This window comes from Aotus nancymaae, unplaced genomic scaffold, assembly GCF_030222135.1.
Source record: "Aotus nancymaae isolate 86718 unplaced genomic scaffold, 86718_ANA_hifiasm-v0.15.2.pri h1tg000108l, whole genome shotgun sequence".
In the NCBI taxonomy this organism is placed as follows: Eukaryota; Metazoa; Chordata; class Mammalia; order Primates; family Aotidae; genus Aotus; species Aotus nancymaae.
Window position 1 is genome coordinate 16,286,868 of NW_026988523.1, and position 1,153,433 is coordinate 17,440,300.

At 39.5% G+C, this 1,153,433-nt stretch overlaps 8 protein-coding genes, 5 long non-coding RNA genes, 1 other non-coding gene and 4 pseudogenes across 41 annotated transcripts; 7 read left to right on the forward strand and 11 right to left on the reverse strand.

Moving 5' to 3' along the window:
* Window positions 1-11,266: 11,266 nt before the first annotated feature.
* Window positions 11,267-90,345, forward strand: LOC105711620 (uncharacterized). The gene is made up of 6 exons (XR_001106053.2): window positions 11,267-11,378; window positions 13,857-13,972; window positions 15,105-15,330; window positions 15,927-16,119; window positions 19,403-19,578; window positions 90,259-90,345. It is a non-coding gene; the product is annotated as an uncharacterized LOC105711620 (long non-coding RNA).
* A 37,854-nt stretch (window positions 90,346-128,199) lies between these two features.
* Window positions 128,200-146,866, forward strand: LOC105711619 (uncharacterized). The gene is made up of 3 exons (XR_001106052.2): window positions 128,200-128,280; window positions 134,556-134,776; window positions 146,778-146,866. It is a non-coding gene; the product is annotated as an uncharacterized LOC105711619 (long non-coding RNA).
* A 118,036-nt stretch (window positions 146,867-264,902) lies between these two features.
* On the reverse strand, window positions 264,903-266,263 carry LOC135272267 (uncharacterized). The gene is made up of 2 exons (XR_010340373.1): window positions 266,047-266,263; window positions 264,903-265,915 (listed from the first exon to the last, which is right to left on the reverse strand). It is a non-coding gene; the product is annotated as an uncharacterized LOC135272267 (long non-coding RNA).
* A 773-nt stretch (window positions 266,264-267,036) lies between these two features.
* On the forward strand, window positions 267,037-504,939 carry CUNH1orf21 (chromosome unknown C1orf21 homolog). 2 transcript variants are annotated; one of them, XM_021668072.2, is made up of 7 exons: window positions 267,037-267,190; window positions 268,479-268,523; window positions 360,947-361,166; window positions 392,046-392,140; window positions 475,484-475,560; window positions 483,327-483,387; window positions 504,136-504,939. In XM_021668072.2, the coding sequence occupies exons 3-7, from the start codon at window positions 361,073-361,075 to the stop codon at window positions 504,172-504,174; spliced, it is 366 nt and encodes a 121-aa protein (XP_021523747.1). In that variant the 5' UTR covers window positions 267,037-267,190; window positions 268,479-268,523; window positions 360,947-361,072; the 3' UTR covers window positions 504,175-504,939. The 2 variants fall into 2 exon arrangements, with proteins under 2 accessions (XP_021523747.1, XP_021523746.1); XM_021668071.2 differs by lacking the exon at window positions 268,479-268,523.
* Window positions 451,618-453,186, forward strand: LOC105711529 (tRNA (uracil-5-)-methyltransferase homolog B-like; annotated as a pseudogene).
* LOC105711656 (small ribosomal subunit protein eS27) lies at window positions 472,608-472,968 on the reverse strand. The gene has a single exon (XM_012444460.3). It carries the CDS (start codon window positions 472,917-472,919, stop codon window positions 472,665-472,667), a length of 255 nt encoding a protein of 84 aa, XP_012299883.2. The 5' UTR covers window positions 472,920-472,968; the 3' UTR covers window positions 472,608-472,664.
* On the reverse strand, window positions 490,781-552,524 carry LOC105711658 (uncharacterized). 3 transcript variants are annotated; one of them, XR_001106109.3, is made up of 6 exons: window positions 552,308-552,524; window positions 551,027-551,148; window positions 543,908-544,001; window positions 540,299-540,424; window positions 491,797-491,892; window positions 490,781-491,705 (listed from the first exon to the last, which is right to left on the reverse strand). It is a non-coding gene; the product is annotated as an uncharacterized LOC105711658 (long non-coding RNA). The 3 variants fall into 3 exon arrangements; XR_001106107.3 differs by lacking the exons at window positions 490,781-491,705; window positions 491,797-491,892 and adding an exon at window positions 501,775-503,507; XR_010340459.1 differs by lacking the exons at window positions 490,781-491,705; window positions 491,797-491,892; window positions 543,908-544,001; window positions 551,027-551,148; window positions 552,308-552,524 and adding exons at window positions 501,775-503,507; window positions 541,738-541,987.
* Window positions 552,525-558,505: 5,981 nt separating this feature from the next.
* Window positions 558,506-563,251, reverse strand: LOC105711657 (uncharacterized). The gene is made up of 3 exons (XR_010340458.1): window positions 560,665-563,251; window positions 559,703-559,897; window positions 558,506-558,692 (listed from the first exon to the last, which is right to left on the reverse strand). It is a non-coding gene; the product is annotated as an uncharacterized LOC105711657 (long non-coding RNA).
* An 8,042-nt stretch (window positions 563,252-571,293) lies between these two features.
* On the reverse strand, window positions 571,294-638,725 carry EDEM3 (ER degradation enhancing alpha-mannosidase like protein 3). 10 transcript variants are annotated; one of them, XM_012444453.3, is made up of 21 exons: window positions 638,356-638,725; window positions 633,282-633,327; window positions 621,515-621,615; window positions 620,927-620,966; window positions 616,203-616,315; window positions 614,482-614,635; window positions 608,552-608,686; window positions 605,740-605,845; window positions 601,278-601,375; window positions 599,283-599,408; window positions 599,001-599,084; window positions 597,408-597,491; window positions 596,749-596,873; window positions 592,525-592,690; window positions 592,112-592,266; window positions 590,781-590,934; window positions 587,554-587,745; window positions 586,117-586,282; window positions 584,410-584,595; window positions 583,095-583,142; window positions 571,294-575,243 (listed from the first exon to the last, which is right to left on the reverse strand). In XM_012444453.3, exons 1-21 carry the CDS (start codon window positions 638,511-638,513, stop codon window positions 574,834-574,836), a joined length of 2,847 nt encoding a protein of 948 aa, XP_012299876.1. In that variant the 5' UTR covers window positions 638,514-638,725; the 3' UTR covers window positions 571,294-574,833. The 10 variants fall into 10 exon arrangements, with proteins under 10 accessions (XP_012299876.1, XP_012299879.1, XP_012299880.1 ...); XM_012444457.3 differs by having other exon boundaries at window positions 574,444-575,243; window positions 583,128-583,142; window positions 590,838-590,934; window positions 638,356-638,513; XM_021668068.2 differs by having other exon boundaries at window positions 574,444-575,243; window positions 590,838-590,937; window positions 638,356-638,513.
* LOC105711530 (ribosome production factor 2 homolog) lies at window positions 588,652-590,484 on the forward strand (annotated as a pseudogene).
* Window positions 603,900-604,460, reverse strand: LOC105711653 (riboflavin kinase-like; annotated as a pseudogene).
* A 28,347-nt stretch (window positions 638,726-667,072) lies between the features above and the next one.
* Window positions 667,073-833,495, reverse strand: NIBAN1 (niban apoptosis regulator 1). The gene is made up of 14 exons (XM_012444626.2): window positions 833,419-833,495; window positions 763,792-763,922; window positions 759,239-759,370; window positions 754,958-755,072; window positions 750,215-750,382; window positions 703,780-703,895; window positions 694,921-695,025; window positions 694,447-694,609; window positions 689,580-689,767; window positions 682,898-683,059; window positions 680,650-680,760; window positions 678,583-678,690; window positions 674,814-674,925; window positions 667,073-672,513 (listed from the first exon to the last, which is right to left on the reverse strand). The coding sequence occupies exons 1-14, from the start codon at window positions 833,471-833,473 to the stop codon at window positions 671,396-671,398; spliced, it is 2,784 nt and encodes a 927-aa protein (XP_012300049.2). The 5' UTR covers window positions 833,474-833,495; the 3' UTR covers window positions 667,073-671,395.
* On the reverse strand, window positions 692,711-692,772 carry LOC135272359 (U7 small nuclear RNA). Its single transcript, XR_010340517.1, has one exon. It is a non-coding gene; the product is annotated as a U7 small nuclear RNA (small nuclear RNA).
* Window positions 833,496-882,408: 48,913 nt separating the features above from the next.
* Window positions 882,409-931,018, forward strand: RNF2 (ring finger protein 2). Of its 3 annotated transcripts, none has more exons than XM_012444691.2 (7): window positions 882,409-882,477; window positions 915,348-915,436; window positions 919,285-919,445; window positions 920,792-921,007; window positions 927,067-927,339; window positions 928,778-928,949; window positions 929,172-931,018. In XM_012444691.2, exons 2-7 carry the CDS (start codon window positions 915,350-915,352, stop codon window positions 929,271-929,273), a joined length of 1,011 nt encoding a protein of 336 aa, XP_012300114.1. In that variant the 5' UTR covers window positions 882,409-882,477; window positions 915,348-915,349; the 3' UTR covers window positions 929,274-931,018. The 3 variants fall into 3 exon arrangements, with proteins under 3 accessions (XP_012300114.1, XP_012300116.1, XP_064226408.1); XM_012444693.3 differs by lacking the exon at window positions 882,409-882,477 and adding an exon at window positions 883,058-883,316; XM_064370338.1 differs by lacking the exon at window positions 882,409-882,477 and adding an exon at window positions 907,985-907,990.
* A 12,686-nt stretch (window positions 931,019-943,704) lies between these two features.
* Window positions 943,705-983,172, reverse strand: TRMT1L (tRNA methyltransferase 1 like). Of its 3 annotated transcripts, none has more exons than XM_012444473.3 (15): window positions 983,058-983,172; window positions 977,795-977,905; window positions 976,365-976,478; window positions 973,161-973,225; window positions 971,423-971,552; window positions 969,907-970,030; window positions 969,358-969,437; window positions 965,974-966,223; window positions 965,369-965,581; window positions 963,599-963,789; window positions 953,981-954,059; window positions 950,838-951,004; window positions 949,752-949,814; window positions 945,590-945,716; window positions 943,705-945,486 (listed from the first exon to the last, which is right to left on the reverse strand). In XM_012444473.3, exons 4-15 carry the CDS (start codon window positions 973,215-973,217, stop codon window positions 945,234-945,236), a joined length of 1,734 nt encoding a protein of 577 aa, XP_012299896.2. In that variant the 5' UTR covers window positions 973,218-973,225; window positions 976,365-976,478; window positions 977,795-977,905; window positions 983,058-983,172; the 3' UTR covers window positions 943,705-945,233. The 3 variants fall into 3 exon arrangements, with proteins under 3 accessions (XP_012299896.2, XP_012299895.2, XP_012299897.2); XM_012444472.3 differs by lacking the exon at window positions 983,058-983,172 and adding an exon at window positions 982,548-983,027; XM_012444474.3 differs by lacking the exon at window positions 983,058-983,172 and adding an exon at window positions 982,487-982,504.
* Window positions 983,173-983,246: 74 nt separating this feature from the next.
* On the forward strand, window positions 983,247-1,071,246 carry SWT1 (SWT1 RNA endoribonuclease homolog). Of its 12 annotated transcripts, none has more exons than XM_012444477.2 (19): window positions 983,247-983,372; window positions 986,614-986,706; window positions 990,742-990,822; window positions 992,897-992,955; window positions 999,851-1,000,592; window positions 1,006,210-1,006,269; window positions 1,007,438-1,007,552; window positions 1,009,384-1,009,485; window positions 1,009,879-1,010,067; window positions 1,016,008-1,016,101; window positions 1,020,470-1,020,615; window positions 1,022,403-1,022,566; window positions 1,023,741-1,023,879; window positions 1,030,242-1,030,390; window positions 1,035,866-1,036,053; window positions 1,039,215-1,039,346; window positions 1,051,380-1,051,446; window positions 1,057,572-1,057,636; window positions 1,070,253-1,071,246. In XM_012444477.2, the coding sequence occupies exons 2-19, from the start codon at window positions 986,623-986,625 to the stop codon at window positions 1,070,380-1,070,382; spliced, it is 2,706 nt and encodes a 901-aa protein (XP_012299900.2). In that variant the 5' UTR covers window positions 983,247-983,372; window positions 986,614-986,622; the 3' UTR covers window positions 1,070,383-1,071,246. The 12 variants fall into 12 exon arrangements, with proteins under 12 accessions (XP_012299900.2, XP_012299907.2, XP_012299902.2 ...); XM_012444479.3 differs by having other exon boundaries at window positions 983,314-983,367; XM_012444478.3 differs by lacking the exon at window positions 983,247-983,372 and adding an exon at window positions 983,667-983,683.
* On the reverse strand, window positions 996,245-996,617 carry LOC105711666 (large ribosomal subunit protein eL22-like; annotated as a pseudogene).
* A 6,627-nt stretch (window positions 1,071,247-1,077,873) lies between the features above and the next one.
* Window positions 1,077,874-1,097,083, reverse strand: IVNS1ABP (influenza virus NS1A binding protein). The gene is made up of 15 exons (XM_012444486.3): window positions 1,096,778-1,097,083; window positions 1,091,104-1,091,331; window positions 1,089,415-1,089,543; window positions 1,089,034-1,089,203; window positions 1,088,825-1,088,900; window positions 1,087,518-1,087,691; window positions 1,087,087-1,087,212; window positions 1,085,617-1,085,724; window positions 1,081,525-1,081,654; window positions 1,081,061-1,081,285; window positions 1,080,541-1,080,662; window positions 1,080,323-1,080,449; window positions 1,080,110-1,080,241; window positions 1,079,819-1,079,992; window positions 1,077,874-1,078,398 (listed from the first exon to the last, which is right to left on the reverse strand). The coding sequence occupies exons 3-15, from the start codon at window positions 1,089,523-1,089,525 to the stop codon at window positions 1,078,145-1,078,147; spliced, it is 1,929 nt and encodes a 642-aa protein (XP_012299909.1). The 5' UTR covers window positions 1,089,526-1,089,543; window positions 1,091,104-1,091,331; window positions 1,096,778-1,097,083; the 3' UTR covers window positions 1,077,874-1,078,144.
* Between the last annotated feature and the right edge of the window lie 56,350 nt (window positions 1,097,084-1,153,433).

The window sequence follows — 1,153,433 nt, forward strand, 5'->3', positions numbered from 1 at the left end:
CTCCACAACCCAAGCCTTCTACACAACAGTCACTCAATAAATAGTTGTCAAGTTTCATGCTATCTTTAGGAAATCTGCATGAATTACCTTTATAACAAAGATGTTTTGTCTTAAGTATGATCATGCTCTTTGGTGTCGAAACTTAAGCCATTTTATTTCTTTTTTGATTTTCCCTAAGATGGAGAACAAATGTCCAGTGTCCTCCTTAAGCCTGTAGATATACTTGAGGTAGGTTAATGTGTCACTGTAGCTTTCAATTTTCTAGGTTAAGCCAAGATAATGGGGCAGAACCACTACACTTACACAACACCTTTTCCTGAGAAATTCATAGTACTTGCTTTACATTAAGATCGTGTTTTTTGGTGGCTACAAGACAGCGAAAGTTTGACAAACCAGGAAAGATTAACTCTTCTGTAGAAAAAGTCTTGAGCCTCTGGCAAGCTTTTATTTTTTACAAACACTTGGAAGCTGCTTAATACCTACTGAAACCCTGATGATAGACACACACACACACACACACACACACACCCGATGCACACTCTAGCCAAGGATTGTAATTTTGTGTATTTAAAATTTTAGATTTAACAAGGGCTAGATGTGGCTTAGCTTCTTAGTATTGCTGATTAAGTGACTAAGGATTTTAGGAATTTGTAATGATGAAATATTGTTCTGTTAATACTAGCAAATTTAACTGAAGTATTTCTAAGGAATGGTGATTATGGATATATTCTAACCCACTTTGCCCTATTCAACATGTAGCAAAAGACATGAAACTCAAACTGCTGGGGAGGGCATGAAGAAGCTGGGGCTGCAGGCTGCATGCTTTTGTAAACATATCCAGCTCCCTGCTCTGATGATGTGTCTGCTGATATGAGGGAGCAGATGAATCTTCTCACTTAAAATATCCTGTAATATCAAGAAAATCTGTTTGAACCCCAGAGAGTTTACAAGTTAGTTGGATGTATTAATTAATATTGGCTTGTTGAACTGGCTTATTGAGGGGTGTCAGGGACCCTTCTTTCCTTTTGAAGAACCATAGAAATAACACACTGGGGCTGGGCGTGGTGACTCATGCCTATAATCTCAGTACTTTGGGAAGTCGAGGTGGGTGGATCACCTGAGGTCAGGAGGTCGAGACCAGCCTGGCCAACATAGTGAAACTCCATCTCTACTAAAAGTACAAAAAAAATTAGCTGCGCATGGTGGCAGGCGCCTGTAATCCTAGCTTTTTGAGAGGCTGAGGCAGGAGAATCGCTTGAACCCAGGAGGCAGAGGTTGCAGTGAGTGGAGATCGTGCCGTTGCACTCCAGCCTGGGTGACAAGAACGAAACTGTCTCAAAAAAAAAAAAAAAACCGGGAACAGTGGCTAAAGCCTGTAATCCCAACACTTTGGGAGGCTGAGGTGGGTGGATCACCTGAGGTCGGGAGTTCGGGGCCAGCCTCAACAACATGGTGAAACCCTGTCTCTACTAAAACTACAAAAAAAATTAGCCAGGCATAGTGGCGCACGCCTGTAATCGCAACTACTCAGGAGGCTGAGGCAGGAGAATTGCTTGAACCTGAGAGTCAGAGATTGTGGTGAGCCGAGATCGCAGCATTGCACTCCAGCCTGAGCAACAAGAGCAAAACTCCAAAAAAAGAAAGAAAGAAGGAAGGAAAGAACATACTGGGGTGAATAGAGGATTACACCCAAGGCAGCTGGGAGAAAAACTCAGTGTATTTCATGAGCTTTTCCTTTGGTTTGATTGTATTTTTAAAGGTTTGGGAAAAATTATGACATGTTAAACCTGGTTCAGACTGGTTTATTAAACACTCACATAGTAATATAATAATTGTAATGACAGTAATTTCTAGTTTGTGTAAAACAGTTTTTATTGGATTCCTAATGTCAAAGTTGGGAGGGGCTGGTTAGCATTTTGGTAGCAAAGAGTCATTTCATCAATTAGAAGAAAGATCGTCTTGGGACGTATGGCATTTGGAAGTGAAGTATTTGATCCGAGAGTTTTGGCTGGTCATAAAGCTTTTAGAAGCAAAAAAGAAAAGTTGTTTCCTGGTGAAAAAACAGGGTAGAAGGGACATTTGGAGTAGGAAATAAGAGTGGTAAGAAGAAAAATAACATTTTATCTTTGATAAGAGCAAGTTGACAGTTATGGTTTTATTTTGAAGTTCTAGAACCAGTGCAGCCCCCCAAAGGAACTGCAAACGAACCAGCCATTTTCATAATATTTACACTCATTTGTTCATCCATTTGCTGTCTGTTTATCATTTTTCCAAAATCATTTTGTTCTATTTTATGCACTAAGGCTATGATGACAAATAAATTCTTCACCTGGAGGAACTACACTCCGCTGGAGGGAGGCTTAGATAAATGGGGATTAGGGTATACCTGGCAAATGTTATACTAGATCTAATAACAGATATCTGTGACATACAGAGAAAAGGCCACCCCTCTGGGTTGCTAAAAAAATTTCACAGAAAGTGATATTTGAAGTGGGTTTTGAAGGATGAGTGCATTCATCAGGTTAAGCTGTTGAGAAAGGATAGCCTGCTAGGGGACAGGGCTGTGCAAAAGCACTGAGGTGTGACTGGGCATGCAGAGAACAGTGAAGGTGGTGAGGTGGTGGGTGGAGGACCTGGTACAGAACCGTGGGAGAGGTGATGGGGAAGAGTGAAACTGAAACTGTAGGGCACCAGGTCATCGTACTCCATGCATCCCAACTCAAGCGCCAGAAGGCACAACCCCAACCCATGGGCAGCAGCCCCTACTGCCAACACAGATGCATATACACACATACACACACCACACACCCCACCACACACACACACCCATACACACACCAAACACCCTGCCATCCCACCACACATACCCCACTTCACACCCCTCTACACACATCCCCCAACCAAACGTGCATCTCACACATCCCACTACATACCCCACTCCCAACATACCTCACCATACACACACACATCCCCCCAGTGAACACACATACTTCACACCCACCCCACACAACCCCATACCCTTCATACCACCACACCCCCACACCACTTCACACACACATCCTATATACACCTCACCACAAATATTCTACACCCACCCCACACACACTCTCCCACCCACACATATCCCACCCCACCACATCCCCTTATGGTAGCCAGTTTTCCCAACACCACACACACCCCTCCACACAACCCATCACACAACCCCCAAATCCTGCAACACACACACACACCATCACACACCCCACACATCCCACCACATACCCTCATACCCTACCACACACACACAGACACACACTGCCACCACACCCTCAATAATCCACCACACATCCCAAACTTCACACCTGACCACACACACTCTACCCCCAACACACCTCACCTCATCACACACACACACACACACACACACACACACACAGACACCCCATATACCCCCCCAACCCACATACAGGAACTGTTGTTTTGGCTGATCCCCTCCTGAGAAAGCAGAGTTGACTCTGGGCTGCATCCTGCAGAGCACAGCACAGGGTCCTTGGAACACTGTAAGGGACTTTGGTAAGGGGGATCCAGCACTGTTTTTTTTTTTTTAATTATACTATAAGTTTTAGGTTACATGTGCAGAACGTGCAGGTTTATTACATAGGTATACACATGCCATAGTGGTTTGCTGCACCCATCAACCCATCATCTACATTAGGTATTTCTCCTAATGCTATCCCTCCCCTAACCCCCTACCTCCTGACAGTCCCCAGTGTGTGATATTCCCCTCCCTATGTCCATATGTTCTCATTGTTCAACTCCCACTTATGAGTGAGAATATGCAGTGTTTGGTTTTCTGTTCCTGTATGACTTTGCTGAGAATGATGGTTTCCAGCTACATCCATGTCCCTGCAAAGGACATGAACTCATCCTTTTTTATGGCTGCATAGTATTCCATGGTGTATTTGTGCCACATTTTCTTCATCCAGTCTATCATTGATGGGCATTTAGGTTGGTTCCAAGTCTTTGCTTTTGTGAATAGTGCTGCAATAAGCATATGTGTACAAGTGTCTTTATAGTAGAATAATTTATAATCCTTTGGGTATCTACCCAGTAATGGGATTGCTGGGTCAAATGATATTTGTAGTTCTAGATCCTTGAGGAATCCCCACACTGTCTTCAACAATGGTTGAACTAATTTACACTCTCACCAACAGTGTAAAAGCATTCCTATTTTTCCACATTATCTCCAGCATCTGTTGTTTCCTGACTTTTTAGTGATAGCCATTCTAACTGGCATGAGATGGTATCTCTTTGTGGTTTTGATTTGCATTTCTCTAATGACCAGTGATGACAAGCTTTTTTTCATGTGTTTGTTGGCCACATAAATGTCTTCTTTTGAAAAGTGTCTGTTATGTCCTTTGCCCACTTTTTGATGAGGTTGTTTGTTTTTTTCTCATAAATTTGTTTAAGTTCTTTGTAGATTCTGGATATTAGCCCTTTGTCAGATGGATAGATTGCAAACATTTTCTCCTATTCTGTAGATTGTTCATTCTCATGATAGTTTCTTCTGCTGTGTGGAAGCTCTTTCATTTAATTAGATCCCATTGGTCAATTTTGGCTTTCGTTGCCATTGCTTTTGGTGTTTTAGTCATGAAGTCTTTGTCCATGCCTATATCCTGAATGGTATTGCCTAGGTTTTCTTCTAGAGTTTTTATGGTTTTAGGTCTTATGTTTAAGTCTTTAATCCATCTTGAGTTAATTTTTGTATAAAGCGTAAGGAAAGGGTCCAGTTTTCTGCATATGGCTAGCCAGTTTTCCCAACACCATTTATTAAATAGGAAATCCTTTCCCCATTGCTTGTTTTTGTTAGGTTTGTCAAAGATTGATGTAGATGTGTGGTGTTATTTCTGAGGCCTCTGTTCTCTTCCGTTGGTCTATATATCTGTTTTGGTACCAATACCATGCCGTTTTGGTTACTGTAGCCTTGTAGCATAGTTTGAAATCAGGTAGCATGATGCCTCCAGCTTTATTCTTTTTGCTTAGAATTGTCTTGGCTATGCGGGCTCTTTTTTGGTTCCATATGAAATTTAAAGTAGTTTTTTCTAATTCTGTGAAGAAAGTCAATGGTAGCTTGATGGGGATAGCGTTGAATCTATAAATTACTTTGGGCAATATGGCCATTTTCACGATATTGATTCTTTTTTCATTTGTTTATGTCCTCTATTATTTCCTTGAGCAGTGATTTGTAGTTCTCCTTGAAGAGGTTCTTTACATCCTTTGTTAGTTGTATCCCTAGGTATTTTATTCTCTTTGAAGCAATCGTGAATGGGAGTTCACTCATGATTTGGCTCTCTGTCTACTATTGGTGTATAGGAATGCTTGTGATTTTTGCACATTGATTTTGTAGCCTGAGACTTTGCTGATGTTGCTATCCAGCTTAAGGAGATTTTGGGCGAACACAATGGGGTTTTCTGAATATACAATCATGTCATCTGCTAACAGAGACAATTGGACTTCCTCTCTATCTATTTCAGTACACTTTATTTTTTTCTCTTGCCTGATTGCCCTGGCCAGAACTTCCAATACTATGTCGAATAGGAGTGATAAGAGAGGGCATCCTTGTCTTGCCAGCATTGGTTTTTAAACATGAGAATGCCACACACATCGTCTGTAGAGTTCATTGTGTCAGGACTAGGTCTAACTTGTACACTGTTCCTCTGTGCCTAGCATAGTGCTGGCATATAGAAGGTCCTCCTTATACATTTGCTGCATTAATAAATGAAGTAAATAAATAAGGCAATGTGGAGAAAGGACTAGCATGGAAAGAAACTATTGTCAGTTCAGAGGCTCTTAGAAGAATCTAGGTGAGTGACCACAGTGGAATTGGAGAGGAAGAGCCAGAATGTAGACCAGCACTCTCCAACAGAACTTTCTGTGATGATGGAAACATTCTATTCTGCACTGTCCATTATGCAAACCACTAGACACACATGGCTCTTGAGCACTTAAGACGTGGCTGGTGAGGCTGAGGGACTGAACTTTTACTTTTAATTACTTTAAATTTAAATAACCACATGTGACTAATGGCTACCACATTGAACAGCACAGTTCTAGAGTTTCTGTGGCAGAATCAAATGAACTTGTGACAATCTGGATTGATTCATTAATTTAATCAATAAATATTTATCGATTGTTTACTTTATTCTGCAGTGAAAAAGTGTGTGGCAATAGGGTGTGGCATGCCAGGGTGTTTAGACTTTGTGATGTGCTTGGTAAAGGAGACCCAACACCAGTGTTTAAGCATGAGCAGAGCAGGTGATATAATTTCCCTCTAGAGCTGACATTCTCTTGGGGGAAAGAGGGAAGGAGGAAAGAAGAAAGAGAGAGAGAAAAGAAAGAAAGTTACATGAAGAAAATGAAAACAAGTGATATAATGAGTAAAGGAGAGAGGACAAGCTATTTTAGTAGGATTGGTCAAGGAAATCATCTCTGAAAGGTGACAAGTTGAGAGCTGAGTAATGCAGAAGTTATGTGGATTTAAGAAAAATAAAAACAAAGAAAACCTCATAACAAGAACCAACATAATCACTGATGAGAGAAAGCAATAAAATTCATCCTTAAGACACCTGTTGCAAGAAGAGACCTATTCCATCTGCAAGTCAAAGTCATTCACTTTCTTTCTCCAGAAAGGACACTGAAGCCCAGAGAGGTAAAGAGATTTACCTAAGGCCACACAGCTAATTAATAACATAGTTGGCAAAAGACTCATCACCTCCTGACTTCCAACTCCACTCCCTACTAAGCAAGTATCTCTTACCATCTCAAATTTCATTTTTCTTATTAGTAAAATGAGTTATTGTTAGAAATGAAAAAATGTAACAGACAAAAGCTGCTAAAAATGGTAGCTATTTTCATTTTCGGATTTGTTCTAGTTGTTGTATAGTGTGCCTCTCAAGTAATTAACTGTTATTATTTTAATAATATAAAAGTATTGATATAATTAATATAATAAATCATGTATAATATAATTAATGTAATACAGGACTTTAGTAATTTGATAATACAAAAAGGCTGAGAGAGGCAATGAGCATTCAAGTTCTGACTTTTTCTTAGTCATCATTGTCTGGGGTAAATCTTAGCATTGGGCCTATGCAGTCAACCTCCAGTACCACCTGCCATTCACCTGGAGGCAGCTTCTGGAGCTCTTCAAATGTTGTCAGGGAAGGAATAACCATCCCCCACACTGCTGGCCCTGCAACCCCCACCTTATTAAGTGGTGGCATGTATCACAGTCCTAGGATGCTTCTGAGGAGAGAAATATGAGGCTGTGATTTTCCCAACAGACACAGCTGTCATCAAACTCTTTATGGAAAGCTGCTGTAGACAGGGACTGAAAAGAAGATGAAGGCTTTAACAGGATGTGAAATTACAGTGATAACAAGAGAGCACTAAAAGCATATGGCACTGGAAAGGATTTTCTGCATCCAAATTGAGAATCAGACCTTCATTTGGTTAGTCATCATTTTACCCCCACCACACCTCTGCTCTTTGAGCTGGTATTTTTGTAAATATTCAGATAGGACAAACAAGGTGATAAACGAGGTCATGGCTTTGCCAGAGGGACAGTCAGTGCTGGAATATAAACGTTGACTCTCCTTGACTTCTCCATGTCATTTGCCTTTTCTGGCCACACCTTTGGGTCTCAACCCGGGGTCTTGGACTATGATCCCATGCTCTAGCCATTCAGCTGTGTTGCATCTGAGTTTGATGTCTATAGAGTCACTGGTGCAATAATCATTAGTTGAGTGTTTAATCTGACTTTTATATGATCACCAGAGTAACAGTGAAAATGAGGCATTCAACAACTGTGGGTTGCATGTGAGTGACCTGAGAGCCATGTCTGAGACTCACTGCCCATGGCACATGACCTCACTGTTCCAATACCACCTGGTCAGGGCCAGGACCCTCTCCCCAGGCTGGAGCACCAACTCCCCCCATCATTTATGAGTACACAAAGACCCATCAGGATAATGCTTCTGTGCCTTTCAGACCTCCCATGTTCACCAACGTACCTTCCAGTGAACATAGTGGCATACAAATAACTGCAGAGGTAGAAGGATCCAAGTCCTTGGCCCAAATCTAGCAGGTTTAGATACCAGACCTTGCTCTACCACTTAGTTCACTGTATGAGCCTAGGCAAATTACTTAATTTATCTAGACCTCTATTTCTTCCAATGTGAATGTGGAATATTATCTGTCTCATAGAGGTCCAAGAATCAAAAAAATTATTGTATATGAAAATGCTTTGAAAAATAGAAAGCACTACTCAAGTAAGTACAGGTATTATTCAGTAGTCTACATAAACTGCAGGGAATTTTTTGTAGAAAAAATAAAACTTAATAAATATTAAATTATATTCATATTTTCATCCATCCATCCACCCACCCATCCATCCATCCATCCATCCATCCATCCATCTATCCATGCATACATACATTCATTCAGTAAAGTTGTATTAGACAACCAGTCTGGGGCAGGCACTGTATTGGTGTTAGGTAGATACAGGACTGTGAACAGTCAAGATATTATTCCTTGTATTAGTCAGGGTTCTTCAGAAAAAGAAAACTAAAGGGAAATACATATCTCAAAAGGAGATTTATTAGAAGTAATTAGCTCATGTGATTATGAAGGTGGGCAAGTCCTGAGATATGCAGGATGAGTCAACAAGTTGGAAACCCAGGAGAACTGATGGTTTAGTTCCAGTCTGACCTGGTGACCTTAAAATGAGGATTGACAGTGTAGCTGAAGGCCAGCAGTCTCAAGACCCAGGAAGCACCAATGTTTCAGTTTGAGTCTGAAGGCAAGATAAAAAAAGCCAGTGACCCAGTTCAAAGGCAGTCAGGCAGGAAGAATTCTCTCTTACCTAGGGGAGTCGGCCTTTCGTTCTCTGCAGGCCTGCACTTGGTTAGATGGGGCCTGTCACATTAGGGAGGGCACTCTGCTTTACTCAGTCTGCCAATTTGAACGTTAATCTCATCTAAAACACCCTCACAGAAACACCCAGAGTAACGTTTCACCAAATATCTGGGCCCTCCCTCAGTCCAATCAAGTTGGCACATAAAACTAATCATCACCTTCCTCATAGAGCTTACTGTCTATTGGGGAGAGAAGGACATAGTAAAGCAATAATCATGCAAACAAATTTATAATGAGAAAGTGTGCCGAGCGCTATGAAGGAAAAAGTGCAGGCTCCCTGGAGTGATGATAGCACTGGAGGCACATCAACATGAAACTTTAGTTGACTTGACTGATGTGGGGCAAGGGGAGTACATAGGGCACCTTCAGATAGGAGAGCACTCAGCAAATCCAAAGATCCAAAAGGTCAGTGTGGCTGGACCATAGCAAAGAAGAGGGATTATCTTGCCAATGTGAGCAGACAGAGGGAAGGTCACAGACAACTCCTAGGGTTCTGCTTTGAGAAGGCTGAAAAGTTTGAGGCTAATGAAGGAGGTATGAAATAGAAATTGCCAGACTGAGAGAATGACCTTACTAAAGAAATGTAATAATATGGTTGTGTGGTCTATTTAAGTTGAGCTAGAATAAATTCATAAACATTCTAATCTCTCAGGTTGCAAGATTTTTATAGCATTTTGTTTGACAATTTGATTGAGACATATAAATTAATTTTAACATTGATTATTGTGACTTTCCACTTCATACTGTTTGGCATGAATATTTCTACATGTTTGTATTCCATAATCTTGTTATTTTTAATAGTTGTGTAGTATTCCATGATGGTTTCCATGATGTTATTTCTGGCCTTTCTACACACTCCTGTGGCTTTTAGTTCTGTACACTGTTTTTCTGAAAAATAGTTCTGTTGAGAATATCTTTTAGAACAGTTTTATTTTCTTATGAGCTATTCTCTTAAGTTGCGTCCCCTCATGGGTCACTTCTCTATACATCACAGTCACTCCAGCACACAGCGTCTGTGGTGTGGTGCTTTGTTTGTCTTGCCTAGATGTGAGAAATTCCCATGGCACCAGCTGCTGCTGGGGAGTTGGCTGGGGAGGGGTAGCGGCAGGCAGAAAGAGGATGACCCTCATTAGGAGTTCAGAGAATGGGGGTTATTGTGTTACTGCACTGTATCCTCCAGGATGTGGCCTCTGTGTGTTCTGCACTGAGAACCTCCGTGGCCTTAGCATAACAGGGAGCTTATTCTCCTCCCCACCTTTGTCACCTCCCCCAAGGACCTATTAAGTTCCCAGTAAGTGTTGTTATATGTGGAACAAAGGATATGTAAGGTAGTGGTGATAACATAAATGATTGTTCATAAGTCTCTGGACTATAATTAAATGAAAGTTATGATTACATCATCTAAGGCAAATGATTCCCTGGTTGCCATCATTTTTGTTTATTCATTTATTTAACATATTCATTCTTAATTTCTACATATTACTGAGAAATCAGTCAGGGACCAGCTCATCAAGCCAAGCAGGTATCAGGGAAGTTTATACAACATCTCTTCCTTGCCTGATCATAGCACACCCACTCATTTGATCAAGTGTTTCTCTTAAGCACTTAGTGTTTTTAACACTGGCCAAAAAGTTAATGGAACAAAACAGAGTAACTGAACTCATTTGAGTTGGGACAAGGATAAAGTTTAAATTCGGTTGTCTAGGGTAAAAAAAATTATATTTCCTGTGTCAAACATAATATCATACAGTAATAATTTAGTCTAATGTTCTTGACAATTGGAGAATAAGTTCCAAAGGATTTCTCTATCTTATCAAAGCAAAGAAAGACAAATACGGAACATAGTAACCATTTTTCCCATTTACCCACAAAAGGCGTGTAGGAGAAGAGACAGGCTCCTGCCAGAATCTTAGCCATTTTGGTCAGAACCATCATCGCTGATGGCAGCAATGTCTGTAGTTAATAACAGCAATGATAGTAACATGTAAAAACCATGGAGTGTTAACTGTATGCTAGGCACAATGCTTTACATTGTATCTTTATCTTACTCCCATGAGGTGGGCTTTCTCAACATCACAAAGCTAGTGAGTGATGGACTCAAGATTCAAAGAGTGGACCCAAAGCCGGTGCTCCTAATCTCTCTCTACCCTGGTGATACAGTGGCTGGAAGCAGTGTGGGGTGGCAGGACAAACCCACACCAAGGGGTCAGAGCATTGCATTGAGAAGCACATGCCGTGTTAGCCTTGAATCTGTTAGGTAAATTGAATTAAGCTACATAATAATAATTATTATTATTTTGAGACAGGATCTTGCTCTGTCACCCAGCTGGAGTGCAGTGGTGTCATCTCAGCTCACTGCCACCTACACCTCCCAGATTCAAGTGATTCTCCTGCTTCAGCCTTCTGAGTAGCTAGGATTACAGGTATGTACCACCACACCTGGCTAATTTTTTATTTTTAGTAGAGATGGGGTTTCATCATGTTGGCTAGGCTGGTCTTGAATCCTGACCTCAGGTGATCCACCTGCCTCAGCCTCCCAAATGCTGGGATTACAGGTGTGATCCACCATGCCCAGCCCATATAAACTTCATGTTCCATTTTCTATAAAGCAGAAGAGATGTTCATGTTTTTTGTTTTTTGTTTTTTGTTTTTTGTTTTTTTTTGAGACGGAGTTTCGCTCTTGATACCCAGGCTGGAGTGCAATGGCGCGATCTCGGCTCACCGCAACCTCCGCTTCCTGGGTTCAGGCAATTCTCCTGCCTCAGCCTCCTGAGTAGCTGGGATTACAGGCACGCACCACCATGCCCAGCTAATTTTTTGTATTTTTAGTAGAGACGGGGTTTCACCATGTTGACCAGGATGGTCTCGATCTCTTGACCTTGTGATCCACCCACCTCAGCCTCCCAAAGTGCTAGGATTACAGGCGTGAGCCACCGCGCCCAGCCTTATGTTTTATAACTCCCATTGTGGGCATGCTAGATAAGTGTGGAAGTTCTTTGACAACCAGCCATAAAGTCCTACAGACATCTCGGATTTGTTATTTTGTATTGTGATTGCTATGATGATGATGTGGCAAGATTCTTATACTTAAAATATGAGACATGCAACAGCTGCTCTGCAGTGAGGTTACTCCAATGGGTTAAATTCAAATGTCTCATGCAGTGGAGTTGCGTTTCAAAATGAGTCATCTGATATGGTGATGTGCCAGGGAATCAGATACTTCACAGTCAGGAGGCAGCAGGAATCATATGTGTTGTGTATGTGACGTGACTGACGTGGTGACAGATAAATTCAAAGCATCAGCAGGCTCTCTAAACAAAGCTCCTTCTAGGAAAACTGTTCACTGTGGCAGGCTTCCTCCAGTGACCGCAGGCTGGGAATTGACCATAACAGATCATGATGTTGGTTCTAGAACAAGACTGAGGGGTGGAACAGGAGTCAGGGGGTCTTCAGAGTGTTCTTATTGACATTAGACCAACCAAGCCCCCACCATGCTTTGAGCAATCAGCATGTCTCAGGTCTTGGGGTTCTAGATGTTGGAATACATGGCATAACTGGTCCAGGTAGCAGGACATGGAGGCCAAGGAGGAAAATTTCATCTGTACTTTATGTAAACCCAGTAGACTGGTGATTTCAAACTCCAGAGAGACTAACATCCAACTGTTGGGTGCTACACTCACTACCGGGTGATGTGATTATTCATATCTGAAACCTCAGCATCATGCAATATATTCATGTAACAAATCTACACATGTATCCCTGAATCTAAAATAAAAGTTGAAATTATTATTTTTTTAAATTGTTCAACATATGGACACAGGGAGGGGACCATCACACACTGGGGTCTGTTATGGGGTGGGGGACTAGGGGAGGGATAGTGGCGGGTGGGGAGATTGGGGAGAGATAACATTAGGAGAAATACCTAATGTAGGTGATGGGAGGATGGAGGCAGCAAACCACCATGGCATGTGTATACCTATGTAACAGTCCTGCAAGATCTGCACATGTACTCCAGAACTTAAAGTAAAATAAAATAAAATAATTGTTGAAATGCAGATTTCTGGTCTCCATTCCCAGAGTTCTCTATTCCATTGGTTTAGGGTGGGGACCAATAATCTACATTCAACAAACCATTTAAGTGATTTTGATGCAGATAATGTATAATTTCCATTTTCAGGAAATAAAATGTAGTAGATACCAGACGGACTCTGGATGAGAGTGACCATAATAAAAACCAAAAAGCTAACATGTATTGAGCATTTACTATGAACTAGGTACTCTTGAAAGTGCTGTACAGCAATTAACTAATTCTCACTGCCATCCCATGAGCTATCCACTAATATTTCCTCCATTTTACAAACGGAAGACACTGGCACCTGTGATTTCATGTCCTGGTTTCCTGGTAAAATGTAAAAGTTTGAATGTGTCAGAAGAATTTTATAAGGTACGGGTAGATTGCTCAGATTTCACCTAGAGGGATAGCATATACTCCCATCACTCTAGTGTTATAATGTAGCCTGATTCTCATAGGAAAAATTCACAGCAGCCTGGTAGCTTAGGGTAGGGATGGAGCTTAGGAGAAATTGCCCACTGTTGCATATATCTCACAGGGTACAAACATTGAGACTAGAAGACATGAACTCCAATTATTTCTTGCCCTCTAAATGCTGAAATTGCCCTTACCCCAACCTTCTTTTCGGCTGGGATCTGTTGAAATGCTGCAAGCCTCAGCTTGCTAATCAGGTTTACAGAAAAAAAAAGATTTTAAGCCTCTACTAATTAAAGCTATAATGCTAACCATCTATAACCAGTTAACCATCATGACCAGTTAGCTCATTTAATTAGAGCCCACTGACAATAAGAGTGAACTCATCAAACCTAACATTTACTTTCTATTACAGAAGAATTTATTTGAATCTCTCTTTTCCTTTACTAAGAAAAATAAAGAAGCAGGAGACTTGGGGGACCCCTTAACTGGAGATAATTACTGGGACAAATCAGCCAGCACAAAGAGGAGGTAATATTTGAATGGTTGGTTAGAAATATTCTTTGTTGATTTATTATTCATGTACTGTGATTTAAAGAACCTTGAAGTTGCCTCAACATTGTTTAAAATTTTGGAGCTCCAGAATTCCAGATTTATGTTTCTAAGTGCCTGACTGCTAAGATGTTCCATTTGGTTGGTCAGTTAGGATCCCTTCCCCAAAACATCTCCCAAACCAACCCCATTGTATTCCCCACCAAATCTCTCTTCTCTGGATGACGCGATTTCTGTTCCTGATCTCATCGTTCTCCCAGTTCTGGTTCAGAAACACAGCCATCTTTGAATCCACCCTCCCCAGAGAGTTGATTTTAAGAGAAATTCACATATTTTCTCAGGTCAGCTTTTGCTCCTCCAGCAAAAAAGGCATCACTATCACCCACAGTTCAATCCCTTTTCATCTTGTGGGGTCTGGACCACATTCTGGAGCTTTCCTGACCAGCATCTTCTTCTTTTGTCTTGCAGATTCTTCTTCCTATAATGGCTCTGCCATATTGAAATGTCATTCTTTAGCTCAGACTTTCTCTGTGATTTTTATTGCCTCCTAAATAAAGTTCAAATTTACTAAACTCAAAATCTGGTGTACAAGTCCTTCTATAATCTTTTCCCATACTATTTGTCTAGCTTTGCTCTCTATTTAATCTTTAAAAAGTTTTTACTACTCACAGGGCCGACTTACCCATTAGATACGGGAAGTACAGCACCTAGGTCCCACATGCTTTTAGAGGTCCCAGATGTTTTAATTTCTTTTTCAATCAAAAGAAAAAAGAACACAATCCAAATTGGATTGTATTCATAATTATACCAACATAGTTATAAAACATAATTTTAATATTTTTTGGACAAAGAGATCCATAAAGCAAAAGTATCCAAGTCCCATGGAAGTCATGTGACTTTCCCTTGCAATAGAAAATATAAATTGAATAAATGAACTTTGGTGAAAGATTTAAAGACAAATAATAAATATGCATTCATTAAATGTAAAATAAATAAAATAAATCCATCAACCTTGTCTCAAAAAATGTTTGACTTTCATTTGTTCATTAATAACTCAACTATTCACTTATTCGATCAACTAATATTAACTGCACTCTTACTATTTTTCAAGCACTGAACAATCAGTCCTGGTTTCTGTTATCAGAGGCTTTTGATGCTACCTTTGGAGTCAGACAAGCGGACAGCCATATCAACAAAATGATTATAAATTATGACACACTATGATGGGAAAGAAGAAGGCAGAGAGAGAGGACATTGGCAGGAAGGAGTCCTACTGTAAATGTGGTGGTCAGAGAAGGACCTTTGTGAGAAACTGACACATAACCTCAGAGTTGAAGGTATGAGAAAGAGCTGGCCTTCCAGAGAGAAGTGGGAAGAGCACTTCAGCAGAATCTCTGGGGGAGACTTGGACATCTGGGTTGTTGCTCTGCTTTCTGGGTGCTTCTGATGAAGGAGGAGCCCCTACTCTTGGTCTTATCCTCAAGCACAGTATAAACTCTTCGTTTCCATGGTTTTGTTCATGCTGCTCCCTCGCCCTAGAATTTCTTCTCCTCTGCCTCCCTTTCTCTATTTTTCAAACCATACTCATCTTTTAAGACCGTGTTTAAATGCCACCACCAAGCCACTCTCCTGTCCACCTCCAGCATGCACCCCCTTCCTCTCCTTTGAAGCCCCCAGTCTGGTGCGTAGCATTTGTCATCCCCTGCCCTCTTCTCCCATATGTTTTATCTCTACTACTTGGTGGCAATTTCTTGGAGGTAAAGACTGTGTTTTATATCTTAGCATTCCTTGAAACACCTCCACAGTGACCTTCACACATTAGAAATTTAGTAAAAATTTTCCAGACATATGAAAAATGATTGAGTCCATGATTCCAAGGCACACTATGTATTCACATCATATTCTTGCAATCTCTCCCTTATTTCCTTTGCAGACAAGTGCAGCTATGACTGCTGCTGGGACCACAATACTGTGAGAGACTTTGCATATTTAAAAGGATGCTGAGAGAGGAGGAGGAATGATAAATGAGCTCGGGAAGATGTGATGTCTTCTGTGATGACACTAATAGATGGAATACAGAATTCAACTCCAATACTTAGGGTTGGAAACTAAACATAAACAAGCAGGCAAGGAAAATGAAAAGGGAATGTGTGTGTGTGTGTGTGTGTGTGTGTGTGTGTGTTTGTGTAGGTATGGTGAGAGTATATAAAATACATGAAAATATAAAAATCCAGATGCTGCTAAAGGGACAAACATGTAGGAATTTTACATTAGGGTTGTTCTGGTTTTCTTTTTCTTGCCTTATTAAAATTTAATGAGAAACAAGTCTCCAGAGATTTTTACAGTCTGGGAGACCACTGGCAAGACAACAAGCTTAGCATTATAGGTGGTCCCCCAGAAGGATCTAAATCAGAGCCTTCCTAGTGGACTGTCGGGCCAGGTGCAGCTGTAGAAAATGCATCTTCAGGAGTGGGGTGAAGCAATTCAATGGACTGGTAATGCAACAGGAGATAGAAGGAAACCATGCTCTCACTAAAGCATGGTGGGTCTTTTAAAAACGTTTAAAAAACGTTTTTAGGCCAGGCACAGTGGCTCACACCTGTAATCCCAGAGCTTTGGGTGGCTGAAGCCTTCCAAAAGGAGGATCCCTTGAGGCCAGAACTTCTAGACCAGCATGGCCTAACATAGCGAGACCCTATCTCTACAAAAAATAAAAATTAATTAGCCAGGCAGGTGGCAAGCACCTGTAGTCCCAGCTACTCAGGAGGCTAAGGCAGGAGGATCACTTGAACCCAAGAATTTGAGGTTGAAGTAAGCTATGATCATGCCATTGCACTCCAGCCTGGGTGACAGAGTGAGACTTCAATTCTTAAAAAAAAAGATTGTGTTACGCTTTTCGTTGCTGGGTTTTTAGAAGGAGGTTCTCAAGGTGGCAATCCAGAAACGTTCCGTTCTATTTGTCAGAAATGTGAAAGAATGGAGCAAAATTCCAAAGATAAAGGGAAAAATATGGCAATCAGGATAGCAAGAGCTGAACGAATGGTGTGAGTTTGAGGTGTTTTCAACTAATTTGTTTTAACATTGAGCTTTAAAAAAAAGTTAAGATAGGGAAGGATGGGGTGAAATATTGCCTGGTCTCCAATTGAAACACATGGGCATGAGATGTGGTGAAGTATTGCTAATGGGATGAAAAACTGGGGTGGGCCTGGTGTGTAGGAGCGCAGCATCCTGAGTCTCAGAAGTGATCCAGGTTAAAGGGCCTCTAGGGTGACACTGAGTGCCTTAGAAGAGCTACCTGCCTTGAGTGCCACTCATAGGTACTTTTCTATCCCCAGGTTGTCAGCTCTTCAGCTCTTTATTCACTCAACAAATATTTATTGATGGCCTACTAAATGACAGACCCTGGGTGGACAGCTGTGAAAAAAACAGACAAATGTCTCTGCCCTCATGGGATTCATAAAATAAAGGGTTAAGAATATAAGAATATATTATAAGAATAGTCCATGGTGAAAAACTGAAGCACAAGAATTTTCTTCATTGGTCTGTTGACCTATGTAGTGACGCCAGATCAAAACCCTGATCATCCCATTTACCTGCTGCCTGTTATTGTAAAGCCTTCTGCCATCTGTTATCACTTCTTACCATCTCTCCTCTGAGACCTATGATCCAAGCCATAGCCTCTTTTAAAATGTTGCATTGAAGTATAATTTTGATACCAAAAGGTTCACCTATTGTGAGTGTGTAATTCAATGATTTTTAATAAATGTATAGAGTTGTATGGTCTCATCATTACAATCCAGTTTTAGAACATTTCTGCCAGCCTAAAATGCTTCTTTGTGCCCATTTGCAATCAATTCTGCTTCAACTTTCAACCCCAGGAAACCACTGATCTGTTTTCCCTATCTATAGTTTTGCCTTTTCTGGACATTTTATATCGATGGAACCAAACAATATAGGTTGCATATTCCTAATCCCAAAATCCAAAATACTCAAAATTTGAAATGTTTTGAGCATGACATGACACCATAAATGAGAACAAAAAAGACGCCTGATTTCATTACACATGGACACCACAAGTGGAAAATTTCACACATGACCTCATTCACATGATGAGTTGCAGTCAGTCAAAATGCAGGCACGCAACACACAGTTTATTTAGCCTCCCCAAGAGAAAATAGACCCACCCTGCCCCCTTCAGCTGCAATATGTCTTTTCTACCCAATACCCGGATTCCCCCATACAGGCATACTCACAAAGGGCGATAAATTGACAGGTGCAGGCCGGATGTTCCAATAGCAAGTTCCCCATGATGCCCCAGAGGGAGCCAAGATGACATGCATACCTCACTGTGTTTTTTTGCTTACTCTATGCTCTGCAGTATAAAGATATTGTTGAAAATTTCAAAAAGATCTGCATGTGGGTAATAGTAATAAGAAAAAGAGAACACATTCATGTTTGTCTGTAGAACAGACACTGAACAGCAGTGTAAGTGTGAAATGTCTTATGGAAGGGTATGGTATTGGAATGATCACCATGTATGAAAACAAGGATAAACTGTGGAATTTTCATGCTCAAAGTGATGAGTAGAATTTGTTAAAAATAGGAAAACACTGTATAAAGTTAGGTCTTGATTGTCTGTTGAAAGAGTGGATCCATCAGCATTGCAGTGATCGCATGCCACTTAATAGTATGCTGACGGTGAAGCAAGCAAAGATCTATCAGGGTACTGAAAATGGAAAGGAATTGTGAATATTCAACAAGCTGGCTGCAGAAATTTAAGAAATGACATGGCATTAAATTTTTAAAGATTTATAGTGATAAAGCATCTGTTGATCATGAAGCAGTGGAAAAATTTATTGACAAGTTTGCCAATTTCACAACTGATTAAAATCTGACACCAGAACAAGTTGATAATACTGATGAAACACCACTCTTTTGGTGTTATTGTCCCAGAAATACATTGGCTATGACTGATGAGACACCCCCTATAAGAATTAAGGAAGCCAAGAACAGAATAACTCTACTGGGATGTGCTAATGCAGCAGGCGTGTGTTAGTATAAACTTGCTGTGATAGTCAAAAACTTGCATCCTCAATGTTTTCAAGAAGTGAATGTCTTACCAGTCCATTATTATGCTAACCAAAAGGCTTGTATTGCAAGGAACATCTTTTCTGATTGGTTTCAAAATGTTTTGTACCAGTAGCTTGTGCTCACTGTAGGGAAGCTGGACTAGATGATAACTGGAAGGGTTTGTTATTCCTTGACAACTGTTCTGCTCATCCTCCAGCTGAAATTCTCATCAAAATAGTGTTTATGCCATGGACTTTCCCCCAAATGTGACACAATTAGTTGACCATGTATCCTTAGATCAATGAAAAGTAAACATATAAACTTTTTTTTTTTTAACAGCATGCTAACAGCAGTGAACAGAGGTGTCGGTGTGGAAGCTTTCCAAAAGAAGTTCACCATGATGGATGCTATGTGTGCTGTTGCCAGTGCTTGGAACACAGTGACTAAAGACACAGTTGTACGTTTCTGGCACAACCTCTGGCCTGCAATGACGTTCAGTAATGATGATGAACAAGGTGGGTGACTTTGAAGGATTCCATATTTCAAGTGAGAAAAAAATGATATCTACCCTCCTTACATATGCAAAAAATATATCTTCAGATGTGTTGGAAGAAGTAGATATTTCAGATGTTTTAACATTCATAATAAGTCTCTAGTTGTTCATTCACTGATTGATGGTGAAATAGCTGAAATGGTTCTGAATTGAGGTGATGGCAACAATAGTAACAACGAAGATGACATTACTAACACTGCACAAAAAGTGTCTTAGAGAACATAGTGAAAACGTGTGACAGGCTTATTGAAGGACTAGAGCAGGATGCATTCACAAAAGAACAAGAAATCATGTCAGTTTATAAAATGAGAGAGATTTTTAGGACAAAAAACACTGTTAATGAGACCAATGACTTAAGGAAACATTTAAAAAATCTATCCAGAAGAACGCCTCCTCACTGCTAGGGCACTCATTTCCTGGTCCTTCAACTGCTTCTGATGTTTCTTCTTACAAAAAAAAAAAAAAAAAAAAAAAAAATACAGAGTACAGTAACCTTTTAATCAGAACACAGTACTTCAGGTGGAGACTCAAAGCCTGTTGTTTGTTGCTGCTGTTGTCTGACAGCTGTTACAGGGATTCTGGTGATGCTACTATGCTGCTTAGTTACCCTGAACACATTTTTTATGGTATTAAAGATAAATCATATTTTTATGGTATTAAAGATAAATCATATTTTTTTACTGTTAAGTACTTATGTGTGAATAAGTATAAGAATATGATTGCTTGTTGGTAGCGTTTACATTTAGACTCAGGAGAGGTAGTGATGCCAAACAGCCACAGATTGTCCACATGGGTGACTGAGATAGTGACACCTGTGCTTTCTGATGATTCAATGTACCTTTAAGCTATGTGTATAAGGTATATATGAAACATAAATGAATTTCGTGTTTAAACTTGGGTCCCATCTCCAAGATATCTCATTTTGTATATGCATATGTTCCAAAATCTGAAAAAAAAATCTGAAATCTGAAACACTTCTGGTTGCAAGAATTTTGGTTAAGAATACTCAATCCAGCCGGGCGCGGTGGCTCATGCCTGTAATCCCAGCACTTTGGGAGGCCGAGGCGGGTGGATCACGAGGTCAAGAGATCGAAACCATCCTGGTCAACATGGTGAAACCCCGTCTCTACTAAAAATACAAAAAATTAGCTGGGCATGGTGGCGCGTGCCTGTAATCCCAGCTACTCAGGAGGCTGAGGCAGGAGAATTGCCTGAAACCAGGAGGCGGAGGTTGCAGTGAGCCGAGATCACGCCATTGCACTCCAGCCTGGGTAACAAGAGCGAAACTCCGTCTCAAAAAAAAAAAAAAAAAAAAAAAAAAGAATACTCAATCTGCATGTATGTTTTGTATGTGGCTTCTTTAACCTAGAATAATGTTTTTAAGGTTTATCTATGTTGCAGCATATATCAATAGTTTGCTACTTTTCATTCTTTGAATAGTATTCCATTGCATGGAGATAGTATATGTTATTTATTCTTTCATCAGTTGATGAACACTTGGATTGTTTTCAGTTTGGGGATACTAAGACTATTAATACATAAATCTTTCATGGAAATATGTTTGCATTTCTCTTGTGTAGATATCTAATGTGGAATTGCTAGGTTGTATGGCAAATATGTGTTTAACTTTATGAGAAGCTGCCATGCTATTTTCTAAAGTGGCTCCGCCTTTTTCCATTCCCATACGTATGAGAGTTCTATTTCTCCACATTCTTATCAATACTGATTATCGTCTGTCTTTTAATTATTGCTATTCTAGTAAGAGTGTAGTCGTATCTTAGTTTGGTTTTGAATTTTATCTCCATAATGACTAATGATGTGAGCATTTTTTCCCATGAATTTATTAGTTATTCCCGTATTTTATTTGGAGAAATGTCTATTTAACTTTTTTGGTCATTTTTTTTCTTTTTTCTTTTGTTTTCAGTTTTTGTTTTTTGTTTTATTTTTCAGAGACAGGGTCTCACTCTGTTGCCCAGGCTGGAGTGCAGTGGTATGATCATAGCTCACTGAAACCTTGAACTCCTGGGCTCAAACAACCTCTCACTTCAATCTCCAAGTAGCTAGGACTACAGGTCTAATTACCCAGCTAATTAAAAAAAATGTTGAGATAGGGTCTTGTTATGTCATCTAGGCTGGTCTCAAACTTCAGGCCTCAAGTGATCCTCCCACCTTGGCCTCCGAAAGCACTGGCATTACAGGTGTGAGCCACCATGAGCATGAGCCACCAACCTTTTGGCCATTTTTTAATTAGGCTGCTTGTCTTCTTGTTATTGAGTTTTATTAGTTATTTATGTATTCTGGATACAATTTCCTTCATCAAATGCATGATTCACAAACTTTTCTCCAGTTTTTGCCTTCCCCTTTCATTGTCTAATGTTGCATTTTAGAAGAGCAAAAACTTTCATTTTGTTTAAGCTTTTTCTTTTCTGGATTATGCTTTTGCTTTCTTATCTAAGAAGTATTTGCCTAATCAATGCCACTGTTTTTTTCCCTGTTTACTTCTAAAAGTTTTACAACTTTACTTAGACATTAAGTCTATGATCCGTTTTGAATTAATTTTTGTGTATATTATGAGGTGTCTATATTCTTTTTTCTTTATGTTTTGCATATGAATATCTAACTGTCTCAGAACCATTAGTTGAAAGATTGTTCTTTTCTGAATTGAATTGCCCTAACACTTGCCAAAAATCAATTTACCATAAATAAAAGAATTTATTTCAGGACTCTCAATTCTATTCTATTGATCTGTGTACCTATCCTATGCCAATACGATATTGTCTTGATTATTGCAGCTTTATCGTAACTTTGAAATTGGTGAGCATAACTTCTCCAACTTTGTTATTTTTCAAGATTATTACAGCTATTCTAGGTTCTTTGCATTTTCATATGCATTTTAGAATGAGCTCATCAATGTCTACCAAAGAAATTGCTCTGCTAGAAATTTTAGAGATTGTGTTGACTCTATACATCATTCTAGGGAGAATTACTATCTCAAAAAAGATTGAATCTCCAATTTATTAACATGATATATAACTCCATGTATTTAGCAATGTTTCCTAGTTTTCATTGTACAAATCCCATCCTTGTATTTCTTTTTTTAAATTGATTTCTAAGTATTTTATTCTTTTTGATGCTATTATTAATGAAATTTTCTTAATTTTATTTTTGGGTTTTTCTTTGCTAAAACGATTGACCCTTGAACAACACAAGGGGTTAGGACACCAACCCCTGCATATTCAAAAATTGGCATATAACTCACTGTTGACCAAAGCCTTACTGACATAAACAGTCGTTAACACATATTTTATATGTATTAAATACTGTATTCTTACAAGAAAGTAAGCTAGAAAAAAGAAAATATTACTAAGAAAACAAAAAAAAGAGAAAAATTATCTTTATTATTCATTAAGTGAATCATCATAAAAGTCTTTATCCTTGTCATTTTCATGAGTAGGCTGAGGAGGAATAGGAAGAGGAGGAGTTAATCTCACTGTCTCAGGGGTGGCAGAGACGGAAGAAAGCCTGTGTACTAAGTGGACCCTTATAGAAATCTGTGTTGTTCAAGGATCGACTGTATATGAAATACAACTGATATTTGTAGATTGGTCCTGTATCTTGCAGCCTTGCTAAATTTATTAGTACTAATAGATTTTTTTAAATGTGTGGATTTATTGGGATTTCTTTTTTGCATACAAGATTATGTTGTCTATGAATAAAGACAGTATTACTTATTCCATTCTAATTAGAATAACTTTAAATTTTTTCTTCTTGCCTTATTGGCTGGAACTTTGGTACAATGTTGAATAAAAGGAGCAAGACTAGATAACTTTGCCTAATTCCCAATTTTAACAAGAAAACACTCAATTTTTATTATTAAGTAGGATATTTGCTATAGGTTGTTTATAGATTCCTTTGATCAAGTTAAAAAAGTTCCCTTGTATTCATACTTTGTTGATAGTTTTTTTAATCATTGATGGGTGTTGGATTTTTAAAATGCTTTTCTACATCTATTGAGATGATTATGTGGGTTTTCTTAATTCTATCAATATGGTATATTACACTAATTGATTTTTGAATACTAAACAACTTGAACTCTTTGGATAAATTCCACTTAGTGATGACATAGAATTCTTTTTATATGTTTCTAGATTCAGCATCTTAAAATTTTAAGGATTTTTACATCTGTGTTAAAAATGGATATCAGTTTGTGGTTTCTGTTTCTTGAGATGTCTTTGACTTTTGTATCAGGGTAATACTGGCTTCATAGAATGTATTTGGAAGTGTTTCCTTTTACTCTTTTCCAAAAGTGTGAAGAATTGGAATTACTGATTTTTAAAATATTTGTTAGAATTCATCATTGAAGTCATTTAGCTTATTTCTTTGTGGAAAGACTTTAAATTACCAATTCAATGTCTTTGCTTGCTGTAGATCGATTGATATTTTCTATCTCTTCTTGAGTCATTTTAGGTAATTTGAGTCTTTCTATAATTTTGTCCATTTTCTGTAAATTGTCTAATTTGCTGATAGGAAGTTGTTGATAGTGTTCACCTATAATCCTTCAATTTTAAGGTTGGCAGTGATTGCCCCACTTTTTTTCCTGATATTGGTAATCTGTGTCTTCTTTTATTTTTTGATCAGTCTAGTGAAAGATTTGTCAATTTTGTTTATTTTTTTCAAGAAATCACCTTTTGATTTCATTGATTTTTCTCTATTATTTTTCTCTTTTCTATCTCATTGTTTTCTACTTTTGTTTTTACTATTTCCTGTTTTCTGATTGCTTTGGGTTTAGTTAGCTTCTCTATTTCTAGTTTCCTATGGTGGGTGTTTATGTTATTTGTTTAATATCCCTCTTCTGTCCTGATGTAGGCATGTATAATTCTGTATTTCCTAAACTCTACTCACTGCTGTAGCTGTATCCCATTATTATTATTATTGTTTTTCTGAGGCGGAGTCTCACTCTGTCACCCAGGCTGCAGTGCAGTGGTGTGATCTCGACTCACTGAAACCTCTGCCTCCAGGATTCAAGTGATTTTTCTGCCTCAGTCTCCCGTGTAGCTGGGATTACAGGCACATATCACCACTCCTGGCTAATATTTTGTATTTTTAGTAGAGACAGGGTTTCACCGTGTTAGCCAGGATGACTCAATCTGACCTTGTGATACACCTGCCTTGGCCTCCCAAAGTGCTGGGATTACAGGTGTGAGCCACTGCGCCCGAACTGTATCCCATAATTTTTTTTTTTTTTTTTTGAGACGGAGTTTCACTCTTGTTACCCAGGCTGGAGTGCAATGGCGCGATCTCGGCTCACCGCAACCTCCGCCTCCTGGGTTCAGGCAATTCTGCCTCAGCCTCCTGAGTAGCTGGGATTACAGGCACGCGCCACCATGCCCAGCTAATTTTTTGTATTAGTAGAGACGGGGTTTCACCATGTTCTTCGCGATCCACCCGCCTCGGCCTCCCAAACTGCTGGGATTACAGGCTTGAGCCACCGCGCCCGGCCCATAATTTTTGATGATACGTTGAGTATTTGTTTTTGTTTAGCTCAAAAATTTAAAAATTTTCCTACCATTTTATTTGTCAAATAGTTTAGATAGAAGTATTTTATTCAGTTTTCAAGTATTTTGTGAATCCTCACACTTCCTTCTGTTGTTGATGTCTAATTTAATGACATTGTTTTTGAAGAACATATTTTTGATTATTTCATACCTTTAAAATTTATTGAAACTTGTTTTTATGGCCTAGCATATGTTCTGTTCCACAGAATGTTGTATGCTTCAAAAGAACATCTATTCTGCTGTCCTTGAGTGGAATGTTTTATAAATGAGGTCAAGTGGTAAATTTAAGTCTTCTGTATCCTTGCTGCTTTTCTGTCTAGTTGTTCTATCAATTATTGAGAGCGGAGTATAAAAATCTCCAAGCACCATTTTGAGCACTGTCATTTCTTGCTCGGGTTATTGAAATAGCTTGGCACTCCTTATCCACCATATCTACTTTACTTTTTCCCATAGGATTTATCTTCATCTGACTTAGTATATATTTTATTTATATACTAGAATATAAAGGTCCCATGCTGTCAGGCAGTTTTTGTCACTGATGTATGCCTGGCACCACAAACAGTGCCTGACACATATTTTCCACTCAAAAATATTTTTTTTTAATCTAAACACTCACCAAATAAATGGCACCCTCTAGTCTCTCGGTTGAGTGCGAGATTCCTCATCCCACCATCTGGAATAATCTGAAATAGGTCAATACCAGTGGAATCCTGAGAAATTCAGGGCAAAGGGTGGGACATATAAGGAGTGACTAATGCTAGTGCTTTTGGCCAAAGGGAGAAATTTTCCCTCTCTCCTCATGTTTTTTTTTGTTTGGATTTCTCTCTCCTTGCATTTTTATTTTATTTTGTTTTATTTTATTTTGAGATAGGTTCTGACCCTGTCACCTAGGTTGGAGTGCAAGAACATGATCACAGCTCAGTGAAGTCTCAACCTCATGGGCTCAAGCTATCCTCCCACCTCAGTCACCTGAGTAGCTGAGACTACAGGCATGCACCACCTTGCCCTAACCTTTTTCTTTCCTTTTCTTTCTTTTCTTTTAGAGATGGGGTCTCACTCTGTTGCCCAGGCTGGTCTTGAGCTCCCAGACTCGAGTGATCCTCCCACCTCAGCCTCCCAAAGTGCTGGAATTATAGGCATGAGCCACCACACCTGGTCTGCTTGCTCCTTGCTCCTTGCATTTTCTTTTTCTTTTCTTTCTTTCTTTCTTTTTCTTTCCTTTTTTTTTTTTTTTAGATGGAGTGTTGCTCCTGTTGCCCAGGCTGGAGTGCAATGGTGCAATCCTGGCTCACTGCAACCTCTGCCTCCTGGGTTCAAGTGATTCTCCTGCCTCAGCCTCCTGAGTAACTGGGATTACAGGTGTGCATCACCATGCCCAGATAATTTTTTGTATTTTCAGTAGAGACGGGGTTTCATCATGTTGGCCAGGCTGGTCTCGAACTCTTGACCTCAGGTGATCCACCCGCCACAGCCTCCCAAAGTGCAGGGATTACAGGCGTAAGCCACTGTGCCCAGCCACTCCTTGCATTTTCTAGTTATCAAAGTGGTAGGCACTTCAAGACCAGAACTGGATATAGGTATCAAGGAAATATGCCACTGTGCTTGATTTTGATCCAGACTATTTGGCTGCCTTCTCCAGGCAAAGGCATCAGGTGACCCTGTACATCTTAGTAGGCATTAATTCACAAGTGAGGAAGGAAAGGATGGGCTAAAACTTCAGAGCAATACACAGAAATGTTTTCCCCTGCCTCTGCACTTTATCCTCCTAAACCTGAGAGAAGTTGCCGTAGGTGGCTGGGCCAGGATTGGGTGCTCAGGACCCCAGCCAAGCATTGTTCCATTTTAGGATGATTGACATTAGATATATGTCTTGGAGTAGCTTTGAAATTTAATGCATATCCTGCTTTGGAGGGGTGTAACATACAACAACTTCAGAAAAAAACAGCATGCACTATTTGTTATTGAGTGCTGGTCATATGATAGCAAGATACTTTTCATGTATCTGGCATATCAGTTACTTTACATAATCTATATGCTTAATCAATTAAAAATGAAAGAAGAGATTTGACTGATATTTTTCTTTTACTCATGAAAGTTAGGCCTAAAGTTTACAAACTTTTCTCACATGGTCTGTATAACAACTGGAACTCAGTGGGAGAAGTCTGGGCTGGATAAAACAGTTTGAGCACCATGAATAAATCTATGGTCATTAAAGCTGGGAGATGCATCATGCTTTCTACAGAATGAGAAGGGGAAAGCACCTAGGATAAAACTTTGAGGAATAGTGATGTTTAATGGCTGAGTAGAAGACAATGAGCCTAAAAAGGCAGAGAAAGAGCATCCAGAGAGGTAGGAGGAAAACTAGGAGGATATTGTATCCAGGAAGGCATGCAGCATCTTTCTGAAAGCTTGCAATTGTCTTTGCTTTGGGGGAGTCTCGCTACTGGTAAAGCACTTGTCAATTAATAATAAACTCTCATTACATGAATTATCCTGAAATTGTTCTTGACACCAGATAAGTAGTTCTCATGCAGAGTTACTTAGAACACTTGGTAGCATGAAGACTTTTGTGTTAATAAGACTCTGTGCTGGGTACAGTGGCTAGTGCCTGTTATTACAGCACTTTGGGAGGCTGAGGTGGGGGTTCTCATGAGGCCAGATGTTCAAGACCATCATGGGCAACATAGCTAGGCCCTGTCTCTATAAAATTAGCCAGGCATGGTGATGTCTGCTTGTAGTCCCAGCTACCTGGGAGGCTGAGGTGGGAGGATCGCTTGAGGGTTTGAAGCTGCAGTGAGCTATGATCACACTACTGCACTCCAGCCTGAATGATGGAGCAAGACTGAAAGAAAAAAGACAGACAGAAAGACAGAAAGATGAAAGAAAAGAAAGAAAGAAGAAAGAAGAGAGAAAGAGGAAGGAAGGAAAGGAGGGAGGGAGGAAGGAAGGGAGAAGGAATGAAGGAAAGGAGAGAAAGATGCTGTGTTTTCATCAAAATAATTTCACCCCATAGCTGGGCATGGTGGCTTGCACCTATAATCCCAGCTACTCAGGAGGCTGAGGTAAGAGGATTGCTTGAGGCCAGGAGTTCAAGACCAGCCTGAGCAACACAGGAAGACCTCATCTCTAAAATGTTTTTAAAAATTGAATAGTACATGGTGGTGCCTATCTGTAGTCCCAGCTACTGGGGAGGCTGAGGCAAGAGGATGGCTTGAACCCAAGAGTTCGAGACTATAGTGAGCTGTGATCATGCACTGCACTTCAGCCTGGGTGCCAGACTCAATCTCTTTAAAAAATTACTTTACTTCAATCCTTGTGCACCCTGCAGGTATGACATACTCTCTCTTGATGACTCCAGTAATCATCTGTGACCTTTTGGCATTCTAGTGGTAATTTGATTAATGCCAGTGAAACATGGCAATACCATTGTACAATTAAATTGAATTTATGATTTCAGCTCTTCCATGATGAAATTAATTATTTTTGTGCTTAATTTTTTTCTTTTTAAGAGACAAGAGTCTTTTTCTGTTACCCAGGCTGCAGTGCAGTGGAATAATCCTAACTCACTGGAGCGCTCAACTCCTAGGCTCAAGTGATCCTCCCACACCAACCTACTGAGTAGCTAGGACTACAGGTGTACATGCCTGGCTCATTTAAAAAACTTTTTTGTAGAGATGAGGTTTCACTTTGCTGCCCAGACTGTGAACTCCTGGCCTCAAGCCATCCTCTAGCATTGGCTTCCCAAAGTGCTGGGATTACAAGCATGAGCCACCATGCCCAGCCAGTCTTTAATTTTGTGGCAGTAAATAACAAAAGAATTTTTATTTTAATGCTGTAGTCTCAATAACAAATTTATTTTTAAGAGTGCTTTTTATCTGATTCATACATTCACTCATTCATCCATCAAACAAAGTACCTGCTGTATGCCAGACACTGGAAATGTTAAGACGTATAAGCATGGTTCTCAAGTTTGAGTGTGCATTGAAATCGTATGGCAAACTTGTTTAAGAAACATATGACCCCATCCCACTCTGGACCAATAGATCCAGGGTGGGTTTCAGAAATATATTTATAGCAAGCTTTCCATGTGATTCTGATGCACAACAAAATTTTGGAACTATTGGTCTACATACAAACGTTTAGTGAAAAAATAAAATGCAATAAAGTATAAGAGGTGTCAAAAGTACACACAGGGTAGAATATATATTAAATTTTATAATATTTGTGTCTTACTATAGTAGTAGACTATACACTCAACAATATTATTGTGATTTTTGACTGTAATAGAATATTTTGTTAGGGCTTTAAAGCCCTAGCAGTACAATTTACTTCCATTATATTGCAGACATTTTTAATGTCCCTAAAAATGATCATAAAGGTAAGAGAATGCTATAACAATTCAAATGTTATTATATCTATGCATATAACTTACTTAGATAAGAATGAGAAAAGCATCGGGTAATTCCTACTTAAAACTCTGGGAAGGTTTACTGTGTCATTATAGGAGTAGTTCTCTTAGAAATGAAAGTGTTCTTTTCTCTCTTTCTTCTTTGTCTGCTAGGCTCTTTTGCAGCCTGTTGATACAATAGGTTCAAACAGTATTCAAGGAATATTCATAGAGGTTTTATACTAAGACTTCAGCAATGATGCAGATTGCAAAACTCTGAGTCTTGCATTGGCAGAAACAAGCTTTCTTTTCATTTTTTTTTTAATTGTACTTTGGGCTCTGGGGTACATGTGCACATCCTGCATCCTGCAGGATTGTTGTATAGGTACATACATGCCCTGCTGATTTAATGTCTCCATCCCCCCGCCGCGCCCCCACTGCCTACATCTTTTAAAGAATTATTTTCGGCCGGGCGCGGTGGCTCACGCCTGTAATCCCAGCACTTTGGGAGGCCAAGGCGGGTGGATCACGAGGTCAAGAGATCGAGACCATCCTGGTCAACATGGTGAAACCCCGTCTCTACTAAAAATACAAAAAATTAGCTGGGCATGGTGGCGCGTGCCTGTAATCCCAGCTACTCAGGAGGCTGAGGCAGGAGAATTGCCTGAACCCAGGAGGCGGAGGTTGCGGTGAGCCGAGATCGCGCCATTGCATTCCAGCCCGGGTAACAAGAGCGAAACTCCGTCTCAAAAAAAAAAAAAAAAAAAAGAATTATTTTCTGGCTGGGCGCGGTGGCTCACGCCTATAATCCCAGCACTTTGGGAGGCCAAGGCGGGTGGATCATGAGGTCAAAAGATCGAGACTATCCTGGTCAACATGGTGAAACCCCGTCTCTACTAAAATTACAAAAAATTGGCTGGGCATGGTGGCGTATGCCTGTAGTCCCAGCTACTCGGGAGGCTGAGGCAGGAGAACTGCTTGAACCCAGGAGGCGGAGGTTGCGGTGAGCCGAGATCGCACCATTGCAATCCAGCCTGGGTAACAAGAGCGAAACTCCATCTCAAAAAAAAAAAAAAAAAAAAAAAAAAAAAAAGAATTATTTTCTTCTTAAAAGGAGGCACTCATTCACCATGGCATTTACAAGGAAATTTAGGCTGTGAGAAGCAGAGCAACCAAGTCCCATTGTAGGGAAGCTATGATATGCTTTGATTACAAGACTTTACAGGAAGAGATGTCTATAGATAGAAGCAACTATTTAGCAAGTCCAACTCAAAGTCTGAGTGAAAACAGCACAGGAAATTTGAAAAAAGTTCTGGAATTTCTTCAAAATGTCTTTTCAAAATGTCACTTACTTTTGAATTAACACTTCAAGAGGTGTCAAAGAGTACTAGTTTATCCAAATTCTTGTTTCTCCTCTCCTTCCTGGGCACACAGAGAAAGGATACATCCCAGCCTCCTTTGCCTCACATATGGTCATGTGAGTAAGTGCTAGCCAATGGAATATGAGTGGAAGTGATGTCTCCCACTTCTAGATTTAACCTATGAAATCTTCCCACTGTGAATCTCAACGTGCTTTTACTTTCTCCATTTGCTACTGGATGATGACTCCCAGGCAACCCTGGAAGCCACAAGTTGAAATGGCAGGGTCTCTGTCAGCCTGAGTCTTTGAATAACTATATGGAGCAGAGACACCCCACTCCAACTCCTCCCCAACCCAGTGCCAATAGACTTTGCTTGAGAGAGAAATAACCTTTTACTCTGTTGAGCCTCTGAAATGCTGGGGTGTTTAGCAGTTAGTCTACTTTAATACAGGGTATAAGAGTTTAGGCAAATCTTATACCCATGAGACCATGCACTGGCTTGTCATTTATGGAGCCAGAGCCCTGAACATAGTTCTATGAATCTCCTGCAGATGTTACCTATACCACAATCCCATACCGAAAAATTGTCTAGAAAGAATTCCTCTGACTCCAGGAGCAGGACTCAGGCTGCCAAGAGTATTCTAGTTCTCCACAAACTATTTAAAAGCCAAAGTTTGGCCGGGCACAGTGGCTCACACCTGTAATCCCAGCACTTTGGGAGGCCAAGGTGGGCGGCCTTACTTGAGGCCAGGAGTTTGAGACCAACCTGACCAACAGGTTGAAACCCCATCTCTACTAAAAATACAAAAATTAGCTGGGCATGACAGCACATGCCTATAGCCCCAGCTATTTGGGAGGCTGAGGCACGAGAATCACTTGAACCCAGGAGGTGGAGGTTGCAGTGAGCCAAGATTACACCACTCCAGCCTAGGTAACAAAGTGAGACTCTGTCTCAAAAAAATAAAATAAAATAAAATAAAAGACAACATTTCTCTTAGCCTTTAGGGCATGGTCCTAGCACCACACAAAGCATAAAATAAACACTCAGATGACAGGACGATGGATGCAGCAAACCACCACCATGGCACATGTATACCTATGTAACAAACCTGCACAATCTGCACATGTACCCCAGAACTTAAAGTATAATAAATAAATTAAAAATAAACAAACAATCAGAAATTCTAACTCAAAACTCTGGAGAGAACAAAATTAGATAGAAGGAAACCAGAGGCATAGCTGCAAAGAAACATGACATGTAACAGGAACAAAATTTGAACACAAGGCCACCTTCTGGGCCCTGCACTGTGTACTTGCCACAGACTGGCAGACTGGCATTAAGGTTTAAGAGAGCATCCTCTATGTCTTTAAGATGTTTATCCAAATTATTCCTCCCAGTCTTAAAATCCTTTAGTCATTTTAAATACCTCTCTCTCTCCTTTCTTTGGATACCTCTCTCTCTTTCCTTTACAGTCCCTTAAGTAAAATAGCTCCTACCTATGCAATAATTATTCTGATCAGGCACTGTGCATGGCTTTACATACGTTATGTCATATAATCTTCACATTAAGTAGGTACTATTATTATCCCTATTCTGCAGATGAAAAAACTGAGGCTCCGAAAAGTTAAGTAGCTTGACCAAGCTCATACAGCTAGTGAGGGGAAAAAACCAGAGCTGAAATCTAAGTACTTGGACTCCCTGTCGAATCATCTGCCCTTAACCATTGTACTATGCTGTTTCCAGCAGTATAATTCAGCAGATTTTTGCTCACGTACAAGACCTCTCAGGAGAGGAGTTGATCCTTCAAAAAGGCCCGTAAATAGAATCCAGTTCATTCACCCTTCATATTTGCATCCTTTTTGTGTTTCATTCTGCCCCTCCTGGGATTTGGGAAGCTCTCAGCATGATGCTGGTGTTCACCCTTGGAGGTACCTCACTTCTCTAAATCTTAGTGGTTCCCTGGCACGGTGAGATCCTGGGGCTGTTGCCACAATCTTCTGGAAAAGAAAAGCTTGAAGAGAAGCTTCTTGGCTCCAGCACGTTCTTAATGCTGAGGAGAAGTGCTGTTCTGTGGGGCCAATCTGTCACTGCATCTATATTTAGCGCCATCTGCCAGGAATATTTCAAACTGCCTATTTTAGTACATTCTGTTTTGTGCAAATGCGACTGCTCCACCACTAGTTCATGGGAAACCAAGGGCATTAAGTGGATTTTCTGTTTTTTACGTTAAGTGTTGTGAGTTGGCCCTTCAGTCAACCTTCAAATGAGATATGGGAGAGAAAGGAGGTGGAGTTTTCCCAGGGTGTTAGTCCCAGGAGCCCACACATTCAGCTGCTCAAAAGCAACCCAAGGATGGCAGCTGTAGAGGAGGCGGAGGTGGTTTTGGGGGTTCTGGGGAAAGGACAAGGGAATATAAAAGCCCAGGGCTCCTATCCAGCAGCCCCAAGGGAAAGTGATAGCCTTATCCCCTTCAGCATTCTCCACTCCAGCTCCAAGATCATCGTCCAGACTCTTGCAGCCTTAACCAACCCCCATGAGAGCCTTCATGACCCATCTCCCATCTACTGAGTGCAAAACAGGCTCCCACTTACTGAGGACTTTCCTTGTGCCAGTTTTCAGTGCTTGCTTTGATATGCATGTTTGTTTCTGCCATACAACATCCCCATGGGGGAGGCTCTATTATTAGTTTTACTCACAGATAAGGCAATCAGGTCACAGAGGGGGTCAGTGACTTGCCCAAGGACACATTGCTTATAAGTGGTGGAGTCAGAATCGAAACCCAGGTCCACCTAAGATCTTAAACACTGCATAATGACCAACTCTATATATCCCCCCATCCAGTATCCCTGGTGTCTTCCCCCAGCTATAGACACTATATTTTTTGCATATATTTTGATCTCCAACTTATTCTCCAGACTTGATGGTTAACTGCATTTGAGGAGCTCCAACTGTAGGTTTGTTATCCGGCTCCTGCTCTCCAACGATGCTGACTTCCCTAAGAAGTCCTCCCAGATTGGTCCCAGCAATAGCCCAGTGATGGAGTGGGGCTTCTAGGTTTGCCCCAATTCTTTATCACCCTGGGATAAAGGTTAGAAGAGATGGCCCATGTGTGCTATGGTTTGGGAGGTCTGGAACTGAATCCTTGGCCTGTCCAGGGACTTAAGAATGTGAGTGGCATAGTAGAGACTAGATGTTAGATCCTTTAATAGCCAACTCCGTAGCCCATCTGTTTCAGTTATTTATTCCTGCATAACAAGTCATGCTTAAACTTCGTGGTTTAAAACAAAAGCAATCATTGTATTATCATCTCTGGAGTTGAGGGGTTGACTAGCCTCAGCTAGGTGGTTCTCACTGGAATGTCTCCTGAATTACAGTCAGATAATGCATGGGGCTGAAGTCATCTCAAAGACCTTCTCACATACATTAAAATAGGTGCTGGCTGTCATCTGGGACCTCATCTTGGCTGTCTGTCAGGACACCTGCATATGGCCTCTTCATATGGCCCTGCCTTCCCTGCAGCATGGGAGCTGTGTTCCCAGAGGGAGAGACCCAAGAAAATGGGGCAAATGCTATGTAGCCTTTTGTGATCTAGCCTTAGAAGTTACACAGTGTCGCAGCACAGTCCCACCATCACACACCAGCAGCACCCATGCAAGAGGGAACACCAATATTTTTCTCAAGTGGAGAGGCATTAACATTAATTTGTAAGAAGGTCATGTGGTATGGGATATAAGACTGTGGCAATCATCTTTGAAAAATGCAATCTGCCATACCAATTACATTGGGCCAGGGGAAGAACTTGGACTTGGTGAAGAAATTGGGGTGGTAGAGTAGCTGGCGTTTGAGTAGGAGAGGGGTGGCAAAGCAGCAGAGGACCAAGACTCCATGCACTTCCTTCATATTTTCAACAAATGCTTGCTGGGTACTTAACATTTGCCAGAAATTGGGGCTGTAATAGCAGTGAGCAAGAGACAAGGTGGCTGCCTTCATGTAGGTTACAGTCTGGCAGAGAGACAGCAAACAACCGCTCAAATAAACACAGAAGCTCCATAAAGAAATATAACAGTTGGATAAGAGGAGTGACACTATTAGGGAGAGGGGTGTCTATTTTAGATAAAGTGCTTAGGGAAGACCTTGCTGAAATGGGAACATTTGAGCAGAGACCTAAATGAGGGGAGGAAGGGAGGAAAGGAGGGAGTGAAACAGGCAATCATCTGGAAGGAGGGCATTCAGGCTGAGGGAAGAGCAGGAACAAAGTCTCAGCAGAGGGATAAGCTTGGCATGTTGAAAAAAATGACAAGAATCCCAGTGTGGCCAGTGAGGAAGGACTGAGTGGGAGAAGGGTAGGAAATGATGATGAGAGGTTACCAAAAGTAGTTAATGCTTAATTGGGGGCAAAATCCATTTTTAAATATTGCTTTTGTTGATATTTGTTTTCCTCAGTCTTAGGATGGAAGAACAACTCTTCCTCTTCCAAATTTAAATGACTGTGTTTCCATTTGGGGCAGAGCTGACTGAATACAGATTTCAGAAGGCATCTCTGACATACATGTAGAGGCATCTGGCCACCTTGGGGTACCTTCCCACCACGTACCACAGCCAATCTGGTCTTTGTCAGGGCATCTTTCTTTTTAGAGCGTAACTATGACAACGGAGTTGGATGCTGTGAGTCGGCGACAGCCTTCTATTTGCACACAACATGTGACGCTATCAGAACACAGAATTATGAATCAGTGCAATGTCAGCTTTTCTCTTTGTAGTGAACAAGTTGCTGCTCTTTGATTCAATTAATGTTTTATTATTGGTTTTGTTTTTACTATGACTCTTCCATAACAAGATGATCAATATGTTCTATGGCATCATTTTCCCAGACACATTTGAGCAGAGCCCCTGTATCAGTTTTCTATTGCTGCTGCAACAAATTACCACAAACATAACAGCTAAATTACACAAATTTGTCTTACAGTTCTGGACGTCCGAAGTCTGACACAGGTCTCACTAGGCTAAAATCAAGGTATTCATAGGGCTATGTTCCTTTTTTGAGGCTCAAAGAGAAGGATCAGCTTCCTTTGTCATTCAGGTTGTTGGGAGAATTCAGTTCCTTGCAGTTAGAGGACTGAGGGCTCCATTCCTTGCAGGCTGTCAGCTGAGGGCCCTCCCTCAGCTGCCCACATTTCTTGGCTCATGGCCCCTTCCTCCATCAGCAAAGCTAGCAATAGCAGGTCAAATCCCTCTCACATTTTGAATCTCTCCTCCTTCTTATGTCTTCTCTCCCTCTGACCACAACCAGGAAAGATTTCAAGCTTTTAAGGACTCATGTGTTCAGATTGGGCCCACCTGGATAATCCAGGATAATCTCCCCTTCTCAAGGTCCCTAACCTGAGTCACATCTGCAAAGTTGCTTTTACCATATAAGTGAACATAGTCGTAGGTTCCAGGGATTATACGTGGACTTTGGTGGCTGGTGAATTATTCTGTCTACAGCAACCCTCATTCCCTGATCTCATTAAACTACAGTTTAATGGAATACAGTTTGGGAAGCACTGCCCGAGAGGTATGAATTCTAGACAGTTAAGAAACTAATTCTTTAAGGGTAATGACCCAAGCATGGGTGAGCACAGGGCCAGGTGGAGGATGGATTCCTCCATGTGGTTCGGGAGTGGGGTGCAGGGAATAAGGATAAAGCATGATGGATTTCAGTGACAGATTTCACCTTCTTGCCAAGCCACAAATATAAATCAGGTAGATTTTCTAATTTGGTTAGTCTGTCAAGAACTTCTTCCTGTAGTGTCTGAAGGGAAAGGGAGGGACGGCTATGGCACTAGGTGATTTTCGCCCCATTAAACTACAGTTTAATGGAATACAGAGTGGAAATGCTGCCTGAGAGGTGTCAATACTAGACAGGTAAGAAACTGATTCTTTAGGGTTAATGATCCAAGCATGGTTGAGCACAGGGTCAGGTGGAGGATGGATTCCTCCATGTGGTTCGGGAGTGGGGTGTTGAGGGCCCTCCCCATCTTCTGAAGGCTGCCCACATTCCTTGGCTCATGGCTCCTTCCTCCATCAGTAAAGCTAGCAATAGTGGGTCAAATCCGCTCATATAAGGGTCATGCTAACTTTTGAAGGCAAACCCTGCACTTGAACCTTGGTGTGGTGAGTTCATTTGGTGTCCCACTCAGATCCCCTTTATCAGGCTGGTGTGCTCATCCTACAGGAGTGGTAAGCTGACAGCTCACAGGTTCTCCCTTCTCTAGAAATTATCCTTAAAGCTCTCAGGAGCTGCATCAGCTAGGAAGTTATTCCTCCAGTCACCCCCTCACCTCCAATATACACACAGACATACACACTCCACAGAAAGTCTGGGACATCATTTATGCTCCAAAGTCCTCTGGGGATCATATCTGGACTTTTTTTCTGAGAACACATTCTTGTTTCACTCTTCCCCCCTGCACTTTCCTGCTTCCCTTCCTTTGTTACAAGTTTTTCTTGAACAAATCAATACATCTCGTGTCCTCAAAACCCTGCCTCAGGTTCTGCTTCCAAAGAACCAACCTAAATTGCCACAGCTCCCTAATTCCAAAGACGTTGCTTTTTGTAGCTACCTAGCCTAGAATCAGACAAGCACTAAGAAAAAGCCTGGAGAAAATGTCCTCGACACACCTGGGTCACACCTGCTGTCTTCTAGGTATGTGGTTGAATAAATAAAATGATGTTTGTTTATTTGCAAAAGTTGGGTGGGAACTTGGTGTATGATTCTAAAGACAGGTTTGTGAAAAAGAACAGGAAGTGAGAGTTGAGAGTTAAAGTTTAATACAATGGTCTATCCCATTGTAAGTCCTTGGGGACAGGGACCATGTCCATGTTGTTCTCTACTGCATCCCTGTGCTTAGTGCAATAGCTGGCACGTGGCACATCTGCAGCTTGTAGAATAAGTAGGTGAAAAAAGTAGAGAAAAGCAATAGGAGGTCAGGTTTCTGTGAGTCAGGAAGTTCATCTGGGAGAAAGCTGGGGAAACAGTCTGTTCTCAATAGTACATGCTGCTTTGCACCCTTCCAAGATCTTCTGTGATAGCCTTGCTTCTGGAATGTTCCCAGGAATCTGCTCATGCAGGCCCTCCTCTGGAAAATGGCAGCATTTCTAACAAGTCTTTCTCCTTCTACAGAAAGGAGAGAATCCATCAGCCTTGTCCTAAAACAAGAACACAGCCTGCCTGTTAGAGCTCTAGCGGACACCTAGATTAGACTTACATTATTTGTATGTATTAATATGTTATTTAAATTTGTACAATATAAAACCAGGTATTAGCTCATTTTACTTTAGTGTTTATATACAACTAACATATTTATGTTTTAAATACCAAAAAGCCGCAAAACCAGTAAAATTGTAGTTAATGACATTCATGAAGAGTGACCTAATACTGTTTTGGTAAAATGAAATCTCTGTTCACATGCAGTGACTCTCCAAGCCTATAAGCTTTTGACATCAGTCCGTCCGTTTTACCATGTGCCTGAGGTAAACATCTTCTTTGGTCTCTATTTCTCTCTATTCAAACAACTTCTAAACCTTCCTTTGTATAAAATGGACCCTGCTCTGCAAACACATTTTTGTGTTAAGTCCACCTTTCTTCATTCCTCACTAGCTTTGAAAATAAATAGTTTACTTAGCATTAATTTATTACACATGTGATACACATGTTAATATATAGAGGCTGAAATCATGCAGTACCTGGGTTATAAATTGGACATTCAGATAACTTAGAATGTGTCAGCTTGTAAGTACATACATATTATATTTATATGTATGTATATACAGTTGACCCTTGAATAACTTGGGGGTTACAGACACCAACCCACATGCAGTAGAAAATCCACCTATAACTTCTGATTCCCCCACATCTTAACTACTAATAGCCTACTGTTGACCAAAAGCCTTAATGATAACATAAACGGCTGATAAACATGTATTTTGTATGCTGTATATATTATATATTGCATTCTTAACAATAAGGTAAGCTAGAGCAAAGAAGATACTTATAAGAAAATCATAAAGAAGAGAAAATGTATTTACTATTCATTAAGTGGAAGTGGATCAATGTAAAAGTTTTCATCCTGTCATCTTCTAATTGAGTAGGCTGAGGATGAGGAGGAAAGGAGCGTTTGGTCTTGCTGTCTCAGGGATGGTAGACGCGGAAAGAAACAGACATCTAAATAAACCTGCATAGTTCAAATTCGTGTTGTTCAAGGGTCAACTGTATATGCATCTATGTAAATGAGATGATCATCAGAATCTGGTTTTAAAATGAAAAATTAGAAAACTCATGGACCCTTGAAGAACACTGCTTTAGGCATACCCTGGTCTAGAATGCCACCTGTCTGTACAGTTGTCCCTCAGTATCTGAGGGGAATCAGCTCCAGGACCCCCACAGATGCCAAATTCCACAGATGCTCAAGTTCCTTATATGGTATTTGCATATAACCCACACATATCTTCCAGTGTACTTCAAATAATCTCTAGATTACTTATAATCCCTAATACAAAGTGAATGCTATGTCAGTAGTTGTTATACTGCATTATTTTGAGTTGTATTGGCTGAATCCACATGTGGAAAAAATCCAAGACTGGCTGAATCTACACATGTGAAAACAGCACGTGTGAAGGCTGACTGTATGCAGCTTTATTTCTCCTTCTGCCATGCCCATCCATTGAGTCATGTGCAGCAAAGATTAAAATTAATTCTCTTTACCTCTCCACTTGCATATTCTACCATTGTACATATTTGTTCATCTACTTTAGAACAACCAATCAGCAACATTTATTGCATGCCTATCATACCTACCTCTTGACTTCACAAGAGCTCTGCAAAATAGTATTACTAATGTTAATACGATTATTATGATTTCCATTTTAAAAATGAGAAATCTGGAGACGAGTATGTTTAGGGGACTTGCCCAAGAACATGCTCATGTTGAAGGCTGGGCTTGGACTCAATTCTGTCTGATCTCAGATCCCATATTTGAGCCCTTTGGTATAGCCCCAAGGTACTGAAAGGTGGATGGCAATAGTGGGTGCTCAATAAACATTTTTTGAATGAATACAAGAACAATGAACTGTTTCCATTACATCAGTCTGCCTGCACTCCCAGCCTGTTGGAACTGTTTCCTCTCTAGGCATGTAAGGCCCAGGGGTGTAGAAACTAAGGTTTGATGCACCATGGAATCCCACAGCATGCCTGGCACATAGTAGGTACTCAAACGTGTGTTCATTTGGATTGACTTGAACTCCTCCCAAGGCCCCACTTGGAAACTTTTTTGAAGGCTAATTTAGAATGAGGAAAGAGACCTTGAGGAAGAGAGTGTGCTGGTGATGGCAGAAGCCCCCAGCTGTCCTTGGTAACTGAAATGGGAAGCATTGGCCATCTCCTCCTGAGACTGGGCTTCAAGCCTTGCTTGGTAATGCAGGCAAAAGCATGTGAGTCAGACAGCTGCAAAACCACAGAATGGCATGCCAAGTTCAGAGTCATTGAAGCAAGTAGTGCAAGTGACAAAATTTAAAAGACAGAGACCTCTTTAGAAGAAGCCAGGGTACCCAGAAGTGACAGCATGGAAAGCTGGGTTGAGGTGGAAATGACGAGTCTCTTCCCTACCCCTGGCAGGAGGTCCTCGGTGAGTAGCTTATAAAATGCCCTTTTAAGTCCCAGAAGGAGCCCTCTGCTGGATCAGCCAAGGCTGGGAAGGTCCTCGTGATCATGATTGAGATTCTCACAGACTTTCTGCCAAGGCTGCTCCTCGGGTCAGACAAAATGTACTAGGGGTTCTGTGGGTCATTTGTGTTTACATTTTTTCCTTCTTTACTGCTCTTGATTTTCACTCTTCCAAAATTACCAAGCCCTTGGTCTAGCCTAGTTGAACAGAAACATTTCTCTGCTCCCAGACTGTTTAGAGCTTCCTCTCCAGCCAGCGAAAGGCCCAGCCCATTATTGGTGCACAAAGGCACTGACCAGCCAAAGCTTGGCTTGCCCTGTGTGAAGGGACTGTGCCTCACTGCCCTTCTGAAGGAGGCCCAAATGCCCATGTCTATTCCATCCCCACATGCCAGCAAAATTGCAAGGTGTTTTCAGTGACAGGACACCTTTCAAAAGTAGGAGCGTCTTTCCATACATCACCTGAGATGGGGTCAAGGAAGAAAAGGTTCGTGTACAGCGCATCAGGGACAGACACTGCTGCCCAGTGGATATCAGCTTGTAGCAATTCCATGAGCACTTTGCAGATCAGGAAACTAAGGTTCTCCTGAGACACAGGTAGGGAATTGAAAATCAAGAGGTCAATTCCTCAAGGTCCCAGCTTCCTCGTCCTTTTTACTCAAACACACTGCAAGGGCCTCTCTCTCCCTGACCCCAACTCTCGGAAGGGAACTTGTTCTCCCCTAACTCCTCCTCCCTCAACCACTGATTCAGGAAGAAACTAATAAACTCGTTCCTCAGCTATTCTCAGATATGCTTCAGTTGAAAAAAAGTGTTCATTCATTCCAGATTTTCCAAGACACTTCCAATTTCATGCAATGTTGTAATTGTAATAAATTCATTTACTTCAATTTATGACTAAGTACAATTTCATCTTATCATTTTAAGGTACTTCATGTACACAAATTCAGAAACTGAAAAAATATGTTTTGTTAAATGCCATGCCCTGATTTTTGAATGGGAAAATGTGTTCTCTCTCTGCTGTGCATGCACAGAGCATAATGTGATCACAGGAAACTCTCTTCACCTTTGTTCTTCTTTTGTCTGGCTTTTTTTTTTTTTTTTTTTTTTTTTTTGAGGGAAGTTCTCTGTTCCAGGCACAGGGAGAACTGTTGAATGTCCCTCATTGCAAGCACAGCCCCAGAATCTTCTAGTCCTTTCTCCAAACAGATTCTTCACCGTGTGGTCTCAGTCGCCCTGCTGGAGAAAGTCAAGATATATTTCTTAGTCTTGTAGCAACCGCTGCTCCCACCCCATGGATTCCCCTCCTCAAATCCCTGAGTGAAGAATGAAGCTGGTTTCTATGTTTTGGGCACCAAAAAAAAGGTCCTGCTCCTCCTCAGGGTCCCCCCACTTTGGACTGGCCCCCCCCCCCACTCTTTGGATAGCCCACTCTTTCCAAAGGGATGAGTCATTTCCTCTCCGGGACTTTCTCATTAAAACCTTCCTGTTTGCTTTTAGTTCTGGAGCCCCTCTCTGAGTTACCGTTTCCTTCCCCATCCCCACTGAGCTGTAATTAATAGCCCAGCACCGCCCTGCAATCTTTCCCATTGCCGCGTTCCTTCCCACCCCTATGTCGGCTGTAATCTCTACATTTCGTACACATTTGTACAAAGGAATGGAGGATACTACTCCTCTCCGGCAAGGTATTGCTTGAAAGATAAATTGGGAAGATGAGTGTATAGAAACAGGCACCAGAGAAAAAGATCTGCCTCCAGCAGCTTGTCCCAGAGCCGCCCGGCACAGCAAATGGAGCGGTAGGGATACAAGCTCTAATTAACGCGCTCGGAGCTGCTGGACCCTGAGCCGCACTGCTGGTCTCCTCGAAGCCCCCGGGCGCTGAGAGGGTTATGTGTACAGCTGAGACCTGCCGACCCCGGCAACCGTTTGCAGCACCAAGGCAGGACTCAACGGAATAGAAAGCCAGAAGACACGGGAGCTCTTAGGTTCAGTGATGGGGTGAAGAGGACTGTCACAGTCCACATGGCACCTTCATTCTATTGGGCTTTTTTTTTTTGGCGGGGACGGGGAGCAATTTCTCTGTTCCAGGCACACAGAGAACTGTTGTATCTTTCTCACTGCAGGCACAACTCCAGAATATTCCAGCCCCTTCTCTAAATAGATTCTTGATCAAATGAAACATCCTGGACGGAACTGAGGACAGTGTCATTTTTTTTTGCCCAGTGGGTATTTGGTAAATGTTCATGGAAGCAAGTCAAACTGAAGTTCAAAAAGTACATGATTTGCATTTGTTGAAGTGCGAAGAAAGGTACATAATAGAGATGGACTGCTCGTCCACTGACTCAACACCTTGCGCTATCTATTAACGTTATCCCATTGCCTGTCACTGTGAGAAGCCCCTGGGAGATATTTTGGGGGTGATGGGTCATTGGCTATCCCTTAAATCCCATCATGTTGGCAGCCCCCTTCCCCAATAACGTATGAGGTTCACATGATCTCAGAACTGCCAGCATGGCTCTATAGTAATCCCCAATGCAGCACACTGCCACTTGGAAAAGTTGCTTTCAAAGTCTGCTTATAATTGCTAATCATCACTGTAGTCTGGCGACTTCCATGGAAGGCGTGATTGGCACGTTCTGGTGCTGGCCCCTTGCCCTCTGATTCACAGGACACCTGTCTCAGTCCTCCGCAAGCCTCATCCTGCTTCCTCTGCTCTCCACCTCACTTCCTCCTCTGCACAAGCCTGGATCCTGTGGCGTTAGTGGTCCTTCCTCCTCCTCCTAGATTTTCAATCTCTCCATTCCCTGGAACTTTCTGCAAATTGCTTAACTCTTCTCCATTTCCAAATAACTCATTCCTCCTCCTGCTTCCTAGGGTCCTCCTTTTCATTTCCCTCAGGGGGTACCACTCACAGCGTACCCTGGTAGGGATCCAGGGCTTTTCATTTACAAAGAATACAACCTGAATGGCGATGGCTCTCCTTGTGCAAAGATGGGCATCCCTGCCCCCTCCACAACAGCCTGTGTCTCTCCTTCCCTCCATTACCAACTTATTACAAGAGCAGCCTCTAGTTCCTCACCCCTCCCTGGGCAAAAGTCTCCGTGCATTTCCCACTGTGAGGTCAGAGGCTTAGTGTTAACCCTCATCCTGCGGGCCTGTCTGCAGCGTTTGGAACTGACCATTCCTGTTTCTGGGAGCACTCTCCTCCTCTGGCTTTCCTGCTTCTTCTGTTCCCATCCTCCGTCTCTGACCAGCTCTCCTTCCATTCTTCTCTCTGAAATCTTGATGTTGCTAAAAGCTGTTTCCTCAACCACCTTCTTGTTTTTCACATGCTCCTCCCTGGGAAATGTCATTTACTCCCCTGGCTTTGGTTAAACTTACACAATTATACTGATAACCTTTCTCCTTACTAAAAAACCTCTCCTAATTACAAAGCAGCCCATGTATAGATAAACATAAATAAGAAAATAAAAATACACTATTCCCACCATCCACAGCTTACTACTGTTAATATCATATTGTATATCCTTCCAAAATTTTTAGGCATACATATATATACAGACATATCTTTTTTTACAAAATGAGAAAAATACCGCTTTATGAATTGTTACATATTGTTTTTATAAAGCTTTCCATGTCAATCTATGTCACCATAATTTACCTAATATCTAGTCTACATCTGATTATCTAAATTATCCTCAAATGCCTTTTGTAGTTCATTTGTCCAATCAGGAACTAATTCAGGCTTACACATTGCATAGATATTTCTTCATTTCTTATGCCGTTTCCAAGCATAAACATAACATTAAGCTTGTTAAATGAATTTGGCTAGTTAACCTGAGGAACAACCCATTTTCTGGATTTGACGAATTGCTTCCTTGTGGATTCATTTAGCTTGTTTATCTGACTTTCTTATTTCTTATAAACTGAAAGTAAAACGTGGCCAGGTGTGGTGGCTCATGCCTATAATCCTAGCACTTTGGGAGGCTAAGGCAAGAGGATGACCTGAGCCCAGGACATCTAGACCAGCCTGGTCAATATAGTGAGACATCATCTCTTAAACAACAAAACAAAAGAGAAAGTAAAATGCAAAAGCATGGTGGATTCAATGTAAACCTTATTAGCCAGATTACATCATAGGAGACATGTACTTCTTATTGTATTTTGCCATGATATATATATTTTCTGGTTTGCTCACCATTAGAGATTCTAGTACTGACCAGTAATTAAGGCAAACAACAATCTTCTTCTTCTGTGGGAGCATTATGTCCTCCCTCTTGTGACTGTAAGGTAATCTGTGTGGTGTTTTTTGGGCAATGCACAAATGTCCAGTTCCCCCTCAATAATATGCTAATGATTTTAACACCAGTTTAGACTTGTTGCTGAAGTCAATACTTTTATTAAGGCATTTGTAACCACTCAATGGGTTCATTTTGCTTGATGCCCAGATAGAGCCAATTTACTAAGTATAGGGAAATTGCAATAGAAAAAGAGGTTTAATACACTTCAAGCTCGCTAAATGGAAGACTAGAGTTTTATTATTACTCAAATCAGCCCACCCAAAAATTCAGAGGCTAGAGGTTTTTAAAGATAGTTTGGTGAACAGGGGGCTAGAGAATAGGGAATGCTGGTTGGTTGGGTTGAGGATGAAATTTTAGGGAGTTGAAGCTGTCTTCTTGCACTGAGTTGATTCGTAGGTAGGAGCCACAAGACCAGATGACTCAGTTTGCCATTCTGGGTGGTATCAGCTTATCCATCAGAATTCAGGGTCTGAAAAATATCTCAAGCACCAATCTTAGGTTCTGAAATAGTAATGTTATCTATAGGAGCAACTGGGGAAGTTAGGAATCTTGTGGCCTCTGGCTGCATGACTTCTAAACCATAATTTCTAATCATGTGGCTAATTTGCTAGTCCCACAAAGGCAGTCTTATCCCCAGGCAAGAATGAGGTTTGTTTTGGGAATGGGCTGTTGTCATCGTTGTCTTAAATTATAAACTAAATGCCTCACAAAGTTGGTTTGGCCTATGCCCAGGAATGAACAAGGGCAGCTTGAAGGTTAAAGGCAAGATGACATTGGTTAGTTAGATCTCTTTCACTGCCATCATGTTCTCACTGTTAGAATTTTTCCCAAGCGGTTTCAGTTTAGAGCAATTATCAGCCAGAGTTCCTTGTTTAAGAATATTTTTATAAAAGAGCTATTTACTCAGGTGTGAGCAGGGCTAAGGCAACCATCAAGGGATCATGAAGGTCCCAGCAGCTAGTGTCAGTGATCAGCTATCACCAGCCCTCATCTGGGGGGGCAAGAGAAAGGAATGGTCCTCCTGGTGCCTGGGGCTAGCTACAACCCTGGGACGGGAGCTGTGGCTGTTAACAGAGGAATGCAGTTATAACCCAAACCATGGCACTTTCATGTAAAGTAAAACATTTCTGATGACTGTTTTCTGTTTCTTGCCTGAAACACAATTGCAGGACAGGGGAGATTAGACATTAGGTATTGGAGATAATGACAATATGCCTTTTTAATGTCTGTCTGTAGACCCAGTTTACTGTTTGCATTTGTAGTCATGGGAAAGAACAGGGGAAACAAGGTGGACACCACTCTCAGGGAAAACTGGCCCCTGGTTGCCAAAGCACAGGTGGGGGTGGTGTGCCGTGATGACTCTTGCAATGGATAATTTGTATTAGTTAACAGCTCTGTGTCAAAGCTGTTTTGTCTCCAAACAAGAAGTAATGAAAAAAACAATATTATTTCCAAGGAAATATATTCTCACCCATGAATAATTATTTGCTTTGACTCCAGGACACCTTTCATTTAAAGGTGTAAAGCCACAGAGAGGGGGAAGTGAATAATCACTAACTAACCTTTTACTACCATGGGAGAGGACCTGCTCCTGGTGCTAAGTATTATGAAACTTCAAAGGGAGTGATTGTCAGGTGCCCATAGTTCAGATTATTTTCCTCAGCATGGGAATAAAACACTTCGGCTTCTCACTCACTGCAGGTGAAAGAAATAGAACTGATAACGTGTATCATAATTCTACTAAGCCTTGGAGCCAGAAAACACACTGGTTTCCTCTGTCTCTGGGGAAGGGTGTCTTATTACATTTTCTTCTAGTTGACAAGCAATTTGGGAGTGTCCCTCAATTACATGGGATGCCTGTAGTGTGGGACTGAGAAGAAGATTAGATTGAAGGCTGCTCTATTACTTACTAACTGGGTGGTCTTGAGTATGTTATTTAATCTTCCCAAACCACTGTTTACATCTATAAAACAGTGATAATCTTCATTCTCCTGGTTACAGGAGAACCAGCTTTGATGAGGCAAAGTGGATAAGAATGGGTTCTGGAGTCAGAAAGAGTTCAAAGTCTAGATTGTGCTTCTTACCGATTGAGTGATATGGAGCAAAGTCATCCAACCTCTAAGTAAGCCTCAGTTTCTCCATCTGTAAAATAAGTAATAGAAATAGAAACAAAACAGAAACACAAGATAGAAACAATGTTGCATTATTTAAAGATTACATGCTAAAAAGCACTTAGCACAGTGCTGGCAATAAATAAGCACTCAATACTTTGCTATTATTTTCAGCTGCCCTGTGGTAGACAGAATTCTAAAACAGCCCCTATATTCCCATTTGTGGTGCACATGCCCTGTATAGTTCTATTCAGTGTGAACGGAACCTGTGAATATAATGACATACTACTCTTGTGAGGAAAATTATCTTGGGTGAATTTGACCTTTCAGATGAGTCTTTTAAAAGCAGAGAGCTTTCTCCACTTGGTGTCGGGGAGAGGAAGTCAGAGAGGTGCACTCCCGCTGGCCTGGAGAAAAGCGAACATCGTGCTTTGGCAGCCTCTGGGGACCACGTGGCATGGAATGTCAGTGGTCTCTGCAAGCTGAGCACAGTCCCCAGCAGGCAGCTAGCAGGCAAAGGGGAACTCATTCCTACAACCCTAGATAACTGAATTTTGCCAGTAACCTGAATGAGCTTGGTAGAGGACCTCCAGTCTCAGATAAGAACTGTAGCACAGCTAATGTGACTGCAGCCTTGTGAACAGAGGAGTCAGCTTACCTGTGCTCAGACTCCTGACCCAAGAAACTGGAAGGTAATAAATGTCTTGTTTTAATTCACTGTTGGTTGTAATTTGTTCGAAGCAATAGAAGACTAATACACTACCCAGAGTTAAGGCAACTGTTTCTGTGGCTCTTGCTGTGTCCATTTCTGTTCCTAATTGCTATTGTCTTACACAATACTTAGTTGCATAAATCATGACAATGCAGAATGACAAGAGGTGCTGTTCTCCAACACAACCCCTTAGACTGTCAATATTCTCTCTGACTGTCTTCTCCTGCTAATGGGCTGATGATGATTATGGGGGAGGAGTGGTTTATAGACCTTTGTGGCTTCAGAAAGGAATAAAAATATCATTGGAGCTGAGTCTTTCCTGGAAGATGCAACTCATTATGCAAAAGCCCTTTCTTCATAGTTGTTTTCTGTTTGACATTACAAATCTCTCAACTACAAAGGGCTTAGCTGAACTTGAGGCCAAACTTAGCCAAATGATCTGTTGAACAGCTTTAGGTCTTCACTGAGCTTGCAGTATAGTGGAAAAAGGAGACATCAAACAAGTAATTGCACAAACCCAAAATTATCAACTGCATTGTGTGACCTAAACAGAAAGCAGAGGCTAACAGAGAAACTTGAGCCTATGAATTCAGGGAAGACTTTCCCGCATAAGCATGGACAGATGAGTAGGAGTTGACTAGGCTGAGGGATGGACAAGAGTGCTCCTCCCAGGAAGAGGGGATGGCTCCTGAAAAGGCCCTGAGGCAGGAAGGGGCATGACTATTTTAGGAAACCTGAAGACTGGAGAATGAGCAAAGAGAGCGAGGGGAAGAGCCCGTGGGGCCATGCTAAGGATTTTGGTCTGTCAGGTTCGCCCTTTCAAAAAAATCATCCAGGTTGCAATGGAGAAAAAGAAATTGTAGGGAGCAAGGACTGATGGAGAAATACTGGTTAGGAGGTAATTCCAACCGTGCAGACAGGAGCTCACAGTGGCTATGACTAGGATCATGGTAGCGGAGATGGAAAAAAGTTATATAGATCAAACAGATATAATCTGTTTTATTTTTAACTTTACCAATTTTTTTTTAAATATTGAAAACATTTTCTCATCACTTCTACAATTCTGTGGAGAATTTGCATTCATTCACATATTTACTTAACAAATATGTACTGTGTGTCTTTTATGTGCCAGATACCATTTTGGTCATAAGAATATAGTCTTGAATAAAATAGTCCAAAAATCTCTGCAACAAACAAGGAAAATAAAGTATGTACACGTATTTTATTTTATATATATATAGGAAGTGTTCAAAGAAGGTTGCATTGTATGTTATGTTCCAACAAGATCTCACTAAGATGATGACACTTGAGAAAAGATTTAAAGTCAGTTAGGAATCAAGGCATGCAGCTATTAGAGGTAGGAGGATTGAGAGGAAGTATGCTAGTCGGAGGGAACAGCCAGTGCAAAAACTCTTAGGTGTAGAGGTGACTGGTGTATTCCAGAAGGCTGGAGAATAATGGGCAAGAGAAATGCGTCAGTCATCAATTTCACGATAATACTGAGTAACAAGCAACCTCAAAACCTCAGTGGTATACTATAATAAACATTTAGGTTTTCCCCTGAGTCTCAAAATCAGCTGGATGGTTTTGCTGATCCGAGCTGATCTTGGCGGGGCTTATTCATGCCTTCGCAGTCAGCTGCAAGACAGCACAGCTTTGCTGATCTTATCTGAGCTCTCTTACGTAGCTGAGACTTTTGATAAGATGACTGGGTTGATTTAGGTCTGCTTCCATGTCTCTGTTTCTCATATTCTCCAGCAGCAAAAGAGAGTCAGAGAGAAAAGGAGGGAGAGAGACCAGAGAGAGAGAGGACACACATAAGACCTCTTAAGGCCTAAGTTCAGATGGAAACTGTCATTTCTGCCTCATTCTATTGGCCAAAGCAATTGATAAGACAAGCTTAGTTTCAAGGGATGGAAAAATAAACTCCATTTCATGGGAAGAGCTTCAGAGTCACATTGCAAAAGGTATGAACATAGTGAAGGGTGGAGAATTAGGACCAGATTTGCCATCAGTCTATCATGTTGAGTTAGTAGTAGACAGTCAGAGAGATAATGGGATCTGGATAGTGTGGGGCCTTGTAGGCCAGAGCAAGACCTTTGGCTTTTACTCTAGGACAAGAAGCCACTGGAGAGTTTCCAGGAGAGGAGCAACACAATCCAACTTCTATTTTAATGAAATCACCCTGGCTGTCAGATTAAGAATGGACTGAGGTGGGGCAGGAGACCAGTGACAAAGATATTCCAGTGATCCAGGCAAGAAATAAGGGTGGGTGGGCCAGGAAAAATAGTTAATAGAAGTGCTGAGAAGTAGTCAAATTCTGGAAATATTTTGAAGGTAGAGTTGTCAGGATTTGCTTACAGTGCAAATGTGTAATATTAGAGTAAAAGTGGAGAAATTGATGACTTCAAAGTATTTGGACAGAGCAACTAGAAAAGCTGTGTTGCAATGTACTGAGATGAGCAAAGCTATGGGAGGAGGAGGCTTCAGGGGGAAATATTCTTGAAAAATCCCCAACTACTTGCCAGTTTTTTAGTATCTTTGAATGCCATCAACTTGACAGGAAGATATGACCGAAGTCAGAGCAGCCAGGGACTCTCCCACAGTCCTTTCTACCAGCTTAGACTTGGGTTCTCACAGATCCAGAGATAACCTCCACTGTAACATACTGCACAGCCTGCTTCATGTGTGCAGCCAGCATCCCTATCATTAGCTGTGACATCAGCTCCGACTGGCTGCAGCACCCACTCTTGTTTCATCATCCATTCTGATTAGTCAAAACCTTTTTTTATTAATTTTTAACTTTTTTAAAAAAATTATTTCTTATACTTTAAGTTCTAGGGTACTTGTGCAGATTGTGCAGGTTTGTTACATAGTTAAAACCTTATTTAATTATTGTTCTCCATGGCAGAGCCAAGAGAAACACAATGTGAATGGAGATGCCCCTCTTCCCAAAAGGCAGTGACCATGCCTTATGCAACTTTGCACTTGTAGATGAGAATGAATAAGTCTACTTAGATTCTCTCCATTCATAGCAAATCATCTCAAGTTGCATACTCTACTGAGGACTGATGTAACATTTTTTTTACTCTGAAGAAAAGGCACACTGAAAGATGAAAATGATTCTAGGCATGATTATTATAATTCATCAAATATTCTGTGCAGACTTAAAAAGAACTCCTCTATTTGGATAGGTAAGGTTAAAGTAATTATTGAAAAGGAGGAATTATTGAAAAGGAGAAATTCTGACTCCTTAAATTCTCATCTTGGCTCATGGAGGAGGGGATTGACACCAAAATTTCAGTCCTATCTTAATATGAAAGGAAGTGCAGGGAAGGAGGCTCTGTTACAGTAGGTAGCTAGTCAGACATGAGCAGGGCAAGAGAGGGCTCCCCTTGCCTCACCAGGAATGTCAGGAGACCATCACGTGATGGTCAGGTGGTTGTTACAATATTTCTCTAAGTGTAACATTAATAATTGTTTGTAGCCAGCCCAGGGAAAGGCAGTCTCCCAATAGACAGAAAACACATGAAACTGGTGATTAGCGGCTTTCTGATAAGATCTCAGGAGTTGGACAAGTGGGTTCTAGTATGCACACCAAGGCAAAATGGTGCAGTTTAACTGGCATATGACCCTCTAAGGATATGCAGCTGATAAGGAAAGAATGCCTCAAGTGAGCGTGTGTACAACTCCAGTAAACACACTGCGCATGCTCACCTCCCAAATGCTGGCAGCTATTGCACATATGGACAGCCTGCCCCAAGGGATGGATCAGGGGGAAGGGACACAAGACCCTGGAGGCATGCCAACATATAAAACCCTAAGTCAAAAGGTCAAACTGCACACTTGATCTCTGAAGTCACCCCCTTGGGCCTCTTCCAAGTGTACTTTACTTCCTCTTGTTCCTGTTCTAAAGCTTTTTAATAAACCTTCACTCCTGCTTTAAAACTTGCCTCAGTGTCTCCCTCTGCCTTATGCCCCTCTGTGGAATTCTTTCTTCTGGGGGAGTCAAGAAGTGAGGTTGCTGAACACCCGTATGCATTTATCTGCTATTCCTCAGACAAAATGGCAACTCTGGCTGGGTGCAGTGACTCATGCCCATAATTCCAGCCCTTTGGGAGGCTGAGGCGGATGAATCACTTGAGCTCAGGAGTTTGAGACCAGCTTGGGCAACATGGTGAAACCTCTGTCTTTACCAAAAAATACAAAAATTAGCTGGACATGGTGGCACATGCCTGGAGTACTGCCTTCTAGGTGGTAGGTGAAAGGATTGCTTGAGCCCACGTGGGCAAGGCTGCAGTGAGCTGAGATCTCACCACTGCACTCCAGCCTGGGGTACAGAGTGAGACTTTGCCTCAAAAAACAAATGGCAAGTCTCATCGGCAAATGTGTAATATTTACGAGGACATGCTTTAATCAATGGGCAGGAATTGATGCTGCAAAGTGAAACCAGCCCAGTGCATTCCTTTCACCAGAAGCAGGCTGTCAAGGTGTGGGCCTCCATTCTGTCCCTTTGGGGTTCATTTATGAAGCTGCCTTGGTACTTGTAACTGGCTAGCGAGTGAACTTGGGTGGACTCTGCATACCTAACTCTTCTCTCAGATACACGAGGTGAGCAGTTCCCGAAGTCTAGTTTTGGTGGAGTAGGAAGCCTCATTTGACCTCAGCCATGCTCTCTTGCATTCAGAATCACTTGGCCAGTGCCACATCTTGCTCCCATTGTGTGAGCTCCCCATCAGTCAGAGATGACAGGGATGAGTCAACTCTGAAGAACCTGAAGCCCTAACATCAGCATCAAACCCAACTGAGATATTTAAAGAACTAGGATTTTCTCTCATGTTAATCCTCAGCATAATCTCCCTTCTCCTCTTTTTTTCTGTTTCTAGAACAATTTTTCTTTATCCCTCTATTTCCTTTTCTGAGGCATATTTAATAGAATGTGAAATTGCATATTTATTAATGATGGCTTTTTTAGTTTCAAGTAACAGAAACACACTTGAACTCTCCAGGACCAAAGAGATGGCATTTACTTTAAGGAAATAGGCCTGTCTCAAAACTTAAGGGGAAATAGATAGCTGAACTTCAGAAATAAATCAGAGCCTCCAGCATAGTCAGGACCCACCCTCCTATCTCTAGGGTAGGTGACCACACACTCCGGTTTGGGCAGGCCTGTCCTTGTTTACATCTGTTACCCTGCCCCTTTCACTTTTTTGTCAGTCCTGGTCCATCAGGGGGAAGAAGCCACAGTGACTTAAACAGAGAAAGTTTAATATAAAATTTTTTAAATTATGATAAAAGCAATTATAACATATAAAATAACTCTATGTGGTACCCTAAGGCTGAGTACCCAAGGAGGGATGAACATAAAACAGGGTAAGTCCTTCCCCAAGGCTCAGATGGCAGCCACTGGATGGCAGAAAGGTTTGCTGATTTGCCCAGGCCAGAGCTGGTCTGCAGCCACTGGAAGTAACCAGTGGAAGTAACCCTCCACGGCACAGGTGGGGCATTACAAAAACTGCAGCCAATGGCTTGGCATGTGGGCATACAGAGGAAGTAGGGGCACTGTTGCAGACAGGAGGTCTGGAGCCTGTAGTGTCTGGGTGAAAAGGCCATGGGAAAGTGGGCATTAGGCCAGGGCAGGGCTGCAAGGACACCAGGGAATCATGAGATCTGGGCCTGTGGCTGGAATCAGAACACCACTGATGTTCCCACACCCACACTGCTGCCTGATGGTGCATCCACCACAAACAGCAGGCAGGCTCCTTTCTTCTGTAATGTCCTGTCAGTGCCCTCTACTGAGAAAGCTTCACATGGTGCTCTCCATAAAGAAGAAATGCTCCATGGAACTCCATTCATTATTGCAGAGCAGGTATTGAAGGGTGAATTTGAATCTGAAAGTCAATAAATTATTAACACAACTCTCAACAGTACCCTGGTAAGAATGATTAATTCCTAGAATAGTGAAATCCATAAGGAAAGGAAGTGGAATAATAGTTTGCCAGGGACTGTAGGGCTGTGGGAATGGCGTTACCTGTTAATGTTTTAGTAATGGAGTTTCAGTTTGGGAAAATGAAGACATTTTGGAGATAGATTGTGGTCATGATTGCACAAAAATGTGAACATAATGCCGCTGAATTGCATGCTCAAAAAGGGTTAAATAGTAAAATTTTATATTAGGTGTATTTTACCACAATTTTAAAAATTATGAATTCCTGGTCACCCTATTCATCTCTCACCTCTGCTCTTCTCTGAACATCTACTTTTTTCTTCATTTCTGTTTCTCAGACCACACACTAAAAAATATAGCCACCAACAGTTCCTGGGGCTACCTCTCCTTTACTTAAGAAACCAGCCAGACTGAGTGCTGGACTCTCAGCATTGTCTCTTTCAAATTCTCCTGGAAGATCTGCAGCAGCTTTGGTCCATGCTCACTTGGGCCATTTGGGCCAGTGTTATGTGGTATAGACCCATTTTCAGAGGAGTTTGTTTATAGAGGGGGAAGGGAACCACACTGACAAAACCAGAGGAATCTACTATAATCATTAATGAATCCTCCACCCTCCAGTCTTCCAACGAAATAAAGAAGCCAGGCAAAAATATTAAAACATTCACATTAACAGTGAAACCAATAGGAAAAATTATGTCAGATCACTTCAGTTTTTTTCCTCCTCTCTACCTGTGCTAGTAGTCTGAATCAGTAAGAGAGGCATATGGCAGAATAATCAGAATTATTTATCAAGTTAATTAACCATAGATTGTTCCCTAAGTAGTCATAAAATGGCAGAAATCTTTACATATATAGTATGACATAGTACTTGTATGAAGAGAATTAAAAATTATTTGTGATTGTTACTGTGATTATCATTTATTTATCTTTGCTAGCACAACTCCTCAAACTGATACATATTCCCATCAGGTGCTTCAGAGAAGCACTGGCTTTTTTCTTGACAGGCAATGTGCATTTTGGCAACAGATTATTGAATGGAAAAATACAAGCTTTTCCCAAGCCCTAAACACAGAGTGTGCCATCTATTAGTTTGGATTTCTTCCTTAACGATCATTATACCAATATGTGGTGATTTTTCTAAGGAGAAATCGATCCAAATCTTTCTCTGGACTCAGTATCCAGGAAGCCTGAGTTTTATCACTGGCTTGGTCACAGATGCACTGAAAATGGGCAAGTTACTTCCGTCTTTGTCTGAATTTCTCCATCTGGCAAACGTAGATTCTGACACTCACCATCAGATAATGTTTGCAAAATGTTTGATGGTCCTTGCTGGTAGGCAGTATGTAATTGCAAAGTGTTGGATCATTTCTTTCTCTCCTAAAAATTCTTCTCTTTCTCAAGAAACTATTTTTAAATTAAAAATATATCACTTTTAAAGTATGAGCACATGGTAATAAAAATTCAGTTGGTACTGGAGAGTAATTTTTTTAAAAAGTAAAGGTTTTTCTCTTTGGCATTCCCTAGAGGTAACAGCTTAAAATTTTTCTATTTTGAATCTTTCTAAGGCTAACCTCTACAATAATAATGTATTATTCCTTTACTTTTTACATGCCAACTTCAAAGTATATCTGCTGGACCCCCTTATGAAAGATGAAGCTCTTGGCTCATTTATACTTCCCCTTCAACCGCAACTTCCAGATACATTTCGTTTTTGTTATTCTTTTAGATACTTCTATAGCTTTATACCGTACATTGATCTTTTCATTTCTTTAAAAAAATTTATTTTTAATTATTATGCGTACATAATAATTGTATATATTTATTGGCTACATGTGATATTTTAATACAACCATCCAAACTGTCATGATCAAATCATGGTAACTGAAGTGTCCATCACCTCAAGCCTTATCATTTCTTTGTGTAAGGAACATTCCAATTCTACTCTTTTAGTTATTTTAAAACATACAATAAGTTATTGTTAACTATAGTCACCTTGTTTTGCTACCAAATACTAGATCTTATTCATTCTAACTATATTCTTATACGCATTAACCATCCTTACTTTACCTCCCCACTCCTCTGCACTACCTTTCCCAGCCTCTGGCAACCATCATTGCACTCTCTAGCTCCAAGAGTTAGTTAGTTAGTTAGTTTTTTATTTATTTATTTATAGCTCCCACATGTGAATGAGAACATGCAATATTTGTCTGTCTTTGCTTGGATTGTTTCACTTAACCATAGTGTCCTCCAGTTCCATTCATGTTGTTGCAAATAACAGGATTTCATTCTTTTATGGCTGAATAATATTCTAGTGTGTATATTCCCCACCTTTCCTTTATCCATTTATACATTGATGAACACAGATTGCTTTCAAATCTTGGCTATTGCAGACAGCACTGCAATAAACATTGAAGTGTAGATATCTCTTCAATAAATTAATTTCTTTTCTTTTGGATATACACCCAGCAGTGGGATTGCTGGATTCTATGGTAGCTCTATTTTTAGTTCTTTTTGAGAAACCTCCATACTGTTCTCCATGGTAGTTGTACTGATTTACATTTCCACAAAAGTGTTCAAGGGTTCTTCTTTCTCAATATCCTCACCAGCATTTGTTATTACCTGTGTTTTGGATAAAAGCCATCTTAACTGGAGTGAGATGATATCTCATTGTAGTTTTACTTTGCATTTCTCTGATGATTAATGATGTTGAGCATTTTTTATATTCCTATCAGCCATTTGTATGTATCCTTTTAAGAAATGAGTATTTAGATATTTTGCCCATTTTAAAATCAGATTATGTTGTTTCCCTAATATTTGGGCTTCTTATATGTTCTGGTTATGTCCCTTGTCAGAAGGGTAGGTTGCAAATATTTTCTCCCATTCTGTGAGTTGTCTCCTCACTTTGTTGGTTGTTTCCTTTGCTGTGCAGAAGCTTTTTAACTTGATGTGATCCTATTTGTCCATTTTTACTTTTATTCCCTGTGCTTTTGAGGTCTCACTCAAGAAATATTTGTCCAAACCAATGTTCTGGGGTGTTTCCGTAATGTTTCCCTCTATTAGTTACATAGTTTCAGGTCTTAGAATTAATTCTATATTCCATTTTGATTTCTATTTTTGCATATGGCAAGAGATAGGAGTCTAGTTTCATTCTTTTAGCATATGGATCTCTAGTTTCCCCAGCACCACTTATTGAAGAGAGTGTCCTTTTCCCAATGTATGTTCTTAGCACCTTTATGGAATATAAATTGACTGTATACGTGTGAATTTATTTCTGGTTTTCTATTCTGTTCAATTGCTCTATATGTCTGTTTTTAGGTTAGCACCATGCTACTTAGGTTACTATAGCTCTATAGTATATTTTGAAGTCAGGTAATGTGATTCCTTCAGTTTTGTTCTCTTTGCTTAGGATGGCTTTGCTATTCTGGGTCTTTTGTGGTTCCATATAAATTTTAGAATTTTTTCTATTTCTGTGAAGAATGTCATTGGTATTTTGATAGGGATTGCATTGAATCTGTAGATTGTTTAGGGTCGTGTAGACATTTTAACAATATTGATCCTTCCAATTGTGAATGTAGAATATCTTCTTTTTAGGGTGTCTTTTTCAATTTCTTTTATCAATGTTTTATAGTTTTCATAGTAGAGATTACTTCTTTGGTTAACTTCATTCTTGGTATTTTATTTTATTCGTAGCTATTGTAAATGAGATTTCTTTCCTGGTTTCTTTTTCAGATTCTTTTCTGTGGGCATATAGAAATGCTACTGATTTTTGCATGTTGATTTTTTAATCCTGCAACTTTACTGAATTTGTTTATAAGTTCTAACTGTTTTCTGGTGGAGTCTTTAGGTTTTTCTAAATATAATTCCATATCGTCTGCAAAGAAGGATAATTTGACTTCTTCCTTTCCAATTTGGAGGCCCTTTACTTCTTTCTTTTGTCTGATTGCTCTGGCTAAGACTTGCAGTACTATGTTAAATAGGAATGGAGAAAGTGGGCATTTTTATCTTGTTCCAGATCTTGGATGAAAGGCTTTCAGATTTTTCCATTTAATATATTATTAGCTATGGGTTTGTCATACGTGGCTTTTATCATGTAGAGGTATATTCCTTTTATTCTCAGTTTTTTGAGTTTTTGTCATGAAGGATGTTGATGTTGAATCTTATCAAATGCTTTTTTGGCATCAATTGAAATGATCCTCTAATTTTTGTCCTTCATTTTGTTGATATGATTTATCACATTTATTGATTGGCATATGTTGAATCGTCTTGCATCCCTGGAAGGAATCCCACTTGATCATGATGAATTGAAATTTTTTTTTTTTTTTTTGAGAGGGAGTCTTGCTCTGTCATCCAGGCTGGAGTGCAGTGGCACGATCTTGGCTCACTGCAATCTCCACCTCCTGGGTTCAGGCAATTCTCCTGCCTCAGCCTCCCGAGTAGTTGGGATTACAGGTGCCCACGACCACACCTGGCTAATTTTTATATTTTTAGTAGAGACGAGGTTTCACAATGTTGGCCAGACTGGTCTTGAACTCCTGACCTCATGATCCACCTGCCTCGGCCTCCTAAAATGGTGAGATTACAGGTGTGAGCCACTGTGCCCAGACATGATGAATGATATTTTAAATTTGTTATTGAATTTGGTTTGCTAGTATTTTGTTGAAGATTTTTGCATCTGTGTTCCTCAGAAATAGTAGCCTGTAGTTTTCATTTTCAACTTTCCATTTCTTGATTCTTCGATTTTAGCCAGTATCTCTTGACTTCCCTCTAAGACAATGAAGGATTTAACAGCCCTACCTTCCTGTCTGTCTCTCCTCCCTTCATGGCTATTCCCAATGTCACAGCTTCAGTTCATCACATAGTTAATTTTGCATTGCCAACATTTATAAAATTTATACTTTCTTATATAATTAGACTTATTTTTCTGTGTTTTGACTGTTTGTTAAGTCTAAAAGTAGTCAGAATTTGTATTTTATGTAAAAGAATATTACCATTCATTGTATAATCAGTTCCATTAAATTCCAATAAAAATATTAATTGATTACACACTTTGGGCCAGACACCCTCCTAAGTGCTAAGGATACATCAATGAGTACAACAGGTGAACGTCCGGCCTTTATAGACCTTACGTTTTAATGTATGGTTAGATTCATAGAAAAAATGATGCAACCCTATGTTATTTAACCTGTGCCAATAGAAAAATAAATGAACTTATATTGGAAGAAGGAGAGAGGAAGTAGAAAAAACAGGGCAATGAATTTTTATAATGTATTATTATAATATGCCTTTTCTTTCTCTCTATGATAACTCAGAATCCTCAGCATTTTAGAAGAAATGTATTTTTTTTTTCTTAAAGATATTGTTTCCAAGGCCTCCTGACTGGCTGATCTAATTTGCTGTTTTCAACTTCATCTTGCTGAATGTGTGTTTCTTTAGTTTGTTCTAGGGGTTTTCTTGCTTTTGCTTTTGCTGGTTTTACTTTGTATTGAATGACTGGGGTTGGTTGCTTTTTAAATTCCATGACTTTCTCTTTTATTTATACTGCTGGAATAAATTCTCAAAAATTTATTTCAAGAAGTATCATGTATTCAGATAAGGACTTTATTTTCACCATTTCATTTACACATTTGGTTGATAGTTTTTGCTGGGAATATAATTGTTTACTAAAAATCCATTTCCATCAGAACTCTGAAGGTATTCTTTCATACCCCAAAGAAAAGGTCTGATGCCAAACTGAGTGTTGCTCCCTTGAGGCTATCCTGCCCTCCCATCAACCCATAAGCATTACATATTCTTTCCTTTAGCCTTGGCAAAAGAAATTTTACAAAGATATATTTAAGTGTGAGTTTTTAAAATAAAATTAATTTTGCTGGGTATATCACAGGAGCTCCCTTTCATGAGACTCTTACCTGTCTTCAGCTATGGAAAAATCCCCTTTATTCTACTTATTTATTTATTTTACTTTTCCTAGTCATGTGCATTAGTGAGAAGGAGGGAAAGAGTAGAACAAGGACTTTTATCTGTAACTGACTGTGAACAATCAATTAAAATAACTTATCACCCTCAGACCACCCTTCATTCTTTGTTTCTTGGATAAATTCCTAGCCTTTTGGAAATCATACTGGGTAGATTTAGGCATTCTTATATTGCTTCTCCATATTTCCTCACTCTTCTCATAATTCACTTTTCAGCTTTTTTTTTCTCTGTGTTCTGGGAAATTTATTTAACTCTTTGGTCTAGTCTTTCCATTGAATTTTTTATTTTGACAATTATATTTTTACTTTCCATGAATTTTTATTCTCAGAGAGCAGCCCTTTTAAATGTAATGGATGCAATATCTTATTCACTGAAGCGTATCTTCTATTCTTTGAATCATCCATTTCCTTTGCATGCTTTGCTCTGCCATTCAACTTGGTCTTTGCCTTTTGTGCTGATCACTTTCTCTTCCTGCATATGAAGGATTGGAATGATTGCTTCAGATAGCTAATATGGATTGTCTCTGTCTTTTAGGGCCTACTAATGGTTAAGAGGGCTGGCCTCATGACCTGGGTATGATTTCAGGGTCTGCGTTCCCTGGCTAACTTTAGGGCATGTGGGCAGAGAGCTAGGCCCTACTGCCTCCCTATTCCACACTGCCAGAAGAGGCTCTGCTCTGAAGAGTAGTCCCCACTCTGGCCAGCCTTGTACCCTCTAGAGTGAAGTTCTTGGGTTTAGCATGAGGGCAGTGCTCCCACTAGTCTGGGAGCTGGTTGTGAAAGAAGGGGAAGCCAATCTGCACAACCATCCTGTAAACAAGTCTCCAAGCAAACCCCCAACTCTGTCTTAAATCTGTGGATTGCAGGTTCTTGGTCTTGTGAAATATTCTCAACTTTGACAATCTTCTGCTGTGCATGTTCTGAGCTGTGACTCTCTTTCTCGTATTTTTATACCAATAAAAGTCTTCTATCTTCCATTCCAGATGTCAGTAAAAATCTTCTACCCCTCATGCACCCACCTCTTATTTTCAGTGTCTTTATGAACATATTCCTATTTATCTCTTTTCTAACATTTCAAAATATTTTAAGAGAAAAAAGGAAGCTAGAAATGTATGTCCTGCCCAGCATCTTATATCAGAATCTCCTTTCTTTTTCCCTTATAAGATACTGAAAATATCATCTTAAATTGTGTTCCATTACTCTTGTTTTCAAGTATTGAAAAGAGACTGTTCTTAACATTTTGTCTTGACTAAGTTGATGGATATTTTTGTCTTTGTTTCTGTCACAGCAGGAGCCAATACAATTGTGAATTTAAATATATGATCTCAGTAACTGGGTTCAAATTATGAGATGTGTCCAGCACTGAGAATAGGGTGTTAGGCAAGAACCTGTTTTCTGAAAAATAAAATGTTCAACACGTTGGGTATTTGTTTCTGAGACACAAGTCTAAGAGTGCAGAGTTGTGGGTGTTTTAAACTCAAGTGAGTGTCCTTCCTTGGATTTGGCAGTGGTTTCTTAGATATGTCACCAAAAACACAACCAACAAAACAAACAAAACCTAGGTCTTCATTAAAATGGAAAACTTTTGTGCTTTAAAACACACTGCTATATCTGAACATTTGTATCCCTCCAAAATTCATAGGTTAAATTCTTAATCCCCAAGATAATGGTATTAGGAGATGGGGCCTTTGGAAGGTGATTAAGTCCTGAGGGCAGTACGTCATGAGTAGGATTATTGCCCTTATAAAGAAGGCCTGAGAATTCCCCTGCCTCCTCCACCATGCCAGGTTACAGTGAAAATAAAGCCATCTATGAGGAACTCTCGCCAGATAATCTGCCAGCACCTTGATCTTAGAGTTCCAGTCTCCAGAACTTTTTGTAAGTTTGTAAGTTACCCAGTTTTATAGTATTTTGTTGTAGCACCCCAAACAGACTGAGAGAGAGAGACAGTAAGAAAGTGAAAAGACAGTCGGACACGGTGGCTCACGCCTGTAATCCCAGCACTTTGGGAGGCCGAGGTGGGTGGATCACGAGGTCAAGAGATCGAGACCATCCTGGTCAACATGGTGAAAACCCGTCTCTACTAAAAATACGAAAAATTAGCTGGGCATGGTGGCACGTGCCTGTAATCCCAGCTACTCAGAAGGCTGAGGCAGGAGAATTGCCTGAACCCAGGAGGCGGAGGTTGTGGTGAGCCGAGATTGCGCCATTGCACTCCAGCCTGAGTAACAAGAGCGAAACTCCGTCTCAAAAAAAAAAAAAAAAAAGCAAAAAGACAACCCACAGGGCCAGATGCAGTGGCTCACACCTATAATCCTAGCGCTGAGGTGAGTGGATCACTTGAGGTTGGAAGTTTCAGTCCAGCCTGGCCAATATGGCAAAACCCCATCTCTACTAAACATACAAAAATTAACCAGTTGTGGTGGCACATGCCTGTCATCCCAGCAACTCCGGAGGCAGAGGCATGAGAATTGCTTGAACCTAGGAGGTGGAGGTTGCAGTGAGTTGGGCTGAGATTGTGCCACTGCACTCTAACCTGGGCAACAGAACAAGACTCTGTCTCAAAAAAAAAAAAAAAAAAAAGACGACCCACAGAATGAGACAAAATATTTGCCAATCATATATTTAACAAGGCACTTGTATCTAGATACATAAAGAATTATTATAACTCAATAATAAAAAGACAATCCAATTTTTAAATGGGCAAAATTCTGAATAGACATTTCTCCAAAGAGGATATACAAATAGCCAACAAGCACACAAAGAGATGCTTAATATCATTGGTCAACGGGGAAATGAAAATCAAAGCAACAATGAGATGTCACTTCACACCACTGTATGGCTAGAATAAAAAAGACAGATAATAACAAGAGTTGATAAGGCTGAAGATACATTGCTAGTGGGAATAGAAATGGGACAGCCATTTTAGAAAGTCCAGCAGTTCTTCAAAATGTTAAATAGAGAGTTACCATATGATCCAAAATTTCACTTCTAGGTATATACCCAAGAGAAATCAAAGCATACATCCACACCAAAACTTGTATACAAATGTTCAGAGTAACATTATTTTTAGTAGACAAAAGATGGAAACAATGCAAATGTCCATTAATTGATGAATTGATGAATAAAATGTGGCATATCCATTCAATGGAATAGCAATAGCAATAAAAAAGAATGAAGTACGGACACATGCTACTATAAGGATGGACCCTGAAAACATGCTAGTTGAAAGAAGCCAGTCATAAAAGACCAATATTATTTGATTCAATTTATATGAAATATCCAGAACAAGCAAATCTACAGACAGAAATTATGTTACTGGTTGCCTAGGGCTCGGCAGGATGTTAGGTTTAGGGGTGATAGCTAAAGGGTACAGAGTTTCTATTTGGTGATAAAAATGTTCTCAGATTGATTTTGATGATATTTGCACATCTCTTGAATACATTAAAAACCATTGAACTGGAAAATGAAGAAAATAAGATTGAATCAGGAGGTAGTTTTGAGTAGGGTTTAAGAATACAGACTTTGGAGTTAGGCTTACCTGATTGAATTCCTGGCTTTATGATTTACTGGTTGTATGACTTTACTAAGGTACTGATTCTCTCTGCCCCTCAATTCCCACATCTGGAAAGCAAAAATAATGATATCAGTCTTAGAGTGCACGTGGATGGGCACACACACCCACACATACATTCCTCAAAAAGGCCAGAAAGTGTCTTGTGGAAGCAGAATGGTGGAGGCCAGTCAAAGGCTTCCTCACTCCATCCTCTGCAACAGCATGCCCCTCTCCAACTCTGCCTTGGTGCAGAAGCAGCTTTGTCCTGGCTCTATCCTGAGGTCCTTGCCCCAAGGGAGAGAAGACAGATCCATTTCAGTGAGAAACCAACAAATTGTCACCTCTCTTGGCCCTTTCTTTTCCTCTGACTTTTATCAATCCCAGTCCCATATCCATAAAGTCCTCTCCTCAAATTTGAAAAATGGATAGGGGTGAAAGACAAAAAAATTAACTTTAAAAATCTCTCACTATTTTGATATTATATCCAAGGTTCCAGGGACACAATAGACAAGGATTGGACATTTATGAGTACAAACTCCAGGGCTAGGATAAGTTACTTCAATGAATGTGGAAATTACAAGTGGTACTTAGATGCTAGCTGACTTTGGCAAAGATGAAGCGGATTAATCATTATAGTGTAATATAAAATCTAGATGAAACAAAGTCAGCCCAGTAATTCTAGCTGGAGAGGGCATGTAAACATTTCAAAAACAATCAGGAAAAAAAAAAAAAAAAAAAACATAGGTGGTGGAGAACAGCCATTTCCAAAGCCACAGGAAACTTAGGAATGAGTTTTCCAAGAGAATGTCTTATCTCAAGCCAAACAGACCTAACATTAAAGCACCAAGCCTCGGCTGGGCGCAGTGGCTCACGCCTGTAGTACCAGACCTTTGAGAGGCCAAAGCGAGTAGATCATGTGGTCCGGAAATCGCAACCATCCTGGCTAACACAGTAAAACCCTGTCTCTACTAAAAATATCAAAAATTATCCAGGCGTGGTGGCACGCACCTGTAGTCCCAGCTACTTGGGAGGCTGAGACAGGAGAATCACATGAACCTGGGAGGCAGAGGTTGAAATGAGCCAACATTGCACCACTGCACCCCAGTCTGGGCAACAGAGTGAGACTCCGTCTCAGGGGAAAAAAAAAAAAAGCACCAAGCTGATAGCCTGCTGGACAGGACCTATCAATCCATACTTCTCAATAAAGAACTGCTCACTCAAAGGGAAAAGCATTTCCAACTCCTTTCTTTACCTACTTTACTCTGATCTAAAATTGACTTTACTGAGAAGACAAAGAAGACGTGACTAATATTTTGGCAGGAAGGAAATCCACCCTACAGTGGCAATATAGGACTAGTACTAGCCATCAGGGTTGGTTGGTTCTTAGCAAGATGATGGTGACATAGAGTTATAAAATTTCTAGGTTAAAGCAAAAAGAATAATGAACATGATAGTGACAATACAATAATCATAGCAAACATTTATAAGAACTTACTATGCCCAGGAAGTATTCTAAATATTTTATGTTTTAACTCATCAAATTCCAACCATAACCCTACAACTAACATTCTCATTATTCAGAAGAGACCAGCCTCTCATTTGGTAGTACCCAGAACTGAGGCCAAGAGAAGTGAAAGATCGTGCATGTAATTATTGAAGTTTGTTTTATTTGCCTTCAGACTTCCTTCTTCATGAATTCATCTTTTCTCTTTACCACATTTCAGGTTCTCAATCCCTTTTATTTATTCATTTATTTTAAATAGAGACAGGGTCTCATTATGTTGCCCAGGCTGGTCTCCAAACTCCTGGGCTCAAGCTGTTCTCTTGTCTTGGCCTCCCAAAGTGCTGGTATCACAGGCGTGAGCCACCATGCCTGGCCAATCCACTTTATTTAGAAAGAAACCTGTTTTCATTAAAACATCCTATGTCATCCACTTACCCTTAACTCATCAAGGTCATTAACACCTAAGTGATGTTGGTGCCAAACCCAGTGTTTAATATCTTCCTCTTGCTTGTCCCATTGGCACCTTTTTTTCTTTTTGTTTGTTTTTTAGAATTTCAAATTTTATTATAAACTAAAGGGTAGACATAGAGTTTTGTTACACTGAGTAATGCTGAGGCAATTGGGTAAATTAAGTGATGCTGTGACTTGGGAGTCCCAACAATCCTTTCACACAGGTGGGAAGGATAGTACCCAACAAGTGGTTCTTCAGCTCATTCACCTTTTCCCTCTCTGCCATCTAGTGGTCCCCAGTGACTGTTATTCCTGTGTTTATGTTCGTGTATATTCAATGTTTGGCTCCCACTTGTAAGTGAGAACATGCTGTATGTGATTTTCTGTTCTTGCATTAGTTATCTTGGGATAGTGGTCTCCAGCTCATCCTTGTTGCTCCAAAGGACATGATCTCATTTTTTTTTATGGCTGTATAGTACAGTATACCATGGCATATATGTGCCACATATTCTTTTTTTAAAATATATTTTATTGCACTTTAGGTTCTGGGGTACATGTGAAGAACATGCAGGATTGTTGCATAGGTACATACATGGCAATGTCTGCCTCCATCCCCATCACCTGTATCTGGCATTTCTCCTCATGTTATCCCTCCCCAACCTCCCTACTCCCCACTGTCCCTCTCCTATTCCCCCATAACAGATGCCAGTGTGTGATGCTCCCCTCCCTGTGTCCATGTGTTCTCATTGTTCAACACCCACCTATGAGTGAGAACATGCAGTGTTTGATTTTCTGTTCTTGTGTCAGTTTGTTGAGAATGATGATTTCCAGGTTCATCCATGTCCCTACAAAGGACATGAACTCATCATTTTTTATGGCTGCATAGTATTCCATGGTGTATATGTGCCAAATTTTCCCTGTCCAGTCTATCATTGATGGGCATTTGGGTTGGTTCCAGGTCTTTGCTATTGTAAACAGTGCCGCATATGTGTGCATGTGTCTTTATAATAGAATGATTCATAATCCTTTGGCTATATACCCAGTAATGGGATTTCTGGGTCAAATGGAATTTCTATTTCTAGGTCCTTGAGGAATTGCCACACTGTCTTCCACAATGGTTGAACTAGTTTACATTCCCACCAACAGTGTAAAAGTGTTCCTATTTCTCCACATCCTCTCCAGCATCTGTTGTCTCCAGATTTTTAATAATCACCATTCTAATGGGCATGAGATGGTATCTCAATGTGGTTTTGATTTGCATTTCTCTAATGACCAGTGATAAGGAGCATTTTTCATATGTTTGTTGGCCTCATATATGTCTTCTTTTGAAAAACGTCTGTTCATGTCCTTTGCCCAATTTTGAATGGGCTTGTTTGTTTTTTTCTTGTAAATCTGTTATAGTTCTTTGTAGATTCTGGATATTAGCTCTTCGTCAGATGGGTAGATTGCAAAAATTTTTTCCCATTCTGTTGGTTGCCTGTTCACTCTAATGATAGTTTCTTTCACTGTGCAGAAGCACTGGAGTTTGATTAGATCCGATTTGTCTATTTTGGCTTTTGTTGCCAATGCTTTTGGTGTTTTAGTCGTGAAGTCCTTGCCTATGCCTATGTCCTGAATGGTTTTGCCTAGGTTTTCTTCTAAGGTTTTTATGGTGTTAGGTCTTATGTTTAAGTCTTTAATCCATTTGGAGTTAATTTTAGGGTAAAGCATCAGGAAAATGTCCAGTTTCTGCTTTCTGCACATGGCTAGCCAGTTTTCCCAACACCATTTATTAAACAAAGAATCCTTTCCCCATTGCTTGTTTTTGTCAGGTTTGTCAAAGATCAGATGGTTGTAGATGTGTGGCATTGCCTCCAAGGCCTCTGTTCTGTTCCATTGGTCTATATCTCTGTTTTGGTACCAGTACCATGCTCTTTTGATTACTGTAGCCTTGTAGTATAGTTTGAAGTCAGGTAGCTTAATGCCTCCAGCTTTGTTCTTTTTACTTAGAACTGACTTGGCTATGTGGGCTCTCTTTTGGTTCCATATGAAGTTTAAGGTGATTTTTTTCCAGTTCTGTGAAGAGGGTCATAGGTAGCTTGATGGGGATAGCACTGAATCTGTAAATTACTTTGGGCAGTATGGCCATTTTCATGATATTGGTTCTTCCTAACCATGAGCATGGAATGTTTTTCCATCTGTTTGTGTCCTCTCTTATTTCCTTAAGCAGTGGTTTGTAGTTCTCCTTGAAAAGGTCCTTGACATCCTTCGTTAGTTGTATTCCTAGGTATTTTATTCTCTTTTTAGCAATTGTGAATGGCAGTTTGTTCTTGATTTGGCTCTCTTTAAGTCTGTTATTGGTGTATAGGAATGCTTGTGATTTCTGCACATTGATTTTGTATCCTGAGACTTTGCTGAATTTGCTTATAATTTTCAGGAGATTTTGGGGTGAGACAATGGGGTCTTCTAAATATACAATCATGTCATCTGCAAATAGAGACAATTTGACTTCCTCCTTTCCTAATTGAATACTCTTTATTTCCTTTTCTTGCCCGATTGCTCTGGCTAGAACTTCCAATACTATATCAAATAGGAGTGGTGAGAGAGGGCATCCTTGTTCAGTGCCAGATTTCAAAGGAAATGCTTCCAGTTTTTGCCCATTCAGTATAATACTGGCTATGGGTTTGTCGTAAATAGCTTTTATTATTTTGAGATACGTTCCATTAATACATAGTTTATTGAGAATTTTTAGCATAAAGGGCTGTTGAATTTTGTGGAAGGCCTTCTCTGCATATATTGAGATAATCATGTGGTTTTTGTCTTATGTGGTGGATTACGTTTATAGACTTGTGTATATTGAACCAGGCTTGCATCCTCGGGATGAAGCCTACTTGATTGTGATGGATAAGCTTTTTGATGTGCTGTTGCAATCAGTTTGCCAGTATTTTATTGAAGATTTTTGCATCTATGTTCATCATGGATATTGGCCTGAAGTTTTCTTTTCTTGTTGAGTCTCTGCCAGGTTTTTGGTATCAGGAAGATGTTGGTTTCATAAAATGATTTGGGAAGGATTCCCTCTTTTTGGATTATTTGCAATAGTTTCAGAAGAGTGGTACCAGCTCCTCTTTGTACGTCCAGTAGAATTCGGTTGTGAACCCATCTGGACCTGGGCTTTTTTTGGTTGGTAGGCTGTTAATTGCTGCCTCAACTTCAGCCCTTGTTATTGGTCTATTCAGGGTTTCGGCTTCTTCCTGGTTTAGGCTTGGGAGGGTGCAAGCATCCAGGAATTTATCCATTTCTTCCAGGTTTACTGGTTTTTGTGCATAGGGTTGCTTGTAGTAATCTCTGATGGTAGTTTGTATTTCTGTGGAATCGGTGGTGATAGCCCCTTTATCGTTTTTATTGCATCTATTTTATTCTTCTCTCTTTTCTTTTTTATTAATCTGGCTAGTGGTCTATTCTGTTGATCTTTTGATCTGTTCACTGGTTGATAGATATTTGGACTGTTTCTACTTTAAGCCATTCATTATGAATAATGTGGTTATGAATATTCATGGATTTATTAATTTTTTGAAGGTTTTTTTGTCTCTATCTCTTTCAGTTCTGCTCTGATCTTAGTTATTTCTTGTCTTCTGCTAGCTTTTGAGTTTTTTTATCTTGCTCCTCTAGCTCTTTCAATTTTGATGATAGGATATAGATTTTAGATCTTTCCTTGCTTCTCATGTGGGCATTTATTGCTATAAATTTTCCTCTAGACACTGCTTTAAATGTATCCCAGAGATTCTGGTACATTGTGTCTTCGTTCTCGTTGGTTTTGAAGAACATCTTTATTTCTGCCTTCATTTCATTGTTTATTCAGTCAACATTCAAGAGCCAGTTGTCCAGTTTCCATGAAGTTGTGTGGTTCTGAGTTAGTTTCTTAATCCTGAGTTCTAATTTGATTTCACTGTGGTCTAAGAAACTGTTTGTTATGATTTCTGTTCTTCTGCATTTGCTGAGGAGTGACTTACTTCCAATTATGCCACATTTTTCTTTATCCAACTCAATGTTGTTGGGTTCTTAGGTTGATTTCATGTCTTTGCTATTGTGAACAACACTGCAATGAACATATGGGTACATATCCCTTTTTGATAGAATGAATTATTTTCCCTTGTGTATATACCATGTCAAATGGTAGTTCTAGTTTATGTTCCTTGAGAAATCTCCAAACTGCTTTCCACAGTGGACAAACCAATCTACACTCCCACCAATAGTATGTGAGCATTCCCTTTTCTCTGCAGCATTATCAGTATCTGTTTTTTTTTGGGGGGGAGGGGGGTTGGCTTTTTAATAATCACAATTCTGAGTGGTATGAGATGGTTTCTCACTATGGTTTTGATTTGCATTTCTCTGATGACTAGTGTCATTCAGAATTTTTTCATATATTTGTTGGCTGCTTGCACATCTTCTTTTGAGAAGTATCTGTTCATGTCCTTTGCCCATTATTTCATTGAATTTCTTGGTTTTTGTTTGTTGATTTGTTTAAGTTCTTTGTAGTTTCTGGTTATTAGACCTTTGTCAGCTGCATAGTTTGCAGATATTTTCTCCCATTCTGTAAGTTCTCCATTTACTAGGTTGGTAATTTCTTTTGTTGTGCAGAAGCTCTTTCATTTAATTAGGTCCAACTTGTCAGTTTTTGATTTTGTTGCAATTGCTTCTGGGGACATAGCCATATATTCTTTGCCAAAGCCTATTTTGAGAAGGGTATTTCCTACATTTTCTTCTAGGATTTTGATAGTTTGAGGTTTTACATTTAATTCTCCTTAATCTATCTTGAGTTGATTTTTGCATATGGTGAGAGGTAGGGGTCCAGTTTTATTCTTCTGCATATGGCAGCCATTTATCCCAGCACCACTTACTAAATAGGGAGTCCTTTTTCCCTTGCTTATATTTGTGAATTTTGTCAAAGATCAGATGTAAATGTGTGGGTTTATTTCTGTGTTTTCTATTCTGTTGCACTCATCTATATGTCTGTTTTTATACCAGCACCATGCTGTTTTGATTACTGTAGCCTTATGGTATAGTTTAAAGTCAGGCAATGTGATGCCTCCAGCTTTGTTCTTTTTGCTTAGAATTGCTTTGGCTACTTGGGTTCTTGTTTGGTACCAAATGAGTTTTAGAATAGATTTTTCTAATTCTGTGAAAAATGACATTGGTAGTTTGATATGGATAGCATTTAATCTGTAAATTGCTTTGGGCATTATGACCATTTTAACTATATTGATTCTTCCAATCCATGAGCATGGAATATTTTTTCATTTATTTGTGTTGTCTCTGATTTTCTTCAGCAGTGTCTTTTAGGTCTCCTTGTAGAGATCTCTCACTTCCTTTATTAGATGAATTCCTAAGTATTTCATTTTCTTTGTGGTTATTGGAAATGGGATTATGGTATTGATTTAGTTCTCAACTAGAATGTTATTGGTGTATAAAAATGCTACTGACTTTTTGCATTGATTTCGTATCCTGAAACTCTACTGAATTTTTCAGTTCCAGCATCCTTTTGGTAGAGCCTTAGGGTTTTCTTTTCTTTTCTTTTTTTTTTTTTTTGAGACGGAGATTCACTCTTGTTACCCAGGCTGGAGTGCAATGGCGTGATCTCGGCTCACCGCAACCTCTGCCTCCTGGGTTCAGGCAATTCTCCTGCCTCAGCCTCCTGAGTAGCTGGGATTACAGGCACGCGCCACCATGCCCAGCTCATTTTTTGTATTTTTAGTAGAGACAGGGTTTCACCATGTTGACCAGGATGGTCTCGATCTCTTGACCTCGTGATCCACCCGCCTCGGCCTCCCAAAGTGCTGGGATTACAGGCCTGAGCCACCGCGCCCGGCCGCCTTAGGGTTTTCTATATACAGAATCACATCATCAGCAAAGAGAAATACTTTGGCTTCTTTTTTTCTTATTTGAACACCCTTTATTTCTTTCTCTGACTGATTGCTCTGATAAGGACTTCCAGGACTATGTTGAATAGGAGTGGTGAGAGTGGACATTCTTGTTGTTCCATTTCCGAAGGGAATGCTTCCAGCTTTTGCCCATTCAGTATGATGTTGGCTGTGGGTTTGTCATAATGGCTCTTATTATTCTGAGGTATGTTCCTTCAATGCCTAGTCTATTGAGGGTTTTTATTGTGAGGGGATGTTGGATTTTATTAAAGGCTTTCTCTGCATCTGTTGAGATGACCATATGGTTTTTGTTTTGGATTCTGTTTATGTGGTGAATCACACTTACTGATTCACATATGTTGAACCAACCTTGGATCCCCAGAAATAAAGCCTGCTTGATCATAGTGGATTATCTTTTTGACGTGCATCAGTGTCGTTTGACATAATTGATATCTGTCTCCCTTCTTCAGAAACATTTTTTTCCATTGACTTCTGCTATACTATTCTCACTCAAATTTTTTTCTGCCTCAGTGGCTGCTAATTCACCATCTTTTTTATTGGTTCCTTCTCTTTTCCCTGACTCTAAAAATTGCAGTGCCCAGGGCGTAGTCATTGGACCTCTTCTATTCTATAATTACACTCACTTTCTTGGTTATTCCTTCTAATTTCAAAGCTTTAAATATGATTTCTTAATCTATGTTTCCAGCCAAGGCTTTATCCCAGAACTCTAGACACATATTCAGTTGCCTACTTGACTTCCACTTGGATGTCTGTCTTAGTCCATTTGGGTTTCTATAGCAAAATATGTCAGATTAGATAATTTATAAACCACAGAAATGCATTTGTTTCTCACAGTTTGGGAGGCTGGAAAGTCCAAGATCAAGTCACCAGCAGATTTAGTGTCTAGTGAGGGCCTATTCCTCACAGATAGCATCATGTTCTCACACGGCAAAAGGGGTATACAAGCTCCCTCAAGCCTCTTTTATGAAAGAGCACTGATCCCAATTCATGAGGTGGAGCTCTCATGACCTAATCACTTCCTAAAGCCCCATCTCTTAATATTGCATTGAAGCTTAAGCATCAACACATGATTTTTTTGGGAGATACATGAATATTCAGACCATAAGCAATGTCTGAGGCATCTCAAACTTACTATGACCAAAACCAAAGTTGTAATTTCCTTTACCAAACCTGCTTCTCCCACAGTCTCCCTAAATCAGTAAATGGCAACTCTGCCCTTCTAGTTGCTTAGGTGAAGAGTCTTGGAGTCATCCTTGACACCTCTCTTCATGCCCATATTTACATAAACAAATCCTATAGCTCTACAATCAACATGGATCCACAATTTAATATTTTCTCACCATCTCACAATTGCTGTGGTCTGGTCCAAGCCTCAACCCTCCTGCCTGGATTGTTGTAACAGCATTGAAAATATTTTATTCTTCCACCTGTGCCCCACTGCAACATATAAAGTGAAATTTTGAAGCCATTAGGTCAAAATCCTACAATAGCTTCATATGTCAGTCAGTAACTAAATTCCTTCAATGGTTTGTAGGCTTTCTGTGATTTGCAGGTTTCCTAACCTCACCCAACAATCCCTCTGACCACTTTCTCATACAATGTCTCTTAATTCACTGGCTTTTGGTCTCCTTGTTGTTTTTATGTGTATCAGTCATGTCCCTACCTTAAGGTCTTTGCATATGCTATCTCTCAGTCTGGAACACTCTTCCCCAGATAATCGCATGACTAGCATCCTCTCTTATTTTAGGACTGTGCTCAAAAATCCTTAGAGAAGCCACTCAAAATGATTAGAGCAGCCACTGAATATAAATAACAACCTATCACTTCTGCATTCCTGATCCCCTTTCTCTTGATTTCTTGTGAGCCTTAGCAATTATAACCCCCTGACTATTATATGTTTAATTGTTTATTGTTGGTCTCTCCATATTAACTCTAAACCACATGAAAGCAGAGACTTTATTTTATTCACTATAATATCCCCAGCATCTCAAACAGCACCTGGCATTGTTAAATACATGAATGGATAAAGTAAATCAGACTGTTACTCATCATAGGACTACTTATAATTAAGAATTACCTCTTACCGCAGAAATAAAAGCATCTCTTCTATCAAAGGACTTCAGGACCTAAGTATGGTGAGGGTGAATGTATCTATGAAATTATTCTTCATGGGGTCCCTGACCCTACCTTCCTTCATATTGATTTATCCTTAAAACTGTTTCCTTAAAGATCACTTATAAATTAAGATTAATGATAGAAAGATGACCATATTGCTTTGGTTTGGTCAGGGCTCTTTCAGGCAATAAAATGAGTTGATCATTGTGGCTGTGTAACTCTCTGTTGACTTGGCTAGAGTCCTCATGACATCTATATGTTTTGGGAACAAAAAGATAATCCACTTTTTTTTTTCCCCATATCCTTTGAGGAAAAACGTGAAGACCTGAGAGTACAGTGGCCACAGCTATTCTCTGGGAACCAGCTTAAGGGCTGTCTTCCTTTAAAAAGCACACCACACATACCCACTCCTATAAATGAATACAATGGTCATGAGTGTGACTGCCATGGAGACCCAGCTGCACCACAGAACTCACATCTGATGAACAGACAGTTAAATGAAGGAATTTGCTGAAGAGACTGAATGTTTGGCTTGCTTACAGACTGTTTTATTAACCTTTGCCCATTCAGCAACTGTTTATCTCTCTCCTTACTCCACAGTACAGTTGGTCCTCCATATCCGTGGGTTCTGCACTGGCAGATTCAACCAATGGCAGATTGAAAATATTTGAAGAAAAAGGATGGTTGCATTTGTACTGAACATCTACAGATGTTTTATCTTGTCATGATTCCCTAAACAATACAGCATAACAACTATTTACGTAGCATTTCCATTGTATTAGGTACTATAAGTAATCTAGAGATGGACCAGGAACAGTGACTTGCACATGTAATCCTAGCGTTTTGGGAGGCTGAGGTAGGAGGATCACTTGAGCCCAGGAGTTCAAGACCAGCCTGAGTAACGTAGCGAGACCTTGTCTCTACAAATAATTTAAAAATCAGCTGGGTGTGGTGGCACATGCCTGTGGTCTCAGCTACTAGAGGTGCTGAAGTGGGAGGATCACTTAAGCCCCAGAGACTGGAGCTGCAGTGAGCTATAATCATGCGACTGCACTGCCACCTGGGCAACAGAGCAAGAGTCTGCCTCAAAAAAAAAACAAAAGTAATATAGAGATGATTTAAAGCATATGGGAAGATATGTACAGGTTATATGCAAATGCTCTATCATGTTGTATAAGGGACTTGAGCATCTGTAGGTTTTGGTATTTGTGAGGGCGTCCTGGAAACAATCCCCCATGGACACTGAGGGACGACTGAATTGTGCAGGGTCAAGCTTCCATTACTGAGCACCTGACTTGCATTACCCTTCTCCTTTTTGATATTCGTGCAAGTGGGCTTGATTTGGGTAAATGGAAAGGCAAATTTCCATGATTTCCAGTTTCCAAGGAAAGGAGGACTCTGTTGACACTTCACTCTGTGACACATCCCCTCCACTACCCCAGAAGTCACCTACCAATGGCTCCCACATACCCTGATTGGCTCCTGTGGCTCTGTCTGGGGGCACTGTCTGGCCACAGGCCTAAATTTGGCCATGCTCCTGTTTGCTCTTAGTAGTGAGGCAGGCCCAAAGTACCAGGGAGCCCATTTTGCAGGAGGAGCCCTCAACCAGTAGAGACAGGAGTTGAACAAGTAATTCAGCTTTTTGTTCCCTCAGGGAGACAGCCCTGGGGTGTTTTTCATCCATTTTCTTTTTTTTTTTTTTTCTTTTTTGAGATGGGGTGTCACTCTGCAGCCCAGGCTGGAGCACAATGATAAAATCTCAGCTAACTGCAACCTCCACCTTCCAGGTTCAAGCGAGTCTCCTGCCTCAGCCTCCTGAGTAGCTGGGATTACAGGTGCGTGCCACCACACCCAGCTAATTTTTGTATTTTTAGTAGAAATGGGGTTTCACCATGTTGATCAGGCTGGTCTCGAACTCCTGACCTCATGATCCACCTGCCTTAGCCTCCCAAAGTGCTGGGATTACAGGCATGAGCCACCTCACCTGGCCCATTCATTTTCTTAGAATGTACCCAGAAATATTAAGCCCCTGTCACCCATGATGGTAACCCATTCATTAACTCCCAATGTATTGGCTTTACTCTCTTTCACGTCTTATTTTCCCACTCCCTCAATGTCCTTCCTGGAATTATCTCCCAAAGAAACTACTTGTACTGAAATTCTTGTCTCAGGTTTTGATTATAGGAAACTCAAACTGAGCTAGGGCATATGTTCTTACTTAAAGTGGCCTGGTCCTACAATTGCTCTTGGGGAGGACAAGCACTTAGAGCTACAGAATATCCAAACTAGCAGCTGCTGTTGCCACCTAGAAACTGTCACTGAGCTGCATAAAGTGATATGGTAGGACTGAATCTAACCATGGATTTTACCACTTGGATATTAAATAAAATTACTTGTTGCTTAATGAGTACCAAAGACATGATACTCATTTCTTCACATGCTTTATTGACTTAAATAGATATGTAAGTTATCAATGTGAATAACAGAGTTATGATGCATGTTATTATAGGATGATGATAAGATTTATTGATTGTCTGTTGTATAGCACTTTGAAGAGATAATGGCCATTTCTGAATTTAATTTATGCTCAACATCATTAACCATCAGGGAAATGCAAATCCAAACCACAATAACATATCACTTCACATCCGCTAGAATGACTGGAATGAAAAAGGCAGACAATAACAATGTTAGTGATCATGTGGAGAAATTGGAACCTTCATACACCACTGATAGGAATGTAAAATGGCCCAGCCTCTTTGGAAAACAGTCTGGCAGTTCCTCAAAATGTTAAACATGAAGTTAGTGTATGACCCTGAAATTCTATTCCTAGATTTACATCCAAAAGAAATGAGAACATATGTCCACATAAAAATTTCTACATGAATATTCATAACAACATTATTCATAATGAATGGCTTAAAGTAGAAACAGTCCAAATATCTATCAACCAGTGAATGGATAAATAAAATGTGGCAAATTCATATGATGGTATACTATCTGGCAATGAAAAGAATTAAACACTGATACAGGCAATGACATTAATAAACCTTGAAAAAACCTTATTCTGAAGGATCCAGACACAAAAAGCTATATATTATTTTATTTTTATGAAATGTCCAGTATAGAAAAATCCATAGAGACGGAAAGTAGATTAGTGGCAGCCAGGGCTGTGGGTGGGGAAAATAAGGTGTGACTGCTAAAGGATATGTAGTTTATTTTTGAGATGATAAAAATGTTTTAAAATTGGTTTTGGTGATGATTGCACAACTGTGAATACATTAAAAGCCATTGAATTTACACTTTTTAAAAAAATTATACTTTAAGTTCTGGGGTACATGCGCAGAATGTGCAGGTTTGTTACATAGGTATACACATGCCATGATGGTTTGTATCCATCACCCCATCATCTACATTAGGTATTGCTCCTAATGCTATCCCTCTGCTAGCTCTCAACCCCCTGCTATCCCTCCCCTAGCCCCCAACCCCCGACAGGCCCTGGTGTGTGATGTTCCCCTCCTTATGCCCATGTGTTCTCATTGTTCAACACCCACTTTTGAGTGAGAATGTAGTGTTGGATTTTCTGTTCTTGTGTCAGTTTGCTGAGAATGATGGTTTCTAGCTTCATCCATGTCCCTGCAAAGGACATTTTCTCATTTTTTGTGGCTGGCGTAGTATTCCATGGTGTATATATGCCACATTTTCTTTATCCAGTCTATCATTGATGAGCATTTGGGTTGGTTCCAAGTCTTTGCTATTGTGAACATTGCTGCAATAAACATAGGTGTGCATGTGTCTTTATAATAGAATGATTTATAATCCTTTGGGTATATACCCAGTAGTGGGATTGCTGGGTCAAATGGTATTTCTATTGCTAGATCCTTGAGGAATTGCCACACTGTCTTCCACAAGGGTTGAACTAATTTACACTTCCACCAACAGTGTAAAAGCATTCTTATTTCTCCACATCTTCTCCAGCATCTATTGTCTCCTGATATTTTGATGATCGCCATTCTAACTGGCATGAGATGGTATCTCTTTGTGGTTTTGATTTGCATTTCTCTAATGACCAGTGATGATGAGCTTTTTTTCATATGTTTGTTGGCTACATAAAAGTCTTCTTTTGAGAAGTTTCTTTTCATATCCTTCGCCCACTTTTTGATGGGGTTGTTTGTTATTTTTCATAAATTTGTTTAAGTTCTTTGTAGATTCTGGTTTTTAGCCCTTTGTCAGATGGGTAGATTGCAAAAATTTTTGCCCATTCTGTTGGTTGCTGGTTCACTCTAATGATAATTTCTTTTGCTGTGCAGAAGCTCTTTAGTTTAGCTACATCCCATTTGTTCTTTTTAGCTTTTGTTACCATTGCTTTTGGTGTTTTAGTCAAGAAGTCCTTGCCCATGCCTATGTTTTGACTGGTATTGCCTAAGTTTTCTTCTAGGGTTTTTATGGTGTTAGGTCTTATGTTTAAATCTTTAACCCATATGGAGTTAATTTTTGTATAAGATGTAAGGAAGGGATCCAGTTTCAGCTTTCTGCATATGGCTAGCCAGTTTTCCCAACACTATTTATCAAATAGGTAATCCTTTCCGCATTGCTTGTTTTTGTCAGACTTGTCAAATATCAGATAATTGTAGATGTGTGGCATTATTTCTGAGGCCTCTGTTCTGTTCTATTGGTCTATATCTCTGTTTTAGTACCAGTATCTGCTGTTTTGACTACTGTAGACTTATAGTATAGTTTGAAGTCAGGTAGCGTGATGCCTCCAGCATTTATTTATTTATTTATTTATTTATTATTATTGCTTAGGATTGTCTTGGCTATGCAGGCTCATTTTTGGTTCTATATGAAGTTTAAGGTGTTTCTTTCCAATTCTGTGAAGAAAGTTAATGGTAGCTTGATGGGGATAGCATTGAATCTATAAATTACTTTGGGCAGTATGGCCATTTTCATGATATTGATTCTTCCTAACCATGAGCATGGAATGTTTTTCCATCTATTTGTGTCCTCTCGTATTTCCTTGAGCAGTGGTTTGTAGTTCTCCTGAGGTCCTTCACATCCCTTGTTAGTTGTATTCCTAGGTATTTTATTCTCTTTGTAGCAATTGTGAATGGTAGTTCACTCATGATTTGGCTCTTTGGGTGTCTTTTATTGGCCTATAGGAATGCTGGTGATTTTTGCACATTGATTTTGTATCCTGAGACTTTGCTGAAGTTACTTATCAGCTTAAGGAGATTTTGGGCTGAGATGGTGGGGTCTTCTAAATATACAATCATGTCATCTGCAAATAGAAACAATTTGACTTTCTCTTTTCCTAATTGAATATCTTTTATTTCTTTTTCTTGATGAGTTAGTTGTATAATATGTGAATTATATCTCAATAAAGCTGTTTTTTTTTTTAAGTAGAATGATAGAAAAAGTTACACCATGAAAAAACTAATAAAAGGAAGCTAAAGTAGACTTTAGAACAAAAATATTACCAGGAATAAAGTAGGGTATTTTATTATACTAAAGGGATAACTTTGTTACGAAGATATGACAATCCTAAGTGTGTATGTACCCAAAGATAGAGCTTCAAAATACATGAAGCAAAAGTTACCAAAGTGAAAAACAAATAGACAAATCCACATAAATGTAGGGGAATTTCAACATTTCTCTCTCAGTAATTGAGGGAGTAAGTACATTAAAAAAATAACAAGGATATTAAGGTCATAAGCAACTTTGTCAACCAACTTGACCTAACTGACAATTAGAGATACTCCATCTAACAACCAGAGAATACAAATTCTTTTTCAGTGTACTTGGAGCATTCACTAAAATAAAGTATTTGTTGGGCTATAAAACAAATCTCAATATAATTTAAAACATTGTAATCATACAGAGCATTAGAGAAAATCAATGAGAACAAAAGCTAGTTCTCTAAAATACTCAATAAAATTAATAAACCTCTAGCTAGACTGATCAATACATAAAAAGAGAAATTACAAATTATCACCATCAGTGACAAAAGAAGAGAGAGCACTACAGATCTTTCAGATGTTAAAAAAATAAAAAGGAAAAACTTTTTAGAAGGAGGTATGGAGAAAATCTTCATGGCCTTCAGAAAGTCAAAGATTTCTTACATAATTTTTTTAAAAAGCATAAACTTTAAAATAAAAAAGATAAATTAGGCTCTGCCCAAATAAAAAATTCCTGCTCTTTCAATGATATCATTAAGAAAGTGGAAAAGCAAGCCACAGATAAGAAGAAAATATTTATAATACATGACAAAAGACATATCCAGAATATATTTTTAAATCTCTCAATTCAATCAGTAGAGAAAAGAATAGTGTTAAAACAGGGAAATATTTGAACAGACATTTTACATACGCAGAAATGATATTAAAATGCTCTATAAGCACATGAAAAATGCTTGACAATAATAACCAGGAGGCCAGGTGTTGGGGCTCACATCTGTAATTCCAGCACTTTGGGAGGCCAAGGCAGGCAAATCATCTGAGGTCAGGAGTTCAAGACCAGCCTGACTAACATGGTGAAACCTTGTCTCTACTAAAAATACAAAAATTAGCCAGGTGTGGTGGCAGGCGCCTGTAATCCCAGGTACTAGGGAGGCTGAGACAGGAGAATCAGTGGAACCCAGGAGGCGGAGGTTGCAGTGAGCCGAGATCACACCAGTGCACTCCAGCCAGAGCAACAGAGCAAGACTCCATCTCAAAAAAATAAAAAATAATAATAACCAGGGACATTTAAATTAAAACCACAATATAATGCCACTACAAACTCATTAAAATAGCTTAAAATACTGAAAAGTATTGCTGCAAATGTGGAGCAACTAGAATTCTTATATATTGCTGACCGGAAAACAAAATAATACAACCACTTTAGGAAAGAGTTTGATAGTTCTTTGGAAAGTTAAATACACATACCACACAAACCAACAATTCTATTTACTGAAGAGAAATGAAAGCATATTTTCACACGAAAATTTGTAATACAAGTTTTATGGCAACTTTATTCATGATAGCCAAAATTTGTGGGAAAAATCCTGTTTCAGTCAAGATTTTGTATAAACAAATTGTGATATATTGATACAATGGAATAGTACTCAGTAATAAGCAGGAATGAACTACTGATATATACAGCAGCATAGGTGCATCACAAAAAAAATTATCCTGAGTGAAAGAAGCAAGACACAAAAATGTACCTACTGCATGATTCGTTTTTTAAACTTGAGATGTGCTTTGAATCTAAATTTTGCTGATTGCCTACCCATGGTGCAGTTCAACATGACCATATATATCTTGCAGATTGGAAGCTGGATCCAAGAGCTTGATCACACTCAAATTTGATGTTTTTGGAATCAAATGTTAGCATTTTTCTTTTCACCAATGGGCACATAATGCCTAGTTATTGCTCTTGGATGATGTTAACAAAATGATGATTTTCCAATCTGTCATTTCGTTGACTGAAATAATTTTATCAAGAGATGCTTCTTCTCATCTACTATTTGATTTTCCAGTGGTATAGTTCTTAAAGGAATGCAAGGATAAGCATTTGATGATTCTTTCTTTTTACTTAATCTGTTTTCATAATAATGGTTTAGTTGTTTATCATACAATTAGGGGTATTTTTTGTTTGTTTGTTTTTCTTTCTTTTTTTTTTTTGAAAGACAAGTTATCTGTTGCCCAGGCTGGAGTGCAGTGGCACAATTATAGGTCACTGCATCTCCAACTCCTGGGCCCAAGGGATTCTTTGGCCTCAGCCTCCCAAGGAGTGGGTACTACAGGTGCACACCACCATACCTGACTGACTTTTTAAAAAATTTTGTAGAGATGGTGGGGGTGGGGGTCTCAATTTGTTGCCCAGGCTGGTCTCAAACTCCTGGCTTCAAGTGATCCTCTGGCCTCAACTTCCCAAAGCACTGGGATTACAGGTGTGAGCCACCACACCTGGCCCCCGTTAGCTTTTTTAAATCTGTAGAAATGCATGGACTCAAAGATATTTGATGGGTTCCAATTTATTGCAATTCTTATCTTTGTTGAAGCTCAAATTGTCCTATCTTTGGCAATAAGAAATGGGAATAGAATAGAATAGGTGAGCTTCATTAAGTTAGCTTCTGAGCCTTTACACAGGACTCTACTGGTCTTTAATTGTTTCCTTGATATCTGGTATGTCAAAATGTTTCAGATTCATCTTGTTCATTTCTGCCCCATATCTAGAATCAGCCATTTCTTCAAGAAATGTTGGTTTCTTTAAATATGCAATGCCATTTCAAGACCACAATCTGAGTATGTCATTGTTAGTGCTACTGACAAAAGATATATCAAGAATATATATTTTAAAACTCTCAATTCAACAATATCAAAATATTTAGACAGACATTTTAATGAATAGCTCATGCCTTCTGGGCCTTTTCAGTGGATGGATGGATAGATATAGTTGGATAGAATACGATGTGAGTATATGCTACTTATTCTGATATCTTTATTAAATTCAGAAATATGGGATTTTTATTTAACCTCTTCTATACTACATCTCTATTTCCTTTCTTTCATACAAAGAATCCCAGTTCTCAAGGACACAGGGGAAAATATAACTAGAATACTCTATAATTATTCATTTACATTCTCTCATATGACACACATAATAGAGAAAAGCAATGTTAATACAACCACCACCAATTATAAGGACTGAAAAACAGTTTAAAACATTTTTGCATCTGTAATTCCTATTTTTTTACTTCTGTGCATATACATGTAATCTTTTCATATACAATTAGGGCACCTATCCTAAAGCTAGTATATGGGTCTTAATATAAAAAGAATTGCTCTTCAATTTAGTTATCTTACAGTCTCTCCTCATCAAAACTAAGATCTGGCTAGGATACACTTTCCTGGTGTAGTCCCATAAGGAAAAGCCTTTTTCATGCATCATTTGTTAAATAGATCATCTTTGGGCAAGTGTTCACAATGCTACGTTTGTCATATATCAACTTTCCATGTATGTAAACATCTGTTTCTGAGCTCTATTTGTCTATCCCTGGGTCAACACCATATAGTTTCAATAATCATAGCTCTATAATAAGTATTATAGCTAGTAGAGAAAATGTCCCTCTCTGGTAGAAACAAACACAAATTCTTTCTGAAGGAGCAAACTTTACAACCAAGCCTCAGAGAAATCCTATAAAGTTCCATGTTACATATACTTACTGCACACATAGGAAACACACAACCATGAATGGGATTGAGCAAAAATAGAAAACTTCAGAATCAGACCTACAAAGACTCACATTATTCAAATTATTAGATACCAAATATAAAATATAAAATAAATATGCATAAGTTCATTACAGGCTGGGCGTGGTGGCTCATGCCTGTAATCCCAGCACTTTGGGAGGCCGAGGCGGGTGGATCACGAGGTCAAGAGATTGAGACCATCCTGGTCAACATGGTGAAACCCCGTCTCCACTAAAAATACAAAAAATTAGCTGGGCACGGTGGCGCGTGCCTGTAATCCCAGCTACTCAGGAGGCTGAGGCAGGAGAATTGCCTGAACCCAGGAGGCGGAGGTTGCGGTGAGCCGAGATCGCGCCATTGGACTCCAGCCTGGGTAACAAGAGCGAATCTCCATCTCAAAAAAAAAAAAAAAAAAAGTTCATTACAATAACATGTATTAAATAAAATTGAAAATGAATTCTGAAAAGAATCTCCAGAAATGAAAATTATAAGTGAAAGCAGAATCTGGATGGATGGATTTAATACTATATTAAATGCAGTTAAGGCCAGGCGTGGTGGCTCATGCCTGTAATCCCAGCACTTTGGGAGGCTGAGGCAGGCAGATCATCTGAGGTCAGGAGTTCAAGAAACAATTAGTGAGTTGGAAGACAAAGCTGAAGAAGTTACACATAATGTGGACAAAGACAAAAGGGACATTTGAAAAAAAGATTAAGAAATTTGAAAGACAGAATGAGTAGATCCAATACACATATAATCTTTGTTCCAAGAAGAAATAATAAGGATGAGGGTGATGCAATATTGAAAGACCTAATGACTGAGTGTTTTCCAGAAGGGGTTAAGAACACCAAATCACAAATTAACTCTTACCCATTTGTCCCAAGAATACTTGATGGCAGCGCTTGCAGCTGCAGTGTTTACGCCAAGATAACTTTGCCACAAAATATTTTGCCTTTATTATTATTATTGCCTCACTCTATGTCAACATTGGAAACCAAAGACATTAATCCATTTATAGCACTCTGTTTTTAATCATGGTATTTCTGTTACAGTAGGTAGCTAGCCAGGGATGAGCGAGTCAGGAGAGGGCCTCCCCCACCACCACCCACCAGGAATGTCAGGTGACCATCAAGTGATGGTTCGGCAGTTGTCACACTGCCTCTCTAAAAATGATAATTGACAGCCAGTGCCAGGGAGAGGCAATTTACTGATGGTCCGCAGTTGTCACGCTAAAGTGATCATCAATCACAGGCACCAGGGAGAGACAATTTCTCAAATATAAAAAAACACTTGAAATTGGTAATCAGCTTCTAATAAAATCTCAAAAATTGGGCAAGTGAGTTCAAGCATGCACATAAGAGATACAATGGCAAGGTATGACCTTCCGGGGCCATTCCACTAGAAAAGAGAAGAAAGCCTCAGGTGGGCATGCATACAACTTCCTAAACACACTGTGCATGCTCACCTTCCAAGCATAAGGAGGGCACTGTGCATGCAGGCAGCTCACCCTAAGGGAAGAATCATGGGAAAGGGGTGCAAGATGCTGGAAGTAGGCCCACATATAAAGTCTTAGAGCCAAGGTTCAATGAGGCACTTGATCTTCACAGTGCCCACGGTCTCTTCCAAGTGTACTTTCCTTTTTTTCCTGCTCTAAAGTTTTAAATAAACTTCCACTCCTGCATTGAAACTTGCCTCAGTATCTTTTTCTGCCTTATGCCACTTAGTCAAATTCTTTCTTCTGAGGAGACAAGAATTGAGATTGCTGCAGACCAGTATGGATTCACCACTACTAACATTTCCATTTACAAAATATGGTAATTCTTGATTGCTGAAAATGTCAAATCCTAGAAAATGTAGCATTCCTATGTGTGATGTTAATGTCGCTCTTGAACAGTTGTTGACAGAAGATTCATTTGATGAATCTGAATTTTCCAAAATAGACAATTCTGATGATTCAGATGATTCCGATGTTAGTTCTGTTTAGAAATAACTCCAAGAACCATTTTTGCATTTTATTTTCACATTGAAAATCAGTCAGATTTACTTCAGCCTCAAAGAGTATGTTTATGTAAAATTAAATGAGCTCTGGCAGAGAGCTGTATTTTTTTTTCTAAATGGGAAAAGGTTTAAGGAAGTTTCCCAAAGTGCCAAATACCATAGGTGAAAAGAAACAAACAACTAAGTGCCAAATTCAGAACCATGAAAACACAGAGAAGATCACAGAAGCAGCCCAACAGAAACAAAACATAAAAGAACCCAGAAATCATCTGTACTGACTGACAGCTGACTTTTCAGCAGCCAGAATAAAATCAGAAGCTCAGAAAATAAACTATCAAGTACTGAAAGTAACTTTCAACCTATAACCCTATATTCAGCAATATAATCTTTCAAAAACAAAGGCAAAATAAAGACATCTTCAGATACAAATCCAAGAGGATTTACTATTAGTTGTACATTCACAAAAGGAACTTCTAATGAGGGTACTTGATGTCAGAAGGAAGGTTTGCAATACATTAAAATAGAATACATAAATGTTAACTGTTTCAATGGAAATTAGTTCCTAATTTATAAGGCTAAATATCAAGAGAGGATAACATATAACTTTGGGTAGGTGGTGACTGCCATTACAGCACTTTAAGATTCTTATATGATTTAGAGGAGAGTAAAGATATTAATATTAAAATGTTAATTATGCATGTTAAAATTTCTAGGGTAATCACGAAAGGAATAGACATAGCTATAAATGTTAGTTCTTATCATTCTTATTATGATGATGATTATTATTATATTCCAGGGATCTCATAGAAAGAAAGAACACACACACACACACACACAGAGGAAGGATTCTGTAGTCAAAACAGTTTGAATTAAACATTTCCTGCTTGATTTTTTTACATTTTTCTCACCTAATGTGTATTATAAATCCTTAAGTGAAGATTGTAGAGGGTTTGCAGCACTTCCTATGTTTATTTGACATCAACCCCTAATCTTATGGAATATCTATTAACATCTTGAGGTACTTAAGAGTTTGGGGGACACCTTTTAAGTTGAATCTGAATTCAAGAGAGCTTGTTTGTCTGTTTTAAGAAATAATAGAACTATGTGGGCTTGAAGAGAATAATAGAGTCAATCTTAGAAAGACCTCAGGTTTGGGAAAACAGGACATTAAGAAAGTTGAAAATACTATTGTCCAATGATACCAGAAAGGGTGGGACATATTGCAATCTGTTAAACAGAAATTAAAAAATAAAAGCACCACCTAGCAAATAGGTTGGAAAGCTTCTGCTCCAAGGCTGTTGGGACATCTGGGAACACTACCAAGCAATTCTGGGGAACAGACTTGGCATTAATTGTGGCCTTGTGTTTTTTATGAAAGAAAAAAGATTATTTTATAAACCATAACAGTCTACCTAGACACCAAATTGCAAAAATTCTATTTGCAAACAGGTGTAGACTTTCAATACAGCTTCACCCAACATCATAGGATGCTGCCTCTTCATAATCAGATATGATGCAAACTTTTTCAGCTCCATGTTTAGTGTTTCAAAATGTTTCAAAATGTTCCCTAAATGGCAGGTTCACAATATCTTTAATTATAACGAACTCCTATGCATTCACTCTAAATGTAGTGTTTTGGTTGAGTACAGAGAAAATAAATTATCATCTATAGAAAGGAGTTTTTGCTCTTATCCATCCAATTAATTATTAGATTGGTGCAAGAGTAACTGTGGTTCTTGCAATTTCTTTTCATGGTAAAACCACAATTATTTTTGCACCAATGTAATATTTCCCCTGCAATTTAACATTTTAAATGTGTCCAAGCAGAGAGAAGGGTGAATGGTATTTGGTAGTGTTTCTAATTTTATCCTATTTATAATATAAGATGCTATCTTTTCCTTCAGTCCATAATATTTCTATTGCAATTGATGTAATTTAATCACACTGATGCTTTATGCTGTGCATATACCAGGCTTGTTTTCTCTGAAGACTCAAAGAAATCTGCAGACATTAATCACAGTCCTCATGGTGGAAGACCGAAAGGGTCAGCCAGATCTAAGCTCTGGCATGAAACAATTTTGATAGGTGGAAAGAAAAGAAGCCTTTCCCCCTCTCCAATTTTACGAATGCCCTCAGCACAATTTTCTCTTGCTCTCCAATCCTAGTAAGTTCAAAGCCTACCTCTTTCATGAAGCTTCCCTTTATAACACTGGTCCACCTTAATCTTTGTCCTTTTCTAAATTCCATAGCCCATATCTCTAGTTCTCAAGGTACCACTCAAATCCTAAGGCCTGGCATTGCCCCCAATTATTAGCTGGATGTTTTCCTCTAAACAATGAGGTCTTGTATTTCTGATTCCTGCTTAATTCAATGACGGGTTTACAGAGGGCAGTCCATGAATGCTGTTGGTAAAGTGACTAGTGCAAGAATCAGAGAGTTCAATTGTTCAGGAACCAATTATGCTGGCGGTAGGGAGGTTTGGGGTTATGGTGGGGATATGTCATCATGCTTGTCATCTATTTTCAAATACCTTAAAGAAACACACTGAGTACTCCTGAGAGCATCTAATCTCTCAGAATCCTTGTTTATCTGTGCTTTTTCTTGGATTAGACCAAAGGCAAAATAAGGATCTTTCCCTGGGATCTAAGGCTCTTTATGTGACAAAGAACTGCCCTGAAGGAGAGGAGAGAAGGCAGGACAGAAAGTGGTGCTGGGGACACATCTATATTTTTCACTTCTCCCGCCCTCCCCGACTCCCAACCACCACATTGTTGTTTGAGTGCTGCATTCTTCTTTGATTTCCGCTCACAGTCCCCTACACTTGTATCTTAAAGGACTGCTTTGAAGATAAGGATTTGGAAACGTGTGTTTAGCAACTTGTAAATGCCTCCTCCAAGGTTTTTCAAAGTCGACAGGAGGCATTTTGATTATAGCTATTTGTTCTCATAACATTGCGAGATTGCAGATTAGACATCAGATCCTGCCTCTTGTGCCAATCAGGACAAACCCATGCAGCAAGGCTCCCCATGGAGCACCCGTTGGAGCTCTCCACGGAGCGGAGCGGGCCTGGCTACTAACAGCGTGAATCACGGGGAAAGGATGGGGAACACAGCCCTGAGCTCTACTGCCTTTGGAGTGAGCTGCCTCCTCTGCAGAGAACGGATGCAGCCTGGGCTATGCGGAGGAGCCAACGTGCAGGCTCCCAGAACGCGATGCTGACTAAAGCAGAGGGCCGTTTCAGCGCGAACAGCTGGCTGATTTATTTCAGAGGCACCGTTTCCAGGGGAATGGGAAATTGTTTAGTCTGAGATCTTTGGCTGGTTTCCTTTTACATCATTTATGTGTCTTTCAATTATTTGCACATTTGGGGAGTTCTAGGGCCCTCCTAGACCATACAGGTGTGTACTTTTAATAAAATGCAATTTATGAAAATCTGAGTTTACAAAACTGGTAAGTTATGAGGATGGATTATTTTTACCACAGAAGAATTTTGTGATGAAATTTAGGATCCGTTTTATTAGTCAATAATGTTCCTGGTGTATATAGCATTATGTTTATGGATTTCTTTTTTCTGACTTCAGAAGTAATCCCTGCTTCTAGCTGCATACACCATGGAGGTTAAAGCCACATATGTTGACTTCAGACAAAACCTTGGTTTGAGACCAGGTTCTGCCACTTAGTTGTTAACGTGTTTGAATAGCTGCTTATCTTTTCAAAAATACAAGTTTAAATTTTTGCAAGGATTAAATAACATACCTCAGGCACTTGGCACATAGTAGCAGCTCAACTCATTAGTAATCAATTCTTATTCTTCTTGTTGTTAGAGTGTTTATATGTAAAGGTTGGTTTACCCACATCTGTTGTCAGTGTAGCTTTCCTTGTTTGTTTGTTTACATATGAGATCTACCTTTAATGCTGTGACCCACCTCCTTTAATCATTCTACCCCTTGCCTCTCCTGCTCACCGGTTTTGGTTCTATGGTTCAGGGGCTGTCCCAGAGAACAAACTAAGAGTCCTTCTCTGGGTCACTCGTAACAGAATGGGGTCAAAAAAGGGATATTCTGCCAGGCATGGTGTCTCCCGCCTATAATCTCAGCACGTTGGGAGGCTAAGACAGGAGGATTGCTTGGGCCTAGGAGTTCAAGAGCAGCTTTCTCTGGGCCACTCATCACAGAATGGGGTAGAAAAAGGGATACTCTGCCAGGCATGGTGGCTCACACCTGTAATCTCACACTTTGGGAGGCCAAGGCGGGAGGATTGCTTGAGCCTAGGAATTCAAGACCAGCCTGGGCAACATAGTGAGACTTCATCTCAACAAAAAATAAAAATATTAGCTGGGCATGGTGGCATACGTCTGTAGTTCCAGCTATTTGGGAGGCTGAGGTGGGAGGATCCCTTGAGCCAGGGAGATAGAGGCTACAGTGAGCTGTGATCATGCCACTGCACTCCAGCTTGGGCAACAGAGCAAGACCTTGTCTCAAAAAAGAAAAGAAAAAAAGAAAAAGGGCTACTCCCAGATCACACTGGCTCTAGGTAGAGATTCTGAAATGGGGTTTCTCTCTAAAATAGTTTCTCAAATTGAAGCTCATGGACCACTCTATCACTTTGTTAAAATGCAGATTCCTAAGGTCCTGCCCAGGGCTTGTGAAACAGAATCTTTCTCTGGTGGGGGGATAGGAATATACATTGTAATAAGCAGCCAGGTCATTCTAATTTCCAGTGCAGTTTCCAAGCTTGCCCAACTATGGAGTATCCTAAAGGCTGCTTTAGGACAGAAGTTCCTAGGCCCATCCCAGAATATCCAGTGGTGGGGCCTGAGGATGTGTACTTGTATGCCTCTAAGAAGCGAGTCAGGGAAACGCTGCTGTAGAGTGACTGGCCGGTGATGTGCTCAGTGTTGTTGTTGGTCACAGTAACGTGGTAGGGGTGGGGGTTGGCGAGGAGCTTGGAGGCGACAATGATCCAGAGAGTGACCTGGGTCAAGAGTTGAGCCTCCCTTGTGAGGGCTCATCTTTGGCTTTCTAATGTCTCCTTCAGGTAAGATGGTCTGTGTACCACCATTTCCACAGCATTTGAGATAGGAATGCCAATCCGAAGAGAGGAGGCAAGCCCAAGAGTGAATAGCGAAGCTCGTGGGCAGAGACCAGCAATCCCAGATGAGCTGTCATGGGACCCTGGATAAATGGAAAGAATAACTGCTTATAATAGCCAGCCCTGGCCCTCTGTCATATCCTGGTTGCAATTCCTGCCTATGGCTTTTTCTTAAATTGCCTCCTTTCCTTAAGACAGTCTGGGTAGGTTTGTAACCCAAATGGCCTTATCTAAAACTGTGTCCTACCACCAGGAACTGGCCTTTGGTGACCTGTGGCTGAGCTGCACCTCACATCCTACCCCTCTTCTGTGCCTCTGCAGCTAGGTTCCTTCTCTCAGAGCTCATGCTGCATCCCAGCTTCTACTTAGCAGCAACTGCCAGTGATGACAAGCCATCCTGCCTTATGCCCAGGTTTTGATCTGTGGCAAGCAGAACAGTAATGCTTCAACCTCATATTTCATTGACAGACGTGGGTACCAGCTTGACAAACCTGTTTTAGAGATGCTCTCTTGGGACATTCATCCCCTTCCCGTGATGGTCTTCCTTCCAGCAAAGCTGGACAATATTCCTCTTATGCTGCCCACCCAGAGTTGGGAAAACAACCCACGATCAGGGAGAAAAGTGTGCCTCTCTGTCTTTGCGTGGTGCCTGCCCCTGCCATTTGCCCCCATCTGCTCGTGGACCTGGCCCACCCCTCAAGACAACACTGCTTTTTTCTTTTCTTTCTTGTAGGCATTAGCTGTGATCCCAAAGGTGCTAGAAGAGTGTGTTTTATCACATTTCAGCCAGCAAACATTTAATGATGCCAGCCTCTTCCAGGTGAGATATTGCACTAGGCTCAGAGGGGTATTTAAAGATAAATAAAATTAAGTCCAAGTAAGAAAGTAATTCAAATGAAGAGTGCTATGGCATTCCAGTGGGTGACATATTCAAGGACCAGCCATGCTATGAAAAATGAGTCAGGATATTAAGCAGAGAAAAATGTAGGAATTTTTGGCTGCAATATATGTGTTTCTATATTTGTATCTGCAGAATACTGAAATCTTATTAGAAAAATGCATCAATCATGTGCATTGTATCAAGTACTGTGTTGCCAGCTCACCTAAACCAATGTGGTCATTTATAGCTGTTGGGTTCTTTTAGTAAATAATGGTGATTTCCAGTGACTAAAGGAAGGGGAATATTTTAGGTCTCCATACTGACAAACTCACTACCAGGAAGTAAACTACAAGGAAAGCAAATCTCAGACCAAATCCTGCAATAAACACACACACATGCACACATTTATTAGCACACAAACACAAAAAGAGTCATACAATATGCACTTATTGGCTCCCTCCCTTGGACCCTCTGCCAGATACCTTTCATACCATTTCACACCATTTCACTTGGGTAGATACAGCATTATTCTCTAGGGAGGATCAGTTAGCCATCAAATCAGAATCAGACAATAAATCCTCTGATAAGAGATGGGACAGAGGACCAAATGGAACTTCTAGGCTATGTCGAGTATATATGGGGAAACTCGAAAAGCTAACATTAAGTCATTTCCCGCTTTTGGATTTTTTTTAATAGGGCTCTATCCTAGAGGATAGTGAGTATAGATTGCTCCTTTGCCCTAAATGCAGGGAAGGACAGAGATATAGTATTAGAAAACGCTGGAGAAAGAAGTATAGGTTTTTCTCCATAATGGGAGAAAATTTTTGCAATCTACACATCTGACAAAGGTTTAATATCCAGAATCTACAAGAACCTTACACAAATTTAAAAGAAAAAAACAAAACAATACTTCATCAAAAAGTTGGCAAAGGATATGAGCAGACACTTCACAAAAGAAGACATTTATGCAGCAGCTCAACATCACTGATCATTAGAAAAATGAAAATAAATACCACAGTGAGATACCATCTCATGCCAGTCAGAATAGTGATTATTGAAAAGTCAAAAAGCAATAGATGCTGGAGAGGATGTGGAGAAATAGAAATGCTTTTACACTGTTAGTGGGAATGTAAATTAGTTCAACCATTGTGGAAGACAGTATGGCGATTCCTCATGGATCCTGAACTAGAAATACCATTTGACCCAGCAATCTCATTACTGGGTATATACCCAAAGAAATATAAGTCATTTTGCTATAAAGACACATGCACACGTATGTTTATTGCAGCACTATTTACAATAGCAAAGTTATGGAACCAACCCAAATGCCCATCAAATGATAGACTGGATAAAAAAAAAATGTGGTACATATACATCATGGAATACTATGCAGCCATAAAAGGGAAAGAGAAAATGTCCTTTGTAGGGACATAGATGAAGCCAAAAGCCGTCATCCTCAGCAAACTAACACAGGAACAGAAAACCAAATACTGTATGTTCTCACTCATAAGTGAGTGTTGAACAATGAGAACACATGGGCACAAGGAGAGAAACATCACACACCAGGGCCTGTTGAGGGGCGGGGGTTGAAGTGAGGGAATTTAGAGGATGGGTCAATAGGGCAGCAAACTACCATGACACACATATACCTATGTAACACACGTTCTGCACATGTATCCCAGAACTTAAAGTAAAATTTTAAAAAAAAGAAGTATAAGGTTTGTTTTTAAATGCTTTCTCTCCATATGGGCAATGCTGGTAGAGTGTGTGAAGGGTTTTGATGGGGTGGGCTATAGGGAGTCACGAGAATGCATGAGAGGGGCACTTAGAGCTGACTGGGAAGTTTCAGGAAGGCTTCCTGGAGGAATGAGTTAGCTAAGTGGATGAGGAAGTTTGGGAGGCAGAGAAAGTAGCACAACAAAGAGCTGCAGGCATGATGGAGATTATGTCATATTTGGGGATCTGGAAGCAATTTGGCACGACTAGAATATAATTTATAGTAGAAAGGGAGCTTAGTAAAATGTGAGGTTGAACTGCTAAACTGGGCTCAGATCATAAATCTTCAAGGCAGTGGAAAGTCACAGGAGGATTTTTGAGTAGGAGAATGTCAGTATCAAATATTTACTGTGCAGGGGTCAATCTGCCATTGTGAGAACTAACTTAAAGGCAGTTTTATAGCAGGCAGGGAGGCCAGTTAAAATGAGCTTTCAGGAACCAAGAAAGAGCTTATGAGGCTCTGATCTGCTATAATGGCAAGTGAGGGTGAAGAGAAAGGGAAACGTTGTGGACATAATTCAGAGGTAGACTTGATTTCGCAACAGATTAAATGTGGTGTGAATAGGAGTATTTGAGAATGACCCCCATGTTTTTAGTCGATGATGGTGACATTCCTCAAGACAAAGAATAAATGGGAAAAAGCTGATTTTGGGTGTGAGGTGGGAGGATGAGCTAAAAATATTAATGTCTGCAGGACATCCAAATATATGGGGGTTGGGAGCTCAGGCAAGAAACAGAGGCTGGAGATGGGGATTGAGGTTCAGTTCTACAGAGAAGGTGGTACATACCATGGGAGTGAATGAAGATCACAGAGAAAGTACACAAGGTATGCAGAGAAGAGGAAAAAGTCTAGGTTCCTAAAGATCATCATCATTTAACATTCAGTACCTTTTGTGTATTCTTTTCTGTTTCCAAGCTGGTTTGCCTCAGAATGGTCATCCTCCGTTTCAGGATTTTAATGCCAACTGCAGAGAATTCTGTCTTTCTGTTTACAATTATTTAAAGCCCTGACTTTGAGAATAGCGTCTTCAACAATTGTGTTCAGCCACTTTGGAGATATGGTCAGAGCACCATGTTTCCCTTGTTAAAGCACATGTCTGTGCTGTGCCTCCTGTTCACTGGCACATGGCATGTCCCTCTCTAGACTGCCTTATAGTAGGGGAGGAGGCAGGAATGTTTTATGGCTTCCAAACCTAGAGAAGAGAACGATGTCCAAATTTTGTGCTGCCAAGAAGATCTCCATCTCCTCAGAAGTCCTCAACTCTCATACTTTCTGTATTACTTATTGAGGCATCTCCTGGGCTGCAAAAAGAATTTCTTAAAGTTTTGATGTCACAAAACATAAACTGATGCTATTTTATGCACAGACATATAAAATGTTTCTCTGAAAACTATTTTGTTAGGACAACAAAAACCCCTAACGTAATATATAATAAAAACAAAGTAAAATTATTTGATCTTGAAAGGTAAGGAAATAAAATTACTTTGGCGTTTTTCATGATTATGATGAAATGATTGTTTATTGTAAGACTTGAAAGTATTTTTCCATTTACTCACAGCACACCTGCAGCTTATTCAATGGAACACCGGTGTTCTATGGCACACAATATGAGAAACACCATCATGGGGAATTTATTTGGTGGCCCACAGTTCTGTGCTCACCATGTGGGGTGCCGTTATTTTGAAATCTGAAAGGCAGTTAGAGAAAAGAAGAGGGAAAGCCCCAGAAAGCTGGTTAGTTGTGTCCTTTAGTCTCTACTATCCTTGTTGTTAGTGATGCTGGAGAGAGCAGTGCCCCGGAAGGCTATAGAAAGGCTCTGTAGAGTAGAAGGCAGCGCTGGGTGATGCTGGGGAGCAGGTGCACAGTGAGAGGCGTAGGAACAGTCATTAGACAAAAGGCCACCCAAAGAGCAGAGCGCCCAAACCACTGATGGCAAACGACTTAGTTAACAACAAGCCAGCCCCACCACATCACAGAAGAGGGCTGGAAAAGGCTGGCAAGGATATCCCGGCCTTACCTTATTTCTGGTGTTGTGTTTCTTTCTCTCTCTTTGAATATGTATGCATAATAGATTGTTAGAGGATTTTTTTTTCTAAAAAAAAAAAAAGGTAAAATCATGACTGTCATACAAATAGAAAATGAACCTCTGTCAAATATTGTGTTTCCTTCATTAATAAATTAGCAAACAAGTAAGATGTTACAAGTGGTTTAAAGAACCTATAGCTCAGGCTGGAGTGCAGTAGCACAATCACAGATCACTGTAGCCTTGAACTCCTGGGCTCAAGCAATTCTCTCACCTCCTGAGTGGCTAGGACTATAGGTACATGCCATCACTCTCAGCTAACTTAAAAAAACTTTTTTGGGGACGGAGTCTTGCTATGTTGCCTAGGATGGTCTGGAACTGCTGGCCTCAAGTGATCCTCCTGCCTGGGCTTCCCAAAGCACTGGTATTATAGGCATGAGCCACTGAACTCAGCCCTAATTTTTTAATCAGTGTGTATTATACCAATTTTGTGAATAATGAGGAATAGAATAACAGTTATAAAATACTCGGTATAGTGCATAGCACAGAGCAAGCAGTCAATAGTGATAATATCTTTTCACTATTAAAATTGATCATTTTGATAATACTGAAACTTCTGTTTATGTAACCGACTGTTGCCATTTTCATTACAAGTATAATCAGCTAAAACTACTTTTGGATATAAAGTTTTAAATTACGAATAGATAAATAAGTGGATGCCAAATATTGAGTCTGGCAAAATGGTGCTGGTTATGTCTATGCTTGTTCCAAAACTAATTATTGAGTAGGTCTATGTTTTTCTTTGCTTTTTTCTTTTCTAAATATTAGACATAAGTGCATCCTTGTCCCTAGACATGGAAAAGGGTTGTCAATGCTCCCTAGGAATAAAACACACAACACAGAAACTTTTATCAATAACTACTTGTGAAACAGATCACTCAACATCATAAGTCATTGACCGTCCTTTCTGTGAATCCATTGATTCACAGATAGGACACTTTGGGGAAACAAATCCACTCATTCCTTTACTTTAGAGATAAGAAACTATTATTCAGAGAAGTTAAGTACATTGTCCAATGCCACATAGCCATCAGCAGAGCTGGAGCCAGAAGCCAAATCTACTGATTCCTAAGTTAGTTTTCTCTGAATTTCCCTATATTATCTCCTCATCTAGTTGGCCATAGCTGAAAAATAGAAGAGTAGCCTTCTTCTGTACATACTGAATTGAGAAATCAAGCCCCATGGAAATGGCATGCAAGCTTCCTTGCAGTACTCAGGACAAATTTGACATGCCAGAAAAGGAGGTTCCACTTGAGCAGAGCTGAGCAACCACTGTCTAGGGTGAAATGAACGACCTCCTCGTCTGCTGCAACTCATGATTTATTAACTGCTACTGCTGCCCATGAAATATTCATCTACTCTTTTCTAAAGTTACTGCTTCACTGCATCAACAAACCATTGCTTTCCCATCTGTTTAGGTGTGCAGCTTGGAGAAGAAAAGCTTCACACAAAATGGAAAAGAGGCTTCTTTTCATGTTTAGCCCAGACGCAGAACACCAGTTCACTTCTTGGTTCACTGTCCTTTTCCCAGAGGCAGTCAGGGCTGACAACCTAGGCTCCTGGACACAGAGAAGCCCTGTCACTCATGTAAGCAAAGGTGGAATAGCTAGAGAGAACAGCGAAAGACTTCATATGGTTGGCTGGCTGGTTATAACACTTCCAGCTCTAGCCTGATCTTATTTTGCTCTGTAAGCAGTAAAGCGGGGCACAAAGAGCCAGGGCTTGCCTGACATGGAGTCTCCTTGTTGCCAAGGCCTAGTGTCAAGCACTGAACTTGAGTTGCTCCAAGCAGCCTCTCCTCTGTGGTTAGAAGCACTGCTTATAGGAGCAGGAGTTAACTCTGCCCCACCTTCCTACTCCCTCTTCTTTTTAGGCTTCATCATAGACTTTTCTTCTGTATATGCTTTTGGTCCTCTTCTCTCTCGCTGTAAGTATTTCCCATAGATGTTCATATCCATAATCATGCTTTCTCCTTCCACCAGTAGTCATTTGTAAATCTCTCTCTCTCCAGCTTCAGATCTATTGGTCCAACTATACCATCAGGAGAGCCAATTGCCCTTCAACCTCCATAGCTCCCAAATTGAATTTATTATTACTGCTCTATGAGCCCTTCCCTTCCTCCATTCACATCTATAAATCTTTCAGAAAAGATTTAAGAAAGGAACCTTTCTTATTTTAAATTTGTATGTTGACATTGCAGCTTTGAAACCAGTTTCTTTTAAATGTAGCTAATTAGAAACATATATATTTCAGAAAAGAGGCTCCATCATATTATTGAAACTGGAGACTTGGAAGTCGTCCATGATTCTCTCCTCTTTTCTATTCATTTATTTATTATTTTTTGTTTAGAGACAGGGTCTCACTCTGTCGCCCAGGCTGGAGTGCAGTGGTGCAATCATAGCTTGCTGGAGCTTCGAACTCCTGGGCTCAAGCCAGCCTCCCTCCCCAGCTTCCCAAAATTCTGGGATTCCAGTCATAAGCACTGCTCCCAGCCCCTCTCTTCCTTCTTACCTCCGTGTTTCAATTATCCATTTACTAGTTATTATTGAGGAAAACTTAGTGACTTTTAAAACAACCACCACCATTTATTTTGTTTATGAATGTGTCATTTGGACAACCCTCATTTTTACTCCACATGATGTCAGCTGAGATGTCTGGACCAAGGACCCGTTTTCAAGACAGCTGACTCACATAGCTGGCAAGATGGTGCTGGTTGTCAGTGGGAAGTTCACCCAGTGCACTTGGTCAGGGGAATCTCAGCTCCTCTCCACTGGGGACTTTTCATGGGGCTCCATGGGCTTCCTCACAGCATGGTGGCTGGTTTCCAAGAATAAGTGTTTCAAGAGACAGGAAGTGGAATATATAGGTCTCTCAAGGCCTGGGTCTGAAAACTGGCACAGCATTACTTCTGCTGTATTCTATTGGCCAAGTAGTCACAGAGCCCACCTAGATTCAAAGAGAAATAAAACAAACCCCTGCTCTTCAGGAGAAGTGTCAAAGAATTTAAGGCTATCTTTAATCTTCCACATTCTACATCCAATTAAACTCTTGCAGTCCTCTCTCTGTATCCATGCCTTTTCACATGCTATTCCTTTGGTCTTGAATGCCTTTCCCCAGTTTGTCTTCTTCTCTGCTCTTTCTCCAAGATTCTGCTTAAGAGTTGATTCACCAAACCTTTCTCAATCCTTCCTCCAGAGTGTTAACAGAACACCGTATGTTAACATTTATTATTTTGTGTTGAGATTATTTGTATGTCTTCCCTATAAACTGTGAGATAGTCATGGAAGACTATGTCTTACTCACTTTTGTATCCCTAGAACCATGGAGCTGGGCAGACTAAAGGACCTCAGCAAACATTTACTGAATAGATAAATGTTTCCTTGTTTCAATCTCTCAATAGTCCTGTGAGGTGGCAGATATTGAGTGTTATTTCTATTTTGCTGCACTGACCTCCTTACTGTAGATAAAAAGAAACAGACAGAGCAAAAAGTAATTATATTACCCAAAGTCACTCAGCCAGCAAGATAATTCAGTGTAGTCAATAGGAGTTCAGTTCCCCAAAGTAACTTGAAGATTTAAGGACAAGGTTAGGAAGGCCTAAGAAAAAGCCCAACTATGAATGGACTTAGTTGTTTAGCAGAAAATGCCTTTGAGATTACCCCTCTAGTCTATGTTTACTGGTGTTTAGTGGGGGAGCACAATTGATTTTCTATACACTGCTAGTAAACTAAAAACATCAGAAGAGAAAGAAGATAGTCTGATAGAATCCATTAAAAAAAGAGAGAGTGGGCATGGTACAGTGCTTTGTGTAAATAGGAAAGGTGGATTTAATGTAGAGTCACAAAATGACAGTGGGAGAGTGAGAGTTCACAGTGATCCTCAAGTGACTCTTTAAGGCAGAGAGAGGCAGCTATTATCAGAATGAGAGGCTGTTTATAGGGGCCCAAGTGTTTGGGTCAACTGGCTAATTCATTGAAGTTAAAACCTTAGCTACAATAAAACATCCCTCAAGGACAGCTGACATCCTGTGCTCTGATTTCATACTTAAGCCCTTCCGTTTACTAATTTGGTTTCTTAAGTATTTTTATTGCAAAAATTTGATAGTGGATATGGGTATTCCAGTCAATAGAAAGAAATCTTTCTTATTGTAAATTCATATATTGACATGCTTTGAATGTTTATTTAGAAAATTAACTAAATTTAAAACAAGATTCTTTTAAATTTAGTTAATTAGAAAAATCCCACATACATAGATGAATAATTTTTATCTTAGTTTTGATTACTTTGGTTTTTTACAAATTACACAAATAATTCATATTGTGTTAGTCCATTCTCACACTGCCATAAAGAAATACCTGATATTGGGTAATTTATAAAGAAACGAAGTTTAATTGGCTCATGTTTTTGTAGGCTGTACAGGAAGCATGATTCTGGCATCTGCTCAGCTTCTGGGGAGGCCCCAGGAAACACAATCATGGCAGAAGGTGAAGGGGGAGCAGATAATGTCTTACATGGCAGGAGCAGGAGCAGGAGGGAGAGGGAGGTGCTACAGACTTTTAAACAACCAGATCTCATGAGCACTCACTATTGCAAGGACAGCACCAAGGGGATGTTGCTAAATTATTTAAGAAGGATCCACCCCCATGATTCAATCACCTCCCACCAGGCCCCACCTCCAACATTGGGGATTACAATTTGACAGGAGACTTGAGTGGTGACACAGATCCAAACTATATCATCACCTATATACTTTCTCACTGTAAGAGATCCAAACAATTAAAGTATACATGAAAAACTCTTTTAACATCAAGCCCCATCCTCTCAGCCTCTGAGATAATCAGTTATAAGCAGCCTTCAGTCCCTTTTCTACACATTTATTTATAAAGATGCATGTATATTCATAAATATCCCTTTTAATTTTATACAAAATTGATCATACTATACATTTTCCCTTTTTATATAACTCTATCCCATGAAGATCCTTCTACATTAATTTTTCTACATTCTGCATGAAACAAGAAAGCTATGCCTTCTTGTTTCTTATGGCTGCATCTTTTAAAAAAATAGGATGTATTATTCATGATTCTTCAGAGACACAGAACCAATAGGTTATATGTAAAGAGATTTACTATAAGGAAATGATTTATGCAGTTATGGACACTGGCAAGTCCCAAGAGCTGCAGAGTGAGTTGCAAGCTAGAAATCCAATGGTAGGAGAGCCAATGGTGTAGTTCCTGTGTGAAGGCCAACAGGCTTGAGACCAGGAACAGCCAGTGTTTCCATTTGATTTTGAAGGCAGGAAGAAAGCTTATGTCCCTATTTGAAGGCCGTCATACAGGAAAAATTATCTCTTAGGAGAGGGTCAGATGTTTTGCTCTATTCAGACCTTCAACTAATTGAATGAGGCCCACTGACATCATGGAGAATAATTGGTTTTACTCATTCTATCAATGTAAATTTTAATCTCATCCAGTAGTAGCCTCACAGAAATGCTGAGAATAATGTTTGACCAAATATCTGGACACCCTTTGACCTATTCATGTTGATACATAAAATGAACCCTCACACAGGGTTATGTAATTATTCCACTTTTAATGAATAATTGTTTCTTTCTTTCTATTTTCTTTCTTTTTTTCTATTAGGAACACTACTGCAATGAAAAATATTTTACCATACATTTTTGGGTATGTGTGTATATTTCTGTAGAATATATTCCTACAGCTGGAACTGCTGGGTGTGATAGGTAGAGTAATGCTTCTCCCCCAGAATGTTTACATCCTAAAAGTAAACCTAAAAGGAACTGTGAGTATGGTAGGTTGCATGGCAAAGGGAAATTAACATTGCAGATGGAATGGAGTTTCCTATTCAGCTGACCCTACAATAGGGAAACTATCCTGGATTATCCAAGTGGGCCCAATGTGATCATAAGGATCCTTAAAGGTAGAAAAAGGAATGCAAGGACGGAACCAGAAAGATGGAAGAGTGAGAAGGACTAGGCCTGATGTTGCTGGTTTTGAAGATGGAAGAAGGGTCCATGAGCCAAAAAAATGTGTGCAGCCTGTAGATGCTGAAAGGACAAGGAAACAGGTTCTCCCCTAGAGACTCTAGAAAGGAATGTAATCCTGCCAACACCTGCCAACACCTTGACTTTAGCTCAAGAAGACTCATTTCATTCTTCTCAATGACAGAACTATAAGACAATATATTTGTATTGTTTTAAGCCACTAAATCGGTAATCACTTATTGTAGTAGTCACAGAAACTAACATAGTAGGGATTGGAAAATGCATATTTTAAAAATGTGATGAGTAATGAAAATGGCTATGGCTTTCACACACATGAAAAGCTTTTTCAGTTTACAATTCTATCACTAGTACCAAAAAAAAAAAAAAAAGACCATTTTCCCTTATCTTCACCAGCTCTGGATTTTATCAATCTTTCTAATTTTTAGTAAGTTAATGGGTGAAAAATCATTATTACTTTGTTGCTGAAATCGTTATTACTTTGTTGCTTTAGTGTTTACTTCCCTATTTACAAATTAGATGTTTATCTTTCCTTATTTTTATGCAAGGTTGGTGATCTTTGTTGTTGACTTACAGGTGCTCTTTAGATAGTATGGCTCTTAGTCCTTAGCCTGATATATATGTTGCAAATACTTTCTTTCAACCCATCACATCTCTATGAACTCCAATTATGGATCTTTTGTCATATAGACAAACATTTCCTTTGTAACTAGGGTTTTGTGTCTTAGGAGGAGAAAGCTAATGTCTTCACTAGAAATGCTGCAGATGCCAGCCTGAGCTGAGTAATAAATAGCTTGAGTGTCCTTGGGTAAGCCCAACACTCCTTTGCTCATTAGTTTCCTTAACAAAGTGATTAGTTTCCTTATCAAATTTATTCCTGCAAAAATTATTTACTTTGAACCCACTTTATGTCATGTCTAGATGTTATAGAGACAAATGAACACAATATTCAAGGAATATACAGTCTGATGGGAGATACGGACAATAAAACAGCCATAACAATAACCAAACAGAATGGAATATGCTGTGATGGAGGTTTGCGCAGAATCCCATGAAACCCCATGGAACCCCACATTCACACCATGAGGTTTTATAGGAGTTGTCCAGGTGAGATAGGGGAATGGGAAGGGCCCATTGGTCAGAGGGAGCTGCCAGAGTAGAGGATTGGGGGCAGGAGAGAGGAACTACAACCAGTTCATCGCAAGGGGTGATGAAGGTGTGTTATGAGTCTGGAGAGGTAGGTGGAGACTATTGCAGTGTCTTTCATTCTGTTCGGCCTTTTTCCTGAGGACACTAGGAAGCCTTTGAAGTTTGAAGCATGAGAGTGAGATGTGGACTAGCCTGTAGTAAAGATCACTTTGGCATTTCTGTGAAGAGGATAAAAGAGGTCACAGTCAGAGGCAGGGAGTCCAGCGAGGAGGCTGTTGTACTGGCTGGGAAGGAGATGGCCAGCACAAATGAAGCAGTGGGAGGAGATGGACACGCTGGACAGCTTTGGGAGATTTGTGCTTGCCTTTCCCATCACTCATATTTGTTGTGAATCAAAAACAGTATGTAGCATTTTTCCATGTGGAGGTTCTTTGTAACCTAAAAAAATTCCACTTCTTAGTGGATTTGTAAGCACTGTGACAGGTGAATGGAGATAGTTCTGAATAGAGAAGACTTTCCAGGGACAAGAAACGGTCACTATATTTAAAGTAGAAAATCATTGTGTATTCAAATTGCACTTATTTTATCTTTTATATTTTGGTTTTCCTTATATGGCTATGAATGTATAACCTAAGCATCAGCCCGTCTGCTCCCCCCTGCACCCCAACCTCTTATTCCTTTTGTTAATTACATTCCCATGATATAGGTTAGCAAAAAACAGGGCTTATTTTAGTCTTTCCTGAGAGTTCTAACATCCACTCTGCAATTGGTCACCAGCTATCTCCCAGCCTTTCACTACCCGCAAATCCTACACTTGAGGACCAGTGTCTGCTTCCTCAGCCAAGGAGCCTGTGAAGATGTGACTGGGGGAAAAGAAAACTCTCCGATATTTCTCCATCCCTTTATTCTTCATAATACCACTAATCAAGCTGATAGTGCTTCATATTTTACTGAAGCACTAAATTTGACAAAGGAAATTACAATATAGAAAAGAAAAATCTTCAAACGATATACCTACTATAACTTTTACCTTGCTCTAAGGGACAAGTGCATCTTCCCCCAACTCCACCCTCATCCCCAGCTCTGCTTCTATTTGCTGTTCCTGAGTGAGTGGCTGAATGACACTGGAGAGAAAACATGCCGTTTGTTAGGCACAAACCTTTTCTCGTCACAGTATTGTTTTCTCAGCTCTCTCTCACTCAGAAATGGAAAAAAATATTGAACAGTGTTTCTCAGACCCACCGCTGGCTAATAGCATCAGCTGCTAATGTTTTATGAAATCTGTCTCAGTCGATGTGGTGCATTAAGCAGAACCCACTGTGTTAACTTTGCTCCTCTCCTGCTCTCTCCCTGTTATTTGGCCTGTGCCGCTATGTGAAGAAGCTCTGTAAGTCCAAAGCTCTGCTTGTGCCCACTGACAGCAATGGGAAATGACTGCCATCTGCATGCTGCCATTTTCCTTTTGGTGCTGACGTGGATTCTTTGGTAGATCTTCCAAAGAAAGGTGAGTGTGTTGACGCTGTGAGTTTGGATATCACACACTCTCCTAGAACAAAGGCTCAAGGCAATCTCTAGTACCATTTGGTTAATATTGATTTCATCTGTTTCTATTCCTCATGGTTAAAGACAGCAGCAGAGCCACTGGTGCTGTGGCATCAAGATGCACAGTCCTGCGAATGGGGCATCTGGCCTGAAATGGCAACAGGTAGGTGGAGAGGAAAGAACGAGAAATCAACTCAGAAAGCTTTAATAATCATCATCATGATACATTTACATGTGCTGTCTTATTTGATCCTTAAATGAGGTAGGTATTTTTTATCCTGTTTTAAAGATAAGAACACTGAGGTTCAATGACCAGAAAGTTGCCCAAGGTCATAAACTGGAGGGAGGAGGTGTGAAATTATGTGATTCAAGGCCTAAGAGTTCCAATATTTTATCTGGATCCTATTATTGAAGGAAAAATTATTCATGACACTCATTAAGATAGGCAGATTTTCCTCAAGACAAACATGATAAGTGTAGGGACTACCGCAGTAGGGGAGACAGTAGGATTTCAACTCTGAGCATAAGAAAGTATGTCCAGTAGGGGAGACAGTCTGGGTTCAACTCTGAATATAAGAAAAGGGGGCAATTTAGAGCCCAGGCGGGTGGAGGCTGTCAGTGGATGGAGAATTACTAAGAGGGTAGGGTGATATTTAGCTAAACTGTCCTAACAGGATTCTTGTTAAGGGCAGGCAGGCCATGGTAATCAGATATAACCTGGGGATAATGGGGGTGGTGAGGAATTTGGTCAGATATTGAGGATGATCAGATAGTGAGGGTGAGAGATTCTGGTAAAACCAACTTGACAGAATTCTTGCTGAAATTGGATAATGCAAGGACGGACACAGAAGTCCAAAAGTCCAGGCCTAGCTTGAGAAGATTTTGGTGACAGAGTCTCTCCTGGACCAAATTTTAGTCAGTCTCCACCACTGTGCCCCTCTGTCCACAGCCGAGGGCAGTATCAGCCAGGAAAGTAAGTGAACAGGTTCAGGTGAGTTTTGAGTTTGGTTGAAGAAGAACAGAAACAAGGTCTGACAAACAGGAAGAAGTAACATTTGTTTGGGGTTGGTGGTGGAATGGGAACGATCCTTTATTAAATCCTGGGCATTAAATGCATCAATAGGTAGGAAGCACCAACACTCAAGATCCTGCCCAGGCAGCAGCTCCTGAGTCCATTGTTTTCCTCCGGGAACTTTGGTGTTTAACCTGTAATCAGCTGAGCATTGTGGACTGCTAGCCTCTGCGATCCCTACATGGTTTCCAGTTCTGTTAGGAATTGGGAGCAGAGGAAGGACAGGTCTGAAACCGGTTGGGTGGTGGAAACCTGACTCTTTCTCTTAGAGCTCGAAAAGTTAGCCCATGTCACAACCAGGAGCCTCAGCTGGGCACCATGGGGCTATTTGCAGCCCGACAGCCTCTGCTGAATTATTAATGCCCCTCAGTACCTCGGGACCTCCTCCATGTTAACAAATCACACTGCATATTAAAATTTAAAGAGGCAAATGAGGGCAATCTCTTTCCCTATTATTCCCCTCTTCTTTTGCCATCTGAGCTCTAATTTTTAAGTCAATCAGCCTGAAACGTTTCTCTTGGGAGATGGCACAGCTCAGAGAGTCAAGCCCAGAAAAGGAGAACTAGAGGCTGTGAGTGAGCCCAGGACTGAGTCCTGAGTCAATTAATGAAGTCTGGGAGCTCTGGGCTGGGTGAACACTGACTCTCTGAGTGATGAAAGCACATGAGAAAAAAATCTGTTCGTTCCCTCCTTACCAGGCCAGCTATGCCACTGCCCAGTGTGCCATATCTCAAGTGTTTCCCTAAAGCAGAGGATAAAAACGTTTATGCTGTGGTTCAAATTTGGATGTTAGAGGTTTTGTTTGACCTGAGGAGTCATGTTTTTTTCTTTATTATTTGATGTGCTATTTTGTATGCGAAGATTTGAAACTGTTATACTACCTAGATTAATTATTCCTTTTATTAGCATAAATGATCTTTTTTTTTTTCATGCATTTCTCCTCAAGTTCTACTTTTACTGAATGTCATTTCTTCTTTTTTGCTTATTATTTTTATTGAGACAGAGTTTCATTCTGTTACCCAGGCTGGAGTACAGTAGTGCAATATCAGCTCAGCAACCTCTGCCTCCCAGGTTCAAGTGATTCTTATGCCTCAGCCTTCTGAGTAGCTGAGATTACAGGCACACACAACCAGGCCCAGCTAATTTTTGTATTTTTAATAGAGACTGGGTTTCACCATGTTGGCCAGGCTGGTCTCGAACTCCTGACCTCAAGCCTCAGCCTCCCAAAGTGCTGGGATTACAGGTGTGACCCACTGCACCCAGCCTCATTTCTTCTTTTAAACGTATGATTTTCTGACTTCTCTTGAGAGATCTGAAGACTTGGGCTTTCATCTGCATATTGTAACCCTTTCTGGGGATTACAGTGGCTATTCCTTGAAATGAAGTATGGCCTTTAAACTATGGTTCTTACCATTTCCCATTAGTGGTTGAATTTGCAACCCCTGATCTCAAGAAAGATGGCAAATAAGTTTTTCTATGTGCCAACTCAGGTCTATTAGCAGGACTGCCTGTAGCACCACAATCAATCTGAAGTCAGCTGTGGTAGACTGCTGTGTGCTTTACAGTTGTGCACCTCCCCTTCCCTCTAAGAGGACTGCATGTCTCTGACCTTTGCCATGTGACCATGTGCAGATCATTCAAGCAGAAGTTTTAAGAGGCAGCCTAAGTTGTCACCACCTCTCTGGCGCTTTCACATTCTGCTGTGGGAAGAGCACACAGTGTGATCCTTCAGCTTGGATTCCAGAAGGAAAAGGACACATGGAGCTAGCAGCTGATTTACAGCTTGGAGCTGAGCCACAATCTGGAGCAGCACTTCAGCCAACCCACAGCTTTCAGTAACATGAGTGAACAGCAAATGTTCCTGTAAGCCATAGAGAATTGGAGGTTATTCATTACCACAGTAGAGCTGACCAATACAGCAAGACTAGTCTTGATAGAAAAGAATACTGAGGGTTTGCTTTTAAGCAGCATTGTTCTATATTCTCAGAAGAAAAAGTATTGTAGCATTAGGAAATTCCTAAATATTAATTTTAATTTCCTTCCATTTAAAAATAACTTCAAGGATTCTAAAAAAAAATCATGGCATTGGCAGTAAAATTACTGAGTTGGATTCCTGAATCCACACTTATAGCCATGTTATAAAATATTGAATAACGTTCCTTTTATTAAAGATAATTATCTTTTTTTAAAAAACTAATTGTGTGTATTGAAGTTGTAGTATCTGTCAATTTCATTTCTAATAGTAAGCAGGGAATATAGATATTGTTATACAAAGGGAGTCTAGTATCTGACAGGGTTTTACCCACTACTTCATTGAGAGGACCAAATGACCTTGATTGAAAATGCTCTGTCAGCTTTATGTGATTACTAGTGATTTCCTGTTTTTGCTGGTTTTGTAAAAACATGGCATCTCTTTCTCACTTTCTCCATTAGGAGGCAGGTTAGGCATGACTATCACCATTTGATAGGCAGATGAGGTAGCAAATGGGTGAGGTTGGGGGGATAGGGGGGATTTGCCAGCTAGTTAAGGGCAGAACTGAGAGGCAGTCGATCATGGTGTCCCTTGATCACCAGTAATCTGTCCACTGCCTTACTCAAAAGGGGTCAAACCAGGACTTTTGAACAATTTTGCTAATACACAGATTTCCAGTCTAATGCTGTCAGTTATCATGAGAGATGTGCTGGTTTCTTGGAAACAGTCAAATCTATTTAACCTCAATATCCACTTTCATGTTTACCTTCTACATCCTTTGGCCTATGGCATTGTTTTTAATTCATACATTTTTCAGTTTGTAATGTCAGTGTTCACCAGCCCCTTTCAATCCTTGATTAACCCTTGTGTAGTAGGCATGGTAGTTATTCTGTTCTTTTTTAGAGACAGGGTCTCGCTCTGTCACCCAGGCTGGAGTGCAGTGGTGCCATGGTAGGTCACTGCAGCCTTGATCTGGACGGGCATAGGAGCAAGAGCTAGTGAGCATCCAGAGATGCAGATGTCTAGAGCAGGAGCTAGTGAGCAGGTGTGGGGGTGAGAGTGGAAGAAGGAGTTTTCATACAGGGAAGGTCAAGGGATGTTAAGTTCTATTCTGCAGTGAACGTTATATACGGTATTAGACAAAGCACGTACCTTGTTTGTGCTTTATTTTCTTCTTTGGTATAATGAAGAGGATAATGACTTTAAATTGCTTGCCTTGTCAGTAAGTACAAAATATGTTTTTAAGGTTTTGGATGTCCAGGTAAGCCCTGGCATATGATTACAATGGATTTAAGCCTTTATGCTCTGGCTATACCTCTTAATTACTCTGGGATCTTGGCCAAATTACCTGAGTCCCTTGATTCCCAGTTCCTTCAACAAGAACAAGGGGAATAAAAACGAGTACCTACCTCATAGCATTGTTGTGAGGTTTAAATGAGTCGCTGTTTATAAAGCACTTAGTGTATGCCTGCATTTCTCTAGTGCCTCAGTACAGACCTCACAGTCAGAGCAAACATGAGCCAGCTTAAATGTCTAGTGTTTGGGGACTAGTCTATTGATTTCCTCATGGCGTTGGATAAGCTGATCTAAAATTTTATATGGAAGAGCAATGGACAAAAGGCAGTTTTAGAAAAGAACAAAGTAGAGACTTATCTCACCAGAAATCAAGACTTTTTATGGTGTTTGTATTAGGGTTCTCCAGAAAAACAGAAACAATAGGATATATCAAGATATATGGAAAGGGATTTATTATGAGGAATTGTCTTATGGGGTTATGAAGGCTGAGAAGTCCCATAATCTAGGGAAATCTGGTGTTGTAGTTCCAGTCCAAACCTGAAGGCCTAAGACCCGAGAGTGCAGATGTCCAAGGGCAGGAGAAGATGGAGGTGCCAGCTCAGAGGAGCAAATTTGTCCTTCCTCAATGTTTTTGTTCTATTCGGGCCCTCAACAGATTGGATGAAGCCCCTTGACATTGGTGAGGGCAATCTTGTTTACTTGGTTTACTGATTCAAATGTTAATCTCTTCAGGAAATCTTCACAGACACACTCAGAAATGTTTTACTACCTATCTAGCCATTCCTTAGCCTAGTCAAGATGATTCATGAAGTTAACCATCACATAGTTTCAGCAATCAAGGCATATGGTACCAGTGTAGGAATAGAAAAATAGACAAATAGACTTGGTTATCCATATGGAAAAGAATTAAAACACATCACACACACAAAATCAAGTCCAGGTGCATTAAAATTAATACATTATGTGAAAAGCAAAAATATACTTTAGAAAAAAATATAGGAAAGCATCTTGGACTTAAGGGCTAGGAAAAGATGCCTTAGAAAACATACATTTAAAAAACCCATAAAGGAAAATTGTGACAAATCTGATTGCATGAAAGTTATGTTTAAAATTTCTTTTTAATGAAAGACACCATAAATTAAGATTAAAGGTGAGCCCAAGACTAGGAGAAAGTATAGGAAGTACAAATACTTGATAAAGCCCTAGAGTCTGGATTTTAAAAAGAACAACTCAATAATGAAAAAAAAAGATAAATTTGAGAAACATAGGGTAGTATTTAATAGTTGTTAATTGTCAATAAATATACGAAAAGATGCTCAAGGTCCCCAGTAACTAATAAACTACAATTACAACCACAATAAGATGCTATTACTCACTTAACAAGTTAACTGAGAATTGAAAAGTATAAGCAAGAATATAGATAGGTGGGAATTCTTCCACATTACTTTGAACCTAATTATAATCACTTTGAGCCAGAGATTCTGCTTCTGGGCATACAATCTCATGAAACTCTGTCACATCTGCAGAGAGGTGTATAGAAGAATGTTGACTACAACATTATTACTAATAGAACAAAATAAAAAGAAGATACTATCTAACTGACCATCAAGAGTAGATAAGTAAGGTGTGCTATAGTCATATAATGAAATCTTGTGTAAGAACTGAAATGAATGAACTAGAATTACATATATCATTAACATGGGTAAATCTCAAAAAGAACATATTTTTTTAAAAAAGCAAATTACAGAAAAATAGGTATAATAGGATATCTTTGTATAAAGTTTAAAAGCATATAAAACAGTTTATTTGTTATTTTTTGATTCACACATAAGATACATATGTGATGAGTGGTATAAAGCATAAATAGGAATGGTAAACATGAAATTTAGCATGATGGTCACCTGTAGGGTGGCTTAGAGGACGAGCATGTAGGAGTCTCCAATTATGTTGTAATGTTTTATTATTTCACAAAATCTAAAGCAAATATTTTAAAATGTTAAGATTCAATAAAGTTAAATGGTAGGCAGAGAAGTGTTTGATTATGTTATTTTCTCTCATGTTTTATGTATTTACAGAACTTTGTAATCCATCTTAAAAGATTCTAAATTGGCCAGGTGTGGTGGGTCATGCCTGTAATCCCAGCACTTTGGGAGACCAAGGTGAGCAGATTATGAGATTGGGAGTTTGAGACCAGCCTGGCCAACATAGTGAAACCCCATCTCTACTAAAAATACAAAAAATTAGCTGGGTGTGGTGGCAGGCGCCTATAGTCCCAGCTACTTGGGAGGCTGAGGCAGGAGAATCACTTGAATCCAGGAGGCAGAGATTGCAGTGAGCAGATTGCGCCACTGCACTCCAGCCCCGGCAACAGTGTGAGACTCATTTAAAAAAAAAAAAGATTCTAAATTCTCCTTTATTTCCAATACAAAGAAAGACGAAAGTATAACTACATGCTGTTAAAGTGCTGGTGTATGGCCTGCCATTCCCCTCCAACAGCCCAGGACAACTATCCCTGGTACTTAGCACAGTGGCTGGCCCCAGAAGAGTAGATGGAAAGCATGAAAGAATAAATGGACCTGTCCTTGGAAATAGAGGTGCAGCCACATGTACACTGTGCTCTTTCTATCATTTAATCACACTTTAGGAGTCATTTCCTTCCCATCCATCTCACTCAGCCTGAGTTGCCATCTAGAGTAATAATTCAGGGTAATTGTGCTTAGGGACGATTGCTTGTGGGACAGCGAAGTGTTGCAATTCAGCCGTGGCTGTGCTCTGAATTCATTAGTTTTTTTCCAGCTTCATGTCCTGCTTAGAGGAATGATCCTCTCTCCAAGCAGGGCATTGCTGTCTTTCTCAGATTATAGTAATAACAACCAAAAACAAACCCAAGGAAATAAAATCACCAGGGAGGCTTTCCTCTTTAATTAAGGAGTTCTAATGAGTCACAGTCTCACCATGCATGGGACTCAATTCTCCTTTATAAATAGGGGATTGTGAATGTGAGGTGTGTTTTCTTTTGCAGCCCTGCTGCTATTTCTCCTTTGTTTCATTCTTCTGGTGCTGCTGCTTCTCTCTGTACATGTGTGTGCACATATGTGAAATCGATGACATAAAGAGGATCCAAATCTCTTCACCTCGTCAACTTGAAGTTGTAAGATTCCTGGTGTGTCATTGAGACATGTAATAGGGACTGGGTGGCTTGGCTGGTAGCTTAAATGGTGCTAATGATGGTAAAGCCTTAGGTACCATCCCCTAAAAGCCAGAATGATTTCCTCTGTTCTGCAGACACAGAGAGCATCACAGATCTTGGCAAATGTATCATTGGTTACATGGTTGATCAGACAAAGCGGGGAGGCATGAATCATGTCAAATGCATCACCACCTCTGAAACTCAAAAGTGCCCCCACCCTGGTGATTTTGTGGATTCCTTTAAGAGGAATGGTGAATGTCTTCTAAGAGTAAGAAGCTCACCTACAAAATGTGAAACTGAGAAAGCCCATTGGGCCAACTTCCATCTTCATTGCTGAAGAGTAGGAAATAGAGACTTGGTCATTCTCACTGTCATTTTTGTGATTTTTCTGAACCTTAAGGTATATAATGAGGAAAAATGAGACAAACTCAAGCAAAGAGAAATTTGGGTAGAATCTCTGGAGGGAAAAATAATCATGGTGAAATCCATTAGACTATATAATAGTTATCCCCAAGGGGGATGACGTAAACCTCATAGTTGCAGTCATTTAAATTTAGACTGAACCATGCATTTGTGAGCAGACCCCAGGGAACAATCCTGCATTGAACAGGATATGGGGAAGGCAATAGGCCAGATGACCTAATAGATCTTCTCTAAATTTCTAGGATTGTGGGATCCTAATTAAAATGAACTATATTGCCTGTTATGAACCCTCCATGTTAATATTCTGTAAGATCTCCAGGCAAGTCAAGGGGGTTTTGGCTTTTTCTTATTTCTTTAGAGCTGGAGCCCACAAGCTGCCTTAAACACCTAGCTGCTGCCTATGCACTTCTTATAGCTGACAAAGCTTAACTTAAAAAAAAAGAGGTTTTTAAAGAAAATTACAGCATATATTATGAACTAGCATTTTATACAAAGTAATTCAGTGAGAAGTAGGCTTTGATATTCTTTGAGCTGTGATATGACAATAAATTTTCTTCTGGTTAATAACATGATGGTGAGCCAGCCCTGTGGTGGCAGCAATTGTCACCATATAACACACAGGACTCAAATCTGCTTCTTCACATCCAGCCCTGACTTTTCCTTTTAGCTTCAATGAGGTTTGAAAGGAAATATGAATACCAGAAGAATCTTAGAGAAGGTCTACCAATCACAAACCATCACAATTCTCCACTACTATGGGCCTCTTTTCCTTGACTTCTCTAGACATGGGACTCCACTGGCAAGCAGGCCAGAGCTGCTTTGAGAACCACTGGTGAAAAGCAGAGGGCACTTTAGCCCCAAAAGTAGTAGCAGTTGAGGGCAGGCAGAAGAGACAGGTGGCTCAATTGCCCCATGTCACGTTTCAGGTGGGCCAGATGGGGCAATTCAGCCACTTGTGTCTTATCTAGCAATTGAATGCCCTTGCTAGATGAGAGAAGAATGGTGACCTCCAGCTGGTGAGTTACTTTTTCAGCCTTGTCCCATCCCAAGGATCACCAAAGTGTTCTTGACAGGCCATAGAACTGTGCCAGTAGGAAGTAGACATAGGCATGCATCAGAGAATATCAAGCTCTACCTATTTTAAATTTATAAGCTGGATTCTAATTAGCCCGTGGGGAGTTTCCATGGAAATTGGAGACAACACTTTGCAACAGTAAAAGATCACAGCATCAAGTAGACAGGAAAACTGGAAGATCTCTATTCTTTTAGGAATCAGCTGGAGTCACCTCACTATGAAGTTGTCCCTGACTCAGGCAGATCCCAGGTGTTCCCCTTTCCATTATAGTATTTCTAGTATGTAATTGTCAGTGTACATATCTACATCCTACAGATGGGGAGACACTGTCATTGTATCTGTTTTCCTCTGGAATATAGCTCAGTTTCTGATAGAGAAGGCACTTAATTAAAAACAAACAAATAAAACCAAAAAACTTGTTAGATTATTACAGTGATGTATTAGAACACTGGTTTCTCCAGCTATAAAATGGCATAATAATACTAACTCAGTTGGCTGTTTTGAGGATTAAATGGCAGAACAAATAAGTACTTACGACAGTGCCCAGCTCCTAAATGATGTGTGGTTCCTAGTCCTGCTTGTTTGGTTTCAGAGGATTATTTCTGGTTTTGATAAGTATCGGGCAAAAAGAGTTTTTTAAAACAGCAAATAAATCAGAATGTTCCACACTTGTGATCTGAATTTTGTGTTGCAGTTTTATTGGGTTTCTAGACTAGGCCAGCATCTTATATTCTATAAGCATGGTAGAGGTTATATCATCTCCAGCCCAAAATTTGGACATTAAACCTTTTCCTCATTGCTCACTTGGCTAGATATACACTATTAATAAGTGAGATTTCTGAGAGGTTTAGACTTGATTCTATTACAGATAGTCATGAAATAAACTGGAAGAATGAGTAACTATTATCAGTGATGATAAAAACGAACATGGGAAGATGGCCCTGTGTGTTGATTTTGATGAGAATTTTACCTTTATTGGACACCAGAATATTTCCAGGTCTTCCCTGAAAACTCCTCTAGAGATGTTTTAACTGTTCTTTGATGGTTAATATTGTCAACTTGATTGGATTGAAGGATGCAAAATATTGTTCCTAGGTGTGTCTGTGAGCGTGTTGCCAAGGGAGATTAACGTTTGAGTCAGTGGACTAGGAGAGACAGCCCCACCCTCAATGTGGGTGGGCACCATCTAATCAGTTGCCAGCATGGCTAGAATAAAGCAGACTTGCTGAGTCTTCTGGCCATCCTCTTTCTCCCATGCTGGAAGCTTCCTGTCCTGGAACATCAAACTCCAAGTTCTTCAGGTTTTGGACTCTTGAACTTACACTAGTGGTTTTCCAGGGGCTCTCAGGTCTTTGGCCACAGACTGAAGACTACACTGTCGGCTTCCCTACCTTTGAGGTTTTGGGACTTGGACTAATTTCCTTGCTCCTCACCTTGCAGATGGCCTATTGTGGGACTTCGCCTTGTGATTATGGAGTTAATACTCCATAATAAACTCCCCTTCATATATACATCTATTCTATTAGTTCTGTCCCTCTAGAGAACCCTAATACACTTTATTTTGACAAAACAAGAAGTGCCTGTAGAATGACTTTTCAAGGAGATTTATGCAATCAAAACCCACAAGAATGTGATGCTGGGTTTGCAGGGCCCCCATGGAACTAGTTGGCAGAAACTCACATATAGGATAGCCTGCTACCCACCAAGGCCAGGTTTCATCTTTTCCCACCAGCAGGATCTACCTCTTCCAAATGCACCCACATCACTGCATGCCCTGCAGGGAGGCTCTTCAGCTCTCTCTGATTGTCACACCAGGCACTGGGCCTATAAGCAACAAAGTGGAGGCTGAGAGGAGGAGGAGGCAAACACTGAAGGTGTTTCAGAGGCCTATTCCCTCTGTGCATGGTGAGCACAGGACCTGGCAATGGATCAGGCTCCCCCACCCAAGCCCCATGCCCCACTCTGGCCCCTCACCCCTCAGCCTTGGTGCCCTGGGTTCCCCAGTTCTTCTGTGGCCTTGACTCCCAACTGTGTGAAACTTGCATTGTCTTGGAATGAGTAAGCTACTGCCTTCTCCATTTCATGCTTTTAATTCCAGTTGACTCCTGACTTCTGATCATGTATTCTTACTGGAATTGCCTCCATGGAGGGTAGAAATTCCCCTTCTCCTGCTCATTTGCCCCATCTGCCCTCTGTTGGCCATCCATAGGTATTGCGGTCAAACCTGAATGGCCATTTCCCCTCCCATAGCATGCAGTGAAGCTGTTTCTTTGCTCTTTCCTAATTTACATGCTTTATTTTTCTTCCTCTTTTTAAAATTTAGATTGCATTACCTCAAAGTTTTTCAAAGCAACATGGAAACACCCTTTCTCTCTCCATGTCCCCAATGACCATGTCATGGATCTGCCATAAAGTATCTCTTACAGTGGCGTTCCCCAACCTTTTTGGCACCAGAGACCAGTTTCATGGAAAACAATTTTTCTGCGGACCAGTGGGGTGTGGGGATGGTTTTGGGATGATTCAAGTGCCCTACATTTATTGTGCACTTTATTTCTATTGTTATTACATTGTAATATATAATGAAATAATTATACAACTCACTATAATGTAGAATCAGTGGGAGCCCCCAGCTTGTTTTCCTGCAACTAGAAGGTCCTATCTGGGGGTGGTAGGAGACAGTGACAGATCATCAGGCATTAGATTCTCATAAGGAGCATGAACTGAGATCCCTCGCGTGCACAGTTCACAGTAGGGTTCACGCTCCTGTGAGAATCTAATGCCGCACTGATCTGAGAGGAGGCAGAGCTCAGGCGGTTATGCTGTCTGGCCCACACTCACCTCCTGCTGTGCAGCCCGGTTCCTAACAGATACCAGTCCATGGCCCCAGGGGTTGGGGATCCCAGTCTTACAGCATCCAGCGGGGCCAGGCACTTGGTTAAGTAGATCCTTGATGACTGAAACATGACATTGCTGGAATGGTTGTGGAGTACTGTTTGGAGTGGTGCGGGTGGAGTTTGTAAACTGGAGAACTTTATGTTAGAGCTTCTCAACCTTGGCATGTTTGACTCCTGGGGCTAAATAATTTGTTTGTTGTCCAAGTCTCTCCCCTGCGGTGTACGATGCTTAGCAGCACCTCTGGCCTCTGTGTTCCACATGCCAGTAGCACCTTCCCCAGGTTTGTTGTCCTCTCAGACAATCAAAAATGTCTTCTCTACTCACTCCCAAATGTCCTGGGGGGCAAAATCACTCACTGTGGAAACCATTGCATTAGGGTGATGGAATAGAAAGCGTGCTCTACTCAGAAGGACTTCTAGGTGCCAGAGGTGCAGGTCTGCTCTCTGGGGCCACTTAGTACTTTGAAGGACACCCTGACTTATTTTGGACATGGACACTTAGGTGTTGAATACACTGGTGTGGGTGGGTGGTTCCATCAAGAGTTTTTCTCAAAGGCTTTCAATGACTCCTCCTGTGTTCTCTAGCCTATCCTACTCCAGCTCTCAATTCTGTTAGACTTGAGTTCCAGCGTCAGAGCCTTTCTGAGCCTCACTTCTCAGTCTTAGCCTCCCTCCTTCCCTCTCTCTCCACCCACCTTCTGGCCATCTGGGCAGCTTCGGCTTCATCCTGCTTCCCTGATGCCGCTCCTCCATCCACTTTTTTTCTTCCATAGATTTGTTAAAAGTGTCTTGTCAGAAGACAGTTCTCCCCTTTCTACATCATCGTGGGTTTATATGCAGAATTTTCTTCCATTACAATCACTGATTGTAATCAATTCTCTTTCCCCCTGGTCTCTGTCTCCTCTTGCTCAGGAAAGAGAGATAGAAATTCACCACATGGAGCTGATCAGCCTCTTTCCCCAGAAGGAGCTGATGAGCCATCTTTAGGCAGAAGTCCTCCTCCAGCCACACCCAGATGCCCCCTCTGTCTCCCACAGCACCCTGGGCTTGCTTCTCCAGACCATGTGACACCCTGTGCTAAGATTGTTTATCTCTTGTCTGGCTTCTTGAGTGGACCATAGCTCATTGAATGCAGGCATCGTGTCTTCTCACCCGCAACGTCTCCAGTGTTGAGGCCAGAGTGCCCACAGTGCATAGCAAGTACTCAAGCAAGGATTGTTGAACGCCATGGAAATAAGACATTTAAATAGCCCTTAATTTCAATTCAGTGGGAAGAGACTTTCTTGAACTTTAAGAAGACTTGGGGTCAAAAGAGTTTTGAACCTCTTATATGTGTTTCTCCTCAAAGAGCGTAGTTCTGCCTTAATTCATCTGAATCTGACATTAAGCCTCTGGAGTTTACCAGACTCTTAAAGTGGGAAGCTCTTGGTCCACTTTTGATGCACTGCATTCCACAGTGGGATGAAGCCCATTCCTCTGACATCCTACTGGGTGTGCCATGCTGATGAGCCCACAATACTGATCCTGTAGATTAGTGGCATGCCCTCACTTACAAACACCTTTGTCCCTATGGTGACTAACGGCATTTTGATGGTGTCCCCTTAGACAGCTGCCTAAATATAAAGCAGTGTGAGCTAAAAGGATACATTGAAAATAACAGTCTTTTTGTGTAATCATTCCATAATGTTATTTGGGAGCCCAGCCTAGCTTTATGGAAATCATTCAGAAGAATCAGACAAGATTTCTCCTACAGCACTTTTATATTTGCAAAACCATCATCATGGTCAGCTTCAATTAATATTTATTTCTGTGTATCACACCTCATTTTATTAACTCTTCTCCAGGACTATTAAACTTCAGAACTGTTACTTTACCCTGGAGGAGGCAGAGGTACAGAGAGAAGTTTGACAGCTTGCTCAAGGCTACAGGATAAATTCAGAGTCAAGCTGAGACCAGGAGGCACAGATCTTTAGTAACCAGTCATCTCCCGAGAAGGGCTACTGCTCTAGCATCAGCTTTGTGACATATGCCTCACCTTCGTACGCCCATCAGACAAAGTGAGCCACCTGGTAGCTATGCCTGGACACTCGGCAAGAAGCAGGCTTTTGAAATGAAAAGGGAGCCATCTCATTTTCCTGGCATATGCCACATCTCTTACTGAAGGGAGAGACCCATGGCTGCCTGGATTGTCCGCTGGGGCATGTCACAGTCTAGAGACATATGAAAGACAAAAAGGCTTACTTGTCATCTGCCTTTCAGTCTAGGACAGACAGCCTGAGACTGCTGCCGCGGTGGCTGTGAGACGCCGTGTCACATATTAATTAGGAGGAGCATATGTAGCATTTCTAAGCCAGGGGCCATTTGCGACGGCAGCAGCCACGCAGGAGGCAGGGATGCAGCTAGTAGCTAAACAGAGGGCTTAGGAGGCAGGTTCTCAGCTCAGACACCGGAATGAAGCCGCGAGAGAATGCTGCCCGCCAGGTTGCGGCCCCCCAGGCCCGGCTCTTCCCGCCCCGCAGGTGCAGTCACTTGCAGCCTTGCGTTCCTGCCCAACCAGAAGCTTCCTGGGCCCAGCGAAAGTTCTCATCCCCTGCTCTGTAGCCCTTGAGACGTGCGGGACGGTTGGAAAAACCGAGCCGGTGGCGGGTGGGCAGGGATCGATTTGAAGGCAGAAGCTGAACTTATCATACCTCTTTAGGGAAGAAGCAGTAACCTGGGCCAGGCCCAGGGAGACGACAGCCCGCCTCATGCGGAGAGCAAGGGCGCGTGCGCAGAGTAGCCCGACCCAACACTCATCTGGAAATGCAACTGGACCAGGGGACAAACCACAGCCTCTCTCACATCCCCACCCTGCCATCCCCTTGGCTTTCTGTGAGTGTTCATGGGGAGAGACTTACCCAACGTCAGAGACCCCGATGGTTGCCAGCCCCTTTCTAACTGTGTGGCCTTGGGTAAGTTCCTTAATCATTCTGAACCTCTGAGTTATCGTTAAAATGAGAATGAGAATACACATCTTACCTATGAGGCATGGTCCAGTGAGCTATGAGTACTGTATAAAAAAGCATGCTCCACAAATATGAATGGTGATTTTCATATTCAACTTTGTCAGGTACACCCTTAAAGTCACACACTAAAGTTAGATACAAAACTAAGCCAGGCATGGTGGCTCATGCCTGTAATCCCAGCACTTTGGGAGGCCAGGGTGGGAGGATCATTTGAGGCCAGGAGTTCAAGACAAGCCTGGGCAACATTGTGAGACTCCATCTCCACAAAAAAAAAAAAAAAAGTAAAAATTAGCCAGGCATGGTAGCACACACCTGTAGTCCCAGCTTACTCAGAAGGCTAAGGTAGGAGGATCACTTGAGCCCAGAAGTCAAGAGACTTCAGTGGAGTGCACTACTGCACTCCAGCCTGAGTGACAGAGACTCTGTGGTAAAAAAACAAAACAAAAAGCAGAACCCATTAGGGACCCAAGGCACATGATGATCCATAACTCTCATAATTCTGAGAATGTGCTGCCCTTCTTGTGTTATTGTGCCCGGTCAGGTGAAGGACTGGGATGAGCCAGTTCATCACCTCTACAGACCTTTTTTTTTTTTTTTTTTTTTCCGAGACAGAGTCTCACTCTGTTGCCCAGGCTGGAGTGCAGTGGTGCGATCTCGGCTTACTGCAACCTCTGCCTCCCATGTTCAAGCAATTCTCCTGCCTCAGCTTCTTGAGTAACTGGTAATACAGGAATGTGCCACCACGCCCGGCTAATCTTCTGTATTTTTAGTAGAGACGGGGTTTCACCATGTGGGTCAGGCTGGTCTCGAACCTCTGACTTCAAATAATCTACCCACCTCGGCTTCTCAAAGGGCTGGGATTACAGGCATGAGCCACCACGCCCAGCCAGACCCATCTTAAGTAACTGTAGTGATTTTACCACTGGGCTAGACCTTGTAGAGGATACACGAACACACTGAATACAAGCTCTGCCCCTAGAAATCAACCATCTAGAAACAAACAACAAAAGAAAGAAGACAAGGGAAGGAAGTAGAGCATTCTCCAGTCCAGTTGTTTTCAACCTTTTGGAAATGCCATGACTTCTTGGGTAGCTCAGTGTCTAGAAAGTGCAGTTTACAGCCATCTGCAGTTCTGCTTCTCGAACACCACTCTGTTTTCTTCTCAATGGAGATGAGGCACAGCCACATGCTTCAGATTTCTTTTTAGATCAAGGGATCTTCCACCCTCTTGTTCAAAATTCTCTCTGTGGATGCTGTTTCTTTCCATCTTGAAGTTGAATAGAACAAGTCCTTTTCTTCCTCGGGCCCACCGTCTGCTGGTGACAGCCCATTGCTCTTGACGCTCCTCACCAGGCCTCTTAAGTCAGTGTCCTGCAGCACATGATGGGTACTTTCTCCATTCTCCCTCGAAGGTGGCCTGGTAGTTCTATCCCTGTTAAAAACTTTTGGCCTACAAAAATGCAGAAACCAATTCAAGATTTACCTAACAGCAGTTCAAGGCAACAGAATATTTGTCACGAGGCAGTACATGATGAATTGCCAAATGAACTGCATAGCTCTGTTGCTACAGGAGTGAAGCCTCCTCAGGTCCTTTTTGGAAGTAAGCAGATCATGCACTGTGAGCCAGGTGAAATGAACAAGCTGGCTGAGGGGAGAGAGATCCGAGCACAGAGGACATCTAAGGAATTTGTCTCTGAATATCCTGTGACCAGCTGAAATATTGGACCATCAAAGATGTCATCACTTTAATAAGTCAGAAATAGTTAGATACTGATCATTTCAACTTAAATAGTTGAGAATTTGGTAAATATTTTTTATATTTACTTGAAAAGTTAATGTGGCTTTTTATTTTGATTTGAAGATAAATCCAGAGCACAGTTTTGATATCTTATTTGGCCATTAGAACTGATAGTGTCCTTCCTATGTACATTGTACCTCTGTACTCTAGAGGAAGGAAGTGTCACATTTCAAATTCATAAACACTTGTGAATTGGGTGTTTTTAAATTTTCATTCAGAAAATGGAGGCTCAAAAAGGTGAATTTGCCCAAAGTTATGCAGCTAGTAACTGCATAACTCAAACCTCAGCACATAGGTCAGATTCCCTGTTTATAGCTGGTATTCAAGGAATATTTATTGAATCAACCTAAGTACACACATTCAAAGATTCAGTCACTATATCTTCATCCAAACCACGTATGATTCTCACTCATGTATACTTATCACTCATGCCTCTCAACCACAACTTTATCCTTTTCTTTACCTAGTTACTGGATATTTCTGAACCTCATTTTCTCTTCCATTAAACAAATATTTAGTTAGCATGCACGATGACCCCTTTTTGGTAACTCTTTCTGCTTATCATGTCTTTATTCAATTTTTTAAGAGTATGTATATATACATATCACACACACATATCTCAACCGCACCCTGAAGAGATAAATGAATGATGTCTCCTGCTTTTTATGAGCTCAGCGCTAAGCAGAGGAAATAAACTGTAAACCTAAGCAAGACCCTGCCCAATGTTGTGGACTGAAGCAAAATAATAAAGGAATATATGGGGTATGTAAAGTAAGATATAGGGAGAAAGTATTCAATTAAGAGAAGCTCACAGAGAGCTAAACTGGGCAGCCTTATAACCCCAGGACACAATTACATGTAGGAGGCATTCAATCCCTTTTTATAAACAGAATCACACTGATTAAACTGAAAATATCAGAAGAATAAAGAGGAGTTTTCAAGATCTATAAGAATTAGGAAAACCTTTCAAGCCAACAAAATTGAAAAATCACAGAAGTATAAAACAATATGGTAGGCTGAGGACCTCAGGAAGCTTAGTACAATGATGGCATAAATTTGGAGAGGGACATGACATGAGACGTGACTGGAGAATTTATAGATCTGAATGGATTTCTTTTTCTCTGCTGGGCAGTGGGGAGGCCCGAAGGAGACTAAATAGCAGAGCACAGGATCAGATTTGTAGGATGTGTGGTTGGCACATAAGACAGCAAAAGAGGTGGAAGGAGATGAATGTACTGAATGAGACCACTCCCTGTCAATCCAGGGCAAGAAATAGGATCAGAGTAGGGTTGCAAGGGGCAGGAATGCAAGCCATGCAGCGGACTAGGAAGAGGAGACATCCTTCCAGGGCCACCAGACTGACCTGCTGTGCCCGGGGCCTGTTCTTTATTTTTTTAAGACTGCTTTTTATTTATTTTTTTCAGTTATTTAAATTTATATCCCACTTTCTAAATTTGAGATGATTTTCAATAGAAGAAATATGTATAATGAATTTATTAAAATAGAAATAGATTTTTTCAGAGAGAGAAAGAAATCAATATTCTAAAACTATATGCTAGGCCAGTATTACTAGTGTTAAAGAGCATTAAGTTTGGTTCTAAGCTTTCAAGCTGCCAAAAAAAAAAAAAAATGTACAACACAGAGTTATTTGGTTCTCATTATTTTTTGAGAGAGACAACTTTTTTCCTGGTACTAAATTATGAAAGGAATTTCCAAAGTTGGGTCCCATTGAAGCTGGTAACATCAATACTCTTACCCCCATCTTTTCATTCCGATCTGTCCTCAAATGTCTCCTCTGAGAGTTCTTGCCTGGCTATCATTTCTACAACAGCACTCATTCTCAAGAGCTCAAGGAAATGTGAGCCCTGATTCCACACTTCCCTGGACCCGCTTTCTCTGTATTACAGTTTAAGATGACATGCTCAGTTCTAGTCAGAAATGGGTATGAGCAATAGCACATGGAGAATCTTTCCGAATTTTCTGAAAAACTGATGTTGAAGACATTGTCCATTGTTTAGCAAATACTGAAGACTCACTCTGAGCAAAATACAGTTTCAGGAAAAGATCATACAGCAGGGAACCAAATAGATAAAGTTCTGGCCCTTGTAAGCCTATATTTTTGTGGGAGAACAGGCAATACATAAATAAATGTATGAGGTAGTGATAGGTACTGGGAAGAAAAATAAAGCAGGGTAAATGGATCTCTTTTAGATGGTGTGCTCAGGATGCCTCCTTTCCATAGCTTCACTTTTGTCTCACACCTTTTTATCTGGCTACATCACCTTTTCCTTAGCAACAGAACAAACATTACAGAACCAAATACCTTTCACCAAGTTTACCACTAAGGATGGCAGGAAAATGTTCTGCTACTATTTGAGGCCAGAGGCTTATGCCAAATTGTTCAGCACAAAAATAACAGTCTGCTCAGCCAGGTCATTTCAATGGTAAATCTAATTCGAACTTAAGCTACTGAATCCAAGGTCTTTCTGTATTCCCTTGTAGGGTTCTAGAATAGCTGCCATTTTTGTAGGGTGTGTGTGTGTGTGTGTGTGTGTGTGTGTGTGTGTGCGCGCGCATTTGATTGTTTGAGGCAGGGTCTCACTCTGTTGCCCAGGAGTGCAGTGGAATGATCTCAGCTCACTGCAACCTCTGCCTCCTAGGTTCAAGTGATTCTCCTGCCTCAGCCTCTGAGTAGTTTCTGTAGTAGTAGCCCAGCTATATATGTATATGTGTGTGTGTGTGTGTGTGTGTGTGTATTTTTTTGGTATTATATTTTTAGTAGAGATGGGGTTTCACCGTATTGGCCAAGCTGGTCTCAAACTCCTAACCTCAAGTGATCCATGTGCCTTGGCCTCCCAAAGTGCTGGGATTACAGGAATGAGCCACCATGCCAGCCTTATGCAGCTTTTATACAGACCATGCCCTCAGCATTTATTAGCTCACTGAATGAGATTCCTAATAGCCACATACCATAGACTGAATTGTGTCCCTCCCAAATTCATATGTCGAAGCCCTAACCCCCATTGTGATGGTATTTGGAAATGGCGCCTTTAGTTGGTAATTAGGTTTAGATGAAGTCATGATGGGGTTGAGGGGTGTTCCACATGATGAGAATAGTGTCCTTACGAGAGGAGATACCAGAGAGCTTGTGCACCTGCCCTCTCTTTTTCCACCATGTGAGAACACAGCAAGAAGGCAGCAGTCTGCAAGCCAGGAAGAGAGCCCTCACTAGAACCTAATGATGCTGGCATCTTGATTTTGGACGTCCAGCCTCCAGAACTGTAAGAAACTTCTGTTGTTTAAGCCACACAGTCTATGGTATTTTGTTATGGCAGCTCAAGCAGACTTGTTATGGACACCATAACAAGAAAAGAGGCAGTAGAGCATATGATTACAAAGCTGGGTTCTGGAGCCTGACTGCCTGGCTCTATATCCTGACCCTAAGTGTTCCTCTCTGGATGATCTTGGGCAAGTTATTTAACCTCTCTGAGAGTGATCTCCTTATCTGCAAACTGAGAATAATAGTAAATATCTTCCAGTGTTTTTGTGAGGATTAAACTAGTGAGCACATGTATGACAATTAGAACATGTCCGACACATAATGCTCAGTCACGTTTATTATTAGTATAACTCCAATTTACAGATAAGGATACTGAGGCTCTGAGAGGCTAAGTAATTTACCCAAGGATATTCAGGCAGTGGGTGGCAGATTCAGAATTTAAACCTAGGCTTCCCTGACTCTATACTCGTGCTCCTCCTGTTATGACTGTCTCTGTCACCATGAATACAAATTAAAATGATGTTACTTAGAAGAGATCTAGATCCAAATAACAGTAGAAAAACAGGAGTCCTCATGAGAAACTGGGATCATACATTACACTGGTGAGTTGCACAATCAGCTGTATTATATTTATCAAATGTTATGTGGTGACTCAAAGCAAATGGTGTTTCTCTTTGTCTGTTTTTTCACTTCACTCCTTCATTGTTTATTTGTATAATATTTACTGAACTTTGGGGGATTCACAGAAACAGTGGAAATGCTGCTGCTCTGTCTCAGGGAGGAAAGGGCAGATCTGTAGAGAATATAATCTGATGCTCAGGACAGTGGACCCAGTAACAACAAGACTGGAATGAGACATAAGATGTGGTTGGTTCAGGGTGGGACTAGTCACACAGAGCTAGCCTAGGCCCTGCAGAAAGTGACTGACATAAATTAGCCAGGGGTTCTCTAAAGCAAAGATTTCATATTTTAGATCTAGAGGATAAAGTTGTCCTGAATAACATTACCTGCTAAGACATTACAAATTCAGTGAATATTTTGGAGGTAAGTTTTTATGTGATGGCTCTGTGTCTGTTGGATTTTTGAGAATCCATTTGTGTTTTCATAGAGTATGGAATTTGACATCCCCATGCTAAAGGATTTCCCTTTTGGTTCAACAAATGTCTCAGAGTTCAGTCAAAAGATGGAAACCAAAAAAAATATTATTTTAACAGAATAAATGTAATATAAAGAATAGTTAGCTAGATATAGTTAACTCAGTAACTAAAAATGTAATAAGAAAACTCTGCCATTTCATGGAGGTAACACCAATGGGAAGCAGCTCTGAGGAGAGGGTGCTGGCCCATGCTGGTGTCTGTCTAGGGGTGGGGGGTGCATAATGATGCTGGTTCTGTAAGGGGTGGAGAAATTGCAGATCTGATTCAGCTTCTGATGCAGGAAGGCAAAGAAGCATTGCTAAAGTGATGCTCTGGGAACAGAAGGTAGACAGAAGCCAAAAAGAAGCATGTCTCTTCTTTCTCCTCTAGTCTTGCAGCCTCATTCTAGCACTTCCTTTGGCAGAGCCTAACATGGAACCAATTGGCAATACAAATATAAATACAACACAGGGTGAATGTGGCATCTTCTCTCATCTTCAGCATAAAAGGAATGATAGACATGTAAACCAGAAAGCACAATAGGTATATGCCATAGCAGAAGACTGTACAGATGTTGGGGGAGTGATAAATGAGAAATGAATCTTCTGGTTGGGTACAGTGGCTCACACCTGTAATCCCAGCACATTGGGAGGCCAGGGTTGGAGAATCATTTGAAGCCAGGAGTTTGAGACCAACCTGGGCAACAAAGTGAGACCCTATATCTACAAAAAAAAGATAATTAAAATTAGCTGGGCTTGGTGGCACATGCCTGTAGTCCTAGCTACTTAGGTGGCTGAGGTGGGAAGATCAGTAAGCCCAAGAGTTTTGAGGCTGCAGTGACCTATACTCATGCCACTGCATTCCAGCCTGGGCTCCAAAATGAGATGCCATCTCTTACAAAAAATAAAAGATTCTTCTTACTTACAGTAGCAGCCAGGAAAGACTTCAAAGAAAACTCTTGAGCTGAGTCTTCAAAGACAACCTTTGTTGGCCAGTCACCAAGGAGAACATTCCAGACAGAAAAGGCAGCCTCAACAAAGATATAGAAGAAGGAAGAAGTGGGGTGTGTTCAGAGAGCATGAAAAAAAAAACTGTGTGTGTGTATATATATATATATATTTATATATATACATATATATATATTTATATATATACACGTTAGACAGAGTCTCACTCTGTTGCCCAGGCTGGAGTACAGTGGTGCAATCTCAGCTCACTGCAACCTCTGCCTCCTGGGTTCAGGCAATTCTCCTGCCTCAGCCTCCTGAATAGCAGGGATTACAGGTGCCTGCCACTGCAGCCGGCTGATTTTTGTAGTTTTTAGTAGAGTCGAGATGAGGTGTCACCATCTTGGCCAGGCTGGTCTTGAACTCCTGACCTCATGATCTACCCACCTTAGCTTCTCAAAGTGCTGGGATTACAGGCGTGAGCCACCGTGCCCGGTCCATTTTAATTGAGCATTTCCTATGTGCCGAATAATATGGTTGGAGATTATTTTCTAATATGGGAGTAAAATTTGCACTGTTAACTATGCTAGTAATACCTTCTGGGCTACAACAACATTGTGACCAGTTTCTAGCTACTTAATGATGAGGTCAGATTTGATAAGTTCTGGAGTTGTTTGAACTTCAGAAAAGGTTGATCTAGTGGCTCAATATTGTCCTCAATGAGTGGATTTTTCTGCCTTTCATCCCAAGACTGTCTTCCCCCATCGTGTCAATGTGGCTCAGCTGTTTCAGGCTTTACATCTACAGAGCAAACCATCCAGGAGAGATACTTTTCTTGTGAATCATTTCAGTAAAGGTCACATAGCCATCTCTAAATCAATGACCATGGCTAGGCACTGGATGTGTTGATCAGCTGAAGCAAATGAGGACCCATCCATAGAGCTTTGGGTGAGAACAGCTTCTTCCCAGGTACATAACATGAGGCATGAGGGCAAGGTGAACACTTAAACAATAATATGGGGCACTACTTGAAAGAGCTGGGGAGAAGGGTTAAAAACATGTAGGTAGGTAACCAACAGACCAAACATCTCTAGTACCCATCGCTATTTCATCATATCCCAGACCCCAGGCCAGGCCTTATCACATTATGCCTGGGTTACTTGAGGATTTTCCAGCTGAATTCACAAATATCTCTTCTCCATTTGATCTGTATTCATTTATTTAGGAATTTCCATGCTTCTCTCCGATACTGTTACCTACTTTTCATCTTTACTTCCTGTATTAGTCTGTTCTCATGCTGCTAAGAAAGACATACCCGAGACTGGGTCATTTATAAAGGAAAGAGGTTTAATGGACTCACAGTTCCACATGACTGGGGAGGCCTCACAATCATGGCAGAAGGCAAAAGAAAAGTGAAGGCATGTCTTACATGGCGGCAGGCAAGAGAGCGCGTGCAGGGGAACTCCCCTTTATAAAATTATCAGATTTCATGAGACTTATTCACTATCATGAGATCAGCATGAAAAAGACTTGCCCCCATAGTGCAACTGCCTTCCACCAGGTCCCTCCCATGACATGAGGGAATTGTGGGAGCTACAGTTAAAGATGAGATTTGGGTGGGGACACAGCCAAATCATGTTACTTCCTTTTCTTTGACATGTCCTGGGATTATATTTGCATTCCAGTCCTCTTTGCAATACAGATCAGACCTTCTCTTCCCTACTAGTAGGATATTCCTCAATCTCCTTTTTCTGTTTTTTTGTTTTTGTTTTTGTTTTTGTTTTTGTTTTTTTTAGCAAGCTTTCCCTGGCCACCTGTTAATTCCACCTTCCCTATGGTACTCCCTAAACACACCCTTCCATTCCTACTCATCCATCAAGATAAAATGCATGCAATGAAATCCCATGTCCACATCCTACAACATAAACAGATGGCACCGACAATAGATGCTCCATATTTTAGAGGTGAATGTAAACTGACTTGTGTTTATGTTTCTAAAATGGACGTGGTGTGTTTCTTCCACTTTATCCCCTTTGCACTTACTCAAAACTTTCTTTCAAAAGTAAGCAAATCAGCAAGAACTCCAATGCTTAAATCTTGAATTTAGGGGCTCAAAAAAGAACCACAAATCTCATAGTAAAACCTAGTCCCATGAGAATCTAATGCAACTTGGGATGTGAAAATTATCTTAGTATTTAAATCACCTCCAAGAGTCGAGATGCTTATCTGATTCTCAAGATTGGAAGTTTCCCATGCTAGGATCCCAGATTCCTTTAGGATTTGATGATCAGATGTAAAAATCTCTGGTGATTTTGGAACATATTTTGGGCATTTTTTTCAAAACCCGTTATTATTATTATCTAGACATGCTCCATCTAGATACTCCTCTGGTTTTGGGTCACCTCAGCCAGTGAATTTTTCCTAAGAACTCTTCTCTGTCATTCCAAAGCAGCTCTCAGAAAAATCTCGTTTAAAAACATAGTTAGAAATGATAGGAGCCATCATAAAGAACAGATGGTTACTTTTTGTGATAAATAAATGATTTAAAAACTTCTATTCACAGCATTAACTAAGGAAACTTGCCCATCCCCTAAGAGTTGCTGACTCCTTTCAGTTGGTTCTTTGCTAAGATTGATATAAGAGATTTGAGTTCTTTCTAAAAAAAAAAAATCTTTGTAAACTCATTAAAACAATGTTGTCAAACAGGGGCTTAATGCATACGTAGCTGGCTAGATGGACAGATGGAAATGCAAAGAAGCAAATAAACTAAAATATTAATAGTAAAATCTAGATGGTATGTTTATGGGTGTTCACGGTCTAATTCTTAAAATTTTCCTGTTTGAAAATTTTCAAAATAAAATGTTGGGGAGGAAAAGAATCTTGAAGAAAAAAGAAATGGACCAGATGAGGGAGAGGTAGTACACTGCCATGCCTTGGAAGAAGCTTACGGACGATAGGGAGAAGTCCATATAAGCATGTCATTACGGGGTAAAGACTGGAGGCTTTAACTGGTTGTAACAGGAGAATAGACACCTAATAGTTCCTGTGAGAAACTATCAGAAGTACAGCCAGTGGAGCATAAATGCTTTCTATCACTGTTCCTCCCCTTACAACCAAAATCTTATTCTCTTAACAGTCTGGCAGGAAGGAAGAGAAAATCTGAACCCTGTGCCAAGCACTTTGCCTGGATTATCTTTTTGCAGGAAGCATGAAAGTAAGTTTTATACTGTATATTTATTTACTTGTTGCATTCACAGCCCTGCTTACCTCTTTTCCATCTATAATAACACTAGTTCTCCTAGGGAGACTCACCCACCATACTGAATGCAGACTTGATGCCCTATCCTACCTGATAAAATGTGTGGACAAATAACCCGAGTGACCAAGGTCAATTAGGCACACTCTCCAGGAAATCCTAATCGTGAATTAGAATTTCTAATGAATGGAAATGAATGGAAAATTGTGGATTTGACAACAGAGAGAGCTCAAAGAATGTTTTCGTTAGTGCCTGCTACCTGGATCCTTTGGAACTCTCTGGATTCCTGTAATTTTGATTGGGCAGTATTGCCTCTGTTACAAACAAAGAACTTTTAATTGACAGAGGGAATGTAGCTCCCATCTTAGAAATCAAGAAACCTAAGCTTAGAGGAATTAAATGTCTTGGCTCATGTCAACATCTGATATTTGTACCTGAGTCTCTCCAGACTTCAAAACCTATTTATGATCCTGATGCTACTATGCTTCCTCTAACTCTATAGACTGGGTTCAGTTCGGCACTAATTGGCTGGATGAGTTTGGGTAAGCTGCATGCCAATTTTAATTTTTTTGATCTGTAAAATGGAGTAAAAATAGTCATCTATCTCACAGAGTTATGGTGAGGATAAAATAAGCTAATTTATGGTTGGTGTTTGGGCATGTGTCTGGCACATAAGTGCTGAATAAATGTCCGCTGTGATGATGATGATGATGATGATATCAGTCAGGGTTCTGGCAAAAAAAAAAAAAAGAGGTGTTTGAGGAGAGTTTAATGCAAGGCTCATTAGAAAAGCGAGGGCAGGGTGAAGGAGATGAACAAGGGATGGGTGAAGGACCCCACGACTACAGAGAGCAGCAAGCTGTGGAAAGGGCTGCCCAACAAGGCTGGCATCTGTAGCTGTGTTTCTAAATGAGTGGCTGTGGCAGACACAGTCAACAGTGATTCAGCAAGGTGGGAGCCAGGTGGATAAATACCCTGTTTGTGCCCTCTCAGTTCACCCTCTATTTTCCTGCCAGTGCCTTGAATTGGCCAAACCTAACCATAAGCTAAAGACAAAGAAGTCTGGCTGATGCAGTCCATACAGGTCAATGTCTAAGGACAAAAGCAGGCTGCAGAAAGGTAGATATTCAACCTGGAGACACACTTCCCCACAGCATCCTCTTATCTGAGTGAAAAACGTGTGTCCCCAACACAGGTCATCTCCAGCCCATGCTCTCCAGCTCCTCTGCTGGATGGGGTTCTTTATTTGCAGGAAAGTTTTGAGACAATTTGGGAGTTCAAAGTTCTTAGTCTTGCCTGTGTTCCCCTAAATATTCCCATCCTATGTCTCAAGTTTCTACTCTTTGCTTCATAACAAAACAAACATTGATGCAGTTCTCAGATGCTGGACTGGTCCTCACTCAGATTTGTTTCAAGATCGTTGGTAAGCAGCTCTTTTAAAGATGCCATTAAGGTTTTTTTTTCTTTTCTTTTTTGCTTTTTTTTTTTTTGAGACAGAGTCTCACTCTGTCACCCAAGCTGGACTGCAATGGCGCGATCTCAGCTCACTGCAACCTCTATCTCCTGGTTCAAGCAATTCCCCTGCCTCAGCCTCCCAAGTAACTGGGATTACAGGTGCGTGCTACCAGGCCTGGCTAATTTTTTTGTATTTTAGTAGAGACAGAGTTTTATCATGTTGGCTAGACTGGACTTCAACTCCTGACTTCAGGCAATCCGCCCACCTCGGCCTCCCAGAGTGCTGGCATTACAAGTGCAAACCACCGCACCCAGCCAGTTTTCTAATATTATTCTTGTGCCCTGAATGGACCTACAAAACTGTTAGATTTTCCTTTCATCTGTGTACATTATCTAGGACTCACAGAAACACCACAATCTTGATAATTACCATTGTCACCCTAGCAACTAAGGACCCTCGCTAATTGATCTTTCCACAGCTTGCCCTCTTCTTACATTGCATCCTAATCTCTGTTACTAGGAATGACTTGAATAACATACCATGGATTATCCATATCCCATTTTCTTATGTCAAGAAGCCTCCATGTTCTCATCAAATATGTTAGCAACTCGTATCAATTTTCTATTGCTGCTGTAACAAATTACTACAAATTTACTGGATTAAAACAACTCACATTTATTTTCCTTCAGCTGTACAGGTCAAAAGTCTGGATACAGGTCCCCCGTGCTAAAATCGAGGTGTCAAAAAGACTACATTCTTTCTAGAGACCGTAGGGGATAATCTGCTTTGTTGACTTTCCCGTCTTTAGAGGCTCCTGCATTCTGTGGCTCATGGCCTTCCATCTTCAAAGCCACTAATGGCCGTTCAGTCTTTCCTACATCATGTCTCTCTGGCACTGACTCTCCTGCCTCCCTCTTCCGCTTTTAAGGACTCTTTTGATTGCATTGGGTAATCCAAACCTGGTTAACTAAGATAATCTCTATCTTTAGGTCAGCTGATTAGAAACCTTAATGCTATCTGCAAACTTTCTTCCCCTTTGCCATGTGACATAATCTATCGACAGGCTCCAGGGATTAGGACACAGGCATCTTCAGAAGGCCATTATTCTGCCTACCACATAATATGATCCCAATACCATTTTAGGGTTCTGTTTCCTGAGGCCATTTGTAAAGATATTATTCTATTAGTCTGGGTTCTATCAGGAAACAAATGACACACTCAAAAGGGATGATTGGAGAACATTTGGCGAAGAGACAATTGCAAAGATGTGGGCAGGGGAAAGGAAATCAACAAGGGATAATAAAGCACCTGAAGGACATTGACAGCAGGAAGGATCAGGGATTGGGGAAGCAGTTAACAGGGCCAGGTGATGGCTGTGGCCTTAGGTGGAGGAACACAGCCAGTGCCAAGCCATAGCCCAGCAGGGAAGTGACCAGGGGAATAGATACCCGAATCTCTCTCCTCCTACCCTTTAACCTCCTTCCAGTGCTGCCAATTGGCCAAACCTGTACAAGGCAGAAGGCAAAGGAGCAGAGCTGATGTAGCCAAAGAAAGTCAGCATCCTAGGGCATGAAGCAGGTGGAGAAGGGTGAAAAATAGATCTAGGGAGCTGATAGACTATAGCCTGCATATTCTTTAACTAAATAATTTCTACTAAAAGGTAAATGGGACCTACCACCCAGCATGGCATTTGTATTTTAAAATAGCCAGCCTAACCGAAATTAATCTACAAGTAGAAGTTATGGGGAAGTATTTTTGAGCTGCAAAGCCTAAAGCAAGTCCTACCTATTAATATTAAGTTACACTATAGAATGTGTACATCAACAACTAATAAAAACAAAGAGGTACCACATGTACACAGAAATACAGGATGTAAGTTATCCTTTTAACAAGGGAGAAATCACATGGATTTATTCCTTCACTACCATGAACTAAAAGTAATTGTATTCCATCACAGTGGTGATAGCACTGACTCAAAGGGTGTAGCCATGAAGAAACCATCATTTTTCCATTATTTGACCAGGACTTTATAAATAAACATAGTGGTCGTCATCACATTTAGGATAAAATGCTAGTCTGGCAGTGCATGTAGGTTATATGAACACTTCTTCATCTTGCCAGTAACGTTACTCAGACACATCATACCATATTTTCCAATAACTACATTGCAGGTATAGGTCCAAAAGCAAGGGAGCTGATATGCATGTTTCTGTCACTCATGTTCTATGTGCATAAAAAAAAAATAACAAACCAACCAAACAAAACCCACCAGCTTGGCCAAGTACGCACTCAGGGAAAGGAGTTTCCTTCACGGTGGAGAATTTTCCAGGGAGAGACAGACACAGCTGTAGAGGAAAGAGCATTTCAGTAAACAAGAGAGTCTTCCAGGGAAAATTGTGTGCGGAAGAAATTCTTTTTCCTTCCTCAAACCACAGAGGTCTATAAATTCCTAGCTCCAAAGTGTCTGGAAGGGTAGGATGTTACAGAGAGCACTTGCTCTCTTAGTCCAGGTGAAGTTCAGGGAAGAATTACCCTTCCCAAGACTTCCACATGGCATATACATTTGGAACAATTTCAGTGGGAAAGAAATAGTGTATTTAGACATGCAGTGACTGAGGTCAAACTAAACTCCTGCGTTGTAGTTTTTTAAAAAATGTTAAGAGTAATACATGCTTATTATTCTAAAACATCTAAGCAGTACAGAACCATATAAAGTGAAAACCAAAAGTTTTCTCCTTCTCCTCTTTCTCTCCCTATTCCTTCTCTTCCTCTCTCTCCCTTTCCTCTCTCTGGCTATCTCTCTCTTTTATTCTCTCTCTTTATATCTGTCTCCAGTTACTTACAGACACAGGAATATGGTTATAGATACTCCTCTAAAACTGATCTGCTTTTAAGACATGCTCATAAAAGTGGAGGGGAATACCAGATTTACCATGGCATGGGATACAATATGAGAATTTCTATGTATTTTAACTAATCCTATTTAATAGGTACTTGGGAGTATGTTATGTGAATTAGACAGTACTATACCATATGCATAAAAATCACATATGTAAAAATATCCACATATTGAAGGTGCATGGATGAAACATTTTTCTGACCAAAGTGCATGATTTAAAAATTTGGAGACCATTGCTGTAAGAGACTGAAATGTAAACATTTCAAAGCACATTAAGAGTATCCATCAGCTAATGTGTCAGCTAATAAAAGGAATATTTATAAGATGCTTGCAGTGTTCCAGCTGTTCTCCTTGCATTATGTCTTATTTACTATGCACAACGGCCCTATCAGGAAGGTACTATTATTTCCCCAACTTCTCAAAGAGAGAAACTGAAGCTCAAGAGTTTAGTAGATTGCCCAAAGCCACAGAGCTGGAAAATGGTCCTCCCAGGAAACAAACCCAGGTCTTTCTATCTAAAAATACGGTGCTCCTCAAACTACTCCATATTACCTCTTATCAGTCTGGTTTCCAGAAGTGACTCTACCATAGACTAAGGTAGAATTGAAAAGCAGCAACAGGAAGACAGAAGATGGGAAGCCCCTAGTTGATAAAAGAATAGGGTCAGAGTCCAAAAAAAAAAAAAAACATACTATCCCAGGCACACCTGCCCTACTGACGGGCAGGTAGCAGTTAATACCATGGTTTGTGCTGCAATTCTGCTGCAATTTGTAATGTAATTTCCATCCAAATATAATCCCTCTGTGTGGTAGATTATATTTTCCAAAGACATTGGCACAATACATTTCATCCTGCATGTACTTCCTACAAGATATTGAAATTGCTTCCATAAAAATGTATAGTCCATCTTTTTCTCCCATTATAAAAAACCATGCAGCCATAAAAAAGAATGAGTTCATGTCCTTTGCAGGGACATGGATGAAGCTGGAAACCATCATGCTCAGCAAACTAACACAGGAACAGAAAACCAAACACTGCATGTTCTCACTCATAAGTGGGAGTTGAACAATGAGAACACATGGACACAGGGAGGGGAACATCACACACCAGGCCCTGTCGGGGAGGCATGGGGCAAGGGGAGGGAGAGCATTAGGACAAACACCTAATGCATACAGGGCTAAAAACCTAGATGATGGGTTGACAGGTGCAGCAAGACACCATGACACATGTATACCTATGTAACAAACCTGCATGTTCTGCACATGTATCCCAAAACTTAAAGTAAAAAAAAAAAAAAAAAAAACTTTTAAAATTAATCAATGAGTCCAGTCAAGTTGCAGGATACAACATCAACATACAAAAATCAGTTTCATTTATTTACACTAATAACAACCTATCTGAAAAAGTGATCAAGGAGACAATCTCACAGTAAAATCAAAAAGAATAAAATACTTACAAATAAATTTAACCAAAGAAGTGAAAGATCTGTACACTGAAAACTATAAAACATTGATAAAAGAATTGAAGATGATGCAAATAAATGGGAAAATCCGTGTTCATGGATTGGAAGAATTAATATTGTTAAAATGTGCATTCTACCCAAAGCAGTGTACAGATTCAGAGTGACTACGAGAGATAATGGATATGCTAACTTGCTGGCTGCAGTAATCATTTTACTATGGATATGCGTATAAAGTATCACGTTGTACAACTTAAGTGTACACAAGTAAACACACACACACAGGTGTTCATTTTCTCACCCCTCTTGAATCTGGAGGGCCTGTGACTATGGTGAAAATGATGCTAACTGCCAAAGTAGATCATAAAAAGTGATACACTTTCCACCTGGACCTCATAAAGTTCATTTCTGTTATGCAGACGCCATGCTGTGAGGAAACCCAGATCACATTAAGAGGCCACAAGTAAGTGTTCCAACCGACAGACCATGCTAAGGCCTCAGCTGACAGCCAGCATCAACTGCCAGACGAATGAAGACGACTCTCACCCAGCCATCATCTGACAGCAGCTATGTAAGAGACTTTGGGCAAGAGCTGCCTGGCTGAGCACAGTCCATCCCCAACACATGAGAGACCATAACGGTAATTGTTGTCCTGAGCCACTAGGTTTTGGGGTGATTGATGGCACAGCAATAGATAAGGAGAACACTGTTGTGCCCCCTGTGGCCATGTAAGGACAATAAATCACCAGAAATAAAAAAGCCCTCCTAATGGCTGGTCCTGAATACACCCACACTTTTCCTTCAGGTTTTCCCCTTTGGGTGGCTATTTGGTCATGTGGATTCAGCTTCTGCTGAAGCCTGGGAGACCCTTTATCCCGTAGCTTCCTTCTCTCTTTCTCTTTCTTTTCTATCCTCTGTCCTCCCTACTCAGTGGAACATATTCCTTGCTACATCTGGGAAGGTCCCGGTAGATCCACACACGTGAGTGTTCTACCTGGAAGATGTGGTGGAATTAAGCTGAGGCCTTTGGTATTTTTCAAGTAGTCTCTAGAAGACAAATAAACTTCTCTTATTTAACATAAATTGCCTCTCATCCCTTAATATAGAAGATCTCTCTTCTTTTCCACCAGACATGAGGAAAAAACCCTTCTGGTCACAAATTTAGTAACTGTTAGTAAACATATATAACCTGTCTCTTGTTTAGGGTCTATTCTTTTCCCCAGAATAACTCCTCCTGCTAGTGTCTCAGACTGACCTTAGACATTGCCTCCTAAAGAAAAGCTTCCTGACTCACTCCCCCACCACTGAGTCTGTGGCTGTGGCTGCAGCTGTGGTAGGTTTCCAGCCTAGGTTCCACCAACATCCTAAAAACCTTCTACTTTAATTATATTGCAGTTGCCTATTGCTGTCTCTGTCCCTCGTTGGACTGTAAGCCCTTTGAGGGCAGGGATGTGTTTCAGTTATTAATTATTGTATTATCTAGTACCAGGCAGTCCCTGATACTAAGACTTTTCCAATAAAAGAATAAATTTTAGAAATCTCCATGTCATTCCCTCTTCTTCAGATCAAGTGAATACCTGTACCATTTTTAAGGACCTCTGAAAGGCATCCTAGTAGTTTGCTTGGCATGTGCTTCTGATACTGTGAATCATAATTGCAGAATTCAACCAGTAGAAAGTTCACCAAAACAAAAATACCCACCATAGAGTGATGGGTGTCTTATCACTTTTCAAAGCACTGCTTCCCATTTTTTGAACATCTCAGATTCCTAGAAAGGCCTTTCACATATTCAGAATTGGTCTATCTTATTGCCATTTCCCTGTTGGCCCCAGTACTATTGGTATTTGGAACAACCTAGATTTAATCTTAGTCTTTTTATTCTAATCTGTAAAATATTCCCTTCATTAAAATGAAAATTCTCTGACAAAAGGATAATGCATTAAGTTGGTCAATATTTGGCTCAAAATTGCTGATCAAGGCAGGCGTATTTTAAAGAGAAATTAGGGTGGTGTGTGGAAGAAGGGTTAATTTGAAGTATAGGGTGGATGGAGAGGGAGCCTCAATGGTCAGAAAAGCAGGTGCCTCTGAACATCTGGGATTCTCTGATGGGATAAGGAGTCTCAGGAGAAGAATATGGTTGAACACGAAACCCAGGCTTTCTCTATTTAACCACTCTGCTAATGGACTGCCCAGGCTGTGGGAGGTTGACCAGCAGCCCCACCTGTTTTGAGAAGCCTACCACTCAGGCTCTGTGACTGAGCCTGGAGCACACATAGAAGGGTCCGTGAAATAAGGCTCTGGGCACAGCCGGCCTCCTGGTGTTTTGGGGAATTCCAACCATTTTGGAGCAGGGGCTGTAAGTATTGTGTTATCTGGAGGTATTTCAGATAAATATCCAAGATTAGTGTCTGTTCAGGAGCAGGTAGAAACAGGGAGAAGTCCTAGTTGTCTTGCTCACCCTGGGATTCCCAACCCTAGCTCAGCATTTAGAAAGAAACCCAGTTCCGGGCATCCTGAGCATCGAATGTGCTCTAGCTCTAGGGAGTCAATCCAATCCTGAGTGCAGGAAAATCTTACCTAGGACAATTTCAAAAGTTTATAATTGATATCACTTGGGTGGCTTTGAGAAACAGTTTGGTAAGAGATAAAGTCTTTTTTGGAATATCTGATTCAAAAGCGAAAGCCGCACATTTCTGTGGTTTGTGTATTTGGTTTTGTGGAGGTCTTTCTCCTCCCCCAGGCCATGTGAAGACTTGAAAAGAGGAGAAAATATCTAGACTAAGAATCGATTCTAAACTACTCATTGATTTACTAAGGAGAAATGTGAGTGATTTAAGTCCCTGGGGTTGGAAGGTTCTCCATCCCCCACCTCCCATCGGTGCTGGTAAATTTCCCAGAGAATGAGGAACAGCTGCTTCCCAAGTCAGGGTCCTCTGGCAACTGCCCTTGAAAAGGGCTCAGTCATCAGCTATGGAATCAGCTGTTTGTTTCCTTCCCCCAACATAGGAAGACACTCGAAAATAGAGAAATTGAAATATCCTTTGTCTAAGGACAAGAGGAGGAAAATAAATGCGATTCTTTGTTTCTTTTTAAGTCTTTTTTTATTTTATTTTGGAGATAGAGTTTCGTTCTTGTTAGCCAGGCTGGCACTCCATGGTAATTTTCTTCTTACCTTGCTGTCTTCTCTTTCGCTTACATATTTCTCACCACATTTTTCTTAAAAGTAGTGTTTGCCTGGCATCTAAATTTGGCTTGCTTTCCATTGGAAAACCTCACCTTAAGTGTCTGGTCCATTCCTGTAGCTTCAGTTACCAAATGTGTGCCTATGACTCCCGATGCTGCATTCTCTCCCTGATGGTGTCTCTCCAGCTCAAGACCTAGTGACCTCCTGGCGTTTTCATGTGAATGGTCCAGAGATTCCTCTAATTTGTATCTCATACCGAACTCTCCACTTTCTCATTTCTTTTCTCAACCAGCTCTATCTCCTACCTTCCCACCACCATGCAAGGATTTGCCCAAAACAGAAACCTGGACCTCTCCCCCATCATCCATGTCAAGTTAGTAATCAATTTTTGTCAGTTCCTACTTAATCCTTTCACTTTTTCCTATCTGCTCTGTCACTTCCTTAGTTCAAGCCACTGTCATCTCCCATCTCCTGATGGATTGCTCTGCCCTCTGTTTAACCCCCACCAGTTCATCCATTATCCACGGTGCAAGCTACGTGACCTTTCTTTAGGTAAAACTTGGCTGTGTTACTCCCAAACCTTCAAAGGCCTGTAAGGGTAATATCGATATACCTTGGAATGGCCTGCAAGGCCCTTCAAGATATAAGGGTTCTGCCAGTTTCTCCTGCCCCATCTTTCACCATTCCTCTCTCATGCCACAATTGTGTTGAACTGCCTTCCACAGGGCCACAGCTCTCTCTGGCCTCTGGACCTTTCTAAATGCTCTATTTAAAATTCAGACTACTTTTCTACACCATTAACTTGCCTATTTTTCAAGGCTTGTAACAGAGCACACCTTCTTCAAGTTAGATTCTTGCAGGTATTGAAATCTGGGCTAAGACATATTGTGTGCTTTACTGAATCTCCCATAACACTCTTTTCTTTTGTTGAGGTGGAGTCTGACTCTGTCACCCAGGCTGGAGTTTAGTGGCATGGTCTCAGCTCACTGCAACCTCCGCCTTCCAGGTTCAAGCAATTCTCCTGCCTCAGCCTTCCAAGTAGCTGGGATTACAGGCACCTGCCACCAGGCCGGGCTAATTTTTGTATTTTTAGTAGAAACAGGGTTTCACCGTGTTGGCTAGGCTGGTCATGAATTCCTGACCTCAGACAATACTCCTGCCTTGGCCTCCCAAAGTGCTGGGATTACAGGCATGAGCCACCACACCCTACCTGTTCCTTTTTAAGTCTTGCTTTCTCCTCCAATGCTGGACATTGAATAAGTACTCCACAAAAACCACGTTTCATAAAATCTTGATACTAGTTTAACAGACTATTGTAATGAAGAAAGAAAAATCCATAGGCTACTTCTGGGCAACATAGATTCTAGTTATCCTTATGTAATGGAATCAGCTCTAAGTCCGTGTTAACTTGACTAGGATTTCAGAAGTGGGTTATTATTCCATGAAGATCACACACACACACACACACACACACACATGCATGCATACATACCACATCACACACATGCACGTGTACATACCACATCACACACACATGCACGCATACATACATACCACATCACACACATGCACACATACATACACATCACATCACACACACATGCATGCATACATACACATCACATATCACTCACACACACACACACACACACACACACACTTAGCAGTACAGATGCACCTCTTCATTTCCTCTAATATTCCTAGATATTTAGTGCCGTTCAGTCTAGCATTAAAGCTCTTTAGTGCTGTTGAGAATCAATTCCTGACAGAGAAAGGTCAATTTTCTGAATGAGAAAAGAAAGGGCCATATCAGGCTGAGAGTAGAAAAGAATATCTTCCCATGAGCCTATTCCTAAGGATAGGGTAAGGCTACCCTTTAGTGCTTAATCAAAGAGCAGTGAATGCCAAATAAAGGGAGAATATCTGTTCAAGAAAAGCCAAGATGTTGTAGAGCATACAAAATAGTGGCAAATCACTGAACAGTTCACACATGGGTCGATCATCTAGGAATATTAGAGAAATGAAAAGCGGAGCATCTCCACTGGCGTGTGTGGGGGGTGGGGTGGGGGCGGGGAGGAGAATGTGGTGTGTGTGTATGCATGCACCTGTGTGTATAGCTTTCAGAGTGGCATATTTTCCCTTCTCTTTGCTGATCTTTTTTCTTCTTTCTCTGAATTCTTGGGAATATATATAATACAGGGGCAAGCTCTTTAATACTTTTGCCACAGAGACAGTGAATCCTGCCTGACTCCAAAGGAAGGATGGGTGTTGCCTTCTTTCTTTCCTCTCTTTTGTTTTTCTTTTGTGACCATAGAGTAATGTCTTGTTTGTTCTGAGTTTTATTTTCTCCAGTTAGATTGTCAAAAACATTCAGGTTCAGTCTTTTAACTCCACCCATTTTTAGTGATATATCTCTGACCCACACTCTTATTAGAGGAATTAGGCTAGCCATTAATAATTCCTCATCTGCTAACTCTTTAAAGAAACTAGAAAGAGGAGGATGCATAATTCATATTTATTTCTGTATCATATGAAAGAATCCTAATTCTGGGTACGTCAAGTATTTAGTACTTATTGACTTATTAACAGAAATGCTTTGGGTAAAACATGAACCGAGAGATAAAAACATGTCATCAGAAACTTCTCTTTCCACTTCTCAATTTCTCTTATACACTTTGTTTTATTTTATATGCAGTCTGTACTAATCAGGGTTTGTGGTTTCAAAACTCAGAAGCTAAATCTGGCTAAGCAAAACAGAAAGGGTTTTGATGAGAAGAATCCTGAGTAGTATACAGAATAGAAGGGAAAGGCAGAGAAGCAGTCTTGGAAAGAAAGCAGCAAGTAAAGGAGACTGAGAAACAGGGTGCACAGGCAAGAGCAGCTACAGGAAGAGACTCCATCGCCATGAGATCCATGCCTGCCAGGCGTTTGGCGCACAGCCGCTGGACTCAACTCTGCTGTTGCCAGAGTGTGTGACTTCTCACAGTCCCTGAACTTTTGCATCACTCTCTCCAGGTCCATGTCATAAAATATATTATAACTCTACACTCAGGAACTAGGTAAACAACCATGATGAGTATCTGCAGTTACTACTGAGATGCATCTGTCTGAGGCTCACTTTTTACTTTATCCCCCATGAGCCTCACTCTGACCAGTGGAGGCAGTGGCATTCTGGGTCCTTAGGAATAAATGTTCAGAGCCAGGTTCCAAAAATCCCTCCTCCCCAAGAAGTATTGTTCGGTTGCCCTGGTATACATTCATGAACGTCTTCGGGGACTGCTTGGAGATAGTCACAGAGGCACTTCAATAAAGGTTTCTAGATTGCCTGTCATTCAGAGTGCTCTGGGATTGGTGAATTGATTCATATCTGGGAAATGGGAGAGTCATCTTTGTTCAAGTAACGGCTTTTTTCAATAGAACTGGAAGGTTTTACTCAAACAGATCAAACTGAGATTTAGTTGCTGTCCACGAATTTCAGTTTAGGGACCTTGTGATCAATTAACCACTATGGTTCAAAATCTTCAATTATTCCCCCTAGACCTGCTGCCTATATGGTAGCCACATTCACTTTGTCTCTGCTGGTTAAATGCTGTTATTTGATTTTATGCTATCCCAGGATCCTGTTATTATGGAACCCAAGACAATTTTGGCATTCCTCACCCCACCACTGGCTACCCCTAGGTTGTAGAGTGCAGCCACTAGAGTGCTGTTCAAAGATGTCAGCAGTGCAACCCTCACCAACGTATTGGGTGGGTTTGGTGATACCTGGACCCTCTTGGGGAATATCACTAAAGGGTAGGTGTATAGGTTCCCAGTCTGAATCTACCCCAGCATTCCCAGTCCTTTAAATCTTTGTGTTTTGTCTTACACATGATTCAAAAAAAGCTTTGGCATGTACATTTCATTTTGTTTATGCTGTCATCTCCTAAGGCAATAACCTTGCCTGTATAGTGGGGGCCATATGGGCATTTCAAACTTTAGTAAAGACGGAAATGCCAAATTTTTTTTTTTTTTTTTTTTTTTTTTTGAGATAGGGTCTGGCTCTGTTACCCAGGCTGGAGTACAGTGGTGGGATTATATTATAACTCACTGCAGCCTCTACTTCGTGGGTACAAGTGATCCTCCCACCTCAGCCTCCCACGTAGCTGGAACTACAGGCATGTGCTATCATGCCTGGCTGATTTTTGTATTTTTTATAGAGACAGAGTTTCATCATGTTGCCCAGTCTGGCCTCGACCTCCTAGGTTCAAACAATCTGCCCACCTAGGCCTCCCAAAGTGTTGGGATTACAGGTGTGAACCGCTACACCCAGTCCCACAACTTCTTTTTAAGTTAAAATTAAATGAGGAGTTGCATGTCTTACTTTTGCTCATATCTTAAACTTTTTCACATAGTTATTCATATATGGCTGCAAAGAGACCAGGAAATGTGGTTCGTATCTGTGTGGCCACATATTTCAGAAGAAGGACCAAAAAGATTTTGAATAACAACTACCGGTCTGCCAAACAAACTTAACCAAGAAGGAGTTTATAGAAGGACATAGAATAGTTTACAGGATTATTAGAAAGCTTCAGAGGTAGGAATATAAAACAGGCAAAACCAATAAAGGTTTCTACGTAGCTGGGAATACAACCAAGCTCATGCCCCAGAAATGGTCCAGTTAAGATGCTACTGCAGATGGATACTTGTTTCAAATATGTCTGGAAGTGCCATAACTGAACATTTCCTGCTGTCATTGGATTTTTCACTCCAGCATTTTTGTGTTTAATCACTACTTTTGCAGCTTTATATCACAACCTTAATATCTGAAATAGTTAAGGTTGTGATATAAAGCTGCAAAAGTAGTGATTAAACACAAAAATGCTGGAGTGAAAAATCCAATGACAGCAGGAAGAGTCACATTGATGAGACTCAGTCTGATTGACTGAGTCACAGCTTTCAGAGGTAGGGAGAAAGAGTGTTTGATCTCTTTATTATTAGAGTGAGTGTCAGGATCCTGCCTCTTGCTAAGGGATACACAATAGAGATCTCAAATTGGAAGAGGGTTTGGATGTTGAGTAGCTTAAGAAAGACAAGCCCCTACTTTATAGACTCTTGTCTTTTTAGTGAAGGCTATAGTATAGTATAAACATAGCTTTTTTTTTTTTTTTTTTTTGAGATGGAATCTCGCTCTGTCACTCAGGCTGGAGTGCAGTGGCACCATCTCAGCTCACTGCAACCTCCGCCTTCTGGGTTCAAGTGATTCTACTGCCTCAGCCTCCCAAGTAGTGGATATTATAGGCATGTGCCACCAAACGCAGTAAATTTTTATATTTTTAGTAGAGATAGGGTTTCACCACATTGGCCAAGCTGGTCTCGAACTCGAGACCTCAGGTGATCCACCCACCTCTGCCTCCCAAAGTGCTGGGGTTACAGACACGAGCTACCATGCCCAGCCAAACTTTTATATGCACTGGAAACCAAAAAAAAAAAAAAAAAGTGTGGCTTGCAATATTCACTTTATTGTGATGATCTGGAACCAAAACTGCAGTATCTACGAGGTATGCCTACAACATATGTTGCTTGCTGTTTTCTCCTTATTAAATAGCAGACTTCAGCCTAGTCATATTCACTCACATGAAATCCACCCAACTACACATTTTCTGCTGCCACTGAATCTTTAATCCCTTAATAGAATGCCTCGGTTACTGCATCTATTCACTGGGCATTATATATTACTGTTACTACACTATATGTTGGAATATATATTATTTAAAATTGCAAATAAGATTCTACCCTTAAAATATTCATATATTATAAGTGAGTATGAAAGTGCTATAAAAACAACATGTTGTGTTTATAATTTGCCATTTTGTTTCTTGCCTAATTATTTAAAAAATTAAAACTTCGATATTTTGGATGTGATGTAAAATTTCATCTTATTTATAAAAAGTGTGCTGAGAATTTTATCCGATATAGACAAATTTAAGATAATCCATGTGGCATCAAAATAGCTTTAAATTACTTAGCAGCTATGATTGTTTGGAATTAGTTCTTCCCTTCCCAAGAATTGCTTTCCCTGTGGGTGAAAGCAGACTCTGGCTGAGGTTTTGTAATGCTATAATGATAGGAAAATGCTAGAAAAAGACAGAGGAGATTAGTGCCAGTGTGCAAACAGTAGAGACGCTAAACCTGTGAGGTTAATTTTAGTCCGTTCTATTAAAAAGAAAAAAATTTTAAGTATGAGCCTATAGGGATAAAACAAGATGGTATAAGCAGAGCAGAATAGTACATTTGATAAAGTGTATGCTGAGATAAAGATCTTTTATATTGAGTAATTCAGAGCAGAAGAATGGTGATTAAACCCAAATCATAAGACTTAACCGTAGACTGGAGGGCCTTTCTCAGGACAGGATTTGTAACCAGCAGACAGGCTTTAAATCCTAGTTTCATTGCTTACTGCCTATATGAATTCTACAAATCTTAGTTTTCATGCTTGAAAAATGGCTGTAGTAGTCCTTGCCTCTTAGGATTCTTGTAGAAATAAGATGCAAGTTGCCTAACATGGTTCATGGCACATGGACACCCAGTAAACATTTACCGATCCCTTGACAGCAGAATAAAAGAAAAGGGTCATTACTCTAATCTTGGTACAGGATGTGGCAAAGGATTTTTGCTCTGGCTTCTGAAAACTTGTCTAAGTCAAGGCTTACAGAAAGGATGTCTGGCATTGGGCTAGTTATTGCTTCAAGTGACATGAATGCCCCAAAGGGAAGCTTATCATCTAGATTCTCCTGGATGCAACCATTTATGCTGTAGAAAGAGGCCAGGAGCAAAGTAAGCTGCTTCTGAATAAGAGAAAAACTGTCCTTGTGTGCCATGATGGTAATGTTAACAAAGGCAGTCATTTTCCTAACCAAATTGATTATTTACCCAAAAGTGAGATAAAAACAATATTTTTTTCTGGAACCCCATAAACCCTGAAGAGAAGGCTAGGAAAAGGAACAAGCTCGAGAAACTGGACAATGTTCAGATCAGTAGCTTTGGAATACTCTCCTCATTCTTATGTCACTGCAGATTTAATGCTCACAATATGCCAGTGTCCACACATTTTTATTTTGAGCATGAAATAATGACAATTTAAAATGATGACCACCACTTTTGCGTTTCCTTAAGAAATGGACCAATTTTCTTATCTATTCTGGCATATGACATAGTGTATGTGTGTGTATGTGTGTGTGAGAGAGAGAGAAAGAAAGGAGGGGTGTGAGAAGAGAATGATCAAATAAATGATTCACACGACGTTCTGACCTCACTAAAGGGACAGAGAATCTAAAAGTTTAAAATTAACTTCTCTAGGATATAGTATAAAATAGTCTGATATCAAGGGATAGGCAAATGTTTATTGAGAGTCTATGTGCCATGCACCATCTTAGGCAGTTGATATGGTATAAAATTGCTATGGCAACCACTATTGCCTTAAGCAACGTAAGATTAAAAGAGTTTCTGTTGTTTTTAACTTTTAATTTTTATCAAAACAATACTCATACTTGGTGAAAATAAAATAATGTGGAAGAACTCAGGAAAACTGATATTTTCCCATTCAGTCCTTGACATACAGTCATTTCTTCTGATTGTTTCCATATTTAATTTTTTGGCTAGTTATTTTAATAAACGTAGTTAATATAATTATAACTCTGTATCCTGATTTTTCATTTATAGTCATTATCAATTAACTCATGAAAAATGAAAATTTATTTCACAATAATCTCTTCCTTCTCATCCTCTTCTCAATATTTCATATTATTTTTAACTTTTCCGTTAGTTTCATAACATTAAATAATATGATTACAATTATTTGTTTCCATCAACTTTCTCTGTATCTTTCCAAGTTGGAAAATGGCTTCATTCATCCTCCACATTTCTCTCCTCTCTCATATTTCATCTTCTGTCAGCTCTACATTATTTTACATTGTCAGATACTTATTAACAATTAGATTATGTCTGAAAATTTCACTATCCTGCTTTACCCATGGATTGACTCTAAATCTGACCCTACATGAATAATCTTCACATTAGTATCACGATGTAAATGTAGTTTACTGCTTGGCCAAGCATTGTATAAGGATTACTTTTGATTTTCTATTGTTTCAAGGTCAGGATTCTTGAGTCACTTAAAAAAAAAAAAGATTTCTAGCATTAAAACCAAATAGATTTTCCTTTTCCCCACTATTTCACTTGCCTAAATAGATACGACATTTTTTGTTTGCTTGTCATTGTACCATATTTTTATGATAGGGTTTTTATTTTTTCTGAAGTCCTTTTTGCCCCTCTGTTATTTGAGAGAAGAGGGTCATTTCAGACTTTTTTGTTTTTTTCTTGAGGTGCAGTCTTCCTGTGTTGCCCAGGCTGATCTCAAACTCCTGGCCTCAAGCAATCCTTCTGCCTCTGCCTTCCAATGTGCTGGGATTACAGGCGTGAGCCACTGCACCCAGCCCAGGTTTTTATTATCTCCTCAATGATGACCAGTTTTGATCATACATGTTACTCCATTCAGACTTCCTTGCTGGTCTCCTCTGCTTCTGGCTTTAGTCTAAACTGAAGTTCTCTAGATCTGGTGCAGATGTCATCCTGAAGATTCTCATCATTGTGTAACCAGTTTGAATTCATGGATTCTTGAATTTCAGGTCTTCCTTTTTCTTTTTTCTTTCAATGACACTGGACATTAGTACCTAAGACAAGCTGCTTGCAACACATTTTCTGAGTGCTTGCATGCTTCAATCTTACATTATTGGCCAGATAGAATTTTCAGTATGAAAATAATTTTCTCCGGGGAGCCTAAAGCACTCCATTTTTTTGTCTTGTTTTGTTTTGTTTTAATAGATGGGGTCTCACCCTGTCGATGAAGCTCAGTGCAGTGGCGTGATCATGGTTCACTGCAGCCTCAACCTCTCGGGTTTGAGGGATCCTCCCAACTCAGCCTCCCTAGTGGCTGCCACTATAGGCATGCACCACCATGCCCAACTAACATATTTTTATTTTTAGTGGAGACATCTTTTGTTTACTAGCATCCACTGTTACTCTTCAGAAGTCTGATGACAGTCTGATTCTTGTTCAAGTGAACTGTCTTATCTCTCTGAAAGTTTCTTTTTAGTGTTTTGTAATTTTATGAGGATGTAGCTAAGTGTAGGCCCTTTTATATACATTGCACTAAACACTCCACCTGGTTTTCAGTTCTAGAAATTTTTCTTGTCTTTTTTTTCTGAAAATTTTACTAATAGATACTGACTTTCATGGATTACTCCTCTAATGTCTTTTTTATTTTGTATATTTCATATTTCTATCTCTTTGATTTATTGTCCTGTATTCTGAGAGACTTCTCTGCTTTAGTTTTCAATCCTTCCATTGAATGTCTAATTTCAGTAATCAGTCTTCTAATTTCTAAGAGCTCTTTCTTCTTCTTTGTCCGATTTTGTAGAACATCTGTGGCAACTATGGAGGTGCACCCTCAGATCTCCCTTCAAGCAGAATCTGCTGGAAAGGATTCAGTTAACTGACAGCGTCCAGATGTGGTAAGTTTGGAATCCCTGCTGCATTGAATCCATGCCCTCGCTCCCTGGGAAGCCCTAGCCAATGACTGAGCATGGTGGAGACTCCAGAGCCTGGTGGTTTCTGTCAATTGAGATACCCCAAAGTGCTGGCTGAGATTTTCTCAGAGCTATACTACAGCCTGAAGTTCTTCCTTTCCAGTCCTCTTTCCTTTCCCTCTCCTTTCATAGCCTGTTAGACCTGCGTCACAGTCTGAAAGCATATTTCTCTGCCCACTCCTGCTGCCTCTCGCCTTTATCTTCCAAAGTCATTGCCCCCAGTACATCTCTTGCACTTCTTGTCTCGGCTTTTGCTTTCTAGACAACTAGAATTGGCAGACCATCCTATCTTGGTTTATGAACATACTCGCTTCCTACATCTCTCTATTTTACTTATTTTTATTATAACACCTAGTACATCTAACAGGGGACATTTCACCTGTTGTAGTGACCTAGTGGGCTCAAATTGCATTGTAGGAAGCTGGAATTAACTGGACAAAAAGGTGTCCTCTGCTCATTGCAGAGGTAAGGGAGGAGATTAGGTGCACCTTTCCCCCAACTTTCCAGAGGGGGCAACATTTGTAATAATTCTAAAAGATGAAAGAAAGGCAATATTACAGGAAAGTATGATTTTCTTCCATCTGCTTCTGCATATAAAAATTTTCAGATTTTGCGGCAAGATATGCCACTGCCTCATTCAAATCGTCTGCACCAACAATCATGCAATGACTTACACTTTTAGTTATCCCAGCACTTGCCCGAGTCTTGGTTTTGCCATTGGGCTTTAGGAATTTTGAGGACAGGGACTGTGACTTCTCTTCAGTGCCTCATAATAATAACAATAATAACAGTTGAGCCATTGTTTATAATTAGCCATGTGCTAATTATATGCCTAGCCAGGTAAGGTGGTAAACACTTTGTACCTATTGTTTCATGTGAAAACACAAAATCTCTGAGATGTCATGTAAATGGCCCAAGGCCCCACAGTTAGAATGAGGCACACATCTGGCTTCCTCCAGAATCTATGCTATCACATCCATATTGCCTCCGCCTGTACCTGACACACAGAGGACACTCAACAGCTGTTGATCCATTTGTTGAGCTACAACTGTTATTACCTACATACAAATAGGTAATAGAAATCTAATTTACTGTCCTGTAATATGTGTTCTATAGATCTGTGATGGGGAGCAAATGAATATCCAGGGCTAAGGAAGCCTCATACATTCTCAAACATTATCTTGCTAGGAGAAAGCACGCTGTTTATCAATACTAAATCCTTTATTTTATATGAAGTTCCCTGACCCTGGGAAACTCTAATAGTAAGTGCTTTTTTATCTCTGAAATAAACATTCTTATTAAGAGGCAGAATATAACAAGTCTCTGATTTTCGCTCTTATAGCATGTCATTTAAGGCCTTTGTGGGAGAGGAGGTAAGGTGTCAATATATGTGTGTTTGCTCTCAAACCAATTCTATTTATCTAAGCTTCTCCCCGTTCCCCTGAAGAAATAATTAAACCAAATTATTGACCCCTTCTGGAGTACCCTGAGTGAAAGTAAAGGATTTAGAAAAAGAAAATGTCATTAGACCAAAATCAGAATAAATCCATTTACATAGAAAATATGCACAGGAGATTGGACAGCACCTTTTGTGATTTCTTTTTTCCAATGTTCAGAAACATGAACTTTTATAACTACAAAGGTTATCCCTTTTGTTCTTAGATTTCCCTTGTGCATTATACATAGCTCACCAGGCGTTGCTTGTCATGAATGGTTACAATTTTTCATTCAGCTGTTGTTTATCAGAGGATCAGGATTTGCTCAGGAGGTGAATATGTGACTCTTCTCCCTCCCCCAGGAATAGCATAGTTATTTAAAGTTAAAATTCCATTTGTTTTTCTCCTAATCATTTCTACCACCATAAAGCCATAACATGCACATTCACCTCCCTTACTTCATCCCTTCAGATTACCACTCATAACCCCAGAATATAAAGTAATGATGCCAATTTTTAGAATTGGGCTGTGACATGGACGAGAGTCTGGCATGCAAAGCATCTTTGGAAACCAAGGCTGACTAGTGCCTGAGTATCATTTCAGTTAGTAGCCCATCTAAGGGAGATGGGAAACATATAAGCTGTTACTCTCAATGCCAGATGCTAATGTTTAGGTTATGTCTTTGGAAGTATTATATCACCTAATCCAGAGATAATCAAAGTGATTTTTCTCAAACATGGCTTAATACAAGCAAGATTTTAAAAGTTTAATACATTTTTCTGAAAGGTGGAATTGATCTGAAGGACAAACAGACAGTTGCCCAGTGAATCTGACTTTCTACAAATGTTTATCAATGACTTACCACCTGTAAGCCACTGGATTAGATGCCAGGGATACAGTGGAATAAGTAGAATATGGCACACATTGTCACTGCTGTCATGGGGCAATGGAAGACAATAACTATATAAGTAAACATGAATTATGATTGATGTAGGTCCTACAAAAGCAAGATTCGGGAGTCATGAGACTGAGTAACAGGGATGCAATGCCACTTGGGAGATACAGGGGAGTCTTCCCTGAGAAGGTGGTAACTTAGGCTGAGATAAGCAGGAGTTAGCCAGGGGAAGAGTAAGAGACAAGTAGCACAGCCTGTGGGAAAGCTCAGAAATGAGAAGGAACCAGGAAGCCAGTGTATCTTCAGAGCAGAGCCTGAAGTTCTTCTCTTGGGATCCCGAAGAAGTCTTTGAAAATCAGATAATCCTCTGGCCACAGAGAGTGAAACTTGGTTATAGAGCATTTGCAATCCACTTGCTATTAGGCATGCAGTAAATAAGCAGCCATTTCCCAATGTGCCATAGCACAGCATGGTGGTGAAATATAGTTCCCTCCTCCAGACACACCTGCAGTCATACCAAATGTTGCGCATGCGTCATTATTCATTGCAGCATTGTCTGTTCTCGCAAATGACTGGAAGCATCTCAGTGTCCCTCTCTAAGGAACTGGTTAAATAAATCAAAATATAGCCACACAATGGACTAGTATGCAGCTGAAAAATAATGAAAAATTATTTACAGACTCAGATGAAAGGATCTCTAACATATAACATTAAGTGAAAAAATAATATCCAGAAAAATGTATAACAAGTGCTACCACTTATATAAAAAAAAAGTAAAAGTAAAGAATATTCAAGAGCATAAGACAATCCACAGGGTGTAATAAAAATATTTGCAAAAGATTTATGAGAGGAAGGACTGTTATTTAAAATATACAGAGTGGAAAGATATTCCATGTTCATGGATTGGAAGAATCAATATTATTGAAATGTCCATACTACCTAAAGCAATCTAGAGCTTCAATGCAATCCCTATAAAAATGCCAATGACATTCTTTACAGATATAGAAAAAAAAATCCTAAACTTTAGATGGAACCATAAAAAACCCAGAATAGCAAAGCTATTCTAAGCAAAAAAATAAAACTGGAGGAATCACATTATCTGACTTCAAATTATACTTCAAAGCTATAGCAACCAAAGCATAGTACTGGCAAAAAAAAAAAAAAACAGACAAATAGACCAATGGGACAGAATAGAGAACCCAGAAACAAATTCACATACCAACAGTGAACTCATTTTTTACAAAGGTGCCAAAAACATGCACTGTGGAAAAGACAGTCTCTTCAATAAATGCTGGGAAAACTGGATATCCATATGCAGAAGAATGAATCAAGACCCCTATCTCTCACCATGTATACAAATCAAATCAAAATAGTTTAAAGACTTAAATCTAAGACCTGAAACTATGAAACTACTATGAGAAAACATTGGGGGAAATCTCAAGGACACTGGTCTGGGCAAATATGTCTTGAGCCATACCCAAAAAGCACAGGCAACCAGAGCAAAAAATGGACAAATGGAATCACATCTAGTTATAAATCTTCTGCACAGCAAAGGAAACAGTCAAAAAAGTGAAGAGACAACCCACAAAATAGAAGAAAATATTGGCAAACCAGCCACCTGACAAGGGATTAATAACCAGAATATATAAGGAGCTTAAATAACTCTACAGGAAATTATCTAATCGGATTAAAAAATGGGCAAAACATTTGAATAGACATTTCTCAAAAGAAAACATACAAATGACAAACAGGCATATTAAAAGGTGCTTAACATCACTTTCAGAGTAATACAAATCAAAACTACAATGAGATATCATCTCACTCCAGTTAAAATGGCTTATATCCAAAAGAGAGGCAAAACAAATGCTGGCAAGAATGCAAAGAAAAGGGAACCCTTGTACACTGTTGGTAGGAATGTAAGTTAGTACAACCACTATGGAGAACACTTCGGAGGTTCCTTAAAAAACTAAAAATAGAGCTACCATATGATCCAGCAATCCCACTGCTAGGTATATTTCCAAAAGAAAAGCAATTGATATATTGAAGAGATATCTGCACTCCCATGTTCATTACAGTACTATTCACAATAGCCGAGATTTGGAATCAACCTAAGAGTTCATCAACAGACAAATGAATAAAGAAAATGTACATTTATGCAATGGAGTACTCTTCAGCCATAAAAAAGAATGAGATACTCTCATTTGCAACAACATGAATAAAACTGGAGGTCATTGTGCTAAGTGACTGGCACAGAAAAACTTCACGTGTTCTCACTTATTCGTGGGAGCTAAAAATCAAAACAATTGAATTCATGGAGATAGAACAGAGTAATGGTTACCAGAGCCTGAGGAGGATAGTGGGGTTGTGGGGGTGGGGGGGGGTGGGAAATGGGGATGGTTAATGAGTACAGAAAAGTAGATAGAATGAATAAGATCTAGTATTTGACAGCACAACAGAGTGACTACAGTCAATAATAAGTTATTGTACACTTTAAAATAACTAGGAGAATAATTAGATTTTTTGTAACATGAAGAAAAGATAAATGCTTGAGATTATGGATACCCCATTTACCCTGGTTATTACACATTGTATGCCTGCATCCAAATATCTCATGTATCCCATAAATATATACACCTACTATGTACCCACAAAATTAAAAATTTAAAAAAAAAGCATACAAAGAACTCTTAAAACCCAACAAAAAAGAAAATGAACAAGAAAAACAAAAGATCAGAACAGACATTTCACCAAAGAAAATATACAAGTGGCAGATATGTGTAGGAAAAGATGTTCGATATCCTACGTCATTAGCAAATGCAAATTCGAACAATAATGAGATACCACTACACACCTATGAGAATGGTCAAAGCCAAAACACTAGTGACACTAAATGCTGCCAAGAATGTGGAGCAACAGGAACTCTCAACTCTTCATTTCTGGTGGGAATGTAAAATGACACAACACTTTAGTTTAGCAGGTTTTTTTTGAGACAGAGTCTCACTCCGTCACCGGGCACCAGGCTGGAGTGCAGTGGCGCAATCTTGGCTTACTGCAACCTCCGCCTCCCGGGTTCAAGCAATTCTCCTGCCTCAGCCTCCCAAGTAGCTGGGTCTACAGGCGCATGCCACCATGCCCAGCTATTTTTTTTGTATTTTTAGTAGAGATGGGGTTTCACCATGTTGGCCAGGATGGTCTCGATCTCTTGATCCACCCACCTCGGCCTCCCAAAGTTCTGAGATTACAGGCATGAAGGTTGGCAGGTTTTTACAAAACTAAGCATACACTTACCATATGATCCAGCAACTACACTCTTCAGTATTTACTCATATGTGTTAAAAATTAATGTTCACACAAAACCCTGTACACAGATGTTTATAGCAGCTTTATTAATAATTACCAAAGCTTGGAAGCAACCAAAATGTCCTTTTGTAAATTAATGGATAAATAAAGTCTAGTACATTCAGAGAACAGAATATTATTCAGCACTAAAGAGACATGAGCTATCAAGGTATGTGCTATGACTGGGTATTTGCCTCTTGCTCCAAGGTCATATTGAAATTTGATCCCCAGTGTTGGAGGTAGAACCTAATGGGAGGAGTTTGTGTCATGGGGGCAGACACTTAATGAATAGATGAATGCCCTACCTGGATGGAGGGTAGTATGAGTGAGTTCTCACTCTACTAATTTCCTTGAAAACTGGTTGTTATAAAGAGCCTGCCATCTCCTGTTCCCCTTGCTCTCTCTTGCTTTTTCTCTGGCCATTTGATCTCTGCATGTCCTCTTGCTTTTTTCTGTGAGTGGAAGCGTACTAAAGTCCTAACCAGAAGCAGATGCTTGGGCCATGCTTCTTGTAAGGCCTGCAGAACCATGAGCCAAATAAACCTCTTTTCTTTATAAATAATGCAGCCTCAGGCATTCATTTATAGCAACATAAATGGACTTAAGACACCATGTAAGACATGGAGGAAACTTAAGTGCAAATTACTAAGTGAAAGAAGCCAATCTGAAATGGCTACACACTGTATAATAACAGCTCTATAATACTCTGGAAAAGGCAAAACTATAGAGATAGTAACTAAAATCAGTGGTTTCCAGGGTTAGGGGCTGGAGGGATGAACAGACAGAACACAGAGAAATTTTAGGGCAGGGAAACTGTTCAGTATGATACTGTAATGATGGATACATGTCATTATACATTTGTCAAAACCCACAGAATATTCAACACTGAGAGTAAACTGTAGTATCACCTATGGACTCTGGGAGATAACGATGTGTCAAATGTAACATGTATGTATCATTCTGGCAGGGATGTTGATAGCTGGGGAGGCTCTGTGTGTGGAGGGGGACGGGAGATACATAGGAGTGAGTCCCTCTTTATTTTCCACTCAGTTTTCCTGTGAACCCAAAACTGCTCCTAAAAAAATGAAGTTGATTGTTTAAAACAAAACAAAGTAGAGAATATATTTTCATTTGGTTGCATTTATATAGGGAACCCTTGAAAGTTACTCAGAAAACTAATAGAAGCAGTTACCTGTAATATTGGAGGTATGGGGCAGATGGAGATGGAGGTAGGAGGCCACCCTTTTATTTTGTGCCTTTTTAAATAGTCTTTTGGCTTATGAGATATATGAATGTGTCATCTATTCTAAAATTAAATTATATGAAGTGCACACACTAGAGTTAAACACATCATCTTAATTTCTGACTGTCATTTATTAGCTGTGCAACATTGTAACATTACCTAATACTTCAATGCCTGAATTTCCTCATGAGCAAAATAGGGTTGACAATAGTTTCTACCTCAAAGGAGTGTTTTGAGGATTAAATAAGCTAATTACATTTAAAGCCACTAAATCAGTGTTCATCATATAATAACTTTGTAATAAATCATGAGGGTCATCATGCTGCTGCTGCTCTCTAAAGGCATGTAATTCTTCTAATGATATCTGTGGCTCTCTCTGATGATTGAAATTCTTGGTAAATTATAAGTAATTTTTATTTTCTTTGTTATGCTTAAAGTATTTTCTAAATATTTATAAAGATCATGCACATGCAATGAGAAAAATCTTTTTTTTTTCATTGTGGTAAGAACATTTAACACAAGATCTACCCTCTTAACAAAATTTTAAGTGAAAAATACAGTATTGTTAACCATCTACCCTCTTAATAGAATTTTAAGTGAAAAATACAATATTGTTAACCAGAGTCACAATGTTGTATAGCCGATCTCTAGAACTTAATCATCTTGCACAACTGAAACTTTATATTTGATAAATAGCAATTCCCCTTTTCTGTCTCCCCCCAGCCTCTGAAAACCACCATTGTACTCTCTGTTTATATGCGTTTGACTATTTTAGATACCTCATATAGGTGGAATCATGATGTATTTTTCTTTCTATGCCTGCCTTGTTTCACTTAGTGTAATGTCCTCCAGGTTCATCCGTGTTGTCTTGTATAGTAATATTTTCTCCTTTTGTAAAGCTGAATAATATCTCATTTTGTGTACATACTACATTTTCCTCAGCCATTCATTCATTGACTGATGTTTAGGTTGCTTCCATATCTTTGCTATTGTGAATAATGCTGCAATGAACATAGAAGTGCAAATATCTCTTAAAAATCCTGAGTTTAATTATTGTAGATGTATACCCAGAAGTGGGATTGCTGGTATGGTGGTTCTATTTTTATTTTTGTAAGGTTCTTCCATAGAGTTTTTAGTAATGATGCATCCAAGAAATCGTTGCTCAGACCAGTGTCATGAAACTTATCCCCAATGTTTTCTTCTAGGAGTTTTATAGTTTCAGGGCTTAAGTTTAAATCCCTAATCCATTTTGAGTTGATTTTTGTGTATGGCATTCCATAAGTTTATTTTTTTAAAAAAACTAAAAATTGTCCATTTTTAGCCTTAAACACTGCCCACCAGCTCTTGCCTTTATCTGTGCCCTGCCTCCTGCCCATTAGGACAGCCTGATGCACTCACCCATGTGCACTCTCCAGCTTTTCTGAAAATTGCCCTCTGGCCACACCCTTTTTCCTTGGTACACTATTGCTCCACATAAGTCTTATGCCTGGCTTTTGAATCCTAACTTCAATCTTACTCTTTGTGACTAATGTTTATATTTGTTTACGACTTGAGCCTTGATTATACTTAAACATAGGTATGAATTCCATCTAGTGTTGTCCCCAGGAAACCACCCCTGACAGCAAGCTCTTGGCTGTCACCATGGCTATGCCAATGCTGGCTATCCCCTAAGTTTGGAAATGGGTGATGTATAAGAAGTTAAGATAATTTGTATTTTATGCAGAATATATAATTTTTGGCATGATAAAAGAGTTGGCATCTGGGCATGAGTTCCAACCAAAGAAGTATAAAATTTATAGGAGAGTCATTTGACTTTCTAATGTGACATGATAAGCATGGCTTCTTGTAAAAAACATTTTACAGAGAAATAGAATAGCATGACTGGCTGGCGGTAGAGACAATTCTGTCAACAACTGCTGGAGCTATTCCATAGAGCATTCAAGAATTGCTTGATTTGGAAAAAAGCAAATAAGAAACAAGCTATATGGAAGTGTAAGGACAACACAGCCATATGCTGATTGCTTGGGGTTTTAAGGAAAGAAGGGCAGTAGGGTGCATTTCCAGCCTAAGGTGAACATTGGATTTGACAACCAGAGAGAACTCATATTGATGATTATTCCTACCCAAGATCTCAGCCACATTCTCTGCATTTCCAAGAGGCAAAGAAAATGAGCTGTCACTAATGTGTTTTATGTTAACTATCAATAGGCGGAATTTGTGAACCATTGCATGCTTAGCATCCAAAATAATTCCCTTTAGGCTGACATAGGAGAGAGAGAAGAAAAGATAAAACAAAAAGTGAACATTTTTGCTGGTTTGAAACATTTATAGCCTGATTTTCTAGCCATCAGCATAGAAATATTTACTTATTCCTCAGTATCATTTTTATGCTTATAGTATTTTCCAAATTTTCTAGAGAAAACTTAACTTTAAACTGGGAATGGGGCTGAGCACGGTGGCTCACACCTGTAAACCCAGCACTTTGGGAGGCCAAGATGGAAGGGATTGCTTGAGTCCAGGAGTTGGAGACAAGCCTGGGCAACATGGCAACCCTGTCTCTACAAAATATTAGCCAGGCATGGTGGTGCCCACGTGTAGTCCCAGCTATTTGGGAGGTTGAGGTGGGAGGATCACCTAGCCCAGGAGACCAAGGCTGCAGTGACCTGTGATTGCACCACTGCACTCCAGTCTGAACAACAGAGAGAGACCCTATCTCAAAATAAATACATGTATACATAAATACACAAATAAATTGGGAATGGGATTTTCTTTTTCTATGTACTTTCCCCTAGTATAAATGAAAATCCAAACATTATAAAAGCAAATATGTATGTTTTATTTGTGTTTTCTCTTCCTCCTCTTTCTGCTCCCCCTCCTCCTTCTTCTTTATTTTAGTGAGTTGTAGTAAAAGTAGCAAAAGTGTGCTTAAGTAGAGAATCATCTGTAGAATGCAAAGTCACAAAAATCCTATGTTGATGCTTGGCTAATAATAGTAGCAATATTAATAAATCAGCAGCTTTAAAGTGCTCTGTAAATGTCCCTACATGACACTTACATGTGGACTGAGCAATTGGTTTTGCTTTATAACTGTGTCCTGAGGGGCTTCCATAAAAAAGAAGCAACAAAGAAAGAAACAAAAGAGAAGAGGAATGGAAATGTCATTTACCAAGTACTTAATGTACACAAGCCCTGTGCCAGATGTGTTATGTACCTGAATTCATCTATCTTCCTTAAGGCCCTATGAATGGGTGCTAGTGTCCCAGTGATTGTGAGGAAAGAGATAGTGTTGGTGGTGGTGGTAATGATTGCCATTTTTGAGGCTCTCATTTCTAGGCACTATACTATCTTCATTCAACCTGTATTCTTTCAACAAACTTTTATTGAGTGCCCATACTGTGTGCCAGGCACTATTCTAGGTACGTAGAGATACATCAATGTACAAAACACACCAAAATCCTTGTCCCTATGAAGCTACATCTGAGAGTGAAAGTGACACTAGAGACTCCCAGATAATACACATATAAAGAGGGACCTGAGAGAATATGTTAGAAAGGGATATGTGCTATGGAAAAATAATAGATCGGACCACAGCAGGTCAGGATTGTGGCATGGGGCTCAGGATGCATTATTTAATCAAGTGGTGGTAGTAGCCCTGACTGAGAAGGTGATACCTGAAGCAGCCAAAGAGTTTGGCCACATGAGTGTCTTGGAGGAAAGGCCTCCAGGCAATGGGAGCAGCCAGCACAAAGGTCCTACAGCAGGAAGGTGGATGGAGTTCATTGAACAGCAAGGAGGCCAGCGTGGCTGGACAAGGGAGAGAGGTAACTGGGGCCAGATCGTATAGGGCCTTTCAGGGCAATGCAAGTCTGTCTTTTACTCTGAGTGAAATGTTAAGGCATCAGAGAGATGTGAGCAGGCAAGTGACATGGTCTGATACACATTATTAAAAGATCACTATATGGTACATATATACCATAGAATACTATACAGCCATAAAAAGAATGGATTCATATCCTTTGCAGCAACATGGGTGCATCTGGAGGCCATTAACCTAAACGAATTAATGTAGGAACAGAAAACCAAATACCACATGTTTTCACTTTTAAGTGTGGGGGCCAAGCATTGCATATACATAGACATAAAAATGGGGCCAGTAGACACTGAGTACTACTGGAGGGGGCATGGGCTGAAAAACCACCCATTTGGTACTATGCCCACTGCCTGGGTGATGGGCTTATCCAGCCCCCAAACCTCAATCACACAATGTACCCAGTGTAACAAACCTGCACGTGTACCTCCTCAATCTAAAATAAACATTGAAATTATTTTTTAAAATATATATAAAAATATCACTATGGCTGTTGTGTTGAAATAATATCCTACCTTACATGTATTATTTAGTGTAATCATTTTCTGAAATTCCTATAACTCTTATTTTACAAACAAGCAGCCGAGATATAGAAAAATCAAGTAATCTTTGAGTGAGTGGTAGAGCCAGGAATCAAACCCAAACCAAGCATTGTCTGAATTCCAAGCCTGGGCTCATTTTTGACTGTCTTGAAAGAACAGCTTCTAGGTTCCCATTAGTTCATGACAACTAAAATACAGGTTTCAGACATAGGAAGAAGCAACGTGTTCTATCTGGTTTAATAGATGGAGGGCAACAAAAATAATAATGAACTAACGTAGCAAATGAGTGATGAGGTCCTCCTGTGTTTGTAGACACCATGTTGAGTATTGGAGGTGCAAACTCACCCCTTAGATAGCTTATAGTTTAAAAGATGAAAGATTGATATTAACAAATATGTATGATACAGTATTATTGGAACAATTTTGAAAGAATCTATAAGCTGCAGTGGGGGCCAAGATGAAAGTGGTCAGTTCTAAGGTGGAGGGGATGGACCGTGGTGTGTGACTCTGCAGTTGGTGAAACTTTTTCTCACCTCTGAGGTCTTGTATTGCCTAGTTCACAGTCTGAGTTTAGTTTGAGTGGCTTAAGATTTTATGTTTCTCTAGAGGTGCTTTCCAGGAAAAAATGTAAGACTTTCTCATTTGAAGCATCTTCTCTGGGTCTTACTACAAACTTCAGTTTTGCAATTTATGTCTGTTGAATTCTTCTGGCTGGGACACATTGGTGACTGTTGGAAATCCAGAGAACAAAAGGAAACAGAAAGCTCTCTGTGCCTTTGATGCCAGTGAACTCTCTGTCTTAGGCTGTGTGTGTGTCTCAGATTCCTGGGGGGTCTGCCAGGGCCGTGCACCCCATCCATGGGCCTCCCTAAGGAAATTTTTTTGTTTAAGAAGCTTTATCAGTATGGTGTCACTGTGTTGGAGCTGGCACCTCTACTGGACAAAGATTCATTTTACCTTTGAATTTTTTCCCCATGTGAATGTTTGACTCTTGACTACTTTGCCGTCTTCCTGCCTTGGTGAGTCCTCTGGTGCAATCCTTCCAGAAGTCCCCTGCCAATCATCAGGGAAGGAGTGTCATGAAATGAAGACATGATGGTCTCTGGGCACCAAGCCTATCCTGGGTCAGAATTCCTGATTCTACATTTACTAAACTGTGTAACACTTGGAAATCCTTGTACCCTCCTCATCTGTAACTCAGGCATAAAAATACCTACTTCATAGCATTGTATTAAATAAAACAGTCAAGGCAAGATGAGCCTGACTCATAACAATTGCTGATGAGTGTGAGCTCTTTGTAGGATTATTTTAGCGACATTATCTTCCCACATCAGAATTTGTGGCAGTGCTGAGCTGGTCATTGCTTTGGTCAACATTTATAGCTATCCCTCCTTTGGAGGAGCAAATCTAGAGGGCTGGCTACTGGCTTTATTTATTATTCCTGCTGGAAGGGACGAGGACAGAAGGCTGGGGAATCACAAGCCTCTTGCTGAGATTTCACCTCAGCTGGTTCCATCAGTAGCCTCACCCCAGGGATTACATAAATATTTTGTGTTCGCAGAACCTCGCTCTGGGCACTGTCCCAAGAGAGCTCAGTGTTTAGAATGCTGTGTCCTCAGCAGTCTGGCTTTAGACTTTGTGAGTCAAGAGAAACTGCAGCAGACAGGAGCTCTCTTTTGAGTGTTTCTAGGGAGATAATGAGGCCATCACCATCACAATTATCAATAAGCATTGGCTGAGCGTGTCCTATCTCCAGGACAGTTTGCTAGGTGCCGAAATGATTCCATCCTTGGGATCAGCCTAGTGTCCCTTACTCCCGCTCCACTCTGGTCACACTGCTTAATATCCCATTTCATGACCCTTTGACATGAGGCATCAGCCTTCAATGTTGGAGTTGACTACTCCCTGACAGAGTCAACCACCAAATTCATGGCCTTGAGAATAAAGCAGAACCCAGACTGCTCAGGAGAACCCACAGACTCCCCTACAAAGAGTGTTTTTGTGATTTCCTGGGACACATGGAAAGCAGGGTCACAGCCCACAGAGGTGGGGGGCGGACCTGCAGAGGGGATCTTCCGTGTACATAAACTTGCATAGACTATCTCCATGGGGCCTGGAGCTCCTGGTCTAGAGTCTGGAGTGGGGAAAAGGAGAGAAAGAGAGACAGGTGAGTAAGTATAAGGCCATGGGATATGTACAGAAGAAAATAATATGCAAAATACTTAGAGAGCACAGGTGGCAGTTTATCCTGATCCCAAAGGGACCCAAAATTCCTATTTATAGGAATGTAGCTTGGTGAGACCTAGAAAATAAGTAGACCTCTGATGCTTTAAAAATTGCTGAATTGCAAAATTCTGCAAGGGCAGTGATTAAGCCTCTTTGACTTGTTTTATGTCATATCTATCATGGAGTTGAAAGCATGTGACCATTGAATGTGGTGGAACTCCTACAGTCCTAAAGAAAGGGGCATTTGCAGGCAGTTTTGGGTGAGGACTGGGACAGGGTGTTAAGCATGGACTAATTGATTCCTGCTGTGCTGACTAGGATAAAGTCATCTCTCCATTCTCCAGAATAATGTTCACCCATCTCGATTAGGTGATTCAGACTAAATCAGTTAAATGTTGGACTTCAGCCTGTCCACAAAGTTGGAATTTGGCAGCCTATCCTCCCTTACAGAAGCATCGAGGAGCTGAGTCTTGGAGACGTGCTTTATGTTTCCAGGAAGAAAGTTGTTTGAACATCTGAGGTCTTATCATTTGCATGGTGTGACTCAATAAAGGCATCATTATACTTGGGGAAGAAAGCCAGAGTTGAGACATGTGAGATGGGAGAATGTGTTCAAGCATGTCAGAAATAGACTACAGGGTCATTGTCAGAAAATAAACCCCTGGAGCAAGCGTGGTATTGGAATGCATACCTAGAATGGAGGAATACTAAGGCAATCTTCTCTTTAGACCCTTCTGGGTTCATGTGTCTAATTCCAGGAGCTACAGCTGAGAGGGGCAGTCGAATTTGGACAGGCTTCAGAGGAAAGTTGTCGAGTTGATTGAACGGCTAGAAAATCATACCTATGAGAGAAGATTAAAGGAAATGGGTCTAGCACCAATGAACAGTGTGACTTTAGACAAGTCACTTAGGCTCTGAGGAGCTCTGTCCACTCATCTGTAAAATGAGGACAGCGGCCTGGAGAAGCACACGGGTCCTCCCAGGTCTCACAGTATTTTTACAGTCCAGGAAGAGAGGAAGCCAGCCAGTAATTTGTCATTCATTTCAATTATATGCCTGTTACAAACCTCTGTCTTCCTTACCAGATATATAATAAGAGTAAAAAGGCTGAAACTGTAGATACAGCCACTTTGCTGAAGACAAAGCAATGTCATAGAAGGCTTTCCCCAATCAAACAGAGCAGAATTCAGAAAAGTAAATGTAGCTAACCTTTAAAGTTTTTGTTAAAATTATATTTTGGTCTCATGTCTTCAGAAATTAGAAGCCAACCCTCCCACCTGGAGCCCCTTTCCCTCATCCCATCCATGCTGGCATAAGACCTTCCTGTTTCCTCCTCTTGAGTCAGGTGGGATGGGAATGATAATTTATCTGCTCTCAAAAGAGACACCAGTAATGTGTATGTGCATGGATTGCAAGTCATCGCAGGACACTAAATCCATTTAAAAGCAGAAGAGAAACACCTGCAAAAAAGCCCCACCCCTTCAATCCTCTTGGGCCATTCAGCAGGGGCTGCCTGCCAGCTACTGTCGGCTTGTCTCCAGGAAGCCCAATAAGGTAACCTGCCTCTCATAGTCCTTGCCCTAATCCCTCCATACTCCATTCCTATTTGGAGGAGCCAAAGATTGGGAGCAAGAATAGATGAAAAGCAGAACAATCTGAGGCAATGATTGGAAAACAGAACCCTAGGGCCTATAAGTTAATACTTAATAAAGTATATATACACATATAAAATGTATAATATATATACACACACATGTATATGTATTGTGTGTGTGTGTGTGTGTGTGTGTGTATGTATGTATAATTCTGTCCCTCTAGAAAATCCTGAGTAATACAGTAGGGAAATAAAAACCTGGCTTAGTGTATAAAGCAACATTAGGGTGACGTCAATATGAGGTGGTTGCCCACCATAACCTGGAGTTGCTGCTCCCTGTATTACTGCTGTGGGCTCTGGGTACAGGGTTCCACCCTGTGGGTGCATCTCCCCACTAGAAAACTCCCTCAGCCTAAGGGGCGGAATGTAAGTCCTATGTGTTGAACCTGTGTGTCCAGGGCCTGTGTGCCCAGAGCCTATGAATAAGGCCTATGTGTCAGATCTCTGTGTCCAGGGCCTGTGTGCCCAGAGCCTATGTATAAGGCCTATGTGTCAGGCTTGTGTGTCCAGGGCCTGTGTGCCCAGAGCCTATGTATAAGGCCTATGTGTCAGATCTCTGTGTCCAGGGCCTGTGTGCCCAGAGCCTATGTATAAGGCCTGTGTGTCAGGCTTGTGTGTCCAGGGCCTGTGTGCCCAGAGCCTATGTATAAGGCCTATGTGTTAGGCCTGTGTGTCCAAGACCTACATCTTCCTCACTTAGAGGGTGGAGTGTAAGGAAAATGGATGTGTTGCAGTCAAGAATAGGCCGAGGCAGACATCCAGTCCAGCATGACTCAGGGAGTTTGGAGCACAGGCACACAACTCCACATGTTATGTAACCATGCCACGTGAGGCTCATTATGTAACCATGTGACGTGAGGTGCATTAGGTGATCCTAATGACCCCACATGAGCCTGTGCTTGACTCAGAGCCACTGTTGTCTGTAAAACGTGTAACTACCCTGCTGATGCTATACATACAGCTTGCACCCATGGCTTGTCTGCACCCATGGCTCACTTGTACCTAAAGAGAGAGTAAAAGGCATGTTGAAACTGTCTACGATTCCTCAAGTATTCTTCCAGCTAACCTAACCTATTCCTTAAGAAATTCGTCCACCGATTCCCAATGAACCTCAGTTAGAACCTAACAACTCCTTAAGAAATTCTCTTCTTGTGGAGATGCTGTTTCTTCACTCCTATGTTAAGCATGCTTTTGTGCAGTATCCTTTGATTACCTGATCTATCTGAAGAATATCTACCCTCAATGAGTTGTCTATAAAAAAATTAGTGGCAGATAATGTTGATATCCACTTCTTGTTGCTGTTTCTCCCAACCATTGTGATTCTGTCATAGTGCTTAGCACTTAGTAGAAGCTCAGGATGTTTTTGATAACTAATGGACAATCTTTGAACTTGCCCCTGAAAATTTCAGCCCACAGATGCTTAGATGGTATTAACGAAATTTATTCAGAATTTAGAATTGTGGTAACGGTAAATCAATGTTTCGCACTCATAGGGGTTACTGGCGGTAGCATGGGTTTACAGAATTTCATTTCCATCTACAGTTTTCCTTCCCTATCTCATCTGTCAGATGAAGAGCTCACATTTGTATTCTCTCTGCAGAATGTTTTCCCTTTGTCTGCATATGCATCATTAAATAGTTCAAGATCAATTGTAGAATAGATGAATAGTAAAACAGGGAAAATCTCTTTCAGAGTTTATGGCAAATTTCAGAGCCAGGTTCTTTGATTCCAGTTGTACCTGGGTTGTCATTGCTGTTTAGTATTCCTTGCAGTTCCCCTGTAGGTGCTGGGTGATGGATGGGGCAGAAGTGCAATTTATCAGTGCACTGTGCTGGCAAACAGATTGCAAGACACATAATGACAATCATCAGTACCCACTTACAACCCTGTTTCTCACTCCTATTCATCTTTGTTCAAGCTTCTGCCTCTACCTGAAAGGCTTCACTCACAACCACCCTCTTCATGCACTTGTGGCCATTTTAAGTTACCTCCTTCAGAAAGTCTTCCTTGGGACCTTGGAGTCCTGATGATATCTGTTGCTCCCTATGACCACACCTGTTTCTCCCTATGACCACTGAATTTGAGCTTATTGAGGACGAGAGATTCACTATAGGGAAACGGGGTAGCCAAAGAAAGACCCAGCGTTCCAGCCTGGCGACTTCTATAGCAAGGAAGATAGATGTTTCTGTTCATTAGGAGAGAGGAAGAAAATGTTTTTTCTCAGAACATGTTTGGATGATGGCTAGACAATTATATATTGAGTTTATATATTCATCAAAAATTTATCAAATGTCTATAAACTGCTAAGTGCTGTGAATTCGGAAGTGAGTAAGCTTATAGCGAGTCCATCTTCCTTTGGAATGCCTTGTGGTCATCCTCAACCCTCCAGGCCTTCCCTGACATCCTGGGGCTTCACCTTCTCACCTTCCCCTTGCAACACAGTGCTGGCCCCTCACTCCCCTCCCATGTTTTTAGTCTCTTTCCTCCAACCAATTTTGCAATCAGTGTTCACACTAATCTTCATAAAGGGAGAGGCTTGCTCTTGCCTTGTACTTGCTCTAGAATCTGTAATGGCTCCTGCTGTTTGTTTTTTTTTCCTAAAATGCCATTTTTATTTTGTTTTGTGTTCTGTGTTTGTTTTTCTTAAAATGCCTTTCCTAAAATGCCTCATTGGCTGACTTCATCCAAACTATTTAACTAAACTACCTACTGCTCTCCTCACCCCATCTACCCAACACAGATTGTTCACTCCAGTTGAACTGGCTGTTTCCCTTCCTGTCCATCAGCCTGCCCACACCCCTCCCACTTTCCTCACTGCGCATGCCAGCATGTGGCTTTGTTCAGTTCCTCACTCAGCAGACAGTGCCCTCCTCTCTATACTATGCCAGACTTTCTGCCTATCCTCAAGGCTAATCCCAACTCCATCTCTTCCAGGACCTCTACCCCACCACTCCAACCCACACTTGTCTCTTCTTTCCCTGGTTTTCTTCTGCACTATAAAATGGTACCATGACTACTTATGGTTGCCTAAATATTGCATATGTTTTAATATCTTTTGCGTGACTTGATTGTAAACTCCTGAGACAACATGTGCTATTTATTTTGTATTCCTCACTTTGCCTATCACATTGTATTCAGCAAATGTGCTGATGCACATCATCTGTTAAGAAAGAAAACATACCTTGTTCACTGTAATAGATAGGGTTGTTATAAAAGGCCAGTTTGAAAGGGTATAAAACACCAAGAAACAAGCTCTGAATTCATGTAGGGACAATAAAATTAGGCCACGTAAAGGAAGAATCATGTCTATGGTAACTTTGATATAATTAAGATACTTGTTAGATCAATTATTTTGATAATGCTATACATAATAAGAACAGTAAACTATAACCATTATTTCAGTGTAATTCAACACATATGAGAGCATTTAATGAGAATGTACCATGTGGCAGCCTTGGGATAAACCATAAGCAGAAAATAACTATATCAGGTAGGCTATGGGTAATATTATAATTGTGGTAGCATTTTTAAAAATTTACTTTGGTTTATGGTTTATGGAAGGACTTATGGAATCTGGGCTTTGATAGAGGGTGTAGGATTTTTGAAAGGGAGAGGTAGGACCTTGTAGGGTACTGGGGGATGAGAGGAAGGGTAGAATAGAATGATAGTGCTCAGTGGAGCAAATTGCATAGAATTTGAAAGTACGAGATTATTTCAGACAATAGTTATATGCTATTTAGTTGGAACATAAGGTATTGCGAAAAGGGAAGAAGTAGCAGAAAATATGGAGGGTTAGAAAGGTTCATTGGTGCCAGATTGTGTAGGCCTGAGGGTTTGAACATTTTACATAAGAAAAAAAGAAACGATTGAAAGTTCTTGAGAAAGTTTAGATTGCAAATTCTTACAAAACCTTGCAGCATGATTCTCTTTAGGAAGTTGGGGAAGTAAAAACTTGGCCTCAGGCAATGAATTTCCTTTTTGTTTGAAATGCTAGACTTGAAAGAAATACATCAAATAAAACTGAATACCGTTGAACATCTCAGATATCTAGGAGTTTGTTCTCTAATGCGTGTAACTTTGTTAAAATTTAAAATATTTGCATGTTCTCAGAGTTGTCATACAAGCAAATGGCATGCTTTTCAGAATGCATATCTCCTCGATGTTTCCTGGATAGTACAAGATGTACTTTGATTTGGGAGGTTGGATGTCTGGAAACGTAACTTGGGTGCACTTGCACTTTGCAGGGTTGAAATGATTTTAGGTGAAAGGTGGCCACCATCTCTAACAGGAACGGTACTTTCTGCTTGTAGTAAGAGTGCCTACTAATGTAAAAGTAACTCAGGGAGGCCAGAATCAAAAGGAGTTCATTGTCACCAACAATTCCATTTGCATTTATTTATTCACGATTAATATTTACTGGAAAAGGTAGTTTCATTTTCTCTGGATCATTAAAATGTGCTCATCTGAGCTGTAAACAAAGCCAGCAACGCCCAGGAATCAACTGGAACAATTCAGTTAGTGATAATTGCATTAAGCTCCCCTGTAGCATCTCATAAAGGCTCATTTGATTACAGTTACTAATGGCAATCCTGGCAAGTGGAGGGTATTTATTAGACAAGTGGTTCTTGGGCTTCTACCCTTAGACAGATTTGAGGGAGAAAGGACACTCCCTGCAACTGCACTCCCTCAAAAGCATTTCAACACCTTTCCTAAGCTGGTGAGAATGGAGTAATATAATAGTGGTAAAATGGTTAGAAACTGATTATGCCTTATGGTTCATGGAATTGACTCATGAACTCAGGGTCTCGATAGAAGATGCAGGATTTTGACAGGGAGAGAAAGGACATGGCAGGGTGTTGAGGAATGAAGAAAAAGTTAGAGTAATAATGGGAAGAGAAGCAAATTGCCTGGGATTTGAAAGCTTGGGATAAAATAAGCAATTATTTAATATGTCGAGAAAATGTATTATTACTGTCCAATTTTAAGCATGAATGCTTTAAAGGTTAAGGAACTTTACGGAAATGTAATTGAAGAAGTCCCATAAATTATATTTTGAGAGCCATTTCTCAGATAATGGATAAATGAAAACAAAACCAAATGACTCAAATGAGGCAAGAGAGAAGTGAAGCAATAGGTAAGAGACAGTCAAGAGCATGTTTTGGAGAGTGCCAGCCCAGAAAGGCTGGGCTTGTGGCGCTTCTTAGAGATGAACAATCTTGAATCTTCAGTTTCAGATTCTTGGCTGGAAACACCTTATCTTAGAGTCCCTCAAGTTCAGACCTGACCCAAGATACATGTTATTTCTCTACAACCACTGAGTCTGTCAGTGTTGTACACATATTAGATGCTCAATGGTTTGCTGAACAAATCCTCATTGATACTTCAACTCACATATTTAAATAAAGCTGAACCCAAATGAAGAGATCTCCATATCTGGATAAGGCCCATGGTCTGTTTACAAAAGGGGCAAAAGTTGGATGTAGCCAGAGATTCTTTGTTGATTTGTTCATAGTATCTATTTTTTGAAGGTTGATTTGTTTTACCAAGTTTTTGATAAAGCTGGATTGATTGCAATGGTAAAATAAGAATTTCCATTCCCAGGGCTATATTCATTCTTCCCAACTGAGGTGGAAAATACCATTATTAGTTTTAGCAGTGCTTGAACCATCTTCTCCCTAATATATTGCTTCTAGGGAACATGGGGAAATTCTTAAGCCTGGGTCGCCAATAAGAAAGATCCAGAAATAATCAAGTATGATGAGAATGTCTGAAAGAATTTGTTCTCTCCAGCAAACTGGTCTATCAGAAGGACTAATAGCTTAGGCCTATTTGCTTACCATTTTAGAAGGACTACTTAATCACCTAGTGCCTGAGTTTCCTTGTCTGTAAAATAGTAATAATAGGCCAGATGTGGTGGCTCATGCCTGTAATCCCAGCACATTGAGAGGCCAAGGGAGTGGATCACTTGAGGACAGGAGTTCGAGACCAGCCTGGACAACATGGTGAAAATCTACTAAAAATACAAAAATTAGCCAGACAGGGTGGCAGGCACCTGTAATCCCAGCTACTCAGGAGGGAGGCTGAGGCAGAATAACTTGAACCTGGCAGGTGGAGGATGCAGTAAGCAGAGATCATAACACTGCACTCTAGCCCAGGTGACAGAGAAAGACAAAAAAAAAAAGGAATAATAAAGAGTGTTGTGAGGATCCAATGAGTTACACATGTAAATGCTTGAAAGAGAGCCTGGAACACAGTAAATTTTTGATTAATGCTAGTTTTCATTATTTTTCTTTTTTTCATTGTACGTTAGGTTCTGGGGTACATGTGCAGATCATGCAGGACTGTTGCATAGGTACACACATGGCAACGTGGTTTGCTGCCTCCATCCCCCGTCACCCACATCTGGCATTTCTTCCCATGTTATCCCTCCCTGATCTCCCCACCCCCCTGCTGTCCCTCCCTTAGCCCCTCCAACAGACCTCAGTGTGTGATGCTCCCCTCCCTGTGTCCATGTGTTCTCATTGTTCAACACCCACTTATGAGTGAGAACATGTGGTGTTTGATTTTCTGTTCTTGTGTCAGTTTGCTGAGAATGATGGTTTCCAGATTCATCCATGTCCCTACAAAGGACACAAACTCATCATTTTTTATGGCTACATAGTATTCCATGGTGTATATGTGCCACATTTTCCTTATCCAGTCTATCGTCAACAGGCATTTGGGTTGGTTACAGGTCTTTGCTATTGTAAACAGTGCTGCTATGAACTTATGTGTGCATGTGTCTTTATAGTAGAATGATTTATAATCCTTTGGATATATACCCAGTAATGGGATTGCTGGGTCAAATGGAATTTCTAATTCTCGGTCCTTGAGGAAACGCCACACTGCCTTCCACAATGGTTGAACTAATTTACACTCCCACCAACAGTGTAAAACTCTTCCTAATTCTCCACATCCTCTCCAGCATCTGTTGTCTCCAGATTTTTTAATGATCACCATTTTCACTGGTGTGAGGTGGTAACTCAACATGGTTTTGATTTGCATTTCTCTAATGACCAGTGATGAAGAGCATTTTTTCATATGTTTGTTGGCCTCATATATGTCTTCTTTTGAAAAGTGTCTGTTCATATCCTTCACCCACTTTTGGATGGGTTTGTTTGTTTGTTTTCTTGTAAATCTGTTTTAGTTCTTTATAGATTCTGGATATTAGCCCTTTGTCAGATGGGTAGATTGCAAAAAATTTTTTCCCATTCTGTTGGTTGCCAGTTCACTTTAATGATTGTTTCTTTGGCTGTACAGAAGCTCTGGAGTTTAATTAGGTCCCATTTGTCTATATTGGCTTTTGTTGCCAATGCTTTTGGTGTTTTAGTCATGAAGTCCTTACAGTCTCTCAGACCACAGGGCAATCAAATTAGAACTCAGAATTAAGAAACTAACTCAGAACCGCATAACTTCATGGAAACTGAACAACCTGCTCTTGAATGTTGACTGGATAAACAATGAAATGAAGGCAGAAATAAAGATGTTCTTTGAAACCGATGAGAATGAAGGCACAACCTACCAGAATCTCTGGGACACATTCAAAGCAGTGTCTAGAGGAAAATTTATAGCAATAAATGCCCACCAGAGAAGCAATGAAAGATCTAAAATCAATACCCTATCATCAAAATTGAAAGAGCTAGAGGAGCAAGATCAAAAAAACTCAAAAGCTAGCAGAAGACAAGAAATAACTAAGATCATAGCAGAACTGAAAGAGATAGAGAAACAAAAAACCTTTCAAAAAATCAATAAATCCAGGAACTGTTTTTTTTTTTTTAAAGATCGACAAAATAGACAGACCACTAGCCAGATTAATAAAAAAGAAAAGGGAGAATAATCAAATAGATGCAATAAAAAATAATAAAGGGGATATCATCACCAATTCCACAGACATATAAACTACCATCAGAGATTACTACAAACAACTCTATGCACATAAACCAGTAAACCTGGAAGAAATGGATAAATTCCTGGACACTTGCACCCTCCCAAGCATAAACTAGGAAGAAGTTGAAACCTTGAACAGACCAATAACAAGGGCTGAAGTTGAGGCAGCAATTAACAGCCTACCAACCAAAAAAAGCCCAGGTCCAGATGGGTTCACAGCCGAATTCTACCAGACATACAAAGAGGAGCTGGTACCATTCCTTCTGAAACTATTGCAAACAATCCAAAAAGGGGGAATCCTTCCCAAATCATTTTATGAGACCAATATCATCCCAATACCAAAACCTGACAGAGACTCAACAAAAAAAGAAAACTTTAGGCCAATATCCATGATGAACATTGATGCAAAAATCTTCAATGAAATACTGGCAAACTGATTACAGCAGCACGTCAAAAACTTATCCATCATGATCAAGTAGGCTTCATCCAGGGGATGCAAGCCTAGTTCAACATGCACAAGTTTACAAGTCTATAAACATAATTCACCACATAAACAGAACCAAAGACAAAAAACACATGATTATCTCAATGGATGCAGAGAAGGCCTTCGACAAAATTCAACAGTGCTTTATGCTAAAAACTCTCAATTAACTAGGTATTGACAGAACATATCTCAAAATAATAAAAGCTATTTATGACAAACCTACAGCCACTATCATACTGAATGGGCAAAAACTGGAAGCATTCTCTTTGAAATCATTGTTTTTCTTAACCTCATTTTTTCTGAACTTGTAAAATATGTTTACACAATAGCAGTCACCTCTCCTTGGGGATTTAGAAATAGTATCCACTATTTATTGAGTATTTATTGTGTTCTAGTCCTTTGGCGCATGTCTAATTTGATCCTCACACTAATCCTTTGAGAAAGGTATTATTATCATCAGTTTCAGTCAAGAAATTGAGGATCAGATCAATAACTTGGCCACACCTAATAAAGTGATGGAGCAGGGATTTGAACTCCCACCCTACTGGTCTACTTCTCTAAAATCCTAAAGAAACTGCTTTGTATCCCAATATGAAACTGAACTCAGTTAAAAATAAGCACATAGGCTAAAGACCTCTTTTCCTTGACTTATCTCTCATAGCGTAGATTGCTTGGTGCCTTTCAGAGAATTTCCTCTCAACACCCTGAGATTAGTTGGCCTTGTGGCTCTGATCAGTGGAGTTCTGTTTAATTCAAGTCACATGTGGGTATTTTCACTCCAATCATAATGTCAGTTCTAAATCTGTTAGTATGTCACAAAGGCACAAGTTAAAACCCAGGAAAGAACTTGGAGCTGTTACTGTTCCCAAGTAGAAACATCCTTAGCAGCTTATCTGAACAGAAGGCCAATCTAAAACCTTGGAGGTTTGCCCAGGCCGGTTTCCTGTCTAACCGAAAGCAGAGAGCCCAGACACAGAGCCAAGAAGTTCACGCTTGTGGGATCAGCAACCTAAATTTGAGAATTTGGATCAGTAAGACCAACTGCAGCCTGCAGCCAGAGCCATGCTGGAGTCATGGGCCCAATGGTCCCAAGAGTGCAAGGAAAAACTTATGAGAAGGCTAAGGTAATTGTTAGGAATGACATAAAAATACAACTAAGCAAACCCACCTCCCAACTGGCAGAGAAGGAGAGAGAACTCTCCCTGGGATTATTTTTATAGATTATTTGCGATCCTTGGCTTCCAGAAATGGTTTTTTTTGCTGTGTGTGATAACGCTGACGTGTACTGAGCACTTACATTTGTGGTACTGTGCTAAGCACTTTACACACTTCAATCATGGTACAACTCAGGTATATGGATGTGATTTAAAAGACTGGTACACAGCTTCAGAGTTTCCACAGAGGGTGTCATTTTAGCAGAATCTTTACTAAAATGAGCCACCCCTGTCCTTAGAGCGATATCACCTCACCTGCCTACCCTGTTTTCTATGCCCTAGCACAAGGTCACCTTGAGTCAAGATGCTCAATTTAGTTGTCACTGTGCCATGGCCATGACTGTGGGAATAACCCCATCTGCTTACCTTGGGAGGTGGAAACTTGACAAACCCAAGGTCCTTCCCCAGATATTTCCAGCTACTTCCCAGTTATGCTTCCTGCTCTGTTTACCCTAAACCTGCAATCAAACTATGTCTCTCCCCTGCTGAAAACCTCCCTTACTTGGAGTAAACAGGATAACTTTCTTCCCACACCTGTGGGAAGAAAGGGAACTATCTCTTCACATGTTGTTTTCTTAGCAGGGGAAGCTTTCCTAGATACCCCACAAGACATTTCATGTCTCATTGGCCAGCGTTTGGTCTTGTACCCATTTCTAAATCCATCAATCACAGGAATGTGACTGCCATGCTTATCTTGGATTAATTGAGATCTGCTAGTCAATTAATTGACAATCAATTAATTGGCAGATCCCAATTAGCCAGGGATAGGGGATAAAACCAGGGATGGGGGATAGGGTTGACTTCCCCAGAATCAAATAAGTTAGAGGTAGATCCCCGAATAAATGAGAGTTAAGAAGGAAGAGCTGGTGAGACTAGACACTGTATAGCAGCCGTCAGTGTCCTATGCAAGCCTCCATATTTCACAGATGCAGTTTCCCTCCCTCCCACCTCATGCCCCAGATAAAGTCTTATTTTCCCTTAAGTATTGCCACTCTAGGGCTGGGTCTTGGTGTTCCCCCAAAAGAAACATCCCTCTTCGTATTCCCGATGATTCTTGTAGCTACCTTTATTACAACGTTTACATGTTTTTTCACATGTATCTTCTTTTACACATATCCCTTCTAGTTAGACTATGAGTTCTCTGATCATAGAGACCATATGTTATTCATTTTTAAAATTTCTACTACCTAGCATAATTCCTGGGATAAAATAGGTGCCCAACAAATATTGGATTGATATGATTTGTGAATTTATTTTATGAAGGTCTATTTCAGCATTACTTAGAATTGGATAGAGTAAGTTTGGTTTTAAAAGTGGGAGAAAAAGGAGGATATGTTTCATAATCAATTTTTAACCTGCCTAATTTTTTTAAAAAAGCATGTAAGGGAGCAGGAGTGCTGTGTGTAATGTGCTGTGCTTAATGTTGCTTTTCTTGTATTTCCCACAGCACACAGGACACGGTGGGGATGCAGCGTCTTGGACCTCATCCGCCTGTGCTCTAATTCAAAGACAAATATGTTTCCCAACTTGCCCAAGGCTCTGGCAGGGAGAACTCAGATCCCCAAACTCAGGTCATTCTAGTGCAGCAATAACCAGCTGGGTTTTCAGCAACTTGGATGGAACCATCTGTTTTCCCAGCCCACATAAAAATATGCACAAGAAGGGTGCAAATCAGCAAATCCACAGCTTCCAGAGGCCCCAGCTGGGATGCGCCCTCCCTTTGGGGACTAATGAAAGGTAAATCCAGTGTCAAAAGACAGAGGGCCAGCAGCAAGACTAAGGAGCTGAGTGAGTCCAGACTCTGATCCCTTTTCTGCCTTTGCCTGGAATAGAGCCCATCTGGCTCCCTGGCCACTGTGCTTGTGTGAAGGGCACTGCAGTGCATGCTGAGTGTCCGGAAAATTACCAGAGGTCTCCCGCCTCTCTCTCCGGGGGCACCAGGAACTGGCCACATAGGAACTCTCTTCTCTGATGCTTTGCGTTCCTCTGACTGCCTGGTCAACCCTTGAGCTTTCACATAATGAGCCTGGTGAGCCCAGGTGGTCAGGAATAGAGGGCCTTTTTGTGTCTTGGTATTAGAGAAGGGAGCCCCTCAGATTTTCTCACATACTCCCCCTTCCTTTCCTACCACTCCACATCACAGAAGGGAATTTAGAGTCGTCTTGGCTCTTCAGCTAAGACAAAGGACAGTAGATTCCACATGAAAAGCCAAATAAAATGGGGGTGCTGTTACCCAGCCACCCAGGTGCAGATGACTTTTGGCAGCCCAGTACTGGGCAGTGATTGAGAAGAGTCTGTCTCAAAGTCATTACAGCTAATTGTCACAGAGTTACAGATTCATCTGCAGGAAAACAGCCAGCTCAAAATCCCCAAGGAATTTTCAGATGGATTAATAAACAAAATGGCATATGTGTAAAGCAGCTGATTCCCTATAAAGAAATGATACTATTTTACAGTCCTGGGTCTAGGAATGAGGAATAAAGAAATAATACTATCATTCTCTTTCACATCTTGGAAGGCATTTGTCCAATAGGGCTCTGAGTCAGGGGAAAGTATTTTCTTCCTCATTTTTAGCTAGTAACACAAACACTTTCACACAGAACTAGTGCATTTTTCATGGCACCCGGTTCATCTCAGAAAAATGCACTTCAACCTGGTCATCTTGTTGACTCAGTGGCATTCACTAAGCCAATATTCCACATAGAAACCCTGATGCAGTCTTAACAATGGTAGAGTAAATGGCATCACCACCTGTCTACATACAGAAAACAGGTGCACAGTTGGGAGCTAGAGTCATAGCCTCATTGACATCATAAACAAAAACAGGATCTGTTCATTAGCACTGGTGTTAAGGAGAAAAGCAGCACAGTACTGGATCTTTCACATCACTTTCTTTTCCAGTTTCTTCTTTGATTTTTCTGCTAAGGTTTATGTGATTACTCCTGAGAAACAGGAATTGCCTCAGAAAGTTATCCTGCTCTTTGGCATAACCTCCCTGCTGGCTCACACTGCCCCACAAACCCCGCCAGCCCAGTGCAGAGGAAGAGGCTGAGCATCTGCTAAAATCCCTCCATCCCCAGTGATCTGTCTCAATTTGTCTTTCCTTGCTGCTTGTGAATTTCATTTCCTCTAAGCCTTCTCTATATTACATAGCCCAGAGAAATACTGGTTAATGAAAAATAAAAAGCTTGACTTTACAAATGATGAAGAGGAAAATGCACTCTTTAAAAAAAAAAAGGTTGAGGCTAAGTGAACTAATATGTGTGCAAGAAAAGTAAAATTTTTCTGAACTGTTTAAGATTAATAATTACATTACTGTGTTACTGTCTGAAGATATTCATATTTTGCTTTATTTTTTATTTTTATTTTTTCCAGACAAAGTATTGCTCAGTTGCCCAGGCTGGAGTACAGTGGTGCGATCTCAGCTCACTGAAACCTCTACCGCCCGGGCTCAAGTGATTCTCCTGCTTCAGCCTCCTGAGTAGTTGGGATTTCAGGCATGTACCACCATGCCCAGCTGTATTTTTAGTAGAGACAGGGTTTCACCTTGTTGGCCCAGCTAGTCTTGAACTCCTGACCTCAGGCGAACTGCCTGCCTTGCCTCCCAGAGTGCTGGGATTACAGGTGTGAGCCACTGCACCCAGCCTTATTTTGTTTTTTAGTGCTATTTTCTGTTTAAATTTCTCAGTATAACTCAAGAGTCTATCATACTGAGTTCGTGCTTCCAGTATGTAAAACTGTATGAAAATAATGCAGAAAATAATTTACTAACCTTACTTGCTCCCAGAACTTAAACTGATCAAGCAGGACCTCTGAGGAATAATACTCTATAGCAGGGGTTGGCAAACTTTTTCTGTAAAAGGCCAGAGTGTAAATATTGTAGATTTTGTGAGCCATATGGCCTCTGTTGTCAATATTCAATTATGTCCTTGTAACACAAAAAGCAGTCATAGACAATACATAAAGAAACAGTGTGTCTGTGTTCCAGCAAAACTTTATAAAAACAAGTTGCAGATTAGATTTGACTCACAGTTTGTTGATCTCTGCTTTGTAGCAAAGCCCTAATAAATTTTCTTCTTGGGTTAAGTAGTGAGTGAGAGCTTACAACATCAGAGTCATTTTGGGGAGATGGCACATCCCCACATGAGAGCCAGCATGGAACAATTGGGTTTATTTTTTCTAGTTTTTAACAATAAATGACAATTTTGCAGCTATTTTCAGCTTACAAGGAACATATTAACCACTTGAACTTCTAATTTTCATGAGATAGTATCAGTAAATACAGGTATTTCTTACACTAGACTTCTAGTTTCTGAGAATAGCAGGTACGTTATCCTGCTGAAATGCTGAATATAATACAAAAAGCATCTACCTTCAAGCATCTAGGCACTAACAAAATAGAAAGGAATTACCTGACCTAAATGGGGGGAAAATATTAAGCAATCACATAAACAAATTTTGCCCTGATGTATTTGCTGATCCTGCAAAACTGAACTTCCTTTTGATGACTTCATGGGATGATCAGTACTCAAAGTCAAGGGCTACATAAGTCAGAAAGTCTACTAAGAAATTGTCCATACAATAAACTTGAACCTCAAAGGACCAACCCTGGAGTGAAAGAGAATTAGAAGTGGCACAGCCTTCCTGCAAATAAGCAGGTGGCTTTCACATTCTCTGGCGGGTCAAGGACTCTCAAGCCTTGAATTTGATTTAAGTGGTAGTTCCTGCAGACACATTTCAGAACCAAATATAAATTCTTTCTGGAAGAAGGCACCTTCAGTTCATCCTGGACCTTAAGTACCCCTACAAATGATTTTGCAAACATAAAGACCAATCATTTATTAATAGATTTTTTAAATAAAAGAGGTACATAAGTAAACAAAGCATGATATCAACTAAATTTGAAGATACAATGGCTGTAATTTTTTCAAAACTGATGAAAGATAGCAGAGTAGTATTACAAACCCCAAGTGGGATAAAAACAAAGGAAGTCAGAATTAGGCGCAAACAAATTTGCAAATACTTCAGCTACTAGAATTATCATATACAAGTTACAGAGCAAGAATATTTATGATTCTTAAGGAAAAAAATAAATATCAGCTTAGTAGCAGAAAACCATGACATAATCACAGAATAGATTTTTCTTTGAAGAATCAATAGAACATCTAAAAAGGGAAAATAGAACAATCAAAAAAATGTAAAATTTAATAAATATTTTTAGTAGCAGATTAGACACACCAAAAGAGAGAATTAGATATCAGTAGCCCAATTTTTGGAGAAGAGGTGTTCAATATTTCACAATTAGAAAGTACCTAATAAATGGTAAGTTAATTTCCTTGGACCTAAAATTCCACAGACTTCTCAATGTATGGACAACTTTGTGGTTAATATGTGTTTATATTGCTAAGGATAAGAGGAAAACGTATCTTCTTTTCTCAATTTTTAATCCAGTTTTCGTGCTACATTCTGCCTCTTAACTAAAAACTCCTCAGGTAACCAGGCCATTGATACCTTTGTCCTGTTTAGGATTTTGGTCTTATGGTCAAATTCATTTGATCTGCCATGGCTGAATTCAAGTTTTTACCTCCAGTTTCAGTTTCTTCTAATCTCTTTTTAACTAACTTCACTTTGACTGAGTTCTGCCCAGATGCCTTCACAAGAACCCTGAGGGTTGGCTTTACAAATTCAACAGGATTTTTGTTGTTTTTTCCTATAATAGACAATAGAACACTTTAACCCTAATTATACTTCCCCTCTTAATTTTGTTATGAGTTTCATGAATTTAAATTCTCTATATATTTTAAGCCCCATAAGACAGTAGCTAATATGCATTAGATTTACCACTTGCTTTTTCTATTGCTCTCCATTCCCTCTTGGATTACTAGAATAACTTTCCTTCTGTCCAAAGAATTCCTTTAAGCATTTATTTTTTTGTGGGTTCCCTGGTGATGAGTTCTGTTTTGGCTTATCCCTGAAGATGCATATTTCATTTTCACATCAGTGATGTTTTCACTGAATAAACAACTTCAGGTTGGAATTTTTGTTTGTCATGTTTTCTTCTGCACTTTAAAGATGTCATTGCATTGCCTTGGGCTTCTATTTCTTATTTGAAAAAGTAGCTTTCAGTCTTATTGATGTTCCTTTAAGGGTAATGGGTCTTTTTCCTTTGGTGCTTTTAAAATTATAGTTTGTAGAAATTTTATAATCATGAACCTAACTGTCGTTTCCTTTGTATTTATCCCACTTGGGGTTTGTAGCACTTCTCTGATATCTTTCATCAGTTTTGAAAAAATTGCAGCCATTGTATCTTCAAATATTGCTTCTGCATTATCTTTCTCCTTATCTTCTGTAACTCCAATTATATGTACATTAGACTTTTTTTTCTGTGTTCTGTATAGCCATCATGATGAAATGTTCTGTGAATATCTATTAGATCTATTTGGTCTATAGTGCAGATTAAGAATGATGTTTCTTTGTTAATTTCCTGTCTGGAAGATGTATCCAATGCTGAAAATGTGGTTCTGGGTCTCCAGCTATTATTGTATTGGTGCCCATCTCATTAGCATTAATAATATTTCATTTACATATTGGGGTTCTCCAATGTTGGGTGCATATATATTTATAATTATTATATCATCTTGCTGAACTGACCCCTTTATCATTATACAGTAACCTTCTTTGTCTCTTCTTCAGGGTTTTTGTCTTAAAATCTATTTTTTCTGATATAAGTATAGCAACTCTTGCTATTTTTTTGTTTTTATTGGCAGAGAATATCATTTTTCATCCCTTTATTTTCAGTCTATATGTGTATTTATAGGTTAAGTGTGTTTCTTGTAGGCAACAGATCAGTGGATCTTGTTTTTTCATCCATTCAGCCAGTCTATGTCTTTTGATTGGAGAGTTTAGTCCATTTATATTCAATGTTATTATTGATAATTAACAACTGACTCCTACCATTTTATTATTTGTTTTCTGGTGGTTTTGTGGCCTTCTCTTTCTTCTTTCCTTCCTGTCTTCCTCTAGTGTAAGTGATTTTCTCTGGGGATATGATTTAGTTTCTTGCTTTTTATTTTTTGTGTATCCATTGTATGTTTTTGGTTTGAGGTTACCATGAGGTTTTCAAATACTATCTTATAACCCATTATTTTAACCTGATAACAACTGAACACTATTTGCATAAACAAACAAGCAAAAAGAAAACTAATAAAAACTCTATGCCTTAATTTCATCCCCTGCTTTTTAACTTTTTGTTGTTTCTATTTATATCTTTTTATACTGAGTATGTCTTGAAAAGTTGTTGTAGTTATTCTATTTTATTGGTTCATTGTTTAGTCTTTCTACTTACGACAAGAGTAGTTTACACATCACAGTTACAGTGTTATAGTAGTCTGTATGTTTCTGTGTACTTACTATTACCAGTGAGTTTTGTGCCTTTTGGTGATTATTGCTCCTCGACGTCCTTTCTTTTCTGATTGAAGTACTCTCATCAGTGTTTCTTGTAGAACAGGTCTAGTATTGAAGAAATCTCTCAACTTTTCTTTGGTCTGGGAAAGCCTTTATTTCTCCTTCACATTTGAAGGATATTTTCATCAGATATATTCTAGGGTAGAAGTTTTTTTTCCTTCAGCACTTTAAAAATGTCATTCCACTCCTTCATGGCCTATAAGGTTTCCACCGAAAAGTCTGCTGCCAGACATATTGAAGCTCCATTGTATGTTATTTGTTTCTTTTATCTTGCTGCTTTTAGAATCCTTTGTTATCTTTGACCTTTTGGAGTTCGAATATTAAATGCCTTGAAGAAGTCTTCTTTGGGTTAAATCTGCTTGGTGTTCTGTAACCTTCTTGTACTTGGATATTGATACCTTACTATAGGTTTGGGAAGTTCTCTGTTGTCATCTCCTTGAATAAACTTTTCACCCTTATCTCTTTCATTACCTCCTCTTTAAGGCCAATAACTCTTAGTTTTGCCCTTTTGAGGCTATTGTCTAGATCCTATAGGCATGCTTCATTGTTTTTTATTTTCATTTTTATTTTTTTGGAGACAGAATTTCACTCTCATTGCCCAGGCTAGAGTGCAATGGCATGATCTTGGTCCACTGCAACCTCTGCCTCTTGGGTTCAAGTGATTCTCCTATCTCACCCTCCTGAATAGCTGGGATTACAGGCACTTACCACCACACCTGGCTAATTTTTATATTTTTAGTAGAGACGGGGTTTCACCATGTTGGTCAGGCTGATCTCAAACTCCTGACCTCAGGTGATCAGCACGCCTCAGCCTCCCAAAGTGCTGGGATTACAGCATGAGCCACCACACCTGGCCCAAGCTCACTAAATCTTTCTTCTGCTTAATCAATTCTGCTATTAAAAGACTCTGATGCATTCTTCAGTATGCCAATTATATTTTTCAGCTCCAGAATTTTTGCTTGGTTCTTTTTATTTCAATCTCTTTGTTAAATTTATCTGATAGAATTCTAAATTCCTTTTCTGTGTTATCTTGAATTTCTTTAAGTTTCCTCAACACAGCTATTTTGAATTCTGTATCTGAAAGGTCACATATCTCTGTTTCTCCAGGATTTGTCTCTGGTGCCTTATTTAGTTTATTTGATGAGGTCATGTTTTCCTGGATGGTGTTGATGCTAATAGATGTTCTTCAGTTTCTGGGTATTGAAGAATAAATTATTTATTGCAGTCTCCACTGTCTGGGCTTATTTGTCACTATCATTCTTGGGAAGGCTTTCTAGATATTTGAAAGGACTTGTATATTGTTATCTAAGCTGTATCTACTTTAGGGAGCACCCCAAGCCCAATGACAGTATGATTCTTGCAGACTCACAGAAGTACACCTTGATGGTCTTGGACAAGATCTGGGAGAATTCTCTGGATTACCAGGCAGAGACTCTTGTTCTCTTCCCTTACTTTCTCCAAAACAAAGTGTCTCTCTCTCTCTCTCTCTCTCTCTGCTCTGAGCCACCTAAAGTTGGGATTGGAGTGACACAAGCACCCCTGTGGCCACCACCACTATGACTGCAGTGGGTCTGACCTGAAGCAAGTTTAGTGCTAAATCTTGCCCAAGCCCGGCTGTAATCACTCCCTGGTTACTGCCTATGTTTGCTCAAGGCTCTGGGACTCTATTCAGCAGATGGCAAAGCCAGGTAAGCCTGTATTTTTCCCTTCAGGATGATGAGGTCCACCAGGCCCTGGGTGGGTCCCGAAGTGCTGTCCAGGAATCAGGGTTAAGAGTCAAAAACCTTAGAAGTCTTCCTTTGAGTTCTATTGCATTGTGGCTGAGCTGGCTTTCAAACCACCAGATGTACCTTTCCACTCTTCCCTCCCCTTTTCAAAGGCAGAGGAACCTCACCCCATATCCACTGCCATCCTAGACCACAAAGAGTATTGCCAGACTACCAGATAGTGTTCCTTTAAGGACCAAGGGCTCTTAATTCAGCTTGTGGTGAATGCTGCCTGGCCTGGACTCACCCTTCAGGGCAGTGGGCTATCATCTGCCCATGGCAGGTCCAGAAATGCTATCTGAAAGTTAAATCCTAGAATTCGGAACCACAGGGCACACTTGGTGCTCTGCCTCACTGTGGCCATGCTGGTACATGAAGCCAGAAAGTCTCAGAGGCTCCCCAAAACCCTCAGTATAGTACCTGGGTATTGCTACTGTTTATTCAGGACCCAACGGCTCTTTAGTTTACTGGTGATGAATGCTTCCAGGACTGGATTCTTTCCTTCAAGGCAGCAGGTACCCTTTTGACTCAGGATGTGTCTAGAAATGTCATCTGGGAGCTGGGGCCTGGAATGAGGAGTGGGGTGGAAGAGCGGGGGCTCTCATGACTGTCCAGTGCCCTATCCAGCTGTGGCTGAGCTGGTATCCAAGATGCAAGATAAAATCCTCCCCACTCTTTCCTCTCCTATCCTCAAGTGGAAGGAAAGGGTCTGTTTTGAAGCCATGAGCTGTGTAGGCTGAGGTTATGGGAGGGATGATGCCAGCACCCCTTTGGCTGTCCCAGCTGTTTTCTCAGTGTGTTGCATGCCTTCACAGTCCACTGTCTCTGGGCCTAGTTCAGCACTAGGACTTATGTAAGAGTTGCAGTCCTTATGGCCTAGACTGCCTTTCAGGTTTACTCAAAGACACAAAGCACTGTAGCCCTCCATGGTGAGGTTTGCAGGCAGTCAAGTTCTGACAGCTGGGACTGATTCCCCTCTGGCTAGGGCTGGTTTAAATGTGCCCTCTGTGGATGGGTGTCAGCTGAGTTTGGTCTGGTTTTCCTTTCTGCTGTAACAAGACAGTACTAAGTTCAATGTCTCACAGTTGTGGTGTGCTCCCTAACCCAGTGCTATCTACACCACTCTGCTGCTGCTGGAGGTCAGGGAGGGGTGGTGTCAGCGATTCAGGACTGTTTTTTTTCTATCTCTTCAGTGCCTCTTTTAGCAATATGAAGTTAAAACCAGGTACTTTGAATGCTTACCTGATTTTTGGTTCTTATATAGGTGTTTTTTCTGTGCACCTAGTTTTTAACTTGGCATCCTTGCAGGGGTGGGAAGAAGATCTGTGGAGCCTTGTATTCCACTGTCTTGCTCCATCTCTCATTTGATGCTGTTATAGGCTTTAGTTCTCTGGTGAAATTTTCCTTCTTGCTGTCTGTTTTTCTTTTCTAAAAAAAATTGACATGTGATTGTGCATATTTATAAGGAACAGTGTGATGGTTTGAGACATGTATGTTGTATAATGATCAAATCAAGATATCCTTCACCTCATACATTTATCATTTCTTTGTGATAAGAACATTCAAAAGCCTCTCTTCTAGCTATTTTGTAATACACAATGCCTTACTGTTCATTGTTATCCTGCTATGCAATAGAACACCAGAACTTATTTTTCTAACTAATTGTGACTCTGCATCTATGAAATCAATTCTTTTTTCTTTAAGGTTCTACACATGAGTGAAATCATATAGTATTTGACTTTCCGTGCCTGGCTTATTTCACTTAACATGAGGTCCTCCACTGCCATTCGAATAGTCACAAGTGGCAAGATTTTATACTTTCATGGCTAAGAGTGTTCCATTGTGTATGTATACTACATTTTCTTTATCCATTTATCCATTATTGGACACTTGGGTTGATTCCATGTCTTAGTGATTGTAAACAGTGGTGCAATCACTAAATAAACCAATACCAATAAACATGGTAACACAGATATCTCTTTGTCATACAACATTGATTTCCTTTGAATACACAGTAATAGGATTGCTAGATTACATGGAAGTTATATTTTTAATTTTTAAAGGAATCTTGATACTATTTCCCATACTGGCTGTACTAATTTACAATCCCACCAACAGTGTGTAAGTGTTCCCTTTTCTTCACGTCCTTTCTGACACTTGTTTTCTTATGCCTTTTTAATAAAACCCATTCTAACTGGAGTGAAATGGTATCTCATTTTGGTTTTGATTTGTGTTTTCCTGGCAATTAGTGATGTTGAGCATTTTTTTATGTACATGTTCACCAACTGTCTGTCTTCTTTTAAGAAATGTCTATTAAGGTCTTTTGTTAATTTTTTTTTTTTTTTTTGAGACGGAGTTTCGCTCTTGTTACCCAGGCTGGAGTGCAATGGCGCGATCTTGGCTCACTGCAACCTCCGCCTCCTGGGTTCAGGCAATTCTCCTGCCTCAGCCTCCTGAGTAGCTAGGATTACAGGCACGCGCTACCATGCCCAGCTAATTTTTTGTATTTTTAGTAGAGATGGGGTTTCACCATGTTGACCAGGATAGTCTCGATCTCTTGACCTCGTGATCCACCCGCCTCGGCCTCCCAAAGTGCTGGGATTACAGGCGTGAGCCACCGCGCCCGGCCTTTTGTTCATTTTTAAACTGTTTGTGTGTGTGTGTATTTTTATTGTTGTTGTTGCTGTTAAGTTCTTTATATATTCTGGATATTAACCCCTTGTCAAATGTATAGTATGCAAATATTTTCTTCTATTCTATAGGTTGTCTCTTTGTTTCCTCTGCTGTGCAAAAGCTTTTCAGTTTGATATAATTCTATTTGTCTATTTTTGCTTCTGTGACATCTATTTTTCTTGAGCATATGAGTCAGTTTTTTAAAAGCCCATATCTCATAATTGTAATATCTAAGTTAACTATGAATCTCTCTCTCTTCTGTTTTTTAAATTCTATTTCTTGATATGTATAGTAATAGTTTATTGAATGTACACAATTTTTAATGAGTAACTGTAGATGTTTAAAATTATGTTGTCTTTCCCCAGAGAAGATTTATCCTATCCTCTTCAGACAACTATAGGAAAGAAGATCACACTGATAAAACCAAGGAGTGAGCTGACCCAAGTCTATTGTAACCTTTGTAAGACTGTGTATATCTCTGGCACACCAATTGAGAGTCTAGGGTTTTGACTAAAGCTCTTCCTCCTTCAGAGCTCCATCTTCTATCTCCTAAGGAGATATCCCCATGAGACTGCCCCAAACTCTTTTTTTGGTTTTCACCTGCTTTTTGCTTTACCTTTTAACTAATTGTGTATGCATCTTAAAAATTTAACAGTCTAGGTGAAAGCAGATTTGATACTTCTAGGTGAAACAACAGACTTAGCACCTCTAGGTGAAAGCCAGAGTATCCTCATGCCTCTCTTCTCTCAGAGATCTTGGCTCCTCAGATCCTGTCTCCCTTGGCGGTCCTAAACTCTAATTTATTTCTCTCTATGAGATTGCTGAAAGCTCCGCTGGCTCTGCTTCTTAACATCCACCTTCTGCTCAATTGTCAACCTTTTTTTCATGCCAAAAATTAGTAAAATTCCTGAATGTGGCCCAGAGGCCACTGGGGTCCCCTCAATTAGTTTCTCTCTTCTCTGGGATTTTGGCTTCTCACATCCTAGATGTCCTGGCTGCTCTTTAATGCCATATAAAACATATGTATTTTGTATTTTATATGGATTTTCCAGATGTTTTCAGTAGCAGACTTGTTCTGCTATGAGATACTCTATCATGACCAAATTAGAATGTTTCCTGTAATCAAAATATATAATTTTTCTGTTTCTGCTTCCATCATTCCAAAATTGGCTTTTGGTCCTTTCTCAGATACATGAGAATTATCTTCCAATACTACTTAAATGTTTAATGACTTTGACACTTTAGGGCTGAGCCTCCCTAGTTCATACTTCTGATTATATTCAGAGTTTCAAGTAAGAAAATGTGGCTGTCACATATTTCCTGAGTTATGAACTTCTAGTATAATATCCGGGAAGACATATTTCCTTAATCTGGGTTTTCAAGCTTCATGTTAACCTCTGCTAACTTCCAAGTTTTGCAGATTTAGTGAGATTCTTCCTGTTGCTTAGAAGTTGAATTTCCTTATTTATTCTGCAAACATTTATTTGACCCCAGTAATTTCTTGGTTATTTCCTTTTGGAGTCTACATGTTTGTTATAAAATTCTTCAAAATGAGGAAAATATGAGACAATTCTATGTAAATCTGTTCACATACAATTGCTATTTCCCCTTTTTTTGTGATTCCTTTAGAAAGTATCTTTTAACTATATTTGGAATTCATCCAATGATGCCCATTTATTACAACCACATTAGGCATTATTAAGTCAATTAAAATATATAATTCAGTAGGCAGTGCATTGAGCCTAATTTAAAATGCATATGTTGGAGGCATAATGGATTGCTGTGTTGTCAGATATGGCAGTTCTTCATCTGTTGCTGATAAAGATGAAACTCTCTTTTGAAAAGTAAAAGACATCTGCAGCTGCTTTGAAAGTCAACTGACATTTTGTTAATTAGCATTTATTTACAATAGTTGAATAACAATATCAAACTATAATAAGAAATGAGCAGTTAACATTAAAAAGATGCTGGTGACATTAAGTTTCATCATTTGACATCTAGTTAAAACCACAAATTATTTCAGGGTTGTTAAAGAGAAATCATCGAAGTCTGTTTAAATCTAAAATAAACTGGAGAAGGAAGTGAGACATGCCAGAGAGAGCTTAAGGTGTGGCTCTGGGTCTTAGAATGGAACCGATGTGCAGAATGTTAGTTGAGTGTCCAGTTAGGCAAAAGGGAAGGATAAGAAGAAATAGAAGAACTTTTTTCCTTATTATTGGCTTTTTAAACACATACCAAATTATCACTGGAATTTTGTCAGTCAGCAGATTCCAGATGACTAAGATGATCAAATTAAGATGTCACGTTCAGCTCGGGTCCTGCACTGTTTCACCATCAGCCTCTGGTTTGAAGTAGGCAGGGAGTGAGGGAAAGAGAGGAGGCCGAATTTATCAGGAATATTTTGGTCTCTAAAAATTAGTATCAGGCTTGTCCAAGGGTAGGGAGTTTTCTCAGTTGATTGTTCACAGTCAAAGATAAAACTCCTTGTTCTACTCTTTCTCCTTTCCCACTACTGCACTTGACTAGTCTTTAAAAAGAGAGAGAGATGAGGAAAATGCCCACAGTTTCAATTTTTTGCTTATTTTTTCCCTCCCTATGACTCCTGGAAATTGTAAATGTCAAAACTAAAAGTGAGTAAGATATTGTTATTAAAAATAACCAGTGATGGCTAGGCGCAGTGGCTCATGCTTGTAATCCCAGCACTTTGGGAGGCCAAGGTGGGTGGATCAAGAGGTCAGGAGTTGGCCAACACAGTGAAACCCCGTCTCTTCTAAATAAAAAAATTAGCTGGGTGTGGTGGCAGGCACCTATAATCCCAGCTACTTGGGAGGCTGAGGCAGGAGAATCTCTTGAACCCAGAAAGTGGAGGTTGCAGTGAGCCGAAATCACGCCACTGCACTCTAGCCTGGGTGACAGAGCCAGGCTCTGTCTCAAAAAAAAAAAAAAAAAAACCAACAAAACAAAACAAACAAAAAAACAGTGGTATGTTACCAAATTTCCAGTTGATCATAAATGCTGTTATTAATAAGTATATAATTTTACCATAATTCATAGAGAAGTTCATTTGTCACTTCAGTCTTCATCCCCTGTAATTGAAATGCTAAACATTTGTTAACAAAAGAGAAAAAATAAATTCTTTCACAATTTTGCCTTTTAGGAATGTTACTGCCCATTCTAACCTAGAGGTCCAGTGTGTTTAAACTTTTATATTGACAAGAAAGGCACCACACTGCTTCCTCTCTGTTAAAACTACCAACAAGCTGGCTCTGCCTTACACAGTACTCTCCAGCATTACTGTTTTCATTTAGGTGGGCAAAAGACAAAATACGTAGCCAGTAAACAGCCAATGATTTCCATGACTGTAAGCATGCCAACACCTTTGCATTTTGGAACTAGATGTCTGTTTTCTCTACAGGTTTGGTATGATTTTTCCTACCCAGCTCTGATTTTGACTCCATGAAGGAGGATGGGTAGTTTAGTAATAAACTAGACTGCCTATCTCAAAGCTCATGTAGAAATTAGGGATACAGATATACAACATTTTCACAAGAAGAAAAAAACAAGCATCCATTTTTCCATTCCCCATCTTACCCTCATCAGGTGTAATACTGACTGACAGTTCTGACCAGGAATTCAAAACTAGTTTTTTTGTTTGTTTGTTTGTTTTTGAGACGGAGTTTCGCTCTTGATACCCAGGCTGGAGTGCAATGGCGCGATCTCGGCTCACCGCAATCTCCGCCTCCTGGATTCAGGCAATTCTCCTGCCTCAGCCTCCTGAGTAGCTGGGATTACAGGCACGCGCCACCGTGCCCAGCTAATTTTTTGTATTAGTAGAGACGGGGTTTCACCATGTTGACCAGGATGGTCTCGATCTCTTGACCTCGTGATCCACCCGCCTCGGCCTCCCAAAGTGCTGAGATTACAGGCTTGAGCCACCGCTCCCGGCCTCAAAACTAGTTTTTAAGCCATCCTCATTTGCTGAAAAGGAAATTTGATGGGCAACTGTAAAGGCAAGTTCCAGCTCCACTGAAGCTAATAATCGTAGCTTTAAAAGAAGTGGTGGCTTTATATTTTAATTGTTAATCTCACTTTTAACAAATGTGTTCTGAATCTGCCCAGCTACTTGCTGGCTCAAGTCAAGTGAACGATTTGCCTTGCTATGCATGAGGGATGCTAGGAAATAGGATATTTATGTTGTAAAGCATTTGTTAATAAATATGATTTATTAACACTCACAAATTTTTCTAAAAATTTTAGATGAAGAGATTTATAAAATAATTGGCCTAAAGTGTGAGACAATTATAAGGTATCATCTTATGTTATTCATTAGGTCTCCATTTGGTGTTAATATGCTTCCAGTTACCCTTTTGCTTCAAAGCCTCCAAAGGTTTAATTTTTTATTAAACGTGCTCCTTCCTTACCAACAACTTTATCTGAGATCTATAATAGATAGGCCTGAACTTGCCTACCCTTGTTCTGGCACACAGAAGAGCAATTACTTGAAAAATAAATTGGTTTTTCACACAGACTTATCACTTCATTTTAAATTAAAATGTGCCAAGTACTTTTACATATACTGTCTTATTAAATGTAATGCAATCCTTCAACAATCTTATAAATTGGAGATTATTATTCCCATTTCATGTATTAGGAAACTGAGATTCATAGAGGCTAAGAGGACAGGTCAAAGAGACACAATTAGAAAGCAGCTAGTGGCAGATTAGACCTCATTCTTAGGATCCCAGAGCCAACACTCTTCCTATCACAGAACAATTGACTCATTCCATTTAGACAATCAGAAGATAGTTGATATTGTTAAGGTGAAGGAGAAGGTAAAGCCCTTATCCGTACGTTGTAAATTCAATTCGGAGCTATGCTGTCTTTTATTAAAATGAATGCTAAATCCCTCTATTATCATCAGAACATCTAGAAAAGGCTGGCTCAGGCCTCATTTCATCTTCTGCCAGCTTTGGAAGTATGGGAATAAAGTAGGCATATTACATGCTATTGAGCTTTCAAATTCTGAAGTCAACATGGGGAAAAAAAAGGTCTTCAGTAATTAAGTGGAACTGTCTTATTTCACTGTAGATTATCTATCTCCTTCACCTTATTGGGAATCGTTTCTTCATGCTTTCTCTTCCCACAGCTGAATAATGTTTGTATTTCCTCAAATATTCCTACATATGGAGCTATGATCATTAGTATTTCAAACTGAGTGAAAACTAGCCCTTAAAGGAAGTGGAGTGGAAAAGAGTATGGGCTTTGACACAGATTTGGCATCAAATAATTCCTTATGTGACCTGAAATCCCCACCCCACTGCCCCCCTCATTGTAAGACTAGGCAAGCTATCGTCTGATTGTCTAAATGAAATGAGTCAATTGTTCTGTGATAGAAAGAGCGTTGTCTCTGGGATCATAAGAATGAGGTTTTATCTGTCCTTAGCTGCTTTTCTAATCGTGTCACTTTGAACTGCCCTCTTACCCTCTGTGGGTCTCAGCTTCCTAATCCATAAATGGGAATAATAATTCCCAATCCCATTGAACCTCCATTTCCTGATGATATTTGCCCTACATTAACATAAATATATGAGACATCATATATATATATATATTCCATCTTTTGGCTGAACATTAACATATATATGAAAGAACCTTTTGCAGTAAATATTATTCCTGTCCACTACTCTGTGTTGGTTCATCTAGAGACAACTTATATTTTATGGGGATCACTCCACCTGCGTAGACACCCCTCCGTGTCTCCGCCATTACAGAGTTAGGGCCCGGACATATTCTCCCCCAGCTGAGGGTAGTTGAGCTGAGGAAAAAAGAAGGAAGTGATAGAGGCCTGAGTTTGCAGAAGCCTATTCTTGATCCACTTGTAAATGTGTGACCATTTACGAGACTATTGTCTCTCTTGAAGTTCCCGTTCTGGGCTGGTTTTATGACTCTGTTTACCTGCATTCACTAAATCCTGTGATCACTCACATGTTACTAGAAACTTGCTACCCCTCAAATTATCGCTTGCCTTGATGTTACTTACTGTAACTGTAGTTATTGATAAGAGGATAAGAATCTTTATAGGATAAGAATCTTTTGTTTGTTTTGGGTTCAGCGACCTTTAGATAAACCTGTATGCTACCCCCTCCCCTGCTTACTTTGTAATTTTCTGTTCCCTCCTGATAAAACTTTTGTAATGGGACCAACGTCAGTCACTGTATGTAAAAACATATATAAGCTCCTGTGCACCAGAAATAAACTGCTGTGTTGGGCCTGGCCTGATACAGTCCTCCAGACCTCATTCTTTTCTATCATTCTTTTCTTCCGTGCACTCTCTCTTCCAGGTATTGGGACCCTCTTGCTGGTCAAGAGACCCCCGGCAGACGTGCCGATCTCACGGACCACAACAATATTTTATAAAGAAATTTTATTCATTGCAGTATCTCTGACCTAAATAAGTAATTTGTTATTATCATTATTGTGGTAAAATACACATAACATAAAATTTACCATCTTAACCATTTTTAAGTGTACAATTCAGTGTCATTAAGTAACTTCACATGGTTGTGCCACCATCACCACTATCTATTCACAGACCTCTGTACTTTAAATTAAACACGAACTCCCACTCCCTTCCACTCACCCCTACTTCTGGAAACCACCATCCTACTTTCTGTCTCCAGAAATTTGACTGCTCTAGGTGCCTCATAGAATCATACGATATTTGTCCTTTTGTGATCGCCTTATTTCACTTGGCATAATGTCTTCAAGTTTCCTCTATGCTGTAGGCATGTGTCAGAATTTCCTTCCTTTCCAAGTCTGAATAATATTCCATTATATGTATAAACTCCATTTTGTTTATCCGTTTATCTGGACAGACCATTTTGATTTTATGAATGTCTGGGCAAAAACGTGACCAGGATCATCTTCCTTCAGAAAGGACTTTGGGGACCAGGCATGGTGGCTCATGCCTGTAATCCCAGCACTTTGGGAGGTTGAGGTGGGTGGATCACAAGGTCAAGAGACCAAGACCATCCTGGCCAACATGGTGAAAACCTGTCTCTACTAAAAATGCAAAAATTAGCTGGGCGTGGTGGCGTGCGCCTGTAATACCAGCTACTCGGGAGACTGAGGCAAGAGAATCACTTGAACCCAGAAGGCAGAGGTTGCAGTGAGCCGAGATCGGGCCACTGCCCTCCAGCCTGGCAACAGAGCCAGACTCTGTCTTTAAAAAATAAAAAATAAATAAAAAAGGACTTTGGTAGCTCATGTTAGGAGCTGGGGAGGTAGAGAGCAGAAAAACCTCCCAGGACAATTTAGCACTGGGTGGACAAAGCCTTCTCAGTCATTTCCCCTTGGTGATCCAGCACTTTTTGCATATTACCTTTTTCTTCTTCTGTATTGGGTATATAATTTTAATTGCAATGCCCTAATTCCCACCCCAACCCTAAGCTTTCATTCTGACATCTCAGTGTGATGAGAAGGTAAATAATATCTACTGACCCTAAGCAAAGCTTAGATTTTGATGGTTCAGAATTTTTACACCCATGACATCAGAAAAGAATCCATTCGTATTTGTCTGTTTCCTCTTTCTCTCTTTTCTGCTCCTTCTCTCCTTCTTTCTTCCCTCTTTCATTTCTGATATTCATGATAGTTATTTTACTGTGATGTGTGTGAGTCTGTGTTCTTTCCATGAAATCAGTGGCTAATGCAAAGAAACATACTATTCACCTAAATGATTTTTCTACTGTAAAAATATTTTGAGAAATTCTTTTTTTTTCCTTCATTTGGCTTTGTATCTTCAGGTCTCCAGATCCTAGGGGAAAAAAAATAATAGTGAAACACTAAATTCTATAGCACAATATTGTGTAGTTCAATAGGAATTTGAAACAATAATAACTCTGAAGACAAATACAACCACTTACATTAAACTTCCTGGTAGGTTCTCAAGGCATACATCTTTTTGAAGAATTGTTTCAACCCAAAATTTGCTGTAGGTAAAAAGAGCACATGACGTATCCATCCTTCTCTTTAGAAAATGAAGAAACATAAATCAACTTGAGTTTCTTGCCTTCAGAACAATGTGAAAGATTACATTGGAAATGTATGTTCTCCCCAACCTAGGCAGCTTTCCAATTCTCTCTTAAGAAAAAGAAATTAGTGATTTTGATGAGAAACAATCTCAAGCCCACATCCCAAAGCAAAATTTTTTATAACCAAACTGTCCCTAGAAACACATCTACCATGAACTAGATAGTCTGGTTCCATAAAAATTATAAAATTTTAGAGATGGAAGGATCTTGGTCCAAACCTGTAACTGGATATTTCTCCTTTAGTTAACAAAATGAAGTTATATCACAAAAAGAGTAGGGACCGTGTCTTACATGACACATGATCACCTTAGGATACTAGGAGTAGTGTCACCATATTTGGGTGAATTAGAAGTTAGAGTAAAGACTGAGAGACAAAGAGAGAAAGGAGAGGGGAAAAGTAAAAGGGATAAAGGAAAGAGGAAGGAAGTAGGGAAGAAAGAACAGGACGATAGGTATTGGTATTATTTTATATATATATATATTGCCAATAGTGTTCACTATTTAGAGTAGCTAATTATCTCAGCCAACCACTCATAAAGATACTAGTATTTCATACTTAGAGTTGAGGAAATTGAAGTTCAAAGACTATAAACTCATATATTTCTTAGCACACTGGAGAAAAGAGGCATTGATAGGAGAGATAACATTTGCTTTTAACAGGACATGGGACAAGAGAAAGCCTGTGAGTGACAGATGCACATTTAGTAAATGCTTCCTACCTTTGACTATAGATCTGTAATGAGGAGATCATAGTTAGGCCAATGAGTTACATATAGCTCTGGATTAGTGTTGACCAAAGTTAATTGCTTTCCTATCTGTCAGAAATGGCAAAGGAAAAAGTGATAACAGGAAATGAGTGTTTTCCCTCTGTAAGTTCTAATTATTGAACTAATATCTCCTTGAACCTTCTTACCAATTGTGGGATGTAGCAGATTATAGAATTGCAACAGGAAATGGCCTAATATTGTTAATGCTAAAAAGCAGGAAAACATCACCTTGATTCGGGCAATGTCATACCCCAAGATGTAAGTTTTTATTATTCTGATTTTAGCTTCTAGAACAGTCGGTGCTATGACTGATTGGGCTAATAACTGATTTTAGGAGAAGACAAAATCTCCTAAGTGCATTGTGTCTGCAGTTTGTAAGCAGGACTTTGCTGACACATTCTTTAAATAATTTAGAAAAAGTGAAAGGCTCTCAAATTCACCAGCATCTCTTGCCTCAAGACACACAATTCTCTTTTCAGGATCTCTAAGGTAATGTTCTGAGGCTTCTCGCAGACTTTTCTAAAGAATGTTAGATAAATCACTTAACTTCTTTATGCCTCAGTTTTGTTCCATTATAAAATGAGAAGCTGGACTGGTCTCTAAGGCACATGGCAGCTCCAGCCCTTTGTATTTCACTGAAAGGTCCGTGTATGGAGTGCTGGATTTGTTCTTGATTCTTCTGCACCAGTAGAAAGAATTATATGTAAATTTTCATCATCATGATCATGATCATCATCATCATCCCAGCAACCGCATCTGTTACATGCGAAGAACTGTATGTATATTATTTCTAATTCTCACTGTAATCCTTAAAGTAAGCATTATTTTCTCCAGTCGACCGATGAAGAAATCGCACTAGTTTAAGAGCCATTTAATATTGAAGATTAATTTGAAGATGAGGTCTATAGAACATTTTCAAAGCTGATTCACCTAAACAGTTTTTAGTACATATATATATAAAGAAATAGAAATTTAATAAAGAAAAAAAAATATTTTTATATATATATAAAATAATTAAGCAAACATATATATATATATATGTTTGCTTAATTCTTTTTCTTTATTGAGGGATACTTCCTGAAGCTAAATTCACTAGAGAATAATTGTACTTTCAAAGATATGAGGATGAACTCTTTTCCAAGGCAGCACAATTCTCACTCCATCTATCACGCCGTTCCTGAATATCTCTTCCCACAAACAGAATGAACCACTCCTTTCTAGTGGCTTTTGTGGATCCTGCCTATATTTCTGGCACAACACCTGTTACACTTTATGGAATGTAATCATTATCTGCCTATCTCCCCTTATTGGATTCTATCTGTGAAACTAAGAAGATTACTGTTTTCTATACTGGGGGAGATTTTTTTTTAATCTTCATAGTTCCATTAGTCCAATAGTACCTGATATATAGTAGGCATGTAAAGAAAACCAACCTTAAATGAATCAATGAAATGTTGATCAATTTACTTTCATAATATTGTATAAATTTAAACTACAAGCAAACAAAAAAAAAGAGTGTGTTTTATATTTTCTACATTCACATCAGCATGGTGGGCTGCCAGGGAAAATGCCCATGAGAATTCTTTCCTTTCCTAGGCCCCACACTCTGTAAGAGATATTTGAAAGTATTGTCCCTTTTAGTTTGGGAAATCCTCTCAGTTCTGTTGAACTTCAAACTATCTAGCCCAGACACGATTTCTAGCATTTCTGCTTCATCTCTATTCTATGTTCTCCTTCTTCCCTTATTCCTTTACTATTGATAGCCCGTTGGATGGTGAAACATTGCTCTACAGTTTCCATTGACAAGATCATAAACATTGGAGATGGGAATGGTTACCGTCATCTCTCAGGTTATGCCATTATTTCTTGATTGATCTGCATTAGACATTAGTTATTGGATCTCTGCTGAAGTTGGTCTGTGATTCATCTCTTGTCCCTCCTCCTCCCTACACACTTATTACTTATATTTTCTCTATTGGATCCACCTAACTTATTTTCCCATCAGTATGCTTTCTTAATTTATACCCTCGATTTTTTGAGGAGCACATCCTCAAGTAACTTCCTATGAAGGGTGCATGAAAGATAGATTTTTAACGTACTGGTATATCTGAATTTATTTTATCATTGGGTTAATCACTTGGCCGAGCATTGTATTTTAGACTGAAGGCATTTTCAACCTCATAATTTAAAGACATTGATCCATTTTCTTTTAGCATTCACTGTTACTGTTGGAAAATTTGCTGCTAATCTGGATCTCATCTATTTGTATGTGACCTTTCCCCCACCCCTCCAGTCCTGTTCCCACTACTGCACACTATGATCTCACACCCCATACTTCACAAAGGTGTGCTTAGATGTGCATAACCCTTCACTAACTCTGGTGCCCAGTCAGCTCTTTTAGTAGGAATTTTGTGACTGTCTAGTGTCTTTGCACAGGTGTCACCATCTGAGTAAGGCCTTTCCTGACTGCCCTGCTAAATTTGCACGCCTGCCACAGCACTCAGTGTCTTTCCCTTCCCTGCCTAATATTGGTCCATAGCACATATCAATCTCTTAATTTCTGAAAAATTTACTTACTTTTTTCCCTCTTCCTTCACTTCAGCAGGGATTTTGGTTTATTTTGTTCACTGTTGAATACCAAGAACTCTGACCAGCACCTCGTAGGTATTTAATAAATATTTGTTTAAAAATGTTTTTTCAGGGAGGGAACTTAGAGGACAGGTCAGTAGCTGCAGCAAACCACCATGGCACATGTATACCTGTGTAACAAACCTGCACGTTCTGCACATGTATCTCCCCACCTCTTTTTAGAAGAAATTTAAAAAATGAATGCTAGGAGAAACAATGAGATAATACTCTGATTTTTGAAATAAAATCAAATTATGTAGTACCACAAAAAAGTTTTTGCTTCATATTTAAGAAAGAAACAATAAAAGTTTTACCTGCATATGTAAGGCTCATCAGGCTGAGTGTACAGGCAGCTGTCCATGAGGAGAGCTGGCCCTTGTACCAGGCCCCAAATGAGAGATTGGAGAGTAATTTACACTAGGGTGCAAACATCCAAGTTCCCTCATTCTCAGAGATAGTTCATTCTGAAAAGCAATTAAGATACAAAATTTTATTTATGGTTATAAGTAAATATCTTTAAAAATAATATATGTGTATAGTGGGGGGGGTGTGGAGAGAGAGATGGAGGACAAGGGTAGAGAATGAGAGAAAGAATAGAAATCAGAAGTGACTCCACTGACATAGATAGTAGTATTATTGGTGATTATTTTTAATCTCCATATTTTCCTGTGTATTTCAAATGTTTATCTTTATTGTAGACATTTATAAAAATATGAAAATTAACAAAATACATTTTCAAGATACCGCCATGAGGATTATGTATGTGTGCTGGGTAATGTGAACTGCTCATGTATATATCTATTCAGCACTTCCTCTTCATTCCAAGTTCCTGATTCTCCTCATCAGCTTTTTCTACGTGATTTTTTTTTTTTTTTTCACTTTTTAACCATTTGGAAATGCCACTTTAATTTAGACCTGGGTTTATTTAGAAATCTTATATTTGATAGAGTTGTTAGCATTTCTGCTACCTAGGCAACAAAATATGGTTCTGTTGCTAACATCTTTTCATTTTTAGCAAAATGAAACTTTAAAAATCTTTTAATAAACTTGTAAAAATAAAAGCCAGACTTAAATATACTCCTTGCCTTAAAAAGAAACCTGGGGTGATAAGTACAATGGCAGCATATATGACCAGGTTTCTTGGAGAATGTAGAACAAGTTTGGAGGGAGAAAAAGGAGTGCACATTTCAAAATAAAACCAAAACAATCCTGAAATACCAATTAAATCCACTTCTAATTTTCAAAGTTTGACTAATTGCTTGAAGAGCACACTGATCGACTACAAATATTGCATCTTAACTATATATAGACCCACATATACTATTTTTTAGATTATGGAAGTATTGCATCTTATTATAGAAAACATGAAAGTATTGGCCGGGCGCGGTGGCTCAAGCCTGTAATCCCAGCACTTTGGGAGGCCGAGGCGGGTGGATCACGAGGTCGAGAGATCGAGACCATCCTGGTCAACATTGTGAAACCCCGTCTCTATTAATACAAAAAAAAAAAAATTAGCTGGGCACGGTGGCGCGTGCCTGTAATCCCAGCTACTCAGGAGGCTGAGGCAGGAGAATTGCCTGAACCCAGGAGGCGGAGGTTGCGGTGAGCCGAGATCGCGCCATTGCACTCCAGCCTGGGTAACAAGAGCGAGACTCCGTCTCAAAAAAAAAAAAAAAAAAAAGAAAACATGAAAGTATTGAAAATGCATATAAAGACTCCAGCTAAAATACTCTATCCTAAATATCAGAGATAATCTCTCTAGGATGCAGTTTTAAATTCTATACTTTTACTTTAAAATTATTTTGTAAACATTTATCATATAATTATTAATGTTCGTCAAAATCAGAATTTTTCAAAACCATCAGCGTACTATGGTCTAACCGCTCCAATACAATTTGTCATTACATTTCTTTCTAGTTTTTGATATAATAAAATGTAAAGAACATTCTTGTGCAAAGAGGGTTGTCTGCATCTCTTTTTCATTCCTAATGACAAAATTCTAGAAGAGACTCCTGCAGCCTGCTGCCAAACACTCCCCGGCAAGACAGCAGCGCTGCGTGCCCTGCCCACCTCCTCTCCCCACCCCCGGTTTACATGACCGCGTCCCCCTGACCCTCTCTAACCCTGAGGTGACAATTAAATAGGTCAGATGTGATATGTAGACTTGTGAGATTTGGGAGGCAATTGCACTTTTCTCCATCTTTATTGACCACCTGTAATTCCTCTATAAATCGCCCATGCCTTTTAACGCTTTTTTTTTTTTTTAATGGAAGTATTAGTATTTTTCTTACAGGTTTATAAAAACAAAACAAAACAAAACAAAACTCTGAAAACAAATGCTATTAACTCCTTGCCTATAATCAGTGGGAAACAGTTTTTCAAGCTTGTCATTTTTATGTTTTAGTGATACTTTCTTTTTAGTTTAAAAATTGATAGTGTTGATATACAGACTTTGAAACTTCCAGTCATCAAATCTATTGATCTTTTCCTTGCCCAAAGAATTGTTCTTCTAAGAGTCACCCTTATTTTTTCTGTATATTTGTGTTGTTTCATTTGCTACATATGTTGTGTTATTTAGACATCACTAGAATTAATGATTGTGTGTGACCTATGGGATAAGATAAGGATCTAGCTTGATATTTTCCATATTCCATTTATTGAGTAATCTGTCCCTTCCTTTGTTTTGTGATGTTGCCTTTATATATAATAGAGTATTTCCTTATTCCAGGTTATTCTCTTTTACCCCTCCATACAATGCCAATGCTACTCTTTACTGTAGTTTTGCAATATGTCCTGTGTATGATGGATCAAGTTCACCCCCTCTCATTAGCTTGCATTTCCAAATTTTCTTTTGCTGTTCTAATATATTCATTCTTCCAGCAAAACAGCCAAGAAAAAAAATCTCATTGGGATTTTCCAGGTTGCATTAAACTTAAAAATTAATGAGAGTAAAATTGAAATCTTTATAATAGTCTACACAGACACATTGAATGTCTTTTTTAAGGCTTATTTTATATTCTTTGATATAGTCTTGCAGTATTTTTCACAAGGTCTGACTCATTTCTTATTAACCTTGTATTTGTAGGTGTTTTATATTTCTGTTTCTATTATGAAAGAGATTTTCCTCATTAGATTTTCGATCTTTGCTAGTATGTTTGAAGCCCATTTGTACTTGGATTCTTTCATCTTGCTGAACTCTATTTTAATTGTTTTTTAGCTGATTGTCTAGAGTTTTTCTATGCGTATATATTATCATGTTGTCTGTGAATAATAACTGTGTTCCAGTAGTCACCCATTCTATTTCTATTTTCTTCTGTGATCAGAACTTATAAAAATAATATTAAACAATAGGAAGGACAGCAGAAATCCTGTTTTGTTCCTAATATTAATAGAAATATCTCTAGTGGCATTTTCCCAATAAATAATAGTATAGGCAATCAGTGTAAGATATTCTTTAATGTGTTAAGGAAGTATTCTTCTATTTATGTGTAGTAAAAAGACTTTTCCATTTAGAAACGATTATAATACTTTTATCAATGCCTTTCAAAATTTAATGATCATATGGCTTTTCTCATTTGATCTACTGATAGGATATAATCAAAGTGATGTTTTCTACTTGGTTGTGGTAGATTATGTTTTTCAAATATTTTTAGTTCAATTGGCTGATAAATTATTTAGAATTTTTAAATATATTTTTTCTTTTTATTCTACATTTATTAGGTTTTAATAATAATAATAATGGCAGTTGGGATAATTTCACAATCTTATACCATGTTCTGCTGTCCTTAAATTCTTACATGAGTTTTCTCATGTAATTCTTGTAATAATTTTACTACATGTAGCATTACCTACATTTTGTAAATAAGGAACCAAGGTTCAGAGGGATTCTTAACTCCAGTAAGATCATACAGCTTGAGAAGGGAGCCTGTCTCTACACCCTGCCTGTGCCACATAGTACTAGGGAATTAAAAATGAGCAGGTAGCTTTCCTGCTCTGGAATGGCATAGTACATAGAATAGGAAAAGTATGCTCTTGAAGGTATGAAAGGACTGATCCATACATGCACAGGAGGCAAAGCAGTGCTGTGAAAGAACATTGGCATTGAAACCAGACAAATGCTGGTTTGAAATCTAGCTCTGTCTATTACTTAGTAGCACTCAATAAACAGAAACTAATCATCATAAAAACATCATATCCAAATGCCATCTTTCACAACATTTTCCATTTGTGCCTGAGTCTTTTTCTAATTTTTTTCCCATATCCTGTTGCCCCAGGGCATAATGTATTTCATCTAGATAATGAAAAGTATTATTTCCTATTCATATGTAGTATCCTCTGATAGTGTTAAAATCTCTGTGGCTGCTGTTCTGTCCCCTAGGTCTTTAGTATTTAATTGTGTGTTCTCTTTTTGTCCTAAGTAGATTTTCTAAAGATTTTTCTATTTTTCTTAAACCTTTTTTTAATTTTCATTTTTTAAATGTAGTTGGCTGAATAATGTCCAAAAATATCCGTGTCTTAATTTCCAGAACCTGTGAATGTCAGCTTATAAGGCAAAGATACTTTGCAGATATAATTAGATTAATAATCATGTGATCAGAAGATTATCCAGATTATCCAAATGGGCCCTGTGTAATTGCAGGACCCTTATATGATGAACACAGAAAGTTCAGGCAGAGGATAAAGCAATATGACAGACAATAGAGGGAAAATTGGAGTGATGTAGCCACAGTCAAGGAATGCTGTCACCCTCTAGAAGCTGGAAAGGACAAGGAATGGAATCTCCCTGGAGCCTCCAGAAGGAACCAGGCCTGCCATCACCTTCATTTTAGTCCCCAAGACTCATTTTGGACTTCTGACCTTCAGAACTGTAGGAAAATAAATTTGTGTTTTAAACCACTAAATGTGGGGTAACTTGTTACCACCACAAAATGAAACTAAAACCAATAGTTTTAGATTAACAGAAAAATTACAAAGATGGCACAGAGTTTCCATTTCTCCCATACCCAGTTTCCCCTATTATCAACATTTTACATTAAAATAGTGCATTTGTCACAAGGCATGAAACAACATTGATCCAATATCACTAACTAGAGTCATACTTTTTTAGATTTCTTTAGTTTTTACCTGATGTCCTTTTTCTGTTCCAGGAGCGCATCTAGGAAACTACCTGTGTTTAGTTTTCATGTGTCCTTGAGTTCTTTTAGCTGTAACACTTTCTCAGACTTTCCTCGTTTTTGATGACCTTGATAGTTTGAAGAAAATTGGTCATGCATTATTTAAAATGTCCCTCAGCTGGGTTTGTCTGATGTTTTATGATTAGGCTGAGGTATGGATTTGGGGAAATGATGGTCACAGAGATAAAGTGTGTTGTCATCACATTGTATCAAGAGTACATACTGTCAACGTGGCCTATTGTTGATGTTGACCTTGATCACCTGACTCTAGTATTTGTCAGCTTCTCCACTGTAAAGTTACTCTTTTCCCTTTGTTTATCTGTTGTTTTACTAAGAAAAAGGAGCTTTTTAAAACTTCTCAATTCCACTCTTTTTCTGCTATATGATTAATTAATTTCTAACTTTATGTTGATTAATTCCTTCTGTCATGCTCATGGCTCCTTTTCTGTTCCTTTTCTAACTTCCTGAGTTAAATCCTAGGTTTACTTCTTATTATGTTTTTTTTTTTTTTTTTTTGAGACGGAGTTTCGCTCTTGTTACCCAGGCTGGAGTGCAATGGCGCCATCTGGGCTCACCGCAACCTCCGCCTCCTGGGTTCAGGCAATTCTCCTACCTCAGCCTCCTGAGTAGCTGGGATTACAGGCATGCGCCACCATGCCCGGCTAATTTTTTTTTTTTGTATTTTTAGTAGAGACGGGGTTTCACCACGTTGACCAGGATGGTCTCAATCTCTTGACCTCGTGATCCACCCGCCTCGGCCTCCCAAAGTGCTGGGATTACAGGCGTGAGCCACCGCACCCGGCCCTTATTATGTTTTAATACATAAAGCATTTAAGGACATGTGATCTCCAGTTAGCAAGGAGTTATTAGTTTGTTTATTTGTTTGATTTGTTTTTTGTTTGTAGAGACAGGGCCTCACTATGTTGCCCAGGCTGGAGTGCAGTAGCACAATCTTGGCTCACTACAATCTCCTCCACCTCCTGGGGTACAGCCATCCTCCCATCTCAGCCTCCTGAGTAGCTGGGACTATAGGTGTACACCATCACATTTGGGTAAGTTTTTTGTATGTTTAGTAGAGATGGGGTTTTCCCATATTGCCCAAGCTGGTCTCAAACTCCTGGGCTCAAGTGATCTGCCTGCCTCGGGCTCCCAAAGTGCTGGGTTTACAGGCGTGAGTCAGCCTGCCTGGCCTAGTTTGTTTAAACACTTGTTATTAGTTTCCATGTTTGTAATATACTGGTAAAAGTGTGTACCTTTTATAACTTCTGATGTTTGGAACTTTGTCAGGATTTTTCTTGACTTATTATACAATTACTTTCTGTAAATATCCCATGAGTACTTTGAAAGAAGTTATGTCTTCTGTTTGTAGGGTATAAACTAGACACAAAGTTTTGCAGTAGATAAGAATGTATCTGTTTGAGTTACCATTAAATATCTAGGCCCTAGTACAAGGCCTGTTACACAGTAGGATTGCATTAAATAACTATTGAGTAAATGACTGCAAAATTTCAAGAATCCCAGTTATGAGAACCAAAAATGTCTCTAGACATGGCCAACTGTCCCCTTGCTGACAAAATAATTCCTGATTGTGAACCACTGCTCTAAAATGATATAATTATTCACAGAAAATCCAAAAGAATCTCCCCAAAAAGTATTAGAATATTTCAATTCAGCAAAGTTAGTTGATGGGTATAAAATTAATATACAAAGATTATATTCATATATAGCAGTAATGAACATTTAAAAAATGTAGTTTTAAAATACTATCAATAATAGCAATGAAAATTATAAAGAATAAATCTAATAAAGTATGGGTAAAACTTATGAAGAATTTTATTAAAATGTAATGAGAAACATTAAAGAAGACCCAAGAACAGAGAAGTTTACCATAATTATCTATGAAAAGACTCATTATCATTGCAGTGCTGTTTCTTCCCAAATTGGCCTATAATTGCAATTCAATGCCAATAAAAACCTAACAGAGTTTTTTGTGGGACTTAACAAACTGATTGTAAAACTTATACTGAGAATACAAAATAAAGATAGTTAAGCCACTTTTGCAGAAGAATAATTTGGAAGCCTTGCTATATCAGATATTAAATTTTATTCTAAAGCCATAATAATCAAGAATGTAGATAGAGACAAGTAGATCAGGAAATAGAATAAATATTTAATATATAGTTCTACACATGTATGAAAACTTGATACAGGTCAGAGGAGGCTTTTAAAACAGTAGGCAAATGATATAATGTACTGAGATAAGTGACTTTATGTTTTGAATCATTCTTTGTATTCACTATCTTTGTCCCACTGGAAGGTAAGCTCCATGAGGGCAGAGATTGGATATGTTTTCTTTATAGCTGTATCTCCAATGTCTAGAAAAGCTCAGGCATACAATAGCTATTCAGTATATATTTTTGAACTAAATGAAAAATCCATTTTATTAGTTTTCATTGCTTTTCCTATTATTATATAACAAAATATTTACAGTTTCTATGAAGTTTTGGGAAAAAAGTGTTTGTCTCTCTCTCCCTCTCTCTGTGTGTGTGTGTCTGTGTGTGTGTGTGTGTGTGTGTGTGTGTATGTGTATTTCTTTTCCAAGAGCCCAAGGAAGTCACTGAAAGCTAGGTAAGGCAAAATGGTAGCTGAAAACCAGATGCAATTATTTAATAATAAACTCTAAATTTGTTTGCCCCTTTAATAAAACTCTATATTCCAATTTTCAAAATTACAAAACAAAGTGAAGAAATTGTTACTTGGTTCAAAGATTTTTTTATGCTACAGATATCACAGGTTCCCTTTAAATACTTATATTAAAATATGGTTCAAGCCATAAAGCCATAGGAGTAGGTCTGTTTTGCCAAGTAAGGTAGCTTACCTGTATCTCTTATCAGAATTCGAATAAAACAAGTATTAAATCTTCTTTTAGACAGTTCTAACAACACAATTCTAATTTTTGGTTTCCTTTGAACTATCAAATTATTCCTGGCTATGCTTCCTTACTGACCATCCAAAAAGAATAGCACTTAGCCAGCTAAGAAGGATATTTATAGTCACGCATGGCACCTCCGACAGTCCCCTCTCTCACACCTATTGGTCAAAGAGAGTTTGTCTAAGAGAACCAGGTAACATTGGGTAGTTCAGGGCAAATCCACGAACTTACCTGGAAAACTGAGCCAATCCACAGGTCTCTCAAAAAGCATTCATTTATCCTTTGTTAAGCATTCATTTTGACCAAGAATTTGTGGGTTTCTATCAGTTTCCCAGCACTACCACATCACTAGTATTGCTGAATACAAGAGTTATATCTGCTATTATAATGCAACGTCTGAGCATCTCAACCAGTTGATGTATCAAATTCAAAATCTGAAGCAGTAAATAGTGGCACAGTGATTTGCCAAAGTCTTAAAATGGTTCTCCGGACCTTTCAGTTGAGTGCAGACACCTGGTATTCAAGGTTCTCCTTCACCTTGAGACCCAACAACCCTCCTCCCCATGCTGCACACCAGGCCCCTTTCACTCCACCACTACAAACTCTCACTCTCTGGCAAACAGTCCAGCCTCACTCCCAGCTCTGGCTGTCTGCTTTTGTTCTGGCTTCTCCCTCAATCTAGAAGACACTTCACTTCCTCCATGTCCGTCCAAATCCTACTTTTCTTCAAGGCTCAGCCACTCTGAACACTGGATGTTCCCCCAATTGAATGTAGGGCTGTCCAACAGCCCTGGTCCCAAGTGTAGAGCTGTGACCCCAGGTAGACATCCTGTCTGGTCTTGGTCTCTCCATGCTTCATGGATTAGCCAGAAGACAACAGAATGAATGTCCACTCCAGGTAAAAAAAAAAAAAAAAAAAGGAAAAAAAAAAACAAAAAACCTCTTCATTTTATAGACCAAGAAACTAAGACACAGAATGATTAAGTGATTCGTTCTAAGAAACAAAATGGTTAGTGTGCTAGAAATAGGAAGTTGGTGGGCACAGTGGAAAACATTTGGTTCTCTAAAGTGGGAAACATCTGAATGTGGATCCTGCTTTGACAACTTACTAGCCAAGTAAATTCAGGCAAGTTACACACCTTCCTCAATCACTGTTCCCATTACTATAAATTGACAAGGATAACATCACCTTTGCAATATTGTTGTGAAGATAAGAGGTAAAGAGATAAAATGTCTGACTCATACTAAATGTAACTATAGAATCCCACTTCTTTCTTAATTTTATCACCCTGCCTCTACGAGACTATAACAGGATCTGTGTTGATCCTATATTCTGTGGTCCCCTACTTTCTCCATAACAGCCAACACAGTGAGCAACGTAAAGTGAGAGCTTTGGAAATACTGTTTTTCTCCCTTTTCTTTTTCTTTTTTTGAGACAGGGTCTTGCTGTGTTGCTCAGGCTGGAGTGCAGTGGCACAATCACAGTTCACAGTAGCCTCACCCTCCAGGGCTAAAGCAATCCTCCCACTTTCCCCTCCTGAGTAGCTGGGACTACAGGCACATGCTACTACACCTGGCTAATTTTTGTATTTTTTGTAGAGATAGTGTTTTGCCATGTTGCCCAGGCTGGTCTCAAACTCCTAGGCTCAAGCAATCCTCCTTCCTCAGCCTCCCAAAGTGCTTGATACAGGCGTGAGCCACCATGCCCAGCCCAAAAACACTTTTTTAAATGAAGAAGCTGGTTTTCTGGAAGGACATTTACTTAAATGAATATTCTCTCAAAGAACAACTTTGACTTAAATGAACAATGAGTTTAAGTCTATTATCTTGTTTTTTCCATTTTTATTGCTCTATCATACACTTACCTTTTATATACATTCCCATATGTGACAAAATATTATGTAAACAAATAAAATGTTAGTAATGAATGAGACTTCTACCTTATAAGACAGGAGTATTCTTGGATAAAATGTAGGACCTTATATAGTTTTAATCCATGAAAAATAATTCAGTGCCTCCCAATGCTAATTTTTATTTTAGCACTAAGACTCCAAATATCAGAGCCAAAAAGATTTCCAAAATCATGCCAGAAGGTAGCTCCTAAGTTTACTCTGGCACAATGCCACTTACAGGGTGAGAAAAAGTTCATGATTTCCTATTGTGTGAATCACATGTACAAAGTCCTTTTGTCCAAGTGGCCTTGTCATGTGAGAATGCTAAATATCTTCCACTTGGCCTTCCAATCACGTCCTAAGTGTCATACCCCTAGAAGCAATTTGATGTATGAATAATGAAAGCTTGAACTGAAGCTCAACAGTTTGTAAGAATTGTACTGTGCCTAGTGAACCAAATGCAGACCTCTCCAAAGCTCACTCAGAACACTTTACGAGATGAGGAAAATTCAAATTAAGAGTCAAAGTCATTTCAGGGCTGAGAGGTAAAAATAGAATACTGGTCAGGTTACTGGAGGACAAAGAATGAAAAGTTTATTTTGTTTGAGAACAGACTTTGAATTAGAATGGAGTTCATCTATTTTAGGACTTGTTCATTTTACTGAAAAGAAAGAAAAGCAAACAAAAATTTATTAGAGAGCAGGAGATAAAAGAATTGGGATTTGATTCCTCACATGGCATGGGAATAAAAATGTGCAAGATTTTTCCTGTTTTGAAAACTAAAGGGTTATTTAGCAGGAATCTATGCTTTAAGCTACCTCATTTTAACCTTCTGAAGCCTACCCGATTCTCTGATAGCTGTGGAATCACAGGAGCCCACAAAGGCCTGTGTCCACTTGTTTTGCTCTGCAGATTCTCAATCAGCCTTCATGAATGCTTGTTTTGACACTTTCCCTTTAGCAACTCTGCGTGCACCTCCCTAGCTCCTTTCGTCCACTAACAAATCTTCATTAGACTTCAGCTTTTCAGCCACTTAAACCCTGAAAACCACACATTTTAAAATATTATCTAGGTCATCTATCTGCCAGAATTCTATGGTAAATTTCTCAATAGAAGATACAATTTGACATATCTCCAGCGTGTATATGTGTTAAAGCGATATTCTTCTAAGGAAAATATTAGCAGGCATCTATATGGGTGTTGGGGGAGGGAAGGAGTGCTATTTTTCTTTAAGAATTTCTTGAGAAGGAGCCATATTCCATGTCCTTATTACACTCTCCAACAGAAATAGGTGAGATAAAAAGAAATTGTGAGCAGATGAGATATTCCTCAGTGATGTTAATTATGGAAGTTATTTCTGGGGCCTCTTATGAAATCTTTTCACTTGCTTTCCTGGCTAACAGGGTGACTAGATCTAAGGCTACTTTATGAGCTAAGTGAAAGAAACACAGCACAGTTCTTCCAGAAATCTCTAGATGGGCCCCAAACATTCCTAATCATGTAGTCCTGTCCCATTACCCAGGAGGTTTCAGGGAACCCAGATCCTCTTTAGAGGTACCCTTGGGAATATTGGTGTTATTCATTTAAAAATGATGGCGCTGTGGCCGGGCGCAGTGGCTCACACCTGTAATCCCAGAGGCGGGCAGATCACCTGAGGTCAGGAGTTCGAGACCAGCCTGGCCAACATGATGAAACCCTGTCTTTACATCTCTACCGAAAAATAGAAAAATTAGCCAGGTATGGTGGCACACATCTGTAATCCCAGCTACTCGGGAGGCTGAGGCAGGAGAATTGCCTTAATCTTGAAGGCAGAGGCTACAGTGAGCTGAGATCAGGCCACTGCACTCCAGCCTGGGTGACAGAGTGAGACTCCATCTCAAAAAAAAAGAAGAAAAGAAAACAACAAAAAAAAGATGGTGCTGAAATTTCTAAAGAGAGCAGTGATGTGAACAGAGAAAGTGATGCTTTTTGAGGCTACACATACTGTCAAAGAAGATTGAGGAAGTATCAGTGGGCCACCTCAAAGAATGATGTTTGAGAAGCTTATGGATATTATGGGGAGGGGACACAGAGACCCTGGTATCTCCCGTGCTCTCATACACTGGCTTTATTCCTCTTTACCTATTTCTTCTTGATAATAAACTTCCCACCTCTCTGACAGTCGGTCAGACTGAAAAACCTACTTCACCACAGTTGGAAGAACAGATCATACTGTATTACTAGAAGGTAAATTCCAGGAATCATGTGTTTTCAGAGTTCTGTTTTGCTGCACTTCTTAGAAAATGCCTTTTTTTCTTTTTCGGTTCACCACATGGAGCTAAGACCAATGCTCTATTTTTAATATTTGATATTTGAATTTAATGATATGAGTTTTCATTCCTCATTATAGTTTGCAATGTGATTTCTTTTATTTAACAATATTTCTCAAATACAGATAATCAGAGATGTACTAGGGGTATGCAACATGAAAGAATAAAGAGCATCAATGTATTGTTTCTGCTGGCGAGACACTTAAAATGTTATTTGTGTATTAAAACAAATACACATCTATTATTAACTACAATGTATAGTTCACATGAGTTTCTCAGCTAAAACATAAGACTTCAAAGAAAGTCATGCCTGAAATTTGCAGCTACGATTTACCTACAGTCTTCTAAGAGCAATAAAGGTGCTTTGTAGAAATTTGAGTTAGCATAGGTAAACATTTTTTTCTTACTTTACTTCCATCCCAAAAAATTCATAATAGATAACATGTTAATTATTATCTCCCCTTTATGGAACAGAAACTAAGGCTTAGAGGATTTGACTTCACTGGGTAACTTTGCCACTTACTAACTGTCAGAGCCCTTCCTGGCCACTTCTCCATGAGTGAGTTCTCCATGAGTAAGGTTTCCCTGGTGTGGTAGGTTGAATTAATAGCCTTCCAAAGCCATCCATATCTGAATCCCAGAACATGTAAATATGTTATTTTACATGGCAAAAGAGACTTTGCAGATGTGATGAAGATAAGGATTTTGAGATGGGGAGATTATTCTGAATAATCTAGGTGAGCCCATGTAACTACCGGGTCTTTGTAAGAGGGAAGACTGTCAGAGTCAGAGAGAAAGTTCTTATATCTGAGGATAGAAACAGCAGTCAGAGAGAGGAAAGAAAAGATGCTATGCTGTTGGCTTTGAATATGAAGGAAGGGACCACAAGCCAAGAAATGTTGGCAATCTCTAGAAGCCAAAAAAGACAAAGAAATGGATTCTCCTTAGAGCCTCTAGAAAGGAACACAGCCTTGATTTTAGCCCATGTGACCCCTTTTGGATGTTTAACATCTGGAACGATAAAAGAATAAATTTCTGTGGGTTTAAGCCACTAAATTTGTGATAATTTGTTACAGCAGCAATAGGAAATATCCTGGTAAGGCTATGCCAGTCCCCACGTTCTGTTTTCTTTAATCCTTATGCCTATTATTAATATCACCTTATGGTCTTATTTTAGTGATGTTAATTTATCACAGTACTATATACAGAGTTTTTAGTTCCATTAAAAGTTCCTTAAATTTTTAGTTTCATTAAAAGACAAATGGACACGTGGCTGAGAATGTGGAGAAGTTGGAACACTTGTCCATTGCTGGTGGGAAGGTAAAATGATGTGGCTGCTGTGGAAGAGTTTGGTGAGTCCACATTAAATTCAATATAGAATTACTATGTGATCCAGGAATTCCACTCCTGGTTATTTACCCAAAAAGTAAAGCAGATGTTCAAACAATAACTCATGTACAAGTATTCACAGCAGCACTACACGCGATAGCCAAAAAGTGGAAACAACCCAAATGTCCATATATCAACTGATGAATGAATAATGTCCATTTATCAACTGGTGAATGAATAAACAAAATGTGGTATATCCATACAATGGAATATTACTCAGCTTTAAAGAGGAATGAAGTACTGATACATTCTACAGGGTAGATAAACTTTGAAAATATTATGCTAAGTGAAAGAACCCAGTTACAAAAGGCCACATACTGTATGATCTTATTTATAGGAAACATCCAGAATCAGAAAATCCTTAGACAGAAAGCAGATTAGTGATTGCCAGTGGCCAGGAGGAGTGAGGAATGGCAAGTGACTGCTTAATGGTACAAGATTTCCTTGGGGGTTAATGAAAATGTTCTAGAACAAGATAGTAATAATGTTTACACAAGATTGTGAATGTCACTAATAATGCATTTTATATTATGTATATTTTACCACAATAAAAAAATGTATGACAAATAGAGCTAAACATTTATAAAGTCAAAATGTAATAAAATATCATACCCTGCCCCTCTATGTCCCACTCCCCTACCACCAATTTCTAACTAACTCCCAGTTCTACAGTCCAAGGACTTCCATTTAAAATTTATTTTTTTGATAACTAATTATTTAGCTATTTGCTGCATATTTCCAAATAACATACAAATTGCATGTCTCAAAGACAGCAATTAACTTTCCCAAGACCACATAGCTAGTAAATTTCGAAGCCACGATTTGAATGCAAGTCCTTAACTCTAAATCGAAGGACCTTAAATAATAATAATAATAATGCCAAGAAAAGCTAACCCTACTATAGCAGTTAATATGTATGATAGGTGAATAGTTGCTTTCAGAGATATCCATGTCCTAGTCCCTAAAATCAGTGAATATATTAGATTGCATGGCTAAGAAGAATTAAGGTTGCAGATGGAATTAAGTTTGCTAATCAACTGACCTTAAAACAGAGAGGTTATCATGGATTATCTGGGTGGCCCAATACAATCACCCAGTGGAAAAAGGGGAAAAAGTGGAAGAGGGAAGGAGAAGGAAGAAGAGAGTCAGAGGGAGACGTGGCAACAGGAAAGAAGGCACAGAGAGATACAGTGTTGTTGGCTTAGAAGATGGAGGAAGGGGGCCATGAGCCAAGAATATGAGTACCCTCCAGGAGCTGGGAAAAAAGGAAATGGATTCCTCCCTAGAACCTCCAGAAAGGAGCAGCTCTGCCCACTGTTCAGTTTTAACCCAGTGAGACCTGTGAGGAACATCTGCCCTACGGAATTATAAAATAGTAAATGTATGTTGTTTATGCCTCTAAGTTTAAACAAATATTCTCTGTGTCAGGAATTGTTCTAAGTGCTTATATATATTAACTTATTTGATCCTTATAAAAAATATATGAGGTATGTATGTTATTATCCCATTTTTCTGATGAAGAAACTGAGGCACAGAAATTATTTGAACAGACACTTTACAGAAGATAGTGTCAATAGGCATATGAAAAGATGCTCAATATTAATGGTTACCAGGGAAATGCTACTTAAAATAATGAGATACTCTACATATGCATTAGAGATTTTGAAACTGAAAAGACAATATCAAGTATTGGCAAGGGTATTGAAGAAATAGTGCACTCACATATTATTGGTGTAAATAATATAATAATATAAAATAATATAGTAATATAAAAATAAATAACATAATATATTACTATATTATATATTATTTATTTAATAATTATATATTATATTTATATAATATGTATATTATATAATAATATATTATATATAAATATATGTTATATTTATATAACTATAATATATTATATTATTTATTTAATATTTATTTACTTATATTATTTATTATTTATTTATATTATTTATATTATATTATTACTTATATTTATTTAATAAATATTTATTTACTTATATAAGTAAATAAATAATATAGTAATATAAAAATCACTGTGAATTTCTTTAAAAGGTAAACATATACTCATTTAACACTCAGCATGCACCTATAGTCCCAGTTACTAAGGAGGCCAAGGCAGGAGGATCACTTGAGCCCAGAAGTTCGGGTCTGTAGTGTGCTATGTTGATTGAGTGTCCATACTAAGTTTAGCATTAATATGGTGACCTCCTGGGAGTGGGTGGACCACTAGGTTGCCTAAGGAGGGGTGAACCTGCCCAGGTTAGAAATGGAGCAGGTCAAAAGCCTCGTGCTGATCAGTAGCGGAATTCCACCTATGAATAGCCAAGGCACTCCAGCTTGGGCAGTGTAGAGAGACTTCATCTTTAAAAAAAGAAAAACATCCAGCATTCTTACTCCTAAGTATTTTCCAAAAAGAAATAAAAACATATGTTCACACAAAGAACTGTACACAAAAGTTCCTAGAAGCTTTATTTTTAATAGTCCAAACTGGAAATAACCTACAAGTCCATCAACATGTGAGCATACAAACAAATTTTGGTATATCTGTTAAATTAAATGCTTCTTAACAATGAAAAAAGAATACTGAAATAGAAAAAAAACCTGGATGAATCTCAGAAACATGGGTTAAGTGAGGCTTGGCATGGTGGCTCACACCTGTAATCGCAGCACTTTGGGAGGCCAAGGCAGGAGAATCATTTCAGCCTAGGAGTTCAAGACCAGCCTGGGCAACATAGTGAGACTCTGTCTCTACAAAAAATACAAAAATTAGCCAGGCGTGGTAGCATATATCTGTCATCCCAGTTACTACAGAGGCTGAGGCTGAGGATTGTTTGAGCCTAGGAGATGGAGGCTGCAATGAGCCAAGATTTTGCCACTGCATTCTAGCCTAGGTGACAGAGCAAGACCCTGTCTCAAAATTAAAAAAAAAAAATAAGCTAAGTGAAAGAAGTCGGCCCCAAAGAGTATTATATTCTGTTTAATTCCATTTATATAAAACTCTAGAAGAGACTAATCTAATCAATAGCAATAGCAGATGTTTGCCTGGTTTGAGGGAAGTTAACAGGAAAGGGGTACAAAGAAACATTTAGTGTGATAGAAATGTTACACAGGTATATAAATTTGTCACAAGTCACAGAAATGAACCCTAAAAGTGAATACTTTTTAATACACTTAAGTTGTCTCTCAATAAAATTTATTTTCAAAAAACTTGCCAAGTCACACAGCTAAAGTTATGAGGCTGAGATTTGAAACCTGCAGTCCAACTCTAGTGTCTGTGCTGCCACCAGCAGATAGCTATCTATCCATGCTGTTGGGACACTGTAACAACCCAAGTAATTGTCCCTAATTGTAAGGGTTAAAATTCTTTGGTACTCCTCCTATCAGGATGTTCAGGTCTAGCTCTCCTTCCTGTGAATCTTACTGGCCTATGACCACTGTGACCGCTAGAGTGAAGTGGAGATGGAACTATTCCATTTCTAGGCTTCGTCATTAAGAGACTAGCAGCTTGACAATGGTCTCTCGAAGCCCTGGGATGCCTTATAAGAATGGCAACTACCTTGCTTGAGAGCCCACATGGAGAAACTCTGAAACTTCATAGAGTAGGAGGGGGGCCAACTGAGCTCAGCTTCCTGATACCTTCCAAAAGACAACAGGTATGTGAGTGGAAATGTCTTAGACCCTTGAGGCCAGGCCACTCACTGAATGAGTACCACTGAATCACCCCAGACAACACCACAGCAGGCAGGAGAATTAGCCAGCTGAGCCCTGACTCAAATCCTGACCCACAAAATCATGAGACATAATAAGAAGGTAGTTATTTTAAAACATTTCATTCTCAGGATACGTCATTAGGCAGCAATAGTTAACTAGAAAACTGATCAAAGGGCATTCCCATTTCTGTTGCCACTGAGATATTTCAATGCTTCATGGTAAACTCTAGTATTCCAGATGTGATACCATAATTGTCCCACTTAGGGGCTTAATGAAGGATGAACATCTGAGTTATGGAGACCCGTTCTCACTAGTTACATCAAGTCTGTAACTAAACAGAAATGTCAATTCCGAACCACCAGCATCCTGTGTTCAGGCTGCTGTATCTGGGCTACTGATGTTTATTCACATTTAATGTATGGCATAGGCAATTCTCAGCACACCTAGTCTAAACAGTAAACAACCTCGAGTTTTTGTGTAGCAGCCAGGTATTTACATAATATGAAGGACAACCTTTTCTGATATACCAAATCAGCTACTGGATACAGGTAAGAAATTGGATGCATCAGAAAGAAGCTATTTTCCAAAATGTTGGGCAATGTCTGACCTTAGCATCTGTGTTAATACACTTAGATAAATATGAAGTATTGATGCTCCACTTTGTGGGGCTGGAACTCTTTTTAGCTACAAAATGTCCCTGAGGCTCCAATTGCTTACTACTCAAGAATGGAATCAATGTACAAAATAGAGCTACGCACAAACTGGCAGAGAAGCCCTTGATGGTACTGTAGATTCAGGAATTGTTGAGACTGTCCTAATGCCTTTTAGATAAAAATGCTTCCATTTGTTGTAATTTACAAAGTGTATTCACTGTAAAATCTAAGTTTTAAAAAATGTTTCTTTATTTATTGGTTGTTTATGACCACCTGCTTATTTATAGTCTGATAAAATAGTGTCAAATGCTAATACTTAAATGATCTGCTAACACTATTAGTAATGCCAGATTATGTCACTTCCTGCATAAATCCCGATAATGGCCACTTATTGCAAGCTATTTACCATGGCCTAAAAATTCTAGCATGATCTCCTGACTGTCAACCTCTTTCATTTGGTGTTGTCTTCCCTTTCACTATTCTCCAGCCACAGAAGCCTTTATTGGGCACTTATTACATGCCAGGCTCTGTGCCAAGTTCTTTAGATGCATTATCTGATTTAATATTCATAACAGCCCTGGGAAAGAAATAACACTATTGCCATTTTGTAGATAAATAAAAGACCCAGAAATCATGTAGCCTGGCCAAGGTGACATAAATACTGAGTATTAGAGCCAGTTATTTAACCTCTATATACTGATTCAATTTCCAATGTGTATCTTCCCTGAATTCAGACCATATATCCAACTGTCCTACTGATATCTCCACTTGAATGTCTAACAGGTATATCAAACATAACCCACTACGTGAATCCAAATTAGACGTTTTGGTTTCCCCTTTCATCCTCATCTTTCCAGTCTCAGTCAATGGCACCACCCACTTGCCAAAGACGAAAGCTTCAGTATCATCATTCATCGCTCTCCTACCCACATTTAATTTCTCAGCAGCTCTTGTCTTATTTCTCTCCAAAATATAACCAGTATCTGCCCACTGTTCTCCTTCTCTGTTGTTGCTACCCTAATCTAGGCCATCTTCGTCTCAAACATGAGCTTCTGCAAGTCTCCTAATCGGCTTCCCTACTTCTTCTCCCACCTCATCACATGTGGCCTGGTGGCCTTTGGCAAGAGTTGTCACTCACTCCTTAAAACTTTCCAGTGAGTTCTTCTTCTTTGGAAGGAAACAGCCAAATTGCTGACCACAGCCTTCGTAATCATGCTTGATCTGGCACCCCTGCCAGGCTTCAGCCTCTCATTGTTTGTTATAATTGCTGCTGTTGTATGGGAAGGGGAACCCAAAAGCAGAGTCAGTCAGTCGTATTCCTTAGTTCATGGAGCATTGGCATTTTTGATTCACATAAGATCTCTCTCTTGTTTGTTGGTTGGTTACCTTGTTTATTTCCTGTTACCCAAATTCCCCACCTGCATGTCCTCACCCTACTGTAAGCAGCCTACCATTTTGTTTATAGCTGTTATTATAAATTGTATATTGATGTTTCCTATAGTTTTAATTTATATAAATGATATTGCATAATAAATCATATTTTGCCTCTTACGTTTTTCACATGGTGTCACAAAGATCCATCTATGTAGCATTTTTCATCTAGTTCATATAGGGGCTTCTCACTGTCGTATAGTACTCTCTGGTGCATCCACTGGCTTTTGACAATTCATCCCCTGAGATGGACACCAGGTTAGATTGGCTCCCACTCACGAAAGTAAACATCCCATTATTGTAGACTTGTGTGAAAATTATTTTGCAACATATATCAGTGGAATAGCTGGGTAATCTTGTGTATTTAATCTGAAAATGTACTGCCAAAGGGCTCTCCAAAAGTCCTACAGCCTATGTTCTTACCAGTAATGCATAAGGGAGCCAATATCCGCACCTCTCAATAAAAATATCCCTGCGAACATTAGGCATTTTTCAACTTTCTGAGTTTTATCACTTAAATAGGTGGGATGTTTATGATAGCTAATGAATTTGAGTATCTTTTGTGTGGCATAACTTAGGTTTCCTCTTCTGTAAACTGCCTGTTCATGGCCTTTGCCTATTTTTTCAACTAGAATTATTTTTTCTTGCGATTTTGCAAGAACTTCTTGTAAATGCTAGGTATAGGTCTCTTATTGATGTTAGACCATGAAAATATTTTCTGCCAAACTGTCATCTGTCTGTTAACTTTTTCCATGCTATTCCTTTGATAAAATTGGATTCACCAGTTTATTTTTATTTTATTTTTTCTTATAGTTGTGCTCCTGAATTTTTTAAGGAAGTCCTTTCTCAGTACCAAATGGAAATAATGAGGGTTTTGTATTTTTCCCTTTCTATAGTTGACTTCTTTTTTTCCCCTTTTTCGTATTGCTTAGAAAACTGCCAACATTATTTTAAACAGTAGCAGTGATAATACCTTTTTTTATTCCCAGTCTTAAAGGGACTGCACAATGAGTTATTCCTTAAGTATAGTTTTTCATAAGTATCGTTTTTCTTGTGGGTTTCCAGTATAACACTCTACTATATTAAAGAGTCCCTTGTATATTGATAGGCTTATCATAAGTAGATATTGACTTATTTATGTTTTATCAAATGTTTTTTCCACATCAACTGAGATCATTTATTTTTACATTAAACTATAGATGTTGTGAATTATGTGATTAGATTTTTTTTAATGTTAAATCATCCCTCCATTCCAGGGATAAACAGGGTAACTAATCTTTTATTTAGGATTTTTTCTCTATAATCATAAGTAAAATATATCTAACATTTTATTTTGTGTATGTTTTTTGTGTTTTCTGTCTACTTATAGGTCAAAATTACACTTGCTTCACAGAATGATCTGGGCAATTCATTTCCTGTGTTCTGTAAGTACTTCTATAAGATAGAAATTGATTGTTCCTTGAAATATTGGTAACACTAATGTGTAAAACCATCTGTGCCTGGGATTTGAGGTGATGGCTTGTCTTTCAGATACCATTTCAATTAGTAATTATCGGTATTTCCTGGTCTATTTAAATTCTCCATTTCTTCTTATGCCAATTTTGACACCTTACATTTTCTAGGCATTTGTCTATCACATATAAGTTTTCAAACATTATAATTCTCTTTTATTATTTTTAAAAATCTTTGTTGAGGCTAATGTTATTTCTGCTTTTTAATTTTGTTTTATTTTCATTATCTTGTATCTTTTATTAAATAAACATTTTATTGAAGTATAATACACATACAGAAAAATATATATCATAGGTGTATAGCTCTATGAATTTTTATGTAGCTCTGTGACATACATATCTACAAATAAAAATTGTAGATCAAGCCTACATGCGTGCACAAAAATGCATGTATAAAAATTATCATAGCAACATAACTTACAATTGACAAAAGTGAAGATAATCTCAACATTTATCAACAATCAGTAACAGGATAAATAAATTTTAGCATATTTGTATTGTAGAATATTATAAGGCAATAAAAAATAATAAATTACTACCACATACAAATATATGGATAAAACACACAAACATAATGTTAAGCCAAAGAAACCAAACTCAGAGGAGAACGTACTACATAATTTCATTCATATAACATTCAACAGAGGCAAAACTAACTTATGATTATAGATGTCAGCGTAATGATTAACTTATGAGGAGGAGCACAGGGGCTGGGAAGGGCATGAGGAAGGGTCTGCCGTACTGGTAATGTTCTATAGTTTGATCTGGGTAGTGGTTACAAAGATGTGTCTACTTTGTAAAAATTCGTTGAACCATGTGTACACTTATGATTTGTGCCCTTTTCTATGTGTATAATATGCTGTAATAAAACATTTATAAAAGAGACAGTGACTGTCACAACAAAATAACTAAAAGCCCTAGGAGTATCCCACACCTGGTAAGAACATTTCAAACAAAGTGATTTCAAGAGTTTGAAAATAAAAGCATTAGCAAAGAGTTACAGGACAAATACTAAACAACAAACAAAAAAAGGAGTGGTCATATTAAAAGTAGGCAAGGTGGAAAGTAAGGTTTAAAAGTACTCAAATGACACAAGTGAGCATAATATGATGATAAAAAAGCACAACATTGTAAAGAAGTTTTAACAGTCATAAACTTACTTAAACCAAACACCATAAGTGCTAAATATACACAAAGCAAACCTATTAGGGAGCTATTTTAAATGCAACTAAAGTGTGAGATGTTTGTATATTTCTTTCAGAATCAAAGAATATGGTACCCAAATAAAAATAAGAAGAAAAAGAAATTAAACAGTATATCAAAAAATAAAAAGCAATAAAATATTTAGAATAACTAGTACTTTTGGTACTTTCCAATTTTGCCTAAATTTAATATTACCACTCCCTTTTCCCTTTTTATATGTTTGGTATTTGCCTTGTGTAAAATATATGATTTTCATATAACCAGAAAATATTTATCAAAATCCATCAAATGTATGTATGTGTATATATATATATACACACACACACATATACACACATTTATCTGTATGTTGACTAAAAATAATAAGTATTAGCTATTTAGAAATTAAGACATTTCCAAATAGCTATTAGATCAAGAAAATTTCAAAGCTAAAATTATAAACACTATAGAAGCAAATAAAAGGAACACTTTACACTTGAACTTATGAGAGACAGCCAAAGATGTACTTAGAGATCTGAAAAAATAGTTGTAATGCAATTAGTATTTTAAAACTCTCTCCATAAAAAATACAAAAATTAGCCAAGCATGGCAGCCTATGCCTGTAATCCCAGCTACTCCGGAGGCTGAGGTGGGAGGATCACTTCAGCCCAGAAGGTTGTGGCTGCAGTGAGCTGTGATTGCACCACTGCACTCCAGCCTGGAAGACAAAAGGAGACCCTGTCTCAAAAAAAAAAACAAACAAACAAACAACAACAACAACAACAAAAAGCTAATTAATTAATTTAATTAATATAAGTGAAGAAACTTGATACCTATCCAGTAAATTAATGAAAAAATGGGAAGCTGCTTAAGGAAGAGATAATTTATAGAAATAAAATTTGAACTTAACCAAATAAGCAACAAAAATTAGTAGAATGATAAATTAATCCAAATGCTCGTATTTCAAAGGATCCAATAAAATACATAACCTATCATAAACTTAATTAAGGAGATAAAAGAAAAAGTAAAAATGTAGAGGATCAGGAGTGAGAAAAGAGACAGGCTACAATACAGGAAAATTTTTAAAAATTAGAAGACAGAATTATATGCAACTCCATGGCAACAAATTTGCAAATCTAGAAGAAATGAATAATTTATTAGTAAAATGTAAATAACCAAAATTAACCCAAGAAGAAGACATGAAAAACTTTGAATAGACCAATTACCATGGAAGACACAAGGAAGGTTAAAAGGATCTTTCACTGAAAATGTTACCTACTGGTTTCGTAGCTGAAATCTATCTAACCTTTAAAGAACAGCTAGTTCCTATATTATTTAAATGATTCTAAGTCATAGAGAAAAGTACAAAAGCTCTTGATTCATTTTGTAAAACCTGTACAACTTTAATACAAAAACTGTTATGTTAAACTTTTTAAAGGAAATACAGAAACAGATAACTATAATTTCATTTATATGGATGGATGCAACAATTGTTTTTAAAAATTAGCAAATAGAACCTGGCATGGTAACAAAAGAAATTAATTCATTAATTAATTTTTAGTAGCCACTCAAATATTTATTGAATGAATCAATGAAAAAATGCATTTGTCTTTAAAAACAGCATGAATAATTAGGATTTATTCAAAGAATACAGAGGTGATTGTATATTAGGAAGTCTATTCAGGCAATTCATTAAGGCAACAAAAGAAAAATATGTGATATCTCAAAAGTACTGAAAAGTTATTTTAAAAACTCAATAATCATTCTTATGACACTCCAAGTAGGGGGTGAAACTTCCGGAAGAACTGTGTGAGTAGCTCAGCAAATATTCTCCCCGAAAAGCAATGATAAAACGAGAAAATTGTCCAACAACCATTTCAAACTCTTAAAAATTAAGCAAAGCATACAACAAATTGAAAGGTATTATTCACTCCTGGTTATATCTCTTGCTGTGAAATCCTTTTTGTCTGATATTAACATAGCCACTTCAGCATCCTTTAGATTAGTATTTTTATCTTTTTACTTTTAACCTATTCATATCTTCATATATAAGGTAGGTTTATTATCTAAACATTTTCTGGCATTTACATGTATTGCAGTTATAAATATGGTTAGGTTTAAATATATCTTTTTGCTATTTGTTTTCTATTTCATCCCATCTCTCCTTTGTTCTTTTTTCTTCTTGCTTTTCTTTTTTTTTTTGAGACGGAGTTTCACTCTTGTTACCCAGGCTGGAGTGCAATGGCGCGATCTCGGCTCACCGCAACCTCCGCCTCCTGGGTTCAGGCAATTCTCCTGCCTCAGCCTCCTGAGTAGCTGGGATTACAGGCACACACCACCACGCCCAGCTAATTTTTTGTATTTTTAGTAGAGACAGGGTTTCACCGTGTTGACCAGGATGGTCTCGATCTCTTGACCTCGTGATCCACCTGCCTCGGCCTCCCAAAGTGCTGGGATTACAGGCGTGAGCCACCGCGCCCAGCCTTCTTCTTGCTCTTCTTAAAATAATTTTATAATTTCATTTTATTCACTATTGGCTTATTAAATATTTCCCTTTTTCTTTCGTAGTTATTGTTTTGTAATTTATAACATACAATTGAATTGTCCCTTGGCATCTATGGGGGATTGGTTCCAGGACCCCCAACAGATACCAAAATTCATGGATCCTCAAGTTCCTTATATAAAATAGTATATTATTGGCATATAATATTAGCACACATCCTCCCATATACTTTAAGTCATGTCTAGATTACTTATAATACCTATTACAATGTAAATGCTGTGTAAACAGATGTTATACTGTATTGTTCAAGGAATTATAACAAAAAAAAAGATGTGTACATGCTCAGTACGGTGCAACCATCCATTTTTTGTTTTCAAATACTTTCAATTCACAGTTGGTTGAATCCATGGATGCAGAACCCACTGATACAGAGGGCCAACTGTATATCCATTTATCACAGCCTACCTTCAAATAGTTTTGTTAACACTTCCCATTTGTTTTAAGAACCTTTAAACTGTACTCCCATGTCTGCCCTCCCATCCTGTGTGCTATTGCTGTCACCTGTGCCTACCTACCTATTTACTATTTTCAGCAATCTCTATTCTTTTGTGTAGGTCCAAATTTCCTTTAGTATCACATTTCTTCTGCCTGAGAAACTTTTTTTAACATTTTTTTGTAGCATAGGTCTACTGGCAATAAATTCTCTCAGTTTTATTTCTCTTTTTAAAAAGTCTCTCTTTAGCTTACATTTTGAAAGATACTTTTGTAGGTTGTAGATTTCCAGGTTGATGCTTTTTTCTTTCACTATTTTAAAGACATCACTTCATTACCTGCTGGCTCTGACAGGAGGTCTGCTGCCTGCCTTTTTTGCTGTTCTCTATGTGTTGTGGCCCCATACTCTGCACTTGCTTTTAAGATTTTCTGCTTATCACTGGTTTCCAGCAATTTGATTATGATGTGCCTTGGTGTGGTATTCTTTACTTCTTTTGTTTGTGGTTTGTTAGGCTTGTTGTATTGCAAGTTTGGAGTATTCATCATTTAGGTATTTTCCAGCCATTATTTCTTGAAATTTTTTTTCTCTCTCCTTCCACCTCCCAGGGCTCACATTACACAGATGTTAGACTTCTTGATATCATCTCACAACACTGATATCCTATTCCTTATTTCCCTGGGTTTTCCCCCTCTTGTGTTTTATTTTACTTCGTTTCTAACGTTATGTCTTCGAAGATCACTGATATTTTTTCTGTGATGTCGAAGCTGCCATTCATCCCAGTCAGTATAACTTTCTTTCAGATATTATATTGAGAAAAATAAAATCGGAAAGGGAAATAGAACCCAGGTGAGTGGGATGGGTATTTTAAAGTGGGGAAATAAGGAAAGAGTTCCTGATAGATAAAACTTGAGCAAAAACAAGAAGGTAAAGTGAAGAGATTCAGGTTTTCATCGTTCTCCAAAGCAGTTTCTATGACACCTTTAGCACTTTTCTATTTGGTCTCTTCTTTCCTTCTAGTGTGGCAAGGATAGCACTCCGTTGTCTTCTGTAGCTTCCTTTTTGTCTCAAATCCCCCTTAACTGTATTCCTTTACATTTTTTCTGTTTGTCTATATCCTGTCTTCCTTTCCCTTATTGTGGATTCCTTTTGCTGCTTCTCTTGTGTCTTCTGTATCTACGATGGTTTCATTTTTCTCGCCCATTCTTTCCAAAGCTATGCCTGCTCACCGTCATCTCCTTTAATAGTTTTTCACCTTATATTTGAATAGTGTTATTTCCTCTTTAATTTCTTATTTCTAGGGACCGTGTTCTCTTTAACGAATTGATATCAGAGGGGAAACACATCGACTGTAGCATGTTCTTGCTTTGTGAATATTTTTTATCTGATTGTTCCTCATCATATACCTTTTTCTTTATGGCTGCTTTTCATTACTGCTCAACTCTGAATGAGGCCAGTGCTTTTCTGCAGCAGTTATTTATAAAAGGTTGTGTGAGAAGGGTCCATGAAGTGAGTAGAGACAGAAAGTAGCCTGGGTTTAGGATTTTTTCAACTTTTTTTTACCAAATACATATCTCAAATTTTATGTTCTGGAGCCCCCTTTGGGATAAGCAGAAAGTCCACTTGTCTCCTGTGTGTCATGGTTTTCTTTAATGGTGATTTAATGATGACTATTACGGATTATTTTTCTTTATCAGTTATCATCAGCACCAAGCTAATTGTCACTTGCCTTCTCTTATCTACATTGACAAACTGACACCCCCTTGTTATAGAAATGGCAGGTCTAATCAGATGATTCTCCAGCCCCTCCTCTCCTGCTGCTCTAGGGTGTTAAACCAGGCTTGGGATACTCCTAAACCAATCTTCCTACGCCCAGACCTACCAATACAAGTCAGCATATAATGTTTGGCCCTCAGTATAGGCAACCATTCTAAGAAAATCTGTGTGCTCCCCCAGAACTGTTAAGATATATGTTAAAGTATGTGTCCATTCTTGATGTGCTCCCTATGTTTGGTCCACATATTACTATATGTGATAGCATTATTCATAGACTATCATTCCCTGGCTTGGGATTCCTTATTTCATTTACTTATCTGTGGTTTGTTATTGTTTTGTTATTATTGGTTTGACGGAGAAGAGTGGAACAAAAAATCCACTTTTCCAATCTTTAATTAGAAGTCTTTGTTTTAATTTAATTCAACTCAAAAAATATTTATTGAGTGCCCATGAAAAATAAGTCCTGTGATTAGTGCTGAGGAGAGGGGAAAGATGAGAGTAAAAAACTTATGGCAAATATTTAAAGAACACAAGAAATCCCATTGTACTGGAACACTAGCAGAAGGAAAGAAATCTTCACCTCTCTGTATAGTGGCAATAGGAGTGTTCTGTTGTTTCTGCAGAAAAGTCTATGCAACTTTTGCCTTAAGTGAAATAGTCTCATTTATGTGCTGGGAACCCCTCAGGACCATCCTAATAATAGCAATGCTTGGAGGTAGTAATAAATGATGCTGAACTATCCAAATAATTATGGTAACTAATATTCAGCATGTTCTTTGGTAGGTAGTTTCATGCAGAGCCATGTGGGCCACTTAGCAAGATAGAATTTCATTTTTTCAAAAGAAGACAAAATATAGAATAAGCAGTTCCCTGGAGTGACTCCTTGCCTAGCTGAGAGGGTAGCTGTGCCCTGCAGACTTAAAGTAATTGTACTGTGGCAATGAAGCACAAGAGAAGGAAGGGAGGGAGGGAAAGAGGGAAGGAGGGAGGGAAGGAAGGAAGGAAGGAAGGAAGGAAGGAAAGAAGAGGCATTGCGTCTCTTCAAGAGGCCAAGCAGAGAACAAAAAATAAATAAAACCAAGGGCTTTGGGCCCCTGATGATCCTATAGTCAAGGAAATAAATTTAAATACAACTAAGCAGAAAGGAGAAGTAATGCCCACTTTTTATTCTCCTTAAATCTAGGGATATTGGCACCAAAAATTAAACTTCAATAATTTATGGGGTTAAAGTGCTTTTGCCTTTTGTCTCAAATCATGACAAAAAGTTTTCACCTGAAGGAAGCAGTGTTTGACTCTCAAAGCATGTGTTCACTCATTTGCTGCTGACCTCCCTGCCCATCTCCTTTCCCCTGTCTCCTCTGTATGCCCACAAGGGCCAGATTTTGCTCAGCGTCTTCTCCCCTCTGGGTTCTAGGTAGAGGCCAGTGGGTCTCTGACCTGCTACTTATAAAACTGAGCTTGTGGGCTGGGTGTGATGGCTCATGCCTGTAATCCCAGCACTTTGGGGGGCCAAGGTGGTGGATCATTAGGTCAGGAGTTCGAGACCAGCCTCACTAACATGGTGAAACCCCTTTATTAAAAATGCAAAAATTAGCCAGGCATGGTGGCGCGTGCCTATAATCCCAGCTACTCAGGAGGCTGAAGTGGGAGAATCGCTTGAACCCAGGAAGTAGAGGCTGCAGTGAGCTGAGATGGTGCCACTGCACTCCAGCCTGGGCAACAGAGTAAGACTGTCTAAAAAACAAACTGAGCTTGCAAAGTAAACAGTGGTCTCTTCTCTTTCTGGATCTTCTGGGATGTCCCACAGATGCACTAGCTATGGAGCCCTTTAATTAGGGAAGGGACCTGGGATGGAAAAGCTTAAGAACTGTTGGCCCAATGTCAGACTTTGGCTTTCAGAAACATTAGTATATGCCTAAGTGAAATTGGTGATGGATAGCTCTGGATTGAAAGTAACTATATAAAAACATATTTCTAGAAAATATATTTTCTTGATTTAGCAATAAGAATCAGATAGATCCTAATAGGAGACATAGAAGGAAGAAAATTGACAGTTACGGAGCTGAGACCTCTGGAGAAATGGTTTTCTAAAATATAGTCATCACTGGGGGACTTGTTAGAATTGCAGATTCTCGGGCCTCACCTTAGACCTACTGGATCAAACATTTTGAGGGTGGGGACCCAACACCATGTTTAACAAGCCCTCCCGGTGATTCTGATATATGTTAAAGTTTAAAAACCAGTGTACTAGGGGAAGAAAGTAACTCAAGGCATAGTTCAGTGGGTCTCAAGTTTTGTGTTGCCTCAGAATACCCTGGAGAGCTGTTTGAAACAAAGATCACTAGATTCCACTCTGTAAATGTCTGATTCAGTAGGGCTGGGGTCGGGAGAGTTTGCATTTCTAACAAGTTCCTAGATAGTGCTGATCCTGCTGGCCCGGGAACCACACTTTGAGAACCACTAGTCTACATTAAAGATGGAGGCAAGTAGAAAACTTCCTTGGCTCCCGACTAGAAAAGGATTTTCTGGGCTAAGGCGTAGGAAGGCAAGGGAGGAGGAAAAGTAATAATTACATAGACATCTTAGTAATTTATATACAAAAAGGCTCTGCTTCCTTTGGTCTCTAGGGAGACAGCAAAGCAGTAATATTACTGCTTTAGGCAGTCAGGGTTTTAGATTCACTAATTGACTTTCCTACTCTTCAGGTGTGGGAATGGAAGGAAAGTAATAGAATCAGCTGTCCAGAATAGGCCAGATGGACAGTCTTCAAAGTGGCCTGCATGAACCAGTGCCCCATCATGATGATGACATGTCAGTTGATATCTGAATGAAGAAATAAATTCATAGAGAGATTCTCCTCCTCACACCAAACCCCCTGACAGTGAAGCACCCAGGAAGCCTCCAGAACCCAACCATGAACTGAGGGAAAGTGGAGAAACCAAGATAGTGCATTTGAAAGGAAGCTATGTGAGTAGCACCATTCATAGGCTCTTTGGAATAATGTGAAAAACAAAAGTTTTGACATTTTATTTCAGTAATCCTTAGGAAATACAAGTAAAGTACAGTGCCTCATGATAGGGTTATCCTTCAAGCATGGCACTGAAATGGTCACCTTAGGTGGCCCTACCAAAGCAATTGCTCTGATGGAGGCGTCGAATAGAAATTGAGTCATAGTCAGGCATGGTGGTGAGTACCTGCAGTCCCAGCTACTCAGGAGGCTGAGGCAGGAGGATCGCTTGAGTGCAGAAGTTCTGGGCTGCAGTGTGGTATGCCAACTGGGTGTCTGCACTAAGTTCAGAATCAATATGGTGACCTCCAGGAGAAGAGGACCACTAGGTTACTTAAGGATGAGTGAACTGGACCAGGTCAGAAATGGAGCAGGTCATGGCAACATAGCAAGACCTTGTCTCTAAAATAAATAAATGAATAGAAATTGAGTCATAAAACATAAAATGACTAATTTTGGGAGACGATCCAAGATGGCTGAATAGGAACAGATCTGGAGTGCAGTTCCCAGCGAGAACGCAGAGGGTGAGTGATCACTGCATTTCCAAACGAATTTTTACCGCCCACAGACCAGGAGATTTCCAGGCAGAAAAGCACTGTGAGTCTCCAGCACAGCTGTTTCAGCTGGTGCAGTGGGTCTCCACACAAAACTCACACAAATCAGGGCACTGTTTCAACTGGCGCCTGGAACACCTGGGAGACAGAGTTGCCCATTCAACTGAAAAAAAGGGGGCTAAAACAGGGAGCCAGGTGATCTGGCTCAGTGGGTCCCACCCCAACAAAGACCAGCAATCTGAAACGCTCTGGATAGAGAGTCTCACAGCAAGCACAACTGGACCCGGGATGGTTCAGCTCTGTGCGGGGAAGGGCATCCACAATTACCAAGGCAGTCCACCACTACCGAGGCAGTCCACTATTACAGAGGCAATCCACCATACTGAGGCAGTCCGCCATTACAGAAACAGTTCGCCATCACAGAGGCAGACCACCATTACCGAGGCAGTTCTAACTATACCTCTATAAACAAAACTGCAAGGAAGTTCACACAGCAGCTGGGCAGAGCCCATGGCCACTCAGCAATTCCTCTGCTGGCAGACTGTGATTAGGCTACCTCCTCACTGGGCAGGGAATCTCTGAAAAAAGGCAGCAGCATGTCAGGAACTTATAAATAAAGCCCCACCTTCCCAGGACAGAGCACCTGGGAAAAAAAGGCAGTTATGAGTTCCACTGCAGCAGACTTAAACATACCTGCCCAGCAGCTCTGAACGGAACAATGGAGCTCACAGCTCAGCACTTGAGCTCCTATAAGGGACAGACTCTCCTCAAGCAGCTCACTGACCCCTGTATATCCAAAGAGACACCTTATAAAGGAGAGCTCAGGCTGACATCTGGCGGGTATCCTTCTAGGATGAAGATAACAGAAGAAGAAACTGGCAGCAACCCTTACTGTTCTGCAACTGCTGGAGGTGATCCCCAGGCAAGCAAGGTCTGGAGTGGACCTCCAGCAGCCCTACAGCAGAGGGGCCTGACTGTTAGAAGGAAAACTAAAATAACAGAAGGAAATAACTTCATCATCAACAAAAAGGACATCCACTCAGAGACCCCATCTGAAAGTCACCAACTACAAAGACCACAGATAGATAAATCCACAAAGATGGGAAGAAACCAGTGCAAAAAGGATGAAAACACCCAAAACCAGAACGCCTCTCCTCCTCCAAGGGATCACAACTCCTCACCAGCAAGGGAACAAGGCTGGATGGAGAATGAGTCTGATGAAATGACAGAAACAGGCTCCAGAAGGTGGGTAATAAGAAACTTCTCTGAGCTAAAATAACATGTTCTAACCCAATGCAAAGAAACTAAGAACCTTGTAAAAAGGTTTGATGAAATGCTAACTGGAATAAACAGCTTAGAGAAGAATGTAAATGAATTGATGGAGCTGAAAAACATGAGAACTTCATGAAGCATACACAAGTTTCAACAGCTAAATAGACCAAGTAGAAGAAATGATATCAGAGATTGAAGATCAACTCAATGAAATAAAATGAGAAGGCAAAATTAGAGAAAAAAGAGTAAAAAGAAATGAACAAAGCTCCAAGAAATATGGGATTATGTGAAAAGACCTAATCTACGTTTGATAGGTGTACCTGAATGTGACAGAGAGAATGAATCCAAGCTGGAAAACACTCTTCACGATATTATCCAGGAGAACTTCCCCAACCTAGCAAGGCAGGCCAATATTCAAGTCCAGGAAATACAGAGAACACCACAAAGATATTCCTCACGAAGAGCAACCCCAAGGCACATAATCGTCAGATTCACCAGGTTTAAATCAAGGAAAAAATGTTAAGGGCAGCCAGAGAGAAAGGTTGGGATACCCACAAAGGAAAGCCCATCAGACTCACAGTGGATCTCTCAGCAGAAACCCTACAAGCCGAAAGAGAGTGGGGGCCAATATTCAACATCCTTAAAGAAAATAACTTTCAACCTAGAATTTCATATCCAGTCAAACTAAGCTTCACAAGTGAAGGAGAAATAAAATCCTATATGAACAAGCAATTGCTCAGAGATTCAATCACCACCAGGCCTGCCTTACAAGAGCTCCTGAAAGAAGCACTAAACATAGAAAGGAACAACCAGTATCAGCCACTCCAAAAATGTACCAAATGGTAAAGAGCATTGACACAATGAAGACACTGCATCAACTAATGGGCAGAACAACCAGCTAGCATCAAAATGGCAGGATCAAATCCACACATAACAATATTAACCTTAAATGTAAATTGGCTAAATGCTCCAGTCAAAAGACACAGACTGGCAAATTGGATAAAAAGTCAAAACCCATCAGTGTGCTGTATCCAGGAAACCCATCTCACATGCAGGGATACACATAAGCTCAAAATAAAGGGATGGAGGAAGATTTACCAAGCAAACAGAGAGCAAAAAAAAGTAGGAGTTGCAATCCTAGTTTCTGATAAAATAGACTTTAAACCAACAAAAATCAAAAGAGGCAAAGAAGGGCATTACAAAATGGTAAAAGGATCAATGCAACAAGAAGAGCTAAAGATCCTAAATATATATGCACCCAACACAGGAGCACCCAGATACATAAAGCAAGTTCTTAACCACCTACAAAGAGACTTAGAGTCCCACATAATAATAGTAGAAGATTTTAACACTCCACTGTCAATATTAGACATATCAACAAGACAGAAAATCAACAAGGATATCCAGGACTTGAACTCAGACCTGGACCAAGCAAACCTAATAGACATTTACAGAACTCTCCACCCCAAATCCACAGAATATACATTCTTCTCAGCACCACATCACACCTACTCTAAAATTGACCACATAATTGGAAGTAAATCACTCCTCAGCAAATGCAAAAGAATGGAAATCATAACAAACAGTCTCTCAGACCACAGTGCAATCAAGTTAGAACTCAGAATTCAGAAACTAACTCAGAACCACACAGCTTCATGGAAACTGCACAACTGGCTCCTGAATGTTGACTGGATAAACAATGAAATGAAGGCAGAAATAAAGATATTCTTCAAAACCAATGAGAACAAAGACACAACATACCAGAATCTCTGGGACACATTTAAAGCAATGTCTAGAGGAAAATATACAGCGATAAATGCCCACATGAGAAGCAAGGAAAGATCTAAAATTGATACCCTATTGTCAAAATTTAAAGAGCTAGAGGAGCAAGATAAAAAAAACTCAAAAGCTAGCAGAAGACAAGAAATAACTAAGATCAGAGCAGAACTGAAGGAAATAGAGACAAAAAAACCCTTCAAAAATTAATAAATCCAGGAGCTGGTTTTTTGAAAAGATCAACAAAATAGACCACTAGCCAGATCAATAAAAAAGAAAAGAGAGAAGAATCAAATAGATGGAATAAAAAACAATAAAGGGGATATCACCACCGATTCCACAGAAATACAAACTACTATCAGAGATTACTACAAATGACTCTATGCACATAAACCAGTAAACCTGGAAGAAATGAATAATTTCCTGGACTCTTGCACCCTCCCAAGCCTCAGCCAGGAAGAAGTCAAAACGCTGAATAGACCAATAACAAGGACTGAAGTTGAGGCAGCAACTAATAGCCTACCAACCAAAAAAAGCCCGGGTCCAGATAGGTTCATAGCCAAATTCTACCAGATATACAAAGAAGAGCTGGTACCACTCCTTCTGAAACAATTCCAAACAATCCAAAAAGAGTGAATCCTTCCCAAATCATTTTGTGAGACCAACATCATCGTGATACCAAAACCTGGCAGAGACTCAACAAGAAAAGAAAACTTCAGGCCAATATCCATGATGAACATAGATGCAAAAATCTTCAATAAAATACTGGCAAACCAATTGCAACAGCACAAGAAAAAGCTTATCCATCACAATCAAGTAGGCTTCATCCTGGGGATGCAAGGCCGGTTCAACATACACAAGTCTATAAATGTAATTCATCACATAAACAGAACCAAAGACAAAAACCACATGATTATCTCAATAGATGCAGAGAAGGCCTTCAACAAAATTCAACAGCCCTTTATGCTAAAAACTCTCAACAAACTAGTTATGGATGGAACATATCTCAAAAAATAAAAGCTATTTATGACAAACCCACAGCCAATATCATACTGAATGGGCAAAAACTGGAAGCATTCCCTTTGAAATCTGGCACTAGACAAGGATGCCCTCTCTCACCACTTCTATTCAATATAGTATTGGAAGTTCTAGCCAGAACAATCAGGCAAGAAATAAAAATAAAGGTATTCAATTAGGAAAGGAGGAAGTCAAATTGTCTCTATTTGCAGGTGACATCATTGTATATTTAGAAGACCCCATCATCTCAGCCCAAAATCTCCTGAAACTGATAAGCAGCTTGAGTAAATCTCAGGATACAAAATCAAGGTGCAGAAATCACAAGCATTCCTATACACCAACAACAGACTTAAAGAGAGCCAAATCAAGAATGAACTACCATTCACAATTGCTACAAATAGAATAAAATACCTAGGAATATAACTAACAAAGGATGAAAAGGACATCTTCAAGGAGAACTACAAGCCACTGCTTAAGGAAATAAGAGAGGACACAAACAGATGGAAAAAGATTCCATGCTCATGGTTAGGAAGAATCAATATCGTGAAAATGGCCATAGTGCCCAAAGTAATTTATAGATTCAGTGCTATCCCCATCAAGCTACCAATGACCTTCTTCACAGAACTGGAAAAAAACACCTTAAACTTCATATGGAACCAAAAGAGAGCCCGCATAGCCAAGTCAATTCTAAGCTTAAAGAACAAAGCTGGAGGCATCACGCTACCTGATTTCAAATTATACTACAAGCCTACAGTAATCAAAACAGCATGGTACTGGCACCAAAACAGAGATATAGACCAATGGAACAGAACAGAGGCCTCAGAGGCAATGCCACACATCTACAACCATCTGATCTTTGACAAACCTGACAAAAACAAGCAATGGGGAAAGGATTCCCTGTTTAATAAATGGTGTTGGGAAAACTGGCTAACCATGTGCAGAAAGCAGAAACTGGACCCCTTCCTGACACCTTACACTAAAATTAACTCCAGATGGAGTAAAGACTTAAACATAACACCTAACACCATAAAAACCCTAGAAGAAAACCTAGGCAAAACCATTGAGGACATAGGTGTAGGCAAGGACTTCATGACTAAAACACTGAAAGCATTGGCAACAAAAGCCAAAATAGACAAACGGGATCTAATTAAACTCCAGAGCTTCTATACAGCAAAAGAAACAATCATTAGAGTGAACCAGCAAACAACAGAATGGGAAAAAAAAATTTGCAATCTACCCATCTGACAAAGGGCTAACATCCAGAATCTACAAAGAACTAAAACAGATTTACAAGAAAAAAACAAACCCATCCAAAAGTGGGCAAAGGATATGAACAGACACTTTTCAAAAGAAGACATATATGAGGCCAACAAATATATGAAAAAATGCTCATCATCACTGGTCATTAGAGAAATGCAAATCAAAACCACATTGAGATACCATCTCACACCAGTTAGAATGGCGATCATTAAAAACCTGGAGACAACAGATGCTGGAGAGGATGTGGAGAAGTAGGAACACTTTTACACTGTTGGTGGGAGTGTAAATTAGTTCAACCATTGTGGAAGACAGTGTGGCAATTCCTCAATGACCTAGAAATAGAAATTCCATTTGACCCAGCAATCTCATTACTGGGTATATATCCAAAGGATTATAAATCGTTCTATTATAAAGACACATGCACACTTACGTTCATTGCAGCACTGTTTACAATAGCAAAGACCTGGAACCAACCCAAATACTAATCGATGATAGACTGGACAGGGAAAATGTGACACATATACACCATTGAATACTATGTAGCCATAAAAAATGGTGAGTTCCTATCCTTTGTAGGGACATGGATGAATCTGGAAACCATCATTCTCAGCAAACTGACACAAGAACAGAAAATCAAACACCACATGTTCTCACTCATAAGTGGGTGTCGAACAATGAGAGCACATGGACACAGGGAGGGGAGCATCACACACTGGGGTCTGTTGGAGGGGCTAAGGGAGGGACATCAGGGGGGTGGGGAGATCAGGGAGGGATAACATGGGGAGAAATGCCAGATATAGGTGATGGGGGTGGAGGCAGCAAACCACATTGCCATTTATGTACCTATGCAACAATCCTGCATATTCTTCATATGTACCCCAGAAGCTAAAGTGCAATAAAATATATATTTTTTAAAAATGACTAATTTTGAAGAAACAACTAGTAAAACTCAAATGGAGGAACATTCTTTCAAACAACTGGCCTATACATTCAAATATATGTATATATATTTGGTAAACAAATATATATGGTAAACAAATTATTTACCCCAAAATTAAGAATTCTCCATCTGCATGTCATGCGGTGTTTTATTTGTGTCTTTAATGGTTGCCTGCATATTAGACTATGGCATTGTATCAGTAGTTTTCTAAATTTGAACAAAAATGAATATGGCTTTATGAATTGAGATCTGTACCTGCTTTGCCTATAACCCATATCCTTATGCTTAGGATTTTTTCAAAATAGTGAAGGTCACAGTTCAGCACCTTAGAGAATTTATACACCAAGAATAGGAATTGTTTACTTTTTCTACTGTGAGTGATCTAAAATAAGTTTTAAGAGGCCATGGTTGATTTCCTTTTCTAAGTGGTTAATAGGATGTTCTTGGAGTGGAACGCTGTCCAGGGCAGGTGTGGAATATCACACCATCTTGATTTCAGGGATTTCCCAGGGTGATAACGGCCACAGCTTACCACAGACACCTGAGACAGGAAAAGTGGCTTCTTGCAATCCCTTTCAAAGTGACTGTTCTTTGACTTCCCTTCTTGTATGATCTTTCTCGTCTCTGAATTCAATAGTGTTTGCAGTCTGAACCAAATACCTTCATGCTTGATTTTATCCAGGCTGATATTATTCACCTGTTGTTTCAAGTACATATCACTCATCCCCAGCCCAGATATAACCTCCGCAGAGGCAGGAACTGTGTCTTCTTTTACTTTTGCCTCCTAGGTAGCATTGTACCGTGCTAGACCCCTGTTAGCACAGAAGCATTTATTTATTCACAGAATGCAATGAATGAGCGAATGAAGGGGGAGTACCTTTTTTCCTAATCTGCCCATTGAAAACATAAGCTCCTCTCAGAAACATGTCTACTGGATTTGAGAGGAGTAGAATAACAAATCATTTACCAAAAAGTTAAGAATTCTCCATTTGCATATGATGAAGTGTTTTATTTGTGTCATTAATGGTTGCCTGTGTGTTCCTTTCGACACTTTGTTAGAGAACGGCTGCATGCCTTATTATTTATGGCCAACAATGATGCATTTTTAAGTTTACCCATTGCTTAAAGTCCAGACACGATTGTGAAATAAGCAAAATCTAGCTCTGCCATCCCTCTTTAGGACTGTTCATATTCTCATTCTATCCTCCATCTCTACTCTCCCATCTTCTTTTTAACTAGTAGTCAACCAATTAACTAGCCAGTAAGAGCTAAATTATTACCCCTCTGGGACTGTTTCTTTTAGTAAAGGATTCATGAAGAGCTAGCTTTTAAAATCTAAAGAAAAAGATCTCTAATTGCAAACTTTCCTATTTTCTTTTCTTTCTTTCTTTCTTTTTTTTTTTTTTTTTTTTTTGAGACGGAGTTTTGCTCTTGTTACCCAGGCTGGAGTGCAATGGCGCGATCTCGGCTCACCGCAACCTCCGCCTCCTGGGTTCAGGCAATTCTCCTGCCTCAGCCTCCTGAGTAACTGGGATTACAGGCACGCGCCACCATGCCCAGCTAATTTTTTTTTTTTTTGTATTTTTAGTAGAGACGGGGTTTCACCATGTTGACCGGGATGGTCTCGATCTCTTGACCTCGTGATCCACCCGCCTCGGCCTCCCAAAGTACTGGGATTACAGGCGTGAGCCACCGTGCCCGGCCTTACTTTCCTATTTTCAATAGATAGTGGGAGATTTTGCAATCAGGCTCCTTAAATCTCCCCTTCTAGAATCTACTTTACCTACTCCTGAGGCTGGGGCTAGTAAGATTTAAGAAAAAGATCTCATTTTGATGTGAGGTGTAAAAACTCAGGTTTTTCATTTCACATAGGTATATCCATGCTTTGGGGAATGGATGTGGGTGAATGAAACTCACAAGTCACTGGTATAGAAGTCAGAAAGTAATTTAATTTGTTTATGCTTTTCTTGTTCTTAGAATATATATGTATTCTATGTAAGAAATAGGTGCCAATAATTTCTCCTACCATACTCAGGGCAGAAATTGCTAGTTAAGCGTAGCACTCCTTTCCTTGTTAACGCAATGATTCAGACATCCATTGCCATTGATCTGTGCTGGCATGCAAGATGAAACATTTTCTGCTATTGCTGTTCTTCCTGATACCAAGATACCTAGGAAGTAATAATTCATTAGAATATTGTTTGGCAAAAATGGAATCAAAACAAATGACCAATTATAAAAAAATAAAATTAAGAAATAAAACAACACAAGTGAAAATAAATTAGAACTAAGGAATGATTAAAGAAATTAGGACATCAAGATGGAGGAAGGGGCATGATTCTGTAGTTAATGTAGTTAATGTCATTAAAATTTAATATACGTTTACTGGTGGCCAGGCATGGTGGCTCATGCCTGTAATCCCAGTACTTTGAGAGGATGAGGTGGGCAGATCACGAGATCAGGAGATCGAGACCATCCTGGCCAACATGGTGAAACTCCGTCTCTACTAAAAATACAAAAATTAGCTGGGCTTGGTGGCACACGCCTGTAGTCCCAGCTACTCAAGAGGCTGAGGCAGGAGAATCGCTTGAACCCAGGAGGCAGAGATTGCAGTGAGCTGAGATTGTGCCACTGCACTCCAGCCTGGCTACAGAGTGAGATTTTGTCTCAAAAAAAAAAAAAGTGTGTGTGTGTGTGTGTGCGTGTGTGTATATATATATCTGGCATCAGAAGTTTAAAACAAGAGGAAGAAAAGGAAGAGGGGAAGGAAAAAAGCAAGGAAGAAAGTGAAGAAGGAAGGAAAGAAAGAAGAAAAGGAGGGAGAAAGAAAGGATGGAAAGGAGGAAGAAAAAAGAAAGAAAGAAAAAAGTTTTTTGATAGACTGTCACAGAAGGGACAGCAAGTGATATGTTAGACAGTGTACTTATTTCTATGACAAATGAAGCAATGAACTTCATAATTCATAAGACTATGTAATATCCCTTAGTAAATGCCAAGGGCATAAACCTCAGGCATAATTCAATAAAGACAGTTACAGAGTGGGTCAAGATAATGTGTTCTAATTTAATTTCAGAAAAAGAACCTAGACTACTGAGAAGCATAGGTGGTAATACCAAAGGGAATGTGATCGTTTTGTAAAATTTTTGAAGCTTGGGATATTACTGCCAACGCACTATATAGTATAACTTTCTAATGACTGTAATGCCAAACACTCGTGTCATTCTTGGATAAGCCATGATAAAACATAATTCTTCTTCTCTCCCTTTCAAGTAGTCCTGAGAGTTCGCCAGAAACTTCTGTCATTGCATTCCCTCATAACATTGCTATGTCCCATATTAAGGCATTTTTGAATCAGCTATCTTTTAAAAGAATTGCTTCTTGCAAACATATGAAACATATTAAATCGACAACATTTCTCTATTTCACAGTGTAAGACATGGTGGTGCTGTGTCCTCAAATGCAGAGATTGTGATTCCAGTAATTTCACAATCTAGAACAGTTCCTTGTAAACATAGGTGCTCAATAAATATGTATCAGGCTGAGCACCGTGGCTCACACCTGTGATCCCAGCACTTTGAGAGGCCAAGGTGGGCAGATCACCTGAGGTCAGGAGTTTGAGACCAGCCTGGCCAACATGAAGAAACCCTGTCTCTACTAAAAATACAAAAATTAGCCGGATGTGGTGATACATGCCTGTAATCCCAGCTACTCAGGAGGCTGAGGCAGGAGAATTACTTGAACCCAAGAGGCAGATGTTGCAGCGAGCTGAGATCATGCCATTGCACTCTAGCCTGGACAACAAGAGCAAAACTCTTTCTGAAAAAATTAAAATAAAAATTAAAAAATGCATCATATGAATGAGTATCAAGGACACCTGTATTATTTTCTCCCATGTGTTTCTGATTTTGAAAGAGTTTGTCTAGTAGACAATTTAAATTTGAAAAATAACAGATTTGCTTTTATAGATCAGTATAACTAGTTTTATCTCCTGGTCTCAATATAATTATAGTACAATGCAAAGGAACATGACATTTTAGCCTGAACTGAGTCATCTCAAGTAAATGAAAAGCTTCTTGAGATTATGCTTGGCCCTGTTAATTCTTACGGAGAATGAAACACACTTTCTAGTAGCAGGATGTTGCCTTACTTTGGGAGCTTCTCTCAATGATATGTGTATGATTCTACTTCACACCATAAACCAAAATAAATTCCAGAGGGATTTAAGAAGTAATCGTGGAAAATACAACAATAATTTTTAAAACTAAAATAAAACTTAGATGAATATTTACCTTTCTCACATTTGAGAGAGAAATAGAACCATTAAAATATTAAGAAAAAAAGATTTTAGCACATAAAAGTTAAATTCCTCTTCGTGTAAAAAAACTAAAGGCAAACAAAAAGTAAGAATATATTCTTATTAATAGCCTTCGTTTATAAACCACTCATATAATCAAAAAGAGAATTATTTCCTCAATAGAAAGATTGGCAAAGGGCACTGACAATTTTAAGAAGAAAAAATAACAACAGCCATTTAAAACCCGTTTAAGTAGTCAGTATTAACAGCAATGCAGAAACGGAAATTAGAGTAAGATATTCGATTTGATCTATCACTTTATTACATATTTCAAAAATAAAAATACTTAACACTGGCAAGGGAACAGAGTTTCTGGAAAGCATTTTGGCAATACGTGCCAAAAATCTTTAAAGTTCCCAGTCAAAAAGGGAAAGATTGTATTTATAATATTATTTACAATAGTGAAAAACTGGGGAGAAAAATAGATGTATTATTTACAATGGCCAAAAACTGGGAAGAAAAATAGATCTCTAAAGAGAAAGTGAAAGGTTCAAATAATTAAAATGTGTAGTGGAAGAAATTTTTTATTTTTCTGAGACAAGGTCAGGCTTTATCCCCCAGGATGGAGTGTAGTGGTACAATCTGTGCTCACCGCAACCTCCGCCTCTCGGGCTCAAGCGATCCTCTCACCTCAGCCTCCAGCATAGCTGGGATTACAGGCATGCATCACCTTGGCTGGCTAATTTTTTGTATTTTTGTAGAGATGGGGTTTTGCCATGTTGCCCAGGCTGGTCATGAACTCCTGGCCTCAAGTGATCCGCCAGCCTCAGCCTTCCAAAGTGCTGGGATTACAGGCATGAGCCACCGCCCTGACCTCAGTGGAAGACATGTTGATGGAATTGTTAAATCATGAAAAAAATTGCATGAAATAATGCTAAATAAAAAACTATACATAGCTACATATGCAGTACAATTTCAGTTACTTAAAAACCTATGTATCACCAGGCACAGTGGCTCATCCCTGTAATCCTAGCACTTTGGGAGCCTGAGGCAGGATGATTGCTTGAGCCAGGAGTTCAAGACCAGCCTAGGCAACATAGTGAAACTCTAGCCTCTGTTAAAAATTTTTAAGTTAAAAAAAAAAAGACCTATGTATTTATATAGACATAGAAAAAATTTAGAAGGAAATATGCCAAAATAAAATATTAACTTTGAGTTGTACTACTATAAATAATTTTTTCTTTTTTGTACTTTTTACTTATTTTCCAAATCTTCCTCAATTATCATATATTATACTCCCACGTTTTAAAGACATATGAAATTTTAAAATGCAATGCCTGAACTTAATGGCAGATTCTAGAATATTTCCATGTAAACATTTAGCTTTTTCTAGTTGTGTTGTCTCCCAGAACATCCTCTGGATTCTGTGGTCTGGTGTTATATTGTACCCTTCAACTGCTCTCAGCTTACTCCTCCAGGAGCAGGTATACTTCAGTGATAGATGATAGAACTCCTTAGGACTATACCTAAATTATTAAAAGTCAGGCTACACCTGATGGATTCGATGTGTGGTTTATAGTAAAAAAAAAATAGCCTGTCACAAAGAAATAGCTAAAGGTGTCACCATCAGACTTCAGAAGCAAATTTTCTGCTCTGCAGTCTCCCCAGGAAGCCTTCCTTAAGTCCCTGGGAGGTCCTCGTGCTGTCCTGACTTGACCTCAGCATTTTCTACATTGTGATGAATTAATCTGTTCACTCGCCTCCCACTCCTCCTTCCTCCTACCCCCAGGCCTCAACAGAGCTGTGAATTCCTTACACACAAGCCTCTGTTTTACTCACCTCTGTAGCCTCAGCACATGGCCCTGGGCAATCTGAATGATATTTCTTGTCTAATAATTTTATCTGAAACTTGACCCTTAAAAATGAATTCAAATGAGAAGCGAAAACATTAGTCTCTTGAACTAACATCAGTGAATGCTACAGAATCTTGCCTCCTTCCTCAACTATAAAATCACACATCTATAAAATTGGTGGTTTCAGATTGTTGTGCCCAAAAGTGGCAGTGTGAGACCCAACCCTTGTATCATTATCACATGCTCTTACAACTCTCCCTGTCCATTAGCAGACTAAGCATTAACTTAAATAAAGCTTTCTTTTAATAACTTTGCTTGGAAATGATCATGTAAAACCATGAACTCAAATGGAAAGTTTCTTGTTTCATTGAAACTGGACCAACGTTGACTTCACACACTAAGCGCTGGTTGGGGGCAGGGGGTGCTCTTCTCTGCTATCTCCCAGTCTCTTATTTGTTCAGCCAGAGGCCAAGGTGAGCTTGAACTCTACGTCCTATGGGAATCCTGAGAGACTCTTCCAACTGGTACATCCTTCCATCTGGGACTTGCCTCTATTGGAGCATCAGTGTTGTTTGCACTGCAGGACCAAGCCTTGTCCAACAGCAGAATCAGCATCCAACAGGGCCCTCTGCTCTGTGAAGCCTCGCCCACCTTGATGCCCTCCTCTGAGCCCCACCTGACTCTGACGAGCATCTTCCCATGTCTGTTTCTCTCACTATCCTGTAAGTTCCTTGAAGGTCAGAACAATATTTAACATATTTTTGTGGCACGAGTGCCTAGCACAGTGCCTGAAATACAGTCAATAATAAATTGAATTGAACCACTGGGGAAAATGTTTTTAGATGCTTATTGTATTTGTAGACCCACTCTGGGAGTTATGACCACCTCTGTACAGAAATCTAAGCTTTTTCTAGGACATAGTGTGGTTGGTAGAAAGTTTTGTCATAGTAACGTAGGGCAGGTGAGCCCCAAATTGGAGCTTAGCCCTAAAGGGTTCTTGGCCTTGCTTAGGAAAGAATTGTTTTCTAACTTTTATTTTGAGTTCAGGGGTACAAATGCAAGTTTGTCACATAGATAAACTTGTGTCATGGGGGTTTGTTGTGCAGATTATTTTATCACTCAGGTATTAAGCCTAGTACCCATTAGTTATTTTTCTGATCCTCTCCCTCCTCCCACCCTCCACTCTCAGAAAGGCCTCAGTGGTGTTGCTCCCTTCTTTTAAGAGCGAGCCAGTGGTAGAACAAAACAGCTTTATGGAGGTGACAGTATTACAGCTCCGTGACCGCTCCTGCAGAGCCGGCTATCCCATAGACAGTGTGTGGAGAGGAGCAGCTCAGAGGCTGTTCTGTAGCTATATTTATACCCACGTTTAATTACATGCCAATTAAGGGGTGGATTATGCAGAAACCTTTAGGAAAAGCATGGTAACTTTTAGGAAAGGGTAGTAACTTTGAGGTGGCGAGGTTGTTGCCGTGGAAAGGGGAGGTAACTTCGGGGTGTTGCCTGGCAATGATGAACTGACATGGCACACTGGCAGGCATGTCCTACGGACTGCTGCTTCTACCCTTTCCCTGAGCTAGTCCTCAATTTGGTCTGGTGTCTGAGCCCCACCTCCAGAGTCATGTCCCATCTCTGACCTCAACAGTTTTGTGACTTTAGTAACTGGGTATGCTAGCAAGTTAATACCTCTTGAGCCTCCATTTTCTGATCTGTAGAAGAGGGAGCGATACTAACTGTATCGTTGTCAAGATGAAATGAAAGGACGCGGCTGCCCTGCCACATCGTAGGGCGTTAAAAATCTCTCAACTGGGTTTAGAGTTTCCCCATGCCTACCAAAACAAATTTTCCCACCAAAGCTTTTCCCTTCTCCTTAGCAATCTTACTTTTTTCTCATCAGAACCCATGATCCTTCAGAGCAGGGCTCCCCAAACATTTTTTGTAAAAGCCCGGATAGTAGATATTTTAGGCTTTGCGGGCTGCAGGGAATCTGGTGCACATTCTTTGTTTTTGCTATTGTTGGTTTGGTTTTGTTTCTTGACACCTTTACCTTGTTTACCTTCTTTTAAATGTAAACCATTCTGAGCTCATGGACTATGCAAAAACAAGCCTCTAGAAAGATTGGACCAACAACCTATAGTTTGCTGAACCCCACTGTAAAGCAGTGGTTCTCAAAGTGTAGTTCCCTAACCAGCAGCATCAACATCTTTTGGGAATTTGTTAAAAGATGCAAATTCTTAGACCCCATCCCAAACCTATTACCTCTTAGGCCCAGTAATCTGTATAGTAATAAGCCCTCCAGGTGATTCTGATGCAGGCATTCAACCACAGTTGAATCACCCTTAAAACATTTCAATACCTAGGCTTCACCCGATTCCTAATCAGAAACTCTGGGGGCAGGAGGAAGCATCAGTTGTTTAAAGCCCTGCAGGTGATTCAATGTGCAGCCGCAGCTGAAAACCACTGGTATAAATCTGGGAGACAGCTTTTGTATCTGCAAAGAAAGATTTAGTGCTAATAATATTGCCAAGTATGCAATACTTGAGAATCTTGTTTTAATAATTTCTTGAAGGAATCTCACTACAATGAATTAATCAAAGGAGGGCTATCCAGTACTACATATAAAGCACCACGTTAGGTATCCTGGAAATATTTTCTTAAAGCATATTTATATGATTCCATCAACTTCTGAGTAGTTTGCATATGGGAAGGCAAACTTCTCCATGTCAAAGAAGCTCATAATTTCCTTTTAACAAGGAAGGACCAACTTAAGAAGTACCACTCGAATTTTCTTGTTCACTGAGGTTAAACCTGAAAGACATCTTCACTGGTGACCATTTCCTTACTCCCCTCACCATTACCCAACAGGTTGGGTTCCTTATTTCCTTATTCCAAATGGAGTAAGTTGTAGGGTGATTCATTCTTGTTGCAAAAGCACATTTGTCCTGTAAATATTCTGTGGTAAAGCCTTTGCATGGTTTTACACTGGTAGGATAATTCTAGAGTGCCACATTTGACAAATGACATCAGCTTGCCTGCCTAGCCATAAACCATTTTAGAACTCTTATGCATAATTTGGCTTTGGGTCAAGGTGGCGTAATATGAACCAGCAGAATATACAGCACAGGGTGTCCTCAGCAGCTATCCTAAAGATCAGCAAAACTCATTCCTGTAAGAGTAGCTCATCTGTGAAGCAAGGTCAAGCCCAGTGGTCATCAGAGAAGGATCCCATAGCTGGAGTTGTTCTTTGCATGGAAGTGCTTCTGCCTTGTACCTCTGCTGTGGCAGACCCTCTGGTTGCCCATCTTACACCCATTCCCTCTACCACCAACTACTGCCCCATCTTCTTGTTATAGGTATTCCCATTTGTTCAGGAATCAGATAGCCGTATTCTTCAGAAGAGGCTGGCCTCCTCCCCAGCCGCAGAAGTTGAATCTCAGTGGTTGGACAAATCATAGTAATTCCATTTCCTTTCCAGTCATTGGTTTAGGAATAAGCATGTGACCCACAATTCTGGCCAATCATACTTCTTGTTTTGACAGGAAGTCGGCTGGGGGACTTCTGCAAAGGGAAGTCTGCAGGCCTCAAAGGTGAGCAGCGGTTGGGGCAGCTCTCACAGGAAGGTCTTCAGGATCACAGCAGGGACATGTATGTCCCATAGCTGTCAAAGTTCACAGGCTTCCCTGCACAGCTGAGGTCAGGGCTCTGGCCTGGGGTTTGCTGCTGCAAAATGAGCTCTGAGGCAAAATGGCTTGAACACTTCTGGTGGAAAGAACCTTATTCTGGAGCGACATGTCCTAGGATGACTTTGTCCCCACCTGGAAATGGGGGTGCTCTGGCCTCACCAGTCCCCATGGCTGCACGCCTCACCCTTGCTGCTTCCTGATGGGCCCCCAGTGGAGGCTGGGGTGGGCTATTTAGCTTCTCTGCAGTGTTGCTCCCAGCTAGGATGTAAACTCTCTGAGCCCAGGGCTTAGCTCAGGTGACACTGCAACCCACAGGCCTGGGGTAGGTAGGCAGGTGAGTGCCCAGCCTTGGCACCATGCAGCCCTGAGGCTCCATGAGTAAGGCAAGATTGATGGCATAAGCAAGCGGGATGCAGAGCAAGTCTTCTCAGCAAGATCGTGGCTTCATTAGTGTTTGCATAGAGGACGCTGCAGGGGGAGCTTCTGGAAAGTTCTCTTTGCTGTTCAAAAGGAATATAAAGAAAGATGTTTCTTCTTAGGCCATTGGGTAGTCTTGTGTGGAGATGATGCGTAGGGCTGCTGTGGCCACCTTGAAACCAGGAGGGAATATGCCTGGAGCCAAAAGCCAACATAATGAGGATGGTGTAATAGAAATATGGCTTATCAGGTTATCCAGAGAAACAGAACCAGTAGCATATAGAGAGAAATGTAAGAGGAGACTTACTATGAAACTTGGCTCACACAATTATGGAGGCCTGGAAGTTCCAAGATCTGCCAACAGCAAGCTGGAGAGCCAGGAAAGTGACTCCTGGTGATGTAACTCCCACTCCAAGGCCAAAAGCCTGAGAACCGGGAGTTGGGCCGGGGGAGGGACAGTGGGGGTTGGAGCTAGTGTATGTCCCAGAGTCAGAAGGCCCCAGAACTAAGAGCTCTAAAGTCCAAGGGTAGGAGAAAATGGATGTCTCAGATCAACAAGACAGGGAGAGGCCAGGCACAGTAGCTCACACTTGTAATCCCAGCACTTTGGGAGGCCAAGGTGGGCAGATCACTTGAGGTCAGGAGTTCAACACCAGCCTGGCCAACATGGTAAAACATCATCGCTATCAATAAAAATACCAAAATATAAAAATTAGCCAGGGGTGCTGGCACACGTCTGTAATCCCAGCTACTTGGGAGGCTGAGGCAGGAGAATTACTTGAACCTGGGAGGCGGAGGCTGCAGTGAGCCAAGATCATACCATTGCACTCCAGCCTGGGTGACATAGTGAGACTCTGTCTCAAAAAGAAACAGACAGGGAGAGAATTCACTCTTTTCTACTCAGCAGGCACTCAGTGGATTGGACGATACCTGCCCGCATTGGTGAGGGGAAATCTTCTTTACTTTGTGCACTGATTCAAATGCTAATCTCTTCTAGAAACACCATTGAAAACACACACAAAAATAATGTTTAGTCACCTACCTAGGTATCCCTTACCCAGTCAAGTTGACACAAAAAATTAACCATCACAGATGGAAAGAATCTGGATCCCCAGTGAACTCTGAGCTGAATTTAAAACCCAAAATCACCTGACTTCAAGACTTTATCGTTACTTGAGATAATAAATGCCCTTATTGTCTAAGCCATTTCTGGTGCATTTTCTGTTCTTATAGTCAAAAGCATCCTAACTAACCAGGCGAGGTGGCTCACACCTGTAGTCCCAGCATCTGGGGAGGCTGAGGTGGGTGGATCACTTGAGCTCAGGAGTTCGAGACCAGCCTGGGCAACATGGTGAAACCCTGTCTCTACAAAAAATAAAAAAATTAGCCAGGCATGGTGGTATGCGCCGGTAGTCCCAGCCACTTGGGAGGTTGGAGGTGGGAGGATTAGTTGAGTCTGGGAGGTCCAGGCTGCAGTGAGCTGTGTTTGTGCTGCTGCACTCCAGCCTGGGCTACATAGTGAAAGACAACAACAAAAGCATCTTAACTAATACATCTGTTAGCCACATAACCAAATCTAGAAGAACTTTATATCTCATATTACCGTAAGCGTCAGATTACTCCAAGAACATGAGTATTAGTATTCGGATTTTTCTGTTAGGAGAAAGATTTTTTTTTCCTCATTCCTTTCCTAGTTTTCTCCCATACTGACATAGCAGCTTGTCTCCACCACAAGGCTTAGTCTCACTGAGTACTTTATAGCTACCACTCATTCATAAAGACCTGACTGAGCCTTTATTTCTGATTTTATTGCATCAACCTAACACAGAATGGTAGTCCTAGCCACATCAGACACCGAAACAACAAAGGACAGGCTTTATTATGCAGGTGCTGGCATTTTAATTATCTGTTTGCTGCTGTTGACACTGACATTGTCATCTCCATTGCCAGCGGTCTGAGCTCCCCAAAAGCTTCTCTATCTGCCCAGTGCTTCACATATAATAGGCATTTAACAAATGTTTGTTGTATGAACGCATGAGTGAACTCGAGTTGCAAATAGAATTGTCAAGGAGGATTTAGAGAACTTGAAGATACTTGTGCTTCTATTTTTGAGATAGAAACTGAAATACTAACTAGCCTTTTTCTGCCACATTTAGTTAAAACCAGAGTAAAAAGTATCATAGCCCCTTTTTAAGAATGAAGTGCCCTCTCTTCTTTGCTCTTCCTCTGATTCTCATGCTTGCTCTCTCTGGAAGTTTTGGAATCTAAATGATCTGATCCTGTAATTTTTTTTTGTTTTTGAGATGGAGTCTTGCTCTGTTGCCCAGGCTGGAGTGCAGTGGCACAATCTTGGCTCACTGCAACCTCTGCCTCCTGGGTTGAAGTGATTCTCCTGTCTCAGCCTCCCGAGTAGCTGGGATTATAGGCACCTGCCACCATGCCTGCCTAATTTTTTGTATTTTTAGTAGAGATGGGGTTTCACCGTGTTAGCCAGGATGGTCTTGATCTCCTGACCTCAAGTGATTCACCCGCCTCGGCCTCCCAAAGTGCTGGGATTACAGGCGTGAGCCACTGCACCCGGTCTAATCCTGTGAATATTTTTTAAACAGATAGTTTCATGTCTCCAAGATTTTTCTTTGAAGCCCCCAAGGAATTCTATCACTGTTGGTTACAAGTCTCTGGTGCATTGGTGTGTGCATTTTGAGAGGGTCATGTAGTTATGTCAGTTCTATAGTAGCTAGTTTATTGGAAAACTTCAAAGGCGTGAGATTGTATATAGCATTGCTTTGAAGAAGTACTGTCTTTGGAAATATTTTATTCAGCAGACTGACTTTGGTAGCTGGGGTAAAGAAAAGAATTGGCTTTGTTCGCCTTCCTGTGTGCCTTTCCCCCACCACCTCCCCATCCAAAGAAGGGCAGATTTGTGACAGTCAGGGTGAGCATGGCCGCAGAAGGAAATGTCCTCCTGCTTTCTTGTGGAAACTTCATCATCTGTCTCAGAGAAGGGAGACTGATTCACGCTAAGATTAAATGTTGCAAGAAGCAGATCCTACTTAATTTCGAGAGATTGAATGACCTCAAAGGAGAAAAAGAAGCATCACGCTGAGACCGGGCTTCTCTGAAGCTAATTCTGCTTCGGAAATTAATTCTCAGTGGACAGCACTTCTGCGATCGTCCCATGAGGGAGAAGAGCATGTGACAGCAAGGGAAACATGTATTTAATGTTCTCCCTGCAGTCCCTGGTCATCCATGCGAGAATATAAAAATTATTGGCTGAATCCCAATGATTTGTATTAATCCCTCCACAGCAGAGTGACTTGAATCTCTACCTAACACTTACTTAATGTTTCCTTATGAAACAGTGACTTGCTTATATATCTGTCTCTTCCATTAAATTTTAAGTACCTTGAAGCCTGGTCCATGTTTCAAGTCATCAGTGAACCCCAGTGCCTGAAATACTTACAGTAGCAGACACTCAGTAAATATTTTGAAACGGAACTAAATCATCCTGTAACAGTGAAAGGACCCAGAATCTATCTGTTGACAGATATTTACTAAGCCTAGAAGAAATAAGACAGAGACTGTAAATAAAGGTGTTCTGCTCATGTAATGAGAAGAGTCTGGGATTTGGAATCAGATAGACCAGGTTTTGAATTCCAGCTTTGTCACTCACTGATTGTTCTAGTTTGAGTTAATTACTTAGCCTCACTGAGCCTCAATTTCACCCTTTGTGAAATGGGGATAACAACTAATTTCTCAATGGATTGTTGGAAATGTGAAATGAGGGCCGGGCATGGTGTCTCACGCCTGTAATCCCAGCACTTTGGGAGGCCGAGGTGGGCAGATCACGAGGTCAAGAGTTTGAAACCAGCCTAGCCAACATAGTGAAACCCCGTCTCTACTAAAAATACAAAATCAATTGGCTGGGTGTAGTGTCATGCGCCTATAATCCTGGCTATTCATGAGGCTGAGACAGGAGAATTGCTTGAACTCGGGAGGTGCAGGTTGCAGTGAGCTGAGATTGACGCCATTGCACTCCAGCCTGGGTGACAGAGTAAGACTCGGTCTCAAAAAAAAAAAAAAGAAAGAAAATAAAAGTGAAATGAGGTAGTGATACAGGTGGAATAGTGGAATCATGGCCCCTGCAAAATTCATATGTTGGAGTCCTAACTCCCAGTACCTCAGGATGTGACCTTTTTTGGATATGTGGCTTTTGCAAGTGTAGCTCATTAAGATAAGGCCAAACTGGAAAGACATGTCCAACCTACTCTGGTACCACTGATGACCTTATAAAAAGGGAAAATTTGGAGTCAGAGAAGCATGTAAGGAGAACACCATGTGAAGATTAAGGCAAAGGTCAGAGTGATATTTCTACAAGCCAAGGAACACCAGAGATGATCAGCCAACCACTAGAAGCAAGGGGAGAGGCAAGGTACACATTCTTCTTTCCAGCCCTCGGAAGGACCCATACCAACCAGGTCAACAACTTGATCTTGGCCTTCTAGCTTCCAGAACTTTAAGACAATAAATGTCTGTAGTTTAAGCCACTGTGTTCCTGGCGCTTTGTTATAGCCATCCTAGCAAACGAATGCAGCTGGCATAAGTAGCACACTGACGGCAGAGCCCGGAATAACAAGTAGTCAAAATTTATACTTAATATTCCCACCTTCTGTATTTGACTTTCCTGTAAGTTTGTGTTTAAGAATGACCTTGGCTGAAGGTAAACATTTGATGATGAGTGATGATACAAGGATTTATGTGAGAAGGTAGAGGTTGGGTAATACAAGGCAATAAAAATGTGAAGAAAAAGTATTAGATACGGGTATGTTCCATAGTTCGAGTGCAATATTTCTCTCTAAAAACATACGTTTTTCAGAAAGTGTATTTCTCTGTTTTTTCTAGTATTTTTCTTCTTCTGAAAGCTATTAATAGAAGTAATGACAACTGATTATGGTGCTCACGGTATATCCTGAAAGCTAAAAGATAACCAACCGACAAAAATGAAATCAAAGTATGGATGTCCTCAAGAGTTTTACTTTTTTTTTAAGAGACATGATCTCTTAAGGTGTCTTTGTCCAGCCCAAGCTGGAGTACAGTGGCACAATCATAGCTCACTGCAGTCTTGAATTCCTGAGTTCAAGAGATTCTCCCGCCTTGGCCTCCCAAAACGCTGGGACTACAGGTATGCACCACTATACCCAACCACGACTTTACTTTCTTATAGGTTGGAAATAAGATCTCTATGGCTCTGGTGAGAAAAGTATAGTAATTCTTCCTCTGTTTCTCTAGAGAATGAAGGCCTCTTCTTCGCATCTCCAAATTTAAAAGCAGTAGACCATTTATAGCTATTCATTCATGCAGCAAGGTATTGAGTGGGCCTCTTACTCCATTATACTGCTGCATGCAGAGGTACTGTGATCTCCCTTGAGAAACTGCAGCTAATGAGAGACGAGTGAAATAACAACTGCCACACAAAGGGAAAAGAACGTTGAGAGATCCAGGACCGTGAGGCTGGGAGAAGCAACCCTGCCTGAGCAAACAAAGGAGGGCTTCACAGGGGCAAGGCACTACAACAAAATTCCGTCTTCGGGAATGAGTAGGAGTTTGTCTAAGTGATACGGAAAGCACAGATGCAATGTGCTGAGTTTAGCATAAGGAGTCAAGCTGGGCGTCTTCCTGGAGGAGGAAGTTCAAACTGAGATTTGAAAGAAGGATGAGATATGGAACACCATGGTGAAAGGAAGATAGTTCAAGAGCCTTATCACAGCTGGCCCGTAAAGGGCCAGGTGGAGAAACACAGGAGATGAAGCTAGAGGTATTGGCCTCTAAAGGCGAGATCATGAAAGGCCTTCTTGGCCAATCTAAGCAGCCTGGATTTTATCCTGCTAACAGTCAATATGTGGTAAAACATACATAACATATAATTTACCATTTTAACTATTTTTCAGTATGCAGTTCATTGGCATTAAGTACATTCACAATGTTATACAACCATCACCACTATCCATTTCCATAACTTTTTCATCGTCCCAAACAGGAGCTCATTATTAAACATGACATCCCCACTCTTCTCTCTCCTCAGCCTCTGGAACCACTAATTTATTTTCTGTCTCTATGAATTTGCCTACTCTTCTTTTATTTGAGATAGAGTTTTGCTCTTGTTGCCCAGGCTAGAGTATCACGGTGTGATCTCAGCTCACCACAACCTCTACCTCCCAAGTTCAAGTGATTCTCCTGCCTCAGCCTCTGGAGTAGCTGGGATTACAGGCATGCACCACCACACCTGGCTAATTTTGTATTTTTAGTAGAGACAGGGTTTCACCATGTTGGCCAGGCTGGTCTTGAACTCCTGACCTCAGGTGATCCGTTCGTCTTGGCCCCCCAAAGTGCTGGGATTACAGGCGTGAGCCACCGTGCCTGACCTACTCTAGGAACTTCTCACTGGAATCATATATTTGTCCTTTGGTGTCTGGCTTAATTCACTTATTGAATGTTTTTGAGGTTCGTTCATTTGTAGCATGTGTCACAATTTAATTGTTTTTAAAGCCAAATAATATTCCGTTATATATGCACTACATTTTGTTAATGCATTAATCTGTTGGTATATATTTGGGTTGCTTCCAGTCTTTGCTAATGTCAGTAGTTCTGCTATGAACATTGGTGTGTAAGCATCTCTTTGAGTCTCTGCTTTCAAGTTTTTGTGGTATATACCCAGAAATAGATTGATAGATCATATGGTAATTCTAATTTAACTTTTTGAGGAATAGTCAATCTGTTCTACACAGCAGCTGTGCCATTTTACATTCCTGCAAGCTTTGCACAAGAGTTCCAATTTTTCCATATCTTTTCCAACACTTGTTATTTTCCGGGGTTAATAGTAGGCATCCTGAGCTGGGCACGGTGGCTCACGCCTGTGATCCCAGCACTTTGGGAGGCCGAGGCGGGTGGATCACCTGAGGTCAGAAGTTCAAGACCAGCTTAATGAATATGGTGAAACCCCATCTCTACTAAAAATACAAAAATTAGCCAGGCATGGTGGCGTGTGCCTGTTATCCCAGCTACTCGGGAGGCTGACACAGGAGAATTGCTTGAACCTGGGAGGGGGAAGTTGCAGTGAGCCAAGATTGTGCCACTGCACTCCAGCCTGGGCAACAGAGGGAGAGTGCATTTCAAAAAAAAAAAAAAAAAGTAGCCATCCTAATAGGTATGCAGTGGTGTCTCACTGTGGCTTGAATTTGCATTTCTCTAGTGAGTAGTTGATATTGAGCATTTTTTTTTTATGTGTTTATTGGGCATTTGTTTGTCTTCTTAGAAGAAATGTCTATTTAAGTCCTTTGTCCGTTTTAAAATTGGATTGTTCACCCTCACCCATCACGCAGTGCACATTCGTCGGGAACCCGGCATTAAGCCATTTGTAGACAACCTGCTGGGTCGGAGTTTCATACGCAGCAGAGCAGCTCCCTCGCCGCAATCTGTTGAAAGTCAGCCCTTGACACAAGGGTTTGTAAAAGAAAAAGAAAAAAAGAAATAAAGTTGGGTTGTTTGCTTTTTTGTTTTTAAGTTCTGGATCTTAATTGCTTATAAGATGCATGATTTGCAACTATTTTCTTCCATTTTGTGGGTTGTAGTTGTCAACAACAACTACATGTTGTTGACAGTGTAGTTTATTGTAGAAAAGGCCAGTAAGTAACTCAAGCCAAGAATTGATGTTTTCAATTGGTACATGGAGGTTTGGTTTGAGTGGAGCAAGGCCAAGAGGTAGAGAGACAGGTTAGATCACCAGGCAAGAAATGATAGGTTCTGAGCTGAAACAGAGAAGAAATGGAAAGGAAGACTATTTAGGAGGTAAAAAGCAACAAGATTCTGGTGACAGTGTAGAGGAAAATGGAACAGAGGGAGGATGTGTTTGGAAACTACTAAGATACTCAGAAAGAGATGATGTGGGCCTGGACTGTGGGAGCAGCGACAGGAGCAGAGGAGAGGGCCAAATCTGAGGAGAGTAAGTTCTAACTGATCGGACAAGTGGGAATGGGAGGAGTAGTTGATGATTCCAAGTTTGGGCAGCCAAGGAAAATATTACCTTAATTTATGGTTAATAACCTAAATAAAAGTATTCATTGACATAGACCTGTCTAGAAGTGTAGATGCCTATAGTAAAAGAATTCACTTGAGCCTGTCCTGAATCCTCCCTCACCACCTCACTTTCCACTAGAATCAGTTCTTATAAAAGTAACTTCTCTGATGCATCACTGCTGACAATGCTAGCCTCCAATCCTTTTAGGAGGTGAATGGGATAATAAATGAATGTAAAAAAAAAAAAAAAATCCCAGGTTCAAATCTAAATGCTATTTACTAGCTTTGGGAGGACTTTGAATAAGTGACCTAAACTCCATGAGTTGCATATCTTCATCTGTTAATCGGGTATAATAGCACCTTCCTCATGGAGATGCTGCGAGCATCAAATGGAAATGGTGCAAGTCAAACAGCACTGTGCCTGGCATGCAGAGAGCCTCAGGACACAGACGCTGCTGTAGGAGTTGCTATTTTGCCTCCATATCCAATGGCTGTGGAGAGATGGAGTGGCTCAGCAGTGAAGGTCGTATGTGCAGGCCAGCACCCTCTTCCTAGAAATCATGATGAAAGAATTATGGCCCTGGAATCAGAAAATCCTGGGTTTAAAGACCTGGGAGGAAGTGACAGCAAGCCAGCCCCCGTGGTGAAGGAAACATTTGCCACTGTAGTAGTTTTGATTATGCCTGTCTTCAGAGCCGTTACAGCCAGTGGAAGTGGCAGCTCCACTCACTTTGAGCCCAGATCTACAGAATCAGCGTTGAATCCACACCCACAGCAATGTGATATCAGGGTGGAGGATGCTCAGGATAGCATCCAGAATGTTCACGGTGCCGAGTAAGAGCTTCTTGGCCACTCTGAACCTCAGGCAAACTCAGGGGAGCGTGGGTTACAGCTGTCCGGCCATGACAGTGCTTCACAAGGTGACTTCCTAAGTCTCTCTCTGCCAACAAGAGGTCACAGCTCTTTGGTAGCTGAAAATGGAAAGGACTTTGACATTGTTGTATTTAAATACAGTAAGCATTTTCTGCCCCATGGGTTGTTAGCAATGGTGATGCGAAGCATTTAAAACTGTTGTGCCTCATCTAGCTAGATGTCTATAGGGAAACATAAAAGAAAGGTCTAGCTAAGTGTATACACAGAGAAAGACAGGGAGAGAGAGGTTAAGAAACCAGATATTTATATTTCTGAAATAGGTTAACTCAAGCTTTCAAGAACATATTGAAACTGCCCCCTTCCCCACAAAAAGGCAATATGGCAGTTTTACGATTTTGTTTGTTTGTTTGTTTACTTCTCTTACTAAAACAAATTAGCTTGTCACTGTATTTGGTCTGTCCTCAAAGGAGTTACATACAGTGGACAGTACTAGTCACAAGTATGTGTGCTCCACAAGCAAGAGCTGACTTTTAAATTTGAATTGCTGAATTAAAAATTCAAAAGTTACATTTAAGACTCTATTTCTGGCTTCTCTTGATAAGGCATATGAGATTCATCCCCACAGATGTCAGTGACCACCTGGAACTGAGAGGTGGCTACCCCCTGCAGATGGTGGAATGTGGGGTGCCCTGATGCACCCCAGTCCCTACAGCCTGCCCTATCGCTCTAGTTACTTCTGAGCCTTTAGAGGCATGTGAGTAAGGGACATTTATCCACATTGTGCACCATGTCATGTACAAATAACCCGCTAACAAGTAATTACAAAGCACCTACTAAGTGTCCATTATAGTCCTGGGTGCTCTCTGAATAAGAAAATTTCAAGAAACTGGGGAAATTCAAAAATTAGAAGAAAACTCACTCCTATGCTCAAGGCAGTTACAGCCTAGTTCTGTGCCACCCAATACAATATTCCCTAGCCACGTGGGGCTCCTGAGTACTGGACCTGTAGTTAGTCTGAACCAAGCTGTGCTGTATATATAAAATACACACTGGATTTTAATGACATTTTAATGATACTGGATTTTAAAGACATTTTAAGTGATAATATTTTTGATATATTGGGTTAAATGCAGTCTGTTATTAAAAATAATTTTTTTTTTTAGTTTCCAATGTAGATACTAGAAAATTTTAAATTACACGTATGGTTTGCATTGTTTCTGCTGCATAGCATTAGTCTCATTGGCGAATGTGTATTCAGCAAAAATTTACTCAAACTCCTAGTAGTTGGGGTGATATATGCAGCCTAATGGAAATGGAGTATTAAAATAGGTGAAATGTGACTAGATCTGTGTCTAGCACTGCATAGAACCTGGAACTGCAACAGGATGTCTGTCCTTTAATCTGATTCTGACCTTTTCCTTGTGCATTAACTGACACTCCCTAGTGAAGGTGATGGTGAGATGGAGAGGGGAGGAGGAGGCAGCAAGGTTTAGGATTTCAAGACTGCTGGGAAGTTGTGTTTGTCCTCCAAGAAGCAAATGCCAAGTTGGGCTTAAATGCACAAGGATTTTATTAGGGGAAATGCTTGTGGGAGAGGAAATCGGGAGGAACCCAGAGAAGGCAGGCAGAGTAAGTCTCCTAAGCCTCCAGAAGGAGACAGGGGGAGAAAGTTGAGTGGAAGCTTCCCAGGCTGCTGTGCAGCCTAAGGCAGGCTTAGCAAAGCATGAGAAAGACGGGGGTGTGGGGGACAAAGTCAGAGGAATGCTGTGTCTCCCAAGAATGGGGTGCCTTAGTATCCCTGCTGCACTCAGTCACTGGCTGGGAGTAGCCTATGGGAAGTGTGGCCTCTGCACAGGCACAGCAATAGGTTTCAGAGCACAATAGCCTGGGGCCCTGGGTCCTGTGTATTCTCCCTAGTTGGAGGTCAGTGAGTACACTCTCAAAGCAGCTCCAGAAGCCATCTATGGTATCTAATGGTCAATATCAAAAATGCATGAGAATATTCCCTACAAGAGAGCAAAGTCTGAAAGTAGCCACCACTTTCTCTCATCCTTAAAATAACAGTATCTTTACCTGCCCATCTAGGTCTTATGTACCTGAAGTAAAAAGAGCAACCCCAAAATATATTAATTATAGTATAAGTTGAAGTGCTAAATGAGTTTATAGTGAGCAGAATAGGGGTTTGAACCAAAAATCTTAAAGGTCACTTCCAATTCCAATAGCTACACTTCTTTAACTATTTTCAAGGACTCTTTTTTTTTTTTTTTTTTTTGAGATGGAGTCTCACTCTGTCGCCAGGCTGGAGTGCAGTGACACAATCTGGGCTCACTGCAACCTCTGACTCCCAGGTTCAAGCGATTCTCCTGCCTCAGCCTCCTCAGTAGCTGGGATTACAGGCATGCGCCACCATGCCCAGCTAATTTTTTGTATTTTTAGTAGAGACGAGGTTTCACCATGTTGGCCAGCATGGTCTCGATCTCCTGACCTTGTGATCCTCCCGCCTCAGCCTCCCAAAGTGCTGGGATTATAGGTGTGAGCCACCGCGCCCGGCCAAGGAAAGACTCTTAAAGGCATCAACTCCTTTTTCAATAACTGTTTTAAATTCTGTCTATAATAAAGTAAAATATACTCTTTATAGGAACTTTGAAAAATAGATAAAATAAATTTTAAAAAGCAGTCACCCCAAATCCTACCACATAAAACTTATAATTAACATTTTATTTTTCCAAAGCACACTGTATCTATTTTAATTCAATCATAATATACATACAATTTTACATGTTATTTTATAGTATAGTGTATCATAAACATTTCCCCATATCAGTAAAAATTCCTTAACAGGCTAGGCACAGTGGCTCATGCCCGTAATCCCAGCACTTTGGGAGGCTGAGGCGGGAGGATCATGAGGTCAGGAGTTCAAGACCAGCCTGAGCAACGTAGCGAGACCTCATCTCAACTAAAATTACAAAAATTAGCTGGGCATAGTGGCACACACCTGTAAGTCCCAGCTACTCAAGAAGCTGAGGCAGACCAGGTGCAGCGGCTCACACCTGTAATCCCAGCATTTTGAGAGGCTGAGCATGCGGATCACCTGAGGTCAGGAGTTCAAGACCAGCCTGGCCAACGTGGTGAAACCCCATCTCTACTAAAAATACAAAAATTTGCTGGGCATGGTGGCAGGCGCTTGTAATCTCAGCTAGTCGGGAGGCTAAGTGGGAGAATCGCTTGAACCCAGGAGGTGAAGGTTGCAGTGAGCCGAGATTGCACCATAGCACTCCAGCCTGGGTGACAAAAGGGAAACTCCATCTCAAAAAAAAAAAAAGAAAAGAAAAGAAAAAGGAAGCCGAGGCAGGAGAGTCTCCTGAGTTCTGGGCTGCAGTGGGCTGTCATTGCACCACTGTACTCTAGCCTGGACAACAGAGCAAGACCTTGTCTCAAAAAAAAAGAAAAAAAAAGTCTTAACATATTATTATACATCTCTGATTATTTTCTCAAGGGTAATTCTTAGAAGGCTAGTAACTGCTAGGACAAAGGCTATAAAACTTCTAATTTTGAGCATAGTGATGAATTACTTTATCAGTGGAGTAAATGTGCCTCTTTTTGTAAACCTTTCTCAACTCCAGAGAACTACTGAATAGATAGAAAGTGGCATCATATTTTTAATGTATTCCCTTTTATTACTAGTAACATTGAATCTTTTCATTAATTTTATTAATAATTTATATTTCTTCTTTTGTGAATTATTTCTTCATATCCTTGACCAGTTTTCTATTGATTTGTTGTTTTTCTCTGGATTTATAGCACTCTTTTTTTTTGTTTTGAGATGGAGTCTTGCTCTGTCACCCAGGCTGGAGTGCAGTGGCGTGATCTTGGCTCACTGCAACCTCTGTCTCTCGGGCCCGAGTGCTTCTCATACCTCAGCCACCCGAGTAGCTGGGACTACAGGTGTGTGCCACCATGCCCAGAAAATTTTTTTATTTTTAGTAGAGACAGGGTTTCACCACGTTGCCCAGGCTGGTCTCGAACTCCTGGCCTCAAGATGTCCTCCCACCTCAGCCTCCCAAAGTGCTGAGATTACAGGCATGAACCACTATGCCTGACCTAGGACTCATTACATATTAAGTGAACTAATCATTTATCTACCAAATATATTATAAATGTCAGCCCAGTGTGCCATTTATTTTTCATTTTTGTTTATGATGTTTTTCTGACATATAATCGTTTCATGTATGCAAAACTAGCAATCTTTTTATTTATGGTTTCTGCTTAGGTAACCCTTCCTATTTCAAGATTATATACAAATTTCCCTATGTTTTTTCTTCTACTTAAAGGAAAACAAAAGTGGATTTACTTTTCATATTCAAATATGTCATCCATCTGGAATTTATTTTTATATATTAATAAAGGTAGGAAGCTAATTGTCTTATTTTACAAAATATTGCTAGTTGTTCCCAACACTATGGCATAATCTATCCTTAATTTTCATCTTACACAAGGATAATGTTTTAAAAATTGCTGTGGGTTTTAAAAATCCTTTTGTTACTTATTTCCAGTTTTATTGCATTGTCATCAGAGAATGTGGCCTAGATAAATGTCTACTTTGGGAAATACATGGACATTGCTCTTTTGCCAAGTATAGCGGGTCTCCGTCACTGTGAACTGTTACGTGGTGTGTTGCAAAGCAAAGTTCTACTATTACTGAAACATTTAAACTTGTGAATGGTGTACATGTTTAGAAATTAGCGTTTTTGTTTTGTTTTTTGAGATGGAGTTTCACGCTTGTTACCCAGGCTGCAGTGCAATGGCACGATTAAGGCTCACTCAACCTACGCCTCCGGGGTTCAAGCCATTTTCCTGCCTCAGCCTCCCAAGTAACTGGGATTACAGGCATGCACCACCACACCTGGCTAATTTTTGTATTTTTAGTACAGATGGGATTTCATCGTGTTGGTCAGGCTGGTCTCAAACTCCTGACCTCAGGTGATCTGCCCTCCTCGACCTCCCAAAGTGCTGGGATTACAGGCATAAGCCATCACGCCCAGGCAAATTAGGGTATTTTTGATGTCTCACCAATGATAATATAATCTTTACTCACCAGCATTACAGTTCTTTCCAGTGGGACAGACCGGTGAGCGCTGTATGGAATCACAGCATGGAGTCACAGCAGTGCTGGGTGGTGGCTGCCGAGGTTCCTGTGCATTGGTGTCCACGAGGCCTGGCCATTGCAGTTTCTGTTCTTGAATTCCCAGAAGGACTCTGCTTCTCATGATCCTGCAGAGGGTAATTACAATAATTCTTTCTGGTCCCTCTGACTCAAGCCAGTATGATTGAGTCTCTATTCCTTACAATTAGAAAAGAAAAAAAAACCCCTAATTGAAACTCCATGTCCATCCTTTAGGGCTGAAAGAGGGTCCAGTTCATAGCAGATAAACAGCCTGAAGAGGTGGTCCTGGACCTCAAACATGGGTCTCTAAGGAGGCATGCAGCCCTAGCAGACCGAGAGCCCTCTACTGAGCAGCGGCTTCGTGGAAATGTTGCATAGCTGGACCAGGCCTTCTCCCCCACGAGTCCTCCCATGGTGACTGGGCCTGGCACTGCCTTGAGATCTGCACTCTGAGCTTTGCTATTTGGTACACTTCCAACAAGATTTAGTAAGTACCCATTCCCCTCTCCCTGGTTGCAGTAGCTCCAACCCCTCTAGCCATGGGTGCAGAAAGATTCTACTGCAAACCTCCTTCTCTGGCTCCTTGGGTCTTTCTTTTGTGTTTAGTGAATTGAGAGTTTTCCTTCTTTTCTTTCAAATGCATTTCACTTCATTGAAAGAGAGTATCTAATACATATTTTTTAGATTGTTCTGGAATGTAGTAGCACCTTAATTGAGTTTCTAGGATGGTCACAAATGTCTTCCTATTGTTTCAATTCCTTTAAGAGTGGATTTCGAAGGAACATAGAGGAGTTAAGCCTTTGGGCTCCAATTACCATCATGAGTTGAAATTACTTTTCCTTGTTTAATTCCTTTTTCCTCATTTTAAACTAAAAAGTTTTCATTTTAAAATAATACGTCTTTATTGAATCTGCCCAAGTAATTAAGGGAAGAAAAGTACAATGAACGGGCACCAGTTGGTAGAAATACTAGTACATTTTTAATAGCTGAAATGAAATATATTAAATATAATTAGAGCCTGAGCAACATAATAAGACCTCCATCTCTACAAAAATATTTTTTAAAAACGTAGTTGGCCGTGGTGGCATGTGCCTATAGTTCTAGCTACTCAGGAGGCTGAAGTGGAAGGATTGCTTAAGCCCAGGAGTTTGAGGCTGCAGTGAGCCACGATTGCACCATTGCACTACATCCTAGGCAACAGAGTGAGACCCGATTCAAAAAAACGCCAACCAAAGAAACAAACAATAAAAACATATAATGAATAATTTCAGAATGGTCTGCAACATATTCTTTGATTTTTGCTCTATTTTTTCCTCTGTTCCTTCTTTATTCTCTCTCTTCTCCCTCGTAGTCATTTCGTATAAGGATACCTAATGGACAATATCAGGAGTAAATAACTCATTCAATAAACACATTTTGAGTCCCCCAATTTGTAAAGCTTTTATCAAAGAATTGTAGGATATGCAAAGGGTAACTGAGTCCTGGCTACAGCAACTGCCGTCATAAAACTATAAGCAAACTTCCACAGGACAACACATGAAAAAAATGCTTAACATGATTAGTCATTAGGGAAATGCATTTGAAAACTATAATGAGCTACCATTTCATAACCACTTGGATGGCTACAATAAAAAAGTCAGGCCGGGCACAGAGGCTCAAGCCTGTAATCCCAGCACTTTGGGAGGCCGAGGTGGGTGGATCACTTGAGGTCAGTGGTTTAGGACCAGCCTGGCCAACATGGTGAAACCCCATTTGTACTAAAAATACAAAAATTAGCTGGGCATGGTGGCAGGCGCCTATAGTCCTAGCTATTCGGGAGGCTGAGAATTGCTTGAACCTGGGAGGTGGAGGTTGTAGTGAGTCAAGATCATGTCACTGTACTCCAGCCTGTGTGACGGAGCAGGACTCCATTTCAAAAAAAAAAAAAAAGAAAGAAAGAAAGAAAAAAGTCAGGCAGTAAAACTGTCTGTGAGGATGTGGAGAAGTGGGAGCTCTTCAGTTCTTTGGAGTGATAGAAATGTTCCAAAATTAGATGGTGGTAACGGTTGCACAGTCATGTGAATATATTAAACATCACTGAATTGTGTAATTTACAAAATACATATCTGTCATGTATTAGTCAGAATTGGTTAACTACTATAATGAATAAACCAAATTTCTGAGGTTTTCAAAAAACATCGAAACTTCAGTAGGAGATGAAGGGGGGAAGAGCTCCATTCTGACAAGGGAAATTTTGGAAAGCATCTCAGAATGAATAGTATTTAAGCCAGACCAGAAGAAACAGGGGTTAACATGATAGTGATTTACAAAGCGCCTGTATCTGCTCTGTAAATGTGCAGAGTACCAGGTCTTTATTTCTTTTCTTTTTTTCTTTTTTTTTGAGATGGAGTCTTGTTCTGTCACCAGGCTGGAGTGCAGTGGCGCCATCTCAGCTCACTGCAACCTCTGCCCCCTGGGTTCAAGCGATTCTCCTGCCTCAGCCTCCCAAGTAGCTGGGACTACAGGTGTGCACCAACATGTCCAGCTAATTTTTGTATTTTTAGTAGAGATTGTGTTTCACCATGTTGGCCAGAATGGTCTCGATCTCTTGACCTCATGAACCACCCACCTCAGCCTCCCAAAGTGCTGGGATTATAGGCGTGAGCCACCACTCCTGGCCTGACTTTTTTATTCTAGCTATGTCTTTATTTTTAATTCTCCATCTACATAATATGGTCTCTTTGTTGCAGATGAAGACCATCAGAGGGGGCTTGCCTATGGCCACAGAGGTAATGAGTGTCAGTGAAAGAGTAGATTGGTTGAGAGGCAGCTCTTGAAATGTGTAGGGGTTTGAGTAGTCTATGCAGTGGGAAGGATAGATGCAAGGGTGAAGGGTAGAAAACAGGAGAATATGGATGGGAACCAGCAAGGCAGCCAGGTGATTGGACTATTTGTCCAGTTAGGGTTTGGAACCAGGGATCTGTCTGAAAACTTGGGCAGAAGCCAATTTATGGAAGGTTTTGCACGCACGATAGAAAAGTTTAGGCTTCATTCTGAACTCTTCCAAGAGCTGGACCTTTTTGGTTGGAACAGATCTGTGCTTTAAAGAGAGGGCTTGAGCAGCAGGGATGATGCACCACCACAGAGCCTGACGTCAAGATGACTGGTTAAGAATCCAGGATGGAGGGACTGAGGTCTGGGCTAGTGTTGCAGAACTAAACAAGGAGGAAAGGAGGAAGCTGATAAAACCATCGTTTCAAATTGGTGGAAGCATTTTAAGTGTTTACATTCCTTTCCATTAACTTTTGGTATTTTGAATATGGTGAAATGATGTTCTTCATCAACAGCATTATTTTGGACCAAGGACTGATTTAATTAAACTGAGTGCTGATACGTGGAAATGCTATCTTGTCCCAAACCTTCTAGCCCTCTTTGCTCTGTCATCTCCTACCTCATGAAGTTAATAGTCTTCTAGCTAAAAGAAGTAAGGGGGAGCTTCTGTTAGCCAGTAGGTGGCATGGTCTGAGAGTGTTAATCCCCTTTTCCTTGTCCTGGCCCCTCACAAGTCATAAAGACTACACACACGCAGGAGAAGGTGGAAAGTATACTGCAGATATCTATCATTCAGCAGGTTCCAGGGATACAATTGTTCACTTCTATGCTCAGAGTCACAAAGGTTTAGAGACCACCATTCGTTTGGGGTAGTGGTTTAGTACCAGGTTCAAGAGAAAATCCCAGCGCTGCCACTTATAACTGGGCACCCTTGGCTTTGCTCTATACTTAACCTTGCTGTTCCTTGGATTTCACATTTAGAACGTAGAGATAATAATAATATCATCTTCAGAGCATTGTTGGGAGGCTGCCTGTTAAAACAGGCAGGAAAGTTTAGAAAACTGCCTGATACACACTCATACCCAAAAATGATTTGAAATTCTGGTTTTGGAGTTTTCCAGTGTTTTCCTTTCTCCTTTTTATAATATAATCTTGAACAATAGTTTGCTTCTTTCCCTGTGGTAGCGATATTTTCCATTCACTCTTAAGATAACTCAATTCTCAACAATTACATCTGAAGTGAGACCATAGTATCAGAACCAGTATAGATTCTGAAAACTGTAGTATAATTCATGCTAAAGACTTACTAGCTGTTTTAAGGTTTCTTGCTTCATTACGATGAACAAAACTGCAACTTTACTCCCTGTGTGTGTCTGTCTGTCTATCTATCTGTCTGTCTGTCTGTCTGTCTGTCTATCTATCTATCTATCTGTCTGTCTGTCTGTCTATCTATCTATTGAGGTGGGGTCTCATTCTGTTGCCCGTGCTCAAATGCAGTGGCTTGAACATGACTCACTGTAGCCTTGACTGAGGCTCAAGCAATCCTCCCACCTCAGCCTCCCAAGTAGCTAGGACTACAGGCAGGTGCACACCACCACACCTGGCTAATTTTTAAATTTTTTGTAGGGATGAGGTCGCCTTATGGTGCTCAGGCTGATCTTAAACTCCTGAGCTCAAGCAATCCTTCTACCTGAGTCTCCCAAAGTGCTGGGATTACAGGCATGAGCCACCACACCTGGCCTGTGTTTATCTTTTCAATACTGTTTCACTTTCTGAAACAGTATTGAAGGAGAGGACATTTTCAAAGAGCTAAAGCTGAGACAGAGATGAAAAACCATGTGGTTTTGTTTTTCTGTTTCTTCTCACTCTCTGTTTCCTTTTAGCCACATCCTTCTTGCTGTGTCACAGTTGCTGAAATTTCTGGATGTCAATTTTGCTTTCCATCTCCACTAAGAGGAACACACATAGTAACTTAATTGATTGATCAACCCCCAAAGGTATATTGAGCCTGAGCCCTGTAGGAACAGCAAGGTCTCCTGTTTTTATAGAGCTTATAAGTGATTGGAGAGACAGGGCCAGTGTGTGAAATAACAATACTATTAGCATGTATAAGCTGGCAGCAGAACAGTACTCTAAGCAGGTAGCAGTAAGAACCTGATGACTTGAGCGTCTGGGGATTCATCAGTTGTACCCACAGTGGTGGGGCTGTCAAGTGACCTGGGAGAGAAGAGCTCTACACTAGAATGCTAACGTCAATATCTGGGGGAAGCAAAGGCCAGGAAATAAAAAGGGGAGGAAGCTTTGAGAGGCTTTGGAGGGAGCCTTGAGAGGCTCTGCTGACTCCTTAATAGTATCTGGATTTACCTTCCCTCCACTTCATTTTGAGTCTCACTCTGGTGATGGGCTCTTATTACTCCTTCCTTCAACGGACAATGTTCCATGTTCTCATCTTCTATCTACTCAATTCTTGAAAATGACATAAAAGAAAGTACATACAGAAAGTAGATATAAGTTAGAGCTACCTAAGGTCTAGAAAAGCTGGTTACTCAGAATAATTCACATATCATTGAAAGACCAATTGGAACCATTAGCAAGTTGTTAGCACTGACTTTAAACTCTGCTCTGATTTCACCTGGAACCATTCAGGAGGAGCTGCATGTCACCATAAGTGGCACCATTATAAAATCAAAATGCATAAATGGCCCTAATTGGATCCTTTAATTGTGTGTGCACTGTGGTATCCCCAAAGAAGAGTTTAAACACACACACACACACTCAGACACACACACACCCACACACTCAAGCCTGGTGGAGCTAATGTCAAAGATGTGGAAAGTTCCCAACAGCATAAGGCTGTGGAAGATCCTGGAAACTTCAAAAGTTCAGAAACTCAGAGGCTTAGATCACTCACTTAGGAGTTAAGGTTTGAGCCTGGCCTTGAAAAATGAGTAAAACTGAGGCAGAAAAACAAAGGCGATTGAAGAGAAAACATATTTCTTAGCAGTTAAAAGCATGGCCTCTAGCATGTGACTAATGAGATTCAACCACTTGGCCTTGCACTCATGACTTCACCCCTCTGTGCCTCTGTTTCCACATCTGCATGGGAATGATGATAATATTAGTATCTATCTGAGTGTGTTGGGAAGATGAAGTGAGTTGGTTTGTATTATGAATCACATAATGCCATGCTTGACATACAGCAGACAATCCGTGTTAGCTGTGATTGCACGGAGCAAATGCAAAGAAAGCACATTTCAGAGTAGTCTTCATCTTGGGGTCACTTATTTTTGAATGAGTCTGCCAAAGCTACTTTTTAACTTGATTATTCAGACAAATTAACTTTATTAGAAAACCTTTAAAAATAAATTACACAGGGCCAGGTGCAGTGGCTCATGCCTGTAATCCCAGCACTTTGGGAGGCCGAGGCGGGCAGATCACGAGGTCAGGAGTTCAAGACCAGCCTGACCCGACATAGTGAAATCCCGTCTCTACTAAAAATACAAAAATTAGCCAGGCGTGGTGGCACATGCCTGTAGTCCCAGCTACTCGGGAGGCTGAGGCAGGAGAATCACTTGAACCTGGGAGGCGGAGGTTGTGGTGAGCCAAGATTGTGCCCCTGCACTCCAGCCTGGGCAACAGAGCAAGACTCTGTCTCAAAATAAATAAGTAAGTAAATAAATAAATCGCATAAAATGAATTCATTTAGATTTATATTAGAAATCATAGGAGGGTGGTGTGCTGGTTTTACTATCTTTTTTTTTTTTTTTTTTTTGACTATCAATGGTAAAGGGAACCTATTATCTTGGTCAGCACAGGCCGCCATAACAAAATACTATAGACTGCATGGTTCAAACAAAAGAAATTCATTTATCACAGGTCTGGAGGCTTAAAGTCCAGGATCATGATGCCAGCCTGCTCAGGTTCTTAGTAGAAACCCTCTTCCTGGCTTAGATGGCTGCCTTCCTGCTGTGTTCTCATATGCAGATGGGTGGGAACAAGCTCTCTGGCGCTTCTTAACGATGCGCTAATCCTATCATGAGGACTCCACTCTTCATCAAAATCCAATTGCCTCCTAAAGGTCCCACATTCTAATACCATCACATTAAGGGTTAGGGCTTCAATATATAAATTTGGACACACACATTCAGTCCATAGTATATTGAAAAGAAAAATAAGAAACAAAAAATTCAAACTGATATGTTATGTACGGTCCTATGGATGCAAGTGTTTATAAGCTAAAGCTTTCGGACTAAGAGAAAGTTGATAATAATAGTGGTGACTTTGAAGATTAAAATGTAACTTTTCTGGGCAAAAAGATTATTAGATCTTCGGAAAATCATATTTAGAGTGTTGGAAGATATGGAATCCAGAGATTCCGGTGGTGTGGAAGGGTGATGAGACCAGGGGAAAAAAATCATTGTTCTTCATTCTTTTTATGTAAATATGCTCATAGTCATCTGAATAATTATGAATAACTAGAGAGATTATTCTGTGATAAAATGTCTCGTAGATTTAGCTTGTGCATACCAAGCAGATTTGTGATTTGTGGTGACTCCTGTTGCACAGTTAGTGGGTTGGTGTGCCAACCAATGCCTAAAGTGTCTCTCTAGCACCTTGGTGGCCAACCTGTCTGTCCCCTCCCCTCCCATTTTGCTCTTCTCTCCCTATTTTCCTTCTGCAACCACAGCAGAGGTCCCCAGTCCCACTGCCCCTGCTGTGGCCAGGTGCCTGGAAGTGTGCGTCAGTAGTGCTGGGAGTCTCCCTCTCAAATCTTCCAAATTTTTTGGGGAAGAGAGGAGAGGTATCCCGGGGATCCCAGGTAAAATGGGGAACATTTCATGTTGAAGCAATAAACATTGCAAAGCAGTTAATTTCTATAGAAATTCCAGCACCAGAGAGAGTAGGTTTACTCAAAAGCAAATGGGACTTAGACCTTCATTTACATGAGCCCAACATTTTGTACTTTTGTATTTCTTACTTTGAAGGTAGCTCCTCAAATTGTTTCATGACCTTCATTTACATTAGCCTCTCCTAAGGGGTTTTAGTACTTTTGTGTTTTTTAATATTGAAGGTGGCTCCCCAAATGTTAAGTACTTCTAACCCTACAAAATCTGGATTGTCTCTGGTCAGCATGGTCATTTAATTGTGGGGTTCCTTCCATGGGCTTCTGTAGGCTAACCTGAGAACCTTGCTAACTATATAAAATGTTGCTTCTATGGAATAGTTTCTATGAGAAACAACACAACACGTATATAATCTTTTCTTGTATTAATGGATTGTCTGATCTCTAGGTACTTAATAAATGTTTGTTGATTGATGATGAAATAAATGAAGGGAAAATAGATAAACTTGAAGCACTTATTGAGTGCTTCTCTCTGGATGATGGAATTATGATTTTCATTTTCTTTGTACTTAGTTTTTTTCAAATGTTGAAAATTTCCACAATGAACCTGTATTATCTTGAGTAATCTAAACCTGGCTTTAAAAGTTTGTAGTATAGCTGTAGCTTTCTTTCATCTACACATGTAGTGCTTCTTCTGTAGCCTTCTATTAGTTCTGAGGATAAGCCAAACAAACCCAATAGTCTTGCCCTCAAGAAATCTACAGTACCAACCACTGTCTGAGCCCCGAAGGGGTACACCGGTCAGCCTCACGGAGCTCTGTCTAGTCAGGGTGGTCTGTGTAGATGAGGGAAGGAAAAAGGAGGGAAAGAATAAAACTTATTGTCCTCAAAGATCCTTTTATATAGGTGTACACACGCACACACGCACACACACACTGCTCAGTTATGTATTTATTTCATTTTACCACAGGCAAAAGTTTCAGGCATGGCATAAAATCCCAAGGGAAGAGTGGATTACATTTGAATAAATCCAGCAGCTGGGTCCATTCCCCTCCCTAACTTTTCAGAAGGAATGGAAAGAGAATAAAATTCTACCAAATTTGAGTTTAAAAGTTTGAAACAATAGCTTCTATTTATTGAGTTCTCATCATGTGTCAGGCACTATGCAAAGTGTTCTTCATGCATTGCCACCTCATTTTATTTTCTTTTTACCTTCACAACAAACTTATGAGACAGGAACGATCATAATCAATCCCCTTTACAGATGAGGAAAGAAAGAAGAAATGAAACAAGTCACCTATGGTGAAGGGGATGGGGCTAGCTGCCCGTGTTTGAAATTCCAATTTGTCTACTCTCCTGTCTTAACTGCTCCTTTCCAAGAGGCTAGACTACAAAGAATTTGGGCTCCAAGAAGAATGAACCAGAATATGGATATTTTGTAAAAATGGAATGTAAGTTCAGGTTCCTGAACTATGTGATGTTAGGCAGGGTGCGGTGGCATTGGCCTGTAGTCCCAGCTACTGGGGAGGTTGAGATGGGGAAGATCCCTTGAGGAGGATCTCTTGGGCCCAGGAGTTCAAGTCCAGCCTTGGCAGGAGACCTCATCCCTGAAAACAATAAAAATTAAAACAACAACAACAATGGGAAACTAGCCTTTTAATTAAAAAAAAAAAAAAAAAAAAGTGGAAAAAGGGAAAACCAGTTTTCAAAAAAGGCCAATTTCCTAGACATTAGTGATTACTAACTCATTTCATTACACTAAATTATGAATTTGCTTTTCTCGTCAGTGTCACTGCTTTGATGTGTCCTTTTCCGTTTTCCAACTTCATTCTGGCCGAATGTGGGAAATGATGTGGTTTGTGGATAATCCGCAAAGCCCAGGGAGGATCTTTTGCCCCTTTTGTTTTCTTGGGTGTTCTCACTCTGGGGGCCTGACATTCCTCGCGTGTCTAAGGCAATGAGAGAGCAGTGAAGCGCGAGGGGAAGCCGCACAAAAGACATCCCAAAGCTATCAATGGAAAAAGATCAATTAGGTGCACACACGAAGCACCCAATATGCCCGGGAAGAGGAGAAAAATACCCTTTTCCAGAGGGTGGGAAATTGATTGAGCTTCTGTGAGGGTCCACAAAGAACTGGACGGATGCAGTGGTGGATGGCGATCTCTCTGGACCACTCCGGACACGCCCAGCAGACGCAGCCTACGCCTTTAGGTCCTAGGAGGCTGAGGAGGGTGGGGAGAGGGGTGCAGCACGATCCTGTCTTTCCTCCGGGTGCCGCTTCTGTCGAATCGCGGATGCTTCGTTCATCCTGCAGGCGCCGCAGCTCCGGTCAGTGTGAGGGCGGATCGCGGCGGGGCCCGGGCCGGTGGGCTGGCCCGCCCGTTCAGCCTGGCCTGGGAGAGGAGCGGCTGCGCGGTGGGCCGAGGACGCCCGGCTTTCCCTCCGTCTGCTTCCAGCAGGCACAGCCCCGAGGCTGGGTCCAGGAGCTGGCCCGAATCTCCCCTAAAGCTGGGCCCACCCGGCAGCCCGTCGCCGCTCCCACGCCACCGCCCAAGTGACAGGCCCGGGAAGGCCGGACGGGACGCGGTCTTCCCGCCGGGGTCTTCCCTCCTGCTGGGCGGCCGCTGCAGGGCGCGTGCGCGCACACACACGTACACACCACACACAACCGCACACCCCCGCCTGCTTCCCGCCCCGCAGCCCGAGCAGCCCCCAGCCAGCTCCCGTGCGCGCCGCGCCCCGGCGGCCTCCGCAGGCCCCGCCCCGGGGAGGGGAGCGAGGCGCGCGCGGGAGCCGGGCGCGGGGAGGGGCCGGCGGTGGGGGAGTGTCCGCTGCCCCCGCCCCTCGAGTGAGTGACTGGGCGAGGAGCTCCCCTCCCTCGCTCGCTCCCCGCCAGCTCCGGCTCGCTCCCTGCCCACTCCCGGGGGGACGTTCCGTGCCGCGTCCGCCGCGGCCGCAGCTTCTTTCACACTTTAGTTGGGAGCTGCGCGCCGCGCTCAGTTACTGGAGAGCTGGCCGCGCGCCGCCGCCTCTCGCACGCTCGCACGCGGGCCCGGCTTCGGGGTTTTGGGTTCTTACTCCAAGCGGCGGGGAGGAGAGGGAGCCCCGGACACACTGTGGGGACGAGGAGGAAGAGGAGGAGGAGGGAGGAAGAAAAACGGCGAGGAAGACAGGGGCGGGGGGCGGGAGGCTTGCCACCTTCAGCCCCCCCGCGAGCGCCCAAGGTAAGCGGGAGCCATCGCCTGCTCTGGGGCGGGGGGAGCTGGGGGTGCAACCCGCCCCGGCTCGGCTCCCCGGGCATCCCCGGGTGGGTAGGGAGGGAGGCCTGCGGGGTGTCTGCCGTGCGGAAGGGATGGGAGCCGCGGTCGTGGCGCTGCCGGCGCGGGGCCCGGGCCGGGGCTGCTGCTGGTGCGGGGCTGGCGGTGCTGCTGCCAGGGACGGAAGCTGGGGTGGGGTAGCCGCGAGGGGCGTCTGCCGGCCGGGGCGGAGGGGCTGGGATGCGGTCGGGGCTGCTGACGACTTTCGTCACATCGAGGCCTGGGTGGCTGGTGTTAGACACCCCTCCCTTCCCACCCGCACCCTGCCGCCCTCAGCCTTCCTGCTTTCCTCTAGCTTTGCTTGTAGCCGCCGTACTTTGCAAGCCAGAGCTTGAAAGAAAAAAACACCATTTAGGATCCTTTGCTAAGTATCCAAGTCCTTTCTCCCGCTCCGACTGATTGATGTGTTTGTGTGGGTGGTGCGACCCCCGGGGTTTCTGAAGTTTTGACCTTTTTGGGGTGGCTCGTTTCGGTGCATCTGCTTGCCCACCTCGGTGTATTTATTATTCTTGCCCATGCGAGGCAGCCAGAGGGTGCTTGGTTATTGTACACGAAACAGATTTCACTCCCCTCTGCAGGCAGTTCGCGAAGTGCCGCCGCCGCCGCCGCCGCAGCTGCCTTTGGTCTGCTCGTTACCGTCCTTTCCCGATCATCCACCCTGCCCCCTCCCTCTACGGAGGGTTGGGCTTTTGTTTTTCTTTTTTTCTTTCCCACTTACTGTTTATGACAGAGAAGTTCTAGCTTACGGGCTCTCATCACCCATTCATTTCTCTTCTAAAGGTCTGAATGGCTCAGTCGTGTTGGTAAAATTTGGGGTGGCCCTCTTTGCCCCAAGAGTTGCATGGCCAAAGACAAAAATTCGCCCTCATAAACACGCATTAATTCTGAGAGATGGCGAGCACAGTTTGAGAGAGAAATAATTTGTTTCCAATAGGAAGTCGGTGACCTGTGGGATCTCTTCCATTGCCTGCGGGTTAGAAAAATTGTTTTAAAATAGATAGTGCTTGTGTTGTCCGTGGCTGGAAGACAGCCATAGTTCAGTTACTGAAGCAACTCTGAAAGTGATACACCCTGAGCACCCAGAACCTCAGTAGAGACACACGTAGTGTGACTCAGATATTGGGAGGGGTGGCTGACACGCCACAAATTCCATGGAGTACTTTTTTCTTTTTTTCTTTTTCTTTTTTTTTTTTAGGAGACTGTTCAGCCCGTTTGGGGAAATGACGAGTTCATTACACAGGTAGATGTAATGATTACCTCCTTGTTCAAGGGGATGGGCTCAGCTTCTGCCTAATGGGAATAACCTTTTAATTTGATAGCACTGGGATGTACCAGGGTAGAAACAAACATAGGTGGAGTGGGCCTGCGCTACTTCAGCACTGTTGTGGGGAGAAGGTGATGTTTCTGAAGGGTCTTTTAAGTTAGAGATGCTGAGTTTGGGGTTTTTCTCCCCTTTTTCACATGTCTAGAGCCGGATTGTAGGATCGATAGAACATGTTCCGTGTTGGCTGTTTGGAAATGCAATTGTCAGATATGGAAATTAATTTGGATTGGATCACCTATTTTTATTTTGCTACTTACAAAGTAGGAAGTACCAGTGATAGGACAACTGAGTGTATTTATAGGCGTTAAACCAGTGCTGGGACTGGCACTTCGCAGATCATAAATGCATCATTGAAATAGAATGTCTTAATGTTCACTGCTGTGCAAGACTGCTTCAGAGAACAGTCCTGGAGGCTTCTAAAAAGGGCAACAAAGACCAGTGCGCTCAACTCTTGGGTGGGTGGGTGCCTGAGGAGGGGCGGGGTGTTTCTGTTGTCTAGCTTTATCACACTTGGGGCATGTTTCTGAAGAAAAATGGCCTTGGGTGGTAGAGAGGTCTCACAACCTTCAGTATTAAAAGTTCTTCCTAGAACCTTAAAGTTCCAGCTTCCCTCTTGAGGGCTGACTTAATTTAACTCTGAGTTTAGAAAACTGATAATTTTGTTTTCTTGGCTAGAAATTTATCCCTCCTCCCATCGCTATCATTCAACATGGGTTTCTGGGAATTAATAGGCCACTGTCTGAAGGGGTTTGAGCTTCTTGAAGAATCACAGGGCATAATTCAAGAGCTTTGGTACTATTTGCTCCGACTGATTCAAAAACCCTGCTAAGGAGGAAGATGGTTTGCACCATTATGGATACAATTTCCAAGTGGATCATATCTCAGCACTGTGTTGCATTTGTGAACAGGCAAGCTATGAGTTTTATATTCTGAGTGGCTTGCTCCAGGCTCTATGCAGCCCTCTTCTATTAGGTGTTTTTTTTTTTTTTTTTTTTTTTTTGGTCTGAAGAAGGAGATACCAAAGGCTGGGAGAGAGAATGTCATGTGACCTTCCAATAGGGCAGGAGAACGCAGGTGAGACGAGTCCTAAGGTGATAAGTATGACAGTCTTCATTTGAATTTATCAGTACAACTTACAGCCATATAATGAGGCGTCATGTGTAGCTCACAGGTTTAAGTACAGAGGTCTTGGAGCTCTGTATCCTTTGAAGTTTCCTTCCAGCTCTACTTTGAGGGTGGCCCTAACTAAGGGGTAACAGCACAGTAATTCTGGAGGGACATTGTAGAAGGAGAATGCCAGTTAACAGAGAAATTGGTCAAACCTCACTGTCTTATGATACTTTGTTTTACTCCAGTTTCTTAAAACCAAATATAAAGGGAGGAGGGAGCATTGCTTTGTGTGTATTTTTCTCTCCTGATGTTTAACTGGTATCTCAGAGTGTGGTCACTGCTTATTTTAGGTGATTTTAAACTGTTTCCTCCTGGACCTCATCATCCAAACTCATCAGAGAGTTGTTAAGAACCGGTGTGTACCCATGGATAGGCTGCAGACTCCAGCAAGCGCTCTGAGCAGCACAGTGCTGATTATCTATCAGAAGTGAGGGTATGGCAGGTCTGATCTTACAATGCAAGTTTACATGAAAATAATCTGTATGTAAAAGTTGATTTGCCTCCAGTTTTTCAGGAACATATTGACTATGTAAATCAACTTATGCATCCAGTCAATAGGAATTCACTCAGAGATATTGGACTAATCAGTCTTCGTGAAAAGATACATCTCCTAAAAATATTATTTTGGAAATGAATATAGTGAAGCCTCCCTCCCAGGGTGAGGGAAGGGTTACATGATCTATAACATGGGTGGGAGGACCCTACACAAAGTACATGGTGGGTTTTCAGATGTTTCACTGACCTTTTTTGTCCAGTTTTACTGTGTAAAGATACTTTTATTAGTAGGTTTTTAGCAAACAAATACATCTTTGGCCATTCTTTGGACCTCAGTTTTAAAAGTCCCATAGCAGGGAGTAAATAAAAATGGTGCTTAATTGGATTCTCCATAAAACACAAAAAGCAGATTGCAATAGACCAGTATAAAGTACTGCTTAGAAAACTGCAAAAACAGGGGTAGGGCTTGCGTACAAGAATTGCGACAGTGAAACTATATTTTAAAAAATGGTGACAGTTCTGACTTCCAGAGATCATAATTCAAAGGCTTACTGAACTGGCATGTAAATTATATATGTACATATTTTTTAAAGTAGGCAATTATTTAGCTTGACTATCTCAGTTCTGAAGTCTAATTTTACAAGTTATAGTTGCAACAAGAAACAACATGACATGCTGTGGTTATGCAATTATGACAAGTGATTGGACGTAAACCGGGGTAGGATAAACATGGAAATGAACACACAACAGTGTCTGCAGTCACCAGGTATTAAGAAGTTTCCTTGCTTTTTTATTAACTACGTCGCTAGAAAATGTATTTCCCAGGTTGTAGGTTAATCAGCTAAAATAAAGATTGCTTTCTCTTACATTTGTGAAAGGAGAGGCAGCTTCCTTGATCTGAAATGGAAACTGAGAAGATTAATTGGCCAAGCTACTGGAAGGCTGGGCCCTTTCACTCATCTCAGCAACCCCCATAGCAGCTAGCACACTACCTTGCCCTTGGAAGTCACTCAATGAGTGATTGAATGGAATGGAATTTACCTAATTAGTTAAGATCTGCAATGTGTCAAAACTTCCTTGGAGAAATACATTAGATGAGGACTTAAGTTTTAATAAATGTGTATGATAGTTTATTAAGAGCCCCATATTATGCCTCAGGTAGGATTTTTAAATGTTGAGACATATTTGACAGGAAACATACCAAGCATCATGTCTTCTCAAATTACTGGAATTTCTGTTTGGTTTTTTGTTTTGTTTTGTTTTGTTTTGTTTTGTTTTGAGATGGAGTCTCGCTCTGTCACCCATGCTAGAGTGCAGTGGCGCAATCTCACTGCAATCTCTACCTCCCAGTTCCAAGCAATTCTCGTGCCTCAACCTCCTGAGTAGCTGGGTTTACAGGCATGAGCCACCATGACTGGCTACTTTTTGTATTTTTAGTAGAGATGGGATTTTGCTATGTTGGCCAGGCTGGTCTTGAACTCCTGACCTCAAGTGATCTGCCTGTCTTGACCTCCCAAAGTGCTGGGATTACAGGCAAGAGCCACTGTGCCTGGCCCTCAAATTACTGGAATTTCTAGTTAGGGGTATCTTGATTTGGAATAGATACAATTTCTGTATTTGACAGCTGTTCCTTCCCTTATGATTGTAGCTGTGGTCTTCATCTTATTTGCCTGAGGGATTCAGTGAATAACAGTGCCCAATATTTATAGTGTGCCTTATGGTTTTCAAAGTCCTTTTGTGTACCCTGTCTCATTCAACATTTGGCTGCAGCCATAGCAATCAGGGATTTCCATGCTGGGATCTATCCCGGAATGTGCCTAGATCAAGGAGTGGTGGAGAGGTCAGGGGAAAGCTCAGGAAGCCCCCTACTTCTTAATTTATTAGATTCACTGTTGCTTTCTCTAAGATAACTTGAATAAAGTGGAACTCAACAATGTGTACACGTGGACATTTAGAATGGTATAATAGACATTGGAGACTCCAAAAGGTGGGAGGAAGGGAGGGCGGCGAGGGATGAGAAATTACCTGTTGGGCACAATGGTTCAGGTCATGGGTACACTAAAAGCCCAGACTTCACAACTACACAATACATCCATGTAACAGAACTGCACTTTTATCATCGAAATCTAAAATTTAAAAAAATCATAACTGAAGTAAAGGCAAGTTGAGACCTGTCAGTGCAGTGAGCCCACTCAGGCTCCCAGTGGCTCTCCCTCCACCTGTTCTGCCTCTTGGGCCGGCCTTAACCCCCTAGTCCACCTTTGTCAAGTATCCCTTTCATCTTCCTATCCTTTCCTTTCTGAAGTTTCTTCATGTTTTTCTGTCCCACAGATGCTCCTGCTCCATTTTTTTTTTTTTTTTTTTTTTCCTTGACACAGGGTTTCATTCTGTCACCCAGGCTGGAGTGCAGTGGCACAATCTTGGCTCACTGCAACCTCTGCCTCCCTGGCTCAAGGCATCCTCCAGTCTCAGCCTCTTGAATAGCTGGAACCACAGATGCACACCACACAGCTGAGTAGATTTTGTGTATTTTGTAGAGATGAGGTCTTGCCATGTCACCCAGGCTGCTCTGGAACTCCTGAGCTCAAGTGATCCCCCAACCTTGGCCTCCCCAATACCACAATGGCATCAGCCACTGTGTCAGGCTCCCTTCTGCTTCCTATCCTATCCCACACATTACTTTTGCCTGCAAGACTTTAAATGTGTCTGAATGAGCTTTTCCAGTACAGTGTTTTAACCGTATCTCCAGATTCACTTTCTGTCTGGCTCCTCCCACCTATCTGCCTGGCAGTAGACTTCTTGCTTCCAGCCCAGTGACTCCCTTCTGCCCTAAGGGCCCCTGTCCTACTTTGCCCTGCACTGCCTCCCTTCTTCCTCCCACCCACTTCTCTCCATCAAACCTTTAGATCTTCCAGCACATACCTGCCTCTGCCTGTTTCTCAGGCTCCTGCCATCTCAACACATGTGTTTATAGTATTCATGAGTTGACATCCACATACTTTATACCTTGTAGAAAAGTGGAATTAGAGCACCCCCAAGTTGAGGGATCTTTCTGCCTTTGTTTTCATTTTTGATTCTACTGTGTTATATTGTTGACTTTGTAAGGCTCTTAAGCCATTTAATAATAGCTGAATACTTTGCTTGTTCACTTCACTTAGCTATTACGTTCTCTATCAGATAGTAGATGAAGGAAGTATCTTGATGACTATTGTTATTTTAAAAGATTTGGACAACAAATCTGGAAAAGCATTCCAGAGATTTTCATAATAGCACCATAGAAAGGCTTTATTACACACCAAATTTGACTTCCTCATCACAAAAGGAGCATGGTTTATTTAATTTTATCTTCATTGTCTTTTTTTTTCCTCCTTTGGTTAAATAAATGTTGATTAAGTATTCCTGCAACTTGAACCAAATTTTTTTTTCTCATTTGTTGTGATTTTACTGCTTTCCATGAAAATTTTATAAATTCACGGGACACATTTATGCCAAGCAAAGATTCTTTAGCTAACAGCTAACATTGGTTTCCCCTGTAAGTGTGTAGCCTATGTCAGCCCTATCAGTAGGGTCAGTGGGAAGAAAGGTAGTAAACTGAGCACTGCTACTGGAAAAATATATCCCATTTGACTCACTACATGTGCATTTAGATTGGTCTTTTTAGAGAACGACTTCAAAAGTAGATCCAACATTAGTTATGCAATATCCTGAGTGCTTTAGGGCTTTTGGAAAAAGGTACTTTAAAGCGGAGTAGGAGATGATGGTTTTTAAGTAATAATTCCTTTTCTTGGGTGGATCTGTATTTTATTTGAGTGTCGTGGATACTGCAGCAGTTTCAGTTCATTGTTAAACCACGTTAGAATATATTTTACTTTGCCTGGTGACTTATGGTTTCACCCACCTGAACTGGTTAGGAAGGGGAATAAGAACTTGAACATTTTCACTAAAGTGTGGGAACATTTTTCATACCCATCATCATGGATGTACATGGTAAGAGAGGTACTCTCAACAAACCGTGACATGCGTGTGTATCAGAGCCACTCCAAAGACTTCTTCCTGAACGCCACAGTTGACAGGGTGATCTAGTAGAGCCCCTATATTAGCACTGTGTTTTTTCACATGAGACAGTTGAAAGGCCAGGTGTAAAGTCAGGAGGTGCTGCGGGCTGCCAGGCTGTGATTTGCAGGGAAATTCTCAAAGACACAGATAGGCAGGGCGACTTCATCTGTTCCATCTGAAAGTTCTGCCCAAAGCAGTTTTGCTAACATAATTTTGTTAACCGTTCTTACAATTAATAGGTTATAAGTCTCATTATATGTTTCAGGTGGATAACATTTTAATGAAGGAAGTAAGAATCCAGAAACATCTCTTGAGTTGCTCAGTAATTGCTGAAAATTCAGATATTCTGGTTTGCGCCAGGAATCCATGACAGTCTAGATACAGTTCCCAAAACAAATCTTAGTGCCTCCCTTCCATGGCCTCCCCAGCAGCCACCCCTGCCTCACCCTGGGATATCCTTTTTCCCTTCTGCTGTGTCTCTTGAGAGCCAAAATATTTCTTAGATCTCAATTCAGATCCCACCTCTTCCAATGAGCCCTTGTTCTGCTATAAGAATGGTGTCTCCCTTACCTTCCATGAACCCCTGTAATACTTATTTTAGGCTTAGTATATTTCATGATTAGTTTTGATTTTTATTATATATACTTTTGTCCCCAGCCAAATGTAAACTCTTCTCTCGTGCCCACTGGGCCTTATGAGTAAATAAGTAGTTATTGATTGATTGACAGCTTGTCATTGATCCTGAGGCTTACAGTTTCTCCCTATGAAGACCTTGCTCTCATTTAAAACCTTCTTTAATATAATGAGGAAGTATAGTCTGGGATGAGAAAAGATAATATAAATTTTTAAATTCTTTTGTTGGCCAAGGTTAAGGCACCTAATCTTTTTTATTCACTCAGATAATTTATTGAACAAACATTGACTTTTGTTGATGATGTTTTGTGTCATTTCTGGTGCCTGGGACTGGAGAGATGCTGGAGATAGATAAAAAGGCCTGGCCCTGCCTTTGAGGAGTTCTCAGACAAGCAGGAGAATTGACATGTGAACACATGATATGCAGTGAATAGACAAAGGTGCTCTGGGAGTTGAGATAAGAAAACACCAAGCTCTGTTTAGTAGGAAGCAGACTGTGCATCCCGGTTTCCCTGGGGCAGTCCTGGCTTATTCCCTCTGTCCAACATAGTTAACAATAGCATTCCCTTTACTCTCAAAAGGATATCAGTTTGGACAATAAATGATGATTCCCCAACATTGAGAAGTCATAAAAGGCATCACAGAAAGGGAAATATTTTCACTGACACTTGAAAGCTACCAGGAGTCCTCCAGGACACTGCTTACATTGCCAAGAGTATTGAGGACTAACACTGATTTGCTGACTTTGAAATTTTATAGACACTCATAGACCAATTCTCATACTGGCATTGGGGATAAAGGGACTTGGGGGCAGATGGGAGATGAAGTAGGCTACTTCAAACAGAAGACATGTAATGATGTGGAGCTACATGATTATGGATTGATGTTGCTAGACTTTCCACATATGATAGGGAGCTATAGGAGATGAGGCTGATGAATTATGCAAAGCCTTTTTAGGTCATGCTAAGCATTTGGACTTTCTGCCCAAAATATAAACAAGCAGTGAGGGTCACTGAAAGATTGTAAGAGAGAAAAGACCTATTTTGTATGATAGTTGGTTCTCTATAAGAGACTGGAAGGAGGTAGAGATTGGGAGTAGAGAACTGGGAGGTAGAGATTGCAGTGAGTTGGTTCTCTATAAGAGACTGGAAGGGACAGAGATGAGTCAGAACAAGTGAACTGTAGTACTAACTAGATGAGACTTGCTGAGAACTGAAAATGGAGAAAGGAGACAGATAGAAGAAGGATTTAGGAAGCAGAAATGATAGGACTCTGAAAAATTGGGCAGGAGAGTGGTAAAAGGGATAAAGAATAATTGCAAAATTTCTGGTTGGATTATATTCCAAGCTGTGAAAGCCAGTAGCCATTGGAAGGAAAAATAATTAACTCGGTTTGCAAGAGGTTGAGTTTCTAGTATGTATGCTCTCTTAGATGGAGATACCTAACAGATAACTAAAATTCTGGTCTATAATTCAGAAGAGAGGTTTGGGATAGAGTTATGAGTTTGCTCTCAGCTCACTCATCATTTTCTCAGGGAATCCTTCACTAAATTTCCACGATGAGGTCAAATCCCCCTATTCTGCCCTCTTACTGCACCATGTCCCTCTTCCCCTTGTCTGTATGCACTTTCCAGTATTGTAATTGCTCATTCATTTTTGAGTTTATTTGATCAATGTTAATACCACCCCCCGCCCCCAACTGTAGGGTTCATGAAGGCAAGACTGTATTTGTTTTTGGTCCTTTTGTATCCAAAGAACACCTGCCACACACTAGGGGCTTAGCACATATTTGTTAAATGGATGAATAAATCAGTGATTGAAAGAGTTTTTGTAAATGCGGTAGTTGAAGCTGTTGTGGTTCAGCATCACTTTGCACAGGGAAAGTATGTAGAGGGAAAGTGAATAGTGAGTTATGTGAAGCCCCAGTGTTTCAGGGGTGTGACAGAAAGGATGGTGAAGAAGACTCAAACCAGGCAACTGTGGTGTCTGTCAAAGAAGAGGGAGGATCAGGCAGTGGCATGTGGTCAGAATTGTTGCATGAAGAAGTAAAACAACTCTAAAGAGGTTTTCATAATGTCTTTTATTAAATAGAGGTGGGAACATTTATTTGATGGGAAGGTATCAGCATATTTTCTCACTGTTAAAAAACTGTATGGCTACTTAGCATTGTAATATGTATTAGCTTATGCTGTATGCAGAGTTCAATGTTTTATCACTTTATGTTTGTATGTTTGGTATCTGAGTTTACCTTGTATAACTTATGGCAGCACCCAATGTAGTAAAAATTTGGAACCATGTTTTGGGAGGATGTTGAAAGTGCACAATGCTAGGCCAGGCGCGGTGGCTCACGCCTGTAATCCCAGCACTTTGGGAGGCCGAGGCGGGTGGATCACGAAGTCAAGAGATCGAGACCATCCTGGTCAACAAGGTGAAACCCCATCTCTACTAAAAATACAAAAAATTAGCTGGGCATGGTGGCACGTGCCTGTAATCCCAGCTACTCTGGAGGTTGACGTGGGAGAATTGCCTGAACCCAGGAGGCAGAGGTTGCAGTGAGCCAAGATCGTGCCATTGCACTCCAGCCTGGGTAACAAGAGCGAAACTCTGTCTCAAAAAAAAAAAAAAAATAAGTGCACAATGCTTTATGATTGTGAATTTGTGTGTGCATTAATTTGTAAGGGGATAAAAATACATGGGTATTTACATCCTACGAGATGAATAGCCGTCAACTGTAAGAACATTTTAAGTTACAACAAGGGATAGCTGTTTGATTATAGACGTGGAGGCTGAGAAGCAATGTCATTAAAGGTTTGAATTATAATAGGGAAGCTTATTGCAGAGTATGATTGTTACTCACTCTCGGACTCCACTGAGAGAGTCAAATAGAGGTAGGTGAGGCATCATAACGTAGCGGGAAAAATGTGGGCTATGGATTCAGCAGATTCTATCCCCATTTCACCACCTCCTAACTCCAGATTCATGATCTTGAATAACAACAGCAATAATTGACAATGGTAATAATGAAAGCTAACGTGTACTGAGTGATGACTCTGTGCCCAGGTACTCTGCTGAGTACAGTACATGCACTGTTTTTTTAATGCTTGCAGCAACTCTCTGAGGAACCTACTACTATTACCTCTTCTTTATAGATAGAGAAGAACTAAGCCTCAGTGTGTTTAGGACCTTGAACAGGTCTTGTAGCTAATAGTGGTGGAGCTAAGACTGGAATCCAGGCTCTCCTACTTTAAAGTCAGGCTTTTAATCGTCAACTCCCGGTCAATTCTGTTTTCTCTGCCCCCTCCCTCATGCACTCCTTTCTTCTTGTTTACTGGTTCTTTATGAAGCAAATCATAGACATTGTATTATCTGCCCTGTACATAATAGATTATAAAGTTCTTTGTCATTTAACCACACAGATCGATTCTAAGAAATGTGTCATTAGGTGATTTCATTATTGTGCATACATCATAGAGTGTACTTACACAAACTTAGATGGTATAGCCTGCTACAGACCTAGGCTATAGGATATAGCCCTTTGCTCCTAGGCTATAGACCTGTGCAGTATGTCACTGTACTGCATACTATGGGAAATTGTAACAAAATGGTATTTGTATATCCAAACATCTAAATATAGAAAAGGTACAGTAAAATATGATAAAAAACATAAAAAGTGTTACCCCTGTGTAGGGCAGCTCCATTATATAATCTTATGAGACCACAGTTTCACATGCATTGACCATTGCTGACGAGATCATGGTTATGTGGCACATGGCTACATGTATTTCTAAAATATACAGACTTTTTCCTTTTAAAATAATCATAATATTATTATCATGTCTAATTTCTAACAGTAATTACCTAATATCAAATATTTAGTCAGAAAGCAAATTTTCTTAATTGTCATCATTTTTTTTTAAATTACTGCTCTTTTGCATTTTGGTATCCAAACAATTTCCACACATGAGAGATGCATTTGTCTCATTTACAGCCTTCCTTTCCCTATTTTTCTCTCTTTTCCTTCCCTGGAAGTTTATTTGTTGAGGAAACAGGGATTTGCCTATAGGATTCCCTGTATTCTGACTGCATCTTCTTTGTTGCTGTTTATTATATTTCTCTGTTTTCTATAAACTAGTAGTTTGAGCTAGACTGGAGGCTTATCAAAAATTTTCAGCAAGAGCACACCATAGGAAGAAGTGTTATGTGCTTCCTTTTTTTTTTTTTTTTTTTTAATGAGACAAGGTCTGGCTCTATTGGCCAGGCTGGAATGCAATGGTGTGATCTCGGCTCACTGCACCCTCTGCCTCCTGGGTTCAAGCTATCCTCCCACCTCAGCCTCCCGAGTAGCTGGGACTATAGGTGTGCGCCACCACATCCAGCTGATTTTTTGTATTTTTCGTAGTTAGGGTTTTGCCATGTTGCCCAGGCTGGTCTTGAACTCCTGAGCTCAAGCAGTCCATCCACGTTTGCCTCCCAAAGTGCTAGGATTACAGGTGTGAACCACCACACCTGGTCGTGTTAAGTACCTCCTATTACATCACATCAGGAGGCACACATGACTTTTCCTTTCTCCTTTTGTGAAGATAAGACTATCACTGGACTTAGGTATTGTTAGTCTGATCACAGGCCCTTTAAAAAACATTGATGCTATTGTGATTATTATTTAAGTAAGGGTTATAAAATGGTGATATTTGTCATCCCTTCTGCATTTCCTAGCTGGAACTTTTCTCTCAAGAAACCTTAACAGCATCAACTATTTGTTACCCTGAGATAGAGTTTATGTAGGAAAATTGATGCTTGGTTTTCTTTTTTCTATATAAACCAATATCAGAATAATGAGCTGATTTTCTAGAAGCCTCCAGAGGAAACCAACAAGATTTTTTTTTCGTATGTCATTATGAACTTGTGGATTTTAACACAATTTATATGTTTTAATCCCTTGCAGTTTGTTATTTTGAAGCCCAAATTATTTTTGTGTCCAGTGTGAGACTCTAAATTGGCTTCTGAATCTTTTTGATGAGACTGCAGTAGTTTTTGATAACATTGTTCCTTTCTGGTTTAACAAGATATTTCAGATTTATTTTGTACTTTTTCTTTCCCAGATCTTTTTTAGTGGTTAACAGTATTTAGAGAACACAGTTCGGTTGTTAGGGGTTCTCATTGCCTTTCAGCTGGTCATTGTTTCTAGGCCTTTGCAGTGGAAAGAGTTAAGAAAAATATGTATTTGCACATATGTGTCTACTCAGATATGTGTGTGTGTATGTATGTGTATGATATAGATGTATATATATATATATGCATATTTACATAGTGTTTCCTTATTTTTTCCCTCTTAGCAAAAAGGTTGCATACTGTAATTCTGCACCTTGCATTTTGTACTTAACAGTATATTTCAGAGATCACTCTGGACCACAGATAGAAATTTCTCATCGCATTTTACAACTGCAGAAATTCTACTGTGTAAATATACCACAATTATTCATTTGGATATGTGGTTGTTTCTAATATTTTGCTCTTACATTTTAGTGGGGAATGGTTTATTTGTTGTTGTTGATGGGTGTTTATTTGTAAGTCAAACAAAGCGAGAAGTGAAACTTCATTTCATTAACCAGATGGACAGTGGAATGAGCAGTGATGCAGTGAACAGCTTTGTGAATATTTGTGTTTGTATTCTTGCTGGTTTATCTTTAAAATAGATTCCTAGAAGTGGGATCACTGGGTCAAAGGATAAATACAATTGCAGTTTTGCTAGTCGTTACCAAAATCCCTTCTGTGGGTGCTATGTCCTACATAATTTTGCATTCCCACTAACAATATATGAGAATGCCTCTTACCCTAGAGCCTCACTGATAGGAAAACGTTGTACAACCTTTGGGTCTTTGACATGTAAATGATGAGAAATGATACTCTAGCGTAGTTTTCATTTATATCTCTCTTATTCTGAGCTAGCTTCAGCTCTTTTTCATGTGTCTAGGAGTTTGCATTTCTTTTTCTGTGACCTGTTTCTTCATATTTTTTGCCTATTTTTATAGAGTTGTAGGTCTTTTTTCCCTTTATTTATTTTTATTTTTTAAGATGGAATTTCGCTCTTATTGCCCAGGCTGGAGTGCAGTGGTGTCATCTCAGCTCACTGCAACCTCTGGCTCCCAGGTTCAAGTGATTCTCTGTCTCAGCCTCCCATGTAGCTGAGATTATAGGCATGCACCACCATGCCCTGCTAATTTTTTGTGTTTTTTGTAGAGGTGAGGTTTTACCACATTGGCCAGCCTGGTCTTGAACTCCCAACCTCAGGTGATCCGCCTACCTCAGCCTCCCAAAGTACTGGGATTACAGGCATGAGCCACGGCGCCTGGCCCCCTTTATTTTACATTAGGGATAATATCCCTAATATTTGACAAATATTTTTCCCAGTTTATCATTTGTCATTTTTTTTATTATGGTGTTAATGATTTTCTTTGATGCAGTTAGTATTATCGTGTTTCTTGATTGCCTCTCGTTTTAAGTCATTGTTGGAAAAAATTTCTTCAGGTTGTATGTAGAGCAATACTGTCCAACACATATGTAAATATTTATTAGCTACATTTATAGCAAAAAGAAAACCAAACTTGGCGAAATTAATTTTAATAATATATTTTATTTAACCCAAACTATCAAAAATATTATCATTTCAATAAGTAATCAGTATTAAAAAATATTAATGAGACATTTTACATTCTTTTTTTATGCTAAGATTTTAAGAATTAATGTGTGTTTTATACATTTAACATATTTTAATTTGGTCACTAAATTTTCATCCTAAGTACTTGATCTGTATTTAAGTTTCATAAAATTTATTGTTTAAAAAAGTAAATTCACATAATCCAGTTGTTCCAGTTGTATTTAAAAGTTTTCCAATAACCAAATTGAATATCCATTTTAAAATTTCAATTAATTAAAATTAAATAAAACTGAAAATTTAGTTCCTCAGTCACACTAGCTATATTTCAAGGTCTCAATAGCCACATATGGATAATGGCTACCATTTTGGACAGCACAGTTGTAGAGTCATACATAGTTTCTCCATACCATACAACAAAATGATTCATACATGTAAATGTTCACAGATTTTATCATGTTCACGCATTTTTGCATTGTGGCTATCTGGTATCACGAACCACTTATTAAAAAGTCCATCTTTGGCCATCACTTGAGACCAGGAATTTGAGACCAGCTAGGCAATATAGAGAGACCTCATCTCTTCAAAAAATTTTTAAAAACTTAGCTGGGCATGGTGATGCATGCCTGAAGTCCCAGCTACTCGGGAGGCTGAGGTGGGAGGATGGCTTGAACCCAGGAATTCAAGGTTACAGTGAGCTGTGATTGTGCCACTGCACTCCAGCCTGGTTGACAGAACAAGACCCTGTCTCAAAAAAAAAAGAAAAAAAAAAGTCTATCTTTTTCTCACTGATTTGAGATGTGCTGCTCCTATATAATTCATTTCTATATGTAATTGGCTGTATTTCTGCATTTCCTGTTTTCCTTTATTGGTCTGTCCCTTCTTGTTCCAGTACCCTATTGTTTTAATCACAGAGGCTATAAATATGTCTTAATATTAAAGCCATGGCAAGATACCATTTCACATCTATGAGATTGGTAAGTACCTGTCAATATTAAGTGTTTTGAAAAGGCATAGAGCAAAGGAAAGAAACATGCATACCATGCTGGTGAGAGTATAAAAGTTGTTAGAATAATTTTGAACAGACAATACCTTGTAAAGTGTTCCCCTGCTTCCCTTACCTTTCAGGGTAGCAGAATAAGGGAGTAGCGCAGGTAGCAAGGCTGGAGTGGGTGTTGTCTAATAACTTCAGTTTACCCTACCAATATTATCATTTTCTTTACCATTTGAGCTGTGAAAAAGGTTAGGAAACAGTGCCTTGGAAGAACTCTTAACACGTGCAAGAATGCACAAGGTAACACTGTCGATAGTACTAAAGCCTGGAAACAACGTATATGTCTATCAACAGGGTAGTGAATTAAAAAACTGGGGTGCATTCATATGAAACAATAGTAGGAGTAACCTACAACCGTGTTTGCCAACAGGAATGAATTTGAAAGCATAGAGATGTGTGGAAAAGCAAGATAGAAGAGTAATACAGTATGATTCTATTTATGTAAAGTTCAGAAACAGCTAAAGTAATATATTGTTCAAGGATAGACTCATAGATGGGAAGATGGCTAAGAAAAGTAGGGGAAGATTAACAAAATGCAGAAATGCAGAAGGATAATTAATTACTTCTGGGGTGAATGGTATGTTGTGCTTGGACAGGGTTATACATGAGACTTCAACGGTGCTGGTGATGTTCTGTAGGTATGTACATAGTTGATCATCTGCTTTTAAACATTAAATTTTACCTATATTACGTGATTGTTTCATAACAAAAGAGAAAACAAAAACTGTTATAAAATCTGTACACCGGAATAGGATAACTGAAACTCAAATAATTAAATGAACACTTGAGAAAAACTACTTTCTCAAGTGGAACACTTTTTTTTAATTTAGTGGCAATTTATTTTTTATTGGTTGCATGAAAGATGGCAGGTAGAAATTTCCTTTTAGTGTCTGAGTCAAACAGTAAGAAATGTGTTATTGTGTATTATATACACGTGAATGACAATTACATCTCCAGGTAGTAATTAAAGGTACAGTCATCTGTACTTTAACATTAAGCAGTTTTTTGATACCATTTATGCAAAATATCATCATAGCCAACTTTAAGCTTTATTTAGCGGGAGAAGATTTTTGAAGGAACATAACAAATAGGAAATGTTTATTAAGGTTATGTTATATGCCAGATATAGCACCTACATTAACTCATTTAATCTGGATAATAGCTCTATGAAGAATTAGATATGACCTTCATATTACAGATGAAAAAACTGATAGAGAGGTTAATTAGCTTGTCCAAAGTCACACAGGAAGTACATGATGGGATTTTAATGTAGGTTTATCTGTCCCCAAAGCCTGTGTTTTCAGCCTCTGTTCCTCGGAGTATCTGGTTAAGAACTTCAGGTGCTAATCTCTTCCTTTGCTCAGTGGAGGCCTTAGTCCATTTTGTGCTGCTGTAACAGAACAACTGAGACTGGGTGATTTATAAAGAAAAAAATTTATTTCTCAAGGTTCTGGGGGCTGGGAACTCCAAGGTCAAGGTGCTGGCAGGTATGGTGTCTAGTGAGGGCCAGGTCTTGGCTTCCAAGATGGCTCCTTGAATGCTGCATCCTCCTGAGGGGAGGAACAGGAAAGCAGAAGAGCCAAGAGAATGTGAGAAAGAGGGCTGGGCTTGCCCTTCTTTTCTGACACCAATTCCACCCACAAGAGTGGAGCCTTAGTGGTGTAATCACCTCTTGAAACTCTTACCTCTTAATGCTATCGCAATAGCAGTTCAATTTCTTTCTTTTGTTTTTCTTTCTTTCTTTTCTTTCTTCAGGATGGAGTCTCCCTGTGTCACCCAGGCTGGAGTGCAGTGACATAATCTCGGCTCACTGCAACCTCTGCCTCCCAGGTTCAAGCAATTCTTCTGCCTCAGCCTCCTAAGTAGTTGGGACTACAGATGCGCGCCACCATGCCCTGCTAATTTTTGTATTTTTTTTTTTTTGAGACGGAGTTTTGCTCTTGTTACCCAGGCTGGAGTGCAATGGCGCAATCTCGGCTCACCGCAACCTCCGCCTCCTGGGTTCAGGCGATTCTCCTGCCTCAGCCTCCTGAGTAGCTGGGATTACAGGCACGCGCCACCATGCCCAGCTAATTTTTTGTATTAGTAGAGACGGGGTTTCACCATGTTGACCAGGATGGTCTCAATCTCTTGACCTCGTGATCCACCCGCCTCGGCCTCCCAAAGTGCTGGGATTACAGGCTTGAGCCACCGCGCCAGGCCAATTTTTGTATTTTTAATAGAGACAGAGTTTCACCATGTTGACCAGACTGGTCTCGATCTCCTGACCTCGTGATCTGCCCACCTTGGCCTCCCAAATTGCTAGGATTACAGGTGTGAGACACTGCGCCCAGCTGCAATTCAATTACAATATAAGTTTTGGAAGGGACAGACATTCAAACCATAGCAAGGGCCATTCCAGAAGGTTAGTATTTCTACTCTTAAAATTCAGAGAAGCGCCCAGCTGCAATTCAATTACAATATAAGTTTTGGAAGGGACAGACATTCAAACCATAGCAAGGGCCATTCCAGAAGGTTAGTATTTCTACTCTTAAAATCCAGAGAAGGGGGTCGGGTGCAGTGGCTCACGCCTGAATCCCAGCACTTTGGGAGGCCGAGGCGGGTGGATCATGAGGTCAAGAGATTGAGACCATCCTGGCCAATATGGTGAAACCCCATCTCTACTAAAAAAAATATGAAAATTAGCTGGGTGTCGCAGCATGTGCCTATAGTCCCAGCTACTCGGGAGGCTGAGGCAGGAGAATAGGAGAATCACTTGAACCCAGGAGGTGGAGGTTGCTGTGAGCTGAGATCGCACCACTGCACTCCCTGGTGACACAGTGAGACTTTGTCTCAAAAATAAAAATAAAAATAAAAAAATCCAGAGAAGGAAATCCTTGAATAGATTGTGGCAGTTCTTCACAATAGCTAAGTAAATTAGATTTTAACATCAATTTTTAAGCTTGCTTTTCTTTAGTGACATTAAACAGTCATTCTCTACTCTTCTGTGATGTGTCCTTTCATAGATTTGCTGGCCCTAAAGAATTTGATGGACCGGGCAGAGGGAGACCTGCTTGGATTTCTGTTTGTTTTCTGTTATGAAGCCTTCCTCAGTTTTCCATCCTCGGGATTACCCTGGACATTAAAACCTTTCTTGGCTAGGCCTGAAACCCTTGCAGCCCATTTCTCCTTCTTGCATTAAGATTATATATGTCTTATTTCTCCAGCCTGTTAAAATTTTAAAACCTTTTTTTTCCTTAATTCTTCAGAGATTACCTTATGTATTCCAAATTGTGATATCACAAACGAAATGTTCCCTGGTCTTTTATCTGAATCATTATTAGACCCAACCCTAATAATTCTTTTTTTTTTTTTTTATTCTTTTTGTAACAGGGTCTTGTTCTGTTGTCCATGCTGGAGTGCAGTGGCAAAATCACAGCTCATTGGAGCCTCAATCTTTGTGGCTCAATCGATCCTCCCACCTCAGCCAACTGAGTAGCTGGGCTACAGGCGCATGCCACCATGCCTGGCAAATTTTTGTGTTTTTTTGAGAAACAGGGTTTTACTATGTTGCCCAGGCTGGTCTTTAACTCCTGGTCTCAAGCCATCTACCTGCCTTGGCCTCCAAAGTGCTGGGGTTACAGGTGTGAGCCACCACACCTGGCCCTAATAATTTCCATTATGCTTTAATGTTACATCATGTTTATCTTCGCAGTTTCCCCATTCTTGCTACCCCTTCTTTCCACTGGTGTTTTCGCAGAGAATGCAGCTGATGAAGGGGACAGGGTGGGAGGGAGCATTCAAATGAGCATTTGGTTGCTAGGGAACCTGGTTTACTGAGTAATTGTGACTTCCCGAAGTTATCTAGAAATTACAGCAGAGCTGCTTGGAATCTCTGTCTATTCATACTCTTTAGATTGATGCACCTCCAGCTTTTGAGCCGACTGAAGCTCCTAAAATTACTCAGCCTCTTTCCCTGGGGGCTGTTAGACTTGCTGTTTCCAGGGACCAAAGTGACAAAAAATTTATTCTAATCAAAATGAGAAGGTCAGTGTAAGAATGAAGTTGGTGAATTCCTATCTTATCTTCTGATCTGTAGGGATACGGGTGCCTCTCCAAGCCCCAGCAGGAGAGTTTTTATAATGATACTAAAACCCTCTTTATATCTTCCTTCTATTTTCATTGTATTTGAGTGTCTTCCAAGTTTCCTTTTGGTTGAAATGTCAAGAAAAATACTTTCTCTTAGTATAATCTCAAATGAGAATTTTATGATCTTTATGTGAAAATCTCTTACATGTGTTTTGATTTTTCACTTTTTGGGGGATAATTACATCTCAAATTAACCAAGTTAAAAATGAACTCAGTAGAATCAAATAAACTCCTATGATGAGCAAGGAAGTAAAATGAGTATATCTGGAAATGAGATGTACATGAGATTCATCTTGTTTTTCTACTACTTGGTTAAATTATCTAACAACGATGCTGGGGACTGTTGGGATCTTAAATGTTGTCAATCACAAAGGTGGGGTTAGACTGAGGGTGAGGGAGTAATACCCTTTTAAGAGAAGGAAAAAAATACTGATATTAATGATCAAGTGTTGTTCTTTGGAAAGTAATATTTGTATTAGAGTTTGTGGTAGCCTATTTATTAAGTAGCATAGAGGATCAGAACCGGGAGGGGAAGGAATTAAGCGGGGTTAACACTGCTGGTTTTCTCTATGCAGCCTGAAGACAACCTTGTAATTTACAGAGGTGCATTCAGAAGGTCTTTTCCTGATTGCTCCTTTAAAGGGCTATTCAGGAAGGCTGGAGCCTTACTGTGTCTGTTACATTGTGCTTTAATGGCCCAGCTGCATGTGTATCTAAGAGTAAGGGAAATTTATGGAGGCCATGGTCTAAATTAGGATGGGTTTGTCAGAGTAAGGTTTTTTTTTTCCTACTTTCCACACTGCCTCCTACTCTGGTTTTTCTTTTTATTTTTTGAAACAGGGTCTTGCCCTGTTGCCCAAGCTAGAGTATAGTGGCATGATCACGGCTCACGGCAGCCTTGACTTCTGGGCTCAAGTGATTCTCTTACCACGGCCTCTCAAAATGATGGGATTACAGGTGTGAACCATCATGCTAGGCCCTGAGTTTTTCTCTTTCTTTTTCTAGAGTCCGAGTCTTACTCTGTCGCCCAAACTAGAATACAGTGGCTCCATCACAGTAGCTTACTGCAGCCTCAAACTCCTGGACTAAAATGATCCTTCCCCCACCTCGCTTTAGCCTCTCCAGTAGCTGGAATGGTGGGTGTACATCACCAGGCTTGGCTAATTAAAAAAAAATTATTTTAGAAACAGGGTCTCACTATGTTTCTCAGGCTGGTCTTGAACTCCTGGCCTCAAGCGATCTTCCCACTTTAGCATTCCAAGTTGCTGGGACTATAGGCATGAGCCACTGTGCTCCATACCTCCCCCAACCCCAGTTTTTCTGTGGAATTGAGTCTTTAATGTGGAACTAACTGTGACTATAACATTTTACATGCCTAAAATGGGAAAAAATTAAATAGGTACCTAAATGGTAGTTACCATAATTGATTGAATATACAGCTACATTTGTCTGGTGACATGTAATGTGAAAAACTCAGAAAATCTCTTAGGTAAGATTTTCTTTCTAAGCTAAATGAAACTTTCCCCACGGGTCACATCCTGAGTTCTGCCACATCCACTTAGTGCTGCGTGTACATCTGTTAAACAAATAAGTGCTCATGAGTCCAGAAATCCACAAATACCATTTCCCCCCAAAGCAAAGAAAATACATCACATTGGATTATTTTGGTAGCTGTAATATGTCTCTTACCTGCTTGCCTTTGAAGCATCATGACTTTTGTGGGGCAGTGGTGAGGGAAGAGGGGCAGGAACATTTGAGGAAAGGTACTAGGTCTCTAGCAAATTATTCATGGCTGTTTGGATGCCAGATGAACAATATATCTGAATGCTGTTTATCCTTTTTAAAAAATGAAGTGTAAAGAACTCTAAAATAAAAAGTTATGTATCTTGGTTGAGCTGATAAACAGGAACCAGTTTGAAAAGGTCCCATGGTCTGGTTTCTGCACAGCATGGCCATCTAAACTTCATTGCAGTTGGGCTAATGACTGTCAGGTGAGGAAAGAAGCCCTAACCTTCCCTATCAGGGTCTTAGAAACCATCAGGTGGGCTACAGACAGTCTTTCTCATTTTCACTTTTCGTTAACTTGGTCTCTATTTTTGTTACCTGAGATGATCGACATAAGACAGAGCAGTTGGAGAATTAGTAACTCAATAATACTGCGATTAGGCAGCTAAGAATGAGAAAAGCGTCCTAAATAGAAATTGCAGCAATTCAGTATTTCCTTGCTGAGTAGGTAGATGACTCAATACACTTGGTAAAACATTAAAATTGCTCTATTAAAACTGGAATGTGTGTGTTCATATTGTTACATCACAGTGGGGAATGGTTTATTTTTGTTGAGGGTGGTTTATTTGCAAATCAAACATAAACCCTGAATGGAAACATTACTTTTCATTAAATAGACGGCCAGCTGAATGAACAGTGAAGGTGAGTGAATTTATTCTGCTGCAGCAGCCCAGGGCTTGGAGGGTTTGTGCTTGTAGGAAAATTCTACCCCCAAAGAGACCTTCCTATCCTATCCCATCAGTTAGAAATCACTGCTCTACTAGGCTTTTCATTGCCTTGATTTTTTTTTTTCCGATTACTTTGAATTCAGATCAAGAAAGGTTATTATTTGGGTCATTTGTTAGGACCTGGAGCTTTGTTTGCTAAATTGAGCTATAAGTTAAAATGTTCACCATCAAGGAGGGATTTTTATCTGTGTTGAGTCTTTGTGAGGAGTGAGGGATCTCTGATAAGCTGCTAACGAGATAGAAAGTGAAGGCAAGTCCCCTGAAGGCTTTATCACCCCTTGGGGATAGTCTGACCTTTGAAGAGGCAGTTGTGAGGTGGGTCAGGTTTCACCGCCTTTTCTCCTGCACCCCAATCTGATGAAGTCTCATGCATAACAAAAATGGCACATTAGAGTCCTTTTATTTAATTCTCACAATGCTTCCCGCCCCCCCCCCCCCAAGTAGCAACATTTTAGAACAAAGTCTGTGCCTTAATCACGTGGCCATTCTCACAGTGACCTAATGGGTTTGGATGTCAGCATTCGTTCTATAAAAAAACTACTGAGTTATTTCAGCTGAGAAGGTGAAATACGGGTAGTTTCCAACACTTCCATTTCCTATTCAACACTTTTTTGTTCATTCTTTCTCAGTTTTCAAAGAAAGCTTCCTTTGGTATGTTTTCTAGTGCCGGGACGACCTGGGCCAGCAGTTGCCAGACAAGGGTGGGATTTTACTGTAATTTCTTCTTGGTGTAGGTAAGTCACAGCTGAGAGGCCCAGGAAATCTGCTGTTTGTACTTTTCAGTGAGCAGGTCCTTCTTATGTTGTCATTGACTTTAATATTTGCTTTTTGTAGAAAGAAATCACCTTACAATTTGAGGAGGAAGTAAGTGAAATGAGGTACTAATGGAGTGTTTGTGGGGTGAGGAATGTGGGCTGCGGGTAGGGGGATGGGAAGATTGCAGAAAATCACCCGCAGGTGGATTTTCAGTACAGGCTCTTTTTCTGGTCCTACTGGAATTAAAGGATTCATAATGGATCTTGGAAAATTGGAACAGAATAAGAAGAAAGAACGTGATCTTGACCAAAATAATATAACCGTGTTGGTGTTGGTTATGATTGGTAGCTCCTTACAGAACTCCAGTGAACTTACAGAGTGAGGTCTTTGGTCTACATGTCCTGCCCCGCCTTTGTAGTTCGTCTGCTACGCAGCACACCACCTGACTCAGTGTGGGCCTGGACAAATACACACCCAGTAGAATTAAATGTTATGGTGACTCCAGGGGCTCTGGGCATTCACTGTTTAATTTCCCTTTTCTGTGAATTACCGAGTAGTATTTCACTGCTCTAGGCTATGCCTTCAGTTGGCTTTGCTCTCGTTTACGCCCTTCTCTAGCAGCACTGCAGAGTAGCTCCCAACAGGAGAGAATAAAAACATTTATATAAATTTGCATAATGGCAGGCAAAGACATACAGCAGAAAAAGGATTCATGTATGAAAAACTGGGAAACTTATTAGAAATAAAAGTGACATATTAGACATGCTCTGTGGAGAAGCAAGTCCAGGGACAGTAGGAAATGTATTTTTTCAATATGAATTGAAATAAAGTGTCTGATCTTAAATTTTAAGATATAACTAATAAATATACTGCAAGGTTCTTCTTATTTAAGAACTTATTGTTCTGGTCAAAGAAAAAAACTATGTTAGATAAACGATCTGTGACTAGCTTGTGCATCTAGGAATTATAGCTTTGGAAGCAATGTCCTGATAATTATATATGTGTCTGGGTAAGGTGAAGATGTTTCAAGCAGTTTGAATTTATCTTGACAGAGCTATGCTGAGACACAGGATGATTTTTCGGGTGGATAGCTTGGATTTTATACTTTTGTCCTAACTTTTGATGATGTTGAATGATTTTCACCAAATTTGCAATAGCACAATAAATATTTTAGATTCAGTCTCGATTTAGTGTGCAAAACGAGAGCCAGTTTGTTTCCAGGTGGACATACTTCTGTAAGTTGAAATAAATTACAATGAATTTTTATGCAGATGAAGCTTGCTAATGGCATATGATGGTATTAAATAAGAGATTATAGTCAATTTTCAGATTTTCTTCTAATACATATATTCTTTGGATTAATTTTATTTGACGTAATGAAAGATTAATTTGCCAAATATATATGTGTGTGTGTGTGTATATATACGTATATAATTTTTTTTTTTTGAGACAGAGTTTCACTCTTGTCTCCCAGGGTGGAGTGCAATGGCCTGATCTCGGCTCACTGCAACCTCTGCCTCCCAGATTTAAGTTATTCTCCTGCCTCAGCCTCCCAGGTAGCTGGGATTACAGGCGCCTGCCACCATACCGGGCTAATTTTTTTGCATTTTTTGTAGAGTTGGGGTCTTGCCTTGTTGGGCAGGCTGGTCTCGAACTCCTGATGATATGCCCGCCTTGACCTCCCAGAGTGCTAGGATTGCAGGTATGAGCCACTGTGCGTAGCCTCAAAAATACTTTTTTCCTCCAGATCTCTGTATCATCTAAAGTTGCTTCTCTCAGACAATTCTGAAATCCTGCAGAGGTAAATGGAAATGAAATAGTTCCAATTTGGAGAAAATGCCTTACTGATTCTCTGTATTTTCCTGCTGTTTTTTGTTAAACATGAATATATGTGGTTTATGGGAAAGTTTGTGATCAAACACAGGAGTCTGTGAGGTCCCATCTAGTTTTCAGGTTTTGACTTTTCAGAAGGTTTGAAAAGCCAGGGCTTCTCTAAGTTCTAGAGGGCTCTTCTGTAAGTCCATTGGAGGACATCATTCCCTTATTAATGATTGCAAAATAATTCAGAATATTTATTTGTTCTTTGTATCTTTGTAGTAGAATGTAGCTTGCTGGGCAACTTTTCATAATGTTGTCTTTTCCTTAAGCCAACATAATGAAAAATTATTGGTTATGGTCATTTCTTTTTTCTTTTCTTTTTAATTTTTTTGGTAGAGACAGAGTCTCCTCTGTTGCCCGGGCTGGAGTACAGTGGCATGATCTTGGCTCACTGTAACCTCCGCCTCCCGGGTTCAAGCAGTTCTCCTTCCTCAGCCTCCCAAGTAGCTGGGACTACAGGCACATGCCACCACACCTGGCTAATTTATTTTACATTTTAGTAGAGACAGGGTTTCACCTTGTTTCCCAGGATGATCTTGAACTCCTGAGCTCTGGCAATCTGCCTGCCTTGGCCTCCCAAAGTGCTAGGATTATAGGTGGTTATGGGTATTTCTTAAGAGGTCATATATAAGAGCTTCTGTATGTTGTGTTGTAAGCTTGAATTTGTCTTCAGTCCACCAAGTTTGTCTCAGAGGGATCTGGACATGAATGTGAGATACAAAACTTATTTGATGCTCTCCTGGTGCTAGTATGGTTGGGCTATCTAAAATTATGCAGAGATGAATGTATATTTAGATATTATTTGATAATGGCTATTTATTGTCTAATAAAATCTTGAAGAGAAACTAGGATGAAAGGCTTTACAATATACCTACCTCTGTCTCCCTTTATTGCAGAATCCAGACGGCTTAGATTCTGTGGCAAGGATTACATCGTTGGGGGGAGTTATATTTCTGTAATTTTAGATTAGTTATTTTAGTTCCCTAACCCCCATTTTTAAATATTCCTGTCAGATAAAACAAGGATTTTCTTAGGAAATGATGAAGCCAGGTTTAATTTCTACTTAGTAAGAAGACTGCATTACCACCCCACTGTTAAGGTGCAGGTATTGTCAGTAGGTCAAGGATGGATTTTCTACTGTAAGGAATGTGTTTGAAGGTATTGATTACAGATTCAGGGTAATGTGAATCTGTTTCCGTGTTTGGGAGTGTCCTCCCAGGTGGTGGACATCCCTTAGAGGAAGCCTTAGGTAGGATAAGCAATGCCTAAGTACTTATTTTCTTGTTTCTTAAAGAAACACAATAATAAAGACAAAAATGGTATATGGATCAAACAGATGAAACCAGAAGAGTGATAATATCCAGAAATATATTCTCTAAGGTTCTGCCTAGTTATATTAAAAGTAGTTTGCAAATCTGGCTCTGAGTTTTCCTGTAACCATATGAAAGGAAGAAACACTATGAGTTACAAGATTCCGTATAGCCTGGGCAACAGAGGAAGACCCCATCTCTACAAAAAAGAAAAAAAATAGTTGGGCGTGGTGACACACACCTGTCATCCTAGCTACTGGGGAGACTAAAGCCAGAGGTTTGCTTGAGCCTAGGAGTTCAAGGTTGCAGTGAACTTGGTTGTGCCACCACACTCCAGCCTGGGCCAGAGAGCAAGACCCTGCCTCAAAAACAAAAACAAGGCCGGGCGCGGTGGCTCAAGCCTGTAATCCCAGCACTTTGGGAGGCCGAGGCGGGTGGATCACGAGGTCAAGAGATCGAGACCATCCTGGTCAACATTGTGAAACCCCGTCTCTACTAATACAAAAAAAAAAAATTAGCTGGGCACGGTGGCGCGTGCCTGTAATCCCAGCTACTTAGGAGGCTGAGGCAGGAGAATTGCCTGAACCCAGGAGGCGGAGGTTGCAGTGAGCCGAGATCGCGCCATTGCACTCCAGCCTGGGTAACAAGAGCGAGACTCCGTCTCAAAAAAAAAAAAAAAAAAAAAAAAAAAAAAAAAAAAAAAAAATTCAGCTATAAGAGAAGAAAAATATATATCATTGCTTTGGACAAGTGCAGCTGTTCCTACAACTCAGAGAGAGATTTCTCCTTGTGAAGGGACATTGGGAGTTGACAGTTTAACTTTGCTTGGGAAAACCGACATGTCTTCCTTAGCCTTTCTAGAAATAATTCTATTGATGCCAGCAGGCACGGAGCAATGCAAGACACCATGTTTTACACATATGGAGGAATTAACTCTCAGGATATACTTATCCCAGGATTCCTAAGAGCAAGTGAAGGAAACCTAATCTCTGTTTTTCTTCCTGATATCTCCTTGGTGGACACCTGTTGCTGGGGTCATCTTGCAGTGTCTACCATGAAGTTTCTTAATTTCTTCAAGGGAAGGAGTGACTGGGACTTCATGTGTGCTGAGATGTTGTATATATATACATGTATGACAAAATATATGTAGGAGAAATTCTTAAAATGCTAATATCTGTCATCAAATCTAGAGGTGAAGCTCATCCTCACATCCCAATAAAAATTATATAGAATATTTGTTCTAAAATTTATTTGAACAAAATCTCATAGTATTAAGGATGACCAAAATAAGGGAGTGAACTGCAGATGTCCTGTGTTAACATATTAATGCTCGAGTTGATTTTTTTAAGGTTCATTAACATATTTAAAATCTGTAAAATATTTCTTTCTCGTTTTGACCAGCAATAGAGGTTGGCAATAAGTCTCGGAAGTAGTTCTGGTGAGACCTGACTGGACCAGAAAAGTATGTTTCTGAAAAACACCCAGGAACCTGAGGCATTGAGTTCATGGACGTGTTGGCTGGCTGTCTCACTGTGGGGACTCTTGGAGCAGGGTATAGGAAATGAAATGACAGGACGTGTCACCTTGCCCTTACTTCTAGAGGCTTGCGAAGAAGTGTCTCTACCATGAAAATATGGTCCATGTGTGTGAGGTGGGGTTATCTTCAGGCCTCTTTTCCCATTTATGCTTTGCTGGGAAGTCAAAAGGAAAAGGAGGAAGGAGATTCTCAAAGTGAGAGAGAAGGAGCAAGGAAAGATCACTCTGCCTTAAATTTGCCCATTTTCCTGAAAATAATTTTTGTTGTTTACATATTGTAGTTGCTTCCTCCTTCATCTCAGGTAAACCTGTTGTAAACCATTGTGTACCTTCTTGTGTGGTTTAAGATAACGTATTTATGTATACACGGAGAGCTTTTCCGATAGAAAGTGTGACTTGAAAACTGCAGTGTCTCTTCTCTGATCCTAACACTGGACCAGAGGTAATAGTTGCTCAGTAAGTACATATTGAATTAATTTAATTTTTTTTCTTTTAGAGAGGGTCTCTGTTGCTCAGGCTGGAGTGCGGGGGTGCAACCATGGCTCACTGCAGCCTTGACTTCCAGACTCAAGCGATCCTCCCACTTCAGCCTCCCAGGTAGCTGGGACCACAGGCATGCCACCACGCCTGGCTAACTTTTTAATTTTTGGTTGAGACAAGGTCTTGCTATGTTGCCCAGGCTGGTCTCAAACTCCTGGGCTCAAGCGTTTCTCCTGCTTTGTCATTTGAAAGTGCTGAGATGATAGGTGTGAGCCTCTATACTACGCTTGGCCCAAATTTGAGTTTAGACCCTCGGGGAACCCATCTTTGGGCTGTTTCTCCAAGAGAGGGCAGACATTATTCAGCAGAATCCTCACTGAGCATTGGTCTTATTGTGAGAATTACTGTGTCTGTGTACACCAAAGCTTGACTATGTAAACCTGAACTAAGTGTCAGAGCCCTTCTGTTAGAAAGAAGGACACTGTTAGAAAGACAAAATTAGACAGCCTAACCAAACTATGGATTGGTCAATGTTCAAATTCCATGGTCTATTTTTATTTTCTTACACATAGTTTTATTTAGCGTCCTAGATTGACTTGTTTTTTTGTTGATACTGTTCCTTTGTTAAAATCTTAGAAAGCCATTCATTAAGTTTTATGAATTAGGAGCTAAAACTGATGGGTCTCATGACTGGTTTATTGGTTCTTTTGGTTACCTTTAGATCATTTATGTAATGTTTTCTTCTTATTTGTGTGGAGGGAAAGCAAACCACCTTTGCTTTCATGATTTTGTTTTTCAACCTTTGAGATAATTTGTTAGGTCAGAGGTACGTTTGGTGAAGGTCAATACTTAATAAACAATACGTTGGTTGTTGGATTAGCCACATTTGTGGTTTTGGACTGCTATCTTTTTGGAACTTTCATTTTAAAAATGGCGTGACATATCTTCCTTTAGTTCTTCCTGACCCTCACTCAGACATGGCATTCTTCCAGGCACTGGAGCGTGGCCATTGAGTGAAGTCGTGAGTTGTTGCATTGGAGATGGACATGGGTAGCCAAGTTTATGTGTTTAAAGAACACTAACCAGGAAGCCAGAAGACAGGGATCTCTCCTGTTGGCTTTGGTACTAATTAGGAATGTGATGTTAAAAAGTCACTTAGCCTCTTTGGACCTCTCTTTCTTTTGACTCATTATTAGGTAAGGGTCTAGATTAGTTTTCAAACTTTAGTGCACATCAGAATCACCTAGGAAGGTTATTGAAACAACAGTTCCTGGGCTTTACTGACAGGTAATCTGTTCAGTAGGTCTGGGATGGAGCCCTGAAATTTGCTTATTTTGTACATTCTGTTCTGATGGAGGTGGTCTGTGAACCACATTGTCAAAAACACAAGGCGTGGGTCAATGCTTTCCTAACTGTGGGAGGTGACCCATTAATGAGTCATGAAATCAATTTAGTAGATTTGGAGAAGCCTCAAAAAAATGAAACAGAAGAGAAGGGAAACTATCGGAAACATCATGGAATGAAGCTCAATAAAGTTAGAAAGCCATCTCCTATATTTTAAGGTATTCATTACAGCAACACCTTATTTCTAAGTATGTATCTTCAAAAGTCTTTTAGTCCTACTTATGGCAAATTTACTTCAATGTGCAAATTGAAGATTTTGAATTCATCTTTCTCCTGGAGCGGGTTTTAATATTGACAATGTCCCCAAACTGCCACAGGATAGAATGTTGATCCCATCATTGCAAAAGAATCTTTTTCTTAAGATCAGAACATAGAGTAGGAAGATCCTTTCTATGTCTTCTCCTCAGGAGTATAATCAGGAGCCTTGCTCCCTTCCGCTTAGTGAAAACACTTTGGATAACATGTAAGTAACAGTCCTAGGCAAAAAAGATTGCCAGAGATAAGCCAATCCACATCTTCATAGGAACAAAACCATCTTCCTAAACAGGTGATTTATTGAAAGGTGATCTAGATGGTCACCCCTTGCAAACTGAATATGTCTTTCTTTGCTAGTATTTGCTTCATAAATTTTTTTTGGTTTAATGTTCTCTAAAGCTATTTTACTATAAGATTCTAAATAAGACTTTTACTCATTCAGTAATTTGTTCCTTGAAGGAATCATGTATTTTAATATTTTGTTTCCATTGTTGCAGTGGATAATTTTAACCTAAGAGAATGACAATGGGAAAATAATGAAGTTTTATGAAAATTAATCAAAATGTTAGATTAGAAGGCAGTTGGCAGAAATCATTAATTTAATTATTATATATGTACCTATGTGTGTCTAAGTGGGAAATGCTGTCTTCCAAGTACTTTGGTGATTTTTGTACTAATTCCAAATATTTTGCCATTGGTTAAAAAAAAAATGCAGCCGGGCGCTGTGGTTCATGCCTGTAATCCCAGCACTTTGGGAAGCCAAGGTGGGCAGATCACGAGGTCAGGAGTTTGAGACCAGCCTGGCCAAAATGGTGAAACCCCGTTTCTACTAAAAATACAAAAGATTAGCCAGGTGTGGTGGCATGGGCCTGTAATCCCAGCTACTCGGGAGGCTGAGGCAGGAGAATTGCTTGAACCCAGTAGGCAGAGGTTGCGGTGAGCAGAGATTGTACCATTGCCCTCCAGCCTGGGTGACGGGGAGACTGTCAAAAAAAAAAAAAAAAAAAGGCAAGAGTATTCAGCACTTTTGAATATAAATTACTTTTGGAACTCTTGAATTTCCCTTCAGAGTCAGGTAATGATCCTCATGAGAAAACTGGTTTCATTGCTTTAGGGCTACACCTCATTTTTATGGAAAGTAGTATTACTCAGCATGATCACCTACCTTATTTGGCGGGCTTGTCTTTGAATCCCTGTTGTTGCTTCCCAGAATGAAATATATCTTAAAGAATGATGATCGTCCCTGACCCATCGGAATGGGACACAAACTCCAAAGGGAGCTCAGAAGGAAGTGTTTCAAACAGTCATTGAGCAATGTTTTTCATCATGTTACTGGAAGAAGTGCTAGCTCCTAAAGCTGACCACTCTTAGACATGAGATTCCTGGCACATTTGTTTTAAAATAAAAATTGGTCACACTTAGTTGATGATTTTGTTGGAAAAGTTGCCAGTGAAGGGTCTGAGAAACGGGAGATTGGAATTAGGCCAGTTTAGTGACGAGGACCTGAATGGGTGTTGTCTATGATTCCTCCAAGGAGGGAATGATTGAACAAGTAAAAATCTGTTGGGGTGTGTGTGTGTGTGTGTGTGTGTGTGTGTGAGAATTCCAGGTGATTTTTACTCTCCTTTCGACTCAATCGAAAAAGTAGTGCTTGACACTAAGAGGGAAGGGTGTCTGTAGGCAAGGCAGGACGTGCGGCAGACTCGGAGGAGGATTACTGTCAGAGCCCTTTTCAGTAAGAAGAAAAGCTGCATAGAAGGAAAATGGCCTTTGCTAGCATAAGGAAAAACGGTCAAAATTTAGAGCTGCTTCCATAGCGACAATGCTATTTTTTAAGTACAGTTAGATCCAAAGTACACCCCTCCCCCAAAGACATCCGTGTGTCAAGATAACTCTCAGAGTGGTTACAGAATGCTTGTGAAGGCTTTTCATCTTTTTTTCTGAGGCTAGCTTGTTTATTTTACACTACAATGAAGTAAAAATATCTGCAAATTATAGACCTCAATAATTTAGACTTTAGGATTGGTGTCTTGTTTAACACAGTTTAAGCAAGGGATTTCAAATTCGAGGTTTTTAACACTTATCACAGGAATTCTTGGTGTTTACGTGTAATCTAACTTTGTATTTTTAAATTCAAAATATAGAGCTAACAAGTAAAAGAAAGACTTCAGTTATCCACATGATACCTTGAAGTGTCAGATATTTCATCTGAATCAGGCAGTTTCAAACATCAAAATGCTAGATTCTTCTTCTCCCTCTGTCTCTAGTCACTGAACTCACCACCTCCCATCTTGGAAAGGTGAAAGCAAATGTTTTCTTACACGGTATCTGGTGGAGAAACCACCAGGGGGGTTTGCAGGAGAAGACGTAATCAATGTGTTGGGATAAGGCCCCGTCTGACAGGATGGAGTATCCCTGCATGAATGTGTCAGGGTGGCAGAGCTCTTTGCTGACTTCCCTCTCCTCCTCTCAATGTCTTTGGTTCAGGAGTTGGTTAAGATGGTGATAGTGGCCTCTCAGTGGGTATTCCCAGCCTTCCCTAACCACCCAGACCCTATTCTTAGCCAAATAAGTGAGTGACTGGTTTGGAGTATTTCCCCTTTCCTAAAGAGAAGCTGGCCTTCTGGAAACTTTTGCTCATAGATCCTGTCTCCTTTGTGGCCTGTTGTCAATGAAAACTTTGGTCCACCACTGTCATGAATCAGAGGAAAGAGCCTCCAGTAGAGTTTTCATAACTTTTCTTTTCTTGTTTTTTTTTTTTTTTTGAGACAGGGTCTCACTGTGTCTCCCAGGGCTGGAGTGCAGTGCTGCCATCATGGCTCACTGCGGCCTTGGCCTCCTGGGCTCAGGTGATCCCCTCACCTCAGCCTCCCAAGAAGCTGAGACTATAGGCATATGCCACCATGCCTGGCTAATTTTTTTGTGTGTGTTTCTTGTAAAGACAGGCTTTCACCATGTTGCTTAGTCTGGTCTCAAACTCCTGGGCTCAAGCAATCTACCTGCCTGGCCTCTCAAAGTGCTGTGATTACAGACGTGAGCCACTGTGCCCAGCTAAGTTATAACTTCCCCTCTGCTCTCTGGAACTGCTGGAATTAGTTATCCATGTTGACTTAGGTTTTGCTCAGTTGGGCTTGTGAAATGGCTCTCACATGACTTCAGAATTTGTTTGTGATCAAGAAATAATTGGATTTACAGAATGCCTTTCTTTTGTGGATGTCTTTATTTTGACACAGATTTTTCTCATTTAATGTCAAGTTCCTCAAGCACTACAGAAGCCTTGGTGGCAACACCAGTTTCCTGAGGCTCAGTGAAGAGGTCTGAGGCTCTCCTGGTCATGCAGCAGGTCTGCAGGGAGACCCATGTTGAATTAGTAGCTCAGGCCAATTCCTTTTTCACATTCTATTACTGTTGGTTTGGCTGTCACAATGGTCAGAATGATTTTATAAGAATGACCATATGTTTTGTTATAAAATTACAGCTTCTTTTAACAAACCTGAATTGTGGGTATATATGTCTGTGTGTTTTTAGGCCATGTTTTCTTTACATGAGTAACTGGACCCTAGAGGCTTTCCATAATACATCCAAGGGGTCTTTCTGTTGTTTGCTGCTGTTGAAAAGGTGAATTAGTTTTATAATGAAGGAGGCTGAATGGGATGTCACAGCCCGGGATCTGCAGAAAGCCCAGCACACGCATTCATGGTGCTATGATCTTGGCGTATTTACTTCCTCTTTCCGAGCCTCCGTTTCCTCCTCTGTAACATTTGGATGATAATGTCTTGCTCACTGGCTTTTGGTGACAATAAAACGAGAAGACGTGTAAAACGATATCCTGTGCATAGTACATTTTCACTAAATGGTGGCAGTCAAAAGTTTTCATGCTGTATTAACTTAGTTTCTTGGGTTGGTTTTTGTGGGGATGATAACCCATTACCAGTTTACCATGCAGGGAGTATTGAATTCCTTCTGGAGTCTTAAGAAGTTAGAGCAATGAAAGGTCTTATTCATTCACTCTACAAATACTTACTGAACACCTGCTACATACCAGGCACTTGAGGTTTCACTGAATGAGCAACGCAAATCTCAGCCCTTGAGGAGCATATACTCTAGAGCTGGGGGAAACAGACAATAAGCAACATATACAGTCATGTCAGTTACACTGTTTGTTTGAAAGTGTTAAGTACTAGGGGAAAAACAAACAAAAAAACCAGCTTAATGGGCATACAATTTTAAATGAATCTAATTGGGAGGGTAACATTTATTCAAAGCTTTGAAGGTGCTCGAGTTAGCCATGAAGCTGTTTGAGGGAAGAACCTTCCAGGCCAGGGAACAGCCAGTGCAGAAAGTGGCAGTGGGCATCGAGGCCAGTGTGGCTGGAGGGATGAGCAAAGGGGAGAAGAACAGGAGGCAAGGGCACAGGGCCAGACTATGTGAGGCCCTGGAGGACATTGAGGGCTTTGGTTTTTACTCAGAGGGAAGGTAAAGGGTTTCTAGCAGAGAAATGACATGATCTGCCTTAGTTTTTATAGGATCACTGGCTGTGACTCGGAGTAAGCAGATGGAGGGCATAGATGGCAGAGGACACCATTAATTCCTTCATGAGTTAGGATGGAATCTGGAGCCAGAGTTCGAATCCTGGGTTTGCTGCTGTACCACCGTGAGTGTCAGACATCCAAAATGGAAGGAAGTTTTCAGGGAAATCTTGAAATACCTGATTACTCTCTGAGAGCCAGGATTTAGGTTGTGCAAGAAGAAAAAAAATGCTGGTTCCATTTTTTTTTAACTAACAATATATCTTTGGAGTACGAAAGCTGAGACATTTTTGTAGCCTAAAATTACTTTTGGGGGAGTTTGTCCACATGGCTGTGTGTTTATAGATAGATACTTCATGTAAGAGAAGGGATTTCATTAAGTTGGCTGTGACATTTTATTAGACTTAAATTCTGTAGGTCTGGTTAGCTATAAAGTTCACTGTCAAGAAGTTATGGGACCAAAATACAAAATACTTAAGTGGTGGTAAAAGTTAGGCCTGTGGTAATAAATCATTTTTACCCAAAGAAAGACATCATTGCTAAGGTGTCTAATTTTAGACTATTAGGAGGAAAAAATAGCATAGTTTGGTAGGCTTGCCTTATTATGAGACCTTTTCATTTTTAACTCCCAGTCTTTCTACTTTACGTCTGTTTTGGAGAAATCCAAAAAATATTTTATTTGGCCTCAAAATGTACTTTTATCTTCCCTTTTGCTTAACCTGTAGTTATTAAAAAATAAATTGTTGGTGTCGAAAATAATCCCCCCGCAATATTAACCCTCCTTCAGTTGTAATGTTTTTTTTTTTTTTTTTTTTTTTTTTTTTTAAATAAAGATGGGGTTTCACCATGTTGGTCAGGCTGGTCTTGAACTCCCGACCTCAGGTGATTCGCCCACCTTGGCCTCCAAAGTGCTTGGATTACAGGTGTGAGCCACCACGCCCGGCCCAGTTGCAATTTTCTAAGTATTTTTAAGCTCATGAATTTTTTTTTTTAAATCAGAAGACCTGTAATACATAATGATTGATCAGTACTCAGATGCCAAGTTAATTATTTGAGGCAGGGATGATAGTCTCATTTTTGGATCATCTTGGTCCTCTTGCTTGCTTTCTGTTACTTTGCTACTTGCTTCCTTTCTGTGTGACTGGGCTGAAAGAGGGAAAAGAGAGGGATTCATATTTGTCTGTTTTTATCCATTAACTTCACAGTTTCACCATTGTTTTGGTGTGCTTTTCTCTTCATTTCTCCCCTGACCCAAGATTACACTTCTGCTCTAATACATTCTTTTGTTTTGTTTTAGAGACAGGGTCTTACTCCGTCACCCAGGCTGGAGTGTACTGGTGCTATCATAGCTCACTGTAACCGCCAACTCCTGAGCTCAAGGGCTTGCCTCCGCCTCTCAAGGCATGCCACCATGCCCAGCTAATTTTTAAATGTTTTGTAGAGATGGGGTCTCACTATGTTGCCCAGCCTGGTGATGGAACTCTTGGTGACGAGCAATCCTTTTTCCTTAGCCTTCCAAAGTGCTGGGCATGAGCCACTATCCTCAGCTTTGAATGTCTTCTTGAGGTGTTTGATCAAACTGAAAGTTGGCAATGAAAAAGAAAATTCCTTTAGGATTTAAAACAAAACAATATTTGACATATGCCAGCATTAGGAGATTTTTATTATGTTTCTGATAATTTTTTTTTCTATTTTATTTTATTTATTTATTTTTTATTGCATTTTAGGTTTTGGGGTACATGTGAAGAATATGCAGGATTGTTGCATAGGTGCACATGTGGCAGTGTGATTTGCTGCCTTCCTCCCCTTCACCTATATGTGGCATTTCTCCCCATGCTATCTCTCCCCAACTCCCCACCCCCCGCTGTCCCTCCCCTATTTCCCCCCAACAGACCCCAGTGTGTAGTGTTCCCCTCCCTGTGTCCATGTGTTCTCATTGTTCAACACACACCTATAAGTGAGAACATGCGGTGTTTGATTTTGTGTTCTTGTGTCAGTTTGCTGAGAATGATGGTTTCCAGGTTCATCCATGTCCCTACAAAGGCACTCATGCATGAGGCCAACAAACATATGAAAAAATGCTCATCATCACTGGTCATTAGAGAAATGCAAATCAAAACTACATTGAGATACCATCTCACACCAGTTAGAATGGCGATCATTAAAAAAATCTGGAGACAACAGATGCTGGAGAGGATGTGGAGAAATAGGAACACTTTTACAGTGTTGGTGGGAGTGTAAATTAGTTCAACCATTGTGGAAGACAGTGTGGCGATTCCTCAAGGACCTAGAAATAGAAATTCCATTTGACCCAGCAATCCCATTACTGGGTATATATCCAAAGGATTATAAATCTTTCTACTATAAGGACACATGCACACGAATGTTCATTGCAGCACAGTTTACAATAGCAAAGACCTGGAACCAACCCAAATGCCCATCGATGATAGACTGGACAGGGAAAATGTGGCACATATACACCATGGAATATTATGCAGCCATCAAAAACGATGAGTAATTTTTTTTTTAACCTCCCATCTCGGTCTCCGAAAGTGCTGGGATCGCAGATGTGAGCCACCGCGCCTGGCCACTGATAATTTTTAATGTAAAATTTCTTCCCATGTTTTTCTACCTCAACTTTACAAGGAAACCAAGAAAGTACATGTGACAGTTTCTGATAAATATGTACTTGGAGAGGTTGAGGTTTCTGTCTGAACATCTCCATTTCTGGTTTTTTTTTTTTTTTAAAAAAAAAACACTCAGATGGTGTTACAGTCTTAAAAAATAAATCAGAGTTTACCTCATCCATGGGTGAGAAATTGAAGATGATGAGTTAGGATGAGTGGGAAATACTGTTTACAGTGGAGCTGTCTGTAGTTTGGGGATGGTTTCTAATTTCAGCATTGAAGCAGTAATTAGTATAACAATATCTCTGAACTTGAGCTGACGACCATTATCTGTGGTGCTTTCCCATGAGTGCAGGGTCCTCTGGAAGCGCTGTGGACATCTGTTCATATGTAGGCATGTGCGTGCATACTTGCATGGATGAATGCTTATAAATGCTGACTGTATATACAAGGCTAACCTTGATGAGAGGTATCAACTGAGTATGTGTGGAGCATTCTTGGAAGAAGTCCAATGGGATGGCTTTGGCTGATGGATAGGATTTCAGTGGGTCAAGATGGCTAGAGAAGGAGTATCAGGCAGAAGAAAGAATAAGCAGTAGTACAGCAGTAGGGCCGTGTGGGTGTTCCCGTTGCCAGTCCTATCCTCCCCCACTGCTCGTTTCCCTTTTGAAATTCAGCTCGAATATCACCTTGTCCTGGGTGTGTTCCTGAGGAAGGCTTTGTTTGAAATGCATGCAGATATTGGAATCAAATACTTGCCTTCCTCTTGGGCAAGTAGGTTAATAATAAGTGAAATATGTATAACACTATAAGCCAGGCAGCATTCTTAGTACCTTGCATAGGTCTAGTCATTTAATCATAACAACATCCCTAACGAGGTAGGAGCTATTATTCTCATTTTACAGGTGAGGGAACTAAGGTGTAGAAAAGGTAGGTAACTTGTTTCGGCGAACAAAGCTACAAGTTAGAAGTGCAAAGATAGAACACTGGCTCTTTGACTGCAGAAACTATGCTCTTAAACACTACACTAGAACCTTGGTAGGTGCAGGTTATTTGTGAAGCCTTGTGATAAAATTCTCAGCACACTATTCAGCATGACATAGATAATTGGAAGTCTTTGCTCTTGTTAATATTTCCTGTCTCCTAGGTTTGATTGACAGAGCATTGTTGCACTTTGTCATAACTGTTGAATTGTCTGTCTCACTTACTAGACTCGAAGCTTCTTGAGGTCAGGAACTCTATGTACAGAACTTGTCCCCTAATGGCTCAGTAAATGTTAAAGGAGTGAATGAATAAATTGTTTTGTCTGGTGCAGATTGACTTGCTGCAGGGAAAGCAGTCCTGTAGAGTGATTCATATGCAGGACGTTAAGGCATGTACTACTGGGTTTGAATCCAGCCCCTACCATCCATTGGCTTTGTGTATTGTGAAAACTATCCTCCCTTAAGCCTCCACTTCCTTGTTTATTTAATGGGGACGATGAGTTGTTATAAAGAGCTGAGGAGACAATGTATATCAGGGATTTAACAGAATGCCTGGTTTATGATAAGTAATAAGCAATTACTTTTATTATTGCTGAATAACTGCTGAAAATCAGGTACTCTGCTACTTGTTGGAGCTACAGAGATAAAGATTCCTCCTTCATTCAGGGACTTCACCAGTCTCATAGAAGAGAATAATGATTGCCAAGTAAATTATAATCCTGTATAATAATGTACAAAGCAGATAACTGTGTGAGGAGAAAAAGTGAAGTCTTTATGATGGAGGATATATCCAAGATGGGTTTTGAAAAATGAATAAAAGTCCTTAAGGCAGAGCAGGAATGAAGCCTTCAAATACTGGGATTGTGGACTTAACTGAATAGGCAATGGGGAGCCATTGAAATCTTTCGAGTAGGAGGGTGACATCAACAGAACTGTCCTTTAGGAAGATTAATCTGACAAAAATATGTAGGATGAGTTAGTGGAGAGAGAAATGAGGAAATAAATATCACATAGACCTTTAGTGAAACCTCCTACACGGGATAGAAATCCATTCTGCAGCACCCCTTACAGATGGTTATTCAGCTGATGCCTGAACACATCCAGGAAGGGGAAGTTCACTTCCTCTTTAGGCAGTTCATTCTTTCCTTTCTTCCTTTCTCCCATTTCAGTTTTTCCCTCCTCTCCAGCCAACCATCCATTCATCCCTCCTTCATCTCTTCTTCTGTCCATCCATCTACCCATCCATCCACCCATCCATCTGTCCATCCATCCTTCCATCCATCCACCCATCCATCCATCCTTTATTTAAGAGTTTCCTTAATGCCTGTTACTAGGGTAGTTGTTGGCAGTATAAAGTTGAATATAATAGTCCTGCCTTTGAGGATCTCACAGTCTAGTGCTCATACTTGGTGTCCATTTTTGAATAATTGTTATTGTTAGAAAGTTTTTTTTTCCTTGGATTGAGTAAAGTCTCCTTTCTTTTAAGCCTCTCTCCTACTGGTCCTACTTTTCTAATTTTCTCTTGTAAAACACACTAAACACTCTCTTTTTTGTGATTGCCTTTATCATTTTTACAAACCATATCATGGAGGTACCTTGTCTTGTCTGTGGAAAATCCAGTTCCCTTAAAAGGGCCTTCTAAGGCTGAATTCATAAAACTTAAGGACTTTTGGAGCTGAGTGAGACTGTAGAAGTCATTTACAATTCATATCTCAGCCCTCATCACTTTACAGATAGGAGCTGAGTCAGAAATAAGTTGTGACTTGCCTAAGATCACAGAGCTAGTTAATGGCAAAACTAGGACAAGAATTCAGGCTTTCCATTGTCCAGACTTGCAAGACTAGTGCTTTTTCAAACTGTCTATCCTGATAACCCTTCCCAAACATTCTGTAAACTTTCAACATCTCTCAAAAATGTGCAACCAGAAATGATGTATGGTGTCTCAGATGTGTTCTAACCGCGGTAGAGAGCTGTGATAAGAGTTAAAGGCCAACACTAATATAATGTGCCATTCTTATGGATAAGCCTCATTATCTGCATTTTCTCATTCAAATTCCCAACAGCCCTCACTGGATGGGTTTAGTAGGCTAATACCAAGATAGGGAAACTGAACCTCAGAGAAGTGAAGTAACTTCCAGTTCACGGACACAGAGCCAGTAAGTGGAAGTGCTGGAAATCAAACTCAGGGCCGTCGACTTCAAAGTCAGTGCACTTATTTCCTCCCACAGAAGGACCATTATTTACAATAATCTAACTGTATCGAAGTGAAGATACGTTAGCAGAAGCATAGTATTTGTGAGCACGTGGTGAGTTTCTGGCTATTAGAACACCTAGCCCTTTGTTCCTTGAATGGCGCAGAGTCAGATGTTCTCCATCCTGCATTTATGAACATCTTAAAAAACTTTAAGTAAGGTCTTTAATTTAATTTAATTTCTGTTAAATGTCACACTATTGGCTTTGCCCCATCTAATTAAGAGGGGAATAAAGCTCATGAATGGGGCCTGAATGTTTGGGTATGACTTCTGGCTCTATCCCATGTGATTGGGTGATGTCGTGTTCTTAGATGTCAATCAAGATCAGCCATGCTGACCTCAGTGTGGATATGAGATTAACTGAGATGGTGTATGTAGGAATTTGAAAACCAGCAAATCGATGATAATCCTGATGTCTTTTTTTTTTTTTTCTTGAGACACAGTGTCGTTCTGTTACCCAGGATGGAGTGCAGTGGTGTGATCTTGGCCCTGCAGCCTCCACCTCCTGGGCTGAAGCAATCCTCCTGCCTTAGCCTCCAGAGTAGTTGGGACTACAGGCCTGCGCCACCACGCCTGACTAATTTTTAATTTTTTTGTAGAGATAAGGTCTCCCTATGTTACCCAGGTTGATTCCAAACTCCTGAGCTCAAGCAATTTTCCCATCTTGGCCTCCCAAAGTGTTGGGATTACAGGCATGAGCCACCACACCTGGCCCTGATCCTGATGTCTTAAGATGTGGAGTGTAGCCTGCTTTTCCCATGGTCTCCAGCAGTCTTGCCTCTCTCTATTGTTACGTTATTTAGGTTTTTCCTGCAACTAGGAATGCTCCCCTTTACCCACCTCGGTCACCCCTCAAAATGTTACTTAGCCTGAAAGGGCAAGGTCAGAGGCCAATTTTGAAACACTTTCCCTTTCTTGCCTGCCAGAATTAATTTTTCTTGCCAGTACCCATTCACATGGCTTTGCTTACAGCACCGGTATAGCCCTTATCTCAGTCCACCTTGAATTAATATTTGTTATGTCCACACTTCCCCCACTAGCAAGTGAGTTCCGTGAGAACGGAGACCATAGAGTTTTTGTCTTTATAAATCTTTCTCTTCAGGGAGGCTATAAAGAGAGTCAAGTAGTGATTCAATTGGGTCTTCGATATTGGCCATCCCACCCAGATTTATGCACTCAGCAGCTCTGCCAGTTTCCCTCTGGCATCATCCCGATCAAGATAAAGATGTTGGAAGGGCAGGGCCAAGGGTGGAGCCACGGAGAAATGTGGCCCTGTGTTATGAAGCTCTTCTTCCAAATTATTGCCCAATCGTGAATTGTCTCTGGCGTTGTTGTTATGCAACAGTGAGTCCTCAGAACAGTGTATGATCAGTTTGTCTGTCCATTCCATACCTGCCAGGATTACTGAAGAGGCTCCTAACTGGTGGTCTACTTTCTCCCTCCAATTCATTCTGCACTCATGGTCAGAGCGATCTTTTAAAAAGCCTGCCTGATTACATCATTTCCCTGCTTCAAGCCCTTCAGTAACACACCCCAGTGCCGTCAGAGCAGGAACCCTCAGCGGGACCCACCCACCTCTCTCTGGGGTGCACTCCACCCTGTTTAAGCCCCACAGGTTGTCTTTCAGTTCTCTGAATGCCTGCATCTTCCTGCCTATAGGATTTCACTTAGGCTCTTTCTTCTTGAAATGGTCTTCTTCCTATCTTTTAATTTGCTAACTCCTGTCTTGATTATTGGCTTAAATGTAATTTCCTCAGAGAAATCTTCCCTAATGTCCTTCTCTTGGCATCAGGTACTTTCCCTCTGAACACTGGTAATTATTTGCATAATTATTCCTAACGCCCGTCCCTCCCAGTAGATTCCAAGTTCCCTGAGTGCAGGCAGGGACCTCGTCTGTCTAATCAAGGCATACTGGGTGCTTATAGCACAATGTCTGACACAGTGTAGATGCTTATCTGATGATGGCTGAATACACGTAAAGTCTGAATTTATTTCTTCAATCTACGTTTATTGAGACCCTCCTGTGTGCAGGGGCTGGGTACTCAGGAGATTCAGACAGGTAAAAGAACCACAGGAAGATGTCTCCTTTCCTAGCACAGCCAATGGAGAGGATCAAGTTTCCAGGTCTGCTCCTGGCTGGTGAAGGTAAGAATGTAATATTTGAGCTAAATCCAGGTCTTATTTTACCATTTTATTCACCAGTTATCAGATCAGCACAAATGCTGCCAAAATCTTGACACCCTAAATGGACCAGACTTCCTGCTCACCAAGAACTCCGTCAAAACCAGGATATAAAAGTTAACTTGATATGATATTCTTAGTGAATCCTTGTTAGTGCCCAGTGCTTACAAAAATCTGCTAAAGCTACTTTTTAGCTTTGACAGAAATCTGTCTACTGGTTTAGTTTCCTGGATCTACTCCCATGTTAAAAAGAAAAATTCTGACATATCTTGGTTTGTTTGTATGAGCTTCCCTTACTCTGTGAAGCCCTAAAGATTTCTCAGAGAGGCTTGGAGGTCAGGATCTGTCCTGGATTGCTTTTTTTTTTTTTTTTTTTTTTATCCCCCAATGATTTTGCCCTTCACTTCTTACTTGCAGGCCCAGTAAGGCAGTTAGGTGTAGGAAACAAGTGAGCGCTAGAGTGGATTCTGGGTCCCTGGAATTCTCTTCAGTTGGGTGATCTTGGGCAGGTTATTGAACCTTTCTTGGCTTTGATCACTCATCTGTCAAATGATGCTGTTGAAATGAATGAAATTGATGTCTCCCTTCAGCTCTGGGCAATAGGAAGCTCCACTTCCTCATCTAGTGACCCTCCAGCTCCAGAATATAGGTCGAAGTAGCTCTGCCTTCAATTTCAGGCGTTTACATATTAACTTTTCCATCTTTGCCATCGGCCTTGCTTGGAAAAATCTGTTTGATTATCTTTCTTCTCCTCTCACCCTCCACCCACTTTCCTGCAGTCGTAGCTCATTTTGGGCATGGCCATCCTGATACTCTTACAGGTTTGAACCACTCTTAGGTAACGGCATTATGTCCACTGGACTCCAGGGCTGGAGCACTCAATGACTTAGCTAAAATAAGACCAGTTTGCTCAATTTTAAATACTAGTTCAGCTGTAGGACCTTGGGCAAAATACTTAAGCCCTCTGAGTCTTGCTTTCCTTGTCTATAAATTGAGGATGATAATAGACCCCACTTCAGTTGGTGTTGTGAGGTATCGGTACCTTCCTGAACACAGTAATTTATGTATGGTGCATAATCTTTGAAAGTTAGCCATTTTAAATATTTGTGCCTTTTCCCATTCTTCAACTATTGGAACATTTCCCAGAAGATCCATACTGAATTCTTAAGCTGTCCCACGTGGTATATCACTATGTAGGGGACAGTACGAAACTTTGCAGGTAAACAAATGTGCTGCATGAAAAAAGTATTTAAAATCGGGGCATTATTGCAATGAACAGCTGAGAAGAGGAAGAGGATAGGAGGCAGGGAGGGACCAGAAGAAATAATACTTTTTCTAAATGTTGCAAGAAGTGGTCTACCAGGTAATTTACATTGCGATTAGAGCAGCTTCAGATGGGAGAGAGAAAGAGCATGACGAGGGCTGGTCACGCTTCATGTATCAGCATTAGCAAAATATACCTGTATCTTCCTTTAAATACGACTTGTCCTTAATGATATGAACATCAAGTTGCAGTTGATTATTGACTTAAAGTAATAGTTTGTAGACATTTAAGCAATGATTTGTGAATTTTCATAGTTTTGATTTACTTTTATATCTTTCAGCTAATTATGTTTTTTGGGGGTCTAGGTTGTTTCCATAGGTCTGTGAAAAGCCTGTGGCACATTGGCCTATATTTGTGCTTCTGGTGGATAAAATGGGCCCAGACAGGGAAAGAAGCTGGGTCCGAGCTGAAACTGGACTGAGATCTTATGGTTTTTCTGAGGATCCAAATGCAGGGGGTGATGACATCTCTGCATTGTTATTAAGCATGTGGCAAACAAAAGTATCTTGTCAGGAAAATGAACTCAGGGCATGGGCTGTGGTCACCCTGCCCCCCTGCTTACCTTTCTTCTATAATTTTCCCAATCTGAACCTACCCCTGGCCCCACCCCCTTTACCCTCAGTCCAACACACTTTTTGTCTCTGATTCCAAACAATACAGAGTCACTCATTCATTCACCAAGCATCCATTAACGTGCACACTGAGTGCTAAACACTTTGATTACTCAGATGAATTCAACAGTGATTTTGTCCTGGAGGAGGGCATAGTCCATTTCTTTTCTATTTATAGCACCACTTGTAAAGATGGCCCTCAGTACGTTGCTAGCATTGGAAGAATAAATAGATAATAGATTCTGGGGCCGGAGAGGCCCTGGCATCTTCTTGGGTACCTTACTGTTCAGCATGGAATTTATAATACCTTCCTTACCCCGACATGGGTAACTGGTTGTAGGAAAGGTCTTTGCGTCATTTATAAATTATGTCGTTTGCAAATGACATGATTTTTTTCTTATAAAAAAAAAAAAGAATCTATGCAAGTCTCCAATTCTAAAATTCTGTGATTGTATGATTCTAAATAAATTTAGGAAAGCAGGCAGACAGTTTTTGAATGTGTTTCCATGGACACTGTGGATGTTGTGTTGAGGTGTCTGCTTAGTCACATTTGGCACCATCTGGCATAAAAGAATTACTGGATTTTGGCGTGAGGGCAACTCAAGGTACTTAGAGGGATCTGTTGTTCTAATATTCAGTTGAAATGTTCCAACAGCTTAGTAGCATAACCACAAGACAACATTTGGTTTGCCAGGTAATATATAATAAAGTAAAAATACAAACTTCTTTTACTTATAATATATTTTACAAATAATTTTTAGGATAAGTATATTCCATGTGATATACTTTGGGACATACATATACTAAAAAAAAAACAAAACCATTGTTTATCTGAAATTCACATTTAACTGAGGACCCTTTCTTTTTTTAAGCTAAACCTGACAACTCTAGGCCGCCTCTGTCTATGATTTGCGATCTTGAGACTATATCGGTAGAGGTAATAATACTGCTTCAAAAGTTTCTATTGGATGGTCAGAAACTTTTCAGCCAATTAACTGTTTGATGTGCCAGTGACTGTCCTCCACTCTGAGCCTCTCCTCAGATAGGAGGATTGTGATTTCAGACAGCACAGTTTACGACTCATAAGACTTGATTAATGTTTATTTTTTCTGCCAAGTATTAATAAAATGACAAGCATTCTATTAAAATCCTTAAAGTGTCTATACGTATAATTTGTATCTTCATTAGTAGTCAGCTACTTAAATTTTGAAGAACAGACTTTTAAAATATAATTGGTGAAATTTGAGTTTGTAGTAATTTATGAGTGCTTTTTTGGGCTTAGCTTTTCTTTTTATTTATTTATTTATTTTTTTGAGATGGAGTTTCACTCTTGTTACCCAGGCTGGAGTGCAATGGCGCAATCTCGGCTCACCGCAACCTCCACCTCCTGGGTTCAAGCAATTCTCCTGTCTCAGCCTCCCAAGTAGCTGGGACTACAGGCGTGCGCCACCATGCCCAGCTAATTCTTTTTGTATTTTTTAGTAGAGACGGGGTTTCACATTGTTGACCAGGATGGTCTCAATCTCTTGACCTCGTGATCAGCTTTTCTTATTTGATAAGATAGCTCTGTAATTTATATGAGGTTGGTACCTGTTAACTCAGGCACACACCAGCATCTGGCCCCCAAATACCAGATTCTTCTACAGATTTTTCATCTTTGGTTCTCATTAGCTTTGGAATATTTATAACTATACCAATTAATCATTCCTTCTTTTAAGATCTGGTGCCTTTGGTTACATATGAAGTTTAAAGTAGTTTTTTCTAATTCTGTGAAAAAAGTCAATCGTAGCTTTATGGGGATAGCACTGAATCTATAAATTACTTGGGGCAGTATGGCCATTTTCACAGTACTGATTCTTTCTATCCATGAGCATGGAATGTTTTTCCATTTGTTTGTGTCCTCTCTTATTTCCTTGAGCAGTGGTTTGTAGTTCTCCTTGAAGAGGTCCTTCATGTCCCTTGTAAGTTGTATTTCCAGTCATTTTATTCTCTTTGTAGTAATTGTGAATGGGAGTTCACTCATGATTTGGGCTGTCTGTCTGTCTATTGTTGGTGTATAGGAATGCTTGTGATTTTTGTACATTGATTTCATATGGAACCAAAAAAGAGCCCATATAGCCAAGATAATCCTAAGCAAAAAGAACAAAGCTTGAGGTATCATGCCACCTAACTTCAAACTATACTACAAAGCTATAGTAACCAAAACAGCATGGTACTGGTACCAAAACAGATATATAGACCAATGGAACAGAACAGAGAAATAATGCCACACATCTACAATCATCTGATCTTTGACAAACCTGACAAAAACAAGCAATGGGGAAAGGATTTCCTATTTAATAAATGGTTTTGGGAAAATTGGCTAACCATATGCAGAAAACTGAAACTGGACCCCTTCCTTACACTTTATACAAAAATTAACTCAGGATGGATGAAAGATTTAAATGTAAGACCTAAAACCATAAAAACCCTAGAAGAAAACTTAGTCAATACCATTTAGGACATAGGCATAGGCAAAGACTTCATGACTAAAACACCAAAAGCAATGGCAACCAAAGCCAGAATTGACAAATGGGATCTAATTAAACTAAAGAGCTTCTTCACAGCAAAACAAACTATCATCAGTGTGAACAGACAACCTACAGAGTGGGAGAAAATATTTGCAATCTATTCATCTGACAAAAGGCTAATATCCAGCATGTACATGAAACTTAAATTTGCAAGGAAAAAACAAACAACCCCATTAAAAAATGGGCAAAGGATATGAACAGACACTTTTCAAAAGATAGCATTTATATGGCCAACAAACATATGAAAGAAAGCCCATCATCACTGGTCATTAGAGAAATGCAAATCAAAACTATAATGAGATACTATCTCATGCCAGTTAGAATTGCAATCATTAAAAAGTCAGGAAATAACAGATACTGGAGAGGATGTGGAGAAATAGGAATGCAGGGCTTAATGATGGGTTGATGGGTACAGCAAGACACATGGCATATGTATATGTAACAACCTTGCACGTTCTGCACATGTATCCCAGAACTTAAAGTATATGTATACATATGTATAAAAGAATCTGTGAGGAAGAGGGAAAAATATAGCCCCGTGTCCTTGCAAACTTTATAGTATTTTTGTGAGTTTAGATATTTTCTGAAGTCCTAAATGGAGAATGTGAGAGGCTTGCAAAATCCTTAAGATTCCTCTGCTTTGCTTTTGCTGTCTTTATTGAAGGAAAAGAGAATATAGAATGCGATTTTGCTGTTTTTTATTATTGTATTTGATAACAAGAGACCAGTTCCAGAATCTTCTTTTTAAAAAATCCTTCAGTCACAGAAATTTTGACACCAAAATTCAAGATCAGTGGTATCCAAGTCAGACCCAAGAGGTACATGCTTCTGTCCTCTCAGGTTTGTAGGGTGAGGAACCACAAATAGCTCTCTTTGCTGAGCTGTCCCCAGACATAGGTGGATAGACTTTCTCACCTGCCGTGGCCATCCCCCGTTGGCCTCAGTGGCATAGCAGGTCTGGCAGCTTTTCTCCTGGTTGTAAGGATAGGGTATGGTGTGTGTGCAGAGTGGTAGACTCCTTCCTGCTCTGCTCTAAATTCCTAGCCATAGAAAATTATTTCTTCCTCTGCTCAGAGTGCCAACAGTGGCGCTGTGGCTCTCTGCTGGGGTGGCAGAGAGGAGTGGCTATGCGGAAGTCTTTCTCCCTCAATCTTCACTTTCTAGAGGACTGAGAGGGCTGCTTTTAAACGTGTCATGCTCACATAGTGTCATCCGTATGCCTGTCTTTGTAAAGTGCAGATCTGAACATGTTACTTGCCCACATAGATGCTTCCCGTTGTTAACATTACCTACAGATGTGATGATTATGGAATAAACTCAAATTTCTTAGTACAATATGCAAGATTTTCATGACCAGTCTCTTCCTATCTTCCTGGACCATTGCTGTTCATCAGGAATATGAAGCAAGCCACGTATGTAATTTAAAAATTTTTAGTTGTCACATTGTAAAATAGAAAAATAAACAGATGAGGTTAGTTTTTTTAAAATTTTTGTTGTACTTTAGGTTCTGGGCTACGTGTGCAGATCATGTAGGATTGTTGCATAGGTACATACATGGCAAGGTGGTTTGCTGCCTCCATCCCGCCGTCACCTATATCTGGCATTTCTCCCCATATTATCTCTCCCCAACCTCCCACCCCTGCTGTCCCTCCCCTAGCCCCTGCCAACAGACCCGTGTGTGATACTTCCTTCCCTGTGTCCATGTGTTCTCATTGTTCAGTACCCTCCTATGAGTGAGAACATGCGGTGTTTGATTTTCTGTTCTTGTGTTAGTTTGCTGGGAAGATGAAGTTAGTTTTAACAAAATATTTTATTGTATTCAGTATATGAAAAATATCATTGCAGCATGTGGCACCAGTCATATTTCATGTGCTTAGAAGCGGCACGTAGCTAGCAGCTACCATGCTGCATCAAGTAGTTTTGGTCTCTTGACCTTCAGCTCCCCTTGGATCCTGAACCTCACCTCTCTTTCAATCCTAGTAACAATGCTTGCCTGTTTCATACTTGGGAACATTTACATGGGCTGTTTCTCTCCCATACCTGAGAAATTCCAGTTGTTTCTTTGCACTTTTTAAGTTATCACCTCTTCTGAGAATCTTTCCCTAAGAGCCTATCCCTGCCCACTACCAAGGGCAGACAAAGTGCATCATTCCCAGGCCTCTTAAAACCCCTGATTGTCCAGCAGGCTTCCTCCTCGTATACTGTAATTATTTTCCACATTCTGTACCTGTCCTTCACTAGACCATGAGCACTCTCATGACGGGAGCAGTTTCCTATTTATTTTTGTTTAACCAGCACTTAGCATGGTGTCAGAATGCAGCAGGCATTCAATGACTGTTGAATAAACACTGGGGTAAAAGTATCACTGTGGCTAAGGATAATACCAGGCGTCTGTTGAGCACTCCCGAGGGTCTCTGTGGTGTCAAGCACTTGATGTATTTTACTTGATCCTGACTTTACTCTATCAGCTAGGTGCTATTATCTCCACGTAAAGATGCAGAGAATGAGACTCCAAGTCATTCAGTCAGTCAGTGATTGTGTATTGGCCACCAAGTACCTGCTAGGCACTGTTTCATACACTGGGGATAACAGCAGTGGACAAAGGAGGCAGAGACTCTATCGTTTAGAAACTTAGTCTTGGTTAGGGGTGACTTACACATGTAAGTGGATGAGATTATTTCAGGTAACTGAACAATGCTAGAAGAAGATAGCATGGTAGAGTGCTGGGGTAGAGGATAGCTCTGGGACCTCCTAGGACCCCTGTGAAGAGGCAGCATTGGGTTGAGAAGGGTAATGAGAAGGCATCCATGTAAAGTTTCCGAGGAAGAGTTGAGATCAGCAACCTGCACAAGATATTCCTAGAAACAAACTGGCCGCGTCTAAGGAACAGAGCTAGAACTTTCATTCCTGGGTGGTCATGAGCAAGGGGAATGGAGGGAATTCAGGTCAGAGAGACAGAGGCAAGGCCTTGCAAGAGTTTGTTGAAAGAGTTTGGATTTTATTCTACAGATACTGGGAAACTTTCAGTGGGTTTTGAGCCAGGGGGTGGCATAATCTGATTTAAGCTTTAGAAAGATCACTCTCCCTGCTTACGTTATCACATTAGCGGCTATTGCTATAGAGCCATGAGAGATAGATAATGGCTTAGATCAGGATTGGAGCAATGGAGAAGGTGGGAGCTGGTTGGATTCAAGATATATTTGGAAGTAGGGTATAGAGCATTACTGGTGAAATGTATGAGGAAAGTCAAGAACTGTTCTCTGGCTTTGGACTTCTGTCATTGGATGCCTTGACTGAGATGAAGAAGGCTTGGCGATTTTGAGGGCAGGGCAATCCATAGCTCTAGTTTGATAATATTAAGTTCTGTTGGAATTTAGACATGCCTGCGCTGAGCTCAGGGATGTGGTTCAGGATAGAAGGATACATTTGAGAGTCAGAATCATTCACTTATAAATTGAATTTTTTTTTTAATTTTTTTTTTTTTTTTTTGGGATGGAATTTCACTCTTGTCACCCAGGCTGGAGTGCAATGGCGCACTCTTGGTTCACTGCAACCTATGCCTCCTGGGTTCAAGCAATTCTCCTGCCTCAGCCTCCCAAGTGGCTTGGATTACAGGTGTTGGCCAGGCTGGTCTCAAACCCCTGACCTCATGATCTGCCTGCCTCAGCCTCCCAAAGTTCTGGGATTACAGGCTTGAGCTACTGTGCCTGGCTTTGTTTGTTTTTGAGATGGAGTCTGACTCTGTCACCCAGGCTGGAGGGAGTGGTGCAATCTCAGCTCACTGCACCCTCCACCTCCTGAGTACAAGTGATTCTTCTGCCTTAGCCTGCCATATAGCTGGGATTACGGGGCATGCACCACCATGCCCGGCTAATTTTTGTATTTTTAGTAAAGACTGGGTTTCACCATGTTGGCGAGGCTGATCTCGAACTCCTGACCTCAGGTGATTGCCCACCTTGGCCTCCCAAAGTGCTGGGATTACAGGTGTGAACCATAGCGCCCAGTCTGTAGATGGTATTTGAAGCAAGAGACTGGCCTAGGTCTGAGCTCCAAAGCCCTGCAAGTTTGAGGAGTCCAGTAGAAGAGGAGAACATAGAAAAGGAGCCTGCAAGAACCATCAACTGGGGCAAAAGGAAAACCAGCAGGATGTGGTATCAGTAGCTAAGCTAAGAAAGTGAGTGAAAGGAGGGAGTCTGTTTCAGCATTGGGAAGGACAAAATCTGAAATCTGAAAAAAATGTTTTTCGAAAATTAAGCAAAAGGAGGAATGATCAGTTGTAACTAATGTTGCATGGAGGTGGAGTGACATGTGACAAAGAAGCAGCCATTGCCATTGCTGTGGGGTCAGAATGGTGAAGGTAGTGAGGACAACAGCTTTGGAGACCAAAGCCCAATAGGAGTGTGAGGAGAAGAGAATGGGACGTGAGGGAGAAAATGATCCAATAGAAAGGGAGATGCTGGTGACGGAGGCAAGAGAAGGGGAAATGCAGAAGAGAAGTCTTTGGCAGATGAGGAGTCGGGATGTTGGCCTTTGCAGAAGGAAAGTTTGTGTTGTAACTGGTTGGAAGAAGGTAGGGTATATGGGATAGCTGCAGCCACATTGGTGATATTATTGTTGGGAGGATGGAGTAGTTCTCATTTTAGGGCCTCTGTTTTCTTTGTGAATTGCATTACAGTACCAGTCAAGAGGAACAGGGGAAGTGTTTTAGATTTGGAGATTTGGCAGTGGTCGGCATGGAGAGTGGACAGTGCACCTGCAGAGGGTGTGTAGAAGGGTGTGGTGTAAAGTCGGCAGCCCGCAAGACACATTTAGCATGAAGCAAAGTCACCACTTCTCTAGTTGTGAGGCAGAGTGTCTGCCCAGCCCCCAGGAGCCCTTGACATAGCAACATGCTTCCCTAGAGGAAAAAAAAATGTGACCTGTACTATGCCACTTGTTGCTCACTGAACTGACTGAGGAGTTGTTGAAACACATAAAGGTAAGAGCCTTTCACTTCCCTTTCCCCTTCCTAGGACTCCCCCATTCCCTTGTCCCTTCAGCTTTCCCTTCTTCCATAAACATCTGTTGAACACCTACCAGTGGGAGGTATTGGGCTCTGTGCTGGGAATACAGCTGTGGACAAGGCAGGAGGTCCCTGGTTGCTTGGAACATCTGTTCTAAGAGAGGTGACAGCCATAATGAGGGAAAGAAACAATGGCACATGATCATTTCAGATACTGATAAGCATATCGGTAAAGTCAGTAAATGGGCAGTGAGATTGAGCGGTGGCTTGGGGGGTTCTTTTGAAGGTCTCTCTGAGAGTCTGACCTTTTTGCTGAGCCCTGAAGGGCAGGAAAAAACAAATCGTTGACAACCCAGGGCCTTTTCTGTCCATGGTAGAGAAGAGGAGATGAAAGGGAGCCTGTGGGTAGGATGGTGTGAGGAAATTCTCTTGACATTTTTTTTGTTCAGAAGGTTAAGATGTTTGAATTTCACCACGGATGGATTCTCAGTATCTAGCTCCCTCTCTCTGTCTCCCCCTCGCATCCCCCTACATTTCAACAACTGTTCATTTCTGGAAACAAAATCATCCTGCAAGCATAAAAAGAGGTTGGCATTCAGATCAGGCTTACTCCAAAATGAACTCAGAAAATTGACCTGAAACACAAAATCAAGGCTCTTGTTTTGGCAAAGCAAACAGCCATCAATCAGGAAATCCTTCTCGTATAAGAAGTTCCACCCAGACCTTCCCTTGGCACTTCGTTTTTCCTCCTACCTTGCTCTCTGTGTTGGCTCCTGTCCTACATGAGAACCTGTTTTCTTTGCCTGGCGTCACACCCTGAGTGCAAAGGTAGTACGCGGCAGTAAGGTCAAGGTGGCAGGAGGCGTGGAAGTGTCGGGTTGTTTGTGTGCTTGCTGGATGGGGTCCAGAGGGAATTTATGTGTAATCTCCAGCTGTAACACTGTTGAATGCAGCGGTCCCCAACATTTTTGGCACCAGGGACCAGTTTCATGGAAGACAGTTTTTCCATGGATGGGGTCTTGGGATAAATCAAATGTATTACATTTATTGTGTACTTTATTTCTATTATTGTTACATCATAATATATAATGAAATAATTATATAACTCACCATAATGTAGAATAGGTGGAAGCCCTGAGCTTATTTTTCTGCAACTAGTCGGTTCCAGCTGAGGGAGATGAGAGATAGTGACAGATCAGGTATTAGATTTTCATAAGGAGCGCACAACCTGGATTCCTCTCACGTGCAGTTCACAATAGGGTTTGCACTCCTTTGAGAATCTAATGCCATCACTGATCTGACAGGAGGCGGAGCTCAGGCAGGAATGTGAGCGATGGGGAGCCACTGTAAATACAAATGAAGCTTTGCTCACTCACCTGCTGCTCACCTGCTGTGTGGCTTGGTTCCTAACAAGCCATGGACTGATACCGGAGTCCTCTGATTTAATGGACTTTTCCTAGTGAAAAAAAAAAAAAAGAGGAGGCTAAAGAGTTCACATTCCTAGGGACTCTCAAATACAGACTCTCGTCATTCCTGATGAAGATAATATAGAACTTAGCCCAACTCCAAATTCTCTGTTGCCTTGAAAGTCCTGACAGGTGCTATTTTTAGAAAAAAGTTGCATTCTCCAGTTGTATTTTCCTTCAGGAATTTGAGAGTTGGAGGGGATCTTGCAGCTTGTCTTTATCACCCAGGGAAGTCCCTTGGTGTGTTCTTCTTTGGCAGTGCTTTGGTACCAGAAGGGCAGACTTGGTACCAGAAGAATGACTTGGTACTAGAAGGGTAGACTGGTTCCCTTCACTGTGCAACCCCCTCAAGTTCCATAGTGCAATGCTTCCAAACTCTTTTCACCTCACTCTTCATGTAGAAAATGATCATCATGGGGCCGGTCATGGTGGCTCACGCCTGTAATCCCAGCACTTTGGGAGGCCGAGGCGGGTGGATCACAAGTTCAAGAGATCGACACCATCCTGGTCAACATGGTGAAACCCCGTCTCTACTAAAAATACAAAAAATTAGCTGGACATGGTGGCGCGTGCCTGTAATCCCAGCTACTCAGGAGGCTGAGGCAGGAGAATTGCCTGAACCCAGGAGGCGGAGATTGCGGTGAGCCGAGATCGCGCCATTGCACTCCAGCCTGGGTGACAAGAGTGAAACTCCGTCTCAAAAAAAAAAAAAAAAAAGAAAATGATCATCTTGGCAAGGCGCATTGGAGTAAATAGACAAGGTTGCTCAAGGTCAGACACGGACTGAGGTCTGGGGCTGGGCTAATGTATTGTTACAGGACAGAGGAGATTATATGTTGACACACTGCAAACCCATTGGTGGGTACCTCTGCTGATAGATCACCTTCCTCACTAGGTTGCATGCCCCTTGAGGGTAGGAGCTGTGTTTTGGTCATTCTTAAATACCTTAGGCCCTTGAAGAGCTCTACAGCTGGTAGAGAGCCCATGAAAATATGGTTGCCTTAAATGCAACAAAGATCTATTCAGTGGAAGGTGACCACAGAGATTACTTTCTTAAGCTTCATTGAAAACCAAAGACATGTCGCTGGGTTGCATTAAAGATGTGTCATTAAAAACTGTTCTTGGCTGGGCACAGTGGCTCATGCCTCTAATCCTAGAACTTTGGGAGGCCAAGGCAGGTGAATCACTTGAGGTCAGGAATTTGAGACCAGCCTACCCAACATGGCGAAAATCTGTCTCTACTATAAATACAAAAACTGGCCTGGCGTGGTAGTGCATGCCTGTAATCCCAGCTACGTGGGAGGCTGAGGTGGGATAATTTCTTGAACCTGGGAACTGGAGGTTACAGTGAGCCTACATCACACCACTGCACTGCAGCCTGGGCGACAGAGCAAGGCTCTGTCTCAAAAACAAAAACAAGAGTCTTCTTTTTCTGTCCCTATCTTTGTGTGTTCACTCTGGCTCTGGAGTCACACTGCTCAGGTTCAAGTCCTGGCTCTGCCGCTCATTGTCTGTTTCACCTTGAACAGGTTACTTCCTCTCTCAAGACTCTGGTTTCCTCATCTGTTCAGTGAGGAATAATAAAATCATCTAGTCTGTGTTACTACCCCAAAAGCTGTCTGTCTCCAAGGCCCTTGCTCTACATCACTCCATCAAACTAACTCTGTAGAAGCCTTTTTAAATCTACAGAGCCACACATACAAGACACCAGAGAAGTCAGAGAGAACATTTTTTGAGAGACTTTGCAATGTAGTTAAAATAAATACTGGCTAGCAATACCTAGATTTATAAAATATTTGGGATCAATCCAACAATTTGTAAGTTCTTAAGATCAATCACTGTACTTTATGGCTGGGTACAGTGGCTCACGCCTGTAATCCTAGCAATTTGAGAAGCTGAGGCAGGAGGATTGCTTGAGTCCAGGAGTTCAAGACCACCCTGGGCAATGCAGGGAGACCCTATCTATTAAAAACACACAAAAAAACTGAAAACCATTATGGGCTATTATCTTATGTTTAGGAGTTACAAAGATGGTCAAAAGAAAGATGGTATGAAAAGTAGCATAAAAATGGAAACTAATCATTTATTTAGGTTTTTGTGGTTGTTAATTTGGAAAAAATTAAAATGAAATAAGAACTCAGCTTGGTAGCCAGTAAATTTTTCCAAAGACACTGAACCCTGAGAAATAATATTAGACATGTTTCTATTTCCTGAGTTCTGATTAGGGGGTTGTCCTTCGAAAGTGAGGAGCCAGAATGTTATCAAAGATGTTCCAAACATTTTTTAGAAAAGGAAATACATATATTTTCTGACGCTGTTCATCTTAAAGCAAGTCTCAATCATGCTAATTTCTACCAAAGCAATCAATATCTACTGTGGAGAAATCAGAAATCACCTCCTACCACCCTCCGCAACAATCATTTAAAAATCCATGTGATGAACAGCATCAGAAAATATGTTGATTTTTTTTTTCTTTAATATTAGAGGAAGGTACCTAAATATTTGCCTTGATGAAATCCAATGATTCTAAAAGCTTCTTTGAAAGAACTTTACCAAGAAGTTGAACAAAAATATTCTAATAAGTAAGATAGTAAGTTTGGAACATCTTTGATAGTTACAGGAGAGAGGTGAGAGAGGGAAGGGTTTGTAAAGTTTGTGACGTATATGTCACTTAAAAATATGTGTTAAGTTATGCATTCAGCATTTATGTTAAAAAATGATTAGGAGACCTGGCTTACCTTTTCCAATTAAAGGGACCTGGCTGAGAGGCTGGCAAGATTCTACATTTTCCAAGAAAATCAAATCCTAGGAAGGTTGCATTTCCTTTTGGATGTTGACACCAAAGATAGCTTACAGATAGAGAAGTTCTCCTTATTCAGTGTTTTGAACTGAAGGATCCTATTTGATGTGTTTTGTTTGACCTAATGTACTGTAAGTAAACTGAAATTCTACCTACTCCTTTTGGAGAGGCATCAGGGGAAAAGTACCCTGTTAAAAATTCTAAGTCTTCTGATAGCAGAAAACATCCAATTTTGGTTGGTGGAAATTTCCATTCCCAGCGTACACAGGCATCTTTACCTCCATACAGCTTCCTCTTGTTTTTTTGTGATTGAGTTACTTTTAGCGAGTTACCTTGTTTCTCCCATTTCTGATTTAACTATGCTCTATCTTTTACTTCTCTTTCTCCATTAACTAATTTCCACAGCCCTTTTCTTTAACTTTTTCTACACTGAGAGATACTTTAAATATTTTGATGTTCCTGTTTACATAAAGGGGTGGCAGGGGTAAGACCTGGTTTGTCTAGAAAGCAGGTATCAGATCTGCCCCAAATCTTGATTCACAGTCACAACACAATTCAAATTCATTCACTAGTTTTTTAGTCCTTGTATTCTTAAGCTAAAGAAACATTTTTGCTTTTAAATCCAATTCCAAAATAGGAGGGCAGTAGCAATGTTGAGTGATTATTATAATGTATGATCATTGTGTGCAGCTAAGCCCATACATGACTTCATTTAAGTCTCATACCACAGTCCATGAGATGAGTTGTATCATCTCCATTTTATAGATGAGTAGGCAGAACTAGAAATCCCAACCACTGTGTTTACCCTGCCAGCTAATACTGTATAGTAAATTTACAATTCTAAGTTGATTGAAAATTTATTCATGAGTTTAAATCTGCTATAAACCTAAGATAATCTTAATTTTTTAAAAAATCTGGTTTAGAAGGATGTCAGAAAATTTGACAATGATTAAAGAAATGTATAGGCCCATTCTCCAAGTGTTTCCTTTTCAGCAGGTATTGCTGTTTCTAGGGCTTGATAGTCACCAGTAAAATTATGGGTGGTATTAGTGAATGTCACAGCAAACTCTTGGATTCCATTTAATTATGGTGTAGTCAGTAAATGGAACAGCCTGGTAATAAAATGTATCATGGAGTTTCAAGTCAAAAGAATCTTGATTCAAATCCTTACTGTTCCTCTATGCTTGGATGACCTTGCAGGCTACTCATCCCTTCTAATCTCAGTATATTCATCTGTAAAATGGAAATAATAACACCTTATATGGCAGTGGCTAAATTAAATGGGAAAATGTATGTCAATTGCTTAGACCTTGCACATAATATAACTGTCCAATAAAACTGTAGTTGTTTGTAACAATCATCGTCATCATAGAATCTGAGTTGGGAAGTATCAGACAGACCTAAAGGTCAGACAGACTCAGTGCAAGTTCTCATTCTACTAGTAACATAGCCTTTGTTAAGTCACTTTGCCCCTCTGAGTTTGTATCTCCTTATCTGCACAATGGGATAATATTTAACACAGGATTATAATAAAGATTACGTGAAAAGTGACGTCTGTAAAGTGTCTAGCTCTACTTGACCTTCAGAAATGATGATGAACCCCTCCCTTTGGTTGACCTGTTGGCTGTAGAATAGGCAGATATAGGGCCTAGAATTATTGGAGAGCTTTATTTAATATTGAACGTTACTGTTCCTATGGCATGTATCAGTTTGGCTCTAATCTTATGATCTGAGTGATTGAGAAAGTTATTTTTGCTCTCTGGGTCATGATTTTGATTAGATCTAGAAATACTCTTGAGAATCCCAACTCACTTACTTGATTGTTAAGATTAAAGTTCTTATTCTTCTATAATCTTTATCTCCATCTTCTTGGATATATTCTGTGCTGAATAAAACTATTTACATATACAAAAAAATTCTAAATCAAAGGAATATGACAGGCAATGATTAATATACATTAATGTGTGAATTGGATGGTTCAGTGTTCTTTGTGATTGTTGCCATTGATTCAGAATTCGATACTGAGACCATCAGCATTTAAAATAATTGAACATTGTGCAACAATTTAATTTATTTGATCTCTGCTGCATTCTTTCTTCCTGTCCAACTTCATATGCACCATTATAGTTGTGAAGTCAGTAATAACAATACTAATGTGCTGAGTTTTGAATGTGAAGAAAAGGTGACCAAAGCAGCTAAATAAAGAATTGTACTGTGCATTTTCCTGAAGGAGTTCCTCTGCTTGCAGGCTCTTCCCTGCGGTTAAGGTGCAAAATTCCTTAATCATATTTAGCATTTCTACTCCTTGAGTGCAAATTTATTTTATTTCTGTGGACTATTTCTCTGTGCCTTGCATAAAGAGCTCCGGGTGAGATTATTATATGTAATGTAAGATCTCACCCAACCTGCTTTCACTGTTTGGAACTGGGTGTACAATCGCTATTCTGAGGTGGATAGTTACCTGGTTTCAAATCCAAGTTTTGTTCTCCACTAGATGCCAGATTTTATATTCCACTGGCTAACAAGTCTATAAATACCATGTTAACTTTCCTCCCTTCTCTGTCAGAAGGAGACTTCATCTCCTCTAGCATTCATCAAGAACATATGCCCTGTTGTGGGCTCCTGGAACCCTCTTAAAGAAAATGCCTTTTAAACATAGTACCTGTAAAAGATTTGATAGGTTTGTTTACTTGGTGTTATTTAAGGGGTACTGGGAAAGTTCTTCATTTCTGGTTAGTTCCTCCAGTCATTATACTGTTGATGATTTATTTCTCTAGGATTCACATCCGTCCTCCTTCAAGCCTGCAGGGACTGTACTGAACTTCCCCTTAACCAGAGGGAAGGGAAGGATAGAGCTGCAGAAATGATAGCAAGGCAAGATCCCATTGGTGTGGAGTCCCTGAAATGGGGGCATCAGGCACTGGAGACCAAGCAAATCCTGAAGTGCACTGGATTGCATTTTTCAGGAGCCTCCTGTTTCTGCTGGTCTCTTATACAGCATTTTGCATAGTGACCAAAAGCAAATCATAGCCTTTGAGAAAGAGCTGGCCATTGAAAATTCTTTCAATTAAAAGATTCTTGCCTTAGGGGGAATACAGCCTCCTAAAATGCCTTTCATTTCAATCTGTGTAACCTGTATCTCCATGGGAGATTCTGCCTCCCAATGAAGACAGTCTGGAAAGAGTTCTCAGGGCCTAACAGTCTCGGCAAAGGAAGATTTTTAAATCTTTTCTTCCTTTGCCTCTTATCCCCAGCTTTATACAGTGACTACCTTAGTTCATTGATCTTCTCATCCATTGATTCTCAAAATGAACTGGTGATATGGTTTGGCTATGTCCCCACCCCAAATCTCATATTGAATTGTTCTCCTATAATTCCCACGTGTTGCTAATGGGACCTGGTGGGAGAGGATTTGAATGATGGGGGAGGTTTCTTCCATACTGTTCGCATGGTAGTGACTAAGTCTCACGAGATCCGATGGTTTTATCAGGGGTTTCTGCTTTTCCATCTTCCTCATTTTCTCTTGCCACTGCCATGTAAGAAGTGCCTTTCACCTCCCACCATGATCCTGAGGCTCTCCAGCCATGTGGAACTGTAAGTCCAATTAAACCTGTTTATCTTCCCAGTCTCGAGTATGTCTTTATCAGCAGCATAAAAACAGACTAATACAAATGGGTTTCAGGGTGCCTACTTACTATCTGTAAGCCATGTTATGTTAATTTGGACCTACTTACTTTATGTAAAAATATGTAATATATATCTTTCCATCTCACAAGGTTGATATGAGTAAAATGAAAAAAGTGCTATTTTCAAGCACTCAGTGAACCCATAATAAGCACCAGGTAGGAGTTTGCGTTAAGTACAGAGGTACTTAAGTACTTAGGAGGTACTAAGTACAGAGGTACATGGTCCTCTATCTAGGGAGATCAAAAGAGGACTCTTCCAAGCAAAGAAGCTTACTTCCTCTCCGTTGTATCCTCAGTGTATTAACACCTGGGATGAATACAATATTTGTTCAGTGGTCACGTGCAGCATGACTTGTGCTGTAATATTATACGCGATGCTATATGGGAAAATAGCAAGATGGTGGATTACTACTTTCATGGAGTGTAGAAAGACCTCTCAGTAGAAACAACGTTTGAGTTGGGCCTTGGTGGATGAGTAAAGCTTCGTGAAAAACTTAATATGTCGCCCTTATTTTTTACACTTCACAGAAGACTGTCATTAGTCTTCATACTGGCACGTGGGAAGCTGTCACTGACTTCTGACTTGTCCATTCATTCTAATAAAGTCACCTCATAGATGTGTTTATAAATGCATTAAAATCAGCCATGTTTTCAGAGGGAAGTTTTTAGAATATAAAATATTATAATGAAAAGCCATGCCCTTTTTTCAGGAGGAGTCTCTCTCTCTCTTTCAAGGAGCTGCTCTCCTCTCTCCTTTCTTCTGTCTATTAAATTTTCCACACCTTAACCCCTGAGTCCCCCCAAAAAGGAAAAAACTATTAATTTATCTGGACCTTTTTTAATACCTGATTCAACTGCACTTTAAATTAAAATGTACTTTGTTATTAGAGCTGGAGTTTGTTGCTGATGAAAGGGTGATTATAGTTCACAGGAACACTCAATGCATTGGAACATACTTGCTATAGATACTGAAATAAAATTTGTTCTTTTGAGGCAGGGACAGGAGAATAGCCAAAGACAGTGAGACAGGTTTTCTGGACAGGGCTGGTTTATGGAATGCATGTGGCCCTTAGGAGGGCATTTTGTAAAATGAAAGTTTCAGTCTCTATGAAAACAATGTTACATAGGGATAATGGTGAAGATTAATTAAAGGGGCATAATCATAACCTTGGATCACTCTATTACCATTTTACCATAACGATTACATTAATATAATATTATGGGCTAAATATTTCCCTTGCCAAGTAGAGGGATGTGATTATATGAACACTGTGTTTCGAAGACAAAATATAGTTATCCATATCGGTGATACGGTAAAGACTCCTGTGAATTCTCTTGAGAGATTAACTCTTTAAACACAGAAAATTTTAATTTTGACAATTTTAATGATAGACTTCAGAATTTAGGAAATGCTCCACCCTTTGGATCAAAGTAAATACAAAGCAATTTAGTCTTTTCTTCTTTATGCCTTTAGGATTATTGTGATAGATGTCAGTTATTATCTCAAATGCTATCGAGAGATGCTCAGGGCTGCCTCAGTGGTTCTAGAGCTTGGTGCTTCAGAGAGTACAGTCACTTTTTATATTTTTCTCTCTCTCTCCTCACTATCTACTATATTTTATTTCTATTCCTTTTCCTATTCTTCAGCCTCACTTTTTCACTGGCTTTTCTTCCCCACACAGGAAGTATGATTTGTCAGCTCTATCTTCTAAGAAATCGTACTTTTGTGACTTCTGATTGAACTCAATACTCCCTATAAATTATTCTTGCCAAAATATTGAACCTGAATTTGATCAAATCACTATATCCAAGTGCCAATATACAGGATATAAAAGAATTAAATGAATATGTCAAATGATACTTCAATGATACATTCAGCAAAGTTCCAAAACAAACAGAACTTTACAGGACAAATGACCAAGGGAAAAAGAAAGACAGACAGACATGTAGTGGATACCTACAGATTAGAAAAGACCAAAGACACTTTCAGCCAGTTACAGTGTATGGAGCTTACTTGGATCCTGAGTGAAAAAAACAAAACAATATGAAAAAATATGAGACCATTGGGGGAAGTTGAACACTAACTGAGTATTTGATGATTTTTAAGGACTTAATGTTAATTTTGTAAGGTGTGAAAGCAGTGGTATGGTTATTATTTTTTAGTGTTTTTTTTGGAGATAGATAATGATATTTAGGGATGAAATGAGTTGATAATTGTTGAAGTTTCGTCGTGGGTATGAGACTACATTATTTCTCTCTACTTTGAAGATGGTGAAATTTTCCGTAAGAAAATATTAAAAAGCAACAAGAACAAATTAATTCTCTGCTTTGATACTCAGTCTTGTCTATCTGTATTGCCCACTGCTTCATAAACATTTCTAGATAGAGTGGCCTCAAATCACTGTAGAGGCTCTAATTTTTCTGGGCTGTTATTACAGTTTCTTCTTCTGTGTGCCCTGTTTCTTAACTGTCTCCTTCCTCAGCCCTCTTCTATTCTTGCCCTAGACTAGGCATTCTTAGCCTGTGGGTTCAGAGATGAGCTTCAAAAGGTCTATCATCCCTCTGAAATATAGTGCTTTGTCTGCATATGCAAATGTGCATTTTTTAGTTGTCAGGTTAATGACTTTTCTCAGCCTTCCAAGTGTCCCTGATTCAAGAATTGTTACGAACAGCCTCTCTGCACACTGTCCTGAATAATCACATTTCATGGCTTTTTCTTCTGTCTGCATGTTTGCTGTCACATCTGTGGTCCACAACTCTGTCCTGTGCGTAAGCCCTGTTCATTCGTCTACTCTTTCTCCACCTAATTCCTCAAAGATAACATGTTTGGGTGTCAGTTTTATTTATTTATTTATTTATTTATTTATTTATTTATTTATTTATTTATATTTTTATTTATTTATTTTTTTGAGACGGAGTTTCCCTCTTGTTACCCAGGCTGGAGTGCAATGGCCCGATCTCGGCTCACCGCAACCTCCACCTCCTGGATTCAGGCAATTCTCCTGCCTCAGCCTCCTGAGTAGCTGGAATTACAGGCACGCGCCACCATGCCCAGCTAATTTTTTTTTTTTTTTTTGTATTAGTAGAGACGGAGTTTCACCGTATTGACCAGGATGGTCTCGATCTCTTGACCTTGTGATCCACCCGCCTCGGCCTCCCAAAGTGCTGGGATTACAGGCTTGAGCCACCGCACCCGACTGGGTGTCAGTTTTACTATTTACCTAATTGCTCTTGTCAGATTATCTCTGAATTAGTCTAGATTTCACTTTCTTCCTTACCTAAACACCTGTATCTAAATACTCATCAAACTCTTGGAATTTTACCTCTTAAATGATACCTTTTCTGTCCTCTTCTTATTTGGTATAACATCTCAGTTTAGACCCTCGACATCTCTCCCCTGGTCACAGGACTCCCACTGTAAAGCTTCTTACCCATTTCCTTGCCTCTATCCCCATCTCTTCTGTTTGAAGGAATGATGTCACTAACAAAAAAATCTGGTCATTTCACATTTCTGCTGATATCAGATCTTAGTGCAGCCCTTCATTATCCAACCCTGGTCTCTTTTCCTGACCTCCATCCTCAGACCTGTTTATAGAATGATATATTTGTCAAATCTCCTATGCTTTGCTATATATTCATTCTGCCTAGAGCTCACCACCCCTTATCACTACTCATGTTGTCTGTCTTGACAACATGGGAAATGTCACTTTATCTTTCAAGTGTTTTCTTTTTTTTTTTTTTTGGAATCAGAGTCTCTGTCACCCAGGCTAGAGTGCAGTGGCAGGATGTTGGCTCACTGCAGCCTCCACCTCCAGTGTACAAGCAATTCTCCTGCCTCAGCCTCCCAAGTAGCTGGGATAACAGGCACACATCACCATGCCCTGCTAATTTTTCGTATTTTCACTAGAGACAGGGTTTTGCCATGTTGGCCAGGCTGGTCTCCAACTCATGACCTTAAGCACACCTCAGCCTCCCAAAGTGCTGGGATTACAAGCGTGGGCCACCACACCCAATGTATCTTTCAAGTCTTAAGGATGACCCTTCTCTCCAGGGCTTGCTGGATGATTTGCTGGAATCCTTGGGTGCTATATTTGCAAGCACTGACATTCCAGATTGTTGTTGTTTTTAGTTGCCCTGTAATTGTTTGCAGGGCTGTGAACTAACCAGTTAGAACCATCAGAGCATCTTTGAGAATATCTAGCTTTTGCCTAGTACTGCAGGCATGAGCTTTTACTGTGTGGTGGTGGACTGCATGCTGACCTGGGCCTCCAGATACTCTTCCTTCTTTAGGTGTAGCTACTACCTCAAGCTCTTTGAAAGAAGTAGCAGCAGGGAGACCACGGGGCTTCTTCTTCTCTTGGATCTCATTTCCTGAAGAGGGGAAAGGTGTGAAGAGAGTGGTTGCAGGCAGGGGTGGTGAGAGAGAGCTTTCAAGCTGAAGTTCTTCGTCGGTAACTTATTAAGTCCCTCACTTTCTAAGTTTCTCTACTCCCTCCCATTTTATGTGAGGTAAAAGATTTGAAATTATACTACTTTCTTCCAAATCTTCCTGCCTAAATATATGTATTTATAAATGAATTAAAGTGATTAAACTTAATTTTTAATTTTTTTTTAGTACTTTAGCAACAAAAATCAAACTTCTAGATTTCTTAATACCCAGGAACCACTGAACTAAATTATTGATAGTGGACCCATTTTCCCAGAAACGTAATTTAAGTCTTCCAAGAACAATTCCAGTTGGAAAAGTCTTTGTCTGTGATGTCAACATTACACATACAGTACCAGTCAAAATTAAGATTCCTGTATGTAATATATTTGTAAGCTTATGGATTAGCAACTGTGAGTTTGTGTCCAATTGTGTGATCATGTATTTCCATGTCACTTTCCTTCAGTGTTTGATAACACTCACCACGCCAGGTGCAGGGAGAAGGCAGGGTGCGCTTGCTTTATTAGTTCTGAAATTAGGAAAGGAAGGCTGTCACTGGACGTTGGAAATCACAGAAAAGTCTCCTTGCTGACGTGCAGGTTATGGGTAACAGACAGAACACAAGACGGAGGGAGGTATTTTTATGGTAAGATTGTGGTGTGTGGTGTCTTAAATTCTAGGCGTTGTGAGTCAGTTGCTTAGAAGGCAGGATAGTGAGGTTGTAGGTGGATGCCTGATACAGTCATGGAGGGAAGGTGTGGGGGTCACCTTGTAGAGCACTTACATGAAGGGTTCATTACTCAAGCTTCAATCAGAGAAGCACCTTTTACGGGATTTTCCTGTCAAGGAGTGGAGAGTATGCTACGACATTGAATGCAGGCTTCTCAGGAGCCCTGCGAACCCGGTGCCCCTCTGGACAGTGCTCCAGTAACTGTCCTTTTCTGGACTCCCCTTGCCCCAGTCAGAGGCACCCTTGATGGGTACATGACCAGCTGTAGCACTAAATCAGGAAGGGCTACTCATGATAGAATAAGCTATCTACTCAATGCTGTATGCATTTTAATGAATGTCAACATGCTTTAATAGGAAAATGAGAAATCTGTGAGCTTTATGGTGACAGCTAGTAGAGGTGATACTCCTAGTGAGATACTGACTTTGTAGGTTGTGGCATTCGCAAAAGTGTACACAGCACACACACAGCCAGATAGTTTATCAAAATAAACATTTAGCCAAATTGCCTCTTTTGCTTTAACTTTCCTGTCCTCTGCCATGTCCATATCAATATTATACTTAATTAAATTTATGTGGCTGAAAGGCTTCATAAAAGACAAGAGAGAACCTAACCTATTTGTTGTTGTTGTTACTGAGTTATTTTATTCTTTAAAATCAGAAATGAAGATAGAGAAAAAAGTTTCATGTGACCTCTGAATTCACCACCAGTATAAAAATTGTGTTTTGTTTGTTTGTTTTCCCAATAGAGTCTTGTTCTATCACCCAGGCTGGAGTACAGTGGGGCAATCTCGGCTCACTGCAACCTCTACCTCCTGGGTTCAAGCGATTCTCTCAATTTAGCCTCTTGAGTAGCTGGGATTACAGTCACATGCCACCATGCCCAGCTAATTTTTGTATTTTTTAGTAGAGATGGGGTTTCACCATGTTGGCCAGGCTGGTCTTGAACTCCTGACCTCAGGTGATCCATCCACCTCAACCTTTCAAAGCGTTGGGATTACAGGCATGAACCACTGTGTCTGGCCTAAAAATTGCTTTTTAAAGCTGTGATGTTTTTTAAAATGAACCATATAAAAATAATTACCATGTCTGTTCTTTTAACCATTTTATATTTTTACCAAACTTTGGAACATTTTTTTTGTTTTTGTTTTCCTTTTTAGAGACAGAGTCTCACCCTGTCTTTTAGGCTGGAGTGCAATGGCACAATCACAGCTCACTGAAGCCTCGACCTCCTGGCCTCAAATAACCCTCCCACCTCAGGCTCTCATGTAGCTGGGACTAGAAGCATATACCATCATGACTGGCTAAATTTAAAAAAAATTTTGTTTGTAGAGACAGGGTCTCACTATGTTGCCCAGGTTTGTCTTGAACTCCTGGTCTCAAGTGATCCTCCCACCTCAACTTCCCAGAATGTTGGAATTACAAGCATGAACTTCCGGGCCCAACCTGGAACATTTGTTTTAATCTCAGTCTGTCCATCAAGTTGTAATACTGTGTTTTGTAGTCCTAAAGAATTCTACACACACAGACACATTTCTCTAAAGACTTAGGCATAGTTGTCCGGCATGTTCAAAAACAAATGAGTTAAAAGCCAACCGCAGAATTTTCTCCCAGATGAGCATATTACACATTGTAGGCCTCTTCTGCTCCAAGTTCACAAAAAGGGCATTAGCAAATTACAAGCATCTGAAAGCTCAAGTTTTCCATGTTTATAAACTTAATGAGCAAATGCTCCATTGAGTGATTATATCCTTTATAAATAATTTTGTTTTTACAGATAAATGTTAGTGTTAGTTTGTTATTGGAGATGAATAAAAGCACTCCTCAGACCCCAAGTAATCCTTTGCTTTCCCTGGAAGATGAAAAGTTTGGTGACATTGAAATCACAAGTCCAAGCCAAAGCTGCCTCCCTAAAGGAAATTTCCTTCTTGGCAGTGTGGAATGCTTCCTAAATTCCTAGACATGTTCATGTGCGTGTAGAAGTGTTCCTAAATCAGAATGTCACAAGAAGCTTTTGGTGAGGAGCTTATTTATTGTTTATAAGATAGAAGGTTTGATTGGCAGGAGAGCCATGAAAGATGATAGTATTGCCACCACGTCTCCTATGAAGGGTGAATTTCTTTTATAAAGACTTTGGTTTCTAAAGTCCCCACAGGCTGGGTGCGAAGCACAGTTTCCCTTCATTGCAAGCGTGAGTGTGAGAACAATTCTTTGTCAGTCCAAAGGAAGAATGCATTTCATATCTTGTAGGTGGGGGTCACAATTGGTGGTAGGTAATTGGATGCTGTTGTATTTGTCAGAAACAGCAGAATTGACGATTGCACCAGAAGTAAGCTCTTTGTTTTTCTGCTTATGAAATAAGATCATATTTTCCCCATGTAATATGGGGCAGGTATGAGAGCCATTGTGGCCAAGTGGCAAGACGATTGTTTGTATGTAGGAAGGCCACGATTTGTACTTGTTCACAGTACATCTGTGTGGCCAGTGGCTCAGAACAAACTTTGAGTGATCTTTTTATAGATAAATAATACAAAGAAGTTCCACGAGTCTCTTTATATTCGTGGTATTATACAGAATTGATGCAATTGTTCAGGTTATACAGGGTAGGAGCAAAATCAGTATCTTCCTTGTTAATTTTCTGTGCCTGTCCCCTCTTGAGCTCTTTCTTTCTTGTTTTATTATAACCTGTTTTTTTTGATGAGAGATGTTTAAGGTTTTTAAAAATTTTAGTAGCTTTATTTCATCTCTATTGTTTGTACCTTAAAAGTTGTCCCTGGTGTCTTAAGTAGAAAACTTTGAGTCAGAAAGAAGCATAAAGCCTTTCATTGAAAGGATTGCTGTGTTCCAGAGGCAATTGGTCTGAATTTAGCTAGGGACATTTCCTTCCTAAACAGTAAACTGACTGACCAGATCTTTCTATAAAGACCTTCTAGCTGGGAAGCACACCATGAAATGTCTCTAAGTGTTGGAGACTACAGCCCACATCACTATGGGGAGAAGAAGGCAGAGTTTTGTTATAGGCAAGCTTATTTTAAAGAACTGAATCCTGTTTCCCTCTACAAAGATTATCTGAGCAGGAGAATGCAGTACTAACTGGCTGACTTTGCCTTCAGACGTTTGCGTCTGTGCAGTTCAGGTAAATGCAGCATTGCCCCAGGTGCAGGTTGAACAGAAAGCAGTGCTTCTGACGGTTCTGCTTTTGCTTTGCAGTTCTTTCTGTGCTTTTCATAAAATTTTAGTTTGAAGTATTGATGAATATATAATTTAGGGACACATTTTTACTAGCGCTGCCTTTCTCAGGAAACGAGTGTTTCATTTTCTAAAGGAAGCTACTCAATGTAAACATTGGCCTGTGTTTTAATGTTTCGTCTTTTTATTAGTTTGCTGAATATACTGATGTTAATTTCCTCTCTTCTGTTCTGAAGCCTTGACTTTGCTTGATACTGCCACCTATTTTAGTTTGCAATCTCTGAAGATATCTCGACCACAACTGTTTTTTTTTATTAGTTTATTTGTTTATAGCTGCCGTGTTTGACTTGTTCGTTAAGAAACAGCTGTTAGTTTTTATGTGTGAAACCTCAGAGGTGAAGGGACAGTGAAAGCCATATATTTCACAGTTTTGTCTACTTGAGTTAGCATATAAGATTGAATAAAGCTACTGTCCCTGCTTTGCCAAGAGTGCGTTTTTGAATTATAGTGAACTCTGAAAGAGAAGAGAGATTATATTTACTTTTTCTTTCCAGGCTGTTGGAGAGATTGATTGAAATTTGTTTCTAAAATTGAAAGCAAGAAATAAAGCGTTATATAGACAGAAGGTTAACAGGGATTGTGTAGGGACCTGGAGTGCTTTGTGCTGAAGATATCATTGGCATAAGATCCATGAGGAAAACACTTACAAATACCTAGGGTCAGTGGATTTCTTTTGTTTGTTTGTTTTTGGAGATGTAATTTTGTATGTTTAAAACTTAATCCTTATTCAATTACTGAAACTGAGAATCAAAAGAAACGTTGGCAATACTTCAAGTTTTGATATATTTTATATATATATATATATATATTTTTTTTTTTTTTTTTTTTTTTGAGACGGAGTTTCGCTCTTGTTACCCAGGCTGGAGTGCAATGGCGCGATCTCGGCTCACTGCAACCTCCGCCTCCTGGGTTCAGGCAATTCTCCTGCCTAAGCCTCCTGAGTAGCTGGGATTACAGGCACGCGCCACCATGTCCAGCTAATTTTTTGTATTTTTAGTAGAGACGGGGTTTCACCATGTTGACCATGATGGTGTCGATCTCTTGACCTTGTGATCCACCTGCCTCGGCCTCCCAAAGTGCTGGGATTACAGGCGTGAGCCACCGCGCCTGGACTTATTTTATATTTTTTAGTATGATATGGTTGAGTAGATTAGGAACTTGTTATTTTGTATGGATAATCTCTTATCAAGGTATATGCAAATAGAATCAGTAATTATAGTTAAAGATACTGTAAAGCTAAAGAAAATGACTGAGATCAGTCTCAGTGAATTCTGATGTTTATTTTGCCAAGGTTGAGGACGTGCCTGGGCTAAAGAGACATAAGCCACAGTAGGACCAGTGACCTGTGCTTTTTTCAAAGAGGATTTTGAGGTCTTCAATACTGATATGGCTTGGCTATGTGTCCCCACCAAATCTCATGTCAAAGTGTGGTCCCCAGTGTTGGAGGTGGGGCCTGGTAGGAGGTGATTGGATCATGGGGGTGGATTTCTCATGAATGACTTAGCACTATCCCCTGGTGCTGTTCTTGTGCTAGAGTTCTCATAAGATCTGGTTGTTTTAAAGTATGTGGCACCTTCCCCACTCTCTCTTGCTCCTGTTCCTGCCTTCTAGGACATGCTGGCTCCCCCTTTGCCGTCTACCATAGTTGGAAGTTTCCTGAGGCCTCCCTGGAAGCTGGGCATATGCTAGCATCATGCTTCCTATGCAGCCTGTGGACTGTGAGCCAATTCACCCTCTTTCTTTGTAAATTACCGAGTATCAGTTCTTTCTCTATTGCAATGTGAGAATGGATTAATACAAGTATTTAAAGGAGGAAAAGCAGGCAGGAAGAGAAAACAGAAAGAAAGAGGGCATGGTCACATTCTCGGGAGGCTTTGATTAGAGCTCACTGAATCCACATGTTGCATGTGAAAAGAAGTGGGGAGGGGGGACAATCAATTATGTATTTGTCTCAGGCTCAGTGAATCTGCATTTTTATGATAAAGCCAATATAGAAGATGACTTCTAGTCTTGTTCTTGTCTCATACCTGCGAATATAAGCTGTTAATTTACATTGTCAGGATGAAATTCAACAGAACTCTGTTTGAGGGTAAAGATCTTGGGGCCCACAAGGGATTTTCTTGTGAGCGGTTCTTTTGAGAAAATTGTGAGAGAGGCCCTTTGCGAAGGTATATTGCTCTGTGTCTTTGTAGCTATCTATTCAGGAGTGAAGGGAAAGGCAGTTTTTCTGTGATTCAGCTTCCAAGCTTAACTTTTCCCATTGGCACAGTGAGTTTGGAGTCCCGAGATTTTATTTTCCTTTCACAGTACTTAGCAGTAAATATAATGGTAGGTCCAACAGCAGTGGGCAATGTAACCACTAGTCAGTAGCATCTGGAAGAGATGGGGTCCTTCAAAAGACGTCCGGTATTGCAATGTGGTTTTTCTAAATTACTTACAAATTATAAGTGACTGATTCCAAGCAAGTGCAAACTGCTGTCAGACGCAGCACTCTTTGGAGGGATTCGGGGACAGTAAATATATTTCTTTTATGTAGGCCAGTTTTCAAATTAGTTAGTTACACCCTTTTTTCAAAACAGTCTTGATTTGGAAAGGAGAAATTAGAGTGTAATGATGTGTGACGTGTCATGTATGTCTGTCTAATAATACAACTATTCTGATATCTGAATTCTGAATTTCTCAAAGTTCTACCATTAAAAGTACCAATGGTATTTGTAGATTTGCCCTTAACCTTATGATCTAACATTTTTTTAAGGGCAAATGGGCTCTCTCCAAACTTTCAACACCATTGTCATAGTACTGGGCTAGGTGGAACTTAGAGCTGATCCTGGGTGGTTTTTCAGGTTCCTTTAGATTATTTCTTTTATGTAGAAACTGGCTTTTTCTGTAGATTTCCTTATCTAGTAAAGAGGATCAGTTCTGTCCAAAGTGAATAAACACTTTGGGCCATTCAGAAATGGCATAAGCATACACAGGTCCTTGTGTGGACTCACTTTGCAGTGCTGCTTTGCTGTTCCAACTCATCAAAGACAAGTTCTCAAAGCCTGAGTCTCTTAAATGTTGGAAGGAGCCTTACAGGTCTGATTTTGCCACAAATGTAAGGTGACCTGTGTTTAAACTTGTAAATAAAACCTATTAGAGCAATGTTTCTGAAACTTCATAAATCACTAGGGATCACTTGGGATCTTGTTAGAATTGTAGATTCTGCAGTCTGGGGTAGGGCTGAGATTCTGTAGTCCTAAAAAGATCCCAGGTATATCCCAGTCCTGTTGGTCCCCAGGTTACACTTTAAGAAACAAAGTCTTAGAAAGTAGCAGAGAAACATCCAACCTCCTCCCATCCTTAAATCAGGAACTGTCCCTTTTCTCCCTTACAGGTGTTTTTCCCTTTGGGGATGGCATGAAGATACTGCCATCAATGATTACCTTTCTGGGATTGCTAATATTAAAATATTTCAAATAACCTTTCAAATAACCACTGAAAACTTCCTTCCTTGTTCCCATCATAGCTCCAGCATCTAGAATGATTACTGGCACAAACTGGGCCTGAATTAATATCTGCTGAATGAGATCATGAATGGGTGAATATATGACACTCGGACTTTGGGATATTATGAGTAATATTCATGTTTGGTTTTCACTGTCAGATTTTTAATAGTAGCCCCTGGAAACACATCAAGAAACTGTATAATTCTCTGTGTATAGGTGTAGAGTGTTAAATTAAATAATTAAAACTTAAAGCCTTTGGAACTTTAAATCATTCTGAGTCTTGAGAGGAATGTGGCTGTGTAGCTTGAGTCATGCTCATATGGTTGCATCTTTGGTTTTTCCTGTAAATGAGTAGGAATCAGTTCTGTCCAAAGTGAATAAACACTTTGGGCCATTCAGAAATGGCATAAGCAAACTCAGGTGTGCTGAGTGGCACCAGAGGTAAGACCCTCTCAGAACATTACCCCTCCTCACAGAATGTTAAAGCAGCCTTCTTTGTAATGTAGCAAGCTGTACTAATCAGATCACTGTAATGTATATATTGGCTTTGTAGGGGAAATGTTGCAATCCTGCCAAAACTGTTTCTGCATATGTAAGTAAAACCTTAGCTTCTCTATTTTGAACCACTGACCCCATCCCTTTGGAGTCTGTGTTTTCTGTGTGCCTGTCCTCAAGCTTTGTACTTGAATCAACTCTATGCTTAGTTATATTTTCTGAATCTCATTTTAAGGTTGAGAAGAGTATATATACTGAAATCCAATTTTTCTTTGCTACGTGTTGTCAGGTTGACATTTGATCTCTTTTCAGTGCCTCCTCCTTAAATTTAACTTCCTCTTTAGTTAACCAAGTTAAGTAATTTTACTATCATAGCTAACAGCAAAAAGGCAACATGAAAACTTTACCTCTGAGATGGAAACTCCATGATCTTCAGAAAGGTTATGATATGTTTATATTCTTTTACGGTGAAGACAGTTCCACTCTTCTTCGTTAGGAACAGTTATGACAGCACATGTGCCAAATTTGATATTATTCATGTTAAATTTCTCCAAGTCTCAACTCAGATCCTCTCTTTCCTGCACAATCTTTCTTGACTCCATCTAGCCACACTTTACAACTTACTCTCTTATGCTTGGCTTTATGCTAGTTATATCAATTACCTATTGTATTATAGTTTCTTACTTGCTCATATTTTACTCTCTGACAATCACTTCATGAAGGCAAACCTTTCATATATATTTTCTTATATGTCCAGGGGTGCTTAGTATAGTGCTGGACCCACAGCAGCAGTATGTGTTGACCAAAAAAGTGAATAAATGGTTTGAGCATTTAGGGAGTTATAAAACCGAACCAGGCAGAAGAATTGTATCCGGGCAGCTTTCTGGAGAAGGTGATGGTGATCGCTTGGTTTGACATTATCTCTTGCCCTATAATTGTGATAATATTGCCCCCAGTATTTTAAAGTTGTAAATAAGTGCTTCATAAATGCTGTTGCCACGTAAGCAATAAACCATGAAGATACTTACAGAATATTCTAATTTAATTCTTAAAGGAAGGAACTTGTTGAGGACATAGAATTGACTAGAATTGCACCTGTTATCTTGAAAAGTAAATTGGTAGGCCGGGCGCGGTGGCTCACGCCTGTAATCCCAGCACTTTGGGAGGCCGAGGCGGGTGGATCACGAGGTCAAGAGATCGAGACCATCATGGTCAACATGGTGAAACCCCGTCTCTACTAAAAATACAAAAAATTAGCTGGACATGGTGGCGCGTGCCTGTAATCCCAGCTACTCAGGAGGCTGAGGCAGGAGAATTGCCTGAACCCAGGAGGCGGAGGTTGCGGTGAGCCGAGATCGCGCCATTGCACTCCAGCCTGGGTAACAAAACCGAAACTCCATCTCAAAAAAAAAAAAAAAGTAAAGTAAATTGGTATATTCAACAAATACTTACGGAGCAAAGATGAGTAAAACTGGTTACGTGCTTTCAAGGGGTTTGTGTTCTCCTGATGCGTAGACTAACGTCAAACAGATTGTGCTTAGCTCGGTCGTGGAGAAGCAAGCAAAATGCTGTGAGAACCTAAAGGGAAGAGACATGGATTCCAGCTGGAGGGAGTCCAGGCTAATTAGTTGGATAGAATTTTTTTAAAAAACAGATTCTATTTCTCTCGCCTTCTTAAGCAGAATCAAGCTACCACAGACAATCTGACCTCTTTGTGATCATTCACATGAACATTGGTTTTTGGGCTCAGTCATTGAAAGCTGCTCTCTCTCTACTGCATTTTCCAGACTATTCTGGGCTTTTGCATCTGCTCCCGGCTCTTTGGTGCCTCTCTGATGAGTATCTTGCCAGCTATCTGTGTGCTTGCTTCTCTATTCTCTTTCTTCAGTCTGGTTTGCTATGGGCTGTAACATAAATAAAGAGAAAGTGAGATTGCATCAGCTTTGAGTATCCCGAAGCATTTTTATGGGAGTGACAGCTCAGTATAAAGAGCATTTAGGAAATAATAGCCATTTTATCATTTAAAGGCATGTGCACTTCCTGATAAGTATTCACTTACTTATAAGGATAGATATCTTCAATTAAGCTCCTACTACGTGCTTGGCATCATAGCAGTTGCTTTGTAGATATTGTTTCAAATCCTCAGAATGATCCTGTCAGGTAGATAGTGTTATACCCATTTTATAAAAGAGGAAACAGATTTAGAGTAATTAACTTTCTGTGGGTCTCACAGCTGGTAAATAGCAGAGCCTGATTCTACCCCAATCCAACTCCAAAGCCTGGGTTCCTTCACCTGACCCATTCTCCCTCTGTAGGTGATGTTAAGTGTGGGGGGTACGTGGCCGAGGGGACTCCCTTCCGCCCCTTATAGAACTTTTGACCAGGTATTTAAGGGGCTGGATAACTGATCCGGTAGGGAAGTTCTTACTATTTTATTGTGTAAGATACAGATAGTTCCAATGGTGTTTGCCCTTTTGTTTATCTTCTGCAGTATTTCCTTCTCTTGAGTCCAACCAAAAGATACTAGGTAGGGGTGGAAAGTTTATCACAATCTCATAGTTATTCTTTCATCTATGCTGGGTCCCTTTGGGGAATTAGATAAAAGGAATTTTCTCTAAAAGAGTTAACGTCTGTACCTCTAGATCTAGACTATTTGAAGCCATAAGAGCTATATATTATACCTGGTACATGTGTACTGAATAGTAAATGGATATGGTTTCAACTCTGCTGTAATTCGAAACAACTCCAAAAGTATTTCAACTTCATGTTCTTCATTCACTTACACCAACTCTAGCTTTTACAGTAATCTGGTTTGTTGCCACTTACCATTAAAGATTTGAGAATTTTCACATAGCAAAGTTAATTTTAATTCATTCCTAAATGTGTGCCATAAAAAGCTTAAAAAAATTAGACTAATTCAGAGGTTAAGGGGCATTAAAGTTTGTGTTCAGTAACAAAATGGTGTTAGAATGGTAAAACTCTAAAAAGAGTGATAAATTAACTCTTGCATAAATGATTCTGTGGCACATTTAAATGACTAGAAATTAGGGTAGTATTTATACCTTTATTATTAAATTTCTGTGTTGTAGAAGTAATTCTCTCAAACGTTTTTCCACTCTTTGAGTAAAGTTGTGTGCGTCTTTTCATAAAGTAGTATCTCAATAGTAATCATATCTACTTAAACATTTAACTGCCTTCTATGCAGATTGGCCTGATGCTGTTTGTTATGAAGTACTTTTGTTCCCCCATATCTTGATCCCTTTCTGGGGAATATTGATGTTATAGGGACTTTTCCACGGTTCTAAACTTTTCATGTCAGCTTCTACTATCTTTACTAGAAGAGTAAAAGGAAAGTGGTCTGTAAAGTAATTTATTTAGTAAATAGCCTGACATTCAAAGGAATTCATCACTCAAATGTAATAAGCTATGTTTTCCAGTGTATAAGTAGTTCCTGGAGAGGGTGTAGGGTAAGTCAGACTCTTTTAAGATTTGCCTTAACACTTTTAGAATAAAGAGTACAAGGTGTTACATTTATACCCATGAGGAATTGATGCCAGTTATAAAAGTGCCCAATGTGGCCTTGCAGAATATTGAGAGAAACTACATGCAGCTCTCATTCTTTATTTCCCACTGACTGAATGACTTAGGAAAGAAATTTATTACTGTTTGTTGTGCTGTAATATGGATTTATGATCCCAAAGCTGGCTGAGAATTGTCATGGCCAGTATCTGTTTGTGACCATCTTTTACAGTTTTATGATTCATCTGTTCTTTGGCAAACATGCATTGAACACCTTCTGTGCTAGGAGTTGGGGGTAGATTATTTAAAAGCGACTAAGAGAGATTCCCTGCTTGTGTCACTCATGATCTAGCTGGAAAGAAAACACAGAAAAGGATGGTAAGGATGAGATGTGGGAAGTGCAGGAAAGAGCTGCGAGCCCTGGGAGGGACATGGACCACAGAGGCTTCCTAGAAGCCAGGTGCTTTGAGCTGAGTCTAGAGGTTGAGCTGACCTAGCAGGGAGGGCACCCCAAAAAGCTTTTGCATCTATCCATGCACTTTGCTCCTGGTTTTATTTCTCTTACTTTTCCTCTGGCTACTTCCAGTTTCCTCAGCCTCCCACAGCTGCTCAGCCCACCGTTTCACTTCACTACGTTTCTCTCCAGCTCTTCTTGTTCTTCAGGGCCTTCCCCACAGGGACTCCACACACAGGCTCCTTCCGCGCCAAGGATAGGAGAGCCAGCAAGCACCCTGGGAGAAACACACACTCCCTTGGTGGTGGATTGGAAGTCATCACTGCTTTTCTGTAGACATTTCGCTACAGATTTGATTCAAAATCCTGTTAGTAGGTGGTGACTGAAATAGTTTGTGTGGAGGGGAGGGCAGGGAATAGCAAGAGGTAGGAGGAAAGTCATTCAGTAAATCCCCCAAATCCCAGTGTTTGCCCTGCTCATTTGAGCAATACTCCCATTGTCAGGAGAAGGTCATTCCTGTATGAATGTTTACATCACAAATAAAATGCAGCTTCAGTAGAGATTCAATAGAAGCTGAGTTGTGGATGTACTAACAAGAAGTACTAAGGCTGGAGATGTTATAAATAGGATTGAATATACTTCAACACTCATAGATTTTTCTGTTTACTAAAACGTTGCTACTCTCAGGCAGAGGGAATAAAAATGGGGTGACTACCTTCTTTTTAAGGTGGTGCTGTTCTTTCTTCACCTCACTAGGGGGATGGTACATCAGGATTGATTTCATTGGCATCTGGAGTTGGGCTGTTACTGTCATCGTCATCTTCTTCCTTCTTTATTCTTCTTTCTTCTTTCTTTTTTCCTCTTCTTCTTTTTTTTTTTTTTTTTTTAAGAAATGGGGTCTCAGCTGGGCGCGGTGGCTCAAGCCTGTAATCCCAGCACTTTGGGAGGCCGAGGCGGGCGGATCACGAGGTCAAGAGATCGAGACCATCCTGGTCAACATGGTGAAACCCCGTCTCTACTAATACAAAAAATTAGCTGGGCATGGTGGCGCGTGCCTGTAATCCCAGCTACTCAGGAGGCTGAGGCAGGATAATTGCCTGAACCCGGGAGGCGGAGGTTGTGGTGAGCCAAGATCGCGCCATTGCACTCCAGCCTGGGTAACAAGAGCGAAACTCCGTCTCAAAAAAAAAAAAAAAGAAAGAAATGGGGTCTCACTATGTTGCCCAGGCTGATCTCAAACTCCTGGGGTCAAACAGTCCTCCCACCTTGGCCTCCCTAGTATCTTGTGAGTAATCTAGATAAGACACAGACAATGTGTGCAAAAGGCAAATGGTAAAGTGACATGTAAACATCAGTTATTTTTGTACCTGTGGTACAGCAGATGTTCTGAATTCTGTAGCTTTCCATCACTGTTTGACATTCCTTGCCTCTAGCTATGGAGAAAATGTGGCTTGTATACCTGCCATCATCTTAAACTCTGAGCACCGCTGCTAGAGTCATTATTGTTAATATCAGCACCTTACCTCACTCCTGGGACCCAGGAACACACCCTGAGTCTTGCTTAGAACCTCAGAGCCTCAGCCAACCAGGCTTTGAACTGGCCTGTTCCTTCTATGCAGTGTGTTGGCCTAGTCCATTGAATGGACTATCTTGTGCCAGTTGGACAGGGCTCCCCGATGCCTCCATATGCTCTGTCTTTGGTCTTCTTGACAGAATGTTGTTGGTGTCCCGCTTCTAATAATGGGTGGTTGAGTTGGAGGGGGAAGTACCACAAAATTCGAGTTGAAGATACTTGGATTTAAGCATACCAAATAGGCAGCCACCTGATGTTGAGAGTCTTGGCAGGTTAGGGATCTCCATGTCCTAGGACACTGCAGCTGATAAATCTGCTCCTGATCGTTGCTGCCTCCCAAAGATGTGTCTTATCAGTGAGCCCGTTTCCTGCACTACAGAACCAGAGCCACTGGCCAGGAGTCAGCTCATGTTCAGAAAGCATCCAAATCTGGCTGCTGCATTTCCTGTCTTGTAGATTGATGACCTTTAGCTGTTTTGCTGATGTCATTGTATATCTGGTTTTTGGGGATGAGTATAGCCAGGAAGGAAAATGGTTAATCTAGCAAGAACTCATTACACCGTGAATGATGGAGGGTAGGCTCCTGTTTTATTCCGATTTGATTTGTTTGCTTCATTGGGGAAAACAAAGGATCATGTCACCCTATAGAGAATTTCGCATTCTCTTTGACATACAAATAAACAGCCTCCCACGTTTCATTTATTTTTGCTGCTGCTGGAATGGTTGATTTTAAAAAAAACATACACACATTGTTATACTGCTTTCCTATATTGTGACCTTCATATTGGGTAGAGAAAGAAAACCAGAAAAATATCTATATTATTTTTAAAAAATGAGAGACCCTTAACTACAGTTGCCCATTAGAAACCAGAGTCCTTTAAAGTGAGATGGATGAGCTGATAAACCAAACCAAATTAAACAGTAGGGAGGAGGACTAGGGTCTTTTATTTCTTACATCTTAGAGATGAGGATTCACCTTTTGTTAATTTGTTAAAGCACTAAAGTGTCACCTTCTTTCTTCCTGTCTTCTTCATTTGATGGAACATACCTGGTAATGAATACATTTGTTCATTTTCATTAAAAGTGTGTATTCAGCCTAGGGCATACAAAACATATGTTCGGTATTAATTGTTAGAGGGTTAAAGATGCTGGCTAATTTGGGTTTTCCCAAGACAAAAGCCTAATTGGCAACTTCGTGGACTCTGGATTCAAGTATACGTCCTATTTATATCCCTTGACACTCAGGTTCTTAGAACCTGGCAAAAGGCTCCAGCGTTTTGTGATTTTGTTGTTGTTGTTGTTGTTGGCCAGTATTGATTTCTAATGAGCCAAACCTGACTTGAGCAGATCTACAGGCCCATATCTTGGAGGTATGTAGGTATTTGGCTGTTGAGGGTACAGATTAGGAGGTCTCTTGACATTCTGTTGCTAGGTTACTGAACCCTGAATTACTGAACCTTGAACATAGTATTTGTGTTTTCAAATTGTTATTTATGGTCAAAAGCAGCTGCTATGCATATTTTGGGGAGAGATATAAAATAAATAAAACTAAATAGTTAGACACAGTGCGTCAAAAAGTAATTGTAAGAAAATGTTTATTACAAACCAGGTAAAAGAGATTGATTCCCTCATTCTCCCCATGCAGCATCAGAAGAATTACAAAGTTTGGCCAGGTGCAGTGGCTCATGCCTATAATCCTAGCACTTTGGGAGGCCCAGGTGAGTGGATCACCTTAGGTCAGGAGTTCGAGACCAGTCTGGCTAACATGGTGAAACCCCATCTCTACTAAAAGTACAAAAATTAGCTGGGTATTGTGGCAGGCACCTGTAATCCCAGCTACTCTGGAGACTGAGGCAGGAGAATCGCTTGAACCCGGGAGGCGGAGGTTGCAGTGAGTTGAGATTGTGCCATTGCACTCCAGCCTGGGCACTAAGATTAAGACTTAGTCTCAAAAAAAAAAAAAAAAAAGAATGATAGTGTTCATGCATAGGCAGTTGTAAGCCTTTGTGGAGCCATGGTGTTAGCTCAGCCATGACCTAGACTTGTAATAAAAGTCAACTGATGCCATTGTGGATGCTGCAGGCCCGTCCTCGTGATCTCGGCGTAGGGCTTGGGATATCAGTCTAGCGTTTATCTTTTTCTTTCTTCGCCTTTTTACTCCTTTTCTACTAAAATTTCTCTTCTATTCATAATTTTTTTTATCATATGGACAAAAGTTTCTATTTAAAAGACGCTTTCTATTTAAAAAGAACCTTTATTCAGAGAATACTCTCTGAATAACCTTTATTCAGAGGATAATTACTACTTTGTATAATTATACTATCAACATTTGACCTTTTTATACAGCCTCTAATAATCAGAAATTTTCAGCTGCACTTTTGTTAAAAGTTTTTATTTTTTACTGATTTCCATAGGTCTCTCATCTTACCATTTTTGTTTTCTAACCAACATGTGAGATGAGAAATGTTTATTAATCTCCTGCTTTGTGCAAAGAATTGCATAGAATCAGAGACATCAAAACCATGATTTGCCTTAAAAAGTTTATGAATGAATTAGGACACTAAGACAATGCATACAAGTTAACAATATAGAACCACAGTGCAGATGTCCCAAGGTTGGGTATATAATTATTTCCTAAATTAGAGGTAAATGCTAACTTCAGAGGGAAGAGGACTCCTTGTGGGCTGGGTTGGACTGAGATGGAAAAATAACCACAGACAATTGCAGACATGTAGCAACATGGATAGGTGAGGAATGGCCCACATAGACACACACATGACAGTAGAGAAGAGGAAGATCTGAGTGCCTGGAGCAAGGTTTCCTAGATGTGATAAGACTTGTTCTGGACTCTGAAGGTTGGGTAGAATTTGAATAACAGACAGAGATTAATGGGGAGGGCTTTCTATTTAAGGGGAAGACTAAGCAGAGGCAACTAGGGTTAGAATAGGAAAGTACATAGCAGAGTTTGTAGCTAGAGACTAGACTGGCAGGAGCAAGATGCCTATAGAAAGCTAGATGGCATCGGAAATAGGGATGGAAAGCCTTGAGTTCCAAAAGGTGCTAAAACTTTGTGTTGCAGGCATTCATTTATTTTTTATTTATTGAGCACATGTTCCGAGCTAAGCCCTATTAGTAGCTGGTGATATACCACAGGGGACAAGAAACATGTCTGTGCCTCTCAAGGAGTTTGCATTCCTTGCTTATGTACCTAGTAGACAGGTAATTAGGAAGTAAGAATATCCTGCACTATGATGAGAGCTATGAAGGGATAATTATGGGGCACGCTGGGGCTTTGGGGGAAGAACAGCTTACCTAGACCTTACATTATCAAGGCAAAGGTGAAAAAGGAGAGCCTTCTAGGCAGGGTGGTGGCACATGCTGCCTGCAGGTGGCAGGTGCAGAAGACAAAGACAGCCCCCTGCTCATGATTTTCAAGAGGATTTGTTGAGTCTGCCTGACAGGGCACCTGGCATAGCAAGAGGGACACATAAAGGAGATGGTTTCTGCCCTCAAAGCACTTCGTATCTATTTAGAGAGAGATGTTTAAGAAATATGAAATAGTTGACTCTCAAAGTAAGAGTTTAGGAAAGACAGCACATTGAAGGAAGGCATGGAATGGTGTATAGACTTCCTCCTGGAAAAATATAGCTTAAGCAGAAATGGAGAAGTAGGACTATGAACAGAATACTGAGGAAGAGGGGTAACCTTTGAGGCTCATTGACATGATGAAGAGGTTGCTACCTTGGAGCAGTAGGAAGAGGCAATGGCAGGTCAGCAGGGCTGGGTCCTGGGGGACCCCTAGTAAGTTGTCTACACTCTGCCTCAGTTCTCTCTTTCTTTCTCTCTCTCTCTGTCTGTCTATCTCTTTTAAATAGAGAAGGGATCTTGCCATGTTGCCCAGGCTGATCATGACCTCCTGGCCTCAAGTGATCCTCCTGCTTCAGCCTCCCAAAGGGATGGGATAACAGGAATGAGCCACCATGCCCAGCCAGTTTTCTAGCTTGTAAAATTAGGACCCTTGACCTCAGTCATGTCTAGGTCGAAAGTCCAGGTGTATCTTAGACCTTGCCCTAAAGGCATTAGTGAATAATGGAGGATTTGGGATCAGAGGAAGGACCCAACAGAATTTGTGCTTTAAGAATGCTAATTTGTTTTTCTCTTAGAAAATGAATGTGATAATTTATGAGAAGTAAAATTTTTTACTGAGATTTTTAATCATATTCTGATGCATAGAAAACTGCCAGTAGGTTCATCCTGATTTCCATTGGACACGATTATGTGAGGTTTTTTCTCTCTCAAAAAAGCTAAAGCAAAAATCTAGGCATAGAAAAAGCTGATTAATAATAAGTGAGAGGTTTTGGGGCTTGGTCCAGAAAATGATCTACAAATTTAGATTTTAATTTAGATTCTAAAAATTCTTTTAAATTTTCAGAGAGATCTTGGAATTAGAAAATGCATGTCTTTTATTTTTATAGCCTGTTTCTGGGTTGGTAATGGCAGTGATGTCACAGAGGTGATGGGCTATCATCCCAGATCCAGAAAAAATACGCAGTTTGCCAGCTGTACCTTTGTCATAGGCGCGAATGTGACCACCACAGCTGGGCCATCCACTGGAGGGCTCACAGAGACAGACAGCTGGGGCAAGGGTCTCCTTAGAATAGAGTGTGATCAGATCCTCAATTTATCCTGTTGCTGCTTTATACTTTTTTCTGATGAAAGAGCGTTTCATCAAGTCACACCTTTAGTGCTCTATTCAGATAAAAACTTCAGATTTTCATGTCTCAGACTAGAAGTAGACATGATGTGCTGGAGACTGTTAACACCGAGAGGCATTGGCTGATACATCTTGACGCGGCACTGCCGTCTCCTGGTGGTCGGCCTCAGGCGTGTTCTTCCTGCCCGTGTTGGCCACTTCTGCTGAGCTTGTCACTGTGGTCTCTTCCCTAAGTACATTTTGCTGAACAGGTAGGAAAGAACACCATGTTCACTAATGATGCTATTTCAAATGGAGAACATTGGCTGATTTAAAATAATTGTTTTAGAATAGGCTGCAATTTTTGGTAAAGGTCATGTGTGAGGTCATAATAGCTCTTAACCTGTAACCCTGTGTGTTCTTTAATAGCTTTTCAGTGGCTGAAGAAGGGCATCAAGGTTAAGGAAGAGCCACTTGCCCTCACCTTTATGTTTTGTTATGTCCAACCCCATTAAACATCCTGGAAATGATGGTAGGTACAGTCGAAAGACTCTTCAGTCCAGAGTCATGAGCAAGCTCGTCAAGGGCAGTAGAATGCTGGTGCGTGAGAAGGGAGAGGCCATCACTCAGCTGCCTTTGTGTTCCCCTCCTGGGTTTCTTTTCTCAGTTGCCTGCTTTTTGTTTTCTTTTAGTGGATGATTGCACAGAATGTGTTTTTGGCCAAGTGCTACAAAATCGATGAAGTTCCCAGAAGTCTCCTGCATTTCTGGAGAGCAATATGAGAACTGAGGTGTCTTTTTCTTAAATGTGGTAGGTTAAAGGAGCATTGATTTGTGCTACCTGAAAACAATCTTTATAATTTCAATTTGTTTGGTCCTCTAGGGACATCACCCTTAACTAGTTCTTTGTTATGGCAAACTAATCAAAGATTTAAGTTTAAGCAAAAACATCCATACAAACAAAAACCTTGATTTATTTTCAAATGGGCAAGATTAGAAGTACTGCTAAATATCTCTAGATTCTATATGAAAGTGAGGAAACAGACGTTAGAGCCTAGCTATCTTACCCATTTTGGAATCTCTGGCCCCTAGTGGAATGTTGAGGACTAAGCACGTTCCCCAAAAATGATTGTTGAAATAAATAAATAGCACAATTTTCTAGGGCAGATTAGGGCCAATCATACAAGTGCTAATAGCTTTCAAAATTCTATTATACTGGTATGATGTTACATATTACTCCTTTTCTGTCTTTTTAGGGAGTATATACCAAACATAATTTAAAATTCTTTGTGATGGCCCAGATAAACATTTTTAAATTTAATTATTGGTGATGAACTAAAGAAGTCATTGTCGATGCAGGTGACCCAGGACATGGGGCTGAGAAGGTACTCCCTTCCTTAAAAGCCACCGGATCTCTTTGTGAAAAGGAGTTTCTAAGAGAATTCATTCATTCAAGATTCCATGCAGACCTGCTATGAGCCTGACATTGTGCCGGAGGGAATACAAAAAGGAACAATGAGGAGATTGGTCACGGCCTTGGAAACCCGCCTGGTGAAGGAGACAGACACATAAAAGTGTAATAGTTGGAAGATGTGAGCTACATGCTCATTGAGGCTGTGATGAAGCATGAGAGAGCTCCCTGACCTTGACTTGTCTATATCTAGCCTTTGCCTTTAGAGCCCTGGGATGTGGCACACAGAGGCTGACCTCCCTATCCCAGCACAGCAGAGACTCCTGGCCCTTCTCAGGGCTGTCTGTGCAGGTGCTACCCAGGGAGCACGTACTTCTCCTGCTGCAGAGCTGCTCTCTCCTGCTTTCTGTCTGTGTCCAGTCTGCCCGTTTATGTTTGGTACAATTCCTAAAAACCGCCAAGCTGCCAAAATTAACCTTTCATCATTCTTTCCCATCTCTTCTTTCTGGTTTCTTTTGCCCCTGCCTCTCTCATCTTAGAGTTCATTACCATGCCATTACATAATAACGATGACAGTGATGGTAATGACAATAGCTATCTCATTGATTGCTTACTATGTGCCAGGTGCTGTCCCAAACACTTTGCATAGATCATCTCATTTACCCCTTTCAAAATTCGTGAAGTCATATATCATTTTATAAATCAGGACCCAAAGCACTGTGAAGTAAGTAATTTATCCAGAGATATATAACATTGTTCCCTCCATCAGTCACAAAAATCACAAAATATTGGGTATAGTCTTTTCATCTTTAGAACTTTTATGGGGTGTGTGTGTGTGTGTGTGTGTGTGTGTGTGTGTGTGTGAAAGAGAGAGACAGAGAGAAAGAAAGAGACAAAGAGACTAAGTCCTTCCCCCAAAAAGAATGTTTACTTTCTGTGTTTTTAGGGAACTTCCCGATCTTGAGCTGTTCTAGACGGAGCTTAGTGGTTACAGAAGGCAGACTTTCAGATAGTCAAGGCTTTCCTCTAGAGAGGCTTATTTCAGTGAGCAGCTCTCTGTCTAGCAGGATAGAAGGAGGTTTTCTGAATCATTAGATCATCTCAAACTCTCTTCAGACCTGAAATAATGTGGCCCGAGGCAGAGCACAAGGAGAGAAGGATCTTAGATCACAGTTTACATCAGTCTCTCATGGATGATTTTATTTATTTTATTAAGAAGCGGGAAAAAGGAAGAAGGAGGTTATTTTGGAAGGGAAGAGGGATATGTATTTAGATTTTAAGGGAAACAGTTTTTCAATTTGTAGGATTCACATCTTTTCAAAGTATTATAATACTACATTACTTTATTAAAATGATCGACAATTCCAAAAATATTAAATATATTTGTACTCAAATATCAATAATAAAGTACTCAGAATGTGGATAGGCTTTTTTGTTTTTTAAAAAACCGCAATTCTTGGCTGAGCACGGTGGCTCATGCCTGTAATCCCAGCACTTTGGGAGCCTGAGGCAGGCGGATCACCGAGGTCAGGAGTTTGAGACCAGCCTGGCCAACATGGTAAAACCTCATTTCTACTAAAAATACAAAAATTAGCCAGGTGTGGTGGCTCACACCTGTCATCCCAGCTACTCAGGAGGCTGAGGCAGGAGAATCGCTTGAACTCAGGAGGCAGAGATATAGTGAGCCAAGATTGTGCCACCCCACTCAAGCCTGGGCAGCACGGCAAGATGCTATCTAAAAAAAAAAAAGCTATTCTCAAATTTGCTTCTAATGATTAGCCTAGAAAATTCATGATCTTTCCTGTGTTTGTTGTGTTTCTTTTCATCTACCTCAGTAACGAGCTTAGGGCTGAGATACAAGTCATGCTAGCAGTAAACTTAGGGATTGAACTGGATTGAAAATGTGGAATACACTAGATTTGTGTAGAAGTTGAGGCTTTGCAATTCAATGAAGAAAACACATGTGCTTTTCAGATGTGTGCATGGGCCAAGAGATCAGTGGCATTAACTCTTTCTTGTCATCTGGCACCATGAAAGTAAACTGCAGGTTTCTGAGAGATTAATCCAGCTACAGTTCTCTGTTGTAATTCATGGTGCCAGGGAGGATCAGCAGCTCAGACTGATAGGACATCTGTTTCACTCCCCATCAGCAAATGCTTACGGAGGGTCTGCTACGAGTAGCACATTTTGCTGTGTGATCCTACATCCCTTGGTGCATAAAATAAAGCTGGGGCAAGCACTAATTTAATTAGCTTGAAATATCTTCTGACTCTCACGAGTGTCTCTGATTCTTTGTTTCCTTGCAATGTACATAAGGCATCGGGATTCTATTTTACTGTATTATGTATATGATCAGTTAGCCCTGGCTGGATACTCGTCCTCCAAGGGCAGGAATCCTATCTGCTTCTTACAATATGTTTCAACAATATGTTTCAATGCTTAGGATGTTCTTCTGTGGCCATTCCGGGAGGATCAGATTTAATTCTCTTTGATTAAAATCAAACTGTGCTTTTTAGTTATTCATACTTGTTCTACATTCACTTTTGTGTCTTTTTAAAAATCTCTCCTTTCCATCTGTTTTCTCTCATTTTCATTCACTTTGTGTTTTTTAAAAAATCTCTCCTTTGCATCTGTTTTCTCTCATTTTCTCTGTCTATTTCTGGTTGTCGGTAGCCTGAGTGTGCTTGGGTTAGGTCAGCCAAGTTGCCTGCTGTAGGGGCCCTCTGGGCAAGCTGATTTTACTCGGTGCTCATGCAAAGCCGCACGTCTGACTGGAAGTGTCCTCCACCTGGCATAACAGAGTGCACACAGAATATTACCTTGCACGTATAAGTGCTCTTTCAAAGCATTTTCTTATCTACTTAGATTTGAAAAACAGTCCAAAAAAAGAGGGAAAGCAGGTGCTGCTATTATTAATTTTAAGATACTAACAAGGAAATCACACGGGTTTGTTCTAAGTGACCAGGGGAACGAGCAGCACAGCTGTCAAGAAATTCTAGTCACAGCTGTCTTTCTGTAAAAACAGTGGTGCAGAGGTCCCCCATGACACAGGCTGAAGACCTCTGTCAATACCTTTGGTATTCTGGGTCTTAGAAATGGAAGAAGAGGGCCAGGCGTGGTGGCTCATGCCTGAAATCCCAGCACTTTGGGAGGCTGAGATGGGAAGTTCACTTGGGGTTAGGAGTGTGAGAACAGCCTGGCCAACATAGTGAAATCACATCTCTACTAAAAGCATAAAAATTAGCCAGGCATGGTGACATGCACCTGTAATCCCAGCTACTAGGGAGGCTGAGGCAAGAGAATCACTTGAGTCCAGGAGGCAGAGGTTGCAGTGAGCCGAGATTACGCCACTGCACTCCAGCCTGGGCAACAGAGCAAGACTCTTTCTCAAAAAAAAAAAAAAAAAAAAAAAAGGAACAAGAAAGAAAACTCAGTGTCCAGGAATATCTGCCATTGCCCTTGAGCAGTGAGGAGCGAATCTAGAAGCAGCATAGGTCTTCTGCATGGGTCCACACAGCTGTGGATGTGTGACTTTAACCAGGAGCTGGCATTTTCCTCTCTTGCCTTCTCAGAAGTAGTGTCAGCCATGTGTGAGCTCATATGAACATACATAAGTAACACAGAGGAGTTTTCTGGTGCAGGAGAAAGGTGTAACACTCTTAAATCCTTAGCTGAAGAACAATTATTGCACTAACTTTTTCTAACCAGCTCCATAAGAAACACTGTTAAAATAAATTTCGTTCATTAAAGGCAAGATAGAGAAGAATAGGGGAGCTAAACTTTATTTTTCCAGCATATACAGAGTTGAAATCAACCTTATTAGGCCAAAACATCATTGGTAACCATCCGAAGACCTTCTGGGGCTTCCTGAAAATGTTGAGGTTTCAGACTTGCAAGTGTATCCTAATTGAGTCAGTACCTAAAACAGAGTGTAAATAAATTGAATGTAGGTAAGACATGGCATTTTTGTAAGTGGTCATTTCATCCTTCATGTCACTACTTGGACGTATGTTGAGGTAGATCATAGAGTCTGAGTAAGAGGCTGAGAGACAGGAATCCCCGTTGTGGTCCTGAGGCAGGTGTGTGGCAGCTGGGACCAGAGCTCGGTCTTCCACACTGTCTCCACTTGCCACCTCTTCTTGTCTCCCCACCTTACTGCCTGAATCTAGCAGAAATGTGTCCTGTTGCATAAGGACTTATTGTGGTTATGTTTCTGAGAAACAGCTCTGTAGAATTACTATATGTGGACATAAGAGTAAACTCTTTGGAGTTAATAGCATATTGTCCATTGTCATGCCATCAGATGAGTGTGAGGTGAGGAATGAATATGTTCTGTGATGCCAGCGTTTGCTGCCTAACAGAAGGCTTGACTTTTCTAGATTATTCTCATGTCAAATGTGACATCTCTTTGTGTATTATTTTTAACATCACAATGAAAAGTGAAATGGTGTTAACAGTAGCCCAAGGATGCCAAAGCTTCAAGATTAGAAATCACTTTTAAGTTGCCTTTCTTCTTCTCCCCTCGGTGGGCTGCTGTATTAACACTTATTATAGTGAAGCCGAGCAGATGGGCAAACAGACTGATTAGTTTATATATATATAATATAAAATATAATATATATATTATATATTTTTATATAATAAATTATATATATATATATTTTTTCCTTTATGGAGCTTAGATGTTAGCTTTTTCTTCAATAAAAGAAAGGAGTTTTTAGGTGTTGCCTTGTCTCGATTTGCCTTTTTAATCAGAAGAAGAAAGGGGGCACTTTGCTCCTGATCTATTAATAATGTGGCTGTATCCTTTACTTAATGGCTGACTTGATAGCTCTGTGTGCCTGTTGCAATCAGAATTTGATTTCTCTCCAGTCCTCCAAGCCTCATGTTCTTTTTGGCCTAGAATTTCTGTATGGAATGTATCACTTTTAATTCATATTTTAGAAGTGCCTTTCTTGACAAGGAATTTTTCTACAATATTTTTGCCTTTTGTATCCAGAATGAAAAAGTCCATGACTAATTAGTTGAAAGTGAAATTACACATGATGTTGTGTAAATAGAAATATTTTCCTGTAGCCTTTTTTTAAAGAAAAGATCAAATACCTCTGATTTTTCTCCAAAGCAGATTTTGCTTAAATTCTTTCCCAATTATTTAAAAGTAGGTTTTTTTATGAAACCATGTTTCTAGTTAAAAAAAAAAACTAAGATAATGAAAAGAGCCATCTTATAATCTTTCCTTGTAAAAGGACAAAGGTATTGCATGTGTGTAATATGTGATACATATTCATACAAAAGTAATGGATCTACTTGTGTGGAGAGAAGAACTTCCTCATGTTGTAGTGTGAAGCATTCTGGAACAGTAGTTTCCCTTCTGATATCTGAAGTGCCTTGAGGTATGGTCTAAGGAGAGGAAGGATGAACATGCATGGTTACACATTTTTAAATTTTTTAAAAATTTCAATTGGGTTTACAAATTTGTTGATCATTTTATCAAAAGCAGGAAACATGTCCCATAAAGATGGCATTAAATTAGGCTAGCTCATGGTATCATGGATTGCGCTTCTCATTATATAAGGCAGGATAATGTAGACATACAACCATTTGGGGAGGGGGTTTATACCATGGGTGGGGCAGTTAATCGGACCTCATGTTTTTAGAGGTGCCTGATGATCCTATGACATAGATCATTTGAAGAAAAATCATCCTCAGTGGGTCCCAGTTTTAGAAGATTCCATCAAACATCAAAGGGATGCTTCGATTTAATTCTCACACTGTGATCTGTGACTTCAGAAATAACATGCTGGTAATGACAATATGTGACAACCAGAGTCCCAGAGCTGCTCCTGGTTGTGGTCTCTGCATGCTTGTTTGCACCGTCAGACTTACCTCTAAGTGCTGTGGTTTCAGAAGGGTAAATGATAGAGCATGTGGGGTTAGGAGAGAAAAGCTAAGCAAAGCTAATGAAAAAATGGAAGCTAAAAAAACTACTGGAGTTTATGTGAAGGATAGTATAAACCGAAGGGAACCTCTTTTGAGCAGATGATTCTAGCAGTCTTTAAGGATAGGTTTTTGAAGGTCTGCTCTGCGTGAGGTCTCAGTTGGATTGAGAGTAAGTGAAGTAATTTTCAGTAGAAGTGAAACTTGACATTACATTAGGCTATAAAAGAGATGCAGATCAGGGGTATTTTAATCCTGTTTCTTTAGCTATGGTCAGGTCTCTAACCTGACATTTCTTGACACACTCCATTCCAAAGCTGGGTCAAACGCCTGTGAGCTGAACTCTGTTGTCATGCTACATTTAAGCTGCAATAGCTGTACATCACTGCTGCAAAACTGGTCTTCCTAATTGTCTCTTTTTCTGTTCATTCTTATTCTATAGGGATAGAGAATAAGACCGTAGCTTGCCTTGTTTGCCACTATTTGCCCAATACCTACCAAACACGTATCTGTCACTTAATATTTTAAAATCAGAATCTGTTGATTAAATGAATGAATAATTGGACAAGTGTTTATGTGCAGAATCCAAATGACATAGTAAAAAACTTTCTTCAGTGATCTGTGATTATCTTTATGAATTAGAGATCTTTTGCCCCTCAAATGACTTTATAATTATCACCTTCAAGTGGGTAAATTGCTAAAATATATTCCTGATGAGGTTCTGAAACTTGGTAACATCGCTCTTAGATTTGAATTACTGCTGTAAAATATGTAGCATGTATGTTTCAGAAACAAAATTTACATTTATTTATAATTTGGTGAGAACTCATGTTGAGCTATAGTGCTTTAAGATATGTGTAGCTAAATGGCAACTTCTTGAGTCATCAATTAAATTGAGTGTAAATCATGTCTAATCTGCTTGTTAACCTGCCCCCCTCCCCCCAATGCTTGAATAACAGAGATGTCCTTTAAAAAAAAGTCATTCTTCTGTGTTTTATTTTTGTTAGCCTTCTGCAGTGTATTTGATTTCAAATAATATCCACCTTTAAAATTCAAATAAATTTTTTTGATGCAAACACATCTTTTAAAACATGGAAGAAACACCACTCAATGCTTTTCCAGAGTAGCAAAGGATAAGTCATGTCTTCGATTCCTCCCTTCACTTCTTGGGTAGCATAAGGGACTGTAGACAAGAAATTGGAAAAGCAAGAGAACTCTCAAAGTGGATGATTCTTAAGTTGTCTCTTAATTTTCAGTGTACTCTGATTTTGTTAGTATTGCCCCCTCTCTCCTGTTTGTACTTAGTTTATTCTGAAGAGGTGGCAGGGAGGCTACCTAGGTTCCCCTTCTCACTTCGATCATTCCTATGTATGTGTAAGTATGAAGTCTTTTTCCCACACTCCCTTTTTGAACAGTAAGGAATCATGTCTGGGAGCCCGCACCTGTGACCTTACATGATGATGCTGGGGATGAGGAAGCAGGGGGATGGATGCTGCCCCTGAGAAGGTGCTGGCTGGGAATCCAAAACAGCAGCACCAGCAGCAGCAGTAACAACAACAGCAAAAGCAGAAGCAGCAGCAGCAGCATCGGCCACAGCAACAGAAACCGCGACTCTAGCAGCCTCCGGGTTAGAGAGAGGACTCTTCTCTTCTCCCACCTTTGCAACTGAACCCCTTGTCCTCTCCCTCCTGTCTAACATTTCAGTGATGTTTCTTCAAAAACTGACAGGATGACAGAATGGACCTCTACAAAACTAATTTAGTAGTTTCTCACAGTGTGCTCTAACTTGGATCAGAAAGACTACCTATGGTCTACCACATCCTATAGTTTATCTTTATTCAGTTGAATTAAGGTAGCAAGGCCTTCTGCAGGCCTGTCACAAAGCATTAGCGGTGCAGTCCTCTGCCCTACCCCCCCCCACCCCCACCTGACCCCTCTGAAATGAGCACACACAAATAGGCCATGCTCTTCCACATCCTAGTGTCTTAGCTCAGGCTGTTCCTTGCAGCTGAATAATGCTACCATCCTTTCAGCCTGGTAAATTTCTACCAAACCTTTGACACCCTACAAAAAAATACTACTTCCCACCTCTGCACAGTCATAATCTGCTTTTTTGAATTCTGCATTGCCATAGATTCATGTGAAACTTCAGTCAGAGCTCGTATTACACTGTATTGCCTGCAATTTTTAAAATGTCAGCATCTCTTCTCCATAAGGCCCCTGCACTCGATATACCAGTATGAATAGGCCATCCAATAGAGATACTGTAGCCTTAAAGACATTACTGCTAAATAATGGAATCGGTGTGTGTCTGTGTGTGTGTCTCTGTGCGTGTGTCTCTGTGCGTGTCTCTGTGTCTGTGTCTGTCTCTGTGTGTGTGTGTGTCTGTGTGTGTGTGTCTGTGTGTGTGTGTGTGTGTCTCCACAGGCCTGGATTTCATATAGTTTTGAGATGAATATCTGTTAACATGAAGTTACATAAAGTATGGGGAGGATATAAGCATTAGCCATCTAGGAGAAAACCTTCCTGGTTTGTAGAACTTTACCAACCAACTCTACCACTCCCTGTTAATAATTTAACATAACCAGTGATAGAGAATAGTTTGAAGAATTATATGAGAAATGACTAATGTCACAGTCATTGTCAATATTTATTGCAATTTGTATTTGCTTGGCTTAATTCAAGATCATTGCCTTTATATCTAAGTTCATTTATTAAATTGATTATGCTAATCTGAAAAATTCTCCTTGCTGAGATTTTATGTTTAAATTATTAAATTTCTATATCCAGAGATGTCCTTAGTGCTTTAGCAAGGAGGGTTTAGGAGCTCTAATCTTCTTGGTAGAGAAAGCATATAGCTACTGTGCAGTAGCGCTGTCTGTGAGACTTGAGAAACTTCTACTGTTCATGGGCGGGGGGCAGTGGGATGTGGGCGCTGATGAAGATTAAAAGAGGCTTGTTGCTTTCTTTGTTCTGCCAGGACTGTGAGGAGGTAAGGGCCATATTAAAGTGAGAGGGGTGGAAACAAAGGAACGTGTAGGAGAGATGTTTCAAAGGAAACATTTACAAGACTGGAATAAGTCATCTATAGTCCTGGAGTGGATGGGTTAGGATGATAAAAGAATAAAACAAAAATGAGCAAGTTGAGCATAGCAAACATTCAGAATTTGAGCAGTCACCTTGAGTGGGGCAGGGAAAGGTAAAGTCACTTAAGTCAACTTGAAGATTATGTCCTTTGCGGTGTATCTGTAAATACTCTTTAAGCCTTTATGAGAGATCAGTAGAGGCACGAAGTTTACGCCAAAAGCTTGACAACTGCTCCGTGGCTTTTCTTCATATTTCGACATCTTCTTCCCAATCCTTAAAACATTTGGCTAACTAAGCAGAAACTGGACAAAAGTAAACTTAAGACCTTGCCTCATCTCCTTGCTTTGTCTGCAAAGCAGTGTCATCTCAGGTAAAATAAAATACTGAATTATTTACAGCCTTAACCAGAAATGTATATCCTGTGTTTCAGTCTGAGGAGGATGGCTACCTTCTCCTGGCAAAATTTGAGGAGCTAGAAGGACTGGGCTAAAGGGTAGGATGAGGAAGATGAAGAGCTTTTCTCAGCCTCCTGAACTAGGTGGATCTCGAGAGTGTGCTTTCCTTCCTCGAAGGTTTTTGAGATTTCAGAACATTAGTTAACCTGCAAGTACTTTAAGAGTATGTGTGGCAAGCAGAAGTGCTCAAGTATGTATTTGAATAAATGCGTATTTTTGGTATCTCCTCAAAAAGTTCACTCCTCGGCCACGTGTTGTATAGGGACGTGCCTTCCCATCTTGCTTTCTGAGTGGGAAATCAGGTGAGAACAGGCCACGCTGCACGTGGTTCTTCCGTGCCCACCACAGCACCAGGGCAATGGGTGGGTCTGTGCAGGACTTCTCGTGTACTGCAGGGCACAGCACAGCAAGAGCCTGAGGCTTGCGTTTCGCTGCAGTCACCGCCCGTTCTAATCTAGCTTTCTTTTCTTGCAGGTGCACATATCTTGACCAACACAGCAGCAAGGTGGATTTTCTTTGTGTTTAAAGAAAAAAACAATGTCCTCGTGTCTGTAGAGATGATTTGCAGTTCAGCCCGGCTGAAGCTGACCGAATGAGACTATGGGCTGTGCCTCCGCCAAGCATGTTGCTACTGTTCAAAATGAAGAGGAGGCCCAGAAAGGGAAAAACTACCAGAATGGAGATGTGTTTGGCGGTGAGTCCTACCAAACTTGACTTTTGACCCGTTGTTTCTAGGCGTCTCACTATTTTATTGACACATAATATTTGTACATATTTATGGGATACTTGTGATGTTTTGTTACATGCCTAGAATGTGTCATGATCAAGTCAGAGTATTTACGGTATCTATCACCTGGAGCATTTATCATTTCTACGTGTTGAGAACATTTCAAAACCTCTCTTTGAGATATTTGGAAATATACAGTATGTTATTTTTAACTATAGTCACCCTACTCTGTTATGGAACATTAGATCTTATTCTAAGCCTTTCACTTTTGTGACAGTGAATAATTACAGCGATTATTGGGTTATACAGTCTGAGGTGAAGGCATGATGAGACCCAGTGGAAATCAGTGTGGATCTTTACATTGGATCATCTTCATCGTAATTTATACAAAGTGGTCTTTGAGGAGGAACATGGAGGTTTTTTTTGCAGGAGCTAGCATTTCAATCAAGCTTCAAAAAACCAGCAGAATTTAAATTGGTACATGGGACAGTAGCCGTGGGGTGTCCTGGTAGAGGAGAACTCTGGGACTAAAAACAGAAGTCCAAAAGTAGAGTGAGTAAGGATTTATAAACGAGGGAGTGAGTTGTTTTTTAAAAGTGTAATAGAGAATGAATTATACATTTTCAGATTTAAAATAAAAATACAATGAATTTAATCATCTTTTAACCTCTCTGTTGAATCAGAATGACTTTAGGATATCTAGTGCAAAGGCCACAAATTGGCAACCCATGGCTACATCTGGTCTGCAAATACATTTTTTGCAACACCCCCCCCCCAAATAATTTTAAAATAAAAAGCAAGGCAGCCTTTAAAAATCAGGATATTTCACATAAAACCCCAAATTTCTTCAAAAGAGCTGGCAACAACAGGTCTTCAGTCCTTGAGGCAACGGTTGGGGGTGGGGTAGCCATTGCCTCTGCAGCCAGGTTGCATCCTCCAGTGAACTGCTGACGCTTCCCCGCTGCATGCACACCAAGTTCAGTTCACTCATTGACATTACCTGGTCACTTACAGGCTTTCATGCTTGCCTGATCTTCAGATTGGCCCTTAGATGATTATTGTGAAGCATGGCTATATCAACAAAATTTCAATTATTACAAGCAGATGAAGCAGTTTTTACAGAATTACTTTAACAATAATACCTACTAATTGACATTTGCATGATCCTTTTATTTATAAAAATGCCTCTTCGGCTGGATGCGGCGGCTCACGCCTGTAATCCCAGCACTTTGGAAGGCTGAGGCGGCTGGATCACCTGAGGTTGAGAGTTAAAGACCAGCCTAACCAACATGGAGAAACCCTATCTCTACTAAAAATACAAAATTAGCCAGGCATGGTGGTGCATGCCTGTAATCCCAGCTTTTTGGGAGACTGAGGCAGGAGAATAGGAGAATCGCTTGAACCCAGGAGGTGGAGGTTGCGGTGAGCCGATACCGTGCCGCTGCACTCCAGCCTGGGCAACAAAAGCGAGCCAACTCCGTCTCAAACAAACAAACAAACAAATAAATAACACCTCTTCCACTCTTACTCAATAAGAGACATCATTGAGATATATTGTAGCACTTCATTGAGATAATGTTTACATGTAAATAACTGTAGCTGCATCATTCAGTCACTGTCACATAATTTTACCACTTTTAGAATCTTTTAGCTTTTGGTCCATTGTAATGATTGTTTTAGTCTCCTGGTGAAGAATTGGGAATGCTACAAAGAGCTAATGCTCTGTTAAAAGTGGTCTCCCTCATGTGTTTTGGAAGGAAGATTTTGTTTTGTTTTGTTTCAGGGAGATGTATTTGTTGCGTGGAACAAATTTGCTTCTACTGGTAACTACCTATAGCATTGAGAACTGTGGAGAAGAGTAATGTATATGAACATCTTAATAAAACTGCAGTCCAGATCATTGAAACCACAGTTTTTAGGGAAAGATTTGATTGGAACTAGAGTCATTACTGTCACCTTCAAACACTTAACTTTTAAGAGAAAATAATCTAACATCAGGGATTTGTTTAACTTCTACCTGATGTTCTGTGTCATTATAATTTTTATAATAGAGCTACCATTTATGGAGCTGCCAACATATGTCAAACATTGTAAGGCATTTACATTCATTTTTATGTTGAATTTTTGCAGCACTTTTTTGAAATATGTGCAGATTTTTACATCCTTGGAAGCTGAAGCACAGAGAGACTGACTTGTCCAAGGTTGCCCAGCTTCGAAGTGCTAGAATCCAGATCACGAAGACTCCAAAGTCCACCTTTCTTTCTCCATGTTGTTTCCTGATGCCCTGCAGCCTCCCATTGGTCTTTCTTTTCTTTTTCTTTTTTTCTTTTTCTTTTTCTTTTTCTTTTTCTTTTTCTTTTTCTTTTTCTTCTTTTTTGGAGACAATCTGGCTCTGTGGCCCAGGCTGGAGTGCAGTGGTACGATCAGGGTTCACTGCAGCCTTGACCTTCTGGGCTCAAGTGATCCTCTTGCCTCAGCTCCCTGTTTAGCTTTGGGACTACAGACATGTGCCCTCACACCTGGCTAATTGTTTATATTTTTAGTAGAGATGGGGTTTTGCCATGTTGCCCAGGCTGGTCTAAAACTCCTGGACTCAAGCAGTCTGCCCACCGTGGCCTCCCAAACAGCGGAGATTACAGGCGTGAATCACTGCACCCAGCCCTCATTCTTTAATGCAAAAAAAAATATTGATTGGTCTGTATTCTATGTGTAAGGCCTTTTGCTAAATACCAATGAGATTACAGAGGTGAATAATCCGTAAACCTTGCCGTGTAGGACTTTGTAAGAAGATAAGGAAGTGTTACAAGGCAGAGTCAGCCAAATACCCTAAGAGGAAAAGACATACCTCATGATAACAGTCAGGGGATAGACGCTGTGCCTTAAGTGGCAGAATCAGAGCAGATTTCTTACGAAGATGATATCTAAACCTGGCCTTAAAGGACTGAAAGAAACAAAACCTGTCTTGATCTAAACTGGATAAGTAACAGCTAGGTAATGTAAGACTTATTCAAGAATAATAAATATCGCATTTGAATGGAACATAAACTATAAATGGGACAGAATTGGCTAGAAAACGAAGTTAGGGTTAAATTATGGAGAACTTTGAATACCAGATGACAATCTTTAAAGATAACCTTAGATTTTAAGAGCAAGACTTGGTGATATTCAACTGTGCTTACGTTCTGCTTGGCAATGAGACCACTTAATCATCCCTTCACAGCTTGAATAGCCAGGCTCTATTGTTCTAAAGCACCGTGGGTATTTTGCCAACGTTAGCATCTGATAAAGGAGCTTTGTGTTAGTCAACCATTGCTGTGTAGACTTAACTGAAACTTAGGTTCAGTCACTTGCCACTTGCAGAGTCTAATTCACAACAGCAAGATCTGGCATAAAGAAAGTGACTTTACGCCAAGGCTTAGCTTGGGGGAAGACGTACAGGCTCCTGCATTTAAGGGTGCCACTTTGCTTTCGAGGCAGAAAGCATGGACTCTTAAAGGGGGACTTGGCATGAATGGCATACTGGAGAGCGACTGAGCAGGTGGGGGTCTGTGTGACTCGCTTTGGTGCTTAATCTACTGGTGGTCGGTGGTCGGTCGAGCTAGGTTGTATAGTGGCCTTTGTCTCAAGACACCCTCCTGGTGGGAGAGCATTCCATCAGGGACATACTTTAGGTTGTAAATTGACTGCTGTCTCTTGAGACAATCTCCTTGTGGGAGAGAGTTTCTGCTGTGGAGCTTCAAAGTAAGCACATAGTTAGATAAGCTTGCAGTGTAGGGAGTGTCTGGTGAAGGGAAGGTAAAGGTTATGATTGCATTTCTGAAGAGCTTGGTAGGAAATGGGAACAGATGAAAACAAGGAAAGAGAAAAGAACTAATTAAAAAAATAACTCTCTCTCTTAGAAAAAGGTGGGTACTTGGTTACAAGACAACCTGAAGGTCTCAGTCGCATTCCACAGTAACTGTTTCTTTCTTGATTATGAATTGGTGGGTCACCTGTGGAAGCACTTCTTTATGTATCTCTCATCTTTCTCTGGGGACCCGCAAACCAGTAGGGGCATGCTCTCCTTCACAGAAGGGCAAGTGTGCAAGCGATACGTATGGTGCCTCTTAAGCTTGGACTTAGAGCTGGCACACTGTCTCTCATCCCCACATGTCACTAGCCAAAGCAGGTCACATGAGTGAGCCCCAAGTTAGGCAAAAAAGTACACTCTGACGACAGTGCATTTACAGCAAGGGTATAGGTGCAGGGAGGGTCAAGAATTGGGGCTAAAAATCAGTTTACCCCAAGCCCGCCTGGTCATTGCTGTCTCTGTGCGTCTATGTATTTCATGCCATAAGTGTCAGTTAAGGCCTCTGCTAAACGTGCTTCATCTTCCCAACACTCATATTGAAATTTTATTTACTCCAGCATTCTATCATCTTGTTAATCTCTCTAACATAAATATTAGCAAGTTTCTGGGATTGTGTTAAATAAAGCAGGGGTACAGTGGGGAGAGAGCTTCACCGATCAAGGGAGATACTTTTGCTAGCTCTGTAGGGCTCTGGGGGAAGAATTACCAGAATCCAAAGTCAAGACAGTCCCAGTACCCTAGATATTATAAATACTACATTTTAAATGTGACTAGATAAGATCTTGTCTGTGTTTCTTCACTTAAATTAATTCTCAAGGAGAAGAAGTTTTCAAAATCCCACGATGATCACAGATGGCAGCAGATGAGTGATATGTCTGGCCCACTTTTTAACCATTTGTCACCCATTGTTTCTGTGGTCTCTTATTGTATAACAAATGCCCCAAACATAGTACCTTGAAACATAACCAGCTTATTATTTCTCACGATTCTGTGGGATGGCTGGAGTTTATCTGCTGTTCTCGCCTGGGCTCAGTCAGGCAGCTGCATACAGCTGGGATCTCAGCTGAACTCAACTATCTCAGATGGATTCGGGCTTCTGTCCACAAGGCTACTCTTTCCAGCTGGGTAGCCAAACTTTGCAGGCCAGCTTCCAAGAGAGGAAGTGGAAGCTGCCAGGCCTCTTAGGACCTGAGCTTGAAAGTTCAAGAATGCCACTTTTGCTGCCTTCTGTTGATCAAAGCAAGTCATAAGACCAGCCTAGAGTTGAGGGAGTAGAGTCACTCCACCTCTCGAGTATGTGCCCATAGAAAGGGGAGGAATTGTTGGGAGCCATCTTTGGAGACAGATGCCCATTGTGAGAGGCAATTATAACTCCATGACTGGGATATAGTTCAACCTGGACAATTATATTCTGCTTTCTAAATCACCCCTCTGTGTTTCACTGAATAAAGTGGCCTTATTTATGCTTTAAAAGCTAAACGTTTAAAAATGTTTTTAAAATGTTATTACCAAATGTTGTTGAAGAGTTGACAAAGTCTGTAAAGGGTGGCGTATTTGGGGATGGCTCTGAAGTATGTGTCTCTGAGTGTGTGTACACACACATTCGATCCTTTTCCTAAAGGTGTTAATTTCAAAGCTTCTGAAGACCTGCTCAGGAGCTTTGCTACCCAAGATGTTTATACAAATGGTAATTTCCATTTCTTTGAAGCAGTTTGGGCTCCATGATGTCTTGGTTATTTAGGAGTTCCACCAGTCCAAATTTGTGTGACAGAATTTCTGTAGAATGTTCCACCATGCAGAATTAAATGCTAAATGGGAATCTTGACTCCTAGATTTCAGCAAACTTAGAAGATTATTGATAAGAAACTTCATCAGTGATATTTACTTACACATTTTCTTTCACTTTAAGTGTTGAAGCATAAAAAGTTTCAGATCTAAAGTTCTGCCTGACACACTGTGGCCCTTTCAGAAGTCAAATCCACTTCAGAAGATTCTATCTTCAGATTGGAATTTTCCTTCCCTCAGTTGTCAGGGCAGATGTGAATAGTGGTCAGCAGATCGTCTAAGGTCGTTCAAAGGACAGCTGAGCAGATTGCCAGGACCAGCTTGCAAAAAGTACGTGACCAACAGGTTCAAGTTATCATGAACTAGTTAAACAAGTTCTAGAAAGCCAAGTGCTTACTGGATTTCTTTCAGCAGTCATTCTTTTAGACTACTAAAGTGGGTGCATAGAACACATTCCAGCCTTATTAGGGAAATTAATACGTCAGACTTGAGATCATGATCTCTCCTGCAGCCTTCCCCCAAGTGGGTAGAAACTGTTACGATTATATTGACTTCCTTTCTTGCGTTTCTGTTTCCATTGTTTCAATAATGTAGGCTTTAAATTTGAGTCACCTTTGGCTGTTGCAGTTAGTTTTAAGATCCTGTGAATCTCACCCTCTCCTAGCCTGTGACAGCCTGTCACCCCAAGAACTGCAGTGTTCGCAGGAGGAATCTCCTGTTAACCCCTTTTATTGTTTGGTTGTTCCTTTGCTTGCTTTTGGTCTGTTTTTACTTCTCCATTTTTTGGCACCACTGTCAGATTGGCTTTTTAAAGTACTCCTCTGTTGATATTAAATCTTCTCTAGAACTTTCTATGTGTGCCTAGTTCTTAGCCAATAAATCCCAAATCCTTAGTTAACATTCAAGACACCTGAAGATGGCTCATACCCACCTTTGCAGCCATGTGTGCGAATGCGTGTGTGAGTGAGTGTGTGAGTGTGTGTGTGAGACGGAGTCTCACTCTGTCACCCAGGCTGGAGTGCAGTGGCTCAATCTTGGCTCACTGCAACCTCTGTCTCTCGGGTTCAAGTGATTCTCTTGCCTCAGCCTCTCGAGTAGCTGGGATTACAGGCACCCACTACCACATCCGGCTAATTTTTGTATTTTTTTTAGTAGAGATGGGGTTTCACCATGTTGGCCAGGCTGGTCTTGAACTCCTGACCACAGGCGAAGTGCTCACCTCGACCTCCCAAAGTGCTAGGATTATAGGTACAGCCTTGTTTTATACTCTGTTCCTTCATGATCGCCTTCTTCAGCCAACTGAGCACGGCAGCCTTGTGAACTTACCCTGCACCTTCGCTGCTCTTGGCCCTCCAGTACACGGCAACCTCTGCTTGGCACCAGCCCCTTCTTTTGACTTCATGTCTTTAAATCCTGCTCGTTTTCCAAATGTCAACTTTTATATGAAGCTTCCTCTAATACCTTCAGAAAGTATCTCTTTCCTGCCATCCCAGAATACTTGTTATTTATTTGATTTATTTGTTTATATATATAATCTCTCTTATGAGCTTGTTAGCTCCCTGAAGGCAGGAACTACATGGTCATGAGAGGACAGAGGGCTCCCAGAAGGCCAGGAAGCTAGAGGCAGAGAGATTGTTCAGGAATCAGGTTGGGCACTGACTGAACCAGCCCATCCACATAACTAAGGTGGCCCGCACTGCTGCCAAGTTTGGTTTAAGGACCAAGAGGGCCTGATGTTTATAAACATCCCTTTAAATGGAGGTGCTTAGATTATTGCAGTAAATTCTTCTGGAATGATGGTGTGAGACTGAGCAGCAGTAAAGCAAGCAAGAATTTGGCTGCTTTCCTTCACGTGGACTCTGTATTGCTGTGTGGCTTCAGTTAAGTTGTGATCTGATCCTTGGGTATGCCTAAATGAGAGTATATAACAGGGTACGTGTGGCTGTGGCTGTGTGTGGTTTTGTGTGTGTGTGTGTGTGTGTGTGTGTGTGTGTGCTGTGAGACTTATTTCACAAGGTTATGGTGAAAATTAAATGAGAAAACACATCAGATTTACTCAGAAATTAAAAGCACTTGGAGGCAGTCATAATTAACTGTTTATGTCTCATAATTTTTGATTGCATACAATGAAGATAGATTAAAGATACCTGTGTTTGTGAGATAGTAACAGAGAGAATAGTGTTTCTCAGTGCAGTCCAGCATGGTATTAAATGAAGATTTAATATGAAAGAAGAATATAAAATAGCTTATTAATAGTTTTATTATCAATACATGTTAAATGATGTATTTTAGATATATCAGATTGAATAACATATATGAAGATGAATTTCACCTGCTTCTTTTTATCTGCTATGGCTACTAGCAGTATTAAAAGTACTATACACATAACACATATTCCTATTGTACAGTGTTGGTTTATGTGACTGGGAGGTAGCAGTGGTCGTGTGAGAATTTCCTTCTCTTTCAAGTTTTAGTTTGTATTGGATCTAAGAGAAAAGGAGTTTGATGGAGGCAGTGACCCTCATTTTCTGCTTGGAATCTCCATAGGTGGGATGTGCATTAAGTGAGCACTAGGTGTATATACTCAGCCTTTTGTGTCTCGGGGGGTGATTTGGGGAAAGAGGGATACGTGGGGGACCACTGGAGAGGCAGAATTGGGAGGCAGCTTGGCCAACGAGCAGGAGTGATGCCACCTCGCTCCTCTCTGTGCTGCTTAGTGGTAGACTTTAGCTGCCTCTACTGTAACTTTTTTGCTGCAATAAGGAAGCTTCTGTTGGCTCCTGAAGCTGTTATTTCCCAAAGGTGAGAGAGAAAATCTTTTTTCCCTTTTTCTGTTTAGTGAATCATGGGAGACAGTAAAGAGCCCTATGGGCAGGAGAAGTGTTTGATGGATTTGTGATAGGCCAGGTTATAGTCATAAAAGCTGAGACACTTAAGATAAGTGAGGAACATGGTCTTGGGTTTAGGCTTTGAAGACTCCCTGATGTCTTGAGATGAGCCTCAGAAAGATCTTAATGGCTCGAAGTGCACATGGGGCTCATGGAATCACAGAAGTCAGTCGACCTTGTCTAAGAGCTTTAACTGCATTCTTCTGAAGTAAAAGTCCTCAGCGTCCGACTCAGAGAAGGTGCTCAAAATATATTACTTTTATTTCCTTCTTTTACATGGTTCCTGGGCCATTCTGATAGGTGCTCACTTCAATAGGAAAAATGAAACGTGTGTATGTGAGCATGGAACGGAGTGGTTGTGAATTCTGTCTTACCAGCTGGGGTTTGATTCCAGTGTCACCATTGTCCATGCTGTCTTGGACAGATAACTTGGCTGTATTTGTTTCCACATCTATAATATGGAGGTAATAATGGTATCCACCACTTGGAGCTGTGAGGAGAACACATGAGTTGATAAGGAGAGCATCCCGTACAATGCCAGTGCACAAGTAGCAAGAAAGCATTTGCTGTAAATAGTAGATGGGCCTGAGTAGACTGGCCCCACCTCTTTACCCTTGTCCCCTTGGCCAGCACAAAATAGATACCATGCTAGATACCGCCTTGATGCCAAGTTTGGTCTAGCCGAAGTAAAGCCAGCAATAATTTCTACTTGGAAATGTATTCTGTGACAGACAGTTAAGAAATGCTCTATACTTTCTGTATTAAAAAAAAAAAATCCAAGTGCTACTTTTCCTTCCCGTGCCATCTGGTATCAGGAGCCTGTTCTTTTAAAGTTAGAGAGATAAGTGGGAAATAAGACCGTTTGTCACTCCCTGCTGCCAGGCAGCCGGATTGCAGGACGAGGGAGCACCTGACAGAGACCATTGGCACGGACGTCCCTTTGGTTTTCCTCAGTTACTCCCTTGCCCCTTTAAGTGCTTGTATTGTCTGTAGCAGTGGAGGCCTGCTGGGTGCTTCCTGGCCCTCTGGCACCATTAAGTGAAAGGTAAGAGGACTGCAGCTGTAGGCAAGGCCTGCTTGGGGATGGGGGAAGTTCTCAAACGTGAGTCAGTGACAAGAGAGGAAGTAGAAGGTTTCTTTACGCATTTCACTTCCCCTTGGAGTTATTTTCTCCTGAGTGACACCACAGAATTCAGAGATTCAAAACAATGGCTTCTTCCTGGACTCCTGGCTGGTGTGACTGAAGGGACCTGCCTTGCTACGAGGACCTCTCCAGGCAGCCCCTACCTGGCCCATGGGCCTCATTAGGCCCTGGCTCTTCTCCGTAGACACTAGCCCAGCTCCTGCCTTCTGCACCTGGAACTTTACATTATGGTTAAAGTTATTTTGCCCCTGAACCTGTTACAACTCGGATTAGTGCTTTACAGTGTGTAAGGGTTTTTCAACCCTTTTTCAACCCAAATGTAATTATTGATTATCTTTTCTTAATAGAATGGGAAACTGAAGCCAAGAACTACCCTAGTTCACTTAAAAAGTAGGACAGAATTGCAGATGCTGACTCAACTAAGGGAGATTCCTCCTTGGGAATAAGACATTGACATCAAGTCCAAACCAACCTTTGCTCAGAAATCCTTAAGAAGTCACTGTTAACTGACCACTCGAGATCAGACTCAGCTCAGACTCAGCTTTTAAATGAGGATGTCTGGAGACTCTAATATGGTCATTAGGGCTTTTTGCCATGGATCTGAAATACAGTTTCACTATAAGCACAGAGACCGAAAGTCTGGCAGATTGGTTTCAGATCCTGGGCTCAGCTCCTCACTAACATGTAGTCTTGGCAAATTGCTGAGGCTCTTTATGCCTGGCTTTTCCCATCTGTAGTGTGGGGAATAAAACTAGTACTTTCCTGCCTTCATAGGGTGGTTGTGAGACTTAAATATATTAATATTTGTAAATCTTGCAATAGTACTTGGCACATAATAAGCACTGAGTTGGTACGATCATCATCATATTAGCAGCCTGAAGTTGCACAGACCTCTGACCTATGCAGTTTGCATTTCTGAAAATGGTTGCTTGGTTTCCTCTGATTACGCTGGAGGAGAGTGCGTCATCAGTTTATTTGTAGATGTATAATTCTCTAAACTTAAAAGGTGAACAATTATCCATGTAATACTTACCTCTTTCTTTTAGATTTCAAGATATTTGTGGTCCTTGGTTTGTTCTTTCTCTGTTTTGACCTAGACCAGTTTCTGTACTGTGTAAGATGTATACGTGAATTTGTGTCTTTTACATCAAAAGGCCAAAGGGCATGATTCAGGAATGATGAATATAATATTATGCCTCATTTCTTTCAAAGTGTAGTTTAAAATAAATCCCACCATAGAGGTTAACAAATACATTTTTTACTTATCAACCATAAATCTATACATGAGTGTGTGTGTGTGTGTGTGTGTGTGTGTGGTGTGTGTTTTGTTTATCATGCAGAGTGAGATGTTGGTGGAAGTAAGGAGTAAAGCACCATGGAGAGGACCAGAGGCAGCAGACACAGATGATGCCCCAGTGATTGTAATGGGATAAACTCATCCATAAGCAACTGAAATAAAAACATGTACCAATTAATTGGGTATCATTTCAATTCACATATTATTCTTTGAAGATATTGTTACTTGTGATTATAATATTAAAAATGGAACCCCCCCAATTTATCCCTTCATATTAGGATTTTTCAGAAGAATCTAAAAATGTAACTGTAAAATAAAATACTGTGAAAGTACTACAAAAAAATACAAGTATTTTTATAATCTTAGGTTGCAAAATGTCTTTCTGATAATGCTACAAAATCCAGTATCATAAGCAAAAGTTTGTGATAAACTGTGATTATGTAAAATCTAAAATTTTGCATGGCAAAAAAACAAACCACCTTAAACTAAGTCAAAAGACAAACGTCAAACTGAGAATAATATTTGCAATACAACTAAGGTTAATATGACTAATATAAAAAGACCCTTCAAAAATCTATAAGGAAAGAACTAACATACCAATTGAAAAATGGACAAAGTTCATGGCCAGGCAATTCAAAAGAGAAAAGATGTAAAAGGATGATAAAACATACAGAAAGATATTCTACTTCTCAGTAATAAAATAAACCACAAAAACAAACCAGCAAAAAACTCGAAGCAAAACAAAACATTTTCACCCTTCAATTGGGCAGGAACAGGTGGCATCTGTCTCATGCTATAATGGGGAATGTCAAAGCAGAACAATTTTTCTGGGGCACAAAATAGTAACATATATCAAAAATGTAAATGAGCATGCCCTCTGCCCCAGCAGACCCACTGCTAGAAATTTATCTTAAGATAATTGGACAAGGGTGCAAACCTGTACTTTCAAGGGTCTTTCTCACTGATGAAATATGCATGGAATAGAGCCATTAGAGATCAAGGTGTTCTGTATTTCTTGATATGGCAAGAGGTTTGTGACAGATTATTAAGTGAAAGGAGTAAAGGGATTCTACACAGCATATCTTTTTTGTAAGTTTTACTTGTTTAAAATGTATGTAAAGTTCTGTGTGAGTGCATAAAAGAAGTGCTTGAAAGGCCATTCACCAAAAACGTTTATGAAGGCAGTCTCTCTCTTGTGAAGTTTCAGGTGATTCTTAATTTCTTCTTTGTATTTTTCTGTGTGTCTTGAATCTTTTATGATTAATATTTGTCATTCACTACAACTGTTAATTTTGATAAATATAATTCAAATGTTTCCATCTCCGGAAGGCTTTAGTTGTGTTATCAGAGCAATGGTGAAATCTATCCCAGAGGAGAAAGTGCTGTCTGTCACTGGAAATAGCCCCAGGGCAACAGGGATCCGACTGACAGAAATGTTAGCCCAGGCGTACAGATGGAGTATGATGACTGGCACTTGTTGGTTTCGTTTAAAACCTAGCATTTTACTTCAGCCTAAGAAGCACTTATTGACTACCTTGCACGACTTAGGCACTGTGCTAGACACTGAGGCTGTAAAGATGGGTTAAACCAGGTCCCTGCCTTTAAGGAACTGGCAAAGATGCAATAGATGGGCATCTCAGCAGCACATGTCAGTATCGTAAGGTGATAAGGCAGAAAGTCTCTTTTTCTCAGGAGTAGGGGACTTGTAAAGAGGATGATTAAAGCCTCAGCTGAATGTTAAAATGTGAATACCAGCCAAAGGAACTGAGTGAGACGGGGCAGGAGGTTTAGGCTGAGAGTCAGTGAGAACAAAGGTTTAGAGGTACACTGCACGTACAGTATAGCAGAGGAGACTGGGAAGCTTTAACCAACTGGTGGAGACGTCACTTTAGAAAATCTCACGTTAAGGGTGGGAGTCTTAAATATTTAAAAATTTTACTCTGTAATTTTTTTCAAGACACTTAAAAGCTCACATAGACAATGTAAGAATCACATTAGGGATCTGGAAGTTAGCTGAAGATTTAGAAAACAGAAGATTTGATGCTAATTCCTTAAGTTGTCTAAGTGGTCAGCCTCACTTCAGGTTAGATTATTTTGAACCCTGAGTAATAATACCAGAACACAGCCTTGCATAGATGAGACCATTTACCAGGAAAAGTTAGTTAACGATTGTCTCTGTGTGGTGCTGATTTCTAGGTAGTTTTTGTACTTCTTTTATATTTTCCAAATATTCTCCATCCCTTTTTCTAAACAAGTTTTGTAAAAAAGGTATTTTATAACTGTGTAGGTGGTGATATTGAGAAAGAATTTGTGAAGCAAGATATAGTGGCTAATTTGGGAACCAAACTGATAGGTTCCTCATTTGTAAAATTGGAACCTTCCTCGTAAGATGCTATGAGGATTAAATGAATTAATAAGTAATAAAACACTTAAAATAATTCCTGGCACACAAAAAGTGCTATATAAATAATCAGGGAACTTCATTTAGAAAGTTCTCTGGATTACTGTCTTATAAACAGAACATTCTCAGCTTTATAAGAGTAAAGTTTAGCATAGTGTTTTTTTTTTATAAGAAGAACAAAAACTTCATTTAGAAAAAGAAAAACTTTTTCCTTAAAGTTCATTTATCTACAGATATCATTAGTGTGTGTAGTACTTTCCTTCTTCTTTTATTTTTATTTTTGTTTTGAGACAGGGTCTCTCTCACTCTAGTTGCCCAGGCTGGAGTGCAATGGCGCGATCTCAGCTCATTGTCACCTCAACCTCCCAAACTCAGGTGATTCTCCCACCTCAGCCTCCTGAGTAGCTGGGACTACAGGTGCATGCCACCATGCCCAGCTAATTTTTTGTATTTTTAGTAGAAACAGATTTTCACTATGTTGTCCAGGCTGATCTTGAACTCCTGAGTTCAAGCAATCTGCCTGCCTCGGCCCCCAAAGTGCTGGGATTACAGGCATGAGCCACCGTGCCCGGCCCTTTCCCTTTGTTTTTGGCAGCAACCGTTATGGTTACCGATAGCAAAGTTCTTCTGGGCCACAGGCTTCATTGTGCCAACTTCATGGCTATGAATCATCAATGACAGCGACCTTCAGGGCTTTGCTAACTCACATTACACCGGTTAAGTGGTTTGGTTTCATTTTGCCTGTTTTCAGCCCTGCACCCAAGACATTGCTTAAGCCATGAGAATAAAAGTAAAGATAGGAAATAACTATAATATTATTCCATACCTCAAGTTTATTTTTAGCTAACGGGCCTTGTCTTGCTCATCATTTCGAGGTGTAAATTCTCTTGGGAAGAGAAATCAGAAGCATGATGTAGAGCTTGACAAATGACTAATTTGAAATGGAGCCATCTTCATTCTTTGTAACTTGAATCTCAATTTCTCAGTTTTTCTCAAATTTTCTACTGAAAGCAAACCTTCACAGAAATAACTCCTCTTAGAGACCACAGTGAGCTATGTACTGTGTAGGGCTTTATTGGAACAAGCACACAAACACAAACAAGTGACTGTCAAGCCTAGTGATCCCAGTTTATAAACAAGCCGTTGACTTGCCTGCAGAACCGGGTTACATTTGGATTCTGCCAGAGTAACCATGCTACGGGGTGACCTCTGCAGCTGTGGTTTCTGCATCTTGGGAGAGAGTGGATGGAACTGTGTGATTGCCATGGGAGTGTTGAGTGCTAACGTTCAAAGGTTCTATTTACCTGCTCCCCACACTATGGAAATTCACTCAGCTGTGTGATGTCAGGTTCTTTCCTGCAGTGGAGCCACTGGCAAGATTATATATGATTATTGCTTTGTTGATTGTTCTCAGAAAAAAATGGTGGCAGTGGTAGTGTTCAACTATTAAAAGCTTTATGGTCCAGAGTTGACCAAGGTGTTGATTGCATTGTGATTTTTTTTAATGAAAAAATTAGAAAGAAGTATCACCAGTATATTCCATAGCTTCAAAACATTACCATGAGCCTGAAGGTGAGAAAGCATGAAGTGTGTGGAGTTGTATCTCTGCTTCCACCTTGGCTGGCTGGTTTGTAAATTTATCTTTCATTCAGTGCTTGAATTGGTGGTGTTGCAGCCGCTGCTAGTCAGTGAAGGATTAGAGTTGTTGGCTTTCTGTTTTAAGGTCTGCGGTAGAAGTCGTGGTAGGGAAGACTGGTCCTGTTATTCAAAAGGAATAATGAAATGTCTAATAGAAGACAGTTATAAACAAAATCTAGACCAAAAGGAGAATATTTAATTTCCCAAGTTGCTGACTTTCTCAAGAGCTACTGTACTGTGTGTGATCTGATCACTCTGAGAGTGTGATTTTGTTTATTAACTTATGTAGCTGTACTCTGTTGGTCAGAGTATATAGGCAGACTATAATAGGGCCAGAAGAAGTAAAAATGTGTAGAAAGTCAAATTCTAAAGGGTAATAAAACAGTAATATTTCTGTGGCCATAATAGTAAGTATATATAAGTATTCTCTAAACTATAACTCACAACACATGTTTAAACTATGAGTAAAAATGGCCTTTGACAGTTTTTTTAAAGGTTACATAATTAAAGTGTCTTAGATGGAAGGGCCATAGCTGGGGAAGACTCTTGCTGGAGAGGACACAGGCCATGAGGAATGCAATGTTTATGGTCAACTTTCTTCATAGTAATAGTCCATGCTGCAAGCTATAATATAAATGGACATTTAAATTTGATCTAAAATAATTTTAAAAGTTTATGCGCATGGCTGTAAGCATCGAAGGTAAAAGAGCAAGGGTGAAGTGAAAAAACATGATGTTAAAATAGCACTTCTTTAAAGCTAATTAATTCCTTCAAGTTGCAAAACAGTCACACAAGTACAAATCTCTATTTAGACTGTTTGATTTTCATTTTGAAAACCACATTCAAGACAAGCTAAATTACATTTAAATTCCCTTCCAGCTATAGATATGCTTGCCTCACTGTATAAATGTCACTGTTGATTTTAATGTATAACCACAGAAGATGTTGTTGAATTATGTATGAAATAGGATTTTATTTTTAATGTTGCACCAAGTATTTTTGCATTTATTGTATCAGCAGTTTAACACAATATTTTTTCATTAATATTTTAGTCCTCATTGCCTTCTATCACTCAAAAAATGTCTTTTTATTTGAAAGTGTTTATAAGATCTTGACTTTTGAGTGTGGCTTTCCTCCTTTATTTCTTGCCTTGTTTCCCACGATGCAACTGTTAAACAGCCAGTGTGTTAACACGCAAGACAGTATGCTTTTAGCTCTGATGGAACTCTGAACATTAAAGTTACTCATTCAAGAACTATTTGTTGAGCAAATACTATAAACTGGGTTTTAATAAGGGATATAACATGTAATACGATAATGACTGCCCTCATTTGGCTCACATTCTAGCAGATAATAAAGGCAATAAAAAGAGAGGCAAACATATACTGTCAGGTAGGGAAAAGGGCCACGAGAATACAAAAGGGGATGGAGAGTTGACAGGATGACTGTTTCAGAGTCATCGTCAGAGAAGGTCTGTCTGAGGAGCTGACCTTTGGGCAAACCGTGAGAATACCTGGGAACAGAATGTTTCAGGCAGAGGAACAACAGAGCTAAATTTCTGAGAGGGAGCTGGCTAGTGGGTTCCAGGAAGAAGCCTGAGGCCCTTGTGCCAGCAGGGTGATGAGTGATAAACTCACAGAGGCAGCCCATGGCTGGACTGTACGGCTGTGTATACTGGCTTCTATTCTAAATGTAATAGAAGTCAGGAGAGGGTTTTGAGTGCAGGGGAGTGATGAGGTCTGACTTTGATTTTTTAATTTAAAGGATTATTTTGACTGCTACATAGGCAATAGATTCTAGGAAGTGAGAGTGAAGCAGACGACCCATTAGAGGCTTGCTCAGTAGTCCCAGCAAGAGATGGTGGTGGTCTGGATTAGGGAGGTATGAATGGAGATAATGAGAGATGGGCAGGTTTGGGATATTGGGGAATGATTAAATTTGAGCTTCATTAGAGCACATTGTATTCTCTGTTTCGGGTGGCAGTGGGAGGTGGGATTTAGTACCAATACAAGCTCCTCTTCAGTGGCGGTTTGCAGGTGGCAGGGTTTTTATGTTTTAGAGCAGTGACTGTGGTCTGAGGCTTAGCAACATAAAAAGAAAAATGACATTTGAAAATTGTGGAAGCAAAGATTTTCAAGATAGGGCTGTAAGGATTAATAGGGTCAAAATTCTACATTAATGTTTTTTGCTTTTTTTTTTTTTTTTTTAAAGCTTCTTGAGGCAAATTTGTTTGATGCTAGCTGGGATAGAAAGAGCAGCATGAACGGTTACGTTCCTACTTCAGTTTCCAGGGCTCAGCTGTACCCAGGCGCAGGACATGGTCCAGGTGAGGAGAAGCACTGCAGCTCTCCGGAACCCCCTGGGACTGCCGCGCGTCTGCTGAGCATGTCATCATTACACAGTGATGCTTCGTTTCATTCAACCTGAGTGTGAAGGGGTTTCAGACATGGCTTGCTTGTTCGTTTTTAGCAAGTTTCTTAAGGGCCAGGGTGCCCGAAGAGGCAAGTTTCTGCTCTCACCTCCCTTCCTGTAACAACCACCCATGCTTTCACCTGGCTCTTCCCCACCCCCACCCCACTGTAACACAGACTCTCATTCCTACATGCTTTTGTTCCTCATGGAACTCTGAGCTCCAGTTTCTCATCTCCATGAGCTGCTCTGAGCTTTGATCCCTGTTCCCATCATCTTCACTTGTGCCCACCATCCCAATTCAGTTTATCTTTCTTTTTATGTCTTCCCAGAATAGGAACAGTGCTCTATGAGATGAGAGAATGAATACACCAAGTAAGCATAGATTTCTGTGGAGGCCAAACCAGATAATTTCCCACTGTGAATCTCCTTTCCACTTTGCATTGTTACCTTTTAAAGAAAAAATGAATGTCAATACACTTACTCATCTCCCCACCCTCCCCCTACTACCAGCATCAAATAGCATCAGTATTCTCTGCAAAAGATGCTGTTTTGTGCCCAGCAGAATCTTGCAGGAGAAAAAAACTTGTTCATTACAAGATATGGTGACTATGTAAGCTTTCTGTTAGGTACACTCACTTTGTTATAGAAAGTTGGCTTTAGGAGGGTTTATGTGCCTCTGCAGATTGTGGGGAGAAGAGAAGTTGGCAGAAGATGGATCCTCGAAGATGAGAGTTGAAGGAGTGGCCCGCTGGAAGGGGTGGGAAAGGGAGCAGGTAACGGGTTATTTGCATGGTGTTTGGTAAGTCGAGGCCAGGTCTACCTATAGAGCATCCTGAAGGAGACACAAACAAATAATTTCTGGGCTCTCCCCAGCTAAAAGGAGACTGAAGTCTTAGTGCAGGAAGGAGTTCAAGGCCTAAAACCCAGACCTTAGAGTGGGTAACGTGATTTGCTCTGTAGGGAACAGTTGCCTCAAGTGGTGATATCAGCAGTTTCTGGAAACTGACATAGTCAGGGTATAAAAGACAGTAAACCTGCAATTCTTTCCCTTCTGCTCTGGCAAATTTTTCACTGTTTATGTGCTACCAAGACCCCCAGATTTCAGGCACACCTCCGTAAGATCCAGTGGGAATGGTGGAGAATCACATTGACCCACTGGCTTGCTCAGGTGAAAGGTGTCTTTGCACCTTGTATGTGCTGCTTCCGTTGCAAACCAAATAAGAGAAACACTGGACCATGTCCAGGTCATGCATTGTACTTGAAAATTATTGAATTCTGGAATTTTACCTAACTCAGGCCTTCAGACGCAAGCAGCATCTCAGAAGGGCAGCTCTCTGCTTGAGAGAAGATAGTAGAAGATGCGCTAAGGTTCTGTAGCTGTTCTGCACCCTATATGAGCTGTCCTCCCCAATTTACCTTTGGCTCGTTTATACAGAATTATGTAGGCCTTTCATACTTTGCTATAGGTTGAAAATGTCTGATTTAAATCATTAAAAGTTCTAGAAATTGCTGCAGTTCTTTTTTGCTATTGCACGTCTTTTTTGAGGAAGCTGAATATAACATTACCTTTAAGAACATTCAAAGTGTCTTAGTCTACGTTTAAATAGGTTACAAATAGATGGAGGGTGAGGGTCCACGAGGACCACCTCTGCATCAGCTCTGTGTCCTCAGACTCTCAGTACAGAGCCTACCTTGCTTTGGTTGATTTTAATTTAATTGAACTGCTCTGAAACCTTCCTGAATGAATCCTCATACCCTCTCCTCAAAAGATAAATGTTCAGAACAGCTACCATCTTTTACAAACAAATTGAGCAGAATGTGTTGCTAAAATAGGCTTGTTCAAGCTTCCCAGGTTGTGGAAGTTAGTGTGTTCATATTTACTGTGCTGCCCACCATTAAGCTATCATGGAGCACGCGTTTTCCCCCACTCACCCAGACAGTATTCCTCAAGAGCTATTCTTTGTTGCAGTCAGAACACACTTTAGTCTCTGGGGGGAAAATAAGTTGACGATTCATAGCAAACGGAAATGATCTTTTGTTTTATGTGACTGAAGCTCTTGTGAGAAAAGGTACAGTCAGAAGGAAAGACGGAGAGGGATTGCCTGCAGCCTCCCTGCGTGCACGTGTGTGAGTGGGTGCTCCCACCAGCATTCTGGGGGCTTTCTTCACAAATATGAGCACTGATTTCAGGAGATCTGCAGCGGAACATCAAGTCATGAATATTTTTTATAAGGAGAGAAATGATATAATTTTATCACAGATGATATTTCAGATCTGCTTTTCCATTTTAAAAATTCATTGGCAGTGCTCATGCAGGAGAATTACTTGAGCTGAAAATGACTCTGTCCAGTTTCTTCCTATTTTGTTAATGATTTTGCAGCCACTGAATTCATTTCTAAAAGTTGTATAACCCAGATAAAGTCAGACCTCCTGAGAGCCAGCTTCAGCCCAGAGACATATGAAGAGAAGCACCAAATATCACTGAAAAGCAGCTTAAATTTATGCTGAATAATCTCATTCATAAAACACAGCACAACATTCTGAAGTCTACTCCTCCAAGAATCTATAGCTCTCTGCCGCTCTGATGACTTTTTGTCTGTCTCTCTTCTTTTAACTACCTCAAAAACCTCTCATCTCTCTCATCTTCTGAAAACTTTCCCTCCTGCCCAGCCTACCCAGGGCTTTCTGCTCCTCGCTGTCTATTATTTGCCTCTCATTAGCTTTGCTCTTTCCAGTGTCAATCCAGGCTGCCACAATTCTCCCACTAACCTCCTCACCCCTCACCCCTTCCCCAATCTGCATCACAAAAGCGCACTAGCCCATCTGGTCAGGCACAGCTCTCCTCCGCCAGGTGGCTTGGGGGTGGGGGTCCTGGGATGCTCAAAAGCTAATGCTTTTCTCTGTGATGGTTATTATCTGAGAATTTTTCATCCACCGAAATTCACTTAAGACAATCCAGTTAAAAGAATTAAGTTAGATGTACATAAAGATCATTAAGATATACCTCTTCTTTAAGACATGCATCGATGCATGTAGGTCTGTGCGTTCTCTCTCTCGCTCTGTTTCTCCCTCCCTCTCTCACCTTTGGCCAAATTGTTAAGTGTTTGGAAGGCAACCACACAAATAAGAAGGAGTTTTTGGAATGGTCATAAAATTTCCTAATCCTAATAGCCATCCTGCAAATCCATGACCTTCAGTCTTCATATGGCAGTGAAGAAGTAACTACAGATGAGTCAGCAAATTTATTGCCAGTCCCTGGAAAAACAACTCATGTTTTAGGCCCTCCTGATGATGGTAGAGTTTCATTGATTAATGTACAAAGGAGGGCATGTAAGATACTATCTTTTCATATTTGCTATTATTGCAATATAGTTTACCCTGGGAAAGAACATCACTTGTTTGTGGAAATGATACCTTTTGTGAAGTGCTGCAGTCCTGCAGGTTTTGTAATGGATGTCAGTATACAAAGAGAATTTTCCATTTTATCAGAAATATACTTCACTCCCCATTTGTGGGAAACACTAATAAGGGCATGGTCTCTGAATCAGACCACTGGGTTCAAGGCCTGGCCCAGTTTCACCACTGTGTAGATGTACAGCTAGATAACTGTGCCTTAGTTTCCTTTTCTTTGTGATGGAGACATTAATGGTTCTACTTCATAAAGCCGTTGTCAGCATTAAATGGGTTGTATTTGAAGCTTTCAGAACTAGATCCGGAGCATTGAAAGGGCTCTATAAATGACAGCTCTCATTTCTCCTCCTCTCCTCTTCGTCCTCCTTTTCTTTCTCCTCTTCTTCCTCCTCCTCTTCCTCCTTCTCTTCCTCCTCTTCCTCTCCTTCCTGCTCCTGTTCACCTTAGAGAAGGAAGAGATCCTTGATTTTACTGCCTGGCCTTAATGCTAAGAATATATATCAAAGTTCTAGTAGCATATCAGCAGGCCTTAAAATGAAGTTACTTTTAAGATAAGTTGTAAAGACATTGCATTAATTACCATATATTGGAGAAGAACTTAAGTTTTCTCCTTTTAGATACAGTAGTGGTCAAATCATCATTTTAACACAAGGTTTCACAGCATTTACTTTGGACGTCACATTAATTCCTAACTTAAGTAGCACAGGGCTGGTATTCTTCCACTGATAAAGGCCCCACAGACCTGACAAGAGAGGATATGGTAGTTTTTCTGGTGTTATCCATGAAGGCTAGATGTACTTCTAACTTTTACTCATCTCTCTGTGATTTGCAGAGGAATGTGATTTGGAAATGTGTACACATTGCTTCTGAATCCATTTATACTTTTTTCCTACATCATCTCCTGAAAAAATCATTTCCTGTGCTTTGTGGTTAAAAAAAGAATAAAAATCCTGACTTGGTAGTTAAGGGCCTATCTCTAGTCTCAGACCAACCTGGATTTGAGCCCAGCACTGCCCTGTGACTAACCAACCAGGGACAAATCTCTCTGCAACTATAAAAGAGAGTCATGATACTGGCCTTGTAGGGTAGACAGGAGGATTAAGTCAAAGCAGGGGAGAGGGTAGCTGACTAGGACAGCCTTTTATCCTGAGTGGTTATCAAGGATAACAGGAATCCTGCTAGGAACACCTGAGGATTTCGTTGACCTGAAACTTCAAGAGTCCCAGTAGTTCTGCAGTGGGTGGAAAATGAGCACCTCTAGGAGAGTCTGGGAAGGGCTCTTGAGAAATTAGATAAATGTCTCTCAGAGCAACCATGCCTGTTTTTCCTTTCTGGAAGTGGCTCTGAATCCTTGGCCACTCATTCTGCTCCTTCATTGGGAATGATGACTGTGCAGTACAGGTATCAAGCTCCCTCCTCCCATGGAGAGCCTTGATTTGCCGTGCACTTTCCTAAAGGAGGCCAGGCTGGATTTTGATCTGGTTGTATGTCTTCTGTCGGAGCTTGACAGAAGATGAATGTTCCAGGGCCCTTAATGACTGGATAATAGTTCCTTGGTCACTGAATAATGAACCCCAGATGAATGAAGGAAATATATTTTCTGGGCCCAGGAATGATTAAATGGTTCAGGAATGGGGCCTGCAGGTCCTGGACCTCTTAATTTTTAAAGGTGCTGTTGTGACAGAAGCTTTATCATTTTGATCCTTCTTATGGAACCTCTGAACCCTAAGGTCACCCTTTTCTCTTTGCAGCTAAGGGCACCTATCATCTTGTCCTCTCAAAAACACGGACAAGACCCTAAGAATGCTAAGAGGCTGTATCATCCTGTGCGTACACATCTCAACTCATTCAATTCACCCAGAGGTCTGTACCTCCACCGCACACAGCTGGGAAGTCAAGTCACAAAGCCAGGTGCAGAAGAGAAAGGCCTTCTGAAGCCAGCGCACTGTTCATTGTAATTCACCTGTGTGCTGTTTCAGTGCCAGTTGAAGGAGAAGGAACTGGGATCATGATTCAGTGGTATTCTCTTTTTTCCCTTGGATAAGTCACAACTGCTCCTTGTTCTGAGTACAGTGGTGCCTCCCCATCTCCAGGCGAAGGCATATCTATTGGAGGAGGCAGGAAACAAGGTCCTGGGATATGTTGCATCTTAAGCCTCATACCCCCAGCTCCCCAGCAGTTGACTCCAGGATAAGGATTCCCTTATCCCTCTTGAGACTCACTGTGGTTTCTCTGGCTCCTTCCTAGTCTTCCCCATGTGTTCTTCCTCACCTGCCTCAACAGACTGGTCCATCTCAGGATGTATTAATAAATTCCACCTTTGCCTCTTTTCAGAGAGAGGCAGAAAGCCCTGGATTAAGCTGGTTAGGGTCTGTACAGAGAAGATGCTTGAGGACAGGTCAAAGGAAAGAGGCTTAGCCCATAATGGCAGCTTCAGTGTTTGGACACTGACCGGGGAGGCCGTATCACCTTCAGAATGGAGGCTGACTCCTTAGTAAGACTTGTCTAAGGTGTTCGGTTTCTGTGGCCCTATCAAACTTTTCTCATTACACCCATCTTACCCCTTGGAATTCTGCATGTCTGCCATGCTGCACCACTTGCATTTGCCCCGTTTGCTGTGCTCCCTTTGGGTTTGGAGCTCACTGACCCCTTGCCCGAAAGCTCCTTCCCACACACAGGAGCTGTGTTCCTCAGGACTCCACTGAGATATGTCACATCCTCCAAGACTCTGCCTAGCCTTGGTTAGGGGTCTCTCCTTTCTATTCTTATAAACACTACCCCCCACATTTGCTTTTCATGGCCATAAAAACTGTACACACTACTCTTATATTCTCTTACATCCTCTCCTATGGGTCGTTAACTCTTCTAGAACAGGGACTGACTGCTTCCTTTCTTAGACGTAACTCCAGGACTGAGTGTTGTCTCTGGCACACAGTAGGTGCTTTATAAGTAAGGTTGAAGTAAAGAAGAAACACAGAAAGCTTAGCAGGGGATAGTGCCCAGCACTTGACTCGAGGACAGAAAGCACATAGTTTCTTCCATCTTTATGTCTGAACTAAAATTAAGAGGTATTTTTTGCTCAGAACTTTTTGGGCCAAAAGTGTGCCCATAAAATGCTGTGATTTATGAGAGTCCATAGTAGTCACGAAGAAAAATGCCATGCCTCTAGTAAGAAAAAAAGGGCAAAGGATATAAAGAGACACTTCACAAATAAAGAAATACAAATAAATGATCAATGCATGGGAAAAGTATCCAGTGTTACTAGTAAATTTTAAAACATTAAACAAAAATAAAAATTAGATACCGTTTTCATCTTTCAATTTATTACATATTTTACAAAATGATGATACCCTTTGTTAGGAGGCTGCACTGAGATGAGTCTTACACCACTGTGTTAGTTCATTTGTGCTGCTATGACAAAATACCACAGAATGGATAATTTGCAAACAATGGAAATTTATTTTTCATAGTTCTAGAGGCTGGGATGCCCAAGACCAAGGTGCCAGCGTTTTATATCTGATGAGAGCCTGCTTGTGCCTTCATATGGCAGAAGGTAGAAGGCAAGTGGGCTAAATCACTTCTGCAAGGACTTTTACAAGGGGCTCTAATCCCATTCATGATGAGGGAGCCCTCATGACTTAATCACCTGCCAAAGGTGGTTAATCACCCCACCTCTCAGTAATACCGTGATGGGAATTAAATTCAACATGAATTTTGGAGGGAACGTCAACATATTCCAACCATAGCAACCACCAAGGCAATAATAAGCACCACCACAAGGCCTTTTGTCTCTGGTTTTTTGTTTACCTCTGGTTTAAATGTAAATAGGCATTAGATTTCGCTAGTGAATAAGATACAAAAGGCATGTGAGAATTGCTGTCTTAGTAACGTTAACATTTTTGGATTATGAGGTATCATGAGGGATATGTACAAATATGTGCAGTCTTTACACTTCCCCTCGTAGAGATGCAGTGGTCAGACCCCTCTCATGTTTAGTCTTTACAAACTTAAAGTCTAAAGACATACTTTTCCTGCTTGTTACTTTTAACAACTCCTACTTTTAGAGTATTAGACGTTAACATGGCCAGGCATGGTGGCTTACACCTGTAATTCCAGCACTTTGGAATGCTGAGGTGGGAGGATTGCTCGAGTCCAGCAGTTTGAGACCAGCCTGGCCAACATGGCAAAACCCTGCATCTACAAAATACAAAAATTAGGCAGGCATGATGGTGCACACCTCTGGTCCCAGCTACTCAGGATGCTGAGGCAGGAGGATCACTTGAGCCTGGGAGATGGAAGTTGCAGTGAGCCGTGATCATACCACTGCACTCCAGCCTGGGTAACAGGGTTAAGACACTATCTCAGGAAAAAAAAAAAAAAAAAGATGTATCAAGCAATCTTATTTTGAAATGTGTTCCTTTATTAGGGTAATTTGAAGCAAACTCTGGAAAGAACTGAGAATATTTTATACTAAGTGTACCGAAACTTCTTGTTAGGGAGTTTATAACTACCCTAAAAGTTGCTTGATAATGACTATAACATTGGAACTGACTAAATCACTTTCTACTAGTGAGGACAGTAGTTATCGTTAAGGGACTGCCTGACTTGGGAATTGATAGTGGTATATGAGGTCCTTCAGCTGAGTCATTGTGTTTAAGTTTATTCCAAATATAGAGTCAGTCCGGGTTATCTGTGGTCAGTCAAGTAGAAGATGGATTCTCAGAGCATTAGTCTTCCCCTCAAGACAGCTGGTTTTCCTTGGGCCTCCCTGCTGTCCTCCATCCCCTCTCCTCCACATCCCCGCATTGCTTACCACAGAGCCCAGCACACAGGTACTCAGACTGTACTGAATATACCCTTCCAGATGAGGACAGTGTAGAAGTAAACCATAGTTAGCTATGCTGAAGTGATTGACGTCTTCACTCTTCTCTGCTCTTTAATTCCTCTGCAGCAAACTTGTGTTCAACCCAACAAAGATGTATTAGGTTCTGACCTATTGCTAGCTACAAAATTGAGAAACACAAAACTGTATTTCAGAAATTAGTTTGATAGGCAAGATGAGACAGGTTTAAAAGCATAGCACAATGGCATAGTAGTTAATGTGGACTCTAGAGTCACATCGCCTGGGTTCTCAACCTGGCACCACCATTTACAATCTGTGTGAAGGGAAAGAGGGAGGAGAAATAATAGCTTTAAAACATTTCCAAATTTGGTTAAAAGTGGCAATCCACGGATCCCAAAAGCTCAGCAAACCCCAAAAAGAATAACGGCTGGGTAAGGCTGGCTTGCCCAGTGGTGACTTTCCTGCCTTAAGAAGTAACTGTGGATCCCCCACCCCACTCCCATTCATAGCACCTATCCAGCCTCAATTGTTTCCCTTTGTATTACATTTCTTAGAACTATACCAATCAGAGATCCCTAATTTAACAAGAATCATCTTTTGGTTGGCATAAAAGAAAGTCTGAGAAGATACAAGTTTGAAAAATAGCCTCTGGACATGTCTTAGTGGAAGGCTACAAAAGAGGTGGGGGAGGGGACTGAGGAAGGGTCAGGAAAGCTGCAGAAGGCATTGGAGGCTTATTGGGCCTTCCAGGGAGATTTAAGATGGGTTTAGAAGACGAGATCGTTTGACATCAAAGTCACACTTCGCCTGATTGAAATACTGGCACCGTTCAAGCCTTACATCCAAGAAAAGAGAAAGAAATGTTTCCTTTCTCCTTCTCTACCTGCCTGGATCACATGACTTCCTCCTCCCAGGACCTAGTACCAAGGTGTTGATACTCTTAAAGACCTGGCTTGGCTGCATTAAATTACATGGATTTCATAGAATATCCTGGAAATAAAACCATCTCTTCTTTTCTGTACTCTATGCAGAAAGGCACTTTGAAGTGCAAATCATTCAAATGTTGGGAGCCTTTTTGTTTTTTGTTTGACTTTCAAGTACATTTACTGTCAGAAAATGCCTTAACTTAATTTCCAAGCAGATCTTTGGCTTTTCTAGATACACAGTTCCAACTGACTGAGAGTCAGTCGTGGGGCGTGAAGGCATTGGCCCTCTGTGCTATCCAAGCATTTTGTTATCAGTAGAGATAACCCTCGTAGAACTCATGGGCCAGACTTCATTCCTCCCAAGCTTTGCAGATAGAAGATCTGCTACGAGGTTACCTTTATAATGAATAAAACTGACTTTTAAAGGAAACTGGATAAATGTTTGCTGGAGTGAGTTTGGCATATCTGGATTATTAAAAAGTTAAAAATGTTCATAGATGTACGTATTCAAGGGAGAAGCAGGAAAAGAGGCAGAAGCAGCCTGTACCCACTACTGTTTGAGGTCAGAAAGGATCTTAGGTTTTCTTTTTTAAAAAAAAAAAAAAAAAAAAAAACAGGGTTTCACCATGTTGGTCAGGCTGGTCTTGAACTCCTGACCTTAGGTGATCCACCAGCCTTGGCCTCCAAAGTGCTTGGATTACAGGCGTGAGCCACCACGCCTGGCCCAGGATCTTAGGTTTTCTAAAACGATGAAAATTTGAATCTACTCCACCTAGTCTTCTTTTGATCAATGTCACCAAACAGTCCCAGCCCTCTTGGATGTAGTCTGAGGAATAAAATGCTAAAAATATCACCCAGGCATTGCTTTTACCCCAGATCTATTTTGACTAGCACAGCCTGCAACTGTTTACATGCAGGGAACAGGGAGTCAGCCTACTGTTCCCGACGTGCATTTTAATAAGCCACCTGACAAGATCAACAGGAAGAAAAGAAAAATTGTGAACAGGTGCAAGGGAGCTCGGGGGAGCTGGAGGAAGACGGGCCCTGTTTCTCCCTGCTCTTCATCCAGTCGGCACGTTGTTCTGCTGCCAGGACCCTCTAGGTGGAACAGTGGCTGTCCCCAGTTCTCTCTGGTGTGGGCTCTGATAAAGGAAGCCTAAAGTCTCAAATTAATCCTCCATGCCTTTAACAAAAGGAAAACTGGATTTTGGTTGTAATTGTTTTACTGTCATAACCCAAAATGCTTCATTCATTCACTCAGAGGCCGGTTGGTGAGGTAGGGCGTTCCTGATGGCTTCCTTGCCTTGGGAATGTGTGGTGCATTTGCTGATGGGATGTCTGTCTCCAGATGGGCATCTTTATTCCCGGCACTAGCCTTTGAGAATGTGACAGACCATTTTTAAGTATTTGCTTTGTACAAATTGTGGCCTGTTGAAGGGTCTTGCCGGCTTTTCTTGTTTTATACCATGATAGATTTTGTGTGATGTGTTGTGTAAGTAATAATGATAGGTCTGGCTTTGTAGTCGTGGCTGTTTGTTTTCTCTTCCTTTGTATCCAGTCTTAATGTGTTCCTCTAACACCACGTTGGCAAGCCAGCCAGGATTGTTAATGACATGTTAAAGCCTATCTTCTGTCTAAATTGGTGGGGATTCTGTCTTGATTTAAAAAACAAATGCCTGTGTTTAGAATAATGCTGCTTCAAAAGTCATGTAGCCAGTAGCTTTTCCATTTCATTGGAGAAACATATTGGAAAAATAGTGATAGTTTGTCCACTACCTTCAATTCAGTTGTGTTCCCTGGAGGGGTAAGAAAATGAAGACTGAACATCACCAGGCTGCTCAGAATGCATCTGCACTCGTCTGTGGCTTGGCAGATGGGAGATGGCAGTGGGCAAGGCCAGGGCATCTCCTCCCTAGGAGAAACCTTCACCATGCAGTGGGCAAAGGGCCATCTGGGTCTTTCAGAAGGTTCTGCTTAGGTCTGAAAATGTTACCCTCTTCCGCATCCTATGGAAAAAAAAATCACAAAATTCACTTGTGATAGGTTAAGAAATATATATAAATATCTATCAATACCTATCAGGATTATGTGTAGTTAAATAATTAGAAATTCACCAATAGCAACTAAGTTCACAATTTAGTTCAGTTAAAGGTTATTAATAGTAGGCTCAGCGTGGTGGCTCATGCTTGTAATCCCAGCACTTTGGGAGGCCGAGGCGGGTGGATCACCTGAGGTCAGGGGTTTGAGACCAGCCTGCCAATGTGGTGAAACCTTGTCTCTACTAAAAATACAAAAAATTAGCCAGGTGTTGTGGTGGGCACCTGTAATCCTAGCTACTTGGGAGGCTGAGGCAGGAGAATTGCTTGAACCCGGGAAGCAGAGGTTGCAGTGAGCCAAGATCATGCTATTGTACTCCAGCCTCCAGCCTGGGTGACAGAGTGAGATTTTGTCTCAAAAAAAAAAAAAAAGGGTATTAATAATAATTGTCTCAGTCCACCAGGATTTATAAATACTAATGTCCCAAACTGAAGTTAGGGAGGCCCATTTTTACCTTTTTTTTTATCTTTTAGTTTTATCTCTGTGTAATCGTATTGGGGGCAAATTTGTCAGTGTCTTCTCTTTTTTAATTAACAATTGTTTTCCCAACTTCTCAGTAAATAATCCTTCATCCAATTTGTCAGTGTTAGTGTCTCTTCTGAATTCCAAGTTGGAATGCAAAATTCTTTTGTGTTGTAATTGTGGATCAGCACTATTAATTAACTTGTTAATGCATTTGAGACCTGGTATTCCTAAAGGGCTCATTACTGAACCTCACACTAGTCTTTCTAATATCTTTACAAAAAGATAGAATCAATAATGACTGAATTGTCAGGTGGAAAAAACAGTTGGCTTATCCGTGAACATGAAGTCTTTATTCAGATACATGCAAATGTATTATGTTCATAAGAATGATAATTTTGAGAAACATTTGAACAGCATAATTACTTGCAGAAATGTTACTATATTTTATATATTATGCTGTATAATGTCCTGAACATCTTTGGGAGTTGTGTGTTAAGGGGTAATGAGGAAACCTGAAACTATATTAGAAAGTGGTGTTATAGATACTAAGGAAAGAAATTATGTAATTGTCTTTGTAGCCATTTAATCATAGTTAATAAGAAAATATATTGCAACTTTCTGAACTGAAATATAAACTCTCCTAGTGATAGACAGCTGTCTTTCAGGTGGTCCCTATAGTCAGACATTACTCCATAACATATGCCAGGCAGACGTCAGTTTGTTGGTTGATGATATTTTCTAATTTCACAATTTCTGTGATTTTTCCCACAAATTGGATTAAGAAGGATTCAGAGTCACACCTATTTTTGACGTGTGCTCCAGTCATTTTCTATTGACAGGAATCTGATGGAAATGTCATCATGGTGATCACTATTCTGGAGAATTTAAGCTGCAAGTTTTCCTGAGTTTGTTGTTTGATGTGTATTGATATCAGGATCTGTGTGATACTGGGGCTGTTGCGGAGACTAGGGTCCCATCCACATCCCACTGTACTCTCCAGCCTTGAGTGCAATACCTACCCATTTGATCTATTAGATATAATAGCTCTTCATGCATTTGATTTTACAGAGAGATTGAATTAAAGTGTGTGTGTGTGTGTGTGTGTGTGTGTGTGAAATAAATATATATACTTAATGTGAAATAATTACAGACTGCTAAAATTTAATATAGGGATCACTGAAAGAAAAAATCTCAGTTCTTCAGTTGTTTCTATTTATCAATACAACTCTTTAGTCTTATTCTGTTGTTTTCCAAAGAGAAATTAAAGAATGACTATATCAGTGAAAATTGCTGGCATTTTTGAACTAATATTCTCTTGGGGAAGAATAAAAATATTCTCTTGAATCTTATCAGACAATTCTGTGATACGTCCTTGTGTAACATACATTTCAAAAAGTCTTTAGAGATGGAGTATCCTGTTTCCTCTGCAATATTTGCTCTCTGTGGAAGGACCAGGCAGTGACACTTTGATTAGCTGCGTTCATGGTGCTGAGCGTTTTTCCAGCAGACAGAGGAGAGAGCCTCATAAAAAGATCCAAAGATGCCTGGTTAAGCTTCTTCCAAATGAACCACATATGAAGGCCACAGGCTAAAGGGTCTAGCAAAGTATGCTATTGGGATTTTCTGATTGACACTTTGCTACTATTGGGGAAAAATTTATAAAATATGTTTTCTTTTTTTGGTACTCAGACGAGTATAGGATCAAACCAGTGGAAGAGGTCAAATACATGAAAAATGGGGCAGAAGAAGAGCAGAAAATAGCAGCCAGGAACCAAGAAAACTTGGTAAGAATTGAATTTCTCACTTAACAATGAATTTTGGTGACACCGTTGTAATAAAATCTGCACTGCATGTTTTAATGGCAACTTACACACTGGCACAAGATTTCTTGAAAATGCTGCCACTATTTATAGCTTGCCTGGAAGCTGCACCGTTACTCCTGTATCCTGTTTGTCTCTGAATAAGCCCTTCTTTAATCTTGATAGGGAATGCTCCAGGGAAAATATAGCAAAACTATTAGTGTTTTAAAGTAGCTAAATTTAAGGGAAAAATCATGAAGTAGGATTGAGGTTTGTGAGGGGAGGATTGTGTGAGTTTTGTTTTTCTCTGCCTCTTTTACTCCTATCCAAATCAGGATGAATGGTTGTTTCATTATTCTAGAGATGTAATGTGGACAAAGTTGCTTTTCAAAGGAATAAAAGGTCATTTTTAAAGGAAAAGCAACTCACTTCAAGGTAAGTCTTTCTCCAGAGAGTCAGTACTTCATATTCACAATATTAAAGGTATTACGGGTTTTGAGTTTGTGCGAGAATTGTGATGATCTGAAATAGGAAGTCAGGAATCTCTTTTTTGAGTACGAACCAGTATACACATTCCATCTTAACATCCCATATCCATAAAAACATTTAGCTAATTATAATATAGACGATTTCTTAAAAGCAGTTGCAAATTGTTAAGAATATGTATTTACTCAGTTGTATTGGAGCAAAATTGTTGTTGTTGTTTATATTATATTTTGCATTACCTATATTTGTTTTTTTCATGATTGAGTTAAAATGTATGTTTTAAGAAGCTTGCAGTATCATATAATACTTTCACTTGACAAACTCGTTTTTTAATGATGTGCTTTGTTCTTCTTTTAATGACTTCTGCTGCACCAGAGGAATTTGGCAAAATAATAAGCAGTGCACATGAGTATTTAGGGCTGTCATTTTCCATTACACATTTGTGAATATTGGAGGCTGATTCTTTTACCTAATTCTTTTCTGAACATATAATCTATAACTTTGAAATACTGAAGTATCAACAAGTAAATATTTTTAGATCATTTTAAAGGAATGAAAATTTAGGTAATGGAGTTTTGCTTCATAAATGGGATTTGGATTTTAAAGTATCACTTAAGACAGAGATTCATTATGTCTACAGTGATAATGTATTTTATCATTAATACTTAAATCCAGGAAAGCAGCTATGACTAAATACTAAAAGTTAACATTACCAGACTGCCTACATGGTGTTTATTTTGCTTTGAATGGATAAATCGAAGATCTGAGCATTGAAATATCAGTAGTCATATTTCTACTTTATTTTACTAAACAATGGAGTTTTTCCTTGCTTGATAGAGTTCCAGCTTGAGTTATAAATCTCATTTTAGTAATAATATTTACTATAGAGGCTAGAGAGCTACTTGTGAGTAGTCTGGCAGTGGTTTCTCCTTGATTCTACCAACGTGTGTCTCTGCTTCACATGCTTGTGTCTCTGGAACCAAAGAAGCAACACCTTTTATAGTTATGAGTTTTCTCAGTGTGCTTTCATCATATTTAGGACCAGTATAACTTACCTTTTCCTTCTCTCTCAGTTTTGCAGTCTATCAACTACTTGGTGCTTGGTGTATTCTTTTTCAGCACTGTGGTCAGAATCAGACTGAATAGGGATTTGAAAAGAGAAAAATGTCTGGTCATTCTGCTTTATTTGTGGATTATCTGTGACAAGTCTCACCCTTTGCTCTGCCAGCCAGCCAGGGTCCAGGCTCCCAATAGAATTTTTCAAGTAAAGATTTGCATGGGGAATGGAAAGTAAATGGCTATCTTTGATCCTAAATTCCTAGACTGTTTTCCAAAATTAAGTGACTGTTCAGTTATCTGATAGTTTGTTGTCTTTGTTACCTATTCCATCCTTTGGGGGACATAATCAAGTATTGACTATACACATGATTTGAAAAAATATTAATAGCCCCCTAAACTTGAAGCTTAACATTGGAAAGTGGATGAAATAGATTTAACAATTCTTTTTTTTTTTTTTTAATAAACACTCTAAGTGTCAAGAAGTTCTTACATTTCAAAGAATGATATTAAGATGTAGGTCAAAGTGTTTTTTAAAAGTTTCTTTAAACTCATACTGTTGCATGCTCAGCAAACACAACCAAGGCAGTATGGCAGGATGGTGAGGACAAGGGTTCCAGTCTCAGCTCTGCCACTTGCTTTCTGTAGGATCAAGATTTTTATTCTCTAAACCACCCACCCACCACATGAGAAAAAAAACAATGCCTCATAGTCCTGTTGTGAGTATTGCATGAGATGACTGTCGTAAGACTTTGAGTTCAGTGCTTAGCACATGATAAGCATCTGCAAGAGTTAGGCATCATCACGCAAAACAAAAGGAAAGAATCAAGAGTGTTAAAATCAGGTTTCTTTCTTTTTTCCTCTATGTTTATTGGTGAGAGGTTTCTAAACGAATACTTTAGGTTGATGCCAATGTTAGATGTATCTTTAAAAACTTTACCATGGAACCATAAAATTATGTAAAAAGTATGTTTTGAGTACCTATTATGTACAGAACACTCACTAAGTTTTGAGAGACACAGGGTACTTAAAGTCAGTCTTCAAGGAGCTTACAGTATAGTTTTGTTCAGTTCAACAAATATTTGATTGCCTCTTGCAAAGCACTTGCGCTAGACTCTGCAGAGAAACAGATAAAGAAAGAAACCACTGATCCTCAGGGTGCTTGTATTGCAGTGGACAAGATAAGTACCAAATGACTGTAAGTAAAACAAGGTGAGACTGAACTTGAAGGAAATACAAAGAGCTGCAGATATTCAAAGGAGGTAGAGAACACGTCTATTGGGGTATCAGGATCTACTTCATGAAAAAGCTGACATTTATGATGGGCCTCAAAGTATGGAATTGGGGACATGTGCCCAAGCAGAAGTAACAGGTGAAAAACTTAAGATACATTTAGTAAAAAGCACATAGTCGTTTTGGTTGGGGAATGGCGGAGAACAGGAGTAGGTATCAGTAGGGAAGCAGTGGGAGATGAGAATCAAAATGTAGATGGGGTAATGTATAGAGCCTTGATATCCAGCTCAGTGCTCTAAAATTGATGCAGTGGGTTAAAGGGAGGCTTTGAGTGTTCATAAACCAGGGATTGGCAGGATGGAATTACAGTGTGGGAAAGTTCATGTGGCAGCAGCTGGTGTAACATGGATTGGTTTGGGGAGCCAAAATGGGAGACCAGTCACAATAATTTTTTCAAGAGGCAGTAAATCTGAACCAAGGTGTTGACAGGGAGAATAGAAAAGATTTGGGTAAGGCTGCAGATGTAGAAGCAACAAGATTTGATGGCTCATTAGATATTAAAGAAGACCAGTGAATCAGGAGGTAATGGTAATGTCAAGATTTAGATGCCCTGGAAAGATGGTGGGTTGGTCATGGTGAGAATAAGTGGTGACCACAATGATATGGTGAAATCAGTAGGAAGATTGTGTTTGAGGAAAATATAAGCTACCCATCCATCCATTCATTCATTATTTATTCTTGTTAATCCTTAAAAAGTTCAAAGGATAGTGCACAAAACAAGAAGTTAAGACATGGATCATACAACAATGTAGTAAGTGCAGTAATAGAACTTCACCTGGGCCTACTAGATTCTTAGGCAGTCAGATTATTTGGGAGACACAAAAAGCACATCAGAATAAACCTTCCTTGGGAGCTTACTTTCTGATAGCAGATAGAAGGCATGTGACCTAAATGAACATAATTCAAAGTAGGCTGTGAAAACAGATTGGTTTTGAGCAAACAGCTTTAGGAACTTGTAGAACATTGATGTGGAGAACTCTAGTGAAGAGATGGGAGTGATGGTGTGCAGCTCAGCAGCATTGCTTGGGACATGCCAGGTGTTCAGAATGTTTTTGTTGGCTCGAGTGAACGGAAGAATGAATGAATAGGCATAGTTGGGCCTATAAATATATGTTTGGGTCAAGTTGATGGCTGAATGCTTGATATATTAGTTCATTTTTCATGTTGCTTTAAAGACATATCCAAGACTGGGTAATTTATAAAGAAAGAATTTAATTGAATCACAGTTCTGCATGGCCAGGGAGGCATCAGGAAACTTAGAATCATGGTAGAAGGGAAAACAAACACGTCTTTCTTCACATAGTGGCAGGGGAGAGAACTGCACAGCCAAGGGGAGAAAATTCCCTTATAAAACCATCAGATCTCATGAGAACTCACGCACTATCATGAGAACAGCATGGAGGAACTGCCCCCGTGATTTAATTACCTCCCACGAGGTCCCTCCCCCGACGTGGGGATTACAATTCAAGGTGAGACTTGGGTGGGGACACAGAGCCAGACCGTATCACTTGGGTATAAACAGGGCAGCCAAAAGGAAGAGAAGAGACAATGGTCAAAGAAAGCCTCTTGAGACTCCAAGGTCCACTTCAAGGCCCTCCCTAGGTTGTCTGTGCCCACAGGAGGCTTTGGTTTCTGTCTTGCTACTGCCCTCCTTGCTCACAGCAGCCCTCATCATTGGTGGTTCTTCATTTTTTAAGATTCTCCTTTATTCATTCTGATTACATCTGAGTTCTTTATAGTACTCAACGCAACTGTTTAGGAATAACTGTGCATAATTTGCTTAATATGTGTTCCTCTTTTGGACTAAGCTCATGAGGCTAAAAACTTGATCTTTTTGGTGTCTAGCACCTAACAGTTCATAATACCTAGTAGTTGCTCAATAATTGCTGCAGACCTCCAGTCTCTTGAGCCCCTTGACATCAGGGCTGCACGATGGAGAAGATCATGCTGGTTTTCTGAGGCTATTGATGAATCATTTATATGTCAGTCATTTATGTACTCACAATATGAAGATGTTCATTATCCCAATTTTCATCATTGCTTAATGTCATATTTTCCACTTTGCTTCTCTCAGACTTTAATTTCATCTTAAGGATGGTGGTGTGAAGTAGTAGCATTTGCTTTAGAGTATACATAGATAAATACCAATATGGGCCCAGCTTTACCGTGTCTAACTTTATGCTTTTGGCCAAATATCAAAAACTTTCAGACTTCAAGTTACTCATCTGGAACCTGGGGAATCACAAACTTACTAATTATTGAAGCAGGAGTCACCAACCCCCAGGCTCTGGACTGGTACTAGTCTGTGGCCTATTAGGAACCGGGCCACACAGCAGAAGGTGAGCAGCAGGCAGGTGAATGGGTGAACTTCATCTATATTTGCATCTGTTCCCCATCACTCACATTATCCCCTGAGCTCTGCCTCCTGTCAGATCAGCAGCCACATTAGATTCTCATAGGAGAACAAACCCTATTGTGAACTGTGCATGTGAGGGATCTAGGTTGTGTGCTCCATATGACAATCTAAACTAATGCCTGATGATCTGGGTGGAACGGTTTCATGCTGAAACCCCGCCACCTCCCCCCTTGCCTCTTCACCCTGGTCCATAAAAAAATTATCTTCCATGAAACCGGTTCCTGGTGTCAAAAAGATTAGGGACTGCTGCATCAAAGTTTAGAGGAAAATACGTGAGAATATGGTTAGAACCTAAGCAAAGGGAGGGAAAGCAAAAGCTATGAAGAAAAAGCTTTCTTTCATTACATTGAAATTATATACTTTTGTAAAGCAGAATAACTAACTACAAAAAGTAGTTATTCTAGAGATAGGCAAAATCCTGGGAGGAAATTTTTATGATAAATAAAAGGCAAAGGATTAATGTCTGGGATTTAGAAAGAATATGTAAATAATTGAGAAAAAGATAATCTGTTAGAAAAATAGATAAATGAACAGATGGTTTACAGTAGAGGGTATTGGATGTTAAGCATATGAAAATATGTTCCATATCACTAGAACAGTGGATACTCTCTTAATCAACTCTGCAAATCTCTCTCTCTGAAAGACACTGGCTGCAGCCAAAGCATGCTTGCCTGGATGGCTGGTGGGCTATTCACTAGAATACCTCTGTGCATTTGCTCCCACAGTGAATTGTGTATTTTCCAAGAGCTGGTGTGCTGGTTCCCAAACTGGTTCATACTAGTTGAATGTCATTGTAATTATGTAATTTAGTTAAATAATATGTAAGCCAATGAAACACAAATATGTAAAGAGCTGTTTCAGTGAAAATTAAATTGAATGCTTTGGAAAGTCTTGATGAAGGCGAATTACTAAAAGCTTGGTGTTAAATTAAATTCATGCTCACATTATTTCACAAGGTCCTTACATTCCCACTTCACAATCAAACCAGGGAATCCTAGATGAGCATTAAGGATATGGTTAATGCAGAATTCTGGTGAATGTGTAGCCCTGGTCAGTGGTTCCTTACTTAAAGGAGAAGCCTTATTCCTACACCAAAAAATGGGAGTGCGCTGGGTGCAGTGGCTCATGCCTATAATTCCAGCACTTTCCAAAGTGGGAGAATCACTTGAGGCAAGGACTTTGAGGCCAGCCTGGGCAACATAGAAAGACTCTATCTCTACAAAAGTGAAAGTAAAAATAGAATTAGCTGTGCGGGGTGGTGCATGCCAATAGTTGCAGCTACTCAGCAGGCTGAGGCAGGAGGATTGGAGGCTGAGGCAGGAGGATCGCTTGAGCCCAGGAGTTCAAGGCTACAGTGAGCTCTGATCGTGCCAGTGCTCTCCAGCCTGAGTGACAGAGCCAGACCCTGTCTCTAAAAAGAGGAAATATACATTCATGTAATTTAAAATAAAATCCTATGTTTAATATATATGTACACATTTATGTCCCCCTGATTTAACTCACTGGATTGTTTAATTACCAGTTTGGATGGTGTTGCCTAATAGTTTTAGTGTAATCAGGGAAATGCAGATTATAACATGATCCCATTTTTCACCCATTGGATTGGCAAAATTTTGAAGTTTGATAATATCAGATTTTGGCATGATTATAGGAAAATATGTATTTAAATACTAATGGTAACCATTTTGGACACTAGTTTAGCAGCATCTGTTGAAGTTTAAATATGTACACCCATAACCTAGCACTTCCAGTTCTTACTGTCCACCTAAGCAGCTACTCATGTGCATGAGGAAGCTTGCCCAAGACTTGTTCACTGCAGCATTGTTTATATTAGTGAACATTTGAAAATAATCTTCCTGCTTGTCAATACGAGAATGGTACAGCTATACTATACAAGGCAGCAATTAAGAAGAATGAGTTAGAATTATATGAACTGTCGTGGAAAAATCATGCAAATTGTAGAATGGATGTATATAGCATGATGCCATTTAAGGTTTTATTAAAATAAAACAGCAACACTGTATTTTCTGTGGGTACCCATATATGTTTAGGTATTCATAGATTAAAAACTGGGTGGATATACCCCAAATTACTAACAGTGGATACCTGAGTTAATGGGGAACCTAAGAATGTGAAGGCTCAGTTTCCTGCTCTGCAAAACAGAGAGAATAGTTGGAGCCACTTTATTGGGAAGTTATGAAAATTAAATAAGATATACCTATAACCTCTTTGAAGACTTCCTGGCATAGAAAATGTCATTGTTGGCTATTTTCATGTTACATTTATTAATGGAGTTGGGTCAGGTGGGAACGGATTAGAAAAATTGCATGTGGTAGTTAAAGAGGATTTTTATCCTTTGTTGTTTTTAATTTTTTCAAGAAAATATGAGTATATTATCTGTGTGATTTAAAATTGATTTTTAAAAAAGGAGATAATAATAAAAGTCCAATATTGACTACTTGGGAATCCACAAGTAAAATTATGACATTTTCTCCTTATCTTACATATCGTCAGTTTTTAGTCATTCTCTGAAGTCTAACAGATTAGGACTGTTAGAACACAGTTTGACTCGAGAATCACTGGGCTTTACTTTACGTAGATTACCAGTTTTGCATATAAATGATTTAAAAATACATTACCCTAGACTTGGCAGTATACTAATTCCTTGGCCTCTCTAAAGTAAGCACTTTGACAGATAAAGGACATTCCCATTTTAATTTTTAAGCATTCCTTCATACTATACAATAAAACATCATTTAAGGAAAATATTAAGGACATTAATTAAGGAAAATTATTTCTTTAACATTTGTAATTCTCAAGCCATATTCCCTTAAGAATATTAAGCCATTTGATGGTGGATTTTTTGTGTGTTTTTTCTTTCTTTGTATTTCCTAGCTTTACACGTATTGCATTAGTTTGGGGTTTTTGTTTGGTTTTGTTGTTGTTTTTAAGACTGAGTCTCACTTTGTTGCCCAAGGCTGGAGTGCAGTGCTGCAATCTTGGCTCACTACAGTTTCTGTCTCCTGGGCAAGCAATTCTCGTGCCTCAGCCCCCCAAGTAGCTGGGATTTCAGGCATGCACCACCACCCCTGGCTAATTTTTGTATTTTTAGTAGAGATGGGGGTTTCACTATGTTGGCCAGGCTGGTCTTGAACTCCTAGCCTCAAGTGATCCACCTGCCTTGGTTTCCCAAAGTACTGGGATTACAGGTGTGAGTCACCATACTCAGCCTACACTGGTTTTTGATTCACTGTTTTCAGGTCTCTTTGAATAAATGAAAAGATTCTTTTCTCTTTGATGACATATAACATGGTTGGTTGAGCTTTTGATTTCAGTCTTATCTACAGAGTTGAGGACTAATTTGAAACATACTTCCACAGTCATCAATTTCTGAGAACAATTCTATGACAAAATTAAAACAAACAAAACAGAATGTTTTAATGTGCTTTAGGAGAAAAGGAGAGTGGAGTCAAGTTTTAGGCATGACTACATCCCCCTCCTGCCTGTGGAGTTTATGAGAGCTTCCTTACTTATCTCCAATCCATTAAATGTCCAATAAACATTCAGGACATCTTTACTGGATTAGTCCGTTTTCATGCTGCTGACAAAGACATACCTAAGACTGGACAACTTACATAAGACAGAGGTTTTATTGGACTTACAGCTCCACATGGCTGGGGAAGCCTCACAATCACAGCAGAAAGCAAGGAGGAGCAAGTCCCATCTTACATGGATGGCAGCAGGCAAAGACAGAATGAGGAAGACGCAAAAGCAGAAACCCCTGATAAAACCATTAGATCTCCTGAGACTTAATCACTACCATGAGAACAGTATGGAGGAAACTGCCCCCACAATTCAATTATCTCCCACCAGGTCCCTCCCACAACATATGGGAGTTATGGTAGAACAATTCAAAGCGAGATTTGGGTGGGGACACAGAGACAAAGTGTATCAACATCCAGTTGCAGAAGTGAAGACTTGGAAGTTAGGAGGCGTCCCTGATCAGAGGAACTGCTTCAGAAGCTCATGTGAGCTCTCTTTGGAGCAGCAGCATCCAGTTGGTGAAAACTGGGAAGTGACCCTGATCCACAGAATAGGCTGTGTTGAAGCAGTCCCCTGTAAGGGAGCTTGTGTTCTCCAAAGCATCTGATTGATTGACAGCCTGAAACATAAACCAGAGGATATTCTGCAATTCCATTCAATAACATTAGGTCAGTAGGAAAGCCAAGAGCTCAAGATCACAGTCATCATATTACTCTATTAGAATATCGCTTGTGAGGAATAAAAGGCTTGTGAATGAATGTTATAAACTTAAAATCACTAACAAAATGTTTGTTATAGTAATATATGTTCTTGTATAGATGTTCTCATATTCAGAAACCCTCTACAAGTCCATTTGAACTCTTAAATAAGCACTGTGTTTACTTTTCCTATGACTCTGTAGAGCAGCTAATACAAGAGCAAACTGACTTTTCCGTTTAAAGGTTGTTCTTGATCATCTTAGAAATGACTATTTACCTTTGCATTCTCACTCTTAAATGCAAGGTCAAGTAATTATTTTTGCGACCAAATAATACAAAAGACCACGACTTTGAGTAGCCCCAATTTCCCAAGCCACTTGTACATTCCTGTCACTTGAGAATAAAGTAAAAGAAACCAACAAGAGTGAAACTGGTATTAATAGACAAAAGTGTCAAGCTATGTAAAGTACCACTACTCTTCTCACCTCTCCTTCTAAGGGCAGATTAGATTTGAGCACAGGGTGGGGCTAGGATGGATTATAAGACAGAGTTCTGGACTTGTGGGAGGTACTTCATAGTTTGGGGGACCTCTGGAGGACTGAGGTGTTCCCCAAACTAAAGTGAAGATAGTGATTCTAGGTACCTGATTTAGATAAAATATACCCTTTCTGAGACAGCTTAATAAATAGCATTTTAAAGCATCAGATTCACCCCAAAGATCTCATGGTTCTAACTCAGTAGTCTCTTATTCTCTCATGCCTGATGTGATGGTGACATCAGCCTGAACTTCTGGCAGATAATTAGAGGGATAGCGTCAGGGTCCCAGACACCATCTACCTGGACATTTTGGCTTCCTAAGGGAATAACTTTACTCACAGGAGCGAGGAAAGGGTTTTGACAGCATCATTCTCTTCTGTTCGTTGTGGGGTAGAAGGTATAAGAGAGAAAAATGGTACCACTTCATCGATCTTGGAAGACTTCCTGTATCCAACTAGCATTTTTGTGTTACTTGAGCCAAGCACATTCAAGGTCTTAGAGATTATTCTGGCACTGTGGTAATTTGATTTAGAGTAGAGCTGGAGTAGAGTTTAATTCTCTAAGGATGAGAGATTTGTTAAATCAGTCTTCCAAGTTTTAAGTATTCAACAGAAGCAAAGTTTCTGATTCAGGAACAGAATACTGGGAGAATAAAATAATGCACACAAAACTTGTAAACATAAAGCCCAACAAATTATAATGATTATTGTTATTGCTGCTTAAAAGGACACCTGGCTTCATTTCTGTTCATTGCTGTTTTATAGTGGAAACAAAGTTAAGGCACAACATGCTTGTGGGTGTAGGTAAGAGTTAATACCTACTTCCCTTGAAGAAAGAGTTATATCTTCATATCACACTTCAGTCTCCTGTGAAGAAAGGATGATATTAAAGTATATCTCAACATACACAGAAATTAATGACTCAGGTGGTTTTTGAAGCAACTACATGACTGTAATCCTGTTTTAAATGTTTTTTTCTCTTTTACATGCTCAACGCTGAGCTGCCATAGTCAGGTGAACACAGTGTTAGTGTTCCAGTACAACATATCTCTTGAATCAATTTCTATTTCGGTGTACTCTGTTCTCACTCTAATTTAGGCATAGCATAGACACTGAAGGTGTATGAGGATTGACAACACACAGTTGCAACTCAGGAAACTCAAGAGGAGACAGATAAACACGCTGAGTCTCTGATGGAGGCCCTCGAATGAAACCAGGGCCTTGAATGAGACCAGGTTTTCATTGGCAGATGAAATTGGGAAAGGGATTTCAAGCAGGAGGAATAGTGTGAGCCTGGCAGAGAGATGTGGCGTGAATAATGAAGCGATTTGAGAGGCCGATGGAATGCTTTAGGAAGTGTTTATTTGGCTAGTTGGATTTTTTTTTTTTTTGTCAGCACATTAATTTCTGGTTTACCCATAGTCATATTGTTTAGCCAGTTTGCAGTATTTGTAATTATAGAATAAATAGAACAGACCTCTGCTGGTCTAATTTAAAGATTGGGGTGTTGATAATGACTTCCCTTTTCCCAGCATTGTTGTAAAATGTGATTGCTTTTAAACATGCTTTCCTTAGATGCAGGGTGCTTTCTAAAAGTGGCTGAACATATTTACTCTTGGCCTCCTCCTGCCCAGTAAAGGGTAGCATCTGGTTTATCCCCTGAAACTTTCCGGTTTAACTTTTGGAAATACCACAAACATAAACAATACTTTAGATTTCTGGCCTCTTCTCCAAGAGTAGGACCCTGATATTTAAGTAGAAAATGCAAAGAAGCTCTCTTGAAAGCTTGATCCTGTATGATCTCCCTGGTCATTTTAGATACTAGATTTATTTTTCTCACTAAAACATGAGCATTTTTTATATTCAAGTGGCCCCATTGGGACACTGAGTGACAGCTGAGTCGAGGGAAATGAGTGACAATTGAGAGGGCCACCTAAGACTGGGCCAGTGTTACTAGAGTGCCCAGAACAATAACACAGTGGTGTGACTTTCTGTAGGTTGTTCAGATTTCTCTCTTATCCCTTATGTGATACTAAAAATAAAACCAAAGCATATAAGTTTCACTCATCTGTTGGCAAACTCAGTAAGGTAGCTTCACCCAAAATTAATAATTTATGCTCTGGAAGTGAGAGTATCAATAGCAACCATCATGTTTCCAAGAGTCTGGGCTCTAGTAAATGTCTCTTCCTGTCAGTTTCATTTGTGAGCAAATAATACCCAGTATTAACAGGGATACAGGATTCACCAGCCTTATGATTTTTTTTTTTAAAAGGTTTTTGGTAATTCTGAAAGTGGAGTTTATTCCTGTCATCCACAAGAGATAGAAATAAATAATGAGGCATAAAAATTTCATACATCTTCCTTGGAGGGAGGAGGAATATTGTTTAGCTTGTCAACATTATAATAGGTGTATGAAGGTGCCATTGTAAGTGCCTGCTTCATGTTCATAACAGGATTAATTTATTTACTCAGTGTTCTATATGATAACAGTTGGCAAATTTCTTCCTTCTTTGAAAAGTAACAATTGATAATGACAACAATATTTCCCAAAATGTAATGAGATGACTCAGTTTTTTGGTTCCTGTCCGAGTGTAATCGTATACTACAGAGACTCATTTACTGGCAAACTTCTGCTTATAACTGGATAACTTGAGAGCTTGGTTAGTTTTAGGCAAATAGGTCTTTTCAGATTTTCACAGTTGAGTGCATAAAATGAGATGGAAATCTGGTAACTGGAACTGGAATATGAGGCAGGGCTTGGTCTCAGAAACAAAGCAGAAGATTCATTGTTAGCACAGAGGTCTGACATGCTCAGGTCTTCCAAATACAAGCCAGGGTTCCTTTGCTTCTCCTGAGTCTGAAACGCAATGAAACCAAAAGGAACAGCAGGGAACACCAACTGCAGACAAAGAGAACAGAGAACCTTATTCTAGTGATTCACACTGATGCCTTACTGCCCATAATGTTTCTGCTCAAATCAAACAGTCTCTGCTGGCCAGGAGACGACCATCTAGTGAGACAAAGTAAACCACACATAGCTAATGGATTTGGTTTACTCCTGTTATTTTTCTTACTTAATTGTACTTTTACAATTAACCTTTCTCTGTGTGTAAACATACCACTTGCTTGAATTACTTTAAAACATACCTTGGGAAATACAGAAGTGAATAAAAAATAAAATCAGTCATAACCCCATAACAACCGTTTATGTTTTTATGCCTAATATAAATAGAAATATAATTTTTTTTCTAAACAAAAATGGATCTGAATTTCTTACAATGCTAAACATAATCTTACCATATGTCTGGAAATCGTGCTCCTAGGGTATTTTCCCAACTGATTGGAAAAACTGTAACCATACAGAAACCTTTGTGTGAATGTTGATAACAGCTTTATTCACAATCACCAAAAACTGGAAGCACCAGATGTCCTTCAGTAGATGAGTGGACAAACTGTAGTATATCCGGACAGTGGAATATTACTTGGTAACAAGAAGGAATGAGCTACCAAGCCATGAAAAAGCATGGATAAGAGCATATTGCTAAGTGAGAAAAGCCAGTCTGGAGGATACACTGTATGATTCTACTTGCATGATATTCTGAAATAGGCAAACCTGTAGAGATGATAAACAGCTCAGTGATTTCCAGAGGTTGGTACAAAAAACAAGGGTGCGTAGGTGAAGCACGGGGATTTTTTTTTGTTTAGGATAATGAAACTATTCTATATGCTACTGTAATGGTACATACATGCTACTATGCATTTGTCAAAATTCATAGAGCTTTATAGCAATGAGAGTGAAATTTAGTGTACATAAGTTAAAAACGCAAACAAAAATGAGAGCCGGGGATCTCAGTATAGAATGCAGACAGTGACAAAAGAATCTAACAGTATTACAAATATGTGAAATAACCTTACTGAAGGAGACTGAGGGAAAGATGCTAACCTAAGTAACTTTGGAAATCAACGAAGACTGTGAGACTAAAACTAAAGGCAACCGTGCATAAGCACTGTACTAATTTTTACTGCGGAGGTAAGAATTCTGAAAACACTGACTTTGAGCTGAGTACTCTGTCTCTTACTTACTTTGGCTTTTTGGTTCTTTAAAGGATACAGTAGAAGTACTGTTGTGAAACTATTCCCATTATTTAGGAAAGTGGCAGTCATTTTAAAATTTTATTGTTAGAGTCAATGACAGAAAATGTTGAGTTAACCATATTGTCCAAGGAATGGAGTGTGCTGATTATTCTTGCCTTATTGTGGAAAGTTTTCTGAAATATATTTGCCTTCTCCTGGTTAGTAAATACAGGATTTTAAACATTAGTGAATTTCCCTTCATGATTTAATATCTTGCCTTGCCTTAAGGTCACTGTTAAAAACACCCAAAAAAAAAACAAACAATAGATTCAGAAGCTAAGGATATTGGACTGATTCTTTGCCAGCCTTCTGACATCCCATAGAAAAGATTTTTACAAGAATTTCTTTTGTACTAAACCTACAGATATTTTTGAAGCATCTTTCCATCCCCAGCATTTTACTGTTTTGTTTGGGATCATTAGTGCTGAATTCTCTCTTAGCTTGCTAGAACTTGGCAGGTAATACAAACATAAATCAGGTTGTCAGCTTTCTAAAGCTGGTCAGAGACTAAGTCGTGTTTTGGCTCTTGCTTTAAAAAATGAGAATTATTTGACAACCTTATGGTCAACTAACTCCAAATATGTCTAATAATTTTGCAAAAACCTACTCTGTTTTCTGGGTAAAAATAAAAGCATGAACCTTGGAACATAACACTTAAGTGCAGCCTGCTCATTGAGAAATAGCCCAAAATCTGAATAGAATGTTTATAGAGGTAAATTTCTCTAGTCCATTAATTCTTTTAGGGATTAATCTTCAATTAGAGAATTTGTTGACTTCACACATAGGTTAGCAACCACTTCAGGTATGTATGATATCTTAATATGTCTCCCTAAAGAACTACTCCCAGTTACTTCAAAGAAATAATAGTTGCTTTACCCTAAAAGAAAAACACCACCACAGTTCTGATTGGGGTATATAACAAATCATTGCAAAATATTGTGCCTTATTATTAGTATCACATGGTTCTGTACATGGGCTGGGTTCAGCTAGACAGTTCCTGCTTAGGGTCTCTCATGTACTTGCATTTAGATGTTGGCTGGGCTGCAGTTGTAAGACTGGGTGTTCAAGACAGCTCACTCACAGGGCTGCCGATTGATGGTTGAGAGCTCAGTGTCCACACATGACTTTTCCACGTGGCCTGGGCTTCTCACAGCATGGTAGTCTGAGGGTAATCACACCTCTCACCTGACAACTGAGGCAGCAGCTCTTCTTCCAGTCTATTAGACAGATCAGTCATGGAGCCTACCCAGATCAAATGCGTGCAAAAAATAGACTTCGCCTCTTGATGGGTAGTGACAAAGTTGCATTGCAAAGGAACAAGGGGAATGGGAGATGCCACAGTGGCCTTGGGAACTGTGATCTGCTATAACTACCACCTGTTTAAATGTCAGGGTGGGTAAGGATCCCTCCATGTGAAAAGCATTATGAGAAATCCCACTGACTTCAGAAACCTGGATTGTGCACGTGGGTGTAACTTCTGTTCTAAAAGAAAAGCTGACAAACACAGCCACCTTGTGTGTCCTCAGGGAAACACCTTTGTAAGTACCAGAAACCCAAAAGGGTAAATGTCTCCAGTCTTGGAAGACAAAAACAAACATATTATTTATAAACTCTTCTCAGAGGAAAGCTTACATGCATAATATGCCTAAGAAGAGTAGGCTTTGGTGCTAAACCTAGCTAAGAGACTTTCTCACTACATGATCTTACTGAAACTCCATGAACTTTGCTCCCTCATCAACAAAATAGCAATAATGATTTTCACTTTTCCAGGTTGTTTTCTCATTTTGGAAAAACTAAGTGATTTTTGTAAAACACCTAGTATATGGCAGCACATAATGAGTACTTCATGAAAGATAGCATGATTCCTCTTTGTTTTCTTGATTTCTGTTTATGTCACGTGCCCTCAAAAACTAAGGTTTTACTATGTTGTTGCATATAATCCATAGGATTTTTAAAATAAGGTCTCTAATTCCAATTTCAGATATTTGAGCATAATGAAAAACCTCAAAAACTAAGGTTTTACTATATTGTTGCATATAATCCATAGGATTTTTAAAATAAGGTCTCTAATTCCAATTTCAGATATTTGAGCATAATGAAGAATACAGTATAATCAATATTAATAATTTTTCATTCTCCTAAAAAGTTTTCTAATATGGTGATTAATGTTGGATCATTGAGTTTAAAATGGAAGATCCCTGGTCTTAACTTCTAATTTTCAAGTTTAAATTAGTTCACGTTATTGGAATTTGAGAAAGAACAAATAAAGTGAACTCAGAAAGAGTGAAAATGCATATTTGACTGCAAATTGTCATCACTCATTAATGAGGAAAACTGTGTGTATCTCTAGGTGACCCTCTTGTCCCAAGAACCTGCTAATCATCTAGATGTTTGGCACATCTCAGTAACCTCAGTAGCCAGTACAATTAAAATTCACCTTGAACATATAGTATCCCGTGTCTTATCTCCCTTTTTTGAAGGCATTTCATCAGCTGAGCTTTCTACTAATAGTACTTCAGCACAGAACTGATCTGAGTATAAAAAGAAAGAAAATATCCACCAAATGAATCTTTTTGTGTGTTTGCCAAGAAGTAGGAAACATTCTTCCTTTCTCAAAAGGTTCTATTCTGTTTTTTTAAAGGGAAAAGAAATCCCTTATGAAGTTAGAGCCTTCAGTACTTTCCCAGTCATTGAAGAGTACCAACAGATTCAACATAAGTAGACCAGTAATGTAATTCTTTAAGTTGTTTTTTTTTTTTTTTTTTTTTGAGACGGAGTTTCGCTCTCGTTACCCAGGCTGGAGTGCAGTGGCGCCATCTCGGCTCACCGCAACCTCCACCTCCTGGGTTCAGGCAATTCTCCTGCCTCAGCCTCCTGAGTAGCTGGGATTACAGGCACGCGCCACCATGCCCAGCTAATTTTTTTGTATTGTTTTTGTATTAGTAGAGACGGGGTTTCACAATGTTGACCAGAATGGTCTCGATCTCTCGACCTCATGATCCACCCACCTCAGCCTCCCAAAGTGCTGGGATTACAGGCTTGAGCCACCGCGCCCGGCCTCTTTAAGTTGTTAATTTAATTTTTGCACAAAATTCAAGGAGTGCCATCTTTAAAAGACAATGAGGTCTTTTAAGTCCAGTACTGGTATAGTACAGCATGCTACAAATTGAAATATCTTATCAAGAATCTAGGGAAGCCCGGGCTTGGTTGCTCATGACTGTAATCTCAGCACATTGGGAGACTGAGCGAGAAAGGCAGATCACTTGAGCTTAGGAGTTCAAGACCTGGCAAAACCCTGTCTCTACAAAAAATAATGTTAGCCAGGCATGGTGGTGCATGCCTGTATCCTGGCTACATGGGAGGCTGAGGTGAGAGGATCGCTTGAGCCCAGGAAGTTGAGTCTGCATGAGCCATGATTGTAACACTGCACGGAAGGGAGGAAGGGAGGAGGAAAAGGAAGGGAAGGAAGGGAAGGAAAGGAATGCAGGAAGCTGCTAGTTACTGTCCTGGGTTCTGGATATTATAAGTAATACCCACAGTCCTGTCCTTAAGGGGCTCACCGTCTAAGAAGCAGGAGGCAAGCCAGTGAGCAGGCAATTTCCATGAAGTATGCTAATGGGCCTAACAGGTAAACACATGATATTATACACACATAACCTGAACTTAGAACATCAGGGAAGCCTTTTTAATGGAGGGGTCCCCTTTATGCTCTCATTTAGCTAAACTAGCTTCAGCAGCAAAGCTCTGTGAGAAACAATGTAGAGAAATACCATGTCCTGATGCTTCATCCTTTGTACTTAGCAAATGATGATAAGCCTCGGTGACAGAGTGAGACCCTGAGAAAGGAAAAGAAAGAAGAAAGAGCGAGAAAGGAAGGAAAGAAGGAAGGAAGCAAGTGAGTCTTAGGAATATCTTCTATGCCAGAAGTGTTTGTGCATTCACCAAGTAATTGTTGGGTTCTTATCACGTGTGGCAGCTATGCTTAGAACAAGGAATACAGCAACATACAAAATAGTGTAAAACGTGGTCTTTGTGTTTGTGAAATTCATAGTCTGAAGGAAACAGGCTGGTAAAGAAACATAAAAATAATATATTATGTACTGACTTATAAGCACAAATAAGTGTCTGAATGACAGCAGATGGGGGAACAATTGATTATGCATCAGAAGGTATGGGAAAGAAGAGCCTTGAGGGCTTAATAGATATTTAAAGAAGACCGGGTGTGGAACAGCAGGAGCAGAGGCCAAGGACTTAAAAGATGAGGATGTCCACCCAGAACTGTCTCAGATCTGGAGTGATGGGACCAGCAGTAAGCTTCAGGTTGGGAAAGGCTTTGCATACTCTCCTAATAACATGGGACACACCGTCCTACTCTGGTGAAGCACCTGACTGTGAACTCAGACAAACCCAGATTCAGATGTAGGCTCTGTCACTCACTAGCATGTTACCTAACCTCTCCGAGCCTGAGTTTCCTGCGTCCTCAGAAAACTGTAGTTTATAGTAACTACCTAACAAGATTGTCGTAAGGGCTAACTGAGATAAGGTCAGGAAAGAACTAGCACAATGCTTGTCACATAGCAAACACTCGATAAATGTTAGCAGTTAATTTTATTTACAGTTTTATCCCATGGACATTGGAAAGCTATTGAAAGGCACTATCCTGCTGTTGTCACTCTAGATTCTAGAACCTTTTGCGCATCATGTTAAAATACTATTTTGATGATTAAACAAGTTAATATTTGCAAAGTGCCTAGAACTGTGCCAGGCATATAGTAGGTGCTATATAAGTGTTTATTTCATATTTTAAGTTAATGAAATCTGCTAAGCAATAGAAATTAAATTTTTTTACGGATGAGTAAGCAGCATTCAGAGAAGTTAAACTTCTTATCTAAAGCAGTACAACTAACAAAGTATGGAACCAGCATTCAACCTCTGTCTCATTTCATATTATAGCAGCTGCACCTTAAAATTACAACACAATTTTTCATTTTTGTGAATTTTTATGAGATGCTTTCCATCTTTGCCCGGGTACAAGTAATAGTTTTTACAGAACTGCATAAATTTCCATTCTACTTTTTTCTTAGCATTATGTAATTTTCTTTTTTTGAGACAAAGTCTCGCTGTTGTCAGCCTGGGCTAGAGTGCAATGGTGCAATCTCAGCTCACTGCAACCTCCACCTCCTGGGTTCCAGCAATTCTCCTGCCTCAACTTCCTGAGGTGCTGAGATTACAGGCGCCCACCACCACACCCTGCTAATTTTTGTATTTTTAGTAGAGACAGGGTTTTACCCTGTTGGCCAGATACAAAAAAATCTGTGGCATGAAGAGGGGGTTTTACCCACCTCGGCCTCCCAAGATGATCATTATATCATTTTCTCTTTTCCTTTATAGTCATTGTGTTAAATTTTAATGGATGTGTAGAAGTACTTCAAATTGATTTTCCTTAGCTTTTATCCTGCTGTTGGGTATTCGTCTATTTCCTGTTTTTTTTCATTATTATATATTACATAATACTTGTGTAAGCATATCCCTAAATACAGCCATTCTCTTCTGTTGATTTATTTCCTTAGATAAGTTTCCAGGAATGGGATCATTTGATTAATCATTATGAATAGTTTTATTGTTTTGGACATATATTGCCTGGTGCCTTCCACCAGCAATATATGGAGACTGCCAATTTCAACACTAAGATAAGAGGCAGAATTGATACCCGCACTAGCAATGAGAATTATTTTTTTTTTAATTCTTTCTGATGTGATACCTCAGGGCCATTTTATTTTTGCATATTTTGATTATTCTTTAAAACAGATTGCTACCTAATTTAGTTCCTACTCTCTTTTCTGCTTTCTTTCTCCTCTAGTTTTTATTATTCGATTAATAAACATTTCTTGAGTGTTTACTTTGCACCAGACCCTGCGCTACATGTTTTGGATACAAATGTGATTTTACGTCTGGCAGGGGAGATACTTGAGCAAATAGACAACTTCAGCTTTATGTGTTAAGAACTGTGATAAGTGTCCATATGTGATAAGAACATAGAGACATAGAGGAGAAGAACAATCAAGCCTCTTGGCTGTCAAGATATTTTGAAACATATATAGATTCTCTATGTACATATGTATTTATGAGTACACTTAACTTGGAATTGCATACAGATATGTGTGTGAACATGCACGCATGTGTATCAGACAAAAATCTGGAGATGTATCATATTGGATCGTCATTATGATGGAATGATAAAAGGAACCCATGCCCAAAGATAGAAGCAATGATGGGTAAGAAGATAGACAAAGGGCAGTCCAGTAAAGGAGAATGAAAGAAAAAGGCAGTGAGGTGGGAGGAAAATCAGAAGACAACAGTGGGAGGAAGAAATTTAAAGTGAGGAGCAATAACCACTACCAGATTAGGCTACTTGGAAGCCATTGGGTATGATATCTTTTTACCTTTGAATGCCATTTGGAATGTGAATATCCTATCCCTTTATGGCCGTTAGCTTAGTAGAGAAGAAGCCTGGGCTTTAGGGTCAGATAGACCCGGGTTCAGATCATGGCTTTGCAACTTACTAGCTGCACGACCTTGGGCAAGAATCTTAATACTTTTACAATCTTTACCATATGTTTACCTTTACACCCTTCATCTTTACAATATCTTGCGAGGTTACTAGAATTAAATGAACTGATGTCTCTAAAATGCTTAATACAATGCCTGGCACATAATAGGTCCTTTGCAAATAGTAGATGCTTCAATTATTATTACTCTAAATATAATAGTGATTATTTAAAAATATATCTCATACATGCTCCATTTCTCTAGTCGTAACTAGTCTTAGAGAGGTAGAAGAATGAAGTAGTTAAGAGCTGGACTAGAATCTCAGTTATTTAGCTCTGGGTCTTGGGCAAGTTACTTTATCTCTCTGGGCCTCAGTTTCCTCATCTGTGAGATGAAGACAGTAATGGCACCCACCACATAGATTTATTTTGAGCATTAAGAATGGTGCCTGCTGCATAATAAGTGCTGCATTAGTGATAGCTTTGATGATGATGACAATGATGACGATGACAGCTACCTCTTTGGACCAAGTAACTTTACTCCATTTTAAGAATGTAAGTAATTCTGTGCCTTTTGACTTCTTATTTTTATGCTTTCCCTTGCTCATACTTCATTAATTTCTCCTGAGAGTCTTAGCAGTCTCATTTTTTCTTTTTCTTTTTTTTTTTTTTTTTTTTGTCAGGGGGAAGTGTTCACTTCTATTTCTCTTTTGTCTGTTTGGTTTCAAAGTTTTGTCAACTATTAGATTCATCAAGCTCAACACTTACGACTTTTTTTCTTATAGCTATTTTTAATTGGCAACTGTTCTACCCTGAATATCTGATCTTGCTTACTTATTTCCAGATGCAAAATTGACTTTATGGTCTTCCAAACCCTGTTGAACATCAGTATCCTCCCATTAAGAGATTGCTCCTTTACTTCTGGTATTTGGGGCAACAGTCTGATATTTATAGAAATGGTATTGTGGTAATATTGGTGCATGCAGAAACATTATGAGATACCTACAGCCATTTAAATATTATGTAGGTTTTATTGTCTTCCCAGGTCCCCAGTCCCTATATTCCTGTCCTCCTGTTAACTCATTAGAATTGGTTTCTCCAGTGGGAAAAATGAGTTATACAAATTTTCACCTGTTTGAAAGTGATCTGGTTTTAGACTTTAAAAAGCCGTTTTTGTTTGCCCAAAACAGATAGGCTTTCGTGTGTTTTTCTGCTTACAAATATAATAGAATATGAGCATTTCCCCTCTTCATGCCACAGATTTTTTTGTATCTGGCTTTGGTGTTAACTTTTGGAAAATTGACCATCTTTCATTTGCTCTTCTCTTCCTAGAAACTCCCGTTGCTTACAGGTTACACCTCTATGATCTATTTTCTATGTCTGCCATCTTCTCTCACCTTCTTTTCAGCCCTCCATATGTATTTCATGTATCTATTTCTGTTTCACTAACCCAATTTCCTGCAGTGTTGATTTTAATGTTTACTGTATGCAGTGATCATCTTATTTTGTCTTTCATAGAATGAGTGTATCCTGATCTGTTCCTGTGTTTTAACAGGAATATTTCTATCTCCTTAAGAATGAATAACAGCTGTTTCCTGAATAATTTTTTCACATGATGTGCAAGGTTTATTTAAGGGGGGTTATAATTGCTTATAAGATCTTCTTAGTATTCCAGTTTTCTTTTGGGCTTTGTAACTTTCTCATTAGGGCCAGATTTTTTTTTTTCTATTTTCTTCTACTTCCTCTCCAATTTTTGGAGTGATTATAATATGGAAGCTGACTTCAAATTTTATTTCCACCAGTTTTGAGGGGTCAAGGGCAGGTCAGTCAGAGATGATCTCTTTTTTCCCCATGGCCCCGCCTTTTCAGGAATCAGCAGTGCGCTTCCTGCAGCTGAGATTGTAGATCAGACAATTTTAATGAGACATTTTTATCTTGGCCCAACCACATGGTTACTCCCAACGTTTATCTCTTAAAACAGGTTGGAGGAAGATTCTTAGAATTTTGTGCCTCTAATGTAGCTTAAAAATAAATTTTTTTTTAAATTCTTACTATTTTTTTGTGTCTGTATACATTTGATTAGTAGATTGAACTTTTCAATTTCATGTAGGTTTTTTTTTTTTTTTAATTTAGGGAGAGGAAGCTCCCCCTTTCTACTCTGATTTTCCCTAGAAAGCCAGAATTTAGCATTGGATAATGATAAAAATCTAGATTTGGCCTGGCATGGTGGCAGAGTTTGGAGTCAGAGGGAAATGACCAGATTCTGATCACACTCAGTTGCCTTGTGTGACCTTGAGCAATTAAACAGGTATTTCTGAGCCTCAGTTCTTTCAACTGTAAAACAACAAAAATAATACCCATCTTACAAGATTGTTGTAAAGATGAGATATGGAAAGCACCTAGCAAGTTGCCTGTCACTTGGAAGTTCTAGTACGTGATTGCTATTATTAGTAGTAGTATCATTAAGTTAAAAATGCTGAGAAAGCACCATGAGTTCTATGATTATATGGATATGAGTCAAAGATTGGAAGAGGTCAGGCATGATGGCTCATGTCTGTAATCCCAGCATTTTGGGAGACTGAGACTGAAGGATCGCTTGAGGCCAGTAGTTTGTGATCAGCCTGGGCAGCATAACAAGACCCTGTCTCTACTAAAAATTAGCCAGGCGTTGTGGCACATACTTGTAGTCCCAGCTACTCAGGAGGCTGAGGCAGGAAGATCCCTTGAGCCTGGGAGTTGAGGTTTACAGTGAGCTATGACTGTGCCACTGCACTTTAGCCTGAGCAACAGAAAAATACCTTGTTTCTTAAAAAAAAAAAAAAAAAAAATTGGAGGAGCTCTGACTTTAACTTCACAGTTACAGTTTTTATGGTAGAAAAATTCAAAAAGTACTGGACCAAGTCAGAAAAATTAGGCTCTGCCAGTATCTCTCTGTGTCATCTTGGTCAGCTCACTTCATTTTTGAGGCTTGGTGTGTTCATCCATATATTTAAGAGGTCGTGCAACAGTGATGACTTCTTCCTCTCACCTTTATATAGGTCTGCATGTTTCTTACCACCATTAGGGGTATTAAAGTCATCTTTTGTTTTTGTGTTTTGATACGTAGATAGTCATGTCATTCCTCAGCATAAAGCTCTTCCTACAGTGGCTTCCTGCAGCTCCTGGGTAATAAGCTGAGCAGGGATGACCTCTCACTGCCTCTCTGGGGTCTTCTCTTTCCCTTCCCTCTGACTCAAGCTCTGGCCAAGCTCCTTCCCCACTAGAGACTGCACTCCTGCAATTTCCTCCCTTGACTGCTCCCTGATCCCTCCTACCATCTCGTCTTCCCCGGAAAGATTTCATTAGAGCATGGATCCCCCATACTTCTCCTTTGTAACTCATATCACAATCGTAATTAAAGTCCTATTTGCTCTAGGCCCCCACCCATTTCTAGGTGGTTAATAGCTGTTTCTCCAGTACCTAGACTACTGCCCTAGCAGGTCATAAGTGCTAGATAAATGTTTGTAGGATGAATGAATGAATGTGATCTTGAACATAATGCTAAAGAAAGCATGGTCTTTTATTTTCAATACTTCTTGTAGGTCTAAGACTTAGGCAGTTTGAATGCTAAGAAATAAGGTTTCATAACAATTTCAAAAATAAATGTTACAACATAATTTTTTTCAGCTATTGGTCCTTTGACAAAGAATAAAGTAAAATTGAATTACATTGCAATCCTCGTTTCAAATAAGAAGCGACCTGTTCTGTATACCTTTCTCAATTACAAATATCCCCCAACTCTGGGACCTAGCTCCACACAATCCCTCATAAAATGTCCTTCAGAAAAGGGTGAGTGGGTGCCAGCCAGTTCCACAGGAGGCCCTGGTTGGGGCTAGGGAGTGGGCAGTGAGTGAGGTACGTTATGGAGCATTTTCTTCAATATTTGTGTATATGTCTCTGCCTTGGGCAGCCTTTGTTTCTTTGCCATATCCAGACTTGTCCTTGGTCCATGATACCCAGACCTATGGGGACAGAAGTTGGTTGGCAGAATAAAGTCATGTAAGTGATTCTGATTCCACCCAGGAGTGGGGTGGGATCTGTCTGGGAGAGCATTCACTAGGGCAGTCCTGAATTCTGAGTTGTCTTTGAATCCCTAACACCTGGCCCACGGTAACCACTCTGAATAGTTTTTCCCATCTATGATGATAATGCCTTTCATTTATGTGTCACTGCATAGTTTATAGAGTGCTTTACCGCCACTAGCTCATTGGAGCCTCACACACTGTGAGGTCGGTACTGTGGGTATTTTCATCTCTGTTTAAATTTCTAAATTCTGTTTAAACGAATTTAGAAAGGGAAAAGAAAAGCTCAGAGGGGTGTTCCTTGCCAGCTATTGCTGAGATTTACTTTGGAATGAGGTGAAATTTACATTTTAATTTTGTACATGTAAATTGCCCAGAGTTAGAGGCAGAAGGTGGTAGAGCTGAGACTCAAATCTGGATCTTCTCATTCCAGATGTAAAGACATCAATTGCCTCTCACAGGGCTTTTCTGCACTGTAGATGATTTGCCTCTTTCTATCTCAGCATAATGGAACAAAAAGTCACTATTACAAATTGTGATTCCTTTTACACATTTGACTTTTTTTTTTTTTTTTTTTAGTGATTTAAACTGTGTACTTTCTGATTCTTTTTCTTTTATTCTCACAGTCATTCAGCAAGCATATATTGAACATCTGTGTGCCAAGAATCATCCCAGATGTTAGGAAGAAAATTAAGATACGATCCCTCCCTTTGAGGTGCTCATGACATAGGAGAGAGCATGGGTACATGAATAACTAAAACACAATTGAACAGGTAACCGTAGAGATAGGAGAGTCTAGGAAATCGTCACTTGACATGGGAATAGGAGAGGGGGCAGGCAGAGATCGTAAATACAGAAGAGATGGGGGCGGGAGTCCATGCAGAGAGTACAAAAGGGTGGGGTGAGAAAGTCCCTGAACTGGAGAATAGTCCAAGGTAGTGGTAGCAAATGGGAGGAGTGGGGGTGGTGGGTCTGGAGAGGGAGGATGGGGGGACTCGAGGTCTTAGGGTGCTAAAGGGAAGGTATTCTCAAAGCAACAAGGAGCCCTTGAAATTATTTAAAACAGGTATGTGACATCAGATTTGAAACAATAACTGGCCTTGAAGGTTTGGAGAGCTAGAAGTACAGTGAAACCGAGAACTACAGTCTGTTGTAGGGAAGTGAGCCCCCTTCACAGCAGCTGTCATTTCTGCTAGAAGTGAGAATGATTTGGAACAGCTGTGTAGGAACTTGGAAAGAGGGGTGCACAAAACTGAACCAAATGACTTTGCATTCTGATGGTTTTAGTTGTCCTGTGATGTTGTGACTTAGTGTCAGCTCTCTCAACAGGAAGTCACTAAGTAGAACCTAAAAGAAGTACTTCCAAAGCATGTTCCAAAGGAAAGAAAGAATTCTTATTTTCCACAAACTGTACCCAAAGCTTAAACCAATAAGGTCAGATGTTTTTGTGCTCTCTGAAACAATTCCAAGCCATTTTGTAATCCCTTAGAGCATCAGATACATGAAGTACGTCAAACAGCTTCATTCCTGGCAAATGTCATTTTTAAACAGCAAATGAGAATACCAAGGAAATAGTGAATTGAGAACCCTTTTTCTCTGTTTCTGTGGAAAAGTTAACTAAAAGCAATTGCAGCATCATGGATGGACTTCATCTTAGTAGGGGAAGATTGTGGTTTCTTTTATGTGTGCTTATTAAAGCTGGGTACTTTCACCATCAGAGCCAAGTTCCCATCACATTTGAAGGCTCACGTTTTGTTCCTTCTGAGAAGGAAGTATAAATACAGTACAACTCACTGATTGTCTTCCTTCCTGTGGACTTTAGGAAATGTACTTCTAGACGATCTCATAGTTTAGCTGTTGCCTCCGTTAAAACCTTCAGAATTTTCCGTTTGCCTTATACCCTGGCAATCTACAGTGAATTAAATAATTTCTATTAATAGGACATGTTTATCATCCTAAGAAACTTGAAATGATGTAGTTCTTAGCATTACATTCTATTGTTACCCCTGCCGAGTATGACATTAAATCATTCAAGAAGGAATTGCGTAAAAGAAGATTTTACTCTCATGGTCATTAACAGGAAAAAAGAGTAATTTTCCATCATTGTAATGTACAGTTTACAGAGGGGTTGGCTGTATGATCCTGGGCATTCCTTTTCATCTCTTTGGCCTCAGTTTCTTCATTTTAAAGTGAGATTTGATCTATCTGACCTAGGTCAAACTTTATTATAAACATGTATTTCTTCCACATACAGTGTTGACATACACACTCCAGAGGTGGATGAGAACTTCACAGTTTCAGGGACCCAGGTTCCTGCTATCTTGTTGCTCCACTTGCTCACAACACAGCTTCACCCTGTGGTTGACTCTGCTGCTCCAGTGCCCACACTCATGTCCACACACCAGCTAGTGAGAGGAGGGAAAGGACCAAGGGCAAGAACACCCCCCCACCTTTAGAGAAATGATCTAAAAGTAACACACAGCCTCCTCTCATACCCCTTTGGCCAATACGTAGTCACATGATCATACCTTGCTGGGAGAGAGGTGGGAAATGGCTATCATGTCGTGTCATATAGTTGTCATGTACAACTGCGATTTGTGTGTTGGGGAGGGGTAGGTATCTGAGGACAACTAGTAGGTGCCTGTCATAGCATGTGAGGCATATATTTAGAACTTTCCAGTTCTAAAAATAAATAATATATGTAAGTTCCATGTCTAATTGGCTATCAAACTGTGAAAAAAAAATGTGGACACTATCCCTTTTGTGCCAGTGCCTGTGTTTGAAGGTGGCAGAGGAGGTAGATGGAGAAAAGCCCAGTAGGGGTGACCTTGTAAAGTTCTACAGAATAGCCTGATGGAGTGCATTTTTTGTGTGGGGAAAAAAAAAAACAGATTACTTTCCCTAAATGTGGGAAAACAGATAAGAAATTTAAAAAGAAACAAATTAACTGGGACCTTAATTTATTTTTGCAACTTTCTCATCCAAGTTTTGTTTTGCAGCCAAAGAATCAAGTTGGCTTCTGTTGAATACAAAGTACTAATTCCCTCCCTTGCATAACTCCGGGATATATACATGGGCTATGCAAAGGGGAATTGAAAAGGCACATGTGTGGTCTCCGATGTTTGAATTAGATACAGCTGTTTGTTTGGGTTTTTAAAATTGTGGTAAAATTTACATAACAAAATATACCATCTTAATAGTTGTATACCGTTCAGTGACATTAAATATATTCATAATTCTGTGTATCCATCACCATCATCCATCTCCAGAACTCTTTATCTAGCAAAACTGAAACTCTGTACCCATTAAACAATAATTTCCCATTCCTCCTTCCCCCAGTCCCTGGCAACCACCATTCTGTTTTCTGTCCCTATAGTTTTAACTACTCTAAATGCCTCATATAAGTGGAATCATACAATGTTTGTCATTTTGAGAGCAGCTTATTTCACTTAGCATAATGTTCTGAAGGTCCCTCCATGTTGTAGCCTATATCAAAATTTCCCTCCTTTTTAAGGCTGAATAATATTCCATTGTATGTATATATACATTTTACTTAAGTTTTCATCTGTCAGTAGAAACTTGAGTTGCCTCCACGTTTTAGCTATTGTGAGTCATGCTGCTTTGAACATGGGTGTACAAGTATCTCTTCAAGATCCTAATTTCACTTCTTTTGGGTACATGCCCAGAAGTGGAATTGCTAGATCATATGGTAGTTTGATTTTTAATGTTTTGAGGGGCGTCCATAACTGTTTTCCACAGTGGCTGTATTTGGCATTCCCACCAACAGTGTACAAGGATTCTAGTTACTCTGCATCCTCACCAACACTTGTTATTTTTGGTCATCCTAGTGGGTATGAGGTGGTAACTCATTGTAGTTTCACATTATATCTCCTTGATGATTTAGTGAGATTGAACATCTTTTCATGTGCTTATTAGCCATTTGTATGTCTTCTTTGGAGAAAGGTCTGCTCAGGTCCTTTGCCAGTCTTTTAATTTAGTTGTTTGGTTGTTTTGTTTTTAAATTTTAGGAATTCTCTATGTATTTTTAATATTAATCCCTTAATAGATACATGATTTCAAATATTCTTTCTCATTCTGTAGGTTGCCTTTTTATTCTGTCACTCATATCTTTTGATGAACAAAATTTTTCATTTTCATGAAATCCAATTTTTTTCTTTTGTTGCCTGTGCCTTTGGTGTCATTTCCAAGAAATCACTGTCAAATGCAAATGTCATGAAGCTTTTTCCCGATGCTTTATAATAAGAGCTTTATAGTTTTAGTCCTTATGTTTAGATCTTTGATCCATTTTGAGGTCATTTTTGTATATAGTCTTAAGTAAGAGTCTAATGTCATTCTTATATTGATGTCCAGTTTTTCCAGCACCATTTTCTGAATAGACTCTTTTCTCCACTGAATGGTCTTGGCAGCCTTGTCAAAAATCATGTGACCACATATACAAAAGTGTATTTCTGAGTTCTCCATTCTATTTCATTTTATATGTCTGTATTTATGTCAGTACCACACTGTTTTGATTATTGTAATTTTGTGGTTGTTTGTTCTAACAGACTTTTTTATTGTGTGTGGAATCTTTAGGGTTTTCCAAATATAAGATTATATCACCTGCAAAAAGAAATGTTTACTTTTTTCTTTACAGTTTAAATACCTTTGATTTCCTTTTCTTGCCTAATTTCTCTGGCTAGAACTTTCAGTTCCGTGTTGAAGTGATGAAAGTGGGCATCCTTGCCTTGTTCTTGATATTTGAGGGGAAGATTTTAGTCTTTCACCATTAAGTATGATGTTCACTGGGGTTTTTCACATCTTACTTTTATTATGTTGAGGTGATTTCCTTCTGCTACTAATTTGTTGAGTGTTTATCATGAAAGGGTGTTGAGTTTTGTGAAATGCTCTTTCACTGTCAATCAAGATGGGTTTTATTTCCCTTTATTCTGTTAATGTGGTATATTACATTGATTGATTTTTATATGTTGAACCATCTTGGCATTCTAGGAATAAATCCCACTTGGCCATGGTGTGTAATCCTTTTAATATGCTGAATTTAGTTTTCTAGTATTTTGTTGAGGATTTTGCATCAATGTTCATAAGAGATATTGGTCTGTAATTTTCTTTTCTGTAGTGTCTTTTTCTGGCTTCAGTATCAGTATAATGCTTTCCTCATATAAGAAGTTAGTAAATGTTTCCTCTTCTTCAATTATTTAGAAAAGTTTGAGAAGGAATTGTATTTGTTCTTTAAATGTTTGGTAGAGTTCACTAGTGAAGCAATCAGGCCCAGAACTTTTCACAGCTGCATGTTTTAACCTTTAAATTAAAGTGAAAGAATGCTGTAAAGTTCCTTTATATGGTATAGTAGTCACTTGGCATGGTCAGTAGTATTCCAGATCTCCTCTCTCTGGGTCCAGGGGCACTTCTTTGCCCCTGTGTAACCACGTGACTTGCTTTTCCAAATGAAATGTTAGTGGAGGAGATATGTGTCACCTTTAAGGGGAAGTCTTAAGAGCCAATGCAGAATTCTGCGAATTCTGTTCTGCTTACCATTGTGACCTGCAAAGTTCCAGATTTCTGGTCTCTTTGAATTTGCATTCCTGAATCAGGACATGACATGCAGCAGTGACCCTGCTGTCATGTGATGAACATGTACCTGTGAGTGAGAAATAAACCCTTATTGTTTTAAGCCATTCTGTTTTGGGGATGTTTGTTACTACAACATAACCTGCTGGCTGATGTGAACAGAAACTAAAAATGCGCTACCTGTGGATAAGTCAGTTACTACTCAGTTTTTGAAAGTAAAGTCATTAAAGACTTATTTGTTAATAAGTTATTTGCCATTGTTGTTAATAATTGCTAATAAGTGCCAAAGAAATCCAGTGTATAATCCATGTTTCTTTTTCCTTCTAAAAACTTTTACCCAAATACTAATAACGAATGCTCAAATTATTAGCTCACTTTAGTTATTGTTTTTTCATACTAGTTAGTAGTAGTATTTTAAGTAAATGCATATTCATAAATTGCATTTAATGTAATTTTTAAGCTCTAAGATATACCAAGATTTTAAAAGAGATTGAAAGACTTATGATACATCTTTCATTATGGCAGCAGGAGTTTTTTGGTTTTCATTATGACTATAGGAGTTTTTTTTTTTTTTTTTTTTTTTGAGACTGGGTCTCACTGTGTCACTCAGGCTGGAGTGCAGTGGCACTATCTCAACTGCAACCTCCACCTCCTGGGTTCAAGCAATTCTCTCACCTCAGCCTCCTGAGTATCTGGGACTACAGGTGCACACCACCATGCCTGGCTAAGTTTTTGTGTTTTTAGTAGAGACAGGGTTTTGCCATGTTGGTCAGGTTGGTCTTGAACTCCTGACCTCAGGTGATCTGCCTGCCTTGGCTTCCCAAAGTGCTGGGATTACAGGCATAAGCCACTGCACCCAGGCAGGAATTCCTAATCTAGTTTTGGAAACAGTTTATGAAGTTAAAAAATTCTTTTTGTAGTTCTGATGCCCTGAAATTTGGTGACTTTTTGATCTGTCCCTGTAAATGGTATTGCCACAAACAGCGTAAATGCCATCATGCCATTTTTTTCTCCAAATGTTTACTATTTTTTAACTATTTAAAAGAATTATTTCATTTATTTGAAAGTCAGTTTCAAAAATAAATGATAATAGCTAACGATTGTTGTATGCTTCCTATTTGCCATGTGGATCTAAGTGGTCCATATGAATTATCTCATAAAATCTTCATAACAATCATCTTTTACCTGAGGAAATGAGGCATAGCGAAACCAATAAATTTACTAAAACCCACAGAGTTGGGGGGTGGGTGTGAAGAAATTGGGATTTAAAGACGTGTGTGACATCTGGCCTCTTGGAGAACGATTGGATCCCAGAATTACGTGTCTGTTGTTGATTTTTCCCAAGTGTGAAGGTAGCAATACAGATGAAATATAAATTACACTTTTTTCACACACAGCCAGTGTGTTATTCCCCCCCTCAGGAACCCCTAGCTTTTGTTTGTTTGTTTACTTAAGTAAATGTTTTTAAAATCATTACTTTGAGCACCCATCCTCAGTGATCATACTTTCTTATCATCATTAGAAGAACCAGCCTTGGCCTCAAGATCTACTGCGTGTGTCCACCCCAGCACGCAGAATCACAATCTCGCCTCTTCTTTAGGCCTCCAGCCAGGGCTGTTTGTAAGTGGCCTGTCTGGATGTCTTCAGGTGACAGATAGGGATATAAATCTAGTGTTCAGACCCTGGCAGAAGTGACAGGGAGAAAATATGTGATTTCTAAATATTTATAAAGAGATCTCATCATGGTCCTCTGATGATGTCAAGAACCCAAAGAACCCAAATTGTTTATAGTGCTCTCCAGTTAAAACTTTAAAAGCAGTGGCCTGGCTTTCTTCTTTGCATGATGAGCAGAGTGCACCTGGCAGTCCAGAGGGAAAGCGCATTTGCTTGGTTGGCTTTTTGGGAAAGATGTATCAATGAATGTGTCTTCATTTAATAATCTGGAAACCAGGGGGATCACAGTCTGGTGTGAAGAGTTGCTCAGCCAGAAACGTCTGAACTTGAGTGGGAAGGTGACAACATTCAGTGGGGCTTTGGGCCAGTGTGGTTTGTGAGCTTAGTCAGCCATCCTATGACAGTTTTATAAGTACAGAATTTTGAATATGCTGAAGTTGAATATTTTGGGAAAGGAAGGGCGAAGGTGATTGTCTGAACTGTGCCCTTGTTTTTGCTTTCAGGCAAATTCCTCTACCATACTGGGTGCAGTCATCTCTAGCTTGTCAGTTATTGTCACAACTTGTTGAGAAGATCATCAGTTTAGCCACTTAGAGTTGCCTCAGTATTTGAGCACAAACCCCAGCCCTTCTGCAGGGTCTCACATGAACAGCCTACCAGATGTGGGGATATCAAGGTAAAAGACAGGGCAATTCATATAGTAATACTAATAACAAACACTGTGTGCCAGGCACAGTTCTAAGCACTTTACATGTCTTAGGAAAAGGTGCTTTTAGTATCCGTACTTTAGAGATGAGGAAAACTAAAACACTTAGGTAACTTGCCTGAGGTCACGCAGCCAGTAAAGAGTGGAGCTAGATTCAAACCCAAGCAGGCTGGCTGCAGTAGCCAGAATGACCCAATCACGGTTCACTGTAATATTCACTCAAAGGATTCAGTAGGACCCATAATGATTCACAGGACAGAATGCATATTTCAGCAAAATATATGATTGTTTTTTGTTGTGTGAAGATTGTAGATGATGTACTAGAATTCTGAGCTGCCACCGGATGAGAAGCTTCCATGTCAGAGAATCCTTTCTTCTGCCTATGTAGAGAGGTAGCAAGTTAGTGAGTACAATAAGAGATAGTGCTTATACAAAGATGAGTTATTAGAACATCTTTATGGAGCACACACTGTGTGTGAAGCCTGTGCCAGTAACAAGACAGGGACGATCGTCTTTGTGTCTCCATGAGGATCTAGCAGACCTCTGGGAAGAAGAAGGAGAGTTCACTTCAGTGAGCCCAAAGGCCCTCACTCTCCTGGCTTTTTGGAGACTGCCTGCCTTCCATGGCCACATTATCCTAAGGGAGGGAAGAAAGAGTTAATGTTTCATGGCCTTATCCAAAGCCTTCTTTGTGAATGGGGAAGAGTTCTTTGGGGGATGACACTGCTTAGTGCAAGTAAAATATCCTCTGGCCTAAACCTTAGAGAACCCTGAGCATGGCATCCACCTTGCTGCAGGAACCAACACTTTAATTTCCTTTCCTCTGGCTCACGCCTGTAATCCTGGTACTTTGGGATGCTGCGGCAGAAGGATCAGTTGAACCGAGGAATTCCAGCCTTGGCAACATAGCGAGACCCCTTCTTTACCAAAAAAAAAAAAAAAAAAATTGGCTGTGCTATGTGATGGTGTGTGCTTCTGGCCCCAGCTACTCTGGAGTCTGAGGTATGAGGATTACTTGAGCCCAGGAGGTCAAGTCTATAGTGAGCCATGATCAGCCAGCCTGGGCAACAGAGCAAGACTCAATCTCATACAAAAAGAAAAAAAAAATTCTCTGACCATCATAACCTGGGAAAGTAACATAATAATTAAATTATATTGTCACTTGTTATGTACAAGTGAAAAATCAACTAGTTTAATGACCATACAGGGCCTTCTGAGTTGCTTATTTATGTGATTAAACACCACTTGAAATCACCTACAACTATTTGTCTTGGTTTTTGGCCCTTGATATCTGGAAACTTCTTTCTAGAATTTCTCTGATGCGATATGCCCACTGTATCTTTACAAAAGGTAGGTTTATTTTTATTAAAATGTTATCACTTCTGGCAGTAGAAACATATATTTGATAATTTAGTGAGATGTCATCAAGAATCATGTTTATTTTAAAAAATGCTAAATATACATTTGTCTTCATTATTGTGGAACTTGAGATTGCTGGTGGTGGGAGACTTACAATGATTTCAGATGCTTTTCTCTAGCATGGAGTATTATTTTTGCTTCTCTCAAATATCACCGGGTTCCAGTCTTCTTTATTTCTTTATAGCTTTTTATAAAAGATAAACTTTTTTTCAGAACTATTTCTTCTCACCAGGAACTGAATCCAAATAAAGATATAATTGAGTTCACATTTGATTTGAGACTATAGTGATGCTTCATTTAAGTAGCTTTGGAAAATACAGACATTTGGTTGCCATTTGATCCCAGTCACTCACTCTAATTTGTTATCAGACTTCTGGTTCAGCAACATTAAAGGGAATTAACAGTTGAGTTTACATCTCTTCTGATTTGAGGCCCATGGCTTGAGGTTCCAGGGCACAACTCTTATTAAAATCATTTAACATTCTATACATTTCTGAGAAAGCAATCAAAAACCGGATGCTCACTGTCACTCCTAGAGTCAACTTCAGTGGTTATTTCTTTTAGAAAATTAATTACCTAATGGAAATTTTAAATGAAAGGCAGTGGCTTAGAGGTTGAGGCAGGGTGGCTTAGAGTCTCTTATTGTGTAATTAATCGCTTGAACCCTACCATGCACCTTTTCCTGTGAATTGCTGATGATGCATGGTATGTGCCCAAAAGAACTTCTGAAATTAAAAACGATCAGATGCCATGTTTCACCCATTTAGTTTAGCACACATTTTTGAGTTTGATCATTTCTGCTGCTAGTGAGGATTTGGGGAAACCAGAACCCTTGCTGGGTTAGTGCCTCCTCTTTGGTTGATAATGTATCAATATCTTTCAAAATGTTTAATGTATATATCATTGATCTGCGTTGTCTACTGCTAGGACTTCACCATATGTAGTGTATTAGTTACCTAGTACTACATAACACATTGCCACAAAATTTAGCAACTTAAAACAAATATTTATTATCTCATACAGTTTCTGAGTTCAAGAATTGGGAGCACTTTAGCTGGGCGTTTGTGGCTCAGGGTCCTTCATGAGGTTACTGCCAACCTGGGCAGCAGCTGCATTCATCTCAAAGCTCAAGTTGGGCTGGAGAATTCACTTCCAAGCACACTCATGTGGCTGTTGGGAGGCCACAGTTCCTTACCACCTAGACCTTCCGTGGGTGGCCTGAGTGTCTTTATGATGTACTTGCTGGCTTCCTCCAGAGCATAGGAACCAAGAGAGACAGAGCAAGCAAGCCAGAGAGCACCCAAGAGGGAAGCTGCAATCTTTTATAACCAAATCTTGGAAGTAGCCTACCATTATTTTTTTTGCTGTAGACTGTTGATCACATAGACCAACCCTGGTTGGTACAGGTATAGTTTGGGAAGGGATTGTACAACAATATGAATCTTAGAGGTTGAAGTCCTTGCAGGACATCTTGGAGGCTTCCTACCCCATGGGGCTACTCTAAAAACACACAAAAGCCTGGGCTGTATCACCAAGCTGAATGACCCTCTATATGCTAAAGAATGATCCATCATACTATGGAATGTGTTGCACCTGTTAAAAAGAATGAAAATCTGTATGTGCAGATATGAAAAGATCTTTAAGTTACACTATTAAGTAAAGAAAGAATTATAATAGATAATGCTATATAGTTTGATATATTTTAGATAAATTTAAAATATATACATGTAATCTTGTGTAGCATATATATTTTCTTCTAGACTGAAAAAGTGTTTTATATTTTTCCTCCCTCCCTTTCCATAGTGAGAAATTCTTTTTTTCTTTTTTTAGGCAGAGTCTCTGTCACGAGGCTGGAGTGCAGTGGTGCGGTATTGGCTCACTGCAACCTCTTCCTCCCAGGTTCAAGCCATTCTTCTGCCTCCATCTTGTGAGTAGCCAGGACTACAGGCATGCACCACCATGCCCAGCAAATTTTTGTATTTTTAGTAGAGATGGGGTTTCACTGTGTTGGCCAGGATGGTCTTGATCTCTTGACCTCATGATATGCCCCCATTGGCCTCCCAAAAGTGCTGGGATTACTGGCGTGAGCCACTGCCCCATAGTGAGAAATTTTTAGAAATTTAGAATTGAGGCACCTAAGTCTGTACCTATGTTCATGTTTTCTGCCTGCCTTCAGGGACCTACAAAGATCTTTATTTTCCAAGTCTCAGGACTGCAGAGGTTGCTCAGGCCGTAACTGCTCTTATGCTGGCCTCAGCTCTTCACTTGAAGTTGGTTTTCGTGTTGTGCAGTGCACTAAGTGACACACAGAGGCTTTCTGCCTCAGTCTCTTCAGCCAACTGGGCAAGAATCCTTGTTGCAACAAGTTTTGTAAGTTCCAAGGTACTTGGTCTGCCTGGAATCTCGTGAATCATTAGATTTTTGTCTCAGTTAGAGTCCCTCCCAGCTTGCTATCCTGTCTAAAACTCCCTTTTTTCCCGAGCAGGCTCTTGAGGCACTGCCGGCCTGACTCTGCCTTATTCTAGAAGCAGCATGTTTCTTCCTAGCCCTAGGGTGAAATGCTTCAATGGAAATTCTAACTTGATTATGAAGTTGCAAAGTCTGTCCTTTGGTCTGCCAACTTTTGCTTCTTACTATCTGTCAAATCCTCATTTATTCAGTAAGTATAAGTAAATCTGCTAGACACCTCCATCTTGCCCTAAGTCTGGTTATTTCTTTTATTATAGCATCTCCATGGCTTTCTTCTTAATTAATGCACTCCATAAAAATGCATTTAGCAGGATGGGCACAGTGGCTCATGCCTGTAATCTTAGCACTTTGGGAGACCAAGGTGGGCGTATCACTTGAGACCAGGAGTTCAAGACTAGCCTGGCCAACATGGCAAAACCCTGTCTCTACTAAAAATGTAAAAATTAACTGTGCATGGTATGCATGCCTATAGTCCCAGCGACTTGGGAGGCTGAGGTGGGAGGATTGCTTGAACCCAGGAGGCAGAGGCTACAATGAGCTGAGATTGTGCCGCTGCACTCCAGCCTGGGTGAAAGAGCAAGACTTCGTCTAAAAACAAACCGAAAAAAAAAAATGCATTTAGCATCTCCTCTGTGCCAGACACTGTATTAGGGACTGGGGATATGATTGTGAGCAAAAAGCCATGGTTCCTGCCCTAATGTAGATCCCTACTGCGGCCCAAGAACGTGAAGGCGTCCACAGGTGGAGACTGCCAGACCAACCACTGCCTCATACCATCCTCAACATCATCCAGGGAAAGGTGGACCCCACCCAGGTCCACAAGAGCCTGCAGAGGATCTGGGGCCCTGCCATCATCCAGGTGGCCCTGTCGAGGAAGTCTCCCTACCTGCCTTCAGTCACCAAGTCAGCAGGCTCATGATGGCCAACCACACCAGCATCTCCTCACTCTTTGAAAGTTCTTGCCAGCAGTTTGACAAGCTGCAGAAGCGGGATGCCTTCCTCCAGCAGTTCCGTAAGGAGGACATGTTCAAGGTCAACTCTGATGAGATGGACCATTCTAGGGAGGTTGTTCAGGAGCTCATTGATGAGTACCATGCAGCCACACAGCCAGACTACATTTACTGGGGCACCCAGCAGTGATTTCCCTCGTCACTACTCCTTCTGGACAGGAAGCACAGCCTCAACCATGCCTGCTCCCTCTGACCCAACCACCTCATGGACAACCCTTCTTGGTTCATCTCCAGCCCATGAGCGGGTCCTGCTTCCTCCCTTCCATGCCCCAACTCTTTATATGCTTGTTCAGCTCTAATAAAATAATAAAGCTTGGTTGTTAGTTTAAAAAAAATCTAATGGGAAACTCTGATACCACTCAATTGCACATACAAATCAGTGACTACAGACTACAGACTCTGTTAAGTGCTATGAATGAAAAGGCCAATTGCATATTTAAAGCAGGGAGATTTATAGGGTCAGTGATACGATATGCATGCCTTTGTGCATATTAGAAACAGGCATCCGCTCTGAGGACAAAACGAAAGTCAACGCCCTGGTATACGAAAACCTGTAGGCACACACAGTTTGGCAAGCCAGTGGAGTCTTTTCTAGTTCACACAAAGCGCAGCACTAAGGTGCATAGCTTGGCCAGTAGAGTAGTCTACCCGTCCCCATACGTGACTCTAAACCCTGACTTAGAGCACAGTCGGCCCAATCTAATGTGCAGGCCTTGGAAATCTGGCTGATCAGGGAAGGACTGAGATGAAACCTGAAGAATGAACAGCAGTAACCAAAGGATGGGAGAAGGGTGCTGGACAAGACAATCAAGAGCAGAGAAAACTGCAGATTAAAAGTCACCAAAGTAGGAGAGAGCCTGGGATGTTCCAAGAACTGAGTCTAGAGAATGAGGGCAAGAGTAGGTTGACACGAAGCCAGAGCAGCCAGAAGAGGCCAGAGCATGCAGGGCAGGACCTCAGGACAAGTGAGTAGGGCTGGACTGAGCATGGCCTTGATGCCAAGCTAGGGAATTTGAACTAGAGTATCATTCTTTTATTTATGTCAGCATCTGAATTATTCTGGTTTTTTTGCCTTTAATTTAATCATTTTTTGCTTATTTAAATTTGTGTTTATCATCCTACTTCCTTGCCATTTAAAGATACATCCAGACTTTTTTATGTCTCTTTGCAAAAATGGCATGCATGCTCAAGACGAGTCTTTGGATTTGCTGCTGGGAACATGGTTTCTGAAACCCACAAGGAGGAAATCTAGGAAATCACAGGGGAGCTCTGTTTCCTTCCCCACGAAGCAGTGTACATGTGTGGTCACACATGCACATGAACACAGGAATGTTCTCTGTCACATACAAAGTCGAGGGAACAAAGCCAAATGTGTTTTCTCTTTTCCTTTGGCAGCATTTTAGGTGTTTAAATTTTTAGGTATCTTAAGTTAACCTAAAAAACTGAATAGATGAAATGAGCATATCCCATCCTTTATGAGGAGAATAATGAAAATACTGGAGTATGCTCTTCTCTTGGAAGATGGTGTGGAGAATATCAGACAAAAATCTCAGTAACAGTTGTTTGACATTCATAACAATCTGAAATGTTGACCCAGGGCATCGGAAACGTGCCGCTCCCAGGGAGACAAGTTATACTGGATGTGGATACCTGCTGCGGTCTCATCAGTACCCACTTAACTAGCTCCTGCTCCTCACCACAGCAGAGGCTGCTGCAGACTAGCTGAGGCTTTTACTCTCTGCTGTACCTCACAACCTGGTCTGTTTCTCAAAGACATGATTACACCTTCTGGGGTATCTCAGGCTGCGTGATCTTAGAAAGTGAGAATCAGCTGATACCAGATACTGGTCAGGCAGGTAAATGAAGGTAGCTCTAGGAAGTGTAGTAATCCATATCTCACATCCCCAAACATACACACATACACACTGTGTGTGTGTGTGTGTGTGTGTGTGTGTGTGTGTGTGTGTCAGGCAGGTAAATGATGGTAGCTCTAGGAAATGTAATCCATATCTCAAATCCCCAAACATACACACATACACACTGTGTGTGTGCGCGCGCGCGTGTGTGTGTGTGTGTCAGGCAGGTAAATAATGGTAGCTCTAGGAAGTGTAGTAATCCATATCTCAAATCCCCAAACATACACACATACACACACTCTTTCTGTGTGTGTGGGGCGGGGGGCAGGTAAATGAAGATAGCTCTAGGAAGTGTAGTAATCCATATCTCAAATCCTTACCCCCTTCGTGTGTGTGTGTGTGTGTGTGTGTGTGTGTGTGTGTGTAGTTAGGGAGAGTGGGCTGGTTAAATTGGCCCCGAAAAAAAAAAGTGAACCATCTGGCAGTGGTACCTGACCCAACTCAGCGTTTTAGTGGGAACTTGCATTTATTCATTCATTGTATACGCATTGCAGATTCTTTAGAGAAGTCTACCTGGAATCTACACTGAGCACTTAGCCAGAGTGGGCAGTTCCCAAGAGGTCTGTAGACAGAATTCAGGGAGTCTGTGAACTTCCAGGAGAAAACAGACAAACTTTATTTTCACTAACCTTTAACAGAAATGTTAGACTTTTGATTTGGACAAATTTTCAAGGTACTTTCCCTAGAAGAAGGAACTAAGTTATTCAGCAAATGACACCCTAATTATGAATGTAGGCAACAAGCCAGTAGTAATAGCAGTACTTGCGGCTTTTCAACAATAAAAGCCACAGTTGTTTCATACCATACTAAAATTGTTGAAATATTAATGCTCACGACTCCTTTCAAATTACCATAGTTATCAGACCCATTCGTATATCTTCTTATTTAATACATTAATAAAGAACATATATTACTCTATCACAATTTTTATCCTAAAAATATTTTGATAATTATTTAATTATAATGTTTATCCTTTCTAATGTTATGTATTTGTTTTAGGAATTTAAAAATGCTATGCTGAGAAGAGGTACATAGGTTTTACTAGACTATCGGAGGAATACATGGCACAAAAAAGCTAAAGAACTCCTGGGGTGGTGGGCTCCCGTCCTGCTCAGTCTTCTAGCCATGGAACTTTAGAATAGCAACATCTGAGACTCAGTTTTGTCATCTGCAAATCTGTGGTTTCAGATGAGTGATGATCTTGGTGACATGGGTGAGAATCTCAGTCAAGGGACTTCTCCCTCTCATTACACTAAAAAGTGTGAAGCCTTCTTTAAAGTACTTTGCTTTTGAATTAATGAAATAGGATCATTAAGAGATCACCTGAAATCTTCAATGTGTTTTTTTGCATTTGTCTTCTTAGTCAACAGCAGTGTTTTAAAATACACTAAATTTATATTTAAATATATATATTAAATATATAAAGTGAGGGAACATATTACATACACTAACATTTTTACCGTTTTAGTTGTTGCATTTTAAGATATGTTGTAGTCTCTAGTTTTCAGATAAGAAGTTAACATTGTGTTCCTCACTCATGCTTTGCCTGTGATGTGACATCTTTGGAATTTTTTTTTTTTTCTTTTTGTTTGATTGTTTTTGTGATGTTTAAAAATTCAGGAGTGGAGCAGCAGGGAAGGAAGGGACTGTCAACCAGGCAATTCTGGAACATTCCTGGCAGGTGTTTTTTCTCTAGTCTATCACTTTTTCCTTTAATGAAAAATTCATCACTATAGTCTCAATATGAGTAATTTTCCTATTCATTTTTATGTATACAAACAGTATACATAAATACTAGATTTAGATAATGTATAAATGTTTGTGTATTTCACTGAAAATATCTAATGCACAGACGGTCTCTGGTGTACACTGGTTTGATTTATGATTTTTCAACTTTACGATGGTGTGGAATCATTCTGTTTTCACATTCAGCACAATATTCAATACATTACATGAGATATTCAACACTTAATTTTAAAATAGGCTTTGTTTTACCTGATTTTGCCCAACTGTAGGCTAATGTCAGTGTTCTCAGCACGTTTAAAGTAATCTAGTTTAAGTCATGATGTGACAAAATGCAGTAGTTGGTTGTAGTTGTTATAGATGTTTTTCCTTAAAGACCCAATGAGTATTGAATCTTGTTTTGTAAAAACAAATGGTATAAGTGTATAAGAATAAAAAAGATTTAATATCGAGGAAAATGTATGGTGCTAAATGAGATTGTGAAGCTTGTTATTGTCTGTTTTACAAAACCTTTTAGCATGAAAGTAAATGAATTTGTTTTAATTTTATGGACTGCTCAGTTTTCTTCACCCAATTTAAAAAAGAAAAAAAAAAGAGGCAAATTCTAATACTATTTAGAACACATTTGCTAAATTTCTCTTTGCTGCCTTCTTAATTTTATCTGGCAGGGCTGCAAGACAAGTTACGCAGTAGACCTGGCTGCCATGAAGTGGTTTCATCTCTTGAAGTTTCAGCGGGGAGGGGGTTGTTTTTTGTTTCTTTGTTTTTTGAAACAGAGTCTCATTCTGTCATCCAGGCTGGAGCGCAGTGGTGTAATCATGGCTCACTGCAGCCTTGACCTCCTGGGCTCAAGCGATCCTCCAACCTCAGCCTCTTGAGTAGCTGGGACTTCAAATGCATGCCACCATGCCTGGCTGATTTTTTGTGGAGATGGGGCTTCACCATGTTGCCCAGGCTGGTCCCAAACTCCTGGGCTCAAGTGATCCTTCTGCCTCAGCCTCCCGAAGTGCTGGGATTGCAGGCATGAGTTACCACACCAGGCTCTCTTTTAGTTTTCTAAAGCTGGATTTGCTGGACTTGGTTAAACCATAACTTGCTGTCTAGAGGTTGAGATAGTTCAGTCAGTGACATGATGAAATATAAAAGAAATATTCTGATAACAAAATGGTTTTAGAGAGGATAGCTAGGAAACATTTTAAAAGAGCAATGAAGAGAAACTTGCTATTTCAAATATAAAATACAGAATAAAGCCAAAAACAGTTTAGTGCCAGCACAGGAATCACATAGAATAAATAGCCCTGAAATGTACAGACAGACAACATGCAGACACATATGATCCCTGGAATACAGTGATCCCGTGGGAAGAGGTGGATTATTCAGCAAACTACAGCAAAATAAACTACACATGAATTATTTAGAGAATTATATGTGTGTTTTTAAAATCATGTTTTTAAAAAATGTAGGAGAAAAAAATGACTACTTAACTAACAATGGGATGGGGAAGTATTTTTAAATATAAAAGCAATGGAAGAAACCACAAGGGAAAGAATTATTTGTCATGATTTAGTAAAGATAGTTTTGAGGTGAGGAACAAAATCAATTCAAATTGCCACAAGTAAATGGAGAATTTACTGTAAAGGGATCTTGGATTAACCTCAGAGCAAGGACTGTCCTTGAACTGGACCTTCTCAAGGCTAGATTCTGGAAGGACAGGGATCTGGGCACTGGATCTGAGGATCTTCCCTCACTGGCTCATCATTAATGTCGTTTTGTTACATCACCTGCGTCTGCATCTTTCTGGTTAGCTGCCCCTCCTTGTTTGGCAGGAGGGTAGACCCATCACCTCCTCTGGGCTGAAATGAAATGGACAGAAAGGGGCTTTGGGAGGCTGAGGTGCAGTGGCTCAGGCCTATAATCCCAGCACTTTTGGAGGCTGAGGTGGGAACATCACTCGAGGCTAGGAGTTCGAGACCAGCCTAGACAATGTAGTAAAACCAAGTCTCTACAAAAAAATAAAATTAGTTGGGTGTGGTGGCGTGTGCCTGTAGACCTGGCTATGGTTGCACCACTGTAATTGAGCCTGGGTAACAGAGAGAAATCCTGTCTCGGAAAAAAAATAAGGGGTGATAGAATTAAAGTTTTTTTTTTTAAAACAGAAAGAAAACAAGAGGGCTTGGGCAGGCCATGAATAATTCATTCGTATACACAAATTTGAAACTTTTTACATGAAATGGTATGGTAAACACTTAAATACTGCCCAGGAAAATTATTTACAACAAATATTACAGGAAAAAAATAGTACCTTTAACATAGAAAGTGTTTTGTCAGACAAGAAGGATATCCCTAACAATGCAGATTTTTAAATGGGCAAAGGACGTGAATAGATAATTTGCAGAAAAAAGAAAATAGGCCATAGGGAAGGAGGGTAGAAGACTAACCTTATTAGTTTGTAGCTTAAAGTGTAGATTTAAGAAAACAATCAGATACTTTTTTCCTAGGAAACTGGCCACTTTTTGTAAGTTTTTTTGTGTTTTTAAAATCATACTGTCAATTCTGACAAAAGTGGAGGATTCAGGCACTCAGACTCATATACTGCTGCTGAGAGTGTCAGTAGATGCAGCCTTGCTGGATGAAGCTATTGCATGCCCAAAAGATGGTCATGTTCAAATTAATAATTTTTTTTCTAGGAAGAAGGAAATCAAAGAGATGCACAAAGGTGGTTACTACAGCTTTATTTGTCATGGTGAAAAACCACGAATAACCAAATTTCCCAATATTACCTGGATGGTTAATTAGTGGTTTATCTGCATAACGAGATAGTATAAACCACAAAAAAGCATTTGCTCAAAGGATATTTGATTACATAATTCCAATTTTATAGATAAGCAGCAGAGAGAGAAAAAAACTGACATAGGAAACATTTCAAATTTGAGTAACAGTCAATTGGTAGACTAACAGGTGATTTATTTTCTATAATGAAGTATTTCTTTGGTTGTAAGAAAACAGCAACAACATATTTGGTATTTATACCAAGCAAAATATACATTTTTGTCATTTGGCCTAGAGAAGAGACATGTCTGCTTAAGAATGAAGTGATTTTCATGAATCCTGGCATATCGATTGAGGACTCAGAGAATCCATCTGAAGCTCTTGGTCTACTCCTGGTGGTCATAATAGGTGCTCAATAAATGTTCATTGTGCATGTCTAGAGAGCCCTCAAGTCTAATGAGGATAGCTCTTTAATTCTTAATACAATCTAGGTATGACTTGTCACAGATACTAGAATGAGAGATGGTGTATTTTTGTAATTTAGAGCAGGAAAAAAAACCATTTAGTTTTAAACCCTGTTTATTCATAAGTCTGAGGCGGGGGAAAACTAATTTCATTTTTTTCTTGAGAATATCTGCTGGATTTCCATTAATAATCCTAGGCAAATAAGTTATTTCACAGGTTGTCTTTAAATTATTTTTTAAACTAATTTAGAATTAATGTAAGTTTCATTCTTTTTTTTTTTTTTTTTTTTTAAACCTACAGAAGTCACTGCCTACTTACTGTTTTTCCTGGCTCTGTGCTATACACGCTGAATGGACTATCTTACCTTATCTTTTAAATCTTATGGTTAAGGTTCTTATTCCTGTTTTACAGAAATAGGCTTAGAAGTCAGGTTAATGAGTGATGGCTTGGCTTCTTGGCCACCCTTTGTTGGAGTTCACGTTTTCAGGGTCCTTCTGGGCTATAGACTTCATTCCAGGCTACCTTGTAGCAATTTGCAAGTCCAGCATCATGTTCTGCTGAGACCCAAAGATCAAGGAGCAGCTTAGAGCTATAGTTAGATCACCAGTGGACTCACCACAAAGCATAACTTGATTCTCAACCCTGGTACTAAATCCCTTTCACCTCTGCCAGAAGGTCTAACCCAATAGCAGGGTAGAAGAGAAAAGATCTTCCAGAACATTAGACATGGGGTGCCTCACAGGGGGAGAGGAACAAGGTGATTGTTATTTGTTCAGAAAGAAAAGATAGTAAAACTCAGTTACATCTTGCTCAACTGATTTTCTCGGCTTGAAAGAATTAACAGACACTGGGCTTAAGGGAGTTAAGAATGAATGAGGACGTGAACGATTCCAATGAAGCTGCAGTTCCTGCATTTATGGGATCCTTCTGACAATGCTGCAGTGGATAATTACAACGCAGAGACAATTCAGTCACAAACCGTATTCCTATACTCACCTTTCTTGTTGGTAATTTTATGCAGCAGACTGAGAAAGCTACTTTATTCTGAGACAGAGTGTATACCGATAATTTTGATAACCTATAATGAGTTCTGTGATGTCTTTTTCTTCTTGTATCTTTTCCTTCCTACCTTGATACCAGTAATTTATAAGGGATCTGTATAGTTTGAATGTATTCGAGTGACTTCATGAATACTTTAGTTCTACTTTTTGATATGACCCAAGGAAGCACCAGTAGGTCTGAAGCATTCCCTGTGTTTTAGAAGCCTGAAATCAGTGAGATGGAACTCAATATCAAGAATTTGAAGCAATGTAAGGTATGGAGAAAGAAAAAATGGTATGGAAAAAAAAAGGTATGGAAAAAATTATTGTGTAGTTTGGCTAGAGCATAGTAATTAATTGGATATTTTGGTTTTCAATAATTTGAATTACAATAAAAGGAAATTTTGATGTGCTATTTCAGTTTTGAGTAGCAAATAAATGTTTGCATAGCCAAACAATAAAATTGACGTATGTTAGTGCCTTAAAAAATGTAAGTGATGGCTGTAACCTTATCTGTTAAGTGGCTTATAGTGCCTCATTCATTCATTCATTCAATAAATAAAATGAACACCAATTCAAGGAAATCTGTATAACAAATATTTATAAACTTTATAAACTTTAGTTTATAAATATTTGTTATACAAATTTGTTTTTTCGTTTATATAATAAAATCTAAGTAAATAAAAATAATGGACAGTCTCTTAAAAATTCCTTATAACTTATTGGTATATGATAGGGTTCTTTTAATTTGATGGTTGGAAGATGCTTGAAAATAAAAATAAATATTTAAGCTTTCTATAGTTTACCATATAGTTCAAAAGTGTGTGTGCATGTTTGTAACAAGAATATACACATTTCTCTGATTCCAGAGATAGTCCTTGATCTGGCTGGCTAGAGTAGTCTCTCACTACCAACCCCCAGTCTTTATTATTCTGTTGTAATTTCCTCTTCATACTTCACCACCTGATATTAGTTCTGTTTTTGTTTATTTCTCATTGCCCTTTGCCTTCACTGGAATCCCAGGTCTGTCAGGGCATGAGTTTTTGCCGTTTTTCCTGCTCAGCACCTAGAACACTGTCTGGCCTATAACTAGCCCTCATTTTCATTTATATGGAATGAATGAACAAATGAATCAGTGTTCTCCCTCTTACCAGCTATATAGAACCAGACAGCTCGCCTCTATTTTGAGGTCCCTGAGCTATTCCTGGGAAGTCCCAGGGACTGGCATCTTTTGCTGGACCTCTGAGACCCAAGAAGCCATTGTTGGTAGCCGGAGGCCCCTGTGAGCTGCTGCCAATGTCTGCACTGAGGGAACCCCTCAGATCCCAAACTAAGTTCACTCATGTATGTTCACAGCCAGATGCTGCTGCTTCTGTCATGGAAGGATCTTCACCAAAGCCCACTCTCCTGTAAAACTGTGCCGTGATACAGGAATAGCACACCCCCCAACACACACACACACACCCGTCACACACATATGCACACCTTGTTACCTTCTTTACCCAGACTCTTGGGCCAGAGCAGTCTTGTGCCTCCAATTTTTTTCTTTTGGTGAACCTCACTTTCTGGCTTTTCTCTCAGGAGCAGGGCAAGGAGTTGGGGGAGGGAGGCCAGGAGATGGAGTGGGAGGCTTAACTAAATGGGAAGTTCCGAGTGAGGAAGGCTCCCCTCCAACACGGGGGCATTCTTCTGACAGCTAAACAAGCTTCTGGCAGGAAAAAATAATTTCCCTGGCACATTGTGGTGCATCATGCCAATTACCTCTGCGAGGATCAGCCCACTGGCCCTCCAGGCCATCTGGACACAAGGGACCCCTGAGGGGATCTCAATGTAGCCACAGGCTAGGACTCCTGCTAGAGGGGGATAAAGCTGTACCACCTCACTTCTTCTTTATCCTGAACGGTACTCTAGAATGATCTGTAAGAAATGTCCTAATGGGTAATTGCTTTCTCCTCTCCCCCAGCCCCCCAGCCCCCGACACAGCGCGCACACACACACGCTGAGAGGCATCCACAGTGTTCATCACAGTATGGATCCTTATGGGGTTTTATTTGGCTTCTTGGACAAATAAGCTGATGCAGGTATTTGTTGGATAACACTGTGGGGTGGGTCAGTAGCAGGAGGTGTGAGTCAGGCTCCCGGTTTTAGAAAGGGAACCTGCAGTGTCTGCTGACATGCCCTCGTACCGTGTGTACTCCTTGCATATTATCAAAGCATATCCAGAACCCCATTCTTGCTTCCAGAGCAAAAAGAATCAGAGGCTCTACTGGTGAAGGAAGTTTTGTTCCAGAAGGCTGATGTCTGTCATGGACGTAGGCAGAGGAGAACAGGGAGCCTCTGCCAGAGGCGGGCCAAGCCAAAGAATGGGAATCAGAGGACAGTTCTCTGATTATTTCAACACAAAACAGGAAGTAAGAAACCTTCCACTGTCTTGGCCACCATTGTGACCACTGCCCATTATATTTTCAGATATATGTTGTCAAATAATGATTTTAAATGGAAAATCTTAAAGCTATTATGTTTTATTTTGGAACTATTTAGCATGTTGAGGAAGAATGAAGGAAGGGAAAACAGAACCAGACTTCTAAAGAGTGGAAAGGTGATTATCTGTATCATATGACTAGGCCTAGGGAAAAACACATGAGCCACACTCACTTTGAAAATCTGATCCTTATTGTTAAGGAAGGTGACTATAATTTTAGAAAGGAAAAGATGAATGGAAAGCTGTCTTGGCTTAGAAAACCCATTTCTATTTTTTGTCCATCTGAATCACTGTGATAAAAGCGGCCTGAGCATCACAAGACTTGCTAACCTTTATGTCATTTCCCCTCCCACTCTGTTGCCAAAATGGCTGGTATTTTTTTTTTTTAAACAAAGAAAGAAAAAGAATAAAGAAGAGGAGGAAAAAGGAAGAGAAAGAGAGAGAGAGAATGGGAGTATTGCTTTCTTGCCCAGTCTAGAATGCAGTTTAGTAATGGGTATTGAAAACCTCTTTTATACCAATAATTATACTTGATGTAAACAGGAAGGAATAAGGGAAGAAAATAACAAACAGCCAACCAATATTTCATTTAAACCTATGAAATGCTATGCAATTACTGAGGAGTGATTTACTTCCAATTATGTAGTCACTTATGGAATAGGTGTGAGGTGGTAATGTATGTTTTATGTATTTGAAGTGGAGAGTTCTATAAATGTTTATTGAATTTACTTGTTCTGGGTCTGAGTTCAAGTCCTGGATGTCCTTGTTAATTTTCTGTCTCGTTGATCTATAAAATCGTTAGCTCTTCTTGTTACATTGATCCTTTTGCCATTATGTAATGTCCTTCTTTGCCTCTTTTGCTCTTTGTTACTTTAAAGTCTACTTTATCAGAGGCGAGAATTGCATCTCCTGCTTTTTATTTGTTTATTTTTACTCTCTGATTGGTTGATAAATCTTCCTCCTTCTCTTTGTTTCGAGTCTTTGTGTATCATTGCATGTGAGATGGGTCTGGATACAGCATAGCAATGGGTTTTGGCTTTTTATCCAATTAGAATATATATAACTTTAATACTAGCATTTGATGCTAGCTGGCTGTTTTGCCCATTAGTTAGGGTAAATTTTTCGTTGTGTTAATGTTCTTTTCTTTTTGATATATTTTTGGAAAGGCTGATATTGGTTGTTCCTTTATATGTATAGTGCTTCTTTCAGAAGCTCTTGTAAAGCAGGCCTGGTGGTGGTGAACTCTCTAAGTACTTGTTTGTTCGCAAAGGATTTAATTTTTCCTTCGATTATAAAGCTTAGTTTGGCTGGATAGGAAATTCTAGGTTGAAAGTTCTTTTCTTTAAGGATGTTAAATATTGGTCCCCACTCTTTTCTGGCTTGTAGGGTTTCTGCTGAGAGATCTGCTGTAAGTCTGATAGGTTTCCCTTTATGGGTAACCTGATCTTTCTCTCTGGCTGCCCTTAGTATTTTCTCCTTCGCCTTGGGGTTGGTCTTCTTGAAGAATATCTTTGTGGTGTTCTCTGTATTACCTGGAGTTGAATATTACCCTGCCTTGCCAGTTTGGGAAAATTTTCCTGAATGATATCCTGAAGAGTATTTTCCAACTTGGATTCATTCTCTTCATCACATTCAGGTACACCTATGAAACGTAAATTAGGTCTTTTCACATAGTCCCATATTTCCTGGAGAAATATTTGCTCATTCCCTTTCATCCTTTTTTCTCCGATCTTGTCTTCTCATTTCATTTCACTGAGCTGGTTCTCGACTTCTGATGTCCTTTCTTCTACTTGATCAATTCGACTGTTTAAACTTGTGCATGCTTTGCGAAGTTCTCGTGTTGTGTTTTTCAGCTCCATCAATTCACTTATATTCCTCTCTAAATTGTCCATTCTCACTAACATTTCGTCAAACCTTTTTTCAAGGTTCTTAGTTTCTTTGCATTGGGTTAGAACAAGTTCTTTTAATTCACAGAAGTTTCTTATCACCCACGTTTTGAACCCTGCTTCTGTTATTGGAACACACTGGTAATCTATTAAGCCTTGTTCCGTTACTGATGAGGAATTGCGATCCCCTGTAGAGGGAGAGGCATTCTGATTTTGAGTATTCTCTGCCTTTTTATGCTGATTTCTTCCCTTCATTATATATTTATCCGTCTGTCGTCTTTGTAATTACTGACTTTCTAACTAGGTCTCTGAGCAGACGTCCAACTTGTTGATTCCCAGCACCGATATCTGAGCAGTCCACTGCGCCGGCCAAAACAGCGGTGTTAAGATTGATGGTGCTTTTCTGCCTGGGAATCTCCGGACTCTGCACCAAAAACTGGCGTGCTAAGGCACCAGCAAAACCGCCACGCCGGCCACAAGAGCCGCCCTGGCGACACGTGGGGCTCCTCTGCTGGGAATCTCCTGGTCCGTGAGCAACAAATATTCGTCTGAAAGTGTGGCGTCCTCTCGCTCTCTGCGCTTTCACTGGGAGCTAGGAGCCCGAGCTGCTAGTGATCAGCCATCTTGGATCTCTCTCTCATGGCTGGTATTTTTTATATTCGTTTTTATCTTGCTCCAAACAATATGTAGTTTCTCCTCATTGACAGACATTCCATCAACTTGTGAATTATTGCTGATTTGTTTGCATGCATGTAAGCTGCTCTCTTCTCCCACCTTTGCACTATCAGATGGAATTTTCCATGTATATGTCTTAGCCTCCTGACTCTCATGAATGTCAACATGGGGGTCATGAACTGGAGCCATCATTGTTCTTGTGGTTAGACTGAGAAGCTCAATGTATGTTTTTTTAATTTCAATAGGTTTGGAGGACCAAGTGGTGTTTAGTTACATGGATAAGTTCTCTAGTGGTGATTTCTGAGATTTTGGTGCACCCTTTACCTGAGCAGTGTACACTGTACCCAATGTGTAGTCTTTTTAATCCCTCACCCCCAACCCTTTCCCCCAAGTCCCCGAAGTCCATTGTATCATTCCTATGCCTTTGCATCCTCATAGCTTAGCTCCCACTTGCAAGTGAGAACATACAATGTTTGATTTTCCATTCTTGAGTTACTTCACTTAGAATAATGATCTCCAGTTCCATCCAAGTTGATTCAAATGCCATTATTTTGTTCCTTTTTATGACTGAGTAGTATTCCATGGTATATACATACCACATTTTCTTTATCTACTCATTGATTAATGGGCACTTGGGCTGGTTCCATATTTTTGCAATTGCGAATCGTGTGAGAAGCTCAATTTAAAACCTCATTCCCTTCAAATTTTAATTTCCATTTAGGAAGTATTTAGATTGATTTTGGTGATCTTTGATTATATATTAGTTAATTTTCAGTTACTTTGTTTTAACATAAAATACCACCGCCAGCTGGTTGGCAGTACTACCAGATAATATACCTGATGGGGCCTTTCCTTCAGATTAAGTCACTGTGATTTGGGCACAGCTCTGCAGATGTGAAGTGGGGAATTTCTGTGGAAATTGACCAGTATATGCAGTTGTCCTTAACAGGTTTCATTGCGATAAACCCCTGTCTTTTATATGAATTCAGGCACATGTCTGTCTGTGTCTGTATCTATATCCTGCTTTACCATTTTGGTTTTCAACATGGTAAGAGCAAAGGGTGGCTCTCTACAGGCTCAGTTTTTCCAGTTGATTTTCTGTCTTCTCTTACCACTTCTTATAAATTCATTAGCAGCCAGTACAGTAGAAGTCACTTTAGTTTTCTGTTTCCCTTTCCCAGCAGCAGCCTCTTCACATCTCCTTCAAAACTCACCCATAAGCTTCTACCATGTATGTCACAGAATGTAAAATATTAATGTTCATCAGTAAATTATTCATGATTTCTATGGTCCTGATTTGTGTAATGACTGCTAATGCTTCCAGAACTTTTGATCTTGACAAGGTGAAAAATCGTGCTGTTTCTTTTTTTTTTTTTTTTTTTTTCTTTTTCAGTTTTCTAGAGTAGTTGCCAGGATTTTTAAAAACATACCCATCTTATATGCCAGGAATTCCAAAGTCAAAATGTCCATAAACCATTAGGTTATAAGCATCTAGGAATCTTTAGAAAGAAGGTTGGAGGTCACATGCAGCCATCTACCCAGTATAGACCCCCTTCTCCAGCATCCCAGTCATAGAGTCCTTCGGCTGCAGATGGCCACTCCTGATGAGAAAGGGAACTCTTGGGTCACCAGGCTGCCTACCTTGGTTTTTGGGCATCTGGGGTCAGATCCTTTGAGTAAACTTGGGCTAAGTTCTTAAGCTCTCTGTTTCTTTCTCTGAAATAATGATAGTAACAGTAATAATAACAATAGCAATAATACCACTAGTAATACTAGTAGTATTTCCTTATAGAATTGTTGTGAATGATAAATCAGTTGATATATGCAAAACCATTTGGACACCTGGCAAGAGCCACATACTCAGTCCCTGCTAGTTGGTAATACTGGCCCTGTAGGCAGAACTGTAGAGTAGAAGAGAGCGAATAGACCTGAGTCAGACTGATAAGGTATGAGTCCAGAATTTGCCAATACCTACTCCTGTGAACACGTAATTAAGTTGCTTAATATTTTCTGAGCTTGAATTTCCTTATCTGTAAAATACCGACAGGGAGTCCATCCCCCCATATGTACTTGCTGTAGTGATATAGTTTGGATATTTGTCCCCACCCAAATCTAATGTTGAATTGTAATCCCCAGTGCTGGAGGTCAGGCCTGATAGGAGGTGTGTGGATCACGGGGGCAGATCCCCCATGGCTTGGCGCTATCTTTGCAATAGAGGGTTACTGTGAGATCTGGTCACTTAAAAGTGTGTGGCCCCTCCTCCCACTTCCACTCTCTCTCCTGCTTTCACCATGTGAAGTGGCTGTTCCTGCCTCACGTTCTGCCTTGAGTAAAAAGCTCCCTGAGGCCTCCCCAGAAGCAGACGTAGCTGTGCTTCCTGTACAGCCTGCAGAACCATGAGCCAATTAAACCTCTTTTTTAGTAAATTACCTAATATCAGGTCCGTCCTTCCTCCCTCCCTCCCTCCCTTCCTTCTTTCCTTCCTTCTTTCCTTTCTTCCTTCCTCCTTTTTTCCCTCCCTCCCTCTCTTTCCTTTTTCTTTCCTTTCTTTCACATGTTCTGTCGCCCAGCCTGAAGTGTGGTAGCACAGTCATAGCTCACCACAACCTGAGCTCAAGCAATCCTCCTGTCTCAGCCTCCTGAGTAGCTGAGACCACAGGTGCATGCCACCATGCCCAGTGAATTTTCATAATTTTTATAAAGATGAGGTTTCACCATGTTGCCCAGGCTGGTCTCTCCTGGGCTCAAGTGATCTGCCACCTCAGCCTCCCACAGTGCTGGGATTACAGGCGTGAGCCACCATAGCTGGCTAATTTTTGTAGACACAGGGTCTCACTATGTTGCTCAGGCTTTTCTCAAACTCCTGAGCTCAAGCAGTCATCCCTCCTTGACCTCTCAAAGTGCTGGGATTACAGGCATGAGCCACCATGCCCAGCCCTCGGGTTTTTCTATAGCAATGCAAGACTGACCTAATACCTGTAGCAAGCAATCAGTAACATGCCAGGTTATTTAAAGGGTTAGCAAAAGTTCATATAAGATGCCTGGTACAGAATATTCGTGCACTAAACAATTATGATTAGTCACATGCTTAGTTGAAGAGATCAAAAAAGGATATGTTTGCTTAAGACATAATAGCAATATGCCTGCCACGTTAATATATAATAGATATTAGGTGACTTTGGAGAGTAATTCAGGTTTAGAACTTCTAGAAACCAAAGAAAAGGCACCGTAAGATTTTTGCAAATCTAGAGATTGAAAACCTTTTACATTAAACCACTGCAATGAATAAGATGATGTGTGTCAATTCTAAATTTCTACTAATGTTTCTCTTCAATGTTAGAAAACCACACTGGTTCATATGAGCCAGAAGAAAAGGCAAATCAGAATATTTTTAAGAAAATTCAAACTTTTTCTTTCAAATATTACAGGATCCTGCCCCCACCCCTTTCCTGTAAAACCTAATTAGTGGAAGGAATCATTTTTAGGTACCTTTTCTGCAGGTAAAGAAATACCTCGGGTGGGGGTGCGGCGGACAATCAGCTTCCTCCCAACGATTGACACTCCAGACCAGCAAGTCAGGTGGCCCCAAGAGCAAGCTCTCCAGAATCCTCCAATATGACAGGCATGATCCCCAGCTTACCACCTCTAAAAGGTGTCTGTCCCTGGCAAAGATGCCCCTATGAAACTAATTCTTCACTTTACCTTGAATGATTCTTTGATCATGGATTAATGAGATGGTGACTAATATCATCTCTTAAATTAATGAAGAGATAGGATTTTTAATTAGCACACTAATTATATGTAAATGATGCTCTCTGATGTGCTTAAGGCCTCTTGTAAAAACTTATTTTCTTAATTCTGTTAAGATTCTTGTTTACAACACTGTTGTGTTCTCTGTGAGAAATCCTTTCCTAAGTAGAGGTATATTTCCAGCCTTTGTGGAATAATTCAGTTTTAGCAAGATCATCTTGACAAGGGCATTTACCATATTTAGAATAAATTGCAGGGCAGTGGGTTTGCCTAGCCCCACCTAAGCCTGCCAGTGCCACAGCAAGAAGGCATTTTAATGGGTTGCAGAGCTGGTTCTCTCACCCAACCCTCTGCCCTTCTCAAAGACATGCTGGTGTACAGCTCCCTCCTCCTCCCAGTTTTAAGGTTTCAGGGGTAGAGGGAGGGAAGGACACCTGCTGAACTTTGCCAAACCACCTGGAGCAGGGCTCTAGGCCCCTGGGCTGGTATAATCCAAGTAGACTTTATCTGGATGACAGTGTACTGTTAGTGATGAGATGAAGCCAAAATCTGGCATTTTAGGATGGTAGATTGAGTCAAAGGACATAATCAGATCATGTGCCTTAGCCCCAGTGCCTCTCAAAGTGTTTTCTCTCCTAAATCTTTCTAAGTTGCTCCCTGAAAAGTAACTCTTGATTCCAAAAGTCTGACTTTGTTGAACAGGTATGTTTCTAGGGTTTTTAAAAACATGTTCCTTTGGGCGTTTCCCCCACCCCCAGTTTTCTTTCTTTTTTAAGTCATCTAAGATCATTTTCCACCCACCAAAATACTTTTTTTAGGTTTTCTTTTTTTAGCACATGTACTACCAGAATAGTGGCTTCAATGTTGCCAACCGAAAAAGGACCTATGTGTTGTGGATGCTGCCTACGTGTTGTGGAAGTGACTTCCAAGAATAAACTAAATGGTTATTCCCTCCCTGTGGAGTAACTCACATAGTTTCCTGGAAAGCAGGAAAGCACCTTTGCCCCAGTGTTCCAGCAGCTGTCAGATCTTCTAATCATAAGCAGCGATTATCCTGGACTTGAGAATGGAAAGAAAAAAAATATATTTGACTTAGTAATTTTCAAAGAGGTAAATGATAACAAATGGTGTTAGGTTGCTCAGTCCACCTTTAAACAGTAGTTATGTAACAGTAGCTCTCCCTGTACCATAGGAATGTTCCCATAAACTTGGATAAACTACATAGGAAGTAGCACACATTTTCATCTGCACAGTTGGTCAGTCAACAAGTGTTCACTGAGCTCCTTTTGCCTAGCCGAGCTCTAGCAGCTGCATAAAATACCTGAGCAGCGTGTAAAGACATTGCCTCCTACTTTAAGTCATTCGCCACATATGGGAGAAGCGATGTATGAAGCAGTAAGGGAATAATTAAGGCAGCGTAGTGATATCCTGGTAAGTTGCCATTTGTCTACACAGTGCCTTTCAGCACACCCAAATGATTCTCCTTCATTTTCCCTTAAGAAGCAAGTATTAAAGTGCTGCAAACTTGTAACTGTTGGACTTAATCATCTTTATTCATTCCCAAAATTTACTACTAAAATTATTTTGTCTATGTAGGCACTGTTCTACAACAAATAATTTTGTAGACCACTAATGAAAGTTCAGAGAAGGATATATATTTGTACATGTGCTTAATTCCTAATTATGTAGACTTTGGAGTCGTTCTGTCTGTTGTGTGACCTTTTATGTTTAACTACATCACATTTTCTATTTTTGACTGAGCCTACGTGACCAGAATTGTGTCAGTTCAGCATGAGCAGTGCTGTGCTTTCTCACCTTCCTAGTCCTGCGTATTTTCTACATCATGATTTATTAACAAGTACTTAGGTAATTTAGCTGCATTGTAGAGCAAGAGAGTTAGAGCTAAGATTTCCTGATTGCCAAGTTTTTGGTTCTTTGCTTCCTGTATATTAGAGATTTGTTAACTACTATGAGACACACGTCATACCATCATCAAAAATGCTCTAGAGACACTGCTGCTTTCTTTAGGTTTAACACCTACAGTGCCTTATCTTTTAATCAAGTTCTTAGACATGGTAGGAGAAAAAACAATGGGTGATAAATGTTTCTGCATGAATAAAAATTAACTGTACATGTAATGGATATAATTTATTTTAAAGTGTCTTCTGCAGCAAAATATTATGTTGGATAAAAGTTACCAAGCTGAGGTTAAATGGGTTTTAATTAAAACTTACAAGCTCACCCTACCCCAAAGCACTACCACATGCAACTCTAGAAATACCAAATGGACAAAAACCTTAAAATTGTTCAACAGCACCCCCTAGCATACATAATTTCAGGCTGTCAGATAGAAAGCAAATTCTAGTTGTCATTTTTTGCATGTTTAGTTACATGGGCACCTCCTCGACATTATTTCCGAATTGAATGTCTGAAGGTAATTATAAGCACATGATAGTATAATCTAGCAAAACGATTTCTTGTGAAAATATTTTCAAAATGATTTTGCTTGAACTCCGGCTATCCTCTATCCATTGTCTCTGTTTTGGTTGGCTGGTTCAAGGAGATTTTTGTTTTCTTTTGGAACAAGCCATCTAGGAAAGAAGATACAAGGTTGGGGGAAGTTCTTAAAGAAATTGTGGAAATCCACAGATGGACAGAGCATATTTATGTGTCTTTGGTGAGTTCTAGGAACACAGTCTCAGGGGTTTGGGATCTTGAGCAGGCTCTTTAACGGCTCTGTGACTTAATTTCCTCCTCTATAAAATTGAAAAGTGGTAATAGTACTTGCATCATAAGGCTTAATGTACACGAAGTGAGTTCTCAGAGGTGATCAGCAGTCATTGTCAGCATTATTTCACTGTGGATGCTTGAATGAGGTCATGATCTACAACCTGCGCTCTGACATTGGAAGGTACCAAAATTCAAACCCTCTGAGAGACTTTGGGCAAATTGCTGAAACTTGGTTTCCTCATTTCTAACTGGGGTAATAATAACAACTGCTGCTTACTACTCTACAATTAGAAAATATATGCAAAGTGCCTAGACCAGACTAGGTAAAAGAGATAGAACACAGCTATTGGTCTTACAGAATAATAATAATTCTCTTTTTCTTTTGAGACAGTCTCACTCTGTCACCCAGGCTGGGTGCAGTGGCGTGATCTCGGCTCACTACAACCTCTGCCTCCCAGGTTCAGGTGATCTCCTGCCTTAGCCTCCAGAGTAGCTGGAATTACAGGAACACGCCACCATGCCCGGCTAATTTTTATAATTTTAGTAGAGACAGAGTTTCACCACGTTGGCCAGACTGGTCTTGAACTCCTGACCTCACGTGATCCAGCCTCTGCCTCCCAAAGTGCTGGAATCACAGGCATGAGCCACTGCACCCAGCCTAATGATAATACTTCTCTAAGACTAAGAGAACCAGAGACAACAATACTATGACATTCTGTAAACTGGAAAGCTGAGAGTGGAGAGTTGAGTTTCTTAGCAAACCCGAGAAAGCCAGTTTGTAGAATGAACCAAAAGCTTAGGAGTTGCTGGCATTAGGGATCTCTGGAAACCTTACCTGGAGTCTTTTAATTTGGCCATCATAGGACAGAGCGAGTCACCTCTGCCATGTTTCACCTGCTGCTTACAGGGCACACAGTCTGGAATTAAGTGAGCTTTGAAAATTCACCTGTTTTTGTTCTGCTGGTTACAGAAGGTCCACAGTAGAAAGAAAGGAGACCTGGATCAAAGAATAGGCTTTAATTCTGCCACTAACAGTATGACCTTCATCAAGTCCTTTACTCTCTCTAGACATTAGTTACCACTGATGTAAAATAAAGGGCTAGACTAGACTACCCTTAAAAGTGCCGTCCTTGCTGTCAAACCTCATGATGTTAGAACAAAAAAGTGTTTCAGGACAAGACTCTGAAGTTGACCTGGTTACTTTTCAGAATAGTGTATGTGTGTGTGTGTGTGTGTGTGTGTGTGTGTACACACATATGCACACATGTATACTAATAAATTTAGAACAGAATATCATGTTCTGATATTATTCATGAGGATAATTAATAGTATCTAAGAATTATTCAATATCCACCATGTTCCAGGTGCTTGCACTATCTTACTTAATCTCATTTAATGTGATAATAATGTTTCATGAGAGAGATTCTGTTATCTTCAGTCTACAGATTAAGAAACTAAGGCTCTAAGAGTTTAAGTTACTTGCAAAATTTACAAACATTAAGTGGCAGAGTCTAGCTTTTAAAGATCTGGCCACCTTCAGAGGCCTGGTTCTCTAGACCTCACCATGCACCTCTTTTCTGAACTCCGTTTGGTGCTTCTCCAGAAAGGTCATCACATTCATTCTAGTTCCCATGGTCGCTTTCAGTTTAGTATGACTTTATTGCCTCTATCTGGAAAATGATGTGGGGTGTCCTTCTGTAAAGTGGATTGGCATTGGAGGTATAAATAAGCCAAGTACCATGTTCTTCTCACAAAGTTGGTTTGCTCTGAGTTCTCAAAGTCCACACATGCAAAAGGCCCTGCATATGTGAAATTACACATTGTTAAAGTCCTGCATATTAAACCTTTACAGGATCTGTAGTTTTCTATCGTGGCCAAACCTACAGATTATTATTGTTCAACAAATTATGCGGCCAATTGTCCTTTGAGACTGCAGACTGGTTAAATCTAAAAGTAAATTTTTAACCAATCTATATATGTAAATTTTCTGTTTAATGTTGATTTTGGAGTGTATAAAAATAAGGAGAGGACATTTAATAGATGGAATGAAACAGATCATATTTTAAAAGGGGAGGGGAGGCTAGGGGTGAGAACTCCTTCCAGCCTTTGTTGTGCATTGTTTAAAATTGTGGATTAGGATTATAAATGCTTTTGAGGAAGGTCTCAAGAGAAGATCCCCCAGCAAAGTAGGGAAGAGTACTCCCCAAGAGGACTCGAGGTGCCCAGCTGCCAGGCACACTGGCAGTGGGAGGAGCCCCACGTCCTGCCACACCTGCCCCCAGGTTGGCCGCATGTGTTAGGAGGTAGTAGAGGTGTCCTGCTCAACAGGAAGTGACTCTTTCCCCACCACAGTAAACCAGCCATCTGTTGGCCGTTTGGTTTCCTGCCTCGATTTTGCAGGTTGGAGACATTAAGGCATGAAGAAACCAAGTGACACGCTTCAAATCAGAAACTAAGGAAGGGTAGTGACACATGTCAGACATCTGCTATGTTCAGTACAGTCCAGCGCACGCCGTGTATATGGACATGTTGTTCTCACCACAGCCCTGAGAGGTGAATTTCAGTGTGTCTTTGGATGGCAGGCATTAAGAGAAGAGTCCCAACGCACAGCCTCAGGTGCTTCCTCTCCATGGTGGGTTTCTTCTCCAAGCCAGGACTGTTTCCCTGGTGTGCCATAAAACCACCCTGTTGGTGACAGCTCTTTTGGGGCATAGTATGTAAGGGAAATTTCACCCATGCGATACCCAGGAAGTGTCAAAAAGGACAAAAACGTCAGAAGAAACCAAGCTATGTTGGACTACTAGATGATTCCTGGCAGGAAAGGCTAGCTGGTGCTGTGATGCTACTCTGGAGGCTGAGCTATGGACAGCTCAAGGTGAAATTTTACAAAGACTGGAATCTCATATCCAAATGCTCAATGGAGTCACTGTGACAATAGCTGTACCCAAATCTGAGGGGCTGTCTTGTCTCCTCCATCCTCTTATACCATCTCCTGTCATCAGTAGCTACAGAAATAAGTCCACCTTTGTGAATCCAGGTCCAAATGGCAATCCAAAGACTGTGGAGTGTGACCGGGAACCTGGAGAGATGGGAACATCATCTGTGTATAGTCTAGCCATTTGAAAAACATCCTTGAGAAACACACTCATATGACCCAGTTCTATGAAGTATTCCTTCCACAGTCTCCAACACAGTCCTGCCTTCTGCTTCGTGAAGGTGGATATTGGCGTGAGCTCACAGTCCGCACCAGTAGCCTAAGGCACACAATGGCTGTCGTCGCATTCCGTCCTTAGGAATTAAGTCAGGAGGAGCTCCATGTTCAGAAGGAGACTATAAAGGAATTTTTCATTAAAAGTCCTGGAGCAGTCCGTGACTTGACCTCACCTGACTTCCAGGAAAGCACCATGACCCCGTTTCAGCCACCATCAGTCCGCCTACCAGCTGTTGTTTAGGGAACCTCACATCTTTAAAGATCTCCTGGGCTTGAAGTTCTGCATCTCTCCAGATGACTTTTTCCAGATTAACACTGCTGGTGCAGAGATGCTGTATTGGATTGTGGGGAAGCCAATGGAAGTGAACTCTAACACTACCCTCCTTGCCATCTGCTGTGGAACTGGTGTGATCAGCCTCCCTCTGGCCCAGCTACGTCATAGGTCCTCGGGATTTCGCTGGTGGAGCAGGCAGTGGAGGATGCCAGGCAGACTGCAGCCTACAACGGCATCACCAGCTTTGAGTTTCACACTGGTCAAGCAGAGATTTTTTTCCAGGGCTGCTAAAGTCAAAGGAAGATAGACAGTTACTTGTGGCTGTGGTGAACCCAGCCCATGCTGAACTGCATTACAAGAAGGTTCAAGCCATTTGAAATTTCAGGACCCTCTGCATACTAGCTTTTGTTTCCTGCAAGCCCCATGATGCAACCCCAATGAATGAACCACACTGAAAGTTCCAGGGGCTAATCTTGAGACAAAGAGGCTTGAAGTCTGAGCTGTGGAATTCCAGAGATGGCCTTGAGGCAGTTAATCTACAACCCACCCATTGTTGAGATGACACCCGGCTGCACTCCAGGTGGACCGTGACTGAAGTCAACCACCAGAACAAGACACCCAGACCTCGTGCCCAGCACACTCCTGCACGCCCCCCATTCCATGTTCACCTTTTAAAACTCTCTCTCTAGCCTGAAGTTGGAAATGATTCCCTTGAGGCTAGAGCCCAGGCATTCTCCTATCTGCCAGCAATCGAAAGCTACTTTCCTTTTACCACATACACAAAAAATTGTGGTAAAATATACATAACATAAGATTTATCATCTCAATCATTTTTGAGTGTACAGTCCAGTGGTATTAAGTACATTCACACTGTTGTGCAACCATCACCACCATCCATCTCCAGGACTTTTTTCCATCTCGCAAAACATACACTTTGTACCCATTAAACACTGATTCCTCCTCCTTCCCTGCCCCTGGTCATTGGCAACCACTCTTCTACTCTCTGTCTCCATGAATTTGACTACTCCAGGTTGCTGGGCATTTTAGAGACGGTCTTACATGACACTGTGAGTATTATAAGGGACTAATACTTGATATTTATTAGCATTATGACCTGAGAGTCTTATGGGAAAAACGTTTCAAAGATATTTAGAGTGAAATGATGCATGTTAAGTTCTTTGAGGTTCTTGTAACTCAGCTCGAAAGCGATGGGATGGCTGCTGTTTCTTGCTCTTTTTCTCCTGTGGAACCACAATCACAATTGTCGTCAAGGCTACAGTGAAAACACCACTCGTTCCCTTTGATGGTCCCCCATTCTTGTGCCTCAGCTCCAAAGGTCTTTCTGCCCTTTCTGTGCCCGGCTTCATTTTGAGTGGGATTAACATTGCTGAACCGTGTAGCCCACAAGTAAAGGAAGACAAATGTTCATATGTTCCTTCCTCCAACAAACCTTTATTAAATACCTACCACATTACCTACTATATACAAAGATGGATAAGACATGAACACTGTCTTTAAGGGGCTTGCATTTTATTAGGTTGAAGCGTTTAACATAGCCTGTAGTAAGAAGAGACAGATATGTACACAGATAAGCCAAGACGCTGAGATAAGTCTCTGCCAAGAATAGCGGGGGAGAAGGTGGTTCTACCCAGGACGGGAGGGCGTCAGCATGGCGTTTTCTTTTGCTTTTCTTCACAAGCCTGTTGGAGCATACCATGCTACCTTGACTAGCTTCTGCAGTTGCTTTTCATAGTCTCTGGAGGAACTGGAGTTGGTGCAGTGATACAGAGCAGTAGAGCAGGTGGTGGTTCGCTAGCTTGGACAGCGAAGCAGCAGTTCCTGTTGCCACTTGCTTCTCACTTCCATTATCAGTGGTCATTAAATGAAAGTGTGCACATTTTCTAGAGCGCGGTTGAAGGTTTTTTCGTACACAGATGAGCTAAATTCTGTTACTTACCTTACACTTTGTTGGAGGCTGAACTTTTCTTTGGAAGGCTAAACGAGGAAATGCTCATTCGTTTCTGGATTACAGTATTCTTCTTTCAAAGAAAATTACCTGAACACAACTACTTAATTTGGAGGAAAAGATAAAATTAAACTCCAGACTTGGTGCAATGGCAGGTGCCTCTGGATCCAGCTACTTGGGAGGCCAAGGATGGAGAATCACCTGAGGCCAGGAGTTCGAGGACAGCCTGGGCAACATAGCAAGACTTCCTTCTCTAAAAAATAAAATAAAATAATAAACCTTTCTACAAGACAGAATAATGATAGAAGTTGGTTGTGACAGGAGAGTGCTGTTTTGGAGATTGCAGCCAGGGATGTCAGAACAGTGAGCTAGGGTTGGTGAAGGACTCACTGTTGTCAGTTCAGGAAGAGGTCACTATGCTGTGGAGAGGACTATGGCATAGCCATACGTCCTAAGCCAGAGCCTACAAAAGCCAGGAATTTAGGGCCCTTTAGCCGAGTCTTCAAACAGTAGCATGGACACTGCAGTCTGGTCTATCCAAATCATTCCCTGAACTGCACCTTCCTCTTGACAATATATACAGGATATTTATTTGAGGGAAAAGCTGCCACTTAGTTATGTAATATCTTTCTGTCTTGGTCACCCTACAACAAGGAATTAGGTAGAGATGGAAAACAAATTTTGTACTATTAAATAAGATTTAAATATATATTTTTCAGGCACAACTTTTTTATTTTTTAATTTTTGCTTTGTTTTTAAATCGGTAAAAGACATTAGGTCCTAGAAGCTGCAGTGATCTAAGTAGCAGCAAATTTGTGCATCATATGTACTTTTTGTTTTGTTTGTTTGAATATTTAAATAATGTTTAATATCTTTAAATCATGTTAAATATGCTTAAATGAGTTAAATATGTTTATGTTCAATTTGTTAAATGTGTTTAAATTATAATTTTAAATTATCACACTGCTGTCACAGCTCCCTTGTGTGAAATTCTGCACTATACATACTAATTGTAGTAAAGTTACCCCCATATCCCAGGTGAGAAAAACAACTCTGGAAGATAATTTTCACTGAAGTCTAAGCAAACTTCATTAAATGGATTGTGATACGATTATAAATGATGTGAAAAATAACATTTTAACATCAAGTAATCAACTCAAGAAAAGGGTATGCTTAGACACATTTTTAACATTTTTAAAAAGTAATATTCTACCCTCCTCTGGTCCTCAGAATTAAAGCATAGTGAACAGGAAAGACAAGGAAAATAATACAGCCGAGTGCTGAGGCAGAATATCTTGCCAGATGTAACGAAGGTGGCGTATTCACAGTCATGGGTTGCTTAACGACTGGGAAACATGGTAAGAAATGCATCCTTAGGTGATTTTATCGTCATGAGAACCTCATAGAGTGAACTTACACAGGTTCTACACACTGAGGCTCTATGGTATAGCCTGTCACTCCTAGGCTACACACCTGTACAGCATGTCACTGAGCTGAATCCTGCAAGCAGTTACACATGATGATAAGTAATTGTCCATCTAAACATCTCTAAGCATAGAGTAAATATACAATAAAAATACAGTAGTATCATCTTACAGGACCCCTGTCCTACATGCAGTTCGTAGTTGACCGAAATGCTGTTATGCAGCATGTGACTGTGTTTAACAACCGGCTCTCCCTAGTATCACCCAGCTCTAGCATACGGCCGGCTAGATGTATTACTTGGTCAACTTGAGTGACCTTTTAGAAGAATTTTGATTGCCTTTCGAGTGGGCTTTATCTTTCCAGTTATATCCTGGTCCCTCTACCCGCTGTTATTTACTGGAGGCACTTCATCCCTTTCCATGACTTGCTTGGCCTTGACTTGCTTTGGGCTAGAAAGGGGCAGTTGCTGTTTCTCAGCTATGGCCATTGGGGGATTTCCAGGGTTTTTGCCCTGTTGTTAAAATTGTGTGTCCCTTCCAGACCTCTCTCATCTTTAGATACTGGAACGTAAGGGAGAATTTAAGAATAAGTGGTCTTTTTTGCATCCTTTTCAATTTATATAGATTTGGCTTTTTTAAGAATGTAAAATATTTATCGAAAGAGATGGAAATGCAGAGTTTCTATCCTCTCTTGGCCGGTAACTCTCTGGCCTTGTTTCCTTGATGTTCTTCTTAATGTTCTCATCTGTTGGTAATGCTTACCTCTTATAGTTGTTGTGAGGATTGAATGATAACAGTTAATACAAATAACAGCAATAATGGTAATTGCTGGCATCTGCTGGGCTCTTACCACATGGCAGGACTTGTGCCTGGCATTTCATCTGCATTAACTCAGTTCATGCCCACAGGCCTTAGTCAAGTGTCTGGCTCTTGGGAGGGCTGCTGGCAATGAGATCTATTATTTTTGTTGTTATTGTGTTTACAATTACAGGAGACCATAAGAGACAAGGAATCAAAAGCTATGTTTCTCCATTGTCAGATTATCAAGGGAACATAGTAAAGAATATACATACGATCTCATGTAAGGAAAAAATGAAGCATGATTGTGTCTGTATTCTAGCAGTTTATCATTGACAGCATACAACTCTTTGAGAAAGGAGGCGTAGGGAGAGGGAGCGAGAACATGCATATAGGAGAACGGACCAGTATGCACGCTGTTCTGTTCTGTTCTGTCAGCATGTTTTCTAATAGATGACTATTGGACAGCAGATGTAGCGCCCACATTTGTGAGTTTTCATTTCAGCAGTTTACTGAAGTGAAATGTAGAGAAATGGGATAAAGTCTCTAACATTTCTAGTAAGTTCTATCAATCAGGAACCCCTGGAGTTTGGTAAAAATCAGAGTTGAAGATGATTATTGTTAAAAGTTTCTACTGCATTATGGTATAAGCCAAGATCCAAGCAAGATTTAAAAAAAAAAAAATTATGCTTCAAGTGGGCGTGGTGGCTCATGCCTGGAATCCCAGTACTTTGGGAGGCCAAGGTGGGCAGATCACGAGGTCAGGAGATTAAGACCAACCTGACCAACATGGTGAAACCCTGTCTCTACTAAAATACAAAAATTAGCTGGGCATGGAGGTGCGTGCCTGTAGTCCCAGCTACTCAGAAGGCTGAGGCAGGAGAATCGCTTGAACCAGGGAGGCAGAAGTTGCAGTGAGCTGAGATGGCACCACTGCACTCCAGCCTGGGCAACAGTGCAAAACACCATCTCAAAAAAAAAAAATTACACTTCAGTCAAGTGGATGCCACCTTGTGTGTAAGTCTCGTGGTACAGGCACTCTCTCAGTCCATGATCACTTTGGATGCTTGCAGAGGTCTTCTGTCAGAATCAACTTTGTTTCTAATGGAGGAAAAAAAAAACTATTTTAATGTAGTCATTATTGCTGTGTATCATTGTAAACAGCATTTTAACCCTTTTCCATCTGCCCCAAGAATACTCACTGGTGGCACTTGTGGCTGCGGCGTTTACCCCGAGATAACTTTCACCACACAGTATCTCTTAATATTATTTTCACATCACTCTAGTATATCGACTTTGGAAACAACAGATATCATCCTATTCATAGCATTCTAGTTTTAGTAGTGGTATTTCCATTTAAAAAATACGGTAATTCTCAATCGCTGAAAATGTCAAGTCCTAGAAAATGTAACACTCCTACACGTGATGTTAACATCATTCTCGAAGAGTTGTTGGCCGAAGATTCATTTGACGAATCCGATTTTTCCGAAATAGACGTTTCTGATGATTCAGATGATTCTGATGTTAGTTTTGTTTAGAAATAACTCCAAAATGGTTTGTATATTTTATTTTCACGTTGAAAGTCAGTCAGATTTGCTTCAGCCTCAAAGAGCATGTTTACGTAAAATTAAATGAGTGCTGGCAGCAAGCCTCACTTTTTTCCTAAACAGGAAAAAGGTTAACAGTTACTTTGAAAGAATAAAATGATAAGTGGTGAATAATGTGGAGTATTAGTGGCTTGGAATTAAAAACTCAACCTGGATGATGGGTTCAATCATACCCCAAACCTCAGCATCAAGCAATATACCCTTGGTACAAACCTATACACATACCCCCGAATATAAATTAAAAGTTGAAATCTTTAAAAAACTTTTAAAATAAAATAAATAAATAATTCAAATTGCATTTTACTTCAAATTAGAAGTGAAGATAGGCCTGGCACGGTGGCTCATGCCTGTAATCCCAGCACTTTGGGTGGCCGAGGCAGGCGGATCACCTGAGGTCAGGAGTTCGAGACCAAACTGCCTAACATGGTGAAACCCCATCTCTACTAAAAAAAAAAATACAAAAATTAGCCAGGTGTGGTGGCACACACCTGTACTCCCAGCTACTTAGAAGACTGATACAGGAGAATCGCTTGAACCCAGGAGGTGGAGGTTACAGTGAGATGAGATCACACCACTGCACTTTCAGCCTGGGTAACGGAGCAAGACTCCATCTCAATAAAAAGAATAAGTGAAGATAATATATGCCTTGGAAACATCAGAAGACTCAAACATTTTATGATTATAAGTGATTGTGAAAACTCTGATGTCGGATGCATCTGAAAAGTTTAAATTGTTTCCTGAAATGTACATATGGAAAAAGTAATATTTCTAAATATGATTTGTATATAACATGTGAATTTAAATATGTACATGTCACTGAATTAGCAAACTATATAAGTCATCAGCTGAAGATTTCAACCATATCCCTAAAGGATTATGTATTTACATTTGCCAAGATACATTTCTGAGGATCTCATTGGAAAGATAGGAACCACTTTGCATTCAGACCTATATGATTCATTAAAGCTCTCAATCAAGTCCTTTAACTTTTTTTCTTTGCCTTTTATTCAAGTAGGAAAAGATTTTCACCTAAGTGGAGAAGCAAGGAATAAGGGGAAAAGGAAACTGGCTCTTAAGACTGACTAGCAGGACCTAGAGTGCGTGAAAAGAATGGAGAGAATGTGCTTATTATATTTTTAATGAACCCTTAATTTGAAAGGCTCCTAGTGAAAGCGCCTCAGAGGGAAGAGCCGGGAAAGCAGCAGAGGACATGGATGGTTTGTTCTTACCCTCTCTCCCTGACGAGCTGCTGTCAGGGGCTGCGGAGGGCCCAGTCCCGTCACTATCTCGCATCCACAGGATGAGCTCGACTCGGGTGTCTTAGGGGAATACACACCAACTTTGAGGGCAAATATGAAGACAGATAATATGGGAGTTTTCTAAAAGGCTGAAAAGATAAGCAAATGAAGAAACTCGGGGCTCAACACAGCCCTTTAAAGGACTACAGGATCAATTCTGTTTGCAGAGTTTAGAATGAAGATATTTCTAGCGCTGCATTTCCCAAAAAGCCAAGGAGAGAGAAAAAAAGAATGGTGCTTAATCTCTGTTGCCAAAAACCGCATTTGAATTTTGAAGAATAGTTTTAACCCAAATTCTAGCCACAACCAGTCTCTTCCTAGCAGCATTGACTAAAATACCTCAGAAATAGAACAATGCCAGATTTGATTATTGACTGTTCCTACTGTGTATAGAAATCTAGTGACTGGCTCCACACTGTAAAATAATTATAGCATAACAGAGATGACACTTGTATTAGCTAAAAAGCCAAGAAAGTGAAGGGGGACACTGTTAAATATCGACTTCCCCTCATTTACTCTGACTTCTGATGGGAAGAGGTTGCAGAGGGGTGTGGAAGAGGGTGTATGAGTAAGGACCTAAATTCACAGTTAACCAGGACTAATCATAGAAGTGCTGAAAGAAATAATAAATAAAACAATCTGAAAAACTTAAAACCCCCCTGTATGTGAAAACACAAAGAGGTTTTAAAAAAAAAAACTTCTAAAACATCATAATACATGCAACAGAATTCATACATTTTATATTTATGTATACTAACAGAAAAAAAATTAATACAAAGGGTTCATAGCAGATGAATTAAAGAGGTTTTAGCTATGGCTTCTCCTCTCCCAGCAAACCCCTGACACCTGCTAAAAGACCCCCAACCCCTTAACACAGTGTAGGCGCCTGACTAAAGGCAGGCTAACCAGTGTTTCCCTGGGATGCTTGTAATTGGTACAAACAGGAAGACCCTCTTGCCTGTTGGGACACAGAGGTGGAAGGATTGAGTCTGGGGTTGCCAGGAGGTCATGAAAAAAAAAATGAAACCAAGGTGACAAGCAAAAATGGGAGACAGGGAGACAGAGGGCGTCGCTTGACTCCCTGAATCCAGTCAGGCCCAAGTCTGATCAGCTCTATTACTGTTCGGTAAACCAATATATCACTTTTCTGCGGAGGTAAATCAAGTTGAGTTTTGTCACTTTTTTTTTTTCGGACACAGAGTCTCACTCTGTCACCCAGGCTGGAGTGGAGTGGCACAATCTTGGCTCATCTCAACTTCTGCCTCCCAGGTTCAAGCGATTCTCCTGCCTCAACCTCCTGAGTAACTGGGACTACAGACATGCACCACCACATCCAGTTAATTTTTTGTATTTTTAGTAGAGACAGGGTTTCCCCATGCTAGCCAGGCTGGTCTCGAACTCCTGACCTCAAGTGATCTGCCCACCTGGGCCTTCCAAAGTGCTGGGATTACAGGTGTGAGCCACTGCGCCCAGCCTCTGTCACTTTTGAGGGAAGGAGTTCAACTGCTACCGAACAGACAGTTCTCAGAACCTTCCGTCTTCTCACTGTCTTGCCAGTCCTCTGCTCTGTCGTCACTGGAACTCCCCTCTGCATTGCCCTGGTGAACTGAAATTTCTTCTCACTCTATTATCCAGGGTCCTCTCAAGCCTCCACTGCCACCAGCTTCAGGCCCACTCTTGTGCAGTCACAGTCTATAGCAATGCTGAACTAAACTGCCCTGTTTTCCTCCCCGGGATTACTGCAGCAGGCTCCTAGGCAACCTCCCTCCCTCCAGTTCTCATGCGCGCTGCTGCCAAAGTGATCTTTATAGAACTCAGATCCACTCCTGTGACTTCCTGCTTAAAATCCTTCAGAGGCTCTCGCCATGACTTTTGGAATAAAACCTCAAATTCTTAATTTGTCTTGCAAGGGCCTGAGGATCTGACAGAGATCCTCCGCCCCTGGCCCCCGCCCCGTGCTGGCCTGCACTCTGCACTCCAGCCAGGAGCCAAGCCGATGCTGTAAATGGGTCGAGACTTTTGGGGACCTTGAGACAGGTGAATGCATTTTGCATGTGGGGTGGGTATGAACCTTTATAGGCCAGAGGGCACATTGTGGTAAGCTGAATAATGATGTCCACATCCAAATCCACAGAACCTATAAATATGTTATTTTACATGGTAAAAGAGACTTTAGAGATGTGATGAAATTAAGCATCTTGGCTTTATCTCGAATGCTTTGAGTGGACACAATATATTCACAAGGATTCTTACAAGAGGGAGGCAAGAGAATCAGAGTTAGAAAAAGAAGATGGAATAACAGAAGCAGAGGTTGGAGAGAAAAGTTACCACAGTGCTGGCGTTGAAGATGGAGAAGGGAGCCGTGGACCGAGGTGGGTTGGTGATGTGTAGAGCTAGAAAGGCAGTGAAGCAGGTCTCTCCTGTTGCCTCCAAAGGAAGGCAGCCCTCCAGAAGTGTAACATCATAAATCTGTGTCATTTTAAGCCGCTGAATTTGTGTTAATTTGTTATAACAGCAATAGGAAAATAATATGGCAGATTTTCTGGGCACAGACAGTTTTGGAATTAAAGAGAGTTGTGGGTGTGTCCAGCTCGTTCAGGAAGGCTGGAGTCTGATTTTAATTTTTGGCTGGCTTCTACGGCACAATGAGCGTGAGAAAAATGATCTGCCTTTAAGACAAACTAGATCATTTAACTTTTTGTTTTTAGCTTTGACATGTGCAGTTTCTCAATTTAGTGGAAAAACAAAAACTGGCAAGGTTTTGGTTAGTCACAGAAAAAGTTTAGCAATTCTGTGCAAACGGTGGGTTTTTATTTGTTAAAATATCAAAGACATGATGGATGATACATTTCTTTGTTACAATATTTTGTTAACTTTGATGAAGTGTAATTTTATTTTTCTGGCTATATTTTTATCCATCAGAAAAATCTAGTTTTAAAGCATGTTTATTTTGTGGTAGTCAGGTCTTAAATGCAGTCTCCTGGGGACCCAGGCAACAGGCATGGTTAATAGTTGAATTCCTAAGATCTTTGGTCTTACTTTGGATCACAGTGAGTGTGATTCCCATTCACATGTGTTTTGTCTCATTTAATAATCAGAGAGGAGAAATGAGAAATGGAGAAAACACGGTGGGGGGGCGGTGTATGTATACAGCTTTCTGGGGTGTGAACCATGGATTTTGTCTCTATTCTGTTGTGTCTAAGTGGCATTTAGCATAATTGACTAGTCCTGTTCCACTACAGTTTTAAGCTAATCAGGTACTTTTAGTTTGTTTTGAAGTTTAAGCGCCAAATGGAATTTTGGCCCAGTTTAAAATTTCAGTGCAGTTTGTAATATATTTCTGTGAAATACACATATGTTAGTAACAAATAAGATACTTGACAGAGTTGCATATCAGACTACTCAGAAGAGGAGACCTCTGTGATTAATTATAGATACATAGTTCTGCGATCAAGAATACTTACATATTTTGTTAATTAGCATTATGATAGTTATTAAAGTTATCCATAAATACTCCAATTCTCCTCCTTCTAAGAAGGAGTAGGATTGTACAAAGGGACTTCAAAAAGTTCATGGTAAAATGGAATTTAAAAATAAAAATAAAACTTTCTCGGCCGGGCACGGTGGCTCAAGCCTGTAATCCCAGCACTTTGGGAGGCCGAGGCGGGTGGATCACGAGGTCAAGAGATCAAGACCATCCTGGTCAACATGGTGAAACCCCGTCTCTACTAATACAAAAAAAAAAAAATGAGCTGGGCATGGTGGCGCGTGCCTGTAATCCCAGCTACTCAGGAGGCTGAGGCAGGAGAATTGCCTGAACCCAGGAGGTGGAGGTTGCGGTGAGCCGAGATCGCGCCATTGCACTCCAACCTGGGTAACAAAAGCGAAACTCCGTCTCAAAAAAAAAAAAAAAAAAAAAAAAAAAAAAAACTTTCTCAACATAAGCTCTGTCATGTTTGAGACACTTTTGTAAGCAATGATACCCATCATTTAGTCCATCCCTAAAGAACTGAGAACCTGACATCCGTCCTCTTGTGAAGGTTAAAAAAAGAACTGAGGGTCTTGGAAATTTAACCATATCAATGCAGTCTTTTTACATATTAGCTGAATAAAAATGGGTGCCCTTTAAAGATTTTTTTTTTTTTTTTTTTTTTTTTTTTGAGACAGAGTCGCTCCATTGCCCAGGCTGGAGTGCAGTGGCACCATCTCAGCTCATTGCAACCTCCACATGCTGGATTCAAGCAATTCTTATGCCTCAGCCTCCTGAGTAGCTGGGACTACAGGAGTGCACCACCATGCCCAGCTAATTTTTTGTGTGTTTTAGTAGAGATGGGGTTTCACCATGTTGGCCAGGCTGGTCTCAAACTCCTGGCCTCAAGTAATCTGCCTGCCTTGGCCTCCTGAAGTGCCGGGATACAGGCATGAGCCACTGTGTCCGGCCTAAAGAATTTTTTAAATATAGGCTTTTTTTTTATTTTATTATTATTTTTTTTTAAGAGATGAGGTATCACCATGTTGCTCAAGCTGATCTTGAACTCCTGGGCTTAAGCAATCCTCCCACCTTAGCATCCCATCAAGATTTTCGGAAAGTAGAGATTACTCCTTGTGAGAAAGATTTTTTTATGATTAGAAAACAAAAGGTTAGAAGGAGCCAAATCAGGACTCTAGGGTGGATACCTAATGATTTCCCATTAAAACTCTTGCAAAATTGCCATTACTTGATGAGAGGAATGAGCAGGAGCCTTGTCATGGTAAAGAAGGACTCTCTAGTGAAGCTTTCTGTGGCATTTTTCTCCAAAAGCATTGGCTAACTTTCTCAAAACACTCTCCTAATAATCAGATGTTATATTCTTTGGCCCTCCAGAAAGTCAACAGGCAAAATGTCTTGAACATCCCTAAAACTTGTTGCCATGATCTTGACTCTTGACTGGTTCACTTTTGTTTTGTGTAGACCACTTCCTCCTCTTGGTAGCCGTCACTTTGACTGTCTTCAGGATTGTACTGGTAAAGCCATGATTCATCTCCTGCTGCAATCCTTTGAGGAAATGCAGATCAGGATCTTGATCCCACTTATTTAAAATTTTCATTGAAAGCTCTGCTCTTGTCTACAGCTAATCAAATGGAAAGTCTACTCAACTTGGATTTTTAGTCAGACTTACATAAGCTGAACCAATTGAGACGTCTATGATGTTGGCTGTTGTTTCTGCTGTTAATCATTGATTCTCCTCAAATAGGGCATGAACAAGATTGGGTTTTTTTCCTTGCAAATTGATGTGGATGGTCTGTCCCTGTGGGCTTCATCTTCAACATCATCTCATCCCTTCTTAATATGAGTTATCCACTTATAACCCGCTGATTTCTTTGGGGCATTGTCCCCATAAACTTTTCGTCAAGCATCAGCGATTTCACCATTCTTCCACTTAAGCTTCACCGTAAATTTGTTGTTTGTTCTTGCTTTGGTTTTAGTAAAATTCTTATTGCTCTGATAGGGTCTGTTTTAAAACTGATATGTTATCCTTAGTGCCTTGAACTTGATTCTGCTCAAACATGTTATAACTACTCAGTATGAATTTATTTTGGTGAAAAAATATTTAAAAACCCTGAATAATCTTTTCATAATATATGTTCTCCAGGAACTTTTTGAAGACCGTTTATATATTTTTTCTACTCTCTTGAATTTAGATATGGTCCTGTGACATGCTTTGGCCAAGTAAATAGGAACATCTAACCCTTGCTGAACTCCAGCCACGGTGATTATGAAAGCACCTGTTGACATGGGGCCTCCATTAACCCAAGTCGCTAAGTGATTAGATTAAGCAGAGCTATCCTGCAGTCTGTGGGGTATGCGCAGCATGTGCAGGAGATAAACAACTAGTATTGGGGGTCATTTTTTACTACACCATAACCTACCCTATCCTGACTAATAAAAACACTGTGGGCAAAAACTGATTGTGGTTCTTTCAAGTTGGCTGATTTTCTGTGTGTACATATAATACTTTTTGGAAAAACTTGGGGATGTTTTATCTTTTTGAAATAGCCTTAACTTCTAATTCCCAGTGGAACTTGTAGCATAGCCATTTCCTTTAATTATTGACATGGTAACTCCATGACTTTAAAAAATTTGTGGGTATGCAATTAAATCTGTTCTGAGCAATTTTTTTTACAACTCTGTTTACTTTCCTAAGATTTTAAATGTTTGCAGTCTACCTTGAAAAGCAACTTTGTGAAAAATATTAGGTGCTTTAAAACTGATTTGCCCCACTTCATGTTTGCTTGATATAAAATGAGATATGTGGCCGTATTTTAATTTATAGAAAAAATTAAAAGCCTCCAGAAAGCTGAGGCTTTACACAACAACTTTATTATTACTAATTGTAACAAAATACTAATAAGTCTAATAATCTCTGTGGACAGGTAATTGTAATGGAAGTGTTGGCTTCAGGTAATTGTATTGATACTGGTAGCCCAAGTTAATAGTTGCATCTGATAGCTTGGGCCTTTTCATTTGTAAACATCCCGAAATTCTGAGAGTCAAGATGGCTTCTCTGATCACCATCTTTCAGAAGATAAGATAAAATTTCTTTGTATTTGAAGGAAACAGTGTCTTATCTCATGTTATTACCGTTTCAGAAAATCAAGTATAAAACATCAAATGGGATTGTTTTCTTAGAGATTGCATCCTATGGGTTACTCCCCCAAAGCTAGAATGATTACTTATTTTATAGCCAAATTTTTAAAATGTGTGTGTACCTCCCCACAAATCTCTTGCTTTTAGTTTTTAAAGTATTTACTTTTTCTGGTTTTCATCTGCTTCTGAAATGCAGTTGTGCAGATATACACACATGTGCTCACAGTCTGTGTGCGGGGCACACCCTTTGAGAGTTTCTCTTTAGTGCTTTTGTGTCTCCTCTCTGTGTAGGGCCCTCGTTAACAGTCCCAGGAGCTGAGACTCTAATCTCCACTACTTTTCTCTAGGCCTCCAGCATCCATCTGGCCCCTGAGATTTCTCTATAAGACAGACTTCCTATTGCTGGACCCAGAAAAAGAAAATGAGATTCCTCTCCACTCTATCAATTCAGAACCCATCTGCAAAGGGAACCTTACAGGGCAACAACTTTCTCAGACTGAGTGGGATAAAAAAGGCAAAGAAGTGACAGGAGAAAAGCAGTTCCATCCATTGCAAACAATGCTTTCAATCAGCATCCCGAACATTGTGTTGTTCCCTTCAGAATTAAAAAGGTGAGGTTTGAGGGAATGGTTTTGTTTGGTTTTGTTTTGAAACCGAGTCTTGCTCTGTCGCCCAGGCTAGAGTGCAATGGCACGATCTTGGCTCCCTGCAACCTCTGCAACCTGGTTTCAAGCGATTCTCCTGCCTCAGCCTCCCGAGTAGCTGGGATTGTAGGTGCACACCACTATGCCCGGCTAATTTTTGTATTTTTAGTGGAGATGGGGTTTTACCATGTTGATCAGGCTGGTCTCAAACTCCTGACCTCAAGTAATTCTCCCGCCTCAGCCTCCTAAAATGCTGGGATTACAGGCGTGCCACCGCGCCCAGCCAAGAATGTCTTGAAGATCCTCTTGGCATTTTCACTTTCCCTTTGGGAGACACCAAAGAGAATAAGGGATTGGGAAGCTTGCAACAACAGCCTAAGTACAGTGAGTTTGTCTTCAGCATCGGAGAAACTAAGAAGAGAACGATCAGTTTACTCTAGACACTGACAAGTGTGTTCTGTTCATAAAGAAATAAAATTACTCCAGGCAAAGGAAAAACTTGTTTGATTTGCTATTTAAATAAATCTGTCACTACCTCACAGTAGTTAGCAAACATTTTTGAGAAATGGATGTTTTTCCCAATTGATTGAGCCCCTACATATTAATAATAAAAAAAGTTAAAAGTTGTGCTGGTCTAGTGGGTCTCCCTGTTGACCCTGAGGCAACTCCGCAGAGCCCCAAGGCTTAGGTTGAAAGCTCTGTAGAGAGCCCAATGGGGAAATACTAAGTGTAAAGACTCTTTCCTCTGAAATAGAAGTTCTCAAACTTTTTTGAGTTAAGAATAACCTAAGACTCTTGTTTAAAATGCAGATTCTTGGGCTTCAATTCCACGGACGCCCACTTGGAATGTCTTGAGTGGGACCTGGGAATCCCTATTTTAACACACATCCCAGATGATTCTGATTCAAGTGTGGATGGGTCATGAAAAACGAACTGCCTGTGGAGGGCCCTGTCAAAAGCCTTTATCTTAGTCGCAGTTGGTCTCAGTTTATTTTAGGGAGAGTACTTAGTTCACAAGTGTCAAATACCATTAAAATAGATTTTTCTTACTAAGAGAAACAATATCTTAGTTACTTCATCTGTCATCTCACAGTTAAGTCTCTTTTCCTATTTCTGGGGCACCTCAGACATTGCATGGCTCTCAGCCCCCTCTGCTGGGTGTGCTCCATCCGAGCGGCTTCTAATACTGAACCACATGTCTCACTGCTCTCACCACTTTCTTCTTCCTCCTCCTTCCAGCCCTGTTGGTTTGTTTGCTTGTTGTTCTTCTTTTTTTTAAGAAAGCAGGTCTCTTTAAACTTACCTTTCCCCAACAAACAAATTCCAAAGTAGAAGTTAAATGTTTATAAACAAATAAAACTGACTTCTTTATCCAAATATTGCCAACCAGTAAGTATACAAGTGCTCCCAAGGTGGGTTTTCTGAAGGATACACAAATATAACAAGCCTGAAAAATCATGTTTTTTAAATAAATAAAACCCACAATGAGATACCACACTACACACTCCCTAGAATGACAGTAGTTGAAAAGACAATACAAGTGTTGGTGGTGCAGATGTGGAGAAACTACAACCATTGTGCACTGTTGATGGAATGTAAAATGGTACAGCCACCTTGGAAAACAGTTTGGAAGATCTTAAGTAGTGAAACATAAACTTCCTATGTAATCTCTCAGTTCTACTCCTAGGAATCTACCTAAGAGAAATGAAAACATGTCTACAAAAAGACTTTTATCTGAATATTCATAACACCACTATTCATAATAAGCACAAACTAAAAACAATACCAGTGTCCATCAGGGGATGGGTAGATGAACAAAATGTGGTGTATCCATACACTGGAATATTATTTAGCAATAGAAATAAATAAAATACCATCATATGCTACAATTTGGATGAATCTCAGAAACAGTATGCCAGGTGGACAATGCTAGGCATAAAAGGCTTAATATTGTGTGATTTCATAAGAATCTAGAAAAGGCAAATTTTTGAGAGACAGAAAGCAGATCTGTGGTTCCCCAGCACTATGAACAAGAGCAGAGATAACCTGTAAATGCTGATAAAGACACTTTCTGGTATGATAGCACTATGTTGAAACTGGATTGTGGTGATGACTGCACACCTCAATAAATTTACTGAAATCATTTAATTATAGAGTTGTAGTGGAGAAATTTCATAGAATGTAAATTTTACCCCCATGAGGCTGTTAAATATTTGTTTTTAAAAATAAAGCATATAGCATAATTACGTAATTAATATTTCTTTTCTGTGCAAAAGAAATAGAGAGGCGCTGTGGTCAAAGTGTGGTCCGTTAGACCTCTTGGGGGTCCCTGACACTTTCTCAGGGAGTTCTTGAAACTCTAGTTTTCTTCTAGTGATACTAAGAGGCCATTTTTCTAGTGATACGAAGAGGCTATTTGCCTTTTTCACGGTGTTGACATATGCACCGATGGTGCAACAGCAACAGTAAGGTAAACTGCTGGTGCCTTAGCCTAAACCAAGGCATTGGCATCAAACCTTATCAGTAGTCATTGTATTCTCCACCACTGTGGACTCATAGTATAAACATCCCTTCCATTTTCACTTACGAATGCCCTCAATGAAGCAGTAAAAATTATTTAATTTTATAAAATGTTGTGGTTTGGATGCATACCTTTTTTTATTTAACTTTTATTTTCAGTTCAAGAATACTTGTGCAGGTTTGTTACATAGGTAAATGCATGTCACAGGGGTTTGTTGTACAGATTATTTTGTCACCCAGGTATTAAGCCTAGTACCCATTAGTTATTTTTCCTGATCCTCTTCCACCACCCACCCTCCACCCCATAATAGGTCCCGGTGTGTGATGTTCCCCTCTATTTGTGCCTGTGTTCTCATCATTTAGCTCCCAGTTATAGTTGAGAACATGTGATACTTGGTTTTTGTTCCTCTTTTAGTTTGCTAAGGATAATGACCTCCAGCTCCATCCATGTTCCTACAAAGGACATGACCTCGTTCTTATTTGTGGCTGCATGGTATTCCGTGGTGTATATGTACCATATTTTCTTTATTCAGTCTGCCACTCATGAGCATTTAGGTTGATTCCAAGTCTTTGCTATTGTGAGTGGTGCTGTAATGAACATATGCATGCATGTGTCTTTATGAGAAAATGATTTATATTCCTTTGGGTATATAATCAGTAAAGGGATTACTGGGTCAAATGGTAGTTCTGTTTTTAGATCTTTGAGGAATTGCCACACTGTCTTTCACAATGGTTGAATTAATTTACACTCCCACCAACAGTGTGTAAGTGTTCCTTTTTCTCCACAACCTCAATAGCATCTGTTATTTTTCAACTTTTTAATAGCCATTCTAACTGATACAAGGTGGTATCTCATTATGGTTTTGATTTGCATTTCTCTAATGATCAGTGATATTAAGTGTGTGAATTGTGAATTTTTTTAACTGGCCACGTCTATCTTCTTTTGAGAAGTGTTTATTCATGTCTTTTGCCCACTTTTTAATGGGGATTGTTTGGGGGTTTTTTTCTTGTAAATTTGTTTAAATTCCTTATTGATGCTGGATATTAGACCTTATCAAATGCAGTTTGCAAAATTTTTCTCCCATTTTGTAGTTTGTCTGTTCACTCTGATTATAGTTTTTCGTTCTGTTTTGTTTTGCTGAGCAAAAGCTCTTTAATTAGATTCCGTTTGTCAATTTTTGCTTTTGTTGCAGTTGTTTTTGGTGTCTTTATCATGAAATCTTTGCTCATTCCTATGTCCAGAATGCTGTTGCCTAGGTTGTCTTCCAGGGTTTTTATAGTTTTGGGTTTTACATTTAAGTCTTGAATCCATCTTGAGTTAATTTGTGTATATCATGCAAGGAGGGGGTCCTGTTTTAAGCTTCTGCATATGGCTAGCCAGTTATCCCAGGACCATTTATTGTATAGGGAATCCTTGCCCTATTGCTTGTTATTGTCAGGTTTGTCAAAGATCAGGTCGTTGTAGGTGTGCAGCCTTATTTCTGGGTTCTCTGTTTTGGTCGTTGTAGGTGTGCAGCCTTATTTCTGGGTTCTCTGTTTTGTTCCATTGGTCTATGTGTGTTTTTGTACCAGGACCTGCTATTTTGGTTGCTGTTGCTCTGTAGAGTTGTTTGAAGTCAGGTAGCATGATACCTCCAGCTTTGTTCCTTTTCCTTCGGATAGTTGTTTTTCCTTGGGCCCTTGTTTTGGTTCCATATGAATTTTAAATTAGTTTTTTCTAGTTCTGTGAAGACATTGGTAGTTTAATAGAAATAGTATTGAATCTATAAATTGCTTTGGACAGTATGGCCATTTTAACAATATTGATTCTTCCTATCCATAAGCATGAAATGTTTTTTTCATTTGTGTCATGTCTGATTTCTTTGAGCAGTGTTTTACAGTTCTCATAGAGATCTTTCACCTCCCTGGTTAGCTATATTCCTAGGGGGTGTGTGTGTGTGTGTGTGTGTGTGTGTGTGTGTGTGAATTGTGAATGGGACTGCATTCCTAATTTAGCTCTTGGTATGACTGTTGTTGGTGTATAGGAGTGCTAGTGATTTTTGTTTTTTTGGGGGAGGGGTTTTGTTGTTGTTTTTTGAGACAGTCTTGCTCTGTTACCTAGGCTGTAGTGCAGTGGTGTGATTGATTCTACTGCCTTAGCTTCCCGAGTAGCTGGGATTACAGGTACATGTCACCATGCCTGGCTAATTTTTGTATTTTTGTATTTTGTAGAGATGGGGTTTCACCATGTTGGCCAGGCTGGTCAGGAACTCCCGATCTCATATAATCTGCCTGCCTCCCAAAGTGCTGGGATTACAAGCATGAGTCACTGTGCCCAGCCACTAGTAATTTTTGTACATTGATTTTGTATCCTGAGACTTTGGATGCATATCTTTTTAATAGCCTGTGTGATGAAGTGGGAAGTATGCATAAAACATTTCTTCTGCATGTCCAAGTTAGATGGTTATCACAGAGAAAACACCTCTGTAGTTGATTGAATTGCAAGCTGAACTAGCAGGTTTTTTTTTTTCTTTTTTTTTTTTTGAGACGGAGTTTCGCTCTTGTTACCCAGACTGGAGTGCAATGGCGCGATCTCGGCTCACCGCAACCTCCACCTCCTGGGTTCAGGCAATTCTCCTGCCTCAGCCTCCTGAGTAGCTGGGATTACAGGCACGCGCCACCATGCCCAGATAATTTTTTGTATTTTTAGTAGAGATGGGGTTTCACCATGTTGACCAGAATGGTCTCGATCTCTTGACCTCGTGATCCACCTGCCTTGGCCTCCCAAAGTGCTGGGATTACAGGCATGAGCCACCGCAACCAGCTAGCAGTTGTTTTTTATGGGACATCATCTCTATTTTAAAAATATATCTCTCTGGCAGATAAATTATGGATATTCAGACCTGATATTTGGTAAATCACTTTCTTAAAAAAGAATGAAGAGAGCCTGACACTTCAAGAAGAATAATTAACAGTATCTCTTGCCAGTGATAAAATTCAAATTTTTTTTTTTTAATCCAAAATGTGTTTATTGAGATGGTTTCCCACTCATCTTGATTCAGAGTGCTTTTAGTGCTGCTTCCTCCTGAAAGAACATCCTTCTGTAAGCCTTGCTTTTCCTCCTGTAGGCTGGCAGAGGACAGTGGAGCAGCCAACACACAAAACTACCGTTTGTGCATGGCTGAAGACCGTGGTGATTTTATAGCATCCTGGGCATTTCACATCCATGAAGTAGGAATTGGGGCTCTGCACCAGGCGTTTCTTCTTGTGTTTCCTCTTCTCCTCTTCTGGAGAGGGATGAAGGAGATCCTTTGCGAGAGGCATGTTCGCGTGGGTAGGTCGTCACCGCCGGAAAGGGTTAAAATTCAAATTTTAAACAAAATCTGGAAGTTAGGAAAACTTATATTCACTACCTTGAGCTTGACAGCTTCAGTCAACGGTTTTCTGAGACTGATGGTGATGTTAACAAATGTAATTTTTTAATATTGTACAATGAAATGTATCCAAATTTGGAGATTATAGGTAAAAGGGTCTTGATACTAAAAAGCTTGAGAAATACTTGCCTAGTAGCGAATAGCATGGAGTTTGGGGCCAGGCTGTTTGGGTTTAAATCCCCATGCTACTGCTTATTACTTGTATGATCTCAGGTAAGTGCTTCACCACTGTATGCCTCAACTTCCTCATCTATAAAATGGGGATAATAATGGTACCCATCTGTGAGAGGTATTGTAGGCATAAAAATGAGTTAATATGTATATATATAATATATATATTTAATAATGTTAAAATTATATATACATATATATATATGCACATATAATATATATACTTATTAATGTTAAAATTAATATGTGTAAGTGCTTAGAATAATGCCTGACTTACAGTAGGTGCTCAGTGAGTGGTTATTGTTGGTCTTGGTAAGTGAAAATTTGTAAAAATGAGCAAACACATTGTAAATGCACAGAAGAAGAAAGGTTTTTGTAATTATATGGGAAATCCAAAGCTACTTTTCCTCCCGTTGCCTCTGTCTCACTTTTGGCCCTGGAAGTGCACTTCTGGGAGTGATACATTACTGAGGGCCAGCTTGTTCTCAATCCTGCTTGTCCATTGAGTCCTGTTGTTTGGGGAGATCATTCCTTACTTAGCAACCACAGAATGGGTTTTTAAGAAAGACTTGGTGAGGCAACATCGTTTTCAAGGGTGCGGTTAAGTAAATGGAATTTAAACAGTATACCACTGTATATCCTTTGTATTTTTAGAATTAGAAGTCACTTTCCTGCCTCAGCAATGTTTAAAATTACAGTGCATTTCTTTTAAGCTCAAAGAGTGGTGGAAATTATGTGAAAGAGAAAGAGGATAAGGTCTTGTTCATTATCAGTGTTTAATCTAAGACACCATAAGATTTAAAAAAGAAAAGGACCAACTTGGAAGGAACCTACATCTTCAGTCCTACAAAGAGACTACATTTGAGCTATTTTGACCTCTAACTTTTAAAAACAAGTTAATGACTTGTTGACATTGTTCATTCATTCACCAGTATTTGCTGTGTGCTTTCCATGAAGTGCCAGGCTCCAACCCCATGTGTTAAAGAAAAGACATGGGCCCTGCCCTTCTGGTGTGAGTGCATTTGGGTTTTCTCATTTCTCCTGCCTGCTCTATAAAAGATTAGGAGTGTTCATCTGCTATTCCTTGACTTACATCAGCAGACAGAACAATATATGTTTCATCCTTCTTAAATGTTCATGAAAACATTCTTAAGTTAGTGTAAGGTAAAGAAGGTAAGACAGACCGCAAGAAATTTCTGATTGTTTCTTTTCCTAAAAGAACACAAACAGAATCACTTATTTTTTGGAGTACTGATCATAGGCACGTGTAGTTCATGTTTGATGGTTAATAACAAACAACAGCATATGTAAGTCATTGGAGTTTCACTGACTTAAGTGGTTTCTGCTGTCCTAAGAGAAATAGGACCTCTAAAAGAGCTCATTTGGGTCTATCTGTCTTATGTGTCATCCCACATCACTCTGCATGTGATGAGAATGTTGCGTGGGCCCGTGACAGTTTTTATTCCTCACTCTAGACTTGGCCATACCTCAAGTTCTTTGAGTGTATATAGTCACATGTTACATAGGTTCAAAGTGGTCTTTCCTTTCATTTTAGGAGTATGTTTTGCAAGCAAATTACAAAGCATCTTGAATATCTTTTTAAGATAATGTTGAAAAACAGAGCAGTAGTATTATTGAGATCATGTTTTTACTGAAATACTAACATTTTAAGATTTGAGGGCATTTCCTTCCTATGTGGCTAGTTATTGGAAATAAGAAATCAGGTCAAGCTAAAAGCCAAAAAGAAGTGTTTCTTGAATGCAGGCTAGGATTGAATTGTATTAATTCAATTGAATTCAATCTCAGCATCTGTTGTGGGTTTTAGTCACGTTCCTGTTCCTGTCACGGCTAGGACCTTCAGCAAACTTTACATCTCAGTAAGTGCAGTTGTCTTTTACAAATAAATTGCTTGGAAGTCAACTAACCTGAGCAAGTGAACAAAGGCTGTGATTGTATTGCTGTTGTTTCTCTTGACACTAGATCTTCTGTTCTTTGATTCATTACTATTAGTGTTAAAGAATTAAATATTAACTGCACATTGTTTTCTAAACAAAGTCATGGTTGTTATAAAGCGAATTTCTCTTTTCATAGCAATGTTTCCTGTTTGACAGGTTCTACCTGTTCTGTGTGTGTCATCTTTGCAAGGACTTTTGCCCTTGTGAGGTAACCAGATATGATGTAGGGCTCTAAACAGATTGAATGTTTCTGTGATGAAAACTTATGCACTCGTTTAATTGTGGATTCTAATCCTGTCTTTTATATGTGTGTGCTTATGTGTTTCAGGAAAAAAGTGCCAGCTCAAATGTCAGACTTAAAACTAATAAAGAGGTTCCGGGATTAGTTCATCAACCCCGAGCAAAGTAAGTTCTAGTTCCTGTTTTCCTTATATACTTGGCCTTCCATGTCCATGGATTCTGCATCTGTGGATTTAGCTAACCATGGATCAAAAATATTCAAAAAATAATAATTCTACAAAGTTCCAAAAAACAAAACTTGAACTTGCCACACACCAAGTACTATGTTGAATTCATGTGAATGAAATGTCGTGTAGGCACTGTATTAGGTATTATAAGTAATCTAGAGATGATTTAGAGTATACGGGAGGAAGTGTGGGGGTTATACAAATACTATGCCATTTTATATCAGGGACTTGAGCATCTGCAGATTTTGGTATCTGCAGAGAGGTCCTGGAACCAACCCCCGCAGATACCATGGGCCAACTGTATTGTTTTTAAAGCTAAAAATGTGAATTCAGAGTGAATCCCATTTTGCCTACCAGACAATCAAGACCTATAATATAAAGCTTTAGTAATTGAGAAAGTGTGGTTTGGTGTAACAGAACAGAATAAAGCAAACAGACGTACAATACGTGACAAAGCTGACTTTGTAGGCCAGTTAGAAGAAAACAGAGAAGAATATCACTATGACCATGAGGTAGGGAAGAATTTTGAATAAGACACAAAGGATGTAGGTCTTAAGGAAAATCATTAATTAATATGACTGCATTAAAAGTAAGAAACTCTTAAAGGTAAAACCCAAATGTTCATTGAAAATATAATGGGTAACTAAACTGTGACATCTTCTTGTGATGGGAATACTATACATCAGTGAAAATGAGTGACTATAGGTACATAGATCATGATAGAGGAATCTCGTAAATATAAAGATGAGCAGTAGAGTAAGCAGCAGTGCATGCCTGTATATGATTTCATTGATATAAAGTAAAACAAAAAACAGGCAGAACTAAGGCATGTGTTGTAAATTAGTATATGATAAAACAATAAAGAGATATAAGGAAATGAAAAGGCTTTAGTTCTTTCTGACCAAATGGAAGACAGTGGAACCAGAGGCTCTATTTCTTAATCTGGGTGGTAATTACGTGAGCGTTCAATTTTTATTATGCAAAAAATGTACAAATAGCATTATATGTCTTCTGTGTATTAGGTATATCACAATTGGAAAGTTGAAAAGAAAAAATTTTAACTTGGAAAAAAAAGAATATATCACATGAGGATCTATAGAGTGCCTAATACATTTTCCCACTTACAGTAGAAACTTGAAAATATGATTGTTGAATACCAACAGATGACTATACCTAAATGTTTGATTTAAAAGGTCAATGCCTGTTCAAGTTAAAAACAATAATTAGTAGTTTTCTAGATTGTTCTAGAACTGACTCTAACCTTAATGATAAAATGTACTTTGTATGACTTTGAAGCTGTCCTCTGCTTCAAAGAGGCTGTGTTATCCCAGAGGCTACAAATCTGTTGTGGTGTTCCACCTAAATGCAAACCAATTTCTTGAGAGTACCAATGACACTGGTACATTTGACAGTCACCCCCCTACCCCAAAATAAATTTGGCTATTACATGTATATATGGATAGCCCCATAAATCGAAATCATAAGCAGAAGAAGGTATGTTATCTCTGGTTCTTCCAAAAGATTGCAACGAAAATTACCTAGTTCATAATCACTTTAACCTGGCTCAGTGTCTGTGGAATCGCTGCTGCCATGGCCACTGTGGTGTCGCAGTTAGGAGACCTCAGGGGGTAGGTAATGGGCTCTGTGATTTAATTTTTACTTTCAAAGAAAACTGGACATGTTAAAATCCACTTACCATTTACCACGTCAGTGTAATGATGCGGCTGATGTTTTCACCCTCGGGTAAATGTGCTGCAGCCACCACCTCCCTAGCCCACTTCACTGCTGATCACTTTCCTCCACTTTATCTGCCTTTGGGGACAGCAGATATCTGATAACACAGCCAAACCACCTTGTCATCCAAGATGTCTGAAATACACTATTTTTAAATACTTCCCTTATCTCAGAGTTATAAAGAGAGATTGAATGGAGGAGAATTTCTCCTTTCTGTTTGAAAGAATACTTACTTAACTTTGACACTCTGAAGCAGCACACTTCACAGACTGGTGTGTGCTGAAGCTTTCAGAGGAGAAAATTCTGTTTTCCACACAGCAGCATGCTCTGTGTGTGTGTGTGTGTGTGTGTGTGTGTGTGTGTGTGTACATGTACGTGGACACATGTGTATATGTATTTTAAACTGTGAATCAGAACATTAGATGCCTGGAATTCAATTAAGAAATCTTCCTGGAGGGCCAAGAGAAGAGTTTTACTTTCCTACTTGCTGACATATAGGATCAATTTACTATACAGATGCATGAAATAAGATGATGCTTCTTTTTCCCCATGAGTGGAAGGACAATGCCATACCATAAAGGCAGATCATCCTCATACCTTCATTTAATGCTTTAATTTGATATCAAGCAAGTGACCCACTGTCTTTGACCTTCAGTTTTCTCAGAGAGAACTGGAAGTGAAAAATCCCGTTTTGTGGGCCTGGAGAACAAATGAAATAGGGTATGCTCACTGCTTATCACATCATCTGGCACTTGGTAAGAATGCCTTAAATAATAGAAACAATCCAAATGCCTTTCACAGGAGGTGGTGTGAATGCACTACACTATATTCACACAATGGGATATCAGTCAGCAGTTCAACCAGATGCACAGCAGCAATGCACAATATTGGATGGGCCCTGGCAGTATAATATTACAAGAAAAGAGTAAGTCCTGAAAGATTACATAGAACGTGATGCACTCTTAATAAAGTTAAACACAACTGAAATAACCTGTCTTTTAAAGGCACACATAGAGATGTGTTAAAACTGTAGAAAAGCAAAGTGAGGGAGTGATAGTTGCATTGGGTTGTGGAAATACACACGCGAATAGGAGCTAACATGGGGTCAGCTATGGTTGTTGTCAAGATCCTCGCTTTTGTTTGTTTTTATTTTTGATTTCACAGGTGTTTATTATGCTACTTTTAAAAAATGAAGTAATTAACAAAATAAGTAAAAGTGAGCTATACATGAACTACTAGTAGATATCTGCCACAGAATGAGGGTTAGGATGAATCTGTTTTCCTGAGGTCCAATTGAAAACTAATGATGATCATGAAGAAAATACTGTATTCAGGCCAAGATTTACCAGGAACCCACTTGGAACTGAATTCCAGTTTTGCAGGGGAGGCAGAACTTTACGCCGACCCTCTCGGTTTCTGGCTGGGCCTGAGAATTAAATTGACATCAGACAGATTTAACAGGAGAAAAGCATATCAATTTCTGCATGTACATGGGAGCCCCTATAGGAAGACCCAGGAAGTGACGAAACCCACATATTTGTATACTAGGTTGAACAAACAGGCAGTTGTGGAAAACCACCTGAAATATGTGGGGAGACTAAAGGAAGCAAAGAATTATTTTAACAAGGCCTCTTAGCACAGAGTTCTCTTGGCCTTAACTCCCTGTCACTGGTGATAAGAATGTTTCTCTCCTCCTGGTCTTGGGAGGGCATTGTTCACATGGGAGCTTCATCTTGTACTTTCAGGAAGAAATGAGTAGGTCAGAATTCGCCTCCTGCACCTGCTGTTTTCAGTTGCCTTTAGCTCAAAATAATCCTTATGCCAAAGTGGTCATATCTTAAGGTGGCTTATTCTGCCCTGCTTCACTGGTGAGGTATTAGGGAATTAGGACTTTGTCTCCTCATACTTTTGGGCTTAACTTTTTATCATTTGCAAATTTTAATTTTTAAGACACTAAAAGTGAAAGCCCCATATCTTTTAGCTCTAAAGCCCATTCTGCCCACCATTCATTAATTTGTTTAATTTGCATTAAGATGTCATAGTATTGTCATCCCTAGTCCCATAAAGCTGAGATGTCTCAGGAAGAAGAGTGTTTGAGGGTGCAGAGTTAACTCACAAGAGCTTTGTCAGCGCTACAGGCCACAGGGAGTGTTCCAGTGGCGCACTGAGTTTTCAAGGTTGAGTTTTAGTTACTAGAGAGAAATAGGAATTACCAAAATCATCGAGCCTTGTTGGCTAAGTCAGGTACCAAAGTGCAGGCTTTTGTAAGTGAATATTAATAAATCTTAGAATCAATTATCCATCCTTTATAAACTTAAGTCATAAACAATTCAGTGATCCCTTTCTAATACCTTGAAAAAAAAATAGAAAGCCAATGAGCTTTTTCTCCTCGTCTCCCCCACTCACAATCATCAAAATGTGTATCAGAAAGGATTTTAGAATCAAGTCTTTACACAGGGGCTGTTTTCCACGGTGCAGTTTGTACTCTTGAAGTAGACACATACTCATGCCACTGTGTGGATAAGTTTCTTCCACATGGGAAGAGAAAACTCAGATTTCTTCCACATGGGAAGAGGGGAATCAGTTGATATGGGGTAATTTATTTTGTCAGAGTGGAAATTCTGTCTCTGCCCCATTGAAGAAATTACTCTGCTTCTGTCTGAAGCACTTGGAGAACTGTGGCATAGGCCTCATGCTTTCAGATGACACCCCACCAGAGACGATGCACAGGTGACCCGTGTGGGTATTTGCTCCCCTGGCCATGTCTGACAGTCTCTGTCGCTTCCAGTGAGCATGCAGGCTATCTGGAGGAGCCTGTCTGGTGCTCCAGGTTTTGACAATCACAAAGCTCCCTTCCATTCAGTCTTTTCTAACACAACCCATGCACTGTACTTGAAGATGTGAAGACAGTGACTCAGTCTGGTGTGTGCCTCTTCTTCGTAGGTTATAGGATGTGGCAAAGGCAGGCAGGCGTGTTCTAATGATCTTAGACAAAGCAAAAGCAGGCAGCATTGCTATATCATGGGACAACACAAAGCTGAAACCCCTGAGAGTTTTGTGGTTGCTTTCCCGTATGAGCATCCCAAGATCCTTAGCCAGCACTTTTGGTCTCAAGCTCCTGATAGGGACCCCTTACCCTGTGATAAGTGCATTCTTGATCACAGAGATGGCAGATGCATTTGCAGAGGTACTTTTATTTAAAAATTCCCCCTCTTGTTCCTCTCATATGCATATGTATGAGTACTGACCAAACATGGATGTTTTCTTGTTGTAATATTTAAATAAAGGAGCTAATGGAAGTTAGTGACAATTACAGACAGAAGGGACCCCAGAGACCAGCCCTGGTTTTATAGATAAGGACTCAGGCCCTGCACATCACCCATGCTGACAAACTCCGATGCTTCAGTGAGGGGTCATGAATCACATGAATTTAGATAGGAGGACTCTGTCAATTAATTAAGAAATATTTTTTGCCCTCCTGTTATATTCAAGGCAATATATGCTAAAAACTCCCAACCAGTGAGTTTCTGCAATGAACATCAAATCCTAAAAATGCCATTTTTTTTGAGGTCTCTGGAATATTTTCTAGGACAACATTTCTGGGGCATCATATACATATGGTTGTCTATCTATCCAGTTACCTATATTAAGAGAGAGCAATCTGGCCAGGCGCAGTGGCTCACACCTGTAATCCCAGCACTTTGGGAGGCTGAGGCGAGTGGATCACCTGAGGTCAGGAGTTTGAGACTAGCCTGGCCTACATGGTGAAACATTATCTCTACTAAAAATGCAAAAAATTAGCTGGACATGATGGCTCACCCCTGTAGTCCCAGCTACTCAGGAGGCTGAGGCAGGAGAAAGGAGAATCGCTTGAACCTGGGAGGCAGAGGTTGCAGTGAGCCAGGATTGCACCATTGCATTCCAGCCCAGGCGACAGAGCAAGACTCCGCCAAAAAGAGAGAGAGAGATTGAGAGAGAGAGAGAGAGAGAGATCTTAATGCCTTTCCCATCTGGAACCTGGAGCTGTCCAGCAAACTGACTTCTTAAGACCGTGGCCATGAACATAAAAGACATTCAAAAGGAGCCTGAGCAGCCAGAACAGGTGACAGAGTATGGATGTTTCCACTCACAAGAAAGCCCCAGGCTCCCCGTCGGAGTCTGTTTATACTAATTTTACACACAACTCTAACCAACTTGGCTGTGCTGTTTCCACATAGAGTGGAAGCAGCAACTGGGAAGAAAGCTGAAAGAGGATGGACACCACACCGACAAGAAGAGATGAGAGAAGAACCTCAAAAGCAGGCAAAAAACAAATGCCCTGGAGATTGAAGCCATTTTGCTTAAAGCGAACCAGCTCAACCCATCTAGTGGTTCTGGGTATCACAGTATTACAGAAGAGCATTGTAATGTAAGAGCATGGAAATGGCCTCTCATTATTAAGCGAAAGCTAAGAAATGTTTATGAGAGAGATCCTCTATTATGAGAGTATGACATTTAGAAAGATTTGCATCCAACATGGCTCAAATAAAAAATGTTTTGGTGCTTGAGACAGTGAAAACATGAAGAACCTGGGAAAACTCAGCTATGCAAACTGGCTTTTCTTCCCAAGATCTACAGAGAGGAGACCGTTTAATGTACTCTCATCATCCCAGATTCTGCTCTGCCTTTCAAACCTGCAATAAGAGAGGGCGTGTTTCCCAAACAAAACATTGACCTTGTTTAAATGATCAGATAAAAGGCAGAAAAATTACATGATATATGTGAAAGTGCTTTGTAAACCATGAAAATTGATTAATGGTATCAGATATGTACATTGTTTTTCTTTGATAGCCGAGTTGATGTCATTGCTCACGGATTTTAAATGTTGCTTTTACACAGAGGGGAAAAAAAAACTTCCTCTGAGCTTCAGGTTCCACTGTCTGTCACAGGAGGTTTGGAAGGTTTCAGGTCACTTGTGCCCCTCCCTGTGGCCCCTAAAGGATAAGACATGATGTTAAAGGGTCCATCTGATGGGCTTCTCATCACACTTGGGTATAACGGAAAGAAGCCATTCCAGAGCCCACACTCCACCCCGTTCCTCAGACAGGACAACCAGTAGGCACTGATAGTAACCGAAGGAAACGCTGTGTGATAACGTCTCTTATCCAGCGTCCCTCACCTCCTTGGAACACCCACAGCTATCTGCTAGGTAGAAACAACTGTCATTAAGACCAAGTTACCGCTAAGCCCCATACCACCCCATGCCTTCCCATCTCTAATTCATCCCGGCTCTCCTTTCCATCTTATTTTTGTCTCCACCAGACATGTCAGCTGTCTCACTAAGTAAGCTGTTAAATGCCACAGGACAGGAAACACAGAGCAAATGCTACTCAGACATGCGTTCTCCCACATTCCAATTGAATTGTGTTTTCAGAGGGTATCTGCTGCCACCATTGCAGAAAGTGCTCAGGAGTAATATAAGTCATCTGTACGTCCTCGGCTTGATTGCCACCAGCCCACACCGATAGTCAGCTGGAGATCATGCTGACACTGACAACCTTTGTAAAATATGTGTTTCAATACAATAACTGGGATACGTTTTCTTTTTTATTTTTCTTTTCTTTTCAATGCAGTGTTGAAATATGCCGTGTGCTGCTTGCTCATGCGTTTTTTAAAAAATCACAAATGTGTATCTGAAGAATGAATTTGGCATGAAGCTCCTAGTAACATTACTATAAATAGCATCTGTACATTGAAAGGAAATTGTCTTCCTTTAAGTCATAGGCACTGATAGACTATTATGAAACACATTTGCAGGACAACTGTACTATTTATCCTAAGTGTAACTTCAGAGTATTTCAGTGGAAAAGTCTGCAGGAAGTAAATGTCTGCCCCAAAGTCTGGGGACTCAGCATCTCAGCATTTTTCCCTTGAGGGGACCAGGTTTAGCAAAGCACTGAAATACGCACTTAACTACCCTTTGTCTTTCAGCATGCACATCTCTGAAAGCCAACAAGAATTCTTCAGAATGCTGGATGAAAAAATTGAAAAGGTAAGAAGTGGAATGAAAGACCTACATCTTTCAAGGGAAGTATACTAATGGCTTCGTATATGAGGGCAATAACATTCTTGTTTCTATGTCATAAAGCTATTTTTGTGAAGGTTTGGGTGGAGAGTTAAATAAAAGTCACCACCCTTCCAAAATAAAGTGTGTGTGAAAACGTTTACTATAGAATAGAGACTCCCAGGACCCAGGACTGTCCTTGCTTATTAAAGTATGTAAGTCAGTTGGATGGCAATAAGCAGTCTTTTTTCCTAGACAGAGCATTCTGACCACTGCATGCCATTCTCCACCCAGTGCCCGTACTAACCTCAGACTGCAAGGGCGCCCTCAGAACCTGCTGAAACCTGTCAAGGGCCTATGCATGGCACTGCTCCGAATTCTTTGCAAACATGTTATACCTAATTCAGTTTATACTTATCTCAGGATAATGACATTGAGACAGGTATTATCTACATTTTATAGAAAAGGAAACTGAGGCTCAGAATGCTTGAGTCATTTACCCATATTTGCAAGCCTAACAGTGGACAAGTTGGAATTCCAGCCCAGGTCTGTCTGACTCCAAAGCAGTGTCCAAGTTACTTCTCTGGTAGTGTGTGGGCACTTACATTCACAGGAAGATACAAAGTTGATCTGTGTGGAAACTGAACCTACAGTTTCGATTTCAGTGTGCCATGTGCTAATGAACAGAATAAAGTATGGAATATGGTCATAATTGAGAGTTTACATACTTATAGAATTTAAATTCATCTCTGCCAAGGGGTGAATTTTAAATGTTAAAGTTACAAATTCGAGTATTATAATTTTCTTATTCTAAAGAAGAGTGAAATCCTAAGTTCAGAACATATCACACTACAGTTAAGGCAAAACAGGCTGATTTTACATTTGAAATCTTTTCAGTTTTAATACATATTTCTTTTTCACTTTGTGTTGCCTTTTATTTTAGTATTTTTAATGAATTCCTAAGTTATGATGTATATCACTCAATGGAAGATGATGAAGGAGGTCTTAAATTCATTTGTATTTAGCAGCAGATCCCACTTTGAAGTGGACCCTCTGAGAGAATAATCTTATAATCTTCTAAGCCGCCATTAAAAGACCAGCAAAGGTCACCAATGTGAAAAATAGAGATGGATAATGAATTAAAATGAGAGTTAAATCTATAGTGTTCCCTGGATGTGCATACTTATTAAAGTATAATAATTTTTTTATTTTCAGTGAAATTGTGGCTTATGAATGACTTTCTAAGTGGAAAACTTTATCCAGGAATAGTTGTCGAGTTTCACATATTGGTTCAAAAGCTGTTAAATTTGTCAGTAATGTTTTTTAGTAAAGAGAAGCATAAAAAGAAATACAAGTTAAATATCCCTAATTCAAAATCCAAAATGCTCCAAAATCTGTAACTTTTTGAGTGCAGACATGATGCTTGGAGCGTTTCAGATTTCTGGACTCGGGTTGCTCAGCGGGTAAGTATATGTAACCCAAATATTCCAAACTTCGAAAATGTTCAAAATTCGAAACACTTCTGGCCTCAGGCATTTCAGGTAAGAAATACTCAACCTGTATTTTCTTCCCACTGGAATGATGAAGATCTTTTCTTCCTCTCTTTATTTGGACTTTACCCCGACTAGCTTTTTGGCAAGACAAGATGTATGTAGCAGATAGGGGTAGACGGTAAAAGTTGAAACCTGAATTTTAAGTTATCTTTTTAAACAACACTTACAAACACTTAAGATGATCTAATCTCTATCTATATCTATCTATCTATCTATCTATATTGTGTGTGTGTGTGTGTGTGTGTGTGTGTGTGTGTGTGTGTTGTTTTTGTTTTTGTTTTTTGAGACAAGGTCTCACTTTGTTGCCCAGGCTGGAGTGCAGTGGTGCAATCTCAGCTCACTGCAGCCTGCAGCCTCCACCTCCCAGGTTCAAGCAATTCTCCTGCCTCAGCCTCCCAAGTAGCTGGGATCACAGGTGTGTGCCACCATGACCAGCTAATTTTTGTATTTTTAGTAGAGACAGGGTTTCACCATGTTAGCCAGGCTGTCCTGAACTCCTGACGTCAGGTGATCCACCCACCTCGGCCTCCCAAAGCACTGGGGTTACAGGCATGAGCCACGGTGCCCAGCCCAGTGTATTTTGTAATTGAAATTCTACCTCCTTTTACTCAAAATTGAAGTTCATTGCCCCCACCTGAAATTTGAGATCCCCTTCTGCTTTTGCATCCAGAATGTAGAGTATGATTGTAGTACAACAAAAATAAAGTTTATAATTTGATCATTTATCAGATGGAAGCTTCCCTGGACAAAGGAGCATTGATAGATCCAACATAAACACTACTTCCACTATTGAATACATTTTCATTCGAAGAAGAGCTGTGTATCAGTCATAACATGTACCCAGCTATAGAGTCTTACAGGCAATTTTCCATCCTCTCTGAGCCATGCTTTCCTGCCTCTCCTCTCTCAGTTAAAGTTCATCTTTCCAAATATTTTGAATATGCTATCTTATGTATCATTTAAACATTAAGCCTCCAAAATTAAAATGCTCCTCCTTAACATATGAGTTTGCTTAATGTAATCTTCACCATAGTTTATATAACGAGAATTGAAAGTTGGTTCCTGGGCATTTACCATTTCTAAATATTTATTTGGTCCAGGCTAGCATGAGGACAACCATAAATGCAAGTCAAATCCATTCTTTAGATTTTAGAGAGTTGGTTAAAAAAAGAAAGACGATTAAACTCACCTAGAGCTTCATGTTGAGAGATTGAGTCCTGCTGAGTGTCCTTGAGTTTTAAGATTTCATCTCTCCCAAAAATGTCCAGTAATTCTTTCTTTCTCCCTTAAATTAATAAGAAGCAAAATTGACTGAACCTATGGAGATGTAAACCTGCCCTTCCTTGACGCAGCCTTTCCATTTATTGAATGTCTTTAAGGCATGGTTTGAATTTGCCTTCTAACCTAATTTGTCTTTGAATACCAAAACACAAATTCTGCTCTGTCTTTCTCAAAATAGATGAAAAGCCCCAGTAGTACACAGAAACTGGGACTAAAAGGTGGTTTAATATTTATAGTAAAGCTTAATTTGCACATTTTGGACTATCAGAGATCGTCACAGTGCAGAGCCACAGTTTACCTTTGCATCACAGCAGAACAAATGGTTTTCTAAGAAGTTACGGTGACCAAGAAAAAGCAAGTAGCAAAAATGCAATTTAAAAAACAGATTCGGCCGGGCACGGTGGCTCACGCCTGTAATCCCAGCACTTTGGAAGGCTGAGGCAGGCGGATCAGTTGAGGTCAAGAGTTCAAGACCAGCCTGACCAGCATGGTGAAACCTTGTCTCTAGTAAATGTACAAAAATTAGCCGGGCGTGGTGGCATGTGCCTGTAATCCCAGCTACTCAGGAAGCTGAGGCAGGAGAATCACTTGAACCCAGGAGGTGGAGACTGCAGTGAACCGAGATCTTGCCGCTGCACTCCAGCCTGGGCGACAGAGGAAGACTTTGTCTCAGAAGAAAAAACAAAAAAGACTCAGCACCTACTAAATCCTATACCAAGCATTATGCTAGTTACTCAGGATACAAAATTAGATAGCAAATACAGAGTACAATATAAATAGGAAGCAGTCCTTTGCTTTGACAAATTCAATTTTAAAAGTGAATTTTTTTGATCTAATTATTTTTCTGATCAAGGAGTCCTTCATCCATCACCACCACCACCCTGTCACCCCCATCAGCATCCTCCCCTTCACCCTGCTGTTGTCACTGTCACTGAGAGTGAGGTTCTCCTCTGTGGACCACAACTAATTGCCTCCTAAGCTGGTTCAGGGGTTGAAACTTCAGTTTCTTTAACCAGGCCCTTGGGACTTGGTACCATTTCACTATGCGGGTGGTGGGAGGCCATGACACTGCTGCAGCCGGAGATGACGAAGAGAGACAGATTGTCAGGAGAGCAGTGAAGGTTCAGAGAAGCTTGTAATCGGATTTACTTTTGCTTTTTCCTTTCGGAGAGTAAAAACACTGTGAACCAGTGGGAGCCACCTCACTTCTGTTCACCTCATTATTTTTCACTCTGCTATCTAACCATCATTATTCCATTGGAATCTAGTTATTATTGTGCCTCATGATTCACAGGCCCCTAGAATCTTATTTGAAGTGTTAGCATTTGCCTAACTTTGTGGTTTTAAGAAGATGACAGTTTTCTGCGGAGCAACATAGTGATTTTTAAACTTCCTTTTTTTCACTGTACCTAGAAAAGGAAGATGGTATCTAGATTAAAGCAGCCTGTGGAGGAGTTTCTGAATATAGTACCAAATACAGGTGACATCAGATGTTAAGATATGCTTTCCGCTATATATTCCAGTTCATTTGCAAAATGCAAAAAAAGTAAATAATTTTTTTTGGTATCTGCAACATTAGTATCTTCTACAGGCAAAGACAGGGATTTGTATTTTGCTTTATAAAGATGTAAAACGCTGGCTGATGACCAGGGAGTCCTTGGCTTCCTCAAAGAGGATCCTGAATATGAAAGAATATAGTACAGTGCCATTTGCACCTGGTTACCATTTCTGATGAAAGGCTTCTTAAACTTTGCTGGGCCTTGTACATCTTTTTGGAGTCTTGTAAAAATTACAAAGACTCTGCCTATGAAAATGCACAAATCATATTCACAAAATTTTTAAGTATAATTTCTGGGTCTTAAGACTTCATGGAGCTTGGCCATAGGCCCCATGCAAAGAAACTGATTTCTTTATTATGTGTCATGCTTACATGCTTCCCTCAGATCCAGATCCCAGCTGCAATCGTGAGCGTGCGTGAACCTAGCTGCCGACCTCATCCGTAGAGAGTTGTGACTTTAAAGAGGATTAGGGAACTGAGTACAGATGACACCGTAAAAACTCATTCTTCTTCCTTTCTTACATCCCCTCCTTCTTCCTCTCCTTAAAAATAGTTCATAGTCTCCTGAGGGAGAGCCACGAGCATGCCTGCTGCATCTCACATATTCCTGTGTGATCTTGAGATGCTTAAGAAACTTGTTGAATGAGTGACTGGTGCACATAAGAACACTGGGCTTCAAATGGAGACAGAAGCGTACATGGGCAGGAAATGTGACCTGGAAGACTCCTAGAGTAGAGCTCTCTACTTGGAGCAGCATAGCAGGTATAGAGCAAGCGCAGTGCCAGGTAACCGGATTGACAGACGCCTAGGGAAGGAGACAGCATGGTGCAAGAGAAACAGCCTGTGCTTCAAACCTGGGCCAAAACCAAGGACCAGCTCTGACAGGAGCTGTGTGACCCCAGGTTAACTTAAACTCTCTGATCCTCAGTTTCCTCACTAACAAAATTTGAGAAATAATACTAACTTGTCTGGGATATTGAAGAAAATACACGTAGGGTCTCCAGTAATGTGTGATAATGTTGTACATGCTCTGTAATTGGTAGCCTTCATTTTGGTTGAAGTTGCCTGTATGTGTAACATCAAGGCCATTTATGTAGGAAGGATTTGGGATGGGGTTGGGGAATGGTGCTAAAACTGAACTTGAAAATGCAGACCTTAGCAACTTGGATCCTGCGTGAGTAAGTGCCTTCCTATGGTACAAATATCTCCTTGTAGAAAGAGCATTAGAATCGCACACTTTCCAGTGCCTTGAGCCACCTCCCTCCTATGTGGTATAATATACATTCAGGAGTTAGATTCTTGTGACCACTTCCAGAGCCATTAAATAACCTGTGCTAACTTTTGAGCTGGGATTACAGAATGCATCAGTGAGTCAGTGGCATGGGTACAGCTGAATCCCTATATATTTTTTTCTGTTTGGAAGTTTCACTCTTTTTTTGTTGTGTCTCATTTGAGAGGCTTTTATAAGCCTTTTAAAAGATATTCATTGGCCAGGTCTAGTGGCTCACGCCTGTAATCCCAACACTTTGAGAGGCTGAGGTGGGAAGATCACTTGAGGCCAGGAGTTTGAGACCAGCCTGGGCAACATAGCAAGACCCTGTCTCTACAAAAAATAAAATAAAAATTAGCCAGGCATGGTGGCATGCACCTGTAGTCCCAGTTACTTGAGAGGCGGAGGCAGGAGGATCACTTGAACCCCGGAGTTTGAGGCTGCAGCGAGCTGTGATCATGCCATTGCACTCCAGCCTGGGTGACAGAGCAAGACCTTGTCTCTTAAAAAGGAAGTATTAATATCAGCCTCATTATGCTTTTAACAACAAACGAAAATATTAGGAAAGGGGCTCCAAACTAAATCATAGAAATTGTAAGGCTGACTTAATTGATTCTTTTAATAAGCTTGACATGAACATGTTCTCTGGACCCAGAAATGAGCCAGGGCCATGAGAGGTACATAATGAGAAATTAGAAAATAAGATTCTTGTCTTTAGGGAGCTTCAAATCTGGAAGAATAACATTTTGCATTGTAAGGAACTTTAGAGAATATCTTATTGAATTTACCCTTAACTTTTTCATCTTCCACTAAACAGCACCCTCCCTAGCAAAGAATGAGACATGCCCATTTATATCAGCTGGGAAGGAATTGTGAGGCATATTATGTTCTGAACATTGCTGGAAAGATTTATTCTGAAATATCTTGTTATTTCTGTGCACTTTATTCCTCTCCTTCAAAATTCCATTGCATGCAGGCACATTCTGCTCTGTTCCTAGAGAAAGCATTCTTGGAGCAGACACTTCTAGACTGCCCTCACTTCAATTCCATTTTTCTAAGTTGATTCAAAATGGAGTACCAAAAAATTTTCAGTTCATATTTATAAAATCGATTGTTGGAGGCTTAGAGATGCTTAATCATACCCTGCCTCTTTTCTGGGTTCCCTATAAATTGAAAACAGACACAGGAAGCCAGATGAGTATCATGGTCAGTATCTGCCTTATTAATGGGCCAGATGATTCGCAGGTGCGGATCCAGAGCTAGTTTGGAATATATTCATAACACTTAAAACATCAAACGGTTTGTAGGCATAATACATAAAGAGGTAATATTAGTACAAACCGGTAAAAACCATCAGTTAAACCACAGTAAAGTTCACTGCAGCATTCTTTATTCAACAGCAAAAAAACTGGAAGCAAACTAAGTATCCACCAATGAAGAAATGAATAATGAAAACCCTCCATATTCCTACAGTGCAGTGTTATAACATTATCCAGCAGTTAAGAGACATGAACAAGGCACATATATATATATATATATATATATATATATACACACACACACACACACACACACACACACACACATACAGAGAGAGAGAGTCACAATTATAGATTTCAAATACAATTATTAAGTGAATAGAGGATTATGCAGAATGATAAAAATTGTATGGTACCATGTACATTAAAAACACAAAAATACATTGTTTATAGATGGACATTCAACAAATATTTATTAAGCACCATCTGTCTTTACATGGTGTATTTACAAATGGTATGTGTTTATATCTGTTATATAAATATTCATATACACATAAAAGTATAGTATATTTGTTATATCAATAAGATGTGAATATCAAAGTATCTAAAACGATACCAAACATACAAACCGACCAAACCCATGAACATTTCTGTGCCTGGGGATGGGAGGTGAGCGATGGGTGGTAGTTTCATCTCTTAGAAGGAAGGCAGAGGCTAGCAGCAGATGGTACAAGATATTGCTAGTTCTTATGTCTAATGGTGGGGATATAGTGTCCATTTACATTCTGTATCTTTTAAATTTCTCAAAATCAAAAGGAGTCTATGAAAACAGGAATGTATTTATGACAAAGTGTCAAATAGAAAAAAAAAAAAAAAGCAGATTACACAGTGGTCACTGGCTTTGCTACACCTTCCCCTGGGTCCCAACATGTGGACTTGGGCGGAAGAAAACCTTCAGGAAATGCTAACCCATGTGCCATGGGCCCTGCTCTAGGTCATCTGAAACAGTGCTGATTTAGATTTCACTTGAAATCGCTGCTGTTTCCAAGAGCTCTGATAGTCATGGCCAGAGATGCAGTTGAATTTCCTGGCCTTTATTAATTGCTGTTCTTACTGGCCAATTAGCCAAATGTATGACAACCCTTAATTTAACCTGTGTTTCATAATTCAGTAAGCTGGATAGTCCCCACGGATCAGTAGTTATGATGGCCCCAGCCTGTCATGTGTCCTCTGGGCCTCCTTCAATCATTATCCTCCCAAAGTGCTCATTCCCAGAAAATGGGTTAATCAGGCCAGTAGAAGCGTCAGGCTCCATAGTGAAGTCCCATGGGCCCTGTTTTCTTCCTTTTCTGGGGTACATGCAGATTGGCCACCTTAGCCATGCTCTGGAAGTGGAAGGAAGCCAAACAGAAGTGTTCTCCCCAACCCTAGGCCCCGGGTGCCCCTCCTTACTGCCCTCTGGGCTTCTCTCCTTACCATCTGGCTGGTCCATTGTTCTCTGCCTTACAGAGAGAGGGACCTCCCATCAGTAGCTGAAGTCTTCTTCCTGGCCAAATGCATGTGCTTCCTATTCTGAAAGCAAAGAGAAAGGAAGGGAAGGTGAGCCCTGTGGTCCGGCAAACAGTGTCACTTCCCTTTGTGGAAAGGAAAGAAAAGAACCAACTTAAAGTATGTCCCTGACCTCTCCCTCTCCAGGGTCCCAGCCCATGGAACAGTGAAGGGGCAAACCCAACTTCTTATCTTTTCTCCACATGTGACTGGCTGAGTCCGTCACCATCTAGAGGGTGTCAGCAGGTGTGAGGCAGTACTAATGGGGACCTGCCAAGTTCTCTAATCTAGCAAGAAAACTGATCCTCATCTAACTCTTTCTGGTATTTTCCAGTTAAAAACTATAATCAAAGAAGATGTGTGATTAGTCTCCCCAAACCTCCATCCAAGTTCAATATGAATTCTAGGGTGTACATGGAACAGAGAGCTCTTTCAGGACAAAGAGCTCTAAAGAGTTTGTCTGAAAGACACATCTTTGTCAAGAGGCAAATGAATTAAAATGCCAGATTTGCTAAAGCCATTGTCCAAAAGGAAGTGAATCCTAGGGGAGGTGTGTGAGGCTCCAGTCTACCAAGTGTGTTTTCCCAGATTTCCTGGCTTAGGGGCAAGGTGGTAGTATTTGAATCTTAACTCTTACGCTTGAGAATACACTAAGACATCCCTTTTAATTAAATCCAACAAATTGCATGGAAATCTTCCACAGAATGGTAGGTCTGATTAGAAGAAATCGGTCACAACAGGGAAGAATTTTATAAGATAATGTTAAGTAAAAAAAGCAAAATAAAACATGGTGTCTATATTAGGATTGAAATGGTATTAAAATGACATGCATATGGACAAGATTGAAATGAAATTTGAAGACTGGGAAGATGCGGTTGGAGATGAGTTTTTCATTTAATTTTGATTTTGATCGTTTTCTTGTTTGTAAAATAAGAACAGTTTTTGCAGAAGAGTTCTGGAGAGATGTCTCTCAAGGTGGAAATTATCCTTGCCCTTTGAGCTCTGAAGAGGGTGAAACCCTTGAACAGTGTAGCCTCTGATGCTACTGGTGGTAATTCTGTTCTCTGGCGCAGGGCAGGCAAACTGTGGCCCATAGGCCACATCCAGCCTGTGAGACAAGAATGGTTTTTACATGTTTAAATGGTTGGGAGAAAACAAAAGAAGAAGACTATTTTGTGGCACGTGAAAAACTGCATGAAATTCAAATTTCAGGTCCGTAAATAAAGTTTTACTGGGACTCAGCCATACCCATTCATCTACTTTTATCTATGGCTGCTTTCAAGTTTACGATGGCACAGTTGAATTGCAATGAGACCATATGGAATGCAAGGCCTAAAATATTTACTGTGGCCCTTCCCAGAGGAAGTTTGCTGAGGGCTGCTCTCAGACATCCGTTCAATATGGCCAAGAGAACCTGTCGTCCACGTTCCCTTGCCGTGTCTTTATCCGCACTCCTGCTCGCCTCCTTGTGGGGAAAGAACGTTATTGAAGTCATCCAAGTGCCAGCCTCAGATAAAGCCCGAGAAGTATGTGCCTTAAAGCTTCTAAAATATCCTCCTTACTGTTGGTGAAATGGGGATTCAGGTATAATAAACACTTCATGGGGGTTTCAAAGCTGTTTAGTTAATACTTATTCTCTCTTGGAAATGAAAAGCCCAATATCCTGGGATTGTTGTCACTGCTGTTATTATCACGGTGATCGTTACTATATATGGTCAAAGAAACAGTCAGTGGCTGTCACTCTCCACTGCTCATTACAAATGAGACCTTTTTCCAGCTGAAATAATAGCGTGTGAGTCTAATTAGAATAAAGCTCATTAGAGATGGAGACAGCCATTAATGCCTCAATTGATTTTTCTAATGAAGTAAGCCGGGGGAGGAGACTTTAATAGCACAGCTAATTATTTTTTGCTTTTCTTCAGCATGTCTTTGGCATTTAAAACTGTTCTTATAAGTTGTTGTTTGACTGTAAATGAAAATGCTGCTGAAAACTGCTCTGTGATTAAAGAGGCTCTGACACATCCAGCCCTGAGAAGGGGGAGGAAGGCATCTGCTTCCTGCAGGAGGAGGGCCCTGCAGCCCTGCAGGAGGAGGTTTAAGCCTGGCAGCCTCTGGGGATAGCCTTCCTTCCACTTTTTCAGCCTCCTCCTCCTGTGTGTTCTGGGTTCTAGCTAGTCGTTCACAGATGCTCAAGCTGTAGTGCGTGGTTTTCTGCTCCTGCAGTCCTGGTTCAAGGACAGAGCTGAAACATACAGATGCTTATGGGGGTTGCTTCTGGATGGTGAAACATGGAGGAAAGGGTTATAGGAAAAAGGGTTTTAGGTGGACAGAGGAGGGAAATGCCTATAAAATGTATGCACCAGAATGCAGATGGGGCAATTGTGCTTCATTAATCAAGATGCTCTCTGCCACCCAGAAAGCAGTTAAATCCCACAGTACAGGGTAAAGGCTGTCAAGAAAGGATAAGTCAAGAAACTGAAACTCAAGATGTAATACACTTGGGAGACTCAAAACAGGGAGGATGGGAGGAGGGTGTGAGGTAAAAAACTTCATATTTGTGCAGTCTACACTGCCTGGGTGATGGGTACACTAAAATCTCAGAATTCACCACTGTGTGATTTATCATGTGACCAAAGACCACTCATACCCCAAAAGCTATTGAAATAAAATTTTTTAAAAGCCTTACTGAATGAGGAAATTATTCAATAAAAAGACATTAGCTCAGTGACTATGTTATTAGAAATATAGTTTAGTGATAATGCACAGTCCAGCAACTAACAGATTCCCAGCGTCATCCAGACAAGTAAAGGAGAGGAAGAAAAATTCTTCAGGTGATCGTTCAACTAGTCACTAAGCAACAAGAGCCTGCTTTATGACGAGTATAACAGCTTACACTTCCAGACAGAAAGAAGCTTCATTAAAATGAACTTCTGTGATCAGCCTTTATTACAAAACTTCATGTTTGCTATCTACAAACCCAAGAGTCTTGATCGGACTTTTTTGCTGACTCCATTGCCCTGCCCATGAGGTTCTTCAACTCAGAACTTTGTGATGAAAGCAAAAGACGGAGTTTAAGATGCCTGGCTGAGGCCAGATGCAGTGGCTCACACCTGCAATCCCAGCAGTTTGGGAGGCCAAGGCGAGCGGATTAGATGAAGTCAGGAGTTCAAGACCAGCCTGGCCAACATGGTGAAACTTTGTCTATGCTAAAAATACAAAAATTGCCCAGGCGTGGTGGTGGATGCTACTCGGGAGGCGAAGGTTGCAGTAAGCCAAGATTGTGCCACTGTACTCCAGCCTGGGCAACAGAGCCAGACTCCATCCCCCCACCCCCAAAAAAAGGATGCCTGATTGAACATCATGGAGATAACTGGAGGTGATTCCACATTTGGTTTATGTGAGTATTAGTAGACCCCCTTATCTACCGTTTCAGTTACCCAGAGACAGTAAGAAGGGTGAGTAGAGTACAATAAGATATTTTGAGAGGGAGAAAACACATTCACATAACTTTTACTACAGTATATTATTATAATTGCTCGATTTTATTCGTAGTTGGTATTGTTGTTACTGTCTTGTTGTGCCTAATTTTTCTTTCTTTTTTCTTTTTCTGAGACAGAGTCTGACTCTGTCGCCCAGGCTGGAGTGCAGTGGTGCGATCTTGGCTCACTGCAACCTCCACCTCCCATGTTCAAGCAATTCTCCTGTCTCAGCCTCCCGAGTAGCTGAGATTACAGTCACATACCACCATGCCCAGCTAATTTTTGTATTTTTAGTAGAGAGTGGGTTTCACCATGTTGGTCAGGCTGGTCTCAAACTCCTGACCTCAAGTGATCAGCCCACACTGGCCTCCCAAAGTGCTGGGATTACAGGCGTGAGCCTAGTTTATATAGGTCTGTATGTATAGGAAAAATATAGTATATGTAGGGTTCAATACTCCCCTAACCCATGGATAAGCGGGGACAGCTGTACTTAAATAAATACAAATAATGAATAATGGACAGTGGGATTCTAGTATCAACTTTGGCTTCCTCTCTTTGCAGTCCTGTTGCCCCTCTCCTAAGTTCCAGGCTATTCTTTTAGCAGGGCCTATGCCCTGTTCTGTGTGCATAGTTTTGCACAAAACTTATTATCAGTTGTGTTGTTTAAAAAGGCTGCATCTTCCATCGTGATGTGTAAAACATTGATGGGTTTCTTCCCATACTAAAATGCCAGGACACTTTCTGTGTAACATCATTTAACAGCCGCCACCCTGCCACCCCCACAGCACAGCACTGCTTCCCTCCAAAGCCAGAGTGTTCATAACCCTTTGAAGTGGGCCCACAAGGACTCCAGTAGGTACCCGAAAGACAAAGACGGACAAGAAACACATTTTCCCCCTCAATAAGGGAGGCAAACATTTTGCCTAAGATTCTGTACAACGTGGTGGTGCCATGGAAGGACCACTGAGAAGGGAAGAGACTGATTCTCTCTAGAGCAGCTACAGGGAATTTTACCAGAGGATATGAGGTTGGAGCCAGATCCTAAAGTCTAAGTAGCCAAGAAGAGAAAGCCGGGGAGAGGGTATGAGGAAAGAGAGCAGCAGATGTGAAAACACCGTGGTGCACAAGGAGGACCTGCCTGGTGGACACAGTGGGTGCTTGGTCTCGGGTTTTTACTATTTTTGGTAGTAGTGCATGGACCATACCTTAGTAACCATTTTCTCCTTGGGATACTAGATTTTTTTCATATGCCTAATAAAAATGCTGCAGTGCAAATATATTTGTACATATATCTTTAACAACTTTATGGAGGTATGATTTACACACCAGAAAACTTACTCATTTTTCATGCACAGATCAATTTTGGTAATTTACTGAATTGTACAACTGTCACCACACTCCAGTATGAGAAGATTCCCATCACCTCAATAAGATCTCTGCTGCCCGTTTACAATAAATCCTCATTCCTATCTCCAGTCCCAGGAACGGAGGAACCCAACCAGTGTGTGTGTTTCGGGGGGAGGAGTTTTGGGGTTTATCTTTGATTCTGATTTCTATGATTGTTATAAAAAAAGATATTAATCTTATGACTCTCAATATTGCCGAATTGCTTTTCAAAGCAGCCATACAATTTTACATACTGCCAACAATATATGAGAGTTGTGGGTATTGCTGTTGTTAAATTTCTAGTGGTTTTAATGTTGTATTTTTTGATTACTGAAACATCTTTTGATTTGTGTGTTTTCTGGTTTTTTGTTTTAAATGATATTTGACTTGTACACTTTCACTCTCATTAGGCCTCTCTTAAGATTCTTCCTGTTTTGATTTGAGCTTCTCCTATAGCTTTTATCATTCACGTGTTGTATGCTGCAGGTATTTTTTCCACTGTGAGGTTTGTTTTTGTATTTTACTTTATTTTTCTTCTTAACATGCAAATGTTTATTTTTGCATGCTCAAATGTGTTAATATCTGTATTTTACTTTGCAATCTTTTCTATTCCTTCAAAGTATACAGAGTTGTCTCCCCCTCCAGAGCTTTGACAAAGGTTCAGTTTTCTGTTCTGTTCTATTATTTTTAGTAAGATTTAACACATTCTCTTAGAATCTGTTGTCTCTGGTGATCCCCTTTGTCAGATATTTAATTCTGACATATTTTAAGGTGTATTTCTGGGATATCTTGTTCTGCTAGTGCCTTTTTGATGGGTTTATTTTAAACAGAGTGTGGAGAAACACACACACGAGAGGGAGACTTGGATATGGGGAACTGACACACGTCAGGGAGACCTGGATGTGGGGAACTGACACACGAGAGGGAGCCCTGGATGTGGGGAAGGGACGCATATGTCAGGGAGCCCTGGATGTGGGGAAGGGACACATATGTCAGGGAGACCTGGACGTGGGGAAGGGACACATATGTCAGGGAGACCTGGACGTGGGGAAGGGACACATGTCAGGGAGACCTGCATGTGGGGAAGGGACACATATGTCAGGGAGACCTGGATATGAGGAACTGACACACATGTCAGGGAGACCTTGATGGTAGGTTCCATTCATAGGTAGTGGACTCAGGAGTGCTGTTGGTCTGGAAAAACAACCTTGGCTCCAAAGGCCAAGACTAAGCTGTTCTCTGGGAGTTACAGAGCTGAGGATTTGGGTCTGCTGTTTTAACAGTTTTGTGGTCTGCTTGGAAAAGTATCTGATATGCCCCAGCAGGAAAGAAAAGGCTCTGTCCAAAATGTGGTAAGTACATTAGATGGGAGGTCAGATAGGAAAATCTCTAGGTCCCATCCCAACTCCAAAATTTTAGAATTATTTAAGTACTTTTTATCCATTCTTTTATTCAACAGGTTTTTTTGGTGTAGGTAGTGTGTTGCCAGCACTACTCTAAATCTTGGGGATGCAGCAGAGTAAGTTTCTACCCAGTTGGAGCTTCTGTTCAAGGGAAAAGATGGTCAATACAGAGATGAATTAATATGTTAATAATTTCAGGCAACGATAAGTCATATAAATAAAAATGAAGCAAGGTAGGAAGTGCTATTTTATACAGGGTGTTCAGTGAAGACAATGAAATAGCAGTCAAGCAGAGATCTAGAAGATGAGCTGGGAGGCCTGGCCTGGTGGCTCACACCTGTAATCCCAGCACTTTGGGAGACTGAGGCGGGCGGATCACTTGAGACCAGGAGTTCAAGACCAGCCTGCCCAACATGGCAAAACCCCATCTCTACTAAAAATACAAAAATTAGGCATAGTGATATGCACCTGTAATCCCTGCTGCTTGGGAAGCTGAGGCAGGAAAATTGCTTGAACCCAGGAGGCGGAGATTGCGGTGAGCTGAGATCATGCCACTGCACTCCAGCCTGGGTGACAGAGCAAGACTCTGTCTCATAAAATAAAATTAACGAGATGGGAGCAGGGGAAGCCAGCCAGGACAAAGTGAGAAGTGCCAAGGTCCTGTGGTACTTGCCTTGTTTGAGGATCTAAATGTTAATTGACTGATCCAGATGTGGGCCCCACTTCTCACCTAGACAGTTTTATTTACTGTTGGATCGGTTGGTCTCATTTTTCAATATCATCAGAAGAGCTGTAATTTATTAAGCACCCACCATGTACCTAGCTTTGCTAAATACATGTATTACGTTTAATTCCCACAACTCGGCAAGTTAGGTCTTATTGTCCCCATTTTACAGATGGGGAAACAGATTTAACACTTTCTCTCAATCACTTTCATCTAGTCTATTCCAGTGGGAGAATACTCAGTTCACAGCTGATAGTTACATGTCTGAGGAGTGCGTATTTTGGACTGAATGCAGACATGTCTACAGAAACGTCCTAAAAACTTCTATGATAAAATCATACCTGACACTGAATGACAAGGCCTAGACCAGCAATCCCCAAGCTTTTTGGCACCAGAGACTGGTTTTGCGGAAGACAGTTTTTCCATGGATGGGGAGTTGGGTGGGGCGGGGTGGGAGTGCTTTCGGGATGATTCAAGCACATTACATTTATTGTGCACTTTTATATTTCTATTATTATTACATATTCACCACAATGTAGGATCAGCTGGAGCCTTGAGCTTGTTTTCCTGCAACTAGAGGGTCCCAGCTGGGGTGATGGGAGACAGTGACGGATGATCAGGCATTAGATTCTCATTAGGAGCGCGCAGCCCAGATCCCTTGAGTGCACGGTTCACAGTAGGGTTCACGCTTCTATGAGAATCCGATGCTGCCGCTGATCTGACAGGAGGCAGAGCTCAGCTTCAGTCACTCGCCTGCCGCTCACCTCCTGCTGTGTGGCCTGGTTCCTAACAGGCCATGGACCAGTAGTGGCCCATGGCTTAGGGATTGGGGACCTCTGGCTTAGACTATTTGTCTGTTTTAAACCTGTGGAGGAAAAGTACTTTAGGCACGTTGGAGGAACCGTTTCTTAAAGTCACTCTTCGAGCTGTCACTCTTTAAACTAGCAGGATTTAAAATTAGGATAACGTCCTTTCCTTTGCTGCTCTTTAATATCTCTAATTCTTATCGTAGACACTTCAACAAACAAAAAGCCCTTGTCCTAGAACCTTAGAAATGTGTGTTCTGCATTGACATCAACCTACACTTCCAGGAGGATAATAGTACTGATAACTGACGAAGACATGGAAGCCTCTACACAGAGTGGGGTGTGGTTGGAAAAATTTTGGTGGGCACAGGTTCCTTGGGGTTTTTTGAGTCTGCACCCAAAGGCACTCATGGTTCTTTCAAACAACGCTTCTTTGTCAGCGTCGGTAGGAGTTTGTTCTTCCAGCTTGCGAGGGTCTCCTGGGGAGCTTGCTCTCTGCAGCTTTCCGTGTGTCCTGTGCACAAGGGTGGGATTGTGACTAAGACTCTCCAGTTCTAATTGAGTAAAGCATCCTGACAAAGACTTCCATTTGGGGTTCCTTTAAGGGGGAAGGGCATACTTCAGCAAAGAATTGCTGTGTATCCACTCAGCTCCCACTTCCTGCCTTCTGACAGCTGAAGGTCTTAAGGATCTCTTTGTAGCGCAGTTCTTTATAAATTAAATGAGACATGAAGTCATGTTACAGAAGCAGGCTCCCTGTCCTGCCCAGTAGGGCCAGTGTGCAGATGGGGTCCCCTGTGATGCTGAGAGGGGGCCTCTCCAATGACAATTCTCTCAAATCCCCCTTATTTTTATTCACTTATTTATTTGTAAAATGGCATATAGTAATTGTACGTATTTATAGGGTACCTGTGATGTACCGACACTTGCATACAGTGTGTAATGGTCAAATCAGGGTAGTCAGTATATGCATCACATCAAAGACTTATTTATTTGTGCTGGAAACATTTCAGATCTTCTCACTACTTTGAAAGACACAATATATTACTGTTAACTCTAGTCACCCTACTGTACTGTTGAACACTAGAATTTATTCCTTCTTAACCAGCCTCCCTTCGTCCTCGCCCTACCCTACTGTCATTTACACACGGTAATCACCATCCTCAGCTCTCCTTTCTTAGAACGGCGCTGGATGGCCGTATGGCTTATGGCCATATCTTACTTTCAGTGTGTTTTGATTTCAAAGTTTGTTACCAAAGCAGTTGCTTCTCAGTGCCGCTGAAACAGGTGATAATAAAAATGAAGCTGAATTGAATTTGAATTTAGTTACCAAGTCACTACAGTTGTAACAAAGGCAAGGACCAGCCCAGTGGGCTTGCACTTCTCTGAGCGTTCCCTACAAGTATCAGGGCTTCACTCTCACCCTCTTACCCTTGCAGGACTGATAGGAATAGTAAGTGAAATCATATCCGCAAAGCAGCTAATGCTGTTTTCTTCCTCCTTTGTATAGTAATGATAACTTCAGAGTAGCCAATGTTTGGGAAATGAAAGCTGCAGAGTCTTGTGTTTACAAAAAAAGGGTTTATATTGTATCTGTCCCTCGAAAGGTGGGGTGGGAGAGCCTTTACTGCTGCTGCATAACCCAGAAACCCTACTGAGTTGAAGACAATGAGAACACCATTTTTCATGTATGCACGTGTGTATATGCGTGCACGCATGTGTGTGTGTGTGTGTGTGTGTGTGTATCTGTCTGCCATTCCTTTCTAGTTCTTCCTTATGGATGAGGCACCCTCTAAACCCCACATTGGCTGAGACTTGGCTTTGTTTCGAGGCCTCTTTTAGTCACAGGTAGTAAAGGGACTTTGGTTTCTACCATAGAAGTTTTATTCGTGCACATGGATTTCTGGCCTGTCTGGGGTACAAGGCTGAGGTGGGAGGAAGAGTTCCCTGACACCTATCAGATGACAGCTTATGGTCACAGTCCTTACTCACCTGACAGCCAATAAGGAAGGAGGTCCCTATTCCCCTGTCAGGGGACTGAACAGACACAGGGTTTATAATAACAACAGTTACAATAATAGTAGCAGCAACTAACATTTATTGACTACTTTGCCAGACACGATATTTTTTCCATTTAATCCTGACCGTAACCGTATGGGATGGAGACCATGATTATCCCCAGGAAACCAAAGCCCAGTAATATGCACGATGTCAAACAACAGTGTATATGTACATATATACTGGAGATATTCACTTTCCTTTCCTAATAAAACCTTCAGGAACACTCCATGAGCCCTGCCTTTCCTCTCCAGCTGAATACTCAGGTCCATTTATAAGTTTCCTTCCTGAGCCTCATGAGTTGGGGGTCTGCGGAGAGCATCATTTGACATGTATGGCATTGTGTGGACACATTTGTATGTGTCTTGTTCCCCATATTGAAGAATAAAACCCCAGTGGCCAGGGACCTTGAAGTTCTTTCGAGCTGTCCAGTATGTGACTCAAGAGCGTGTCTCCTGAGTGGTCTCGGGCAAGTCTGGGGATGGCATCTGCTTGGACAGTATCACCAGGGAGACTGCCCCTGGGATGACTGCCAAGTACACACTCTTGTTCTCAGGAAGGCTGCTTACCCAGCTTCTCTGCTCGGGAGAGGTTTTATGCAGCAAGTAAAACAAGCCTAGAGATGACACTAGACCCAGACACTCTGCAAGCAGCAGGGGCGGGAGTTAGCAGTCTAATGGTGGAGAAAACCAAAACATCCTACAGGATGAATCCCATTCTAAGGGAGCAGCAATCTGGGGCCAGCTGGCATGGGAGTGAGCAGTCCCTGCGGCTTCCACAGGCCTGAAGACTTCATTGTATGGCAGGGTTTTTTTTGTTTGTCGCTCTGTCGCCCAGGCTGGAGTGCAGTGTTGTGATCTCAACTCACTGCAATCTCTGCCTCCTGTGTTCAAGCCATTCTCCTGCCTCAGCCTCCCAAACAACTGGGACTACAGGTGCCCACCACCATGCCCAGCTTGCTTTTGTAGTTTTAGTAGAGACAGGGATTCACCATGTTTGCCAGGGTGGCCTCAAACTCCTGACCTCAGGTGATCACCCACCTCGGCCTCCCAAAGTGCTGAAATTACAGGCGTGAGCCACTGCGCCCAGTAGGCAGCATTTTTTAGTTTTCCAAATACACACAGGCATGTGCACATATACATCATGTGTAAAAAGTATGTACCAGAAATGATTTCATCGCTTTATTACTATTAACTTGTTTAATCTTCAGCAATTCTGTGAAGTAGGTACTGCTGTTCCCTTCATTTTACAGATGAAGAAACTGAGATGCAGAGAGTTAATTTTATCAGGATCCCAGAGCTAGGAAGTCACAGAGCCAAGATTAGCGCCCAGCTACATGGCACAAAATAGTCCATTTTGATAATGCTTAAATATTAGGAAAATGTAAAATATTTGTCATACAGATAATGTGACCCAAAAAATGTAATGCATTTAAGAAATAGTTACATGCAAAATTATTTTTAAGTATTGGTACATTTAGAAATAAGTTTCAGTTACTTAGAAAATTCTGCTTTTAAAAGAACATTTCCCCCTCCAAAAAAAATGAAACATGTAGTGTGTGTTTTAAAAGAAAAAGCTGAAGAATACAAATAATAATACCTGACTTTTTACAAAACCCTTATCTATGACATCAGGACACAGGGAGGGCAGGCGCTTTTGTTCTTTACTGTCTGCGATGGGTTACAGACCAAGAGAGTCAAGTGTTTTGACCAACACAAGCCGGCTTGGTTAAATGTGGATCGTTAAAGCCCAGGCCCAATCATGCCTTCACTGAGTTCATGACCTAGAGGAGAGAGGATAAAATATGTTCACAGGTAACCATTGTACGTAGTCCTTAGAGTTTCAGATAATCTGTTTTGTCAGCAAATGAATCAGAAGCATCTTTGCCTTTCTTGTGCATCCCACACATACCAAGCATAGACCTGTTATGCATCTTTAAAGGATTCTTGTTTGTTGTTTTTTGGTAATTCATTTTAGAGCGAATTAAACTCAGGCATCCCTGGATTGTACACTCTCCCTCTGTAGAATGTTGAGTTTCAGGCACAGGGATGTAGCTGTAGAACGTGGCTTGTTCATTCTTCCTGATGAGAAATTGATCTCCTGAATGGATTGACCATTTGGTAATTTCTTAGTGAAAAGCTGACTCTTGAATATGCCTATTATAATACAAATTCTTACCAACATAAGGGCTTATTTGGGGCTTGGTAGAACTCTCATGCCTTGAGGTATCGGTAGCTTATTAAATTGGTTAACTTGTATTTATGACGTAGCTACCCTGTGCCAGCTATCACTGACAAAGCCTGGATTCTATTGCAAGGAGACATACTGAGAGAAAATTGATTACAAGTAACTATTTCAGGCTCTGCTTTGAATTTCTCATTCACATGCTCTTTTTTCTTTTTCCCTCCAAGGGTCGGGATTACTGTTCGGAAGAAGAGGATATCACATAGCACCAATTTTACCACTCAAACCAGGAGCTACTACTGTGTAAATAGGTTACACCCCGGTTGAAATCTTTGCAAAGGTTGGTTCTATTCAGCGAACAGCACTATAGCAAAAGAAGATCGTTCCATATCGTACGCCCCATTAAATTACAGTGTTTCTTAATGAACTTGCAAAGGAATATTGCTAAAAACAAACAAAAAAAACTGTTATTGAACTTTCTTTGTTGCTGCTAGTTAAAACTTGTTGCAACTTTTCACTTCTCTTGTGTCCAGGTATGCAGCAAAATTCTGCAATTTCACCTTAAAGATACTGTTGGTTTTACAGATGCTCTCCAACCTATTTTCTATAAGATGAGGTAGTGGTGAACTCAGATATCAAACTTCTATTCTAAACTGGTTCTGCTTCTAAGACAAGCATCTCCTGCCCTCTCTCCTTCCTCCCCATCTCTCGCACGCAGTCTAGAGATGGACTGAGCCTTGCTTCTTGCTGGCAGTGTTGAGCTTTGGAGTTGGGATGGTTGCTATGGCAAGCCTTGTTCCTCCGCTCAGAGGAAGTGGAGAAGCTATTATCAATTAGAAGCATGGTGTGATGTGACTCCTGGAAGTGATGCAGGAGTGAGTGGCAGGTTGTTTAATAGGTATCTTAGTCAAGGATTAAGCTTGCAGCATTGGCTTTGCTCAGATGCAGATGGAAGTGTGATCACAATCATTTTGAATCCCTCTTCCTCGCTTTTTTTTCTAAGAAAATAAACAATTTACTGTTTTTATGGATCCTTGTCTTCTCCCGTTCATCCAGCTCAGTGTTTTAAGATGATCCTGGGTGCAGCAGTGGAGCCCTCCTTTGCATTGACACTGCTAATTAGCCTAAAGGGCTCCCTACCCTTCCATTAATAACCTACCAAGCATTAGCAAGGATGTAAGGGGGCTGAAGAGGTGAGGGGAGATCCTGTGACTTTTTAGGAGGGCCTGAAACCACCTTGTTACCTTTCATTTTGTTAGCAAATAAACCATCCTATTTCGTAACTCTCTCCCTTCAAAATGCTACATGAGCCTTGCCACTTCCTTTTTCTCTTACTTCCAGCACACTAGATACAGGAAAAGTGTTTGCCTACTCAAAAAACTTAATACTTTTATGCTGATGATATTTGGAGATGTGAAAGCCAAAAGCCCCTGGCTGTGGTGGGGAATGTTGACTGAGTGTTCAGCAGAGTTTATTTTTCCATACTATATGAAGAGAATGATCTCTTCTCAAAGACAGAAGTGATATTTTTAACAAATATTGTCACAAGTAAATAGCAATCAAAAGGAGAAAATAACTTTTGTATTTTTTTAATGTGTTTGATAGCTTTGACGAGGGTTCTCTTTGTTACTTTCAGGGGAGGGCATCCTATTAAATGCCACGCCAGCAGTCTGGGTTTGGGTTTGGCCCACACAAACACAGGAGCTGTATGTTTCTCTCTTGGGGTTGTGATTTTGAAGGGCCTCGATATTAGCCACACTGCCACCCACAGAAGGTGGAGCGTTAAGCTGTTCTGTGTCAATTTGCTCTTGCCGAAAAGGTGAGCCTTGACTTTAAAATCTATCCACACAACTGATGGCACCATCGATGTGCAAATTGTGAGATTCCCTATCTCCTTTTAGACCTGGGGTGGCAAAAGGGAAGGGAAGGAAACTTAGAGCTAAGTGCTGTGGACAATAGATTCACATATTAGCAACAAAATCCCTAATTCTTTTGGCCAACAGCAGCTATTTTGGGGAGCAGCTGTGGCTGTTACATAAATAGAGATGCAGCCAGAATTTTAGGCTTTTTATTCTGCTTCTAGCAGAAAAATGCGGGGAGAGTCAAGTAGTCTAGGGTTTCAGGTTACCTCCCCTCATATGGTTTTTGGCCAAGTGACTAAAATAGTTTTCCACAACTGTAAACGAACTGCTAAGCCCCACCTCAAACTTGTTCACTGCGGACTTTGTTCCCTGTTCTGTAGATGACCTTTTCTGGGATTTCTTGTTCTTATTAAGCAAGAATGAAGCACATGCTAAATGCCTTCCGTTCGATTTCTCCACTCAGTGTCTCAGACAATGTCTTCCCAGAAAACCACCACCCTCTACCCGAACATGAAACATGCTCATGTCATTTTTCTCATGGTCATGTTGAACCCTTTCAACATGTTACACACATGCATAGATCCAAGCATTTCTTGGGAACCTGACTTTTGAGTGTTTGTTTATTAAAACCGGAAATGGTGTTGACCTGAACCAACAGCTTTTCACCCAGGTTCTGGCTCTGGTGTTTAACACCAGATACATCTTCGATGTGCAAAAGTGAGTTCATCTCTAGACACATTTGATACATCCAGAAATAGATTCAAGAAATGGGGTGGTTGAGTAGGTCCGCATGAAATGCTTGTGTCAGCAACACCCAACAGTATCTGTTTTCCATTTGTTGTTGGTTTTCATCATAAAATTGTCAAGTGATTCGTGTTTGTACTTTATTTTCTTTATGCCTTCTGAAAGGATCTAAAGCAAAATATTTTGCCTTTTTTTCCCCTATGTGTATCTATCTGAACATTAAGTAGATTGGCTCAGTCACAATGAAAAGAATAATCCAGTGTATGTGTTGGTGCATTCTGCTAGTTGTTATCTCGATAGGGCTCAGGAAGCTGGAAGGAGGAAGTGAGGAGAAGTGGCCTGGTGAGTAGGGGTAGAAAAATGACGAGGAATGAACTGAGAGCATTAAGCAGAGAGGGCTGATAGGCTGGCCATGTGCGGGTGAAATTGGAAATCCAGCTGCCTAGTGGCCAGTGGGTGGGGCAAGACTGTCAAGGAGATTTACAGCTGGCTCACACACGCCTTACGGCCTCTGAGTTGTAGAGCTGTAAAAGTTCAGCAGTGTGTGCACAGCTTTCTTTTGGTTGGCAGAGATTCAGGATCATGGAGTACTGCTCTCATAATTGAAGACGTGTTTGTTACTGGCAGAGAACCTTAAAAAAGGCCTTTACCTCAGCGATGCTTCCTAGCCCCAGGCTTGCAGGGAACACAAAGTGGTGTTGTGGTCTATTTAGGGACAAACAGGGTATAAAGTCCAGAGATGAAAAAACTAGAGCCCTCAGAAACTCCAGCAGCCACGCACACAGCAGCCCTCTGGGAGACAGGTCTCTCTCAGTCCGCAGTGCCCATGATCTGAGCCTCGGCTGGGATGACTCAACTTAGCAAAGATGGGCCCAGGAGGAGAGCTGGTTCTTCAGTCTTTGCACTGGCCCTGTCCTCATCCCCATCACTGTAAGGCGAGGAAGCATCTGTGTGTCAGGCTCACCTGCGCATCTGAAGCGGCCACGCCCATAACGTGACAGCCCCCCAGGAGCAAGCCCAGGATGATGCAGCCCCCTTCTTGGTCCCATGTGATGTCATCCTGCTCTGTTATCCTTTCATAACTTTATCCTGCTATAATGTTATCCTCTTCCCAGCCTCATCCCTGTTTCTCTCTTAGAGCAAGACTCTCCCATAAGCCTGCTAAAAAAGAGATGATACCTCTTACAAACTTTACCTCATAGCCTGTGACACAGGTTGGCATGTGGATTACAAGTCCTTCTTTGACACTGGGCAAGAATTTAAAAGTGTTCTATCTCTACTAGTCGTAGAAAAGAAACATGGTTAAACATGCTGAGTTTTGAAGGAAGAAATATTTTCAAATTCTTAATCCAAGAAAATGCTGAGTTGGAATCTTAGACTTCAGGACTCTGATATGTTCTTTAATTGGTCCCTAAAGTACTCTCCTTCCTGCCTCCCCTAAAAGAAAAAGGCTATTAGATTGCACACTAGAATTTTACATACGCTCACTCTTCCCCTTCCCCGCTGGAAGGCATTCTCAGAGCTTTATGTCCTCCTACCTCTCAGAGATTGGACTTTTTGTCAAAACCCCAGCCAACAATATAATAAGGCGTGGTTGGTGGGTAGGGAATATGTATTTAAGGGCATAATAAAAAGGTGGCTTGAAGCAGGAACTTTGGCTTCCTGGTGTCACGGGTGGATGCCTGGACTCCAGTGTGCCTGGGAGAAGCTGGGCGAGGCAGTTGGCTATCACACTGCAATAAACCTTTTGGAATTCCATGAATGAGGTCTATGAGTTGCCTTTTGCCAGTGAATGGATGTGTTTTTCCAAGGGGAGAATAGTATCCTTAACTTGAGCAGTCACCTTTTTGTATGTCTCTGGAAAGGGGTCAGAGCTAGGGTACAAATGAGGCTTGTGGGTGAATACCTCTGTGACAAACCGTAGGACTCACAAGCTATGCCGTGTTTTCCAGGAGACTCTTGTACCTTATCTGGAATCTAATCTAATCTTGGGAGAAGAGGAAAAAGGAGCTGATATTTGTCATTTACACTCACTCTGTGCCAGATACTGTGCTAGGCATTTTACGATTGTTTTGTGTCATCCTCATGATAATCCTGTGTAGTGGATCTATTACCCACACGTTCTAAATAATAGATCTTAAGTGTGTAATGCATCTATCCAACATAAATGCCCATGTTGAAAGAAGGAAAGATGTCATTCAAGTATTTTCCAAATAATTCTTTTTGTTTTGACTATGTCCTTCGCAACACTGTGAAAACAACCCCTGGGGGCATCTGCCTCCCAGAATCTCTCTCTGGCTTCTCACCAGCTTGGTTTCCTCATGGGGAGTGTTTTATTTGGCCTCCCCCATCTGAGCTGCACACACACCAGGAGAGGCCACTGGCTAACAGGAGGACTTCAGTGCGCGGGGAAAAGGCTTTGGGAATTTAGGCACACATCTCTCCCCTTGGAATCCTCCTAGAATCTGGAAAAGGAACCAGGTATTTCTGCAGCTAGATACCAGATGCAACCAGAACAGGCTTTTGAGGGCTATGATTTCTTTCCTGGGTTCCCAAGGCTTGATGTTTCATCACAGGTTGTATCTTTTTAAGGTTAAAAGCCTTAACCTTCATGGGGGTCTAGGGGAGCTCTAGCCATGGAGGAAAGCCAATGCCCGGACCACTAACTTGTATTGAAATCCTTTCTTGTGGGCTAGGGTTTGATGTCTCTTTTTGATCTTTGGACTGGAGATTTGTATCTATCTTCCAGGTCAGTTTAAGCACTGAAACAAGACGTGAATCTTTTTCAAGAGCTTACATGTTTTAGATAGCCATATAATGACTTGGATAGACACTGAGAACTTGTTCCAAGGTCAGAAGACCCCCACCCCGCCAAGAACTCACCAGAGTTCCTCTTCTTGCTTCTTAAATCACATCCTCTAAAGACAACTCACGTCTCCATAACAACTGTTAAAGGTGCTGCCTAGAGGGGACCTGCCCCCACCCTTACTTACTTAGCTTGAAAGAACCAAAAGAATGTCCTTGTGTAAAGGGCCTGTCATGTCCAGTTTTCCTTTGAAATCTGTCCTCCAAGATCCTGCTTCGTTCTAACCTGGCAGCTGTCTTGTTCCTTCAAGATGATGTGGGAAATGGCCCTTGTAACTTGGGAACCACAGAAATTGCTATATTTCTGGAAGATTCACCTGTAAACTGAAGGCTCCATTCTGATAGAGTTTGCCCTCTTTACCCTGATTTGGCCCTTCTTTCCTTCCCAGGAGTTATTTTTAGCCCAAGTCTTTGAACGTGATTGAGTAAGACTTAGAGGCAGTATAAAGAACACATAAACTCAGGCAGAGGTACCTTAGAGTCCCTGTTTTCTCTATTTTCAACTCTTAGTGTTGAAAAGAATTCTAGAGCCTTAGTGGGGGGCCTCTTGGCATTGACGCCAAAGGCAGAGAATACCCCCTGGTGTCCTGGCATTTCAGTCCAGACCGTCAGGGACTGTTCTCTCTTGATAGGCAACAAGCAAAGGAAGTTTTGCAATCGATTTCAAGCCAGTTTTTCCATTCTAAGCAAGATGCAAATTCATAAAATTATCCTTCTCTTTTTCTGGAGTAGATCCAGGCAGCTGCCTTGTTAGGACTTTAGATTCAGATCCATTTTATTAACACACATGCACATACACACATACATACTTACACAGAGAGATATGTGGAGAAAGAAAATTTACTTTATCATTGAAATACTTCAAGAAAAAGCTGTATTTTGCCTTTCTGTAATCTCCAAGATAATGTCTAGGAAAGTATTAGTATAACTCTAGGGATACCGAAACAGGAAAAACTAGCGATCACTTTTGAGAAAGTTTGAGTTTGACTTGTCTGCTAGTGTCTCACCTTGTGCCCCATCTGTGCCCGGATGCCCTACTCCATCATCTGCTTGACTCATCTGGGCTGCTGGCTGGGCTATCGTGGCTGACATCCTTTCCTGGCCTTACATGCATAATCGACACATCCCTAAGGGCTTGTGCCCAGTCCAGGCACATAGAACCACCACCTGTCTCACACACTCTTCCCTCATCCATGTGGACTTGACTGTGGCATTTCAGCAGCTCCACTGGGATGCTCTAACTCCAGCGTGTGTGTAGAGTTGGGGGGTCCCTTAATCTAGGCTGACCCAGGTGTAGCATTTTTAGCATTGCCTTTCCAGTCCTGAGGATTCATTCGTTGAACTCACTTATTTTTGGAGCCCCTGGTACCCTCCAGGCACTGTGCTAATTGCCAGCAAAGCACAACTGAACTAAACCCACCCTCAAGGAACTTAGCCATAGTGAGGGAGGCAGCATGGAAGTGCCCTATAGGGAAAAGTCCTGGGTGCTGTGGGAGCATCTCACAGTGGCAGCCAGCCCAGCTTTGACAATCAGGGGCTTCCTGAAAGAGGCGGCATCAAAGCCCAGAGATGTCAGGGGACTGAGGGAGAGTTGTTACAAAAAGACTTCTAGGCTGAGAGAACAGCATAGGACTCAGCCCAAAAGAGGGCCAGTGTGGACTGTCCAGGGCCAGCCTGCAGTACAGAGGCTGGAGCTTGGCCTTGTGGAGGGAGAGAGAAGAGCAAGGGATGAGGACAGGGCAGTGAGCTGGGCCAGCCACAGAGAGTTCCCGGGGCTTTGCTGGGGATTCAGAGAGCATAAATAAGAGCTTTAGGTGGTGGTGTGTCCTCTGCAGCGCACTGCTGAGGTCCTCCAGACAGGTAAGGTGTGGTCACAATCAGGGCCAGGGTTTCCCTCCTCACTGCAGCAGTGCACAGGTGCTTGCCGAGATGATTTATCCCAGGGTGTCCTCTGTCCCTTACACAGCCTCAACTCCTCTTCCTCTGCCAAAAGCTATTTGAATTCAAGACTTTAACCTGGGCTGGATCTTGTTTGGAGACATAAGGGGACAGCTCTGGGTCAGGATGGCCTTCTTTAGAGCCACCAAGGCTAAAAATACCTTTTGGGACCAGGCTGGCCTAGACCTAGGGATGAGAATGCACCCTAAAATAAATATACGGGAAGCAGCAGAGGGCTTCCCTGTCTAGTGTGTGATCCTAACCAAAGGCAGCTCTCTTGGACAGCCTCCCCCTGGATTAGGTCACATACACCTGGTGGCCAAGCCTCTGCTGTGTCCCAAATACACACTCGAGTCCTGCCAAAGACAGGGGATTTTTAAAAAGCACAGACAAATTATATGCAAGTGGATACCCGTAGGCCTAGACAGCTACGGAGGGAGGACCTCGTGGGCACCTGGAGGCTGCCAGAGCTGGGAGCTCTGCAGGTTTGAGTGGGGGAAGGCTCAGAGACAAGCAGAATCTCTCTATGGAGACAACTTGCAGTGCCTTTTAGGTTTTCCAAATAACCTACGCAGAGTTTAGAGCATTGGGTTTTTTCTCCCGCTTCCTGACCCCAGAAAAATAATTACAAAAATGTTTAGGAGAAGGGAAAAGAATTAGCTGCATCAGAATACCAGCTGTAAGCCAACACAGTTTCCAGAAACTCAAGAAAAAGCTCAAACAAACAGAAGACAGTTCCCCCAAGAGGCTGGAGGAGTTGGGACTAAAGGCAGTTTTCCGAGCTAAGGGACTCCGGGCCTTGCTGCTCCTTGGGGCTGGCATTTTTTGCAGAACGCCCACATCTGCCCTCCTGGCATACTCAACAGCAACGCCAGCCTTCTGGACCCTTGGAAAGACGTTAGCTCGAACACCCGCTCTTTTTCCAGATACTCCTCCTGCTCCTCACTGAGGAATCTGTAATTCTGCGGCTAGATTCCCACTCGGATATTCCACAGGCCCAGGTGTTTAGAATTTGTCCGGCGGTAATCCTGATACTGGAAACCAACACACATTTGGCCTCACATTCACCCATGTAAGAACTGGAGCCTTGGCAGGTCTCCTTAGGGCCACGTGTTCATGGAAATATAAGCCCAGTTTGCCTTAGGGCACCCTCTTCCCATTTTCTGTCCTGGTCCACTTCCCACTCACCTCCACCTCCTTGCCAGGAAGGGATCAAAATGCCTCCACACCAGCTGTTAATGGCTGCATATTTGCTCTTCCCAAGGCTGTTTGCATTGTATTTAGGAACATGGCCTTACATTCAAGGAATATCTAGCATCAAGATTACGAGGCATCACCTCTCAATCAGGTCTGGGAGGTATCTTGGGGCATTGCTGTTCTGAACACCCACAGAGGCTTCCTCAGGTCAGCTCGGGAGCCCGGAAGGGTGGTCTCCCTAACCACGCTGCCTGCACGTCAATTCCGCAAAGCGGTGGGCCCCCATCTGTCTCAATTGCACATGCCTGTCAGCAAAAACTTGGTGAGATGCACTCTCTATGTTTATTAATTGATTTAAAGCATATATCCCTTTTCTTGTGTACTATTAGGCACATTATAAAAAGTACACAGCATAGAAACTTTAAATGAATAAGATGCAAAATATTACAAACAGAGGTTCTGGCATTTTCTCTCTGAACTCCTGAGGAGGACTTTGGGTACCTCCTGGTATATGCACACCCCATTTTGAACACCCCTGCTTTAGCAAGTCAGCACAACAAATAGCATCCCAAACCACCGTGCAACATTGGCCTGCGGAATAAGGAAGTCCTAAGACGTAATCCCCCGGCACTTCTGGGAGATGAGGCAAGAAAACTCACTCACAAACAACATAAATGTAAATAATTCAAAACCCCAAAGGAGAGCTGTCCCTAGACAGTAGTGGCTACAGGTGCTAAGCAAAGGTCAGGTACACTGGACAGAGCCTTGCGATTGTTCACCTTCCCTCTCTGGGTCTCAGAAAAGGACACTGGCAATATCCCCAGCTCTCTCCTGACTGGAATTCTTTGAACCCTCGAAGTGCTCCAGCAGTGCTAACCCCCACGCAGCAGTGGGCCCATGTCGCTTGAATATTATTTTTGATTTGACCACCAAGATGTTATGATGATTCTATTCCATTTTGAAAAGGGTCTGAGAAAGTGTACAGGTCTAATTATATATACATATTTATACATGTGTATTTTTGTTTATTGTTACATTTTGACATTGGACTTTCTATTAAATAATTTTTAAGAGTTGGCCTGGCTTTGTTCTCTTTTATGTCTTTCTTCTTTCCTTTCTCACGGGGGAGGCCATTCTAAATGTCTGCAAAAGACCCTGTTGGCATCCTTATCCTGCCTCTCTTCTGCCTTCCCTATTCCATATACATAAGGGCTTCTCTTTCCATTCCTAAATGTTCTATTTTTTTACGGGATATGTGGCACAGCAGACACCTACATGGAAGGCTCCCAACCTTACTGTCACCTCCTCCAACTTTCCGGGACATCCCACACTGTCCTATCAGCCTCAGCAAATTCACAAATTCACAGACTTGAAGGTGCAAGAATGGGCAATGCATAAAATAATGCCATGAACCTCTCACACACTCCCCACACACACAGAAGCTCACACACGTGGTCCTATCTATGAGGCCTTGGACAAGTCACTTAACCTTTCTGAGCCTAGTAAAAATCGTTTTCTCATGAGTTTGACGTGAGGAGATCCCACAGTAAGTGCTTAATAAACAACCTTCTGTTGCACAATGACCCTTTTGTTTATTCATTCAGCTGACGTTTGTTAATTGCACAGTGTATGCCAGGGCCTGGGTCACCCACATAGGGGCCCAGGGATCTGTGAATTTAAGGAATTCCCCACTGCAAAGTCAAAGGCCAGAGCAGCAGCGTGAAGAATGAGCCTAGTACCATACAGTGTCTCACGTAGCCCACTGTCAACTCTGACTACCTGGCACGTTTTGGAGACTGGAAGCATGGATTCTCCCATTGTGCTGGCCTTCCAGGATTTACTGAGCAGAAATACGCACACAGTCTCAGGGCACTTTGTCAAAGCATGAAGCCAAAAGCTGTTTCCCTCTGCTCTGTCTTCACTGTCACATGAGCCTGTTCATTTCTGACAAGCGTTGGTCCCATCAGCCCAGCCAGCCTTCCGCCCTCCACCCTTGCTCTTGGGAACAGATTGTCTTCATGATTTCCAACTGGTGTGGTGAGGAGGGAGGGAGGGAGAGAGGTCAAGCCAAGGACAGGGGAATTGATAACTCTTCCCAGGCTGCTTCCTCCAAGCCATGGGGCTGGAAGTTCAGATTTGCTGCTGAGTTTTATGAGCTGTCAAATAAGGCAAAAGGAAACCTGGGACCTAAGCTTGTTCTTTCAGTAACAACAAAGCTGTTTCTCCCAGCAGAGGCTTACTTGAAATCACAAAGGCCAGCCAAGCTCAAAGAGCTCCCTAACTTCACCTACATTCCCGACACACACACACACACACACACACACACACACACACACACACACACACACACACACACACACACACACACAGCTGGTCTCCAGTACCTCTGACTGGGACTTGGGGAGCTTCCATAATCTCATGCCAAAGAGGAGTGGAGCTTAGGAAACCTCTGGTCTGCCTCATGGTGTTCCCTGAAGTCTTGTTAGTGACGTCAGCTTCCAGTTTACTGGTAACAGCTGGACTGCTGCCCGAGGCCAGTAACCTGGAGTTCTCTTGCTCAGAATCAGGTGATGGGAAGTGGGATGTGAGTGATGGAGGGAAAAGGAAGCTCAACTCCACAGAGCCCCAACACTGGATGGATGGAGAAAATTGAGGAAACAGACCTCAGCAGCACAGGTGAGCCACTCCTCGGGGCTCTCCAGGACATCATCACCCATGCAACTGGCACTGCCCCACCTGCCACTTCCTTCCACAAAGCTGAAATGGAGTGATCTGGTGGAGTAGACAAAGCCTTAACTTCCTCAGCTCACTGATGTTACTGATCCAGCCTCCCACTCTCCAGCAGCACTCAGCTTCCAACTGTGGCCAGCTCTTTGCCTGGTCCTCTCCAGACACTGCCATGTTCCTTTGCCTATGCTGGCTCTTGATGTCCCTTCACCAAGAAGACGCTCCCATTTCTCCCCACCAATGGGAACCGAGCCTCCTTTGAGGTCCGGTTAAAACTGACCACTCACACGATGTCTAGATGTCTACTCACCCTGTGACCTAACGCATGCCCTTCGTTCCTGCCAAAGAACATTCCCTTTAGGAGGGGCTGGGTGTGGGTGGCAAGTTGGGGTAGGAATCCCTGACAAGGATGACCCAGGGAGAATTCTGGTGTAAGACCAGGTCCTCAAGTGCAGCTTGGTCTTTAAGAGCCAAGTTGCCATGCTGAGGAAGGTGACCCCAGAGCAGAGTCTAGTCCAGGCGGGGAGCAAGTCTGACAGCCATGATGATCACAGAGAGAGGAACACCTGTGTTTAAGGACATGGCTACAGAACATACATTGTAAATAATTTTGTAGCATTATTTCTAACGGGGAAAAACAAGACACAATCTTAGCACCCATCAGAAAAAGAATGAAGAAATAATAATGAGGTTGATCTTGCATCAACACAGATAAACCTCACAAACATAACAGTGAATGAAAAATATGCAAAGGATACAGTATGACACCATTTAAATAAAGCTTGAAAGCTTGCAAATCCATGTCATCTATAATGTGTGGATACTTACACGTAGAGTCAAAGTATAAAAACATGCATGGGAAACACAAACACCAATCTCAGAAGAGCAGGGAGAGGGCCAGAAATGGCACAGGTGAGAGTTAACAATGGTCTAGTCTTTTAAAACCTCAGTGGAAGCAGAGGAGGGACAGGGACAACTTTCTCTGTACTCTTCTGCTTGCTTGTACTATTTTATCTTTAAAGGAACAAAGAGTGCTCTAGGAGCAACTTCATGTTGGTGACAAACTGCAGCTGGTTGAGCTTCAGGTGTCAGCCACGGGGGAGAACAGTGGTGGTGTGACAGGGACTGGGCGCCACCCCTCTCAGAGCTCTGGTGGCTTTTCACATCTGCCTCATCTCCTACTTCTATGTCCCTCTCTCTAGTTTTCCTGCGTAGATGACATGGGAGGAGACAAAGCTTTAACTTCCTCTGCTCACACCATGTTACTAAGCCAAAGTCCCAGCCTCTCTCTTCCTCTGAGTCCCACAGCTTTAGCGTGCTGGATATGGGGCGACCTCAGCAATTGCTTTTGGATCAGATCTCACTCACCATTTTTGCCCTGGATGAGGCTCTATTCAGTCTTCCTGGGTGTGTTCCAATTTGGCACAAAGCACCTTGTCCACATGCATGCCCCCCCCCGACCAGGACTGCCTGTCCTCCATGCCCCAGACCCTCACACACAGCCCCTTCAGACTTGCCACAACTGCTTTCCATAAGGACTCAAGAGTCCCTCAGGGCAGAGCGGCCCCCAGAGCTTTGAGCAGCATGGACTGCCCAGCTGAGATGATCTGGGACAGTGGGTCCCACTCCACAAATACATAAAAAGAATCACTGAGGGGGCTTTAAATACACACGCACACAAACACACACACACAAATTGCCTCTCACATCTGACCCCTCGAAAGGTCTGATGTGTAACTACTGCAGTGAGGGATTCTGACAAGTATCACATTTGGGAGCCGGGATCTAGGATCCGTGGCGGATGTGGAGTGGAGCTGGAGGAGAATGAGAGCACAGTCTGTTGCAGGCAGCGATTTCGTAAGACTTAGTGAGTTTCTCAGTGCAGTTCCAGACATGCCTGCCAATAGCTCTCCTTCCAGAACTTGGTTCCCCAAGAGTTGTATGGCTCAAGGTAATGGTATTAACCATGGTTAAATGCTAAGGATGAATAGGGGTTGAGAATCCTCACCACCAAAAAGAGAAAGAAGGAGGTGTCACTCTATCAGAGCCACCGTGTTGATTCATTAATGGTCTCCTTTGGGCCTCCATCACGGCTGCACGTTAGAATCGCCTGGGGAGCTTAGACTGCCCATGTCCAGATCTCAGGTCAGTTGACTCAGAATCTCTGGGCATGGGGCCAGGCATTGGCATTGTAAATACCATCTCACCTCAGGCGACTGAGGCACAGGGAGGGTCTGAGAACCACCTGTCCACCCTGCGTGCGCCTGAGTTGGGCACTGGCAAACAAAGCTGAACAGACTAAAGCCCACCTTTGAGGAACTCGGGGATGGTAGGGTGCAGGTTTGCAAATACACACTCCAAGGGGCTGGGAGAGCCGGGAAAAGGAAACTTGAAAGAATGGGCAGGCTCTGTGCAGGGACTCCCCAGTGATGCATGAAGGAGCATCCCTCTTGCTGAAATGCAATAAGAGAATGAACCAACCTCTACAAGACCAAGAGTTGAGGCTAGGGAAAGGCCTCAAGTTCATCTGGCTCCCAGACATGCTTTCGCTCAAGCCATTCTGAAGAAAGAATTCTTGAAGCTACCTTGACAGGAGACCTGCTAACATCTGCTGAGAACTCCTTTTCTGAGCAGGAGTTTTATCCCTGAGCCAACCTCAGGCAACAGCCCAGACCTGCTCCTGCCCTACCCTTTCCCGAACCACTGCCCCCCATCCCTCACAACACCCCTGACTGTGGAAGGCACATTCAGGCTAGAACAGGCATCCAGGCAATGAGCCCCTTCTCCGCAAGATATGACCGACAAACCGCGGGGAAAGCAAATCCCCGGGAACGCCTTTGTATGAGGGAGGGATCGCTGGCTTAAAGGGGCTGAGGACAGTAGCTGCTTGTCCTCTCTGCATAAACAGAAAAGCAGGACTTACACACCTGATGCCTTTGGAAGGCGGATGGGGGGTTGTTATTATCATGGGGGCCACAGTGGTTGAATTCCTGGTAAAAGATCATCCTGATGAGTTTGGAAATTGCCACTTGGTATGTTACCCAAGACCTATGCATCACCTCATGTTGAACAGCCAGGCTCATGGCTGGAATTTCAAGCACTTGCTCCAATTGTTCGCAGAGTTCTGGTCATTGGTATGCTCGGCGCTCGGCCATCAACTCAATGCTAGTTTCTCATGGCTTGCTGTCCTATCAGGGACTGATAGCGTGGAGTACAACCAACAGAGAAAATCCAATAAAAAGCCATTGTAGAGACTGATCTGCCACCATCCTGCTCCCCAGTAGCCCATCTAGGGGGTGGGGATGCTGGGCGGAGTGCTGGCTGGTTTCCCAGAGGCTTTTTTTGTCCGCTGAAGACTCCTCTGGACATTTCTTGTCAATCACAAACCCAAACTGGGGCCGACAGCATGCAAGTCTCCCATGATCAGACTGGAATACAAATGGGGTTTTATATTTAAAGATCAGGTTTGATGGCCTGTGATGGGAGGGAAACACGAAGAGAAACCCCTTCCCAAAGCTCCATCACTCTACAAGTGAAAATTCAAGTCACTTACAAGGCTCCGTCTTGAGTTCCCACTCGCTACTTCCAGGCTTTGCCCGAAAAAGGGAAGCTTTAAATCAGGTCACCCTAAATCCTCTCTTATCCTTGAGATTAGCCAGCTGGGATTTGTGTTTCTGCCAACACAGTGGGCTGCAGGTGCCCTGGGCCCTCTCTGGCTCCTGCTGCCGGCCACAGCGGTGGCTTCAAACACCTGTCTCCCCGTTCCCCTTTTAGATGTAATTGGAAAAGAAAAGCTTGAGGAGCCTCCAAAATAGAAATAAGTAGAGTCCTCAGGATAAGTAAGAAGATCCCGGGGCACACGGAAGCCTCTTCCCAGATGGAAACAGGCTCAGCCCTGAGTACCTGCCCTCAAGTTCCTGGTGAGACGGTCTTCTTAGCAGAGGCCACGTCTGCCAAACTGCAGCAAAGTCCACATTCTTCAGGTGAAACATGGCATCAAGGCCATTTCTGGGTCCCCAATTGATCCATCCTCAAAACAGTTTCTGCCATGTATTGAGCAGGGACTAAGTGTTCTCTGATGTCATCCCAGCAATCCCTTATAAATGAGTACTGATCATTCATTTACAGCTGGGGAAACTGCACCTCAGAGAGGTTGAGTATCTTCCCCAAGGTCACACAGCAGGAAGTGATGGAACCATGATACCAACTCAGATCCATCTGCCCCAGGCACATAACCGTTCAGTGCCCTTTACACACGGGCCTTGGGTCACCATGCCATTGTCATCACACTTGGTTACACCCTCTGCCAGTGTCACCACTGCCACCTTCTCCAACTCCCATCCAGTATGTCCTAGCCTTCCTTTGTTCAACAAAACAGCTGTCCTAAATTTGTCCCTCCTGTACCACACCTCACCAACAACTCCTCACTAGTGGACGAGCACAGCTGAGGGTGTGGGCAGAAGCAACCAGTCCCCGCCCCTGGCCAGCCCGGGACCCAGGCAGACCTTCCTCCCAGCAGCTACCACATGGAGATCCTTCCTCCCTCTCTTCCTTCTCCCATGCTGCCTTCTCGAGCTTTTCATTCTCTTCTCGAGCTTTTCTATTCGCCAGCCAGATGACCTGGAGATAGTCTGCACTGGTCATGAGCTCTGCCCTCTTCTCTCCAAGCCATTCCAGAGAGACCTGTTCCTGTGAGTCACTGTGGCATCCTTGCCCATCTGCCCAGGGTTTCCCACAGCTCTCAGCAGTCTCCTGCTTTGTGTCAAAGGAACTTCGTTTGCCAAAGACCTGTTCATGTGATGTCACTGGATTTATTTACATTTGTTACATGTCCTATTGGACTGAAGGACAGTGAAGGTGGCATCCCACTACCCACAGAGCCACCTCTCCCTGCCCTTCGGGAGTGCTCTGTTCATACCGCTGGGCAGCCACCGAGCACGTGTGACGTGAGGAACCATTCAGACCTCTTGGCCTGGGTTTCCTTCCTGTGGCAAAGGGGAGGTGGAGGTGGGCACTGGTTTGGGAAAGGTGACTGTCAGATTAACTCCACTGGGTAAAAATCCTCAGTCTCACAGCATCTGTGAGCAAGACGACTCAGCCTCCTGTGAACCCTGTGGTTTCCAGGCGGATGGGTGGTTGTTTTTCCTCCAAAGCCCTTGGCCAGCCCTTGCTCTCACCCGAGGGCTGTGGTTTGGGGCATGTTTTGACTTGAAACAGTCAGACCCATGGTGGTATTTGGAGTTGTGAGCCCCTTCTGTGCTAAAGGGAAAACATGAATGGTCTATTTAGAACCTGCTAACAATTCACAGTATAAAAAAGCAGGTAGTAATTCTGCTGCCGAAATGCCGGCTTTCTGAGAGTAGCCCCCGGGGAGCTGGCTGTGTGGCAGTTGTGGCCCCTGCTCTGGAAGACCCTGCGCTAGCAGTGGCAGTGCTTCCAGAGTATCGGGCCTCTGTCCTGGCTTTTTCTCGGCCTCTCCTTGACCTCTTCCCAGAAGACTTTCCTCCGGGGGCCTGCGGTGTTCTTGTGCTGTGAGGGAGACCACTTTTCCTAAACCAGATGAACTTTGCTCTGGACAAACGAGAGAAGGGTATTTGGGAGGGCCTCAGACAGATTCTCCTGGGCCTGGGTTGTTAGGTTTTCCCTCACCATCACAAACATACACAGAGTTCACCTGAGGGAGGAAGCTGGCTTCCTCTCAGGACAAAATGGCGGCTCTGGAGCTGTAGATACCTTCCAAGGTGGTGTCAGCACCAGAGAGTGACAGGGGTTTTACCTATTCTGTTGCATCGTAGGATCAGAAGATGAGGTGTGAATTATACTTTGTAAACATTCAACCTAATTAAAAATAACCAGTTTACTGAAATACCAAAAGCTTGTTTACAAAGATTGTCCACAATTAGGAATGGCATCCATCTAATTTATAAAAACTAAATTTCCTCCTAGATAACAAGTAATCCCAACGAAAGTCCTGATTGGTTTTGTGTAGAAATTGGCAAACTGATTCTAGAATTTATGGAGAAATGCAAAGGATAGGCTGGCAAGAACAATTTTGAAAAAGAAGAACAAATTTGAAAGACCGGCACTACTTGATTTGAAGACTTACTATAAGGCTACAGCAATCAAGATAATGTGATGTTACAGTCAGGATAGATAAATTAATGGAACATAATAAGCATCCAGAAATAGGCCCACAGATATATGGTCAACTGATTTTTGGACACAAGTGTCAAGGTAATTCAATGGGGGAAAAGATTGCCTTTTTAATAAATTGTGCCAGTATAATTGGATATTCATATGTATAAAGTGAACCATGATCTTTGCCTCAACCCACACACAAAAATTAACCTGAAATGGATCATAGTACTAAGTGTAAAGATTAAAATCTAAAATTTCTGGAAGAAAAAATAAAAGACAAAGCCTTTGTGACCTTGGATTGAGTAAAGATGTTTAGATAGCAGGCAAAATTCATGAATCATAGAAGTAAAAATTAACAAATTAGACTTTGACAAAATTTAAAATGTCTGCTCCTCAAAGACACTGTTGAGAAAAATTTTACAGGCTGCAATAAGACATATGCAAAGCATATTATCTGACATAGGTGTATATATGTTTGCACATATTTGATGAGTATGCCCAACATCATTAGCCCTTGGGGAAATATAAGCTAAACCACAGTAAAATACCACTCCACGCTCACTAATATGGCCAACACTGAAAAAGACTAAAAGTACCAAGTGCAAGGGTGTGGAACTACAGGAACATTCATATTTTGCCAATGGCGGGGACAAAATGGCATACAGTCGGCAGTTTGTGAAAAAGTTCAGCATCTCCTTACTCAACTAGCACCACAATCCTTAGATATTTATCCAAGACAAAGGAAAACATATTTCCATAGAAGAATTGTATTTTAATATTCATAACAGCTCTGTTCATGATCATCAAAAAGTAGAAACCACTCAAATGTTCATCAACCAGCAAATGATTTAACAAATCTGGTATATCCATAGAACGGAATACTACTTGATAATAAAAAGTGATAAAAGTGATAACCAATTCATAGATGCAGCAACATGGATGAATCTCAAAAGCATTATGCTGTGAAAGAAGTTAATTACAGATGACTGTGTCCCATATAATTCCATTTATATGACATAGTGGAAAAGTCAAAACTATAGGGACAGAAAACAGATCAGTGTTACAAAAGCCTGAGGTGGGAAGGAAATCGCAAAAGCACATGATTGTGTGGTAGTTACATGACTATCCACAGTTGTTAAAAATCCTTGAACAAACTGAACACTTTAAAGGGGAGAATTTTATGGCATGTAATTATACCTCAATAAATCTAACTTTCAGAAAAATGAATCTCTAAACTAGCTTGGATAATGGAAACTCACTAATTTGGATCCCCTTTATTCATATCTTATTGACAATTTATACCCACAGGGGCCAAATTTTATATTTGTGCTATCTAAATATGGTTATTGTGAACTTTTTGTTCTTATTGTTGTTGTTTTGAGACAGAATCTTACTCTGTTGCCCATGCTAGAGTGCCGTGGTGTGATTTCGGCTCACTGCAACCTTCATCTCCCAGACCCAAGTGATTCTTGTGCCTCAGCCTCTTGAGTAACCTGGATCACAGGCACCGGCCACCACATCTGGCTAATTTTTGTATCTTTAGTAGGGATGAGGTTTCACCATGTTGGCCAGGCTGGTCATGAACTCCTGACCTCAGGTGATCTGCCCACCTTGGCCTCCCAAAGTGCTGGGATTATAGGCATGAGCCACCACACCTGGCCTATTATGAACTTTTATTATCCCACTAGGGAAAGGAGGAGAGAGATTCAAATTACTATGTACCAGGTAGGCATCATACTAGGCATTTTGTACTGTAGGACAATCTAGTGTAGTATGATATGGTACAGTACAGCATGGTACAGTACAGTATGGTGTGGTATGACACAGTACGGTGTGGTAGGGTACGGCACGGTATGGTACAGTACGGCACGGTGTGGTACAGTATGGCACAGTGTGGTATGGTACAGTATGGTGTGCTGTGGTATGGCACGGTGTGGTACGGTATGGTGTGCTGTGGTACGGCATGGTGTGGTGTGGTATGGTGTGCTACAGCACGGTATGGTGTGGTATGGCACGGTGTGGTGTGGTACGGTGTGGTACAGCACGGTGTGGTGTGGTATGGCACGGTGTGGTATGGTACGGCATGGTGTGGTGTGGTATGGCGTGCTACGGCACGGTATGGTATGGTACGGCACAATGTGGTGTGGTACGGCACGGTGTGGTGTGGTACGGTATGGCATGGTGTGGTATGGCACAGTGTGGTGTGGTACGGCGTGGTGTGGTGTGCTACAGTGTGGTGTGGTGTGGTACGGTATGGTGTGCTGTGTTACGGCATGGTGTGGTGTGGTACGGTGTGCTACGGCACGGTATGGTGTGCTACGGCACGGTATGGTGTGGTACGGCACTGTGTGGTGTGGTACGATATGGCATGGTGTGGTACGGCACAGTGTGGTGTGGTACGGTGTGGTGTGGTGTGGTACGGTGTGGTGTGGTGTGGTATGGCACGGTGTGGTGCGGCACAGTATGGTGTGGTACGGTACAGTGTGGTGTGGTACGACACAGCATAGTGTGGTATGGGACAGTATGGTGTGGTACGGTACAGTGTGGTGTGGTACGACACAGTATGGTGTGGTATGGTACAGTGATTTTATTTGGTCTTTGTTATGGGCAAAATTGTGTTCCCCCAAAATTTATATGTTGAAGTCCTAACCCCTAGTACCTTAGAATATAACAGTATTTGGAGATCAGGACCTTTAAAGGGGTAATTAAGATCAAATGAGATTGTTAGGATGGGTCTAATCTAGTCTGACTGATGTCCTTAAAATAGAGCACACAGAGAGACACCAGGGGTGCACCGAGGAAGACACAGTGAGAAGACGGCCATCTGCAACCTCAGGAAAGAGGCCTCAGAGGAAATCAAGCTGCCAACACCTTTATCTTGGACTTCTACCCTCCAAAAGTGTCAGAAAATAAATAGATGTTGTTTCCGTTACTCGGTCTGTGCTATTTTGTTGGCGGCCCTAGTCCAGCCCTGACACAGTCTAGTACAGTCCTCCCAGCACACCAAGGTGAGACAGGCAGGGGAAAACCCCAAAACTCTGAGAGTGTCAGTAGTCTGCCCAAACTGCAGTGGCTGATGGGGCAACCTGTGGTGAAACACAGGCCTGTCTGACACCCAGAGCTCACACTCTGCCACATGCTGTACCCCAGGCCCCCACCACCTAGGTTACAATTCTCAGGGGATCAGAACTGGTTCCCTCACATCTCTGAACAACCCGCATGCCCTTACTTGGTAAATGTTGAATTGATTTGAATAATTAAAGATTTCAGGATACAGGGACCTATGTTAAATATCCAGCTATTTTCCAGGGCAAATAAATGTCATTGATTTTTTTTAAACTGTGAATGTGATCATAAGAACTGAGAGCTTACCCACCCAACATGTCCTGCATTCTGTGATTGCTGGGCACAATGACTGGCATAGAGAATGCGAGAGGATGGCTCCCCGCCCTGCTCTCGGGCAGGTCTTACAGGACCTGTGCAATGAATGCTGTGTTAGCCCTGATGTTCATTCATTCTGCAAATATTTATCAACCACCTACAATAAAGCCAAAAGCCAAAAATGTTTTCTCTCAGACAGACTTATCACTAGATCCTAAATTGTCCTAACCTCTGGCCCTTTAAAACAAAGGGGCTTTGTATTGTTCACTTATTTTGCTTTTCACATCAGATTTAAATTTTTTTTTTCCATTCTCTGCACCAAAGCCAGGTGAAGAAAGCAACCTGGAGCTGAGGGTCTTGCAGTTCAGAGGCGGAGAAGGACCTCTTTATACTCTGAGAATTTTCCTAGAGGGCAGAAACTGAACCTCCGGCTCATCATTAGATTCTGAGGGCTCAGCAAATAGTGAACTGTTGGTAAATGTGTTTTGGACTTAGAACCAAATTTTAGATAAATCAGCTGTAAACAGCAGCAACTCCGGGAAGTGACCAAACGCACATTTAAAACTCAGCCTCAGAGGAGATCCAAGATGGCCAGTTAGGAGCAGCTCAGGATTGCAGCTCCCAGTCAAAGAGCAGAGGGTGAGTAGACACTGCATTTCCAGATGGATTTTTATTGCCCACAGATGAGGAGATTCCCAGGCAGAGGAGCCCCATGGGTCACCAGCGCAGCTGTTTTGCCACTGCCCCAGCGTGGCAGTTCCCAGTGCAGAGTAAACGGAACTGGGTCCCCTCTTAGCCAGCAAGGGGAGCTCCGGGGAGCTCCAGGAACCTACGGGAAGGCAGAGTTGCTCATTCCTCTGATTAAAAAAAAGGGGGGTACTGAAACAGGGAGCCAGTCCAGGAGATTCACGGGCAAAAAAGCACCACAAATCTCAGAGCCGCTGTTTCAGCAGGCGCAGTGGGTCACTGCACGGGAAATCACACAGATCCCAGAGCCTTTCCAACAGGCGACCAGAACACCTGGGAGAGAGTCAACCGTTCAACTAAAAAACGGAAGGCTCTGAGACAGGGAGCCAGGTGATCAGACCTGGCTGGTCCCACCCCCACAAAAACAGAAACAAAAACAAAAACAAAAAAACAGCAGTTGGAAACGCTCTGGGTTGAGTTTCACAGCAAGCACAGCTGAACCCGGGATGGTCCAGCACTGTGGGGGAGGGGCGTCCGCCATTACTGAGGAACTCCACCACTACGGAGGCAGTCTGCTGTTGCCGAGGCAACCCGCCATTACAGGGAGAGTCCGTCATTACAGAGGCGGGCCACCATTGCCGAGGCAATCCTAACTATACCCATATAAACAGGACTGCAGGGAAGTTCACACAGCAGATGGGCAGAGCCCACAGCAGCTCAGTGAAGCCCCTGCAGGCAGACAGTGACTAGGCTGCCTCCTTGCCAGGCAGGGCAGCCCTGAAAAAAAAAAAAAAAAAAAAAAAAAAAAGGCAGCAGCACAGCAGAAACTCATAAATAAAGCCCTAACTCCCCGGGACAGAACACCTGGGAAAAAAAGGGGGTTTATGAATTCTGCTGCAGCAGACTTAAATGTACCTGGCCAGCAGCTCTGAATGAACAACAGAGCTCACAGCTCAGCACTTGAGTGACTATAAAGGACAGACTGTCTCCTCAAGCAGCTCCCTGACCCCCGTATATCCAAAGAGTCACCTCATAAAGGAGAGCTCAGACTGAAATTTGGCAGGAATCCTTCTGGGACAAAGCAGAAGAAGAAACTGGTGGCAATCTTTACTATTCCGCAGCTGCTGCAGGTGATCCCCAGGCAAGCAGGGCCTGTAGTGGACCTCAGCAGTCCTACAGCAGAGGGGCCAGACTGTTAGAAGGAAAACTAAGAAACAGAAATAACTTCATCATCAACAAACAGGACGTCCACTCAGAAACCCAATCAGAAAGTCAGCAACTACAAAGATGACAGGTGGATAAATCCAAAAAATGGGAAGAAATCAGTGCAAAAAGGATGAAAACATCTGAAACCAGAACACCTCTCCTCCTAAAAGGGATCACAACTCCTCACCAGCAAAGGAACAAGACTGGATGGAGAATGAGTGTGATGAAATGACAGAATCAGGCTTCAGAAGGTGGGTAATAAGAAACTTCCGAGAGCTAAAAGAGCATGTTCTAACCCAATGCAAAGAAACTAAGAACCTTGAGAAAAGATTTGATGAAATGCTAATGAGAATGGACAACTTAGAGAGGAATATAAGTGAATTGATGGAGCTGAAAAACACAACACGAGAACTTCGCGAAGCATGCACAAGTTTCAACAGCCAAATTGACCAAGCAGAAGAAAGGATATCAGAGGTCGAAGATCAACTCAATGAAATAAAACGAGAAGGCAAGATTAGAGAAAAAAGGGTAAAAAGGAATGAACAAAGTCAACAAGAAATATGGGACTATGTGAAAAGACCTAATCTACGTTTGATAGGTGTACCTGAATGTGACGAAGAGAATGAATCCAAGCTGGAAAATACTGTTCAGGATTATTATCCAGGAAAACTTCCCTAACCTAGCAAGGCAGGCCAATATTCAAGTCCAGGAAATACAGAGAACACCACAAAGATATTCCTCAAGAAGAGCAACCCCAAGGCACATAATCGTCAGATTCACCAGGGTTGAAATGAAGGAGAAAATGCTAAGGGCAGCCAGAGAGAAAGGTCGGGTTACCCACAAAGGGAAGCCCATCAGACTCACAGCAGATCTCTCAGCAGAAACCCTACAAGCCAGAAGAGAGTGGGGGCCGATATTCAACATCCTTAAAGAAAAGAACTTTCAACCCAGAATTTCATATCCAGCCAAACTAAGCTTCATAAGTGAAGGAAAAATTAAATCCTTTGCAAACAAGCAAGTACTCAGAGATTTCATCACCACCAGGCCTGCTTTACAAGAGCTCCTGAAAGAGGCACTATGCATAGAAAAGAACAACCAGTACCAGCCACTCCAAAAACATACCAAATGGTAAAGAGCATCAACACAATGAAGAATCTGCATCAACTAACAGGCAAAACAGCCAGCTAGTATCAAAATGGCAGTATCAAATTCACACATAACAATATTAACCCTAAACGTAAATGGACTAAATGCCCCAATCAAAAGACACAGACTGGCAAATTGGATAAAAAGCCAAAACCCATTGGTGTGCTGTATCCAGGAAACCCATCTCACATGCAAGGATACACAAAGGCTCAAAATAAAGGGATGGAGGAAGATTTACCAAGCAAATGGAGAGCAAAAATAGCAGGAGTGGCAATTCTCATCTCTGATAAAATAGACTTTAAAGCAACAGAGATCAAAAGAGACAAAGAAGGACATTACATAATGGTAAAAGGATCAATGCAACAAGAAGAGCTAACGATCCTAAATATACATGCACCTAATACAGGAGCACCCAGATACATAAGGCAAGTTCTTAATGACTTACAAAGAGACTTAGACTCCCACACAATAATAGTGGAAGACTTCAACACCCCATTGTCAATATTAGACAGATCAATGAGACAGAAAATTAACAAGGATATCCAGGACTTGAACTCAGACCTGGACCAAGCAAACCTAATAGACATTTACAGAACTCTTCATCCCAAATCAACAGAACATACATTCTTCTCAGCACCACATCAGACCTACTCTAAAATTGACCACATAATTGGAAGTAAATCACTCCTCAGCAAATGCAAAAGAACAGAAATCATAACCAAGAGTCTCTCAAACCACAGTGCAATCAAGTTAGAACTCAGAATTCAGAAACCAACCCATAACTGCACAGCTTCATGGAAACTGAACAACATTCTCTTGAATGTTGACTGGATAAACAATGAAATGAAGGCAGAAATAAAGATGTTCTTCGAAACCAACGAGAACAAAGACACCACATACCAGAATCTCTGGGACACATTTAAAGCAGTCTCTAGAGGAAAATATATAGCAATAAGTGCCCACATGAGAAGCAAGGAGAGATCTAAAATTGACACCCTATGGTCCAAATTGAAAGAGCTAGAGGAACAAGATCAAAAAAACTCAAAACCTAGCAGAAGACAAGAAATAACTAAGATCAGAGCAGAACTGAAGGAGATAGAGACACAAAAAACCCTTCAAAAAAATCAATAAATCCAGGAGCTGGTTTTTTGAAAAGATCAGAAAAATAGACAGACCACTAGCCAGATTAATAAAAAAGAAAAGAGAGAATAATCAAATAGATGCAATAGAAAACGATAAAGGGGATATCACCACAGATTCCACAGAAATTCAAACCACCATCAGAGATTATTACAAACAACTCTATGCACATAAACTAGAAAACCGGGAAGAAATGGATAAATTCCTGGACAGTTGCCTCCCCCCAAGCCTAAATCAGGAAGAAGTCGAAACCCTGAATAGACCAATAACAAGGTCTGAAGTCGAGGCAGCAATTAAGAGCCTACCACCCAAAAAAAGCCCAGGTCCAGATGGGTTCACAGCCGAATTCTACCAGACATACAAAGAGGAGCTGGTACCATTCCTTCTGAAACTATTCCAAATAATCCAAAAAGAGGGAATCCTTCCCAAATCATTTTATGAGACCAACATCATCCTGATACCAAAACCCGGCAGAGACTCAACAAGAAAAGAAAACTACAGGCCAATATCCATGATGAACATAGATGCAAAGATCTTCAATAAAATACTGGCAAGCCGATTGCAACAGCACATCAAAAAGCTTATCCACCATGATCAAGTAGGATTCATCCCGGGGAGGCAAGGCTGGTTCAACATACACAAGTCTATAAACATAATTCACAACATAAACAGACCCAAAGACAAAAACCACATGATTATCTCAACTGATGCAGAGAAGGCCTTCGACAAAATTCAACAGCCCTTTATGCTAAAAACCCTCAATAAACTAGGTATTGACGGAACGTATCTCAAAACAATAAAAGCTATTTACAACAAACCTACAGCCAATATCATACTGAATGGGCAAAACTGGAAGCATTCCCTTTGAAATCTGGCACTAGACAAGGATGCCCTCTCTCACCACTCCTATTCAATATAGTACTGGAAGTTCTAGCCAGAGCAATCAGGAAAGAAAAAGAAATAAAGAATATTCAATTAGGAAAGGAGGAAGTCAAATTGTCTCTATTTGCAGACGACATAATTGTATATCTAGAAGACCCCATCATCTCAGCCCAAAATCTCCTGAAACTGATAAGCAACTTCAGCAAAGTCTCAGGATACAAAATCAATGTTCAAAAATCACAAGCATTCCTATACACCAATAACAGACTTAAAGAGAGCCAAATCAAGAACGAACTGCCATTCACAATTGCTACAAAGAGAATAAAATACCTAGGAATACAACTAACAAGGAATGTAAAGGACCTCTTCAAGGAGAACTACAATCCACTGTTCAACGAAATAAGAGAAGACACAAACAGATGGAGAAACATTCCAGGTACATGGTTAGGAAGAATCAATATTGTGAAAACGGCCATACTGCCCAAAGTAATTTACAGATTCAATGCTATCCCCATCAAGCTACCAATGACCTTCTTCACAGAACTGGAAAAAACCACCTTAAACTTCATATGGAACCACAAGAGAGCCCGCATAGCCAAGTCAATTCTCAGCAAAAAGAACAAAGTGGGAGGCATCACACTACCAGACTTCAAACTATACTACAAGGCTACAGTAATCAAAACAGCATGGTACTGGTACCAAAACAGAGATATAGACCAATGGAACAGAACAGAGGCAACACAACTTATCTACAACCATCCAATCTTTGACAAACCTGACAAAAACAAGCAATGGGGAAAGGATTCCCTGTTTAATAAGTGGTGTTGGGAAAACTGGCTAGCCATATGCAGAAAGCAGAAACTGGACCCCTTCCTGACACCTTACACTAAAATTAACTCCAGATGGATTAAAGACTTAAACATAAGACCTAACACCATAAAAACCATAGAAGAAAACCTAGGCAAAACCATTCAGGACATAGGCATAGGCAAGGACTTCATGACCAAAACACCAAAAGCATTGGCAACAAAAGCCAAAATAGACAAATAGAACCTAATCAGACTCCATAGCTTCTGCACGGCAAAAGAAACAGTCATTAGAGTGAATCGGCAACCAACAGAATGGGAAAAAATTTTTGCAGCATACCCGTCTGACAAAGGGCTGATATCCAGAATTTACAAAGAACTAAAACAGATTTACAAGAAAAAACAAACTAGTCCATTCAAAAATGGGCAAAGGATATGAACAGATACTTTACAAAAGAAGACATACATGAGGCCAACAAGCATATGAAAAAATGCTTATCATCACTGGTCATTAGAGAAATGCAAATCAAAACTACATTGAGATACCATCTCACGCCAGTTAGAATGGCAATCGTTAAAAAAGCTGGAGACAACAGATGCTGGAGAGGATGTGGAGAAATAGGAACACTCTTACACTGTTGGTGGGAGTGTAAATTAGTTCAACCATTGTGGAAGACAGTGTGGCGATTCCTCAAGGACCTAGAAATAGAAATTCCATTTGACCCAGCAATCCCATTACTGGGTACATATCCAAAGGATTATAAATCGTTCTACTATAAGGACACATACACACGAATGTTCATAGCAGCACAGTTTACAATAGCAAAGACCTGGAACCAACTCAAATGCCCATCAATGATAGACTGGACAGGGAAAATGTGGCACATATACACCATGGAATATTATGCAGCCATTAAGAACGATGAGTTTGTGTCCTTTGTAGGGACATGGATGAACCTGGAAGCCATCATTCTCAGCAAACTGACACAAGAACAGAAAATCAAACACCGCATGTTCTCACTCATAGGCGGGTGTTGAACAATGAGAACACATGGACACAGGGAGGGGAGCACTACACACTGGGGTCTGTTGGGGGGAAATAGGGGAGGGATAGCAGGGGGTGGGAGGTTGGGGAGGGATAGCATGGGGAGAAATGCCACATATAGGTGAAGGGGAGGAAGGCAGCAAATCACACTGCCATGTGTGTACCTATGCAACAATCTTGCATGTTCTTCACATGTACCCCAAAACCTAAAATGCAATAAAAAAAAAAGACTTGTAATCCCTACTTAAAATATTGAGATAAATAATTACAGACTGGTGGTTTTAGTTGCCATATGACTCTTAAGAGAAATTAAATTTCACTGTATTAATGTCTTAAAAAAAAACTCAGCCTCTAGGAGAGCCAGGCACGTTGGGCTGCTCTGAGAGGTGTCCTCTGCTCAGCCGAGGTAACGACAGGGCGTCCCTGGCAACAAGGGGAGCAAAAAGCTGGAAACTTGAAGGAAGGGAGAGTGGGGGGATCATTGACTGAAACCAGAAAATGAAGAGGTGGAGATGGTTTTGTGCAGAATCCAGTGGAGCTTTGGGTTTGAGAGGCCAGAAGGCTGTCTGCATGGAGAGGTCCAGCCAGCAGCCTGGAGCTTGGAAAAGGAGCCATCAGGACTCTGGAGGGGGAAGGAGAGCCTGAGGATTCAGCTTGGCTCCTCCTGCTTCACGCTCCACCTCCTCACCAATCGGCAGGTTTGCCGATGCTACCTTTTATGTATCCTTAAATCTTTTCCTTCCTGCCTACAACTCGCAACCATATGTCCTCATAATCTCTTCCTTAGATGACTGCCTTCTAACGGGTCTCCCCTGCCAGCCAGCCTCCTTTGCCTGCTTAAAGCCTATCCCATGCCGGACTCCCTCTCATTCTTTAAGACTCAGCACAGACATCCTGTCCTCCAGAAGGTGGTCCCTGAAGTTCCCAGGCTCAGCCAGGAGGGCCCTGTGCACTTAGAGCTCATGAAGTGTCCTGCCTGACCACACCAAACTGCAATTGCCTGGTGGTTATTACATCTTCCTCTCCTGCAGCCTGTGAGCTCCTTAGGGCCGCCATACCTGGACATCTCCTCAGCACCTATCCCAGTCCCTGAAGCATACAGGCATTCAGTTCTTCTTGGGAGGAAGAGAGAAAGGATGGAGGACCAGGTGCTAATCTTGAAACGTGTCTATATACGATGGGGTAGCAGCCAAGTTTCCCATATCCTACCTGAGGAGGCTTGGCTTGCTGCTGAGTCAGGAGAACTCAGGGCTAGCTCCTGGCTTTGTCACCACCTACCTGTCTGACCTTGGTCAGGCTATCTAACCTCTGTGGCCCTCAGTTTTCTCATCTAATAAAGGGGTTGGGCCAGATGATCTCCACAGTTCCTTCAGTTCCGGTTCTAAGAGCAACAGAGGTCTCCTGGCCATAGGAGTCTTGGCCCCATTTCTGCACCCAGGGACTCACCTCTCAGGGCCTCCAGCGATTTGCCCTGCCCTGAACCTACCTCCCTGGTCCACTGACTTCCCTCTTCCTGAGCTGGAGAAGTCCATGGTCCATGGCAGCCTCATTAAGGGGCACTGACTGTCACAGGCTTGCCCATGGAGCCCACCAGTTTTCAGTGGAAATTAAACGTCCTTTGCTTCTCTTCAAAGTTTAACCAGCTGTTTCCTGGAGCCAGGCTTACTTTCTCATTAAGAGCAGAAGTCCAGATGGCCAGGTCTTTGGACCTTCTTTATTGTCTTTTTTAAAAGCTCATGAAATTCCTCTTCCCATCCACTGCTGGAGAGGAGTCCATCAGGCTTCCAGGAAGCACAGTCCCTCCTCCCACAAGCAGCCCCTCCTCCCTGCCAAAACTGGGCAGTATCCTATATGACTAACGAAGCCCTTCTGGACTCAAACCAGGCCCCCTTTCCTTGGGCCTGTGCCACTTGTGGAGACAGGAGATGAAGAACACAGTCTCTCTCCTCACCTTTATCATAGTTTCATTAAATATGCAAGAAGTAGCTATTGAGGAGGATTGAGATAAGTTGCAGAATACACATCCCACTCCTAAATTATTCTTTCATCTCCCAGTAGAATAACCCCCGCTGGGCAGGGACCTTATCTTGCTCACTCACCACCAGATTCCCTCCTCTTGTACATACCAGGCATTCAAGAAATATCTGTTGAATGAATAAATAAATGTCATCTTCCTTGTCATATCCCTAGCTCCTAAGGCAGCCTTTGAATCAACAAATTCTTGCTACAAAATGAATGAAATGAATGAATGAATGACTCACACAATGCTTTGAAGGTTGAAGAAGAGTTAACCAGAAAAGAAACATAAAAGGGAAGGGGCAGACGATCCTAAGAACACAGAGGATGGCATTTGCAAAGGCAGAGGACCGTGTGGAGTTTTCAGGGAACCATGTGGCTTGTTGGAAGTGGCCCAACATTCTGTCTGAAAAATGCGTTTAATCAGATTTACAGGAAAGTGGCAGAGGACCACCTAGCTTTTCTTTCTTCTTTCCCTTCTGCCATAAACTTATCTCCTTTAGATCATTAACAAAGTCACGGGGACTTCACATCTCCACCACATTAACCTCAGTCTTTTTGTTTGCAAGCAACAGAAACTTCAGACTCCTCAAGCCAAAAAAGAAAGCAGGTGTAGGATATGGTTCTTGCTATTTTTCTATGTTTCTATGTACACGTGTGTATGTCTCTATTTAAATCTATCTCTCTCTAATCTTAGGTTTACTTCCTTCTGAAGTAACCTCATTCTCTCCTATTTAAACAGTTCCCTCTTTGCAACCAAGGGAACAGGTTTGCATGGCCCTCACAGTGTTGGAAGCACCCATATAACATTCCTATAAAAATCCCAGGAGAGGGTCAGGTGTGGTGGCTCATGCCTGTAATCCCAACACTTTGGGAGGCTGAGGCAGGCAGGTAACTTGAGGTCAGGAGTTCAAGACCAGCCTGGCCAATGTAGTGGAATCCCATCTCTACTGAAAATATAAAAATTAGCCAGGTATGGTGGTGTGCACCTGTAATCCCAGCTACTTGGGAGGCTGAGGCAGGAGAATTGCTTTAAACCAGGAGGTGGAGGTTGCAGTGAGCAGAGATCACAGCACCCTATGTGACAGAGTGAGACTCTGCCAAAAAAAAAAAAAAAAAAAAAAAAAAAACCAGGAGAGGATTTTGATTGGTTCTGGTTAGATCACATGCCCACCCCAGATCAATCTCTGCAACGATTGGCCAGCCTGGGTCATATGCCTTCCCATGATGGACAGCATCATGACTGACAGACTTAAGAGAAAGAGAGGAGTGTTCCCCCAAAGGAAGAGAAGCTGGGGAAAAACAAAAACCACAGATCCCACCACATCAGCCATGCACATGTCCCAGGCAGCCAGGTGCCCTGTTGGGACACATTGTAGTCATGTCCAGCCTTCCTCATTCGGCAGAGGAGGAGGTAAGCTCTGTATATGTACTTTTTGTCTTACACTAGCCTCTTCTCTGGGGCTCAGTTTCTTCATCTGTAAAGTATGTTGGGCTAAATTCATCTTTAAAAGTCCCTTCCAAATAGGGCATTCTGATATTTCTCAGAAGTTTACATTTCGGGGCTTGCTAATTTATCTTGGAAAATGGAAATGTCTGTTTCCTTGATTGATTAGTTCATGAGGTAAGCTTGGATTTTTTTTTTTTTTTTTTTTTTTTTTGAGACAGAGTCTCTCTTAGTCACCAGGCTGGAGTACAGTGTCGCAATCGCAGTTCACTGCAACCTCAGCCTCCTGGGTTCAAGCGAATCCCCTGTCTCAGCCTCCCAAGTAGCTGGGACTACAGGTGCACACCACCACACCCAGCTAGTTTTTTATATTTTTAGTAGAGACAGGGTTTCACTATTTTGTCCAGGATGGTCTCGATCTCTTGACCTCGTGATCTGCCCGCCACAGGCTCCCAAAGTCCTGGGATCACAGGTGTGAGCCACCACGCCCAGCCTTGGATATTTTATCTTTCTGGTTCTTAGTCATTTCAGAAACACTGGACCTAAGTTTAGCAAAGGAATCCAATCTCTTTCTCAAAGTACATTTTTTAGTGTCACTTAGAGTCGGGTAATTTGGATCATCTTCTTTGGAAGATGAGATATTTGAGATGAAGTACTTTAGATCCATCTCAATTTTTAATTCTTGGGCCCCCAAATTTTATTATTTCTAATTGATCCTGGGAGCTACGAAAAGGGACATCATTGCTCCTTGAAGTTTCTTGAAACCCACTTGACTTTAGTAGGGAATATTTCAGGTTAGTGTCTTTGAGGCTGAAACTACTGCTGTTTCAGTGGGCACTGTGCACTGGCCCCTGGGGCTGCAGAAGTCTTTGGAGTCTGGCTGGCATGACTCTCAAGGTCAGCAGGTTGGATACGAGGCTGGAGGTGCAGCACCTGTGTGATATGCCTTAGATCACTGGCTCAGGTAGCGAGTGACTCAACTGCTCCCTGAACCCTCTGCCACCTCTCCACAGGAACTCTGTTCCTCACAGATAATGGCTTTCTTTGATGGGCTAAGCCTGATATGGTGAACGAAACCTAACTTGAGAAGAACCTCAATTGTCTTCCCGATCATTTTCCCAAATCATCTAGTACAACCGTAGCCAGCAAGCCATTTCTTCTTGTATCCTTTCACTCATAAAAATATTGATTTGAGGCCAGGTGTGGTGGCTCATGCCTGGAATCCCAACACTTTGGGAAGCCAAGATGGGCGGATCATGAGGTCAGGAGATCAAAACCATCCTAGCCAACATGGTGAAACCCAATCTCTACTAAAAATACAATAATTAGCCGAGTGTGGTGGTGGGCACCTGTAGTCCCAGCTACTCGAGAGGCTGAGGTGGGAGAATTGCTCGAACCAGGGAAGTGGAGGTTGCAGTGAGCGAGTTCGTGCCATTGTACTCCAGTCTGGGCAACAGAGAAAGACTCCATCTTAAAAAAAAAAAATTGTATTGGATTTTACTATATTTTTGGAAAATTAAAGAAGCTGACATGCTTTTCTAGAACATTCATTTTCCTCTTGCCTCAAAGCCCTTGATAAATGCTCCGTCATTCAGAAAGCCCCTCCTACAATTTCTATTCTAATTAAAGTAGTGGCACAGAGCACCAAGAGGGCTTACCGCTCACAGCTGCCTCCTAATGGCCAGCCTTCTCTCAGCCACGGGTACTGCAGCTAACTGTCAGCACCTGACTAGATGTGCTCTGAAACGTCCCAGAGCCAGGGTCTCTGATTCCCCTTCCCCAACCGGAACCCCCCAATCCATCACACTTTCTGAGCCCATTCTTTCTGGCAGGATCTCTCCTCTCTCACTTGCAAAGGATTTCATAGGCAACCCTGCCTGTCTTTTTGCTGCCTACTCTGGTCTTCTGCACATGGGAACCAGATAAATCTTCTTAACAAAGCACTGTGATTGTGCCCCGCACTGACTCAAAAATAGTCATTTGTTTTCTACTGTTCATAGGATTCTTTCGGTCGTTCATCAAGTACTTTTTGAGGACCTACCATATACCAATTACTCTGCAAGACCCTGAGGATACAGCCGTGAGCAGAATCGGATTGCAGTCTAGGTAGGAAAAGCAACATAGGTGAGCAAAACAGTGAGTGTGACGAGCGCTGTCCTAGGAGGTACGTAGGCGTGTCAGGGAGGTGTAGACCATGAGCCCCTCACCTGGCCGAGGAAAGGTTTCCTGCGGTGGGACAGCGAACCTGGGCAGAAACTCCCTGTCTGCATTTGAGGTCTAGGCTCCTTATCCTCCCAGCTGTCCCTACTCTGAGTGTTGGCTCTGAGGAAGCCACTCCTCCACCAGCTTAAACACCCTGCCCGCTTGCCTTCCTCCCAGTCTTCAGTTCGGAATCCTTTCTCCACGTGTGGGACTGAAACTCCAGCAGGCCAGGACCAGCGGCCCTTCAGCCAAGTCCAGCCCCACAGTCAGCACAGGATGGGCCCACGTGATACATTTTAAAGGTTTGAATTAGGCACTCTGGCAGAGACCATCAGACCTGTAGCCAGGCAGCGGCTGCCCGGCTAAGGATGACATTTCCTCACCAGTCATGCAACACGCGTGAAGCTGAGGAGGGCCACTTCCAAAGCTGGGCTTTCACAAAGCTGCGCGCGCCCCACTCACCACCCTTTCCTGTCTTCTCCAGGCTGACATCTGGGCAGGCGGTGACCCAGTCATGATCATGACCTTTCATATTATGACCAAGACATGCCATGCTAAAGACACCCCTGTCCTGGTCCCTTTAAGCCACTGTATTGTTGGCAGAGCAGCAGGGGCTTATCTTAACAAACGCAGTTGCCAACGTGTCAGATTTCCGGCTTCCAGCATCCACCGTAAAAGTGGAAGCTCTAGCAACACCATGTCCACAGTCCTGCAGGGCAGCGGTCAGCAGGCGCCGAGTCAGTTTGTCACAGCCCGGCTGTGCCCAGTGATCTGAGGGCTGGTGAACCTGCCGCAGCCCTTGACCTGTTGCTTTTCTAACCCTTCACCCTTCTCTGTAAACTGACTGATTCTTGCAGACAACTCTGTTCTCAAAACTGCCCTGAAGCTTATTTGAAGCATTTGCACCTCTGAGTACAACATGACTCAGGGAGTCCAACTGTGGGTGAACCTCCTGCCTGGCTCTTCTCTCAGGAGTTTGTGGCACTTAAAAACCCACAGCTAGGCCGGACACGGTGGCTCACGCCTGTAATCCCAGTACTTTGGGAGGTGGAGGTGGGCGGATCACAAGGTCAAGAGATCGAGACCATCCTGGCCAACATGGTGAAACCCTGTCTCTACTAAAATACAAAAATTAGCTGGGTGTGGTGGCATGCACCTGTAGTCCCAGCTACTTTGGGAGGCTGAGGCAGGAGAATTGCTTGAACCCAGGAGGCGGAGGTGCAGTGAGCCAAGATCTCGCCATTGCATTCCAGCCTGGCGCCTGGCAATGGAGAGAGACTCTGTCTTAAAAAAAAAAAAAAAAAAAAAAACCACACATAGGCCGGGCGCGGTGGCTCATGACTGTAATCCCTGCATTTTGGGAGGCCCAGGTGGGTAGATCACTTGAGCTCAGGAGCTAGAGACCATCCTAGCCAACAGGGTGAAACTCAATCGCTACTCAAAATAAGAAAGTTAGCCAGGTGTGGCACATGCCTGTAATCCCAGCTACTCGGAAGGCTGAGGCAGGAGAATTACTTGAACCTGGGAGGCGGAGGATGCAGTGAGCCGAGATTGCACCACTGCACTCCAGCTTGGGCAATAGAGCGAGACTGTCTCAGAAGAAAAAGAAAAAACAAAACAACGAAAACCACCCACACCAGTTATTTCAATCCTGGTTTAGGACCTTGATCAGACCCAGTGCCTAACAAATATTCTGTGCATCACCTTTACACCCCTGAAATTAAAATCGCATTACCCAGCCACACACACAATTTTAAAAATCAGTACAATTCCCTAATTGAAATATAAAAGAGAAATAAAAGTCGCTTATGATGACATCACATGTGTTTCAGTATGTTAAAGTTTGGGGCAACTACCTTAGCAGCCAGCATGAAACAGTCAGATGCTTGTGTGCAGAAATAGCAGCACCGCAAACCTGACAGCTGCAAATGCAGATTGGCACAGGTGTGTGTGGTTTCGGTGACTCAAAAACCACAAGTGGCATTGGCATTAGGGATGTGATTTTTCCAAAAGGTGAACAACACAAGATCAAGTTTATCCGTGATTCTCGCAACAGCTGCATTCCTGGAAAAGCTTCATGCATGTAAAAATATGCACCTAATACTCCATGGCCATGAGTCAAATGGAGTGTGATTTTAGGCTCAGATTATTTGGAACACGTTCTCCACTCAAGAACGCACAGGGGCGCCCAGCCCTCATGTGGGACTGGAGCAGTTCTTCGTTGTGAGCCGCCACCAGAGCATTGCAGGCCGTCTAGCATTTCTGACTTTTTCCATTAAATGGCGAGACCATACCAACTCAACCATTAAGACAACCAAATTCACCCCCACAGATGCCTCCCCAGTGAGAATCACTGCACCAAACCGAGAAGACACACAGAGAGGCGAATGGGATACTGAACAGGACTCCAAGATTTTCCTCAGACCTCAAAGGTACTGAGACATCACCTCCACATGATTTCCTGTGACTATCCAGGCTTGTTAGGCTTTTTCTTCAGCAAAGGAATCAGCAGTGAACAGAAAAGACTCCTCCAAGGCGAGTGTGCCGCCGGCTCTTCCCTCTCTGGACCCCGGGAGAAGAGGAGGAGGTAGTGGCTGCTCAGCCGACAAGGCCTTCCTCCCCACCCCACTCAAACCCGACAAGACAAACCTGACTTCTTGATTTCTGTTTTTAAAAAGGAAGAACAAATAAAGCAAGAAGCTGAAACGGAATGAAACTGAGTTCTCCTGTCCCTCTCAACTCCTGTCTATTAATAGCCTGTTTGAATGAGTCACATCGAGACATTTATTGGCTGTCTCCGAAAGTGCTTTTACTCAAAATAGTTCCCATCTCGAAGAAGAAACTTGCATGTAAATCAGGTCTCACCTGGGTGGGCTGGGCTGGGCCCAAAGTCAAAACACCAGTCGGCCCCTCGGAAACTTACAGCACTGAGGGTATGAAGGCCCCTTCCTCTGGACTCACCCCAGACACCAGCCTCTTGGCGTCTCCTCGAAGAAGCACCTCGTTGTCTCCACGGACCGTGGTGGTGTTTAAACTCTTACGTGGTTTCTTTAATGGCTTTTCGGGGAAATGCCGTTGTGCTTTCACCTGTGTGTAATGAAGGGACGGGGGCAGAGAGAAAGCAAGTGAGATATTCTTTCTCCCAGGACCCTAGAGCCAGGGTCTGCTCCTCCTGTCCCTCACATCCAAATCCCCTCCGAGCAGGCGCCCCACCTTCCTCATTTCATGCCACCCCAGCCCTTCATTTCCTCCTCTGTCCCAAGCCATTTTTAACTGTCTGACTGGGAAGGATCTGACCTGACAGGACAATTAAATATTAATGCTGTGATTGAAGAGTCTGTGTGCAAATCAATTAAAAATAGGACGTGTGGGGCTCAGATATTTTTAACCTGTTTTTTCTTTCTGTCTGGAAAACTCTTGCTGCATAGCTCAGCCCCGGGTACCCTGGGGCTGGAATGGATTCTGGAAGGTGGGGAGGGCTGGCTAGAAAGCTGGTCACCACCGTCCTCAGATGGGTGCCGTGTGTAGGGGCTGATGTGGCCTTTCTCCTACCACGAGGACAGAAGAAGATTCCATGCACCAGTCCCCTCCCCCTCCATCAAAACCTCCCAGGACCAGCTGTCACTCTCTTTGGGCTCCCCTTCTGTGCCAGTGTACAGCAGATATTTGTAATTATTATTATTATTTTTTTTTGAGATGGAGTCTCTCTGTGTTGCCCAGGCTGGAGTGCAATGGTGCAATCTTGGCTCACTGCAACCTCCGCCTCCCAGGTTCAAGCAATTCTCCTGCCTCAGCCTCCTGAGTAGCTGGGACTACAGGTGCCGGCCTCCACACTCAGTTAATTTTGTATTTTTAGTAGAGAGAGAGTTTCACCATGTTGGCCTCGCTGGCCTCGAACCTGATCTCATGATCTGCCCACCTCTGCCTCCCAAAATGCTGGGATTACAGGCGTGAGCCACCGTGGCTGGCCAATTATTTGATTTTTTTATTACACTGCATTCAAGAATGTGAGGGAACACATTCTAGAGGGCAAGAACCAGGTCCCCACCCAGCCCCTGGAATCAAGAAGGCAGTTAATAAATGTTTCTGCAGTGAACCAACAGCAAGGTAATGACATCTGCCACTGGTTACAACTTCCTCGTTTGAAATGGCAAACCTGTTTAATGACAACCAAAAGCTTAATTCTTCTGCCCCTTCCAAGTCAACTCAAGGAGAAAGTCTGGAGAAAGAAACATTTATTCCATCATTTCTTTCTGTAAAGAAGCAGAGTGGGAGCTGCTCCCAGACCCCTGAGGTAAATTGATTACCCCCCAACAGCAGGCACAGATTTTGGCTCTGAGCTTCCTGGAAGCCTAGGCAAAAGGGGAGACATTGCAGGCACATGGTTTTCATGTACTCACCCAAAAGATCACACATCGGTCTGCAGAGACAGTTTCCCAAAACTCTCTAACTCAGGAGTGATTTGGTGTGTGAATCCTTATAATGAAATCCTAAAGCAATTAGCCGGGGGTGGTGAGCACCTGTAGTCCCAGCTACTCGGGAGGCTGAGGCAGGAGAATTGCTTGAACCTGGGAGGAGATTGCAATCAGCTGAGACAGCGCCACTGTACTCCAGCCTCGGTGATACAGCAAGACTGTCTCAAAAAAAAAAAAAAAATTCCTAAAACAAGCTTGTCTAACCTACAGCTCACAGGTCACATGCAGCCCAGTACGGCTTTGAATGCAGCGCAACACAAATTTGTAAACTTTCTTAAAACATTGTGAGAGTTTTTTGGTGATTTTTAAAGCTTGTCAGCTATTGTTAGTGATCGTGTATATTATGTGTGGCTCAAGACAATTCTTCTTGCAGCGTAGCCCAGGGAAGCCAAAAGATTGGACACCCCTGTCCTAAAATGTCATTTAGCTGTTCCTCAAACAGGCCACATTGACTCTGTCACAGGACTCGCCCATCTCCTGCATGTTCCTCAGAGCTGCTCCACATTCACCTCTCTGCCCACGTGTCCCCTCAGAGCAGCCATCCTGCCTCCCGCACACGCCCCCGCCCTGCCCCGTCAGCACCCGCTCCTAGCACCACACTCGAAACACACACTGCCTTCCTTTATTTCTCTCCATTGCATTTACACTCCACTCAACCAAGTCCATTACTTATGTGTCTGCCTGCTTGCTAAATGTCTCCCTCACTAGATTATAAGCCTCATGAGGGCAGGGATTTTGTCTGTTTGGTTCATTGCTGTATGCCCCAGTCCTAGATTACCACTTGGTATCTAACAAGCATTAAATATATATTAGCTGAATTGTGAATCAAGGACATTTTCAAGCAGGATTTTTGGAAGTGACAGAAACATTGTTTCAAAAGGAGACTCCTATAATTATGAAGACTCTAATGAGTATGATATAACATATTCCAGGTACTTTGATTTCTTATAATACAATTTCATGCTGGGATAGAATGTGGAGGATCTGTAAATGGGTTACACTAACAAGTTCTTGGGGCTGTCATCTGTCTCAAACATCAGGAGCCTAAGCGAGATTTGGCAAGTCTTTCACCCAGGGTCTGCTCTGCATTGAACGTCCCAGCAGTTACTCCCAACTGCAGCTCTTCAAGATTGCTTAAAGTGTGAACCTTCTGGGTTAGCTACTGGACAACAAGGCAAAGGGCCACTCGCCTGCAGATGCTTAAGAGCTGGATTTACAGCCTCATCCTCTGGAAAAGAGAACTAACTTCACAGGAACAAGGACAGCTGGAGTAGCTACAGGAAGAGCCAGTGCATCCTGTAAGAGAACTCTGATCACTGTCTGGAGCTCATACAAGTTCCTGGAGTAATGCTTTAAATTCTATAATCTGCAGTGCCTTAAATTCTGTATCTGCATGATATAGAATCTGTATTAGTTACCTGTTGCTGCATAACAAATTATCCCCAAAGCTTAGCAGCTTAAAATAACAAACATGTATCATCCCATAGTCCCTGGGGGTCAGGAATTTGAGAGCAGCTTAGCTGGGTAGTTCTGGCTCAGGGCCTCTAACGAGGTTGATGTCAAGATATTGGCCAGGGCTGCTGTCATCCAAAGGCTTGACTGGGGCTGGAGAATACACCTCCAAGGTGGCTCACTCATGTGTCTGCTGAGAGTTTCTCACTGGTTATCCTCAGCACTAGGTCCTCTCCATAAGGCCACTTGAGGGTCTTTGTGACAAGATAGCTGGCTTCCCTCAGAGCAAGTGATCCAAGAGAGAGCAAGCAAAAGGGAAGCCTCCATGCCTTTATGCCTGAGTCTCAGAAGTCAGTCTCTTCCACGATGTTCTATTTGTTGAAAGTGAGTTGCTAATTTCAAGCCATATTCAAGTGAAGAATTAAGCTCCACCTCTTAAAGGGAGGAAAATTAAAGAATTTGTAGACATCTTTTAAAACCAGCACATCAGCTAATGGGAAGAAAGTAGCCTCAGCAGGAGAAATGTGTGTAATAGCCATTACCAGCCTGAGAAGATCTGTGTAAGAGGAAGCATGATACACTGAAAAGGTCCTGGACGAAGAATTAGACATTCCAGGACTTACATCTCAGACCCATCACTTACCAGCTGGATGAATTCAATGAAGATGTTTACCTTCTCTGGGCTTCAGTTTTCCCTTGCTTAAGATGGAGATAATATTACTCATTTTGCTGAAATGCTATGAGAAATAGAGAAAAGCCATGTCAGTCTCTCTCTGGGCACACAATAAATACTCAAGAAATGGCAGGTCTTATTAAATTGTGCTATGACACCTCTGTGAACCCTTAATTTTTGAAGAATTATAAGTGGGTATACAGTACAGTGTAGAGAAATGTATAAACCTCTAAAGAGTATTACTTAAGACATGCCACACAAATGGTAGTAGATATTTATCCACTATAGTAACTTTGGTTTGATACTCAGCTTATCTAACTGGGATATTTATGTGTATGTGTGTGTGCGTGTGTGTGTGTGCAATATTTCTCCAAAACTTTTAAATGTCTTACAAAAATACCAATTGCAGTTGCAGCCAGGCATGGTAGCTCACACCTATAAGCACTTTGAGAGGCTGAGGTGGGAGGATTGCTTGAGTCCAGGAATTCAAGACCAGCCTGGACAACATAGGGAGACCCTATCTCCAGAAAAACTACAAAAATTAGCTGGGCATGGTGGCAAGTACCTGTGGTTCCAGCTCATGGAAGGCTGAGGTGGAAGGATCACCCGAGCCCAGTGTGAGGTTGCAGTGAGCTATGATTGCACCACTGCACTCCAGCCTGGACAACAGAGCAAGACCCTGTGTCAAAAAACAAAACAAAACAAAACAATAGTCTCAACTGGGTGCTGTGGTGTGTGCCTGTAGTCCCAGCTACTCAGGAGGGTGAAGCAAGTAGATACCTTAAACCCAGGAACTCAAGCCCAGCCTGGGCAATATTGCAAGACACTATCTCTATTTTTTTTTTAAATGAACTTCAGAATAAAGACATTGGAAACAAAATGTTATGGCCAGGTGCAGTGGCTCATGCCTGGAATACCAGCACTTTAGAAGGCCACAGTGGGAGGACCACTTGAACCCAGGAATTTGAGACCAGCCTGGACAACATAGTAAGACCCCATTGTTACAAAATTTAAGAAAATAATCAAGCATGGTGGTGTGCACCTGTAGTCCTAGTGGAAGGCTGAAGCGGGAGGATCACTTGAACCCAGGAGTTCAAGGTTACCATGAGCTATGATTGTGCCACTGTACTCCAGCCTGGGTGACAGAACAAGACCTTATCTCAACAAAAAAAAAAAAAAAGGAAAGGAAAGAAAAGAAAGAAAGAAAAAATTTTAAAGCATGCTATGAAAAACAAACCAAGAATATGCAAAGCACAAATCAAAAGAGAAAAAGGACTAAAGTGAGGAGGGAAATAAAAATAATTTGAGACAAAATTTTTGGCTCTAAGCCAAAATGAACAGAGAACCACAATCAGGGTCATGAGGAGATACTAAATACTTTTTCTAACTTTTTCTAGAGCTCGATTCTAAAAGGAATGTCTCATGAGAAAGTCACCCTAAAACGCACAACTGTAGGACTGTCCCCAAGGGAGGTATAATCACTATTTTTTTAAAGCCTATGGCATCCTATGAGCATGCAGAGGGCGTGACCTCAAAGCCACCACTCGATAATGGCAATTCTGCAGGGGTCTGCTTGGCATATCTAGAGGAGTGCGCGGAAGACCGCCTACATGTCTTTTGGTAATACCTAGTATCCAAATTAAGATGGTAGTAAAAATAGTATGAGTTTTTTGAACACTTACTAGAGATCAGGCGATAAACTTGATGCTCTCCAGGCATGACCTAATTCAATCTTTACAATATTCTATGAGATTGATATGATAATTAGCTCCGCTTTCAGAGGGGGAAACTGACACACAGAGATGCTAGCTCACACAGATTGTGAGCACAAGAGTCCAGATGTAAATCTGGCCAATCCAGAGTCTGTCCTCTGAAAGTTCTCACTGTGAGCCTGGAATTCTGGGGATGAGATGCAAGTGGAGGTGGGTGAGGACACCTGGAAGGCAGGGATGAGGCTCTCCAGCAGGGCTGCTGGGCAGCAGCCTGTGTTAATTGAGGAGCCCCAGGTTGACGAGCCCAGAAACCAGGAGGGGCTCAAGAGCCAGAGAAACTCCCACTACTTCCAATCATTTTGTCTAAAACTATAGTGTTGCCCTAGTTCTCCTAGATCTGGGGCTCACACAAAAGACTACAAAGTCAGCTCAGTGGCCTGGGAGCCAAGGCCGTGGTTCTTAGATGGATGCTCTCCAAAAAGAAGTCCCGGAAGGCCCTGGGACATTCTGTAGTCAAGAAATCTATTGACATCCTTTCATCTGGCGTTGCCTAAACTTTGTATTGTTGAAGCATGTGCTCACATCCTGCAGAACTAGCAAATGCTGACCTCAAACATCTCTAAGATCTCTTTCAGTTCAAGGACTCCAGAGTTTTAGTTCTTTAAAAAGCAACAGTAAGAACAAGGAATGAAAAAGGCAGAACACCTAAGCTCGATTTCAATCTCTGCCTCTGGTTACGTGGAAAACCTGAGTTAAAAAATCATCATTTGCTTTCTCAGAGCATTGGTCTTCTTATCTGTAAAATGGAGATAATGATGGTATCTCTATCATTATGTTACTTTGAGAATCAAATTAGGTAATGAATGCACTCTGAAACAATGTATAAATTATAACTTTTAACAATATATAAATTATAATATAAATGTTTAAATTATAAATGCACAAGTCAGCTATACTATTGCAAATTTAAAACACAGCAAAGCTAGAAGTCTAACTGAAAAGGTTTTCATCACCCGGTTACCTGCTTGGGGCTCGCCATAGCTCTGCTTGCCCTTAGACTTTGCGGTAATGACATGCCTTTTCCAAATGGAGCAAATCCCTTGAATTCTCTTTCTCATCCTTTAGATTGATACTTTCAATGTCATTTCAATTTAGTATTTGGCTCAGGAAGGGAAATAAATTAAAACCAAATAAATGGTTTGTTCTTCTTTGCAACAACCCCCTGGTTGAATGAGTAGGGAGCTTTTCATTCGGTGCCAAAGGGTGGTGGTCAAATTAAAAACAGAGCACAAGACGAAAAGAGACTACCAAGAGAGGAGAAATTCATCAGAGAAAGCCGAATTCCAGTACAGCAAATCCCATGCAGGCCGTCCTAAGACACAATTCTTCAGGGGCTAGAAATCGTCCCAAGCCAGCCAGAGCAGCTCTCTTCCTGGATAGAATGCTGCTTTTTTTACTTCTGAGTCTGGTAGCTGGTGAGATAGAGTGATTTGGCCCAGACAACACCTTCCTGTCTTCTGTACATAATAAATAATATAATTTATGTCATGAGAAAAGATCACTCCCCAAATTCTTCCACCCTCTTTGTTTATTTTCCTCTTTGGTCTTTACCCAAGCCATGACTCTCCCACTCAGCCAGTTCGAAGAAACCTTTCATTTGAAAGGTTTCTAATTTTGAAGGAATTGGTGTTTCTAATTTTGAAAGAATTGTATCTTTCATGATACAATGAAGCTAGAGGTCCAATAGGGAGTCTGCACGATGAAACTTACTTACTTTCTTCCTTTCTTTTCTTATTTCTTCATTCTTTTCTTTCTTCTTTCTTCTTCTTTGTTTCCTTTCTCTTTCCCTCCCTCCTTCCCATCCCGCCCCCCGTCTCTTTCTTTCTTTTTTCCTTTTTTGAGACAGTCTTGCTCTGTCACCCAGGCTGGAGTGCAGTGGCACCATCTTGGCTCGCTGCAAGCGAGCATGGTTGCTCTGCCTCCATGGTGTAAGGGTTCTTAGGTTCTTGCCGAGTTTAAAAGGAAGAAACTGAGGCCAGCACAAGAAGATCCAATGTGAATTTATTCGGCTCCCGGGTGAGGTTCTGCAGTCCGACAGGTGGGGCCGGAGAAGTCGCATGGACTCCTCTCAGACGTGGAGGGGTTTTATAGGGAGTGGAGGCGTTTGATTGGTTGTGCCCAAGGTGAGTGGGGCCCGGATGGGACCAAATGCTAGGCGGGGAGTGGGGCCCAGATGGGACAAAATACTATCGGGTAGGTCCTGGTGGGGCTTCTTTTCCGAGCTCCTGGCGAGGGATGGGGGGGTGTCCGAGCTCCCGGCGGGGCGGGGGGGTGTCCAAGCTCCCGGTGAGGGTGGGCGGGTGTCCGAGCTCCTGGCGAGGCGACCAGCCTTACACATGGTTCAAGCGATTCTTGTGTCTCAGCCTCCCAGGTAGCTGGGATTTCAGGCCTGGGCCACCACGCCTGGCTAATTTTTGTATTTTTAATAGAGACACAGTTTCACTAAGTTGGCCACATTGTTCTCAAAATCCTCACCTCAGGTGATCCACCCACCTTGGCCTCCCAAAGTGCTGGGATTACAGGCATGTGCCACCGCACCCAGCCTGAAACTTTCTAATGATTGTTTTACTCTGTAAGAATATTTCTGAATCTGACTAGATCACTGACTTAACATTGAAGGAAGTTCTTGGACTCGTTCTCAGTGGTAACTGGGATTCCTCAAAGAAGGGTTAGAATTGTTGAGAAATGAAATAACTCTTCCCAGGGAAGATGTAGCCCAAAGATACAAAATGATGGTGGCCTGAGTTGGAAACTATGGTTTCCTGCATTTTTATTTATGGTGTGGCATCAAAAGTACAGGTTCTGTGTTTCTAAAATGTCCTGATTAATGAAATTTCACTCACAGCTTTTTTATTCCCTTTTGATTTGATGGAAAATGTGAAGCATTTGCACAGGGAAGAAAATATAGCCTCTTTTCATTTTGCTTAAACCCCAGAAGGCTTTACTCAGTAGCACCTGTTTGGGTGGACTTCAACAAGCATCTCCAAAATAGAAACGTTCCATTAGTAAATTGTTTAGGAAATAGACCATGCTCAGGAATGAGCCACTGAAAGAGCTGCAAAGTTATTCTGCTGTTTCGTCCTTGCTTATTTTCACCCCCGGGAGTTTCGTGTCCTATTTTTAAACTACGTTTCACCTTAAGTGACAAAGCAGCCCTTTGGAAATTACATATAAAGTCTATTATTGTAATCTGTTTATTAAAAAGTATTTTGTCTCTTAATTAGTATTAGATCCAAAAGAGTGCTGCTATGTTTATTTACATATGTATAGACATATGTACATATATGTTACATATATTTCTTGCTATGCATATAATATATGAACATTGTACATTATATATTATATAACTTAGATAATATATAATTATATATAAATATGCTATGTATATTTACAAATATACGCACATGTATATATGTGCATATATATATAAATAAAGCACTGATGTGGAAATATACACAAAGCATGAAGTGTGTGTGTATTTATATTATTTATGCTAATCCTTTATGTATGTTTTCCAGTCATTCCTTAAGTTCTGTAATGCAACTGTTAGTTCTCCATTTCTCAAGCAAAGAGCCTCATTAGAGAATTTACCTCTCTAGTCCAAGGACGCTCAGTCTAACAAACTTGGTATTTCACCTCGGTGCTGATTCTAGAGCCTGTGTTTTCCCTCCTGTACATCATTCTGATTTTCTCACAGTTAAAAATATAGGAACATCAAATACTCCTGTATTGGATGGAACAGAAAGGAAGCTAATAACTCATCTACTTAAACTTCATTTTCTGGGAGGAATGGGAGCCCAGAGAATTGAAATCACTTGCTCAAATGTACGTAGTTAACCGACAGGAGTCAGCACTTCTCAGCATCTCCTTTCACTCCAGAATTCTACTCACATGGTAGAATCTCACTCAATGTGAGATTTTGTTGGAATTTACTCCCCCAAATGAAACTAGATTTATTGTATTTTCTTTCTATGTAAAGGAATTTGTGATTTTAAAAACAGCCTTCACTCTGTCCACATAAAATTGTGAATATGCATAAGAGATGTATGAATGATGAACTCTAAAATATTTATGGTGATTATCTCCAGGTAGAGGGATTTCAGATTATCTGTCTCTTTCTCCATACTTTTTTGTAAGGTCAGGTGCTCAGTTAATAACCCCGTGTGTAGTTTTTCTAGCATTCTCCTATTCATGTAACAATATACAAACATGTATACATGTACTTAGGGGTTGTCATATTTGTTTTACAAAAAGGTTTTTTCCCCATACATTCTCTGAAGTTTGCTTCTATCACTTAAAAACATTTTGTAAAAATCTCTCCAAGTCCATTGGTAAAGCTCTATTTAAATACTGCCCAATATGACACGGTTGAGAATGTGCCACGATTTTACCCATTCCTCTTTCAATGAGTTCTCAGTTTGTTTCTTATGTTTGCCACCACAAGCAATGCTGCAATGAATATCCTTGTACTGGTGGCTTTATTTCTATAGAACAGACTTCCAGGAATTGAACTGATGAGTCAAAGTAGTCATAGATTTAAAATGCTAAGTGATGTTGCCAGAACGCACTCCAAAAATGACTGTGACATTCCACGTTTCCACTAGCAGTGAACTCTTTTCTGTGAACCCCCACCACCAGCGCAATCAGTCTTTTAATGTTTACCAACCTGATGGGTGAGAAGTGCTACTGCACTGTTGTATTCTAATTTGCACTTCCTTGATTCATAACATTAGCAGGCACTTACATTATGCTTTGCCCTGTGCCAGGCTGTGTGCCCAGGCTCTATATGGAGCAGTTTACATATATTAGCTCTCAATCCTTACAACAATCCCTTCGGACAGATACTATAATCATCCCCATTTGTAAGATAAGGCAACTGACACACAAGACTGCTTGATAACTTAGCCAGGGTTATATCACTAGGCAGTCTGTCTCTACAACAGCTTAACTAGTCCAGTCACTGCACAGGGCTTCTTCTGGGCACCCAGTATTTTCACGTGTTTATAGATACTTTGGAATGCTTTCCATAAACTGCTTATTTGTATATTTTACTTACTTTTCTATTACATTGCTATTTGATTCTCAATTTGAAGAGCTATTTGATAGATAGATATTAACTGTAATTCTTTATCTATAATCCAGTTGCAAATGCTTTTACCTAAATTTATCGTCTCTTGATTTTGTTAATGGTATTTTTTTACCATGTGAAAGTTTTTAAATTTTATGTGTCAATCTATAATTGTAATTGTTCTGAGATATGCAATACATTATTGTTAATTATAATTTTTAATTAAATATTTTAAAATTTTTACTTTACTTTTTAGAGACAGGATCTTGCTGGTTATCTAAGCTGAAGCGCAGTAGTACAGTCATAGTTCACTGCAGCCTCGAACTCTTGGGCTCAAGCAGTCCTCCCACATCAGCCTCCAGAGTTGTCATCTAAAATTTTGAACAGTAGTTATCTGTGAATTATTTGAACGCAGTTATTATTTGAACAGTTATTATAACAGTAGTTATCTGTGAATTATTTGAACATAAATTATTATTTGAACACAGTTATCTGTGAACAGTGAGAAGCAAAGGATTTTCTCAGTTCCTCTTTTACAGTTTCTGTATTTTCCACAATTGATACATCATCACATATCACAATTATAATAAGAAAACATGATACATATTATTTTTACTTAGAAAATATAAAGGTAAAAATAGAAACAAAATCTATGACCTCACATTCAGACTCAACATCTCTTCCATTTCGATGTCATGCAATGTTTTCTGACGGAGGTTTAATTTCAAAGAAACAGCATCAGTTAACGTGGGCTCCACAGTCTTCCCACATCCCTCTGACCGCCCGGAGAGGGGCTGGGGGCGGCCCCCACACCTTAACCCACAAGGACCTCTTCCAGGGACCTTTTTATATTCTCTCTAATCTTCCCCAAAGCCTTGCAAGATGGGAGTAATATTATCATTATTCCCATTTCAGAGATGACGAAACTAAGAAACTCGTCATCTGTGAGTTTCCGTGCTCAAGTCCCCGCACAAAGTATCTTTGTATGGGAGGCCTAATGGTTAAGAGCATGGACTTCTGTCCGACGGAATTTGCCAAGTTCCAGGCCAGCCACACGACCGCTCTCCGGGAATGTCTCCACGGGCTAGGGGTGGCCCTGAGCTTCCATTTCTAGTGAAATAATGACTACAAGATCGTTTTCCTTAAAGGGTGGCTGTGAGCATTCAATGACACCGTGAAGAAAAGCCCTTAGCTCAGCGCTGGGTAACTGCAGGCTACTTCAGAGGCACCGCGGAGACCTGCAGGGACACCCGGCTGCAAAGGCGGCCCCTCCGCGCTCTGTGCAGAGCTTCCCCCGCCGCGGAGTCCTCTCCTCCGGGAGCGGCTGCCTCGCCCGGACCAGCATCTCTGCCTTCGGTTGACGCGCAGCGCCCCCAGCCGTCCGCAGGCGGGATCGACGCTTCGGTCTACCCAAGGTGAGGGCACTGGTGCTGCGGAGCTGGGGGCGGCCTCCTCTTCCCCCCATCGTCGCCCAGCAACCCGGGGGTCCGCGTGGCTTCTGCCTGGCCGGGGGCTGGGGGATGCGCTCACCTCTGTCCCTTTAGGGCCCCTGCCTCGTCCCAGGTTGATTCTCCTCCATCTGACCAGGCGTCGCGAGCAGCTGAGTCTCCCTCCTCTGGGGGTTGTCCCTGTCCGGCTGTCAGGACCTGATTTTCCCTCTAAGCCTTGGCCCGGCAGGTGGTCTCGCCCGGGCCTCGGAAAACGGCAGGGCGCAAGCTGGGCACACGGCCTTCCCGCTGGCGAGCAGGCAGCGCCCGCGTTCTTTGGGATTTGGAGCAGCCCTGCCAATTAGCTTGCACTCTGCCCACGTGCCCAGGACTAAAAAGGAAGCAGGCCAGGCCCGAGCAAAATTAGACAATGGGCTCCCAGAACACCAAGGGCGAGGGCGGCCCGAGCACCTGCTGTTCGCGCCCCTCAGGGCTGAAATTGGGCACGGAGTTGGTGAGGGAGGCCCTGCAGGGAGGGAGGGGGTCGAGCTGTGCGTTTGCTGCAGGGAATTCTTCCTCCACATTCCAGATGGGACTCCACGCGGGCAGCCCAGAGGAGGGGATGGGGAAGGACCAAGCCCTGCGCCTGGATTCCCTCGGGGCCACAGAGTGCGGTGCTTACCGCTGGAGTCAGGGACACTTCCCTTCTGCCTGGAGGAACGCCTTCAGGATAGGACAGGGTGGTGGCTTCTCCAGAGGCCCAGCTGGCCGCTGCGAGCCCGTGTGTGGAAGACAGTCTGGTGCAGGGGGTGAGGATGAAGATTTCTGAAGAGAGGCGCATGCGGGTTCTTGTCCCACGTTCCTTATAGATCCACTCTGCAACCTTGGTTACTTGAGAAGAGTTAAGGTTTCTTTCTCTAAAAAGCAGAGAGAATAAAAATTCCTAACTTGTACCCTATGAGAAGAGGAAATGAAATGTTGAATCCATATAGTATCTGCTTATAGAGTTATTGAGTTCTATTTTGGGATGAAGAAAAGTGTAAACCTTACAATGGTAATATTTTTATCTTTGAGGTTAACTACAGCGCCAGAAGGTATGAAGGCAAAGAGAAGAAACAGGGCAACGGAATGAATACTTCTCAAAGATCTCTCAGGTGCCACGGACTGGGCCAGGTGCCTTCCATGTGTTACCTCATTTCACAGGCAGGTAACATTTCTGAACGACGAGGCAGCTAAAAAGCAGACAGCTTCCTGGCACATTAGAGAAACAAAAGAAATGTAAGAGACCGGAATGCCTGCTGCGTCAAGACACCTAATTAGAAAACAACGTCAGAGCGAATTAGTCGTGCAAGTCTCCAGCTCTGCCAGAAGAACTAAAATAAATGCGTCGCCAGAGGAATCACAAAGCAAAGTCTATTATTGTTCTGGGGATTCTGTGCAGGAGTCCGAGGTCCGACAGGGGATGGGACATGTGTTACGTGTCAGTATCATGCTGAATGGCAGTGCTTCCAGATCACCAGCAGAACCCGATCACAGTCAGAGATCTTGATCTCAACTGAACTTGGCAATTTATAATGAGGAAACATTAAGGTAACTCAAACCGCCAAAATAAAACAGGTTGATAGTGACTGAGCAACAATGGAGTGCTAGATTTATATAGAGAGTCTTTCTTTTAAGTTGCTGAAACATTTCACAAAGGAGAATTATAAATTACCATCAACTTCCATTTGGGGACTCGGAAATCCACTGTTACAAAGACAGTGTTGGTATCATTCATTCATTCCATCTGTCACTTTCCATTCAGTCACATGGGTTGAGTGCCATATCATGATGGGTAGAGGTGGGGTGACATGTAATGCCAAATATGAAATGGTACATTCCCTGGAGGGACAATTCCCAAAGAGAATAATCCACTGGCAAAGACCGGAGTTATGTAAATCATTGTAACCCAGGTTTGGGCTAGGATGGGGTGTCTGTGCTAAGATTGACATTTGTTGTGCAGGTGATAACAGCAGCACAAAGGATTTTGAGCCTAGGAGTGTGTATTCCAGGAGCGAGTGCTGTGCAGGATGCAGTACCGGCAAGGCGGCCAGCTTGGAGGGAGTGTAGTCGTTCTTCATGGAGTCAGCCTCCCTGCCCTTACTGCCTCATCACTCATCTCTTCCTCCTCCAGCTGTGGCATCCAGGATTTCCTTCCAGCTCTTGGCTGAAACTATTCTTTCTGTGTCATCAGTGAACTCCTACTGGCTAACGCCCAAAGAATACTTTCTCAGCTGTAGTTTAGAGACCTTTCTATTCCACTTGCACGGTTAGACACTAACTGCTGGAAACTCTTCTCTAAAACACTAGCTCTTGCTGATTTCCCTGCTACCTCTCTGGCTACTGCTGCTCTGAGTTGGGGCTTTCATCAGCCTTCCCATTAATAAATACTGATGTTTTTAAGATTCATCTGTAACTCACTTCCAATCTGAAACACTCCCTGGGAAATGTCTTATTTGCAAATTTTATAGCTAAACTCTCTCCTCCATAGAAAATCTATTAATAAACAGTAGCTGCAACTGGGGAACTCTCTGGGGAAAATTTTCTCACTACAGTCGGTGTCAGCATTATAATTAATCCGTTTTTATTGAAGATAAAGATGTAAGGTCAGATAAATAATGTCCCCTTCCCTTTAACCCTTGTTATAGCTGTGCTAGGCCTATTTGTGCCCACAGATGGGACTGAGTGATTGAGATGAGATATAAAAGAGAATATCTAACCTTCTGGCTGATTTTATGCTGAATTAACATTTTTAAAGCGCCATTTCAGACCCCATTCATCTTCTCTCTAGCCTCTATCAGTGACTTGTTGACTAAAATCAGAAAAGAGGCCGTATGGGGTCTAGAACTTTACCTTGTTTATTGTTGTTTCCCCAGGACCTCGCCAAGTGCCTGGGCTGTAACTCACAGATACGTGTGGAATGAATGAGTAGTTCTCTGTTTCCTGCTGGGTCAATGTAGGTTGTACCTATGTGTTCCTGGTAGAGGAAATAATAGTAACAAAGACTCTGGCTAAACTCCAGAGGCCATGGATTAATAGATTTTGGAAGAGGTCACTTTAGGTTTTATCAGCTTCAAATCTTATATAAACTTCTTACTGGATCCTAAAGACTCCATTCTTTATGGGAGGCCCGTGGTTTGGCCATTGCAACAGTGAATGAAGTAAGGTTTTGGGATACACGCAACCAGGCCTGAACTGGTTGAATATGAACTCGAGAGTTCATATTCAGACTAACATCTTTCTTTTGTCGGCTCTTCAATCTCAGCGCTTGTCAACCTAAACAACAAACAGAAGGGGGGCCTCTAAAATAAAATGGTATTTATTCAGGAGTAAGGCATTGCAATGGGAATATGCATCCCATAGTAAACTACGTGCATACTCAGAGAGGTCAAGAAAGACAAAATTGTTTAAAGGAAAAATGAGCTGGATTCATAATTGTTTTGAAATAATTATCCTTGCTACAAAGATCAGTAGAAAAGATGATGCCAGTACAAGGCTGGACAAGCAATTTTTGGGCAGATGTCTTGACAGAAGTATTTTGTGTGTGTGTGTGTGTGTGTGTGTGTAAGACTGTGATGGCCTCTGTGCAAGGTTGTGGTTTTTGCAGTCTTTTGTGATCATTTTTGTTATCAGGTACACAAGCATGTGAACCCGCTCTTCACAGCCTTCCCAAACCCTGTTCGTCAAGTGTTTCTTTTTCTTTAATACTAGTGAAATAAGACAGAAAGGAACACGTGTCATGCCTGATGTATGGGCCAGACAAGAAGTCCACCATGCTGCCTAATGTTATGACTGGAGACACTGAGACTGCAAACCAGGAGAGTTGATGTTTTCGTGCTTTTCTTAAGACATCAAAAGACTCCACATCATGAGACTGACCCCTTATAACACCTACTTTTTCACTTGGCAAGATAATGATGTAATTGAAATTTCATAATCAGAAGCTCCTGCTAGTAACTGTAAGGCCGGTTGCCTCACCGGGAGCTCAGACGCACACCCCCACCCCTTCTTTTTCAAAAGCTCGGACAAGCCCGGACGAGCTCGGGCAAGCTCAGACATGCCCCGGCTTGTTCCCTTCTCCCATGCTCGCACGGCCTGACCTTTCCTTAAAGAGCCCAGTATGCAAACAAGGTGCTGTACCCATAGCCTCTTGTTAACCAATAGTGGTCAAGTCTTAACAACCAATAGCAGCCAAGTCTTAACAACCAATAGCAGCCGAGTAATTTCAACCAACGACGAGCCAAGTCCTAGGTCAAGGCTTGTAACTTACCCAATAGCAGTCCTGCTCTCCCACAACCAATCGAGCTGTTTCACTCCCTATAAAACCCCACGTCTGAGAGGAGTCCGCGCGACTTCTCCGGCCCCTCCTGTCAGACCGCAGAACCTCACCCGGGAGCCTGAATAAATTCCTTTGCATTGGATCTTCTTGTGCTGGCCTCAGTTTCTTCGCTTTAAACTCAGCGAGAACAAACCTTACAGTAACTTGACTAAGAGATCCTTTAATATCCATTGGTTAAATAGGAAAGCAGGCCACATGGTAATAACAGCTCTCCCTTAATTCCCTCTCATTCAGCTGGTTATCTTTAAACCTCAGTGTATGGCTCAAAACCATTATTTAAACTGGGATTTTCTTACTATGATTTTTACTTGGTTGCTGCTGCCGCTGTTGTTTGAGACAGGGTCTCACACTGTCTCCCAGGCTGGAGTGCAGTGGCATCATGGATCATGCATGGCTCACTTCAGCCTTAATATTTTTACTATGTATTTTCCCTTTTTAAACTTAGTATCTACAAGCCCTAACTCTCAGCTACTGCAGAGGCTGAGGTGGGAGGACTGCTTGAGCCTGGGAGGCAGAGGTTGCAGTGAGCCCAGATCACTCTACTGTACTCCAACCTGAGTGACAGAGTAAGACCCCATCTCAACAAAACAGAAACTTTGTATCTGTTACTTATTAAAATTTTTGCAGAGGGCTGGGTGTAGTGGCTCATGCCTGTAATCCCAGCACTTTGGGTGGACTAGGTGGGAGCATCATGAGGTCTGGAGTTCGAGACCAGCCTGACCAACACGGTGAAACCACATCTCTACTAAAAATACAAAAATTAGCTGGGCGTGGTGGTGTGCACCTGTAATCTCAGCTACTCAGGAGGCTGAGGCAGGAGAATCTCTTGAATCTAGGAGGCGGAGGTTGCAGTGAGCCAATATGGCGCCACTGTACTCCAGCCTGGGTGACAGAGCGAGACTCTGACTCAAAAAAAAAAAAAAGCCCACAATTTCAGAAACACAACCCTAACAGGGTAATGCTAGCCCAGCACTTTGAGCTGATAACAAAAGACTATGGAACAGACAAATTGAACTTAGTAACAGACTCCAGGTAGAATTAACATGAGAACCACTTTCTCCAAATCTCCCTTATTGTTCAAATGTGGCTTAAAGGGTTTGACACTGGCTCTTAGCCCATTCACTCCCGACAAGGTGGGATGAGACCAGCAACTGGGACCAAGGGCCATCAAATCCAACTACAGGATAATCAGTGAGGCTTTTGGAGAAAGATCCTGATCAAAGGTGGGAAATGTGAAAGTTGTCACAATCAAAATGGAGTCACTATTATTTAAAAAAAAAACAAAAAACACTTGACAAATAGGGTTGGGAAAAGCTCTGAAGAGCGGGTTCTCATGCTTGTGTGCCTGATAAAAACTAGCACAAAAGACTCTGCAAAAACCACAACCTTGCACGAAGGCCATCACAATCTTTTACATACACACAAAAATACTTCTGTAAAGCCCTCTGAGATTCCTGCCCCAGTGGCTTGCCTTTTCAGCCCTGGAGTCTTCTCTAGGATTAATATGGCTAGGTTAAAACGTTTGTGGACGCTTTTATCTTAGTTTTATTTTGATGACACTCACCTGGTTTGGCTCTTTCCCCTTGCTTGTTTCTGAAAATCTTCCGAGAGCAAAACAAAACAAAACAAAACAAAAACAAAAGCAAAAAATGCTCAATGGTGGATGCAGGACGGCTCATTGAAAACCGTGAGAGTAGTCACCACCGTTTAAATTGTCAGGCGTATTAATCAAACAAAATAATAGGCATGCAGACCAAAAGAGAATTCAGAGACAGACTGTAAATTCTGTAGAAATAAGAGTCCTCAAACAGAAAGACACTTGTTTCTATACCAGAAAGGACTTACCAGAAAAGACATACAGTCTTTTATTATCCCAGAAGAGATGTCAGATCCTTCATACAAGGCAGCCTTGTAACCATAATATCAAAAATCTCCTGCCAAAAAGAGGGAAGCTCAGCCTAAGAGAAGCCTCCGGGGCTGAAAAGGCAAGCCGCTGAGGCAGGGATCTCAGAGGGCTCAAGCCAGGACTGCACGCCGAAGTCAAGAACCGCTGATTCTTCTGAGAGCGAGCTTTCTTCAGGTACCATTTTCTGACACCATTTATGTCAACCTAAACAACAAACAGAGAAAGGCTCTCCAAAAGAAAAGACAGTTGTTCACGTGCAGGGCATTGCATTGGGAATACGTATGTCCTAGTAAACGATGGGCACACTCAGAAAGGTAAAGCAAGACAAAAATTGTAAAGGAAAAAACGAGGAGGATGAATGTAATTGTTTTGAGATCTTGGCTACAGAGATCGATAACAAGGGTGACACCTCTGAACTTGGACAGGCACTTGTTGGGCACATGTCCTGGCACAAGTATTTTTTGTGCAGGGTTGTGACGCCCTTTATGTAAGGTTCTGTACTTTGCAGCGTCTTTTGTGATGGTTTTTATCGCCAGGCACACGAGCATGAGAATTCTCTCTTCATTGCCTTTCTTGGCCCTATTAGGTGTTTTTCTTTTTCTTGTATTAGTGACTCCATTTTGTTTCTGACAACTTTCACAGAACAAGTGTGTGTAAATCACAGGTTCCTGTCTGAATGGATTCTGATCATGTCTTCTCATGGAGTGTAATTCAATGCCTTAAAAAAAAATTGATCACCTAATGAAGACCTCTTCGCTGAAGATCTGTTTGTGGTCTACTCTGACTGGTAGGGGTCCCAGGCCATTTGCTCACCAATGTGAACTCACCACAAAGAGCACTGAATGTAGTCTCTCTCCTTCAGAGTATTGCCCTATCAGTTTACAGGACATGTAACCAAATGCTATGCTCATTTCTTTCTTGATAAGGGCCAGCCTGAGGTTTCCAAAGCTACTCTGCCTAAGAATTCAGTGGTCCGCAGTTATGTTCCAGGCCCATGGTGCAACGATAGCTTCTTTTTTTTTTTTTCTTTGAGACAGAATCTTGCTCTTTCGCCCAGGTTGGAGCGTAGTGGCTCAATCTTGGCTCACTGCGACCACCTCCACCTCCTAGGTTCAAGTGATTCTCCTGCCTCAGTCTCCCAAGTAGCTGGGATTACAGGCGCACCCCACCATACCCAGCTAAGTTTTGCATTTTTAGTAGAGACAGGGTTTTACCATGTTGGCCAGGCTGGTCTCGAACTCCTGACCTGAAGTGATCCATATGCCTTGTCCTCCGAAAGTGCTGGGATTACAGTCATGAGCCACTGCACCCGGCCCTTGATAGCTCTTTATCAACTTGTGCAGGCACCTCTCATGAATAATAGCAAGATCACCTGTTGTCCTGTGATGAGCTTTTCTCAACCTTTTATTCTGTGGATTAAAGCCAATTTTGGATTTAGCTGCTAATGCTCAAAATAAAAGCCCAATCAATAACTGTCCCTGCTTCACAAATGGACCAGCATTTTATACTACCTTCAGATGTGGGGTCAGTTAAGTATGATTTTCTTAAAAACATATATAATTTTTTGGACGGAGTCAAAGGAGTGCCCAATAGAGCATGCTTTGTGCCTTTTTGATCTTTCCAAAGAATGCCTATATTTCCATCAACCTAACCCTTCCCGCCTTTGAGGACAGAAAAGTTAGTCCTCTCCAGGGTCAGAGAACAAAAACAGAGCTTTTCCCTCTCTTCCTTCAGATACGATGGCTTAGGATGAATTACTGCTAAGCCAAAATCATTTTTTGGCATATGTTCCTAAAAATGTAATTAGTCCGTTTACAACTCTAGGCAGCAGGTGAGCTCATTCTATTTCACAGAGATTCATTCCACAACCAATGTTCACTGAAGGAGTCACAGAAACCTATGCATTTCAACGTGATGCGTTACAAGTATGTTGTTAGAATTTTTCTGTAGATGAGGTAAATATTTGCTAAGTATTATGAATTTTTCTTCATTATGCTCTCTGGTGAAAAACTTGGGAATTTCATCCGTGTGTGTGTATGTGTGTGTGTGTGTGTGTGTGTGGTTATTTTTTGGAAATGTCTCAAAAGTATCTTGCAAAGAAACTTCTGGCCCCGTCCACACGGTTTGTCTCCCTCCATCCCCTTCTTTCTCTATCAAACCTTTTTTTAACACTCACTGTGTATCAGGCACTCTTCTAGGCACGAGAATAGAATGATGAACAGATGTGGCGCAGTTCTCCCGCTCATTAGGCTTACATTGTATTGGAACAAGAGTTTGGGTTTGGCTTCTTACTTTTTATCTGAAGATCCAAGCCTTGTTTTCCCATGTATTTGCTTTTGGAATCATGTGGACCCGGCTCCTGAAAACAGAGAATCCACAATAACCTTGTTCTACTCAGCTCTGCTGTCCCAAAGGGGTTTCAGACCTACCCTCTTACCCTTTCTCCCATTAAGGTTCAAAGCACTAATACTGGTTTCCAAGCTTCCTTTAAAAACAAGACTTTTTCCTAAAAGAAAATTGATTTAGAAACCAAATATGTCAAATAGACTATTTTGAAGCTACTGTATTTCTATCTAAAATAGGACGGAATGCTAACTGCCTCCCTGAGTCTCCTACTTTCTCCAGAGCGCTGAGAGAATCCCACCACGCCTGCTTTAAAACACACTCTCCCCTGGAGAACTGACTTACCTGGAGCGTGGCCTCTGGGGGCCCACACTCTAGGCTGAATGATAAATCCCGGGCTGCACTGACAGCAATGTGACCCTCAAGCTTGTCAGCGCTGTTCCTCGTTGTTTTTCTGTGCATTTTTAAAAGGGCTGCCTACCTTTTTCAGAACCGATGAGCAAAATCGCACATCCTCATGTCCATCTGGTGCTCTGTATCGTGTCCGAGGCTACTCAAAATGGTAAAAACTACAACTCGGTGTTGAAAGGACAGGCAAGCGAGGTGCCATTGTTGAAAAAGGCTTTCCGATTGGGATTGTTAAGACTGAATTTATTTTTCTCAGCAGGGCTTGCGTAGGGAGCTCCACACCTCACTTAGTTTAAACAGCAGGTTCTTATCCCACAGTCAAGCAAAACAGAAAGGTAAGCAGGTCAGATCTCAGATACTTGAAAAGAGGGTTACAAAGAAAATAGCTTGGGCACATATTTCACAGAATAAAAATCGTCTGGTCCAGTGTTTGTACTTCTGGAGGGTAGAAGAAGGAGGGAGGGAGGGAGGAAGGGAGAGAGAGGGAGGTGTTTCCAATTCAGACCTGCAGCATAATTTCACCATCTGCTGGAAAGAGTCCCCATGACACAAAACTGCAGTTTCCCACCTTCTCACGCCCCCACACTGCTTCCACTCCATTGCTAGAAGAGGCTGTCTGGAACCGGAGAGTTTTGAGAAGCTGTTGGTGGAGGAGTCGTTTTTTTACATATCACCTCCTGTGCCCCAAATCTTTCCCAGAATCTAGGGGAAGGGAGGACAAGGCAGTTTTGTTATTGTTATTTGTTTGTTTTGAGGAGCATTCTTCTTTTCCTGGATCTAGAAGTAATACATCTGACAATGCCTGGGAAGGATCTCTTACACATTGCTGATGGGACTGTGTACTGATTCATGCAACAACTTTGGGAAAACACTCTTTTTATTATTAATTGACAAATTGTAATTGTATGTATTTATGGGGTATGATATGATTTCACAATGTGAGAGGATTAAATCAAGTGAGTTAATATATCCAGCACCTCGGATACTTTTTTTTATGGTGAAAATGAAACTGTCGTTGCAAAATTATAACTCAGACAGTGAACGATATCTGACCTAACCAACTCCATCTTGCTTCTAACCTCCAAGCTGTCCCTGTTCATTCCTGGGCATAGACCAAACGAACTTTGGGAAGAACTTAGGTTACAGTTTAAAACAAAGATGACAACAGCCCTTTCCCAAAACAAGCCTGCTTATTGGCTGGGGACTAGACCGCCTTTGTAGGACTAAAGATGAGAGAATATGGTTTAGGAGTCATGGTGCTGGAGGCTACAAGATTCTGATGCCTCCCCACATTGCTCCTGGGGATAAAAATCACTATTGTGAAACCTAAGACCAGTGCTTGAGATATTTCACAGACCTGAACTTGATGAATCAGCTGGTACCACCCAGACTGAAAACCTGGCTCATCTGATCCTGTGGCGCCTAAGCAGGAACTGACTCAGCACAGGACAGCGTCAACTCCCTGTGATTTCATCTCCATTCCAACCAACCAGCACTCCCAACTCACTGCCCCCACCCACCAAATCATCCTTGAAAATTCTGGTCCCCGGTGGGGACACTGATTTGAGTAGTAATAAAACTCTGGCCTTCTGCATGGCCAGCTCTGCATGAATTACTTTTTCTCTATTGCAATTCCCCTCTTGATAAATCGGCTCAGTCTAGGCAGTGGGCAAGGTGAACCTGTTGGGCAGTTACAAAAACACTTAAAATATAAAATCTCTTAAAATTTTTCGAGTACAAAATATGTTGACTATTGTCACCACATGAACTCACACATGCAACTCAGGGACAACAATCTGAAGGGACGGTAGAAGGAGGGGACTGAAAACATATTTGCATGCGACACTTCATACAATCACCGATGGCAGCTATTGTGTTGCGTTCCCACAGTGACTGTGGCAGTGAGCCACCTGCTTTCAATACAGCCATCATTCTTTCCTGTATTTCTTACTCAGAATTTCAAATTTAGAGATGCGAGATTCAGTAATTTTAGTCTCTGTCTCAAAAAAAAAAAAAAAAAATCCAATGACATTCTTCACAAAAAGAAGAAACCTACCTAGAGGCTTTATACTATCAGACTTCAAAATATACTACAAAGCTGTGGTAACCAAAACAATATGGTACAGGTATAAAAACAGACACAAAGACCAATGGACAGAACTCAGAAATTAATCCACATATCTACAGCCAACCTATTTTTATTTTTTTGAGATGGATTCTGTCTCTGTTGCCCAGGCTGGAGTGCAGTGGCATAATCTTGGTTCACTGCAACCTCTACCTCCCAGGTTTATGTGATTCTCCTGTCTCAGCCTCCTGAGTAGCTAGGACTACAGGCACATGCTACCATGCCCAGTTAATTTGTTGTATTTTTAGTAGAGATGGGGCTTTACCATGTTAGCTACGATGGTCTATTCAATCTCCTGACCTCATGATCCACCCGCCTCGGCCTCACAAAGTGCTAGGATTACAGGCACAAGCCAGCGCGCCTGGCCCAGCCAACTGATTTTTGACAAAAGTACCAAGAACATTCATTGGTGAAAGGACAGTTTCTTCAATAAAAGATGCTGGGAATACTGGATATCCATAAACAGAAGAATGAAACCACCTCTCACTCTACACAAAAATCAACTCAAAATGGATCAAAGACCTAAATTTAAGACCCCAAATCACAAAACTAATAGAAGGGCCAGGCACAGTGGCTCAAGCCTGTAATCCCAGCACTTTGGGAGGCTGAGGTGGGTGGATCACCTGAGTTTGGGAGTTTAAGACCAGCTGGACCAGCATGGAGAAATCCCGTCTTTACTAAAAATACAAAAACGTAGCCGGGCGTGGTGGCACGTGCCTGTAATCCCAGCTACTCAGGAATCTGAGGCAGGAGAATCCCTTGAACCTAGGAGGCAGAGGTTGCGGTGAGCCCGAGATCACACCACTGTACTCCAGCCTGGGCACCAAGAGTGAAACTGTCAAAAATAAAAACAAAAAACAAACAAACAAAAAACAACGAATAGAAGGAAATATAGGGGAAATGCTTCAGGACATTTGCCTGGAAAATACTTTATAAATAAAACCTCAAAAGCACAGGCAATAAAAGCAAAACCAAGTGGGATTATATCAAACTAAAAAGCTCTGCACAGCCAAGGAAACGATCCACAAGGTGAAAAGAAAATCTGCAGAATGGGAGAATATTTGCCACCTGTTCATCTGACAAGGGTTTAATATCCAAATATACAAGCAACTCAACAGCAAAAAGTCAAATAATCCCTTTTTTTTTTTTAATTGAGATGGAATCCAACTCTGTCACCCAGGCTGAAGTGCAAGGGTGTGATCTCGACTCACTGTAACCTCTGCCTCCTGGGATCAAAAGATTCTCCTACCTCAGCCTCAACAACAAGATGCAGGCCTCAAGAACCAAGAAAAAATGATGCCCTACTCTGAATCTACAAGGCTCTGTGTGGTCCAAGCCTACGCCAGGGAGATGCTCTCCCCCACTTGTTCCAGAAGGATGAGTTGTGCAATGTCCATTTTTGGTGGTGAGGTTGGAATTTTCAGGAGAGCAGCTTTATTTTTCTTGTGAAGCCAGCACTTTACTGGAATAATTGTCTTGTTTCTATTCGAAGTCCACTTTACCTCTGTTCCCATAAGCCTCTGACAATTTTGAGCTTTTTCTGGTTTTTGGAGATTGTGCACTTTGGCACTTTGCAGCCTCGTCCCTCGGGCTCTGGGTGTACCGCACACTCTGAAGCACGTATTTTCTCTGGTGGCAGTTCTCCTCTGGCCGGCCGCCTGGGCTGTCGCCTTGTCCATCTCTGCCAGCGCTATTGGGAGGCAGCTGGAGACCCTGTGCCAGAGGGCTGGCTGGCATCCCTGCTTGGCTGGCCCGCTCCTGGGGATTCTCGGGATGGTGACCACAAGAACAGGCTGATGTACTGAGGACGTCCTCCCTTGTGTGCACTTTGTCTCGTGCTGAGTCAATTTCTCACTCCAGTCACAGAAAAGCTGAGTAAGCAATCCAGGCCGCTCCTTGATCGTTTCTCCCCCAAACGCCTGGCTTCTGAAAGCTCATTATTGTTTCAAGGGCTCTTTTTCTGTGATCTTTTGAGAGATTGAGACAATTAGGTGGGTTTCAGCATGTGGATGCTCTTCCTGCATCTCTACCTGGACCTATCAGAAGTCGAAGGATACATCACTCAGCCCAAACTGCCTCAGGCAGTGACCCAGAGCTCATTAACACAGAACTCACACGTGCAACTCAGAGACAACAATCTGAAGGGACGGTAGAAGGAGGGGACTGAAAACATATTTGCATGCGACACTTCATACAATCACCGATGGCAGCTATTGTGTTGCGTTCCCACAGTGACTGTGGCAGTGAGCCACCTGCTTTCAATACAGCCATCATTCTTTCCTGTATTTCTTACTCAGAATTTCAAATTTAGAGATGTGAGATTCAGTAATTTTAGTCGAAAGAGGACCATTTTTGCCATCACCACAAAGCCTGGGAACCCCTGACTTCGAGACCCACAAGAGGGCCCCCCCAGCAAAAGATCTGTATCTTGGTCTGAACATTTCGAGCTCTGCCCACACTGTTGATTCAGATAGATGAATAACAACACAAAAGAAAGTATAGGATGTATTCTTTCATTAATGAGTTTATTCATCAGGAAAGGAGAGAATAAATGCTGCTAATGACAATAGCCAGTTTTCAGGGAATTAAGAGACCTTTTTGCTTGAATATGCTAAAAGTTTAAATGAGGAACAATACATCACCTAATTCAGTAGTTTTTACACTCACTGTGCTCAGTGGAGCCCTAGAGTTTTGCCAAGGCATCTCAGGGGCAGCTCCAAAGTTCTAAAGTTAGTAATTATCCCTCTGGCTGAATGTTAACTTGCACGGAGTAGACGAACTCAGGCTGTAAGGCCTGAGGATGAGCTGTGCCAGAACCTTCATGCTGCCTAAGGTCACAATCAATTCTGGGGATGTGTGACCTTGGTCAAGTCACTTCCCCCTCTGGTATCTGTCTTCTTTTCTGTCCAATGAGGAGAATCAATGGCACGACAACTTTAAAAATCTTCTGGCTCTAAAATTCTGAGACTCTGACACGAATTGCGCTCTCTTCAATGTTTACTTCCAACTAAAAACGATGTTTAGGACTACGTTGATTCAACTCTCTTTAAAGCTGGCAATCATTTCTTTGACATTTCTCAGCGATTGCAAATCGTAGCCCTTTCAGGATAAATGTGATTTGGGGAAGTGACAGAAGACATTCGCTCATTCGGAACCAGGTGTTTCATTCAGTTCACTCCGCAAGAGCTTGGTGAGTGCCTTTCAAGAGCCAGGCACGGACAAAGGTGAGACAAAGTGACGAGGCCAAACTTTTCCTTTTTCTCAGGCGTCTCCCAGGCCAGTGATAAGCTGGTAAGACAGTTGGTTTCTTGTGTGGTTTGTATGTTTTGTAAGTGGGGCCATTCTGACAGAAGATGATGAAATGCTGGAGCCAAGGATCAGAAAAATTGGTAGTTGCCTTGGAAACAAGGAGACCTCTCTCCTATCTGCCATTCTGAAGTCTCATTAATAGCCTCTGACTCAAGAGACCATGAGGCCTGAAGCTGTAAGCAGTCCATTCTCCTATTCCCACCCGCCTTGGGAAGTGCTAAGTACCTTCGACTCTCAGATCCTTTTGGTAGCTGGCTGGTTGGGAGGTGAATGTTGTTTGTAAGGATCTCTGAGTCAGCCTTCGCGGCAGCCATATTACTCACACTTGGTTCAAACAGATAATTGTGCATAGTTAGGAGAGTCAGTCTGTATCACAGCAATCAGGCTAATCTAGGTTCAAATCCCAGGCCCATCTAACTTGCTCCGTGGCTTTGGGCAAGCCACTTAAATGAAATTATAGATACCTTGCAAGGTTGTCATATGGACAAGGAATCACATATATAGAGTGCTCAGTATATGTTAATGCCTAGTGAGGGTTCAAAAAGTGGTGGTTCTGACTGGGTGTGATGGCTCACACCTGTAATCTCAGCACTTTGGGAGGCTCAGTCTGGCAGACCACTTGAGTTCAGGAGTTCGAGACCAGCCTGACCAACATAGCGAAATCCCATCTTTACTAAAGATACAAAAATTAGCTGGGTGTGGTGTTGCATGCCTATAATCCCAACTACTAGGATGGCTGAGGCAGGAGAACTGCTTGAACCCAGGAGACAAAGATTGCAGTGAGCCAAGATCACACCACTGCACTCCAGCCTGGCTGACACAGTAAAACTGTCTCAAAAAAAATGTTGGTTTTTTATTATTAGGGCTGCAAGGAGGATACTAGTGTTCATATAGCTTAGCGAGCTGGCCTGGACCAGTTCTCTTTGAGGTACTGAAACTTGAAGGAAGCAGCTGAGCAGAAGTTTACAGACGTACCCTAGGGGAGTATGTGGCTTGGATGGGGCTCAGGAACCAGAAAAGGAAGAAGGTGGGGTGAAGGTGAGTCAGCAGTCTGGCCAGACCAGTTGATGGAAGCAAGACCTGAACTGGATTCAATAGAGAAACTTTCATTGCCTCAGGTTAAAGATGGTCTCAAAGGTTGATATTAGAAAATATAGAAAGGTCTGAAGTTGAGGCAGCAATTAAGAGCCTACCACCCAAAAAAAGCCCAGGTCCAGATGGGTTCACAGCCGAATTCTACCAGACATACAAAGAGGAGCTGGTACCATTCCTTCTGAAACTATTCCAAATAATCCAGAAAGAGGGAATCCTTCCCAAATCATTTTATGAGACCAACATCATCCTGATACCAAAACCCGGCAGAGACTCAATAAGAAAAGAAAACTACAGGCCAATATCCATGATGAACACAGATGCAAAAATCTTCAATAAAATACTGGCAAGCCGATTGCAACAGCACATCAAAAAGCTTATCCAACATGATCAAGTAGGATTCATCCCGGGGAGGCAAGGCTGGTTCAACATACACAAGTCTATAAATCTAATTCATCATATAAACAGAACCAAAGACAAAAACCACGATTATCTCAATTGATGCAGAGAAGGCCTTCGACAAAATTCAACAGCCCTTTATGCTAAAAACCCTCAATAAACTAGGTATTGATGGAACGTATCTCAAAACAATAAAAGCTATTTATGACAAACCAACAGCCAATATCATACTAAATGGGCAAAACTGGAAGCATTTCCTTTGAAATCTGGCACTAGACAAGGATGCCCTCTCTCACCTCTCCTATTCAACATAGTATTGGAAGTTCTAGCCAGAGCAATTAGGCAAGAAAAAGAAATAAAGGGTATTCAATTAGGAAAGGAGGAAGTAAAATTGTCTCTATTTGCAAATGACATGATTGTATCTAGAAGACCCCATCATCTCAGTCCAAAATCTCCTGAAACTGATAAGCAACTTCAGCAAAGTCTCAGGATACAAAATCAATGTGCAGAAATCACAAGCATTCCTATACACCAATAACAGACTTAAAGAGAGCCAAATCAAGAACCAACTGCCATTCACAATTGCTACAAAGAGAATAAAATATCTAGGAATACAACTAACAAGGAATGTAAAGGACCTCTTCAAGGAGAACTACAAACCACTGTTCAACAAAATAAGAGAGGACACAAACAGATGGAGAAACATTCCATGTTCATGGTTATGAAGAATCAATATCGTGAAAATGGCCATACCTCCCAAAGTAATTTACAGATTCAATGCTATCCCCATCAAGCTACCAATGACCTTCTTCACATAACTGGAAAAAACCACCTTAAACTTCATATGGAACCAAAAGAGAGCCTGCATAGCCAAGTCAACTCTAAGCAAAAAGAACAAAGCAGGAGGCATCACACTACTGGACTTCAAACTATACTATGAGGCTACAGTATTCAAAACAGCATGGTACTGGTACCAAAACAGAGATATAGACCAATGGAACAGAACAGAGGCCTCAGAGGCAACATATCTACAACCATCCGATCTTTGACAAACCTGACAAAAACAAGCAATGGGGAAAGGATTCCCTGTTTAATAAATGGTGTTGGGAAAACTGGCTAGCCATGTGCAGAAAGCAGGAACTGGACCCCTTCCTGACACCTTACACTAAAATTAACTCCAGATGGATTAAAGACTTAAAAAAATATATATATTTTATATATATATATAAATTTTTATATATATATATATATATATATATATATGTATATATATATATAAATATATATATAAAGGTGAAGCCAGGTATGGAGGCACATGCCTGTAATCCCAGTTACTTAGGAGGCCGATGTGGGAGGACTGAAGGCCAGGAGTTCAATGTTGCAGTGCATGATGTTATCACCTGTGAATAGCCACTGCACTCCAGCCTAGGCAACACAGTGAGACTCTCTCTCAAAAAAATTTTTTTAAAAAGAATAATTGTAGGAAGGTGAATGGATGGAATGGATGTCTACTTTTCATTGCCCTACTTGATTAGATGAATAATCTACCTTTAAAAAGCCACTTAATCACCACCAGGGTCATTAAGACATAAGAAAATTTTAACAGTTGAAAGAGGTCTTTGGTGCATATGCTAAATGTGGAACTGGAAATAGGTGAATGATCCTCTCAAAACGAATGCGGTCTTCCTTGTACATACATATGTGGAGGTAAGGATCTGACAGCTTGGAGGTTGCAAACTTTGCTGTCACATTTCTTTTGTTTAACTTGAACAATGTTTTAAAATAAGATTTCACCTGGGTTTCTGTTTTTTCTCATATATTAAAAGATGGAGCCACACATTCTTCTATAGCAACTGTCTGCCTGCACCAAGTCCCCACTGCCTCCTGTGGGTATTTGATGGGGTAGGGGACTTCAGAAAAAGTTGCTAAAACAAAGAGACTACTTTTTAGGGATTCCAGGCTATTTGCCACTCCCTCCTTGAAATGCGCTTGGTTTTTATACACTGCTCCAGCCTTTTCCTCCCACCTCTCCAACTGCTCTTTTTCATTCCCTTCTACAAAAGTCCTTCCTCCTGTGCTGTCCTCAGATTCTAGGAATCTCAGGGCTGTATTTTAGATCTTCTCTTCTCCCTATTCCATACAGTTTTCCTGGTTAACCTCATCTCTTCTCAAGGTTTTGAATCCCAGCCAAATGCTGCTTATGTCCGTGGTAGGTGTGCAGTACATATGGGACTGGTGGAATCGTGTGGAAACACAAGACGGGAAGATTCTGGGGTGAATTCGGTTTTTGTTTTGGAGACAGGGTCTTCTATGTTGCCCAGGCTGGTCTCAAAGTTCTGGGCTCAAGCGATCCTCCCAATCTCAGCCTCCTGAGGAGGAGATGGGATTATAGGTGTGCACCACGCACCACCTGGTGTATATTTTTTAAGTTCTCTTCCATTCTTTCACTGACCTAAACTACTTATTTTTAAAATTATAATGCTTACTTTGGAAACTTATAAAAATATAGACATATACAAATAAGGAAATAGCAATTGCCTACAATCCAAGATAACCACTGTTAGTATTTTGGCTATTTAACTAGAAACTCACTCCATGATTTCCATCACTCTCTATCCCTGCACCGTAATTTTTTCTTCATAATCTCATTGTCCTTTTTATTTACCACTTTATTTTCTATCTTCTTTACTACATTTTGTCCATTTGTCCACTACAACCACCCCAGGTCCTATAATAGTGTCTGGCATACAGAAGGCATGCATGCACATCGTCTTCGTTGAATAAATGAGTCAATATCATTGTGTGTGTGTGTATGGAGTGAGCAAGCACTGAATCATACTTTGTATATAATTCTAGAGTTTTACTCACTTACCATTACCTTTCTGCATGCTACTGACTTGTTTAAAACCCTTCATTGATTTCTTATGTTACCCTTAGAACAAGGTCCAAAATCCTTACTTTAGCCCACAAGCCTGGGTTTTTACAGCCAAGATGTCCTCCAGAATTTACTTCCCTGAGGATAAAAGGTTAAAAAAAAAAAAAAAAAAGGAAAACAGAGTAGTAAACATTAAGACATAAAAGTATAAAGATATGCACAGTAATTATAAAAATTCAAATAAAACTAAACCAGAATATTTACATATTTATTAAATCTTTACAATCAGTAATTATAATCAAATACACAATTATATACAGGATTATATACATTTTGCCCAGACTTTTACATCACAGTACATAGTTTCCCTTAGAAATATTGTATACATTTATCACCAAACAATAAAATCCAACAACAGTAGTGTTACAGCACCTGTTAGTACAGACATCTTTTTCATAAATTACATCATAAGAAAATATACGGCTGTAAATTGGGCTTTTAAAAATGTCTTTTATAAAATCTGAACATACAATATTTCATTCACAGAATGTTTTTTTTCCTATGTTCTGACTGAAGCCTTGTGCATAAAACGACCGGCTAGAATATTTACTAAATTCTACCCCCCTCTAAAATTATAAGCGGTATTTGAATTACTTATGCTGAGCATTCTTCATGATGAATTTGGCATGGGGTTTGGTGAGAGAACAAATGCTGGCTTTACTATAAAAAGGTTGTGTGATGGTAACTTTCTAAAACTTCTTGAGAGAGTAATTATATTAGTGAAGCTAAAATCAGAGCGTGTACAATTTTTCATTTTACTAATACCGTAAAGAAAAAGGGAGAAGTATAATGGCAAAAGTTAATTTGCTCTGCAACAATTATCCTCTTTCTGGAAGCCTGTTACAATTTAAGAAAAGAAAACCTACCCAACAAAATATCCCATACCGAACATATCTAGTAAATTACAATTCTTTCACACTTAAAACTTTACGGGAAAAGTACTGCAAATGTATCTCATTTCGATGGACTTTTATATGCAGAAAAAAACTCTAGCTATTTTATTTTTAGTAGGTAAACAAGTTTTCAAACTTGAAAATACCTGAATTAAATACTTGCTCTACTATCTGTTAACTTTCAGCTAAAATCCTTACTTGATTCCAGATTTGTAAACATTATATAAATCTTTCTTAGTCAAACAATTTTATGGCTGTGGTGATCACTTCAGCTCTATTTCTAAGCAGTCAACATTTAACTGAGGTAGACCAGATGTTTCTAAATTCGGGGTTTCACAGAATCCCCTGAATCTTTAGCAAGTTACTAAAATGTCTATAAAAGGTAACTAAAAAACAAAACATTAAAAAAAAAAACTAATGCCTTTGGAATTTTTAATGAACTCAAGAACAACTCGCTGGCAGTATGTCAAGCAAGCAAATGAATGAAGAATCAATTACAACATCAGTGTTTTTAAACTGAACATTATGTCCTCCTTTCTTAATTAGGGAAAAATTGAGTGTCATTACTTCAGGGTATTAAGAAAAATTGGTTAAATTTTTTCCTTTCCTTTTCTTTCTTTTTTTTTTTTTTTTGTTAAGGATTTACTTTTCTTAACAAGTGAACAATTTGCTTCTAAACGTCAATGATAGGCAACAACTCCCTCTAATGGCCAAAGGAAGAGAGTGGCAGTAAGCTGGCTTTTCCAAGTGTGTCACACAATCCTTCGTGCCATACAGTTCTCCTTGTTGGAAAAGAAATTATGTTGTTTTGGTAACTTAGAAAAGTTAGATTTAGACAACAATGGCTTTCAGCTACAAATACAAAATCAAATCCATGTATATAAGGCTTCTGTAATCAATGTCTTAGAGGAACATCTGTTCATTTTCTCCAAGCCCCAGTCCTACAAATCAAGGCAAGTCGAGTAATTAAGCTTCAGCTATTTTGGCAGCTTTGCAATTAAAATGAACAAAGCACTATGTCTATCCTTCCATATACTATATATATTATAGTTCTATCTTGTTACACCAAATCTCACATGCAGAGAGACTACAATTATCCATTTTGGTTTCAGGTATAATTAAGAGCCAATAAGGGTCTTGTATACTATTCTTTTTCCCCCTCCCCAAAGTGAATTCTCCATTACATTTACTACTCCCTGATTCAATTATGTTTAGCTGGAATATCTGAATGCAGGTATTTATCCTCTCAGAAAAGAATCTGTCTACCTGGGATCTAAGACATACTGTACACAAATATACATAACTACAATACAGCACTGCTGTTTTTAACAGCTCCACTTATAGCTCATCAGTATCTCACAACTGTGTTTTAGGGAAAGGTTATTGTGTAATGTCATGGAAAAAAGAAAAAAATTACGTCTCTCAAATATTCCTTTAGAACTGATTCAGGCTAGTTTAAAAAAATAAATAAAATGAATAAAGCCATGATTTCAACTACAGGGCTGTCTACAGATGTCAACAACAAAATTTAAAAATTTTTAAAACTTAAATGTGGCCAGCACCAGACTACAACAACAAAAAGAAGAGGTTGGGGGAATTCTCATTAAACTATATGGCTATATGTACTTGCTACTGTACTTTTTTTTTTTTTTTAAACACAGGTCACTATAGACTAATTTTCAAGTCCATATCAGAAGGAATATCTGTTAAAAACAAAAACAAAAACCATGGTTCAACAAAAAATGTGACAGACTCCTTAGGTGCAACTTTAGAAACCTAAGTTTCAAAGGAGAAAAACAGTAGTTACTCCAGGAATTTTAAAACACTAACCACAGTTTTATCATGGCTCTGTAAGACAGAAAAATGTATACAGCTGTTGGTGATACGAGCCTTGTGGCTCGAACTGCATACCAAGCGGGATGGAGTAAGGCTGATGGCTAGAGGCAACCACCTCTATGAGAAATGAACTGGAAAAGATTTATAAACTACCTTACAAGGATATAATGCTGGGTTCCATTTCAGAGTAGTCATGGCTTTCCCTATGGAAGGCCCAATGGGAGGTTCTTATTGCAACACTATAGTTTCTCCCTTGCTCCATTTTTCAGAACTCTCAAGTAAGCAATCTCCACAATATATTATATGACCTTTTTACCTGGTCCCACTGATTAGTCTTTACGCAGAGAACTCACTGAGAAAGTACACTGGCTTCACCTTTGGTTTAAATAAAAAGGACATTGTTAAGAGGGAACAAAAAAATCAAGTCATCTCGATCATTTGTCACTAAATGAAACAAGTGAAAGCGATGAGCAAAGACTGTTTTCACCATAAATGCATTTGCTTCATAACCACTTAGGTCACTTAAGAGTGTTTCTGTGAAGGCAGCATAATCAGAATGCCACAATACATCGTACACATCTTCCCAAAAGGGCCTCTAACCCCAAAACCAAGAAAGGTGAGCTTCCTTTAATTAGAAGACTATGCAAACTCCTATTCCCCACTCCACTATTAGCTGAATTTTGTTTCTTGTCTCTCCACAGACTACAGAAATCTGGTCCCAGGAATGCTCAGTAACCTTTGCCTGGCCCGAGGTGTTGCAGGGTGGTGCAGTGCTGCCTTTGAAGGGGAATTGTGGATTTCCATTTCTGATGGGACAGTTTTAAACAAGGTCATTTCTAACACAGCATGCTCCAGATTCTTATGATAACTACGCCAGTCAGAACGTGGTTGTTCTCACCACATTTAACGCCTCCCGTTAGAGAGCCTGCTTAGTATTAGGGTGTCTATTAACCACACACATTTACCTTCTCTTTTTAAATACCTACCAACAGATTGTTTAGCAAGTCATAGCTCATCCTTCTCCATCATTTCAAATGCTTCTATATCTTCATTCCAGTCTGCTAATATGGAGTCTATAGGCCGGACCTTTTTACCCCAGCTAACGTTAGGACTGGAATCTTCCTCAGTTTCTGATTGTTCTTGAAGCTGGTTATCTAAATCTGTACATTCACCATTAAGATTTGTAGTCTCATGGTTTTCTGTGGGATTAGAAGTCTGTTCAGAAGGGGAAATGCTTACAGCTTTGTCCATATCTGCTGAAGATAATGATTCTGGGTGAGAGTTTAGAGAATTTTCCTCAGAAGACTCTTGATCAACCAAATCGACCTCCTGAGAACTTGATGAAACCTGTTCAGCACTCTGATTCTGAGAATCATTTTCAGGGGATGATTGTTCTTCATTTTCCATTTCAGGATCTGCATGAGAAAGAAACAAACCTCATGCTGCTTCTCTAAAAAAAACGTACTTTCCAAAGCATATTGGTTTTTGCAAGAAGATGAAATAACAAGTTAAAGAGAATCATGTTAATGCAGAGTGTGAACATCAGCAATGAAATGAAGACTGTCTTTATGCATTCACATTTTCCTATATATTCACTGTGCAAAATGTGTCAGTATTAGAAAATAAACGTTTTTCCAAATTGGAAGGAATGACAGTAACTAAGACTGACTTCAGTGGACATTAATAAGCTGAGAAGTATACTAACCAATAATAATACTAAAATATATAGAGATTTGCAAGGTATGGCTAAAATTAGTTAGATACCTTAAGCTTACACATGAGAACATATCAAATAGAATCCATTTTAAACAGCATACATCATTGCTATATTTTAAAATAATATTGCTTTGAAAAGTGAAATTCCTACTCAGTAAGCCATAAAGATGCAGATAACACAGATTTTTTTGAATGAGTGACTGATCAAAAATATTTTCACAAGACAAGAACTGAGATTATTTATAAAATTCTATTATTGTAGGCACATGAATTATAAGATATAGTCATTCTAAAATCCACTGGAAGGCTGAAGGGTGGGTTAAACCTCTTATAATGAATATACAATGAAACCAATGGGGGCATTTTATTTGGGGTTCCTATAAGAAAGTGCTTAAAATAGCACTGACACCTAAATGCTACATCCTGTTCAGTCTCTGCCTCTGTGATGCAGTTGGCCAGCAAGTGTCTTCCAAGTGATCATTCTGCACAGTGCTAGGGATAAAATGAGGAGCAATACCAAATGCTATACCTGCCCTTATGGGTCTTACAGTCCAATGGGGGAAAAAGATTTATTATGCAAATAATCACAGAAAATAGAAAACTCAACTGTGACATGTTATGAAAGGAAGATAAGGATGTTGGATGCTCAAATCTCTTATGTAAAATGACACGGTATTTGCATATAACTGACACACATCCTCCCATATACTTCAAATCATCTCTAGATTACTTATAATACCTAATACAACGTAAATGGTTAGGCAAATCATTGGTGTTCTGCATTGTTTGGAGAATAATGACAAAAAAAAGAAGTCCGTGTATGTTCAATATACAGACTTTTCCTTCTTGAATATTTCCTATCCACACTTGGTTGAATCCATGGGGGCAGAACCCACAGATACAGAGGGACAACTGTAAAGCGATTTGAGAGGTTCCTTCAGAAAGTGACACTTGAGCTGAGATTTAAAATACAAGTCGAGATAATAGTCAAAGAAGGGAGGGCAGATGATTTATGTAAAAAACAGAAAAACCAAAGGAAATGAAGACATGCAGGAAGGTATGGGTGGGCACTGTTGGGACAGAGAAAACAATTCCCCAAATGGTGCTTCAGCATGATGAATGCTTGGAAAACTGAAAGGCCACAGAAATAAGTCTCAGAACCAAAATTTGTCTCTGACCTTCCCCTGACTCCCTTGCCTCCCTGTCTCTAAGATCCTCTTTCTGGAAGCAACTGGGGGGACTCTCTCTAGAATTTTCTTATCAAAGGAAGCGTCTTTCCAAAAGAAATGCAGTTGTCTCAAGAATCCCTCCCTAGGACTCTCATTAAGCAAAAAAAAACTGAGCCATCAGAGGCCAAGCGCAGTGGTTCATGCCTGTAATCCCAGCACTTTGGGAGGCTAAGGCGGGCGGATCACCTGAGGTCCGGAGTTCAAGACAAGCCTGGCCAACATGGTGAAATCCTGTCTTTACTAATAATTAAAAAAATTAGCCAGGCATGGTGGTGGATGCCTGTAATCCCAGCTACTTGGGAGGCTGAGGCAGGAGAATTGCTTGACCCCAGGAGGCAGAGGTTGCAGTGAGCCAAGATCGCACCACTGTATTCCAGCCTGACTGACAGAGTGAAAGTCTGTCTCAAAAAATAAAAAAAAGGCCATCAGAGAAGAGTAGACTGGGGTCCTCACCACACCCAAACAGACTTTTCTTCTGGGGACAGCTCCAAGAGATTAACTGGGGACTTTCTCTGGACAATATGCAAAGAGAATCATTGAGCATTGGGCCTATTCATTCCCTCGTATTCCTCTCCCGGAAGAAGAGGGTAAGCTTCAACCACCTGTCCCCTTTCATATTTTGTATGGCTCCTGTGCACACATGTACACATAATTATTATGCTTTCTCTTGTTAACCTGTTTTTTTTTGAAACAGAGTTGTCAGCTGTAACACTTTATGATGGAGAAGAAAGGGATTCCCCCTTTCTGCCCATACCACACACATCTATTCACCCTGATTAGGTGGGATTACCTGACTCTGAAAGTTTACATTCCTAGGGTTTGTTTTGCAGGGGGAGGGGGGTGAGCGGTGGATTGAAGAGTTCCAGACAATCTCTGTCTTCTAAGCTGTGAAAAAGGTACAATTTAATTAGGCAATTAGGGAAACCAACAATGGGACCAAAGAAAGACGAAGGTAGCTGGCTACCAATGGTTTGTTTATCCTAGGTTCCCTAAATTCAAGAGAGAACAAAAAGAAAACCCTCCAGCCAGGCGCAGTGGTTCACACCTGTAATCCCAGCACTTTGAGAGGCCGAGGCACATGCCTGTAATCCCAGCTATTCAGGAGGCTAAGGCAGGAAAATCGCTTGAATCCGGGAGGCAGAGATTGCAGTGAGCCGAGATCATGCCACTGCATTCCAGTCTGGGTGACAGAGCAAGACTCTGCCTCGGGGAAAAAAAAAATCTCCAAGTTTCTTTCTAGATTCTATTATTCCAGATTAGAAGAACAAGAAGAAAAGGTGTAGGGTTACCTGGTAATGAAGATTGTGCTTGTGATCAAACACTCTCCTAGGGTTACATATACAACATTATTTTGGAAATCTAGCTAATGCAATTGGGCAAGAAAGTAGAATAATCAATGTAAATATAGAAAAAGATCAAATTATTTGTATTTTCAAATTGTGATCGTATACTATCAAAGCAACTCTAATAAAAAAATACTATTAAAATTGATAAATGAATTTGGTAAGGAGACTGCAAATATGAGTAACTCCTTTGTAGTAGCAATAACTACCTAAAAATATAATCATTAAACCTTTTTGTAATAAAAATAAAAGCTACAAAACACAGAATTAGATTTATTATAAAAGGTATAAGACCCGTATACTATAAAATCATAATGAGAACCTAAAACAAGATTTGATTAAATTTATAGGTATATTCTTAAATGAAAAGTCTTAATATTTAACATTTTCCTAATTTATATGTAAAGTATGCAATTACATAATTTCAAAATGAATCTCATTTGTACTTCCTGTTTCCATTATAGAACCAGATACAATTAAAGTTTCTATAGAACAGCATATGTCAAAGAAAGGTCATGAAATTCTAAGAAGAATCAGTGAAGGGGGGACTTGTCCTATCAGATAATAAAATTTACTCAAAAAGCAAATTGTTGTATTATTGGCACAAACAAACAGATTAGTAGAACAGAAGGGCAAGTCCAGAAGCAGATCCAACTCTGCAAGAATATTTGTTATATAGCAAAGATGACAGTTTAGCTGAAGGACATTCAGAGTTTGCTTCATACATGGTATTTAGTAACTGACAACTCAATTGGGAAGAAAGACTTATATTTTAAAATTCCATATGATTTAGAGACCCCTATGTAAAAAATGGTTAAAAAATGCCAGAATAATTTAGGAAAATATATGTAAATATAGGATGGAGTGATCTTCTGAAGTGAGAAGGGAGACCGGGGGGTCTTAAAGAAATTAATTATTTCTGATTACATAAAAATGTTATAAAAGTTACATAAACAAAGTGAAAAGATGGCATGTTGGGAAAATAGTGTGTGTGTGGGGATCCGTATGTGTGTGTGTGTATGTGTGTGTGTGTGTGTGTGTGTAACCTCTCTGTCTCTATGTGGGTGTGTCTTTTCCAGATAATTCATAGAACTTCTATTTCTTTATGTGTATGTATGTAAATACAGGAAAAGAAAGGCGCACACACAAATAGATTTTATAAAATACCTAGAAAAGACACACAATCTTATTTAAAGAAGGCTAAACATATGACTAGGCAATCCAAAAAGAGAAAAAGCAAAAAAATTACCTATAAAGGGAAATATGCTGACTAAAATTAGGAAGAAACATATACTCTCATATCTTGCTGGAAGGGATGTGAATTGCTACAATCTCTTTGGAATGCAACTTGCAACATCTATTAAAGCTAAAAGATCCATATCCTTTCCACCACCATTCCATTTTGGTAAACCTCAAAATTCTAGAAAAGTAAAAGTATGCATATGTAAGAAGATACGTACAAGAATGTTACTTACACCATTGTATACAGTGGCAAAACAAAAACCTGGAAACAATTTGGATGCCTAATAGTGACATGGTTAAATAAATTATGGTACAGTCACAATACAAAATGTAATCTAGCTTTCAAAATAATAAATTATGCTATCCTACTAGCTTGAAGGAATATCTTTAATATAGCTTTAACTGTAAAAAGCAAGTTACTGAACACTACAAATATTTAGAAATGAGAGAGAGAAAACTTTGAAGATACCCATAGAAGAAAATATTTTAGTTTTCGCAAGTCGAAGGAACTATAGAACTACTAAAAATGTCAGAGAACTACAAAAAGAAGAGTTAAATCTGCTACACTGCTACAAATCTTGATCCTAAGGTGCCTGTTTTCATCAGTATGTGCCATCAAAGACCTAAGAGCATAACAACCACAATATTAAATTCAGGAATGGTACATCAGAAACACAAGAAAAAATAATGGAGAAAATCTCAAAATACAGAGAAAAGAAAATCAATATGTTTTAATAATAAAACGGGAAGTGAACCTTGGCAAAGACTTAGAGATTACATGCTGTACAACCATTCATTCATTCATCTATACATTAAATGTTTACTGAAAGCAAGGGATATAGAGATGAGAAGCAGGCAAAGAACTATATAAGTATCCTAGTAGAACTGTATTAAAAAGACACCCTTGGCAGGTGCAATGGCTCAAGCCTGTAATTCCAGCACTTTGGGAGGCCAAGGCAGGTGGATCATGAAGTCAGGAGTTCAAGACCAGCCTGACCAACATGGTGAAACCCCGTCTCTACTAAAAATACAAAAATTAGCCGAGCATGGTAGCACATGCCTGTAATCCCAGCTACTCAGGAGACTGAGGCATTAGAATTGCTTGAACCCGGGGTTGCAGTTGAGCCAAGATCACGCCACTGCACTCCATCTTGGGCAACAGAGCAAGATTGTGTCTCAAAACAAAACAAAACAAAAACCTTAAATTTTACCTAGGAGAATAACAGAAAATTTCCTAAAGAAGTTGGTCTCACGCCTGTAATCCCAGCACTTTGGGAGGCCGAGGCGGGTGGATCACGAGGTCAAGAGATCGAGACCATCCTGGTCAACATGGTGAAACCCCATCTCTACTAAAAATACAAAAAATTAGCTGGGCATGGTGGTGCGTGCCTGTAATCCCAGCTACTCAGGAGGCTGAGGCAGGAGAATTGCCTGAACCCAGGAGGCGGAGGTTGCAGTGAGCCGAGATCGCGCCATTGAACTCCAGCCTGGGTAACAAAGAGCGAAACTCCATCTCAAAAAAAAAAAAAGAAGTTGGTATTTGAAATTTAGGATGTTTAAATGTTCTCAAAGAGGAAAAAGGCCATGAGGAAGGGGATAGGGATTGACTGGGAACTTCCAGAAAAAGGGAAGAGACGGTGCAAATGTGAAAATGCATGAGAAAACATGCCTTGGATAGAGAGGGGAGGTTAAGTATCAACTCTGCTAAGAAGAATGTTTCAAATGTTTCTCTCCAGGTAGAGTTTATCTGCGTATGTCCTAGATTTTTCTCCTTGGATCAAATCCTTTCCAACAGGTCTACGGTTCAGCTGTAGAACATTCATCCCAATCAAGTTCAGTGGAGGATAATCAGGAAAAGTGGCCCTGCCTGACTTAAATCAGAGCAGGGCAAAGAATGGAACTTTCTTTTTCTTTCTTTTGTTTTCTCTGTCTCTTTACCAGATACACACAAATAGAGTAGGCTGAAAACATCTGTCTAGAGTCCTTAAGGCACTACAGGCTCACACTCTTAAGTTGCAAGCATGACAATGTATTGGAACTTAAAAATGCTGATGTTTCTTCCCTGTGAGAAATACTACTGAAAAAAGGCAATTTAATTGTAAACTACTTCAATTTAGACCCAAAGGTAACAACACATTGCCTTTTGTTTGTAGGGACAGGGTTGGAATAATTAAGTACCTTTATGAAGTGAAATTCTGGAAAAATGAAACGCTGAGAGATATGATAGGGAAAATTCTGTTCAACAATAGACTGTGGATAGCTTAACTTTCAGAAGTGTCACAGGTTTGATCTAAGGAAGCAACACCACTTGATAAAAATGCTAATGCCTTTTAGCTTCTAAAGAAGAAGGTGTAATAAAATAACCAGAAAATTTCTGCTAGCAGTACAGTTTCAGATATGTCTATACTAATAGCATGGACTTATCAGAGTAAGACAGGAATGAAGGCTTTTTAGGGCTTCTATTTTCTGTGTTAATATATGAAAAGGACGGCTAAATCAGCACTGTGTGACTTCACAGGGAAAAATATGGATTTGTGGAATGACATTTCTAGAAAAGGCAATCTGGAGAACGTTTTATTGTTCAGATTTTAAGGATGTTATTATTTAGTGTACTTATATAATCCATTAACTAGTGCCTGTGATGGTACAGTACGGCCAGATACATAGTTGGGAGACAGAAAGGGGTGCTTTCTGAATCTTGTTCAGTATTTCTCAAAGTGTAGCTGAGGAAGCAGCTACAACACAGTCACCTAGGATGTTTGTCCAAAGTTTCAGATTCTGATTCCCAGCACTCAGAAAGTCTGATTCAATATTTGGAGCAGGAATCAGAAGCTAACACTTTTAACAAGTATATAGGTTGATTCTGATGCAGGGAGAAACACTGATGTACGTGGTAATGGTACAGGACAAATGATAACCACTATGGACTGTGTAGCCTCTTAGGATACTATTCTAGTGAATAAATTTGTTGATTTCATAAAACTATTATCACTGATTTCTGTTACATTAATAAATCTAACAATTATGCTGTATCTTGCTGCTAATTAATATAGCTGTATAGTTCTCTAAAGGGCTTTACACAAAAAGGGAGGTTTTCAATACTTCTATCAAAAGATCACTCTATAACAATCACAGTTCAATACATTTATAGACTACCAAAACTTTTCAAAAAATATCTTTTAAATAATGTCCTTTTAATGAAAGGTCCTTAAGGGGATACTACTCTCCAAGATTTTTTTTTTCTAGTAAAATCATGTCTCATGCCTTTTCTCTGGTATAGGAAGCACATGCTTTACCATAAGCCTGTAGTCCTAACCCATGTACCCCACACACACAGTTTTTAAAACAAGTCAAGACCTTAAATATTTTACCTTATGTTCTAATAAAAAGTGATCAAAGTAATAAATACCGAAATAATAATGCCTTTGTTAGAGTGACTCTTACATGGACATAGACATAGAATTCATCTATTACATGGGATGTATAATTATTACAATTTGTTATGACAGAATCAATTAAAATCTATTATTATGTGACAGCTGACTAGACATGAAAATAATCTAATTACATTACAACAGATATCAGTATCCACTGAAACAAAATAATATATGTACTGTGTACATATGAACATGTACACAAGTACATGTACTTGTGTATATATATGTATATATGTGTGTGTATACACACATACATATATACATATATAATTTAAGGCTTATTAATGCAAGATACTTACTACTATTAATAATGTAGCTTGGAATCATTTTACCTTTTAATATTGCTGCTGAAATTCCAGTGGTAGCACGAAATAAGGGGGGAAAAAAAGCAAATGCATTAAAGAGTTACATGAAATAGTAATTGGCCTACGTTAGATGTACCTAAATGCGTATTTGCAGGCAAGAAGATCTGAGTTTAGAAAAGAGCCCAGGAAAAAAAAAATCAGTTATACAGAGGATTTAAGATTAGAAAACCTGTGTATTCTGTTCTGTTTCCATGTATACACTGTTATATACAAACATCCTACTCACTCACTCCATTGCTCTTTCTTGACATAAATGCTCTTAAATAATTGACATTTCAAAAAATCTCAACGAATAAAGCAATACAAGAAGCCAAAATTAGGCTAGCATGATTATGTTAGCATGATCATCACCAAACTTTTTTTTTGAAAAATGTCCCACTTGGAAGTCACACTGAATTGAATCAGATTCCTACATATCTATCAAACACTCCAGGGATATAACAATCCTGTACTATTATACAACTTCATGTATTTAAGGGTATGGGAGGACTTCAGCTCTCTCTATGGGTCTCTCCATCGGACAGGAAAGACTGCTACCACAAGCAAGATCACAGCCTGGGTCTGAAGGCTCATCTTCCCTCATTTCTCGACTCTATCCCTGGGTGTGAAACTATGTAAGAATGCTAGTAAGTCCTTGCATTTATACAGTAATTTGGGTTTCAAAGAGATTTCAAATTACTAACAAACATTTTGGTCTAGAGACGACTATCTACTCTCATAAATTAACACAAGCTATCTTGTTTTTCAGAAACGGCCGTTGGTAACTCTTATAAATATCCATGTGATAAACTTAGATCTCATTGGGAATAAGCTGCTAGACTTCTATTGCCTTCACCAAGACAGTAGTCATTTGATTATAGGTGGCCTGTTGAGACCAACTACTGTCTATATTGTATACAACATTCTATGTATGTCTTCTTATTCCTTATAAAACGGTGAATATTTCTGGATGTTAAAATGGCTTTAACATCCAGAAGTACTCTCTTGTATTTTTATCAACTGAACAGACTCATGAAAAAAATTACAAATTACACATAAAAATATATTTCTAAAAACATCCTAATTCAGAAAACAAAGCAAAATGTTTTATTCTTATTTCTCAAAGAAAAATATATTTTGAAATCATCTTCTAAAAATTTTACTTTTACCAGTGAACCAAAAAAAATTTTGTGTTATTCATTCTTGTTATCAAACTAGCAAAATCAATACTAAGTTGCATTATAAAAAACAAATGGTATTTTACTCTTACCTCGATCTTTTGCTTTATCAGAAAGGAGCACTTCTACCTCCTCATATTCCCGGATGGCATCCAGTATGATACTTCCTTCTTTGCTGAATAAGAACAGCATGGGGATCTTGATGTCATCCGTATCCTTTCCATCACCTGCCATCTGGAACAGAGGGGCAGTATCACTGCTGCTCCCCTCATTGTCATCTAGCCAGAAAATAAATACAGCAAACATCAAAACCCCCAGCCATTAAAAAGATCTATCTACCAGTTGCTACTGATTTTTACAATGACAGAATTAATTTTATGCATCAAGAATCATAAAAACAAACATAACTTTTAGACCCACTAATTCTCATAGAAATGTATCCAAAGGAAATAATACAAAAGAAGCAAAAAGCTCTATGCCCAAAGAATTTTACTAGTTATAACTGTAAACAACTGTATACCATTATAAGTAAATTATAATGACCTACTTGATAGGACTCACAGAATAACAATGCATTAAAAAAGTAGAATCCAGAATTCTATGATTATGACTATAAAAATTTCATATGCTTATGGAAAAGCCTAGAAATGAAAAAATTCAATGACTTGGAGTATAGTGATAGAAGTATGAATGAATTTTATTGTTTAAAATTTCCACCAGTGGCATGATTACACTGTTTTACCAAACTAAATACGGATAGTTCTTTTTTATGTAATGCACACAAAGAATAGTTATGACTATAGTGCTTTTTCCTCTATAAGCTGAACTAATCAGTATTGCTATTTTGCACTGGTTAAATAACAGTAGTAGGACTACTAATAGTAGTAGTACTAGTAACATGCTGTTTTTCTGGAGACAACAATCATGGCCACCTCCAGCTCGCAGAAGAAACTGTCTGTCCCGTCTCAGGGGACTTGCTGTCACAGTTCCTGCTAAGTGCAGAATGTATGACCGATCCTCTTAGTAATAACTGATTAGACAAAAGATGGCTACGTGACTCTGAGTCTCTGGGGGGGACATGAAGCTGGCACACAGAAAGACTGTTTCAGTTAGCAGGGCAATTTGTTATTTCAGTGGAAAAAGATCCAAGGGGATAAAGATCTGCTAACAATACTGTAAATACTGTTATAGCAGTACTTATCCTATGCCTGCGATTTTGCCAAGAAATTTTATACATATTATCTTGAAACCTTACAATCACCTAAAAGATATTTATTATCACTTTCACTAGAGCTCAAAAATTATTCTACTAAATAGACAGATTAAAAAACTGAAGCTGGGCCAAGGTTACACTGCAATTTTGTGGTAGAGCCAGGAACCATGCTCTCATGTGTCTGCCTCCAAAGCCTGCGTCTTTGTGGAGTAATGGAAATTCTCATTGGCTCCCCACTGGAGGTGGCACAGTGTAATTCTTACCCTTTAGGGGTGATGGATCTCATGGGCACATTTTCTTATCCATGGTACTGAACGTTTTTACCACTCAGTCCTACCTCACCCTCACACCTAACCCCAAATATTTTGACTGACATTAATATACAGAAACTCAAGTCCAGACATTTAAAAAATATGTTAGACATCTAGAAATTAAGAGTCATTGAATTACCTATCCTTTATGTTGTCTAGGTGAGGTAAAAAAGAAATATGACAAACTCTTTGATAAAATTTTAGAAAATAAAAGAAAAAAAATCCTAAAAATTATCTACCCGTAAGTCAACACAATGACATGGAGGATTTCTTACCAATAACAATGCCACCAATGGCTCCGGCATTCTGGATGTTGCGTGCCTTTTCTGCAAACATGCACTGTCCTCTTTGTATCAGTGCGATTTTTCCCATCACTGCCTCAGGGTTAGTAAGCTCTGAACAACCATTGTATGGTTTACTGCTTGCAACAAATCCTCTTGTCTGTCAGAAATCAAACTAACTTAAATACTTTAGTCTTCTCATTAAACCTCAATATCTAGAGCTTTAAGAGAACTATAACTCATTTCTTTTCTAATGATAACATATCTAATATATATTCAGCATAAATTTGTTTTCAACATTTTGCATATCACACTATTCAATCAATGTTTCTAGTGAGCATTTTTACATAAACTACAAAATCTGATACTTATAATGACCCTGAGCAAAACAATACAAATAACATTTCCATTTCTCATATGGGGAAATTGAGACTCAGGTTATGCATTTGCTCACAATGTTAACACAAGTTAGTAAGTGGCAAAGTTAGGATCTATAGGCAGATTCACTACATTTATAATAGCTGGGAACCAATTTGAAATGTGCACTGGTAACCAGAAAGGTTTTTGAAAGAGGAAAAAAAATGGACTTAGTCTATATGGATCTCCAAGCAGTTATTTTTCCCAGAAAAATTAAATCCACCAAGGAAACTGATTTTTTAAAGACATTACTATAAAGATGTTTTAATATCCTTCATTCTCCTAAAACGTAAATTCCCTAAGGGCATGGATCTTCATTGGTTTTGTAAACTGATATAGCAAGCAGTGCACAGACTATACAGCAGGCACTCAATCGACAGCTGAATGAATCAATCTGTATAGCTTCTACATGGTTTAAAATACACAGGAGAAAAAAGTCTAAATTAGGAGTAATAGAGTGAAAAGAACATTGGCTTTAGATTGTCATGATAATTGGGCTCTAGTCCCAGCTCTGCAATCAATTAATTAGATGAACTTGTGAATTGTTTAGTTATGTCTTTGTTGTCTACATTATAACTATAGAGGATGGACTAGCTTAGTGATCTTCAAAGTTTGCCCAGTGGAACCTCAGGGTCCCAGCCTTTCTCCAGAGCTTCTGTGCTTTTAGCTGTTTTCTACGTTAAGCTCCTGGGTTAGATTTTTGTTCAAAGAAAGATCCTAATGGCTTTTAGAAAGCCTAAAGTTTTTAGATCAATTAAAGGTACTGAATTAGAAAATAGACCAAGAAATTGGATATAACCTCAATAATATTTTGGTTAAAATTCTATAAGCATGTTAAATATGTAAATTATGACTCAAAGTTTTCAAGATATGCTTTTACTTTACTTAAATCCAGGAGACTATTTCGGTGTTTAAAATACATTAAAATTACTAAATTAGAGAAGAGACTAAGAAATGAGGCAATACTTAACATTTTAAATTCAGTTTCAAAAACTATATTTTAAGTATACATACCTCTTTATGTTTAGACAAATCCAACCCAAATTGAGCTGGTCCAGCAGTCAATACTACCCTGCCAAAAAATGGGTGGGAAACAATTTGTACAGCTCGTGGAGGCAGCTGCTGTTCTTTTTGTTGCTGACTTGACAATTCAATCATCTCCTGCATGAACCTCAACCCATCTTCAGCATCAATTGAACTAGCAGCCTATGAAAAAAACAGATTCATTTTATCCTTCCTTTCTGGAAACTTCCACCAATTTTTTGACTTCCTAAAGACACTGTACTGTAGTATTCTACTCTAAAACTTCTTTCACTTTAGATCACCACCAAGTATTTATGACCTTATTTGTCCTCAAAAATAATACTTTTAGAAATAATATTTCTGAAAATATCTGTATTTTTTTTTAATCAATGTCATTTTCACTATTCTATAAACCATTTTTGATTCAGATTGAGAACAGGACTTCTACCAAGTGCTCAAATGCTCATTTTTCTTATTTTCCCCACTGGCTTTCCCTCTGAAGAAATAAACCTCATACCTGACCCACACTTTCCCTCCTTGAAATAGTGAACAACCAGATTCAATTTGATTCAAAACTTATGTGTCAAGCACTTATTCCATCTCAGCACTTGCCTAGGCACTGGAGAGACAGTCCTTAATCAGTTTGTGTCTGGAGGAGAAAGACATGTAAAGTTAGCTATGATAAAACTTCTCAAGTGGGAAAGTGGAAAAGAGCACAGACCAGGGAACAACTGATTCTGCTTGTGTGTTCCTGGGAAAGATTTAGAATGACATTTGAATTGAGTCTTAACAAAGGGAAAGTTGAATGACTGACTATAATAGAAAAAAGAAGATGATTCCTTACACTTTACAGGAAAAATCAAGACATGATAGGAGTTAGAGGATGGGAAAGGACAGAGAGAAACTGGGAGACAGAGAAAAGTTAAAACCTACCCTGAAATTTCTAACTTTGATAACTTACAGAATGATGATAGGTTGTACTGATAGGGAGAACCAAAGAAGGAAAAAGGTTGAGGTGAGGGCAGAAAGAGGGTAAACAAGAAAGAGATAATTCAAGTTTGGACAGATTGAGATTGAGATATAAGACGTATGACAGGTAGATGAAAGCTGAATTTAGTATTAAAGTTAGGAATCAGGATTCATATACATATCTAAGAAGTCATATGTATAAAGACGGTAACTAAGCTTATAGAAATAGGTGAAACCGCTGAAGAAGAGTATATAGAGAAAAGACTATCATCTAGATTCTTGGAAACTGTTTACACTGAGAGGTTGGGCCAAGGAGAGCTACAAAGCAATAAACAGAGAAGTAGAAGAACTTTGTTGCTGACATATCCTGGAAGCCAAGAAGGGAAAATGTTTTATGAAGGGTTCAGCCAATAGTTACAGAAAAGTTAAATCACAGAAGGATTAAGAGGCCACTTGGTGGTTAACAATGTCATTGGCAGCCTAACTAAGTAAAAGCACTGTCACAAGAGATGTCATTCCCACTATTGGGAGTGAGGGCAAATCAAACATAAGGAAGAGGAACACTCTTAAAAGAAGGAAGAATGTGGCAAGAAGATGGATGAGATGAAAACTTGAGGGTGTGATGCAGTTGTGGGAGGGCTGAATTTGAGATTAAGGGATACCTGAATATGGTTCTAGGTTAAAAATTACTCAGTAAACTATGTGGTTTTCTCAGAATCAATATACTAATAAGGTAAATAATTTAAAGACTTCATGTTATAAAAACTTTTAAAGTAAAAATCAGTAACAATTTCTTAAAAAGACATGTTATCTTTCCTAGGCACAGACAAATAAACGCCTATGATGAACAAAATACTTAAGACTCAGGTCAGGTGCACGTGTATTCACCTAGTCAAGAGTTGCAGGTAGCAACAGCAATCCTCGCTTTGGATCGAGTTGTAAAGCCCAAAACGAAAACAGCCAAGAGATTCCTTGAGAAGAGAGAACTGAAACTCAATGAAAATATTAAAAATGCCATGCTGATTGAAGGGGGAAATGCAAATGCAACAGTGACACAAGTACTTAAAGATGTGCATGCACTGAAAAAACCACACGGTATACTGTATAAAAAGAAAAATATTACAAGACCTTTTCAGAATCAGACATCACTGGAATTCTTTTCAAATAAGTCTGACTGTTCTTTATTCATGTTTGGCTCCCATAACAAGAAGTGGCCAAATAATCTAGTCAAAGGTCATGTGTATGACTACCATGTGCTGGGTATGATTGAATTAGGTATTGAGAATTTTGTCTCTCTAAAAGACATTAATAGAACAGTAAATGTCCTGAGGGAACAAAACCCATGCTAGTATTTGCTGGTGATGATTTCGATGTAACAGAAGATTATAGAAGACTAAAAAGTCTTTTTACTGATTTCTTCAGAGGCCCTACACTATCAAGTATCCGCCTGGCTGGATTAGAGTATATTCTACACTTCACTGCACTGAATGGGAGGATTTACTTTAGAAGCTATAAGCTGCTGTTAAAGAAATCTGGTTGCTGAACACCACAGATTGCATTGGAAGAAATGGGACCCTAATTGGATCTGATTCTGAGGAGGACACACCTGGCATCAGATGACTTTTATAAATTATCTATGAAAATGCCAAAAGCTCTCAAGCCAAAAAGAAGAAAAATATCTCCCATGATACTTTTGGTACAACTTATGGAAGGATTCATATGCAGAAGCAAGACCTAAGCAAACTACAAACCAGGAAAATGAAGGGGGTGAAGAAGCGACCTGCAGAAAGGATAACAGAAGACCAGGAGAAAAGGTCAAAAAGAATTTTAAAAATTAATGGAATTTAAAAAAAAAAAAGACTCAGTAGCTCTTTGGAAACTAAAATGATGTAAAACAGAGATATGAATATTAAAACTAATTACTAGCTTTTCAAGTTACATTGTAAATAAAATAGAGGAAAGCCAATGGACTGAGAAACAGAAAACTTACGATTTGAGTCCTACATTTGACTATATTAACTTCAGCAAATTACCCAACCTCTCTCTGATTCATTTAATTGCTTTATAGTATAAAGGAGTTGAATTAGATGACTCTCTAAGATACTTCCAAGTCCTAAAATTCTCATTCTCTCACTTTAAACAATATATTTAAAGTGTTTAAAAAGTTGAATGCCAGTATCTTATTAAAGCTAATGCGACCAAAGAAAGCAGGGTGGAGACGGTATCTAATTAGTGTAGCAATGTCTTACTTGGATTGCATGTTGGACCAACTGGACTCTCCCATCTTTGAGGTGAATCAAACTCACCCCCATCTTCTTCAGGATTTCTAAATGCTCAGGGTTAGTGGCCATGAAATCTCTGGCTCTCAGAGGGGGTTTAGCTCCACTCCTGAAACTCTCCTCTCTGCTAAAAGTAATTACAGGCAAGGCTTAAAAAACTATGAGTTACAATTGGCAAAAAAATACATGCCAAATAAAAATAATGTTACTTGCAAAATTGCTAGTTTTAGAACTAGTGAAACTGGAATAACTGGAAACAAGTATTTTCTTACATATAATTTAGGTTAACAAGTGGTATAACTTTCAAATATAACATTTTCTAGTTATAAAAGTATGTCTATTATCTACATAAGGCACTATTAGTCAACAGAACGCTATTTAAAGGTACAAAACAAGTTGGCTTGGGGATTTGTTACTATTGATGTTATCCTTTAAAAACACAGATTTTTCTCCCAATATTTTAAAATCAAATCAATACTTGCATCAGTGAATAACAACATTTATGTAAAAACAATTTTTAAAAAAATCCTTGCAATGGCCTTTTGAATATAACCATTCGTCAGAAAATGAACTCATTAAGCCCAACAATTTTAACAAGCAAGAATAAGTACTCCCTCAAAAAATCAAATCAAAACAAACAAAATACCTGTATTTTCACTAAACAGAAACTATAGACAAAAGGAAATCTTTTTTTTTTTTGAGACGGAGTTTCACTCTTGTTACCCAGGCTGGAGCGCAATGGCGCGATCTCGGCTCACCGCAACCTCCGCCTCCTGGGTTCAGGCAATTCTCCTGCCTCAGCCTCCTGAGTAGCTGGGATTACAGGCACGTGCCACCATGCCCAGCTAATTTTTTGTATTTTTAGTAGAGACGGGGTTTCACCATGTTGACCAGGATGGTCTCGATCTCTTGACCTCGTGATCCACCCACCTCGGCCTCCCAAAGTGCTGGGATTATAGGCGTGAGTCACCATGCCCAGTCAGAAAATATTTGATGAAACTATTCCATGAAAAATGACTTATAGAAATTAAAAACTGTTACATGCTGCCCACTATTATTACTTTAGTTCATAAAACAAAAGATATATTGAAAGGTTCCATAATAAAAAATATATTACTGCAAAACAAGCTTTACTATCTAACTTTACTAATAATTTTTATTTTAACCAGTGATAGGCTACTTACCTCAACATTTTTGGCCTACATGAATGTCTTCTTGGTGGTTGTTAAAGATCCCTAAGTTCTCTGTCATTTATTAAGAAATAACTTTGATATTAGCAAATATAAAATAATACATCTTACACTCTGATGATGCCTCTAGGACAGCTCTTATCCACCACATTTTTCAAGGGTTCACGAATACTTTGAGCATACAGTGGATCATTAGGGAAGAGGATCTGAGTATTTGGACAAGTCCAATCAAAGTTACTGTCATCCAGTTCTGTATATTCTGAGGTCTACAATATAAAAACATTTATGCATTTATATAAACAGAAATAATTATTTTACTTAACATAATTTTTAAAAGGAAACAGTTAATGAAATATATAAGTATATACAGGATGCAATAAAAGAAAACAAAATAAGAAAATGTATATATTTAGTTTCTTATCATACACATATTTATTATATTCTAGCCATGGATTACTCTTCACTTGGAAAAATAAAACATATAGAAATAAAAAGAGAATAAGACATTTAATTTAAAAACTCACTGTATTCTTCTTAGAGATGCTTTGATTTGTAGTAGATAGCCAAAGAGGTAACAGATGAGCTTCTGTTGTAAAGATGTAATCTTCTATGTCAAAAATAATGTCTTCTTTATCAGCAAATAACAGGTAAAGATATTTAAACATTTCAGCCAAGAAGAAAGAATCCATTCTAAAATAAAAAGTCACAAATAAATATAAATAGATAAAAATAATTTGAATGCCAACTATATGAAAGCCATAGAGTCAAGGTTAATAATCCTATCTATACCAATTTAGAAGTTCAAAGAACTACAGAATGTATCAATCTCCCAGGGGCAGAATAACTTTGACTCCAAGTATATTCCATGTTAATGAAAAAGACCAGAGGAACTGTTTACCACACCAATATACTGAATCTTGTCAATAATGCAGACAAGATTTTTCCACAGGCCTTTCAATGAAGGTAAGTTCTCCATTTCTTCTATAGAGAATCTACAGCAGGGAGGTAACTGATGAATTTTACTAGTGAGAATCATGTAAGAATCTTCAACGAAAGAAGTGGAAAAAGTCATAAAAATTTGATGGAATTTATTACGTAGCTATTTAAGTGATTTAAAAAGAAGGCTTTAAAGGTAAAGTTACATGAAAAAAGTACAATACAAAGTCACATGGGCTACAATTATAACATTCTAAATATTTATTTACCTGTTAAGAAGGGGATGTAGAGAAATAAAGAGAGTAAACTATATGTCTTTTTACATATGATTTAACATTATACTGTTTTAACAACAATTTAAGAAAAGTTAAATTAAAAGTGTCAGGAAAAGAGCACAGCTGGTAGATGGAGTCACAGTAACATCAAATTTAATTTACTATTCCCCAAAGCATCCTAGGTTTTGGCAGTAATAAATAACTTCTAGTTTACTGAACAGGTTGCACAGTTTCATACCTCTGGCCAAGCACAATTCCTGGCACATAGTAGGCACTCAATAAATGTTTACTAAGTTAAATACAAGTTTAAATAGCATGATTAAAGAATGAACTGGAGAGGCCGTAGAACACAGAGATAAGGAACATGGGCTTTGGAATTAGAAAGATCTTCTGCTAATTAGTTCTGCCACCATGAGGACATTATATAATGACTATGAGCTTCAGTTTATTCTTCAGTTAATTCTTCTTCAACAGAAGAATACTGTTATAAAGAATATAAAAATACACTCATGGCTTTGGTGTGAACACTAAATGAGATAGTAAATGTCAATTATTTGGCGTAGCATCTGGCATACATGAGATTGAAACTACAGTTATCATTTTTCCTACATATATAAAATTTTTTATTTTGGAACAAAAACTCACCTGTAATGTTTCAAAACATTTTTGGCTATTTTTGATATTAATCTTTTTAGACTATATAAAAACACTTTCCTGTTAATCTGAAATACATTTATCGTAATTTAACCTTTTCTGACGGACCAACAGTTATTACATGAGCAAATGCTATCCTGAGAACTGTAAGTAGATGAGGAGGATATTGATAATTAGCAAATACTATATAGACAATTTACAATTAAACAATTTGTAAATATTAGAAAAGAACAAGGCATGGTAAGATAACAACAATATGAATTGGGCAAAGCTACCAAGTAGAGTATCAGATCATATGATCTATTTTGTATTTTAAAATCATAAACATATATATAAATGGAAATACACAGGCATTAAAAGGTCTAGAAGCCTTTATAAAATTGCTAACAGTGGTAATCGTATGCAGGTAGGGGAGAGTGTCTTAGCAAATATTTTCCTATTATTTTTGCCATTTACATTCTTTTTAGTAATTATTATTAGGAAAATACAGATATTTCCATTGTGAAAAGTATGTGTGTGTGTGTGTGTGTCTGTGTAGATGATGGTGAGCTGGAGGATACTGACAGTGCCAGTAGAACTATAGGGTAATAACTGCATGCAAAGAGCATGTAACTGAAAGCTCTCAAGTGCAATGCCATGAGGCACTGGTTGTGGTCCAACCAAAATTCTTCTCAACAATTTGGATGAAAAAATGTTAGTCATGCTTATCTAAACTATAGATCATTAAAAACTGGTAGTTTAGCTAATGAGATTCAACCCCTAGACCAAAATCTAGAAACAAAACAAAATGAAATGAAATTTTGCTAAGTATAAAAATTCTAAGTTTATACTAAAATAAGAAAACTTGGCTGCTCAAGAACAGGGTGGAGAACATTTGCCAGCAGACCACACAGTTAAGTATGTGAAGCTAGTTGGTCACAAGCTCACTGTGAGCTGAATGTAATAAAGCTCCTAAAAAATCTAAAGCACATCTAATAACACAATATGATGAGGAAGGGTAGTTCTCAACCTTTTGTTTGGCTAAGCACATCTGAGAGGCGCAATGATCCCCTGAGGAACAGTGAGTCAATGAAGCAGTGGTCCTCAACTGGATAGAGGGTGGAAACTCATCAACCTCATAGAAAATTAGTGATCCTTTGCCTGAATCCAGACAGTTATTGTGCTGTTGTGCCAGACACATCTTGAGTATGGCTAATACTGGACATGACATTTTAAGTTATTGTATATACTGGAATACAATCAGAATAGGGCAATGTCAGTGGTAAGAGGTCCAGAAACAATGTCATAAAAGGAGTATTTGGTGGGGGGAAAAAAAAGAAGGATGTTACATTTTGAAAAATGGAACTCTAAACAGAAAATCATGTCTTCCTCTGTAATTCTTCAACCTGTTATCTCTTTTGTACTTTAGAATATATCACATGGTTATTTCTTTACACACCTATTACAAGTCATGGGGACACATGGACTGGTTCTATTTTATCTTTTTACCCCATACTTAAGTGCAGTGTGTGGCATATAGTAAGTGCCTAATTATTGTTCTTTAATGAACTGCCAGTATGGCATCATTGTCAAGAGCCAATCTGCCTAGATTAGAATTCTGACTTAATCTTACTACTGTGTGACCTTAGGCAAGTTCCCTAACTTCTCTCCCTTGGTTTCTTCACCTTTAAAATGAAGACTGTAATACTACACTTCAGAAGACTGTTGTAAGGGTCAAATTAGTTAAACATATAAAATGTTTAGAAGACTGAAGTGCAGAAAACAGTCAATAAATGTTACAGGCAAATACACAAGTTATCTGCTTTTATTTTTTGCTATTATCTGTATGCCTCCTTCCAGAAACCTAACCATTTCTCATTTGCTGTGGTTAGGGATGGAGATTCCAAGCATAATTAACCACTCTCTGAACACAAAGCGAAGAACTAAGGGACAACTCAATGGGTAGAAGATGAGTGCTGTGTTTCTCATGTCTTCAGTCTCGCTGCCTGGAACTTCTATTACATCTTTCTTCTTCTAATTCTTGCTTATCCTTGAGGGTACAGAATCCTTCAGGAACCCTTCGTTGACTATCACATCCCAACCTGTGTTTCATGCCCCTGTAATATGTTTCATAACATGTATACAATGTTTTAAAAGTCTGGTTGTTGGCCTGCCTTCAGTGATTCAAAGACAGAAAGGACATATCTTCTTATCTTTAATCCTCAAAAACTAGTAAGAGCCCTGGCACATAGGGGTCCTCAGCAAATATTTTTGGAATGAACACTCGCTAACCAAATGGACAAACAAGCTTTAGCATTCTTTTAGAGATGTGATAACCAGCGAAGTGCTCTTAGAATAAGCAGAATGCTTGTGAATTTCATATAGAGCACTTTTTATAGCTTGAATACTACATGCCATCTACATCTATCCAGTGTCTAATAAACAGAAACTACCACTGGTCTTTCCCACTCCTGCAAGTCAGCAACGGTAAGAGTACACACAGCTTTTGAGGAATTCTTGGCTGAACACAAATCATATTCCAGATCATTCATCATCTTGGTAATTTCTAACATCTTATGTAATAAAAAAGGAAACTATTATCAAAGAAGAAAAAAGCAACATTTTAGACAGTCCTAATACCAAGGTTCTGATATTTAACAATCATTCATTCATTCATTTAAAAATCATTTGAGCATCTACTATAAGCCAAACGCTATGATAAAAATATAAACTTTTCAAACAAATTAAGATTAGTCTATCCAACAGTTTAAAAAAGTAATCACAATGAACAAAGGTTTCGATCCTTTGTAAAAGAATTAAACTTATCTGAATCCTAAATGGTAGTTGCATTTTGTGTTGTTTCAGAGTGACCCTGAGGAAAGGGGATGGTAGTAATTGTTTTACCTGTCCTCATGACTTCCAGTACGAACATCCTTCATGGCAGCAAATCCGCAAGGCACTCTAGCATATTTATTTAAATTTTCAATAAGTGTTTTCCCTACTTCAAGGTAGTAAGGATCTCCTGTAGCCTATTAAAAAGGAGAATATATGTATACATATACATAGCGTATATATTACCACATATCCATTCATTTATCAAATATTTATTGAGTACCTACTAGGTGCCAGGCACTGTATCAGGCACTGGAACAAATTATACAGAACTGAGTTCTGAAAAAAAGCCATGAATCTGCTTTACAGAATTTCTTAAATATACAATTGTAAAATTTAACTATATAACCTTAGTTTTTAGATTAAATTTCTAATGCTCAGAAATGTTGCCTGATTGAGAAAAGGCAAGAGATATGTTTTAGAAAGCAATTCTAGAACATAAAATTTCTCTTTAAAGAAATGTTTACATACTATTTTTTAAAGAAAAAAAAACTTACATGTCAATTCTTGCATCATTCAATAATTCTATGGACTAGATGAGTAAGAACCACGATATATCCAACCATTATAACATAAAAAGGGGACTCTGAAAACTCAACTACTATTATAAAAGAGTGAGAGATGCGACAGAAAATGGGGGCTGAAAAGTAAAGTGGGGTATGTTTTCTTACTTTATATAAGAAGTAGGTACTTTCTGCAAATTCTGGTCGTAAAGGATGTTGAGCCCAGTGTACTCTGAAATCTGTGGTAAATGCCTGAACAAAACAACACACAAATAGGCATAAAAAATGTGATTAAATAAACAAGTAGTTCTAGAATATATATAAGTAAGTAAAAGGAATTAAAATAGCAATCATAACATTTCCATCAAAAACAGCAATTTTCATTGCTTAAAATAACAATTCATTTTGCAAAGGCTGCTATTTTTACCAGTTAAATGGATTATTTTTTAAATGATCATTCTGGCTATTAGCAAACACAGAAAAACTCAGTAATGAAACTCAGTAATGTCACTACATAGGTCCTGGTAGTCAACATAATTGTGTTTTCTTTTTATCCTTCTCTCTACTCTTTCCTCTTAATTATTCCTTCCCTAGTTCTCATATTTCTTTTTAAATTTTTTAAATCGACAAATAAAAGTGACATATATTTATGGTATATGACATGATGTTTGATATATGTATACACTATGAAATGGCTAAATAAAGCTCATTAACATATGCATTGTCTCATATCTTTTTTTGTGGCAAGAACACTTAATATCTCTTTTAGCAATGTGCAAACATAGATATTTCCTATTTTAGCTTATATTTTCTTTTATAATAGATTCAAATCATTTGTGGACTAAGACAGGGCATTATTTAAAAATAAATAAAATTACTCTATTTGAAATTTATTCAATAACATAATCAACTGGTTTTTAAAAGAAAATAAAAATAAAAGCAAACAAAAACTTTTATGGGAACTAAAGAAAAACTTCATTTGTGATAGATGTATCAGTTGAAACCTCAGTTTATTCTGTATGGATATGAATTTTCTACAATGCACAGTCCTACTCACCTGAAGGCTAATAAAACTATACTTTCCAAAACAAACACTTTAGGAACCATTCTAAGTTGGTGGAATGCTTAGATATCTCACAGAGGGTAGTCAATAAGCAGGGATAGAACAAGGCCATACACACATTTGGAAATTTTTAATGGTACATTTCTGGAAAGCCAAAAAGTATGCTATTAAAATCTTGTCATATCAAACTAGCAAGAATATTTATTACTAATATATAAAAACCAGGAAGAATAATTCTCAATCAGCATGAGGAAGAGATGGCATTCTCTACATTTCCAAGGGGCATGTGTGGACAACATAAGTATATTTAATATATATAGTTTTCATAAGACAAGCGTTAGAAAATAAAAAGTGACAAAATCTCCCTAGCTGGTAGGTATATATATGAGTTAGAATGACAAACTATTACAATGGCATAGGTTAGGAAGAGCTGAGAAGCACTAAGCTGGAAATTTTTTTTACGTAAAATTTAAAAAATGTCAGCATTACCCTAAATCAGACTTCTCTTAACACACAAAGAAAAGCAAAAAAAATATATAATACTGTACAAACCAAAAATAAACTATATAATAGGAAAAAAATGAAAAGAACCAACAAGACTTGAAGATGCCATTTTCTACCTTTAAATTAGCAACTAATGGTATATATGTGTACGTGTGTGTGTGTGTGTAAGATTATTCTAAAAATTATTTGCTTACCTCTGGTAGAAAATTGTGTTTTTTAATCACCTGATACAACATTTCATGAGTTTCAATAGCAGGTCTAATATCCCCCTTTAACACCTAGAAATCAACAACAATAAAATTATTTAATAAAATATGAGCTGATTTTTATCTCTAATCATTACATAAACAGAAAAATGTATACCAATACAATTCTGAACTGCAACTATGTTTTGTAGTTCAGTTTTACAGATCAAAAATGCACCTAATTAACATCATTGTCTTATGTTTATATTAAGAAAACAGAATTCTTTATACCTGCAAGCCTGGGAAAAAGGCAAGCAAAGCATCCATCCAAGTCCGAGCATTCAGCATTGGTTTGTGGATATGCACATCAAGTAGAAGAGGTGGCTGGCTAATGTACCTCATTATGGCATCATAGTGCTAAAAGATCACAACATGTGTTCATGAAAGTTAGATGGAAAAAGGGGTACCACTCTAAACACATTAAGTAGTACTGTATAGAAATTAAACTAGAATTGATATATAAATTCACTAATTAGCAATTTATATAAATATTTAAATTATTTTAGATGGAGATCTTTCTAAAATATGTATGTACTCCTTTATGTCCTCTAACTCAGATTCAGACTATTGAAGACTATATGCAATATGGAGTCTTCTGAGAAAAACGGAGCTGAACATCTCTATCTCCTGTGGTGTTAGCCCATGGTTGATACATCTGTAGCCCACTGATGCTCGTAGGTCCCCCTGGAATACAGCTATCAGCTTCTGTATTACAGAATGTGTTTTCTCCTGTATCTTGGAAGTTTGATCCTTTCTCAGCTAACAATATTTTAGCACTCACTACTATCTAAACTAATGCAGGCAATCACTGCTGCCACTCTTACGGTTTGCTATCTCAGCTTTTCATGGTCTTAGAAAACTCTTTTCCCCTTCTTTTGTCTTCTTCTCCTAGATATTTCTCAACTTTGACAATAGGCTGAGTTGTGATAACAAGCCAACAAAAATAATTATCTGTCCCCATTCTCAAGAAATTATTGTTAAATCTAATAAACAATCTATGTGATAATTTTATCAAGTATTCAATGAATGACTTATTAAAACAAAAACTTTTTTTGCAAATTTATCTATAAGGTACTCACTATTATTGAATATTGGCCATAGGTTAAAGGCACTCCTCTAATCACTCTGAATGCATAAACTCATTTAATCCTCCCAATAACCCTATAAATAGAACTAGTATCCCATTCTGTAGATGAGAAACAGAGGCAAATAGTATCAGTTACTTGCCCAAAGTCACAAAACTGGTAGGTGATATAATCAGAATTTAAACCAGCACATCTCCCATACTTGTAATCACTATGTCATACCATCTCATACATATAACATGAATGAACTGATAGGTGAGCAAAGAAATGACTTTGCTATATTAATTTCAGTTTGCTTCAATTAAAAAGGTGATTCAGCTGGGTTTAAAAATCCTCCCACTTTTCCCAAAAAATATGCCTGTGATTCTGAGCCAGTCTTAAGACTTGCTTTTTAAATAAATACTCATTAGTTTCTCTAAGGTCTCCAAAGCCCTGTATCCTCAGTGTAATCAAAGACTAAGCCAAAATTCCAAGATTTCAAAAAGAATTGGAATCCAAAGGAAAAAGCTAACTAGTAACATATTTTCATAATTCTTATCCTTGTATAAAGATTAGGTAAAACTCAAATTTATTACATCACTTATTGGCAGATCTGCAAAGTTTCGGATAAAAGGTAAAAATAAAACTACTTTATCAACCAACTTTTTTGAATATATGTCACTTTTTTTTTTTTTTTTTTTTTTTTGAGATGGAGTTTCGCTCTTGTTACCCAGGCTGGAGTGCAATGGCGCGATCTCGGCTCACCGCAACCTCCGCCTCCTGGGTTCAGGCAATTCTCCTGCCTCAGCCTCCTGAGTAGCTGGGATTACAGGCACGCACCACCGTGCCCAGCTAATTTTTTGTATTTTTAGTAGAGACGGGGTTTCACCATGTTGACCGGGATGGTCTCAATCTCTCAACCTCGTGATCCACCCGCCTCGGCCTCCCAAAGTGCTGGGATTACAGGCTTGAGCCACCGCGCCCGGCCTATATGTCACTTTTTACACTGTCCCTGTCCAACATCATCAGGGAATACTGACACAAAACCACTACACATTTTAAAAATTATTTTTACAAAGTCATTCAGGTAATGGAGTTTCTATCAAAATCTAGACTCAAATGAAATTGATTATAAAATTAACATAAAACTGTATCAACTTACTGTGTTAAACCTTTCCAGAAAACTGTCATCTCCAAGCAAGACATAGGCTTTTAATAGATATTCATAATACGAATCAATCCCTGCTCCTACTCCACTATCTATGGAAATACAAATGTGATTTTTCATTAAAGAACTGTCAGATTTAAAAAAAAAAAATCACTTAGTCAAGATTTCAAGACCTGAAAACATTCAGACTAATCATAATGATACCACTACAACTTACTACTGTAACTTCTTATAATCAATATAAAACTTCGGAAAATGTGCACAATTAACTAACCCCTAAACAACATACTACCTGATTCTCAAAACCAGTTGTTATTTAACAAGATGCAGGGGTAACAATAAAATATAAAAGAACTTTCGGCTGGGAGTGGTGGCTCACGCTTGTAATCCCAGCACTTTGGAAGGCCAAGGTGGGTGGATCACGAGGTTAGGAGTTCAAGACCAGCCTGGCCAACACAGTGAAATCCCGTCTCTACTAAAAATACAAAAATTAGTTGCGCGTGGTGGTAGGCACCTGTAATCCCATCTACTTGGGAGGCTGAGGCAGGAGATCACTTGAACTCAGGAGGTGGAGGTTGTAGTGAGCTGAGATCGCACTACTGCACTCTAGCCTGGGCAACAGGGCCAGAGTACATCTCAAAAAAAAAATATATATATATATATATATATATATGAATGAATGAAAGAACTTTCACCCACTTAAAGAGAATATAATTAGTGGCAAACAAGACACAAATGGTTTTACTTTTTCCATGTTTGTTTTTAACTTTGCTTCATAAAGCCACTGAAAATTGAGTCTTCTTTCAAATACAGAATTTCTAACTTAAGATTTTGATAAAGCAACGAAAAAGCCACAAATGGCATTGTTTACCATAAATGCCTACATCAAAAAGTAAAACACAATCCTACTGAATTATATATGGTTAACTCTCCTCCAACAGCTTCAAACATTTTAAAATATATTTTATATTATTAAAATCAATTATAATTAATTTACACAGATTAGAAAAAAAATTTATAATGAATTATCTTTAAAATTACCTCTACATACTTCTACCCCATCCCTCCATCACCACCAAATCTGTTGCTAAAGTGAACAATGATGCAATATACTGTTTGAGGGGCTCCAAAGCAATCTGTAATGTTAATTTCCAAAGTTCCCAAAGACTTCAACTTTTTGCCAATATAAACAAAAAGATGCAAGTAGCCAAAAATAATACAGTTAGTAGGAGGAAAAATCCAAAGTATAGATTATTTAACTAATGTTTATTTATGCCTTTCCCTCAACACACACTCCTTAGATTAGCATTAAATTACATTGTGCATATATACAACTACACCAGTTTAGATTTGCCCTGGAACATATAATTACATTTAAAATAAATAATTTTCTACCTATTTCAAAGTTTAATTAGCTCTTAGTTTCACTAGGGGGAAAATAAGCATGTTGTGTTAAGAAACTGGTATATATAAATGAATAGTAAATACACTTAAGTTTTAAGGAAATCTAAAGTTGAAGTCTCTTATTTTGTTTTTTCCTAAAAAGGAAAAAAGAACCAAAGTCAAGAAAAAATTAAAGAACAATACTATCTACTCTTAAAAAGAAGAAATGTTATCTAACACAAAATGAAACCTATAAATTCAAAAAACACTGATTTTACTGTCTTAACCAACAAAATAAATGATAGGCAGGGCCGGGCGCGGTGGCTTATGCCTGTAGTCCCAGCACTCTGGGAGGCCAAGGCGGGCGGATCACGAGGTCAGGAGTTCGAGACCAGTCTGGCCAACATAGTGAAACCCTGTCTCTATTAAAAATACAAAAAAAATTTCCAGGTGTGATGGCACATGTCTGTAATCCCAGCTATTAGGGAAGCTAACCCAGGAGAATCGCGTGAACTCAGGAGGTAGAGGTTGCAGTGAGCCAAGATCATGCCATTGCACGCCAGCCTGGGCAACAGGAGAAGATTCTGTCTCAAAAAAAAAACAAAAAAAAACATAGGCAGAGTCTAGACTGCTTAGAAGTGAACCAACTCTAGACAAAAATGAAGAAGGTAGAATGATGTGATTGCAACGAAAATGACTAAAAAAATTTCAGTCTTGATGTTTGTAACAATGTATTGATGAGCAAAATATCAAAAAAATACAAAGTCTGGATTTCTCCTCTTAGGTTTATAATAAAATATGAAACTTCTATTTAACGCATTTATATTTGCATTATAAATGCATTAAGCCTTCTCTGTTTATGTGTATATGCTGTACAAGCACATACATGCTGGTACTTTACCATGAAAATAATAGTTCTCATCTCAATCTAGTGAATTGCCTTTTCATCTATATTTATATACATTTCATTTCTATTGTAAGACATAACACTTTTCTAGTGGTACATTTAAATCAACATTTATGTTATTTTAAATCTTCATTTTTAAATGAATTTGTTTAGTGCTATGACATGATGGATTTAATTTAACAGCTGGTAAGTACACTGCACTATTTAAATTAATTCACAGATGTAGGAAAATATTTGATTTTTAAAATATAACCAAGATGAGACTAGACACTTATAAACAGTGAAATACTAGAAAACAGTGAATGAATACATAAGGTGATTTTTCATCAGTGGCCATTCAATATTTTGCTTTTAGGAACTTGGAAGAAATTGTCTTGAGTTTCAAATGCTCTGGTAAATCTAGTCACTTCTTACCTTCCTCAGTATCACCTTGAATTACTGGAATAACTGACCCTAAAGAGTCAAAAGTTCTTTTCTGGTCTAAGGTAGCCAACAATAGCCACATTGAGGACTTCCCCATAGAAGTCCTCTTTGAAGGTGTACATGATATGAGTTTCCATGGACTTTTCTGTGTTCCTGTAGTAAGAGTTCCATACCATGCTCACCACCACCTTATGGACATCTCCACTTCCAACACTAGTCCAACCATAATAAACACCAGTGGATACATCACCCAGAAGATTATCTACTACTTGTTCAGGAAAGTTAGCTGTGGGGATGCCCAAGTGCTTGGAACCACGGCTGAAGCCCCACACTACTTGCTTCAGCAGAAGTATGGCAGGTGCTTCATTCTGCTGGGGTATGGTCTGTGTCTGGGTCTGTGCTTTCAGCAAGGCGGTGCTAAGTAAATGGCTAAGTAATGACTAAGTAAAATGGGCCATGCATGAACCACTAATAAGACTGTGTGTCATAATATAATGATTATGCATAATTCAAAATTAATTATGATTAACTTGCACCTGGCGTCTCAGATGGGTTAAAAAGAAAAAAATTACAAAATTACAAAGTCACACACAATTCAAATCTGTTTCAAGAATCATTTAGATGAAACAGAAAAATTTTATACAATACTGAATAAAGGTAATAATTTTATTTTAATATGTTTGAATTAATAATTATATAATTTTATGTATTTAAATATAGGAAGTTACCTTTTATAAATAAATAAGCTTTTTAGAAAATGGAGAAAATGTATAAAAAAGATACTTTCATTAAGAATATTCTAGTTTATTTCCATTCTTCTATGCTTGTTTTATCAGGGTATTTTATAAAAATAAAATCACATTCTTTGTACAGTTCAATATTCAATATCCTGTTTGTTTATATAACGTTTTACATGTTCCTTCCCACGTTTCTCATTTATTTTAATAACAATATTCCAATATTGATGTAAAATAATTGTCTTAGCTATTTTTTAATTGATGGTACTTAGACTGTTCCCCAATTTTCTGCTATTTATAAATAATTGCATGGGAACATCTTGGGGAACAAATAGTTTTCTATGTTTTATATTATTCCTCAGACTAGATTCCCAGAAGTAAAATTATTAATCAAAGGGACTAACATGTTGTTAGTGAGCACTTACTTCATAGTAGGTGTAGTACACGCCTGGCACTGTTCTAAGCACTTTACATTGGTTAACTCATTTAATCCTCATACAGAACAACTAATTACTAGTAATATGCCCACCTTACAGATATTGAATAGAAAGACACACAGAGGTTAAATAACTTTCCAAGATCACATAGCTTGGATCCAACAACACGACTCCAGAGTCCACGCTCTTAGCTACTATACTATATTTCTGGAGGTAGGAAAAAAAAATAAAGAATTTATTAAACACAGATTCCTATTAAACCACGCCTTCATGTGAGATGGCTGAGGAACTCTGGTTCTCTAGTTTTCAAATAAATTACAGCGTTTCATCTATACCCTATACCTATAATGCTATATCCATTAACAAACAGAACACTAAATCATATAGAAGAAAAGTGTCACATTTGGCATCAAAAAATAAAATCTGGCTAAATTAATTAAAATGTCAGCAATCTTGTGAGAAACTATTCTTTATAGTATCCCAAAGATTATTTTAACAAATGAAAATCCCTTATTTCCCAATGATTTTGAGGATGTAAAGGCTTGATTTAAAAAGCCTAACTTACATACCTTTTCGTACCCAATCTCCAGTATGAATATTTATAGTCACGCCCACTAAATTACTACTTCGCTGTCTTTTTTCCCAGAGAAAATCAAGAGCTTTTCTGGCATATTCCTGTATTTTTTAAAAAAAAGAAATGCATATTTTAAGAACTGAGTATCTTTGGCAAATAGGAAACAAACAAAACTCAAGGCCCATGGGATATTTTAAGAATTAGGTTAAATTTCTAAGATAACTATTTATAAAACAAATTTCCTTAAAACTCAAAGCTTGGCTCTTTCTCAACCAATCAGTATAGTTAGGAAAGACTCTGAATGCGTTCTTCAGTGGAAGACTCACTTTGAGACCATTCATTTCATCTACTGTTTTTGTTTTTTATTCATTTGATCTACTCTTGTAGCACAAGTTCATACTCACACACGTATTATTAAATTATATTCATTGCTTACATAATTAGATTTACTTGTTAAAATAATTTCTACCACTTAAATGCGAAGTAAAAATCTCCCAAGATACTCTCATTTAGAAAACTGAAAGAGAATTTCAAAGGTCATATGCTATCTTTGAAGGTCATTTCAGATCCTACTTTTTAAATGGTATGCAGGTGCATTAGTAAAAAGTTATTAAATCAACTAGGCTACTAAATATTTGACAATACCAAACTTGTAAACTTATGGCATGTTTTTCTTTTTCTCATTTATTTTATCCACTGGACAATAAATAAAATGAGTTCTGACCAAATTTTTGGCTTTGGATGAAAAGATGTTACAAAATATAAATGCAAAAGGCAAGTACAGGTAAGTTCCTAAATTAATTTCAGAGCATGAACCTACTTAGCACTGCAGAAGTATTTCAATAAAAGAAAAAGTCATTAAACCAATTTGTCACTTGGTAAATTATAGTGTACAATAGTTATAATTCTTAACACAAAATATGCTTTCTTTTAAACACAAAGCAAGTTATAACTTTAATTAAATGGCAGAATTTCAGAGCCAGCAAACTTCATAAAGATTTTATTTCCCTACTCTTATTTTACAGCTAAGAAAACAGGCCTAGTGAATTCAAGATTAGCTAGAGTTAAAAATTGAGTTACAGGACAAAAAATAATAATATGGGAATTCAGATCTCTTTATATATTAGACCAAAGGTCAGCAAACTTTTTCTGACAAGGACCCCATAGTAAATATTTTAAGAGCTATGGGTCACACAGTTAATGGCACAATTACTCAACTCTGTCACTGTAGCACCAAAGCAGCCATAGATAAAAACAAACAATTGAGGATGGCTGTGTTTCAATAAAACTTTTTTTATAAAAACAGGCAATGGCTGGACTTTGCTCACAGATTGTAGTTTGCCAACCCTGTATTAGATCAATGTTTTGTCTGTCAACTGCATCAGGTTTCTTTTCTGACAATAAATTACAGCATATTCAAGAATTTTTTTTAAAAAATCATGATTTTCAAAAGATTCATTAACACAAAATAGCCCATTGGAAAGAGTATGGGTTTTGAATTCAGCAAGACATGGATTCTAATTCCAATTCCATGCATCACCTACCAGCTGTGCATGTCTCTCATACTCTTTGAGCCTTATTTTCCTCACCTGTAAGTGCATCAATATCTGAGAGTCCGTAGTAACTGAAGTATGCAAAAGGGTCCACGCTTTTTTTTTTTTTTTTTTTTTTTTGAGACGGAGTTTTGCTCTTGTTACCCAGGCTGGAGTGCAATGGCGCGATCTCGGCTCACCGCAACCTCCGCCCCCTGGGTTCAGGCAATTCTCCTGCCTCAGCCTCCTGAGTAGCTGGGACTACAGGCACGCGCCACCATGCCCAGCGAATTTTTGTATTTTTAGTAGAGACGGGGTTTCACCTTGTTGACCAGGATGGTCTCAATCCCTTGACCTCGTGATCCACCCGCCTCGGCCTCCCAAAGTGCTGGGATTATAGGCGTGAGCCACTGCGCCCGGCCAAGTGTCCACACTTTTTAATGACGGGAAAATGTTAGTCAACAAGATATAGAACAAAAATTTAAGTTTAAAAGATTAACCAACCAAACATGATAAATCTGTCCTCAAGACATCTGAACATACAGACATATATTCAAAGGCATAAATACACACGAAGTCAATCTGTTTTCTTTACATTCAGATCTAATGCTTGTAATGCTGGTATACAGTCCCTATTTCTGCTTGTTTTGTTTGCCATTTGTTCGGTTTTTTAAACATTAACCTAAGTCACATGCCTGAAAAAGAGGGTGTTGTGTACTCCAATGACATGCTTAAATACTTAAGACTTTTTTAGTGAGAGACATAGCTAGTCCACAACTATGTGGGGCCATTAAGTCTTTTGGATAATGAATAATATTTCCCTTGGAGTAAACAAATTTACAGATTAGACTCTCAATCAAGGCCTAAGTACAAAAATTTCACTGTGTTTTAGAAGATTAGGAAGGTTTCAGAACTTTCAGAAGTGCAACAGACCATCTGGAAGTCTAACAAAATACAGGGACATAGTATTTCACATAAGGCATTTATGATAATCAAATTCATTTAAGTAATATGACTAAACACTTTTTTTCTAAGACTAAATCTAAACATATACTTTATAGTTGGTGAACGAAATGCAAAGTTGGATTTAACACAGCTACCTCACAATGATTTCTAGGTTTTTGACAATTAAAAACCATGTAATAGAATTTAGACAAAAAGTTCACAAAAATAACAGTAATTCTCCAACTAATAATCCTAATATTTAATCAATGAAGAAGCTATAAAGTTAGTTGTGCCCAATACCCAGGATATCAAAGACCGTAAAAAGCAAACCTCAAATATTGTTGCTCCTGTGAATCGACTTAAAGCAGCAAATTCAAGGATCAAGGTACCTGCACAAGCTGTACAGGTATCTGTCTCAGTTCCTGTACGAGCTTCTGGTTTTCTGATGCCAAACTTCAAATTAATCTAAATACAATCAGAAAATTATCATTTAGCAGTTATGAAGATAATGACTTTCTGATAACAAACTACTTTTCAATCAAGTCTCTGTATAAAATCATGAAAATAATTCATAAAATAAATGAACTCTGAAGTTCAATCTGTTGATCTCTGTGACTTTCCAATTAACATCTAGGGAAATATGTTCTAAGCACATAATATTCATGAAGTAAATAAGTTTTTATTTCATTCCTTCCTCAATGGCATCAAAACTCAATATAACCATTTCCCTTGGAGTAAACAAAGGAAATGATTATAATCCAAGAGAAATTGCATAGAAAAGGTATCTTTTATAACAATTTTGTTCTCTAGGCAGTTTGAACTAGTAAGTACAAGAATAGAGAAGTAGATCACCCTTAGAAGAAATGAGGTTTAGTTTAGAATTTGTGAAAAACCAGTCTGTATTATATATTAACTAGTTCATCATAGAGAAAAAATGAATTGTTATGGTACATATTTGAAAGGAAATTAAAATTTCATTTACGGGTTTTAAGAGTTTTGAAATATAGAGTATGTCGCCTTGCTGGCAGGCTAATAACAAAAGGGCAATTTTTTCAAAGGGCTATTTCTTTATTAAGTCAAAGAAGCAGTAGCTCATGCCTGTAATCCCAGCATTTTGGGAGGCAAGGACAGGTGGATCGCTTGAGGCCAGAAGTTCGAGACCAGCCTAGCCAACATGGTGTAATTCCATCTCTACTGAAAATACAAAAATCAACCAGGCATTGTTGTGCATGCCTGTAATCTCAGCTACCTGGGAGGCTGAGGCCCAGATCTCTTGAACATGGGAGGCAGAGGTTGCAGTGAGACAACACTGTGCCACTGCACTCCAGCCTGTGTGACAGAGCGAGACCTTGCCTAAGAAACAAACAAACAAAAAACCCAAAAACGAAGACAACCAAATAATACTAGAGCATAAACCTGGATTAACTAGACCCAAACTGAGCAGACCCTGAATAAAATGGGAGGATTTTTCAGCAATCCAAATAACCAACAAAAAAAGGGAGGTATACGTCAAGGATTCAGTTAATAACAAATAAACAAACAAACAAAAAAATCAAACATAAAACACCTAGGGTATACTCTCGGTTCAGTTATTATTCAAACTCTAAAGAGAAGCTCAAAAAATTTATCTTTCAACTTATCTGCAGAAATCAATTGCTAGGTATACCAATCAACTGCTAGGTATAACAGTGTCCAATCAACAGATTTCAGGCATTTCTAAACAAATGCCCCCTCAACAATAAACAACAAATGTGAAATGTAGGTGAGACATGGGGAGTTGATCACTGTTAATGCTGTCCTCAGTAATGACATTTACTTTGTAGAGTGTCACTTGAGACATTTTCATGTGCCTAGCGGTACCCCTCCATCCCCTCCCAAATTTATAATTATCTCTACCGTTTGTGCTTTTGTAAGATTAGCTAGTTTTAGGTAGTTCTGCATCATAAACAAGAATGAAAAGTATCTCCTGCTCCCTTATGCTGGCTGTATCCCTATCTACAGAACTAATATTGAAAACTGATACTAAGAATAATGAACTTAAAATGAAGCAATCCTTAATAACAAAATAAAGATTTAACACATTAATTACACTAAGGTAAAGTGTAATTTTACAAGTATTTGCAATAAGAGTCAACAGTGAAAAATATATTACAATCAACTAATCAATATTTATTACTTACTTACCTACCATGTGGGGGTTATTATGATAATATACAAATAAATAGATCCTTGTCCTCAAGGAGCTTAAAATCCAGATAGAGCAAATAAGACAGATATGTAAATAGAGAAAATAACTAATAATGAAAAGTCACAAATTAAGTACCAAACAAATCGAAGTCACAAGTGCTAAAATCTAAATTTCCGAAAAGGAAGTATCACTGAATTGGGAATTAAAAGCTCAGAATGGTAAAGTCCAACAGTAGTCATAAGAAAGCAAAGCAAAACAGAACAGAATAAACATCTCTGTATCCCACTTTCAGTATCTTTTCCCTTAAAATGGAAACACTTGGAATCATTAACATTTTAGTACAATAATACTTAAGATGTTTGTATACTGAACTGTATCCCAAGGTAATGGCTATAAAATTTGTAAAATTAATAGATTTGTAAAATAAAATAAATACTAAACCCGCTAGCTATAGTATCTGCTCATTTCAATCTTGTATCCTAAAGATAAGTGGTATTAAACAACTTTTAAATGTAGAATCAAGAAGCATTTCAGCATCCAAGGGGCACTACCATTTCCACAAATCGGGGAAGAAGGGTTCAGTGCTTTTTTTGCTTATGGGACCCTGACTGGTCTGGGGCTGGTAGACAGGTTGCTGTCCTGACTGGGACTCAAATGACTGGGTTTAGAGAGGGTACTGGTAGTAGTATCTATTACTGTAGAAATTAGTAACAAGGAGCTATTGTCCCGCTTTCTTGAGAGGTTTAAGACAAAAAGAGAGGAAAATGGGAATAAAATGAAGCATGAAGCAATCTAGAATCTGGTTCCTTCTGATTCTGTGTTCCCGAGAGTCACAACGCAATTTTAAAAAGGACACCTTTTTACTGAAAAGTATAAATTACTTACACGAAACTTGTTTACATTGTCTATTTGCAACACTGAAAAATCCCTAAAATATGTATAATTCTTATTAGCCTTATATTTTAGGGATAGAATCAGCTACTCAACCTTAGTAATAAGGTCTTATATTGAAAAGCTGACAAGTTGCTTTTAATTAACTTTGAGGAAATGACATTACAAAGTGTGTAGTAGCTCTAAAGTTTATATATGAGTTTAAAAAATGACCATTAACTCTTACAATAACATTTCTGTACAGTACACTCTTCTGAGTTAAAACCATTAGTGCTGTCAATTACTATCAATTACATATGCTTATCTAAGAGAGACTGATTACACAAATTTTCATGGGCAAAAGCATACTAAGCATGTATAAGAAAGGATGCGACAGCAGTTACTTTTCTTCTATTGCCCTATTATAAAAAAATTATTTTTAAAATTTTCTTGACACTTCAGAAAATAAGAAAATAATTTAAGTTTCTTTGTTATACCATAATGCTCACAGTCTCTTCTGTTTCAATTCTTTGCCTGCTTCTCATGTTATGGCAAAAGTAAAGAAATGCTAGATTCCTCAAAATCTAGCACCTCCATTTATAACAAAAACTAAAAGTATTTACTAAAAGTAAACTAAATTAAATAAATGTTTATATATTGTTTAAAAAATCTTGCTTTTAATTTTAATATACTTGGAAAAAATTTTGTTAAAATGATTAACAAATTTAACTGTACTAATAAGCAAAGAAATCTATATTAAAATATTGTTCAATTTTTCCTCAAAAATTGGCAAAATAATAATATACAGTGTTAGTATCAGTAAAAATGACACATGCACTTTTACACAACACTGATAAAGTAAAAAAGTAGAATCTTTCTGGAAAGCAATTGGGCAGTAAGTACCTGATGTCTTAAAAAGCGTTCCCTACTCTGTGACTTATTACTTCTTCTTCTAGTAATTTATCCTAAGGAAGAAATAAAAAATGTGTAAGAAGACGTATATAAGAATGTCCACAGAGGCCAGGCACGATGGCTTACATCTGTGAGTCCAGAACTTTGGGAGGCCAAGGTGGGAGGATGTCTTAAGCCCAGGAGTCTGAGATAGGCCTGGGCAACACAGTGAGAACCCCATCTCTACAAAAAAAAATTTTTTTTAAATCAGCTGAGCATGGTGGCACTTGCCTGTAGTCCCAGCTACTCAGGAGACTTAGGTGGGAGGATCACTTGAGCCCAGGAGTTGGGAGGCTACAGTGAGCTATGATGACACCACTGTACTCCAAGCCTGGGTGACAGAGAGAGACTATCTCAAAAAAAAAAAAGAATGATGTTCCCTGGAAAGCTATTTAAAATATCAAACTAGAAATTTAAATAATAAAATATTTCATTCTAGTCTGCTTAATTTTTTAAAAAGTGCTAGTCATAACTCACTAAATTGATAGGTAAAGCACTGCCCTATATCATGCTGTATTTCCAGTCAAAGTTGACTACTTGATGGAGGAAATGAGCCTTATTTGATTTGATTTATATTGGTAGAGAAGTTATGCCGGGTGATAGAGATGGTAAACCTAAAGGCATGGAATGAAAAAAAAAATTTAGAGACTCTGGGGACACTACAAATTGTTCTGGCTGAAATGGAACAATGATTCACTGGGATATGGAAGTATGAGAGAATGTCAGGAAGTCTACTGCCAAACTACAAAGAATTCTGAAAGTTAAGGGACACTCAATACAGTATGAAGAGTCATACAATTTTTGAAGATCATTTGACAAAAATTAGATTTTAGTGATACTGGTTTTTCAAGTGCTGTGAAGCATAAACCAAGAGAGAAAACAGTAAGATAGGTATAAGAAAAGAAAAAACTTGACAGAACTTGCTAATGGCTGAGGTATCTGCCTTGGACAAGAGGGAAAGAGTAAAAGCTCTTTTAATCTTCAATGGCTTTTTTCCCCTCTTTAAATATAAAACATTCTTAGGAGAAAACCAATAAAACTCCTTTAACTGACTTTGCTGCCAACTCTCCTTTAACTACCAACACAGAAGAAATCTTAAAACAAGTGGTTCATTCTTACTTCCTTTCACCTACTTTGAATCCTTTTCTCTTTATTCTACCACGCTACAACTTCAAAACTCTGTTTGTACGAAATTCTCAAGTTTTCTGGAACATTTCCTCCTTTTGAAGTTCCCTTCTTTGGATTTTGTAATACTGTACACCACACTACATTATGATTCTCCTTTTAAATCCCTGTGACTTTACTTTTCACTGGCTGTCCTTCCTCCTCATGCCCTTCTCTGTTCTGCAAGTTCTCTCTCTATCCTCATCTTTGGAGAGTTAACACCTACATACTAACTGTTTCAATTATATCTTCTACAGAAATAATTCTGAGCCCAAGTTCTAGTCTAGCATCTGTTCTTCCTTCTGCAGCATAATCTAATGTGTGATGTAATAAAACACTAAAGCTTAAATTATATATATATACAATGGAATACTATTTGGCCATAAAAAAGAATGAGATCTTGTCATTTACAACAACATGGATGAAAGTGGAGGACACTATGTTAAGTGAAATAAGCCAGGCACAGAAAGATGAATTTAGAATGTTCTTATTCATTTGTGGGAGCCAAAAATTAAAACAACTGATCTCATGGAAATAGAGGGTAGAATGATGTTTATCAGAGGCTGGGAAGTGGAGTTGGTGGGGGTGGGGAATAGGGGATGGTTAATGGGTACAAAAACAGGTTAGACAGAATGAGTAAGATCTAGTATTTAATAGCACAACAGAGTGACTGCAGTCAACTGAAATGTATCATACATTTTAAAACAACTAAAAGAGTATAATTGGAATGTTTATAACACAAAAAAATGATAAATGCTTGAGGTAATGGTCACCCCATACCCTGATGTGATTATTATGCACTGTATGATTGTATCAAAACATCTCATGTACCCTATTAACATATACCTGGTATGTACCCATAGAAATTAGAAATAAAAACTTTTTTAAAAGCTTAAACTAATTTAATTCTCACATCACTTAGAAGTATAATCAGTTAATTGAAATGTCAATATAAATTTGTTATATAGCTTTGAAGCATTTTTTTCATCCTCAAACAGGGGAAGAACAATGGTTCTGATCACAAAAATTCATTCTGCAAAACATCAAAGAAAGTCTACAAAGACATGTATTTTTCAGAAGTACTTACTCTTGGATAAGGAAGGCCACTGGTAGTGTTGAAAGCCGGTAAAAGTTTGTAACCTAACTGCTTTGCCATTTGGAGAAGTTCATCATTGTACCACTGCATGTATTCACCTTTTTCTTTCAGCATGATTGCCAGGGAGTGCCCACCCAAAAGACCCCTAGGATCACAAAGATGAAACATTATCCATATCTTATAGAAAAATTAAAAGTTACCATCTAAAACGATGTGGGTACTTTGTTACACAATTTAACACATTTAAGGAAAGACAAAAATTATTTAAACATTATTTACTTAACACTGTCTACTCATTTTATGGCAAACCATTACAATTACAGAGTCAATACATTTTTCTTAAAAGTCAGAGATTCTATCCTGTTGTGAAGTTTTTAGCATTCTTAAATAACTTAAATTTTCTTAAAGAAAATCCTAGATATTACGCTTAACAAAACAAATATTTTAGGAAATTTTAAATTTAAAAATTTCATATCACCATGAAATCTTTAACTTAGAATATTATTTAAAACATAAAAACCTCCTACTCTGTATTAAATGCAATAAGATTAATAAACCAGTAAAACTATGTAACAATTTCTTATATTTAATTGAAAAGTAGACTCACTTTGACAAAAGGAAATGAATTACAATAACAAACAAGTAATCAAAACTATAAAAATTAAATAATGTTGAAACTTGAACTGATAAATCCTGTAATATCATCTTTTTAAAATGTCACAAGAGCATTTCAAACTGTTTGTTAAGAGGTAATACTATAAATTCAGTTTCATTTGGCTTATCTGAAGAGGTGCTTGGCTAAGGTTAACAAACTATGTAAGCTAGCGAAAAACCTGTGATGTACCTAATATGACTAATGTTCAACCTATATTCCCCCCTTTTTTTTCTTTTCTTTTTTTGAGACGGAGTTTCGCTCGTTACCCAGGCTGGAGTGCAATGGCGTAATCTTGGCTCACCGCAACCTCCGCCTCCTGGGTTCAGGCAATTCTCCTGCCTCAGCCTCCTGGGTAGCTGGGATTACAGGCACGGACCACCATGCCCAGCTAATTTTTTGTATTTTTAGTAGAGACGGGGTTTCACCATGTTGACCAGGATGGTCTCGATCTCTTGACCTCGTGATCCACCCGCCTCGGCCTCCCAAAGTGCTGGGATTACAGGCGTGAGCCACCGCGCCCGCCCCTATATTCCCCTTTTAACAACAAACAAATATTACCTTTGAGTCTAGAGACATCTGTGACTGATTTAATGCAAGGTAATCCCACAGCCTCTGTGTTTCATTATGTTCCAACTTACATCTTTGAAACACAAGAAACTTCTTGCATGATTACCATCAAGAAATAAAGAGTATACCCTAAACGTTCTGTTATTAAAATTATAGCCGGGCGTGGAAGCTCACGCCTGTAATCCCAGCACTTTGGGAGGCCAAGACAGGCAAATGGCTTGAGGTCAGGAGTTCGAGACCAGCCTGGCCATCATGGTGAAACCCTGTCTCCACTAAAAATACAAAAATTAGCTGGGTGTGGTGGCGCGCACCTGTAATCCCAGCTACTCAGGAGGCTGAGACAAAAGAATTGCTTGAATCCAGGAGGTGGAAGCTGCAGTGAGCCGAGATCATACCACTGTGCTCCAGCCTGTGTGACAGTGAGACTCTGTCTCAAATAAATAAATAAATAAATAAATAAAATTATAGTTTTAGTGTCTATCCTACTTACCCAAGAACTCTGATGTTTGTTTCAAAGACTGATACAACTACATCGTTATCTAAATTAACATCTCTTAAAACTTTTCTCACTGCATCTTCAAATTCTTTAGTTTTATTTAATACCTAGGAGAAGAAAATTATGAAATAAAGTTATTTTCTACCAAGTCAAGGAGAAATGTCCTTAGAATAAGCTATTAAAAGTCAGTCTACTCTAAACTCTAAAAAGTGTCATATACAAATAATATTTCCCTTAAGTATATTATAAAAATGTAATAATGTCTAAAACTTAAAAAAAGTAATTATATAGCATCTTTATATACTTCTTTTTTGCACACACTAAAATATTATGAGGACTTTGAAGCTACCATCATCAGACCTGTTAATTGGATTCTTAATGACCCAGGCTACATGAATGAGCTCTACTAGAATTTAGCTTCTAAGTCAAAACAAAATGAAAACACATCATATTCACCAGATACCATTTTAAAAGTTGCTTTTATTCTGAGAAGAAAGCACTTTCTTCAAGGCATGTTCAGTTGGTCCTAAACCATACAGCCCCTAATATCTTCACTCCATGGATGCCCCATTCACTAAGGAGACTACATAAAATGTTGTGGTCGAGAACATGCCATGATTTGAATTCTGGTTCTTTCACTCACTACTTTTGTGATCTCAGCCAACTTACTTCCATTTCTGAGCTTGTTCCTTCATCTATAAAAAAAAGAAATACCTACTCTTATAGGGTTGTTCTCTTAAATGAGATAATGTATGTAAAATGATTTTAGTAGAGTGTCTGACTTAAGTGCTTAAAATAATTACAACTATTAACCATGCAGATCCAGAATCCTGACTAAACTAAGAACTTTGTGGATTCCTGCAATGAGCGACAAAAAGGGGTCCTTGTCAATCATACAGGCTGCTATGATTTTTCACTCTAAACATAGGCTGCACATGAGATGTTACTTAGAGCCTAGGTGCATTAAAAGTAGTTTTCCTTTACTTAACCTCTCCTTGTTTGATAATAATTTGTAGTGCTTTTTCACTTGATTTGACACTTTCGGTAAAAATTCTAACTTATAAAACATTCCATAAGAGAATCTCCCTAAATTCAGTAAAAGTAAAATTTAGGGTAAGTCCTGAGTAAAACATAATATGAAACCTGATTTTAAACTGACTGCTCTCCCTTCTCAATCTGTAAGTCCACATTAAGTCGGCAGCAATAAATGCAGGTGCATACAGCACATCCATCACTTTTGGAATGAGACATAACTGTTCCACTATCCCCACCCTCCATACACATACACATTTTAGTATGACCTTGCTAATCTGATTCTTCTCCCTAGGTGTATCTCCTAGGACTTTTTCCCTCTTGAACTCTTCTCTGTCTAAAAAACAGCTTTTCCCCTTTCTTTCCAAATTAAAACAAGCAAGAATAATAATTCCAATGCCATTTGTTTCAAGGAAGAATAAAGTAGAAAGAGAATTCTCCTTGTCCATAATTAGCTAGAAAATTCATTCTTACAATTCCACTACTTAATGAGTTTCTTAAGCTCCTAGCTAATAACAAAGGATAAACCCAGGTCTCATCCTTTGCCCATTATCTTTGTTTCAGTATGTATTTTCTACAGATTTCATGGAATGTTGAATCTAAAGGTAAGCTTAAAGTGTATTTGACTCCATTACAATCAACAGAAACTAGATGGCTGGAATTATGAACAGTTTAAAGATTGACAACAGTAATTCTACTTCACAGATTATGGTTATGACCAAAATGAAAACAGTAGGGTTGTGTGTACTAAGTGACATGTCCAATTAATATTTTCAAATTACTAAATAACAAAACGAAAAAGTAATCACAGGTCAGGTGTGGTGGCTCATGCCTATAATCCCTACCCAGTTTCACACCTGTAATCCCAGCACTTGGGAGTTCAAGACCAGCCTGGCCAATATGATGAAACCCTATCTTTACTAAAAATACAAAATTAGCCAGGCGTGGTGGTGCATGCCTGTAATCCCAGCTGCTCGGGAGGCTGAGGCAGGAGAATCACTTGAACCCGGGAGGCAGAGGTTGTGGTGAGCCGAGATCACACCATTGCACTCCAGCCTGGGCAACAAGAGCGAAACTCTGTCTCAAAAAAAAAAGAAAAAGAAAAAGAAAAAGAAAAAGTAATTACAAATGCAATGTAAATTAGAAATATTAATACCTGTATTGACAAAATATACAAGATAGCATTCCTTCTAAATGTAGAAAAAACTTTCAAAGTCAGTTAATTTCCTCTAATTCTTCTGTTTAAACTAAAAAGATAATGTTTAAGATAGCTATAAAAATTCAAAATGAACTTTTTCATTTCAAAATGATGATGATATATTAAGGTTCTTTGGGTATTCCACTTGAAAAGGCTGAAATTTAAAGATTTTATAAAGAATCATTTTTGAAATGTTTGTAAGACATTATCATTCTTTCTTATTGACTCCTCTTGAAGACAGTTTCAACAAACAGGAACTGTTAATCTGATTCTGAACCAAAGATCAGAAAGAAATATTATCTTAGAGTTAATAGAGACCAATATCCAGTCTAGCCCCTTCTGAAGTAAAAACTGGGGCCCAGAGAAATTAAATAATTTGGCCAAGGTCATATATATAAATATGTGATCACTTCGTGTTACTTCCTGCCACAGAACTCAGGTCACATCACAGCTGCATAATGCAAAGGTAGTCTGCTGAACACCATCAGATAGCTTACTAGGAATGCAGACTCTTGGGTTCCATGTTGGATCCACTGGACCAGAATTTGCATTTTAGCAAGATTCCTTAGGCAACTTGTAGTACATTGAAGTTTACAAAGCACTGTATCATTGTACAGTGGCTTAAAAAATTAGCATACATCAGAATTACCTAGAAGCTTGTTTAAAAACAGACTGCTAGGTCTCACTCTCAATGATTCTGCTTCAGTATTTCTGGGATAAGGCCTGGAAATGTATATTTTCAACAAGTTCCCAGGAAATGCTGATGCTGCTGGACCAGGGACCTTATTTTCAGAAACAATGCCAAATGCATAATTGGTATAAACTGAAGGATATATCATTTAGAAGAACTAATGGCTACCAGATGGATCTGTAAATGCAGGAAGTTATATAGTCCAGAAAAACTTTTTCTCCTTTTACTTTTTAAAAAGGATCTTGCTCTGCTGACCAGGCTGGACTGCAGTGGTACAATCACAGCTCACTGCAGCCTCAACCTCCCTGGCTCAAGCAATCCTCCCACTTCAGCCTCCCAAGTAGCTGGGACCACAGGCACACACCACTACACCTGGCTCTCCTTCATTTCCGATAATATTTTAAAAACATATATGCTATCTAAGGTCCATGTTCATGAAAATCAACTAGGTACTGTCAGAGAAATGATGGGAACCTGCTATATATAAAGCAAGCACAAGATTACAGAATAAGAAGCAAGTTTAAATGCACCTATGATTTTTTTCCAGCACACAGCTCTGCTCTTCATTTACTCCCCAATAACAAAATAGATCTAATGTGCATAAACCAGCTATAGTTACAAATAAATAGCACCATTTAGATTTTCCCAAAGTGGTAATCTGTGCCTTCCAGGATATTTTGTATATATTTTCTCTTCCCCTATTATATGTGGAAAACCTTAGACCAATAAATCAAAAACAAGGCACACAATATTTTCTTTTTCTCATAGTTACTGTAATATATTTTGCATATTCCATTCATCTCTGAAAAATGGAAGCTGTGACTGTCAAACCTTGACTAGCTAAAAAGATCGAAACAACCATGATTTTCTCAACCATAACTGCATTTTTGAACCAAAGAGCTTTTGAAGGGATGCCCAGCTCCACTCCAAAACAACTAAGTCAGAATAGTTTAGGAGGGGGCTATTTTTTTAAAATCACAAGTGATCAAGCTGCTTTTAGAGTTGAGAATTTTTGTTCTAAAAAAAAAATACTCCAGTGAAAGAAGAATGCAGAAACAACATTGAGAAGAAAAGTCTACTTCCAAAAAATTTCTGACACTCCAAAGGTTTTCTGTTTTGTTTTTTAAATATTAATCAGCACTTGGGACATTAACTGGAAGTTGAGAATTACGCCTTAAGGAAAATTCTCACAAGCCTACTTTTATGCCATAATGATCTAAAAACAAAAAAATAAAAAGATACTGTATTTAGAAATCATGACATCTGGAACTCAATCTTTCCCCTGTCAGCACCAACAGTCCTGAACCAGAAATAATTAAATTTCTGCACTACATGAGGCTGAAAAGGAGTACCAAGAAGTGATCACCTGGTGCTAAAAATCACTGCTGGGAAAAATTAATTTTTGCTTATGAACACAGAATATAAAGATTCTAATTTAACAATTTTGGTATCATTGTGGCATGTCATTATTGAACAATATCAATGGTATTTTCTAAAATTACTTTTTCCCAAGAGTTTTAACCTCCTTATCCAAAAGGGGGAAAAAGGTCCTTCCTAATTACAGTGCCATCACATAAGCTGACGTCCCCATAAATTATTTGGGTATCTCCGTTACCTTACATAATTCCATTTGAGATCATCAACTGAACGGTGTAAAATATTTATTTAGAAGCAAAGATCAGAACATCTTTAAATCTGAAGGCTTCTATTTCATACTTACTATGTTATGATTATATTCATAATAAAGTGTATATATCATGAAATTAATAAAATAAATCCAAGAAGAATCAAACCTACCACAAGAGTGTCCAAAGAATCAATCAGTGTCAGGGAAAATCTAAGAAACAAGTATAACAAGATATAAAACATTAGAATTCGAAATAGTTTATCTATGAATGTACAAGTAGACTTATCAACATTCCACTGACGAGTAGTTTCTATTAATTAGTACTTCCATGTACCTACAGTGCGATGTAACCTATAAAGCTCTGAAAGAAACTGAAAAGCCTTTACATTTACGTTCAATGAATCGACATATCTTGAAGATGCACAGAAACATTCACCAGCTCTGAAAACAAATGAAAATATTAAAACACCAACACTGTCTAATGTGCTGACTTTATAAATATTTTTAAAATTACAAAAAAGTTATCTATTTTTTAAGTTATATGCAGCTTAACAACTAACTTTTCTCTGATCTGGGATGTAAACTGACTAATCTTTTATGAAAGATAACAGAAGAAAATAAAGGAACATAATGTAATACATAAAACGGTCTTTAAAATTTAGCCAATCCCTAGAAATATTATTGCATGTAAACCGCCTCTAAAAGTCTAAGACTTTGGAACTCCGAGATGCCACGCCATGCCTTGTGTTAATACTCACTTTCCCAAGGCATCATCAACGTCACCGCGACTTGGCTCCTGGCCTCTAACTCGACCTCTGCAGGTTAAAGGCATAAGTTCATCAGCAGGGTAAGCATGTTCCTGCAAGGAAAACTTTATAAGTCATTTAGGAAAATGAGAGAAAGCACACATCATTTGGAGAACATAACTTTTTCACAATTAAAAAAATAATACTCAAAAGTTGTACTAAATTTACACCCTGTAGAATCTTTGAAAAACTCTTTGATTACAAATGTAATATATGTTTGGAAAAAAGTCAATACCAAAAAAATTTCTTTAAAAAACTGATAATCTGCTTTCTCTCCCCTCCCCAGTTTCACTTTCTAGAGGTAACTACTGATAAGACTGGCATCTGTCCTTCCAGATTTATCCCATATACAAATACATACACATATATTATTCCAAAATTTTATTTATAAACAGGTGTTCATGCCATTTGCACATATTGCTCTAAAATTTATTTACTTAAATAATGGAGTTTTTTCCCCATGTTATTAGAATGTTACAGATGTACTCTATTGCTTCTAATAACTACAAACTGATAATATTAGCTAATATTTAATGAGTACTTAGATTCTAAGCACTATTCTATATACTTTAGTTAATATAATTGTCACAATGCTCTGAAGTAGATTCAAGTATCTCCAATTCACACATGAGAAAACTGAGGCCCAGAGAAGATAAGTAAGCCTAGATCACACATCTATTAAATGATCCAGAGTTCAAAGCCAGGTACCCTGACTCCAGAGCCTATCCCCTTAGTAGCACCCATTTGTCAAAGTATTGCTTTATTGATGAACATGTAGGTTGATTTCAATTTTCCACTATATAAACCATGCTGCAACAAACACCTATGTGCATGTATCTTTTGAACATATGCCAGTATTTCTATTAATTAGATACCTAAAAGTAGACCCATTAGGGTCAAGGGTACATATAACTAATTTTTGGTAAATGCTACAAATTGAGGACACCAATATACACTCAATTACATTTTCATTAACATAGGAAATGATCAAAAGTTCACATTTTGCCAATCTCCTAGGTAAAAGATGGTATCTAAAGTTTCATTACTAATAAGGATAAACATCTTTTTGTATTATCCACTGCTATTTCTTTTTAAAATATCTGTTTATCTTTCGCCCATCTTTCTATCGGTTGTTTTTCTGGCCAAAAGAGACTCTCATGTATTATGTCTGTTATATATAGTAAATATTTTTCTCTTTTGTTTTGCTTTTAACTTTATCTTGCTTTCACCTTATGGTTTCTGGCTTTCAAGCATGCTTTAAAAGGATACCCTGAGCCTCTGAAAACAGCACACTTGTAATTTTTAAGAAAATACTTACTGCATCTGGAATCTATTTTCATTTATAATAGGAGATAGGAATGTAACTGTATTTGCTCCCCCAAAATAGATAATTATCTAAATACTACTTTTAAAATAATCCATCCTTTCCCCATTGGCTTGAAATATTGGGTTCCTTAGTTGAAAACGTTCCACAAACACGTTTCTGTAGTATTTATTTGTTCTACAGACCCACTTGCCTATTCCTACTCCAAAACCATTATTTTATTTTATCATTAAAATAATTAAAATTAAAATCAATATTTTAATGCTTTTAATAAAGGATTTTAATAAAAGTAAAATAAATTTAATTATTTTATCATAAAAATCAATAAACTATTATTTACTTTATAAAAATTATTTTATCAAGTTTATTCTTCTAAAAAGCTTTGAAATCCCCTTAAATTCTACCAAAATTTTAATTGGAAAAATCAAATTTGGGGAGAATTGATATCTTTACCAGTTGAGTCTTCCTATCACAGAATACAGATCACTGTATTAATTCAGATCTTCTTTTATGAATTCAGTTTCATCCTATAGGTTGCACATATTTCTTACTACTTATTAATAGGTACTTTATAGTTTGGATTACTGGATTTTTGTTATTTTAAGAATGACCGTAACAGATCATTTCTGGCATAGATAGTAATGAAGTACATGGAAAAATCTTCCTTCCTTACCCACTACAAACACAAAGAAATGCTAAATAAATGTTACATAGTTGAGCTTAAGAATAAGAAATTTTCAAGTACCAAAATTAAATGGTGGAATACAGAAGATAAAGCTGCACTGACCATAAGATGGGTGTTAGGAATAGACAGATTTTAGTGGGAGTCATGTTAATGCCCAAAGGGCATAGGAGTTGATGCTGGTGGCCCTGCATACATGGTCACGAGCCAGAACTAGACTCTTTAAGTTGGGTAGTTGCTTTTGTAAAACTGGACTAGAACATTTCTACCTATTGGCCATGGGTCTTAACAGAAAAGAAAAAAACAATAAAGTCCTGATGATCTTTATATTCCCTTCACCGAGGGAGAGCCTCTGAAAGATTCATCTAAAATTAATAAAATATAATTATGAGAAATATTTTGAGGTTAGAATCATTGTATTAACTATATGTTTCAACTTTAGATAATACTAACTCCCTGCACCAAGAATAACAGGATTAACATATTCGTAATTTTCACCTTCAATACAGGATTTTTGTCAGTTATGTTATTACAGGCAGTCTCACTTTGTATGGTCTCACTGTGCACAAGTTTCAATTACTACAATTTCGTTACACACCCAACATGGTTCAAACTTCAGTTATCCTGATATATTAACTGCAATTACATAAAACACAAACTTTGATGCTAGCTCTTTAGTCCACAAATCACTACGTAAGTAACATGCTCATCATGACCAGAATCAATCACATTACTTCTTTCAGTCTGTCAAGTGAACGATCACTGTGTTCACTCAGTTCCCACAGAGATGAGTGTATGTTGCCTCCTTGTCATCCCATGATAATCCTACGTAACAGTTTACAAAAATGAACAATCAAAGGGGAACTGGCCAACAAAGATGAGAGTTCAGCAAAAAAATAAAAAGTGACAACATGAAGTGAAATTTGAATTGAACGTAAATGAGGTTACAGACAAGACAGCTGACATGGGAATGTCAACACTGCCTTCATTCAAGAGACTACAGATAAGCGGCCAAAGAAACTTAATGAAGGCCAACTTATTGACACACATTAAGAAAGTGGTTGTGACATAAAGTTTGAAGATGTCACAGAAAAAATTATGCCTTCAAAAAACTTCCCATTAAAGAAATCCTCAGAGATAGTTCATGACACAGAAAAAAGCAAAGGATAAAATATTTGAAGCTGATCCAAATTTAAAGGAGTATGCCAATTCGCCAAGTGTAGAAAAGATGCCTGCTCCGTATCTGAAGTTATTCAATGAGAAGGCAGCACGGAAAGCACTCTTTAAACTACTCTTAATGAGATTTTTGTTAAAATAAATAAATAAATAAATAAATAAGGCCAAGTGCAGTGGCTCACACCTCTAATCCCAGCACTTTGGGAGGCTGAGGTGGATGGATCACCTGAAGTCAGGAATTCGAGATCAGCCTGGCCAACATGGTGAAACCCCATCTCTACCAAAAATACAAAAAATTAGCTGGTGTGGTGGCAGGCACTGGTAATCCCAGCTACTCAGGAGGCTGAGGCAGGAGAACTGCTTGAACCCAGGAGGCAAGGCTGCAGTGAGCTGAGATCTCGCCATTGGACTCTAGCCTGGGTGACAAGCACGAGACTCTGTCTCAATATAAATAAACAAATAAATAAAAGCACTTTAAATTTCAATATTTCTAATATTTTTAATTACTATATAATAAATAATAGTTTTGCTATTTTTTTCATTTCTCTTATATTTATAACCATCCGAAAGAAAATTTTTGATGTTTTGACAAAGAGTTTGAAGGTTTATAACACCTACATTCTGATCTGGAGCCATAATTCCCCAAGTTGCCAGTATCAGAACTCAAGTGGAGGTGACGCATACCATTTTTCTAAGGCTTCTCCAATTTCTTAGATGTCATTTTGTTCATCTCTTGATTGCTTGGTGTATTCCGGTATTTTATTGCTTATTTGTTTGTTTTAATAGAGTATCATGGGTAGTGTAGTTCTCTGATATTCCAGGGTTGGGTTGTCTTTTGCCTTATTTGAAGAACAATTTGGATGGTTATAAAATATTTGAACATTTTTTTTTTCCTTCAGAAGTTTGAAGATGCAGTTCCATACTCTTCTTGCATTGTTGAGTGTTGCTATGGCAAAGTTTCTAAGACTAGTGTGAACTTTTGTACCTTGTATATGACTTGTTTTTATTACTTGAATGCCCATATGATTCTTAATTCTTGAAATTCAGCAAAAGTATTCCTGATTCCATGTCCAACTCTCTCCTACTGCTGCTCAATCAACTTATTTAAATTCCAAACTCATAGCAAATTAGCAGCAGAAATACAGACCAGAGGCCGGGAACACTAAACCCACAGGAAAGGGAAGAAAAAAATACACACAGAAGGGTGGGGGGAACACCAAACTTTTAAAGCAGGCTAAACAATACTTTGCATTGAAGATGGCAACCCTTCAGATATTCAAAAAATTGAGTGGTCTGTAATGATTCATCCCAGAGTAGAGGATTCCAGGCACAAATGTTTTGATACCATCAGAATCCACATACAGTTACTAAATTCTGAGTTCAATACCATGTAATTTCAATATTATATATAATTTTTCAGCATAAATTCCTCATTACCTTTTTTTTTTTTTTTTGAGACGGAGTTTCACTCTTTCACCAAGGCTGGAGTGTGGTGGCACAATCTCTGCTTACTGCAACCTCTGCCTCCAGGTTAAACAATTCTCTTGCCTCAGTCTCCAGAGTAGCTGGGATCACAGGCGTGAGCCACCACACCCAGCTAATTTTGTATTTTTGAAAAGACCGGGTTTCACCATGTTGGCTAGGCTGGTTTTGAACTACTGACCTCAGGTGATCCACCTGCCCCAGCCTCCCAAAGTGCTGGGATTACAGGCATGAGCCACTGCACCCAGCCCCTAATTACTTTTACATGTGTCTTTTCATGTGTCAAATTCCTGACTATTCTTTTATGTGTCAATTCCACCAAAACTGATTTCTCAGAATGTACATTTTTACTGCTTTATAGTTTTATATTTAACACATATAAACAACACTTAGAAGCCAAGACATATGTAAAGTGCAATAAAATATATATATATAAAAAGCCAAGAAATATAAAATTTTTTTAAAAGTTCCTAATGTATTTAGAAAGAATCTTTATAAAAGATCATTCAAATGTTAATTAGGTTGTAAAGAGTTCCTTACCATTTTAAACACTGCATAAAAAACTTCATACTGCTGTTTTTACGGTTTTGTAACACACACACACACACACACACAAAACCTCTGTCTGAAATTAATATAAATTCAAACCCTAAATTAAATATGAAATTCAAATCCTGAAATTAATCTAGATAATAAAAACATTAATAGCAACTGCAACCCAGAATAATCAAATAAGGGAGTTTCAAACCAGGTGTAAAAATACTTTGTCTCTTTGTTTCAAGATTAAGAATAAAAATACAACCACATCCTTTACTTAGAGTTAACCACAAAGAAAACTACAGACAGTTTGCACAAATTCGGAGCAATGCATACGTGGCAAATTAACAGCCTTATCGAGCTTCAAATATCCTGGCTATTTGAGACACAGTAATACCTCTTCTTTCTTCACAGTGTATTGTTGAGGGATAAGTAATTTATATTGATGTGACTCAGAGCCATGAGAAACATTTAATAATTATCACTCAGAAATAAAACTCAGATGATAAAACAGTCCTATATAAATTTAGTAGAACATGTGCCTAGCTGAAAGCAAAGAGCAAAAGTAAAATAAAATAGACTCTAAATTTACTAGGGCTTTGAGGTTCTGCTCTAAAACACTCAAGTCAAAGCAGTATAAAAAATGGACTTTTTGCTCGTAGGTCTGATAGCTTCAGCAATTTTAAAAAAGAACAACAAAGCTGAAAGACTTAAATTTCCTGAGTTCAGGATTCACTATAAAACTACAATACGTGGGACAATGTGATATTTGTGTAAGTGTAGATAGATTCAACAAAACAAAATACAGAGTCTAGAAACACATCCATGTATACATGATAAACCATTTTTTTTATACAGATGTCAAAATAATTCAGTAGGGAAAGGATATTCTTATCAACAAATAGTGCTGGAATAACTCAATATCCACATTAAAAAAATTATATAAATCCACCTTTATCTCACATCATATACAAAAATTAACTCAAAATCAATTATAGATCTAATGAAAAAGCCAAAATTATGAAACATCTAGAAAAAAAAAAAGAAAAAATTTGTGACCTTGGGCTAGGCAAATATTTTTTAGGTAGGCTACAAAAGGCATGAATCAGAAAGATAATAAACTGGACTTGATCATAATTTAAAATATTTGTGCTTCAAAAGTTTCTGTTAAAAAAATTAGAAGGCAAAGCACAGAATGGGAGAAAATATATCTATAGCATATAGGGACTAGTATCCAAAAAAAACTTTTATAACTCAGTAATAACAGAATAAAAGGCCTAATATTAAAGTGGACACAAGATCTAAACAGATTCTTCATCCAAAAAAAAATGCATATCTAAATATATATATACACATATGTATACATGCATACATATCTATATGAATAGCAATAAGCACATTGGAAACCTTTTCAACACCATTAATCATCAGGAAAAATCAAATTAAAATCACAATGAACTACCACCATACATCCAATAGAATGGCTGAAATTAATAAGACTGAAAATACCCAGTGGAAGGACACAGAATAATTAAAACTCATACACTGCTGGTAGGAAACACAAAATATTATAGCCATTTTAGAAAAGTTTGGCATTTCTTATTAAGTCAAACTTACACTTACCATATGATCTAGTAATCCTATTCCTAAGTGGGAAACAGATGAAAATGTATACCCAAATAAAAACTTGCACTCACAGGTTGACAGCGGCTTTATTAATACAGTAATAGCCAAAGACCAAAAATAAGTCAAATACTTATCAACCGGTGAATGGACAAAGAAATCATGTTCTAGTAAATCAACTAACACTACTGAGCAATAAAAAGGAATTAAAATGTATCTCCAACAACATGGATAAATCTCAAAAGTATCATGCTAAATGAAAGAAAGTAAATCAAAAGACTGTGTACTGTATGAGGCTATTCATAGGAAAGAGAAAGCTACAGTGACAAAAAGTGGATCAAGGTTGCTAGGGGTCAGAGGTAGGGAGAAGGAATTTACTACAAACTATAAGTTACATTTTGGGGGTGATGAAATGTTCTATATCATGATTGTGATGGTTAAATGGCTGTATACAATTGTCAAAACAGCACTGTGCACTTAATTTGAAATTATTATACCTAAAACAGATGAATTAGCCGAATGATCTGGTTCTATTGAGTTAAAATTCTATGTAGAGTTTCAGAGTGTAATTACAAAATGTTTTAAGAGAATAGTATAGAATTTCTTGTGTAATTTTGGTAGGGTTTTAGGATGTTCTAAAAGCAAAGGCCAAGAACAATGACTCATACGTGATAGTCCCACAACAGTCTACACAAAAAGAGGTAAATATAAATTTTTATCTCCCTTACTCCCATTAGTACCATGTCTAGAACACTTTGCTTACAGAATTACTGTTTTTGATGAACAAACCATTAAAGAGAAACACTGAATACAGAATTTCAGATGGGGAAGATGAAAAAAATTCTAGAGATGGATGCACAATATGAATGTACTTAATCCCACCAAACTGTATACTTAAAAGTAGTTAAAATGGTAAATTATATATTATGTATATTCTACGACCATAAAATTTTTTTTAAAACACTGGGGGGCAGGGGTGAAGCACTCCAAAGAAAATGTACATAAATCTAGAAATGCACAGGAAATTCATTTTAAAACAGTTCCTTTGGTTTGATCAATAAAGACTATTCTGCTGTTGCTTTCACAATAGCAACCTTAACAGTAGTTATTAGCTATGATTCTACTAAAATAAATTGTGCTTATCAACTGTTTCCAAGCTTATTTGTAATGTTTAGGGCTCTTACCAGAATACAGTTTTTGCTTATAACAGTTTGAGCTGCCTAACATAGACAGGAAAAACACCGGGAGCTCTAAAAAGGTTCTACATTTGGATGGCCCAAATACATGTCATTTTGTCGTCCAAATTAATCTGCAAACAAAACTGAACACAAACACTTGAAACATGTTAATAGAAGCCCTAAAGTGACTGTGGTCTGGGGTTAAATAAGGTGTCACAAGAACTGCTAAAATAAACATCAAATTCATGTTATTTGGGAAAAGAGAAAGCCAGGTGTGCAATTCACTGTGGGTAAACTGCAGTCTGACTGGGACTAGAGATGTGTCAAAGTAGTTGTTATAATGTTAATAGTTATGCCAATAAGTGATAAAAATCAGAAAATTCCTAGATATAAGTCCAGAGATGGGAGAGATGTAGTAACCTACCTAAAGCTCGGAGGATATTTTTATTAAGAAATATCATTAATAGAACCTTCTATTGCAATAGAAAAAATAAGTTCATGGTCACATGCCAAGAACAGCAAAGAACGTATGTGTTTTAAGCAAGTTCTATATACTATCTGGAGAACAAGTTCTGAGTTACAGGCTAAATGGATTTAGGAGGGCAATTTCAATTTAGGCAGTGAATAAATAATAATGATAGTAGTCACTATCTGTAGCAGTAGTAAATTCTTATATCATGCTTCCTATTTGCCAGACACTAGTTCTAAGCATTTTCATTATATTAATTTGCTTAATCTATCTAACAACATTGTGAGGCAGGCAAACCATTGTCTCCATTTAGCAGAGATGAAGAAACAGGCTCAGGAAGACTAGGTAACTTTCCCATTGTAACCCAGATGTGAGGTGGCAGAGCCACCTCAGGGTGTCCTGTTCCAAGTCCAGAGTTCTTACTCTTAATAATACTATATTGCTTGTCTTTGGAAAATACCACTGCTTTCCTGGGAAGCAAGAAGGTTAAAGGAATTGTTCTAGTTGTAGACCAGAATGGAGAGTAACATTAGAAAGAACTAGTGAGAAATGAGGAAAAACTTTCAACATTTATTAAAAGCCTGCCACGTACCAGGCAAACATTTTAGCATAGTAGGCAACTGACTATAAAAAAGTAAACAGATTTAGAGGCCCTGAAATTCACTTTAAACTTGTATTTTTAATTAAGCTTAATATTTCTTTGCATTAAAAACACAAAGATATATCACAATGATCAAATGCAAAAAAAACCACATTATTTTACTTCATCTACACCAGAATTCAATTCAGTTATTTCAAAAAATGTACTAAGCATTTATGTACCAGGCACAAGAAATATAAAAGGTCAACTTATTAAAAATTAAAGAAATTGGTTCTTGTTCTAAAAAAAAAATCTACAGTCTACAATAACTCTTTGCAATTATTCTCATTTTACATAGAAAGACACTGCTCAGATGGGTTAACTGACCGGCTTAGGGTCCAACCTGTAAATAGCTAAGACAGGATTTGAACTCAAGCTCTTCTAACTCCAAAATCTATACACTTTTACCCTACAGAAAGCTAACAGTGTTTCTGAGTATAGGGACTGGAAAAAAAAAATTCAACTGACTTCAATTAACAAATACAAGGCAACTGTATTCTCTTTATTATTTTAGAACTGTGTCATGTTAGTTGAGAACTTGAGAAGAGGAAATGTAAATTCTACACTAAATCTTGGGTGACAGACCTCACACAGATTGAACACAGAGCAAGTACACAGCAAGAATCACTCATATTGTAAAATAGCTGAACATTTAAAAATATTATTATAGTGGACAGATATGGTCCCACTGGAAATATAGAAGAGAATGTTACTTTCAGGAGTTCCCAGTGTTTGAAGCTGAAATCCCTCTCTCTTAAATCCTATAAGTAGTTAACTGTAGCAGAAAGTTACTCAGTTAGGTCCCAAGTCCTCTAAAGGCTGCCCTCAGTACTCGCATTGTCACAAACCCACTAAGTGTATTCTATAGTTAGAAAACATGTATTGATATAACTTCCTGCCATTGATATAACTGTTCCACCTACAAAGAACAAGATATTGAAGATACCATGCTTTACAGAGCTGCTCCTATTCATTGTGAGAAATTGAACTCATCCAGCTATATGCTATTTTATTCAACTTTGGAACTACATTAATGAGTATGCATTTATGAGATGGCTAAGGTCTGAGGGTACAGCATGGATCCACTTGGCCATCTCAAACTCATTAGCGTAGATTTGTTAAATTATGCTTTGCCCAAACTGAATTAACCAGGGATAAATGATTTTGAAAGAAATGTTAAGGGTAGACATGTGGGTGACAAAAAAAAAATTAATTAAAAAAGAGAATGGCACAATGGCTCACGCCTGTAATCCCAACACTTTGGGAGGCTGAGGTGGGTGGATCACTTGAAGTCAGAAGTTCAAGACCAGCCTGGTCAGCATGGTAAAACCCCATGTCTGCTAAAAATACAAAAATTAGCTGGGCATGGTGGTGTACACCTGTAATCCCAGCTACTCAGGAGGCTGAGGCAGGAGAATCGCTTGAACCTGGGAGGTGGAGGTTGCAGTGAGCTGAGATCGTGCCACTGTGCTCCTCAGCCTGGGTGACAAGAGTAAGACTCTGTCCCCCACCCCCAAAAAAAAGAAACATTAAGAGAATGACTGAGGTTTTGAGAAATAAATTTGAAACTGTGTTTTTAACATTAAAATATATCTTTAAAAATCATCATATTCTAAAAACATTTATTAGGAGCTCAAAATGTGCTGTCTCCAAATTTATAATATAAAAGAGAACAAGAATTGTCAAATACAAAACATGATTTAAAGCTAAAAATGCATAAATTATATATATTTAGATGTTCATAGATAACAATGATGTTGATATATGAAGATATTTGGTTAATATATGATTTAAAAAAATGGATTCACAGAATCAGTTGAAAAATATTTTAACCAGAACTAAAGTTAGTCCTCTGCCAAACTTTTCCCAACTACATTTTATAGGCTGTAATCACAAAAGAAAACCTGCTGACATATTTTAAAATGTAAAAACAAGGTTATAAGGAATAACGGTCAGGAGAATATGACGACACTCTTTTCAAATTACACAAATATATGTGCAGAACTTTTTTTGAATTGCAAAATTTGCTAGCTATTTCATCTACATTATTGCGCAACAGATCTCCAGAACTTTTCATCTTGTAAAACTGAAATTGCTATTTAATCTTAAGTGAGCCCTAAAACATTTTTAAATAATATGAATCAGCATACTAGAAAGCAAAATATATTCAATGCAGAGTCCATGAGGATATAATCAGGACAAAGTCTAAGTAATAATCTCTCTTTTAAGCAATGGTTTTCTTCAGTGTATAAATACTGTAAACTTTTTTTAATTAAGAGAAGAATTTCCCTTAAGACCAGAGATAACATCTTCTTCATGTATATATCTACAGTATCTAACTACATAAAGCACTCAATGAACATTGTTGATGGCACCCAAGGAAGCTATTTAAAAACGAACTTTCATAATCTAATTTCAATTTATACTTACCTGTTCAATAAACTGGTTCCCTATGAACCACTATCAGAAAGACTATTTTTACCTTGTTTTTCAAAACCTTCCTTTTAAGAAATGTAATTGTAATTTAGGTTTCAAAATTCCCAGTTGACTGTGCTCACATAATAATCAGCTCACATAAATGGTAGGTAAAGATAAGCTTTCTACTTACCATATAGTTACCATAAGCATGATCAAACATTTCCAGTACTTGATTCCTAATTTTAAAAGAGCAGAAATGGAGAAAAAAAAGGTAAGTATATTCTATTTATTATCTTTCAAAAAGTTAATTCTCCCTCATAAAAAAAAATACCAATAAAAACAAAAGAAAAATTTAGGTAGAAAGGGACATAAACAGAGTCAGGAACGACAACAGTTAGCAGACAAGCTTTCATGAAGTCACCACACAAAGCTGAGGCACACTTTCATGATTACTAGTAATTTATAAACAATTCATCTTACAATTTTTCCTAAGAAAACTGATGAATGACAGATGCCATAATCAGAGAAGGAAATCTGATGCAGAAAAGCAATAACCTCTTAACACAATTACTTAACATATCTGCCACGAAGGGGGGGATTTTGCTGGAGAGCCCTTAAAAAGAACCATTATTGTTGCCATTTATTACTTTCCCTGTATGTTCTACTAAAAGAGAGAAGTGAGCGGGTGTGTAGTGACATGAAATAATACTTCATGAAGCCTCTGCATAACAACACTTTATGAAACCTCTGCCTTTGCCCTTACACTGAATAAAACCACTAATGCCTAGTTTAAGTACATATTTATTAATATGTTTGTCACATTTTCAAGAGATACTTTTTATGTTGTGCTCTACTTTAAAAAAACTGTCAAAAATCAAATAAATACTATTCACTTCAAAAATGAGAAAACTAATGCTCAAAAAGAGATTTTTGTATTTTAGCTAATTGTTTTGCAAAATCTCCAAAATAGCTGTTTAAAATGGAAATGTCTGATCACTATACCAGAATTTTACTAAATCAAAACCTGTAAGGTTGAGACTGAGGAAACAGTCTTTCAGTTAAACATTCTCAAGTTCAGGGACTTACGACTATAGGAAAAAGTGCAGGTTAATGGTATGACTACACAAGGTCAAATAACTAGCAAAGGAAAAACAGCTTAGCAATCTTTTATTAACTTTTCTTTTACTTTACTTTTTTTTTTTTTTTTAAGACAGGGTCTCACTCTGTCACCCAGGCTGGAGTGCAATGGCACCATCTCAGCCCACTGCAACCCGCACTTCTCAGGTTCAAGTGATTCTCCTGCCTCAGCCTCCCAAGTAGCTGGGATTACAGGTGTCCGCCACCATGCCTGGCTAATGTCTGTATTCGACCAACAGCAAGACCATGTTGGTCAGGCTGGTCTCGAACTCCTGACCTCAGGTGATCCACCCGTCTCAGCCTCCCAAAGTGCTGGGATTACAGGTGTGAGCCATCATGCTCGGCCTATTAACTTTTCTTTTACCCAAGTTCCAATTACTGAGGGCAAGAATTGAAAAAAGTGTTAAAGAAATTACTCACTATATTTTTATTTTGCCTCCTGTTATACTACAATTGTCATTGTTAAAACTATAATCACGGATGATGAAATACTGGTAACAACAGAGCTAGCAAACAGAAAAGACCTCAGTTCCAGATCCTGGCTATGAGCACCAGCAAAATCAAGTACACTCAAACTTATGAAGTGAACAAGTCCTGACAACTTTTATGAATAATAACCATTTAAAAACTCTTCATTATTTAAAAAACGACCTTACTACCACTTTACTAAAGCACTAATTCTTTGTAAGTTTATATATACATATATATATATAAATAGAATATGGATCAAGTAATCTCAGAAAATTATGGAGTATTTTGAAGAATCCCTCTAGACACTTATTATAGTGCAGATGATAAATATCTTTCGAATGAGCTATATGATTTTTATATTTGTAGTTTAAAGCTCTAGACTCTCACTCTGTCCTAAGTGGGAAAAAAAAAAAGAGTTTAAAATGTCCCTTTCAGGAACTCATATCAATGAATGGAAGATGGAAGTTTTTTTTTTTTCCTTCCCTGAAAGATTATCACCAAGAAGTAGAAATTCCTATAATTGGCAATGGTAGTGCCTAGACATGTGTATGACAAATGATATAAGCTCTTACTTGCTAACTCAACTTTACAAGCATTCAGTTTTCAAGATTAGAAGTAAATCATTATTGCACACAAGGAGAATACACTATTTTCCAATCCTTCATTTATGCAGCATATGATAAGCAAATTTTGGAACATTTATTTGAAAGTGGAGCTAATATCGTTGCTCTGACTTACATATATAAGCCTAAGAAAGTCACATTTAAATACAGAATGGTATAATATCATATTGAACAGAGAAAAAATTTCTATAAGGTTTTATATCTATTCAACAACTGGATTAAAATGTATTGGAAATCAGACTCAGTTCAACAATTACATCTCTCTTAAGTAATTTCTGTAAGTCAGCTTTTTCTAAAGTTACATCTGCCAGTGTGCTATAGAAACTGGATTGTTTTCTACTTTTTTTTTTTTTGAGACAGAGTCTCACTCTGTCACCAGGCTAGAGTGCAGTGGCACAATCTCGGCTCACTGCAACTTCCGCCTCCAGGGTTCAAGTGATTCTCCTGCCTCAGCCTCCCAAACAGCTGGGACCACAGGGGCGCACCACCACACCCAGCTAATTTTTGTATTTTTAGTAGAGATGGGGTTTTACCATGTTGGCCAGGATGGTCTGGATCCCTTGACCTTGTGATCCACCCACCTCGGCCTCCCAAAGTGCTGGGATTACAGGGATGAGCCACTGCGCCTGGCTGTACTTCGTTTTTTAATGAAAACATAACATTAACAAAATATCCTCTTATAAACTTTTAAAAACAAAACCAAAAAGCTTATTCCATGAAGAATAAGACTACATATAACAAGCTAAACAATTTCACAAAGTATAGTTATTGAGCAAGTGCTTATTATTCATGACAATTCCAGTCTTTATCATCTGTTTAATTTGTTGGGGGAGCAGGAAAGGGGTGGGGCATTTTCTGCTTTTTATCACAAATCATTATTTGGGCTTTAAAAAAAATGCACAGGTAAACTTAATGAACCAAAGTTCAGTTTTCTGAAAATTTCCAGAGGAGAAAGCAGTCATATCGTTGTGTATTTGTCATTTATAGCTCTAGATTCTTCCTCTACCTTTACTTAAGGGTAGAGCACTCTAAATAAGTGCCTAAATAATCGTAATTTCACTTTCATAAACGATCTCAAAATTTGAGCCGAAATCTCAAGCCAATCTGGTTGAACTTTTCCAGTTAAAAACTAATTTTGGTCAAAAATGATTTATCCAATGACTCTTTTACAAATAAAAGTTTTTAATAACAAATGGAAAAAGGGTGGTGGTCAAATAAGATTCTTGTTGTTCTTAGCAGACGTAATGTATCTCTTCCAAGTCTAATGAAAGTGCAGCACACTGGAGCGAGCCTGGCTCTGGGACCAGATACACCTGGGTTTGAACACTGGCTCTACCAATTACTAATTCTGCGACTGAGTAAGTCAACCTTGGGTCTCAACTTCCTCATTTGCAAAATGTGGATCATACTCACTTCATTGGGAAATAGGAAGGATTGCCGAGATAACATATGTAAAGTGCTCACAGAGGTATTTGGTAAAAGTTATCAATGATACATCAAATTCATAATGAGAGAAAATGTGAGATACTTGTTAGAGCTTACTGGTAATTTTATTTTGATGGTTGATACTTCAACTTTTTTCCATCAGGTGATCTTTATTGCTATTTTATTTAGAAATGAATGCAAGACTCTTTGCAATGATTTAAATAAAGAAGTACATAAAGTAAGACCTGATGGTTCCATCACCCCTCCAGCCTAACCCCACGAGATAATCTTCATTCCACTTTTCTGAGCTTAGACAATTTTTTTTTCTTTTTTTAAAAAAACATGGGATGGTACTATACACATTATTCTACAACTTGCATTTTTTTTTTGTCTTGGAAATATATTCTGGATAGGCTTCCAGCGACATACTTCCTTATTAATGTCTGAATGTTATTCCACAATATGAACGTACCCTATTCAACCATTTCCTCCAAGGAACAGTTGTTCTTTCAAAATGCACTTTTGTTGTTGTTGTTGTTTTTTTCGAGACAGAGTTTCGCTGTTGTTGCCCAGGCTAAATCTATCTCTACATTAAGAGTGCTTTTATTTTCGTAAGGTAGATTCCCAGAAATAGAATTGATGAATCAAAGATGCACAATTTAAATTTTAGGAGATACTACCAATAAGTTATAGCAATTTACACTCTCATCAAGCCTTTTTTTCCCACTAGCCAGAACTGTATCCCTGTGTTTTATACTATATTTACTAATCTGATGGGCAACCCAGCTAGCTCCTCGTTTTAATCTGCATCTCTAACATTTATGGAGGTTGAGTAACTTTTCATGTTTATTTATCACTTGCACTTCCTTTTCTGACTTAACCGTTCACGCCTTTTGACCATTTTCTACTGGTTCTTGGCTTTTTTCTTAGGCATGTGTAGGACCTCGTGTATGTTCGTATTACCGACTCTGAATTACATGGTGTAAATCGAATTGATAATTTTACGATACTTCCAAGATGGATAAAAACTACTGAGTAGGTATACCTGAGACTTTTGAATAATTTCTCCCCAAACATTCGGTTCTATTATGAAAATTCAGTGCAAGAAAACACTGCAAGAAAATAGTAAAATGTGTAAAGTTCAAGTTCCAATGAACGCCCCCTTTTCCGTAACAGGTGTAAACATCATTTCCTTTACTGTGAGATCAGCAACATTTCCCAGCTGGAAGCTCACTTGTGCGAGAAAGCCAACCATGCCTCGGTCGACAGGCAACCCCAGGGCTCCAACGCACAGAGCACAGAGATGCGAATTGTAGCCCCCTTCTCGGGCCACTGACATGGCAGCCGCGTTGACACACCGCGCCTGGCCTCGAGCCTGCACATGTCACCGGCAGCCAGGGCGACACCCTGTCAGCTCCCCCGAGGTCAGGTCGCGGGCGGCGGCCCCCACCTCCCCGGACCCTGTCCACCCCACCAGGGTTCTCGCGCGGCAACAGCCGTTCCAATCGCGACAGGAGAGGCCACTACGCGACCGGGTCGCAATGACAGGCAACCCTCCTGTGGTCAGCCTCACCGAGAAACCCACCCCAGGCTGCCAAGCACCCTTACCCAAGCTTCTGTTTCTCCTCCCTACTCATGGGCTCGGCCCCCGCCGTCCACACGGACGTGGCCGACACCAGGTAGAACGCGGCCGTCGCCGCCACTAGGCTCCATGGTGCTCGCTGGGGAACCGGGGACCCACAGCCCCGGCTGCCGGCTCCGCTCATGGCCCCGCGGTTCCGCGCACGCGCAGCTGCTACGCCTGGCCGGTGGTATACATTGCTGGACGCCAGTGGCCAGGGGGCTGCGAGCCGTGCTGAGACGGGGCGGGAAGCAGAGTAACACGGGCGGCTGCCGGCGCCAAACTGTTTCCTGAAGCCACCGAGCGGGTCCCCAGCGCCAGCGCTGCCACCGCCCTCCGCCCTCAGAAGCCCAGAGCACCTCCCCCAGCTTTCCGGTGTCGTAGTCTAGGAAACCGCCTTCCCCACGTTACTTCCGGGTAGGGCCGAAGTCGTCGAGCCTCAGGACCAATGGGGATCGCATCGGAGAGGGGCTGTCTCCCGCGACTGGAAAGGACATTGGCCAGGAGAAGTGACACGTGGACAATAGGCGGGACTGGGAAGGGATCTCTCGCTTCGACCCACCCCCGACCCGCGGAGTTGCCCCCGGACGACTACCAGTCCCAGTGTGCACTGCTTCCTCTTCGGCTCTCCCACAGGCGAACTTGGAGCGGCCTCGCTTGCTTCTACCCTGGGTGGGCGCGCTGCACCCTGGGACGTGTGGTCCTCCGAGGTCACCGGTGGTGTGCTGATCCCACCTCCTCTTTGCCTCTGCGCCCTGCAGTCAGCCCTGCCTCGGTGGGCTGCTGAGTCCCGGGAAACCCGTCAGCTGTTTATCCCTCTTCCTCAGAAAGATGTTTCCCTGAGAGCTCGCTGAATGAGGCGCACTGCCCCCAGGTCAGTGCTACTTGCCTTAGGGAATAGTGTAGGAATAGTCCTCTACCCTCAGGGAAATTCTAAAACACAGTAAACAGCAAAATGAATCGAGCCTTTGAAGGCATGGCGCTAAGGGTTTTACTTGCAATCATCTCATGCACTCTTCTCAACTCTGATAGGGTTAAGTACCCCTTTCCCGCCTTTTGCAGATGAGGAAACAGAGGCTTAGAAAAGTTGGTTAAGAAGAGCTCGTCACACTTTTGGATTAGATTCCAACCAGCCTCTTATTCGGAAGCCCTTGCATTTAACCACTGCGCAGTGCTACAAGAATGAAGGAGAGCACGCGGGTCCTTGTACATGATTAATCATAGTTATCTAAAAAGCTCAATGTAAAGAGAGCTGTGTGGGCTGCAAAGAAGGTTTAATGAAGGAGATTGGAACTTACAATAAATTTTGATGACTGAGTCCCAGGTTAACTATTGGCAAAATGACATATCAGGTCCTCTTGAAAAAAACCACATTGTTTTTCTAGTGTGGTCATTCAATAGGTAGGTGCGGAGTTTGGGAGCTTGGATGTGATCTCTATAACCACAGTAAATTACTTACTTGTCCCTTAAGTAGCATTCAGCTGTCTTTCTGGAAATGTTTCTTCCTTAACTTTTATCACCTTACCTCTTACCTCTTAACCTCTTACCTCTTCTCTGACTGACTCATCTTTCTTCACTCTCTCCACTTTATATTAAAATACAAGTGTTCCCTTAAGGTTTTCTTTCTGTCCTTTTTCTCTCTGTACTCTGGGACATGTGGACCTCTGAGGATTTCTTCTACTCATAAGGATTCAACCAACATATCTCTGTGGTTGATTTCTAAATCAGTATGCCCAGATCATTCGACCCACATTTCCACCTCCCTAATAGAAATCTCCTTATGTCTGGCCCAAGGGTAGCTCGAATGTAAGATGCTTTCTGATTCAAATTAATGCATCGGAATCATTGTCAACTCATTTTTATCCTTTGTGGTCCATGTGCAATTATTTACTAAATTATATAGATTTTACCTCTTCTAGCTTTCAGATTATCACCTTTCTATTCCCACTTCTGCTCTGTTCAGACTTCCATTACCTCTCTCCTAAAATACTACAATGGTTGAATAAATGTTGAATATACTTGTTTCCTTATTTCTTCAGTTTTCTTATCTATAAAGTGGGAATAATATAGTCTTTTTATCCAGTGGTCCCCAACTTTTTTGGCACCAGGGATCACTTTCGTGGAAGACAATTTTTCCACAGGGTGGGAAAGATACCATTCCATCTCAGATCATCAGGCATTAGATTTTCATAAGGAGCGCACAACCTAGATTCCTCACATGCGCAGTTCCCAATAGGGTTCATGCTTCTGTGAGAATCCAAGGCAGTTGATCTGACAGGAGGTGGAGCTCAGGTGGTAATGCCTGCTGGCCTGCCACTCACCTCCTGCTGTGCGGCCCAGTTCCTAACAGGCAACTGACGGGTACCAGTCCATGGCCCCAGGCTTGAGGACCCCTGCTTTTATCTACTAATGTGAATGCTGTGAAAACACATGAAGTCATTTCTGTACAATATTTAATATCATCCTTTTTTTGGGGTGGATCTGTAATACTACATTGGTTCTATCCTAGTCCTCTTTGGCAATCTTAATGATGAAGTTACTGATGATCTCCCTGCCCCCCCATTCTCCTCTATACATGGCCGTCAGAATTAGTATTCAAGAACATCTGCAAATCCTCTGAACACGTTCTTTCTTCCTTCCAGTCTGCCCTGCCCTTGAATCTTATGTGATAACTAAAGAATTCCTATTCTGTATCCTTTCCATGCCTTTGTTCATACCGTCTCCTATGCTATCCCATCATCTTTGTCTGTACAGCCTTCACCACCTGTTAAGGCTGGGCTCAGATTCCATCTCCACAAAATCCTTCCAGAACCTTCTAGTTAGCAGAAGTCATCCTCTCTCTGTTCCTCCCTTGTACTCTGTGTCTTTGTTACTGTGTTTTTCACAGTCTGCATACCCACTACATTTTGACCACATGAAAAGTATTGACTTTAGCTTATTTATAGATTGTCTTAGTCCATATTCTGTTGCTATAATGGAATACTGGAGACTGGGTAATTTATAAAGGAAAGTAATTTATTTCTTACAATTCTGGCCTGGGAAATCCAAGAACCCGGCACCTGCTTGGCTTCTGATGAGTGCCTCGTGCTGCATCATAATGTGCTGGAAAAGTGGGTACATGTGAAAGAGGTGAAACACAAGGGGCAGCCTCTCTGCATAACAACCCTTTCTGGTGGTAACTAATCCACTCCTGAGAGAATGGGAACCCACTCCACCAAGAAGTAACCCAGATCAGAGAGAGCAACATATCTCTTAATTACCTAATCACCTCTTAAAGGCCCCATCTCCCCAGATCACCATACCAGGGACCAAATTTCCAACACAGAAATTCTGGGGGACACACTCAAACTATAGCATAAGGATATTCTGAAACACCTAGCTCTGTGCCTCTCCTGCTGTAAATGCTCAATAAATGTTCAATATACTTGTTTCTGTATTCCTTCAGTTTCCTCATCTAAAAAGTGGGAATAATATAGTCCTTTTATCTACTTCCATAGACGTTATGAAAACACATGAGGTCACTTCTGTACAATATTTAATATTATCCTTTTTTTGGACGGATCTGCAATCCAACATTGGTTCCATCCTGGATCCTCTTTGGCAGCCTTAGTGATGAAGTTAGCTAAATAAATACCTGTGAGTTGGTCTTGGCTCTTACATAGAGAACATTACAAACTAAAGGTCATCACCAATCATATGGTATTTGAAAACTAAGAACAAATAAAATAGAAAAATCATAACATTCAGTTATATGGAAATATAGTCAAGTCAATAATTTGAAGTGGATATTGGTAATAACACAGTTTTCTTTACCTTTGTGATGTTCAAAATAAACTATGAACTGTCATTAAGAAACAATTTACTAAAGAAGTACTGGCTTTTAATGTTTAACATTCTCTGGCATATTTGTTTGTTTTCGAGTTGACACTGCATTTTTAAAGTTATAATGGGAAGCCAGAACACATTCTTTTTCAAACTGCTACATAATAAGTATCTTTTTTTTCCCTTGTTGAAATTCAATTTTTAGCCAATAATTGAGTCTGTTTTTCACTGATCTCAGCAACCTTAAGTAGAAAATTTAGTGTGACCTAAAAAGTTCTAAAACTTATCAAAGGTAGAAATTAAACATATCAAAGGTGGAAATGAAAGAAAAATGTATTCACAAAATGCATTTCCACCCCCCCATTTTTTTTTTCTTTTTTCTTTTTTTTTTTTGCTTGGCACAGTAGCTCACACTTGTAATCTCAGCACTTTGGAGGTCAAGGCAGGTGGATCATCTGAAGTTAGAAGTTCCAAACTAGCCTAGCCATCATGGTAAAACCCCATCTCTACTAAAAATACAAAAATTGGCTGGGTGTGATGTCAGGCACCTGTAATCCCAGCTACTCAAGAGGCTGAGGTAGGAGAATCGCTTGAACCCAGGAGGTGGAGATGCAGTGAGCCAAGGTCATGTCATTGCACTCCAGCCTGGGTGACAAAAGTAAAACTCTGTCTCAAAAAAAAAAAAAAGAGAACCCATTTTTAACCCTTAATGAAAATAATGGAAATTCTTCAGTAACTGGCACTTTATGAACACAGGAAAAATTTGCATACATTATTTTAAAACCTATACACTTAGTGATAAAAAGGACGTAAGAGTTAATTGAAAGAGCCTAGTGTTGTACAAAGGGAAAAAGACTGGTAGAAAGCACATCAGGAAAATAAGGATAAGGACTTTTAAAGATGTAAAGATTTTAGATGTATAAAGCCCATTAAAAATGGTAAGAAATAGCAGCCATTGCTAAAATGCCCTTTAAGCAGTTAAAAGTCTGTTTGCACAGCCTTGTAGCTTATGTAAATATGTATGCTCACTTTCCTGCTTGGATGTGTCAGAAGTTAGGGAAGGAAAGGAGCCCTGGGTAGAACCATATGGATTCAAAAACATAGAGAGAAGCCCCATCTTAATATTATGGCTCAGAAATAGTCCCAGGAAGCTGGGACGACCAGCTGTGCAAAACTGGTCCTAGAACAGCAGTTGCCCCTAAATGATTTGAATTATTTAATACCACAGTTCTAATTACTCCTGAAACTCTAGTATGGAATTTGGGAGTGGTGGTTTTGTCATTCTTCAAATTGCTTTTCCTATTCTTTGATAGTATGCAGAATTTACAGAACAGTTTTCTTCTAGAGAACCCAATCTCGCAAACATTAAATAAAGATTGTACTTACTCTGTATTCACAATTAGTGACTTTAAGGCCTTAGAAAGAGCACTTCTTGAAAAAGATACTCAGTGAGTGTTGTCGACTGACTCCCTGCGTGGCTGTCAGACTGACTTTTTCAAATTCTAAGAGAATGAGAGATTCAGATGATTCACCTCCCCCAAAGATGTCCCCAGGGCTTTTTCCACCTCTCAATCTTGGTTTGAGACATTCAAAATCACTTCAGCTTCAGATTATTATCCCATCTCTCATTGGCACCAGCTCCAGCTCTCTCAGGCAAGAAATTTTGCTCCTGTGTCATGATTTTTTGGTTGGGTCACTTATTTACTTTTACTTCCAGTATTTTCCATTTACTTCCAGTATCAGAAGCAAAACCAAGTCACTTGGCTCTTTGAGGGAGTACATTTTGTGTCTGGTTCCTCTCTTAAATTCCCATTTCACCATCAGCATAGTTCCCACTTACTGGTACAGTGTGGCCACAGGATTTAGGTGAGCACCATTCAACGACAGTCTGCACAGGTACCATTCAGGCCAAGAACAATGGCTCTGAGACAGCTCTGCTGATTATTGGCTGGGCTTCCTTAAGCAAATGACTAAATCTCTTTGTGCTTTGGTTTCCTTATTCGTAAAATGAGGATAAGAATAATACCCGCCTCACAGCATTTTTAAGAAAGATTGAATGGACTAATTGTTATACCTTCCTTTCAGGGATGTTGTGAAGATAATGAGATGGTGTGTGTACAACATTTAGTACAGTTTGAAAGAACTCAATAAATAGTAGATACTGATATCACTATTAAGAGGTGAAAAGGAAACACTGACATTCTTGAGAGAAGGATTCAACGATGAGTGCAGCTGCTCCAACAGCACCCATGGCCTTGGTTTTATTCTCAGCCCTGAATCTCTTTTTGTTTTTTAATTATTATTTTTTAAAAAGAGAGAGAGAGAGAGACAGGGTCTCCTCATGTTGCCCAGGTTGGTCTCGAACTCCTGGACTCAAGCGATCCTCCCGTTTCTGCCTCCCAAAGTGCTAGGATTACAGGCATAAGCCACTACCCCTGGCCTCAGCCCTGAATCTTGTCTATTCCTCTGCTTGCTTACTTCATGCTGCCATTGCAGGCTCCCCATGCAAAAATGTAGCCCTCCCTAGGCCGGCAACTCCAGAGACTGTTGAATTCAGACGCAGTTTGTATGAGCTATAGAGCCTCATCCCTGTATTAGAGTAAATATGCACAAAAACACAAGGTACTTTTCTCTCCTCTTAAAATTAACAGTGGCTTCATTTGTAAGACATTTTAAGTTATAAACATTTTGGAATAAAGTTGTCAGAAAATCTTTCCAGGTTTTGTTTGTGTGACTTTCTTCAGTTTTACTTTGCTTTTATAAAAGCTCATCTAACCTCCAACCTCCAAGGAATTTAGAAAGATAGTTTTACAGGTTATCTAATAATGTATGATATTAAGGATCAAAGTGACAGGTGCCCAGTTGATCATGTTAAAAAGCATTAGGTAGAGTAATCCCAATATTAGGACACTTAAGAATTAAAAATAAGTTATTTCTGTAATGATCCATCATTTCTCATTATCCAAATCCAACATTCTTTCTAGAATTGTTATCCAAATCCCGCATTCTTCTGAGGAGCTCCTTTTGCATACATATACATACATGTTTTGTATATGGATATGTTATATGTAGATATACATACACACGTATACAATATACATATATTGCACATCTATGTATGTGTATACACACACTCATAATACTGTCTTTTCAGGCCTATCCCGTGATCCTCAGAGTGGTCCAAATTTGTCAATCCCCAGCATTTATTAACCTCAGAGGTAAATGCTAACAGTCCTTAAATATTTGAAATTAAATATTTCCTGGCCTCTTGCTTAAAGTTGTATGAAAATAGTGCTTATTTCTGTTTCTTTTCCAAATGCATTGATAAATTTGGAGTTTTTTGGTTGGAATTGTTTTTCGTTTTTTTACAGATAGGGTTTTTAGTATGTTAGATAATGAGCCAGGGGTAGTGAAGATTTCTCATGGATAAGAAGTAGAATAAAGAGTTCTTGGCTTCTTTGCAGATCAATCTCTTTGTGATACTTTAAAATCAGTATACAACCTTCAAATACATGATTATACTTAAAACTTTGAGAGTTATGGTGTTAGATCACAGCTCTTGAAGATCACCATATTTTTCTTGGCACTAGGTGATGAAGCAAGTGTAGTTTTGTTGTGCACAAAATGTACTATTGTTCATTGCTAGAGATTAATAGACTTCATTATTATTTACAGAAATAGCTCTTAAGCAAATATAGTCTTCAGAGCCTTCCTAGGCCTTTTGGGGAGACTTGCACCCAATTTTAGCCCAATCTCTGGGTTCTCAAGGCCCCCACTTTAATGTTTAATGCTTTTCTTCTGGTTTTTCTCTGCGTCACCTCACATCCCTTCCTCTTCCTTCCTACTCCTCTTCATTCTGCATGCACATGTGTGTGCATGTGTGCACATACACAAACACACACATTTGCTTTGTGCCAACTCCTGAGCATTGAACTTTGAATCAGCTGACTTGGGTTCTACATTTAGATCTGCTAGTTACCATCTTTATGGAAGTCTGTTTCTCTAAGACTCAGGTTTAGTTTTGTTTTTCTCAGTTCCTATGGCCAAGAGAAGTAGGCAGAGGTTCCAGATGTAGAATCAGATTCGTGGTTTAAAAGAGGGAAATAACTATTACAGTTTAATCATGCAAAACTATTGGCTTGTTTTTAGTAGACAGACATAATAGTCAAATTATAGGAGCTGGGGTGAAAACTATTCCCCACCAACTTCATAACAATTAAACCAAGTCTCAGGCTGATTTCTGTCACACATACAGACATTTATTAAACAAACATTTGTTAGCAAACAGAAACAAGGTGATAGGCCTGTTCTGTGAGTTTGATGAGGTCCCAGATCTCTGTCTTTTTAGGTTCTGCAATCATGACCTTACATAAAAGATTCACTGGAAGCAGATGAATAATATTTCAGAGCCAGAATTCCATCACCCTTATAATAAGCATCCGGCAACTGGAAGTCCTTCAACTCACACACCGTCCCTAATCGTCTGGCTTTTTATGTCTTGTTCATGCAAGAATGAGAGTGTCTCTAAAATATTTTAGCCAGTCCTCGTATCTTGGAAATCACTAGTTATATGACAGTCTGTTTGTAATGTTTACTGTGATAACTAATAAACCACTAATTTTGACAATGAAAATTCTCTTTTGACATATGTTGTAGAATTATTTTTGCTATTAATAGAGATGAGAATGACAGATGTATCTGTAGTACCCACCTCTATCAGGGTCTGCCTGATGAGACCACTACCTGCCATCTTAGAATATGAATTTATGATTAGTGCAACTGACTGTACCTTGAGTGTAATTTAACCTAAGCCATACAAAATATACTGTCTATATTGAAGAATTTTGAGGTCTGTTGGCAGACATCATACTGATAATAATATCTGCCAAGAACACATAAGGCACTTTCTTCCCTCCTGCCTTGTGAGAATTATATCCTTATTTTACAGATGTAGAAAATAAAGGTCAGGCCAGGCACAATGGCTCACATCTATAACCGAGCACATTGGGAGGTCGAGGTGGGAGGATTGTTTGAGCCCAGGAGTTCAAAGTTGCAGTGAACTATGATCACACCACTGCACTTCAGCCTGGGTGACAGAGTGAGACCCTATCTCAAAAAAAAAGTAAGTAAATGAAGTTCACAGAGAGGTTATATTGCAGGTCAAAGCAGGGAAATGGTAGTAAAATTTGGATTTAAGTCCAGACTATTTCTACCATACTAGGACGACCATAAATTCTGGTTTCCTGTAACCAGATTTACATCATTTTCATGGTATCTGTATTAGTCCATTTTCATGCTACTGATAAAGGCAGACCCAACACTGGGAAGAAAAAAAGCTTTAATGGGCTTACAGTTCCACATGGCTGGGGAGGCCTCACAGTCACGACAGAAGGCAAGGAGGAGCAAGTCACGTCTTACATGGATGGCGCAGGCAAAGAGAGAAAGAGAGCTTGTGCAGGGGAACTCCTCTTTTTAAAACTATCAGATCTTGTGAGACTTTTTCACTATTTAAAGAACAGTATGAGAAAGACTTGCCCCCATGATTCAATTATCTCCCACTGGGTCCTTCCCAAGACACGTGGGAATTGTGAGAGCTACAATTCAAGACGAAATTTGGGTGGGGACACAGTCAAATCATATCAGTATCCTATCCGATTAGTGCCCCCTTTCATTTTCAAAAATGTCCCAATTTAAACAATAAAAATATGATCACCCAAACTATACTACATTGCCTCCAAAATCCAAGACCTTCATCCCCCAACTATGTCGGAGTCTATCAAGCATAGGAACAAGACACAGCTGTGTTTCTGGCCTGGCCTCTTGCCCCATCACACTATTCTGAATATAAGGGAGAAAAAAAAAAACACCGTATACTTAGGTGGCACCATCTAGGCAAAGAAATTCCTGATTACAGGAAATACAAGTCTCCTCTATTAATAAGAAAGGTATAATCATGAGTCACCAAAAAATTGGAAAGATTATCCTAAAATTTAATGAAGATTATAGGAGGAAAATTAAGAGCAATATTGAAATTAAGCTATGTTTTCAACCAACCATGTTTGCCCAATCGACTAAATTTGGTGTCTGTTTCCATTTATACTTACCCTAGAACACTGGAGGGGAAAATAGTTTTGCACCCAAATTTTACCATGTTTAGGTATAAGATAAAAGTCACACTGTGATATAGAATTAGATTTATTAGTCAACCATGGAAATAAGCTGAAAAGCACCTCTCCTGTTTGCACTAAAAGTTTACTCAAAAAGCATTCCTTTTTCAGGCAAATCCAGAATCCCTTATCACTGCCATGACCTTCTCCTGAAATTATAAAGACAGCTGTCCATGGATGTGTATGGGCTGGGAAATACTGGCCTTTCCTCAGCTGAGGGTTCACCATGGCAGAGACATGCTGCCCTGTGACTGAGTCATGAGCAAGCCTTCAGAACTAAGAAGTGCTATTGTGCAGGCAAAAGCAGCCCTCTGTCTGCATCATCCCATGACTGGTTATATATACTGTATTTATGCCAGTCAGAGACTACTGCTCCATTGTTTTCCATGCCCCCCCACACTATTCTTTGAAGCTTCTGGTGATCTGAGTAGGAATAGTTTCATTCAGAAGCCATCATACCCTTTCCCCACCCCATCTGTGGAAAAAAATGTCTTCCATAAAATCAGTCTCTGGTGTCCAAAAGGTTGGGGACTGCTGCTATAATTTGGGCAACTGGTTGAATGGTGGTTCCACTCACCAGAATGGAAACCACAGGATAAGGGAATATTGGAAAGAGAGGGATAGATGAGTTTAGTTGGAACATGATGAGTTTGAAGTGTCTGTTTGACATTCTAGTGAAGGAATAAAATAAACAGCTGGATATGTGGGTCTGGAGATCATGAGAAAGATGTAGGCTTTGAAATATAAAAGATGGCTGGGTGCAGTGGCTCAGCCTATAATCCCAGCACTTTGGGAGGCCAAAGCAGGAGGATCAAAAGGTCAGTTCAAGACCAGCCTGACCAACATGGTGAAACCACATCTCTAATAAAAAAATACAAAAATTAATCGGACGTTGTGCCACGCACCTGTAATCTCAGCTACTCAGGAGGCTGAGGTAGGAGAATCGCTTGAACCCGAGAGGCAGAGGTTGCAGTGAGCCAAGATCGTTCCAGTGCACTCCAGCCTGAGTGACAGAGTGAGACGCCACCTCAAAAAATAAATAAATAAATAAATAATAAATAAATGAATATAAAAGATTTTAGCGCGGTCAAGCACCGCTGGTGGTATTAAAAGCTATGGAAAAGCGATTCTTAAACTGAGGGGTAAGAACTCTTAGGAGGTCTATCAGTTGCTTCAGGAGCTCCATGTAACCCTAACATTATGTGCAACATGCCCTTCCCCAAGAAGATTCCTGAATTTTATCACATTCTCCAGGAGGTTCATGTCTCCAGAAAAAAAGGCTGAGAATAAGTGCAAAAAGACAAGTTTCAGTGAGAAACACTGGGGATCTCTAACATTTAAGAAGTGGAAGAAGAGTGATAAAGAAGACCACAAAGTTTGGAAGCAAAACAGGGAGAAGAGTCACAGAAGTCAAAGGAGGAGATATTTTCAAGGAGGGAGTGGCCAGCAGTGTTCCATGCTACAGTAAGGTCAAGCAAGATAAGGACAGAGTTCCCTATCTTACTTGCACATTCCTCAGGGTAGGTTCTGTATGCAACAGGCACTCAGTTCATGTTTAATATACTAAAAAAGCATGTTCTTTAAAGCATTTGAGAGGAGTGAAGTTAAAAGGTGAAATCAATAAAATGATATGCTTATGGCAGGTTCAATTAGGTTTGCCTTTACATTAACAAATGAAACACGTGAAATTAGTTGCATTGTATTAGGTTATTTTATGAAGTTGTGTAAATTGGTGAACTGAATCAATCTCTCAAATACTTACATCCAACTTTATTCATAGGTAAGTAAGCAGCCACTTCCATGGAGTAATTGAAAAGATATCTATCTCCTTATACTTTATTATCCCTCCTACTGCTGTATTACAGTGCCTGAAAGACCAATCATTCTGGAAGCAAGGGCTTGTCACCTGGATTAAGTTACCTCGGAGATGGGCCACATTAGCTGGCTAATATTTGCGTAAATATTATTAACCCACTATGATCTTGAATTGTTAGCTCAAGAATAATATAATGCCTTTTTATTTGTGATCCTTTTAAGTTAAAAAAAGAGTTTATAGATATTATATTATTTAATACTCACAATTCCCCTCAAAGAAGCAAGTAGTCAAAGGAGCCTTTTAAGGGAGGGGAAAAAAAAGCACCTAAGTCTTTTAAGAAGATGGTCTCTGAAATAGACAGATAGATAGATGATAGACAGATAGCTGGATAGATAGTTAATAAACAGAGGTTTTGAGCATAATAGTACAAATGATGGTGATGATGATACTCTTAGTTATGACACAAGCCAAGGTACGGGAAGAAAAAGGCCCCACAAACAATGGTTTCTACAAGATAGAAGGTGTGTTTTTCCCAGACAGTATTCAGAAGCAGGTTTGTGATTCAGACCTGACAGGCAACTTTCCTCCACAGCTATCTAGGAACGCAGGTTGCTGTTCTATCCCCAGTAGGCATCTCCATGGTAGACATTGGTTCATCGGCATCACATAAACCTTCCAGCCTGCCTGAAAGTGGAAAGAGAAAGAGGAAGGCAAGCAAGTTCCTTAAAGGAGGATGTGACCTGGAAGTTGAACACGTCTTTGCTCAAATCTTATTGGAAAGTACTCAATTAATTGGTCACATCTAGTGCAAGGAAGGTTGAGATTTTTATTTTCTAAGTGGGTGGCCATCTGCCTATCTTGAACTCAGGGATTCTATAACTAGAAAGGAGAAGAAGATAACAAATGCTGGGAGATGCTTGGCAGTCTCTGTCAAACCCTTGCTTTGATGTTTTATAACCATCATTACAGTAACGGTGCAAATATGAAATTTTGATATGTTCGCAGATTTCTAAAAAGGTTAGCTGTGGAAAATCAGTCTCATTTTAATTTTGCTTATTATATATAGTCTGTCTATTGAATCCCTTAATACTGTAAAGAAATAGTGGGATCTCTTTGCAGAAGTATTTAAAAACCTCATTATTTTGACTAAGCCTTGGGGAAATTTTACAGTTGCAAAGGCAGCCGAGTTTATCTTTATGAATTTCCTTATCCTTTCTCCTCTACAGAAGATGTGTACAGATAATATGTTGCTGGAAATGGCACAAGGCAGCTTCCCTGGAGAGTACTTGAATCCTGTGGTGATGAGAGACACAGCTAGTAAACAATGAAAGCTATAATATCATTTAATTGCAGTAGCTCCTGGAATAACAGAAGAATTAAATATAATAGGATTAGCATACAAATACTAGAGGGCTGTTTTTCACAGTTCCACTTTTGGAGAGGTGGAAGCTGTTAGAAGTTGATGAGAAAATGTAGTAGTTTGCAACATTATATAATTTCCTTAATACTGGGTTTGGGTGAGAAAGCAAAATTATAAGAGTTGTCGCCCAAGGAAGTAGGAATGTATAACAGTTAAACAGAAGTGTTTTTCCATCACTTCCATTCCTCCAGGACGCTAGGGAACCTGGATTTAGCAAGCTGTTTTTTGTGCATTTATGAAGGTTTTTCTTTCTTTCTTTTTTTGAAACAGAGTCTTGCTCTGTCGCCCAGGCTGGAGTGCAGTGTCACGATCGCGGCTCACTGCAACCTCCACCTCCTGGGTTCAAGCGATTCTTGTGTCTCAGCCACCTGAGTAACTGGGATTACAAGTGTGCGCCACCAAGCCCGGCTAATTTATGTATTTCTAGTAGAGACGGGGTTTCACCATGTTGGCCAGGTTGGTCTTGAACTCCTGACCTCAAGTGATCCTCCCGCTTTGGCCTCCCAAAGTGCTGGGATTACAGGTATGAGCCATTGCACCTGACCTGTTATTAGTGGTTTTATTAGTGGTATTGATATAGGAGTTAAAAATAAATTATTTAGGCAGATATAGATGGTAAGGAAGTCCTCAGTAAGGTTTTCCTTTTAAAGAAAAGCAGCCCGCAAATCATTTGCTTTTCTAACAAAGAGCAGTCCGTGAAATCTAGCTGCAGGCATAGCCAAGCAAGCTGGAGGTCTGCACAGGTCAATGCCGGCAGTTTTGCCAATAGGAACGGGCTACCTGGGACTAGGCATGTTCAAAATGGCTGCTCCGTCTTCCCTTCTCTTTGCCAGCCTCTTGTACAGTAAGGAGCAAACGAGATGGCACTGGCCAAGTGGAAAGTTTGTTTGCATAATAAGATTAGGGTGAGGCAACCAGCCTTCCCTGTGCCCTGTGTAAACGTCACACCTGGTGAAACCAATCTGTGGGCCCTATATGAATCAGATGCTGCCTTCTCAGGCCTGCCTCTAAAATCTGCTGCAGTCTGCAGCAGGCCAGCTTGTCCCTTTCCGATGCCCCTCTCGAGATTGAGAGAGAGAGAGAGAGAGAGAGCTGCTCTCCTTTTTCTTTCTTTTGCCTATTAAGCCTTCGCTCCTAAACTCACTCCTTGTGTGTGTCCATGTCTTTAATCTTGGTGTGAGACAATGAACCCTGGGTATTTACCCCAAACAACACCACCACTTCAGTATGTTCTAGAACTGTGTTGTCCAATACAGTAGCCACTAGTCACATGTGGCAGTTGAGCACTTGAAATGTAGTTAATTCGTAAGTGTAAATAGACTTGGATTTTCTTCAAGGTATTGATTTCAAAGACTTGTTATGAAAAATTAATGTAAAATAATGATTTTTAACATTGATTACATGTTTAAATGATACTGTTTGGATGTATTGAGTTAAATAAAATATATGATAAACACTAATTTCACCTGTTTCTTTTCACTTTTTTTTTTTTTTTTTTTTTTTTTTTTTTGAGACAGAGTTTCGCTCTTGATACCCAGGCTGGAGTGCAATGGCGCGATCTCGGCTCACCGCAACCTCCGCCTCCTGGGTTCAGGCAATTCTCCTGCCTCAGCCTCCTGAGTAGCTGGGATTACAGGCACGCGCCACCGTGCCCAGCTAATTTTTTTTTGTATTAGTAGAGACGGGGTTTCACCATGTTGACCAGGATGGTCTCGATCTCTTGACCTCGTGATCCACCCGCCTCGGCCTCCCAAAGTGCTGGGATTACAGGCTTGAGCCACCGCGCCCGGCCTCTTTTCACTTTTTAAAATGTGGCTACTGGAAAATTTTATATCACATTGTGACTCATTTCTCCTGGACAGTGCTGACTTAAAAGCTAAATAAGAGAATGAACAGGTGATCTTTTTCCCCAGCTTTTGACCTATTCTAAGAACAAAGGTTATAGAGGTTTTTTGTTTGTGGTTTTTGTCTATTGTGGTTTTTGAGACAAGGTTACAGTCTGTCACCCAGGCTGTAGTGCACTGGCAAGATCATAGCCCACTGCAACGTCAGCCTCCTAGACTCAGCAATCCTCCCTCTTCAGCTTCCCAAGTAGCTGAAACTACAGGAACATGCCACCATGCCTGGCTAATTTGTTTGTTTGCTTGTTTGTTTTCATTTTTTGTTTGTGGTAGAGATGAGGTCTTGCTTTGGTCTTGAACTCCTGGCCTAAAGCTGTCCTCCTACCTCTGCCTTCCAAAGTGCTGGGATTACAGACGTGAGTTTTAAGCCAGCAGCCTCTCTACCTGAAGTTCCCACACACACCACGTCAATGCAGGATCACTGGTAGTGTAGCCTAGAGTCATCAGCCTTGGGCTGAACAATTTCTAATGATGTGTTGCTACTTTGCATGATGTTCCTTTCCATTTCTGGACAATTCCAACTACCAGAAAGCCCTTCCTCTCATACTGGGGAGAAATTTGACTCGTTGTAATTTCAACTTCTAAGACTTTTTCTTCTAGTGTAATTAAAGTATCTAATCCTTGCCGTCTGTCTTTCTGTTTAATTCCATTTAAAAAGTGCAAGGTAGTATGTAAGGATCTATCAACAGCTCTCAGCCTCTTCCATCTTCACCAGTTCAAATCTATTCCTCCCAGGGCAAAAAGAAAAATCCCTCTTCTCTCTTATTTGACACATTCTCATTTGTCATTAGTTTTTTTTTTTTAATCAGAATATTCATTTTCCAAAATTCTGCAGATACAAGTTTGTGGAAGAAAGCAAGAATCATTATAAGATGAAAATATTCAGTAAGGAACTGACCTCTAAAAAGTTAGTCTGCGCTCAAACATTACTTTCAGTTCAACACCAGTGTCTAGGACACAACAGATTATCTTAAAGAGAGTAATTTAAATATCAAAGGATTGAGAAGCACTATGGGAAAATTGATGAAGCTCTTTAAAAAATGACTTTTATGATTGCATAGCAAAATTCATATGACGTGAATTATCTCATTATACTGTTAAAAATTTTGTCAGTAAAGGGTTTGGCAAAAAAAAAATGGCAGCACATTCGTGTGATAGACTGAAAAACATGGCCTTAATATATTTCATTACCTCTCATCAAAAGTTGGAGTCTTGGCTGGGCATGGCGGCTCACACCTGTAATCCCAACACTTTGGGAGGCCGAGGTGGCTGGATCACTTGAGGTCAGGAGTTTGAGACCAGCCTGGGCAATATGGTGAAAACCCGTCTCTCCCAAAAACACAAAAATTAGCCAGGCATGGTGGTGCACCCCTGTGATCCCAGCTACTCAGGAGGCTGAGGCAGAAGAATCTCTTGAACCCAGGAGGGGGAGGTTGCAGTGAGCTGAGATCACGCCACTGCACTCCAGCCTGGGCAACAGAGAGATACTCTGTCTCAAAAAAAAAAAAAAGTTGGAGTCCCCTGGTCACCCTTTGAATCTGGCCTGGTCTCCTGATTCGCTATGGCCGATAGAATGTGGTGGAAATGACAATGTGTAAGTCCAGAGCTTTGGCCTCAAGACCCCTCACAGCTTTCCCTTTTGGTCTCTCGGAATGCTCCTGCTATGGTCAAGGAAGCTTAAGCTATTCTATTGGATGGTGGGTGACTGCATGGAAAGAATGGTCCAGCTGAAAAATAGCACCAACATCCTAGACCTGTGAGTAAGGCCACCTGAGACCCCTCCAACCCCAGTTAAGCTGCCAGCTGGTTACAGTCACATGGTTCACCCACAATCATGAGAAATGAAAAAGTTGTTATTTTGCACCATTACATTTTGGGATGGTTGGGTTTGTAGTAGTAGATAACTTTGAGAACTTGATTCGTCTCTATGTTCATTCTAAGATTAGTGCACAAGTGAAATGAAAGCCGATGTTTTAATTTTTTTATAATCAACTTCCTTCTACTGTTATCTCTCTGACCTCTGTCCTGTATCACCCTCTCAGACACTCTAACCACATGGCCTCCTTTCTGTGCCTTGAACATGCCAAGGTCAGTCCTGCCTTCAGGACTTTATTCTAGCTTTTCCCTCTGCCTAGAATGTTCTTACTCTAGATATTCACTTTGCTAATTCCCTCACCTCCTACAAAGTCATTACACCCCACTAGGACATTACTAACCTATGCATTTATGTCTCAGACTTTAATTTTCATGCTTGATACTGTAAACAAAAAATAAAATTCTAAGGCCTCCCAACCATCTGAATGGACAGCCAGGGGTCTTAAAATTTAACCTGAGTGTCTGTTTCAAGCCATGATGAAAAGTGGGGGTCAAACATGCCTCATTATAGCTCTCTGGCATTAACTCAACACAGACTTTAAGTCTGATAGGAAACATTTTGCAACCTATTTTCTCTGAAGCCTGCTAGCTAAAAGCTTTATCTGCATAATAAAACTTTGGTCTCCACAACCTCTTATCCTAACCCAGACAGTCCTTTCTGTTGATCTCAGGTCTTACAGACAAACTCAACCAATTGTCAACCAGAAAATGTTTAAACTTACCTATAGCCTGGAAGTCCTGTCCCACCCCTTGCCACTTTGAGTTGTCCCGCCTTTCTGGACCAAACCAATGTATTTCTTAAATGTATTTGATTGACGTCTCATGCCTTCCTAAAATGTGTAAAAGCAAGCTGCGCCCCAGCCACCTTGGGCACATGTTCTCAAGACCTCCTGAGGGCTGTGTCACAGGCCACAGTCACTCATATTTGCCTCAGAATAAATCTCCAAATATTTCACAGAGTTTGGCTCTTTTTGTCTTCAATATTATTCTTTTCAAGTTTTGCCCCTGATTACTTTTCTTTAGTTAATTCAATAAATATTTGTTAGAAAATGTTAGTTGAATGAATCAAGGAATCAATGGAATCACTGGAATCAATGAACCAAGGAAGAGATAGGAATGTAAATTTTTCATCTTGGAAACTAAGGTGCTGCATTTCCTTGGATGCTACTACATTTTCTTTATCAATCCTGCATCCTTTACTTTTGAGAAGAAAAATCCCAAGTCATTATCCTGCCATTCCCTCCCTCTTACCACTCTTGATGCTTTTAAGTACTTTATGATACCTTGTAAGGCCTTTGCAGTGGTTTGAATAATGGCCCCCCAAAAGTTATGACCATGTCCTCACCCCTGTAACCTATAAATGTGATCTTACCTTGATAAAAGATCTTTGCAGAGTAATTAAGTTAAAGCTCTCAAGATGAGTTAATTCTGGATTATCTGGGTGAGGCTGAAAGATAATGACAAATTTTTTTAAAGGAAACGAAAGAGGAGAAGACATAGACGAGCAGGCCACACGAAGACTAAGGCAGAGATTGGATTTATGCAGCTACAGACAAGGAATGCCTTGTAGCCACCAGGACCTGGGGGAGGTGAGGAAGGATTTGCCCCTAGAGCATTCAGAGGGCGCACAGCCCTGCTCACACCTTGATTTTGGACTTTCTTTTGGACCAAGTAGCCATTATACTTCTTCTTGATATCCAGGTTCAATTGAAGGTATAAAATGTTAAGTTCTTCAGCTCAAAATAAAATCTCTACTCTGCCACTATCTTGGTAATTTAAGCAAATTGTTCTGTCTCTTTGGGTCCAAGGTTGCTCATCCCTAATATTAAAGTGGTAAATTAGATCAGAAGATCCCAAAACGACATCTTGAGAAATTCTGTTTTAAAGGACATGAATGGGTGTGTCCTATAACACGCCCCCGATCACAACCACCAGAGCCAGGGACGAGAGCGGATAAAGTTCTGTGTTCAACTAACTTTGGGAAATGCTGGTCCAGATCTATACTATATCACCCAGGTGTAGACACCTGACCCAAATTAGGTTTCAGAGAGTCTCTCTCGCAGGAATTTTGAATTGAGATTCAGAAATTATAGTTAGTCTTTCCTAGTTCCTAGAAATAAGGAAAAATAAACTTAGGGCCTATGGTGTGGTCAACAGTGCTTTCTATGCACAGAAAAGTAGAGAAAGCTATACTACAGATAGGTGAGAATGGAGCAGACGTGCGGAGAGAAAGAAATAGGAGATGAGACAGCCACAGACACAGTGGAAGATGGAGGAATTATTCCAGGTGGATTTGGGGTTCTTCAGTCTGCATGAGACACTTTATAAAATACACTTTCTTCTTTTTGCCTAAGCTAGTTTGAGTAAAGTTTTGCTACTTGCATCCAAAATAGCACTGACTGAGACAGGAAGATTAGCACTTGATAGCTAACGTCTTATTGGTGCATCTAAACTATAACAGAGAAAAGAACTGGAAAACAAACTCTAACTGAAGTCCTGGGATGGGTTAAAGGACCAAGCAGGTAATAGAGGAGAGGAAAGCAAACTTTGCATACTTCACAAGACTTTCATCATTCACAACACTAGTTTTGGTAGCAGGATATAAAATTTAGTGCATGATCCCTATTCTCAAGGATTTAACTACAGCGTTGCCAAGTCCAACAAATTTTTTCAAAAAATTTTTTTAATTTTAATTTTTTGAGATGGAGTCTTGCTATGTCACCCAGACTGGAGTGCAGTGGTGCAATCTTGGCTTATTGCAACCTCCACTTCCCCCATTCAGGTGATTCTCTTGCCTCAGCCTCCCAAGTAGCTGGGATTACAGGTGTGCTCCACCACGCCCAGTTAATTTTTGCATTTTTTTTTTTTTTTAAGTAGAATTGGGTTTTCATCACGTTGGCCAGGCTTTTTTCAAACTTCTGACCTCAAGTGATCTCTTGACCTTGTGATCCGCCTGCCTCAGCCTCCCAAAGTGCTGGGATTGCAGGTGTGAGCCACCACACTTTGCCTCTCCTTTTTAAAATAGATATTTCTTGATAGTAGCTGTGTATAGTTTATAAAAAGTCATCAGATATTTTGGTTGTTGGTTGTTTGTTTGAGACAGGGTCTCACTTTGTCGCCCAGAACAGAGTGCAATGGTAAGATCACAGCTCACTGCAGCCTCGACCTCCAGGTGATCCTCCTGTCTCAACCTCTCATGTAGTGAAGACTACAGGTGTGTGCCACCATGCCTGGCTAATTTTTGTATTTTTTGTAGATGTGGAGTTTCACAATGCTGCCCAGGCTGGTCTCGAACTCCTGGGCTCAAGCAATCTGCCCGCCTTGGCCTACCAAAATATTGTAAGCCACCAGGCCCCGCCAGGTTATCAGTTTTAATTAAGTGGAACAAAGTTGCTACTTCCATGAGAAATGTGTCTCCAATTTCTATGGGTTTACTAAACTTTAAAGGGTAATCATGAGGTTGTCTTGTTCATGATGTGTTTAAAATGCTTTGTGCTCCTGTGTTTAATCTCAACTCTTTAAGAGAATCTAGCAATTTTATCTCAGGTAATTTTTCCCTACGAAGAGAAAGATTCTATATGTGGTTTTGATCTAGAAACCACTATTGTGAAAAAAAAATCAAAAAGGACACGTTTATGCATCAAAGGATACTCCAGTGAAAAATTTAAAACTCAGTAGCCTTTTCAGACTTCAAATAACCATATGTTGTGTTTTTCACAGCGTGTCATATTGAGCTTTAATAAGTGTGATCTCTTTTGTATTTGTAATTACTTAAGGCATATGAAGCAAGTAGAAATGGGCTTAACTGAAGTTGTCTTTCATGTTAGACCTCTTGGAGGATTCCTCAGTAATACACAGCTGAACGTATAACCTGGGAGTTACTAACTTCCAACTGGGCAGTCTGTCACATCTCACCATGGTGCTTAGGTTCCCATGGTGGGGAGACGGTTCCCCACTCCCCCACCCCCCCCCAAAAAAAAACCAGCCAGGGCATCACCATAGGAATGCTGGTGAAGATTTGAGTCAAGGTTAGAACTTCAGAGAGTAGCAGAGTCCTTCAGAACAGTACTCATCAAATGGTTATTTTAGGGAGCCAATTTTAACTTGGCAAAAATTTCTGGTAATTTCTTCCTTTCCATTTATATATCACTCCTATTTATACATCACTGCTGAAGAGCCCAAGGATTAGAGTAAGTGCACCCAGAGAATCCCTTAGCCTATGGGATTCTAGGAACACAGAGGACCCTTTTACCAAATTTAAATGCAAATTTAAAATATTTTTAAGAACATGTTTTTCTGATTTTGATAGTAACACATCTTCACTGTGGAACATAAGGGCAAGGAGGAGAAACAGATGACAATCATAACTGTTTAAAATCTCACCACCCCAAGCAACTCTTACTATTCCAGTAAATAATCTTCTAGGCTTTCTTGCCTATGTATATATGTTTAATCTTCTTGTGACTATGTTTTTAAAGCCCAAAACCATAGCTAAGACTTTCCCATATTATTACAATTTGTAAACAATTATGTTTAAGGTTGCTATACCCAGATATATTGAAAATAAATTGCATAGCAGAGAGATTCAAATGGCTCTTCTTGCTGTTTTGAAATTCATCACAGCTGCAGCTGTGAGTTTGGAGATGTGTAGTTGAAGAAGACAGTTATCTTTCCTTTCCTTCCTTCCTGCAGTTTAGGAGACTCAGAATCTACTTCATTAGATGAGTGACACAGATTATATCTTGCTGGGGATGATGGCATTCACCTCCTACATGCACTAGTGGTGTAGAAATCAGGGCAAGGCACAAGCCACATTTTTCAATAATGGTCTAAACCATTGTATCCATAGTATAGTCGTAGCCTACATTGATAAGATTCTGGTCATAGGCATAATTTTCAATGACTATTCTATCAGTTCCAGTTTTTGGTTGCAGACAACACTCTTGACAATTTAAGCAATGAATTAAAAAATTTAAATTAATCCAAATGTGCTCATCTCATGGAGGGCCCAAGAACCAGGCTTGAAGAATCTGTACCACTGACTCTGGAGGCTCCTACTGCTGCTAGAACATTTCTTACTGCCACATTGAGACCTGGCTATCTATTTACTATGATCCACCACCCTCAGCAGAATACATTTTTCATAGACACCTCCTTCTTCTTATCAGACCGTTGAACTGAAATTTTGTAAGAGTGAGTCTGACTACCCATGCCCTACCTGCAGGGAGAGTGGAAAAGGAAGTTGATGACTTCTAATTTAGAAACAGGTAGACTTAGAAGGGGAGAAATTTCCCACATATAGGAAGGCTGTTTGTAAGCTGCCAGGCAGACAAAAAGTAAAACAAAGTCCAATGCAACTATGTAATGCTTTATTGTATAAATGTTTCATAATATATTTTAGGATTCCTTTATTATTGAAAATTTGGGCCATTAAAAAAATTTTTTTTTGGCCAGGTTATAAAGTATAATTTACTAGTAAGTAAAACTTACTCTTTTATGTAGTTTATTCATTTCAGTATATGGGTTTATTAGGTTGGTGCAAAAGTAATTGCAGTTTTTGCCATTAAAGGCCAATAGAGGCCATTACCTTTCATGGCAAAAACCACAGTTACTTTTGCACCAACCTAATATGAGCACTGGCATATATAATCATGGAGTAACCATCATAGTCAAGATACAGAACAGGTCCATCATCCCCCAAATTCTCTAACATAACCCCTTCTTAGTCAGTCCCTCCCCTATCCCTAGCTACTACCAACCAATGGTCTATTTTTTGTCCCTATAGTTTTTTTCTTTTTCAAAATGCTATGTAAAAGGAATAATACAGTATGTAGCCTTTTTGTCTGGCTTTTTTCACTCCTAATTGTTTTGAGATTCACCCATGTTATTGTACATGTCAGCAGAGCATTCCTTTTCATTGCTGAATAGTATTCCCTCACATGGATGTAACACAGTTTGTTTATCCGTTCATCAGAAGGACATTTGGCTTGTTTCTAGGTTTTGACAATTATAAAAACAACTATAGACATCTGCAGAAGATTTTGTGTGAACAAAAGTTTTCAGTTCTCTTCAGTAAACACCTAGTATTACTGGGTCATATGGTAAGGGTATGTTTAACTTTATCAGAAACTGCAAAATTGTTTTCCAAAGGGGCCATACCATTTTGCATCTCCACCAGCAATGTATGAAAGTTCCAGTTGCATTTTCACCGACACTCAATTTTGTTTTCATTTTAGCTCTGGTTGCATGTGTTAAAAATAATATTGATGCTAGCTGAGTGTGGTAGCTCATGCCTGTAATCCCAGGACTTTGGGAGGCTGAGGCAGACAGATCACTTGAGGTCATGAGTTGAAGACCAGCCCGGCCAACTTGGCAAAACCCTGTCTCTACTAAAAATACAGAAATTAGCTTGGTGTAATTGTGGGCACCTGTAATCCCAGCTACTTGGGAGGCTGAGGTAGGAGAATCACTTGAACCTGGGAGGCGGAGGTTGCAGTGAGCCAAGATTGTGCCACTGTACTCCAGCATGGGTGACAGCAAGACTTCAACTCAAAATAATAATAATAATAATAATAATAATAATAATAATAATATTATTGATGCTAATCCTTGACGAAATTCCAGGACCGAAAATAAAATTGTGGAATAAAACATGGGAACTCCAGTGAAAATCCATGCTTTTTTCCTGTTCTCCCTGTTGTGGTTTGAGCGTATCCTCCAAAAGTTCATGTGTTGGAAGCCTGGTCCTCAATGAGGCAGTGTGGGGAGTGGGGCCTAGTGGGAAGTGTTTGGGTCAGGGAGGCATATACCTCATGAATGGGTGAACACCCTCTCCTGAGAGTGAGTGAGTTCTCACTCCTGCAGGATTGGATTAGTTACCACAAATTCTTACAAAGCGAGGCTGCCTCTTGTGTTTGGTCTTGTTTTTCATACATGTGGGCTTCCCCTTCTACTTTTCCACCTGGCCATGAAGCAGCATGAGGCCCTCGCCAGATACAGTTACCCATCTTGGACTTCCCAACCTGCAGAACCATGAGCTAAATAAACTTCTTTTCTTTTTAAATTACTTGGTCTTTGATACTCTGTTTTAGAAACAGAAAATGGACTAAGAAATCCCCCAACACTCATAAAATCTCATCTCCTTGGGGACAGGAAGAAAATATGAATGAAGTAGGAGATAGTTGTTAGATGAGTTAGTAGTTGTTACCTGACCAATCCAAGAAAGTTCCACATAGGAGAAGGTCCTAAGGAAAGAGCTAGAAGATCCATCTTTTATCATATTTTTATGTACTAAGGTCTTTGAAATTTCGAAGGAAAGATATACTTGCATATGGAAGGGAGGAAATAAAGGCCACTTGGAAGTCCAAAAGTTAGTAATTATATATGCATTTCCTTCATTGAGTGTGTTAGGACTTTAGGTGTTCCTTCAATTTCTCTAGCTTCCAGATTTGCCCTTTGTATTGAATTTTCTCCTCTGGGTTGTGATTTGGCTGAGTTCCTGGATTCTGCATCATCCCTTATCTACTGCCCACCCCTCCTTGCAACTCTTAGTATCAAACTCACTAACTCCCCTGGCTTCAGATCTGCTAGTGTCAGCATTTTGACAATTGTTGACTTCAGACCCAGCCATATCTTCCAATTTTCACCCACTTTTGCCTGAATGCGTGGGACTTGACATTATTCATAACTTAGATGGAAACAGTGATGATGAGTAAATAAAATTTATGGATGACATAAAGCCAGGAGAATAACTAATGTTGGCAGAATTAGAATAGCAATTTCCATAGGCTGGAACAAAGAACTGAAGCTAACAACGTAAACTGTAGCTGAATGGAATTCCAAATTTAGTTTTAAAACTCAGCTGTACAAGCACAGAGTCGGAAGTCATGAGCTACCTCTGCTTCATATGGAAATGACATAAGGTTTAGGCAGATTGCATTTCATATGAGTCACTGGAGTGCTGCAGTAAGTGGGATTGCCAAAAAAATAAAGCAAACCCACAACCTTAATTTGGTCTGAAGTTACATTGGTAGACACAGAGTAGATTGATCAAAGCAAAGAGGATCCCACTTTACTCCACCAGTCAGACCACACTTAGAACATCAGACACGGTTTGGGGTAAGACACTCTGTAGCAGACAAAGACCAACTGGAGTGTGTTTTCCTTCACATCTCATTGCAATGTGGTTTATCTTACCAAGGTACTAATGACATTTTTGTAAGCCAATGGACACATTTCATGCCTTTTACCTGCTGAAATCTGAGAGACCACATGAGTAGAGCCCAGTTGTCCGAGTTGTGGCTAGGCTACACTAACATACAGCCAGCCAGCTCCCACACATGTTGAGAAAGCAAGCCAGGATCAGAAGAACTGCCTACCTGATGCTTGACCTGTAGTCTTCTGAGCTTACCATTTTGAGGTATTGAGTTTTGGAGTGGTTTTGTTTTGTAACAATGGCTATATGACATGCCGGGTTCCACTAGTTACTAGCTATGTCACCTTCAGGAAGTGGCTTAACTTCTCTGAGCCTCATTTTATTCATCTGTGCTTAAATGGCTATTACACATGTTCTCTTTTAATACTCATAATAATTCTGTGATGTGAGTGCCATTATTCTCATTCTACAAAGAAACAAATTCTTGTAAAGGTTACGTGATTAGCCCAAGGTAATACAGTGAGTTGACAGCCAGACAACTTTCTCATAAAGAATCTCAAAGTAAACCAACTTTGTAGGTAAGTTAATGAAGAATTCCAAAATGCAATTTGAAAAGTGGGAGAGGTTCATTTATATTAAGAGTATCTCCCTTAAGTTGAATAATTGAAATTTTCAGTGCAGAAAAGATAACTCAGAAGTCTGAATGTAGTGAAGGGCAAGGGCTGATTGTTTTGCCATTCTATTCCCAGTGCCTTGCCGAGTCTGCAGCACCTTAGTAGATGTCAATAAATATTATTTGATATTAATTAAAAATATTTATTGATGTCTACTAATGAATCCATGATTGAATCCAGACAAATGGTCCATGGAGAATACCATCTATTCTAACAACTGAATCAAAAATATAATGATTCAAAACTTGAAGCCCCCAAAGATGGAAACAGAAACACCTTCCTTTCTTCCTTCATATGATCTTTCTCACACCAGTGTGCACAAAAGCTGTTCCTCAAATGGTCCAGGCAGTAGCGCAGAATGAGGAGAGGCAGGGGAGGGGAAAGTTGAAGTCTCACCAGGAGAAGCCATCTCTTAGCTTCAAAATCACCTCGGTGTCTTGTAGGAATTCTTCCATGTTCCCACCCCACCTGTCTTGTTACTCCCTCACCCCAACTTGGAGTCGCTAACACAAAGAGAGCTCTCGCTACTATACATGTACACGGCTTTGTGTGGAGCCCAGAAGTAAAGAAACAATGGAATCACAGGTCTACAGCAGCATTCCTAGAGGACCCCGATTCCTAGAAAGAGTGTGTGGGGCTGCCATAGAGATCTTGGTAAAAATTTCCTTCAGGGTAGGCAGCAAGATTTTGGATGTTGGTTTGTGTCAGAGAAGAGATAAAGGAGGCAATAAATGAAGAGCAGGCTTAAGTTCAACAACCAAACTTAACATTTCTTGAGTAGACTGAGGAGCTGCCCTGCATTTGTGCTGCCACAACGCTTCCTCCTCTTGTTGCAGAACCATCATTTGCTTCTCAATCTTCTCAAATGGACTGAGCTCCCTAAACAGCAGGGTCCATATCTGTTTCTCTGTTCCCTGCCCATCCACAAGAGAGGAGCTTGCCGGAGGCAGATGCTGTCCATGAACTCTTGGGCATTTGCTTACATTTTGCAGACTTGAGTGCAATTCAAGGGTGACCTTCTCAACTTTTTGTGTTGGTTACATCATAGAGACCCTAAGAAAATCCAGTGGCAGCCACTGTCTTGAGAACTGGGAGGTGGTTCATAGTATTGATAGCTAGCTTGACTTGGGGGTAACTTGGCTCTGAAGCTCCCTCCCAGAGGTGTGGGTATGCACAAACACATGGTCAGTTTTCATCACTGAAATGGAACTCTCCCGGTAGGCTGAGGATAAATAGTTACTAGCTTCGCAGCCACTTATGGCATGCTGAGGGATCGTCGGCTACATATCCACTTGTCTCCTACATCTAGAATGGGTGATATTTATCTATTCTTTTTTTTTTTTTTTGAGACAGAGTCTTGTTCTGTTGCCCAGGCTGGAGTGCAGTGGCATGATCTCAGCCCACTACAACCTCCGCCTCCTAGGTTCAAGTGATTTTCATGTCTTGGGCTCCTGAGTACCTGTATTACGGGGCCTGCCACCGTATCTGGCTAATTTTTGTATTTTTAGTAGAGACGGGGTTTTGCCATTTGGTCAGGCTGGTCTTGAACTCCCGACCTCAGGTGATCTGCCCGTCTTGACCTCCCAAAGTACTGGGATTACAGGCATGAGCCACTGTGCTGGGCCCCTTCAACATGCATCGAACATTTGCTATTGAACTTTGTATTCCTCTGCTACGATTACAAAGATGAAAGACAGGGTACCTGTCCCAAAGGCATGGGCCAGGTAAATGCTGCAATAGAGGATGACTGGAAGTGGACAAGACAATTAGGGTGAGAGTTCAGAAAAGTGCGGCTGGCTTTGAGGGCAGAGTGGATTTGGCCTGACTCATCCTGACACTTACAGGAAAAGTGGGAATTGGCCAGATGGAGATGAGAGAGCCACATGTTTTTAGCAGAAGGAAGAATGTGGCAAAGATTCAGAGGTGTTCAAGCAGGGGCAGCTCCAAGTGTGGCTGAGGAGAGAATAGCTTTAGTTGACCCTCCCAAGACTCATCGGTCCTGTCCAAGTCACACCCAATAAACATATGACCTCAGAAAAAACTCTGCAAAACAGTTTCACATCAACTCCCTGTCCCTTAATTCCAGTCTGAATTTTGGCTCTAAGTGGAAAGTCTGAGGGGGCCACTCTGGAAGAGATTCTTGCATCCTGGACATTTGGTATGGAAGGGGGAGAAGGAATGATTAATTTTATGCCTCACCAAGTACCCCCCTCATTGGTAGACTTGATTTCTCCAGTGTTTGTTCCTCTCTCACCTGAAGCTATTGGTGTGAGTAGAGTTAAAGCTTAGATTATAGACAAGATGTAGGCCAGATGAGGAAGTAAATACTCATTTGGGGTTCTCCCTGGCCAGGTCCACCCTGAGAATCTGAGCTTGCTGATGTCAGGGATCATGTCTACTGTGTTCACTTGTTTCTTCACCACCCACTGGAGTCCCTGCTTATAATAGGGGCCAAGTCATTATTTTTTGGATGAATAAATCCACAGATAAATAAGCAACTGTGGACATGGCAAATAAATATTGCTTTATATATAATTACAGAAAGAATGAATGTTTTGCTAAATGTCACCCACTGGAAATAAATTTAGGTTTGAACAGCAGTTCAATTACATCAAGAGCAATTGCCCACTGCTGTTTGATGGATGTGACCCAATTCCTGGAGAAATAAGCACATGCATTACCAAAGCATAACTATACCTGTCATTAAGTAGCTTCCCTGCAGATTCCTTCCTGACAACAGAAAAGTAAAAGTTCCATAATACAGTAAGAGTGACTCACCTTTTCATTTCAGAGGGCTGTTCCTCCCAACTCAAGTGTGACATCTGCTTAAAAGATGAAACCAGCCTCATTTCAAATGAATGACATCTGGACAGCTTTTCAAGGATGAACATTTTATTGGAATATAGGCACTTGGCAGAGTAAATACATGGTTACAAAGTGTTTTAAGTTTACTTGCTTTATATAGTGACCAGAAAAGTCAATCCACAGTGTAGATTTTTTTTTCTTGATGTTGCGACTTTACAAGGCAAAGTCTCAAATCCATCTCTTTACGGTAAAGTGTGAAGACACATGTTGCACTGAGTGGAACTGTCATTATTGTCAATGACGTCCTTCCCTTCCCCACATCAAAATTGCTATGGATCACTTATCACTTAACCTTATTATGATGAAGAAAAATCACTTTTGTCTTGGAGAATTGTGAAACCTTTTGAAATCACTAGCTCTGATATAGAAGACTACGAAACCAGACTTGAGAATTTTTATAATAAAATATGTAAGGCCAGAAAGCTTTTGGACAAATTGTAATCTACCCTTGTAGTCTCCAAAATCTTTTAATTTTTTTTAAGAGAGTTTACTGTGTGTAATGCAAGGCACTACTCTCTCTCTGCTCAAAGCTACAAGGGAAAAAATGACAAGCCCAAATTTTTTCAAGGAAAATATCTTTTCCTTATGAAAGGTCAGTAGTAAAAGAACTAGTTTAAAGTCATGGAGTTTTTGCCAAAAACCATGTCTCGAGGTTTTATGCATTTCTAATGGCTTTGCCCATAGAAGAGATCCCCAGAGCGGCGCACAGAGGCTTTTCATGCTGCTCATTTAGATCAGAATAACCTTGCTCCAATCTGGAAACCACTGAAACAACACATACAAGTCTGTATGAAAAGCAAAATAAACTCATGGTGATATGAAGTTATTCCACTCAACATGTTAAAATGAATACAGAGCATTTTAAATGTACTCTAGCTTCCTGTTCCATCTTCAAGTGAAACAATCATCCTGCTTATTCTAGAAAACTTGTCTTTTTTTTGTGAGACAGGGTCTCATTTTATTGGCCAGGCTGGAGTGCAGTGGTACAATCATAGCTCACTGCAGCCTTAACCTCCCTGGCTCAAGCAATCCTCCTGCCTTAACCTCCCCAGTAGCTAAGCCTGCAGGCACGTATCATTATTATTTTCTGTAAGGATGGGATATTGCTATGTTGCCCAGCCTTTTCTCAAACTCCTAGGCTCAAGTGATCCTCCCACCTCAGCCTCCCAAAGTGCTGGGATTATAGTATAAGCTACTGCATCCAGCCCAAGAACTTCCCTTTAGTGAAATAGGTATAGAAAATTCTTTGACTATACTCTGGAGTACATCCTGACAAATAGTGCCCAGTTCTCCCTGACCTACATAACGGATAGTTAGGGCACTAATGTTCATCCATCCATGCAGTGAAATGTACTGTCTTTTAGGCTTGAGAAAATCTCTTAGCTTTCCAGGGAGTGCAAGAAGCCCTGCATTGAGCAAAGCAAGGAAGCTAGGAAGCTCTGGTGTGAGGTCAGCCTGGGCTGGGGACTGTCCCAGGGAGTCGGGCAGTCTTTGTGGGGCTAGGCACTGCTCTTTTGGCTTCCTGCCTTCCTAGGCAGTGCATCTGGCTATCTGCCCCTTGGACTTTGGACTTTACTAAGAGAAGACTCAACAAGGGCAGAAAGCCCAATTCAAAACATCTCTCTGCCTGCCAGCAGGCCCCAAATAGCCCCAGCACAGCAGTGTGCTGGGTGTCCAGTTCCCACATTTCCTGCACAGCCTGACGCATGCTAGGTCCTATACGGGGCACCAGGGATACTACAGTGACTCAAAGAGGCAGGAAGCCATTATTCAAGGCTGTGGGTTTCTAACAGGAAGCAGAGACTATGACTAAACCCTAGTTTCTGTTTTTGAAGAGAGGAGCCTCTTGGAGAGACAGGAAGTAAACCTCATTTCAACATACCATGCTAAATGCCAGGATATAAGTGAGCACTGGGGAAAGCAGGGACCGAGGGCGAAGTGGCCTTTACCTTCTTTCCTATGGTGGGATCCCTCAAAGACATGAGGATCTAAACACTCCAAGAAAAGCTGCAACAATTAAATATTATTATTCATTCTTTATGACCTAGAAATTCTTCATTGGAGGGCTGAAGAGGGTGATATTTCAATTTCTGGTTAAATGATTGAACTGCTCTAAAGAACTGAGATGAGGGCCAGGTGCGGTGGCTCACACCTGTAATCCCAGCACTTTGGGAGGCCGAGGTGGGCGAATCACAAGGTTGGCGAGTCATGAGGTCAGGAGTTTGAGACTAGCCTGGCCAACACGGTGAAACCCCGTCTCTACTAAAAATACAAAAAATTAGCTGGGCATGGTGATGGGCACCTGTAATCCAAGCTACTCGGGAGGCTGAGGCAGGAGAATCACTTGAACCCGGGAGGCAGAGGTGGCAGTGAGCTGGGATTGCGCCATTGCACTCCAGCCTGGGGGACAGTGCAAGACCCCTTCTCAAAAAAAAAAAAAGGAACAGATATGAATTTACTTGATGATCTAAACAAGCTCTCAACAAATATGTTGAGGCTGGGCGTCGTGGCTCACGCCTGTAATCTCAGCACTTTGGGAGGCCAAGGCAGGCGGATCACCTGAGGTCAGGAGTTCAAGGCCAGCCTGGGCAACATGGTGAAACCCTGTCTTTAAAAAAAAAAAAAAAAAAAAGTTGAAATCTGATATTAAAATCTGGGAGGGGCCAGATAGCTCACGCCTGTAATCCCAGCATTTTGGGAGGCCGAGGTGGGCGGATCACTTGAACAGGAGTTTGAGACCAGCCTGGCCAACATGGTGAAAACTCATCTCTACCAAAAATACAAAAATTAGCTGGGAGTGGTGCCGCACACCTGTAATTCCAGCTACTCGGGAGGCTGAGACAGGAGAATCTCTCAAACCCAGGAGGCAGAGGTTGCGGTGAGCTGAGATCACACCACTGCACTCCAGCTTTGGCAACAGAGTGAGACTCCATCTCAAAAAAAAAAAAAAACTGGGGGAGGAAAACCAAGATGTAATACCAGGGACTGAAGTTTTTAGGAAACGAGCTGGTATTTTTCTGAAGGAGAAAAGAACAACTCCTTTTAATCTCTTGGAAGTAAGTCTCTTCCATTTTCAACATTAATGGTAATAGAAGATGTGTTTTGTCTATTTCCATTAAAATGTAAGTTCTAGGAGGAAGGAACAAAGTTCTTTTTCACCATGGTATCCCCAGTGCTTGGTATATAACAGAGACTCAATTAGCTTGCTGAATGACCAAATAAATGATTTCCGCTTTTGGTAACATCTTTGGAACTTGAGGGCTTATACCTTGGCTCTTGTCTTTATTCATTTGTTCATTCATTCATTCATTTTTGTGCCCTTCTGGGAATGAACCAGGACCGTTTGAATGGAAAGAGAGGAAAAAAAAGCTGTCATAGTTTGAAAATTGGCATATGTTTTCTTCTATATTAAATCCCCTTGGACCTTTTAATTCATGCTAGAACAAGCACCTTATCTTTTCTTTTTTTATTACTAAGCCCAACACCATGCGTGGCATGCAGTAACTGTTCAAATAATGTTTGTTTAATTGATAGGCTTTAAGCTCGATAATTTAGCTAAGCCCTTTGCACAGTCTAAGCCTAATTTGGAATGCTTACAGGCTTACCCAGGCTAATAAAATTTTCTCGCCTCACCTGAATTTCCTGAAAATGTGATTTATTAATAAGAATCATCAAGATTAATTAATAAGAAATCGATAGCAGCATGAGGAACAGGCCCAGACCGTCCCGCAGACCATCACACCTTCCTCCCTCCATTTCCGCTCAGCTTCTCTTGATTCTGTTGGGCATGATTGGCTCTGTGGGGCTCCACCCAGCAGGGGTGGCTGTTCATGACCTACCCTTTCTTGCAGCCTGACTGTGGACAAACGTTGAGTCCTTAAGAGATGGTGAAGCAGGCATAGTAGACAGTAAAGCTAGACTTAGAGTATACATTTGCATTCTCAAACAAAATTAAAAAGCTTTAAAGTGCATAAGAAGATTGCTCCACTGAAAAGTGCAGAGTATATTCAAAACTGTGAACCTACTATTTTCTCGGTCTTCCCTGCAATACTGTTCCCTTCTCAGACATCCTGAGCTCTGTCTTGCCCAAGTACACCATCGCCTCTGTAATTCTTATTAAAATACTAAAGCAAAAATTCATGGTAGAACAATTTAGTTCCACAGAGGTTTGCCTCAGTTGCTCATGCCCTGTGTGCATTTCTTCTGGTTTTATTATTCAAATGAAGAAAATACTTAAACATTTTTTGGTAACAGCTCACATGCAACCCCCTAAGAATACCCCTGTAACCCTTTGGCTTTGTTCAGAGAAAGACTTTAGCCAAATGGTCCCTTTTACTCCTCTGAGGGCAGCTCTGGGGAACTCTCCTGGCCATCTTCTCTCTCCGTCACATCATCTTTGTGTGACAGCAGGACACCTGTGTTGGGAGCATCCTCCACCACCCACTGGCACTCATGAACTCGGGCTACCTTCATCTGCTCTGCATTCACACTGGCTGGGGCCTGGGCCATGCTGCTTTGCCCTCCCACCTCTTCTTGTTCCTCAGAAACCTGGCTCTCACTGAGGCAGACGGGGTCAGAAGCTAAAGTGCAGCCCTCTTGCTGCAAATCCTCCCCTTCCTCGGTGCCCCTGCCCCCTCCTCCATCATGGGCAGCAAGTGTGCAGGCCTCTCCTGGGAGCGCCCCCTCCACGGGCTCTGGGGGCTCCTCGGTGAACCCTCTACTGGCTGGCTGAGAGGAAGGGCTGCCTACCTCTGGAAATCCCTCCAACTCCTCCCCACGGGCCTCGGGAAGGGGAGCTTGGGCCTCCCTGCCACTAACTTCACATTCTTCACAGTTGTCCAGATGGGTAGCAGCTGCCTGACTGGCCTCTTTTTCCTCTTCTTCATTCTCTTGGGGAACAAGGCTCTCCCCATTTGTATCTTTTTCTATCGCTGGAGCAGAATCCACTGGTACTTCCACGGACACCGTCAGCAACTTTCTGAGCTCCTTCAAGGAACCTGAGGCAGCGATAGGTTCTGGCTCTTCCTGGACGGGTTCTTCATCCTCAAGGGTCCCTCCATACTCCAGCTCTGATGAGCGTGCGCCCGGGAGTCCTGCCGTTTCCTCTGCTGCCACAGGATTCACCACAGGCTCATCCACTCTTGAAATAATCACCTGCTCAGTCCCACCTGGGGGTGGGCTGGGCCCAGGGTGAGAAAGGCTTTCTCCTTTAGCCAATGAGCTAGGGACCTCAGGCTGCTTCTCTTCCTCTGACTCTTGGAATACTTCGTTACTGAGGGTCTCACTACCCAGAACCCCTGGCAGAATGGCAGAAGCTCTCCTGGCAGGGCTGGCCTGGTTTGACCCTGTGAGGGGCTTTAGATCTGTTAAGCTGGACACACTTTCACTGGGCAAGGCCATGTTGTCTTCAAATAAGTTGTGTTTCTTCAGGATAGCAGCTTCCTTTATCACTGAGTGATAGCAGAAAACAAACATGACATTAACACTCTCCCTTGGTCACCTGGATTTTCTGATTATATTGAGAAGCCAAAGTCCCCTCTCAGCCTCTCTGGCTATACAAATTTCTCCATTTCAAGACCCAGCTTACATCAGGGAGACTTCCGTGATGACCGAAGACTGTAAACTGTTGTTGTTTTTTTTTTTTTTTGAGATAGAGTCTCGCTCAGCCGCCCAGGCTGGAGTACAATGGCGCATTCTCGGCTCACTGCAACCTCTGCCTCTCAGGTTCAAGAGATTCTCCAGCCTCAGCCTTCAGGGTAGCAGGGATGACAGGTGCGTGCCACCACATCTGGCTAATTTTTTTGTATTTTTAATAGAGATGTGGTTTTACCATGTTGGCCAGGCTGGTCTCAAACTCCTGACCTCAGGTGATCCGCCCACCTTTGGCCTCCCAAAGTCCTGGGAATACAGGCGTGAGCCATAGCGCCCAGCCTCAAAGACTGTAAACTCTTTCCAAACTCTGAGACTCTGTAGCATTCATTCATTCACTTATTTAAACAGCGAACATTTGCAGGGCATCTAACATGGGACAGGCCCTGGGAATCCAGAGATGAATAAATTGTAGCCTCTGTTTTCAAGACACATGGGGTCTACAATAATATCACTTGTGTCCCTCAGGGAGGCCCCAGCACATTTTATTAGCTGCTAATATGGGTGGTTCCAGTTTGTCCACCCGGACCGAAATCCTCTAGGGCAGGGGCAGGCCTTACACTTCTCTGCTTTACCTTGCAGTGCAGCCTGAATGTGTAGTAGGCACTTGGTACCGCACATGCAGAGGAGACGGCCAAAATGAAGACGCGTGTGCAGCTAGCTCAGGTTCAAAGGCCTCGAGAGAGGCAAATCCAATAACAACAACAGGTGACATTTTTGACCACAGGCCTCCTATTTATGGCTGTGCAGGGGCCGTAGTGCCCAACAATATCACATCCCAGGGTGCCATTCATATCAAAGGCAGTACAGATTTGTGTATTCAGCATAATTTTTCAGCAGTTAGCTGTAGAGTTTCCTTCTCCAACAAAATCAATATATTGTGACAATTTCCTAACAGAGAGCAATAAAGTGGAGGAAAGGAGTCCTTTTCTAGTTCACCCAGAGGCGCCCATGGTGGACTGGCAGTAGCCTTGACCGAGCCCTTCCTTTGTGCAGACACTGTGCTGACACCTTCTATTCCTGGTCTCATCGGATCCCCTGGAATTAGCTACTGGGGCCTGGGGCTTGTGCTTGGCCAGTTTTCAATGAGGAAGGTCTTTTGTGATATGCAGACCTTCCCAAAGGAGACCAGATATGTTTCTGGCCCATGGTTTGATGGTAGCCCTCTCCAACATTTGTTTGTTTGTTTGACCGAGTCTCTCTGTCACCCAGGCTGGAGTGCAGTGGCACCATCTCAGCTCACTGCAACCTCTGCCTCCTGGATTCAAGCGATTTTCCTACCTCAGTCTCTGGAGTAGCTGGGATTACAGGCATGTATCACCATACCCAGCTAATTTTTAAATATTTTTAGTAGAGACGAGGTTTCACTATGTTGGCCAGGCTGGTCTAAAACTCCTGACCTCAAGTGATCTGTCTGCCTCGACCTCCCAAAGTGCTGGGATTATAGGCGTGAGCCACCATACCTGGACCCCTCCAGCATATTTTTAACAAAGTTTTCCTATCCACAATCCAATCCCAGGCAAGGCGTGATTCCTGAGGATACTGGGTGCCAGAGTCCTACCAAGACTTGCACGGCACTGCATCATCATCCTGCGCCTTCTTCTGTCTGGTTGAGTGCAGGCTGGGAATGTGCTGAGAGAGCCACAAATAAGCCTTGCTGCTGGAATCGCCTCTCTCAGCTTTCATGGGTGGGAAGCAGGGGCAGTTAGAAGCCTGTGCCTAAGAAGAGCCCTTTTTCCTTTGTTCTGTCTGGAACAGCAAGAGGAAGACAGCTCTTCATGAGAGACTCGAGCTTTAATCTCACTAAGCCTCAACTTTCTCATCGGTAAAATGAAACTTAAAATTCCCATCTCACAGTGTTCATATTTCTGTATTAAAAAGGGAAAATAATATCTAAAGAACTAGCTTAGTAAGTGCTTAATCGTAACGCTCAATCGAGATTAGTATCCTTCCTTCTTTCCTTCTGTCTCCTCATTGTCTCCCCACCTCACCAACGTCCATTTCCTCTTCTCTTTTCCTCCCTGACTGGCCTTACAGAGTCCCATTTCAGGGGTGCTCCCCTCTATGGAGAGTCCCTGCAGCACCAGGTAGCCTTCCTTACCTTTCAGAGTTTCATCAAGCAGGATCTGATGTAAAATCTCCTCATAGACATTTTCAACGTGGATCATATTGGTATGATCTGCAAAGATGAACTGCTCATATTTCTGAAGCTCCTGGAGAGGAAGAGGTAAGAAGATAAAGATGAAAAGACATGAGATGCCTGTTCTCAGAGGAGACACAGAAAGGACAATTCCCACTTATGATTCCCTTCTTGGAGGGTGTGGGAGGAGAACAACGTTGGCTCGTGGGCAAATTACTCAATTCATCAGTATTTTATTGGGTTCCCTTCAATTCGATTCAGTGTCTAGGCACCATGCATAACCTCGACACATCTCCTATCACTGTCAATGATAAGGTGTGGAACTCACTCAGCCTCTGGTGCTATCCTTATACTGGCCATGCATATTATGCTTTTCATGAGGGAAGACAGCATGGATTTTTTATTATCTCAAGGCCTCATTAGTAGGTTTGGAGCCTCCTTTTTTTCCCTGATCACCAAGATGTTTCCTTCTTCCTTTTTTTAAAATGCCAACAGCTCTTTACCAAGGTATGTTATAGATAGTAAAATGTACAGATAAGTACAGCTCAGTGGTTTTAAATATGTAAATATACTTATGTAACCATAACCCGGATCAAGAAGGAGAACATTTCCATCACCCCCAAAGGTCCCCCACACCCCTTTCCAGTCTGCAGCCCCCAAGATATGAGCACTGATCTTATACCTATCGTGGTAGATTTATTTTTGCTTGTTCTTGAACTTTATAGAAATGAAATTGTAATTATCTTGCATTTGTTTTTGAGATTCATCCATGTTGCTACATCTATCAGTAGCTAGTTTCTTTTTATTGTTAAGTAGTATTCATTATATGGATAGACAAAAATTGTTCATCCACACTCATGTTGATGAAAATTAAGAAATTTTTTTGATTTTCAACCATAAATATAATTGCTGTGAACATTCTTGTACTTTTTTTGTGGATTTAAGGGCTTGTTTATGTTGGGCATACACCTAAAAATGAAGTTGTTGGGTCACAGGGTAGATATATGCTTAACTTTATCAGAATGGAGCCACTTTAGGAGTTGGGAGAATCTCTAGTCAAGCACTCTTCAGAAACATTCTCCCTTCCCCGACACTCACTGATTCCTTCTAGGATAGCCCAGGCATGGTGTATCCCTTAACCCTCCCTCCTTTCCATGGGCTTCCACATGGCTTGCCTTTTATCAGCATGAGGACAGGGCAGGGATCAAAATGTACCAAATCATATATCCCAGTGATTAACTCAGTAATCCTGGCGCCTCACAGTGCTGGGGGAAGGCTTCCCACATGTGACTCTTAGAGAATCAGAGACTTAGCCATGGGATTTGTGGTCCCCTGCCTGGAAGGACAGGATTTACAGCAGGTGATCAGAAGTACCACCTCAGAAAACTCCCAGTGCTAGGACTTTGGGGCACTGTAGTCCAGATCACCGTGGGTAATAATGAATTCCTTTATATCCAACCAAGAAGAAAGGCAAAGGATTAGAGAGACATGAGCTTCAGTGATTCCCTAGAGGTTCTAGAGGCAGGACCTTTGCACAGATTTGGAAAGAGCATTGCCCAGGAGACTGGACACTGCCCTGGACTAGCTATGGGATCTTGGTGAGCCACATCACTGATCAGTGCCTCTGTGTCTTCCTCTACTAAATGAGAGGCACAGACTCATGCCTGCAACACCCTTTCATCCTTCCCACATGGTCTCCCATTCCTGTTCCCCTGATTGTCATTCATCCCTCAGGACTGGGTGAAAGCATGACTCTGGAAGTCCTTCCTGGCTGCATAAGCAGAGTTTGGCATTTTCCTTGGAGCTCTTCCCCATGAGGCAACTGCTGTGTTCCTCACATGGCATCCTGTTTGTCTGTCTCCTGCTCTCCACCGTGAACTCCAGGACTGCAGGGATGCTGGACTGGCACAATGCCTGGATCACATGTGATGCAAATCTAATACATACTTGCTGACTAAATAAGCAATAGACCTTTAAAATTTCAACCAGCTAAATAATTCCATGGGAAGGAGTACTTTCTACGGACATTTATACTGTTGTGAAGTGACCAACTCTACAAAACAGGTCTTCTATATTGAATTGATTGAACAGGGCCATAGGTTTAGTTCCTTGGGCCAATTAAACTGGTATCCCTGAAGGTAGGTGTTGGGGAGTCAGAATCATGTTTTCACAGTTCCCCAGACAATTCTAATACATAGCTAGGGATGAGGTTGAGTACCACAGATCTAGGAAGCTGCTGCTTATAGAACCAAGGGAAATGTACTTTAGTAAAATAAAGACTCCTTCTATGAAGCAGATAATCCCCTCATTCATCTATTCTGTAAATCTAGATTTTTAAAAAGCTCATGATGCCGATATACAGCCTCCATTACCAAAAACTCTGCGTCACAAGCTCTTTTGAAATCAATGCCTCCTGATTAAAAAATTACAAGAGCCTCTTACAGATTGGGCACAGCACACCCTGCTGATGTTTGGAAAGACGGGAGCAGATGAGAAGAACTCTCCTTACCTTTCTCCTGAGAGGAGGTGGCTCTGAGGCCCCCAAACTGCTTTTGGGATTGAAATAAAAATCCTAAGCAGAACATCTGTGTGCAAACCCATCTAGCAGTGGACACCATCATCATTTGGGCTGCTGAACTGTTCTCCCATGTAAGGCCAAGGGTCAATCCCTTGGCTTAATCAAATCCTTTCCTATTAAAGAAATATGCCCCAGAAATAAATGCCAAATACATCTAGTATGCTGATGATGATCTGAAGAAAAACAGCATTTACAGACTATGAAGATGACCAAAGAAATGTCTGGAGTAAAATAACTCAGGCAAAGGATTTTAATGTTCCAGTGCTAGGAGACTCTCCAAGCTGCCAAAATGCCCTTTTTAAATTCCAAAAACCTCTTTATCATTTGCTCCAAGAAGGAGCAAGCCTTGCTCCAGGTTAATACATCATTCTTAAAATGCAGAAGTAGTGATAATAATAGAGGCAGTAGCACTTGATACCATTTCCCGAGTGCCTATCATGTTACAGGTAAGTGTGAACTGGGTTCATGCTCTGGTGGCCACCAGGTCTGTGACCTTGGCTCAGTGGCTCAACCACTCAGGTTTCCTCATCTGTACAGTGAAGGTATAAATAACACCACCTCCTGAAGCTGTTTTCAGTCTCTGCTGGCCCACCGCTCTGCTCTGCAGATGAAGTCACACCCTTGTAATCATGGTTCTCACTGGATACTCAATGTTTGTAGAGGTTTTAAATGGTTTCATTTATTTCATTAAGCAATATTACTGGATTTAATAGAACAAATATCATTCTGTAATCATGTTAGCTAAGATCTTTTCTGGAGGCAGTGGTCAAGTTTCAGAGGACATGTTGGACCTATGAGTCATACTATAATGAGGAACACCTGGTATCCTTAGATATTCTGTGTCAACTCCTAGTTTGGCTCAAATTCAGATCACTGTCCTTTGAGATTTTGTCCAGTCCAGGGGTCAGCATATCTGGCTAGCGTCTTGTTTTTGCAAATAAAGTCTGTTTATATGTAGTCAATGGCTGTTTATGCGCTACAACAGCAGAGCTGAATAGCTACAACAGAAATAGTGTAGTCCATGAAGCTTCAAAAATATTTACTATCTGACCATTTACAAAAATGTCTGCCAACCCCTCCCTGGTCTAGTCGAAGTTGTCTGAACTTCAGAGACAAAAAGAGCAAGCTCATTAGGGTAACTCATCCTCTTACTGGTTTGCACGTGGATGCCAGGGCCTTCTGCACAGTGGGAAGCGTGATTTGAACTAGTGCCTCTTGAAATATCTTCTTCCGGATGGTGCTGCTGTCATAATCATATTGCTGTCAATACAGAAACATATGTTAAATAGTAACATTACAATCTGTTGACTTATGCTTAAACAAAAAACTCAGCCACCCACTTTACCTCTCTTTTTCCACTAATGTCTGATAACTCTTGTATGTCCAAAGCCTCAGAGATCTTTCCATGTAATTCCCTCACACTGCAGGCACAGGTTGTAACTGATAATGACCCACCTCACTCTTACCTTTTACGGGTATAAAAACTGAGGCAAGATCAAAACAGAGTGGTGACTTCTGCATGATAAAGAAGTTGGGGATAGAACTGGGGGTGAGTTTGTACTTTATTACTCCTGTCCCAGGTAGGTTCATGGAAACCATGATCATCTATTACTTCACATCCTCAAAGCAGGGTCAGTGGGTTGTAATGATTCCACAAGGGAAGAGAAGGCCTGGCTAGTGTCTCCATTAATACTGTGACATGTTAGCCAAAGAAGTTCAGTATCCAGAACAGGAAAGATGGTTCTCTCTGTTCTGCAATGGACATCCCAACATGGAAACCAGGATTTAAGTTTAGATGTCACTTCAAGGGGATCATAGATAAATCAGAGCATAATCACAGGCAGTGAGAAGAATGGTCAGGCCAAGTGAAGAGCGGTCAAAGAGATGACGGTGTTTATATTGGAGATAATAACTTAGGGCAAATTATAACTCTATTCAAACAACCAAAGGCTGCCATGTGGAAGAAGGCTATGAACGAAACGGGTAGACCTGGAATGACCAGTGGTGAGAACTTTGGTCTAACATAAGAAAGCATGTTCTTGCTGTCAAGAACTAAAATGGGCTATCCTGAGAAGTGGAAATCTTCCCGACAGTGCAGGTGTCTGAGCACTAGTGGGAATACCCATCGTTGGGAACCTGCTGAACACTGAATATGAAGTTGAACTAAATGCACTCACAATCTCTTGCAAACCTGAGGACCTAATATTTGAACAGCTTTCTATGTTTTTTCTTCCTTTCTTTCTGTATGCTTAAAGCATGTGACACCGATACTATCGTTTCTTTCAGCTCCATTGCAAGTTCATTACTATATGTGTTACCATGATCAATATTACTTTTAGTATCAATGATTTGGTTGCTAGAGTTTCCTCTTGCCTGTGAGGCATCAAGATCAAGTTCAAAATTCAGAGGCCACCCCTAGGCTCTGTGGGACTTTGATCTTCTGTTCCAAGATGCTGTTTAGGGGAACCAGATAGCAGCAAAAAAAGAAAAAAAAAAAATTAGTGGACTAGGTGTATGATAGTTTATCCTTAAACTCACCATTAACCAGCCTGTTGAGCTTAATTAAGTCACATTAGCTTTTACAGAATCAGTTCCTCATCTGTACAATGGGGGCATATTCTAATTAATGCACAAGTTCTTGTGGGGATCAAGTAAAAGCCTGTAAAATACAACATATATGTGCAAGTTCCTACTATTAAAACTATTTTAATATACACTCATGCTGAAGTACATTTAAAACAATTTCATGTGGTAGGTTTCTTTTCCTTGGAGTATTTCCTTTACTATAAGGTTTTGATTTTTCAAAATCAATAAAATATTTGCCAGTTTAATGGATTTTACTATATTGCAACCTCTTTGAAGAGAGAGGCTGTGCCTTGCCTATTTTTACATCCCACGTAAGGCTTATAGTGGAGAGCCAATAAATGTTTGTCAAGTTTGATCTCTCTGAAGGCTGGGATGCAGGCCTCTAGCTGTGGGTAATGAAGCTGGGGACCAGCAGTGGCCACTAGATGGCAGAAGAGGCACGGAAGTCACACTGGAGAAACCCACGGATTGACAGTCACTGGACTTCGGAGAGGAAGGGGTGGGGAAAGATTAGAGCAAAGGAGAGAACATGGTATTTTCCACTTCACAAAAGAAACAGGAGAAACAAGAGAAAAGAAACGAGAGAAACACATTCTCATTTTATGCTTCCCACAAACAAGATAATGGTTTTACCTTTAAGACTCGAAGCTTAACCTTCTCAATGGCAACTGCGGTTTTGGAGGCCTCTCCTTGGAGATGCGGGGAAAGCAGCTGCTCAAAAGTGAACACTGCATTCTCCATTAGCTAGAAACCAGAAGGGACACAGACACAGACAACAGTCAGAGGCTGGGATCACCGCCCACAGGCCTGGCTACGTGGACCTGGAGAGCTGGGGCCATCACAGAGGAGTCCTCTCGGCGGCTCCTCCGGGGGTGACCCAGGGCAACATCACCCCACCACCAGGGCTGTCAAACAAAAAGTTATATGACCACAGTGGGAGCAGGAAGAAGTTGGAAAACCCCAAACCACGGGACTGAACAAGCATTCTGTCATCTCCGTGGGCACTTCTGTTCTTTGATACCTGCAGCCACTGATTAAGGGATGAGGCAGGAGCCTTCTTCAACTGGTTTTTGGCTGTACCTCCACTTTTAAGTGGATGTAACCACTCTGCAGCACATCTCTTCCTCTCTGTAGGGCTGGGAAGAGAGGCAGGTCAGGGATGGCTGGGGACAGTGGCTGACACGCTCATGGGTCAGAAAGCAGAATCAGTTTGGGTATCTTATTCTCGGCACCTTTGCCTGTCTTCCTGTCACCAGGGTCCAGTATTGCGAAAGAGACTTCCGCTAAACTATTGCCCAATTTTGTTCCTTGTTCCTCTTTAATCCCTTACAACTCAAGGGTTAGATAAACTGTATCATTAATCCTGCCCATAACTTTTATGAAAAAAATGTTCCTTTCTTCCCCACGCCTGAGATCTCAAAGCATCCAATATATACTTTTTTTTTTTTTTTTTTTGAGACACAGTCTCGCTTTGTCACCCAGGCTGGAGTGCAGTGGCACAATCTTGGTTCACTGCAACCTCTGCCTCCAGGGTTCAAGTGAATCTTTAGCCTCAGCCTCCGAGTAGCTGGGATTACAGGCACACACCACCATGCCTGGCTAAATTTTTTGTATTTTTCGTAGACATAGGATTTCGCCACCCTGTCCAGGCTGGTCTTAAACTCCTGACTTCAAGTGATCCACCCTCCTCAGCCTCCCAAAATGCTGGGATTACAAGTGTGAGCCACCGTGCCTGGCCACAATATATACCTTTATCACACTTTCAACACTGTAGTGAATTTATCTAAGAATATATCTCACTCAAGCTCCCTGAAGTGGGATCTGGTACGTGTCTGGCCCACAGTAAACTCTGGTTAGAGTATCTGTGTGAAACGGCATGGTGTCCTTTAGAGCTTTCATGACCACACCCTTGTTCATTTAGGAAACACCATAATATGGAAGGAGTTTGTGCTATTCATTCCTGTTCCTGGGGAAAAGGTTCCTTATAAAAAAAAAAAAAAAAAAGAAACCTGTCAAGTAGACACAAGAAATTCAAATATGAAGCTGTAACTGATTATTTGATTGATTGGTTTACTGTTAATTACGTCAGGGAATTAATTTAAGCCAGTGGTTCTCATTCCTGGCTGCATATTAGAAGCAGCAGGAATCAGGGTAGGGAAGTTCTATCAAAAAGCAGCCATATAGGCTGGGCATGGTGGCTAACACCTATAATCCCAGCACTTTGGGAGGCTGAGGCAGGCAGATCGCTTGAGGTCAGGAGTTTGAGACCAGCCTGATCAACACAGTGAAACCTCATCTCTACTAAAAATACAAAAATTAGCTGGGTGTGGTGGCACATGCCTGTAGTTCCAGCTATTGGGGAGGCTGAGGTAGGACAATCACTTGAACCTAGGAGGCAAAGGTTGCAGTGAGCCAAGATCACAACACTGCACTCCAGCCTGGGTGACAGAGTGAGACTCCGTCTCAACAACAAAGTATACATGCGTGCGCGTGTGCACACACACACACGTATGTCTAGAGCAAAGTACCCATATATATATGGTATGTATAGAATCAGAATCACTGGGGATGGAGCCTAGACATCAATATTTCCCTCAGGTGATTCCAATATGAGTTAAGGTTAAAGCACTGATGTGACAAATCAAGTAGTTATCAATTAATGCTACTTTATTTTTCTGAGCTATGTCTTCTCTATGATGTTCTTCCACATGGAAGGAATATGAAGCCAGTGGAAGACAGAACCTGTCCTCCCTCAACATGATGGCTAAAGAGATGCAATGTATTTCCTGAGCTACACTAGCAGCCGGTCTCACTGGCCAGCACCCATTTCTCTGCCCTCTCTCTCTACCCTAATCACCACAGATGCCCCTGCCACACTCACCTCCTGCATGTAGTTCTGTGTCCTCTGAACCACCAGATCAACATGGGGGAATCTGAAGCGGCTCTTGAGATCCTGCAGGTGCTCATGAAGCAGGTTGACTTTAGTATAACAAGGTTCCATCTTCACGGAATGCAGCGGAAGATTCATAAGCTGGTCTAGATGCTGCATTTTGGTGAAATGAAACATTAAACACCCTCAGATTTAGAAGTGGTATTGCATGCATACTGCATATTACATACGTTCTAAACAATCAAATGCATGTTGTTAAAGTGAATCACTACTTGGATCCCTACATCTGTGACACCTTCAATTGTCTTAATTTCCTGCGGTTCCTAGGGCAGCTGTAATGCTAGGACAGAAACCAGCAGAAACACCAACTGGATGATAGGAAGACCCAGGGGAGCACCCAGGGGGACTCCAGTCTTTGTAAGCTGTTGATAGACTCTAAGCTCCCACTTCTAGAGCTTAAGAACCAGGCAGGCAGGCTCTGACACATGGTTGTTGCTGGGCTCCCAGGCTTCCAAAACCTTCTTTAATGAGTGACGCTACTCTTAAAAAACCCCAGGGAGGTTGGGATGCTCCCTGGACTCCTGGACTTTGGAAGGGAAGCCAGAGTTCGTCACAGTTCTGTGAGGCTCTGCCAGGGCCCACAGGGCTCCCCTCTGCTACAGGTTGCTTCAGGTGCTAGTGGACGGGCAGTGGATAGGCAGAGGCCTGACCTGGGAGAAGTATCCAGTTTGAAAAACTGGGGTCCCTCCTACTCTAGTTTGTACTCAATTGATGAGGTCATTGGGCTTCCAGGATCAGACCTCATCTGCTAAAGCCCTAAAGTGCTATCAACTGATGTCGTCGCAACAGAATGCATTCTGTTTTCCAAACTTATTTTAAAATCATTTTTTAAAGAGAATATTGGAGGTTTAAAATAAACAGTGGAATGGGTGGGGTGGAAGGAGGCAGAAAGAAAGGTTCTGAAAATGGAGGCTCTAGAGAGAACTGGGGAATGAGGCAGGGTGCATATGAATAATATAGGATGCACTGTCCGACTTTGCCACAGGCAATACTTTCCTTTTCTTCTTTTCCTATCTTTTCTGTTACTCAGGGCAACCATCTTGCCCAGAGACCGTGTATTGAAACTCCTAGTAGGAGGTTTGATTAAAGATGAGGGGAGCCATCTGAGGGCAAATTTAAGGCTTGCCAGTTGGATATTGGGTGCTAAGCAGAGTGGCCAATGTCTATGTTTTATAACATGAATTTTGCTCTGGCCAGAATGAAAAAATTAATTTTTCTTTACAATGCAGCTTGGCCCCCAGCACAATGGTGCAGCAAGCTGGGTCACTAGGGCCACTCAGGGAAAGGAAACCCAGAAGCCTGGCATGCTGGCCAAAAGGTAAGAATTTCTTAACAGTCAGATTTCTGGCTTCTCTCTATGAAAACAGTTGAATGAATGGTAAAAATCACTGTTTATCTCCATCTTGTTTTATGTCCTTGAGAGCCTGACTTTGTAACCACGTAGCAGTACTTTCTCTTGGTCTCTGCCTTCCAGAGAACAGGACGTTTAAAGTTTTTGTTGAGTAGTTAAAAGCCTTTGCAAACTCAAAATTAATGACTTTAGATTCCTTCTGGGAAGGGCAGTAGAGATTGCCCCATGCTGTAGCTCAATAGCTAAGGTTTTGGCCTTTCACACTGGTGGTCTGGGTGCAACTCCATGCTTAGGAAGTAAGTCCTTTCTGGTTGAATATCTGTATGACCTTTTCTAGTTTCTTTTCCTTTATGGACTATCTTAAATTTTCCTTTATCTGAGCACCTGGGAGATTACCTTTGGTAAAGTTCAAAAGCCAGAAATATTGGCCATTTGGCCTGGTTAAAATTGGGTAATAAGAAATGCTGAAAACACTGTATTGAAGAGTGCTGTGGTTAAAAGTCAGCTTATTTAAAAGTGGATATTCAAGCTTTAACAGCCTGGACTCCTTGGGAAAAACAGGAGGCATCAGAGACCCCTTTCCTGGTTCTGTTCTTCCAAGGTCCACCATAAAGCCAATAATAACCAATTAAGAAACTAAAAAACTGGCAAATAAAAAAAATCTTACAACTGCTATAGTAATGTTCTGTCTGTATAATTATATATGTGTTGTGTGTAATGCTTATGTAAAGAGCTCTAATTACTTGACTTAAGTAAAAATAACTGCTTAAATCAAATATTTTGAAAGCAAAATAAAAACTGTAATGCCTTTTAGTTCATGTAACTTTAGTAATCTTTGGGAAATAAAAGCAACTTTAAATATTATTGATAAAATAAAGATATTTTGTCTAAATTATGCAGGTCAGATAATAGGTTTGTTAAATACTTTAAGGTCATAAACTGCTTTGACTTTTGAAATTTGTTCAATTTATTTTTGGAGACATTAAATTCTAAATAAAGCCTGGGGATATATGGAATTAGCCATGCCCCCTAGCTATGCAAAGAAAGTTATAAAGAAAAGAGGTTTTATGTAAGAGAGGATGTCATATGGTAAATTCTTGTCCTAAACTAAAATGACTGGTTGTTTAAAAAGAGGGGTGTTTAGGGCAAGTCAGAAAAGTCTAAACATGTCATATATGGTCTGTGTACGTTGTGAAATAATTTATTAAAAGGAATTTGTGGCAGAAATGTTATACAATTTAAAGGTGATTAGGCCTCCTAAATGCTTCATAAAATGCCACTATGACTTTTAACTGTACAGCTTGCCTACTTTACATCTAGGTAAGGCCTGGGACACTAGGCTCTACACCTACTACGTAATTAAAATCCCTTACTTATCAAGGTTTTTACCAAACATAAAAGTTGCTAATAGTTAACACTGTAATATGTAATTGAGCTTACTGAAAAAATAAGTTTACATGCAAGGTGTGTAAGGAGAATGAAATGTGGTTTTTGTAAGAGATTATAAGAAGGTATAGGAATGTAAATTTTTGCCCAGGTTAGAGGGTTAAAGGATTGTTTTAAATTAAATAAAGCTAAAGGTTTGAACAAGTTGTGGAAGGTTTATAAGAAATCAATTGTAAGAGATTCTATATGTGAATATATTGGCTAAATAAAATGACATTATTATTTTTTCCCTAAATTGGACATTGGAATAAAAGCACAACAGAGTTTTCTTGGAACACTGTTCTGCTCTGAGGAAAAAAAATTCTAAAGGGTTATAAAAGGTTTATAAAAATCTTACCTTGTGATCAAACTAATTAAAACTGAATATATTTATAAAATGTTATTAAAAACTAGCTTTAACATGAAAAATACATGAATGGAAACATAAAATTTGGCTTTCTCTTTTAAAAAGGATTTTTGTGTAATATTAAAAGATAATAAAAGGTTTTGTTTACCTTCTAAGTAAACTACAAAAGAAAAAGTGGGGGGAAGGGAAGGAAAGGAGACAGTCAGTTGGCTTTATGCTAATGTCATTGGATCTTGTTTAAAAAACTGGTCTCTTTTCTATCAGAATAATGTTTCATCCTTTTAAAAATGTTTGAGTTATCATTTTGGCTAAATGAATGACTTATGTTAACCTAAGATTCTATTTCGTAATATTCAGTGTTTTAAACCTGTGGTATTTAACAAACCTTTCAAAACCAAGCTTTAGATTATCATGATAAATTGGTCAATGCTAAAATTGTTTAAATATACAATTTGAATGAACTCCATGGTCTAAGTCAAATTACCCATGATAACCCATTAGTCATCACTGCTGTGCACCTAAATTGGAGAAACAACTGGTATTCAAGAAGATGTAAGTCCTTTTATGTTAAGCACAGACTCATGAAGAACCAGGATAGCTGCCTTGTCCTTCCTGAGTCCTTAAGCTTTTGTTTAACAACAAAAAATGACTCACCATGGAAAAGATAAAATTATCCAAATTGAATATACTGATGTGGTGACTTATAAATTGTGGAAATAGTTTAGAACCAATGTTTGGTTCCATATTCCTGGGAAAACAATAACAGTTTCAGGTACATTTGGCTACCTGATGGGCCATTTAAACATTTACAAAGGGATTTAATTCAATTGTCATTTTCAATGCATGTTTTCTGGTTGTATAAAACTTTTCCCATGCTAGAGGGCTGATATTATAACAGTAGATTTTTATTATGCTACAATGTATTTTCACCAGGTAAAGAAAGCTTTTCATGGTTCACTGAGGACAATCACTTCATAATCTAGAATCTGGAGATTAGATCTTCTGAAATCAGAGAAAGACTATCCTTGCCCCCCACACTACAGCAAAACTTTGGAGCCTTGAAACTTGGGTTCATAATCTCACAACTGAGAAGGGTCCCTCCACACTCCTGGAACTGTACACCTATTAGATCCCTTAAGCTAAATTAACCAGGGAAATTTCTCCCCAGAAGAAGATGACATTCTTGATGTGAACAGCTTTTCCCAAGAGCATGTGATTCCCAAGACTTCTGCTATCACAAGACTCTGATCTTTGAATATTTTTTTGTGTGTATACTTCTGTGAATAATATAAATGAAAAGGGGGTCTATAATGTGCAGTTATAGGGTAAACTTTTATTTGTGAAGGATTTTGCAGCCAGCCTAATACATGAATAACCTTATATATTCATAGATAAAAGATGAAGGCCTAATGTAGGTGAGAAACTTTAGTGGTATATATGTTGACTCATAATCAGTCAAAACTCCTCTTAACCTGCATCATGGATTAGAGAGAACATTGCCAGGAGGTCTTCACTCTTCTAGAAGTACATCATTTGTTAGGTCCTTTTTCCATGGTTTACAATAAAAGAGGCAATAATTAGAAATGTTCCCCTCATAATAGGCCCTACAGCAAATTCTACTTTAAAGGCTATCATTACACAACAGACTTTAAATTCTCTTGTGAAAGTTTTGCTAAATAATAAAATTGTCTAAATAGAAAAGTACCTGTGCAGCTGCTGACACTTGTGGCCTATGGAGAAATACATCGAATGTAGATTATAAAAATTCAGTTGTAGAGAATTAATGAAAAGACCACTTAGTCAAGTGAGTAGACTCTTCATCTAACTCATTCTTTAATCTACTTAATTTTAGGTGGTTTATGGGGACCCTGAGTAAGAAGCATACTCCAAACTCTTGGTATTATCCTCCCAATAGTCATAATAATAGTCTTTCTGGTGCGTTGTATTCTCTCAAAGGTTTTAAATGTCTGCATGCAGCCATCTCTAGAACCTCAAATGGTCCCTCTTCAACTGAAATGACAAAAGCTGAAACAAACGTGTGACGGTGAGGACTCTGTAACCTATACGAATGACATGCTGAGACTGGAAACCCAAAATGATGGTAACTGAGAGTGGCACTAAGGCCCTAAGTTTTGGTCATACTCCCACCGAAGTGAGAACCTGAGCAAAAAAGAGGAATTATTTTTAAACAAAATTTTAAATGGGAGGCCCTTATTTTGGACTAAGCTCATGCACTAGGCCCCAACAAACCAACTAAAATAGAGTCACTTGTGCTAAATGTGATATAACCAAGCTAGGGCTTTAGGAAAATACATAGATCCCAGAACAGACCAGGTTTTATTTTTCTCCTATAAACAGGATATTCTGGCATAAGGAGGTACCATCTACTTAGTCCTTATTCCCTCCTTGCAAAACCCACTGTTCTACTGTTTCCCAGTAGGCTTCAAAACCATATAATTACATTTACAGTAGTGATAGTAACCTCAATGACTAAGGTTTTGGTCAATCTCTCAAAATTGAGAAAATGACCAAAAGGGGGGAATTGTTAACGAAAACTAAATATGGCCGGAGAAGGATTCCGTACTTCTATATTTGAGTCCTTGTGGATGAACTGTAACCTTGCTTAATAGTCAGACAAAATTGAAAACCTAACTTAGTAGTATGCACCTGTAATAACAGCTGAGTGTTGGCCAATTCCAGCAGCCATACTTCAACCACTCATAGACTGCTGAGTGTTCAAACTGTGTTCAAATAAGGCAAATGCCAAGCTGTAACCAATCTCACTATTTCTGTACCTCACTTCCAATTTCTGTATGTCACATGATCTTTATTGTCTATAAACTTGTTCTGACCATGAGGCACCCCTGGAGTCTCTGTGAATCTGCTGTGATTCTGGGGTCTGCCTGATTCTCGAATGGTTTGTTGTTCAATTAAACTCCTTTAAATTTAATTTGCCTGAAGTTTTTTTTAAAAAATCAGATCTCTTATCATGAGACTATATTTTTGAAAACAAACCAACAATGTTCTATAAATGAGGATATATACTTGCATGAATAAAGAAAAACTATGGGAAAAATATATACCAAGCTATTTCTATTAGTTAATTCAGGGAGTTGGGAATAGGGATTGTCTAGGAGTCTCGGGTGGAGCAGGATTAGTGGGTATCAGTCATGGTGATTAAGTTTGCCTATATATATATTTCAGTGTGTTGTTTCACTTGTACAAACAAGTTATTATTTTTTCTAACTTGAAAACCATCAAAAATATCACGTAGATGGATGGATGAATAGATGGATGTATTGGGTGTCTGAATGAATGGAAAAAAGGATGGATAAATGGAGGGAAGGGCAGAAGAATGGAAGCAAAAAAAGAAGGGAGGAAGGAAGGGAGGGAGAAATGGCAGATGAAGCCTCATGGAAAAGACAGCCAGGCATACCGTTCACGCCCAGCTCCTCAGCTTTGTATCCTACCTCCTTTAGCTGGACGCTATCTTTGGTGGTCTGGAAGTTCTGGCTGAGTTCATCCACTTCTTTTTCAAAGAGTACACGTACTTCACTGAATCCCGAGCTCACTGGTCCCATGAGCTCCTCCAGGATGGATGCCAGGAATGGCTGCACACTCTCTGCACAGCTTTTCTCTGCTGGCTCAGCCACCATTGCTGGGGTAGGAAATAGATTTTTTTAAAAAAACCCATGACATAGGGCAAAACTGGGTTTGTGGGCACTGGAGCCAGACCAGAGCTGAATGGTGCCTCATGGAGCCATTTAACAGCAAGGCAAGCTCAAGTGGCCATGGTAGACTAGTACGACGAGCCCGGTGCCCGTGGTCACAAGAAAGGAAAACCACTGGGCCCTTCTGAGAACTGGAACAAACCTATCCACGTCCCAAGCTTTCCTCTGCCCTGGGATAAGATGAATTTTTCTGCTTGGTCCCTCTGAACATCCAACTCTTCACATAAAAAAGAAAAGGCTGGTGATCCACCTATCTACTGTCAATCACCATCATTAAATATGCACAGTTTGTCTTCTAAAAACACAATTTATTGTTTTAATTTGGTTCTCTAGGAATTAATTGCTCAGTATAATTCCATCCCCCTCTCCTCACCAAAATACTTTTTAAGAACTCCAGTACATTCTTTTCTTGAGCCATTGGAACTAAATTCCATTCAGTTTGCCACCCTACCTCCTGTCCCCATTCCTGATTAAAACAAGACAAAACAAAATCACAACAAGTTTTTCTGATCAAGACGACATGCTTAGTGACACAAATGTAGAGTATATTTTGATCATGAAGAGGAATGAAAAAATGTCACCATAATTCCCCTCCCCAGAGGAAAGTACTGCTCTTTGATTTAGAAGAGGGAGAGCACAGTGAAGCTCCTGGTCCAGTCCGGGTAGCACATGGAAACCTGCATGGTTTCAGAGTAGAGGTGATTCTCATGATCAGCAAAGAAGCCACAATGGAGTGAAGGAGGCTGGAGCTGGAAGAAGCCTGAGCTCGCTCCATGAACTGGAAGGCTAGCTTTGTGGATCTAGGCAGGTCACAGAGCCTTGTCATAGAATCACAGAACGAAGAACAGAAGCACAAATGGAGTTGATGTCCAGTCTCTCCACTTTACAGATGGAAAAAATGAGGCCTGGAGATGTTCAATGACTCCACAAACGTCATGCCCTAATTTGCAGGAGCAGGGCTACCATTCAAGTATCTTTCTTTAGTTCTTCTTGGCAATTTGCCTACAGTGAGATGAATGGTCTCGTTCTTATTTCAATTGGCAGAAATATTTCACAAAGTTATGCAGGGCCAGATCATGGCCTCTTATTCTGAGAATCTGAAATGACTAATCCTATGAATATTACAAATCACTTATAAATATTTGGGATGTAAAACATTACACAGGTCATAACATTATTAAGGAAAAAACCCTTTCAATTGTATGATCCAAATATGACACCATCTAAGAGTCTTCTAAAAATTACTTGCTTGACACTAAAGCGTAAAACTGTTTGTCAGGAGAATAAATTAATTATTGGTTAATTAACTTTAAAGAGAGGAAGTATTTGAAAAGCAGCTAATTGAAATTTCAGAACAATGCTGAATATGAGTAATAGATAATAAATATCTAGCAGCAGCTGGCAGATTTCACCTGCTAGGTGGGGCCGAGATAGGCACAGGAGGGCCGTGGGAGGGAACGTTCCCCTCTGCCCTCTCTCTCTCTATCCCTACTTACCACAGTATGCTCCCATCCCCTCTCTGTACCTATATTCAATGTTCCTTTACCTTGCCTTCCTTCCTCTACCTCTGTTCGTAAACATCCTACTCCTCTCTTCAAAGCCCAGTTCAAATTTCACCGTAACCTCCTGGAACCCCTGCACGGCTTCCTTAGCTGTGGTCTGCAGGTGTTTCCTTATGGGCTGGATGAGTTCCATGTCCCATTTGTGTATGTGCTGCTATTTTTCTTTTCTTTTCTTTTCTTTTGAGATGGAGTTTTGCTCTTGTTGCCCAGGCTGAAGTGCAATGGCGTGATCTCGGCTCACCACAACCTCTGCCTCCCAGGTTCAAGTGATTCTCGTGCCTCAGCCTCCTGAATAGCTGGGATTACAGGCATGTGTCACCACACCTGGCTAATTTTTGTATTTTTTTTTAGTAGAGATGGGGTTTCTCCATGTTGGTCAGGCTGGTCCCGAACTCCTGACCTCAGGTGATCTGCCTGCCTTGGCCTCCCAAAGTGCTGGGATTACAGGCGTGAGCCACCGCACCTGGCTGTGCTGCTATTTTTCAAGCAGGCAGAGATGCTGCTGTGATGCATATGTGTTTGACACATTAACTGATAAGCCTTACTGAAGTGAAGGAAGGAGCTGAACAGAGTGATGATGCCTGAAAAGTGAGGGCCAGAGGTGGGTTTGGAGCCCGACTCTCCCACAACTAGTTCTGGAATCTCAGCAAGTTACTGAATTTCTACCTCAGTATTTTCATCTGTAAAATGGAGATCTTAAAAGCAATTATGGTGAGGATTAAGTGAGTTCACTGTATTAAAAGTGCTTACAACTCTGGAAGTGGCCCCTTGGAAGGACCCAGTAACTGTTAGCTCTTATTGTACCTGTTGGCGTTGGTATTTTTTCCAGGCCCCCGACCCAAGACCTGTGCTCTCATTATGAGGGGCCCACATAGACTTCTTGAGGTTGAAATGGGATCGATGCTCGCATGGGGACCACTGTGCTCTTTGTTCCTGCCTCTGGTGGGAACATGTTTTTCCTTCTGTTTCAGCATTTGTGACATGCTTTCTATCCTCCTCTCCTTGTAAAATCACATGGTCTCCTTTGAATCATTCCAGCCACTGTACTCAGCAGAAATAGAATAAACGCTTATTGAATGAACAAATAATTGTGCAGCAGAACTAAAGTTCAGGGGCTTTACTTCCCAGAGTCATATGGGAGGAAATGGAGAGATCACCATTTAATACTCCCCAGTTTTTTTTTTTAGAAATCCAAAGCCTTTTATTAATGCAGCCTAAGGTACACTTCCTTGTTTTAAAGGTGGAGCACTGGATGCCTGGTTAAAATGTGTTTGTGGTATTTCGTTTTATTTATTTATTTATTTATTTGGGGACTTTCTGGCAAAAACTGGAAAGCCCGCTAGACCAATTCTAAAACAGCTGTAACACTGATATTCCATTTAAAAAGGACTTGATCATTACTTACTTTTATGGCTACTTTTAGGAAATAAATACTGATCCCAGGCAAAATCTTTTTCCATCATATGTGGATACACCAGAGCCAAAGAGATCTAGGCAAAGGAGGACGATTTAATTTCAGTCATGAGAATGGCTATGGTTAGGCCCAAATTAGCCCAGATAGAACAAATTTTGCCACAGGAGTTGAGCATTGGCAGTTTTAAGTAGTACAGAGTCTTTAAATATATAGCCAACTCTAGATTAGTTATGCTAATGGAGGAGTAAGAGATGCGAATAGTAGAAAACATCAAATATTCTGAAATTAATGTAGAGCTGGCTTTGGAAAGGATGGCGTAAATAGACACACAGAGATACACAGACACACACACCTGTGCTGGAGCTGGGCCTCCTCTAACCTCCTCCCAGCAGGATCTGTGCTAAGAACCTTGAAACAAGTTGGGCTGCAGTGGAAAGGGGGCCTGAACTGCAGAGCATAATCCACAAAGCAGACAGCCCAGAGACTCAAGCCTCCTGAGCACAGGAATAGGGTGTTCCTTGGTCACTGCTAAAGCTCCATTGTCTGGCTTGGAAAGCACTTAGTGAATAGTTTCTAATGAATGAATGAGTGAGTGAGTGAGTGAATAATCCGAGAACTCTCTAAGAAGACTGTCCATAAACAATCACAGGAGCCTGCAAGCTTCTCCTCTGAAGTGACATTAGGTGTGGTGTGTTTGTTGGGGTGTAGAGGCCCCAGATAGAATGGAGAACCATAGAATTTCATTCTGCAGGATTTCTTAGAGGCCATCTAAGGCCTCTTGTATGGGAATAGGTAAACTGTTTTCTGTAAAGAACCAAATAGTAAATATTTGTGCCTTTGTGGTCCGTAAGGTCTCCGTTCCAACTATTCACTTCTGCTGTTGCAGCACAAAAGCAGCCACAGATAATATGCAAGTGAATGTGTCCGGCTGTGTGCCAATAAAACATTATTTACAAAAACAGGTGGTGGCCCAATACAGCTCAAGGGCTTCAGTTTACCAACCCCACTCCTGTGGATCCTCCTAATTTCAGAGGAGGACACTGAGGTAATTAGAAGTTGAGTGACCTCCCAAGGTATGCATGGACTGGCTAATATTGGAGTTGGGGCTACAAACCCACGTTTATTGGGTTTGTAGTGTCATTGGGTATGACTCTAAGCCAAAATTTTAAGTTTTCCTGTTAGAGGAAAATCCATGTATTCAATGATTTGAATATTCACTGAGAGTCTGTATATGCCCGGCGTGGCACCAGGCCCTGGGTGTACTTGAGTAAACCCGGGTGACATGGCTCAGCTCTTTGAGAGCTTATAGCAGAGAGGAGGCAGGGCAGAAGCCAGTCTAATTCAGTATCAGGAGGGCTACAATGGGACTTAGGAGTGCAGGCAGTATCGGAATACACAGGCACTGCAAAAGGCAAGAAGCAAACTTTCCTCTGTCTTGTGTCCATGAAGCTTCCACGGGAAGGCCCAGGCCCCTAATGGTACCTCCAGCATGCTCCTGTTGCAGCTGTGATCACCTCCTCCCAGTTTCTTAAGTTTAATTATCCTCTGAAACCATGCATTCCTGCTACATGGTGGATCCCTGTGTGTACAGCTTATTTAATTAGTAAGAGCATGGATTATCTTCACTGACCTTTGATCTTTCCAATTAAATAGTTCTTTGAGTTCACAATCTGATCCATGTCGGAACGGATTGTTCCTTCCAGGCCTTTTGTCAGAGCTCTGCATTCCTCCTTCAAGGCACTTAATCCTTCTGAAACTTGATGCTGAACCAGGGTGTAGGCCTCCTCGAGGAGCTGCAATAGAGAATAACACATAAATCAGGGCTCTGTCATGTGTAAGCACCGATGGAGTCAAGTAAAGGGAGGAGCCTTCATCACAGACCATCAAAACATAAACAGAACTGCACACAAATTGTAATTTTTCTTTCAAACTTGGAGTCTGTTTGGATTAGTCTTCATGTAAATGAGATTGAGTAGGTTTGAGGTAGGCATTTCTACACTCAGGGAAGGAATTATCAAACAACAACTACAAATGCCCTAAAAGAAAAGGGAAGGGAATGTTCCCATTTTGAGTAGCTGAGCTGTGGTGCAAAACCATTGCTTACACCAAGCCAGGTCCTCTTTCTGTCGTTCTTCTTCCCCTTCATCTTAGGTAGCAGGTCTGTCTGAAGAGTGGGCAGGAGCTCCTCCATTACCAGGTTACTCAGGATCTGCAGAGCAGAAGACAGCCCAGAGTCAGTCAGTCGGTGATGGCTACATCTGAACATCAGGCCAACTAAAGATGTCCTGATTAGCTGTCCCTGTCCTAGACCAGATGAACTCTGTAGTAGGTTAATAGTGTAACCTACTACAGAGGCCACAGAAATCCCAACTAAGACAATCTTAGAGGCCGAACATTCTTAAACATCCACAAGGAACAGTAACATCTGCTGATATTCTCCCCTTGTTTTCCCAATGAAAATAACAACTTCTCCAATTTCAAACTTCACATATTCAAATTTGTGACGTTGATCATGTCGGGGTCACCACCTGCCGGGGTCTGTCTACAGATCCCAGCTGTACCACAGATGAATAAATGCACTTACACACAGAATACAGAGAACAAGTGGGTTGAGGGGTTGTGAGCTTCTTACAGAGAGAGATTGCAGCTATGCGACACCCATTAGCTCGCCCTCTCCCCATTTATTTAGTATAGATTTAATAAGAGAGGCTTTAAGTCAATACACTTAATAGAGAAATTTTAAAAATCAGGTTCTGATGCTTAAAGCAAACCCTTTGAATTGATAATATCCTTGGCTAACCTCCCCACAAGAGGGCCATCCAGCTCAAAGTTTAGTTTCCAGACCACGTGAGTAAACAAGTTAATTAGGTAAACTCTCCCATATACCCTAGCTATTTGCCTTACTTATTAACTAACTGTAAAGGGGATTTAGGCTACCTTCAGCCAAAACTACTACTGAAACTATGAAAAAACCCTTCCAAAAGGGTTTGACACTATATTCTATAAACTTTCTCTACTATTTTTCCCTTAATATTTTTACTATCATCCTGAGGGGATTCCTACATAAACTAGAAGAACTTAGAGGGTAAAGTGGAAGATTTCAATAAGGGATAAGCACATCGTTAGTAAAATCGTGAAGTGAATGCTAGGCTTGGTTTTGGTGGCTTGAGTCTTGGTCTGTGTTCCCTGGAACTGTCATTCCCCCTAAGCCCCTTCATGATCAAGGTATCGAAGTATCTTCATGCTCTTAGTCCCTACTGTCCCCTGAGCCCCATAATCACCTCTTTAATGTTTGGAAAAAGAAGGGAGGAGCAGTGTGAAGAAGTGAGAATGATGCCTGGACCAACCAGACCCCATGTACCACTGTATCCCACCATGCAGCGCCTTCATCCAGCACTGGAGAAAGGCTGAGGGGATGCTCCAGGAGATACAACCACACTGAAGGGTAACACAAAGATCTGCAAGGTTGTCTGCTAGACCTGCTCTTCCAAAGCCAGAACCCAAGCTTCAAAAGGCCCCTGCAAAGAAGGAAGAGAAGGTATACAAAAGGAAAAAAGGGAAAGGCTGGCGCTGGCAAGGAGGGAAATAATCCTGCAGAAAATGAAGACGCCAGAACAGACCAGGCACAGAAAGCTGTCGGTGCTGGAGACACCAGGGGAAGCGTGTGCATTTCTGGTAACTGTGTACTTCTGGTGACTGTACAATTTGAAATACTGTTCTTTAAAATGGAGTTTTATAAAAATGCAGAATGTTGTCTTACTTTTCTTAAAGCTATGTTATTATCATACAGAATATTTCATTGTTTTTGGTGGAGGGGGCATATGTCACTAATAGAATGTGTCCGAAGCTGGACTGATGTGGGGAAACACCTTTCTTTCCAGTTCTGAGAAACTTCCTCTTGGCTCTCAGAAGGGGATTCCCTGACATTGACACACATTACCTTGGCAGAAACACCTTATGGTGTGGAAAAACAAAAATTCTTTTCTATTTCCTCTTCTCCCTGTCTGCCTTTAGTGTGGTCTCAACTTCCTTAAACCCAGAGACCTGTTGGGACCCGACACCTAATATTAGTTAGCAGTCAGGGGGTCATCTGAACCTTCCAGTCACCCCTATTGAGAGGACATCTCTCAAAAGAACAGCAGTTCCTTTTTTAGACTGTGGATTTCCAGACTGATGATTCTGCCATTTTCATTTCATGCCCTGAAAGTCAAGATCGGCTCACGAAAAGCTGTTAAACAACATGCTACATGTGAAATGTCAACTCTCACTGCAATCAAGAGTCTAAGCAAATTATTTCACTGGGTGTTATATAGCTTTCTGATGTTGGTTCATTGAAGAAGAGAGTTTGGAAGTTGTTGTATACTACTAGTGATTGTCTGCTCATGTCCTGTCTAATATACCATGATTGCTTATAAAAAGCATCTTTAGACAGGGGGACGGAGACAGCAAACCACCATGGCATGTGTGTACCTATGCAACAATCCTGCAAGATCTGCACATGTACCCCAGAACTTAAAGTACAATTTAAAAAAGCATGTTTAATAAGGCTGGATACAGTTTAAAAAAGGAAAAAGAAGAGAATAATAAATATTTTGGAACAATCAAACATTTGAAACATTTATGGGAAGGGTGTGAGATAATTAATGGAGACTGAAACAAATAAAAAAAAGAAAAACTAAAAAAAAAAATGGGAGGGAGTGTCTAAACTTTTCAGGTGTTTTTAAAAAACATGTTCCCACATCGCTCCTAAAATTTTGCTTGGATAAATCAAACTATTTCTTGTGAATCTGAGCAGTATTCTACATATCCACTCATGCTACTGGCCCCTTCTTCTTTACCCCGTCCCTGAATTGCAGCAGCTTTGCTGTTCAGATTCACTTTCACCATGAATCTTTTGAGGCCCGTAACTCAGCTTGCAATCATAGTCTGCACACTAAGATTTACAAACAGGGCAAGCATAGTTTTAAGAAAGGAAGCAGGCAGAAAAGCAGAGAATCACTTGAAGCATGAATTTGAAATAATATTTGTCCAAAATAACTGATCTCCTTTCACTTCTCATAAAAATTCAAATTATGCTTTGGGAATTAAGGAAGATTAGCTCTGAGGTCACTGGTCAGCCTCATGCTAGTGGAAATGCTCATGAGCTCATTCGATCTTGCCTGTAATCAGGGCTCTGTCACAGCAGGGTGTAACACTTTTGCTGAACCAAACAGAAACACTCTCAGGGTAGAGGTTGATAAGCCATCCAGCTCACTGTGCCTGCAGGTTGCTGGGAGAGAAGGTGCTCAGCTCAGGGCAGCAAGTGGGGCTCCTGTCATCTGACATATGGATCTGCCCGGTGTGACAAAGGTTATGGTGGGGACAGGATTTCCACTAGCCCTGGTAATTCACTGGTGGAGATGTTTTTGACCTTTCTTCACCATTCTCTGGAGGCACTTGAGAGATGAATCACTATTTTCTGCAGCGTTTAAGAGGAACCTAACATGCAAAACTCCATGGAAATTAGCAGGTCCAACAATTATTGAAAGTAATGGCAAAAACTGCAATTACTTTTGCACCAACCTAATAGATTCAGTGGGTAATTAATAGTCCACTAGCCAACCCTGCTTGATGGGATAAGTTCTTGTTTGGAACACATCTGCCCAAAGTGTGGTATGGGAAGAGTGAGCCAAGAGGAACCAAGACCAATGCCAGAATTTAAAATCAGTGGGTTGAAATTATGAAACCCAAGGGTCATAAGAATTGTCCCAATTCATCCTTTTGCAGAGATTGGTTAGAATTTTAGCTTAAGTGTGAAACGGGTTTGAAAATATAAAAATGTTATATATAAAGGCCAAAGAAAAATAATGTCCCATTTGGGTGGGCTTAGAGTTTCTTTAGTCTTTCCCACACAACGTTCCAAGAAATTTGGTTCTATTTTACAACTTAGGGAATTAAAGGAAATATGTCTGGGAAGAAAAAGAAGGGGTGGGAGTGGGTTCCAAGTAAGGGGGTGATATGGTTTGGCTGTGTCCCCATCTGAATCTCATCTTGAATTGTAGCTCCTATAATTCCCATGTGTTGTGGGAGGGACCTGGTGGGAGATAACTGAATCATGGGGCAGTTTCCCCCATACTGTTCTCATGGTAGTGAATAAGTCTCACTGGAGCTGATGATTTTAAAGGGGGTTTCCTTTTTCACTTGGCTCTTATTCTCTCTTGTCTGCTGCTACGTAAGACATGCCTTTCACCTTCTGCCATGATTGTGAGGCCTTAACAGCAATGTGGAAGTGTCAGTCCATTAAGCCCCTTTTTCTTTATATATTACCCAGTCTCGGGTATGTCTTTTTCAGCAGCATGAAAATGGACTAATATAGCAGGGGAATGGGGCTCAGGGAATAGCCACAGGGCAGCAGAGCCTCTGGGTGCTGAAGCTCAAGTGTGTCTCATCCCAACCACCATCTTCACCCTCCAACCTTCAGCCCCACCCAGCCCTGACTGAGAGTTGCCTCTCACCTCCCCAGAGCCCACTCTGGCATTCCCTACCATGGTCTGCCTCCACAAGCAGAGTCGGAAGCTTTTGGGCTCTTTTTGAGAAAGTAACTAATCTAATAAATCATAATAATGAAGGAATTCCCTAACTTCCTCCCCTCAGAATAGTATCCACTGAATTTTAACATAAGCAACCTAAGAATATCACTTTAGTTTTTTTTTTTTTTAATGGGGGGTGGTGGCTAGGGGAGTGTTTGCATACTTAACTGGTAGGACTTAGAGATTTAAAAATTCTATCACTCCTATAAGAAACTAAGCATGTCACTAGGTTGATCAAAACCAACAAACCCAGGATCACCTCTTAAAGGCCACACCACAGTGCTTCCTTTCAGATGCTGAGCTGTGAGGAAGGTGTGATGTCCAGAGAGACCACCCTCCTTCCTGAGGCAGGCCTCATGGTCTCACCAGGCTGCTGGCCCAGGCCCCGAGTGGCCATGGGCGAAAGAATCCACTCTAAAGGGGTCACATTCAGCAAAAGACAACTCTGGAGCATATGGACAAGGCCTAAACTATGTGGGCAGTTTTTTTTATTTTTAATTTTTCTTTTTGGTCTTGAAACTGTTCTGTGGGAATTATGAGCTGTTCTCTAGCCCATCTGGGTATTTTAAAAGCAAATAATAAATATACCACAGAGCTAGAGATATTTTACAGTTGCAAAGCCCTTTCCCTCATGATCTCATTTGATATATTTATATCGACAAGTAGAAAATATTTTGATGTTTTTACTGACATACAAATATTTTCACCTTAACAGTCTGACAGGCAAGTTATTCTGAGATAGTTGCTTTGCCTGGAAACTTGCCTAAAATAACCATGGCCACGAGGGCCTTCCACACTTGCTGTTTGAGTCATTACTACGAAGGTAATGGAACAAGGCTGGAAGTCTGAATGCAGGTCCCTAGGGTAGAGGGGTTCAGGACAGGATTATGATAAAGGTCTTAGCAGACAGGAAGAAAAAATGCAAATAAACCCAAAGCTTTAAACAAAAGATGTCATTTTCTCCAACTCGGTTACGCTATACCATATGCCACACCGTTTTCTTTAACCACTTAGTGGCTTCTTCGGGCCCCGGCCTCTTTTTTCTATGAGTCTTAGGGTAGACACTGCTTTACTGTTATGCTGCATGTCTTAGACTCTGTGGGGAACCTTAATCCTTACCTGGCCCCACACAGGAAGCTTTGGAAGCCATTTCCTTTCACCAGCTTCTCCAAGCTGGTTTAAATGCATTTCTGTAACAGACTAGCTTTGTGACTTCAGCTGACTGCTTTGAATGTTCTTTCTCTCACCTGGAGGGTGCTGGACAAATAATCCTGAAATGCCCCTCCAGCACTCACATTTTATGAGTCTGTTACTTTGCCAAAATACTTAAATTCTGGGAGGAGCAAAACCACTTTTTTTTTTTTCCTTTGAGACAAGGTCTCACTCTGTTTCCCAGTGCAGTGGCACAGTCACAGCTCACTACATCCTTGAACTCCTGGGCTCAGAGGATCTTACTGTCTTGGTGTCTTGGTTTCCCAAGTAGCCGAGACTATGTGCATATACCACCATGCCCAGCTGATTTTTACAAAACTTTTTGAAGAGATTGGGTCTTGCTATGTTGTCCAAGCTAATCTCGAACTCTCGGATTCAAGCAGTCCTCCCACCTTGGCCTTCCAAAGTGCTGAGATTACAGGTATGAGCCACCACAGGCAGCCCCTGTGAAACTTCTTACTGGGACACTTGATAACTCCAGTGATTTTTGATCTTTTTTCTGCTTTTTTTTGTTTTGTTTTGCTTTCCCACTTAAAATGTTTTTTATACTGCAAAATTAGGAGCTTACTATGACCACTGGCATGAATGCTTTACAATCTCCGTCTATATAGAGACACACATATGTGCCTTGCCTTCTGCATGCTTTCTCTGTGTGTCTTGCCTCACCAAGATGGCAAGGGATGAGTACTTTCTCTCTCTTCCAACTTATACCACTTAGCACATAATCAGCCTAAAGCCAAAAGCAGAAAGTAAGCAAAAGAAAACACAACAAACTCAAACTCAACTCCCAGAAAGGACTTATTAAATACCTATTTTCAATGACATCATGGAGTAATGTGAGTTCACATAAGTTTTCAAGTGAAAGAAAAAAATGAAGCAAGTGGCACGGTTGAACTCAGGGAGCTACTGATAAATAAATGTGTAACTTAGTATATTCCCATGGTTGGTGTTGGTCTTTCACTGGGTCAGAAGCAGAAGCCATCATTTCCTTTGCCATTTGTCCACTTAGCATATAATCCTGAAACTATCAGCTCCACAGGGCCAGGACCATTCTGGTCTTGTCCATCGCTGGATCACTAGCCCCCAGCACAGTGCCTGGCATAGAGTCAGTGCTCAGTAAATAGTAGTTGAGGCTGGGCACGGTGGCTCATGCCTGTAATCCCAGCACTTTGGGAGGCGAAGGTGGGCGGATCACCTGAGGTCAGGAGTTTGAGACCAGCCTGGCCAACATGGTGAAATCCTGCCTTTAAAAATTAGCCGGGCGTGGTGGCACGCACCTGTAATCCAGCTACTTGAGAGGCTGATGTAGGAGAATCGCTTGAACCTGGGAGGCAGAAGTTGCAGTGAGCCAAGATTGCGCCAGTGCACTCCAGCCCAGCAAGACTCAGTCTCAAAAAAATAGTAGTTGAATGAATGAAACTGGGCAAGTCACTTTGCTGTTATATGCTTCCCTCCGTTTTCTCATTTACAAAATTGAAATAATAGTAACTGCCCTACTCATCCCATAAGATTGGCAAGACAAACAGCATTAGGTTTTGAATGTTATCAAGTATCACAAAAAGGCATATGACTACTGGTCTATCTATTAACTACGTTGGCTTACATGGCAGGCCAGTTGGTGTCAAATGCTTCAGCTGGCCCTTCTGACACTTTTTGTTTTCCTTTATGGCATAAGTACAGTAACTATTTAGTTCTCTCAGAATTATGAACGGATGTGCTTCCCCAAAATATCAGAAACCAAGACTTGTTAAAAATTCTGGAAGTTACAAGTAAGTCTCAGGTTGGGAAATAAATGAGTTTAGAATCTGCCAAAAAGAAAAAAACGAAAGAGAAGATTCTAATGGTAAACACATGTTATCACATGGTGAAACTATAAAGAAGAGCTCCCTCATGGGTTTTCAGCATTAGATGTTTAATGGCCACACAGAGGCAAGGCACCATTTGGCATCCTCCAAATATTGTTCTCCAATAATAAATTACACTAGCTCCCAAAAGAGGTACCATGGGAGACGTGGAAAAAAGAAAAAAGAAAAAAGATAGCATTCTTTTTTGAGACAGAGTTTCGCTCTTGTTGCCCAGGCTGGAGTACAATGGCATGATCTCGGCTCACCGCAATCTCTGCCTCCCAGGTTTAAGCAGTTCTCCTGCCTCAGCCTCCTAAGTAGCTGGGATTATAGGCATGCACCCCCACGGCTGGCTAATTCTGTATTTTTTTAGTAGAGACAGAGTTTCTCCATGTTGGTCAGGCTGGTCTTGAGCTCCCAACCTCAAGTGATCTACCCGTCTTGGCCTCCCAAAGTGCTAGAGTTACAGGCATGAGCCACCACGCCCAGCCCAAAAGACAGCATTCTTAAATATCATGTTACTTTATGTAAATCTGCCCATATCCAGCCTCCTCCTCTTGGCTGAAGCAGCCATGTGACTGACGTCATCATGGAGGCCGGGATCAAATCATAAAGCATAATTTCCTTTGGAGATTTATAATACTGCCCCTGGGATCAAGCCCACCGAAGTGCTTAGGCCATGACTGGCATCTAATCAGGGTCATGAGAAGTTGTAATGTACCACAGGGGACAGAAAACTAGAAAAGGTAAATGAAACATATAGAAAACTGTCTAATGCTTTGAGTTTGTTTTTTTCATTACTTCATTTACATATAATTCAATAAAGACAGCTGTGTGCCAAATACTTCTCCAACTGCATCTCACTTGTCACAACGCTGCAAGGTAAACATTATTATTATTATTTTTTTTCCAGGGGAGTAATCTGAGACTAAAAGAGGTTAAATAAGTTGGCATGACTTAAGTTCAAGCTTCATGACCCTAACTAAAGCCCTGTCATACACTTTGCACTATTCCTCACTACTCACAGTTGATTCTGGTGTGGAAGCACAAGGTTATTTGAAAGAGTAATTCTTTTCATAGAAAACAGTGGAGGCAGCGCTTTCCACTGCAGCTGCCATGTTTTTGGCTGCCCTATGTCATACCCAGTCTGGTGGTCTTGGTGGTGGGTGCCCAGTAGTTTGCTGACCAATGCTTTCAGACATGAGAGAGATGGCCTTTGGAACCACAGCTTTCATACTTGTAACTTTTTTGTTTGATTGTTTAATAAAATGACCCGGACTTCCTACCACCTAAACACCCAAACATAGACAGAATCCAAAATGTTGAGCCCCATGTTACCTGGATTTCATCCCCAGTGATCATTTCCCAGGAGCCATAGTGACCCTTCTCCTGTCGAAAGAATTGCACAGCTTCTAAAAAGGCTTGGGCTTCAAATGTCATCTGCTTCATGTAATCTAAAGAAAAGATGAAGGGGCATTGAGCAAGGTAAAACACTCTACATTTCCCCGTAGCTCTTCAAGTGCAGTGGCTCAGAGACCTAGCATTATCTGAACATGAGAATCCATGGAATTATGAGACACAGAGAAAGTTAAGCAAGTACTGAATTCAAAGTTAATTCGCAAGTGAGGTATACATCACATTACTGGCTCATTGTCCTAGCTGATAAATTCTATCCGTTACTGAGCATGCTGATTAGGACTGGAAGCAGTCCCATCTCCCCTACCCTCTCTTGTACATGCTTCCCTAATCCACCCACAGGCAGTCAGTGACTTTACGCCACCAGCTGTGACACCTCACTCAGGCAGACTGTCCCTTAAAAGCACCTCTTGTGTTCAAAGTATATCCTTCCGGTTTCCCAACCAAAATTCCAATTTCTCTGTGACGTGATATCAGCTTTCAATACAATATGCATCAACACAACATGCAAATTTACACAAATGAAGATAATAATTGCTAAGGCTTACAAAGCAGGATAATGTTCATCTAATCACTTTACATATTTCATTGAACCCTCACAAAAACCCTTGAGAAGAGTAGTATTATCCTCATTTTACAGATGAAGAGACTGAGGCACAGAAAGATGAATTAATTGCCTAGCTCATATAGCTAATGAGTGGCAGAGCCCAGGTGGGAAAGGTGGTCTGACCTCAGAGCTTGCCTCTAGCCATGATACTATATTGTCTCACATACCAGTTTTATGGGTTCACCCTTCTAAACATATTGGATTTTAAATGGTGTCATATCTGAGAGGTACTATCCTACCACAAGGAATAACTATCTAATGGTGGAATTTCAGGTGTGGTAGAGGGATCTAGGGCTGAATGGCCTTCTCAGAGTTTCATAAGTCATGCTAGGCATGCAGCGGCTTCATTTCCAGCACCTAAAATTAGCTCTTGGGGGACACAATGATAACGGAACTATAGAAATCTTCGTGGAGAAATGAACTTTAGAAATAATCTAATCAAATAATAAATAATCAAGCCTTAGAAAGGGGAAACAAAATGGGCAAAGTGAAGCGAGTAAAAAGGCAAAGTGAAGCAAGTAAAAAAGCGAGTAAAAAAACAAAGTTCCCTGACTCTCCTCCTACAAGGCACAAAGCTCTCCTTCAGTAGCATATTTATAGGGCAACATTAGATTGATGATTTAGAGGTGAGGAGGAACCATCACAGCTTTAGACAGTGGGATTCTTCAGTAAAACACTAAATAGTTGATATGGTGGACTAAGCAGAACGAAAAGAGGATCAATCTGCTTTCAAAGGTGACAGTCAATTAATAGATGGTGGATGACTCTTTGGAGATTGGCTTACTAGATCATAAACCTCAGAAACTTGGAAAAGAGAAAACAATTCAAGGCTTAGCCTCTACAAGAGTTTAAGCAGAAGTATTCACAGTGAGGATATCATGAAGTCTATCAAAAGCTCCATTTTCAAAAATGCGGAACAGTGGCCAGGCATGGTGGTGGCTCATACCTGTAATTCCAACACTTTGGGAGGCTAAGGATTGAGGATTGCTTGAGGCTACGAATTCCAGGCAAGCCTGGGCAACATAGTGAGGCCATATGTCTACAAAAAGAATTAGCTGATCATGATGGCACACGCCTGTAGTCCCAGCCACTCAGGAGGCTGAGGCCGGAGGATCACTTGAACTCTGGAGTTTGAGGCTGGAGGGAACTATGATTGCACCATTGCACCCCATCCAGGGAAACAGAGTGAGACCCTGTCTCAAAAGAAAAAAAAGAATGTGGAATAGTAACTGACATTTCCAACATCAACATGGAGATTTGGTCAAAATCTAAATTAAATTTTGAAAAAAGAGCATGTTTCAAGAATCAAGTTTTTAAATTTAAGTATTTTTTGCTTGTTATTTTTCTTGACTTGGCAAGTGATTTAATGTTTAATCTTAGAGGTCTGGAAAACAAAAATTAAAGTCTTGCTATAAAATTGACAATACCATTGGTAGTAGTCTCCCCACAAGGGGATTGTGATATGGGGCTTAGTATACTAAGAGGGACTTCACCAACTGAGACGGAAACTGTAATTACTACATTGGGATTCAAGACTGGCTCATGTGCGCTTATTTTTAACAGCTGTTTTCATTTCCAACCTAAGAAAACAAAGAGATGGAAGGAAATACGGTACTGTATCTGGACGAAGTAAGTATGGCCAGATCTGCAAGCCAGGGAATGAAGTTTTAAATTATTCACATCCTTATAAGAAGCAGAAATTTACATATTTCCTCCTCTACTGACCTCAGTAACTGCAGGAGGTGCTTAAAATCTTGTCCATTACTTTCTGTATCTATATCAAAGCAAACAATGACACTCCCACTGATGGTTGTATTTTCAAAGATCTTTGGAAAAAAGAAGAAATGGGATTTGGAGATGTGGATGTCAGACAGAAGTCAAAGAAGGAACCGGAAGGAGAGCTCGAATGTAATAGTGATGGAAGTGAGGCACCTTAATACAGAAGAAAATAGAAGTATTAGTAATCAAATAGGCCACAAAAGAAATTATAGTCATTGAACAATGAAGCCTCAGAGAATGAGGGCCTGGATCTAAATTCTGGACTCTACCATTCAGACAGACTTAAACTAGATTTTAACTACCTCTTTTCTATAGAGGAAAAAAGATCTAATCTACTGATTCATCATTGTATTTTCAGCTAATAAAGTATTAAATAAATTAATATACGTAAAACTTTTAGAATAAATCTGCTACATCGTAAGTTGCTTTATATACATTTGTTCTTAAGATTATAAGCACAGGTCAATAGCAACTGACAGATCATTAAGCAAATAAACGACAAAGGTTTGCTTTGTAAGAGACAACACTGTACTGCAATGGTAATACGACCTCCCTTCCTTCTAAGTTATTTGCAAAGGCATTGCTGAACTCAGTCAGAAGTACAGGTGTTCGAGAGAAACCAGATTAGCTGTTATTTGATGAACTTCCTGACAAAGATCTCACGGGAACAAATTCCAGGTTCACAATCACCTACTCTTCTGCCAACAAGCAAATTGAGAGTTTCTTTTCGTGGCCCTCAGAATCAACAGTGGTTTTTGGCTTTTAAGCCACCTCCTGGCAAGCCAACTTAGAAAAAAATGGCAGGTGTCAGCCCAGACTCTACTCTTCCAGCATCCTGTAATTATGAGAAGGCCTGAGAGACAGATGTGCCAGGGAGCAACTCAGACATCACTACATTCAGCTCCCTCATTTAATGGATGAGGAAACTGGAACAAGAAATGGTTAATTTCCTAGCTGAAGGTCACACAGCTGGTCAGTATCAGAGCCAAAAGTTGAAAAAGTGGCTCTGGCATGTCATAAGCGGCCTTGGCATTCATGCTAACTTAAATAACAGACTATGAGAGTTGGAACTGATCTTAAAGGTCACCAACCCCAAGCTCTCGTTCAATGCTGGGATCCTTCAGAATCCCAGACAGACACAAGTTTGGCCCCGGCTTAATTATTTCCAGTGACAGGAAGGTCACAATTTAATGAAAATAGTTCTTTCCGTCACTGAACTGCTCCAAATTTTCCTTCTATTGAGCCAAAATCTGTTTTTATGGACTCTCTCTCTCGATAATCTCATTTCTCCCTTTCAGAGCAAAAGAGACAAGTTTACTCTTCTTCATATGGTAACCCGAAAAAAAACAGTAATCAGCTGAATATCCTTATTCCTCTTCAACTGTTCTTCAAACAACGTATCTTTTGAATCTTTTTAATTTGACTTTCCCTTTTCCTTCTTTCCTTCAGTGATCCATTCAAATTTATCTATATCTTCCTTAAATTTGGCCCCTACAACTGAATACAATAGACTGGGTATTGTCTGACTGGTGCAAATTATACCAAGTTGAAGGAGACTTTTTTTTCTGATCTCTAACCTCCTTTTTAATACAACCACATCATACTGTTGACTCCTGTCTTTCTTGAGTTATAAATCCTTATACCTTTTTCATATAAAACTCTTGCCAATATAAGCCTCTCCTAGCCTGTATTTCTGCTTTTGACGTTGAAGGACAGATTTTTAACTGCTGCTTTTGACGTTGAAGGACAGATTTTTAACTGCTGCTTTTGACATTGAAGGACAGATTTTTAACTTTATCCCTATTAAATTACAACTGACTGCGATCAGCCCAGTGCTCCAAACCTGCTGAAATCATTTAAAAACTGTGATTCTGTCCCCCGACTCTTGTATACTACAGTATCATTCGAAAATCTGGTAAGTTTGCCTCCTAGGCTTCTTGCCAACTCATAGATTTAAAAACATTCACCGGATCAGGATGAGGAAAGAGCCCTGGGAAATGGTAAGCATTTGGGGGGGGTATGGGGGAGGCACATTTTGGCCATTCATCCAACAATCACATCCTCAGGACCAAGAACTGTCTAGGAATGCACTATTCTCTTTACTCTCTCCCTACTTCCTCATTCGTGCGGCTGCATGGAAAACTCATATTTGGTAGACGTGATTAAGGATTCTGCAAAGAAAGGAAAATTTCTCCAGGCCTCTTGGGGACAGTTATTCATCGGGCCAGCCAGAGAGAAGCTGCTTTTGTTTTTTTCCACTTATACAGATTTATAACACATCTGAATCAACTGAAACACCAAAGCTCCAAGGCCTGTAGAGTCATTCTAGATTCTGACTCTGGCTGTGGTGTTGGGACCCCCTGACTCAGGCTGGGTTTGGAAGCTGCCCTTTTATTTTATTTTATCAGTAAACTGTGCCAAGCCCTGTTAGCTGATCTGCTGGGTGATTTGTGAAAGGTGTGAAACAGCATTACTCACTATGCTGCTACAGGGCTCATCTCACTGAGTTACACTTCTAAACTGTCTTTTGCTTCAGGTCAGATGTCACCTTTCCTATGAGAGATGCAGTGAGGCTGTGTGCCCTAGTTTCCTTCTAGAACAAAGAAGGGGCACAGGGGAAGGTAATCAACATTTATTGAGTCCCTACCATGGAGCATGGACCATGCGAGATGCTTACACACACAGTCTTTTTTTTTTTTTTTTTTTTTTTTTGAGACAGAGTTTCGCTGTTGTTACCCAGACTGGAGTGCAACGGTGCAATCTTGGCTCACTGCAACCTCCGCCTCCTGGGTTCAAGCAATTCTCCTGCCTCAGCCTCCCAAGTAGCTGGGACTACAGGCGCGCACCACCATGCCCAGCTAATTTTTGTATTTTTAGTAGAGACAGGGTTTCACCTTGTTGACCAGGATGGTCTTGATCTCTCGACCTCGTGATCCACCTGCCTCGGCCTCCCAAAGTGCTGGGATTATAGGCGTGAGCCACCGCTCCCGGCCCCACACACAGTCTTATATAATTCTTCTAACAATCCCATCCGGGAGGAATTAATATCCCCACTTTACAGAAGACAAAGAAATGGAGTTTGGGGAAGCCTAAATAGTTTCTTTAAGCTAGCATGTGGTCAAGCAATGGCCACTTACCGCTAAGTCCTGTTATAACACTTTAGGATGTAATTTCAAAAAAACTTTTTGAGATAATTTTAGATTATCTCTAGATCTCAAATTTGGGATTATCTCAAATTATTAGCTCTTATTTCTCATGCTGTTATAAGAAATAACATAGACATATCCTATATATACCCTTCACTCAGGTTTCCCAAAAGGGAGCATCTTGCAACCCTATAGTACAACACACTATAACCATGAAATTGACATTGTTGCAGTCCAACATTTTTATTCAGATTTCACTAGTTTTATATGTACTCCTGTGTGTGTATACGTGTGTGCCATCCCATTTAATTCTTTTTTCACTCTTGTTGCCCAGGCTAGAGCGCAATAGCGCGATCTCAGCTCACTGCAACCTCCATCTTCTGGGTTCAAGCAATTGTCCTGCCTGAGCCTCCTGAGTAGCTGAGATTACAGGTGCTCACCACCACACCCAGCTAATTTTTGTATTTTTTAGTAGAGATAGGGTTTCGCCATGTTGGCCAGGACAGTCTCGAACTCCTGACCTCAGGTGATCCACCGCCTCAGCCTCCCAAAGTGTTGGGATTACAGGCATGAGCCATTGAGCTCGGCCTAATTTTAAAGTTATTTTAAAAGAGACTTTCCTTCTCAAAGTTGAAAATAATATAATTCTAGAGTTTGATCATAAATTAGAGATCACTTAGTCCAAATCCTTCACTTTACAAATGACTGAGGGCCAGAGGGAGTGTGACATGGCATTACTAAAAATAAAAAAAACAGAACTCCTTCCCTGGAATTAACAATGAATGATACTCATTTTAATGAAATGGTAATAAAAGTTTTTATTTTGCTTAAAAACATATTTATACATGACCAACTTAAGCAAAGGCTTATCACCATATTATAAATGATAACTCTTATGGGAACCAGTCCCATTACTTAGAAGAAATTGGTAAGTTATCAGAGCCCCCTCAATGATATTTTACAAACTATAATACTAAAATATTAATCTATGACCAAATTATATCTGTGTTAGTGGACACAGACCTACCAGAAGGAGAGAAGGGATGCGTCAAGAAGAAATGTACACCCCATGGAGATCCACGCACCCAAGGATGAGTTACAATCATGTTGCTCTAGTTGAAAGTATAAAAATACGAGAACTCACTCTGAGAATATAAAACACTTCTCAAACAAATGGAAGAAAGGTATTTCTAGTAATGACATTGTTCTGAGATACATTTTTGGCCACAGAGAAAAATACTGCATATCTTGTCCAGCTAAAAGCAGTCCATCTCTTGAATCCTTGACTTGTCAAAAAATATTAAAAGACTATTTGTCAACAGTGAAAAGGAAGTGGTGACTACTAGAACAAGGGAAGACAGACTAACCTCATTTCCTTTAGATAAACATACTAGATTGGTAGATTAGAAGGCTGTCGTACCTAGGCAACTATTAACATCTTGCATGATTTTGATTGGCACAGTAAAGAAATTTAGATTGGCTGATGATGCAAATAGACACAATCAAATAGTTAAAAACCACCTAAATGATGGGTGCTGGGTAAAAGGGCTGAGGTTACTGACATCCTAGAGGGAAATCTCCAGAGCACTGCCTTAAAACATGTTCAATTATTTAGAAAAAGAGAGAGAGAGAGAATTATAGTTATTAAATTTTATTTACCAACTACATATGAGGCACTGAGTTAGGCTTTGAGGATACAAAGCTGAAAAACAATATGCTTTTAACTTCAAGTTCCTCGTAGTCTAGTGGATGACAGAATTAGGATCCAAAATGAAGTACAATATGGATAAATGAATCTAGCACTTAAGCCCAAAAACACATCCACAGAAGTAAACAATATGTGCCTGATACATAGTAGGCATACAATAAAGATTGGTAAATAGATTGAATGAATAAAGGTACCAAGTTTGAAGAAAAAAAAAACCCTGGGGTTTCATTCAGCTGCAAGCTCAGTGCAAGTCAGTCAGGGATGTGATACAATTGTCCACAAAGCATGTAAGGTTGAGCCTCAGAAATGTGAAATATAACAGGGACAAGAATGGTCACAGATGTATTCTGAGATATGCTCCTCTGAGCCCATCATTCCATGGCTCTAGCTCATGCTGGACATAAGAATATTTTACAAACATTTTTTAAAATAAAGAAAAAAGTGGAGTACTTTTGAAGGAGACCAAGTGAATGAGGAATCTCATAGTCTTGGAAAGAAAAAAATTAGAAGGAATAGATCTTTATCTACATGAAGATCTTCAATGGAACAGAAGACTGGATTAGTTTTATGGAGATTCAGATACTAGAGCCAGGGTTGTGTCATCTACAGTATGGCAGATTTTGACTCAACATAAAGAGTAAACTTCTAACATATGGACTTATATTAAAGTCAAATAGGCTCCAACGGGATATCAAATGTTCCCCTGGAAAGGAAGTACTCCATCTGGGCTGAGCTACTTTGTAGGTGTACAGATTTGCTCAAATCTCTATTACATAGTCTCATGGCATCATGTGCCTCCCCATCACTGCACTTACAGCAGTTATAATATTACAGCTATTAGTGTAATCATGTGAGATATGTCTTTCCCCTAGACTGTAAACTCCAAGAGGATAGGGTGCTGCCATTTGTATTCACCCCTGCATACCTACTCCCTAGTACACAGCACTTATTAAATGTTCAAAGAAGGAAAGAAAAAAGGGAATGCAGGAGGAAAAGAAAGAGATTAAAACACTAGAGGAGGGGGCTGGATTAAATCTCCTCTAACGTTCCTTTTAATTCGAAATTTCATGGTTACAAACAAACCCAGGTTGCAAATGATTCACATTGTCTTAATGACTCCCTTCCTTCCTGTTGTAAAGAGATACTGAAGGGAATCGATGTCCTCTACCCCAGTGCTTCTCAGATTTTGGTGAGCATCAAAATCACCTAGCAGAATCACCTAAAACAGATAGCTGGACCCCAGTCCCAGACTTTCTGATTCAAAAGGTATGGGGCAGGGCCCATGAACTTGAATTTCTAAGACGCTCCCAGGTAATGCTGATAGTGCAGGTCTGGGAACACACTTTGAAAACCACTCCTCTACCCAGCATTGGAGAGTGGTTCTCAAACATCAGAATCACTTGTGGAGAGGCTGGGCATGGTGGCTCACACCTGTAATCCCAGCACTTTGGGAGGCTGAGGAAGGTGTATCATGAGATGAAGAGATCGAGACCATCCTGGCTAACATGGTGAAACCCCGTCCCTACTAAAAATACAAAAATTAGCCGGGTGTGGTGGTGTGTGCCTGCAATCCCAGCTACTCAGGAGGCTGAGGCAAGAGAATCACTTGAATTGGGGAGGTGGAGGCTGCAGTGAGCTGAGATCGTGCCATTGCACTCCAGCCTGGGCAACAAGAGCAAAACTCTGTCTCAAAAAATTTAAAAAAAAAATCAATTCTTGGATTTGCCATAGAGATTCTGATTCAGCAGGCATGGAATTGGATCCAGGAATCTGTATTTAAACAAGCTCTTCAGGTAATTCTGTTGCAGGTGATTTACAAATCACATTTGAGAAAAAAAAAGTAACATGGAAGAAAAGGAGAAAGTAGAAGACCATGGCTCTTGAATGCTTAGGGTCTTGATGACCTTGTTCCCTCCTTAGCAGGTTACAAAAGGTCTACTCTGGCAACTGATCACCCCCTTAACACAAATGAACCCTTGTATTTAGTCAAAGTGGTGGTTAAAAATAGTGCCACAATGAAGCTTTATCAAAAAAAATACGTGGATAAGGAATCAACACTTCAGGTGGGTTCATGAGGACACCATTCCAAATAACTAAAACTCTACCCATGGTGGGACCCCACTTCCTCCCTTTGGAAACAGTCATCATTGTCTGGATGTAAATCCCAGATGTAATCTTGATTGATCTTTTTCTCTTTTCTGGTACTCAATGGATATGTGGAGTATAGCTTGCGTGTGATAGCCTTCTTTTCTCTAGCATGAACGATCTGTTTCTTTACTTTTTTTTTTTTTTGTCAAAGCCTCACAGATACGAAAATGACTCACACTCTAGTCTCTTCTAAAAAGTATGGATGATGGCCGGGCATGGTGGCTCATGCCTGTAATCCGTGCACTTTGGGAGGCTTAGGTGGGTGGATCACCTGAGGTCAGGAGTTCGAAATCAGCCTGGCCAACACGGTAAAAGCCCCTCTCTACTAAAAATACAAAAAGTTAGCTGGGCGTGGTGGTACATGCCTATAATCCCAGCTACTCAGGAGGCTGAGGTAGGAGATGCTTGAACCTGGTAGGCGGAAGTTGCAGTGAGCTGAGATCATGCCATTGCACTCTAACCTGGGCAACAAGAGTGAAACTGCATCTTGAAAAAAAAAAAAGTATTGATGGTGTCATCAGTCCCCCTCTCCAAAAAAACGAAAGAATATTTGCTTCTTTCCAAATACCATCAAAATACTCTGTGCCTTGAAGTTGTGATTCATTGAAAATGCTTTCTGTACACCTGAAAGAGTTAATCTATCATCCATGTGCCACAGCTACCCAAACAAAGTCAGGTCAAGAGAACAATGATGCAATTATTTCCTATCTTCCCCGGACAAATCTATATAGCTTTATATGGGAAGATTTGTATTCTAAGACAGTCAGTGCAAAACTATCTCCCAATCCCTTGATAATTATTTGTGGAGATGCTGCTGAAATGATCTCAGGAGAAAAAAATTACACCCCAAAACCTAGGCAAAACAAATGAAAACCATCTAATTCCCCCTTTAAAAATGTGAATTTGAAAAAGTACCCACCATATAATGTTTTACAGGCAGCTGTGGCCATCACACACCCAGGCTCTCTTTCAGCTCAGACCACAGAAACTGGGTCATGTGCCTCTCAGTGACATTGTGGGCAGCTGCATGGCTTACTCTCTGCAGGCAAAAGTCTACCACACAACTTGGATGCGATTTAAAGCAAGCTGGAGTGTTCAAACAATAGGAATAATACTTCTTTAGTCACGACTTGTCCTGCATTTTTGATGACACTTTCTCTTATTTCTGGAAACGGCTGTTGACAAATGGTCTTGGTATAATTTGTCAGTGTGGCACACAAAATATTAGGGACATTCTTCCTGCCTAATTCTATGGATTGCCTTCATCTTGTGAAATCAGAACACCTGTCTTACCAGCATCCGTGAGCACACGCTTTCTACAAGTAAAGGCAGACAGTAAAATAACCTGGCCAGCTTACACGAGAGAACAAATCACTGGCATTAATTGGCATCACTCATCATATCCTACCCTAAAATACCCACAGAGTGTAGCACCATCTGATGATGCTTTCCGGGGATATTCTACTCAACATCATTACCGATGATTAATAATAGCATCTCCCCTGAACTTGTCAGAGGCTTTTACAGTCTACAACATTTCATTTGATTTTCATTGCAATCTCATGAGACAGGTAAGACAGATGTCATCATTTCTGGTAGAAAATGGAAAAAACTGAAATCGAAGAAGTTTATGTCATTGCCCAAGGATAACTCATTTTATCAGGTCAGAAAATAAGAATAAAAATAGGCACAATATAAATTTCTAGTCCCATATAGATTTAGCTTCAAAAAAGAACCAACTTAACTTAAAACTTTTAACTGCTGCAGTTTACCCTTGTCTAGGACAATACATCTCAGGTTCCTTATTTGTAACCTTTTTCCAAAGACCTAAGAAATTAAACTGACCCATGCTCCATTCTCTTCCTAAGAAGGAGGGATGGCAACCACAGACTCTGGCAAACCCATTAGCCTGCCCTGATCAGAAAAGTGAGAACACTAGCTAATTTCATGGCCCACTCCTTAGACTTGGAGCGGCAGTATTCAATTTAGTCCTCTTAGAGACCAGATTATCTTTTTTTAATGAGAATTTCAATAGTCATGTACCAATAAAGATAATGTCTACATTCCTGACCTATTACAAGAAGCAGCAGTACTGCCAACAGAGTTCCCTTTAATTTCTGGGTTTTCTGAGCCCACAATGTGTACCAATTCTGCATAATTGTTTTAAGCCAAAAGACACAAGGAAAGCATTTTGCCTTTGGGGTGGCCAAAGGCCTGGGACGCTGTGCATCATCAGCATGAGCTGTCTCACTACAGGATCCATTTACACTTAGGGTAAATAGGTGATTTTATTGTGAAAACTCTAAGCATTACAATTATTTTCAGTAAAGTTCAAGGAGCATCTTGTTTAATAACTCAGCTAACAACAAGTTTAAACAAAATAAGATGGGATTACAAAACAGAATATTACACAGTCACTAAAATAATATTTTTTTATTTTCTAGAAATTAAAATAATTATGATGACAGTATGGAAAAGTAGTTTAGGGATAACTTTAATTGCAAAAAAACAGATTACCTGCCAACTATGGTGGCTCATGCCTATAATGTTCATACTTTGGGAGGCCAAGGAGGGAGGATTGCTTGAGGCTAGGAGTTCAAGACTAGCCTGGGCAACATAGTGAGACCCCATCTCTACAAAAATTTTAAAAAGAAGTAGATTATAAAATTACACATATATCCTATTAAGTAATGCAAAATATGAGCAAGGATCAAAAGAGAATGCATAAGAAATGATAGGTGAGTTATGAGGGATTTGAACTTGAGTCTCAAAGCTTATGAAATGTTATAATATTATTTATCCTTAGGAAGATACAGGCTAATCTAATGACTTTCTGTTTTTCTGTTTTTTTTTTTTTTCACTAATCTTCTTAGGACCACGGTTGATATTTGCCTTTCCAGAGTCAAAACTGTCATGTGCCTCTTAGGATCTCAGAGAGCTCTTATGAGCACTGGCAGCTGCCAAAGCCCAGCATGTACCATAGGGTCCAGTCCACACAGGGTGTCCAGTCCACACAGGGGGTCCAGTCCACGCATGGGGTCCAATCCACACAGGGGGTCCAGTCCACACAGGGGGTCCAGTCCACACATGGGGTCCAGTCCACACAGGGGGTCCAATCCACACAGGGGGTCCAGTCCACACAGGGGGTCCAGTTCACGCATGGGGTCCAATCCACACAGGGGGTCCAATCCACACAGGGGGTCCAATCCACACAGGGGGTCCAATCCAAGGTGTTTGTAAAGAACTTTAGTGAGCGGAGACTCACACCGAAGTGAGCCTTTCTGTCCCTTAGGATGGGCCGAGCTCCTGCCCAGCTCCTGACTCAGTCCACCAAGCAGTCTCCAGTGTGATATCAACTGAAAAGGTCATTCTTTTTTCTCCTGAAAGATATCGTTTGGTGTGGTTTACTCAGAAGAGGTCTCCACTGCCTCCTTCAAATGTTCTTCTTTTCAGGAATGGAGGGAAAATCCTTACAGCCTTGAACACTTCTTGAGGCTTGTCACAAATGTCCTTGGAAAGTAATATTACCATCCACTGCTTGCCACCAAAACTGGGCATGATCGGGAGACAACACTAGTGTGCATGTGTCATAGGTGATGTCATCCATGACACACCCGGATGGACTTGTGTCCCACTGCACTAGAATGTCCTTGTGGACAAGGACTGTCATATTTATCACTGTATCTTCAGCCCCAGCACAGTGTCCAGTGAGAATCAAATGGGCACTATTTCCACTTCTACCTTGTCTCCTGTATGACTCAAGGTGAGTTACTTTGCTTCTCTGGGCCTAATCTCTCATTTCAAGCAAAAGGCTGACCATCATGTCTGCTTTCTCAGCTATGAAACAATGTAATTCCATGATCAACTGAAAGTACAGTTAGTTGTATTCACATTTGGTTGGTGCTTTCCACGACAGTACTTCAACTTAGGGTCACAAAGGTCCATCTTCAAGGCCACCTTCTCCTTTTCTTCTCACTAAACCTCTCTCTCTCTCTCTCTCTCTCTCTCTCTCTCTGTGTGTGTGTGTGTGTGTGTGTGTGTGTGTGTGTGTGTCTTTCTCTCTCATCTTTCTCTGGGCTGCAGAAAGTCATCAACATAGCTAATGGCATGTGTCTTTCATTATATTTCTATTGGACAGCACTTGTCTAGGGTCTCTTTACTCTCCTCATTTCCCCTTCTACTCCCCTGAATAACAGTTCATTTTGTGGCTATTCCCATTGGGATATCTAATTAATTAACCTACTAAAATAGTGAACATATTCAAATTTGCCATTTCATGGTCAATGACAAGATTAGCAAAACTATGAAATATTACATCATGAATTCAGACAATCACATGGGCTTGGCCTCTAAAATATCTTTCTTTTTCTTTGAAAAAGTAGGTTCCTTCCCAAACACCTTAATTTACCATTTAACAAAAGCATTGTGGTTTACAAAATCATCCAGTTATCCAGAAAAGCCACCTTATTAGTTTGGGTGTTTATTTGAGTATAAACTATAAGGTCATTAAGTGATTCTATCTCAACCAGAAATTTTTCTTTCATAAAATGCTTCAGAACAAAATTAATTATACCCTTTGTATAAATCAAGACTATACAATGGAATACAGGTCAGTTCTTGACTATCCTTGTTAACTACTAATAAAGTGATGACAATCATTCTTAAAACTTCATATTTGCTTCTGTACTGATGTTAATGAAGCCTAATTTGCATTTACATTTGAATTCAAATGAGTCTGATGTTCCAATGATTCATTCTATTTTAAACAAAAAGCAAATATGCCCCAGCACTTTGGGAGGCCGAGGCGGGTGGATCCCGAGGTCAAGAGATCGAGACCATCCTGGTCAACATGGTGAAACCCCGTCTCTACTAATACAAAAAATTAGCTGGGCACGGTGGCGCGTGCCTGTAATCCCAGCTACTCAGGAGGCTGAGGCAGGAGAATTGCCTGAACCCAGGAGGCGGAGGTTGCGGTGAGCCGAGATCGCGCCATTGCACTCCAGCCTGGGTAACAAGAGCGAAACTCCGTCTCAAAAAAAAAAAAAAAAAAAAAGCAAATATGCCTTTTGAGAACTAACTTGTGCCCAGCTATTCTTTGTTCCTTACTTCCAGTGAGAGTAGATGGCATCTCAGACCAACTGGCTGAAAATGCTCACTTTTCTTTCTTCCCTTCCCATGCTTCCTCCCATTGAATCTTCTCCCACCCTCAACACACACATACATACCTGTGCACACACACACATACATATGTGCATACACACAAACACACACATCTTTCTCTGTGCTGCAGAAAGTAATCAATACTTTGTCTTAAAGGCCTCTCCCAAGGTAAAAGAAGAGGACATGGGAAGTCTCTTTGCCTTCCCATTAAGACTCTAGACGGGTGCTATCCAAAAGAAATATAATGAAATATATTTCATAGAATGAGATATAATGAAAGCCATGTATGCAATTTTAAGTTTTATAGTAGTCACATCAAAAAAATAAAGACAGATTAATGATAACGTTTTATTTAACTCCAAATATCTGAAATATGTAATCAATATAAAAATTATTGAGATTTTTACATTCCTTTTTTAGTACTAAGTCTTTGAAATCTGCTGTGCCTTTTACACCTACAGCACATCTGAGTTCAAATTCGGGACATTTTAAGTGATTATTAACCACATGGGGCTACAGCTGCCATATTGGACAGTACACCCTAGATGCTTGTGGTTTAAGAGTATGTTGTTTATTTGAATGGGGACAGAGGAGGAGGCAATGACAGAGAGCATGCCACTGCACATCTGATCATGTTCAAACAGCCTCATTACAAAGGGATCCGTTTTATATCAATAAAGAAGAAAGACACTTGATTTTTTCTATAATTCATCATTACACACATAGCACAGCTTATCTAATAGAACAATCCCAGGATCAGAATAATACACAAAATTAAGGAATAAAATAACCTGTAACACGTCCCTATGTGGATTAAGGTTAGTTCAAGTTCAAGACCCTCGACAGTGATATCTCACTCATAGACCCTACCTCATTGGCAGTGAGGAATCCTGGTGGCTTTAACTTTGAGGGTTCTCTAACAATGCCATATGGTAATATTCCTGCTCAGTTTGGTACAAAACTGCTAACCAGCAACAGATAGATGAGATCATTTCCAAACAGGATACAGCCTTACAACAATCCGCTATATTTATAGTAACAGATTGTTCACCCTGCTCCTACTCTCCACAAAAAAGAACAGCTAAAATGCTTGATAGATTTGGATGCCCCCTGTTTCTATTGTAGACAATCTCAGTAGTGGGTACAGACTTGGATCACATATTGTAATTAACTCATTCCATGGAACTGTTTGAAAAAACTGATGATCTAATTCCCTTACAGTAAAATAGAAAAAAAGAGGAAATAAAAACAAAACCTCTTGTGTCAGAAATGTCAAAGCTTTTGCAGCAATGTGTGTGTGTGTGTGTGTGTGTGTGTATGTGTCTGTGCATGTACGGAGGCCCATACACACATGCACACATTTCCTGTGATGGTGTGTTAATAAGAAGTAAATCCCTCTTGTGCATTCACAGTTCCTAATTGCATTTTGTGTTTATGGAAGGCATAACGGAATCATAGAACTAGAATGGACTTTTAATGTCCAATCCATTTCCCTATTAATGGGGCAATATTTAGTTATTAGACAACTAGTGACTAGTTACTAGTTAGTAAAAAAGTTGTAACTAGTTACAACTAGTGACCAGTTACTAGTTAGTTGTAACTAGTTACAGCTAGTGACTAGTTGCTAGTTACTTGTGACTAGTTACTACTAGTGACAAGTTACTGGTTAACTGTGACTAATTACTAGTGACTACTAAAGTTGTAGTTACTAGTGACCAGTTGCTAGTTAGTTCTGACTACTTATAACTAGTGACCAGTTACTAGTTGTTAAATAGCTGTAACTAGTCATGTCTAGTGACTAGTTATTAAATAATTGTGATTGGTCACTAGTGGCCAGTTACTGGTTAGTTGTGACTAGTTATTTGTGACTAGTAAAGTTGGAACTAGTTACTACCAGTGACCAGTTGCTAGTTGTTACTAGTAACTGATCACTAGTTATAAGTAGTAACAACTAGTAAGTGGTCACTAGTTGTAACTACAAATATATAACCAGTCACTAATTAATAACTGGTAAAATATTGAGCCTACATGCCATCTGGAGAAAAATGACCCAGCTTTCATTTTTTAAAATGGCAATCTTATTCATAAGGATCTATTTTTGATCAGCATTTTCTCCCCAATGCTTATTGTAGTACCTAACATATAGTAAGGACTCTAAAAAATCTTTATTTAATGAAAAATTCATTCTGGCAAACTTTGAAAAATTTGGCCATGGACATTTAGAAAGAAAGCAACAAAGATGGCACATTCAAAACACGGAAACAATTTTTAAGCTGAAAAAAGGTGATAACTAATTGATGCAGAAATGAGAAAAATCATAATTCCAATCAAATAATTCCTCCTTTCACCTAATCATTGTAAGGCCGGCTGCCTCACCGGGAGCTAAATGGACACATTTATCTCTCCCCGTGCCGGCCTCTCCACGCTGACACACTTATCTCTCCCCGTACTGGCCTCTCTATGCTGGCTCCCCACACCCACTCCTATCTGGTCTCTCTATGCAGGCTCCACACACCCACTCCTGCATTCCTCACTTGACCCCTTCAAAATTTAAAAAGCCCGCCAAAGATTTGTCCAACGGCAGCTTATCATTGACCTCCCCAGCCGGTCAACCCACCAGTAGTCCCGCCTGGCAACCAATGGTAGCTCGCCCCATCGGCACCTTGACTTCCCCTTACCAATGAAACTGTCTGCTCTTTGTTTCCCTAGTGATCAATCAAACCCCCTCATCAATGAAACTCACCAATGAAACTGTCTGCTCTTTGCTTCTCTAATAATCAATCAACCCTCCTCACCAATGAAGCTGTCTGCTCTTTGTTTCCCTAAAGACCAATCAATTACCTCCACTCCCTATAAAACACCACACCCTGAGAAGCCCAGTGGGACTTCTCTGGCCCCTTCCTGGACCACAGAACCTTGCCTGGGAGCTGAATAAATTGGATTCTCATTTTCTCACACTGGCCTCAGTTTCCTCATTTTGACTCGGCAATATACCTTACAATCATTATTATATATTCACTCACTCCCCTAACACTGGTTGAACATATTATATGCATGAGTCACTGTGAGGGATTCTCTGAATACAAGGGAACAAGATTTGGTTCATGGGCATGAAGTTTGTATGGGAGAGAATAATAAATCCACCACCTGTTTCCCATTGGATCCCTGGCAGTCTGAACAACCACAAGGCAGGTGCCCAGTAAGTGTTTGCTAAAAGAAGGCATAATAATCTATAACACAACAGTGAGTATGATAAATGCTGTTAGTGAAAGCAATGGGCCATGGGAGTCTGGTTTGGGATATGGATGTTTTCATAGAACAGGGAGCTAAGTAGACATGGGTGGACTGAACTGTGGCAGGTGGCAGGTTCTCAAGGCAAAAGAAGAGCATAACTCAAAGCACAGAGCAAGCCACAGAGCACAGTGTCCTCATCACACAGCATTTCCTGTTTTAAACACCCAAGTTATAAAACCTTCAAATCCATCCTAGAAAAAGTTCTTAATTTTTATTAGGTGCAGACATAAAACAATGTGGCTATAAAGACACATTGTGTCTGTTCTGGAGTCTGCAAGGCTTAGGGGCTTCCTAACTGTGATCAAGATGCTACTATGTGAGGTGGGACACCATGAACAAAGGCCTGAGGACAGAGCCTGCACTTGGTAAGTTCTCTAGCTTCCAGTGACTTTCCTTCCTCTCCTTTGCTGTGTCCTAATGGCAGTCTTGAGCTTAGCACAGATGGGAAAAGCACACCACAACATTTAGTCTGTCCCCATGAGTGTGAGTGTGGCCTTCAAAATGAATGTTTAGGATCCCCCACTGAATTTGACATGTAAAATTTTGATAATATTTTCTTAAAAAATTTATAAATTAATTTGATTGTAATTAGAAACCCAGCAGACATTAGGGAATAATTAGCTACAATGAATGTAAATTCACAATGAGAATATATGCCTAAAAATGATCAAGTATTATACAAATGAATTTTAAGTGGAAAATTTGCTTATTAAAGAATACACAACAAAAATCTGTAATCAAATCAAAATTGCATTAACATGGGAATAAACAAATGGATCAATGGAAAAGAGAAAAGAATACCTAGATAACCCCAAGACACACATGTATATGTGTGTGTGTATATATATAATTTTAATATATAGCAAAAATTGTAGCTTAATTCAGTGAGAAGCTTAGATTATTTAATAAATGGTGCTGGCACAACTGGTCTTTCATTTAAAGGGAAAATTAGACCTCTCATATACATCATATATAAACATGACTTCCATACAGATTGGAAACTGAAATGTTAAAAACATAGCAATATAAAAACTTCAAGAAAAATTGAGGAAATTAGATATATAATCTCAGGTTAAGGGGAATCTTCTAAACACAGGCAGGAAATCCAAAAGCCATAAAAATAAAGATTAATATATTCGACTATATAAAAATAGACACCTTTGCATGGCAAAATATATCATAATTAAAAGTTAATAATAACATAATTAATGTATAATGAGAGATGAGCAATGAATTTGAGAAAAACATTTTCAATGGAGATATAAAAAAGAGTTAATATCTAAATGTTTAGAGTTCTTATAAGAAAATTACAAAACAAAAGAGAACAAGAAAAAGAAGGAATGAATGACAATGAAAAGATACAAAAAGGGTTAATATCTAAACGTTCAGAGTTCTTACAAGAATATTACATAACAAAAGCAAGAAGAAGAAAAAGAATGAAGAAATGAATGAAAATGAAAATGGCGGAGAACATGGATGGACAATTCACATGAAAGTGCATCTAAATGGCTGATAAACGTGAGATAAGATGTTCGGACTCACTGCCAGTCAGGGAAAGGCCACTCAAAATTAAAAGGAAACTCACTTCTTATCTATCAGCTTGTCAAAACAAAACAAAGCAAGAGCCAAAATACCTATTACTGGCAAGGATGCTGGAAAAAGAGCACTCTCATATACTGTAAAAATGTGAGATTTTGCAGTCCATCAGAAAATTAATCTGGCAACATCCATTAAGTTAAAAATACATTTACCCAGCACTCTCTCTTCATGGACACTGCCTCACAGAAATAAGAACATGAGGATATATGCACAAGGAGACTTATTTAATCATGGATGATTGTGATAAACCTGGGAAGAGTGAAGGCCATCAGGAAGAGAATGGTTGAATTATGCAGGGTACAAACCACAGAGTATTACATAGCTGCTAATAAATTAGTTAAAACAATATCAGTTGACTTGGAAGGATTTCCATGAGACCCTGTTGAGTGAAAAAAAAAAAAATAGAAGAGTGTATCACATGATCCCCTTAAAAAAATGTGATCAAAAAACTCTATAACGTATGTAGGTATATGGAGAAAAATATGGAAAGATACATACAGGAGTTGTAGTTCCTACAGGAGGAATTCCTGTATGGAAAAATTAAAAGAATGAAAAGAGAAACAAGCAAAAAAAAAAAAAAAAAAAAAAAAACCCTAACATTTGTTATATGATGCAATTTAGGCATTCGCACAAAATTGTGTGTGTGTGTGTGTGTGTGTGTGTATAAATTGAATATTGTTTATGGAATGGCATCACAAAAATTGATGTTATTTTACGAAAATATTTTGTATCTGAAAAATACTAAAGTGTGTGTGTGTGTATAGTATTTACTGTCAGTCATTGTACTAAGTACTGTCTGCATTATCTCAGGTAATTTTCACAATACCTATATGGAGTGGGCACTAACAGTACCTCTGTCCCAGTGATGAGAAAACTGAAGAGTAATGAGAACGAGTAACACAGCTCATAAGTGGAATACATCATCAGGATGCAATCATTCCACTGCCCAGCAAACACATCCTCAGCCTACCCCCATTTATCAATACCACTCTTCTTCCATGTGATCCTGGGTAAATTGCTCAACCTGCCTGTGTCCTTATCTGTCATATGATGGCAGTGGGACATAGGATCTCTAAGGTACACTGCAGCTCTGGCATCATCATTTGATACCTCTGCTTTCTGTGTCAGTGGGTTCAGAGAACATAAGTTTGATTTGTATTTCCCCAGTAACCATGTAGCCAATGGAAACAAACCAAAAAGGATCTGAAAGCAGAAGCAGAGTGTATCCTACTACCTGATTTCTGTTGCAAGAGTTCTGAATTTTTTTCTTGACCAGGTAACTAGGCCAGTGCTTATTTTCATGGTGCTATAAAGTCATCTTTATGGTATGCAAGCAATCCCACTCGCTGTGCATTGCTAGTTCGCTCTGCCATGCTCACCAGATTACTGTGAGTGACTGGTGGCTACATGATAGCCATTTTAAGGGAAGGACTTGGTGCCAGTTTCACAGGCAGCATGGTGAGAATGCCATTGCTCAGCAGGGACCTGAGGTGTACATCAGGAAAGGGGACAGCTGATGAAGGTGTGTGCAAGGCAGTTAGCTTACACCCAAGTACTCCTGCCAGTCAGAGCCATGGGAAGGTAGAATCAAGTCATAACTTTAGGGAAAGGAGGACTGTGGGGAGGCAGTGCGGGAAGTGGTCACGTCCAGGCAAGGACTGTAGACCACAAAGGGAAAGTAAGAAAAGGCTGGAAGAACAGAGCCTCTCCTGAATTAGCTGAAAATGAACCAGAGAACTACGGTGTGAGTAGGGTTGGAATCAAAGCCATAGGACTAATACAGGCCCAGACTGTAGACAGAAGGAATGAAGAGGAGAAGGTTAATGGACATTTAAGGGCATGCAAAGCTGCAGGCAGGTGGGAGGAAGCATGCTAAACACAGCACTGCGGGGGGGCGGGGGCAGATCTGCCACAAACTTCCAGAGTAAAACAAAAATTAATTTGGTAAATATGCAAACAATTTCCAAATATTGTAAAATCAGCTTCAAAATATTGTAAAATTATGACCTAGAAGTTATTGTTTTTATCCTCAGACATTGTGAAAATATTAATTCTATTGGGATAAAAAAAACAAAAACTAAATATTGTTTATGGGATGGCATCATGAAAATTGATGCTATTTTATGAAAATATTTTGCATTTGAAAAATACTCACAGTGTATGGATATTAAGTATTTACTGTATGTCAGTCATTGTACTAAGTACTGTCTGCATTATCTCAGGTAATTTTCACAATACCTATATGCAGTGGGCACTAACAGTACCTCTGTCCCAGTGATGAGAAAACTGAAGAGTAATGAGAGCGAGTAACACAGTCATAAGTGGTAGAGCCAAGATCTGAATCCAAAATAGCCTTTCAAAATAAAATTCCAAATGCTAAGCTTGCAAACACCACACCATAACACCTCCTTCCACAAATGGAAAATCCATTTGAAATATGTAATCTCAAGTTTTGGAGAAAGTTTCTTGCCTGCTTAAAGTCTACCCCATGACAAGACATACTATCACACCCAAGTAACTTGTGTCTACACGTTTCAGTCATACAAAGTCCACAGCCCACCCTACCTGAAAAGGCATAGGCCAAATGAAACATTGTAGCCCTTATTTTCAAGCATTTTCTAGACCAAGGGGCACCTTACTTTTTTTCTAAAACATTTTAGGCTTTGTGAGCCATTCAGTCTCTGTTGCCACCAGTCAACTCCGCCACTCTGTTGCAGAAGTGGCCCAAAATGCCTAGGCAAACGGCGTGGCAGTGTTCCACACTGCAGAGGTGGCAGCCAGGCTTGCCAGCTCTTGCTCCAGCCATATGTTCTTCAGGGCTCAGTTGCCATGCTCACAGCTTCCTTTCCTTGAACCAACCTAAATAAAGCCCCTCTCTTATAATTTCTTGGTGCATTCTTTACACACATATCTCAATTTGTAATTAAATATTTTTCTTTATTAGTACTAGTTTGTAACTTCCAAGAAGGCAGGGATCATATCTGTTTTCTAAAGCACTGGACGGTCAGCATCCAGCAAGGGCTCAGCATACAAAAGGTGCTCAATAAGTATTTGTTGGCAGAAGGAAGGGACAGAGAGGAAAGAGGACAGGAAAGGAAGAAGAGAAGGGAGGAAAGGAGAAAGAAAAGGGAGAGAGGAAGACAAGGGAGGGAGGGAGGAAAGAAGGGAGAAAGAGAGGAAGGAAGGGGAAGGAAGGAGGGAGGGAGGGAAAAGAGGGAGGAGGGAACGAACAGGGAGGGAAGGAAGGAGGGAGGGAAAGGAGGAGAGAGGGAGGGAAAGAAGGAAAGAAGGAAGGAAGGAAGGGAAGGAGAGAGGGAGAGAGGGAGGGAGGGAGGGAGGAGTTATTGGTTCTTCATAATTGACTTTGTTATGTGTTCTGAAGTGGAATTAGTGTGCTCCAGAAAGCCATCTTCCCCTGCATAGTGACCAGTACTGTCAGCTAGGGACTACAGGCATGTCCCAATGTCCTTTCATGTGAAAGAAATGAATTTTCTATCTTTTTCTTCACAGGTTCAAGGGCACTGACAATTATTCTACAATTCAAAGAGAGGAAAGAACAATAAGATTGACCTGGCCTTTTCCTTGCAAAAAGTCAATATTAGACCATGCCAAAGTACCTATTAGAAAATCGCCCGCAGACCTTCCCTTGTTTATCTCTGAATGCTCCCTCTGCCCGGTTCACAGCAGCCACTGTACCCTGACAGAATTGACCTTCCTCATCAGTGCTCCATCTCTCATCAGGTTTTTCATACTTTTTTTTTTTTCTTTTTGCGGTGAGATCTCACTACATTGCCCAGGCTGCAGCACCGCGGCTATTCACAGGCACAATCACTGTCCAGTACATCCTTGAACTCCGGGCTCACGCGATCCTCTTGCCTCAGCTTTGAGAGCACCTGGGACTGCAGTCATGCGCCACCATGCCCGGCTCTCTCACCAGGTTTTTGTTTTGTTGTTTTTTAAAATAATTATCTCCACATTTATTTGAAATAGGAAATGATCACATCCTTTAGCAATACCAAGCATCTGAAGTCCCAGGTGCAAATAAAGATCTTCAAAAATCCTAAATTTTGAGCTTCCATGGCAGAAGGCGTATCTTCAGTTGCCTGACTTTATTTCTTGGTATTTTCACATTCCTTTTTTTTTTAAATCCCATATTTCCATCTCAAACACAGAAAAGAAATGTCTCCCTTTTATGGTCATATAAGAAAGAGCAGCTTTAATTGGAAAATATCAGAACATTGATAATTCTATAGCCAAGCCATTCCACAGTCAGGGGTACATATGCAGGTTCGTTATATAGGTTAACTTGTGCCATAGGGGTTTGTTGTATGGACTATTTCATCACTCAGTATTAAGCCCAGTACCCAGTAGTTATTTTTCCTGGTCCTCTCCCTCTTCTCGCCTCCAGCCTCTGACAGGTCCCTGTGTGTGTTGTTTCTCACCAGGTTTTATTAGTTTAACATCACGTCCTCCTCAAAAAAGCTCTGAGAACTCCCTGTGTAGCCGTTCATTCTCTCCCACCTCATCACCACACAATGTGGTAGGCATTACTAGCTGACCTGTCCCATGTTCTCTGCCCTGTGAAGCTTTGAACACTAAGGTGATTCTCTTTTCCCACACTCTCAGTTGAGCTTATCTTCCTCTGGAACTACTGACACCTTATTCTTAGAAGGACAACAAGAAGAAAGATAAGATTATTTTTGTTTTCATTCTGGCAGACACAGAACTGACTTGCGGCTTCACCTCTGATACTCTGGAAATGCTGTTCCTTCTAAAACAATAAAAATGCAAAAGCGTCTTCAGAAGATGCATGTCTTAGATGACACCGGGGGACTGCAACTGAGTTTGAATTAGGTTTTTCATGAATTTTTGAGTTATAGATTCAATTTCTATTTTTAATTAAATAAAATTCCTAGAAGCAAGCAACTGCAATTGCAGTTTCAGAATCTAGACTGCCTACATTTACAAGAGACACTTTACCTTCTGGAGCAAAACAAAGTATGTCTGATCCTTCCTCTGGGTGACACAAGATATTTGAAGATTTTTTTCCTCCCTTCAATCACTGTCAGGTTAAACCCAGTTTTCTCAGTCATATGACCTTGTTGCCAGACCTCTTACTATTCACTCCAGACACACTCTAGTATATCCAGCAGTAAGAGCAGAGAGCTAGGTATTAATTGGCTCAATGGCTTAGTTAGCTATTTTGACCTTAAATAGCTTTGTGACCTTAAATCTATTTCTTAATTTCCATGAACCTCGGTGTCATCAGAAAAATAGGGATAAAAATTGTTCTTCCTTTGTATTGTCATAGGGATTGAAAGAGCATACATTAAGTACCCAGTGTATTACTTGGCATTCAGTAATTGGTTGCTAGTATTGTTACTTTCTAAAATCCCTCTTAAAATGTAGCAGGAGAAATGGAATATATAATCCTTTAGGTGCTGGGCTCTTTAATACACAGCAGTTAGGATCTTGAGTTTTGGAGTTAAACATTCAGGATTAAATTCTGAGTCTACCACTTGCTAACTGCCTACCTCTAGGCAACTTGCTTTAGCTGTCTAGACCTTAGTTTCCTAAGGACAATAATGCTATTTAGCCAAAAGGCTTGTTGTCAGACTTTGCACAGTGCTTGGCACATAGTAAGTGTTCAATAAATATTAGCAATGTGAGCTAGTATTTTACCATTATAATTGGCAAGCATACTTCTGACAAACCATAATGTACAAACCATTTCATTTTTATTTTCTTCCACTAGGAGCTATATAACAGTCAATAAACATTTTATAGGTACATTATTCTAGTCTGTGAACAAGTGTGAATTACACATTTGAATAGCGTGAATTACACATTTGAATAGCGTGAATTTAGAGGAAGTTATTATCTTCCCTGACATTACTCCAGTAAAGCTTTGTGGATAGGATAGGGTTTCAGAAGCCACTTCATTGTGAGAGGAACAGTCTGTAGAGGTGAAGAAATATTGTTTGGGTTCTTTTGTTAAGTCACTTCTTCAAAGGTGACGGTAAGTGTTACAGTTACCAAGGAGACTGTAAAAAAATGTGTAAAATGAAAACAGATGCATTTTAAAAATAATATTTTATTCACAAATTACACATCCAACAAAACTCTAATATCCAGAACCTATAAGGAACTTAACTGAACAAGCAAAAAACAAATAATCCCATTAAAAATGGGCAAAAGACATGAATAGACACTTCCCAAAACAAGACATACAAGTGGCCCACAAACATATTGAAAAATGCTCAGCATCACTAATCATCAGATAAATGCATATCAAAATCACAATGAGATACCATCTCACACCGGTCAGAATGCCTATTACTGAAAAGTCAAAAAACAACAGATGCTGGCGAGGCTGCAGAGGAAAGGGAATGCTTATACACACACGGAAGGCAGGAATGTAAGTTAGTTCAGCCACTGTGGAAAGCAGTCTGGAATCAATCTTGGTGCCCATTAACAGTGGACTGAACAAAGAAAATGTGGTATATATACACCATGGAATACTACAGAGCTATTAAAAAAAGAACAAAATCATGTCCTTTGTAGTGACATGGAAGAAGCTGAAGGCCATTATAAGCAAATTAACACAGGAACAGAAAACCAGATACCTCATGTTCTCACTTATAAGTGGGAGCCACACATTGAGTACCAATGGACACAGAGATGGCAACAACAGACAATGGGGACTATAGAGGTAGGGGGAGGGGGCAGAGTTGAAAACCCTAACTACTGTATCCTATGCTCAGTACTTGAGTAATGAGATCGTTCATACCCAAACCTCAGCATGACACAATATACCAATGTAACAGATCTGCACACGTACCCCTAAATCTAAAACAATTTGAAAAATAATTTTTAAACAAAAAGAAGGGACGCTTAATGGGTCACAATAACTTAAACAATGGCATCATGCAACACATTTCACTTTGCCTGATCAGTCTCACTCAGAAATCTAACTGCTAAGATTGATTTTCATTAATCATCCAAATAAGCCAAAAATATTGTTTTATATAAAGGAAGGCTTAAATACAAATGATAGTAGGTGATGAGGAGCATGAGAAAAAGTTGTAAAGCTGATGGAAAATGAAAAATAAACAAGTAACTGTATATACAGTCAAAAAAGAAACTGCAATCTTCCAAAGAAATTGCCTTTGCTGTTAAAACAAGTAAAATAGATCTTTCTCCTAAACAATCTGGATTGCTTTATTAACTATTCTTATCATTTCCAGATGCTTTTTCAAATGATGACCTACTTCCCATGCTTCTTCATTCAGTTAAAAAAAAAGAATGAGTATGTGCTCACTACACCCCTACACTCAGTGCTAAGGGCTGAGACTCAATAGCAGATGGACATAGGCCTGGCCTCTAGGAACTTCTAGTTTTAGGAATCAGATAATTAAACAGTCAATGGTGATATGATGTGATTAGAACTGTGATGGAAGTAAGGACAGGTACTAGAAAAGGAAGCACAGATGGATGGACAGGTAGAAAGAAGAAAATCAGTGGGGCTTTCATCTATCCTGAAAGACTAAGAAAAGTGTTCCAGTGGAAATGACATTTACCCTAAGGCCTTCAGAAAGTCAAATTTAGGAGTCCAAAAGTGAGCTACTGGCTTAGGATTTAGTTCTAAAGGCTGAAAGATGAAAAGAGAATTGAAAATAATGTTATAATCCTAGGATGTGTTCTTTGGAGGAAAGTTAAGACGACACAAAATGTAATTTTAAGATGATGATGTGTAACAATCCACTTAACCCAACTGTCAGCTCCTTATTACAGTATTTTAATTTCAGATCTGTTCTCTTCAGTTATGAAATTCACATTTCCGGAGACATCTAAATTAGATCATAAGTTTCTTAGATTTCTGACCTAATAAAAATATACAGGGTATGAAAAGAACAGTACTGTGCTTAAAGCCACCAAATGTGGAACTAAAAATCAGAAGAAAACCAGAGAGTGCAAAATTTTAGACCAATGGTAACTCACTCATCTATGCTGAGAATTTCACTATCCTTCATCATGACCAGACTCAATAATATATGTTAATCAGCCTAAGTCAAAATTAGTGATATTTAGAACTTCACCTAGCAATTCTAGAAAGCTTTCAGTTTGCAAGGTATCTATGAAAGAAATAGTAGAAGATTTGCACCTCTTTCATCTAATCAAAATCCAAAATTTCTTTCCTCTTCTATTGTTATTGATTTATCAGCACACATGTGCATAAAACCATTGATTTTTAAAGTCAAACACTAAATATGATGATAAAAAATATGAAGTGCAGCACCTGTACTAATGCAGTGACATCAGCAAGGCCAAACAGGAAGCTGAGGTATAGCCCCCATCACACACAGACACCTCTCCCCCTCTCTCTCCCTCTCTCTCTCTCTCTCTCTCTCTCTCACACACACACACACACACACACACACACCTCAAAAGTGTCATAGCTATAACATTGCCTTCACTTAACAAACAGCCTTACTGCAAAACTTTGTGGTTTGTGACTAGTGACAGAAAAAATATCTCCCTCCATGCATGTTAAGCTTCTTCTGATAAGAAGAACTAGAAAAATGCAAACCACCTATGTTCTTAGCAAGATAGACTCATTGCTATTGGCACAAGGAGTCTACAACTTTGTGGAAAGGCTTTTTGTTCTCAACTTGAAAATACCTAATCTGAAATCCTAAAGCCTGGAGAAGAAAAAAAGAAGGATATCATCAACTATTATCCTCCTCACTAGGGATTTAAGAAGGAAAAGACAACGGTTAAGAAATGTTATAAGGTCACATCTGGCTTGACCCACTGTGTTTCCTGGAACAGAACCACTAGGGGTTGGGCCAGAGCTCACTTAAAGTGAGATGGAATGAGGCAAAATGATGTTCCTGGTCTACTTGCCATTTCTTTTATTCTACCTATCCTAGAAAGCCAGGAGAAAATCTCCCCTCTATTAACTGAGTGTGATAGCCTTCAAAACTGAGTTTGGTTTATAAGCAATGACCATGTTTTTGGTTTGTTTTGCCCCCAGCATCTAAGACAATGTTCTGGGCACAGTAAACCTTTACCTTAATAGAGGCTATTTTATTCCAGCTTTTGTTTACCCTGTCACTTAAAGTGTCATTGATCCCTGACACACATGCACAAAACTAGAAGAAACAGGTAATCACCAGTCTAGGCAATGGGATGGTGTGGCAGTCTAATAGTTTCTAGGGAAAGGCAGGGAAGGAAAAAAGAAGAAATGAAGAGAAGTTTCAGTTCCTTTCTTAGCTGGTGTTTGCAAGGGCCATGCCCTGATCTCCCACCAGAAAGGAACTTGGCAGGGAGGGGCTGTGCCTGGTAAGATGTGAAAGTAGGTACTTTGTTTTCATTGTTCTGTCCTAACTTCCAACTTCTTTCTCTTTTACCTCCTTTTCTAAGCCCCTTAAAATAGAAATGTCCCACTAACAGCCAGATGTTGTTGACTTAAAGTATGATTTGTGGTCTCCAAAAAAAAGGCTAAAAAAAATTCAGGTCAAATCAGGACTTCCCCACCCGCTCAGCAACAGCCAATATGGGAATCCAGTTAACATAAGAAAATGCTGAAAGAAAAAAAGAAAAAAGCTAAGTGCTTAAAACACAAAGAACTGGTAATAGATAAGTACCATGAAAATTTCAACCCCACCCCTGCAACATACCCCACAAAATTATTCTCAGCTGTACATTTGCATAACCAAGAAAATTCTAGCTTTGGAGAGCATTTATAGAGTACACAGTTTACCACAGGAACAACCATTTGGGTTAAGGCACAACTTCATGTTTAAAAGCAGAGAAAAGACTTAACTTCTGCATCTCAATTGTCACCTGAGTTTCAACAGATGTACAGCAGCTCATGTCCTTCTCAAGTAGATACCAAGAAGTTATCCATGTCAAGTTCAGTAGGAAGTGAGTATTCTCAAATCATCTGTTCCTGAATAAGGAATGAGATTAGGGTTTGCTTTGTTTTTATAGCAGCTAGTCAAACACAGGGCACACAGTAGGTATTTAATAAGTACCTACTGACTGAGAAGGCACATGGTGCAGTAGGTTACAGCATGGGCTTGAAGTCAGCCTGCCTGGCTTCAGAATCTATCCTGATCACCAGATGTCTTACCAGCTGTCCCAGAACCCTCATCTATAAAATGGGCATGATAAAAATAAAAGTGCCTACCTCACAGGACTGCTGTGAGGATTAAATGAGTTAATACAGTGGCTTTCCAAGTAGGGTCCCCAGGCCAGTAGCATCAGCATCAGCATTACCTGAGAACATGTCAGAAATGCAAATTCTTAGGACCCAACACAGACCTGCTGACTCACAAACTCTGGGGGTGGGGCTCAGCAATCTGTGTTTTAACAGGCCCACCAGGGAATTCCAATAAATACTCAAGCAAGGGGAATAGACTAAATAAATTTCAGGCATATTGCTTTCCTCTGGGATTTTATGTCCATCTCTAAGGTAGAGATGGTAGGTTGCCTCTCAGATGGACAGAAGAAGAAGACAAAAGTAGAAGGTATTTTTTCTCACTAGTGGAGATCATCCACGCACACATACACATGGTACAGCTTATCAGAGTGAGCTCTTATGTAAAATTAGATAATACAGTATAAAAAGCAAAAAGGTCACACTGGAAATGCAAAACTTAGTAAAGAAAATGTGTCTCAATTGTGCTTGCTATTAGATTCAGAATTATTTTCAAAAAGGAAATCCTATAGAGTCCGGTTGTGGTCCTCTCACTAAAATATTATAATATTTAGTTTAATGTTGTCTTCTAATTGCTAAGCACATTGTGGCCATTCACTACTTTTATTTGTATTCATTATTATTATTTTTTTTTGAGACAGTGCTTTACTCTGTCGCCCTGGCTGGAGTGCAATGGCTCCATCTCAGCTCACTGAAACCTCCGCCTCCCAGGTTCAAATGATTCTCCTGCCTCAGCCTCCTGAGTAGCTGAGATTACAGGTGTGCACCACCATGCCTGGCTAATTTTTGTATTTTTAGCAGTGACAGGGTTTCACCATGTTGGCCAGGCTGTTCTTGAACTCCTGACCTCAAATGTTCTGCCTGCCTCAGCCTCCCAAACTGCTGGGATTATAGGTGTAAGCCATCACGCCTGGCCCACCATCCACCACTTTTTAACTGTACTGTTGAATATCACTTCAAACAGCAAATTCATATTATAAAAATCATGACTCTTTACCAGTAATACAATTTCAGAAAAATAAAAAGAAAATTTAAGAAAAATAAAAATTAAGTTGCTCAAAGCAAAATACCTTACATTTAAGGGGAAGACCCTAGGCAATGACCATTCTCTAACTTTGAAGGGATGCTGTTTAGAATGTACATTTCTGGGCTCCTTTCCTCAGAGATTCTAATTCATAGGTCTGGTGGAATAATGTCAGGGAATCTGAAATTTTACAAGTCTCTTCTCCTCCACTCTGATTCCACACCAAGTCATTCAGAAGCAGTGGTTGATAGATTAAAATATGCTAAAAGTCTTTGTCTTTAAATAACCTTAAATGAATAAAATCTTCTGATTAAGTAAAGTTTTCAGAGCTGAGAGCTAATCCTTTATACATAGCAAAGGTTTAAACGGTCTTTGATGGAAAGCTTCCTAATATGTATTCCACATTTCTCCACCATCTAATACATAACATAAAGGGCATAATTTACTCTTGATGACTTAGGTTTCTTTATTATTGTTGTTATGATTGATATGTTGTTATCAATTGATATGTTGTTACGATATGAATGGGGAAGGCACGGCCAGCCCACCATTGCTCACCTGGAGCCTTGGGTCCCCTCTTCATCAATTTACTCAGTCATCAAGAGTAAATTCCCACCCTCGGAGCTCAGCTGCCTCTCCTGTGAAGCACGCCCATATATAATCCATATATGTGTTATAGTTGCAGAGAGAATTCAACACAGAGTTGACTGAAACACAGATTCCTAAAATGGCTCTACAACTCTAAAATGTTCTGAATGTCAGGTTTAGTTTTGTGTCATTTCCTCCAAGGTCAAGGTGGCAAATGTGCAGCCTCAGAACCTCAAGGACAATGCAACATAGCTGCAAAATGAATGGTTACTCCAAAGATGGAAGCAGCCTTTGTAAAACTTTTTTAGTGACAATTAACTTGTTAACATCATGCAAAAATTTATGGTGTTCAGCAGTATAGTACACTATAGTTACATACTGTAACCAACCCTCTTACTGAAGAAAAGACATAGATAAATTGCACTTCAAAAAGTCCTTTTAAATACCTTAATGAACTGGCAATAATGTAAGGAACCTGTTTTTGATTGAATTGTATACCCCCCAAATTTGTATGTTGAAATCTTGATTCCCCCAAATCTCAGAAAGTGACCTTGTTTGGAAATAGGATTATTGCATATGTAATTAGTTTAGATGAGATCCTTCTGGAACAGGATAAGCCCCCATTCCAATATGACTGGTAGCCTTATAAAAGAGGAAAATGTGCTGGCTGGGTGTGGTGGCTCACACCTATAGTCCCAGTACTTTGGGAGGCTGAGGCAGGTGGATCACTGAGGTCAGGAGTTTGAGACCAGGCTGACCAATGTGGCGAAACTCCATCTCTACTAAAAATACAAAAAATTACGCAGGTGTGGTGGTGCACCCTTGTAATCCCAGCCACTTGGGAGGCTGAGGCAGGAGAACTGCTTGAACCTGGGAGGTGGAGGTTGCAGTGAGCCAAGATCGTGTCATTGCACTCCAGCCTGGGCAACAAAAGCAAAATTCTGTCTCCAAAAAAAAAAAAAAAATGGTTAAGAGGTGAGGAAGATAGAATATCTAATATAAATGTAATCAGATTTCCCAAAAGGGGCAGAGAATAGAGGAAAAGAAGAAATAATGACTGAGAATTTTCCAAAGTTGATTAAACAGGAAGACAAAGAAATTTCAGGAAGACCAACAAATTTCAAGCAGTATAAGTCAATAGGAAATCTGTAGCTAAAACACATTCTTGTGAAACTGTAGAATACCAAAGATAAAAAGAAGATGTTTTTAGAAAAAAAATAGTAAAGAAAGAAATCAAATTACCTTCAAAAGAACAAGAATTAAGCTGATAGATATTTCTCAACTTCAGTAACAGAAGCCAGATCATGAAACAAAATAATCAGTGTGGTGATAGGAAAATAACTGCTGCACCAAAATTTCACATGCAGTGAAAATATCTTTTAAGAATACGAATGAGATAAAGACATTTTCAGATAAATAAAAACTGAGAAAAAGATTAGAAACATCTTTTGAACATTAAAGAAAATTCTACAGATGTACTTCAGGCAAAAGGAAAATGTTTCCAGATGGACAGTCTGAGATGCAAGAAGAAATTATGAGCAAAGAAAGCAGTGAAGGGGATCAGAACATGCCACCTCAGAATATACTGCATTGGCATATTGGTTATTTTGAGCCAAAGGCAATTGAGAAACAGCAGATGCAAGAGCTCTCTGCTCTTGCCCTTTTGGCTTAAAAGCAAGGCATAACTTTTCCATGAGAAAGGTGCCCTCCTGGTACGAGGAAGAAGAGAATATTCTAATCACCAGAGTTAAAGAGTGAATGCCAAGATGAATCTGCACAAATATACCTTACTAAAATAACTCTTATCTTCCTCTAGATTGCCCACAATTTTACAGACTTACGAACTAAAATCTCTTTGCTTGTCAAGCCACTTCTCCACAATTTATTACTTTTGTTAAAATGGTATATAAGCCCCCAAGTCTAACTGCTTCATTGGGAATTTTCTCTCTTTTTTTTCTGTGAAGCACCTTTTGCCATGTAACAAAATAACATTAAATAAAATATGTATGCTTTTCTCCTGTTAATCCATCTTTTATCAGCCTAATTCACCAATTCCAGCAGAACCTAAGAGAGTATAGTAGTATAGTAAAAGCTTTTCCTCCCCTACAGTGGTGAAAATGCAGTAAATATTAAAACTGTATAAAATAGCAATAATAATATGTTGGTGGATTAAAAATTGAAAAATATAATTAAAATTTAAATACACAACAGCCTATAAGTGGAGAGGGGTGTTAAAGGAGCTAAAGCATTCTAAGTTATCTGTATTTTTTGAGAGAAAATTAAGGATGTTGATTAATTTTTGGCTTTGATAAGTTCTGCAAGTTAAAATTTCTAGGATACCCACTAACAAAATAAAAACAGAATATACAAAATAAAAATAGAATATAAAATATATTGTTTATTGATTATTATTGCTAATAGTAAGGTTTTAATAATAATCAACCCAGAAGAAGTCAATAAAGTAGAAAAAAGGAAACAGAAAATGTGGGATATATAGAAAACACAAAATAAGACAGTAAATTTACAAACAAAAATATGAGTAATTATAATACACGTAAATAAACTACATGCTCATTTAAAGATGAAGATATATTCTTTAAATGTTGTATATGTATCATTTAAGTGATAAACATCTCTTAAATGATACATATACAACATTTAAAGACTGTCAGATGTTTTTATTAAATAGATATTTCATGCAAGCCTTAAAAGATGGTTGGTATAGTTATATAAATATCAGACAAAATAAACTTTAAGGCAAATAGCATTAATAGAGATAAAATGTGCCATTTCATAATGATAAAAGTTCAGTTCACTAGGAAGACAGAATTCTAAATATGAATCTATCTAGAACATTACATCTATGTGTATATGTGTGTGTATATACACATATATAACTCAAAACATTTAATTCAATAATAGAAATGCAAGCAATAAAATAAATCAATCATCACAGTGGCATATTTGAATATACTTTTCTCAATAACTGATAAATTTAGCATAGCAAAAACTCTATGAGGATATATTTGTCCACAGAGGAGGTCTACAGAAATAAAAACAGAAGTAAGGATATAAATTTGAATGACACAATTAACATACCTAAGATAAGGGACATATAAGGCTATAGAATATATATTGTTTTCAAGGGCCCATGAGCTTTTATGAAAACTGACCATATACAGGGACATAAAGCAAGGTGCAACAAATTTTAAAAGATGATATCATAAAAACTATATTTTCTGTCCACAGTGCAACTAAGCTAGAAATCAATCAATATATTTGGAAATTAAGAAACACAATTCTAAATAACTCATAAGTTAAAAATAATAATAATACAAATCAGAAAATATTTAAATCCAAATAATACTGCATATCCAAACTTGTGAGATTCAGCTAATGTAGAGAGAAATTTATAGCATTTAAACACTTGTGTTAGAGTGAAAAAATGGCTGATGATTAATGAGTATATTAGTTTTCAAGTCCTGTAAAACAAATTACCCCAAAGTTAGTGGCTTGAAACAAACAAATATTTATTATCTTTCAAAGAAAGGAGGAAAGATCTAAAATTGACACCCTAATGTCACCATTAAAAGAACTAGAGGAGCAAGAACAAACAAATTCAAAAGCTAGCAGAAGACCAAAAATAACTAACCTCAGAGCAGAACTGAAGGACATAGAGACACAAAAAACCCTTCAAAAAAAAAAAATCAATGAATCCAGGAGCTGGCTTTTTGAAAAGATCAACAAAATAGATAGACCGCTAGCCAGACTGACAAAAAAGAAGAGAGAGAAGAATTAAATAGGCACAATAAAAAATGATAAAGGGGACATCACCACTGATCCCACAGAAACACAAACTACCATTAGAGAGTACTATAAATACCTCTATGCAAATAAATTAGAAAATCTAGAAAAAATGGATAAATTCCTAGACACATACACTCTCCCAAGACTAAACCAGGAAGAAGTTGAATTCCTGAATAGACTAATAACAAGGTCTGAAATTGCAGCAATTAATAGCCTATCAACTAAAGAAATTCCAGGACCAGATGGGTTCACAGCCAAATTCTACCAGATGTACAAAGAGGAGCTGGTACCATTCGTTCTGAAACTATTCCAAACAAAACAAAAAGAAGGAATCCTCCCTAACTCATTTTATGAGGCCAACATCATCCTGATACCAAAACCTGGCAGAGACACAACTGAAAAAGAAAATTTCAGGTCAATATCCCTGATGAACATCTATGCGAAAATCCTCAATGGGATACTGGCAAACCGAATCCAACAGCACATGAAAAAGCTTATCCGTCATGATCAAGTCAGCTTCATCCCTGGGATGCAAGGCTGATTCAACATATGCATATCTATAAATGTAATTCATCACGTAAACAGAACCAAAGACAAAAACCACATGATTATCTCCATAGATGCAGAGAAGGCCTTCAACAAAATTCAACAGCCCTTTATGCTAAAAACTCTCAATAAACTAGGTATCAGTGGAATGTATCTCAAAATAATAAAAGCTATTTATGACAAACCCACAGCCAATATCATACTTAAAGTGCAAAAACTGGAAGCATTCCCTTTGAAACCCAGCACAAGACATGGATGCCTTCTCTCATCACTCCTATTCAACATAGCACTGGAACTTCTGGCCAGGGCAATCATGTAAGAAAAAGAAACAAAGGGTATTCAACCAGGAAAAGAAGAAGTCAAATTGTCTCTATTTGCAGGCAACACGATTGTATATTTAGAAGACCCCATTGTCTCAGCCCAAAATCTCCTTAAGCTGATAAGCAACTTCAGCAAAGTCTCAGGACATAAAATCAGTGTGCAAAAATCACACACATTCCTATACACCATTAACAGACAAACAGAGAGCCAAATGATAAGTGAACTCCCATTCACAATTACTACAAAGGGAATAAAATATCTAGGAATACAACTAAAAAGGAATGTGAAGGACCTCTTCAAGGATAACTACAAACCACTGCTCAAGGAAATAAGAAAGGACACAAACAAATGGAAAAACATTCCATGCTCATGGTTAAGAAGAATGAATATCATGAAAATGGCCATACTATCCAAAGTAATGTATAGATTCAGTGCTACCCCCATCTAGCTACCACTGACTTTCTTCACAGAATTGGAAAAAAACCACCTTAAAATTCATATGGAACTGAAAAAGAGTCTGCATAGCCAAAACAATCCTAAGCAAACATACAAACAAACAAACAAACAAACAAAAACCAAAGATAGGCATCATGCTACCTGACTTCAAACTATACTACAAGGTTAAAGTAATCAAAACAGCATGGTACTGGTACCAAAATAGAGATACAGATCAATGGAACAGAACAGAGGCCTCAGAAATAATGCCAGACATCTACAACCATCTGGTCTTTGACAAACCTGACAAACACAAGCAATGGGGAAAGGATTCCCTATTTAATAAATGCTGTTGGGAAAACTGGCTAGCCATATGCAAGAAGCTGAAACTGGATCCCTTCCTTACACCTTATACAAAATTTAACTCAAAATGGATTAAATATTTAAACATAAGACCTAAAATCATAAAAACCCTAGAAGAAAACCTAGGCAATACCATTCAGGACATAGGCATGGGCAAGGACTTCATGACTAAAACACCAAAAACAATGGTAACAAAAGCCAAAATTGAAAAATGGGATCTAATTAAACTAAAGAGCTTCTGCACAGCAAAATAAACTATCATTAGAGTGAACAAGCAACCTACAGAATGGGAGAAAATTTTTACAATCTACTCATCTGACAAAGGGATAATATCCAGAATCTAAAAAGAACTTAAACAAATCAACAAGAAAAAAACAAACAGCCCCATCAAAAAGTGGGAGAAGAATATGAACAGATACTTTTCAAAAGAAGACATATATGAGGCCAACAAACATATGAAAAAATGCTCATCATCACTGGTCATTAGAGAAATGCAAATCAAAACCACAATGAGATACCACCTAATGCCAGTTAGAATGGCAATCATTAAAAAATGTGGAGACAACAGATGCTGGAAGAGGATGTGGAGAAATAGGAACACTCTTACACAGTTGGTGAGAGTGTAGATTAGTTCAACCATTGTGGAAGACAGTGTGGTGACTTCTCAAGGATCTAGAAATAGAAATTCCATTTGACCCAGCAATCTCATTACTGGGTATATACCCAAAGAATTATAAATCATTCTACTATAAGGACACATGCACACGTATGTTCATTGCAGCCCTGTGTAGAATAGCAAAGACCTGGAACCAACCCAAATGCTCATCAATGATAGACTGGACAAAGAAAATGTGGTACATACACACCATGGAATACTATGCAGCCATAAAAAACGATGAGTTTGTGTCCTTAGTAGGGAATTGGATGAATCTGGAAACCATCACTCTCAGCAAACTGACACAAGAACAGAAAGCCAAACACCACATGTTCTGACTCATAGGTGGGTGTTGAATAATGAGAACACGTGGACTCAGGGAGAGGAGCATCACACACTGGGGGCAGTTGGCAGTGGGGGCGGGGTAGGGGAGAGACAGTGGAGGGTGGGGAGGGATAACATGGGGAGAAATGCCAGCTATAGTATACACCTAAAGTCAAATAAAATAAAATAAAAAGTATAACCTACTAAAACTGAGTTAAGAAATGGAAAATCTAGGGCTGGGCATGGTGGTTCATGCCTATGTTCCCAGCATTTCGGGTGGCTGAGGCAGGAGGCTCACTTGAGGTCAGGAGTTCGAGACCAGCCTAGCTAGCATGGTGAAACTCCATCTCTACTAAAAATGCAAAAAAATTAGCCAGGCATGGTGGTGTGTGCTTGTAATCCCAGCTACTCTAGAGGCTGAGGCAGGAGAACTGCTTGAGCCAGGGAGGCAGAGGTTGCAGGGCATCCAGATGGTGCCACTGGACTCCAGCCAAGACTCTATCTCCAAAAAAAAAAAAACAAAAAACTGAGTAATCCTATAACAATTTTAAAATTTAACTCAAAGAGAACACCAAACTAAGATGATTTTACAGGGACACTCTACCAAATATTATACTCACAAATAATTCCAGTTTTACAAAAACTATTTCAGATTATAGAAAAGGAAAAATAATGCATCATTTTATAAAGCAAAAATGACCTTGATGTAAAATCTGAAAATGCCACTGAAAAATAGGAAAATTACATGTCAAATACACTCATTAACAAAGATGTGAACATTCCTTTAGATATTAGCAACCAAATCAAAACTAAATGCCTATAAACCAGCAACAAACAGAAAGTGTTCACAGTAGCACTGTTAATAATAAATAGTGGACCCAAATGTCTGTCTAGAGTAAAATGGATATTCGAAATTATGGTATATTAATATAATGGAATATGTTTAGCTTTGAAAGTCAATAAATTGCAGCTACAAGCAATAAAATGGATGAAACACTGGAATATAATACTGAACAAAAAGAAGTCATGGGAAGAAATGTAGTGAAATTCCATATGGATAAAGGTAAAAATATACAAAATGATTAAGCATATGTGATAAAGCTATAAAGGAAAGCAAAATATAAAATCTAGTATGGAGATTTCTCAAAGGGAAAAGAAGGATATAGGATCAGGGAATGACACATAAGAAATTTCAGAGATAACAATAATGTTCTTTCTACTTTATACATACTTTATAAACATTATTCTCTATGTACTTAATATTTAATTTTAAAAACTCAAAACAAAGAATAAATGATAGCTCCAACCTTCTTCATGGTATGGGAAGAATGAATGTGACTCACTGTTCAATATCAACAGATGAGAATTTTATCCAAACTCTCCTGGATGTTTATATTTAAAAGAAATCCTGGGCTATATGCCAAATAGATTCCTTTCATAATGCTGATTATCTAACCACATATTAATACAGTCATTGCATTTACTATGTCATTTTAATAAGTATGTTTCAATTGTAATATATCCCGTCTATGAGTGAGAAAAGAAAACCAAACCCAAAACTTGAAAGCTATTCAGGCTTTGCCACAGTTGATTATAATAATATCAAAAACTGCCCAGTGATGTTGGAATCTACCCAATCTAAATAGCGTGAACAAAAAAAATTTTATTTTGCTTAAATGAATGTTAACTCTGCTTGTGTAATCTTTTTTAAATTATTGTTCCAATTTGTCATCCTTAACTATCATAACCACACAAGTTTTAGACCTTCATACCAAATAACTATTTGGTTCATTGGAACTGGGGGAGATGGGGTGGAAGTCAGTGGTTGCATAGAAAGAGCACCATGTTTGATGGGCCAAAAGAAGTATTCAAATATAGTTCCTGGCAACATAGCTTTACACAACAGTGAACCCAGGACTATATATCCCATATACTGCCAGGGAGAAACATTGAATGGCTAAGAAAGAGCAGTTCTGTTTATTCTAGTCACTGATAAAGCCCTGTTCTTCTAGTTCCAACTCTTAAATTGCTTTGAGAGCTTCAAGTAACTAAAGTAAATCCATAACTATAAATAATACCAAGGCATATTTTAGATCTATTATTTTTAAAGCATTCCAACCCATGTCTTCACAAGCAGTGTAATCTTCCTTTACAAATTAGAGTTTTTACTTAAATTGCATGAAATAATACCTGGTTTACATTTTAAACTACACTAAATTAACCAGTATACAAGCTATGCTATCAAATATTTTATCCTTGGAGCATTTCTAAACTAAAAGATATAGTCATGGTTAGCCTGTGGACAAAATACCAAGTTAAAGTCAGCTCATACAATTTATCAAGAAGCCAGATATACCCGGGTCTCAGGCAATCGTAAGTGAATAGCTCTGGATTTGCTTTACTCTGGATCATGCAAACATATCATGCAAAGAGTAGTTTGATTTAATAGCAGCATGTTTAAAATGCCCAAGAGATGAGTCTTTCATAAAATAACACTGAAAAGACAACATGATATGTACAACTGAAGCAGATGTCAAAGACCAGGTGTTGGGACAGTTGGTTCTCAGTCACTAACTAGCAGTGACCTATTTGAGCCTTATAATTAAAAACTGGGGGACCAAATTTAGAGTTTCATGGACCAGGGGTGGAGGGAAGTGGAGGAGGTAAGGGAGTGATTACTTTCTATGAAAAAAACCACACACCCACAGAGACAGAGAGGAATATTTATAATTGTAGAATATTAACTATGTGAGGCAAAAAGCACAGGCTAAAACTCCAGAAGAGAATGTAGCTCAAGCAGAGAGAATACTTTTAAAGAATTTTGTTTTGGATACTCCTAGGAAAACTGGAAATTAATATCTACTTATTTATTAAACAGTAACTAGCAAGCATTTTGCTTGCAGTGCATAGAGGGTTTTATGTATGCATTTCAACACATCTATACTATAGAATATTTTTATAAGTAAAACCATTCAAAGATATGTTCTCAGGAATTATATTCTTAGTTATCTACCTCTAAACATTATTAGTTTGTAGTAAAGTGCCCAAAGGAGCCTAAGTATAAGTTAGAATTTTCCAACTCATAGATATGTGAATGTCTATAAACATAAGCATGTGCCACAAAATTCAAAAGTACATTTTCATATATTGCAAACTAAAATGCATTGTATGTTTTCAGTTAGAATTGATTGATGTCCATACTAGATACAAGTAATGAACTTGCTTCATAGGTGACAATAGGCTCCAAGTAATGAACTTGCTTCATAGGCGACAATAGGCTCCAAGAAGAAATAAGCTGGGGAAAACAGATCTGAGATTTGCTGCTGAGTGTTGGACAGCAAAATGATCATATTCAAATAAACACACCAAAAACGATTTGCTCTGTCTGATTTGAATTGTAAGATCTTCTTTTGTTCTAAAATTAAATTTAATCCTGAAATATTTATTGAACACCTAAAATTGCAAGTATCAAAATCAAATCTAATAAAGGCATAGGATTTCCGGGGTAAGAGCTCAAAGCATATAATACTGACAGAGAAACCACTTCCAACACACAACCACTGTTATAGCTCCACATTCCACCTGACACACTCTATACAAGCAATCATGGATGTCATCATTGTCATAAGTGATTGAAGTAGTCCAACTTGAAGCACTGGTTTGCAGAGTACCTTTACCTTGTTGTGGTCTATTCACCAAAATTCTATGGGCTCCTCTTTGATACTATCTTTTTCAACCCGTGTGCACTCATGTTTCCCAGATATTCTACCGTTCTCTTTTCTTAGTGTTCATGACAATGTGAAAACTGGCATCTGTTTAGTGGCAGTCTTGGCTGTCCTTCAAGCTAGCACAGCACTGTTGAACAAAACTTTGCCAGCATTCCACCTCCTTTCCAGAATCACCATTCATCCAGTGATGGCTGCCTTCTAACATCTGGTTCCTCTGTTCCCCCAAATCCTTTAGGCTGAATATGATGGCTTAATATTGACAAATGCCTTCCCTCACTCTGGTGCAAGCTACTGCCATCTGTTGCCAGCTAGAGCTTTTTAAATGGCCTCCTGGCCACCCACCATGCTACCCTCTCATCCACTGCCTACACTGCAGCCACTGTGACCTTTCTGAAGTGAATATCTGATGAAGTTGCTCATTTACTTGAAATCCTAGTGGTGTCCTATTACTGTTATAATAAAGCCCAAGTTCCTAATATGCATCACAAAGCCCTCAATAGCATGGATCCTGCCCATCCTCCTCTCTCCTCTCTAAGCACCAGTCACACAAAATTCTTTCCTGTTCCTTTAATGGTCCATGCTCTGTCTTATTCCTGGCCCTCGCATATCCTATTCCTCCTGCCAGAAACACTTTGTCTCCTTCCTGCACATTTACATGCCAAGAAATGATTATTCTGAGATGGAAAAACAGACTTGCATTGATAATGATCATTCTTCCATATTACATATGTTTGGCCCTCTGTATTGTCAGGACCCTATAACTACAATGGCACATTTTGCAAACTAAAGTTCTGAAGAATAGGATTGCATTTTGGACAACAGGACTGTCTCAGAACATCTTGGCTTTACATAAGTCTCATTTTGTGGCAGCAGACATTCAGAAACATGGCTTTCCCTGATCAGGGACAACGGATATAGTGTGATTCCAAAAGGGACAGAGGATAGCAGCTGCTGTAGGATCATGTTATGCAGTGGGCTTGACATTTAGTCCAGTGAGGTGGAGCAGGATGTTTTACTAAGGATTAATCTTGTGGGATTTTCTTATGCCTGCCCAATGAAGAGTTGCCAAAACTAAATAAAAACGTAACACAGGATCCCAGAAGGGATAATGAGGGGAGAAATACCAGATATAGGTGATGAGAGGATGAAGGCAGCAAACCACCTTGCCATGTATATACCTCTGAAACAATCCTGCATGATCTGCACATGTACCCCAGAACCTAAAGTACAATAAAAAAGAGAGTGAAAAAAAAAACCAAAAAAAAACTAACACATGTGAAAGGTACACATGTGCGCATGTGCATGCACACCACACACACACACACACACACACACACACACATACCCCTGTTTATTCTCCTTAGGATACAAATGATCTTTGAGGTTCCTAAAGGCTGCTCTCTCCTCTGAAGGAGGAAGAAACTTAGAGCTCTTATGGCCCTTACCTACCTTAGGAGCTAGCCTTACAGTTAGAGAACAGGGCATAATCAGGCCCTTCATCATAGAAACGCCTACCCTACAAGGAAGAACAGGACAAGGGGGTTCCAGATTCGGAATGAATGAACATGAACATGTAACCAAATTCAGACCCAACACTCCTGGGGCAAGTAGTCTGGGTTGTGGTGGAATTTGAGTACTAAGGAACATGTCCTGGAACCCCAAGCGAGATCAACAATGCCTAGCATCAGCTGCTCGTGTTACAGGAAAGGGGTTCCGATCCAGACCCCAAGAGAGGGTTCTTGGATCTTGTGCAAGAAAAATTTCATGGTGAGTTCACAGTGCAAAGTGAAAGCAAGTTTATTAAGAAAGTTACGGAATAAAAGAATGTCTATGTTCTCCACAGAGTAGCCCTCAGGGCTGCTGGTTGCCCATTTTTATGGTTATTTCTTGATGATATGCGACACAAGGGGTGGATTATTTATTCCTCCCCTTTTTAGACCATGAGAGTAACTTCCTGACATTGCCATGGCATTTGTAAACTGTCATGGTGCTGGTGGGAGTGTAGCAGTGAGGATGACCGGAGGTCACTCTCATCACCATCTTCATTTTGGTGGGTTTGGGCCAGCTCCTTTACTGCAACCTGTTTTATTAGCAAGGTCTTTATAACCTGTATTTTGTGCTGACCTCTTATCTTATCCTGTGACTTAAAATGCCTTAACCATCTGGGAATGCAGCCCAGTAGGTTTCAGCCTCATTTTACCCAGCTCCTGTTTAAGATGGGGCTGCTCTGGTTCACATGCCTCTGACACTAGAATGCCTAGGACCCAGTTGTCAACAGAGAAGCACGGTGGCCTGAGAGCCAATGAGGCAACGTCCACAGCAGGCTGATAGCCATTCCTTACCTGCATGCGGGTACAGGATAGCAGGCTCCCAGCAGCCACCTCAGGGTTTCTGGCCCTTATCCCAGCCCTAATTTTAAATCTATTTCTTAAATATTCAGGTAATTATGGGGAAAAGTGGTTAACTGGCAGCTTGTGAAAACCTGTTTCTGGTTTACTCAAAATCATACAATGAGTAACAGGCAGAGGCTAGAACAGAAAATGTGACAGACAATAAAGATGAGTGGTACACCGTGCTGTCAAAAACAGAAAAAGGGAAGAGAAAAGAAAGGCCCACTCCTTGGCCCATGATAGTCAAGGACTGTTCCCTACGATGTTATCAGAGTCTCTGGTTCTGACTGGAGCTACTGGAAGTTATGCCAAATTAAGTCTGCATAAAGCCTCAGTGAGGCTAAAACAGTTTCTGGGCAGAGGAATGTGACACAGAACCAGGGAAATATGACTAGACCTCATTATCTTGGTGCCTTTGATAACATACTGGAGAGCAGAGTGAGGTTTTGAATGGGCTGAAATCTTCCATAAATGGAGTCTAAATGCAGGCTACATAACATTCAAAAACTCCTCAGAGAAATTCCTATTATGTACATGAAAGGGGGAACGCAGTAAGTCCCATTTGGCTGGGCAGGGAGCATTCTGTGCTCCGTGAAACCTGGCAGTTTCCGTGCTGAGTGCCAACTGCATGTTCCTACTAGACCAAGGCCCTAAACACAGACGGGCAAGTGTATTGGAAAATGAGCTAAATGGAGCAGTCAGGGCTGGGTAATTCTTTGTCTCTAGAACATCAAAACCACAAGGCAAGATTTTAATAAGAGTATCATTTTTGTAAAGTCCCTAACTAGTTATGAGCCAGTATGTTGATGAATGTTACTCAGAGTTGCTATGGCAAAACAGACTGATCTTACCTCCTTCCATGAATGCCCATCGATACACAGCTAAAACCAAAAGTTAGTTGAGATGTATCACTAGTGACTCTCGCTCTGTGAGACTGACACTCTCAGGGAAACCTCTGAATTTTAAAATAAGTATACAGTGAAATTAACCATATTAGGAAATAAAAGCACATAGGTGAGGTAACTCAGCTCAAATGTCACCTGCTCAGAGAGGCCTCCCCTGGAGAGCTGAAAGTTCCACACTCCCTTCTTCACTCGTTAGTAACCTCTAGTTGCTCTTTAACACATTAACTGTGATAACTTTCAAATGATAATTAGTGGGTATTTATCCATCCTCAATGTTTGAATTTAAACTCCTAGAGACAGGAACTCTGCATGCTTCATTATCCTCTTCCTAATGCCAACATAGAGGCTGGTACAGCATAAGCCCTCAGTGCTCTTAGACTGGCCGCCTTTCCAAGGACCAACAACAAAGATTGCAGTTATCTGTAACTGAAGACTTTGTGGAGACCAGAAAAACCAGCATGCACATCCATAGATCAAAAACATCACGTACTGGAATGAGAAGTCTCTTTTACTGTAGACGTCATATTAGTTAAGTCCATGCCTGGAGGCAACATGGTGTGAAGCAACACCACCCCAAGGGCGGTCCGTGAACCAGCAGCATCAGCGCCACTCGGCCGTGTGCTAGAAATGCCAAGCCCAGGCCCCGCGGTGGACCCAGTGAGTCAGAATGTCTGGGGGTGAAGTCTAAGAATATGTGGCTTAATTAAGTTCTCCTGGTGATTCTTAAGAACCCTGAAGTTTTGAGAACCACTGATTTAGAAACAAATATTAGATTATCACGAACTGTGTCACTGATCTTAACTGAGTAACCGTTATTTAGAAATAAAGGTGAAAATAAAAAGGAAATGTCATAAAGACTAGAATTTGCCAGGGAAAACTAACATGTTCTTGGTGGCATTTAGATTTTTTAAATCAAGAAGGAGAGTGAATTATATGCAAAATAGTCTACATGAATAAACTCGGGGCAGTCAGAATGTCCCCCCATAACTTGCGGCCAGATAACTGCCCCACGTTCTGCTTCACCAGGGCCTCCGAGACCTGCCTGAAAACCAGCAAGCAGGCCAGGCCCCTTGTACACAGAACTCTCACTTTACCTGTTTCCCTCTTCCTCCCTGGGGCAGCACCTTCTGTGGCTCTTTCTAAGAATCGGGCGCAGTGGCTCACGCCTATAATCCTAGCACTTTAGGAGGTCGAGGTGGGCGGATGACAAGGTCAAGAGATCAAGACCACCCTGGTGAACAAGGTGAAACCCCATCTCTACTAAAATATAAAAATTAGCTGGGTGTAGTGGCGCACGCCTGTAGTCCCAGTTACTCAGGAGGCTGAGGCAGGAGAATTGCTTGAACCAGGGAAGCAGAGGTTGCAGTGAGCTGAGGTCATGCCACTGCACTCCAGCCTGGCAACAGAGCAAGACTCCATCTCAAAAAAAAAGAGAAGAAGAAGAAAGAAGAAAGAAGAGGAAGAAGAAGAAAGGAGAACGAGAAGGAGAAAGAAGAAAGAAGTAAGAAGAAGAATCATCACTGCAACAGATGACAGACCAGGACAACTCAGCAAGAGCAGCCCCCCCCACCCCGCCCCAGGGATGAGAGGGGAGCCATGCCATACCGTGATTCAGATGCCTGATGCAGTCATTTAGGAGGGCACTAAACCTCTTCTGGTCAGCAGCCTCATGGAAGCAGAAGTAGCCGTGTCTGAGAAAGGGCTGCCACAGGTACACCGGGAATTCCTTGGGTAGGACCACGAAGGGCTGAGCATTCTCCTTCTCACTGGAGGCTAAAGAAACATTGAAAACAAAAATACCTTTTAAAACATGTTATCTTTTATTTCAAACATGTGTTTCAAGGCATGAGGGTAACTATCTGGAGCAGCCTATGGGATGGAAAGTTGGCGAGATATTTTCACAGGGCAGGAAAACTGGGAGCGCTGGCTCTTCTAGCATCCCTCCACTAGCATCCCCTGTCCCATAGCCCCAGCTGCCTGATCTCCTACCTAACACCACAGGGACAGTGAGGCCAAAAGGCACAGAATCTTTCTTTTCTTTTTTTGAGACAAAGTCTCTCTCTGTCACCCAGGTGGAGTGCAGTGACACAATCTTGGCTCACTGCAACCTCCACCTCCCAGATTCGAATGATTCTCCTGCCTCAGTCTCCCACCCAGGTAGCAGGGATTACAAGCGCACACCACCACCAGATGTGGTGGTGCATGCCTATAATCCCAGCTACTCAGGAGGCTGAAGCGGACAGAGCACTGAGGTCAGGAGTTCAAGACCAGCCTGGCCAACAAGGTGAAACACTGTCTTTTTAGAGACTGGGACTCATTTAACCAAGTGCAATATCACATAATAGGAATGTGCATTCATGGAAAGGAGGAAGGTTTATGTAGGGGTTCTGAAAAGTAGGTTTAAAATGAGTTCCTTGGAATTGATTTTGAGGGAAGGGGTAAAAGTCACATTGTGTAGGGCTTTAAAAACAATTTCCTAGGCCAACATCGCACATTTGTAACTCAACAAACTGAAGTTGAACATCTGCTGTGTTCCATGACTGTGCTGTGGGCTAAGGATACAAAGCCATGGAAGATGCAGTCTGCGTCTCTAGGCACTCACAGTGTGTAGCTGTGGTTCTGCTCCCTGGGGAGGCAAACTGCACGGGAACTGATCTCATTCTCAGGGAAAGATAAGGAAGAGGGGCTCTCTAAGAGGTCATTGAAAGCACTGGGAATACCAGGAAATGAATCATAACCATAAGGGAGGCTAGAGAACTGACTCAGTTACTGGCGAATTAATAAATCAGGATTGGTTTAAATGAAGAATAAATTTCTGGGGATATATGGGAGCCCTGTTCCCATATATCTGGAATCTGAAAGTAACAGAGCAGAAGGCACTGTGAGCACAAGCCCTGACCCACCAGGACCTAGTACAGTGCTGGGAATGAATCAACATGAAAATGAGCAAATGAATGAATGACTGAAAGCTAGAGAGACACCTGTAGTTGTAACACAATATCTATTTCCCTTTCTGGGGAGAATAAAGCCCCTGATTTTCAGCTGGGCAAGTGACTGCATAAAATAAGACTACATTTCCAGCCTCCCTTGCAGCTTGGTGAACCCACAGCTACTAAGTTCTGTCCAATAAGATGTCAACTGAAGTGGCATATGAAAATTCCTGGAGGTATCTCCAAAGAAAGTGACTGTATCCTCCTCCTTTCCTTTCCTCCTCCCTGCTATCTGAAGTGAGAGTGCTATGGTAGGGGCTCAGCAGCCACCCTGGACTCTGCCAATAAGGAGCACAACCTAGAAATAAAGGGAGAGAAAGCGAGAAAGAGCCTGAGCCTCTGACAAATTCAGTCCACACCAGCCCTGGACTAATATCCAAATATCTTTAGTGAGATAATAAAACTATGAGTTTTTTATTGTATGCAGTGAACCAGATTCTAACCAATAAAATGCTACATAAGTGAATTACTTTAGCAAAACATAGGGGTATTTTTTCTGTATCAACTCAGCTGAATACTCTGTAAAGAATACACTTATCTCAAGCCTGTAATCCCAGCACTTTGGGAGGCCGAGGCGGGTGGATCACGAGGTCGAGAGATCGAGACCATCCTGGTCAACGTTGTGAAACCCCGTCTCTACTAATACAAAAAAATTAGCTGGGCACGGTGGCGCGTGCCTGTAATCCCAGCTACTCAGGAGGCTGAGGCAGGAGAATTGCCTGAACCCAGGAGGCGGAGGTTGCGGTGAGCCGAGATCGCGCCATTGCACTCCAGCCTGGGTAACAAGAGCGAGACTCCGTCTCAAAAAAAAAAAAAAAAAAAAAAAAAAAAAAAAAGAATACACTTATTGGCCAGGCATGGTGGCCCATGCCTATAATCCCAGCACTTCGAGAGGGCAAGGCAAGAGGGTCACTTGAGCTCAGGAGTTAAGACCAGCTTGGGAAACAGAGTGAGACCCTCATCTCTGCGGTTCTTTTTTTTTTTCCCCCTCCGGGCATAGTGGCATGTAACTGTGGTCCCAGCTACGGAAGAGGCTGAGGTGGGAGGATTACTTAAGCCCAGGAGGTTGAAGCTACAGTGAGCCATGATCGCACCACTGCACTCCAGCCTGGGCAACAGCATGAGACTCTGTCTCAAAAAAAAAAAGGAATGCACTTATTCATTAGCCTCTAGTGCTTTTTCTCAAGCAAGTTTAATTCCTCCCATCTTTATTATGCCTTTATTCTTTCCACAGAAATATCACAGTCAGTCTTCCTGACTGACATAGTTTTATCAAATGATCCTCCTTGCCCTCTCCAAGAATGTCACAATTTTGTACAACCAACCAAAAGCAACACTGACCCTTTGCATTTAAAAGCCTCAACAAGCCCATAAAATTCATTCCTACTGGCCTCTAGTTATCTCACTTAACCTTTTACAACAGTTTTCCAGATGCCATCAGTGAATTTTTTCCAAGTTGAGTTACAAGAATATCACAAACGATCTACTGTAGAATATTCTATTTTAAAAGTCAGAAGGCCACACCACACAATTTAAAAAGTCATTGAAATTCTCCATTTGAAGCCTTGGCCAACTGGCATTAATCACACAGGACTTGTGTTTTTTAGTCTTTTTCATTCCTTACAATATGATTTCAGCAATAAATCAATAAATATATTGTCTCTTCTGACTGATTTCATTGGAAAGTTTTTGAGAGATTTGGATGAGTCAACATGTTGGTATTCCCATTTCTAGCTGCAGCTCCACCGCCAAGGACATATAAGTAGATGTTGAAAGAAAATATAATAATATGCATAGTAAACCTAAAGTGTTGTTTTAGCATGAATTACTTAGTAATAATTTGTTAATCTCGGTTTATGGCTCATGTACCAATCCTGTAATTGTGTTATTAAAGACACTATGCTAAGCAGTCAGCACCGAAATAACAATTAATAAAATGATTATGTTTTTCTCCGTAAGTTCTAATGAAATTATTATGCCCATTAATAAGAACCAGGGCTCTCTTCAAGAACCAAGTAATTACTGTGTAGTATGATTTACACAAAGCCAGATGGAGTTTTTACATTATCCACACTTCATGAATCTCTATGAACTGCCACTGCCCTATTTGGTCTATATATTATCCATGATTTCTCCACATGAAAAAAAGTAGAATGAATGAGAATCAAAGCAGGGTAGAGCTAGAAAGGCCCTTCTATGTTTTTAAGTTCAAAGCCCTGTTTTTGAGTTAGAGAAACAGAAACCAGAGCTGTTCAGCAGCCAGCTAAGCTAAAGCATTTGGTAAGTGGCACAGCCAGAACTAGATAAAAATCCAATCTCCCAATTCTCTTTCTATGGCAGCAGACCAGCTTTATTCATACATATGCAAATTAATGCAATTTTTTTTTAACACAGTAGCTATGAGTTACTGTAACACTTATTAAAAGGTTGTCTATTAGGCCGGGCGCGGTGGCTCAAGCCTGTAATCCCAGCACTTTGGGAGGCCGAGGCGGGTGGATCACGAGGTCAAGAGATCGAGACCATCCTGGTCAACATGGTGAAACCCCGTCTCTACTAATACAAAAAATTAGCTGGGCATGGTGGTGCATGCCTGTAATCCCAGCTACTCAGGAGGCTGAGGCAGGAGAATTGCCTGAACCCAGGAGGCGGAGGTTGCGGTGAGCCGAGATCGCGCCATTGCCCTCCAGCCTGGGTAACAAGAGCGAAACTCCGCCTCAAAAAAAAAAAAAAAAAAAAAAAAAAGGTTGTCTATTTAGGGTATTTTGCTGCATATCATCCCAAAATTAGAAAAATCATATTCCCTGATAGGTCCAGGCTTGCTTACTAAAAGATGGGACTGTACATTTCATGGACTGGGCCCTACCTGTTTATTTCTGCTGCCTTGTAGGGTACTATCAAAGGCTGCAATATATTCCAAAAGCTTCAAGATACCTGGCTGACAGCACATTTTGCACGTGCTAGAAACACAGAGACTGACTATGTATTATTGAATGGGATTAGAAATAACAGAAGTGGTAAAATGTTTTCCTAAACTAGAGAAATCACATCTTCCATTTTTCTATGGGACATGGGTGTCTAGCCCAGGGTTTCTCAACCTTGGTAGTACTGATACTTTATGCTAGATAATTCTTCATTGTTAGGGTCTGATCTGTGCATGGCTAAGACGTTTTGCAGCATTTCTGGCCTCCATTCACTAAATGCCACAGCACCCCCCTTCCAATTGTGACAAACAGAAACGTCTCCAGATGCTGCCGAATGTCCCCAGAGGGAAATCCCTCTCCTTTACTGAGAAACACAACTACAGCTAAACAAAGAAGCTTTGTCATTTTGCCTTGGAAAAGAATGATCAGTAACTCACCAAGAGGGTCTGGGAAATGCCTATCAGATAACAGATTATATTCATCTTCTGAGGTTAACACCTTGCCACCAGCTGGAAGGATTCGGCTTTTAGGAGCAGCTCCTCTCTGATAGGCCTGGGGAAGAAAAGGCATATAGGAATGATATTTTTTTCCCCATTTAAGTTTTGGAAAATATCAGGAATATAAAAAATAGACAGGCTCAGATACCCCCAGAGATAGCAGTACCTATACTATGTTATTGAGTTACAGTTATTTACTGAAAAAATATTTTAATACTTTTGTGTGCTGGTCACAACATGGTAAATCAGAGTCCCTAATCTCAGGGAGATTCACTGTAGATATGTTCTTGAATGTGGAAAACATAATCTCAGTAACTTCCAGAAAATTTGTATCACATTTACCATTTCAGATGCTAACACCTGAATCATTCTGATAATAACCACAAAGGTAACGATCACACAAACACTGCACAGAGTGCTTGGTGGCTGATGTGGGCTACATATGATGACTAATGAGACTGTGGAACACGTAGCTGCAATGATGGTTACCATGGATTTTCATCAAAACATTAAAATGTTGGCATGATAAAATATGCTACTACTTTTCCCTCAGATGTGAAACTGTTTTGCAGTAAAATGATTGGGATGGAAGTATAGCATTGTGACATCAGAACAAATTCTGCCCAGCAGACAAGAAGCTCTGCTATTTGAGACACAGAAAAGAGGTGCCGGGAGTTTGGTAAGCAGATATGCCCATAAGGACATAGAGATAAGACAAAATTTAAGTATGTGCATCTGATGGGAGGGCTTAAGCCAAGACAAAATTTTGAAACTAGTAATCCAAAGGCAAGTTGAGAATTGAAACCAAGAAATTTTGAGACCCAAAATCTAGAATATACTCCTGGAGATAACTAAATAATGTTGATCTGAGCAACATAGTCAGAGTAACGATAACACATTCTGCAGCAATAAACTAGTGAAGACATCCAAACAAAACAAACTCTCAGATATCTAAAAGGCTTGTCTTCGTACTTGTAACAACCACTAATCAACTGCTTAAGCATGTCAGGGAACCAGAATGTAAGAGAAAAGAATCTAAACTTGTATGATATTAAGAAGATTTAGAAGCAATTTGATTTAGACTGGATGGAAATGTGAATTGTATTATTAGTTATAACAGGCCCCAATATTGACTTTTGTAAGCATTACACCGTTTAATCCTCAAAACAGTACTACGCATTAGATGTTATCTCCATTTTTGAAATGGGAAACATGAAGCTCAAAGAGACCGAATAACTTGTCCGTGGCCCAGCAGTGAGTAGGTGACACATCCAGGACTCATACTCATGTCTGTCCAGCCCCAATGCATACAAAATAGAAACCATTATCAAGTGAGAATGTTTCACTGTTCCTGTTTAATTGCCAGCCAAAATTAGACTCTAAATAATAGACAACTTACAGGTACTTAATGCATAACTCTTAGATACAATTTTACAAGATATTTCTATAAATTAAAAAACAAGATATTATTAAAACTTTGAGGCCAGGCGCAGTGGCTCACACCTATAATCCCAGCACTCTGGGAGGCCGAGGCGGGTGGATCACGAAGTTAAGAGATCGAGGCCGGGCGCGGTGGCTCAAGCCTGTAATCCCAGCACTTTGGGAGGCCGAGGTGGGTGGATCACGAGGTCAAGAGATCGAGACCATCCTGGTCAACACTGTGAAACCCCGTCTCTACTAATACAAAAAAATTAGCTGGGCATGGTGGCGCGTGCCTGTAATCCCAGCTACTCAGGAAGCTGAGGCAGGAGAATTGCCTGAACCCAGGAGGCGGAGGTTGCGGTGAGCCGAGATCGCGCCATTGCACTCCAGCCTGGGTAACAAGAGCGAAACTCCGTCTCAAAAAAAAAAAAAAAAAAAAAGAGATCGAGACCATCCTGGTCAACAAGGTGAAACCCCGCCTCTACTAAAAATACAAAAATTAGCTGGGCATGGTGGTGCACGCCTGTAATCCCAGCTACTCGGGAGACTGAGGCAGGAGAATTGCTTGAACCCAGGAGGCAGAGGCTGCGGTGAGCCGAGATCGCACCATTGCACTCCAGTCTGGGTAACAACAGCGAAACTCCGCCTCAAAAAAAAAAAAAAAAAAAAAACTTTGAGAAATTATGACAAACTGCATGAACTTTAAAGAAAATTCTAAGTTTTAAAGAATAGTTGGTTATCACCAAATTCAGTCACCACATCTTAACAATCTGAACAGGTTCAGTGAAAAACGATGAACAAAGAAAAAACAGTGCAACGTATAAACTGCAAGCTGAGAGAGCAAGGATTTGATTCAAAATGAAAATGAAACTTCAGTAAGTGCTGAATGCAATGAAAAGCTTTAATAAATCCAAGAACAAGATCTAGGGCTGTGTCCTCCCAGTGAGTTAGCAGTAATCATACCAACAACTGCTCCACACTGGGCTCCAGCTTTACCACAGGCCCAGTCATATGCTAATCACTTCACTACATTCCTTCACTTATTCCTCTTAACACCATGGCAAAGAAATCATGCTCACCATTTTACAGATGAGAAAACAGAGGCTCAAGATTTATAACTTAGGCAAGGGGGCATATCTAGTAAGTGGTAAAAGTATGAGTCAAAGCCCATAGCATGAACCATATTACGCTACACTGTCCCTCCTCAAGCTCCTCCGAAAGGACACTCTAACGGGCCATACAAAACATAAGGTGACTTGTTATTATCATCATTATTTGTAGTGTATTGGAACTTTGTTGCTAAGTACAAATTAAGTGTTGAAAAAATCCTAATATTGATAAGCAGAGAAAATATTAGCTTAATAAATATTGAAAAGAGTAAGTCTACCCAAGAGAGCACTTGAGCCTTGCCTGGTAGCCTGTGAAATAAGTTTTTAGCATATTTTATTTCTATTTTCCATCAGAAATGGGAAGGAAACAGATAGGAACTGTTTAGCATCAGGAGTAGTCCTCAAAGTGCTCTATGAAGGTTGTCTTGGCTATTGTTTTTTTTCTTCTTCTTTTTTTTTTTTTTTTTGGGATGGAGTCTTACTCTGTCACCCAGGCTGGAGTTCAGTCACGTGATCTTGGCTCACTGCAACCTCCACCTCCTGGGTTCAAGTGATTCTCCTGCCTCACCTTCCCGTATCTGGGACTACTGGAGCACACCAGCATGCCCAGCTAACTTTTGTATTTTTAGTAGAGATGGGGTTTCACCATGTTGGCCAGGCCAGTCTCGAACTCCTGACCTCAAGTGATCCGCCTGCCTTGGCCTCTCAAAGTGCTGAGATTACAGGCATGAGCCACTGTGCTCAGCACTCTTGACTACTCTTGAGCTTAGAGGCCAGGGAGCATAGTTTTAAATCTGTTACTATTCTTCACTGATAAATAGTAACTGTTCATTTCAAAAGGAGCTTGAGGGTCTATGTCGACTAAAAAATGTGTACAGTATGAGATCTGGAAAGATATTGGGATGATTTGACCTGTCTGGCTTAATTGAGGCCTGAAGACAAGAAGTCACTTGTCAGTGAGTTCACTTCTAGTTAATGGCACAACTTGACCTAACCTTTGGTTTGCCAAATTCACTGCTTGATATATCACACTACCTCCCTACATAAGGAAAGAAATGGGAACCAATAGCAACTGAAGTCCTCCCAGGTGCTGGATGCTTTACTCACATTATCTCATTTTCTCCACCTTTTACAGACAAGGAAAATAATGAGATAACCAGAAAAAAAGTTAAATGAAAAAAAAACCTCCATGGGAATAAAGTATGTGAGGTGTTCTGAATTCCTAGGAACCCAGACAAACCCAGGAAGATTCAAATTTAATAACAACCTACGAAATAATTCCCCAGCCACCTGTCATGCACAGGGCTTCAGAGTGGGAAGACAGGGATGCAGAGCAGAGCTGGGGAGACATCAGGACAGTGGCTGAGAAAGACCTCGAGGCTGAATTATCCTAGGAAACGCTCATATGCCAAATACTGGTCCTTCTATCTTTATAAACACTTGCAATCACTTCTTCAAAGTCTATCTTGCCACTAGATGGCAAGCATCTTATCAGCTGCTGTACACCCAGAACCTTGTGTAACCCTTGGTATGCAGTAGACATTCAATCAATATCTGTTAGTTGAAATGGGTACCTACATGCATGAGTGCTTATTGAATGAATCAGTCTCTAAGGAGAGGGCACACCAATCAACCTAGCCAAATTTTTAAGAATAGTGCAAGAACCAGTGGTAACAAAAAAGTGTCTTACCTCTTTATTCTCATAGCTCTCCACAGCATAATCATTTTTAACTACAATATATCTCTCCTTCCACTTCTTTATGTCTTCAGAAAACTGTGACAGCTCTGCTTCGTACAAAATAGTTCCAGGCGTCAATGGTGGCTTAAAGAAGATGAATACAATTAACTATCACAACAAAAGATAACATACCTTGCTACCACTAAGTTATCTGTGGTATTTCAAGGAATATTTTAGAAAACTATCTTCCGGGAAACTGTTGCTTCCTCCTGTCCCCCAACAATTGCCCTTTCCTACTCCTCTTGACCCAATGCAAATATTTGTCTTATTAGTATTTTTCTGATTTTCATTTCCCTTGATTATGCTATAGGAACAGAAGCATATAGTAGAAGGAATTACAGTAATAAGGTTATTATGCCTTGTATGCATGTGGCACTCTGCTTGATAAACTCTATAGGAGACAGGGAGTGAGGCAGGAAAGTGTAAGTGTGAATATCTACCTGGACACCCTGAACATTTCTCAGGGTTAATCCCCACAAAGCAGGAGAATTAACAGGCCGTTCCCCTATTCATTACACCTGCGGATGTAGCCTCCAATGCTCACTGGTTTTCCCAAACCCAAAGCCATGGGCCCTGTTCCATGCTACTCAAGATCATGTTTGCTATTTGCTTGAAGAACAAGCAGGTATCAAGCCAGAACACCTCAGTTCTACCTCTCCTACTTAATAGTTTCAGGATTTCTCATTAACCATGGCGATATATGTGTCATATGGCCATTCCCATTAGATTCCTAGTTATATCTTCCATTGGGTTAATTGTGTAAGGATAATTCCCATCCTGCTTCATTGTGCAATTCTCATATTATTTCAAAATATACAAATGGGCCTCTTGTCTTTTACATGTCACTGAATTTATTCTATTTTCCCTTTATTAAAAAATCACAGTGCCTTCAGAAATTTACCCCTCTACTTTCAAGTAAAATTTTAAATGAACCTTACAGAAAAAAATAGATATGCCAATCTCTTTTAAGAGTCATCTAAGGGATGAAACAAATTCCCTTCCAAATTCCAGTGCTTAATATTCTATCCTGACAGATAATGAAACAATCTCCTATCTTGCTTCATTAAAAGGTAAGAGAGCTCTTTAAATGAGACTAAAACTATGGTATAAGCTGAATTTCGTAGTTCTTACGTGCAGCTTTTCTTAAAACCTGGGCCATTTCATCAACTGATAAGCTTGTTAAAAGTGGGGCTTCACCATAGACTTACTATATCAGAATCTCTGAGGCTGTGGGCTAGAGTGTGCATTTTAATAAGCTCCTAAATTTTGAGATCACTGTTTTATGAGGGAAAGCAATCAGTTATCCCTACATACTTATGCTGCTAAATCTATTGGTTAACTTCTCAGCACTATGTGACTCACTTATCACTTATTCTCTCTTGAAACCCCTTCTTTTTTATTTTTAGGTTTTTTAAATTTTATATTCAAGGGGTACATGTGTATTATGTGTAAGGGTAGGGATTGGGCTCCTGGTGTACCCATCACCCAAATCTTGAGCATCGTACCCAATAGGTAATTTTTCAACTCTCACTCGCCCTCCCACCTTCCCCACTTTTGGAGTCTCCAGAGTCTATTCCTTCCATCTTTATATCCATGTGTACCCATTATTTAGCTCCTGCTTGTAAGTGAAAACAGGTGGTATTTGATTTTCTGATTCTGAGTTAGTTCACATAGGATAATGGCCTCCAGATCCATCCATGTTGTTGCAAAGGATAAGATTTCATTCTTTTTCATGACTGCAGCATCCTGTGGTGTATATACACCACATTTTCTTTATCTAATCAACCAATCATGCACACTTAGGTTTGTTCCAAGACCTTGCTATTAAAAACAGTGCTGTGATAAACATATGCACGCAGGAGTCTTTTTTATATAATGATTTCTATTCCTTTGGGTAGATACCCAGTAGTATTGCTGGGTCGAACGATAGTTCTTTTTTAGTTATTTGCGATATCTCCACACTGTTTTCCCTAAAGATTGAACTAATTTACATTCTCACTAACAGTGTATGAGCATTTCCTTTTCTCCATATCCACATCATCTGTTATTTTTTGACATTTTAATAATAAAATGACATTGGTAATTTGATAGGAATTGAATTGGAGCTGTATATTGCTTGGGGAATACGGTCATTTTAATGATCATGATTCTTCCAATCTTGAGCATGGGATGTGTTTCCATTAGTTTGTGTTGTCCACAATTTCTTTCATCAGTGTTTTATAGTCCTTATAGAGATCTTTCATCTCCTTCATTAAATGTACTCGTGTGTGTCTCTGTGTGTGTGTGTGTGTGTGTGTGTGTGTGTGTTGGGTGGGGGTGGCTATTACAAATGGAATTGAGTTCTTAATTTTGAAACCCCTTTTTTATTTGCCTTCTGTGACATTATACTTTTCTGATTTTTCGCCTACTCCATAGACTGTTTCTTCTTAGTCCATTTTGCTGGATCCTCTTCCTTTTCCTGAAAGGGTCAATGTGCTATTTCTTTTCTCTACCTATATTATTTCTCTCTTTTATGGCCCATGGCCTTAATACCAGTTATAAGCTAACAACTTCCAAATTTCTGTTATCCAGCCTCAATCACTCTGCTGAGCTCCAAATGAAAACATTCAATGGCCTATTCAATATTTCCACAGGTGTATGTCAAACTAGCATCTCAAACTTAACATAATCAAAAGGGAACTTGTGATCTCATTCACCCCAACTCTTCCAAGTAAAAGACAACTCCAACCACTTATTTGCTCTGGTTAAAAACCAAGAAGTCATCACATATTTCTCTCTTCTTCTATTATCTCACACCCAATCCAACAGTATGTTCTGTCAGCTCTATCATAAACACTTCTCTTCACAACCAGGTCATCACCACCCTACTCCAATTTGGTATCATTCTTCCCTCGGATGCTACAGTATCCTGCTCACCAGTTTCAATTCTTCCCTCTTGCCCCATAGTCTGTTCTTTACAGAGAGGCCAGACAGATCATTTAAAATTATATGTCACTCTGGGCTGGGCATGGTGGCTCACACCTGTAATCCCAGCACTTTGGGAGGCCAAGTCAGGCAGATCACAAGGTCAAGAGTTTGAGACCAGCTTGACCAACATGGTGAAACTCCATCTCTACTAAAAATACAAAAATTAGCTGGGTGTGGTGGTGCACACCTGTAATCCCAGCTACTCAGGAGGCTGAAGCAGGAGAATCACTTGAACCTGGGAGGCAGAGGTTGCAGTGAGCCGAGTTCGTGCCATTGCACTCCAGCCTGGGCAAGAGAGCGAGACTCTGTCTCAAAAAAAAAAAATTATATGCCAGTCTGTATTCAATACCCTCCAGTGGGACTCCCCATCACAAAACATCAAAACCCTTTTGTGACCTACAGGTTGACATGATGTGGTCCTGACCTATCTCTGCTGTCATTGTTTGTACCTCCTCCCTCGCTCATAGTGCTCCCAGCAGACTGACCTTCCCTCTATGTGGCAGGGTCTTCACACTCGCTGTTCCCTAGGCCTCCAGTATTCCATACTCTTCCCACGAATATTCACTCAGCCTACTCTCATTGCACTCCAGTTTCTGCTTAAATGTCATCTCCACAGAGGGCTTCCCTAACCACCTTCTAGCCCAGGTGCAGTGGCTCATGCCTGTAATCTCAGCACTTTGGGAGGCCGAGGTGGGTGGATCACTTGAGACCAGGAGTTCAGGACCAGTCTGACCAACATGGTGAATACCCCATCTCTGCTAAAAATACAAAAATTAGCTGGGTGTGGTGGCAGGCGCCTGTAATCCCAGCTACTCGGGAGGCTGAGGCAGGATAATCACTTGAACCTGGGAGGCAGAGGTTACAGTGAGCCGAGATTGTGCCACTGTACTCCAGCCTGGGCCACAGAGCAAGACTCTGTCTAAAAAATAAAATAAAATAAGACTCTTGCTTTATTTTTCTTTTTAGCATTTATTATTATCTTATGTCACCTGATTTTAATTAGTTTATTTTCTGTTTCCTGCATGTGAATATAAACTCCAGGAAGGCAGAGAACTTGTCTTAATTCCCCAGTTCTTGGACTACAGCCTGGCACATAGTAGGTGCTAATAAACATTTGTTGAGGTGGTGGTTACTTATTACAAGGGAGCAAAGGAGTAAGAATAAATTAGGGGATTCAAAGAGAAAATCACATTTGATCAATGACCAAAATGAAAATGCCTGTAGTGCAAGGCACTGAAATAACTTTTAAAAACTAAATTTCACTAGAGTAAGTCAAATTTTCTGATAGCAAAGCATCCATGTGGGAAAAATACATAACAATATTGGATTCATGCTAATTTCCTTTTTATATGATTTATATCAGCAACAATAAATCACACATTCTAACTTCCAGGCAAATTTGGCTTTTTGAGCATGAAATGATTTCAGAGCAGAGTTTTTAAAACTGTCATTCAAATTATTGTTTATTTCAGAAATATTGTGTGCTATATAGCTTTCTTCAAGGGGAAAATCACGTAAACCAAATATCCATGGCTTACCTTGGTCTTCAAAATCTGTGATGTTAAGTCTCTTTGCTGTTCTACTTCACTGCGCACATGATTGCAGAAAGCCACAGAGTACTGACGACTGTAGTAGGGACTGAGGTTTTTGATGGCAGCCTCAGTTTTCCCTAGAAAAATATGGGAATTAGAATTCTGAAGTATAGCACAGAATATACACCTATCTACATAGTTCCAAAACCATCCCTCCAGTCTCTCTGTTTCCATCCCTCCAGTTGCCCCTGTTTCCCAGGGATTTGCTAGTAGCCTGCATTCTTGGAGAACTTGGATACCTGCTGCACAGGCTCGATCTCTCCCTCCCCTTCTGGCATCATCCTGAGAGGCTTCACAGACCCTAAGCACCATCCATCCAGTAACCTAAAGAGTTTTGCTTTATTTTATGTCAATGATCTATCGCCACGGCCATAAACTCAACCATCCTTCTAATCCTTCTAAGACTCCTCTTCTACCCTGCCCTCTCTCCACTTCAACTTGCCCTTCACTCCCCTTGACCTCTAACCGTTCAGCTCCTCCTTTCAAACAAGAATCCCAGGTGTACCCCTTCAATTCTGCATGCACATCACTCCCTTTTTCTTCAGATCCCTGAACCTCCACCTCTAGTCTTGTGACTCACAGTCCTGGATAAAATCAACAAAGTGTTTCCTCTCATTCTGCTCCAATATTTCTGGTTTAAAATTTTGTGTGTGATTCAAAGCAGTATATAACTACCACAAGATAGAAGGAGAAACTTTGGTATAAGAGCCAAGAGACCTGAGTTTGGGTCCCGATTCTAACTGTGAGGCAGAAGCCAGCTGTACAACCTCAGTCAAGTTATTTGACTCTCGAGGCTCCCGCATCCTAACTGTAAAGGAAGGTGCTCACTAGTCCACACATTTCTTTGGATCTGTGTGCCACTGAAGCATAAGTACAGTACAAAAGTCCAGCTGCCTCAAGACAGTGATCAGAAACTGCAATGTATTAAATAATCTCTTAGCACCAGAAGTAAATCAAACTGAGTATGAACCATGCTGGGGAAGCTTGAGGACTTCAGATGGAGGGTCAGGGAGAGTCAGACACCTGAAGCATTCTTGTGCCTTTCCAATCTGTACTTAGCTTTAGAGAGTACGGGAGTTGCAAAGGAGAAAAGAGAGAAGGAGGAATAGAGGAGAAAGGGTGTAGGAGCACTCTCATGCAGATTAGAAACCCTCACAACATTTCAAGTACTTGTTACAGGGTACAGAAAGAAACAAAACTTCACTGACTGTGCTTACAAGCGATTAGTCCACAGAACAGGGTATAGCTTGAGGAAAAATACACCCAATGTAATATTCCAAAATATTTTAAAATACTTTCATGTGAGGCCGGGCGCGGTGGCTCACGCCTGTAATCCCAGCACTTTGGGAGGCCGAGGCGGGTGGATCACGAGGTCAAGCGATCGAGACTATCCTGGTCAACATGGTGAAACCCCGTCTCTACTAAAAATACAAAAAATTAGCTGGGCATGGTGGCGCGTGCCTGTAATCCCAGCTACTCGGGAGGCTGAGGCAAGAGAATTGCCTGAACCCAGGAGGCGGAGATTGCGGTGAGCCAAGATCGCGCCATTGCACTCCAGCCTGGGTAAAAAGAGATAAACTCCGTCTCAAAAAAAAAAAAAAATAACAATAATAATAATAATAAAATACTTTCATGTGAATTTGACATCATTTTTTGCTTTTAAAATTTGGTATTATAGTCAATAGAGAGATTTTAAAATATAACACACTGGCAAGATTTGTTTAGAGCTATAGTGTACGTAAAATTTCAAAAATAAGTGAAGAGTTCTAACCACATAGATTGAGGTACTCAATAGGAAAGCCTTGAATCCATAGCAACCCGTTTCTAAGCCTATAGAACCATAGCTAAAGACACCTGTAGTGTATGAATACTCTCCATATGCAGAGAATCCTACTTTTGTTTGGGCATTTAGGTCTTATAATGCCCATATGAGGTAAAGAGGGATTCTTTCATATTCACTTAATAACACGACATTTACTAGTCATGTTTATGAGCTTTAATAATTATTGCTTATAAGGTGCTTTGAGACCTACTAATAATAGATTCTGTAGAAATCCAAATAAAAGCTCCTATAATTTGAATCAGGCATGCTTTTGCTTGCTCTTTGAGTTTATGGTATTGCAATTAATCAGTATTTGCATAATACTTTAATATACTCAGGCTTTATAATCATCTAATTGGTTATTATGTTATCGGCTTTTATGCAGTGCAATTCCCTATGCTTGTCTATAATTTTCTTACATAGGAGTGGGACAGTGTGGGAATTCCCACAATGAGAACGAATCTCACTTTACTAAAACATATAAATTATGAATAAATAAAATTTGCCCTTTAGGTCCAAGTAGACAGTTTGGTCTATCAGAAACGTAGCCTGTTAATTTCTGATGTTTATTTTTGTACTCTTGAAAGCACTTGGATTGAAATGAAAGGAGTTGGATGTCATTTTATGATGAACTCTATAAAGCTTTGAAAGCTGATTTTCTGCCACATCACCAAGCCTCCCCCAGGGACGCTGTGCTTCTGATGAGGTGCCATAATGCTCTCTTCTCATGTATGAGAAAAATGCTTCTGTGATTTGAATATCTGCATACTGTCCCATTAACACATCAACCACCAGGTAGCATTTATAAAGAAGCAACTGCAGCTTCCTTAGGTAATTAATCTAACAACTAGTTCAAAATATGTATGAAATAGCTAACAATATCACATGTTCTGGGGTGGGGAATAACCTAAAGTTATTCGGCAAGTGTGTCTGGATTTTAGATTAAACCTATCTAAATCCAAATAAATAAGTACCCAATGTAGGGATGCTAAGACTGGGAGCAAAGTCTGTGTTGAGGCAGGGGACGGTCTGGCTTGGTGGCTCATGCTTATAAGCCACCACTTTGGAAAGCTGAGGCAGGAGCATTGCTTGAGCCCAGAAGTTTGAGGTTGCCATGAGCTATGACTGCACCACTGTACTCCAGCCTGGGAAACAGAGCAAGACTCCATCTCTGATTTTTTAAAAAATAGTCTGATGTTGGAGCAAAATGCCACCGTGATTAGGAAGATGGACTCTGGAGTCAGATAGACAGGTTCAAATCCCATCTCTACTACTTACCAGCTGTGGGATCTCATTGAGTTACTTCTTTCTGCTCACATGTTAAATGAAGAAAACAAGAGTAGCAACCTCATAAGGTTATTCTAATGATTCCATACACTAATGTAGTAAAGTGCTCAGCACAATAGCTGGCACATACAAAATGTTCAATAATTGATCATAATCAAAAGGATGATGATCATGGTGATGAGGGTGTCCCTTGGGCAAGCACCAGGATAAAGTCCTCAAGCTAAACTAAAGAATTAAGGAGAAGAAAAAAGTAGGCTGTTTACTGTAACTCTTGCACTAGGGCCATCCTGCCCTGCAATATACAGAAGAGCTGCCCCACCTATTGCAGGTTCTAAAGAAATACAATCTACATTTTCACAAAGGTTCAGCATAGAAGGCCCTCAGTACATTCCTGAATTAAAACCAACTAAATAAAACATTGACATTAACAAACTGAAGCAAAAAGTGTAAGTTAGGGGCTGTGTTTCATTGAGCTTTTCTCTCCAAGCCTCAATTTTCTCACCTGTAAAATGAGGATAATAAGATGCCCATATTACAGGGTTTCATGAGGAGCAAGTAAAATATTCTGCATATTCAAAACTGTCTAGGACAGTGCCTGATACATATTAGTCAATCAATCAATTTTGACTACTATTTAATATTCCACGATGAAAACATTCAAACAAGTGAATCAGCCCACAGGGGCCACACAAAATAACTTCAGCTGAAACTACATTGTTCATTGCAGTTTTCAAGATTCTTAAGCAATGAATTATCTTCATATCCCTGCCACCAAATTTAGTATCACATTCTCTTTTCTAAATTGTTTATAAAACACAGTGCCAGGTCTTCTACTGAAAGGAGGCTACCCAATAATGAAAGACTAAAACCAATGGAAGGGCTTCGTCCACATTTTGGTATATCAGCATTGTTGGCACAGGCGTGTTTCTCTAATCCTACTTGTTTATTACAGCTTGTGCTGGGCATTGCATTAGTGCAATTCCCTTGACCAAGCTGCTCATAACACCCTTCAAGGTAATCATCACTGATGCTAAAAAGAAGCCGCTTGATATGGTTTGGATCTTCTGTCCCCTGCAAATCTCATGTTGAAATGTAATTCCCAGTGTTGGAGGTGGGGCCTGGTGGGAGGAGTTTTGGTCATGGGGGCAGATCCCTCATTAATGGCTTAGCGCAATCCCCTTGGGGATAGGTGAGTTTTGCCCCCTTGGTTCACTTGACAGCTGGTTGATTGAAGGGAGCCTGGCACCTCCTCCTCTCTCTTGCTCAGCTCTTGTCATGTGATGTACCTGCTCCTAGTTTGCCTTCTGCTATGATTGTAAGCTTCCTGAGGCTCTCACCAGAAGCACATGCCAGCATTATGCTTCCTGTACAGACTGTAGAATCAAGAACCACGAGCCAATTAAATCTCTTTTTTCTTGTCTTTCCTATCTTTTTTTTTCTTTTCTTTTTTTTTTTTTTTTTGAGACAGTCTTACTCTGTCACCCAGGCTTAGAATACAGTGGTGCAATCACAGCTCACTGCAGCCTTTACCTCCCAGGCTTAAGAAATCCTCCCATCTCAGCCTCCTGAGTACCTGGGACCACAGGACTGTGCCACCACCCCTGGCTATTTTTTTTTTTTTTTTTGAGACAGTTTCACTCTTATCCCCCAGGCTGGATCATAGTGGCGCAATCTTGGCACACTGCAACCTCCACTTCCCGGGTTCAAGTGATTCTCCTGCCTCAGCCTCCCGAGTAGCTGAGATTACAGGAATGCACTACCACACCTGGCTAATTTTGTATTTTTAGTAGAGACAGGGTTTCACCATGTTGGTCAGGCTGGTCTTGAACTCCTGACCTCAAGTGATTCACCCACCTCGGCCTCTCAAAGTGCTGGGATTACAGGCATGAGCCACCATGCCCACCCTAAACTTTTTTCTTTATAAATTACCCAACCTCAGATATTTCTTTATAGCAATAGAAACAAATTATTAACACACCTCTTTGACAACTCTGTCCACATAACTTGTAAAATTAAGAAAAATATCTACTGACCCCCTTAAAGCCATTAAATCTATACAGGCTCAAAAACTCAGCATTCATTTGACTCTTTCTCCTCCATTCCCAGATTCAGTCATCAGATGCTGCCTCTTTTATTTTCAGAAATTTCTTGAATCCATTTCCTTTTCCCCATCCCAACCACCACACCTTCAATTAAGCCTCTACTATCTCTCAATGACATTTTAAAAGTATCTTCGGCCAGGAACAGTGGCTCACACAATCCCAGCATTTTGGGAGGCTGAGGTGGGCAGATCACTTGAGGTCAGGAGTTCAAGACCAGCCTGGACAACATGGTGAAACCCTGTCTCTACCAAAAACACAAAAATTACCTGGGTGTGGTAGCAAATGCCTGTAATACCAGCTACTTGGGAGACTGAGACAGGAAAATCACCAGAGCCTGGGAGGCAGAGGTTGCAGTGAGCTAAGATCATGCCACTGCACTGTAGGCAATAGAGTAAGACTGCTTAAAAAAAAAAAAAAAAGTCTCCTAATCTACCCTACCTTAGCATCACAGCAAAAGAGAAAAAAAAAACTTAACTAGCTCTCAGCTCTAAAACAGGAACAAAAAAGTGAAGAGCAGGAGAGTGGGAGGGGGAGTGCCACAGCTGATACACAGATCCTGGAGGATTATGGGGAATGAGTCAAAGCTTGGTGTGTGCAGCAGAGGCCAGTTCTGAGAAGTAGCTGGAGTCTAGGGCTGATGGGGCAGAACAGAAGAGGCTAAATCAAAGCTGGCCACCTTGGTCCCACTCAAAGATAGCACAAGTTACAAAAAGGCCCAGATGTTAGAGTGGGGAACTATATTTCAGAACCAAATCTTGGCACTGATGCTACTAAGACACTCTTTTGAAAATCATAAGGGGCACACCTTATTAGTCATAGAGGCACAGCCTTCTGGGTTGTCCCAGACTGGCAGCTTTCATTTAACATGCTGCTGCAAGATCATGCCACTATCTTTGTAAGAAACATCTTCAGTGTTTTCCCCATTGCCCAGGGTAGTAACCCCTTGTCCTAGCACCAAAGGCCTGGGATCTTACCTCAACTGTCTTTACTTCCCACTTCTTTCATTCAACTTAAGCCTTCTTGCTCCTGTGCATACCTATGCCTCCTCTCCTCCTTTCTCCTCCTAAGTCCCCTGCCAGCCACTTTCAGACCCTTCAAGCCCACATGACAGTCCCAACCTGAGTAGAAGCCTCTTTGGATCTCCCTAGCTGGAAGCAATCATACCTTCTTTGGCATTCTCCCAAAATTGTGTACCACTTTTACTACAGCTGTTCAAATACAGCTTATCTCTCCTCCAAGGGTATATTATGTTTATATACTCAGCAAATATTTGTTGAATGAATGCAAGAATGACTGAGTAAATATTCAGCCATTGTAAACCAAATTACAATACATTCTATCAACAAAACCCATGCCAATGCCCCAGGAAAGGAGAAACTATTATAATTTTCAAGTTTTCAGCCTGAAATGTTGATAATATTGATTGATAATATTCAAATTTTCAACTTAAATATTGATCACCAAAAATATACACTCTTGGCCAGGCATGGTGGCTCACACCTGTAATGCCAGCATGTTGGGAGGCTGAGGTGGGAGGATCACTTGAGTGCAGGAGTTTGAAACTAGTCTGGACAATACAGAAAGACCTTGTCTCTACAAAAAAAAAAAAAATTTTAAAAATAGCCAGGTGTGGTGATACACAACTGTAGTTGCAGCTACTCAGCAGCAGTGGTGGTGGGTGGTTGTGGTGAGGCAGAGGATTGCTTGAGCCCAGGAATTCAGAGCTGCAGTGAGCTATGATCATACCACTGCACTCCATCCTGAGTGACAGAGCAACACTCTGTTTCAAAAAAAAAAAAAAAAAAATATATATATATATATATATATACACACACACACACACATACACACACAAACACACACACTTGAAATTCAATTCATATCTGTTTACAAAAAAATCAGACTCTTACAAGTTAATTCCTTTCAAGCTTTTAAATGAGTTTTGTCCATGAAATTATTTGTGGGAAATAATTTATAAACAAAATCCTTTTTTGGCTTGTCTGTTTTCCTTAACCAGTCTGAAACCATGACAAGTATAAGGCTCTGGAAAAAACTTTTATGAAGTCTAAAGAGCCTGACAAATGTGTGTATTTTCTCATTCTAGAAGGTTCTTTTAAAACCAGTTCCCAGTCCTGAAGCAGATCAACTCAAATCTGCTGTTTATCAGCAGTCTTTCTTGGAAGATACTATTTATAGCAGATTATGCCTCATTCCCCCAACATTCTCAGTGTCATCACAACTAAGATACATTCTACAATCTTCTCTCAAATATGCAGCTTCCTATTTCAATTACTTTTAGAAAAGCACAGAAATGTACTCATTAAGTGCAAAAAGATATAAATAATCCAAACACTGTTTTTACCACATTTTCTGCTAATCTTTTTCCAATTCTTTTAAAAAATAGTTTAGACTGTTACAATTTATATCTATATTTTAGCTTTGGTTTTTCCTATAACATTGCAAGAAAAATCATGATTTTCAGATGTTATATTTTTATTGTTATTATGAAGGAGAAACATATAGAAATAAATAAAAATAAGTTTATTTTAACCAGGTAGTTATTTCCTGGCAACTGAGGAAAATCCACATATGAGAAGATTAATCAGGCCATTGGCACAGTTTCTTAAAAACAACATTTCAGGTGAAGATTAATTTTGAGAAACAAGACAAATTGTTCTAAAAAATAAAATAGACAATATTTATAAAATAAATTACAATATCCACTATTGTTTATTTTCACCAGAGTTTCTCAAATTACAACACTTTAAAAGTCCTTATGAATTATTACATCAGCTACGACTTAGGTCTCTAAGCACCATCACTTTACACCTTAGGGTGAGGAAACTGGAAATCCCAAGTCACAATACAGAGGTGTAAAAATCTAATTACACAGAATAATGCCCAAGGACTCTCTTTTTCTTCTGGTAAATGCCTTAAAGAATGGGGATAAATTGAATTCTCCATAATTGAACTGAAGGGGGTGTATGTGTGTTTTTAAAGCACATTTATTATTGGTGTCTGAGAGTCAGGTTTTTGAACAGTCTCTCCCAGGAAAAGGCAAAATGATTCACGGGCAGCACTGATTCTGCGGCCTATCCTGCAGAAATGCCACCTTGAGTTAAAAATAAGAGACATAAAAACCAACTTAAGTTCTCTGTGATTTACTTTGAATATTAATCCACAAAGAGAAATACACAAACACTTATGCTCGCAAGAGCTCATATGAAATGTATCAAAGCAGAGCCAGGTCTCTCCTAGGGCTCAGCCAGCATCTGGATGAAAAGCAGGCATGCTTAAGAATAAACAATAAAGCTTCATTTCCTGCTTCCCAACACTCACCCTCCTAAAGGTCCCAAATTCGGTGAGTAAAACCTGCAGCAAACTTGCCTGGAGACTGTGAGAAACCCTAAGTTCTTCCCAAATTCTGTTCGAAAAGCAAGCCCAGTATCTTTAATCTGGCCACAAAGCTTAGCCCATCAAAGGCATTTAATGAATCTTAATGTTCTTACAGATGCTACGTAAGAGAGTATATACCAGCTCCAGTGGATAAGCAGAAGCAAAAACAATGTTTTCTGCAAATGACCACTGAAATAAATTACAGTCCAATCAGCACTATGCATTTACTAGAACAATACCTTCACAGGTTAATATAAGGAAGAGAAATGGGAGAAGACGGCAAAGAGGAAAGACATACTTCCATTTTATGTCACAATTCCCAGCACCTTATTCCACAGAAAAATTAAAATCCCACTGGGGTCAACTTTTGCAGAGAACAGCTTTCTAGAACTCTAAGACCTTAAGTCTGGTTTACTCTTTTTTAGGGGAGGAAACCAGTAGTGTTGTTAGAAAAATACATATGCCCAGACATTTAGGTACACATCTTGCTTCAGCTGTAAATAGATGGAAGCTGACTTTAAATTTCCTTCCATTCCACTTGGAAGAAGTGCTTGGAAATTTTCAAGATTATTTTGTCATTACCTCACAGCACGCCTCCAATTTTCTCATGACACATCTGATGAGAATAAATCTTGTTTATTTTGCCACTTTTCTAAGCTGTCTAATGTCCCTCAAGGAAGTCAAGAAAAAGATTGGCTGTCTTTTTCTTTACACAAATGAGAAGGAAGAGTGTGAAAAAGAAAATTAAACTAATCTGATACAGCTGCTTTTTTAGAGAGCATCACAAGAACTATGAATTCATGAAGAATAACAATGTTTTTGCCCATTAGACAATCTTTCTTAGTTTCAAGGAAAACATATATTAGAAATTCAGAAACTGAAATCATAAGATTCTCTTTGCTCTTTTTGTGACTATTCATAGTTATTAAATTTTTTCTGCACATATTTTATCAGAGGCTCTCAGATTATTCCAAAATCTTGAAAATATACTTTGCTTAAAGATTGCAACCATGCAAATGAACACAACATGCACATTAAAAGAAATCAGGCCAGACATAAAATAAGCCAGGCAACAAGCCTAGGAATTGGAGTGATTTTCCCTTCCAACACATCATTTTCATTGGTGTCTCCTCTAGGTTTCTCTCTTATTTTCCTGTCTTTTCCTTTTTCTTATTTCATTTCACTTTTCTTCTCTCCACACAGATATACATTTGTTTGAAATGCTTGCTTTATATTTTACATTTTTCTTTCTCAAGAATCTATGCCATTAATGTAAAAAATTGCATTTCTAGATAACTATGGTTTGGGCCCAGATATGCTTGCATTTTGTTAGTTTGGGGATATGTGTAACAGTAAGGAGTGAACTTGGCTAGAAAATAGAGGGTGGCATTGCTAGGCTTGGGAGGGTCCAGGAAGAAGTCTATAAACTATTCAACATTTCTGCAGCCAGCTAACATTTTCTGAAACTATTCACAAGGTTGATAGAACACTCATTAGTGAAAATCACTTTAGCATGCTCTAACTTATCCTCACAAGATTTTGAGAAGTGCCAAAATGGTTTTGACCCACTGTCTACATGATTTGGTCAGGCACTAAGTCTCTGGATATAGTTGTTCTGATAATAACCCAAACATCTTCAATCATAAAATCTGACCTAGAACAGTTGAAAATATAGCTCATCACAGAGCCAAATTTCATTTATTTGGCAAACTAATGATTGCCAGTCACTGGATCAGTTAATCACTAAATTTAAATGTTCCTAAGTAATGTATATTAGTAAAAAATTACCCCAAAGCTATGGTACATGATGCTCTAAAAATAGAGGCAAAAAACTCCACCTGAAAATCCAATAGTATTGACTATGTAGATAGTATGTTCTTTAAAGTCACTCCTTTTTCCTATGGAAATTGCTCTTCCATAGGTGAGTTCACCTAGCGCTTAATAAATGTGCTGGATCCTCGTGATATCAGCTCTGCTTGGAGTCTAGGCCTCATAGGTGAAATTCACTTACTTCTAACTGGTCCTTATATGAACCAAGGAGATTAAATATGAAGTAGAACTATAAATAACTGAGACTACATTCCACAATCCACCTATAAAAGCAACTTGAATTCATCTGAATGGTAGCAGGTAGTATAGACATGTCAACACCAATCACATTTCAACATCTATATGCTGATGAAAAGATCAAAGATTACAGACCTCTAGAGCTGAATGGGATCATAATGGTCTTTTTTCTAATGCTCTCCTATTTTCAGATCAAGAAATTAATTGATCCAAGGTCACAAAACTAGTTAGTAATAGAACATTTATGGAAAAAAAAAGTTTAAAGATTAGTGACAATTTTTAAAGAGTTTTCTTCTCTGTTAGCACTACATTAATTTTTATGGAGGAATTCAAGCACTTTTTTAAATTAATGAAGGTATATAAGTACTCTTTAGTAATAAAACCTACATTGTCAAGAAGCCTTGTGAAATGATCTTAAATTTGGGTAAAAAGATGTTGTGATGATTAATTTTATGAGTCAGTTTGAGCCACGGGATGTCCAGACATTATTCTGAGTGTGTTTCAGGATGAGATTAACTTTTGAATGGGCAGACTGAGTACAGCAGGTTGGGCAATGTGGGTGGCCCTCATCCAATCAGTTGAAGGCCTGAATAGAACAAAAAGCCTGAGTAAGAAGAAATGTTCTCCCTCCTGAATCCCTTGAGCTTGGACATTGGTCTTCTCCAGCCTTGGGACACAGACTAGAGCATGGGTTCTTCCTGGGTCTCCAGCCTGCTAGTTTTCAGACTAGAACTGCATCATCAGCTTTCCTGGGCCTCCAGTTTACCAACTGCAGACCTTGGACTTGTCAGCCTCCATAACTGTGTGGGCCGATTCTTCACAACAAATACACATAATACATATATACACACACATATATATCCCATTAGTTATGTTTCTCTTCTCTGGAGAACCCTAATAAAGATGCAATCAATTAAAATACATTATTGAGTCTCAATACAATTATCAATTTATTTCACTTAATGTATATTAAACTGCTGCATCAATAATAAGTTAAAAGCAATGCAAATATCTAGTGCTTCTATGTAATAAGTTCTAAAGTTTGCCAGTAGAATCAGCATGCCACTGTTTCACAATACACCCTGAAATACATGGAATCCGTATTTAAGACATTACCCTAAGTGATCTACGAAACACAGTAAAAGCATTTGGCTCAGCTTCATCCCAGTTGGCAGAGGTTGTCAGCAAAAAGGCAAAGACCCAGCAGAGCTCTGGGCACCAGGGAAACCAGCTGACCTTATATGAATACCACCCCCTTAATCTCATTCAGGTGTTCCAATTAAGTTGCATCACTGTCTCAATTAAAACTGCAGTCGTTGCTGGCTAATACCATAAGGCTCCCTGGGAAAATGCACTAATTAGGTAGATTTTCGTATCTACTGATTAAGAATCTGTTTTGCACAAAATCAAGGTTAAAAGGTACTGCTATGAACAAGTCCCATCATCTGCATGTTATTTAAAAAGTCTTTAACAAAGTTTCACTGGTCTTTGCTCTGAAACCAACTTTATATATGCCAAGAGATGAGATACGTTGATTTATAGACCACTATAACAAGAGTTGGGTGTATGTGTGTATTTTCTTTAATTATGAAACATTTTGGACAGAATAATAAAGTGAATAATATATTTACCTACTACTCAGCTAAACAAAATGGAAATAATATGCCACATTTGCCTCAAAATATTTTAAACAAAATACTACAGCTAAATTTGCAACCCCGCTACCCTGCCCCACAATATCACCAGGCACCACTATGCTAAAACTGGTGCGTGTTTACTGCTGTCAATCATTTTAGACTCTTATAACACATGTATGTATCCATAAATAATATTATTATACATGTGTTCAAGCTTAATTCTATCATTCTGCAGCTTTTTTCACCCACATTATGAAATGTATCTCATATATAGGTGTAAATATATATATACACAAATGTAGATGGTATATTTAATTCTAGTTTACTTATTTTAACTGTTATTTAAAATTCTAACATATACTAGAATTTATTTCCTTGTTGATGAACCTCTCACGCATTTCCTCTCTTTTTCCTCATATAATCAATGCTTATGTGAACCTTGGTGTGTGAATCTCCTGGTGCATATATACAAGTTTCTCTAGTGTGTGTGTTAAGAATATAAAGGCAAAGTGTGAGCATCTTCACCTGTACTTCATATAGCGAAACTGCCCTCCAAAGTGGCTGTGCAATTCACATCCCATAGCAGGGTATAAAAGTTACCTCCTCCCACATCCTTAGGAATTCTCGGCACTGTCTCACTTCCACATTTTTGCCAATTTCAATGGGTGAAAAATGGTGCCTTCATTTGCATTTACTAGTGAGGTTGAACAACCTTTCATGTATTTACTGGCCATTGATGTTCCTTATTCTGTGACTTCATATCCTCTCCCCATATGTCTTCTTCTTACTGACACGTAGGCATTGTTTATAAATTTAGGGTGAATTATGTCAAGTCCTATGGAAAAACAATGCTGGCACTTTTATCAGAATAATATTTTTATGATTTTTATGAGACTGAAAGCTTTTTCATAGAGTCTCAGACTGCTGCTAGCTGTATAGCATTTATGTGCAAACTATGGAAAGGGGCCCCTTCTTCAGGGCACATGCAGCCAGCCCAACATGAATAGAGAATGCAACATGGGCTAAAATCTAGGTATATTGTTTCTTTTATGAACATTGCAGATTTTTATAGGTGAAAACCAACGTTCAATAATATTGGTTCTGCAAGATAAGAGTATTCCAGAATCCAAATCACTGATTCAAATTTAAAACATTGGGAGAACAGGAAGAACTGCCTCCATATAAGAGCAACTGTTATTTCCACATTGCAAAAAGGAAACATTTTGAAAGTAGATGCTCTCTTGAACGAGGTGAACTTCCTGTTGGTTGGATGTAGATAAGAGATGAACTGCTTCCATGGATGCGAATTTGGCTTATTGTGCAGTCAGATTAATGGCTGTCATCTGTCTGCATTCCCCCAAATATCAACCATTAGCAGTTTATACCAAGCCATTCTCAGAGGGCCCATTCTATTTCAGTCCTACCACCCAAAAAGGAAGACATCTAGGCTTTCAGAAACATCTGAGGAGAGCTGGTTGAAACTCAGCATGGAGCAAACTTTCAATCCTTTCCCTCAAGCTGACTCAGTCTCCACTGAACGAAGCTGGACTCACAGTGGCACAAGATTCTACTTCAGAAAGGTGCAGGTCTAAATCCTCATTAAGTTGGTTCTACTACGTTTTAATTATATGACTTTGGGCAAATCACCTTATCTCTAGAACACATTTTGCAGATGTGGAAGCCATCTGCTTATCTGCTTTTCTTAAGGGAATATAATGGGATTCCTTCAGAGTACAAGAAGCTCTGCAAATAAAAGATACAAACATTCCAAGAAAGGTTATTATTCACAGAAGCAAAAACATCACATGCTAATAAATGTGTCTACCAGAAGTGTTGTCTAATAGAAATTTGGGGGATGACTAGTGGCAGTACAATGGCCACTAGACATATGGGGGGGCTACTGAACACTTGAAATATAGCTAGTATGACTGAAAACCGTAATGCTTTTTTTTTCTTTTCTCTTTAGTTTTTAAAGTAAATTCTATTATGTACAATTGAGGATTACAATATGATGTTACCGGATACATATGGGTAATAAAATGGTTACTGTTGTGAAGAAGATTAACATATCTCTCATTTTACATAGTGACTTTTACAAAATTAATGTTTAGTTAACTTTCATTTTAATAATCACATGTGGCTAATGGTTACCATATTGAGTAGTACCTCTCTAGAAAAACTTCCATGTCTTCATCTTAAAATAGGGATAAAAGTCACCGATCTCAGTGTTTCCTTTGTCTTACTGGTTGTAACATTATCCTCACTTGCCTGATAAAAAGTAGAAAATTCCAATCCCTACCTCAGACCTACTGAATCAGAATCTACCTGAGGGAAGCCAGAAAACTGTGTTTTCAATATGTTCCTCCAGGAGACTCTTATAATGAGGCTGGTTTGTTATATTCAATAGCATTGTAATGAAGAATAAATCTGACATTTGTAAGCATTAGCAAGATGCCTGGATCTGTACAACTGCAGAGGGAGAAGACTCTTGTTCTGGAGAAGTTAGTTTGAGCTGACATATGCGCTCACTAGTATCAGAGTACCCACTTCAAAACTCTCTAAAGAATAGTAAGATGGTGTAGTACTTCTGGGGTGATGGGGGAGATTGTATTCCAGAATGCTGAGGCCACTTGATCAGTTTTCCTTTGTTTTGTTGTGATGGAGAGGAATAGAATAATATATAAGGTATGGCTCTGATGACGGGTAGCTTGAAGGATGGATGACCCTGGCTCTATTTGATATGGTAAATTATTTTTGAAATCTATGGAGATAAGAGAGAACTACTAATGTGTAACTACACATAAATGTAATTTGAAAAACAGATGTAAAAGGGAGAGAGAAAGAGACAGAGACAGAGAGACATAGGTTGAAAGAAAACTGTATAGCAAAGGCTTCCTTAATGTCAGGTTGTTGACTTTATGAAATAGAGAAAATAATGATCTCAATAGGATTAAAGAATGGCTTGTTGGCAAATGGCCTGGATTCTAGCCCATTCCTGAATGAGCTATTGTTTCAAGGAGCATGTTATATAACCACCACAGAGAATTCTGAAATTTCAATATAGTTCCAGAAATCCATGAACATTCCCATTTTGCACATGTGGGAGCTATCTGCTCATCTACTCCCCTTTATGGAATACAATGGGATTCTTCCAGATCACTTGAAGCTCTCCAAATAAAAGATGCAAGCATTATAAGAAAGAATATTACTTGCAGAAGCAGAAACATCATATGCAAATAAATGTGTTTATTATAATTTCTGTGAGCTCTTCGCATCAAGGAATTTTATCTGGTTAGTATAAATAGATACCATTGCTTTGTAAAACAAAGACATCAATGTAGGGGAATGAAAAAATGGTAATGACGGAAAGAAGAAAGCTGCAAAAGGTAAATACATTATTTATATGTAATGCTAAAAGAAGCTTAGGTTGAAAACTTCACTTGAGCTTACATTTTAAATTTTCATTTTATTTAATTGCAACAGGTACATGATAATATTAGACTAACTGTAAATATTTAATTTTCACTTGACTACCACAGTAGATGGGGGATAAATTAGCTATGAGCAAAAAAATCTAATTCATTAACTTCCCTTTATCCCTCTTGAATAGTGTGTGAGTGTGTGTGTGTGTGTGTGTGTGTGTATCCAAATAAATTACATGCAGCTTGGCCAAAGTTTTAAAATGAGGGGTTTTTTTTAAGTAAAATATTCAATTTCCAGGATAAGATTGAAAAGTGTTTGTTGCATTTAATATAACAAAATAAAAATATTTTATATTTGTAATAATATGACAAAAGTAAATATTTTTATTATTGAAGGAATGACTTAATATGAATTAATAATCTAGATATGTATGAAAATACGATGCCTGGCCCATAACATTCTTTCCTTTTTATTTTCTATCTCTTTTAAACCTGCTATTCTACTGTTCATTCTTTTAGCCTTCCAAGCTCTTGCCCCTCCTGATTTCCCTAGCCCCTATAACCCCTCCAAGTTTTACTTCCTTCACTACTTATCCTTGATCTCCAGGACCCATGGTTGATTCATTAATACTAGTCAAGAATATCTTTGATTTTCTTACCCCTAAGAAAATCTTTCTTCAAAATCTGCACAGCCAATATCTAGCCACAGATCAATCTACCTGCCCATTTTTCCCAGCTGCTTCTTGCAGGATTCCCAGCAGTACAGAAAACACTGCAAAGCTGTGCACTCGGTTCCACTGCAGACAAATGAGCCCCAGCCTGGGCTGCACCTATTGCTGTTCAGCAAACTTTTTCTTATCCCCATGACTGTCTCTTCCACTTTTCAAAGCAGCTCTTGCATCTTCAAAAGTACTCTTAAACTCCCTTCTCCACCCTCTCTTTACTCAGACTTTCTCTTTGAAGAAAATAGGGAGGGATAACATTGGGAGAAATACCTAATGAAGGTGATAGGTTGAGGGGTGGAGGCAGCAAATCACTATGGCATGTGTATACCTATGTAACAATCCTGCAAGATCTGCACATGTACCCCAGAACTTAAAGTATAATATATATATATATAAAGAAAATGGAGGTATAATAAGTTTCATTTCTCTTCTATCCACCTCTAAGTTCATCTCATTATCTACTATACTTTCCTCCTTCTGCCCACTTCAAAAGGAAGACCTCACCAGTATTTTTCTTCCAAACTCTCACCACATCAATTATTTCCTTTTTCTTGAATCACCATTGTCCTCCTCTCCACTGGGTTTCACCCACACATGCATTCAAGTCTCGGAAAAGAAAATTACTCATCTATTTCTCAGGCAACTGCCCTCTTTTTTTCCCTTCACCACCAAACCTCTTGAAACAATATCCTAAATCCATTGTTCTCAGATTCATCACCTCTATCCACTTCTTAATCACTCGCTCTCTCCCTTAAAAACTCAACCCCACTGAACTGCCTGTACAACTCAATGACTCCTACATGTGTTTGCTGTCCCAACCTCTCCTAGATCCCTGCCATATATATCCACTGTCTCCTGCTGAATAACTCCATGTGAAAGTCCTGACAGGCGCTTCAAACCTGCTCCCCTATCTCAGTTAACAGATTCACCACCACCTGGGTGCCTGCAGTAGAAACCTCAGAATCATCCTTTTGGATCTCCTCCTTTCGGTGCCACAGTCAGCAAACCCTGCCCTTTTGGCCTTGGGGATCTCTCTCAAAAGCAACCTTGCCACCAATGATTGGTTCAGGCCCTCGTCTCTTACAAAAACAATGACAGCAGTGAACTTGTCTCCTGCCTCTGACTGCTCCCCTTTCAAACCCACTCTTCACACTACAGCAAAGGTAACACTGGGAAACACGTAACTGATCAGGTCATTCCCCTGATAAAAACCACCTTGGGTTCTTCCAGGCTGTTCTCAAGTTGGTCCCAACCCACTGCTCCAGCTTCTTTCTCCTCTATTCACAGAGCCTGGTATGTGCTGATTATGGCACGCTCCCCACAGTGGTTAAGCATAGCACATCTCTGACCTGCCTGTACTGTTCACCCTTCCTGGAACCTATAGACTCAGATAAATTCCTATTCATCTGCAAAGTCAAATTGCAAGTCTAACTTGAAGCTTCTCCTGAATTCTCCTTACCCAATGCCTTCATCAGAATTGTTACCTTTTCTATATTTATGCAGTCCTTTATCTGAACCCCCATTTTTCCAAAGTCTACACCATAATGCAATGTAGTGATTTATTCACATGCCCTCTCTCTCCAGTATACCAGCTCATTGAAAGTGCATTGCTCATATTTGTTCCTGAGAGCCTAGAGTGGTCAGTACCAGGCACAGAATTGATATTAGCTCTACAGCGAGTGCATTTTCCCTGTCTACCTTCCCAACATCCTCCACCATCAGAATAAAGGGAATGCACACAGAAAATTAATTTGCCACACAAATGGAACATTTACACCAATATTTAAACTAGTAAAAAATCTCTAAAATTCTTTACAAAACTCCATTCCAAAACTATTCTTTTTCTTACAAACTGTGAGTTTATTTTTCCTTCATTAGAGAACCAGAAAGACTTCAAATAAATATTAAATTGTCAGAAAGTTTCATCCTAAAGTAATATGTTTACTATGTAGTGATTTAGTATGAGACACATTGAAAACAAACAAAAAAAGATCAGTAAGTTAAGCATTTAAATATCTGGTGCAAACTGTCCTGTGCTGACCTACAGATGAATCAAGGTGACCTGCTTGAAGCGGCCTTGAGTTCCAGGAGAGGAGTTCCCAAAGGGAGCACCGGAGTGTTTGATTCCTTTTCTCCAAATCCCATGTGAAGCTTACTGTCATGTTGGAAGCAAGGCATCAAAACTACATATTTACAGAGAAAGTTCTGAGGTGAAAATTTAGATTAAGACCATGTTTATGTGGCACAAAATACTTGGTTGACTTCATCCAATTCAGTGTAAAGGGGAAAAAAACCACATGTAAACAGTCTGAATATCAGAAGTTATTTACTTACTGGAAAACCAAAACACACTCAAATTTGCTTTGGAAATAATTTTAAAAGGAGACCATTAAGAAGAAAGGAAATGAGCTGCTTTGTCATCTGTTTTGCTGTTTCTCCTGAAGGGCTTCTATGGCACTTTGGACTTGTCTCTATTAGGGTAATGGTAACAGGTGAGGAATAAAAAGCAGCTGCATATTAACTCTCAAGGGGGAAATTCTGTAAACATCCTAGGTAATGAGTATAATATATATGTAAATGTACAATGCCTTCTATGAGTCATTGGCTCTTTAATAATCTCCAGATAAAAAAAAAATTGTTTTTAATCACAGGCACTCCGAAGTAACTTCAAGAAGAAGAAACTGTCTTTTGTTGGGGGTTGGGGGTCAGGGAGGTATTGGGGATGAAAAGTCTTGTCTCAATTAATCACCCAGGGATAGAAAGAAAAAGCTATATAGTTGTTATAATTTTTAAAAATAAGATGTGACACTAAAGCCAGGGAAATGAATGGACAGGAAATGAGGCAAACTTTAAAGAGGAAGTGGGTTTGAGCCTTCAACTGGAGTACATTGAGGAGGAGGAAGCCACAAAATGTGTAAAAATAAAAAATCAAGGCTCTCATCTTAAGAAAGAAACTTAGAGCCCATGACTAGATTAACAAAAAGATATGGAAATACAACCAATTAACGTTTTATGGCTATTTGAAGAGACCATAAGAAGACATAATAATTGACACATAATGGTTGTACAGATTAATGGGATACAGAGTGATATTTTGGTACTTGCAATGTGTAATGATCAAATCAGGGTAATTAGCATACTCATCACCTCAAACATTTATCATTTCTTTGTGTTGGGAACATTCAGAAATCCTCTCTTCTAGCTATTTGAAAATATATAAGAAATTATTCTTAACTATATTCACCCTATGGTGCTATAGAATGCTAGAATTTATTATTCCTAGTTATAATTTTATATCCTTTAACCAAACTCTCCCTATTCCCTCCACCCTTCCCAGCTTCTAGTAACCATGACTCTACTCTCTACTTCTATGAGATCAACTTTTTCTAACTTCCACAAGAGTGAGAACATGGAATGTTTATTAGATATCTTAATTATTACTAAATTTGGTTGTTTATCAACTGCTTTCAAGTTATAAAAGTTGAAGCAAACGATAATTTTCTCCCACCAAAAAGAAATGCATTTTCTGATCTAATTATGTATAATAAAATATAAGAGAGTGGTAAACCCAGGGAAGTAAGATATTGTATATTTTAAATTGAATGCAACCATTAAAAATATATTTGTAGGCCAGGCACGGTGGCTCACGCCTATAATCCCAGCACTTTGGGAGGCCGAGGCAGGTAGATCACCTGAGGTCAGGAGTTTGAGGCCAGCCGGACCCACATGATAAAACCCTGTCTCTACTAAAAATATAAAAATTAGCCGGGCGTGGTGGCACATGCCTGTAATTCCAGCTACTCAGGAGGCTGAAGCAGGAGAATTGCTTAAACCCAGAAGGTGGAGGTTGCAGTGAGCTGAGATCATGCCATTGCACTCCAGTCTGGGCAACAAGCATGAAACTTGGTCTCTCTCTTTAAAAAAAAAAAAAAAAAGGAAAAAGAAAATCTAACATATAAAAAGACATCATAAAGTAAACAAAAACAATAAAAAAGTGAATACAGACTTTTATAGAGAGAGCGATCACAAAAAAGTAAAAGAAACAGAACCAGCTGAGCAGAGAAGAAAGACTGAAAGAAAATACACCAAAATTATAAGTGATTGTCATTGGGTAATAGGCTCATAGATAAATTTTTTTCCTTCTATTTTTACAAAGGGGTGTGATTTTAGGACATATTTCATTTTAAGTGGATAAGAAAGAAATTTTCTCCAAAGAAATAGTATAAAGTAATAGTCTGCTTAGAGAGCACACAATATTTGCCCAACTAAAACTAGTACATATCATTAAGTTAGTGTGTAAAAATCAAGACAAATGGGTGGCCATCAGCTGCCAAAGGACAGCATAATCAATCCAATAATTTCAAGAGGAGTAATCAATCAATAGTAATCTCCAAATTAGCATCAGTTCTGCCATTATTATAAAGAACATTCAAATGGTTGTAACAAGGCAATTGATTTAGCTAAACTATGATTCTGTGCTCTGGTTATTTTCAGCCATGTAGGCTCAATTTTAAATTAAGCAGTAATTGTATAATAATACCAATAATACCAACTGGGGCTCCTCTGTTTCTCTATAAAAGCAAATGCTTTTTGTATTGTAATTATAACACACAAGTCCTTTGAAATACACGTTAATTACATGCACATAATTAAACTGATGAGAGTAGAAGGAATGACTCTCCCCACAACTATACCCTCACCACTTATCTTTCACACTGCCTTCTTTTTTCCTTTAAGTTTTTAATTTTTGTGGGTCCATAGTAGGTATATATATTTATGGGATACATGAGATATTTTGATACAGGCATACAATGTGTAATAATCATGTCAGTTCAAATGGGGTATCCATCATATCAAGCATTTATCCTTTCTTTGTGTTACAAACAATCCAATTATACTCTTTTAGTTGGTTTTAAATGTACAATAATTATTGTTGACTGTAGTCACCCTGTTATACTATCAAATACTCATTAATTCTCTCTAGCAACATTTTTGTACCTATTAGCCAACGCCCTTCACCTCACCCACTACTCTTTCCAGCCTCTGGTAATCACAGTTCTACTCTCTATCTCCATGAGTTCAATTGTTTTAATTTTTAGCTGCCACAAACAAGTGAGAACATCCAAAGTTCTCACATTGGGCACCATTTCATACACCTGTCTGCCATTTGTGTGTCTTCTTTTGAGAAATGTCTATTCAGATCTTTTGTCCCCCTTTTTTTTGGTTTTGTTTTGTTTTGTTTTTTGGTGTATTTTGTTTTTGTTTTTGTTTTGAGAGAGAGTCTCGCTCTGTTGCCCAGGCTGGAGTGCAATGGCACAATCTCAGCTCACTGCAACCTCTGCCTCCTGGGCTCAAGTGATTGTCCTGCCTCAACCTCCTGAGTAGCTGCAATTACAGGCGCCCACCACCACCACACCCATCTAATTTTTGTATTTTTAGTAGAGCTGGGGTTTCACCATGTTGGTCAGGCTGGTCTCAAACTGACCTCAGGTGATCCACCTGTCTTGGTCTCCCAAAGTACTAGGATTACTGGCATGAGTTAAATCAGATTATGAGATTGTTTCTTATAGAGTTGTTTAAGCTTCTTATACATTCTAGTTATTAGCCCCTGTCACATAGAAAGTTTGCAAACAGGCCGGGCGCCGTGGCTCAAGCCTGTAATCCCAGCACTTTGGGAGGCCGAGGCGGGTGGATCACGAGGTCAAGAGATCGAGACCATCCTGGTCAACATGGTGAAACCCCGTCTCTACTAATACAAAAAATTAGCTGGGCATGGTGGCGCGTGCCTGTAATCCCAGCTACTCAGGAGGCTGAGGCAGGAGAATTGCCTGAACCCAGGAGGCGGAGATTGCGGTGAGCCGAGATCGCGCCATTGCGCTCCAGCCTGGGTATCAAGAGCGAAACTCCGTCTCAAAAAAAAAAAAAAAAAAAGAAAGTTTGCAAACATTTTCTCCCATTCTGTCAGTTGTCTCTTCACTTTGTCGATTGTTTCATTTGCTGTGCAGAAGTTTAACTTGATGGGATTCCTTTTGTCCATTTTTGCTTTGGTTGCCCATGCTTATGGGACATTACTCAGAAATCTTTGCTCAGTCCAATGTCCTAGAGAGTTTCTCTAATGTTTTATTTTAATAGTTTCATACTTTGACATCTTAGATTTAAATCTTTAATCTATTTTGGGTTTTGTATATGGGAAGAGATAGGGGTCTAGTTTCATTCTTCTGTATGTGGATCTCCAGTTTTCCTAGCACCATTACTGAGGAGACTGTCCTTTCTCCAGTGTATGCTCTTGGTATCTCTGTGGGATATAAGTTCACTATAGATGTAGGGATTTATTTCTGAGTTCTCTATTCTGTTTCACTGGTGTATGTGTTTGTTTTTATGCCAAAATCATGCTGTTTTGGTTACTATATCTCTGTACTCTGATTGTTTTATGGTCTTTTCTTCCTTCCTGTCATTTTATTAGTGAAGGTGATTTTTCTCTGGTGGTATTTTTAATTTCTTGATTTTTATTTTTTGTGTATCTGTTGTATGATTTTTTATTTGAGGCTACAATGAGACTTACAAATAATATCTTATAACCCATTATTTTAAACTGATGACAACTTAACACTGATTGCATAAACAAACAAGCAAAGAGAAAATGAATAAAAACTCTATACGTTAACTTCATCTTTTTAACTTTCTGTTGTTAATACACTTTTTAACTTTCTGTTGTTATATTTCTAGCTTATTGTATTGTCTATGCCTTGAAAAGTTGTTGTAGTTATTATTTTTGATAAGTTCATCTTTTGTCTTTCTACTCAAGACATGAACAGTTTACACACCACAATTACAGTGTTAAAATATTCTGGCTTTTTCTGTGTACTTACTAGTGAGTTTTGAATCTTCCCATGGTTTCTTATTGCTCATTAATGTCCTTTACTTTCAGATTGAAGGACTCCCTTTAGCATTTCTTGTAGGACAGGTCTGGCACTGATAAAATCCCTTAGCTTCTCTAAGAAAGTCTTCATTTATCTTTCATGTTTGAAGGGTATTTTTGCTGGATATACTATTCTAGGATACAAGGGTTTCCCTCCTTCCCCTTTGGTACTTTAAGTATGTCATGCTACTTTCTTCTAGCCTGCAAGGTTTCCACTAAGAAGTCTGCTGCCAGACATATTGGAGCTCCATTGTGTGTTTTTTTCAGTCTGTTTGTTTTTGTTTTTGAGACGGAATCTCACTCAATCGCACAGGCTCGAGTGCAGTTGTGCAATCTCTGCTCACTGAACCTCCACCTCATGGGTTTAAGTGATTCTCCTGTCTTAGCCTCCTGAGTAGCTGGGATTACAGGCATGCACCATAATCCCCAGCTAACTTTTGTGTTTTTCGTAGAGACGGGGTTTCACCATGTTGGACAGGTTGGTCTCGAACTCCTGATGTCAAGTCATCTGTACACCTTGACCTCCCAAAGTCCTGGGATTACAGGCATGAGCCACCATACACAGCCTCTGTTGTATGTTGTTTCTTTTTTCTTGCTTCTTTTAGGATCATTTCTTTACTCTTGACAATCAAAGTTTAATTATTGGATATCTTGAGATAGTCTTATTTGGGTTAAACCTATAACCCAAGTTAGGTGTTCTATAACCTTCTTGTACTTGAATTTTTCTTTCTTTCTCAAGGTTTGGAAAGCTTTCTTATTATTCCTTTGAATAAATTTTCTACCTCTATCTGTCTGTCCACCTCCTTTTTAAAGCCAGTAACTCTTAGACGTGCCCTTTTGAGGCTATTTTCTAGATCTTCTAGGCATGTTTCATTCTTTTATATTCTTTTTTCTTTAATTTCCTCTGTGTATTTTCAAACAGCCCATCTTCAAGCTCACTAATTCTTTCTCCTGTTTGATCAATTCTGTTTTTAAGGGACTTTGATGCATTCTTCAGTATGTCAATTACATTTTTGAACTCTAGAATTTCTGCTTAATTCCTTTCAATTATTTAAATCTCTTTGTTAAATTTATCTGATAGGATTCTGAGTTCCTCCTCTGTGTTATCTTGAATTTTGTTGGACTTCCTCAAAACAGCTATTTTAAATTCTCTGTCTGAAAGGTCGCATAGCTCTGTCTCTCCAGGATTGGTCCCTGGTGCCTGATTTAGTTCTTTGGTGAGGTCATGTTTTCCTGGACGTTCTTGATGCTTGTGGATGTTCATCAGTGTCTGGGCATTGAAGAGTTCAGTATTTATTGTACTATTCTCAGTCTCGGCTTGTTTGTACCATTCTTTTTTTTTTTTTTTTTTTTTTTTTTTTTTTTGAGACGGAGTTTTGCTCTTGTTACCCAGGCTGGAGTGCAATGGCGCGATCTCGGCTCACCGCAACCTCCGCCTCCCGGGTTCAGGCAATTCTCCTGCCTCAGCCTCCTGAGTAGCTGGGATTACAGGCACGCGCCACCATGCCCAGCTAATTTTTTGTATTTTTAGTAGAGACGGGGTTTCACCATGTTGAGCAGGATGGTCTCGATCTCTTGCCCTCATGATCCGCCCGCCTCGGCCTCCCAAAGTGCTGGGATTACAGGCGTGAGCCACCGCGCCCGGCCTGTTTGTACCATTCTTTCTTGGGAAGGCTTTCCAGGTATCCAAAGAGACTTGGGTGTTGTCATCTAAGTTTTCAGTCACTTCTGCCATATCTGCATTAGGGGATACCTCAAGCCCAGTAATGCTGTGGTCTTGCAGATGCACAGTGATGCCACCTTGGTGGTCTTGGATAAGATCCAGAAAAATTTCCCGGATTACTGGGCGGAGTCTTTTTCTTGTCCCTTGCTTTCTCTCAAACAAATGGAGTCTCTTTCTCTGTGCTGATCTGTCTGGAGCTGGGGGAGGGGTGACACAAGCACCTCTGTGGCCACCACCACTGGGACTGCACTTGATCAAACCTGAAGCCAGGCACAGCACTAGGACTCACCCAAGGCCTGTGATAACCACTGCCAGCCTACCACCTATGTTCGCTCAAGGCCCTAGGGCCCTACAATTAGCAGGTGCAAGATGGGCTTGGCTTGTGTCCTTATTTTCAGAGTGGTGAGTTCCCCCAGGCACAGAGCAGGTCCAGAAATGCCATCCTGGAGCCAGGGCCTAGAGTCAGAAACCTTAGGAATCTACCTGATGCTCTATTCTACTGCCGCTGAGCTGGTATTCAAGCCACAAGACAAAATATTTTACACTCTTCCCTCTCCTTTCTGCAAGCAGGAGAGTCTCTCCCTGTGGCTTCCACAGCTGGGAATGTGCTGGGTCCCACCTGAATCCAGCACAGCTCTGAGTCTCATTCAATGCCCATGGCTAGTACTGCCTGGGTACTGCTGATGTTTATTCAAGGCCTAAGGGCTCTTTAGCCAGCAGGTGATGAATCCTGCCAGGACTGGAGTCTTCTCTTCAAGGCAGAAAGTTCCCTTCTAGCCCACAGTATGTTTATAAATGTCCTCTGGGAACTAGGAGCCGGAATGGGGGCCTCAGGACTTTTCCTGGTACCCTATTCTACTGTGGCTGAGCTGGTATCCAAGTTGCGAGACAAAGTCCTCTTTACTCTTCTCTCTGCTGAAGCAGAAGGAAGGAGTCTTTCTAGGAGATGCAAGCTGTGCTGCCTGGGGTTAGGGGAGTGGTGATGCAAGCACTCCCTCGGCCATCCCAGCTGGTGTGTTATTGGGTCACATGTCCCCCAAGTCCACTGGCTCCAAGCCCAGCACAGCACCAGGACTTGCCTAGGAATTGCAGTCCTTGTGGCGTAGACTGCCTTTTGAGTTTATTTAGGACCCCAAAGTGCTTTAGCTTATGGTGACGGGGCTTGCCAGCACTCAGGTTCTGACCACTGATATGAGTGATTACCCTCTGGCTAGGGCTTGTTTAAATACTCCCTCCATGGGTGCCAGCTGAGTTCTGCCTGGCATTGCTTTCCACTGTGACAGGGCAGCACTGAGTTCCAATGGAAAGTCCCTGTGCTCTCCCTCCCCTAAATGTACAGATTCTGTCTCTGTGCCACAGGACCACTACCAGTGGATGGAAGACGGGGTGGTATAGGCAATTCAAGACTGCCTCTCCTACCCTCTTTGGTGCCTCTTTCAGAGATAGGAAGTTAAAACCAGGTACTGTGATCACTTAATTTTGGGTTCTTATGAAGGTGCTTTTTTGTGTGAATAGTTGTACAATTTGGTGTTCCTGCAGGGAGGACAATCACTGAAGGCTTCTATTAAGTCATCTTGCTCTGCCCCAAGTCCTCTTAATTTTTACGTGATACACACCCACCCTCCCATCCCCTTGTCCCCACCCTCCCATCCCCTTGTCCCCACCCTCCCATCCCCTTGTCCCCACCCTACTTTACCTATACATGTACAAATGAATACAAGTGGGAAAATAACCCAAATGTAATGAGAAGTATAATAAACATGTAAAATACAGTCACTAACTCATTTTTCTTAATAGTTTCATTACATTTGGTTTTTGATTAAAATAATAATTTCTGTTCCTATCTATGATTTTGGTGTCATTGTGTGTCCATAGAAAGTCCTTTCCCTGAAATTCCAGCCAGTCCTTTTATAAATCCCAAAATACTTCATTTTTCTTGTCAGTGTTATTAAAGTATGATTTACATACATAAATTTCACCAAGTTTAAGAGTAAAATTGAGTGAGTTTGACATATATTTATAATTGTACAACTACCACACAATCATGAAATAAAATATTTTTATCACACCAAAAACCCAATCTTAAAAAAACAATTCAAGCTATCTAAAAAAACTGCTTTTATTCCTATTCAAATGTTCAAGTACCCCCAAATCATAATGTTTTAAATGCTTCTAAACAGTCTTGTCCTTTGACTATGTGAGATTTAGTAAGTCTAGTTTTCTAAAGTTTCAAAGAAAGATCTATGCCACTTACTTTTTAAATAAATATTAACTTTCTAGATTTTTTTCACTTCAAAAAAAGAATATATATAGATTTTAAGGCATTCCATTTTTAAGCCACAAAACTCACTTGTAAGATTTCCCTCTGAAAGTATGTCTTTTTTTCTCCACCACATGAGTTGTATATTTAAATTTAAATTCTGTTTTTTTTCTTAATGTAACAATAAAACAAGGACTAGCTAATTGCATGAGTTTCACAAATGTGTGGTCAAAAGTATTTTTAAAGTGTATCTGACAGATTAAATTATCATGAAGTGCTAGTAGGAGGATTTGTCAAAACCTACTGAACATTGTACTTCATGCTATAAACATCACATTTCATCATCCAGGCAACTGTAAGCCTGCAATCAGCAGATTAGAACAGAAGCAACCCTCTTGAGATAGTAACAAGAGTAAGACCAAAAACAGGAATTGAGAACCCTTCCATCCCAAGAGAGCTTCCAAAGGATCAGGACATCAATCCAAGCTGAAGTTGCCCTGTTCATGCTCCCATAACCTCAGCAGCTGGCAGAAACAAAAGCAACCAGCATGTTTACCTTCCATGTGTCTCTCACAGGCTTTTCAGGACCCTCCAGTTTGCTGAGCTTTTCTTTATCCTCTTTCACAACTTCCTACTCAGTGTTTCTTTTACCAATAAGTGACAAGAGAAAAACGGATAGGATAAAACTCAAGTCTATCCATCTTTCAAATGATCGGCAATGAAATAAGTCTTCAGAGATTAAACTCTAGGTACACAGCTGAGAGAAATGTTTGAAATCTGCTCAATTCAGATTGAAGGCTGCCACAACATAGAGAGCTGTATCTATCAACCCTCATCTGGAAGATGAGGAGACTGACAGTTAAATTTCTCCTGGCAGGTTTCCCACCTCTCTATTTGTAGGGCACACTCCGTAGCGTAGGGATGCCTGAAATGAGCATGTTCAAAGTGATAAGAAGAAAACTGACTCAAAGGGGGCAAGTTATGTAATTTCAGTGATTTCAACATATGCTTTCCTGTATGTAAGAGGAGATATGATTTATGAAATGTGGACCATCAAAAGGTAAACCAGACAAGAAAATCATAAAACATCATTAAATAAACTCCTAACTGGTACATGGAACGGGTAGAAGGGAGCAAAGGCAAATATGATCACGATGCTTCTATATATAAAACTATACAACCACCAACTTGGAAAACAGAGCTTAGGGTATGGATACTTATTACATCAGCCCTCCTTCTGGCAGAACCCTTTGATAAGGTGATTGTGGTTACCAAATGTACATTATGGTTTTACGACACAGGTTGGTGTACATCATAAAACCAGAGCCATAAAGGGATGTGGTTCAACCAATTAGTCTTAAGTGCTAGAGAAAATACTTCGGCATGAGGTAGACGAGTCTGTAGGCACATTTTAAAGAGAGTGTGTTTCATTGTTTCTAAGTGTACTTTTTCTTCTCATTTTAACATCTCTTTATTGTAAGCATGTCTTTAATCAATAGGATCTTATAACTGCCTCCACTACTTGCTATCATGATGTAGTTGCATGTGTACAATCTTGGTCATACCCATTAATATTACTGTCGCTTTAGCTAAGATTTATTTATAGGGTTAAATTTAATTTCCATTTTGCATGTCTTTACATGTAACTCAACACTGAAAAATTATTGTGTAAGTAGAAAAGCATAGAAATGAAGTTGCAGGATAAATCTGATATTAGTGGAATAAATATTTTTCCTTGGAAGAATGACTACAATTCTGTATTTTATTGCAAAGCAGCAATCAATTGTCTTAATAGGATCTAAACAAGAGGTAAATGAAGCTGAGTTGCATTTTGCTACAGATATGTGCAAAGAATTGTCTATCTTATGCCAAGCCATACAGGAAAGCAGGCAAAAGTGCCAAATATCCCAGAAGAAATGCAAGAAATGTCAAAGCAGTAAGAAGCCAGTATAACCAACTCATGTGCAGTGCAGCACAATCATTAAACATAACTGACAGCACTTTTTTCTTAAAGGCACAGAAAACAGTGGTGTACTTACAACTGAGGTCATGTTCACATCAAATACTATAGTCAGGTTTGTCTTTAGCACCCTCTCCATGGTTCTCCCTTCCTCCAGATGTCTCACACACTCCCCAGCTATTTCTGCACATTAGTGTTACCCCTCCCAGGGCTACTAATATTTGAAACATAGCATCTAATTATATTATATACAAGGCTGGCTCAAGCTATAAAAATGTTTTGCATTCTTCCTTGAAATGATCTAGAATAGTGGTCCCCAACTTTTTTGGCACCAGAAACAGGTGTCATGGGAGACAAGTTTTCCATGGACCAGTGTTGAGGTGGCAGATGGTTTTGGGATGATTCAAGTGTATCACACTTATCGTGTACTTTATTTCTACTACTATTACATAGTAATATATAATGAAGTAATTTTACAACTCACCATAACTTACAATCAATGGAAGCCCTGAGCTTGTTTTCCTGCAACTAGACAGTACCATCTGGGGGGTAACAGGAGACAGTGATGGATCATCAGGCATTAGTTAGATTCTCATAAGGAGCACAAACCTAGATCACTTGCATGCACAGTTCACAATAGGGTTCATGCTCCTATGAGAATCCAGTGCTGCTCTGACCTGACAGGAGGTAGAGCTCAGGTGGTAATGCAAGTGATGGGGAGCAGCTGTAAATACAGATGAAGCTTTGCTTGCTCATCTGCTGCTCACCTCTTGCTATAAGGCCTGGTTCTTAAAGGGCCCCAAGCGGTACTAGTCCATGGCTTGGGGGTTGGGAACCCCTGATCTAGAACACATGGAAAGTCATAGGCTAAAATATTCTTTTCTTTTGTATATTTTAAGATTTTTTAGAAGCTTAAAAGCTAGGAATAATGTATAACATAATATTTCAGAAAGACAAGATTTGGACATACACAAAGAAAAAATTATCTCCCTCTCTATTCCTTGTTAGCACCAGTCTCTTTGTATCTATTTTTTTTTAGTGAATAGAAAAACTATCCCTTCATCCCTGCCAAAGATCGCCTACAACCTTTCTGACAAAAAGGAGAAACAAAACAGATGGCAATTAAAATGGTAAATCTTGATAATGCAGAAAGCATAACAAAAACTCCTCCCCTTAAATTTGACTAGAGACAGAGAAATTAAAGAGTAACTAGATAAAGTGCAAGGTTCCGGTCTAACAATGAAAGCACTTTGAATACTCACAGAATATTCCCAACTTACATTTCACTCTTCCTTCTACTTCCCTACACTCCCACCAAACTAGACTGCCATTCTGCCAGCATGACCTGCACCTTCTCATCTCTGCTATGCCCCTGATGCAATGCCCTTTCTCAAAATCCAGTTCCACCTTTCAGAATCCTGTCTATCCCTTAAAGTCTATTCACTCAACATATATCAAGCACAGTCTATTTATAAAATACCAAGGATAGGAAAAGTAATTCAGAAAGTCCCTGCCCCAAGGAGGCACCAGTCTGACCTATCTTAATTGCTACATTTTCCACAAAGCCCTTTTGGATCTGCTAAACCACCTGTGATCTCTCCTTACTTTGAACCTCTTTCTCTGATATTTAAGAATCTCTGACCAATCCCCTACTATGAACCAGGGATGATGCTGGGCACTTTCACATACATTTATATCATTTACTCCACACCACATCTTCATACACAAATAGGGCCTCCATAGACCCCTGGGCATGTAAGAAAACCGATGCTCATAAATTCACATCCATGGCAAATGCCCTGTTAGGAAATGAAACGTAGTTCTAACAACTTTTGCATCTGGGGCTTTTTCCATCAATATTTCAGCAGCACCCACTTCATCTTATTATTTGTGTGGTTATCTTACTTTCTCTATTAGAATGACATTTAAAAGCAAGAATTAAATCTTACACAGTCTAACATACAGTTTGAACACTTTCCAAGGGAAGTGGGGAGGAAGAGCCATCCAAAGGAGCTCTCTGTGAGGCCTCGTATTTCTCATGTTCCTGTACTGTTGCCTCCTGGTGAGTTTTCTGTGACTGCTGTAACAAATAACCAGATAGAAATGTCTGGTTTATAGCAGGTACTCATAGAATGTTTCATAAGAAAGTTGTACTCCAAGTATTCTGGTGAATGCCAGTGCTGGTTCACAATGATGGGGGTCTGAGAACCAAAGGACCTCCCTGACATTGTGTGACACAGGGACATACTGAACCTTTACTGGAAGTTGGAAGAGGAAGGTGAGAGCTGTGAGGGATCTCAGAATGCATATGGAAAATCATGAGTTCAAGAAAGAGGCAATAAAAGAACGGAATCAACCTAGGTGCCCATCAACAGTGGATTAGATAATGTGGTATGTATACACTATGGAACACTATGCAGCCATAAAAAATAACAAAATTATGTCCTTTGCAGCAACATAGTTGCAGCTAGAAGCCATTATCCTAAGTGAATTAATGCAGGAACAGAAAACCAAATACCACATATTCTTACTTATAAGTGGGAGGTAAACATTGAGTACTCACGGATATAAAGACGGCAATAATCAACACTGGAAACTACTAGAGGGAGAATGATGTGGGGGCAAGTGTTAAAAAAACTAACTATTAGGCCGGGCGCGGTGGCTCAAGCCTGTAATCTCAGCACTTTGGGATGCCGAGGCGAGTGGATCACGAGGTCAAGAGATCGAGACCATCCTGGTCAACATGGTGAAACCCTGACTCTACTAAAAATACTAAAAATTAGCTGGGCATGGTGGCGCGTGCCTGTAATCCCAGCTACTCAGGAGGCTGAGGCAGGAGAATTGCCTGAACCCAGGAGGCGGAGGTTGCGGTGAGCCGAGATGGTGCCATTGCACTCCAGCCTGGGAAACAAGAGTGAAACTCCGTATCAAAAAAAAAAAAAAAAAAAAAAAAAAAACTAACTATTGGATATTATGCTCACTATCTGGATGATGGGATCAATTGTACCCCAGATCTCAGCATTATGCAATATACCATGTAACAAACCTGCACATGTAGCCCTTGAATCTAAAATAAGAGTTGAAATTGACCAGGCTCAGTGGCTCACACCTGTAATCCCAGGACTTTGGGAGGCCAGTGTAGGAGGATCACTTGAGGCCAGGAGTTCAACACAGCCTAGACAACACAGTGAGACTCCATCTCTACAAAAATAAATAAATAAAAATTAGCAAGGCATGGTGGCATGTGCCTGCAGTGCCAGCTACCCAGGAGGATCACTTGAGCCTGGGAGGTCAAGGCTGCATTGAGCCATGGTCACACCACTACACTCCAGCTTGGGTGACAGAGCAAGAATCTCTCCCCACAAAAAGAAAAATCAAGTTGAAATTTATTTTTAGACCATCATTTAATAGAATAAATTATTGTTTTAAAAGTTTTAGCAAATGTCATATACTTCAGCTGTCAGACAATCAAAGCTTCTGTCTTTGAGGTAGAGATTTTTACAGGGAAATAAAAAATGAGATCTGAGGCCAGGAATGGTGGTTCACACCTGTAATCCCAGCACTTTGGGAGGCTGAGGTGAGAGAATCACTAGAGTCAAGCAGTTCGAGACCAGCCTGGGCACCACAGCGAGACCCTGTCTCTACAAAATAAAAATAAAAAAGCTGGTCACAGTGGCATGCACCTATAGTCCCAGCTACTCAGACGGCTGAGGTGGGATGATCACTTGAACCCAGGAGGTCAAGTCTGTAGTGAGCCATGATTGTGTCACTACACTCCAGCCAGGGTGATAGAGTGAGACCCTCTGTCTTAAAAGTAATAATAATAATTAAAATAAGATCCAGCTAAAAAAGAAAGAGGTAATAATCTAATGCTGACCTGATGGAGTTTGGAAGGTCTAAAGCAAGCAACATTTAATACACTGAAATATATTTTTTAAAAACATGTGAAAATGGGGATGAAGACTGGCTCGATCAAGCTTTGTTCATAGTTCTGAGCACAACATAGGTACCTGGGAAAAAGAAAGCCTAGTTGGGTAAATTTCAAGGTCTGAATCTAGCAACACCAACTAAGTCAAGAGTTAGGTGTTTTTTTTTTAAGCTTTGACCTAAAATCCAGAATGATTAACAATCCTTTCCCAGGAACTTACGTAGCTGAGAGAGCTCAACTAGGATCTTATGTTAGAAGAGTTTCCCTAGGACTAACGGGCAACAGGCACACAGGTGAAGGCAAATGCAGACTAGTGAGAGAGTTACAGGATTTCAGAGCTGGCAGGAACCGTAGCTATTATCTAATCCAACTATTCTTGTGATAGATGCAAAAAAAAACAGGAGAAAGCTAAGCGTCTATTGAAAGGTTTACACTTATGCTAAACTAATTAAGTAACATGAGCTTGCCACTCAGAACTGACCTCATCCAAATATAACTGTGTTCCCAGATTCCATCGCCTGACTGTGAAAGCCATATGTACTCAAAAGGAGTGCAATGTGCTCTGCTTGGACTATGATAAATGTTGGAATTGGAGGATCCTGAGGGAGAAAGGAACAGGAGAACTCACAGATTCCGGGAGTGTAGTTTAGCGACGGTCTCCCTGGTTTTGATCCCCTGGAGAGTGAAAGAGCAAGCTTTCCAAGGGAAGTGGGGAGGAAGAGCCATCCAAAGGAGCTCTCTGTGAGGCCTCGTATTTCTCATGTTCCTGTACTGTTGCCTCCTGGTGAGTTTTCTGTGACTGCTGTAACAAATAACCATAAACTTCATTGCTTAAAAGAACAGAAACTTGCTCTGCAGTGCTGGAGGCCAGAAGTCTAAGTCAGTATCGCTGGGATGAAATCAAGGTGTTAGCAGGCCCACCTGCCCTCTGGCAGGGCCATTCCCTTCAGAGGCTCCACTCCTTGCTTCTTCCAGCTTTGGTGGCTGCTGGGACTCCCGGGCTTGTGGTTGCAGCACTCCACACTGCTTCAGTCTTCACATTGCGTGTGTGTGTGTGTGTGTGTGTGTGTGTGTGTGTGTGTGTGCGTGCACGCACACGTGATTGTGTGCATGCGTGTGTCTAACTTCCCTCTGCTTTTCTCTTATAAAGATATGTGATTGCATGTAATCTCCTCAGCTGAAGATCTTTAACTTAATCACATCTAAAAAGACACTTTTTTCCAAATAAGGTAACATTACAGGGATTAGGACATGATATCGTTGGAGAATATTCTTCAGCCCACTGCCTCACATTAATAAAATTCATCCCCATGATTCATATGAAGATGTTTTCAAGTAAGGAAACTGAGGGACTTATGTAAAGCCACACTGCAAGCCTCTTCTCCATCCTATCGCTTTCCTCCTATACCCCTTTCTTCCTTATACAGGCACATTTCTTTATATGAAATTAATGATAAGTTCATCCAAGGAAGCAATAATTATTAGGTAATACAAATGACCTTAGTATTCATTGCTGACTTCTGGTAGCAGCTGGATTCTTTTTTTTTTTTTTTTTTTGAGAGACGAGGTCTTGCTATGTTCCCCAGGCTGGAGTGTAGTGGCTACTCATAGGTGCAATCACAGCGTTCTAATACACCTTTAACTTCTGGGCTCAAGCAATGCTCCTACCTCAGCCCCTGACTAGCTGGGACTACAGGTGTGTGCCATTTTGCCTGGCCCTTAGTAGCTAATCCTAAAATCACTCTTAAGATGGTTCTGGAGGTCATACAACCTTCTATTGTCCCACTAGAACCCTTCTACTCCAGAAAGTGGCACTTCTCCCTTTCTTCTCCACACCACCATATAGAAAAGAGGATGTATATTGTTTGCATATCGTTTGGTTCATTTGTCACCGTAACAAATATTTCTTAACTACCTCTCATGAGGCACTGTGCAGGTCTTTGGAGACATAAAGATGAAAGATGGAGCTGATGCCTTCAAGGAGTGTAGCAGAAATGGAGAATTGCCAACATACTAAACCTGATGAACGTCATAACAAAATGAAAGCAAGTGTCGGCAAAGCTAAAGCCAAGGACCAACAGGTTGAGGAGTGAGCTCAGGTTCTTAAAACACAAAGAACCAGTTTCAAATCCCAGTTTGCCACTGACTTTCTTACTGTGTGACCATCAGCAAATGATTTAAGCTCTTTGGGCTTCACTTTTCTCACCTGCAAAGTGGAGACAAAGATCACCCACCTTAAACAGCTACGTGAGAACTAAAGAGTACAACTGATGTAAAGCACCTGACCCACTGCAGGTGCAAGGAGCATCTGAGTCAGGCTGAGGGACTGGGGGAGCTTGACAGAGAGCTAAGGCTTGAACTGAAACTTAGCAGGTTTATCAGGCCACTCAAGGCAAAGCCTAAAAGCATGAGATGATTGGAAAGAAGCTCACAAGATGAGGCTGGAGAGGTGCACAGAATCTCTGGTCATGGAGGTTAACAGGGAGCCAATGGATATCTTCTACTGGGGAAGTGACATGCTCAGATTTGCACAGATATGTCAGGAATGATTTGCAGAACACACACATAAATGAGAGTTAGGAGATCAGTTACAATTTGATAGATAACTTCAAGCTTCATAAAAGCTTGAAGTCAGGCAGTGACATGGAAATGAGTAAGAGAAGGAATATCAAAGACATTTTGGAGTTAGAATTTACTATCTAGTGGTGGGTTGTTTGTGGCAGCTAATGGAGAGGGAGAGATAAGGATGGCTCTGAGATTCTCGAGTTAGTCTACATAATCACAAAACAATTAAGTCTTTCTCTTTTATTCTTTTTCTTTTTTGTCTTTCTTCCTTCCTTTCATCTTTCTTTTCTTTTTCACTGTCTCTATCCCTGTGTTTTCTTCTTTGTAATCAAATCAAATCTTTTTTGTGAATCAGAAAAAGCAAACTGGGACATAAATACTAAAATACGTTTAACATACTTTTCAGCTTTCAAGTGGGTGTTTGACATCATGAAGCCACTAAAAATGTATTTTTAAACACTGTTAAGCTTTCTATTCAGAAAATTTAATGATTCTAATGGAATTCTCAAGTTAAAGTGTACTTTTAATAAGAATACAGAGTGAAGCATAGATGCCAAATATAAATACAATTTTAAAGATAGAATTTTAGGGCTTGCCCCAGTAATCATGATCAATATCCCATGGCCAGTGGATAAACTGCATCTTTAAAAGCTGGCTTCAGCAGCTAAATTGAGTTACCTGGGGTCGGTTATGTTATCAAACATCCATTGGCTAATTTATTCCTGAAACAAATTGATTACCATTCCATCTGGAAAGAACTAGGGATTATTTTGACTTATTTGAGAAATTTGCTTGTCTTGCCTGGGTTAGCATTCATTCAACATTCAACAAATGTGCACTGAGTTGCTACGATGCATAACTGTACTAGAAGCTGCAGAATTATAAAGAACACAGTTTGGTGCTGACACAAAGGGGAGATAAAGCATATTTAGTACAAAGCAGAATGCACTGGGCACCACGTCAGTGCCATAAACAAGGCTCTCTGAGTTTAAAAGAGAGTGACAGTTCCAGGGGGAGTAACATGGAAGCAGAAACAAAGGTAGACAAAAAATCTTAGGCAGAGACAACCGCATAAACCAAAAAGGCAGAAAGTGACAAGGCCAAGGCTGCTCCCCTATTCCCATTGTCCCCACAATACAGCATGCTCCTTGTCACCAAGGCTCCTCTGCAAGTTTCCTTCCTTTCTCTTTGTGTGGGTCTCAAGTCAAACATTACTCCCTTTGAGCAGCCTTCTCTTTTTAGGTAGAATTTAATTTCCTTTCTGGAATTCACAAAGCCCATTCTGGACACATTTTAAATGCATTTACCACATAATATTAAGAATCACTGCCTGGTTTTAAGTCTCCACTTTGCCACTTGTCACCAGAAGGACTCTGGGCAAGTTGCTTCACTTTTTTGTGCTTTGCTTTCCTCACTTAGGAAATGGAGATACTGATACCAACAGAACTGGCTAGGATTACATGGAGTAAGTTATGTAGAAGGCTTACCGCCATACCTACAAAGGCCAGGGCTCAATAGGTGCTAGCCACTATCATTATTCCATACTTAGAGCTCTGTCTCCCACACTAGATTGTACACCTCTGGTGGGTAGGGGTGAATCCTATTCATCTTTGTATCTCCACACTCCATTATGGCATTTGGAAAATGTGGAATAAATTAAAATTTTCAGTGACCAGTATCTGGTTCCAAGAGTGTCTCAGAATATCTTTAGGAGAAAATATTCAATAAGCAGACGGTGATCGTGAATTTGAAAGACTGTTTCTGGGGTAAGAAGAAACCAGTGAGGAGACAAAGTCTCCAGATACAGAATAAGAGGGAACAGGTGAAGGGGCCAGGTCCTGGGCTAACTGGGGATTCTAGCCAGAGACCTCATTCCCTGAAAAAGGACAGTGTGGGTAACTGACTACCCAGAGACCATGTTGACAAGAGACCCCAGGAGCCAAATCCCCTGGACTGTCGGCACCAGCAAAACCATGGCTGGACCCTCAGAGGCTAAATATGAATCTCCACTTCCACTGCAAAACATCTAGTTTTGAACAAATCAGTGATTGTAAATGGTAGTAAGGAAACATAATAGTAAATAAATTCCCCCAAATTACTTTAGCAGGCTTGGCAGTAATGTGGAACTTTTTGACTTCCTCAAATTGTATAAACCACAGACTTCTCCCATACCACTCAGCTATGAGTGGCTTTAAAATATAGGAAAGAAAATAATCTACAATGTAATGCTTTTACATGCTTTTCTGATGAAAGCATAGTAACAAGTACCTAGTATCCTAATTTGTGTAAATTAGTATACCACAATGTATTTTGGTAGTGGGCTAGGGAGAGAGCTAGTGTTGTCTTAAAACCTTCTGATAATAATATGATTCCTATTAACTTCCAATGGTCATTTAGCAAGAAAGTCAAGCAATCCACTTGCATAATAAATTGTTTTAAAACTTTTCTCATTCGTTCTGTGAGTAAGAATGCTCAGGCACACTCTGTAGTCTCAGTTAATAGATGAAATAGATAACGGCTGCAAAAATGTGAGGATGCCCGTTCTATTTCTTAGTGGAAAAGGTATAGTGAAATCATCAACATTTCATCATGACATCTGCTTCAGATGTGTTGAACAGGTTGACTTACTATGTCTTCTAGCGGGTTAAGAGGGCAATGTACCGCAAACAGGTACAACAGAGAAGGCACCTGGACACACGTCAGTCTATCCTTTCTCATATCCCAATTATTTTTCGGTTCACATTATGGGAAAATTTGATATACATTGTGTTGACTCCGAACATCACTTAGGACAATACCCAAACCACTGACAGTTCCAACAAATGGAAGAAGGAGGAAAAGGAAAGAGAAAGAGTTTGAAGAGAGAAGAAATTAAGGCAAGTAAACTAAAGCAATTGAAGCTATTTGGCAATCCTTTCCCTCTCAACTCTAAGTCTTATTCTAAATTAGGGAAGTTAAATACTTAAAATGTCAGCACTTTCATTTAAAGAATGTGGGAGGGTCGGGCACAGTGGTTCACACCTATAATCCCAGAACTTTGGGAGGCCGAGGCGGGTAGATCACGTGAGCTCATGAATTCAAGACCTGCCTGAGCAACATGACAAAACCCTGTCTCTACAAAAAATACAAAAACTAGCTGAGCATGGTGGCACTTGCCGGTAGTCCCAGCTGCTCAGGAAGCTTAGGTGGAAGGATCACTTGAGCCTTGGGGGTTGAGGCTAAAGTGAGCTGAGATCACACCACTGCACTCTAGCCTGGGCAACAAAGCAAGACCCTGTCTCAAAAACAAAACAAAACAAAACAAAAACAAACAAACAAAAGTGGGAAAGATCCCATGGATCTCCGGAATTTAGATCCCTGGGGGTGTGAGATGGGGGAGCATAACACATGTATCTTACAATAATAGTTGTTTTACTCTGCTTACTAAATGCCAATGAGAAGTATTTCCCTGTGCCCCATGCTAAGTGATAGCACAGATTGGTGTCTGTGGTCATGTTCCTGCAATATTCTCAGAGATGCAGCTACAGCTGGGGTTTGGTAACAGATCAGCTGTTCAGAGACAAGGTAGATCATATTTGCCCTCATTTGTAACAAATTTTTCAACCACTTATTCTGCCATTCTCTGACTAATGTTGACTCAACTTCCCATAGCTAATAGCCCAATAACAGCAACTATCTTAAGACAATGCATAGTATCATACTTGTGCCTACAGTTTTTTAAAAAACAAATTGAGTAGACAATTTAAAGTTTACTGAAGTATCTGAGTTATCATTTACTCAAATGCAAATTATTGATCTGCAGAATAATTTCTCAGGAAGCTGATAGAGTTCATAATGAAAGTTATATAGGCCAAGAAACACAATAATAACCTATCAGAAAAAGAACTTAGTAAGTACTGTGTCTTTCTGCTTCCTGTGTACATTAAAGTTACACTTTTTTTAGTCCATTTAGTTGTTTTCAATTTAAAAGAGATGCAATTTGTGGGTTATAAAATACAAAAACAGCTTTGGACCACATCTCTAGCACAGTAGGAAGAACACAAATGAAACTGACAGATGCCTTGAGTTTCATCACCTGTTTGAAAAAAATCTTTACAAGTATATTTAATGGGCAAACGTTAACCTTAGATGTATGTGCAGTGGAAATGTGCTGAGAGCTGCCATTGTTAAAAGAATCAGGTTCTTCCTGGACGCTGCCTACTGATGTGCCTACCTATCTGGCCACGGAGGTAACAGCTGGTAGGAGCAATCTCACATTCACCTTGTAACTCTGCACTGACAACACAGCCAGCACTGTGGTTTGTCATATCGACTATGCAAAAAGGCACCTCCACATGACTCAAAAATCAGGATGTTTCAGAAAAATCCTCAATTATTCTTTCCAAGAAGAGGAAAAAGTAACAGGCAAAGAGAAGAACATCAGTGGGAATGTGAGCTTCTTAACATCTTGCTGTTTTGGAAAGTGATATCTCTTCCTATAATCTGTCTATAAAAATGATTACGTTTGGGTCATAGGCCCCTTTAATAATCTGCTGAAAGCTTTGGATACCAGAAAAACATAGTAGACATAAAATTCTGCTGCTTCCAATTCTCTGACCTCAAGTCAAGACAGTTCTATTTAGATGTCTGTGAAGAACCCTTCTGAAACTAGCAAGCCTAATATTCTCAGTTACAAAATTTGATCAGAATGAATTCCATGGGAAGCCTGCATTTGGCAGCAAATGGAAAAACAAGGGGTTTAGCCTGAGAGAGTAAAGAAAAGAGGAGATTACATTTAAATTTTATGGATGTTTCATTTAACCACTTAAATTCAATTTTTCAAATGGTGACTCTTTGGGATTAATATAGGCACGGGATCACTCAACTTTAGTCTCCCAATGCAGTGATGCCACTTCTTAGAGAAGAATTTCTATTTTCCTAATAGAAGCAAAGAGGTCATATTTGGGGTTCAGAGGATAATGCTAATGCTGAATGACACAGAAAAAAAAACAACCATACTATTTAGAAGTTGACCACATATCTTGCTGCTTGAATATTTGCAACTCGCTAAGGAAATGCAGTGTAGCAAGTCATAGACTAAAAACTCAGCAACTGCAAATTATTATTCAAAAATGACCCCCAATATCTTAGTACCAAGGTTATCAAAGAGAAGCAAATAATAATAATAAATAAATAAAATTTTTAAAAATGATTCCCAAATCTTTGCTCATATAAGTGGAATTTTAGCTTATGTGAATTAACTTAAAAATCTTTATTAAGTTCTAATTTTTCTTTTTGTTTTTTTGAGATGGAGTCTCACTCTGTCACCCAGACTGGAGTGCAGGGGCACATTCTCAGCTCACTGCAACCTCTGCCTCCCAGGTTCAAGTGATTCTCCTGCCTCAGCCTCCCAAGTAGGGACTACAGGCATGTACCACCATGCCCAGCTAATTTTTGTATTTTTAGTAGAGACAGGGTCTCGCCATGTTGGCCAGGATGGTCTCAATCTCTTGGCCTTATGATTTGCCCACCTTGGCCTCGCAAAGTGCTGGGATTACAGGCATGAGCCACTGTACCTAGCCAAGTTCTAAGTTTTCTAACACACTACACTAGACACTGAGGTGATACAAAAGTATACAGTTCACTATGGAAGAATACAACCCAAAGGGAAAAAATAAAGCTCAGGATTTTAAGCTTATCACAAAAATGGGGTGAGATGGATACGATGATCTTGCAAAAACATATATGGAAAAGTCATACACTACATTTGTCCCTGACACATTGTACAGCAACAGCTGTACAGCTACCTCTATGGACATTGGTGATTGCTGTCTTTGTGTACATGGGGCATCAAGGAGTCATATCCAGAAGATATCCCACTACCACTAGTAAAAGGAAATTTGTTGCTACCCTGGGAGGTAGAGGATGGATGATGGTCACCACTCCTTATTGGCGATAGTGAGAGGCTCCATGCAGATAAGATATGGTCAGTCGAACTTGCTGTCCATCTTTCTGGTGACTAGTTCTAGATTATAATAGTTTACTGAGACATACTAAGCCCACTAATCCATGATTCAGTACTTGGGTCCTTATGGGAATGACCACACTGCTAGAAGACAAAAGAAGCAGCACTGTGGCACCTAAGAAGTCATGAGCTGAAGACTAGAAGACCCAGGCACACAGGTGGGGTTCTCGTAGCCTTTTCTTCTTAATGGTTAGGACTTTGAAAAGGAGAGAATATTGGGAAAGTGAACGGCTAACTATGAAGAGGTGGGTGGTGAACAGGATATTTTCTGTTTGATGTCTTTAAGTAATATAGTAATGGACTTTGGGTAGGGTTGGAGTACATGTCATGAGGACAGGAAAGTCTTGGAGACTATTAAGTGGTCTCCAAACTTAATATAGGAGAGTAAAGAAAGTAGTGCTTATATAAAGCAATGCTTATATGGTAACATGAAACCATTTACCATAAAAGTCTGCAGTAACGTCATCGGAAAAAGAATAGTTGGAGAGGAGCCATGAAATTCCTACAGGAAAACAAATGGAATATTGTTTTCCAATTTCCAATTGGAAAATGTTCCCAAAATGATACTCTCAAGGTATCATTTATAGTTCCTTATAGTTGTATGGGACCAGTCCAGAGCATGGGAACTTGCAAATAAGGTGGTAAATACAATCTCATAATAATTACTGGGATTTAGTAGTATGCCAGAGAAATATCTATAAAGAAAGGAGGTAAAGAAATATCTCTCACCTGTGTGAAAATCCATGTACCCTAGGTGGTAATGAAGATGCAGAGACATTCACATAAGAATTAAATAAGAGGAAAAGAAATCATATTATTGATGAAATAGGTATTAACAAACTATCTGGTCAAATGGAAGAAATGAGAGATACGTTCTAATTTATTTTACAATGCTGGCACAGAGGCATGAAACAGTTATGATGGGAAATTTCCACAATGTTTGATTGCAGACTCTAAACTAAAAGCAGTAGGTCTTGCAAGTTACTGCCTGCAGTGAATAGCAACTTTTTTCTTTATAGAGAGAGGAAGTAGCCAGGGGAACTGCTACTTGGAGAGATACCAGCTAGTGAAGTGAAATAACGAACCATGGATGCAATCAATGATGTCATGTGAGCACATGGCAGAAACCCTCTTAACCACCCTCCACTCATCCAAGGCTTTTCACTATCTTTGTAAAATATGCTTTAGAAAGCTTTGATAAAGAGTTTCTAAAAATACTGTTAAATTACATGTAGGCAAAACAACAACAAATAAAGATCTAGATGGATTCTGTCATCGGATTTCTTTACAAGGTCTTGACAAACTTAAAAGAAATCAAGACTGAAAATTATAGATGATGCAAAAATGACACTGTGGAACTGCAAGCAATTTTTAAAAAAAGACCTCAGCCCTATGTCAAAGAGAAGCAAGTGAACATATTTGTTTCATTAATATATTTTAAGATAAAAGATTAAAGATATGGGTATCTTTTTATGATTTGCTACTTTAACTGTCTTTTAGTTAATTGTCCAACTCCATTCCAACAGCAATAGATAAAAGACATTTACCCTGACATTTCTGATAGCCAGATAGAGAGTCGCTGAAAATATGACAAGAAGGCCTGGACTTCAAGAAGGCAGATTTCAAAAGGCTCAGCAGAAACAGAATCATGAATCTGTGGGAAGAGCCTTCTGAATGAGTCAAATAGCATCCATCTGTCCACAGACTATGGACAATTTAGTCTATATAGTCACAGATGGTGATTCCACCAAGGGAGAAAGGATGGGAGTTCCTGCATAGTTCTATTATGACTGCTGATTTCAAAGGGCTGGGATTAAAAAAAAGAAAGAGGGGCTTCTCAAGAACAAATGCAAGAGAGTTTTGGGGCTCTCCAAAAATAGAGACAGATAGATTGAGACCTATAATTTATAAGAACAACAAGAAGCATTCTCATGCTTATGTTAGGAACAAAAGGAATACCAGGGAGAAATAAACCAGATGTTTGGCACCAATGACATCATGTTGCTGGAATAACAAAGTGAAAAGAGAACTGCTCCCCTATTACTTTCGAAATTACTTCTCTTCCAAGAATAGTGATTTTCAGATTTAAAATAGTAGACTAAATATGGCTACAGAAAAAGGAAGCTGAAGATTAGTAAAGAGATTTAAAGTGAGCAGTGAGATGCTGTAAAATAACTACAATCCAGCATGCTGAGAAAATTTACAAATAATGCTAAACTGTCGTCAACCTGTGGAGATGCTGGAAGAGTTGTAAGGCAGCTATGCTCACCACTATACCACCAACGCACCTGTTGCTGGAAGAGTTGAATGGAAAAATGTAGAACTGATTCCCAAAAAGAGAAAAGAGGAAGGATGAATGGAAATGTACACAGATTTATTTAAGCCTTGCAGCTTAATTATAACACCGGGAAAGATTATGGAGTTGATATTAATGGGGAGGTTTGAAATTTCATGATAAAAAAATAGATCAGAAACTGTTTTTAACCTAAAAGCTGCTATCAAATTTATTGGAGAAATAATAGAGATATTTCTTTTTAAAAGCAGAATAAAAACTAGAATAACTGCTATTGGGATTGGAGGGCCTCATTCTCCACTCTTCATATTTTCATAAAAAGAAATCTAGAACAACAGGAAGGAAAAGCTGCCTTAAAATGAGTATATAGTTCTAAACAAAGAAAAGCATTGTTTCTCCTACCGTGCTTTCTATTGGAGCAAATGACATGTTGCCCAAGCCTTTGAGATCTTTGTAAAAGTGTGACAGCTCTTGTACTCAAATGACTTTAAGAAGGTTAAGTCGGGCCAGGCGCGGTGGCTCATGCCTGTAATCCCAGCACTTTGGGAGGCCGAGGCAGGTGGATCACGAGGTCAAGCGATCGAGACCATCCTGGTCAACATGGTGAAACCCAGTCTCTACTAAAAATACAAAAAATTAGCTGGGCATGGTGGCGCGTGCCTGTAATCCCAGCTACTCAGGAGGCTGAGACAGGAGAATTGCCTGAACCCAGGATGCGGAGGTTGCGGTGAGCCAAGATCGCGCCATTGCACTCCAGCCTGGGTAACAAGAGCAAAACTCCATCTCAAAAAAAAAAAAAAAAGAAGGTTAAGTAAACAAATTGCCTTAGTGATAGAAAGTGATGCTATGGAGGTAGGGTGCTGTCGTAAAAAGAGGTTTGGCTTCAGACAGAGGAACAAATATTGTATTATTTAACTGATATGAGGTACACAGAGCAGGAGAATTCATAGAGCATAGATGGAAAGTGAAATAGAGGTTACCAGGGTCTGGGAAGAGAAGGAATGGGGAGTTATTATTTAATGAGTACAAAGTTTAGGTTGGTGATGATGAAAATGTTTTGGAATAGTGGTAATGGTTATACGATACTGTAAATACACTTAATGCTGCTGAATTGCACACTTACAAATGGTTAACATGATAAATATGTATATTTTCCAACAATAATTTCTTAAAAGGCCTGGATTTGACCAAATAATCCTGGGTTTGAATCCCAGATTCCTGTACATTGAGCCCCCCTTCCTATACAGACAGGAGCCTTGTGCTGACCAGGAGCCAGGGGCCAGAGGTCAGAGAGAACTGGCTGCGCATAGGCAAGAGGAAGTGGCAGAGGACATGGCACAGGGGCTAAGTGAGCCAAGAGGTGGTGCAGAAACTAGGAAGAATTCACTCCTGGCACAACTCACTAACAAAATAACTGTCCAAATATGAATTGATTGGCTTTAGGAGATAGTGAGTTTTTTCATTACTGGAGGTATTGAAAGCTGCTTACCCCCTTGGTAAGGGCATTCAAGCATGAAATTATCTTTAATGACTTTTAAATTCCCTTCCAAAAGAGCAAGCACATGATGTTTATTCCTTTACCATAATCTCCTTAAACTATAAGACATACAGAAACGTCTCCCAAATGTTCCACTTCCAGAAAAGTGGAAAAATAATGCAGAAAAAGAACTCTCAGATTATTTATTCAACCTACTCCCAGATAAGCATATTGGGATATTCAAAAATATGAAATAAAAATAAAAGAATCCTTAGGAATAAGAATTATAATAGTCATTATAAAGGCTTATGAATTTGTTTTCAAGAGTTCCTTAGGTATATATATGGTACTGAGAAAGGACTAATTCCAGCACATTTCTATCTGAAACAGGTCTAGATTGAATTAACTCCTGTTCAAAGTATGTATGTATTCACATATTCATTCATTCAGCAAACAAGTTGACTTTAATAGAACAGATATCATGGAACACAAAAAGGGTAGGAAAATGAATGAGATAAAACTTCTGCTACCAAGAGTGCAGACTAGTTACTGTGTTCCAAGAGATTAGAAATTCAGTGTGGCTGATATACTATGCTTCTATCATGGCCTTTCTTTTTAAAACTATAATTTTTAAATATTATTCACATTTTGACACCTAAGAATTCTAAGAAAGTAATCAGAGATTGACATAAATATTTATGCATTAGGATGTTCACTAAAATATCACTTATAATAATGAAAATTTTAAAATGACCTAAATGTCCAACAAGAAGAGAGTGGTTACATAAATTATAGGATATACCACAGCCAGCATCCTCCACAGCCAATAAAACTAAAGATTTCAGAGAATATTTAACAATAAGGGAAATGTTTGCAATATAATGTGGAATAGCAATATAAAGATTTGTACAAAATATAATCCAAATTTTGTTTTATATGTATGTAGATATATTTATATAAAATATTGAAAAAAAGAGAGAAAGGAAATAGATACTAATACTACTTAACAACAGATTGAAGGATCATGGATAATTTTTTTTCTATTTTCTTCATGTTTTGTGTAGTAATTTAGAGTCAGAATTAATCGTTACTTAAAATATTTAAATAAAAGTAATGGCTTTATGTTAATTTGTGTAGCAGCACAGGATAAAAAAAGAAAAAAAAAGTAATGGCTTTTAATATTTTTCCCTAATTTTCGTTCTAAAATCTTCTGGATTTACTATACTCTGACATTTGGTGAGAGATTTTCTTTTCTTTGAAATGGAATATTGTTCAAAGAAACTGCCTTATAGTAATAAGAATAACTACCACTTATTGAGCCCTAATGAACAGAATACAGCATAACCTAATTCTCACAACAAAATGTAAATTTTTATCCCATTTCACATACAAAGGAACTGAGGCTCAGTTATATAACTTGCACAAAGAGGACCCAAAAATGGACTGCCCTGAATTCTTGTTCCACTCTTTCCATCGAGGCACATGGCCACTCAAGACTTTTTCCTGCTTGTGCAATCAACTATAAGTTTAAATAAGGGTAAGATATAGCACACATATAGCTTTCTTCCCTCTGAAAGCAGAGGAGACATTAGTACTGTGAAAAAACTTTCCTTCAGAGTAACTATTAAAATCGAACTAGTATTATGCTAAGGGGCATGAATTTACACATAATCAAGTGAAGAATCTCAGACTAGAATTTAAGTCTCAGTTTCTAACTGGGAAATTGGGGATGACAATATCCACAGAAAATTATGCAGTACTGGGTTTCGGTCCCTTCTCTGTCACAGACCAGCCAGAGGTAAGTCTCTTGCACCACCAGGGAGTCAACCGTCACCACCATCATTATTGTTGAGTGGAGGCCAAGAAAGAAACAATAAAAAGATAATTCAATCAAATATTTATTTAAAACTACTCTATCAAGATAATGATTTTTTATTTGCTTTATCTCCAAAATCATTTCAAAAAAACAAGAGTTATAAAAGTAAGAACCGCTCCCCAACCCCAACCGAAATGAATGCATTCGCCCTGTTAACTAGTGCAGAGAAGTCTGTTAATTTAGAAGAAGATGATCTCAGGAGATAACATTATTGGTCTCTATTATCTTGACAATGAACAAGGAATCTGAGCCTGTTAGTGAGAAGGTACACAACTTTTCTCCCAGGCCATCCAGGATCGTTTAGCATAGTGAGATGAAATTTACAAAAGGTAAATGAATGATGAAAAGGAGCTAATATAATTTATTCCCAACATAATTTTCTCCATATTCCTAGGCAGGCAGGCCCTGGACACACTGTCTTTTCACTCCATCATTCTGATATGTAACAAGGGCCATTAAGCTAGGTAAAAAGATGAATTGCTAGAGATCATTATGCACGCTTTCAGCAGCCCATGAAATGTACCCAAGAACAATAAAGATATCTGATGGCCTGTCAAGAAGATGCTTATGCAAATGAGAACTTCATGATTATACTTCTGCTTGTTCATCTAAAGGCTATCATGAAATATAGATTGAAAAACTTCACTTGCTCAGTAGCATCATGAATAAGAAGCTGGTTTTAGATTAGGTTATGCTAGAAATGAAAATTCATGGCCAAATGCCTAATTCCGCTATAAAAGAAGACAATAATGGACATAGATCTGCATCCAAGCTTATTTCCTTTGGAAACAATAATTTCATTACATGACAGTTCTTACTGCTCCCTTGAATTACAGTATTTGGTGCTAAAAATTACTTGTAATCCTCAGAAGTAAAATATATTGCAAGTATATATCATCAGCATCTTTCTTCCCTTGAATAGTAAATGATATTTCTGACCTGAATTCAACAACCTTAAAGGTATCCATGAGAATTAAGACAGAAAGAGGTTGAGGCAATGGATATAAGCCATACAGCAAACTCCTCATGTGAGCATAAACTCAGCTCAGTGTTTCTGACACCCATCCTCCTCCTCTTGTGGCTACGCAGTGAGTGACACTGTATGTAAGAGTGGGGCTTTGGCTTCAAGGAGAACCATGTGCATTAAATATTAGCTATGTGGCCTTTGTCATAATCTCCCTGGGCTTCAGTCTCACCATCTGCAAATGATAACAGTACCTATCTTGGAGGGTTATTATGAGCATTTAGATGAGGTAACATGTATAATGTTCTTAACCTAGTGCCTGACAGGTAATTAAGGATGCCACTTAACAAATGACAGTGATTATCAGATGAGACATCCATCTGCCTAGCTGACATCTCCACTTGAATCTCAATCTTAGCCTGTCCGAAAGTGAACTCTTCATTTTCTCCCTCAAATGTGTTCCCTAGTCTTCCCTCTTTCAATAAGAGGCAACTTCATTCTTTCTTTTGTTTGGGTCAGAAACCGTGGAGTCATCCTCGAAGTCACTTTTTCCACCTTATATTCCACATATTTCATCAGCAAATCCTGTCAGCTCTACCTCCAAAATCTATTTATAACCCAACCATGTTCCACTACTTCCAGCTACCCTCTAGTCCACACCATCATAATCCAAGGCCTAGATCACAGCTTTAGCTTCTTCCTGCCTGACTTGCTTCCTCCCTTGTCCCTGCTACAGTCTATTCTCTACATAACAGTAAGAGAATTCAGACTATGGCATTCCTCTGCTCGAAACTCCCATCGTATCTCTTCTTACACAGAGTAAAAGCCCAAGTCCTTACAATGGCATAAATACCCCTGAGATGTGATCCCACCTACCTTGCTGCCCTGTCTCTGCCCACAGTTTCCACTGCTCGTTCCTCTGTAACCACGCTGACCTCCCTGCTTCATCATCCTTGGTACCAATGCCATCTTATTATTTCTTAATTTCATTTCTCCCCACCACCACCTCCATGATGTAAGTCCCATGAGAGTAGGGATTTAGTCTGTTTTGTTCATCCTGTTTCACAGAACAGGGCATATTTCTATTTGATGACTAGAAGGAAAGACACACAATGAATGTCTCATTATAAGAAATAGATAGGCCAGGCATAGTGGTTTACACCTGTAATGCCAGCACTTCAGGAGGCCAAGGCAGGCCATCGCTTGAGTACAGGAGTTCAAGATCAGTCTGGGCAACATAGCAAGACCTCATCTCTACGAAAAAAACTGAAAAAATAATCCAGGTATGGTGGCACATGCCTACAGTCCCAGCTACTCAGGAGGCTGAGGTGAGAGGATAGCTTGAATCCAGGAGACAGAGGTTGCAGTGAGCCATGATGCCACTACACTCCAGCCTGAGCAACAGAGCAAGACCCTGTCTCAAAAAAAGAAAAAGAAAAAGAAATAGATGTGTTCCATGACATTTGAGGTTTTAAGGACTAAACAAGGATGTCCAGTCTTTAGGCTTCCCGGGGCCACAATGGAAGAAGAAGAGTTGTCTTGGGCCACACATAAAATACACTAAGGATAGCTAATGAGCTAAAAAAGAAAATCATTTAAAAAAACCTCATAATGTTTTACGAAAGTTTACGAATTTGTGTTGGGCCACATGCAGCCCACAGGTCATGGGTTGGAGAAGCTTGGTCTAAACTAAATGCTGCAAGTTAAGGTTTAAAAGTTTATTCTAAGTAAGTTTCTTTGAAAAAATTTAATCAATCAGTTAAACAACTTATTTCACTAAAGAGAAAACCGAGGCCTAAAGACAAGCCCAAAGTCACATAGTATGTGCTAGAACCACAATTCAAACAAGTTCTTCTGCACCAAGTTCATGTACTTGCCCCTGAAATTTATACTGTCAATATTAAGTCTGAAGCCTGCTAGTCTCAACTCCATAAATTAAAGAAAACGTATAGAAATTCAGTTCTGGTTCCAACTGGCACCAGGACTGGCTAAGGATTTTAAAGAAAAGTATTTTATTTGATGTACACTTTATTTAAAATCTTTGACTTTAGATTGCAGAAGGTATACTATTATAAATGATAAAACACCTACCAGTTGTTGAGAGTTCATGCCCCTATCACAGTGGTAAGTACTTTACAAGGATCAGTGCAATGATTGTTTACCACAACTTTTTGCAGTGGAAGAAACCAAGGCTGGAGGAGGTGAGATAACTTGCAGAAAGTAGCACCACTAGCAAGAGATGGGGCCACTATCTACACTTGAGTACTCTATCTCCAGAGCCAATGCCCTACTGAATCAAGAAAGCTGCACAGTTATCATTTTATGATAAATGGTTTTTAAGGATTTACTTGCTCTGTAAGTTCATTTTATTTTGTCCACTTTTCTTAAAATGAGACATACTAAAAATATCATTTTGAAAGTGTATTTTACATATCTTAGTGAAGATTATGCTCATTTGCAAAATATATCACATGTGTACATTTCTCCTTTGAATGAACAATGCAAAAATTTAAAAATATCCCTGGAGAAATGCTGAGTTTGGTTATCAGCACACCTTAAGGCATCAAATATTTTCAAAAACATATATAAAGACATGAAGGTTTGTGCTCCCTTTCTCAAACAGCCACTAATGTCAACAGTGGTGATGATCTGAAATGAGCAAAGTAGTTAACTATAGTATGCCTCAGGAGCTTCTTGTGAAAGCGCCAAATAATGATAATGAATGTGTCAGTAAGTGGGTTACTCACTAAAGTTGTCATGGGTCACAAGGCATGCTTTTCAGAATTTAACATTCCAGAAACCACTGAAAATGGTGAGAAAGTTCAGAGAAAATGAGACAAGCTCACAGTCTAGTGACGATGTTTCACATAGAACATTGAATAAGGTAATTACATTTTTTTCAATTGCAACTGCAAATTATATGATTCAAGGAGCACGTCATTACTTAAAATTCCTAAGGGGGAAAGATTATGTATTGGCACTACATTGTTTAAGAAAAGAAACTTTTTTTTAAAATCTAAGCCCTTACTGAAACATTATCTAAATACACTATGGTTCAAATGTGATTTTATGGAAATTGGTGAGTTAGAGAGGGAAAGTGAGTTGGGTGGGGAAAACCTGGGAATATTCTAAGACAAAAAGGTCAGAAAATATTCCAGACCTTGGTAATTTGGCTATAGGTCTAGAGTGAAAGCCAAGAACAGAAAATGAGACAAAAGAAAATGAAACTCGGCCGGGCGCGGTGGCTCACGCCTGTAATCCCAGCACTTTGGGAGGCCGAGGCGGGTGGATCACGAGGTCAAGAGATCGAGACCATCCTGGTCAACAAGGTGAAACCCCGTCTCTACTAAAAAAAATACAAAAAATTAGCTGGGCATGGTGGCGCGTGCCTGTAATCCCAGCTACTCAGGAGGCTGAGGCAGGAGAATTGACCTGAACCCAGGATGCGGAGGTTGCGGTGAGCCGAGATCGCGCCATTGCACTCCAGCCTGGGTAACAAGAGTGAAACTCCGTCTCAAAAAAAAAAGAAAATGAAACTCATCCATTATTTCCCTTAACTGCTATCCACTGTGCCACCTCCTGGCTAGGAAAAAGGTCTAGTCATGTGAAATACTAGGTTTTCACATCTTTCCATCCCTTTAAGAGAAAACTCAGAAGAGATAAGACTATCTTAGCATTTCTTTGTGAGTTTAACCATTCAGCTAAGGGAAATGCAGAAGACCAGGGCAAAGGCGAACGACCTCAGGGCCTCTTATCTGCGTTCATGAGGGAGTCAAGCACCAGCCCGTCTGTCTGCCCGCTTGTGCCTGCAGTTCTTCAGGGACAGGGAAATTATACTTCAGTTTTAAGACTAGGATTGAAAATACATCAGATGGGAAAAGATGCTTGTCATTTTCCGGGTGCTTATGTGTAACTCAGAATCAGTATTATTTTGATTTGAACTGGAAACCGAAATCTAGGAAATGTTTGGTTTGGTTTGGTTTGGTTGGATACCATGGACTATGAAAAGAGCTCTGCACCCGGAGTGTAGAGACCTGAATTCCAGTCCTATGTGTGCTGTTACTAGCTAGACAGATGGGAACAGCTCATTCAGCTTCTGGGATTACAATAAAAGAGCTGGTTTAGATGCTTATCTCTAAGATTCCTTGCAGCTCCATGAATCTTCTATGAATCTTTATTCAAGAACAGCTGTCTAAAAGAAATATCATCTGAACCATAGATGTTAACCTCAAATGTTATTTTGTCTTCCAGAAGCCACATTAAAATTTTTTTAAAGGATTAAATTAGTTTTAATATATGTTATTTAGCCCAATAATAGGGCCAAATTTGTATTAATTCAATATGTAATTGCTATTAAATAATATTTTGTATTAAATATTAATTAAATATTTTACATTATTTTATTTGTACTAAAACTTCAAAATTGGAGTGTATTTTTAACTTGCATCCTATCTTAATTTGGACTTGCCACATTTTGAGTGCTCATTAGTTATATGTCCCTAATGGCTGTTGAATTGGACAAATAGATATAGAAGCCTTCAATTTTTTTTTTTTTCTGAGATGGAGTCTTGTTCTGTCACCAGGCTGGAGTGCAGTGGCATGATCTTGGCTCACTGCAACCTCTGCTTCCCAGATTCAAGCGATTTCCCTGCCTCAGCCTCCCGAGTAGCTGGACTACAGGCACACACCACTACGCCCAGCTAATTTTTTGTATTTTAGTAGAGATCGGGTTTCACCATGTTGGTCAAGATGGACTCAATCTCCTGATTTTGTGATCCACCCGCCTCAGCCTCCCAAAGTGCTGGGATTACAGGCATAAGCCACCACACCTGGCCTCGACTTTTCTTGCATAAATAAAAATGAAGCATATAGCCTACCTTCAAAATCAGAATCCACTTAAGGTAGAAAATCTATTCATTGAAATGTTACGTTCAACATGTTGAGGGTGATATAAGGGAAAAGGTGACAATAAAAACAAAGGATAAGACTTTTCACAGGAATTGCCAATGGGAAAGATACAAAGGAAGGGTGTGTCATGTGGAGATGAGAAGGTTGGACAGAAATAATGTGTGCCACCTTCAGGCATGGTGCGCAAAATCTACCCACATAATCCTCCACTCTCTATCTGCCCTTATCTGCAGATGTATGCACAGTATCCACTTAAAGTCTTTGTGGCCCTAAGAATCATGAAGCCACTAGCCACTAGGTCAGGGATTCTTTCCTTTCTTTCTTTCTTTTTTTTAAGAGACAGGTTCTCACTCTTGCCCAGGCCAGAATGCAGTAGTGCAATTACAGATCATTGCACCCTCACTTGATCCTGGGTTCCAACGATCTTCCTACCTCAGCCTCTTAAGTAGCTAGGTCTATAAGCACGCGCCACTATACCTTGCTCATTTTTGGTTTTGTAGAGACAAGGTCTCACTATGTTGCCCGGATTGGCCTCAAACTCCTGGCCTCAAGTGATCCTCTTGACTTGGGCCTTCTACAGTGTTGGGATATGCCCAGCCAGGTCAAGGATTATTAATCTGGGGCCTGTAGACCCTTATGGGCTCTGTGGATAGAATTCAGGCCATCCAAACATTGAATGGAGGAAAAGAACACCGTGTTTTATTAATATTCAATTCAAATTCAGTATTTCCTCCAATTCTGAACAAACTACAGTGGAATTTAGCAGTACTTGTGATTTTGTCACCAACAGAGCTCACAGAGGTTTTCACAGCACATTTAAGTTGCTGGATACCTTAGAACAGCACTTCTTCAAACCTACAGTTATTAAACTCTCCATGAGACCTTGTCATTGATTTTATCATATCACAGATTTTAAAAATATTTTGATAACTACAGTTCAATAAAATTAATTTCTTTTATAATCCTCTGTATTTTTATTTTCATTTAAAAATATAACTCTAAAAAGAGGTCCATAGGCTTCAACAAACCACCAAAGAGGTGCATGGTACCATGCACTAGATGGAAAGAGTCTGTGTGCGCACACAAGTCCACTCCCCTTCATTAACCACCCCCACCAAATCTTCTTGGATAGTGTGATGAGTGAAATATAAATCATTACAAGCCACTGAGCTTTGAAGGATGGCTGCTTCAGCAGTTAGTCCATTCTAATTAATGTCCAACTGAAACATGGCTTCAGGCCACGGCCCACTGGTTAACACTGCCACCAGCTTCCATGCACTGAAGAGAAAGACACCAGCAGTGATGTGCTGGTAAACTAGATCTCAAAAAACAACAACACCACAAAAAGACTCCCACTATGGCTGATTTCAAGCTACCAATGTGATGTCACTGAGCTCTGACTTAGGAAAAGATGCCTGGATTCAGCTCTTGCCAGCCAGTGTGAGCTGGCTCCTAGCATACCACTGGGGTTGCTCTTCCTTACAACCTTCCTGAAAAAGGTGTCTTCCTATTGCCCTTCCCTGGTTTGAGGGGAGGAGTATGTGTAGGACCTTGAGAATAGTTGTTTAAAGGTGCCTATTTAAACCCTTGCGTCTGACTCTTTCGTAATGAATAAATAAAGCAGAATACCTTAAAGGCAGTAATTTGTAAATTCAACAAGCTGTTGAAAAGAATCTAATTAGTACTAATTACAATACTAGAGTGTCCCAACACATTATAATGCCATTGCATCTGTAGAGGCATTGTGTTTAAACACTGAAACATTAATTAGTCTGCAGAACAAATGTGTAAGATAGGTATTATTCAGCAGTATGTGAAAGCCAATTATTTACTCTGCAAAGGTCTGATGCTACTACTGATAGTAAAAACAGATTAACATAATGGTAGGACTGGGAAATGTGAGAATAACATCACATTTATTACATTATATTATTCATTTCTGACCCTCCTTTTCTGACTGAGCATTACTACTGTCCTCATTTTCGTAGGAGAAACTGAAGACAGCCAGTCATCAGGTCCGAAATCTGCAGAGAATCCAACTTCGGATTCAGTGAGTCCTCAGTAAACTGTCATGCCTGATTTACACAGGTGAAACTTCCATTTATTTTTATTTTTTTATTGTATGCCTTACTTCCCAATATAAATATTTTCTTTGATAACAAAGAAGTTGCATGAAGGTATCATTTTATTTAAAGTTAAAGTGGCTGCAATGGCAGCTTTGGCCTATTTGTAAATTCCATATTACGTTTTGCTAACATGTAGCTGAATTTTAATTTCTAGATTAAGCTATTTATAACATACCATCTCATTCACTGAAAATATCCACTTCAAAAAGTACCCAAAGGCCTGGCACAGTGGCTTACGCCAAATCCCAGCACTTCGGGAGGCCAAGGCAGGTGGATCACTTGAGGAGTTAAAGACCAACCTGGCCAACGCGGTGAAACTCGCTCTACTAAAAAATACAAAACAAGAAAAAATAGCCAACTGTGGTGGTAGGAGCCTGTAGTCCCAGCTACTCAGGAAGTTGAGGCATAAGAATCGCCTGAACCCGGGAGGCAAAGGTTGCAGTGAGCCAAGATCGTACCACAGCACTCCAGCCTGTGTGACAGAGTGAGACTCTATCTAAAAAAGAAAAAAAAATAACCAAATAATTTAGAATTAAGATATGGAAATGGAAATGGAATCAAAAGTTTAAAAGTTTAGCAAATGTTTCCATTTATACCAAGGGTTTAGCTCATTTAAGGTAGCTAAAGCAGCTAAGTGAGTGTTCAAATCCTATCAAGCCGATACTCCTTTTCATTAAAGAAAAAGCTATGCAAACTTGGAATTCTGGAAGAAACACTTAGAATTTCTGGAAGAGCATTTGATATCCTGTTACCTTTTATCTGAGACATTTATTTGCCTGGCACATAGTAGGCACTCAATAAATGTTAGCTTCATTTCTTAGACCAGGAGATAGCATTTTAGTTAGGAACTAACATCTCAGTTAACATACTCAGGTCTTAGTCATACTGTAAAATTCTTACTTACTTTAAATGTAAACAGTACATTTCAATTACTGTTACTAATTTAATTCTCTTCTCTAACAAAACCATTTTAAATATTTATATTCCAGATCTTACACATTTGCCATTGTTGCTCATAAAATTTGGCTTTATTTTAACTCTAAGCCTGCATCTGCTTTGCTTAGACAACTTCTCCTGTGTCACTCATTCAGCATGAATTACACAGGAAATAATCCTTTAAACAAACACATTCAATCCAAATTTGGAAAATCTCTGAATTCTTTTTAGCTAATCATGGAAATTGTCACTTGTTCTGTGTGCGAACCAGAATTAAGGACACAAGACCACTAATAATGATGTGCTTTTTAAAGGAACATCCACAATTTTCCTTCATTTCTGAATTGATCCTGCTCAGCTGCCCTGGCCCCAGATCAGCCCCACCTCAGCAGCTTCCTGTGTACATTCAGTTCTCTGCAGGCTGCTTCATTCCTCTCCCAGGTCCATGGAGAATGCTGGTAGCAGGTCAGTACAGCTACATTCTGCCTAGATGTTCCAGCAGGCTACAGAAACACAGTAGTCACATTGCTCTTTCCTGAAGACTGGAGACTAGAAAGATTTTTTTATATCTTCCATTTTTCTCACCATGCTCATGTTTGCCTCTGTGTTAGCACACGGAGCATATAATGACTGCTTTACCATCCGTCTGCTAATTTCACCATGTTGTAATTCCTGAGTCTATCTCTATTATTTTCTTTATAGTTGTGGATATTTTCCTGTTTCTTCTGCCAACTATGATAGTTTTTAACTGGATGCTGGATATTGTGAATTTTACATTGTTGAACGGGTATGTTGTTGTATTTCTATAAAGAATCTGCACTTCATTCGAGCAGGCAGTTAAGTTACTTGGGATCAGTTTGATCTATCTGAGGTTTGCTTTTAAATTTTTATTAGAGCAGGTCCAGAGCAGCCTTCTAGTCTAGGGCTAATTTCTGCTCACTACTGCTGAGAACTCTAACCCATACCTATATATTACAAGGCCTTTCTACTTTGGATGATGGGAACATGAACTATTTCCAGCTCTGAGTGAAGTCCAGGAATTCTTTGGCCCTATAAATCCAGAAACACATGATCTTCTGTCCTACAAAATAAGCTTTTACTTGTTTAATAATTTTTTCCCCTTCATTTTCTTCATTCTCTGTTTTCTGGGACTTCTGTTTAGTCCGATATTGAAATTTTTGGACTGACCCTTTAATTTTCTTTTTATATTGCCTCTTCTATTTTCCATCTTTTAATCTTTGTGCTCTATTGTCTAAGCAAAGCAGACAGAGGCTTAAAGTTAAAATAAAGACATGTTTTTTCAGCAACTATGGCAAATGTGTAATATCTGAAGTATACATACTTAAAATTGTTTTTTTAGAGAGAAGAATTAAGTTAATAACAATAACTGAAATGTACTGTTTTAATTTAAAATAAATAAGAATTTTAGATCTTAGAATTTAGATGCAAGATCTGTTCAACTTTATTTTCCAAAGCAACAATTAGATTTTCTAAAATGTTGAGCATCAGATTTTTAATTTCCAAGAGTTCTTTCTTATTCTATTATTGTTTCTTCATCACATCCTGAACTTGTTTTACACTGCAATTCTTCTTTTATTTTCTAAGATATTGGTTACAGTTTAAATTTTTTTCTTCTCCTTTCATCCTTTCATTAAGCAAATATTTATCAGTCAGGAACTGTGAACCAGGCATTCATCTATTTTCTGAGGGTGCTATTCATTTCATAGCAATGAATTGAGACAAAGGTCCTGCTTTCATAGAGCTTACATTCTAGTGGTGGCAGACAGGCAACAATTTTTTTTTTTTTAGAAGGAGTCTTGCTCTATCTTGCTGGAATGCAGTGACACAATCTTGGCTCACTGCAGCCTCCACCCCCGTGGGTTCAAGCAATTCTCCTGTCTCAGTCTCCCGAGTAACTGGGGCTACACCTGACTAATTTTGCATTTTTAGTAGTGACGAAGTTTCACCATGTTGGCCAGGCTGGTCTCAAACTTCTGACCTCAGGTGAGCCACCCACCTCAGACTCCCAACATGCTGGGATTATAGGCATAAGCCACCACGCCTGGCCAGGCAACAAAATACCAAAATATTAACAAGCATCCCCTCCCATTAAACCTTTCTCCCTCTTGCTCAATACACTCCCAACATAACACCCTTTCTTCAGTTCCTTCAAGTACTTTCTCCTTCTCCCCCTTCTATATGATGTTCTTTCTAGCCAAAATGTACTCCCCCTGGTTCTTCACACACATAGCAACTTGTTATCCTTCTGAATACCACAGCCAAGTATATCTCAATTCCATGCCCAATTACCACCATCAGTTTTCTATCTCAGTGCTGTTTTTAATCCCTTCATGACACTTAGCAAAATCTGTAATGCTGGTTACCTACTTAATAGCCATTATGCTTCCTTCCTGTTAACTAAACCTGATTCTGTTTGGGTATCCATGACCCACCCTATAACCATGTGCTTCAGAGAAATGGCCCTAACCCCAATCCAGAGGTGCATCTTGAATGGTCTAACCAAATCATGATAATTTCATACTCTTGCCAGTGATGGCTTAGGAATTCTGATCAGTGGGATGTAAGGGAAACTCTGCTAGTAAGGCATCTGGGAAAGGTTTCTTTGCTTTTACAAGGAGACTCAAAGAATAGACAGATCTCTTTTTAGCCTCTGGGACATTGCTGTGCCTGAGAATTTGATACCATTTGCTGCTGCAGCCACCTTTCAACCATGAGAGAGCTGGGCCACAGACAGTAGAAAGAAATTAGCTGGCTTTTGGTGGTATCACTGAGCCACTTAATTAATCCTATCTTCATACGTTGTTAAGTTCCCATGAGCTCTTCTTGAGGAATCTACTAGATAATGAGCTCCAAATGCCAGAGACACACCAACATAAGGACTGATGCATTAAATAACACTTAATTGTGAAACAAAGAATGAATGAGAAAAGAGAATAGAATATAATGATTACATGTTTTATGTAGTAAAATCATAAAATAAAGTTGAGGAAGAATTGGATTGGCATATACAAAAATTTTGTTTCTGATTTTAAAAGTAGTTTGTTCCACAGCTTTCCATAAGTAGAATTGATGATGGCAGTATTTGTATTATTATTCTGAGACCGTTGTATTTGGTATGATAAAGCAAATGAGAATTTGAGTATATTTAATTCTATCATTGCCTTGTGCCTTTAAGAACCAAGATTCTCAGTGTAGAAAAGGATATGTATAAATATAATATTAAAAAGATACATTTTCCCTAGTACTGTACACTAAAAAAAAAGTCCAGAAATAATGGCCAACCCAGTTGTACAGTGAACATAGCTAGACTCAAATTGTAATACTGAAATACTATTTCCCACTAAAAGAAACCAGAGTTTCTTCCAGATTTTGCTTATTCCTGGTATGGGACAGGAAAGATCTTGACCTATCAGGTGGCAAGGGAGATATCAAATACTACTGGGGCAATTTCTAAAAACTCAGGAGCCAACTTGAAGAGTTTTTCATTGGCCAATGATGGGAAAATGGAGCTTCAGTAAAATAAGAATTACAATGAAATTCTTGAGTTCATAATGATTTTTATAGTCAATTGATCAGCTTTAAAGGATGACAAGAAACCAGTAAATTATCTTGAAAACTGATAAAAGGAAAAGATAACGTTTTTTTCCTGCTTTTGAACTATTAATACTAAGTAACCAAATGATAGATATGGCAAGTATTGCTCTATAAAATTATCCCAGCTAATAATAACAAAATGGCATATTAAAATATCACCATTTTTCAACCCCCAATAAATTAATGGGTCTCAGCAATAAGCATCAACAAAACAGCTAGTAATATAAAAAAAGAGACAGCCAGCTATTATGTGACTCCAGATGAAGAATACACACCACCACCTACAGTCTTAACAGAAGGATTGATTCTTTTTTGTGGCTGCATAGTATTCCATGGTGTATATAAACCACATTTTCTTTATTGATGGGAATTTGGGTTTGTTTCATATCTTTGCTATTTTGAATAGTGCTGCAATGAACATATGCATGCCGTCCTTTGCAGGAACATGGATGGAGCTGGAGGTCATTGTTCCTGCAAACTAATGCAGGAACAGAAAAACAAATGCCACTTGTTCTCACTGATGAGTGGGAGCTAAATGATAAGTACACATGGACACGTAGAAGGGAACAATAGACACTGAGCCCTATGACAGGGTGGAGGGTAGGGGAAGGGAAAGGATCAGTAAAAATAACTAATGATACTAGGTTTAATACCCAGGTGATGAAATAATCTGTAAAACAAATCCCCATGGCACTACGTTTACCTGTGTAACAAACCTGTACGTGCTGCACCTCTTTCCCTGAATTTAACATAAAAGTTAAACAAAAGGCAGGACTGATTCTGAGACTGATCACGTCTTACTATCTCTGTCAACTTGCAACACAGGAAAAATGTGTGGAACTGCACCAAGAGTAAATTCCAGACTGTGGAAAACTCTACATATCAAACAGCTCAAGTCTTTCAACAGATAATCTGCAAGTAAAAGATGTAGGAGAAATGTATAAATTAAAAGAGACATTTTTTGGGGCCGGGCATGGTGGCTCATGCCTGTAATCCCTCCCAGCACTTCAGGAGGCTGAGGCAGGTGGATCACTTGAGGTCAGGAGTTGAAGACCAGCCTGACCAACATGGTAAAAATCCGTCTCTACTAAAAATACAAAAATTAGCCAGGTATGGTGGCAGGTGCCTGTAATCCCAGCTACCCAGGAGGCTGAGGCAGGAGAATCGCTTGAATCCAGGAGGCAGAGGTTGTAGTGAGCCGAGATTGCCCCACTGCACTCCGGCCTTGGTGACAAAGATTCCATCTCAAAAAAAAAAAAAAAAAAAGAAAAAGAGAGAGAGAGAGAGACATCTTTATGAGTGGGTTAAGACTATGTTTAAAAACACATAGTTGGGTGAGGAAACCATAAGGAAATAGAAGGAGACATTATTATAAAACCTAGGATTAGTGGGGTGGTAGTCTATCACCAGGGTAGCCCCTACATAGCCATACTTCACAGTGTTCATGCCTGTGTGTAGTCCTCTCTTGAATCTGGGCTGGCTCTGAGACCCGCTTTAACCAACAAAGTAATGCGGCATCATTCCAGGCCCAAGCCACAAGAAGTCCTAAAAGCTTCTACATGCTTTTACACTCTAGCAGTGTAAGATCCTGACCCACCATTTAAACAGTTCAGTATCCTATTGGAGAGGTCACGTAGAAAACCTACCTGGAGAAAAAGAAAGCCTTCTCAGCTACGTCCAGCCACCAACTGATTCACCAGAGGCACACATCCACAGAAATGACCACCAGCAGAAATAAAAAGTAGAACCACCCAGGCTAGACCCATTTCAGCAGAACTGTGAGCAAACAAATACCTTTTTTAAGAACCAGGATCTCTGAGGTAGTTTAACAGGCATAAATAGATAACTGAAAATAGTGGTCATTTTTGGAGAAACAGAGGCCTAGAACTGGGACAGGGCACATAGAAGCCTCCTTTGATGACTAGTGAAGTTCTTTCTATTTCTTGACCTAGGTGGTGGCTACTAAGTATTTGCCTTATGATTCACTAAGTTATGCATTTGTTCTGTGTGGCTGTCTAAGCCTATATTTCCTTTTAAAATGAAAATACTTTTCAAATAGGAAAAAGAAAAAAAAAATCCACATGGTTTGGCATAGAGACATTTACCCTACTTCCAAAATTCCTTGAGACTCTGGACCTTTCAAAAGTCACTTTGGGGCTCCTAGTAAAAACTATTAATTTATTTTAATCCTATAGATGCATCCCATGCAACATTAAGCATAGAAATATAAATTTTGAGGTCCTAGACCTTGCAATTTGCAAAAGTTAATTAATTTCTTTCCTATCTCTAAAGCTTTTATTCTCTTCTCTAAGTGAGAAAAAAAAAATACAGTACCAAAGGCAGGGGGCACTTTTTAAAAGCTGGTATGCATTTTCATATTGGCAGCATCTTACTAGTCTGTTTTTAAAATGAATTTTCCAGTTTCAAAGGAGAAAATCTGTATTGCATTTGGGGTTCTGTTTAATTCTCTCTCTCTCTCTCTCTCTCTCTCTCTCTGTGCATGTGTGTGTCTGTGTGTGTGTGTGTGTGTGTACATATGTGTATTCGTTTTGAACTGCTGGTAAAGTGCCTTAAACAGACTACAGCAGATGAATTGTGCTTTTATTCTTTTGCCTTGCTTTCCATTATGCTTTTATCTTCACTTCTGACTTAATTTCCCATATATGGTGCAAATTGGTATATGTACCTTATCTCTTAGAGTGATGTTACCCAGCTATATAACAAAAAATTAACATTTCTGATTAGGAGATTAAAATTCCCTGCCATACTTCACACTGCATATTTTGTAAAACGTTCACAGTACATTTATTTTAATGAAATTAGAAACTACCTTTACAAATTGGGCTTCTGCTATGTCACTTTCTACCTGTGAACCCAGTTCAGACCTTCCCAGATATTACAATAGAGTAAAACTACAATCAGCTCAGTGGCTCACAGTAAAAGATAATAAAAATTACTATTGTCACCCTAGTAGTTACTATTACTAGAGCACCTTTGATGATGTGGCCCTCTTACAGCCGACATCCATAGTAAAAAGAAGTCTTTCATCAAGACCAAAGCTTGATTCATCGTCTAACTCTAAGGGGTTTGTCAAGGCTTGTATTAGAAGCCACAAGAGGGAAAGTCACTCTTTGTTCTACCAGTACAGGAGAAAATGTTAATCTGTCTCGGTCTACTGTCTTTTCTGTCTTTGTGGTTGACTCTAAGAAACTCACAACTCACAAAATCCTTTATGGCTTTGCAACATGAGATTTGGCTTCCTAAAGAGCTTCCCATTTCTAAAGTTTTAGTTTCAATTCACAAAGACCAAAGGAAATAGAAAGTAATTATTGATACTAGCAATTCCTAATTTGCAGTAGTTTTCCTTATTCGAAACTCCTGCTAGCTTCCTTGGTAGTCTAGCATGCTCGAAGGCATTTTTTTCACTTAAAATATAAAATGATCAATATGCATTTGTGCATTATTCATAGTGGGCCCTCTCCCTCCTGTTTCCCCTATACCTACTACTCTGGAGGAGCTGCAGTTTCTCACTTCTTAGAAAAGCCTATTCATTTCTACAAATTAGGAGTTGAGACAAATACTAATGGTATAATCGTTACCCACTTCCTACTTTCTTTGGATTAATTTTTCTTAAAGGAGAAACAGTAAGGCAGCATTTAGTGTACTGGTTAGGATGCTTTTGGCCACAAGTAAAAAGAAGATAATCATATTAGTTAGAATAAGGTTTGTCTGTGGATAACAATAAAACCACAATAACACTGGCTTAAGGAGATGGAAGTTTCTTTCTTTCTTATTAAGGTCCAGAGGTAAATAGTCCAGGGCTGGTGTGGAGGTTCTTCTCTATGAAGCCATGGGAATTTCACCTCCTTTTGTCTAGTAACTCTGCCCTACATGTGCTCCTTCTTGAAAGGACACCTCACAGTTTATGATGGCTGCTCAGGCATGGTTACAATCCAGCCAGCAGTGTAGAGACTAGGACGAAGATGGTCCTACCCTTCTCCCTTAACGTCACTTTCCAGAACAGCACTTCTATCTACATCCCAGCAGCCAAAACTCAGTTATATGACCCCATTTAGTTGCGAAGGAGTTTGGAAAATATCTTTATTATGGGAGTCCATGTGGACAGCTAAAATTTGGGGATTCTATCCTTAAACATAACAGGGGAGAATGATATTGGGGATAACTAGCTATTTCTCCTATCCCAATCCAAAGTGGAATTTAGTGGCTCTCATAATACAAAGTATGCAGGGTTAGTATATGGTGGCTATTAGCAAAGTTTGTCAGGGATCTAGCTTCTCTTCTCTGAGACACTTCAGCTTTGCAGTGCTCCAAGTACTGGCTTTGTCTTTAAGCTAGCTTCCCTCCTGCTCATCAAGATAAAAACAGCAGTTGCAGGCATAACATCACAGATGCAACAAAGTCAAAAGAAGAAGGAGAGGAAGTGCCCTTCAGTTTGCCTCCTTTTTAAAAGGGACGAAAACTCACCTAGAAGCAGCTGGCAAACTTCCCCTCAAGTATCACTGACCAGATGGCAACATAATCCCATGGATAATAGAATCATCACTGGCAAGGAGATCACCGCCACCATGACAGGTACAGACCTTTCAGGGGGCTTAAATGGGGCTAGCATCTCTGAAACAGAGGGCAACATTGGGAGTTTCTTTTTTTTAAGAGAGACGGGGTATTGCCATGTTGCCCAGACTGGTCTTGAACTTCTGGGCTCAAGTAGTCTTCTTGCCTCGGCCTCCCAAAGTGCTAGGATTACAGGCATGAACCACCACACCTAGCCAGGAGTTTTAATACCTGAAAAAAAACTGGAGTTCTTTCAGAAAAAGGAAGGGGGGCCGGGCACGGAGGCCTCTGCCTATAATCCCAGCACTTTGGGAGGCCAACGCAGGTGGCTCACTTGAGCTCAGGAGTTTGAGATTAGTCTGGGCAACATGGCGAAATCCCATTTCTACAAAAAACAAAAAAACAAAAAAAATAGCTGGATATGGTGACACGTGCCTGTACTTCCAGCTACTCAGGAGGCTGAGGTGGGAGGATCGCTTGAGCCCAGGGAGGCCAAGGCTGCAGTGAGCCATGACTGTCCCACTGGACTCTAGTCTGGGTGACAGAGTAAGACCCTGTCTCAAAAAAAAAGGTGGGGAGAGGAATGGGAAAAGGATTATTGGTTGACATACAACAGCATCTACCATAATCCATTTCCTAACTTTTTCATCATGGTATATTGCCATTACTAGCCAACGTGGACTCTAAGATTACGCTACCAAAGATATGCAAATAAATCAGACCAGTTCTTATGCCCATCTCCCACCAACAAATTATGACCGAAGAAGCAAATGTGTGGACTAGAACGACGCATCTACACTAAGTAGACTGCAGATGTGTACAGCCCCCCCCATCCTCCACCTTGCCCATGGAGACTTCATTCTAGACACATCACTTTAAACTTTATATCTAGCCACCTAAGTTAACCCTTGTATAAATAAGGGTGAATTCCCCTGAGAAAAACGTGCTGTTTTAAAGCTGAAACTCATTTCTTACTTTGTAAGCATCAGATCATTGATGAGCATTCGGAGGAAGCCACTGGGCCGTTTATATATTGTGTAACTGACTGCACTAATAAATTCGGTTGGGGAAACAGTTCTCCTAACTGGTATTTGCTGCTGGCAGACCTGCAGGTGCCCACAAGGATCTGTGTATCCCACAGCTCTCAGCTGCAGCACTGACTGTCCAGTACTTTTCTGGTCCTCCACAGGACTTCTTATAGGGGAGAGCTTTCAGGTTTGTTTTCTTGTTGATTCATGAAAAATACAAGGGTAATTTTTAAAGGGAAATAAAATTATTGTTTAAACAGGAAAACACATTGTGGGGTTTTTTGGTTTTGTTTTGGGTATTTTTTTAAAGCTATAGTTTAATTTCGGGCACACCAAAAGCTTTAAAGAAAAAGAGGCTCGGCATGGTGACTCATGCCTGTAATCCCAGCACTTTGGGAGGCCAAGATGGAAGGACTGCTTGGGGACAGGAGTTTGAGAACATCCTGGGCAACATGGCAAAACCCCATCTCTACAAAAAATACAACAATTTGCTGGGTGTGGTGGCACACACCTATAGTCCCAGCTACTCAGGAGGCTGAGGTAGGAGGATCACCTGAGCCAGGGGAGGTCAAGGCTCACAGTGAGCTGTGATTGCACCACTGCACTGCACTTCAGCTTGGGCAACAGAGTGAGACCCTGTCTCAAAAAACTAAAAAAAGAAAAGAAAAGAAAAGATGGCATAAAGAGAGAAGATCACCCAAACTGACCACTGAGGCCTGGAATCTGAGCTTTCTTCCTAAATAAAAAAAAAAGATTATTTTAGGTCAGTACTAAAAGCATCACTTATGACTAACATATGACACAGTTCATGTGATCATAAGTTGGTCTCAGTATTATTTATTAATAGAAACATCTTATCAAGGGACATTAGGTAAAGGCCTCTAGAAACAATCCTAAAAATTTATTCTGTTGTAAGAAACATGAACATTGTAGTAATTTCCAAAACTAACATCTTTAGAAATGAAGTAACTCCTTAACATAGCTCATATATCTTTACCTGGAGATTAACTAAATCCTAAGAAACTGTGTATTTTTGAAACATCCATATGACACAGATGTTTTGAGGCACACAAAGAATGGCAGCTGTTAAATGATTTGTCTTAAAGTAAAGGCTGGCCGGGAGCAGTGGCTCATGCCTGTAATCCCAACACTTTGGGAGACCGAGGCAGGCGGATCATGAGGTGAGGAGTTCAAGACCAGACTGGTCAACATGGTGAAACCTGTCTCTACTAAAAAATACAAAAATTAGCTGAGCACGGTGGCTCATGCCTGTAATCCCACCTACCTGAGAGTCTGAGGTAGGAGAACTGCTTGAACTGGGACCTGGGATGCGGAGGATGCAGTGAGCCAAAATCGCGCCACTGCACTCCAGCCTGGGCTACAGAGCGAGACTCCATCTCAAAATACAAAAAGTAAGGGCTGATTCAGTGTCAGCGGCATACAGTTGCTTATAATACATACAAAATAAAATTAACAAAATATATTGACTAGCCACTCTCCTTGCTAGCAAAGTTTATCAAGCTTAAAAGAAAGTTATTGTCTCAGCTTCAGGAGCTTTCAAATCTGTATTTCACTAACGGCTACTTTATGAGAAGCAGGTCATAAAAGTACTTTTAAACTTTACTGTCATACTTTTAATCGTTTTGCTTACAATTGAATCAAAGCTTGAGAATATTTATAGGCTAAAAGATGGGCAAAGTGGTAAAGATAGGGCTATGATTTTATTCAGAAACTGGGCTTCAAAATCATCAGGAAATCACAGCCCCATGACCCTCATTTGCTCACGCACTAACAATGTACAATATCACGCATTTTTCCAAGGTTCTTTTCTTTTTTGGCAAGACTACCATTCCCACATGAAGCGATGAGTCTTTTTTTCTGGAGGTTTTGTTTTGTTTTTTCTGAGACAGAGTTTCACTCTTGTGCCCAGGCTGGAGTGCAATGGCACCATCACAGCTCACTGCAACGCCTCCCAGGTCCAAGCAATTCTCCTGCCTCAGCCACCCAAGTAGCTGGGATTACAGGCATGTGCCACCACACCCAATTAATTTTGTATTTTTACTAGAGGCGGGATTTCTCCATGTTGGTCAGGCTGGTCTCGAACTCCCAACCTCAGGTGATCCACGTCTTGGCCTCCCACAGTGCTAGGATTACAGGCGTGAGCCACCACCCCTGGCATTCTCTGGAGGTATTCTAACATTAACTCTTCTCTTCCCTCTCCCACTAACACACCTTCAAAGTGCCCTCCTGAATATAGAATGAAGAGAGAAAACTGAACAAGGCTGGGGATGTAATGACTGTCACACCATGTGCTATAGTTTTACTCATTCAAACACATGCATTACAAGTTTTTCACCTGCCCCAACTCCCACATGCTTTTATATGTGTAATAATTTAATGGCTTTCAGAATAAAGAAGGTAATACATTTTCTTATTATCTGAGTACACTGTTTGCATCAATAGCAACAACTGGCATGACCAGGAAGTCTTCCTTAAGCAAGTTAATCCTTCACATTGCTTAACTTCAAATGGTTAGTGTAGATGCCCATCCTTCTATGTTAGGTGCTCCTAATCTTTCCAGTGAAATAAAGTCTTACATAAATACCTTAAACACAACTTTGCTAACATTCAAATGCAAGCCCTTTCTCACTATGTTCTGCTGGAGTGCCCTTTCAGTCCCCACACACTGGTGAACACAAGCACGTAACCACATTTTTAAGACTAAGGCAGGCTTCATTTATTTCTTTTAGGCTTAGTTCAGCTCTTTTACTAATATAAATAAATCATCCATCTTTTCCCCTTTTAACAAACAAAAGCAAAGTGATACTTGAGCAAGTGTTATTATCCCCTGACACTACGGGCTATTGAGGATCTTTTACCTCCAAAAGCACTAGAGCAGGAATCTGGAAAATCAGCTCCGTTGCTCTTCAAGTACTCTGATTTGATACCCTTTTAAAATGGTCTTAAATGCTGTGGTGACTAAAAACAAATATGCAATAAGAACACCAAATAAATGATGTCCTCTTAGGAAAGGATTCACGGGCCAAACAGACCTAGAGTTTAATACCTAGTTTAGAAGGTATTTCTGAAGCCGAGGGTGGGGGTTTGGGGCGGGGCGGGGAAGGGCAGTAATTGGTAAGATAACCAAATGTTAGGTAGTGGTGGAAGGCAAGGTTGGGTGGGAGGTGGGAAGAGGGGAGGCCAAATACGCCCAGGAGATAAAGAGTCAGGACTTCCTGCAGTTCAGTTCGGTTTGGGTCTTGGTTTTTTCTGCCTCGCGCTCTCTACTGAGTCCCCACACCTCTGAAGGTCTCCCTAAATGAGTTTCTCCCCATCTATAACTTTCGCGACTGTTACGAAGCACACCAGTGTTCCTCTTTCGCTTCGCCCCTGTCCGGGGCGGGAAGGGAACGGCAGGGGCCGGGAACATCATGACAGGATCCTTTCTGCCGCTGATGAAATCATCCTGCAAGTGCTACGGTGAAGAGAGCGAAGCCCGCGCTTTCCAAAGCCAGGCCAACATTACTAAGAGGGAAATTCTGCCTTAGCGGCCGGGAATCCCCAGGGGAATCTCTAGAAACCAGGGATATCCCCGCTGCTCTCTGGGGGGCCAGTTCAGAAACCGCTCAGAACTCAGTCCAAGGCAGGCACGAGAGGGCGAGGAGCGCCAGGCGGGGGTAGCCCTGACTCCAGGGCTGCGGGAGCGGCGGAGGCGCCGGCGTCCCCACCCGCATCCTGTACCTGCCTGGCTCCCAAGACCTCCCCGTCCCCGGTCCACACCCGCGCCGGAGCGCGCCGGCTGGGGCGGGAAACCCGGCTCCCGCGGGCGGGCTGCGGTCGGGGGTCGCCGCGCGCTGCAGGGAGAGGGTCTGGGCGCGCCCCTCGGGGTCCTGGCCGCGGCGGCCAGCCTAGCGCACGGGTCAGGGGGCTCCCCAGGCCCCTGGGGGGCGGGCGGGCGTACCTCGGATGTAGGCGCACTTGCCCTCGTCCAGCTGGCTGGAGGCCGAGCCGCCCATGGCCTCGAACCGCCTGTGCCGAGCGCTGTAACTGCCCAGCCCGCGCCGGGAGGACTGGCCGCTCTGGTCCGCGCCCGCTGCTCGCTCCTGGAGGTTGATCCGACGGCGACCCTGGCTCTGAAATTAAAGGCAAACTTCCTCTGAGAGGCAAGAGGCGTCTCCTTCTGGGGCACCTCCTCCAGGTCCGCGCCCGCTGAGGATCCGTGGGCCGGCCCGGGGACTGTCTTCCCGCCCTCGCCGCGCTGGAGAGCGCCGACCGCCTGCCCCACCGAGGACGCCAGCTCCTCCTCCTCGCCCACGGTCGCTTCTTGTTTTCCTCCGTTTGGGGCATCCAAGAAACACCTTGGAGGAAGTGGACCGTTTCTCAAGTGACTGTAAACCTCTGTGAGCTGGTACTTTCCCCGCTCACATCCCTCAAGGTGAAGCTCAAGATCACGTTGCCTTGTAAATGTCCTGTCCAAGAAGCAACAGTTCTTCTCAAGCGTTACCTGGGAGCCTGTTAGAAATGCAAAATCTCAGCCAGGCGCGGTGGCTTGCGCCTGTGTAATCCCAGCACTTTGGGAGGCCAAGGCGGGCGGATCACGAGGTCAGGAGTTCGATACCAGCCTTGCCAACATGGTGAAACCTTGTCTCTACTGAAAATACAAAAATTAGCTGGGCGTGGTGACAGGCGCCTGTAATCCCAGCTACTCGGGAGGCTGAGGTAGGAGAATCTCCTGAAGCCAGGAGGCGAAGGTTGCATTTAGCCGAGATCGTGCCATTCACTCCAGCTTGGGCAACAAGAGCAAGACGCTATCTTCAAAAAAAAAGAAAAAAAAAAAATGCAAAATCTCGGCATGCGCGCGCGCACACACACACACACACACACACTATTAGAAACTCTGGGAGTGGGGCCCGCCAATCTGTTTTCACAAGCCCTCCAGGGAATTCTGATGCCCCCTGAAGTTTGAGAACCAGAGGTAAACTATACCTTCCTGCAAGCAAGAACTTAGACCAAGGAGGGAGTAGGGAAATGAGGAAAAGGAAAGAGAGAGAAAAAAAAACCAAAAAGACTTAGGAAAAAACTAAAGCTTGGCCCTACAATATACTCCCAGCCCTGAAACTTCCTTAGACTTGATGAAAGTCTGATCTTACACCTTTACTTTCCATTCCTCTCCTTAACAAACTGGAAATCAATCCTTAGAAAAGATATTTGTTCTTTTCCCACAACCAGTATTTAGCTTGGCAGCCTCTTGGAACAAGACCCACTTGGGCAGAGGGGTCACCACTGATTTTGTCCTATTCTTAGTAGTCAGTTTTTTGCGACTCCTATTGACTTAACTTCAAGGTCAAATGGTCTGGATACACTAGAACCAGGCCTGAGGAGGACTCTGAAAGTTTTCCCACACCCCCCTGCCTTCCCTGTTAGTTAACTTGCACTTTAACACAACTATTTCATCACGCTCACACCCAATCACTCACACTCTACATTCCAATCTATCAGTAAATCCTGTCAATTCAGCTTTTAATTATGTCCAGTAGCCAACCAATTCTCATCCCCTCTACTGCCATCCTATATCGCTTCTCACTTCAGTCATTACACCAGCTGCCTAACCGGTCCACCTTCCCCAGAGAAAAGCTACAGCGTCTATCAGGGCCTAGGCAGGGCTTCCTCTGTGACCTTGTCTACCACCACTCCTTGTTCTCTCTGTTCCGGCCTTTTTTTTTCTTTCTCTTTCTAGGATACGTCGAGCTCAGGGCCTCTACACTTGTTCTTCGTTTCGGTAGGATGCTCTTCCCTCAGATCTAATATCCAGAATCCATAAGAAATTTAAAGTAGCAAGCAGTAAACAAGCAACCCTGTTAAAAAGTAGGCAAAGGACATGAGCAGACACTTTTCTGAAGAAGACATATATGCAACTAACAAGCATATGAAAAACTGTTCAACATCACTATCCTTAAACGAAATACGAACCAAAAACACAGTGAGATACGATCTCATACCATTCAGAGAGCTATTATTAAAAAGCTCCCACTGCTGGTAGTAAAGTAAATTAGTTTAGCCACTGAAGAAGGCAGATGGGCAATTTCTCAAAGAACTTAGAACCACCATTCAACCCAACAATCCCATCATTGGGTATTTGCCCAAAGGAATATAAATCACTCTACCATAAAGACATATATATGCATATGTTCATAGCAGCACTATTCACAATACCAAAGGCACGGAATCAACCCAAATGCCCTTCAGCAGTAGACTGGATAAAGAAAATGAGGTACATATACACCATGGGATACTATACAGTCATAAAAAAGAATGATATCATGTCCTTTGCAGCAAAGTAGATAGAGTTGGAGGGCATTATCCTAAGTGAATTAACACAGGAAGAGAAAAACCAAATGCCACGTGTTCTCACTTACAAATGGGAGCTAAATGTTAAGTACACATGGACATAAAGAAGCGAACAATAGACATCGGGGCCTATTTGAGGGTGGAGGGTGGGAAAAAGGCAAGGATCAAAACACTACCTATTGGCCAAGCATGGTGGCTCATGCCTGTAATCCTACCACGTTGGGAGGCTGAGACAGGAGGATCACTTAAGTCCAGGATTTTGACCAGCCTGGGCAACCAGACAAAACCCCATCTAAAAAAATACCAAAAATATTAGCCAAGTGAGGTGACATGTGTCTGTTGTCCCAGCTACTCCAGAGGCTGAGGTGGGAGGATCATTTGACCCCAGGAGGCAGAGGTTATAGTGAGCTGAGATTGCACCACTGCATTCTAGCCTTGGCAACAGAGCAAGACCCTGTCTCAAAAAGCAAAACAAAAAAACTACCAATTGGGTACTATACTTATTACCTAGGTGACAAAATAATATGTACACCAAACCCTCACAACAGGTAATTTCTCTATAGGATAAACCTGCACATGTAGCCCTGAAATTAAAAGTCAAAAAATAGAATAAAATATTTTTAAAGATAGATTCATGCATAGGATTACAGGTTAGCAGATTTGTAGCCTGGTAGTTCCAGCTTTGAATTAATTAACAGCCATGTGACCTGGTCAAGTTGCTTAACTTACTTGTTTCAATCTCATCTGTTAAGTGAAACTAGTTACATTTACCTCATGAACTGTTGTCAAAATTAAGTTTGCTAGGTCTATGAATGACTTGACATATTCCCAAGAGCCTAGTGAGTGTTCAATAAAGAACACCTAGGATTATTATTATCAGAAAGGGCAAGAATGAGGAAGGAAAGCAATTTTCTAGTGAAATTTTAATTGGATCTTGAAAATTATTGATGTTACATTAAGAAAGAGCTGCTGCTTCCTTTCTTCCCCCAAACAAATAAAAGTTCTTTTTCCCCCAACGGTTTACAGGAAAAATTAAGGAATTCATTATTTTAGTCATAGTATTTAATATTTGCAAATCCTATGTGGGCATCATTTTATTAATCACACACTAAAAACGAGTCTCCAAGCAATTCAATAACTTTATGAACCAGATTCAATTTCACATGATTCAAATCAGCTACTTTAGAAATTTTTCTCTGCAATGTTAGTTTCCTGTATTGTATCTGTGTTTTGTATTAAAACATTCAAGATTATTTCTTTCAGGTAAATATCACATACTAAAATGATTACTTTTTTAACATCTTCATTGAGATATAATTGATATACCATAAAATTCACCCACTTACGTTACCTTTTTTCCAAAGGCTCAAATTAGTTTAGTAGATATTTAATATCTTTAAAGTGTGCTTGTGTGTTTGGATTCCCTTGCACATCACATAACTATGAAGTCCTTGTCTGCCATGGTCTCATATGAGTTAATGGAATCTATCTACTTAACCGTAGAGCAGAGACTATTTCAAACTTCTTTGTACTTCTCCAAGTACCTTACACTGCCTTGTGATATAGGAGTAGGAATTTTTTAATTGGTTAATTGATAAGTACACATGGTATTTTACATCATTACTAATTTAATCTTCACAAAAACCCACTAAGGCAAGCACTATTATTATCATCACATCACAGATGAGGAAACCAAGGTTAAGAAGTTTTAGGAATTTATCTAAGGTCACTTGTGACCTGGACTTGTCTGACTCCATAGTTCATCCTCTTAACCATAATATTGCTTTCATCTTAAATCTTGATTTTGTTTATTTATGTAATTCAGGCTTTACTATAAAAAATTAGAAAATATAAATAAATTATAAGAAAAAGGGAGAAAAATGTTTGAATCACAACACCAATATCTTTATATAGCCCCAATTACCAGTTTGGTGTAAATTGCTACAGATTTATATGTAATTATGAACACATGCATAATTATAATTTATAATTATATATAAACACTATAATTACTTATTCACTGAAATGAGATGTTATGCTCTATATATTCTTTAATCTGTGTCATAATTTTTCATTTGGAGCATTTCCACTTAACTAAATAGTTATATCTAAGTCAATGGTATTTCACCTGTATAAATGTAGCTTAATTCATTCACCTACTAACAATGTGTAATTCTCATTTCCCTACTCCTAGATTATACTGGACATTTTAACATCTTTTTAAATTAGCCTATAATTATTATCATTATTCCTTTTAATATTTGTCAATTTGGAGGTCTAACTAGGTGTCACATTCTGTTGTTCAATTTTGAAATTCTTAATGATGAAGAGTAAATTTTTCATGGGCTTTCTGGCCACATGTGTTCCTTCTTTGTGAATTGCCTATTCTTGTACTTTTCCATTTTTCTATTGATTTCTTATCCTTACTGTTATGGGAAAGCTTTATATATATTAGAGACATTAACCCTTTTACAGTAAAACACAATGCAAATTAAACACATTTTTCTTATTAAAACATATTTCCCTGTGCTCTATATTGAATTTTCTTTTCTGAATATTAACCTAACCATAGGCAAATTAAAAAATCAAATTTGTCTCTGCCATCTTCTCATCTTTCCTCATTCCCTCTTACCCTTATGTAATGTCTAAAGAATGCCTAGCCTAATCAATAATATCGCCTATAGGTTGTTGTACCTAGGGTTTTTATGCAAAATAGATTAACTTGGAAGTCATTTCATGCATTAAAAAAATAAATAACTTACTAGCTGCCTCAAAAGATAGTTATAATAATCTATACAATCTGTCTTAGGGGCTCAAAGTTTAGAGTGGAAAAGACTAGGCTCCAATCCTCATTCTGATACTGGCTTGCCTCACGATCTTGGGAAATAACTTAAATTTTCTAAGCTTTATATTCCCTATCTTCAAAATAGGTATCTGCAAAAATTAGATGAGGTCATATGTGTAATATACTTAATACATATGACTATTCCTACATATTTAGCATTACCTAAATGAAGCCTACATATAACAAGTGATAAACAAAAAGGTCCTTTAACTGTTTTATCAATGTTAGTCCTTTTTATTCATATGCTTATTAAATACTTTTGTGGCCAGCATATCGAACTCCACAAAGGGTAGGTATTAATACTAGTTTTGAAAGGGAAAATGTATATTACTATATTTTAATTGCATATGTGAACAACAAAAAACAACTGTCTTCATAATACAAACTATAGAAAACTACACTGAATAAAATCTTTTCTAGAGGTAATACGTTGAAGATGGAATCCAACTTCTGCTTATCAATGACTCTTGAAGTTGCAGGAACTCCAGGACTGTGTGGCATTTTCTTTTATATACCTTCTAAGCTATATGTCTATGTGTAAGTGTGCATTGTGTGGCATTTTTATTGGAAAAAGACAGATATTTTTTAAGTTGAGAAACACTTGCTCAATGTGCTTTTCAAATATAAGTCATCACAATTGTATATAGACCTTTAGCATTTGCATAAGACCACAGACACAGAATAGAAATTCAAGTATTTTAACAGAAACCAGGGAAGGCTTAGAACTAAGGTTGACAACTCTAGAATCCAGGGGATGTTTAGACGTGTAGGCACCAATCTTCAAATCTGACAAATAGACCAGCACAGTTTGCCTTTGTGAAAACTATAGCCATATTATTGCCAAAGATAAACAGATCATATGAGTTCTTCTGAAGGACCTTGTATTTGGGGAAGTTGTTAGTTTAGTGTTAGTGCACAAAGGGAGGAGTGCCACCTGCTGGGCCACCAATGATACTCCCCGTGGGGCCACAGCTACAGGGCCAGGTGGGGAAAGAACACTGACTCTAGTCCAAATTAGGTTCACTTTGCTATGCCTAGATTAGCTTAACAGTCATTTGGAATTATTTAGTCATTTCTTACAAATACTAATATCAAAGCTTCTTTTTTCTCAGCTAACAAATGAGTCACTCTTTGAGAACAGAACTTTCCTGGCTAAATTTATTTTAGGGGCTAATTCTAGTATTTTACGATGCAAATTTGTACACATGTGTAAGCTTTAAACCTACAAAATGTGCTTATAACATATTTTTGACATTAATTAAATTTTTTAAAGCACAGGGTTTTTTTTTTTTTCATTATTTTGACTTAGAGTCATCGTTCTTCTTGTCTTAACAGTGCAAAATGCCAGCACAGTAATTCTTTTAGTCAGGTGTCAGTAGTTGATGAGAAGAGGCAAGGGCTCTGATTTCTATTGTTATGCCTGAATGGGGAGATGAGAAGAAGTTTTTATTATTATTATTATTATTTGAGACAGAGTCTCGCTCTGTCGCCCAGGCTGGAGTGTAGTGGCACGATTTCAGGTCATTGCAACCTCCTCCTGGGTTCAAGCGATTCTCCTGCCTCAGCTTCCCATGTAGCTGGGACTACAAGCACATGCCAGTATACCTATCTAATTTTTGTATTTTTAGTAGAGATGGGGTTTCACCATGTTGGCCAGGCTGGCCTTGAAATCCTTACCTTAAGTGATTCGCCTGGCTCGGCCTCCCAAAGTGCTGGGATTACAGGCGTGAGCCACCGCGTCCAGCTGCGAAGAAGTATTGGTAGTGGAACCACAAAGGCATGTAGGAACAGTGGAACTGATTCATCAAAGTGGGGTGGGGTATCATGTCACTAATGTTGTTTAGAATTCCTGTACATGGTGATAAAAATAAAATGCAACCTAAGTTAGTTTTATTATTTCTTTTCTATGCTCTACAGAAAATGTACCCCATTTTGCCTGAATTAAGGGCAGACCACTCCCACAGCATTCCTTCCGATATACTTCTAAATATTTTCACCCACAAATGGTGTAGGGAGTGAGGCAGAGATGTCCAGATTTATATGCCTTGTGTATGGAAGGAATATACTCGCTTCTACATTGGCATGACTTATTATACCTAATTAAAACTATCTGCATCCATACTGCCTTAAAATCTTTTTGCTATTTTGACATTGTACCAATTATCATTTAGGTTACAAATTATAAAGCTATCATATTAAATATCTTAAGGTGAATTCATATCATCAAATTGCATGCCTTGTAAAATTTAGCTAAAACCAGCTCACTACCAGAGAAACAGTATTGAAGGAGAAGGAAAGAGTAATCTGGGAGTATGGGGCCCTCAAAACACATCATGGTAGTCTATTTCCTAACTAGGTTCATCAGGATCTTGCCCAGGATTTTTCTACTGTACCTATTAAAGAAGACTTTTTTTCCCCTGGGGTGATACGTTGGTAGAACAGGAATCTTGAGCCACTAAGTGGACATTTGTCTACCAGAAAGACAAATTGATTGAAAGAAAAGAATTCATTGATGACATCTCATTAGTTGAGCCCTGCCTTGTCCAGTTACATGAAACAAATCCTCTCATTTGTGTTTATTAAGCAAGTTTGAATTGGATTTCTGTCTTCCCAATGAAAAGCATTTTGACAAATATAAGGCTTTAAATATAGTGCTGTGTGCAAGATTAAAATATTCTATAGTTATACTATATCCTTTTATATAATTGATTAAAGCAAATATAAGCAGATAATTTTCTGTGAGTGATCTGCAGCACATGCCAACAAATGGCAGTTGCCACAATATATAATTTACTTCCCTCATTCATTTGTTATTCTCTATAGTCAGTTTCAAAAATGATTTATTTTCATCCTAGACATTCCATTAATTATTGACTATAGATATACACTAATTCCAATTCATATTTAAAAGCAGCTGGCTCAAATCTTGGCAAAAGAATTAGCAGTGATTTCACATATCATGATCTGAATATATATAAATATAGTCTGCTCTTATTCCTATTTTATTCATTTTTTAAAAAATTAGATTCATAAAATTCTAACTTCTAGTTCAAGTCATGCTGCAATTAAATTAAGAAGCATGGCAGACTTTGGGTTAGAACTAAATCAAATTGGCAGAAATTTTGCAACCTTAATGGCCATGTTTTACATAGTGTTAATTGAAGTTACAGCCATATAAATTATATCATTTAATCTTAGAATTCTTGGAAATTAACTACTGTTAATTTATAATAACTTTAATTTAGAGAGAGCCCAGTGTATAAATTAAGCAATACTGAGGTAGCTATCATGAAAATATTAGTAGAAAACCAGCTGGAGAAGAAGGATAGCATCAACCTTCTGGGTTTTCAATGGGATTTTTTTGTTTAGTTTCATAATTTGTTGGGGAGTTTTTTGTTTGTGTGTTTGCTTAGTTTTGGTTTTTTAAGACAGATGTACTCTGATCTTTATTGCTATGGCTTGGTATCCACTGACTGGAACAGCACCAGGCTGTTCAGCACTCAATAAAGGTTTATTGAATGAATGAGTGTTTTATAATAGATGCAAATCTGGTGCGACATGAGTTTTTCTGTTATTGCTATAGGTCATAAAACATAGCCATTGTGGACTGAGTCAGAAGGAATTTCAGGTGTCCCTTTTTCAAGCTTCCTCATCCTAATATTAAAGGAACTGAGACAAGAAAAGGTAAAGTGACGACTGCCCAAAACAGAGAAAGTAGTAAATCCATCAACAAACATTTATCAAGTAGTGTACACTGTTTCAGCAGAGTTGCATAAGGCAGTTAAAATCTCTGCTTTCAAGGAGCTTATGTTCCAGTGGGAAAGGTGATAAACATGTAAATGAGTAAGATAATTTCAGGCCCTGATAAGATGATGCTACAAAAAGACTAATACAGAATATTGGGATGGAGAATGATGGACGGTGGAGAGAAACATAACTGACTTAGGTTACTCACAACTGGATGCTGTAAAGACTCTCATGGGGGCTCAGGCCTGAATGACGAGGAGACAGCCATGCAAGGTATGGAGGAAGGGTATTGGAAATGCAAGTATGAAGGGTCTGAGATGGAAACAAGCTTGATATGTTTGATGAAAATAAAAACAACCATAGTGTTTCAACTAGAATGAGGAGGAGAAGAAAATGAACAGAGACAAGGTTGGCGGGGCCAACACCAAACCCTGTAGAGCACTGTCTATCAGGAAAAGTAATTGTGGGTTTTACAGGGTGTGATGAGACACCGTTAGAAAGGTTTTGAGGAAAGGAGTCATATTACCTAATTTTCATTTTAGAAAAATCACTCAGGCTACTGTGTGGAGAAAGGACTGGGATAAGGCAAGAGATGACGCTGTGAAACTAATTAGAAGACTGCCCTGGTAATCAAGGCTGAACAGTGGTCACTTGAACTAGGATTCGCAGTAGTGAGGGTGAGCAGTAGCTGGACTCAAGACATCTGTAAGTACCTATCGGACTTACTGCTAGATGCATTTGAGCAAATGAAGATGCAATTTACAGTGATGGAGAAGACTCTGGAAGAACGAATTGGGAAGATGGGGAAATGACTAGCTCTGCTTTGGACATGTCCACTCTGAAATCTTTTTTAATCAGCTTTCTCAGGTTTAATAAGTCTGAAATTTTTATTAAACATTCAAGTGGAAATTCTAAAACACAGCTGGATAGATAAGTCTAGACTTCAAAACAGACATCAGGGGAGGTGACATGAATTTGAACATCACCAATAAATAGATGATATTTAAAACTATGGCTCTAGGGAAACACTGTGGTTAAAGAAGAAAGGAGGACTGAGACAGTCTGGAGCACTGTGAGAGATCTTCTGGAGGAGGAGGACCCAGAAAAAAAAATGCTGAGAAAAAGCACAGAAGAGTCTGGCTTCCTGGATGTCTCATGAGCAGCAACCTTGACAAGGACTGTTATTAATATGGAAATGGGAGAATAGGGGAAGGAGAGCCTAACTGACATGTAGTAAGGTAAGAATGGGAAGTGAGAACACAGTAGCAGCAAGTTAAACATGACTTCATATGTTTCCACGGAGTGAGGAAGAAAAATGGAGTCATGTTTGGAAGGGGATGGAGAACCAAGGGAGAGACATTGGACTGCTAATAAAATGATCCAACCAACAAGAAAGGAAAACAGGGAGATAACTGAAGAAACAAAGTCCTGGAGAGGGCAACAGAGGATGACGTACAAAGCAATGTGGAGAGATTCGCCTTTGGCCTTGGAGGCAGCAAGGCTGCTTCTTCCACTGTGACTTGAGGGAAGGTTAGGTGCTTGGGCTCAGGCCCAGGTGGCTACAGGATTTGGTGAGTCCTTGACTAATTCCATCAGAGCTGAACCCGATTTTTCCAAATCCTACTTCAGATTGCAACCACACAGCCACCCTTAGAATTATAAAGTCGTATTTGTTGTATTGGACACAATAGCTGAAAGTTTTGAAAGATGTAAGTCCTATCTCTACTGATCGACAGTGTGAAATTATGCCACAAATGTAATCATTTAAGTTTAGTGGTGCAAAAATGTCATTACTTAATCAAATGAAATTATTATAGCACTAAGCTTATTCTGAAAACAATCTAAGAGAGACATTGTCCTAAGTTTTTAGTTATTCAAAGGAATAAAGTCAACACATTAAGAAAGTGGAAAAACCTAGGTCCTTGAAATCATCATTGAACCACTGAATTAAGCAACTCTGGAACGGCCTTATCCCAGATTTCTGGTTATGTGAGTTAATAAATGTACTGATTGTTTGAGCCATTTTTTGTTGATTATTGCCACTTACAGCTGAAATCGTTTTAACAGGCATAGTATTTTACTGGAATAATTGGTAGCCATCTGGAAAAAAATAAAGCTCAAACCTTACACCAAAATAAATTCCAGACAGATAAAAATATAATCAAAGCTAAAGGTTAACTATCACCATTCCTAACTTTGTACAAAAGCAGCAGATATTTTAAAGTAAAAGCTGTTCTTTTACGTTTTAATTTGATTATTATAAATGACATGTAAAGCATTTAAACTGGGCTGTCCATTGTAACAAATGGAACATAATGGTGAATAATACAAATGCCAGCCACAACTGACAAGTATTTTGTCATTAAGACACTTTTCATCCTTTATTGCTCTCTTTTCCCATTTTAATATGTTGTATTTTTCTTGAACAAAAAAATGTTATTTTCTGGATGCCTGCAGATAACATCATATCCTTCCCACACCTTGAGAACAAAGATGACAGACAGTAAGAGTAGTGTTGTATCACCAGCACCCACCACCATGTCTGGAACATGAAGTGAAACTTCACTGAATGGATAGATGAAAGAATGTATGCACAGAATGGATAGATGAAAGAAAATGGAGGGAAGGAGATACTTTTTCTGTTTCTGCTGACTGGCAAGGTGAGAAGAAAGGGAATAAGTTGCTGAAGGTTCATGGAAATCTCACAAAGAAAAAAGGTTCATCTTCTTATCCAGTTGATGAGCTCTAAGGAGCTATTGCTCAAAGGTTCTTCCTGGTTGCAGTTCTGAGAACTATTGTAGGAGGACTGAAGAAAACATTTATTGTCTACTGCATACTGGGCACTATACTAGACATTTTAATACATTATTTTACCCTCTATTTCTATTTTATAAATAATGTAGGAGTTAAATAGAACCTTCGTCCTATATAACCTGGTTCCTTTTGCTCCTATTACTAATCTCTTACGGATTCACTCCTGTTGTCTCTCCAGTCTCAGCACTTCTAAATGAAGTTGCCCTACTCACACAAAACTTATACGTGTGTGTGTGTGTTTGTGTGTGTGTGTGTGTATGCATGTGTGCATATTAGGATACATATGCTATTACTTCTGTTTCTCTAGGGGTTGTCTTCTAATGGAGTTACACAATCTATTCAACTGTGGGAATTAGCAAATCCTAGAACATTCGACCTATATATAGCTCAATGACCTGAACTCTGCCTAAGTTCAAAATTAATTATCTTCCTCAAGCAAGTGCCCTAACTTGAAAGTCAAGTTGCAGAGTAAGGCCAAAATTACAGCAGTAGTTTTATCCATATTTCTGATCTCTTCCTAAGTAAAAACACCGAAAACCTTCCATTGTAGCTACTCAAAATGTACTTGCAACAACATAGTCAGAAATTCCACTAAGATTTACCTTGTTAGACTTCTTTTCGGTTTACCATCCAAATGTTTTGTGGAGAAATTTGTAGACACAATGGATGGGTTATTCTACTGCTTTTTTGTTATTCTATGCTAATGAATATATCTGCTAGGGTGTCTGTGATGGTTAAATTTTATGTACCAATTTGGCTAGGCTATGGTACCCGGCTGTTTGGTCAAACACTAGTCCAGATATTGCTGTGAAGATATGTTGTAGATGTGATTAACATCTACAATCAGTTGAGTTTAAGTAAAGGAGATTGCCCTCAATAATGTGGGTTTTCCTTGTCCAATCAGCTGAAAGACATAATTGCAGAACTGAGGACTCCTGGAAAGGAAGGAATTCTGCCTCAAGACTGTAACATAGAAATCCTGCCAGATTTCCCAGCCTGCAGGCTTGCCCTACACATTTCAGATTTGCCAGCCCCACAATTGCATGAGCCAGTTCCTTAAAAAATATGTTAACATGAGGGCAATCAGGAATAATAGGTAGGTGCTAGTGAACATACTTAGTGAGAGACTGGATGTGGGAAAAGGAGGGAGAAACATACCTGAGTGCTTAATCTGAGAAACTATGATTGTAGATAATGGAAAGCTAAAGATTTACAGAAGAAAACACTGCTTTGGGAGGAAAAGGCTGTGTTCTACTGGGGGATGTTGAGACTGAAGATCCAGTGAAGCGTCCAGGTAGAGATTCCAAGTGATCACTTAATAACCTGGATCTGACCCTCAGGAGAAAGTTTAGGCTAAAAATATAGGTTTGATCATCATCAGTGAACTGGATGAGAATTCTCAGAGGAAGAAGCAGGACAAGGAAAGAAGATAACCAAGGAGCAAACATTGCTTGACCCTAATGTTAAGAGGCTCCATAAAAGACTGAAAAGGTCGAGGAGTTATTATTGTATATTTTTGTTTTGTTTTATTATGCTAATTATATACATGACCTAAAACTTACCATTTCAATAATTTTTTAGTGTATAATTTAGTGTCAATTATTACATTCGCCATGTTGTGTAAACATTACCACTATTTCCAAAACTATTTAATTATCCCAAACAGAAATTCTGTAACCATTAAGCAATAGCTTCTCATTCCTCCCTCCGCGCAGCCCCTGGTAAACTTTTTTATTGAGACAGAGTCTCACTCTGTCATCTAGTCTGGAGTGCAGTAGTACAATCTCAGCTCACTGCAACCTTGGCTTCCTGGGTTAAAGCAATCCTCCCACCTCAGCCTCCCAAGTAGCTGGAACTACAGGCATGTGCCATCGTGCCTGGCTATTTTTTTATTATTATTATTTTTGTAGACACAGGGGTGTCACTACATTGTCCAGGCTGGTCTCGAACTCCTGAGCTCAAGTGATCTGCCCTTTTCTGCCTCCCAAAGTACTGGGATTACAGGCATGAACCATGGGCCTGGCTGGGCCCCTGGTAACTTTTTTTTTTTTTTGAGACAGTCTCACTGTGTTGCCCAGGCTGAAGCCAGTGGTGCAATCTTGGCTCATGGTGACCTCCACTCCGTGGGTTGAAGATATTTTCGTGCCTCAGCCTCCCAAGTAGCTGGATTACAGGTGTGTGCCACCATGCTCAGCTAACTTTTGTATTTTATTTTAGTAGAGACAGGGTTTCGCCATGCTGGCCAGTCTACTGTAGAACTCCTCACCTCAGGTGATCTGCCCACCTCGGCCTCCCAAAGTACTGGGATTACTGACATCAGCCACTGCGTCCGGCTGCACCTACTAACTTCTAATCTACCTTCTGTCTTTATGAATTTGCCTACTCTAGGTATCTCATATAAGCAGAACCATATATTTGTCCTTCTGCGTCCAACTTATTTCACTTATCATAATGTCTTCAACGTTTATACATGCTGCAGCATGTATCAGAACTTCATTCCTTTTTATGTATTGTGCCTTTTGCAATTAGGAAACAATAGCAGGAAGAATAGCAAGCGTAAGTATATCAGGACTAGTTAATAAGGCTTCAGGGGTAGGGAGGGGAGGAGAACAGTCAACTGGAAGGCCAGAACTGAGTGCAGAAGCCATACTCTGTTAGCCCAGAATTCTGTAGAACAAAAAGGCATCTGGAAGTTAGAGGTCACTGAACAAATCTTCCTCTGAGAACCAGATAGAAAACTTATTTCAGACTAATGAATGAACTTAATACAAGATTCTCCTCTTCTGGTGGGAAGATCTGGTAGGAAACAGGTCTGAATAAACAGTTCCATGGTTCCAGTGTCCAGATGCAGGTGTACATGTACACACAGTTACTACCTGAAGGAGAATAAAGAGCATGAGCCAGAGAAGCACATCAAAAATAGATTATCAAGCTAAGGAGGACAGAGGAGCTGAAAGGCAGCTCAACTCTGATGACAGAGAGAGGAACTTCCAGAGGGAATGAGTGAAATACTCAGAAAGCTACATCAAAAGCTAGATTCTATTAACACAAACTTTGTGTAACACAGCTCCATTTAGAGATACTGGGACTGGAGAGATGACAGAAGTGACTTCAAGAGAAATAAGTAATTGGAGCAAAATGAGCCAGGTTGTATAGGACCCAGGTCCCCAAATATTTATGCCAGATAGGGTACCTGCCTATTATTTCTGATTGCTCCTATGTTAATATTTTGGCCCTAAAAGCTTAAAAGACATTAGTATAACTTCCAAAGGAAAAAAGTATTCTGAATGCTTTCAATTCTTACGGATGAGAAGTATGCATATCCCTTCACCCAAATGATTAAATTATTGTTTGTGAAGCTAAGCTTCTTATTATACAGCATCTATTTCAAATAATGTAATTTTGCCTCATAGTAAATGTGTTCAGTAAGCTTCTGAATTTAATATAAATTTACCAATTTTGCTGAATAAAAGCCAAAGAAAATATAGAAGGCTACAGAAGATACTTTGTATGATATCTCTCTTTTAAAAATCTATTGAGACTTAACTTGCGGCCTAACAAATGGTCTATCCTGGAAAATGTCCCATATGCACTTGAGAAGAATGTGTTTTCTGTTGTCATTGGGTAGTGTGTTCTATATATGACTGTGAGTTCTAGTTGCTTTATTGTGTTTTTTAAGTCCTTTAATTTCTAATGTAATCTTCTGATTTTTCTATCCATTATTGTGAGTGAGTACTGAAGTCGCCAACTAGTATTATTACTTACTTATCTGTTTGTTTATTTATTGAGACAGGGTCTCACTCTGTTGTACAGGCTAGAGTGCAGTGGCGTGCTCACAGCTCATGCAGCCTTAACCTTCTAGGCTCAAGAGATCCTCCTGCCTCAGCTTCCCAAGCAGCTGAGACTACAGGCATATGCCATAGTATTTTGTATTTTTTGTAGAGAGGGAGTTTTGCCATGTTGCCAGGCTGGTCTCAAACTCCGGCTCAAGCCATCAGCCTGAATCAGAGATACAAGATTCTTGATTAGCAGTTTGGGTTTTTTATTTTTGTTTGTTTGTTTGTTTAGCATTTTTAATATGTCAGCCCACGGCCTTCTAGCCTCCAAAGTTTCTGAAGAGAAATTTGCTGAAAAACGTTTTGAGGTTTTTCATATGAAAAACCAATACATATGAGGTTTTTCAGTGACTCATATGTATTGAGTCACTTCTCTCTTGCTGCTTTCAAAATTCTTTGTTTGGTCTTTGACTTTCAACAGTTTGATCATGCTGTGTTTCAATGTGAGTCTGTGAATTCATCCTACTTGAAGTTTGTTGAGTTCGCTACCTGTTTATATTCATGTCTTTCATCAAATTTGGGAAAGTTTCAGCCATTATTTCTTCAAATATCCTTTCTGCTCTTCACTCTTTTTCCTTTCTCTCTGGACTGCCACAGTGCATATATTGGTCAGCCTAATGGTGTCCCACACATCCCTTAGGCTCTGTGTCACTTTTCTTCAATCTTTTTTCTTTCTGTTTTTCATACTTGGTAATTTCAATTGTCCTATCTTTGAACTCACTGATACTTCCTTCTGCCTGCTCAGATCTGCCTTTGAATCTCTCTAGTAAATTTCTCATTTCAGTCATTGTAACTTTTAGCTCCAGAATTTCTTTTTGGTTTCTTTTTAGGTTTTCTATCAATTTACTGATATTTCTACTTTGTTCATACATCATTTTCATCACCTTCTCCACATCTTCCTTTAGTTCTTTCAGCACTTTTAAGATAGTTGTTTTTAAAGTCTTTGTCTAGTATATCCTTTATCAGGTCTTTTCCAGGGATTGTTTCTATTGATTTATTTACTTTTTCCTTTTAATGTGCCATACTTTCCTGTTTCTTTGTATACCTTCTGATTGTTTTTATTGAAAACTGAAGGTCTGAATCTATTGATGTGGTAACTCTGGAAATCAGATTCTTCTCCTTCCCAGGGTTTGCTAGTTTTTGTTTTTGTTTTTATTGTTGTAGGGTGTTTTGTTTTGTTTTGTTTTGTTTTGCCAAGGATCAGCCTGAGGTGTAAACATAAGGTCTTCTCAGGTCTTTTCTGATCCTGGACCTTCCCCTGAGTATCTGTGGTGACTTCCTAATTTCTCCCTTTATATGCAATTGCTTTTGAGTGTCCTACTCTTCACTCTCTGGCTCCCAAAAGGGATAAAAAAAGGGGAGGGGGGATAAAAAGGTGTCATCTGTTTAAATTCTCTGGGAATCACTTCAGCCAGAGGAAGAGGGGCTTACATTAACAGGGAGAAGTGCAAAACAATGACCACCACTTTTTTGTCCACATTCCTGTGTTGAGAAGCAGCAATCAGTGATCAGAGCACAGATTCCTAATATTTGGAGATCAGGTTCTGTTTTGCTCACCTTGGCTCCTACAAGTTGTATACACATGCATAGTTGCCTGCTACAGGGCTAAAGGGTGGAGGATGAGTAGCTGCTACTACGTCAAGAGCTAATGTTATCCAAAACTGGCCTGGCCCAGTGGCTTACACCTGTAATCCCAGCACTTTGGGAGGCCGAGGCAGGTGGATCACCCGAGGTCAGGAGTTTGAGACCAGCCTGGCCAACATGGCAAAACCCCGTCTCTACTAAAAATACAAAAATTAGCCAGGCATTGTGGTGGACACCTGTAATCTCAGCTACTTGAGAGGCTGAGGCAGGAGAATTGCTTTAACCTAGGGGGTGGAGATTGCAGTGAGCCGAGATTACACCACTTCACTCCAGCCTGGGAAGAAGAGCGAAACTCAGTCTCAAAAACACACAAAAAAACCAACAAAATTGGGCCGGGCGCGGTGGCTCACCCTGTAATCCCAGCACTTAGGGAGGCCGAGGCGGGTGGATCACGAGGTCAAGAGATCGAGACCATCCTGGTCAACATGGTGAAACCCCGTCTCTACTAAAAATACAAAAAATTAGCTGGGCATGGTGGCGCGTGCCTGTAATCCCAGCTACTCAGGAGGCTGAGGCAGGAGAATTGCCTGAACCCAGGAGGCGGAGGTTGCGATGAGCCGAGATCGCGCCATTGCACTCCAGCCTGGGCAACAAGAGCGAAACTCCGTCTCAAAAAAAAAAAAAAAAAAAAACAAAATTAACCACAATTTACCACCAAGCCTTCCCCTAGATGTTGCAATTCTTTTGTTGTTGTTGTTGTTGCAATTCTTTAATACACTCCAGATTTTTGAAATAGTTACCTCAGACAGACTCTGCCAATGCAATTGTTCTCTGCATGGAGAGACAGATTTCTGGTGCTCCCTACTCTACCATCTTTTCAGAATCCTCTCATCTATGTTACCTTTTTGTCCATGTCTCCTGCTAGCCCGACTGAGAGTCTCACCTTCCACTCCAAGCAGTCTATTAAAGTATGCCTTTCTGAATTTTAACACAATTCCCTCTCTAAGATAAATTCTGGTGCCACTTATAAAGATAACTTTTTACATTGATACATTTCATGTAAATCTTCATATTTACCTGTTCATATATTATTATAAAACCTTTGTCACTACACTTATAAAAGATCATTATAATATCTATGGATACCAACAAGCAAACATGTTCTGCTTTGTCAGAGAGAAAAACCACCCACAGATGGGAAAGAGACTTCACTAAATTAAGGATACTTAACTAGTGTCAATTTAAAAATTCACACATCAAAAAGCACTTAAAGAGCTATTTATTTTGCTACCTAAAATACATAAAAATAAAATCACTTGGCTATTTAACAGATTATGAGGCTGTTAAATGAATTATATTAAGGGCTTTAGCACTAAACCATGTCCACTCAAAGCATAAAATTCCCTGCACATGTTTAATGCTGTATCTCACTTTCAAATAAACGTCAACCTTAATTCAATTTATTTTCTCAAAATTCTTCAAGAGTTATTTTCTATTCTAGTGCCCTTGAATCTTTTGCTCTTCATCTTTTTTTATTCACCTCCTGGAGCCTGGCTTGGATTACTGTTAGCTGAAAATAATGAGTTACATATTGTTTACTTCACACCTAATGGTACCCACAGTGAGAATGACAGCCTATTACAACTAAGCAAATTAAATTACTATAAGGTCAAATTAGTGTGAGTCCAGAGTAGCTAAATAATTACAGATCTGGGTCACTAGTCTATCTACCAAGAACATGCTGAATAATGAAATAGGTAACACTTATTAGCCATCTACATGTCTAGTCATTTCAAATACATATTCTCCTTTAACCCTTCCAACTTGGGCACATGGTGAGTGTAAGCACAACGATGTAGAAATGGTTAAGCAACTGTGCCTTGCACCCAAATTAAACAGCTAGGAAGTGACAGAACTTGATATAAACCCAATTTTTTTTCTGACTCAAAAGACTATCCTCTTAATACTAGATTTTGTTATGCACTATTGCTTTTCATTGTATTATACATGTTTACGCCCTAAGAATTTTTATCTAAAATTGGAAATTAAGGCAGCCTCCTTGTTGACATTGTGGTTTAGTCAGCTGAACAGATACAAATTAGGTAGCATTTTAGACTTATAAAGAACATTCCACTAGTAATTTTAATACTTCCAAGAAAATGCTTATTTTTCAGATAATAATCTTATTTATATGTTAGACGGTGAGCTATACATATTTTCTAGAAATTACTTACTGAGTCCTAGAAGGTTTTTATTTCTCCCAAAACATAAAGCAATATACAAAATATTTTTAAAACTCTTTTCTTTGCAATTTTTATTAAGAAAAATTTTACTTTTCACCACACTCCTTCATTTCCTGAAGTCTCATTAATACTATAGAACAGCGTTTCAGCCTTCTACTCTGTCCTCCCACACATAAACCCACACCCAAGATCAAAAACACAAGAATACCTGATGACTTCATGTCTACAAAGATGTTAAAGGATAGTGACTTTTTTACTCTCCTCTATAGAAGGAATTTCTGATATGGTTTAGTCAAAAGTCTCCCAATAGACAGAGTAATCGTCTTTGTCTAAGCAATGTTGCTGACCTCAATTAAATAAATTTCAGGGACTTGATTTTTTTAATATAAGTTTGCATTCATTGTTCAAGAGGGGCTAATGTTAAGTATGCAAATAAATTACAATTAATTAATATAACATTTGTTACCATATTAAAGATTAATGCCAAGCGAGGATCACCAAGGCTTACTAGAATACCACAAATCTAGGCAATTGTTGCTGCTCTGAGCTTTGGATGTTTTGCCATTAGACTGACCAAAAAAAAAACTTTAAAGTTACCATACCTATTGTGCAGGTGGTTTCAGGGAAATAGTCATTTTTATACACTATTGGTTGTAGTGGTAGTTAATGTAACTTTTCAGTTGGCAAATTTAAAGTTATCAAAAACTTTAAAATGTCTAAACTCTTTAATAACCAGTATTTCTACTCCCAGGAATTATTCTCCTCATAAAGACATATGCACATGTATGTTAATTGCAGCACTATTTACACTAGCAAAGACACGGAATCAACCTAAATGTCCATCAACAGTAAAATGGATAAAGAAAATGTGGTACATATACACCATGAAATACTATGCAGCCATAAAAAGAATGAGATTACATCCTTTGCAGCAACATGGATGGAGCTGGAGGCCATCATCCTTAGCGAACTAACATAGGAACAGGAAACCAAATACCACATGTTCTCACTTATCAGTGGGAGCTAAACACCGAGAGCACATGGACAAATGGAAGGAACAACAGACACTGGGGCCTATTGGAGGGTGGAGGGTGTGAGGAGGGCGAGGATGGAAAAACTACCTATTGGGCCAGGTGCAGTGGCTCTTGCCTATAATCCCAACACTTTGGGAGGCCAAGGCAGGTGGATCGCTTGCATCCAGGAGTTCAGGATCAGCCTGGGCAACATGGTGAAACCCCATGTCTACAAAAAATACAAAAAATTAGCTGGGTGTGATGGTGAGCACCTGTAGTCCCAGCTACTTGGGAAACTGAGATGGGAGGATTACTTGAGCCCAGGAGGCAGAGGTTGCAGTGAGCTGAGATCATGCCACCACATCCCAGCCTGGACAGCAGAGCAAGACCCTGGACAACAGAGCAAGGAAGGAAAGGAAAGAAAAAGGAAAGAAAAAGGAAAGGAAAGGAAAGGGAAGGGAAGGAAAGGAAATGAAAGGAAAGGAAAGGAAAGGAAAGACTACTTATCAGGTACTATACTTATTATAAGTGTATAATAAGTATATTTATAATATACTTATTATTGGGTGACAATATAATGAGTACACCAGACCCCCATGACACACAAATTACCTGTATAGCAAACCTGGACATGTGCCCCTGAAACTAAAAGTTTTTTTTTTAATAAAGCATTAATGTTAAAGAGATTCATGTGTAAGTATACATGTAAATCTTATATATGTAAAATGTATGTGTAAAAATCTTCACCTTAGATTATTTCCCTCAAGCTTTATTGAGATATAATTGATAAATCAAAATTGTGCATATTTGATGTATAAGTGATGATTTGATATAGATAAACATATACATTATGAAATGGTTACCACACAAGTGAATGAAAGCATCCATCATCTCACACAGTTACTATTTTTGTGTGTGTAAAAGTTGAAAATACTTAAGATCTACTTAAATGTGCTCAAGTGATCTACTTAAGTGTTCATAGACTATTCATAACTTTAAAAAAAGCTTTAAAACAACTTAAATATTAAACAGTAGGGGAATCAGTTGATGAGTTGGTGGCACCTTGACATAATGATATATGACATTATGTATATCATTATGTCAAGGTGCCACCAACTCATCAACTGATTTCCCTACTGTTTAATATTACAGACTTGCATCTCCTTAATTAGATTATAAACTCTTTAGGAGAGGAGATTAGGTGCTGTTTTTCTTTAGCATACCCTACAATATCCAGCATAATTTTACCACAGACACAAGGTATAAACTCAGGACATTCTTATTCATATAGTCTCAAAGATTAGTGAGGAATAAATTCTGTAATAGATAACAATAACTCAGCAAGAAATTTCTTTCTTTCTATCTTTTTTTCCTGAGATACCGAGGCAAAGAAATTTCTTTATGGGAATAGGGCAGACTCTTGCATGTCAACATATCCCTTTCACTCACCATACTTACCATCACCCAGCCCTAAAATAGTTGAAAGGCAGCAAGCTCCCATCCTTGGACCTGATATATTCCTCCCCTCCATAGGCTGCTGAGGCTGCTGAGCTGAGATGTGCTTCCATAAGGAACAAGGCAGTTAAAGGCACTGGGGCACTGCTTCAACATGTATTACCCTGTATTTTTAATCAATTCACAAATATCCTTTCTTCTGCTTATTTGCTAGCTTCAGATAAAAATAAAAATCTCAACCACGCCATTATTCATGCCAAGCCTTAAACCTGGATCAACCTTTGCCATCTAATGTCGTTCATCAGACACAACTGTAAATCCTTCAACTACATTATTTTATCTAATCCTTACAAAAACAAAGGGTGATATGGCAGAGACAGTTACAGTGCTCACCAAAGACTGCAAAATGTCCACATCTCCCAGCCTCCCTTGCAGATAGATTGGGACCATGGGATTAGTTCCCACCAAATAACTATGAGTAGAAATAGTATGTGTCTGGGTCCAAAGAAGTTAAAAGCTGGCTTACCTCCTCCATCCTTCTTTTCTCTTTCAATAATGGTCTTAATTTGGAAGCCACCAGCCACAAGAGGAAGGTAAGCTGACAGATCCACACTAGAATCTACGAGAGCGAAGAATATAATTTCATTGTGTTAAACCACCAAAGTTTCAGAATTTGTCTGTTAAGCAGCAGAGCCTATCCTGTCCTGACACACATAGATGATATTTGAAATATGTAATAACTAGTACAGAATATGCACTAACCTATTAGAATGAATGCAATGACCAATGAATGAATGTCATTGGTTGTAAATGACTGATGTGGCCGTATGAGTCCATACCAGTTGAACAGCCACGAAAACAACTCTACGAATTAATCCCAGTTTTATAATTGGTGAAACAGAAGCATTGAGAGCTTGCCTAAGACAATGACTTGTAAATGGTCAAGCAGGAATTCAAATCAGCTGTTTGATACATAACCTATTCTCTTTATATCTCAACATTCCGCTTCCTACTTGTTGAATGATGCCTAAATTACCTGAACAATTCATCAAGACTGCAGTAGAAGTGTCCAAATGCTTAATTGTTTATTTAAAGCATAAGGCATGGCCCAATAGTATATGTTTATTATTGTTGAATTTTCTATAACTTGAACTCATTCTTGGCTCTGTATAAAATGTCAGTATTATATTTTGCTTTTCCTTTCAAATTTGCCTTTTGTCATTATTCGTCATTAACTCTGAAACTGTATTACTGAAGTGGATACATCCAACTTTATGACATAACATATATTAAAAAGGCAAGAGAAAATTAAATTGGATGAAGCGCTTGGCTTTTGGCATAGTTCTTTTGCTCCTGCTGCTCATTCTTCATTTAAATTCATAAGTCTCTTTCTCCATGACAGGATAATCATCTCCACAGCAACTAACTATTATATCACAAAGGACTGTGCCTGTGAGTGAGAACAGATCAGCAGGAGCTGAGCAACACTTAAGCAACAGAGATTCTATTTTCACACAAATATCTCTAATTATAATAAGCTAAGGAAGAAATATATCATTCTCTCCCCAACCCCCCCCCACAATACAAGCAGAGCTCTCTCTACATGGTTTCTCACATAAAAAAATGGTGCTTTCAACCACAAATGTGTTTAATAAGAGCCTATTCCCATATAGAGATAATATCACCTGTTACTGCCAGACAAATATATGTCTAGACTGAAAAGCAGGCACTGGTTGAATTAAAAATCACACAGACATACTAAACAATTTATGGCAGAAATCAAAGCAGGATCTGTGTGATGCACAGATTCAACATATATTACCCTTTGTGTTACACAGATCCTGTGTAGACTGCTAATAACATTCAAAAAAAAACAAACAATAAAAACTTCTTTAAAAGTAAAAGGAAGGGTATAAAAATTACCACTTGGCTAAAAGGTAAGTATTACCAGAGCTTCTCTTTCCAAAGAGAAAACTTAGAAGGGTGTGGTCAAGAGCTGGCATCATTTGACTAATCATAACATTGGTAAGATACTCTAAATTTGAAATGGGCTTGAACATTTTACAACACAATCTCAAAATAGCACTTTCAATGGCAAGCAGAATTCTCTAGGATGGCTGAAACCTCAGTATTACACTGGTGATCAAATCCAAGAGAAAAGTAGATAGATGTCTATCAGATTCTGCTGATGACCCACTATTTTACACTGGTTTTGTAGAATTTAAAATCAAATCATGTTTATAATCTATAATACACAACCTTACAAGGGACATGCTTGAAGAATATCAATCTTGCCTCTCCCACTAGATGATAAACATTTTGAGGGCAGGCAGTATATCTTGTATCATTATGCTATTTTCTATAACAGTACAATCTATGATAAAGAGCTATTGTCTCAATTTAATATTGAAATGACAAGGTCCTTAGACATATGACAACAGGAACAAAAATAATTGAAGTTGACTCTGTGTTTTTTTGCCGCAAGGCTCAAATGAGTTGTGTAGTGAAGGGCTCCAAAATTCACTACTCTAGAATTGTGTATGTATGTGTGAGACAGGGTCTCACTCTTGCCTGGACTAGAGTGTAGTGGCACAATCACGGCTCACTGCAGCCTGACCTCTCTGGGCTCAAGTGATCCTCCCATCTCAGCCTCCCCAGTAGCTAGGATAGGACTACAGCCATGTGCCATGACACCTGGCTAATTTTTGCATTTTTTTGTAGAGACAGAGTTTCACCATGTTGCCTAGGCTGGTCTCGAACTCCTGAGCACAAGCAATCCACTCACCTCTGCCTCCCACAGTGCTGGTATTACAAGTGTGAGCCACAAGTCTCCATATCACTCTTAAATGGGCATTGTCACAAAACTATTATATGTCCCGTTTATTCTCCTAGAAGTCCGTAAGTCTTTCCAGAAAGTCATTTGTTTTCCCATAAACACTGTTTTCCTCCCCTTCCCTGTTGAAATGGTATATAGGTCCCAATTTCTGTGAAGTCCTGCACATAGATAATTAAATCTATTTTCTTGCTAATCTGTCCTTTGTCATTTTCACTTGAAAGCCTCCAAAAATTCAATCTAAGAGGGTAGAGGAAATTTGTCCTCCCTGGCAGTTGCAAAGGGACCACTACTCTGGATTCTGTCATCGCTGGAACCCTCCCAAGTCATCTAACCCATTCATCTGGTTACATGTCATCAGGAGAATGACATTGAACCCTCAGCTTAATCCCATTATCAGCCATCTCAAAGAAGCACCTAAAATCACCTAAAATTTCTAGCCCACCTCCCAACCCCACTCTCATGCCCATATCTGCTCTATCTTAATCATCTTTATTGTCACTTTCTGGGTGCTGATGACTTGATGGGGGAAGTCAGGCAACTTTGTTGACATGGTTTTCTGTAAACTCACAATTTTCACTTCAACGGGGCCCATACTGCTGCCGAGTAGTCTGCCCAGTAATGCCCAGTAATTAGGTTATTTTTTACTGATTCCATAAAATCATCTATGTCAGGGATAATATTCCAAATTTTAAATAACTAGTATGACAGAGGCATCAATCTTAAATTGATATGGCTCTAGAGCAGGGTCTGAGAGAGGACCCCGATAAATTTTGCTTTTACCCTTTCATTGCCTCCTGGGTGATTCTCCTACCTCAGCCTCCTGAATAATTGGGATTACAGGCGTCTACCACCATACTCTGCTAATTTTTTGTATTTTTAGTAGAGAGGGGGTTTTGCCGTGTTGGCCAGGCTGGTCTTGAACTCCTGACCTCAGGTGATCTACCTGCCTTGGCCTCCTAAAGTGCTGAGATTATAGACGTGAGCCAGCACACCTGGCCATTCTGACTTTTTTTTTAATTAACAAACTTCTTCAATTTAAGACAGCTTTGACTGTTATTAACTGTCCTTTCTGTTTTAAATTTTAAAAATTAATTAAAAAAAAAAGAGACCTATAGCACCAGATAATCCTAGGTGGTCTCCCATCCAGCACTAACCAGGCCTGACCCTGCATGCTAGATGTGGCCTGTGACCATCAGTTTACTACCTGTAGTATGATAATTTTGGGAGCTTATTTTGTGTTCTGGGAAAGAGATTAAGTTTTTCCAATGTAGGCCTTAGAAGTCTCCTGGGAGAAAAATGGATACAGATATCAACCTTTTCTCTTTTGAGACTCTAGGTTATTAGAACATCTTGGAGAGATATAGATAGATGGTCTCACTTGAATCCACCTAGAAGGAAAGGAGACCCAGAACCTCAAGAAGTTGGAGGACCTGGGCATATTATAGGAGTCCAGAGAAGTAACCTGAGGCCAGAGACTCTCTTGCTTCTGTCACCTTAGCACTGGGGGCATACTTGGTCAAAATAGTTGTGGAGAAGAGTGTATATTAAAGAGGAGCACATGTCAGTGCAATGGTGATCATAATAGTAAAGGTGATATCTCCTTTTTCCTCCTTATACTCTGAAAAACTGCAGCTCCAACCAGCAGTGGTCAGGGGCCTTGGTCATTCCAGCAATGGACAGTGATGATCTCCAGAGGTGTGAGACTTTGTGTTTCCAACAGCAGACTATAGCCAGGGCAGCAACAAAAGTCACTACTTGGTGGGCTGATTACAGTCTCTGCCTCCCTCTGAACTAGTTACATGAAAACAAGACTGGTCTCAAGAATGAATGTGTATTCTGAGTTTTAAGGCAGTGGGTAGGGTAAACTCCAAAGGGTAGTCTTTAAAAAGATGAAACTGAAATCATAATCATTTAATTTATATATTAAAGAGAAACATGATTATGGCATAGGAATAGGCAAATAGATTAATGGAGCAGACTAGTGAATCCAAAAATAGACCCAAACACATACAGTCAATTGAATGTTTACAAAAACACGAAGTCAATTCAATGGGAAAAAAACTCTTCTAAACAACTGGTGTTGAAACAGCTATAAAAAGGTATGGGAAAAAATAAAGCTTGACCCTATCTCACAGCATAGACAAACATTGGTTTGACATGAATCATAGATGAAATATAAAATGTAAAACTACAAAGATCCTAGAAGAAAACACAGGAGAATATCTTTGCAACCTTGTGATAGGCAAAGACTTCTTAGAACACAAAAAGAACTAACCATAAAAGAAAAAAAAAGGATAAATTCAACTTTATCACAATTTAAAACTTCTGATCATCAGAAGACACTGTTAAGATAATTTAAAAGGCAAATTAGGTTTTCAGTCTCGTAGATAAGCACCTTTGAAGCCATTGCTCCATTCTAACAAGTAAAGAACTGAACAAATTGAAAACTTAATAACTCTTCTTAAACCCATCAGAAAAGTGAGATCACAGGCAAACTGCTCTCCCAAACTTGGAGAAATGGACAGATAAATACAGGAAATTATAAGTTCCTGGGACAGAAACCCACAAGAAGAAACTGCTAAAGAAACCAGTCTGGGATAGGAAAACCTGAACTGTAATAGACAAATCACTGGAGGCCCAGAGTGGACAATTATGAGAGTTAAAAACTCAAGGGGGACTCATTCATGGAGGAGTTCCCACACTTTTGTGAGTTTTACCTCCAGGAGCTCTACTAAATCTTCACAATACATATTGGAGAAAAATCCCCATCTGCTTCGAGAAGGGGAATGAGGAAATTATAATTTGAAATATACCAGAGCATTCTGTTCTTAACAAGGCCTGGCCTCAAGAGAAACTATTTTAAAGAGTCTAAATGATTAGGGCTTTTTTCAGAGGCTAACAAACCTGGGAAAGGAAAATACTCAACTCCAGCCCACTCTAACAATTCTGTCCCACTAAAGGGAGAGAATAATTATTATTGTGTAATTCACAGTCCAAGGCACAGGCTTATTAAAAGATTGAGACCTAATCACAGGACTATTGGATGCTTCCCCTCCCCCCACAACTTACCAATACATTCCTAAAGGCCTGTTTACCTCAGTTCCTTTTACCCGATACACAAACAACCATATCTTGTAAGAGCTCTCTCACAAGACAGCACTTGGAGGATGGTGCTAAACCATTAGAAACTGCACTCATGATCCAATCACCCTCCCACTTCCCACTTGAATTGTAATTGGGGATTACAATTCAACATGAGATTTGGGTGGGAACACAGAGCCAAGTCTATCATTCTGCCCCAGCCACTCCCAAATCTCATGTCTTTCTCACATTTCAAAACACAATCATGCCTTCCTAACAGTCCCCCAAGGTCTTAACTTATTTCAGAATTAACTCAAAAGTCCAAGTCCAAAGGCCCATTAACTCAAAAGTCCAAGTCCAAAGGCCCATATTAGACAAGGCAAGTCCCTTCTGCCTATGAGCATTCAAAATTAAAAAGCCACTTCAGAGACACAATGGAGGTACAGGAATTGAGAAAATGCTCTTTCTCCAAAAGGGAAAAACTAGCCAAAGCAAAGGGGCTACAGGCCCCATGCAAGTCCAAAACCTAGCAGGGCAGTCATTGAATTTTTTTTTGTTTTTTTTGAGACAGAGTCTCATTCTGTTGCCAAAGCTGGACTGTAGTGGCATGATCTTGGCTCACTGCAACCTCCTCCTACTGGGTTTGAGTGGTTCTGCTGTTTCAGCATCCCAAGTAGCTGGGATTACAGGCATATGCCACTATGTCTGGTTAATTTTTATATTTTTCAGTAGAGACAGGGTTCTGCCATGTTGGCCAGGCTGGTCTCAAACTCCTGACCTCAGGTGATCCACCTGCCTCAGCCTCCCAAAATGTCGGGATTACAGGCATGAGCCACAATGCCCAGCATTCAGGCCACACTGATGCAAAGAATGGGCTCCCAAGGCCTGGGCATCTCCACCACTGTGGCTCTGCAGGGTACAACCCCCTTAACTGCTTTCATGGGCTGCCTTTGAGTGCCTGCAGCTTTTCTAGGTGCATGATGCAAGCTGTTCATGGATTTTTCATTCTCAGGACTGTAGAATGGTGGCCTTCTTCTCACAGCTCCACTAGGCAGTGCCCCAGTGGGATTCTGTGTGGAAGCTTCAACTCCACATTTCCCCTTTGCACTTCCCTAGTACAGGGTCTCCTTGAGGGCTCCACCCCTGTAGCAGACTTCTGCCTGGACATTCAAGCATTTTCATATATCCTCTGAAATCTAGTTGGAGACTCCCAAACCTCAACTCTTGCCTTCTGCCCACCTGCAGACCCAACACCACATGAAAGCCACCAAGGCTTGGGGCTTGCGCCCTCTGGAGCAGTGGCCTGAGATGTTTCTGGGGCTCCTTTATCCACAGCTGGAGCCAGAGTGGGTGGGATGAAGGGAACAGTATTCCAAGGTTGTACAGGGTAGTGGGTCCCTGGGCCTAGTTCACAAAACCATTCTTCCCTCCTAGACCACTAGGCCTGTGATGGGAGGGTCTGCTGTGAAGGTCTCTGAAATGCTTACATACATTTTTCCCCGTTGTCTTGGCTATTAACATTTGGCTCCTCTTTACTTTTATGAATTTCTGTAGCCAGCTTGAATTCCTCCCCTAAAAATTGTTATTTTTTTCTTTCTACCACATGGCCAGGCTAAATTTTCCAAACTTTTATGCTCTGCTTCTCTTTTAAATATAAATATAAGTTCTACTTTCAGATAATCTCTTTGCTAATGAACATAAGCATATGCTGTTAGAAGCAGCCAGGCCACATCTTGAATGCTTTGCTTCTTAGAAATTTATTCTGACAGATATCCCAAATCATCTCTCTCAAGTTCAAAGTTTCACAGATCTCTACGGCAGGCGCACATGCCACTAGTCTCTTGTCTAAAGTATAGCAAGAATGACTTTTACTCCAGTTTTTAACAATCTCCTTATCTCTATCTGAGACCACCTCAGCCTGGACTTCATTGTCCATATCACTATAAGCATTTCAGTCACAACAATTTAACACGTATCTAGGAAGTTCCAAACCTTCCCACATCTTCCAGGCTTATTCTGATCCCTTCAAACTGTTCCAGCCTGTGCCTGTTACCCAGTTCCAAACCTACTTCTTTATTTTCAAGTATCTTTGTAGCAATGCTCCACTCCTGGTACCAATCTTCTGTATTAGTCTGTTCTCACACTGCTATAAAGAACTACATGAGACTGGGTAATTTGTAAAGAAAAGAGGCTTAATTGGCTCATGATTCCACAGGCTGTACAGAAAGCATGGCTGGGGAAGCCTTGGGAAACTTATAATCATGGCAGAAGGCAAAGGGAAGCAGGCATATCCTACGTGTCTGGAGCAGAAGGAAGAGAGAGCAGTGGGGAGGGTGCTAGACACTTTTAAACAACCAGATCTTGTGAGAACTCACTCATTATCATGAAAACAGCAAGGGGGAAAACTTGCTCACTATCACGAAAATAGCAAGGGGGAAATCTGCCCCCACAATCCAATTACTTCTCACTAGACCCCACCTCCAACAGTGAGGATTACAATTTAACATGAAATTTGGGTGGGGACACAGAGCTAAACCATATTATTAATGAAACTCGATCTCTACTAAAAATAAAAATAAAAAAAGAAAATATGTTTAGAAAAAGAAAGAGAGAAATCAAGAAAATATACTTAGAAAAAGAAAGAGAGAAAACAAGAAAATATGTTTAGAAAAAGAAAGAGAGAAAACAAGAAAATCTTCTTACTTTGGATTTAATATGTTCTTCTTTCTCTAGTTTCCTAAATAAGAACATATTAAATCCAAAGCAAGAAGAAGAAAAGAAATAATAAAAAGGAATAATAAAAATAATAAATAATAAGAAATAACAAAAATAAAAAAGAAATAAAAAATAAAGAAATAATAAAAATAAGAAATAATAAAAATAATAAAAAAGAAATAATAATTAAAGCAGAAATCATACAATTGAAAACAGAAAATCAATACAGAAAATTAGCAAAACTAAAAGCTGGTTCTTTGAAAAATCAACAAAATTAATAACCCTCAGCCAGGCACACATTACAGGTGGTTCACACCTGTAATCCCAGCACTTTGGGAGGCCGAGGCAGGCAGATCATGAGGTCAGGAGTTCAAGACCAGCCCGACCAACATGGTGAAACCCCATCTCTACAAAAATACAAAAAAATTAGCTGGGTGTGGTGGCACGCACCTGTAATCCCAGCTACTCAGGAGGCCAAGGCAGAATAATCACTTGAACTGGGGAGGTGGAGGTTGCAATGAACTGAGATTGCACTCCCATCTGGGTGACAGAGCGAGACTCCATCTCAAAAAAAAATTAATTAATAATCCTCTAGCTGGGGTAACTAAGAAAAAAAAGAAAGGACACAAATTACTAATATCAGAAATGAAAGAGGGGACATCACTACAAATCCCATGGACAATCAATGGAACAGAATAGAGACCCCAGAAATTCACTCACATAAGTAGAGTCAACTGATCTTTGACAAAGGAGCAAAGGCAATACAACAGAGCAAAGACAGTGATTTTAACAAATGCTGCTGGAACAACTGGATATCCACATGAAGAAAAGAAATCTAAACACAGATCTTACACTCTCCACAACAAATAATTCCAAATGGATCACAAACCTATATTTAAAACACAAAACTATAGAACTCTTAGAAGATAAAAAGAGAAACTTTAAATGACCTTGGTATGGTGATGACTTTTTAGATATAACACTAAGTGTATGATCCATTAATTGACAGATAAACTTCATTAAAATTAAAAACTCATGTTCTGTGAAAGATGTTATCAGGATAATGAGAAGATAAGCCAGAGACTGGGTTGTCTTCGCAAAAGACATATCTGATAAAGGACTATTATCGAAAATATATAAAGAACTATTAAAACTCAACAATAAAAAGAAAACAACCCAATTAAAAATAGGCAAAAGACCTGAACAGACACCTCACAAAAGAAGATATACAGATGGCAGATAAGCATATGAAAAGATGCTCAATATTGTATATCATTAGGGCATTGCAAATTAAAACAACAATGAAATATCATTATGCACCTATTAGAATAGCTAAAATTCAGGCCAGACATGGTGGCTCATGCCTATAATCCTAGCACTTTGGGAGGCTGAGGCAGACAGATCACTTGAGGTCAGGAGTTGGAGACCAGTCTGGCCAATATGGTGAAACCCCATCTCTATTAAAAATATAAAAATTAGGGCCGGGCGAGGTGGCTCAAGCCTGTAATCCCAGCACTTTGGGAGGCCAGGGTGGGTGGATCACGAGGTCAAGAGATCGAGACCATCCTGGTCAACATGGTGAAACCCCGTCTCTACTATAAATACAAAAAATTAGCTGGGCATGGTGGTGTGTGCCTGTAATCCCAGCTACTCAGGAGGCTGAGGCAGGAGAATTGCCTGAACCCAGGAGGCGGAGGTTGCGGTGAGCCGAGATCGCGCCATTGCACTCCAGCCTGGGTAACAAGAGTGAAACTCCATCTCAAAAAAAAAAAAAAAAAAAAAATTAGCTGAGCATGGTGGCACAAGCCTGTAATTCTAGCTGCTCAGGAGGCTCAGGAAGGAGAATTGCTTGAACCTGGGAGGCAGAGGTTGCAGTGAGCTGAGATCACACCACTGCACTCCAGCCTGGGCAACAGAGCAAGACTATCTCAAAAACAAACAAACAAAAAAGAATAGCCAAAATCCAAACACTAACACCATAAAATGCTGTGATGAGCATATGGAGCAAAAGAAACTCTCATTCATGTAAATGGTATAGCCACTTCAGAAGACAGTTTGGCAATTTCTTATAAAACTAAACATATTCTTACCACATGATCCAGCAATTGCTCTCCTTGGTATTTACATAAGTGAGTTGAAAACTTATGTCCACACAAAAACCCGCACACAAATGTTTATGGCAGAGTTATTAAAAGAAACCAAAACTTGGAAGCAACTGAGATGTTTTTCAGTAGGCAAATGTATGAATAAACTGTGGTATATCCAGACAGCGAAATATTATTCAGCACTAAAAAGAAATGAGCTATCAAGCTATGAAAAGACATGGCATGGATGAACCTTCAATGGTACACAGTGAGAAAAAATTATCTGAAATGGCCACATATTGTATAATGCCAAGTATATGATGGTCTGGAAAGTGTAAAACTCCGGAGACAGTAAAAGTATCAGTGGTTTATAGGAATTGTGGGGTGGGAAGGATGACTAGTCAGAACACTGGGGATTTTTAGGGCAGGGAAACTACTTTGTATGATACTGTAATGGTATATGTATATGCCATTACATATTTGTCAAAATCCATAGAATGTACAACACCAAGAGTGAAGCCTAATGTGAAGTATGGGCTTTGGTGATGTGTCACTGTAGAAGCATTCAGTTGTGACAAATGTAAAACTCTGGTGCAGGATGCTGAATGTGGGAGATAAGCATTTGTGAGGCAGAGAGTATATGGAAAATCTTTGCATTTTTTGCTGTGAACCTAAAACTGCTCTAATAAATAAAGTCATAAAAAATGCAAGCCAGAAACTGTGTGAAAATATTCTTAATGCATATATCTGATAAGAAACTTGTATCATATAAAAGACGAATCAAAAATAGAAAGACAATCCAAATAAATAATAGGCAAAAGACTTAAAAAGACATTTCACACAGCTACTTGGGAGGCTGAGGCAGGAGAATTGCCTGAACCCAGGAGGCGGAGGTTGCGGTGAGCCGAGATCGCGCCATTGCACTCCAGCCTGGGTAACAAGAGCGAAACTCCGTCTCAAAAAAAAAAAAAAAAAAAAAAAAAAGACATTTCACAAAAGAAGACATACAAATAGTCAATACATACATGAAAAGGTGTTCAATATCATGAGTCATCAAGGAAATGTTAATTAAAACCCCACTAAACTTCCAACTTACACCAACGGAAATGGTGAAAACTAAACAGACGGACAATTATCAAAGGTTGACAAGGGTACAAATGAAACTCCATACACTGCTCGTTGGAGTATGAAATAATACAGCCACTTTGGAAAATTGAGCACTTCTTATAAAATTATACACCTACCTAATGACCCAATAGTTCAACTCCTAGGTGTTTACACAAATAGTGGAAATATGTGTTTACAAAAAGACTTGCCAGGCATGGGGGGTCATTTCTGTAATCCCAGCACTCTGGGAGGCTGAGACAGGAGGATTGCTTGAGTCCAGGAGTTTGAGACCAGCCTGAGCAACATGGTGAGACCCCCATCTCTTAAAAAAAAAAATTATCTGGGCATGATGGTGTGTGCCTGTAGTCCCAGCTACCTAGGAGGCTAAGGTGGGAGAATTGAGGGGACGATCGAACCCAGGAGGTTGAAGCTGTGTTGAGCAGTGATCACACCACTGCACCATTTCGGCCTGGACAACACAAGACCCTGGCACACACACAAAAATACCTGACCAATGGTGTTAATAGCAGCTTTATTCCTAACAGTAAAAAACTAGAAACAAACTCAAATAACTCTCAAAAGGATTATGAATGAAAAGTAATTGTGTTATGTTTGTACAATGGAATATTATACAGTAATAAAATGGAATGAACTACTAATAGAACACTGTGAATCTCTAAAACATTAAATGGAGTTAAAAACAGATTAAAAACTATATATACGTATAATTCCATTCAAGTAACTTTCAAGAGCAGATAAACCAACCCATGGTGATAAAAAGAAATCAGAACAAGATTGTGTATGGGGAAAGGAAGACAGGCTGAAGGAGGGCATGAAAGAACTTTCTAGGGGTGATGGAAATGTGCTATGTCTTGGTTGGGGTATTGCTTACATGGATATATACGTTTGTTAAAATTCATTCATTTGTATGCTTAATAGATGTACATTTTACTGTATGTAAATTTTATCTTCATAAGAAAGAAATATAACCTTACAGTTATTCTAAACTGGCCAAACAAGATATATCACTTATGCATCTTTTTTGGTGCCCCAACCCCCACCTTCATGCCTACAAGAGAGTCCAGGATACAATGAATGCTCAACACACAATGAAGGAAAGTTATAAAAAAGGAACCAATTGTTTTGACAGTTTATAGACAATGCAATGAAGTTTTCAGATAGCTTCTATTAGGTGTGTGTTTAATTTTTTACAGATAACTCCTTATACAGTGAGGGATTTTTTTTCTGGCTTTGAGTAAATTAACTTTCTTTGGCAGTCAATCACACGTATGTGTGCACATGTGTACATATCCGAAGTATGACTGATTGCCTTTGGTTGTTCTCCTGTAGCAGAAACTGTCTGAATTGACTTTTTTTTTTCTTCTTCTTTTTTTTTCTAGACAGAGTCTGGCCTCCCTAACCAAGGCTGGAATGCAGTGGCATGATCTCAGCTCACTGCAACCTCTGCATTCCAGGCTCAAGTCATCCTTCTGCCTCAGCCTCCTGAGTAGCTGGGACTCCAGGTACATGTCACCACGTCTGACTATTTTGTAATTTTACAGAGATAAGGTTTTGCCATATTGCCCAGATTAGTCTCAAACTCCTAGACTCAAGGAATCCGCCAGCCTCAGCCTCCCAAAATGCAAGCACTAAATGCATGAGCCACCTGCGCTCTGCCTAATTATTTTTTAAAATGTATCTTACCATGTAAATGTATCTCGAAACCATACTGAAAACTAAATCACAAGTACTTCTAATATCATTGCTCAGTTAATGATTTTCAATACAATTTTCTCTTAGAAAGGACCGCACACTTAGTCTCTGTTCCATATCATTATTATTATTATATTATTTTTGTAGAGAGGCCGTCTTGCTGTGTTGCCAAGGCTAGTCTCTAACTCCTGGGTTCAACCAGTCATCCTGCCTTAGCCTACCAAAGTTCTAGGATTACAGGTGTGAGCCACCGGCCCGGCCCATATTGTATATGTTTTGTTTCCAAGACTATTTCCTAAACTAAAACACTGATAATATTTTTTCTCCACTAATACTTTTTAACTGTTTGAAAAATGAAAAGGTTTTATAACTGTGTATCCAAAATTCATTTTGGGCTAACGTGGAAAAATTCTTTTTTTCCTTAAATGTACATCATCAAAATGAAATTTTTTTCAATACTTAAATGTGAGTTCAAATAATAGAGTTTTTAAAGACATTGGTTTAATTTTTTAGAAAAAGCAGATGGCAGATTAAGATGTGTTACTGAATACCAGCTATGAAAATGCGATGTCTAAATTCCAGATTAGAATGGAGCAAATGGGGATGCCTATATGTGAATATTTATATATCAAAGCTGTACTCTCCAAGAATGTTTTGCTTTAGATTAAGTAAAAACTCAGAAAATCTTGGATCTTTCTGAAAATGAAAATAATTGAATTTCAAAAGCCAGAAGTTTCAACAACTTCCAGATTAAGAAGTGGAGTCCCACTTAATTTGAAAAGATGATTGGAAAACTTTTATTCTATTATACAACTAGCATAAAAGGAAACTTCTGAACTACCTAGAAGTCTTGATTCTCTACTTTCAAGTTGCGGCCACATTCCTGTGCTCTCGTCATGGGATGGTCCCCTACATTAAAATACATCTGGTTTAAGTTCCTGCCATATGTAATAAATCAACGCATAACAGATAATAAACTTGGCAGGTTGTATTCCTACAGGCTTTGGCTTCTATTCACTTAGCCTCTGCAAATTTGATGATTTCTCCATCTTAGTTTATCTATGGATAACTACTAAGAGAGGGCCCCAAACACAGATCCTTTGGAATAAAGAGCTTATCTCCAAAGGCAATCAATCAGCAGGAAACTTTAAAAGACCAGTCTCTGCTACTGTGTCTTTATGAGCATTGGAAAACTAACCCCACCATTTCATGAAGCTAGCCCTCCTATTCTATGGCCCTTTTTACCCAATTATGTTTAGTAATAGAGGTTTACTACTGGAGTATAATAGGCATATTCACTATTAGGTTTATTCAGAAATTTATTCATTTTAGTACAAATATTCAAAAAAAAAAACAACTAAGCAGTATTTTATTAGTTAAAGCAGAGCCATCAATTATGAAAAGACAGTTTAAAATAGTGGTTAAGGGTGGGACCAGGTGCAGTGGCTCACATCTGTAATCCCAGCACTTGGGGAGGCTGAGGCAGGCAGATCACCTGAGGCCAGGTATTCGAGACCAACCTGGCCAACCTGGCCAACCTGGCAACATCCCATCTCTACTAAACATACAAAAATTAGTCGTGGAGTTGGGCACCTGCAGTCCCAGCTACTCTGGAGGCTGAGGCAGGAGACTCACTTGAACCTGGGGGGAGGAGGCTGCAGTAAGCTGGGATTGCACCATTGCACTCCAGTCTGGGCAACAAGAGCAAAACTCTGTCTCTAAAAAAAAAAAAAAAAAAAGAATAGTGGTTAAGGGTATGGATTTGCCCATCCTGTTATTCTGAGGTGACTTAGGTAAGTATTAAGATGCTTTAAACCTTTATTTTCTAATGCATAAAGTGATAATACTAATGGTAATTTCTTCATAGGGTTGTGAAGATTCAGAGAAATGACACTTACAAAATACTTAGCACTGTACCTGACACAGAGTTTATAAGGTTGTTTGCTATTAGCACAGTTGTGAATTTGCCTATAACTCTTCTAATTTCCAGGATTAAAACTAATATTGCTGTGACTGGAGCCCTATGAGAGACGCTATTCTATAGTGTGTAATTAATAATGAGACAGGGGGAGCTATTCCCATTGGCTTTACTCCTATTGGCCTCACAACATTTGGTACATGCCAGATCCCCTGATTAGACACTGGGTTCTTTGAGGATAGGTTTTATATTTTACATCTATTTGAATTAGTTAGTGTGATGATTTGTAGACTCTTAATAAGGGAATGATATATAAGTGAAATTCATGCAAATACACTTAAAACATTAATTTTACATTTGAATTATTTTGTGGTTTTAAGTAATTAGGAAGAATAATTTCTTCAAAGAATAATTTAATTCTCCTGGGACTAGTAAAGCAACATAGATTTTTTTTTTTTTTTTTTTTTTTTTAAAACAGAGTCTTGCTATGTCGCCCGGGGCCAGGCTGGAGTGCAGTGGCACAATCTGGGCTCACTGCAATCTCTGCCTCCTGGGTTCAAGCAATTCTCCTACCTCAGCCTCCCAAACAGCTGGGACTACAGGCACACGCCACCATGCCCAGCTCATTTTTGTATTTTTTAGTAAAGACGGGCTTTCATCATGTTGGCCAGGATGGTCTTGATCTCTTGACTTCGTGATCTGCCTGCCTCAGCCTCCCAAAGTGCTGGGATTACAGGCGTGAGCCACTGTGCCCGACCAGCAACATAGATATTAATATAAGGACAGTTAACATCATATATTACTCTTTGTTTATATTTCAAAAAGGAAGCTGGGTTTCAGCATTTTCTATTTGAGATACCTATCAGACATCTAAAGGAGGGGCAAATAAGTAGAGGAGAGGACTGTAAGTCTGGAGAAACTTCTGGGGTCCTTAAGTTTGGAGAAAATTGAAAGTTGTCAACAAATGGATGGTACTTAGAGCACTGTGACTGAATAGGATTACCTAGAAAGAGAGTATAAAGTAAGAGGGAAAAAGGTCCTAAGACTGAATCCTGGGATATTCCGAAACTTTAGGGTTTGGGGTGAATGATGAGAAGCCACAAAAGAGACTGAGCTTAAGTGGGTCAGAGGGTCAGAGAAATTAGGAGAACCCAGATAAAGGCCAGTCATGAAATGTCCAGGTCTCACTGTCCTTGGCTATTTTCATCTCACTCGTTGATTCCTCACATCTATCTCCAAGTTTTCATTTCCAATTTTCATGAGCTGTTTGCAGCTGCATCTCTAGTTTTTCCTAACTGACCCTCTGCTTTTCATGACCCTCACCAATAACTTTGGGTTTTGCATGTGTCTTTAGATTTGGCCTACTTATAACTTTAGGACCTAGAGTCTAGGTCAAGGGTATCCCTTTGCCAGCCTCAGCTCACATCAGCCATATTGTACCTCTGCCTAACTCTCCACCACACTTGCCATCATCTCCACTGGAGGAGGAGGTATAGCTGTTCTTTATGTTCTTGGCTTCAGACCTCCAATTCAATTTTCAGGTGAGTCCCTTGCACCCCCTTAAACATATTGAGCCTTGCTTTCCTTTCCTGTACTTCCTGCTTGCCTGTGTATTCTGTTCTTGCTCCAGCTCTGGGCATTTGGCCACTTTGGACAAATCTCCTGTCCTTTTCAGCCAGTCCTGGGCTCCCTCTATTTCTGCACGCCCCTCACCCTACTCTACCCTAACTGCAGTGGCCAGTGCTCTTGCTGTGAGTTCTTGAGCCATTTGCACCAGATTTGGAGGGAGGTCAAGTCTTCTGAAATAAGCCTAGTACATCGTTGAAACCTTTTACCATATGGTGATCTCAAAATGTCTAAAAAATTAAAATCCCCTGGAACAGAGGTGTATAAGATGGGAAATTCAAATACTAAATTCTCAACCTACAATGTGTAGTTGCTTCTAGCAACCATGTGTTAAATCAGTAGAAATTTCTTGAGGGAGTGCTAAGAAGACTAATTAGCAAATAACATGTGATATTTTCCCTAGAGATTGTGGGATATAAATTAGTAGAAGGAGGGTTGAGTCCCAAGATAATTATTATAGGTCCTAGAACTCTTTGCTGCTATTTGAGGGATCTATAGTCATTGGTTGGTCTCTGTTTAGCCTAACTTCTTACTAAATAGGATAAGGAATGTTTAAGGGAGTAGAGATTAAGGTCTAATAATAAGCCATTTGAATGCCTGATTTTCAAGGACACTACACAACTAGACCTTCAGAAACAAAGAATTTTGAAGTTCTAGCTTTTCTCTTTGTTTTGGCTGATGATGCCTGATCTAGAACAGCTGTTTTCTTTAGCACAGTCCTGCAGTTAATAATAGGTAGATAAATGCTAAAATTTTCACTCTCTTTTATTAGACCAGTTTGTTTTTTATATGTAATTGTATCTTTACCAATTTTGTGACAAAACACAATTTTTTATCTCATTGTGAAGCATTCAAACCAATACAGAAATGAAGAAATAATTTAGAACATGAAAGTGTTTAGAAATCCTCCTCTCTTCAAATGCAGTACCTTTTAATAGTTTCATGCATAATCTTTTGACTTTTTTTGTATTATAAAAATAGGGTCATATGGAACATATAGCTAACTTGATTTTTTACTTATTACTATATCTTCAATATCTTTCTATGTTAGTGCTTGTGGCTTTATCTTATTCTTTTTGATAGCTATATGATGTAGTACTTTATGGATATACCAAAATTTATTTAACAAAAAAAGTGGGTTATTTTCAATTTTTTACAAATACAAGCAATACAAAAATTAACATCCAGGTACACATTTCTTTGTATACTTGTATGGATACTTCTACAGGAGAGAGTTGTGGAATTGAACATTTCTCAGGCTAGAAGATATACACATTTAAAATTTTGAGAGGCCAGGCATGGTGGCTCATGCCTGTAATCCCAGCACTCTGGGAGGCTGAAGTGGGAGGATTGCTTGAGACCAGGAATTCAAGACCAGCCTGGACAAACATAGTGAGACCCTGTCTGTACGAAAATTTCTTTTTAAAAACTTTTTAAAAAGAAAAATGTAAAACTTTAAAAAAAATTTGGTAACTACAAAGTTGCCCTCTTAAAAGGTTTTATCATTTTTTATGAACATCAGTAATGTATGCAATATCTGTGTTTATAAACATTGAGTATTATAATTCATTTAAAATGGTTAAGTAGAGGCCGAGCACAGTGGCTCACATATGTAATCCCAGCATTTTGGGAAGCTGAGGTGGGCGGATCACCTGAGGTCAGGAGTTCAAGGCTAGCCTGGCCAACATGGTGAAACCTTGTCTCTACTAAAACTACAAAAATTAGCTGGGCATGGTGGTGGGCACCTGTAATTCCAGCTACTAAGGAAGCTGAGGCAGGAGAATCACTTGAACCCAGGAGGCAGAGGCTGAAGTGAGCCAAGATTACACCACTGCACTCCAGCTGGGTGACAGAGCAAGACTCTGTCCACCCCCCCAAAAAAAGGTTAAGTACAAAATTGTACCTATTCAAATTTGCATTTTCTAAATGTTATTGTAATGTTTAATATAAAGCATGTAGTTTTAGTGACTGCTTTTTACAAATTGTAGTTATTATTACTCAAAAGCATACCAAAAGGATCTTAGGAACAAGTATTTATATTTGTGTGTGTGTATACACACACATATATGTACACACACACAGAGACATATGTATACATGTATTATATATATGTATATTGCATTGTGTCAAATGCTGGGGCCCATGTAAAGATGAAAAATGACCGGTATTGAAAGATGACATGCTAGGATTAGTAATATACTACTAATGTATGTTTGCTTGGATTTGTAGTATGTGGTAGGGAAGGGATGTATTTGTATACTACTAATCCAAATGAGTGAACAGTCAGTTGCTAAATCTGGCTTAAGAATAGAACTAGTCAAATTTCAAGTTCCAATTGTAATATAAAGATTAATGTATAGTATTTTAAACTTTTACTTTTAAATGATAGTGTATTTTGATAGGTTTATTTAAAACCAACATCCAAATACAGTCTACGTGTTGACAGTTCACCAAGAATAAACTTTCCTATTGGTCGTTATTTTTCTTTAGGTAGTTGCAACATTATCACGTAACATCATGTGATAACCCAAAATCCTGACCTAAAATTATTCCTCTTGTATTCAGTACCAACTATGACAACCTCACTGCTTCTCCATTTTTTCCTACTTCTTTCTGCATTTGTTGATAGAGAAGGTTTTTTTTCCCATGAGTTATGTTTGTGACACACTCTTGTAATGCAGCTTACATAATACATCACATATCACTATGTAATGCATTTACATATATGTATCAAACCCAAAGCTAAAGGCTGGGTAAAAGATATGGCCAAATCAAATTAAAGGGCCAAGTCAGAAAGCGAATAGGTTGGCAACTAGATAAGAACTGATCATGTGGAAGAAGAGACAGCTGCACTAAGAATAGGCCCAAAGCAGTCTTTCGAATTTTAGGAAAGGGTCCAACTAGGGCAGCTAATCTGATAAAGTCCAAGAATGAAGAAGGATAGCTAAGGATATGTATATGCCAAGAAGTTATGGAATGGGAAATCCACTAACTGAATATAACACTGTTACAGAACAAGGAATAGTTATAGTTACAACAGAGGTGAAGTGTTAGGTGCATTAGGCACCCCATATATCCCTAACAGGACAGTGACAAGAGGAGTCATTTGCAGCTAACTTTATGCCATCTTACTCCTTATGTGGTAGCCTTCATAATACATACAGAGACAGTCAATTCTGATCTTATAAGCATGGTTTATGAAATGTGGTTTTTTTAAAAATAATAAAACAAAAATTTTCTATGGGGAGACTAGAAATATAGCACATAAAACCTTAGTATTATAGGTTGACCAGAATAATTTTTCAAATTTACCTAGATTATAACCTACTTTAGCCTGTTTTTAAATATATATGTAAGTGGTTTGCTTTTGTGGAGTATGAAATGCTAATGTCTCAGCAGATGGATGCTGCAAGAGTTTCCAAATCTTGATATAGTCTAAAATAAAATTAAATTATCTTACATGAGTGGGATTTGGCAGTTCTTTTAAATTCTTTACTAAAAAATATTTCTATGAACTGTGTTAGATAGATGTCTTTGCCCTCCATTCTCTTACCTCACAAAAAATCATTCTGACACCATGCTTCTCTTAAGTGGGAAAAAAATGTCCACAAAAGCGGTTTAAGCGAACTGTAACTTGACTTAAATATTTTGCACTCTTCAACTGTACTTTCCTATTGAGATCTTCTAGCCTTCTTTACTAGAGGAATTTCCATTTTAGTTCTGAGTTTCAGTCTGAATCATCTATTCCTTATTAGTTTCCAGGATGATTGTTGATGTTCCTAGATCAATGCCAAGGCACAAACCTCATCTTTCACAGTAAACATTTTGAAAGAAATAAAAATCTGCAAAGGTTTGTTTGATTCAAATGAACTTTCTTCATACTAGAAAGCCAGTAATTACTGAAAGCCAGTAATTATTAAATCATACTTTATTCTATATTTGAAAACGGATATCACAGTAATATCTCCCACTTCCATTGTGAACTATAAAGAAACAGCTATCCCTGCTGCATCAGAATGAAAATTTTAACATTCTTTTGGCTTTTCAAACACATGTTAGTTCATTATTTTAATAAAATGCACTAACAGATGTTAGACAGAATGTGGCCACATCTGGGACATATAAAATGTCATTCCAAATCTCCATGGGAGGGAAATAGCAATATTGTTTAGTTTTCCTCAAAAGTCTTTCTAACTAGCTCATCTCATTTAACTTGTTTAGCTCCTTTAAGTTGAACAGTTAGCAAATGAAGGTAGCACCAATTATTTTGGTTGTTTTGGGAATAGAAAAAGGAATTAAAGTGTCAAGGTAAGCATCACGAACAGAAATGCACTATGCTGAAATACAAATAAAACTTCACTAGAGCTTGTGGCTAGAGGTGTATTTTTTCAGCTGAAGAGGTCGTAAATCCTGAGTTGCCTGCTTCCTGGAGCCACCTTGAATTATAGGTCTCTCTAGGCCTTTCTACAATGTCCCCATTTAACTTTGCTCTTTCAAAGAATGCGTAACACTTCTAAAAGATGGCAAAGAAAGATTTTTGGTAGAGGATATATTTCAACAATCATGTCTATATATAGTAGTTAAATCCCAATCTTCTAGCTGACCTTTTACTTTTATTTTGTTCTCTAAAAGTAAGTTTTCTAAGAAGATAAAACCAACACCTGCTAGTTTCCTATTAATGGATCAGCTTCTTGAAAATCATCTTGGCCGGGCGTGGTGGCTCACACCTGTAATCCCAGCATTTTGGGAGGCTGAGGTGGGTGAAACACTTGAGGTCAGGATTTCGAGACCAGCCTGGCCAAGATGGTGAAACCCCGCCTCTACTGAAAATATAAACATTAGTCAGGTGTGGTGGCACATACCTGTAATCTCAGTTACTCAGTAGTCTGAGAAAGCAGAATTGCTTGAACTGGGGAGGCAGAGATTGCAGTGAGCCAAGATTGTGCCATTGCACTTTAGCGTGGGCGAAAAGAACAAAACTTCTGAAAAAAATACTGCACTGAGGATTGGAATAAATAATAATGTTGAAAGGAAACTCCAGAGATGTTTGACTCATATACCACTTGCTAGAAAGAAGGATACTGCAGTTATGTATGTAGCACAGTGGGAAGGCAGATGTGGCAAAATGGAATGTATCCTGCACTTGGAGTCAAATGACCAAGGTCTGAGCCTCAGCTCTGCCACTTACTAACTCAGTGTTTGGGAGAGTTATTGAACTGCAGAAGTCACATTTCCCTCCTCCATAAAATCTGGACTGTGCTGCATCCCAGGCTGCACAAGCGTTCAAAGACCTAAGAGGGAAGAGTGGGGGATAAAGAAAGACATATAGACAGACATAGATAAAGCTGGGCCAGGCAGTCCGAAAAGCTGATGGTGTCAGTCTCTTCGGCCGCGACCTGCCTCAGAGTACTTTATTTTATATGTTTGCAAAGCACATAGCATAGGGAGGGTGCAGTTACTTAGAACAGCCTGTGGTATAATTCTCACCGTTTAGTTAACATATTTCAGCTAACAACTATCTTGCAGCAAGGTCAGTGAGAGCTGGTTATCTTTTTCTAGGCCTCTCTGCTCTTTTCTGAGACATACACATTCCCCTATTATGGTTTCACTTCTCTGGAGATCACCCAAAGTTTACAGCAGCCTTGCTGCTGATTCCCCCAGAGGGGGTGAGCTGTTCTGGCTCTCTACAATAAAGTAGGAATAATACCTTTGAAAATTGTTTGGAAAATTCAGTGAAATAACGGATCTAAAGGTGCTCTATAAACTATAATGTATACATAGCTTAGCATTAACAGGTGATTGGTGGCCTGCAGTCTTCATCTCAGATAAGCAGATAACCATTAAATACTTGGAGCATGGCTGAAAAGAAATTTATATGATAGATATAGAATAGGCAAGTGTGAATTTCCATTTAAGACACACTGCCTAAATAGAGAAAGCCTCTGGAGAGACTACATACGCTCTCACAGAAACTTCCTCTGTTAAGTAATGAAAATGAAGCAAACCAAGCTCATATGTGCTATTCTATTTCATATACACACTAGAGTCAAAGAATCCCAGTCTTCCATTCTCTTAATACCTATTTGTTGAGCATCTGCTAAGTGCTAGCACTGTGCTAGTCTCTGGTTATCTGCTGGTGAACAAGATTTCTGCTTTCAAGGAACTCATATCCTAGTTATATTAATGTTTTTATTCCAAGCACTTAATAAAGTGCTTGGCACATACTAGATGCTCAATAAAAGTTGGTTGAGCTGAGCTAGTTTACTTTTGCAGCCTGACTATAGAAGAATGCCAGTAAAGAGGCAATTTTTTTTGATACAAAGCACATACTAGATGCTCAATAAAAGTTGGTTGACCTGAATTAGTTTATTTTGTAGCCTGACTATAGAAGAGTGCCAGTAAAGAGGTAAATTTATTTCAATATGAAGCACATACTAGATGCTCAATAAAAGTTAGTTGACCTGAACTAGTTTAATTTTGTAGCCTGACTATAGAAGAATGCTAGTAAAGAGGTAATTTTTTTTTTTTTTTTTTTTTTTTTAAATACGAAGTCTCGCTCTGTCACCCAGGCTGGAGCGCAGTGGTGTGATCTCAGCTCACTGCAACCTTCACCTCCCAGGTTCAAGCAATTCTCCTGCCTCAGCCTATGGAGTAGCTGGGATTACAGGCATGTGCCACCACGCCTGGCTAATTTTTGTATTTTTAGTAGAGATGGGGTTTTACCATGTTAGCCAGGCTGGTCTCCAACTTCTGACCTCAGGTGATCCACCTGCCTTGGCCTCCCAAAGTGCTTGGATTACAGGCATGAGCCACCATGCCTGGCCAAGAGGTAATTTTTGTAATCACTTAGAAATACCCACCCAATTCACCATGTAATTAACCTGATACTACTTCTGAAGTGTTAAAGGAAGAGATTTATTTTTAAACTAGAATTCATCTAATCATCACCCATAAGATACTTCTATTATATAGTGTTAATTTAATGTTCTTCTACTTAAAATACAAATATCACTTCCAGTTAGTACATTTAACATGCAGATAGAGTGTTACTAGAAAATGTATTTTAGAATGATATCCATTATGTTAGGTCAAAACATTAGCAAAAAGAATGTGGTCTGGATTTGTGAATCACTACTGATATATTTACTATGGAGTTTACATCGATATAATACACGATTAAAGCAACAGGGAAGAAAATGGAAAGTCCACTCTATTTACATGATAGCCAACTCTTAATAAGTAAGAGAGTACTTTTGAAAGCATAACTTTCTTGGAGTCACTCAAGAGAACCAGTGTTACAGAATAAAACCTCTTAGAGTTTTCCCATAGCATCTATGAACTGAGTGGTGAGGTCAGGGTGGCTGACGTTAGTATTGTTCAAAAATATCCTCACTTCTCCTGAACTCAGTTCAAGGACTCAGTCCTCTTGCAGATGTGTGGGGCTGTACCACTAGTTCTGGGCAATGAAATGTGATCAGTGCTCTGTTTCCCTTCCTAGCTAAGGCTATGAAAAATCCACGGGGATTCTTCAGTTATTTTCTTCCTATGCCACAGAGAATAAGTTTCTGTGTTCCGGTGTGATTACAGCTACAAGATGGTGGAGTCTCTATCAATCTGGTTCCTGGAGTGTCTGGAACGGAGTGAGTTGGATCCACATGAAGCATGAAGCATAACCAAGCAATAAACTTTTGTTGTGTTAAGGCATGTAGATTTTGGAGATGTTTGTTACTGTACCATAACATAAGCTTTCCTGATTAATATAGTCAGGGGAGATCCAGTGCCAAGTTTCTGAGTAAGAGATAAAATAGATTAAATGAGTTCCACTAATTTGTCAGTAGTGTTTTTTATATTAAGGATGTTAGCCTGAGGTCTAGCTTTTTAATCACATTTAATCCAGATATCCCATAAGTTTTCCATTTTTCCAGTAATTCTCTTGTGAGTCTTTTTTAAGCACTATATTTAACTTTTATCCATAAAGTTCCTGCGCTTTCTACAAATGATAACTTTTCTCAACATCAATTGAATTGCTTAATCTAACCACACATCATGATTTTCAAAAGCACTTTAATTAGAGCAAAAGTTCTAAATTATGACCATCCTGTCTTCTTTTAATCGAACTACACATGCAATCGTCATGAAGGAAGAAGGAAGGTGCATCTGCAACTGCACAGTCTCTAGAATTTGGACTTTTCACAAGAAGGGAGAAGCAGAGCCTCCCTGATTATTTTGATTTTGTTTTTTGTTTTGAGACAGAGTCTCGCTGTGATGCCCAGGCTGGAGTGCAATGGCGTGATCTCGGCTTACTGCAACCTCGGCTTCCCAGGTTCAAGTGATTCTCCTGCCTCAGCCTTTCAAGTAGCTGGGACTACAGGCGCCCGCCACCACGCCCGGCATTTTTTGTATTTTTAGTAGAGACGGGGTTTCACCACATTAGCCAGGCTGGTCTCAAACTCCTGACCTAAAGGGATCCGCTCGCCTCCGCCTCCCAAAGTGCTGGGATTACAGGCTTGAGCCACCGCTCCTGACCCTTTTTTCCACATTAGAGGAAGAGTTTAACCTTGAAGGGCTTGTAGAGTCAGCTAATTGTCATTTGTTACTTAAAGTTATGGATAGTAAGCAAAGTTTTCAAGCCACTGAAAAAGAAAAATGCGCTGCCCTTGTTTACTTTATGGATTGTTACATACATAATGCGCTGTATTTAACCCCTGTCCTCTTTCTTTCCACCCATACAAGCTGTCAAAGACTATCTTAAATTCTGGCTCCTCAGGAAAGCATCCCCAAACGCACCAGCTGGAATTGATATTTTTCTTTTCTAAATTCCTATGTAAATTCATATCATTTATTTGGAATTGCTTATAGAGAGTTTTAGAGCGTTAAAGAATTGGATACGACCTAGGATTCAATACAATTCTCTCATTTCGCAGAGGAAGAAAAGAAGTACAGAGTTATACAATCTACCTAAGTCACATAGTTAGACACACATTGGAGGCTATGAACCTAGTTTGCCCAATTCCCACTGCAGTCCATTGGTTTATACCTCAAGTGCCTTCAGATTTACGGTCTGGTATTGTTGGTTACCTTCTAAAGAGAACATGAGTGACAGCTCAACAATAGTACATCTTGAGATTAAGGAACTTTCAATTCTTTTTTACTTCTTCAGCTCATAATTCATATGCATTAAATGTCGAATAATTTACTGGATGCTAACTGACTGTGTTTTAGGTAATGATTATATCTATCAATCTTTCCTTCGTAAATCCTCAAGTTCAGAAAATAATACTGGAAGGGGCCAAGGAGGTAGGAATAAAGCAACAGCAAGGTAAATAGTAAGAGCTGTTGACCACAATCAGAATGTTAAGCTAAGTTTAGAGTGGAAGGTCATTTTCCCTGGAGTAATTACACCTTGCAGTTTTATCCTGCAAGGATGAAAAGTGTGTGTTTGCTGTATGAGGGTGGAAGGGTGCCGAAGTTCATGTAAAGTTCTGCAGACCAAAACCTAGTGTGAATTTCCGCCGCGTGGGATGGGTTTAAGAGGACGAACTCACGAGAAAGAAGTCTGAGACCAAACCCCAGAACCCAGCCAGGGAGGTGTACTGGGTGGGCCGAAGCCAGGGCAGAAGAGTCCAAGCAGAACGTTGAGCACGACGAGGTGGCGGCGCCGTCATCCCGGCGTAGCCTGGGGGCTGCGTCGGGCCGCGGTGGGCGCCGGGGGGGCGTGGCCGGCCGGCTCGGGGCGGGGCGGCGGCTCGGGTTCCTCAGGTCAACACGCGGCGGCGCACCCTCCCCTCGCGCCGCGGGCCTCCCCGCGCCGTGCACGTTCTCGTCCCGCGCCTCCGCCCCTCGCTCGCTCGCTCCTTCCCGCCCTCCCCGCAGCGCCGGCCGAGCCGGCTTCCCCTCAGTCTCTCATGAATATTGAGCGGCCCCTGTTGTATTTCCCGAGCTCCATTGCGGAAGCCGAGGCTCGCCATATTGTGCGGCGGCGCCGGCGGGGTCGGCTGGTACCTGAGTCTCGCTCCGGCCGCGGCCAGCGGAGCCCCTGCCTGGGGCAGGAGCCGGTGAGTGGGGCGGGCGGGGAGGCGAAGGGCGCGGGAGCGGCAGTCCGGAACGCGCGTCCGCTCGGCCGGGTTGCAGGCGGCTGACGGGGGCCGCGCATTCGAGGGGGGAGTGTGTGTCCGTCCGCGGGGGTGTGAGGGGACATGGCGCCGCCGCCGCCCCCGGCCGCTCTCGGGGCGGGGACGGCGGGGGAGGCGGCTTCTCATTGTTCCCCTGTCGTCAGGGGTGGTGGGAGAGAAGGTTTGCTGGGGACCGGGTCGGCGAGGCGCCGGGATTCCTTCCTTCGCCGCGGACCTCTCGCTGCGCTTTGCTCTGCGCGGAGGCCGGAGCTGCGGCGTGGCCCCCTGGCCTCCGGGGGGCGTGGGCCCCAGCCTCTCTGCCGCCCTACTCTGGAGGCGGACGGAGTGGAATGCGGGTTTTTTCTCTGGGCTTCTCCCTCGCTGCCAGGGATGTGTGTCTGCACCGTGGGGGTGGGGTAGGGGCACTTTGTGCAGATATCGCTCCTTTCTCCTGAGGGGTTGGAGTCTGGGTTCGCATGTAGAGGAGCTGCTCGGCGTCGGGGTTCCTCGTAAGCTTTGGGGAGACCCCTTCTGCTTCAGACATTCCTGGAGTGCCGCCTCCTGCTTTGGAGTATCTGTTGCTGCTTTCTAAAGCCGCGAGCGTACCCCGGAGGAGTCGTGGGGGGAGGGGGTGTCTTGGGTTGTTTCTGCGGGAAGCTTCGCGTTTTGAACCCTGTCGTTGACGCTGAGATCCTTGTACCCACTGTTGCCGAGAGCCCACGTCCCGCTGGTCAGAATCGTTTCCCTTCTACAGAAGTCGCCTTCTTGCTTTCAGAGACGGTGTGAGTAAAAATTGATCTCAAACTTTGAGGTTCATTTCAGTTATTTGCCCGCTAAGACCTATTATAGACTAATCTATTTGAAGCCCCTTTGGGTATCTTTTTCGTGGTCGTTGGAAGTTTTAGAGAATGTAACTTTACATTGTAAAATGGTTTGAAGATTTCAGGTTTCTTTGAGGTGCTGTGAAAAGGAAAGATATAGATATACACCTGGTATTTTAGTAATATGCTTTTTTTTTTTTTTTTAATTAAAATAAAGGCATGATTTCAGTGTTTTAAACCAAGGATTATGTTTAAAACTAATGTACGAGCGATTTGCATTACATAATCTACTTTTGGTAGTTCCAAGATGATCAGCTGGAATACTTAGTGTAATTGGTAGATAATCAATCTGCTTTGCATTAAGTGCAATTGTTGAATATTTTAATAACTTAGATTGGTGTAAGAGTTTGTTTTATAGTGAAATTTGATCCTTTGATTTATAAACTATTTAAATAGCAGCAATATGACTCTTGGTTATTCCCTTTTTCCCCTGAAATTTTTACTTACCACAGTCAACAAGTATCTTTAAAAATCTTGATTGTATTCTTAACCTACTTTTTAGTAAAATATTAGGTAATTATTATATTTGACTCCTTTTTCTAGAGGTAACACAGCAAATATGGCCTCTCACTTTTTGTAAGGATTATAGTTATTTCCCTCAGGTACTCTTGTGGCATCCACATTTGAGATTAATTATGGTAGAGACAGATTTATGAGGAAAAACTGCCCAAGTCAGGCCAATCCGTTTATTTGAAAAATAAGCTAGTAGTCCTAAAGTGTGCTGCGTAGAAAAATTTCCAGTTACAATCACTCACATCACATAGACCATGCAGAATTGGGAATTTGGGGTTTTTTTCTGCCTGTGTGAAGCACTCAGCTAGCTCCCAGGTTCGAATAGATAGAAATACAGACCAGGTCAGCACACATCTTTGGAATTTTATTACTGACCTACAGTTTGTGGTGTCACGTCTGTGTGTCTAATCTGATTTATTCATGATTTGTGTTAATATTATACAGACTTTGGAGTAAAGGTGATGTATATGCCTAATGAATAATACGTAACCAGATGTTTCAGTGACAGTTTCATTTCTATACATTAGCAAAGAAGCATAATTTCTTACAGCGAGAGAAATGAGTTAACATTAAAACTCACTTTATTAAAATGATGGCAGTAAGTTAAGTATAACTTAAAGCACTTCATAGTTTTGTAATGACTCATTTATTAAATTCTGGAGAAACTAAGAATGCATCATAGTTTGCAGCTTTTAAAAAAGGAAAAATAGGAGATTATGTACTCTGCACACGTACAGATCCACCATTGGTTTTTAATTCGTGTTGTTTATTGCACACACTGTGGAAGTCAGACATTGTCATTAGACATTGGTTGTTTAATTTCTTGATTGACTCATCTGACATCTTAGCTGTCATAGTAATTTATTGACTTTATTTGCATTTAACACTGAGTAGGTCTCCATATAATTTGGAGTACAAAGGTACAATAACATTTATACAGTCCATTCCTTAAAGGTCCAGATATCCTGACTGTTTGCCCACTGATCTTCTACCCTTTCTACTAAGTATGTCTCCTGTATCTTCTGATATTTCTTGTGGGAAGTGCAGTTTGATTGGTCTTAACATAGATAATTCTGACTATGGTAATGGGACTCTTGGCATTTAAGTAGAAGCTAGTGTTACTGTGTTGCCGGGTAGGAGCTAAGTGATGAGTCCCTGACCATAGGTGCTAAGAGCATAGGTGACTCACTATCCCATTTTATGTTATGTGGAGCAACTCCAGTGGAACTGGACATGTTCGTAGTTCTTCTTTGCCTTATGGTTTTTAGGCAACTGAGGCAGAGTGATATGATTGGGCTTGGTGATATTTCTTGTTGGATGCTCAGGAGCTATATACATTACTAAAAATTGTAAGATTTCTATTGCTTAAATTTACCGTCTCCCATTTCGAGAATTGACATGTTTGCCATTTATCATAATTTTTAGAAATCAGTTTATCTGTATTAAGTACAATGGTGAAAAATTAGTTTTGAAATTAACTTTGGGTTAAATTTTCTAATGAGGGCGTACTATTAAGTGAAGTAGCTGGCCAAATGAAAACATCTAAGCTTTTTGGTCATTTATTTTCAACAAATGTGTTACTTATGGGCTCTTCTGCAAGGGGGATTTTTTTGTTTGTTTCTGTGCTATAGAGTGCAGTTGTATGAAGAGGTTAGATTTTGAAATCGATGCATAAAATGAAAATCACGTTTAGTAAAAAAAAGTCATGCTTGAAAATCCCTCAGGAAGGCAGAACAACATACCAATACGTTCAGCTAAGCTTTGGTGTTGGAACAGATTGCTGTTTCTTAAGTAGTTAGCTTGAATTTAGGGACCTTATTGAGCAGCAGGAGTGGGAGGGGGGCTAGGAGTGGAGGACCTTTAAATGTAAGAATCAGGATCTCATGCCACACTGAGAGAATATGAGAACTGGGACCACTGGGGAATAGCAGAACAACTTTATCATTTCACATTATCTCTAGGATATGCGCTACATTAAAGGAGGTGAGTGTGTGTGCTTGGAGTAACTTGCACTTGTAAAATTATTTCTCATTTTTTCTCTCATTTAAACAATGTAGTTTAAATCATAAAAGTTAAGTGATTTTTATGCTGCAGCTTAACAGAAGCAAATTTAGAGTGTTTCAAGTTATCCTTTATAAAATAGTTTTTATCTATAAAATAACCCAAATTTTGTTTACTTTCCCCTTCAGTGAAGCAGCAGGATATCTGAGAACAGTTAGAATCATTGTGTTTTATAGTATAGTAGGGTCCAGTAGGAAAAACAGACACTTTGGTAGGAATTTCAACAGAGGATTTAATATAGGGAATTGGTTAGATGAATGTTTAAAAAAAGGGGGTGTGTGGGGGGGAACATTACAGTAACCAGAACCTAAGAGCTCAGAGAAGAGGTTCTGTGGTCCTGGTGCTGGACTTTTGAGTAGGTCGGCATTGTGCAGTTGGTGCTAGTACATATGAGGCATGTGTTGTTGCTGGTTCTGGGAGAACCACAAAAAGCTGGAGACTGGAACTAGTTGCTAACTGCCAGGGTCAGGGGTGCAGTTGCTACTGACAGGAACTGGAAGGATGTCCTGTCACCCACCTTGCTGTTTTCCAGTCTTCACTTACTGCTGCTATTGACAAAGCCTAACGGGATCCCAGCTGGCAAAGGAGTTGGTGAAATATAGTTGCAGTCGCAGCCACAACAACGTAGAGTCTGGGAGGGTAGTTTTGGAGTTGAGAGACAATAAGTAAATGATCTGGACAAATAGCTTAGGTTAAGATGTAGTAATTTAAGTCGGGAATTCTGTGTTAACTTTGCCTTTCAAAAAATATTTATCTTCTGTATGCCAGACCCTGTGCAAGGGATTAGGAATAGAAAAATGAATCAAACAAGGTCTTTGTCCTTGGGGAATTTATAGTTTAAGTGGCAATGACGAATAAACTACTGTACAGTGTTTTCAATGCAATAATAAATGAGTAGTATGTTTTGGGGACCCAGAGGATGTAGCAACCAACTTGCCTCTTCTCTGCCTACCTGAACTTTATAACTACTCTTTTTATATTCTATCCTGATTAAATCCAATTTCATTTTTTTTGATTGCTGTGTTCAACGCAAATCCTGTGAAATCTCTTTCTCTGAGATGTTGCAATTTTGTCACGTAATCATTACTTTGTATTTCTCTCTGGTTTATTCATCTAGATTATAAAGGCCATTGCTTTCTATACACTTTTAGCTTAGTACTGTGCACATAGATGCTTGAGAAATACTTGTTTTTTCAGTGGCTAATGGAAATAAAATATTGATCATTACCTTTTTAGACATCATTTCTGCCTTCTAAGGTCATTAGAAAGTAGTTTGCATAAAGTGTTACTTGATTTTGCAGATAGAAAAATTGAGAGGGTAAAATAATTAGTGAATTTAAACTGTATAGTACCAATAAGGGATCTAAAAATGGGCTTCGGATTTCCGATCAACTCTCTTTCAGAGCCAGCAATTTTGACAGGAATTTCTTTTTGATGGCTAAATAAAATTCTCTCTCCTTCTTAGTATTCTATAAACTAATGTTCTCAATCTTAAGTTATTTTGATATGGGGTGAGTTCCCAAAAATAAAACATTATGTAGTTTCCTAGTTGTCCACTCTTTCTTGTCTTTTTTTTCCTTCCTGTATTGATTACTACTACCTCTATTCACTATTGAGAAATGTGCAAATTGACAGTACTTCATTTTGACTTCTCTTAAGAAGCGTGTTCTGCTTGTTTCCCCCACCATTCACACACCATGTTGATTTACTTTAAAGCCAACTAATTCACTTAAAAAAAAGATGTGTGCCTCCATGCCAGTAATTGCATTAAATCCTCACTATTTACACTATTTGCTATATAGAGTCTTACTCAGTCTGGGATTGCTGTCTTGGAACCCAGCCAAATGTTTTTTGGAAGGCTTTACTATATTAGAGAAGGGCTAGTATTGTGTGTAGTAAGTCGAAGGAGGTTCAGAATTGAATTCAGGAGACTTGGTTTCTAGGTCTGTTTCCACTACTGGCAAGATTCTTGGCCTTTCTGAGTCTATATTCTTTTGTTAAAAAAATTAAAAATGCCACCCTCACTGACCTTACAGATTATTTGAAAAGATATAAGAGGTAATGTAGGTAAAGGGGTCTTTGTAAAGAGTAAAGCACTTTGTAAGGGGTGTATGTGAAGAAAGAAAAGTGAGAGTGAGATCCATTGGTCCCTGGCTTGGATCTTGGGGATGAGTTTGTGTCTACTTTCAAGTTCTTGAGCTTCTGTATTTTAAAAAGTGTTCAGGGTGGTAATGGGGTGTTGGAGGAGTTGTGGATGTCCTGTAACCCTATTTTTCACAAGTCTGGTTGATAGTGTAGCATTCCACCCCCCTCTTAAATAATTGTCTTTTTTTTTCATCTTTTGAAATTTTTTATTGAGTAACAATTGTGTACAAAAATACACACCAATTTTTACATATATACATGTTTTATGTATATATGTATACACATATAAATACATGTAAACATGTATGATGTGTATATTTATATGTATTATAATACCTACATACGTGTATCACACATACACATGTATATGTATTGTACAATATATACATACATGTACTGTGTACGTATACATGTATGTGTATACATACATTTACAACTTTTACATACATATATACATTTGCATGTGTGTGTGTGTGTGTGTATGTGCACCCATGTAACCACCTCTCAAGAAGTAGAACATTCTATTACCAAGGAAAGTTTCAGTGTTAGCCTTCCCCTGCCAGTCCTTTTCCCTCACTTATGACACTGCCTATTATTTACCTCCTCTGTTTTTGATCTGACATCATGGAATACCTGTTCTTCCTTCAGACCATTTTAGACTCATTCTTTCCTCCTATTCCTCTTCTAAGACCTTTTGTAATACCTTTAGCATTCTTGACCTCTCCTACCACTAAACCAGAAGTATCCAAAGTAGGGGACATGCAACCCAGCATGTAACACACAGGTTCCTAGCACCACTATTCATGATATCCAAAAAAATGGAAACAGTCCAGATGTCCACCAACAGATGAATGGATAAACAAAATGCGGTGTAAACTTACACTGGAATATTATTCAGCCACAAAAGGGATAAAGTACTGACGAGGCATGTTAAAACATCAACATGGACAAATCTTGAAAACATGCCAAGTGAAAGAATTTAGTCACAAAAGGCCACATATTACATGAGTCCATTTCTATGAAATATCCAGAATAGAAAAATCCATAGTGACAGAGTGCATATTGGTGATCGCCAGAGGTTTGGGAGATGGGGGAGAAACCGCTCAATGGATAAGGGGTTTTACTTTGGAGTAATGGAAATGTTTTGGAACTAGGGGTTAGTGACTGCATAAGACTGTAAATGTACTAAATGCCAGTAAATGTTCAATTTAAAATGGTTCATTTCACCTCAGTAAATGTTTTAAAAAATGAAGCGACCATTGTTCCAGGTGAGCTGAAAAGTTTGAATGAGGCATAGGCTTCTTGAAATTTTAAGCCTTAAAGTGTTGGGCAAGTATCAGCTGGGGATGCTGAAGGAAGGAACAACCAGAGCTTCAGCAAGTGTGGCTTCAAAGCTCTGCCTCAAGTAATGATGATGGTGATGATAATGAGAGATGGCTATAATATAGCTTCAATGCTTAATATGAGCCAGGGACTGTACCAGGTACTTTACATCTAAAACTTACTATATCCTTACAACTCTGAGGTGGTATGACATCACATTTCCATTATAGACAAGGAAACTGAGGAATTGAGAAGTTTAAATGATGTCTCCAACAAGACACAGATAAGGAAATGACAAAGTCCAGATTTGAACCTAGGCAAGTCAGGCTGTAGACATTGAAGTCTCAACCACCAGGCTCTGCACTAGGAACTCTACAGGTTTTATCTCATTTAATCCTTTATTAAGGAAGGTGGTGTTATTATTCCCATAAAAAAAAAATCCCTCTCATGGTCTCCTCACATTCTGTGCCATCTAGTTTTCCCCTACATTTATTTTTATGTTGATCCACATACTCCTGTCATTATTATTTCACTTTGCTTCATTTTTCTTTTTTTTTTTTTAAAGAGATAGGGTCTTGCTATGTTGCCCAGGCTGGATGGAGTGCAGTAAGGCAATCATAGCTCACTGTAGTTTCCAACTCTTGGACTCAAATGATCCTCCTACCTCAGCCTCCTTTGTAGCTGAGATTATAGGAGTGTACCACACGCACACTAATTTTCTTACTTTTTTCTTTATTTTTGTAGAGAGAGGGGTCTCACATTGCCCATGTTGGTCTTGGACTCCTGGTCTCAAACAGTCCTCTCACCTTGGCTTCTCAAAGTGCTGGGATTACAGTCTTTGGCTACCACATCCAGCCTGAATTTTATTATTTATATTTTCTTTTAGTCTCCCATTACTAGAAGGCAGGAATTTTAATTACTGTTGATTTTCCAATATCCAAAATAATATGTGGTACATAATAGGCTCTCAATAAATACCTAAAAGGAATAGTGCATGTGGCATTAAGTAGTATTAGGTAGGCATCTTGTGTGCCTGTATTTGAATAAATAAGACCATATATATATAATGTTCTGCTTTTTAAACTTAATGTCTTGGATTTAAAAAAAAAAAAAGGCAGTACCTACATGTAGCTCTTTCTTGGATGGATGATGATAATCCTGATTGGATGTAGCAGCGTTCTCTTAACCGGTTTCCTATTAATCTGCATTCCCCCCCGCCCCAGTTTCTTTAGCATGCAAACGATATGGCATTAAACATCTTCACAAATGACTTTTTGTGTATATGTGTACTTCTTTAGAACTAGTGCCTGGAAGTGAAACTGTGGGGAAAAAGGATAGATACTTTTAAAATGTCCGTAGGTAATGCCATGTTTTGCTCATTATCCACTCCAAGTAGAACGGCTAGGGCACGCAACGACTTGGCCCAAACTGGATATTATCATTCTAACTTTCTGCTAATCTGATGGGGAAAAACGAACTCCCAGTTTATATATAAGGAAATGGCGGCTTCGGTTCAGGGACTGTCCACGTAACCAGCAAGTGGCAGAGCCATGATTTGGCTCAGAAGTGACTCCGGAGAGGACACATCAAAGCTGGACACTGTATTCTGTGTTCTGGGGCGCGTCTCATGATCGCTGGGCCTTACAATGCTGGCAGGCAGGCCTTTCTCTTCGATCTAGGCCTCTGGCCCCTCCCAGCCGGCCGAACGCTGGCTCTTCTCCATTATGAATGCCTCTCCGGAGAGTGGGTTCCTCAGCTCTAAAATGGCGGCCGCCTGGCCTCCGAGGCCCCACCCGTGGAGGCGGGGCCTAAGTTCCTAAATAATTGTCTTTAAATATTGACATGGCGCCTCAATTTCTTTTTCCTTTTTTTCCTCTCTCTTTCTTTTTTTCCTTTTCTTTCTTTCTTTCTTTTTTTTTGTTTTTAAAGACAAGGTCCCTTTTGCCGAGGTTGGAGTTCAGTAGCGCGATCACAGCTCACTGCAATCTGCGCCTTCCGGGGCCAAAAAGTCCTCCCACCTCAGTCTCTTGAGTAGCTGGGACCACAGGCGCGCATCACCACGCGCGGCTATTTTTCTTCTATTTTTGATACAGACGCGGTTTCGCCATGTTGCCCAGGCCTATCTCAACTTCTGAGCACAAGCAGTCCACCCGCCTTGGCCTCACAGAGTTCTAGGATTACAGGCGTGAGCCAGTGTGCCCGGCTGTTTCTTTTCACCAGGTTTATATGTGTTGATTATATCATGAGAGAACACCCCAAAAGTTTCCTTACACAAGTAGGAACAAAACTGTCACTTTGCAGATTGTTTAAATGACAAGGGACTGAGGGAGTAGGGAAAGCATGCTGTACAGATCGAGTGACCCTTATCCAAGATCCTGAGAACCAGAAGTATGTTGGATTTCAGACTTTTTCTCCCCGGATTTTGCAATATTTGCATTTTACTTACCAGTTGAGCATTCCCTAATTAAAAAATCTGAAATCTGAAATGCTCTAGTGAGCATCTTTTTAGCATGACTTTTTGAGTATCATGTCCATGTCCAAATAGGTTTAGATTTTCTTATTGGGGTCCTAAACCTGTATTGCTTATTTTGGCCAGAAATTACTATGTAGTGTCTTGTCCTCTCCTCTCCTCCTCTCCTCCTTCTCAGATGGAGTCTCACTCTGTTGCCCAGGCTGGAGTACAATGGCATGATCTATACTCACTGAAACCTCTGTCTTCCGGGTTCAAGCGATTCTCCTGCTTCAGCCTCCCAAGTAGCTGGGATTACAGGTGAGCACCACCACACCCAGCTGATTTTTGTATTTTTTGGTGGAGACCGGGTTTTGCCGTTTTGGCCAGGCTGGTCTCGAACTCCTGACCTCGTGATCCACCCGCCGAGGCCTCACCAAATGCTGGGATTACAATGGTGAGCCACTGTGCCCAGCCTGTTGTTTTTAAATTAGGTGGAGTCTCACTTTGTTCCCGATGCTGGAGTGCATTGGTGAGATCTCAGCTCACTGTAGCCTCGCCTCCCAGGTTCAAGCAATTCTCCTGCCTCAACCTCCAGAGTAGCTGGGATTACAGGCGCCTGCCACCAGGCCCGGCTAATTTTTGTATTTTGAGTAGATATAGGGTTTCGCCATGTTGGCTGGGCTGGTCTCAAACTCCTGATGTCAAGTCATCCACCCACCTTAGCCTCCCACACCTAGTGCTGGGATTACTAGCTGTGAGTCACCGTGCCTAGCCTGTAGTTTTGTTTTATATGAGTTATATCAAATTCAGAAAATCTCTGCTTTTATAAATATACTTGGCAAGATTAGAAGTTAGATCTGTTGTTTAGTTTTAGTGAACCTATCCTTTTGTCCTTGATCTTAAAATTTTTAGCATATTTGTGAAGAAAACAGGGCTCATTGAATTCGTGCAAAGGTGCTTTTTAAAAAATATATATATAGCTGTGAGGTACTATCCTCTAAGAACATTTCCTTATAATTGTATGTTTTTAAAGGCTCTCAAATATTAAATTACTATCTAGAATAGTAAGACTAAATTTCTTTATTCTTAATGTTATTAGAATTGTTACAGATTCATTGAACTATAGGTCCCGTTTATCAGTTTGGGTTACTCTGTGATAATTTGTTAGTGCAGTCTCCTGAAATTTTTTTTCTCAGGAGTTCTCCATTACTTGAAAAGATAATATTACAGTTGTGTATAATGTAGATAACATTATTAATGTCAGTTTAATTTGTTCTGAAACCTTTTGGGTAATCTTTGAAATAATTGATTTAGGAAAATTAAGACAATATTGGTGTGTCAGTGAGAAAGAAATTTTACAAGATAAATTATCCATCATTCCTTTTTTTTTCTCATTTTTTTTCTTTTAGAGACAGGGCCTCCCTCTGTTGCTCAGACTGGAGTGCAGTGGCATGATCATAGCTCACTGCAGCCTTGAGCTCCTGGGCTCGGGGAATCCTCCCAACGTAGCTTCCTGAGTAGGTAGAACTATAGGTGTGCACCATCGTACTTGGCTAATTTATTTTTTTATTATTATTTTTTATTTTTGTAGAGACAGGGTTTAGCTATATTGCCCAGGCTGGTCTCAAATTCCTGGCCTCAAGTGATCCTCCCTCTTTGGCTTCCCAGAGTGCTGGGATTACAGGTGTGAGCTACTGCACCTGGCCTATCATTCATTTCTTAAATGGATTGTTTTTATTTTTAATCCCTATGTTCAATATGTTGCTTTTCCTTTTGGAAGTAGTTTTAAGAGCTAAGAATCAGGGAAAATACATAAATGACTTAAATTGTCTTTGAATAAAATATTGTAATAGTATTCAGTTGTTGCTTTATTCATTTTTAAAATTTATTTTTTTAATTTAGGAAATCGAAGAAGTGGGAAAAATCATGCTTTCAGTACTTAATCGCTGTTACATTTTGCTCTGTTTCCTTTGGGAAATAAATTTTGGATTTGGGGTTGATTTTGTTTAAAACATAGTTTCAACTGTATTTTATATGTAGATTTAAATTTATGTTTGTTTTAAAATCTAGGCTGGGTGCAGTGGCTCACACCTGTAATCCAGCACTTTGGGAGGCAAAAGCAGCAGGATCACTTGAGACTAGAAGTTCAAGACCAGCCTGGGCAACATAATGGAACCTTGTCTCTATAAAAAAGAAAAATAAACAAAATTAGCTGAGTGTGGTGGTACACACCTCTAGTCCCAATTACTATGCAGGCTGACATGGTAGGATTGCTTGAGCCCAGGAGTTCGAGTTTGCAGTGAGGCATTATCACACTGCTGCATTCTAACCTGGGCAACCCTGTCTCAAAAACATTAATAATAATAAAATCTAAATATCATTAACATTTTCTATGCCATAGCTAGGTAACATTTGTAATGATTACATAATACTTCAGGTGTATGAACCATACTGTATTTGACCATTTCCTTGTGGTTAGATTATAAGATTCCTTTTAGATTTGTATTTATGTTGATGATAAGGACGTCCATTATTCATGTGGCAATGGGATGGAAGTAAAGCAGTACCTGTTGTCCCCGTAGGTTTACCTTTCCAAGAATGAATCTGTAACTGTCTTTAATAGCAGTAGCTTCTTGTGCAGTAGAGTTGAAAAAAACTAAGAAGGAATAAAAGAAGATAGCCCATTTCCCCATTTAGGCTTGAGAATTCTTTTTTAGGTACTGCAAAGTAGATGTTCTTGATTCAGTCCAGGAATCTCTAAGGATCCATAAATACAGTCACCCCTCTGTATCCGTGGTTTTGTATACTTGGATTCAATAAACTGCAGATGGAAAAATACTCTTGAGAAAAAAAAAAACAATAAAAAATAACAGTACAACAGTTTAAAAATAATACAAGACTGCACTTTGGGAGGCTGAGGTGGGTGGATCACAAGGTCAGGAGATCGAGGCTATCCTGGCTCCAATGTGGTGAAATCCCGTCTCTACTAAAAATACAAAAATTAGCTGGGTGTGGTGGCACGCGCCTGTAGGCTGAGGCAGGAGAATCACTGGAACCTGGGAAGCGGAGGTTGCAGTGAGCCGAGATTGCACCACTGCACTCTAGCCTGGTGCCAGAGCAAGACTCGGTCTCAAAAAAAAAAAATTAATTAATTAATAATAATAATACAAATTTTTGGCCAGACAAGGTAGCTCATGCCTGTAATCCCAGCACTTAGGCAGATGGATCACTTGAGCCCAAATGTTTGAAATCAGGGTTGGCAACATGGTGAGACCCTGTCTCTACAAAAAATACAAAAATTAGCTGGGCTCGGTGGTGCACACCTATAGTCTCAGCTACTCGGGGCCTAGGTGGGAACATCACCTAAACCTGAGGAGGTTGAGGCTGCAGTGAGCCTTGATTGCGCCACAGCACTCCAACTTCGGTGACAGAGCGATACCCCGTCTCAAATAATGATAGTAATATAAATTTTAAAAATGCAGTCTAGGCCAGTCAAGGTGGCTCACGCCTGTAATTCCAGTAATTTGGGCGGATCACAAGGTGAGTCCATCCTGGCCAACATGATGAAATCCTGTCTCTACTAAAAATACAAAAAAAATTAGCCGGGCATGGTGTGTGCCTGTAGTCCCAACTACTTGGGAGGCAGAGGCAGGAGAATTGCTTGAAACCGGAAAGTGGAAGTTGCAGTGAGCTGGGATTGTGCCACTGCACTCCAGCCTGCCAATAGAGCAAGACTCCATCTCAAAAAAAAAAAAAAATTGCAGTCTAGCAACTAGTTACATAGCATTTATGAGGTACTGTAAGTAATCTAGAGATGATTTAAAGAATAGGGAGGATGTGTGTAGGTTATGCAAATATTACCCCATTTTATGTAAGGAACTTGAGCATCTGTGGCTTTTGGTGTCTCTGGTCTCCGGGCATCTTCAGAACCCCATGGATACTCAGGGAGGACTGAGTATATATATGTGTATATGTATTTATTCTTATTAAAAGCTTTACTGTAGGCCTTTCTCATCTCTTCTTCAGATTATTGCACAGATTAGGATTCTTGACTTTCTCAGATCCATCCTTTACTGTTGCCAGAGGTGATCTCTTCATCATTGCACTATGGATCTTTCTTGACACTTTTGTATTGCTTTCTAGGTCTCACTGATCTAGTTCACATTTAAATTCTTTAGCCTCACCCTGTGCTGGGGCTGTACTCCCTACTTTCTTTTCCACTCATTTAATAGTGAACTACTTGGAGTTTCCCAGCCATGCTATGCTGAGTGTACCTTTCCTTATTATGTTGGTCCTTCAGGCCTGCTTTCCTTCCTCACAGTGTTATGTTGGTTAACTTGCACTTAACCTTAAATTCTTCTTTCAAGGATGAGTCTCTTTCTCCAGGAAACATTTTCTAATTTCTGCTCTCCCGTTTGACTGCTTATTTATGCTTTTTTTAGCATTTATCAAATCATATTGAAAACATGTTCAGAGAGTGTCCACCTCAGTAGTTAATACATTCTTGGAGGTTCTCATTTTCTATCACATGATAGCTCATTAAATGTTTCCTAAGTTGTTGAACTCAGCTGGTTTCCATTATGGATCAGTTAGTGTCTAATATGGGTACGCAAAGGGACAGAAAGAAAATAAGGCTGCTGCTGTTATAATTAGTGTTGACTCATATTTGACCGTGATGGGTGTATCTTGAAACCTTAAAAACAGATTTAATTGGGCTATTAAAGTATCTGTGTCTGTAGTGGGGGCAGGGGTGGTGTTAGAGGGGATGAGATAGTGATGGGTGATGGGAGAAATGTGGTAGGAAGCACAGATCATACTAAATTATCTAGATCTACATTTTAAGGGGAAGCTTTAAAAATCTTAAAAACATGTATTTTCCTTGTAACACAGCTTAGTTATTGAGAGTCTAGAAATGTTAAGTTTATTACTAGTATTCAAAAAGTTAAGACCGGATAATGAAGATTTGTCAAATCACCTTTGAATGCTTCCTATTGTGTGTCCACAGTGTGGAAGAGATAAAATCCAATTAGGAATTGGTATTGCCTTTTTAAATAAAGAAGCTATTAGGTTACCAAAAGTAATTTAGATGAGTATTCCAGATGTTTAGTACAGTGACAAGCTTTTCAATAAAGAACAGTTTGTGTCTTTAGAAGCTTACAGAAATTAGTATCTGTCTTACAGCTGTAGATTTAGATTGAACTGCTGAAAGTGGTTTTTATGAGGTAATAGTTACTGCAGGCAGTGTTATGATGGCGGTTGGATTGCTTACTCAGAATTTGTTATTGCTTCTTGGTTTGCCTAATCTTGAGTAAATTTCTAAAATCTTAACACCAGTATCTTGTAAGCAAGCATTCCTTTAATTAAGGAAGAAATTATTTGCTCATTCACATGTTGGGTAATATAACATAAAAGGAAAAGAAAAAAGCTAAAGATTGAGAGAGTTAATTTGATGTAACCTTTATTTTACTCTGTTCAGAAGGGACAGTAACTGGAAGAAAAGGACAGATACCTTATTAAAAGAGAGAAGGCATCTTAGTTTTTCTTTGTTTCATAGTGCTTAGGGAAGTGTATGTCAAACAAATGAAGAAAAATACTTTGTGGGAAAATGAGATAATCTAAGTAATATAAAAGTAGTTACATTTTCTTTTTTAAAAATTAATTAATTATTATTATTTTTTGAGATGGAGTCTCACTCTGTTGCCCAGGCTAGAGTGCAATGGCACAATCTTGGCTCACTGCAACCTCCACCTCCCAGGTTCAAGCGATTCTACTACTTCAGCCTCCAGTAAAGTGGTTACATTTTCTGAAATGTATTCCACATTTGTTATAAAACAAATGAAGGAAACAACTTACATGTAGTTGTTAAAGACTTAAGTGTTGTCTGTGGGGAGTTGGTTATATTCATTGGTGGGTTATAGTCTTAACCTTTGGTCAGTGTGGTAGACTGAAAAATGTCCCCCAGAAGATATGTACGTTCTAGTCTCTGGAACCTATGAATGTTAATTTACTTAGAAAATGTATCTTTGTATATGTAATTAAGTTAATGATGCTGAGGTGAGATTGTCCTGGATTATCCAGGTAGGCCTTGAATATTACCACATGTGGCTTTATAAGAGAAGGGGCAGAGGGAGTTCTAGCCACTGAAGAGCATGAGGCAGTGTGACCACAGAGGCAGACTGGAGTGATATTGCCACAAGCCAAGGCATGCTGACATTTGCCCCAACCTGAAAGAGATAAGGAACAGATTCTTCCCTAGGGTCTCTGGAAGCCAAGTGCAATCCTGCTAATACTTTGATTTTGACCCAATGATAATTGAATTAGGACTTCTTGCCTTCAGAACTGTGAGTGAATAAATTACTGTTGTTTTAAGCCTTCAAATTTGTGGTAATGCTACAGTAGCCATAGAAAACTAATATACCAGTCGTTTTTCAAAATGTAAATGGACATTTCTAAATAGCTCAATTTACCTAAACTCTTTTTCCTTTTGAGGAGTATAATTTATAGCTCACTTATGTTAAACTATAGCTTTATTTCACATACTCTCTATGGACCAGAACATGTTTATGATTAAAACAACTGGTAAACATTTTTAGACTCAGAACTCTTGACAGTTTCAGTCAAAATATGTTATATTTAAAGTTCCTTTTTTGAGAAAAATGTTTCATGCAATCTGGAAACTACCTCATGGCTGCCTTCTCCCTCATAGCTACTCTGGTAAGAGTATAATTCAGGCTCCTAAAATTTTACAACACAGTGTAAGTTCTTTTACCTGCAAATCTGCTGTTTGATATGAATTCCTCTTTCACCTATACTATTGAAAATATACATTTGGCTGGGCAAGTGACTCATGCCTGTAATCCCAGGACTTTGCAAGGCCAAGGCAGGTGGATTGCTTGAACCCAGGAGTTGGAAACCAATGTGGGCAACATAGTGAAACCCCATCTCTACAAAAAATATGCACACAAAAAAACTTTGCTGGGCATGGTGGTACATGCCTGTAGTCTCAGCTACTTGAGAGGCTGAGACTGGAGGATCACTTGAGCCCAGTAGGTCAAGGCTGTGGTGAGCCATAATTGCCACTGCACTCCAGCCAGGTTGATAGAGTAGGACCCTGTCTTAAAAACAGAAAGGAAAATACACATTTGAGGTGATTTCTAAGAGGTGAGCTGTGAGTTCACAGTGATCCAGCATGTGCCAAGGTCTCACTTGAGACTTTGGTTTATGAGAGAGTCTGACCAAAGAGTAAGCCTTGTAGATTCTGTACACTTTAGTTCTATACTCTTAATCATCAGATAGCAGTATGCCTAGTCTATAGTATCTTAATCCCCTCAAAGATTGTGTATGTGTTTGGAGCTAGGGGAGGGTAATCCAAGAAACATTTTATAAAGAATTCGCTAATTTCTACTGAAATTTAAGCCAGAAATGTCTCTGTTCAGTGTATTTCTTTTTCCCTTAAGCTTCCAGGAACCGAATATTTAGCCACATACAGATTACTAACAGTTGACCAGTAATAAAGAAATCTGCCCTTTCTGGTGAATTTTGTTTATTATAGAATAAGCCTTGAATGAGTAGTCGTGAATCAGCCATTGATTTTCTGTCATATGCGGCACATTAACCAAAGATTTTAGTACTTTCAGTATTTTCTTCTCTAAAATAACTTATTCTTTTTGAAAGAGTATTAATGTAAAATTCTTGATAAGTTAGAGGGTAGCTAAATAATTTTTTCTCTAGTCTTTTACATGTTAGGGGACTAGGAAATAGAAATGCTTCTTCAAATTGAAATAATGTAGAAGACGATTTCATCTGTTTTATGACTGTCATTTATGGAATGTGCCAGGTACTTCATATGTATATCTCATTCAGTTTTGCCAGTGAACCTAAACAAATTTATCACTTTGCAAATTAAAAAAAAAACCTTAAGAGGCTGAGAAATTTGCCAGTGAATCCACAGCTAGTGACTGCTGGAGGAGCTAGGATGCAAATCCAAGCTGATCTAGTTCCAAAGATCATTTACTATGCTTTCTGACTGTCTCATTTGTTGTTTTATAACATAAAGAGGTCCCTAAAATAATTCTCTGCCTTTACTCTTGAGGAATTTATAGTTTAATGGATCTGTTTTTCATTGAATGGTCTTGGGAACAAATATGTGGCCCAGTCAGAGGATATTAGAGTCTTGGGATCTCAAAGAGTTGAGTGGGAAGCTCTATTAGTATTGTCCTCAGTTTTTTCATATGAACCTTATTCTTTGCTACATCTGACTTCCACAGACTGCAGTATTTTCATACTCCCCTCAATTAACTTAAGGATTGTAGCTTAGAAGTGGGGTAGAAATGGTATTTTAGAGGACCTCTGCAATACTTTGTTTGCCAAATAATATAAAGTGAGTATTTGTGTAAAAACAATTTATGATTACTGGTTAGGTCCTTAGACTAGTCTTCAGAAGATTAACCTGTAATATAATTGAACTAGTATATAAATACAGATTTTCCAATAGTTCAAACACATTACTTGTGTGTATATATATGTATATATGTGTGTGTGTGTATGTATTTTTGTTTTACGAGATGGAGTCTTGGGCTTTCACCAGGCTGGAGTGCAGTGGCACGATCTCAGCCTCCCAGGTTCAAGTGATTCTCCTGCTTCAGCCTCCCAAGTAGTTGGGACTACAGGCATGCGCCACCACACCCAGCTAATTTTTGTATTTTTAGTAGAGGTAGGATTTCACCATGTTGGCCAGGATGGTCTCAATCACTTGACCTCATGATCCACCCGTCTCGGCCTCCTAAAGTGCTGGGATAATAGGCGTGAGCCACCGCGCCCGGCCAAGTATATGTTTTTAATGGAAAAATTTAGAATGAAAATTTTAGTTTCTAGTTGGGGATTTAAAATTTTAGAATTTCTAGTAGACGTTCAATTTCTGGAGCAGGGACAGAGTAATTATTACAGCAATAACGGTACCCGTTCACCTCTGCCCTAGTTCTTTCCCAGGACAATGTGATGAGAGTGGAATATTCATTTGATATTTGAGGAACCAGAAAATACAAATCTAGGAACTTGTACATATGTTGTTCAACCCCAGCTCTTGAGAGGGGAGGTTGCTTCCTAATATAAATCTTAATCCTTGGAGCAGAAGGTGGAGGAGGAACCTAGGTTCTTAATCTTTGGAATATAAATCAATGTTTGGGGTGAGGAGGGAGATCAGACTAGTTTCAGAATTTACAACCCCTGGAATGTCTCCATAGTCTGAGGTTTCATCTTCCCTGAGATGTAAACACATACCACTAGAGAGATAAGTCTCTTACTGTCTACTGTTATAGTTAAGTTTCCAGGTTTGTCCTTTGAAGGATAGATTTCTTTGCTAAGAAATACCTGACCATGCAGAAATGCAGAAGATACTTCCTCTTCATGTAGAAAATAAACCAACTATTAAATCTTTCTTTTCTCTTACTCCTTCCCATGTTTTGGCTTTTTTTTTTTTTTTTTTTTGGACCAAAGTTCTTTATTTGAAGGAATGGTACAAATGAAGGGATTTCAGTGGGTATTTTGGTACAACTTATAGAAAAGTTAGGATAACCCAACATGCATGCCTTGCCTTGGTTACCAGGGAAGTCACTCTCATTGGCTATGGGGAAGTCAGCCTAAGGATTTGCTTGGCATTGTTAACCAAAAAGTGACTAAGGCAGGTCTCTGTCATTAGAGGTTTATTTAACCAAGGTTGAGGATGTACCCTGGAAAAAAACAGTCACAGGAGCATCTGTGACCTGTGTTTTTTCCAAAGGGGGTTGGGAGAACTTGATTATTTAAAGGGGAAAGAGCAAGCAAGAGGAATAGAGGAGGGAGCGTAGGCAGTGAGTAAATGGTTATATTCTTATGAGGTTTTGATTAACCTTAGTAAATCTGTATTTTACATGTGAAAAGAGGGAGAAGAGGAAAAAGTCAGTTATGCATTCTTCTCAGGGTAGGCTAAGGGATGACTTCTGGTTTTTATCCTTGTCTTCTACCTGTAAAGATAAACTGGTAAGGCCGGGTGCTGTGACTCACACCTGTAATCCCAGCACCTGTAATCTCACTTTGGGAGATCGAGGCGGGCGGATCACGAGGTCGAGAGATCGAGACCATCCTGGCCAACAGGATGAAACCCCGTCTCTACTAAAAATACAAAAATCAGCTGGGTGTGCTGGCGTGTGCCTATAGTCCCATCTACTTGGGAGGCTGAGACAGGAGAATTGCTTGAACCCGTGAGTTGGAGGTTGCAGTGAGCCGAGATCACGCCACTGCACTCCAGCCTGGCGACAGAGTGAGACTCTTGTCTCAAAAAAAAAAAAAAAAAAAAAGATAAACTGGTAATTGACATTGTTAGGGTGAACTTCAACAGAACTCAGTTTCCTGGCTAGTTTATAGGGAAGATATGTATCCTGAAAGATTTAGATTAAGATGAGGGAAGCCATCTTGGGAGATGTGTGGCCCTCTATTGTGGGAATGTGGCGTACGGATGTCTCGGTTGTGAAATTACAGCTATCTGTTTGGGAACAGAAGGAAAGCAGTATTGTCTGACTTAGTTCCTAAGCTTAAGTTTCCCTTTTGCATAGTGAATTTAAGAGTCCTGAGATTCTATTTTCCTTCACATCATCACTGTCTTCCAGGATGTACTTGTCAAAGCGTTACTCTGCCATGCTAGATTCAGGCTCACCTCCCCCTTAATCTTGGTTAAGTTGAACATGGTCATTCAGTTCTTTCATAGATTTCACCTGCTCATTCGAGTAATGCATCTCAATGATGTAACACAAGTTGGGGTTGTTTTGTCAATGGCCAGTTCATGCATTTTTAGTAGTGACTGATTCATGCTTTTTTCCAAGTATAATGTGTGCTCCATTGTCTTCAACCTGCCCTCCCAGGCATTATGGTCTGGTTTCTTGATATCCTAAAGGAATATTAGGCCCCTCTGTTGGTTGTGCAGCTCCATAACTTTTCTCATTATGTTCCCTTTCCTCATGGCATTGACAAAGCTATATCATTGTGGACAAAGTAGTGAGATATGGATAGGTAGACAAAGAGACAAAGCTCGAGATTAATCTGGCAGTTGATGGTCCTGGTGGTAGGGGATGCCATCTGGTAGGCGGCTAAGAGGTAGCTGCACTGAACTGGTGGCACAAGCTTTGGGGCTCCTAGAGGGTGCTGTGAGGAGGTAGCAGGGTCTGGCTCTGAGCTGCTGGCTAGAGTGGGGATTCCAAGCACAGTTGAAGCTATAAACCAAAGTGACTGCAAAGAATGTCTGGACTCACATGTTGAGGGTATTTTTTTTTTAGGCATAAAAATGTGAAATGTTGAGGTTGCCTAACTTGAACTCCTCTTTTTATTTATTCATCACCATTGATGAATTCTTCAGCAAATATTTGTTGAATGACTACTATATGCCAGGTACAGTGTATGGTATTGGGGATATTGTGGTAAATAAGAGGTAACTACTCTTAAGAAGCTTAGAGGCTATAAAAGTGCTATGGTTAAGAAAAGAGAGAACATGAAAGAAAGAATTACAAGGTTAGAATTTCTTTAGAATGCATGAGAGAGCTAGCTATGGGAAAATCTTGGGGGAAGAAATCACTCCTTTTCAAGCAGAAGGACAAGCTGTGAAAGGACTCTAAAATGAGAATGATCTTTGCAAGATTGATAATGAGAAAGATGGCAAGTATGGCTAAATCATAGTGAACAGAACTCTGACATATATTTAGGTGTTACATTTCGTTTTTTAATTGCTTAAATAGGATCAAATTATACATTTTACTCTACAACTTGCTTTTTTTTTAACTTAATGTGTGTTGTGTACATATATTGAGTTCTGTGTCATTGTTTATAACTACATAGTTTTCTGTACTATGGATTTTTCCTAATTAGCCATTTTTCTATTGACATAGAGTTTTATGGGTCTTTTGCTACTACAAATAATGTTGTGATGACCATCCTTATACTTATTCTATCCCTGTACGATAATTTTTGCTGGGTAAATTTCTTATTATTTTTAATTCTTAAAAAAAAATTTTTGATTTTTTTTTTTTTCTGGGTAAATGTCTTAAGAGTTATTAACAAGGTGGAAACTTAGGAGCCATTTGACAAATATAGGTTGCTTTGAGAGGTGAAGATTCAGCTAAGACAATAGAGTGAGTGTTATTCTTTTATTCAGCCAAAGAGCAGAGATACTCAGCAATTTTTAGTGAGGATTCCAGTCTGTTCTTTTAGTGTATTTGTTTCATTGGCATCTGTTTTTCAGATGCTGTCTTTTGATTCACAGCAGTTAATTTTATTGAGTTTTTAAAAGGATACATAAATGTGATTATTCTATAGTTTAAGGTACCTGTGTGTGTTAAAATGCATGTTGTACTGTGGTTCTAAGGGCTGATGTGTCTACTATTACGTGTAAGGAATATGGATAAGATAATTACATCAGCCAGTAAATTTTTATTGTGTGTTGATCAAAGATAATAAAATGAAAATGCATCTACTTCTGTAATCTGTTTCTTCTCACACCATTTCTGACAGTAAATATGTGGTTTGTTTCTACACTAACAATTCTCCAACTCCTTAGTCACCAACTGGGTGTCCAACAATGATTCGGTTCAGCGATTACACTACTCAGAGTGCCAGACCCCACACATTAAGGAGTCAGTCCCACAGGAGACTGCCTCCACTTCAGATGCCATTCAGAAACCCATGCCTCATGCATTTCTGACTAATTGGCTGTTAGTTGAGGATTTCCACAGTCTCCTTCTCAGGTTTGATAATTTGCTAGAATGAGTCACAGAACTCAGGAAAGCATTTTACGTACATTTGTCAGTTTATTATAAAGGGCATTATAAAAGATACAGCATATTAAGAGGTACAGAGAGTGAGGTCCATCAGGGTTCCGGGCATAGGAGCTTTGAGTTAGAGTGTGTCACCCTTCTGGCACCCTGACCTTCCACAAATTCCATCATTTAGGAATTTAATGGAGATTCCATTACATGGGCATGATTGGTTGACTCATTGGCTATTGGTAATTAACTAGATCTCCAATCTCCTTTCCCTCCTTAGAGGTAGGGGTAGGATGGGGCTGAACATTCTAACCCTCTAATCACAGTGGTTGGTTCTCCTGGAAATGAGTCCCTGTCCTGAATCTATCTAGGGGCCCACCTAGAGTAACCATATTAGCATAAAGTAAGGTGTGGTTGAAAGGGGCTTACTATGAATAAGAAAAGTGGTTCCTCTTATCCTTTTGACTCAGAGATTCCAAAGGTTTTAGATGATCTATGCCAGGAACTGAGGACTAAGACCAAATACAGTCTGTCTTCCTGTATCAGTGGTTTCAACCAACTGCAGATTGAATATATTAGGGGGAAAAAAATGGCATGGTTGCACCTGCACCTGTACAGATTTTTTTTTCTTATGTCATTATTCTCTAAATAATACCATATAACAACTATTTACGTAGATTTTACGTTGTATTGAGTGTTCTAAGTAATCTAGAGATGATTTAAAGTACACAGGAGGGTTTTTGTAGGTTATATGCAAATACTGTACCTTTTATATAAGGGACTTGAGTATCCATGGATTTTGGTATCTGTGGGGGTCAGAGGGTGTCCTGGAACCAGTCCCCCTTGGATACTGAGGGACTACTATATATATTTCTTATTGTATATTTCTTACAGCATGTCCTTAGAGATTCTATAATTGCCCCATATAGCTTGATTCAACCATTTTCCATTTCAAGAAATACATTCCTTATGCTAAATACTGTAATTATGCCTTAACTGCCAAATTGTCCCCAGAACTTTGCCAGTAGTGTGACAATTCCTGTTTCTGCACACACTTTTAAATACTATTGTTCTCGCATTGCTGTGACTCCCTGAGACTCAGTAATTTGTAGAGAAAAGAGGTATAATTGGCTCAAGGTCCTGCAAACTGTACAGGAAGCACGGCTGGGGAGCCTCAGGAAACTTACATTCATGGCAGAAGGTGAAGGGGGAGTAGTCAGGTCCTACATGTTGGAGCAGGCAGAACATGGGGGGATACTGGACACTTTTACACAATCAGATTTCACGAGAACTCACTATCACAAGAACAGCAAGGGTGAAATCCACTCCCATGATCCAGTCACCTCCCACCAGGCCCCTCCTCCAACACTGGGGATCATAATTTGACATGAGATTTGGGAAAGGCTACCAATTCAAACCATATCAACTAGATATTAGTCATCTTAATTTTTGTCAATATCACAGACAAAAAACAGAGCCTATGTAGAACACATAGTTTTGATTTGCAATTTACTGATTATTAGTGAAGTTTAGCACAATTTAATTTTTTTGGTTATATATTCTGTTAATTATTTTGCTTATATCGAGTTGTCTTTTAAATTGATTTGAATTAGTGTTCAGTATATATTATGGATATTGGCCTTTGTTAATTTACATATGTTGCAAATATTTTCTCCCCAGCTATTGTTTATCTTTTAAATTTGATCATGGTGTCTTTCATTGATTTTTGTATGTGAGATTTTAGAAAAATTGTGAGGTAGAATATGAACCTTTAGTCTTCTGGGTATTGTATGTTGCTTTTATCTTTTATGGTTTTTTTTTTTAATATTAATCCTTCTAGAATTTTAAAATTCATTTATTTGTTTAGGTATCTGATTTATTTGAAAAGGGTTTAAAAAATTGTTGTCATCTCTCTGATTTTAAAATACCCTAAATTCACATCTTTGTTTGAAACATATGTTTTGTTATATTCATCTGTTTGACTTTTTCTTGAGATTGTAGTGTTGCTTTCTGTTAAGCTTTAATATTTGGTTTAAGGTAAACTCTCCTTTTTCCTGTTTCTCTTTAAAAATACTCTGGGCGTTTTTGTGCATCCCCAGATAAAACTTAGAATCATTTTGTCTGCTGGTATTTTGATTGGGATTGCATTGCATTAGATTTATATGCATATGTATATGTTAATCCAGTTCAGATCCTCTTTAGTAAGAGGATGTACTTCAGTAAAGTTGTAGAGTTTTGTCTTTTCAATATTTTGTGAAATTATTTTAAGGGTTTTATAAACTTTTGTTGCTATCTTGAATGGGATCTTTTAAATTTATTTCTGAATGGCTATTCCTTGTTTGTAGGAAAATTGTAGCCTTTTTTGACATTTTTTCTCTTCAATCCACCATGTTACTGCTTTTTAACATTGATTGTTTTGGGACTTCTAGTAGATTTTCATGAGGTTAATAAATAAATTTCCATTTATTTCTAACTTACTAAGACTTTTTTATTAGAAATAGTTTATTTATTGATACAGAGTTGAAGATAACATTCTCTGTTTTTTAAATCTCATATCTGTACATATGTATGATTTTTTTAATTGTTAGGAATTAACTTTTTTTGCTAGAAATTTAGCTATATTTTTATTAGCTGTTGTCATTTGATTTCAGCTTTTATAGTGATTATTTTCCATTTTACTTTGTTTAGGTTCATTTTCTAATTTTTAATGCTTGATTCATTTTTTTTCATTCACTATGGTTTCATTGTTTTAAAATTACAGGTTATCAATATTTCTAACAATATTTCTCTCACTACATATACCATACATTATGATAAGGTAGTATTTTCATTTTATTTATTTATAAAGGACATGTAGGGGGCCAGGCGCGGTGGCTTAGGCCTATAATCCCAGCACTTTGGGAGGCCAAGGTGGGTGGATCACCTGAGGTCTGGAGTTTGAGACCAGCCTGGCCAACATGTGAAACCCTGTCTCTACTAAAAATACAGAAATTAGCTGGATGTGGTGGCGTGTACCTGTAGTCCCAGCTACTTGGGGGGCTGAGACTGGAGAATCACTTGAACCCAGGAGGCGGAGGTTGCAGTGAGCTGAAATCTCAGCACTGCACTCCAGCCTGGGTGACACTTAGTGATCTTTCATATGAATATGAAGGTGGCAGGACACCGTGGCTCACTCCTGTAATCCCAGTACTTTGAGAGGCCAAGGTGGGCGGATCACCTGAGGTTGAGAGTTTGAGACCAGCCTTGCCAATGTGGTGAAACCCCATCTCTACTAAAAATACAAACATTTGGCCGAGGTGGGTGGATCATCTGAGGTCAGGAGTTCTAGACCAGCCTGGCCAACGTGGTGAAACCCTGTCTCTACTAAAATACAAAAATTAGCCAGGCATGGTGGTGTGCACCTGTAATCCCAGCTACTTGAGAGGCTGAGGCAGGAGAATCACTTGAACCTGGGACGCAGAGGTTGCAGTGAGCCGAGATGATGCCACTGCACTCCAGTCTGGGCCACAGAGCCAGATTCCGTCTCAAAAAATAAAAATAAAAACAAAAAGAATATGAAGGTGTAGAATGTCATTGTGAATGCCAGGTATTACAGTCCCTAAAAGATCATTCTGAATATCTTATTGATATTTTCCCTTTGATTATTGAAGCTGCCAGCTTTCATAATATATCACTAGATTTTTTTTTTCAGATTTATTTTGTTTCTGCCTATGCAGCTAAAGTTATCTCATGCAGACTAATGATTTTCATTTATATATTTTCTCCACAAATTTGAGCACCTACTTTGTATAGAAACATTTCTGGGGTTTCAGATATATCTTTTTTGGGAAGTATAATTAATGAGCTGTAACTGGAAATTGGGCCTGTGAAACAACATTTATGGGCGGCTACTGTTCCAGACTAGCCTATTGCACTAGACCCCACCAGGCCAGAACAAACCAGAATGGAATCACTTGTACTAAGTGCCTTATAATCAAATTTGAAAATGGGCCAGTTTTCTAAAACATAGGAGATAGAATCAGCCTTAGTCTTCGTAATAAGGAAGTCTCCTCTGTTTTAACCTTATAAAGGAAAGCATCTTTGAAACAGTCTGCTTTTTGTTGTTTCTGCTTTCTTCAGCCTTTTTCTGCTTTTAAAGCCAACCTCCTCTCTTCTCATTGGAACCGTCATTTTCTAAAATGAGATGTTGTCCAATTCCAGGAACTCAAATAAAAGCCAATTGTTTCTTTATATTTGTTATAATTTTACATTTTGATAGGCCCTGGGTAGACCTAGATCTTGTTCTGTTGTGTGACAAGGATCTTTAGGCTGTTGTGATCTAGGGAGCACATTCTTGTCACTGGAAAAAATCCTTAAGATCATTTTGTCTGGCACCTCACTTGTTATCTTCTTCGCTGGCTTCTACTCTACTCTTCAGTTTTTCAGACTGTATCTTGGCCATCCATTCATGTTCTTTTCCTATTTCTCTACTCTGTGTATATGTTAGTATCTATACATAGGTGACTCTTAATGTTCATTGAAATCACTTTTCATTCAGATCTGAAAAACAAAAGCTAAATGTATTTCACATTCTTGGGTTGGGCAAGGGGGAACCACAGGCAGAAATGTAGCTTCTCACCAAACAAAAGAAGAGGAAAGATTATATATGATTTTGGGGCAGGGTAAATTTAGATTAAATGAAGATGTATATCAATCTAAAGCCAAGATGCACTAATTCTCAAGAGGTTATCTGTTCAGTGACATGTTCATAAGAATTGAGATAATGATTTTGACAGTCATTATCAAGATTTTGCCCTATTTTTGGTCTTAGGTATGATAGATACCTATGATGTAAGATAGCATGTACTATGGTAAGATAGCATCCATGTGATAGCATTTAAGACTGTAGATACCAGAGAACATACTATTGTAATGCAGACTTAACAGAAAGGTGAGGAAGGACTAGGAAATTCTGCAAAGTCATGAAGATTCTAGTTTTTCCAAATGGTACCAGGAAATTCTGGAAGTACAACTAACTTGTCAGTCACTCCTAAGTCTTATTTGCCACAAGAATACAGATATCCAAATCAGGTATAATTTGGTTATGTGCAGGAGACCTAGTATCTCTAGAAATATAATACTTCAGCAGAATATTTTATTTGATAGTTCCTATTAATTTTCCAGGGTAGCTTTCAGGAGATAGAAGGAGTGTTCTGCTTATAGTTGGTCCTAGGGTAACAGTTACAAGTTGGGACATGGGTTAGCATTTGAAATTTTTAGAAATTCCTCCTGAGTAGTTTCAGTTCTCTGAAAGACCTATTGTGTTGTAGTAGGATATATGGTAGAAATAATGACACACGTATTAGGTTGGTGCAAAAGTAATTGCGGTTTTGGACAATTTTAAATCATCATAACTAGGCTCACACACATCTTTAAATCAAAATAGGAACCATTACAATCAACATATTTTTGCCAGTGAGAAATAAGTTTGTTTATTCCTGTAGTGTAAAAATCCATGCTTCGGGATTCGATAACTATAGGAAAATGTTTTCTGCATCCTGCCAGTTGTGGAAGTGTTTTCCCTGCCAAAAGTTGTTGAGATGCTTGAAGAAATGGTAGTGGGTTGGTCAGAGGTCTGATGAATATGACAGATGAGACAAAACTGTAGCCTCACCGAACAGTGACCATCACCTTTTTTTGGTGCAAGTTTGCTTTTGGTAAGTGCTTTGGAGCTTCTTCTCAGTCCAACCACTGAGCTGGTCATCACCAGTTGCCTAATAAAAATCCACTTTCATTGCACCTCCCAATCCAGTGGAGAAATGGTTCGTTGTTGTTGCGTAGAATGTTAGAAGATGACACTGAAAAACGATGATATTTTTTATTTTTGCTCAGCTCATGAGGCACCCAGTAGCCAAGCCTTTTCACCTTTCCAGTTTGCTTAAAATGCTACGACCATAAATTGGTTGAGGTTGAGTTCTTTAGTAACTTCGAATGTAGTTGTAAAAGGATCAGCTTCTAAGATTGCACTCAGTTGGTCGTTACCAACTTCCTATGGTTGGTCACTATGCTCCTCATCTTAAAGGTTCTCATCTTCAAGATGCTCTTCTCCTTTGCAGACGTTCTTGAACCACCACTGCCCTGTACATTCGTTAGCAGGTCCTGGGTCAAATGCATTGTCGATGTTGTGAGTTGTCTCCATTGCTTTACAACCCATTTTGAACTTGAATAAGAAAATCACTTGAATTTGTTTTTTATCTTAACATCATTTCCATAGTCCAAAATAAACATAAACGGCAAGTAGTAAGTCATTTAGCAAAAATCATAAGGTGAGAAATGTCCATTGAAATGATATATAATATAACCACATTTATTTAAAAATGTGTTCCAGTATCAAATGGTGAATTCCAACAATGCAAAAACCACAATTACTTTTGCACTAACCTATCTACAAAGAAGCTGGCCATCTATATTTATACATGATTCACCTCAAAGTCAACAACTAGAGTCATCTTCAAAGCAGCATCATTGAATATGTTCTGGCTCTTGTTTTTTCCCCCTGCTTCTTTGTTTGCTAATATTTTTTTGCTTGTTTGCTCTTATTTTTCTGCTTGCTTTATCTACTAGTATCAACAGATCTTTAATTCTTAGAGGATAAAATATCTTTTGATTTTTTTTTTAGAAAATTATCTTGATAGCTAGGTTTATTTGAAGGGTTGTATGTTTGTTTTAGTTTGTATTTTGTCAGTTTTCTAAGGTTCTTCCAATGTTTTCAGCCATATGTTGGAGTGTATCCAAATTTGCAGTTTTCCATTTTAATTTTCTTTTAGAAGTCCTGTATTTTATGTTTTAGCCTATTAACAAGAAGACAGGGCAGGGTTTTTATTATATTAGCTTTGGGTCTTTTCCACAATATAAAGTCTTGATGGCAGTTTTCTCAGGTCTCCTTCCCTCCACTCTTACTTTCTCTCTCCCTCCCTCTCCCCTCCACTCCCATACATGGTCTCTCCTGCAGTCTTGAACTACTCCTGGGCTCTAGCAGGCCTCCTTCCTTAGCCTTTTGTGTAGCTGGGACTACAGGCCAACTCTTTTTTTTTCCCTCACTCCAGCCCTATTATTAGGCATCTTTTTTTTTTTTTTTTTGAGACAGAGTCTCGCTTTGTCGCCAGGCGCCAGGCTGGAGTGCAGTGGTGCGATCTTGGCTCACTGCAACCTCCGCCTCCTGCGTTCAGCAATTCTCTTGCCTCAGCCTCCCACGTAGCTGGGACTAAGGCGCACACCACCACACCCAGCTAATTTTTGTATTTTTTAGTAGAGAGGGGGTTTCACCTTGTTGGCCAGGATGGTTTCGATCGCTTGACCTCATGATCCGCCCGCCTTGGCCTCCCAAAGTGCTGGGATTACAGGCGAGAGGCACCGTGCCCAGCCAGGCATCTTTTTTTTTTTTTTTTTTTTTTTTTAGACACGCACTCACTCTTTTGCCCAGGCTGGAGTGCAGAGGCATGATCTCAGTTCACTACAACCTCAGCTTCCTGAGTAGCTGGGACTACAGATGTGTGCCACCACTCCTGGCTAACATTTTGTATTTTTTGTAGAGATGGGATTTTGCTGTGTTGCCCAGGCTGGTCTCAAACTCTGGGACTCTGGTGATCTACTTGTCTCGGCCTCCCAAAGGGCTGGGATTACAGGTGTGAGCCACTGTGCCTGGCCCACCTTTTTTTTTTTTTTTTTTTTTAAGAGACAAGGTCTACTCTGTTGTCCAGGGTGAGTGCAGTGGCACAATCATACATCAGTGAAACCAAACTCCTGGGCTCAAGCGATCTTTCAGCCTTGGCCTCCCAAGTAACTAGGATTACAGGCACACACCACCACACCCAGCTAATTAAAAAAAATTTTTTTTTTGTGGAGATGGGATCTTGTTATATTGCCCAGGCTGCTCTTGAACTTCTGGCCTCAGGCAGTCCGGTGAAGCACCATACACACCAGTCTTTAGTCTTCTAGCTATCTTTTGGCTTTAACTGTTAGCTCAGCCTTAAACCATACCTTGATTCGGTTTCTGTTGGCTTACCACTGGAAGCAACATTGTAGCAATTTTAAATGAGTATTAGGTCATTGGTTGTTTTTGGGGGAGAAGACCTTAGGAAAGAATAGTTCATTTAGGATTTGGGGGCAGGGAATAGAGAACAGATGGAATATGTGCTGATGGTGATGCCGAAGCATGATAATGTTAGCTGCATAAAGAGGGCAAGTTTCAGATAGTTTGAGAGGTCCCTCCCCTCCGCCAACTTTTGCAAGAGGATCTTCTTGGGATGCTGTTTTCAAGTCCATTTTATTTTGAGACCTTGGCATGTAGGTAACAAAAGGCCATTGTATATTTGGTACTGTTTCTCCTTTCCTTTCTAGAGCTTCTCTTAGCTGTATTATCTTCGATGTGCCCCAAATTCTCCATAATAGCTGAGGTAACTAGAAATCATTCTTGGAGAAATTGTGCCATCTAGCCTACTCAGCACAGTAATTTAGGATTATAGTAAGAATGCATGTATCAGGAATTCTACCAGGAAAAGCTTGCAGCTTTCACTTTGATTCACAAGGAAGGGTTACCATAGCAGATGTCTAATAATGTTTATAAAATAGTGGCTAGGTCCTGTGATTCAGTAATCAGACTCCCTGATTACCAGTCTGTTAACCTTTAGCTCCAGAGTACAGGAATCAGGGACATGTGGTGTCTTCAGGGAGGTGTGGGAATTTTTTTTGCCCACACTATCTACTGGACCACTCTACCTTAGTTGTCCATGAGTAACTGGAACTCAGTGTGTGTAGCAACTGTACTGCTCTTCTAACCCATGCTTTTCCTTCTGTGTTCTCTCTCAGTAAAAAGTGGTTGTTTTCTCTGAGCCATATTTGACCCTTCTTTCTTATACTAGCGTCTTGTATATCACTTAGTGGTCTAATTCTGTCTCTCTTCCATGTTTAACTGCGTTAGTTCAGATAGTTAATATCATACAGGTTTTTAACAACTTTCTCTCACTGATCTTATTGTTGCTTTCTAGTTTTCTACCTTCTATACTACTTGAGTTTTTGTGATCTGTTTGCTCACGTTACTCTCCTGTTTAAACTTTTAATATTTTCCAATCGCAAGCATGCCCATACTGCTGCTGTAACTTGCCTAGAACCCTCTTTCTTTTGTACTTCCATTCCACTGTAAGTAATCTCTTTCTATTAATATATTAATTTTTTTCTTTAAGCTCTGTTGGATTGATAATCTTTCTTTTTAAGGTTTATTTCATCTCTGCTAAAGCCTATTTCACTTATCAAATTCCCCCATCTACCGCTATAAAATTTCAGTTTTTCCTATATTCCGGTTTAGACTTTGTCTTATTGATTGTAGATTAGCTATTTCCTTCTAGACAAGGGCCCTAGGGCAGTTCTGCTTGACTAGTCATAGGTATTTACTAAAAATTTGGATGACTGGGGACACTTCATTTTTCTGTGCTCCAGAGGAGTGAGTTTTTTTTTATCTACAACCTTCTTTCCCACGTTTATACTAGATGTCTCCCTACTCAAAGACAAGCGGAGAAGTTGGTCTTAAGCTGTTCAGTTCATTTATATCAGGAGAGGAGGCAGAATTAATCAGGGTGGTGAGAAGACTTTGAAATGGTGTCAGATGGGGAACAATAGGAGGAACTATGATATTTAGCCAAAAGGAAAGAAAAATCAGGTGGAATATGATACCACTTTCCAAATATTTGAAAGTCTTTTGTAGAAAAGTTTTCAGACATTATTATTATTATTATTATTATTATTATTAGTTTGTCTTCAGAGGGCAGCTATAGGATGAATAGGTAGCAGTTTAGGTTTCTACATTAGGAAAGCTTTCTGAACATGAGGTAGGGATTTTTTCATGAGTAAACTGTGAAAGAGGCAGAATGACTAGTGGTTTAAAGTGCTATAAAGCAGGTTTTTAATCTTCGACAACATTGGACTAGATAGCTATGCTGAAGAATCTGAAATTTTCCTGATTTTGTTCTAAGTTCCATGACCATGAATTTCATAAAAATATTTATTGTTTTGGGTTAAAACAATCTGCTATACATTCAGTAGTAATTAAGCCCTTTTGCTATGTTAAGCACTTCCTGTATGCCAGCTCTTGGGCATTTGGAAGTCAGTAGTAGGCTTTTACTGTCAAGTAGTTCATAAGTGTAAAGATTCTTGAGTTTTTCTTCTTTTTAATTTTTGAGAACCAGTGAATAATTTGTTTTTATTAAGATTAACAATTCCTAAAAATCAGTTTTGAGATTTAATTCCTGTCTTAATTCATTCAGCCTGATATAACAAAAATACTTTAGGCTGGGTAATTTATAAGCAATAGAAATATATTGCAGTTCTGGAGACTGGGAATTCCAAGATCATGGCACCAGCAGATGCAGTGTCTGGTGAGGGCCTATTCCTTATAGATGCTTCTCTGTGTCCAAACATGCTCGAAAAGCCAAAAGATTCCCTCGGCACTAATTTTATTCATGAAGGTGGAGCCCTCATAATCACCTCCCAAAGTCCCCACCTCTTAATATTATTGCATTGAGGTTAGATTTCAACATAGGAATTTTGGTGGGACACATACATTCATACCATAGCAATTCCTTTTCAAATACTAAAATTGTTTTTGTCTCTTATTTCTAGCAATGTCTCAGGCTGTGCAGACAAACGGAACTCAACCATTAAGCAAAACATGGGAACTCAGTTTATATGAATTACAACGAACACCTCAGGTAATGACTAAGATGACTGCTAAGGGGCATATGAGGCACGTAAACTGGGATACATTTTTAGAACATGAAAACTTAAATAGAAATACAGTAATAATACCTTTTATGCAAGCATTCCTGACTTCTGTATGTTGGCTAACACTTTGTTCACTGATTGAACAAATAATTTGAATATTCTATACAAGCTCTTGTGGTAGGTACTGGGTAGACAGTGGTAAATAAAACACAGGTAGCACCAACCGTGGACTTCACAGATGCTGAAAAAATAAGTATCTATAAAATTCACATGTGAGAAGTTATAGAAAGTTGGACAAGTCCTCCTTACTCTAATAAGTACTGTTAAGGTTCCAAGGAAGACTGTTTTGAGATGATGGCAAAGACTAGGGGAGGAGCAGGTTTGAAGACAATAACCATGCCTAATACTGGACTAATTTTGAGATTTCTATGCAACAGACAGACAGAGATGCTAACTAGAGATAATTTTTATATTAGTCTGAACTAAATGGAAAATTTTAGGAATTGACAGCACATTTTAAGCAATAGGAATGGATAAAATCATCCAGAGAAATGAGCAGAGGACCTGTAACTTCATCCAGAGCTGCTTCAACATTTAGAAATTAGGTAACGGACAAGGAGCTAGTAAAGGAGACTGAGAGGAACATCCAGAGAAAAGGAAGGAAAAACAGGAGATTGGGAGATACGGGGATTTAAAAGCTAAAGGAGGTATTTGAAGGATGATGTAGTTAATGCGTTTAACACTAGTGACAGGCCGAATAAGCTGAAGATTAGAAAGGTGTAAATACGACTTGACAATACAGTTGGCCCTCCACATACATGGGTTCTGCATCTGTGGATTCAAGCAACCATAATCGAAAAAATTCAGGAACAAAAAATTTTCACAAAGTCCCAAAAACCAAAACTTGAATTTTTTGTGTGCCAAGTAGTATGTTGAATCCATGCAAATGAGGTGCTGTATGGGCATTGTATTAAGTATTACAAGTAATTTAGAGATGATTTAAAGCAGTAGTCCCAGGGGCCAGTTTCATGGATGTCAGTTTTTCCATGGATCAGGGTGGGTGAGTGGGAGATGGTTTCAGGATGAAACTGTACCACCTCAGATCATCAGGCATTAGATTCTAATAAGGAGCACACAACCTAGCTCCCTTGCATGTGCAGTTCTCAGTAGGGTTCACACTCTTATAAGAATCTAATACCACCACTGATCTGACAGGAGGCAGAGCTTAGGCGGTAATGCTTACTCACCGGCTACTCACCTCCTACTGTGCAGTCTGGTTCCTAACAGGCCAGTACCTGTTCACGGCCTGAGGGTTGGGGACCCCTGATTTAAAGTACATGGGAGAATATACCTAATTTATATGCAAATATCATGCCATTTTTTATAAGAGACTTGAGCATCCAAGGATTTTGATGCGTGTGGAAGTTCCTGGAGCCAATCCCCCATGGATGCCAAGGGTCAACTGTATATACTTGGTGACCTTGACAAGAGCAAATTAACCTGAGTAGATTGTACAGGTTGAGGGTTGAATGGAATCATGATGCATTCTCATCATTGGCTCACATTGATGAATCAAGGATATGATAATTTTATGTATATGGTCTAGTAAGGGGAGGGTAGAAGTGAAAAAAGATGAATAGGCAGTTCTTCAGAGAAATTTGGCTATGCAATGTGAAATTAAGTTTTCAGTTTGTTTACAAGATGGAGATAGAGGCCGGGTGTGGTGGCTCACGCCTGTAATCCCAGCACTTTGGGAGGCCAAGGCGGGTGGCTCACCTGAGGTCAGGAGTTCATGACCAGCCTGGCCAGCGTGGTGAAACCCCATCTCTTCTAAAAATACAAAAAATTAGCCTGGTGTGGTAGTGAGCGCCTGTAATCCCAGCTACTCAGGAGGCTGAGGCAGGAGAATCGCTTGAACACGGGAGGCGGAGGTTGCAGTGAACTAAGATCACTCCATTGTACTCCAGCTTGGGCAACAAGAGCAAAACTCTGTCTCAAAACAAGAAAAAGATGGAGATAGAGTGCCCATCTTCCCTCTCCCCTACAGCTCTAGGGTGCATCATTCATGTTTTACTGTGCCGCAGCCTGAGTTGAGATTCCAATCTCTTAGGCTGATTCAGTGGAGGAGAGATTGCTGAAGCCTGAGAGCAAACAGAATAATAAAAAGAAGCATGTCTTTGAGAAGGTACAAAGGAATATACCTTTGATAGGAAGAGGTATATAGTTTTTCCTTTTAACAAGGGAGAAGATGATGTATAGATTTGGTAGAGAGGAAATGAAGGCACTCTCTTTTAATGAAGTATCTCAATAAATTAAGGTAAGGTAGTTTATTGAAAGTGCAGATGGAAAAAGGTCAGCAGATAGAAGAAAAGGTGTAAAATAGTGTATAGAAAGGAAAAGAAACCAGTTGCTGAGCAGTATTGAACACCCATATGAGGCTTGTAAAATGTTTAGTTCTACCAAGGTGGTTTTCCCTTTTTCTTTTCTCCCACAGTGCTACACGTCTGCACAGATACAGCCCTGGAGAAGAACGTAGAGGGTTGAATATATCCAGGGTTGGGATTTTGTTAGGTGTGTTCTAAAGGAGAGGAGAGCACACTTGATTACTCTCTGGGTCATCAGTATACTCTCAGTGATAGTTTCTGAAATCAAAAAGTTTGTCTAAGAGTAAAATTAAGAGAAAAAAAGAATTATTTTTTTATTTCATATTTATATATATTCATATTTATGTAATTTATATAGAGAGGCTGAAATGTAACAAGCATATTTTATTAATAGTTAAGCCCTTTATGAACAATAGCTATAGTTTCTATGTTTTTCTTTTTGGAGTAATCCATCTCTGACCATATAAAGAAAGCACAAGTATGATGAACTTGCAGTGGAAACAGGAAGCACAGGAGCCTATTGAAAGCCGCTTATTTATACCTGCATCTTGCTTTACAGTTCTCACCATGCTAGAACTCTCCTCAATCCACAGGAGTTGATATTGATGGCATTAGAGCTGAATAATCTATATTCTCACTGCCAGCTTGTGGGGAGGATGGGTAATAGTGATGAAGCAAGTAGGATTCGCTAATCACTCTGCAGCAGGGGAGATATGTCCTGAAATTTTACATTGGAACTCCAGATGCATTTGGAGAGAAACATTTTTAGGCATGACAATTAGATATAGCAATACATTTTATACTTTGGATATATTCTGGTTTAAATCAGCTTCTGGTGAGAAGCTAACCACTTTATATAAAATTGGTCTGTGGAAAAGAATTTTGGGGGTTCGAAAGTATTTTAAAATGAAATTCTATTAAGCTATTTATAAACTGGAGAATATTGGAATCTTATTTTAATGGGCAGCATGAAACATAATTTTTTGTGAAAATGGTGTCACTTTTGAAGATGGACATATTCTGAGGGTTATTTTAGCGGTTTCTCCTTTTACAGGTAAGAAAGCAATGTTAAATAATGGTTTAGACTCAGTTAATATGACTAGAATTAGATCAAATCTAAGGTATATGGTTCTAAATTCAGTGCTTTTTTATTATACCAGGCTAATTTCCCACTAGTTAGCTTTTAAACACCTTAATATGTTATTTTTAGCGTTTTAAAGTTAAGAGCATTTATATAATGTAGTGGTGGTGGGGCTGAGGAGAGCTGTAGGCAGTTATAGCCAAAACAAAGTTAGCTGTGAGTTGACAATGGTTGTGGCTGGCCGATGAGTACATATAATGTTCTTTTTTTTTTTTTTTTTTTAAACCATTTCCAGTCCTTTTATACGTTTGAACTTGTCTGTAATAAAAAAAATTAAGTAGCTTTTAATTTTGAAGTGACTCTCTTACAGGAGGCAATAACAGATGGCTTAGAAATTGTGGTTTCACCTCGAAGTCTACACAGTGAATTAATGTGCCCAATTTGTTTGGATATGTTGAAGAACACCATGACTACAAAGGAGTGTTTGCATCGTTTTTGTGCAGACTGTATCATCACAGCCCTTAGAAGTGGGTATGTTGAAAAGACTTACTATACTAGGTACTTAAATTGTACCATGGGAGTGCTTTCCGGGATTTGAGAAAATACGTTTTCTTTTTTTCTTCTTCCTTTGTTGTTGTTGTTACTGCTGCTGTTGTTGTTGAGATGGTGTTTTTCTCTTCTTGCCCAAACTGGAGTGCAATAGCGCGATCTCGGCTCACTGCAACCTCCACCTCCTGGGTTTCAAGCCATTCTCCTGCCTCAGCCTCCCGAGTAGTTGGGATTACAGGCATCTGCCACCATGCCTGGCTATTTTGTTTTATTTTTTTGTTTTTTGTTAGTAGAGACAGGATTTCACCATGTTGGCCAGGCTGGTCTCGAACTCCTGACCTCAGGTGATCCAGCCACTTCAGCCTCCCAAAGTGCTGGATTACAGACTTGAGCCCACTGCATCTGGCTGAGAAATACATTTTCTTTTCTTTTCTTTTTTTTTTTTTTTGAGATGGAGTCTTGCTCTGTTGCCCAGGCTGGAGTGCAGTGGCACAGTCTTGGCTCACTGCAACCTCCACCTCCCAGGTTCAAGCAGTTCTCCTGCCTCAGCCTCTTGAGTAGCTGGGATTACAGGTGTGTGCAATCATGCCTGGCTAATTTTTGTGTTTCTAGTAGAGACGGGGTTTCACCATGTTGGTCAGGCTGGTCTCGAACTCCTGGCCTCGTGATCCACCTGTGTCGGCCTCCCAAAGTGCTGGGATTGCAGGTGTGAGCCGCTGTGCTTGGCTGAGAAATACATTTTCTGTAGGTATTTGATTGAAAATTAGAAATCTTTCTCAAGTCACTAAGTTTTAGTTATGGGAAAATCTTTGAGATTGCTGATTTTTAGAAGTTTCATAGGATGAGTATTTGCTTTGAGGAAATTACAAAGCATAAAACCATGATTTTTACAGATAAATATATAAAATAATATTCTTATGAAAGTATTTCAATAAAACAATTTATTACATATAAATTGTGTGTGTGTGTATATATATATACACACACATATATATATGTATATGGGTATTTTTTCCATGTAAAGCATGGTTATCAGAAAGGGGATATTTAGAAAAGAATAGGTTTTTATTTCTAAGATGGTTATATATAAATTATCTTGGGAAATACTCAAATTTTTTCTTTTGATGAGTGGTATAGAGTGAGGTTTCTAAAATCTTCCTTACCCACTACTCAGATGTTCAAGGAAATTCAGATTGATCGGTTTAAATTTCTGTGACTTATTAAAGGTGTTGGAATAAAGGTGATAACTATCTAGAAGCTGTATTTTTTTGTCTTTAGCCCAAAGATACTAGGATTGTTTACATTTGCTTTCCCCTCCTTTTATTTAGCAACAAAGAATGTCCTACCTGTCGGAAAAAACTAGTTTCCAAAAGATCACTAAGGCCAGACCCAAACTTTGATGCACTCATCAGCAAAATTTATCCAAGTCGTGATGAGTATGAAGCTCATCAAGAGAGAGTATTAGCCAGGATCAACAAGCACAATAATCAGCAAGCACTCAGTCACAGCATTGAGGAAGGACTGAAGATACAGGCCATGAACAGGTATATGGGAAAGAGGGTCAGAGAGGGTAGCTGTTTTTCTGAATACTTTATTAAATATTAAATTTACTTTTTTAAAAAGGTAAAATACAGTTAACAAATAGTAGACTGCCTGATTACTTATCGTGCAGGTATAATAGATGCCTCCAGGTATAAAGGGTATTTCATTTAAAATACTAAAATCTCTCTTGTACCTACTTCTTTCTTGACTTACAGTTCTATTTCTTATCTTATCTTTATAGCAAAATCCCTTGAAAGAGTTGTATCTCCAGTTCTTTTTCCATTCTTTTATGAACCCCCTCCAGTCAGACATTCATCCTCACCACCCCATCATATTGCCCTTATCAACGTTATTAGTGACCTCTTCATTGTGTCATCTAATGGCTGATTCTCAGATTTCGTCTTACTTAGCAGCATTTCACACAATTAATTTCTAACTTCTCTTTGAATAATTTTCTTCACCTGGCTTTCAGGAGGCCCTATTCTCCTGGTTCCCTTTGTATGCCATTAGCTGTCCCTTCACCTGTTTCTTTTGTAGTTTGATTTTTTATTTTAATTTCCCAAACTCTTAAAGGTGGAGTATCCCAGAGAATAGTGTTTCTCAGTACAAAATCTGACTCCAGATTATCTTATTCAGTTTCATAGTTTAATTTACCATCTATATGCTGATGAGTCCCAAATTTATATATCTAGCCCAGACTTACCTGAAATTTCGACACATGGCCTTTTGGGTATCTAATAAGCATCTCAGACTTAACATAATCAGTACTGAGCTTACCCCCTACTTCTCTTTATTCTTACTCATTTTGGTTGATGGCAACTCTGTCATTCCACTTACTTAAGCAAAAAACCTTGGAGTCACTTTTAAATCTCTTTTGCATATCCTATATTCCAATCTGTAAATAAATAAATATTTTTTGCTTTCTGCATAGTATATCCAGATTCATTCAGGCCATAACAGTCTTTCATTTGATGTATTCAAATAAATTCCCACCTGGTTATTCTACTTCCCATGCTTACTCCTACATAGTCTATTCTCAGCACAGCAGCCAGAAATACTGTTTGTTTTATTTTGTTTTGTTTTGAGATGGAGTTTTGCTCTTTTTGCCCAGGCTGGAGTACAATGGCACAATCTTGGCTCATTGCAGACTCTGCCTCCTGGGTTCAAGCAATTCTCCAGCCTCAGCCTCCTGAGTAGCTGGGCGTACAGGTGCCTGCCACCATGCCAGGCTAATGTTTTGTAAATTTTTTTTTTTTTTTAGTAGAGACAGGGTTTCTCCATGTTGGTCAGGCTGGTCTCAAACTCTCGACCTCAGGTGATCCACCCACCTCAGCCTCCCAAAGTGCTGGGATTACAGTCATGAGCCACAGAACCTGGCCCTTAGATATACTGTTAAATTGAGAGGAAGATCATGGTTTTCCTTTGCTTGGAGCCATCTAATAGGATAAAAACCAAAAGACTTTAATGATGGCTTCCAAGACCCTATATAATCTGGGCATTTTCCCTTACCCTCTTCCTTTTTTCCTCTCTGACATTATCATTTCATTTCATCAGGCCTCAAGGATAATCATTATTTTCCACAGAAGGAGATGATAAAGCCCCATCTCAGTCTGTTGGTTTTTGCCTTGGCTGAACATCAAATTCACTCAGAAAGCTTTTAAATCGCAAGGCTTTAGGTATTATCCCTGTCCCAGTAATCAGGGCCCAGATATTTCTACTTTTAAGGTTCTGTAGATGATTGTGGAATGTAGACAAGGTCAAAAACCACTGGCTTAAAGGTTCCAAGATGTGCTCCATTCTAACAGTATTAAACTGACCTATCACTCTATTTATCAAAGTATAATAAAGTACTAAATGTTAAATGTATTTATTTTTAAAATAATTTTACATTCCTAAGAGTTGGAAGGACTTTAATGGTTGTTCACCGTAGGCTTTTACTAAAAGCAAGACTGTCCTTTGCATATATTCCTTCAGTTTTGCTTATACATTTCTAGTAGTGGGGCTATGTGATAGGCACTCCTTTCTTTTGTTGGCAACTTTATTACAGCTTCCTTACTGTTCCTCAGACACACCAAGAATGCTTCTGCCTCAGAGCCTTTGTACTTACAGTACTCTTTTTCAGAAACCCTCCTTTTCCAGGTAATCCACATGGCACACTACCTCACTTTCTTAGCAGGTATCAGCTTAAGTTCTCAGCTTCCATTCTTGGACTCTATACTTCCTTACCCTCCCTGCCCTATTTTTTTCTCCATAGCACTTATCACTCTCTGATATGTTACCTGCTACACTAGAATATGGGTAGAGACTATGTCAGTATTGTTGACTTTTTTTTTTTTTTAATGGAGTCTCGCTCTTTCATCCTGGCCGGAGTGCAGTGGCACAATCTTGGCTCACTTCAAGCTCTGACTCCCGGGTTCAAGCAGTTCCCTGTCTCAGCCTCCCTAGTAACTGGGACTATAGGTGCCCTCCACCATGCCCAGCTAATTTTTGTATTTTTAGTAGAGACAGGGTTTCACCATTTTGGCCAGGCTGGTCTTGAACTCCTGACCTCACTGACTTGGCCTCCCAAAGTGCTAGGATTACAGGCATGAGCCACCATGCGCAGCCTCATTAACTCTTATAACACCATTATTTAGAACCGTGCTTGGCTTAAAGTAGTAGCTGCTCAGTAAATATTTTTTGATGTGTGAATTTTTGTTTGCATTCTTCCTTTATATCGAATTAAAATTAGTGTCTTGTGTGCAGCAGTCTAAATTTGTCTTAGGTTGAAATACTTATGTTGACTTTTACATATATGTCAGATTCTACTTCTTTGTTTTCAGATACTTTTATATATAGATACATATATATATGTTTGTACATATTTCTCTTAAGGCTTAATATTCACATTCCTAATTTCTTTTTTGTTCCTCATGACACTCAAGATTGGTGTCGTTCTTAAAATGCTACCATTAGGACAGTATGTAATATTATAGATGTGATTTGATAAATATAGGCTATAATAGACTAGTAATGTCTTTTATATGAACATTATTCTTTAAATGCTTCCTGCAGTTACATTAATGTAGCTCTGTCACATCAATCCTTTTTTGGAAAGAGTTGTGGAATAAAAATATATTGAGTCTTAATAAACCTGTTAGGTGATTAATTTATGGTCAACTAAAATAACTTTTCATTTGCTTTAGTTGTAGATTTTAGAAGATATTTTAGTCTTTTTATTGAGCTCTTAATTTTTTGTCTCGTTATTTTAGCCTGTTTATGCTTTTTTTCCCCCAAAAAGTGTGGTAAAAGACATAGAATTTTCCATCTTAACCATTTGTAAGTATAGAGTTCAGTAGTGTTAAGTACATTCTTTTTTTTTAAACTATTGACTCCCCAAAGCTGAACATTCACAATGTTGTGCAGCCAATCTGTAGAACTCTTTTCGTCTTATAAAATTGAAACCCTGTATCCGTTAAGCACTAACTCCTCATTCCCCCCCAACCCCCTCCCACCCCTGTCCCCATAACTGTCATTCTACTTTGTTTCATGAATTTCCCTTCTTTAGATAGCCTCATATAAGTGGAATCATGCAGTATTTGTACTTTTCGGTTTTTTGTTGTTGTTATTTAGTAGTAGTATTATTTATTTCTCTTTTTACTTGACCATAGGCCACCAAGTTAAGTATTTGTACTTTTGTGCCTGGTTTATTTTATGTAAATGTCCTCAGTATGACTATTCATATTGTAGTGTGTGGCAGGATTTCCTTCCTTTTTAGGGCTGAATAATATTCCACTGTGTATGCTTATATATTTTTGAATCATAGTTTGTTATTTAGCATACTAGTCATCCCCTCTTAGTTTTGCAGTAATCTATAGATTTTGTAAGCAGGATTTTTTTTTTTTTTTAAATACGAGTTCTTGAGCATCTTTCCTAACCATTGGACTGTTATTTCCTTGTTCTGGCAATAAACATAATGACAGTATTCTTACAAGTGCCAGGCATTCTTTCATATTTCTTTTACATCATATATTCCTTCTTTTTTCTTTTTCTTTTTTGTTTGAGATGGAGTCTTACATTGTTGCCCAGGCTGTAGTGCAGTGGTGTGATCTCGGCTCACAGCAATCTCTGCCTCCTGGGTTCAAGCAGTTCTTCTGCCTCAGCCTCTCGAGCAGCTGGGACTACAGGTGTGCGCCACCATGCCCAGCTATTTTTTTTTTTTTTTTTTTTTTTTTGTATATTTTTATAGAGACAGGGTTTCACCATGTTGGCCAGGATGGTCTTGATCTCCTGATCTTGTGATCCTCCCGCCTTGGCCTCCCAAAGTGCTACAGGCATGAGTTACCGCACCCGGCCTCTTTTTTCTTTTATGTACAGGTAGAGAGACAGGCAATGTGGTAGAAAGAATGTGGTCTAGTTCACATCCTAGCTCTAGCTCTCGCACTTATTAGTTGTACAATGGTAGGCAAATTATTTAATCTTGTACCTAAGTTTCTTTGCTTTTCTCAACTAGAAAATGACAGTAATGGTAACTGCCTTGACACGTTGTTTTGGAGAGTAAACAAGATTATATGTATAAAGTGCATTGCCCTACCAGTAATTCGTTTTAATATCTGAGCTTGTTATAAAGAGCAGCTTCTGTGTCCACATTGGTTATTTAGATACCATCACATTTTCCTCAGTAGAATCATTTTGCATTACCGTAGCTGACTTTGAGGAAAGTCAGCAGGAAGGAAGTACTTACTATTATTCTTAAATCTTGTTCCTTAAGAATTTCTAATTAAAGAGGCATAAGTATCTTCCCTAAGAATTTTTACATTTTCGTATCTGAATCATACCTTTCTTCAGACCTGTAATCTCATGAGAGAAAATGCTCAGAATATAAAAATTTGCCAATAATTCTTACAGTCTTTTAATAAAGAAAATTATTTTTAAGATATAGCATCAGGCCGGGCGCGGTGGCTCACGCCTGTAATCCCAGCACTTTGGGAGGCCGAGGCGGGTGGATCACGAGGTCAAGAGATCGAGACCATCCTGGTCAACATGGTGAAACTCCGTCTCTACTAAAAATACAAAAAATTAGCTGGGCATGGTGGTGCGTGCCTGTAATCCCAGCTACTCAGGAGGCTGAGGCAGGAGAATTGCCTGAACCCAGGAAGCGGAGGTTGCGGTGAGCCGAGATCGCGCCATTGCACTCCAGCCTGGGTAACAAGAGCGAAACTCCGTCTCAAAAAAAAAAAAGATACAGCATCAGCCAGACCCAGTGGCTCACACCTGTAATCCCAGCACTTTGGAAGGCTGAGGCAGGCAGATGACGAGGTCAGTAGTTTGAGACCAGCCTGGCCAATATGGTGAAACCCTGTCTCCACTAAAAAAAAAAAAAAACAAAAAACACAAAAATTAGCTGGGTGTGGTGGCGCGTGCCTGTAGTCCCAATGACTTAGGAGGCGGAGGCAGGAGAATCGCTTGAAACTGGGAGCAGAGGTTTCAGTGAGCCGAGATTGCACCACTGTACTCCAGCCTGGGCAACAGAGTGAGACTCCGTCTCAAAAAAAAAAAAAAAGAAAGAAAAAAAGAGAGAGAGAGTGTCTCACTCTGGCCCAGGCCAGAGTACAGTGGAGCAATGCTAGTTTACTGCACCCTTGAACTCCTGGGCTCAAGCCATTCATTCTTCTGTCTCAGCCTCCTGAGTAGCTGAGATGATAGGTGCACACCACCATGCCCTTAGTAATTAAATTTTTTTTTTGTTGGTAGAGATAGGGTCTCAAATTCCTGGCCTCAAGCTCCTCCCACTTTGGCCTCTCAAAATGTTGGGATTACAGGTGTAATTTTACATGTCTGGCCAGTAAAATTATTAAATGAATAGAAACATTTGTAAAATCATTTAAATATTAGCCTGTGAGTGAGAGAGATTTTTTTAGACCTTTCAGGATCATGTGGGAAACAATGTCATCCAACTCAGAGCAAATTCAGTTACCAATATTTTTTGGAATCCTAAAGTTCAATAGCAGACATGCTTCAAATTTGTGACTTTAAAGGCCTAAAAGTAAACTTTATGCATCCTTTTCTCCCCCTTGACTAGACTGCAGCGAGGCAAGAAACAACAGATTGAAAATGGTAGTGGAGCAGAAGATAATGGTGACAGTTCACACTGTAGTAATGCCTCCACACATAGCAATCAGGAAGCAGGCCCTAGTAACAAACGGACCAAAACATCTGATGATTCTGGGCTTGAGCTTGATAATAACAATGCAGCAGTGGCAATTGATCCAGTAATGGATGGTGCTAGTGAAATTGAATTAGTATTCAGGCCTCACCCCACACTTATGGAAAAAGATGACAGTGCACAGACAAGGTAAGTATGTGGATTAGTTTCAGATTATTTAAATTCAGAATGTTTAATTTGGAGGTAAAAGGCAGTCTTGTGTAAGAAGTAGGAGCAATATTTGTCATCCCATTGATTGTCGGGGTTCAGTTACTAGCTGCCTAGATTGTTGTTTTCTTCTTTCCTCCCTCATGTGCTTTCCACTCAAAGTTGCACATCTGAAAGGAATGACTCTTCTTGGTAGAGAAGGAAAAGGGAGCCATTCAAATTTCTTAACAGTGTTACTAGAGGAACAATAGGCTCTAAAACTCTTGCTGGCAAGAATGGCTGCTTTATCACTGTCTCTCCAGCACACTGCCTGCCATTGAGTGCAGATAAACATCAAACAATTATTGAATGAGGGATTGAATGACATATTATGCTTTAAAAATCCCCAAATTAACATTTCTGTTTTTTTTGAGACGGAGTCTCACTTGTCGCCAGGCTGGAGTGCAGTGGCACAATTTCGGCTCAGCCTCCGCAACTCTGCCTCTGGGTTCAGGTGATTCTCCTGCCTCAGCCTTCTGAGTGGCTGGGACTACAAGCGCACAACACCATGCCCAGCTAAATTTTGTATTTTTAGTAGAGACAGGGTTTTACCACGTTGGCCAGGATGGTCTTGATCTCTTTATCCACCCACCTCTTCCTCCCAAAGTGCTGGGATTACAGATGTGAGCCATCGAGCCTGGCCTCTTTTTTTTTTTTTTTTTTTTTTTTAAAGTTACGGAGTATTGCTTTGTAACACAGGCTGGAGTGCAGTGGCATGATCTCGGCTCACTACTACCTCTGCCTCCCGGGTTCAGGCGAACCCTGCCTTAGCCTCCCGGGTAACTGGGATTACAGGTGCCCACCACCACACCCAGCTAATTTTTGTATTTTTTAGTAGAGACGACGGGGGTTTTGCCATGTTGCCTGGGCTGGTCTTGAACTCCTGACCACAAGTGATGCCCCCACCTCAGCCTCACAAAGTGCCCACCCAGCCCAAATTAACATTTCTATGTTTAGTCTTAAAAAAGACATTTTAATTCTTAGACAATAAGAAATTTGCTCCTATTCTGTTTCCCTTGCTGCTACAGCCAGCAGATTCTGGTCATTAGGGTTTGAGGGATATGTTGTTCCTTTTTCCCCTTTAGTACTTTGTGTATTTCCATTTGATTTTTGGCACTGTGTATCATATTTTGCAGAAGATAAGGTAGGTGAAGTTTTCATGGCCTGACAGCAAGATGTTGAGTGTTTACTTTCCCCTCTTCTGTACTTATCAGTAAGAAATTTAGATTGTAGAACACTAAATTTCTGATATTATTTTGTGAATAATTGAGACATTTCCATTTTACTTAGTTCTTAAGAAATGTATTAGTTCCATAATTTAAGTACATTTTTCTCATTGGCATATTCTAGAAATGAAATTTTTAATGATTTATTCTTCCAGATACATAAAGACTTCAGGAAACGCCACTGTTGATCACTTATCCAAGTATCTGGCTGTGAGGTTAGCTTTAGAAGAACTTCGAAGCAAAGGTGAATCAAACCAGATGAACCTTGATACAGCCAGTGAGAAGCAGTATACCATTTATATAGCAACAGCCAGTGGCCAGTTCACTGTGAGTATTTAAAATAATAGACTGTTGAAACTGGGAGCACATTGACCAACTGAGTGGCAAATGGTGGGGTAGAATCTAATAAATAATGTAAAAGACCACAACACAATGTTAAGTGACAAGTAGTTATTCCTAAGATTTGAAAAAAAAGATTCTGTGGACTTCTATTTTAGTTTCATTATTATTGTGGTTTCAGCAGTTTTCATAATTTCTTTTTTGTTTTAGGTATTGAATGGCTCTTTTTCTTTGGAATTGGTCAGTGAGAAATACTGGAAAGTGAACAAACCTATGGAACTTTACTACGCACCTACAAAGGAGCACAAATGAGCTTTTAAAAACCAATTCTGAGACTGAATTTTTTATAGCCTATTTCTTTAATATTAAAGATGCGCTGGCATTACTTTTATGGACAGATCTTGGATATGTTGTTCAGTTTCCTTTCTGAGCCAGACTTGTTTACACTATTCACATCTTTTCCCCTTTATTTAAGATTTCCTTTTCGGCTAGAATTGCATTTATTCAGTACTTTTTTCTTTCCTTTAAAAAATATATCTAAAGTTTCATGTGTTTTTTTTCTCCTCACAAAGTGTGGTTCCACTTGGAGCACCTTTTTGACCCAGGAATTTTTCATAGTTTCTGAATTCTTAAAGATTCAGTTGGCTGTCCTTTTCCCGCTTCCCTCAAAAGATTTTTAGTCCTATAGAATGTTAAATATTATGTATTCTGACTTCCTCCCCCTCCCCGGAGTGTTGTATATTTATAGTTTTCTATATAAATTGTAATATCTTCATGAAGACCCAAGGCTCAAATTTACTGTCCTTAAAAATGATTCTCATAGGATTATTCTTTTCATGGTATTTTCTTCCATAATATTTCATTTTAAAAAGAAGTTCTTTATGAACTTAGTGTCCATTGTCATGCAGTGTTATTTTTTTCCATTCTTTTTTCCTGTAATTTTTGAATTTCTGGTCCTGGAAAGAATGAAACAAAATCTTAAGTTCTATGAGAACTTGGTTCATTGACAGACTTTGCTGAAGAAAGAAAAATTAAATTGGTAGTAAAATAATAGTTTTCAAGTGTATATTTGAGAGTGCTTTCTTTGTATTAGTTCTGCTGTCACTTCTTTTCCTTTTTTATATGTGATGTTTTTCCCCATTAAAATACCAGAGATAATGGAGATATTTTGCACTTTAGCCTTGATGAAAAGTACAAGATATATTCAAAGCTTCCCTAATTTTTTTCTTATTTGTAGCCACGTAAGTTTCAAGAATAACATGGCACATAAAACAATCAGAAAAAGTTTGTTTCCATTTGAAAGGTATATCATTTTGGGTTGCCAGATCAGTTTATAAATTTGGTGCTCTTCTATTACACTTTGTAGAAGGTTAATGGATCTTGAGCCCTGCTTTGATACGTAGTGAAAGATAATTCTCTAGAAAAATGTCAGCCCGTGGGGTAAGATCATTCTGCTGTTTTAAATTTTTATATTGAGGGACAATGTTGGGTGTTTGGGAGCCAGAGGGCTTTGTTGACAGGTCAGAAATAAGATTGACTTGTGTGTTATTGTTCGTCTCTCTCCAAACTCTAAGTATGTTTCCAAGTTTATATCTCACAGTATTTAAAATGACATGTTTGCATTGAGAAATTAACCCTAAAGCGTTTTTGATAGGAGAGTGTAGACTTCCAGTACCATTGTAACTAAACTCTCTCTGGTCATTGTAAATATTTACCTGTCAGTTTTGACAGATTGGGGCCAGCTTGATGTTTTAAATCTTCAGCCCGGTATGAAAGCTTAAAGGTATATATTCAGTTTTTTACCATTTTATTGAAAATATTTAAAATCTGTTTTTACAGGGTTTTTCTTTTTGTAATCTGTGCCATGAAATTTGAAAACCACCAAAAATCAAGGAAACTTTTATATATTCAATTCCTTTTCTGGTGTAATGTTAAAGTTGTAAAGATTATTAATGCATGCCCACTGAATATAACCCTGGTTTTGTGATAAAGTTGCTTAGATTTTGTTGATGACATTAGATTAGTAGTTGCATTAAATAACTAAATTCTTATGGTGATTATTAATTGAAATTTTGTCTTTAAGCAGAGAGTTATTTGTGAATATAAGCTTTGTGCTTAGAGAATGTATGTGTTTTTATCTGTTAGTATGAGAGGATATAAACTGCATCATTAGTGAAATTATTGGTTGTGTAATCCTTTGTGAAAAATAATTCTAGGTATTTGACAGAGTATTGAGTATATTTAGTGTGTGCGTATATGTGTGCATGGATGTGTGTTGGGGGAGGCGGAGAGGAGATGCTATTGACCATCACTACCAACCAAGGTTTCATAAAGTATTATCTAAGTAATTTCTGTAATCACTGTCTCAACTGAGGGGCAAAAGGCTCATCAAAAGTGGTGTGAAGGCTTTGGGTACTTATGTAAATTTTTTGATGGTAACATATACATAACCAGATTTACAATTTTAACCTTTTTAAAGTGTGTAATTCAGTGGGGTTAGGTACATTCACTGTGTTGTGTAATGATCACCACTATCTACTTCTAAAACTTTTTCATCATCCCAAACAGAAGCTCTATGCAATTAAGATAACACATTTCTCTTCTTCTGAACCCCTAGTAACCTCTATTCTACTTTCTCTCTTTGAATTTGACTATTTTAGGTGCCTCATGTTAAGTGGAATCACACGTTAGTTTCAAGGTTCACATGATAGCATGTATCAGAATTTCATTCCTGTTTATGGCTGAATAACATTGTATATGTATATACCACATTTTGTTTGTCCATTCATCTGTTGGAAACTTTTTGGTATTGTGAATAATACTGCAGTGAACATTATTGCAGAAGTATATAATTGAGTTCTGCCTTCTGTTACTTTGGGTATATATGAAGGAATAGAATTACTGGATCATATGATAATTCTATATTTAATTTTTTGAGGAACTCCAAACCGTTTTCCATAGCAGCTTCATTATTTTATATTCCTACCACCAATGAACAAGGGTTCTGGTTTTTCCACATCCTCTATAACACTTGTTATTTTCTTCTTTTTAAAATAACTGTCCTAATGGGTATCCTTATAATGGCTATCTTATTGGATGTCTCCTTTCATTGTGGTTTTAATTTGCATTTCCCTAATGGCTTGGGATGCTGAGCATCTTTTCATGCACATACTGGCCATTTGTGTGTCTTCTGCGAAGAAATGTATTCGAGTCCTTCACCCATTTTTGATTGGGTTGTTCTGTTATTGTTGAGTTGTTGGCATTCTTTATGTATTCTAGATAGTAATTCATTAATATGATTTGCGAATATTTTCTCCCATTCTGTGGGTTTTCTTTTCATTCCCTTGATAGTGTCCTTTGATGTACAAATGTTTTTTTTATTTTGATGAAGTTTAGTGTATCTGTCTTTTTTTCTTTTGGCTGTGCTTTTGGAGTCATATTCAAGAAGATTGCCAAACCCAATGTCATGAAGATTTTCCTGTTTTCAGAGTTGTATAGTTGTAGCTCTTAATCTTTGTTCCATTTGGAGTTTTATATATGGTGAAAAGTCAGTGTCCAGCTTTGTTCATTTGTATTTGGATATTCAGTTTTCTTTTCTTTCCTTTTTTTTTTTTTATTGCATTTTAGGTTTTGGGGTACATGTGAAAAACATGCAAGATTGTTGCATAGGTGCATACGTGGCAATGTGATTTGCTGCCTTCCTCCCCTTCACGCATATGTGGCATTTCTCCCCATGCTATCTCTCCCCAACTCCCCACTCCCCTATTCAGTTTTCTTAGTTAGCCCTTTCTTCACTGAATTTTGGTTCTCTTGTTCTAAGTCATATGTGAGGGTTTATTTCTGAGTGTTGTATTCCATTGGTCTGTATGTTTGTCCCTATGGCAGTACCACACTATTTTGATTACTTTAGCTTTGTAATAAGTTTTACATTATATCATTTCTAATCCTTTCAACCTTAGGAAGACAGTATGTCCCTTGTATACATTTGAGAAAACGAAGGCTCAGCATTCTGATTTGGATAACTAAATGTGAAATAACTGAAATGCCAAGTGAGAAAAGGCATCTCTTAAATTCCTATTGTATTTCTATTCAGAGAAGTTTGTTTCCCCCAAAATAGCCTTGAAACTCCCCAAAAATCAGACTCCAGAGAATTATCGCTCTCTGACCTATCTGGAACCTCACTAAGCTCATTTTTCTCTTTTTTTTGAGACAGAGTTTGCTCTTATTGCCCAGGCTGGATGGCAATGGCACGATCTTGGCTCACTGCAACCTCCGCCTCCTGGGTTCAAGTAATTCTGCCTCAGCTTCCCAAGTAGCTGGGATTAGTAGACACAGGGTTTCACCATGTTGGCTTGGCTGGTCTTGAACTCCTGACCTCAGGTGATCCACCTGCGTTGGCCTCCCAAAGTGCTGGGATTATATGTGTGAGCCACTGCACCTGACAAAGCTCTTTTTTTCTGAACATGTCTCTCACTGGACTCAGTTCACTTTGCTTAAAAAGCTCTATCTTCATGCTGTTTGTGAAAAATAGTTCCCTGCAGTTAGTTGTTGGTTTTTTTTTTTTTTTTGAGACAGAGTTTCTCTCTTGTTACCCAGGTTGGAGTGCAATGGCGCGATCTCGGCTCACCGCAGCCTCCGCCTCCTGGGTTCAAACAATTCTCCTGCCTTAGCCTCCCGAGTAGCTGGGACTACAGGCATGCGCCACCATGCCCAGCTAATTTTTGTATTTTTAATAGAGACGGGGTTTCACCATGTTGACCAGGATGGTCTCTATCTCTTGACCTTGTGATCCACCCGCCTCAGCCTCCCAAAGTGCTGGGATTATAGGCGTGAGCCACCGAGCCCGGCCAGTTGTTTAATACAGTAGTTGCCTGAGGCAGGTGGGGCTAAAAAGTAGCTGACCAAAAAGTAGGAAGTGTAGAGGGTTTTGAAAAGTTTCATTGTGTTCCTGGGAAGCATGAAGGCAATGCACATATGCAAGACTCTTTCCGTGCCCAAGAAAAAAATCTAAGGCACTAACCTCACCTGTAGCAGACATTGAGGTCTGTTCCAGCAGGAAGTGAAGGGTAAGGCATAGTTGTAAACTACATGCTGGAGTTTTGAAGACATATCCCAGACAGAGTACTTTAGCAAGACGGAGACATACAGGTTCAAGACATTTGAGGAAATCTCTGTCTAATTATTAGCTGACCACTAAGCTAATGAAGCAGAGACTTCAGTGGTCACAACAGAGAATGCACACATTACAGTGTTAGTCAAAAAAAGGCCAGTGAACAGCAAACACAACAAACCTGGGATCCTAAAGGGATTCTGATTTCCAGAGTTGCCACCTTGTATTAACTTCCCCATTATCCACAGTTTTGCCTTTGTGGTTTGTTACCCATGGTCAACTGCACTCTGAAAATATTAAATGGAAAATCCCGGAAATAACTCACAAGTTTTAAATTGCACACTGTTCTGAGTAGCCTGAGGAAATCTTGTGCCATTCCACTTGGGACATGAATTATCTTCATGTCCAGCATATCTTTGCTGTATATGCTACTCGTCCATTAGTCACTTAGTACCTGTTATGGTTACCAGATTGATTGTCATAGTATCGCAGTGTTTATGTTCATTTTACTTAATGGCCCCAAAATGCAAGGGTAGTGATGTTGATAATTTGGATATACCAGAGAAGCCATAAAGTGCTTCCTTGAAGTGAAAAGATAAAGAGTTCTTAATAAGGAAAGGAAAAATAAATTACGCTGTATTTGCTAAGGTCTATGAGAAGAACTATCTTTTTTCTATGTCAAAGTTGAGACAAAAGAAATCTTATGAAATTGTGAACAGTGTACTTTAATTGTATATTAGTTGACATTATTAGTTGTATATTATTAGTTGATCTCTTACCATGCCTAATTTATAAACTTTATCATTGGTATGTAGGTGTAGGAAACAACAGAAGAACACAGGGTTTGGTACTGCCTGTGGATTCAAGGATCCACTGGGGGTCTTGTAACATACCCCCAAGGATAAGGGGGGACTACTGTATTTAAAAGTCTAGTTTTCAACAGAAAATTACAAGACTTGTAAAGAAACAGAATTGTCTGTGAGGAAGTTCAGATGTTGGACTAGTTAGACAAATACTTTGTCAACTTTTAAAAACATGTTCAAAGAACTAAAACCATGTCTGAAGAACTAAATATGAGAGGAATGTCTCATCAAATAAATATCAATAAAGAAAGAAATTGTGAACAAATCAAATGGAAATGTGGATTGAAAGATAAAGGAATAAAAATTTAAAATTCACTAGAGAGTCTCAACAGCAGATTTGGACTGCTAGAAGAAAGTCAACTTGAAGACAGGCCAATTGAGAATATCTATCTGAAAAACAAAAGTGAAAAAGATTGGAACCTCAGAGACATGTAGGACACCATCAGTTGTAGTAAGTAGCATGCAGAATGGGATGTTCCAGGAGAAGAGTGAGAGGTGCAGAAAGTATATTTGAAGAAATAATTGTCAAAACCTTTAAAAATTTGATGAAAAATATTACCTGCATATTTAAAAAGCTCAACAAACTACCATATAAACTCAAAGAGGTCCACAAAACTAAGAATACTTGGAACAGCATGAGAAAATCAATTCACAAAGAAGGGGTCCTAAATAAGATGAACAGCTCACTTCTCATGATAAGCCATAGAGGCCAGGATGCAGTGAATGACATTCCAAGTACTGAAAGAAAAAAACAGCCAAGAAATCTTTATAAGTAAAATTATTCCACAAAAACAAAGGAGAAAGTAATGAGACATGCCCACATAAACACAAAGACTGTCATTAGCAAACCTTAACTACAAGAAATACTAATGGGAGTTCTTTGGGCTGAAATGAAAAATTAGATGGTAACATGAATCCACACAAATAGCACTGGAAAAGGTAACTGAATAGTTAAATATAAAAGACAGTTTAAATGTGTTAGCTCAGGCTGCTATGACAAGGTACAGACCAGATGGCTTAAACAACAGATATTTCTCATTCTGAAACCGTGGAGGCCAGAAAGAAGTTGCTGAGTATCTTCCAGGTGCTGAAAGAAAACTGCTAATACAGGTACTTTAACAAAAGTATCCTTCGGTAATGAAGGGGGAAGAATTTGCTGCCCAGCAGACCTGCCCTCCAAAATAAATGGCTAAAGGAAATTCTATACAAACAGGAAGGACATGATAATAGAAGGAACTCTGGAACATAATATAGAGAAAAAAGGACTCAATGAGAAAAAAAATACAATTAAATTGAATACACTTTCCTTGTAAGTTCTCTGAGTGTTGCTTGATGGCTGAAGTAAAAGTTATGCCATTGATGTGGTTCAGAATGTATGTAGAGTTATTATTTAGTGATTGTGAACAGGAAGAGTTAAAGGGAGGTTTTCTGTACTTTACTTCAATTGGTAAAATCAGTAGACTGAAAAGTTATTTTTTATATAATAGAGCAACCACTAAAAGTGGTTTTATAGTGTTTACACAGAGATACACTCTAAAAATAGAATTCTGAAAAATGTTCAAGTAGCACAGGCAGAAAATGAAAAAAACTACAACAAATACAGAACCAAAAAAAGCATACTTAAGCTCTAAAATATCAATAATTACATTAAATGTAAATAGTCTAAATATACTGATTAGAAGATTGAGAGATTAGTTTAAAAACGACCCAGCTGGGCATGGTCGCATATGCTGGTAATCCTAGCAACTTGGGAGGCTAAGGCAGGAGGGTCCCTTGAGCCCAGGAGTTAGCCAGCCTGGGTAACATAGCAAGACTTGATCTCAAAAATAAATAAATAAATAAATAAAATGGGCTGGGTGCAGTAACTCATGCCAGTAATCCCAGTGCTTTGGGAGGCTATGGTGGGAGGATTGCTTGAGGTCAGGAGTTTGAGGCCATCCTGGGTAACATAGTGAGATTCAATCTCTACAAATAAAAATTTAAAAATTAGCTGATGTGGGGTGCATGCCTGTAGTCCCACCTACTCAAGCGGCTGAGGTGGGAGGAACACTTGAGCCCAAGGGTTCAAGGCTGCAATGAGCTGTGGTCACACCCCACTGCACCCCAGCCTGAGTGACAGCAAGACCGTATCTCTAAGAAAAAAAATAATGTGACCCAACTACATATCACAAGAAACTCACTTCAAATATAATGATAGAGGCAAAATGGAAGTAAAATGATTAAAAGACATATCATATAAACATTGATTAGAGGAAAGCAGAAGTATTTACATTAATATTAGAAAAGTAGAGTTGACAGCAAAGAAAATTACCAGAAGCAGAGGGTTGTTATATAATGATAAAAGGGCCAATCCACTAAGAAAACAGCAAGCTTAAAGATGCATGCAACAAACAAAAGAGCTGCAAAATATGTGAAGCAAAACTAATAGAAGTGAAAGTAGAAATAGTTAAAATTATAGTTGGAGACTTCAACACACTCTATCAAAGGATGATAGTAAAACTAGATAGAAAACATAATGGAAAAGCAACACAACCAGATTTAATTGGCATTTACAGAACACCCAGACAACCACAGAATATACCTTCATTTTTAGTGCACATGGAACGTACACCAAGATTGACCATATTCTGGGCCATAAAACAAGCCTCAACAAATTTAAATGCACTTTGCTATTGTGCAAAAAGACAACAGATACATATTGGCAAGAGAGTGTAGAAGAGGGAACCCTTGTACACTGTTGTTCGGAATGTAAATTAGTATAACCTTTATGGTGGAGGCCGAGGTGGGAGGACTGCTTGAGGCCACAAGTTTGAGGTAACAGTGAATCATGATTGTGTCACTTCATCCCAGCCTGGATGACAGAGCAAGACCCTATCTCTAACAAAACCGTAGAATCCAGCAATCTCACTTTTGGTATTTATCCAAAGGAAATGAAATCATTCTGTCCAAGAGATATCTGCCCTCCCATGTTTGTTGCAGCCACTCCCATGTTTATTGCAGCCACTCTCATGTTTGTGGCAGCCACTCCCATGTTTATTGCAGCCACTCCCATGTTTGTTGCAGCCACTCCCATGTTTATTGCAGCCACTCTCATGTTTGTTGCAGCCACTCCCATGTTTATTGCAGCCACTCCCATGTTTGTTGCAGCATTATTCACAATAACCAAGATACGGAATCAACCTAAGTGTCTGCTGGATGACTGGATTAAGAAAATATGGTGTATACATACAATGGAACACAATTCAGCCTATTAAAAGGGGAATTCTGTCATTTGTGGCAACATGGATGAAACTGAAGAACATTATGCTAAGTGAAATAGGCCAGCTATAAATGAATACTGCATGTTCTGACATGTGAAATATAAAACAAACTCAGAATAGTGGTTGCCTGGGGCTAAGAGTTGGGCATAGAGAGGGATAGGGAGATGTTGTCAAAGGGTATAAGTAGAAGTTTTGCAAAAAAAAAAAAAAAAAGAGATAATGCAATACCATAGGCTAAATGATTGTGTTCCCCTAAAATTCATTTGTTAGAAATTTAAGCTCCAATGTGACAGCATTTGGAATTGGGGGCTTCTGGAAGGTGGTTACACATTGTATATATATGTATCAAAATATCCCATGTACCCTCTAAATATGTACAATTATATCAATTTAAAAATACAAAATAACCCTAACATGAGTACTATAATGTAATGTGAAATGTATCTTACAGAAATTAATAAAGATCAGGAGTGGTGGTTCACGCCTATAATCCTAGCCTTTTGGGAGGCTGAGACAGGAAGATTGCTTGGGCCTAGGAGTTCGAGACCAGCCTGGGCAACATAGGGAGATCTCATCTCTACAAAAAATTTAAAAATTGGCCAAGTGTGGTGACTCATGCCTGTGGTCCCAGCTACTCAGGAGGCTGAGGTGGGAGGATCACCTGAGCCCTGGAAATCGAGGCTGCAGTGAGCCGTGATTGCACCACTGCACTCCAGCCTGGGAGAGAGAGCAAGACTTTGTATCAAAATAATAATAAAAAGATGAAGATAGAGTAAAAAATAACAATTAAAAAATGTACCTGGAAGTCTGACATCTGAAAGTTTCAGGAAGAGAAAGATGGAATGAAGGAAAGAAAATTATTAACATAAGAAAATGCCTCCAAAGTGAAGGACTTGAATTTCTAAAGAACCCAGAGAATGCCTAGTACGATGGTTTTTTTTTTTAAAAAGAAGCACATCAAGCATAATATGGATAAAAAGATGCTAAAAGCTCCAGAAAGGAGAAACACATACACACACACACATACACACACACACTCACTCTCTCTGTCAGAAAGATAAGAAATCAGAATGGATATCTCAAAAAGTGTTTAAGAAAATTAAATCATCCCTATCTTCTGTAATTAGAATTTAATAGATAAAGCCTAAAATGGAATACAGGAGTACTATTGGAGTATTATTTTAAAATAGATTCTTACCTCTTTCATGCCTAAGAATTAATTTGACTTGCTAAATAAAGTATATACATTGCTTTGGCAAAACCAAACCAAAACTAGATGAAAATGAAACACTTGCACTCTTGTCTCATTCTTGTACCTAAATATGGTGTAACCCTGGCCAAATATCTTAGTTCTTTGTTTTATCTGAGGGAGGGGTTGATGTTGTCTGTGGTTCTTTTTATCTGTAAAACACAAATGCTTTATCTTTGAAAGTACAGCAGGTCCTTGAAAAAATGTTCTGTTACAATGTTGATGACCAAAAAATAATCACTTCCTGGTGGCGCCGCTCTCTGTGTGGAGTCTGCCTGTTCTCCCATCTGTGTGGGTTTTCTCCTAGTGTTACAGCTTCATCCCACATCCCAAAGATGCCCAAATTGGGTTCACTGATGTGTCTATATGGTGCCAGTGTGAGTGTGAGTGCACCTGGCCATCGGATGGCATGCTGTCTAAGGCTGGTTCCTGCCTTGTGCCCTGAACTGCTAGGACAGGCTCTCGCCATCTGCTACCCTGAACTGGAATAAGCAGGTTGGAAAATGAATAAATGAATACAAATTATTGTAAAATAGAAATTTGTAAAGTAAATGATAATCACAAAGGGGTTTATCACGATAAAGCAAAGCAAAACAAAACAACAGCAATTCAGTCGGCAGTGCTCAGTGAGCCCACCATATTGGTCATTGTGTTTGAACTGTGCAGTGGTAGAAGGTGGTCCTTACAGTTTTTGCTTTGCAAACATTTATTCCTTGACTTAAACCCCCCAGCATTACAATTGCTGTCACTCACTGATTTACCAAAACTTGGGTAAATATATTGTTTTTATTGATCTTTCTTAGATGTATGCATAGCTCACATGTATTTCAATGTTTAATATTAGAAGTGTTTTGGGTGTCTACTTAGAAGCTTGATGATGTTTTTGTGACCAGAAATGTGTTGTAGGAACTTAACTCTTGTTTATATCAATTATCCTATGGTTAAATTGGTGTCATTATAAGTCATTTTGCTTAAAGTCAGTTTCCAAGAACCTATCAGCAACAGTGAGGACTTATGTTACTTAACAAAATCTTTACAGATTTGGACTGACTTCAGATAGTAGATTCTCATCAAATGTATTGAGATTTTCAAGTTGTAACTGATTATTGAGAGAGATCTGTAGTTCAATGAGTTTTTACCTGTTGTCTCCAAAATGTTGAGTTTGTAGTGATTTTTCTGTCATTCTAAAACTAAGCTATGCGACAATCTCAGCCATAGAAAATGAGAATGGAGCTGAAAGACTGAGCGTTTTCTACATAGGCATAGATGATAAAGTATAGTGGTTAAGAAGTTTTAGAGGCCGGGCGCGGTGGCTCAAGCCTGTAATCCCAGCACTTTGGGAGGCCGAGGCGGATGGATCACAAGGTCAAGAGATCGAGACCATCCTGGTCAACATGGTGAAACCCCGACTCTACTAAAAATACTAAAAATTAGCTGGGCATGGTGGCGCGTGCCTGTAATCCCAGCTACTCAGGAGGCTGAGGCAGGAGAATTGCCTGAACCCAGGAGGCGGAGGTTGTGGTGAGCCGAGATCGCGCCATTGCACTCCAGCCTGGGTAACAAGAGCGAAACTCTGTCTCAAAAAAAAAAGTTTTGGAAATATACAATAGGGCAGTGGTTAATTACTCTTTTGTAATTAATTCTGTTCCTGAGTTTCTGCAGAACTGCCTTTGGCCAAATAAGTATCAAAGTAATTTTTATTTTACATGTCTTTATATGTTCTTCAATAAAGGAAGATTACCAAGTGGCTAAAGCATGAGCTCTGAAGTTGGCCTGGGATTGAATCCTGGCTCTTCTACTGGCCAGTTTTAGAGTGGCACTGGATAAATAAGTTAATCTTGTTTAGCTTTTTCTATGAAGTGGGGATGATCATAAATACTGTTATGGCTTATATAATCTATGTAAAGACAGCACTGTGTAGTACTAAGTCTCATATAAATATAAGCTATTGCAATGAATACTCCACTTCCTAGGGAATGTTTTCCTTAGGATTCTGCAAGCCAGCAGAATCCCTATCTTGTTGCGTCTTTCGAGAGTAGAGACACTGATCAGGAAAGAGTGGTATTCTGAGAATAAGAGTTTTGGAGGCTGGCTGCAGTGGCTCACACCTGTAATCCCAGCACTTTGGGAGGCCAAGACGGGCAGATCACCTGAGGTTGAGAGTTCGAGACCAGCCTGAGCAACATGGAGAAACTCCGTCTGTACTAAAAATACAAAATTAGCTAGGGATGGTGGCTCATGCCTGTAATCCCAGCTACTCAGGAGGCTGAGGCAGGAGAATTGCTTGAACCTGGAAGGCAGAGGTTGTGGTGAGCTGAGATCACACCATTCCACTCCAGCCTGGGCAACAAGAGTGGAAAAACAAGTTTTGGAAAGACTTCGATGAGCTGAGTATCCTAAATCCCAGACTCCTCATTTGAAGCTGAAAGAATCCCTGAGATATGCTTGTTACCTTGGCTGACCAACCCCTTAATAACCTCACTTAAAGGAGTTAGTTACCTTGCACAAAGAAGCCCATATGCCCTATCCCTACAATCCCTCATTGTTTCCAGCACACAGTTTGAGTCAGATCCCAGCAGGTCCCAGGGACACAAATACAAAGTGTGATCTGAAAGAGTCTTTTTTTTGGATGTTTATATTGATAGGTGGAGAATATCTGTGGAAATAGATTCTGAGTATGTAGGACCTTGAAAGAACATTCATTCATTCGAGACGGAGCTTCACTCGTTGCCCAAGCTTGCATGCAATGGTGCTATCTCAGCTCACTGCCACCTCTGCCTCCCAAGTTCAAGCAATTCTCCTGCTTCAGCCTCCCAAGTAGCTGGGATTACAGGTGCGTGCCACCACACCCGGCTAATTTTTTGTATTTTTAGTATAAACGGGATTTTACCACGTTAGCCAGGCTGGTCTCAAACTCCTGACCTCAGGTGATCCACCCACCTCAGCCTCCCAAAGTGCTGGGATTACAGGCGTGAGCCACCATGCTCGGCAGAACATAATTTTAAATTGGGTCAAATGATCATTCTGGGTAAGCCTATAGCAGAGATTTTGGCCCAGTCTATCAGACTGAACAGCTCGAAGTGGTCTTTTTTACTTGGTGGAAAGACATTTTGACTCAGCAGTGGCTCATCTAAATTAGAGATGATATGCCAGAAACTTTTTGGTATGATGTAGAGAAAAGAAATCAAAGAAAAGGGGCCATATCGGGGAGGATTTAATATGAGTGATCCTCTAACTGTATCCCTCATAAGAGTCTAGTCAACTCTCTCTCCCAAGGCATTGAGAAAAACACTAGTGAGCAGAGCACCAGCACTCTTGAAAAGCCGTACAGTCTATCTGTAGGCCAGAGACGCCAGTGGGAGATGCTTCAGTTGAAATAGACTCCTTGATTCAATAGGCAATTTCAGGACTGTATTGTGGCAGAGACAAAGTAGTGCATTTAATTGCTAGCCAAGACAGGTGGACATGGTTACTGTAATAGACAGCAGGAACCACAGGATAATCAGTATAGTCTAACATCAGATCTGGCTTTGGCTGAAGGATCATGTGATCTAAAGAATGAAAATGGATAGTCTTATTTGGTTTATGCTACTAAAAACTAAGTCTGACTTGAGCCACTATAGTAGGAACCCTTATCTAGTTCTGAGGTCTGATTTAATTGAATTTCTGGAGGCCCTGGAGAAAGGACTCTGACATAATATCACGAGTATGTATTATCTATCTCTTAGCATTTGCCAAAATAACCTGTACCCATTACCAGAGCAGTTAACAATGCAGAAAGAAATTCCTAGACCTTTTGGGCTCACCAAACATGCTAAGTTAGTTCTAACTTTGGGCAACCAGAACATCACACATATATTCACAGTGGAGTCTTGTGGAAGTCAGTATAAGATGTTACTTTACAATGTGCGGTGTCCCAAATTACTACTATTGTTATGAGAACAAGATTGCTTAGGTTGCTAAATGGAATTTTTAAAGTATTTCTTCTTTTGGTTGATTGTTCCTTATCACAGAGTTCTAAACTACTTTCTACCAAATTTTTCTTTGAAAAATCTGCCTTTATATGAGAAATTAATATACATGTATATTTTAGGTAACAGTAATTTACAGGTTCTTTATTAAATTAGGATCTTTGCATTCAGCTGAACTCATCATTGATCAATATATGTCATGCTGATAAGCATTTAGCAAAATTTGAGACTGATATTCAATTTAATAATATGTATTAATTCAGATAATCTGAGTGCAGTAATAGTTTGCCTCCTGGATTTATAGTAATCTTTATTTTTAATAATACAAACAAACAACTCATTTCTTCTACTCATTTGTAAGTTATAATTTTAACTGGCAAGAATTAAAGTAGAATTTTTTTAATGGTCATTATAGAAACTAGCTTATACTTCACTTATTCCTTGATTTTACTGAAATTTATGATCACATCAATTGAAGAAAGGAAAATAAATTGTCTTGGGAATATGCTGTAATAGCACAAAAAAGATTTTCCTTCATTTCTGCAAAATTAATATTCTATATTCATCTAATGCCCATCCACCAGATTTTTTTTGTATATGTCACAGAAGTACTTTTTTCTTAGGTAGTATATTTAAACCTTTCAGTTATAATTATTACCATGCCTCTCTGCCCCAACCCCCACCTTAATGGTTGTAAAAAGTTATTTCCCTTAAGAAATATTTAGGAATAAATATGGATTAAATCCTTGAGACAAAAACCTACACTTTATATCAAATCTTTTCATCTAAAATGTTATATTCAAATGAAGTGAGAATTCATTAAGGAAACAATATTCTTTTACAACTAATTTTTATAGTTACATCAGCCTGGGCTAATTATACAAAAAATTTATACAAATACACACAAAACCAAAAATACCAAACCAAACAAACAAACAAAAAAACCAAAAAACCCCAAACCAAAAAACCCTTGCTCCATAAGGTGACAAATTTTACTTCTGAGAGGTAGTACAAGCAACCAAATGAATACTGTACGTGCATAAACCGAGGCACTTAAGATCACCCAACCTGTTTAATTTATAACCAGATCTCTCCTCTTCAGGATTTCAGGACTCATGAACAATTATTATATTAGAACAATGGTCTCAATTTATTATTTTGACAAAATCTTACTCTAAAGTTTAGTCATTTAGACCTTAAAGTTACAAAACTAAAGTATTTCTATCCCAGGCAAGTATTTAATTTTTCAAAAGCTAGCAATAAATGAAAAGATCAATGTGGGGAGAAGTATGACTTCTTAAATATGGGAACATATTTTAGTTTTCTAATTGTGAAATACATTAGTAACCTGTAAGAACATTGTTCTTCCTATTCTATTCAGGGTCATTTTAATATGTAAGTGGCTTCGGCTTCATTTTGTACACTACAAACAAACAGGGAAACATAAACATCATGAATCAGTTTAAGCAGAGATGTGATTAAGAATTGTAAAAGATGGCTTTCATAACATACATAAAATTCCAAACACTTTGCATGTGAAAATTTTCTGTATCATTAAGCAAGTAGGGTGATCTCAGTGAGACTTGGCTTCATATGAAAATGTTTTCATTAAAATTTCTAGTTTGCTTTATAACAGAAAAAACTTGGAAAGCAAAGCTCCCAAACCAGCTAAGTTAGAAACTGCTCAGTTTCTGAATGAAAATGGCATCGTTTTTATTTTTACTCCACTGAATTCAAAGAATAGAAAAAGAATTACAGTTGGTATAGAGAACTATTAGGCCATCTGTACGGACACCTGAGAACCAACTCTGCTCTATGTTTACCATCTTCTGCAGCCACTTGCTTCTGCTTTGTCATTCACTGACATTTCAACTCTTTCAGTTACTGTATCTTCGGATGCTGACTGGACATGGCCCTCTGACTGTCCTCCAGTATAGGTGGGGGTGCTGTACTTTAAAAGGATAGATTTAAACTGCATCAGAGGTGCATCTGTGCGTACACCCATCGGGTCAAAATGAGTTCGGCTTACTCGAAAGCCTGCTTGAGATAGATAGCACAAAAACTTTTTTAACCTGTAATAAGGAAAGAGAAAAAATACTTAGGTTCTTGTATTTTTATCTAAATCAATCACAATATTATTAAAATATATACTTTGTCATTGCCTGGGTGTCTTACTTTGGCATATTCATTCCTTTAATGCTGTGTCTGTGAATGTTGTAATAAAAGGGCGGATGCTCGGCACTGACGTCAGTCTTTTGCTTCTTGCCTAAATTGGTGATCGTTTCATTACTTTTTCTCTTTCCTGCAACACACACACACAAAGTTAGCATGCTCTTTAAAATTACAAGCCGAATACTTTTATAACTATATATTTGTCTCAAGTCTAAATCCTGACACATTATTTCAATCTGTATATCCAATCTTAATTCTTATAATTTATTCTAGCTATTTTCACTGTCCTTCACTTAGTAATTTTCATATTTAACTGTTTGCTGAATCAGAACTTTTCTACCTTCTTCAACTTCAAGCCACACTCTAATTTTCGTCTCCTGTAGGAAGCCATTTATGAATTCAGGGCCAGTCACTTCACAGATTTCATTAATAATAATACTACACTACTCAGAGTTTGATTAAGTTCTGCTATTTTTTTTCTTTTCTTGTAGTTCTTGTATGTGTGTTAAGTCTTTACTCCCCAAGTTATATTCTAAGTTCCTAAGGACAATGTCTTTCATTTTTATACCTGTATCTCTACTGAGTGCTCAGTCTTGGATGCATAGTGGGTCTTCAGTGGTCACTAAACAACACAAAGTGTCGAGAGGCGACACAGAAACTGACAAAAGGATGTTATGCTCTCATTCCTTATTTCTCATCACAGGACTTAGTTTTTTCATTTTGAGTGAAAGGAAGCCAACAAAATAAGATTCTAGAACTGTATCCTTCCAAAAATCACAAAAGGAAAACAACTGAGATATCCAATACTATAATGAGATTTTGCCTAATGTTCAACCCTTGATTATTTATATATGAACATTATGGTCAAATCTTACTTTTTCAGGGAAAGTAATTAACATCTGCTTAAGCAAAATATTCAGAAGGTGCCAGGGGCGGTGGTGCACACCTGTAGTCCCCGCTACTTGGGAGGCTAAGGTGGTAGGATAGCTTGACCCTAGGAGTTTGAGGCCAGTCTGGGCAACATAGTGGGACTCTGCCTCCTACCAAAAAAAAAGTATTCAAAAGGCAAAGTTGATGCATACAAATGATAAATTACATTCAAAATAAATACAAAGTATTTCTAAATTGTTGCTTTTTTACATGAAAAAACGCAAAAAGGACAGCTTGGGATCCATCCATCAAATCAGATAATTAAAATCTGAATCTAAAATTTGAAATTGCATGAAATCCAATGAGGCACCTAGTCAAAAGATAGACACCCAGATTTAGTACAAGTTCTAGGAGCATCTGAGGCAAAAAACCTGATGTAATACCTTAATAGTGACTATCATCAGCAGTATATGGGTTTTCTTTTTCTTTTTTTTTTTTTTTTGGCCTGGTAATTTATTCTTTTGTAAAAAATAATTTCAACTTTCCTTATCTATTAAAGGGTATATGTGTAGGTTTGTTACGTGGGTACATTGTGTAATGCCGGGGCTTGAAGTCCCAATAACCCCACATCCAGGCAGTGGGCATAGTACCCAACAGGTGGTTCTTCAGCCCATTCCCCATCCCATCCCTCCCCGATCCTGTAGTCCACGGTGTCTATTGTTCCCATCTTTATGTCCATGAGTATCCAAAGTTTAGCTCCCACTTACAAGGGAGAACATGGGCCTTTGATTTTGTTTTTGCATTAGTTTGCTTAGGATAATGGCCTCGAGCTATATCCATGTTGCTGCAAAGAGCATGATTTTGTTCTTTTTTATGAATGAATAGTATTCCGTGGTATCTATGTACCACATTTTCTTTTTTTTTTTTTTTTTTTTTTTTGAGACAGAGTTTCGCTCATTACCCAGGCTGGAGTGCAATGGCGCAATCTCGGCTCACCGCAACTTCTGCCTCCTGGGTTCAGGCAATTCTCCTGCCTCAGCCTCCTGAGTAGCTGGGATTACAGACACGCGCCACCATGCCCAGCTAATTTTTTGTATTAGTAGAGACGGGGTTTCACCATGTTGACCAGGATGGTCTCGATCTCTTGACCTCGTGATCCGCCCGCCTCGGCCTCCCAAAGTGCTGGGATTACAGGCTTGAGCCACCGCGCCCGGCCTTAGTACCACATTTTCTTTATTCAGTCCGTTGATGATGGGCACCTAGGTTGTTTCTTTGTTTTCGCTATCGTGAATAGCACTGCAATGAACATACAATGTATCTTTGGTAGAATGAATTATTTTCCTCTGGGTTTGCCTCGTACTATCATTTTAAGATTTTATGTGTTGACAGATGGTCTTAGAATAACCATATAATTTAAGAATTTTAGAAGAGCCCACAAAAATTAGTCTAATTTCCTTAATTTATATATGAGAAAGCTCAGAGATTAAAAACAAAGGTTTTCTGAGATGGAGTTTGGCTATGCTACCCAGACCTACACAATCCTCACACTATCCTCCCACTTCAGTCTCTTGAGTAGCTGAGATTACAGGTGTGTGCCACTGTGCTCTTGGCTTTTGAAAATATTTTGAAAGCTTATTTATGTTTTATTTTATTCTAAAAAGGATTTAAGACAATTTTGCTGAAGGGCAGGGACCTGGCTGAGGTTATATAACTAACAACATCTGCAGTAGGATAATGCTCTTAAATCTAATTTTTTTTTTTTTTTTTTTTGAGACAGAGTCTCAATCTGTCACCCAGGCTGGAGTGCAGTGGCACAATCTTGGCTCACTGCAGCCTCTGCCTCCCGGGTTCAAGCAATTCTCCCACCTCAGTCTCTCAAGTAGCTGGGATTACAGGCTTGCACCGACACACCTGGCTAATTTTTGTGTTTTTAGTAGAGACAGGTTTCACCATGTTGGCCAGGCTGGTCTTGAACTTCTGACCTCAAGTGATCCACCCATCTCAGCCTCCCAAAGTGCTGGAATTACAGGTGTGAGCCATCATGCCCTGCAAATCTAACATTCTTTACAGTGTATCATAATGCTTCTTTGTCTTCCCTCCAACAGAGAAATTAAGTAATATATCAATTTAAGTTATCAAATTGGTTGAAGATGCCAAATGAACATGGCTGTTGGAAAGAGTATGCAATAGTTATTAAACCATATACTATTAAAAGGAATTTAAGTTTCCTTGTCTGTAATATAACATATGCTTATATTACAGATGCTTTGTTCGCATCTGTAATGTATGCTTATCCCTTTGAAAGAACTGTTAGATCTTGAACCATGTGACTAAAATAAGATCAAATTATATACGATAAAGCTATACCATATATATAATTTTATAGTTAAGGTAAAATTTTATTCTAATCCTTTTAAAAATTGCTCATTAATATATGACTTACAGCAATTCCATTTGATTAACCAGAAGACCTAATTCTTCAGCCATAAAAATTTGTTATATGGCCTTTCATGTAATTTAGGATATATGCATACTTTAAATATAGCTGTGTTAGATATTGTAAATTCATATCAAAGGATGTTAAGATTTAAAATATCAGTGCCTTAATGTCTAAGATTTTGTTTTGCTTTTTAAAAAACTAGATTCCGGCCAGGCGCGGTGGCTCAAGCCTGTAATCCCAGCACTTTGGGAGGCCGAGGCGGGTGGATCACAAGGTCAAGAGATCAAGACCATCCTGGTCAACATGGTGAAACCCCGTCTCTACTAATACAAAAAAATTAGCTGGGCACGGTGGCGCGTGCCTGTAATCCCAGCTACTCAGGAGGCTGAGGCAGGAGAATTGCTTGAACCCAGGAGGCGGAGGTTGCGGTGAGCCAAGATTGCGCCATTGCACTCCAGCCTGGGTAACGAGTGAAACTCCGTCTCAAAAAAAAAAAAAAAAAACTAGATTCCAGATGCGTTTTTGAATACAGGTGAAAAGAAGACTAGAGTGTTAAGTTTCAAAGAGGAGTGGCTTTTAGTTATAAGCTGTAATTTTTATTAGTTGATCAACAGTTTAGTTTTGACCTTCAAAGACAAGGAAACTTAAATATATATAATATAATATAAGCATTTGTTAACAGAAATTTTCAATGTGTGAATGTTGGTAAACAAGTTTTACTATAGTTTTGTTGTCATATAATATGAAATGTATTTTTCAGTAGGCTACCATGACAATCTCTTCTCTTCCTACCCTTTTGCTATATGCCTTTTTGACCTGATACGTACATATATACACACATATATGCATACATACCTTGTGAAACATAATTATCTGTTGTGGTATCATCTGTAGTTTTAATAAACACACCATTTTCTTCTAAAAAAAAAAGCAAATGGGAAAAGAAAATATTTTACAGAATGACATAAAGCAACAACTCAAAGTTTAAATAAAAGTTTATGAAACGCCATCCACACTATTTTCATGAATATACAAGAGATTCTGTGGCCAAACTGGACTGCAAAAATTATATTTTGTAACCCTCTATTACAGCAGCTTCTTCTAATTATTTATGAGAACACTAAGATATTCAATAGGTTCACCTTTATATCAATAGTCAGATACAACTACAAAATTACCTGTTTGTACTAAAGAGAAAAAACACATAGCTTTACTGAATAAGAAGTATAAACTTAGTTTCTGTGTATGATACTATAATTTTTGGCCACACTACTCCTAGAATTACCTAAAGTTTCTTTTTCTAGAAAGCAGATCTAGGGTAATAAAAATCACAAAGGACCTTTCATTGTTTTTTTTTTTAACTCTAGTAAAATTAAAAACAAAAAAGGGAGGTTATCTTTAAAAAAAATTGTCAGGGCATAATGGTTCTCACCTGTAATCCCAGCCACTTTGGGAGGTCAAGGTGAGAGGATCACTTGAGCCCAGGAGTTTGAGATCAGCCTTGGCAACATGGTGAGACCCCAGGTCTACAAAACATTAGCCAGGTGTGGTGGTGTGTGCCTGTGGTCTCAGCTACATAGGAGGCTGAGGCAAGAGGATTGCTTGAGCCCAGGAGGTTGAGAATGCAGTGAGCCATGTTTGTGTCACTGCATTACAGCTTGGGTGAAAAAGTGAGACCCAGTATCAGGGAAACACACACACACCCCACTATTCATCATTCATCTATTCATCTCAGGCTCCTGATTATAATCCTGAAGAAAACTATGTAATTAAAAAAAAAACTGTTAACACAACCAGATTATGATTAGACTCATTAGAGAGGACTTACTAAAGATAAACTATAATTACATTGCTTTTCTTATAACATCAAATACAGTTGAAAAAGATACAGTATTTTCGATAAGAAATTTTAAGCTAGTAAGCTAGTGTTCTATTAGCTACCTTGCTTGTTGAGATTTGAAGGTGCATGAATTGAAAAGTGACTCTGAGGCGTACACTCTGATTCAAAGATTAATGTCTTTATTAGGGTCTGAATGTCATCCAAACCATGGTGAAGAGATTCAAATAGCATTCTTTTGAGGAATCCAGTATTGAAAAGGGAACTTGACCTGAAAAGAAAAGAATATACAGAGAACTGGGTTTGAGAAATGTTTTTCTTTTAAAAAGAAGTTCTTACAATTTAACTATAAGTAAGATATATAATTAATTATATGATAGAGTTAAATTCAAAAAAAAATTATGATTTAATTTAAAACTATTTTCTTTATTATTATTATTTTGAGACAGAGTCCCGCTGTGTACCTAGGCATTTTACTATTTTTTAATAGAGATGGAGTCTCATCTCAAACTACTGGGCTCAAGGGATCCTCCTACCTTGGCTTCTCAAAGTGCTGGGATTACAGGTGTGAAAAACCACACCTGGCCTAAAACTATTTATTTTCTATTTGCCACTCATTTTATTGTATCAGTTTTTTAAACTAGTAGCATTAGTCAAGGAAACTTAATTCACATTAAATAAACAAGAATTTACTGAGTCTGGGAAGGGGAGAAGGGACAGGGTGATGAAGAAGGGAAAAAGAATATAAATGTATTTATTACCATTGAAGTTATATACTTAAAAATGGTAAAGAAGGAAAATATGTATATGCTACCTTAATTAAAAAAAAAGAATTTATTGAGCTATCATAAGGTATACAGTACTGTGGTATATAGAGGGTATGTGGAGGATATACCAAAATATAATATACAATGTGGCCCTTATAAAAGCCTATCAATCTAGACGGGAAAATAAGAGCAATGAAGAGGTTTTCACAATGCACATTCTATCACTAACAGAAAATCTTAATTCTGGTGTGTTTATGGTGGTAGGCTGAATTACATGTGGTGACGGTGTGATTAACAAATGGCCTGGGGTGAATCTGATATGCTTCCCATTTAATTTTAGAATCACAGGTATAATGGACAAAATATGAAATTCTGAGTAAGATAAACTGATTCCAATCCTGGCTCCACCACTCACCAGCTATATGATCTTTTTATTAAAAGACAGAGTTTCACTATGTTGCTCAGGCTAAACTTGAATTCCTGGGCTCAAGGGATCCTACTGCCTCAGCCTCCTGAGTAGTTGGGACTATAGATGCGTGCAACTATGCCAGGCTAGCTATATTAATCTTGAGTAATTATTACTTTTGAGTCTTACATTCCTCATCATGAAATGTAAAATAAAACTTCTCTATATATCCTCAATGTGTGGTAGCTCCTGTTGTTAGGGTTAGCAAATATCTATGAAAGAATATATGATTTTAAAGTATCAAATATGTGATCAATAATACTGAAAGGAATTTAGAGATTATATTGAGTTGAAGCACTAAGGAGAGACTTTCAGAAAGAAAGTACAATTTGAATTGGAGGTGACAGAGAGGGGAAGGTATTCTGGATAAGTGTAAAGACATGAACAATAGCTCTGATATGGAAATCATAAAGTTTTATTAAGAATTCAGGCCGGGAGTGGTGGCTCATGCCTGTAATCCCAGCACTTTGGGAGGCCGAGGCAGGCATAGTCAGGAGTTGAAGACCAGCTGGGCCAACATGGTAAAACCCCCTCTCTACTAAAAATACAAAAATTAGGCTGGGTGCAGTGGCACATGCCTGTAGTTCCAGCTACTCAGGAGGCTGAGGCAGGAGAATTGCTTGAACCCAAAAGGTGGAGGTTGCAGTGAGCCAAGATTGTGTCGCTGCACTCCAGTCTGGGCAACAAAGTGGAACTCTGTCTCAAAAATAAAAAATAAAAAAATTCAGTACTGAGAATCAGAAAACCTAAGTTCTAGCCTTGACTATGGTACTAATTTTTTCAGTCTGTTTTAGCAAGCACGTAAAAACACCGTGCCATAGTTTCCTCATGTGTAAAATAAGGCCGTTAGACAAGAAAATCTTCCTTCTGGATCCAGTAACCTGCTATTTTTAATTTTCCCAGTTCTGAATAATTGGTGAGTATGATCAATGTGTAGCAGATGCTATAGGGAAGCCAGAACTATTTTTAGTAAAACTAGAAGGTAAGGCTGGCTAGGTCTTCATAAGAGAAAATAATAAGCATCAGCACAAAAACATTTACTGGCAATTTCTAGGTTTAGTAGGTACTTAAGCCTCACCTTATAAAGTAATGAGAAGAAATTTGCAATAATTCTTGTTACAATGTTGTTAGGAATCTTGAATTTCTATAAGAATCTCAGTCGGGCCATGGTAGCTCACTCCTGTAATCCCAGCATTTTGGGAGGCCAAGGTGGGCAGATCACCTGAGGTTGGAAGTTCGAGGCCAGCCTAACCAACATGGAGAAAGCCCATCTCTACTAAAAAAATACAAAATTAGCCGAGTACGGTGGTGCATGCCTGTACTCCCAGGTATTGAGGAGGCTGAGGCAGGAGAACTGCTTGAACCAGTGGAGGCTGTGGTGAGCTGAGTTCCCGCCATTGCACTCCAACCTGGGCAACAAAAGTGAAACTCTGTCTCAAAAAAAAAAAAAAAAAAAAAATGGAATCTCTAGTAACAAACTTAAGGTAAGGATTCTGATTAAAAACAATTCAACTTTAAGGTACAATAACTTGTTACCAATGATACAAACGCATATACACATTAAATATTTCCAATTGTGTCCCATCTAAATAACTTTAGGTGGACACTTTTACATGTCCACCTCATTTAAAACTAATTCCTCTAGGACCTTTTATATAACTTTTCTATAAAAAGTTATTGTGATCATTTAAAAATCACATGCTAGATCTGCAATGATGAATTTTAAAAAGCTTCTTTTTTACTATTCAGAAATAAATTATCTAGTTTCCGATCATCCAGGCTTCTCTTTCACCTTCACTGCCTCTTAGTTTTGTCACAAACTACAGAGAATAATGGTAGAGAAAAATCTGAAAATAGAAAACACCTCAGGTTGATAGGAGAAGAGTCATAATGAGTTGCCTAGACTTAAAAATTAAATTTAAATTTACTTGTCTTTTACCACACATAATAAAAATCTGCAATTAATAAATCAATCAATAAATCAAATTTTATGTTCTTATGACTAGTCACATACCACAGAGGTCCAAGTTCTATTGCTGTCTTTCCAGGCATGCTTCCATGACAGTTACAAGGCAGCTGTCTGTAAGGGTTTTCTGTAAAAAGATAATCAAAGGAGAAATGACAAATAGAAATAGTAATAATGGTTATATTAATAATAATTTGCAGCTACTATATACTGAGGATCTACTATGTGCCAGGTATTATGCTAAGTATTTTATGTATGTGTGTGTATATGTGTGTGTGTATATGTGTACACGTGTATATATATGTGTACATATATGTGTGTATATATACACATATATATACACACCCAGGTATTATGCTAAGTATTTTATGTATGTATGTGTATATATGTGTGTATATGTGTACATGTGTATATATATGTGTACATACATGTGTGTATATATATACATATATATACACCCAGGTATTATGCTATTTTATGTATATGTGTATATATGTGATATACATATATGTATATATATGTGTGTGTATACACACACACACACACACACACATTTAATTTAAATCCTTACAACTCTGTAGTAGGTACTGTTAAAATCTCAATTACACATATCAGAGGATTAAAGCTTAAGAGAGGTTGTGGAAATCCATGTCAAATGGCTTATTAGAGATGTAACTGGTATTAATTTACTATACTACATGAAATAAAGAAGGAAAAAGTCTTATAAAGTTCACAAGAGAGCATATTTCAAAATTAACTGATTAAGGAATCATTAATGTGCAAGAAAATATATGTATTTTATATAAAAAGGTTGATGAGTTTTAACAAATGTATACACCCATGTAACCAACATACCAATCAAAATGTAGATATTTCTCACAAGTTAACTTTTCTGCAGTTGGAAAGAAAATGAGTTACTCTATTCCCTATGCTTGACTCATATTCAGCCTTCAAAATGTGCTAGAAGAATCCAATTTGGTTTAAAAAGCAATGAATGAGAGGCCTGATATAATCAAAAGGAAAACTGGGGAGATAATAGAACTATTCTTAGTTTCCAAAATGGGGCAATATTTGACTATGGAACTTTTAAATCCACGCAAGGCCCAAACAGTCATTTTATATCAGAAATTCTCCAACTAATTCCCTCCACTTCAGGACATTCCTGCATTGATCATTCACTTTCTCAGAATGGCCTGATCTAATCAATCAGCCCCAGATATATTCAGAATCAAAGATTATGGTGGCAGGAACATAAATCAATAGCCTCTTGCTAGCCGATAATATCACTCTGCTGTTCAATACAATTATTGGTATAGTGCATGGTTATCAGATCTTATTTTACATTTACTTAAAAGTATCCTTCACTGTTCCTAGATCTACTTTTCAGTATTATTTAACTCTAAGCTTTGATGAAAGGGTATGGTTAGTACTGACATAAGCTTTGATGAGAACTATGTTCCTCAAATATGAGTATACTCAAGAAGTCTTCTCTTGAACCATTACATCACTAAACTACAAATACTTACAAGGAGTCATCATCCAACTCAGGATAGCGATTTATACTATAGTTCTGTCAGCTACAGCCACTTACCACAGGCAGACAGCACAAATGAATTATTAGTTTGTATCTTAATGTACTTTGCAAAATAATCTTATCATACAAACCTGTCTATTCCCAGGCCTCTTTGCTAGGATTTCTCAGATCTAGATTAGCATCAGCAAATTTCCTCTCTGAGGGGCAGGGCTATCATTTCAAGTTACCAGCAGCAAATAATGAAGAGGTAAAGAAGAAAGAAAACTAATATTTCTGTGTTACCAGTATATAAGTAAGGAAAGCAATTCCAGATGAAGAATTTAAAAATATTCTGAGACTTCTATTTAAATGCAACAGATTAAACATACACTTTATCTCTGTTGTCTCTTAATGCTTAAATCAAATGACAGCAAGGAACAAAACTTAAACCACAAGAATAAATAAAATGGGAGAAGAGGTAACAAAAGATGAGAGATGCCAATAACATTTCAGAAGCAGGAATCACACATATAATAGGATAACAGATTATTCAGATAACCAGAGAAATCTAAAGCCTAAGCCTGAAATGGATAGATGGGCAACCAAGAAAACAGGAAGTTCATTAGTGTTGTGGGACCCTGCAAAGGCCTTAAAATTGAGGTAATGATTGTCTCTGAAGATGACTACAGAGAGGTATTGCAAAAAAGAGGTCTTGTTACAATTTTTAAAGGGTTCAATTAAAACTTCAGATCTCCTCTAATAAAAATCAGGCTTCTGTGTCTTCCCCATTCCAAAAGATGAAGTTAATCTTTGGTGAGGCTAAACTATTGAGGATATGGAACCAGGAGTTTTGGGTACAATTGATAGTGAGATGTCTGAAAACAGAGGGATTAAGTAAAAACCTGCTCTCCAGTCTCTGTCCCCAGTGAGGCTCTCCCAGAGCTGCTAAAAGATTAGTCAATTCCTCTCTGGAAAAATTTACCAATCCAAGAGAAAAGATCTAAATATACTTGCTGGTATTTGGGGGTGTCCTACTGAAAAAAGCAGACTGGCATCTTCTTATTACAGTAAAATCCATTGGTTTATAAGCTCTGCCCCAAGTCCTTCAAAACAATTTTTCACCGTGGACAACCAAAGACCACCAGACATGTGAGATCTACCATAATAGAGAACAAAATTACGAAACAGAATGTTAAGAAACAGGAGAACTGAACAACAAAACAACAGCAACAATACAAACCAACCAACCTCTATTCTCCCCTCAATATAAAATATACTCAAGTATAATCAATTCTTAGAAAGGTAAGAGATTTTGGATCCCGGAAACAATAATATGACACTATTAAAAAAGGAACAATAATCACCTAACTAGCCTAAAGAAAGAAAAAGAAAGAACAGTGACAAAATATGAAATAATTCTTAGGAATGGACAAAATATGACAGAAATTAAATAAGACTTGGAAAATAAAAATTAAGGAAAAGTATAAAGTAGAACTAAGTGCCAAAGAGATGAACAGTATACATTTTTTTTTAAAAAAAGGATTAATCTAGAAGATCCAAAATATAATTAATGTTCCTGAAAGAGACAACAAATATAATTTGAAAGGAAAAACTTGTCAAAGAAATAACACCCGCCAAGGGCCAGGTGTGGTGGCTCATGCCTGTAATCCTAGCACTTTGGGACGATGAGGTGAGCAGATAACTTGAGGTCAGGAGTTTGAGACCAGCCTGGCCAACACGATGAAACCCCATCTCTACTAAAAATACAAAAATTAGCTGGGAGTGGTGGCACACGACTGTAGTTCCAGCTACTCGGCAGGCTGAGGCAGGAAAATCGCTTGAACCTAGGAGGCAGAGGTTGCAGTGAGCCAAGATCACGCCACTGTACTCCAGCCTGGGAGAAGAGCAAGACTCCAAAAAAAAAAAAAGAGAAAAAAAGAAAAAATTACCCCCTCAACCCCAAAATTTTGAGCTGAAGAGCTCAAGTTTGTGACTTAAAAGAACTCAGAGGCCGCACACAGTGGCTTATGCCTGTAATCCCAGCACTTTGGGAGGCCAAGGAGGGTGGATCACTTAACAAAAGTTAGCTGAGCGTGGTGGCATGTACCTGTAGTCCCAGCTACTCAGGAGGCTGAGGTGCAAGAATTGCTTGAACCTAGGAGGTTAAGGTTGCAGTGAGCCACTTCACTCCAGCCTGGGCAACAGAGTGAGACTCTGCTCAACAACAACATAAAATAAATAAATAAATAAATAAGAACTCAGAGATTAACCAGTAAAATGAATTTAAAAAGATGAATTCATACACATATTATCTCAAAATTATTTTAGAATATTGGGTTTAGAAGAGGTATTTTAAGAGCATTCAGAGAGAAAATAATATAACAGACAGCAGACCTCTCATTGGAAGCTAGAAAACAATGGAATAGCAGCAGACTTCTCACTGGAAGCTAGAAAACAATGGAATAATACCTTGAGCATTTTGAGGAAAAATGATTTCCATCCTAGAATTCTGTACTTGGCCATGCAATACTTCTCAGCAATCTATAGGTAAAAGTGTTCACTTGAAATGAAGAAGTAAACAAGGAAAGTGGGAAAATGCACAGGATCTGTGATACGAGATTTATCACAAAAGGAAAACCAAAGAAAAATTCCAGGATAATGGTTAAACAGAAGCCCTTGGACAACAGATTTCGGCAGATATAGAAAACAAACAATCCAAACTAGAGCACGAGGACTGTCTCCAGGAGAGTGAAATTGAAAGCCAAAGATTACCTAATGTGCTTATCTATGCTGAAAGAAGCACTGAAAATGTAGCAGAGTTTAGAGATGGATTATAAAAAGTTATATTTTAAAGAAGGTAACAAGCACAGTAAGTATTAATTCCAGAGTTACCAAAGAGTTGTCTAAGAAAGGAAACATTATTATATGAATAATCTTTTATTTTTACTTTCGTAGAGACAGGGTCTTGCTATGTTGCCCAGGCTGCTCTTGAACTCCTGATCTCAGGCAATCCTACCTTGGCCTCCTAAAGGGATTACAGGTATGAGTCACTATGCCCAGATTCATATGGTTTATCTGTGCTGCAGTAGCCTTCTAAAATGATCAGCAATAATCCCTGGCTTCTGGTATTCAAACCTTTGTGTAATACCCTTCCCCTGAGTAGGCACTGGATCTAGAGACAAGTTTCTAACAACTAGAATATGGCAAAAGTAATAGCGTATTACTTTGAGATTATGTTACAAGAGACCTTTTCTATCTTGCTTGCACTCAAACTCACCCTCTGGTTCTTCCGACTTCCTTTTTTTTTTTTTTAAGAGATGGCATCTCACTCTATCACCCAGGCTGGAGTTCAGTTGTGTAACCACAGCTCACTGCAGCCTTGAACTACTGGGTTCAAGTGATCCTCCTGCCTCAGCCTCCCATGTAGCTGGGACTGCTGGCACAAACCACTGACCAACAGCTTGATCTGTGGCCTTGTGAGAGACCCTGTGCTAGTGGACCCAGCTAAGCCATGCTTAGATTCTTGACTCACAGAAACTATGGGATAATAAATGTTTAAAGCCAATAATTTTGGAGTGATTTGTTACACAGCAATAGACAGCTAATACAATTTGTGAACAGTATTTATATATTTATAAAAATATAAACACTAAATATTGATGTAGTCCAAAGTAGAGAGCAGAACATGCATGTGACTGGATTGGTTTAAAAAGCCAAATACTCTTTCTCCATGGAAGGAAGTTAGATGCATTATAAGCATGTTATTTAGAAATATGAATATATAAACATTAGAAGAAACAACTGTGAGATTTTAACTGTTTAGGGAGTCAGGCAGAGATTATTATTTTATTAATAAGATGTATGGAACTATTTGATCTTTTTTTGCTTTCTTTTTTTGAGACAGAGTCTTACTCTTTTACCCAGACTGGAGTACGGTGGGATGATCTCAGCTCACTGCAACCTCCTGCCTCCTAAGTTGACTCGATTCCTCTGCCCCAGCCTCCTGAGTAGCTGGGACTACAGGTGCCTGCCACCATGCCCAGCTAAGTTTTGTATTTTTAGTAGAGATGGGGTTTCACCATCTTGGCCAGTCTCGAACTCCTGACCTCAGGTGGTCCATCTGCCTCAGCCTCCCAAAGTGCTGGGATTACAGGCATGAACCACTGTGCCCAGCTATTGGAGATTTTAAACATGTATTACAAATTGATAAAAATTCTGAATGAGACGACTTCTTTGTACGATATACTTGTTTATTCTAAGTTCTGTATGATTGCAAATAAAATGCAAAAACAAATCACTGCTTTATAGTTATTACTTATCAAGTCAAAAATTCTTTAAAATGTTTGATTAATGGCTGGGCCAGGCGCGGAGGCTCAAGCTTGTAATCTCAACACTTTGGGAGGCTGAGGTGGGTGGATCACTTGAGAGCAGGAGTTTAAGACCAGCCCCAACATGGTGAAACCCTGTCTCTACTAAAAATACAAAAATTAGCAAGGCATGGTGGCAGGTGCCTGTAATCCCAGCTACTTGGGAGACTGAGGCAGGAGACTGCTTGAGCCTGGGAGGCAGAGGTTGCAGTGAGCCAAGATCGTGCCACTACACTGCAGCCTGGGTGACATAGTGAAACTCAGTCTCAAAAATAAATAAATAAATAAATAAAAATAAAACAAATGTCTGATTTAAAAAACACAAGCTGCATTAAATGCAAATGGTCTAAATATCTCATCAAAAGTCAGAGATGATCAGACTGGGTAAAAAAAAAAAAAGATCCAAGAAGACACCTATAAGTTGAAAGTGAACTATGTAAAGAAATATATTGGCCGGGCGCGGTGGCTCAAGCCTGTAATCCCAGCACTTTGGGAGGCCGAGGCGGGTGGATCACGAGGTCAAGAGATCGAGACCATCCTGGTCAACATGGTGAAACCCCGTCTCTACTAATACAAAAAATTAGCTGGGCACGGTGGCGCGTGTCTGTAATCCCAGCTACTCAGGAGGCTGAGGCAGGAGAATTGCCTGAACCCAGGAGGCGGAGGTTGCGGTGAGCCGAGATCGCGCCATTGCACTCCAGCCTGGGTATCAAGAGCGAAACTCCGTCTCAAAAAAAAAAAAAAAAAAAAGAAATATATTATGCAAGCAGTAGCTATAAGAGCAATGTTTACATTAACATCAGGTAATACAGTCTTTTAGACAAGAAATATCCATAGGTATAACGAGGAACATTTCACAATGATAAAATGGCCAATATATGGAGAAGATATAACAATTACAATCTATATCCACATTTTTAGAGGTAAAATGATAGTTAAAGAAGACAGGTACAGGCTGAGGAGATCTAATATAGGCTTAATAGTACAAAGGTAAGACAAATGTCAGAATTAAATGAATATTTAAGAAAACTTTCTTGAAATGAAAGAAAATTTTAAACTACATGTTTAATGGGTACACCATGATCTAGGACCCTAAAAGCATATATTCTAGTAAGTTACTGGACTTCAAAAATAAATAAAAATTCCTTTGCAGAGCCAGCAAAATGATCATATCACATATATAAGAAGGAAAAATCATAAGAACTTCTATAAAGCACTCAAAGAAATTATTTAAACTCTTTAAGTATACAGGCTATGGCCATGCTTTGGGCAAAGAAAAGCTTTGAACATGAAGGAAACAAAGTAGTATTTTTCTTATGAGCTCTATTGAGTAAACTGAGAAAGTTAAACTCAACCAAATAAGAGATGACCAGAGAAACTATGGCAAAAAGACTGAGGACATACACAGAGTATTTTAAATGTAGAGATTAATCTGGCAAAACAGAATGTTAAGTGTTACATATTCTAATAACATTGAGATGGTACAACAAACACAATTAGGCAGGGAAAAATGGAAAATGGGAAGCTAATTATCTCATTTGAGATATCAAGGAGCCAAAGGATATTACTTAAAACTGATAAATCCAAATTACAGAAGTATATACATATTTACTACTAAAAGTAAACATTAAGAAAAACAATTACATAAAATATATAAACCAGATTCTTATCTAGTCAAGAAAAATGGAAGAAAGGATAAATAAAAATATATGAGGGGAATATGACCATAGGAACCAAGGAAATTAAAAGAAATTATTAGACAACACTTAGCTCAATCCTAAGTAAATAAAACAGAAATGCTAGGTGAATACTATTAAACCTTTAAGGAACACATAATTCCAATACTAAACTATCAGTTTTTCAATTTCTAAGAATTGAAAAAAGGGAAGCATTCTAAATTATTTTTGAAGGGAGTGTAAACTGATAGATCAAAGCTCAACTAAAATTATGCTACAACAGAAAACTGTATACCTTCTCATTTATAAATACTGAAACAAAAAATCCTTTAAAAATTAGTGAATAAAATTCAACAATGTATTAAAAGAATACTACCTGACAATAGTTTATTCTAAAAAATCAATTTTGGTTCTATACTGGAAACTTTTATTACCATTAATCCAATTAGTAAGCCTAAAGAGAAAAACCATATAATCATCTCCACAGATGTTGAAAATGCATTATGACAAAATTCAACATCTTGATAAAATACAATAAAAGTGGAAATGAAATATTCTTCCTTAATGTGATAAATGATACATATTGCAGATGAAAAGCCAGTATTATGCTTTAATCAGAAAGCACTAGAGGCTCGGTGCAGTGGCTCATGACTATAATCCCAGCACTTTGGGAGGATGAGGCAGGCAGATCACTAGAGGTCAGGAGTTTCAGACCAGCCAGGTGAACATGGTGAAACCCCATCTCTACTAAAAATACAAAAAGTAGCTGGGCCTGGTGATGTGTGCCTGTAGACCCAGGTACTTGGGAGGCTGAGGCAGAAGTGCTTGAGCCCGGGAGGCAGAGGTTGCAGTGAGCCAAGATCGCACCACTGTACTCCAGCCTGGGTGACAAAGTAAGACTCTATCTGAAAAAATAAAAAAATACAAAGCACTAGAGGGAACTAAAAATAAGGAACATGACAGAATGCCCTCCATTACCAACACCAGTTAACATTATACTAAAGTACTTGAAGAAATGAAAAGCATATTATATTTGTAGGAAGCTTCAAAAAGCACAGTATCTATTCTCCCCAATTTAATGTGATCAAAATAATAGGCCACTGGGTTATTATTTACTTTTGTATGAAGGGGTTAACAAAAGATCAATATAGGAACACTGAAAACAAAGAGCTTTGAGTAGGGATTGCCATAACAAATATTAAACGGCAATGAAAAGCCTCTGTAGTTAAAACAGTATGATAGATGTGTATGAATAAATATCCAACCACTGGAACAGAATAGAAAATCTAGAAACAAACTCAAATACATGTGGAACTTTGTAAGATAAAGACAGTATTCTCAAATCAGTGGAGGAAAGGTGTACTATTCAATACAACATAATCTGCTTTGAATAATCTAGAAATAGGAAAGCTCTTTGTTACTACAGACAAAATCCAGACTATGTAAACATTCAATTAGCAACAAAAAACTTCTGCAAGACAGATTTTTTTTAAAAAGCAAACACATGTAACAAAATGAGAAAAAACAAATCTACAACTCACATAACAAGTGCTAAACTCAAAAATTCATATTAAAAAATAGCAAGAAAACAATGAGCAACTGTTTCCATGTCCCAAAACTGAAACAAACAGAAACAGCTTCATGAAGGCCTAAACACAGCTTTTTCCTTGTTTCCCATCCCCAGGCCTGGCACATAGAAAAGGCTCAATAAATGTTTACTGAATACATTTTACAACTGAAGGCTTTTATATACAGCCAGAAACATCAAAATTATTTTTATAAAATTAATGATTTGTAACAGTCTGGTCAAAAAGGTAATCTGACTTACATTCCTAAAATTAGTTGAGAGTGGAAACTAAGTTATTTCTAGATGTTTCGAGAGAGGGCAGAGCTAGAAAGCATACATTGTACAGCATGAGTAAATAACTTTAATAAACTCACACGAATGTCTTGTCTGTTGACAAAAGGAAATCCAGTATAGGAAATAACAAAGTTAGCACTGTAATCTTTAAAATCAAAGAACAACAATATGTATAATTAGGGATGTGATAAAGGCTTATTCAGTGGAGGATTACAGATAAATTAAACATAACATATAACTTGAATTTACCTTCTACCATATTACCATCCTTCTGAAAAATTCTCTCTTCACACCACTGACAATGGATCAGGTATTGAATCTTCTTGGCTGTTTCATCTGCTGAAGTAGGTCCCCTCAAAACTCTCACAACTACCAACACAAAATGTTCCAGAGCCACTGCAAACAGTACTTCTATGCCTTTGTTGCATCGGGCTGCGGCTCTATAATAAATTTTTAAAAGTTATTTTGTGGGCTTATCATTTTCCTTTGTTTGGCATTATACTAATACTAACCTGGACGTTAGACTATGGGTAAGTTATGGGACATCAAGAATAATTCGATTCTCAGTAGCAGTGCTTTTAAAAGATCATTACTGTAACTCTTACAGAAATTGAAACACAGGAAATAAAAGATGCTTGGCAGGGTCTTCAGTTTCTAGACATTTTCCCTTATGATATCCTCTCAATAGGGCAGTATTTTCTGGTTTTCAGTCATTTTCACTTTGTTTCTTATCACCACCACATTTCTTCCTTTTTATCTATTTTATTTCCTATAAAAGCTTCTTCCAAACATTATATATTTATTGAGTAATGACTATATGCAGGATAGTATGCTACTGAGAATTCAGTGAAAAAAGAATAGTCAAAGTCCTTTCCACCATTAAGTTTACAGACTTTCTGGATTAAGCTCTATTATATATCATTTATGTACTCTACAATCATATACTAAATTTAGTTTATTTATATATATATATATATATATATATATCTCACTCTGAATTTGCTGATATTATAGACATTTTTAAGTAAGTGCAGTAGGTCCTTAGCATGCATAAAGTGAACGTCAGTTTTCAGGTAATTAGAAACAACCCTGAAGGTCTGAAGGTCTATGAAGCCTAATAATCTGTATTTATGCTGAGGTAGAAATTTCCAGTTAAATGCTGTGAAACTAGTATTAGAGCTGGTGAGTGAGCTGGTTGATCATCATTATCTATATTCACAATGTCCATTTATATTATATTATTCTAGGATAATCTGCATATAGTAAGTACTTAAAAAAGTCACCCTTTTAAAAATAACTGTTTTTAAATTCTGTTTGGAAATCCTGGTGGGAAATGGAGAGAACTTCCCATTTTGTAAGATCATTTTGCAGAGTCAAGTTTGTAAGACATCATTTTATTCAAACTATATAAATAAAGAAGATAAAATGGAATGAATACAAAAGAAATGACTGTTTCTTTTTGAGGCAGAGTCTCGCTCTGTTGCCCAGGCTGAGTGCAGTGGAGCAATCTTTGCTCACTGCAGTATTTGCCTCCTGGGTTCAAGTGATTCTAGTGCTTCAGCCTGTAATCGTAGCTGTGACTACAGGTGTTTGCCACTATGCCTGGCTAATTTTTGTATTTCAGTAGAGACAGGATTTCACCATGTTGGCCAGGAGGCTTGTTTCATCCTGGGCAACATGGCAACAAAACAAAACAAAACAATTTTTGCCTTTCCTTTCATATTGCTATCCTTTATCTACCCTACATTGTTCAAATAAACTGGAAATTAACTTTCACTTTTATGTTTTCTTACTACTTTATTTCAGCAACATTTTAATTGGAGAGTAAACTGGATATTTCAGCCATAAGTGTTTTTTTACAATAGATACCGTGTAAAATTAAAAACTAATATTATAGATAAGGAATACAGAATTTATGTTTTGTGCACATTTTGAATAATAAGATAGGTACTTCTTGTAATATTAGCTCTCTTGATCAAATACTAAAAATCACTAAGTACATCATTGGCAATTTGGTACCTTGCCACTGCAGCTACAACAATTCTGGCTGCCAGTTCCTTGTAATATTCAGTTCGGACAATGTTACATCCGTAGTGACGCCGGGCAACATGCTGTGCCTTGGCATATAAAGAACTGATATCTGTAGAAGTCACTGACACTATGCCAAGGTTTCTTATATTTCTGAATGCAGAATCTAGATAATTCACAGATGTTCCGAAAGGGTCTAGATGTCTAAAATCAGAAAGAATATAGACATATTTTAAAGTCATATTAGTAGCAAAAATTATACCATCGTAACTATTTCTAATTATAAAATTCCATGGATGTAAAAGTACACTGCAAATCTATTTTAAGTACATAATTCTGTTTTTGAATTAAGTAATAAAATGATAATATGATATATGAGACATGTAAAAATAAATTTGGGTTAGAGGAAAAGTGACATGACCAGGTATTTTATTTCAAATACTAGAAAATTTTCATGCTGCATACCTTAGGCCAGTGACAAAAAATGGCATTAATTTAAATAAATAAATAACAAACTGTCTTAATTTTTAACTACCCCTTGTCCCCAGAATTCCAAGTAAGTTTAGAAAGTGACATGGCAAATCTTTTCTACTTACATGAAATCAAAAGATCTCAAATGCATCAGCACATTGGCATCCATTTTGGTCACCTTAATATTACCAAGATTTTTCTCTCCTTCTTCAAGAAAATCGTCACTCTTTTCCTTTTCCTTACTATCCACCACCACTTTCAATTTGTTTAAATGGCAGTTTTCCTGAATCAATGTCACAGAGTTTTCATTCAAGTCATTGATTGTAACTTTGACTGCATTTCCAAGATGTTTTGCCCACTGTAATCCCATAATCCCTTTAGAAAAATGGGGAGGAAAATGAGTTTTATAATTTTAATAATTTTAAAGAAAAACAGTATTTTATAAATAAATTATTTCAAAATTTAATGTTTTCATTTTTAGTTGTAACCTTTAGAAGCTTTATAGTAAGAAAGAATAAGAAAGAATAAGATTATTTCTTACTACAAAGCTTCTCAAGAAAGGTTATAACTAAAAATGTGTCTAACAGATTTTCATTAATACTTCTTACAAACCTTTTTTATGATCCTTGTTCAAATAAAATCTCTATGTATGTTTGTTGTTTTCTTTTTTTTCTTACCACAGAATACGTTATACGAATGAGGTTACTCTGCTTGAAGGGAGGATGGGAAGTTGGAATTCCTTCTGCTGAAGTTTGCCCTCATGGACCAAAATATGAAAAACTTTTCTAGACCAATACTTTTCAAACACTGCGCAACAGCATCGTTGTGAATTTAACAAAAAATGTGCGGCTGAGTGTGGTGGCTCACACGTATAATATCTGCACTTTGAGAGGCCGAGGTGGGTGGATTACTTGAGCCCAGGAGTTTGAGATCAGCCTGGGCAACGTGGCAAAATTCTGTCTCTACAAAAAAATACAAAAATTTGCTGGGCATGGTGTGCATGCTTGTGGTCCCAGCTACTTTTAGGAGACTGAGGTGAGAGAATCACCTGAGCCTAGGAGGTCTAGACTGCAGAGAGCCAAGATGGTGCCAAGACACTATCTCAAAACTGAGACCCTATCTCAAAAACAACAAAAAAGCAAATTTGTAAGCAAGTGATTAAGAAGAATTCAGACAAAAGGGCCCCTTCTCACAGGTTTTCCATATCTACTAGTCATAAGGGACATTCATTACAAAATGGGAGATGGTAACACAAGCCCAACCAATATAGATTAGAAAACCCTTTATGGATTGGAAATACTGACCATCTTCTCCATACATGTCTCATAAATGAAAAAATATCATGTGTTATGGACTTCACATATATGTATTTTCCATATTTTCACAACAAACTTGTGAGGTAAATTCTCATATCCTCATTTTAGGAATGGCAAAACATGCAAAATGGCTGCTCCAGATCTGATCTAAGTTTACAAAGGCACTTAAAAGAAAAGGCTGGAAAGATATTCCTTAGACATTAGCTTTAATGACTTCAGATTTAAAAGTGAGTGAAACGGCTGGGTGCGGTGGCTCATGCCTGTAATCCTAGTACTTTGGGAGGCTCAGATGGGTGGATCACCTGAGGTCAGGACTTTGAGACCAGCCTGGCCAACACGGCAAAACACTGTCTCTACTAAAAATACAAAAATTAGCCGGGTGTGGTGGCAGGCACCTGTAATCCCAGCTACTCAGGAGGCTGAGGCAGGAGAATCACTTGAACCCAGGAGGCGCAGGTTGCAGTGAGCCGAGATGGTGCCACTGCACTCCAGCCTGGGTGACTGAGTGAAACTCTGTTTCAAAAAAAAAAAGAGAAGAAAAGAAAAAGGGTGTATGGTGAAAAAAATACTGGGAAATAAATTTGCACAAGCAGGTTAGGATCAGATATAGGAGATATTAAATGCAGTCTGAGAAGTTTGGACTCTAGGCAATAAAGATGAATGACTTTTTTGATTCATAAGTAACATTATTAATGTGGTGCTTCAGAGGAAAGGCTGTTTAGCAGTAACAGGCAAGACAAATTGGAGGAGAGAAATGACTGGAAGCAAGGGTACCATTTAGAGGCTACTGCAATAGGCTTGCTATCAAATCATTAAATTGGTGTATATGGAATGGAAAATGTGAGTTATATTAGAAAAGAAAAATTAGAACAGACCTGGTGGCTGGAGTAGATACGGAAACAGTAACAGGAAAACAAGGAGTAAAAAAATGATTCAAATTTCAAATCCACATGGCGTGGGATATAGTCAGAAGCATCACCTCATCACTTTTACCATATATATACTGAGACAGTATTAATGATGATGATCATGGTAGCAGTAGTAGTCCCCTCTTTTAATAGATGAGCAAATTGAGGCACAATTTCCTATGGTCATACAGCTAGCAAGTGATAAAGCTGGGATTTAAACTCAGGCAGTCTGGTTCTACAGTCCATTCTTTTAATCACTTTTACCTGAGGAGAGTAGTTTAGGAAGGAGAGCTAACTCATGCTTTCACTCTTTTGGCACAAACTCCCCAAGAGTGTACTCCTATAATATTTATGAAGAAAGACTTGGATTGGGTACAGTGGCTTTTTAGAAATATTCTACTGTTTCTATTATCTTTTCTCTACCATTAAGTCTTTTGGAAAAAATATTCTCAATGTTTAAAATTTCACTTTATTCCACTGTCTAAAGGCTAGTCAATGATCATCACAACGCAAAAAAGAGACACAACCATACATCAGGTGCTGCCTGATTGCAGCAAACAAGTATTATTGCCAAAAAAAACCAAAAAAAATTGTATTTGAATTCAATCAAATGATCGATTTACAAAAATACAGGCAATAGGAGAACACGTTATATAAGCCATAACAATACAATCAGCAAAAATCCAGACTGCAGGAAACTCTATAGGTCAGAAGACCTGTTAGCTCAAGAAATAATTACCACACACAGAGAAAATGATAGAAGGAACCACAGATTTAAAAGAGACTTAGACATTTCAAACAATTGAAATACAGTTTTTGTCTGCATTCTGATTTGATTTTTAAAACATATTATGAGACAATTGGGCATATCTAAACAATTGATATTAAAAATTATTCCTAATTTTTTAAAGTATGATAGTAGAGTGGTTTTATTTAAAAAAATCTTCACCTTTTAGAGATCCAACTAAAATACTTACAGATGAAATGATATATCTGTTATTTGTTTCAAATTAATAGGCATCAAAAGACTAGGATATGAGGTATGAAGACAATGATAAAACAACTGAGAATGAACCACTAATTTTTGAAGTAAGCAACGATGGATATACAGGGACTCACTTATTATACTCTTTAATATATACTTAAAAATTTTCACAGTAAAAAATTAAAAATTTTGCCTTGGATCTTTAATTTTTTTACATCACTTCCCATATATATTTTCTAAGAAAAGATACTGTAAAGTCAAATAAATAAAATGGGGTTCCAAAAAAGTGTCCTCACTTACCAGTGGCTCCAAAAGCATCTAGACATTCCAAAGGTTTTCGTTCCTCAGTCAAAGCAGCCAATGTACAGAATATTAGCTGCCTACAAGGAAATCATAATCTGAAATAATTTTACTTTACCATGGCTTCATGATCACAGATTTTATTTAAGAATAGTGAATTGAGGTTCCTAGTTACTGTACAAACTATGTGAAAAGGAGACCTAAAAACATATTCCCAATTTAATACTGTAAGAACTAAAAGTATGTGAAATTAAACTATGAATCCAGTTGGATTCTATTAACAAATATTTATTTATTTATAAACAAAACTTGCTCACAAAAGCACCAGCTTGTTCAGTAATTATATAAAATTCGGCCTATTTTACTCTCTGATAAAGACATTGGCTTGGTAGAAAAAAAGAAACAATCCTTCTGAGAAAAATGTTAAAATAGATGATTTTTATTCTGCATCTAGTTCTAAATTTTAATATATTAGAACATAAAGGTTACGAGACGGTACATTTACACTAATTTGAAACATCCCATAACCCTATTTTCAATTTATCTTACCGATTTAGTTTCATTTTGGGATTAAAATAGGAATCTGTTTTCTGAGGTATAGAATAGTTGGGACAAACTTGTACATCCGTGTCTGCCTCTTTCAAAATTTCATTAGGTGGTTTAACAGTGGAAGCTAAGATGGAAAAAAGAAAAGATTTCCAGGGAAACACAAAATAATTATAAACATCTAAAACAATATATATTTTGAAAAAAACTTTATATTATGTTATATTAACGCAAATGATTGGGCAGATGTAAAAAAACCAAAATCAAAGAACTGATATATTCAGCATTCTCTGCAAAAGAGTAACACTCAGTTAAATATCTGATCAATGAAAGAAAGTTAATTTACTATCTTGACTGTCTAGCACATCAATAAGTCTGCATTATAATACATAAGAACAGTCAACCTAGGACAGTACAAACTCCTAAAATATTTTTGTAGTTTGTCAAACACTACATTGTTTGCTAAGTATATTTTACTATAGTATAATTGTTGGAAAATGAGTATCTCCATATGGCTGCATTCCATTAGCTAGCATGGCTTACTAAGAATCACTGTATTTCCTGAACATGGTAGACTTCAGAATAGTTTCTCATAATTATGATTTTAAGTCACAAATTACATTGAAATGGCTACAAAATAATGAAGAAATGATTTTACATTTAATATGTTAGAATCATTTAGCTATAAACTCATGAAATATTGATGTGTATATATGTGCATATATTTTAAATATTTAAGAAATGAGATATGGCATGTGTGGGAAAATCGAGAATCCTTTATTTTTAGATTTCTTGGTAACATTACATTCAGAATGTTAACTAAATGGCAACTATATCTTTCTTTCTAAAATGCCAAATAATAGTAACTTTCCCTAGCACTGTGTTACATATCCTTTTCTAGCCACTGAAGAGGCACGTCACATATCTCACAATATCAGTCTTTCTCAATCTAGGTTCTGTGAGAAAATTAAGCTTTATAGAAAATAGTTTATTGACTTTTTTTTTTTCAATTCTTAAAGGAATGGTACATAGTGCCATTCTAGACATAGAGGAGAGATGTTATTCATTATATATAATACATACTTCAAGACATTAGTGCTTACTTCTTGAGAAGGGATCTCTAAGTAGTAACAAGCGATTAATGATTTCACATCACTAAGAGTAACAGTCTTTATTTCACTATATCTTTTTTCCAGTGTTTTCCAACAATATATACATGACAGTTATGGTTGTAAAACCTGTCACTAGGAATACAATTCTATAATCTTTCCTTAAAATACCTATATTCACTTGAGTGTCACTTACTTTTTTCTACACCATTTATTAAATATATATGTTGAGAATGTTAAAATGTTTTTGGAGACCTTACCGGAAGAAACCAAAATCTGAAGTAATGGACTAGTCAACTAAACTATTTGGTTAAATCAGCATTATTTTGTCCGCCTGATGTCTGAAAAGAATAACTGGACCATTATTTAAGGATTTACATATTAATATGTTAATGAGATTGCTCACTTACCTGCAATATAACTGGATTTAGTCTCTCCTTTATTCATATGGCGCCTAACATGTCCTAGCATATCAGTCCTTCTGGTGATTGTTGCTGAACAAATGATACAATGATAATGGGCTCCCATTTTACTGGATATCTATCAAACAGAGTATTTAGTTTAAATAAGTTACTAAGACAATAAAGCAGAAGTATAAGTTTGCAAATTTAAGGGTATTAGTGTGTACTGGATTTAATGGTATAGAAGATAATTTTAATTTTGCCTTGTGACTTTGAAAGGATCTTAACTTCCTTACTTGTATTTATATATGCTTTTAAATCTTACTTTACAATAGGCCAGAAGTTTAATTTCCTAGCTTTTCTCATTTATTCCAATCAGAAAATAACTGTATTTTCTATAAGTTGCATTTATAAATCGTGTAATGTTAGGAGTGGTATCCTGGCAAATGTTTAATAACTGTCTCTCCAGGAAAATAAAGCCCTGATTTGTAGTATCTGCAGATTTCTGTGGTATAAATAGTCTGCCATAGCTAATTTCAAGCTACAACTGTCATAGATTTTAAGCTACCAATGTAACATCACTGAATGTGGATTTAGGAAGAGATGTGCAGTATTATACCATTACAGAGCACTGCCACCCAGCAAACATAATAGATGTAAATAACTGTAAGTGCACAGATAATATTAAAATACAGCACAGCAATGATATGAGGTGAACATTTGTTAACTTTGTTTTTTAATATAACTCATTCATTTTTAGGTTTATATAATTTTTAATGGTGGCCATACCAAACAACCAGCTTGAAAGATTTCTGAAAATTTGAGCCAGCTCCAATACCCTGCTAAATATTAGACACATAATTAGAAGTGTAGTTTTCCAAGTAAAGAAGTTCTCACTTCATAATTTCTCATTTAGCTGAGAACAAAAAGACTGCTCCAATGGCTCTTTCCTAGTTTTGATGCCTTTTACTCTTAGTGCTGCTACCTCCTTTTCACTTGGGACCTTACAGCAAATAGAAAATAGTCAAGCACATTACCCTAAGGTTCCCTGTGGTACTGTGATTATCATATTCAAAATATCTTGGACTGGGTTGATGAACAAGGCACTGTTTTGACTACTACTTACAGAACACTTTTTTTTTTCTTAACACTATACTGCTTTTAGTGACTCAAAAGAAAATTTAATAATGAGAACCCATTAACTAATATGCATTCATAGTAGTATCACTAAAAAATTTTATAGTTTGTATTCCACTTAGGTCAAATCAACCCTAAAAATAAACACATGTATTTTTTAAAAAGTTACTAAGATTTCAGAAAGTTTCTTGATTCTAAAAGATTGAACTTAAAAGGAAGGGCATGGGGAAGATGAATGAAATTAAAACATACTAAGATATTTACTAAATCACAGAAATGGAAGGTCCTATTCCATGACCAAAATTTTAAGAGAAAAAAACTACTCTCTAAATTTTCCATTTCAAAATCAGTAAATGAGTTAATTTTCATTTTGAACACAAGGAGCAATTTATCTGACTGAAACTAAAAACTATAAAGTGACAACTTCAATATAACAATTTTTTTCATACATTTCATAGTTTTCCTATTATGATAGTCTAAAAGGACTGATACAGAATTTTAAAGTAAACTACACTGCTGAACATACACATTTTACTTACACAGTAAGTAAAAATTATACTTTCTTTAAAACTGACTAAATTTAAAAAGAAACAATCTAATATCTGTTTACCTGTTCTCCAATAATGTTGGGTTTCACTGGTCGACAAGGTAAGTGACAGATGCACATCCTGTAACCTAGAATGAAAAAAAGGCTGGTTATCATATCACTGTTCATTAAATATTCAATTATCAAAAATTATAAGCAAGTTTTATAAGAATTGGAATTACTCATATATTTGTAATGTCATAATTACTCAAATGAGATTGCTTTGGTTTACACAACTGTTATACATGAGATATATGTGTATGCATACATATATATGTATATATGTCTATATACACAAATATAGAAGGATCCAGGTTTGAACTCTGGTTCAGCCATGACTATCTGTTTTATCTTGCATTAGTCATTTAGTGTCTTTGGGACGCAGCTTTATCATGTATTCTCTGCCACCTTAACTTTTACTTAGGCTTCATCTTTGCTTCATGCTATTAATGTATTTGCCATTATACAGACCCTTCTTCACCTATGATATGGTACTATCTTGGTTCTCTTCCCACCCTTCTTCTTCTTAACAGATCCTCTTCCTTCTCTATGCCCTAAAATGTAGATATTCCATAGGCTTGGATGGCTAAGTGACTTTTTTTCTCATTTTCTTGGCAATTTAAGTGCCTTTCATGATTCCAATTATCTCTCCAGTGGAAAGGAATCCAAAATTATAGCTCTAGCTACTAATTCATTCTTACGAGCCAGATCTCTATTTCCAATTGCCTATTAAGGATATGTAACCGATTATCTAGTCAGCCTCTCCAAACCTACTTGTCAAGACTAAACTGATAATTTATCTTACATCAGGTCTCTTTACTTTTTGAATGATAATGCCTTACAGTTGCTCTTAACTCAAAGCCTGTAAGTCATCTCTAACTCCACTTTTCTTATACCTTAGACCCGATCATTTCTTACTTGTATATGCTGAAGTGCTCCAAGATTTAGTACTGGATGACTTCTTTTCTCCATCAATATGTACTCTTTTAGTTACTTATCTCATCTTATGACTTTAAATACCATCTGTCTTCTGACAACTCCCAAATGCGTATCTTTAGCCCCACATTCTCCCTAAACTCCATATTCATATAACCTACGGGCTACTTGACATCTCCACTTAAATGCATCTCACTCTTTAAATGCCCAAATTTCTGGTTCTGGCCTTCTTTCCCACACCTGGTCCTAATGCACTCTTCTCCAGCTCAGTAAAGGCCAACTCCATTTGTCTACTTGCTCAAGTCCCACACCCAAGCATTCCTGGCTCTTTCTCTCATCCATTCCTTCCGCAGATCTTGTTGCTTCTACCTTCAACATATTGGTCAATTACTTGAATCCTGCTCACCTAGACAAAAACTATCTTATCTTCATCATTTACCAGATCAATAGCATGTGAAAAAACCCAACAGCCTAATATACGTGAGAGAACCACATCCATGAGTAAGTAAAGAAATATCACAAGAAAATATTTAAGAAAAGAGAATAACTTGGAGGAGGTAAACCAAACCTAAAGGCTAAACAATGACCTAAGAAAAAAATATGAAAGATATCCTTTTAATTGAAATGAGACCTTTTTTTTCATAAGAAGTCAGTATGGTTTATCAGACATTATTATATATAATTAAACTTAAAAGACAGGACAGCCCCTAAATTAGTATCTAATTCCCCTTTCCCTAAATAACTAGTGATAATCTTTAGTTGCAGCGTAATTCTGATTTCTTTTATGGGTGTGTTTTACTAGCTGCTTTATCAAGGTTGGTTGAAACTCCAACCATATTTTACAATTTCTGTGTTCACATAATCATATACAAATATAAATGTACAGATGTTTAAGACTGATACTTAGGTTTCTTTTGAGGGTGGGACTTTTTGTTCTATCCAAATGGAATATAAAATCTTCCCTATATATTGCTGTTTTCATCAGTTGTTGACCATGGAAATACTTCTAAGTTAGCTGGTATATATCTAATATACTCATTTCAATGGCTACATAATATTTCATGGTATGTATGTACCATAATTTATTCAACCATCTCTTTTAATTCGAAGTTTTTGTTACTAAGTAAATATTGCAATGAATATCCTAGTACATTTATCCTTGCCTACTGATTTTTCTTTTTAAGAGACAGAGTCTTACTCTGTTGCCCAGGCTAGAGTACAGTGGCACAATTATGGCACTGCAGCCTCAAGCTTCTGGACTCAAGCAATCCTACCACCTGAGCCTCTCCAGTAGTTGGGACTGCAGGAACAAGCCACCTCGTCAGGCTAATTTTTTCACTTTTTATAGAGACAGGGTCTTACTATGTTGCTCAGGCTGATCTTGAACTCATAGCTTCAAGTGATCTTCCTGCCTCGGCCTCTCAAAGTGCTGAGATTAAAGATAAGAGCCTGTAATCTCAGCACTTTGAGAGGTCGAGGTAGGAAGATTACAGGTATGAGCCACTGTGTCCAACCCCAATTCTTTCACTTCTAAGGCACTCCTAGGAGAGGAACTCCCTGGTGGATGGACATGTGTATTTTTAATTTTAAAAGATGTTGTCAGATCTTTTCCCAAAAATGCTATAATAATTTACATAATTCACTATCTCAGAACTTAGGGAAGCCCTTTAACTTGAAAAGTTCTTGTTTTCTGTCCTTCAATTTTATTCTTTTCATGGTGAGTCCTCTTGTTGAACTTATTCCCTCAAACTGTGTCATTTTTATCAGAATTGTAATTGGTATATTTGTTTCTGTTTCCATTTCTCTGAAGCAGAAAAAAGCTATGATTTCTGAATTATCTTGTATCCTATCACCATTCTGAATTCTCTTAACTTTAGTAATTTAAGCTATCAGCAGAAAAAGGAATATTATCTTCTATTTTCCAATATTCATACAAATTATTTTATTTCCTTGTTTTACTACATTAACTACACCTTCAAAAATGTGTGTAAAAGAAAAGGAAAAGGAAAACTTATTAAAACATTGTTCAATAAGCAACATGGACTCCCAGGGCCAGAGTACCCAGTATAGAACAGATGCATAATAAATGTTGGCTGAACTAAACTGTGTCATATAGATCTCTACTGCCTATAAAGCTATATGGTGTTTTAGTACATACATTAGAAATGAGGGCATTAAATCCTTCACATTTTAAACTGAAAATATTTTATATTCATGATAAAATGCCAAAACTGATAAAAAAAATGTTGAATTTCATGTACATTACTTCTTTGCAAGCACAAAAATACTAACCTTCAAATTCAACTGAGACTTTCCAGTGTAAATTCTGGAGGTGACGACGAAGCTTATGGCTATTACAAGCTCTGAATTTTTCCTTAGGGCACAATGGACAAGCCTGTCTGTTGCCTTGAAAAGAAAAAAGAATCAATAAAGCACAGAATATACTAGTTATTAATGTCTAGATTCAGCTACAAAGAGGTTAATGGGGACTCCCCCTTCTACTTCTTAAAGTCTTTCTTAACTTTAGGGAGAAGTCATTATTCTTGACCCAGGAGGTAGTTAACAATAATTGCTGTAGCACACGATCAGCAATTGTTTTTTCACCCTAAAATTTTCCTCTCTATGGACAGCTGATGCATTTGTTGTTACTGGGAACAAAGAAGTTGAAGAAGTGATAAACTGTATGATATCCTTCCAGCCAAAATTTCTGCCACTGAGAGCATCACTCTGTATTTTGGAAAGCTGAAAAGGACAGCAGTTACACTCCCAAAAGGACAGGAGCTGGACAAAGAGCAAAAGTATCTGCTGTAATATCCCGCTACTAAATTGGCAGCAACAAAAACAGTTAACATGTGGAGTTAGAAAAATGGAAGAAGGAAGTGGAAGGAACAGATGGGATCTGATATAACTGCTGTTCTGAGACTAGGGGCATAGTTAGAACCACCCTACCCATTACTGAATTTTCAAGTTTTTCCTTCTTTATTAACATATTCTTAAAAGATTATGTATCATCAAAATGTCTTATTTAATTACAAATATAATGTATCTCAAATAAAAACTTTGATAGTATAGATGAAAGAATTAAATCTCAAATTTAGGTTTAAAGCAATAAAATATACAGCAAGGATCAATAACTCATTTAATAATTTTTTTCTTTTCTTATACCTACACACCTGTCAGCTCATATTAATTTTTAACCCAACAACTATCTTTCACATATAGTACAACACAGCATAGGTACATTTTTATTTTTACACTGCCTACTTCAAAAAACCATGCACTCAGTGATCCTGAGGATGCAAACCAAGCGATAAGGAGAGTAGAGCAGAAAGAGAGGAGTGTGGGACATTGATAACGTGGAACGCTTGTACCAGCCCTAAATTGGAACTTCATTTACACAACAGATCATTAACCTCTTCAGACAATGTTTGTTGGGACCTCTGTTACTTGTAGTCAAATGGAACTCCTAACTTGCCGAATACACAGCCCTTAGACATCCGTGAAATTGTAATTTTCTTGAGGAGCTGTAAAGTAACTTATTTCCATTGCAACTTTGCACATAAACGGTTGCCAATTTCCTGAATAAAAAACTTTATTTTACTACTGTTCTAATTCAATAAGAATAAACAAGTCTACTCTTACCAAACTATTTTCGTGAATGCAAAGATGATAAATTATTAGAAATTAAGAAAAAACAAAACAAAACCCCAAACATGAAATACCTGCATCAAGATTATCTGAGTTCAATGAACTGGCAGAGTCGAAATCTCCTTCAGTTACAAAAGCTAACTTCTCTAGATCAGCAAGCTGCCTTTGAATTGAGATGTGTCTCTCTGAAAAAAAAAATTGAGATTACGCTTTAACAGTTAAGTTCCATTTTTATTGATCACATCGTATAGAAGTTTATTTCCTGTAATACAGTGTTATGGACCTACATGGGGAATACTACCACAACTCAGTTTATAAAGTAACAAGTGTGCTCTAGAATGAAAAGTTGGGGGGAAACCCCATTGTAAAAATTCATAGTTTTAAAATTGTATCTAATTAGTCAAAATAATTCTGTGAAAAATATTTCTATCCTATACAAAATACTGAAGAAGGAAACATAGCCATGTTTTCTATCTTCAAAGAACTTTCAATCAGGTGGGAGAAGGTAATATGTTAACTTCTAACTATCATATGAGATAGGATGAAATGAACACTAGACATAAGGTAACATAATGTAGGCATACAGAAGAAGGAGTAATTAATTCTAACAAGTAACTCTGAGAATGTCTTTATTGAAGTACCATTTGACTGAGACTTAAGGTATGAATAGAATTTCAGTTAAGTAGAGATTTGCTAACTGGCTTCATAAACTGAAGTAACCTCATGAACAAATGTATGTTGTATAAAACATACAACCATGCCACCCCGCTCTTGGTGGAATGTAGTATTTAGGGGGATAGAGTGAGTAGAAATATGTGCAGCCAAAGATGTAGTACAGACCATGGAAAGCATAAATTCTATGCAAGTTAGTCTGGACTTTATTCTTCAGGTAATGGTCTCTTCAGGTTTTTGAGGAAGTGAATTATATGATTTGAATGAGTTTCAGGTTTGGCAGTAATACCAAAGATCAGTAACAGAGAAAATTAGTAATGGGAAGGGACAGAATAGAAGGTACAAAAAGAAGCAACAGAAACGGGATATGAGAAGCAAAGGTGAAGGATAAAATTAAAGATGATTCTAAGATTTTGAGTTTATGTGGTTGAGAATAATGGTACCATGAGGCAAACATGACAGAAGAAACTCTTTGGCAGAAAAGAAGAGGAAAAGAGAAAGGAAAATTTAGTTTTTGACACAGTGTGTTTGATGTAGTACTGGTACAATATTCCAGTATTAAAGTACAATAGGCAGCTGGCAATTTGTTTTTAGAGCTTAGGAGGGATTCTGGAGATACAAATCATAAGTAATATATGTTAGGCAAAACCATGAGAATAAATAAGAAAGCCTAAGAAAAGTGTGAAAAATAGGAGAAAAAGCCAAGACCCAGTCTTACTTAGTTATGACTGATTTCAAACAACTAACAAGACTATGTAAAATTAATTTAAAAATATGATTTATATTTTAATTCTAATGCATTTCAGATTTCTCAGTCATTACATATGTGTCCCACTAAAGCACTTTCAGGTTTCTCAAGCATTATACACTCTTCAAATTAAATGCTTGTAAATTTGGAAATATATGAATAAGTCTAAAATATGTTTGAAGTGTTCTGATTGGAGCGTGTAGGGGATACATCCTTAATGCTGCTGAACCTGCTGATTATTATAGACATCTATAATCTGGTAGTGAGGTATGAGAGATGTAGATATTCCTAAGAAAAATTAAGTAGAAGGAATCAGGAAGGTAGATTCAGAAAATAAATGGTAAGGGGAATCAAGGTAATGCAGAAGCCAAGGGAGAAGAGTCTATAAAAGCAAAACATTCAACACTGAATATCACAAACAGTTGTAGAGATCAAGAAAGCAAGTCTGGTGACCTTTAAGAAAGTAGGTTCAGTGAGGTGTTTGGGAGTAGAAACAAAATTGGAAGGGAAAAGGAAATACAGAAAATTAAATTTTTTTGGAGAAGTCTGACGGTATAAAAAAGGAAATGAATGAGACTGTAACTTGCTTTTTTTCTTTTTAAGTATGGAGAGAACTGAATATATGTGCATTCCAAGGGAAAGGAACAATTACAAAGTCGGGACTGAATATATAAGATTAGGAGAAACTGATAGGTAAAGAGCCCAAGGGGACAGGAGATGGTGGGATAAACAGGGCTAATATTATTAGGTTATACAGTTTAAATCTTGAGACTTTAAAATTCAGTTCTTGGTATTACCACCTTCTTGCCTACTCCTCTCTGAGCTTTACTTCAGTTCATTTGTTTACCCATTTGTATAACTGGTGTCCCTGTTCGCTCCCCCACAAATAAGCAACAGGAAGATAAGGCCTATGCTTTGTTCATCTTCCTGATAGCTAAGGGCCTAATGCCGTAACTTGCAGATAGGAGGCACTAATATTTGTTAAACAAGAATTAAAACAAAAATCATTAGACTTTTTGGATGCAGTAGCACACTGTCAATAATTTTGAAATCTAATTCAGCACTATCAGACATTCCTGCTCAAATTTATTAAAAGGTAATTTTTCATATTTTTATTATTTAGAGATGGGCTCTTGCTCTGTCGCCCAGCCTCCTTGGAATGTAGTGGCTCAATTATAGCTCACTGCAGCCTCAAACTCCTGGGCTCAAGCAATCCTCCTGTCTCAGCCTCCTTAGGAGCTGGGAGTATAGGCTCGTGCCTGGTTATTCACCTAATTTTTAAAGAAGCAACAAACAATATTGGTTAATTTCTTATATCTGATACTGTTCAAATGAGTTATGAGATATAATTTCTATAAACAGTTAAAACCTTTTCATGTTTCATAAAAATCTTTTGCTAGGTCAGACAGTAATATTCTGAAAATGAATCCGTGTGTACAAACTAACCTATTTAATTTGTTAACCATAATGGCTTTTAGCTTCCAGAGTTTAAAGATCTGTGTATGTGAAACAAGATAAATAGCAATCAATAAAGACATGCCTATTGAAATTATTCTAACTATTAAATAGCACAAAATAAGAGAAAGGAGCTTGGTTAAGTTAGAAAACTAAAAGTCCTGTGGTCCACTACTGAAGAAATTCTTTAAGATCTGTCTAAAAGTTCATGATATACCTATAAACATCTCTGAAATCACTTCCTGGTTTAAGATAATACATATCAGACAATCTGTATGCAAGATACTCAATCTGCTTTTTGCAACACACTATTAATCCAGAAGTCAATAGGCAAACCTCTTTTTAAGTCAGATGTCTCCAAGATGCTAGGAAGGTCTTTTTCAACTTCTTCTGTTACTTTTTCCTCAATTTTCAATTCTATTTCAGATAGGCTATCTACATCTTACCTAGTTATGACTGACTTCAAAGGACTAACTAGACCAACTAAAAATAATTTTTAAAATGTGATTAATACATATTTTAGCTCTAATGCATTTCAGACTTCTCAGTCATTACTTAGTTGTCCTATTAATGCATTTTCAGGTTTCCCATACAGTATACATTCCTCAAATTACATATTTGCAAATTTTGGAATTTATAAATAAGTCTTTAAAAACTATGTTTAACATATTTTTGATGGTGGGGAGGTGGAGAAAGCATACATTTCCTAAAGCTGCTGAACCACTTCTGACTAATATAAACAAACACAACCTGGAAGTGAGGTACAAGGCTACTTACTTAAGAGAGTGCAACCTCCTCAGTTCCCCATGCCTCCCCTATCCCTGCCTACCCACTGTAGTTGAAGAAATAGCTGGCCTTATTTTGCACCTACAAGCTCTGATCATATATGATGAGGACGGGCTTACCTGAAGCATCCTGACTTTTGTCTTTCCTGTGATTAGCCCTACTCTGAAATCTGTAACAATTTGTATATTGTTTCAAAACTGCAAAATAATCCTATCTATAACTATCCAATGTTTTATAAATATTAAACTCAAAACTGGCCTAGAAGTAGGAAAAAATAATGAATTAAAGATCATTTTAAGTTACAATTCAGAAAGCATATAAAGGTCACTTAATGACCACAAACTAACTTGTTAAAAGAACTTACGATAAGTTTTTCTTAGACCTTACATTTTAAAATGTTAGATCGTTAAGAAAGTGTTACTCATCAATCATCTTATAAATTCCTATAAGGTTCAAAAAACCACCACTTAGAAAACATGCAGGCACATTCAGAAGCACAATAATATGGGCCATTAATTCTCAACAGTCTATTTCTGATGGAATGGAGTACAAAACTCAATTGGTATTTATGTATGGGGAAAAACATCCATAAATTTAGTCGTTTCTTTCCTAAACTACTACTCAGCCTCAAATACTCTTTGGAAGCAAGCTGCTGGGGGAAAAAACTGAAATGAGAAAAACTCATCTCCTTGTGTATGTCGAAGCAGCAAAGCTAGTTGACAGTAATGGTTTACAAATGTTGGCAGCTTAGTATCTACTATTGTAAACAGGTTGCCTCGGTTACTATGTCACATTTGAAATAACTTAGTTAACCATGGCAGACTGGGCTGAGGGAAACTCCCAAATTATATGTAACTTCCTATTTTTGTACCTTACAAAGATTCTCTTTTACGAAAAAGCCCTTAACCTCATTATTTTCTTCTATCTGCAGCATTCCTGCCCTCCGCATATCCTTCACCGTGACATTCTCGAGGCTTATGGAGATGCCGTCTCCCATTCTGTACCCCTGCTTTAGCCACTACACGGGCCCCTCTTCCCTTCCCCCATTTCCCTAAACCTGCCTTCCCCCATAAAAACCATCCCGGTGAAGAAGGGCCTCCCCTACTTTCCAGCAAGGCGCACTTTCTCTCTTCTGCGGCAGAAAGATCTGGGCCTCCTGCACTTACTGCTTTTAGCCTCCTCAGGGGCAGAGGCTAGGGACGGGGACAGGGCCGGAGCCTGGGCCAGGGCAGGGGCTAGGGCTGGAGCCGAGGCCGGAGTCGGAGCCGAGTCCAGAGCCGAATCCGGGGCCGGAGCTGGGGTCCCAGCCGAGTCCGGGGCCGGGGTCGGGACCTGGACGTGGGCCACCTCCACCTCCTCCTTCTCCAGGGGCAGCAGCTCCTCCTCCGCCATATTCTCCATAGTTACCGCCTCTGTGCCAGGCCCGCCCGGGGACCCGGAGTGGGGGGGGCTCACGGCGGGGTCAGAGAACTGACGTGAATGCCCACAGGGCTGGATGCAAGGAGTGGGGAAGCAAGTGGGGAGGGCGGGATGCGTGCAACAGACAAAAGATGAAGAACCAGTGACCAATTCCTGTTATTAGAAAATAGAAAGCCAGAGGCAGCGATTCCAGATCCCCGTCCGCTCCCTTTTCCCCGAGGCGTTACGACGCCACCACAAAGTGCGCAGAAGCGTACTGGGGACGGCGTCCAATTGGATAAGAGGGTTCGGTTTCCACGGTGCTTCTCCGTCTGACTGGCCCACCACCGAAACGAACCAAGACTACAGCACCCAGGGTGCACTGCACCGCCTGGGGCGGGGCCGGCGTGTCAAGCCTTGGAGGAAGTAAAGGCAAATTTAAGCCAACGCTGCGCAGCGTTCGGTTGGGTAGTCTGGATCCGGGCGCAGAACTACGTTTCCCAGCGGGCATAGGGTTGGTGGGGCGGGGTGGAGCGGGGGTCGTCTCCCTTGGCCTGGGCCTTCGGAGTTGCTACCGCCGCGGCGCTGGTAAGGTAGGAACTGAAGGGTGCGTTGACGTTTTACTGGTCAGGTTCCCTCTCGTCCCCCGCCCCCAGTATTCTGGCAGGCGGGCGGCTGGCCGGACTGGGGACTCTGGAGTCCCTCGGACCTGGGCGGGGCGACTCTGTGGGCGGATCCGGGGACTAGCCAGCTCTGTGGAGGGGGTGGTTCTGGCCCGGCTTGCCTCCGGGGCTGCCTCTTGCCCTCTGTTAGGGTCTGGTCGGTTCGTGAAGAGCCTGCGGGCCGCGGCGGTTTGCTAGCAGCCGACGAGCTTGCCTGTTTATCCAGCTGACTTGGAATTAGGGTCTGTTCTTCATTTCGCACCCTCACCTACACCGTGACCCGAACGCTCTTTTCCTTTGTTTTTATTTTTGCTCCAGTCTTCATGTTGCCAGTATCAGCAGTTCTGCAGTGTGGCCAGTGGATAGAAATTAGTTGTTTTTCTCTATTTTGCATTGTTTTTAGGTTTTTAATAACCAGAGCTCAGAGTGGGTAGAGCTTCGGGGCATTTGATTTTGACGCGTTTCAGATCCCCGAAGCATATGCTAGTGAGTCTCCTGTCTCCCGCACTTCCCTCCCCTTCACTCGTTGGGGCTTCTTGGCGTTCGAGCCTCTCTTGTTCTTTTCTTCACCCTACTCCCACCCCCACCCTCGATAAATCCACTGGGACAGGCAGGAGAAAAACTTGAGCTTTCTGGATGCCCTGCTTGGGCTTGGTCCGAACTAGGCAGCAGGGAAGAAGAGGGAAGCCCAATTTAGTCTCGAGAACAACGCTTCCATTTCGCTTTTCTTAGTTAATGAGGTTGATAAATGCCTATCTTCTTAGTCTATTTGTTTTCTACTTGTTTCAGAACCCCAGAGAAGACACCATGATTATTTGGCACTTTGAAGCTCTAACTGGAAGTTAACTCCTCCCCCTATAGTTAAGAAGTATATCTGGAGGGGTGTGTGTGTGTGTGTGTGTGTGTGTGTATGTGTGTATGTATGTATGTGTGTTTAATTTCTCCCAGTTTAATGGAAACAGATTATCCCCGTGAAGCTTCTGTGAGTTATGGTCCTAAATCCCTTTTAGTGACTGTCCTTCACGGCTTCTATCTAGTATTCCTGGATGTATAGTTGACTCATGGCTCAACAGTCAATTAAAAATGGGATAACACTGATTATAACTTATAGAAATGCTAACTATATCTGTGCATCATCCAATAATTATTGTTTTTTCTTTTTTTTCTGTCGTTTATTATGATTTTTTATTTCTAAATGACTAGATGGTTAACTGAAAGCTAGATTCAGTATGTTAATGTTATTTAATACCAGCTGGAAACCAGAAGATAAAAAGGGTTAGATTTTAGTATGTGGATTATGTAGGAATTTTTTAAAGAGTTTTTAAGCATGGTCTCTGCTTGTAAGACATCCTAAAGAAGGAATCTTCAGTGTATTATATTAAAGAAATAATGTTATTCATCTATTATTGCTGCGTAAATTTTACCAAAACATAGTAGCTTAAAACAACAATAAACATTTATTACTCCGCAGTTTCTGTGGGTCAGGAACTCAGATATGACTTTCTGGGTTGGTCTGGCTTTGGGTCTCATGAGGTTGCAGTGAAGATATGTGCCAGGGCTGCTGTCATGTCACTTGATTAGGGGTGAAGTATCATCAGCTTCAAAAGTACCCCACTCAAATGCCTGGCTGTTTAGTTGGTCCTGGTTGTTGGCAAGAGGCCAATAGTTCTTCCCTTGTGAGCCTTTCAATGGGTTGTTTGTCCTCATGACGTGGTGGCCAGCTTTCCCTAGAGTGAGCAGTCCGAGACAGAACAAGGCAGAAGTCATGATGTCTTATATGATTTAGCCACATACCACCATGTAGCAATATTTTATTGGTTACACAGGTCAGCCCTATTGATTGTGGTAGGGGATTACATAAGTGTGTGATTACCGTGCGGCAGGAATCATCAGGAGCCGTCTTGAAACTGGCCAGCACAGGAAGTCTCCCCTCCTTTAGTTGGTGTTTTGATTTGCATAAAACCAATAGGAATTTCACACTAGTATGAATGTAGAAACATTTGTTGGAATAAACATAAACATAAATGTTTTTCTGGGTTAGTCCACAATACCGTCATCCATTAATAGTATTGACTTGGTCCATAGCAGGGCTGGAAAAGTGAGACTGGGATGGGAAGTGGACAGAGGAACTACAATGAACAAATTTGAAGTGGTTCAGAATGAAAGGGTTAGTATTCCAAGGAAGAAGAATTCGCTTATTTATTCACTCAGTAGGCATTCATGAGCACCTTCTAAGTTTTCAATACAGCATACTCAAGGAGCTCAGGGTCTAGTAGAAAGACAACCTTGCAAGCAAGTATGTATGTAGAACTTGGTTACCAACCTATGCAAGGTGTGTGTGTGTGTGTGTGTGTGTGTATTTTTTTTTTTTTTTAAGACAGAGTTTCACACTTGTCACCCAGGCTGGAGTGCAGTGGTGCGATCTCTGCTCACAACAACCTCTGCCTCCCGGGTTCAAGTGATTCTCCTGCCTCAGCCTCCCGAGTAGCTGGGATTACAGGCATACACCACCACACCTGGCTAATTTTGTATTTTTAGTAGAGATAAGGTTTGCCAGCCTGGTAATCATCATGTTGGCCAGCCTGGTCTCAGACTCCTGACCTCAGGTGATCTGCCTGCCTCGGCCTCCCAATGTGCTGGGATTACAGGCATGAGCCACCATGCCCGGTCCCAAGAAGTATTTTACATCCATTGTTGAGTACCTCAAAAACTCAACTCTCTGGGTTAGGTTATCTATTTTATGTGTAATGACACCAAGACTCAAAAAAAAAAATGTCAAAATCTCGTTCACTGAATGACTGAAGGTGTTTCGGGAAAATGAAACTTATGACTGGCTAATTGGCTTTGAAGTGTAGGTGGTGCAGAATATAGCAGTCCTAGAGGCAATTGAAAATGGTGATCTGATGCTTAAGTGAGAAGTCAGGGATCAAGGCATGGTTTGAGACTCATTCCTGGAAAGGTGATAGATAAAGCTGAAGGAGAGGAATAGGTAATTTTGAAGAATGTAAGTGAAGAAAGGTGAAACAGTGAGAGAATCTTGTCTTCTTAGCAATGGTTAAAAAATAGTAATCATTTTGTAAAACTCCAATTTTTATATAACTGAAAGAAGATGAATTTCTATTTTATTTTTTACTGCAAAAAACACATCATGCATTTTTAATGTTTATTTTAGCTTTTCAGGATGTCTAGCAAAGAATCCCATGGGAAAAAAGAGACATCTCAGAGGAAAGACACCACCACCTCATCACACAATTTTGATGAAAAAGTAAGAATTTTGATTTACTTACCTAGAGATACCTTTCTTTTTTTTTTTTTTGAGATGGAGTCTCGCTCTGTCACCAGGCTGGAGTGCAGTGGTGCGATCTTGGCTTACTGCAACCTCTGCCTCCTGGGTTCAAGCAATTCTAATGCCTCAGCCTCCCAAGTAGCTGGGATTACAGGCATGTACCACCATACCCAGCTAATTTTTGTATTTTTAGTAGAGACAAGGTTTCACCATGTTGGCCAGGATGGATTAGATCTCCTGACCTTGTGATCCATCCGCCTCGGCCTCCCAAAGTGCTGGGATTACAGATGTGAGCCACTGTGCCCGGCCAATACCTTTCTTTTTTAACAATAATGAAAAGAATACACCTTACTATTATAATGATTTATGTAAATATTTTGTTTTCTGCCCAGCTGATCCAGGAAAAGTCATTTGCTTTTCCTGTTTTTTATTTGCATTGCTTTATTTATTCCTCACAACTCTATGAGGTGGGTACTATTATTCCAATTACACAGATGAAGAAACTGAGGCTTAGAAAGTAGTTATGTAGAGGTAAGTCGTTTGCCTAGGCATTCCTGGCCTCAATCCTAAGCCCCCTAAATAGCAATAACTCACCTCTGAACCATTTTCCATGTTTTCTCCTTTATTCAGTTTCTTCAACATTGGCTAGGATTGCATTCTCATCAATCAGAATGGCCAGCACTATGTGGGTGAGGCTAATAGTGGGGAAGACATACTTACCATATCTTTATTTTCTCAGAAACTACCTTAAGAAGTGTTTTGGGGCTGAGTGTGGTGGCTCAGACCTGTAATCTCAGCACTTTGGGAGGCTGACAGAAGGATCACTTGATAACAGGAATTTAGGACCAGCCTAGCAGCATGGTGAAACTCCGTCTCTACCAAAAAAAGAAACAAAAAAACAAAAACCCAGGCATGATGGTGTGCACCTGTGCTACTCAGGAAGCTGAGGTGGGAGGAGGATTGAGGTGGGAGGATCCTTGAGCCAAGGAGATCGAGGCTGAAGTAAACTATGTTCTCATCACTGCACTCCAGCCTGGGTGACAGACTAAGATTCTGTCTCAAAAAAGAAAAAAAGAAGTACTGTTTTGGTAGATGAAGTTTAGGACATCTCGTTAATTGAGCTGGGTATTATCTCCAGGAAGCCAGACTGCAGAACAAACAACCAACCATGTGATCAGTTTTAGTATATGCTCTCTGAACAGCCTGATAGTTGATCATCAGAATTAGACAGTGTTTATGCTGTGTTACTGTTCAAGATGACAGACTAATCTGGCAAAGGTGAATATTCACAAAATAAGGTGATTTCTATGGTAGCAGGTTAGTTGATAAGACTTTTTCATGACCTGGATGAAGTTCTAGATAGTGTACTTTTTGGTGTTTGTTCCTTGCCTGCTTATTAACTTTCTGATTACCAATCTGGCCTTACAGGTATAGTGATAGTTGGAAAGGTAACGCTGAAGCATGGCCATCCAGTACTCTGTAATTTATATAGTTCTCCTCCTCATTTGCCATTATTAATTGGTATGCTGTTTGCAATTAACCCCTCATTCCCTCTTAAACCTACTCTAACAGACTTTTTCTTGCCATCACTCCTATAGCAGCGGCTTCTATCTTGCTAAATCCATTGGTCATTTCTAAGATCTCATTTGACTTGGCATATCAGCAGTATTTGATACAGCTGATTACACCTTCTCAAAACACTTTCACGAAGGTTTTTGTTTTTTGTTGAGTAGGTCTCAACAGTGAGCTTAAGATATTCGGTAAATCAAGCTGTAAACACATGTGCTGTCAACCAGGCTCTGTTGTTTCATTTCTAGAGCACAGGCAGAGCAGATTTAACATCATTCTTAAGGTACCTAGGATTTTCTGAATGGTAAATTTTAAGTATTGGCTTCAGCTGAAAGTCACTAACTGCATTAGCCCCTAACCAGAGTCAGCTTGTCCTTTGAAACCAGGCATTGACTTCTCTCTAACTGTGAAAAGTCCTAGATGGCATCATCTTTCATTATAAGACTGTTTGTCTATGTTGAAAATCTGTTGTTTAGTGTAGCAGCCATCTTCATCAATAATATCAACTGGATTTTCTGTAGCTTCTACATTAGCACTTGCTGTTTCACCTTAAACTTTTGTATTACAGAGATGGCTTCATTCCTTAAACCTCGTAAACCAACCTCTGCTAGCTTCCAACTTTTCTTATGAGGCTTCCTCACATCTGTCAGCTTTCATGGAATTCAAGAGAGTTAGGGCCTAGCTCTGGATTAGGCTTTGGCTAAAGGGAACACTGTGGCTGGTTTGATTTTCTATCCAGACCACTCAAAACTTGCCCAATATCAGTAATGGGGCTGTTTTGCTATCTTACCATTTATGTGTTCACTGGACTAGTGCTTTTAATTTCCTTCATTAATTTTTCTTTTGCATTCAGAACTTGTCTAATTGTTTGGCACAAGACTAGCTTTCATTCTATGTTGGCTTTTGACATGCCTTCCTCAGTAAAGTGAGAGACTTATAATTCTTCCTTTCACTTGAACACTTAGAGGCCATTGTTGGGTTATTAATAAGCTTAATTTCAAGATTCTTGTGTCTCAGGGAATAGGGAGGCCTGAGGAGACTGGGGAATGGGTGACTGGTGAAACGGAACACACACAACATTTATCAGTGAAGTTTGCTGTCTCATATGGGCAGTTTGGTGCCCCAAAGCAACTACAATAATAACATTAAAGGTCATTGAGCACAGGTCCCATAGCAATGTAACAACAATGACAACATTTGAAATATTGTGAGAATTACTAAAGTGTGACACAGAGACATGAGGTGAGCACATACTGTTGGAAAAATGGTGCTAATAGACTTGCCATAAACCTTCAGTTTCTAAATATTGCAGTTATCTATGAAGTACAATAAAGCAAGGCACAATAAAATGAGGTATACTGGTGTTCAGAGTCTGACAACCTCCTCCACTGCTAGGACCATAATCCAAGCACCTTGTTTTCCTACATTGTTACAGTAGTTTCCAAATTGACTTCCCTGCTTCTGCATTTGCTTCCTTATAGTCTGTTCTCAGCACACTAGCCAATGTGGTCCTATTAAAGTATAAGTCCAGTCATGTTACTCCTCAGCTAAACACTTTCCAGTGGTTTTCCACTTCATCCGGCGTAAAAGCCAAAATCCTTACCGTGGTTGACAATGCCACCTACTCTCCCTATCCCATCCCCCTGACACTTTCCTGACATTGTCCCCTTTACTCCATGGCTTCCTTGCTGTTCCAACAAGCCAGGCATGTTTCTGCCTCTGTGGCTTTGTCCTTACTGGCATTTCCTTTGAATTGAAAAACTCCCTCTATATTCTAATGGTTTGTGTCTTCACTTCATTTAGGTCCCCATTCAGATGTCAACTTGTAAGTGGGGTCTGACTACTCCATTTAAAATGGCAAATCTCCCCACTCCTGATTTTCACCCCTTTCTGTTTCCTTTCTCTGCTTTTTTTTCCCCATAGCATCATCTGACACACTAAATATATTACTTTTTTATTTGTAAATTCCTGTACTAGATTTTGACCTTCGTGAAGGTAGGAACTGTTATTATTTTTTTTTATTCATCTCTCTCCACTGTCTAGAATGTCTTTGGTACATGGTAGGTACTTCAAACAAACTTGTCCTAGGTCTGTCGAATTCAGAATCCACTGAAAAATAAGTGGATGTGTGGTTTTGCTTTGTAGAAGACTGAATCTCACCATGGCAATGCCACCTCACAATGACCTTATCTGAGCTGTCAGCTGGCTTCCTGCTCTGACACCTGTATCTTTTCTCATCTCTGTTTCGTGAGCATTTAGAAGTTCTGATTTCTAGTTGAATCTCCTTCTTTTTACCAAAGTTTGTGTATCTGTAAACATTCGTCTCCACCGAAGTTCATTATTGAATGGAAATGTTGATTCGTAATACTAGTGATGTAATAGTTCTGTTTATACTGTGCTTCGTTTTGTGCTTTTTAAAATTCATTTTCTTTATGGCATTTTTAGGACAAGAAAGAGAGAGAAACCTCAGCAAGTTCTACTTGTTCATCTTCTATAAGATCAGGTTCATCAGAAAAGAGAAAACTGGTAAGTGTTTAGATACCGTAGCTGACTAAAAGTTATTTATACTAAAGTTTTAATTGACAGAGAGTTTGTGATGTAAATACTTCCGATGACTTTTTGATAGCGAGTAGAAAGTTAATGTTTGTTGTTTTCTTTCTTCTGTACACCAAACCATTTATCAGGTTTTTTATTTCTTGTACTGTTAGGCCCTACCATGTGGGATTAGACAACGCAGCTCTAAATTTAGACAGTTTTTAAATCTTCTCACATATATGGTTATATTTGTCTTCTTTTTTTTTTTTTTTTTTTTGAGACAGAGTCTTGCTCTGTTGCCCAGGCTAGAGTGCAGTAGTGCACTCTCCACCTCCAGTGTTCAAGTGATTCTGCCTCAGTTCACTGCTCCCTCCACCTCCCGTGTTCAAGCGATTCTCCTGCCTCAGGCCCCGAGTAGCTGGGATTACAGGAGCACACCACCAGGCCAGGCTAATTTTTGTATTTTTAGTAGAGACGGGGTTTTACCTTGTTGGCCAGGATGGTCTCAAACTCCTGACCTCAAGTGATCCACCCGCCTCATCCTCCCAAAAGTTGTATTTGTCTCCTTTTGAGGTAGCCAAGGCAGATGCATTGTTTGCATTTTCAGATTCAGAAATTGAAATCTAGAAGGTTAAGTGACTTTTCAAAGGCCACAAAACTGTGTACAGCAACAGAGCCACGTCCAGAGTTATTTCCACTATCATACAAATAATTAGCAACAGTGACAGCAGGTTAAACACATTAAGCTAATCCATAGGCGAGTGGTAAAAGTACTTACCACATTCAAGTTGAAGTTATGTACACATCCAGGATAGCTACATAGTGGGTATATAAGATGAGGTAATGAAAGTTCCAGGGGTGCAGAATTGTGTTTTTAAGAATTTACTTCCGGCCGGGCGCGGTGGCTCAAGCCTGTAATCCCAGCACTTTGGGAGGCCGAGGCGGGTGGATCACGAGGTCAAGAGATCGAGACCATCCTGGTCGACATGGTGAAACCCCGTCTCTACTAATACAAAAAATTAGCTGGGCACGGTGGCGCGTGCCTGTAATCCCAGCTACTCAGGAGGCTGAGGCAGGAGAATTGCCTGAACCCAGGAGGCGGAGGTTGCGGTGAGCCGAGATCGCGCCATTGCACTCCAGCCTGGGTATCAAGAGCGAAACTCCGTCTCAAAAAAAAAAAAAAAAAAAAAAAAAAAAAAAAAAAAAAAAGAATTTACTTCCTTGTTTTCATATAATTAAGCTGCTATTTCTCTTTATTTTTGCAATATTAACCTTCTTAAAACACTAGGTTCATCCCATTTCTCCTCTGCTGAAAATCTCTACTCACTACTCATTCAGGGCTCTCTTAAATTTGTTCATACCTTAACTATCCAGTTTTCTTTCTTTCTTTTTTTTTTCCCCCTTCTTCCTTGAAAGAGGCCCTCTGCCTTTAGCTAGGCTGGTTTATTTTCTTTCTGCTGAATTTATACCAGTTATCCTCAGCTTCTTAGAATGCCTTCTTTTACCCATCTTTCAAGCTTTATTATTTATGATTATTATTTTGTCCACCTGTTTTCCTAGGTACCTTTCCTCTTTAGGTGGTTGATATTTTGAACTGTTTTAGCACTTTTTGACTCTTCTGTTTTGACACTTAGTTATATCCTTATATTAGGTTATTTGTACATGTTCTACTTCTCTTGTCTTTATTCTTATATGTAAAACAATAAGCTCTAAGCTCTTTAGGACATGAATTATATTTTATGTCTCTCTTATCTTTTTTGTGCTTGGTCCTGTTTCCTCAGAGTATGTAGAGAGACAGGATGGTAGCGTAGAGAGAGTCAGACAGAGCTGGTTTCAGATGACTGCTCTGCTGCAGACTTGCTCTGTGACTTTGAGAAAGATACCTAGCTCTGTTTGAGCTTTGTGAAACAGGGATGATGATACTATCTGTCTGACGGGATTATTGGAAGTGTTAAGTAAATTATTGTGTCAGCCTATTCACTATCATAAACTGTAGAAAAAAATATGTACCAGTGTACAATTTATGTTTACTAAATGATAGACCTTTTTTTAAAAAAAATTTCAGAAATCAGATCATGCACATACTCTGTACTGTAATATGAAAAGAAGACAAGAACTGAAAAGGTAAATTTCTCCTTTTTCTTTTTACTATTTTGGTTTAGAATTATGAGACTAAATATTTAGATTTGGAAAATTTTTATTTACTTTGAAGAGTACTGTTTTGCATGCAAATATCTCTAGCTATATCACAGATTATAATTTTAGAATTATCTTAATATTACTGTAAATTTAAGGAAAATTTGGTGAAAACTATCGTGTAAATTACACTCAAATGTACATTTTTATCTCAAGTGATTTGATTTTGGCACATGATTATAAGATACATAACTTCATTACATGTGATATGCTAGTGAGATGAGTTATGAGGCTAATTTAGAAATTTTGGATAAATCATCTCCAGATACTACCCATGAAATGAATACGTATCTTACAGAATTAATATGGCTCTAAAACCATGTTGATTAACCAGAATGTGGTTATAGCTAGAGAACTTGGGGAATGATGGTTAGAATATTGGAAATTATTATTCTTTAATTTTTGCACTTTTTGGATACAAATTTCAGTGAATTTTGTGGTGTAGGAATTACTTGTTGCTAATGGTGGTAAATGAGTATAGAAAGTTAAAATGTGTGATAAAACCTGGTGACATCAAGGTTTCTCCAAAAATAGGGAGTTAAGGGAAAACAAGTAAGATGGCATTATATGTTAAAAGTTCTGCTTCCCAAACAGTCTCAGTTAGTGTTTGCTAAAAATGAAAAACAAAAAAATTCAACTTGCCTGTCACTTTTCTTCAGTTTTTCTTCTGAATCATCTCCTGTTTTTTGGTGATACTTTGCTTCTGTGTTATTCTCGAAGTATTCTTGCATAAATATTATGTTGACTCTCCCTTGCTATATTTTTTGAACTATTTTAATGCCTTTTAGACTGATCTCCTTATTTTCTTTTTTTAATTTTAAGTTCTAAAACCCTGCTTGACCTTAAACAAGTTACCTTTTGTTTAAGGGCACATTTTTAGCCCTTGATCTTATATCCATATGTAAGAGAGTAAAGTATAAAATGTTCTGTAAAAATCTCCCTATTAATTCAACTTTAGAGAAGTTTCTGAAATGGGTGTGCAAATAGTGAAAGCTGTAATACAGATGAAAAATTAGAGATAATTTTATTATCTGGAAAGGCAGTTAACATTGCACCATTACCGTAATTCCAGCTCCGTGGTTTAAATACTTAGAAATATATTAGCAATAAAAATATAAGCAAGAAGCTGAGCACGGTGGGTCATACTTGTATTCTCAGCACTTTGGGAGGCCAAGGTGGGAGGAAGGCTTGAGGCCAGGAGTTCAAGACCAGCTTGGGAAATGTAGTAAGACCTCATCTCTACACATAAAAAATTTTTTTTCTTTTTTTTTTTTAATTTCAATTTAATTAAAAGTTTTAAAATCTGGGACGAGTTTTCTTTTTTCTTTCTTTCTTTCTTTTTTTTTTTAAACAACTTAAATGCTAACTTCAGCCCAAGATTGATTTTTTTCACAACCAACTAAAAATTACTACATGGGAACATCAATGCAACACACAAGTAAGATTTGTAAATTCAAGGCAAAAACTTACAGTTAATGATCATGGTAAGGGACATTGCCAAAGAGCTATTGATGCCTCAGTGAAGTTTGAAAGAAACTGCCTTCGCTGAAGGCAGAGAAGAAATATGCAAGCAATACTGCTTCAAAGAAATTTGCATAGAAATAATGCTAGAGCCGTTATCACAAGTGAAATTGCAAAGCCTCAGCAGTTCACGTCAATCCACAAAGCACCAAATGTTAAATTGGAGCCAAGGTAGGATTTGAACATTGAATTTTCAGCTATGTAACTCTCAGAGCATCACAATCTCAAGTGTGAAAACCAACTGTAGGAAAGCTCTTTTAAAAACATAAATTTTATCCACCGAAAATTCTAAAACAAGGCAGACACTTCTGCATTATTGTTTGAATTTCTGAAGGGCACCACAAGGCATCAGGGTCTCTTTTAAAGTCACTCGCTGAAACAATTCTGTCTTCCTAACTTTGGTAGCCCTCTCTGGTGGTTCTCTAGCCTCTGCACGCACTGAGGCACACCACTGTTTGTAGAATGACTTCTGATGTTAAATCCAGTCATGGCCTGAGTAGCATTAAGCAGCTGTTTCCTGGGGACCTCCTGTCTCTTTGGCATGGGAGGTTTCTCAGTCACTTCTTCGTACCCCCCCATTCAGGAGAGTCTCCAGAGCTCTTGGCATGAAGGGCCCCTAACTCTGGGCCCCACACAGGAGGCCACAAATGGAAGCTCTATTCCTCTAGCTCCCTCTGCTGGAAACCAAAGTGACAGTTTGTTGCAAAGACATGTAGAAACAGATGATGTATAGATTCATTCTTGTACATATTTACTTAATTTAGAACATGGAACTTTTTTTTTTTGAGATGGAGTTTCGCTCTTGTTACCCAGGCTGGAGTGCAATGGTGCGATCTCGGCTCACTGCAACCTCCGCCTCCTGGGTTCAGGCAATTCTCCTGCCTCGGCCTCCTGAGTAGCTGGGATTACAGGCACGCATCACCATGCCCAACTAATTTTTTGTATTTTTAGTAGAGACAGGGTTTCACCATGTTGACCAGGATGGTCTCGATCTCTTGACCTCGTGATCCACCCGCCTCGGCCTCCCAAAGTGCTGGGATTATAGGCGTGAGTCACCGCGCCCGGCCAAACCTGGGACTTTTTACAGTCGCTCTCCAAACCTTTTATGGTGGGTGATGGACTATGCAGCAGTTCTGAAGGAGCACAGTTTCTTTCTATAGGAAGAAAAGGATTTGTATACATAATTGTGTACATCAAGACAAATTTGTAATGAAAAAATGAAAGTAAGGCGAAGGGCCCAGAAACCTGCATTTTATTGACACTGTCATTTTCCCATAGGGAATCTTAGAAAGACATCAACTGTTTTCTTTTAAGTAATTAGAAGAGCCCACTTGTATTCCTGAATCATTTTTTTTGAGAAAAGCGCCAGAGACGATTGACAGTCACACTTTTAAAAATAAAACAGTGGCTACCTGCAGCCTACATCTCCACACCCTCATCTACCTGCCCAATGGCCGTCAGTTCCCTTAAAGTCACTGTCTCCTTCTATTCTCCTATTACCATGAGAATTGAAATTTTCAAGCAGGAAAAAAAAAGTCTAGTTACAAGTGAGTGAGTGGCAGCTCAAATGAAGCCCTTTGACTGTGATTTATCTTTTCCTGTTCAATCCATACTACAGAGATACCAGGATGAACCACCATTTTGGTTCCCAAGTTTTATTCAAGAACTCATATAAAATATTTCACATAAATGACTTTTAATCTTCATCTTCCTTCTGTTGTTTGTCCTAGTTAATTTGGAAGTAACGTAATTTATAACCCCCTTTGCTGTTAGCAATTACGCACACACAATCATGTAGATTTTTCTTCTGCAAGTATTTATCTCAAATACCTTTTGGAAAGAGGCATCTCAGAAATCAAGGTGATCTTGCCCTTGTTCCTTTTGATCACTACCCCTCTACCTACATTCCTAGCTTTTCTGTTCACTTTGATCCTCTTTTGCAAAAACTGCTCAAAGTTGACAACATCCATGATTCCATATTCTATGGGGTGGGTGCAATCAACAGTGAACTTCAGAAACTGCTGCTTTTTTTTGCCACCCTTTACCACAAGATTTTTCACGGGCACCATGGTGGCAGGGGAGGCAGAAAGGGCATTTTTTTTTTTTTGACACAGGGTCTCACTCTGTGCCCAGACTGGAGTGCAGTGGCCCAATCTCAGCTCACTGCTGCCTCCAACACCTGGGCTCAAGCAATCTTTCCATCTCAGCCTCCTGAGTAGCTGGGACTACAGTAATTAGTCCCAGCTACTGGGACTACCATGCCCAGCTAATTTTTGTATTTTTTTGTAGAGATGGGGTTTTGCCATGTTGCCCAGGCTGGTCTCAAACTCCTGAGCTCAAGCGACCTGCCCACCTCTGCCTCCCAAGACGCTGGAATTATGTTAGCCACCACACCCAGCCTACAAAATGTTTTTTAAAAATTAGCCGAGTGTGGTGGTGGCACATGCCTGTATTCCTACCTACTTGGGAGGCTGACCCTGGAGGATCACCTGAACCCACGAGTTCCAGGCTGCAGTTTGCTATGATCTTGCCACTGTACTTTAGCCTAGGTGATAGATTGAGACTCTGTCAAACAAAAGAAGATATACATAAATTCATACATGCATATATGATGAAAACTCAGGTGAGACTCCTGTAAAACCTCTATTTATAGTTTGTTCTTACATAATTAATTATTTGATAAATCACTTGTTTAGTGTTTCTCTTTTGCTGGGATATAACCTAATTCAGGGTAAACACTCTATCTGCTCTGTCCTCTACTGGCTCTCAGGTGCCTACCAGAGTGATGGCACTGAAAAGGCACAGATTTACTGATAGAAATTAATAGATTGTGTTTGATTGACATTTTTCCCCTTTTTTTCTGACTACAAAGTAATATCTACTTTTATTAAGCAGGAAAATATAATTATCACCTCTTGCTATTGCTGTTTCTAACATTTTAGCACATTTCTCTCTGGCCTTTTTACCATGCTTGTTTAAAGTGTTGAGATCATATTATGTGTACAGATTTGTATCATGCTTGTTTTTTGCTTTCCAATGTGTTTTATGTCACTGAAGACTTTTCATAAACATCCTTTTAAAAAACTGTGCTATTTCATCATATGAATATATCACTTTTTAAAGTAATTTCCAAAATTTTAGCAGTTACTTTGTACCTGATTGTTTTGCTATTATAAGTAATCCTGAATTGAATATCTTTTAATATGTTTTTTTCATATCTGATTTTTTCATCTTGGCTATACCAATTCTAAAATAGGAATTTCAGACATAAAAATGACTATTTTTGGAGTTTCTAATTTATATTAAAATTTCTTTGTAGAACTGTTAGGTTGTTTTACATTTCCACCAGTGACATGTGAGAGTCCATTTTACCACCCCTCGCCAGTATTTAATGTTATTGTAAAGTCTTTGCTAATTCAATAGAAGAAAATGGTATGCTATTGTTATCCTTAGCGTTGTGTATGGTTACAAGAGAAGTCAAATTTTTTCAAATGTTTTTTAGCTAATATCTTTTATTAAATTTCTGTTTATGCCCTATTCTAGAATCTTAGTCCTTTTTGATGAGCTTTTTATCTACTAAGGCTAGTAAGCTTAGTAACATTTTATTTAGCTTGAAATTAGTATATCTAACAAATAATTTTCCTAGTTCTTTTAATTTTTATTAATTTTTAATATGCTAAAGTTTTAAAGTAAATAGTCACATATTATCAGTGTTTTACTTTGTTATTTCTCCCACTGTTTTTAAGTTTAGAAAGTTCTCTATTAAGAAATGAGGCTAGGCGTAGTGGTTCATGCCTGTAGCCTCAGCACACTGGGGAGGGTAAGGTGGGCAGATCACTTAAGCCCAGGAGTTTGACCAGCCTAGGCAACATGGCAAAATCCTATTTCTGCAAAAAAAATACAAAAATTGGTCCGGTGTGGTGGCTCACGCCTGTAATCCCAGAACTTTGGAAGGCTGAGGTGGGCGGATCACAAGGTCAAGAGATTGAGACCATCCTGGCCAACATGGTGAAACTCTGTTTCTACTAAAAATACAAAAATTGGCTGGGCGTGGTTGCACGTACCTGTAGTCCCAGCTACTTGGGAGGCAGAGGCAGGAGAATTGCTTGTACCCAGGAGGCAGAGGTTGCAGCGAGCTGAGATGAAGCCACTGCACTCCAGCCTGGCAACAGAGGGAGACTCCATCTCAAAAAAAAAAAAAAATAGCTGGATGTGGTCGTGTGCACCTATAGTTCTAGCTACTCGGGAGGCTGAGGCAGGAGTATCTGTTGAGCCTGGTATGTTGAGTCTGGAGTAAGCAAAGATTGCGCCACTGCATTACAGCCTGAGTGACAAAGTGAGACGCTGTCTCAAAAAAAGCAAAAGAAAAATCAGATAGGCCTGGTACAGTGGCTCACACCTGTAATCCTAGCACCTTGGGAGGCCGAGGCAAGTGGATCTCTTGAGCCCAGGAGTTTGAGACCAGCCTGGGCAACATGGCAAAACCTTGTCTCTACAAAAAAATTACAAAAATTAGCTAGGCACAGTGGCATGCACTTGTAATGCTAGTTACGTGGTAGTCTTGGAGGTAGGAGGATTGCTTGAGCCTGGAAGGTTGAAGCTGCAGTAAGCCATGTTTGCACCCCTGCACTCTAGCCTAGTCAACAGAGTGAGACTCCATCTCAAAAAAAAAGATATCAGACATACAGTTTTTTTTTTTTTGAGACGGAGTCTCGCTCTGTTGCCAGGCTGGAGTGCAGTGGCACGATCTCGGCTCATGGCAACCTCTGCCTCCCGGGCTCAAGCGATTCTCCTGCCTCAGCCTCCCAAGTAGCTGGGACTACAGGCGTGAGCCACCACTCCCAGCTAATTTTTTGTATTTTTAGTAGAGATGGGGTTTCACCATGTTGGCCAGGATGGTCTAGATCTCTTGACCTCATGATCTGCCCGCCTTGGCCTCCCAAAGTGCTGGGATTATTGGCATGAGCTACCGTGCCTGGCCATATTCTCTTTTTTCTCGCTAGTTTTTAAAGGTTTAATATAAAGTGCAAAATTATTATGATAATAATAATTATTTTATACCTAAGTGTTTAATTTATTTGGAATATGTTGTTTGGTACTATTTAAAGTTGTAACTTTTTTTTCCAAATAGCAAACTGACACCATTTAGTGAGTAATCCTTTCCACTTCATTCTTAATGTAGCTATTTCTTACTTTTTATGAAGCTTAGTGTCAACCTAATTCTGTTATTTCTAACTAAAATGATAGATTGCAACATTATGTATAATTATAATGTAACCTGGGTTTCTGTGCTGTTTTACAGATTGAATATAGAAATTGACACTCTCGGAAAGATACCAAAAATCAGTTCTTCATCCCAAGGACCTATTAAACTCCAAGAAGCATCATATTCAAATGATAATCAAATTATTTCACAGAGTCCTTCTTCAAATGGAACTAAAAAAGACATATGTAAATGTGTAGATTTTAAACCTAAAGATATCAAATTGACAAATGCTAGGAGCAAGCTTGACCATGAAATTCAAAGCCTTAGTAGTCCCAAGATTGCCAGCGATGTGAAACCTAAAGCCGAAGGCCAGGCAAGTGAAAATAAGTGGTCTCATTTACTTATTCAGAGAGAGAAGATGAAAGAACTCAAGAAAGAAAGAAACAATAAATTTAGAGACACTTCTGAAAAACGTGTCTTAGAGAAATGGAAGAGAAACCAATTTTCTCAGGATTATAATTCCAACAAGATGATTAAGGAACCCTTGGAATCTAGAAGACAGAAGATCAGTTTCAAAATCCCTATAAAATCCCGTGACACCCTCCAGAAACTTGTAGAAGAAAATGTCTTCCGTTTAGATTCTAACAAGTCGAAGACTAAGCAGGAAGAAAAAAAATACCTGGAAAGCTCCCAGGTTTCATTAAATGTGACTAGGCAGAAAACTGAACAGTTACTTTCAGATTCCACATATAAGGAGACTGTTCATGAGTGGAAACAAAAACATCATTATGACCATCAAGAAAGTAATGATTCATGTTCTAGTGAAAACCTAACCCAGGTAAGGTGGTAAAACATGAGGAATATAAGGTTTTAACTTAGAGTTTATTAATATAGTTAAGCTTTTTCTATAATTTTGTTTTCATTTTTTATTTTTGAGATAGGGTCTTACTCTGTTGCGGAGTATAGTGGCACGATCCTGGCTCACTGCAACCTTGATCTCCTAGTTTCAAGCAATCCTCCTGCCTCAGCCTCCCCAGTAGCTGGGGCTATAGGCACACATCACCACACTGGGCTAACTTTGGTATTTTTTGTAGAGATGAGGTTTCAGCATATTGCTTAGGCTGGTCTTGGACTTCTGAGCTGAAACGGTCCACCCACCTCGGCCTCCCAAAGTGCGGGGATTACAGGTGTGAGCCACTGCACCTGGCGTTTTTAGTTGTTTCTATTACTGATGATAATCATAGATGGCTGATTCAAATTTATTCATGAAGATATATGTTGGTTTCTTTATTTTACTCTCTTTAATTCCAATTTTTTTAGGAAGATATTTTGGGAGATATTAAAGATTCTTAATAGAAGGGAATGTGTAAAAATGTGATCAGAAGCAGTTACAGATAGTCCTTTGGAAAAAGTACTGTATGCTGGAGAACACTCGGGACAATATTCTGAATAATCTTTAAACAGATTATTTTTTTCACTGTCACTGTGTGCCAGGCACTGCAATAAAATAGCTTGTAAGAGATAACACGGTCTATTTTGAGGGACTTATTCAAGTGAGGAGAGACACAAGCAATTTCCTTAAATATGAAAGTAAAATACCTATCACTTAATAAGAGAATATACAGCAGGGATTAATATAGCTTTTGTATATCATGGAAGAATTAGTTTCGAAAGGTATACTGGAGGGGCCTAGGTACGGTGGCTCATGCTGGTTAATCCCAATATTTTGGGAGGCCCAGGCAAGCGTATTGCCTGAGGCCAGGAATTCAAGACCAGCCTGGGTAACATACTGAGATGGGTCTCTACAAAAAAATAAAAATTAGCTGGATGTGATGGTGTGTCTCTGGTCCCAGCTATTCAGGTGGCTGAGATGGGAGGATCACTTGAGCCCACGAATTCAAGGTTATGGTGAGCTGATCATGCCACTGCACTCCAACCTAGGTGACAGAAGGAACCCTTGTCTCAAAACAAACAAGCAAACAAACAAATGGTTTACTGGAGACCGGAGGGAGTAACATGTAAACAGACCTAAAGAATGAGTAGAAGTTAGCTGGAGGTGAAATGAGGTGGAATGGGAGAAGAAGGGATATTTTAGGCAGAGGGAGCTACATGAGCATGGATCTAGGCTTGAAAGCTTGGCATGTCTATTTTGCTTTAATATTATGTAATGTAATTGGCATTTGTGGACTACTTTGAGAACCTGATCTCTATAACTTTATTTCTCTGGCAGATAAAGTTACTTACCTTCATGAGAACTTTTTAGAACTGTGGAACCTCAGAACTTTAGAACTTCATGAATTCTGAAACTTAGAGACCGCTGATAAACAGGGAGGTTAAGCCTACCTACTTTTAGGTATTAAGACTGTGAATTGCAATGATAAAATATTTCTTAGGAAAAATGGAGGAATTATAACTAAGGAGGCCAGAAGAGCATGGGAGTGAGTATTTTTAGCTTAAGTGAACTTGAAGGGGCCCAAAGAGGGCAAGAATTGAGTTTGAATTGACTTTGTTTTCACTGCTTTCTTAAAGGAAAGAAGCTCCAGTTTTTCTTCTTGTGTTATAACCGTTTCTCTAGAGTAGAATGAAAGAAAGGAACTTGAAGTTGCCATTATGTTCAGTGATCATCACTGTGTCATTGCCTGGTTTTCCTATTGTGCTGTACATCTAAGGAATGGTATGAGAAATCTCTGCAGTGCATCTTATAGTTTCTTTTGGTCTTTGTGTAGAATTACTACACAAAGCAAAAGAGGTACATAGCAAGAATATTAAGTTGCAAAAGAAGCAGTTTTTGCCTGATCACTTTCCACTTATTGAAATTCAGACTCTACAAGTAAATATTGTCCTTATGTTGTGTATATTATCTTCAGCATATTATTGACAGCAGATAATCATCTTAATACCATGTTTGTTTTTATGTTTTACCCACTAATTCTTCAATAGGTCATTATTATCCTAAAATAATGAGTGTACTCTACAAGGAAAATAATTGTATTTTCTGGATTTAGTAATCCTGTTATGCTTTCTAAAGAAAAAATAACTTCTTTTGTTTCTTAGGTTTTATAGTTCTTTGATACAGATCCCTCTCAAATGGAAAACCTCCCCTTCACTGAAAATTAGTGTCCTAGATATTTATGGTTTGTAGACCACTTTTTTTAAATTTTTTGAGACAGAGTCTCGCTCTGTCGCCCAGTCTGGAGTGCAGTGGGGCAATCTTGGCTCACTGCAACCTCTGCCTGCCAGGTTCAGGTGATTCTCCTGCCTCAGCCACCTGAGTAGCTGGGATTATAGTCATGCACTACCATGGTTGACTAATTTTTTTGTATTTTTAGTAGAGATGGGGTTTCATCATGTTGATCAGGCTGGTCTCAAACTCCTGACCTTGTGATCTGCCTGCCTCGGCCTCCCAAAGTGCTGGGATTACTGACATGAGCCACCATGCCTGGCCTATAGACCACTTTTAAAAGCAGCATCCCATTTAATTCTTAAAAGGCTATAAGGTAGGAATTTATTCCTTTATCAAACATGTATTAAAGGTACTTATTATGTATCAGGCAATTTCCTAGGTGCTAGGGATTTGGAGATGAGTAAGATGATTGTTAGCCTCAAGAAGTTCCCAAGGAGTCATATTAGTAAGTAAAAAAATATGATTGTACCATATTGAAGTAAATATCAGAGTCCTAATAATTGGGTGTGATATTAGTATAAATCTCTGGGTGAGTTAAAGAAGGGCTCACTAAAGTGGTGATTCTAAAGCCTGATCTCGAAGGACATGTGGAGTGAAGAATAGAAGTGTTGTCCAGCTAGGGTAGGGGGCCAGTGTGTGTAATGGCACAGAGTTGTGAAATTGCATGGGCAGAAAGCTACACGAGCACATAGGTTGTCAGTATCACTAGAGTCAAGATGGGTAGAGAATCTATAGGAAAGGATGTTGGAGAGAAAGCCAGGGTCTCTAGACAATGGATGATTTTGTATCTCATGGGAAAGACTGGTTTTTATCTTGTATATTGTAGATGGAAGCGAGCCACTGAACCACAATCAGGGAAATAATATAATTGTGTTTTCCATTTGGAATCACTTCGGTAGATAAAACCGTTATTATCTGTGTTATGATACTCCCTTTTGTCACCCTCAGGAAAGGCTTTATCCCAACTTATGTGTTTAATAAAGTATGGTAGAGGAGGCAAACAGTTAAATGCATTAACTTTTCTGGATTGTTGGGTGTTAAAAACTTCATTGAAGTCACTGGAGGTGGCCCATGGACAGAGAGCAAAGTAATATTACAGTAACCAAAGGAAGAGAATAAAGAGATGTAGAATGTCAAAAGCCACAAGAAGTTCTGATAATAACCTCTGGCACTTCTTAAACAGAACTTTAAAGATCAGTAAGATTTTTTTTTGTCTTTATTTATTTTTTTTTTGAGACAGAGTTTCGCTCTTGTTACCCAGGCTGGAGTGCAATGGCGCGATCTTGGCTCACTGCAACCTCCGCCTCCTGGGTTCAGGCAATTCTCCTGCCTCAGCCTCCTGAGTAGCTGGGATTACAGGCACACGCCACCATGCCCAGCTAATTTTTTGTATTTTTAGTAGAGACTGGGTTTCACCATGTTGACCAAGATGGTCTCGATCTCTTAACGTCGTGATCCACCTGCCTCGGCCTCCCAAAGTGCTGGGATTATAGGTGTGAGCCACCGCGCCTGGCTGTCTTTTTTTTTTTTTTTCCTTTTTGTGGAGAACGGGCTCTCGCTATATTGCCCAGGCAGGTCTCGAACTCCTGAGCTCAAGCTATCCTCCCGCCTCTGCCTCCCTAAGAGCTAGGATTACAGGCATGAGCCACAGTGCCCGGCGATCAGTAAGATTTAAAGTTATATGGAGAAGGGATTCTGAATCTCAGGGTCATGGAATAGTAAAGCTGTAATGAGCCTATGTGTGTGAAGTATATGTTATTATATCACGTGAAGTTTGATGTTGGGTGGAAGCTGAATTCCCAGTAAAGCATTTAGCCGGAAAGTTAGGGCGGAAGCTGAATTCTCAGTAAAGTATTTCTACATACGATGTGCTTGTTGAAAGAGTGTTTAGGTGGGTACAGTGGCTCACACCTGTAATCCCAGCACTTTGAGAGGCCGAGGTGGACAGATCACTTGGGTTCAGAAGTTTGAGACCAGCTTGGCCAAAATGGTGAAACCCTGTCTCTACTAAAAATACAAAAGTTAGCCAGGTGTGATGGCGCACACCTGTAGTCCCAGTTACTCGGGAGGCTGAGGCAGAAGAATGGCTTGAACTCAGGAGGTAGAGGTTGTAGTGATCTCAGATCATGCCGCTACACTCCAGCCTGGGCAACAGAGCGAGACTCTGTCTCAAAAGAAGAAAAAAGAATTTTTGTAGCTTATACTAGAACTGGCTTTCTGTAAAATCCATATTAGTTTGGAGAATTCTTAGAAGGTTATTTAGTTCAGTCATTCTTTTGCTGAGCTTCCTGTCACCTGTATGTAGGGTCAGGTAGGTCTCATCCACTCAGCAGAGGTGCCAGTGGAAAACTGGAATTTGGAGAGAGATTTTCAAACTTTGTTTGAAGACAGAAAATGAAGCACAGACCCCTGGTAGTCTAACTACATATAATATAATCATGCATTTTCCAGCTTTTCCTTCTTAGCCTCAATTCCTTCTGTTGTTTTATTGTGTCACTTGTAGAAATGGCTTAGTTACTCATGGATGAAAATTTTTCACCACTGAAGGCCAACTTGTTTACCTTTGCATTCATTTCTCTTTTTTTTAGGGTGGCATGTAGTTTTATTCTTAGAATATAGCATTTTTACGAATCTGTATATGAATAATTCTACCATGTTTCATGACTTGTTAGAATGGGACTTCTCTATTCCGGGGTTAGTTTCTCATCTGGAGGTAATTTTTCCCCTCAGGAGACATTTGGCAATGCCAGAAGACATTTTTGATTGTCAAGATTGGTGTGGGGCTGGTGCTGGCTCATGTCTATAATCCTAACACTTTGGGAGGTTGAGGTGGGTGAATCACTTGAGCTTAGGAGTTTTGAGACCAGCCTGGCCAACATGGCAAAACCCCATCTTTACATAATATGCAATAATTAGCCATGTATGTTGGCGTGCCTGTGGTCCCAGCTACTTGGGTGGCTGAGGCAGGAGGATTGCTTGAGTCTGGGAGGTTGAGGCTGTAGTGAACCATGATCGTGCCGTTGCACTTCAGCTTGCATGACAGAGTGGTACCCCGTTTTTTCTAAAAAAGAAAAGATTGGGAGTAGGGATAGGTGGGTGGTGCTACTGACATCTGGAGGATAGAGGTCAGTGATGCTTCTAAACATCCTACAGTGCACAGGACAACCCCTAAAGTGAATTATCTGACCCCAAAGGTTAATAGTGACCAGGTTGAAAAGCCCTATTCCAGGTTACACTTTATTCTTAGCTAATGAAATTACTCTCATTTCAGAGTTTCGAAGCACCATGTTCTTCAGTGTCAACTGAAAGTATCCAGGATACAGATCAAGAGGTTACTGATATTCTTATTTACTTTGATATTTTTAATGAAATTAAGTCAAACAGTTTCTACTTTTAATAAAAAATAATGACTGTAGAAACCTTGATAAAATGAAAATAACAATGATGTCTCTAAATCAATATGTAAAGTTTTATAAAGTCATCCAAAACTATTCAGAAAATACTTTAGGACTTTTTACTTTTGTTTCTAGTAAGGTTATCTGTTGTGAACAAAGAGCATGAAACCAGTGGCCCACAAATAATCTGAATTTTGATTTAATATTATGACACTTTCCGTGTTTATGCCTAGGATTGCCAAAATGCAGTAGGACATTAACATGTTTTTACTTCATTTTAAAAATCATCAATAAGATTAAAACATTATTGAATAAAAACAAGAGTACACAAGTGTTTTATCTTTTTACCTGTTGCTTCATTTCCCAGCTAGAATCCCTTGATTGACCTTCATAGAATTGTATGTTCACTTGTCCCAAGTTAAGATTAGATTCATGGAACACTTTGTAATTTTCTAGTTAAAGAAGACTTTCAGACTATATTAATTGCTTTTTATTTGTGACAGTCAATTGTATTTTTGTGTTTTGAGGTGCTCCTTGATAGAAGAAGGATTTCTCACCTTTGACCTAAAGCTAGACTGTATTTTCATTTCTTTGTATCAATACATCAGAGAAGTATTTGTGTGGTTTTAAGATCTAGATTTCAGTTTATGATGGTTCATAAACAATCTTAGAAATCTCAAGAAGAATGCTCATTGTCAAGATAAAAAAAATTTGACTCCTAAAATGAAGTGAGAATGAACTTATTTTAATGTCTAGGTATTTGGCTCTGTGCAAGGAGATTCACCTAGCTTATTTCCTTTATTCCTCACAAAAATCCTAAAGGAAATAGATATTAAATATTCCTATTTTGTGGATTAACAAAATGAGACCCAAAGTTGTTAAATAATTTGCTTTCATAAGGTTACAGAGGTAAGAAGAAAACTATTTTGAAAGCCATGTGTGTGATTATAAATCTTTATTCTTTTACTATACTATCTTAAGTTTTATAAAATTTTTTCTTTCCATAAACCATCTCAAGTGAATTAATTAATAATTAGTTGCTTTCTTCTCTTGTTAATCTGCAAAGTGACTCAAAACATTTCATTGGGGTCTTTTACAATTTAGATGCAGATAATAGAAGAGCTTCATGCTGCACGTGTGGGAAAAAGTATGGATTTACCTGGAGAATTAATGAGTATGGAAATTGACTTGGTGGAAGGTGATGTACATTCTTCCTCTGGTATACCCTATATATTTTGCTTTCCCATGTTTATGCTCTCCTATGCTTTCCTAAAAATTAATGTGCCAATATTCAGTTTTTATAATATTTAAATGAAAAATGTTAAAATGCGCTTACTTGAAATGAGTAATAAAGTAATAGTATTTTTTTTTAGCTACAAGAATTACATCCAATATTTGTCTTATTTGTTTTACATATTTCACATTATTAGTTAGATATATTTTCTCTTTCTTTTTCTGTCAAGAGGCAGTAATTAGAATTATAAATTGTCTTTTGTTCTTGGTGTTTTAACTTTAACAATTTCAACTTAGTAAGCACTGATCAGAAATAATGCAGAATAGGTGGTGCAGTGGTTCACGCCTGTAATCCCAGCAGTTTGGGAGCCTGAGGTGAGAGGATGGCTTGAACCCAGGAGTTCAAGACCAGCCTGGGCAACATAGTGAGACCTTGTGTCTACAAAAAATAAAGTTAGCTAGGTGTGGTGGCATGTGCCTGTAATCCCAGCTACTCAAGAGGCTGAGGTGGGAGGATTGCTTGAGCCTGGGAGGTTGCTGCAGTGAGCCAAGATTGTGCTACTACATTCCAGCCTGGGTAATAGAACAAGACCCTTTGTCAAAAAAAAAAAAAAAAGAAGAAGAAAGAATGCAGATTGCTTGAAAGTTTCATGTCGTAAAATTTTGATCATTTTTATGCTACTGGGAGAAGGTAATGATAGAGATTACCCAAAATCTGTCAGTATATTATTTCAAATTCTATTTTTAAAAATGGTAGTGCTGACTGGGCATGGTGGCTCACACCTGTAATCCCAGCATTTTGGGAGGCCAAGGTGGGTGGATCACCTGAGGCCAGGCGTTCGAGACCAGCCTGGCCAACATGGTGAAACTCCATCTCTACTAAAAATATGAAAAATTAGCAGGTCACATGCTTGTCATCCCACCTACTTGGGAGGCTGAGGTGTAGGTTGCAGTGAGCCAAGATTGAGCCACTGTACTCTAGCCTGGGCAACAAGAGTGAAACTCCATCTCAAAAAAAAAAAAAATAGTAATGCTACCTTACATTCACATTGCAGTTTTAATCTTTCAGGTGTTTTCCTTTGTGTTAACTTATCTGATTGTTGATCAGATAAGTTGTGCAATATGATCCTATGCAATAACAATGCTAGTATTATTATGTATTTTCTTTTACAAATATTTATCTTTTAATTATGTTCACTCAGAATATGTTAAAGTTAGTTTATAATTACTAAGTGCACAACTACCAGTGATCCAGGACAGATGTTACAAACATAGTTACTTCCCAGGCAAGTCAGTTTATCATTTAAAATCCACCTATAAGGAATTTATAATATTCTACTGGTGGGTAATTAAACATTGATTACTATTCTTTCTCTTAAGAATTGAAGTAAAAACAGTTTTGTTTCTATTGTCTAAAGGACTTCTCTTAAGAATGCTATCAAAAACATTCTCCTTGGCTGGTTCTTCACAGTCTTGGCCCTAGGTTTCCTGTGTATTTCTGCTTTGCCAGGCCTTACCTTCTCTGCCTACTTGGACTTAGAGGATTCTTCACCCCACTCCCAGTCCAAACAGGGGTTGCCATTCTGGTTCAGAGGACCCTTAATAGATTGAGGAGAAATTTACTTGGCAACAAAGATATGGGCCAGATAGATACCAGCTTGAGAGTCTAGCCAACAGTGTAAATCTCTGATACAGTTAACAAGACAAAGAGGTGTTTTAAATTTAATTGAATTGTCAGTGCTTCTATGATATTAAAATTTTAGTCATTATATAAGTCTATTATCAAGTGTCATGAAATCTTTGCTCTTTTTCTCTAGCAAATAATACTTCAGACAGAAAGCTCCTAATTGTTATTGATACAAATATTCTGATGAATCATCTCAAATTTGTTAGAGTTTTGAAGACAACAGAAATACCAGGTATTTACAGAGCATTTTAAAGATTCTGATTTTCTTCCTTGAGTTGATATTTTATATTAACAGTGGTGTGACTTTTTTTATCATGAACATGTCTCCATTTGGATATGCTATATATTAAGCACATTCGGTGTTCTAAGTTTAAAAAAAGCCTTTACAGGTTAAATTAGCAGTCTAAACTCTTTTTTTGATCTCCAAGAGTACTTATTTTTTTAACATTCTTTTGACACATGATGCTCTTTTTAATTTCAGTTTTTTGATATATTGTCTCTCAATTTATTGTGAATTTCTTAAAGGTAGGGACTATGTGCTTTCAAACTTTCACCTCTCCTACAGCAGTTCCATTTAGTAGCTCAATAAATTTTTGTTAAATTCTAAGAAATCTGTATTTTTTAGGTTTTGACAAACTTGTGTTAATAATTCCCTGGGTTGTTATGCAAGAGCTAGATCGTATGAAGAAAGGAAAACTACTAAAACATGCTCAGCACAAAGCTATACCTGCAGTTCATTTCATCCATGACAGTCTCAAAAATCAAGATAGAAAGCTATGGGGTCAATCAATACAACTTGCATCCCAGAAACATTGTAAGTATTGTTCTCTCAGGGTGCCTCCTGGTTAATACTTGTTTGGGTGCAGACTCATTATTGGAGGGAAGTGGTGCAAAACTTTTAAAACATTTAAACCCATTGGAATGTGAAATGGAAGGGGTATTGTGGTGATTTGTGGCTTAGTTTAGGAGTCTTTAATTTTTGTTTTTCTTCTTCTCATAGACTTTCTTAGGTTATGTCTATATTTCACAGATAGTGACTATATAGTTGTGCATGCATACTTGTCTATATCATAGAATATTGGACTCCTTTTTTAAAAATACCATTGCTGAGTGATGAAGTCTATAAGTGATCTGGGTTTCTAGTCTGTTAATATCACCGCATGCAGTTAATGTACTGTGGAGACAGATACTGTTTTCCTGTGGTTTGTCAGAATTGGTAATAAGGTTGTGTTTTTACAATAAAGGTCTATAGATTTTCCCCCTCATTTAATTTTTTTCCATATTAGTTTCTTTTAAGTCATTTAAAAAATGACTTTAGTCTTAGAAGCTAAGTATGTTCTTTATGTTTTATATAATTTTCTTGAAAAATATCCATATGTAAAGGAATACTGTTATTTCTGTGAAGTTTATACATCTATTTAGAAGATTTATTTCATTCTCTAAAAATTTGTTTCTTCCCAGCTCAGAATTATTTATATATGTAAATTTACATTACTTTAAATACCATGGACTTGTACCGTCTACTGCACTCATATTCACCGTAAGATTTGAAAGAATTCATCTTAAGAGGAATCCAGGCCAGGCGCGGTGTCTCATGCCTGTAATTGGGAGGCCTAGGCGGGCGGATTGCCTGAGGTGGGGAGTTCAAGACCCTCCTGACCAACATAGAGAAACCCCGTCTCTAGTAAAAAATACAAAATTAGCCATGTGTGGTGGCGGATGCCTGAAATCTCAGCTACTCAGGAGGCTGAGACAGGAGAATCGCTTGAACCTAGGAGGTGAAGGTTGTGGTGAGCCAAGATTGTGCCATTGCACTCCAGCCTGGGCAACAAGAGCAAAACTCTGTCTCAAAAAATAAAAAGAGGAATCTTTTTTTGGTATTAACTATGATAAGGCTTTAAAAGTCATGATTAGATTCATCTTAAGCTGAGTTATTTTAGTCTTAAATTTTTGTTTAGTCTTAAAATTTTGAAGAAAAAAGGGTCTCTACCATTCATTCATTATCTAAACAAATATTTATTAGCTCTTAGTATGTTTCACATATAATGCTTATGAATTTTGAGTGCAGATGGTCTGTGTTGAGTAGCTTTAGTTGACTATAATTTTAGCCTTGTCCTTAACTATTTTCAAAATTATATTTATTTGCTATAGTATTTATTATAGTGAGAGGAACATAGGATTTGAAATATGATCAACTTGGGTTTATAGCATAACCTGGGGAAAGTTAAAGTGAAGAAATTGAATAAATGAAATGAGAGGAAATTAACTTCCATGTCATAAATGGTTGTGAAGATTGGTTGAGTTAATGTATTAAACTACTTAATAGCTTATGATTCAGAATAGACAATGATTCTCTTCTGTCCTCATTATATGGAAAGCTTACACAGATTGATAAGACTCATCTGTCGCGTTTTAGATGTCTGATTTCTTTTTATTGCTTCTGAGTTTAGAAAGCTACTCTCTCCCAACCTGCTAGGAAGATTCACAGTGCTGCACTGCTTTGATTTTGAGTTGGTAACTTTGTAGAAGAGCTGTATTTAGCAATGTGCTTGAATAGCCTAAGGATAGTAATTATCTTTCTAGAAATGTATCCTAAAAAAAGTGAGAGATGCAGGTAGTGATTTAAATAAATAATGTTCATTATAGCAGCAAAAAATTTATATAACAACAAAAAAATTAGAATCAACCTGTTTAACAGTTGGGAAAGTTACATATATTGCTATAGCCACACAAGAGGACACTATATTTGGAAAAACATTAATGACATATAATTTTAAATAAAAACACACATAAGATTAAAAATATGAAGTATGATTCTAAATTTATTTAATTATGTACATATGCTTATTAGTGATGAATAGAGGTGATATTTACCTGATGGATTTACCAGTTATTTTAGTTTTCTTTATATTTTCTGTGTTTTCCATACTTTTAAAGAATTTTTTTTTGAGATAGAGTCTTGCTCTGTCACCCAGGATGGAATGCAATGGCTCGATCTCAGCTCACTGCAACCTCTGCCTTTTGGGTTCAAGTGCTTTTTGTGCCTCAGCCTCCTGAGTAGCTGGGGTTACAGGTGTGTGCCACCACTCTTGGCTGATTTTTGTATTTTTAGTAGAGATAGGGTCTCGAACCAGGCTGGTCCCGAACTCCTGACCTCAGGTGATCCACCCATCTTGGCCTCCCTTGGCCCACAGGCGTGAACTGCCGTGCCCGGTCAATAAAAATTGTATATGTTTTAAATAATAAGGTAAAAATAATTAAAGGCAAAAGATGGTTATCTGCTACTCCCTCAATTAGACATTTGTTCTGTATTTTTATAGTTATTTTATTGTATTTTTATTGATTCATTTGTTTGCCAAGTATTTGTACCAGACACTGTTCCAAGTGTTGGGCCTGTAACAGTGAATGAGAAAGATAAACCCTGCTGTTGAGGAGATTAAATTCTATTAAATATTAAAAATCTTAATAACTATAATTTATATAGAATTTATTTTTATTTATTCTGTATGAGTAGAGATCATTGATATTGTGCCGTTTAAGCTGAACCTTTTTTATTTTTTATTTTTTATTTTTTTACTTTTTTGAGATGGAGTTTCACTCTTGTTGCCCAGTCTGGAGTGCAGTGGCATGATCTTGGCTCATTGCAACCCCTGTCTCCCAGGTTCAAGTGATTCTCCGGCCTCAGCCTCCCAAGTAGCTGGGATTACAGGCATGTGCCATCATGCCTGGCTAATTTCTTTTTTTTTAATATATATTTTAGTAGAGATGGGGTTTCACCATGTTGGTCAGTGTGGTCTTGGACTCACTTCTGACCTCAAGTGATCTGCCCACCTCGGCCTCCCAAAGTGCGAGGATTTGGGAGTGAACCACCGTGCCTGGCCAAGCTGAATCATAAGTAATAAGCACATGGTACTTTCAAGCATTCACTATTGCCATATACTGGGCCAAGTACTTTATATACATTCTCATTTACTCCTCATGATTAAAAACTGCCCCAGGATACATACCTAGTAAGTGGGAAAACAAGGATTCAAACCCAGACTGGTCTGTTTCCAGAGTGTTTCTGTTGTTCACTTTTGAACAGTACCTGTACAGATGCTCGAGTATTTTTTGAATACTTACATATATCATGAATAGTCTTTAAGTATACTTTTCAGCTCCATATATCTTAGAAAAAGTGATACTACTGATAATCTTGAACTTTGATACCTTTAGAGCAGTACACTGTTACCTTTAATCCTCCTTTTATCTGCTGAATTGTTTAAAGTTAACTAATGATTTTGAATTACACATTTTGCACTATTTATGGCATCGACTCTCTGAATTTCAGTAAAATTGGTTACTGTGATATATGTATGTCTGGTTTGCTGGTCGTTTGATCAAGAAATTTAATCCCATCTTCCTCATGCTCATGTCTTGACATAGTTGAACTGTGTCTAGATTTCATCACTGTGAACTCCTAAAGAATTTGTCTTTGCATATCCAGCTGCTTAGCGTGGGCATCTGGCACAAATTAAGCCCTATATAAATATTCATTGCATGAATGAATGAGTTTTCTAATTTGAAGGATTAGAGGACTCAGTAACATAGGCCAGAAGTAGAGAGAAAAAATGATCGTAAACTGGGAAGAAGATTGAGACTGATTGACTAGTATGTCTTAAATTTTAGTGTGTAAGAGACTGGCCAAGAGCTTAAATTTGTGTCTGGGTCCAGGCTTCAGAGATTCTTACCCAGAAATATATTTGGGGTGTGGTCCTGCATTCTGTATTATTAAGTACCCTAGGGAGTTCTCAGGTAGGTAGTATGGGAAATACTATCTTTTGTCCTAATTCTACACATTGCATTATTATTATTATTTTAGTCTTAATTTTTTTTTTTTTTTGAGATGGAGTCTTGCTCTGTTGCCCAGGCTAGAGTGCAGTGGCGTGATCTCAGCTCACTGCAACCTTTGCCTCTTGGGTTCGAGGGATTCTTCTGCCTCAGCCTCCGGAGTAGCTGGGACTACAGGCTCGTGCCACCATGCCTGGCTAATTTTTTATTTTTAGTTTACATGGGGTTTCACCATATTGGCCAGCTGATCTTGAACTCCTGACCTCGTGACCTGCCTGCCTCAGCCTCCCAAAATGCTGGGATTACAGGCATGAGCCACCGAGCCCGGCCTATTTTATTCTTAATTTTTTTTATAGATGAGGTTGCATCCTGAACCCAGGCTGAAGTGTAGTGGCATGATATAGCTCACTGTAGACTTGAACTCCTGAGCTCAAGTGATCCTCCTTCCTGAGCCTCCTGAGTAGCTGGAACTACAGGACTGCAGAAGTGTGCCACTGAACCGAGCTATTTTGTTGTTGTTGTTGTTGTTTTGTAGACACAGAGTCTCTCTATGTTGCCCAGGCTGATCTTGGAATCCTTACTTCAAGCGATCCTCCTGCCTCAGCCTCCCAAAATGTTGGGATTATAGTCACCACCCCAACTGGCCTGCATTATTTTTACAACAACTGAATTTTTGCTACAGGTTTTGAGGCTTAGAGAATACCAGAGGACAACCTGTTAGCAACTGATTAATATTTGTTAGGAATTACTTTTTACATTACCTGCCTAGGGCTCATATTTCTTTCTCCTGTATATCTCTAATTGTATTGCTTTAGAGATTAAGGAAGAGCAGACACAGGAACTAGTTCAGTTGCTGGTAGAACAATTGCTTATTAGTTCACAGACTTCTTAAGCTGAGAAAATGTTAAGTTACTTATAATCTGTAAGTGACTGAATTGATACTAGAGTTCATAGTTTATGGTTTCTAATCTGACATTTAGCCTTCTGATCACATTTCTTTCCTTTGAGTTTACTAATAGCCATATCCTAGTCCATTTTATTAGTGAACTAACCACATTAAATCTACAATTATATACTATGTGAATTTTAGATTCAGAGTTTTTAAAAAATTATTTTATTTTCTTGTCTTCATCTTTTTATTGAAAGTTTTTTCTTTCATCTATATAAGAGAAGACATATATCACAGTAGCATATGTATACACACACACACACACACACACACACACTCATATATATATATATTTTTTTTTGAGATGGAGTCTCACCTGGAGTGCAGTGGTGTGATCTCAGCTCACTGCAACCTCTGCCTCCCGGGTTTAAGTGATTCTCCTGCCTCAGGCTCCAAGTAGCTAGGATTACAGGTTCCTGCCACAAAGCCTGGCTAATTTTTATATTTTTAGTAGAGATGGGGGTTTCACCATGTTGGCCAGGCTGGTCTTAGACTCCTGACCTCAAGTGATCCACCTTCCTCGGTCTCCCAAATTGCTGGGATTACAGGCGTGAGCCACTGTGCCCGGCTGAGATACATATATTTTTAATAGATTTTTTGAGGGTAGTTACAGCTTCGTGGGAAAATTGCACAAAAGACATCAAGATTTCCCACATACTTCCAGCCCCTACACAAGCATAGCTTCCCAATTATCAGTATCCTTCACTGGTGTGGTACTTTTGTTATAGTTGATGAACCTCCATTGACACATCATTACCACCCAGAGTTCATGGTTTATGTTAGGTTCACTCTTGGCGTTTGTACACTCTGTGGATTTGGACAAATGTATAATGACTTGTGTCTACCATCATAGTATCATACCTTAACTAACTTAAATCTCTATATATTTTTGATTTGTAAATACAGCCTAGATTATTTCTGTGGCACCCACATTTCTAGTGTACTTATTAATGGTTGTCTTTACTAAATTTGCAGATGGATTGAGTGATGAGAACAATGATGATCGAGTACTAAAATGCTGTCTTCAACACCAGGAATTATTCCCTTGTTCCTTTGTTATTCTGTGCACGTGAGTTTCATAGTCATTTTCTTTTTTATACTTTTTAAACCAAATAATTAATAAAACATCACACTGTATCCAGCATACCAAAGATCAAAAACTTATATAATTTTCCAAATCTGCCAGTAAGCATACCCACTTGTATCTGATATTCTTATAATGTGTGAGGTCTAGATGAATGAGATCTCAAGTAGATGAAGTTTAATTTCAATTTAATTTTTATAATATTCAGAAAACTTGAAAAAGCAGGGGAAAAGACAACTTTATATCCCTCCAAAATAGTTTAAAAATCAGAATCTGACAGGATGTTTTAGTCATGAGACAAGAAATTTGTCTACTTATTTATTGGTGAGGTGGAGGTAGGGTAGTTTAGTTGGAGTTGTGTGCTGGGTGCCTGTTATAGAGTTAGACTGCCTGGCTTGGAGTCCTAGATCCAAGCTTTGAGACCCTGGACAAGTTGCTTAACTTAGCTTCCTCATGTGAAATAAGCAGGGAGAATAATAATACCTGCCTCATGAGATTACTGTGAGTATTTAATCCATTAATATATATAAAGGACTTGGATAGTGCCTAATATATAGTAAGAGCTCAATGAGAGTATTCTCTGCTCTTCTCCCTCCCCCTGCATCTTCCCTTTCTACTTCCCTTTCCATAACTTAGTTCAAAGATAAAACTAAGATAATGCTAAACAAAATTTTATTTGTCATGTATGAGAAAAGGTTCTGAAGGGACAGAAGAGCCTTTTTTGAGACTCTTGTCTCAAAAAAAAAAAATAGTGATAATCATGTGTATTGTATAAGTCATACCTACTATTGTTAGGACATATTTTTTTGGTTACTTAAAATGGATGATGATTATGTCAATTGATAGTGATAGTATAATTGGAAAAACTTCTGTAACACTTAGATATTATGCATCATTCTAAGTACTTACATTTACAATCCTAAGTCTGGGCCAGCAACACAATTAATGTCTCTAATCCATCTCCTTTTCCAAACTCCAGGCTACTTTATTCAGCTGTTTATTTGATATCTCTTGGATGTCTATAGACATCTGAAACCTATCATCTCTGTAAATGAACTCTTGAGTTTTTCTTCTCAACTCTTCTCTGCCTGAATAAAAAGGGTCACCCCCCACCCATTTGCTAAAGCCAGAAATCAGGGAGTAAACTTTGATACCTGCCTTTTCTTCATAATCCATATGTAGTGAATTAGCCAGTCCTGTGTGATCTTCTTTAGTTTTATTTTTTACAAACAGGGTCTTGCTGTGTTGCCCAGGCTAGTCTCCAACTCCTGGGTTCAAGCAATCCTCCTTCCTCAGCCTCCCGAGTAGCTGAGTAAATGTACAAATCACAACTATACAATGCTGACATATGGATTTTGACAATGGTGTGGCTCACATCCTGTCAATATATAGAACACATCGGTAACTCCTCTTTTTTTTTTTTGAGACGGAGTCTCACTCTGTCACCCAGGCTGGAGTGCAGTGACACCATCTCGGCTCACTGCAGTCTCTACCTCCCAGATTCAAGTGATTCTCCTGTCTCAGCCTCCCAAGTAGCTAGGAATACAGGTGAGTGCCACCACACCTGGCTAATTTTTGTAGTTTTAGTGGAGGTGGGATTTCACCATGTTGGTTAGGCTGGTCTCAAACTCCTGACCTCAGGTAATCCAGCCATCTCGACCTCCCAGAGTGCTGGGATTACAGACATGAGCCACTGTGCCTGGCCCAGAACATACTTTCTTGCCCTTTTGTGCTCTTTTTTTCTTGTTTCTTAAGGTAGAAACTTAGATCACTTATTTGGTACTGATATAAATGTCCTCTAAGCACTTCTGCAGTTATATCCCACAAATTTTAATATGTTGTGTTTTCGTTTTCATTCTATTCAATATACTTTATAATTTCCCTTGTGACTTATTCTCTGACCCATAGGATATTTAGACATTTGTTGCTTAATTCTATATATTTGCAAATTTTTAGATCCTTTTTTTAACTGAATTGTAGTTTAATTTCTATATGAATTGAGAACATAGTTTACATGATTTCTGTAAATTTGTTAAAGTTTGTTTTGTGACCAAGAATATGGTCTGTTTTAGTGAGTGTTTTCTGTGCCCTTGAACAGAATGTGTATTCTGCTCTTATGGGTGGAGTATTCTATAAATTTCAATTAGGTCAAGTTGGTTGATAGTGTTCTTCAGGTCTTCTGTAACCTTACTGATTGTCTACTTTTTCTGTCATCACTGAGAAAGGAGTATTGAAGTCTCCAACTATAATTGTGGATTTGTCTGTTTCTCCTTTCAGATCTATTTGTTTTGCTTCACATATCGTGAAAGCCACTAAAGCTATGGCTTTCTGTTGTGGTAAAGCCATTGATGAATTGGAGAATTCCCTCAGGCAGAAAGATAGAAACTTACAGTGAGATGCATATACATCTGAGATTGTTTATGCTTGTCTTCTTGGAGAATTTATTCTTTTATAATTATATAATGTCCTTTTTGGTTCTGACAATATTCCTGGTCCTAAAGTCTTCTTTGTCTAGTATTAATGCAGCTATTCCAACTTTCTTTTGATTAATATTTATATGGTATATCTTTTGGTATCCTTTTACTTTTAGTCCATCTATGTCTGTATAGTTAGTTTCTTGTAGACATCATATAGTTGGTTCTTTTTTGACCAATCTGACAATTTCTGTCTTTTAACTGGTAAGTTTAGACCATACACATTTAATTTGTTGGATTAAAATCTATCATTTTGCAAATTACTTTCTATTTGTTTTGTTCCATCTGTTCTTTTCTTCCTTTTTCTCTTTTCGATTAATTGTGCATTTTTAATCATACCCTTTTGTCTCCATTGTTTACTTATTTAAACTTTTTGAAAAAACATCTTATGGTTGTCTTAGTGATTACAATATACATCTTTGCTATCAAAGTCTACCTGCAAATACTATACTGCTTCACAGCTTGTATAAGGATATTGCTGTTGTATATATTGTCCCATAAGCTCTTGGATACTTAAAAAAAAAATCTTTTATTCTCTTTTTGTTTCAGTTGGGTGATTTCTTTTGACTTCCCCTCAAGTTTGTTGATTCTTTGCTTGCCTTTGTCAAGTCTATTGACAAGCCTGTTTAAGGCATTCTTTATTTTTGTTACTGTGTTTTTTTATTGCTGGCACTTCCATTTCATTCTTACGGTTTTTGTCTCTGCGAAACTACTTGATTTTCCCTTCTCCCACCTTTTCCATTAGTACCTTTAACATATTAATAAAAATTACTTTAAATTTGCTGTCAGATAGCTTCAATATCTGTGTTGTATCCGAGTCTAGTTCTGCTGATTACTCTGACTGTTAGCAATATGTTGTTTTTTTCTGGGCATAATTTATATGTAGATTTTGGGGCTGACTTGCTCTGTGTTTTCTTGTCTTCAGTTTCTCCCTTAACTTTCTAGCTGCCCTGGTCAACCTTGAACATGGTTCTTTGACATTTCAATCCATTAATACTTGTCACCCTTGATGAATTGGGAAATGCCCTCAGGTAAAAAGGGAATTGTAGTTCTCACTATGCATTTCTGTGTCTTCAGGGTAGACTCCCACTCCAGCTTCTGCCTACATTTTGTTGCTCTCTAGTACCTTCAAATAGTTAATTTTTTGGGGGGTCTAGGTTTTATAATTATCATTTGTAGGAGAGTTAATGTGGCCAAGCTACTCTACAATTAACAGAAGCTAGATGCCTACTGGCCTCTGGAACAGTTTAATAAACACAGATCTCATCATGTCATTTCCCCATTGAAGCCCTTAAATGTCCTTCTGTTTTTTAATGCCCTTGTCTTTCTCTGTAATCTCATAAACTGGTCTCATGCACTGTGTTTGAATCTGGCTTCTTTCAGCAAACAGCAAGTTCATGCTATTTGTCTCATGCTTAATCTGAGTAAATTTGTACTTGGCTGCCCACTGTAAATTATTTCTCATACACAGCTCTCTGTTTATTTCTCTGATAATCACATTCCTATGTTCAAATCTAGCTCCCACTTACTAGGTATAACTTTGGACAAGTTATTTAACCTCTTTACACCCCAATTTTCCATCTGTGAAATGGGGGTAAGGTTAATACTATTTCTACCTCAGAAGTTTGTTGTGAGGATTAAATAGATAAATATATATATATATATGTATAAAGCGCTTTAGAATGGTGCCTAGTATCCAAAGCTCATATAATGTGACTCTGTGTAAATTCCTTTATCTTCCCTACTTTTTAAAAAAAGTTGTTATCCTTTCTCAACGTATAGGCTGAGAATCACCTGCCTCTGACTAGATCTCATGTGTTTTGAGTTGTCGTGTGGTTTATCTTACAAAAAATATTTTTCCTCCTAATCCCAACCTTAGGGATGATAGAAACTTAAGAAACAAAGGCCTAGTAAGTGGTGTGAAGTCACTCAGTAAAGAAGAATTGAGTGCAGAGTTATTACACTTATCTCTGAACACAGATGTGTGTCATCAGCCTGGTATTTCTAAGCAACAGTTGAAAGCAGGTAGTATTTTTACTGTATAATAATTAGAAATATGTCTTATTTTATACACTAAGATTATTTATAACATTAGAATCGATAGTAAATTTTTGTCTTGTATGTTTAAAATAACATTTGGAATACTTGCTGGCATGTAAATCATTGAAATAAATGAAAATTATAATGGTAATCCAAAAGAAAACATAATTAGCATTATTACTTCCTACATGTACTTTTACAAATTAATTTGATGTTTTTGTCTGCACACTCATACATTTTTACATATTTATAATCACTGTGTGCATGCTAATTTGTACCTTGCAGAGTATACCTTTGTTTTTCACCTTCATTTTCTTCAAGTGAAACAGAATATCTCTTTTAAATTAATAGCAGTTATAGGAGATAACATAGAGATAATTTTTTAGTTCCTTTTTTTAAATTGGCTTTCTCTTTATAGCCTTCTATTAATATGGTAAAAACTCAGCAAGTAATAGAAAAACTTATTGGAATATGGTAATAGTTTTCTTTTTTAAAATTTTAAATGAATAATTAGGAAGTAACAGGCCGGGTGCAGTGGCTTATACTTGTAATCCCAGCACTTTGGGAGGCCAAGGCATGTGGATTACCTGAGGTTAGGAGTTTGAGACCATCCTGGCCAACATGGGGAAACCCTGTCTCTACTAAAAATACAAAAAATTAACTGGACGTGGTGGCAGGTGCCTGTAATCCTAGCTACTCTGGAGGCTGAGGCAGGAGAATTGCTTGAACCCTGGCGGCGGAGGTTGCAGTGAGCTGAGATTGTGCCATTGCACTCCAGCCTGGGCAACAAGAGCGAAACTCTGTCTCAAAAAAAAAAAAAAAAAAAAAAACCTAAGTAAGGGCAATACTATTATTTCATTTCTTTTTTCACCAGAATAATCTGTTCTATAGCTTGATATTTGAAGGAATATTATATTAAATCTGACATTTATTTATAAGTACATCCCACCTTTTCACTCTTTGGGGAAAATGATTATTAAAGTCTCTAATATATGTGCATTTTATATATAATTGTATAAATATTCATATATTTACATATATGCTACTTATTTGCCCCTTTTGGAAATAACATAAGATTTTGTCATAATATTCAAAATGGCCTTTGAAGGAGTAATAGCATATTCTAGTTTACCATTTTTCAAGGGTAGTGTGCCTTTAGCTTGTTCACTTTGCAGAGATCAGCCACTTAATATTTTGAATTTTGCCATAATAAAATTACAGTTGTTTTAAAGTATCTAAAAAGTAATGTTAATGAAATGATATCACTTAAAATAATAAAAGCTCTTTTCTCTTTTTTAAAAGAGGAGGGCATGAAGGTAGTTAAGCTGGAAATTTATTGATGTGGGCTGAGTTTAGAAAAATACTCCATTTTGGAAAAAACCCATTTTGATCCATAGTTCTTGGTTTTTTGTTGTGAATAAATCCAAGGCATTCTTGTAACTCTTTTTGAAACGTAATAAAATTACATTATGTACTTAAAATATCACATATATTTCTTACAGTTTTATTTGAGTAAAAACATTATTTAATTGCCTGTTAAAAAGATAAAGCATTTGTTAAAGTAATATATTTATGTTATATCTAAAGCAACTATAGTAGAGATACATGTTTCTAAATATTGTTTTGAAAATAAAGTATTGGTTTGTTGTATATGTAATTCAAATTTAATTATATACATAAAATGTTTATTGTTTATGGCCATATACCAATTATATATGTATAATATTTACTGTTAGTATTCTAAATAAAGTCTATAACTGTTTGTTTTAAAGAAACAACATCCTTGAAAGAGAGTTTTAAGGAAGAATCTACAAATTCTGAACTGTCCATTCTACTTGGCAGCATTGTATCTGATCTTGAAAAATCTCTTGGAACAGGTTTATCTGCAATATTAGAAACAGAAATGAAAATTGCTTTTGGAAATCTCTGGATGGAGGTGATTAGTTCAACTCTATTAGTTGCAAATATCTTTTTTATTGCTGAAGATTTGTTATCTTAAGAAATATTATTTGTATAAAATGCATAAGTTTCATTGAATAATCTGTATCATGTTACATTTTTCTTCAAATTTTTGAAATAGTTTTTTACAGCTAAATGATGGACATTTCTTAAAGGTTAGGAATATATGTTATTCTTTTTTTTGAGTTGACAGATACTTATTTTGCATCTGTTGTGTGTCAGTTGCACTGTCCCATGGTGCTTAAATTGAACTCAGAAAAACTTATCTATTTAATTTGAGTCAAAATATCTAATATAAGGAAACTTCCTAACAATATGTTCAGAAAAAGAAGTATATATTTTGGCTTGTGCCATGTAAATATAAGAATCAGAGTATACATTGATTGTATTAGCAAGATATTTTGAATTTTTTTGGATTCATACCTTTTCAACAATCAGTAAAACACCAAATTTAACAACGGTGATTTCAAAAGTTCAGTTTAATGTTCGTTTGCTGTTCACTTTTATAGCTAGAAGAAATATGATTTCCCATCAATCATAGCTTATATCTATTCCAGCTATTCAGTGAGATTCTAATATTTGCCAGAACGGTGTATTTGCTACTTCATTTTATTATCAAAGTTGAACCAAAATGATGATGAATTATCAGAAGATACTAGGAGTGTTGATATCTCGTAGTAGGGATAAGGAAAGTAATTGCATATATATGAATGATTCAGAAGAGGAAGTGTTGACATCTTATAGAACTAAATGATCAATCTTTTTAGTAGACATCTTTTTTCTGTATGGATTTTTCCCCAGTTATATGAAATAATTTGATTAATTTTCTCATAGAGATGACTATATTGACAAGTAGATTGAAGGACCTTTGCTAATGAAAACTATGCTTCCTCTGATTAGAACTATGTTTTCTTTTTTGCACATATAGTTTCTGAAACTATAAAGATTAATACTAATATGAGTTTTACAAAAGCAGTTTGCAATGTAATTAGCATTTTAATGTTATGATTGACTTTACATGTTTTAATTTTAAAAGAATTCGGCTAGCTATATTTTGCCTAGAAATATATGTAGGAATTCCTAGGTAAGTTCTTTTTTGTAATAGTAATAATAAAACTAGAGGTGTTAATTATTTTCTACATACTCTTTAGATCCTGTACCTGAAACCACCGTGGACTCTACTACATTTACTACAGTGCTTTAAAAAACATTGGTTGGCTGTATTTGGATTATTTATGGAAAAGAACTTGCTTTTAACTATTGAGAACCTATACAAAAATCTCTGTAAAGGTATGAATCTTTTTATTTTTCTTTTTATCAGTGTTGTATTAAGTCAGACTAGCAGATACATTCCATGGGATGTGAAGATAAATTAATGAAGAATGTGTCAATTAGTTCTTAATCCTTTATACTTCTAATTTCTAAAAGTAGTTGTGGAAACTGGATGAGTAGATGCAGCTTATAGAACTTGTGACTGTAAATAGTATTATTGTTGATATTTCAAGATATTGTGAATATATAATTTTTGAGGATGTTTACTTTGAAAACTTTTAAAATCATGTTTTACAGTCTAGATATACCAACAGAATTAGATGTTTTTTATTTCTCATGGTATTTAATGCAAACTTTGAGCACATTTCATGTACTAATTTTCTAAGTAGTGTGTCAGAGTTTCTATTTAAATTATATGGATAAGGAATAGGAGACCTTTGGCTTTGGTGCGTAGTGAATTTCAGAACTGGAAGAGACCACAGTGAACAGCTTAGTTGGTTTTTAAACTATATTGAACAGAATTTTGGGCTTTTTGAAGTGCCTCCGCTGCCACAGATGGGCGATGGAAAGATTGATGGGGAGTCTAGTTGATGGTGCCTTTGGCCCTCAACCCCAGCTTTAGCCAGAGCAGCTTTTAAAAATTTGTTTATATATGGAGTTCTATTTAGGATTTGAAAAACGTTTATCTACTGTGAAGAAAAAAATGTGAGAAAACTGATTTAATGTTATTAAAGCCTATATTTTACGATCAAGGAAACCAGTCTTGAAACAGTAAGTGACTTGTCCGAAACGAAGTAACTAGATTTGTCTTGCTATGCCTTTAAAGGGCAAAGGCTAGGCATGGTGGCTCGTGCCTATAATCACAAGGTGGTGAATTGCTTGAGCCCAGGAGTTCAAGACCAGCCTGGGCAACATGGCAAAACCCCCTTTCTACAAAAAATAAAAAAATTAGCCAGGTGTGGTGGTGCATGCCTGTAGTCCCAGCTACTTGGGAGCCTGAGGTGGGAGGATCACCTAAGCCTGAGAGGTGGAGGTTGCAGTAAGCCAAGATGGCACTACTGCACTCCAGCCTGGGCAACAGAATGAGACCCTGTCTCAAAAAATATATATATAATATAAAAAAGCAAAGTGTGATTATTATTAGGGGTTCATTTGGTTCTTTACTTTTTTCAAACTCCTCACATGAAGTGATGTGTTTATTATTTCATATATTAGTTATATCCAGCCTACTTCTGAAACATAACTGTGATGCCTTAAAACAACCTGAGTACAAGAGGGCCATTAAATTATTAAAGGCACCAAGGCCAGATAATGAAGAATAGATGATTTATCATGAATCATATGCAAATAATCATTGCAGCACTTGAGCCCAGATTTTAACATTAAGCTTCATAGCAGCTAAGACAAAAAGGAAAAAAAATGCATATTCTATGTTGGATGTACCTTATTCTCTGTCTTTTCCTTGAAGTGTAAACTCTTTGAAAATGAGTTGTTCTCAGAGGAGTAAAGAGGAAAATAGTGATTACCAGAGGATGGGGAAGGTGCAGTGGTAGGAGATAGTAAGAGATTGAGCAATGGATAAAGAGCTACACAATTTATACATGTGTCAGAACATCACATTGTACTCCATAATATGTACAATTATGTGTCAGTCATAAATAAGTCAATAACTATATCCCCTAGGGGATTTAAAGCACCTAGTCATTCCCTTTTGTCTCATCCATGGTAGATGTTAGATGAATATCTATTTTTTTTTTTTTTCATGAGAGAAAGAAAGAGAAAGAAAAAAGGGGAGAGAGAACAGGATTCTTGCTCTATTGCCCGGGCTGGAATGCAATCTAAAAATAGGTATTAAAAACCTCTTTTATGCCAATAATTATGCTTAACAACGGAGACAGGAAGGAATAAGGGAAGAAGGTAACAAACAAACAGCCAACCAATATTTCATTTAAGTCTGTGAAATGCTATGCAAATGCTGAAGAGTGATTTACTTCCAATTATGTAGTCACTTTCAAAATAGGTGTAATGTGATACTGAGAAAAATGTGTGTTTGTAGACCTGGGGTGGAGAATTCTATAAATATTTACTAAGTTTACTTATTCCAGGTCTAAGTTCAAATCATAGATGTCCCTAATAATTTTCTATGTCGTTGATCAGTCGAATATTAACAACGTGGTGTCAAAATCTCCCGCTATTATTGTGCGGGAGTCCAGGTCTCTTTATAAGTCGTTAAGAACTTGTCTTATGTATCTGGGTGCTCCTGTATTGGGTGCATATATATTTATAATCATTAACTCCTCTTGTTGCATTGATCCTTTTACCATTATGTAATGTCCTTCTTTGTTTCTTTTAGCCTTTGTTACTATTAAAGTCTATTTTGTGAGAGACGAAAGTTACAACTCCTGTTTTTTTTTGTTTTTTTTTGCTCTCCATTTAATTGGTGAGTCTTCCTCCATCCCTTTGTTTTGAGTCTTTGTATGTCGTTGCTTGTGAAATAGATCTGGATACAGCGTACCAATGGGTTTTGACTTTTTATTCAATTTACCTGTCTGTGTCTTTGATTGGGGCATTTAATCCATTTAAATTTAGAATTAATATTAATATTTGTGAGTTCAGTATTGTCATTTAATGCTAGCTGTCTATTTTGCCCATTAGTTGATGTCGATTCTTCATTATAAAGATACTCTTTACGTTTTGGTAAGTGTTTGGGATGACTGATACTGGTTGTTCCTTTCTGTTTGTAGTGCTTCTTTCAGAAGCTCTTGTAAAGCAGGCCTGGTGGTGATGAAATCTCTGAGTGCTTGCTTGTTCGTGAAAAATTTTCTTTTTCCTTCGCTTATGAAGCTTAGTTTGGCGGGATATGAGATTCTGGGTTGAAAATTCTTTTCTTTGAGGATATTGAATATTGACCCCCACTCTCTTCCAGTTTGTAGGGTTTCTGGTGAGAGGTCTGCTGTGAGTCTGATATCCTTCCCTTTATGGGTAACATGACCTTTCTCTCTAGCTGCCCTTAGAATTTTCTCCTTTATTTCAACCCTAGTAAATCTAGCGATTATGTGTCTTGGAGTTGCTCCACTTGAGGAGTATCTTTGTGGTGTTCTCTGGATTAGCTGGAGTTGAGTATTGTCCTGCCTTACTAGATTAGGAAAGTTTTCCTAATCTAGGAAAATATCCTAAAGAATATTTTCCAACTTGGATTCATTCTCTTCGTGACATTCAGGTATACCTATCAATCGTAAATTAGGTCTTTTCACATAGTCCCATATTTCTTGGAGACTTTGCTCATTCCTTTTTACTCTTTCTTCTCTAATCTTGTCTTCTCATTTCATTTCATTAAGTTGGTCTTCGACCTCTGATACCCTTTCTTGTGCTTGATCAATTCGACTGTTAAAACCTGTGCATACTTCACGAAGTTCTCTATTGTGTTCTTTAGTTCCATTAATTCACTTATATTCCTAAGTTGTCATTTCTCGTTAGCATTTCGTCAAACCTTTTTTCAAAGTTCTTAGTTTCTTTACATTGAGCTAGAACATGTTCTTTTAGCTCACTAAATTTCCTTATCATCCACTTTCTCAAGCCTAAATCTGTTATTGGAATGCACTTGTTCTCCATCAGGTCTTGTTCTCTTGTTGATGAGGAACTGTGATCGCCTGTAGAAGGAGAGGCATTCTGATCTTGGGTATTCTCAGCCTTTTTACTCTGGTTTCTTCCCATCATTGTAAGTTCATCCACCTGTCATCTTTGTAATTGCCTACTTTCAAATTAGGTCTCTGAGTGGACGTCCAGCTTGTTGATTCCCAGCGCCAAAATCTGAGCAACCCAGGCCAAAACAGTGGCATCAAGATTTGTGGTGCTTTTCTGCCTGGGAATCTCCAGTCTGACTTCCCTCTTGAGGCCCTTCTTCAATCAGGTAAATGGGCGACTCTGCCTTCCTGGAGCTCCAAACGTCGATCAAAAGGGGACCCAGTCCCGTTTACTCTGCACCAAGAAACGCTGTGCCGGGATGCCGGCAAAACCGCAACGCCAGCCACAAGAGTTGCCCTGGTGACCCATGGGGCTCCTCCGCTGGGAATCTTCCGGTCCATGGGTAACAAAAATTCGTCTGAATGTGTGGTGTCCTCTCGTTCTGTGCACTTTCTCTGGGAGCTACAATCCCGAGCTGCTAGTGATCAGCCATCTTGGATCTCTCTCTAGATAAATATCTATTTTTAAAAGTTACCGATTTTTTAAGGAATGACACTTTCCCGTCCTTGCCTTTAGTTGTAGAAGTTCTTTATTAGGAATATGATTATAGGAAAGACATGGAACAACATTTTGGACAACTCTCCAAAGCAGTTTTATAAAACATGTAGAACCTTTTTCATATCTTTTACCAGGGGCATAATTTAGTTGATCTTTTAAAAAGAAAATCCATAAACTATGTGTGATCTCAAAGTTAGTGTAAAAAATAAGGTATCTGGTTGCTGTCTTCCATCTGTTTTTCCTGGCAGGGGGTTCTGCTCTTAGACACAGTTGAGAGGTGGTAGGTGGCAGCTCTAACTGACAATAAGGAGAGAAGTGAAGATGTGATGACTGTATCCTCTGCTAAAAATCAGTTTTGCAATCATTGTATACATAGTTTATTGATCTTTGATCTAGAAGAATCTGATGCCTAACATTTAGTGACTTAAGAAGAATATGTCATGGGATTATAAAAGTACCTCTTGCTCTAAGATAAATTTGGATTAGAAAAATCACAGTTTATGGTCTTGTTTACTATCTTTTAGTAGTATCTTCAGCTGTTGAATTATGTATTTGTTTGACTTCAGAATAACAAGCATGTATCCTTAGATTAGTTCATAGAAAATTGTGTGGAAAATGACTAATAACTTTTTATGACTTGTTACCCATATTAGCTTTAAATAATTATTGGCCTTAGGGTAAACATTAGACTATTTCATCCATGTAGATTTCTTTTTTTGTTGTGTCTGTATACTGGATTTGTTATTGTTATTACCCTTTTCCTCATATTCTTAGTAAGGAACTTTTGTAAGACAGAAATAAAATGATTAATTAATATATGTAAGCCTCTTTAAACATACCTTACGTTGGAAAAGCACCCTTCAAAGAAGTTTTGCCCGGTTATATCTTCCTCAGGGGATTTACTAAGTTCATCAAATCTGCAGTCTGTCCTGTGTGTAGCATCTCTTATTTCCCACAAGAATGTAAACTAGTCATTGGCTTTGAAAAGAAATAAAAGTGTTACTGTAAGGAAATATATTGGCTTGCTTTATTATTTTTTTAAAAATTTTTTTGGATAAAGGGGAAGACAGAGGCTTGGCTATAAACATTACATTAGAGTTTCTGAATATTGTGGAATTAATTATTAAGATACGCTTTTTATTTCACTCGACCCTTCAGGATTTCATAAGCAAGTTCTTATTTAAGTGATACAGAGGAACTCCTTTAAACTCCTAGTGCCAATGAACAGCCATGCTGATGTTTGAGAATACAGTAGAGTCTCTCTGAAACTGTGAACATTAAAACAAAAAGTAAACAACATTGTAGCATTGTTATTTTGAAAACTGTTAGGTCGCATTCTGCTTTAATAATGGAAATAATATTTTCTGTTCTGCGTTTTATGACAGTTACTTAATTTTATTGTTTATAACTTTTGAAATTGTTGAAAATATTGTCACCAACTTTCCCAACTAGTTTGAGAATTTAATGTAAGCAGTTTTAGTTCCTTGAGAGAAAATTGTTATACCTTTAAATTATTGTTTGTAGATTATCTCACTTTTAATTTACAGGAAAAAAGTTCTGCAGGCTTCTTTTGCTTCTCACTGTTGCCCAAACTGGTTTTCTCTCCTGAAGTTGTGTTCTACATATAGAGATAACACATCGTTTTCAGTAAACATAGTATTAGGTTTCATGTAACAGCGTTGAAAATAAATCACTATGTAGATAGCTGAGATGATGATGAGAGGTACCATATATAACTGACGTGCTTACCAATATAGTCTGTCTCTTCTGATCCCTCCATAGTACTCTCTGTATGTGAAATCACCTCAGCATTGAAATCTGTGGTTTGACTTGTTTCTTTGGTGATTTTCTCTTTTTTCTGAGAATTGTAATGTTCTTTAACTTTACTTTGAAGGTGACCGTGCTGAGAGAACTCCTGAAATCTGAATTCCGAATACCAGAATCAACTCAAAGGACTTTATCTATAACTAAATCTTTTTAATTATTGCTTTTTATACTAGAGAGATAACTTAGGAGTGGCATGTAGGTGTAAATGTATATTCTTGTGAAATTTCACAATTAATATTAGTGTTTGAAAGACGTTTTTATGACGTATACTCATTCTTCGATATTTTTCTTTCTTAATTTTCTTTTACCAGCTAATAATGCAGTGGATTTTACAACAGTGAAATTCTTGCTTCAGGATTCTAGAAGTTTGTTACATGCTTTCAGTACAAGGTCAAATTATGATGGTATTCTTCCACAGGCCTTTGCTCAAGTAAACAAACTGCTTCAGACATTTGCAGAGGTAAGATGCCTTTGGAATGCCAGTTAGAGTAGCTAATTATATATGTTCTGAAAATGTGTTTAGCAGATAACAGTAGGTAAAGGATAATTTAATTCTAACTTATTCTAACGTACTAAAGGCATTAAGTAAATGAATTGAATGGAGAGTAAGCAATTCTTATAAGTTGCAAAACACACATCCTTTTATGGAAGCAGTGTCATAGCAGTTGTTGGTATTTTATATTATTTTCTTTTATGGATGGAAGAAAGCTATGCATTGCTATTTGACTGTTCATTTACAGTGCCCTAGGCCAGTAGGTCTCACATACATCAGAAATACTTAGGAAATTGTTTTAAATATACAGATGCCAAGACTTGCTCAAACCCTACTGAATCTATTTTTTGATAGTGGTACTTGGGAATGTTGTTGTTCTTGTTTTACTTTTTATTTTGAAATAATTTCAAGCTTATAAAAAAAGTCACGAGCAGTACAAAGAATTCCCATATATATTCCTAACCTTGGTTCTCCAAATGTTAATGTCATCAGGCATTAGATTTTCATAAGGAACATGCAACCCAGATCCCTCACATGCACGGTTCACAATAGGGTTCATGCTCCCATTAGAATCTAATGCCACTGCTGATCTGACAAAAGGCGGGACTCAGACAGCAATGTGAGTGATGGGGAGCAACTGAAAATACAGTTTCGCTCTGTGACCCAGGCTGGAGTGCTGCAACTTCCATCCCCTGGGTTCAAGTGATTCTCCTGCCTCAGCCTCCCGCATAGCAGGGACTACAGATGTGCGCCACCGCGCCTAGAAAATTTTTGTATTTTTAGTAGAGATGGGGTTTTGCCATGTTGGCCAGACAGGTCTTGAATTCCTGACCTCAAGTGATCCACCTGCCTCAGTCTCCCATCACCCACAATGGGACAGTCTAGTTGCAGGAAAACAAGGTCAGGACTCTCACTGATTCTACATTATGGTGCATTGTATAATTATTTCTTTTCTTTTCTTTTCTTTTTTGAGACTGAGTTTCTCTCTTGTTGCCCAGGCTAGAGTGCAATGGCACAATCCTGGCTCACTGTAACCTCTGCCTCCCGGGTTCAAGCGATTCTCCTGCCTCAGCCTCCCAAATAGCTGGGATTATGGTGCACGCCACCACACCTGGCTAATTTTTGTATTTTTAGTAGAGATAGGGTTTCACCTTGTTGGCCATGCTGGTCTTGAATTCCTGCCCTCATGTGATCCACCCACCTTGACCTCCCAAAGTGTTGGGATTACAGGCATGAGCCACCATGCCTGAGCAAATATTTCATTATATATTACAATGTAATAATAATAGAAATAAAGTGCACAATAAATGTAATATGCTTGAATCATCCTGAAACCATCCCCCAATTCAGTGGTCCATGGAAAAATTGTCTTTCATGAAACCAGTCCCAGTTGCCAAAAAGGTTGGGGACTGATGCTCTAAAATATACTTTTAACAGGAGCGGTTTTATAGACTGCACTAGATTTAATATATGTCTTATATATTTGGTCATGTCTCAGTAACTTGAGCAACAAATGGATTACCTCCAAAGATAGGGCATCTCCTAGTAACTGTAAAAACTACCTAATCTTAATTTATTAAGTGTAGAAAATCAGGAAAAGAGGAATATTTATTATTTGATTCCTTCTGAGAAACTAAAATGGAGATAAACTAACTTGATCATTTTCCAGATTCTTTTTTTGGAGACTGGGTCTTTCTTGGTAGCCCAGGCTGGAGTGCAGTAGTATGATCATATCTCTCTGTGACCTTGACCTCTTTGTGTCAAATGATCCTCCAGCCTCAGCCTTCTGGATAGCTGGAACCACAGGCATGTACCACCATGTCGAGCTAATTTTTAAATTTTTCTGTAGAGACCAGGTCTCATTTTGTTGCCCAGGTTGGTCTTGAACTCCTGGCCTCAAGCAATCCTCCTGCCTCAGCCTCTCAAAGTGCTTGGATTATAGGCATGAACCATCATGACCTGCCTTTTGCAGATTTTCATATAAGGTAGGGGGGAATAGGAAAAGGGTATGTACATTTTCATTTTATGGGCCTTCTAACCACTAAAAAAAATAGGACTTGCTTTTTATTAAGATGATAGAGTAATTAAAATCAATCTTTTTAATAAGCTTTAGGCTTATGTGCCTCAGGATCCTGAGTTGTGGTGTTTTTAACTTCTAGTTAATTAAACAATCTGGACCTTAATTCTCTCTTTTGTAAAATGAGCATAATAATAATGCTGGCCTTAGAATTGTCATGTGAATTAACAAGTTAATGTCTGTGGAGACCTTAATGCCTAGCATGTAGTAAGTGCTATATAATATTTGATAAATAAATCCACTTGTGTAGTATACACACTACTATTTAAGAGCTGAAGAAAAGAGGCATTAGGTAAATGCTGGGCTGTATTTTAAATATATTTGGTGATAAAAAATTATCTCAGGATAAAATGTCTTTTCATTTATGTCTATTAAGCTCAGAATTTAATGTAAACAGGCAAATATGGGAAGAATTATCTTTTTAATTTTTCTTCTTGCCCCAGAAGATAAAGAAGGGTAACATTTACTTTTACAAATGGAGAGAGATCATAACCTTACTCTAGTCAGGTTGCTGAAGGTCAAATCCGGCTCATGCCTCTTATCATCTGTGTGAACTCGGCTGAGTTAACTAACCTTTCTATGCCTCAGTTTCCTTCATTATAAAATATGGATCATCATAGTATCTGTTTCACAGGGTAGTTGTTAGGATTAAATAAGCTAATTAATATAAAATTCTGAGAAAATACCTAACAGAAGCTCAGTACGTATTAACTGTTACTACTGATAGTATTGGAAATTTTATTTTTTAAAAATTTAATAAGCATGAAATTAGCAATCCATGAAGCTAACCTTTGAAATCATCATTTGATCACAGGAAATGTAAGCCTAGAGAAACAGAGTAATTTTATTTAAGTTTACAAAGCATATTTATAATAGAGCCAAGACCAAAAAAACTAAGTTTTTAAACTTATAGTTAAATATTTTGTCCATTCTATCAGATACTTTTCCTCTAAACGTTAATATTTTTTCCTCCATGTGATATTTTTTAAAAAAAATCACTGGAATCAATAGTATATCTCTTTTACTGTGCTTTAAAATATGCTTAGATTTTTTCTATTCTTAAATACTGTACTTTTCATTGGCCATTCTATTTACTACACTATCCTTCCATCAACTACCAAACTTCTTTTTTTTTTTTTTTTTTTTTTTTTTTTTTTTTGAGACGGAGTTTCGCTCTTGATACCCAGGCTGGAGCGCAATGGCGCGATCTCGGCTCACCGCAATCTCCGCTTCCTGGGTTCAGGCAATTCTCCTGCCTCAGCCTCCTGAGTAGCTGGGATTACAGGCACGCGCCACTGTGCCCAGCTAATTTTTTGTATTAGTAGAGACGGGGTTTCACCATGTTGACCAGGATGGTCTCGATCTTTTGACCTCGTGATCCACCCGCCTCGGCCTCCCAAAGTGCTGGGATTACAGGCTTGAGCCACCGCGCCCGGCCTACCAAACTTCTTAAAAGACCAATTTATGGCCAGACATGGTGGCTTATACTTGTAATCCTAGCACTTTAGAAGGCCAAGGCAGGCGGATTGGTTGAGCCCAGGAGTTTGAGACCAACCTGGGCAACATGGCAGAACTCTCTCTCTACAAAAAGTACCAAAAATTAGCTGGGCCTGATGGCTTACATCTCTGGTCCCAGCTACTGGGGAGTGCTAAGTTGGAAGGATCACTTTAGCCCTAGTGGCAGAGGTTGCAGTGAGCAACCTGGGTGACAGAGTGAGACCCTGTTTCAACAAAAAGGTAATTTCTAACCATTGCTTTCATTTTGCACTTCTTTTGTTGTTTTATTTTCTTGTCTCTTTTTTCTTTTCTTTCTTTTTTTCAACCAAATGAACAAGGCTAGAATACAAAGTGTGAGAGCACTCACTTACCCTTTAATCCTTTACAAGTAGAATGTTATCTCCATACTCCACTGAAAGAAACCATAAGTTATCATTGCTTTGTGATTATCACTCTTTCTCATTCTTCTACTTCTTAGCCCTTCTTCAGCACTTGGTGGTGTCTTTGCTTTCTTTCCTGAAACCTGACTCCCTTGGCTTCTATTGTTATTGCATACTGATTCTTCCCCTCTTATTTTTCCTAGTTCCTACTTTTCCCCCATTAGTTTACCTGTTTCATCTCCTAAGGCTTGTGTCCATAAGAATGATTCTCAGCTGTATTTTTAAGCTGAAGATCTACGTATCCAATTATTTGCTAGCTGTCTGGATAAGTTTTTATACCTCAAACTCAACATATACCTAAAAAACAAACTTATATTCTGTTCATCCAAAGAGGATTCTTATTTGCAAGCAGTCTCTCTCTTTTTTTTTTAAATTATACTTTAAGTTCTGGGGTACATGGGCAGAACGTGCAGTTTTGTTACATAGGTATACAAGTCTCTCTTCTTAGCTTTACAACAAGAAGCCATAAAATTTGGAAACATAGACAAATACACATTACAGTTTATTGCTACTACACTATAATATGTAATATGTTCAGTGTATTGTCTCTTATCAGCAATGCATAAGTTAATGTGCTGTTTAAAATTGCAGTGATTGTGGCACATCAAATAGCATTTCCATCAATTCCTGTATATGTATGTGAGATGCGTTGCTTCAAAGTATTTGTCTGTTTGATTTTTATTAAGTAAAACTGTATACATTCCTCTGGGGAAGTAATCAAGAAGGTTCAATCTATTTAGAAAACACACATACACACACACACACACACACACACACACACACAGAGTCTCTCTCTCTCTCTCCTTCTCTCTCTCTCTCTCTCTCTCTCTCTCACTCTGTCTCTCTCTCTCTCTGTCTCTCTGTCTCTCTTCTAGATTTATGACCACTAAGTTCCTATCATTTGTATCATTCTTCTAGCACATCTAAGTTAAAGAATGTCTTAGGGTCTCCCTCACTCCCTGGATCTAGTCTTTGGCCAAGTCTTTATATTTCTTACATGCATTTTATTTTTCTTTTCATTCCGCTGCTGCCTTTTTATAGCTAATGCATGTTCTCAGGACTCTCCTCTTGGATTATTTCAGTAACCTTCTAACTAGTCTTCTTGCCTTCGCTTTCTTCTGTTGTCATTTATCTTAGAGTGCACTGCTGAGTATATTACTGCCTAAGCAGTATTATTAAATAGACATTAGCATGTTAGCTAAACAAGTCATTATAAGTAGATTGGAAATACTGTTTGATTTCAATGGAAAAGGAAAATATCTTTTCTAACTCTGATTCTTTTCTGGGAATATTATGTACATAATAAAGGAAAAAGAATTGCCACCACTTCTCAGAAAGCTAGAACATTTGTAAGCACAGTTGGCATTCCCTTTTTCTCATCCACGAATGAAGAGCTAGCTGCATTTTATGTAATTCTTATTTCCCCAGGTCAAGACAAAACTTAAGCCAAATTCTTCAGAAAACACAGTGACTAAAAAGCAGGAAGGCACTTCACTGATGAAGTCTCATAATCAAGAAATCACGGTTTTCTCAGGTTCTCATCTTCCCCAAGCCAACAGGCATCAAGAAATCTGGTCTATCCTAGAGAATGTTTGGATTACAATATATCAGAACAGGTACTAAATTTGGGGGGATTTTTTAAAAATTATTTTTAAAATTGACATTATAATTGTATATAATTATGGGGTACAATTTGATGTACAATTTGACATTTCAGTAGATACATGTTTTGCATAATTATTAGGCTAGTGAACGTGATGAATAGCTCATGATAAATGCGTGAAGTACTCATCACCTCACGCATTTATCATGATCTTCTTTGTGATAAGAACATTCAGGCCAGATGTGGTGGCTCATGCCTATAATCCCAGCACTTTGGGAGGTGGAGGTGAGCGAATCATTTGAGGTCAGAAGTTTGAAACCAGCCTGGCTGACATGGTGAAACCCTGTCTTTACTAAAAAATAAAATATAAAAATTAGCTGGGCATGGTGGTGGCGTGTGCCTGTGGTCCCAGTACTTGGGAGGCTGAGACAGGAGAATTGCTTGAATCTGAGAGGTGGAGGTTGTAGTGAGCTGATTTTGCTACTGCACTCCAGCCTATATGACAAAGCAAGATTCCATTTCAAAAAAAAAGAAAAAGAACATTCAAAAGCCTCTCTTCTTGCTTTTTTAATGTACAATACTTTACTTGGAGCCATAGTCAGCCTGCTATGCAATAGAATACCAGAAGTTTATTCCTCCTATCTCACTATAACTTTGTACCTGTTGACCAACCTCTCCTCATTCTCCTCTCTCCATTCTCTAGTGACCACTGTTCTCTCTGCCTTTATGAGATCAATGTTTTTTTGTGTTTGTTTTGATTCCACATATGAGTGCCCTCATCCTTTTGCCTGAACTGTGTAAATCTATATAAAGATTATAATGGATGTTTTTGGAATGATAGTATCTGGTATATAGTATTTTGATTTACTGATGGCTTTCCTGGAAGGTGTTATTTCCTGTTTTTTCTCTCAGAGTCCTCCTGCCTCTCCAGCCACTCTCTCACACCTCCACACACACAATTCGTTTATATATCAAGAAAAAGTTGAAGAAAGAACATGTATGTTAGTAATGCTTAGCTCTGGTTGGTAGACTATGGGTATTACGTATTCTCTTTTTAGATTTTGTTTTTAGGTTTTAAACGTAGAAAAATTTTTTAAATGTAAATGTTTTAAAATAAATTTTGTTTTATTTAAAAAATAACAAATGGACACATGCAAATACCTAGAATAGGCAAATCTATAGAGACAGAAAGCAGACTGGTGGTTGCAGGGGTTTGGCAGGACAAGAGGAGAATTCTGGGGAGAAGCCACTCAATGGACTCACAATTTCCTTTTGGGATAATGAAATGTTCTGTAACTAGATAGTGGTGATAGTTACACAGCATTGTGCATGTACTAAATGCCACTGAATTACATGCTTCAGAATGTTCAAAGTGGCGAATTTTATGTTAGGTGTATTTTACCACAGTTATAAAAGGAATACTTTGGAAAGTGTAAAATAGAGGAGGAAATTCCTTTGAGTGCTACTTCCTAAAGTCTACCCTAGTTAATGTTGTAAATTTATTAAGCACACTCAGCCTTGTTTTTTAGGAGTATTATTAGTTTCCTACAGCTGCTGTAACAAAGTACCACAAACTGGCTGGCTCAAACCAACGGAAATGTATTCACTTACAGACCTGGAGGTCAGGCATTTGAAATCCAAGTGTCTGCACGTTTGGTTCTTCTGGAGTTTCTGAGGGAGGATCTGTTTCATGTCTTTCTCCTTTCTTCTAGTAGTTGCTAGCAGTCCTTGCCTTGTAGATATATCACCCATCTCTGCCTTTTTCTTCACATAGAGCAGGGCCCTTTCTAATCCAGCATGACTTCCTTTTAACTTAACTAATTACATTACAATGACCCTGTTTCAAATAAGGTAACACTCTGAGGTTCTGGGTGAATATATGAATTATGAGGGGATACTATTCAAACCAAGCACAACATGTTTTGAATTTTTATATAGTTGTTGCTATGTTATAAATTTTTTCTACTTTTATTTTTCTATTTCATGGTGGTATAAGGATTATTTTAATAGTTTGGTGTTTTTTTGGTGTGTGCATATATTTATGTGCTTTGCTTTGAGACGGGGTCTCACTTTGTTGCTCAGGCTGGAATGCAGTGGCACAATGACAGCTCACTGAAGCCTTGACCTCCTGGGCTCAAGTGATCCTCCCACCTTAGCCTCCCAGCTAGCTAGGACTACAGGCAGTGCCACCATGCCTGACTAATTTTTAAATTTTTTGTAGAGACAAGGTCTAACCATGTTGCCCAGGCTACTCTCAAACTCCTGGCCTCAAGTGATCCTCCCTCCTTGGCCTTTAAAGTGTTGAGATTACATGGGTGAGCCATCATGCCCAACCTAGTTTGGTATGTTATTAAGTGGCCAACTTACTTATTACTTAACACTGTTTATATTGTTACACATTTAGGGTGTTACTAATTATTGCCTGATTGTGAATAACTATTATTAACTTATGATAGATTTCTTTCTTTTTCTTTTTTCTTTTCCTTTTTTGAGATGGAGTCTTGCTCTGTTGCCCAGGCTGGAGTGCAGTGGCATGATCTCAGCTCACTGCAACCTCCGCCTGCAGGGTTCAAGAAACTTTCCTTCCTCAGTCTCCCAAGTAGCTGGGACTATAGGCATGCACCACCATGCCTGGCTAATCTTTTGTATTTTTAGTAGAGATGGTGTTTCACCGTGTTGGCCAGGATGGTCTTGAACTCCTGACCTTGTGATCCACCCACCTTGGCCTCCCAAAGTGCCAGGATTACAGGCGTGAGCCACCACGCTTGGCCTTTATGAGAGATTTCGACAAGTGGAATTACAAGGATAAACTTCCAGTTTCAACAGAAATAATCTGATCTCTTATTTTTTTCTTCATCCTTTGTACTGTCTTGAATTGCAGATTGATAGTATTACTTTTCCTCTTTCTCTTATGGTCTCTTAGAATGAAACAATATTCACACAATGTTCATAGTATTAATTTAGATTAGACCTGTATGGTGTCTGACTTAGATCCTTTACATGAATAGTAGCCCATATTTCACTATCTTTTATTTCTAATTTAAATAGATCAGCATTCTGAGATATTAATGATAATAAATATTACTTTATTTTATACATTTGCAACAGAAATACTTGAATCACATTAAATATGTATGTATACCTATGAGTATCTTTTCTTTTTCTCTATTTTAGCACGGATGTATTTCAGAGATTGGACTCAAATTCAGCTCTGACTACTTCAAATATAGCATCATTTGAGGAAGCATTTATATATCTTCAAAAGTTAATGGCAGCTGTGAAGGATATTCTTGAAGGAATTCAGAGGTAAACACTGTTAATTTTAAAGTTTTATTTACTTATTACTTTTCTCTTTCTCTTAGGCTTACCAACTTTTTCAGAGTTGTTAGGAGTCGCCTACAAATTTTATAAAATTAATGGCTTTTAGATTCAACTCTTTCTTTCTCTCCTACAAATAATCCCTATTTCTAGTTGAGACCACAAGAGTGTTTCCACCTTTTCCCTTTCTAAAAAAAAAAATACCAGATTGTAAACTTCATGAACTTTTTCATTATTTTGTAACTATAACTCCTAGAATAGTGCCTGTCACATAATGGGCATTCCATAATTCTTATGAAATAAATATATGGTAAGGTAATTATCACTGCTCTTTAAAACAAATATATTAATATTTTTAACATGATTTTTTTTCTTCTAATATAGTTTTACAGAACTGTAAACTGAAATAAGTTTGAAAAGCAATGTAGTTGCCAGGCGTGGTAGCTCATGCGTGTAATCCCAGCACTTTGGGAGGCTGAGGTGGGCAGATCACCTGAGGTCAGGAGTTCAAGACCAGTCTGGCCAACATAGTGAAACCCTGTCTTTACTAAAAATACAAAAAAATTATCCAGGCATTGTAGCAGGCGCCTGTAATCCCAGCTACTCAGAAGGCTGAGGCAAGAGAATCACTTGAACCCGGGAGGTGGAGGTTTCCATGAACCAAGATTGCACCATGTACTCCAGCCTGGGCAACAAGAGTGAAACTCCATCTCAAAAAAAAAAAAAAAAAAAAGCAACATAGTTTTATGCTTTGAAATTTATACATATATGATTATTTTTAATATTTGTGATGCATATGGAAAATACAGTGCCAGAAAGCTATAGAATAGACCATGGCACTTTATAGCATGAAATAGCTTTCTTTTGAGGCACTAAAGGAGCATACCTCTAACCTTTGCAATTGTATTAGTATGTACCAAAATTGTTTGACCTGAATTAGATACACAAGTTGATAACACAAAAATACTGTTCTTTTTAAATTAAAACAAAAACAAAACTGAGTTGATTTTGCTATGTTCAAGTTTAAGAAACTTGAATTTTCAAGTTTTGTTTTTTTTTTTCATTTTTCTTTAATGATTTTTGGAAACTTCATTGAATCTCATTGTTAATATATAATCACAGTTGGCCTAAATAATTCTTAGAATAAAAAGTTATCTAAACCTTCTGCCACTCTTAAGTTATTAGTGAATTTAAAGTATGGTAGATCCTAAGACAAGTTAAATGTTACCTCTAAATGCAAATAATCCCTTTATAATTTAAAGCCTTATTAAAATAAGAGTGGCTATATAATGGTGAACTATTCAGTTCTGATTTAGCTATGTAAAAACTGTTGTTCACTCTAGATTGCATAAAAGCCATGCTTGACAGTATCTTTTCTACAGAAAGTAAGGATATAAATCTGTATTTAATCACTCAGAAGATGTTCATTTGAGCACCAGCTATACTTGGTATCATACGAGGCACTGAGGACCAAAGAGAAATAAGATATGACCTCTGACTCCAAACAGCTTGTAGGAATAATTCAATCATGTTAAAACAGATCTTGCAATCAAAAGATATTAGTATTTTAATAGGGATATATATGCAGTGGCAGGAGGAAGGGTTGTCAAAAGATGAGGCTGGATTGAGGTTGGAGGAGAGTGTCTCAGGCCATGCAAAGCCATTTCCATTTTATCCGATAGGAGCTGTTAATGATGTCCCTTGACCAAAGTGTTTCTGGTTCAAAAAAACTTTGGAAATATTGCATACTATACCACCTTCTGGGGAAATAACTTATATTATCAGCATATTAATGGCTTTATAAACCCCTGCTGTAGAGAAATCTTTTTAATTTTAGGAACTTTAAAATGTATTGATGCCTGGATCCTCCACCCCAGAGATTCTGATGTAATTAGTCTGGGGTGTGCCTGGCAATCAAGATTTAAAAAATTTCTCCAAGTAATTCATATGCGTCAGGAAGGTTGAGAACCTCTAGCCAGTGTGCTTATCCAGTGGTTCTCAAAGTGTAGTCACAACACCAGCACAATCACCACATCTAACTTGTTAAAAGTGCAGATTTTCAGGTCCTCTCAGATTTATTCAATCAGAAACTCTGGTCATGAGAGCTATCAGTCTGTGTCCTCTAGGTGATTCTGTTTATGCTAAGGGCTGAACATCACTGGCCTAAGTGATTCTTAGCCCTAGTGGCAGACTGTAATCACCTGGGAGTTTAAAAAAATAACAGTGGTCAGGTCCTACCTTAATTCTGTTAAATCTGAATCTGAGAATGGTAAGACATTTCTACAGACTTTCCAAGTGATGTGGGCTAAGAAGGCATAGCATGTATTACTTACGTAAGCAGTATCTAACAGAACTAATTACTTGAATTTTAAGGCTAATACAATTTTGTTACTCTTTCCTTTTAAGGACACCTAGCACTAGGGATAAGAAAACATTGGTAGCTCTGTTACCTTTTAGCATGTGACCTGGGGTAAATTTTTTTTTTTAGACAGAGTCTTACTCTGTCATCCAGGCTGGAGTGTAGAGGAGTGATCACGGCTCACTGCAGCCTCGAATTCCTGAACTCAGGCAATCTTCCTACCTCAGTATCCTGAGTAGCTGGCACTATAGCTGCATGCCACCATGGTCAGCTAATTTTTGTATTTTTTTTGTAGAAATGGGGTTTGCCATGTTGCCCAGGCTGGTCTTGGACTCCTGGGCTCAAGTGATCCTCCCATCTCGGCCTCCCAAAATTCTGGGATTACAAGCAAGAGCCACCTTGCCTGGGTTGGGGTAAAATTTTAAAGCTTTCTTGAGCATTACATTCATATTTCCCTAAAGAGATACCATGATGACCTTGGTTAGAATTGGATGGTCACTAAGGTTCTATCAGTAGTACGTTTGCAAATCATCTCTTAGGGTAGGTATTAATCTAATCTGTTATGTAGTGAGAGGCATGTGTGAGTACTTTAGAAATGCCTTGGAATTTACAAAGCATACTTGTTATTTTTAAGCTTAGGATGGGAAAGGAAAAGAATGGTTGTTTTAGAGGATGAATGCAGATGATATCTTAGGTAGTACCAAAGAGATGCTAAAGATATGGGAAACCATCCTTAAGCCCAAGGGGCAACTGTGATGCCAGATATTTGAGGTAAAAACCAGGAAGGAGTCTAGAAGATACTGGAAAGGATTGGGGAACAAAGGATAAGGGTAGGTACAGGATGAGAGAACCTAAGACATTTATGTTTAAATGGTGCTAGAGTACTCATGCTTTTTTTCTTTTCTTTTTTTTTGTTTTTTGGAGACAGAGTTTTGCTCTGTCACCAGGCTGGAATGTAGTAGTGCGATCTTGGCTCACCGTAACCTCTGCCTCCCAGGTTCAAGCAATTCTTCTGCCTCAGCCTCCTGAGTAGCTGGGACTACAGGTGTGTGGCACCATGCCCAGCTAATTTTTGTGTTTTTAATTGAGACGGGGTTTTACCATGTTGGCCAGGATGTTCTCGATCTCTTGACCTCATGATCTGCCCGCCTTGGCCTTCCAAGGGCTGGGACTACAAGCATGAGCCACCATACCCGGCCTCATGCTTTTATTTTGTTGATCATTGGCTGTGCAGTGTAAGTGAAATAGTTTAGTTTAATACTACAGAACTGTAAATGGGGCTGAAGAGGAGTAGAAGGAAAAGTTCATGAGACTAACATCACAAATGCCAAGGAAGGAGTAAGTTCCAAAAGAAAATGAATCTTTAACAGCATCATGCTACTACTGAGATGCCAAATAAGATATGGTTTAAAAGTGTCCATTAGATTGAACAACACAGAAGTCACTGGTGAATTTGGCCTTAGCAGTTTCATGAGAATGTTGGGGCAAATGTTAGATAGTAGGCCAAGGAATGACTTGGAGGTAAGGAAGTAGAAATAGTAAAAGAACATAATTGTAGCTAGAGGAGATCACAAGATCAAGTGAAAGGGTTGTATTTATGAGTGTATGTATTAGACTTCCTTGGAAAAACAAAAGGCCAAGTCAGTAGTATACAATGTTTCTTAGATTATACATGAAAACATGAAACCTTTCACAATAATACAAATACCAGAGCAAAAGTGATTCTGTAATAATGACGTGTGAAATTATTCTTGACTCTTTCCCCATAATAATTCTAAAAAGTTTTTGGTTCCTCAAAAACTGCTTTATTTTTTTGATCAAAGGTTGCCTTCCTTAAAAAAATAGTCTAATATTTAAACATTTTAATTGTGGTAAAATGCATATAACTTAGTTTATCTTCTTAACCATTTTTTTTCTTTTTTATTGTACTTTAGGTTCTGGGGTACATGTGCACAGATCATGCAGGATTGTTGCATAGTTACATACATGGCAAGGTGGTTTGCTGTCTCCATCCCACTGTCACCTACATCTGGCATTTCTCCTCATGTTCTCTCTCCCCTACCTCCCCACCCCCCGCTGTCCCTTTCCTAGCCCCCTACAACAGACCCCAGTGTGTGATACTCCCCTCCCTGTGTCCATGTGTTCTCATTGTTCAACACCCACCTATGAGTGAGAACATGCGGTGTTTGATTTTCTGTTCTTGTGTCAGTTTGCTGAGAATGATGGTTTCCAGATTCATCCATGTCTCTAAAAAGGACAAGAACTCATCATTTTTTATGGCTGCGTAGTATTCCATGGTGTATATGTGCCACATTTTCCTTGTCCAGTCTGTCATTGATGGGCATTTGGGTTGGTTCCAGGTCTTTGCTGTTGTAAACAGTGCTGCTATGAACATACGTATGCATGTGTCTTTGTAATAGAATGATTTATAATCCTTTGGGTACATACCCATTAATGAGATTGCTCGGTCAAATGAAATATCAATTTCTGTATCCTTGAGGAATCACCACAATGGTTGAACTAATTTACACTCCCACCAACAGTGTAAAAATGTTCCTATTTCTCCACATCCTCTTCCAGCATCTGTTGTCTCCAGATTTTTTAATGATCGCCATAGATGGTACCTCAGTGTGGTTTTGATTTGCATTTCTCTAATAACCAATGATGATGAGCATTTTTTCATATGTTTGTTGGCCTCATATATGCCTTCTTTTGAAAAGTGTCTGTTGATATCTTTCGCCGCTTTTGAATGGGTTTGTTTGTTTTTTTCTTGTAAATCTGTTTTATTTCTTTGTAGATTCAGGATATTAGCCCTTTGTCAGATGAGCAGATAGCAAATTTTTTTTCCCATTCTGTTGGTTGCTGATTCACTCTAATGATTGTTTCTTTTGCTGTGCAGAAGCTCTGGAGTTTAATTAGATCCCATTTGTCTATTTTGGCTTTTGTTGCCAATGCTTTTGGTGTCTTAGGCATGAAGTCCTTGCCTACGCCTATGCTCTGAATGGTTTTGCCTAGGTTTTCTTCTAGGGTTTTTATGGTGTTAAGACTTATGTTTTAAGTCTTTAATCCATCTGGAGTTAATTTTAGTGTGAGATGTCAGAAGTGGTCCAGTTTCTGCTTTCTGCTTATGGCTAGCCAGTTTTCCCAACACCATTTATTAAACAGGGAATCCTTTCCCTATTGCCTGTTTTTGTCAGGTTTGTCAAAGATCAGGTGGTTGTAGATGTGTGGTGTTGCCTCTGAGGCAGCAGAAAGCTGCAGTATTTATTAGTATATTCTTACTGTATATATCTTTATGTCTAACACACAAGTAAGCCATATAATCTGTTCTTTTAACTATCAAAATGATATTTTCCTATTCTAGAATTGCTTTAAGTTAAATTTGAAATATAATCATTAAAATTACCTATAAACTCTTCCTATTTCCCCCACCAACTTAAAAAAATAAAAGATTTCTAGTATTCTAAATTGATCAAATTTTAATTCTGAACTTTGTCAAAACTTTTGTCAAAAGTTTTTATGTTTAGGCCGGGCACGGTGGCTTATGCCTGTAATCCCAGCACTTTGGGAGGCCGAGGCGGGCAGATCACAAGGTCAGGAGATCAAGACCATCCTGGCCAACGTGGTGAAACCCTGTCTCTACTGAAAAATACGAAAATTAGCTGGGCATGGTGGTGCGTGCCTGTAGTCCCAGCTACTTGGGAGGCTGAGGAAGGAGAATTGCTTGAACCCAGGAGGCGGAAGTTGCAGTGAGCTGAGATTGTGACACTGCACTCCAGCCTGGTGCCTGGCAACAGAGCAAGAATCTGTCTTAAAAACAAAAAAAGTTTTTATGTTTAACACTTATATGAAATTAGTATAGTCAACATATATGTAATTAGTATAATCACCTTCAAATTTTTATCTCAGAAGGGAAAACAGAAGAATAAAATTTTAACAATTTTGCTTAAATTGTTTAATTGTTTGTTCTTTTACCATTTTAGCTATGTATGGCATTTTTTTCAAAATCTAGGACTGATGGCTGTCTCTCATTTGCTAACTGATTTTCCAAATTAACTATAGAAAACGTATAATTTTAATTTTACTTTTAACAAATAATCGCCCCCCAAAGGGGCTCTAAGATCGAAGACATTTTTCCTTAGTATTTCCTCATTGTGGATTTGATAAATTTTCACTGAGTTTATCAGTAACCTAACTTAAATTACTCATCAACCAAATCCAATCTGATAATATTATTCAGGCATGTCACTATATTAAAATGAGAAGAACAGAGCTTTGAGCCACAGAGTGGTCTGAAGTTGAATTCTGGTTCTATTCATGCACCAGCTTTGTTACCTAGATAGGTAAATTAGCCTTTTTGTGTTTGTTTTCTAATATGGAGTTTATAATAGTTGCTTTATTATAGAGATTAAAGGAGATAGCATTTATTCAGTCCTTTGCACTCAGTGGATGCTCAATAAATGATTTTGTTATCCTCAATAACAGTGTAAGTGGTTCATAATATTTAAACCTTGACTCATTTCTTAGCTATAGAGAATACAAAAGTGAGTTTTTAATATAATGTTGTAAACATTTCCACATCATGCACTTCCTTTTGAAACTTTAATTTTTTTCACACTCTCTAAAACTATTTTTTTCTTTTTTCTTTTTCTTTTTCTTTTCTTTTTTTTTTTTTTGAGACAGAGTCTTGCTCTGTCACCAGGCTGGAGTTCAGTGGCACAGTCTCGGCTCACTGCAACCTCCACCTCCTGGGTTCAAGCGATTCTTCCGCCTCAGCCTCCCGAGTAGCTGGGACCACAGGCACGTGCCACCACGCCTGACTAATTTTTTTGTATTTTTAGTAGAGATTGGGTTTCACTGTGTTGGCCAGGATGGTCTCGATCTCTTGAACTTGTGATCTACCTGTCTCGGTCTCCCAAAGTGCTGGGATTACAGGCATGAGCCACCATGCCCAGCTAAAACTATTTTAAATATTATATTAATGTAAAACATTGTTTTGCCAGAAGGGTCCACAATTTATTCAGTTCTGTGGGTTGTAAGTCATGATTTGTAAATATCGAAGAACATACTTTACTTTTTTCAATTTCTAGAATTAAACATTAAACTGGAATATTTTAGATTTCTTTCCTTGTTTCTGAATCTGCAACTTTATTTTTCCTAAATAGGAGCTAAGTTTTATTTGAATTTTTAAAATTCAAATTGAAAGTTTAGTCCATTTTAATGAATTATTTCTTATTTTAAGTCAGATGATTTTTTTGTCTCTAAAAGCTTGAGTGGCAGTTTATCACAACCAGTTACAGATTTCTTTGCTCCTTCTCCACTCCCACTGCTTCCCTTGACTGGCATTTGGGGAAAATTTTTTTTTTAAAACCTTGAGTGGCATTTTTTTTTTCTTAAAGATATATATTGATTTTTATCTAATATTGAGTTATATAGAAATGAAATGTGTTTAATTCAGATTAATATTAATGCTAATTGTTCATGGATAAATAGAATACTCAGAGTACCTATGTGACTGAGTCAGGTCCTTTAGTGAGTGTCGGTTCTGTTAACTGACTTGCTTTGTGGCTCTGATAAAGATAAAACAACTACAAAGATTTAGTGTTTGAACATATGTGAATTAATTTGCTAGAAGCATTTGATAAAAGACAGCTTTTTTTGCTTACTTGTAAAAGTAATACTTTATTTTAAATGAACTTTATTTCATTTGATTTTGTAAAATAATTTAAAGGCAAGAAGATGGTGGTGGTTGTCCTTTTATTTGTGGGAAAAGTATGAGCTCCAGACTCAAACCCAAAGATATTTGAAAACCTTCCACCGTTCACTGTGTAATCTTGGGCAAGTATCTTAAAATGCTGGACCTTGGTTTCTACATCTGAAAAGTGGTCATTATATAACAGCTAATATTTATTGAACATGTACTGTGTGCCCTATGTAGTGCTAAACATTTTAGATGCATTACTTAATTTGTAAGGTAACTTTATGAGGTTAACACTACTTTATCCCCATTTCATAGGTAAGGAGCCGAGACACAGAAAAGTAGGCAACTTGATCAAGGTTGCAAAACCAAATTCAGGGTGTAAAAATTTAGGGAATTAAATTCAAGGAGATGGCATATGTAAAGCAGGGTCAGACTGCAGTGTTCAGTAAGTCATTATGTATTATTATTGATGCTATCATAAAGGAAACCAGAGTACATCCAGCTGTGAGCTGCAGATTACGTCCTGCTTCAACATCTGTTTCTCAAAACTCATTCCAAAATTCAAGAGTGAAATTTTAAGATTATAAACCAGTTGAGGATAATGGACCATGTCTTATTATTTTTTAAATATTTTATAGCTTCATATGCATTTGAGCAAATATACATTTAATACGTACTTACTGTGATTGTTATAAATTTCTTTTTAAAAGACAAATGTGAATATATTTATAAATTTTAAAAATGACCATTATCTAAAATATATTTTCCACAAGGGCTATTTCATTATTCCACCATTCTTTTAAAGGGTCTCCATTGAAGGGTAGTTTTAGGACTTTCATTCAAAAAGCCTTTTGTCTTCATACTGTTATACAAAAAAAAGAATGAGAAAAATTTAGAGAAGGCTGACCTCTCAAGAATTTTTGTGTGGGGAATTACTAAGGCATTTTTCTCCATTTTATTTTTTATGTATTTTCAACAAGCCGTCGTTCTAGTGAGTAAAAGTTTGCAGTTTTTTGTGCCAGGCCACATTCCATTCTCTCATATTCAGAGTTCATAGGAAGTAATGAAGTCTAATTTCAACCCCAAGTTGACTGCATTTTAGTAAAGGTTATCTGGTCCATTCTGGGATCAGTTTACCTCTAACCATTCTTTCAAAATAACAAATTTTATCACATATCCTGGTTTTAAAAAGTAACATGTATGGTTTTTTTTCTGATTATAAAAGGAGTATATCTGTGAATGAAGATGAGATGCCAATAAACTTTTCTTCCTTAGAATACAATTCTGTGATATTTTGTGAAATATTTACATTTAGAACAAATTACTTCTTTCTTAAAAACTTAAAATTCCTGTGCTTCTTAATTCGTATACAAGCAGCAGTTGAAAAGTTGGAAGAGATGGCCAAATGAACAAGAATGAGATATTTTTCTTCCTTCATTATCTCCCTGTGTCTGGTCAGGATTTGTTTCTTTCTTGTGCTCTTTAGAACCGTGAGGCTTTGGGCTACACTGGATCTTTGTCTTTTTGTTCACAGTTGTATCCAGGGGCCAAGAACAGTGCTTGCCTCGTTGTAGGTCTCAAATAGTTGTTGAGTGAGAGAATAACGGGTCCCTTGTTCTGATCTGGGCATCTTTAGTACGTATTTTATCTTTTTATTTACTCATCAAATACATTGTAAGGGTTGGACATTATTCACTGGAGTTTATCTCATCCTCTGGGGTCTAATATAGTATGTTAAACTCACTAGCTTCTTAATATAGAACATCTTGTTTTATTTAATTGTCTCACCCTCTTTTATGGACAGTTCAGATTATTTCTAAAGCCATAAAAAGTAATTGGTATAAATTATTCCACATAGCTGATAGTTTGTTTTCGCTTGGGTTACCAAGTTAGAACACACTAGTTTGGTGTTTCCCATTGCCTTTCTAAAAGTTTGGTTTAACTTGTCTAGATAACTTTGTCTTCATGTTTTAAAGCAAATTTTGTATGGACCCTTCTCCATATGTATTATCCCTCAGGGCTTTTTTGAGGGGTTAAGAGATTTTTTTTTTTTTTTGTATTTTAAAATTATTTGTTGGGAGAAAAACTTTTTCCATGAAATAGTATTCTTACAGAGATTGTTGTATATTCTTAAAGGTGTTTTGTATGTGCACCCTCCAAGGGGCCTTTAAAAATTTTACTATGTCCTGAAAAACTGTTTATAAAAGCACTCCCACAAGTATAATAAAGGCCAAATAGTCTAAAGATACGATTAAGATTATTGTGATCAGTTAATTATCAAGTTTGACAGATTCAAGTATTGGCAATGACATGAAGACCCAGAGACAGCATTGTAATTAAAAGCCACTAGGAATTTAAAAATTAATTGAGGTGACTTGATTTTTTTATTAATTATATCAATATTTACTTATTTTATGGCTTGAAACTACAGATTGGAAACTACAGTTTCCAATTTACAATGGTTTGATTTAGGATTTTTCAACTCTATGATGGTGCAAAGCATTTAGCACAATCCTTGACTTAGTATGGGGTTACCTTCCAATAAACTCATCATAAATTGAAAATATTGCAAGTCAAAATGCACTTCTACTTAGGATGTTTTCAGATTACAATGGGTTTATCCTGGTATAGCCCCATTATAAGTCAAGGAGCATCTGTATTAGATGATAATGATAGTTGTTACTGTTGCTGTTATAATTGACATATACTGTATAGTGCTTGCTGTATTCCCTATGCTGCTGTAATGACTTTCCTTATAGTAACTCATTTAATTCTTGAAGTACCCCTATGAAGTAGGGACAATTATCCTCATTTAACAGATAAGAAGATAAATCACATAGAAGTTAGGTAACTCACACAGCTAGACAAAACTCACACAGCTAAGACAGACAGTACTCAGAGCCACTGCACTGTACCAAAACGACACACTGGTTTACTTTCCCAAAAGAAAAAAAAGTATTCATGCTGAAGGGATGAAAAAATATTTAGTATAACGAAATGAGAATTAGCACTTTACTACTAGAAAGAAAAATAAGTTCTTCCCTTCTTTATTTTTATGGCCAGGTACTGTGGCTCACACCTATAATCCCAGAACTTTGGGAGCCTGATCCCTTGAACCCAGGAGTTTGAGACCAGCCTGGGCAATATAGGGAGACCTCATCTCTACCAAAATAATGTTTTAAAATACTAAACGGACTTAGTGGTGCATGTCCGTAGTCCCAGCTACTTGGGAGTCTGAGGTGGAACGACCACTTGGGCCCAGGAGGTTGAAGCTGCAATGAGCCATGATTGCACCAGTGTGCTCCAGCCTGGGCAACAGAGTGAGACCTTGTCTCAAAAAAAAAAAAAAAAATATTTAAAAAGTTGTTTGATTTCTGTTTCTGTCATTTGTTATTATTATTTTTTTTGTAAATCAATGTTACTTTCAACAATTTACGTAATCTATTGATTTTTCATAGAGCTGTAGGCTGATAGTTCAAGCAATGTTATTTGAAGTTTGTCAAAATCTTTTATTAGGATATCTTTTAAGTGTCTAAGAGTTTCATCAGTTGTCTGTTTGGACTGGTTGAACATTTCTGTGATAAATACTCAAGCTTTGTCTGCAGCTTAAAAGATAATAAAGTATAAATGCACGTCACATTTCTATCTGCTTTTAGAGAAATCTATATTATTGTAACTTAAAATGTGAACTATAACAACATGTAAGAATGTTTATAGTTGATTAATTGATGTTATAAGTATCAATTTAAGTAAGCAAAAACATTTTAATAAGTTGACCTCTGTTGAATTAAGTTCATGGTTTTATAATTTTTAATTGATTTTTGAAAATATTATAAACCTTTAAGCTTATTAAACAATAAGTTATCTCTCATGGTATGGGTATGTTTTGGGAGAAAATTTAGGGTGTAGGTTTTTTCTGAAATCACTTATTCCCCCACTTTGTTTTTATTTTATTTGTTAGGATTTTGGCCCCAAACAGTAATTATCAAGATGTCGAGACCCTCTATAACTTCCTAGTCAAGTATGAGGTATGGGAAATATTTTAAAGTATTTATCACATTTCCACTTTAAACAAGTTTTAATGTAAATAAACAAAGTCGAAGTTCTCAAACATAATGGAATGCTATTTAATTGATACTTGCTTTAAATTCTTGAATGCCATAAAAGTTTGTCTGTGACATATTATTTTTTTCTCCCTTTTAAAAAACTGTATATTTAAGGTGTACAGCATGATGTTTTGATATGCTATAGATAGTGAAATGGTTTCTGTAGGTAAATTAACATATCCATTATCTTACAGTTACTCCTTTTTGTGTGTGTGACAAGAGACCTAGAATGTACTCTTTTAGCAAAAATTGTGAATATAACACAGTCTTATTTGCTATAGTCCTCATGTTGTATGATCTTTAGGCTTGTTCATCCTACATATCTGCAACTTCCTATCCTGTGACCTATATCTATCCATTTCCTCCTCTTCTCTCTGCCAGTGACATATTCAATTTCTTCTTTCATTCCCTAAGTAAAAATATAATAGAGTCCTAAGATGACACACTTTCTCCAATGCGAAATTGTTTCTCCTCAGGGGTGCTATTGGCAATTTGGACAGGTCAGTTCTTCATTGTGTGCACTGCAGGATGTTGAACATCCCTGTATCTCAGGTACTAAAATGCCTGTAGCTATCCCAGTTGTTGTGACAACCAAAAGTGTTTCATCTCCCCACCCAACTCACATACCCAGAATACCTCAGAAAGGAAGAACTCCTGGTTGAGAACCACTTATTACTGGAAAGGAAAGGTATAATTTAGTTTCCTCTATAGTGGCAGCACAAACCCTGAGGTTAGAACTGTAATGAGGCTTCAATGTATTTTGTAAATGAACCTGCATGTATTCCTTATCATTGCTGAACCGAAGAGGGTATTCTGTTGATTGTCAGTTTCTAGTTGCTTAGTGTTCTGTGCCCATGTTTCCTATAATATTCCTACTTTTCAATTGTGTGTGTATATGTGTTTAATTTTTAAAACATTCTAAATGAAGGAATGTGGCATATATTCAGGTCTCACATTTCTTAGGAAGTCAGACTCCTTTAAATATATTTATTCACTTTTATTCCTGGTTAGCTCTTTATTTAACTTTCTGTGTGCCACATCTTCTGTTAAAAACCAGTGATTAAGAACACAGAATCCGAGGTCAAATTACCTGTGCTGAAGTGTTGGTTCTTCTACTTATTAATTGTATGAACTAGGAAGAGTTATTTAATTTTCCTTGTCTCAATTTCTTCATCTGTAAAATGAGAGTAACAATAGTAGGTAAATTATTTGTATTCTGCAAAGATTAAATAATGTAATATATGTAAAGTGCTCCAAACAGTACCAGGCACAGAGTGAGTGTTTGATAAGTGTTAACTAGTCTTGGCCAGGCTCAGTGGCTCCTGCCTGTAATCCTAGCACTTTGGGAGGCCGAGGCCAGTGAATCACTTGAACCCAGGAGTTCAAAACCAATCTGGGCAACATAGTGAGATCCCATCCTTCCAAAAAGCAAACAAAAAAAGTGGTCCCAGCTCCTTGGGAGGCTGAAGCGAGATTATTTGAGCCCGGGAGGTCAAGGCTACAGTGAGCCATGTTCACACCATTGCACTCCAGCCTGGTTGACAGAGCAAGACCCTGTCTCAAAAAAAGGGGGGAGGGGGATAGTTAACTAGTTTTAGTTAAGCAACAAATGGTGTTTATTTGTGCTTTTTAAGAGTCTGCCTTAATTTGCTTGGGTGCTGTGGCTCACACCTACAATCCCAGCACTTGGGCCAAGGCAGGTGGATCACTTGAAAGGTCAGGAGTTTGAGACCAGTCTGGCCAACATGGTGAAACCCTATCTCTACTAAAAGTATAAAAATTAGCAGGGAGTGGTGGCACCGGCCTGCAATCCCAGCTACTCAGAAGGCTGAGGCAGAAGAATTGCTTGAACCTGGAAGGCAGAGTGTGTAGTAAGCCGAGATTGCACCACTGCACTACAGCCTGGGTGACAAAGTGAGACTGTCTCAAAAAAATAAAAATAGGCTGGGCATGGTGGCTCATGCCTGTAATCCCAGCACTTTGGAAGGCCGAGGCAGGTGGATCATGAGGTCAGGAGTTTAAGACCAGCCTGGCCAACATAGTGAAACCCCATCCTCTACTAAAAATACAAAAAAATGAGCCAGACATGGTGGCAGGTGCCTATAATCCCAGCTACTCAGGAGCCTGAGGCAGGAGAATCGCTTGAACCTGGGAGGCAGAGGTTGCAGTAAACCAAGGTGGCACCACTGCACTCCAGCACAGGCAACAGTGTGAGACTCCATTTCAATAAATAAATAAAAATAAAAGAGTCAGCCTTAAATCTTTATCACCACATTATATAATTATTAAGAGGCCTTTCTCTTTTGAGATGATTCATGTAATTATTTCATCTTACTTTCTGAATTTCAAATCAAAACATTGAGTCTAACAGAAATATATTTGTAGAACTGGGCATGGTGGCTGTAATCCCAGCAACTCAGGAGGCTGAGGTAGGAGGATCACTTGAGGCCAGGTGTTCAAGGCTGTAGTGAGCCATGATCATGCCACTACTGTACTCCAGACTGGGTGACAGAGCAAGATGCTAGCTCTAAACTATATATAAACGATAATACAATTTTAAAATCACTTACCCTCGAAAATTCTGGGGCGTAGTTCTTTTTGAATTTAGTACTTTCTATTGCTAAGAGTATTAGAAGAAAGTACCTAATATATTATTTGTAAGAATATGTGGATCTGTTGCTTGATGATATCTTGTGATATAAAGAAACAAGAAAACATTTTAAAAATTAAAAAGAATATGTGGATCTAAGAATCAGATATATATGTATATATATGTGTGTATATATACATATATGTGTGTATATACATATATGTGTGTATGTATGTATATATACATATATACATGTGTATACATATGTGTATATGTATGTATATATACATATATATGTGTGTATATATATACACACATATACACACACTGAGACTCTGTGTCTGAAAAATATATATATATATATGTTTTAGACATATATATATATTTCAGACACAGAGTCTCAGTGTCTGGAACATATATATCAGACATATATATGTCTAAAATATATCAGACATATATATATATCAGACATATATCAGACACATATATATATGTCTAAAACATATATATATATATATATTTCAGACACAGAGTCTCAGTGTGTTGCCAGACTAGGTTGCAGTGGCTCTTCACAGGCACAGTCAGGACAAACTACCTCCTTGAACTCCTAGGCTCAAGCAGTCTTCCTGCCTCAGCCTCCCAAGTAGCTGGGACTATAGGTGGATACCATCATGCCTGGCTGATTCACAAATTTTTTAAAATCATTTCTCTTAAAATAATTACTTTTCCTACACCAGTTACTACATTGGAAATACTTGTCTACACCAGTTACTACATTGGAGATAATATAAAAAATGGTGGTAAGACTGTCTAAATCTTTTAAGGAGTTTAACTATTTTTATACTTCTCGTTTGTCTTTTATACTCGAATTTTTTAGAATTAAAAATAATTAAGCTATTTCTAATATCTGGTTTTCATTGTAAATAGTACAGTTAAAAAGTAATGATGCCCATTACACAATTCATTTTATAGTCACCACTCTAATGTTTGCTGACAGTGGCATCTTTTAGCCATTTTTTTCCCTGGAAATTAAAATTACTCATTTAAGCACAGAGGTGATATTTAATAGTGTAATTTAAAATGTCTCGATATGGGTAAGTGAAAATGCCTTCCCAGTCAAAATTAATGGATATGGTGAAACAAGATACTTCAGACCATCCTGAATCTGTGCTTCAGTTTTTCTTTATTTGTAAAGTGGCTACCTACTTTGTAAATTATCTACTATAACCTGGAATTATGTCACCTTTATACTCCCAGCTGTGTTCTTGGATAAATGTCTAAATGCTTGCTTTTACAACTAAAGATAAATCTAGATACTTAAAAAATTTATATTAAAAGCTTAATATAAATTATTTTATATTCATATTATAACAGATTCAAAGTCAGTTCTTCAGCTGATTTTTCTCAACAATTGATAGAAAATGGATCCTTTCTTTCATCCTCTGATCAAATAGCTGCAGTGTGTTGAGACATTTGGTGGCCTTTGTTTTGATACATTGTAGGTACTGGAATGTGAGGCTACAGTAAACATATCAAAGGCCCTTAGGAGAAGGTAGAACATGTAAAGAAGGAAGAAGTGGACTGGTTGATAGTTTCAATGTATATTTTAGAACATTTTTAAAAGATTCTTTTAATAAAAATTATGGTAAATTATATACCAATTTCATATAATCATTAAATATAATATCAAATATTATATAATTAAATAATACTAAATACATAAATACATACTGATTTTAAGCAAAATATCCATATTATATTCATTTAAATATTTGAAAACTATATATATGTGTGTGTGTATATAAATATATAATTTTTTTTTGCCAGGCTGGAGTGCAGTGGCATGATCTCGGCTCACTGCAACCTCCGCCTCCCGGGTTCAAGTGATTCTCCAGCCTCAGACTCCTGAGTAGCTGGGACTAAAGGTGCAGGCCACCACACCCGGCTAGTTTTTGTATTTTTTTTTTTTTTAGTAGAGACTGGGTTTCACCATGTTGGCCAGGATGGTCTCGATGTCTTGACCTTATGATCCGCCCACCTTGGCCTCCCAAAATGCTAGGATTACAGACACGAGCCACTGTGCCCAGCCAATTTTTCTTTTTTTAAATAGGGACAGGGTCTCACTATGTTGCTCAGGATAGTCTCAAACTCCTAGGCTCAACTGATCCTCCCACCGTGACCTTCCAAAGTGCTGGGATTACAGGCATGAGCCATTGCACCTGGCCAAAAACTCTATTTTTTAACTTTCAGTGAATGAAATATTTTCTACACAAATATGGTAAACTTCCTATGAAAACATTGAAGAAGGTCATGGAATTTTTGCCAGTAAGCAATACGTTGAACTGTACAGAAGACTTTTATGATATGAGTCTTTAAGTTAGTGGTAATTAAATCAGGGTGGTATCATTTTTCCCCACCAAAAAATGCATGCCAGCTAGTAACATAGAAATAGTTTTTAAAGTTAATTGAATATAATTAGCCTTATTGTTTCCTTTTACTAATTGTAAATTTCTGAAAATTTAGGCAATATGCTATTTGTTATCTGATCAAAATAATTTTTCTCTGCAAATTTTCAGGTTTTTCCTTGCATATAAATAGGTATATTGCCTAAATCAATAGTAAGCTTCAAGAAATAAGAGTCCTTCACTATGTCTTCCATATGTGTGCCAAAGCTAGTTTTTATATGATGAATTTTTTTTTTTTGAGACAGAGTCTTGCTCTGTTGCCCAGGCTAGAGTGCAGTGGCGTGATCTCGGCTCACTGCAGCCTCTGCCTCCTGGGTTCAAGCAATTCTCTACCTTAGCCTCCTGAGTAGCTGGGATTACAGGCACCCACCACCACACCCAGCTAATTTTTTTGTATTTTTAATAGTGATGGGGTTTCACCATCTTGGCCAGGCTGGTCTTGAACTCCTAACCTTGTGATCTACCCACCTCGGCCTCCGAAAGTGCTGGGATTAGAGGCGTGAGCCACTGCACCTGGCCGTATGATGAAAGATAATTATATTTATGGTATTATAAATTGTATGTCTGAACTATAATAGATACCTATTAACTTAAACATACTAGTTTAAACATGTAGACCTTGGTAATCTGAAACATACATTTCTTTAGAAAATATCTGTAAATCAGACTTTCCTAAACCAGATAGAACTGTCTGCAGTTTATAACTTTATTATGTGTTTTTCTGTTCATTTAATCTCTACTATATCTAGGCCCATCTCACCTCTACTGGTTCTACTAACAGATTAAGTTATAACAGTGGGATTCACATTTTTGCACACAGTTCCGTGTTAGCATTATGGTCATTGCACTCTTATTGCTACTGTATAATCCTTTTAATGTAATAACTAGAAATGTGAAAATTCCCTCGCAGAATATAGGCTACTCTAATTTTATTGTCATCAGTCATTTTGTTTAATATGTATTTTTAATAACTATATCTGGGTTCTTTTCAGGTAAATAAAAATGTCAAATTTACTGCCCAGGAACTTTATGATTGTGTTTCTCAGAATGAGTATAGGTAAGTCATATCTACATTAGACATAAACCATTGTAACAAGCTTTCCATATACAGCAGCACTTGGTGGTGGTGGTGATGTGGTTTTTTTCATTGTCTTTTCACTACACTATTTTTTTTAACCTTACTAATATCAAATATTTCCTACATACAAAAGGGTCATGTGTGTGTGTTTATCAGCTGTAAAGTTTAAAGTGGTTCTCAAATTTTTTGGCTTCAAGACTCTGTTACATTTTTTAAAATTATTGAAGATCCCAAAGAGCTCTTCTTTATGTGGGTCATTATCTAGCTATATTTGCTCTATTAAAACTTAGAACTGAGAATTTAAAATGTTTATTAATTCATTTAAAAAACTACATATTAAGATAAATGACATTACTATGAATATATTAAAAGTGGCACTGTTGTGCATTTTTGCAAATCTTTTAATGACTGGCTTAATAGAAGGCAGCGGGATTCTTATAACTGCTTTTCCATTCAATCTGTTGTGATAAGCATGGCCAAGTTGCTGGAAAACTATTGTTCACTTTTGCCAGAACAAGAGTACAAAAGACAAAGCAATCTTAGTCTTACTATGAAAGTAGCTTTGACTTCTTTGACCTCACACACCCTCTGAAAGAGTCTTAGATTCCCTGTGGTCCCCAGACCATGTTTTGAAGAACAGCTGACGTAAATAATATCCATCTACCTACCATTCAACTAACAAACTTGAATTTTACCCATTTCTAGCTGTAACCTCCCTTCTATTCTCTCTCTAGGGATTGTGTCTCTATAGTTCTCATCTTTTCCTTTATGGTTTTACCTAGTATTTTTATAACAAAAATATGTTGATTTATTTTGCTGGTTTTTGAAGTTAAATGTATCACACTATATACTTTTTTTCCAAAATAATTTGTTTTATAACATTCATGCATAACAAAAGGGCAAATATAAATCCAATTCTTTTTTTTAATCTTCTTTTTTTTTTAATGAGACAGTCTCACTATGTTGCCCATGGTGGTCTTGAACTCCTGGGCTCAAGCAATCCTCCTGCCCCGGCCTCCCAAAGTGCAGAGATTACAGGCATGAGCCACCACACCCAGACATAAATCCAGTTCTTATATATACAGGGAACAGTTGTGAAGCCTTTGCTGTGGACTAAATGTGTACCCTCCAAACTCATACATTGAAACCTAATCCCCAATGTGATAGTATCAGAAGATGGGGCCTTTGGGAATTGGATTAGTGCCTTTATAAAAGAGACTTCAGAGCACTAGCTAATTCCTTCCCTTCTGCCATGTGAGAACACTTAGAAGGCACTATCTATGAAGAAGAGGACCCTGACCAGGCACCAAATCTGCTGGTGCTTTGATCTTGAACTTCCCAGCCTCCAGATCTGCAAGAAATTTATCTATAAGCTGCCCAAGATATTTTGTTATGGCAGCCTGAACAGTCTAACATATCCCTCTAATTTTAGGCCCAGGCAAATTCATGAGGAGCTAAAACTGTTTAACTTCTTCACCGTTGCCTTCCAATACCCTCCACCACTCATACTCCATTTCAGCCTAACATCAGGATTCATCCATGTTGATACATGGGGCAATAGTTGGTTTTCAGTGAGTTCTTTTATAACACGACATGTGCATTTTGTAAATGTCACCACTGCATTGTACAGTCATGCAATAAAAAACACAAGGGATTAGGAGCACAACACTCAACCTCATTTGGGACACATTTTTAAAAAGATAGGAGCTTGATAAAAGTGGTGTCATAATTTTAGACGTGTTACATGGCTAAGAAATATGTTATAATAAATTGGTATTTTACCTTAAAAAAAGACCTGAAGTTTACTTACGGAGTAATCATTGGAAGAGTTGCAGCTTGAGGGTTATCTGAAATTGAATGTAAAGTTGTAACACAAAGTGTGGGTATGTCACTCATAACACATGGAGAACTTATAACACATGGAGAACTCAGGTAGCTACATTTTTGAGGTGTGTGCATGTGTGTGTTTTGTGTATTACTAAGTGGCTTAGTTCACCTAGTGCTTCCAACTGCCAAAGTTGTGTATCAGCAAGTGCAAAGTTTGGATTGTGCTACAGTTATTTCTTAATATATCAGTGGTGTTGAAACAAACTCACATATTCAAATGAACACTATAGCAAGGGCTGACTGTATTTTCACTGCTATGTGATATACCTTTCTATCACTAAACCACAGTTCCTTTGCTCTTTATAACTTACATATGTACCTGTGTGACTGGCTGCAAAATACTATGAGCAGGCCTAGCAACAAAGTTGCTAGCAAAATGCTTCTACTGTTAAAGCTCCAGACTGAGAAATTTGTTTGAGGATATCAGATAGTAGGATTGATAATCATACACAAATGTTTCAACACAACTATGAAAGTTCACCAACTCATTAGATAAGTTTTTCAAGAAAATCTGAAGCCAGTTGGCGTAAACAAATCTGTTGTAGTTGGGGGAGAAAATGATTTCTTATCCTAATCTTCAGATTATCAGTGAATCGATTGTACTCATATATATAGATTTTTACAAATAATCCACATTTAAAGGATTGTGTGAGATTTGTGTCCAAAATACAACATGTTACTTACAACCTTAGCCATATTTTTGAGTGTAAAAATCTTGTTGTAGATAATGTGGAGCCCATAATCTCTGGAAGCATGATCCTAGTTGATGTCTAGAATTATTTTGATTTTAGCTTACTTTTGGAGTAGTTGGGAGAATTTTTATTGGGGGGAAGTTCAAGAGTCAGGTCAAATGTTCATAGTTAAAGTAGTTGTACCTATCTTTTTTTCTTTGTTTTCTCTCCATTTACCATGTCAAGGATTTAAGCTATGAAAGTTAATCAGTAAACCCTCTTTTATACCCAGAAGGATGATTTTTAAGATAAATCAAATATATTTAATATCTTGAATGCATTGAAAAATGGTGATTGCTGCTCAGCAAGCTTTCAGTTAATAGCATTTAGATCTGTTGGGTTTCTTGTGAAATTATTTGCCAATATTTAGAATATCTTCCATATGCATCTCTGGTTGTGCTCCACAACTTAAAATTTTCAAATAAGCTGCCAAAAGAGAGTTTTTTGTTTGTTTGTTTGTTTCACTGGTTCATACTAGATATGGGGCCAACTGTGGCAGATGGAAGGTGACACCACTTTCCTATGACTCGGAGGTGAAAAACAGAAGAATGATTTAACTTGCATATAGATGGCTCCCTTTGGGAATGTGAAGGACAGTTACTTAATGCTTAAGACAATTATTTAAATTGTCTGAATTTGATAATCTTTGTATCAATGTTTTTTAAAAAAAGCATTAGTTGTAAATGAGGAAACTGTTGGTGTACCACACCATATTTATTGCAATAGGGAGATGTGAAATAATGAGAAATGTATCTGTGCCCCGATATGGTTAGGTTTTGTGTCCCCACCCAGATCTCGTCTTGAATTATAATCCCCTTAATCCCTATGTGTCAAGGGAGAGACCAGGTGAAGGTAATTGAATCATGATAGCAGTTTCCCCCATGCTGTTCTTGTGATAGTGAGTGGGTTCTCATGAGATCTGATGGTTTTATAAGATCCTCTTCCCACTTCACTCAGCGCTTCTCATTCTTGCTGCCTTGAGAAGAAGGTGCTTTGCTTCCTCTTTGCCTTCTGCCATGATTGTAAGTTTCCTGAGGCCTCCCCAGCCATGCTGAACCGTGAGTCAGTTAAACCTCTTTCCTTTATAAATTACCTAGTCTTGGGCAGTTCCTTATAGCAGTATGAAAATGGACTAATGACAGTCGCTAACTCCAGTTCCTGAGACAGAGGTCCTAAAACCCTTATAGATAAGATTGCTGGGAGAATCTTTTGTTCTAATCTTTGGTCTTTAACCTGAGTTCCTGACATAGAGCTCCTAAATCTCTTGGAATTTCCTAGGTGATAAGAGCATCTTTTGCTCTAATGAGGCAACTCTTGGTGGGCTCCTAGATGGGGACTGGTCACCAGTCGGACCAAACCATGATTAGATGCTTAATGGATAGAGGGACTGATCTTGTATCTATACTGCAACTTCAGCTGCTATGACATGAGGATATAATAGTCAGCTCAGCCTTCAGATTGTGTGAGAAAAATTAAGAGAAGTCAACATAACATTTTTGGTACTCTTCAGTCTTTACAGTAAAACCAGGAGTTGAATTTCCCCCCACATTAAAAGATTCTTGGGGTCTATTTCTGGTAATTTACAAAATTGCTGAATGGAGTACATGAATTCCACCATTCTCTGCCTTTTAACACTTTGAGTTCTGACCCTTCTGAACTCTGTTGAGAAAACCACACACATTTTGGATCTACTTGTGTAGTTCTGGCATTCTTAGGGCTTGGGATCCAGCTCTATGTATTGTTTACCTTCAAAGACAATTAAATGGTTTGGTTAAAAAAAAAATCCCTGAACTACCAGGGTCAGAAAGTTTCCAGGTTGCTGGAGCCATGGAGTTGTTTTGAGGGTGGCTCACACAGAGAAGGCATAGAAGCTCCAGCCCCTTCCAACATATACTTGGTAATATCAATTATTTTCTAAAAATGAGTAAAACATAAATATTTCCGTGAGTTCTGTGAGCTGTCCTAGCAAACTAAACCCAAGGAGGAAGTTGTGGGAACTCTCCTGATTTATAAGCCAGTTGGTCAGAAGTATAGGTGACAAACTGTTACTTGTAGTTGTTGTCTGAAGTGGGGTCTGTCTTGTTTGAGCCCTCAACCTGTGTGAGTTGATTCTAACTCCAGATAGTGTCAGAATTGAATTGAATTATAGTACACCCACGTGGTGTTCACTGGACAATTGCTTGCTGTGTAGAGAAAATCCCACATACATCTGGGGTCAGAATTGTTGAGTGTATGAGAGTATAGTAGGAAAAACCACAACCTTCAGGTCAACCAACTGGCTATGAATTGGAGATTACCATGACTCCCTCTTCAGGTTCAATTAATTTGCTAGAGTGGCTCACAGCACTCAGGGAAAGATTTTACTTACATTTACCATTTATTATGAAGGATAAATTAAAGGATACAAATGAACAGGCAAATGAAGAGATACATGAAGTGAGGTTCAGGAACATCCCAAACATAGGAGCCTCTGTCCCCATGGAGTTGGGTGTGCCACCCTCCTCGCATATGAATGTAATTAAGTACCTCAAGAGCATAAAACTGTTTGATGGGTTCTAATAAAGCAAGGAATTAAGGGTTTAGATTAAAGTCACTTTGATGAAAAGCGAATTCCTTAAGACACAGAACCTTGGTGCTTATATCTATAATTCAACTGGTGTTTTGTCTTCTCCAGTTTTTAGACTCTTGGAAGTAGCTTTTGCTCTTGACAGTGGAGCGTGTGAGCACTGCTTACCCTGAGCAGATGAGGAGTTTGCTCCAAATCCAGGATAGTAAATTAAAGAGATTATCAAACATTACCAAACAAATCTCTTGTATGTTATCTTCTATCTTTATGAGAAATTAGTTAGGTGCAGCATTTAATTCACTTTTTTTTTTTGTCTTTTAAGTTCTTGATAAAGTGTTTAGACATGTTTGTTAGACAAGTTTCTAAGGTTTGTTTGTTTTTTTTTTCCTATATGAGATATAAACTAGTTTTTGACATTGACCTCAAAGTACTTGAGTGTATGAGATGGATACCAAACCAAACTGTTTTTCTTACTTTGAAACTCATCACAACACATTTTTGACACCAAGCAGTCAGATGCACCCCATCTCCAATGTATAACATGTAGCCTTGTATCTCTCTTTTTTCACTTAGAATAATGTTTTTGAGGTTCATCCACATTGTAGCGTATATCAATACTTCATTTCTTTTCGTGGCTGAATAGGATTCCATCACATACACACAAACATACACATACATCACATTTTGTGTATTCGTTCATCTGTTGATGGACATTTGGGTTCTTTCCATTTTTTTACTGTTGTAAATAGTGTTGCTCTTTGTGTATAAGTATTTGAATTCTTTTTTTTTTTTTTTTTTGAGACAGCATTTTACTCATGTTGCCCAAGCTGGAGTGCAATGGTGTGATCTCAGCTTACTGCAACCTCTGCCTCCTGGGTTCAAGCAATTCTCCTGCCTCAGCTTCCTGAGTAACTGGGATTACAGGCATGTGCCACCACACCCAGCTAATTTTGTATTTTTAGTAGAGATGGGGTTTCTCCATGTTGGTCAGGCTGGTCTCAAACTCCTGACCTCAGGTGATTTGCCTGCCTTGGCCTCCCAAAGTGATGGGATTATAGGCGTGACCCACCACGCCCGGCCAAATATTTCAATTCTTATAGTTATTTTCCATTTTGGGGGGCATATACCTAAGAGTAGAATTCCTGGGTGAGATTCTAATTCTCAGAAGCTACCCTATTTTACATTTCCATTAACAATATACAAGAGTTCCAATTACTCTTCATCTTGGACAACACGTGTTATTTTCTTTTTTTTGGTTTTGGTTATTGCCATACTGATGAGTGTGAAATTGTATCTCATTGTGATTTCAATTTATATTTCTCTAATATTAATTAGGGAAGATGTTGAACTTCTTTTCGTGTGCTGTTTGGCCATTTGTATGTCTTCTTTGGAGAAATGTTTATTCAAGCCCTTTGCTCATTTTTAGTGGATTGGTTTTCTTTCTGTAATAACAGAAATTCTTTATGAGGAATTTGGCTCCAGGCCAAAATTCTTCCTATATATGATGTTTTAGCCCACTATAGACAATTAGAAGGCTTCATTTGACAAACTCAATGGGGGAAGCTCCTTTCTTCATACCTAAGGAAATGACCTGAAAGGAAGAGTTGAGGCACGAAATGTAGAGTTTACTTGAGCCAGAGTGAGGACAGCTGCCCCTGACGTGTGTTAAAGTTGCCTTGGGAAGTGCACCCTCAGCCCTTGTTACAAGCAAATTTTTAAAGGCAAAGAGAACGAGGAGTGGGCTGATACAAAGTTGTTTGACAGGAATTCTCAATAGATGATCGAAATAACTTTGTTCAGTGATTGGCTATACATTGTTGAATTAGAGGGTATGAGTTAGGGTGTCCAGCATATGGCAGCTATAGCTTCTTGTCAGCCTAGAGCCCACATAGCAAGTGGCTTCAAGTGATAATTATTTAGCCCAAGGGGGAGTGATGTGACTGCTGTTTTATTCCAGTGCCTCTCTGGACCGGATAGTTTAAACGGGCTTGCATTCTTCAGATAAGTTTCTTTTTTTTTTTTCCATGCCAGTGTATGCTGTTTTCTGGAAGTAGTTGCTGGCAGTGACCCAGACTCCCTGCAGCTATGCTCACACACAGCTGCATTCCTAGCTAAGGTGGCTCCATTTGGAGGACTTCTTATGGGGAAATGGGGGAGTTGGCTGAGATACTTCCCAGTTACCTCCACTGAGGCTTCCTTTTGGAGGCTTTGACTAAGGTATTTCTCTCTTCTCTGACTCAGTATTTTTCCCCTTTAGCCCTTCCTCCTCTTCCTCCCCCTGGGCCTCTGGGTTCATGAAGATGCAGAGGGGCAGCAGCCTTCTTCATGGCTTCTCAGCAGTGAGACAGTGTGTGCCCCACCCCCACAACCCTGCTGTGCATATTTATCTGACCCTTTCCTGGGGAAAAAGTTATACACTGGAGAACTGGCACCTCTCATTTTGCCCCTTGCTTATATTGTGGCAAGAAGTGAATAAATACTTGATTGTCACTTTTAGTTTGGCTTGTCCTTATTAACTACATCAACACCTGGCAGCTCAACATGTTCTATATTCTGGATATTAGACCCTTATCAGATATATAATTTGCACATATTTTCTCCCAATCTGTAAGTTATCTTCACTTTTTTGGTAGTATCCTTTGGTGGACAAAAGTTTTTAATTTTGATTTTTTATGTATTATTATTTTTTGCATTGCGCATGCTTTTAAGACTACCTAAGAATCTATTGCCAAACCTAAGGTTATGAAGGTTTATCCCAGTGTTTTCTTCTAACATTTTTATAGTTTTAGGTCTTACAGTTAGGCCTTTGATCCACTTTGACTTAATTTTTGTATATGATGTAAGGTAGGGGGGCCAGTTTCATTCATGCATTCATCCATCCATATATATGCCTGTGGATATCAAGTTGTCCTAGTACCATTATTGTTGAAGAGACCCGTCTTTCTCCATTGAATGGTCTTAGCATCCTTGATGAAAATCAGTTGACCATAAATGGGAGGGTTTATCTCTGAACTTTCGGTTCTGATCCATTGGATGTCAGTCTATCTGCTCATATCAAACTGTTTTGATAACAGTTGCTTTGTAGTGAGTTTTTGAAATTGACAAGTATAAGTCCTCTAACATTTTCCTTTTTCAAGATTTTGCTATTTGGGATGCCTTGCAATTTTATCTGAATTTTGGGATCTGTTTTTCTGTTTCTATAAAAAAAGGTTGTTGGGATTTTGATAGAAATTGCATTGACATTGTAGATCACTTTGAGGAGTATTACTATCTTACTAAATATTACAGTCTATGAACATAGGCTGCCTTTTCTCTTATTTAGATATTCTTTAGTTTCTTTCAGCAGCATTTTTTTTTGTTTTTAGTGTACAAGTTTTATACTTTGATTAAATTGATTTCCTGTTTTGTTATTTTTGATGCTTACATAAGTGAAATTGTTTTATTTCCTTTTCTGACTGACTGTTCATTGCTAATGTATAGAAATACAGTTGATTTTTTGTGTTGCTCTCTTACTTTGCAACTTTGCTGAATTAGTTTATTAGATCTAACAGTTATTTTGTGACTTCTTTAGGATCTGCAAATATACTGTTTCTTTGTTTCCAATTTGGATCTCTTTTATTTATTTTTCTTGTCTAATTGCTCTGGCTAGAACTTCTAGTACAATGTTGAATAGTAGTGACAGAAGCCTTCCTTTTCTTGTTCTTGATCTGAGGAGGAAAGCATTCATTTTTTTACCATTGATGTTAGCTATTCTGCTTTTGTATTTATATTTTATGTATTACATTCTATTCCAGTTTTCTTTTATTTGAGATACACATTGCAAATTTATAGAAAAATTCAGAGTTGTAAAACAAGTATCCATTATAGACCTCATTCTTGGATTTTGGAGAAATTGCATCAAACACTGGAATTAGATCATGTAAATTCACCAATACCATGCCGTTTTGACCAAATTGGTCATGGGGGATGAATCACAAAACCATGTGGAATTATTTTTAAATTGATTTGATAAAATTTCCAGTTATTTTAACCTAGGATTTGGTCAAAGCAAATTTGATACCATTAATAGGAAAATCTAGAGAAATAGTGGCTGTTGTTTTGCAGAATCTCGATGTATTGCAGAACTAGAAGCAACCTCCAGTTTTGAACTCTGTTCTCAAAAGGATCAGGAATCAGAATCATTTCAGTTGGAAAAAAGAAATAGGGACATAAAATATTTGTATTCAGAGGAAAAAGGGAAAGATACTTTCTTGTTTTGTTTTAATTTAGGCAGACTCAGGTCAAATGGATGGTTTTTATAGGCCCAATATAAAGGAAGAACTATCTAGCAATGAACTGCCTCTCACAGTAGTGAATGTCCTATCACCAGGAGGGAAAAGCTGAGGTGAGATGACTCACTGGAGATGCTGCAGAATGACAAGCAGGGGTGTCAAGGTGCCCCCACAGCTAATATCCTGTCATTCTACAGAACCGTGAGGAAAAGAAACTTAAGAATGCCTATTGTCATGATCAAATAAAAAGTGTAGGCCAAGCAGAGACTATGAAAAACAGCCAATACTTTTCTCAGCCAGTGACGACAGAACTTGCTACAGGAAGTAAAATCTGTAGGTAATAATCCATTGTCAGAATGTTGACTCACATGAATTAAGAAACCAAATGCCACTAGGAGGAAAAGAGAAGATAGAGCTCACTTTTTAATTACAAGGGGCGAGGGGAAGAAAAAGATAAGATAAAGAAATAGATTCAAAAGTCTAGTTACTGAAGGATTTTTTTTTTTCACATGTGGAATAAATAAGGACAGGAATAGGGGGCTACCATTTTAGTTTGTTTTGTTTTTAAGTTTATAGAAAACATTTATCTGCTGTTTTGAATCTCTTAAGGGTGTTTCAAAATTATTTTTTGAGTAGTTGTGAAGAATTGGATGTACCATAGCACAAACTTTAAGCTTTAAATATAGAAAATGAGATTAGGGTTACACAAAGCTGAAAGTCAGATTTAAAATTTTGTTTCAGAGAGCGGGTCATACTGTGTTGCCTAGGCTGCTCTCAAACTCCTGGCCTTAAATGATCCTCCTGCCTCAGCCTTCTGAGTTGCTGATTTCAGGTGTGAGCCACCCAAAAGTCAGGTTTTAATCAGTCTCAGAGAAACCACACAATGTCAGAAAGTGAGATTATTCCAAATATGGAACATTTGCTTTATTATTTACTTTGGTGTTGTCACTACTCCTCCTTGTTCTGTATCCTGAGTTCTGATCTTCCCCTGAATTATTCTTCCTTTGTACCCTCCATCAAGGGATCTGTCATGTGGGAGGGGCAGTGGGAGAGGTAGCTTGTAGTTCTTTCCAGCACCATGAATATGGCAGAGCTATCTCAGAAGCCAATGAGGTAATGACAGTCTAAATGTTATAATAAAAATGACTGCCAGTTTTGAATACCTAACATGCCAGATGCTATACTAGATGTTGGGTGCTCTTTGTGAACTTAAGTAGACCATCTCCCAGTAGATTAAAATTTATGAGATTGAATTCTTTGACATTAGGTAATAAATTGATTTGAATTCTAGATGCTAGACAATGGATTGGTGTCCTACAGTTTGGGATCCCACAATTTGTAGACCCATGTCAGCTTTTGAGAGCCTGGCTGCCTTTGCCTTAAGTACAATTACATTGAAGTAGATACGGCACATATTAGGCATTACTTTCTGTTTCCCCACCCTTGATTTAGAGATACTGACATTCATTTGGTAACTGCTAGGTAACTTGTCTCAGCAGTCTTTTCTAAGAATTGAAACTCTGTCAACTTCCTTACCCCTCTCAATTAACTGTTCCTTTCAGGAGGTACATCCTCTTAATATTCTCCAGTCCACCTGTTCTTTAACTCTCAAGCCAAATAAGATAAAAATAAAAATTCTTAATACAATGGACTAACACTGGGATTTGAAATATATTCTTTGATATTTGAGGTGAAATACTGTCAGTTATGATTTATTGGCACAAACAAAACAACATAGGACGATAAAAGCACTTAGTTGCACAAATTATTACATAGCCAACATGAAAATGACCTTGATGTGATTCCTAGAATTCAGGAATAAGGGCTTCCGTGGTGGACCTGCTGCCAACAGGCAAAGCTGGATACTTAAGCATAACCTTTAATATAATGGGCTGGATTGAACAATCTAGTTCTGCCTTACTCTCTGAAGGACCTCTCATAGCAGGAAATGGGCTTAGGTTAAGATGTTTTAATCCAAGGAATAAGATGCACAGTTGGAATAGAATTATTTATATATCCAAAGGAAATGAAATCAGTGTGTCAAAGAGATATCTGCACTCCCATGTTCATTGCAGCACTATTTACAATAGCCAAGATAATGGAATCAACCTAAATGTCCATCAGTCAGCAAATGGATAAAGAGAATGTGGGTTGTATACACAGTGGAATACTATTCACTCTTAAAAGAAGGAAATCCTGTCGTCTGGAACAACATGGATGAGCCTAAAAACATCATTTTAAGTTAAATAAACCAGGCACAGAAAGACAAATACCCACATGTTCTCACTGATATGTGGAATCTAAAAGAGTATGAGTAGAGAATAAAGTAGTGGTTACTAGGGGCTAGGAGGATAGGGGACTTCAGGGAGATGGTGGTGAAAGGACACAAAATTTTAGTTAGATAGGAGAAATAAGTTCAGAGATCTGTTGTACAACATGGCAACTTTAGTTAATGACAATGTATTGTATTTTGAAAGTCACTAGGAAAGTAGAGTTTGGCTAGGTGCACTGGCTCAAAATGCTAACATTTTTGAAGGCCAACATGGGAGAATTGCTTGAGCACAGGAATTAGACCAGCCAGGGCAACATAGTGAAATCCTGTCTCTACCAAAAAAAAAAAAATAGGTGTGGTGGTGTATACCAGTGGTCCCAGCTACTTGGGAGGCTAAGGTTAGAGGATCACTTGAGCCTAGGCTATGGTGAGCTGTGATTGCACCACTGTACTCTAGCCTGGGCAACAGTGTCTTTAAAAAATAATAATTAAAGCTGGACATGGTGTCTTATACCTGTAATCCTAGCACTTTGGGAGGCCATGGTGGGAGGATCACTTGAACCCAGGAGTTCAAGACCAGCCTGGGCAAGATGTTGAGACTCCATCTCTAAAAAAAAAAAGTTTTTTAAAATAGTAATTTAAGAAATGTAGATTTTACATGTCCTCACCACAAAAATAAGTGTGGAATAATGCATATGTTATTTAGCTTGATTGAGCCATTCCACAATATATACATGGTTCAGAATATCATGTTATACATAAGAAATCTATATTTTTTGTCAATTAAAAATGTGAAATAAAATGAAAAAGAATTTTTATTTCTCTGACTAGCTGTCTTGCGGTGATTTAACATTTCTTTTTCTCCTAGGGAAAAGTTAACCATTGGATGCCGCCAGCTGGTTGAGATGGAATATACCATGCAGCAGTGCAATGCATCTATTTATATGGAAGCCAAAAACCGGGGATGGTGTGAAGACATGCTCAACTCTAGGATATAAGTACTGATTCATAACTTTAAAGGACTTGCATTTGCCCTTAAGAATAACAGAGTACCTTTCAATCTGGTCACCCTTTTAGCCCAAACTCGAGAATTTTAAGATGTTTTGTGGGTACCAAAAGGTACCTATTGCTGACAATCTCATTGAAGCTCTAAAAAGCCTAATGAGTCCATTATGGAATGAATTCCATGGAGTTCACAATGCCTCCCTACCTCAACTCTTGATAGTGAGCCAGTATCTCTAAGGAAAGGAGAGCCATATTTTCAGTCGTCCTAGGGCAGGAGCCACTGTGGATCTAAGGAAGACCCAGGGTACAGTATTAGCATTTCTCTCAACCCTAGGTATGGGCATGTGACCAGAGATACTGCCAAACCCTAAGAAATCATTAGGACATGGTGATCATGCTCACCATATTCCACAAATGAAATCTTACTGTGGGCTGTTTCTATGATCAAACTGTCATCCATGTTGAACTGATGAAAATAATACCCTCCTTCACCTCATTCAAGGTAATAAAAGCAGAAATTTGACTTAAGCTCCTACTTCTTTATACAGCCTCTTTCCTTCTGTGGGCTTATCCCTTTTCAGTGCATTTCTAGTGGGGAAGATCAGGGAGACCCCTCTGCTGAGTTTCTCCTTAAATGTGAAGCATAATGGATTTATATAACAGAATTCGGTGGCAGTAACTGATGTTTGCCTCTAGCTAAAACCAACTGTTTAGTTGACTTTTTAGTTATACGGTAAGTTGGAAATCCTTGTTTACTGGAATATATTATGCTTTTGTTAACACATTAGATTAATCCAATTTGGTATTCTATTATAAATGTTTATTTTTTAAGACAATAAATAACTTATTTTTGTTAAGATTTGGCTTTTAATTTTACTTCCAAATTGTTTCTGATATGTATATAAAGTATGATTATAAAAGTGACTATCCCCAATAACAGAGTGTTCAGGATATTCACTAGTTGGTGTAGGACCTGTTAAGCTTTGGGTTTGCCAGATTAGGAAACCACACCACCGGCTGCACAGATGGGGCTCAAAGTGCCCTCAGAGATAGGAGCTTTCAGGCGAATGGAGAAGCTTTAAGAGGGCATCGCTGCCTCTTTCCTTTTCTTTCCTGAGAAGCCAAATATACATTCATCTGTCGCCTGCCCACCCCAACGAAAAGAACTTTTTTCAGATCTTTATCCCTTTATCCCTCAAATTCTAGTTGTTGTTGTTGGGTTTTTGTTTTTCCTTGCTCTGGTTTGTTACCTCCTCCTCTTTTTTTGTTATCACTTTAATGTAGGTTAATGCTTTTCATAAAATTTCTGTTCAGTCTTATCACATATTTACCCTTCTGTGTATTTCAGTCTTTATTTAAAAACTTTCTCAATGTTACTGAGATGCGAAGATGTACTTTTTTAACTTTCTAGTCTTTTTTATTTAAAAACATTGTTTTAAAATTTTGTTTTAGCCTTTATTTCTTCCATTTGAAATGTTAGGACTTGGCTTTGTTGTTGTTGTTTTTTTCCCTCTCCCTTTTTTGTTGCTTTTGTGTGTGTGTGTGATCTTAAACTTTGTTACTTTTCTGTTTGTTGTCCTAATCATGTAATGCAGAGGTTGGGGTTCCTTTACATTAGTGTTTTGCAACTTACTTTTTTTGTTTGTTTGTTTCATTTTTGAGATGGAGCCTCGGTCTGTCACCCAGGCTGGAGTGCAGTGGCGCAATCTCAGCTCACTGCCACCTCCACCTCCTGGGTTCAAGCAATTCTCCTGCCTCAGCCTCCTGAGCAGCTGGGACCACGGGCGCATGCCACCACACCTGGCTATTTTTTTATTTTTAGTAGAGACAGGGTTTCACCACATTAGCCAGGATGGTCTCAGTCTCCTGACCTTGTGATCCACCCATCTTGGCCTCCCGAAGTGCTGGGATTGCTGGAATTACAGGCATGAACCTTTTTTTTTTGAGGTGGAGTCTCACTCTGTTGCCCAGGCTGGAATGTAGTGGCTCAATCTCAGCTCACTGCAACCTCCACCTCTTGGGTTCAAGTGATTCTTCTACTTCAGCTTCCTGAGTAGGTGGGATTACAGGTGTGCGCCATTACAACTGGCTAATTGTTTTTTGTATTTTTAGTAGACATGGGCTCTCACCGTGTGGGCCAGGCTGCTCTCGAACTCCTGACCTCAAATGATCCATCTGCCTTGGCCTTCCAAAGTGCTGGGATTACAGGCGGGAGCCACCACACCTGGCCTTTGCAACTTACTTTTACAAAAAATAGTTCATTTCTTCCCTGGGAAGACCAGGGAACATCCCCTGGTTTGGAGAGTCTCTATCTCTCTTCATATTCTGGTCCAAGGAAAAGCTGGCTAAAGAATTGAGGTCTGAGTTTGGTGTGGTGGCCCACGCCTGTAATCCCAGCACTTTGGGAGGCTGAGGTGGGTGGATCACCTGAGCTCAGGAGTTCAAGACCAGCCTGGCCAACATAATGAAACCCCATCTCTACTAAAAATACAAAAAATTAGCTGGGTGTGGTGGCAGGTACCTGTAATCCCAACTATTAGGGAGGCTGAGGCAGGAGAATCACTAGAACCTGGGAGGCGGAGGTTGCAGTGAGCTGAGATCCTGCCATTGCACTCCAGCCTCGGCAACAAGAGCGAAACTTCATCTCAAAAAAAAAAAAAAAAAAAAAGAGGTCTGTTGTGTTCCCACAGGGTCCTCTTGTTAAAACTTGCAATGGTCAATTGTGACTGCACAGATTAGAACTTCACAGATGGGTTAATCCCACTTTCACATTGTGGATCTTTGACCGTCACATGAAAGATCAGGTGACAAAAGACAGATCTGAAGCTCTATTTCCTTGATACTTTAAACATCATTTTAAGGGAGAACAAAAGTCCTTTCCTTGTCAATCCAGGTTTATTTAGATGGTGTCTTGGTCAGTTTTCAGAGCCTAGGTTGCCTTGTTCATATTTTTGACTTTTTGCTTCCTTAGCTAATATGATGGGTTGGGATGAATTTACCTCTTTCCTAAAAGGGTGGTAACTGCATCCAGTCTCTCAGGATGTGATGCTACCCATGGTCCATTTCTGACTTTGAGATTGGACAGGCCAGTTGCACTCCTATTTATTGGTTATCTTGCTAATAAAACCTACTCCAGTGAATAGAACTGAGCTCCATCAAGGCAGGAACTACACTGTGTCCAGTGTCTCATATTGTGGTCAGTTAATATTTTTGACAAATCGAAAAAAAGTAGGCTCACCTACTTTAGAAAAATACTTTACCTTTGTCTACTAAAGTTTCACTTGAAAGCTTTTAAGTTTGTCAGGTCTGTCAGGTGAAAAGCCACTCAGTAAAGTCAAACAGATAACACCTCTCTTAAATCTTGGAATAGGCCCCACAGAAATAGATTCTTCTGCAGCCAGAGTACCTCAAGGTGTTGGCTTTCCTGAGGGTTTTAGTATTATATATGCTTGTATTTTAAAATATCCATCTCTATATTCATGGAATTCTTTAATATCTTTGGCTGTTGTTAAAAGCAAGAATTGGCCACCTTGGGGGTTTGTAGACTAGTTTTGGCCCGCGACAGGAATCCTTTTTTTTTTTTTTTTTTTTTGAGACAGAGTTTCGCTCTTGTTACCCAGGCTGGAGTGCAATGGCGCGATCTCGGCTCACCGCAACCTCCGCCTCCTGGGTTCAGGCAATTCTTCTGCCTCAGCCTCCTGAGTAGCTGGGATTACAGGCACGCACCACCATGCTCGGCTAATTTTTTATATGTTTAGTAGAGACGGGGTTTCACCATGTTGACCAGGATGGTCTCGATCTCTTGACCTCGTGATCTACCCGCCTCAGCCTCCCGAAGTGCTGGGATTACAGGCTTGAGAGGAATCCTTTTTAATTTGGTTTATGAACTAGGTGTGGTTTGTCTCAAATTGATTCTTGATGTTGAAAACATTGAGGACAGATTCTTGAGCAGAATTACCAGTTATAAACCTGGAAGGTGAGGTGTTTGACACCTGAATCTGAGCTACTAGCTTGGTTCAGTCTTCTTAAACCACAAACCATTTTTAACATCCTGTTCTTTATGACTTCTAATTTTCTTGTCTTTGCAACTCCGTTGTAGACTAATGGTGGGCTAGACTACAGTAGCTCATACAGACCCCTGCAAGATCAGTGGAAATGGTTTCCTGATGCGATTTCTAATGAGGTAAATATGGACATGTTCTAGCCCTTCTTCTAAGCTTGATATTTTAAAGGTTTGGTACCACTTTGGCTAAGCTAGAAAAACAAAACTTTTCCTTCCTAAGAGTAGAGTTCTGTCAAACATGTAATCATGAGCACAATCACAATATTAAAGTCACACCACCTCTAAAAATCCCCTCATGTCTCTTTGTAGTTAACTCCCATCCCCATCTCAGGAGGCCATTGGTTTGCCATCCCTGTAGTTTTACCTATTCCTGAATGCTATATAAAAGGAAACTGTGTTTTAAGAGACAGGTTCTTGCTATGTTGCACAAGGTTGAATGCAGTGGCTGTTCACAGACATGATGATAGCACACTACAGCCCTGAACTCCTGGGCTCAGGCAGTCCTCCTACCTCAGCCTCCTGAGTAGCTGGGACTACAAGTGCATGCCACCATGCCCACATAAATGGAGGCTTTTGAGTCTGGCTTTTCTTTTAGCATGATGCTTGAGATTTATCCATATTGTTTATCAGTAGTTCATTCTTTTATTCCCAATAAGTATTGCATTGCCATGGATGTACAAATTATTCATTCACTAGGTGGAAGGCTACATTGAATTCCGTTTTTGGTGATTATGAATAAAGCTGCTATATTCACATACAGGCATGTGTGAATATTTTCCTTCACTTGGGTAAATACCTATGAATGGGATTACTTTATCACAGCTTATTAGAAAATATATAGACTGTTTTTTAAACTGCCTGTGCACCTTTGCGGTTCCTCCAGCAATGTATGTGAGAGTTCAAGCTGCTCTGCAATCTAAGCAGAATTTGGCATATTCAGTTTCAATAGGTATATGTCCTTTTGCTTTTAATTTACATTTTCCTAATGATTTACGATAGTATCTTTTTTTATGTTCTTACTGGCATCCACTTCTTTTGCAAAGTGTCTTCAAATATTTTACCCACTTAAAAATTGTTTTTACAGATATAACTCATCTTATTACCTCGCTGGACATTTCAGTTCATGTCAGAAGTTTCATTACTCCAAGTTAGATGTTTCTATGTGCCTTTTTTCTGGCTAAAATTATATTACTCCCTTTGGTCATCCTGAGCAAATACGTGGCCTCTATTCAGATATATGCCTCTGTTAAAGGCATTACACACAGATCCAGCATAATGACTGAGTTTTGCTTTGTTCAATCCCCAATAAGGTGTGGAGCTATTAATAGTAAAGTTCAGTATTTTATTGGCCAAGATTATTGGTGCTTGTAGGTTGAAGAACCCATGACATTCACATGTTCCTGTTTATAAATTCTACTTGTTGTTCAAAGTATCATGAAGGATATTCTTGAAAACCTTCCAGTTTTATTATGAAGGATATCTGCAATTCATACCAATTCTTTTTTAACCTAGAGACACTTATTTAACTTAATGAAACTGCAGCTCAGCCTTACCAAAGATTTAAGAATTCATGTATCAGTGTATTTCTTTCTCCCTTATACCTAATTAACCTTGTATCTTATGTCTCATTTGCTGATTCTTCAGATCTTTTTTTGGAACAAAAAGCAGGCTGCATGCAAATTACGACAGCAACTGAGTTTTCCATGAATCATATTCACCCTTCTGAAGGCAACTTGCAGTTACAGAAATGTCCTACTGGGGCTCCTCCTTTGCCTACTTCAATTTTAAGAATTCTGAGGTCAGGAGAGGTAATAAGTTACACAAATATGTACCTTGTAGATATGGATTAACAGTAACAAATGGCCATTGAGCACTACCCCCCCCCACCCCGGCCCTGCTTTATGGAAACTTCTCATGTTCATGAAGACTGGCTGTAACAGCTTCTAAAAAAAACATACTTTTTGGCCACCAAACTACCTCTTTGGCACCCAAGGTAACGCAGGAAAACTTTGACCCAAAGTATTCCCGTATATTATTTATTTGCAGTAAGCATGTCATTTATGAAATGAGAGGTGATCTCAAGGATTTTAGTGCTGAATCCTCAACTAAAATTTTATTTCCTTGTGCTGAATAGAACACATACAGATCCATATTAAAAACAGTTATCATATTAGGCAAATTCAAATCTGTCAATGTAGTTTTAGTCCAGAACCAAACCAGTGATAGTAATTACAGAGTTACCAAGCAAACTAATTTCTTTTCCTGGTGGTTCTTTGTGTAACAGATAAGAGAAATAAAGTAGCAGAGTACCAGTGAACATCTGGAGAAGATACTTAATTATATCCTTCCTAACCCAAGTTAGCCACTGAATAGTCATCTCATCCCAGATGGCCCATTAGGTTCCTGTGTGCCTCATCTTCTGTGAGAAAAAAACCTTACATCATTCCTTATTTCAGATGTATGATGCCAGGTGAGTTATTTTCCACAAATTTCTTAGGCTCATTACTGGAAAAAAAATTTCTCAAAACTTTTAGTATGAATGCGTGCACAAGCGGCAACTGGATATTAATCCCATGGTGAAGGATTTCCTACAAAGTACCCTTACTGTGTTTGTTTGCATCAGCAGCAAGCACTAGGACATGCTATTTTGGCACCATAAGTTAGGTGTGTAGCACTACACATTAGACACCAAGTCATCCCAACCAATATTTATCCATATGAACAGATAAACTGAACAAAAACATAGTTCTGATAAAGCCTGCATTCACAACCTAATGTAGTTTAAAGGAATTTTTTTCACAATTGAGGGATGCTATTTAGGATTGTTTGTTAATAATAAAAACAGGAATTATATAGAAGATAAAACATCATTTTTTTACTGCTATATAAAACATACCCTCAAGTCAAAATATTTAAAACCAGTGTTTCAAAAACCAAAAATCACAGCCGTGTTACTGTTCAGCAACTCCATTCAAATAAACGTTAGTACTGCATTCTTGAAGGAAGAAAACTGCAGCCGAGGCAAAAGCTCTGAAGTTTGCACTCTGAGAGTTTAAAAGACAGACCCTACTCTGCAAACTTTAAGACTGCCACTCTGCTTCAGTAACTCCAACCTGCCAAATTTTACTTCAATAGGCAAAGTACTCTGCTGAGAATATAAAAAGTTATAAAAGGCAATCATAAAAGATTAAATATTGGTAGGCATGTCAGCTTCCTTTTAATAAAAACAAAAATAGTCAATGTCTGTCATCTATTTAAATAAGTATCTTTTGTTATAGAGTGTTCCAGTTATTGAAAAAGGGCCCTTAAAAAACCCAACTGTCTACATCTTTAAGCCCTACCCCTTACCCCATAATACACATTTGAGGATTTAATGTGCAAATTAGCATAACAAATGTGGAGGAGAGGGGACTTCCTGAAATGATGTGCCCAATCAATTCTTGGTTTATTCTTTTCCAAAAAGTAAAATAACCAAAGTCTTAAAAATACACAAAACATACCCTTCATCTTTGCATTCCTTTCCAAATAAACACAAAAAGTATGTACAGCATGTTTAATAATATGCAATATGCAAAAGCTTTGTGTTGCTGTTAGCAACATCTATACCCACCCACCCTCCTTATTCACAAATGTACCTCTACTAAACACAATTACATCACTAAGCCTGTTAGTTTGAGAGGGTCTTAAATTTGTTAAAACTGGAAAATCTTTGTATAGGGGCTCCATTCATTTGACTCAAGGTTATAGACTTCCACCGTATTCAGAAATTCATTGCCATCGAATCCTCCCACTGCATAAATGGTGTTTCCTACAGTTGCAATCCCAGCATTGCTCCTTGGTGAAGTCATATTTGCCATCATTTTCCATTCATTTCTAGTTGGATCATACATTTCCACACAACTGATGGCATGAGAACCATCAAAGCCACCACATACAAACAGTTTTCCTAAAAGAGAAATGAGATGGGGTAAATCCAGAGACTAAAGTGTAATAAGGTAAAACTCCCCTAAATCCATCTTTTGCTTAAAAATTGGTGTTTTTTTAAAAATAGAAATGCCTATTCATCTGTCAAAAAGAACTTATTAAATGCCTATTAATATGGCAAATACTAAGAGCTGGGAATCAAATCAATAAAAAACCGTTCCCAAATGGAACTTAGGCAACTTAAAAGGGGGAGGGAGAGGAAACAGTAACAGCATCTAAATAAAGTACAATTTTCACAACAGCTCTGTGGTTGTTACTATTATTTCAGAGAAGAAAAGAAGCAGAAGAAGCTGGACAATTACCTACAGATGCAGCTACTAAGTAACAAACCAGAATAGTTCTGTGCACTCAACTTTGTATCAGCCCAATGTACAGAATTAAGACTCAAAAGAGATGATAGGAAAGCAGAAAAATATTTTAGAGCTTTCCAACTGTATAAAATGATTTGGGGGCCAGGTGCGGTGGCTCATGCCTAAAATCCCAATACTATGGGAGCCCGAGGTGGGAGGATCACTTGAGCCCTAGGGTTTGTGACCAGCCTGGGCAACACAGTGAGACCATGTCTCATTAAAAAAAAAAAAAATGATTGTGGTACAGAAATTTCTTCTGGAAACAGAGTTATGACTACTTTCAAATAGATAAAATGTTAGCAATAAATATTCTGTAGCTTAGAAAAAAAATATTAGTGATTTGCAAATTCATTATTTTTTCATTTGACTATCACTTAACCAACTTGCATTCCATGTATCTGTAAAGCACACTGACAAGGCTCCAGGCTAGTAGGCTAACTGCTAGTGTATCTACACTTAAGCTTTCACCAATTGAGCCATATGCCTACTAAGATTCAGCCTGGTACCAAAAACAATGCTAACTTTTAAATTATGATTATATAATTACACATTAAATAAAAGTCAATAAAATGGATGTGGAAAGAAAGCTGTGTCTACATTTAAAAAGTTTAATGCTTTTGGAAACTTGTTAAAATAGTCTAAAGGTTGTTATTTCCAATTAGGTATGGGGTAGAAAATTGGAAAAGACTAGGGATTTCCATTTACTTTGTTTTGCAGATCAGATTCTTGAAATTCTGGCTCTAGATGATGCATTATGGATATGGTTTATGGAAGAAAATGACTTAGAAATTCCCTCAGTGCACCCATCAAAAGACTGGTGAATTAAGTTATACATATCAAGTATTAGAAGCCTTTGATTAGAAAATATATTTCTAAAGGACAAATCACCTCAAACTTCATTGCATCAAAATAGATGACTGATTCTGAATTCTTAACTGTACAACTATAGTTATCATTGACCTTTCCTGTCAGAATTTTAGAACAAAGTCTTGCCACTATCTGTTCTTCACCTCTCCAAATACCAACACTCACCATTAAGAACAGCCACTCCAGCTCCTCGCCTAGCCACATTCATGGGCGCAATTAAAGTCCAGGTGTTATTTTCAGGATTGTAACGTTCTACTGTGTTCAGACAATTCCAAGATTCTGCACCTCCGATTATGTACAAATAACCACCAAGCTCACAGACTGCAGATTGGTGTCTCCCTACAAAAAAAGTCAAGATTATTGCTATATCTCCCAGACTTTAAGTGTGCAGTATACATACTGTTGATTTGAAGATCTTTAAAAAAATAAACTTTAAGGGAAAAAAAATCAACTTACGAATGTTAAGAGGAGCACAGCTTGTCCACAACTTCGTTACAGGATCAAACACATCACAATTTTTCAGTCCTTTTTGACCATATGGATCAGAGCCACCAACGATGTATAATTTTCCATTCAGAGCACACACTCCTATGTAAGTACAAAATAAAGTTACATATTGGTAATTATCATATTAAAATACTGGATATCTCAGGAGAAAATTATTATTACCTGCATTACAACGGTTAGTTCTCAATTCTGGAACACGAATCCAGTCATCTACATTAGAATCATACATCTCTCCACAACTCAGGTCATCTGAGTGGCCATTTGATCCACCTACCACATAGAGTTGGCCCTATGCCAAAAGGGAGAGAGGAGAATTTCTGACATCCTGAAGTTATGAGAAAACTAAAACATGGGTTGCTCCTGCAAAAGAATGGGCTTACCATGAGTACAGCCATTTGAAATCGGGCTCTTGGTGTTCTCATGGGAGCAAGAAAGGACCAATGATCTGTATGCGGATCATAGCATTCGACTGTTCGAAGACATTCCTCTCTGTTATAGCCACCTGATAAAAAATAAAACCATGAAGATTTATGTTTAAAATATTAAACTGGACCAGGGTTTCTAGTACTGTAAGTTTAAGAAATCTGCACAATGAGAAAAAGTATTAAAACTTTTTAAGGATGCCTTAGTTCATCTTTTAAGTGCTTGTAATAGCTAAAAAATAACATTATCAGTGCTTAGTCTTGGCTTGAAAATTAGAAAAATTCAGCCATATCATGATTTTTTAAAAAATTGAAGGTTTGGCATATTCAAGTATTGTTATTTCTCTGTCTTACTGGATTGCTGTAAAAGATGGCATACTAAACCCTCCCTTTGAAAGTTTGTATGTCATAAAAATGCCTATCTACATGCTTAGCCAGTTGAATGCTTCTGTTACACCACTCATACTTCTGTTCTTACCTGCAGCTATGAGTTTGCCATTCATCTCTGCTGTTCCCAGCCCAGATCGTGCATAGTGCATAGGAGACATGGGTTTTTCTATTAGCTCATCTTGTTGCATCTCAAAGCTTAAACTCTTACTTAGTTTTGGAGTACTTGTTGGTGAGCTCTGTGGGCTGTTTCTCCCGTGAAGAAAAATGACACAGAATATACCATCCAGCACAGCCAGACACAAGTAAGTGTTATCTGTAAGCACAAGAGTTCCATGTTTAAGATGTAATTATTACTTTTGCTTGGTGTATATGATCCTGAATTGGACTCCACATTCTCCATATCCCAGACTGGAACAACCTGCTATCGTTTTCCAAATTTAATTGCTTCTGAGTTTTTTCCTTGAGTAGTCTATTTAAAAGGTATTAAACTGGCAACACTCCTTCTTAAAAATAGATAAGCTGAAAACAGTCTGGCAAGTGTAATATACTTACTTGAAGTCTTTTCCGAAGCAACGATTTTCCACTCATGCTTAGGGCTTTGTACTGTAGCATTTGGAGAAGGGAGACATCCAGTTGAACTGCTACTTATCTGCTTATGGCCATTCTCACGTGGTGCCTTTTTCTGCAAAATCAAAAGGTAGCTACAGAAACCTAGCCAAAGACCACATCTGATGTACCTTTGTTCCTGAGCTATTCCACAACACTGAGTATCCTTCACCTATATATGAATAGCACACTAACTTTAATTCAAGCCAACATTTTGCAAATGACACAAATTACTGGCATACTTCCATCTCCACTTAATGATGAGACAACTACACCTACACAATTAGCCTAGGTAAGAAAAAGCTCAATTTAAACCATTTGAGAAACATGTTGCAAATCAAGACCTCAATAGAAGAAAGAAAAAAAAAACCTGTAATTGATATAAGCTTACAGATTTTTGTATTAAGTATAGAATCTTCTAAAAGAATGCTTTAAATTTAAAATAGAATGAATTAACAGAGAATACATTTAACCCATGGTCTTCATGAAATTGTCAAACCTAACTAAATTATGTGTACAGGTATCCTTCATACAATGTCAGCAAAACGTAAGCAGACAAATTCATCCAGTTTCTCTGAAAGTACTTTACAGGAAAAAAGTGGCAATTACAAGAAACAAAGAATATTTCTTTAGGGTTACCTTATAGGTATTATAGAGTGGTTTTCTAGACAAAATTACATCAAAACACAATAGTAATCAGAAATGAAACATTACTAAAAACAACCAAACATTCACAAAAGTAGAATATACAGGAACACTAAAGGGGGAGAAATGAACAAAGCTGCCAATTTCAAAATGATTATAAGAGAACACATACGTGTTCTCATGTACAAGTTTTCCTTGATGGCTTCCTTCCAATGACTTTATTAGCCTTTGCCACTTCCAAAGGATATGATTATATGGGATTGGAAGATTAAAGACTACTCTGAGAGGAACTGCCAAATGAACAGGTAGCACCCTTCAGCACCTGGCCCAGTGTGCTAATCCCACTTACACTGGTCAAGATGGTCAGACCACATGGATAGGTAAGATTTCTAATGGAAATTTCTGTTGGTAGTGGAAGCACAAAGCCATATAACAAGTAAGAGAGAAAAAGATTTTGGTAGGTACTTGGAGCTATTAAGAAAACTATCAAAAGTTAGGCCTGAGCCATTCAACTAGTGTGGTTACAACATACATAGGCCATTGTGAAAAAAGGCAGGAATGTATCATCAGTGGTTATCATTAAATTCCACTTAGATGTTTACTATGTATCTAGGTATTACTAGGTACTTTATTTACATCATCTCTTTTAGTCCAGTGAGGGTTACATTATCTACCCATTTTATAGATAAAAATATGGGAACTCAAGAAGATATGCATTGCCCAAGGCAATGCAGCTAAAATAAAGATTAGAAGTTATAAAGATAAAACCCACTCTTTTTATACTATGACAGACTGTCATAGTATAAAACAGATTTACACTATGACAGACTGTTTTCCAGTTTTTCACCATTACTAAAGTTGTGAATGCATCTGTTCATATCACTTTTATACTATGAATATTAAGAATAAAAAATAAGGTTAGAGTCATCTAACCTTATTATTATGAATTACAAGGTACATAAAACTCCATCCTAACCTATGGGAAGAAGGGGTCCAGATATCACAAATGGATGATGTTTACACTGAGGCTGTATTGGGGTAAGAAACTGTTCTAATATACAAACTATAAGAGGAAATGACTGTGAAAGATAAAGCCCCTATAGCAATGAAGATAACAGACCTAATATAGAAATGCTGTTTAAATCCTTTATATGTAAAGGATACATCCCTAAACCTTATTTTACATGACCTCCCAGAGGATTTGACAGTGTACAGTTTGGTCCTTCTTCAAACTTTCTTTTCCTACCTTAGGTAGCTTTTACAACACGATTAGATTCTTATTGTCCTCTAACTTTTTTATTGCTTCTTCTCAATCTCCTTTTTCTATTCCTGAAGTCTAACGTCTCTCTCTCATCCTTTTCACTTCATGATCTCTATTCATGGCACTACATTCTAATAAGTCACACATGTCAGAATCCCACTCATTCTCAAATTCTTCCTTTTCCCTAATCTCCCTAAACAATCCCTAAGGCCTGCTAAGACAACCTTTGTAAATACAGATGTCTATTTATAGACATAAATAGAAAATCCATCTTTTCTTCTTCATACTCCTAGATTAAGCCCTCATTTTTTTAAAAACCTTAACTACTACTGGCAATAGTCTATAAACTGGGGTCACAGACTTTTATTATCTTCTGTGCCTGGTTATAAAAATAGGAAGGGTCCCAGGCAACAATTTTAGAAAATAAAAATCTAAAAATCAGTTGGGATATCCCAGTCCAGAGATGGCTACCTAATAGACTGTTCCCCAGTTTTTCACTATTACTAAAGTTGCGAATGCACAACTTCCATATCACTGTAGTCTTACCTAAGTCTTCCCACTGCCTATAGGACAAAGTATAAGCCCCACTCAAGGAGTATTTACCTACTTTCCCAGTTTTATGACCTACAATTCCAAGAGTATCATTCTTGCACAGATACTCTTTGCTATCTAACATTTCTCCCTTTATCTGCTATGCAGACTCCTCTAAATCCTAAGACTGCTCAAAAGTTACCTCTTGTGTGAAATATCCCTGGCTTCTCTCCTGTCTCATTGTGTCCTCCCCTTTAGGCCTTTTGTAGCTACCTTTCATAAGGCTGTATTTTTTTTGCCCACTCTTAGAAGGTCCTACAAGCAGAAACTGTTTTGTGTTGCCATACTGAACATTATGGTCTACCACTTATTTGGCACTCAACTTCTGCATGTTGAAAAGGTACGCAAAATATTTAGAGTTAAGGGGAAAAATATCCTCAATATTCAAAATCTACAAACATAAGTTCTCAACTAATTCACATTCCAAAACTCTTAGAAAATAGATATTCAGCTACTATTGCCACAGGACACCAGAGAGAGCTAACACCTGATAATGTAACCATGTAGGCTACTACTGAATCTACCACTTACCCTCTGATTTTTAAAGGAAAGCATTCCTTAGTCTGGGTTGAGTCGACTACTTAATAGCTTGTCCCTCACAAACATAATGTTGAACTAAAGGTCAAATAAGAATACCTACTATATGACCATTTATATAAATTTTTCAAGCATAGCCAAACTAATGTAATGTATTAGAAGGGAAGATAATGGTTTCCTTTGGGAGCACTATAGGGAAAAGGTTTGGAAAAGGCAGGAGAAAAGCTGCCAGGATGCTAGAAACTTTCTCTTCTTGACTTGGGTAGTGTTTACACTGGTAGGTTCACTATGTGGCAGTTATGACTTGTGTACCTTTCTGTATTTGTCCATAAACTGAAAACGTTTATACCTGAGAAGTTTTCTATTAATTGTTGGTAATGTGTCTGAATAGTTATGTGTTTACCCATAGGGGAAAAATGAAATTGGATTTTATAAAAGGCAAAGTAACTCAATCAGCACAGTGGAACTCTACTATATTTTAATTCATTTTGCTTAAGAAACATCTAGATCAGGTTGTAACATATGGTCAACCACTTTTAAATTTATTACATTGTATAGTTAATCTTAACTATACCATTTATAATTTCCAGTAAGACAGCTCAGTAGTTAACATCCAAAAAATTTCTTTCATAGCCATCAACACTTTAAGTCCCCCTGCCCCTTTAAAAAAAAAACAAACTGAGTTTATCAGTCATGCCTGCCACAAACAACTACTTTTCATAATCTTCCCAAATAATTTCTAAATTGCTTCATCTTATTGGCCTTTACTATTTGTAATTCCTGCTTTATGAGAAAAAAAGTTTCAATAGGGTTTCCTAATTTGTTAATATCTTTTCATGTGGGAAAAATACTAACTCTAAGGTATGCTTGTTTTCTCCCGAAAATGTTTTTGTCCAGTTATACCAATGAAATTGGTCCACTTTCCTTTATTAAAGGAAAATTTATGCTATAAAATTCTCTAGTCAATTTTAACCTGAGGTTACCTCAGACTGTGCAATGTGTACCTGCACAAACTGAATGTGGTCATCATCACTGCCAAACACCTCAGCCTGTCCATCTAGTAGGTTCCCATCAAGCAGCTTGTGATCAGCTGAGTAGTACAAGGTTTGAACCTGCAAAACAGCAACAGAACACCCATGTGGCTACGGTCACCATGGCTACTCCACTAGTATGCAGATCACACAAACGCCTCAAGGTAACCTCCAGTGTGCTTCTTGAGCTTCTTGACATATTACTCTGGCAGGATCCGGAGGTAAAGAAAAATACATGTCATGGTGGTAAAAATTTAAAAAAAACAAAAAACCAAAATCAAATACAAAATCTTCCAGTACTGGCTGAAGAGTCGTTGGCTTGATTGGCTTGAAAGAAATCTTCATTTTTTTCATAGCTTCTATTATATAACAGTAAGAAAAAAAGCACTAGTACAATATATACTCTTAAAGAATATACATATTTACAATAAAACACTGAATATAATTTACACCTTTGCAGATAAGTGGTCTGGTTTGCATAAACATATTTCCTTCCTGTAAGCAATGTCAAGAAAAACAAAGAAACAAATGCAAAAATTCAAGCAAGCTGTAGAATTATCTTCCTCGACAGATGCAAATATATAGCTAATGCATCTGACTTTCAAGTGGGAATCATAGAATTTAAAGATAATCTGTTAGCCCTTTTAGAACATAACGATGACATATTTCTACAGGCCTAACAGATTTGGTAAGCCCTCATAAAGAAACTCTGAAAGGTTTAAGTGGAGAGAGAAACTCAAGGTTACTCCACTGCTCCACCTACGTGATTTCAATTCCCACTATTTCTCCATCAATTTTGTTTATCTTATGTATTTTTTCAAGTAGCCCAAGTTAAGTGAGTGACTATATGTATGAACAACACCATTGAAAAACACACAGCTTTAAAGACAAGAATCCTGTAAAGGAGTAAACACCATTAAATCATCATCGTTCTCTGCCCACAGCGGATTTTTCTTAGGAGAACTGGGGCAGGACTGCTGCTTCTTTACGTGTCAATACACTTGAGGTTTCTTCTTGTTTCTTCAGTCTTGGGTATCCTAGTTTTGTTAATAAACCTATGGGGAGATAAATCAATGGGGAGGAACAACCATTAGAAGCTTTTACCTACTTGTCAAATTTAAAGCAAAAACCTGTGAAGAAAAATTAAGAATCTACAGAAAATTTCAGTACCACTTCCCATTTCTAAAGCAAATTACATGCTACTTTAAAGAAAGTTAACAGCACATAATAAGCAAAGAAATAAAAAAAGAAAAGCAGAAGACCAAACTGAACAGTTCATTCAGCTCACCTGGACACCCCCCCTGTTTCTCAGCTTAGGGGTACCTATAGCAAAATTTAAATTCTTTAGGGTCATGGTTATAAAATAAAAGTGAAAGGGAATCCTTCATGTTACAGCAAAATAATTTTTAAAAATGGTTGAATCCCATTTACTTTAAAACTAACCTCTTCCATCAGCTCTTCCAGACTGTCTCCATTCTCCCAGATGCTACGCTGCACCCAGTTGATTACCTTTGTATACAATTTGCCATTGCTGGGCAAGCAAACATTATCTTCAAGCATTACCTCCAACTAGAATTGGGAAAGACAGTGACACATGGATCAGTTAGGCTTCTAGTTCTCCCCTTAATTCTCAATTTCATAATATAGTTGTCATAGATGCACAATTCATTCCATACATTTACTCTAATTTGTAAGGAACCAGTAATCAAAAACAAAGAAAGTAAACAAACTGGTAGACAGAAACCCATTACACTGCTAAATAACAATATAATTTCAGTATATTATTTCATAATCATTACTCACTTGATCAAACATGGACAAAGATTCCATGCCTGGAATTAGATAGTATATATTTGTTTATAGACTTTACTCACCTTTAACCTTGGAAGCTTAAGAAACTCCTCTTCTCCTGAAATTTGTAACAAATGCTCCTGAATATAAGCATCAACCTTATTCAACAAACGGGAGTCTCCCATACAACTTGCAAAATTTCGGTAAGAGATGCAGCTGGTAACATCCATTCTAGATAGTAAATAATCACCACAAACCTTGGAAAAGAAATATATGAGTGCCAACACTTACATATCTTTTATTCAACAAATATATAATGTTCAATGTGTAAGCACTATGTGAAGATACAAAGATAAATCAAAAACTACTGTCTTAATAAAACAGATGTAATAGTGGTACTAACATGTATACAAATGACAAACATCAAATTATGCCATACAGATAGGTAAGTTTTAGTTTAAGGAGAGATGCAACAAATTGAAATGCTGTGTAGGTTTACATAAGTATTTTCAAGTAGAATAATTTGATAAGGCTTCATGAGAGGCAATATCTGCACTGAGCTCTATAGGAGAGATGATGTTGAATGCAGACAGAAGTAGAGAAGATGCTGCAAACAATTTAATTTGTTGGAGAAAAGGTAACTAGGAAATAGTTTAGGAAAAACAGCAACTATATTAGGGAGAATCTAGATACTAAATTCAGGGATAGGTGCTATAAATTAAGGAAGGATTTCTGAGCAAAAGAGTGGCATTAGAAGAAGGGCTAGCAAATCAAACTTTTTCTTAAAGGGCCAGATAGTAAAAGCACCTTAAGCTTGTAGGCCATACTGTTTGTCACAACTGCTCAATTCTGTCACTGTAGCTGGAAAGCAGCCATAGACCATATGTAAACGAACACACATGGCTGTGTTCCAATAAAACTTTATGAAAATAGGCAGCTGGCCTGTGGTCCTTAAGTTTACTGACCTCCACGCATTAGAGTATTAAATGCCTTTTTTTCCAATGAATTATTAAGTAGTTTTTTAAAGTACTGACATTAAATTCTAGAAGGAATACTTTTAAAGAGCAAAAGAAGCTCAGAAAACAGAATTCAGGACATAAGTTATGTGATTAAATCTTAAGAAAAACATTAATTTTAATTCATGCTATCAGAGGCTGAACCAGAGAAGACTGCTGGGAGAGTAACACTTTACCCCAAATTATCTGAGAAGAAGTGTGATCTTGCTACATTATTATAGCCAAACAGTTAAAATAACATATTGACTCCTCTGAGGGAAAAAAGGGACATTTTCAAGTCCTTGAGACTAACAAGATGTTTTATGACAAATTCAGCATTCCGATCCCACAAAATTAGACTCTATAAGTGATTTTATTTACTTCTGATACTCTACCTGCTTTACCCGATCCATCTTCAGCTTTTTTGCTGCAGAATAAACATCCTTTACCAATTCCTTATCTGCTTTCAACCTATTAAAAAAAAAAAAGTTACTTATGATACCAAAGCCATAAAACACAGATACTTAATTTAAATGTATGTAGCACGACTTGGAATTTCCTGAAGATACTCCTTAATTATATGGTTTACTTTAAAAGTACTTACTGAGCAGTGTAGGCATAATTCAGCAAGACTTCAACAGCTTCTGGATTGAGATCATCAAATTTAACATGAGAAATTCCATGAGGATCACTATCACTATTAAAGATTTCAAATAAATAGGGACTGCAGCAAGCTAGCACTGCTCTGTGTGCTAACATTTCATGGCCACAGACCTGAAATTTTGAAGAATTATAATTAGAAGTATTATGGATTATGTACTTCTCTAGCTAATTACTACATCAGATTCCTTTATCTTATATTTCTTAGTATTCTTTTAAAAAATCATTTCGTTAAATGCCTATGAAAAAGAAAATAAGCAAATCTAACAACTTACAGCTTTTAGTAATAACAAATTCTATAAATTTTGAATTAAGTTTTAAATACCTGAAGTCGAACATCACAGAACTGGCCACTCTTCCGCAGCGCATTTAATTTGGCAACAGAAGACTCAATAAAATTTTCGTCCTCAAACATCAAATATCCATTGGGAATCATTTTTCCTTATAAATTTGTCTAAATGACAGAAAGAAAGCTGAGTTATTTTACTTGCAAATGATGGTTTTAAAAATATAATGCTAAAGAGTAATACAGTCTCTTTATTCTCAAATTCCATCCTATAAACAACACATAAAAATTTCATGACACAAAAACTTAGCTGAAACAATGTGATTAACTCTTAAGATTAATTTTAATTAATGCTATCAGAGGCTGACAAAACCACTCTACCAGAGAAGATTGCTGAAATAGTAAGACTTTAGCCCAAATTTTCTGTCTTTAGCCCAACACCCATGCTAAATGTCCAAGTCTGTGTTCCCCAATACTTTGGTCATAAGACTTTTAAAGGATTCAAATAGTAGCACATATCTCAACAATTTGTCTAGGTTCCCATGCCTATTAAGCAAATTCATTCAAGGGAAGGAAATGACACTGCATCCTGCCCAAACCCATATAACAAGTAACCTAAAAGCCTGAAAAGGTGAAACAGAAAATTTGACATATAGGTTTCCTTGGATTTGGCCTCCTGTCATTCCTTACAGTCTTTAAAATTATATATAATCAAGATTTATATGTAGAAGATTGCCTAATTTCTTCCTTCCTTGCCTAAAACACAAACTTTAAAAGTCTGATTAGTCTTGTCATGGTATCCTCAAAATGATTTTTATAAATGTTTTGAAATATATATAGTGATTAAAAAAGATGAACTTATATTCTGTTCCCTTTCATTCATATATTCGAAATCACTTATCAGATTATATAAATGGAAACTTAAATTTTTTTTTGTATTTAACCATTATTTATAAATAATTGACTAATGACTACACAAAATGCATAATTAAAAAAACAATAATAGGCCGGGCACGGTCTCACACCTGTAATCCCAGCACTTTGGGAGGCTGAGACAAGTGGATCATTTGAGCTCAGGAGTTTGAGACCAGCCTGGCCAATATGGTGAAACCCTATCTCTACTAAAAATGCAAATTTTTAGCCAGGTGAGATGGCAGGCACCTATAATCCCAGCTCCTCACAGGGGTTGAGGCAGGAGAATCACTTGAACCCGGGAGGCAAAGGTTTCAGTGAGCCAAGATGGTGCCACTGCACTCCAGCCTGGGCAACAGAGTGACTCCATCTCAAAAATTAAATTAAACTAAAATACAGTAATAGGAAGTCCAAGGCAAGAAGATTGTCTTGAGCCCAGGAGTTTCAGACCAGTCTGGGAAACACAGTGAAATCCTGTCTCTACAAAAAATTTAAAAATTAGCCAGTTGTGGTGATGGCACACACCTGTAGTCCCAGTTACTAGGTAGGCTGAGGCGGGAGAATCACTTGAGCCCAGGAGTTCCAGGCTGCAATGAGCTATGATCCCACCACTGCACTCCAGCCTGGGCAACAGAGTGAGACCCAATCTCTTAAAGTAAAAGAAAAATATGAAAATGTTTTTTATACTAAAATGATTACTAACTTCTCTGCCTTTTAAAATCATTAAAAAAAGTATGAAAGGTTTACTGTACTCAACATATTCTTCAGAAAAACAATGTGTCTTAATACTGGACTAGGCAGAGAACATTCACTTACCTACTCTGTTGGTGGCAAATGTATTTCTGGGAACTCTTAAATAATCCAAGGACAAAGGAGTGTTAAAAGGTGCACTTCGTCAGGTTATGAAGACAGGCGGCTGAAGTGAAGGCAGACGTGTCTTAAGCTCTAATGGTGATTCCAAAACTATCAGGCTTGAAAATGATGTAATCAAGTCCTTAAAAGCTATAGACATGAATTTCTTCTGTGATAATGGTGCATCATAATCTATAACAATGATAAATTTAAGTTAGATAGTCAGAATGATCAAAGACTGTTATTGATCCAGGTAGAGCAGACCATGTAAAAAGTCTTGATCTTCAAGAAATTTGAGATAAATGGCAAAAATATTCCCATTACATAAAAAAAGAACACAAATTCAATTACACATAAACATTTTTCATTTAACCTGCAACAACCCAAGTGATCTTAAAAAAAAAAAAAAAAGGAGAAAAAGGTCCTTTCCCCAGGGGCAGGGGCTAATGGCGTATGTTTATGAGAGGTATAAAAGCACAGGAATTACAGAACAAATGTCAATACTGGTTAACTCTAATATTCTTTGCAATTAATTTCCAATTAAAATGCAAACATGTGATCTGTTTTGAGCCAGCAAGCAACCTTGGGCATTATTCTATTATACTATGCCACAAACTGTTCCTCAAAACGAACTCTGTACTTCCCAGACTGTTAACTTTGTTCAAGTTCTTCTCTCTACCTGGAAAGCCCTTAACCCAACCTCTGCCAGAGGAACTCTTACAGCCACAAAGAGCCTCTGCCAAATGCTCCCAGTTGGGAAAGCAGTTTCTCCTCATCCTCCACATATAGAACCCTTTCTGAGAGGTATTTATGATCTTCCAGCTGGTCTATATCATGCTGTATTTATATGTACTTGTTTATCTTCCTTCACTCATGGGCAAAACTTCTGTCTTGTTCATTGTATCCATCCCATCTCCTGTCTACCAGGACTCGCCTAAAAACTTGAACATAAAGATGAGTAATTTGTTGGAATAAACTAAACAGAAGGGAAAATACTGATACCTGTATTTCGTATGATCATTTTTCTCATATACAGTAATAGACTACCAATGGAATAATTCTGGTTCAAACCTAATCTTCAAGGTAATCAGTCCTCCTACCTATTCTCCCTCCCTCATTTTCACATGTCATCAATTACTCATGTCAAATTTGGATGGTACTCATTTTTTCATCACCTGAACTGCTACTACACCACTGTTAAGTCTGGAAACGAGAACAAAGTAATAACTTACCTGAAATATGTGCAAATATATTTATTTTTATGGATATCTTAAGATCATCTGCCTTATACATCAATAAAACAATTCTAAATCTAACAATTACGTCAAAGTGATTAATCACTTACCACAGGACTCCACTGCAGGCTGGACCAGTTCTAATTCAACAAACATACTATGTTTAGTTCAACATGTGTCCTAACACGTTTCTCTATTAACAGGTTTCATTTCAAGGAAACTCAAGAATGCCAGTTCAGGTTGGGATTGTTGTGAATGCAAGCTTACCCCTCTATCAAAACTATATCACAGAATTAGGTAATATTGATTTCCTCTGCTCTACCTTTTATCTAGGTTAATTTGGCTTTTCTTTAAGAAACTAGTTCTAACAAATGTTTTCCAAATATACGTAATTGTTTGTATACAGAGAGAACACACTATCGTAAAGAAACCTTACAACATTTTCAGCCAAGACCTGTAGCTCATACTAAGAAAATCTTCATATATATGATATATACTGGCACAGTCAACTCACAGGCATAGCTGGCAACTCCTAACTTCAGTTTCATAAACTGCTCTTAAAATAAGAGTAAGAGGAAGGAGCCCCCATGCAAATTGTTATATTAAAATGCATACTCTGAAAAGCCAAAAACATAATGTGGAGATTTTGTACTATTTTAAACTTTGACCAGTTTTATTCATTTTTTACTTATAAACTTGCCTTGATCTAACCAAAAATTACAATAGTATCCATTTATTATATTTGATAAATTGAATGTTCTACCTAAAATTTATTTTGGAAAAAAACGGTTACAATCACTGTAGTCCTCGGAGAAAACACTGGAGAATTTTTGGAGCAATTTGCATCAGACAAATTTGTATAATATTGTTAGGGGTTTTGCAATAAAATGAATCCTACTACATTTAGTACTTGATTTTTAATTTTTTAACTCTATTCCATGATAGATTATTAGTACTTCATTTTTAGTACTGCAAGGTCATAATATGAACCTCATCTCTTTAATATCTACTGATCAGAGTACAAAGCTACTAGATTTTAAAAAGCCAGCCCAATCCGGATGACATATTTAAGTTAATGTAAACTTATTTTATTCAATTATTGTCCTCATGACTATATTCCTACTTCCCGCCCACCTCAAGTTTGGAGGGGATCAGATCAATTCCTGGCTATAAAACCATGTTTTTGAAAGTTCACATTTACTTTCATTAAAGTGAGCTAAGGCAAATGAAGAGTTTTAAACTACTGCCCAAATTGACGGGAGATCTTATTTGGTCTATAAAATTTAAGTACAGTAACCAGTGGAATTAAAAAAATGGGGAAATTTTTTTCTATGAATATCCAAACCAAAAGTCCAAACATCCCAGAGTCATATGAGAGTATAAAACATAGAATTGTTTGGTATTTAAAATACACTTTCAACTAAATCTACACCTAGGTCACTATTTGTACACTTTTAAAATTAAAACTGGGATCAAATACAACATATTCAGATAAATTCAGCATACTTTAGTTCCTTACTATGGCCAGTGCAAGGGATACCAATGATTCATAAATGAGTAATTAAACTTCTTTAATAACACCCAGAAGTTCACAGCTTAAGTGAAATACAATTAGACAGGTCTTATCAAAGAGTTATTAAAAAGGTAGTCACAATATGGCCTCTCCTAAAATTTTTCTCTGGCCTTCAGTAAGTGCAACATAAAACAAAAGGCAATCTTTTGAGGGCAGTCAACTCCCAAAGAGCCATCAACTGCATTTTTAAAGGAAAGACTTACTAAACATATGGTAGGCACAAACTGAAATGGAAAGCTCATATCATAACACAATAGAGTTAACTCAATTCCCTAGCCTTGAACACTTCACAGTCCAGTCAGAAAGATAAAACAAGCTGTGAAAATAGCTTGAACAAAAGGGAAAAAAGGTATGACAGCAAATATATTCCAGAAACTGCAGCTACTTCAGTTTCAGTAGATTGTAGATCTGCAGGATGCATATGATAATAGTGGGCGAGGAAGTAAGAGAGCCTAATTCTAAGGTTTAAACAATGCTAAGCATGGACAGCAGATGAAGGATTTAAACAAGGAAGCATAGGGCATCCTAGCAGAAAAATAGGGGGTGGTCTAGGGGAATGAGTAAAGCCTGGAAACAGGGCAGTTAGTAAAGATTCTGTACACCCATGCTCCTTTAAAGCAGTGAGGACTTAAGATATTTTATCTTAGATATGTGGCATCCTTATTAAAATCAATTATCAAAATTAAGAAAATAATTCCAAAAAGCATAACAAGAAGTCGTTTATAGTTTGCTACATGGAGAAGGGAAGGAAGGGAAGAATTTGGTTTGAGATGTTCTAATGCTGAGGTAGCTGCATGTTAATAAGAAAAGTATAATAGTGATCTAAGCGTACGTTCAGAAACATTTACAAGGTTTACAACTTGTAGTTTACAAGTATGTATTTTCTGTTGTTTTAACAAAACCCCAGAAATCACTCTCTCACTTATAATACTTCAATTTGCACACATTCTAGCACATGACATGGTGGGAAGACACCCAACCTTTAAGAATTCCTACTTGCAGGATTTGACTATACAATCATATTGCTAAAAAGTGGATGAAATGACTTACTTAGAGTTACTTCATCTTAGTATCAGTTATTAAGATACTTCCCTAACAGGAAAACATTTAAATTTAAAAATGTATTTGCAGACTCACATTTAATGACCATCTAACAAATCCTTCAAGCAAGAAAAACAAAATCCTACCTCCCAAAATCAAGTAGCCAAAAAGACACTAATTTAAAACTAAGACTAAAACCTGAAATGTTTTGTCCTGGGGGAAAAAGTTCGAAAATCAACTACAAATTAAGAAAATGGCTATAGAAATTTGTATCTATTAGTTAAGTAGAGATTTCATATATTAGGAAAATACAGAGGAAAACCATTCCTGGGCTCTCGTTGGTCAGTGGCTCAAGTTGAGTTTACCTCTGGCTACCAAATTACAGACCTGATAAGCAGCTTGCCAGCTGGCATTAAATGATACTAGTGTCAATCCAATTCTAAAGTCCACGTTTACCTCACATCCAGACTTAAATACTAACTACTCCTTCAGAATCTTTAAGACAGAAGTTTCAGCAGGCTTTAGCCTAAAAGTAATCATCAGTATTTTGTTATCCCTAAATCAACCACTGGTGCTAGAATTATTAAAAGAAAGCATGGCCTGTGGCTGTCTAGTCCATGCTGCACTTATTCATCTGTTAAGAGTGGTACTAGGCTTCCAGAGTTGTCATTTATTAGTAAACAGATCACAACTCACAAATCAACGAATAGCTTGACGCCAAGGTATTCTAACACTCCATCACTGCAACAGACTCAAGAAACAAAAATGCGCCCTTTTGGCCATCTGATTTCTCCTTGAAATGTCAGCTGTCTCAAACCAATAGATATGTCCACTACGTATTGGAGGGTGGCGATAAATGCAGTTCTCAAGTAGTGGTTCAAGTCCCCCTAGGTTCAACGCTTAGCCTGATGCCTTCCTATCATCAAGAGCTTATAATCAGATGCACTTTACAGAAAGCGTGGAGGGACGGAAAAAGGGCAAATCTTGCCACTGACTTATTTCATTAAAAAGAAAAGGCGTCTCAGGCCTTCTTTCTCGCGCGGCCAGGTCGGCGCCCACTCCTAAGGCTGCGAGGAGAGGCCCCCAGCGCCCGCACACCCCCGCCCGGGATTGGCCAGTCCCGCAGTCACTCAGCACCGACACGTCAGGGCAGCCGCTCCCTCCCTCCTCCCGCCCCCTTCTCCCCGCGCTTGGCAAGAAAAGCGGGCAACGTGGAGCGGGAACAAAGGACCCCGCGGCCCACGGCGATCGGGGACTCCGTGCCACCCTACTCCAGTCCCAGGGCTGGCTGCCCGCCCACACGCACCGGGCCCCGGGAGCTCTTACAGAAGAGAATCCCACACCCCAGGCAAACCCCATGGCTAGGCGTCCGTTCCTGACAGCAAGAACCCGGAGTCCCGCGCCCTCCTTCCAGCGGGTCATCCCTGCTCCACGGCGCCCTAACCCAGGCCCCCTAAAGCCCTTCGAGCAAAAAAATCTCGTTCCTCCCTGCCTGCCTCTCCCGCGCCGGTGTAGAAAAGGGGCTCGAGCCTCCGCGCTCTCCGAGGCGCCCACTCTCGGCCGCCAACGCGACTTGGCAACCATGGCAGCGCTGGAGCGCGGGCCCAGTGCGGCGCGGGCTTCACGTCCCAGAGGGCGACGGCGGCGGCCGTTTGGAGGTTCCTCCCCCGACGAGGACACCGCTTTCGCGCCTCCCACCCTCTTCCCATCCGCCGCCGCCATCCCCTCACCTCGGATTCCGGCCGCACCCTCTCCCTCAACTGCCGTTCCTAGAACCAGAGCGTATTACCTGGTTCATCTCTGAAGAGATGGAAACATTCATCTCTAGAGCTTCGACGGGAAGCAGGAGGAAGCCGGCGGGAATCGGCCCACAGAAAGCGCCAGGAGGCGGCGGAAGAGGGGAGCGGTCAAGTAGAAGGACGAGGGGCCAGTCCGTGGAGACTGAGGAGGGGGAAAACGCCACCGAGAACTCGCAGGAACTCGCTCGCTCACCGACACAGCCGCGCGGAAGCAGCTGGCGGAGAAACTGCGCCCAGCAGCTCTGAGCAACCGACCTCCACGCGCGACCGGGAGACACTGCCTCCGCCACCGCCGACTGCTCGCGCCGCACCCCCTCGCACGTCACCACGTGCGCCGCCGCCGCCGCCAACGCCTCCCAGCCTGCTTCCGGCTCGAATCTGTCTGCGAATCACAGGCGAGCCCCATAAAGATCCTGCTCTAGGCCCCGCCCCTGTCCGCGGCCCCGCCCACATCCCGCTCTGCCCTCCTCCCTCGTTGGCTCGGGTTCCTTCCTTCTCGGTGCAAGTAGGTCAGCGCAAGGTGATCCTGGGGAGATAGGCGGCGCTCAGGGGGCGTCCTCGTTCGTTTTCGCGCCTTTGTCCCTCCCTCCGTTCTTAGCCCCGCACCCTCACTTCGCCCAGTGCATTGCCTGTCCCGGAACTGTTTCCCTCCAGCCGCCCTCACCTGTTCTGACTTCCCCTTGAGGCACAATAGCCTGAGAGACCAGATGTGGGAGATTAGATTGCTCGGCGTCAGACCTACTTCTAAGTAACCGCTCTAGACTGAAGCTGCTCGCCGTGGACATTAGGATCTAGTTGGGCATCATTAGCCCGTATATTTGAAATGGAGGGGGAGGTAGCTTGTGCAGGGAGGAGGCGTGGAGAGTGTGAGGAAGAAGAGAGGCACTCTGAGAAGTCGAACAACTAACTCTTCCTTTTGTCTGATTTGGGTGAGAAGATTGAGTCACTTGGGGAAAAAAAACAATTGGAGAAGTCAGAGAAGGTATAATACTATCAGTGGTGCCACAAACACCAGTTTACTTCCACTTTTCATCCCGCGGGTTTGTTTTGTCTGCGTGCAGCTCTTCTCTTGTTGGAGACGCTGAGTCAGTTCTTTACTGATCTTGCCCTCTTCCGGAAAAAGAAAACAGGGCTGAGAAGTGGTAGTTCCTATCCTAACCTCCTGGGGCCGTTCAGACCGGGTGCCGAACTTCATTATCCACCCCACCACCTTCCCCAGGAGGGAGATCTGTGAAAGCGAAACGTGATTTAAGCTGGGATATAGCAGCGGCTTCGTGAGCTCTGAAGGGCACGTGGGAAAGTTTTTTTTGATTGAAGGTGAGGGATTTAGTGAGGTAAAATTATATCCAAATTAGAGTTTGGTAAAGGTTTCCAGGTTAATGTCCTGTTACGCTTATCCTGATCTGTAGAAGGCGATTGAGCTGTCTAGGCCTAACCTTGTGTTAATTTGTAGACATTCTAGGAGCTCTTGGTCAGTGCTTCCTACCGTTTTTATCATTAACTATTTATGCTTATCGAAGCAGAAAAAAGAAATTTGGTGAGCCTTCATCTGCAATAGAAGGTTTACAACTTTGTATTCTAAAATCTTGAGGCAACGAGACTTATTCCCCCTTTTTTTCTCACAGATTTCTTGCATGTCTCCCCGCGACAATTCAAATGTAGGAGGAAACAGGAACCAAGATGTCTATCAGTGTGATTTTTATGTATTTCTCAAGGAGAAAAAGACTGACATTTGACACTGAGCCCTTGTTTCTTCTCACTGATAAGAAATGACAGTAATGTTTACTTTTATTACAAATGAAACTATCAGGGTACAATACCTTTTAAGCTCTTTTAATACAATGGGGTTCATCCTTCCAGTGGGAGGGCATGAATTGCCCACTCTGGGTAGGCACATGACTGTGTGGCCTGTTGGACACATGGTCTCACTTGGTGTACTCTAAATAGTGCCTTTGTGACTTCAGTCAACACTTTTCTTAAAGCTACAGTGTGCCCACACTCATTGTATTTTTGCTTTGTATGGAATTTCAAATTTACTTATTACCTTCTCTATGATAATGGCATAATTTATGTATTCTGTTTGCCTTCCAGGGAACCTGATGGCTAATTTCAGCCTCTTAAAGTAACAAAATACGTTGTAAGATTTTGCTCTTAATGTAGTGGTCTTCCTTATTTTTGGTTTCACTTTCCAACATTGTTAACCATGGTCCAAAAATATTATGTCACTACTCTTGCATTTGAGGGGTATCATTACCTAAAATGAGAGTTATACGAACACAAGCACTGTCACACTACAACAGTCTGACAATCCAGACAGCAGCTGGCTAATGGCAGTCTGGGCAGGGACAGAGCAGGCTATGCTCCTCAGAATGGTGCACAATGTAAAACTTATGAATCGTTTATTTCTGGAATATTCTATTTATGTCACAATACTTAGGTCATTCACCTCACTTCATCTCATCACGTAGGTATTTTACCTCACTTCACAAGAAGGAGAAGGGTGAGTAGAGAGACCATACATAACTTTTATTACAGTATATTCTTAAAATTGTTCTATTTTATTCATTTTTTTTTTTAAATAGAGAGGGTGAGTAGAGAGACCATACATAACTTTTATTACAGTATATTCTTAAAATTGTTCTATTTTATTCATTTTTTTTTAAATAGAGAGGGTGAGTAGAGAGACCATACATAACTTTTATTACAGTATATTCTTAAAATTGTTCTATTTTATTCATTTTTTTTTTTTTTTTTTGAAATAGAGTTGCACTCTTGTAGCCCAGGCAGGAGTGCAATGGCACAATCTTGGCTCACTACAACCTCCATCTTCCGGGTTCACGTGATTCTCCTGCCTCAGCCTTCCAAGTAGCAGGATTACAAGCGCCTGTCACCACACCTGGCTAGTTTTTGTATTTTCAGTAGAGATGGAGTTTCGCCATGTTGGCCAGGCTGGTCTTGAACTCCTGATCCCGGGTGATCCGCCCACCTTGGCCTCCCAAAGTGCTGTGATTCCAGGCATGAGCCACAGCGCCCAGCCTGTTCTATTTTATTAGGAGTTATTGTTGTTAATCTCTTACTGTGCCTAATTTGTAAGTGAAACTTTATCATAGGTATGTATGGTATAGGAAAAAACAGTGTATTTAGGGTACGATACTATCTGGGTCTTAGAACAAATCCACCAGGGATAAGGGGGTGGGGTGACTACTGTACTTAGGTAAGCTTTATTTAGAGAGTGCTTAACAAAAATAAAAAGTATGAATTTCTTGATAACCTATTTTGTGTCAGGTTCTGAGAAAGATAAATTAGGAATTGGTGTCAGTCTGCCATCTTTTCATTGTTCACCCTAATCCCGTTTCAGATGTTGTCTCCGTTCTTAACTCTGACTAGTGTTTTGTTTGTTCTTGATGTATTAGCTCGCTAGGGCTGCCGTAACAAGACTGAGTGGCTTAAACAACAGAAATTTGCCAGGCATGATGGCTTGTGCCTATAATCCCAGCCACCAGTAGTGGGGAGAGGATTACCTGAGCCCAGGAGTTCAAGACTGCAGTGAGCTATGATCGTGCAGCTGCACTCAGATAGGCAACAGAATAAGACCCTGTCTCTTAAAAAAAAACAAAAACAAAAATCCTCCAGAAATTTATTGTCTCACAGTTCTGAAGGCTAGAAGTCTGAGGTCAAGGTGTCGTCAGGGCTATATTCCCTCTGAAGGCTCTAGGCCACTCTCCTAACTTCTGGTAGTTCCTTGGCTTGTCAGCATAACTCCAGTCTTCACATGATGTTCTCCCTGTCTGAGGGTGTTGTTCAAATTTTCCCTTTTTATAAGGACACTAGTGTTATTTGGATTAAGGGCCCACCGTACTCCAGTATGACGTCATTTAAATGAAATCTGCAACTACTCTGTTTCCAAACAGGGTCACAGTACCAAACGAGGTACTGGGGGTTAGGACTTTAGCATATAAATATTGGGGGAACACAGTTCAACTCATAAAACTTTAGTTCATTGTTTCTTAAGTGTGGTCCACTGACCACATTCGTTGGAATCACCTGTGTATTCTTACTAGCAATGCAGGTCCTTAGGCTTTACGCTAGACTATTTCCCCTGGGGAACTTTTGGCAATCCCTGGAAACATGACTGGGGGAGACGTGCTACAGGTATCTAGTGGACCTGGAATGCTGCTGAACATCCTACAAGGGACAGTGTCCCACAACAACAAAACATGATTTCACCAGCCGGGTGCAGTGACTCGTGCCTGTAATCCCAGCACTTTGGGAGGCCGAGGCAGGCGGATCACGAGGTCAAGAGATCGAGACCATCCTGGCCAACATGGTGAAACCCTGTCTCTGCTAAAAAATACAAAAATTAGCTGGGTGTGGTGGTGTGCACCTGTAGTCCCAGCCACTAGGGAGGCTGAGGCAGGAGAATTGCTTGAACCCGGGAGGTGGAGGTTGCGGTGAGCCCAGATTGCGCCACTGCTATCCAGCCTGGCGCCTGGCAACAGAGCAAGACTCTGCCTCAAAAAAAAAAAAAAAAAAAAAATTTCACCTAAAATACCACTCGTGCTAAGATTGAGAAACCGTGTCCTAAAATTGATAAGTCTAGTCTCTGGGAAAGTAGCCTGGAAACCTACATTTTGACAAACATCCTAGCATCTTGTACCCCTGCTAAAGCCAGAAAACCACTGCAATTACAAAAGCCTTTTCTAGGTATGGGACTATGCTCCATTTCTCCTCAGATATTAGTTCTCTTATTAACCATGCTAATTATGAGAAGCTGATTTCATTCAGTATTACTACTTAGCAATTCAGTTTACCAGTCACAGTCTTAATATTAAGTTGGAATCTTATTTACATTTTAAAACTTCTTGCCACATCACATTATTTTTGATCAACTGTCTGCATTTTCTGGGTGGCATTTGCCTAATGAAAAACTGTTGCCAATTTGTGACTTGGCAAAGAAAACAATGTTTTGCCTCCTCCAGTCTGCTAGTTTCTCCTATGCTCTAAGTGACTGACTTCGGTTTCATACATTTCTTTCGTTCATTGGACTCAGTGCTGCTGTTCTCAATTTTCTTTCTCTTTTTTCCTTATGGCACTTGAGAATATTTTTAGGGTATATTAATGGTGTCTTAAGAGCTGAAACAAGAAAATGGTAGTGTCATAAAAGGCACAAGAAGCCTAGGGAAAAATCTTCCATACTTACTTCCACTGAAGTAGGTCATTGGAAATTGTGTTGCAATGCATAACAAATTGAGAACTTGATGCTGCTGTAAAAAAAAAAATGGTTTTTTAAATTAGTTTCCCTTTCAGAGAAAATCTTCCATTTTCCAGATAAGGCTTCCATAGATACCTCATCAAAATAAGGCAAACTGTGATTACTTAAAAAAAAAAACAAAAAAAAAAAACAAGGATTTGGGCAAGGTGGCACCTGCCTATAACTCTGGCTACTCAGGAGGCTGAGATGGGAGGATCTCTTGAGCCCAGGAATTCAAGACCAGCCTGGGCAACATAGTGAGACCCCCTTCCAAAATATAAAAAAATTCAAGGTTTATAATTCTCCAAATACATGCCTCCAAATACTTTAGTCTTGAATTATTTCTACCAGCTATTACGTTATCTAAGCAAACTATTTTACTAATGACTTTTTGCTAGTTTTCTAAAGTAATTACTGTTAAAGTTTTTGAGAACAATTTTATCCTCCTCATCGAAAAACCAGGATTCCCTAATAGTTTGTTTTTCTTTCAACAGTTTCTTAGGAATTAAAACTTCTTACATCATTCAAATATGTATCCCATAACATAGTGTAAACTTCAAGCCTGCTCTGTCTTTGGATGTGTCATATTCAGCCATGAACTCTGATGGATAGCCTGGGCTTAAATCAAAAAAACTTACTTTTTAATCAACTTGATTGCTGAGAATAAGCAAGGCATAGAATAAGCAGCCTTTATACTAAGCTGTTTTTAATGTAATCACTAAATCAAACGTATAAACAAAAGTGTGGTAACATAGCACAGTCTATACAGTTCAGTTCAGAAAGAGATCTTTTGTAGTGATCACATTCAAAACTGGATACCTGGTGAATGAAAGTTACCCAGTATAATTCAGTTGGACTATTCAGGAAGTAGTGCTTCAGGAAGTAACAACAAAAAGAAGAAGAATTCAGTTGGACTAGCTAGCCAACTCTTGCCTGTGTAAACTGATCACTCAACATGAAGTCAAGAGACTCCTTCAATGAAAAAACAAGAAAGGACAGAGCAGTTGGTTGTAACATCCGTTCTCCTTTCTTGTATACTATTTCTTATTGTCTGAAGAAAAGCAGAGTGAAGTACAAGGAGAAAATGATGTTTCACAAGAGTCGAGTGAACTGGGATTTCTTTTCTTTTTTTCTTTTTTTTTTTTTTTTGAGACAGGTTCTCATTTCAGTCACCCAGGCTGAAGTGCAGTGGCACAATCACCGTTCATTGCAGCCTCAACTTCCCTGTAGCTGGAACTACAGGTGTATACCACCATGCCTGCTAATTTTTGTATTTTTTGTAGAGACAGGGTTCTGCCATGTTGCCCAGGATGTTCTTGAACTCCTGAGCTCAAGCAGTCTACCCACCTCAGCCTCTCAAAGTGCTGGGATTATAGGTTTGAGCCAGGGCGCCCAGCCTGAAGTAGGCTTTCTAACTAAAAAGGATGGAAAGTCACAAAGCTGTTAGCGAGAGGTTCCTGCCCCTTGAGAGTAATTCCTCCCTGCTGTACTACTCCAAAATTGGTGCCATTGGGGAAATAATTATTGAGTGAAATGTTTTCTTTCCCAACCATCTCTATCATCTTACTGAAGAGAAAAACGTGAAAGGAAAACTGTCGTGGCAACATATTCTACCAACAGGCCTTATTGGGTCCCTATGCCTGAGTCACCCTCGTCCCACAATAGCACTTCTTTGTCCTCAATACCTTGCTCCTGTCCTTTTAGACCCAGTTAGTACCTTTTCATTTCAAAGGAGTGGGCTAGTATAATGGAAAGAATGCTAGACTTGAGGCCTAGTTCAGATCTTAGCTCTGTAACTCAACTACCTAAAGCAGATATCTTGTCTTCTTGGTGATTGTTTTCTAATCTTTAAAATGGGAGCAATAAAACTTATCTCACAGAATTGAAGTTGGTGCAGACATTTACTTCTAATGGCAAAAACTGTAATTACTTTTGCACCAACCGATATATACTTGGCATATAGTGTTATGAGTAAATATTTGTTTACTTATTTATTGTAAGGCTTCCTCCAATTATGCCAGCATATATGGCTTTTCTTCCAAATCTGTGAACCCTGACACATCATTAGTAACACTTATTTGATACTTAATCCACTGCAGGGTATTTTTATATTTCCAAATTTAGGAATTAAGAGATTAGAATCTTTGAGTACATGGCAGCAACCTAGACTCCTAAGTGGGCTGTGCCTCTGACCTCAGAAGTGTTGGATGAATTAATGTCATAATCATCTGTGCCTCTCGTAGCTCTCTCTGTTGATAGGGAACTGTTGTGGGAATGGAAAGGGAACCCTGTTTTGCTTTGTGCTTATCTCTATGGGGATAAAGACCATGGTTCATTTTGCATCTCACCATAGTTCCTATCATAGTTTTTTTGCACATAATTTTTGTCTTCTAAAAAAATAGATGAATTGAACTTTTAGAAGTGATTTTCTTTATGTCAATTGAGTAGGAAATTTTCTCTTCTGCAAAGGACTAATATTTTCTTTGCTTTTAAGGGGATCCTGTCAAATTTTAAAATGATTTCTTCGAGAACTTACAGTGTCTTCAGTGATTTAAGAGCTACTAAATCATAAAACTTTTATTATTTTTACTCTATTTGGAATGAATTTATGGATGCACAATTTGCATGTTAAATATAAATGAAAGAGAAAAGTCTTTCAATTTACAGACATTTTTTAAAGGTACCAGATTGTCTACTGGGAAATTAGCTTCATTAATTGGCCACATTGTCACTACTGTATATAGACATTTCTAGATAATCTCTTACTGGTCTCACTAAGTTTAAAGCATGATGCCCCCACACCCAAAGAAACAACAGTGTAGACATGCCTTAGGGTCTACATCAGAAAAGCCAGTTATATAGGTTAAGAAAATCCTAGAAGATATCAAAGAACCACGGTCATTTCTTTGCCATACTATATCACTTTATACTTAAAGTGGTATAAAGAATGAAATTGAAGTTATTGAAAGGTTAGGCCAATCAGAATGAATTGGAAGGCTTTTAGAATATTTGTTTTACAAACAAAAGTGTACAGTGCTTCCTCTGTTACTTCCAAATGAGCTGATAGACTTAGAAAAAGTGCCTCGAATTCAAGTTATTTTAGACCATGAGGTGACACACCAAGGATGCCCAGAGAAGTGCCATAGAACAAATCTAGCTCCCAGTGACCTTGAGCTGCCACACATACTCAGGACTCTGAAACTCTAGCCTTCCTCTTCATTTGTTTAAGCCAAAAATGGAAATGGAAATGGCCAATTTAGTGATACCCGTCACTTTTTAAAAGTATCCTTTTTGTATCCTATTCTTTCTGTTCAATTTATTTCATTTTATAATACAGTAGCTGTTTGTATTTCCTTGAGTCTACACTGTACACTTGAAACTAGCAAGTCGCCAACGGTTTCATTGCTGAAGACTGGTCACTCATTCTATCAGGTTTGCAGTAAGTTGTTTGTAGGTGACTCTGATTGAAGGTCAAGATGACTTGTAAAGTCTACAGTCTCGAATTTTGAACTGTGCAATTTAGAAGGTTAAGCCCTGCTCACCTCTCTCTTTTCTGACCATTTGATCTAGTACTACATCATTTTTACTCTCCCAAATGGCATATTAGTCTACTTGATGGGTTATAGCAAATACTTACTGAGGGTTCATTTTGTGTAAAGCATTGTGCTGAGTACGGTGAAGTTTACAGATGGGTTGTGAAGTTTTTGATTCTTTTAGAAAGCAACCAGTTTACTGAATAGGGTAGAATCTGTGGGATACAAATGGGGAATGGGTTTATTTTTTTCTGACCTTCAAACATTCACTGATAACTCTTTCATTCTTGTCCTATAGATAACCCTTCAGATCCCAAAACTTTTTAGTTCTTTTGGATATTTAAGATTCATTTTCAGATAGTAAAAGAAAAATGAATACAGTTAGGTCTAAATTAAGCCTTTTTTCTCACATGTAATTCAGAGTTTTCCCTGGCTTCCCCAACCTCCCAAGGCTCAGGCACCCACAGTGGGCTTGGGGAATGTGATGTTTCTCTGACTGTTACTTTACTCTTTACCACAGGGTAGTAAATGGCAACTCCATTAGTCTGCCTTCTTAATTCCTGCCACTTTCCTCTTTGCTCATTTCTTTCCAGTTCCGCGTCTTTCTTTCCATCCCAGAATATATTAAGCATGTTCCAAGAACCTTTGGATTTACTGTTCTTTCTGCTTAAAGCCCTTCCTTCCAGCTAGCTGCAGGGCTTGCTCCCTCACTTTGAGGCCTCTGCTCAACTGTCACCTTATCGGCAAGGCCTTCCCTTACTGTGTCAAGCGGCACATGTCCACAACCATCATTTCCTTACTCTGTTTTATTTTTCTCATCTCACTGTCTGCTAAATTATACTTCTGCTGTGAAGTTAGGTACCTGTTTCACCTTCTGCAGGTGCCTCCTATCTTTATGAGGGAGATTGGCAGATAACACACTGTCTTAGTCCGTCTTCATACGGCCATAAAGCTGCCTGAGACTGGGTAATTTATGAAGGAAAGAGGTTTCATTGACTCACGGTTCAGCATGGCTCGGGAGGCCTCAGGAAACTTTCAATATTGGCAGAAGGTGAAGAAGAAGCAAAGCACCTTCTTCACAAGGCGGCATAAGGAGAAGTGCCAAGTAAAGGGGGAAGAGCCCTTTATAAAACCATCAGATCAGCCAGGTTCCGTGGCTCATGCCTGTAAGCCCAACACTTTGGGAGGCCAAGGCAGGCAGATCACTGGGTCAGGAGTTCGAGACCAGCCTGGCCAATATGGTGAAACCCCATCTTTATTAAAAATACAAAAATTAGCCAGGTATGGTGGAGGGCACCTGTAGTCCCAGCTACTCGGGAGGCTGAGGCAGGAGAATTGCTTGAACCCTGGAGGCAGAGGTTGCAGTAAGCTGAGATTGCACCACTGGATTCTAGCCTGGGCCACCCAGAGTGAGACTCCATCTCAAAAAACAAACACCATCCGATCTCCTGAGAGCTCACTCACTAGCACGAGAACAGCCTTCCCTTGACACATGGGGATTACAATTCAAGATGAGATTTGGGTGGGGACGCAAAGCCGAACCGTATCACCCTTCTCCCCTCTATGAGGAGGCGTGAAAAAGGCCAGCACATTCTTTACTCTTTTGAATTCCTGTTCTCATTGACTTTGGCATATAGAATCTGGAGGTAAGAGTTTTATAAATACTAGACTGATCTGGCTTTTTATGCTAAGTGACATGGATGTGTCAGGCACCTCCCTTTAGAATATGAGAATAATTGTCTCATTTTCAGCTTTGAGACTTAGGCTAAAATATAAAGAAAACAAAACTTCGTGCAGCATGCTGTAAATAAAAACCTTCCCAGAAATAAAGCTAGCATGATTTAATTGTCACAAAGAGAACACTTGAATTTAAGATAACCATTATGATATGACAGATGGCTCCATGAATTCAGGATGTCCAATTTTTAAGAAATAGGATCTGAGGTATTTACACAGATCAAAAGCAATATAAATTTGTTATGCAGTTACCATGGTGGAAATCAATTGTTTCTGGCTGTCTAGCATTCACTTCTCCTTCTTGGACTCTAACCCTTTAGCCACAGTGAATGTTCATTAATGGATATGTGACCAGAACTGGTCCAATTAGAATGAGTCCTTGACATTGACTGGACAGGAATCTGGATATATGTCTGGTGTTTCTGGGGCCATCGCATGGAGAGAAGCTGCCTTTGAGTAAAGCAATGAAGAGGAAAGGGCTTGTAAGATCAAAAAGGCCAAGACTAAGGTCCAGTGGCATTGGCCCTGGATCCAGTCATGACTGAAGTCAGTGATTAGACTTGTACTTACGTAAGTCTATTAACTTCCCTTTTTTTTTTTTTTTTTTTTTTTAAGCCAGGTGACTTGGCTTTTCATCACGTATAACCCAGTAGTCCTGGCCGTTGCCATGCATGCCACCTCTCAACTTGAACTGTTGCCTGCGGTGCATTGTCATCAGAATGGCTATGTTCTTGGCATATTTTCTCAAGGTGGACTTATGCCGGTAAGTGCTGATAATTGAAAGAATTTATTAGTGTCCCATTCTGGGATTCTCCTGGCTACTGGGCACAATAAAAGAAATATAGTTAATTGTTTTGACAAATTCAGCAATGTTATGTTTGGATGCATGGTTATGTTTGTGATTCTGAATTTTACTGTTCTGTATATGTGGCTAAAGAAATTTTCTTATTCATTTTCCATAATAATCCAATATAGCAGGTTTGGCCAGGTGCGGTGGCTCACAGCTATAATCCCAGCACTTTGGGAGACTGAGGTGGATGGATCATTTGAGGTCAGAAGTTTGAGACCAGCCTGACCAATATGGTGAAAACTCATCTCTACTAAAAATTCAAAAGAATTAGCTGGGCATGGTGGCACATGCCTGTAGTCCCAGCTACTCAGGAGTCTAAGGCAGGAGAATCACTTGAAATCGGGAGGTGGAGGCTGCAGTGAGCCGAGATTGTGGCACTGCACTACAGCCTGGGCAACAGAACAAGAATCTGTCAAAAAAAAGGCGGCTTCACTTTGTTTATTTATTTATTTATGTATTTAGAGACAGGGCCTGACTCTGTCATCAGGCTGGGGTGCAGTGGCACAATCTTGGCTCACTGCAGCCTCCATCACCTGGGCTCAAACCACCTTCCACCTGAGCCTCCCGAGTAGCTGGGATCACAGGTGCACACCACCATGCCTGGCTAGTCTTTGTATTTTTTTTTAAATAGGGGGTTTCACCATGGTTTCCAACTCATGAGCTCAAGTGATCCACCTGCCTCAGCCTCCCAAACTGCTGGGATTACAGGCATAAGCCACCATGCCCAGCCTATGTTATTTTTAGTCGTCATTTTTACTAGTCTTTATAAAATACGTGACTATCCTTATTAATCTTTTATGTTCTGATATATGTTATATACATAACTCTGAAGGTATTTAAAGTGTTTTATTTTACAGAACCCAAAGTCCTTCCACATTAAAAAGAATGTGTTCCTCCTAGTGCCTGAAACATAGCTCTCTAGTAAAAAGCGTTCTAAAGTCATAGCCCAGTCAAAGTCATTGGCAATACTCCTATTGGGAACATTTTCTGGAAGAAATCAGAAATTATCACTAATACTATGACTTTATACATCCACCAAAGTTCTGACATTTTTTTTTTTTGACAGTTGTGCCTTTAGTCACTTTATTTCATTAAAAATATACTTGTTTTAAAGATCCTATAAATAACCACCCACTGATGTGGGATATAGGTCACCTCTCAGTGTGGTATTTTTTTTTTTTTTTAAATTTAAAGCAGTATTTCTTTTTTTTCTTTTCTTTTTTTCTTTTTGAGACAGAGTCTTGCTCTGTCACCAGGCACTAGGCTGGAGTGCAATGTAGGAGCCTTATTGATCACATAGTAGTTACAAGAATGTCAGATGTGATGACATATACAATCTAAACCAGACGGGCTGATTAAGAATTTACATAGCCTGGCATGGTAGCTCATGCCTGTAATCCCAACATTTTGGGAGGCTGAGGCGGGTGGATTACCTGAGGCTGGGAGTTTGAGACCAGCCTGACTAATACGGAGGAACCCTGTCTCTACTAAAAAATACAAAATTAGCCAGATGTGGTGGTGGGCACCTGTAATCCCAGCTACTTGGGAGGCTGAGGCAGGAGAATCACATGAACCCAGGAGGTGGAGGTTGCAGTGAGGGGAGCTCGTGCCATTACACTCCAGCCCGGGCCACAGTACAAGACACTACCTCAAAAAAAAAAAAAAAGAATTTACATAATGTTAGCCAGGCATAGTGGCTCATGCCTGTAATTCCAGCACTTTGGGAGGCCAAGGCAGGTGGATCACCTGAGGTTGGAGTTTGAGACCAGCCTGACCAACCTGGAGAAACCCTGTCGTACTAAAAATACAAAATTAGTAGGGCCTGGTGGCACATATCTGTAATCCCAGCTACTTAGGAGACTGAGGCAGGAGAATTGCTTGAACCTGGGAGGCAGAGGTTGCCGTGAGCCAAGATCGCACCACTGCACTCCAGCCTGGGCAAGAATCGTGAAACTCCATCTCAAAAAAAAAAAAAAAAAAAAATTTACATAATGTAAAAGTATAGTCCATGTCAAAAGTGAGACATGCGGACAGACACCTGCAGTGGGGAGAGCAGGTGATGGCACTCCCTTTAACGATCAGTTGAGTGCTCTTGTGCAGTTATGATGCTTTTCCCCATTCCGTATCAGAAAATAACTGTCACTAACAGATACAGGTATCCCACATACATTCAGCACACAAGAGTACATTGTGACCTGCTACATGAACAATCTAAAGTGGTATCACTGATTTTTCTGTGATACTCCCAAGAAAGTAGTAAATAGCAAACCCCATGTAGGCAGTGGGAAACACTGGGAGCTTTTCCTAGTTTGAGCTTGGAAGATGTTTAACTCTTGATGTTAATATTTGTAAAGAGCATGTTTCCTTTTGCTATGTTTTCCTCAGAACTGACCTGCACTTAGAGTGGGGGAATTTTTTTTAAGATATATATTTCCATAGGTTTTTGGGGGAACAGGTGATATTTGGTTATGTGAGGAAGTTCTTTAGTGGTGATTTGTGAGATTTTGGTGCACTCATCCCCTGAGCAGTATATACTAAACCTAATTTGTAGTCTTTTATCAGAGTGGGATAATTTTGATAGTTGTTTTACCTAACAGTAATAACTAAACTGCTTTTCAAAAATATATTTTGGCTGGGTGCAGTGGCTCACGCCTGTAATCCCAGCACTTTGGAAGGCCAAGGAGGGCAGATCACAAGGTTAAGAGATTGAGACCATCCTAGTCAGCATAATGAAACCCCATCTCTACTAAAAATACAAAAAAAATAGCTGGGTGTGGTGGTGCACACCTGTAGTCCCAGCTACTCGGGAGGCTGAGGTGGGAAAATTGCTTGAACCAGGGAGGGGGAGGTTGCAGTGAGCCGAGATTGCACCACTGCACTCCAGCCTGGGCAACAGAGACTCTGTCTCAAAAAAGAAGAAGAAGAAGAAGAAGAATATTTTAGTCACATAATTAACATAAAACATGGGTCATCTATAACTTTGTGCTAAGAGGTAAAAAGGAATGCATCTGAATTTTAATGTTTTTAGTTTTCATTTTCTGTAGTTTCTAATACTGTTCTAAAGAATCAAACGGATACAACTGCTTCATTTACCAAAGGAGGCAGTAGTTTGAGCTCTTAGATTAGAGAAAATACAAAAGAAGAAATACCCCTCTTTTTCTCTAGGGCCTTTAAAGAAACTAGTCCAAGTTTATCTGTAGAGCACTGGTGTTTTTCTGTGTAACTGTCTAAAGAACAAACCAAATAAGAACGTCCTAACATGGCAAGAGCATTGCCTTTTGGTATATTTCTATTAGGAGTTAGGAATCTTTACCAGCAGTTCACAGTCAGTCTCGTTTTCTTATATGCCCCATGTTCTCTGTTTTGTGCCCAGTCTTATGGCAAACGTGTTTTGGAGGGGGTTGCTGGACAATTTATGCTTAGAGATCTTCTTAACAGATTTCTCTAGTTAAGTAGGAACCCTTCTGATAAAACGTGGCAGGTTCTATGAACCTAAAGAGAGACTCAATGTCTCTCTGAATGCCTTTAAGTCACTGCTTAAATTGCAAGTGCCTATTTGGGGGGAAAAAGCATTAAAATAACTTGAAGAATTATTTCACTGGCAACTTAGAATGCAAAGTATTTTATTTTTGAACTTCTAAAATTTGAAAACAAGATAGCCTAGGATAAATAATATAGTTCTCTAAAATTGAATGTGCTCATTTAGAGCTCAGTTTTTCTGCTTGAAATACAAACACAACTTTCTAAAACTCCTAGGTGGGAACACTGCTCTTTTGATGGTCTGTGATTAGATAAACGGATCTATCTCAGTTGGTAACATCCCTTTTTTATCCTTTTTTTTTTTTTTTTTTTTACCCTCTGGGAAGGATTTAAACATTCTAGAATAGATGCATTTTGTGTGTGTGTGTTTCTGGTCTTATACTGACAGTTTCAATCCAAATGTCTCCCTAGAGGTGTATACTATTACAGACAGTCCTTCTCACTTTCATACACATCAGAAATCAGCATCAAAATACTCACCAAGCTGTGCCTGCTCACCACTAGGAAGAGGGCTTGATTACCATCGACCTATAAAAGCCTTCTAATTATCTTGACGAGTTTACTCACGTTGAGCTGATCAGGTACAAAATTACGTGGTTTTCCAGGACAGGAAGTTGCTTCTCTCCTCTGTGTCATTCTTTTGTCACTGGGATTTTGGTAGGATGCTGCTGTGAGTTAAGTGAGGCATCCACTCTTTGCAGGAGTGGCACTGCTTGAAGGTCTTCTCCAACCTTGTGCTGTGCAAGGCTGGACAAGGGCTGTGGCCAGCAGAGGGTCCTGGCCACTCCGGGTGGTGACAGTGACTGCTGCAGATCTGATTTGGGCAACAGAAGCTTCCTTTGTCCAAAGTTCTAACTTGAATTTCCTGCATTCATTCACTCATTCATTCATTCATTTAAAGATGGAGTCTCACTGTTGCTGAGCTGGAGTGCTATGATGTGATCTCGGCTCACTGTAACCCGACTCCCTGATTCAAGTCATTCTCCTGCCTCAGCAGGAGGGCTGGGACTACAGGTGTGCGCCACCCGAGTAGCTGGGACTACAGGTGTGCGCCACCACACCCAGCTAATTTTTGTATTTTTAGTAGAGATGGGATTTCACGATGTTGGCCAGGATGGTCTCAATCTCCTCACCTTGTGATCTGCCCACCTTGGCCTCCCAAAGTGATGGGATTATAGGCGTGAGCCACTGCGCCCTGCCTCCTGCTTTTATTTTTAAAAGATGTTTGTTGGCAGAAATACCAAAATTTGATAAGAGTTTTGAAATCAAATTTATTGTAGATTCAGCCAGAGGGAAAAACCTTGAGGCTCCACATACCATAAAATACTGTCCAGGGTCACGTTTTGAGTTCCTTCTCATAGGAATGTGGAAAAGCCAGAGAAGTACGTAGGAAAAGATTACCAGGTAGAAAATAGGATAAATAAGGAAAGGCCTGGTGGTTCCTTTACTAAAAAAGGAAAAATTGACCTCAAAGTCTCAAGTCAGCTTGTTTAATTCCTTAAGCGAATGTTGATTACATGCTTATCATACACCAGATACTGTGGTAAGGTTTTGTCTTATGGGATCAGAGTTAGGTATTGAAATAGATGGCTATAATCACTGTGATATGCTGAGGGGAGATAGATTCCAAATGCTATTGGAACCTTGCAGAAGGGCAGGTGAGCCAGTGATCAGGGAAGATTCCAGAGAAGGCAGGGTTTGACCTGAGGCTTAACGATGGGTATGAGTTTACCTGGTGGATAGGGGAAGACATTTTAGAAAGGATGTGCAAAATGAAAACAGTATATGTGAGGACTCCTAAATAGAGTATGATGGAGAGAGGGTAAAAAGAAAGCAGGTTGGATACCAAAGAAAGGAAGGTGAAGCTGGCACAGTAGTGCGTGCCTGTAATCCCAGCTACTCAGGAGGCTCAGACAGGAAAATCGCTTGAGCCCAGGAGTTCCAGATCAGCCTGGGTGACATAGCAAGACCCTGTCTCTAAAAAAAACAACAGTAAAGGTGAACAGGGAAAAGGTTACCTTCTTTGCCATAGTTATTCCTTAGAATTTGGATTGTCTTTTATTATTATTATTATTATTTAATTTTTAGTATCCGGCAACAACCCACTCTATGAAATAGAAAGCGCAGTCCCAGCATTTGGATTGTCTTAAAGGCAATGAGAAACTAATTAATCTAGGGAGGAATATTATCATATTTGCTTTTTTTTTTTTTAAAGCCTTTGTGGATGGTTTTCTTAAAGAGAAGTCTGTTGAGTTCTCTATATCCACAAGGGAGAAAGTAAGAGGGAAAAGATAACATGCAGGGAATGAATTGTTGCAAGAGAGAATTGGATTAGACAAAGGAAGAACTTGACCCTGTGGGGATTAGACAGAGGTTATGAAGGGAATTGGTAGCCTTTTCAGACTGAAGGCGGTTTATGAAGGGTGGTCGTCGCCTTTCACATTTTAAGTTTTGTTTCTGGTTGAGGTTGGACGTGTTCAGACTTCCTATGGTGTGTTCTTTAGAAGAGTCGTTCTGTCTGTTAACAGAGGAAACAGAAAACGAAGTTTCAGTGCTTCCCAGAAGTTTGGCTTAGGCACAACTGAATAGGCCTGTTTCTTGCAGTATTTTTTAAAACAACATTTAATATGATAATCCAAACTATGAATATTTGAGTGAAACATTGGATTCAGGGTCTCCAAACTTAATTGATTACAGGATCCCTTTTATATAAGGAACTTATGTTCTCCTAAGGAGCACTCTTGGTAAAATACTGAACCAGATACATTTGATTTGGTTACAAACTCTAAGCTTCTTCCTTAAGTTCTGAAATCCTAAAAAAATAAGATTTGAACTTACTTATTCATTATGGAATTATGCTCATCCATTCAATATCTGCCTTATCTGGGGCATATATGAGCTCTTAAGCAGTGACTATGATTTTTTGGAGTCCTGAAGGATGGATAAGTCAGATAAAATATGAACAGATATAATCTCCACCTTAAACTCAAATTAAACTAAAATCCTAAGGGCCAACTTAGTAGAAAATTTGGGAAACAGCAGGTCTACTCACTTCAAGGAATGAAAGGAAAAGAGGGAGTAGATAAACCATCCCTTATCTCCACACCTGGTATTTCTTGGTACATGTTAAAACTCAGGAGGTTAGAATTCTAATGTGTAGTCAAAGAGAGATGGAACTCTGGAGTCATCTAAGGAATATTGCCTTGGGAATGTAACATTTAAGTGCCAGGAATAAGATTTGGGATCCTCAGCAAACTCTTAAGGCCAGTGCAGTGGCACATGCCTGTAATCCCAACTATTTGGGATGCTGAGGCAGGAGGATCGCTTGAGCCCAGAAGTTCAAGGGCAAAATAGTGAAACCTCGGATCTTCAAAAAAAAAAAAAAACCTAAAATACGAAAAACTTTCAAGAACTAGATTTTTTAGTAATTAAATCTAATCCTAGGGTTGCAAATAGATTTTTTCTTTTTTTTTCCTCTGTGCATATGCTTACCCAAGCAAATAAATTTTAATTGAGATATTTAGATGTCAATTCTAATTAGTTGTCAATGTTGCTTGGAGTATTAGGGCGAGAAGAGTTGAGACTGAACCTCACCTAAATCCGTGAAACAAACGTGGCAATTGTTGAGCACGACCTGCCTTATCTGGGGGAAGTGTGTGAAGCTCCCCATTCTTGTAGTTGCCGCCCCCTTTCTAAGTTACACTCGAAGTATGTTAGGTCATAAAGTGTGCTGTGAGCTGGATTGAATCAGAAACAATTTGAGAAATAGAATGATTGACAATATCTTGTCAAATCACGCAGAGTGTATATAACGCTATAGGTCTAGAAGAAACTGGTGTACAAAGGAGCCAAGTAACATTGATTTAGATTAGAAACATGAACTTTGCAGAAATTTGGTACAACCCAGCACCCCATAGAAAGGAGTCCTTGACAAAGAAGTCTACAAATATCTTTTAGCACATGAAGTGTACATCTTCAAATTTTGTATAGTGTCTGTATGAGAATTTCTGCTGGAGACTGTCCAGTTGGTTTTTCCTGTGAGTAAATCAAATTCATGTTAATATCTGTACTTTGTCAAGCAGAACTGAAAATTCTTGATGAAGTTCTCAATATAAAGAATTTTCTTTCCTTTTGCAAATGGGGCCTCTGTTACCCACAGGGATCCCTCAAAGTCCCTAAAATAGGTGAAACTATCAAGCAGAGGTATATTAGACTGGGAATGACGGAAGAAACTAGTACCCGTTGTGTCATTGTTGATCACACAGCATCCAGACAAATCCCTGCCACCATCTCCTAGCAGGGCTTGTGCTATTGTCGGGTGAGCTGCCGCCTACGTGTAGTGGCGCACCTGGTGAGTCAGGAAGAGTTACAACTTCACATCCAACTTGCTATCCACATCCAATTCTGTTTCTTAGCCAAATTACATAAAAAACAACTTGAGAAAAATACAAAGTAATGTCCTTCTGAAAGTTTATTTGCAGTAGTGTCTGGTTTGTGGCTAAAATTCTGGACTTGAAATTAGAAGAGCTGAGTAGAAATAGAAATGGAAAGGTCTGTGTTCCTTTCTCAGTTTGACCAGGCACTCAGTTTGACAATTCAACTTTACTGGGCCTCAGTTTCCTCATATTTGACTGGGAAGAGAGGGGGGCCAGAGGTGGAGACAATGAAGGAAGGGATTGTCTATTTAATGACTTTTAGACATTTTGTCTAAAGTGTTACCTGCATTTCCCCAGGCCATGCCCAGTGAGCTCTCAAGAACAGCAGTGAGACACTGAGCCTACAGTTTGGATGAAATAGAGGGAGCTCGAACCACATGCATCCCTGCTCCCCAAACTTCTCCCAACGAATGCAGAAGGTTCCCAAGTTTTGTCAGACAGCGATTTGAATTTCTGTGGTCTCTCTGGCTACCTTGTGGTATTTCTGGTGCCCTGTGGCCTTTGAAATAGGCACAATAATGAGGCTAGTACTTCACCCCTCACTTATCTGTCTTAAAACTGTGCTGCTTTGAGCTGTTTCCCACAGATATCTGGGTGATGTGGCTCCATGCAAGTTCCTGAGGATTGGGCTGGAAAGAACCCACCTCCATTCAACACCACCTTTTCCTTAAGAAGACCCGTGCTTGTCATTCAATCATGTGTATAAGCTGGCGTAGACCTTTTAATTAAGTTCTTTAGACCAATTAAGTTATTTAGTCATCAAAGTTTTTGCTGTCAAAATCTTTAAAAGACTTGTAAAACTTTTAAAGTATCTCTGCAAATTTTCAAGTCAACATGAACATATTGTATAAAGGATCTATTTTCTGTTGTCAACAGACAAAATTACAACAAACTTAGTTTAAATAGCTCAATTGGCTGTATTGTAACTCTAGAATTGGGCAACACTTCATTCCATAAAATATAATAAGCATTCTGATGAGCTGAGCAGAAGGAGTTGGCTTTGTAGGCGGAGGACAGCTGAAGAAAGCAAAAGCAAAGAGAGCAAAGAGTGTATTAGTCATTCCACAGCTACTTTTCTGTAAGGCAGGACAGGGAAGCAGAGTAATAGAAAAAAATGTGGCTCCCATCTGTAATCCCAGATACTCAGGAGGTCGAGGTGGGAGGATCACTTGAAGCCAAGAGTTCTAGGCTACAGCAAGCTATGATCTTGCCACTGCACTCCAGCCTGGGTGACAAAGCATGAACCCCACTTAAAAAAAAAAAAGAGAGAGAGAGAAAGAATAACTGATTAGTTAACATTAGGCTACTCTGTGTGTGTGTGTCTGTGTTTCATATTTACTAAGTAATGGAACAAAAGATCCAACAGTTCTTACATAGCCTTTATTTAAAAAAAGAAAAAAAGATAAATTGTCTTGAAACTACTCCTGTATTTTGAAAAACATTTTCTTTTAAAAGTAGCTGGCCAAGAATCCAGAAAAACTTTTAGAGAATCTCCTTCCCTCTTGCTTTTCTGTTCTCTTACCTGATGTCAGCCATTTTATTTGTTTTTCTTGGGCAGTCAGAAATCAGTTTTTACTTTGAAATGAGACACTCACTTTTTTGTCTTAGCAAATGTTAATCATAGTTTGCTTTGGGGTACTATCTTAGGCTAACTTGACAATTTCTAGGTTTTTTGTTAAGTAAAAATTATTAGTTTTACTGCCTCTATATCCACTTGTGTGAAAAAGGATAGTCTCTAATTATAACTTCCCACTTTTTGAAAACGTTACACTGTTTATAAGTGTAAGGATTTAAGCAGAAGTTTTTTGTGCTGATTGAAGATTTAAACTGGCTTGTTCGGGAAATCAGCTGTTACCTCTTTCTCCTGATTTCTCAGAAGGGCAAATAAATACTTAGTTTGAGTTTGTCTAGAGGGGAACTTTAGTATGAGTGATGCCATTCTGACTTTTTTTCTGGTCTGTTGAAGCCTGGTGCAGAAACAGTCCAAAACAATGGCCTCCCGTGATTTTTATTTAACAGTGTTATCTTCATGCTTTAAATACCTTTTCCTTAAAATCACAGAGTTTCAGATTTGTCTCGGGCCAGGAATTGTTCATAGAGCAAATTATCTGATCAAATCAGACTGGCTGTTTCTGTCAGGAAAAAGTTGACTTTATTTCTTTATTTTTACTGAAAATAAATGTGATTACAGGCATGTCTGTGCAACCTCACTTCTGAATGTAAGAGACACAAGGTTGGGGAGGGGAGAGAGAGAATGAGAGAAAAGGCATGGAGCTTCACTGCGGCTTTCTTCACCTTGCCCTCCCTCTCCCAAAATCTCCATCCCCTGGTCCCTCTGCTTGGTGGCCCAGAGGTGTTTACCCTGGAGCTAGCACACCGGAAGCTTAGGTCCGAGTGGGGCTTTGCCTTCATTTTGTTTTATAAAGTGGTTGCAGGGCCTTTGGTTGGGAGAGAGGATGTGGGAAAGGGAACCACAGGCCGCTGCAGGCTTCTCTTCTGAAGAGCAGTGTTAGGAGCGGGCATGTGAGAGCTGAGGATTTGAACACTGATTCTGTTAAAGCTGCCCATGCCTGTGAACCCTTGGAAAGTCACAGGGACCCCAGTTTGAAGACCATTTCTTTAGACTGCATCACTTAACTCCAGTTGAGTCTGGGACATGCCAAGGCAGATCTGATTGCAACTCTTAGATTAGGCCTTCCTGTTTGTTGAATATTTACGATTACCAAGCAGCTTACCTTTATGTTTGTCTTCCTGAAGACCTTGTTACAGATAACTGTGTCATCCACACTCAGGTAGCAGAAGACTCAGGAGCCAGACTAGGGTACTCCTAGTGCCTAAAGCAACTTTTGTTCCTGCCGCAAAAACTTTCTTAGTTGCATAAGACATGGTCAGCTGAGCTTGTGGATTAAAAGGAGGATCTGAAAGGAAACCTCAGCCTTTGTAGACCATTTCCTGCTTGTGGTTTGCAACTTAAGAGAGAAACAGTGCCTTTTTACAGCCGTATCTGTAATAGTGCCTTTTCAGAGCTGTGTCTGTGCTACTGAGTCTCCCCTTGATCAAACCTCAGTCAGGCTTCTATGAGTCTGACTTCCCCATCCTTCTGCATGTCCCGCAAGTGTCCAGTTTTAGCAAGAATCCTGCTAAATCAGTTTAGCCAGAATCTCCCACCTTAATATCTGATCATCCTCAAAATCTGATCAATGTTCTCATCCTCCACCATCCACTACGTAACATCTGATCACCCTGACCTGCCTTCGGCAAGAATCCCATTATGTTTGTTTAGCCAGAAAATCCCCTTATCCTTGATGTTTTCTCTTGGCAATTTTCCATTCATCTACTCCTGCGCTGTGCTCCTTGTCTATAAATTCCCACTTTTTCTTCTTATACTTGGAGTTGAACCTGATCTTGTTCCCCTGATAACAAAAACCTCATTGTAATAGTGCCCCCTTCACCTCCAGTGAATAAAGTCTTCCTTACCATCTTTAATAAGTGTCATGAGTTTTTTTTCTTTAACACTTCAGTAGGGCTTTAGATAACCTTGGAAGCAATTAGATTTACTTAGATCTGCATATTATTTTGATGTGGTAATTTATAAAACACAGACTTGGTATCTGTGTGTGGCTGTAAAGCATTGCCTAAGGCAGGGTAATGTATAAGGAGGCTTCTTTGGTTCACAGTTCTGCAGACCGTACAAGAAGCATGGCGGCAGCATCTGCTTCTGATTAGGGCCTCAGGAAACTTCCACTCATGGCGCAAGGTGAAGGGGAGCTGCCATGCAGGGATAACATCGTGAGGAAGGAGCAGGAGAGAGGGAGAAGGTGCCAGGCCCTTTGCTAACAATTAGCTCTTGGGAGAACTCTTGAAGGAACTAATAAAAGAAGAACTCCTATTGTGAGGATGACACCAAGCCATTCATGAGGGACCATCTCCATGACCCAAACACCTCCCATTAGGCCCCACTCTGACGGGGGGATCAGATTTCAATATGAGGGTTCAAGGGTCAAACATCCAGATAATAGCACTTGGTAATTCATAAAACAATTTTCTAAATTTCAGTTTTTAAAACTTACTAAGTAGTGGAACAAAGGTCCAACAGTTCTCACATAGCCTTTATTTTAAAAACTGTCTTAAAATTACTCCTAAGTATTTTAAAAATCATTTCTCTTTAAAAATAGCTGGCCAAGAATCCAGAAAAAAATTTTCATTTTAGAGAATCTCCCCTTGTCTTGCTTTTCTCTTCTCTTACTTGATGTCAGTCATTTTATTTGTTTTTTCCGGGCAGTCAGAAATCAGTTTTTACTTTGAAATTAAGACATTCATTCTTTTGTCTTTAAAAAAAATGTTAATTATATTGTTTGTTTTTTGGGTAGTATCTTAAGTTAAGTTGATAATTTCTTGTTTTTTTTTTTTAATTAAGAAGTATTAATTTTACTGCCTCTCTGTCCACTTGCATAAAAAATGATAGTACCTAATTACATTTTAGCTTCCCACTTTTTAAAACTTTCAACGGTTATTTTACATTTTTTTTTTTTTTTTGAGATGAAGTCTCACTGTATTGTCCAGGCTGGAGTGCAGTGGCATGATCTCAGCTCAAGCAATTCTCCTGCCTCAGCTTCCCAAGTGGCTGGGATTATAGGCGCCCACCACCACACCTGGCAAATTTTTGTATTTTTAGTAGAGATAGGGTTTCACCATCTTGGCCAGGCTGGTCTTGAACTCCTGACCTTCTGATCCACCCGCCTTAGTCTCCCAAAGGGCTGGAATTACAGGTGTGAGCCACACCTTGCTTTTATTTTACTTTTAAAGGTGGAATCTGTGTTGTGTAGGCTGAAGTGCAGTGGCTATTCACAGTGTGATCACAGTGCGCTACAGTTTCAAATTCCTAGCCTCAATTGATCCTCCTGCCTCAGCCTCCTGAGAGGCTGGGACTACAGACACATACTACCAGGCCTGTCTTTATTTTTTAACCACTTTTTAAAAATTGAAATATAACTCACATAGGATTAAACCTTTTAAAATGTATAATTTGATGGTTTTAGTATACTGGCTTTCTTTTAAGATAACATTGTCAAAGACAAAATCTCAACAAATTTAAATGACCGAATTGGTTTTTATTTGCAATTCTTGAATCAGGTGGTATCTAATTGAAAAATAGACACTAAGCTGTGCAAGGCAGAAAAATCTGCTTTTATAAAGGTGGTTTGAGCAGGAACAAGGAAACAGGATAATAAAAATCAGACTCATAGATGAACACCAGATTACTTCAGGTTACTTTCTTTGTAAGAGTTAAAAACGGGATTTCCTTATCATGCTGCGAAAACTGGCCTGTTTGGGAGTTTGGCTATTCTCTCTCTCTCTCTCCTGATATCTCTGAAGGTCAGATAAGCAACTTGGTTTTGATTTGGTGGCATGGAACTTTAGCATGAGTGACTCCATTTTGGTTTGGTCTGTTGGGGCCTAGTGCAGGAGCTTAGCCCAAAACGATGGTCTTCCCTAAGTTTCGTTTAATAGCACCTAGGGCTAGTGTTTAAAAGTGTGGATTTCTGCAGTACAGTTCTTCCAGTTTACGTAGTGTAGGGGCAGAAAGAGAGCTTTCTCTTCACCCACTGAAAGTTTGCTGAAAATGAACTGACAAAAGGCAGAATGGGAGAAAAAGGCATACAGAATGCATTTAACATGCATAAACATGGAAGCCAAACACACAGTATGAGACTCAAAGAGGGGCCGGATGGTTGAGGCTTAAATACTCTCTTCATAGGGGAGTGATGTATAAACCCAGGAGGCAGACATTATTTTGTAAATGATTCTCTTTGGAAGCTGGATGGGACAACTTATGGGAAAGTGAGGGCAGAACTGCACAGGAACAAAGTTTGCCTTGTGCACATAAAGTCCCCCAGGTAACTGCTAGGAACTGCCTCAGAAGAACAGATTAAAAGTCTGTCTGGGCATGGTGACAACTCCCACTGTCTTCTTTTCTCTTTGGTGGTTGAGGTTGGTTTTTCCTGGTTATTTGATGAGATTCCTATTTGAGGAGGTCTTAAGACAATTTTTGGAAAGCTGTTGGAAAGAAGTTTTCTTAGATAAGAAAATTCTTCTGGGAGTATCTCCTGGTGCTTTGGGAGAGATCAGAGAGATTCAGAGGTGGGAATGTCTGGCAGACCTCGGTTCTGAGGCTTATTTCTGAAGCCTTTTCATTTTCAAAGCACTCAGCATGTCAAAGCACTGTATTTTGTGGAATCATTTTCTGTGCCCCAACAGAATGGCCTTTTCTATTCCTGAAGCACAGGGCCCATCACAGTGCCTATGGTCCTATTGTAGATAGAAATTTCCTTCAGGAAAATGTTTAATCCACACACATTCTCAATATGTGGACCCATGATTTTAGTTATTTGGTCTTTAAAAAACAAAATAAAAATAAATGCCACATATCAAAACTTGGCTCTCAGTAGATATTTAATGAATGAAAGAATTGAAATGGCCACTTTTGGTTACTGAGTTGCTCTTGACAGCTTCAAGATGAAAAGCTTGAATACTTCCAGCATCCCCTTGAACATGCTGACTGGCTACCTTGGACTTTTCACCTTGCCTCACTTTGTGAAGAGAAAACAGGGCCCAGACTAGCATTACTGCCTTCACTGAAACTACATTTGAATCTGAGTGTTGAAGATGTCATGTGATTGAATGACAGCTGTCACTCATGTTTCTTTAATCATGTCTCTGTTCTGCATCTATTTACAAGGTTTTAAAAATTCTTTCGCCACTGTAGACATTTCTGCTCATGGACTTGGGCCTGCAAAAACCAAGATACTGTCATTGTGGGAGCTGCCACACTTTGAGAATGTGTACATGTATTGCAATTGTTTGCTCTTTTTTTCCCAGAAGCCCTCTGGAGCCAGAGTCCAGGGATAGTGAGGTCTTCAGTGTTTGCTGATAGATCAAGGCCATGGAATTCCCTTTCTGTGTGTATTATGTGAAACTTCAGGGCAGTAGAAGCACAGCTGCCCTGAAAGAAGAAAATATTATGTATTTTGAGATAGTTTTGATATGTGGCATTTATTTTTGTTTTTCTGTGGCTTTTTTTTTTTTAAAACCAAATGACTAAAATCATGGGTCTACATATTGAGAATGTGTGTGGTTTAAACCTTTTCCTGAAGGAAAGTTATATCTACAATAGGACCATTCAGTGTTTGTTTTTATGTCAAGTTCAACACTGTAAACAAGTTCTGTTGAAGTGAAAAACACAAACGGAACTTTCTTTCCGCAATTTAGTCCCTTTAGGACAGCCCAACCAGTTCTCAATTCCCTCTCCAGGGTGACGTGCCTGTGAGAATCTGCAATAGCAGGCAGCAGGGCCCATCATGCATCTGAGCCCCGTAGCTGGAGCCAGCCCCACACTCCAAGACACCAGGTACACATCCTAACCCTGACAGAGCAGTAGCCTGTAGAATGGGATTGTGCTTATAATTAATTTATAGGTTGATCATTTAAATTGACATTTGAGAATCTGCATTTGTACTAAGCAAGCAGGCCAGGCACAGAGGCTTACACCTGTAATCTCAGTGCTTTGGGAGGCTGAGGCGGGAGGATCACTTGAAGCCAGGAGTTTGTGTTCAGCCCGGGTAGTATAGTAAGGCCCTGTTACTACCAAAATAAAAATATATGGCCAGGTGTGGTGGTGTGTACCTACAGTCCTAGTAAATCAGGAAGCTGAGGCAGGAGAATGACTTGAGCCCAGGAGCTCACAGATGCAATTAGCTGTGGTCACCCCACTGTACTCCAACCTGGGTGACGGAGCGAGAACCAGTCTCTTAAAAAAAAGCAAAGAATTCCTAGGAAACACTAGTTTTAGTGTTTTCTTTCCCTCTTGCCTGGATTGTTGTTATTGTGTCCTAACTGATGTGTCTGCCTCTGTTCTCAGGGAACTTGAACTCTAATTAAGAGGGCCAGATAAAATACAGGATGCCCTATTAAATATGAGTTCAGATATACCACCAATATTTTTTTTTTCGAGACAGTCTTGCTCTGTCACCCAGGCTAGAGTACAGTGACATGATCTCGGCTCACTGCAACCGCTGCCTCCTGGGTTCAAGCAATTCTCCTGTCTCAACCTCCCAGGTAGCTGGGATTACAGGTGTGCGCCACCACACCCAGCTAATTTTTGTATTTTTAGCAGAGATGGAGTTTTACCATGTTGGCCAGGCTGGCCTTGAACTTCTGACCTTGTGATCTGCCCACTTCAGCCTCCCAAAGTGCTGGGATTACAGGTGTGAATCACCACGCCCGGCCACCAATTTTTTTAAGTATGAATTTGTCCCAAAATATTACGTGGGATGACTACAACATTATATGAAATGAATTGTCATGAAATCCTTTAAAAAACTGTTTCATAGTTAATGCTGACTACTTCCAAATCTCAGTATCCAGCCTCATCATGTGTTTTAAACTGAAAATCTCCATTGTGAAGTCTTGTAGGCAACATGTTAAAAATGTAACTAACAATTTCCCTGCCTGCCTTCTCAATTTCAGTGATGCTGCCTCCATCCATCCAGTTCTTGAAACTGCCCCTGACCATTCCCTTTGCCCCACATCCATTAGCTTGGCCCTTTTGCTTCTCTCTCTATTTAGTCTCAGTAGCCAGCAATACCTTTACTGAAGTTACAGCACAGTCTCTATATCGCTCTCCTCTTCTGTAGGTCCTTCCTTCTAATCCAAGTGACTTCAAATTTCAGACATATATGTGTATACAGAATCAGGTTCCCTGCAAACTATACTTACTGTCACAACTTGCAGGATATTCTGATGTTATCTATTGCTTTATTTTTTAAAAAAAGCTAGTTAGTAACCTCTCGCATTGATGAAGGATAACCAGCAATTTAAAAACACTGTCTATTCCATTTTATAAAAGGCAACCAGAATAGTCTCTTATGAGCAGACCATGTCACTCTCTTGCTTAAAACCCTTCAATAATTTCAAACTCATTACCTTAGCAGGTGAAGTATGAGATGCTTATTGTGACTTTAAAAGCCTCTCAGTTGCTCTGTTCTCCCGTCCATTAGGTAGTCCTCTTGGCCAGAGAGCACTCCTCTCTTCCCTAGAACTAATCTCGCACAGTGAACAACTTCTTCAGGTTTCAATGTCATTTCTTCAGGGAGGCCTTCATGGACTTCTTAGAGGGAAATTGCTTTACTGGATGTTCTTCCACACTCAGTGCTTTCATGGTAGAAAGTTCTGGAGTGTTATTGAGCTGCTCAGCTTCTCAGAATCTTCCCAAGGCCCTCTATTTCATTCAGACAAAATTCCAGTCTTTACGGTGGCCTACACAGTCCATTCAGACAACAGTCCAGTCTTTACGGTGGCCTACACGGTCCATTCAGACAACAGTCCAGTCTTTACGGTGGCCTACACGGTCCATTCAGACAAAAGTCCAGTCTTTACGGTGGCCTACACGGTCCATTCAGACAAAAGTCCAATCTTTACAGTGTTCTACACGGTCCATTCAGACAACAGTCCAGTCTTTACGGTGGCCTACACAGTCCATTCAGACAACAGTCCAGTCTTTACGGTGGCCTACACGGTCCATTCAGACAAAAGTCCAGTCTTTACGGTGGCCTACACGGTCCATTCAGACAACAGTCCAGTCTTTACGGTGGCCTACACGGTCCATTCAGACAACAGTCCAGTCTTTACGGTGGCCTACACGGTCCATTCAGACAACAGTCCAGTCTTTACGGTGTCCTACACGGTCCATTCAGACAACAGTCCAGTCTTTATGGTGGCCTACACGGTCCATTCAGACAAAAGCCCAGTCTTTTTTTTTTTTTTTTTTTTTGAGACAGAGTTCTCTCTTGTTACCCAGACTGGAGTGCAATGGCGCGATCTCAGAGCGCAACCTCCGGCTACTGGGTTCAGGCAATTCTCCTGCCTTAGCCTCCTGAGTAGCTGGGATTACAGGCACGCACCACCATGTCCAGCTAAGTTTTTGTATTTTTAGTAGAGATGGGGTTTCACCATGTTGACCAGGATGGTCTCGATCTCTTGACCTTTTGATCCACCCGCCTCGGCCTCCCAAAGTGCTGGGATTACAGGAAAAGTCCAGTCTTTATGGTGGCCTACGTGGTCCTACATGAGCTACTCCCACTCTCTGACCTTGACTTCTACTAATTTTTCTTTTTGTTTACTCTTCTGCAGCCATCCTGGCCTCCTTGTTATTCCTCAAAGGTGGCAGCACCTTCCCCTACCTCAGGACCTTGGCACCTGCTAATTAGCTGCCTGGAGGCCCCCACCTCCCAATATCCATGGCTGTCTCTCATTTCTGTCACTTTCCTCAAACGTCTTCTTGTCAGTGAGGCCGTCTCTGATCCCCCTATTTAAAATTGCATCCCCCAGTCTGGCCCTCCCTATTTTCTGCTCTGCTTTGTATTTATTTATTTTACTTATTTTTTATTTTGCTTATTATCTATCTCTATTAGGATGTAGAATTTGTGATGATAGGGATTTTTCTCTGTCTTATTAGTTACTAGCACCTATAATAGTGCTTGGTTTGTAGGAGGCATTCAATAAATGTATTTGTTGTGTAAATGAATGAGTAACTAGATGAATCTTGTTAGCTTTCTTATGAGAGAAAATGCCTGTTCTGTTCACCAATGTATCCATTTTGGTGCATGGCACATAAGAGGGTCTCAAAAATAATTTTTTCATTTAAATTCATTTAAATTGCAAGTGGTAACAATGAAGACAGAAGAGTGTGTATAACCTTAAAAATACTTCTGTTTATATTCATAATGTTTGTAACCCTGATGTTACCACTGTGTACACAGTCTTAAAAGAGAAACCTGTTAGTATGAGGCATTTACTTGTTTACTGGAATTAAGTGTTAGGTAAAGTGTTTGCAAACACCAAACAACTGAAGGTGTGGGGTTATTATGTGAGAGTATCATGGAAAAAAGAATTCACTGGTTTCAAAGTAGTGGCACTTGCATAGGCCCCCTTTTGCTATAACCATAATCAAATGGAACATAGGTCTCCAGTTCCTTATTGAAAACCTTTGGGACAAGTTGTGTTCAGAATTCATTTCTTTTCTTCGGGTTTTAGAAGGCAGCGCGTGAACTCTCGTTCATTACACACTCAGCAGACTTTAGGGTAGTGCCCTGTACTCAAACATGCCAACACTTCTGCAGCGTAAGTGTGAATAGCCACACTAGGTGGGTAAAGGCAACAAATCGCCTACATCAGTCACAGTCAGATTTTTCCACAACAATGAGTTTTAGTGCCAAAAACATGGAAAACCTCCAACTCTCGGTTTTCAGAACTTCTGAGTTGCTTTTCTGGCTGGGAGTGTTAGTGCTGAATGGCAATTCTCTGTGCTGCATGACCCAGAGGATTGCTGGCTTTAGGAAAGTTCCTGTTTCTATTCTCAGTTCCAGTCCCAGTGATAGGACAGATGACACATGATTCTGATTAGATGACAACTCTGCGCCACAAAACCAATTATTTCATCTATAATAATTCAAACAAATGGATGCAAGAAGAGAAAATGTCCTTTTCTAGTCATTATGTCAGACCCATAGCTAGAACTTGTTCATTTCATTAATTGCACAGGAACCAAGGATTCAATTTGCTCTGCTTGCAGACTTTGAAATTCTTAAGGCAGGGTCTGTGAAAGTTTAGTGTTTAGGCTCTAAAGCATGGGTTAGCAAACCTTTTTTGTCAAGGACCAGATAGAACATGTTTTAGACTTTGTGGGCTATATATTTTCGGTATACGTGTGTGTTCTCAATATCTCTTCCATTGTACCACCTCCACTCCCTGCCCAGAGGAGATTGTCTGATGCTGGAATTGTCAACATGCTAAGACAGAAATGTCAAAGGAAAATCCTGTCGGCATTTGGATTTATAAAGTGTTTTGTAGGAGTTACCCTTGATCACATAAGCAGTCTTCTCATTCCAACAGACGATTACCAAATCATTTCTTGGTAGTGAGAAAATAGCTTCTCAATGAAAAAGGTTTCTTTGGGAGAGGGCCCTCTGGAAGGAGACAATCGCTGATGAAGATAACCCGTGAGGGGCTGGGTGATGTTATAACGTCCTCTGTGGCTTCTAGATTGTTATTATTTAGATTTCCTTTGTTGGATCCATAGCAGGTAACTAAGCACAATTCTGATTTTTTTTTTTTTCACTTATTAAAAATTAACTGCCAGCCTAGGATATTTGTCTTAAAAGGTACTTTTTAAAATAGAAAATATTTCAGTTAAAACAACTAAATGAAAGTTTACTTAGAGCAAAAGTAACATTGTGCCATTCACTATGCTGAGCACTTTATATCCATTTTTCTATTTACTCCTCACCACAGCTCTGTGAAACCGGGGCTTTTAGGAAACCAAGACCTGGATTAAACAACTGGTCTGAGGTCACCTAGCTTGTGTCAAAGTTGAGCTTTCAACTTAGGTATTGCAGAGTCAGCCTCAGATTCTTGAATATTACAGAATATAGCCTCATAAGTATGCATATGTTTTTATATGCAAAGAGGAAGGGCTTATTGGTCATGTCAGGTTTTATGTAGATGATCCTACCATGAGAAGCATTTTAAAATGGTTTTGTCTTTAGTGTAATTGATGTCATTATTTTTGTCTTAGAATGATGGCACGAATCTTTTCCTTTTAGGGATATTGGCTCTTTGCTTTTCAGCAAGATCTTCCAACAGATTGTTGTTGATATTTTAAACTGTTTCAAAAAATTTAGCTTGAATTTTGTCACAAAAGAAAGATGTTATTTCCAAGAGGAACTTAAAACTCCCATGACATTTCTTCATTCTCCCATAACATTCATTAAGACTGTTTTAATAAGATTTGAATCATCCCTAATATACATACAAAATGATGAAGAAATGAAAAACAATAAAGTTAATTTAGCATCTGTATTGTAATTTATGATTAAAGGCTTTACATTTCTTGTTCCTTAGATTTTCTGTATCTAAAGTAGAGAAGTGACACTAGTACTAATTATTTTAAGTTCATTGAAGTCTTTAAGAGTCTATATTTTATATTGAGTGCGTGGTTTACGGATGCTTTTTCTCATTATATTGGTGAAGGCTGTTTATTACCGAAACATCCCTTTGGAGACCTACTCCTAAGAGAGGAGATGAGAGATTGAATTGTAAAGATTGTACGGTGATAAATAATGCTGTTGGAGAAAGTGATGAAAGAAAAGAAAGAGCATCTGTGCCCCTTTTGCCTTTTGTACCAGATACAGGGAAAGAATTCCAGACATCAAAACCAACACAAAGTACTTTTTTTTCCTTTCTCTTTTTTTTTGAGACAGGATTTTGCTGTGTCACCCAGGCTGGAGTACAGTGACACAATCATCGCTCACTGCAGCCTTGACCTTCTAGGTTCAAACAATCCTCCCACCTCAGCCTCCTGAGCAGCTGGGAGTACAGGCATGTGCCACCATGCCCAGCTACTTAAGAAAAATTTTTTTTAGACATGGGGTCTCACTATATTGCCCAGGCTGGTCTTGAATTCCTGGGCCGAAGTGATTCTCCCACCTTGGCCTCCCAAAGAGTTGGGATTACTGGTATGAGTGAGCCACTGTGTCCAGCATAATGCACTTTCTTATAGAATACTGGGAATGATCTTTTGTAGAATAATATTCTTTTCAATAAAGATGATTTTTTCAATGGTTAACTTTTTTTAACATTATACTTCTAACAAACATTTTCTATAATACATTCACAGCTCTGAAAAAACTCATTGTCAGATTTCATGTCTTAGTTTATGGTTGTGAAAATATGGCACTTATATACTTTATGTGATGTGCTAAGCAATTTTACTTGCGAAGCTTGGAGCTAAAATATAACTTTGGTAACTCTATTACTTCTGCTTCAAAAAAGTCAGAACCACTTAGTGTTTTATATTTGGTGTCATCTTAATTTGCAGAGCACATTCTATATATATTTCCTTTTAGATTAGTTCCTATTTGTTTCTAATCAAAGACCTAGCTAAACTATGAATATAACTCAAGATAAAAGGCCTGGTTAAGTGTTTGATGGGACTGCTCTAGGAAGGAGGACGGTAGGAGCTGTATATCTACCTTGCCGGATGAATGCCGGGCAGATTTCTACCTGGTGGTAGCCTTTTTCTAATCTCTCTTTCTCTTGCCCGACTCTTTCGTTTTCTCTCTCTCCTTTTCACTTTTCCCTTCCCATCTCTCTCCTTCAAGCCTAAATAAGTTTTTTTTTTTTTTGAGACAAGATGCTCTGTCACCCAGGTTGGAGTGCAGTGGTGTGATCTCGGCTCACTGCCCAGATTCAAACTATTCTTCTGCCTCAGCCTCCCAAGTAGCTGGGATTACAGGTGCATACTACTGTGCCCAGCCAATTTTTGTATTTGTAGTAGAGATGGGGTTTGGCCATGTTGACCAGGCTGGTCTCGAACTCCCAACCTCAAGTGATCTGCCTGCTTCAGCCTCTCGAAGTGCTAGGATTATAGGTGTGAGCTACCTTGCCAGGCAAAACATAAATAAGTTTTTAAAAAGCATAGAAGAAAAAATGTTCATTCAAACTATGTAAAAGCATAATCAATGAAAATAAATGTCTCCTTCCCCAGGCACCCCTTGTAACCAAGTGTTCTTTTGCAGAGGCAGTGATTTCAAGTTCTGCCAATTTCTTTTTTGTGATTTATCATCTCAGGGCAGTATCTACTGACTGTAAAGAGTGGGAAGTATTCTCATAGAACCCTGCGCCTAAATTACTGTCTTTTACCATCTCATATTTGTCAGGTCTAGCTTATTCAGTTTGTCTACTGATTGTCTCATGATTTTGCATAACACAGATGGCCCCTATTTGCTAAGTGATTTTTAGATATAACTATTGACTCCTTGCTATAAAAACCGAGTAAATTGGCACATGTATCCGTTGTTTCACTCTCTTATTCTAATTTTTCTTAGTTATGTTTTTATTTTTATGTTGCCATGATTTATAACAGTCACATTTATAACATGCTTCATTGACTTCTAACGTCTCTCTCAGTTCCTAATTGCCCTGAGGATAAAGTCCAAATTTTCTACATAGTAAATAATATCCCAGCCACCCAGCCCCATCCTATCTCCCTGGCCTAATCTGCAGTACAAACAGTTCTCACTGACCTCATATATATGTCTTCCTGGGACTCTGCACAAATCATTAACTCTCTTCCTAGCAAATTTGTTCTCATGCTTCAAGACCTAGATCTCATTTTCCTAGGGGATCAATTCGTCCCCCCAGGTTCCCACTACCCTCTTTCTATCTCCATTATGAGGCTTTAGGTTAAGCTGCAATTTCTTGTTTATATATCTGCTGCTGCTTCTCCAGTGTGAGTATAGGAGTGTGCATTTCATTGGTGTGTCTCTAGTGTCCAGGGAAGTGTCCTCACACAGAATGAATGACTGAATGAACAAAAAAATGTTCTAACAAAGAGATTAACCAGCATATTTGGTGTTTTACATCTTTCCTAAATTGATTTTAATCAGTATAGTTTTCAGTGGTCTTTTCCCAGTCTGATTTATGTTTTCCTTTACTTGAATACCTTGTCTACCTCCGTGGGGGGATAATTTAAGGAGAAAATAATTTCTGCTTGTATTGCTGTTAAACGCTCATCTCATCTACACTGATCCCAAAAGTGAGAAAGAAGGAGAGAAACATACCAGAGCATGGTTTTTTATGAATTTATATCACTTTAGAAATGTAAATAACGATACAAAGGGAGGGTAAAGTTACTTTAAAGGATATTTGCTATAAGGTACTCTAAGTGAAAATAATGTTTATCTATTTAGTGAGAAACGTGGACATTTTTTATCAATTCATAGGGGAAATTGAGGGAGAGTTCTATGTCACTCAAAACATTTGACCTTCAATACCCACTGGACATCTCTTCTCTCCTATCAGTTACCCTGTCTCCTTTCCTTTCGATCTTCTTCCAAACTTAAAAAATATCTACATTTTATCCAACATTCTTGTGTATGTGTAGCTAGAACACAGGCATACAAATCCTTGTCAGCCTAGACTCTAAGCAGACAAAGTAAAACACTTTCTGAACAAATGATTGGCTCTCATTAAGATGGTATCTCACTTGGCTGGGTGTGGTGGCTCACGCCTGTAATCCCAGCAATTTGGGAGGCCGAGGCAGGCAGATCACCTTGAGGTCGGGAGTTCGAGACCAGCCTGACCAACACAGAGAAACCCCATCCCTACTAAAAATACAAAATTATCTGGTAGTGGTGGTGCATGCCTGTAATCCCAGCTACTTGGGAGACTGAGGCAGAAGAATCGCTTGAACTTGGGAGGTGTAGGTTGTGGTGAGCTGAGATTGTGCCATTGCACTCCAGCCTGGGTGACAAGAGCAAAACTACATCTCAAAAAAAAAAAAAGAAAGAAAAAAAAAGATGGTATCTCACTGTAGCTGCTAAAATTAATAATGTTTGTCTTTCATTTTTATTTTTTGTATACTAAGTACATTTTGAAAAGAAACACTAAATATATCTTTAAGAAGGAAATCAATTCCCAGAAGTGGTATTTATTTAAAGAGATTCCTTAGAAACTTCCGTAGCTGCATGATCTATTTTGAGTAAGCACAGCATGTGGCCACAGGTCCGTTGATTTGACACAATTTTAGTTCTCTGTTGACTGATCAATCCACATGTTGATCTTCATCACTCCTCTCATTTCTGTTATGCCCTTAATTCCTGCTGGTGTGAAACTGATTAGAGCCAGTGGTGAAAAACTGCTAATGAATTGAGCACCCAGAGATAATTATAATTCTGTGTGTCCTGAGGCAGTATAATTTTTTAAAAAGGTATTTAGGCAATATGGGAAGCATCTTGTAAAAGGCAGAACAGTGAAATGGCGAAGACCTGGAGCCTCACTGCTCGAGTTCAAATACTGGCTCTGCCACTTCCTAGATGTATGACTTTGAGCATGCTATATTACTTCTCTGAGACTTTGTCTTCATCTGCCAAATGGGACTATTAATGCAAGTTAGTAAGTATATTGAGCTTAGAAGATTACTTAGTACTTTGTAAACACCCAATAATTACTAGCAATTATTATTTTCTTTGTAAAGAATACATAGATATGAAAATGAATGCCCTTTTGCCTGTGGTAGTCACTGTTAACGACTCAGACTCTATCTTTCCAGAGCATTAAATATGTATGTAGTTTTAACAGAGAGAGCAGTCGTGCTGCAGGAATGTTAATGCTACTTTGAGAATGACTTGATTCAACAAAACCTAACTGTACATTTACAAACAGTTTTTCAAAAGAGATTTGGTTCAAAATCCTGATTTCTATGTTACTCCATAGTTTTTCAGTAGTGAGGAATATACTGCAAGAAAATACAAAGTGATATAGTTACCCAAGGATTCATACATCAGATGTATCCAGAATTCACAAACTGTCATCATGATTTCAATATTCATGACAAGAATTCTGGGCAAATAGCCAAACTATGGGGGCACGGTCCCTCTTTAACTTCATATATATGCATATTATATTATTAAAAATTGACCTTCTATCTATTCTATTTCTGGTTGTTGAGGGAAAACTGTTGCTTAGCAACCAGTTGTTTCCATGTGGCTGATGTGTAAAATGGAAAACTGTGCAAATCAGAGGCAAATAGTTCTGTGCATTAGGAGTGCTAAGTTACTGGTTTTAACTATTAAATTGTTTCCCAACTTGGTTTAGGGTTCCTAGTGTGGCACGGATAAAATCTGAAGCTATACCATGATATTTACTAATTATTTTAAAGAATACTGATTAATTCAGAAGATGTAAGTTAGTATATAAAAAGAGAATAATTCAGTGACTTTAAAAAGTTACCTAAGTGTTAAAGCACATGTTAAAAGTTTCAGACAGGCCAGACGTGGTAGCTCATGCTTTTAATCCCAGCACTTTGGGAGGCCAAAGTGGGTGGATCACTTGAGGTCAGGAATTCAAGACCAGCCTGGCCAACATGGTAAAACCCTGTTGGGGGGTTTTATATTTTATAAAAAAAAATTTTATATTTTTCTACTAAAAATATAAAATTGGCTTGGCATGGTGGCACACACCTGTAGTCCTAGCTACTTGGAGGCTGAGGCAGGAGAATCGCTTGAACCCGGGAGGTGGAGGTTGCAGTGAGCTGAGATCGCACCACTACACTCCAGTATGGGTGACAGAGCAAGACTCTATCTCAAAAAATATACATATTTTTTATCTTAAAGGGAAAAAACTAAAATACCCATACCAAATTCTTGAATTGTATCCAGCAAAACGTAGACATATATTGCATAACTCATACACATGTATTCTTGAATTGTATCCAGCAAAACAGGATATGTCTAATATAGACATATACCCTATAAAACTTAACATAATTTTATATGTATTTTCTTCATTTATTTAGGTTTTTGACAAAGATGACTTGCTAGAGAATGCAAAGTTGTATATTGATGAGAGTCTCTTGGCTGTTGCTAACAAAAACTGACTCACTAACTGAAGCTAAAGAATATTTATGGGCCTGAAAGATTTGGTGCCGGTGGTGGCATGCTTAGAATTGACAGGATGTTGGAGAGCCAGGTTTGGAAATAGGCTGAAACCTTGGGCACTCAAAAAGACTTCTTGAGGTCAGAGCCACAGCTGTTTCCTTGTATCTCTCTCAAGTTTCAAAAGGCCGGGGGAGGGCAGCCCTGGCTGATTCCTCATTGCCTCCTCCTTGGCTGAGGTGAGTCAGCGGCCAGGAAGGATATGGTCCCTTCCATTTCCACGGAGGCATGCATCTGCATTTACAGGACTGAAGACTGCATAGGGGGTTTCCTTTCTCCAAAAGGAATTCTGGGTGTGATTAGAAAGAAAGAAATGGATGCTAGAGATGTATAGCTGGAGAGATAGATATACAATGTGGAGATATTATGTACAGTTGACCTTTAAGCAATGTGAAGGTTAGAGATGCTGATGCCCTTGTGGTCAAAAATTACCATATAAGTTTTGACTCCCCAAAAACTTAACTACTGCTAGCCTATGGTTGACCGGACGCCTTACCAATAACATAAACAGTTGCTTAACACATTTTGTGTTTTATATTATATGCTGTCATCTTACAATAAAGTAAGCTAGAGAAAAGGTCATTAAGAAAATCATAAGGAAGATAATATGTTTATGGTACCATTCTGTGTTTATTAAGTTTATGTCACTTGTTTGCAAGATGAAATGGCATCTGTTTGAAATGGCAGCCACTGCAGCTGCAGATCTCAAGTTACGGTACATATCAAGCAATTCAACTTCTTCTTGTAATGTCATGACTTTCTCTGATTCTTGGGAGCACTTCCAGCATCATTGTTGGCATCTGTATGGGTCCCTTGGTGTTATTCAAGTTTGAGGTATTATACTAAGCACGGTGGAATATATGCAAGAACTGTGACAGATACATTTTACTGCAATTCTACCGGAAAGACGCATGGCTCACATGAAGATAATCAGCATCACACAGTGTTTTAAGCAGATACTCACAACACTTGAACTTATCGCAGCAGCAACAGGAAGTGGCCAAAAAATTGTTACAGCAGTTTGGTATTTGCTGCAGTTAATTTTGTGTAGTTATGATTGAATACTGCATCTCTATGTTTGTTTACATTTCAACTGCAAATGAGGCCATGAATGGTCTGTGTGCATAAATTTTAACTTTTTACACATTCTAACTTTTTATAATAGATTTGTATGTATTTTGTGAAGGTAAATGATCACATAGACTAGTATCTACATTTATTTTATACATGTATAACGTACCTAAGTTTTTCTTAATTTTTTTGATTTTGTAGACTGCACATTTTGTCTGCAAGTTTTTTCAAATTGTCACCAATCTCCAAAAAGTATTCCAATATATTTATTGAAAACTATCTGTTGACTGGACACAGTGGCTCACACCTATAATCACAGCACTTTGGAAGGCTGAGGTTGGCATATCATTTGAGTCCAGGAGTTTCAAACCAACCTGAGCAACATGGTACAACCCTGTCTGTACAAAAACAAGATAAAACACAAAAAAGCCAGGTATGATGGCACATGCCTGTAGTCCCACATACTCAGGAGGCTGAGGTGGGAGGATCACTTCAGCCTGGGAGGCTGAGGCTGCAGTTAGCCATGATCATGCCACTGCTCTCCAGCCCGGGCGACAGAGTGAGACCCTGTATCAAAAGAGAAAAATATCTGTGTATAAGTGGACCCATGCAGTTCAAACCTGTGTGGTTCAGTGGTCAACTGTATGGAAAAATCTCCATTTTGGTAAATCTTTAGTGTCTACAAATCAACTTATTTGTGACCTAATTGCTTTTATCTCCTCACCTCTAACAGGAATATAGAAATCATTCACTTCATGTATTTACTAAATACTATAAAAATGATCATTTAGTTAGTGGTATCTAGATCTTTTTAGCCTGAGAGGTAATATGTAAGTATGGTTAGAATTTATAAAACAGTAATGTTTGCATGTTTATATATGCAATTTGAGTTAATTTTTATGATTTAAAGCTTTATCTTTATAATATCCCTGAATATTAAAGACATTGAGGAGATCTATAGAATCACCAAAAATTAAATCAAAAAGAGACCAAAGCCATGGAGTGTAACTTTTCACTCACTATAGGAGCAAGCCAAAAAGTCAGTGAACCAAATTATTCCTTTTATACACTGTAAGTGGATTTTTGTTTCAAAGGAAAAAAACCATTAAATAGTGAAAGAATTTGTACCTATTACTCTAGCAAAATATTTTGGCTTTCGCTTACTTGACTATCAAAAATAAGATCTTTGTTACAATTTGCCACATGGAATCTGCCACATGGAATACTATGGTAGTGGCCATTGAAAATAAATGACCAAACTCTCCAAACCTCTCTGTGTTAGGATACCAGGTCAGCTCCTGAAACAAAGGCCAAAAACAGTGACAGACAAGATGTAAGTTTCTTTCTTTCTCACAAAATAGTCAAGCTTAAATAGAGTAGAGCTGATACGGCCATTTCATAGCACAAGGGAGCAGGCTCTTTCCATCTGGTTGCTCTGCCATTCTCTATGTGAACTTTCCACCTGGTGGAAATGTTCTAATGCGGCTGCTCCCACATCTACTGGCATCTGCATTCCAACCAGTGGGAAGAGGAGAAGGGCCGAGGGGAGGGCTCACATCCTTGTAGCTGGCATATCATTGGCCAGTGCCAAGTCACATGGCCACCCTAGTTGTAACCAAAATGGGAAGTATAGCTCTTAGCGGTTGTAGACTGGTAGAGTGGAAGTTTTCCATACCGTTTCATTACAAACTTATTACTATCTTATTGTGCTAAACCAGAAAATGTCTACTTATTAAAAAATAGCAATAGCAACCCAAATGTCAATCCAAAGAAACAAACCCTGAATCAAACTGTTAGAAAATAGTGAGAAAATTCTTGTAGTGTGTATTCTGTACATATAAACTAAACTGTTGACTTTCCGATTATCAGAGTAATATATAATGTACTAAAGAAGTAATCAGGGCCGGGCGCAGTGGCTCACACCTGTAATCCCAGCACTCTGGGAGGATGAGGTGGGAGGATTACTTAAGCCCAGGAGTTCAAGACCAGCTTGGGCAACATAGAGAGACCCTGTCTCTAAAAGAAAATAAAATAATTAGCCAGGCATGGTCCCAGCTACTCAGGAGGCTGAGATAAAAGGGTCACCTGAGCCCAGGAGGTCAAGGCTGTAGTGAGCTGTGATTGCACCACTGCAGTCCAGCCTTGGTAACAGAACAAGGCCCCATTAAAAAAAAAAAGTAATTGACCTACTGGCACCTCAGAGTTATCCTCAGAAAGTGGATGATTAAAGGCATCTTTAGGTGTAGTTTTGCCACTTTCAGACTCTATGTTTCACTGGCATGTTGCTCAAATTCTATACAAGTGTTTCAAAGGGTCCTCAGAAAAACATATAGTCTTATATCAAAAGCTTTACAAATGTACATTCCCTTTGACCCCCAAATACTACAAAAACACTACTTTTAGGAGTTTGTCCTAAGGAAAATATTGACGATGATGGAAAAGATTCATAAAGATATTTATTGCAAAGTGGTTTGTTGCAGTGAAAGATTAAAAATAATCTATATATCCTATAAAAGGAAAGTCTGTACATAAGTTATATTAACACAACAGAATGTCACACTGCCATTTAAAATGATAGGTAGGCCAGGTGTGGTGGCTCATATCTGTAATCCCTCCACTTTGGGAGGCTGAGGTGAGTGGATCAGTGGAGTTCAGGAGTTGGAGACAAGCCTGGGCAACATGGCAAAACCTCCTCTCTACAAAAAATACAAAACTTAGCCTGGCATGGCGGCGTGCACCTGTAGTTGCAGCTACTTGTTGGGCAGAGGCAGGACAATCGCTTGAGCCTGCGAGGTTGAGTCAGACATGATGGCACCACTGCATTCCAGACTGGGTGACAAAGTGATACCCTGTCTCAAAAAAAAAAAAAAAAGATAGGTACAGAATATTGACTATTGACATGGAAAGATGCTCAAAGTGTATCATTAAGTGAAATATACATATTCAAAAACAATATGATAGTCTTATTCAAAGTTTATAAATTAAAGCAATGAATATTCTTTTATTTGTGTTTATAATTGACACATAATAACTGTACATGTTTATGGGGTATAACGTGAGTTTCAATACATGTATATATTGTATAATGATCAAATCAGTATCGTTAGTATGTAGCATGTTCATCACCTCAAACCTTTATCATTTTTTTGTGGTGAAAACTTTAAAGATCCTCTTTTCCAGCTATCTTGAAATGTACGATACAGTGTTATTAGCTGTGCCCATCCTACTATGTAATAGAACAATAGGACTTATTCTTCCTAACTGTAACTTTGTACCCCTTGGCTGACCTCTCCTGATCTTCCTTGTCCTTCTCCCACCAAGAGAGATCAGACCATCAAGTAGACCAGCACACTCCAAACAGATCTTTGGAAAGAAGGCATTGAGAGTGGATAGAGGGAGGATGCAGACCCTGGGACTGAAAGGAGAGAAGGTTGGGAATCCTGCATAGGGTTACCAAGCACTGGAACTCAATCCTGACCACAAGTGTCTTTTAGGGAAGGGATAAGGGGAATAGGCATGGAGCAGCCCACTCTCACCATGGATCTCCAGAATCCTAACTCTGGGAGACCGACCCCATGACCGACTCCCATGGATGGATATTTGAGTTGGTGGGAAGAACTGCCCAGAGAGTTGGCAGAGACAGAGCTCTAGCCTGCATTGAGCCCAGAGGGTTTGGTGTGAGAACAGCTGCACTGGAACATAGCCTTGGGGTGCCCATCCCCCAAGGCTTGCCATACTCCTCTAGGAGGCTGTAACCTTTGTTAGCTGCCATATTTGGAGAGAGCAGGGCAGTCATGCCTGTGGGGACAGGACCAGTATGATCTGAACACCTTCCTGTCTGATGGCCTCTCCTAGGTTCCAGGCCTGGACACACTCGCTTGCTGCGTGCCTCAGCTGCCCTGCTGAAATGCTTGCCTGCAGCCGTGTTTCCATTAGAGCACTTCTGCAGACATACCCCAGCTGGCAGACACCTGGCTGCAGCCTCCCCCAACTGCCCTACCAGTGCACAGTCCTGTGGAGACCCACCACTGTCCTGCCAGGGTGCACATGTGTGTGGACTGCTGCCCTCTCACCACTGTGCCCATGCCCATATCCTCCCTCTGCCATACCATCCTGCTACTGCTCACTCCTCTGTGGCCTCCACACTGCAGCTGTCCTGCACCCGCCCCCCGCCACCCACTGCTCCACCAGAGGCTTCTGCTGGCAGTCCTCATGGGTATATTGTTGCCAGTGGACTGGAGCACCTTGGCCCTTCCAGCTCAGCAGTGCTCGATCTCAAGAAGCCAGAGAACAAAGCCATGAGCTCAGTCTCAGCCCCACAGGGTTAGAATATGCAGACCAGGCATGTTGAGCTGAGCCTTGGGCCCCTAAAAGCATCCAGAAAGGAAGCCAATTGGATAAACCCAACTTAAACCGAAGTTAAACCCTCAAGGGCCTCAAAAAATATAAAAGCATAAAGTCCCATTCAAGGAGAGCAACTTCAAAGGTTAGGGGAACATCAGCCCACACAGATGAGAAAGAACCTGCACGAGAATTCTGGCAACTGTAACAGTCAGAATGACCTCCAAATGACCACACTAACTCCCCAGCAATCCTTCTTAACAAGATTGAGATGGCTGAAATGACAGATACAGAATTCAGAGTCTACATGGCAAGGAAGCTCAACAAGGTTGGAGAAGGTTGAAACCTGATCCAAGGAAACCAGTGAAATGACCTAACAGTTGAAAGATGATAGCCATTTAAAAATTAAAAACAACTTCTTTTGACTTTTGATTTTTTTGTGGGTACATAGTAGCTATATATATTTATGGAGTACATGAGATATTTTGATACAAGTATGCAGTACGTAATAACCACATCATGGAAAACCAGGTATCCATCTCCTCAAGCTTTTATTCTTTCCGTTAAAAACAATCCAATTATGCTCTTAGTTATTTTAAAATTTATAATTAAATTATTATTGACTAAAGTCCCCCTGATGTGCTATCAAATACTAGTTCTTATTCATACTTTCTATTTTTTTGTACCCATCAACCATCCCTACCTCCTCCCAACCTCTGGTAACTATCCTTGTATTCTCTCTCTTCACAAGTTCAATTGTTTTGATTTTTAGGTCCTATCAGTAAGTGAGAATGTGTGATGTTTATCTTTCTGTGCCTGGCTTATTTCATTAGCATAATGACTTCCAGTTCCATCCATGTTGTTGCAAATGATAGGATCTTATTCTTTATATGGCTGAATAGTACTCCATTGTGTATAGGAACCACATTTTCTTTATCCATTCATCTGTTGATGAAAACTTAGGTTGCTTCCAAATCTAGCCATTTTAAGAAAGAACCAAACTGGCCAGGCATGGTGGCTTATGCCTGTAACTCCAGCACTTTGAGTGGGCAGATCACCTGAGGTCAGGAGTTTGAGACCAGCCTGGTCAACATGGTGAATCCCCGTCTCTACTAAAACTACAAAAATTAGCTGGGCATGGTGACATGTGCCTGTAATCCCAGATACTCTGGCGGCTGAGGCAGGAGAACCACTTGAACTTGGGAGGCGGAGATTGCAGTGAGCTAAGATTATGCCGTGGCACTCCAGCCTGAGTGACAAGAGTGAAACTCCATCTAAAAAAAAAAAAAAGAAAAAACCAATCTGAACAGGAAATGAAAAATTTATTACAGGAATTTCATAATGCAATTGGAAGCATTAATAACAGAATAGACCAAGCTGAGAAAGAATCTCTAAGCTTGAAGATCACTCTCTCTCAAATCAATGCAGACAGACAAAAACAAAGAAAAACGAGTTTTAAAAAATGAACAAAACCTCTGAGAAATATGGGATTATGTAAAGAGACCAAACCTATGACTCATTGGCATTACTGAAAGACATGGAGAGAGAGTAAGCAACTTGGAAAACATATTTGAGGATATTGTGTGTGAAAATTTCTCCACCCTTGCTACAGAGGTTGACATGCAAATTCAGGAAGTTCAGAGAACCCCTGTAAGATACTATACAAGATGACCATCTCCAAGACACATAGTCATCAAATTCTGCAAGGTCAATGTGAAATAAAAAAATCTTAAAGGCAGCCAGAGAGAAGGGCCACGTCATATACAAAAAGAACCCCATCAGGTTAACATTGGATCTTTCAGCAGAAACCTTACAAGCCAGAAGAGATTGGGGGCGTACATACAGCATTACTAAAGAACAGAAATTCCAACCAAGAATTTCCTAGCCAGCCAAACTAAGCTTAATAAGCAAAGGAGAAATGAAATCCTTTTCAGACAAGCAAATGCTAAGGGAATTCATTACCATGAGATCTGCCTTACAAGAGTTCATTAAGGGAGTGCTAAACATGGAAAGGGAAGACTGATACCTGTCACACATAAACACACTTAGGTAGACAGCCTATGGACACTATAAAGCAGCTAAGCAATCAAGTCTACATAACAACCAGCTAACAACAGAATGATAGGATCTAATTCTTATATCGACCTTGAATGTAAATGAACTAAACACTCAAAAGACACAGAGTAGCAAGTTGGATAAAGAAGCAATATCTAACTGTGTGCTGTCTTCAAGATACCCATCTCATATGCAGTGAAGCCTATAGGCTCAAAAGGATGGAGAAATCTATCAAGTAAATGGAAAACAAAAAAGAGCAGGGTTGCTATTCTTATTTCAGACAAAGCAGACTTAACCAACAATGATTAAAAAGGACAAAGGGCATTATATACTGGTAAAGGGTTTAATTCAACAAGAAGACTTAATTATCCTAAATATGTATGCACTCAACTTTGGAGCACCCAGATTCATAAAAACAAGTTCTTAGAGACCTATGAAGAAACTTAGATAACCACAAAATAACAGTGGGAGACTTCAACACTCTACTGAGAGTGTTAGATCATTGAGGTAGAAAACTAACAAAGATATTCAGGACCAAAGCTTGACACTTGACCAATAGACCTAACAGACATCTGCAGAATACTCCATCTAATAATAAGAATATACATTCTTCTCATCAGCACATGGCACATACTTTAAGATGGACCATATGCTTGGCCATAAAGCAATTCTAAACAAATTTAAAAAAACCAAAATCATACCAACCACACTCTTGGGCCACAGAGCAATAAAAATAGAAATCAGGGCCGGGTGTGGTGGCTCATGCCTGTAGTTCCAGCACTTTGGGAGGCCAAGGCAGGTGAATCATGAAGTCAGGAGATTGAGACCATCCTGTCCAACATGGTGAAACCTCGTCTCTACTAAAAATACAAAAAAGTTAGCTGGGTATGGTGGTGCTTGCCTGTAGTCCCAGCTACTCAGGAGGCTGAGGAAGGAGAATTGCTTGAACCCCGGGAGTGCAGATTGCAGTGAGCTGAGATTGCACCACTGCACTACAGCCTGGGCAACAATGTGAGACTCTGTCTCAAAAAAAAAAAAAAAGAAAAAGAAAAAAAGAATCAGAGCTAAGTCAATTGAAATTGAGCATGAACTTGGTTTTTTGAAACAATAAACAAGATTGGTAGAAGATTAGCTAGATTAATAAAGAAAAAAGAGAGAAGATCCAAATAAACACAATCAGAAATAATAAAGGTGACATTACACTGACCCCACAGAAATACAAAAAACTCTCAGAGTCTATTATGAAACATTCTATGCACATAAAGTAGAAAGCCTATAAGAAATGGGTAAATTCCTAGCATATACAACCTACCAAGATTGAACCAGGGAGGAATTGAAATCCTGAACAGACAGATAATGAATTCTGAAATTGAGTCAGTAATTAAAAACTTAATCAACCAGAAAAAGTTCTAGAACAGAAGGATTCACAGCCAAATTCGACCAGATGTACAAAGAAGAGCTAGTACCAATCCTACTGAACCTATTCCAAAAAATTGAGGAGGAAGGATTCCTCTCTAACTTATTCTATGAGGCCAACATCATTCTGGCACTGAAACCTGGCAGAGACACAATGAAAAAAACTTCAGGACAAAATACCTTATGAGCATAGATACAAAAATCTTCAGCAAAATACTAGCAAGCCAAATCTAGCAGCACATCCAAAAGTTAATCCACTATGATCATGTAGGTTTTATCCCTGGGAGGCAAGATTGGTTCAACATATGAAAACCACTTTTATATGATAAAAGTGGTTCATCACATAAACAAACTAAAAAAAAAAAAAAACAGATGATAATCTCAACAGATACAGAAAAGGCTTTTTAAATAAAATTCAACATACATTCATGTTAAAAACCCTCAACAAACTAGACATTGAAGAAACAAACCTCAAAATAATAAGAGCCATCTATGACAAACCCACAACCAACATCATGCTGATTAAGCAAAAGCTAGAAGCATTTCCTTTGAGAACTGAAACAAGACAAGGATGCTAACTTTCACTCCTCCTATTCAACATAGTACTGGAATTCATAGCCAAAGCAATCAGGCAAGAGAAAGAAATAAAAAACATCCAAGTAGGAAGAGAGGAAGCCAAACTATCTCCTTCCACAGGTGATATGATTCTATACCTAGAAAAACCCATAGTTTCTGCCCAAAGGTTCCTAGAACTAATCAACAACTCCAGTAAAATTTCAGGATAGAAAATTAATGTACAAAAATCAGCAGCATTTCTTTACACCAATAGTGTCCAAACTAAGAGCCAAATCAAGAATGCAGTCCCATTCACAATAGTCACAGAAAAAAGAAAGTACCTAGGAATACAGCTAACCAGGGAGGTGAAAGATCTCTACAATTAGAATTACAAAACAATCCTGAAAGAAATAAGAGATGACACAAGTAGAAGAACATCGCATGCTCATGGATAGGAAGAATCAATATTGTTAAAAAGGCCACAGTGGCCAAAGCAATGTACAGATTCAATGCTATTCTTGTCAAACTACCAACATCATTTTTCAATTAATTAGAAAAAAAACTATTCAAAAATTCACGTGGAACAAAAAATGAGCCAAATAGCCAAAGCAATCCTAAGCAAAAAGAACAAAACCAAAACAGCATGGTACTGGAACAAAAACAGACATATAAATGTATAGAACAGACACATAAACCTATAGAACAGGTTAGAGAACCCGGAAAGCAAGCTGCACAGCTACAACCATCTGATCCTCAACAAACTGACAATAGCAAGCAACAGGGAAAGGAATCCCTATTCAATAAGTTGTCTTGGGATAACTAGCTGGTCATATGCAGAAGACTGAATCTGGATCTCTTCCTTTCACTATATACAAAAATAAACTCCAAATGGATTAAAGACTAAAATGTAAGACCTAAAACTAGAAACACTAGAAGAAAACCTGGGAAATATCATTCTGGACCTAGACTTTGGCAATGATTTCATGATAAAGACTCTAAAAGCAATTGCAACAAAAATAAAAATTGACAAGTAGGACCTAATTAATGACCTTTTGCACAACAAAATAAACTATCAACACAGTAAACAGACAACCTACAGCATGAGAGAAAATATTCTCAAACTTTACATCTAACAAAGGTCTAATATCCAGAATTTATAAGGAACTTAAACAAATCAACAGGTAAAAACCAAACAACCCCATTTAAGAAAATAGGAAAAGGACATGAACAGAGACTTCTCAAAAGAAGGCATACATGCAACCAACAAACATGAAAAAAATACTCAACATCACTAATCATTAGAGAAAATGCAAATGAAAACCACAATGAAATACCATCTCATACCAGTGAAAGCTATTGTTAAACCAGAATGGCTATTGTTAAAAAGTAAAAAACCAAAAAACGTGTTCGTGAGGTTGCAGAGAAAAGGGAACACTGAGACACTGCTGGTGGGAATGTAAATTAGGTTAGCCACTGTGAAAAGCAGTTTGGAGATTTCTCAAAGAACTTAGAGCTACCATTTGATCCAACAATTCCGTTACTGGGGCTGGGCGCAATGGCTCATGCTTGTAATTCCAGCACTTTAGGAGGCTGAGGCCGGCGGATCACCTGAGGTTGGGAATTCTGAGATCAGCCTGACCAACATGGAGAAACCTCATCTCTTCTAAAAATACAAAAACATTAGCTGGGTTTGGTGGCACATGCCTGTAATCCCAGCTACTTTGGAGGCTGAGTCAGGAGAAGTGCTTGAACCTGGGAGGTTGTGGTGAGCTGAGATCATGCCCTGCAGCCTGGGCAACAAGAGAAAAACTCCTTCTCTAAAATAAAATAATAAAATAAAATCCATTACTGGGGTATGTATATAAAGAAAACACTTTGTTCTACCCAAAAGACACATGCACCTGTATGTTCATCACAACACTCTTCACAATAGCAAAGACATGGATTCCACCTAGATGCCCATCAGTGGTGGACTGGATAGAGAAAATGTGATATGCATACACCATGGAATACTATGAAGCCATAAAAAACCAAAATCATGTCCTTTGCAGTCATATCCATGCAGCTATAGGCCACCATCCTAAGTGCATTAATGCAGTTAACATGTGGTGTTTGGTAATAAAACCAAATACCATGTTCTCACTTTTTTTCTTTCTTTTTTTTCTTTAATTGTACTTTAGGTTCTGGGGTACATGTGCAGATCATGCAGGATTGTTGCATAGGTACACATGTGGCAATGTGGTTTGCTGCCTCTATCCCCTCGTCACCTACATCTGGCATATCTCCCCATGTTATCCCTCCCCGACCTCCCCACCCCCTGCTGTCCCTCCCTTGGCACCCCCAACAGACCTCAGTGTGTGATGCTCCCCTCCCTGTGTCCATGTGTTCTCATTGTTCAACACCCACCTATGAGTGAGAAGATGCAGTGTTTGATTTTCTGTTCTTGTGTCAGTTTGCTGAGAATGATGGTTTCCAAATTCATCTATGTCCCTACGAAGGACACGCACTCATTGTTTTTTATGACTACAAAGTATTCCATGGTGTATATGTGCCACACTTTCCTTGTCCAGTATATCGTCAATGGGCATTTGGGTTGGTTCCAGGTCTTTGCTATTGTAAACAGTGCCACTATGAACATACGTGTGCATGTGTCTTTATAATAGAATGATTCATAATCCTTTGGGTATATATCCAGTAATAGGATTGCTGGGTCAAATGGAATTTCTATTTCTAGGTCCTTGAGGAGGTGCCACACTGTCTTCCACAATGGTTGAACTAGTTTACACTCCCACCAACAGTGTAAAAGTGTTCCTATTTCTCCACATCCTTACCAGGATCTGTTGTCTCCCAGATTTTTTAATGATCGCCATTCTAACTGGCGTGAGGTGGCATCTCAATGTGGTTTTGATTTGCATTTCTCTAATCATCAGTGATGATGAGCATTTTTTCATGTTTATTGGCTTCATATATGTCTTCTTTTGAAAAGTGTCTGTTCATATCCTTCACCCACTTTTGGATGAGTTTGTTTGTTTTTTTCTTGTAAATCTGTTTTAGTTCTTTGTAGATTCTGGATATTTAGTTCTTTGTCGGATGGGTAGATTGCAAAAATATTTTCCCATTCTGTTGGTTGCCACTTCACTCTAATGATGGTCTCTTTTGCTATACAGAAGCTCTGGAGTTTAATTAGATCCCATTTGTCTATTTTGGCTTTTGTTGCCATGCTTTTGGTGTTTTAGTCATGAAGTCCTTGCCTATGCCTATGTCCTGAATGGTTTTGCCTAGGTTTTCTTCTCGCGTTTTTATGGTGTTAGGTCTTATGTTTAAGTCTTTAATCCATCTGGAGTTAATTTTAGTGTAAGGTGTCAGGAAGGAGTCCAGTTTCTGCTTACTACACATTGCTAGCCAGTTTTCCCAACAACATTTATTAAACAGGAAATCCTTTACCTATTGCTTGTTTTTGTCATGTTTGTCAAAGAGCAGATGATTGTAGATGTGTGGTGTTGCCTCCAGGGTCTCTGTTCAGTTCCATTGGTCTATATCTCTGTTTTGGTACCAGTACCATGCTGTTTTGATTACTGTAGCTTTGTAGTATAGTTTGAAATCGGGTAGCATGATGCCTCCAGCTTTATTCATTTTGCTTAGGATTGTCTTGGCTATGGGGGCTCTCTTTTGGTTCCATATGAAGTTTAAGGTGTTGTTTTCCAGTTCTGTGAAGAAGGTCATTGGTAGCTTGATGGGAATAGCGATGAATCTATAAATTACTTTGGGCAGTATGGCCGTTTTCACAATATTGATTCTTCCTAACCATCAGCATGGAATGTTTCTCCATCTGTTTATGTCCTCTCTTATTTTGTTGAGCTTTGGTTTGTAGTTCTCCTTGAAGAGGCCCTTTACATCCTTTGTTAGTTGTATTCCTATGTACTTTATTCTCTTTGTAGCAATTGTGAATGGGAGTTCACTCATGATTTGGCTCTCTGCTTGTCTGTTATTGGTGATTTTGCTTGTGATTTCTGCACACTGATTTTGTATCCCGAGGCTTTGCTGAAGTTGCTTATCAGTTTCAGGAGATTTTGGGCTGAGATGATAGGGTCTTCTAAATATACAATCATGTCATCTGCAAATAGAGACAATTTGACTTCCTCTTTTTCTAATTGAACACCCTTTATTTTCTTTTTTCTTGCCTAATTGCTCTGGCTAGAACTTCCAATACTATATTGAATAGGAGTGGTAACAGAGGGCATCCTTGTCTAGTGCCGGATTTCAAAGGGAATGCTTCCAGTTTTTGCCCATTCAGTATGATATTGGCTATAGGTTTGTCATAAATAGGTTTTATTATTGTGAGATATGTTCTGTTGATACCTAGTTTATTGAGAGTTTTTAGCATAAAGCGCTGTTGAATTTTGACAAAGGCTTTCTCTGCATCTATTGAGATAATGATGTGGTTTTTGTCTTTGGTTCTGTTTATGTGGTGGATTACATTTGTAGACTTGCATATGTTGAACTAGCCTTGCATCCCTGGAATGAAGCCTACTTAGTCATGATGGATAAGCTTTTTGATGTGCTGTTGCAATCAGTTTGCCAGTATTTTATTGAAGATTTTTCCATCTATGTTCGTCATGGATATTGGCCTGAAGTTTTCTTTTTTTGTTGAGTCTCTGCTGGGTTTTGGTATCAGGATGATGTTGGTCTCATAAAATGATTTGAGAAGGATTCCCTCTTTTTGTATTGTTTGTAATCGTTTCAGAAGGAATGGTACCAGCTCCTCTTTGTATGTCTGGTAGAATTCAGCTGTAAACCCATCTGGACCTGGACGTTTTTTGGTTGGTAGGCTGTTAATTGCTGCCTCAACTTCAGCCCTTGTTATTGGTCTGTTCAAGGTTTCAACTTCTTCCTGGTTTAGGATTGGGAGGTTGCAAGTGTCCAGGAATTTATCCATTTCTTCCAGGTTTCCTGGTTTATGTGCATAGAGTTTTTTGTAGTAATCTCTGATTGTAGTTTATATTTCTGTGGAGTCAGTGGTGATATCCCCTTTATTGTTTTTTATTGCATCTATTTGATTCTTCTCCCTTTTCTTTTTTATTAATCTGGCTAGTGGTCTGTCTATTTTGTTGATCTTTTAAAAAAATCAGCTCCTGGATTTATTGATTTTTCGAAGGATTTTTTGTGTCTCCATCTCCTTCAGTTCTGCTTTGATCTTAGTTATTTCTTGTCTTCTGCTAGATTTTGAGTTTTTTTGATCTTGCTCCACTAGCTCTTTCAATTTTGATGATAGGGTGTCAATTTTAGATCTTTCCTTGCTTCTCATGTGGGCATTTATTGCTATAAATTTTCCTCTAGACACTGCTTTAAATGTGTCCCAGAGATTCTGGTATGTTGTGTCTTCATTCTCATTGGTTTCAAAGAACATCTTTATTTCTGCCTTCATTTCATTGTTTATCCAGTCAACATTCAAGAGCCAGTTGTTCAGTTTCCATGCATTTGTGTGGTTCTGAGTCAGTTTCTGAATTCTGAGTTCTAATTTGATTGCACTGTGGTCTGAGAGACTGTTTGTTATGCTTTCTGTTCTTTTGCATTTGCTGAGGAGTGATTTACTTCTAATTATGTGGTGAATTTTGGAGTAGGTGCCATGCAGTGCTGAGAAGAATGTATATTCTGTAGATTTGGGGTGGAGATTTCTGTAGATATCTATTAGGTCCACTTGGTCCAAATCTGAGTTCAAGTCCTGGATATCCCTGTTAATTTTCTGTCTTGTTGGTCTGTCTAATATTGACAGTGGAGTGTTAAAGTCTAGCACTATTATTGTGTGGCAGTCTAAGTCTCTTTGTAGGTTATTAAGAACTTGCTCCTATATTGGGTGTGTATATATTTAGGATCGTTAGTTCTTCTTGATGCATCGATTCTTTTACCATTATGCAATGCCTTTCTTTGTCTCTTTTGCTCTTTGTTGGTTTAAAGTCCATTTTATCAGAGACTAGAATTGCAACTCCTGCTTTTTTTCTCTCTCCATTTGCTTGATAAATCTTCCTCCATCCCTTTATTTTTAGCCTATGTGTGTCCTTGCATGTGAGATGGGTTTCCTGAATACAGCACACAGATATGTTTTGACTTTTTATCCAATTTGCCAGTCTGTGTCTTTTGAATGGGCATTTAGTCCATTTACATTTAAGGTTACTATTGTTATGTGTGAATTTGATCCTGCCATTTTGATGCTAGCTGGATGTTTTGCACATTAGTTTACACATTTTCTTCATTGTGTCGATGGTTTTTACCATTTGGTATGTGTTTGGAGTGGCTGGTACTGGTTGTTCCTTTCCTTGTTTAGTGCTTCTTTCAGGAGCTCTTGTAAGGCAGGCCTGGTGGTGACGAAATCTCTCCACAATTGCTTTTCCATAAAGGATTTTATTTCTCCTTTACTTATGAAGCTTAGTTTGGCTGGATATGAAATTCTAAGTTGAAAATCCTTTTCTTTAACTATGTAGAATATTGGCCTCCGCTCTCTTCTGGCTTGTAGGGTTTCTGTGGAGAGATCTGCTGTAAGTCTGATGGGCTTCCCTTTGTGGGTAACCTGACCTTTCTCTCTTGCTGCCCTTAGCATTTTTTCCTTGATTTCAACCCTGGTAAATCTGATAATTATGTGCCTTGGGGTTGCTCTTCTTGAGGAATATCTTTGTGGTGTTCTCTGTATTTCCTGGACTTGATTGTTGGCCTGCCTTGCTAAGTTGGGGAAGTTCTCCTGGATAATATCCTGAAGAGTGTTATTCCAGCTTGAATTCATTCTTTCCGTCACATCAGGTACACCTATCAAACGTAGATTAGGTGTTTTCACATAATCCCATATTTCTTAGAGGCTTTGTTCATTTCTTTTCATTCTTTTTTCTCTATTCTTGCCTTCTCCTTTTATTTCATTGAGTTGATCTTCAATCTCTGATATCCTTTCTTCTGCTTGGTCGATTTGGCTATTGAAACTTGTGTATGCTTCATGAAGTTCTCATGCTGTTTTTCAGCTCCATCAAGTCGTTTATATTCTTCTCTAAGCTGTTTATTCTCATTAGCATGTCATCTAACCTTTTTTCTATGTTCTTAGTTTCTTTGCATTGGGATAGCACATGTTCTTTTAGCTCTGAGAAGTTTGTTATTATCTACCTTCTGAAGCCTGTTTCTGTCCATTCATCAGATCATTCTCCATCCATCTTTGATCCCTAGCTGGTGAAGAGTTGTGATCCTTGGAGAAGGAGAGGCGTTCTGGTTTTTGGTGTTTTCATCCTTTTTGCAGTGGTTTCTTCCCATCTTAGTGGTTTTATCTACCTGTGGTCTTTGTAGTTGTTGACTTTCAGGTGGGTTTCTGGGTGGACATCCTGTTTGTTGATGATGAAGTTATTTCTTTCTGTTTCTTAGTTTTCCTTCTAACAGTCCAGCCCCTCTGCTGCAGGACCGCTGGAGGTCCACTCCAGACCCTGCTCACCTGGGGATCACCTGCAGGGGCTGCAGAATAGCAGCTGTTGCCACCAGTTTCTCCCTCTGCTGTCCTTGTCCCAGAAGGGTACCCGCCAGATGTCAGCCTGAGTTCTCCTTTATCAGGTGTCTCTTTGGGTGTACAGGGGTTGGGGAGTTGCTTGAGGAGACAGTCTGTTCCTTATAGGAGCTCAAGTGCTGTCTGTGCTGGGAGCTCCATTGTTCCGTGCAAAGCTGCTGGGCAGGTACCTTTAAGTCTGCTGCAGCTGAACTCATAACTGCCTCTTTTCCCAGGTGCTCTGTTCTAGGAAGGTCGGCTTTTTTTATATGTTCCTGTCGTGCTGCTGCTTTTTTTCATAGATGCCCTGCTCCTCACAGAGTACTCTAGTCACAGTCTGCTAGCAGAGGTGTTGCTGAGCTGCCTCAGGCTCTGCCCTGTGCTGTGTGAACTGCCTCGGTATTGGTGGACTGCCTCGGTAGTGGGGGACGCTGTTTCCCCCACTGAGCTGGACACATCCTGGGTCCAGCTGCACTTGGTGTGAAACTCTCAATCCAGAGCATTTCAGATTGCTTGTTTTGTGGGGGTGGTACCTGTGGAGCCAGATCACCTGGCTCCCTGTCTCTGCCCCCTCCCTTTCAGTTGAATGTGTGGCTCTGTCTCCCAGGCGTTCCAGGCACCAGTCAAAACAGCTGCCCAGACTTGCGTGAGTTTCTGTGTGCCAACCTGGCACCAGCTGAAATTTCTGTGCTGAAAACTCGTGGTGCTTTTCGACCCAGGAATCTCCTGGTCTGTGGGCAGTTACAACTTGTTTGGAAATGCGGTGAGCACTCACCCTCTTCACTCTTCTTGCTGGGAACTGCACTCCAGAGCTGTTCCTATTCAGCCATCTTGGATCCTCCCCCACCAAGTGAGAACTAAACATTGGGGACACATGGACACAAAAATGGGAACAGTAGGGGCCTACTTGAGGGGGAGGATGGAAGGAGGGTGAGGGTTGAAAAACTACCCATCAGGTACTATGCTCATTACTTAGGTAACAACATCAGCAGTACACAAAACTTCAGCAACATGCAGTTTACCCATATAACAAACTTGCACTTGTACTTCCGGATCCTAAAATTAAAGCTGGGGAAAAAAAGCTGGTAACAACTGCATTTGACTCTGTTAGGTAACCCAAGAATCTACATCCAAGTTAATAAATGAATGTCTTGGCCTTAGAAGTAGTCTTCACAAATAGACTTGTGAGTTGGCAACCAAATCCCTTTTCTTAAATTTAAGTAGATTCTAAAGAAGAGAAGAAAGTTGTAAATGTTATACATTCATTGCTAAAATCTGTTCTGAATTTAGTCTGAAGTCCTTAGCCTGGCATTCAAGGGCCTCCATAATATAACTTTAATCCCCACCTTTGGTTTGCAGCTAGATTCTTTGCAGCTAGACTCAGGGCAGCTCCCCAAACGCCCTCTGCACACCTCTCCCAAGTAGAAGACTTCCTCATGCAGTTTCAGCGAGATAGAGTGTCCTTTCGTCACTGTCCAAAGTGCCATCACTTGCTCATAAAAATCCCAGTGTCCCCAAAGCCCAAATGATCTGTCTGATATAGGTAGGATATGTAGGTAGGTATATATAGGTAGGATATGTAGGTAGGTATATATAGGTAGGATAGTGTAGGTATATATAAGTATAAATATAGGGCATAGGTAGGATAGTGTAGGTATATATAAGTATAAATATAGGGTTTAGGTAGGATAGTGTAGGTATATATAAGTATAAATATAGGGCATAGGTAGGATAGTGTAGGTATATATAAGTATAAATATAGGGCATAGGTAGGATAGTGTAGGTATATATAAGTATAAA

Excerpts from the sequence above, each read along its gene's own strand:
- CUNH1orf21 (XM_021668072.2), top strand. The coding sequence starts at position 361,073 with ATGGGCTGTGCCTCCGCCAAGCATGTTGCTACTGTTCAAAATGAAGAG. Across the intron at positions 361,167-392,045 it reads GAATGGAGATGTGTTTGGCG|ACGAGTATAGGATCAAACCA; the intron begins GTGAGTCCTACC and ends TTTGGTACTCAG. Across the intron at positions 392,141-475,483 it reads CCAGGAACCAAGAAAACTTG|GAAAAAAGTGCCAGCTCAAA; the intron begins GTAAGAATTGAA and ends TATGTGTTTCAG.
- LOC105711656 (XM_012444460.3), bottom strand. The coding sequence starts at position 472,919 with ATGCCTCTCGCAAAGGATCTCCTTCATCCCTCTCCAGAAGAGGAGAAG.
- EDEM3 (XM_021668064.2), bottom strand. The coding sequence starts at position 638,513 with ATGAGCGGAGCCGGCAGCCGGGGCTGTGGGTCCCCGGTTCCCCAGCGA. Across the intron at positions 597,492-599,000 it reads AACACAATTTTCTACCAGAG|GCATTTACCACAGATTTCAG; the intron begins GTAAGCAAATAA and ends TGTTTTGTTCAG. Across the intron at positions 592,267-592,524 it reads GCATCTCTAAGAAGAATACA|ACCTCAGAATATACAGAACT; the intron begins GTGAGTTTTTAA and ends TTTATATTGTAG.
- NIBAN1 (XM_012444626.2), bottom strand. The coding sequence starts at position 833,473 with ATGGGCGGCTCGGCCTCCAGCCAGCTGGACGAGGGCAAGTGCGCCTAC. Across the intron at positions 755,073-759,238 it reads AGAGCTATGAGAATAAAGAG|GCCTATCAGAGAGGAGCTGC; the intron begins GTAAGACACTTT and ends TTTCTTCCCCAG. Across the intron at positions 750,383-754,957 it reads GCATTTCCCAGACCCTCTTG|CCTCCAGTGAGAAGGAGAAT; the intron begins GTGAGTTACTGA and ends ATGTTTCTTTAG.
- RNF2 (XM_012444691.2), top strand. The coding sequence starts at position 915,350 with ATGTCTCAGGCTGTGCAGACAAACGGAACTCAACCATTAAGCAAAACA. Across the intron at positions 915,437-919,284 it reads AATTACAACGAACACCTCAG|GAGGCAATAACAGATGGCTT; the intron begins GTAATGACTAAG and ends ACTCTCTTACAG. Across the intron at positions 927,340-928,777 it reads GATGACAGTGCACAGACAAG|ATACATAAAGACTTCAGGAA; the intron begins GTAAGTATGTGG and ends TTATTCTTCCAG.
- TRMT1L (XM_012444472.3), bottom strand. The coding sequence starts at position 982,782 with ATGGAGAATATGGCGGAGGAGGAGCTGCTGCCCCTGGAGAAGGAGGAG. Across the intron at positions 976,479-977,794 it reads CTCAGATAATCTTGATGCAG|GCAACAGACAGGCTTGTCCA; the intron begins GTATTTCATGTT and ends TTTCTTTTCAAG. Across the intron at positions 965,582-965,973 it reads TTGAGATCTTTTGATTTCAT|ACATCTAGACCCTTTCGGAA; the intron begins GTAAGTAGAAAA and ends TTCTGATTTTAG.
- SWT1 (XM_012444477.2), top strand. The coding sequence starts at position 986,623 with ATGTCTAGCAAAGAATCCCATGGGAAAAAAGAGACATCTCAGAGGAAA. Across the intron at positions 1,009,486-1,009,878 it reads GAAGACAACAGAAATACCAG|GTTTTGACAAACTTGTGTTA; the intron begins GTATTTACAGAG and ends TGTATTTTTTAG. Across the intron at positions 1,030,391-1,035,865 it reads TGCTTCAGACATTTGCAGAG|GTCAAGACAAAACTTAAGCC; the intron begins GTAAGATGCCTT and ends TTATTTCCCCAG.
- IVNS1ABP (XM_012444486.3), bottom strand. The coding sequence starts at position 1,089,525 with ATGATTCCCAATGGATATTTGATGTTTGAGGACGAAAATTTTATTGAG. Across the intron at positions 1,081,286-1,081,524 it reads TGCTTCGGAAAAGACTTCAA|ATAACACTTACTTGTGTCTG; the intron begins GTAAGTATATTA and ends TTGTGCTTACAG. Across the intron at positions 1,078,399-1,079,818 it reads TGGAGTGGCTGTTCTTAATG|GAAAACTGTTTGTATGTGGT; the intron begins GTGAGTGTTGGT and ends TTTCTCTTTTAG.